A 1,153,433-nucleotide genomic window follows, 5' to 3' on the forward strand; every position below is an offset into this window, starting at 1 on the left:
GATGTCAGAGACAGGTGGAATGAACCGCATTCAAGGGATGCCTCTAACTCTCTGTTGACCGTGGAAACAATCAGCGTAAGCTCTGCGGCTTGCTTTTAGACAGCTGAAGGCAGAGGTAATGAATCAAACATATATCTAAATCTTCTTGCTGGTTCAGAGCACAAGACTGCGTTCGCTTCACGGACAGGCAGGGTGAGCCTGCGTCTGCTTGCAAGACTGTTTGAACACATCCCTAATTCGTCCTGACCTTCTCATGGACAAGCATAACGGGCTCTATTTCTCATCCGACACGTATCGCAGCAGGCGGCACATTCTTGCAAATTGTCCCCAAATACCCTCTGGGTTTGAAACGGTTTTGTTTTATTGAACGCTGGATATGGAAACGGTCTCACTAGTGCTTACGCAGGACAGTACGTCTGGCTGATAATCCTCTGCTTATATATGGGAGGATCCCCTTAGCTCTTCTAGACGCAGTTCTGCGTTAGGAGATTGTTTGGTCAGTTTTCTTTTATTAAGCCATTTTCAGAAAGATTCGGAAAGAATTGCTACTTTCTGAAACAGTTTCTCCGCCTGTAATAACATACATCTATGAGCATAATTACTTTCAAAGCTGAAATTATGCTTAAAACCCTGTAGTATTTCAAACACAGGCAAAACCACCCTTCTTCTTTAGCATTTTTTTATTCTAGGAACTTTGTTTGCTCACGAGATCCTAATTTCATTTAGAACTCTTAAATCCCTAAATTTACTAGATGAATAGTTTCTTCTCCTGCAAACGTGGCATATAGTTTTGCGCCCTCTGCAAGAGCTCCCAAAGGTTCCTAAATCAGATTGGAAGCTTGGCTGTGATAAATACATATAAAAGGTACGACGTATAGGACAAAGTGGTCTGCAGTATTATTCACCAGGGAACGGCAGGTAGATTTTTATGTGATTTCTTCCACTCGTGGGCATTCATTGACCTTTCATCTATGATTTGTCACTGCAGAAGGAAAAGAGGAAAATGCAACCTGGTGAGCTTTTCACTTTATTGAGGGCTATGAAATCCTTCAACCCCCTATAAAGTGCCAGTGGGATCAGATGTCACAAACAGAAAAACTATGGCTAGCACGGCGGATCCATCAACCTCAGCAAGTAAATGCCACCAACCCTGAATCTCTTATTATTAGATCTTACATCTGGATCTTTGGCGTAAGTGAACATGATGCGAGAGCTTGTAAAAGTCATACGGCACCCCTTCGGTTATTGTAATAAAGAGCCAGAAAAGACTTGTTGGATCTCCTACCTCAGTTTGCTGCCAGTGCAGAGAAACATGAGGGAGCCCCAAGGGCAAATGTGAGCAATAAAACTCACTAAGCTGACTGAAGGAATATCAATTCAGTGTCGTGAAACAGCAAAGGCCAGGAGACCAATCAGTTAAAATACGATTCACAAGTACCTGCAGACCTGCATGTGGAAAGTGTTGTCCTCCCTGCACTTGTTTTGGGTCCTAATTCAGCAATGCACGTGTGGAAGTGCCTCACTGCATCAGGACCAAAGACATTTAAACCACAAACGAAAAGACGGTCTACAACTAAATGCAGACGATAGGCTTAGGGACACAGATTATTCTGTGATTAAGTGGCTACATGTTTTATTGATCAGAAGGGGCATGACACTTATTTCTTCCTGCTCCCCCTTCAAATTCATTGACAGTTGTATTTTACTTATATTTTTCTTTCGTCTTATTCTTAAATGTTGGCAAAGACTAGAATGGTAATTTTAGTGTGTATAAATAATTTATTGAATAATAATATATGAAAATGAATTCGATATGCTTCTCTATATGAATGACAGTCTATTATTGAAATTTATTAATCAGCACATTCCACTCCATCAAATCTAAATTTTTTGAGGAAGAGGAGGAGAGGAGGTGGAGAGGCGGTTGGGAAAACTGCAGCACAGTCGGCTGACTAAATCTGAATACTTGGTCTCTGAAAATGCAGCTATCGGTGTAATTCAAATCATACTGATGAGATACAGAACAGTTATATGCAGTCATAATAACAATTTATATACTGTCAATATTAATAGCTGTGTCTGTTTGAGAATACAGTTTTAAAATAGGTACATACAATTTTATTAAGTATAAAAAGACACCGTGCAGAGCACAATACAATATATTTCATCTTTAATTCTGCTAGTTCTCAAACTCCACTGTCTTAATTGATATTGTCACCAATGACCACTGGATAGAATTGCTTCTCTGTATAAAATGAGGCTTCTCTGGATGAATTCATGCTGTTTGGTTTTAAAAATGCAGTAATTTCCTTTCAATGGCTACTTACACTGATCAAACCCTGTCAAGACTGTTGGCTGGCCTGCATTTAGTTTCCAACATATGCTACGATGCTGCCATTTTCCCCTCTTTTGCTTTGCTTCTCTCTGAGAATAGATCCTTCAAAATATTAATTGTTTCTGACTTTGTTCCAAGTTCACAACCAGAACACTGGTGCAGACCATTTCTACATTCCTCACGTTACTAAACTTACACTGACATCAGCTGGAGTTTTCAACATGCGAGGGTTCTCCCCCAAGCTCCTTTTCTCCCCCAGTCTTTTCTAATGAAGCATAGAAGGCATGCTGAAAATGATTTATTTTTTTAGAATTTGGGGGTTCAGTTTTCTTATTGTCTTCAAAGTAGACGACATCGCCTTCCAGCTTTGACTATTTTCTTTGGAAAAGCAGACATGTAAACTTAAGAACTTAGTTATATATTTTGTTTGCACATTCCAATTTGGTTTGATTTAAAAAAAAAAAAAAGTCAACTCTAACTTCAAATTGATTTAAATGATAATGCGCGAGTCCTAAAAGAAAAAAACTTGTACTTCCTCCTCTCTAAAATATATTAACATTAGACTGGAAAATAAAGTAACGAATACAGAAAAGCTGAGATTATGCTATCACATAATATCTGCCAAACAAAGCCTGGTCTTTTGCTAACATTAGCTTACTACATTTGCAATACATGCTAAGCAAAGACCCTATTTCTCTAACAGGTACATTCAGACAATATATATTTTATGGAATAAATATATAATATATCCAGTTATAGATTTCTGAATAGTAACTATAATAGATACAAGCAATACCTACATTTAAAAATACAGTTCTAGGATTCCCTAACTTTACTACTAATAAAATTAAAATTGACCTAAAACTTTCTCACTCTGATGCATAATAAAATATATGGAAACACCAAGAGTAAAAAGCCAATTGCTTCTACAAATGGAATACTTTATAAATATAGTAAATTGCTATTTCCAGAGGGAAAATTGAAAATTATAAACAGGAATTTAGGTTAAAACAGCTCTACAATATACAGTACAAAGTGGCTATGAAGCGTGATGTACGAGTTTGATGTCTGTGGCAAAATTTTGAACCGATGTAGTTGTTCATTTCTGGAGATAACTGTAGAGAAAGATTCTGTCCCCCAAAGCAGCCAATCTTGATCTCCTTAAAAAAAACACTTTTCAGTGACTACAGAAAGCCAATTGGCCAATTTGCCACAGTAAGGAGTGCAAGATTAGATCAAACAGAATTATTTGGAAGCCCTGGACTTCTTTGTTTCTAGGGTTTACCTATCATGCTGTTCTCATTAGGAACAGAGTCACAGAAGTACAATGTATCTGTGACTGTCGTGTGCTGAAAAGCTTTATCGTGAAGGTACCCTCCCTATGGCTGTCTTTACATTATCCTTGTATTGCACATTCTCCAGATGAATTCTGTTTTGTGTTCCCGTAGTTGTTTCCTTTTGCTGGAATACTGAAGTACACCTCTGGTTGCTTGATTACTGAGCTCTTGATCGAGGCTTTTTTTTCCTTGAGAATAACCTAGAATTAAAGAAACACATTTCTCAGAGCAAGCACAAGGAACTGAGGAATTAAGCTGCCGGCTGCCTCTGCCTGCTTTCTTCCCTTTCAGTTTGAAGAAAAATTTAAGATCAGTAAAAATACCTTATTTGCTAATGAAAAGATTTAGATAACTTAAAAAAATGACAAGATACCCATTAGACTGTGCCATTTGCATGTTCATCTCCTGCAGTGGACCTATTTTACACAGAAACCCCAAACTTACCTTCATGAAATACTACTGTTTATACCTCCTGCCCGAGTTGAAGCCCTGAGGTGGGATTTAGATCCCACCCACAGCCTTTGTTTGCATCAACAAAGCCGGAATTCTGGTGGTCACAGGACAGGGGGTCTACAAGGTGGGTGTTTTCCCCTAAATATCAACACAGGACGGCGTTGACATTAATAACGATGAAACCATCACTGGGAGCTTCAGTTTCTGACCATCTGGGGACTTTCTGAGTCACTTGTAGATTCTCACTGGTACAAACATCCTGTTTTGGGAACAGCTGGTATGAGATGTGGAGGATTGGAATGTAAGTCATTGCAACGTGCTTCCTACTTGATTTCGTTTGGGCAAATGGAGCGTATCTATAAATGTATTCATGTCACAAACTCTCACCGACTTCAGAAAACCTGCATATAGGGAGAATCTCTGTACCTCGTGTCATGTGTTTTGACTGCACCGGGAAACTGGCAAGCCTCTCGGCAGCTACTGTAATATTGAATGTCAGTCAAGAGCGAATGAAATACTTCCTACCAAACTGGAGATGAGAAGAAAGCACTTGTGTGTTCCCTGCGGAGTAACCACAGAGCGATGTTTGGGTTCCCTATAGCAGGGAAGGGACTAGGAAGACTTTTCTTCATGTACCAGCAGCAGATCCTGATGTTTTCTTGCAGAGCGGTAACAGACTAGTTGAAAAGACATTAAACTCTGTCTAAATCTGGTAGCATATTCTTGTCACAGATGCTCTGGTTTTTAATTAAAAAACGTTCCCAGGAACAACAGACTTCTTACACACTCTTGCTTGCAGGTAAGCCAGGGCTGCCTAGTGGCTATTGATCTCGGGGTTATTAGCTGGAAATTGGCTCCAGAGTTTGTTATGGCTTTTCACTTCTTTTCAAAATGCATTTTTACCGGGACAGTCCGTGTGGAGATGTGCTAAAGAACGAGCTCCGATCATCCTCCCTGCAGGATGGGCTTGCTGGGGCCCCGCCTGTCCCTGACCCCCCCGTCCCCGGACTCCCCTCGCCCTGCTCGTGGCCCAGGACCCCACGTCACCCCCCGGGGCCGTCAGCCCCCAACCCAGCGACAGGGCAGCAGGGCCGCTCTCCAGCCCCGTCCCGACGGATCCCGGGGAGCTGCTGGCCCAGGCAGGGCGCCGTCAGGGGGCTTTAGGGAAGACCACTGAATCCTCTCACCTACGACATATGGTTTTGCTGTGTGGTTTGCTGCTGTTGCTGCTGCTGAATGAGCAATTGCTGCTGTTGCCGGCGCCGGGCTGTCCTCAGTTTTTCGAAGCGAGCCTCCATCTCCTCCAGCACCTTGGGAGTGTAGCGTACCACCAGCTTGACGCTGTCCTTGGCCGCCTTCAGCAGCTCCACCGCCTTCTCGTGGTGTTCCCCTTCCACGCTCTGGGAGCAGGGAGAACAGACTTAATAACGGTAAAGCTGCTTCGATCTACAGCTCTGTCCCCTTTTTCAGACGGAAAGGCTGTCGGGGTTTTAGCAAGTCTCTGCACCTTACATTTTTCAAGGGGCCATCAAGGGAAAGCGTTAAGTAAGATTTATGCGCTGCTGGGTATGTATTCATCTTCTTATTTAAACAACCCTAATCTGTTTTAGGTTGCACTACAAACCTGATTTCTGATCTGCACGAAAAGGAGGGGAAATACTCAATAAGCTTTATGCAAACAAAAACAATGTTAAAAAACCCCCAAACCCCTCAGTAAAAACCCAAACGAACTGTCCGCAAGGTACAAAATTAAAATCCTATTTAAATGTGGGTAAGAAATGAAGAAATTGCAAGTTTGAAATGCCAATTCCTTTCTTACGCCCCGGCCCTGTTTGGATCCCGCAGGGAACGACATGTGGTGATTAAGCAGTCGCTGAGCTGCAGGCGAAGGAGCGTGCCCGCTGCTCCCGCGGACAACCTGCGTCTTAGAGAGTTAATGGCCTTGCTCACACAGTTAACATTTATGTGACGTGGGTTCTCTATTGGAAATAAACTAGTCATTATCTGGCTTGTTGTAAGCAATCAAACACTAACAACTGAAACATTGCAAGTTCTTGCTGAAGGAATATATATTTTCCCTCCTTTTCTGCAAAATGTTTTATAGTAAGATGATATCTGCTGTTAAATCAGAAGTATTCCCAAAGGGGCTCAAGCTCTGATTTCTGTGCTAGCATTGTTTGAAATGGGGGGAGGTGACTTGGGTGTGAAAAGAGTATTTAATTTCTACCGTTAAGTGGACTGACCAGAGTGCTTTTCAGGCATGTGGATCGTTCCACACTTTAAGAGAAAGGAAGAAATTTTCTAATGGTGTATGATTGCACATGTGTGCTGTAGGCTATATTCCAACAAACAAAAGTATCTCTGCACAGAAGAAAAAAGCCTGCACACCTGAGCTCTTCACAGGGATTTTAGACCATTTAAAAATAAGTAATTTTCTTCCCACATAAAATAACTCAAGTTTTACTACACGCTGTGGTTTAAAACTCTTATGTATACCATGCAATTTAAAATGGAACTATACCCGTAGGCTTCCAAAGAGAAGCAGCAGCATTCAAAATATTTGAAGTTCAATTCATGCTAAAAGAATAATTTAGCATCGTTATAGCAACTGTCAGAAGAAAATTCTTTCTATTTTAATCTCTCCTATTTGACTGAGTAGCATTGTGCAAGAACAGTGAATAAGAATTACTTCTGCTGTGGCACACTATGAGCTAGAAATAATGATTTAAAAGTTTCAAAAAGCAGACACAATACACTTCTACATAAATAATATAAACAACACAATTCAAGCTTATTGCCTTGCTATTTATCTTCCTTCTGTTAAATATCCTTCAAGATATCAACACAAATAATTTCATGTCTGGGTCAACTGACTGGACTCAAGAGTTTCTACAGAAATGTTAAGATGCTTTGAAAATATTAATGTAAGTTAGAGAAATAATGAATGTCATTTCAGGTGCTGAAATGATTACCAGAAACAGAGAAAACCTTGAAGTAAACATACATTCGATTGTTGAAATAAATGACTTTTTGTTTTTGAACTGTATGTTTATGAAATTCCTCCAGTAGACCTCCTATTCAAAGATCTTAAAGAAAACTCATGATCCGTGATGACCAGATTTGTTAGAAATTGTGATTGGGATAAACCTGCTGAACAAGCACTGCTACCCAAAAGTAATTTGGAGAAAAAAAGTGTTTCCTTACAAATATTTGAAAAAGAGGAAATTGTTGTTGCATAAGAAACAGTGAATGTGTCTAATGCTCCAGAGCTAAAATAAACAGCTACAGATGCACAGGATGTTTTATGAAATTGCTTTAATGAACAGATCACAGATACAAATTAAAACCTCTTCCCCAAGTCCCCTATCCCATAACTCTTCAATGTTAGAATAGGCAATCATACCTAACAAATACCGTAATCATCTTTTATAACTCATTGCTTTGTGACTGGCTTTGATACTGGCTTTTGTAAACAGAGTTCTCACCTTAAGAGGAACTGTATAAAATTTGGCATTGTTTTATATTTCAATTTTTGCTTGTGAATCGTGGTCAGTATGACGTGGCACGGACATCCAGAGGAAATGATAGTGTATTCAGTGTTGTCGTCATTAGTTTTGCTGTGGAACAGTATGAACTTAGAACAGGCTATGAACAAAAATTGTAATTGCCCAAGCTACATGAAATAGCTAAAATACTCATTTGCTTTCAAAGAGTTGGATGTTCTAACTGACACCAATAAGCAATTGTGATTGTATCTGTTCTCTGGGGGAGTAACAAGATGGTGTACTTTAATACTTCATACAACTTAGTAAACTGGATTTAATTCATGATTGCCTGTTTTCTTTCCCATTTGCCTCCAGCCTTGTTCTTCCAGTTTACAGCCAGTATTTTCTAATTAGAAATGAAGGGTTTGACTTTGTTGCTATCCAGGTCAACGGAAAACTCCCATCGACTCGAACAGTAGTGATACAGAATTAAGCCTAAAGCTCTGAACCATAAGCAAAGAGGGGAAAATAACAAAGGCAAAGTAAAAGATAGTGCTGCTAAAAATGAATCCTACTCTCCAAACATACCTGACTCAGGTCTTAACAACTACCGTCTTCAGCTGCTATTAATATGATTGCTATACTTGCTCTTAATGTCTTCGGTGCTGCTTGCACTCATATTTCCAAGGCATTACAAATACTTCACCTGCATAGCAGTAGCTGCACCACTGAAATAGCAGAGCCCCTTGGAGTAGGGAAAAGAGCTCCTCCAGCGAAGGAGGTTGTTTTGCTGATTGAACTCTTCCGTCTCTGCCGACCTCTGAGGCTGTGCTGGCGAGGGACTCCTGCTGGTATCGGTCATGCTTGTACAAGGGATTTTGCTGACTGCGTTATAATGGCTGGGGACATTGCGAGGATCTGACACACTCATGTTACTTTAGAACCGCCCACCAAACGCAGGATTTAACAAATTTGTTGCGGCATGTATATCGTTATTTAATACGCATTTCTTTATTACATATATTTATATATACTTACGCTCTTATTTCCATTATTGCATTGGCAGATTGCATCAAAAAGAAGGATGCAAAATACTGTAGGGACTAGAACAGGTGAAAGAACTGCAGATATGGCGTGGGGAAACACCAACCATTACTGTCTCCAGGTTCACAGACTTGTCATAAATATAAAAGAAAAAAACCCCACTCTGTTGCAGACAAAAAAGAGAATCTGACTGTTACCCCACAAGTTGAGAAACTGACGACAATATTTCTATTAGGTATATGTAAACAAATGCTTGGGTGACAAATTAGCCATTATAAATCTATTTTTCATCCCCTTCTGTATCTGACTCACACCAGGTATCTGACAAACACAGAATCTTTGCCAGATATGAACAGCCACCAGCAAGTGCTTTTGCTGAGCCATCTGCAGCGCTTACTGCTTTCAATTTCCTTTACTTTTAGGGGGTGTGGGACAAAGTATGTAACAAAATCCCCAGCATAATGAGAAACCAATTTTTTTAACATCCGGTGAAACAGCTCAAGGAACAGTCATCCCAGTCATGCTGGGATAACGAATCTGGATTCTGAACACACCGCTCTAATTTTATGTTGATAATTATAAAGTTGGATAACCACCAACTGCTGAGCACAAACAAGTTACAGATATTTCATTTTCATTTCATGTTCCACTGCTGAGCCGTCTGTTGTATTGTACATACTGTATATTATTTGCTTTTCTCCAGCTAAATTAAGAGAAGCACAGAGTGAACTAGTCCCAGTGAACAATGTTAAATTTAGACCTTTTTCCTCCTGTCTGAAGCTGTCTGCAAACAAATTACCGCTTCTATAATTTTTGCCTTTTTATGAATTATATTGTATGGGCTTAATTCAGCCCAAGATTGGTTTATGAATATTGGCTCATAGGCATTATTTCAAGAATGCAATTGCAATTCAAACTTCAAATACTGTTGTTTAGACTCCGAACACAAAAATATTTCTGTTGCATCTCTGAATCAACATTCCCGTGTGCCTACATGCAATTGGGAGTTTTATATTGTGATTTTTTGCTACATTAGCTTAATATATATTCTAGAGCACATTAATCAAATTTTTTGAAGAGAGTATCATGAAATACAGAGTCAAATTCAATATATCTTGACATCTGAACGTTCACCACTTTCTTCCCCAGTATTTGGCTAGATGCTGTTGACAGTAAAAGGATTTTTCAAGAACCATCCATCAGTCAGTGGTTATGAACTCTTTTTACCTGCCTTTTTATTCACCTGTTGAAAGAAGCGGTGAACAACAACAAAATTATTTGATCTACTTCCGATCAGTGAAGTTCAGGCAATTTACTTCATTAAATGTTCAGCTGATTTCTTTTTCACTGAGACTAAATAATCTTTTCAGTGGGTTTTCTTTTTTTTTTGTTTTGCATCTTTTCTTTCTCATTGTGTACTGGGGCAAGCAAGCTTCCAGACCAATTATTTCTCTTTTGAGAACATGATGGTTGATAGAAGAAGTGGTAAAAAGTCTGTCTGAAGTGTTGCACTGATACTTTGTTTCAAGAGAAAGGGAATAGCTATTGCTGAGAGAAACACATGACAACATGAAAGCATGTAGAAAACAGCATTTTTTTCACTCTTTATGGGCTTGCAACAAAGAAGAAATTTAAGTTGGAAAGTCTTATATTTATGACTGGATTCAGGAATTGCTCCTACGTGCCTTTGGTGCATTTAAATAGGAGGTTTAGAGAGAGGTTTTGCATAAAAAAGAATTATGTTTTCATTAAGAGAAGTGTAGGGTTATATGAATGAGTATGCTTGCCTTCTCAGTACTTTACATTCCCTTGTAAAAGGGAACAAAAAGCAAAATGAAAGGCAGAATTTGACCCATATCATGTAGTCAGAGCCTTACTTTTCCTGTCTATTCCAACAGCCCTTTTATTTTTACCTCCATATTGACATTCATAGCAAAACTACCGCAAAACACTCCACCCTGAAGTATTGACTTACATGAAAAACAACTATGTAAAAAATGTATCTTTTTACTGAGAATACAAGCTCCCTGTATGTGTACATTTGTACCGCTGATTTCTCTGACAAAAATATCATAGCTGGATGAATGTCACTGAAAGAAATCTGGAATGCACCTTCCATTGCAAATCAGCACCAAATGTGCTTACCAAATTTATTTTGATTTTATGTGTTCAAAGGCTCTGAAGTCCACAAGACTACACAAGTGCCACTAAGGCATCACCGTGCTAGGAAAGGGCGGTGTGCCTCAGGAGCTATGAAGCACAAGGACAACAAAGCCTGTCATTATGCTTTTACTGTAAAAGGAATTTGCAGAATTATCAATTACAAAGACATAGCTTCCTTGGAAATTAAGCATGTGGTATGGATTTGAAATTAAGCTCTTCAAGCACTCCACTACAACAGAAACTGTAGTGGCACAAAGCTGTCGATGCAGCTTTGCCTCACTACACCACAAATGCACAATAGAGGTCTCTCACAGAGCTAATTCTTTTTGTTTTATGTGGCTGCATTCTAAATCATCGTATTATAACAGCTGTGAAAAATGAAAATCCAGATGAAAATGAAAGGTCTATCAAATTTCCACATACCACTCCATTAACTGAAAGCAGCTGGTCCCCCCGTTTGAGCCCTCCATGCCTTTCTGCCACTCCTCCAGGAATGATGCGAGAAATATAAATAGGTGAATTTTGTTCCTTTCCTCCCATGACATTAAAGCCCAGGCCTTCATCAGTCTTTGGCAGCTCCACCACTCGTGGGTGTGAATGGCCTTCACTTGCAGCAAAAGCAGCAACTGTTGCCTGGAAGAAAAAAAATGAGTGATTTGGCTATGCGGGGAGAACACTGATATACACTCTGTTGTTCATCTGCAGGAAGAATTCACTCCTGTGAAAACATTTTAGTATCTTACTCTTTTTCTGATTATCTGAAAGCATTTCAAAAATATTAAGTTCCATGCTAATGCTTTTGAAATAAAGGAATAAGCAGAGGAATAGAGAGTTTAGGTGACTTGTCAAAAGATAACGCAGAAAGTTAGCAGCAGAGCCAGAAGTAGGCACCAGGAAGCCTGACTGCGTGGTGGTGAACACTTATGATCACTAGCGCGTTTCTTCATTGCCTTTTCACAGGGAGAAAATTTATTACTGTGGAATAAGAGAATGTGATCTCTACTGTGTTCCTAATTGAAATAAAGTGGATGAACTGAATTGTTAACTCTGCTCTGCTTTCAGAGGTACAGAATAATATTTTACTCTTTGGGCACAGAAAAAAATCCTAAAAGGATATTCTTATTTTAAAAAGTTGAGTTTATAATCTTTATGAAATCTTGCAAACTAAATAACTCCTGAAACAGGAATATGAGTTTTTATAAAATAATTGGATCAAAACTTTTATTGAAAAATTAAATCTTAAGACAATGGATTTATAAATCCATTAGAAAAATCCTATATTGTTAATTTTAGTCTAGCAAAAAAAAATGTAACAAACTGTAAAGCTTGCATCCAGAAAAATATTACATCTCATACTTCACTTTTTACTACAAGTATTTTCCTACTTACAGATCTTAGTAAATCATTAAATAAACATTAAGAAAATCTTTTATCCTTTTCAGCGTGTGTTTGTAGTCCAAACTGCTCAAACAATTCTGCATTACGCTAATGGTCTTTGAGCATCCTAATAACGCTTGTGCTTAACAGAAGCTAGTGGATGATGTGACATAATGGATCATTCTCAGTTACATGTTTTTGCACATGCAGACCTTGTCATCATGCATACATTTTATGTCAGACATGAATGCACTAGGAGAATGCAATGCAGACAGCCCAGAAATAACCAGGAAATATTGCGATATTGAAACATTGCTCTGTAACCCTGCTGTTCTATATGAATAAGAAATGAGAATGGCAAACACTAATTGGATTTCTCCCCATTTACTATACAACATAGCAGTAATTTCTATGTTTACCTGCAGTGTAGACAAATCAGGATTTCATATACACATTTCTCTATATAGAACGATAGACCTTACAAATTTACATTGTCCATTAACTTTCAATTAGAAGAAGGTTAAAATCAGAAGAACAGCCTACAGAAAAGAATGTTCTATTTAGTAAGGAAAATACACTGCAATTTAGTGTATATTAGCTTATTTGCTGGCTACTATACAGCTTGCTTCTCTAAAATACTGTAGAAATCACTTCGTAACACACTCCCAACCTTCATCTTCTGATACAGGTTTAAATTAAAATGTCTTAACTTAAATACATAATGGTAAGATCTTAGTTCCGTTAGGATTTCAGGGAGTTTTGTCACTAACTTCACAGGAGTGGGACCATAAAGAAATATCTCTAAAAGAGATTTATGGCTTTTGCAGGTTTACCTGTTTTGCATAATATCTGCTATACCACCCAGAAGATAGTGTTGAGTACAAAATGATAATGGGAAAAAGAAAGCCATGGTGGATCTTCCTGTTTGGAAGCATCTATCTTTGTGTATGTTATGAAAATACAGAGCATATTTCATAGTGGCACATAGAATGGGTTCTTTCATGGTTGTGTGAATTTCCTTAGAAAATTATCATTTTAGTAGTAGCGGTAATGTAGCTGTCATGGTCTAAGGATACGAGAGAGGCAGGTCCACATGGACGAAGAGACAATATATTTTATTATAACAGGTAATGCATCAGAAAAAAATGGGCTTGTGTTTGGCTGTGGAGTCTCTTGATCAGGCCATTTTTGTCACTGTTCATCCTTACCACTTGCTGAGTACCTACAGTTCCCATTAGTTAAAAGTAGAATGTTGACTGTTTAGTTTCTATCTCCCAAATCATTGTGTCCTCTCTGAATAAGCTGTATGGGAAAACAGTCCATTAAAATATTGGTTGTCGCAGGCAGACTTCTACAGAATGAACCAGTAGATTTGCTTTTGCAAAGCAACTTTTCAAAAAGCATCAAATTCCATAAAATCATTCTCTTTTCTTAAGCTACAGAAGCAGCATAAAGGTTGAAATTTTCCATTATGATTGTTACCTGGGAAGTAGCACTGGTTCTAGACTCTGGGCTGCCACTGATGTCTAAATTTTCTTACAGTGTACACACGAATACCTGAAACACACACGCGCACAGTCAATTACTAGGTCACTTTGGTAACATGTATTTCAACAGTTGCACGTATCCTACCTTTGCAGTGGCCCTGGCTCGGAATTCGGGGCAGCCATTAACAGTTATGGTTTCATGCATGTATTGATACACCTAAAACGTTCATGAAAATAAAACGAAATTAATTATAGAAGCAAAACAAGGACTATATATTAACCCAGACAGGACTGTCCCTTTCCCTCATAAGGCTGTGGTTCATTAATGCTGTATTCATGCTATCACATAGTCAAGTGTCTGCTAAAGTTGTGCATGCTTAGGTTTACAGAGAACATCAATCTGTGTTTCTCATGACACTTTGCAAACTTAACTGTACGTTTTCCAACATGAGTCACTTCCCATCTCTAGCACGTCACTTCCCCAAACCAGGACAGTTAGGTTCTATGTTATCAAAAATTGGTGTCTCCAGGCAACTGATTTGAATGCAAATGATGTGAACTGATCTGAGTGGTGTCTTAGCTTCCAGCAATGGCTTCTTTGTTCTCTGGACTTTCCTAAGAACTGAAATTTAGGAGACTGATGTTAAAAAAAAATGTAAGTTGTTCAGCATACAACTGCTGAAGAGTGGAAGTGAAAATTAAATTTTGCAGAAAGGCCACAGTTTCCATCAACCATAGCTAGGAATGGCGAAAAGGGCTGGCAGTCTGGTAGGTCAGACATGGACAATGGGTAAGATTATCCTTTAGAAAGGAATTGTACATTCACATAAATGGCATAAAATCAACATTGCCAATATGTACAACCTTCTGTCTATTGTTTTTTTTCTGGTATACACTCTTTGCCCACTTTCACTGGTCCTTAACTCTCCCTTTTAAACATTTTCAGTAAGGAGAAAGGAAAAGGCTCTCTCACACTGCCTTTGTTCTCTAGATTTGTCACATTCTTAGATGAAAAATATCAAAAAATGCCATGATATGAGCCAGTCATTTTGAAAGCAAACTTAAAATATAAAAATATTTATATACAGCATACGGAATTTTTTTTTTGAAAGACAAAGGTGAATGCAAACAAACAAAACATTTGATTTAATTTTCTTATAAAACCACCAAACCTAAAAAAATGTTCCTCTGTGCCACTGATTTACTCCAGGCATTTTCTTGACCTACTTCACCAGGAATTTTGTCTTTACATGTGCTTTATGTCTTCTTTACATGTGCTTTATGTCTCAGGCTGCATTCCTCAGAGAGAACCTTTGCTGGTAAAGTATGTTAGGTTTTACAGCAATCTCTTAGGGTCCTCAAGGAGTGCAGATTCAATTGTACTTTCAAAAATATATTTACCTTTCACTGATTTGGTGCTACTTTAGCAGGAGTGCCAAAACTTCCCTCTTTGGTAATGTAAATGCTACTTTGGCAGAGAAGGTGTCAGATCCTGTACTTAATTGACTTCTCCCTGAAGATATTTAAAAGACATGTAGATGTGGCACTTAGGGACACAGTTTAGTGGTGGACTTGGCAGTGTTAGGTTCGCACTTACACTTGATGATCTTAAAGGTCTTTTCCAACCTAAATGATTCTATGATTCTATAAACATCGGCTTGTCCCATTGATAGGTAAAACTTCCCCATCCCCCTGTCCTGATGATTTGTTATGCAGTATCATAATGATGTATCTCTCCCCACTGAGCCTGTTATTATAAAACTCACACACTGACGAACATAATGCTACACACATCTAATGGAATTAAGATGTGTGGCTCACTTCTGATCTCAGTGGACGGACATATTGGTAATCAAACACTCTCAAGTAGTAAAATGTTTGGGATGACTGATCCCCAAACCTTTTTTGAGGGATATTATACACAAGGGAAAGGCAAGAAAGGAAAGGAGATAACAAATGCAATCCATTTTAGAGATCTAAAATATGCTAAACACTTTCAAAGTACAGCAAAAAGATTACTTGTCTTGACTACTGTCAGCACATAAGTCATTCTAGGACTTAATTCAGAAAAACTTGGGTCAGCAGTGAAGAAAACTGAGACAAGGGGAACACACTGAAAAGTTTTCTGCTTTCTCCATTTGAAATGAAATCTTGCTTCCATTGGTAAAATTGACATTGACCTCAGTAGATGCCAGGATTTTGCCCTTAATTTTAAAAATATGAAAAAAAGAAAGCTCTTCTATAGCCTCTAAAGGATCTCTGGCTTGTTCTGTCTAGGTACTCGGTGACGCCATCATAAAAATGGGTTGAGTCTACATACTCAGTATTATCCTGCACTGATCAGTTCAATGTTTATTGTATTATGTCGTAGGACGTATTCTTGTAAGAACAACTACTACATTATGTAAGAATACTGTGTAATTGCAGTAATGAATCATTAAATACTTGTTACTTCAAAAACCATTCTGTATTGAACCACACTGATAATGCTGGATTTTCTTGATATGTGCAGGTTCACCTTCATCTTATAGCATGAGAGCAGATTGTACATATTGGTTTTGCTTGCACAGCTATAATTGCTGTGGCTAGCTATAATGTCGAGAAGCATATATTTGATTGCTGAACTATTATGACATTAAATTGTTTTGAAAACAGGTCACAGTATTTCAGAGGTAGGAACAGTTACAAAGAAGTTCTTTAAAATATTCATGACTAAGGCAGAATATCACAAAAGTGAGCTGATAATGATACATTCATGTGATTATTTGCTAGGTTTGATGTCATATAATTCCATATCGTATGCATCCTACCAGTATCTAGCTGGCAAGCTTCCTAATATCCAATATCCTGGTAACTAGTTAGTATACTGGTGAAACAACAAACTTACTAGTGTGTGCTTAAACTATACGTTCAAAAAGAATCAACTGACTCAAAAACTTGTGAAAAATATGACCAATAATGTCATATAACCCTTGGGTTCATTTGTAAACTTCCAGTGATAACAGATTTAAACTTGTGTTCTGCAAAGAGTTATCAGCCATCATAGTAGGTATAGCACAGTTCTTAGGAAAAGAAGTCTTGCATGTCAAATCTCACTCTCTATAAGCAACAGATGTGACCAGTCGAGTATCTGCTTGAGGCATTTGTAAATCTAATTCTCCTATTTGACTGTTACATAACGTTTAATATAATTTGAGTTGAAGAAGGATAAATCATACACCTACATAACTTTCTTATGTCAGTTTAACATCCAAACACAGATCAACTGTACCTGTTCCACCAAGTCCCTTAAACTCTTTGTAGGGTTCAGATCTAATCATTGCTCATTCTAGCAATGCACAAAAAGCACACTGAAGTCCATAAATAATCGTTGTTTGCCTGTAGCCACACTAACCCCTTTATCTATGCTGTTCTCCGCACCACCTTAGCCATGATTTGTGCACAACGAATCCATTCTGCTGCCTCTTCTATCTACACAGAACAGATAAACTGAAAATCTCTTTGTTCTCAAACTAAATAAGGTAGCATTTAAATCCTCCCAGAGTGGAATATAGCTTCCTAGTCAATCCATTGTACATGACAAATAATTGAAATGGTTTTATAAAATCTTTCCTTTCAGTGCCTACTATTATTTGTACATCTGATTAAATTTTTAACATATAGCAATTCTCCTGAATCTAACAATGTCAACCTTAAAATATCCTTATAAGACCTTCTGTGAATTTCCTTATTTCGACAAAATATCACTCAGTACAGAAGAAGACAAAGGTGCAGAATTTAATTATAAGTATTTGAAAAGCTCTTTTAGGATATTTACTAAAGAAGTCTTTTAAAACAGTGACCTTTGTTGACCATGACAGATGAATCATTTCAAAAGACATCATTGTGTAATACAAATGAGTTGAAGAAAGACAATTAACATATCACGGAATTGCAGACTGGTTGAGATTGGAACAGACCTCTGGAGGGCATCTTGTCCAACCCCCTTGCTCAAGCAAAGCCACCTAGAGCCAGTTGCCCAGGACAGTTTCTGGGCGGCTACTACATGTTACTAATTTGAAAAAGAGCTGCATATCTATTTTTGTATGTACAGCTATTTCTTTTTAGAGTGTCTGAAAGACTACATGGGTGTTCAGTAATATTAGTTGCTGACAGACTCCATACACAGTCTGATGGTCTAGTGCCTAGGGATAAGAGTTTCCACAATTCATTAATAATAGAGATTAAATTACAGGTGAAATGTCAATGTTTCAAGACGCAAAGCTGCAGCTGTAAGGTAAACGGTAATGTTTTAGATAAATTTTCCCCCACAGCGATTTCTACCAAGACTGTCAGTGTCTGTACACTGAACATTCATCGGGTAAAAGCGTGCGGCAGACAGGGGTTTGTTCACACAGCTCTCACTTGTGCTGTGGAGCGAGATGTACTCAGCTTTGTTTTCTCTTTCCTGTGGTGCAGAGAATACAATACTCCCATCAAGAAATACTCCTGAAAGCATGAATATAGATCTCAGACTTTTTCAGCTTCTGCGGGTAGTCTCCTCAGACACCATAATCTAAAGTTATTCTCCCACAGTACTCAAAAAATACAAAAAGAGTGAGGGAGGAAAATTACAACTAGAAAATCTGAACTTAGAAGTGAATCCTCCTTGTACTGTGGCAGCTCTTGCTGGCACACAGAAGTGTACATTTTATTACTTCTCCCAGCAGGAGCTGTAGTGAGTCAGATACAGCAGGTATAATTGTTATGACGATGCTCCTCGTCCCCACGCATACAGCTGGGAGGCAAAGCAGCTGGTTTAGCATTACTGAAGCATGGGAAGGGCCACTGCCTTACCGGTACTTTAGGAGCTAGCTTCTTAACAAAAATTACTCCGTACGGACTCGTAACAAAGCAGCACATACTGGGCTGGCCTATTTAAGTCAATGCGAAGCTTTAGGAGGATGCCCAGGAATAACAGTGCACTTAGCAGCCTGTTTTATAAAGGTGACTAGAAGCAGCATTCTGTTTACAACCTGAATGATGCAGCATCTCTTCTGCTGAATTCTTGACGTTACAATTTAATTAAACAGATTTTGTTCCATTAAATTCTGTAAGAGGTATTCAGTGCTTCCTCCCCTGATGAAATATTATGTAATTCTAAGTGCAACTGTACCTACAATAATGACGCTCAATAGATTTTAGAACAACTCAGTCTAAACATCAGAAGGGAGGAGGCGTGAGGCAGAAATCATTTTGCAACAATGAACAAGTGTTCAAAAAAACCCCACAGACAAAACCCAACACAGAATACATTGCAATTTACACCTGTGAAGCAGCAGGCCCAGACAAACTTTTCTGAGATTTGTAAGTGAAGGAGCAACCTTTTTGAAAATGTTGGGGGTTTCTTAGCACATGAGATAACATATGTAAGAAGTAGTAATCAGTTGTGTTTCCACAGTGCCTGCAGTATGATAAAATATAAAAGGACATAAAACTCTTCCTTCAAGAAGTCACAACCTAAGTAAGTGCCATAGGTAAGCAGGTTAAAGGGTGGAATGAAGAAGCAACCTGCAAAGAGATCGATTACCAATATTTAACACATATTGGCATCATCTGTGTTTAGTTTGGCTGCCATATTTTTTAATGCTTCAATGAAGAAGAGAACTGTATATCTATTTTTGGAAGAAGTCCTTCAAGGAATGGAAGACAGAAGCCTGACAGGCAGTATGGAGGGGAGACTTAGCGTGAGAAAAAACAGTGCAAGAAGACAATTGATTTCATTGCATTTATGTAGTCTTGTCAATGGAACAGTATACACGTGTGCATCCTTGCAGAACCGAGGCTAAGCTATAAAAGGGAAATTATTATTTATTTACACTTCAGCATGATGCTTCTGCCATCAACTATGCTGAATCACTGTCTTTCCAATTGCCTTCATATGTTGGAAAGGATGTAGTAAGTATTTCTCCCTTCTAAGTTGTCAAGCAGAAAGGAATGTCTCAATCGGTCTTTTCCCACGGTGAGAAGCGCTCATGCCTGTTTGTATGTTGTATGTGCTTTATGCAGCATAGCTGCTGGCCTCTCTCCTCCCCTGTTCCCCAAATCTGCAGCTGATTCTCAAACCTTCAACCTCCTCGTGACCTAAGAGGTGAGACCCATATCTCACCTCATTTGGGGTGTGTGGTCCAGTCCTCGGGGCAGGAGGACGCCTGCTTTTGTGTCAGGGAGAAGTTACAGTGCAAAGGTGCACTGGAGAGCCGCGGACCTCCGCTGTGGTGCCTGTGAACGCCTTGCTTCTGAGGGCAAACTTCCACCTGCAGCACGAACCACTTGTGTCTTTTTCCCCCCTCTATTTGTTTTCATCATTTTTACCTCTTCACACTCTATTTGGCATTTTTTCCTTCCCTACAACCTCTTGCCTGTATTTTCCATTCTTAATCCAATACATTTATGCCTGTGGAGGGGGATGCATTGGTTTGTATGCCTGGACAGACTACCCCAGAGCTGTACTTCAGCACTAAATTCAGATCATACTTCTATCACATCAGTGGGCAAGGACATGTTAAATGCTGCAAAGATCAGGAGGGACTCGGGTCACCCTTAACCTCTTGTGCACCATAAACCATGAAACCTCATCTGGTAATTTCTGCACCAATCATAATTTTTGCTTGAACTACAAAGTCTTTAGAAAGGTCTGTGAATTTCAAGCCTCCAGCTTGTTTAGGGAATTGGTCAACTGGTTAACAGCATTTCCATTAAAAATGAGTTAGTTATAAGCTAAATTTCTCCAATTTCAAGTTATAACTGTTGGATGTAATTGGGCCTTTTTCATCTCTTTTGGCAATCTTTCCTTCTTCTCCACTGGAAGTATTTGTAGGTCTTTGTCTCATTTTGGATATCTATGCCCTTTATGATAGGTTTGTCGAGATTTTAAATAGCATTTGGTTTTCTACAAAAACCCCTGCAAACCCATCTAATTGTCCATTTAAGATGACGCCTGAACAGATGAGCACATAAAAGAAGGAAAACAAGTCAAACACAACCAAAAGCGTATGTAAGCAGCGTGGAGGTAGGCGGCTTACCAGACCGCTCTTCATTTTCATAATGACTTTTTATCTTTGTAACGTAACTCAAAGCTCAAAACCAATGTAGTGGAGCACTTCCATTCAGCCATAAACCCATGATAGCTCAATGAAAATGCAAAATCTCTAATGATGGTGTGTTTATGTTTAGTTTTGCATCTCTTGAATATCAAGTAGAATTTCTGGTTTTGTGCCTGTGTTCTGCTTTTTTAAATTATCTCATGTGATAAGCATGCTCAGGAAAGCATGGGTACATCATAAAAGCATATTTTCTCCACCACAGCTACAGCCTCTAGCTAAGATTCTGTACTAAACACGGTCACACATCACAGCCCATAAGACAGTAGTTCCAAGAGGCAGTTGAAAGCAGGCTGCTTTTCTTTCATAGCCATCGAGTTGACTCAAAAATTTTTTTGTTCATATTGTTTTTTCGTTGTGTTAATAGCTACTTTTATCTTTGGTAGCTAATTAAAAAAAATGGGGAAGGGACTATTCTGGATGACTGAAGAGAACCTGACAAGACTGTCTTTCTAAATCGCAGTCCTTGCAGAGGACATGGACAACCTCAGAAAACCGCTGGCTGTGGAAGGACACCATGGATGCCACCTACACACACTGCAACTTCAAGGTTACACTAAACTTAGATTCTTCTTAAATGAGATTGAGCAAATAAATCACAAAGGCCCATTTTGTTATAGGCTTGATTAATCCTGGCAGAAGCAGAATTAGGGAACGTCACACCCGTGTTCACAGTGTATACTGTACATCATCTTCATTCTGCCTCTGAGAGCAAGCTGACAAAAGGTCGTCTTCTGTCAATGTCAAAAGGACAAGTCGATGGATGCCTGTGAGTATGGTGAGGCTGACGTGGTTGAAAAGTACCTTTGAGAGGAAGGCATGTATAGGGCTTACTGGAGTACCGAAAAGTCTGTATTTCATAAGTTATTTCCTGCAGCTACTGAATTTGGATAACTTGTAGAAAAAGCTGCTTTGTTACAGCTAGTCTATATTAATGAGCTATTTCTATCTGACAGAATGTGGTCATTCAAGGTTGATAGCATTCTGACTATTTTTACATGATAAGCCTGTGAGCAGTTACGTGTTTGCATCAGGAAAACTGTTGGTGTCTATTTTCAAAACCAAACATCTGTATAATTTTTACAATTGTCGTAACAATCCCTTTCCCTGAAGTAACACTGCATGGATGTTGCCACATGCAGTAGGGATGCTAACCTATTAAAAAGCTCAAACCTGTAAATGAAACTCAGTCTCATTCAACAACCTGAGATGAGACAGTTTTAATTTCAGAAGATGTGGAAGAAATATTATGACTGTTGGCTTTTACATTTTCATAGCACGTATTTTATTTAAAATTTTCCTTCTTTGGGGGGAGGGGGTTATGGAGGAAATTAGGTCAGTTTTACCAAAGTGAAAAAAATGATCCGAATCTTGATGCATTATTAAGCTGTCCTTAGGCAGCAGAAAAAACCAGCACAGGCCTGAAACATTGTTAAAATATAAATGAAGTATGATCATCATAAGGGTATAGTATTTTAATTTAGGGTGGAATACTTTATGGAGGGTCCAGTTAAAATCCCAAAATATACCTTGCTCTGGCATTTTTTCATTTTTTTTTTGTGTGGAAAAGAGTGGTGGTGCTTACTCGGCTCTGACAGTATCTGTGTTGCTGTCTGAAAGCTGAACTAAGTTTTGGTCCCTGAGTTCTTGCCATACGAGGCTGCGCCTGTCCAAGAAACAACCCAACAGGGGTTACAGGCTGGGGCCAGAATCTCTTTCCTCCCTTCTGTGCGAGCAGAAGAACGTAGCAGATGTACCAGGAAACGCATGCTGTCACACCCTCTGCACATATTGGATGAGAAACACTCCTGGTGTTGCTGTTAGGATACACAAGACCCCTGTGTGCCCCCTTCTTCCAATGTCGATTCTGTCTGGAAACATCACTCTGACACTGTAAAGTCAATAGGAAGTTACTTGGCACCCTCTTACGAATAATGAAAAATGGACTTTTATTTGCAAATAAAAATTACCTATATGAGGGACAATAAAAATATGATTGGGTCATTTAGTTTATCTCATGTCCCGTACACACTGTTCTATACTCTGCCCTAAGTCAATGGCAGCTATGATCTGGCATCTTTGAAGACTTTGTTATAGGTGTCTCAGAAATTGTATGCTTTGCAATCACTAAACCTTAGCAAAATTCTGTCTCTTTTGCTGCTTCTACTGCAGTATACTTACTGGGATCAAAAGAAATAGCAACATGTGTGATTAGTTAATTCCCGTAAAACTACTTGGAATTCATAGCTTATAATTTAAAACTCTCTCTTAGACCTCACTGACAGTTACTTTTGAGTTCAAATATATGCCAAGCATTAATAAACACTAATTTCCTCCACTTTATCAGTAAGTCTGTATGTGCTGTTGGGGCTGCCGTATGCAATAGCCAGATTCCAAACTTCAAGAGATTTGGCAAAACCTTGCCAAAACTAGCACCTAGACGAAACACGACATAACCCGAGCCTGTCATGCAAGTTCATCTCAAGTGTTCCCATCACGCTGAGAAGGCAGGGAGAAGGAGGGAAACTGCTGATGTTTCTTGTCTTAAATACCAACAAAAAATGTAGCTGAAATGGAGTTTTATAACAGTTTTACAATTTCTTTTCTTTTCTGAAGGCACAACTAGAAAACGGAGATTGAGCAGCATTTCTCAGGAGTCTCATCAGTTAAGCAGAAGCAGGGGGATACTGAGGCTCCATCAAGGCAGAGCAGTGGTGCAGCGGCGTCCAACAACCTGTCAGCGTAAATATTCCTTGGTAGTTCACCTTGCTGCTGATTTCTCTCAAGAGGATCAAGCAGGCTTGAGATGAACTGCAGCAGAGGCTATTCTGATTATTCCTAAGAGTTTTATGTAATCAAATATGATACTGCAACAATAAACTAAAACGATAATGTGAGGAAAACAGAAAAGATGCTGAGATGCACCACCCATGTTCCACTGGAGTCACCTGCAGCACACACAACTGCAGCCATGTGCAGGACTAAGAACATCACCTGAGCACCACTCAGCAGCGAGTTTTAGTAAATATGGTACAGCTATCCAGATAAACTGTAACACGAACAAGATATGTCATTGCTCGGATTTAATACATTGCAGGACTCTTGCAGCACTAAAATATTTGTCTTTTGTGAAAGGCATAATTACACAAGCAGAGCACAAATGCGAGTAGATATATAGCCATCAGCCAACTCTGAAAATTGATCTTTAATCAAAAGCAATGGGAGAAACACTGATTAAAGACCAGTGATAGGGTCTGGCCCCAGATTCTGGGGTACTACATCTGTGAAATCAATGTATTTAGCTCTAGGCAGCTAAAAAAAAAAGTGACAACAGCAGCTGTTTTGAATCTCCTGCAGTGAAGTCATGGAAGTCGTAGGGACTTAGTAATTGCACAGAGACTTAATAATGCCTTCTCTCAGATAATGCTTGGGCAGCTTGGTAAATTCGTATAATTGCCATTAATGAAGGCCATCTGCTGAGTGACAAGGTAATCATTCCAAAAGTTCTCATTCATGCCGTCCAGGGCTTGCAAGCAACAGAGTAATGCTTCAATCATTTATGGCAAAGTGGTAAATGAAACTTCATTGTTTTTCAAAATTTGCATAATTTCTGGTTACATTCACCCTAAAAAATAGCACATATTTTAACACAGTAGGGTAATTTTATATAAAAAAAATATTTTCTCTGTTTACTGCTAACTTAAGCTTTTCTGCTGAACTTTCTCAACGCCTAATGCAGCATGGTGGCAAGACAAAAAAGCAGGCAGCCCATCGTTTGAAATGGGTTTTTTTCTGCCCTAATTTACACACATTAAAAAATCCTTCTCTCAACTCATCATTATAGATACAGTACTTGTAACTAGGAGAGGGAAAGCAAAACTCTGTAAAACATGAAAACATTACTACTTTGCCATACCGTCATCTTTGAATGCAAGTAATGCCCTTTCCAAACAGTGATGGAGGTACTCATTTAGTGGAAATTGTTATCATTATTTTATGTGGCTTTTCATTGCTAGGACCATGGTAATGGAAAAGGGATGGAAAGGAACAACAAAAGATTCTTGCAAATGCTACATAGCCCCAGATTTCAGGTAAGCGGGACTGGTTCAGCTGACATAAGAATCCACCCCAATATCTAAAAAAAGATAAAATGCTGAAACTTTACAATTAGCATCCAGGAATGCAAATTTTAATGAAAAGGTACAAACCAATCCATGGATAAGAATGTGAAAATTTGAATGAATTTGGTCAATTTGCACAATTCCGTATTTGCTACAGCATGAGTGCTACTGCTAAATTAATAGTGCAGTAATTTTCAATAAGCTGTCTGGAATACCAGAACAAGGTATAATTAGGTATCAGATTAGCCTATGGAGAACTTTACTTCCTAGCCAGTCTAGCAGGGTATCATGCTAATACAACTATACTGCTTTTATGACCTGAGTTACAAATCTGAGCTGACAAATCTTTCTCACTTTACTCATATGAGTTGTCCTATTGCCCTTTTGTTTACCAGTTGCCTTATTAGTAAGTCCAACATAACCACTTCTGCTTAATCTTGACCAACACCTCTGTTTGCATGGGTAAATGTGACAGTAGGGGACTTCAGATGTTAGGCTTCCTCCTGAGCCTTAATCACACTTCTGTGCTCTGAATTATAGCAGTAAGTCTTATTGATATTTTTTTTTTTTCCCCAAAGTTGCATCTTGTAATTTAAAAACTTCAAAAGCTGGGTTCACTCTGTGGAGATGAGAGACTGACTGGAATTGTATTTCTCCTCCTGTAACAAATATGCAGCTCCCAGTGAAAAGAAAGAGTAACACAAGGCAGGATTTTAACTCTGGGGCTGCCCTCGGTACCAACCAACAGAGTTTGGCCTGGTGAACTTGTATTTTTACAGGAATGAGATTCATCAGGCAGAAAACAATGGAACACTGCTTTCAGAGGCTGTGTCTGGGAGGTGGAGGAACAGCATTATATTGCAAACTGAACAAATTTGAGATTCTTGAAACACAGTGAAACCAGGACTTTAAATGACTCCTACATTAAAATCCTAAATTAATAATTTTAATAAAAGAATGAATGAGAAGTTTCAGCCGAGTCTAGCTAATACCCAGATTGTTACATTTAGTACAGCCCTTAAAATGGAGTACACCACCGTACTAGGATATCTGAAGAGGACAGCTAAGGGTTCCAGCCGACCTCCTGCTGTCACACACTGCATCACAGTAAAGTAATGAGCCCAGTATCACCAGACCCAGCTTTCACCACCCACCAGCCTTCTTCTGGTTCCCTGATATTTGCAAAGACATATATCAGGGTTAATAACGAAAAGCGCAGGTAGGCAGCTTGAGGAAATGACCAGATAATAACACATTGCGTATTAGCAGCTCTGGGATTCCAGGCGCTCAGACTGCTAAGGCATGAAAATGGAAATTATTAAAGGAAATAATTCCAATATACCGACTAGGCTTGTTGAACCATCCTACCTAGCATATAGTGAAACTATATCTCTAAAGTAACTGGGGGGCATCCAGACCTCATCAGAAATGGGTCAGTGTTCTGCCACTGCCACTTTTTTTGCCTGTAAGTCACAAGAGGTCTTTAAATGTCCAGGATGCTCTGTGCCCAAGATAATTTTATAGTAAGTTTAAAAGTTTTAAACTACTGGAGCAGAAACTGAACTACTTTCAAAGACAACATGGTGTTCCACAGATTGAACAAGCGTTTCATACAAAACACACAACAGTAGAGTATTTTGTGTTGACTGCCTCTCCTTTAAGAAACGATTGTCAGTGACCCAGTCCTGCAAAAGTGCTCTTCTGTGATGACCTGATATTTTGGTGGGAGTCATAAAATAACAGAATGAAATAATGGTTATTTTTCTGTGTCTAGTTACCACACCACATTTTTATAAAGACTTTCTGATCTGATTACTTTTGGCATTGATAAATGTTTCACCGTAGGTATTTACCAGTCAGATTTTCTTTTAAATAAGATCCACAGAACAAAACATTAGATTTAATCCTGAAAGAGAAAATGGAGTAGCCAAGGAAGGCTGGGAGGAAAGCAAGATACACCTGAATTTTACATATTTCACATACAGAAATAGAAACCTGAGAATCAACCTGAAAGAAAACTTCCGCTCATCAGGAGATGCATGGGTTTATCAAGCTGTATCGTTACTCTCCTGGTGTTTCAGTACCGATTACCAGATGTTAACAGTAAATGAAACTCCCATAATCTGCTAAGGCATGCCATGTTTTCTTGTTGATGATTCACTGTGTTTTGCTCAACTGTTTATTCTATCTTCTGTGCCTATAGCTCTAAGGTTTCTTGCCAGACTGGAAGTTCATCTTATCTTACAGTTCTCATAACTTCCTTTTTACTGACTTAGAACAATCAAAGTCACCGTATCAATTCAGGTTACCCAGCTGCACGTGAACGTACCTTCTCAGTAGTTCAGTTATGCATTCATTTTTTGCAGCCTTGCCCTTCATCTATTCCAGTAACCCCCTGGGAATCAGAAGACTATAACATAACAGCAGCTTTGAATAAACAGCAAACACACATGGAAGGGTAAAGGACTTAATGGTATAATGGACAAGACTCATGCATCTTTTGCCAGGTGACAAGGCTATAGAAAGCTAATGAATCTTCATGTAGCTAGGGAGCTTTTGAAACAAGTAATTTTAAAACACAATTAATTTTTTTTTTCCAGAACTCAATTTTAATGTGACCAGACTTCGGTTAATTTGTTTTCTGGTCTAGGGGTCTTCAGGTGAAAAGGAAATACTGAGGCCATTATATACTTAAATTACTTTCATTATTTTCAGAGCTAATACGTATTCTTGCCTAGTGCCAGACAGAATATTTCAGTTGGTGGTACTTATATTTAGCTAAGTGAGAACCATTAATCACCATTTCCTGACATAGCATCCTAGAAAAACGCCAAAGTACTTCTACTTAAATTTCATTCAGTCAGTCACTTTAAAAAGGTTTTATTTCTATGGGATATTAGTGTGGGGATTTGAACTGGTGGGTTGATTTACTAAGTAAGTTCCCATAAATACAATTCATTACAGCCATTTAATAGATTCCTACACATTAGATTGGAATGTATGTCATCTAATGAAATAACTCATACTTTCAAAGGCTAATTGATCATAAAAGTGACCTCCTCCTTCTGTAATTAAAGAATTCCTACTCATAGAAGGGACAAGTCACATTTGATCAACACTGTGTGGATTATACTTATCTTTGATTCTTTCACCTGCACTCAGCCCAATACTGAGTTTCTCTGGGACATATTTTAACAATCAAACTCACTGGATAGTTAAGTGTCCATAATTTCTTACCGGAAAAGAAAATGTTTATTTCCAAAGTTCCTCCATTATGGAGTTTAAAGGACTACAGGAGTCAGCCTTAACCTCTTTTACTAGATTTTCTGATGAAAGAAAGTTAGGCTCAGATCTTGCATTACACGATGAACACACCACACTGCAGATCTGAATCTTTGCATACATATAATAAGCAGCCTCTTCCAGAATTTGCATACTAATACAAAGCCTGCCGCTGCTCCTCATCCCATTCCGATTACTCCTACCTACTGCTCACACCCAGTCTGCTTCACTGTGTTCTCCAGGAAGGCTCTTGTCTTCCAAGCAACTCCCACTTTTCTCGTTACTTCCAACTGACTGTCATGCCTTCACTTGTAAGGTCAACATCTTTTCTCCTCTAGTCTATGTGAGTGCTAACAGAGGAATTAAAAGCTAGTTGCCACACTCTCATGTCTTGCACTTGGGATAAGAGGGGATAAACAATGGGAGGAAGCATCTGAAGGGAGATTTTTGTCTAGCCTTGGCTATCTCAAGCTCAAATACACTCAGAAAAAAACTGTGCTGTTCAATAAAAGTAGCTATCAGTCTTTCACAAACTCCAGTGTACTTGAAGGGCATGCAAGAAGGGCATCCCTGATTAACGGCAAGACCCAACCCAGATATCCTCCAAGCCCTTGCTGCAGTGGTTGGAGATGTATAACAATGTAATGTGACCAAAATATCCCATGATTTTCTAATTAGTTTTTTTAAAAAATGGAAGAAATTATTTTCTGCAGTTTTCCAACAACTCCTCAACTGCTGGAAAAAAAGAGAGTTACAGTCTAAGTATTTGCCAAGCACTTAATGTAAGTAACTGAAAAGAGGAGCCACATGTTGAACAACCTTAAGTACTAGCAATGTATCTATGTCAATTCTCCCACTCTCCCTAAATGAAAAGATTTGTTACTGAGACTTTTATATTTGAAGATTTCTTCTAAGAAAAGATTTACATACATAGTGGTGAATGGCATTAATAAATTTTTGGAGTGTAGAAATTCTGTTCTCTGATAGTGATAAATTAGATAGATAGGTTATAATATAGATATAAAATATATTAAATATTTTAAAAGAAAGAAATGTTTTTGTTTATGAAGTTGATAGAACTGATCTAACTGCTCATTTATCATCACTCAATTCTTGTGTAACAACTATCTCCAGGGTTCTTAAAGTGGCTATTATTTGGTTGTAAGATTCTAACAGTAATTAGATAGTCTGTCATGTGCAGAAGTCTTTACACAACACTCTATAAAGACCTTTTGTGACACTGAGATGATTTTGTCAAAATCTACTTTCAGTTCACTGAATTGAGAGTGCATTTGTCTAAGCCATTTTCCTACTTCCTTGACTCTGTACCTGTTTCAACAAGCTTTGTGTTTGCATTTGCTAAGACTGTTTTCCAGAGATGAATATAAATTTGGTAAGATTTCACTGATGAAGCTGCAAAGACTGAAAGTTGCCTTTAACAATTGGAGTACCAGGCTCTGCTATCTGAAAAAAACCACTCAACCCCACAACTTTTCAATGGTCTGTGCTCAACTAAAGAAGCATTTAGTTGGTTAAATGAAAGCGCTAGTCAGAATATCAGCTTTTCAGGGTACATAGTGCCATTATTTATTGTCATGGAACACTATTCCCTTCAAAAAGCCTCAAAAACTGCCATTTAATGAAGTGGAAGCCTCTCTGTGTTTCTCACATTGAAGAATATATTCCATAAAACTAAGAGTGTGTTGCATTTTGCTTATTAAACTAATGTCTGGTCCTCTCTTTCCTCCTTCCAGCCACCCAGCAGTCCACTCAATCAATGCGCTGCTGTTGCCTAGTTATCAGGAGTTCAATTCTGCTACCATTGAGGGAACATTAGATTCCCCATTGATTTCAGCGAGGGAGGATTAGTTCCAGGCACTAAACAGATAAACTGAAACAGAAGTTCTTACAGATTTTCTGCTGAAAAGATGTTGCCTTCATTAGGGCATTTAGAGCTGCTTCAGTCTGGCAGGCTAACAGCACTTAGTCTAGTAGGTAAGAAGTCTGACACAATGTTGTATTAACTCATGGGTTTTGTCTAAGAAACTTCTAACAGAAGTACTTGTAATTTAACTAACTGCTTTACAGATGCTGCTTGTATGCATGTAGGAAGTGGGGTGCTTCTTCTCTAGCTTGACTAGAAGAAAACAATCATCATTTATGTACTGCTGGGCAGAGCTTAGGAAGGCCCTGACCATGGCTGGCAGGGATGTGATCACAGTTCTAGTAATCTGACAAGGATTTCTGACACGTGGAGCAAGGCCCACTGGGACCCAAACACTGACTTCAATGGCAAGAATCCTGTCGGCTTCAGTTATCTTCAGTGCTTGCACCTTTTGTCTCTCACTGCATTCTGATTTTATCAGCACATCCCTATCACACACCTGAGCTCAAAGGAGAGGCATTTGAGCTTGCACTGACCCAACTTGGCATGTCCCCATATCCCAGCACAGTGCTGTACAGGTTAGCACAGACCCTGAAACAGCATGAGCAGAATACTAAAGTACTAATTAATCACCCCTTCTCCTTAGCAAGGCTAATTGCCTCAGGCTTGATGCCTTGCTGATGCAAATGTTCTGTCTGCTTTTCAGTAACTTCAGCATTCCGCACAGTAGCAGGCAGCTACAGACGCATCTCACATCCATCACCCTTCATACAAGGTACTCCTGCTTCTCCAGCACTGCAAGGCAGATAGACTTTTCTTTTCAGGACAGGGAAGTTGCTCTGAGAAATAACTAAAAATCTCAATTTCATACCTCTCTGATAGCTGTACAAAACTCACTCTGCAGCACCTTCTTTAGGGACTGTAGTTTGTGTACTGGTACTTCTCCAGATTCTTGCAGTTTCTCCAGTAACTCAATTGCTCTTGCAACATCTGAGTGGGGAAAAAAAGGAATACAGGTCAGTATAAACAGTGACTAATAAGTGACCAAAAGGGGCACACTGATGGTCATTCTAAGTTTTAAATCAGTTTTACTGACACATACTGTATGAATCTTGTGTTATACCAGCCACAGCTAGGCAACAACACTGCCGTTCAGAGATCCAAATCCCAAAGTATGAACAAACTGTGCATGTACACATACACAAGAGGTTCCATCTTAGATGCAAACATTCTTTGGAGCAAAGCTACCAGTTCAAAGTGGCTAATCTGAATTAGCAGACCTAAAATATTTCTTACTTTCTGTATAAGAGAAAGTAGCACAGGAACAGTATGAGGTCTAATTTCAGAAAGTCTGAAAGAATGAAGCTGAGTCCTCATGTAAGCACCCTCAGGATGACAACACCTAAGACAAATATTTGACCTTTTTTTCTCATAAATCTAAATATCAACTACTGATAAAGAAAGTCTTCTAGAGACAAGTAAAGTCTGCTAGGGAAGAATGGGAAGTCTGCCAGAGAAGAGTAAATGTGTAAGGCTCTCGTCTAGGTCTCCAAAGACCTGATCTGCCACACAAAACCCGTATGACCCACACAAATACTTGGAATAATATTTTTGGTGGCCTGAATTCTCCTTAAGCAACTGTGTTTTGTCAAGGGAAAGATGGAAGGGTCTCTGAAGAGCAGTCCAGAGGGCTTAAGTGAGTAACCATATTGAGTGGTGAGCAGGAATCTGGTCCAGTTGAACAGTGCCCATACCCTCACTCTCACAATACTTTTCGTCTTTAACACTAGCTCCTAATTTACACAGTTATTACTAAGATATGTACAAAACCCAAACCCCAACCCATGAGATGCCCAACAATCCTTTATGGCTGGGGACACAGGGGCACAAGAAATAATGGCTGGTCTCATGGAGGCTAGCCTAGTCAAGCAAGGGACACACTGACTTACACGCAGGAGAGAACAGTGACACACATCCTGGTCAGTCTTCAGGATGATAGAGCTTAAATAGAGGGGTTTCTCCTGTGTCATTTAATGCTACCTTGCAGCTTTTCCTATAAATTTGCTGGTGTGGTTGAACCTGGCAATGCTGTTGTTTTGATGGCGTGGTCATTCTCACATCTTCTAGCATTTTTTGCATCGCTACCAGAGCCACTACTGGCCAGTTACACCACTCTACTAAATATAGGTCTGTATCCTAGTGATGAAATGAATGCATAGTACTAAATGATAAAACAGTATTTGAGGCATTTTAATTCTGCACTTTAACTGCACAAAAAATAAATATACACCCTCCCTCAACCACACAACTCCAAAATGACTACAATGGCTAGAAGCAACCTTATATAATTCTCTTTTCCGATGACAAAGATTGTACTGTTTGTGACTGGGAGATTATGCTAATTGAAACAGTTCTTACAATCCTTGGCTTGTAGCTGAGCTATACTGACCAGATGTCTTATACAACAAAGACATGAGAAGTCTTCTGGAAATAGAAAAGAGATGACAGTAGATGAGCTGCAATAGGAATAAAACCATAATCATATATTTGCACTTATAAGAAAATAATTATTATCCAGCTGCTTCAGTGTTAGCAAAAGAGAAGATGACATCTCAAAAAATTTACAATTTAATTAAAAGAAGCCGGCAACTGGTCAGTGTGGCAAATTGTGCCATAGTACATTAACACCCAAGTAATTCTCAAGCTTTTTTTACAGGCATCTGCCAAAAGACAGCTCTAAGTATGAGAGGAAGCATGGCAGAAAGCACGCAGTGTTTCTTTCAGAAGGACACTTCCACTTACTGGGCTGTAGTTTGCATCACAGCGCAGTCTTGGAGCTCATGAACTTTCAAATGAACTAACCCTAACCCCATGTGCAAAGACTGCGCCTGCGCTTTTGCTCTAAGCAGTGCTTCAACTGCTAGCGGGCACCCAGTCTGTTACTAGATCACGGCTAGTCTGAAATAATCTCTCTGCACAATGCACACAATGTGGGCCTGAGGTCCTCAGCACCACCTCTTTTGCTTTCCTGATCTGCCCCCTGTTTCTCCACTCCACACCATCTGCTGGTAGAGACACAGCCAGTACCATTCCAAAGGGACCATCTGAGAGACAGAGACCTTGGCGTGATGGGAAAGAGAAGGTCTGGATTAACGAAGCAGGTTTGTGAGCTGCATGTACAGAGACAGCAGTTCAAGCTGTATTTGCAAATAAAAAGGGAAGAGATGATGTGGAGGTGTACCAAGAAATATCCCTCTAAAGCACTTACTGAAGTGATGATCAGGAAGCTAAGAGGAGATCTGGGAAGTAAGGCAGCCACGGAAAACCAAGAAAAAATGAGATTCTAGAAAGAAGAATATGACTGATGGCAGCTAATACATCAAAGAGGATGGTTTTGAGATTTAAGAAGAGGTAAGTACACTCTTTAGCAAGAACCCTTTCAATGGAGTGCAAAAGAATGGCAATGCATTAAATAAAATATGATGCAACAGACAAACTCAATTTTTAATGTTCTCAGTAATAATAATGTCACAATGATTTTCTAACAAAACTATCAAATAATTTACCTTGGAATTTTTCTTTTAAAGTCTGTATCTGCCATCCAAGACTTGCAGTTAGCTACATACTAAACTCACACTCCCCAGTTATTAGTACCAGTTGGTGCAAACTGGTATGTCAGACAGCACAAAGCAATTAGATGAATTATTTTGAAGAGCTTCAACAGCCCACCACAATAGATCAGATAAGGCCTCTGAAATTCATGTGATATGCAATAGCTATTCAGGTATTCTAAATCAGACTGGGGTCTTTTCCAGTGCCAGTTCAGGTAAGTTTTGAACTGTCTTTCCCTCTCACCAGCTATACTTGTAGAAGGTCAGTGCCACAGATGACAGATTGCTTGTTATTTTGCAGTTGCTTAGAAGTTTCATCACCACACTTAGAAATTCTCTGAATCCCTCTACATTTTCTATGGTCCTGAACTAAATGATATTCAGTGAAAACCTTGTACTGATTGAGAAATCTGTTCTGATCCAGAAGGAAACGTAAATGGCTTTAGGTACATTAATCAATATAAAAGTTAAGTACAGGTCTAAATATTTCCCTAGGGCATGGACCAGACTCTAGATGATAATTATCACTTCTAAAGTGACAAATGTTACAACACAAATGATAAATTCATATTCTGGTTGAAAAGTCTGGCATGGGTGTTTAGTATGTAGTCTCATAAGCAAAACTGGGCACTCAGTTGTCGTTTGCCAATACTAGATTACTTAACTTTGTGATTAAGAAGTAGTTGGGGGTAAAGAAAAAGCAGAATATCCCCAGAGCAGTCTGATTTTCCACACTTCCAAATTCACCCAACATGCTAAAATACATGAATGCTGTTGCCCAAGTTCTTGCTTTGATTTATTATTCACCTATCATATCTGTTAATAACAAGCGGTCTTCTTTCTCCTGTCACAATTAGGGCCATAGCTTGCTCAATTTGGCAATGACTTGTGGGATATTGCTCATGGTAGAGACAATATAGAATAATAAAGAGCTTCATGGGACAAAATTACAGAATGTAAATGAGGCATGTGTTCAGGGCCAAAGCTGTTTGTCACCAGTTGATGCTTTGTCAGGAGCAAAATATCACAGTTGGTTCAAAACCGAAGATTTTGAGTAGACTAAAAATGTATAAACATGAGCGTATAAAATATGACCTCAGGAAATAGGCTGTATTTCCTTCCATTAATAACTCTGAAGGGGAGACTTGAATGAACAATTCCTTTAGGACAGGTTAAAAAGTGAAATTTATCAGCGCACGAGAACTTAAGTGATGCACAGGCTTTTTGCTGATGGTTCACTCAAGGTGAGTTCCAGCTAAAACTGAAGTAAGTGGTTGCTCAAAGAAGTGATATGACTGGCAACGAGGAAGATTTCAAAGTTACGTTGAAAAAAAGGCATATAGCAGGGAATCCATCCCTGTTGAAGTCAATTAGAGTATCATCATGTATTTGAGAAGGACTGGTATTCCTCTGCTGGGATAATTTTCTTGTCCACAATACTCCTTTGATTACAAATCTAACTAGCTTTTCTTGTAAACGTTATCACCAAGGCATTGTTCTTATATACCATTTTCTTACGTACCTGTGGAAAGTGCAGATTGATGAAAAGAGTGTGTATGAGTATTTATATAAATATATGTCCAAAAACCTCCTGGAATTATGTTAAAAACAGTTAAGTTCTATTTAAATAAAATATCATCCTTGCTTTTTATTTCTGATTTGTCCTTCCTTTAAGTAAAGATATTTTTTAAACACAACTTCTGAAAAGGATTGTTTTGCCTACTCTCAAACATTTTCCAAAATATGAACTCCATTATACTAACATTAAACTCATGCTAATGTCATTGAAATCTATCTTCATTTCCCACATTCATACCCCACAGAAATCGGTGGAAATTTTGAGTAACAATGTGGGTAGAATTATTCCTCTGTATTCTATGATGCATACACTTTAAAAGGAATATGCACTTATTTCCCCCCCTTATTATATCCAACTTTAACCACACCTTTCCTTTTTTACCATTTTTTTCTGATTTCCTCATACATATGCACAATTCCTTTCTCTCCCATTCTGTTTAACATTTACTTCCCTCTTTGTCTTCTCATCATCATGCTTGCCTACAGCCTTTCAGGAAATAATAGTGTTTCAGTGTGGTGGGTCACGTTATCAGTGAAACACAGGGAAGGCAGGGGGGCTGCGGGTGGGTGGAACACATTTTACCAAGTGTACTCATCAAAAGAAAATCATGACTCTCAGAAAAAAAAAATCTCATTTCAAGTGTTCTTTCTGTACTTTCATCTGAATGAAATTTCATTTGCATTGCTAGTAGGACACAAGCAGGAGGTTACCACACAAACCCTAAGAGAGGCATCACTAGAACATAGAACTAGCAAGATACCGTACTGTAATACAAGTGGAATATTCCCATGAATTCCCATTCAACAAAGTTGAATCATGTATACGTAACCATATAGCAGAGTGCAGTTGAGAAAAAGGTCATCTGGCTTAGTTATCACTTTGTTCTGTTATATATTGTTTTTACTTGCTGATTTTTGTTCAAATAGCTAGCAATGCACAACACAGACTGATCTGTTTAATTTGCTGGATGTTTTGAAAAATAAACGCTATTTCCAATACTTTGCAATTCAGCTTTTACAATTCGAAAGCAAATTAGGAATCCACAGAAAGAATCCTGGCTCATCTGAATTTGGTGCTCTTTTACATTACTGTTAAAATTGGGTAGACCAGGCTCCAGCATTCTGTGAAACTTGTCCAGTCTGGGGTTTCACTCTGGTAGATTTTGTGCAGGGTTTATGTTTGTTTCAGTTTAGTCAGGTTGAAAATTATTAGCAAAAATGTAGGAAATTATTTTAGCATGCTAAATGTGTCCCATTTAATACCAGAGTGACTCTTGAAACGGAATGTACATGCATGCTTTCTACTGCAAAATGTGAAAACTGTTGTGTATCTACCACTGTCTAACCTTCCTCTCTTGTGCTAGTCTATGAGCTGGTCTGCAGTCCTTAACATAAATATATTATCCTCTGACTTAAAACACTATTATGCAGTTCAATAGTAGCTACCTGCATAATACTAGCTTGGGTTCAAACAGTAATTACTCGGAAACATAGTATTTCTTTACTCTGATAACTACCCTAGAATAATGTTGTTGGGTTGTTCCCAAAGCCAAAATACAGTGATCATTTGTTTATTAACAAGATGTTAGAGAACAGGTTTCTCATCTTCCTGAGGTCTTTCTATGCCTCATTCCTGTTAATTCTGGAGACCTTCACTGCATTAGTATGCCAGTTACTAGGAACAGTAAATGTGCTGCATAAACACCACCCCTTTTGTACCTCAAAGAGGTGGAACATCACTACAAATTGACAGCAAGGCTACTCAGTAAGTCTCTAAAATATTCACTACCTTCACCGTGGCATTACAGAGTAATAATCCTGGCAGTTTTCAAGCTCTGTTCTGTCGTGCTTGAAGACCTTTAATCAGGCTGAAGGTGAAGAATTTGCATGACATAACAGGTCCTTATAATTGTCAGTAGTTTTTCATTTCTCCAGCTACTTTTGTTGAGGTTTATTTATTCCTTTAAGCTCATGGGAATACATTCCAGAATTCTTAATGTTATTCTGTCAACTTTTGATCATAATTCCCAAAGCCTACATGGGATGCTTTATTATATTTAGCAATCTTCTCCAAACATTATCAAATGACAGCAGGTAATCAATGGTTGGGCAATCAGAATTCTGTGGTGATTAGCAAAATTCATTCCTAATTCATAGCTAGTAGCCCTAGTACATTGTATCAAACTATTTATGTGACTTCATGGTTAAAGCACCAGCTTTGGAAAATTTTCAGTGCGTATCTCTTGAAAATTTTCTGTATTACTAGAGCTCTGCTGTCAGTCGCTGCTTTGCACAACATGGAATTCTTACTCTGGTGTCAAACACCAGACTGTCCAATATGCTTCCATTCACCTCTTTAGTTCCTTACTATCAGCACAGTGCTCTCCTGAAATACAAAAACTCTTCCATTGATTTTTTTATTTAATCGAATCTGAAGCATTCAGAAACACTGAGGCAAAGAGTAGCCTTTTTTTTCCCATTTAAGTTGTTAGGGGTGTCTTGCCCAAAATTTCATGCTAACCAGTAGGAGTAAAGGTGTACTTCACCATGGTAAATCATCGATGTGCAGGGAGCAATGAGCTAAGCTATTAGAAAACAGCAATATTATTCAACACTTTATAGTGTGTATCTGTAAGGTCTATTCAAATTAATTACAGCAAGAATAATACTACCAGTGCTTTCATACTCTAGTTTAGATGATATGGGTAGCAGTTACAGATTTAATGCAGTGTCACTTCACACTTCTGCGGTTAAACATTACTATGAATGCACAAATAAATATAACAAAGAACAACCACACAGAGCTCTCATGACTCATCTTGTGGTGAGGGTTTCAAGCCACCACACTTCTGATACAGACTTCGACAGCTCAGCGACTCACCCTAGATTGCCATTACAGTCAATGAGGAAAAACAGTCACTTTGAGGCTACAATTCATCTGACCTATTTTAGACAAGATGAATCATACTCCGGGAGTGCCTGTTCCCTTTGTTGACTATAAAGGGAGGATAGATGATTAGCTCAGATGTAAATGCCTGTATCCTGCGTATTAGACATCTACATCAGTATGATGAAACGCACACTTACTGTCCAGATATACAGTGAATGTCTCCTGCAAATTTATCTCCCTGTGGTCCAGGAGACACTGTACTTCAGAACAGTTGCATTTGACAAGAACAGTGTTGTTAGCAGGCAGGCCAATGTGTTTTTTAGTTGAAGCTTTTAAAAATGCATTAACCAATGATTTTATGGATTTTTTTTCTTCTTAATGTATGAGAAAAATGGACCATGAAATATGATTGAGTATATCTGTCTGTCTCATTTTGCCTGATGTGAGACAACTGCCCCCAATGACATTAACGGCATATATCCCCATGCGTTTCTACATACCTGCATGTGTGCTTTATACCGCAAAATGTGAAAACTGTTGTATATCTAACAGTGTCTAACCTTCCTCTCTTGTGCTAGTCTATGAGTGAGAGTCTATGGTCTGCAGTCCTTAAAATAAATATGTTATACTCTGACTTAAGAGACTATTACGCAGTTAAATAGTCCCCCACTGCCTGGGGCAGACTTATTTTCTTGGGCTACACGGTCTTGGACCGTGTTTTGGTCTATATGTTTCTATATCTTTGAACTGCACCCAGGTTCTGTCTGGCTCAACCTTCTCAAGCACACCATGGGCATCCAAGTTCTCTGCTTCACTCCATTTCTCAGACACAGAGCCTGTGACCCAGCTGTTGCACACCCCAAGGCAGTGTATAACGTGTAATGTACAACAGTGCATACCATGAGTTTTCCCAGCAGCTTTGGCAGGAACACCTGAATATGACAGCAAATTTCTGAGATGTTTTGCAAAATAACTTATAGAAAGGATAGAGTTTATTTTCAGGGAAAGCAGAGCCACCTGTGATCCAAATACAGACAGCAAACTGTGTGGAGACCCCTCCATCCAGCATCCTCAACACCACAAAAGCCCTTCGGGGCTCTCTTCAGCAATTTCAGTCACTTTTGCTGTTTCAGGTATTCTGCCTGAAATACAGAAATACTGCCATTTCAAGCATACTGCTCCTGAATACGCTGCTTAGCTTGTTCAAATGCAACATTCAGAAGGTTCTCTTAAATGAAAAAATATGCTCCTCTATGTTCTCTTGAACCTCACAATGTCCACAATGTCTCGAGTAATCTTCCCCCGCCTTCTCACTCTCCTAAGTTTTAACTAGTGATTTCTGTTCTTCTCCTCAGCTAGGGATTATCAGAGCCTTAACCTACCATGAAGGCCAACTGAGAGACCTGGATTTGCTTTACTTTGGTCAATCTTCTTAGCATATTCAATACCGTACATAGACAGAGCCAGTCCTCATTTTTTTTCCTTGAAGCCTTCACATAACTGATGTCACAGGGGCATCTTTGTCAGCAACTCTGCGTGCGTGTGCATGTGTGCATGTGAGAGAGAGAGAGAGAGAGTTCCTAAAACTTTCAAGAGTTCATCAGATACTTGAGAAAGTGGCTTGGTACTGTCACATTTCCATTGTTGCTTTTTAAAGGAATAACAATAAATCACAAAACAGTAAAGATTGAATTAATGGGTAATTCAGGATTGTTTCAATAAGATGAGTTTCACTGGCTTAATTTGCAGCCTGAAGAGTAACAATGCAATTCAGAATTTTCAAAGATGGGCATTTAAAATTAAGCTTAAAACCTAATCATTTTTAAACACTGATATAATTTTTATTCTTCCAAATTTATTAGTTTCACTGCAATTTCTAAAGCAATCAGGATGAGGAGGTGCATAAATATGAGTTCAAAAATTTTCACCAGAAGATTTTGCCATCTGTGAGAAATCAAGAAATTACAGATACACCAACCCTTTACATTTGACAGCACCCACTGCTTTTGTATAGAAGGCATTGAACATAGCATCGGTGTGAAAACAAGTTACCACATTATCCTTTAAGAGAAAAGATTAAGAAATAAAGCTGAAAATGCAAAGAAAGAAGAGCATTGAAAACCACAGTATTTTCTAACACAGTACTTAAAACAGAATGCCATGATTTTTCCCCTGCATTAGCTATAGAGAAAAGGGAAAGGAAGGTAAAATTCCTTTTTTTCCCTTTATATATAGTTTTGACTTTATATTGCTCAATCATACCTGCTCTTTGTGATCATAACTATGACTTACAGCTAGCCACTCACTGCTGCATAGAAAAGATGAGACATGATTCTGGTCTTGTTTTTGACTGGGACAGTCAGCTACAAATATGACACAAAAAGACAACAGTTTTTTAAAGTTTATTTTGTATTCAAATAAATATATATATTACATATAATGAATATATAAGTATTTATTCATTCCTTAAATAAAAAAATTTAATCCTTGTTTCCTGCAGGAAGCAGGATATTCTGTAGTTTGAAGCTTTGTGTTATTTATTTTAATTATCAGTCTTTCTGTAAGTATTTTTTTAAAAAAAGAAATCTCAGGTGTTCAAAGCAGTTATTTGCCTACACAGGACATGTAAAATGGTGTTCTGTCTGACTTCCTGAAATTAGGAAATGACAAAAAGAAAATCCTTTGAAGCAAAGCTGTAATTCCCTGAGAAATTCAGTATGGTGAACAGACCTGGCCTTAATGAGTAAGTTCCTACAAGTTGAAATATGTGAAAGCAAGGAAGCTGTCTACTGCCTCCTGTAGCCATAGATACCTTTTAAAGAGATGCCTTGATAGCTCTCTACCAGCCTCATCTGTCTCCCAATCACAACATCACTTGATCTTGTAGGATCAGTTCTGCCTCAGCAGACACTGCTCACCATGCTGGAGTGGAGCTGCTTTAAACACTAGACAAAAGCACACTGGACACTTTGCTGAAACTGCAAACATGAACACTTTAGAGGTTCTGATCCTAGATTAAAAGAAAAAAAGACTTGTACATTAACATACCCCAAGGACCCTACTTAACAGCACACTTGCTTTTGTGTTTTAAATCACAAGCATATACAGAAAAACACTAAAATCAGTGAAGGAATTGAAAATTTGACTAAGCTAGAGAAGCAGAAAACAGAAATAATTACAAGGATGAAAACCAACACACTTTTCTTTTTGCTGAAATCCATCCTCTCACTCCCTTGCCTAAGCAAAAGCAAGTATTTATGCGTCCTATGTGTACATCACAAACCAAAAGTATTGGCCATATGGGCAACCTCATGCCTTTCCCACAGTGATACTTTCAGTGTGTGTTTTTAGTTTGCATCAGAGAGATTTTTGTTGGCAGGGAAGAAGACAGGAAGAGGGGAAAAAAAGACCCAAACAGGTGTCTCGCAAAGGGAGGTAAGGTTAACTTCGGGATGCTAATTCTCCTTCACAACAGGCACCGTGTTTGAGCCAAAGCAGTAACTCTCACTTTCTTCTCTGCTCATATGTCATTACTAGAGTCTCCTGCTGCCTCTCCTCAGTTCTTATCTCTCCAGCTAATCTCAGTCTTAAATCTTTTTCTGTTATTACCAGAAAGATGAGAAAGATGGCTGTGGGCTACTGGCAACTGTACATAGTGACAATACAAATTGTCACTTGAAGTCTAGCATCATGATTTTATCTTCTGTTTTTCTAGGTGGTTTGAGACTCCGGTGAGAGAACAGTCAAAAGATGGCATTTATGCAATACAATGGATGCAACATACGTTGTTACATACACATACCTAACATGACTTTATCTGTAGGCTCAGGTAACAAGAAGAGAGTTAATATTTTCTCTTCCATTTTAGTGGATTTAAGGATATTGCTTTTTGCAGATTGAATCCCTCTGGTAGCTGGCTACATACTAGTCATTTCTCAGGAAAGGAAGAAATCCTGTTCTTTGAAAGCGTGTATGTGGAAAGCTATAACAGCAAGAAGAAAACAATATAAATAAAGCCCTTTGTGAATAAATCCCTGCAAAACTAGGTGGTACAGATATGCTGCTGGTAGATGTCAGCAACTGACCACTGTTAACTTTCAACTTTGCAACAAACATGATCTTAGAAGCAAGCTGTGGCTATATTGAATTGCTGCTGCAAGTTACAAACAAAACCTTGAAAGAGAAAGCTCCTGTGAGAAACGAGAGACCTCACTGTCACCTTTGCAGTGCTGTTGCTTGATGTCCTACATGTTGAATGATGCTGAGAATAGGAGCAGGAGAACTGGAACTCATCTCGGGTTGCAGCCTGATTTCACAAGGTATCTACCTAAGACATGAGGGACACACCTGGCATACTTTGACATGGTTGTACCATTAGGATGCAAAAGGTGCTGTATAATTTAGTAGAGACACCAGAGCTATTACTATTGGGTTACAAGACTATCAGGCTACAGAGGGGATCAGACATGATCACCTACAACCACCTCTTTTTCCAAAGACTGCTTCATAGATTTTAAAGCCATCATGCCCTCTTCAAGTTTCTCTGATCTGGCTCTGTATAACAAAGAACAGCTATATTATCCATTTGTTCCTGTGCTGATTCAGTAAATACCATTTGACAAAAACACTGCTGCCAAATCTATTGAAAAGGGAAGAGATGATGGTACACAAATTTCTGAGAGCTAAGACTGCTGCTGATGGCCACGGTCATCCACCTAATCTATTTAAAGTACATTCTTCCCCAATGCTTAACTGATTGTAGAGGGATTCATACATTAAGGTCTAGAAGATTTACTCTTTTCCAGGAAACATGGTTGAAAAAGAAAATTAAAGAGTTAGCAGATGTTAAGGATTAGTGATTGAACATGGGCTTTTATTGAAAAGAACCAGTAAAAAAATAATTTTGGTTCAGAAGAACTAAATTAAGACCCTATTTTGGGCAACAGTCTTCCTTATACCATTATCAACGTTTATACAGAAATAATTAAAATCAGTGCTTTGATGCTCTGTGTATTCATGGATATTTCATTGTTCCATCTTTTAAATAATAAAGAACAATCCTCCTCCGATCTCTTCTCGATAAACAGTTTTCTAATCAAGATTTTTTCTCTCTTTTTCTTACGATTATTAATAAAGTAGCACTAGGGTAACAATGAATTATGAGAATCTGTATGCGTTTCCTGGTAACTTAGCTGAGTTGCATTTGAGAAATCTGGGGCTCATTTAACCACTCCGGTTTAGACCCTGGTGAAACAAGTTCTCAAATATATGCATACATCTCGCTCTGTACCTAACATATCTGAGATCCAAGCCTGTGGTTTAAATACTCAGGAAAACAGTGTTAGTATGTAAATGTGCATTTCTGAATCAAACCTTCTCACCTGAATAGAGAATTAACAGTTGACTGTTTCTCATTCAGAGGCTGACTCTCTAGCAAATGTCTCAAAAGAAGATTAAGCTGACTGAGATTAACTTTGAAAATGCCTGGATTTATACATACATGTACAGTTTACATACATTAGTATTACTTTTAAAATGTCAAAAATGCGTCATGTGAAACAAATTAACTGTGTGTGATGGCAGGCAGACTTACAGATTTTCAGTTTTGTGCTTCTCAAAACACTATCTACCTGCCTTTGCTTGGTTTTCTCTTAAATCCTCAACTTCTCATTATTTGTGCTTCTAATGAGTAACTAAAATAAATAGTTTTATGTAATCCATATTTCAAATTCTATTGCATTACCTACAAGAACATTATTTTGTGTCTGAATAACAGAGGTCAGCCAAAAGCTTGTATTTATATCTTTTTGCATTTGCATGAGTGTCATCTATGTTAAGAGGAGATGTGCATGTATGTGTCCTGGAAGAGCGAATTCAAAGGACAAATTATCCTCTGCAGAAAGCTGATGACTTTGGTAATTTGTCACATTTTTTAAAAAAGTTTCTGTCTGATAACATCATCAGAGGGGTCCAACTCAAGCAATAGGATGGAATTAAGCAAATTGTTTACTTACAATTGCACTAAGAGGTTAATCTTTTTTTTTCTCTAGTTACACAAATGTCTCTCAGACATCAGTGTGAAACTGAAGTTTGTAGGATCCAGCATAGGGATGTTATTTATAAAACAAGTCCTTCCTTTTCAACATTATGTGTAGACAGAGAGTATACATTTACTACATACAAAAATAGCACCCCTTGTGCTTTCTAACCACTAACGCTCTTGCAACGTGTTGCAAATGGTGAATCCTGCACCTCTGCAGGGGCTTGTGAAAGCCTCCATCCACTTCTCCCAGCTGCAGGAGCAGGTCCCCTTTGAGGGATCCCAAGCAGGACACACACAGGCGAGCTCTGTTTACCGCTTTGCTCTACACAGGATGAATTCTGATAGATAGACTAAAACGATTACATTTCACTGCTACCATGTCTGAAGAAGAATATTTTCAGCCTGAGAGAGCAGGAGGAACACAAGGTCCCTGCGTGGCCATCGGTGGGCCACGAACCTGGTTACTCTTTCAAAGGTGCCTCACAAACATTTCCTGACGGCACATCCAGCCCCCGCAGAAATACGCCTGACTCTCAGTTACGTGTTTCTGAAGGAAACGTGGCTGGAAGTTTTCGACACTCCCCCTCTATGCTCCACAAAGGTGACGACATTACCAGATGCCACGAGTTTTCGTAGCAGACGTTTCCACGCGCCCGTGCGCAGGCGCAGCTCCCTCACCTCCCTCATGGCCGCCAGCCACCCCGGCTCGGCGGACAGGGCCCTCTCAGGGAAGGGAAGGCCGGCCGAAGGGCTGCACTCCCCGGGGCGCCCAGCCCGCCTCAGGTGCGAGCTCCCCTGCCGCCATGTGCCCCAGCGCCTCTTCGGGCCAGGCCCGTGCTGCCAGAGACATTTAAGCTGGACACGCGCATTTAAATTTCAAACCCTGTATTTTTACACCGCTCATGAAAACCAAAGATGACGTGGAGGTAGGCACTTGCCCCTACTCCAGCTCCTGAGCTCCAGGAGGCAGGGCTGAGCGGCACACGTAACCAACCAACACTTCAACCGCACGGGTCCTCACAAAACGTCCCGCTCATGGCCCACGAACCACCAGCTCGGTACGCTTACCTTAATCCATCCCTTCATAAAAATGCATTTTAAAAAGTCAAATAAATGTTGACACACTGATATAAAAAAACCCCAAACGTTTCAGTCTGTGACCAGAATTGTCACTTTTTTCTGTTCCTGCAAACAATGGGCCTTCTTTTTTTTTTTCTTAGAAGAATGAATTTGGTTATTTACATGTCCTCAGTTGGCACACCCAACAGAGAAATGCTAGACTTAAAGCGTGTGGCACTTGCAGAAGTATATTTCAATTTTAGCACGCTAGGCTGAAGAGCAAGAGAAGACATCCCCGTGACAGACAGGGAGCCAGGCGGGAAGCAGCACATCGCTTAGCACTGCTCCACAGGGCTTCACCCTGCGCAAAAGAGATCTGGCCTTGTGCTGCTCCGCTGTCAAGGACTGTATTTCACACTTTATGAATCTGATTTTCTCTTCCTGATGAGTGCGTTATATATTTTTTCCCAAGATAATGTACATTATACTAATATATGCGCAGTCTACCGCAAGTTATGTTCGATACAACTTCTGTTATATACATATATATGGGCACAGATGGGGACAAATCCCCATTTATATAGGCTATGAGGATGTAATGAAAAGAAGAACGACAAGAAGAGGAGAGGAGGAAGGAAGGAGCAGTACTCTAGCAAGTACCAATGTATATTAACAGTCAGGCACCATCCGGTACCACATCTGACAGAGATTGTCTACCACCTCTAAGAGCCGATGGCAATTCCAAGCCCATTCATATTCTTATTCATCGTCACTGAACATGGTGCTCTCTAAAGGATTTTTGGGAAGTTTTGGGACACCTACTCACTGGAAAAATATTTGCTTGAATTCATAAAAAAACAACGGAACTCAGTCACGCGTTAGAGCCAAACAGCAAGAAGTCTTTCCAGTTTCCAAGGATATAGTTGAAAGCAAGAAAAATTTGGTTGTCAATAGCCAATAGCTATGACCTTGTTATGAAACTTCACAGGGATTAAAATATCAGCACTGTATATTCAGTCTATTCAAATTTCTTCTTTTATCCTCAGTCACATGAAGTGAAACCATCAGTGACATGAATAGTAACTATATAAGGAAAAACATAATAGGACACGGATTATTAACAAAAGACAGTTTGAAAGCCCCCCTTCACATGAAAAGATATTCCCCTGCTCTTAATCATAAGATGGTCTTTGCACAGGCTAATTATGTAGTATATTCAAAAACAAAAAGAACTTTTGAAAAAGTGCCCTTTTAAAGCTGCCACTTTCAAGGTCCTATGCAGAGAGAAACCAGGACTGAGGTTTTGCAGCAATCTGAGCAAATACATGGTCAGTTTTCTTCCAGAGCAGATTTCCATCTTGGAAGGAAGAGCCCAAGTAAAATTCTAAGTAAGATAAGCTTTATGAAAAATTTGCCAGAGGTTTAGCACAATAAGAAAGTTCAGATAGAGCAACATCTATTATGCATAGCTAGAAAGACGTCTGCTTCCATTTGCAGGCCTCCATATGACCACTCCTAAAATGAGTGCCAAGGGAAGCACAGAAATCCATTCCGTCTCGATGTATTTCTGGGAGCATAATGGTACTTGCAGAAAATGCTTCCATCAGACTGTGCTAACACACCCACAACAAGCTTCCTTCCATTTCTAATTGCTCACAATGTGTACCTGCGGCACAGGAGGTCCCTGGAGAACCACGAGGAGGCTAAGCTGGCTGGGGGAGATGACACTGCACTTGGAGAAAAGCAGAACGCTGCTGCTGGATGCGTATGCAGCATCTGAGACAACGTCAAGCTGGTGAGGTGCCGGCGGTCATGGGACAGCAGAGGAACAGAGGATTAGAGGAGGAAATTGGGTTGCTGAACAGTGAAAATGGATGAGGGTTATAGGCAATGCACAGAGCGATGGAGTTAACTGCACTGAGGCTTTGAGAAGAGCCAGGCAACAGAAGATGGCATGCAAGGGAGACGTGGGGCTCTGGATAACAAAGGGGAAGGCAGCAACTGCTGGTCATGGGGTAGGCTGAGACAACACCTCTGCGTAAGAGAAAAGACATTGAGAGGAGAGGCAAAGGCAGCACTTCCCATCCCATGTTGAGAAGGACGAGATGCAAGATGTGACAAGACAAGTGGTATGCCAATACAAAGAAATACTGTTGGAAAATGCCAACTAACTGCAACCAGAGCTCTCTGTAACCAAAATTAGTGTCAACCAAGTTCTTACTAAAGACACACCTGTGGAAGAAGTAAGAAATAATTGTGTAGGTGTTTTTAAACATTTCCCTTTTTGTTTGGAGCGACTGGTTTGTTGTTTTTTTTTTAATGGAGGTAAATTAAGCTGGGAACATACTTCAAAATCCATAACCTTGAACATAAAATGAAAAAAAAACCCCACCAAAAACCCAAACAAAAAACCTTACTTTTTTTGCCTGTCATTTTATGAAAGACAGCACTGTAACTTTCCGTCTCAACCTGGAACAAGGCATAGTTCCTTATACCTTCAGGGCTTAAGCTTTGAATCAGCCTAAAAAATTCCCTCAGTTAGCTCTGATGGACACCAGAGATTACTGATGGGGTGGTACCGATTCAGGATGGAAGACATTTGCAATAAAGATAGGAAGGGTGCACTTTTTTTGCGGAGAAGACCTACTTGGCTGTTGGAAGATGCCCAGCAGGCAGGCTCTTCCCCCTTCCAAAGCTCCCAAACACTGGGGCCACCCTCCTTAAGCTCCCTGAGCAGCACCCATACGCAGTTCCACTGCTTTACGTTTCCTCCCTGAAACAGTTGCGGATTCCTTCCCCTCCTCCCAGCAGAGCACCACACAAAGGTCAGGCAAAAGCCTTTGAGATTAAATTGTAAGTGATTAAAATTTCCATTATTTTGTGAACTTGTTCCACATATTAAAGAGCCCTAATGGAACTTGCACACATTTGTGCAGGTAGAAAGGCACATGATGACAGGAATTAAGGAAATTAATTCCTACGCTTTGGACTGAAGTAATCTTCCAGAATGTAATTGGCTTTCAATCATTCACACACAACATGCCCTCACCTTTAAATGGTAATTCATTTTACCGTACAGGTTTTGAATTCCATTTAGGTCAGGCTTTAAGAAAGCTCCCATCCATGTACTAGAATACAGTGTATATGTTTTGTCTAGGAGGAGACCACGTCAGAGCGTATCTTATAGGAAGTTTTACCGTTTCAGTGACCCTTAGCAGGGGAAAATGAAGAACACTTCCTGACCAGAGATCCAAGCAACAATTCCCTCGGCAATGCAAGGTTATTAACACCATCTCTCCTGAAACACTTGCTATTTTCTTGCTGCGCTGAGCTCTTCGTGGGACATGGCAAAGTAGATATGAGTGTACAAGACTTTTCAGGGCTGCGCCTGGATCACAGCAGAGCTGTGCAAAGCATAGTGACAGTAAACATAGCTGCGTCTGCTTTAGTAAAACTAACAGAAATCTGGAAAATCTCACCATGTAGCACTTCTTCCATGGCTATGAAAGAAAGACTACAGGGGAAATATCTGGAAGTACTGGGTTTGGTCTAGTTGCTCCTGGGGTTGCTTCAGCCCACCCTCTTCCGTTGGCGTAGCAGCAACACGTTACAGGTGACGAAGTGTAGCCCTCTGACGAAATGGCCTTCTGCAGGCCAGGTGCCGTATTTAAATCTATTTTTTCTTGTCTGTATTTTCCTTTTGCACGTCACATCCTATCATTCTGTGATGTTTTATCTCACTCGCACTAATACCAGCCCTGGCTGACAACCAGGGAGACTGTAATGTTGGCACCCCTGCCAAATGGTTAAGCATATCCTGGACACAGACAACAGATGCTTATATTTAAATTGGGACTAATTTGCATTTTTGTGTATTGTGGATTTTTTAAAGCATAGTTTTAGTAATGAAAAGGAATGTGTAATTCCAAAATAGTAATACTTTCCTATGAAAAGCCAGGTTTGCTAATGGATTGCCATCTGTTCAACTCTTTGCCAGGAAATAGATTTGTCCTGCTTACTGAAAACAGTATTAGGGTGAAACTGTAGATTACACAGTGGATTTCTGAGCAGTTTTATTTAAAGTGCATGCTAGCACTTTGTTATTTCAGTAAAAATAACTTTAGAGTCTCCTTTTCTACTAATGTTGGAATTTAAGCCATCCAGCAAACTGTATTTAGAGTACTTTGTGGGCTGTTTTGCTCTCAATTGGATTTCAGAAAAGGTGCCTATCTCTCCTTTACCATTTTGAAACTGAGTTCATCAGGTTTCTTTTGCACAGGATTTATGGCAAGAAGCTCTCTACCTTGCTGTGAAAGCCCATCTTAATCCTCTGGAAAAAACATTCGAAAACCCAAGGCACTGGCCTCAATCATACTTTCAAGAGTACAAGATTTATACATGCTGGGAGCCTCTTGGAGCCTCCGGATGCAAGTTAGGAAGAAGGACACCCCGGCAATTCAGGATGCTGTATCGGGAGCTGTTGGACCTCTCTAACCGATGAAGCCGAAGGAGCGAAACAGATCAGAATGGTAAGTCACTCTCCTCTGTAACCCACAGAAATCTAGCAATGTTTTTGCTGAGCCTTGTTATGGGCACAAATGCACTGCGGGGGAGAGGTCCAATTCTTACAGCCTGGAAGCAAAAGTTGAATTTTAACATAACTTCAAGGTTTCAGCACCCTCTTACACTCTACTGAAAGAGTCTCAAGGCTAGCAAAACACCAACCGCCCTCCCTACCCGGACCGAGCGGTTGTCTACAGGAACACGCAGAAGCGCTGCTCCGTCGGGTAGCATCACTAACGCCAGCGAAGACAGAAGTTGCAGTCACCGATCTCTTCCCCTCACGCCCCCCCCCCCTCCAGCCCCCCGAAACGCCGCATTTTGCCAAGAAACCACCGTCTCCTCGGCAGGAGCGAGCTCCCAACGCGCTGCCGGGATCGGCCGGCCGGAGCCGCTGCCACCCACCCCCCGCCCCTCCACGGAGCTCCCCCCTCGCCGAGCCACCTGCGGGGGCGGCGGCGGAGCCCTCGGGACCGAGGGGGAGCCCCGCAGGGCGGAGGCGACGGAGCGGCATCCAGGGGCTTCCCCGGCGGAGCGGAGCGCTGGCCGCGGACCCACATCCCGCACTGCCTCCGGCGGGATGCCAGCCCTCCCCCCCGCCCCAACGCCCGCACAAAGTTTTTTTTTCCCCTCCGTTTCGGCCCTTCTCCTGCCTCCCACCCGAGCCCTCCGCCACAGACCAGCCCCACGCTTCGCGGGGCCGGGGCTGAGGGGGCTACGGGGGGCGGGGGGGGGGGGGGAGACAGACCCCGCGCTCCGCCGCGGCGGCCCCGGCCCCGGGCTGGGGCGCGGAGCCGTGAGGCGGGCGGGGAGCGGCGGCGGCAGCCGCGCTTACCTCTGTCCAGCGTGAGCGGCTGGACCGCTGTCAGTGTCGCCATGTCTGCGGCGGGGCTGGAGCCCGAGTGACGCGCGGCTCCGGCACCGGCGTGGAGTGCGGGGAAGGGCGGGGAGGAGGCTGGCAGGGAGAGGGGGCGGAGGAGGAGGGTGGCTCCGTGGGAGGAGGAGGAGGAGGAGGAGGAGGAGGAGGAGGAGGAGGAGGAGGCGAGCGGGGCGGAGAGGGTGCCCAGGGGAGGACGGCTCGCCACAGACGGGGCGCCACGATGCTGCGGGCGCAGGGCGGCCCGGCGCGGCCCGGCCCGGGCTGCCGGCATCGCTGCGCCGAGCGGAGCCGGGCCTGGCGGGAGGCCCTCGCCTCACGGGCCCCGCAGGGGCCGGGGCGGCCCGGGGGTCGGGGTGAGGGGGGGGGGGGGACCGGGTGGCGGCCGGTCCCGCCGCCCCGGGGACGCGGCAGCGGCCGGCGGAGGGAGAGAGAAAGAGGGAGAGGAGAGAGAGGGCTGAGGGCGGGGAGCGCCGCAGCGCCGCGGGGCGGGGAACGGATCCGGCGGCCCGGCCTCGCCTGGGCCGGGGGCGGCGGGGCGGGCCGGGGCGGGCCGTGCTGTGGCGCCCCGTCCCGGGGCTGGGGGCCTGGGCCGCGGCGGGGAGGGGGGACGGGGTTTGTGTGTGTGTGTGTGTGAAGGCAGTGGGCCGAGGACGGGCCGCAGGGGATGTAAATCCGCGGGAGAGGAGGCACCTCGGCCGCAGGGACGTGCCGGGTACGGGCCCTTTTGGACGGACCAAACTGTCGGCCTCGCCGTGAGGCCGGCCATCGCCTCTTTTGTAACCGCCGGGCACGGCCCGGCCATCCTCAGGAAGCCCAGCGTCCCCTCATGAAGCACACCCGAGACGTCTTGGCAGCGTGGGGTTGAGTCCCCCGCGTCCGCAGAGCGGGAGGTTGGTCCCAGGCGGGGGGCGGCCGCCGCTTGAAAGATCAGCCGCCGCTTGTGTGAGCTTGGAGGCCTTCCCAGGAGACCATTCCTGGAGGTGGAATTTCCCAGTGGAGCTCTGTTTGCTGGCGGCCCTCTGATGGCCCACTCGCGTGAAGTCAAAGGAACCTGCTCAGCTGCCGTCGGAGAAAGGCGGTGGTGGTGTAGCACCCAGTCCCACAGAGTCTCCGCTGCCTTCCCTACGGTGAGCAACGGCGTGGAGACCGAGTGAAGAATGGCGTCCTCTTTTAACCATTGCCCTGTGCAGTACCTGTGGTCTTGTGTTTGTCCAGGGAGCGCTGGGCCGGGGTGGAGCGTCCCTCCGAAGGGGAAGGCAGCGCTCTTCTCCGCACCCGCCGGGATCTGACGGACCACAGGGGACTTGGGAAGTACGGCAGTTGCACATCAATAAAAGCTTTCAACTGCAAGGGTATTTAAGCACCAGTATAGATAATTAGGGAAGCTGTGGAAATTTCGCCGTTAAAAGTTTTCAGAGCAGATTGAAAATACATTTGGCCGTTTTAAAATTAGAGAAGTTTAAATAATATATATGAACCACCCACTTCTTCTGATAAACTGAATTCAGCACAAGTTTCTCTAATTAATAAACAGTAGCCCATTTGGGTACCTTCACAAGAAAAAGTTTCAGTTGGCTAAAATATCAAAGTCAAGAAATCAGTTCCTGGCAAGCAGTCAGTTTTTAAAATCAAAATTAACATAAGGATTTTTATTATGTAGATTTTATGTACTTGCATAGCAGCTGGATTGACATAAAGTATAACGGCTCCTCTTAAGTAGTCACATTACTGTATATTGGATTCATAGTCCTGAACAGAGAAGTACACATTTGGAGCTATAACAACGTAATGTGACAACTCTCAAACTGTTATGACACTTGAAAAAAATGTATTACAGATACAAAAGTGTGTTTAAATAATACCAGAAGCTAGGTGCCAAGTTAATTAGCTGATCAAGTTGCTTTCGATATAGAACTTAATAACTCTCAGACTTGCTCTTTTAAACTGCCATCTTGCAAACAGACATTTTGAAGCAAAATACAGTTACTAGAGTAACTTGTCTATTAATAAATATGTAGTGTTAATGCCAAATATGTAACTTTTTAGAAATACGTAACTTCAGAAAAAATCAATGTTTGAGCTTGAGCAGGGTAGGGTGCCTCTGGAAAGCAATAAGCTTATGCTGGGTTTATCCTTTTTTATCTACCTCTGGTCAGATTTCGTGTGCTCTGCCACAGGGGCTAATTGGCACTTGGATGGGAGTATTAGCTGCACTCAAGAAAGATGAAAAGCAGCATTTGCTGAAATTAAACATTTCCTAATCAGCATAGCTGCATAGTTAATGCTCATGAACGTTAAAGACCTAGCTGAGGCATACTTTAAGCAGCTGAACTGGGAAAACTGCAGAAGATGTCCAGCTGAATTCAGCAGCTGGAGAAAGGGGGTGGAATGAGGCAGGGAGCTGTGCAGTAGCTCTTGCTTTGCCAGCTCCCAGGAGAAATAGTTAATTAGTTAATAGCAAAAGTCGGCAGTCAAAAAGAATGAGTACCAGGCAGCCTGCCATCTTGGCAGGTGTATTTCTTTAGAAAGAAGCAACTGGTCTGACTTGTCAGTCATCTTGTTGATATCTTGGGCTGTATTGAAGCTTTTAATTCAATATCACATGATGTTTACAGAACCAATGTAACTAGACTGAATTAACAGATTTTATATCGTATGGACTGGAAACTGGTGTACTGACACATCTTTAACATGTAGTTAGTGGTCAGGTGCCAGTGAATAAGGCTATTGCTGATAAGATGCCTGTAGACTTTTTCTGGCTAAATTTTTAACAAATTTAGTATTTTGTTCAAAGATCTAAAATGTGGATATAAAGCCTTCAGTGGCTATGCTTTTGGATAACACGGGTTAAAAAAACCCCACACCATAGAAGTGGGTAAACCTTGAAAGATGTTGTCCAGAGAGGCTGTGAAATCTCCCATCTTTCAAGATTTTCAAACCTGACTGGGAAAGGATCTGGGCAACCTGCTTTTACTGTGAACTTAGCCCGGCTTTGAGCGAGAGTATTTGGACTGGATATTTTTTAGGTCCTTTTCAACCAAAATTATTCTATGGTTCTGTAATAAACTGTCCAAATTAGTGGTAAGAATTATCTGAATAGCTGGATTAGATTGTTATATTTCAAAAATAATGTGTTTTAGTGCCACTGCAAGCAAGTGATGAAGAACACAATGGTTACTTCCAAGACTGGTGATTGTTTTGGGGAGGGGTGTTCTTACGTAGCAGGCTCAGTGTAAGTTCTTGGTGCGATGGTGCCAGAAGGGCTAATGCAATCCTTGAATATATAAATGAGGAATGGCAAATAAAACTAGAGAAATTGTCTCTCTTGTGTACGTAGCATCCATAAAACAACCGACTGGAATACTGTGTCCAGATCTGGTGTTTGCCTTTCAAGATGGAAAATCAGCTTTGACGTGAGGTGTAAGAACCTCAGTCAGAGTTTATCAAAGAGAAGGGTAAGAAGGAACTGAATCGCTGTGTGTAGGTCTATGTATATGGAAGAGGTGTAATAGTGGAGGGATTTATAGTCTTTAAATTTCTAGTCTTATGACATAAGGTGATCCTGTGACTGGAAGTTTAAGAAATTCAACCTTGAGTAAGATGTACTATTCTAGCAATAAGGATAACATAGGGACCAATTACTCACTGTTGCTTGAAATCTTAACAAAAATCAGAGGTCTTTCTAAAAGGCTTGCTTTGATCTAACTTCTAAAGAAAAACAATGGCTGAGGTATTCAGGAGGTTAGATGAGGTAATGGTTGTGATCTGTTACTCTCATGACTTTTACAACCCTTTGGCTTCCCTCAAGAATTGGTGCTACAAGGGCCAGAGAATTATTTCTACACAGCACAGTGCAATGCAATGTGGGAAAACCCCGCGCCACTCTGAACGTATTTGTTGGCTGCCAGAGTAGCACGTCTCCCCTTTTCCTAAGCTTTCCACGGGATAATTAATTAAGATGCTGCTCCACAACTGGAATACTGTTGTAAATGCAGATATTCACTTCAATACCAGCACCACCCCTACTAGAAGTGAAAGTCCTGTTTATGGCGGCTACAGGGCTCTGTGGCAAGGGACCGTACCACAGTGGCACGGCTAAATCTGTGTTTGGGTTACACAGCATTGTTTTATGCCTTTTAGCCATATTCTGGATATTAGTCATTGTGCTAAAAGTCTTGTCGGAGATAAATTTCACCTAGGGTACTTATATTTGGGTTCCTACCTACGTCTCCCGTGAAATTTCAGTTTGCTGCAGGAATTTTCACATCCAGCTTTACATTGAAAAGTTTGTTGGGCAGCTGCTTTATTTCACCCCAAGGCTACAAAATAGGTAATTTTTATTATATGACACAGTTATATCTTGTTTATTCATCTTTTTGTTAAACACAGCATGTTATTCCACTGTTCTTGTATCAACTTGACAGCTCTGGGGACTGCTACACACTCAATTTGCAGGATGATCAGCTGCATCAGTCATTCCCCCATTAAACATAGTTTGGTTATGTTTGCACAGTGCGTGAAACTCCAGGTTATTGCAGAGAAGATTCCAGGTACAGAGAACTTTCAGGACCCTAGATCACCTCCTAGGACTGATTCAGAACACGCTTTCAGCCTTTTCTCTTTTTTGTGCTTCACTTCTGCCTTGCTCTTCAGCACAACTAAAAGTAAAGATTGTGGTAGTGTTGTAACACAGGCTGTGAATTCTCAGAAGACGGAGGATTTTTGTCATCATTCGTATTTACTTTTTGAGTGGCATTTTGCATCTACAGGGGAAAGAATCCTTCCTTTTTAAAAATCCAATAAACAAACTGCTGTTAAACCATTAGATTTCTCAAACAGCAAGTTCTGCCATGGAAACTGCATGGAAATTTGGCCTTTTAAAATACTTTCTTTTTTCTGGTTTTGTTAAAGAGTCAACTGCAGTTGACAACAGGGAGAACGAGATCGAGCTTTGCTGAAATTCTCCTTGGGCTACACTGAAATTCAGGTGGGGAGGGTCTACTCAGTCCAGCGAGTTTCTACCTCACTATTTCTATTGTCTCTACAAGCCTGTAAGTCTATGTAGTCTCTTTAAAAATAACTACTGCAAAAGCTAAGGAAAGGAAACCTGTTGCTGGTAGGGTTACATTTGCTATTTGGGGAAGTGGGCTGTGTCTTGGTGGGCAGGGTCCCCCTTTTCTTTTAGGCAGGGAGGCAGTTTAAAAGCAGTTACAAATCAGACCTTCAACCCATGATCACCTCTGGATACCCTTGAAATCTGAAACTTGAATCTATTTCCCTTTGTTACCACGACTTACTTATTTTTGACTCTTCTAAGGATCGGATCTCGACTTAAATTTTATCAGTACCAAGGACCTTTGAGAAGAGTGTAAATTATCCTCTGTGAGGCCACAGGCATCTTCAGTTAGGTAGTTAAATGCCAGTTCAGGCTTCACCTGCAAGCACAGTACCTGTAGTCTTAACATACCTATAATACATGAATTCACACAGTGGTTTTAGTTATTTGAACAACCGAACAAAGGCATTTATTTGCTCTTCTCATAGACCAGCATAATGAATTATCCACCTACCTTCTTTGTCCACTCTATTAATATGCAATTTGGATAGAATTTTTGGATCAATGGGATTTCTTAACAAGAACGCTCTGAGTGGGGGAAAAAAAAAAGTAGACTTGTCCATGGGAATATGTTTATTGATTGTACTTCACTGGGTTTCTCACTGTTTCCATCAAAACATCTCTATACAGAATGATGACAGGGAAAGAATATGTGGTCGTGAAATAGATACATACCTTAAAAGGAAGTTAAAACAGCAGAACATATAATTTTCAATAGTTTAGAATTATCAGTGGTGAACTAATAGTGGTAGTTACAAGGAGGTGCACAGTCAAGCATGTAGGCGTAGAGAAAGAAGTGCAAGGACAAACCACAGTTTTGTAAAATTGCCACAGCTAATTAATTTGGGAGTGTGAACAGTGCAACAGATAATGCTGGCTATCAGCCTTGTATTTCCTGAAACTGTTAGTCCTGTGTTAATTTTCATGTGAGATCAGTCACATTATGATACGCATCCAAAAATGGGTGGAACCTTGATTGCAAGGAGTTACTGTAATTAACTCTGATTTTAGTATACTCTGTAAGTACCTTTTTGAGCCATAAAAAATAAAATATGATTAAAAAGCCCTTTTGGGATTTAGAGCGCATTTTCAGATTTTAATTGGGAAGTGAAGAAAAGCAAGCTGCTTGCAAAGCTTATGTGTTTATAGACATATGAGGTTTAAGTTAAGCTTAAGTATTATCTGAATCATTGATTACCTGATTAAGCTACACAGATAACCAGGTTTGTCAATCTGAGGATTAAAAAGTACCAACAAACCAGTGAAGAATAAAAAACTGAGAACTTGGAGAAAAAAAATGTTGTGACTAAAATGAAACTCAGCAGTATTTCAGTCCTGCTTTTTATTAAAAAAAAAAAAAAGGAAAAGATTAATTTTGTTTTAGCTTTCAGAAGATACATAACGATTGTACTGAAGCTTTCCTCCGCTTTTTTAGAGACACGCTCACAAGAGATGACAGTAGTTAAGTACTGCTGGAGACCAGGATGTCAGGGCTACTGATGATTGTTGTTGAGAATACTACTTTGTCTTCAGAAGCAAAGAGAGCCAAGGGGAAATATGATTAAGTTGTCTTGTTCTAAGAAGCAGTTTAACGGTCATCTCTGCATCTCCAGTCAACATCACTTCAGAGTTGATCTGTGTGACATTGTGAACAATTAAATCACATCTGGTCACTGCAATGCAGTCATGCTCACTTGCCAAGTTATTCTATTTCCTTGTGCATCCCAGAGGCAAAACCAGCTTCAGGGCACGTATGGATTTTAGATGCATACAGATGCTGATACGACTGTGTGTAGTCCCAGTATTTTGGTAAACTTGTTTGTCTAGAGGCAGTTTGAAGTCTTAGTTCCTGAGCCAGAGAGTCTGCAAGACTAATCCTGCAAACGTCTGGGCATACTCTATCTTTTCTCTCACGGCAAACTTACTTGCTTCAGTGCAGTTAACTAATGTGAGAACATGTGCCCGAGTCAGTTCAGAATCTCATTAAATGACATATACAATATTTTCCTCATGGAAGGCCTTCAGGGAAGCCTGAAATGTACAGGTTTAAGGTTCCTGACTGATTTTTCTGATAACTTATTTTTAATATTCAGAGGAACATTTCCTCTTGGCACTATACCAAGTGTATTCTCCAACACATGCTGTTGTCCATCTGCTGAGAGCCCTCAGATGACACCATTCTGGTAAATTTGCTCTTCATTCACATTCAAAGCCATCAAATTTGCCTTCAAGTTGACCCATGTGCCGTTCCAGGCCAGAGAACAAATTCTCAATTTTTTCCACTCTAACGCCTGCAGCACTGTCAGCAGTTTATATCTAACTTTTAAAAGAAAAACTAGTTAAAGAAATGGACAGATACCGCTGGGTTTAACACCAGGTCACAGGGGTCTTCTGCCCTGCTCTCTCCACGGCCACGGATGATGAACAAGGCCCGCTGTAGCAGCACTCCTGTCACATCAACAGCTGTCGTCAAACGATGAGCCTCCAGTTTTTCTCCAGGTTTGTCTTAGCGGCTGCAGCGATGGCCAGAACTACCTCACCTGGCCAGGGGCTGCAATGAGCCTGTGAGCGCTTCGTACTGCAGCTCTGCGCGACGGTACCATCGCCCTGCATCGGCACAAGAAGCCGTGTTTTGCTGCATCTCTGCCTAGTCAGGCAAATTCCCCTCGTGGATGTACAGTTAATTGTGCCCTAGTTTGTGTCTGCCCCACGGACCCGCGCGGTCTGGCTGTGATTCACAGGTCTCTTTAGCATCTTCCAGTAATGCCCTTCTGCTGTCACCTGCTGTGAAACTCCAGATTCCTGACACTACCTATATGGGGACGTAGGAGACGAGGCAGTCACTCCGAAGTTGGGGAGTGCTATGTGAGTTGGGGAATTGTACGGCACTCGAGCGTGGGCACGGGGACCAACTTAGCCCTGTGCAGTAGCACAGAGTAAGAGTATCCCTAACCAAGGCCGCCTGCTTTGCCGGAGAGTGAGGTGGCAGGGTGGAGGAGAGAAATTATCAGAGAGAAATCATGTCCTGGCCTGATTCCGCTCTGCTTATTTTTTTTTTTTTCTGAATTCAACTTTGTCCTTTGACTTAAGTAATACTTTTTTTTTTTTTTTTTTTTTGTACAATGCTGTCCTGTACCTTTACCCTGGCCAGCATATGCACTTCATGTACTGAATTGCCCTAGATGCACTGAGGATCTGCCCTGTAAGTGGTTGATTACCTATTACATTTTGCAAAGATAGCTGAGTCTACTTCTGCTGGTTCAGCCATGAAGCTAATAAAATTAGCTAATAAAATCAGCAAAGGAACAGCACTGATTATATGGTAAGGGAATGAATCCTCACAATCCTTGAAAGGATTCATCTGAGGAAAAGCAGAAGTGCTGCTGATCTTTATTGTCAACTCTTCTTTACCTGGAAAATTTCACACCCGGAGAGCAAGCCTTTCATATCTACCTCTTATCCAGCACCCTTCCTGCAGTTACACTCACATTTCACTCATCTGCATCAGTGGAATACGTTTAGTTTCCCTGGCCAGGATCCTCTCCACTAGACCTCACCGCTATTTGCCAGTGAATACTGGAGGTGCACTGCTGAAAACATGGCAGGATGAGGCCCCATATGCAGTGACATGCAGCTACAAGACGCCTGGACCAGCCTAATACAGTTACTATAGCCTATTACTGCCGTTCCTCCTATCGTCACGTGAGCTGCTCTTTTATCACTCGATGATATCTCGCGTGCTAGGAGAGAGGGAAAAACTTGATGAGTCTGGGTGATCAGAGTAAGTCCGGGTCCAGCAGCTCTACCTCCTGTCCCAGATCCAGTTTGGCCAGCTGTGGAATGTCCCCTGACCTTCCCTACCATCCCGAGCTACTAACCTGAATGGAGCGTGAGACCTGTACGATGTCTGTCGTTTACTAAGAGGGAACTAAATAAGCTTTGCTGAACCCAGGAGGACTTCATAGGGTTGAACATCTCTGTGTTGCACTCTCCAGTGCCGCGTGTGAAACCTGCAGGGGCAGTCGGGGTGTGACTTGGTAATGCATTACTAAGGCAATGTCAGTGGATTTCAGACGGGGAGGACTGGGTATCAGAGCACCAGACAGCCCAGAAACTAAGTGAGAAAAATAGCAAGAGAAGGGCACTGCTATCAGCAGGCCGTGGGATGGGAATTCGCTAGACTTGTAATTTTTTCTTTTGCTCTCTGCCTGCAAAAGGTCTCAGTTTTACAGTTTATTCATTTTTTTTTTCTCCTGAAGTGAGACTGAACAGACTATTTTGAGCTCAAGTTCTCTGGCAGCAAGAAGGGAAACTCTTTATCTCACAGATGGGCCAGTGAGGGATTTAAAGTCTGTTTTCTTTTTTCCCTCCAGAGATACCTGTGGATTCTTAGTATCCATGCAAAAGAAAAGCTGTGTCTGTTTTCCTAGCTTGTGAGGGATTTCAGAACAGTCTTTATGTAAAACTGCTAAACCTGGCTGTACTCCAGGGTATTTGCAAGAGAACAGGACTATTATTATGAGCAGATAACAATTTCAGAAGAGCAGGGGATTTCAGGGTCTCGATTCAGATTCATCTTCTGGTGCGGGATTAGAACCGTAAGGTGTGGAGCTCGAAGGATTTTCCCCTCTATATCCTGATCTTGCAAAACCATCCCCCATCAATTACGTGTGCTTTACATTTTCACTTTGTGTAGCTGTTGAAGAAGCTTTTCCCACAACACACTGCTCATCTTCCAGGCCAATAACGTAGAAGCAGAGCTGGCTTCAAGCATAACCGACTTGGGCAACAGAATAAAGAGAGCGGCACACAGCGTATCCCTGCACTACGGCTGCCTTCCCGAACCCCACGGTCACGCCGGCGGTGAGCGGTCCCTGCCTGCGGGGCCAGGGACAGCCCCGACAGCCCCGCTCTCTGTCATAGGACGAGATGCTGTCTGCTGGCAGGGTCAATCCTTCCTTCATTTGGTAGGAGAAGAAAGTCTGGGACCCCGTCACCTACCCACAGCCCCTGGAAGCGTGCCCGGCCACTTGGACCTGCACGGGCACCCTCCGCTTCTGTGGCTGTTGTTCTGCTAGTGCTGTAAAACTGAATACTGTTGCAACGCTGGGGGCTGGAGACACCAATTTTTTTTATTTATTTTTTTTTTTCCTTTCCTTTTCGCAGGTGTGAGCAAGCTCTGTATTGAAGGAAATGACTTGATACGGCGTAACGTGGTAGCCAGTATATGGTCATACCCTAAGGCTGTATGCACAAGGGGGTAGTGGTGAGCTGCGGTGGGACCCCTTGCTTTTGGTTCTTAGGAACATCCTAAAATTAAAGGAGAATGTCCCTAAACAACTTGGGAAGGTCTGCAGGAGTAATGAAGCAAGCTAAATTGCTGTGTCACAGATCACAGAGGCTCCTCAGCTGGTCCTGGCGGAGGAGCCCAAAAAGCAGCCATATCCTCTTTGCTCTACAAGATGACACCTTTCCACTTCCCGAGACCGTGCTGCTCAAAATTCATGTTTTGACTGGTCTTCCCCTTCGAAGGGGATTCCCACCAGGAAGGAAGAGAGCTCTTAGCTATCTCCTCTTTCTGCTGACCCATGTTTCGGGGCTGAGGAGTGGGATGGTCTAGAGCTGGTCTGGGCATTTGATACAACATTTGGTAAAACAGGTACATGTTAAAGCTTGAAACATTTTGCAGTTTGAAAAGTGGCTATGGTTTAAAAAGGTCTGGCAACAACAAGTGAGCTTAAAACCAAATGCTTTCTTATAAAGAAGTCAATTTTTAATCTGTTTTTGTGTCACAATAAATATCCTTTGGCTAGTTCTGTCAGGTCTGATGACTTGATGCAGTAAGACTGTCCCTCTGGAAACAGACTGTGAAAGTTTGATTCCCTCCCCAGCTTCTTTGACAGTCATGCTATTCTTCCTTGCTCCCCCCACTTCAGTTAAAACGCCATGTCTGATATACCTAGAGGTCCCAATGCTACCATTCTTAATGCCTCTGTTGGTATTTCTGATAAAAGCTAAAGGCTATTTACATCCACAAACCTACTATAGTGTATTAAATAGAGTATTTAAGTGGATTTTGTGCTGTGAGAATGGCCTGCTAAGGGACTTTGTTAATAGTAAGTGCAGAAAATGCTTTTTAACTGTTTCTATGGCATTCAACCCCTGAGAAATGAAGTCTAAAACCACTTTCAGTGATACATGTAGAAACTGAGTCTCTGTGTACGTGTATACTCGACAAATGAATTGCAGTGAGGCGTGAAGGATATTTGAGGATCCAGTGCTTCAAGATATTGAGCTGTGCTAACTCCCTGGAAAGTTGAGTAAGGGAATACTTCCATAGAGAACTCTTGGGCTTTTGAACTTGCATTATTCAAAGCCACTCCTCCAGTTCCCCCATGCAAATACAAATTACATGGAGTGCAGCTAAAGAAAATACAACGGGCATTATTTTACAGGCTAGCTAAACAAAACGGCATTGTGGTCATGTGAAGAAGAACAGCTAGCCTTTATGCTGAGCACAGCAAGTACTTTCTGAGACATAATTTATCAATTGCATTCATTAGTTTATAGGGTTGATGTTATTACTAATGGATTAGATTATTAGCATCCACAAGGACAGAAGAAGAACTGAAGAAATCCAAGAGACTAGGCGAAGCAAAGATGTGTTTTGCCTGTCAGTGGGTTGGTAAATATTTCAGTACAGAGATGGTCAATACTCAGAGCAAAGCAGAACTGCAGGTGTTGAGAATCTCCTGGATGAGGCTTCCGCCACTAGCTGTTAGGCATTTTAAAGGCATTACTTCATTTTTCACTAACCCCAAAACAAAATGTAACTGGCACTGGAAGGCATTTTAGCTTTGCATCACTGAGAATTAGAAAAAGAGAAAAATGATTGTTTTGTTCAGACCAAAATGAATGTTGTGGAGCCTGTTTAAGCCAAGCTTCAGTTAGCTCAAAAATGGGAATTTAAATATTTCTACCAGTGCAATGTCAGGACAGCGCAGGCATTAAACAATATTCATTAGGGACTTGGTTTCAGTCATACAGAACAGCAATAAACAAAGACGGGCACTTTCCAGCTGTTAGATGTAGCAATTTAAAAGGGAAAGGGTTCCCACCCCCATTTTTATTAAGACTACTTTCTTAATATAAGGAAGTAATTTCAGGGAGTGGGATTATGAGTCAGCTACAAAGCTGGCCTTGTTGCTTAGACATGTGCAGAATAGAAATATTGTAAAGCTTTAGAGAACAGATGGCCAGAGATTTCAGAAATTATAAACATCGGCTTTCTGCTTTGGACTGGTCAGCATTAGGCCTAGAGGTCATATTCAAGGTGCTCTGAGTTTTCCTGCAACATTTGGGCTTAGCATGACTCTTCGGTCTCATAGGGCTTCCTGTAAGGATCTATCCTTGGTCGTTCAGCAATCCAACGGCGTGCCATGACTATCTGGTTACAGGAAAGCATTGCTGCAGAGGACTCTAGCACATCACTAGCAGAGGAATAAGACAGCTGTACGGAGATGAATTTTGCTTACTTTGGATCTTTGTTTCATTCTGGGTTGCAGGGATGAGGCTTGGTTATCTTGACAGTTGGCATCGCTGTGTCAATGACGGAACACACTTGATTACGACCTTCTGATTACTCGTACTTTTTTTTTTCCCTGACTGATATTTGGGGATCAAGAAACACTGAATGAATCCAAAACGATTTTTTTGTGTGCAGACAGACTTAAAATATGACAGGGAAGATCATGAATAGTGTTTCAAAGGAAGCAAATTCTTCAGAACTATTTTCTCTTCTTTTACTCCTCCCCGAACACAGCGGAGCTTCTGCTTTAGCCAACTGCTGTAACATTTGAGACTGTCAGACTTTGGGATGTATCAAGAAACATGAATTATACTGCTGTCTTCACGTAGCTTATGGGAAGCAAGGAATGTCTACATGAACTACTATGTATTTCATCCTGTCAGCAGTCCGACAAGGTTCCAAAAATGTGGGACTGGTTGGGGAAAAGTTGAGCAAAGACAAGAAACTGCATGGCTGAGAGCTTTGGAAGTTTCAGGGTTCATTCTGAAAGAATTTGAGTAATTTCTGAAGTCTCCCAAAGAAAAGAGATAAGTATCTTGTGAGTTGTTACAGCAAAAATTGCACGGAAATGCTTGCGGGGCTTTCTCTAATTGTCTTTGGAGTGTCTATTAGCAACACATACATGTTCACGATCTCGGGCAATAGCAGACTGCTTGGGTATATGCACCTTTAAAGCGTATTTTGTGTTTGTAGCCTTATAGCACTGGATGATGTCATCTTACATGCAGGTTGTGACAGCAGCTACCTGAATTGGTGTGTTTTCTTTCACGCTCTGATCTGTTTTCCACAAGCAGAAGAGATTCATCGTAATTAGAAATTGAAGTCACTGCTCTCACTAACCACTCACAGGATTAGAAAAGACAGCAACAAAGACATCAATTATTTAACTATAATTTACCTTATTGTGTCCAGAATAGCTAACTACAAAGAAAATGCCATTTATTTTTCAGTAACGCACACAATAATTTATGAATTGCATTTGAAATATGTGAACTGCAGTGATAAGTTAACATAAATATTCAGCGTTTGAGAAGCCAGGAATCCTAGCAAAGGAACAAACTCTTTGTCCTTACCTCTCACTGCCTGTAATCAGTTCTCCTTGCTGGGTGACTGCTGCTATTCTTGGTGATTGGCAGAGCAGGCTGTGAGACTGACTGTCAGCAAAATGACATGAATTATATTATCACCTCTCCCTTTCTTACAGACCCCTTCGTCATGTATATCTTAGTTTTGAACGTTGTTATTAGGCCTGATGTTTTTTTCTACTCCATATCTTGAAGAAAAGGGACTTGTTACTTTGACACACTGCATAGCAATGTCTTCCCCCTTAATATAGGGGTATAGATATAAAAATTTCTTTAAAATGTATTTATATAAGCAATAAAAGTTATTTCTGTAAGTCTGAAAATGGCAGCTATACTTTTCTTCCTTTGAATCTGTGGTGGTGCATTGATGCAATTCATCTTTCTTCCAGCCATTCACCCCTTTGCAGTCTCAAACTGTCTCAACCTATTCCCAATCTGTTGCATCTGAGTTACAGAATAGGTGCTTGAAGCCCCACCAACTTGTTACATTCAAAATCTTGTTTTGGGAAAAAGGGAGGACCTCATAGGCAAAGCCAAAAAGAAGTTATTGCTAACCTAATTGAAGTCTTAACAGTCTAATCAGCAAGGTATTGGCATCCCAGGTCTTTTCATAGGATGAGTACGATGCTGACGTGAACGGCTTCTTCCTCCTCACTCCTGGGCTCGTTTTCACGTGTTTGCTAACACACACTGTACCTTGCTTTTTCTTCATTTATCTGCAATGTGGCACTACATCTGGGTTTGCAATATATGTTGTGGTGTACGTATGCTGGAGATGCATAAGTTTTGTTAAGCCTAACGCTGGTTTTGCACAGCTGTAAAGGTTGCATTCCTTTCAATAACCAGTAGCTGACTGCTGGTGAATTGCTTATAGCCCTGGGGCCTCCAGTATCATCCTGTGCCCACGCTTTCAAGGTCCCTGCTGTCATCTCATGCTTGTACTCCTCCACACTACATTATTTTAGTATAAAAAGATCACCCCCTACAGTAACTATTTGCTATTATCATCTATTAGTTACGGAAATATATGAGAAATATGTGAGAGGATTTCACCACACAATTGTACAACTGATGTGCCAGGGGAGGTTTAGATTGGATATTAGGAAAAATTTCTCCACTGAAAGGGCTGTCAAGCACTGGACCAGCCTGCCCAGGGAGTGGTTGAGTCACCATCGCTGGAGGTATTTCAAAGACATGTAGACGTGGCCCTTAGGGACATGGTTTAGTGGTGGACTTGGCAGTCAGTGCTAATTTAATGGTTGGACTCAAGGATCTTAAGGGTCTTTTTCAGTGTAAATGGTTCTACGATTCTATGAAATCTTAGCAAAAACTAAAAGAATTGTAGTCACCTGGTTGTCCAATAATTGCTGTTACAGCTAGACAAACTAAACCATGGCTCCAGACAGGCCAGGACGAGACCAAAGCCTCACAAGACCCGAGGTCTGTGTTGGTAGCTTGCATGATGACTGTGGTCTCCAAGCAGGGGGGAATCCCATATTTCATGGGCTACGAGGCTGCAGATCTGCTCCCAAAAGTTGAGAATAGAGCCACAACAAAATCATTTGCTACTCTGTGAAGGTAAAAGTGGTATTTGGGCACCACGAAATGCTTAAAGTCCCAGCTCCGTTGAACCTTCCAGGTGCCCAAGCCTCTGCTAGTTGTCCTGAACATGGCTATACGTGTGCTGGTGCTGCCTGGCTGCTCGGAACATGTCTGAGACCTGAGAGGGATCTCAGATCAGGTGTGGGTCGACCTCTCGCTTTCCCGGGTCCAGTTCTGCATGTGTGTGTTTGAGAAAATCTACCAGATTGGGTATCAAGCCAAAGACAGGTGAGAAAATCCAGTTTCGGATGTGGGGAGGACTGACTGGATCTCTCTCTCCGTCTGTTACAGGACTGCATATCTGTGCCTGATTTCTGCATGGGTTGAAGTCCCATTTAATCTGCCATTTGTAAACTTCTTCCCCGATTGTAGAAGTCTTTCATAACAAAGATCACAGCTATTCTAAAATAACTGGATCTCTCGCATGGTGTATTGGGGTATTATTTCATAGTGTAAGGTGGATCTTGCATGAGGTTTAAACTAGAAGTTCAATGGTACATTTGTTGTGGTTGTGCAGGTTAACGTGTTCTTTCTCAAGTGGTAAAACAAAGTGGAAAAGACTGGAGCTAGTTCTAATTTTCTTTCAAATGTCATTTTTTCATTAATATATATTTATTAAAATTAATAACATATTTCATTTTTACTGCTTGCTAACTTCCTCAGCTTTCAATATGACTTACTTTTAGGATCAAAGTTACTGGTTTTCCTTTTATTGTCAATTCCGGAAATAGCAGTTTGGTAGCTTTACCTTTTCTGTATTCATTGAGTATAGGTCCCGCCAGGTCCTGATTGGCAATTCAATTCTTGTTAGTAGGAAGCAAAATGTCTTCTCCTTATTGGTCCTATTTATATTATTTCCTCATAAAAAGTAGTTGTATTAATTATTGTGGTGTTTTTAATCTTGGGTATTTCAGATGAATGCTTCGTTGAACTATTCCATTACTAAAGTATTTAATTTTTAAAAGTAAAGGAGCTTGTAATATAAAACTTCTGTATGCTGTCTCTGCTTAACATTCAGATCCTGCCTGATCATTTCCTCACAGAATTTATTATAATATTAAAAATGAGTGGGTTTCTAAGTTATTTTATTAATACAACCAAAGCAAAGTAGCAAACATCTGAAGAAGACCTTCTGATAACAGGGAATTTTCTGATAAGAGGATGAGTCCTATGTATGTTTTCATGGCCCTGAAATCAATATGAATAAATTGCTAGTAAGCTTGTCTCTTGAATATATCAAAATTTTGTGTTCCACCAACCATTTATCTCATAAAATATGTAATAAAGAACATCAGTTCACCAGACAGGTTGATGCAGTATGTATTTAAACATAAAACATTGACAGATGTAATCTGAAATATATAAAATTCCAGTTTTACCCATTGCTATATTTACTGACACACCATTGATCAAGTTTTATCTCAGTGATCTAAATGCAATAAAAATCAGAAAAGCATTTTTGAGAGTTCTGAAGGTACCTGTCAGCTTAAGTGTTTGCAGATGGCAGGAGGATATTGAAACCCTGATTCATCATTTGAGGATGGTTACATTTAAGTGCATATCATGAGCATTTGTCTGGGCACCTATTAAATGACATAGATGCCTGACAGCAGTCCTCAAAGAAAAAGGTGCCAATGTTGGTTTTTTTTCAGATCACTTACTTCTTGAGAATTGCATACCACTCACAGGGCTTCCTTTGGTGGTTGTTTGTGGAAAGGGTTAAGTTTTCTTTTTATACAAGACATATATTATTTTACTTGTTTGTTTACATGTTAATCTTGCAAGCCTCTTTAAATTGTGTCCAAGAATTGCTAAGAGACCTCTGCTGGGCTATGCAAGTGTGAAAAAGATGTTCAAACTCAAGTAAGTACATGATTTTATGGATCAGCAGCAAAAAAATCTTACAGGTCTCTCATAGAACATTCCTTGAAGTTCAAGAAGCATGGTTAAATAGAAACAGCTGCTGGAGAATGTATATATACCTGAAGATTATTTAAGTAGTTACTGGCATGAATCTTCTCTAAAATTAAGAAATCTAAGAGGTAAATGTTAGGAAAAATGTCTTTACAGAAGGAGAGACAAGGAAAATAATATGCATGGTTTGCATGAGCACTGGGTAAGAAAATAAAATTACTTCTCCAGATAAGAAGAGAGTTACAAGGACCATAGCTGTCTGTCAGATGAGAACCTAATAGCAGCATAAATGGAAGTTCCAGCAGTGAAAAGTATAGTGCTGAATTATTCAACAAAGACTTAAACCCTATGGTAATGTACAGCAAGCTGAGACTCTGCATAAAATGATACTAAATTCAGCATAACTGGGGTCTTCTGAATAGCTCTTTCCTGTATGAAATATGTATGTGTACATATGCACGGTTACATGTAATAGGTGAATATACCAGACAGTCTGTTCTATTAAAGCAATTGCTGTCAGTGTATCTAGTACAGTAATTGAAAAAGAAATTCAGAAATACTGGCCCTGCGACCTGGAAGTACCAAAACAACTTCGGAAAGTGCTGGTAAATGTTTGAAGTGTGAAGTACCGGAGAGTGGCGCATTTCTCCTCTATTTCAGCACCGGTGAGGCCACACCTGGACTACTGTGTCCAGTTCTGGGCTTCCCAGTACAAAAGAGACGTAGACATACTGGAGAGGGCCACTAAGATGTTTAAGGGACTGGAGCATTTCTCCTATAAGGGAAAAGCTGAAGCTGCTCAGCCTGGAGAAAAGGCAGCTCAGGGGGATCTCGTCTTGGTGGGAGGGTGTAAAGAAGATGGAGCCGGGCTCTTTTGAGTGACGCCTGGTGATAAGACCTGGTGATAAGACTGAAACACAGGAGGTTCCCTCTGAACATCAGGAAATGCTTTTTTACCGTGAGGGTGGCCGAGCACTGGCACAGGTTGCCCAGAAAGGAGTCTCCAGCCCTGGAGATACTCAAAAACTATCTGGACATGGGCCGGGGCAACTGGTCCTAGATGGCCCTGCTTGAGCAGGGGGGTTGGACCAGATCCCCTCCAGAGGTCCCTTCCAACCTCAACCAGTCTGTGATTCTACCAGTTAAGCATAGCTATAGGTGCATATCTGTTTGAGAATTTGCATACATTCCCCTGCAGAATATGTTAATATTACTGCTAATGCCAATTTGACTAGTTTTGCACTGTTGAAGACACAAAGAGCATTCAAAGGAAGACTTTGCAACTGGTAGTTATGAATTACGAAGCAGACGCAATGTAATTTAGTACATACACTAGGAGTGTTTTGAAGGACGTTTATATGTGATTACAGGAGAGAACAAGTAAGAGGAGACATGTCTGATGTTTTTTAACTCTCTAAACAAGCAAACCAAGAAATTATATTAGAAGATAAAATCATTGCATTAGAAGACATCCATTTGAAAAAACAATATTCTTCACACAGTCAACTGTCTCAGTGATTTGTCATCTAACCTTTAAATAACTAGGTTATGGTATATTCTGCAGTAGGCTTCTCAAGTCCATAAGGCCCTTGGAAACCATGGTAATTTTCCTGAACTGTGAAAGAGACGCACCTACCTGTCTTTATAATTAATAGGCATTTGCATGTCTAATCTGTCTTGCATTGTGCTGAGATTTCACTCTACTGGAGTGGCAAAGGGTGAAAACTAACTGTATTTTGAAAGAAAGATTCTAAGGTTGGTCTGGCAACTCAACTAAATTCTTTCAGCTTCTGAGTAACAGGCTCAGCCTGATCCCAAAGGCTGCATTTCAATCTTTTGATTAGCAGAGCTTGAGAGCACTTCTTGCCTGGCAAATTAAGCCACCATGGAGCAAACTTTGCATTCTGACTCATAAAGGCTCTTTGCAAATATCATTAACAGGCTTTGGAATAAATCCTGCCTTCATTTTTTTTTTTTTGTTGCATTTTTTTAACCCCAAAAAGGATTTAACATAGCAAGACGTTTTGTACACGTTATCAGTTGTTTGATGTGGATAATTTCTTATGGGACACAACTACCATGCTATATCTGATCAGCTCTTTTAAATAAATTTCTAAATTTAGAAAAATTGTGTGCACTAGAAAGGTTAGTTTTCAATGTCTTTTTTTTCATTTATGGTACAGAACAACTGCAAATCTGCTGACCTGAGTAGTGCAGGGAGACCTGAATACTCCACAGGAGACCTGTGCATGGGCAACAGTGTTTACGGCACATACTAAGTTTAGAAACCTAACAGTAGCAAACACAATCAAACTATATAATGAACACAATTAAAGGTGAATGCTGTAGGACTGACAGATTGGTAGACTTAATTAAATACATGCAGATTCCTGCCTGCTTCATTATGTTCTATACAACTGTTAAGTCATATGGAAAAATACAATTCTGCTTAAAAGCACTAATTTTCATGGCAAATCCAAGGATAACTTTGCAAATTCTGGGTAATAGAGAATGACGCACTTGTATAGATAAACACCATATTTATTTAATAGAGAAAGAGTGAAGTAGTAAATAGAAAAAGCTACTCTTGAAAATAAAGCTCTAGTTTTGTGCTGGGAGTTATGAATTTCATTAATTTCCTGTCCGGATTTTATTTTTGTAGTAGTCAAGTCATTTTTACTCATGAGTGGGTGGCTCTTAAGATGAACAGCTGGAACAATTTAACTGAGAACCTTGAGCTGGAAATTTCAAGTGTAAAGTGTAAAAGAGGTTGATAGGGAGCAAGAGTTCACCAGAAGTGCTGCTTTGGCACACAACCCCTTTGAATTCCAGGTAGTCAAGTTTTTCATCTGTGGCGAGTGGCTTGTTTTGTTTCTAAAGGAAAAATTAGGAAAAAAAAAATCACATGGAGATGGCAGTTAAGTATAGGTTAGGCCTTTAGCTGCTTTTGACACTGTAATTGTTCATGCAATTTGTCTTTGCTAACCTTTGCGGTCAGGAAGATCAGGTTATGGTCTGTCATGAGTAGTACTGTGAACTGTCATTTTATGCACTCAAGTTGGGTGACTGTAGTAGGAAAATGGCAGTCCTGATCAGTAGCCAAAGGAAAACAAAAAAATAAAACACACGGGCAAAAAAGAATGACATACATTTCCACTTACAGCAGTTTAATCTTCCCTTCCTCTTTGGAAGGTTGGAATGGCCTTTTAATAGTAGTATTGTTAGGTGGGCACATGCTAATAATAAGACCCTAGACCACCCCGGTCATACTGGACATACTTGGTCTGCTGCCAAACTAAATAGAGCAGGAAAGCAGTCTTGTTTTCTAGTCTTCCAGGAGAGAGACAGAGGAGTTTCCTATAACTTGCTCAGGGGTTCTCCTATCTTCATTTCCCATCTTGCTTGTATTCAATGTCTCTTTTTATGGGTTTCTGCTTCCAAATCACAATATTTTAAAAATCTAGCTGACTATTTAAAAATCCTTGTCACGGAAAAAATCCAGATAACATTAGTTTGTTTACTTCTAATTTTTTTTCTTGAAATTCAGCACCTGTAATGTGTTTCTTGCCTCTTCTTATCAGAGTATCACTTATGCTTTTGTTTTATATTGTCTCAAACCTGCTTATTATTCACTGCAATAGTAATCAAGGTCTGACTGCATTTGTATTGATATGGAACAGGTAAGAAAGAGAGAATTTAGTATATGATCTGCTCATTGCACTAAATGCCTTTACCTTGTCTGTCCATAGAAAATGCGGTTTCCTTACAGCCTTTCTCACTGTCAATCTCCCTGTCCTTCACATCCCTGCTACATGGGAGAGCAGAGGCTTCCGTTTCTCTACCAGGAACGCATCCTGGTGATGCTCAGACATAGCAACGGCCTCTGGGTCCACTCAGTCCCCATGTTACTGTATACGTTGCGCAGATCACAATGCTGTGCTCTCCTTTACGTGTCTGTTTCATATTCCTCTCTAAGAATGTCAGTGGAAAAGCGGAGTAAGCATTTTCTTGGTCAGTACTATGCTACTTGTAACAACTTTCTAAGAGCTGCTTTCACAGATACTATATTGACGTTTCTTGGTTTGCAGAATCTGATGAGAAAGACCCACCGAGGATAGGCCAGTATGATGCCCAAAGTAGGCAAAGTTGGCCTTTTGCAGTGGGCAATGTTCCTTCCATATGCCATGCCTAGACTAGAATTCAGTCCCTTAAAAGTGTGAAAGTGAAGTGAAGATTTCATCTCAGTGCAGATTTGGTTCCGAGGTAAAGAAGGAGTATGCATCGCTCGCTATTCTACAGTAGCCATTTTGGTTTTGGTCCTCTTCGGGTATAAATGTAACAACACTGGGTCACAGTGTTTTCTCAATGAATGGAGGTATTCCTGCTGTAATGTATGTGATCACTAAAATAATACTGGCTAAATCATCTGGAACTGCTGTAGACATGTCACACCCAAGATCTTAGGTTACAAGACTCAAAAGAGAACTCAGTAATATGGAAGAGCCAGAAAATAAAAAGAATTACAGGTTTCTAAGAGATGATAAACAATGGGTGTGATTTCTGTCTTAATGCAAACGGAGGAAATCTCTGGCACACAATTTTTATAGAAGTCCAAACTAAGATCTGAAAACAGAGAGAAGAAATGCATCATTTGAAAAATCTCTGTTTCCACTCAAGGAATACAGCAAATCTGTGCTTACTGGACACTTCTGCAACAGAATGCATGAAATCGTTTGAGTGATAGGTTGACATACAGATAACTTTGCACTGATACAGAACTTTAAATGAGTTCCATATTCGCGGTCATAGGAATAAAGTAAAAGCCATTATATGTGGTTCTCAGAAGAAGTGAAAAGTAAGGTAGAGAGCATTTTCTGATAGTAATTTGGGCGTTTTTGAACTGACAGAACTAGTACTAGTAATTGAATTAAAAACAAAGTTGTAATTGCTGTCCTTGAGAATGACCCAAACCAGTCAGATATTTGAAGCACAAGAGGAAAATACATTGTCACTACCTGAGGCAAACTCTGGCATATAAAACACCTTCATGCCCTTTCATCTTTATGATTAAAGATTTTTCTAATTAGAAATGAAGTCATGAAAGTTATTGCAGTGGAAGAGGAAATTTCATGCAAAATTTTAAATTTCCTGCATTTATACATTTTTATAGCCCCATATTGAATTTATGACCTGTTCTGCTCCGTCATTGGGAACTGTCAGACCCAGAAGTAAGGAAGTACTATCTCTGAATAAAGCAACTTTTAATATTTGAGGGATCTGTGTAAGATGACTGTTCTTTTGGAGCTTTTCACTCTGAAACAATGTTCAGAAATCCTAGAAATGAAATAACTTGATGTATTCAGGTCATTAAAGGAGTTACGGGGGCGACAGAAGCACCCAGCTGTTGATCTGGAGCTGAAAAACCTGCCTGTATCATCGCAGATTTGTCTAGACGAATGGATGAGTAAGCATTTGGTGCGAGGTACTGAGTTGTCTAGCACTTGTCAGCAGCACTGCAACTTCTTCCTTTAATATGTTAACAGGGAATATTACTTTTTGTTCATCATGAATGTACTTCCTATCTAGGCTGACCTCGTAACTGTAGAAAAAATTCCCTGAACAGTTGGCGAAAGGTAAGCTTTGCTGCCCTGAATAGGCACTGCTTAAACTGTTTCTCTTCCATACGCAGGCTGAGGGACAGGCACAATTGAGCTTGATGAGAGTCTTTCCGTGAGTATAATCTGCAAGCTGGAAAAAAAGTATGTAATGGAAATTTTCGGAACTAGTATGCACTTTGCCCAGTGGCCTCCTTGAACCTTCCTTTTCATCTTTGCAGCACCTACACACTTCCATTTTCCTTTCTTGTTTCAAAGGGAGAACAGAAGGGTCTTGATTGAGTTATAAAATCTTGCAGCTTTACATCTGCGTGGCAGGGCTTGAGTGCTTTAAAAGACAACTTAATGTTAGTTCTAGGTGCTTGAAGTGGAAATACCAATCTTTAGGGAGAAATGGTTTCATTTTCTTTTAATTTCAAAACAAATGAAATTGTTAGTCGGTCCCCTTTCAGCACTCCTTATATCATTACTACTTCATATTGCCTTCTGTGAAAGGACTGAGATTCTTTTTGATGTGTATTGTAGTGTTTGAAATTCTTTCAGTGAGTGAATGAAAATGCAGTATTTCTTTGTTTGGTTGTTTAGCAGAAACTTGATTCCTGATAGTCTTCTAATACGATGCCAGAAATTACCTAAAGGTTTATCTTAGCACTGCAAAAATATTTAAGATTCAGGTCTTTGAGTATTGCTAAGATAAACTGGCTGAATATAGAAACAGCAGAATGAAGTAACTCAACTTACTGTGTTTTTGATTGAAAGATACTATCCTGTGCTTGAATTTTATTATCAAAAGTACCCAGTCTGTACGAGGCTGTCACTTTTGCATAAATCCCACAGAACAGTGACAACAGCAAATAGATCAGACTGCCATTTCAGCCTACGCCCCATGTCAGCCACCAAAATCCTTTTGTGGGTCTGTGCTACTGCTCCTGTCTGAACGTTCTCTTTCATTCACTCTGTATTTAATACCTATATGCTCAAATTGAGCTAAAGCTGTTCATGGAAAGCCTCCACAATAAAACATGAATAGGTTTTGAGGGAGAAAAATCTATGTTACAATTCCATTTTCTCTTTTTCCAGCTGAGAACATCTATAAGCAATACCATTGTTGGTGCTATTACAGATATCTAGGTTCAAAACAACCTACCTTGCTTGTCCTGCTTTTCTCCCTTATGCTTTTGATTTTAATAACTTGAATTCCTGCATGGGCAATAGTGATGCTAGGGTTACAAAATGTTTTCTGCTTTAAAACCTGATTTCAAATAATCATTCTGTGACTCACTACTTCTTGGGTTGTAATCTTCCATTTCTGGTTTCCAAGCAAAGAAGAATCCAGTCAGTCTGCACTGAACCAACTCGATTATTTTTGAGTCAAAACCATGTATAGAAAAATACTGTCCCAAAATAGAAAAATCCTTCTAGTCTTCAACAGGTGCTACCTGAGGAGACCAATGTACTATCACAAGGTGAATATGATAACTTTATGAGACTCTGTTGAAAATACAGAAATGAGCTTTCTTTGGGGTTCCTTTTTTTCAATTCTTTAACAAAACTGGAGACATCCACCTAAAGTGTTATGGGTGAGAGGTACGTGAAGCAAGGTGAACAATGAAATACCTGGTTCTCAGGCCAGCTATAATTTGATGAAGCTGCTCTACAGAGTTGGATGAAAGGATTTCTTGTGCTTTTACTATTGCTTGCTGCAGAAAGAGCTCTCGGATCAGGTGCAGTGGGCAGCCCTTTTACTGCTAAATCTTTCATTGTAGTCACGGAGCTAATGGTGATGTATCGGTGTGTGGATGGGCAGAACTGAGGCGAAGTATCAAAAAACTGGTTTTGCAAGAGCCTGTGATAAAACAGATGTATTATAGGACTTTTTCCATCGTGGAAAAATTGTTCTTAAGAAAGGGTGAGAATGAAATAGATCCATAACAAGATAGGTGTTTTCTTTCATTTTCAACACCTATTACCTACCTTTATACTCTGAGAGTGTACATAGGAGCATCTAAGTAACCTACTTACACGATCAATTCATTCTCTTCTATATTTCTAACAATTATCTTTATTTTCTTTCTCTTTGAATTATACAATTCACATCTTTTTTAGTATTACGTCATACGGCACTCTGCACTAATTTTTAATATCTTTTGATGCTGCTGATATTGCAGGTGAAGGTGTATGTTTCAGTTTATATAATGACAATTCATTCTTAGTATTTTCGTCAATATTTTCTATGTATTTTTATACATGCTAGTACAATACATGCTGACCTTGTTTCCTGATTCTACTAAATATATGTTGAGACCTAGGTTGCAGGACCCTTGCTGCTAGACTCAAGTAACAAAAAAAAGAAGAAAAAAAGCTATTCCATTCCTTATTTCACCTTGCAATTGATTAAAGAATCACACATGCTATTTTCCCATTTTCTGTTCGTGTAAGTTTTCTGACATCTTTTTCAACAGCAGAAGTTCAATGGCTAGTACACAAATCTACACCCAATAAGAGCAAACTTTGAGCCTGTTTCTGTAATGCTTATCCTCTCAGCAGTACTAACAGAATTTGCTGGACAAATCCACATTTCCTCTGCTTGACATAAAGATCATCCTTGTGTTTTGCAAAATTGCAGAAATGTCATTTCTTATGAATTTATTTACTGCAGTACCTGACAATCTCTAAATGCTAAACTAAACAGAGAACCGATATTCTGAACTTTAAAAACAAGAGTAACATTTGCAATTCTATTACCAGGACAACTGATTACTTTTACCTGGATCTCTAGCCATTCTCAGAGCTCTGAAAGGACAGAAACTTAATGGAGCTCAAGACGTTAAGAGGGCAAGTGAATTCTTTCCTAGTCCGCTGAATACTTATTTTCTTTTTTGTCACTGCAAAGCAAAAAGAAAAAAATGCACATATTCCTAAATCCTTCACCCTACCACAGTAAAAACACTGATAAATAAGAAAGTGGATTTTCTGATTTTTCCCTACGGGCAGGGAAGACCATCCCATGTACGTGTTTGTTGAGATAAAAGCGTTGTGGATAAAGGTGATGCCAAGCTCCTTCCTAGAAGATGCTTCAGGAGTTCTGTTACGCTTACTGACCTCGGTGAATGAATGAGAGCATTATGAACGGGAGGCCATGGCAGCTTCTGAAAAGTTGGCTTGGGTGCTCACATGGAGCATTGTTTTGATAGAACTAGGGAAATGGTCTGAAATCAACGGTGCAAAACTGAGTGTCCTTCGTTATATTGGCAGCCTTGCGGAAGACGTTGTATTTGAGGAGTTGGTGATCTTGAGCGGGCCGGGTCTGCTCTGCCAGGTCCTGTGCCTAAGGCTGGAGCAGCCCATACGTCAGCATGGCAGCTGCTGTAAGGAAATCTGCGGGGGTGCCCCATACCAGCCTGCGCGGCATGCTGGTGGACGTCACGAGGGAGATAACAGTCCAGCCCGTCAGGAGAAGATGCATGGTTTTGCTTGTTACACAAAATTAAAGGCACTGCAGCATGGGAGGGAGAAGGAACCCACCCACGGACAGGATCTGCGCGGCGTGCTGGGGGAAAACCCACCTGCTGTCTGTCTGATGCTGCGTGAAAGCGGGCTTCCCAGCATCTGACGGGATGCAAGACTTACTCACTATCCATACTCCTCTTTTTATTCTATGTTATTAAACCAGCTATGTTATTATGCCACATTTTGTTGGGCATTTTAAACTGAGATTCGCCCCCAAGCCCCTTCACCATCTCTCTCCCTCTGCCCTCCCCAACCCTGGTGCAGAACATTCACCTTTGTAAAGTATGACTTCCCTAAAAAGAAATCCTACTTTCAAACAGGGAATGGAAAATAATTGACCAAGTACCGTACAAAAGAATCAGACTATGAATTACTGTATGATATTGATGCAAAGAAGAAGGGAAAAAAGACATGGATGATAAGTATTTCGCTCGGCTTGATCCAAGGAAGTAGTCCTCACCTGCTCATCTGCAATGCTATAACTATTTGAGACACGTAGACAAACTGAAGAGAGTTCAAAACAGGGCAACAAGAATAAAGGGATTATAAAACATGAAAGCAGGTTGAAAGAGTTGTACTTCTTTAGTCTTGAAACCAGAAACCTGTGAGAGGACATAAGAGCTGTCTTCAAACACGTGGAAAGTTGTTCCGATGAAGATAGCGGTCATACATTCTGTACGTCTGCTAGCACGGTGAACAATAATGAGCTCAGCTCGCCATAAAGAAGTTGTAAGTGGGGTACGAGGGAAAGCTCGTTCGCTACGGAGAACAGGAGGGGAGCACAGGGGGAAGTCCTGGAGGCAGTGTTGGTGGACGTTCTGCAGAGCAGGCTAACAAGCCGTGTCTCAGGTTCAGGCACACTCGGTAGTCTTTGTGGTGAAGGGACGGGTGACTTCCCGAGGTCTCGGTTGTCATTACATTTCCATGCTCAAGGTTTCCCTCCCCTAAGGCTCTGGATTACGGTGTTGTATGTAGCAGGGAGCAAAAGGGAAAAGCATACCAGAATATGTAAGCTGCAGCAGCAGTCCTGTTATCCTGAATATTACATCCACCCTTCCCAGGAGGGAAACTGAGACACTTTGAGCAATTCTTGTCTTTACCGTCCTACCCTAATGCTCAGGAAATGTCTGTAATGGGGAGGAAAAATATATATTTTACATTAAAATATACATATTTAACAAATTCTAGTTCAGCAAATTAAATAAACAGAGTGAAGATGAACATTAAACCAGGTTAGTTTTGAATGAAGAAAAATATGTTCGAATTGTCTGAGTTCTAGTACTTGCATTCTTAATGGAGGGATTCAGTCATTATATATGCATTTCTGGGCTTTGTGTTTCTATCTTAGATTTTTCCATAGCAAGACCATCCAATGTTTTGTCAAAACCAAACCAAACCAAACCAAACCAAAATACCCCGCCCCCTGCCAAAACCCCACCTACATTTCAGTGCAATAGAATTGGTACAAAACTTGAAAATGAGAGTAATAAAAACCAAGAGGGTCAATTTTTGTTGATTAATGTTTAGGTATCACAAGTGGATCAGAAGGCATGAGCCTCTGCATCTCTATTCCAGAAAGATTTTTAGAAAATATTATTTGAATCTGACAAATATTTCCGCTCTGCTGTACTCGTAAAATAAGGCAAAGAGCATAAATAATTTGAAAATTACAAACCCAATTAGGGCATCTTGCTATTTTTCTGATGTCCTTAAATAAAACTTTTCAGGCACTCATCTCTGTAAAAAGAACATGGAGAGAGTGCAGCATGGAAGTTTATAATTAGGACAAATAAGTCACCAGCAAAACACACTACACAAGAATTAGAAAAAAACCATGAGGAAAACAAATATGAATTTGTCTAATACCACTGAATAGAAATGCAGTATTATGAAGGCAGTTTACTTTGACTTTCTTTCTTTAATGATTTTAGAAAATACTCTCAAACAATTTCTGTATTTCTTTTCTTTTAAGTCTTTCTGGATAATGGACTATATTTTAGAAATAAGCCAAGGCTATTTTTTTATTTTGATTTGTTGTCCTCCTTGATGCTGTATTAAAAAAAAATCTGCTGCATTAAATTAAAATTGCAATTTTTTTAAAAAAAAGTGATTATATTGTTAGTTTTAGAGAAAAAGAGGTAAATTTTTAAGGCTTGAGTTTTGATAATTCTGTGAATAAGTAGCAATATCAAAGCAGCAGGCCACTCCATCCTTAGAAACGCTTCAAGAATTTCAAATGAGAAAAACAGTATCTCAAAAGTTTTTATTCTTTTTAAATGCAAATAAATGAAAACCTAATTAAAGATGCATGGTTTGTTGACACTTCTTATTTCAAAGTTAGGGTTTACGCTATTTTTAAATGAAAATCTTAAATAATGCCTGGTCTTCGAGATAACTTCATTTTTTTCATAAGGAGAATGCTGATTATACTTGTATCGATTTGGTATACATAACACTGGTATAAAGTAAGTGACAGTTTTCTATTTAAAACAGGAAAGGAAAAGTGCATTTTTTATATCATTAAAATGTTGTAAACTAATTTTGATAGAAGCTTGTATATGACAATCTTTTTAAAGGATCTACAGCTGTACAACATTTACTTTTAGAAGGAGCTACTCCAAGTCCCTTCCCGTATCCTGATTACCCAAAATAGCAAGGATTGAAGAGCTTCAGCCAGCAAGGATCTAACAGTGTTTCTACTCCCCTCTGTCCACCATGCATGCATCCTATTCTTCTGCTGAACCCAATCTAAGACATTTATTTCACTGATCTGAAAATAGAATCTATGGATCATTACTGGTGTAGGTAGGATGGTCCTGTACTTCTGTAGGCAAGACTCTCATTGACACAAATGAGCAAGACCAAAACCACAAGCGACCCACCTGTGTGTATCGCATCCATCTCCAAGTAGATCAAACGCAGCTCCCGTAACGGGCACTATGGCAACTGGGAAGCTGCTGAATACCCTGGACCCCCCGGTGAGCATCCAATGGCTGATACTGGTTGCCCTAAGACCCCACTGCTCAGTTCTGTCCCAGCCCTTACTGGAGCAAGGAGCTCTGTGGTCCTCACTCACTCATGTGGGACTGAGTTTTCTCTCCTCAGACCTCCAACGTATGAAGTATGCGTTTGATGATTAATCGACCATCAGTTTTTTGGTTTGTGGTTCAGAAAGGTTCACGCATTCATTAGCAGTGCTCATATCAAAATTTTCATGGCAATCAGTCACTTTTAACTGAGACAATGCAATGTGTTGCTGTGAAATGATGTGGGATGCTCAAAGAAAAAAAACAATAGGAGACTAATTTGGTGGGAAAGGCACAATAACATCTCATTTTCACACTGGCAGAACTCTAAAAAGCATTATGCTATATACTGATAGTGCTTTGGCCATAAAAGTGAGCCAGCTGGAACGCATTAACAGTTTTGACCATCAGTAATGGGTGGTAGAAAGTGGAGCTCTCTTGCCTAGCAAAGTGTATTGCTGGGGAAGTGAGTTAGTGCCTTGGAGAATGCTCAGCTTTTACGTTGGGTCTGAGAGATGAGAGGAAAGATTATGACCTCTGATTCCCTATGTTACGGAGGAGTGTGAACTTTTTGCAGCTATGGGCTCCACAGAAGTCCTGTGTTCACTCACTACTAGGATTCACCTTCCATTAGAATGTCATGTCCAAAGTAGAAAAAGAGGTTACTTTTTGTAGATGGGCTGGCTTTGCATTTCTTATATTTGGATTAAATGAAATCTTGGAGATGTTAGCCAAAAGCAAGCTTGATTACATAAATATTCTCCTGGCCACATCACTTCATCAGGGCTTTTTTTAGGAATAATAAATGTTTCAAAGATAGCCTATAAAAATGCCATGTAGAAAAAACCAGCAGCAGATGATTTAATGTGGGTGAAATAATTGCCATGATTGGCTATAAAGCTATCTTAATATAACATTCAATTTTGCCGTTAAGCATCTCCCTCACAAATAGGAATCAAATTGCATCAGCTTAGATACTAAAATCATAGATTGTAACAAAAAAGTTGTTTCCACAAAGAATTTTTTGAAGTTTATCTTTCTATTTGGAAGTGTTTTTAAGAAAAAAGATCTATTTCTGATTGTTCTAATTTTCATTGTCATTGGATAGATTTTTGTGGTACATGCTGAAGGGTGGCTACATTTCTTCTCCTTTCTTTTCTCTTAGGAAGGGGAGTCAGATGTGCTGCCTTTGATTGCCTCTTGTTCATGTCTGCACAAGATTCACCAAGCTTCTCCCCTGTATCAGTCCAAGTCAATATATTCAATTATCTGTGCTCTTAATTACTGATTTCTTGAGCTTTAGCTGCCTGATTTATCAGAAAAAGTTCTGTTTCTCACTTCTTTGCCACTTTCTTTTGTTCTTCCATCAGAACTAGGAGGGATCAACATATCTTATTTCTTGAATCATTATCAATGCTAGGGCAGCTATCAAATGCTCTCTTACTGAAAAGAGCACTGGTTGATATAAAAACAGCTTAGTGTTAGTAAGCAAGAGGGAAGTGGATAATAAATTAAAATCACAGGAAGAAACTGCCTTTTGTTCTTAGTTTGCTTTTAAAGAACTGCGCTGAAAAAAGACTTTTACTTACTAGTGGTGTAATTCATGTTAAACAAATAACCAAAAATGTACACTCTAAAATTAACAGCTGTTTTTTCTTCTGTTTCTCAACCAGAAAAGTCTTTCTTAAGCAATCAGTACATTCAAGGCGCTGCACATTTGAGCCGTGACTGAGCACCAGTTGGCCAGTAGTGCGTTTAGCCATGGTTCGTGGCCTTGGGCAGCACTTCTGTTCTGTTAGAGACAGGAGGTAGGCTGATACCACAGAACATTTAAAGACCTTCTTTTAACATTTTATGCAAAGCCACAGTCTGAAGTTCAAAAATTCTGTAACATGTTCAGAAAGAAATTCAGCATATGGCATATTCTGTGACAATTTCTGGAATTTTACATGACAGACTAGACCTTGGGCAGGCAAGTGGAATTCCCTTCAGATGATGATACAGCAAAGGATATGCTCCAAGGTGCACTTAATGCATTTCAGCTGTTAATAGCAATTTAATGCTTGGGACCAGATTAAAGGGAATCCAAAGTAAGATTTCCTTAAAAAAGTGTATTTTAGCCATTAAGGTTCTCAGCAGCAACTTTCTCCTTCTGTATATCCATTCCCATTGTGCCGCATGACTTTCTAATTTAAATATAACTTCTATTGCCCAAGACATGTTGTCCTAGAAACTACTGTGATAATGCATTACTGTTTGGGATATTTATATGTGTAGCCCTGCACACATCTTATGGCTGGTTGCCCCTATAATTAAACCACTTGTGATTATAGGTTATGTTTATAATTTATCAGGTGACTTACAACTATCAATTTAATATCTGTTAAAACTTCCTGTTTTCCAGGTGAGAAATAGAAAAGAATTTTAGAGCGAAGCTTCATGTAGGAGTTTGCCTGGGCTGTGCAAGGAGAAGGCTGTGTTCTTGTGACACTCACCATATTCTGACTATTTTTCACTTCCTGATATTTAATACAGCTGGTTCTGAGGAAAGCGATGGATCTGCCATCTCGCTTGTGATTGAATCTTCTTGAGGCAGATTTTTGTTGATTGCATTAAATGTACGCAGGAGCAAAACCCAGTTAATGTGACAACTGAGGAGTCATTTGTCATTACCGTTATCCCCAAGTCTGGCTGCAATGTTGTGAGTAGTGTGGAAACAGGGGGAAAGTCGTCTATCAGAAAGCCCTATTGATATAAAACCAGCACGAAGATAGAAAGCAAAGCAGCCAGAGGTGTCTTAACTTTTAGCATGAACTTATTCAAATAGTCTTGATGTCAGTGGCCCACGGTAACTCGGGGAAGTGGCAAAGACCCTCAGGCTGTTGAAACCCGTAGATAGAGGGCACAGCGATCACCACGCTGCTGCACAAAAGCAGTGGTTAGTAACTCGGATATTACCAATTGATCTGAAAATGCTTTCAAGGGAGATGACTGTGAAGACTGCATTTTACAGAGGAAGAGGCTCAAGCACAGAGTTTAAATGACTTGCTAGCAGCTCAGCGGTAAATGTTGGTCTCTTGAGTCCCATCAATTGTCTGTTCGTTATGCTACTGATATTGCCATGTCTCTTCTGGAGTTCTCCGAAGGCTTACCACAGTGTAGAAATCCATGACAAAGTTATTAGATGTAAGTCTGGTAATAAAAAACCCTTTTCAGGAGTGCATCTCACACAGTTCTTTTCATAACCACTTCCAACAAAGTAAGGGGCCCTGGGGCTAAAAATCTTTGTATTCCCCCACACAATGCAGGAACTCCTTCAAAAGCCATTCATCTGGGTTTGGATGAGGGGGAAGTATCAGAAATTCAAAAGCACGGTGGATGCATGACATTCCTCTCTGGATGGCTATTAGCTTGGTAGCAGGCTCATGAGAATAATTTAGTTTGTGGATTCTATGGCCCTGGATTCATTTTGTGTGGCCATATACAGCAGTCCTGCAGTGGCAATAGATGGAAACAGCAGCCCCGCTGCCAGCTTTCTTCCACAACTAGAAAACTGGCATTCCGTTCTGAAAGCATCTTTTCGCCAAGATCTTCACTTTTTGGGGGAGACCGTGAATGGATCACTGTACAAATACTGTACAAATCCAGCCTGTAAATTACCCAGCAAATGCGGGGTGGATAGGATCCTCCATGCTGTGCTTTTCTGTTGCTAAGCTTTGGCTGTGGTGCCTCTGCTATACTTTTACCTATAGAGCAAGATGAGCTTTTCCAGATCTACTTAAAATGGGAGGTGACATATTGTATGTCACATACGTCATTACTTAAACGTATTTTCTTTATGTTCACTTACGTGAGTTATTTTTGTTGGATCAATATAAGGATGATGTGGAATAAAGGCCTTTCTCTGCTGCCTCTGGACGCATAAATATACAAACCCTTACTATTAATCAGAAAAGGTGTGGTGAAAGTAGCACGCTAGATCTCGTATCAGACTCAAGTGATAGCCAAAACTTCCATTTTTTCTTCCAGCTTTTCATGACATTGTTTCTTCAGATGTGCAACACCTGACCCTGCTGCGCAAAGGGTAAAGAAGTATTTGGTGACCCAGGACAAGGGACAGGGAAGCCCCGGTCTCAGGGTGTTTTACTGACAGATTAGAGAATGGGACAAAGACCTTGTGAAAATAAGAAGAGGTAGGCAATTAAATCAACAGGTGGTGGATAAGAATATTGTATAGGTGATTTCATTCTGTTCATTTTTGTTCATCTGTGGGTCAAAAGAAAACAGGAGAAACTGCAGTGAATTTAAGAAAAGCTGAAGATCCAGCATGCACTGTGAAGCTTTTTGCTTAGCAGACAGTGGAGATAAACTTTACATTTCAAAGACAGCAGGATGAGAGGCCAGATTAACAGCAGAGGAAGTGAAAAAAAATTTTTTTGAGCCTTCAATAATGCAGGATCAGAAGAGTTTGCCGTGATAGCATATTTAACATACTTTAGAAGCCAATTGCAGGATACTTTGTGGCACTACCGAGATCAGAGAAGACTTCAGAAACCCTGGAGGAGAGTAGAAATAGAAAAAACTTCAAGAAATCTCAAAATCCTTGTAGGTGACTGAGAGAAGGAATTAAATATGAAATGTAAACCACTGGTGTGAATATGTAGATTTTAGTTTTGTGGCAAAGTGGACATTCTGATTTTGCATTTTTTAGCCAAAAAAAGTTACTGAGCTCTGTGAAAACACAATTAGATAAAATGTTGTGAAGATTAATTATAAATTTAGCACTGGGAGAAACAATAAACATATTTTACAAAAAGAAATAAGTAGCTAAGTGAAATCTGTGTTTTCCTGAATACAAACAACTGAAGAAAACAAATTAAGGGGTTATGCATCTAATTCAAACATAAGTATGGCAATATTGGATTTCATTGTGACAGTTGTCCATTGTCCATAGGAGTCACCATGACAAAACAGCTCAATTTTCTGAAAATCGAAACGTGAAATAGAAGAGCCTGCTAATATGTGGAGCTCTTGCATGTAAAAGATTCAGGGTAGGGGCAACCATCTCAGTTTTAAGGTGTGCTTTGTTGAAATGCTTAGCTACAGTGCGGTTCATTTAGAAAGACATCAGGTAAGGAGATACTGTACAATTAGGAATAAAGGTATCCTATTAAAAATTAGGTACATCATGGGACGACTGTCTATTATCATAGGCTTGGACGATATGCTTTAGCTAGAGGGTTACATTAGTATTCAGGCACTTGTTTTATATTTTTCCTGTTTTTACAGTGCTATCCCCTTGAAACTCATTAAACCTTTTCCCGCAGTAGCCTAGCCACTCAGGCATGAATAATCTAAGGGGTAAACAGAATATTGTTATAAATACACAAGTGTCCATTACAAGAAGTAGTAAATTTAAAGATGATTAAAAAGCAACAACAAAGCACAAATACCCTCTCAAGCACACACAGCTATTACATAACCAGTATGTGTTTTTCTTGTAAAGGATTCATTAGAACATAAGCCTTAGAATTGAGTGAAATAAATAACTCAGCCTGGTAATGAGCTACCATTAATCATCTCTAGATCACAAGTTCAAAAACAAAAAAGACGATTTATTTGTTACTGTTTTGTGCTTATTTAATCATGAGACCCATGCAAAACAGGTGTAAAAATGCTGGTACTGTGTATAAATGAGGATACATTCTAACATGACTGTGTTGTACATCTTTTACAAGGCTGTTGAGAGTTCCAGTTCAACAGACCATCTAAAAATACATCCCTCTATTTAAAAGTCCTCAGGTTCAACTGACTGAAGTGCAACTACATAAGGGCTATATGGGTTTAAAAAATTTTGAAAAAGTTTGAGATGTCTAAATCAATGTTTAGGTAGATGAGGCAATTAACTCCAAACCTGCAGTCTGAACTTCTCTGTTTAACAGCTGGGGGAAAACCGCAGGTGGTGTAATTTGCAAAGTGAACCAAATACCTCCAGCACTGTCTCACATGCATGAGTGTGTTTTTTGTGGGCAAGGCAGTAGGTGAGGAATGGCTTTGTCCCTTTTCCCTTTTGTGGGTTTTATATAAAATGCATAGAATAAAACCAGAAATCTCCTTCACCAAGCTAAGGAGAGTTCTATCCCAAAGAATATGAAGGCACACAAAAATGCCAGGAGGCCTGTGTGAATGAACAAGGAACTCCTGGCCAAACTCAAAACACTAAAAGGAAGCATATAGAGGGTGGAAGGAAGGATGGGTAAGATGGGAGGAATACAGAAACGTTGTCCGAGCATCCAGGGATGACGTTTGGAAAGCTAAAGCCCAAATGTAATTGAATCTGGCCAGGGATGTCAAAAACAAGAAGGGCTTCTGTAAGTACATAAGGGACAAAAGGAAGACTAGGGAAAATGTGGGCCCACTGCTCAACGAGACAGGGGACCTGGTTACACAGGGCATGGAAAGGGCTGAGGTACTAAATGCCTTCTTTGTCTCAGTCTTTACTAGCAAGACCATCCTTCAGGAATCCCAGGTCCCAGACACCACAGGAAAAGTCTGGAACAAGGAAGAGGTACCCTTGGTGGAAGAGGATCAGGTCAGGGAATACTTAAGCAATCTGGACATACATAAGACCACAGGCCCTGATGGGATGTGCCCACAAGTGGTGAGGGAGCTGCCTGCTGCCATTGTGAGGCTACTCTTGATAATCTTTGATCAGACATGGCAACTGGGAGAAGTGCATGAAGACTGGAGGAAAGCAAATGTCACTCATATCTTCAAGAAGGGCAAAAAGGATGACCCAGGGAACTACAGGCTGGTCAGTCTCACCTCCATACCTATGATGAATGGTGATGAAACCATTTCCAGGGTCATCAAGGACAAGAAAACCCTCAGGAGTAATCAAGAATGATCACCAATGGGAGGTTATGCTTGACCAACTTGATAAACTTCTATGATGAAATGACTGGCCTGGTAGATGAGGGGCTAGCAGTGGATATTGTCTACCTGGATTTCAGTAAGGCATTTAACACTGTCTCCCATTAGATCTTCAAAGACAAACTCTTGATGGCTGAATGGGCTGAATAAGTGGACAGTGAGGTGGACTGAAAACTGGATGAATGGCAGAGCCCAGAGGGTGGTGATCAGCAACACAAAGCCTAGTTGGAGGCCAGTAACTAGCAGTGTACCCCAGGGGTCAATCCATCTTCATTAGCGGCCACGATAATGGGGCAGGATGTACCCTCAGCAAGTTTGTGGATGACACCAAACCAGGACGAATGGCTGATATGCCAGAGGGTCGCGCTGCCATCTAGATGGACCTCAACAGGCTGGAGAAATGGGCTGACAGGAACCTCATGAAATTCAACAAGGGGAAGGGTAAAGTTCTGTACCTGGAGAGGAACAACCCCATGCATGAGTATATTCCGGGGACCACTGAGCTGGAAAGCAGCCTGGCAGAAAAGAACCTGGGGGTCCTGGTGGATAACAAGTTGAACATGAGCCAGCAACGTGCTCTTGTGGCCAAGAAGGGGAATGGTGTCTTGGGCTGCTAGCAGGAGAGGAGAGAGTCCAATGAAGGACCATTAAGATGATTAAGGGGCTGGAAAATCTCTCCTCTGAGGAAAGGTTGGGAGAGCTGGGGCTGCTGAGCCTGAAGAAGAGAAGGCTCAGGGGGGATCTCATCAATGTATATAAATACCTGAAGGAAGAGTGTATAGTATAGAGGATGGAGCCACGTTCTTTTTAGCGGTGCCCAGTGACAGGACAAGAGGCAATGGGCACAAACTGAAACACAGGAGGTTCCCTCCGAACATCAGGAAACACTTTTTTAATGTGAAGGTGACTAAGTACTGGCACATCCTTGGAGATATTCAAAAGCCATCTGGACATGGTCCTGGTCTACTGGCTCCAGGTGGCCCTGCTTAAGCAGGAGGGATGGACCAGTTTCCCTCCAAAGGTCCCTTCCAACCTCAACCAGTCTGTGATTCTGTGAGGTAACCTTGAGAGCTAAGCCTGGAATGCAAACCCAGCTCCAACCTCCAAGTCACTGTCCCTTGGACAACAAAATGAGGCTTTTTCTTCCTCCTGTCCCTGCTCCCCTTTGCATTGCACAGTTTAGCTACGGCAACTAGGAGAGAGGAGGTGTGGGCTGGAGCTGCTTCAGACTGACAAAGGACTGCTTTAGTTATTTTTGATTTACAGAAAGTCAGGCTTCTTTAATTGACAAAGATTTTTGCTCATACTTACACCTTTATTTTCTTCAGACAACCACAACAACAAAACAGGTTCCTACAGAGAGCCAGAAGGAAATAATGAGTAGAAATCTATGTCCGAGTTCCCTTTCCCTCCCTACTCCTGGAATTTAGGCACCCTTGTCAAGGTTGTAGCCTGACGTTGCCATTGTTTTTTGACCCTCAAATCTTGTCTTGAAAAATCAATCTGTGCAAAAGTTCCTTCAAGTAACCAAAGAGGCCTCACCGTTTGCTGTTAATGGTGGAAGAGGAGGAGGTGGTAGTATTGTCCACAGCCTGGGTTGCATCTGATTAGCATGCTCATAAAGCAGGAGATAAAGTTAGGGAGCAATTCAGATGCCCGACTTAGGTGACCTAGTGCCTTTGAGAAGGACCTAGGTATCCCCGATGTTCGGTGTCATCAGTAACCATACTGGGCAACGCAGTAGAATAGTTTATGGTGCCTCAGGGCTTTCTTTGATTGTTCTCTTGAGTTTAGATGCAGAGATTCTGCCTAGATATTTATTTGGATACATAACTAAATGCTTTCTTAGACATAAGCCTTCCTGTTTGATTTTGGCTAAGGAGCAGTGCCTCACTTGTTTTAGTTCATGATGGTTGTAAATTGGGAAAAAAATAGTTATGGCTAGTGGAGCTATAATCATATAACACTGGAGTATTTAATGCTTTACTTTACCCTAGTGTAAATGTGGTTCTAATGCATACTAACTCACCGGGCTACTGAGAAAATAAATTCATTAAAGTTTATAGGATGGTTATGGTCCTCAGATGAAGGCTTTCAAAATGCAAAGTTATTATCTAAGAGAATCCTGATGTTTAAAATTCAGCTGGCAATATTTTGACATGTCAAATTGGCAATTAATTTTGAATATATGGAAAATGTTCAGAGGCATATTCAAGCCTTTGTATTTTTTTCCACACTGCAATGATGACCATGTGCAATACATCAAAAGTCAGAGCTCCAGAAGTGAAATTGGCTCACGGAAACCAAAAATGAAGAAAACAGCTTGGACTTGACCATGAAATGCTCTAAAGAATAGTATATATACTAGTTCAATGAAAATGAGATGGTCTTTAAACCCTCAGAGGACAAAAAAATAATGCCAGAACTGAACTCTGTCAGAAGAGAAGACACAAAAGGTTAGGGTAGCTGGGAAAAAATAGAAGATTAAGTGAGATTCTGTGTAACTGAACGGGTGAAATAGGATCATAAACAAATCTGTCATAGGGAGCTTTCTATCTGTACCTTCAAAGGTGTAAGGAATATGGAAAGTGGAAATGGCATCTCTTTGCTTTGTTGCTAAGTTTGTGACAGAGAATGAAATTTCGAGTTCGGAGAGCTTGTTAAATTGAAGTTATACTAGAGTCTGCTTTTTATTTTTGTATTGTTACATGACACTGCCTAATCCTTTTGATATAGAAGTACAGAAATAAACCAAAATTTGATGGCCAATATCCATGAAGACATGTTATAATGGAGTAATTCTTCTTTTGGCTAAGATACAAACAAGTTATTAAGAAAACTAATGCTTCTGGTTTTGCCACTTGTTTGTTTTCTATATATTGCAACACCTTTTTTCCCTCAGGTAAACCTGCTTTTGCAAAATATTCCTAGTTCTAGAGGTAAATGTATGCAAAAAATATTCAGCATATGAAGAGGAGGGATTTTTTTTCCCCAAAATATCATCATTGAAGCTACAATGGAATTATCATGACCCTTTTTACCGAGGAGTAAGGCTGAGGATAATGATTGTTTTTTAACTGTTTAGTTTAGGCAAGCCTGTTGCTTGAATTGGCACTTACAGGTATTGAGACAGAAATCTGAGGGTATTGATCCTTACCCTAACACGTCCTTGATCGGACGGCTGGAAATAAATCTATTGGTTGATATTGAGACTGGGATTTTGTTCTTATGCTTGGAGCTGCTAGAAAATAAGACTGTTACTGCCACAAACTAGCAGACAAAGTTTGTGAAGAAGTATTTGTTTCTCTGATTTATTTATTTTAAATGAATTTAGTTCTTTAAATTCATCCATGTATTTTACTATCCTTTGTGTTAAGTCAGGCTGTTTTGTTACTAAAATGTACAGAAATGTGTATGATTGGAATGTTTTCCCGTACACAGGGGTTCTTGGATCTGCAGATTTTTAAGACTGGTAAAACCCTATAACAAACTAGGTAGTGATGTACAGAAAACCACCCTGTAGTTGTCCTAAAAAAGCTAACCTATATATGTGCATGCTGTTAGCTTTGGAAGGAGACATGACTTTATATTCATTTTCCCTCTTGATTGCCAGAAATAGAAAGTAAGGGCTGATCAAATTAGACTTGGAAAATATCCACAATAGTTTCATACTCTTTATAACAAGCTCTTTCTTAGAATTTAAAAAGTAGTTCAGGTTGGTCAGAGATTGTGTAGCTCACAGGGTGCCAATTGTTTGTATACGTATTAATACTGAACCTTGTGATAGTTGGTTATGGTGCAGTCAGCAAGCAGAAATAGCAAGCTTTTCCATTTTATTCATGATGTTTTATCTACTGTCCCGTCTATGTTAGTGCCAGAATGAGAGGAGATAGATTTTTAGCTTTTGTTTTCTACATTTACCTACACTTAAATAAGGAAAGAAGACATTCAGTAGCAAACCATAACTAGTGTAAAAAGGGAGCAAATACTGTAATTGGGAAAATAGAATGCTGTGAATTCATTTTTCATTAAATATGTTAACTGTCAAGAAAACAGGCCAACTTCTTGGGAACCGAATTTTACAGAAGATGCCATCTGGCTTTTCCAATTGTTACAAAGAAGGATGCTTTTTTGTTTGTTTTGTATGAGATATCATAGTGTTCTATAGAGGGAGAGAATCCTTCAGGGTGGCTTTTTAAAAGAAAAGAGACTTTTAAAAATATCAGAGAATTAACTGCATATAAAAATGATTTTCAGCTGTTAATGAGTCCATGTAGAATTTTTATATGAGATGAAAACCAAATCTATTTAAAAAGTAAGGACTCAGCTTTTGCTCAAGGACTTTTTCTATATTCACCATGAGATATAAAGCCTGGACATTGGTTTTGCTGGCCTAATATTCCTAGCGGCCAAGAAGTCATACTTTGGACTCTGGTTTCTAGAGACCATTATACATGGACACAACAGTTTAAATGGGCTGCTTGGGGTCTGACAGCCAATAAAGCAATCTGTTCGGTTATAGCCTGTAAGACTTGGTTCTAAAATTCTAACAAATTCCCAAGCTCACATTGGATGCTTAAGCTGCCCTCTGTAATGCACATCTAAATATTTCACACAAATATTAATGAATTCAGTCTTGTCAAAGGCTGTGATAACAACTGCATGGCTTAAGAAGAGTCCACTAGAGAGCTAGACCTTCAAAATGAATAGGAAATTTAGCCTCCGCTATTAAATTATACAATAAAATATCATTTGTTATATAATTCCAAGTACAGAAACTGGATAACTGAGCAAGAACCAGCTGAATGTCCTTTAGATTTATAAGTAACCCAGCTATTCCAGTGAGCAGAAATATTGAATATAAGCCCCTTAATCTTATTACTGAAAAATAAATCTTGAAGATCCAATATTGTGCATTATCTAAAACATATACCTAGAAGTCATTCACTGCTTTTCCTTAACAGGAGTGAGCAAATATTTGAACACGCAGTGTGCATGTTGAAATTCCTTCCTTTGACCCTGAAAAAGCAGAACCGTATAGGTACTTTAAGTAAACTTCAGGGTGCCTGGAGGAGGAAAAATAACACAACAGTGATAAGGCAAATGATCAGGTTTCAATGTGGGATGTCTGCCTCATTGAATCCCACTTCTATGATACTAATTTGACAAAGGAATTGGTTTTCCTGCCTTTTTTTCAGTTCCAGAGAGCTTAAATAGGTTATCTGATGGCAGAAGATTCTTCACTGCCTTTTACCTTGAATTTCTCCTTGATGTGTGAAAAGTAGGGTAAGTGTCCATGAATCTGCTATACTCATTTTACATTAGTATAAGTATCTACAGAGACTAAAAAATAGTACCTTGTGTAGCCTCTGCTCTGTTATAATCAATGACTTTTGGCCTCTAGTGAGTCTAAAATTTTACCTTGCAATCTAAAATCCCCATAGCCATGAAATTTAATTCTGGAATCTTATTTCTGAGGGTGCAAACATAAATGACTGGCAGCCTAGTTCAGCACCATAAGAGAGTGAGGCCATGAGAAAATGTGGACCTGAATGTACAACTGAATGTATTTGGACGTATGGTTTTGCTGCTGGCTTACCAGTTAAGAGTTTTTCTGCTTCATATAATGATTCTCAGGCCTGAGATTCTTCCAGAATCCTGTGACATGCTAATTTGCAAGATGAGCTATAGAAAAAGCTATTTCCAGAGATTATTACTGATGTTATTTGGGGCAAACTGAGTGACAGCTACTATTTCTTCCCTAAGCTGCTGTGAAATTTCATCCATTCTTCACCAGTCTGAGCTGCTCAAAACTGGGATCATTCAAGAAATTCACAGATTTATTTGTTGTATGGCTCTGGATGAACTCGCATTCTTAAAAATATAGCACACATTAATAAATGACAGTTGTAATGGATTATGCTATGGACTTTGCACTTAGTCAATTTAGGTGTTAATTTCTTGTTTGCTTGCAAGATAATTCTGCAGATGAACTACACCAGCACATTGCCACAGTGTTTGTACATTAGCTTTTCTTGTCATGCAGTGAGTGAATATAAGGAATAAGGCTTCCTAAGTGGACTAAGGATCATGAAATATGTCACAAGGACAAAATCCAGCAACTATTGAGAATGGGATTGCAAGAATGAAACTTTGGGAGATAACAAGAAATGGAGCAGACTAAGCCAACATCAGTTATACAAAAAACCGCCCTTCAGTATATGTTAACATGCTGAGCCGTAATTTGCCATGGGCCAGGCTCCTAGGCAAGTTTGCTGCCCTTGCAATACGACTGATAGCTTCTTGCAGAGGGATATGACAGGTGACAAGATAAGTACTAAAGCTGTGCCAACTAACTCTGTGCTCCTAGGAGCATCCCAGGAGTCTTTAGCCCAGCCAATAACGCAAGTTCTGCACTCCTTGTGCACCCAGAGCTCTCCAGTGAAACATGGAGCTTTGAGTGCAAAAGCAGCTCAGTATTAGATTTTAGGTATTCTGAAAATCTCAAGCATATGTCTTTTTTTTCCATCTTTAGCTACATACAAACCATATCCCCCTCACCCTCCCCAACCCCTCCAAGACAGGAGACAGAATCTCTGTACTTCAGACACAGGGAAGTCTGGATATTCTGGGAAAAATCAGCCCTCCTGTTTTATCTTAGCCAAGGAAGGTTGAAAATACAACTTAAAGTCACTGCAATTTTTAAGCATAGAGTTCCTCCAGTAGTGGCTAACTTCTTCAAACTTCTTGGGCTGTATTCTCAATTTGAGAAAGTGTTGCTGATAAGAAATATTGATATAACAGGTAATTTAAAAATTATTTTTATGCCAATAGTGACATTAATACTTAGATTGAGGGCTAACGAACTATTTCATAGTTCTGTGAAAAAGACAACCTTCTGGGTAAAAAAAGGGTTGCAAAATCCATGGTTATTTTTGTTATCAAGTTCAAAAGGAACATCGATAAGAATGCAGGTGAAGTCCTTTTGTCTCCTTCAAAGAATATATATTGAATGTTGAAGGTTTTGTAATAACAGTGCTTGTGCCTGTGATGGTTCTGATGCAGTGATCTGGAAAACAGTGGTAGAGCATACCAAAGAAATGGGAACAGCTTTGGATAAAACAGCAGATTTTACTCCTGCAGAGACAAACAATCAATAATCTGCAATTTCAGGAAGCTGGGCAGCCGAGGGACATGGATTACCTAAAAACCAAAGTGCAATGACAGTCTTCATAAAATTACATCATCAAGTTTGTAAGTTAAGTCTACAACAGCAGAAATGCAAAGCAGAAGCTAAAATTCTATTTGTCCTCCACTGAATTTACCACGGTCTCTTTTCCTCAAGCATGCTTAAATACTGAAGAACATACCATAAATTTTGCTTTTGCGTGAAACTATTTTGCTTTCATGTGCTTGATTTATTATGTGGTGTGTTAGTTCTTTTAGTGTTTTTTTAAAAATTAAGAAATCCCCATTATCTATCTGGTTTTGCTTCTCACATTTTCAAAGTCTTCTTATAACTTAAAAGTATGGAAGTTCATTGCCCAGCAGAGTTTTATCAAAGTTGTCTGAACATTTGACTCGGATTTATCAGGGTCTCATGTGAGTAAGACTACTTGCATGAATAAAGCTCAGCATATGCCTGAGAAGCTTTCTGAAATAGAACTTAGATCTGGAAAAATATGGATGAAATACAGGTTGTCCTGAACTGTAAGACCTCCTTGGGGAGGAATCAAATGATAACATCAGTAATAATTGATACTAAAATCACATTTTCATCCCAAAGGATCTCTAACTCATTGTCACCTGGATTGAGTCAGACTTTCATTTCAGCACTTTCCAGAAGTCTGTAAAAAGTGGCTTCTGCCTGCAGAGACAGATATTTTAGCATTTTTATAAGTTCTCATTGTTTGTCCCCCAGCACACTATATACTCATTTCCAGAAGACAGAAATAAACGGAAGGTCATGAATTTCCAGCACTTCAGTGTGCAAGCGCGTCATCCACCATGGGCACATTGATTTCACTACTTTGCACTGCATCACTATTCTAAATGCTGCAAAAACTAAGTATACCTCTGACATGAAGGCATCTTTAGGCTGGAAGGCAGCAGTCAAAGAAGAGCAGCGAGTACAGGTATTTCTGTGGGTTTTTTTGTTTGTTTTGTTTTTTGTTTGCTTGTTTTGGTTTGTTTTGGTTTTCCCTATGACCAGATCTTACTATTGCAGAACAAACCATGCCATCTTTTACATTCACTTAAAACAGTCAAAATATCTACTTGAACAGTTCTATTTCAAAACATGTTTTTTTTCCAGTAATAATTTAATAATTTTGAATTCTGCACAAGATTTTTAGTGGATTTCAAGTAAAGCTGTGATATGTTTAATATTCTAAGACTGGATATTAAACTGCAAGAATAACTATATCTATTTATATACCATAGAAGGTGCTGGTTACTACTACTACTTCCATCACCCTTCAGGAAAATGGAAAAGTTTATTTTGACTTGAACTTAACTCTGCACACTACTGCATATTGTAGAAAACTGTGCCTGCCTCTATTTTTTAGACATCAACGATATACAGGACTGTGAAACTTCCTTGTACAAGACTGGTAGTTCTTCGGGATAGATACAGTCTAAGAGTTGGACAAAAGGTGGTACAGAACTATAGCAAAGTGATTTAAAAAATGTACTAATTCTTAAACTACAGTTTTACTTTGTGCTTACAAAAGCACAAATTTGAATTACCAAAGTTTGGAAGTCTTGTACACTAGGACAGTCAGAGCATTTCGTATACAGGAGGGGATATTTGTAATACCTTTCTGCTAATTTTTTTTCAACATATATGTATCTTCAAACATGCATGTCTTACACTAAAGGATACGATTGCAGCAAAAATATTTCTTTAAATGAAAGAAAGGCTTCAGATAAATGATTTTGCAATTGCAGAAGTACCCAGGCCATGCTTCACAGTTTGTTCTTTGCTAATCTATGCCTAGAAACATGCATGTATTTTTCAAGGAAGTCTACAGCTACAAGGGTAATTGCTACACACATCACTTGACATTACTTCAAAATTCTTTGTTCAGAGTGAATTTCAGGAGCATCAGGTTTTGCAAAAAATAAAAAAATCCTTAGAGGGAAAATTCATCAGTTCAGAAATCTGCTACAATGGCATTTGTAGGTGAACCTTAAATTGCTGGTAAGCAATTGGGAGAAGTAGCAATCCCTTCTTTACCCTTTTAGCTATCAGTACGGGCTGTGATGAGTTTAATTAACAAAGTACATTCCACAGATACTCATTAGAAACACTCCTTCAGGAAACCGATATTAGGATGTTAGCTAAAATAGGAATTTAATGCACTTCATGTTCCAATTAAGTTCATTTGTATCCCCTACACCTCTGGTGTATTCTTTCTAGTAGGACGTATATTCAAAATGAATACCAGTGCATTTACTGTTGCAATGCAAATTCCTTTGCCAAATGCTTAATATCTTCACAAAAAAACACACACTACGGACAGAGTGGAAAAATGGTTAGCGTTGCTCTTCAATGTCGCATCAGCAGACACAACCCAGTAGGTGTTTAATCTCAGGATACTTCTTTCAGTGTTAGTGCCTACAACTAACGTGTTACAGAATACACATACTTAAATATTTCAGCTAGCCTGGTGTCCACAGTTTTCTCCCCAGTAGAGAAAAGGGAGATGTTCCAGCTCAGAAACAGATTGCTATCACCACCCAGAGGCTGGCTGCATCCAACCGCTATAGGACCCTCCCTAACTAGATGGGCATCAAAGTGTTGGTGATCCAAAGAACCGTAGCTTATATGGCAATTAATCTGAATGGTTGCTCCTCAGGAGTGGACATAATGTACCTCTAACAATTTGATTTGGGGGAGTGGGCTTCACAAATTGGGCTGAGGCAATTGATACGTCTCGCTAAGTCCACCAGTTGCACGCCTGAGGTAGACAGTCATCGCACTGGATTCAGCCACATAGTGGGCTTGTGAACACCCTCAAGTCTAAGGCTGTGTGTGCTGAATTCTGAGCAGGCATCAAAAAAATTAATCAAGTTTCCATAACAATTTTCAGTCAGAATGGTTCTTTCAAGTCAAAATTAGTCTAGCCATCATAAAGGTAGGAAATAAAAGAGATAATTCTGGGAATATATTTAAAATGCCAAGATCAACTACATGTGACCTGACCGGGAACTTGTGCTCTTCAGGCATATTTGTACAATGCATGCAATACTACCAGGCATCCATCGGTGGCATCTGATTTCAGGGTGTCACAGTGTTTACAGTCTCTGCAAGCTTCCCTCTTTATTTTATTTATTTTTTTAAATCTTGGCTCATGGACTCTATTGACAGCAATTGTCCTGTCACAGTGGTGAAAGTGTGTGAGAAAGCAGTGTACTCAAATGTAATCATAAAATTATTACATGTGAGAACACATATTTTTAGTTTTCTTTTTTTTTTTTTTGAGAAACATCTTCTATTTTCTTGCTTTGTTGGCACGTTGGCATTGCAGTAAGAAGTTTTCATAAAATGTCCGTTTAGTCCTTCAGGTGTTTTAGGGTCTGGGAATATTAACTTCTTTTTAGAAATAAGCCTCTGATGCTTGACTTGGACATTTTGGAGAGCGCATTATGCCACTCAGGGCTGTACGTTATTGAGGCACTGATGGGGAGGAAAGAGGTGAACGGCAGTGCAGCGTGGGACAGGTAGTTCATACCACACTGGGCAATGGTAATAGACTCTACAAGCCATGGGAAACTCTCTGTGAGTTAATTATATTTGCCTCAGAAAACAGAAGCAGCAACCAGTCTTTATGCTGAAAGACTATTAGTGCTTTTGAAGGTGACCTAAAAGTTCTGATGAACTTGAACTCTGTAGGCCAAACCTCCACCCCTCTTGTTTTTTTGAGCCAGGATAAGAAATTTATTTCATATATTAAACCTACTGTAGTAGGTAAGCAGTCTAGTTTTTCTCATCCCCTTATTCCTTTACCTGCAACGTGATATGTTCCTATCACACCAATTCCACAACAGTCAGGTAACGGACGCCTAAGTTAACCATGAATATAAAGCCTATTATAGAGTCCCCCTTAGCCATATGACACTTTTATAATGTGACTGCAGGAGGAATTTCCTGAGAGACCTGTAATGGATAGACTTACTACAGCGCTAAAATAATTTCGTAAGGAACAAAATAACATCTCTGAAGCCGGTGTATGTCTTAGCTGACTTGTGCGTTATAGTCCTCTGAAACATTACCACCGAAACTCAGGAAGGGGTTCTAAATATACGCCAAGATGCGCAAACCGAAAGATCCGCTACCGGTGACGGCGGTCTTCTGGCAAACAGAACACACATTTTTCCCGGCACAGACAGTACCCCTCGCTTCGTCACAGGGAAGTTTTCTCAAAGCAAGAACGTCTGCCAAAACAAATACTCGAGGAGAGTTACGGCTACTACCTGTCGTGCAAGCCATCGAGTCACAAATAACCTCGGGTCGCCCCTTTTTCCGTCCCTCTCCGCCGCCGAGCGCTGACGAGGCCGCCCGCCCCGACATGGCGCCCGGCCCGGCCCGGCCCGGCCCGGCCCGACCCTCCCGCGGCTCCACCGGGGGCAGCAGCCGCCGCCGGCCTCTTCCTTCCCGCCTTCCCGCCCGCCCCCGCTCGGCCCGGCCGAGGCGACGCTGCCCGCCCGGCTCCGACTCGCTTCCGCGTCCCCTTGTCTGAGGGGAGCCGGCGTGCGGGGGCAGCCCCGCCGTGCCCCGGGCAACGGCGGCCGCCGCCGCTCCGCCTTGTGCCGTCCGAGGGCTTTGCGGAGCCTTAGCGAAGCCCGTGCGGCTCCGAGCCCTTGAAGGCCGCGGAAGATGGGCTTCCTGGGCAGGCTGGCGGCGCTGCCGAAACTCGTCGGGGGGGCGGCGGCGGCGGGCCGGGGCGGCGGCGGCGGCGGCGGCGGCGCCTGGAGGCGGCCGGGAGGGCCCTGCGCGGGGAGCCCGCTGCCGGGCCGGCCCGCCGCCGCCCGCCTCCCGCCGCCCGGCGGCCGCGCCGCCTCCTCCCGGGCGCTGGGCGAGTACGAGGAAGTTTTCAGGACCTCCGTGAGGGAGCCCGAGAAGGTGTGGGGAGCTGCCGCCGAGCAGATCCAGTGGTACAAGCCCTGGGCCCGGGTCCTGGAGAGGGGCCGCCCGGGGAGCGCCTCCTGGTGAGTCTGCCCGTGTCCTCCCCGGTGCGGGGCCGGGGGCTCCGCCGTGGCGGGGAGGGCTGCCTGCCGCGGGGGGCTGCGGGTCTGCTGGGTTGCGGGGGTCGTGTGGTTGAGACGAAACTACCCCAGCACGTATTCGGGCTGCGGCAGGAGGAGGTGGCTGCGGAGCGTGGGGGAGTTTAATGATTACCCTTGGTCCCGCTTAATGATTAAAAGCGGCAGGGATGAGCGTGTTGGGGTGAGAGGGCGGCTGGCGGGCACTGGGGCGGGTGAGCCCACGCGTGCCCGAGTGACACGGGTGAGCGCGCCCTGCGCTCTCCAGGCTGTCCCCTCTTGGGCCTCGGTGGGGAGCGGGCTGCTGCGAGCACGGGAAACCCGGCACCGGGTGCCAGGGGAGGCAGGGGTGCGAAAAGACAGACGCGGTGGCTTTCGGAGTTGCTTAAACTAAGTAGGTCAGAATTTAGAGGATGTGGTTAAGGTAGCGTTTGGCAAGAAGCATTGGCGTTGCGGTGTACATACCCGTGTGGCGAGTGGCAGAGTGACCTGAGACAGAGCGTGATATCCTTCTTATAAATTGGCAGACAGGATTTTCAGTACTTCCTCAAAGGCAATTGCCCTGTTAAAATTTTGTGTTGACCACCCCTGCCTCTTTTTCAGCAGGTTTACATCATGCTCTTTGATCTTTTCTCAAGGAGAAGCTGATATAGAATGAAAAAGGCAAACCAGGATGAGGGTCGTCTTTGGTACATTGACGTTCTTTGCCATTTTTCTATTTTTTTCTGGTTTGATTTTAATTTTAAAATACTAATCATTCTAAAAATATAATTAAAAATATTAATCATTCTCAAATCTGCCAGCATGAAGAGATACAGAACCAGTCGAGTGGAGCTCGCTTTCTTATTGGTGTCTGACATTACTGCTTGGCACCTCTAGTAGTGAAAATTGTTTGTATGTCTTAAGCTGAATGTTAAACAGCACCCAGCCAGGATAAATCTCTTTAAGTCTGCAGGGCTGTATAACAGTCAGAAGGCCTAAACCAGATGGATGGGGCCCACTGACCTTGATTTTTAGGTCGTGGCACTATGCAAAAAGGGCAGGTAGGATTGCCTGCATAATTAGGGTCTAGAGAAGGGTCTAGAGCACAAGTCTTATGAGGAGCACCTGAGGGAACTGGGACTGTTTAGTCTGGGGAAAAGGAGGCGGAGGGGAGACCTGATCGCTCTCTACAACTACCTGAAAGGAGGTTGTAGTGAGGTGGGTGCTGGTCTCTTCTCCCAAGTAATAAGCGATGGAACAAGGAGAAACAGCCTCCAGTTGTGCCAGGGGAGGTTTAAGTTGGATATTAGGAAAACTTTCTTCACTAAAAGGGTTGTCAAGCATTGGAACAGGCTGCCTGGGGAAGTGGTTGAGTCACCATCCCTGGAGGTATTTAAAAGACATGTAGATGTGGCCGTTAGGGACATGGTTCAGTGGTGGACTTGGCAGTGCTGATTTAACGGTTGGACTCAAGGATCTTAAGGGTCTTTTCCAGTGTAAATGGTTCTATGATTAAAAACCAGTAAAGCGCCCTGACTCTGGCATTCCTGAACAGAATAATGAAGAAGTTGATACAATGGTTACTTTTTAAGAACTAAGGAATGAGAATTATTACATGCTAGTGAGCATGATTTTGCTATCAGATTGCGTCAAACAAACGGTTTGATTTGCTGAGCATGATAAGCTTGCTAGCTGAAAGTAACAAGGTTAGGTCTTTTTAAAGCATTGTGACTTCTCAGATGGAAGTTATTTGGCCTTACAGCAGGGATAACTGGATAAAGTTTCATGGGCTGAAGTCAGACTTATCTTGCAAGGGTCTTTTCTTGGCCTCACTTCTCTCTTGCATTCTTCTCCCTGTGTGGATGCAGATTGCCACAGACTGAAATTATCTTGCTAATGCGGGCAAATACCTGAAGGGAGGGTGTACAAAGACGGAGCCAAGCTCTTTTCAGTGGTGCCCAGTGACAGGACCAGAGGCAACGGGCACAAACTGAAACACAGGGGGTTCTCTCCAAACATCAGGAAACACTTTTATAATGTGAGAGTGACTGAGCAGTGGCACAGAGTTGGTTGTGGGGTCTCCATCCTTGGAGATATTCAAAAGCCATCGGGACACAGTCCTGGTCTGCTGGCTCCAGATGGACCTGGTTGAGCAGGGGGTTGGACCAGTTTCCCTGCAGAGGTCCCTTCCAACCTCAACCAGTCCATGATTATGTGGGATTATGCAAAGATGGAAGTCTCTGAAGACTCAACATCAGGCCATAATTATTGTTTGGATGTCAGGTATCTGTTGCTCTGTTGTGGATAATAGAACATTAAGCAATTCAGATTTGTGTAATCCTCTTTAATGTCTTCATATACAATTTTTTTTATTGAAGTTCACCTTAAGTGATAACGGGCTGTATGTGATACTAGTGTAGTACTGTAATGCCTCTGAAGTCCCACATGGTTACCAGCATTCAGTGTGCTCAGCAGGACGACAGATAGATAAGTTCTTTGAGGAAAAGACTGAATATAAGAGAGAGAGAGGATACTAGAGGCTCTTTCAGAGGACATGTTGAAGAGAAAATGAAGAGGACGGAACATAACTGAGGAAGAGGCCAGGCTTCCAAGAAAAACATAGCTTGCTGGTCTAACAGGGTGAAGATGTAGCTCTGGTTCTGAGGTTTACCTAGGAAGCAGTTTATGGAGACCTTAAAAATAGTATTAAGAAGTTCATGTATGTGCTTCTTGACTTAGAATTTGTCTATTCATAACATATTATTAGGTCAATTAAGAAATACCCATTTCTTGCAGTATCTATGTTTTTGGTTGCCAAACCTGATACTTATGGAAACATAGTCTTCATATATTTTCCAGTCTCATTTACTTCAGTTGAAGAAGTTGAAGGAGGCGGTTAACGTATGTAAAATGTAGCTATAAGGGAAATGCCAATTCATCCTCTCTAAATACTGTAAGAGCATGAAAGAAATGTGCAGCATGCCCTAGTGCATTTGCTTCAGTCTCTGCCATTGGAAATACCAGTATTTTGTCAGTGGGATGCAAAATGATTTCCAAAAGCTATGTGATCAATGTCACCATCCCCTGGCTGTTTTGTTGAGGCAGTAATCCCAGGTACCATTGAGTGTTCTGACCTGCATCAGTGGCTGCTATGGTGCAAAACTTCATCTGGTCTTGCCCACATCAAAAATAATGAGAAGAGCAAAAAAGCATGATTGGTCAAGAAAAGGATAGAGGAATTGAAATTGGTGTAGAAGCCAAAAAGGAGACCTGAGTTTTAAAACATGTAGAATTTGGCTACAAAGTTGAAGGAAAAACTGTTCTTTGTGTTGGCTTTGAAGAGGTCAAAACTAGAAGTCTTAATTTGCAACAAGGAAGATGTAGATTTTAGGTGTTAGAAAGAAAATTCTTTTTAATGCTAAAGAAAGTGAAACACTTCAACAGATTATTTTGGGATCTTGTGGAATCCCAGTTAGAAAGGTTAAAGCGAGTATTTCTTTAGGAACGTGGAAACAGTTTTTCCTAATGTGTGCAAGCAGAGGGGAATTTTGCAAGTTATGTTTTTTCCCTGATTCTAAGATGCAAGTGCAATATAAAATCCCCTTTGAACTTTAGGAATGTTGCACAGATTGCTATTCAAATGTTGCTTACACTTTTAAAAAATGTGACTGGATCAATTAGCATAGTATTATCTCAAAATGTCTAATATTGTCGTGGTTTTGTCTAACATTTTATTCAGCTTCTGTTCTTGCTTCATCTAGAAAAATAAAAAAACCCATCCCATTGATTCCTGGGAAGCTGGCTTGGAGAAGTATATGTACCCGGCATGGCAAAAAAGGATTTTAGCAATATGCTTTTTTTACAGTTGTAGTGGCAAAATAATTTTAATGTAGTTTTTTCTTTTGCATATATGCCAGCTTTATTCAGAGCCTTTACTTTATTTCTTTTTTTATTCTTAATTATCTCTGCTTCTGAACCATTGAATGAAGGCTAAAAATTGTCTCTGAATACAACTACTTTGATTCTTCAGATAGCAGATAGTGTTGAAAATAAAAGCATAACTTTTGAATATTTGAGTGAAGTGACTTAAGGTGTAATTATGTGTTGCCTTCTTCACGACTATACTTATTTAGTTACTAGCAAGTAGGCTGTTGTCACATCCAAAAAAATACTGAATGCAGTAAAAAAAAATTTTCCAGGCCATAGATGGTAGGTGTTAAGCCGTATGTAACGGGAGTCCTGCTATGGAAGACCTAAATGACTGACTTGCCAAGAGTAAAAAATGAACAGGAGATCAGTGCTTTCATGCCCTCTTCTACTCCTACCTCTAAAAGGTTAACAGAGTAGTCATTTTAAAGTATGATTAAAGAGGTAAGTGCATGGGCTTGAGATTCCTGTTTGTGAAACAACAGAAACGGTGCGAAACCTCAGGGCTGGGGTGAGACAGAAGGTACCGAGCCCCAGTCACGAAGAAGCAGTAAGTCCCAGGTGACTGCTGTAGGCAGCTTTGAAGAAGCTTAAGAGGGTCCTAATGTGGGTAACTGCACTCCAATTATTAAAAAGATGCCTTATTAGATCTTAGTTATGCATAATGTGGATTATCAAAGGCAGCTGCTTTCATGGTTGTGTGGGGAAAAAAGACTTACCAAAAGGATAAGTAGATATTGTCAGAATATTGGTTTAAAATGTTGCTGTAAAGCAAGCTGTTTTGATGTTATAACCAGTTTTAAATTCTGTGATTTTTGACAGGAAGAACCTTGTCATGTTGTTCCACCATAGCACCAGTGAACGGTAGATGAGCTCTTCAAAGAGACTTCTAGTGAACAGAATGCAGTTTCTTTTATGTATTAGAGTTGTTATTTTTTACTCTTTTTATTTGTTTTACTCTTCCTCTGCTCCATTTGTTGAATGTTGTTAATTTCTCAGCTTTAGGAACACGGCGTAAAATAAGGTTCTTCAGACTTGGGTTCGGTCAGTAAGCCTCATTGAGATAATTGTCTGGTTAGCAACAGATTAGCATTTTACAGTCCTGCCTATTATGGCAAGATTTACTGGCAGTTCTTACAAACGTCCTGCAGATCCACCTCTGATCTTTCTGCAGTCTATTGGAATATTTTCTTTTTGATTCTAGACCTCGTTTTAAATAGGAGCATCTCATTGATGTCCTTATTCCAAGACTGGGTCCTGGTTTCATGCTGCTGTTTCTTTCCAACTAAAGTTTATTCAAGCAAATCAGAGTTCCTCGCAGGTATTTGTCTCCTTGGGAATTGCTGTATCAACCGAAGTTTGTAGCAGCACAGGGCAGCTTTTCAAAGCCAAGCAGCTTTTATTTGTCAGCCAGAATGAGGTATTTGAGCATGTCCTTGGGTGACAGTAGAGAAGTGAAAGTCTTGCAGTTATGGTCATGGTAGGTACATCTCTGTTTCTCTGATCCCGTAAGAGCCTCCCTCCTTCTGAACGGGGTAGCAAAGCTCTCATTACACTGTCCAGATAGTCTTGGGTTTTGTTTCAACTTGCAGTCACATCTCTTTCACATACTCGTTCGCAAACAATTGTTAAAAATTTATGTGACGGCGTTGATGTTGCCATTTATCTTTAGAAGAATCAAAGCTCCAGTGCTTGCTCATGTTTTGACTGTTCTTTGGTGGTTACACATAGTAGCCCAGGTGCTGCACTCCCTTGTTCCCTTGTTCATATCATCCTGCAGTCATTTGATGTAAAATCAATGGATGACCTGAATCCTACACAACTTTTTATGACAGTAATACAGAGTTTCTCTATGTTACATGAAACAACCACCAATCCTTTATTGTTCGTGCAGTTCTTCTTTTATGGAAAGGGGTTTGTTTTTGGCCCCCCACTTTCTACTTATTAATGGCATTGTAAAGCTGTCATAATAAAAGATTGCTGCATCCTAAACATCCTAACTGGTTTTGGTTTAATAATTGCCATTCGTTGACTTCCGTGCATATGGATAGACGAATAATATATAAAATATCCTGATTTAGAGCAGTCCTTTACTAGACAGGAAAGGTGAAAAGGGAAATACTTTTTCAACTAGTAGTGGGTTACTTCAGGCTGTCTGTTTTTATTTCTAGTTACATTATAACAATACATTATCACAGTAGAGCATCCCCATAGAACTTTTTGGAAACTCTCAACTGTGTTTTTTCTGTGTGTTGCTCTTCTTATTGCTGTAGAGAGATACGTGCAGATAGGAAAATAAACAGAGAATTATTTAGCATGAACTTTAATTTTTAGGTTTTGTGTCAACTTTCACTTAGTAGAGTCATCTTTGTATCTGATGCCTTTTGTATTTTCTTACTTGAGGATTATGCTGCACTTGAATTTTCTTTTTCTGTATAAAATGACAACAAAAATGGAACCTGAGTTTGTGAAGCGTTTTTCTTTAATTAGAAGATGACAATTTTCTGTAAATATCTGGCTGTTGAAGAGACTATGACTCACATCGCTTTACAGGGGATTTTGAGTCACTGATGTAAAACACGGTAATGTCAAATTCATTATGAATGTCAGACAAATTTGTAAGATTTTATAACTGTTGGGGTCAGTTTCATTTAGATACAGATGCTTGTATTCTTAACTGTTATTGCCAAGAGATGAATAAGAATATTTTGAGTCCTGAACCTGTTTTTCTTAAAAAGGGTATGTGTGCATGCCAATACAAAGTAGTGTAATAACATATTTTCATAATGTTAGATTATTTTATGTGAATGTGTGCTTTTTCTGTGAAATCTTAGCTATAAAAATCAGAATGATTGATGAAAAGTAAGTTAAATCAGCACCAAGTTTAGCAGGTTCTTAGTTAAGTCAATTACGGTACAGTACTTTACTTTCACTGTTTTCATTAATAAGCTTATTTAGCTTTTTGAGTAAATGGTGAGATTATAGAATAAAAAATGTATATGTATAAAATATCTGAATATATACAAATATATAATATGTAAATAAAATATAGAAAAGAGTATAATGTTTTATGAGCTATATTTTAATTGCATGCTCTTATTCCTTTAAAAAACCCCATAAAATGCAAAAGAATAGTCTTATTGGTTTGGAAGGCTGGCTGTTACATAGTTCCAACTTCTTTTTTAGGTTTGTAGGCGGAGAGCTGAATATCTGTTACAATGCTGTAGATCGTCATGTTGAGAATGGACAAGGAGACCAAATTGCCATAATTTATGACAGTCCTGTAACAAATACCAAAGAGAAAATAACATATAAGGAACTTCTTGAACAGGTATGTTTGAGAATAACCTTGTTACTGAAAATGGGCAGTAAATATTGCACAGCGGGTAGATACGAGAGAGGTAGAAATGGTCTACCTTGCTAGTTTGTTCCTTTTGCTGTGCTCAGTATTGATTTATAAGCTTCACTACCTGTACCAAATTATACGGCATCTAAGAGGTTTTGATCTTCCTCTAGTTCTTCTTTATCTAATGCAGTTTAATAATTTTTTTCCAAGTTGGTTAAATTTTGAACTTTTTGCTATTGGATTTCTTCCCCCCCAACAGTTCTTATTTCATATTTCAAAGGTAAAGCAAAGTATTAGTCAAGTCACTTGACGATTGCTACAATGGACAGAAATTCAGTTCTGTAGAAATGAAGATGTGTACCTTGGCTATTGCTGCGCATAACTGAGCGTAAAACCAAATGAAATTTAACAGGGAGGAGCTCTAAAGCAAGCTGCGTCACCTGCCCCACTGCAGGCTGTAGTGCGGGTGCTGGTGGCCCTGCACTAGCTTTCTGTCTGGAAAGTCTGTGGATTTCGACCTCCCATCGGCTGAGGTAGCTTCCCCCCAGCTGGGGTCCTGAATACCCAGTTCTGGATCAGCCCATTCAGATGTACTCAGTGCCAGACCGCGGGTTGTTGCCACCATGGGTGTTTGCAGTCTGCCCTGTTCAAGGTCCTCCGCTCTCACTGCTGTCAGCTGGTGGTTTGCCCTCACCCCGCTCCTCTGTTTAGCTGGCTTTTTTTCTTCCAGTCATATGTAGTGGTTGCACTTAACACCGAGTACAAAGAAACGTTGGAGTCAGACTCATGTTCTTCCTTAATGTATTTCAATGTTCAAGATGCATTACAGCAAATGGAACACACTCACTCTACCTCAGATACGCGTGTAAGCGTCTGGAGTAATGTGAACCTATGGTTTGAAATGTGAAATAAGGTTCACAATACAGTAATTCAGTTTGTGAGGATTTTATTCCACTGTTGCAGGAAAAGAGAAGTCATACAGCTACAAAAAATGATAAACCCATACTGCACTCAACTTTTAAAGGAAAATATAGAAAACACTTACTCCTCAGCAGTTTTCTCTTGGTTTACCAAGTCCAAAAAAGAAGTTGGAAGTTACCATATAGTATGCTGGAGCTAGAACAACTAGCTTCGATGTTTTAAGAAATTAGAAGACTTTAAAAGGGCCCAGCTCCTTATCTAATTTTATTTATTATTTTATATATATATATATAATATATATAAAGTTATGCTTTTATATATACAATTTTGTGTCATATGCTTTTATATATACAGTTCTGTGTCATATGCCATATATAAATATATACATAATATACTTATATATGAAATTAATTTATACATATATATACATATAAAAATACATTCTTGTTTTATTTTAATGAAGTAATATAAGATTTTAATGTAAATTATCTTAAAGGACTCTCTGTAGAAATTTCCTCTGAAAAGCACTTGAAAAGTAGCCTTTGTTTTGCTTTTTAAGCTTGATGTTGGTATTAAGTCTCCTAAGTTTGTGTCTCTATTCTCTATAAGTGTATTAGATGTTTTAGGATATGGCAGATTTGTGCAGAATGAGAAAATTTTGCTAGTTGACGTACACATCCTTTCCTCCACATTTCCTCTTACAGCAGCATTACCAAACTGAATGGAAGAACTGGTTTAAGTTTTCTGGGAGTATATAGCAAAATTCATTCAGACATTCATTATAATCTTGCTGGTAGTTGACTCCTATCTAAATACCGTTTTTGAATTCTCTACAGTTTGCTCTTCTTCTTAATCAAAAGGGAATATAAGTGAAAGGCAGGATTTGGGGTTAATATCTTGTCTGTCAAAGCTTTCTAGTCCACTCTTGTGGACTAAATTTAACCTGGCTTACCTGGTAACTACTGGACACCTGATAACAAAGGTATTCACACAGAGATCTGCTGGAAGTGGGAGAGACGTGGGCTGCTATATTTTGTGTCATAGATCCTGTAGGTGCTAGGAGAGACTTAGAAAAGGCCTACCAAAACCCCTGTGGAGCATGGGTGATGACGTTTGGCTCACAGCCCTCAGTCACTGCTTGTCACTGTGCTCTCAGTCTGCTCAGCGTAAGCTAAAAGTACTCTATCTTGTCATTTTGAAATAGAATTTCAGTGCTCCAAATGTTTCATTTTAGATCAATGTGAGTGCAGATCAGACATACGACCAAAGTTGATGAACCTCTTTGCGGGCAAAGAAGCCTTTTGCCTTCTTTCCTGAGTTCCTTCCCCAATTTAAAATAGCCTGACAGTGTGAATCTGTGTTCAGACTGTTGTTTGGACTGTCCATATCCAATGAATATGTAGTAGTCTGGACAGTAAGCTGTTAGTGTAATGATGATGTCTTTTCAGAGAGACCACCTGTTCAAAATGTCTCTACAAGAGATCAGCACTTGAAGTGGTGGAATTCGTAATAAAAGTGGAGTTTATAGGTGGATTCACCAGAAGTTATGTAGGATAACTGTGGGTCACAGCGTGGGAAGAGGCAGAGTTTTGTTGCAGGTTGGATCATTTGTTCCAGGATCAAACTCGTGGTAAGGATGAAAAAAATGACATAGGTGCTTGGCTGGAGATAATAAGGCTCCTTAGGGAGGGTGGGATAGCTTGAGCTATGTACTCAGGAAGCCTGCTGTTTTCAAACTATCCCTACCTTTTTTACTTGTTTTACTGCTGTTCAGACCTATGAGCTACAGTGATGCTGCAATTTTGAAGTTAAGCACCACTAAACTATAAATAATTGAGAGAAATGATGGAAGCTTGTGGATATTTGGTGCCCAACCTGTGGGAAACTTTTTTTTTTTGGCAGAACTGGAACAGAAGGATTGTAGGACAATTACAGCAATTCTTTATTGATATAAATAATGGCAAGATCAGTTTGTGTTGATATTCTGTACAACTGTACTGTCTTCACACTTGGAAAGTCTTGAGAATTACAGTCAGTTAAAAGTGAAGTTGTACATAGTGCATACAGTTGCATTTTAAGTGTGTTAATTATATGTTGTTACAGATGAAATCTTCCAAATGCAGAGTGGAGAAATTTAGCAAATTTAAGACATAACAGTCTTCCGGAATGTACTGATTGGACTTTTTTCTTTACTGATGCCTGTTACAGGCCTTTAAATGGGGATTACAATGTTGGACTGAAGCCAGTGAAATGGGATGTAGGTGAAAGTTTTGAGTATGCCTTGGGAGATTCTTTAATTCCAGTAGTGAGGTGGCAGGAAAAGATAAGGGAGACAAAAATTCTGTTAGAAATACTACTGAGCCTTCGTAGTATTAGGGAAATATAAAGACACCCAGAAGAAATAAGGAGCAATGGCTTCTGTTCATTTAAAAACAAATTTTCTGATTGTATTGGAAAATACTACCATTTTCAAGTTAAGGCAAAGGTTGTTAGGTAAAATCCCTTTCTGTTTACATCATTGGGTGTATTGTCTAGAATACCTCACTTGCTAAAAAGAAATCTCAAGAATTTGAGAGTCATATTATTTGCAGTTGTTGACTCTTGACAGATCATGTGCACAAAAGCAGTATGATTTCTCTCTGTGATTCAATAACAATTCACAGTTAACATGTTGAATTCAGTGTCGTAATAAACAATTTCTGAGTGCAGTAACGTGACGGGATTAGTAAAACCAGCACCCCCCCAAGCCTGTGACAGCATTGAATGTCACAAAAACATGGATGAGAAAGAAGGGCTTCAGGTTATCAACAGTGGACTAGGATGTAATTTCTTCTGTAGGAAGGTTTTTTCCATAATTACCCACCTTAAAAGCATATTCTTCCAAAATAGCTGTATTAGCCATTGCCAGTTTGGATTTATATGTGTATCTGTCTTGCTCTGCTCTCCTGTACGTGACTGAGGAATCACCCAGATTGTTCTGTTTCTAGTAGTCTTTCTCATTCTTCACGCTTTACTCCATCTTCTTTCTTTGCCTTCTGCCTTGAAAAATGACCAGTTCCTTCTTAGCTAGAAATAGTGACTTTCATTTGTAGGTATTTTTTCTCACAGCTGATTTAGAATCAAAACTAGAATAGGGACAGAAAATCCTACTTAGACTGACAACCCAACATTTTATCCTCTTTGTCTGGTAAAGCAACATTATCTTCATACAACTATGTATTAGACTTCTTTAATGCTGGTTTTCCTTATCTTATTTAAATCTCAAATGGCATTCTTTAGTGCATGTCCTAGAAAGATTTAACTGTGATGTCACTGGGGTAGCTCTTAAAAATTATCAATATTAGTATTCTTTAAAGGATGAGACTAATCAGGAATTTACAAAGAGTGGTGTCTTGGGTTTTTCACATTCCACACAAAAGACTTCCAAGTGCACTGTGAAAGTCTGAAGAAGCAGCTGGAACTTGATCTCCCCAGACTGAAGGTAGTTGTACTGCAGCAGGTCAATGTCAGCAATGCCGACAGTAATGTATAATTTGGTGCAGCTTGGGCAGATGAGTGAAGCAAAACCATGCTAAATTAGCTGCTGAGGCTCTTGACATTTCCACTATACGTGGTTTGTGAGTTCTACTTTGGACTAGGTTTAGTTTCATGCTTTGAACCGAATGTCTCATCGCTCACTTCAAAGCTGTCTGAACATAGCTACACCACAAATCTTTGCTTCCTTGACTTGTGGATTCCTTTAGGAAGTGCCATGCTCACTCCTCATCTCTCTCACTGCTGCTTGAGTTCTCTCCCCACCCCAAGTGGATATCGCCCTTTTAGGGGAACATCGATGCTGTAGGAGTTGTGCAGAACACTTTGGGCCATCCTTCACAAGTACCAGAAATCCCTTCTGAGGCAAATGGTTGTCTGGAACCCATCTCTTCTGCGGAGTGAATGCCATGGCATCACTTCTGATGAAACATTAAATCCATGCCAAGCTGATAAGTATTATAGAATCCCCATCTCATCCTAGTCCCTCCTTGGAGACACACAGTCCACAGCCGAACTCCCAAACCAGGAAGGAAAATGGCCTTTCCCCAAAATCCCCAGCTTCCTCTCAATCCAAAGAACTTCTTGGCATCTGAAAGAAAGAAGGAGAAATTACTGAAACTAGCTGCAATCCCAGCAGCTGTCTGGCTGTATGAGAAAGGAATAGAAATCATCCTGATTTATATTTTTTCTTATTACTTGTGAAAGAGGGTACCAGCACAACTACCACCACAAGGTAGGTCCTTCATACACTGCATTTGAGACCGTGTGGCTGGGGTTTTGTGCAAAAGCCTAGGAGAGCTGTTATCAAGGCATGCCACTTCCATGACTTACGCGGTTTCCAGGACTGTGCCTGGCACACAGGCAGAGCTGGGATGGGGCACGAGGTCTCTGATGGAGCTTGTTGCTCCACAGAACTTCCCTCACAGCTCACGGCCCCCGGGGAGTCATCTCTCAAGGCATTAGCAGCTCTCACAGTCAATCCAGAGACTCACACTGCCTTTCCACAGCTCTGCCACCAGTGCCCTAATTCTACCAGAAACCTCCTAAGCACAGTCCCACGCTCAACACATGTACAGGAAAGGGTTATGCATGCTTACTCGTGTGGGCATCCGGACCCCTGATTTTGCAGTTCCCATTGCCTGCCGTGGCACAGAAGGGATGTTCCTGCATGTTGTCTTGTGGGGGTCCTCTGGGGGCTGCAGGCAGGTAGACATGTGCAGCACCATTGCCATGCTTTTCCCTTGACTGTGTCCCAGGACTACTGATCCTGGTACCAAGGGCATGGATGTTCGTGGATGTCCTTGGATGCCTGTGGATGAGCAGTGGGTCTTGGTGGAATGCTTTCCCCTCCCCTGACAATCTGTTCAAGATCTCTGCGGTAGGGGCACATGCACCATGCCACCTCTGAAGGATGGTCTTCATGTACTTGAAATGAATGCAGCACCACTTGTCGGTCCGCTGCCACTCTGAAGCAGGCTTGATGTTAGCAACAGGGTGGTGCATCTGCTGGAGAAGCTTTTGCAGCAGTAGTAAAAGGAGGAAACAATAATTAAGAAGAGTAACAGAAGAGTGAAGAGGCTGATCAAGGGGTGGGAGAGTAGGAAGGAGTACTTCCTTTAGTAGTCTTGGAAGAACAACACAGTGGAGAAGCTGAAGAGCATAAGGTGACTTGCTTCCTTTGGTTTAGAGGACTGTGTATGTGACGTGGCTCTTTTTACGCCATGAGATGCACTTCAGGATATTTCAGGAGCTCTTGGTATTTGAAGAATCCTTTTGTGTTTAGCTTGCATTGAAGGACTCGACATGGGTGAGACCCAGTCATTGTTCAACCCAGGAAGGTTTGAAATCCTTCTTTTGAGCATTTTGAGTGGAATTTCTGTTTTAGTATCTTCTAAGAAGAATTCTTTCGGCATGGACCAAAACTGCTTTTTGTACTAGGGACAGCTAGGTGGTTTACTTCAGAACTGCAGTACTTCTCCAAACCTGCACTGCTAACACAGATACAGGTTTTTTTTGGTGGCTGGATAAAAATAAAGCCATGGTCACTGGGGGCTTGCATTTGATAAAATGTAATTTAAGCCCAGATCTTTAAAGCTGAAAGCCTACTTGAGTTTCTTATTATATCACTTGGTCTGAAGGATTTTATTACTGAAGTATCAAATATATTAAAGTGATAGAGAAATCTTAAACCTGAAGAAAAGCGGAGAAACAGCATGCTGGTAGGAAAATAGCAACTGTAAAATCTTGAGTGATAAAGTACATTGTCTTAATGTAAACCATAAATGACAACACACTGTAACGAAGTGGAAGGTTTCATGGCTTTTAACAGTTTAATGAAATGTTACTACTTACTCTTCCCTCTGCCCCCCCCCCCCCCTTTTTTTTTTTTTAGAACGAGTGATTGCTTGGATGTTTCAGGGTTTCCACATCAGTCTTAAGGTCAATGTAAACCTGCTTTATGATGTTCCCTAGTCTTCCAAATAGTTGCAGCTAGAGACAGCATTTTGTTATGTAGCCCAAATGTTCCCCAGCTGTCAGAAGGATGAGGGGAAGGGCACAAGGAAGATCAGATACCTACATATTGTATTGGGTTATTGTCTCCAGTGGCATTAAACTCTCTAGGGTGGGGACATTAAGTGCAGACAGGTGATTACTGGGTTTGCATGGAAGACGTGGTTCCTGTCTACATCTATGCTGCTTTAAGTACAATTTACCTATGATAGGTTTCAATAAAAATGACTTAAGTACATGCAGATCTCTTCACTGTCTCCCTCTTACAACCAAGTACCCAGTTATATAGCTTGTATACAGGTACTGGGAATCTTCTATTACAAAATTACTAATGATGATCTTTAAGTGATGCCTTTTTTCTTTAGCAGGCAAACATTACCCTTTTCATCATCATTAATAATTATAAAATAATAACAATGAATAATAATACTCATCCATTGTGTATAACTCCTTGTTGCCTACTATCCATACTTACAATGACTATAAAATTACTCATTAAATATTGTTTTCAATGACTCTGGCCTTTTTGTCAACACTCTGCTTGAGAGTCTCATAAGCAGCAAAGATAAGGATTAGTTTTCTCAGTTCTTTGAGATAGGTGATATTAGCTCTGTGTTACAGTGAGTTTGCAGATTTTAATGTGTTCACAGTAGGAAGTATAGAAAAGTAATTTGCCTTTGGAAGTAGAGTTGTTATTCTTACTTACAATTACATTCACCAGTCCTATCTAGAAATGACTGTAAATGCCAGTAGTATGGCAATAAATTCTACTTGTGTATATGTCCAGGCCTTGTTGATTTTTGTGGGGTTTTGACAGCGTGTGTCAGTTTCATAGATGGGTATTAATAGGTCTAGAATTAAAAATATTTTCTTTTGATAATCAGTAACATTTAATATAAGAGGCCTGTTACAAATAAATCATATACATACCTTAGTTTGTGTGAGTTTTCAGCTTGGTATGGTGATGACTTTGCCTTATAAACATATTCACTCTTGTGTTTGAAAATAACAGCAGGGATTTATGAAATGTTTATAAAAAATGGAAGCTGTGCTGTTATCTTCTGATGCAAGCAATGGGTGCTTCGACCTTCTATGTTTCCATTTTCTTAAATCCTCAGGCAGAAGTGTAGAAATATGCAGTTTATTGTGGATGAGCTCTGTATTTAATGCAAACACAGGTCAGATACATCTGGAGCTTCTGGATGTTACTGTCTCAGGCTGCTGAAAATCTGAACATGTGTTCCCACTGAAGAGAAAAGCAGTGAGTAATGCTATATTATTGTCTTCAGTACATGTATCAGATAGGCTTCTAGGATTGGATGTAATTGCCCCAAATTTTGAATATGACGATAAAAGAAAGAGCCTAATGCCTACAAATCTCAGAAAGTAATAGTGGTACTGGAATTTGAAATATTAAACAGGAAAAAAGTAATTCTTTAAATAGAGAAAACTCAAATTTGATGAATAATATAAATGAAAGCAAAACATTTCAAATAAAATCTACCCTCCTGACTAGCTCATCCTTGAAAAAGAGCGTCCTTCCCACCTGTCCTGCTTGCACAATGTGTATTATTGGCCTAGGCTGCTCCCATTGCTTGCATTATTTGCTGAGTCACTGAAACATCTCCTACTGCTTCAGGAGCTTGGGTATTTTCTATCCTACAGGCAACACTCCCCTGCTGCTCTCAGGAGTTTGTCTCCCCTTTCCTTTCTCTCCAGTCTGATAGTACCTGAAGAAGAATCTTTCACGAGACTAAGTTTTACTTGAAACATTATCTATGTGATAAATGAATAAATAAGGAATAATGCAGTACAGGTAAGATGTAAGGAATTCATATATGAGTAGATTCATGTTACACTGATAGTGAAAGAAATTAGAGTGTTTAAACTTCTTATGTTTATTGTAGTATTTTCTCGTGAATGGCAACCTCTTAAAGAAGTTTTACTGCTGTAGGTAAGAAGAGTTCCCCTGTAAGACAGAGCAACTCCTTTGTTCTCAACTTAGATTTATGTCTTCAGATATCCCAAGCACTTCCTAGAGAATTTAACTTTTTAGTCTTATCACTAATGTAAAACTATTGCAAGCAGAACTCCTGTTCTGGTTACATCTGACTGGCATGTAAACAACCATGCTTATGCAGTGTTCCAGCTCACGACTTCCTGGGATGTTTCTACTTTCATCCTGTTCCCTAGCTTATTAGTCTACTTTGCTTCTTCTTAGTTTACAGTTTTTCTTGTTAACCTATTAACATATGTTTTGTGCACAGTTATGTGCAGTTTTACCTCTATTGCTTATATACCTCTACACACTGATGTCTAATTGAAAAATTTAAAGGCAGTGAGCAGGTTTAGATACTGAGTGTTACACAGCTATCAGCCTCTGGAACTTGAGAAACCTCTGACAGCTGACTTCATTCAGTCACTCTTGGGGAATTAGTAATTTGCTTTTCCTTCAGAAGATGCCACGTTTCCGTGCCGTAACAAGCAGGTTGGGACAAGTGCACAGTGCTTGTCACAGGCTCCCATGCTGACTCTAACAGAACTTACTATGTGGTAAATTGTCCGTCCTGATGTACTAATGAAATATTCAATACTAGTTTTGTGACAGAATACTATACACTGTTGAGGTAATAAATATTTTCTCATGGTGATACAGGTGGCTGACATTGCTGCTCATCTATCACATTTCTTGAGTTCCAGTCCTTTGCTGCCATGCATAGTCTGTCTTCAGGGTTCTGCGTACCAAAAATGAAAATCTGAAAAGGAGAGGAAAAATGACTTCTTAAATCTAAACATGTTTCTCTGAATTTGTATTTACATTTAGTTCAGGGTGTAAGATTTCTTATCTCAGATCCTGCAAAGCTTACAACACTGTAGTAGGGAAAATATTACTACATATTGATTTGTGTTTCAAACTTAGCTAGTTAGGACAGAATTTGCATTATGAAATGCCCTGTTTACATCCATTCTTAAAAACTAAACTTAAGAAATATAAGCAGTTATCTGGATAAAAGAATGGGATGTTAGAGTGTCATTTAAAAATTTGTAAAACATCGCTATTGATTTTGTTTGCTCTAATGTGTAAAATAATTAGTTTCAATCCATTCCCATTTTACAAAATAAAAATGTATTACAGTGGTTTTTTGCAAAAAGGAAATTGTCCTAAATTTATTGAACCTGGATTGCATCGTTCATCAACTTTCCATATCATACTGGCTCATCATCTTAATGTCCCACGTCTGTTGATGGTGTGAAAGTTATTTTTTATGGGGCAACAGCAGATCTGGAGAAACTTTTAATATGTTGGGAATGTTTTGTCAGTACAGGTCTCCAAGTTAGCTGATGTCATGGTCAGACATGGTGTGAAGAAAGGAGATCGTGTGGTCATCTACATGCCCATGATTCCACAGACAGTGTACTGCATGCTGGCTTGTGCAAGAATAGGAGCCATCCATAGCCTGATTTTTGGTGGATTTGCGTCTAAAGAGCTTTCTGTTCGCATTGATCATGCAAAGGTAATACGTATTTGGAACAACAAACACCATTGCATTAGTTACTTATGTAAGTGAAAGCCAAAAAACCCGCTTTTTTTTCCAGAGGGGGTAACAACATTTGTGTTTGTGTGGCATGCAGTCTCAACTTGTTTATAATACCTAACACTGCAATGTGAACAAAGTACTACATCTGTGCTGAGGTTGATATTTTTATAACAGACATTGAGATACAAATTTTGACCTCTTTTGAAAAAGCATGAGTTTAACACGCTGCTGTCTGTTTAGAGCATACTTTCTTCTCCCATTTGTCAATCTTTTTCTACAAAGCATCCCCTTAAAATTGGCTTTTCGCCCAGCATTTTCCTCAAGTCTATGAGGAAAATGCTGCCTACCCTAAATGGCTTCATTATTTTACTTGATGTTTAGACATATTAAGTAGTACATTTTTTTAGCTATAAATCTACTTCATCTAATTTCTACATGAATCAAGGCAGCTAGGGAACCAGTTGCCTTAAGTAAGTGACTCTGCAGAGAGCATAATTGATAGAGCTGAATGCTTTAAAGGCTTCCAAGTTCAGCACAAGTTGAGCTTGTTTATGAAGCATTATGTAAGTCTTTGTAAATGAAAATGCAAATAGTACTTTAATAATCTATTTAGTAGCTTACATGTGCATATTAGTAGCTTGCATGTGCATTACTTGCAAACCAGCTAACAATGTTTGTACTGGAAGTTTCTGTTCTTGTTTTCTACCAGTGAACAAGACGAGTCTTTGTCATCTTGATGAATCATCTAGATCATTTGGACCATCCACGGTGGCCATCTATCACTGAATTCCGTTGGTTAGACATATAAGCCAAAACACTATGCAGGGTAAAGCCCACAGGATTTGTGGAACTTTTACTTAGATTTTTATGTATGGAGGTGCTTTTCACATCACCAAGGCTTGAATTTTATGAATATCTGTAAATAGAAAGTTGAATGCATCCCCTCTCCTTGCCTTGATGTTTTAACAACGAAGTTAGTAAAATGGCTGAAATGGTTTGTTGGAATTGTGAAAAAAAACTGGGGGAGAGCTAACAACAGCTCCATAGTTTTCCCTGTCTTTCTTCCCACTCCCCCACTGTTTTAACAAGCTATAAAAATTAATTTTAACTCATAGAATTAGGGAAAAATGCTGTAGAAGAAAAAATGATAAACTTTTAAAATGAAGGTTACTACATACAAATCATCTAGCGCATTTACTTTTAGAGTATCTTGCAAATATTAACTAATTAATCCCAATGGATTTTCTCTGAGGAACAAAGGGAGACAGCACAGTAATCATAATCCTTGCTTCATGCATTAAAAAGAAAACAGAGGAAGTTTAAGTGATTTACCCAAGGTCACATAGCAAGTCTTTCAAAGGGTTAGCTATAGAATTACTAGCTGCAGGCCATGGATTAAATTCTAATTTATATTGCCTTTTTGTTTCTTTAAAAGGCACATCTAAATATTGTGGATGATTTTTGGTCCATCTGATGTGTAATGAAAGTGTACGTGGAGAGGCACATCCTCAATCTAAATTTCAAAACACGCCCCAATTTTGCAACACAGTAAAGCTTTCTTGATAAGTGAATTGCACGCTACTGAGATTATCTTTAAGATATGTATATAAGTAGCTGTGATAGGTGATATTCTGCTGAACTCAGAAGTTAATTGAAGCAGTCTCAAAAAACCCTAACCTTTCTTTTAGGCTTTTATGTGAAGTGGTTTAGATGCTGCAGTACAGGACCTAATGTTGCTGAGATTAATTAGAAGGAGTTAAAGGTGTGCAATGGAAAGCTGGCTGTGAGATGCTCTTGTGGAAGAAGGGTCGAACTTCATATTTTATTGGAATATTTAAGTGAGAGAAATAACAAACACTTTCTAGTGACTATGAAAAGGTACATATACTTTACCAGCTTACCTTAATTTATCTTGAATTTTAAGTAGGTCTGGGAATGCTGCAAAGTCCTGCAGCTGATAATTTCTACTCGTCAGGTATTAGCAGTTACAGACATTCTGCCGTGAATTGTGATGAAGTGATACAGGCGTGAGAACAGGCATTTCTTGTCATCTTTCCTTTCACCTGAATCTGGGAATATATAGTTTGCAATATTGAAACAGTAGATACTTTCATAGAATCATAGATTAGTTTGTGTTGGAAGGGATCTTTAAAGCCCATCTAGTCCAACCCCCGTGCAGTGACCAGGGTCATCTTCAATTAGATCAGGTTGCTCAGAGCCCCGTCCAGCCTGACCTTGAATGTTTCCATGGATGTGGCATCAACCACCTCTCTGGGCAACCTGTTCCAGTGTTTCACCACCTTCACTGTAAAAAAAATTTCTTCCTTATATCTAGTCTGAATCTACTCTGTTTTAGTTTAAAACCATTGCCCCTTGTCCTGTCACAACAGGACAAAATGTAGGAGACACCGAAGTTAACTCAAAACTGTTACTATCTTTCATTGAGGTTGGAAATACTGTATTCCTTACTTATTTACAGTTGACACATCTGGAAATTTTAGTAAGACCTCCTTGAAAAAAATGACCTAATCTTTTGTAATAGTTTATTCTGAATAAGATGTAGTTCCTGTGCACAGGTATGGCTATGAATGGTTACCCCTACTCATCATGAGACGATCAAACTTTTTGAGTGATTACGCTGCAAGCTCAGCTGCTGATACTTAAGATACACAATTGCCTTGCAATAGTTGCAGTCTGGTCTTTTCTTGCACTGTTTATTTTTGGAATATGTATTGTAGATTAGAAGGCACTATCTTGTGTTTTATTTTTAACTACTTCTGTGGTATGATTCAGGTCTCTTTCTTTAGAGCACTGTATAATATTGGCAGGATTTAATGTGCATGGCAGTCTGACATGGATCATCTCACCACAAAGCCAATGCAGTACCAGCAGGTGCAGCAGAGCTATATAATGACTGCATAGGCACTGGATTTCATTAAAATGCCTGTCACTCTTTTTAAGGAGGAGTGAGGCACAACAAAAGTGCAGTAAGTTTGAGCATAGACTTGTGATCAGATGTGCTGCTGGGGCATGAGGAGGAACAAGTGTTGTGTGTTGCGTAATGAGGGCCCAAGTGCTGGATCTCTCAGTAAACATCTTCGTGACACTCCTGACATTTTGTGCCCAAAGCTAGTTGATTTTCAGTTTGGGCTTTTTGCAGCTTTATTAGCTGGCCCAATGAAATGTATTTATAGCTTTTTCTAAACTTTGCCTTGAATGCTGTTAAGGACTGTAGAATTTGTAGGAGGAATCTTTACAACAGAGTAAAATTGTTGGTCTGGTACTATAGGGCCTTGCTTTATCTCATTTCTACTTCTTTGTTTGTTTTTTTTTTTTTTTTTCTACAGCTCACTATTGCTGACATTCCTTCTCCAGCAAACCTTTGAACTTTCCTCGTTTTTGTTCAAGCTAGTTATATTTCTACCTAATCTTATTGTGCAGGACTACATGGAGCAACAGAAGAGGTGGGAAGTGGGTGTATGGGAGCAGAGATGCAGGGGAAGTAATGTCAGTAGGCAAAGAGGTAAAACACTAGAAAACAGCAGTTAAAGCCAGTAATGGACCTTTGATTTGCACAGTGATCTTTGATGCTTCCAAGTAGCAACCCTCACTTGGGAAATATATCGCCTTAGCCAATTTAGTATTAGTTATTTTTAGACCTCGTTACTTCATACAAAACAGTTGATGAGCAGAGGTGGCACCATTTACAAATGACTGTAAACCTAGTGTTGACAACAGTCTTTCATCTTGGCAATTGAGTAGAACTGTGTTAATATCTTACATTAATTACGGTCTAATTTCAGGGTAGCCTCCAGATGAATTTTCAGTTTAACTGCATTGTATTGTATCATCTTTTATTAAAATCAGTGCATACCAAAAGAGAAAGAAGACAAATGCTGAAATGTTAAAGCTCATCTGAAATCTTTATTTTGAATACACACTAATTAGCGAACTTCCCTGAATGGCAGATTTGGACAGGAAACTTTATTATTGCACAAGAAAACAATTTAATCTGTGCTTTCTGTTCTGAGTTTAATGCAGCCTTAACTATGGCATTGTGGTTTGTGCCTCTTAATGAGATTTATGCTAATGCCTACAATTAGTAAACTAGCTTGATCAAACTGGGGGGCACAAGATAAATATAATTCTAAAACCCCAAAAGCAAGGAGATTGAAGACTTGTTCTTCTCCAATTAAAATGTGTTCTAACACATAGTTTCTTTGGTGGTACCTTTTATTTCCTGAAATACAAGAAATAAAAATACTGATCTTAGGACCTAAGTCAAAATAGCTTATATGCAGATTTCTTGATTTAGGAAATCTTAATAAAACCTGAGGTTAATTTAATGACAAAGATGCTAAATCCACATTTGGAAATAGAAATTATTCTAAAAAAACCCTTAACTGTGGAAAGCTGATTTTTAGTGATTTTGCATCCTGAATCCCGCAACCATCACTTGAAAGACTCTAGCTTTACTTCCCTCATGTGCCTCATGACTTTAGCTTATTCTCTTCCTGTGTTTCTAGTTTCCTGTCATCTCGTTTGCCTTCTTTTTCCTCTTTCTCCTGTTTTCCCTCCCATGCTATTAAATTGCAGGCTGAAAAAGAGCCAGCAAAGTGCTACAGCTATGTTTGAAATATGCCATTGGGTGCAGGCAGATAATTAGAAAGCAGGCTAAACAGGACAGATAATTGTTGACATCACTGTACCACTTTTCCTTAATGGAGGGGCTAAGGTGCAGATGGGTTTTTGTCTCTGTTCATTAATTTTTATGCAACTTACAAGAACTTAATACTGCTGATTCCTTACTCAAATTTGGTTGAAAATGGTGAAGAGTGTCAGAAGTTATTAGTGTGCTCCTGAACAAAAAACAGATGCATGGACAGCAAGATCACGCAAGCCTTATTTCCTTAGAAAACTGATCTAACCCCCTGTTTCTAATTATGTGAAGATAGATTTTTTACATTGAACATCATTAATCAAAGAATTTCACGGAAAACATGTTATTAGGTTACATATGTGAATATATTGCAAAGGTATATATTAACAATCTAACTTCTTTATTTTAGCCCAAACTTATTGTAACAGCAAGTTTTGGAGTAGAACCAAAAAGGAAAGTGGAATACATATCCCTCCTCGATGGAGCGCTGGCAAGGGCACAGAGCAAACCTGATAAAGTTCTCATTTACAAGCGACCTAATTTGGTGGGTGTACAGTTGTTGTGCCTTTATGTTAACTTTCAGATGTGTATGTAGTGCACATGCCTTTTCTCTTGTACAAGTAAAATTTTTAGTGTATCTGTTGTAGTTTGTTTTTGAATTTTACGGGAGAAGTTTGTAGTTGTAAGATTTAAATAGTAAATCAAACTAATGCAGCAGAGAGATTATTGTTCAGAAAGTTGAATAGTATTGTACAAAAAAATTGAATAGTACATGTTTTTTGACCCAATTCCATTTATTCCATCTGTTTTTCTTTTGACAATATTCTATTTTTCGATGGGCAGGGCCATGTTCCTCTTGCCCCAGGTCGCGATCTTGACTGGGAAGAAGAGCTTGCAAAAGCACAGTGTTATAAATGTGTCTCCGTTCCCTCAGACCATCCACTTTATATTCTGTATACATCTGGAACAACAGGCTTGCCCAAGGTAAAGGACTATCTGTAGTCTAAGTGTCTGTGACCAACCTATTTGCAGTTCCACTTGAGAAAATATTTAATTAACAAGGTTGAAATTGTTTGCCAGAGCTCAGTGCTATAAATGATAAGCATTGCTAGAAATGGTTTAATCTCATTTATTCACATTTCACTACTTTACAGTCAGTGTCTAGGAATAAATCATGTTTGTTTATTTAAATAGTAATAATCTAAAGATAAACTGCATTTACTTCTAAATGTTTGTACAGTATAAACTTTTGAGGACAGCAGAATGGCTTTTATCCATTAATATCTTCTGTGTTTTAACTGTTTCAGATAAGCATAGTATAGTCACTTAATGGCAAGATTACTTAATATATCACTTGTGTGATAGCGTTTATTGCTGAATAGTCTTTGCTTATTCATTATTTACATAGTAGCTCATCTTCCCATAGATAAGATGTAGTGAATGACATTACAGATTAAATTGGATTTAAGCGTGCTCTGAAGGCTTGTGTTACTGAACAGTTCTGAGAACATAATTCCCACGAAAATGAAAGTTTAGATTAAGTGAAAACTAACAGGGCGTTCTTTGAAAATGTTTGCTTTCAAATGTCAATTAGTCTTAATGATGTATTTTTAAAAGATCTTAATTTAAAAGCAAACTCTTGAGTGTTTGCTTGGTACTTAACAATTCTCTTTTCAAGTGTAGAAGGCAAGCTGAATAGAATTTTCTGGCAGTGGTCTTACCACCACAAATTCAGAGACAGTATCACACATCCCTGGATATGGCAGTGCTTAGACTACTACTAGAAAATTATTTAATGATGTGGCCTATAAAGTTCAGAATCTGTGGGGAGGTAAGGGAAAACAAACACCAGTTTTGCTGAGAAAAATGTCTTCTGATTTTGCGTTGAACATGGGCACTTTAAAGCAACATATGTATCTTGAATTATTTCATTATAAAGTTCCAAGGTAAAATGCTTTGTTACAACAGGAATTTTCCTTGACTGTTAGTTCAAAAATACAGTATATCAGAGATAAAAGTTCTCAGAAGTGTACTTCACTGTGTTGGCTCTCCAGAGAAAAATGGACACCTTGAATGAATCACCCTTATAAGAGGGAGATTGTCAGCTAATACTAAGTAACAATAAAATAACTTTTTATTCATTTAAGGAGCTTGCTTTTAAATGGTCATGCAAGTAAAATTACTCAGTTATGACCTTCATAACAAAAGTTTTGTTAATCTAAGAGCAGGGACTAAGTTAGAAGCTGAGACTAACAAAGGCAATCTGCTTTCTGAAATTCGTGGATTGTTAGTTAACCATTCTCTGTTGTGGCAACCTCCATTTTAATGAGTTAATATATTGTCTCCACAGTCCCTTGTTTTTTGGGTGAGGTCTGGAAGTGCCTATTTCATTCTATTAACTACATAAAGAGAATGTACTGTGCCTAGCACAGACAGAGAGCTGCATTGTAATGTCTGCACTGTAGATAGCTGTTTGGTCTGATCAATCTCATCTGAATCTTAGTTCAGGACATAGTTTACTTAATTCTGTCTTCTAGAAACAGTGTACTAGAAGATGATGAAATGTATATTAAGCATAGAAATATTACAAAATATTTCTAAATTTTTCCCATTAACAGTTCCAGAGCTGATTTTCAGTTTACCAAGGTGCATGATGCTGTTGATACTCTCTCATTCTAATTTTCAAATCCCTCTTTTAGACTGAGACTGGGATGTTCTTTGTTTTGCATTTGTATGTATACTTTGGGCTAGATAATAAGCCTTTCAAAAATAGACAGCTGGTTTAAGTCAATTTTCTGACATCTTTAAAAAGAGTCAGTGGAGAAAGAGGGGTACATTTCAGGGAGTAATTCATCCTGGTTGTTTTAAGGATTGGCTACTCCACCTCTTTTCCAATGATGATACAGAGAGACTAGGCAATGGATTTAAAACATGCCTAGCATTTAGATGGCCACGGTTTAAGTGAGGTAAATAATCTCTTATTTTTTGTCAGCATATGTTGACTAAATATTTCTATATCCAATTTTAATGAGAGAATTCTAGTTTTGTTAGTTATCTTCTGAAAACTGTTGTCATCTAGGTCTTGGGTTGTTTTTTTTTGTTTGTCTTAATGTATGTTTGTTTATTTGTTTGTTTGTTTTCCAAAATTACTTCTTCAGTGGGAATGCTAGCACAAGCATGTACTTGTTGGAATGGATCCGTTTCTTAAGTGAGGAGCATTGGAATTAGGCAACTTTAAGTTGATTGCTGCTAAACCCCCAAAATTTCTTTGAAGGCAGGAATATCATTGCATCATTCAAATGATCTTAAATATTGAAATTATCTCATTTAGGGTGTTGTCAGACCAACAGGTGGCTACGCAGTTATGCTGAACTGGACAATGTCAGCTGTATATGGACTCAAACCTGGTGAGGTAATTCTGTTTAAATGTCCTGTAAATGTTTTTGAACTCCTCTTAATAAATACTCATGATATTTACATTTTTATTTCATTTTAGGTGTGGTGGGCAGCTTCTGATTTAGGCTGGGTTGTTGGTCATTCCTACATTTGCTATGGGCCTCTCCTTCATGGGAATACTACAGTTTTGTATGAGGTATGATGAATTCTAAAAAGGCAGCCTTTGAAAAGGCAATATCTCCCCTGGTTGATGATCCTGATGATCCTGTTTATGCCTGTCTATTCTTCATGCCACATATGTTTAAATTGTGTGTATATCTTCAGTGTTTTTACTCTCTTCTCTATTGTAGTAATTCTTAAGGAAAACTTACTTCACTATCCTTCAAACATGTCTGCTTCATCTGTGTGACTGGTGATGGTTGATGGGACAAGGAACTCCAAAACAACAGACCTAGAAATGGCAGATGGTGGAGTGTACTTGTGTTGTTGAGGCTTCAGCCACAGGCCATTAGACTGCCTTTATTATGTATCTAGGTGAGGATGTTGTGTTTTGCATGTCTGGAGATGACAAATTCTTACTGGATCTGAGTTGGAGGCAATTGGCAGCTCTATGGTTGGAGCCAGAACTTTTAAGGAGACTTGTGTCTTCTTTCCTCCCTCTACAACTCAAGGCACCTGAAAGCCAAGACTCAAATGACATTCAGATCTTGGTCCTTCTCCTTGGGGGATGAAACTCAGTGGGGTGGAGAGGAGACTAGTCCAATTAGAGTGGCCTGCTGCTTCCCAACTTTGGTGCTCAAAAAAGCAATCACGCTGCCTTACATTGTTATTTTTTCACAAGTTATTGTTGATTCTCTAATCGCCAGAGAAGAAAATACAGTGTTGCTTGAATCATCCTCTTCATTATTCAGGGAGTGAATCCAGTATCCATCAGTGATAGTGAAAGACATTTTATGTAGAAGCGCCAACATTGTTAGCTCTTCAGCATGCTGAGACTTGGTTGTCTGCATTCACCTGACATTAGGAATTCTAGGTATATCCCAACTTCTCCGACACTGTGCAGCGTGACACCCACCTAGTAATTGGTCTGTCTTGTTCAACAGTCCTAGAGGCAGGAGTTGTTTTAGCTCTGCCATCATGGCATGCTAATCACCTCTGTTGATTTGTAGTGGTAATTAGAAACATGTGAACCATTAAAAGGAATCCAGTGGTAACTCAGAGCATACAAGAAATGCAGAAGTATAGTAAATGTACTGGATACCGAGGGCATGAAAAAGCACATGAAACAAGCTTTGATGACATTGTGAATATAGCAATTGTTAGAGCACCACGTGTACCCAGTGCTTCTGGAGTGGGGGAGTCAGCATGACATGGTGGAAACATACTGTTTTACAGATCGTCATAGGTGCAGAAGTTCGGCATAAGAAAATGGATATTACAATTAAACTTTCTCCATCTTCCTCCTATTACACCATACAACTGAAGATGACCATACTAGAACAGAAATGGATTGTTACCATTTTCAGGAACAAGCATTATCAAAACAATCCTTTGGTGTTTGCACAACCAGTTAAGTTGGTATTGGTTGAGATGTGCTTCACAGTTACCAACATTGCTGTTAGTGGGTAGCTGTTGCTGGGATTGTGCCTGAATTTTGAGTAAATATGTTTCTGAATCCTGGGGATACTGAAGAAGCATGGACAATTGTAGTAAGATGAGGTTGCCTCCAAAATTGTTTGGATGCCGCTGCATCAGACACTACAGAACTGACTATGGCTTGCTGCATCCTGTTTTGGAAGTTAGAAGAATACTTTACTGCTCGAAGTTCTCTCTCTTTATAAACTTATAAGCGAGATTCTCAAGTAGAAGATGCCTCTTGAAGTGGGTCAAGAATCCTCAAGTCCAGAAAAGCAGTAGTCATTAGGGGTGTGTCTACATGATATTTCAAATCTCAGCAGTAGTGCAGTTCTGAAATAAGTTGTCTGATTGTCCTTGCTTATTGATTTGGTTCACTGAGTGGTTTTAGACATAAGAATGACGTCTTTACAGAGAAAGCTAAGACAGAAGCTTTGCCACTTGGGATAAAAGGGTAGGATCCAGTGAGTGGTACTGCATTGCTGTGAAGTTTTCCAGACAAATGAAAACTACATCTGCCAACAGAAAGCTTTAAAACTGTCAAGAACTCCCACCTTATTCTGCAGTACTTGTGCTATGCAAAAGGGCCAAATGGTATGTGCAGTTTCATATTTCCTAATGACCGCCAGATGTCTGCTTGTTCTGACTTTGAGCTGCTCCTTTATTTCTCCCAAGCTTTTGCTCCTGTCATCTTCACCAGCCCTATTTCTTTTGCTGTTCTTCCTTTATGAACATCTTTCGTACAACCTTATTAAAATTATTCCTCCTTTCCAATGGCTGCATTTTGCAATAGTGAAAACTGTTGCATTGACCTTCCAGAATATTGAGCAAGGGGCAACCTGGAGCTTGACAGCATGTGCTCTGAAAGGCCCAAAAGTTTCTCCAGCAGATGAACCACCCTGTTGCTAATGTCAAGCCTGCTGTAGAGTGGGAGATGACTGACAAGCAGTGCTGCATTCATTTCAAGTAGATTAAGACCATGTTCTTGATGAGGTGGGAAAACCATGCTTCAGAGGTGGCATGGTGCGTGTGCTGCTACCGCAGAGATCTTGAACAGATTGTCAAGAGATGGGAGAGCACTCCACCAAGACCCACTGCTCATGGAGCCATCCACACCCTTAGTCCCAGGACCAACAGTCCAGGAGAAAAGTCCAAGGAAAAGTGTGCCTACAGTGCTGCACACATCTACCTGCCTGCAGCCCCCAGAGGACCCCCACAAGACAACATGCAGGAACATCCCTTCTGTGCCACGGCAGGCAACGGGAACTGCAAAATCAGGGGTCCGGATGCCCGCATGAGTAAGCATGCATAACCCTTTCCTGTACATGTGTTGAGCATGGGACTGTGTTTAGGAGGTTTCTAGTAGAATTAGGGCACTGGTGGCAGAGCTGTGGAAAGGCAGTGTGAGTCTCTGGATTGACTGTGAGAGCTGCTAATGCCTTGAGAGATGACTCACCGGGGGCCGTGAGCTGTGAGGGAAGTTCTGTGGAGCAACAAGCTCCATCAGAGACCTCGTGCCCCATCCCAGCTCTGCCTGTGTGCCAGGTACAGTCCTGGAAACCACGTAAGTCATGGAAGTGGCATGCCTTGATAACAGCTCTCCTAGGCTTTTGCCACACTGTCTCTTCCTCTCCTCAAATGCAGTGTATAAAGGACCTACCTTGTGGTGGTAGTCATGCTGGTACTTCTGGCCACATGTCAGATCCTGTCCTGTCCTGCAGTCAGGTGCTTGTACAACAAATACCACTCAGGATGATACCATTTCTTTGAAATGCAGTGGTTAAGGTTGTTGTTGGCAATATATTGTCTCTTCCTCTGTCCCAAGTCACACTCAGGAAAGGTCATAAAGGGATGGGCACTGCAGGCTGGGGTAAAGCATAGTTGAATTAGCCAGGTTTACCCAAAACAAATGGATTGCATGCAGCAAGGGAGTATGTGAAGCACACAAGTGTGGAAGAGGGGAAAACTAAGGACAGAGAGAAGTATTTGTAATCAGTCCCTCTTTAATCGTTGCATAACATTTGCCGGATTGAGGGACATTGATGTCCAGTAGTGTTCCTCCCATCCCACTCCACACCTGAATGCTGAGTGGGTTGATGACTGTATTCAGTGAAGGAGCGAAGTCCTGACACAAGTGCATTGCTGGATGCCCCACCTATGGCAAAGAGAGCAGAGAACCTGTCATACAGGTACTGCAGAGTTTCAGTCTGAAAGAAGGTCTCAAAGATGTCCTCACAGATGGTTCAGACTAAAAGTGATACCCTGAATTTGGAAGGTATTGGAAACATTTGCACAGCGCCTGTCCCACATAGCCTAGTGTCTTTCAGATGACCAAATGTAGGCTGCGGTTCCATTATGCATTCAGTAAAAGCACAATTGTGTTAGGCCTGTGCTGCACCATTGTCAGAGTGTACCTTACGGTGTGGGGCACAAGGGTATGCAGCATCTCTCATGATGCTCATTGGCATTGAGGACATCATGAATGATCCTGTTCCTTCTTGGCAAGAAGGCACTGGCATATGTTTTGGTTCTGTGACCAGAGATACGGAATGCGGGTATATAGAAACTTTATGGTGGAGTCTACTGGCAATGTGTGAACTGACATGCTACTGTCATCTGTATGAAAGAGGTGAAAGGGACAGCACCACACTTCCTAGAAGAGAAGTCCATTCAGTCAAGGAAGCAAAGATCTGTCGGTTAGCTTTCCATCAGAAAACTTTGAACTGCATTTTTGGCCCAGTAAAGAAGGCTAAGTCTAGTCTAAAATAACCCTCAAATAACATCTAATGGAAGAGGTAAAGAGCATTGGCATTAAATGGCTTGATCTACTAATCTGCTTTAATTCACCTCACTACTTGCTATGTAAACAAAGTCTGTGACACCATATGTGCTCACATTCATGTTTCATGTTATTATTTCATGTGGTTCTAAGTTTATTTTTACCAGTGCATGTAGTAGGAAGAAGATTGATAATCTCTTATAAAACAGCAGATTGTGCCTATGTGACACCTGTGTACGTTGCTTTGTACAAAATCCTGTTGTTTATCATTTTTGTAACAGAAAAATGTAAAATGTTTAAAATGCAATGTTTAAAAGCAAAGCAAATCTTGAGGTCTTAAAAATGTGTTTTGGAATGTGTTCTTGTCTTTGTGGTTAACTTTTAAAAGTGTTAAGTTTTTCTTTTGTTCATGGAAAGACTGTGGGTAGTGTGTTAAGTTGTTTTATGAAATAGAAAATGAGCTTTTGTCAGGATGTTTTTTTTCTCATTATTTTGTGATCTGTAGGATCTGAGGGAAATAACTTTGTTTTTTAGCTTCTAGGCATTGGATTGATTTTTCAGTAATCTCTCTAAAAAGCAGGTTTGCAAAACAAGTATTTTTTTTATTGAAGTGCACAAAGTGATAATGACAAGCACAAGGGTTTTTTTCTCTAAATGGCTAAGACAGAGAAGCTCGCGTGCCTTAATGCTCCCAGCCAATGATTGCAGCAGCTGGAGAAAACTTAAACAAATAGTTATTCTTAATTTGAATCTCAATGTACCTTCTGTCCAGATAAAGTTTACTGACTTGCTTACTTTCAGCGTTCAGCATGAAAGCTTACAATGAATGCATTATTGAAATACATGATGCAGATAATATCTACAGTGCAACTATGGCAGTAAAAAATCAGCCATTTGTTTGAGTATTGCTTATGCTTAGCTCTTTTTTTGAAGAGTCTCTGATGTGCTAAGCTGGTGGAATCCACTTCTGTGAATTTACAAACCAGCTCACTGTGGAACTTCTGAAAGCTTTTTCAATGACAAGTGTCAGCTTGCTGATTGCAGGAGTGATGCTTGGTTCTTAGTGCACGTACAAGTTCTGAAGGACATTAGGAAGCAAGGTTATTTCTAGGACATTGCAAATTAAAAGTAATCAAGTAGGTTTTTTAAAAAAGGAGGAAGGCGTTTGTTTAAAAGCAGTAGGGCAAAATCCTAGGTAAAGAAAAAAAGGCAGAATTCAAGAGGAACAGGTAGGTGAGAGAATATGTTGAACTCATGAAATAGACTCTTTTGCAGAAAGGATCCCTTAGTAACTATATCTTTATGTGAAAAAGGGAGTACAGTAAATTTACCACAGTTCATATGTTCAAATACATACATTTGCATAGATGGATAAAAATGTCCAGAAGAACTAACATTATATACTTGTGTACTTGAACTTGTAAATAACTCTGGATGCAGAGGTGGATTCCTGATATTTTGTAGTACATTTTGTACATACTGTCCAGCTGTCCTGTACCTTTTGCTCATCCCAAAGGTCATGCTTGTCAGATTCTTCCTGTGTGGGGTTCACTTATTGTAGGGCAAGCATGGATACATCTGTTAGAACTCCTGAAGGTTCACTAAATAATTTGGGGATTGATTTTAGTATCTTGAGTTAAGTCATCTAGGCTCTCAGTTAACTACTTATGAAAGAAAGAGATCCCTGCAATGTTCTTTCTATTGCGTCTAAAAGGATCATTTTTCCTGTGAAGAAGAGAAACAGTCTGGACAGTCTTTTCTGCATTATTGTGGTGTCAGAAGAGATCACTGTGAATAAGAGAAACAAGCTTTGGCTCTGAAAAATTGACTGGAGTATGCATGGCTTTGCATACTGAGGTATTGAGTGTGCATTTTTCACTTGCCTTTTCCTGAGGTGAATGAGTGAGGAAGAACAGTCTGTGTGCTCCACTTAAATCCCACAAGACTCCATTTGTGCCTCTCCTGTTGGGTGGTAACAATGTTTGCTGTTACATCTTCATAGTATGTAAAGGCCCTGTGAAATCTTTGGAAATTCAATATCTTGAGCTAAAAACCCTGTTACTTATTTTGACCTTGTTCTGTTGTCTGGAAATGAAGGCTTAAAAGGATGTGTGGTCATCACTGTAAGCTATATTTAATTAACTACTAACATGCTGTCCTTCTATCTTGAATCTACTTTACCAGTAACTTAAATTATATATATAGGTAATCAGAGTTAATAAGTATGTTCAAGGTTTATGAAGCAGAAATACACTCTAGGAAAAGAATATCTATTCTTCGCTGATCTTACAGCTGAAGAAATTTTTTGTGTTAGATAGTATGGATCAATATGTGAGGTTAATTTTCTGGTATATGGTCTCTACACAAGGTAGAAATCTTTGCTTTCTTACTTCGTTTGGATTTACTCACACAGAATGGCTCTTCTGGGCAAAGTTAAGAGATAGACAAGCACAGCACAGGGCTGCACCTTCTCAGGTCAACTGTTATGTGGATCACTAACCGTAGTACACTAGAGTCCTCTAGTTAGGATCACTGCTGGTTTTGCAGTCCATGAAATAGTAAACTGTCAGCTGTTTTGACTAAAGAATTTGTAGACCAAATTCTTATTTGTCTGTGTAGGAGTGTGAGAAATCTCAGCATATGCTGTTAAGAGCTCGTCCTTGCAGTGTCAGTGTGTGTCATACATGTGCATTCCCATAGGCAGATGGGTGTTCATAAAGGTAAGACTACATGCTATGTAAGTGCACCTATATAGCTAGTAATCTATTTTTCCCCCTCGTGCATGGCTATTTCTTATATTTCTAAGTGTATTTAATCATGCACAGTTTTCAGTTGATTTATTCAACTGTTCTATCCACTAGTCAAAAAGTATTGCTTTGATTTTTTTTTTTTTGTATTTTTGTACTTCATGAATAATAAGGTCTTCTTTTAAGTTCCTTTGCTTTTTAATCAAGAAATTTTGGAGGCAGTGAACGCATATCTATTCAGAATGTAGTGACACTAAATGCGTGAGTTCAGCTGAAATTTGAAGAAGAAAGAAATCGAGCTCTTTTCTGGGCTCATTTTATAACTTGCACAATTTAGTTAATGTTGGATACTATTCAAATGCCATCTCCATCTTTATTTCATTTCCAGATGCTCAATATAGTTCTGGTATGGAATTTTGGGGGCTTCAGTGGCATCAGGATCTCTGCAAATAATTAAACAGAAAACTCCAGTTATAAATTACTTTCACTACAAAACCAGAAATGCAATAGTAAAAAAAAAAATAGAAAGAAATAGTTTTTATTCCTTTTCCAGTTTAATTCTGTTACAAAAGAGTTCCATTTTCTAGTTTGTCTGGAAAACCCCCAGTGATTTCCCACTAAATTCATAGAATTTTAAGGCTGGGGACCATGGTGGTTGACTTCTCTGGTATTCTGAATAACAAGGAGCAAAAACTTCACCCGGTAGCAGAAATGCACATTTATAGAATCAAATATCATATTAGCTTGAGTATTAAATTACTATAGTCTAATTAATATTTAAACACCTAATAGATGTTAATTAGATTCTTCATTCCAAAGGGATTAACTCATCACCACCACACTAGTTAAGTAGAAGAGGAAAGCAGTGTGAGAAAAATGGCAGTTTCTTGGAGACAAGCAAAAGACTTCGATAGTTGTATAGTAGCTATTTTTGACCACTGATACACTGGGCCGCATTAAAACTGTTGCATTTATTTGGCAGAAGAGAACTGCTAAAGTAAACACTGCAATGAAGAGGTTTTCATTCTAGCAGGTGTAGAGTAAGACAAGAAGGAACAGGGAGGAAAGTGATGAGTTCCTTCAGCAGTCTCTGTTACATAGTCGTCTTACAGTGAAGCTTTATCTCTGTTTGAATGCATGGGGATCAAGATGGTTATGGTCATTATAAAGGCACCTCTGAATTTAAAATGTGTTGGTTTGGAAAATAAAAAGAGTAAAAGTCCTATTTCTTTAACAGTGAGTATTAAAGAAAAATCAGAGTTAATATCTGGTTGACCTACATGTCTGCTTTGTGATTTTTGCTCTTGGTGAGAGCATTATTAAACAATAATAAGAACATTTCCCATTTTTTCTTTCACTGAGGTGCCACCAATCAGTGTTCCTGACATCAGTGTCATCTTTTTGAGGATTAAATATGGGGAAAAAAAGGAAGGCAGGCTTCTGTATACACAGGGAGAAAAATAATCTTTACAAAAGAAAAATAGTGTATAATTTTTCCTCTGCTCAGAAGACTGTCTTAACAGTGAATATTCATAAATTTGTAGTCAAAGCTTTTCCGAAATGATTGCCTAATGATGGCTTTTTGGTTAGGGCCTATCGTTATGCTGCTTAGGTACAGGGAAAGAATACCTCATCCCCTTTGCCTAGAGACAACCACTATTGAATATAAACTCTGCTGACTTCATACCCTCACTTCTTAAAGGCATTCGTTTATTTTTAAATTACTTAGTAGGTGACAATGTGTCGTTTTAACATTTGCTATGGAAACTATGTGCTTTCAATTTTCACTTGCTGTAACACCACTGTCGGGAATGTGAAGACGGTAATGAATTCCTTTGAATACGGCAAGGTTTGTTTGGTTTTTTTATAATCTGTCCTGGATTGTTTCTCTCCAAGGCATGACAAACTTCAGCTATAAATAAGCTACTTGAAGTCTCAGAGCCCACTCTGGATTGCTCTCGCTAATGGGATCACAAGCTGTAAGCAACAGGGAAGCGTGAAGAGGAAGCCTACCTGCTCCCTGGGATGTCAGGAAGAAGGCAGCATTGTAGTTCCAGTGCTTGGCACTTTGAATTGGAGCTAGGATAAGGGAGAGGGTGCCCACGCTTGCCGAGGAGCCATGCATTAAGGACTTCATTTGGGTGGTCTAGGACAGAGAAGCAGCTGTTGTCCCATGCAGAGCTGTAGCAAGACGTTGCTGTGCACGTGGAGCCTTCCTCACAACGCTCGCTGGGGTCCTTCCAGCCCCCAACAAATCTGCAGGGTACACAAATCTGCTGTCGCAGCAAAACTGCAGGGTGCACAACAGCAGCAATAGGTTTGACTACTCTCATTTGGCACGGTTCTTGGAGGCATCCAGCCTTTCTACGGTTCTTGTAAGCCATTATCGTCAGCTTACAAAGCAAGCACTGTCTCTGAAATTTGCCAGTTTTGTGATCTTTCTGCCATCATCCATAGTGATTGTATTTGTGGAGCGAATTCAGTAGGATGTATCATCTCAAGTCCTTAGTGGAGATTTGGCAGCAGGGTCAGCAGCAGAAGGGTAAATGCTGCTATGAATATATTTGTTTGAATCCTGTTATGTCAGGATTTTGTGTGTGCTTTGGCATCAACAGGTTTTAGTGGCAATGAGTTCCATGTATAATACTTGCTATGCAGAGAGAATTTCCTCCTCATGATTTTAAATTTATCTTTAATTGAACAGCCCCTTGTTAGGGGCCTGACAGAAAGGGAATTGCTGCGCTGTTACTGATGCATTGTTGGTTATTTTATTAGAGTGCCTTTTATATGTCTTTTTCCTCAAGTAATCCATTCTGACTTTCTCCACAGGAGAACTTTTCTATCCCCTTGATCATTCTTGCTGCCTGACTATGAATCTGCTTTTGTAATCACATATTAGCCATCAAGACATTTCTGCCTCAGGTTGTCTCCTCAGCTGGTAGACATCAGATAAATTACATGCTAAATCTAGGTCCTTCCAGAAAGGTGTTCCTATCTGTCTGTCTGTCTCAGAGTCTTGTGGTAGGTTATTGAAAGAAAGTCTTTTCTACTTGAATTCTCCTAGCTGATACAAGAAGTGTCTGTTTCTACTTTTCTTTTTTAAAATTAGGTGAGGCAGGTCACTCTCTGACTGCCTTGTTCTTGTTTACCATGCTCTCAATACCTGCCAACCAGAGATATTATTGCCAGTAACTTTTAAAATAAATTTTCATCTCCAGTATTGATGCAAATACTGAATAGCAACAGGTCTTAAACTGATCCCTGCAGAAATCTAGTAGAAGCATCTCATTTGCTCATAGTCCCCAGTTGACTCAGCAATCTGTCAGCATATTCTGAATTCAATTACCCTGTGCTTTATTGTTTATATTGCTAACTTTTCAAAAAGCAAAATTGCATGTGGTAATAAGCCTCTCATGGCATCTTGCAATACTTCTTAAAATTTTTGTGTAATGAATGGTAACTCTCTTTGGCAATTTTATTTGTAGTTTTTTGGGCTCTGAAATTAATTTGCACTGTCTCAGATTTGTTTTGCTTATGTCAGTTTTTGTTTATACATTTGCTAAACTGTGAACAGCTGCCAAGGCACAGGGAAGTTTTTCTGCAGAATCAGTAACAATATTTTACAGCTGGGCCAGGTTGTTTTTTTTTTTTCCTAAATGAATATTTTAAGTGTGGCCTTATTCTTTGGGTATTATTTCCTATCATTTGTCAGGTGAATTTTCTATTCCCTTCCTTCCACTCTTTGCGTTTTATTTGTTTTTCTCCTAGATCTGAGAAAGGTACTTCTCCAAACCAAAGCTGCTGTAGCTTACCTGTGACATATAAATACCAGCCTGTCAGAGCCCTGCGTGCCTGGCCACGCAATCCTGAAGGTTTATCTGCTTGCGTTGAAGATGCTCTCAGGCTCGAGCTTGCTGGAGGTGTGAGGCACAGGCACGGCCGCGATGTAGCTCAGGCAGGGACCAAGGGTGAGGGCCTGAGCGTAAATCACCTCCTGAGGAAGGAGAGGCTCCTTTCAGCTCTTCTCTCAACTCTGCTGTTTTCCCGGTGGTCTGATCCAAGGTTACGCAGCTGCACCGTGGCAAACCTGGCCTTGAGCACGGCAGCCGAGCCCCTAGGAGGGAGTGGGTGCACTCAGGGCCAGACACAGCCCTTTTATGGGCTCTGGACATTGCCATTTGGTTAAAAATACGGCCTACGTTATTACTGGCAGACTAACCAATTTCAGATTGCTCCACAGCTAGGTTTTTTGCTGTCCAAGATGATTGCTACTTGTTCAATTACGTAATTAGTTAAAGAGAAGTTTATGGAAAGTTGGAATTTTTCAGAGTCTGAGACCGTTTGTTTTAGTGTTAGTCGTGTGGGCTTGAACTCCTAATCAGATGGTCACAGATCTGCAGGTATAATGAGTATTATAGGGAGATGACATCAACTTGAATAAATAGGTCTGTGAAAAAGTATTGAACATGTGAAAGTTGTGATAAAGAAGTCTGCAAGGATGATGCTTAAAGACAGTCTGGTGAAAGATTTTTTCTTTGGGAACTGTGTGTTATCTGACAGAAAAAAAGGACGTAACTCACTTTTCAGCAAGCAAATAGCATTCTTTTGCATTTCTCTTTGGTAATTTAGGATTGACTGTTAGCAAAAAGAGGTTTTGGCATTGGTGATACTCCTCCCTGCTACTTGGGCTGCAACTGTTTCTTTTGTTTATTTTCTCCATTTGCTTCTTACCACCTGCTCCATCCTTTAAAAGAAAAGACTTTTCAATTGTGCATTCTGTTTTGTCTTGGTTTTTTTTCCTTTTATGGTGATCCTCTACTCCAGCACTCATCTTGCCAGCAGTATCGCACTGTAGGGCTGCAAAGCCAATGGTACGTATCTGACCTCAGGTGTCTTGCTTTAAATCTGCCAAATGGTTCATCAGTGCTCTTGCCAGTGTTCAGGCACAGCTGGAGGCAGAGCAAGCCTGGGGAAGACTGCAGTGGGGAGCGCAGATGGGAAAGAGGGAAAGGGATGAATTCCTGTGAGCCTGCGTTGCAGCCAGCGTGCTGCTTTTTATGCTGGGATGGGGCAACTAACTTGATTAGTGTGCCTTTTCATAAAGGCATTTACTGTGTTACTAGTGCCTCATTATCAGAATAAAAATACTGAATTTAGTAAATTCTTCAAGGTATTCATATCCCTCTGTTCCTTTGGATCGTGGTAAAATGAAAAATATTAATTAAGAGTTCATATACTGCTCCCCCCCCCCCCCCCAACCTATTAATCTATCTATTCCAAATTTGCATTTACACAAGGATGGTGAAGGTATGAATTCGTCTTGTGACTGGTGAACTGCTGTAAAGGTGGTGACATTTCAGTGGTGAAACTTTCTCCATGTTTGTGGCTTCTTGCATAAAGCTTTGACAAAGCTGTGTTTGCAGTGTGAAAAGTGTATGTCTCTCCTAACTTGTGTACTCTGTCAAAGTTCGTCTTCCAAGTGTGGCCTTTCTAGTGAAAAGGTTATGGCAACACCTGTAACGCTACAACTCGTTCCACATTAACATCATCTTTTTATAATTTCAGAACATGTAAGGAGCCGTTCATGCACTGCGGTAATTACATACACTAGGATTTGATTATATGATCCTGTGCCAACTGCTTTTCATATTTGCAGCACCACAGAAAAGTATTTTTTATTATTTTTTTATTATTATTACTTAGCATTGGACAATTTGTCACATCAGATTACTTCTGTTTACAGTTCTCTTGACTATGCCCCTTAGCTCAGGACCATGTTTAGTTTTTAAAAAAAACCCAACCACAAACCAGACCACAGTCTGGTAGCACACTAAAACAGAAAAGGGGTCTTCAGCTTCTCTCCAGGCTTCATGTGGGGTAGCAGCACAAAGGTTGCAAGAAGCCAGCTGTAAGCAGTTAAGTGGGTATTTTTCCAGAATTGGGAGGAAATTTCTAGGTGAGAAAAAGCTGTTATTATGTCCCATAGGCCTGTGCATGGAGATATAGCTGCAGTGCCACTGTGTCCAGAGACTCCTAGTTCAGTGGGACTCTGGGTGTTTTAGAGGCTGCTTTGCAATAAGGGTAGATTTAGACATGACTCTCTCTGCTGCCAGTGTAATATCAGCTCTTTGTGGCTGTCTTTTCATTTGCATGTCTGTTTGTCCTATTTTTCTAAGTAGCAGCTAGTATGTGCTGTGTTCATGCAAGAGATTGTGCCCAAAGCGTGTGAATTTATTTCTACAAGTGAATACGCTCGCGGTATTATTATTTTTAACAAAGCCTTCTTTGAAGTCTTACTTGAAATTACTTCTGTTGCTGTGCTACCACTACTGTTACGTGTTCAAGCCTTGAACTGTCAAGGAATTATGAGGTATTTTTATCCTGTGACATTTTAAATTATTCTCTCCATAGGGGAAGCCTGTGGGAACGCCAGATGCTGGTGCCTATTTCCGCGTGCTAGCAGAGCATGAAGTAGCTGCCTTCTTTACTTCACCAACTGCAATTAGAGCAATCCGTCAGCAGGACCCTGAGGGAGCCTTGGGAAAGCAGTACTCTCTGAAAAGGTGAACTAAGGATACACTGGAAGCAGTTTCTTACAGAAACAGGCTGGATGAACTAAGAATAGCAGAGTGTCTGGGGCTTTGCCCACCTCTGTATAGCAGAATTTAAATGTATTCATGACAATTTAGGTGTACATGTATTTGCTTGTAAATTTATATTGATAGTTTAGAGGAGATGAAAGCTGTTGAAAAGATTATGACTCTAAGGTTAAGAGGTCTTACTGGGTTAGGATTGCTTGCTCAACCTTAATTTTACTCCACTGTGCTTATACCCTGTAATACAGTCTTGGGTTGCATGACCCCGTACTGTTTTCTCACATGACCTCTCATTTTACTGAGTGCACAGGATCTTTAGTGTTCGTTTAATAGGCAGCTAGTCAATGTTTTGTTTATCTCCCCATAACTTACCTACTGTTTATGGTTATGTGCTCCAAAGACTGAACTATTTCCTATCTTGTACTGTTTTTAAGGTGTTTATCACTATACTATCAGCATGCTTCAAAATCATGACTGAGTTCATCCTCACAAATCCCCTGTGAGATGAGAGAGTGGTATTATCTGTATTTTGCAGATGGGAAGCTGAGGCACAGAGAGATTAAGGTCAAAGTCTTCTGTTAGTTTTGAATACCTAGTCTGAGCCACTGAACTACCACTATTTCAGAGTTCTTCGCATTATATGGTTAAAATGTGTTACTAGCATTATATTAATAAAATGCCTCTCACACTGGCTTGCATCCATGAGCGTTTGGTACTTCTACAGACCAAGTTTCTGTATCTTATGGCAGACATTATAAAAATGAAAAATATGTGGGTTTGGACCACATCTAATCTTGTAGTTTGATGCTGAGCAAATTATTCAACAAGGACTGTGTCAGACTGTATAGGCAGTATTCAGTCATAAGAACATCTTTTATTACACTTGTCCAGAGGGAAATGCAAAGCCATGTAGCTTCATGAGACCTCCACATTCTTAATTGCCCAGGAAAGTAAGCTGGATTTATTCCTGAGGTATTCATCACAAGTTCATCATTACTTTCGTCCATCTGTTTTGAGTGCTATCATCAATCCTTATCCCTCCTTGAAATAGGAAACAAGCTCATTTGAGACCCTAATGCACTATTCTTCTATGATGTCACAAGAAAGTGATTCAGATGCTAGAAAATTTAATTGCTGTTCCTCAGCATTTTTTAGGCAACGACTAAACTGACTTAGTATGCCTTTAGCATATTCATTTAATGGAAAAATCTGCTAACCTGCTCTGTAAGTTGTTGCATTTTCTGGCCAAATGAGAATTCCAGATAAGAATCTCCTTGCTGATACGAGTTGCCCCAGATGTAAAGAGGTATTTCATCATTCCTGTTCAGTGCATGAGCTTCTCCATTTGTCTGCAGATTTAGTTGTCTCATAATTCACTCAGCTTTGGGCCATGTCATTTTGTGGTCCGTGGCTTCTCTTTACTAAATCCTGTAGAGCAGCATTTAGTATCTAATAGGTGCAGTTGTTAAGAAATGGGAATCCAACAGGTGATTAAAATTTCCTTTCCAGGAAAATCCTTGCTTTTGGGTGGTATTTGGATGGACTTTCCCATCCAAGGTCAAATGAATTTTGTCAGTTTTAGTTTGAAATCAATCTTACTTTTAGTTCATTTACTTGTTCTGTGGTGCTTTCTTCTCTGTTACATGGTGCAGAATCACTGAAATGAGATGTCTTTCTGCTACGTGGGCCAAGATGTAGCCTTACTTACTCTAGAGACTCCAAAACACATGTCCAAGAATGCAGTCCTGAAAGAGATTTCCACCACAGTACATTCCATTCCTGAAAAAATTCCATTAAAAAACTGATAAAGGTCAATGTCACTTTTAATAAATCCTGTTAAAAAAGACAATTACTGATAATGTACAGAGTTAGTAGGCAATGCCAGCTTCTAGTATACAAGGGAGTACTTGATTTACAGGAGTAGACTGAATTATAAGCAGACTTGAGTTCTTTTGAAATGACATAAGTAAAATAAATTTCTGTTAAGAACTGATATTGGTGGCATCACTGGTCTCCACCCAAAATTATAAGTGAGGTTTCCAAAGGTTCTAGTGTGTATGCTTCAAATTCCTTGTTGGCTATTGCAGTCAAATCTTGAAATGCGTTTGCCTTTGACACAAAACGTCACCTATGTCTTAAACATGGCTCATGCGTAACAGTAAAAGAGATGTTTAATTTATAATACTGTAGGATAAAAGCCCTGTTCAACCACATATTGCTAGAGGATCTAAAGGCTAGGCTTTTGATAACACACAGTGCTGCTAAGCAGGCTGTCTGATCGTACTGCTGGCTGTTGTGTTTGAAAAACAAGTAGCATCCAAATTCTGTGACCCTCATGTACCTGGGGGTATTCTGTTCAGCTTTTGGAATCTGTTCTTGTCTTCATGAGGTAACTCTGTAACAGCAAGCCATTAATTCTTCCCATGTTTGGAATCACACTTCATCCTTTAATTGACTTAATTGTTATGAACTGGTTAGGTCTGATTTCCAAATGATTGACAATTGATAGTTTTACATGAAATGGGGCAACAACTCGGCAGATTAGATTAACATACAAGTAATAATTTGCAGTTTGTACTCCATAGCCTACTTAGCTTTCTTCACTTTTTGGTCAATTATGAATGTTCTGCCATTTTATATCAAGAGAACCTAGAGATTCTAGCTTGTTCATCTGATACCAGATATTAATGCACTTGCTTTAGAAAGAAATATGAGACTGCATAAAACCTGTGCAGAAATAATGAATATAAAGTGGATTAGAAACTCCCATTTTCTGTCTCATAACACAGGCACAAGAGGATTTGAAATTAAAGTGTCAAATTCAAAAATTGCTAGAACAAAATACTTTCTCATATAATTGATGCCTCACATATGCTGCTAGAGGATATGTGATTAAGACCCAGAATTTAGGATGACTGAAGTACATTATGCAGTTCTGACTGCTACCCCCTAGTCTGGGCTGCGGTAGATCATGTATGGCCATTCCTGTGAGTCCTGAGCTGTGTTCATGAAGAGCCTTTGTGGAGCACCCCTTCACCTGCACCATGAGAAGGAGCTGAGCTGCAACTGTGTTCTGTGTCTCTCTGACTCCGTCACCCAAACCTCCAGTGTTTGGACCCTCATGACCAAGATAAAATCTATTCACGGAGGAAAACAAACACATCAATGGAGAAAAATCAGAAGACCTGAAAATATTACTTCCTTATTTTACATGTTTAGGTGTCTGCAGTCTCCAGGTGCATTAAGAATTAGTAAGAGCTCTTTATTTCCAGTTTATGTTAAGAAATGCAAATGAACCTTCCTCGCTGTCTTTTCAGGAAAAAAAGCTTATTTAACATGATAGAGATAGAGTTTTTCTTTGCCAGAAAAAAACTGGCATATGCATTCCAGAATTAAAAACACTTCCATGATCTTTTAATGTGGAAAAGTGCAGCTCAGGTTATTACCCATGTGAACACTTCTGCTTTTGGGAAATAGTTTGGAGATGTGGTTTCTTTCGTGCTTGGAGTGACACCAAAATGTACATCCTGTGTTGAACAATTTAGATTGCATCAGGGCCATTAGGGACTTTGATCTGTCCCCTATATCGGGTGATACTTCAAGTCCACTCTGCTGGACTCTTGAATAGGGCCTAAAAGCTTGATTGCACTGAATTCCATGTTCAAAATGTAGTTTTTCAGAAAAACAGCTTAGGACATATTTATTTAACAGAGAGGTTTTAAGATCTTTCTTCCCGATTAACTGCATTGCAGTGATAGATGATTGCAATAACAGGTGCACTGACATACTTTGAAGTGTGAACAATTTTTTGACAGTCCGCTTAAGAGTGGGACATTTTATAACCATTGCCACCTCTCTCTTGCTCTACTGCTTGATAGGAGAAAATAATTCCATAGTTCTTATGCTTTGTTAGGCTTGTGGCACTTTGCTCTGATAGTCTTTTTGATGCTTTTGTGCTGTAAATTTGCCAAAGAGCTAATCCCTCTCCTTCTCACAACATAAGGTTGCTCTTGAGCCTGCAGATTATTAAATCTGATTATTAAAGCTGGTGATTCAGAAGAGAGGAATTCTGCTTTTGGCTCAGGGGATAACGTGATGTCTTAACTTTTTTAGTTAACTTGTCAAGTCTTTTAAGTTCTTGGTGTTTTAATAGCCCTGTTTTTAAAACAAGGACACTTCACAGAATTTTTCAGCAGTTTATAAAGTTAATGAATACATAAATTGAATTTTTACATCATAGCTGAAATGTTGTCTTTAACATGCCTAATTACAGAACATTCCATATAATGTACATTGAGCAGTGCTTAACAGGAGTGCCCTGCATGTGACCATGAGTCTCACAAAACTTTTCATGAAGTACATATTTGTGGTTTTTACTTATACAGTATTTTGTTCTCTTCTATCATAAACTTTTATCTGTGTTATAACTTCCAGTCAGCTATTAACTCGGCTTGTGCTTTACAATAAAAAGCATTCAGGTGCAAGATATTGATTGGGGTCGCGCTCATTACAATCATTATCTTCTAATGTGGGAGATGTGCTCAGAAAGCAGTTTACCAAAATGATGTTGTATATGTATGAGTACAGAAAACTATGCTTATTTGATGTGAAAGCTGCTTACACGTTTGACCCCCTGCCTTCTATTCCAAGAAAGAAGCCACTCCAAGCCATCTTGGGGTGTGAGAAAGGAGGGCTGGCCGAAATGCTGTTCTGAAATTAAGGAAATTGAATTCTTTCATCTGCATGTTCAAATTTGACATGGTAACATTTTTCAAGATCTTCTGACTTTTGTAACTTTGTAACTAGTTGAAGTGTTGAACTAGTTGAACTAGTTGAAACTGCTTTCTGGATTTCATCTACATGGAAAGATGAATCTCATAGTTCTCTTTCTAAATTTCTAAATGCCTCTGAAGTGAAATTTTTTTCATGCCCATCATATCTAAGAATTCTTTTTGTGGCCACAAGTCTACATGTTTTACAAAATCAATGCAGTTTGTGTCCATTGCTGAAGGACAAGGATCAAATCCTTTGTTCAGCAGTTGTCTTCTTTCATAACGGACTGTGTGAAGACTTGAAGTGAAACAAAATGTCACCGATATCGGTCTGGCTGTGGTAGAGCGTGCTGCAGTCCTAACAAGGGCACATTTTGGAGAAGTATTTTTAATCCCAGAGTCTGATGTTGGGCCACATGAAGGTCCATTCATATCTTTGTCATTCTGTCATCTTGGAAGCCTTGAGGATTGATGCAGTACTTGGTAGAGTCTGTCTGCAGTTTCTCTTGGCATGACAGGCTGTTTGTGAAATGTTTAGTCACTTGTAGTGTGAGTATACCTGTATACTTTCACTCAAAGAAAGAAAGAGGTTATTTGCTAGTAAACAGAGTTCTTTTGATGTGGAGTCTGAATCTGTGTTTGCCTCTTATCTTTCCCCTCTTCCCTCTACTCTTTGAGGTTTTAAATTGCATCACTGGGTAAAATGAAAGTGCTGTCTGTCTTGGTCATATGCTGAGTAGGGAGAATTTGAGAGAGGGAAGGCATGAGCCCACCCTGTGCAGATACTACAGAAGGGAAGCAAGTTCTTTGGCCTGTAGTAATAGGGCATGTGTGTGGCATCTCTGCATTCAGAATTCACATTATACCTCATGACAGGATTGCATCTACCTGGTGGTTACAAACAGGCACTGACATGGCTGAAGTGTTTCAGATTGCCGCAGCAGCCTTCCAGGGAAGGAGACGCAGTTTTCCGTTGTGATTTTTCTGTAAAATGAAACCAGAAATGTTACTGCTTAATTTTCCCTCTGGTTTAGATTTTTTTCCCCAATGGCTGATTTCTGTTCCAAAATCTTGCTTAAATAGGAACATGTTTAACTGTGCAGCAGAATAAGAATGTCCAAAATTTTCAGACATTCCTGATTTCCTTTTTCAGAGATGCAGGAACATCCCTTCCTAAGTTATAATGCAATAACTTAATAGCTCTGTGTATTGCTATTTTTTTAAACAGTAGCTTAACAAAGTCTCTTTACTGTGGCTTAGTCATGTGTTAGTATTACTCTAGGGCCTTGGATTTTGTTTCATTTTGGTTTTCATTTTATTTTTGTTGTGTAAAAAATAAACCTTACCCTTTTGAGTCTCTGAAAGGTAAATTACTCTAAAGTTGCCTCTTGTTCTTTGAGGACTATAGAAGAAGCCTAGAGAACTAGTTAAGCATAGCCTTATTTTTTGGATAATAAGAGCCAAGTAAGTTAAATACTATGCATTGCCCTCAATAGAAATCATGCTGTCACAACACAGACTATAAAACTAGGCATGTACTAATGACAAAGTATTGAATATAAATCAGCAGTTCATCCAAGTTTAGCTGGCCATTCATTTTCATCTGCACATCGTGAACCTTTAATTAAAAGTTCTGTGTTTCTACCTGAAAAGGATTGCTTATTTCTTTGTTGGATGTGTAGGGGCAAGATGATAAATGATTCTTTCCTCAGTACCTTCTTATTAGGTGACAATGTCTGGTCAGTGTCATGAGAATCCATGACTATAGAAAAGAATAATTTCAGTTGTAAGGGATCTACAAGGATCATCTAGTCCAGCTGCCTGACCAATTCAGGGCTGACCAAGAGTTAAAAGCATGTGATTAAGGGCATTGCCCAAATGTCTCTTAAACACTGACAGGCTTGGGGCACCGACCCCCTCTCTAGGAAGCCTGTTCCAGGGTTTGACCACCCTCTCAGTAAAGAAAAGCTTCCTAGTGCCCAGCCTAAACCTCGCCTGGCGCAGGTTTGAACCCTTCCCATGTGTCCCACCCCTGGACCCCAGGGAGAAGAGCTCAGCACCTCCCTCCCCACGTCCCCTCCTCGGGAAGCTGCAGAGAGCAATGAGGTCGCCCTCAGCCTCCTTTTCTCCAAACTAGACAAACCCAAAGCCCTCAGCCGCTCCTCACAGGACATGCCTTCCAGCCCTGCCACCAGCTTTCTTGCCCTCCTCTGGACGCATTCAAGGACCTGAACATCCTTCTTAAATCGTGGGGCCCAGAACTGCACACAGTACTCGGGGTGAGGCCACCCTGTATGCAATTTAACAGGGTTTTAAATTGCTTGTTAGGAAATAAGTGCAAAAAATCGGCTATGACACAAACAAAGTTACTGTGCAAGTGTTAGAAAGATCAAAACCTTAGCAGCACGCAGTAGTGTACGGTAATGTCTAGCTTCTGAGTGCTGATAGTCGTATTTAAGAAAGCTGCCATTGACATAGAGGAGCTTATCATTCTAAACAGGGTGTGAAGTGAATTTGTAATGCTTAATGAAGGATGATAAAATGTGACTAAACATCCGATAAAAGATTCCGAAGTTAAAGTCTGTGTGTGGGTTTAATACCCGATTATATAGTACTGCCTAATTTAATGGTACAAACATGCAGATCACGTCTGTCAGGACTGCCAGACGTTGCATCTCTTCTCTGCCAAAGTTGGCTGTGGAATGTCCAGTCAAATGAGCTGAAGTCTAGTACTATGATCAGGGACTCAAGGCTGCTGAATGTTGTTCTGATTGGCATCTTCTAGTAGGATTACTTTTTTGTTTGTTTGTTTGTTTATATATATATAGCCTGCCTCTCCACAGGAAAATGGCTCTATGTCCCATTGTTTCCCCCAAAACAAATCTATAAATGTCTACAGAAAGATGACTCAACAGTTCAAAAATACCAAAATCTGTTTTAATGGAACATTATTAACAACTTAAAACTAAGACTTATGCTACAGGTATTTCCTTTTAGTTTTGTTTATTTCTTTACTAATTTTTCTGATATCTGTTTCTGACCCTTTTTTGGTAGTTCATTCTTATGTTTTGCTTAACAGAGATCTCCCTACTTCCTGTGTACAGAGCATTTAATTATTTTTTACTTCCATTGACAGTTGCTTGCCTCTGGTGTCCCAAGGTCTTTGCATTCAGAAAATAAACTTTCTTTTACATGATGTATAAAGTAGCATAAATTAATATTGCTAAGATTCTGATTGTTAGTAGGAAGGAGCATACAAAGAGTAAAAGTCCTCCCTTCCTTTTTCTCTTTTTCTGGGACACTGAGCAGAGCTATTTACTGAATTTGTTATCTTGTTTTCCTTTCCCCATCCAGATCAAGATATATACTTTTTTATTTTTATTTGAAGGTTCAGAACGTTATTTGTAGCTGGTGAGCACTGTGATGTGGACACGCTAGAATGGTCAAAAAAGGTCTTCAAGGTACCTGTCTTGGACCACTGGTGGCAAACTGGTGAGTGTTGTAAAATAAGGGGAGGAGATATTTTCAGAGTCTGCAGGTAGAACTGGTTTCTCTTTCCATGAACATTTAAATAGGCAGGACCAAGTGTGAAAATAAAAATTCAAGCAGGAAGAATGTTGTTTGGAAGTGGTCTGTAAAGTGACTTCAGGATATATTTAAAACACAGCATTTTTAAAAGCTATATATATATATAAAAAAAAGGTATTTTCTGATGCCTGTATATATTTTAAAAAAAAAAAAAAGTTTGCATCAGTGTTTTTTCTAGGTATATTTTTATATTGTTTGCATGTGTGACTATTTTGTGACAGAAAATTTGGTATTTAGGGAAGCTTTCAGGTTTACGTTTTTTGCACATACATTTTGTGTAATTAAAAATAAACAGTCTGCAGCACAGAGTAGACTCTTTGGTCTTTAATATTGTTCTGTATGGATCTCATCCAACTTCTATTGATTATTTTGGAATGTTTCCCATTTATTTCACTGGAGGAGGATTAGATATTTAGACTGCAATGAAGGAATTGGAGTACCAATCTATGTGTAACTTTGCAAAAATCCCAGTTGAATTCTGGATTAAGCCTTGATCAAATGTATCTCCTTATAACTATGGATTAAGATATTTTCAAATTTCACTATTACAACATCAAATTTGGATTTTGCTTCTTACAGACATTATTGCTATTTAGGCTAAGGAAGTATATTACAAAAGCTCTCTCCTCCCTGCCGTCCTTTGCTTCCTTCCAAGAATACCTCTTCTATTTTCTGTGCATCGTTGTTTTGAGATGCAGATTTTCTCTGGTCTCATTCTCTCTGGTGAAAAATGTTTTGATCCCCCCATGATGGGTCAGATAGCAGATATATAAGATTAGAATAAAAAGTGGAAAACTCTTTAGTTCATCTATAATATACGTTACATAATGAAATCTTTGAGGAGGTTTAACCCCCCCCAATCTTAGATAAATACTGAGAAAGTTCTGGAAGGTGGTAGTATCATTTTTTTATTTACTCTTGATTTAATCTGCTAATTAATTGATAAATACAAGGGACGAGACCTATATTTTGCTCACTTCTCTATGATCCTAATGTCTGTAGGCAAGAACAGGCCTCTGCTGCAGAATGAGCAATTAACTGAAAAAGGTTGAAAGATCAGATAATGTCTTTGCTTACTGAACTGGCAGTAAGCAATATTACTGTGTGTAATTTTGCATGTTTTTGTCTGTGTCTGTGCACATATATATATATATATATAATTGCCTATAGCTTTGATGTATATTTAGTGCAAAAGTTTAATGTTACTGCGTTCATTCAGATGTATCTCAGATATCAATGAGAGATTTTAAGCATGTGGATGTAATTGTACTCATAGTGTGTGGAGGTAAGACTGTGTATGAGAGATTTTTCAAAGACGACCATAAGCCCAGCTCAGGATACAGTATGTTTCTCAATTTTTATATTCATGGCATGCTCTTAAATTAAACTGTAGCAGGACTTAATGAGCTAAGACCATTTCAAATACAGTGTTTGAGAGCATTTAGTAATTTGATTAGAGTAAAGATCAATTTTTATGTCCAAGTGATTTCTGTGGAAATGTGTGCTGTTGAATGTAAGCAAGGCATTCGGTCTGAAGGAAAAAATTTACTAAGTCGGAGTTTCTGTCAGAGAACTGAATTTCAAGGGCTAAGAAGGAAGGAAGAATCACAGAATCATTGAGGCTGATGGACCTCCTGATGTCATCTCGTTCAAGCCCCCTTCTCAAGCAGGGTCAGAGAGAGTTGCCCAGGATCCTGTCCAGTTCTGAATACCTCTATGGATGGGGATTCCCCAACCTCTCTGGGCAGCCTGTGCCAGTGTCTGACTCCCCTCACAGTAGAAACGTTTTTTTTCTTGTGCTCAGTCTTGTGTTTTAGTTTGTGCCTGTTGCCTCTTGTCTCGTCAGTGGGCACCACTGAAGTCTGGCTGCCTCTTTTATTCCCTCCCATCCAGTATTTATACACATCGATAACATCTCCCCTGAGCCTTCTCCAGACTCAACAGTCCTAGCGCTCTGAGCCTCTCCCCGTATAAAAGATATCCCTTTTCCTGGCTTTCCACTGGATTCTCTCCAGTAGCTACCTCTCTTGTACTGGGGAACCCAGAACTGGCCCCTTGACGTGTGGCCCCACCAGTGCTGGGTAGAGAGGAAGGATCATCTCCCTCAGCCTGCTGACAACATTCTTCCTTTTACAGCCCGGGATGCTATTGGCCTTCTTTGCTGCAAGGATGCATTGCTACCTCGTAGTCGTCTTGCTGTCCACCAGGATCCTAAGTTCGTTCTCTGCAGATTCTCCTCTTTCCGGCTGGCTGGTCCCCAGTGTGCAGTGGTGCCTGGGGTTATTCCTCCCCACACTTTGTGCTTCCCTTTGTTGAACCTCATGAGGTTCCTGTTGACCTATTTCTCCAGCCTGTCGAGGTGCCTCTGAATGGCAGCACACCCGTCTGATATATCAGCTGCTCCTCCTAGTTTTATGTCATCTACGAACTTGCTGAGGGCACAGTGTTTCTCATTGTCCAGGTAATTAATGAAGAAATTGAACAGTATTGGCCTCACTATCAACCTCTGGGGTACACCACTAGTGATTTGCCTCCAATGGGACTTTGTGCCACTGGTCACACCCCTCAGGGCCTGGCTGTTAAGACAGTTCTCAGTCTACCTCGCTGTCTGTTTACCTAACCCATACTTTGTCAGCTTATCTGTGAGAGTGCTACAGGAGGCAGTGTCAGAAACCTCACTAAGGTGGAGGTAAACAACATCCACTGCTCTCCCCTGCTAGTCCTGGTAAACATCCAGGTAACAACATCCACTGCTCTTATCCACAAAGCTAGTCATCTCATTGTAGAAGACAGTCACGTTGATTAAGCGTGATTTCCCGTTTATAAATCAATGCTGGCTACTCCTGATCACCTTCTTGCCCTTTGTATGTTTGGAAATGCTTTCCAGCATTAGTTGCTTCATCACCTTTCCAGGGGCTAAGGTGAGGGTGACCAGCCTGTAGTTCCCTGAATCTTCCTTCTTGCCTTTCTTGGAGAGAGGACTGACATTTGTTCTCTTCCAGTCTTCGGGAACTTCTCCCAGTCACCATGACCTGGTAAGGTAATCGAGAATGGCATTGCAATGACATCAGTCAGCTCCCTCAGCACTCCCGGGGGCCATTCATGAGGCCCCATGGACTTACCTACGTTCAGTTTATTTAAGTGCTACCTAACCCAGTCCTCTTCCACCAAGGGTAAGTCTTCCTTGCTCCAGACTTCTGGTCTCAGGGGTCTGGGAATCCTGAAATTCAGTCTTACCAGTAAAGACTGAGGTGAAGAAGGCATTCACTACCTCAGCCTTTTCTGTGACCTTTGCCACCAGATCCCCTGTCCTGTTCAGCAGCAGGCTCATGTTTTCCCTACTCCTCCTTTTGCTCTTTGTGTACTTGTAGAATCTTTTCTTGTTGCCCTTCATGGCCTTTGCCAGATTCTACTTCAGGTGAGCCTTGGCTTTCCTAATCCCATCCCTGCAGAACTGGACAGCATCTTTGTACTCCTTCGGGGCCATCTGCCCCTACTTCCATCTCTTGTACACTTCCTTTCTACGTCTGAATTCAGTGAGGAGCTCCTTGCTCATTCCATTCAGGCCTCCTGCCTTTGATTTCCTATTTGTCAGGGTGGACTTCTTTTCAGCTTGGAGGAAGTGATCCTTGAATATCAACCAGCTCTTCTGGAACCCTTTTCTCTCTGTATCCTGTGGATACTTCTAAGCAGATCTCTGAAGAGATTAGAGTTAGCCCTGAAATCCAAGGCTGTGGTCTTGCTTTTGCCTTGCTCCCTCTTTTCAGAATCCTTAACTCCACCATCTCATGGTCACTGCATCCAAGGCTGCTCTTGACCATTTCTTCCTCGTTTGTACGCATGAGGTCCAGCAGAGCACCTTTCCTTATTGGCTCCTTGATCACCTTTGCCAGGAATTTGTCATTAGTGCACTGCATAAATCTGGATTGCTTGTGCCCTGCTGTGTTGTCCTTCAAGAAGATATCAGAGTGGTTAAAGTCCCCCATCAGGATGAAGGCCTGTGAATGTGAGATTTCTTCCATTTGTTTGAAGAAGGCTTCATCTACAGGCCTTATCCTGATTGGGAGGTCCTTAGCAGATACTCCCTACAAGAGCATGAATGTTGGTCTGCCTGCTGGTCTTCTGGTCTTTGCTCAAGTTCTCAACTGGCTCCTGACCTGACCTCTGACAAGGCTGAGCCCCTCTCACATAAAGTGCAACACCCCCTCCTTGCCTCCGAGGCGTAGGAAAAAGTGCTTAATGGAATACGAGCTAATGCACTAGATTTGTATAACTTTTAAAATAGAGAATGGTCAGGTCTGTTAGGTGAGATGAAACAGAAATGCTTCTCCCCACACTGTCCTGTGTTCCTGGACTTCCCTTGAGATTAACATGCTCAACTGCTCAGGGGGAAGAAGTGGGTCCTCCTCTCTCTGAAAGGCTTTGCTTGTCCCAGAGCACAGCAACCAGGGTTGTGGATGAAGGCCGCCTTCCCTTCTGCTGTTCAGTCACCTCTCTTTTAGCAGAATATGAAACGTATCCCATTAACTGTGAAAAAACAAACAGTTATGTCACGTTTAGCTGTGTCTGTCACTTGGTAAAATAATGTTGAAAGTGGATTTCTGTGCTGGAAAAGCCTTTTCAATCCAATAGTACTGGATTTCAGTATGCTACGTTAAAGCTGTATGTGCTGAATGTGAAATATTTTACAGAGTAGATAACTGGCTGTTTCACTTCCTATTAGAAATAGGCAAGGTTAGTGACTGATGACAGAATAGAGGACCCAAAAAATTCAGAAGTAACAATTTTCTTAACCATCTCTAAAATAAAAAATAACAACTAAAAGCACAGAATGAAAGCCATAATCACTTCTAGCAGGAAGAGGTTGAGACAATTAGTTCTTTTATGTAGAGCTAATAAGGTTTTAAAATGGAATTTTTAATATAATGAAATTCAATTCAAAACCCCAAACTATTGAATTTTATGAATTACCTTTTTTGTAATTAAATTGCAGCTGAAGTTATAAATTGGTGTTTTGTTATGCCCAAGATTGAAAGCTTCTGACTTACTTCTACATATGAAAATGCTTTTGACCTTTGATAATCTGGCAAATTGTTACTTATTCCCCAATTTGATATTTGTCTGCATTCTTCCAAAACAAGAGCATTGTAAAACTGTGAGAAATGTTGGCATCTTAATTTTACCTGAAAACTGTAGGTCTTACTTATGCAGTTAAGTCTTAGTTGTTGGCTCTTTCAACTGAGACTAAAGTACAAGATGGAGGAGGAGGGCAATCCACTATCTGGGTAATTAGTGTTTCCTGTATGATGGGCTAATTTCTATTTCCATGTTTTTGTATGGTGGGGTAATTTCTATTCCCTTGTTTATGACTGAGAAAAGGAGGGAAAAGATCAGCTTTGTAGAGACGAGAAGAGACAGAGTCATTATTTGGAGACAGAAATGAGTATGAGTGAAGGGAAACAAAAGACTGACAAGCAAAAGTATTATAAATTAAAAAGGGAGTGCAAACCACTTGCTGCTTCAGGTTCAGTAAGATATCTTCGAAGTTCTTGGCCCCTTTGCCATATATTGAAACTAGAAATAAATGAGTATGGACGAAGAAATGTAGATAGAGTTTTCTTTCATTTTGTCTTTGGAAGATTTATGGAGTGTATGAAATCACTGTGAGTTGAAACAGTACATTGAAACAGAAGAAAGCTTTCATTAGGGGCCTTCAAAGCAGCTACACCTGGAAAGTATGATTGATTAAAACTTTAATTTGTGTCAATATGCCTTCACCAATAACATTTATTTCAAATGTTAAAATTTGTGTTACAAGTACAGTAAGCACATCTTACAAGCTGTGAAATGTATGCCACAGGATCTATGAGCATCAAGTAGGATTTGAGGCAGCAAGAACTGATAAGCACTTGCTGTTTTCTTTGGAGACATGGCACTGGATGAAAGAACGGTACTTTCAGATCCTTTACTCATCCATACATGGAGAGAGGATAGTCTTGTTTTGGATTTGTGCAGGTGTTTAGTTTTTGCTTATTTATACAAAATGACACTTAGCATTTTAATAGCAATTTTCATTTTCAAAGTAACTGTGCAAACACAAGCAAATTAATTCTTTTAACACACCTATGAAGTAAGTAAAGTTATTGCAGTCTTACAGACATTAAATAGAGAAAGACAAGTATCTTGCCCTAAGCTATTCAAGAAGCCATTGCAAACTGAGTTTTAGAAAACAGAGTTTTCTTGCTCAGAGACAAATTTTCTTGTCATATTTACATATATTTTGTGATATTTTCTCTGAAAGGGAACAGGAATGCACATTTTAGACCTTGATCTGTCTCTGTGTGTAGTTATCTTTTAAGGAAATGATACAGTAGCTCTGTTTCAGTATTACAGGTAGGTATGTTACAGGGCACCTTGCCAAATCTATTGGAAGTAGCCTAAACAGTGTTTGGATTGTATCTTCTGTGTCACATCTTTGGGAGAGGCCTCAATACACAAATAAATGTGAGTTTGGGTTACCTTGGTTTTGGAGCCATCTTTGAATTCTAGAAGAAAAAAAGGAGTAGCAGCCATGAGGTTGTGATGAGCTGTGGAAGCACGAAGGCTCTGAAAGCTTGTTAAAACATTCTCAACTGCTTTCATGTTAGCTATTCAGTATTTTGTGGTAAAAAGAAATAAACCGAAACTCTACCACATCATTTTTGACATTTAAAAAAAATGTTAAGAAGTCAAATTTCCATTTCTTCACAAGTATAGGTTGCAAAGAGTTTTTTTCTCTATATTTTTAAATAAAACCACTTTGAGACTCTGTCTTTGAGGATGTATAGGAAAATTCAGATGAAACAGAACTGAAATGGAAAATTCAGTGATAAAATTTGACATGCATAAAATCTCAGTCAAGAGACATGTTTCCATACAACTTTTTTGGTCGTGTGCTATGGGAATCGGTTACAGAGCATGCAAGTGTAGGAGACTCAAATTGGAGATATCTTTTATGTTCTGAGTGTCAGCTCACTAGCAGACAGAACTATGAGAAGATTGTGCGTGTTTTCTGTTTTCATGGAAATAAGCTGCCTTATTCAGTAAGGAATGGCTGTCTGCAGCAGGCATTAGGACAAAAATCACATAGTGCTTCCTACATTATCACTGCTGAAAAAGAAGGTTATAGTATGCACATGTTGTAATGAGATCTTGGATGCTCTGAGACATAATGTGATAAAATTGACTGGTAGGAATTCCCCAAGTTATGTAGCACAATTAATTAATATACTCTGTCACTTTTAAAATTGTTCTTGTTCCTTCTCTGTGTCCTACTTCCAAAACATGCAAATGCTATGTTGTTAATTTTTTTTTATTAGAACATACTATTATTATGTAATTCCACATAGGAGTAATGGTTATACAGGTTTTTTATTAGGGCTATGCAAACAAAAGTGTATCATTGAATTAAATGTAAAAAATGTGAATCATAGTTAGGTGCACTCACTATAATATATTTCTGTGAAGTACTTCCTACCACAATCATGTATGGGGAAGAGATTATTAATGTGGTCTCCAAGCAGCATGACGTGGTCCCCAGTCTTCAGTTTCCACTGTGTTGTCTTGGCAACATTGCACAGAATCTTCTCGTGAGTATCCGGAAGGATGGATTTTGCAGCTGAATTCTGTTAGCTAGTTTTTCCAGGTTTCCACTACAGAACTGTTCTTTAGGTGAATTACCTTGTCAGTATAGACCTCTATCTCCCCACATTTGGCAATTGTACTCCAGACTTTTTTCTTTAATCATCTTCTGCTTTGCCCCATTCAAAACTGTGCAGATCAGTCCAGTGCATTCCTTAAAATGATGTGTTCCAGTCCAGTGCATTCCTTTAATATGGTGACATTTTCAGAGCAAGGGGCAGCAGGAAAGGTAAACTAAACAAAGGGTGGCTGTTTAATTTGTAGCAAAAGAGTCAATTCTTGGAATTTTGGTGGGGTTTTTTTGAGCGCCAAAAATTCAGTTCTGGAGTTATAGAGCCCAAGAATACAGAGCTGAGATGAAACAAATTTCTTCCAAAGTCCAGGCTACTGGTTAGGTTATCAGGTGGTGCCTCAGTGCAGGTGCAGTTCATGCTTTTTGAAGATGTGTGTATTCTGTCAAGACTAGGATCATATTTTTTTAGTGGAAGCTCATATCCTGCAGAACAGTTCTACAAAAGTGGGAATTACTCTGCAGTAACTTCTGCAGCTCTGCAGCCCTGAGTTACAGAGTCCTCTGAGCATAATTTTGTGGATAACTGAACTTATAACAGGTATTCATGTAGAGGAAGAGGAGAAAAGTGGTCATTTATCCTGTCTCTACCTGGGGGCTTGTATTCTGTCCTTTAAGGGTATGAACATAAAGATTGTTTCAGCCATTGTTTGTTGCTTAGTCATCAGACTTGTGCAGATGTGGACTGCGTGTCATTAGTTACAGTAGCTCGTCATTCCTTCAGCGTCATGTTAGGACACCCAGTTCGGACAGGTTTTTGGTTGTCCATACTGGAGGAGAGAGAGGAGGAAATTTTTTTAGGGGCCACGGGCATTGCCAAGGCAGAGACTGACCTTTTGGTAGTGTGTGGCTGTCTCATTCTGTACAGTGGCCTTTACCATGAGCTTCAGAGAAAGGAAAAAAGAACAGAACTTTAATGTATTTTTTATTTGTCTGTTTGGTCAGCCTGTGTCAAAATCAAGGACCTCTTTCCTAACTCCTCCTGATGATTGGCTTTTCTTGAGGTTGGAGCATTGTTAGTTCTTGCAATTTTTATCTTATGATAATTTAACATAACTGAAAGGAGTGACATGGATTTAAATTAGGAATTGACACTCTTGTGCTTCTAATGAGCCAAGTAATTGGGGCTAAATAGCTTTGGGGGAGCCAACCAGCCTCTTAAATCTGTGAAGAGCAGTTGTCCCTCTCTGTCCCAGTATTCCAGTCATGTTACCACTCGGATGTGGAGGAAGGCAGGGGGGAACCTGCCCCTCCTCAGCGTGGGACATGGGAGCCCTCAGTCTGTGCCTACATCCCAGGAGAGTGCTGTAATTGCAGAGACAAAATTTCCTCAGCCTCACTCTCCTTCCACCCCACCTTATTTTTTGTTGAAGGGGTTTCGTTATGATATGAACTATATGGGCAGTCACATAGAGCATTAGAATTACAGAAGTATCTTAAATGAGCCTTTATTTGTAAAGGTGGAAAAATTGCTTACTTGTGAAAACATTACCTCGGACCATCCTGTTTCCAGGCAGATAGAGAAGAGAGTTAAGCGATGAAGACTGCCAGTGCTCAGAACCGGGCATTTTATTGGTATAATCCTTATTAATCTAATGGTAAAATATTGAATCTCTGTTCATGCTAACACCGTTTAGCATCTCCATCATATATGATTCGTGACATGCCTTAGTAAAATGGGTGATGTTGCTTCCCTGATTCTGTTGCCTTCTGTAGTGTTTCAGTCTTACAGTCATCTATACTCATCTTTCCAGTCTTGAATTTTCATGAGTTTTCTCTGTGGAATCCATGTGACGAGCATTCTTCTTCAGAAATTTAGGCTGTATTTGCTTAGCTAGGAAGTATTTTTTACAGAAATGTCTTGTTTATTACTATGTACTGCTTATGTGTGTGTTGGACATGAAAGAATGTATGTCTGGATTATATACATATTCTCCAAGGTGTTTTTACTTTGAATGAATCATTACAGCTGCATAGGTTTATTGTGGTCTTCAGTGCTGTTCACTGTCTCCCTCATTTCATGAAGTGTGTTTTCTCCTCCCAAAATGTTTCTCTTTTGAGAGTTATTTCAGATGTGCATTTCACATGGCATTCAGTTCTCCCATGCATTTTGGCAAATGCACCATGTTGCAAAGATGATACTGGCTCAGAGGTGTTGTGGCTTGACAAAAAGATGGATCCCTTTTGCTTTTATTTATGGAATTGATTACAGTTTTGGCATGGTTAAGTCAGTAAGCACACTAGGTCCTTCTGGTAAAAAAAAGGATGCACCTCTGTTCTTTTCTCCTTCATGGGAAGGTTCTCTTTGCCTGCTGGCTATACTCTTTTCTTCCCACTGGTCAGCACCTCCTGTCTTGGTACAAATTCAGTATCAGCTGTGCCATTACCACTCTGTCTCATTTGCACTGACATTTTCTAACTTAGAATTGATAGAAAGTGTGTATTAAGCTTTTCTGTTCCCATTTGACTTCAGTTTCTCAGTGCTTATTAGTCTTAATCTTTTCTGATTGTCTTTCCACATGCAGCCGGGGACATGCATTAATATGAATGAAGTATTAGAAATGTTTTCCTCCTTTTTAGAATTTCACTGATGTGGTTTAGATGACTGAAAAAAAAAAAAAAAAGAACTGTAAAGCAGCCTGAAGTTACGCAGCTTAGCCATGAACAATGTTTAGTATGCACTGAATAGGCAAATGAAGAAGAGGGGACACCTTTAGGAGTGGATATGTTAAATAAGAATAATGCAGTCTCATCTGCCTGAAGTAGACAAGCTGTGACAGCACCTCCAGTATGTATATGTGTGAAGATGTTACAGGTTGCTGATCTCATTCTTGTCCCATGGCAACTGCTTTTTCTGTTTCTCAGAGAATAAAGTCCTTGTTAGTGTAAAGTAGATGAATTTCCTGATGATTTAAGAACAGGAAAGCTAGTAGTAAGCTGCATGGATCTAGTGCATGGAAGGAATGGTCCTTTGCAGGATCTAAGGCTGCCCAGTGAAGGTAGAAAGAGAGAGAACAGGAGTTTCTAAGATGTTAGACTCTGATACAGGAAAAAATATTGCAATTGCACAGTAGTAATTTTATCTGTCTTTTCCATCTTGGCAGTATTACTATGCATACAATATATTAAGATTCCCCAAAATGATTAAACAGTAAACGGTTAGCACTGAGATGTGTAATTACTTTTTATAATTTCCATTTATCTCTTAGCATTTCTTCATGTATCGGTTATGATGTTACAGTACGAGGAAAATAAGAATGTGAAATTCGGCTTTAGTCTGAAAATATATTACAATTCAATGCATTGCCCAACTTAATGCATCTTTAAACATGCCATCTGACATCTTCAAAATATGACCAAAAAGCTTTCTATTCTCCTCTGATTATCTTGGCTGTCATTTTGCTATAGGCAACTTACAAGATGTATATTATAAATTACCGTTTGGAGGCAAAAGGGCCTGATGTACTTACAAAATGAATGTATAAACTTCTGGTGCTTTATGACTAGCTTGCCGGTTCATGATAACTGAACTTAATTCCTTCTTTGGTTTTAATACTTGTCATGGCCCACCAACCTTTAACTAAGCTCGTTAGAGCTTCTTTACATTACATTTTGTACATTTATTCTGGAGATTTTATTTGTATGTGCTTTGAAATCTTCAGAGGCCTTGTGTATATGTATGATAGCACAAACAGCACAGTTTGTAAATATGGTCTGTGTTCGGATAGGACTGTGAAGGCAAGCCTTGAGGGAATTTTAATGGTTTTGGGGGTTTATTTTGTTTTCAAATGAGTGGATTGAATATAGCAATGGAACGGTTATACAAGAAGTATTTGGCCTTCACAAGTGTAATATGTATTCATGGTAATAGAAGCATTATGACTACAAGTGCTTTGAAGCATTTAGAAAATACTAAAAGAATTGCTGGTTTCTCTTCTGAAGTTAAATTCTAAGAATAAGCATGGAAACTCAGCTACTTTCAGAAAATATAGTCCTTTATAAACAAAATGGATTTTATTTTGAGAAACAGGCTTCAGATTTTCAAATACCTTTAGCTTATTTTGTGATTTTTTTCTCCTGTGCTTCTGTACATTCACAAAAAATGAGGGAAACACTCTGCTTCTGGCTAGCTGTACACAGCTGTTGTTGTACATGTATTAATATGGCTCCACAGCCAGGTTAATAGTAACATCATAATTCCTAGATTGTGCAAACAAGCTTGAAACTGTCATTCTCAGTGCGGTATATGTGCATAATAATATGGGAATGCTTGCCCATTTATTTAAATGTGAATATACTTTAATTAGTGCAGCACTGAATCTAATGCAGTATTTCCTTTTAAAGATTGGAAATAGCATCCCAGCTGAGGTGGGAGGCATTCATCAATATCACTGCAGGATAGGATCTGATATAAAGTTAAACCAATAGAGTAACTACATAGATGAGCTTTCAGAAAGCTATTTGTCACTGAAACTTGGTTTCAGAAAAATGGCCTCGCTTATGAAAGCACTTAAATGTGTACCTGTGTTGCATTTGACATTAAAATGTAAAGTGATATCCTAAACTGTGAATTAAGACTAAATGGACAAATTGATTGTGGTGGAGGACATACTTGTGATACTATTCCTGTTTTAAATGAAACATACTGAGATAAATAGCTGGGTGGTGGCAGTGTGTAACTGGGTGTGTGATTTGTGAAGGGTCTAAGCTTATGTCAGTGCAAAGCACCAGTGAAAGAGTGAGTGGAGCATCCCTCCTTGAGCTCCGGCACTGCCTTTGTACCCGTCCTACCATGCCTCTGGCCGCATGGCAAGCAGAATCAGAGCACTGATTTAGGCAAAAAATAACCTGGCTGAAAGAAAGAATAATATGTTTGTTTGGTTTTGTTTAAACCTGAATCAGTTCCATCCAATTCCATGTAAAAATGGGGGGAAAAGGAAGATGGGAATGTACAGCTAAGGTGTAGAAGGATAATGATACCACACTTTTTTTTTTACAGTTATCTTCACTGATGTGCATTTAACTTGCTCAAGTCAACTGTGCAGTGTCCAGTTGTGCATTTTAATTACAAAATCATCCTTCTTCATATAATGGATAATGAAAATGAATATGGCTGTGACATTATTGTCCCTTTTAGCTATTGTCTGTGCTGGCTTTCAGACAATAACCACTTTCTGTGGTGTCTGTAGTGTATGGCCCTGTTGTTAATTGAGCACCCTTGGTGCTACCGTACAATAAAGAACATAGATAATAAGGAGAACTTCAAGTGGAAGTGAATACTGAACAGCAAGTAGTCATAACCAGAAAAAAAGCAAATTTTTGTGCAACACACTGGTCCTATTGTACAAATACAGCTGTACTCAAGAGTCAGTTTAATTAACAGTTCTTTCTGGTTTTCTTAGTCACCCTTTAAAAAATGAATTGCTTCATTTCCTATTTATATCTCTTTTCCGTGTTTTCTTAGTGAAGTCTCTACATTACAGTTTCAGAGTAGAGAAAGTTAAGCAGTTAAGAAGAGGTTTTTTAAGGCTCTGTATAGAATTTAACCAAGTGAGAAAGGTCAAATTTAATTTCATGAATGTGAAGAATAGGTGAAAAACACTGTTGTTTTTCCATGAGGCTTACAGTTAACTTGTAGAGGTTTTACACTGTTTTGTAGAGTACTAGTGGGGTCAATGAACATGTTTTGCAGCCATCCCACCTCAAGGTAGCAAATTGTTTTGATCTTCTGCCAAATGAATGTAATCTAAATTGTAAGCAGCCTGATGGACAAGGTCATGCTGTCATGCTTTATATGTGATAGTCTCTCTAAATAATATTTGAGCAAGAAAGTCTTAACTGAAATTCTTTCCAGTTGGTTTACTGCATATTCTTTACCCTAGCCTTACTGAAGTTTGTAAGGAGTTGAAAAACTCCTTGTAAGATAACTATGAATGCACCTGGTATTTATTGTGTTGATGCTGCATGTGCTTAATTCACAAGGGGAATAGGTTAAGAATGCAGTCAGATGGAGGAAAAATAAATAATTACCATCACTGTTCAAGAATTTTTCTGCTGCATCTGTCATACTCCTCAGAAATAAGGGGTGAAATGAAATGCCAAATGATGCGTGAAAGAGTTTTTGAAGTTTCACTATTAGGCAGCAAAGCCTTTCACAGTTTAGGATGACAGATTGTCTTTAATCTAACCTAATTGTACATAATGTGTGAATTGGATTTAATTTCAGACTCGCTTTCTGGCAGTTGGTAAAACTGAATCAGGGAATCCTTAAGAATTTAGAGTTCTCCAGATTCTTCAGTCATTTTGTCTCCTTGTGGCTCCTCTCACTTTTCTGTTATAATTTGCTGCAGTACCCTGCTAAATATATTAGAAGATGAGAATTTCAGTAAATATAAGCTCTGTCATTAAATTTTACTTCATTTGATGACAGGCTTAAGCAAAATGAAGAAGAAATGAGTAAAATAGATGGGGAAGCTCATGATATAATTATCATAGATCTGAACAGTAATTTTCACTAGCCTTTACCCTTGGAAGGTGGTAAAAATCATGGCATATCAACATATACTAACAATGTGGGTGCAGCTATACTGTGGACTTTTGTGGCACTCTGCAAGGTGACAGCCCAGCATCACCCATCACATTGCATTGGGATTATCCAACCTGTTCTCCTCTGCCCTTTAGTGCCCTGGGATAATAGTGGCCAGGTGTCATCTCCTTGTTTTAGTGTTGATGGATAATTAGCATCAGACTGTTTGTAGTTAAATACTCAGCACTAGCCAGGTGTAGCTGGTCTTTCTACACATTAATACTTCATCATGTCTCATGCACCAGCCTGGAGCTGAGCAGAGAACATAGATCTCTTCCAGGGAAGAGGTGAAGAAAACCTGACGGCAGAATTATACAGTGGACATTTTTGAGTCCTTGCTGAAGTCGTGGCTGAGCTGTACTGTACAATTATGTGAAACTATCTTCCAACACCAGTAGCATAAGACTAAAGTGGTGCTTGAGCTACCAGCCTGCAGCATGGCTATCTAGACAAAATTTGTCAGGGTTAACAGTGCTAAATTACAAGTTGTGAGTGAGGCCACCTACTGCTAGTGCAGTCAGAGACTTAGAAACTTGCTTGGGTTTTAGTGATGAAGAACTGAGAAACTGGCTTCTTTGCTCTGCACAGTCATATGCTGAAGGATGAAGGAAATGAGGTCTGTATGAATACTTGATGATCTGGCCCCTGAATCTTCAGGACCCTCCCAGTACATATTATTTCTGTGATGTGTTAGATTTGGGTTTATTATAAGGAAGCAGTATGGTATGCTGTGATGCAGATTTTGAGTGCTATAATTCATCTGGTACTGTGGTTTTTTTTGTTCCTGGATGCCCAGTAGTTGTTGCCATACTAGAAAACGTGTTGCTGTTACTTCATTGAAGTTTTCATTCCACCCTTTCTGGCATAATTAAATAACCACTGTGTGGAGGGAGCATGTGTAGGAAGTCTCTTCAGAGCTTCATTCTTGCTATGTGGATGGATTTGTAATCAGTTGCTGCCTAAGCTTTCTCCCTTCCATAGACCCTCTTCTCCATTTTATCAGTGATGTCTTGTGCTGTAGTAATGCCTTTAACTCCCCTCAACCAAAATGACAGCTTTGCCAGGAAAATGGCTCAAAACAGCACTGCCACAGTGAGAATTTAGTGTATTATATTTATTGCATTCATTAATGTGTTAACGTATGACAATTGCTCCTTTTTTTTCTCTTTTTTCTACTGCTACATAGCAACTTCCCACCTCTTTAGTATGCTTTGTGTCTATCCATTGCATCCTAAGAAATTCAAAGCAGACAGGCTTACAGTACTCACTTAGTGCAGCCCAAACTCAAATATTAATGTCAGAATGCAGTGTATTTTCCCTAAGTACTTCCTACCAGAAAATAGAGTATTTCAGCAGTGTGACAGTCTATTATGTTGAGGAATATGAGACACTGTCTAGAAATTATAATGTATCAGGAATGTAAGTGGTACAGGGCATCTTTAAAGTCGTGAGTTATTTCAAAACTGTTTATTTTGATTGAACTTGACTGTTGACTGTGAATGAGCAAGGCAATTTTGAGCACAGAACTTACTAGCTGTTGCTCTGCATCATTTGGCAGAGCACAGCTTCTGCAAGTCAGGCACATTGGGTAGGTGGAAGCTTTCTGATGAATAAAGTCAGGCGTAGCCTTACAGACTCCCCTTGCTACTCACAAGAGTGCACTTTTTCCTTCTGCATCAGCAGCACCTTCTCTGGCATAAGAATTGCTTCCAGAGGTGCAAATGCAACAAAAATGCCTGTATTGGACTATTTATTAACTGTCCAATATAGCTCAATAATGTTGAAATATGGCTAAAATAATGTCTTTCACTTGCATGTAGAGTGGGACAAAACAAAGAAGGTGCCACATCTTTGAATTTCGAGGGCTATTTCTTTACATCAGTCCTTCTCCTGAAAGTAAACGTGTAAGGAGGGACTTGGGACACTTTAACAGCTATGATTTTAAGATGATCTCTCACTAAGTCTCTCTTTCAAGTCTCAGTGAGATGTTTTTCATTATTCTCAGAGGTATATGTATTCATTCCATTATAACTCAGAGCAGATGTTGAAGTAGTTTCCAGACTAGTCGTGAAACATTGCTCTTCGGGTGTAAAACATTATTCTTCTAAATAGCTGTTTCATTGTCACGTTATAAGGTGTAATGCAAAAAGGAAATTGGTTTTATGATCCAGTTGTCCCTGAAAAGCCTTCCACAGCCGGAGGGCAAGCTAACTGGCTAGCGTAGTGCGTGGAAGGTTAGTGCCTAAACATTTGCAGAAGGGACTAACTGGAAGACAGATCTACTGTTCTGTTCCTTACATTAAAAATATGTAATTTCCTAAAGACTTCAGCATTGGGAATCTGTTGAGATGCTGTGTGTTCATTTCAGAGAATCTGCAACGATAAACAAGTGAGGGTCAGGTAAGGGATGTGTGTTTGTGAATTCAGAAACCTGATGTAAGGTGTAGGTGGAATACAATGTTGATTTGACAAGCTTTATCCTTCTTCAAACTGTTGCTGTTTTAACTTTCAGACCTGTGTCTTGTGACCTGCATAGAGGTTCTGACTTGAATTATAAAGCAACCAACCTTCATTCAAACCAAAGGTTCTTAAGCAACTTTACTTACTGGAAATATATAAAAGGGCCACACAATACTTGTATTACACGTAATTGGTAAGGAAAATTTCTCATCAGTACTTATTTTTCTGTGTTCTTCTGGACAGTGATGACTTCTTGTCAGCAGGATTTTTTAATTGAATTCCACTTCCAAGTCAGACTGTTTTTTCTGTGATAAAAAATGCTGTCCTAGAAAGGGGTTGCTGTTTTCTGATAGGTTTGGGAAATTGATATTTCAATCTAGCATCTTGTTTGGAAGATATGCATTAATTTCCCAAGAAAGGTACAGCACAAAGATTCATGCTATCCTTTGACAGTACTCCTTTGTGCTTCTACATTGTAAGGGAATCTTTAGCATTCAGGAATTGTTAATCTAACACAAAGAGCAGATGCTTTTGGGATTCCCTGTCTGAATTAATATCTGGTCCAAGTACGAAAACCCCATTTTTTTTTTCTTGTATTTAAAAAGTCTTACTGTCCCATGGGAACTGAATGTACAGCTTAGAGATTAGAGCACTGGATAAATATGAAAATGATATATCCACCGGTAACTGAGAAGACAATAGAAGAGAAAGCAGCAATTCTAAAGACCTATTTGCAAAGTTTTAGAACTTGTGATTCTTGTTTAGAATAAGTGGACTTCCATTCAGTTTTATTCGCTGTTGTCTGAAAAGCAGGGACAAATACAGACTTCTTAGTATGATGAAGTTTCCTTTCTAGTTTATATTGTTTTCATTAGCAAGGTATCAGAGAGTCAAGCAAATCCAAACTAATTTTCAGAAATTTCAGATTCTCCCTCTCCCCTCAGGGTTTTTTGATTGAGAGCTCTTGATTAGAAATATTTGTCAATTCCCAGTTCATGCAAATCTTGCTGGTGCATCAGGTTAACAGTGGTGCTGTGTTCCCTACCTCCCGGTAGCAAACCCAATTACTGTGTTTGGGCGATAGGAGAATACCCTTCTTACCTGATCTGTTACAGCATGGTTTTTAGCTCTTGCCATGCAATATGTAAAGCAAGATATAATTCCGTGATGCTGCTACTTTTCTTCCTAACACGCTCAGAAAAGAAACTGTCCCTTCCACTGTCTTTTCCAATTCACTGTTCTTTAAAAAAAATACCATTTTTCGTTCTGTTCTGAGGAAAAGAGGAAGAAAGTCTTCAGTGTAGGTACTGTGCAGAAAATGAAGCTCCTGAACTGTTAAATAAATTGTGGGTTTCTCTTCCTGCAACTTTCAGTGTGATCATGGATGGAGTATGTTAGATCATTTTGATATTATGTCAGCACTCTAATTGTAGCTTGGGTGTTCTGCTTGTTGGAAGAAAAGATCAGGATTCACGATTATGTGGGGAATGTGCATTATATAGAAGAAGGAACAGGGAAAGTTGGGGAAACGGCTAAGCAAAATTTTTAGCCTGTCTTTATTAGCATTGAGGGTTGATAATTCTCATTCTGTGTCCCACAGCTGGAGTTAGGCCCTAGCTTAACTATGCTACGTTAATGCTAATTTTCAGCGGCTTGCTAACACCTAACGTAAACCCATCACAAGTTTCTGTGATTTTGTTCTTGTTCTTGCTTCTTTTACCACTTGAGTAGTCATTTAACAACTTCTGAGGTGGCAGTTGAATGCTAAGGAAGCTGAGAAAATTCACACCAAAAACAACTGTAATTTCCTAATGGAAGAGAACTGAAAATAGTTTTGACCATACTGATCAGATATAAATATAGAGCTGAAGACAAACCTGCTTTGTTGTGCTGACACTTGAGGGTGGCGTGGACTATGAATTCCAGGCCAAGCGACCTGAGACTCGGGACATCTCCAGAATGCCATCTCCGGAATAAGGCCATGTTTTTAAAGTAGTAGTCTCATATTGCGTTTCTGCTAATATTTAGAACCACCTACACTTTGTTTTATGTGGCTCAGAGTTACAACAGCATTTAAAAGTAATTTCTATAGATTTTTTTTCTTAGAGGAAAAGAGAGAAGAGCAACTTGTCTTTTATTCAAACTTAGACTCCGAGTTATATGACTTGATAGTTTTTATTCTTCTTCTACAATAACAACTCTTGTAGTATAAAAATGTTATGTGAAATTGAGCTTGCTTAAGAGAAAGAGGAAAGTGAAATGGGAGGAATTTTTAGCTGCCTAACTGGGGGATAATTAGGAAGGCATAGGCATTCCAGGAGATATTTGTGCTGTCTCATTTGGAAGCTCCAAACAAGGTATTTTACGCTGGCGCGTCAGCGGGATTCCAGACCTGCCTTCCATGGGCTCCGGGCAGGAGCACAGGCATGCGGTTCAGTTTGTCTGTTGGCAGTTAGGTGAATGAATATCTTCTTAAGATTAAAAAACCAAGAGACGTTTGTCTTCTCGCATCTCTCCCCACGACCCCCCCCAACACACTCCAAAATGCTGTGGTTAGTAAAACTTTAATGTTTGTGGGTGGAAGAGGAGAAAACATCTGGATTACGATCACAAAACCTTGCAGCAGTTTGAATCCCATTCCTTAGGTTTTTCTTTTTGAGTTTATTTTGGCAACACTGAAAATGTAGGTCTGACTTTTCTACCCTGTTTCTTTTTGAGCCTTTTTGTTACCTGAAATAGTTCCCACCAAGAAATACTACTGAAATCTCCAGGACTATAAAAGAGCTATTCCTGCTGTCATTATTTACAGTAAATTTTGTTAGGCACTACCTCTTCTCTGATCTTTGTGACCAATATTGTCATGGAGAAGATTTGGCATTTATTCACCTTCCAAACCTCAAAGTGTAGCTCCAAAATAGAACAACAGATGCTTTGGTATTGCTTTACAGCGGCAAGACAATCAACCAAGAATGGATTGATGGTTTTTTCTGTATTTCATTCTTCCCAAGGATATTTACTCATGAAATAACCCTTGAAGTACATCTGCCCTGCACAGTATTTCTATCATGGCTTTGCTGTAGGCAGTTTCTTAATGGCATGGTATGACCTTATACCTTTAGCAGAATAAACTACAGGTGTAATACAGAAAGTGTTTATTTCTGACTGTCTTCTATGGAATGCCAAAAATTCCCTTTTGAAGAACGCAGATTTCTGTAGTGAACTGACATTCATTAGATAATACATAAGAGCTCCTGAATTCTAAATCTTCCATTGCTTGTCTGGGATTATTTTATTTTATTTTATTTTATTTTATTTTGATGTGTGGAACTAGAGGTAGAACTTGGAACCAATAAATACTAAATGACACTAAGAACAACCTTAGCTGACAATATTTGTGTTCTCTTAACAGAATCTGGTTCTGCGATTACTGCTTCCTGTATTGGTTTGGGGAACTCTACAACACCTCCACCTGGACAGGCAGGAAAACCAGTGCCAGGATACAATGGTAAGACTGTGCTAAACATGATACTAGGAAAGGATATTACTTATATTCCAGAGTAAGTGCTCTTTAATTTCCATACCTCCTAGAGAATGCAAATTACAGTCTTATTAACACATTTTCCTCTTTCCTGTAACAGGAAGCTCTGCTTTTTTGTGTTGTGGAATGTGATTGTGACTAAGAAATTCAGAGTTACATTTAAGAAAATTGATCAGCTACTCATACCTTTCTTATAAGAAAGGGCTAGCACATGTTTCTACACTGGATATAAAAAAGATAGATATGAAAAAAATACTGCACTTTTAGGCTTTTTTATAATTGCACTGTTTTAAATGACCAGTAATAAAATTTGTATTGGCAAATCAGGAAGAAAAACATTAGTAATAACTATCAGCAAAAAAGGGAATGTTAACTAGACAAATCATTGCTTTAACTTACACTTTGAGTGTTCTGTTATACCTGTGTTTTCAATTTTCAGAGGCTAAATAGTTTTGGTTTGGGAGATGTACATCGAATAATTATGTCTTAGAGATACATTGATTAGATTGATTAGATTTTTTTGGCCCCACAATTTTATATGAGAAGTATTCTGAAGTGCATAAAGCAAATTCTTACTGAGGTCTGTGTCTTCCACAAATACATCATAGTGAGCTAACAAGCAGGTTGGCAAGGATATAAATCTTCTATTTGAACTCATCTCATACTTTCTTGAAGAAAATCAGTCAGGTTTCTGCCTTTTTGTACAGGTATAGGGGCTCATATTTGAGAGAGTTGTTAAGCACATTATCTTTCAGTACTTGTGGAGCATTTTTACTTCCAGCTGGGAGAAATGATAGGCTATGGACCAACATTAAAAGGATGAGAGCTCATTGTCTGGAAGGTATTTGCATGCAAAGGGTGCAGCCACAGGATTAAGAATGCAAAAATATTTTCATACCTGGGAAACCTGATTTTAATACAGTTTTCAAGAATTACTTGAAGTCCGAAAAATAATTACATTAAACATCAAACCATCTTCAGGAAAAGTTGTTACATCACTGGGCAGAAAGAGCTAAGCTATTTTTTCTTCTAATTACATACAAGTGGAAGTGAACATTAAAGAAAATAAACGTTTTCAGCAGCTCTGGGTTTTGGCAGTTACACTTATGGGATGAAGACAAGCAGTAGCTTAAAAACAACATTAAAACAAAGCTGCGAAGTTTGTCCAGAGTTGTAATAAATAGGGAAGAGTGGAAGAATGTAATTGCATCACACGTGCTATCAGATGATAGTCAGGCCTAGAAAAAAGTATGAATAGGAAGAATATTAAAATTTCCTACAAATTTTTTGGAACGTTGGGCCTAGTGTAAGTAAAGAATTTCTTCAGATAGAATGAAGGAAATGTCTTTAGCATGCCTTAAAAGGGAAACATACAATGAGCACTAAAATTCACTAACAGTTTATGAAAGAACTTTACTTCTCTCAGTCTTTGGTTTGAGGCCAATTACGTCCTGTAATGCAGCCAGTCATAAAATAGTGGATCTTGAACTTACCCTGTACTGGCAGCTGTCTTGCTGTCACTCACTTCTGTTTTGATGTTGTTTTACTGCTATTACTATATTAATTAGAAGAGATCCTTAGGCCATTTAGAAGATAGATTCTGTATTTTTAGATGATACATGCAACTGTTAATGGTTTTGGACATTGCTAAAGTTATGTTGTATTTATGCTGTGATATAAAGAGAAAGTTTCAAAATCTACTTGTTTTTGGGGTTGGTGTTTTTTTTTCCTAAACACAGCCAAATTCTTTCCTGTCACAGTATTGCTAAAATAAACTGATTTCTTTGCTGATTTTTTAGAATATAAAGAATAAAAGCAGTATTTAGGTATGATATCAAAGTGCAGTGGCACAAATTGCATTTAAAAGTGAATCAAGATACCATATTAATTTCTAGCTCTGTTGCCTCAAATCAGACATTATATTGTGCTTTCCCTTTGATCTACTTTCAACCCTTTCCAGCTAATTTCATTGCACTATTTTCAAACTGAAATAAGTCCCACATTTTGAAGAGTTAAGTCAGTTCTTCAGTAATCCAGGAGTGAGCAGTATAGTACATTTTTGAACATTGAAATACACTGCTTGCAAGGAGGACAATAAATGCTGGAGTTGCTACCTTGATAATAGTTACAATAAACTGATTAGATTTGATTTTAGTATAATAAAAATGGGAAAAAATAGGAGAGAAAGCATTGAAAGCTACATGTGAGTGGGTCTTTTTCATTGTCTGTTCTGAGCCTAAATTCCCTAAATCTAACAATACTATGTTCTTATGCATGTTCTTATACCATCTAAAATATATAAGTAAAAAAAAATGTGTTTACAGATTATAAATGGGTTTTATTTATGCCATTCTTGCTGTTTTTCATAAGTCTTCTGTGTGTCCATTCATCCTTCTGATTTCCTATCCCAGTTACTCCTTCCAAGTCACTGATTTGTAAAACTGGCCTTGCGTACTTGCTTGTGTCTATGTGCTGAGCCATTGCTTTCAGCAGGCTCTTCAGTTACTTAAAAATTACCATCTTTTTTTTTGAAGGAGTGGCTTCAGCCAGAAAGAGTAAATTACAGTCATTGGCATTCTTTGGACAGATAGGGTATGATATTACTCACAAGAGTGTTAGCAGGGTTTTAATCAGAAGTCTGTCATCCTCTTTTCCCCATTTCCTCTGGAACTTTTTAATACAGAATGTAAGATTATTTGTAGTAATTTAGATTGAGCTGAACATTGCTTTCTTTGCTTCGGCAGGCTTCAAAACCCATGTTTTTAAATCCTTGTCAGCCCAGGCTGTCAACACCCTCCCTCCCTGTTTTTCCATGGTTTAGTCATTTGACTTTCTTTAATTCCACGTATCACAAGCCAAGCTGATACCTGCCATTCCTTCCTTATGCCCACACCTTCAGGTAGGATGGGTGGTTGTAGTAGATTTCCCAGGTGACTGCATGGAAGAAGCTATTGCAGGTGTTTTTCCTCAGAAACCTCAGTACCGGGATATGATGCTTTCACTGAAGGCGATGGGGCCAGTGTCATGCAGGGAAGAGGCTTCTGATGGGGGGTCTGGATTCTTCGCTGTCCTCTAGCATTACCTGCGCTGCGGCTTTGGGTGGGTCGCGACTTACTTTACCTCTGTGCTAGAGGAGAATAAGCCTTGTCAGTGGGGGAGCATTGTTCTGGGTCTCCTGAGAGCCTTTGAAAACCAGACACACTTACTTACTGCTAATAGTATTTCTCATGTTAACTGGGTTAGCCTCCAGTAATCTTAGTTGTTACTTCTACTCGTGTTACCTGCACGCTTTTTCTTGGATTTGTCATGTATCTGAAGGGTCCTTTGCTATTTGGAAGTTTAGATTTTCCAGTATGAAGGTATCTGTTAATTTTCAGTTCTATGTTTTTCCCTTCTGGGACCTTGTGCTATTTCTGCTCCCAAAGCACAAGTATTATTTAAGACTTTTTATACTTAAGGCTGAATGTTAATTAGGTCATGAGATTATCCAGTTTGGCACTCCCAAATTACTTAATTCCTTTTGTTGCTTGGTGTATTGCCATTCTGAAGTGTGACATAAGTTGATATGCATGAAGAAAGACGCTGTCCTCCACCTGAAAATACACAACTTACCAGGAGTCCTTTTCCTATATTACTTTTTTACAGTGATGATTCTGGATGAAAATAAGGAACCGGTGAAGGCGAAGACTTTGGGAAATATTGTGGTAAAGTAAGCAAACTAAGTATCTTACAGTTGAGAAGCTTCCTGCATGGGTTGATTGTCTTTTCACCGAAGTTTTTATATACATGTATTTTTATATATATATAAAGAACAATAATTGAAGTAACAAGGGTTGAAAAGCATGCCTGTCTCTGATAATGATACCAAACTGCCAGAACTTTTTACGTCCATTCATGTTGAAAAATTGCAGATGAACTTGTGTGAGTGAATGAGTGTGGATTGCTGGTTTTTTTTCTTAGACTACAGCAAAGGTTTCCCTTTTCTTCATTACCAGCCTGTTCGCACAGGATGAAGCCTTCCTGTTGTGACGTATGAGCAAGTTATTGAATCATTCTCTTCGCTATTTTATCTTTCAGTTTAGTGAAATAGTACAGCAGTGCAGACTGATGTGCTTTGGTTTACGGGTGTGATGCTGCCTCCTCTCTCACTATCTCCTCATCCCAGTTGATGCACGTTCTTAGAGGGAGAATGTATATTTTCTGTTCTCTGTAAAAGCAGCAAGATGTCTCTGCATGTGCTTTGCATGAAACAGTGTTCAGTTGTGGTAGTACTTGGACAAAATACATACAGGAGAAGACTCCAGCAAAAAGAGAAAGAAAGAAAAAAAAGCCCTGCTGTTCATCATGTAGGTGATTTTTAGTACCATTTGCCAGACTCCTGACCGATGAGTTCCATAAGCTTTAATATGCTTTTTGAAAGTACACCTTTGTTAGCACCTTTTATCAGATAAAGGGGCCTCTGTTTAGATAACATTGTGAACATCAGTTACATTTCTAATATCTTACCTTCTGCCTTCTCGCTGTTGCCAGAACAAATTCTTACTTCTGTAGATCTCGACAGGCTACTACTCCCCACAGCCCATGCCAGCTCTGGATTCTGGATGTTTCACAGGCTTTTAGGGAAATGGCATTTTTTCTCAGACAGATACCTACTTTGTGTTTAACACGTTGGCTGTAGTCTTCTCTGTTTTCAGTCACAGAAAATACTTCAGCTCTGAACACTTCCTAACTGCCAGCAAATACAAGTCCCAAAAGAAATGCATTCATCCATTTCTGTCATAAAATTTAGGAGAGTTTTGGTAACTCGGAGTCTTCACTGCTTGCTTAGATGAATGGAAGGAAATATGAAGATTAGCATTAACCTTCAGTGAACTGAAATTCTGTCGAAAGCCAAAGCGTTGGGAGAGGTGTACCAGTTCTGATGAGTTGTTGAAGGGAGAAGTTAGCTGAGGATTGAGACAGTGGCCACGTGAGCTGGAGATGAGGTGCACGAGAGCGACAGGCACCGGCTGAAAATGCAGGCTGGCTGGCTGCAGAGCGCTTCCTTGGGAAGGTACAGAGGTTTTTTGCTCAGCTGTACTCCTGATCGAATGTGACTAGACCCCTGTGGAGACTAAGACAGTCTCACGTTAAGTTATTGTACTGTGTGACACAAACGTTTGTTTTCAGGATGAGGTCTATACCCTGCCTAATTTTCAGCATCTTGGGCTAAGCCACCAGACACACAGGCATGTGTTTAAGTGCACACACAATCTCCCCCAAAGCAGCAAACTTGTATTTAGGCGTAGTTTTCCTGTGACACGTGTAAGATTGTGCATTCATTCCATTGCTGAGTATGAATCATTAAAATTGCTCCAGGCTTTAATAAGCTGTGGTTTGCAGTATCTGTAATCCAGGTCACAGTGGAGGGCTATCTTTTGAAGCTCTCACCTCTGTAGTGCCTGATGCCATAATAAAATGTAAGCTTGTAATCAGTGGAGAGAGAAAGGTATTTTGTAAGAAAATTGATCCTAGCTGTCTTAGGCATTCAGCTAGGATGGAATAAATTGCCTACCTGTGCTCCTGTCTCTCCACTGACTGCAGGGGTGATACAGCTAGCTTAGGGTAGGTGCTTAGCGTTATCTACCAAAAGCAAAATAAAATTAACTCCATCCTTAGCGACTCTGCCAAACAACCCGAATTACATCTACTAACAGGTAATGTTGGTAGATGTGTGCATACGTTTCTGAGTCATTATTATCTTTAAGTGCCTGTCAGGAGTGGATATTGCCATATTAGGAGATCCTGTTTGGGCTTATTGTCAAACTCTTAAAGCCAGAATTTATTTTCCCTAATGTGGCCCCACGTTTAGGCATTTATCTTACGGGATTACAAATGTGTTTATATATTGACTTTTGGTGGTGGTGGTGGTGTTTGGTTTGTTTTGTTTTATCTTGACTTCTGCTGCAGTCAAATAAATTGATAGGGAAAAAGGGGGGGTTGGAGGGTTTGGGGTTTACTTTTGGTTTTGTTTTGGTTTGGTTTTTTTAATTGGATCACTCAAGAAAGAGTAATGGCACAGGGACACTATTATTTTATCATGTCCATATATATTGTAATGTCCGTTCTGAAACAGGGGGGAGAGCAGGGGGCGAAGAAATTAAACTGTATCATTAACATAGTTGATATGAAACCAAGTGTGAGGTAGGTTAACTATCACCCCTCTTTCTCTTCCAACCTTTTTTCTGACTTACTCTTTTGAGACAATAGGCTCTCTTAAAATTCATTCTGCAGCTTAACCAAAAAAAAACCAAACCCCAAAACCAAGGCAAAGGTATTGGTCAGCTTTAGGAGGCCAATTGTGGATTTTTTAACACTTCCAAGGTTTCAATCTGTCAACTGTTAACAGGAATTGGGTTTAGGATATTACGGTTTGCAGCGTCTTAACATTTTGTTCCAGGTTTCCTGGTAAGTGACAACTTTCTGCAGTGTTCACTTGGTTTTTTTGGTCATAAAAATCTCTGGCCGTTAGGTTAAGACATCACATTTTTTTTTATCTTCTGCTTCATTCAGCTAAGCAGATATTTAGCTGTAAACTTTTTTCATTTTTTGATTAGGGCTAGTTTTCATAAAGCCCTCCTGCAAAGAAGCCTTTCCACTCTTCATCTTTTCAGCAGGCTTCTACAGGTACAGACCCCTTAAAAATAGTGGGGATCATCCTTGTTACTAGCAGTGTTTGTTGGTCACCCCACGGACATTTCCCCATGCAGCTGGAAGAAATGGGGGAGTCACGAGAGTTTCAACTACTACTCTGTCATACACTCAGCAGCAAAATATGGTGTACCATTTTAGAAAAAAACCACAAGCATTTGCTTTATCTGCAGCATACGTGAGTTGAGAAATATTCCTCAGTATTTCTTGGATAGGAGAGTGGCCACACACTGCCTACAATACCAGCTGTGCAAAAGCGGTGTGATGCTGCTGCTCTTCGTTATTTTTATCCCAGTCTAACTCCCTGTAAAGACTACTGGGGGCTGCTTGAGGCCTTTGGTGCTCATAAGTTTAGTATTTAAAATATGCTTGCAACAGAGTTTTTTAAACTTTAATTTTATCCTGCAGGAGTCAAATACTTTAGATAAGTAATTCTTACTCCTAATTACTCCATCTTTCTGCCCCAAGTATGTTCTTTTCTTTACTCATCTACCAACTGATACCTGGGTTTTTTTTATATAACCATCATCTGTGCCTTTTAGAAAGATTTTTGCTGACAAGAACTCTCATACAGGCTAATTTACCTAGACAACACAATAAACTTTTTGACTTCACAAGTCTCTCAGGATAAAGTAATCAAATGCAGTGTCACAACATTTGTGATGAAAGGACAAGGGAAAATGAAGACGACTGCAGCTTGTGAGAGTGTGCTTATATGAATTGTTTCTAAATTTACATTTTTTTTGAGATAGAATCTTTGGACATGAAAGATAATTAACCGAGGATTTATTCTGAAGAGAAAATGATAGCAGCAATGACCTCCGCTTCCATTAGTAAGACCAGTCTGATTTAGTGACACACTTCTGCTTGCATTGTTCTCACCTGCCTGTAATTAATACACACTTGAAAATGTGTGTGTGTGTATGTAATCATGATTAGCCATGAGAATTTTTAAAGTTATCTGTTCTCATAAGGAACATTAGCAAAAAGAAATCCAATTTAAATTCCAGTGCAGTGGGAAACTCAGTTTTGCTCTTGTACATTATAAAGATCACAAACCCATTTCGTTTTTTTTATGAAGCAGTTGTTGGCACTGTCTCATTGGCTAGCATTATTCTTTATGTTCACTCACAACAGCAAGGGGACTACATTTGCTATATACTTATCCTATCCAGAGAGTAATGCCTGTCAGTAAATTTCCTGGTAGACCCTAGTTACATTTCCTCTAGTGTTTGTATAGTTAATTTTGTGCCATAGTAATGGAGGTTTATGGGATAAGTACTTACAAATTTGTTTTACTGATAAATATTTGTGTTCCATATTCAGAAAGAGGTAAGACAATGTAGATAACATCATACGGCAATTCTGAAGTGCTTTGCTTGTGTTGGTTAAATTGCATTTAAGAATAGTGACTGCGCGAAAGGTGCTGCAGACCATTAATGTTGTGGGGGTTTTTTTGTGAATTTGGGATTAGTGGAGGAAGAGGAAGGAAACTTATAATGTTCTGTCAATAGTTAAAATGATTGAAATGATGACCCACCCCATTTTATATAGAGTAAAATCATGCAAAACTTTCTGTACAGTGCCCTAAGAGTGTAAAGTATTGAAAAATAATATTTATTCATGAGGTTTTATAAAGAAAGGGTCATGATAAACTTAGAGCTTTTCATAATTTTAGATTTTAAGTTAGCTGAATAGAAATGTGACAGGAGTTTGAAGCAAATACCATAAAGTTAATATCCTTTAGTGGAAGAGCTATTGTTCAGAATCAAGCAACCTATTCATAGTTTCACTATTTGTGGTACTGTGTTCAATCTTTATACAGTATTTAGAGAGGAAATAGACGTTCAATAAAAAGCTTACTTATTTCTTATAATGCATTCAAAAAAATAAAATCATTGTCTACATGGAAGTCTGAAGCAACCTGAAGCCAGGAATGTAGTCATTAAGATGCACAATAGAAATGCTAACCAAAAGAGCTTAAAGGAAAGAAAAGGGAAAGAAAAAGATGTAATCTTTCGTAGCACAGCATAGTACCTCGGTATTCCATTAAAGAAAATAAAGAAAAATCTTGTAAGACTTGATGGATCAGCATTTGGGCATTCTGACTTGGGATATGCACATGAGAGAGGTCACAGCTCTTGTTTGCACTCTTCCCTTTCGCAGGAAGAAGAGGAGGCCGGGTGGCAATGGCAGTGTTTTTAGATAAGGAAAGCGAAGGGAGACTTCATCTGAAGCCAGGAGAGGGATGTATAGCCTTAGCTCAGAAGGCAGATGGTTAGATAGAAGCTACCTGAGATGCCAAAATAGCCACTGAAGATCTTATCATTACATGGTGTCTCAGTAATGAATGTTGTCAGTTTTTCTCTTTTTGTAAGTGTGACACTATTGCTGTTCTGTGCTTTTAAAAGACTCTATACTTTTATCATTAAGTTTTATCCAATGGTAAAAACCCAAGACTCAATATTCTGAGAATTCCTTCTATGAATGTAATAATGCCCAAAATTCAAGTACTAAGATGTGCTAAGAAATGTCTCTCTTTGTCATATGTGATTGTTCTAGACTGTCTGAAGGGGATTAAGCTGTATCTCCATTGCCTGAGTTGTTTTTATTTTTTGTCATTTTAATTATGTGCTTTGCCATTTTGGAAGCAGTGTTTAATTTGTTGTTGGGTTTTTTTTAATATAAAACAAATTAAAAATTTACATAAGATAGCAGAAAATTAAAGGCAACCCAACAAAGGACATGTTGCAGACTGGTCTGAGTAGCTTGGCCCCAAGGAAGATTGCTGGAGGGAGAAAAGCGTTGCTTGCAGAATCATGTAAAGCAAGCGTGTCATCCTGCACAGACCACTTGCAATGCATTCTTGTAAGTAAAGGCCATACAGTTAGGAACAGTGAAAAGTTGCTAGATTTAGAAGATGAAGGACTGTGCCCTAGAAAGCAGTGACTTTCAGAGGAGCTTTTTACGTTACAGTGGATAAACCTCTGAATACACAAGATCTTTGAATGGAATGTAGCTGCTAGTATGACTAAGGCAATATGATTCCTTGTTATTCAGTAGGGAAACTGAAAAGGAGCTAATATTACTATCTGTGGATATGATGTTAGAAAAACCATTAATGCATTATGTTCAGTTTTTATGGCCATATTTCAAAAGACTATTGAGAAAGTGACTGGGTTTTAGAGAAGATATGAAAGAGAGTGACTTGAGTGCTGGAAAGTTTGGCTTAAAGAAATTTACAGATTAACTTGTGGTATGTAGTTCATCCAAGATCAGGTAAATGATAACTTTATCAAGGTCAGGAAATACCTACAGGACAAAGAAATCTCTGAGAGTTGGCTGTTTAATCTGGCATAAAGAGATTGGAAGCTGAAGCTAGATATATTCAGATGAGAAATAAACCACAGTTTTAACAGTGAAAGTATTAAACCGTTGGAACAACTTATTTGGAATAGGGTGGTTTTCTTTGACACCTCTAGGTCAAACCTGCATATCCATTTTAACCAAAAGTTACAAGATTGAGGCAGGATTTAGTAGATAGCATCCTTTAGCCTGTGTTACATGGGAGGTCAGATTAGATGATCATGAAGAATCTGTGCAAAAATTTTCTCTCCCTGCCAGCCTTCCACGTTTATCAGCTTTGTCTTTTCCCTTTATGAGTGAAACAATGAGTAGGACTTTCAATTTGAGAGCAATTTGGCCCAAGATAGGTTTTCTAACAGGTCTCTGGCTGAGTACGTGCGAGTAGCATTTGAACTTTCTTTACTTTTAGCTTTTTCCAAGCTCTTTCACTAGTTTTTGATGGCTTTCTCTCTTCCCACTAAACTATTTTTTTTCTGCAAAATCCACACTGAGACCAACTACTTTTGTGACCCTTTTCAGCTAACTAAAATAGTGCTTCATGCAGACTGATGAATGTTTGAGATTCTCTACTCTTCTCTTACCTCTTCTCCACCCCTTTTCCTATGCTGTTGTTCCTAGTGTCTGAAAAAGCTTCTAGATTCCAGATGGCTTTAGAAGTTGCAATCAAAAATTTTTTTGAGTGATGTTTATGCACAGCACTACATAAATTCTGAGTAATAATATAGCTGCCAGTCAAGATGATTTAGCTCCATTCACAAGCCCAAACTCATTTAACAATGGCTTATACTTGCTTTGACTGGCTGTAATGAACAGCCTGTGAGTACCATTGTCTACCATAAAATAAAAGGATGTTTTTTCGGAAACTCAGCAAGGTAGCATCTCTAATAGTTTTTGACTTTCATTTGTACTTTCAGAAATCTGCTTTTTTGTGTAAATTATCTTTTGAGTGCTGTGTCTATAATTGCTTTGTTCCATCAAAAAGAAATCCTACGCCATTTTGATGAGTGGCATCCTGAAAGGATGTGACACATGGAGTCAGACTTTCTTGGGCTAAGCTATAGGTGGGCTGTTCTGTGTAAGGTCAGCCACCGTTGTATGAAATAAATGAACTGTGAACCAATGCTTAAAAAACAGATAATGATTGTCATTTAAAATTCTCTAGCAGAAAACAGTTACTGTGAAAGTACTTCAGACTTTTTTTGTGATGCTGCCAAGCTCACCTAATCTGTCTTAGTTTCTCCAATTTATAATGAAATTACCTTTTTATCTTTGTAAAATGTAACCAGAGTGGATCCTTGCAAAATGAACCCATATAATTTACATCATTAATTTACACAGTTGTCCTGGTTTCAGCTGGGATAGAGTTAACTGTCTTCCTAAACCACGACAACAGTTTACCTAGCTTTCCTGATGCTGTTCTAAATGTATTCAACCTTGAAGTGAGAAATGGACCTGGATCTGTATTCCTGTAGTACTATAATTGTCATCTTAATTTCGCTGGAGTAAATGGAGAATAGCATCATTTATACTGCTGATGTTGTACTGGCATGAGTGAGATCAAAATTCAGACCTATACATCTTTTTTGAGGTTTGCAATCCAAAGGTAAACTTTTCTCAAGTTCACATGTTTTGATTCAGCTCGGTGTAGGTTTTTTGGCTTGAACCTCAGCTTGGGTTTGAAGCTGCCTATTTTGCTAGTTAAACAGGATGAGTTGACTGTAGTTAGACTGATCCAATATAGTTGGTAACACATTCATATTTTAGAAAAAGCTGGCAGGCTTGTCTTGAATTTGTATTTGTTGAAGCTTGTGACTGTCCCCTCCAGAAGGAGGAAGCAATGAGGAGATAGAAGACGCTACCAGAGTTATGACAATATGAAAAATCAAAGCAAGAATAGTGTAAGGGTGGGCTTATCTTGGAACTAATAGTAGATGCAAAGGCTCAGCACTGACTGGGTTCTGGCTTGGCATGCAGCATGAGAGAAGGTAACAGATAGCTAGAGAAATACAGTAAATATGGCCCAAAGGGAAACCAAGCAAAGCAACTTCTTTGTGTGTTGTGGAAATGATGATGAAGGAACCTACCTCCTCCTGTCTTGGTCTTCTGTGGTCCTGTCACTTGTGAAAGCAAAGCAGGACCATCTCTGGGGCAATCATGCTTACTTATGCATACCTGGCATTTTTTGGTCAATATATCCTCTTAATAAAAATAACCCCAAAAGGCCTTGAGCATCAACTCAGTTTTTGGACAAAGAGGCAAGAGTTTTTCAATACAGAACTTTTGTAGGTGTGTGTTGTTTCCTAGGGAAAATAGACCCAAAGCCAACATCTCAAAATGTTCCTTTATTATGGGGGGGTTGAGGAAAGGAAGAGGTGTTTGCTTTCAGGTTGCCATTATATTCTGACTGTCTCATTTTCTCTCTTTGGCTCCTTGCACATAATTATGATCCAGTTTTGCTCTCTTTGGAATTCATGGCAGCATTCCCACTGAGAGCAGTGGGATGGAGGTATTTTTGGCTCTGGGCATTTTAATTCTGATGTCCTAGCAAAAATTCCAATACATGTAATTATGTTCTGGCAAGCTGAATCCTACATTTATTAATTTTATTAATTATTTGTGTTTGCACAGCACCTAGAAATTCTAGTCAGTCATAATGCCAAGAACTTTACCATCACAGAAGAATTGTATGTGCTTATTGCTCTGGAATTATTTTGCCTGAAAGATGGACACATGGAAGATGGCATTCAGTTTTTGCTTTGTAGATGGAATGGAGTCCAAACTGCAAATAATCTTTTACAGAAAGCCCTGGAAGCACATTTTCAGATTGTGTCTGTATTGTGCTATGATTTGCACTATGGACATACCTGTAGTAGCCAGTAGTTTAGCAGTCTGGTTTCCATAGACTTACGAAATATGCACTGTGCATGTACTTATCAATGCAATTTTCCTTTAAAAAAACCCAAACACTGTGGCCTCCCCCCCCCCCCCCCCCACCGCCAAAAGAAAAAAAAAATCACCCCCAAAACAAAAAAAACCACAACAAAAACCAAACAACACCAAATGGTGGGAGCAGGAATTATATTTTTGGTGATATGTTACATATTTCTGGGTTTAGATTTCTAAACACTTGCAGTTACAGAAAGGAAAGTGCTTCTCTGATTTCAGCAATGAAATTGGTTTTTCTGTTTAATGACTAACCGCAAAGTACTGAATAGAGCTGTGGAGAAATTATTAAGGACTTTGTCAATATGAATTGTCCTTTCTCTCCCATCACAAGGATGCTTCAGACTGTTAAATAAATTTAAGTGCAAAATGTGCAGTGTCTGAGGCCGTTACGAATTGCTGTGCTATTAGCAACCAGGCAACAACCATAGTAACTACCATTCTGTAGTGGTTTTTCTTGAATCTAAGCAAGAGATTTTTCTTTTGAACTCGTACATACACAGACACCAGGATCAATATATTGTTTTTCTAATTTATTTTTTTCCAAGGCAAATACTCTATAGGTCACGTTTGTGTATCGCGAAGATGCGTACTAAGCTTGAAAGGCGTAAAATAGGCCAGTGAGTTCCCGCCAGATGGGCAGAAGCCAACCTGCCCTCCTGCAGCCTGGGTGACTCCCTGGGAAGTGTCTTGCCATTTCTGGCCTTGCTTTAACCATGCTTTGAGGGAAGGTGATTTATAGAATGTGTTGAGCCAGAACCCTCAGAGAAAGTAGTAATCTTTATAGTAGTATATTCTATTATGCTAATTGAGCTGAATTAAACTGAAAAAAACTTGGGATTGTAAAAATAATGGATTTGAATCATTACTAGATGATATGGTCTTTTCAGTGTAGCTTGTACTATTTACAGCTGTGCTGCTTTCAGCTGGGATAGAGCTAATTGTTTTCCTAGTAGCTGGTTCGGTGCTGTGTTTTGAGTTCAGCGTTATCAACATTCTTTGCATGCTGATGTTTTCGGTTGTTGCTAAGTCATGTTTAGTCTAAAGTCAAGGATTTTTCAGCTTCTCAAGCCCAGCCAGTGAGAAAGCTGGAGAGGTACAAGAAGTTGGCAAAGGACAGAGCCGGGGCAGCTGACCCAAACTGGCCAACGGGGTGTTCCATACCATGGGACATCATGCCCAGTATATAAACTGGGGGGAGTGGGGGCAGGGGATCGCCACTCAGGGACTAACTGGGTTTTGGTCAGCGGGTGGTGAGCAATTGCCCTGCGCATCATTTGTACATTCCAATCCTTTTGTTACTACTGTTGTCATTTTATTAGTGTTATCATCATCATTATTAGTTTCTTCTTTTCTATTAAACCGTTCTTATCTCAACCCATGTGTTTTACTTCTTTTCCCAATTTTCTCCCCCATCCCACTGGGTGGGGGGGGAGTGAGTGAACGGCTGCATGGTGCTTAGTTGCTGGCTGGGGTTAAACCACGACACAGCAAATTTAGGTTAAAAAAAAAGTGTGTGTGTGTATATATATGTATATATAAATACATATATAAAAACTATTATCTTGGTAAATGTGGAGTTAGAAATGTCCATGTCACTGCGCTGGTAGCACCTATTCTTGTGACCTGAATGTCATAGGAGACTTGTAATGATACTGGTATTGCTACACTGCAGAGGTGTGTTTCAGTGCTAGAGAGAGATGTTGCCTTCTGGTGTCACAGGGACATTACTGGAGTAGAAGATAAAATACCCCTGGCTAAAGATTTGCTGGTTAGGTATGCAGGCATATGCTAGTAAAACCTCTATAAGGCATGTATGATTCTATCTGTATAAATAAGCTTGCTTGCATGATCATTATCCCTCTGTTACTAGGGTTAAGCTTCATAAAATTTGTGTTGATATCCCCGAATATGTGTGTCTTAGGCAGTTCAAGTAAGCTGTGTTCAACTCTATCAGACCTTTGAAGGAAGAAGCAACCACCTTCTTTGTTAGCTGAGACTTCTGTAGCTTCTCTTCTTCTGGCAGATATGTATGTGGAGTGTCCCATATTCTGTCGTCCCGGTGTCCTTGACTGAAGAATGAGTGTATAATATGCATTGAAAACTCAGCAAATAAACCCATCCAGAATTTTAGAGCTTCACTTCTTAAAAAAAATAAAAATAAGTCCAGTTATTTTAGAAAGTTCTAAAAGTGACTTGTATCAATATACTTTCAAAGAACTCCAATAATTCCAATAATATTATGCACAGTTTAAATAAAGAAAAGCATTTTTGTTCCGATTCTCATGACTGAAGTCATTTGAGTTATATCTCTTTACAGAAACTGAAGATCTGTGTGTCTGATAATTCAATTAATATATCTATGCATGTGTGAGTGTGTATGTGTGTTAGAGAAAGAGATACTTGTAATAACAAAGTTGTCTGTATCATAGCATATATGCACATGTTTCTGACATACTTTTTCCTTGGAAATGTTGAAAGCTGGTTGCTGATAACATATTTATAGTACGGTATATAGTGTTCACTAGACCAAATGTTTTACTGAATACCAGAGATGCTTATGTTATATATAAGGTATGGCCTGGATACAGTTCAGAGCTATATGCATGTGATCACAATAAATATATGGTCTTTGTGATCTGTTACCAGCATATTATTAAGCTGTTTTCTGATTGTATAGCCAATGACTATTTATTTGAATATGAAGTATGAATGGAGAGCATGAGTAGTACCTGTTATATCTGTGTTTCTTACTACTTCCCTCTGCTCTTTTTAATTTAAGGTTGCCTTTGCCTCCTGGAGCATTCTCAGGTCTTTGGGAAAATCAGGAAATGTTCCAGAAGTTATATTTCCAAAAATTTCCAGTAAGAATTACAAAATGAGTTATATAAACTTTTGGTAATCCTGTAGAACTGAATGATAGTAGATTTAAACTGGATAATATACAAAATTATCATATCTTATTTTAATGGGAGATCTTTGATATATGTTATACACTTAAAAACACTTCAAGGTAAAACTTTCGTCATCCATACTTTAAGCTTTTGGGCACACTTCTTTTTTTTTTTAAGATCTGAAACAGAAGTAGTAAACTGCAAGCTCCTGAGCCTAAAAGTTGTTTCATGTCATTTGATCTAATAAGAGAAACAAGCCTCGCAACCTTAGACTAGCATAGCTTCAAATATGCTACTGCTGTTGACGTGCAGTCATTCTAACTTAGTATCAGTCCAAAATACACATTTGCTTACTGTGCACCTAAATACATTGAAGGCTCCTTACTGCATTAATTATGTTTCCTTGTCAGATTGACTATCCAAGGACTGGCTTCTTCCTTTCCTTACAGGAATAGATAGATTGGTCCTATGTGAATTTCCAAAATGGAAGCTTTGCCTCAATGAAGGTAAATGAGTGAATTGATCAGGCAAATTATTTTTTATGTGCACTTGCATGGTGATGATGATGATGTATATTTGGATCCAGCGAACAGGAATATCCTTAGGAGCAATTTGACAACTGTCATTGTATTGTAACCATTCCATTCTCCTTGTGTCGATTCAGGCAACATCCTTCTCCAAGCTGTCAGGGATCAAAGTAAGCAGGTTTATGTGTTGACTTCTGTTCTGTCTTAACAAAGACTACAAAACCTTTCTGGAAAGGGAGCTGCATGGTATATTATGATGTAAGAATGGTGAAAAATATTACAGAATTAAATCTTTCAGGCACGAAAGCTGTATTTCATTTGAAACAATCAGTTTTGCTTGTTGGTTTCATGAGAGATGAATGGATGTTCCTAGTACTATTTCTGAGTTTATTTTTGGTTGTGTTGTGTTTAGGGATATTATGATACCATGGATGCAGGTTATATGGATGAAGACGGCTATTTATATGTCCTGTCTCGAGCTGATGATGTGATCAATGTTGCCGGACACAGAATTTCAGCAGGCGCAATTGAAGAGGTTAGTGTTGCCTGACAGTAAAATAGAAGAGTGAAAGATGAATAAAGAAAGCTGAGACTGAAAATCTCACAAACTCTCTCATTTTCTTTCTGCTTTCTTTGATTGCATTTCCACCGGTACTTTTAAGCAAAACACTATTTGTTTCAGGTCCTTCCTGTTAAGGTGCTTTCCAGTACCATAATAAATTTAGTCAACAATAAGCAGTTTGTACCCTGGGATTGATAAGAGAGGCATGATTTGATATTTGAAGGTGGAGTTAAGGGGCAATATGGTAGCATGGGAAGCGTTCCTGTAAGCGCTGATAACATATTTGTTTGGGAATACATTAAGATAATGTAGGGTCGGTGTGCCAAGTAGTTTCACCAGCTACTGTAGTTACTTAGGAGTAGAAACTTCCTTTCCTAAAATACAGATTTTAGTTGTGGGTTTTTTTAAAGAGCTTGGTGTTGGCTGAATTCTTTTCACATAGACTGGCATCCAGTGCTTTTTCTTGATTTGAAGAGTTTCCTTCACAGTTTCTTGAGACCTGTTTTGTCTCTTATTGTATGAGCAGTGTTAAATGAACAATGAAAATTTCTGTAAAACCCCCCTGCTGTTAAATTGAAAGTATTAATGTAATACCCATTCAACTCAAAAAGTTGAAAATAGTGCAGTTCATAATAGTATCTGAATTTCATATCATTGTTCACTCGCCTCTCTGGAACCACTGTGATTGATTGCCAGTTACAAATTTCCCTGATGACATATCAATTGCTTATTCAGGGAGTATAGGAAAAGGTGTGCTGGGCACGTACAAGGGAAAAATACACTTTTAAGAATTCAGAATTTAACTGTTCACTGAATCCCAAACTAATCTGTTAGTCATTTTTTTGCTTTATAGTGTCTGTTAGCCTAGTGACTATTTTTTTAAAAGGCTAGAAAACTTAAAAGAGGATAGAAGACATTCTGATTACACAGAAGTGAACAAATTCAGGTAAACATAGGCAATCCTTTGAGGATCGGTCAGCCAGGGAGCTGAACCAGCTGCTGCCCTGACTTGGGTCTATGGAGACATAAAGGTGGTTTTCAGTCCACTTAAACCTCTTTCCCTTTGAAGTCAGTTTTCTGTGTTGCTCTACTAAAGCGCGGCAGAGAATCTCATCCCCACCCCTGACTGCTCGACTGCTCGGGGGCTGAGCTGGGCGTTCTTTCTTCACTTTAGGCTGAATCTGAAGCTCCTTTAACAAATGACGAATTGAATCCCCTTCTCAGCTGTATTACCTTTGTATCCATCATCCCAAGCTCAGTGTCTGTTTTTCTCCCTGCTAGTTAGGTCTTTTCCCTAGAAGCAAAAAAATTTTCATCGCTACAAAATTCTAGAAGCTTTCCTATTCACCTTTTGAACAAAGCTAAAAAACAAGAGTGTTGTTAATGCATGCACAGCAAATTGCTAGTTAAATGGGAAAGTATTAACAAGATGGCAGTTAGCTCTTCAGTAAGATCAGTAAATACAGAATTAGAGGTTCATTGAATCGCCATCTAATTAAATGACAGTCACCTTGTTGAGCAAGTATATTGTCTGCATTTACATTATAGCTGCATTACAAGCTTAACAAGCTTTTCCTTAGTGCTTTCACTAAGAATTTCAGCTTTACTATGTTCCAAACAATTAGTTTCTTTGTCTAAGGTATCTTATTAGTATCATTGGAGCTCCATGTTTACTGCAGTGCAGTAGGTGTTACTGTTTACCTTGCCAATCGGTGAATGTTAGCCATTAGGGTAACCTCAGCTTGTGTTGATCTATCCATCTCTTTTGTCTGTATATCTATGGTGTCCCTGCTTGCCTTGTCTCTGAAAAAACCCAAATCAATTCTTGCCTATCTGAGGCAACAGACTTGAAATTGAGGAATTTAGCATGAGAAATCCTTTTTCCTATGTTTTTGTGAAAAACTATAGTTACTCTAGTTGTAGACCTTACTAGTCTACGTTTCCATAATTCATTGCCTTTTCTTCTTTTTTTTTTTTCTGTTGTTCTTGGGGGGGGGGCTATATATGTCAATCAAGTTGCTGTGGTCAGGATCGAGAAGTCAGAGCAGGAAAGAATGGGTATTTATAGCAGGAAATGGAATGCATTACTGAGGCTCTGGACTAGAAGTGACCGAAGAGCGTAAGTCTATGCGATGCATTGAAATATGATGGAGATTTGGAGTTGCTAAGATTCATTCCTGTATGATTTGTCAGTTTGGATATAATGACTTCTGGACAAAGTAGGCTGCATCTGAGTTCAAATGTACTTACGGATATTTAACTTCAGCATTTTTGCAGCAGGCTCCTCTGCCCTTCTAGGTCTGGGATAAGCGTTGCCAGAACTAACTCCAGTCTGTTGCACTTGCTGTTCTAGATATGGCTTGTGTACATCCCATTTAATTCCTTTGAAAAATAGAGTTTCAAAGGGGTGCGTAAAGAGTCATGCTTTTGTACTTTGATAGGGTATGCCTCTACTATTAGCTAAGTGTTTCCCATTTGCTTTTTTTGTAACACGGGTCATTTCTAGGATTGTCGTTTGTGAAATAAGTATAGCTTCCGTCAAACAAGCATGCGAGTAACATCTTGTGCAGATTTTTTTGCTAAAAACTAGTTGGTGTGTGTTGTAGTGACCACGGGACAGAGATCCAGTTTCTCCTTCCTGTTTTGACTACAGATCTTAAGGATGGTGAAATCTGTTTTGAGGATGGGTTATGGGAGACCCTTTGAATTGTTTCTTCCACCATTGGTTTCACAACCAGGTCACACAAGAGCCTTCATTTTGTTAATTGGAACAACAATGATTAAGCTTTCCATTCCTTCAGGTTTTTTTCTCCTGTCTTCTCTGTACCTTTCCTGTTGTCTTCTTCATGCTCACGCCATTGTATGAGTAGCCAATGCAAATGTGGTGTTCCTACTTAATTAAAAAAACCCCAACAAGCCTTTATTCTTAAAACGTCTTTTAGTTAGTCTTCCTCTCAATCATCCCACTGCCTTTGATTTGACAACCAGCATGTGAAGATCTGCTATTAGCAAACACATCATCCTTGTATGCACAGATAAATTAATAATTACGAGGCCTCTGTATTGCCTTTGTGTAGGGTCATGTTAGGTCCTCTTTGGGGTTGAGTAGAGAGGACATGTTGAAAGCACTGTTGACAGCAAGATGCCCCAAGGAACACTCATATCTACATGAAAAGAGCCAGTACCTTTGGAAGAGTATGCACAACTGCTGGTATCTTAAGTCCAACTTTGTCCCAGGGTTGGTGACACACATCTCAGTATGTACTGAGACTTCTTGGTGACTTTTCTCCAGGAAATGAGAACTTGAGCTGGCTAATTGGAAAGAAAAGAGAATCTTCTCACTTTTTTTCCTAAAGGAGAGTTTAAGATATTAGTGCTACTGTCTGTCACTTGTATAATAGTGTAAATGTGTAGCAGGAAGGAGGGGACTCTTGTTTAATTCCCTTTTTTGTCTAAGGAGGCTGAGACCCAGCGTTTCCAAGAGTGAGCTGAACTAGGCTAGCTGCAAGCTGAGGTTGGGCTTGTGTTGCTTTTTGGTTGGAACTATGCCTTTGTGCAGCAGAGAATTGAAAAAGACAGGATTCAGAGAGCATGAACCAATATACTTTACAGCCCTGTAGTAGGAGTGCTGCTGTGGTTTTGGTCCTTACTCCACACACTTAACTTCATGTTATTCGTAATATTAGACTAATGTTATTTGTTCCAGCAAAGATCTCACTAATAAAACCAAAGATGTGATACCCTACCAAAGCTGTCAGGAAATCACCTTTGTTTTGTTCTATATTTGTATCTTGTGTTACTGTAGTTTTTATTTCTCATGCTTGTTTGAAAACTACACGTGTGTATGAAAGTATACACACATGTGCATCTGCAGTGTGTAATTGGAATCCTGAGGTGTACTGATTAAATACTTCTTGCTGTCAAAATGTAGGCAATAAGATTATTTTTTATGTCGATGCCTATGGAATTTTTCACTGAAATGTTCAGTTATTATTAGTTCAGTTTAGTGTTGTTTTCTGTCCCTCAGTGTGTTCTCCTCCATCACGCTGTGGCAGACTGTGCTGTTGTGGGCCAGGAGGATGCTTTAAAAGGACATGTTCCATTTGCGCTGTGTGTACTGAGAGAAGGTGAGAGCTCGCTCATGCTGATGTTACTTAGACTTGCAAAAGTCCCAGAAAAGGTAAAGTATGTGAACTTCTTCACTAGGTGTAAAGACAGAAGAGGAGAAGATTTTGGAAGAGGTTGTTGAGCAGGTTCGAACGAACATTGGTCCAGTAGCAGCTTTCCAGAAGGGGGTGTTTGTGAAACAGCTACCAAAAACACGCTCTGGCAAGATACCACGTTCAGCTCTTTCTGCACTTGTCAGTGGAAAGCCCTATAAGGTAAGCTGGAGATGTATGCTTTAATGAATTAGACACATATGCACATCAAAGACACAACATCACAGTTTCGATTCTCTAGACCATTCTGCAACTGGTCCGTGACTTCAGGTAGTACATTGTATTTTACTTCTACTGTAGCTTACCCAAAAGATTTTTTTGTTCCAGAGCTTTCCAGATACTTTTTTCTTGATTGCTTTTGATGGCTAGATTTAGAAGATTCTCTGAATGAAATTCTGTTTTACTGTTGAAGGACCACAATCTACTATTACATGCTTCTGTTTATTCTTCCTTTTCAGATAACACCGACCATTGAAGATGCTAGTGTGTTCAAACACATTGAAGAAGTGCTAAAGAAAAATTAAATGGGATAATAATGTTGATAACAAACGTGTCAGTTACTGAAGTACAGAAAGAGACTTTCTGTTAGGAAATACCACATTTTAAAAACTAGTAATGATTTGGGTCTAAATTTTTTTACTTCAGAAATGTTCCTCTGTTCTTTGCCATATTGTCACAGCCAATGAAGCGTACTAAAGTCTCTGCATTTTGTCATTATATGCTGATATTAAGATTGCTAAGAATTACAAATTGAATTAATACATTTCTATAGCCTTAAAGGGAAGGAGTCACTGGATTATCTGTCTCGTATGAAGTCATATAACCTTACATTTCAATCCATTATTGTATAATGTGACCGGTAACTTGAGTTTGGCTAAAACAGTTTACAAAAGGTAAGTCATGAAGTGAGGACAGTAATAAATAGGAATTCCACTGTGAAAAGTATTGCAGACATAAATTGTCCTCACTTCTAAATTATGAGCCTTTATATCTTTTAAATTTTTATAAATTTTAAAATTAGTTTTCTTGATCCACTGTTGTTTTTTCCTAAGTCTTTCTGCTATAAATTAGATTCCTGTAATTTTTTTACTCAATAACTTTGTGAAGTGTCTTTTTTGTAGAATGATAATTTCTGGCTTTCAAATCTGTGAAAATCTTGATTTCTCCATAGTAATATTCAATAAAACCAATGTATTTTAAATGAAGGCAGGCATTTACCCTTTGCATTTTCTGAGAATTTGGTGGTTGTGGCTTGTATCACTTATGGTAAGGATAACCAGAATGTGCTTTTGCTGACATAATCAGACGTTTCAGGCTCACCGAGCTATATATAACCAGGAAATTTAGCAAACAGAGATACTAGGCAGCCCATTCTTGACCTCATAGGCTATTTTATAATAGTTATGGGGTTCTCAACAAAGCAGAGGATGGAGGATACGCTCCCTACATGCACTACTTCTCAAGCTGCAGGTTTTTAATTGAACAATAAATGTAAAAATCCTATGTAAAATACACGTTCACGGAAAAGATTAAAAGCAGAGAAGTTACTCAAACTCAACAACACTTTGCCAAGGAAGAAACAGTAAGCCATATGCAAATTCAGATGATGTTGGTATAAAAGAGAGGTTCTGTGCTTAGGCTAAGCTAAGGTAGAATTTAAGGCTAGACGTATTTTGCTATGGCAGTGTGTCCTCAAAAGAGTCCAGAAATACTGTTACCTCCTGTTGCGTAGAGGTAAGTATAATAGCCCTGTTTGTTAAGGGATAAAATAAACCAGCAGATTGATGTAGGAGCTAAAAGGTGATAGGTGCTAATTAACATGAGCCGTACTCCAGTGTTGCCTTGTGCCTGTAACCTTTTTGTAAAGTCAAATGAGCTCTACCAGCTACATAGGAAATAAATAAAATGTCCATGTGTTTTTTCACTAGGGACTGCATGCAGCCGAGCCAACCGTGTTGAAGCAGGTCATACTGTCAGATAATGAAACAGCCTAGTCTGAGTCTGTGCTGTACTTGTTTTTTGCTAAATAATTGCATAAGGTAGCCACTCTGTTCAGCTATTTAAGTGAAAATCACAATCTGAACAAGGAGTAAAAGCGTTTAAAGACTGAGTAAAGGCTAATGACGTTTTATGGTAGATACGCTAACTATACAGGTTAGTGATGTGTATGTAGGAGTACTTTTGCTCCTCAGAGATGTCCTGAAAACTTTCTTTAAATACTTTTTATATAAGTTGCAGTTAGTTGAAGATATTATTTTCTTCTGGATGGATTATTTAAGTAGCAAGGCTTTAATAGGAGGCCTATGCCAAATAATGGAGTGCTGTGCAGAGACTGCTGAGTATTTTTCAGTTTCACAATGCTACAACTTAGCAACCTACGCTGCATTGCTACAGGGCAAGAGATCGATCTTGGGAGTTGTCACTGATGGTTTTTTTTTTAATATCAGTGAGAAACTACAAGGGTCTTGTCACAGAGAAACTGGCACATTCACAAGGCGCATGGCCGTTGGTTTTTTGTACAATGAAAGCTGGGAAGTATGTTGTGTATGTGTGCTGTAGTTATCCTGGCTGCAGCCATCACACTGTAATTGCAGAAGCAGGGGAGGGGAACTAATTAGTGAGACCACAAGCCCTCTAGTGAAGATTCTGCAATAGGATGTAGGAGAAGAGAATTTATTTCCTAGATCTTGTGTAGTTTTCCCAATGACATCTCATGTTCTTACAGCAGTTTCTCTACTTGTAAGGAAAGGTAACCCATTTTCTAGTTTGGGGCTCCCTTTTTAAGGAAAAGAGAATTAATATCGGACCTTTTAAAGAAAACAAAAACCCCATTAGTAATGGATACTTAGGCACTTACCTTTCTGAGGGGCTATTTGCTCATTAATATTGACAAGAAACAATCATCTGTCCTCTGAACTCTTTGTGAAGAGCTTGAATAGTTAGCATTCTTAGAGTGCCTCCATGAAAAAAATATTTGTAATAACTTCTGCTTTCTGTGGAAGTCTGAGCTTTTTTTAATTTTATTTTATTTTTAAATTTTCTTCCTTTTTTTTTTTTTTTTTTCTTTTTTTATTTTCTGTTTTGGTGGGAATCATTCAAGATCAAGGCTGGGATAAAGGAGAGGGGCAGAATGGTCAGGTGTACTCACTCTGCTCCTGCCCTGGTAATGTGGAGGATTCCAGAAATGCCAAATGTCTCATTCATCAGCATTCAGAAAACCCAGACAAAGAAAGCCACGTTATTGCAGCAGTACAGTATGGAAAAGCAGTTGTTTCACGGGCATTGCTTTTGTTTTCCAGAGGAGCCTTTTGCTGAGGAACTGTGATTGCAGAATGCTTTGTCTGCAGCTTTAGCTTTGTGCCGAGCTGGAGGAAGGGAGGAGGAGTAGTCATTCTTGTGCACGGCTCTGGTGCTGCCCAGCAACCTGGTTATACCATCAAGGAAGAACAAGCCTGCTTAATAAGTGGTAGGAGAGCACTGCTTTTCTTAATTTTATTTTTAGAGAGAAGCAGCACGTGGGTAGATTTGAGTGGTCAGGGAGTTACTGAAACTTGGCTGGAAGAGGTTGATGTAGTAATTATTCCCAGCGTAGTGAAAGGGTTGGCCGGAGCCAACTAGACAACATTTAGAACAGCCACAATTTCTAGCTGTTGAGACTAGAGCTTCAGCTCGTATGGGGGAGACAGGCATGTACTAGGAGATTTTTATATGTGAACCTTAGGTCAAAACTGAAGTCCACAATAATCCTCTTTTTTAAAATACGTTTTTAATTCTTCTGGTTGGTGTTCTTCCACTGTGAAATAATTTGGGGTTGCTGTACTCCTGGGGCAGGATACCTGCAGCTTTGGTTGCAAGGTCTTGCTCATTCTTTGCCCCAACACACCTCATCCCCTTCTGCCCCCTGAATTTGAGCATGAGCTGTGACAGCGTGGGCTGACAAAAGAAATTCTGTAAAATAGGAGCTGGTGTTTACGAGGGGAAGTGTATTCAGAGGATACTGCAACCACTGAAAATGGCGTTTGCGTTGCTTTACTTCGCGACATTCTGGACTAAAATAATCCAAAAGGAGGCTGAGGGAGAAGACGGAACATCAGCAAGGATGTCGGTTAAACCCCAGGCACCGTATGTCAAAGAGCCGTGTCTGTACAGAGCTGTGTGCTAACCCGGGCCATCACCCATCAGCGAGTTCCGTGCTCCCTCTGGTGGCAGATTCTGACCAGTAACGCCATCGTGACTCCCACCTGTTAGTGGCAAAACGTGCTTACACTTAGCTATGAGAAGTATCTGGCATCCAAACTATTTTAATGCTACTACGTACCAAGCTTAATAGACTTATAAACACAAATAGCACTGAATTCTTTTTTATTGACATTGGGGGAGAAAAATCTTTCACCATCTGATTGACTGAAATTTGCCAAATGAAAATAGACAAAACAAATGTTTATGTACGTGCAAACATTGCAGATCAAACTGCTAAAAGAAATAACTAAAAGACAGGTCTTGAGCTAAGATCAAGCAGCAGAAAAATAGCAAATAGGTAAATGACTATTAAGTAGGTCTTACTTTGAAACTTCCCATTTAAACAAAGAATAAACAACAATAACACCACCAAATAAAGCCACAGCAGGTAATAGTTGCTCTTCTAATCTTTATACACTATATATTAATCACTCTGTCTTTCAGTTATTTCCTCTGATAAAACTGACTTCTGTGAAGTCTCAGCAAGGCCATCTTGGCTAAAAGCGTAACGTTAGACAGGAGCCTGTCTAATGCCCTGTTATTATGAAGAAATGGTGGGGTTTGGCTTCTCTTTTCTTTCTTTTTCTTTGTTGACTATATCTGGAAACAAGAATTTGATTCTATGCAAATATTAGATTTAATTTTCCAATGCTGGCTGGTGTCTGAAGATCCTGGAACGAAAAGGTGGCTCTTGGTAAAGCAAGATTCGTCTTGGTCCGCAGGTAACATAGAAGAAAGTTTTTGGTTTTTTGTATAAATCATGTTTTATTAAATTGCTTTTTTTTTTTTTTTTTTTGTAAACAGTTCTTCTGGGTTTATTTGTTTGTTTTTAAGAGGTGAGCCATTATGGTGCTTCTCTATAGATATCTAACATTTCCATTTTGTCTTTAGAGGTCCATTTTGGCTCCAGTTCCAGGTTATGGCATTCTATTATACATCATCAGAGGCAGGTGTTCAGCTTTAAATATTGACAGATTTTCTCAGTAGGAACATGTTGAAGCTTCTAACTCTGCTAAACATATTCATTTGACTGTTACAATCCAAAAACTGTAAAAATGGTGGAATGGAAAGATACAAACAGTATTATTGACACTGTATTGTCAAATGTTTGCACTGAGACCCCATGTACCATAGATTTTATTTTTAAAAAATCATATTTATATCCATTTACATAAGACTTACACATTTTAAAAGAAATACATACACAGTAAATACGTAAATGTCTAGTATTTTACAATAAAACAGATGGAACAATGTAAAAATGAGTGGCTTCATTTGATAAAAGCTTTGGATGTGCACTACTGCCAAATTTCTGATGACAGAGATGCTGAGAGGAAAGGGGGAGGTTGTTTTCTTTTTCCCTTTTTTTTTTTTTTTGGTAGTAATTTAGGTATTTTTTTTATTCTTGTTTTAAACTAACCAATACATGAAAGGAACATCATATCTGTTTGTCTGATAAACCTTATGTGTTCTCTTCCCTATTACCCTGTTCTTGCAGAGAGTTTTAATGCTCTTTTTCCTAAGTAGTGGTAGTGCACTTCAGGTAAAGTAGAAGAAAGAGATGACATCTAAGGGAGAAAACAAACAAACATTAATTAGCGAGATGCTTTGATTCTAATTTGGTCTAGGATGCAACGACACCAGAAAATATTATGGTGCTAAGTAAGCTAGTGCATGTTTTACCAAAACAGAAGACATACATTTGTTGTTTAATTTTAGATCTGCAACATAAATCTATTAATAATGCATTTTAATCTTTTACTAATGTATACTGATTTTTGTCCTAGATCAAAACAGACTCCTGCTTATGTTCATTTTACAGTTGTTTTCTTGCTGTTTTGATTCAGCACTGGGGTTAGTTTCCTGCATCTGGAGACCTTTGCCTGTGTGGCACAAGGCTGAACACACTTTTGAAGTGCTATAGACGTTGTTGATGCACCCTGTGAGTCTTGTTCACTGCAGCTTGACAGCATTTGCCTTCATCACCCTGACAATTCCTTTGCTATGGACCAGCTGCTTCTAGATTATTCACATCTTTTTGGAACTCTTTTCCATCTGTCTGTCTTTACAAATCCTCTTTGGAATCCTTCACTGATAAAGTGCGTTGCTGATTTTGCCAAATCCCCTTTGACAATTCATTAGGATAAAAGTGAAACTAGCATGTTCTATTGCCCCAGGCTGTGGCAACAAAACTGTCCTGGCTGAAACTTCTGACTTGGTGGTGACAAGTACTTCATAAGAGAAAGTGTTGGGAAAGCTTAGACAGTGTGACTGCCCAGTCCTCTGGCTGTGTAATGGCACTGCAGAGGCTCAGCTGGGCAACCGACACCACAGCAGAAGGCTTGACCTGTCCCATGTGCCCTACGGTAAACTTCTTTGCAAGGTTAAATGGCCAGACACCAGCAGTGTTAAATGTTCTTAAATTTCTGATCTTAAGAGTGCTGCGCACTGGGCTGCACAGAGTATGCTCATGTAACTGTTCTGAGAATGTCAGTTCATGGTTTCTGGCAGCTTGTCAGGGTGGTTTCAACAAATGTTTAAAAAAATGCCTGAAATGCAACTTGAAAGCATATGAATTGAACCCAGCTGTTGTGAAGAAACACCGTAAGACACTGCAAGGTTGTACCCAATTGGTATTGTTGGCATAAACTATTTTGAGATGCGAGGTGCTGACATTCTCTGTAAGAAAGGTGAGTAGCAGAATGCAAGAATCTGCAGCCTGCTGTGATCACAGGCCATCTCATTTATTCCACGTGCAACCTGTTTGCAGCTCTCTTTTCAGTCTGCTCTTCATATGCATATTCCCCTTTACTATATTAAAAATTCTCTTATATTGCTATTGTGTGATAGCTCCTCCAGCTATCCATCCCCTCTGCTTCTTAGTTAGAATCAGTCCCTGATTCTATGCATGCAGATAATTTCGTTACCAGAGTAACACAGCTACTGATGTATTCTAGGCAAGGTGTTAGAAGCCTGGGTCTCAGTCTGACCTGGATCTGCAAAATTTCAGGAGGCATCATGAAGAAACTGTTACTCAGGAACTGTGATCACAAAACTCTTCTGTTGCCCTTCAACCAACTTCACATCCCCCAGAGGAGCAGTTTTTGTTTATGCATTCATCCTTTAAGATTCAGGTAATTTTTTTTAAGTTTTCAAGTTTGATATAATAATGAAGGAAATCTTTTCCCTGAATATTTCTTTATGTAATTTATTGAAATCCAAAATTATTTTAACTTGCCCTTTGGTTTCTAACCTGCATGACATTTTGAAGTTGCACTTATGAACAGTGCATATACTAAAGTTATAGTTCACACCGTCTCGTTGCTACTTTAAAAAGGAGTATATGGTAAGTGAAAAGAAATAGTAGTATTTTAGTGTCAGTCTTCCTTATTTAGTAGCCTTTGCAATTTACATGTAAATTTGATATTCTTGTGGAATTAGAATGTAATTGGCAGAATAGTGGACAAGCAGCAAGTACCAATGTGATATATATCACTGATACTTGAAACGCTAATAACTCCTGTAGAAATGGAAGTTAACTTGTACAGCTCGTACAACTTTGTATAAACGTCTTTTTGCTCAAAATGTGTAACTCCCATATACATATTGTGCCAGCAAAGTTTGCTACCTTACTTCTGTTTGTGGATTGCTACTCTTTAGACAGTTTTTTAATACAGTGGGAATAAACAGCTTGGATAATCTTAAGTTAATTTTTGTTAACATACCAATTTTCAATTTCTGCCCTTGCTGCACTCTTCAAACCTATTGGAAAATATCACCTCATGTGCCTGGCCCATTACTATTGGCCTACAAGATAGCTTGGTGTTTGAACTTAATTTTTGGTCATACTTTATTGCTTTCAGCAGTGCAATTCTGAAGCACATAGGAGAAAAGATACACATCTCTGCTATCAGTTTCTACCCCTACTGAACCCAGTGAGAGTACTGTCATTGGCTTCACTGACATAACACCAAGTTCTAATCTATAAATATGTACACATTAAAAGATTTATATAGTTCATGGGCTTCATCATCATCTTTGTAGGACCAGCTGCTAAACATACCTATTTAAAAAAAAAAAAATCTCCTGTGCTTATTTTTCAGATTTTATACTCTTGCAGTCTCCTGAAGATCTGTGAAGTAATGCTTATATCATTGGAAGGATCCTGAGCAATCTATATTTTCCACTGGTAACATTTGCTGTTCCTAAACAACTTTTGAACCTGCCCAGAATTAGTAAAATCTCGATGGCCCCAAGCCTCTCCCAGTCTTGGGAGCCTAAAAAAAGGACTTTCTTGCAGATCCTGGCATGTCTTGCCTATAATATGTAACAGCTACTGAAGCATGTTTAATACCTGGTGAGGTTTTGGTGCTATCCAAATATTCTTTCCAGCTCCCCTACAATCCCCTGAGTAACTAAATGGAAAACAAAACTGTTTTACTGAGAAAATATTAGCATGAAATGGTGCCATATTGATGAAAGCGCTCATCATGTAAGTATTTTGCAAAACTTGTGATGTAGCAGAAAACTGTATTTCCTCAGAACTCTGGAAGAGTGCATTTGTGAGATTCATAGCCATATTCAAAAGATAAGTGGTGAGAAACGCAACATAAATTTCAGTACTAAATCTGATCCAAAGTTGCATTCAGCTCAGAATATCCTTTCTTTGTCAGTAGTCAATTCTGAATGATTTGAGAAGTGCAAGAATTTCTGTAATAGATAACTTTGGAAGATTTTCTGTATAGGGGAAGTTTTGTTCTAGCTTTGTGCAGCTACCTGATGTTCTAAATTGAGCCATAGCTCTCATTAAAAAAAGTAAATCTCTTCTGCTTTACTAGCTTTCCCCCCACCCCCTCTCCTTAGCTCCTGGTAGAACTCCTTCAAGTTCTCAAAGTAAATTCAGGCCCTGTGCCTACTGCTGTCTCCCCAGTTCTACCTTTAAGTTTGAGAGCGTACAAAATACGTTGTGGTTGGTGAGCTATCATCTGAACAGAGTTCTCTGAAAACTTTTGTCTTCTCTGCTAAAGTGGTTTGAGCAGAAAGAATCTGCTGTTTGAGATGGGGAAAAGAATAGCATAGCCTCTCTTAGACTGAGCTTGAGACTGTTGTCATGATCATATGACCACCCTAGTGAGTCTGAGTTAGATCCTCTGCGCCATGCTGGCTCTTGCTTGAATAACGCCAAGGAATATTGGGTGTAGTGTACAGTTTTATAAGGAGCTTTCATGATGGCCCCTTATGAATACTCACAACAATTCAGTGCTGGCTTCTTTGCTAGGCCTTGTCAGCATGAGTATGTGCGAACTGTTGAGCTGTCTAACCTCTGCAGTCGTGATGAAGCAACTGCAAATTGCAAAAAAAAGAAACAAACCAGAACCTCTTTAGAATCAGGAAGAAAATAAATCAGTCTGTTTCCCACTGGACGGGTGGCTATTAAATTGCTCTGTGGCTTTCTGTGACATGATTGGGGCATGGTCTAGTTCAGAACTGAGAGTTTCTTCATGTCTGGTGTACTATTGAAATCTGTCTTAAGTGACTACAGTTTAAAACTCAATTTTGTCTTTATTTTGTTGGAAGTCCTAATACTGTACCTATCATGCTGTTTAAATACTATAGTGTTCTTAGCACTGGGAGACAGGAAGCCAAATCCTGAATGAAGACATTGGTCTTCAGAGCTATCTGCCTTTAAGTCTACTGAGTTCAGTACCCAGCTCAATAATAAACTCTCTGGAAGACCTCAAGTAAATCACTAAATCTCCCTAGTGCCTTAGTTCCCCATCTGTAAAATGGCAATAATATCTTCTACATCATAGCATGGCTAGAAGATGAAATCCGTGAATGTTTGTGAGGTTCTCGGCTACTACAGTAACGTGGGCCATGGAAGTGCCTAGGGAGCTAGTACCTTTATTTGTACATGGAATTTGCCTTGGAATGGATTCTTGTCTTTCAGCTTCATCATTGCTAAGAAGTACAGGATTAAAAGCAAAGCGTGCACATGAGCAGTGGAGTCAATGGAATTCAGTGATGCAACCAGTAAATTATTCCATCTGTGACTGCAACTATGAAGTCTTGTTTTTAAAGGTGAGAAACTAATGGAATTTACATGGCTGTAATGGAATTTAGATGGCAATATTGTCATACCAAGTTTATTCAAGAGTTACAAAATGTAATCACTACAAGCAGTGTATTAAATTACTTTGAGACAAGTATATTCATAGACCTAAATTCTCTCATGAGGAAATGAACAGCAGTATTTTTAAAAGGGCCAATCTGTGTACTGGTACTTCTCAGAACTTCAGGCAGATATACATGGCTTTATCATCCATAAACCTGACAGAGTAGCTGCAATGGGATTTGTCCCTTCTGCCTGCCCTCTTACAATGATTTTTAAATTTGACTTATATTTTAATTATTATCTGCTTGTTACTTTTCCAATCATTGCTGAGTTAGTGTATCTTTTGGAAATTAAAATTTTTCCAGAGAAAATGAAGACTAGTATACAGTAACTCAATCAGTACCTGAAGTTCAGTATTTGCTAACTACACTACCCATCTGATTGTTGTTAATTACTAGCAACTTGAATTATTTGATGGTCAAGGCTAAGCTAGTTAGTTTGAAAGTCAAATAGGAAAATAAAGGTGATAGCCCTTTCTAAGTTCATTCTCTAAAATACATTCCACCTGCTGGAGAGGCTAATGAGCTGAAATATTTGCTTCGATATTATATGCAATCTTAGTTGAAAGTCAGTAAATTAATTCCTCAATTTCTAATGTTTCCTTTGCAGATCTAGGATGGCTAGGTGGCTTTTATATATATACATATATATATATATATACACACACACACCGACACTCTGAAGCAAACCTGAAAAAATCAACAGTATGCCAAGTCAGTGCTTGTCCATTCCTCAATTAATTCACCTCTCCCAGACTATGCTCATCCTAGTTATGTGAACACAGCCATTCTGGTGCAAGACAGACACGCACAAAAAGTCAATTTAGCATGCTAGACTAAGCCGCTTGCTTTTCAACTGTAAGTGCAGAAATGACTGCATACCATCAGTTGCCATCTTCCGTGACTGCCCTGATGTTGTGGTTAATCTGAACCCAGCCGGCAGCGTTTCCGACGAGCCCGGCATCATGCTGATCCCATGAACCTCGCGTGGAGGAAACTGTCGTCGCCAGGAGGGGCCGCGTCTGAAGTTCTTGTCATCGCTCTGTCAACACAGAGTTGTACTTGATAAAGCAAAGTGATTTTTTTTGATTAATTATCCTGCTGTCTGCTGCCTCTCCCAGTGTCAAATGTGTTCTACGACTACCCTGCTCTGTTGCACTGCATCCAGTAGCTGCAATGCGTTTGAGACACTCTTGTAAAAGTAAATGCTTTAGAAATATTAAATGCTAGGGTGGAAAACTCTTCTTAAACCTCTGGCTCCATATAGTAGAGGGTTTTAGTATCAGCTGAAATAGAACTTTCTTAAAAGTCAGCTCTCTTCCAAACACAGTAACAGAAAGTAAAGTGGTTTGTTACTGCATTAGGAGGCTTACATAAAGTGCTAAAAAAGAATTAAACGTTCATGTGCATGCCCAGAATTCATAGGTATCTCACATTTTCAGCAAGTCCTTAAAAGTTTTATTCCTCCTCATGTGCAGAAATTCAAGACTTGAACATTTTTGCACTGGACTCTTACCTTAACATGAATATTTTCCATAGGTGGATGTGAGATTCTTTATCCTAGATGACTGCCCCAAATCCCACTCTGTTACATACAGATTAACTTTGAAGAACCAAAAAACCAAACCCACCAAAACTCCACCTTTTTTTTCTTTATTTTTAAATAAAGGGTGTAAGTGTCCTAAAGAACAGGTTGCACAGGCATCCACCCCACCGCCACTTGCTCTGGTAGTGAAAATTCTACTCCTTTCTGTATGTTTCCTCTATGGAAAATGTTTATCTTTAAGGTAAGAGTGCAGTGCCAAATTTAGCATCCAAAATGATACCAATATGTAGTCATACTGAGATTACTTTAAAAACCTTGACTGGCATGTCCTAATATTTTTTTTTAAAGCTGTAACTGACTCTTTTTAACAGTGTGCAAATTAACATGTCTTCATGCATTCAATTTAATTTTTATATTTTACTGTGGTACTCTATAAATACTGAAAATAAAATCAATTACTTCCTCAAGTCGTCTTTCAGTTCCTAGTGCTAAAAGGTTGTTGTATTCTCTCTCAAGGATCTGCCGTGCCTAGGGATACCAAAGTAAAAAATTAAAATAGTTGAAGATGAATCAAAGGCAATAATGTGTACAGATTAACCAGAAGCAGCATGAGCAAACTTGCCTGGGTGTTTTGTGTTGGAATCTGTAATAATAAAGCTAAACTGCTGTAATCAAAGTTTTCATCCAGGGCTATAAGTGAACCATGTACACCGCTTTCTAGAATATTATTTGCATATTCCCGGAGGCCAATAGCTTGTATCCAGCGTATGACTCGATCATTGCTCCATACCAGCACATCTGTAAGGACATAACACCAGTTCAGTCTCCTGATACCTGACAACTTCCAAACTCTACAGGTGCATGCATGTAGTTTTGCATGCACTGTGGATGTCATACTGCTTTATTTCTTAAATGAGGAATGCCAGCAAACTATTCATAGAGCTTTAACATCTCCAAAATCCTGTGTGATTTTTAGCTACCTTCAAGTTAAATGTTAGTCCAAATAAGAAAGGTGCCTCGAGAGGGCATCTCCAGAGTGCAATTCCTCCCACCTCCTATAGATACGCTTTTCAATTCTTTGGCGAGATTTTACAGTTTAGCAGTGCAAGAGCACAGGAGAAATATCCGTTCCTCAAGGCCTCACTTGAAAGTTTTGTATTAAACATTTTGAGACTCACGTCAGCACCCACCATTTCATAACATGCCATAAAGCAAATGATGAGTTCACAATTTTAGAGCCTAAACCTATTTTTGGTTCAGAAAGCTGGTTGAGCTGTTAAGGTCCATGCCAGTTATAAAGCTGAGGCAGCAAAACAAGCTAGGAAACCATTTCCTAGGATTTGGCTATTATAAAAAGAAGTATTCTACCCTGCCTGTAAGATTAAAAGACAGTTACTTATACTGATCTTTACGCTCGTGAGTAGGAAACATAATACTGACTTTTGTGTTACTAAGTGATGAGGCTTTTTCCTGAACCCTTAGGAGTCCCGCTAATGTAGCTGTCCTGGGAGCAGGCATTCCTCATCGCCTGACCAAGAGCATCCCAGACCTTGGGGTCAGGATCAGCTGAAACACACCATGGCAGCCAGCGACCGCTGAGACCAAATCCCACCTGGGACCGTGTCTAACTGACCGATCCACGACCGCGGGAAGGTTGGGTGAAGGAGGCTGTGGGTTATTACCCTTGTCCTGGCAGTGACTAGCCTTGAAGCAACACCCAAATTTGAGACCGATACCCAATTCCCCCACGTCAGTCTCCAGCTATACCCACTCAGGCTGACTGACACTGATGCCTCCACATCCCAGGCAAAGTCTTCACCTTAGCGCATGCCGCCATCTGCCTTGAGCAAATGCAGGCTTTCACTGTAGCCATGCCCCCTTCGTAATTCCCTTTTTTTCTCTAGCTCTTCCAATCAGCATTGTGCTTGAGAAGTGGTAACTGCTGTATTTGCTAGAGCTGGAAATGCTTAAAGGAATCAAAGGATTCGCTTCTGGTAATGGAAAAAAACCCAACACCACTAATTGTTACATATAAAAGGAACCGCGCAGCGAGCCTGCAACTGCTCTAGAGAGCTGCACACAGAAAAATACTTTAAAATCAGACGTTAAATCTTCTAATAAAGCCAGTTCTGTTAGGAACTATTCTTATATACCAACCAGCTGTCTCAGCGGCCACCTCTCAAAGCAGCATTTTCTATGGTACATAATTTGAAGCAAGAAATCAAAGGCAAAGTTTTTCAAAAGCAGGAGCACAGTGTTAGGGTCCTGCATGCTGCCATTTCCCAGCAATGCCCCAAGCACATCCCACTGAGCTGCAAGCTATTTGGCCACCTGCTTTTAAAACTGAAAGAGGCAATGATAAGCTCTGTCTCCAAAATCCAACTTGGCAAAATGTATGTATCAAACCACCATTCGGAATTGCAGCCCCAATTTAGCAAAGTACTTAACTGTGCTTAATATAAGGAGATAGTTTGTGTTCTGAAGACAGATAGACTTAGGTTAGTTTTACTTAAAGCACATGCTTAAATGCTTTGCTAAAATGGCATGAAAAGTGTCAAGCTTCAAAAGAAGAAACATTCCCAGTATTCATTCCCAGGAACTATCACCTTTTATTTCATGCTGACTCATTTCTCTTCGCTTTTCCAGTTCTTTTCTATCATAATTCAATCTCTTTAAACACATGATTCCATACTGCAAGCTTGTTCTGTTATTTAAAAAGAAACATTTACAGAGTTAATAAAGATAATTTTGAAGATGGGAACATATGTAGGATGTATTTCCTGCATGTCACATGAGGGGTTTCATGGTGCCCATGTAGCAAATCTTGAGGACAGGGCAGAGCAAAACCATTAAAAAAACTCCACAGACTTCAAAAATGAAATGGATGAAACCAAAATGAGTATGTTTGAATAAATGTTCTACCATAAGAAACCCAAAACATTAAAAATTGCATTCAGAAAAGGTCAGCCCTTGAGAGCCATGAAATGTTTTGTCAAATCAGGCCTCAAAAAAGTGACAGACAGTACATTAAAAAAACAAACCCAACCCTTTCCTGTCACATAAACATCATTCTCCCTAAAGTCTAAATGCCTTTATTTCCATATTTCCAATTTAGCTTCCTGGCTATAGCCCTAGATAACGCGAACAACTGTCAATTTGCTTGTACTGTTAACAGCTTTTATGTGCTACACACAATAGCTTTTCATTATTATGAGATCTCGCGGCTTCAAATCTTAGTCTGCCACTTTCTGATACTTTAAACCACTTAATAAATTATGACTGTTTCTGTAGCATCAAGGATTTATTTATGTATTAATGGTTCCCCACTCATTATGAAATTTATCTGTACCAATATCTTAGTTTTGAGACACATAATTGCAATGCAGTTGCTATTACTAAAGGAATCTCTCTCAATTCAGATTTCTGACACTCAGCATTCACTTTTCTGTGTGGTTTTCTACCAGAACAACAGAAAGTAAGTTTTTATTCTGTGCAGCTCTGAACACTACATCAGACTATGTGTGTCTTTATAGGTATAGTCTTTATACCAACATACCGATGAAAGCTATCCACCATTTTTAAGTGCACACGCAGATCTTTCTTTGTCAGGTGATCTAACATCCTCGCATCTACCAGGCATTCCATAAAATAACTTCGGTACTGAGGTAAACCCAGACTGGGGAGCCATTCGTTACCTATCCATTCGTGGTTCATATCGCCATAAGCCAGGGTCTGCAGGGAAAAAAAAGGGAGAGGGCGAATAAATTCTTGGGTTTGTTCCAGGTTGCACCACAGACTGAAGACAGAATATCTATCTCTCTGCTCTGCTCGTTTCTAGTGAGACTTCCTAGCTTAGAAATCCTGTCTAAAAAAACCCCCAACACTTCATTTTTACATCATTTTGGCCTTGAATGTGGAAGCCACTGTGAGATATTTGTTACTGATAGCAGTTTTGCCTGTTGTGTCTTGTTTTCTATCTTTGTAAATTTTTAGCAATTTTTTTGTAATAAGAAATAGTAATTTCAATTTTTACTTTTAAATCCAAGCAAACTTATTACACAATCAAAATGTGTTTGCTTCATAATCTTACTTGCTTTCAGTTGACCTTCTAGAATATTTATGCTAGGCAATTCCTACACTGAACTTGGTAATACAAACGTGGTCCCAGGGAATCCACTGAAGTTTGTGTCATTGTTTAGTGGGGGCTAGGATTTCCTAAATAGGATCTAATAACACTTCATGGTTACACACCTGTAGTCCTTTTGGGACTAAAAGTTCATTTCAGTTGTTTGTCAGCCAAGCTTACCTTCCCCATCAGTCTTCACCATCAGTCAGAGCAGGTGACCAAATACATTCTATTAATGAGATATTTTCAGCTGTGAACAGCTTAAACCTAAGTGCATCATATGCAGAGCTCAATAAATTGATTCTTTAAGGTACAAGCAAACCAGATTCCTCCTAGAAGCTAGCATTCAGGCATTAAGCGACTTCATCGTTCAGCTGAAATTTCCATAGGGTAAGGAAGAAAGTACATGAAAAAACATACACATGTTGAGCTATTCTTATGTGGCTTGCACAATTAAGATGCAAAATAGATTTTACATCTCGCTATTGGCAATTATTTTGTACTACTAAAACATAACAGAAAAGAGAACTCATAAATAAAAAAATTAACACCTCTTCAATAGGATCGTGCTCAGCTTTGAGCATCGCTTTCAAGCCTAATTATCTTTTTGGTTTTGTTTTTAATGTCTTCTGTCATTATAGACAAAAGGATAAGCCAATGTGAGCTGGATATATTTTCTATGGGGGAAAATATAGTCCCCTCATCTCTCATTCCTGAGATTTTGAAGAGAAAAGCCATGCCATAAAGACAGACAGTAAGAGTGTGCATATATTAGAGAAAGAAGCTGAAAAATATCAGTAACTGTTAGTCTAAAGTGAAAAATTTTGATCCTAATTATACAAGACTATTTGTAGACTGATACTTGGGTGTGATTCATACAATTGTTCTAAAAAAATATGGTGTAATTTTAGAAATGTTAGATCTCAAACTGTTGGCATATTTAATCAGCCTGTTCTCAAAAATACTTTTTCTAGATTTGGCTGGGAGTTAGAAGATGTCTCTGGAATGTAGTGTTGTTTCTTTTAAGAAAAATATTTACAGCACATGTACGTCTTTGTGCTTTTCCTAGGAAACCTGTCCAGAGAGTACTTGTTTTGTATTAGAACTCTAAAATGTGTAAATCATAAGTCAGTTGAGATACTGTCACAATACTATACTGCTCCGTGCATATTGATACACTGTTAATTACATTATTATTAGCTTTCCGTTCAAAACAATCATGTGAAAGGGTCATACCTGAGCCCAGCTGCCTTCTTCAGACTCCTTCTGTGTTATCAGCAGGAAGCAATTAGTAAAGCAGGTAAAAAGACAATAAAAAAGAGTTATAAAAAGATGTGGTGTTCATGTGTATGTTAATCTTAGAACCAATGAAAACATACATGTAAAATGTGCTGATAAAATAACTCCAGTTAGCAGCAATGCTCTGGGCTAAACTACCTTTTAAGGTAGTTTACAAGACCCAAACCATAAAATCTTAGCAGGGCAAATCTAGCTAAGTTTTTAAGATATAAAATCGTTATAGCTTGGTGAACCTTTACAGCATTATCTTTAACACTTTTTAGGGTTTCACAATCCATTTACTTAAAAAATTGGGCACTAGACATGCCATTTTTTGTTTCTAGTTAGATTTTGCAACATTCACAACAAAAAGGCGTCTTCCTGTGAATGTATTGTAAAGGAGCTTTTTATATAACATTTTTAATGGTAAAACTATATTTTTCTAGGTGGCCAGTTAAACAGGATCAACTCTACTTCTGGTTAGTTGAGTGTTATTATATTTGTAGTTATCTTTGGCAACATAATAAAATTGAAAATGAGCTCAGCTGTAAAAAAAAATTATTGATGAAAATCTGCTTCATGAATGTTCATGAGAAAACTTAAAATAGTATAGCAAGCATAAATTTCTAAGACATAAGTCTTTATTGCATCAAAATTTAGCTTCAGTACCTCCCCCACCATTTATGGACTGGGCTGACTATACCATTTTCTAATCTGAAGACAGATTTTTCAGACATCTCACTGTAGGATTGTATTATGTTTTATAAGCACTGTTATGGAGTTGTTATGATGTAATGCTAAAAACAAAACCTAAAATAACATATGTTCCAAGAAAAAGAAAAAAGCCAGAACTAGTGAATAAAATCTATTAATATTTATTTATGTCCCCCCAAAGCAGGGAGAGGTTTGACAAAAATCAAGAACTAAATGACACACTCCATGCATCCTAAATCAAAGAGCATGAATACACAAGTATGGACGTGAAAGACTCAGCATTAATGAAAACACTGAGCTGTGTAAGGCACCATTCTCAAGCCTTTTCTTAGTTCCTTCTGTTTTCAGCAAATATAAAACTATATTTAGAAGAGGTACTTCTTAGGTAGTAGAGTACAGGGGAAATGTTGCACCTGTAACCACGATAATTTCATTTCATTAAATGAGGTTTCACACTACCAGTGAAACTATTATGTACTGTAAAAGTCCAATACTGGTTTTAGGTTCACACAACTTTTGTGATCGCAACACAGTTTGTAATTTCTTTTGCTGAGAAAGGATGTAACTGTTCTTTAGATTCAATTTCATGACTCCCTGCAACCTTCTAATGGCATGCTTGGGAAGCATCCTACAGAAGATACAGCATCTGTGTTAAAGGAGACGAGAAACATCCTAGTTCTCTTTCAAGCACTGAAACCATTTTAAATGGAAGCAGAAAGACTAACCGTCTTAGCTGGAGCAGCAAGATTTTCCATTTCTTCATGGGTCACCCAAACATTGCCTGAGGGCTATGGACAAGGCCCGCAGGAAGGCAGGTGGGATCCACATTAGGTAAGCAGTGGTAAAGAAGAAAGGCAGCACCACTGTAAGTTAACAGCGTATAGCATCACCATCAGCACAACCACGTCCTTGCCTCTACCGAGCTGCAACTAGAGACAACTTTAGACAACTTGGTTTGTATCTTTCAGTTAGAGGATTCTGAACAGACTCGATGGAGTGTTTCAACTAGAACTGATGGATGAAATCCGGCAGACCACCGTCACAAAGGAAAGAATAATAATTAAAGCTGCATTTCACACACAAGTGGCAAAATACAACCTTTAGCTGATAGCTGTCTGGAGGTAAGCTTCAGTTCTCAAAGATTTTCCAGCCTAAATATTCTGCACACATCCCATGCTCATACTGTAATCTAAATAATGATTACTTCCGCTGCATGTCTGTAAATCAAAAATGTCAAGAGAATTCACTTGTAAAACTATTTTTCCTCAGCCTATTGTTTTCAGTCAGATTATTACTAGGACAATGAGATGAGGCAGGGAGGGGGTGTGGAAGTCTGCTGTGTTTTCTTGAGAGCTGAAGTAAATTCCCTCCTTTCCTGAGAAAGAGGGGAGGCAGAAAGACTTGGGACTTGGAAATGCACATTGCAAGGCAGGGCAGCTTTGTGCTGCCAATTACTCAGGGAGAAATAAAAAAAACCAAAGCAGAATTATTCCCAATGTTTCTAGCTTGAATGTACTGTTTTCTCATTTCATAACTGTCAATGCTCTTATGCTTTGAAATATGCTCTTATGCTTTTAAAATCAAAATTCATTTTGTTTAGTAATTCAAATTCCTGTTGAATCTATACTGCTTTACTTAGGTGAAATCCATTATGATTCATAGTATTACCATGGTTATGACATATATGACATGAAGATAAAAGGCCAGTCAATAGGAACATTAGAGTCCTGTTGCCCAGTTGCTTATGTCACTCAGTGGATCTGGTACCCCTTATTTCCACCAAAAGACTCTCCATGAATTCCATGAAGAGATTAAAAAAAAAAAAAAAAAAAAATTACTATTATCATCATCATCATCTTACTATTAGAAGTCTGGGCTGCACTACGTGAGTAGTAGTCTTTGTCCTTCACTTCTATGCCATGTTTCCCATCTGATCAAGACTTTTTTTTTTTTATTACAGTCTCTGTTGCCTCTTTCATAGCCATCACGATCAGCCTTTCAGCATGAAAATCCCCTTTTGTTATCTTGTTTCTTTATCTCCTCATCAGTTTGGCCTGGTTTTCTTCATTTTCCACTAAAAGGTGCTTTTTATCTGTAGCACATACATTCTTACTCTCCCCTAATCTACTTTCTTGCTCTTTTTAATATATTGCCCTTTCCTTTCAGACTTGTATCTCTGTGTTTCTTCTTTACTTGCTTCCTTCCCGTCTTCTGTGGCTCTCTCTCCCTTCCTCACCAAATGCACACACTCCACTTCTCCCTTCCAGACTCTCCTTTCACACCTCCAATCACTGCTTCTCTTAAAAGCATGAAGAACCGAAAGCCAGCCAACTCAGATGAGATAACATTTGAAAGGATGCAAAAAAGGAGAATGGGAACAAGATTCAAAGGAGCTGTGTTCCTACATAACATCTCCCCCACTCCTGCCTTGCTCCTCACCATCCCCACAAAAAAAAAGGAAAAAAAAAAAAAAAAAAGGAAAAAAAAAGAAGAGAAACAAAAAAAGAGAAACACAATCTGGTTTGGCTGGGAGAGATGACTTAAAGGAAGAGACAGGCAAAAGTACAAATAAGATGCTCAATACTGATCATTTAGATAACATCAAGGTTAATCAAAAGTACGACTTTAAAAAAAAAAAAGTATCTGCTAAAGGAAAAATATCAGTGATCAACAATCAAGCAAGTGATGAACAGGTCCCTCTGAGTCTCTATAGGAGAGTTCACACTGACTGGGAAGCGAGTGTTACCACAGAGCCACTCTCGTACTACAAAAGTCTTTCTGCAGACTCCTGCAGGGTGGGGGGGGAAGAAAGAGTTAGCTGAACAGGACTCACTGTTCTGGATGTTGGAGGTGCTGATGGACTTGTCAGTGATACCATCTCCTGGATTGCTAATCGGAGCTTTAAGCGATGAAGAGGATTGCTGATTCCAATTTCTCTTTGGATCTCGGTATCGGACAAAGCAGACATAATAGCTCCGCTCTTCACGTTGGCGCGGCAGGCAGCAACGTACCAGGCTGGCATGCCTAGCCAGAGCTGTTGAGAGAAAGGACACGTTCACCCAAAGCATTGCTTCATTTCTCAAATTAAATTAGTCATCAAGGCACCTATCAGTCTGAATCAGCATGGTAATACGCACAAATGAGTATGAATATCATAGTCTTTAATAAACCAGAATTGTTTCAGAACTTTTGAAATTGCCATGGCTTCATATGAACTCTTTTAGCTGCTTTTATTGTAACCAGAACTGTAAAGAAAGGCATGCTTTGAATTATTTTTAGAGCTGTGCCTCCAGCACGTACTCCTTTCCTAGGCCTTTAAGGAGCAAGTAGTGGCACACGTCAGCGTTACTGCCCATTTGATAGTCTTGTCTTACACACAGAAAACAATCTAAAAGGAATTAAGTCATTTTTTCACTTTTGGACCAAAATGGCTTTCTCTCTTTTTCCGTTTTAGTCCCCATGGTGTACTCATAGGGCACAGTCTTACATTTCTCAGCTTTTATTTTCTTGGTAGAGATAAACCAAGCACAGTTCACATAACCGACCTAGTGAGGACTGAGCTTACTGTAAATTTGGGAACAGTTTGGTATGGCGTCACATCCCAGCTAAAAATACTGGTTAGAAGTTGCAGCAAAACGTGAGCACAGCTACACCACCCGTGGATTTAGAAGATACGTATTTGCGGCTTCATGCTTTTCCTCTCCTTATGTTAGTCTTACCAGCTGAGGTCAGCGACAGCCCCTCGTGTCACCACTTAGTCTTTCCTTGTAAGAGGTACTCGCCACTCCTCCAGTCTTTCCTGGGACCTACTGAGTAAGAATTCTTCTTGGTTTTCTCAGCTTTCTCATTTTGTGCTGCCTCATTAATATGACTGCCAGTGTCTACAGCTCTTCGCTCCCAAAGGAGATAATTCCACAGCAGGGATACATACATGTGGGAAGTTTTTGTCACAGTATGAAATACATTATTCTCTAGCAAAAACTGGATGTAAGCAGCAAATGCCATAATCACTGAGATTTTGGAGATAACGCAATGGAAAACAAAGACAGGCCTAGCTAGGTGCATCTCAAATAGGGCATCAGAATTAGCTCATTTCATTATTTTAATTTTCTCTCTTAATAATGGCTTACTAAAAGAGGACACAAGGTCACGGAAAGGAGTCAAGATATGCCATCAGTAAATTCACCAACAAATCTGGAAAGCAGAGACCAATTGAAAGGATTTTTATTTAATTTCTTGCAGTACAGGGAACTACTGTGTGGTTATTAACAAGTCTATACCTTATCTGGGCAACATTTACTTAAAAGACAGCTGTTAGATTGCTGTTATGTCACAGGGAAAACAGACTTGAATGTCAGATCCCAAAAGAGCTCAGTCAGGCTTTTCTGTACTGACTCCTGAGGTACCACAGAGCTTGAGGAACGACTGCATCATGTTTCAAAAAGCCCTTGCCACTGATGGGATGAGCCACTGCCCTCCATCCAAGGCTAGTCTGAACCTCAAATATACGATCTAATTCTAACTAACGGTAACAAAATACAAAGTTTCATGAAAGTCCAAAAATGAAAACAAAAATTACGTAGATTACACCCAGCTGCACTTAAACAAAGGGCCATGAAGAAACTATGCATAGCTTTAAAATGTATTTAATATTCTCATTTGACATTAATTTTTTTCATACATGCACTTGAAAGCAGCAAAGCGTAAATACTGGGAGTTATTCACCCTGCAGAAATACATTCAAATGTTTGCCGCTCATTAGGTAAATTAGTTCTTTAACAAACAGCTGTCTACCAAAAAGTGCAGTTAGATGAAAACAGTCTCCAAGAAGAGGGCACAGTAATTTTTCTCTGCCGAGAACCCAGATATCAAGATTGATATACTCTTGCAGAATTAGTTAAGAAAAGCCACAGTTCTTAAAATACATCTCACCTACATCTGTGCTACATACAAATGACCAGAATAAATGCTACGGCTGAAAAGTCAAGCCCTGAAGAGTTTGGAAATGTCATGATTGCTATCACGTAGACTTCTTTATTTTGGGCCTTTGTCTCCTTTAATATTATTTTCGTTCTTTAGTCGAAGGGTCACATATTATATATTCCCCAGGAGAGTATGAAATGCACACAGTGTCCATCTGCTGACTGAATGCACTGATGCTCACTGAAGAAATACAGTACGTCTGTCCTCTTATCTTTTTATCATCAGTATTCAATCTGCATTGAATACCGCAACATAAACTTCCTCATGGGCTTTCCTGTGCTACTCTCATCATATTTCCCGAGAAGTTCATAGACATCAATTTCTCTTTACAGCCCCTCTGTGAGGCATACAGGAAGCATATCCTATTTTAGAGCTAGGAATCAAAGGAAAAAAAGACTAGGGCTTAACTTGTCAGAAATGTCTTCAAATTTTGGGTCACCCTGGAGGACATCAAGGGCAGATTTTTCTCAGTATTCAGAAATGTATAGACCTTTCTATGTTCACATTTCCAGCAAATCAGCTTTGACTGTAATATTGTATATTTCCAACTGATACAAATCTGGTTACAGAACTCTCAAAGTCATACGAAAAAGTCAGGTAGTGGCCCAGTTAATGAATGTTCCATATTAACAGAGATATTTTGGGGGAAGGAAGATACCATCCCATTTTCCAAGGTCATACACAAATGCTTGAACTGCCTTTCTACAGTTTTCGTTTCATCTTTTCCATTGGGTACCTTCAGCAATTCCAATATGAAGCAGAAATTTTATAGACATTAGCTGCTTTCATTCCTCATCCTTCATTTATTCCCTGAACATACTGCTGTCAAAGCTTTGGAGAGGAACTTTTTTTTTTTTTAATTGAAGGGAAAAACTCTACAAATTCTATCTGATGATCAATGGACAGATGATACCCTCAGCAGACCTGAGAATAGGTGGGAATACATAGAGACGCTTGGTATAGACAAGGAATAGAGACGCCTGTTCCTTGAGCCAACAAAGAGCTTGTATCGCCCCTGAAGTGATACAGCCTCGTCATGTAAAAGTGACCGTGTATTTGTATAAGAACATCCTTACTTTCTGCCTTCTCCTCCCCTCAGCATCAGGGTATTTTTTGAATGGTTCTTTCACTTAAAACATTCATTGATTTTTGTCAAGATTGATGGACAGCTCTGCTGAATGTTTCTCTAGATGGGTTCCAAAATCCATTCATTTAGGCTCTCCAAATCAAGGAGAGCTCTCTGCAGATTAGATTCCAGAGGTGAAGGCACTGCCTGTCAAATCAGACAGACTTCAACCTAGATCTCCCACACCCTGGGTGAAAGTGCCAAGAGGAACACCTTTTTTTCCAGTTCTGAGTGATATCTAGGTAAATCAGCCCTTTCCCATTATATTTTTAAAAAAACAGAAAGTCATAAAGTCTTTAAATTTATTAAAAATTCTGAGGATGTAACTTCTGTGTTAAGCTCAAATAAAATTTGATAGCTAATTTTTGTTTTGTCCTTAGCATGTTACCCTACATAAACTCTTTCTGTGGAGTTCCAAGATATTTACAGACTGAGAAATTATAAGATTTCATAAATTTGGGGGTTGAGTGCATTTAATAAGCCTTTTTTCCTGTCCTCATCCCCCTGTGTAATCCTGTCTTACTTTTTTCAGCTCTAGTCTCTGCTTTACGCCATCCAGTGTCAAAATCTTCTTAGTGCTCATGGCACAGTGCACAAGGGAGAGAGAAGGAGACTTTAATAGTCTCCTTTAGAATTTGTAAGGACGAGCACACAGAAGCAGTCAACAAATGTGACCCACGTTTCCAAGTTATGGCCAACACTCACCTCCAGCCAGGCAACCACTGTTGGGCCATCCCACTGTGCAAAAGGCAAACCCTTTCTCCGAGCTTCTTCCAGAAGTTCATGTCTAAAAATGGATCAAAAAATGTTACATATGCAGAGGTATGTGTAGGGACAATACAGATGTAACCGTGCCTCTTCGTTAAGGGTAACAACAGTGAAACATGCCGACAGGCATAGAAAAGACCAGTGAACAATACAGCTCCTTCCCCGTTTTGAATGTATTCCTTAAACTATTCCCAACTCTTTTTTTTTTTTTTCTTGGTGCATTTTTGCATCCCTTTAAACACCTAACATACAAAAGGCAAGGCTTCTGCCTGTTCTTAGCTGAAGCGATATAGAATTGGGATAACCTATATAAAAGGATCACCCATATAATAGAAGATATTGGTGAAGAGAGAAAACAGAGATTCCTCCTGAGACTAGTATAGTGTGGTCTGGTAATGACCCAGAAAGGCCCACAAAAGCCAATTTCTAGACCTGAGCCAAGCATGGGTGTAACGCAGCTAGGTCTGAGCGGTCTCTGTGTTTAAAACACAAAACGTCCTGGACCAGCTATGCACAATTCTAGGGTCTCTGGAGTACAGCTATTCAGCATTTTAAATAAGCCATCTGTGGCTAATTAAGAGTTGGTTGTATCTTTAATAGTTCCGTGTTAATTTTTTTATTTATTATCACTTATATACAACAGAAATCCATGTGGTTTACTGGTGTATACATTTTTACAATTACGGAATTGATGTGGTTTCTCAATTTTATACACATATACATAGATATATATCTATTGAGTTGATCCAATACCAATCCAACTCCTGCACTTGCAGCTTTTCTGGACTGCAATGAGTGTGTATGTAAAACATCATGCTCAAAGCTTAAAATATACTTTTAATACAGTGGTATTAAATATTTGGTAAAGTTACGTACAGGCCAGTCAGACTATCAGGAAAATGCTCTATATTAAGCACATTCAACCATTTGATCAGACATTTTTATTCCTGGAGCAGGAATAAAGAGCCCACCGTGGTGGTGGCATAGAAAAAGCAGTCCTTCAAAAGTCCTTTTTTTCTGTTATTTAACAACATATTTTCAGCTGCTTCCTACTGAGTGAAACACCAAAGAAGGCTCTTAGCAACAAGCAGTAGTGAGAAACAAATTAGACGGGGACTATGCTAGCGTGGTATTAAAAATTGCTTACATTCCCACATAACAAAGAAATCTTGGAATTACAGCTCCAGTTTTGCTCTGTCCTCCTTTATTACTACAGCCTTTGCGGTTCAGTTATCCCTCGGCAATTCTTCACTGCCTTAGCAGCCTTTCAAATATATATACTACAAAATCACAGCAGATAAAAGCGATGGAGTCATCTTACCCCTAAGGAGTATTCCTTCTGGGATTTTTGCACTGCTGAGGGGCCGGACTGAGAGAATTCAGCTTTAGTGGAAAATGGAACTCAAGTATGCAGTTTTGCATATGTGTTTAAATCCCTGGCTCTGAATATTAATAGAAAGACAGCTACTTTACTTTCTATGTTTATGCTGTAGTAATATGTAACATTACAAATACTTGACAGCGTTACTGAAGTTTATCTAGCTTCTCTTCCCACACATCCTTCGCAGCATACCTCATCCTTTGTCACTCAGATTTCCAAAGACTTTTGCTTTCTGTGAAAGCGCAGCCTTCAGCAAAATGAGGAGAAGTTGCTCTCCGGGTGCATAAACACCCTGTTACCTTTAGTAGCTGGTGGAGGTACAGGAATGCCGTATTCCCGGGGAGACCAGCAGCGAAGGCCAAGAGAGACGTGCGCGCTCGGCTGCTTAGGAGAGCGGAATCAAGGCACGGCCAGACGCGACCACCTCCCCGCTACCTGTGGACGTGGTGTTTGGGCTGCAGCCCTCCCTGGCGCTGGTTCCGCAGGCTGCCCGCGCACCTACGGCAGTGCTGCACCTCCCGCCCCTGCCACCGCGGGGCTGCGAGCTGGCACGGCGGTCCTTAGGGACAGCCAAACTTCCAGGGATGCCCCTTCCTCACCTGGCCGCTCGTGGTGTCCCACGGCAGAGCACGGACCCTGCAGAACCCTGTGTGACTCGCTGCCTTCCCAAAGCCGGCGGCTGGGAGTCCCATGGAGGCACTGTCCTTGGGGGAACCTGATCCCAGATTTTTCCTCATCTGGGGCATTCTCATCACTTATACCCGCTAAAAGAGCAAGGTTGGCTATCACAGTAAGGAAAAAAAAGGAGATTATGGCTTTGAGGGCCAGGGGCCCTCCTTGCTTGTGTTGGTCTCCTGCTCCAAGCAGGAGAGCAGCATGTGGTCTACAAGGCGATGGGGTTCAGGGAGAACTTTTGGCTTATTTCTTTGATTTGGTGTTAAATCCCTGCGTGGCCTAAGCAACCGAGGTACCTGCAGAAGAGGCATTGGCACTTTAAGTTCTCACTTCCATGAAAAACTTATTTCCTTTATGCTGGAATTGTAAAGTTCATATTTCTGGGGAGTCCTCTGTGACTTTGCAACATTTGAACTGGCCCGAGGCGTGGTGTGGAAGCTTAGCATTATTCCAGTGCTTCGCAAACAAATACACTCTTCCAGAGTAGGAAAGCACTTCTGTTACTTCAGAGGCATTCTGGCTCACAGAGCTAAAGGAAAATATAGTCGTGGTTATTGACTTTGGCTGAAGAAAATGGGGCCAGGCCAGAAAAGGGATGCCCTATATATGCTATAGCCAAAGACTACAGTATGATAAACATAATCCAGAGGGTTTTGGCACGTAGAAGGAAAGTGTTTTGGGTTGAAAATATTTTTAGTGTAAAGTTAAAATCCTTTACTCAGACACGCCCAGGGAATACAGCCATTATAAGGCCTGTGCCTCACTTATTGATGTGCAATACTAAAAGGATTTCTATAATATTTCTTTCCCTTAAAAAAAAAAATTTATGCTTCAGAATTTATACTTCCTTCTCTCAGAAGTTTCATTTAAACACCTCTCAGATATTAAAGTTTATTTAAATTATATTTTACTTCTTGAACAGTATTCTTTGACTACTTCTTAGTATACACTAGGAGATCTGCAGAACCTGAATTTTCAATTTCTAAACCAGAACTAAACCCAGAATTTCTATATTTTGACTAAGAGAGATATTCTTTAGTTGGTAGTCAAAGAAAACTCTGGGTTTTTTTATAGGAACTAGCACTATAGAAAAAACTCCACTCTTTCAAAATAAAAGTGTCATGTAGGAAAAAAATGTATCATTTTGATCAATAGTGCAAATAATCAAAAAAAAGGAATCCAGTGATCTGCCTATTTTGGAATAGAATCCTTATATTTTAGAACAGCCTGAATGTACTGTTGTCCTTGTGGGATAGTCACTGGCTTCCTGAAAACAGGTCCCCCAAGCCCAACATTGGCGTCTGCAGTTCAATTTTCCTTACAAAAACATAGAACTGAGGAAGAAGACATGAATACCCTAAAGCTCGTCACTCCCTCTTCCTTTCATTGCAAAGATAGGGTTTGGAGATCGTGAATAGCATTAGACAGTTTCTCTAATTTAGAAGATGCTTTGCAGGGGAACATGGGGATTTTCTCCTCACTAAGGCTTTTTCAGATGAATACTATATGTTATAATGTGGCCACTTTGCATTGGTAAGGAGGTAGGGAATTAAAATGTAATTATTTCCATGCTCATTTAGTTTTTTAGGCAACATATGAAAACAAGCTGATAAGGAATAATTGACATTTATTAAGCATTATCATAAATGCTATTATTTTACAGATAAGGCTTTAAAGCACTTACTACCACTGGAATGAATTCCAAATTAAAGCCATATTTTTAAAGATAACATTATTACTGTTCAAGAATAAAATCCTCTTCCTGGAGACATTATGGGAGTAACTGCAATATGCTATTTAAAATATATCACTACCCTGAGCCTGGTTTTGCAAAGTCAGGAAATTTCATGAACCTCAACTGTTTAGCAGTCATCCAAAATTTGAGAGACACTTGTATTTGTCTGTTTCAGAGACAGTGCCTCGAAGTGGGCTGTCTTCAATCTTTTTCTTTTTTTTTTTCAAAGACAGAGGGAAAAAAAAAATAAATCACGTCATGTCAAGTTGTGTTGCGGAGTTGTGTGTCAGAGAAGCGGGGCTGCCTCCCCAGCACTGACTTCTGATGTTTAATCCTCCCCAAAATGACTTTCTAAGGATATTGTTACATAGGACCATTTTCTTTAGCACCATTTTTCTGAGACCCAGGTACAACTGCCCAAATCATCATCAACCTACCAAGCTGAGAGCACAACTGTCTTATACCATGGGGACTACGAATGCTTCAATATCTCTCTAGAGAGCAGAGGTACATGGGAGCAAAAAGGAAGGGAGAAATTATAAGAGCAAACTTATGTTATTATCCTGCAGATTTTCTCCCTCATATACATCCTTCCCTTGCACCAGGAAAATTCTAGCTCTGTATCGGCAGCCCTCACCAACTCATTGCATAAAACTCAATGAACTTTTATTAAAAATAAGAATAATCTTTAAATAGACTTTGTGTCGGAAGTTAACGAGATCTTGATTTAAAGCGTGTCACTTCAGTGACATTCAATTTTCTTTATGAAGATGATGCTCCCCCCCTGAAGCAAACGAGAAATAACAGCTTAGGATTTCTGGCACACATAATGCAAAGACTCAGTGTAGCACACAAAGTCCACACACTATCTTGATGAAACTTGAACAATGTTTCAACAGAGATCTTCATATTTCTGCAAATAATAGCATTTACTCTGATAGTTCTAGTAGGGTTCACATGAAAAGTCCTCAGGGATATTATATTACGCATATTATAATGTCTCTTAGTTAAACTGTAATCATGAACGTGAGATAAATTGAAAATGAAGCACAGTGAAGTCAAGAGCCAAATCAATCCAAGCAGAATTTAGTTAAAAATTTTGGCTAATGGGCAATTTAGATCCTATGAAATGGCCTTTACTCACAGGCATTTTCTTAAAAAGGTAACAGACAAAAGCATTTACCCTCTGATTATTATTACTGACACTATCATGATTCTTGTTATCATGAATACTAAAATGTTTAGTTTACAACAGAATATTATACATGATTGGTTTCTAGAAGAGATTTAGACAGGAACGATAGGCCAAATATGCTGCATTCATCTGAGTAATCCTATGATTTCAAGTTAAGATTAAACACATCTGCCTCTCGAAAGCTAACATACTCACAATTCAAAGACTCCAAAATTCAGGAGAGACGATTTCTAATGAATTAAGCTGGATTTGGATTTTATCTTTTCTATTGTCATCTGCTAAATATTTAAGAGAGGGTAGAATCCTGTAGCTAAGGTCATTGTATGACAAAATAAGGTAGCTGAATTTGTATAAATTAATAATGATATTAAATGTCTAATAAAAATAATAAGTTACATTTTATCTATTTATTTTTCTGCAAGACTATAAATGTTTTTAAAGTAGGAAGTAGAAAAAAAAAAAAAGAAAAGAGATTCAGACTTGTTATTGCCATATAATGCTGATTTAATTTAATCTGAAAGGATCCATCTGACTTAAAGACTGCACTAATTAAAAACTGGGTCAGATCTTGTTTCAACTTTGGTACTTAAGTGACCTGGCTTTTATATATTTGAAATCCTCATTCTTTCTCCTTTTAGATACTTGATATAATAGACTGAGAACAATGGGAAAAATTCAATTTCCTTTTTTACAAAACGTTTTGTATCCAACTTTAAGGAGTTTTCAGAAAAAATGACTGAAATACAGAAATCAAGATGCAACTAGTAAATAAAAGTTTTTAAATCTAGAAAACAAGGAAGTATAACTCTGAATTTAATAGCATCCCAGATAACACAGATTAGCAAAGCAGATTTAACAATGCTGTAATTATTTGATATAAGTGTACATTTTTAGTATAGGGAAACTGAAGGACAGCATATTTTTTTTTTTTTCTGAAGACATATTAAGTGAAGCATGTTCAGGAATGCTTAATACAGACCCTAACAAATTAGAGCTGCTGAGAGCTACTACTAAAAAAAAAAATAAAACACCTGTGAAATAAACAGACTTGCATAATGCATAGCCTTGCAATCTTGTATCTACTGTGTTGCATTAGAGACCCCTGGAGTTCCCAGGTTGATTAAATGTTATCAAATCTATTTTTATAAAGCCATTTCAAAATCACATATTCTAAATTAATGGGGTAATCCCTGTTTTCTTTGAGTTTTTTGTCCTTACACCTTCAGAAAGTTATAGCTCATACATGCTTTGAACAGATGAAATTTTCTCCCCAAGTTCCAAAAATTATTCAAGAAAAAATAACATTTGTATGATAGATCAAAGAGGAGACGAAGATTTTAAAGTTGCTATCAGGTTAACAATTTTAAAAAAAGCCAAACCCAAACATAAAGAAAATGAACCAGTGGAAAAGAAAACAGTAAAATTGTAAGCATAAATGAAATATTATTGTACAACTACTACACAGCATGAGGGCTCAAACAGGAAAAAAAGAAATTGTGAACTCTGGATTACTAAAGTGTTTGCAAATTTGAGTCCTCTGTGAATTAATTAAACAGAATTTATGCCTTAATAGCATTTGTTAATCTAGGCCTTGACTCTCATGATTTTTGCAGTGATTTTTTTGTGATTCTGGACTTTAGACCTCCCCAAATGTGTTTATTTACAGAAATTGACAGAAGTTATCTCCAACTAGTTAATCCATTCTGTTAAGCCCTACAGGAGCAAGTCCTGACCTGAATTTGTGTATGTTTTCAAGGTTTACCATTATTTTGAATACTTTGAAAGTTTTCATTTGGGTCAGTTTTATGCATGATTTTGTTACATAAGATTCACAGAAAAACAAAAATAAATAAAACGAAGAAAATAAACATGGTGCTGAAAATGAATATGTTCAGCAGCCATGGCGTTTTAACTTACCCAGATATGCTTTTCATGAGATGGAGAGAGATGAATGGGAAAAAAAAGCACATAAATGTTAATGAACATATAGTCATCCATAAAAAAAATAAATAAAATCATATGATAGATAAAATAATACAACCATTATAACTATGAAAATCTTTCTAAGTGGTCTTTGAATGCTTTAAAGACGTTAATGTTCTTTTGAAGAACAGATACATCTTTCAAAATGAGATTTTCATTAAACTCATGTTGGCTATTTATTAGGTACCACTCAGCACAGCACTTCTACCATCTAAAATACATATTTGTGGCAAAGATCTGTAAACACAGTGAAGGTGGAATAGATTTTCAAATCAAAGCATTTTGCCCAGATTTGAATAATTTCATAATGATTTTTGTGTAACACCAAGAATTCTGAAAATCCCAAACCTGTGGATTTAAGCAAGTTACTATAGAGACACAGAAAAATTGAGTGGACTACAAACCAAGGTTTACTTTTCTATGCACACTTTACTAATACTTTAGCAAAATATCTTACTGTAATCATAAATGACCTAGACTCGGGGTTTTGTGGTGGTTTTTTTTTTAAGTATGCAGATTTCATGCACATAGGACGAACATTTGTAATGGTTATTCTTGCTGTGTGGTATTTTAATTTGAGCAGTAATACTAATGCTAGATTAGTAACAATACTGGTACGAGTGATTTGCCCTCTAGGTAACCTAGTCTTGCCAATATAATTGGTAACAGTATATGTAGGAGAAAGCAGGATGCCATTGCCGATAATATACTTTCTTCAGCATCCTTTAATTGCCATCATAAAAAGAAAATTATATGCCTGAATGAAACCCAGGCATGTCAGAATATTATATTTCTATTAACGAAGGATTAAAAATGCTTGGTAGACACAGCTGTAGAAAACTTGGAGGCAAAAAGCCTGTGCTCTCATTAATTAAGAAGAGGTTGCAGACATTTCAGTGAGTTCAGGAGGGTGCTTGTTTCAAGATCTTAAATTTTGTTTTCACATGTGTGAGATCAGCAGAACAGCTGAGAGAGAGGAGAGAAAGTGTGATACAGAAAAGCAGATGGAAACAAATGACATTTATACACAGAAAGTTTAAGAAAGGAAAATTAAGGAAAGGAAGGACAACGGAGGTATGCAGTATAAATAAAGGACTAAGGACCTATTCAAACAATTACCAAATCTGATGAAAGTAGCACTAGAATTGAATATGCATTCATGATTCATGCTCATTTTCTGCTGAGCTAACTGTAACGACTGACTTGAACACCTTTGCCACAAGAGATTTTAATTTTGGACCTTTCAGAGTCTATTGAACTAGAACTCCCACTTCTTACATCTTCCTCAGAATACTCCTTTGGGTATGGGTAGAGAGAAGTGAACATGGGGATTAACTGGAATGCGAGTCATTTTCTGGCAGCTTTAACGAGTTGGCAGTTTGCAGTTGCTAGGGGATAACTTGTGGGAGCTGAGGGCTGTTCCAGTCTCCCCCATCATAGAAGCAGAGGATGAAGGGATATTCCTTCACTGCCTGAACATTTTATTCGCAGAATAATAAAATACAGCAGAAGAAAATGGATCTTTAAATTGTAGCTTTCACCTTTTCATAAGGCAACCATTTTATCACCATTTTATTTGAAGGAACACAACTATTTCCCTTTGACATATATTAAACTAAAAGTTATGTAGCATTTTTTTCCTCTGCTGTGTTTTATCCATTCTTCCCTTAAACCTTAATTCTACAGTTAATCTGACAGGATATTTGCATCTGCTGGAGACCATCATTTAGAGAGTCAGCTGCATGCATGAGGGTAGTTGCTTATATTTATCCAGAAATCCCAAACTGCAATAGATAGGCCTATATGTGTAGATAAGGCAAGGACTTGGGCCTTGTTCTGTTTTTCTTTGATTAAAAACTTGCAACTTGTTGATACAAATACCCTTATCTTTTATGAGGAAAAGAATAAAAAGAACTTGGCAAAGGATAAAAACATTATTTTTAAAAAGACAAGAATATTAAAAATATGAGTTAGATCTAGAATAAAATGTTGTATCAGTTCTTTCATCCTCAAAATAATGGGTAAGGTTTAATAATCCTCTGCAAGATAAATACCCATACATCCTTACATTTGTAATGCTAAAAAGGCTCCAAGTATCCAATGTAATACCAAGATACATTTTTAACATTGCAAAAGCTTTTTGACTGACTAATGATTTGAAAGGGTCTTCCAATAAGTGTTAAAAATGTTTGCGAAAGGAATTAAGTTTAAAGAGAAAATTCATCTTTATGTATGTCTCAAGGATTAGACACCAGTCCGGCCAAGAGAAAACCATGGTGGACACAGCAGACAATCCTAAACTCTGTATCAGAACACTGAATACTTATCTTTCCTCCACTGGAATGAGGAAATAGAAAATAATAGCTACTGAAGACAGTACTGTTTGCTGGAAAGGGAGGAAGAACTAAAGATCAGCCTGAAAGCCACTAATAGCATCAAGTAGTTTCTCATAATGATGTAGGAAGGGAAGAAATTAAATGCAAAACTTGAATTTTCCTAATGATTTAGTAAATAAAAGATTGGGGGAAAAAAAGGCATCACATTCTTAAGAGCTACTGTAAAAAAAAATAAAATATGTACATTTAGGATATAATGGTGTTTAATATGCATTAAGTATACAGGAACATTAGATGGATGGCACAGAAAAAGACCTTAATTAATCCAATTGGATTCATTTTTTCAAAATGTGTGCAATTAAGAAAATCATTAGAAACAGCTATTAGTATACTGCAGAGGACAGATTATCTGTAGTCACAAATACACTATGTCAAATTCTAATTGCAACTGCACACATAAAACTTAATTAAAGGGGCATTGTGTGGATTCAAAATCAACTAAATAACTACAGTGGTTCAAACTCTTATTCCACAAAAAGGTCTACCTAGACACTTTTTCGAGTAGCCTGTTGACAGGGATGTAAAACGTAGGTTCGCCTGTAACAAATGGAAGTCCCGGTGTTCTGTTTTCTTTTACTGATTTTATTTAAATGTGGATTACCACAAGATGAGGCCTATTTTTTTGTGACTTCTCTCTATCATGTCCCAATATTTGAAGGATATATACAAATGAAAACCAACAAAAGAAAAGGACTGAAGCGTTATTAGCAATTTGTCAAATCTATCAAAGGAATTTATCAACATATATCATTCTTTCTTTTTCTAGGTAGAAAGGAAGAAGAGTCAATTAATACAACATGCTCTTCTGTTCATATGAAAGTTACTGCTCTTTAATATGTACATCTCTGTAGTCAGCTGAGACTTAACAGCACTGCAATTCTCTCTGCAAGGTTAATTATAAGGCTACGAATACGAAGAATTTCTTTTTACACTGTAATTTTACACATGAGAATTACTTAGGCCTTGATTTTACAGGTCTTTATTCGTGTATGTAAGTATATGTACGTGTCCTGGCATATCAAGGCTTTTCTGCAATCCACTTGAAGGCAGGAGGCTGTATCTGGCAAACAAAAACCTGTACCTGTGGAGCAAAACTCCCCAAAACAGGTTCATAGGAAAGAATGGTTTACTTCGATTTTCCTTGGAAAACATAAACCTCACATCTTAAACTCGTTTGGAAATGTGGAATTAATAGATTCTTGACCAGAGTCAAATCGACAAAAATTGAAGAAAAGCGTGAAGCTAAAGCTCTGCTCTTGACCCATCCTACCACCACCAGATGACTAGGAGTGACAGCATTATGACACAGTGCACTTATTTCACTGGCTAGGAGGTACGTAATGATTGTTATTCAAACGTTCATATTAATAAACTGGGGAATTCTTCAGCTTCTGGGCTGGAATCCTGTCAGTATGATCCGAGCTGGCTGACTTGCATGTGAATTTTTTTCATGGAGATAATTTGTATTTGGGATTGCTGGGGATGCGATGGCATAGGCCAATCTCAGACTGTACTAGCAGTGTGCACAAGGTCAAATCCACCTCCCTGTGACAACCTGGGACTCCACAGCACTGAAACGTCTCTCAAGCCTTGTCTTACGTTGATGCCTTGCACAGGATGAAATAAACACATCCTGTGAAATATCAGTGATTATGACCAACCATTACACACTTTTACAGAAGTATATATGTCTTGTCTGTCTTCAGCATGCTTCCTTCTTCAGGCAGATACTTGCTGCAACATTGCATATTGTTGCAGATCAAATAAACCTTGAAAAGGATATATATTGCTGGTGCTCAGAGCTATGCTGCACTTTGAAAGACAAAGCAAGGCTCTTCAGAGCTGTATTTGCCACCAGTGTGGCTTTTGGGTAAGGACAGTTTGACATCACTCCCGAGCAAAACTGTGGATGAGGAGAAATACAACGGATATTCACTAGGACATTAATAGCAAAAAGAGAAGCAAACTTGGCTCTATTTCTTGATAATATTTCAAGTTTGATATTTCAAGTCCATTGTGTCCATTGTTAAAGAAGATTTTTAGAAAGGGTTCATCATATGGTATTTTAGTTAAAAGGACAGAAAAACATTTACAGAGCTTCTGTTAAGCGCCCTAATTTGCTACCTGATATAAGGTCAGTGGGGATATGTGTTTTTAAGGGGGATACAGATAATTTGGTTTTAGGCGCAGTGTTATCTACTCTTTTTCTGAGATATGAATTGTCTTGTGGGACACATGCTGATCAACTTCTGCTGTCTCAGAGGACAATATGCTTGTATCCGAACCTTCCTCAAACCTTTATTAGTTGCGATAAAAACCGAAATGACCTGAAACTTCCTATGCTGGGTCCCAGCTTGGGCTATCACAACACCCCTGGGTGAAAGCCAAGGCCAAGTTATTGTGCACCATCATATTATTTGGTGCAAAAACACCCACAAAGGATGATCTTATGAACAGCTGGAATAGAGTATACAGAGTCACAGAGAAAAGGTACCTACAAAAGTCAGAACTGGGAATCAGGTAACCATTTTTCACAGAGAGACTGATTACTTGCTAGAAAAAAAGTACTAAGAGAAAAGATCCATTCCTCATTTCAGTGATGGCTGCCTTCTGGAAAGTATATCTTAAGCAAATAAAATTTATGATTCAAATGAGTGCAAATTATTTGAATCATTAGGGGACTCGAATGTAATGGTGACATAGAGGGTATCAGCACCATTAATGTTTTTAGTCCTAAATTGAGTTTTCTTGAAGAAGTTGCTCATTAGGCAAACAGGCTCCAAGAGTCAGACAAAAGGCAGAAGACACTACATACAAAATATTAACAGCTTTTGTATAGAACAAGTGAAGTGGAATATAAAGGCTAGTTTATATAATAAAAATGCAGTGCATTATTCTTTATCACACCCCCAACATCACTCATTTTCACCAAATAATGGAATAACAACCTAAATGCTCTAAATACCTCTAACATTCATTTTTTGTTTTCTAGGACTGCTAGGACTGATTTACAACTAGCATGACTTAAAAAGTTTTAATATTAACTAGAGCTGTCATATTTAATGTCTGAGAACAAACATCTATGGATGATTCAGGCAACTTAAGTTCATCTTTTCAGATGATTTTAGGAACATGTTGGGTCTAATTAACAAATTCTACACAGCTTCTTTAATTTCTCTTTGATGCCTTGGGACAAATACTTGTTCCTAATAAATCTACTGTAATAACCAAGTGTTGGATGAATAGGGACTCTTGTTTGAGGTTTATAAATGTCTGGCATATCACTGAGACAAACTGTTAATTACATTTTAATGATGCCTAAGTAGTCAATTGAAACTGAAAGAAATTTTACATCTAAATAGCATCGTCTAAGCAAGAAGCAGGAAAACTTTGAAAGCTGTTTTAATGACACTATAATCACCAGAGAGGGTATTGGTCTCCAGAATTACCATATTCTCTCATGAAACTTTTCAGAGTCTAATGTATTATTCAGTAATCTATTCTCTGCATGCAAATTGTGCTAAAATAGTATAACACGATGCAGTGTGTCTGTAACTCTATGAGGCCAGAGCAGGGTCAATGCACGTGCTCGCTACTCAGGTGGCCAGGACACCTGGAGGACCACTAGTACCTACTGCCGGTGGCAGCTCAGAATTTGAAACATTGTGCTGCTTCGTCCCTGCGGTAGGGGCATCCTTGCTGCATTACTGATGAAGTTGAATACATTAAAAAATGCAAAAGTAGAATTTTAGCATTTTAAGGTATTTTTCACTTAAGAGATTAATTCAACTGAAAGAAATACCATGGATAACATTTTAAGAGGAATTCTTCTTTTTATAACAACTTGTACCCAGTTTTAATTTACTAACTCAAAGCTAATTGCAAACTCTGGTGAGTTAATGAGTACCGCGAGAATGTGTTGATCACAGTGATGAATCAGACCTCTGGTTTCACGTCAAGGAGAGAATCCTTGCTTTCCTGCATCAGAACTACCATTGATCTGAAAGAGAAGTTTGCTGAGCTGTTAACAGGGCTGAAAGCCATTTCACTTGAGTTACATGTGTAAGAGAGAAACACAAGTTCAGTATGTGGTATTATTCCTGCTTTGTAGAAAAGGGAATTGGCTCTGGGATCACTGTTTTGTGGGTATTTTTTGTTTTGTTTTGGGTTTGGTTTTTTTGTTTTGTGGTGTTTTTTTTTTTTTTTTTGTTTTTCCCCTAAGGAAGTGACAAAGTCAGCATAAAGAAAGCTCTCCCAGACCTGAAATGTAATACAAAGGAGTCCTTCCCTGCTTTAGCCTATCCTCTAACTATCCTTCTGGCGGGCCTGGTTCTCTTGGGGTGTTATGTCCTAATCTAAACTAAGCCATAGAAATTCTTACAAGGTGAAGTGCTCTGCTCTCTTTGTTCCAGAGACAGGGCTCAATGTCTCCGCAGGGTTTGTAGAGCCTGTTTAGCAGTAAAAAGGAATCAAACACTTGGACTTAAATCTTACTGCTACATCATGAGATAGCAAATTATTCTCAGACTTCTCTTAATACATCTTATAAAGACCTCATACACATTATTGTTATCCTTAATGTTACACAGCATAGTATTCTCATTTGCACTACCCAGATCAGCAATCTTGCAGCTACTGCAGGTATTTGAAGGCTCTACTTCCAGAGGGAGTTATGTGTTGTTAAGTATTGGCAAAAAGGAATCTGACCTACTGAGACAAACTTTTCATTTGAACAACTTTCTGGACTGTTTCAACTTAGTACTTTTCAAGGTAAGACATGCAAATACCTGACTGCATTTTTTACAAGGAAATGTTATTTCTATTACACCCTATTAATAGCTTGCCACCCTAACAACTATCATATACATGAGATTCTACTGAATTATCTCTAACACAAAATGTTACATTTTTCCCATATTAACAGTTCCTCTACAAGTATATAAGATAAATATAAACTAGCAATGTATGTTAACTTTTCTCAGATAGTAACCTAAGAGGAATCCTAAAAGCAGTTGTAAGGATTCCAAAGTAAGAAGACAAACAAATCTAAAGGAACAGGGAAAAAATTCAAAATCTTCATGACATAGGTATATAACATACTTAGGAGAAATACTATACAGTTCAGACTAGATGAATAGTCATAGCCATGAAGGAAAGATTCCTTTCCTTCCACCAGAGAACATTTTGAGTATATCTAATCCATAAAGAACCAAGGACAGACAGACACAGGAGAAAGAAAGGAAAGGCTTGAAAAGCAGAAAGCATGGAAAAGTCTAATAGTGTGAGGTTAGACAGAAGTCTAATAACAGGTTACCTGTACACCTACTATTTCCAGACCCCAAACTTGGTAGCCACTGTCTTATATGAAGTAGTCACGTCATGCATGCAGTAATACATGTTAGATCTTATGTTATTTTACCCAGTTTAAGGAATTAACATATAAGAAAGTGAACAAAGCGAACACATTCGTCCCTTCAAAGTGATTTCAATACTGTGGTACCTTCAGTCCTCAGAGCTGAAAGATAAATAGGGACTGCAAAAAATAGGCTGCTGAAAAATCAATGATGTTCTTTATGAATGGTAACGACAGTCTCAAAGATGCTTTCTAGATTTAGTAAAAAAAGCATAGTAATATACTCTCTACATCCATACATTTCTAAATGACTAACAAGCGATAAAAATGTATAGATAAGAAATACAGGGGCATGACTCATCAACTACGATATCCCTGTGAATGTTATTGTGAGTTTCTTAATTGAATTTAAAATGTTTCTTCGCTCTCAGCTAGCACAGTGACTGCTTCTCTATCTTTAATTGCTAAATTGAGGCTGATTTAAGTGGAACACTTATATTTGTGCATCACATGGATGTGTGCATTTAAAGTTTTATTTCATCAGGAGCTTGATATGAAAGTAGTGATTAAAAATATTCTACACACAAATTTAAAGAGAAGCTGAAACATTACCCCTAGATTCTTTGGATTAGAATTGCAAATTCTCTTGAAACCTTGCAAAGGAACATTAAAAGACTGAAAGAAACCCTACAAATTTAAAAAACGAGGCTTTCAGAATACAAATAATAGCACTAAAATTAATGGTTATGGATGAAAAATAAACCTGTTTGTTTACAGAATGAATCTGCAAAGCCATTTCTAAGTACCATCTTTTTTCTCTGACACCTTCTAATTACACTGGAACTGTGATGCTGCCAAGAGATTTCTTTTGCGTTTGTAGCTTTATTTTAATAGTTCTCCTTAGCTCCTGGCAGCTGCTATGAGTCAGTTTACTGGTTTTACAAGGAGGTGCACCAAAGACAGAGTTAAATTATTACATAATTTATGCGAACAAAAAGCTAGGTTGCCGTGTGCTGACAAGCAAAAAGAAAGCGAAGCCTTTGACTTCTATAGACAGAAATAATCATGTGTTCAATTGATAATGCAAAAAGTCTTTTCTTCCCTTCTGAAAAATCTATGTAGTGAGTCATTAAATGCCTGGCTATTTTTTAAGAATTGCACAGAAGGCAGACGGCATGGAATTAATGACAATGTGAAATAGAAAATGTCTCTCTCTCATAAACCTATGTTCTTTCACAAATGAAACACTATTGTACAATTGACAGACTCTAAATATTTTTCCCTGTATTTTATATGCAGCTATAAAAACTTTTACACTGGAAAAAAACCATGCTAAGTGGTAAACTGCCACAGTAGATGGTCTCGCTTCTCCTTAGATGTCTGCGTAAAACCAACACAAAACCTGACGTTCGAATCAAGTTTGAGCCAGTGAAAGTCACGTGAAAAAGGCACTCACTTTTTCTTTAGTCTTCGGTCCTTTTCTGCTTGGGTTCCAAGTTTGCCTAATCCCAGAGATTCCTGAGCTGCTGCCTCTGTTTCCATGTAACCTCCTGGAAAAGAAAAGAAAACAAACCAAACCCCACTGTATTTTCCCACAGCCCTTTCCTAGTTCCCTTCCTCAACCCTTCAATTCCCCTCTCACCCGCCACCATCATCTATGTTTGTTTCCTTAGGCCATGACGTCTGGGGTTTGTGGACACCATCTACCACCTACAGAGATAAATTCTGGCAAGCATTTACTACATGGGAAAGAGTAGAAGTAGAGGGAAAAATTGTTTCCTCCTCCATGTGTTTAGCAGAAATGTATGAGAAAAGCACGCTGATGTACTTTGCCTGTTTTTCTTTGCCTCCTAAGGCTCAGGCTCTTGGTCCTAAGTAAGCAACGCCCTTGCCATTTTTTAATCTTAGTTGGGAAACGTACAAATGAAAGTGCCTTCTCAAGAACAGCATCATTATTATTGACATAAGACAGCATCACTTGATGTTGTAATACTAAAGTCTTAATTTTGCTCTCACAGAGTCTTAGAGTCTCTGATGTCGTTATCCCTGCAAACTCCCAAGCCAGAGATGACACAAAGAATCTGTCAGAGAAGTAAAAAGCCTCCTAGGTCTCCCTGGATGTATCTCATAGGCACCTAATTCCTGTCAAAGTCACGGGGACTTGAATAGCTTGCATAGTATGACAAGGGAAGCTTGCAGTAAGCAAGGACACCTGGACCAAAAATCACATTGTATTATAAACTAAGGACACGACTGGCATTGTATGATCCATGCTTATCATACAATATGTCCACTAATGTGACTTTCCTAGTGCAAAAGTGGAAAGATGCTCTGACTTTTTTTATTGCTGCCTAGATTCAAGGAAGAAGGGACCTGCTCATGGAGCTGTCGGTACGGTCTCCTGGCTCTGGCTCCACACTGTCCTCTCATTTGCACACGTATGTGCGCAGACAGAGAGGCTGCAGCACTTCTTTGAAGGCTGCTTTTCTCCGGTGCTGCTATTGAGAAGGTATGTAACTGACACAAGAAGGAAGACAAGAGTATGGTAAATGTTGGTGCTTGACTCCATTTAGCAATGGCAACTTCTTATTTTTCAGCTAACAGATAGTGAACAATTGTAGAGTGGACACTGGCATAATTAAGAAAGCACAGCATAAATTAAAAGATTTATATTCCAATTCATTGATTTTTTTAACCATAAAATAACAAGTAAATGTTACATAGTGAAATAGCATCACAGCCATTTACAAGTCACATTTACAGGCACCTCCAACAAGAGAGAACAAAACCTACTGCTGTATCGTGTTTATGACATTAACTTAGAAAAGCCTGGTTTTAAGCTGTCCTTTCAAAGCAGGTGTAGTTTTCACACTCCTACTTGTCTAGACAGAATTTTTCTTTATTAAAGAGGACACTACTTCTGCAAGTCTCATGATGAGAATGATGCTTCCAATGACAAATGCAGGAAAAACAAATGTATACTTTACTTCATCGGCCTTTCAAAGTTTTCCAGAATATCTCAGGAATTGTTTCTTGTGGACTCTGGAGTAAGTTTTTAATTTAGCGAATGGCTGTATCAGTATATTGCAGCTTTCTGAGAGAGCAGCCCTCAGTATGTTAGACAGAGATGGTGTGAGGGCAGTGCAACGAGGGGGTTATCACAGACTGGAACATATTCTTGGCATAATGGACTCCACCGTAAGACAAACACATCTGGTCCTTTGAGTCACCCAGGGTACGTTGTACTGGATGAGGCGATTGCGCCTGTCAGTATCTTCGGCACGCAGATGGCCACAATAAAGGTTTCCTAGCAAGCTGACCTTTGCATACACCATAGAGATCAGCTTGCCTGGGCAAGGCTAAAAATCCCTGCAAAGTATTGTGTGTTTTGGGGACTAGAATATTTAAAATGTAACATGGGGAGAATATGTAAGTGTCTAGTGTGGTATTCCCCAAGTGAGAGAAGACTGGGTAAGTTTAAAATCAAACAAACAAATAAATAAACAAACCAACCCCAAAAGGCACTCGTGCTCCCTGTGACATTCCTTCTCCCTCTCCAATATTTAAAACAAATCTTGAATCTTGATTCTAAGAAAGATCTCCTAAAGCATGAATTTGCCTTTGAACAATAATGCAAATAATTTAGCAGAGATGGTAAAAGTAGCAAATTATAAAATAACAAAACTATGGCAAGTTTAGCAGTTGAAAACTAATAATTTCTGAATTTTGCAGGGAATGCAGAGCAAGAAAATCTTTGGGGTGATAGCCCGGCTCCGTTAAAGTTAGTGATAAAACTTTGGAGGTCCCAATATTGCTTCTTAAATATGAGTATATATTACATGTGATTTTAGAGATATTATAGAATTAGTTACAGAAGTATTATGTGTGCTTAGAGTGTATAATATCACTGGGAACCCTAATATCCTCTGCATTGATGTGAACTTTTAAAGCACTCCTTTAAGTGTGTGCATGTGCAAATATGCATATAAGAAAACAAATTAATATTTCTGAGGCTCAAAATTACGTTTATTACCTCTTTGGTATTTGACATGCTATTGAAGAAAAGGTATTTTCCATATTCAAAAATATAAGAAGTATGTAACTATATCAAATTGGAATGTTTAATTCAAGCAAGGAATTAAATAAGATTCTTTTATTGATTTTGTATTATAAATTTAGGTTATGAAAACCAAATATATTGCAGTGCAGTAATGATAGGACTTACTATCTAGATTTCTGTGATATAGTATCTTACTATAAATAGACCTATTTAATTATATAGCTGCACAGATAGCATACCTGTCATTGAATTGATTCAAGTACTACCATGATTGCTATTTTTTAAATTTTGTTTTGTCTTCAGAGTAATGTCATTGAATGGAAACTGCCACTCAATATCTTTTGGTATCTTAATAATTAAGATGAGAAAAACTATAATTCAGCTTTTCAGTGTCATTTCAATTTCTAAAAATATTTTGTTCCTACTTTTTGGTCAGTTAACAGTCCTATTGTTAATTTTATAGATGCTTGTAAATCTAGGTTGCTTAATTAAAATGTGCATTATACTGAAATCTTTGCTGTTGAGCTAAAGGATGGAAACCACAAAAATTTCATTTAATTGCAAATCTTCACTAATATCTTTTTGCAATTTCACAAGCTAGTGTTGGGAATTACAAATAGGCTTTATCCAATTATACATATGTCTTATTAATCATGGTGGGTATTATTAAGAAATTAATCTTTTGCTAGATTACATTGCTCCTGAGATAAACTTTAAAGTTGTTATTTTTGTTCCACATTGCAAGGAACTGCAGGGAAGACCAACACATTTATTACTTCTTTGTCCTCTATGTTCGTGAGTTCCTGTGAAATCATAGATTATTATGGGTAATCCATCAGTATCAATAAAACAGTTTTATGGAATGTAAATGTGAATTAATAACACAGTCTAAAGTTATAAAATTCTCCATCAGTGCAGACAGTGACATGCAGGTGTATTTGAGACACTCATTTAACAGATTCTGAAATACATTAAACTACAAAAAATATTGAATAAATCAGTTTTACTCTTCCCATAGGGAGAAAAAGGGGAATTTAAATTGCACTAAGAAATTAGTTAAATTTTTTCAAGAACACAAGATTCTCACAGGCAGAGAGGAGAAAGGCTGGAGTTTAAACAGAGAATGCTCAGTTATTTGATTTTTCTCTGATAATTTGACCTTAATATTACCTTACTTTATTCTGTACCATTTTAATGATGGGTTTGTTGTGATAAGAACACGTTTTAATAGGAATTTAGTTTTTTAATTTCAGGCTTACATAGAGCTTAAGTGTTTACAGTTATTGCAAACCCTTAAAATTCATTTACAGGTGTTAAGTGATCACCATGGCAGTAAAAATTTAGTGCCTCACAAATTCGTACTATGTGACATCTTCATGACTAGGAAAGAGCTAGTATTTCTATTTTACTGACACATCTATACCAATTTGATGCTTCTGTTGGCATGTGTATATATACTAATCTTAATCTAGCTAAATCAGATAGCCTAGCAACATAGACTGCAGCTAAGGATGTATTTGCCCATCCGGGGATGCAGACTATAAGCCTTTGGTGAAGGCTGTCATTGCACCTTCCATTGCGTATGCTACCTAAGGTAGTTAAATAAAGTTATGCTAGGACTGATTTTCTTTTTTTTTTTTTTTTTTTTTTTTTTTGCATGTAGTATAGACATATCCTATGGAATATCCCAGAGAAAAAATTTTAACCAGGAATGAATTAGACTAAGATCTTGGCAAGGGAAAAGGGCAGAAGTAGGAAGAAAAAGCATCGCCGTGAGCAGCATAACTAATGGAAAGAGTACGGTAAATGCAGTCAGTGAGAGGCACTAGCAGACATCTATCGACACACTGGAATGTGAAAGGCAACTACACTTACTTGCAAGGACCTTCCATATCATGTAGTTACACCCCTTATAGTGGTTTATTACTTACTACTTTCTCACCTCCTCTTTGTTTTGGTTATTTGAGAATACACTATTAGCACTTCTACCCTACTTCAAGAGACTATTGAAGCAGTAGGTTCAGTGAAGAGGCCGAGCCTAGTAATTTGTGTCAGAAGTCTCCTTTCATTTGCATTATAGTCATAGCAAACTCCTGACAAATGTAATTGCTGAGAGCAATGAAGTTTAATGGAAAAGTTCCGCCAGACAAAAAGAGAAAAATAAGCAAATTGGAAACTGAAAAGAAGCAAAATTAAAAATGGAAAAATGACCGTGAAATGGTGACCTTGGCTTGTTACCACTAAATCCTTACTGAGCTGTCCAAGTCGAGCCTTCTCTTTTTTACCAAACAAACGTCCTATTGAAGACTTGATTCCTTTCTTCTTGGGAGCCTTGTGCAGGGAGTCCTGGCTGCTATTGACACTGCCAAGACCAATGCTTTCTGGTTCCAACGAAGCAGGCAAACTACTAGAAAATGATAATAAAGAAATGGAATAGATAACATTTGCAGATAATTTTTTACTTTCTTCTGAACAGCTCTGCAAACAAATTAATCAGTTATACTTTAGGAATGATCTCCCAACAAGTGAAACAATCACATCTTCTTCTTTAAATGATTTAGCAACATGTAGAGCAATACAAGATCACATTTGCTCCACCAGGCTGACTGGATCTTATTAAAGAAAAAAAAAGGTGGAAAATAAATATTTTTAATTTGCTAAGAACAATTGATGAAAAATACAGGAATCAGCCTGCTGTTTGTCTTTCTAGGATTTGCAGTATCACTGCTTCTAGTAGTGATCAACACTCTACCTCAAACCAGAAATATCCAGCATGTATTTTAGCACTGACAAACGTTCTCAGGGTCATGCAAGAGGCAAAGGGTAAGGCTTTCTCTCTTATGGCAGAGGAAACAATTGCCAAGAAGAAACAGGAAGAAATAAGGTCATTTTGGAACAGTTAAACAATAATACGTGGTAAAACTGTGAGGTGCCAATTCATGTTACAAACATCTTACCTTCTGGCATCATTGTGGTATGAAGAAGGAAGGGTGTGAGTCATTCTGATAGCTCTGGGTGTTGGAGGAGGAGAAGTTTCACATTTGATTGTGGCTTTGTCTTCACGACCATCTTCTTCAACTACTGCAATCTGGGGGAGAGAGACACCATTGAGAGCTGATTAGCTTTTCAAGAGAGTTTCAACATATGCTGCACCAATTTGTCAAGTGAATTGAAGCATGTATAGTTTCAAGTGCAATTTTTTGAGCCGATTGTAAGGATTCTTATTTTGAAAGAGGCTATTGGGAAAGAGCAATTGCCTAAATATGGCAACTTAAAGTACGTATTTGAAAGAGAAGAGATTACATTTGGTGAAAAAAATTCATTCCTTTTATGCCAAATAGGTTGATCCAGTAAAGGTCTAAACATGAAAATAACCTTAGACATGAGTGGGTGTCTTGCATTGAACAGGATTATTCAAGTAAACAAGGTTTCTTGGGGATACAAGGGAGAAGGTAAATGCAGACATGAACAGGACCACTCTCTCCATAGCTTGTTAACTGAATGGTCAGAATGCTTAAAAATAAACCTAAACAAAAAGGAATTATGTCACAGCATATAATGATTTATCTTAAATACTGTCTCTGCTCATGTAAAGATCCCATATGCAGTGCCAATTCTATAAGCAACTTGATATTGCTCCAGAAGATTTCAAGTAATCTGACTTTGGTTCCTCCAGCAAGAAGAATGGCCAAAATACTTGTGTGTGTCCACACTTGTTTTTTTTAACTGTTCCTTTGAGCTTGTGCTGTGGAGACTACTACTCCAAGGTCTCGCTGGCGGGCCTTGATTCTGTGGCTTAGCTGCGACCTCTGCAAGCCTTTCCAGGTAGGATTAAAATGACTATGTTTAGGACGTGAATGAAAAGGAGCAGAGGGGATGCAGTGGCTGGCAAGGAACCTGGTTATCTAAATAGCAGAGGAATATGACAAATGTGTTCTCCCAAACATAAAAATCCCCCCAGTATCATACCTTTCTTCGGTGTTTCCTTAGGTCGCTTGGCTTAGATTGGTAACAAAAACAGCAACAACAAAAAAAGAACGATTAATAAATCTTATCTGAGCATAACAAAATGCCACAAATTCGTTCTTCTCACACTGAGAAGTGGGAAGCAGAGATTTCATTAATTTAATACTATCCATACTGTATACTAATTATACACTTGGTGTCATAACATAACTCCTGACAAATATGGCATTCTAGGAAAGGAGTTATTTTTATTAAAGTTTCAATCTCCTTCATTTTTATAAGCTTAGTAAAGAATAGAACATTGCAAGCTTATAGCAGCAGTTTTTATTTTTGGAGTTTTCATGTAAATCCTTCCATTACCCCCAACACAGAATTTTTTTTTTTACCTAATATTACCAATCTATCGGTGTCTCACCAAGTATAAACACAAAATATCACCAACAAATACCATGTCTGAAAAAGTGGTCGTTCTCTCCAGTTATCCCATATTAAAATGATGCATTTTCAGTCAATGGATACTAATTCACCCGTCTTCTGTACTGCAGCATTATTTGGCAATAGAAGGCTGCTAGAACGTGTCTTGTTCCATCCTCTTTTCATTTTTAGTTTCGATAGATGTCTCATTCATTCAAGGAAAGCTGAAGATATACTGCAGAATTTATTTACTGCATGGACCTCGGCTTTGGAAACTCGTGCAGTACTGCTTCTCCAGCCAGCTCTTACAGGCTCAGTTGGCAATTTGGGCTCTGGAGACCAGACCTCTACGGAACTCTTCCCAACTCAAAGTTTCCACTCAGAGGATGTCTAATAGCCTGTTGCGAGTACTCCAGCCAGTAAGGAGGAGATATTCAACACAACTCCTGCTGAAACAGCGCAGGGCAGAAGTGTCCTGACATCATTGATGAGGGTAAGCCAAGTTGTGGGCTGTGCTGCTGAGCATGCCGTGGGGCGCTGCTTCTACAGCTTACGATATGTCAAGAGTTCAACTGAAACTCACACAGACACAGCCATCTGAGCTTTAGCACAGCTAGAGCTGGATGCCAGCGAGGCCACGGCAACCTGAAGTGCAGAGGCTATGCTGTCATTTTGTATTTGAATCGGATGAACCTACTGACCCAAAGTTACTGTGTCCACATCAAGGCAACCAGGCAGTGCCGGTGTCTGCTGGAAGGTCAGTTTAAACCATTGCCATTTATCTGTAGCCAGATTGCTTAGTTTAAATGGTTGGTGAAATGGAGCTAAACTGTGTATTTGGGAGGGTGCTGCTTTGGTGAAGCGGCTGGCCACAACGGTCTGCACCACCGACACTTTCATTCCTGCTGTTCTGCAGTGGGAACTGGGGGCAGCAGCAAAGAATCAGTGCTGCAGCCTGCCACAACTGCCAGCCCTGACCTCCTCTCTGCTGTCTTTAGTCCCCAAGAAGGCAGCAAACACCACCCTAAACTGGGAGGGGTAGAAGTGCATGCAAGTAGTTGTCAGTTCCCAGGAAAAGGGAGTACTTGGCTAGTTGATAGCGGACAAAAAAGTCCCTGCTCCCAGCCGAGCAGAATGAACAGCCAGGCTCCACTCCCAGCCCTTCTTAGCCGCCTTCTCGGCTAGGAGAGTTAACTTCTGCTTTCTGACTGAGATCAAGGCTCATTTCCCCTCTGCTGAGAGGCTCCACAGGGAACCAGTGCTGCTGCTTCCTAGGAATGGACCACAAGGGGACATTGGTGACATTACGATTATCAAAGAAACAGCAAATAAAAAAATGGGGTTACACGTATCCTATTCTTCTCCCTGTATGTAGAGATCAGCAGAGTGGGCTGCTTTGATTCTCTCCTAGTGCTTAAAGGGATGAATTCACCCAGGCTCCAGACTGGTTTGTAGCCCACAGTGAACGCTGAACCCTGCGTCTGCACTCTTACCAACATCAGAGTTGTACATCTTGAATATGTCGACACGCACTACCTTCACTTACTTGACTGTTGCACTGTTTCTTTTTGTCTAGGACCAAAATTAATTTTTTTTGCAAATCCCTTTTCAAATCAAACCAGACATTTCAGAATATGTCCTCAAAGGTACAGCAACGTTAGAAATGCTTTGCATGATAATTTGATGGCTTGGTATCTATTTATGTGTGCTGCTTGTAATGTCAAAATATATCAGTTACATGAATTATTGGAAAACAAAGCAGTTATTTCAAGTGCTAGATATGAAGAATACATACAAAATGCTGCAAAGAGTGGCCCGAATATGGAAGTATACCCAAATGATCATACATATGAAGTAACAGAAGGTTTTAATGTGTTCTAGACATTTCCTGGAGGTTTAAACTCAGCAATAGTCCCACAGACTGCTGTGTAATAACTGTATCACTTCAGAGCTTTTCATTACTAAGCATATTTTGCTTCTAAATTGATTACAGTAATTTCAGTGATCAGCTCTGTTTCTTATTAAGTCCACTGCCTGTGTACTGAAGGCCCTTGATCTTCAGACCATTATGTCCCTGCTGAATCATGCAATGCTCAAAACCACAGTAACAAAACCCAAAACATTCGTATTCTATGGAATTTGCTATCAGTATGTATGATGAAGAGGTGACTAAAGAATTAGAGACATGAGCGATTCATACAGTGAAAAGTATTTAACCCTAGAAATATCACACCTAAAATTGGCATCATGAAGTTTCTTACCAGCGTCATAACCCCCATTCTGTCCATCTCCCTGGCTGGACTGCGAGGCGTGAGTTTAGGAGTTGAGTGTCCGCTGGGAGGGGATGAGCTTGCAAGTGACGATGCTGTCACCGAGCCAGTAATGGATGTACCTTGGTGGACTCTGGCTAGATTTAAGCCTTCCAGACTCACGCTGGCCACTCTGTTCTCTATCTCTTCGGCACGAAGTTCTGTCGACTCTTTCTCTTCTTGGATTAACCTTATTAAATAAAAGAAGAATGTGGTTGTATCTGTCTCTGAATACCCCAAAAGCAAAACTAAAAAAAATGTTTCCTTTCAAATGAGAGTTGAAAATGAAAGAAAACAAAGATGAATATCATAGATCAACTCCAAAATAACATTGAAAAGGGTATTTTTAATCACCAGAATTATAAAAGTTCTTCTTAATTCCTCCATCCTCAAAAACTCTTTGAAGAATCTGCCCAACAACAAGACTTGTCATATGACATTTCAGGAAGATTGGTTCCTTTGCAAAGGAGACAGTATAGGGGAGGGGGTTTAACAATCCGATTTACCATAGGAAACTAATTCCAATCTTAACTTGGCTTCATCTGATTTTCTGTTGCTAAAGCACGAACACAAATTTAAAGTCAAATGAAATTGGGCCTTTAAGAAGGGAATTGCTAAGATAATCCGTATTAATAAAACAAGAGAAGATGCAAAACAAATTGTCCGTTTCATCTCTACATATTGATGAAAAAATGACAGTTGTTTCTAAACCAAGTTTTTAAGTGAATTTAATTAAAATAGCTCTCTTGTTAACAACAAATATGAGCTTCTTAAACACATATAGCCTCAATGGGATGGTTCCACTGGGTTCTTTAGATTCATTTTTTCATTGTGATTGCACCTAGAATGAAAAAATGTGTTTATAATAAAACCTTTGCCCATGAACCCACATTAGAAGAGTCTTTTTTTGAGAAGAGGAGGAAAAAGTATGAGGGATCAAGGTTAAATGAGAGAATACAAAGTCTGGGAAGGCTGAAACCATGAACCAGGCTTTTCTGAGTGAAACAAAGCAAGTACAATAAATGAAACCATACTACATCGAAAATGGAAACCTATGAATTCCTGGGCTGTGATAAATCTTATTCCCTAGCATCCATTTCAAAATGTCTATAAAATGTCTACACTTGTTTCTGAAATGAGGTGTGGCAGAAACTTAACAGCAAATAATATTTTGAAAGGGAATTATAACAATCTTTTTAATTTTAGTAATCTAAATTCTGAATCATCTTGTATAATAAAAGAAATCTAAGGCAAAATAAATTCTTAATCTCTTTTGACATCTCCAATCATTTGATAAACCCTTATAGTGTTTGTCAAGAAAAAGCAAAAACAAAACAAGAAAATGTGAAATGCAGTACAGTTTATAAGATTATCCTTGTAGAACTGTTTTTTTCCTGAAATATATTAAAAAAAAAAAAAGAATACAAAATTAGTTACCTGGTTCTTTAATAATGACAGTGATGGTAACGAAAGCCTATACTTCAGTATAAGCTTAGCAGTAGGGGAAATAAACCACTCTCAGTGGACCTCCAGTAAAAACAGCTATATACAATGTGCACCTTTGCTTTGTTTTTGAGACAAAACTGTACCCAACATCTAAGTCAAGATCCTCTGTTAAGTAAAACAGTGATCTGATTCAGGGTGGCATGAATGATATCCCACTATATCACCTGCAGATACAATTCCTTGTGAAAACATTTTACTGTATTACATAATTACTTGTTAAATTGTCAAAATGGTAGTATTTTTTAAAACAAATATATTTGTTGCATCTACTGCTTCCTGAATCGGTCACAGTGCTGACTTCTTTGTAATAACAAAAAACACAGATAAGGGTCTGTCTTTTACATACACTGCTTTAAGGAGATTTACACTCACAACAGCACAATTTCTCTTTTGACTTTCTATCTTGACAAGTCTAATATGAAGTTTGAGAAAATAGCAGCATAATCCTATCTGAATGAAGAAATTCTGGGAGAAGTGAAAATGCAAAGCTGTAGATCTGTAACAAAAAGTCTTCCCCTAAACAGAAAAGTTATTCAAATTCAATATATTTCAATAGAGTTCTCCTTTTAAAGTTACCTTGCTCAGAGAAAAACTGAGATCTGTCAAAAAGTAATCTGGTTTTGATTATATTTCACTAATGAGAGGACAGTTTTCATACACCAAGTTCTTTTAAAGTTACATTTCCTGAAAAAACATGTAGGAATGCTTTAAGTGTAAAATATGGTTTCATTTATAAAAATCACTTAATTAAAATATGTCATTGGATTGTCTATCACACCATTAAATTTGCACAGAAATTATTAAGTTACATTCAATGCATCACCTATTTCCAAGCACTATAACCCAACTTGGAGCATGAAAAATCAAATTCTGTGCCTCCATAGAAAATCAAAACCATGTCTTAGAAAACGTGGCTTATATGAGATGTAACACAGGAATAATTATCAGAAGAAAGCATGAAGAGCACTGAAATAAAATATTTCTGATATGAGATCATTAGAAAGTGGAGTCATGCAGAACAGTGTAAAAGACCTTGAAAAGAGGACTATGAATAGTGATCTGTCAAGTCTGCCATGTGCTAGCCTTCTCTAATGTATTTCTCTTTAATTGGCCAGCAGTTCTTCACTTGGAACATTTTTTGAAAGAAATTTCTATGATTAGGAAATGAAGATGCCATTGTTATCTTCACACAATCGATAATCACTTATGAAAAGCAGACACTTGATTAGTCCTTTAAGTGTACAAGTAGTTTCCTAATATGATCAGTACCTGAACTCATGCACTAAAGGAAGCTTGAAGCTGTGTCAGAAATGCATGACAGCTGCTTCAGGCTACATACCTGATTTCTTTATTGATTGCATCTAGCTGCTCCTGAAGCATCATGGCCAGAGTCTGGGCATCGGAATGGCCGCTTGGTGACAGGAGGTCCATGGAGCTGAAAAGCGTTTCTCTATCATCGTCATCGATGTCGGACATTTCAGTGTCGCTTTCAAAGGGATGGCTGCTCAAAACACCAATCTGCTGGGTTCTATTCCACTCGTGATCTCCAAGTGATTTTACCTGAGTAGGAATTAGGATGTGTATGGCTTATTCCATGAAAAACAACTGCAAAGTTGAACTTCTATAAAATGGGAAAGGAAAGCAACTAACATTTAAGAGTATTTATTCAATGATTAATTCTCCATTAATACTTGCAATATTACCACAGAGGGTGTAAAGTATTTTCCTGTAATTTCTAACTGCTGTGTAAAATTAAACAAGAGGAAAATTTACATAAACAAATACCCAGAAAAGACAGATAGTCTAGTATGTTTGAACTTTGTTGTCTGAACTTCAATCTTTTCTGCCTTCATTTTAGTACAACCGTACTTTTGTTTGAGCACGTACAGAAAAATCCCACTATTTGGATTGGGTTTTCTTGTTTGGTGGCTTGTTGGCTTTCTTGTTGTTGTTGTTTTCTGGAAATACATCAACTGTAAGCTTAACAGCCTGAAATACATTCTCTTATCAGGGAATATATGAGAAGAAATTGGGGATTAACCTTTGGTTCATCTCTGCGTACTCCCATCCGGCCTCTTCTAGGTCGCCTTATCACTTTAGTTGACCGATAGTCAGACTGGCTATCAACCAGGGAGCCCACAGAATACCTCAGCTCTGCTGATGTGTCAAGGTGAGGCCTATAAAAAGAACCACATAAGTAGACTGAGAGAGTAATAGTAACAACAACCCAATGACCTTCAGTCTAGGAACACAGCTTTCTTTTTTTGACCAAACGAATTGTTATGTATCACATAATAAATGACAAAACCACATCACAAAGTACCATTTAAAGGTGAAAACTTGAAATCATATTATGCGAAAATTAAGGAAGAAAACAAATAAAACCTGTGATTTTTCAAAATGAAGGACTTGCACAGTAAAACTTATCATCCAAAACTTTATCATGATAAAACAAGTAGATTTCAGGATAATTAACAGAACTGGCTGCTGAATGTACTATCCTGTATATTTTCCTTCCATTACTCGCCTGAATAAATATGCCTGAGGTTACTGTAAGCACGTTACATGTTCATGAGTGAGGATATCTAGAACACTTTCCTACTGTAAGTCTGTGCTCTACGTTGTAAATATATTAGTGAACTGGTCTCCAATATATAACATTGGTTATGAATGATTCATCTTTATTTGATGATGCTTTTGAGAGTTTTAACCCCCAATTTTTCCTGTAGTCCTGGTAAGTCTTGGGACATTGTAGTGAGGCATATACATGATGACTTCAGCATATCTTTGCTTGGCTGCAGACAACAGTCCCTGGCCTTTCTGTCCTTGGTCACACAACAGCAGTGAAGTTCCCTGCACGGTGCAATAGAAGCATTCTGCCCACCGGCCGTGTAGCCGAGCCAGAAGAGCAAAGGCTCCGCGCACCATCTGAGCACCCAGACACAGCAGTAGAGACCTAAACAATTTCTATTTCTTAACACGTAAGCAATCTACACATGAAAATACATGAATAGCACGATTACAGTAGAAAAATGAAATGTAACAAATACTATACTAATAAGACAACTAAGTATGTATTCGCTTATAGCGAATCCTAAAATGTATTTGACATTTTACTATCTATAAGAGCATAAAATGAGAGTTTAATGTCATACTTAAATTTTTTTTAATTTTTCTTTTTTGAACTTGGAAAAAATGCTTGCCATCACTTACAGACAACTTACAGGGTTCACAGCAGTGGTAGTAATCAGTTTGGGGACACAAAATAGGAATAAGTTTTGCGTTTAAGCACTTCTCTCACTTTGAAAAGAACGCTGTTCAAGAAAATGACGGTTTTAATTCTAGACATAAAAAAGCTAAGTAAGAGAATGTCTGCTTTCCAAAATAAAGGAAATAATTCAGAAAACCACAGATATCTATGCTGAAAACTGCAGGCTGTAAGCATGACTGTTTTCCTGGGCTCTAGTTCCAAGCCAGTTTCTAAACATAGAGATCCACTTTTCCTTGAGGAGAATTTCATTTGAATTAAAACATACTCATACTTGGAAGACTGACGCATTGGTCTCAAATTTCAAACATCACATTAATAAAGTAAAAGTGAAAGATAAAATATTACAACAGTGATGCCTGTGTAATGATAAATGGGAAATACAAAAACATCATGATAACATATGAAAGCCTCTGCTACGAGCTACTTTGACAGAGCGGAAGGAAGAAACGTAATTACTGTCTGGTATTGTAAGTAATGTGGCAAATCTAAAATAAGAATGGAAAGATTTCAAGCACTATTACAGTTTCTTTTATAAAAAAAATAAATACCATAAGAAAACAAATTAAAAAAACCCAGGTACCGGAATTCCTGAAATGTGGCTATGTGCCATAGCAATAAAATCAGATCCATAAAAATGTCACAGATACCGAATAATGTTTTAGAGCTTAGTTTTGGGTAGAGCATACATCAGAGCTCATACTGCTGTCATAAATGTCCTTTTCTGAACAACCATCAGTTTATCTTCTCTTATGCTTCCTGTCATGCCTGGTAGGAACTTCCATAATATTAGAAAAATATAATTTTACCTTTTAAAAAAATTCTCTAAACCTCACTTTTTTCATTATACCAATAAGAAAACTTGACAACAGCTGGGCTACAAATGTCCTAAGCTCTCCATCTACAGCACCAGAAGATAATCTTTTGGGGTTTTTGTATGTTTAGTTTGTCTGTATGTCTCCCATCTGTTATATAGTAAACCCTCTAGGGCAGTGACTTTTTTTATTTTCTGTGTACAGTATTTGCTGTAATAGAACTTTGCTCTGATAATTGATAGTACTTAGTACTTGTGCAGTAAGCTGGCAGGAGAAAAGAAAGAGCCCAAGTTCCAGTCTCTGGCAGCAAATACCTATCTGCTGACCAGCTTCATTATTCTTCTGCTGCAAGAACAAACTCCTGCAAATACAGAACTGGATATGGCTGAGAACAGCAAGTGTGTAATGCTGATACCTCCCTGTTCCTGAGAGGGCTGGTAGCTTCGTGAGGTGAGGTCATGGAAGGGGAAGTATACTGTTTTAGGGGAACCTGCTGGATGCCCAAGACATTTAGACAGCTTACCAAGTTCAAACAGCCCTTTGACAAGGGCTAGTCGGACTCCTGGTTACAGAGCACAAGCTAGTGATACTCATCTGCCCAGCAAGAAAGGCTGCTGCTCCCCAACGACACTGCTCCAAAAAGTCTCTGCTGTTTGTTGCAGCAGTTCAACAGTCTGTGTCCTTGCGAGCACTCTCAAAAAAGTGTTGTGTGTGCCTGTAGTCACACTTACACTCCCAAAGGAACAAAAATTGGAACAGTTACAAGCATCACATTCTGAATTTCATCAATTTACACTTCTCCATGTACAGAAAAATATTATTCCAAGACACGGTAAAAGGCTGAGGGAGAAAGTACGACCAGATACTGAGCAAGATGTCTGAGGAAACAATGGGCAGACAATACCTGATGCAAGCAAAAAAATTATCCAACAAGAATAACTTTAGAGGATTACAGTGCTCTGAATTTAGTCTTGGTCCATGAGCTTTGGCTGGCAGGTTTTAGACATTAACATGTTGCTTGTTATGAAAAGAGGACATGGCATGCAATTATTAATAAAGTAACAATTTTATTTTGAGGGATACTTTTAGGCAAGCAGGACTTCCTAGATTTATAAATTAATTTCAGCTGTTAATAGATATTTTTATGGTCTCTGTCTCACTGTTGTTCCCATATTGCTTTTCTGCCAAAAAGAGGCATAATATTTAATGTCCTGTTATGATAATTTCAGATCTCCCTCATTACTGCCTTCATCTTTAGCTGAAGATTCGTGGTTTTATTCTACACACTAAGAAAAGCTGAGTTATTTCTTGCTAATAAAAAAATAATTATTAAATATAATTGATAGAATAAATAAATAAATATGAGCATAAATATGCTGGTCAGTTTCAGCATTAAAGACGATGATTTGAACTTTAAGGTCTCCTGGGGGAAAAAAAAAAAGGGATATTTGCATATGCTTTTGAAAAGATTCCATAATTTAAAAGACTTTCCTTAATCTCAGTAATATTTCAGTGCATACTCACTGCTATAAGGCCCCGTTTACCTATGAAAAAAGTGAAAAGCAACAGTAATAATCATTGCACAGATTTTACATTTTTAAAGACATACATGGCTATTTTTATGGGTGGTCTGAACACACCCCTGTTGTAAAGGCTTGACACTTCCATTTATGGTCTATTTCAACTCAAAGCAAGGAAACTTTTGCCATTAAGTATTACCTTGACAAGGTGGGTTCGATTAAAGAACCAGCCCTCAATTTCATTTGATCCAGTTCAGATCTCAGTTTCTCAATTTCTTCGGCAAGTCTTTCCTGGAAATAAGAATAGTAAGACATACTTACTTGTGATATAAAATACATTTACTTTATCAGATATTGCTCTCATAAAACTAAACAAGTAAGATAAGACACACTGAATATAGCACTGACTATAACAAAAAAGGCAATGAACTCATTCATGTCTCATTATTGCTAATAAGACAATATGCATCAAGAGGAGTCTGTAGAACACTCTACTGTTTTTCCACTAGCTGGAAGTGATGGCAGGACAGGTTTGTCCTTGAAAATACCCCCCCCCCCCCCCCCCCCAGCTTTTACAGCTAGGGTGAAGAAAAGAAGAACCAGCACTGATTTGTGCATTAACTGCACTATCCGTGCCAGGCATAGTTCACTGTGCAACACCCCATTTGCCCTTTAGAGACCGAGATTGTGTCCTGACCTTTTTATTTACTGACAGAGACACAGACTTAGAGACAACCACATTTTAGGTGACTTGGTAAACTGCAGCTTTACAGCTCGCTCTTGGGAGTTGATGAAATTCCAGTATGAGGTGCTGCTAGTGAAAAATGACCATGCCACAAAAATTGGATTTTTGGAACCAGCTAAGGCTATTGGGCTATTGACAAAAAGGCTATTGACAGCAACCACTAGGGAAAACGGTGCTGTTCCCAAATCGTACAAATAATTATCGTCTACTAATAAAATGAAATCAAAGAATTTTAAAAGATATTAAGAGAGAATATGGGATGAAGATGCAACACTGCTGTTCCTAGAGTTTAAAATGTTCAGGATTCCAAAAACGCTAGGAAGGAAAAGGATCTGCACTTAAGTAATATCAGATTCAGTAATTCTTATTACAGTATTTTTACACTATTTCTTGGTTGAATAGAATTACTAAGATGACTTGGTGGTCACCCTACTTGTATCATTTGCTAGTTATATAGAGATTATTAATATCTGCTGTTATGTCCATTTATCTGAAATTGCTTCATCAGTTTCTTCATCAAAGTGGAACAAATAAACCCTTTAAAGTGGGAACTTAGAAACTCTGGAGTCAGATCTATGTGGTTGTGTGTGAAGAGAACTCATCTCCAATTGCACAGAGTGGTAACAGGAGGTCTTCTATTTCTTTCACTTCCCACCCTTAAGCAAGACTCAATAAATATAATAAATAAAAATATCTTTACAAAAATACTTTTGATACAAATGTAGATTTTTGTACTGGATTTTTCATCTTTGTCAAGAGTTGATATGTACACTCAAGCCAGAAAACAGACTGAAAGAACAATACAGTTAAGTTGGAGATAACATTAGAAAATATACCTTATTTACACAGACAAAATTGGTATCCGTAATTTAGGTCTAGATTCTCTGGTAGCAAAATCATAGAAACTTTTGTTTCAATTGACACAGTTTTAGAAATGTCCTTTTTGTTATCTAATTTGATAGTGAAGTATGATCCTGATTCTGAGACAGCTGAATCACCTTATAACTGTGGTAGTACAGTGCAGAAATTTTATTTATTTAAAATGCAGTACGAGCTTCTTTTTTGGACTTTAATCTCACTGCCTTTCTACAAGGTTATCTGAATGTAGATAAAATAACAATTCATTTGAACAGATACTTCTTTTGTTATTTTTCTCAAAGTTCTTGATTTTGGATGTCATATGATATATAATTATATTAGTATGGAATAGAGTTATGTTTTTTAAATTCTATGGAATCGCTTTCAAATGGATTTGATACATTACAAAACCACTTCTGTGAATCTGAATGCAGATACATTTGTGTATCCTACTGCACTCAAGGCAAGTAAAACTTCAAAACAAAATCCTAACATTTGGGACTGGAACAAATATTTAGAATTAATTTGACTGATTCACTAAACAGTGTTAGGGGTTAGTTTGCAACGAACTAAGAAAGGCCACTTTCAGCTGTATTTAGCATAATGCCACTGCACCTGTTAAGAAGAATTGCATCACATCAAGCAATTACATTCTTCACTATGAAAGCGTAACCAGTTATGCATACATTTCTGTTAAACAAGACTTTTTCAGAATTAAAACTGATAGAACAAAAATTCCAGAGCCAGTAAAATCAATATGAATTTCAGTATTGAATTCCTGAGGCTAGGATCTCAACCATGAACCTTGCTCAGAACAATTGTTAGAGACCCTCAAAGGCTAGTTAAGACATGTGGGTGATTAAAGGAATTATTATTGATGCCAGGAAGATTTTACAGGCTAGTTGGATAATTAATATACCATATACATATTTCAAAATAATAAATATATAACTTTTGATAAAAACAGATAAAATCAGAGTATTTTATAGTACCTTGTCATGCAAAGACTCCTCCAGGTTTTTCCTGAAACTTTCAGATTCTTGAATCAAAACATTCTAGGAATGAAAAGAAGAAAAAAAAAAAAGAGAGAAGGAAATTAGAGATATGTTAAATATCAGATATCACCATATAGACATAGCCTTCACGTACAAGTTAGCAAAGTTCATATTCATTGGGCTTTAAAATTAAAATCCTTTAACGCTTCATTTGAGTATTTATTAAATTTTAAACACTAGAAATAATCCAAACATGTAGGACCATGTTTTTTTCAACAACAACAAAACCTTTGCATCTTGCTTGATCTGAGCAACTGTCACACTCTTACACAACTATTTCTCCCAGGTTCTTCTTTTGGCAGGCCTATTTCTTGCTTCGTATGACATTTTGTTTCAATGATATAAACCAGAAGTACATCCTCTGAGAGGTTCTGAAATATCCTTCTGAAAGACACTGAATGATTCCCCTTAGATCAAACTGAAGGTAAATACGTAGAAGAGGGAGGGATTAAGGAGGGTGAATATCAAGGTTATGGGATTCAAATTTTGCAGGCCCGCTGTATCTCGCATCACAGAAAACCTGTAAATAACGTTTCCTTTCCAAGGGCAGATGGTCCTTCTCCTGTGGTGACAGCATTTGACTCTTCCCAGAGGGAGAAGGGAGGTAAAATCAGCAAGTTAAAATACAGGAATGACAGCACATCTGAAATGTGGCCATTCCTCAGTTCTTATCCACTTTCCTTCAGTGCCTTGCACCATGTCATGCACTGGTCCTTTACAAGCTCTTCATCAGACTCCCCGCCGATAAAACAGGGACTCACAATATTCAGCATATCCAGTTTGCAGTAGTTCTGGAAAGATGCTTGAGTGCACTCTTGAATTAAGAGTGGAAGGTGTAAGTTAGACCATATTTGTGGTAATACTTGGTAATACAAAATTAGCACGATGCCTCCATCCTGATAAAAGTAGAACATGATTCATACAGGAGAATCTTTATTAAACTGAACTTTATACTGCTTTTTGCACTGTACCTTTTCTTCAAGTGCTGCCATTCTCTCTTTTAAGTGTAGCTGCAGACGCTCATTGGATTCTGTCAAAAGTCTGTCTACGGTATCTGATAATCTTTTGTTGTGCTCCTCATTCATTTTTTCTCTTTGCCTTGCCTGTAATGTAGAATAGAAGAGACAGATTTGTAGGGTCCAAAATTAACCAGTACAGACTCGTATCATTAAAAAATAATAAAAAAATTGTGCTAACTGTAGCCATTTAAAGAAATGCCACAGGAAATCTAATTAGTTACCGATTAATGCACATTCATTGTTGTATCAGTAGAATACTCTGAATGCTGCAACTAGATGTAAAGTAGTATATTAAGATGGTTAAGTGGGAAGATGCTGCCATCACTGCTATAAATAAAATATTTACCAGTAGATTTGTGTGCTAGAGTGCATAATGTAGCGCTACACTGACAAACTAAAAGTGCACAGAAGTTGTCTGCAATACACATACTCTTTGAAGTTCCTGATTCTTCTCTTCAAGTTGAGCTTCTAAGTGCCTCATACGTTCCTCAATGTTTCCATGTCTTTCTTCTGCCTGTAAAAAAATAGAAAGACTCCTTCTGTAATTTAAGTGGCTTTGTAAGTTTTTATGTCAGTAAAGTTTAAACAAAACATAAAGCAAGCTACTACTAACTGCAAACTTATTTTTCCGAAAAGAAACTTTATTTAAACAGGCAGCTGAACAGCATTGCTTGAAATGTGTCAGCTACAAAGGCCTGTTACATCCAAGCATCAGCAAAACATTGGAGTTATTTATGAGCAATGAAATCAGCCAAATGTAACATGCAGACTGTGCATGGTTTGAACACAAACCTGCCATCGTAAAATTGTAAGCTCCTGAAGCACTGAACTGCACGATGGTTGATTATCAATAAAAAAAAATAAAATAAGTTAAAGAAAATGAAAACAAATCAGATGGATTCTATTTAGCAATAGAAAGTAAAGTCCAGTAGGACTACCTTCCTACGTATGGAGATCATTTCTTGTAGTTTAGCTTCCATAACATATTGATAATCATCAGATGAGGTAGAAGAGGTTGGATCAGACTAACAAGTCAAGGAAAAGGAGAGGGACAAAATTGAAAAATCAGAACTAAAGACACTGACACTGAACAGAACACAGCACAGAATGCTTAAAAGAAAAGCGTGACTGAAAATTTAATACTTTTAACTGACAGATTTTTACGTGGAATAAACTACACTGATACTTGGTGAATATGATGCAGTTGATGTGGAGAAACAGAAAAGAATGGAATGCTAAAAAAGCTATCAACCTACACATGGAGGTTCAAGGTTAGTGATGGCTGGCTGATGACATATTACTACAGAGTGGATTCAAAGCAATACTGTCTAATCTAATGTTTTTTTCTTGAATTATGGCAAACTAAACACCAGAACAGGACTCTGCGAGGCCAATGTCAGAAAGTCCTTTATAATTCTTCTATCATTTTCTAGGAATGAAAGCAATGCATAAATACTGAATTAATGGATCGGTCAGTTACAGAACTGTGCAATGTTATGGTACATTCCCTAATTTCTAGAAAATAGAAAGAACATCAAAAGAGACAAGGCTCGAGCTTTAGTATTCCATTTTAGAATACACTACATAAGCCCTGTCATCCAAATAAACAATATAGTTTTTTGTTCCTTTGAAAGGATCCACCCTGGTGGATCTCTTTGGAAGATCAAGGTCATCAGATAAAAGAAGAACCTATAAATAAAAATTCATTAATAGGAATGAAAAGTCATTACTGAGTATAGAAATGGTAATCCATCCAAAGATTCATTACTATTTCTGACAGAAGTTGACCTTAATTAGGTCATTTGTTGCAAAACATGAATATTCATGTTATTGTCATATCAAACAAGTCTATGTTATCATTCAAAATGAAAAAAAAAAGCCCTTAAAGGGAAATGCTATATTGGATTTGTTGCTATGGAAACAGGAATGTGCATAAGGCATATAGACAGTGCTACTGATGACTTTGAGTTGTGAGCTCGTGCTTGTCAAATGCTATTTCACTGTCAGATTTACCCTCTCTCAAAAAGAGATCCTGGACTCCATCTTTAGATGAGCAAACTTTAATATGTTCAAGAAATACTAATTTTACAACTGTCTTTTTTTAGTAAGACTTCTTTTCATACTGTTGTCTACTAATGATTTATCAGAATAATTAGGAATAAATACCAAAGTAATTCCAGATGTACATCGTAACTGAAAATTACCCATAACTTAAACTCATTAGTATTATCGGGGACCAAAAGATCAGACAGAAACCAAGCCTGTGATCCAGAGATTTACAAATATAAATTGCAACTTTTGATATCAAGATATCCACGTGAGAAAATCCTGCTTTGTATAAATACAAGAATAATGCTTAATTTTGAAGATTACTACTATTCTTTTCAGAGTAAGCATATTCACAGATTCTTGCAAAATTTAAGGGAAAGTCAGTATACTTTGTAACTAAGCTCATTTAATAAGTGCAGTTATTGTTTCTGGTCATGAAGCAGGCGTATTTTGATGTATTTGAACTCATTAATTATCTGAAACTATTTTTTTCTGTTTATTATGACTTGGACCAGTGCCAATCTCTATGATTTTCTTTACCTTATCTTTGAGGTTTACATATTAGTTTGTTTCAGCACACAAGTGCTAATGCACTGCTTCCTCTCCCAATTGGATAAATAGAAAGATAGGGTTGAAAAAGTTAAGCCCCTGTGATTGCAGAAAACCAGATCACGCCATCCCTTCCACAAAGCGACGAAGCTCTATCTTCCTCTGTAGAGGATAGACTTTGCCCCTTTTTTGAGTTCTGGCTGCACTATTGGTTCAAGGCCTTCCATTAATGTGTCTCCAAGGGTCAGGAGAAGATCTGAAATCATCAAAGCTCTGAGCTGATGATGGAGAAGGCTTAAGTAATTTTACCTCTTTTGAAACCATTTTTATTGAGGGAGATATAAAACCCATTGAGGCTATCACCCTACAAAATTAAACTACTTAGAAGTTTCATTAGCTGACTGCAAACTTTAAAAGCAAGTTACTTAACCATAGCTGCTTCTACACTTAATTGCAGGTTAATGCAAAATAGGAAGATAACTAAACTAATGATTCTAGGTTCAAAGGGGATCTCATTTCAGTCTTCTGAAATGTGGTGCTGTCTGTCATAACCCATCCTTGAGAAGGCGGTCTAGCTAGCTATATAATTTACATTCATTTTTCAAACTAAAAAGTAGATTTTTCAGTCCAAACCACACCATACCTTATTCCTTAGCAGGAAACAGTGTTTTCAATGCATTAAGTAATTGTGGTATTAGGGCTAACTATTATTTGGAAGAGGAGAAGGAGTAAAATTATTGTCAGAATCATGTATGTTATCTGAATTCTTATAAAGAAAATAATCTTGAAAGAACATGATGTTCTCTTAAGATTCTTATAGCTATCCAATTCTGTTATTTCATAACTTCCTACTGCTTTAATAATTCAGTAAGGTATATGTTTAAAAAAAATCTTTTTGGATTATAAATATAAAATCTTTTTGGATGATAGTTTTCAGTTATTTCACTAACATTATTAAAATGTTCATAGGTACATCCTTGTTAAAAAAGAAATCTTCCTGAATGTGGCTCAGAATACCAGTACTTTGTTTTCCAGCATAAGAGAAAACAGAGCTGATCTCCACATTCATCTCACTTTACAACTCTTTGGTAGGATAAAGATACTTTAAAATTAATTAAAATTCAGCTTGCCTTACAATCAAAATAAATATCATTATTCTAAGCACTTAAAATGTATTTGAATATTTTATGTTTCCTTTATCTATGTGCATTTCATTTGTTTCTAAAGTGTTATTCTGTATTACTTTAAAAGAACCAAATTATTTTATAACTGAGACATTAAACAATTAGTCTCCACTGCTTGTCTGGCAGAGAACAAGCATAGGTGTGCAGCCTTAGTACCTACCCCGGGCTCTTATGCTGTTTAGGGATTTTAACCACTGGGTATTATGTGCCAAATGCATGAGCAACCCCTGCAGCAGGGACATGAATCAAAAGGGTGTCCTCTGTATGGGCTAGGGAGACAGCAACACACGTACGTACATACTCCTTTTTTTCCTCTCACTTGCAGAAACCCACCTGTAGACAAATACCTGCAGTAGGAAAGAGCAGCCCTCCTGTCTCCTGGTGTGCCTAGCTGGCAACCCCCCAAATGAGGGTTTCAACACCTCTCATTGCCCTTTATGCTAAGGAAGGGCCCAACCTAGGTCTCAAAGAGACCCTTCCAGACAAAAAGACGTAGCAATTTAGCTGTTCCCTAAGGGATTTGCAAATGCCTCCTGCACAGACTTCCCCAGGCCATACTGTCAGGATTGACGCACCTGTGGTGGCTACGCTTTTGTGTTGTCCATGTACGTTAGTCAGCCCCAGACATTCTCACTGGATTAGGCTCTTTGACCCTTGGGAGCCGACCATAAAAATATTGAACGTCTCCATCTCTGCCTTGTGGTTTGAGGCACGAGGCAGAGGCCGAGACACCAGTGTTAGTCATGTTCCCGTAGCAGAATTTCAGATACACGTGAGACAGAAGGGACAGCTGTAGACTCTGAGGTTCATAAACAGAAGTTGGATTTCTTCCGATTTGCTTTGCTAAGAGTTAACTGAGTTAAAAACTTTCTAAAGTGGAACCTGCGTGACTACTTGCTTGGCAGACCTCACCCTACATTCTTCTTTTTAGTATATGACTTGCATGCCTGTTCTCTAGTACGCTGTACAGGAGGATTAGTAAGACACATGGTGTGGTATTCAGCAACTAGCATTTGAAGCATTTAGCCAGAACATTCAGTTACAAACAGATTTGTGAAACTGTGCATCTTAGTTTGGATTAAAAATATATGGACAAAACCTAACAATGTCTGACACCTATGAGATACCAGCATGAGTCTTAATGCTCACTTTGCACTCTACATGCTATGAAATAGCATAGAAATAGCCAGTGCAAGCCAGTAATAGGAAAATTTTGCTTTGAGGGAATAGCGAAGCAGCTTGTATTGTTGCTCTCTAACCCTGTTAAAACTGCTGCTGCTCCTGCTGCTAATGCACCCACCAAAAAAATGTTGCTTTCCCATCATCTGTTACTGTTGGCACTGCACATTTTCTAGGTCTTTGCATCTTAGTTGAAAAAAAGTAATCCAATTTCAGATGCAGAAAGCACCTGTACAGTACAGGTGCTACAATTTTTCTTCCCCTGAGCTGCATGAACAAATCTAAACTTTTATAATGGTACAAGCCAATTTCCACAGTTTTGAGACCTTGACTTTTGAACACCTGCCGTCTCTGGATTTTCTGCTGGCTGCCTATGGTACACATTCCTTTGGCTGTCCTTGGAATGAGTTATTCAAGAAGAAAATGCATTATTGCATTAAGCTATGCAATTAAAGGTGAAAAATAGGTGATCATGATGACTAAGTAAGAACAGCTTACAAAGTTATCAGCTATTTGTTCACACGCTCACTTCTAACCTGTTACAAATGTGACAAAATATGTTGGCTTACGTCACCCCTTTTTCTGAAACCCAGCCTTTCAGTCACTAGATATCCACACATTCTTGTCCCTCCTTCATTTCTCCACTACCTTCTACACCTCATAGGTTTAATAAGCAACTCCTTCCATTTAGCTCTGCCAAACTTGCTTCTTTCACTTCTTCCTCCTATCAGGACAAAATCTTCTGTGGAAAAGGAAGCACAGGAGGAGGGATGGTTTGAGAAGACAGTAATGTGTTATAAATGTGGACTTTTAGGCTTCACTCCCCACAGAAGATTTTTGCTTTTCTCCACACACACCCCCCCCCCGCACCCCCCCCCCCTCCCTCCCCAAGAAGGTTTATCAGCTTCTTTCTCCAGCTAACACATCATTTTCTCTCTCTCCCTTGTTCTCAGAGAGGTTTCCATCTTAACCACATCTGTTTTTTGCAAAACTTCTTTTCCCCGCTTTACATCCTTTCCACTCTAGACCACCTCCTTTCACTTTCTTGCAACTTCTTCCCTACTTAACGCAAACCAGATCCCCACATTGTCACAACACAAGCATTGTGGCCCACTTGCCTCCAACTTTCAAGTCATTTTTTAATCACCTTTAAAATAAGCTGAAGGTGTTACTATGCTAAATGTGGTTTGTGATGATTATGGTTTCCTCTTCTCCACCTCAGTGCTTCTCTAACGCAGCTACAAAGCACTGTCGGTATTTCTGGTGACCCCCGTACAGGAACGATGGAGTCAAATGCTGACTGCTGTCTTGTGATCAGAGAAGTGACACGGTACCTCGGCTGCACAAGCACCTGAGGGGGAGAGTGGCTACTGTTGGGAGCGAGTGAATGGAAGTAGGTAGATGCTGGTAGTCTCCACTAGACCTCTCCTTGAATACATGCAAGGAGAAAGCGTGCTTGACAGACTACCCATCTGGAGATTCTGGAAGATCCAATGTCTGTCCCTTCTGAGGAAAATAAACATCTTACAGGATAAAGAAAGGTTTAGTTAATATCGGAGGGAGGTTCTTTCTACTACCAACGGCCTCTTCGCCAGGGCAGGCAAACAGACCAATACTGTGAGAGTGAGTACAAGGTGGCTCAATGAGTCATGGCAGTCTAAACCTTGGGATACATGCTGAGAGCTGTGCTACTTGTCATGACCAGACAGATACCAGTGCAACGGCCAGGCAGGACAGCACAGTACATGGGATCATGCTGTTCCAGGTTAGTCTGCCACAGGCTGACTAACCCTCCAGTTGCTCACCCAATGGGCAGAACACAGTGAAAACAAAACCAAAGAAAAGTTCAAATGATTCAGGTAAATTTATGGGTACTTATCTGAGTTCACTGTATAGTCCAAACTTTGGAACTTCACTCCTTATGAACTAGTTTGGGCATGGAAAAGTAGCAAAAGACATTCACTAGCCCATATATATAAGAAAGAAAAACAACTCATTTTAAAAACTGACACCGTAAGAGGATCTCATTCTCCATCCTTCTTTTGCAGAATCCCAACCCAGATTTATTATGAGGAAGAGTATAATAAATTGAATGCAGAATTGTAACATGCATGTTTTAAACTTGAGGGGGGGAGAAAAATCACATCAAAATCCAGAACACATTTGTTCTGTTTTATCTCCACATGTAAATAATTGGTCTTATATTTTACCCACAGTGAAGCAGTCATGGTTTCCAGTTATCCCATACTACTTTCCTTTATAAAACATGTAAAACATATTAGGCTTAACTCACCTCTTTCATATGATTGTAACCCCATTAATCTCAGAGAAGCCACTTTCATTGAGGTAGTACAAAAGAAAGGAGAATCAGTTTTGACTTTTTTGCAGTGCAGAAAGACTAACTGATTCAGGGGGCTTATCTTTTACTTAATATACAGGGACATGCAGTGACCATAGCTCAGGTAGGCAGACTTAAGGTAGTCTGAAGCCAGCTAATTTGAGCCCTACCAACAACGTGTATGCTGGCACAAAGCTCAACAAAGGCAAAATTAATTAAGCATTATTCAGCCCCTTAGGTAGGTCTTGCAGCTTTCACTGAATAGCTAGTGTGGTAACAGTATACCAGCTAGCTAATTTAAAACTAAAGTAAGCTGCGGTGACTACAGCATCGTCCTTGATTCCGAGCTACGTTTATGTGATCCATGAAAAGTACTGGACTTTAAACTTCAGAGCTGTCAAACCAGCACTTTAATAAGCTCTACATTTTGCAAAGATGTTGTATACAAGATATATACAACATAGGCTTATTTGGCCTCTTGGCCAAATTCTGACCTTCTTCATGTCATGTATTTCAAGACGACACAATTTTTAATAAAATAAATTTCTTCAGTTTTTCATGTAATCACAGAGAAATGAACAGAACCGACATTACAGTCTAATATACTTCTTAGAGTTTCCTGCTTGGCAAAAACTTTGATAAAGTACATCAAAGTGAAATGGAGTGGAGCACCAGCTCTGTTCACAGCTCTCTAACCACATCCCATGAAATAATGTAAGACGACAAACGGAGATGTATACTGCAGCTTTATGGTCACAACAACAACAGTATCTCATGGAAATCTCTGAGTGCTCTGCATGGCTGAAATGGGATTCCTTCTTACAATATTTGTCATTAATATAAGTTCAAGGAAAAATGCAGTTGCAAGAAAAGACATGCTTGAGACTGCAAAATACTTACTGGTGCCTAATTGCTGGAGAAATTATTCAGGAAAAATCCTCTTAAAATAGAAAACAATATTTTTAAGCTACTGAGGGCATTAGAATACGTGATTATTTGTTGAATCAGAAACAACTGAAAAAAATGTTAAAATGCCAAGGGATTGCTCTTATGTGCACCTGAGTTTTTATTAAAATGCAATGATATTTATTTGGTATTTCATATAGCTCTCTTTTTGCTGATTCTTCTTTTTTTCCACCATTTTCAGTCTCTCTTTCAGATTCCCACCCATTCATATAAACCTAAAGTTGACAGCACACAATCTTGATTACTGAGTAATGATCTCGCCTTAATAAAATAAAAAAACCCCACTAACCAAATGCCCCCAAAGCCTTTCTTTCTTTCTTTCTACTTCTTAACTAAATTACTTAAAAATCACACTTTATTAATGAGCAGCTCAGCACTTAAGGCTTCACTATATATGGAAAAACATGAGAATTGAAAAAAATCCATCAAATTTAAAAATAGCTAGGCACATAAATAGCTGGAAACATTCCTTGGCAATAGAGAAAGGAAAGCTTAGATAAATCACAATGATATGTAATACAACCTCTTAAATGCATTTTTCTTTATTTGCCTGATTTTAAGAGATTAAGAATAAACATATTACCATTATATGTCTTTATGAAGCTGATAATACCTGAGCTATAGTATTAACTACATGCACACCTGAAAGTATTAGAGGCCAAATAGGAAAACCACACTACTGAAAAATTATTTTTATCTTATTTTTCTGCAAGAAAGATGCCATATAATAAATATATCAGAAAAAACAGTTTGAAGTCCTCTGAAGGATTCACATTTGTCTTTGCAGATATAAGATACAAAGAATCATTCAAAACAAACCTTGTAAGTATGTACTGCAAGTTTGTCTTCATTTGTGCTGTACAAATGATCCCAGCTGCCACTAAGATTTGATTTTATAGCACTTATTGGAATGAAAGTAATTGTTTCCAAATACATGGTGTATGAAAACATCCAGAAGAACTAAGTAAGTATAGGAATGAGACTTTCCTCCACCCCTCTCCCCTTAAATTAGAAACTCTTACACAGTAAAACGAATCCTCCTAGGATAAGTAATGCTCACATATAGTGGAAATAGATGACTCCTTTGTAAATATAGTCTAGGCTAACTTACAGATAACTACTTTTCCTATTACCAAAATGCTAAAAATTACAAACACAGTATTGAGACCATTCCTGGTTAAACTTGTGGCACATACTTATTAGGAAACGTTTTCTTCTTTCAAATCAGTTTGACACTACTTTTGTTTTGTCCTTGAGGTGAGGAATCGGGATGCAAATCAACATTAAACAACGGGGCTCCTGAAGTGAACCTATTTCTCAGGGCAGTACCTTAGTCAGAGCTGCAATTCTCTGAGCCAGTTCAGCCTCCACTTCAGGTAAGGTTTCAGCCTTCCTCATCGTCTGCTGCAGCTTCTGCTCAGCCAGCTCTAGCCGCTCCTGCAGCTGTCTGTTTTTGTCTTCCAGCTGAAGGCCAAAGACAGATAAACAGGTATAAAAAAAATAATCAGAATTAAGATTTTCCTTCAGTTTCTTAGGTGTTGGGGAAGCAATCACAACTCGTTACATAGGCATAGACACTCCACAACCTGGGAGAGCTTCTTGGAGAGGTATTAACTCAAGCCTGGAACAGTGTAGGCTGCCTGTCTTGCTAATGATGAGTGATTTGAGGCTCAAGTAGCATATGGAGATGAAGAAAAGGAGTCGCAAAATGGCACTAATGCAGATGAACAAAAAGCTCTTCTGATCGACCTGTTGTTTCTCTGAGCAAATAAAAGTATTGGTGCCAGTAAAATGAGAATTTTCTAAATAGAAATATGGGGTCCATCTCATGGAAAAGTTTATATATGAGCTAAACTGGGAAAGAAGTACAATTCCAGAAAGACAGAATTCCCAGCAAAGTTTCTGAACAAATTGCTAAATGCAATTTTCTGAACAAATGCCAATCGCATATTAGGAAATGTTAAAACTGACATTTCATTCATGATCATAACATGGTTGCTACTTGCTTAAGGTTCCAGCGATGTTGTTCATTGTGAACCTACAATTAAGTCTGATTTTACAGAGGTGAAATTGATTAACCTGTGATAACCATTAAAGAGAAACAGGAGGACTTTTGATAACTGCAGTATTTTCTGGCCTACTGAGATGCACCACCTGATTAAGAATTTTTTAACAGCTTGATAAGTGTTTCCTGCTTTCCTGTTCATTCCAGGTTATAGAAGACATAATGAAAAAGGAGTGTGCTTTTAGATTTCTTTTGAACTCTTCAAAAGCATGAAAAGGCAGGCTTCTTGCATCAGAATGCTGCAAATCAACTTTAAGTCTGCCTGTATACGTTCTAAGCCTCGTTCTGTTGATCACTGCTTTGAGTAGGTAGACCTCTGCAGCACAGCAGGACTTACATTGGCAGCAATAAAAACTCAGATACAGGTACCTTACTTTTCCATTGCTGGGTGTTGGTTGTTTGGGTTTTTTCCTAACAATTGAAGATGCCTCTTAAAATAGTCAAAGGTAGCTGGCAGAAGCTGGAAAGTTTGAGTTCCAATACTTTAATTCCCTGAAGAGTTAGTCACATACAAATATATATACACACATACAGAGGGATCATGCACGTATATGTAAATATAGCTGCATGCAATCATAGAAACAGAGATTATCAGATCACACAGACTTATCTCCCATATAGCATTTTATATCATTTCAAGACATGATAGGTGAAAAAAATAAAGAAGTCTAATACTGAGGCTGAGGAGGAATTTCATTTTTTACACTTTGAATTATTTTCATTTCATGTTAGCTTTCTGTTCACGTTGTATTCTTCAAATTACAAACCAGTGTTTTCTGTTCACTTTACACTTCAGCTTTTGGAATCATCATGGAAAAAACGTACCATGAGAGAAAGCTGCACAGCCACATTACACTCTTTTTTTAAAACATATTCATGGATAGTTTAGCTTTGTAAAATTTTATTTACATACTACTAATATGTGAAATCACTAGAATATACTGTATGCAAATTTTCATCTTTCCTGCAGAAGGGAATTTCTTATACTATTTTTTTTTAATTGTTATTAAATAAAATTCAGAAAATTGTTACATAAGAAACAAAGATAATCCTTTACCTAGGCGATATGACTATGCGCATTTATGCAAGACACTATTAGAAACCACAGTTATTTTCCAGTATTGAATGTACATATTGATTTGGTATTCACGGTTGTAGTAGCCGATACAAAGCTCAGAGATGCTGAACAACTTAGAGATTTGTTTTGGTGTGGGTTTTTTTAGATTAACCGATCCGTTGATTAAAAATGAAAAGATTAACCTAATGGAAGCCTCCTACTGTAGATCTGCCCCCTTTTTTGCATTAATTTTCATTGTATATGAAGAAAGCAACTAATGCAGATACTGCACCTGACGTAGGATGGCTTCCTTGTTTGCCAGTTCATTTTCCAGCTTATCGTTCATGTCATGTATGGAGGTGGATTCTCTCTGTGCACTGAGGTAGCGCTTCTCCAGCGTAGTTATTCTTTCTTCCATATCTTCCTTTTGTGCCATCGCCTAATGTGACAAAAAAACCATCAAGAACCATGCAATTAAAATGCTACAGAATTTTATGTCAGTTTAATTTTCATGCTAACGGTAGACAAGGATATAAGGTATGCTCAGCAGTAATTTTTCTGTTTTACAGAGAATTTATTTCCTTTGGGATTTCTTGCAACTACAATATTTAAAGAGGTAGCTGTTGAGTAGAGCGAACAGAAACAATCCTCACCTTTTGTGTATTTTTCTAGTTTCTATATTTTTCAGTGCAAAAACCGATAGCAAACCCAGCTCACATTTACTTGCTTGCTTCTTAAAAAGCAGCAGGCTTGATCAGAAAATAGAAAAACTGATACCGTTATATAATAGTAGATACATACTACAGTGATGTGGGGAAAAACATATAGGCACATTTTTAATCTTCCTGCTAAAAATTTCTGCTGAAGTACATGTAGCAGACAGCCCATGATATGTCCTGAAATTTCAGACAAACAAGTGACCATGATGCTGGGTACATGACATAACCAGAAGACATAGGTATGTTACCCATATTATCCATATATGTTATGAATAGTATTCCTTTAAAATCTTGAGCTGTTTTTATTCGTGTATTACAAGCTGGCCTCACTGAAGTCAATAGCTGTAATTTAGATAGATTATTCATTAGTCTGTCTATTACATTGTTTATTTCTCTTCAATTAATTTTAGTGAAAGCAGAAAATTTTATTAGTTTTAAACTTGTGTCTGGCTCTTGAGAAGACTTAAATGTTGCCACATAATCTTTCACAATGAAAATATTTACTGATGAGCATATCTTGCTGTTTGCATTACATTACATTATGAAAGCAGTGTTGAAGTAAGCAAGATTATTTTTCAAGACACAATGAACATCTAAATAGATCTAAATAGCTAGTCCTAAAATGGACCATATCGAGGTGATCCTTTTGCATATTGCTGGAAAAAAAAACAATAAAAAACCTAATTACATATGCAATTCATTAAAAAAAAACACAGGAAAAAAATATCCAGTAATTTATCCAATACTAAACTACCCTTCTTGTTACAGGTATTTCATTTTCCATGTTGGGAAAACTATCTTTTGTGGCACTACGAAATAATGAAGACAGGCACTTCCACTTTTACAAATATATTTCAGGGCAGATTTTGCACTGACATTTGGTAATTATTCTACATGCAAATGTATTAGTGGCCACTCTGCTTAGGAAGCGAAGGGCTAAAAGCAAGTAAGCCTGTAGCTGGTGTGATGTGGTATTTAAGAGAGAAACAGCAAGTGGCAATCAAGCATTTGTGAGACAGCAACATTTGTCAAAAGGTAAATGAGAGTGGAGATATCAGAGATCCCTAGTGATATGATGTAGCAGTGGTAGGAAAGGAGAAACATATCAGCGCAAACTATTCTTTGTAACCAGATAAAAATGATACAATACTTAAAAGAGGCAGAGTACAAAGATGTGAAGACACTTTGAGGCTGTCAGGCATCAGAAATTCTGAAGGAACATTTCTTCCAGAATACTAGAAATAACAGGTTAAATATATACATACAAATCCATATACACACACACACGCAAATCCATATGAAATACCTATATTGTAGGAAGCAGGGTAACAGAGAGATAACTACTCTAATATCAAAATACTGAAATAGATTCTAGAAGCCATCCATCCACACATATTGAGAACATCCACATAAGAGAAGATACTCGGGAGCACTCTGGAGTACTAAGGAGCACCACAAATTTAAGAGGAGGAAAGAAAGGAAAACTGAACTATATATCTCTTTATTGAGAGAAGGGAATAGAATATTATAACAGAGGTAATGAAGTTACCACACAGGAGTAAATATTGTAATTGATTATATAAATAACACCATTTTATAAAACAGCCCAGGAGTTTTAAAAATGTATTTCAGACTGCCTACCTGACCAGCATCTCTATTTAGCAGAGTTCATCTTAAGAACTTGAAATAGCTGAAAACTTGCCAGAATGCACTCTAGTAAAGCTAATCCACTAAGGAGTTGGCCTTCCTCCTATTAGACTTGCACATATACACACCCAGTTTTATGAACACGGTTTTATAAAGAGATTTCCAGCATTATTTCTTAATGTAAATTTTGTGTTTCCTATGTACAAGGGCTTTTATCGGTGCTCAGCTTTTGCTGCCCGTATTCATTGGCCTCTGGCAGTCTGTAGTTGGTATCACAGGAACAACAGCCAAGAAACATGAGGTGAGTGTGGTGAACTCCTTACCTCTCTAATGTCTCTCTGATATTTACTGTTCATTTCCTCTGTTTTGATGAGCTCCTTCCTGGTGGTCTCTGCTTCCTGCTCTACCTCTCCCACTCGGGAAGACAGTGCAGCCAAACGCTCCTTCATTTGTGCCATTTCATAATTTTGCTTTTCCAGTAGTTCCTGAAGTTCAACAACTTGACTGGCTTCATCATTTGAGTCGATGGAGCCATTTGATAGGCGCTGTTAACACAGAAATGACATCATTTATTAATTATCTTTTAATGTGGACTCTATCTAAAGAATTTCTAAACCAAAGATTATTTTAAAAATTACAGAAGCAACTAGGAGGAGAAAACCACAATAATTTTCATTAGATTAGATTGATAGGATAGGTAAGATAAGATATTATCTACATTATCTTACACATCTACATTAGGTACATAAGACAGGTGTAGTAACAAAAAAAAATTGCAAGAGATTAGTATTCATTCATATCAAGGGATTCCAGAAAGTAACAGCACAGGGAGAAGTAAACATTTGCATTAAGAGCAAAATACTATACAAAAATAGCTGTAGTTTGACATTATGACTATTCAAGTACAAATTGCAACAATACTACTCCTAAAAAGCACCAAATGACATGAATACATCTTAGCTCAACTTACACAGCATTTAAACTTAATCAGTCTATTTCATTTGCAAGATAGGCCACGCTGCAGACAGGAAGCAACACAAATCACAAACTGACTGTACCAGAAAGTACTTATGAACATTACTTTGCTTAATGGCTTTAACAACATTCTTTCCCCAATCAGCCATAAAATTAACCCAGATCAAGGCCACCTGCCCTTCTGCAGATCATTGAATAAAATTATTTTACTCTAAAAATTCATTACATCAAATAACTGAATTCCAAAATTGCTTTCTTTATACTGGTTAATTATATTATCTTGACATTTTATGTTAGCTGCTGAACCATCATTGATCTACTTTCAGGACACCATGGTAAAATGACAATAGCAATTTAAAAACTTATTTACACTCAGTTTGTGATTTGGAAAGTGTTCAGTTAGTCTACTTCAATCAAAATCCCATTAATATGCAGCAATCACATATGTAAACAAAATAGTACTCAAACAGGGCAAAACATTCTAACCATCATACTTTACTGCATTGTATAAATTTGAGATAGCTTTTTAATCTATGATAACTATAATCTGTTTCACAATTATAGTCTCATACAGCAATTTTAGCGGTTGTCACAGATGAACAAATTTTACCTTTCATTGAATTTGCCCTCCCAAACAAAAGAAGCTCGAACAAGAATGTGAAAATATGCTATGCCAGTAGAAGCAAAAGGCATCCTGTATATGATGCCGATTCAAACATATTTTCTGAATTAGTGAAAGGAGCAGGAACCTCCCATGCCCCCGAGGAATTCCCTACAGAATAAGCTTGGAGTCAGAACTGCAGCATCTTCTCTATTACTGGTTTTGTGAAGAATATCCATGTCCCTCATCTTTTCTTTTTTTCTTTTTTTTTTTTTTTTTTTTTGTAATCTGGTTGAATTTTTTATGCTGAAATATTTCCTGGTATTCAAAGAGTTTCCTGTTGATGATGCTGTGTATTAATCACAATCCATTTGTAAATAAACAATTAGTTGAATGCTTTTATAATGAAATCTATGTTTTGAATATATCTCCGTTAATTATTACCTGAAGCACTAAGGGAAATCTTCTCAAAAGAGCATGCACAGAAAAAGTTTCAAAGTAGATATTCTTAACTGTCATATCCCTACACTACCCAAAATCCCCAATATATGCAAGAAATAGTGTGAAATTGGTACAGAGGAGTGGAAAAAGAAAGTACTGAAAGTTAACTGAAACAATTAGGAAGTTTTTAAAAGGAGGGCAGGAACATTAAAGGAAACTTTCTAACCAGCTGAAACATTCTAGCAGAGCAAACGAAAAGCGTAAGCCTGATCTGGGAGCCTGATCTGGGGACCATCTACAAGTTAGTCAACGAGATAAAGCCTTCAACAAATTTTGTGATGCTTCCTATCAAATGTGGCCATGAAAAAGCTACACATGGACACATACCTTAATTTCAATAATTTCACATAAAAGCATCTACTAGCAATGGCTATTTTTCCTTGAAAAAGAAATGTGGCAAATAACTAATATGCTCCAATGCTTTGCCTTTTTTTTTTTTTTTTTTTTTTTTAACTAACTGGTTTATCCAAGAAAAGATAGTCCACCTGTTTCAATCACATTTACTTATTTAGACCACAATCCTGCAGAAATGGTATCCTCATATAGTTTTGACTTCATCTTTTTTTGCTTTCTGCAGACACAACAGGTACGCGGAGCAGCAACGCGTACACGCCTGCGACTCATGCCATCAGGGTCTCTGGCCCTTCCCCTGTCCCCTTCCATGGGTTTCTCAGCCAGATGAGAAATCTGGCTGGCGTCAGTCTGAAAGACCTCATACAACTCCAAATGTCTTTGCTTGGGCTAGTTCAGAGCAAACAAAGGTAAACAGAGCAACTACATCTGTACCCAGCAACGTAGCACTTGTTTTCCCCATCGCTGGAAACAGCGACAGCAAGAGGAAGGTCTGCTGCTGGTTCTTGGAGGCCTTTTTTTGGTGGTATATCACCACATACCAGATAAGTAACAGAGAAATCACAGTCCATACTAAGGGTTTCAGAAATACCCTTACTTCATAAAGAAAGCTTTTACACTCAACCAAACATAGCAAAGCAAGCTAGGAGGAGAAACAGAAAGGAGATGAAATAATCGCCAAGTAAATCTGATGACAGTGATGGTATTAACTACAGCAGAGGTGGCATACTGCAGAGGAAATCAAAGTTCAAAAAATATCTTGTAGGACCGAGTGCCATAAAGGGTAATAGGGATTAAACAAAAAATGCCCGGGGTGGGGGAAGAATATCTTTGAATTGCTTATGGTCTGTGGAAATGGAGAAGGGAAATAAATGTTCATGTTCCCTACTGCTGAACAGTATGAAAAGGAAACCAAGACCCCTGGTATCAAATTTTCTTTCTTTCAAGATCCAAAAAGCACAGCCATAAGGCAATCTGCTGCTTGTATAGGAGCGCCAGCAGGGAGAAGGACAGCAAATTGGGTAGCACATAACAATAAGTCCCCCCTAAATTGTTGCTTCTCTCCCCTATTCTCTCTGCTATGAAATAATAAAAGGAAAACCAGCAGCAGACTGGTTTAGTAGTAAAAAATAAGAACAATGGTAAAAGCAACAGCGGGAGAAAGAGTAAAACAAGACTAAACCAGAATATTGTAGCCTCTGTTAATCCATTTCATATTGCCCTTTCAATTAAGCCTTAGCAATAGAACTGAAGGCAAACTGAGTAGAGGTACACTTAAGTTCAAGAAAAAGAGTAAGGACACCAGACTACAGCAGTTAGCAAAGAAATGGTAAAATTGTCCCAGGCAAAATAGTTCTCCATTTTTTTTTGTAGAAAGAACCTTACAGTCAACTACATATGTAGCAAAATATACACAGGAACCTAGTTTTATAAAGGCAAACCCCGAGAACAGTAAAAAGCACCTCCAAGTGATATTTTTCTCTCCAGTTCTAAAACATCAGATATGTTTGGTCTAAATACTATCAACCAGCAATTAATTACGTATTTTGTGCTAGAATTTAACCCGAGAGAGTGGCAAGAAGAAAAAAAAAAGTATATCTCGCAGGGTTACTGCTGAACAACCAGCGGTGGAAATAGGATTCATTTACTTGATAGAACTCCTCATCAGTGCCCGAGAAGTTTGTGGTAGTATGAGCACAGGTGATTCACATGGTGCCCATGCACATAAACATTTCCATGCCTGAGGACTACATTAAGCTCTGTCTAACCAAAAGGTACCATTGAATAATTGAAAATAATCTTAAAACTCAGAAGTCTGGTCTTTCAGAATTCTTAGAACTAGTATTTTTATGGTATAAGCACTGTGGGTTTTTTGTTTGTTTGTTTTGGTTGTGTTGGAGTTTTTTTCTCTTTGTGGTATTTTGTTTGGTGGTTGGGTTTTTTAAACCCTAGGAGTCTGTGCCTTATGTCTACTCTTTACTAAGACACTCTCTAAAGTCTTTTTTTTAAAGGAGTACTGGCAAGTTCATTGCACCATAAATCCCTGGCGTCAAAATTGAAGTCCTCACCATGTTCTCAAGTCAGTATAATGTCATTGTGGTTTCTGAGAGTTCATGCTGAACAAATTTCACTCAGGCTCCCTCCTCCTAATGTTCAAGGCAACTGTCTATATTAGTTAGGCTAGCTACCTTTGGCAAATAGCATAACACAGACTTCTGACACTACGTTACACTAAAGTTATGTCAGTTACGAGTTATCTTTAAAAACATGAAAACCTTTGTTAAAAGCACCCTTTTGATTATACATATTTTTTCTTGACATGCAGCATAAAATCTAACATTAAAATGGCTTTTCAAAGGTCTGCATATAGTAAGTTCTATTTGCCGACTATGTGAAGGTACATTTGCCCATATAAATATTGTAAATACATGTAAGCAAAGAACACAAGTTTATGCAAGTTCTCTCTGAATCTTTTAATTCTCTCTGAATCTTTTAACATGACAAATCAGGACATTTTATTTTTTTCTTTATTTTGCCAGTATGAAGTTGGACAAGAAAGCAATGATCTAAAGCATGCATAAAAAATAAAGCAATGGATACAAGCTAAGGTTCAGCAGGTTCAGGTGTTTTTAGAAAAATCACAATATTAGAAAGGTTAAAAAAATAAGACAGAATTGTTTCTAAGTAACAGAATGTCATTGCCGCAGAAGCTCTTGGAGACTGGACTATACTGTTACCTGCCTCCAGATATGACATATCCTCATATCTGCCATGAGCCTGTGACCCTAATACTCATGGTGACTGGACTTCAAGATCCCTTTTTTACTCCCTGTTATTCATCACTGACTCACTTCATTTTGTGACACTTCTCCCCTCCTCTTCCACTAAGGCGGGTGCCAGCTGTTGCTCTATAAAATATGGATGTATTTAGCCAGTTGCTCTGACTTTATTCAGTCAGCTGCTGCTATGGCAGCTGAGATATGAGAGCTTTCCTGTACTTCACAATGCAATATGCAGAACTTTGATGGTATAAATCACTAGAAATATTTTCTAAATACCACATGATCAGTAGTAGTACCAATTTTAAAATCTAAGTTATATTTAGACTCTCTTTGAACCAACGTAAGTCCTACAAATAATACATATACAGAAAATTCAACATGAGGAAGAGTAGGAAAGAAATGGCAATATAAAGTTTAAAAACTTTAAAAACAGGTGTTTTGGGTTTTGGTTTTTTTAAGGCTTTAAAAATGGTTAGGCAGACAAATTGGAAAATTTCGTCCCAAATCCCAGAGAAATAAGATTATTTTTAGCTCTGTAGTGGTGGAGATGTTCTGTCTGACTTAGAAAAGCTGGCCACAAAGGCCAGATCATCAGGGCAGAGACAGAAACACCATATATTTCTCAGGTTAAATAAACTTGTCTGAATTCTGTAGCATGGAAATACTAAAAAGGAAGTAAAATAATCACCAGAGGAAGCTAAATTATATACCTCAGTTGACTTTATGAAAGCAAGAGTAAAACGTAATGCTACAAAGAGTAATGTTTACTGATGCTGTTTGAGATGTAAGAATAAATGAATAACAAGTTGCCAGAAGCTGCTTTTCACTATAAAGATTTTCCACCCCTATTGCACTCAAACGTCTCATGCAAAAGGTTTAAAAGAAAGTGATAAGAACACAGATATGTGATAGCCCAATCACAAGCAACAACTAAACAAGCAAAAGCAATATGATCATAATCTGTATAATCAGCACACAAAACAGAATGTGAAAAGCTATGCCAAAAATAATAGCATTACACCTAAGCCGTCACAGTAATTTCGAAGTGGCTGGTTAATTCTTTATGTTTGAAGGCTATGCTACTTCTCTAGGTTGTTCTACGTCTTTTGGTGTGTGTCAGACAGTAATCTCACAATCATTAGAGGTCTCCTCTTCAGTTAATCTGAATTTTCTCTAACCTCTAATCAGCTATCAAAACCAATGTTCTCTCAGCTGAACTATTTCTCCCCCACCCCAATACTGATGTAAAAATAGCTACCTTCTCCAGGACTTTTCTCTCCAAACATCCTCACTTTCTTGCTCTTTCTACCAAGCCATCGAAAGACTCCAGTTTTTACTACTTCTTTAAAGATCTGGAATAACTCTGCTACCTGGTCAACTTCCAGCTCTTTTTCTTCTTTCTGATGCCTGCAATCACCTGTCACACGTTATTCACTTTGCAAAATGGCATGGGGGAGGGGAAAAAAGCTTACTTGATGGGTGGGCATTTTTCTTCTTGCTGCTGGCCTCTTCCAGAATGCCTGCCTATTTCTCTTTGGCACCATTAGAAGAGTTTCTGAGATCTTACACAGGAGAAGGAAATCAGTTCCCGCTTCTTTAGTATAAGGGCTAGTTAGCTGCCCAAACCAAATTATACATGGAAACCCTGCTCCCATTTGCCTTGACTAACTCCTTTTTTCTTATTAGCCTCACCAACCTACCACTAGAAATGACTGGCCTGGTAACTCCTTGCCAAAAATCATCCAGCAAAGGTCAGTCAGCCAATGCTGTCAGCTGGCACAGTGCTTGAAGTGTAAAATTCCCCTGCAAAGGTAATGAGACTTTTAAAAGCAGTGTTTTAACAGGCTTGATATGTACAAGTATATAGGGGTTTCCATTAGGCAAAAAGGAAATGAAGTTTATATGACTGAAAGACAAATTAATTTATATGAAACAAAGAACTAAAACAGATCAAGAGCTGATTTCTCAAAAAAGTAAAGATCTGACTGAAAAAATTATTGATTTATCATGTAAATAATGCATAAATAATGCAGCTTTTCAGTATAATAAAACCTCTATGCTATAATGTTGAGCACTAAGTATTCATAGTCATGCAGACGTACTAAACTATTAAGCAGAACAGGACTTACAAAATATTTGCCTAGACCTTTTCAGAGAAAACATTACATACTTCCCCCAAACTTACTCCTTAGATTCACAAAGACTTCTACTCCCAGCTGCAGCTTTTATCCATATTTCCTTTCACTCTGAAAACTCCTCACCTCCCCAGGTGTGCCAAGCCATCAAGCTTCATTAAGTCACCCTCAGCACATGCTTCTTTAATTAACTTTATCAATATTAATCTAGAAAAAGATGATTAGAAAGCCAGAAAGATATCTGCATTGCTTGGAAACAAACCCACCATCTGGTTATCAGATGTATTTTGTGTCTGAAGTGTATTATTTCTCTAATTCAGAATGTGAATGCTTTGGGGCAAGGATCATGTCTCCCACTATTTTTTATACATCATGCATTCTGACTGCATTCAGTAACAGCAAAACAAAAGGTCTTACAGCAAACTTTCTCTAAGTTACAAACACCCTACAAACTGGTTGGTGTTCAATCCTTACTAAGTCCTCTTTTAAACTGGTCTGTCTGATGAGGGCTCCACGTGTCCTGCCTTCACTCCTTTCTCTGCCATTCCACTATGCTGCCAGTTAAAAGGAAAGATTTTTTATCTATTCATTCAAAAAAAGGAGCACACATATAAATGAATAAGTAAAAACTGAAATGGAAAGTTTTGTTCTGCAGTTTTCTACTAACCCTACAAAGTGATCAGAAAAGTGAAAAATAGTCAAGTTCAAAAGTGGAACAGATTCTGATGATTGCTCTGAAAGCGATCTGCTACTTTTACTATATTATTTAATTTTAATTGTATTTGATCTGCACTCTGAACATTTTAGCTCACTGTTTGCTCCTACAGGATACAATGTCAATGTCTTAACAGATTTTAATATTTATAAACTACCAGCATTTGATTTAATTATTGGAATAAGTTAGTGTTATGAGTAAGAAGAAAAAATGTGATCCTTAAATAAGCTGAATGTGACTGCCTGAGGCATATTATAAGGCAAAACACCCCCAGCTGTTAGAAGTAATTATATACAGCTCTGAGTTCCTCATAAAATGTACCTTTGTTTATTTAGGAGAAAAAGGTCTTTGTTGCACCAGAACTATCAGACTGTTTTACATATCCTGGTATATGTATCTGTTGCCACATGCCTAAAATATTCTGGTTAATTTTCCTGACGGGAAGGGAACAACTATGCTGGTAAAACTGCCCTTACTACGGGCAAGACCAGTGTGGTATACTTGTTAGAAAAAGTAGGTAAACCCACAAAACTAGTTAATGAGTTTTAGTGGTACAGTTATGGATCTTGGAATAAGGACGAGTTCCCTTTTTAGCAGGTTACAGGTAACATAGTGACATATGAAATATTAAAAAAAAAATAAAGGCACCAAATAGGGACAAACAAGCTTTCTATTTTACTAGAGTTTACAAGTTGCAGTTACAAATGTCAGCGATGAAGTTGAAAAATAGAAACAGTGTACTTCCAAGGAGAAACACCCTGATTTACACTGTACTTAAACACTTAGCCTTCATGTCTTCAGTGTAACAGAAATCTGCGCTGAAGTGCTTTGTCAAGCAGGAACCCTCCTAAATATACAAGGCATCTTTGAGGATAAAAATAGTCATTCCCCAGGCCAATTCATCTCTGATAAGAATCCATTAACTTCAGAAGAATTATAGCAAAGATTTGTTATATGTTTGAACTAAAAGACGTGGTGTGGAACTTACTGTGGAATATTCTCCAATACGGGCCAGAAATGGGCAATGACTTTTGAATCATCAAGGAAAGAGGTCATTAAAAGTGAAGGGGATACTTTTATGGTGGACATTTAAGGTATACAAACATCAGAAGATTCAATGTCTTTAACAAGCAACTTCAATCCTTCCCAGTTTGCATATGAGCATTTCTGAAAGCATTCCATTTTACTGAATAATTCAATTTCCATGGTTCTTATGGAAGCGGAAATAAATACCAGTATGAAATAGTGACTTTATCTGAAAACTACTTATTCCTAGTATCTTATTTTTGGGGGTCCAGCAAGCACCACTTTAAAGGGACAGAGTTTATAGCAAGAAATGAGAGCACACTGTGCTTCCTATCAGCATCCGAGACTCATTCCTATTTCTTGTTCCAGTTACATATGGTAGATGGTACATGAGATTCAGCCACAGGTTCAGGCATCCCAATATGTCTTTAAATATACTAGTTACTGTTTTAGTAAGGAAAATAATTTATTTAGAGTATCTTGACAAATGATCCTTCAAACATTGTGGAAAAAGATTTCCTTCCTCCAACCTGAACATGATCATTGATTGGATATAGATGAAAATGATTCCTAGTTCAAAATGGCAAATAAAAGTAGAGACATTGGATTCCTCACGTAACTCATTACTTCATACACTTACAAGGACTTTTATATTGCTTTTTGATAAAAACCAGAAGGAATCATACTGACAAAATTACATGGGAAACAGCACAATGTGTTATGAGTTAGATGGGCAAATAATCTTATGCTGATATCTGGTATGTACAATTTTTTTTTCTTCCAAACAAAAATATTAGCCTTTGCTTAGTCATTTGTCTGAAAAAAACCCCTAACCGGTGAAGAAGTGAAGTTCCATAAAAATACATGAGGTTTTTATACTTCTAATGTATGTATATTTTGTTTATAATGTGAATAATAAAACTACTCCAAGTGACTTCAGATAGGACAGGAAAAAATGTTTCTGATACAGTTCTATACATAACGAAATAGAACCTGGGAAAAAAAAGCTTGCATAGGAATAATCCCAAATATTTGTTTTGATGGATTTTCTCTAAAACCTGTCACAGCTTTGAACTGAGAATAAAAAGTGCTTGCTTAACTGGATCATTGGTATGCTACAATTTCTTTATTTTCTTTTTCCTTTGAAACTTTTCTTACAGATTTAAACAATTAATAAGATTTCATTATTTCACATAAAAAAAATTACACTGATACATGGCAATGAGGGCCAATTCTGGAGTTTTGCATATTCTTGGATTACTCTACATACTTATTAACTGTTTCTCATATTTATTGCTTGTCTTTGTTTCATTAATTTTATCATTGGAATACTTTTTGTCTATTTTCTCTATTTTAAAGTTCCCTTTAGCCTTCATACACGAGAACTGGCCATATAGTTGTCGATGAGAAGAATATATGCCTTGCTTTAGCATCTCATAAGACTGCTTTTGTATTCAGAATTCTGAAGCAATTACTGAATATATTATCATTTTTATTGGGAATTAGTATGTTACTGTTGGAAGCCTTGGTGCTTCAGAGGACAGTGCTTGTGATTAGAGAATTTAAAGTGATGTTTCAGCTGCCCTGTGACACAATCATAGAGCTGGCCATCTAGCCCACCACCTTCTTGGCACTGTACCTTGTCTCAAATGTAGGTTATTTCTCCTAAAATTCCTAAAAAGTTTCCAGTTGTGGAGACTCCCTCTGATCTCAGCAGTCTGTTCTAGTGTTTCTTTGCTTTCACTAGATTGATTGACTGATTCTCTTTATATCTGAAGGTACATTTTATATATTTGAAGATAATAATTCTGTGTCCATTAGTCTCTTCTTCTCCAGGCTTTCAGCCTACATCTTGAAAATTCTTCTCACAGGTTATGTTCTCTAGATTTCTGATTGTTTCTATTGCCGTCTTCTGAATTCTCAAGACAGTCCACATCTCTCTTCAAGAGTGGGACCCAAAGCTGGATACAAGACTTCAGCTGAAGCTTTATTGGTGCTAAGGAAGGTCCAGGAATATTTCACGTTCTGCAGGTTCAAGTTCTGTTTAGCTATCCCACCATGGCATTTGCCTTTATACTGTTGCTCTGTTGTATTTTTATCATCCACATTAATCTCCAGAACCACTTCTGTAGAATTATTACAATCCTGTTTCCCATATCATGTAGGTGTTATATTTCTTCATTCCAGCCTTCCCATACCTTGTATGAATTCCTAAAAAATAACTATGAGGTTTTATCAGAGGGCTCTTTCCATACCAATGGATGAAGCTTATTCCCTACCTGGGTTTGAGATCCTACCTCTGTCACTGGCAATTACACCACCCTAGGTTATCTTCAGTGTAGGTCCTACCTTCTGAATAATTCTGCTTATTGCTCATAAGACACTTAATCCATTTCATCTTCCTACGTTGTGATTTATAGTAGAACCTTATCTGAATGGATAGCAAGTTATTCCTACTTAGTCTTCTACCAGATGATAACAATCTTTTTCTACATTGCCCTGTTAACACCTTCTTCACTGTTTGTGCCACTGCAGAGCTTCATATCTGCCCAGCTTCTTTCCTTTAACATCCCTGCATGCATCCTCCACTGGTATCATCTTGATCTCTAATGCTGTCCAGTCCCACCTTTGCAGCTTCCCTACCTGCTTCCTAATAGATTTCCCAATGGGCACTTCATTCACTGGGAATTCTGCCTTCCCTGGCCTGCCCTTGTGGGGAAATCAGGCTGTTGTTCTTACAGATCAAGTGAAGGATCTGGGTGGTGGCAAGTGGTGTCCAGTGGTCACAGATCTAGGTAAGAGAATATCTGATAATAGAAATGGTTGCATCTTAATTCCCACATCAGGTGATCTTTCTCAGTTTTTTTTTAAACAACTTTTAAAAATCCTTTAAAGCTCTTCTGTTTGTGCAAGTGGCCCTCTCCACAAGTTTCTGTATTTGCTAGCTTTTAAATTTCTCTTGCTTAAATGACATAGCTTAGAAGCTTTATTGCCATAGAGTAGAAATTTTAATCTACCTGGTCCAGGTCCCCCCTAGAGAATATGTGTGACCTTACCTGTTTAATGACCTGGCATCCACCTGCCAATGAAAGCAACTCACAGTGTGATCTGCAGTCTGTTCCAGGCACAAAAAGCTAGACCCAAGAGGCTCCTTGTTGTTTTTTTTGTTGGTTTTTTTTAAATCAGGATGATTCCATATTGAAATCCCTAATACTTTCCTACAGCAGATATCTTACAAAGTTTGGAATTCTGTGAAATCAGAATTAAAAGCCATTCACTCTTTCTCGTCTTAGAATTTTTGCTTTGGTTTTTGGTTTTTTTGGTTTGTTTTGGTGGGTTTTTTTTTCTTTTCTTAAGTAATAAATATTCATAGTTAATACTTCTCATTACTTCTATTTTACCATTATTTTCTTTTGAGATGTTTTATTCATACTTGATAATGAGTCTCCATTTATGATTACAGCCTGTCACCATTAATAAGATTTCTCTTTCTTAAAGATTAACTAGCTTGATTTCCCTTACTGCTCATTTAAAAAAAGAAAAAAACAAACTATGTACTGAGCCATTGCTTTATAGAAATCAGTTTATGGTAGAGTAGAACAATTTCCTTTTGAACCAATTTTTTTGTCTCATAAAAATATATATACATAAACTACTTTCTACAAAATGCACAAACTCTCATTTTAGCATTCTTTGATTTTCAGGTTCTGGAGTGGGTTTTTTTAATTTTCAATTTTCCCCATTAGCTTTTTCAGAATTTTGCTAGTATCAGTGTAGATAAACAGACTAATGCAACTTCGGTCATACTGTTTTGATTATTGGCATGACTAACTTTTCAGTTTTCTGGCAATGTCTCATTTTTCCAAGAGTTTTTGAAAAAGAAAATGAATGGCCCAGAAAGGTTCTTGGACTGTTCTTTCTGTCCTCTTAAGAGGAAGTAGCCTAAAAGTATATAGTAACAACTTTTAGCACCAAGTCTAAACATTGAAGGAATACCCAATATTTCTGTGTTGCTTCAGAATGGATGTTAAACTTTGACACACCTAAATCTCAGAAAACAGTCCAGTCTTCACATTTTCCATGTTAGCCATGCTGGCTAACTCTTTCTGTAGGTAACTTTTACCTGAGGAATCCTCTAATTGCCTCTAGCAGTTTGGGACTACCCGTTCTGGGAACCTAGGCAAGCTGTACTTCGATGTCTGCATAGACTTTACCACATCCGTGTCTCCTGGGAAGTCCAAGAAGATATGGATGATTAATACAGTGACTTCCTGAAGGTACTGCTTAAGTTCTACCTATATAGTTGTTGGGACTATCAGCCTTTTCAACCCAAAGTTGAAACATAAAATGTAGGATCTACTCAGATTGACTGAACCTGAACCTTGATCTCGTGCATTGTAAGAGGGTACAAACCGTTACTGCATAGCTTATTGTTCTCCATCCCTACTGCTGAAGTTGAAGGAATATTTTCTCAACGGATGCTTAGAGTCTGGGCTTCAGCTGAAATATCTTACAAAGTGGTGACTTCTCTGCACAAAATAAGAAGGAATTAATGGTGGGCACTAAGGTAACAGTAGAAAGGTAGAGAGCAGCTAGTGCAGAGGATGTGAAGAAGAGTGGACTCGTTGATCTGGTGTCAGTATAGCCTCCTGTTAACTCCCTCTCCAGTATGCTTTCACTGCTATAAGGAGCAAAAATTAGTAAGCACAAGCCTTTAACTCAGCTTAACAAGACCAACTTAAATTGTTTTGATTAGGAAGCATAGAATTTTTCTGGACATAATAATCTAGAAACATTTCATATAAAATGATATTGATGTGTTACTTTGGCTTTCATTCCTCTTTCATTAATGTTTAAATATGCAGATTTCTTAAAGGACAGATATTCTTATTTCCACTTTGTTCTACTTATAAGTAACGAACCCAATGACTCAAATGAGAAGACACAGCTTGCAAAGAAAGTGGAAAATTAGAGATTTTCAGCTAAGCAGTGTGGTTGTATTTGAAAGCACAAGTGAGTGGGATGTTCACTGTTTTAGCAGAATTTCACGGATGTGTCAAAGAGTAAGATTTTGCAAGGAAGAGGAAAGTGGCTGAACAGTATTTGTTTACTGTATGTTTCTCAACCACATAGATTACTCAAAGAAGAAGACAAACATAAAATAAACCGCAAACCATGTAAAATTAATGCTTGCAGTGCAAGTGCGCCCTTGTGAATTGGATTGCCTATAAAATAAATAAGTAATGATGAATGTTATTTTTTATAAGTATGATTTATGCCACTGTTCATCACATGCCATTACACAAAAATGCACAATTAGAGATCCAAGCAGCAGCTCTACTCATTTCAGCTGTCTGCCAAATGTTATGTTATGCTTGCATTTTAATTTAATAACTGTGAAGCAAGAGAGGAAGATATGCAACTTGGTTTTTATCAAAGTGGAAAACGAAGGCTTAGAAGAAGACCTTGTTTCTAAATCTGATATTCTCTACCTTTTTTTTCTCTTTCAGCCTTAAGAGGCAAGTAGCCTAAATTCTATATACCTATTTCTTATTGAAATAGTGCTAAGTAAAATGTTCTTCACTTCTCTCTAGTTGAACATGGACATGAATTTGAATAGTATCTATAGGTAGCAGAGAGGAAAATCTTCTTTTCTAGTTTTTAGGTTTCTGTCATCCCCTTATGGACTATTTTGGCAGCAGTTTTTGCATATATACCCTTTCACATATACGTGCCACTACACCTTGCTCTTCTGTATGTGACCTACAGAGGATCACTCTACAGGATATAGTACCCTTAATTGTAGCATTATGCAAAAAATTCCAAGAAAAGTTTGTTATAAGCTGTGGGTCTAACTCAATACCCTATCAAAGAGCAAGGACCTGCCCACTTGCATTTCCTTTCCATTTAAACAAGCTCATTTTTTGATACTGGTTTCAGTAAGCAGACAATATTCTAAAGGGATATCCCACAAAATATTCACATTACAAAAATCTAACATCTGATTATTTCTCATATTGATTGTGTGATCCAATGAAAAGTAACATTTCATACCTTTTCATGAACCTTTTGCCCTGGCTCCATTCCTTCAATATGCTCTGATTCAGCAGGCCCTTCACCAGCTGCCATTTTCCTTTGAATGTGTGCATTTTGTTCACGCAAAGCTACAATCTGCAAAAGAAAGAAAATAAGTGGTCAATATACATAAGAAACCAAAAAACTACTGAGCAGACAACTTGTTAAATCTATTAACATTTTCATCCTATCTTGGTAATTTGTAGCATTTGCAAATTTACGTCTGTACATTCAGGGAAGTTTAAAAACCAAACCTATTAATAATGACTAAAGGCCATTAAGGATACAAAGGAACCAATAAATGACAGGATAGTCAACATTGTCTTGTTTTATCTTCTATCATAACTTCATGCTAGGGTACTTTTTTTAATCTCAAAAGATGAAAGAGCTGTTAGGCATTGATTTTGTAACACTGCAAGAACAAGACTCATTCTTTCATATAGCACACAATGGATGCCAAACTGGTGTTATAGCAAAAACAGTGCCAAAAGGCTATGAATCAAAACCAAGTGATGTAAAGCGAAGTGTTAGCTTTCTGTCAACTTCCCATCTGTTAGTAACTGCAACATAAGTTTTCAGTGTTTTTTGCTAAGAAAAAGTGTACGTAAATGTCCTCTTCTGTGGTATTCATTGACTATTTTAGAGCATAGACAAGTAGGTTTTATTGTATTAAAATTATTGTTTTATTTATTGGTAGTGCTATTAAAAATCCCATGCAGCTAGTGGAAAATACGCTGCTTTCTCTCAAACTTTGTAGCTTACTCTAAGACAATACACAGGATGGAAAGATTCAGGTCCTAAAACATTTTACATGTTATACTATGCTAAGTTGGAAGATCTGGCTAATATAAAACATTTATTTTGATAAATTGCACAGTTAGATCTCTCTGTACCATTCTGCTTTCATAAGCACATATAATAAATGATTTGCTGAGTGGATAATATTGTGTATTAAACACAGTAGAAGACTGGTAGGATGTATAGATGTCATTTCTGCAAAGCTGGTGTAAATTTAAAGGCTTCTGTCACTGTATTGTGTCTGCATAAATCCTGAGTCAGAAATGCCTCAAACCACTGTCCTGTCCTAGAATACAAAGGCAAGGGGTAGGAGGGAAGATTTAAGACAGTACTACCTGGTAAGCTTGTACAGCAGCCAAGATTTTGTGGGATATTTAATTTAATTTAATTTTAATTTACATTAAAAATATATTTACTTTGATCTGTATAATTTAGTTGGGGAAAAAAAGACTTTATTTCAAATATGTTTTTTAACTGATGTTTAAGTTCAGATTGTAAAGACTATTTGAATCTGCTCTGAAAAGCATTTGAGATCTCAGAGACACATCACTTCAAACAAGTCTTAATACAAATGTTGAAAACTGTTGTGGTATGAGTCAGGCTGATTCACTGCTCACTAAATTCCAGGTTACAGCCCTTGCAGAACTCGTGTGACTCCCACTGATTTCAATGCCAAAACTGAGACTTGAGGGCAACATTCCACCCTAAGCAATTATAGGAAAATATAAGAGTGGAATTAAAATTGAGACAATCTGTGTCTTTTGGGGTTGTACAAATACACTGAGCTTTAAAATGTTTTGCTTAAATAAGAGAATTAGGTCTGTCTCAAATAACAGAAAAAGGTCTTTATAATCTCATTAGCATAGACTCCCTTGGTAGACAGTAATCGGTAATTTAATAACTCTTTTTTCTGAATAGCTTCACTCATTTTTTTTTTCTTTACTGTTCAAATGGTTCTCAAATCTCAACTACAGAAATATGATTCCCAGCAAGCAAAATTAGCCATCAATTAGTGCTAAAAGTGACTTCAGATAGACTAAGGGATATACTTCAATGTATATATTATAGAATTATGATTTATGGAGAGTAATTGAACATGATGTGAAACAAACGTAAAATCACAGGATATGTTAACTGGCAGTCAACAATAGATCTGGATTTCATGTGAGTATCCTTCATTGATCCGTTACAATGCAGACTTCACTATGCCTTCATTTTGAATTATCACCTGTGTCTAATACAAATCCTTAATCACCCTTTAGCTCAATAAGAATATTGCATTAACAGTACTGCAAAATTTTATCATTTCATCACATATTCCACAATGGTTTATTTTTTCTTGGCCTCTGCTGGTGTTTAGGTACCCTAGGGTCACCACTTTCTAAGTAAGTAAGTAAATAAATAAATAAAATTCAATTATCCCTTCAAAGTGAAAGGCAAATAAAAGAATACAATATTGTGTATCATTATTTGGGGGGATTCACTTGATTATTGAGTCTTTGGGAACAATTTCTTTGCAAAAAATCTATCCATTGTTAAAGCTTATTTTTTCAGTGGTTTTATTACTGTAATGAATGCAGAGTAACTGTATACAGGAATATCATGGAATTTGAAGTCTGGCTCGTCTTAAAAGTTTCAGCTCTAGGGTAGTCATCAGATAACAGATCTAAGTTCTGAAGAACCACAAAGCTAACTTGCTTTCATACTTGTTCTCTCCTCTTGATTTAAAGAATAAATTAAGGCAGAAATAGTGCTCCTCAGGAAGCATGGAAAATCTCCTGTGTCTTACAAATAAAAGTGAATTTTTACTTTTCAGTTTGTTGAGGCAAAAGGTTTTTAATGGCTACCACACTCTTGTTTATTACTTACTTATTTCTTATTTAACTTGAACTTTCAATAATGTGCAAATTATTTGAAAATGTGCTAATTTAATCACTGAAAAATTTGTGTAACTTTCTACACAAGTAGAAAAAACATGGCTGAATAGATGATGAAGATGGTGAAACAGGTGAAGGTGAAGACATGGATGAGATTAATCTTTTTCCTAGGTAGCCTCTTTAATCTTCTTAAATTCTAATGATCATTACAACAGCAGACAGCGATAATAGCACAGATCTAGGTAAGAAACTGACTGTTCAATACAGATAAAACTCAGTAATACTACTTTTGAGAAATGCCTCTTTCTTATATTGATGCTTTTATGTTTATGATGTCCAACTTAACATGCCTACTACAAAACAAGGATGTCATGCAGGACAGTGTCAAATACCTGGACTTGTGCAAAGCATTTGACACTGACCCGCACCACATCCTTGTCTCTAAATTGGAGAGACATGGATTTGATGGCTGGACCACTCAGGGGATAAGGAATTGGCTGAATGATTGCACTCAAAGAGTTGCGGTCAATGGCTCAATGTTCAAGTGGAGACCATTGATGAGTGACGTTCCTCAGGGGTCAGTATTGGGACCAGCAAGTGTCTAACATCTTTGTCGGTGCCATGGACAGTAGGATTGAGCGCACCCTCAGCAAGTTTGCCGATGACACCAAGCTGGTGGTGCGGTCAATATGCTGGAGGGAAGGGATGCCATCCAGAGGGACCTGGACAGGCTTGAGAGGTGGGCCCGTGCAAACCTCATGAAGTTCAACAAGGCCAAGTGCAAGGTCCTGCGCATCGGTTGGGGCAATCCCAAGCACAAATACAGGCTGGGCGATGAGCGGATTGCGAGCAGCCCTGAAAAGGACTTGGGGGTATTGGTTGATGAGAACCTCAACATGACCCAGCAATGTGCGTTTGCAGCCCAGAAAGCAAATCGTATCCTGAGCTGCATCAAAAGAAGCGTGACCAGCAGTTCGAAGGAGGTGACTCTCCCCTCTGCTCCACTCTCATAAGACCCCAACACCAGTACTGCGTTCAGTTCTGGGGCCCTCAACATACAAAGGACATGGACTGTTGGAGTGAGTCCAGAGAAGGACCACAAAGATGATCAGAGGGCTGGAGCACCTCTCCTATGAAGACAGACTGAGAGAGTTCCAGTTCAGCCTGCAGAAGAGAATGCTCTGGGGAGACCTTAGAGCAGCCTTCCAGTACCTAATGGGGGCCTACAAGAAAGCTGGAGAGGGACTTTTTACAAGGGCATGTAGTGATAGGACAAGGGGTAATGGCTTTAAACTGAAAGAGGGTAGATTTAGATAAGATGCGAGGAAGAAGTTCTTCACTGTGAGGGTGGTGAGGGCTGTGGCTGCCCCATCCCTGGCAGTGTTCCAGGCCAGGCTGGACGGGGCTTTGAGCAACCTGGTCTAGTGGAAGGTGTCCCTGCCCATGGCAGGGGGGTTGGAACTAGATGATCTTTAAGGTCCCTTCCAACCCAAACCATTCTATGATTCTATGAAAACTTGTCTACAGACAGCTTTCCAAGTACCTACATACTATTTAACCCCATAAGGTTAAATTCCTAATGGTTTTCATGCTAAGTTCTCCTTTGAAAAAGTAAAAGGTAACATTCTTGAGGCTGGAGTCATATCTGCTCAAACCAAACAAACCCCAAAAAATTAAAAGACAGATTAATAGAAAATAAATGTGGATAAATACCACTGTTGTATTTACCATTGTTGTACCCCAAACTGGACAATCAACCTAAGAATTCAAGTCCAAATTATACCTGCTAAAATATGATCAAACATATCATGTATTTTTTCTTTATCAGCTTCTGATTGTGGACCTCAAATGATTAGATTCCTTTTCTAAATTGCTATCACAGACATTATTTTCCTATTTAGCACACTTGTCAAGATTTGACCTGGACCACAGCAACACATTTCAACATGACTCTAATGTAAAGGGAGTGTAAAATTTCAGAGATGCTAGTCTCTCCATGGTTAAGTCCAAAGATAGGTTTCCATTGCAAGTTTAAATTTGGCTCCCTGATGACTTTGCCAAACTCAGTCAGCTGAAGTGAAAAGTTGTTTTTTTGACTGAGAGAACTGAAACAATGGTTGTGAATTTAAGAAGATTAGAATGTAGAGTATTACTTTTCTAGTTGGACCTTTCTAACTTTTGTTGCTTAAGCCCATGACAATATCCTATAATCTAAAGAAACATTGCTTTATCTTGTTCTCTTCTCACAGGCATTTTGATCTTCAATATTCTTCTTACATTTTTTAATCATTTTTTATGACTGACAAGGGACAATTTCATAACACTGAAACTTTAAAGAACTTCCATCTATTTAGATTCTGTCTTCTGGATTTCAAAGGTAGACAGAAACAAATGGCATAGTTTCTAAAGCCCCACTCTGTCATAATCATTTTGAACATATCCTTACACAACTTTTACCTTTTTGTCTCAACTCTAAAATATTGTCAACTTTCCTAAAGCCCAGCTTTTTGAATTACAATTTTGGTAAACATGCCTACTACATTACTCATATAAATTCCTTCCAAAATCTTAGCAAAATTTGTGTCCATTATCTACCGACATCACCAAATGATTTTTTTATGAAGTTAGGATTCAACGATTCAGATTCAAATTTACAACTGGTCTTCATTTCCATAAATGACCAAATATACATTTCCATAAATGACCAAATCTACATCTCATGCCTGTACACTTGAAAAGAGTAGTCTGAATTCAGGTATTAAGGGAATATTAATTTCAAATATTAAAATACACCATAGAACAGAATATCAATACATAAGCCAGAACTGATCTGAAGAAGTACCTGATGTTATACAACCATACCCATCAGCTATGCTGGTGAAAAGGACAATGTAATAAGACAATAATTTCATAATGAATAAGACTATAAATCAGTAAGAAATAGCATAAATTCCATCTATTTAGCAAGGGAAACACTCTGATTGCTAACTGTAGTAGGAGACTAACATACAAAGGAAAGAAACAAAAGATTCACATTGTAGTTGCAAAAACTACTAAACCGTGAAGGATAACCAAAAAGAAAAGGAAAAATCAGCACACAAATATGGCAACATTTGAACTAGGCTCATTGGACACCCCCCCACCCCCCACCCCCACCCCAGACTGGAACACAAACTATACATGAAGATGCAACCGATTTATTCACGGTGCGAAGTGTCTCTCACAAGACACAAAATAAAGCAGGAAAAGCATTTCCTCTACATGTTTACATTGGGTATTTTACAAAACAGTTAATTAAAGTATTTGAGAGGTGTGAGATCAGAATCCATTTCTAAACACACAAAATCCTAAGTGACTGGGTACCTCTGCTGCTGAAACTTAATCTGTTCACTATTTCCAATTGTTTGAGTGGCCATTCGTTACCTCATTATAGATTCAGGCTTCAGGTAATTAACTGTACTACAAATACATACTACACTTACCTGTAACAGCAATGAAAAGGAACTACCAGCTTATTACACTTTTTTATTAAGGGTTGCCTACTATAGAGCCACCTTTTAATTACGCACTTGTTGGTCTGTGCAGTCTGGTGTCACTCAGGAATGTGTCTTACATTTACAGAACTTTGCTCCTGCCTCTTTACTATGTACACATATCTCAAGCATCAATGGAAAAGCTTTTATGAGACTTCCTAGGAGCAGTAACTGTCTCGCTGCCAGACTTTCCCTCAAAGCACCAGCATTCTTTAATCTCTCATGATTTTGTTCAGAGATGTATGACGTTTTGGCTGCTTTTTGCCCCGTGTTTTGGTGTTCTGGGCTTTTTTGTGAGCATGTAATAACAGAAAGATGACTGCTACTTTGCAACCAGATGTGTAAGAACAAACCTAAATTAATTTCTTATTTTCTTGATCAAATTACTTTAAATCTAGTAAGAAAGGAGCACAAAACCTACAAAACACCACGAAACTTGTCAGACATGGTTTAGGTATAAGATAAAAATATGTAAGAAAATATTTTCCTGTTCACATATTAAGTTGAAATCCCTCCAGGCTGGTGGAAAGGAACTAAATGCATTCCTTCTTCTGTTATAAATCACGGCGATATTTGGTCCATAAGTAGCACTGACAGCTGCAGGAAGGAAGAATGATAACTTTAGACAGGAAGAATGATTTTGTAGTTGAAAGCTCGGCGGGGGGAGCTCAGGATTTGGAAGTCTGAGATGATCACTGGTGGTGTTACCTGATAAGATTTGGGGTGAATCAGAGAATATTGGTCAGTTAGGGACCAGACAAAGTAATGCCCTCGCCACTAGGCTTTCCCTGTAAGTGTTCTGACATCCTCAGGGACAAGCTGTTGTTATTATCAATGTATATCATATACTGTAAATTCCAAGTATTCTGGGTACTTTTCCTACCCCTAACAATTTCTTTTGCTTGAAATCGTGGCCCCCGAGGCCTTGTTTCGAGTGCTGCTGTTCTGTAAAAAGTGAGCACTCCGTATGTGACCCCAGCACAGAGCACAGAGTACCGAGAGCAAAACTGCTAACTTTCAGCATTCGGCGTCCTGTGTCAGGCAGTGACTTCAGGCAGAATTACAATAACTGAGCTGAAAATCTTGAACTTATCTTGCTGGCACAGAGCAGCATAACTGAAAAGCCAAACTGTTGAACGTTTAGATTGAAGTGGTTATCTGATTCCTTACATAAACGTTGGAGCGAGAAACATCGCCAGTGGGTCTTCTGTGGCTGAAAGAGGTGGGATGAACAATGTGCATACATTTTCTCCTGACTGAAGGGAAAACAGACGATTATCTTAAACTAGGGGCTCCCACTATAATGGCTAAATTTAAGCAAAATAAATACCATCAAAGGACTGAAGAAATTCCAGATGTAACTCAAGTTATGAAGTAAAAAACATGCCTGTAATATAGTATTATACACTAGCCTGATGCTGCCCACTTCTCAGAGACAGTGGAGAAAACTGTTTCTGTTACCTTATGGATACATACTTCCCTTCTCATAGTGTGTATACAGTACTGACTACTGTACACAGTACGGTACAGAGAAAAAAAAAATTTAGTTGTTTTCAAAAGTATATGGCCTCTGTGTAGGCTAAGTAAAATCCTATTCTAATTTTTAAAATAAAAATTTTAATTAGTTGCATAATTAGATTTAGTTGCATAATCAACTTCTCTATTGAGTTTTTCTTTACTGTTTTTGCTATTTAAATTGTATTCAAACCCATCCACCAGCAAAGGATTTAAATGTAATTACTGTAATCATCTTGATTTAATTTTGATTTCCATTGAATAAATGATTACAATATGTAGAGATATAAAGATATGTAATTAATAAACTTATATGGCCAAAGGTTTACAGAGGTTTCTTTTTGTAGGATTCCTTCTAATATTTAAAACAGTAGGAATTTTTTTTTACTTAATTATTTAAATTTTTCTACTTTGCATTTATTTACTTTATCATTAAAGAGTTTTAGAACGATCCTCTTGTTGTTAACAGAGGCTCTAACCACACATATACAATGTTATATAGACAGTCCCCTAAAACCAGTAAGAACCTAAAAAAATGTAAGGTGTTAAAGGAAGACAACTATTTTAAGCTTTTGAAAAGCTGCTTTTTATAAACTTGCCCTACCTTAAACCACTGGACTTGTTGCTTTGATCTCCCAACATTGAAACAAATCTGTCCTAGGCAATTAAACTCACTAATAACCATGTTTCACTTTGCTAGAAGGCTTTTTGTCTAATCTCCTCTTATCAAGAAGGTGTTTCTTTTTACATGGATAGTATGTTAACCCAAACTTCTTGTGACTATATTGTGTCAGTTTTCCATCCAGTTCTTATTTATGTATGTCTTTCAGAGAACACTGAAATTGCCTACTTGGATGTCCTTCTACATTATTCTATCATAACAGTCTATATTTAAACACTGTTAAACATCAGATTTCAGTCTGTTGAGAACATAATTCAGACTCCTGGTCCACCTTCTGACTTCGCTTTAATTTTGACAGGGATAGCCTGTGTTAAGCTTTAATCAATGTCTATCACTTTATATGGTAAATATTAAGTGTAGCATGAGGAATAAAGGATACTTAGAGACTGAAGTGATTTCCTTCTGCTTCAATGGTAATGTAAATCCTGATTCATAAACATAAATATAGACTTTTCCAATTTATTTATCGATTTCTAGTTTGTGTTAACCTCAACACAGCCTTTCAGAAGCCACTGGTTAGAGAGTTCAGGATATTTAAATAGGGTGATTGAAATTGTTTCAATTGTAAAATAAATTTGTCATTAATAGTATTTTATTTTAGTTATAGGGGCAGAAATGCACATACTTTTTCTTGACATTTTATATGTAGCTTTTGAAAGGAATTATAATGGTAATCAGCATTTTGTATTATCAGGATCTTGTATAAACAATATACTATATTTCTTTCACTCTTTTGTGAAAAACACAGCATGGGATGCACACTTGCAAAACATTTTAATGAAACCCAAATTGATCCTTTTATGAATCTGAGTAAAAACCAGGTATCATAAAAGGAGATTTTTTCATGAAGGGAAGGGCATTTTAACCAAACCGAGACAATTATGTGAGATTTTATGTGCTCCTGCAGGTAGGTTTAGGAAGGATGCATCTCATTCAGTGGGGGTCACCTGGATGCCTGCTGTAAATTGTAAGAAAAGGACTTACATAAAAACCTTGGATATGTCAAAATATTAATTTTAATTGTATTTCTTCATGAGTAAAAAAGAATCTTTTAATAATCCTGGTCGAAAAGAGACTTTCAATATTTTATTAGAATCCCACTGGACAGTTTCAGCTTTTACTGCAATTTTAATGACTCTCTCAGTTGAGGTGTGACAGATTTAGCTGCAGTGCTTTAAGACATTTGTGACTCCATCCTCTCAGTCCGAGTTTATCAGCAGAGTATCAGCAGCAGCATGAGTAAGTGCCCGGGAGTTGCTGGTCACAAGTTTCCACTTCATCATAGTTTCATAGAGGATGCAAAACTAGGAACTGTGGTACCTGAGGCGCAGAATGCATTCTCTGTTACAGGGGCAGGGGATGTTATACAAATACAGAGAAAAATCTACCAGGGATTTGAAATTTCTTAGCAGATTCCTCCAGTCTACAAAGTAGTGCAATTTACAAACCAAAGGCAAAACAAACTGTCACGGTGGTGTCTGAAAGTCTTTCCACCCCCCACTTTCCGTCTTATACTCCTTCTTGTCCCACTGCATTGTAATCACTTGCAGCCTCATGACTGCCAATTTACAGCAATTTCAGCATAGCATAGTATTCACTCGCCTGTATGTGTTTTCACACATATTCACATCACTGAATAAACCACTGATAAGTTTGCACGATAGGCCACTTGATAAATCACAAACAAGAACTCTGTATAGCCATTATAACATGATGGTTTAGAAGTAGTCAAATTAGTATGAACAGACATGAATGGAAATCTGTTTTTACAGTATAGTGGCAAGTTTTTTGAATGAGCAATTAAATTTTGCCTGAAAGTAGGTACATTATTAAGATTTTTAATTTGTTCTGGCAAGAAGATTAGCCATTTCTAGGCTTTAAACATATTCCAGTTGAACAGTCCTATTTTCAAACATGCCTGGAACATACATCCTGAAGAACTGGGGAAACCTCTACATTCATACCTATGAATATTGCACATATCCCTGTGTATTTGTTTATGTTTTATTATGTGCTCTGGAATGAGATAAGAAACAAGGCAGGAAAGGCAAAATCACGACATGGCACCCCTTGGCACAATAAATCCTATTTTGCATGAAAGAAACCACTTCTAAGTTACATCATGCTGCCACTGTTTGCAGGATCCCAGAGGAAGTTTTGCCTGCGCCAAGGTACAGGGTCTTCCAGTAAATAGCACAGAAGTGGGTGGAACCACCGGCCCCGCAGGACAGCGGTTGGATCACAAGCTCTCGCGGTGAGAATCAGAGGTGCCAACTGAGTGTTAGCTGCCCTGGAGAGGCACACGTGCAGCACTACAAAGGATCTCAGGATTAGCAGCTTGATTGCACTGCAACAAGACCTATCTGAATTTCAATATGTAAAGCAGTGCACTGGCTTAGGTGGTTTTGGCAGATATCGTCCTGACACCTGCCATTTAAACTCTCACAAGACTTCCTTTTCCCAGTAAAAACTTATATACTAATCAACCTGACTGAGTGAACTCTATTTAGTCGTTCACTAATGACAACTTTTTTAGCCCAACATAAAGATCAACAATGCTTTAATTATTTCCAGCAATCAGTGGGATTGAGTCGCAAATTCTGATCAGCTTCATTTTCTATATTGTTCAAAGGAAGAGCCCAAGTAGGGAGCTTGCTTCGTCTCTGAATAACTGATGAAAGATGTACTAGTGGGATGGTCAAGTAATAAGACCATGAAAGTGTTCCCAAAAAGCCACAGGGAGAAGTGATGTGTGTGGCTCAGCCACCTTCTCCAACATTCTTTACTAGACAACAGCAGATGAAAGTCTAAGATTCACTAACTTGTCTAATAATGTAAACTCCTTCTCATCTACCAAAGTGTCTGACTTTGGTAGATGGGATAAAGAAGGGAGTAAGGCAAGAAACAGATTTGTTTTGGGTTGTTTTTTGGGTTTGTTTTTTTTTTTTCCCAACAGAGAAGCAAATACAGAATTTTGGAGTTATCCATGTATAAAATGAAATTAATAAATACACATGGAAAACTGAGGTGTTGGCTTGTGGTGAGGGGGATCTTCCTTCCCAGAGTGGTAGCTAAAATCTCAGTACCTTTCCGTATCATGATCAAATAAACTGCATAGGATTTATGACTGGCTATATACACAGCATTTGAGAGATTGAATGCAAGATGCTCTTCAGGCTATCATAAATGCACATTCTGGCTTCGTAAACCAAACTTCTCATAAATCCATACAGAGACTTTTAAAACAACAGAAAAAAATGAGTCTCCCTGAAGATGGCTTCAGTGCTGAAATGCTTTAGTTTTTCCATTCAGCAATGCAGTTTCTGAGCTTTGCAACCAGTTATATTTAAAAGTGTAAATACAGACTTAGAGTTTTATTTTCACAACAGGTAGGAGTTAAAATACTTATGGACTGTACAGCATTGTAGTCAACATTAGCCACACTTTGAGAGAACAAAAGAAAAGAAAAAAAAAGCCTTTTCAGGTTGCAAAAATAACTTTGAAGGTGGGGAATGAAACCTTCAGTACTAACAATGCACTTTGGCCTCACTTTGGGGGAAGAAAAAAACATAAAAGTTTTTGGTTTTTTTAGCAGCACTTTGCCTTCTCTCCCATTCAACTACTTAAAACAGAAACAGGAAAATTTGCAAGTAGGTCTTTTGTATCACTCTGAAAATTCATTTGTACACTAAGTGTTCGTGTCTGACGGACAACCTCAGCTAGTTTTATTTTATATTTGCCTGGGTTCCAGTGTATTTTATTGCTATTTAAGTGGTGAGCTTTCCAGAAACTTTACACAATTGAGCCCTTTAAAATGTGTCCTGACGTGTCAAGAAAAATACTACTTTATTCAAAGAAAAAACCTGTAGGAGTTATGAGTAATACGTATTTTCAACATTTCTACATCATAAATTCTTCTCTTCCTTCCTTTTTGAGATTGTTGACCTTTTATTAATATTGCTTTTTAGCTTTCATTGCTATGGAGAAATACTGATTAAGGTGAAATCATCCTTGTGAGGGAGTGTTTATAACCCTTGGAGATTAGACAGTAGTAGGCCTAATGAAAACAAATCTTGTACGTTTGTGCTACATGGAGTTTAAATAAGTGGAAATTGAAATAGAATCTCTACACTCTTACTCCTTAATGGCCAAGAAGCGTTGCCTTATCATTACCAGAAATCCAGCATCTGATAGCAAGCTCTGCAAGAGAACGTACATTCAGATTTACAGCAACCCTTTTTAAGCTGATCAGAGGAGCACTGTAAAAGATAGTCGACTTAAAAAGTCAGAGGGTCTTTACCTTGTGGCAAAAGGGGGAGGTAGTACACTGAGCTCCCACCCTCAGTTACAGTTCTTTCATGGTTTAGATAAGTCTTTACCTTCTATGCTTTAAGTTCTGTCAAAGAAAGCTAAACCATCTTGCTTTTGCAGCTTCTGGTATGTTTTGATTATTTTATTCTTATAATCTTGACGCAGGCACTGCTCTCCGTGACCCTGCTGGCATGGTGGCTAGCACTTTCAGACTCTGCTTTCATGTCGCTGAAGTGCAAATAATGAACGACAACATGCAAAGATGACTGGAGACGCTCTGCATCTGCCACAGATTCGTAATTTTAACTGGAAAGCATGAAGACGCTAACCACACGTGACCTTTTCCTGCTGGTGGTTTGTGGTCGTAACTATTGGCAGGTCCTGGCTATCAGTGTTTGATTGACCTGCCTACAAAGGTCACTTCTGTTCGTGACAAGGGTACTGCGGTCCCGGGGTGGCCCACAGCTGTGGCACTCGGCTGGCCGCAGTGGGGGACCTCTCGCAGGACCTCCTGCCCTCCCTTTAAACCGTCACTGAGCCCGACTCCTTCTGAACACTGACTGCCTGGATCAGCAGTCATTTTTATACTTTAAATGTAATAATACACTAACATGTTAGGCTGGTAATAAGGCAATAGGGTTTATTAGTCTCCTTCGCTTCATTACGAATTCTGAACCAAATTAAGTGTTACTGTGTAAATAACTGTCTAGAGCATGCACCGTCTATTTCTATGGGGTAATGGCAACACTTTGCAAACAGGAGTCATTTAAAGCAATTGTGGAGTTGCTATTACCAAAAAGAATATCTGTCAAGATTTTTCACAGAAAATTACCAGGTACATTTCAGTACATTTTCTTCAGAAACCCTTATCTAACTAAACAAAAATGTACTATTTTTAATTCGTTACAAAAATTGTATGAAATACAAAGCAGTGAAAGAACTGTCTTTTACAGAGACTAGCACAATGAAAAAATAATAACAAATATCAATTACATGGTTGCATTATAGTGTGCATTTGACACCTGCTGACTAATTTCTCTTGATTTTTTTTTTTTCTAACCAAGCTCAATAAAATAGTAGCAAATTTATTATTCTTTCATTATTACGCTCACAAAGACACTAGTAATGTACCGAAACCGGGATACAAAAGCGCTAGAGTTCGTTGGTAGTCCAGGGATGATTTCCAGCTGGTCAGAGTCAAGGATAGATTTGGCAGAAACATTATGATCTTCATTATTTAAACAATATATGAGTTATTGAAATATATATACGTAGCATGTGTGTGTGTGTGTATATATATGATATATATGATAATATATACACAGATATTTTATTTATATAATTATTTACATCCTGTGTATAAAATTATATATGGATATATACAAACATATTTTTAGTATCCAGGACATTAATCATAAATAAAATAAAATGCCTCTAGGGCTTTCTGTAGTTGCTCTTAGTACATAAGCACTTAATTGAAAACTACCCATGCTTAAGGTATATAATTTGGTTTGAAAAAGCCTGCTCAGCTTAAAATGAAGTATTTAGCTATTTGCACTGCAAATCCATTTTCCTCTTCTGATCACATTAATATATTTCCCTCCGAGTAAAAACAGTCTTCCCCAAATGAAATTTTGTATTCTTTGTCTGCATATTGTCACCTAGAGATTCTGAGATTGTTTAGATTTATTTTGACTGGACACATCTGTTGTGAAAACACCACTATTCTGCATGTGTAGTCAGTTTTATTAGATTTTCCTATACAGTGTATCTGTATTAAAATCACCATCTGTGTTACTGATTGTACAAACATGAAAATACAACAGATAGATAGGATATGAGTAAAAATCCAGAAAGGAAATGAACCTTACCCCAGAACTACAATTAAAGAATATCAAAGCCCTGATCTGCATGCACAAACTGAAGAAAACTCAACCAACTCCCAGTCTGTTAAAATCAAAGCACAGTAAAGTGAATTAAAGTCTACATTTCATACCTTAAACCAAATGTACTCAATTAATTTTAGTCAAGATCGTAATACTTTTCAATGACATTCTTACTGGGAGTAATTTTTTTCCCACAGATTTCTCCAGTGAACGTCAAGGATATGGTCCTCACTAATACAATTTTTATACATTTTTTAATGATAAAGAACATTCTTCATAGGGTGAATTTCTAAAATAATGTTTTCATTCTAGGATTACTGCAGAAAGGAATCTAACATGATAGCCATTTTCTAATGCAAAAGAACTATACACACGGTTTCTTTTTTTCCTTTTTTTGTAACCATGGATTCTATATGATTAAAGGTGTCCAAACTACACTCTCCAGATGCAATGTCAAGCAAGCTGGATCATTTCTTATGGACTGAACCAGGTAAAACAAACCCTCTACAGCTCCCCTTGGAATAATTCCACCTATACATTGATAGTCCCTGATTACTGAAGATTATTTAATATTTCCTAATGCTGTCATCTTCCAGTCAAGTTCCCAAAGAAGTATGAGTATCTAATTTTGCCTCATCAAACCCAAAATATTTTTTACATTTTTGGATCTCAAGTAAAATTATTTCTGTATTTATTTCTATTACAGATATATGATGGGAACTTGTTTGCACTAAATTAAAAACCCCCTAATTTTAAAAATCTCCTGATATGATTACTTAGGTAAGCATTTACCAAGGTACATCTGTCCTTTGCACGTCCCCAGCACAGTCTCTATTTCTATTTTTCTCATAAATGTTTTATTGCTAAGCTGTTTTATCAGCTTTAGCAGACCAGTAGCAAAATGGCAATAATTTTCTTCATAGTCTATCAGTAATAAACGTGGAATTGATTTGTCATGCTTTTGGACCTTGCTCTGCCTATTGACAATGGAGGGCCTATACAGATCTCTGAGTAGCAAATTGCTCTTGATTCACGTTATTGCTGACACTGCTCACAGACATTAGTTTTTACTGTCTTGCTAGTTAACTATGTTATGAATTTGCAGAATACTTTTAGAGCTGCATGGGCACTGTTGGGTTTTCGTCTAGTATGAAAACACAAATGATACATTTTCTAGTTCATTTGTTAATGGGAATATTGATTAATAAATATGAGCCTATTGAAGCTTAAATTTGATTCTATTTATTGACTCATGTTATTAATTTAAATCTTTTATTCAAATGCAGCATGTAAGGCCTATTCATACATTAAAAAATCGATTATGGAGAGTAACAGGCATAAAACATAATACTGTGATCTTGTTATACTATTTAAAATCTGGTTTGAGAGTTAGTGGATGTGGATGTTCTTAATAAAACATGTAATATTTAACAAATATACACAAAATTGCATAATCATTCCAAACAAGCACATTAAACAAATGTTAAAACAATATATTGTTCCAGCAGATTAAAAGCAAAGGATAATGGGTATGGGTTTTGCATTTGTATCAAGATGGATGTGCAAGAAGATTGTTAATGATACAGAAGCAACAAGACTGATTCTTGCAGTGAAATTATCTTGAGCTGCATGAACATCTAATTTGACAAATGTCAAATGACCCTGAAGCTGATACAGACAGAAAGATAATCAGCTGTGTTCTTAAACCTGAATTTATACTTCCAGTGCAGCATAATATGGCATACATTTTAAAGTTTATGAATCCCAAAATACCCAATCAAAGCGAAGTGATGTATTCTTTCTGATGTCTCATGAAAGGTACTCTGTGTATACTGTGAGCAAATTAAACATTAGACATTAAAATTTTCACTGATATCCTTTGTACAAGTAATAGTGTGCTCTACAATGCAAATCAGCTAAGCATACCTTTAAATATATGCTATATTCTTTACTTTAGCAAGTCGGCATCTTTAAAGTAAGGCATTTGCTAACATATCCTCATGAAACCACGGCCGATGAGAGTTGTATTCCATTGACTTGTTAAGCTCCCTAGAAGGGCTGCCAAATATATGACGTTAAATCCAATCTGAATTTATCCCAGTGTCTAATCTCATGCTGACTACAAACAATCCCTAAAATACCCATATACAAATGACCTTCCAGTTTCATTAATCTCCTGGAGTTTTCAGGTGTGTAGGCAAACAATTGTGAAATATGCTCACCGACACATCTGGCTCCTGCCATCCCTGTGTTCTTCTTTCACCTTGTATTTCCTTGGCTGTCATCCCATCTCCTCTTTCTCCCCTTTTTCTACTTTGGGCGAGGAATATGTGGTAAATAAGAAATCCACGAAACCTGTGCTAGAAACTCAGAGCTTTCCTATTCTGTAATTCTCTGGAATAAAGTAGAAACGATACCAGGAGATCCATTTATCACTCTCTGAGACATGTTCTTCAGCTTCACGGCTCTGTGTCACATATTGATATATTTGTTTGCTGTTGTGCAGAAATGTCAGGCATGCTCCGTGATCCCTATTTACTGATGAATACAAACCATTGTACAGACCCCCAAAATAATTCCAATTACTCAACTTCATGAGATCCAGAAAACAGAAATTTTCCCTACATGCTGATTAATTGCAGAGCAGTTGTGTTATGTAGAGAGCCCTGAACATCGTGTCCTACAGTTACTGAGTCTCAGGACCTCATGGAAAGCACTGTCATTCCCTCCCTGCCTGCAGCCCCAGCCTCTCTTCCATTAAAAAAAACAGGCACGGAGCTGGGGTGAGGGCATGTACTCAGTATTTAACTCCCAAACATGGAGTTATGATGTAGTGAGCACACTAGGATTCACACAGCGTACTAGGATTTATGCGGTGTACCAGGACAACAATTTTGTGGCAGACTGCGTACCAGAGTAGATGCCACTACAGCCATCAGCTGTCAAAACTCAAGGTATGCAATTTGGCCAAGTTCATCTACCAATACTTAGGAAGTTGATCATCACACCCATGAATTCTATTGGATTGCATCCTACTTTTTCTGCTGTAGGAACAGTCAACCAGTCACCCCAGTTAAAATAACCTCAATGTTTTTAGGAGAAAGATATCCAAAAAGGACCAGATTTGCCCGAGTCCCGTGAGTGATACTTGCAGAGCTCCCGTGATAGTAAAAGGGGTAAGTAATGAGCATCACATGTATTGCACAGGTCAGCGTGCTACCTTGGCTTTACAGTAACACTCTCTGTTCCACAGCTGTGTGAGCAATGGACACTACAAGGCAAATTTATACTATAAAAGGCATGGAGCAGGAGGCATGTTTTAAATTTTTTTTTACAACAAAATGGAGTCCTGGTCCTTTACTGGAGCTCTGTTGGGAGTGTAGTAATGCAATAACAATCACAGTAAAAAATGTGCAATAAAAGCACTCCAGTATGAATGTGAAGATGGACTGTATTACTACTAAATGTACCAATAAATATTTATATTTCTGCAGCACTCTAAATTGTAATTAAGATTAGGCCACATTTTTTAATGCAAATAGAAATACAGTTTCACCCCAAAGGTAAAAGTCTGAGGCCACAGGTATTATAAAAATGAGAATATAACATTTAAACAAAAGAATAGTATGAATATTTGTCATAGATTTCCTAGTTACTTTTGTTTAGTTATTTGGACCAAAGAGTTGGAAAAAAAAAAAGATGTGAAAGACTAAACATTTGTCATCACTTGCTTAACAATAATCAGTAGTGAAGGTGACAGGTATGATGTTTAAGGAATGAATATTAGTGAGAGAATATACTGGATTAGGTTTATGCTCATTTTGATGAAGATGCTAATTTTATGGAGTGTTTTTGCTGCAAGGTTTAGAGGAAACTGGGAATTTTTAATCTCCAGTCATCATTTATTCAGAGATAAAACCAAAGCATTAAACCACCCATGTTTCTAATCATGGGGGACCAAGGTTTCATTAAGTCAAATGTTTCTGTCAGACAAAAAAATGAAGTAGATTTGAAGAGATTTGCAAAATATATTTAAAATATCTAGCTGTCTGCTCTTTTAATGTATATTTAAACAACTGCTTCATAGCTGCACAGCAGGTTTGGGGGAACAATTAAGAAAGACAAATTATCAAATCACAGTTTTACATGGCTTTTTTACCTTTTGCCATGTTCTTTTAAGCAGTATCTTACAAAACTTAGATTTTTCTGTTCTTCAGAAACTGCAATTAACAGCTTATAGCAGTTTGAGAGTAATGTATGTATGCTTATTGATACATAAGGATGTGCCATAGAAGAAAATTGAGAGGTGCAATAGATCTCAGGCTGTTTTGTGAATAATCTGACTAAAACTAAACTCTACTCTTCAATGATAAATCTGTGATAATGGGATTCACTCTAGTCACAAATCCTTACATAACAAATCCCATTAAAAATTTCACAAGTAAATAAAACAAAGGAGAAGTATTAGCCATGACACAAGGTTCTAAGAAAAACATCAAATTGCAGTGGAGATGCTTAGAAGCCTGAATCTATCATTTCAGTGGAAGAATCTGACTCTTCCTTAACAGCAGTAACATCCTGAAGCACCCTAATCTATTCATATTTGGGGTCTTACAATATTTGGAAAGTAAAAATGGAAAGTAACGGTTCTCTTGATGACATGATATTTAAAGGAGAGTAATATATACAAGTTACCAAGCACTCAACATCAAAGATTTTATTAGAACCATTAATCACACTGGATTAATGAAGGAATAAAAAGCCTCTCCCTTCAGCTACGTTTTTCTAAAGAAGCTCTCCATGAAAACAAGCACAGACCACACATCCTTTCTGTTGATCACAGTCTTTCTTACAAACTGGTTTCTTCTAAAGAATATGTAGGAGGCATTCAAATTAGATGAAAAGTCAATGCAAAATTTGAACATGCCATCATTATTTTAGGATTTGTTACAGGTGGCCACATGCTGAATGGAGGGGTAAGAGAACAGAGCATTTCAGGATGTCTTTTAAAACTACCCTAAGACATTTGGGCATCTACACACTTCTGCTCTGCAAAATCATTTCAGTGAACATCAAAGTTGCTGAACTTATTTAACATATATTACTAGTTTGCCAACAGTACACTGTGGCCAACACATAAATAGGCATAAGTCACTAACGAAATTTATAGACAGGGAAATTAAATCTATGAGCATTTTTTATCAATGTTTTTGTATAACAATACCAAAATACGTGCAAAATCATTATTTGCTGTCACTGTAGAAAATATATGTTCTTTTTACACTCAAAATTGAAGAATTCTTCTCTGTGGTATAAATTTATGGAAATTATACTAAGAAACCACTTTTGCAAGAGGAATGGTGAAGTTTGTCTCAAGTACGTCAATAGAAATTAATGTACTAAAGTGGCTATCTGTAAAATGCCTTGAATTTTAGACCTATTCTGCCCTGAATTTAGTAAGAAATGCTTTTGATAGCAATGCAAAGATCAGCACTGCTGAGTTTAATATCCACAAAGACTTTTAGTGTTTTTTCCCTCCGAGAACTTAGATTAGAATTACTTGACTACATAAAATGAAATCGCTATAGCAACTTAACTGACTATTTCTTGTGCTTATTTCTTTTTGACTTTGTAAAAAAATAAGGCAATGAAAGATGTAGTGCTGCTGTAGTAATTTTCAACCTTTTCAGCTGCCATGCCACTCATCCTAATTCAAATGTGTAGAGACAGGAATTAATGCTCTGGAATATGGAGTATGAGAAACATCCACAAAACCCTCCTTCATTTTGCTTCATTACCGCATTTAAAACTGAAGGACAACAATAACTTTTTGCAGAGTTAACATGTAACTAGATGGCTAAGGCTAAAGGAAGAATGAAAAGCAATTACATATAGCATATAAAGATTAAATTTCAGATTAAGATATTTTTAATTATGTGCAACTTTGCAGAAAAGATACAATCTGGCATAATTATATAGACATTTAAAATTAAAGTTCAGACCACAAAGAAGGTCTCTCCAGAGTTAGACCTGTGTAAATTTATAGCTTAAAAAAAATAAAATTAATATGTAGGAGAGAGTTTAGAAAGCAATAACTTTCAGTTATACCATTATGAGAAAATACGGTAAAACAAGGTACTATAGATGAAGGCTGTTTCAGATTTTTCGCCAAAAAATATACTTAAAGTCACCAGAAATAGGTATAAGCTATCTACCTGGCCTTCTTCAAAAAAAAAAAAGTCACTGAATTTCACCCAGTTTCATCCAGAGATTTGACATCCATAATTTCTGAATTTCAGACTGATGAAATCCTGTGTATACTATACGTTCAAGAAATGCACATATTATTTTTCTCAGCAAACTATTCCTTTAACAACATTTCTACTCCAGAATGACTTTGTATTGTATTTAAATGAAAAGGCTAAGGCCACCAAGAAACTCCTGCAACAACAAGTGCCTTAAGGTAATAGGACCCGAAACAGCTGGGGATAAAAATATGTTTTCACATCCAACCATGGGTAAAAAGCACATGACATAGTCAGCCGAGGTTTTACTTTAAAATACGTATATATTAAATATTACAGAATATTTCATTAGCAGTAATGATACTACAATCATATCTGCAGCATCCCTCGTGGTCAGAGTCAAAACTGTCCTCAACTGTTAAAAGTATCTTCATTTTTTACTGTTTTCTTGACTTGCCCTGCATAGCAAAAGTTAGGCAATTAACGTGGTATTTGAAAGTTCTTTGGTCAATAAGAGTTTACGTTTTCTGGTGTTTCTGGTATAGAATATAAAGAATCATAAATTGCAAATCATCCTTTCTCTTCAGTGATGTATGAATGCTTTCATGGATGCTATAAAAAATAGCATTAGGGCACCCTAATGAATAAACTAACCCACCGGCAGGAAGAAACCCACTGCCCAAATACGTGAATGCATGCAGTTACACAAAGCAGAGGTCTCTGGTCCAAAACTCCCACAAGCTCTCTGATAGCTCCAAGAGTTAAATTTAGCCTCAAAGTTGAGTAAAATTCTGTAGAAGCAAGTGGAAATTGTAACAATGAGGTTTTAAAAGGAAGCTTGAGTGTTTTAAATATAATCTATGTGTCAATTGACAGAAGCAATATAATGTTTGGCATTTGCAAACAGCATTGGCATTTTCAACAAATGCTGAAGAAAAGCGTATGGTAGTACAGTGACATATAAACTCAAACCTGTAATTTCTCTAATTTCATATTCTACACAGTCCCAGTGTTTTCTGGGTTCCTAAAGTATATCTTTGAGATAATAAATGTAATTAAAGCTGTATTTGCCATGCCACATTTTCCACTAATGAAGAAAGATAGAAAAGCCAGCATATTAACCAGAAACAAAAAAACGGGTTTGGAATGCCACTTATCATACAATTCTTATTAATACAGGAAGATTTTACAAGGGCTGAATAAATGTTTAAAATGGGCAGGAGAATATTCATGTGCAAAGTAAGCGCAGCCATTAAAAAATTACTTTTTCACAGTGTGGTATTAACTATGTATAAAGCTTAATTTTACATACAAGCCTTGGGAAAAAGCTCTGAAGGTTATTTTTTGGGAAACGATTTGTTGAGAGTTCTGGGAAACAGTGAAATCTGTTAACGGAAATTGCAACCGTTGTCATTTAATACCGCACATTGCAGCAGAAATGGATTTAAAAACATCGCTCTGGGCCGTGGTCTATAATCTATGTATCCTTGCCCTGTGGAAGCCACTAGAGCTTGAGTTCCCGGTGACATATGGCACTAATGAAGTATCTTAGTGTGTCATTTGCAAGTGCTGTAGTTTAGCGTACTCTTAACACGGACTCACGCTCGTAACACTAACAAGAGGATCTCAAAAGCTGTGGAAAAAAGTGGTTATCTTGTCAGTAATTTCAATATTAAAGTTAATTTCCATGAAGATCATAAATGACAAAACTGGGAAGGAAAATTCACATCCCACTTCCCTTGCAAATGAGACTCATTCTTCCCACATTAGTGTGTAAAAAGGAAGCTGGTTAGCAGAACTTTGTTGGAATTTGAAAATGTTCATATACTTACTGAAAAAATCACATATACCTTCAAAATGTTCATAGACAGACACTATTGTACCACTGAGCTTTGGTATTGGATGCACCACCTGCAGCTTGTCTAATTGCTAACTGCAAATTATAACCTTCAGAGACAAAACTATTTGGAGAGGCCACGCGTTATGTGGAACCAGATGAAAACCAGCATCATTTTAAAAGCACCTGAGGGGTAAGCAAATGTAGCTATGTTTTACAGCAATTTTAACTAAAAACGGGAGGTAATTTTTTTTGAAAATTGTTAACAATATCTACTATTCATGTCAGCTACAAGAGACACACTGAATAGGACATCTCTACCAGTTGTGAACAAATAATGGCTTCCAGTGTAAGCATAAAGAAAAAGATGTGATAATTTGGGGTACATTGTGTAATAACTGCTGATAAAAAGCAAATATTATAAGGATGACTATGGAATTTAATTCCTGTAGAGAGTTATCTCGCCCCAGTCTGCATGAAAACTCACCAACAGCAATTCAGATTGCTGCTATGTTTAAAGGTCCCTTCTACTGCCACTAATCAGCTGCAGCAAAATAAAAATAGTCAAATAACTTTTTCCCCTTGTAAACCATGTATTTAAAGAATTTGCAGTCCACTCTTTAAATACAATATAGGCCCATTTTGTAATCTCCCCATATCTAGAAGCCCACTGCCTGACTGTTTGTAAGGAGTAAGACACCTAAATTTAGCTGTCTATGTATTAGGTGTCTGCATATGAGCTTGTTGTGAGAGTCAGTTACCTTCCATAGGCATTTGGTGTCATCGTAGTGACAAGGAGTATTCCTTCCCCACCTCGAGCTCCAGACAGACATGGCTCTCCTATCAATTTTGCGATGTATCTGGCAGCCCTGGCAGATTAACCGCCAGGTTAGCTGGCAGACTGGATTTACTAGAGCTCCACAGACTACAGACAAATTTTAGATACCGGCTCACATGTAGACACTCAGATTCAAGAGTCCTAATTCTGAGCTGAATCCTGTGCTCTGTAAGGTACGGTATAATGTTTAGTGTTTGTAAACATGTTTTACTAAGGAGCTGATGTACCCTATAAGTATCCTGCAGCTTGACACAATTTAAACCCAAGACTTCATAGTCAGCAGAATAGTTAATATAACTGATTTGGTGTATTCTACCCCTATAACATTGTTGTTAAACCTGTAGTAAACATTCCCTTGATAATTTGATGTATATTTTATATTGTAATTTAGAGAGAGAGTTGGCTTTTTGAAAACTTTACAAATTGCTAGCATATTAAAAATGTTACATAAAATCAAGATAATTTCTGTATATCATTTATGTGAAAAGGAGATAAACTACATGTTCACTTTTTTTATAGAAACTATTGCCTTCACAGAATCAAACCAGCAATGAACCATTTGGTGGATGTTCTTGTTTCTGAAAAGTTCAGTCGAACCAATGACAGTGACTTATGCCATATCAATAGTCACTGTTGGAACTGCAGACCAAAGCCCTTTTCTATTACCCTTGCATGACTACACATGAGCTACATGAGCTAATTTCCCCCAACAGATCCAACTGTCCATCTCAATTGCCCCTGCAGTTTAAAGTCAATGTGTGTTACTATTCCCTATCAAATACGACATTCTTTGTAAGATGGTGTTGGCAACTAGAGTTGAAAACAGCTTTGCCAGAGTTAGAGAGGTTTTCACTCCCTTTGGTATGTATGTCATATGCTACAAAGACTGTTAAATGAGAGCTTATTTACCATCTAATGATGGAAAGCTATAGTCTCTGTTACTCAATTTTCCTCTTTATATAAGGATATTTCCGATAAGTACTCATGAGCGTCTGCAGTTTCTTATTGTTGCTCTGTGTCAGAGCCACAGCCATAAGTTTTCAGAGAAAACATACACATTTCTACTATTTTTTATCCCTGAATCTGTTACTTGTTATATACCTAATCATATACTCATTTAATCAGGGGACCAATTTACCATCATCATTTTATGTTTAGATATAGTCCTGAATATATAGGACACTGAGAATCAGTATGAGAAAATGGATATGAAAGAAATTATTAATTCTCTTGGGAGAACAGACACCGAGTGACAGGAATACAGAATTTACTGAAAAACATATTCAATTCCCTTGGAAACTTGGCTCATTTATTTTCATATATAGTACAATAAATTTTTAAAGCCCTTTATTGCCTGTGTATTCACTGTGGGATCTAGTATAAAACCAGGCTTATATATTGCAGTTCTCTAATTAATTTTGTCTTGTTTAAATAACTAATTGTGTGAACATTATCTGACCTCTTGTTCAAATGCATTAACTGTTTGAAAATAATCCACTCATTCTTTTCCACATTGCTTCCCATCTAGCTCTTTTTTCAATATTATTTAATTGAATTTCCATTTTTCAGCTTTAACAGTTTCTCACAGGAAACTGGAATAACAGTATTTGTATTGAGTTAATGGTTATGTTATGCTTGGTTGATTAAATGTCATTCTAAATGTTTTTAGTATCATGTAGACACAAAGTTTGTACAACATTTCTAAGGATTTGGGGCAAGAAAGGCTATGAAAGTCCTATTTCAATTTAATTTCATTGTGTATGTTTTTACTGCTTACTGTCAATACAAGTTTCACTAATTTTTTTAAAAAAAACCCAGATAACAAGGCAACGCTCTAAAGACCTGGTCCCATGCCCCGTGAAGTGAACTTGGATTTAATTGGATCATGATTGGGAAGGATTAGATGACTGCGATGCATCTCAGTTGGCTTGACTGACCAAAGAGACTACTTTCTATTTAATAAACACTAGTGCAAATAACAGATTATGCAACATAGTATAACTAAATCATTCGAAGCCAAGTATTCTGGAGACTGTGAAAAGAATAAAAGATGGATTTTATATTTGTACAGATAAAGTGCAGTTAATTCAGAGAAGAAAGGGTTGATTCAAAATAATCTGGTCCATAGTTTATAAAAAGTAAGTACTAATATCTTAATTGCAGATCCTATTTTTAAGAAGTTACTGTAAGAAAGTAACTTTTTGGGCTTAATATTGGGAAAAATAATACTTTAGGAGTCTCTATTTTATATTATCACACATTATTCTGAACTACAGGTATTTAATTTTTCCAGAATTATTTGGTAGTACTTTAAGTTTGTCTGTGGCGGTTTTCAGTTTGTCTTAAACATGAGTAAAATGACACCGGTAAATGGACATAACCCAAAATAGCTTTAAACCAACTCTATTTCTTGTCTGACTTATTTGTAACAGTGTGAGAAGCACATGTCACGTGGAGATTCAGAACATGATAGGAATGGTAAAGTCACCAGCAGACTCTATTATTTATATTTTCTGGCTTCAGAATCATGTCTCTGGGGTGCAAAATTCCTTTCTGTATGTGTGTACAGCTGTGTGTGCAATACAGTTATGTGTTGCTGTTCACCCTTTCAAACAAAAGAGAACAGTCTGCAGAATACCATACAGGAGAAAAAATCTCTTGTCCAAGTTCACAATAGTTACATGGCACCCAGTTCACCATGATACACTGCAATTAAAAAGGAAGAGACAAACCTAAATTTCAAGGTCATCCATAATCCTTCCTCCATCAATGTTAATGTTTATATAATGTGTATATGTATGTGTGTGTTTTACTTAATTTTATAGTAAAATGGAAATTCAGATTATTAAATTATTTATAGTATCTGACACATTCGTTGGTTCACTTCTTTTTCATGTCCAACAAAAAATTTGGGAATCTGTCACTAGCTCTTGGTTTTTGGCTTGCTCACAAGGGAATAGAAGAAGGGAATAAATCAGTAACCAGAAGGTTGTATTAATCTTACAACCACCTTAAACAAGCCACACTGAGCAGCTTACTCAGAATGTAATTGTTCTTTTTTTTTTTTTTTTTTTTCTGACAGTTTGAAGAAAAGTGACAGGGAATACATGGGACAGAGTATTAGAGAAATTGAACCTCAAAAGGGGAGAAAGTGTTTTATGTTACCTCCTGGTTAGCAGCAGCTAGTTCTTCTTCCAGTGCAGAGACTCTTTCTAAAGAAACCCTCAGTCGTTCCCTTACCTAGAAGAAAAATCAAAATATGTGCAGTAACGTAATTTCTATCAGTTTTTAAAGATTATATAATCTGCCATATGCACTACTGCATGCCCTGCCAGTCCATTTGCTGGCATGTGTGTTGCATCCTTTCATGAGAAATACTGTGTAGTAAACATTTAAACCTAACTATAGGAAGTCTTAACCCATGAAAATAGGTGTCAAACTTTAAATGCCATACTGCTGTTCCACAGTTTGACTGTAATTTTATGGAATGCATAGCAAATGCAAATAATCTAAGACCACATTAGGCATAAAAATAAAACGTTGTTCACAAGCATCTTTTACAAAGGATAAGAAAAAAAACATTTGCAGATGTTTTAAGTCCACTCCATGGAAGATAACTAATCTGTTCATACTAATTGATTGCAACAAATTGACTGAAAAAATAACTTGCAGCATTGCCTTCAGGCACACATACTAAGGTTTTTATACATCATCATGCAGTTTGTCTGGGTTCTGCAAGAAGTCATAAACAAGATATACTCTCATAAGCAGAAAAGACTGCTGTGTTTGTACCAGTTTCATAGATGACCTATTCTGTTCTAAGGATGCCTACGATCTACTCAATTATTATTACTATTGTAATTATTACTAAATATTAATTATTATTAAATAATAACAATTTAATACGTCTGAAGACATATTTACTGTTGTTTGAGTGCTCTGGCTAAGCGTCAGCTCAGGTGGCATAGACAACCTAAGCTGGCAATGTAGTTGCCAGTCTCCCAGTATGATTACAGGCAAATCAGACCCAAAGCAATCTTCAGGGCTGTGGGTACGTGACTCTTTCCTGACCATGAAGAGAGCCTATGGCAACTCCTCTTCTAATCTATACAACTTCATTAGGCACCTCACGTGATTTTACAACCTGGCTAATTAGTCAACACTCAGGATATATTTCTATACATGTTCCACCTACACTGCGGCAATGCTGTTCCAGCTGGTGATCCAAGGATGTTTAAGGCTGTTAGCAATGTTTGTAGAGAAAGTTAGCATATTCTATTAGACCAAGAGATGTAGCTGGAAAACAAAGCAAAACAAAAATCAATCTTTCATGTACAATGGAACATTGTACATTTTCATGTACGTACAATTGTTTTCACACCCTTGACAAATATAGAAGATCCCTGAAAAGGTTGTGTATGTCCTAACAGTTTCATACTTTTTCCAGGGATACCTCTTAGTCTAATAAATATTACCTTTCCTTACATAATTTAGTTTCCATTACTACTTATAGAAGTGAAATTTTGCAGAGACTCACTACATCCCAAGAATGGCTTAGAATTTAATAGATGAAAATTGCTTAGCAAAACTATAACATAGCATGTTCACTAAACTTTAAAACTAACTAAATCTACAGATCGAATACAGATCGAATCTACAGATCGAATATTCAGGAAAACAACACTAAAAGGGAAAAATATTCAGCCTTTCTAACAAATGCAAATATAGTTGTTTATGCAGTACTTTGAGGTTTTTTGTTCTCTTTACATACTTCAGCTTTATTAACAGAAAAATTGAAAATTTATTTTATGTATTCACATAAATAAATTGAATGCTCTCAGGTAACTATAGTTTTACTATACACTAATATTGAGTTGTTTGAGTGCTCTCATAGTGTGACTATCTAGTCAATAGGTAAGCTGCAGTAACTGACTGAACCTGTTCCTCACCTGATGCGAAAGAAGTTTAAGCCATCTTGAAGTGGCAATGACTGAGCCATCTCTGAGTGGTAGTAATAAGAGTGAAAATTACTACAAATTTTCATGGCTGTTTTAACTGTTTTCATGCACCAGAACAACAGAATACAGTGAAAATCTGCAATGGAACCTCAAATGATTTTGCTATTTATTAAATTTTTGTACTATTTTTCATCAAATATATATGTAAAAATCTTTAACCATAAAGCTTGCTTTCCAAAATGAGCTACATAATTCCTGGAAAACATCCTCGTAAAGCTTCAGATTTATCATAGTACATAAGCTATTATCACAATCATTTTATATAATTTTTTTAGTATTCAATTCTAACACACTTGGAATATGTAAAATTAATTTGAAATATTATCTTTACTAATTCTAATTTATTCATAATTTCCATCTAATTCTATTTTTCATAAAAATACTTCTCACCAAATGTATAATCATCAATTATTCTGGCTGTAATTGAAAAACTTTAATTGTTTAAATAGCTGAAAAAGTATTTCTTACTTCATTTGCCTTTCCTTTTTCCTATTTTTTAAATCATATTCTGCTTGAAAAACAGTACTATTTCTCCAGTTCTTCTACCAGCTTCCAAGGGCTGCTCAATGACCTGTTTCCCCACCCAGACAGACGAAAAGTCCAAGGCAGTATGAGTCCACTACCTGGTACTCACATTTTTCCTCTCTCTCTCCTCCTACCATGCTCTCTGCCTTCCCAGAGGTTCCCCCGACTCCTCTGCGGATCCCCAAACTCTCTTTCTGTATCCTGCTTCTCTTTGCACCACCATTTCTGTCTTTCACTAGCTCTCCACTTTTAAAGTCCATGTCCTACCAGTGAGGGGTGTAAACCTGTCTTCAAGAGGCCTGATTTCAACCTCTCTAACCACAGTGGGGGCTGGCAGACAACAATTTCTTAATGGAAATCTCAGCTTAGATGTAAAAAATACATGGAAAAATGACAGTCATTTTTCTGGCTTCCGTCCTCTTGGCTGTAAGTGCTGCTGAGGGACAAGATGATTAAGAGTAAATTCATAAGATGGCAGTTGTTAATAGCTGAAATGAAATGCAATGAGTTGGTAATTTTACTTTAAATTTTCATAAGTTTCCTGAAACCTCCATGTATTCAAGCCTAATTGTTTTATAAATGAGAATGCATGCTTAAAAAATATGTTATGTCTACCACTGGCATTCACTTTGAACAGTGTTAGAATTTGCAAACCAACTAGGCCACATTACTGAGAACATCACAGCTCCACAAGGAGCTGGAATCAGAAAAATTATCCTTAACCTTTACACACTGTGGCACTGTAGAACTGAATCCTAGTGGGTTTTATATGAACATTTTTAAAGCCTGAAAACAACAGTCCTTGGAAATAACAGGCATTTGTTTCAAAGAACATTTAGGAGACATTTTTTACATGGCACTTCGGAAAAAATAATAGGTAGGCAATTAATATATTTACTCTGAATATCAAGCTATTATGTTCAAATCAATTTTTTGTCATTATTGTCAGTAACATCATGGAACAGTACAGTGTGACACAGAGCAACAGTTGGAAGTTGTTTCCTTTCCTTTGCCTTTCCTTGCCTTGCCTTGCCTTGTCTTCCCTCCCTTCTATGTACATAGTTAATTCACTGCCTTTTTTATAATGACCTAACCAAAATTGCTGTCTGATGGCCCTTATTTGTTCTCTGAATATAAGAGTTGCCAAAGGAACTGAAAGCAACTGTGCCTTGGCACAGATGACTTCTTTTTTCCTTTCATCTGACCAGTAAGCAACTAATTCAGATTCACATTTGCCATGGTGACATTGGAAATATTGCAACTAATTCTTCATGTTCAACCACATATAGAGTGGCTGTTAAAGTTGAGGGAAATCTTCAGTTTTATCAGTGAAAAAGAGGAAAAGTGCTACATCAGTGCTCTGATCTGAAGGAGAAATCTGTTCTGGTTTACAGCCCAGAAACTAACTTTATTTCTGATGTTAAATTTCTTTCTCAGTCTTCAACTGATTTCAAAATAAACTCGAGGAAGAACACAAAAGCTGATTAAAGATTTCAGGTTTGGCCATTCACATTCCAGGAAAGAGTACAGGCTACGAATGCCATACTAATGTATGTGGTATACATATATTTTGAAAAAAATTTTACTCTGAACAGTATTTACCAGTTGGTAATTGTATTAATGTTTTCCTTTGTAACTTTGTAAGTTCATATCGAATAACCTTTGAATCTAAACACAGGGCAACAGCCAAAGCCTCTGAAAAGCCATATACAAATGTATTACAAAGAATTTTGTAATGATGTTACAGAAAACGAAACAAACAGAACCATCCTTATTTCTGGGAGGTTCAGGAAAGGGTGTTGTTCCTGGCCACTATCTTGTTAGAGAAAAAGGAGCTGGAAAAAATGCAAACTATTTTTATCTGATAATTTGGGTTTTTTCATATGATGAATGTAAATTAATTATTAGAATATTGCATTATTTTCTCTTTTCTGGAAGTCAAAGACAGTGAGTCACTATAGTTCATAGAAGTAAGCATTATCTTAGTGAGATTGTGTTTATCACTTCAGAAATAACATACTACTTAAATTACATATTGTCCTTCAATGTATTTCTTCTTTCTTGGACACTAGGTAAAGCTTTTCTAAGTTTCATAAAGTAAAACTAACCAGATGTCACCTGATCTGCAGAACATGCTATAATATGCATTTTTAAAGGACAGATTCCCATTACAGTGCCACAGACACAGCAGAAAACAGTTGCTCTCTCCATGTTAGAGGGTGTAGCCAACATGTGCCCAGATGACTGGGTATTCCTCAGGCTTTTAAATGCAACCACATTATCTTGAAATGTAACACAGTCAATGTCATGTTAGCACTACTGTCGGTGCAAAATATCACCCATCTTTCTCTGTCTCCTAGCAACTGCTTCCCACTTTTTTCCTTGCTGTCAAATTCTTTCTTCATTCTCTCCAGATCTGCAGCCCACAAAGAGCTTTTAAAAAACACTTGCGCATGCTAGAATTGGATCACTTTTTTTTCATGAACAGTCTATTGAATAAAAGCTCTCCTAGCTACCTGCTAATGAATAAAAAGATAGTGATAACGTTGACATGAATAGGTTGTTTTTATTTTCAAGAAGATTAGGCATACTCTTCTGCCACGAATTAATCTCAAGAGAACCAGTCTTAGCTAGGACAATAACACCTGGTAGTTGCTTTCCTCTGTGAAGATCAACTGGACACTTTTCAAAAAAAAATGACAAAAAAAATGGATTTGGAGAAGAAGTTGCTTCAAACAGTTTCTTCTTTCCAAATGCACATTTTAAATGTTGAACCCAAAGTTTAAAGCAAAACAGGTAAAATGTCTGCAGGAAAATAAACATGTTCAGACAGGTATTAGAAGTCAATTATAGCTATAGAATGGTATATATAAAATAACCATTTTTCTAGCTTTTGTTCTTCCTGAATTGCGTATAAGGAATATGTACTTCCTGATCTACTCTATACTCAATGTCATTCTAACCGTGAAGTTAATCTGGTCTTCTATATTCTATTCGACTTTAATGATGTCTAGTAAATCTCATCGTCATTTGCTGTATTATAAACTATTCTGTGTATATCCATATATAATATCCCAAAATTTTTCATAGTACTCTTACATTTTTTCTACAACTTTTCATTGCATGAAATAAAACAAAGAAAGGTACCAGCTACTTAGCAGCAGTAAGAGAAGTCTTTGAGATCTGAAGCATTGAGAAGGTGAGGGGTGATTAACTGAAGAGAATTTCCACACAGACTATCTTCCCTATGAATACAGCTGCAAATTTAAAGTGACTTTATGCAATAGCAAAGGCTATTAGGAATGTGAAGTCAGAATTTCACATCGGTCCCAGTCATAATCAGTCCTAACCTCTAGTGTTTAAAAATTCCCATTTTTTAAACAATGCTCATTGTTTGTGGGACGTAACCTAACCTTACACTTAGGAAAAACAATCACTGAATTTAACTTTGTACATGAAGAAAATCTAGAATTGGTATTCGTAGCAGAAGCACCCATGTCCTGTGTTTTCAGATTTCTAAAAATACTAGCGTAATTATATATATAAAGATGTTTGCAAATACGTATAGCTTCTGTCAAATTAAATTTCTAAATAATACTAATAATGCAGTTAGTGCAGTATCAATTTCATTTGCTGTGACACAACTCACCCAAGAAGACACAATGAGTTTTCTTTGAGATACACATAAAATAGTAAATATTTATAAACTAAATTAACTCTTTCATTATCCCCATGCCCTAAAGAGAAAATTCTCACAAAGTACACTACAACTATGCAAGAACAGACTATGAATCTTGTTGTTTGGCACTGCTAGAAGCTCATATGGATAATGGGGTAAGAATAACAGCATGCTCTTACTACCTTCTTCTCACTAGGATGTACCTATTGGGTTCAGCCAGACAGGACTGGCTTTCTGGAGTGGGAAGCTCATGACAAGCTTTCATTCTACAGGGGGCGAAGGGATGCTGAAGGAGCTGTCAGACACTGAAATAATTGTCAATAACAGTCATGCTTTCTCTGAATAATGCAATCATGGCCGTGATCTCTTTATGGTGGTCTATCTTTTGGACAAAAGGTAAAGGCAAAGTCCAGATTTCATGTAATATTTCCACCTTCCAGTCTGTTTTGTATTTTTCCTTGCATTCTGTTACAGTAATGAGGATGTTTTTGTAGTTCTTGTACTGTGTACATAGCAATCCTTGCACGACCAGTGGCAGAGCTTGTTACACCACCTCGAGATGTTTTAGTGTAGGAAGTGAAAACATGAAAGCAAATTTGCATTTAGGAAGACTGTAAAGACTTTCTTGGGAGTTTTGTAAGTTTAAAAGGCAAACTTTTAAATGAAAATTTCTTGCTATGCTTTCTCAAGGGTGTAATGGCTCAATTATTGGTTTCATTGTCAACATTTTTTGTGAAGAAAAAAATTACATAAAAGTTTTCATTATTTTTTTGCAAAGGGTCATGATATTTTTTTCAATGCACTTTTGACAGTTTTCATTGGTCTTTATCCATTAACCTACTTCGGTTTTGGGTGCATTTTCTGATGGGGCAGTGTTTATTTCCTGTGACATCAGTATATCATGTATCATAGGGTTTGGCCTCAGTATTTACTGCAAAGTTCCACCCTCAGGCCTCGCTGAGCATAATGGCAGAGTCTGTGGGAGTGAAGCATCACCCACAATACAGGAGGACAAGACATACATAAGTCAAAGGGAGTAGATTGGCTGCACCCAAGGGTGCTGAGCGACTTGATTAATTTGTCACAGTGAGCCTTCTTCATCTTTGAAAGGTAACGGCAGTCAGGGGAGATTGATGATGAGTGGAAGACCTACAAATGTTGTGTCCACCCTCATGAAAGGCAAGTATTACCCTGGGAAGATCCAGGAAGTCCAAGCTGGCCAGTGTCGGGAAGGTTATGGAGCAAATCTTCCTGGAAGCCATTGCCAGGCACATAAAGAACAAGACAGTGATTGGGAAGAGCCAGTATGGCTCTGTCAAAGGCAAATGACATCTGGCCAACCTTATTGCCTTCTGTGATGAGATGACTGGCTCCATGCATGAGGGGAGAACAGTGAATGCTTTTTACTTTGTCTTTACTAAGGCTTTCTGCAAGATCTTCCATTTACCCCTAGAGACAAGGGTGATATATGAATTGAATAAGGGGATTATACAGTGCATAGAAAACTGTCTGGACTGCAAGGCTCAGAGGTTTGTGATCAGTGACACAAAGTCCAAGTCGCATCCCAATACTATGAATGGAATAACCCCAGGATAGCTTTGGGGAGGAGAAAGCAGTTTTGCAGAAAAGACCTAGGGGTGAATAAGGCCAGACACACAGTTCAGTCAGGACGTTGAGGGAAACGATTATTCCCCTCTGAACTTTTGAGACTGTATCTGGTTTGGGGCTCCCCAGTACAAGAAAGACACTGACAGACTTCAATGAAGTCCCACCAAGTTGGTCATGGGCTGGAGCACACGGCATATGAGAAGAGGCTGAGAGAGCTGGGTCTGGTCAAACTTAAGAATGGAAGGTTCATGCGAGACCTTATTGCTGTCTACAACTAGCTAACCAGAAGATGTGGAGAAAACAAAGCCAGCTTCTTCTTGGAGATGCAGTGTGATAGCACAAAGGGGAACAGGTGCAAGACTCAACAATGGAAACTGCAGCTAGGGATTATGGGAAAAAAATTGCAATGAGGGTAGCGAAACACCAGAACAGGTTTTCTCCCTGGCGATACTCAGCAGTTGATTAGACAGGACCCTAAGCAACCTGAAACAGTTGGCCCTGCTTTGAGCAGAGAGTTGGGCCAGACGTCCTCAGGAGGTCCAACCAACATTATTCTACTAGTCTCTGAATAACTTCAACAAATTTTAATAGGTGGATTAATATCTTATTTCTGAAGGGTCTGAAACAAATCTAACATATCATTTTTCTGTCGAAGAAAGTGTATAATAGATGACTTACATGCCATAAAGTTTTTTTAGCACATTTGGGTGCATGCAGTCTTTTTTACTTCCATTATTTTGGAATCAAAATCCCAATAATGCTGACAACGTGTGGTATAATGTGATAGCGTTATATTATCAGGTATCTGGATGATATATAAAACATCTTTGATTTAAACCTTCTAAAGAGAGACACTATAACATAAATACATAATTTTATACAGGATTTGTACCTGAAAATAATGTGTGCTAGATTAATATCAAAGTATTTTAAAATTATTTACTAAACTGTTTCCTTGATTGACCTAGGAATGTTTTATAATAAAAATGTGATTTATTTTATCAAAATAAAAAAGGTTAGATGCATAGGTGAATAGCACATAGGAAAAAAGTAATTTTGGCCAATCAATTTTAAAACTTGTTTTATAATGTAACAAAACTCCTGTTAATATGATTGCAGATGGCTGATTTTTCTACACTGATAATTATCATCACTCCTGGGTCAGAGACCCATTATATACGTCAGATGTGTACCTGTGTCACTCCAAAATTTTTAAATGAATGGAATACTGATTTTAACCTGTTTGTTACATTAAAAAAAATAAATATAATTTTCAAGAATATAGGTCAAAATATTATATTTAGCCTCAATCTAATTCTGTACAATAATTTTCAAAATGGGATGTAAAATCAACTGCATAGTACCTAAACACTAAAACTTTCACAAAAGAAAATACGTAAGAAGTACATAACTGCTGAATAATCGGAATCTATTTAAAGTTTAGTTCTTCTTATTTCTCATATTTATCTAGCACAGTGTCAAAAAGTTTAAAAGCAGGAGAGGTCCCTACGCTATAGTTTTATCAATATCTAAATTGTAGGATAAAACATCAAAGCTCAGACCATAAACCCTATCGATTCTCAAAAGATATTTTTAATAATACAGGATTTTGTAAGTCTTAATGACATCCAATATCTTATTACAATTAATTGCTTACAGTGGGTAGAAGTCATTATATTCCCTTTTCTAGATTTTCTTTAAATATGCTTTCATGATATGTAACTGAATAGAACATATAACTGAAGAGATATACCTAAACATAAAAGTTTTGATTTCGCATAAATTCCTTAAATTCATTTAACTTTTAACTTGATGTTTAACCCAGTATGACTCATAACCCAGTGTTTCACACCTTTATTACCAATGAAAAATAAATATTACTATATAACTACAGCTATCCTTCTCATAAAGCAAGTTTCTTTTAATAATAGCTCCTTAAATACAGCCAACTTTCTGAGTATATTTCTGAATTTTAAAAAGTTAAATTTATTACTGTGAGACGATTGAACTAGTTCTACACAACACAGCTCAACTGTGCAGTCAATGGTGTCAGATGCTGTGCTGCACAATGTCTCCCCTGCTTACCCAACCATCTCGGAGAAGCAACTCAGCTGCAGCGATGAGCCCAAGTAAATCAGCCAAGACAGACCCTACAAGGAACAGGGTTCTTTGCTTGTAGGCAATGGTTCTCACGTGCTCCCTGCATGTGTAGCTTTGAGGCACTTACTAACTCAGATACCTCATCTTCTGAGCGTATTGTTTCTAGACATGAACTGGATTTCTGCATTCATGTAAGCAATGCTCAAGGTGATACCTCATAGTTGTACAAAGTTTCATTCACACAAAGGAGTCCTTCCAGCACAGGACACATGAGGAATCCAGTGGAAAGAGCCTCTTAATTAGCATGACTAGATGCAGTTATCACCAGGGGGTTTTATCTTGATTCCATAAGCCCTTCATTACCTCTGATAACAAAGTATCTACTACTTATTTTAGGTTACCCTATTTGTAGAGGGAATGCTGTGCTTATGTAGTAAATGATAGAAAACATCTCTGAAATTTAGGAGGTTTTCTTCCTGAAAATTTTTAAGAGGCAAGTTCCTTTATGTAGTTAGAAACATCTCATTCTGCCTTTTTACTCTGTGTGGTTTTAAAATTTGAGATACCTACATTTTCTCAGCAATAACTTAAAAGCATGTTGTACAGACAATAAATTCCAAGGTGTCATCTCTATTTAGTGCTAAATAGGAGAAGCATATCTTGTAGGGGTGAGATTTGCTTATTTTGAAAAGTCAGTACTATTGTCTACAAAGGATAGCTAAAGCAACCTGAAGAGCATTACAGCTATTGGTCATACATTCTTATGGATTTCTCTGGACACATGTAAATGCTGTAAGTGCAGGACATATTCCAAGAAGTAAATAAACAACACTGCTGCACTGCTGCATCATAAGGCACAGTTAAGTAAGGTAAAGAGTGTATTTAGTAAGCTTTTTTCCCATACTGTACCTTTTCATCCAAAGCCTTGTGGTGCTCAAACAGAGATTTCAGAGCTTTGAGGACCTCAACTTCACTGGAAACTCCTGAGGGAGACTGTGCTTGCCGTTTCACCACTGTCATCCTCAGTGACCTTTCGTGTCTTGAGACAAGGCACTCCAAATGCTCCAGTAACAGCTATTGGATTTGATATAAAAGGTTATTAATTTTTGTGCACCTAAATGCCATGGAAATACTAACTACAAAGTGCATGGTAACAAATGGCAATTTTCTTGGCAACCTCATTGTAGGAGAGACTGCTGGAATTATTGACAACACTTCATGATTCTAAATCAGATGGAATAAATAGAAAAATAGGAGATCTACTCATGATTTCACTTAAAACTCTGCTATGAAAAGCAAGAACAACAAATCACTCAGCATAGAGTCACTATTTAACTAAATTAAGTACATATTTATAATATTATTTGTGATAGTAATTGACGAGCATTAACAACCAAATAACAACCAAGGCCAGTCTAAAGCATCATGCAAAAACACTAAAGAAGTTTATAATTAATTCACCCTAACAGTAATATATTTTCAATTTATTCTGGAAGTTCCTTTAAAAAATATGTAAAAGTAAACAGTCCATTTTATTACATTTTTAAGACTATTCATTCTAAATGCCACATCTAATGGCGTTTGTCACTTGCATGTACTCTAAAATGTTCATTGTCTCGGTTGTATTGCAAACACGATGGAAGACAAAAAGGTCCATGAAGAGAAATTTCAGGCTATTCTAAATATCTGTAAAATAACCTGTAAATAACCTATTGTAAAAACCCATGATAATTATTTTTCCTCATTACTCAGAGGTTAAATGAAAAATTAAAACGATATGTTGATGTTGTATAGAAAATTCCCCATTTGTCTATGCTTTCATAGGGCTACCATTGCTGTTCTTACTGTCTGAACATAAAAGACAGTTGGTTAGCTGTAAGGTTAAAGGAGGCTAGCTAAATTCATGAATCACAATGCATGTTAAATGTATTGTAATCACAACATACAATTATATCTAAGTCATTGAACTGGAAATTTTAAAGTTACCATGGATAATTGTTTATTATAATTGTTTATTATTTCTCCTTCGATGTGGTTCTTAATATAGCTACTATTAGTAAAGATATATATTTATCTGTAATCCATAGTTACTCTCAGTCACATAATGACCTTATTGTTACATTATAGACATAGAAGAGCAAAATCAGAGTGTAATCACATTATAGTTGTAATATATTGCTATTAAGTCACAAATGATTAGGGTTTCAGGTTATCTTTGTTTCAAACATGATTCTTGTGTCTGTATTTGCAGCTAGTTATTATGTTACAATAGCTCTATTATTTACAAAAAATAGTGAACACATATGCAAACATTGTTAATACGTTAAGAATTGTAATGACTCCAGTTCAAGAAAGGAGGGTATTTCTACCATTTCTGAATTCAGGTGATGGCCTGTATTTATCAAAGGCAAATGAGCAAGAACTACATGAGCTTTGTCATCCGATCCCTGCAGGGCTGACAGCAGATACAGGTGGATTTTTAATTATTTGAGGCAGTCCAAAGTAACGGGCAAATTCAAAGAGACTTCGTCACCATAGAGCCATCAGGAACTCGGTACGGGGCTGTGGTAAGGTTGTAACTCAAATGAGATCAGAATAGCTTCCAAATACTTACGGAGTATTTCTGTTCATGGCAGTACTTAAATACACAGTTAATTGCTGTCATGAATAGAACTAAATTTCTGAATTTTGTTCTAAATTCATATATCTTCATGATTTTTCTAGGCCACCTAGTTTATCTAGGAGATAGCTGGAGGAAAGTATAGTAGATTTCTAATGCTACAATCTACTCTCTGCGCCATCTCTCCAAAGAGACTGTGCGGCTGCAACATTTCCTTCTCTCTGCAGCCCAACCCTGCGCCACTCCATAGCCCTGGGGTAGCCAGACTCTGACTCTAATCTATGCTGTGGGTTTATATCTCTCCACAGTCATTCCCACTTGCTGGCTGTTCCCGTTAGAGCCTGGCTCATCCTGCTCTGCTATCTGTCTTGTCTGCCTTTCTTTATGCAGAAACTTTTCAATGCATCATAGCTACCTCTGGAACAGTCTAAAACCAGTCAAAATGCTATGAATTTCTAGAGAAATTGGGGAAAAAAAGGAAAATGTTGAATAACAGTTGAGCTTTTAGCATGGCCATTCCTTCCATAAGTCTGAAGTTGTCTGAAGCTCAAACTGACACCCATTAAAACGGTCCAGAAAAACAAAACTTTGGTAACAATTTCTTGCCCTGCTCAGCAGATTTATCACATTTGATGCCTTACGACCCTAAACAACTTATCTCCCAGACAAACGCTGTGATGATTGGAAAGGAGAGTTCTGAGAGCCTGCATGCAAGTCTTAGCTGAAAGGAAAAATGAGAAAATCTAGTTTAGGAGAGAAGAAAAATGGTGGTGACACAGAATTCTTGACATGAAAAAAGCTTTCATGACAGAAGGAATTATGCATAACCTACAGCACAGAGGTAAATAAGGAACACAGGAAAAAAACCTAATATACATCTCGAGCCTTATTTTCAACTGGTGTAAACAGACACTCTTGACAAGGAATTTGAAGTCAGCATGGCCAGAAGAAAGACAAGATCCTTACTAACAGAAGGAAGATTAGAAATCGAAGAGACTGATGAAGAGAGAAAAAAAATTAAACAAGGTTTCCAAGTATAAGAAGAGAGCAGAGTGGTGGCAACTCAGAATTTCTAATGGGGTGATCATGGAGGAGTTCACTATGTGGGATGAAGAGTGCCGCACCTTGGCCCTTTGTAGAGCAGCAGATAACATATTTAACTTTAGGTTAAGTTACTGCCATGTTAGAAATGTGCATAATATCTAAAACTAAACCAATGAAAGTCGTCCATTTAATATACACAAAAGCTAATTTTGCCTTTCGCTTAGAATTACTGTTCTGGAGGTGACAAAACCATATTTCAATGTCTGCATATATTTCATAGTTGTTAAATAAATCAAGTGCAAAATATTGTGTTGCCTATTTTACTACATAAAGACAGATGAGCTGACGTCACAGCTAATTGTCAAAATACTCATGAAGAATTACTGCGCTACTTGTGAACATTTCATGCTTTTTCTTTCTGTTCTTATTCACTCCAGCTACTCAGTTTGCAGTGGTTCATTTTTCAGGAAACTACCTCTGAACACCAGAATTTTCCTTACCATCAGCCCTAAGAATGCTCAAGAAGGCATGCTGACATAGGTTTCTGGCTTGTAAAGGTTTCTTGCTTTTGCTTTTCAACAAAAGTCAGCTCTATTTCTCCACAAATTCTGTAAACACTGCTTACAGCAAATCCAGCTGAGCTGACAGTATTATTAACCAGGTCTCCCAGTGCCACATTACTCCCAGGCACGCTGAAAGGGAAGAATAGCCCAAGGGTTAGAACATCTGACTGTGACTGACCACCTGATGGCAAATCCTTGCCCCCTGCTCTGCTGAAATGATACTGCTATTTTATCCATCGTTGCCTCAACTACAATTATATTAAAAAAAGGGTAATAGATCTTCCTTGCTTCCCTGGGAAGAGCAAATATAACTACACTGACAGAACTATGAAGTGTCCCATTGCTGCAATGATGGGGAAAGAGACATATAAACATATAAAATTGACACTGAAGATAATGGTGTGTCCAAGCGATGTTTAAGTTTAATGACTTAAGGAAATCACAATAACTTGTGGGCATGGAGGCATGATGAGGACTTTTCCCCCTATATAATTCAAGAATTACAATTCCATATATTTGTGAGAAGACCACAAGATTTCATGTCAAAATAACATTGTAACAATATTGGTAGTTCATTTAAACTACAAGACAATAGTTAGAAACAGCTTTAGGTATTTTAGTATGTTGCAATTCAGCTCTGGCATTAAGAAAGATCATGGGCTGCTGAGCACTTTCTGCTCCCTCACACTGTGCCAAGCTGCTACGGTTGTCGCACACTCGGAGGGACAGGCAGCGTGCAGAGAAAAGAAGATGATCAACAGCGGGACAGGCGGGACAGAATCACCCCCGCATCATTGCTATGCTTTTCCTACTGGAAAGCATAAGCTTGACAATCAATTATGAAATAATCTGACAAGTGAATTTTACTCTTATGCTGGGCAAATTTTAGGATGCTTAAGATGCCATGCTGATAACTCTATCTTAGCTAAATGGGATGAAGGTTTCTGGAGCTCTGGACTCTTCATGAGCGTAAAGAATGTATAAATATAAGCATTTAAGGACTGAAAAATGTTCTAGTGCATATTTTGTTAGTGAATGAAGAATCTTTACAATGTTAATTAGAACTAAATCAACAAGAATAGAGAATATTGTTAGAATATAGCCAGCTTCCTGCATATCTCAAATCACTTCCAAAGCACTTATGGAAGTGAGTGATTTCTGTGATATGAAAATACATGGCTTAATTTAATGATATAAATTGCATCGCTGTAGGTTATTACCTACATATATTATACTATACCATCATTACTCCATGGACACTGATTTACACATGGAAAACAAAAAAAGTTAAAACATTCTTTATCAGGTATGATGACTCGGTACGCTGAAATTAGTATGACTTGGCAGAGTTTGTATTACCACAGGACCTGGATTTTAATCAATACAAAATATGTTATCTTAACTTTCTTTCTTTTTAACAAACCTATTTGTAAAAAAAAAAAAAAGTTCATAGCAGGATAATAAATGGAGAAATTAAAGATTGAGGAGAGGGTGATGGAGAGAAAAGGAGAGGCATAAATAATGGAATACAGGGAAAAATATAAAAGACAAGGGATTTACTAAAATGAGACAGACTTAGCTTAAGGGATTCCTTAGAGAAATGGGGCAACCCACTGAGAAGACAATTCTCTTTAGAGGTCCAACTTAAAATTTCTCATCAGCACAGGCAAAATTGAGTTTCCTTTCAGTCTATATTTAGAATGCACAGTGTTCGGTGAATCTCCATCTCTGGTGCAAGCAAAGAAGACAAGTAAAATAAGCAGACATGGGGTTGAAGATTATCTCTAAAGCCAGTAAGAAAATCAGTAATTTTCTTCAGCATTGTTCCACAGTGGTGGAAACCAATTTACACCCGTGGTCAGCTGCGGTGACCTCAAATAGCTATACTGGTAAATTACTGGTGAAAGCCTTTTTTTGCAAAAAAAAAGTTACAGCCTAACTACAGCATATGTCCCATGTCTGTCTTTTTGTACAACCAAGACAGAACATAAAATACTGGCAGCCTAAAACCTTAACGGAAACACACATATGTGAAGCAAAAGTACAAAAGAAAATGCAATAATCGGGTTAATGATACAAAGTAATAGAAATGAAGAAGAGGGTTTTTATGGGAGTAATGATTACAAATATAATAACTATTTTACAGTGTCTGAAAATACAGGTATTGAATTACTATATATTACATTTATATCCATTGTCACCCTGTTTTCTGTGACAGAAGAAACACAGGTGTCTAGAAGATAGATCATAATATTGAGGCAAAAATAATGAAGATTACTGTCATTTACAGTAGTGAAACAATGCTTTTGCCTTTACAGAACTTTAAGAAACAGTTATACTTATTTTCATGTGTACAGTGCTCTCAAACAGTAAGAACTCATTATGTTTAAAAAAGAAAATAGAGTGCCCAATCTAGTTTCAGCACCTATCAAACTGATATAAGTAAAAGGATCTCTAAGAAAATGAGCTAAATAAATGAGTTAAAGCAATACTTTAAAAGATATTTGTAGTTTTCCAACACAATAAAGGGAAATTTAATCATAAAATATAGGGAGAATTTCCAATCTATGGGTATTATGAGACTGCAGTGCCTAACTGAAGATGTTTCATAAACCATTCACTAAGGAACTGAGACAATAAAACATGAATAAAATTAAACCTAAGCCAGCCGTGTTCACTTTAATAAATGCTTCAGCTCCTGAGGTATTAAGTAAAAGAAAGACCATGACACTGTCTTTGTTACTGCTGTTTCGTTCATTAACATAGGTTTAATTTTTCTTGTTTCTAAAGCTGCTTGAACTAAAATATTTCAGACCAATTTAAGTAACATTTTATGCTGTATACAAAAAGCATATGTATGTGTCTGGTTTTTTGTTGTAGTGAAAAAAACACAACTAGATTAATCCATATCAGTATTATAATAGATTTTTTGTTTCAGCTGCCAAACCAAACCCCGAATTTCCTCATAACCATATTCTGATTTAATAAGTTAATCCTACAAACTTTTCCTACTTTTAAAAAATATAGATCGAGAAAAAAATAAATTTCAATTTTAATTTAAATTTAGCACAGCCAAATTAGTGTTATAATTTCCATTAAATAATATGCTAGATCACATTGACCTGTGTTCCAGCTTCAGAAAAGATGCTGTTTTCCGCATGCTATAGGTGATCATTCTAGCTACAGAATATGCAGAGAAATAATGGTTTCTATTAAGATATCTTTGTATATGTTTTCAAAGTCCCATGCAATGATTTTCCAGAGAGAACCTGTTTGTCCTCCTGTCAGCAATGCCACACCAATCAATACATAAACGTATGCTCCTGCATTTTTTATTTTGCCTCGCGTACTGACAGATTAAGTTGCCAGCTAAGTTCTTGGCATGAAAATATTTCTCCTGTATTATGTCAGAAAAAGTTAATTATCATAGGCAGTAAAAATACATATTCAAAAGCAAAAGGTCAGTAGGAAGCTTTGCTTAAGAATGCTGCTAGAAGGATTGAGTAGGAACTTGATTAAATATTGGGGTAAGGTTTAAACCCTGGTATTTTGGATGAGACCTGGAGTGTACCAGTCCCAAAGAATGTAATTCCATCATGGTCTCTCTCTAATACATGTTACCGTCGGAGTCTGCCACTGCAGCTTGGCATAGAGTGGCAAATCATGATGTGTGTTGTTTTGGGGTTTTTGTTTGTTTGTTTTTGTGGAGATTGGCAAAAACTGTACAAGACTGTTGCCAAGAAATAAAGAAACACATAGGTCTGGCTCTAGAGTAAAGAAAAAACTTCCAGCTAGGCATAACTGAAAATGTACAAGGCAGCTAGAAGGCTAGTGTGTACTCAGAATCTGACAGAGTTGCCACTTTATATCTTCTTGCTGATCTTCAGTTTGAAGAAGTAGGTACTTCAAACAGCATCTTTATCCTGTTACCCCAGGGAGATAAAAGGTTGGGTTAAAAAATTCAGAAACAGCAATCTGAGAATTTGGAGCTAAGCCTTTTTATTTAAAGGTAGTAGGAAGAGCTACTTGGGACAAAAGTGTTTGTAGTGAGTAGTTCCAGTACGTGTGGTTATGCATGAGCACGTCCTGGGAGGGCAGGTAAGACTTGCTAGCATAGCCAAGCTAGAGCTGGGTTGAGTGTGAACACTAGTGGGATGCAAGAAAGAAGCATTAGTTGGACTAACTTCATATATTAGAAAAGCCAATTAATTTCCGCATTGCAAAAGTGTATCAGTGGTCCTCCAAATATTATTACTTTATTAGAATCTTTGCTTAATTAACAGAAAAATTTTGGAGCAACCTTTTCTTACAAAATATTAATGCTGTTTTGCATAAATCTCAGTCTGCAAAAGTGCCTCTTTATAGGCAATGCCTTCTCAATGAATGTTGCTAGAAATCTCATCACTACCACATCATCGAGACTGTATTCTGAAGACAACAGCTTTGTATCTAAAATGCTGGTCTTTCCCTATAAAAGAAGTATACAGGAGCCTGTGGAAGATGGTATGACTATTACAGCAAATTCTGGCAACTAATATAGCATATGGCAGCTTAGAGCCTGGCAAGAACATATATATGACACCATGGGGTGATAACTTATTAATGAAGATGCTAGAGGTCAGGGTAAGGCATGTCTCTGAATTTTTTCTCTCTCTTTCCCCATTAATACTTGGACTATATCTTTCCTTCTTGTTTACTGTAACACCTCCTGCATTTTCTGTATTTTTTCATAGCCTAAATCTTTTCATCTCCAATACCTACCTTAATCCTCATTCTGAAAATACACTGTTAGAGTTTACTAATTTTAACTGCAAGGACTTCTCGTGAAGATTATCACACTCTATAACTCTCATTTGTTGGTATTAGTTCTGCTGGAAAAGCTCTTACTGACTTTCCTTTTACATAACACAGAAACATAACAATGGATGATCTTTAAGCTTCTTGGTTTGCAAAGAAAGTGCCTATGATAGAGCTAAGACTGACTTATGCGATGACTTGCAGTTGACTCATCTTCCTTTTCTCCCGCAGTTGTTTGGCAAGCGACTATCTTTGGCTACTAGGCTGTTTTGGGATTTTTGCTAGTCTGCACTGCTTATATCAGACCCACAGTAAATATTGGTACACTGCAGTTTTAATATACCAAAGTCGGTGTTCAATGGGCTTTGTAGTGAAATGGATAAAGCATTGTGCTAGGCAGTTTTGTGCACATGCTTATGAAGAACCTAGGACAACTGAGACACTGCAAATTTAGTTTACATGGTATTTTTTCTGTAAAGGAAGGCAAATGGAAGGATGTTCTGTGCAGGAATGGGTATATGTAGATTACTGAGCAAATACAATTGAGTGTATATTTTAACTACATCTCTATTCAAAAGTTTGTGCTGGAAATTAACAAAAAGTATTCTTTAGTCTATGTAAATGATTTTCTTCATTGACTTTTGTATTTTTACCTTAAATACTAAAATAACTGATACATGTAGCAGTTACTGATAATTTAAGCAGCTTTAGAAAGTTGAGATGGTTTGCTAAATCTAAAAAATGCAGTGCAATTCCTACATGCTTCTCCACTAATTAATTCTATTTTTGTGGAAGTAATTTTGGACTGTTTAGAATGTATGAGAGTTGTGGGAGAAAAAGTAGGTCTCACCTATGTCTCCCATCACATTTCCCAAACCCATCACCTCTAAGTCTTTTGTGTTAAATGTGAATATCTCCTGCACCTCCAAGCTAGCATGGAGGTAGATGGGGCAGCTTTGCCTCTTTGTAGGCATCTGTATCATTTGTCCTTCCTTGGATTTCTTGGCACCCTGGTGCTATAGCTGGACAGAAGAAAGGAGGGAGAAAGACCCTCTCCCAGTTCTTTTGTCATGTACCTTGTTAGATTTCCTTCAGAATGCAAATTAGCTGACCAAGGAAAGATACTATCTGAGCAGTCAAAGTGCTTTTAGTTTAGTGAGAGAAGGAAAACAGGAAGAGTTATCCAGATCACAGAAGAATGAAATATGTATATGAGAAAACATCCTTGGTGTTCAACCTCTCTGAAATCTATTCCACATGTTCATTACCAGCCTGACTCCTGCCTGGTCTGGGACTACTCCATCTCTTTCCTCACACCTTTCCACACCCCATAAAGCCCCCTCCGTTCCCCTCTCACATTTGATCACTTCTGCCTTTGCCCAGACACCTGCATGTGCAAATTATTTTATTCCGAAAACCATTCTGTACACCTTTTGTACCACAAGGGAAAGCTGGCTCTGTTGTAACCTTGCCTTTTGCCATGATAAGAGATGAGGATATGTGCGGGCTACATAAGCAGGCCCTGGGGCTTAGAAGGCTACATGAGTACCTTGCTTTAGAAAACATTTAAACTGAATGTACTTACCATGTCATATACAAAATCAGCTATTTTTGTAATATATCTCGCTAACACATACACTTGCTTCCTCCAGGACTGTAGCACAGTAGATACATCCTGTTACTTAGAACCTTACAAGTCTCATGTACTTATTAAAAGGCTGGAATTTTGTCTTCTTATTTATACAAATTAAGATCTAAATTTATATGTAAGTATATTCCTCCTTCTTTACAAATACATGATATCCAGAAAAGGTCTGCTGTATACTTACTCTTGTGTTGTTTCTTTCAGCTTTCAGTTCTGAAATCTCCTCCTCTTTTTCAAGCAGCTGTTCCCTGCATGCATTTAATTCTTTTGTCAGTGCAGCAAATTCCTGTGGAATAAAATTATATATGAAGTTACTCAAGATGTAAGCACTAGAATAGTCAAATCCGTATGCATTCTAGAGTTTGAGGATGTAAATAATATTTAAAATCATCAGTACAAACTGAAATAGTATATGTAAGCATCAGCATCTACCAAAACCATTTAAAGTCTAGGCATATCTATAAAAAGTGCCTATGGGAAACACTGATTTAAGTTTAGAAACAAAAGAAGGTTCAAGGTGATGGCGACATTCCTCATACATAAGTTATCAGAACCACACCAGAAGAACAGAATTGGCCTATTTCATAGCAATAGAGACACCACATTTCACGCATAATGAGGGTCAACTCAACATATCCACTTAGCGAGTGTTCTTGCTTCTCTGTAGGGCACCATTGCAATACAGTAGGTATATATATATATATATATATATGGCAGGTGTATATATATATCAGGTATTCACTGATCAAAATCTATCTAATATCAGATTAACATAAGTAATATGCGTGTTGAGAAAAAAATACTCTCATTATTTTTACTTGATATTTGAATTTAACTATTAAAATATAGTTGGGTATTATAGTGAAAAGCTGTGATGAGTCACAACAATATTCATGTTTGTTAGTTTGGAGTGAGTGTCCTATGAAACAACAACATAAAATGAAACTGGATTTTAAGTTGCTCCTGATGGTAAGTTTTATACACGCAACTAATAGGTTTTCTGAAAAACACATTTTTCAGTTGTAAAAATTCCTATTAAAATGTCTTGATTTTACCATTACTGTTACTCTTCAAATATATACATAACTTTTTGCCTGTACAAAGGGCAGTCACAGATTTGTCATTCATTTCATTAATGAAAAGGCTTTACGCCATATGTGTTTATTTTTGACAGGCACAACATATACAGAACTGTAGTGGTTAATTTTATCCTTTACAGCAAAAAGGTGCTACATGTCTCATGTAAACAGTGAGGCAAAGTATGAAAAGCCTTTAGAATTTGCGATCATGTGTCAGAAGAAAATGATGTCTTCATGAACAGCATCGCTGCTTAACAAAAAATATACATATTTTTAAACATGATATCCAGAAAAGGTCTGCTGTATACTTACTCTTGTGTTGTTAATTTTAGTTTGACCGAAATAAAAAGATGATTAAAAGAACCCACAAGCAGCCAGAGTTAAACTGAAGTAATTCCTAATTCCCCCCTCCCCCCAAAAAAGAAAGCAGTTTAAGAAAAAAACATGTCCAGGTGGCTTATCTTATCAGCCAGTAGGATGAAGCTGAGACTAAATCTACTTATTTAAGACAAAAGCTAGCAATGATCTCAAAAAGGCTTAGTTTGCTGCTTCCCTTTGAGTTGCTGAAAGCAGCTTTTATCTGAACTAAAGTGCCATTCAACAGAAGTTTGGTAGGTATTGCTAGGCTCATTCTTCTTTAATCAAGCTTCTAAATAGTTAATGGTATATGGTATTATTAATAATATATTAAAAAATATTCAAATAGATTTCAAGTGATATTCTGACAAAATGTAACTAAGTTGTTGTTTTTTCATTTTCAGCAGCTGGAACTGGACTCGCAGTAAATCTCCATGCAAATCACATGGTAGTAAGGAAAGTGTTGTTCTCATATCCTCAGTGGATTTTCTTTTAGGGATCAGCTATTGATCACATGCACCATGTAGTGATGTTTTGTGACATACCTCCTAATCAGTATTTTCATCTTATACCCTAGTGGTCAAGAACTTGTAAGGCTATGCAGCATACTTTCACGTTAAAGCCCTTAACTTAGCTTTTTTATTTTTTAAATGTTTTAAATTTTAAAACACCTCTCTCACTTTTCAGAAATATCATTAAAACTTCTGCCTGTAGGTCTTACTCTAGGATTCAGAAACTGCTAGTCCAGCAGTGTTATTCTGTCCAGAATTTTGTTTAAAAACCTCCTGTCCTGAAGGTTATAATTAATGTTACATACCAAATGAAAACATCATATTTAATAGAAAGCTAACGATCTCAAGTCAGATTGCATAGGAATTTTGAAGCACAAAACCACACATACACTTTTTTTTTTCTTCATATTCCTCTTAAGAGAAACTTTATAGCACTACAGGGTGGAACTCTTGCGACTAATTTACAGTTTACACACATGGGTAAGTGTCTATAATACTTTCAGAATCTCATAGAATAAACTTCCTGTGTATTCTATGTAGTATGTTGTTGTTATTTATATTTTCTGATTTCTTTGTATTGTTTCAGTTGGAATTAAAATAGACATTTTGGCATATGCTTGGGCATCTGGATGGGTGACAGGTGGTGAAAAGGATAACAAGTATCATCTGGTGACTTACAGATTCAGTTCCTAACTACAGTAAGGCAAAGCAGTCTGATAACATGCTTTTGTTGCTTTCCTTGGAAATGGAAAAAGATACGAGTTTATCAAATTGTACATTCTTTGCTGTGCCAAGGGAAGTCTGCTACCAGCACTACAGTCCCTAATGCTTTAGTCAATATAATCTCAAATAATTAAGGAATGGAGTTCCTACTAGTTTGCTGAGCAGCATGGAGCTTATTCTCAGGGAAATTTTATTTGGTCATCAGCATAAGTTTTTGTTTGCTTAAAAAAATCATTACTCAAAATTCCGCTCCCAGAGTCCCATACCTAACACGTTGTCCTCTCAGCCTCAAAATATCTTCAGCTTGTATTTATAATAACTATTAGCATCCACTTTAGCTGGGCTACCTGTGTCCAGTATTTTAGACCTTTTTACTTGAGTCACTGTCACAGCCCTTTCAACCCTTTTAATTATTCAGTTGCTGCTGCTCTGAAATTCCTCTGTGTTCTTGCCATATCTGCAGTACTAGCATTTACAACAAGCAGTCACCTCTTCGTACCTCTGGAGCTGAAGTGGCCAACTTTCTCTCTTCATCTGAAGTACTAGAGATGGCTCAGTTGCCCAGAGCTTTAACTTCTCTGAATCGAATGATGACAGAAAGAGGAGCTTCTTCCTTGGTGTTTATATGAGAAGCCTTTTACAGGGAAAGTCTCAAAGTACAATTGAGTTTGCCCTAGAGCTTTACAAATGATTATTTCTATCACATCTGCTTTGATGAATTACTAACTATGATAAAACCTCACAACTTGTTTTTCAACTCATGCTTCCAAAACTACAAGTAAGACTCATTTTAAATATACCCTTTTCATCCAAGGTATCCCTGAGATATGACAATGTAGTGCTCCAGGGAACGTGTTTCTCCCACAGGTCAGAAGCAAAGCAAAGCATATTTCTGTTTCACCCAGTTATCCAATAAATAACGTATGATAATAACAACCTCTGCTCGTGCAATTCCCTCCTATACATACAGGGATCAAGGGAATACTGTCACCTGGAATTATTGTTTGCAGCAGAAATCTTGCATGGTCAGTCATACTTTGGGAGCCCTGAAGGTAGTATCTGTTGCATAACTAATAAGATTTGACAGGCACAACTGCACTCTCAAAGCTTATGTAGAAGTTGTGTAGCTATAAAGCTAATTAAGAACTGAAGTGACTTAAAACTCTATGAAAATTATTCAGCTGATTGCACTGGTTTTATATTATACTATGACATCAGGACACTAACAAATTTTTTTCATGATAAACAACCCAAGAAAGAGCATTTTTTTGCCATCTGAATAAACATACTCTCAGAACCTATCTTATCAGCTGTTTCTCTTTTTGTCTTAATACTTGGGCGATAACACTCAGCCTGACTGAAAAACAGCTGACTCAAAATGACAGCTCTTCATTTATCCCATGTTTATATTTGAGGAGAGGGCAGAAGCCTTGAAAACAAATTCAAGAGAAATTTGTAGCCACCGAAGGGATCGCTAGGCATTACAAATGAAAAAAAGGCAAGGACTTCCCCTGGTGAAGCAGCTGAGATACAGTCGGAGCAGGGGCTGGAGGGTGCCTGGGAGAGCGCGAGGCCATCGGGACAGGCAGGCTGACAGCCCTGCCAGATGTGTTGGCAGCAGGACTGCGCAGGGGAGGCATACCACAGCTCTCTTACCATTAAATCTCTGCCTCCAGGGACTGGCTTAACAAATGCTGCTTTCTTTGCTTATTGTTCCCAGGAAAGGCCTGTGAGGTTTATTTTTTGTGACCAAATATGCAGAAAATGTATATAGCTAGTCTGCAAGCTGAGGGTATGCCACAAAAATTATGAGACCTCATAGCTGCAATGGTTAACTGTTGAGCATGTATATACAGTACAGTACAGAGTCAGTTGAAATGAAAATACAGTCTCTCATTACCACACCATCCCCCCCAAAAAAACCCTACTGAAAGAAAGGAGGAATTTTGCAAAACAAAAAACCAAATCCATAAAATTCCATTTCAGAGATGCTGCGGAGATTCGGTTTAAAATCTCCTCCTCTGGATTTTCCATCTTTGAACCACAGCTCATTTCAGGAATGAATGAGTGAACTAACCTCTGCATGAAGTAAGAATGGTAAGGCTTTATCATTTTTATTTTACATTCAACACAAGCTATGCTAAGCAATTTTCTTTCCCACAAATTTAGATGTAACTCATTTAACATAGGAAATTACTATCTACTACAATTCCCTCAGGGTTTTGTTTTCATCCAGTCCAATTTTGTAAAAAAATTGTACCTTCTTTCTTTTCTTATTATTCCTTCATTGGAAATGTTGGAAATTCTCCATGCTTTTTTAAATGACCCAGGATTCTTTTTAGCAACGTTGCCATTACCGGCACATAAATTTCAACCTTGTTGACTCCCATTAAGAAGACAAAACACTACAAAATTCTGAATGTAACTCACTCGATCTTCTTACTACAGAAGTGCCACAATACTAGTCCTTGATTCTAGCTCAGGTTGAATGCCAGATTTAAATATGTGGGTTAGTGTCAGTCTTCTGAAATGTTTATTTTTACATTTCTGCTCAAAATGAGAGTTCACTTGCACACAAGTTTTAGGCTGGAAAACATGTACCCTGAAATACTGCATTGTAACAGGACCCCGGTAAGAACAGGAAATCTGTTTGGATCTCAGGACTAAAATTTTGGTCTCTTCACACATAAAAATGTTATACTTTCAAAATTGTACATTAGTCTCTGACTGAGTCTCTTAAAAATATTATCAGATCAGTTTTCATTATGATGCTGTTTGCATGGAGAGTTTTCTGTACTTCTCCGCAAATAAATGTAAACCAAATTGATTCAGTCTCCCTTTTCCCCATTTTTATGCAGTGGGCTTTTTTTTTTAACCCCTTCAAGAAAATTGGCCACTACTAGTAAACTATATAATAAAAAATATGATGTGGGTGGGCCACATCATGTTGAACTTTGACTCACACCATGCCTTCATAGTCAAGGAATAAGGTGCTTTTCTTCAGGTGTGATCTTAGTGGCTCTTACATAGCCACTATAAAGAGAAAAAGGCAAAATATGGTCTAAAATGGCAGACCATGAGTACTTTATAAAATAATTCTATGGAAAATTGGATGGATTTTATCCTAATTCATCAGAAGGGTATTTTTCCAGATATTTAAATATTAAATATGTGAAATGGTCACAGAGCAGTAGCATAAGCGAAGAATAAATTGCTGTATTAAATTACAAGACTACAACCTCCTATTGTCAGCTCAGTCTTATTTTATACTTATCATCCTGCATCTTGTTTTGCAAAATTAAAATAACACAAAGTTATAAAGGAAATCACCCTGGACAATATGCAAATTATTGAAGCACTTTACAGACTGTACAATGGCTTCAGCACATACACACACACATAGAACTCTCATTGTAAGGCAGATTGAGGTCAGTACATGGCCCTGAGAAATAACCTAAAATAAATCCTGACGGAGAGGATATATGAAGGGTGACTGTAAGAAGCAACACATAGTTACCGGTAAACAGAATAGGCCTTGTCTTAGAATGTTGGTAAGGAATGCACAGCTTATTTTGGTGCCAATTCCAGCTTACAAGTCTGGTTGACTTTTAGCATGCCTGACTCACTTTTCAAACTCTTTATTTCTCTAGCTTTGACTTCTTTGTCTGCACAGCATCTTGCCGTTTTCTTCCAGGCAAACTTGACAAAATACAGCGTGACCTTTCCTTCTCCCTCATTTTGGGTAACACATACTGCTCTGACACTTGCCTCCTTCTCTTCTTCCTCAGCATTGTTTCTGGGTAAATTTTATCCATGATCACCCATTCAGTTATTAATAATAGGTCAACAAGTCTGCTGTTCTGATTCAGAACACATCCTTTCTTCCACAGTAAAATCTTATTTTTCCCCTTTCCGAATTTGAAATAGCATACTAAGTAACTGACATTAAATCATTTAATATTTTAAATATACTTAAAAACTAAAAAAGTAATTTTTTCATCACTTTATAAAATCAAGTGAATAGTATCTGATATTTTTGCTGTTTTCCACTGTTTCCCATTTTTTATGAATTTTCTCAGTGTGTAAAATATTTTAGAAAAGGAGGACAAAGGAAATGTAAACAGCCTTAATTCTATTATTTTGAAGCCCCCAAACTTCAGAATATTATATATACTTGGTTCTAACAAAAAATCATTAAGTTAAAAAGTTGGGGTTTTTCTTCTTTTTATCAGAAAAAGATTTGTCAAGCTAAAAACAGAATCATGTCTACTAACTGACCTCATCCATCAACGGATCTCTTCACATAAATTATGTTTGATCTTTTTCCTGGCAAGAATAGGTGCTAACCGATGCTTGCATATGCAAATATTAGATTTTCTGGGTTGGATTTCTCTCACCTAATTTGAAAGGTATGTTGTCTTGAAATCTATATCCAAGCTGGTCACCCAAGAGCACCAAAGGGGAATAAAGGCACTTGTAGGATGTGATCGACCCAACATGCTATAGATATCTCTTCTGGGTTGAAAAGAACTACACCCTAGAATTCCTTATTTTTCTATATAGGACTTCTATAAAGGCAATTGGGAAAACTCTTTCTCCTACACTATAGAAGTCTGCTTCTGATCTGACCAGTATAACTAAAGCTTGTTAGAGAGAAGTAAATAAAATTCCCAACTTTAGCTATCAGGGATCACTTTACAGTTGGCATCACTGGTGGCAATCACCGCCCTCACTCTGCCCCCCAAAATAGAATTGTGGAAATAACAAGTATAAATTGGTAGTAATTATCCCACCCTTCTAGGTGCTAGTATTCAACTGGAGCAGTATGGGGTGGTTTGGTTGCTGGGGAAGACAAGACAAGTGACCAGAGTCAGGATGAATACTAGGATGTTCAAATGAGAATATAATGAAATGTAGGGGAGAGGGTGTCTGTAAAATGGTTTAAAAAGGACAGATTGTTTTCCCTAGAAAAGAGAAGATTCACTGGGGATGAAGTATTGTTGCTCCAATAAGCAAAAATTTGTTTGTTATAATGACAAGAGTGATTATTCTCTGTGTGCATTAAGAATGGGGCATAAATAACCAGGTTAAACTGCAGCTAAGGCAGTTCAGGGTGGTATTAGGAAAACCCTTTATAAGAATAGTTAAGCAAAACAACTGGCTATATAAGAACTGTGTAGTGACAAGCTTTCAGTGACACTTCAGACAAATATCTGTAAGGGTTTATGGTCTTGTATCAAAGAATGAAGATGGAATAAATGACATTTGGAAGATACTTTCATTTTCTGAGTCCATGACAATGAATCCATATATACAGTTTCACTACTGTGAATTCTACTTTACCTTCTATTGGTGGATCCTTTAATTTAGATGACTACAGCATATATTGACTTCTATGATGAAATTGCATTTACACATAGCACTTTATTGGTGTCTCTGGTGGAGTTAATTTAAGCCATGGATTTAACTAATTTGCTTCCTGTTTGATAAGAAATGTAAGATATACGTGGTTTGTTTTGTAGAAGTGTTTTATTGATGCTTTGACTGAAAACAAATGACTTTTTTCTTCTTATGTTGATTTGCTCTCTTTCCAATTAGTCTAAACTATTATCTAACATCCACAAAGTACAAAGATGTACCTCAAGCAGGAATCCCAATTTTGCTCTTTCCAGCAATCTAACAGAACATTTGGCTTTTTTATGTACAATAGAAGTAACATTAAAATTTGCTCAAACCTTGTTTTATGTACTGAGATTGTTAACAGTAATCTTTCATTTGGTCTATACTATTACAATGAAATTTAAAAACTTCAGTAGAGAAAACAATATCATTAGTTGAGCTGTTCTTCATCAAGAAATTTGATGAATTGGTAATTAAAGATGAATTGGTAATTACTGACATAGACTTTGTCCTGAGGAAAAATATATGCCAGGAACACCAAATTAAAGAATGGCACTTTCTACATCAGAAACTGCACAACCAACAAAGATCTGACTAGCCTCTGTGCCTCACATTTTAAAGATAAAGGAATAATAAAACATCTTAAAATGATGTTAACATTCAGACATTGGCAACTTCATCCATATGCTCTCACCCACTACTAAAGTCTTTTAAAGCTTTTTCTTTTTTTTTAATAAGAATACAGGATAATTGATGTAAAACACACAGCAGTTTTCCAATTCTGAAAATGTAGTGAGTAAACTTATCTTTTTCTCTCTAAAGAAAGAAGTTGATAAAGTCCAGTCGTTAATAGTGATAATAATAAAAATATTTGTTATCCTAAAGGATTTTATTTATTTTGAGTCAGCAAAAATAATAAGAGTCTTGATGACTTCAGAAAAACAGGACACTAAATCAGAAATTTTGATGAAAGGATGTTTTCACTGATGTGCAATAATGTGCTGTGTTCATGAGAGGAGAAAAAAAATTTATAAATTACATCTTCTATACATAGTGTACTCTTGGCTATAGGAAGTAGTTCAATATGTAATGAAAATACTGCTTATCAGGAGCTCGGCAGGACTCCGGTGATTGCATTCAATAAATAAAGAAGTTACATCAAAATAAGGCCTCATTAGCTATAAATTTTTGAGCTGCCTACTGGACAGGTGGTCCAGAGGGTGCTTCTACTCAGAGCCCAGGCCATTCATGCCTTTCTGTCCACATCTTGTTATTTAGTCCTTCAGGCATGGGTAGTGCCCGTACACTACCAGAGAACAGCATGACTACCAGCAGGACTGTACCCCAAAATTGGGGTCTAGTCCGTGACTTCCAAAAACTGGTGCGGTATCTGTTCTGATGAAAAATGTAGGCACATTCCTGAGTTTTGTTGCATGTCTTGCCAGAACTACTCGTGTATGCATATGATCACCTCACATAAACATTACACAATATATGAACTAGAAGCCACTTTTGTTAATTTAGTTCTATTGATGACTCCAGCTAACACTATCTGTATTTCTCCATACAATGAAAACTCAGAAATGGGCAAACACAGACATTTTTTTAAAGTTATGTTTAAAATATTTACTACAAGCATGTCTAACAGAAAGATTTGCTACCTAATCTTCACACACACACTTCAGAAGCAGTCGGGCTTGTTTGAAGTATGACTGTCACTTTGAAAACTAAATCAGATTTTCTGATCCAGATCTAGCGCTCTAAATGAAAGTTACACTTCAAACAAGCCCAGCTGCCTTTGAGGTGCTGTAGAGCTACTGTTTCTGTTTGAAGTTCATTATCCTACTACATTACTGCCAATTCAATGTTACAACTGTCCCCTTTTACTACGTTGTGTCTCCAGACAACCAAATAAAAACAGATGATAATGTTCAGGACAGAGTATACGTGACAGCTTTGAGCTCTTCTATTCAGGAAAGCTCAGTTTAGGATTACAGCTAACACCACAAGATCTGAAAGAGCTATATGAAGGGGAGAGGGAATAAAAATTACCTTTCTAAGGTAGTGTTTTAGTGATATACATGCACACTCACAGACACACACACACAGACTATTAAATACTTTCAGAAGATATATTTAGATCTCATAACCCACTAGACTCAGACTATAACTCAGCCCTTCTTTATCACTCTGCATTTGCAGTAGCTAACATCAAGGGAAATGGAAAACACGATTTTAATAACCTGATTCTCAGAAATCCTGGTGTATTTGCAACATAAACAAACCATGTTTATATTATGCCTCCCCTGTGAGATGGAATGCATACAGACTCATTCCTACCTGCCCATAGATAACATCTGTCAGATTCACTGCATAGAAATACTTCACAAACTTCTTACATTTTACTGTATGATATTCAGTTTATGATTTGTATTTCTCCAAGATGTGCTAACCCCAAGGTTCAGAAATTTAAAAAAAAAAAAAAAAAATCCAAACCAAAACAAAACCCCCAAACTAGCTAAGTGTATAAAAGTGTATGTTAGATACGTATTTTTCCCTGGGTATATTTATTTACAGTATATTTCCAGAAACAAGACCATTATAAAAATGACAAGTAAACATCCAAACAAAGACAAACACCAGAAATCCAACAGATTGTGGATCCAAACAGTGGAACACTTGTTTCAGAGCATGGTCATAATTGCCAGCTGGGTTGAAAGGCAATAGTACTGTAACCTCATCAATCTTCCTAAAGTTGCTTGTATACCTGTGTATTATCATGCAGTATTGCTAAACCAGATAATGTTCTATCTTTCCTAAACTGGCTGTTTATATTTCTCATGACAACCACAAGACAGCAACCACAATATACAACTAGACTTGTGCTGCAGCTTGGGGTCCCAGAGCAGTTCAGAGTTCTTCAAAACCTTACAGCTATATTCTCCTCCTTTTGCCCCGGTACCCCTCTTCCTGAAGCCTGTGGATGCAAAGAAATCAAACTCGGTCACAACAGTGGAAAAACTTTGAAGGATTTAGCTCCTTAAAAGTCAGTCCCTAGACCCAACCCCTCAATTCCTTAAAGCCAATTTATAATTGAAAAGCATATTAATTTAAGAGGAAAATTTTTACTGTAGCTGAGCAGAAAGCCACCGTTAGGGCTCATGAGCTTATGGGCAGCTCTCACGCAGGCACTCCTTCCTCCGTCTCTAGCCAGGATGACTTTCTCTGGTACTTCTCCTGGCCCAGCAGCAGTGGATGAAATCATGATGCCACAACATGACTCTAAGTGCCAGCATTCCACATGAGATTAAGATTGTTAGGTTTAAGTATCACCAAAGTATCCATGATGGTAGCCCTGTATTAAACTCTCTGCTTGCCCTGATAAACCGATAAGCAATTAAGAGCTAACAGCAATTAACTTGCTCCAACAGCTTATTCGGTCAGGTTTCTGAATGTGGCTAATGCTTTCTTTGATGGGCAACTGGGCAAAAGGTGGAGATAAATTTATAAACAATTATCTGGAAGTATCTCTTCAATAAAACAGAAAGCAAATAAAAGTAAATAAAGTAAACGAAGGAATCTCCCTTCACTCATCAACTATTTGGCCTATCTAAAAAAAAAAAAAAAAGTCATCATGTGAGAAGTCTGAGGAAAAAAGTGATGATTGCAATCAAGAGGATACTAAAATTCAGCAAAAAGCAAAACTTAATACATGACAGTCTTTCTGGAAGACAATTTCTTGTACTAGTTTAGGGTTGGTAGAACTGACCAGTTGCTTGTTTGCATAAGTTACCAACAAAACTCTATAGTAAGCCGTTTATGTTAAACATTTACCTTTTAGCTCCTTTGTAAAAGGGGAAAATTTATTATCATTGCAGAGAAATATTTCAATCAAGAGAAATGGGATTTGGCACTTTTGATATAGAGAAAAGTAGATCATGAATTAAGGCTACAGCACTGCATCATGTCACTCATATATATGAAAATAAATTTCCCAGTCAGAAAAGCCAGATTTTTCTAAGCAGAAAGAACATAAATCCTGCAGAAAACGATACCTCACTAGTTCCCCATTCTCTAGGGAATGTATGTGCTTTGCTACTTGTAACAAAAGCAGTGGGACTTTGTTAAGTGTAGTAAAGATAACTAATAATTACAGCAATCATACTGCACTACACTTTGTAAACATTGATTTAGAGACCTGCAATCCTCTCAGTCTTAAGCCCTGAAATATCTGGCACCACAAAAAAGTAATTGCCTGGAATATATTTAGTATATAGCCATCACCCATTAGTTTACTAAAAAACTTGAATATATCTGTTTCAGGCAGAGATCTAGTTTAGCACTTTTTAACAAAGGTTGTGACGAGGAGGTAAAAAATGAAAGAATCCCAGACATCAGAAATAAGGCAGAAGATAACTCCAGAGATTCTTGTTACATGCCAAAATCTACATCCTAGCTGCCTGTAAAACACTGTCCCATGTGTGGCCATGCAGCCTGCAACTCAGCCCACCTTCAGCTCTCTCACGGGTACCATAGCTATCTCTGTCTGTAAAATGTCTGTGGGTAACCTCATAAATTTTCCTAAATTTGTCCTAAATCCTGCCTGGGTGCTAAACCACCTAACAGTTCGGAAAGGTATTGCCTTAGTATACCTGGGCAGAGTCTTGACCTGCTTGATGAACTGAAAATCAGACTTTGTCAGCCAAAAGGTTAGCTGCCTGCACTATATTTAGTATATAATCATCACATATGAATTTACTAAAAGTCTTGAAGATATCTACGTAGGCAGATATCTATTTTAGCACTACTGGAATGCAAGAAAATCAGTTAATATTATGGAACTGAAGGTGGCACCTTGAGGCATCTCTTCTCCTTCTCATCTTTTTTGAAACAATTGGTTTTCAATATTCTGTAAAGCTGTGTGTTATCTAACATTGCCATTTCCAGTTTCTATTATTCAAAATTTTATTACCAACTTTATGAATAAGCCACTAAGCTACCGTATAAGTTAATACAATATTTTTATTTAAAGTGAAATATATATGCCTTATACACTAAGAAAGCAATGTATTCTAATGTGGGAGAGAGTAAATGGACATCTAAGAAAAGTACAGTTCCTTCTTTAGATTTTGGAGTTATTTTTCAACTGCATTCAGTGGCCAAAAATAACAAGACTACATGAATTAAAATGCAGTGACAACATTTCAGTGTTCATTACCCTCTTTTAGACCTTTTTGGAAACAAAAAACAAAACCCAAACAAACCAAAACCCGAAGCAATGCAATCATATCAAAAGTCTTTCTCAACAGGAAAAAATGAAATATGAGAAATGAACGAGGCCTCTCTCTCTAAAAATAAAGGGGATAATAAAAGCTACCATTTTTTGCACTTAATATACATAGACACACAAGCCCATATCTGCTGAAATAGAAATAGTTGAAAATATCCTTCCCCTCTGATCATGCTGAGCTTTGCATAAAGTTGTATCTTCTGTTTTGCCTCAGGAAGCCTATTCGACTTGATTTCCTCTTTTTCTACAAACTATGTCAAGATTTAAACAATTTTATTTGTTATTAGGTAGCTTATGTAAAACTGTATGAACATATGTGCATGCAGTCTTTACTAGATCTTCAAACAACGGTTTGCATACGAACTTAAACATATCTTAATTTTTAAATACGAATGAAAAGTTTTATTTCTTTTAAATTATTCTCTAATGGCCTTCTCTGTAATAACTGGATAGTATTTCATAGATATCTTCATAAAACATTTTAAAACAAATCTTTGTTTTGGTATCAGAGAATTAATTATGTAATAAAAAAAAATTATTCATATGACCAATGTCTTCTTCACCTTTCCTATGTGCATTATCATGTTTCCATTTGTCTGTTGATGAGATTTCCATATTAGGACTTCTGTATTCCAGAATACTTGACAAAGAAGGTGAATTTGACAAATTTCAGCTTTATTATCTGAATGTGGTCATTTGGACTTGCTAAGGAAAAAGGGAGATGCATGTATGAACTGCGTAACATGTTCTTTTTGTTCTTCCAAGAATATTTGCTGCATTTTGCAATACTGCTGATTCTGTGAGATCAATCAATGAACCCCTACAAAGAAATAAAGCTCACAGAAGACAGGCAAGGGTGATGTGCTCATGAAGCTCAGAAAAGAATGTTGGAAGTGGCCACAGCTATCATAAAGGGAGCTGAACATAACACCAAGGAGACTGAAGGGTGGCCTTTACTGTAGACAAATGGCTGTATCAGTTGAGTGGGTCAACTGGTTATGTAAATGGCCTTCTCTAAAATAATCAACAGGAAGCATTATCTTCCTAAGCCAGACCGACCAACATGGGGGAGCTGTATATGTGTCTCAGCCCAACAAAGAGTATAAATATTGAGCAAACAGGAAAAGTGACTTTGAAGAGAGCAACAGGTTTGAGGTGGCTTCAACCTATGTATTCCTTCCCAGCAACTAGGAACGCCCAATGCCATAAAAGCTTAGAGAGAATGGTAATGGGAATTATGTTCATTATCTGATTTCACTGTATAGCGTGATTGGTATATTGTGCTTGCATTGCGATTTCAGAATATTGCTGTATCACTTTTCTAAATCAAAATCCCAGGAAATGTCAAATACCTTCAAACAAGTAAATTTGGTATTAAACATTAAACCTTCCTCATATGTAATATCTAAAAGAACCTGGTCAGAGAATATTGGGCTCTGATATTCTGAAAACTCAGCAGCAGAAATTCATTAGCTCTCTCAGATTTCTTCACTTCTTTAGAAACTGATGATATTATGTAGGCATGTGTGCAGAATGTTAGTTTATGTTGGGGTTCTACTAAAAGGAAAGACCATGGGACCACATTGTGGATACAGTCAGAGTTTCAAAGCATCTGAATAAAACTACTGCTGCGAGGGACTGCAAAATGTTTCCAGAAGCCTCGACTGCATTGGCAAACCTCTTAGGAGTAACAATATATGAATGATTCAGACTCAAAAGCTTTTTCTGTGAATTGAATTTCTGTTGAGTTGAAATAGGTTTCTATGGTAGCAGTAATGTCATAAACGATTCCCCATGGCTTGAAAGTACCAGGCGGCAATGCCTCTAGCACCTACTGCACTATTTTCAATCAAGAAAAAAAATCATGCTGGGACCCAGATGAGAGATGTGCATCATCAGCCACACCCTCCATCGGATCTGTTAATGTGGCAAGGCTAACAACGTCAGAAAGTTAGCCCTTCACAGTAAATCCTGCTAAACTAGATCACAAGAACGCCTTAATATTTTGGGAACTTTTAATTCCAAAAAGTAATCTACACCTTGATACCTAAATCCAGTGGATGGATTCCTCCTCAAGGATGGAACTACCCATTTATATAGCTGGGATTCCTCTGCCCTGACTTTGGAGTCTGACTTCAGACAGTTCTCTCAAAAGTCAGTCAGGCTTAGAAGTTTAAACCAGTAAACTTTTTTGAAGGGACAAGAACTAAACTATCAAAACTTGACAAAGAAAGCTGGTGCTTTTATGTCATTTGAAAATATTAAGAAACCCAAATATATCATCCCATACATACATAGCTTTGGAAATTTTTGCCACCGCCAGTACAATACTTGGAAACACCTTCTCTTTAAGGTCAAATATATTGGGTGTTGTCTCTGGCTGATCCAAGTGAAAGTAATATAAATTTCCTTTAAGTCCTTATGCTATAACATTCCATACACACAAAAAATTTATTTCATATTAAATCATTTTAATAAATTTGCAGTAGAAACCCTACCCCAAGGCCTAGTATTTCATCATACTGTGTGGTATGAAAGCAGAGAAAGGTATGGTTTCTCTCCAAAGGAATTTATAATCTCAGTATAAAAAAAGAGGCAGTAAATTGCGAGGGACAAGTCAGAGACAATGTGACAACATGACAGATAATTGGCTTCAGCTACATACTGCATAATCATTTTTCCTGATAAATCAACAGAAATAAGAAAAGACAGACATCACAGCCACCTGGGCTGACAAACAAACAGTAATCCCAGGGGAGAGCTGAATAATATGCTTTCATACAGTAGAACCTAGAGCTTGATGGGTCTGTATTGTGTGTGTTCTTCAGTGCTTTGATTGCTAACTCTTCCTTTAATGAGTCATGGGCCAGCAACATGGGCCATGCAACCTTTTGATATGGCTCACTTTTCAGTGGGAACTCTCATTTCCACTCTCTTTCTTATCTTTATGTTGAACTAACATTGTGAGTGTAAACACAGGAAATACATTCCTCCTTTTCCTGATTAACACTAAAGACTTCTTTTCAGCAAAATGAAGCAGCTTTGAAAAGTGCATTAAATTGTAAGCAGGAAAGCGAATGAACAAAATAATAGCAAAAATATGAAAAATAACTGAAACTCATGGGAATAAAAGTAAAATATGTAAACAGTAGCTAACAATGTTATAAGTGAAAAAAACCCCAAATGAATCCCAGGATAAGAAATTCAACAAGACAGAAGTAACCTCCAGATTTCAGTAAACTTCTACAATGGAATGACATAACGATTAATTAAAAATATGTGTAACATATAAGGAAAAGAATAGTATATAGAAGTAGCAGTGAAGAATATAAGAACAAATATATTATTGCAAGACACACGGGCTTTCTGACAGGAATGAGAATTAACCATGCCTGTGTGTGTTTACGAAGACCTAGGCAACAGCCGTACATTCTTCTATAGACCACCAAAAGCTGCAAGTGGAAACCTGATACACTTCAAGGATAAGGGCAAAATTACATACTCCGGCCAAACATATGCTAATTACACTTCCTTAGCCTTCAAAACAGGATAACTACTGGCAAATTACTCAGTGGCTTGCTATCTCTGGGTCATGACAACTCCCAAACCAAACCTGGGAATTGCTTTGGGTGAGAGCTAGTTGTCCTGGGAATAAACTGTGCTGGGACCATTCTAACAGTTTACAGCCGTGGACGATCACCTCCAGCCACAGGCAATCTCCACAGTGAGTCACTTAGAGTCAGGGCTGTCCACTACTGCAGTGCTCCTGAAGACAGATTAAACAAAGACTATAAGATCCTTGCATCCAAGGATAGGAAAGTATAGGGCAGAACAACAAGAAAAAACTGTTCTGTGCTTCCCTTCGGGGGCCTTCTGGGATAAGCAGCAGTGTACATTTACGCCAGCTACAGAGAAGTCTGTCTCCACAGCCTGCAATTCCCAAATTGCATCATGAGCTGTCCACAAGGCTGGCAGAATAATAATAAAAAAATAATCTGCAGATGGCTGTTGTAGCATCTGGTTGAGATTTAAGAGCTAAGATGTCCTGCAGTGTCTTCCCACCCCTGACTCCCTGACTGTGCTAGGAATTCCTAAGAGTGTTTGCCATAGCATTGCCACTTCACTCTCCTTCCTGGTCCTGATCTTGGGCAAATGCTTTTGTTCAGTCCAAATAAAGTTCATCTCCTCTGCTCACAGCTGCAGAGTCCATGATACCACAAGCTATGACAGAGATACTGTCTGAAGAAGACCTCATCCTCAGGTACAGCTCTAGAGTGAAGAATAAAAGCACAGAGTTTGCTACAAGTCAGATCTTCATAAAAATGTAATTTTCTATGGGAACCTGTACAAACCCTTTTTGTTCCTTAGACACACTAATAAATGAATAACCACAAAAATGTCATAATTTTTGTCATGTCAGAATAAAATATTTTAAGGGGAGACCAAGAAGTGGAGAGAATGACATAGCTTCTGGGATACCTTTGGAGGATTTTGGACTAGCTATAACATATAGATACAGGTCACACATTTATAATTACCAAAAAGGAACTATACTACAAGATAGTCCCTGAAAACCTGTCTCCGTACCTTGTAAGGCATATTTTCTTTGCAGAAGTAACTAAATCTGTTGCGTGCTAAAACTGTCCCCAGGTATATGCCACCTGGACAGCTGGTGCTGGAGTTGGAGGTTAAATGAGATCTCCAAACTGTACCACTCTAACAGCTCAGACTTGTCCTCAAAGCGATGTAAGAACAGGAAAATTAACATGTTATGGGATGTTATGCTGTTTGTGGGCAGGAGGTCATAAGACCAGACTGTCCTATGGAAAAGAAAGGTAAAACAGTATCTAGGAAGTACATGGGGGTTTCCTACAGTAGCTCCCAGGAAGTAATGTTGTTCCTACATGTGAGCAGTATGATTGTTTCTGGTGACTGTGTAATACACAGGATTGAGACTCACTATCATTCCCAGTGTTTTCCTGCCTCCTGGAGAAAACATAGACCTAGCATGGATGAATTGTGACTGCAAAATGCAATTTGATACAGGCTATGCCATATAGATCACATTATATATATCAATTTAGAAATACTAAACAGATTATGACCTCTTAGTCCTATTTTTACCCTTCATCTGCTTTTATCATTTTCATTTGGGTTTGGGTTCTGAGTTAAAACAGGTGTAAATGTGTGAGAAAATCAAAATGAGGAAAGACTCCCAGTGTGACTGCATAGCCTTGTTTCAGACTTCCCAGCTACAGTCCATGTAATTTATGACAAACTATATTCTTTTAAATAGCCAGGCAGGTATTTCACATATTGATTAACTGGATCTAATGGTAAACAATACATCTTGAGAAACTGCATCTTTTCAAAGATGTTGTTTAAACATAGAGTCATCAATCAAAACTGATTCCTTTTCAAGGTAAATATTGATGCCTACCCAATATTTTAAAATCAATTGAGTTGAACAAGTGGTTAGTTCTGCATCTATGGACCTGTTGGAGCTGGTCCAGAGGAGGGCCACAGAAATGATCAGAGGGATGGAACACCTCTTCTATTAAGAACGGCTGAGAGAGTTGGGGTTATTCAGCCTGGAGAAGAGAAGGCTGTGGGGAGACCTTATTGCAGCCTTTCAGTGCTTGAAGGGGGCTTATAAGAAAGATGGGGACAAACTTTTTAGAAGGGCGTGTTGCAATAGGACAAGGGGTAATGGTTTTAAACTGAAAGAGGGTATATTCAGACTAGATATAAGGAAGAAATTTTTTACGATGAGGGTGGTGAAACACTGGAACAGGTTGCCCAGAAAGGTGCTTGACGCCCCATCCACGGAAACATTCCAGGTCAGGTTGGACAGGGCTCTGAGCAACCTGATCTAGTTGAAGATGTCCCTGCTCATCGCAGGGGCGTTGAAGCAGATGACCATTAAAGGTCTTTTCCAACCCAAACTATTCTATGATTCTATTTTCATCTACTTTAAGAGAAATATCAAAGACATTGTTTATGGAACAAATCAAAACATTAAATTTGAGGATGATATTTGAAAAAGAAAACTAATTCAAAGGTAACAGTTCCTAATAAAGCTTCAGTAATGATACCTGCCCCAAAACCCCTCAAAAATCCTTCAGAAACTAAATGGAAATATAAAACTCCTTCCGCATGATGGCCAAGAGAAATAGATTTTCAGTGTAAGCTTAAGCTAATAATATTTCAGTAATTTTCTAATTATTTTGCTTTAGCAAAATAGTAGATCAAAGAGACAAAGTGCCAAATTTTCATCTGATGAAAATGAGCAAAATACATTGAAGTCAATAGTAAAGTGCTGATTTAAATCACCAGAAAAATTAGACCATTCTAAGAGATACTTCCATCACTTTCGAAATCCAGTAAGGCTTTTTTCACAATATACATGTGATGGATGCACTTGACCACTGCTTAACCAAACCAGCAGCAGTTTGGTACAGGCTCCAAAGGAGGTAAAGGCCTGAGCCATAGCCAGGCCAAGAACTCCTCTAGGAAACCCACAAAGGAGCAGAGCGACTCAAAGTTGTGGGTACAAGGAGTCTCATGCATACCCCTCCCATTGTATGCAATCTGACTGCAAGCTAAGCACTTTATCCCATAAATATCACAGCCTAAGTGAGCTGCCTTTGAGCTCTCCCTGCTAGGCAGCGTGGCTGCACAGTGGTCAGCCCCAGCAACAATATCTTTTACCAGTGACAGATTGTTGGATGAGCCCGATTTGAATTCTCCCCGGACAGCAACTGGACTGCACACCAGGCAACTCTCCCCTTGAGCATGGACACCTCTCAGTATTATGAGATACTAGTCTTTTAGCTTAAATAAGTCAGTTTTAAATAGAATGAATCACAAAGAGTTATCATGTTGTGTGATTTAGTATGCTGTTTGCTTAGGTTTACTTATTTAGCATGAGTAGCTAGATTTGCTGAAGTATTAAGCTGTAGCTGTAAACTTTAGCTTAGGTTTACTGAACGGGTACCTACTTAGTCAAAACAGGGGCCTCCAGAGCCAGCACAGATCAGGAGATAAGAAGGCTTCAAGGCTACAACCATCAACAGCACCTGCGACTCAACAAGATAACAAACAGCTTGTCTGGAGACAGTGAAGGAATTCAATAAGGAGTCAGAAGGTGTCAGACCAGAATCACTATGGGACCAAAGGATGTGTGTAAGACACGTGAAGAGTGTGTGAGGGGCGGGTGAATAGTCTTACAGACTATTCTACCTTACAGGGTATAATTGCCCCAGGGATTTCTTTGTTTGGGTCCGTCCTTGCTTCCTTCCTTCCTTCCTTCTTCTCCTTCTCCTTCTCCTTCCCCCCTTCCTTCCACCGGTCCCTCCTGGGAGGCACTCAGCAGGAGCTGGTCCAACTGCTGTACCACTTTATTAAATTATTTATTTTCTAAGACTCGATGCCTGAGACTCCATTTTGGGAAACCGAGGGCTTGAACTTCAGAGCAAACTAACACTGGATGCCTAGATGGATCGCTAAGTGATTAATAGCATGCTAAACTTTGAAATCCTGAGTAAGGGATTTAAAGGATTGATTGCACACATATAATATTTCAGACATAAACTGTTGGCCATGTCGGAGACTAAGTCTGGATCCAGCCACACCTAGACTCCTCTCTGAGAAGGAGTTTAGAAAGCAAGGGGGTCCATTCTGAACTTCATGACTCAATGAGAGGTTTTCCATACCCTTTGAATCTCTTAGGTATAAACCACTGACCAGGTCTGAGATTAAGATTGGACATAGCCATCCTTAAGCTCCATCAGGAGTTTAGAAAGCAAGGGGGTCCATTCTGAACCTCATGACTCAATGGGAGGATTTCCCTTACCTTTTTGCATCTCCGACCTCTGTGCAAATCATGGAAAAATCAATTCTAACTCAATTTTCCTTTGTATGTTTCTCCCATGTAGTAAGTGAGAGTGAACCTTACCATCAAATCCTGTTAAGTTGCCCTTTTACAGATTGTTTAAGTGATCTAAAACACTCACCCATGCCAACACATGCTATTTTTATTTCTTTGATAATTTTGCAAAGTGAAAACAGTTCTGCTTCTATTCTTACAATCTTGCAACCAAATACATTCTTGCTTCCTTCCCCCTCTCCCTGGTAGGGAACATGCCCTTCAAGGGGAGGCACAGAATGAGCTCATGACGAGAATATATTAAAGAACTGTGAGAGGAAACCAGCCACCCAGCACATGCTCCACATCTAAATCTAACTGGGCATCCATGCTTCAAAGTACCCTCAAATGATTCTTTTTCAATTCTCTCAAAATTAATCAATCTATTCCTCAAATGCAGTATTAGTTGATTCCGTGAATCAGGACAAAATTAAAAAATTGTTAATAGGTTTTGATCCTCACCTGGAGGATGTAGCCATAGAGAAGACAGGAGAACTCTTTTAACTTTTTATTTTATGAAAGTAAAATAAGGTTATTTCTTCAAAATATTTTTTAAATTAATATTTTATAAAATAGAGAAACTATTCAATTTCTATAAAATTTATTGTGATTTCTCAGTATACAGTTTTCAGAATTATGTTAATCTTACTGTCAGAACAGAAATTTAGACAGAGTCAGACTAATCCTGAGAAGTTTTTAAAACTAAGATCTGAAAAGGGTTCTTTTTCCATTTGTATAAAATTTGGATTAAGTCTAATTGCAAGAATAATAAAGCTAAGAAGTAACTCAATATGCATCAATCAAGAAATCATGGTAGTAAAATCTGTTCATTATTTGTCTAGGGAAATCTATTCATATAGAAAAAGTATATGTTTAAGAGAGAGAAAGTTTAGTATGTTCAGCAGATCACAGGATGCCTTTCTAGAAGTATCTTCATAAGGTTTCTTTCTGCTCACTTGTCGCTAAATATGTTTCTTTTTGTTCTTTCTGTTTAATTTTTAAATATTTCTCTTATTTCAAATCATCCGTCTCTTTGCACTTCTCCCTCACCCTATAATTGTGCTTTACTATATAATTATGCTCTTTACTATTTAAAATACAAGACAGGGAATAATGGAATAAGAAGCCAGTTGATGCTTATAATTTCATATTGTTGGGTCTCTAAGATGTGTAATACAAAGGACGGACATATCTAGATAAAAAAAAATATTTTACATACATACAATAATTAGATATAACAAAGATCAGATAACAAATAACTGATGGATGACAAGCTCTTCTAAAGTTTTTTTGTGCTTGTTTTATTTACCTAGATTAAAATGCATCAGCAATTTAATCAGAAAACGAAGAGTTGCAAAATTAATTGTATCACTACCCAGGTAACCTTTAATAGGTTTACTAGACATGAATGAAAAAGTAATGGTGCAATTCAAAGGTCAGGTGAAATTCAAACTCTACAGAAGGATCATATTCCCACTTCTATCTTTTTGCAAACATAAACTAATTCACACTGCAGCAGCATTAGAATGTAAATGTAACACTGGAGGGAAAGTTTCTCTTAATGAATTTCTTTTAATGGTCTGTCATCATGGCTCCTCAGATGAAGACAATAAATATGCTATATTTGAGATATGCAGTTTAGAGATCTCATAGCATAGATTTCTTTTCTCCCTTGCATTTCCTTTGGGAAACTAAAATCAAGTTTAATCCTTGCCTCAGTATTATATTCAATCATTATTGTATAAAGCATTTATGCACTTCCAAGCCAGCGACTTCCTTGAGGCACTGAGCAAATTCAAAACATAAGCTTTGGTGTAAGCTTTTTCCTCTGATCCATCTCTTGCAATATTGGTATGCTTTCCAATTATTTCTAACTCTAATCTGCTGTAAGCATGAAACAAGTGCTTAAGTAATACTGACCTTTAAAATAATTCCTTTTCTTGCTTGGGCCATGTTTGTTTCTTCTTAGCAGAGAACTATTAGCAATTTAACAAACCAAAACTATTGGCTGGGGAAACAGTTACAACCAAATTTCTATCTCACCACTCAAAATGTAACATATTTGTACATATATAATTACAGTAAAAGGGCTATATTAGAAGAGTGCAAGACTGTTATTTAGGTGTCAGTACCAGGATTATGGCTGTCTACAGAAATGCCTCATGCACGCAAGGCACTATTATACCATCATTCACAGTTTTGTCTATCGGAATTTAGGATACCTTCTGAGCAGGCCCCTCTGTCACGCTTTCACCCTCCCTCGGTCTCTAGACCTGAGATATCTTTCCTATAAAACCTGATACATTCCCATGAAAAGTTTTCTTTTTGATGATCTGCTTTTTTCAGCGGGGAGAGCTGTGTCATTGAAAACTTTCTTCTCCACTCTCACTTCTCATCTGCCTCAGTTCATGTCCCTGCCCCACAGCCACCAGCCCCTGTTCCCACTGGTGTCTCTCATCCTGCTTCCAGACTCCATGCTTAGTGACTCCTTGGCTGCCCTTTTCAATCTAACTGTTATTTTGTTCTAGTCCAGGATTTTTCCCCTTTGCATGGGAAAGCTTCCTCCCCTGCCTCCCCTTGGTTCCACCAAAGGTGCCACAACAGCAAGAGAGAAAGGCTTCCAGGTTCATTAAGGAAAAGCTGTACCCGAAAATCAAGACAGAGCAGGAAACCCCAACACCAAAAGTATGTTTTAGCATCAATCAACATTAATTATTTGCAGTACTGAAGTCCTAGCTCTAATCGGCTTATATAATCCATCAAAAGTCTTTGTTTAGAGTCTACATTGATTTTAATTTTAATTCTATGAGTATCTGTAGACACTAAACATGGGAACAAAGCTTGAGTGGGGTTTTCTGAACTTCTTTGGGGGTTATGTTGTTCTCAAAACTCACGTGATCTTCAAACTCTACGCTAGTATTGTAGTTACTAGCTAGCAACCGCAATACCAGCAGCTACTGCCATTTTAAATGCCAGAAGTTTCGCATTATGGGATTTAAATTGAAGGGACATGGTTTTAACCCACTAAAGCAACTGATTTGTCTTGTTATCTGTCACACGTACAATCCCTTCTACTATCTTCTGAAGAACTCCGATGCATTTACATAGATTATAGCCACATTTTTAGAAACAATTTCTAAATGGTTTTAGAAACCGATTCCATTTTAAATCAAATTCCCCTGGCAGCATATTCACCTCAGCTATATCTATGTTGGGGAAAAGACACTCTTTCCAGTCGCGGGGTTGGATGTGCCCCAGGCACATCCCCACGTAAATCGGAGTCGTTTGTATCTGCAACCATTGCTGCTGGGGAGAGCAACACCCTGCAGGCAGGGCAGGCGGGAACAGCGATGGGCTCTGATCACAGTCATGAGCAGCAGACAAGAACCACGGGGTGGATGCAGTGACCCGTCAAACACCTGAAGTGCAATTTCGACATAACCCTTCTGTTCACAGACTTCACATCAGAAATGCACAATTTGCCACTCTGTGAAGATTTAGGGCCAGGGCAGCAGCACTGAACTGTTGAACATCAATATTAAAAGTAAATAGCATGGACGTGACTAATACCGATGCTCTGTGAACTAAGTGTTTACTGTCATTTTTGTGGCTATCCTTTTACACTTTCATTATCCAGCTTAGACATATGTTTTAATAAAAAAAATAAAGATTTCTGCATAGGTGTAAAAAAATGGTTTTTTAAACTTTGGTTAAACACATGTAAGATTATGACTGTTCATCCTTAATAGGTATATTTAAATTCAGCTTTAAAATGTGTTAGAAGATTAAATCAAAACCTTCGTTATCATCATTTGTAAAAATGTGGCATGTCCATGAGTTTATGTAAGCTTAAATTTTTGTAATTATTAGGATTTTTAGTAATCCCATTTTGAGACTTTGAAAGATCTGTTTAGTGTAATTCAAACAACTTCAACCTACTGGACACTGATTCTAAAAGTGTATTTTGTACATTTTAGCATATTATAATATTGTCATGAAAAAACATTTGATTGCTTTATAGAGTGATGTTCTTTGCCATCAACTATTTCGATATAATAGAAGGAAGAAAAAACTGTAAACTGCTGCTGTTGTCAATTAAAACCATGAAAACAAGGAATTTCAAGGTTTCATTACTTAGTTGAATTGAAGGATTCCTTGAGATCTAAACATAAAAATAAACTGAATCTGAGCTGATTTCTTTTTCACAGGTCCTGGTCCTAACTCTTTAGGACCAGTACACTCATGTTTCTATCTTAAACCCCTCCCCACTCACCTACCCAGTGTAGAACCTAGCTTAGTACAACTTTCCAAATCTGTAGTGCAGAAAAAGTGCAGAACAGAAACATGTGAACTTCTTTTCAGACATACTGGGAGTGACATGGCCTGTCATTTGGGGAGATTGCATGTTTTAGGAGACTGAAAAGTATTGTAAATGTTGAATAATGTTCTTTTTACAATCATCGACTATTTAAACTGCCAGGAGTCAGTCAACATCTTTAGTAGCTATAGAAATTTACATGTAACCAAAGCAAGAAGAGTAGTGTTACTGGCTGCAGAAAAGTAAGTCTGTGATTTGATTCACTGATCAAGTTACAAGTAATCAGAGTTAATTCTTTTTTTACTAAAATTATAGCTGAAGATCTTTAGTCAAATACTTCAATTTAATTGAAATATCAGTGTATAAACACACAGTATTTAAAACAAACAAACAAGATTATGACTAAGAAACAGCTAGATGTCCCAAGTAATCTAAATCCTAGTGTCAGATGACAGTGAGCATTTTATCACAGACTTTCACTGATGATAGTGAGTGGCAATTATCCATGTCTTGAATAAATTAAAAATGACTTTACATTGTAATGATAATAAAATCACAGTACTTGAAAGCCATGTGGCAAAGACAGATAAATAAAAATTTAAATGGATTTTCTAAATCCATTTAGGCTCTTATTTACCAAGAAGCACACTAGTCATCTTTCAAGGACAGTTTCTCCCAATGTTTTATTGATTGGGGTACAGTTTTGACCTTTGCTGGCTTTGTGTTTCGTGGTTTTTTTTGTAAGGACCAGTAAGAATGCTGGGATGTAAACTTCATTTTGATTCATGATGGTGTCAAAGTGAATACAGCTCCTTGAAACTGAATAAAACTAAGATTATGTTATTAGAAGGGGATGATGACTGAGCCTGCTAATGGCTGCAGCAGAGTCAAGCTCTCTTTCCAGCCCTCTTAACTCAGCGTAATAAGTGTTCCGGAAAGTGTCAGCAGTAACATTTGGACCAGTGTAGGAGGGTACAGCAAAGGGATGGATGGCGTTCCTTTATTCTTGCAAAGGATTTTGCCAATTGGCCTTTGCCAAATGAGTTAGTTCTCAGTCATTAACAGCTGGTGGCTATTCTGTGTCTGTTTTCCAAGACAAATGCAAGTTCTAGAAGACTAGTAAATGAAAGTATCTAGGAGCATCACTGTTACCTATTAAATTTTTTCCTATGCTTTAAATCTCTGTCATGGAATGATTTCTTCCCATCTGTTTTCTGGTAATAGGACCAAGATTTTTCTCAGTAATAATACAGAGGCAAAATGTTACCAAACCAATGAAAATCTGCTCTTCTCCCCAAAGGGCATCATTATATGCCTAGATTTCCTTTAAAAGTCAGGCAAAGCATAGTTCTTTCCAAATCTAGATCTTCATTCTGTGGCTTGAAAGCCTCCTTAATTAAGATGTGTCTCAGAAGCAGGGGAGGGGGGGAACCCAAACCAACAAATAAAAAGAAAACTAGTAGGGAAGTCTAAAAGAAAACAGAAAATACTAGGTAAGTGCTTCGGTTCTTTTCAGCTCCTTTCCTGAAAGCACATGGAAACTGTTTTGAGAAGTGGCATGAGCTGAAGAGGGAGAAAGCCTCTGGTGATAAACTTTTCTTCATTTGCTCTTGCAGATGGTGGCTCACAGTGTGAGGAAGAAGGAGCAGTGGAGAGGAGCTGTTATGGACTGACCCTAACTCCTATTCCCAATCCCTCCGTGCTACTTGGGGTGCAGGACTGGAGGAGTTGGGAGGGAAGGGGTGAATCTGAGCCTGGCAAAAAATGTGGGATTGTGTGGGAGGTTGTCCTGGCTTCAGCTAGGATAAAGTTAATTTTCTTTCTAGTAGCTGGTATAGTGTTATGTTTTGGGTTCAGGATGAGAAGAATGCTGATAACACACTGACGTTCTCAGTTGTTGCTAAGCAGTGTTTAGACTCAGTCAAGGATTTTTCAGCTTCTCCTGCCCAGCCAGCAAGAAGGCTGGAGGGGCACAAGGAGTCGGGAGGGGACACAGCCAGGGCAGCTGACCCCAACTGGCCAGAGGGGTATTCCATACCATGGGACGTCATGCCCAGTATATAAACTGGGGGGAGTTGGCCGGGAGGGGATCGCTGCTCAGGACCTAACTGGGCATTGGTTGGCGAGTGGTAAGTAATTGCATTGTGCATCACTCGTTTTGTATATTGCAATTATTTTATTATTATTATTTTATTATTATTATCATTATTAGTTTCTTCCTTTCTGTCCTATTAAACTGTTCTTATCTCAACCCACAAATTTTACTTTTTTTCCGATTCTCCTCCCCATCCCGCTGGGTGGGGGGTGAGTAGTGACTGAGCAGCTGCTTGGTGTTTAGTTGCTGGCTGGGGTTAAACCACAACAGAGGTGTTATTTTAATTTTTTAAATTTTGTCTTTGTTTCTCACCATCCAAATCTATTTTAATTGGCAGTAAATTAAACTAGTTTTCCCCAAATGAAGTCTGTTTTGCCCATGTGGTAACAGGTATGTGATCTTCCCATCTTTATCTTGACCTATGAGCTCTCTCATCCTATTTTCTTCCCCCGTCCTGTTGAAGAGGGGGAATGAGGGGAGAGCTGGTGGGTGTCTGACTCCTGACCAAGGTCAGCCCACAAGAACAGTTATGCCTCTCAGCGGGCCACAGAGACGAATACCCAGCTTAAGGGTCTTGCGTATTTCACTCCAGTGGATCTGCTCAGTAAAGCTGTCTAGTAACATCTAGTTTCTGTGAACTCAGGCAAGATTTTTTTCATATAATACGCTTCATCATGATATTGATGTACTGATTTTAAAGTTGTTTCCTGTCTCAGGATGCAACAGATAAGCACCTATAAATTGGCATGCTGTAGTTGAAAACAGAGCTAACCGTATGGTACTGTGTCCATTCACAGTGCATATATAAAAGTAAAAATTAAAAGGGTATGCAACAACTTTGATATCATGTCAGCATTGTTCCTTGCAAATCCCTTGCTAACGCTGCTACAGCTCCTAATTCCAGATTTCCATTTTGCAATTTTCAATCTCTCAAATAAGTAGAATAAATGCATTGGGCCTGTGTCAGTCCAAATGCCATGGAAAAGTGGAGTGCTTGCAAACCTATGCTGGGACACCGATGCTGTACATGTAACAGCATTACCATGAACGTGCAGCCAGGTACTTGAGGACCAGGACGCCACGCTGTTGCTAAGACATACAGTGATTCTTCTCTCCAGCTGCAGCACATTGCTGCTATCTCTTTCTACCATAGGATTTAACACACTTGGCACAGCTGGCCAGGCACCAGATCTGCCAGCTAATTGCCTGTCATGAGGTCTGGAGCAGAGGCAGAAATGTTGAGCTGCACAGTGAGATTTGCTGGCCCTGTGGCAGGGAAATGAGAGATGAGGGCCAAAAGATTAGTGTCATGCTCAAAATATAGGGCTGCAGAGTCACTGGCAGTGAGAACAAACTGAAATTGCTTTTCTGTTTGCAAGTTTATGAAGTAACTCCTGAAGACTTTGAACTATGGAGTTTGGGTAAAAGCTTGAGAAAGGAAACCTCCCTATGATTTTTTTCCTTCCATGGACAAAAAAAAGACATCTATATGCCAAGAGGGTCTGACACTTGAAAGTGTCAGGTGATCACATAAAATGGGTTTGTAGCTTCAAGAGGTCGGTCACTATTTGGTAAATCCCAGAATCCTATGAAGGCTGAAAAAGAGATGAAGGAGTTTCAGAGCTTTCATAGCAACCTGAGAAAGACTGGAGGTTTGTAATCATGTTCAAGCTTCTGACTTTCTGTTCCTATGTGTAGTAGTTCTGGATTATTTTTTCCTCTTAATCTCAGAAATGTACCCAGGATAGAAAAAATTACTTCTGCTTCAGCTTACCTGAGAATAAAGGCATTTGGCTTAAATTTAAGGAAAAAACATGCTCAGCATATTCACACAAACAAACTTATGAAAACAAGCAGGATTTAATCTTTGATAGAAAAAAAAGTATCCGGAAAGCATAGGAAATAGTTTCATTCTAATTTGGGAGAAAAATAAATACACTGATACTTTAAGGTATCTATATATTACCAAAGCTTTCTCTCTCTTCCCCTGCCTTATTGTAACCCTCCCAAAACACTTTCTGAAATAGTCTAAAGACTTAAGATTGCTGATGAATGAAAACCTGCAGTTTTAGAAGATGCTGCATAACATCTGATTAGATAAAAAATGAGCAAATTGCTGTTTTCTACAGAACTGCTGTAGAAAATGTCTATTTATATGGCCTGTATCTTGTCTAAAGCCATAAGATAATAAAAAACATTGATATTTAAAACTTACACACATTAAGCTATGTAATTAATAAAAACATCTACCCAAACAAAACAGCCTGAATTACATACGCTGGAATTTAAAAACCCCTGCATTTTCAAAGTAATTACTGTAAAACTTGTGACTAGCTCTATGAAGAATTCTTGTAGGTATGTATCCCTTTAGACAGAACAAATGTGGCTTTTCCATGAAAGAGTAGTGGAATAGCTGATGGTGCAATAACGAAATGCATTGGTTTTGCACTTGATTAAAATTAAATAATTAGTTTTCTTTGCAGTTATATGCAGTGAAGTATGTTTTCATTATTATATAGAGCAATTTTGTTTTAAAAAAATCACAGACTTAAGTTCTGCTGTTTTAAACGAAGAAAACACAGCATGTTTAATACCTGCCACCACTTTCTTTTGTATTTTGCTGTTTACATTTTTACTGTGGACCTTAAAGAGCTGTATAAAAAAGGAGTATTCATACTGCCATTTTGCAGAAGCTCAAGGTCATGCAACCACAGCAATTGGATCTGCATGCAAAGTGTCCTGTCTTTGTTCTGACCATTAGCTTGCACTGTTTCCAGCCATCGAGTAATGGCATTGAGATATCAAAGTATGATAGACCATTCTGTCTAAATTACTCTATATGCATCAGTAATGTCCATCCAGGCATATTACAATGCATGTATACTTTAAGAGTACATCTACAGAAATTACTTTTTATCAAGAAACAGTGTTTTCAAAGTATACAGCAATTGTAGTGGTTGTTTAAAGACTAATCTATAAATATAATACATATATAGAGACATGCAGTCAAGAATTGGGATATCTTGCATGAAAGACAGCAAACCTAGCAGTTAAGTGCCTCTTATTATCCCACTAAGCAATACGTAGGAGAAGGGAATAAACTGCAATAGCATATTACTGTTGCATATAATACCAATTTCTTCACTCAGCTGTCGTGTAAACTATTTATAATAATGAGAAATAGAAAACAGAAGGTTTATGTGGGAATAAAGGTAAATTGAGGCCTATAATGAAGATTGTGGATGTGTAAACTTCACAGAGCAACAGCATGCAAATTAGGTTTTTTCATTTGTGGGAAAGTGCCCACAAAATTGTACCTTGAAATCATCATAATATGTGAGTTCTCAATTTTGAATATATTGCAGTTTCTTCTTGAGTTTCAGTAGCTTTGTAGTGTATTTCTATTAAGCAAAATGATATACTACATACTGTATATTTTAAAACCTGCTTACATTTGTTATTAATAATGTTAAGAGATGTTACTCAGGTTTAATAAAGCCTTTTTTAATATTTTAGCATATGTGTCTCATGAACAATCTATTCTATGTTTTCTGTACAATTTTAGCATCTCAAACTCTGCTTCTAGATGAGTACTTCTAGAAATATATTTTAGGTCTGAGATTAAGAGCCAGAAAAGCCAAATCAAATGTATTGTGCCTTTTTTTGACTAAATAACTGAGTTTTATAATTAATGCAATGTAATTAAAATGCTGAACCAGTGCAATATATACTGACTGAAAATTTTATGCTTCTGAAAGCATCCCCCACAGCTATCCCTTTTACAAAAGGCAGAAATATAAAGTTGTGCAATTCACAGTAATTACAAGAAACTAGAAAACATTTCAGAATAATGTAGCCCAATAATTGAAAAGTGACCATGCATTCAGTTTCAGCTGTAGATTCAACAGCCTTAATGCCAGTTATTAAAAGTATTGTTCACACAGGTAATTGCGGGTTTGGAATTCAATGGAATAAAATAAATGATTGAATTAATTTTCTTTCTCATATATTACAAAGGGCACTAAGTTGTTCCTTTAGCAATTTTTTCTAATTAGCATAAGAACAATCAGTCATAATATAAAAGTGTACTTGTGAAAAAGTCTAAGGAGCTGGGTTTTATTCAATAACAAATAGCTACATAAACAGTTTCCTATCATCAGGAAACTAGAGGATTTAGGAATGAATAAAACTTTGCAATTATTCATCAAGCTTTGGATGTCTCTTTTCAGTTACAGTATTTCTCTAAACTGAAGCTGGATCTGCTTTTGCAATTGTTACAGTGCCCCAGGTAGATTTTGTGGTAAGAGAAGTACTTGTAAAGCAGAACTGCCTTCCCTTCCTATCCTCCTTGCAAGAACCTGGGTGAAAGGGTGAGTACAGATTTCCACTCTTTGCTCTTGCTGCAGGCTTTGTGCATTTGGATGACATGTAGACATTGGTAGGGATTATATGCTGTCTCTGAACAGGATTCTTTTGTATCTGACAGGACCTTCAGTCATTATTAATTATAAATTCAAAAATCTGATAAAACTGAAAAGAAATTCGAGGAATTCAAGTATAAAAAAATCATCTGCATAAGATATACTTTCATTGAGAATTACTTGGAAGTCTGAATACTGTTATGTCCTGGTTAAGAGTCTTCAGAGTTAAGAACTTGATTTTTTTGCACCTATTCATAAAGTGAGAATCCAAAATTAGGCCTCATGACCACTTGACAATGACTTTGGGTATAAGTAAATAATAATGGCAAGAGTTTGTTTCACACCCTTTGTGACTGAACTGTGTTATTTTCCCCTGGGGAGGAAATAAACGGTAATTTTAAACATGAAAGGTTTTATTTTTAGTGCATTTACACTAAAAGTGAAATCTAAAATGGGAACTAACTTTTTTATTAAAGACCAGTTAAGAATTCTTTTTAGTTCATGGAAAGATTGAGAGAGAAATACTAAAGCCTAGTCTTTCAACTGAATTCTGATATTTTTCACTGTTATCTACAGAGGAACTATTGTGGTACTATTTGCAGATGGAAATACTAAAATTGCCTTGGAGAAGTTAGTCATGTTGAAAATCCAGAAGAGATTGGAGATTAATCATACACTACATATTGAGGAAGCTTTTTTCCTCTGCATAGAAGCAAGTCTGAAACTGGAATCGAACATATGAATCACAGCCAAGAATTTATAATTTTGGTCCATTCAAGGAATGTATTCAGAAATCCATAATGATTCAGGAAGTCAGATGCAGTATCTTCTAAGAATGCAGTGTAAAGAATTTCTCCATGTTCCCTTAAGAGCACAAACTTTCCAGAAGAAAGATTGTTTTAAAATGTGGAACTTTTTTCCCAGATAGGGAGGATGAACTAACTTCTTGCCAATATTAAATCACAGTATTTTTTCTCTTAGATATTAGCTATTTTAACTATATTGTGCCTGTACTGTGATTATTTATCTTAAAAGAACTCAAGGTGATGGAAATGTTTATCCAGAATTCCTTCTGCCAGTTCCCCCATGAACATGATAATCTTTAGCTGAAAAATAAATTATTAAACACATTACATGATAAAAAATAGCTTCTATATAATGCAGAGCCACAGTCTTTTCTCATTGGTACATCCCAAATTCTCATTATTGTTTCCCAATTAATGTATAAGAGTTCAATTTTGGCCCAATGACTTTCCATTATCTGAATAGTTTTAGTAAAAAAAAATAAATGACCTATTATACTACAAGTGAATAATTTTCTTCTTTTGTTAATAAAATAGATTTCTTATTCTACCTTTCATGAGCAATAGTAACTCCTCCCTTCTATTTTAAGTCATCTTATATATTTGTTTAAGCAAGAAAAATGAAATTGCCTTCCTTCCAAATTTAGTCTTACACTTCTTTATATCAAAATCCAATTTACAACAATGTTAAGTAGAATAAATACAGGCTCTCATTGCTTTCCTCATTTTGCCTATTGCTCTTCTACTGATTTCAACTGACAGGAGCATTGAGCTGGGTGGGAAGCAAGGTAAACGCAGAAGGAACTGTGAATATATTATCATTGTCTCTATTTATCTGCACCATCAAACCATACAGAAAAAAATGACAGTAATTTGGTAATTTTGATAGGCTGAGACCTCACTTGTAGTACAATATTCATTGACCCTGAAATATATAATGTCAAGTAACCTCAAGATGCACAAGCTTCTGTGGGCAACGAAATATCAAATTCACATAAGGAGGCTCTGCATTTAAATTATGCAAAAATCCAAGATATTTTGAACATACATTAGGGCAGGATATGGTCCTTTGAATGTTATTCTCAATGCTCGTACCAGCAGCAACCGTCATCTGAAAAAGGTGGCAACAGAGATTCTGCTGAATGGAATAGAATTTTGTACAGTGCTACAGTATATTTAAATTACACCATGCTAACAAGATGAATGTTATTATCATTCAAGCAAGCTGATCTAAAAGAACAAAAATGCGGCTCAACTGAAATTCACACCAAAAAATTGTAAGTATTGTTACATATCCTGGCTCATGAGGCACTGAGACCAACCAAACAGTAAGTCACTTCAGTGTTCCGTACTGTGTTCACAGAAGTGAACTCTGAAGCACTGTCAAACAGCCAGATAACTATGGAGAAATAATCATAGCTCCATGGCTAACTTTAATCTGAGGTGTCTACATAAAGCAAGAGGTTTTACCTGTTTGTGAGGTTTAAAGAAAGTAGGAACTTCTCCCCCCAAATTAAAACATCTTATAGAAAGACATCAAAAGAAGTAAACCTATTAAAATACCAGGTAGACTTTACCTATCAAATTGATAAATTTTTCATGCTGTCTCAGACTTCTCTGTTGCACCAAACCATCATAGGAGTGGAAAAATAGTAGGAAAAAAGCTATGTGCAGTTAAAAATCTGGAAGTCCCTTCAGCTATCTGAAGAATATATTTTAGCATTGAATGTTACTTTTCTTCCTTTTTCATGACTCTTTCTTTTGTTTTTGCAGAGTCCAACATACAACATTCTTCTTTAGAAAGGCCCCAACTAGTAGGCAATCTGACCAGATGACATTTCTTCAGATCTCAACATTTACTTCAGAAGAAATTAACAGCAGATTTTCAAAAAGTTCTAGAAGTATTTTTTAAACCTCTGGTTCAATCTATCCTGATTGCCATTAAAAAAACCAAACCAACAGTTCTAGACTAATCTTCTAAACAATTTCTTTCCAGTGTTGAGAGCATATGTAACAATACATGCAATGTTCATGCTAATTATAGTTGAGCTTCATCATCTCTCAAAGTAAATATTGATCTTAGCTTTACTTCTGTGACTATTTACCAACTTAATTCAGTAAACGTGGTATTCAGAACTGACAAGACGACAGTATTTTTGGATTCAAGTATTTTTAATAGCACAATATAACATCTGGAAAATACAGCATATTGCAAGATGTGTTTTATTATTATATTTACTATATTTACTATTATAATTTATGAGGAAGTTAAGCCTGATTGTATATTATGATTTACTTTTGCAGTAAACAAAAATGTGCACATTATCAATATATTTAATAACAGCCACAGGCAAGTATCCACGTTCATCTATTGACAAAGCACTTATTGCCAATGAACTTCACACTGTGATTTGTAACAGTTTTTAAATATTTGAAGTAGCTTTAAACTTTCAATGTTTTAAAGGAGAATTATGCTATTAGTGGTAACAAAGAGAGCAAATTTTTAATTTTAAGCAAAACTCTCCACGTGTGCTGGCAAGTTCTTAACTTGCTTGTGTCAGATTTCCCTTCTTCAGATTTACACCCTTAATATTTGGAAAAAAAAATTATAATGCTTTTTTATTGTTTTTTCCAAAGGAGATTTCAATTCATACAAAGCAGTTACTTTTGAAAAGAACATGTCCATGCAAAGCAACTTCATGTTCAATCCATGTATCATGTTTAGAGGGATCTTTCACACCACTGTTGCTCCAGAATTTTGTAAGGAAAACACAGCCCACATTATGTCAGCGTGACACTGTTCTACATAAACAATATCTCAGCACAAGAAAACATAGACATTATAAACTTTATCCATTCATTATTTCAGTCTCACACATCTTTATTTAATAATGGTTTAAGGCTTATTAAATTTAATCTCAATATTTATATACAGACAAGTACTAAAAAAGGGTTGAAAAAGACGCACCTGCATTAATGTGTAAATAGTTTACACATTTTTGCACTTTTTAAAATCTATGTACATCTCATATATGATGTTTTCTGATAATTTTGCACTTTTGTGTGAAAAGGTAGATCTACTGTATACTTTTGACTGCTGCATCTGAGCTCTGTTAACTAATTCATCTTTGCTGTCCATCGCTGTTAACAGCAATAATCTCTGAGTAACTTTACCCTAATTTTTCAAATTATCTTGTAAATACTTATCCTCTTCTTTCCTCTTGTAAAACTGTAAATAAAGGTTTATTGATTAAAGGTATAAAGTGAACAGTGTTCAATTCTAGCAGCTGATGGGTTTAAGGTCCAGTATTTTGACTCTTCAGGCCTACTATGGGAAACTTCACATAATTGGAAATGAGTGATCCCTGATATTTTAACGCTGTAAGGCTATTTCCTTATAGCCATGGTAATTTCCTATCCAACTGGACTCATAGTACCTAAAATGTCAAGTGTCATAGAAGAGAAATGAAATAAAGATATTAAATAAAAAGCATAACACTTGTGCATTAATTCTCAAATCGTTTGTCTTCAAACTGTGCATGTTGAGGCAAATGTATTGTCATAAAGATTTTACTGGAAATCATTTGAGATACAAAATCCATGAATGAGTTATGTAGTGTAAGTAATGCAGCAATTTCCATCTCATGCATGTCCATAAAATATTTATTCCATTCAGGAGTGCATCTAATATTATAGCATCTACCTTGTATTTGTACCCTAGTAACTATAACCTATTACAATTAATATTCATGAAACTTTCTATTACAGTTTGGTCTTCCTCCCTGATAAAATGCACAAGCATTAAAATTTTTCAGAGGAGAAAATAGAGTAAACAGGGAGAGAAAATTCTGAAAATGAAGCCCTAGAACATGCATATATCCTTGCTTGGGATGAGCACTTCAGCTACTATTTCCTGTGAACCACATGCATGGGGACAGATTCTCAAGCTTCTCCTAAATCATAGAATAGAACCATAGAATCATAGAATCATTTAGGTTGGAAAAGACCTGCAAGATCATCGAGTCCAACCATTAACCATGCTCACTAAACCTTTGATGGACCCAGAAAAGTTTCCAGGCTCCTTCTCCTCTCTCTTTTGGGTTTCCACATAGAAAGGCCTTGTGTGAGGCTGTGGCACATCTGAAAACATTTTCAGAAAATGCATCACCTACAAAAAGCCCTCTAGGTACATACACAGCCAAGCTACACCTCCTGGAGTTTCCAAGACCACATCAGACAATAATCAGAAATAATGGCCCACATATGCACCAAACTGGCCTGTATTTCACAACTAGATAGAAAGAGAGACAAAGGATATATGAGACTACAATTTCGAGCTTCTGTGGAAACACTAAAATTAAACAAAGTTTTAGCTAATTCTGTAAATTAACCTACAAGAAATATGTAAAAATTCATGAAGTCTAACATCGATATTCCTGCGTTTACACCATGTAGCAACTGCATTTTTTTAACTGGTTAGTTACACTGAGCTTTCAAGTGATCTTGCTGTTCAGGTTACATGAAACGAGACATATTTTCCTAAATACCAACATTGTTATAATCCAAACCTTCTTAGCAAGTCCCCAGTCAAACCTCTCGTAAAGAAGGAACTCTTGCTCTCAGTTATGATGTGAGCAGTACAGCACTAATTTCAAGGCCATGTCCAAATTAGGGACATGGAATAAAGAAGAAAGTCAGGTTTTATAATCAGTGGTATCCAAAGCTGCTGACAAATTCAAAGATATGCACTGAATAAATCTAATTTGTTGATAGATTGAAGAAACCAGTGCAGAATCTTCCCCAATTCTTTGATGTCTATAATGTAGGTATCTGACAGATGGATATAAAAAACTATCCCATAGAACAATATTTGGTGTTTCTTAACAAGAATTTTGTGCTGACCAGTCTTACATCACTCACCACAGTCCAAAATGCTATTTAGGTGTTTTAGTCTTTTGAAAATTTTATTTACTAACATTAATTAGTGAAACTACGCAATGTCAGAAAAGAACTGTTTCTTCCCTTATGTGTCATCTTTTTGTGGGGGTGCTAACTGAGGTCATGCTTAGCAGGCTATCTGAACAGTCAAGGTAAAAAGCCCAAAAGGAAAAGACCTGTTATCTACTTTCTAAAGCCATTTCTGTAGAAAGTATTCTATTTGTTACTTTAGTAGTTGGAGCACAAAACAAGACCAAAAGGAACACTTCCACAATACATAAGTACAATATTTCAAGAAGTTTATATTTCACAGTGAAATTCACCGCCTATTCTCTGCACTCAGACTAGGAAAGTGGCTTCAGCTAAGCCTATTTTGAAGTGAAGCCTGTTCCACGTAATATCCCATGCATCTCACATGATTACTTCAACAACCAGTACCTTCAACTCAAGTTGAAATCAGTTTAATCTATATTGTACTGATACATACCTGTGCACAAATGTACACTAACGCAGAATCCATTAGTTTGGTTTTTTTGGTTTATTTTTAAGTGTGGGCTGGACTAGAAGTAATGCTACAAAACAAATACCCCCTGTGAAAACTGAAGACCATACAGTCATCACAGCATATCACTGTACATTACACCATAGATACAGCAGATGTATGTGATATCTTTGATAGTATGAGTCTATTCTACTAACTTTGAGAAGTCATCACGTGAATTCACAGTAACAGAATATATTCTCAGATGTCATTCCTATTTCCTGTTCTAAAGTGAAAGGAAGTGTGATATCCAGATATTGGCAAAAGGTACTTTAATAAACTCAAAGGTTTATTTAAAATTCACAGACTGCATACCGAATACCTATCTAACAATCATTTCACCAACGTGTTCTTGTTTATGGAAGACCATTTCAAAACTTGACTGGACAGGACCGTGGGACACCTGATCTAGTTATAAAGTTAGCCATGCATGGACTAGATGACCTCCAGAGATCACTTCCAGCCCAAGTTATGCTATGATTCTATTATTTTTCAATACTAAATGTTATTTTGTATTACAGCACATAAGGTTTTCATTATGCTAGATTTGGTACCTATAAATTGAGAAGAAGAGCTCCTACAATAGAAGGGAACAAAATGAGAAGGATGTGAAGATTTACCACCTTTCCTAGTCTACCCCTTGACACAGAATTTTAATCCTGACAGCAGTTCTAGTGACAGCGCTTGCCTGAAGTTTCAAGTGATGGAAAAGTTTGAAGCTCTTGAGGCTTGCTCCGGATAAATTAAGTCCGTGACAACCAAGAAGTGACTTCAGGTCTCACCTCATTGCCAACATCACTACAAACAAACAACATGTCATTCCTTTCCTGCAGCCACCCCAGAGACCCACTGGCAGGCTTTAAGTCTTAAAACTGTCTGTAAAGGCTGGCTTAGAAAGCAATACAGCAATGAAGACAAGTCTTGTAGGCCCAGTGAAGACCAAACTTGCCAGTCATATGCAGCATGCTTTTGGGTAAGGGTTGACTGCAGCCTCTGGGACATGTTAGTGCCCAATAGTTTGAGACTCACCAGGAAAGCTGAATGCCACCAGGTGACTCAGACTCACAGCCCACTTGCAAGGTAGACTTTTGGGTGGAAAAGAAGTTGGAAGGCAAACCATGCCACACTTAGATCTGTTGAGGAGGACGCTCCTACAGCATAACAGACACATAACTAGGGAGGTCAAAATGTAAAGGATACATTTGAATCTCTCCTGACTACTCAAGTGGAGGACTTAATTGACTGTAGAAGTTGGTATTTATTTTGGAAAATGAGCCCAGCAGGTTGATGCATTGAAATTCTGCTTTTCTGGAAATTACACATTAGCATTGGTATCTCAAACTGAAAAAAGTTATATAATTGATACTTAAGTCTCAGTAAAACACACTTCTGGGTATACAGCAGAACCAGAGTTTGTCCCTAACACTGGAATTCAGCCTGTATGAGACTTACATGACATGTAAGTTCTCAGTAAAATCTGTGAAACCCTATCACTGTTTCTTCCATGGAAATGCATAGTTATCGTGAAAAATGAGTTTGACCTATTAATATATCATCTAAATTAAACAACAAAAAAGTCACTGTAATTTCTCCTAACATTTGTACTAAAAAACAATGTTAGATATTTTATTCAAAACAATTCAACGAACCCACCAACAATAAGCTTTTCACTAAATCTAATGCTTCATATTGCCCCATCTTACTATCAGCTGCCCTTAGTATATCAACGTTGTCTTTGCAAGGGGCCTCTTATCTGAAGCTGTCAGCTGGTTCTGTACAGAAAGTTATCTTTTATCACTGAAACAAAATATACATAATTTATTTTTCTTCCTCCATCTAAAAAAAATAATTTATGATCCTTGTTCTTTAATTATATTTTCTCATTCAGTCAACTATCCAGTCACATGTAATGACATTGTAAATATGGGAAGTAAATGAATGGTCCTAAATTATCAACTTAGTACTTTCAACTCAATAGAATTGAAAGTGTCCATACTCTGAAGTTAAGCAAACGGAGTCTCATTTATATGACCCAAAATGGTGTGTCTCTGCATGTGTGTGTACATATAAATATGCAATAATTTTGCATATATAAGATGCAATACATACAAAGTATCTAAGGCTGTTCAACCTGGAGAAGAGAAGGCTGTGGGGAGACCTTATTGCAGCCTTTCAGTGCTTGAAGGGGGCTTATAAGAAAGATGGGGACAAACTTTTTAGAAGGGCATGTTGCAATAGGACAAGGGGTAATGGTTTTAAACTAAAGGAGGGTATATTCAGACTAGATATAAGGAAGAAATTTTTTACAATGGGGGTGGTGAAACACTGGAACAGGTTGCCCAGAGAGGTGGTTGATGCCCCATCCTTAGAAACATTCCAGGTCAGGTTGGACGGGGCTCTGAGCAACCTGATCCAGTTGAAGATGTCCCTGCTCATTGCAGGGGGTTGGACTAGATGACCATTAAAGGTCTCTTCCAACCCAAACTATTCTATAACTCTATGATTTGATATATATTGTACATATACACACACACCTGTATCCATCCACATACATATGTACATACACTGTACATAAATTAGTAATTATTATATGCTTGATGACGATAGCCTGGAAAAAAATTAACAAGAAGTAACACAAACTACTCCCTACAATCATCTATATCAATAGTTGCTCTGGCATGTACATTGACCTGTACACACTTGACTTTGTACATGGGAGTATTCCCACTGAGCTACAGGGAACTTGTTATCACTGCAGAGGTAAATCTATACGTAAAAATCTGCAAGATCTTGCCCTTAAAACATAGTATGTAGAAAGACAGACCTTGCAGTTTGTACAGTAATCTTCCCACAGTACTGTTAGAAGATGATACAAGGTAAGGTAATACATCATTGAGTGAGCACTTTAAAGAGATAATAAGATTCATATTTATTTGTTTACCTGCATCACAGTGACTGAACTGTCTAATTATTCTTTGATTAATCATTTTAAAAATCTTTTGATATATGAATGAAGAAAATCATCGTAGTTATAATAAGCTTTTATATTTACACTATAAAATATTGATTTAAATGTATTGAACTTAGGAGAAATTTCTAACAGGAAATAAAAATTCGGAACAGTGATCACAGAAGCAGAGTTTGAGATCATACAGCCATTAAAACATCTCAAGATAATAACTCTGTGTTGTACCAAGGCACAGAAATAATTCAGACATATATTCCATCATTAAATATTTAGTTAATTAATAGTCTAGAAAGGAACTGTCTGAATAGTTCTTAGTCAAAAAATGAAAAATATTTCCTTGCCTAATTGTCAGAATTTCCTTTGCATAAAGTCTTTTCAAACAAGATTCTTTTTTTATTACAAGTGCAGAAAACAAAGGACATGCTTATTTGATATAATGTAAAAATATGAAAATATATGAACATGTTGGAACGTTATGCTAATTGGTGTTCAAACTAGGTCTGTGGAAATCATGTTGACTACTCTTTTGCTCTGCCTAATGAAGTATGACGAGTCTGATAATTACATTCCAAGTCATTTTATCAATGAATAGTATAGAAAAGGGAAGGGGGAAGGGAAAAGGGAAGGGAAAATGGGAGGGAAAACAGAGGGGAAAAGGGGAGGGAAAAAGGGAGGGAAAGGAAGAGGAAGGGAGGGTAGGGGAGGGGAAGGAAGGAAGAGGGATAAAGAAAATGAAAGAGAAAAATAAAAGAAAAAAGTAAACCAGCAACAAAATACACCTACAGGGCTTTCCTGCACTCCCTGAAATCCTACTTCTCTAGTCACCCAGCTGCCAGATCTGTCCCCAGCCCACAGTAATAATCTCTCTTGTCAGCAATGCCCAGGCTGTGGGGAAGGATGGTACAGCAGTTCACATGTGTCTGCATACTGCCCTGCAATAAGACAAATGTAGTTTAAGAAGGTGTGTTAAGAACGATGCTAAACTGCACATGGTCCCAGGAGATCAGACCTCTGACAGATCCAGGTTAGAAAGAGCTTGAGTGCACCTGAGGAGCTGTCCTGCTTTCAGCTGGAACAAAGTTAATTTTCTTCCTAGTAGCTGTTAGTGCTGTGTTTTGGATTTAGGATGAGAAAAATGTCGATAACACACTGATGTTTTAGTTGTTGCTACGTAGTGCTTATCCTAAGTTAAGGATTTTTCAGTTTCCCGTGTTTTGCCAGCAAGCAGGTGTGCAAGAAGCTGCGAGGGGACACAGCCAGGACAGCTGAACCCAATGAGCCAAAGGGGTATTCCATACCATAGGACGTCATGCCCAGTATATAAACTGGGGAGACTTGGCCAAGGGACACAGTGATTCAGGGACTGGCTGGGCATCAGTCAGTGGGTAGTTAGCAATTGTATTGTGCATCACTTGTTTCGTATATTCTATTATTGTTGCTGTTATTATTATTTTATTGTTGTTGTTGTTGTTATTAAACCATGCCCTCGGGTGAGTCCATAATGCAGCACCTTCTTGCACTCCTGAGAGAGCCTCTGCTCTGCCTGGACTATGGAGGACTCTGGGACATGGTTATTCTGTATGAGTGTGAGCAAACAATAAGGAGCAACTGGTACAATCCCACCATGTACATCAGGGAGGCCCAGAATGGTATACCTCAACTGTCAATTAACATGCACAAGGAGAAGGTAAGATGGTAAGGGATAAAGCACAGAAACCTTCATTCAGGCTTGTGATCTTGTCAGTCTCCTCAGTGCTCATTTTTCATGTCCTTTTCAGGGTACTTTAGGCTGCAGACAGATAGGATTCAGGTTCACAACAGTGTTTTTACATCATTTATTATGTATATATTTTCAGGGAGTATATAGCATAAAGGCTAAATTAAGCTCTTTTTTTTGGTAATTTTCCAGTAACAGAACAGCTAAAAATAAATCTCACAGTGTGAATGTGTGTAATAATGATGAAAAGCCTGAAAGACAGTCTTGAGGAATTTTGCAACTAAGCATTCCCACTAGGCAAGAGGTGAATGTCTTTTTCCCTGAAGCAGCCAATCAGTGCTTGTAGTTTTGATTTAAGCACTATGTTATCTGGCTTCATGACTAGATAAGTGTTCTTATGATGGCAAAACCATAAAAAAAAATCCCACCACTATAAATTCTCAAACAACAACATTGAGGGCAAGCTACTTGAATCTTAAGAGATTTGTGTTTTGCTATTTCTGGCTTGTGTATTTACTCATGAAAGTAGAAGTCCGATAGGATACTCTTTAAAGGCACTAAGCACACATTTACCATTTAGCTGTACATACATATATATAAAAGAATTTGTGCTGTGCCTAATCTGTTGAAATACCCTCATCAAGCCAAATCATCAGAATATAGACAAAACTATTTTGACCAATGGCAAAGTGGTCCTTCAATAACAGTCTTCAAGATAAGTCTATCTGGAAACTGTAAACATAGATAGCTAAGCTTCAGTAATAGTTTATCCTTTATACCCTTCATATTAAAAAAAATAGCCATTACAGTAGAAGTATACCAACTTCTATTAATTTAAAGTTTCCTACATCTGTCTGGGAACTTCCTCCTGTACCCCCTCTGCAAGTCATTGCCTGCTTTGTCACATGCGAGCTTGTACTGTCTATGCTATGTTGCTTTATGAATCGCCAATATGCCAGACATTAAATGTAGACCAATGACTCCTTCCAGGAAAAATAAGAGAAGGCATATGAGGTAATGAGGAGAAGTTCTCTCTACAGACAGTAAAGTGGAAAAACTACTGGTTTACTCCTCTTACAAAGGAAAAGGGACATAATGTCTTCCCTCAACTCAGTCCCATGGTGCAGGATGAAAAAGAAATGACTTGACACAGTTCATCCCCTGTGGCCAGGAAGGCCAGTCACAAAGGACTGACCATACTCTGCCCCCCACTGCTGTGTTCAGTGCAGTTGTGTCAAGAGACCTGCACAAACCTAGAGCGAGTTAGTGGCGAAAACTGCTTCAGCCACTACGGGGACAAACTGACAGCAAGGTTGACTTTCATTCTGCATCCTCCATCCCAGACTCTGCAACACAGCTCAAGGATGGGGGACATAGGAAAGGCCATATTTAACACTTCTTGGATGGTTCATTAAATTTCAGGGGATGTGAATGCACAGTAAAATATAATAACCTTACACAAATTGAGTATATAACTAAAAGTTGTCTTGGTATAGCTTTGAAATGTACAGTTCCCAGCCTCTCAAACAACAAGCCCCAATCTCAGCTATCAACACATCACTGGTAATTTCTACTAAGATAGACATTTTTGAACATTATCTGAGAAAATAGTGTATGAAAAGGATTTTAAAGTACATATACTTTCTTCCCTCTCCCCACCTCTGATTTAAATACATTTTGGAAAAGTATCCACAATGAAAAAAGTGCTTCTTTTCATTCATGGTGATTTCCCCTTTGGCATTTGGCTACATAGTGATTAAGAGAATTTATTTCTTTTCTATCTTCCTTTAGAGAATAGAAGAATCTATGTTTTTAAAACTATAGAGTTGGAGAAAGTTAACGAGGAAAATAAAAAGTACCTAAAAACACTCTCTCTCTTGCCTGATGATGCAAGAGAAAGGAGGTTTTTTGATTAAAGCTCTGCCAGTTCTAATTCCAGCAACAACAGGTCTGCTGAGATTATCAGTGTAAACCCTAGACCCCACAAAAAGAATATCATATTCTATTTTCTATTTTTATACAAGTTAATTACCACTTTTATAACTATAATATCACTCTACAAGCCGAGTAAATACAGCTAACACTGTTGCACACTAATTTTTCGCATAGTCTGTCCCCTCAGAGAAAAACACGTTGTACAGATACATAGATATCTGCAGTCTGCAAAGTGTTTTGGTGGAACTGCGCTTAGTTTGGTGGTTTGTTTTAAATGTTTATCCTTCTAGAGAAGATACTGAAAAAATACAGTTTGCTCTTGAGGATAGAAGTGGGACAGGCATATGATAGTGCTAATTCCTGGGGGATTTAATGCTACTCTGTTGGGCCAGCTTCGAAGCAATCCGGCTCTCTCTGTCCCTGTCTCACTGATGACTGTACAACATTCTGCAGGTCCTGAATAGGTCAGGGCCATCATGTGCATTCTTACTGTCTTACAGCAATTATTATTTAAAGTCATTTATATTATAACTTGCCACCATGTTCACTAGGCACTGTGCAAGTATAGTGCTGAAAAAGGCAGAAGGGAACGTTTCATGTGTGTATAAAAGTTGTATGCTTGGGATACATGTACATTGGCTGGATGCACTTTGCTGGTTTTGCTTTATTTACTTTTCCTGGTCAGCGTAGAAGCCTGTCACAGACTTCAGCAGCACGATTTTTCTTTGCATTTAAAGACACCCCCCAATCTTTTGAGATACAAAAAGACATCCAATTACCAAACAAATATACAGTAGTGCAGTGATACATTCATGATTTACATACAGTTTCAGGAACTGAGGCTGCTTACGATGCTGCTAAGCAGCAGCAAAGACAAATTAACAAGACTTTGGTCTTTTTCTCAGCTGTTCATAAACCTTTGGGCAGCAGCCAGATGTCAGAAATCAGTTCAGCTTCACATTAATGTCATTTGAAAAAGCCATGAGCAGTGGCAGATGCAGGCAGTGAAACTACACCTTGGAAAGACTGCCCAAAGGTGGAGGATATCAGTGGAGAGGAGGTGGAGGCACTTCCACTGAAAATAACAAAGAAGCTGTGAGTGAGGAAGAGGCGAACCAGAAGCCTCTTTTTTACTATCTTCTGAAAGAATCTGAAAAGTGGTATACTATATCTATGTTATTGAAAACAAAAGATTATTTGCATTAGCCCTTAGATATAGTTTCATCTCTTGAATTGCACCAGGGCAAGGAAATAATGTGTTCATCCACAGAGTCCAAGGAGTTAAAAAACCCCAACCCCCAAAACCATACACAATCAAAATAAAAACAAAATTCATCTGACATATGTCAGGATCTATTTTAGGATGAAATGCACATAAATGTGGTTATTCCTCTCCATTAACTGTAGCTCAAACGTAGATTTCTGCATCTGATAACTTGGCTAGGTACGAGAGGGAGAGTACCCAGTCTTTCCACAAAAGCTTTCATGAAAGGCATTATTAAGAAGAGCACATTAAAAAAATGAAATTAAATTCTAATTGTAAAGGAAAGAACTGAAACAATTTTGATTTAAATTAAATATGTAACTTTGCAGGTGAGGATCAGCAGGCTGAGGATTGTGGGTCTTTATGGATTAAGAGAGCATGTTTATTCACAAAAGCTTTTTAAAACTCTTTTTCAACTGTCATTTTTGACACTGGTCTATAACTCAACACCGCATTGACTGAAAGTCCAAATCCAAAATGCTCCAAGAAAAAAATAAGCTCTGGGAACTTGTCTTTAAGTAGTTTATTTTCTCCACATGTAATATTCCCTTCAGCTGCCTGAAGCATAAATCAGGCCAAATTTCCTAACAGAGTATGATGGAAAAGCTACGTCTTTTTAATGCAAATGAACAGAAGCGGATATTGAAAATCCATTGAAAATAATGACAAAGGTGCTTAAAGCGCATGTATGCCAGGAGACTTGAGGAAAGTGAGCAAGATAGCTGGGCATGCCCACGAGCCCAGTTTCCTTTGCTATGCTGCTACTAGTCCTTGGTGCTACAGCAGTGACCAAGGAGTGGTCCAGGGAAGAAAAGGTTTCCTGAAACCTACGATATTGCTTCTCTGCATACAGTTATTCTACCTAGCTAAGCACCAGGAGTTTAAAGTATTACAATAATTATCGTGCCCACATAAAACTGAGACTATAGCACAACTTAATATGCTAAATTCAAGAGCACACACTTCACTGACTACAATGAACAGAATATAATAAAGAGTAAACATTACCCTGGCAACACTTACTCAAACAGCCAAAGAATTAGCATCAAAGCATCACTGGATAAATATTGGCTATATATTTTTCTCAGACTCACCCACACGGTAACATGAAAGACTACAGATGCAGACAAAAATAATCTTTTTGAGTAGATCATAACTGCAGATATAGACAAATGCATATGTAAAAAATACAGAATCTAGTCCGCGAAACAGAGGTATTCTGTTGATTAATGTAAAAATCCGAATTTAAATCATGAGGATCTGATATCAACACTAATGACATTTTGTAATTTTAATAAAAAATAGAATTTGTTGAACATTATTTTGGGGTTAGAAAAAAGAAATACAGCTTTCCAGTATTTATTTTTTAAAAAAATCAAAATTTTACATCATATTGTCACTGAAAACTTGGCAACCATAACAACCTAGTAAACAATCATATGATTTATCTGCATGTTATGTGTACTTCCAGTATTATTTTTATAAGCTAAAAAGTGGTCATGAAACATAGCTAGAAAGGGAAAAGAAAGATATGAACTAATACTACCAGAAGCAGAATCCCCATAAAACACACAGCCAGCCATCCTGATGTAATGAAGATCTTAGCTTTGTTAATAGGGCAAGTTTTCTAACAGTTGGGAAAGGGCAAATCAAAATACTCTGATCAGTTAAAAGACCAGTCCTACAGAGAGGAAATAGAGAGAGCACAGATCTATAAAGAGCAACTATGATCCGGAATCTGTACCAGGAAAGCTGGAATTGAATTATTTGCACATCTTATCTAAATTAAATGTAATTCAGGGTACTCGAAGTTAAAAGCTCAAGATTCCTGACCTGTGAGTGAGAAAAGCAGGTACTTTCAAAGGTGATTCTTAACATCTGAGTGAATTGCCTACAGTTAGATGGTTTGAAGATAGCACAGTCCTCTCTCTTAGCCAAAAAGCTGCCAGCCTTGCTTCCTAAGCAGTGCCAAGCATGGACAAGGCATTTTGGGTTTTAATTCCATTTTTCTTGGCAAAACACAATACTTTGCTTTGAAAAGCTGTTTCCTCACCATTGCTGCATCATCACTGCTCACAGGCAAGCACAGGAAAGGAAAACTTTAGCAGGTGCCAAATACACTGGATTTTCTAGTTGGTGCTGCAGATTACCACATCTCTGTCAGACGGAAGCTGAGCTGAGTTCCCATTTCAAGCAAAATACAAACAAGTTGCTATTTGTAAAGGATGCATTCAGAGACCAGAAGAATGTCTAGACAATCAGACTGCTGAGGAATGGTGACAGCAATATTTCTATAAAAAATAAACCACACTGTATTCCTTACAGTGTTATGGATTTTAACTGTAGCAAACTTATTCCAGCTTGGGAACACTCAACCCCCCTTCTAATTTCACTCAATATTAAATCCTTCCTCCAAGATGTTCTGTATTTCAGTTGCAAATTGAGTTAAAAGGCTAACTTTAATGCAATCTGTAATACCCCAATTCCACATAAATCATAAAAGGAAATACCTCATTGGTATTAAGATACTGCAGAAAGCATTATAATTGCAAATATGCAGATGACAGCAAATTTACCAAAAGAGGCACTGCAGATTGACTGCCTCCTCTTGGCCTGTGGAAGATGCAAAGTAATTTGACTTAGTAGAACTTGTAATGATTCAAGTAAATTTTTTTTTTCACTGCGGTCTAAACTAAGGTGCATTAGCTTGCACGTATCAGCAGTTAACAGTGTCCATAAACAGTCATCCTGGCTAGGCTAACTCACAGGAATGTCTTAAAATAAATATCTTAAAAGCAGTGAAAACAGCTCATGTATTTGGTAGGGGGAAGGAGGATGAGAAACAGACGTTATCCTCTTGCAGTTTCTGTTGGTAACTGCTGCACAGCTGCCAAGTCCACACCTTGGGGAGACCCACAGCATGATGTTCCCAAAAGTGGAAAGCCAGAAGAAGTGCTAGCCGGGCACGGGACACTCACATGCCAAAACTCGCATGTGCAAGTGTTTCCCAAGCAAGTTGCCCCTGGCTATAGGAAAATACCTCAAAGGGTGACAGTTCTGTACAGGCCTGAACGCTGCAAAGAGCTCACTCCTGAAGCTAGTCTTATTGGTATGACATGAAGGGCTCAGCACAACGAAGTATGTTATGTAACTAAGAAGTATCTTCAGTTAGTAATAACTTAACCATAACTGATTTTAAGGTGTATTTCTCTAATTATTATAATTTTTGTGCATATGGAAAAGGTGTTTTTTTAGGATGCACTATGAATTTTTTCTGACATCCTTCTATCCATCCTTCTACATGACTTCAAAGTATGATTAATTCCTGACTTTTTTTCCATTTATTTTTTTGCTTGCACTTTGGTGCATGACAGTAATTAAAACAGGACCCTAGAATTTTTGGAGTTAGAAACATTACTTGAAATTGTAGCACTTGTCACAGGAAATAAGGTCAGGAAAAAAATGGTTACCAAAAAGATGACATTTAGTTAGTAATTTATATTGCAATTGACTAAATAATGTTTCAAATACAGTACATTATCTTTCAACAATATAAAAAAGCAAACCTATGAAGAATTTCACCATATGTATATTAACTATTACTCTCTCCAGACAATGGCTTGGCATAGGTACTTGTGTGCATCAAAGGAATACAGGATTAACACTGTCAGAAGACATGCTTAATAATATGTGAGTCAGAAGTGTGGTGGTTATAATCATTAACACATTTGTTGTGGAAAAAAAGATACATACATTATATCAATAAGTGCATTCATTTGATAGTCTTAGCCATGAGTGTCATGTAACCTTACTTAATGGAAGTACTGTCTTTTCTAGCTCAGAATCCCACTCTTTTTATCAACAGCTCTGCCTCTTTTGATGCAATTTTAATAGCTTTATGGTTTTACTCATCCACCTGTCTCAAAAACAATCATGGGACTAATGATAAGCATCTATAAGGAAAAAAAATTTCAAGACATTTTGCAACCCTATGTGATACTGAATAATTAAAATAGTGTATGGTGAGAGAAACACCCCAATGTTCTTAAAATAAGACAGGAATTTAAAGGAAATCGTAGCTATGATTTCAGGTCAATCTGTTTTGAAAACATACTCTGTTTCAACCATCATCTCAGTGAAACTGAGAACAAAACATTTTACATGCATATTTGTTTAAGAGTTTATGTGGTTATGCATCTTCAGTTCCATATATCTGTGCCCATAGTTTGGGTTTGCTGTTAATATTCAAAAGTTTCGATACACTTGAAATCCCATTAGGAACTACTATAATGTTATTAAAAAAAAAAAAAAAAAAAGAAAGAAAAAAGATTATGCATCTGACATTGCAGTGGGAGATTAGTTAGCACTCAGGCACTAAAATTCCTTGTCTCCTGTCCTCCACTGTCACCTTGCAACAGTATCTGTCTTTTACTTCTCTCTGAATCTCTAAGACCATTTCCAATGTTGAGACCGAGACCCCCAAGTCAATGCACAGTATAGCTAAGAGAGTCACATGCTAGGGAAGACCCTTATATCAAATTTAGTCTCTACCATTTTCAGAACATGGATATGAACCAAAGTCTGCCACTGCTTAGGTGAATGTCCACAGGATTAAGTTCACAAAAGTTTTGTGAACTTTAATCTCTCCTATTGGAGTTATTCCCTTTTACATATGGTTAGCTCCTCCAGAAGAGAAAATGACTTTCAGACCAGTTGGGGCACTTCCCCCAGTAATGGCACACTTGGATTTTCGTCCCTGCCCTACCCTGTTGTTAACAGTTTACAGGTGATGGTTTGGTGCCAAGCAAGAGATCAGCACATCAAGGGTGTGCTGGTTTTGGCTGGGATAGAGTTAATTTCCTTCACAGTAGCTAGTATGGGGCTGTGTTTTGGATTTGTGCTGGAAACAGTGTTGATACAGGGATGTTTCCTTACTGCTGAGCAGTGCTCACACAGCGTCAAGGCCTTTTCTGCTTCTCAGCCCACCCCACCAGCGAGCAGGCTGGGGGGGCGGGGGGGGGGCACAAGGAGTCGGGAGGGGACAGAGCCGGGACAGCTGACCCCAGGGATATTCCAGCCCATGGGACGTCACGAGGGAAGACGAAGGAAGGGGGGACGTTGGGAGTGATGGCGTTTGTCTGCCCAAGTGACCGCTTTGCGTGCTGGAGCCCTGCTGTCCTGGAGATGGCCGAACACCTGCCTGCCCATGGGAGGTGGTGGATGAATTCCTTGTTTTGCTTTGCTTGCGTGTCCGGCTTTTGCTTTCCCTATTAAACTGCCTTTATCTCAACCCACGAGTTTTCTCACTTTCACCCTTTGCAATTCTCTCCCCATCCCACTGGTGGGAGTGAACAAGCGGCTGTGTGGGGCTGAGCTGCTGGCTGGGGTTAGACCACGACGAAGGGATAGCCTGGCTGCTGCACCATCTTCCAGAAGACGGCAGGAGTGGAGGCAAATCTTCCCAATCACAGAAGGAATCTAAAGGCTGCTTGGATTTAATGTCTGATCCTGGATCAATGTCACAGCTACTAAACAATAAGTAAAAAAGTGGACCACATCACACATTCTTAGTTTGCTTAAACTGCCTATGTAAACTATCAGCTTTCTAATCAAATATTTCACTTTTTTCTGACAAAGTTCTTATTAATAAAAAAATTAAAACTTGCACTTACAGCTCTGATGTGAGCAGCCTTAAAAGCGACCTGGTTGGAAGGGAAAATTACTGAATAGAAGAAAATGTCTGCTGAAATACTGACAGAGAACATGCCTGCCAGCCTGGGAGCTGTTAGCCTGGGAACTCGGCCTGTGAACCAGAAGCATTCCGGAGAAGTGCAGCTGGCATCTTTGAAGTACAGCTGAGTACATAGAAACCAGAGAAATCCTGAGATACCATCAATAAGTGCAAACCCAATGAACTGTAATGGCAACTTATCATCTGAAAGTGAGAAAAATAGTCTGGAAAAAGGGGAAAACATCCTGAGAAAGTAAGGATCAGACACTTCCATTGGCTGCTCTAACTGCAAGAACAGGAAAATGGTCTGGCAAAAAAATAATTGGGGTCTGTTCATTTTGCCCTCCCTCTTCTGGGATGGTTTGGCCCCTTCTGGTATCTGTTTAATGTGCTTGTTACCATGTATATATATGTAAGTACTGTATCATAAGTATATTTGCTGTTATATTATTGATACATGTGTTTCACTAGTTCTATGTTTGTAGTAATCTATAATATTATATATGTACTTGATTGCTGCTATTATTGGGTGCTGCTATTATTGATTGTCAGTATTGATCGCTGCTATACTATTGATTGCTACTAATTTGTAATAGCTTGAGAGATAGACATATAAATATGCTTTATTAATCATAGGTATACTTGCTAGTGGTGACTTTTGTGGTATTTGTGGTAATCTGTAATAACGTAAAGATTTAAAGGATAAAGCCTCCATGTCCTACAGACACACAGTTGAGATCTCTACACACCTGCAGGCCAGGTAACCCTTCAGGCTGTGGCAAGCTCAGAGGGCAACAGTTATCCTCTTCCATTTTTGTATCATGCTGCCAAGCAAAAAGATCAATTATTCACTGTCACTATAACACTGATTCAGAGGTGATCAGATACTGCAGTGATAGGCTGTTATGAGAGCCAGAATAAATGAAACCTTCTGCTTCTCACCATCCTGAGGAGTTAAAATTAACCCTTTTCACTTTTCCAATTTGTGTAAGCCTCATCAATTTATCTTCATATTTGAACTTCCCAACAGAATTTTCCCGAGAGGATGAGATACAGAAACAGTGTAACTGGAGCATTTAATGAAAATCTGCCTTTTATATATATGCCTGGTTGGGTCTGTTACTCCAGTGATTTTATGGTTGTAAGTTTCAAAGACTGAGTGTCAATGAATAGATGTGGGCTCCTCTGTAGCTATCTATTTTTAATTCCATCAGAGAGGCTTAGTGTTAAACATGTGATGGAAGAAATGTTAGTCAGAGGAAAGCAGATGGGATAGCTAATTTTTCTTTCACAGTGTTTACACATTGCTGAAATTTTGTTAACTCTCACAGCAGAAAAACAAGAATACCCTGCTCACATATAGCTGTATTCATCAGCAGGCTTTAGAGGGGAAAATGGTAAGTTTTGATCTGTTTTTATCACTAGGTAGCCTGGCAATAGTATGTACCAGTAAATGCTTGTATTTGTAGCCAGTGCCAGCAGCCCCCAAGCTTCAGGTGCCGCTCAGCTCTCCAGGCTGACTCCACTTCTTCAGTGTGCTCATCTGGAGCCTCCTGCTCGCTGGGTGTATGTGCAAGGTGCCCACAGAACAAAAAGTACATTTTATGACTTATTCCTTATAAGCACAGGCAAGGAGTAAGAGTCAAAAAGAAGCCCAGCCCAGACTGTACCAACCAGACACAGAAACTAAACAAAATATGCCAGCAATTTAAAAAAAAAAAAAAAAAAAAAAAGTTTTTTTAAGCAAACTGGAACCATTTCAAAACATACAGTGCAAAGAACAGAGTCTGTGAGCACGGCTACGCTGTGCAATAGAAGACCCCTGACTTTTTCCTGAATGACCTCACTCCAGAATGGGAAGAAGCATAGCTGTACCAGTGGGGCATGATGCCTATGAAGAAGGAGTGCTCAGTAACCCAGGAACAATAACAGAATAAACCCTGCTTTTGCATACAAAGCAGGTGTTTCTATGCTGCTTTGTGCCATGCACTGCTGAGGTGTTAGATCCCTTGGGACTGCAGTGAGCTGTATAAGCTCATGGGGCTCCAAAAGAGAAGATGAAATGGTTCACACCTCATTATTAGTTGTTTCTAAGATCTCTTGATGACTCAATTGACTCATTTTAATCTTTAAAACTAAAAAATACAGAAACTTGCATTTAAAAAATGTAGGCAGAGATTCCTAAGTAAAGCTTTTGAAAAAAAAGTCACCACTGCTAACACAGTACACAAAATCCTTAGATTTTAAACATTTGCTGGATCAGTTTTCCAGCATTGCTTCTTAAGGTTGTATATCACATACTATATTAGAAAATAAACTACAACTCATATTGTTGTTGAGATAATTAGTATAAATACTATTGACTAATCCAATGAGAAATCAAATGCAATGGTGGTTTTCACCTATATATGCAGGCTTATAATTGTTTTTAAGTACAGGGCTTCAGTTTTAACCATTTCCTTTCAATTATGATAGCATTACCTGTTGTAAATTGATGCTTTGTTTGCACATATTGCTCTAGATAAGAAATAATCCCTACAGCTGTCAGAAGAAGAATAAAAGAATCTATTGCTCTGAACCAGTTCTGCTGAACTTTTAAGTCACATGGAATTTGAACACTAAATCCTTGCGTGCTGTGTAGAATAAAACCATGTCACCCACATGAGAAAGCTGCTCCAGATGTGCTCAATCCAAAATGAAGGTAAGACAATCAAGCCAACTACTTCAAAGTATGTGATCTGAGTACTTGAATTTCAGTAAAGAGGAAGATGCAGACTGCAGCTTCTCAAAACCATGTTGCTTATGTATGAAGAGCTCCCTGTAACACTTTGAACATACATCAAAAAACTAGCTTAAAGGCTTCCAAAATTTTCCTTTTAACATTACTGGATGCATATCGAGAAACCAAAAAGAACAACCCAACCTAACAGATTTGTCTGTTGTACCACCAGAAATGCAAAATAAATGGAAAAAACATGAATGAAGCTCACTCATTTTTCAAATTCAAGATCAGCAGGACCAAGTTCACCAGTTCTGGAGAGTGAAACAAGCAACTATTAGTAACTTCAGGAATGTTATGAACGAACTATTATCAGAGCTTCCACCTCAGATTTTTATCTATTTCCAATCATGTAAGAGACAGACAAACTGCAATTTTTACTTCTTGATAAATATGTTTTAAGATTACACTTGTAAATGTGTTCTGAAACCTGATTTCCAGCTTTAAGTCAACATAAAACACAAGAGATATTCTCAAAATTTTGCAATGACTGGGGATCATTTCAAGGGATTTTCAGATAAAAAGTATTTAACCTCTCTCCAAAGTTTCCAAAATAGAGCTTTGTGAAATATCCAGAATACCTAGGTGATTAAAAGAATAACGCTTAACATTTTAAGCCATCACAAGCACATACTTTTGCTCAACACATTATTGTAACCAAATGGAAGTAGAATAGATATATTCAGTGCTGCTATTCCACAAAAGCAAATGAAAAGCTGCTAACAAATACCTTCCAAATGGTTGATTTTTTAGTCTTTTAGTGCCCAAGTTTTATTTAATAGACAGATATCTTGTCAGAACAATCAGCACTACTGCCAGCTCACCTCTTTTTTCTGAGATGAGACTGTCATCCCAAGAACTGTAACCAATATATATCCTTCTGCGGAGTTAACACATGATCATTTCTAGACCTCCAAAACTTTCAAAGCTGTCAGCATGAGGTGATGAAAAACATGCTTCATTTGGATCTGATACTTTTCCAAACACGTGAGGATACTGTGCTGTACTCAGTACTCAAGCATTCTGAAACCACACTTAGGAGAATGTGCTGGTTTAAAACAATAAAGCCGCTTTCTTACAAGTGAACTTGGACTGACAAACATTCAGATATCCTTTTGTGATATCCACAAATTTGCATGCACACTTTTTTCCATGTCACTTCCTGACACTAGATGAAAGATCTTGCATGGAAAAATCTACTTATACTTTGAAAGCAAGATAGAGTGATGTCTAGATTTTAACATTTGTTGGATTGGAATGAAGTGTCACATCTTCAATGCTCATGTTTCATTATGGTTTTGAATACTTCACTTAAAACTTTTGTTATTCTTTATCTTCTGAACTACATGTTTCTGTCACTGTTGACTAATAGAATTCTATCTTTCCTAAATTAGTATTGAGTATTGAGCTTTTAGAGTACAATTATAGTTCTAGAAACAGAGACACCCACTGCTGATAAATCCCAACTGTGAAACATGTAAAATGCCTTAAAAACCTGCAAGTTTGCAAACTTTATTTGCAAGTACATTAAGCATTATGTCTTAGGCAGTAATGCATTGTTTTCTGCTTTTACACATCTGTTCCAGCCTTCCCTTAATTTGGTGTGTCAAATTGTTACACTGTGCGGTCTTTGTAGCCACAACTACATTTCTACCTTGTGGAGAATAATGGGACCTCAACTTTAATCAGACTTTCTAAGTAGTGTCACCAATATTGAAGAGTGAGTACACTACATAGAGCATATAACACTCCTGATGTTAAAAACAGATACAATATTTTTGAAGAGTACAAATGTTATATGTAACAAAGATGAATGTTCTTTACAAATATAGTTAGTTAAGGCCTTTACATGAGGTATAACCTTATAATAAAACCTTAAAAATGAAAGCCGGCAGGGATGGATTAAGAAGGATCCTGTGGATTAGCAATCTGTAAAATCACGAGGCAGAAGCAGAGCAGCAGGCAGCATTTCTGAACATGGCTGATTACTGCTGGCCAACTGCCCATTTTAGAAAGCTTCGCTTCTGCATTTCTGCAGGAGTTAAAAAACTGCAAAACTGAAGAATGAGTTTGGACAGGTGCAAAAAGAGGAGGAATCCTTTTTGTAAGCATCCAGCTTGGAGATAAGAGTTTCTGCCACCGAAAATTAAAATGTATTGAACTGCAGCCTTTGCACAGCTAGGTTAAACTTGAAAATATATACTGAATGGTGTCATTTTACTTCACAGCGCAAAACACAATGATTTTTATGAAAGGAAAAAACACACGTGAGAGGCTCGGGTTCTAAGAGTGTTTCTCTATTTCTCAAGTACATTAATAAAAATATCCATCATGTTATATATATTATATCCATCATATCCAGTACCTTCTCTGGGCTCACATACAAACGCATAACCAATCTAAACTAAAAACTCATAAACAATGTAAACTGAAGCTTGTATCCTACTCTATTTTATAAATTAAACACAAAATATTATGTTCAGAATTTTACTGCACCAGGTTTATCTACATGAACAGAGAGCGATCATCAAAATTGTAATTTTATTTTGCTAAGATAGAGGCAATTAGGTAGCTATGTCTTTGTTTCACTGCACATGTTTTTGTCGAAATACTCCTAACCTTTTTTCTTATCTCTCATCTGCCAGCAGTTGCTGTTCTGTCATGTATCGGTCCAACTTTTCCCCAAATACTGTAAATCATTCTGCCCGGGAACAACTTAAACACCTGAGAAGTCTCCCACTTAGATTCACAACTCATGCATTGGTACTCTTTGCACTTCTTACTCTCTTGTAGCCTCTAAAAGTACTTACCAATGGCCTGAAAGGTAGTGTACCCTGCCCACTTCCCTTTATGCTGTTATTACTGCCTGTTGCCTTTCCTAAGGACTTTGTGTCAACTAACCCCACAATAAATTGTCTAACCTAATTTGCATGTGCTTTTGGGTTGTACACACTGTGTGTCCAACACCTAGCACAGCACAACCAAATACTTGACTGGGGCCCACAGAAACATCCAAAGTTCAAGTCAAGGGGAGTCAACATATAAATGCCACAGGTCCTGTGACCACTTCTCTGTATCCCCTTCTCATAAGCTTCAAGAGCATCATCTTGTTTGACCACTTTATGCTGTATATGTTTAGACATCTCAGCCACTTTTAAAAGCCACATCACTTGCTATTTAGATTTTTTTTTTGGAGCAGTACTGGAAAACTTACTTAAGACTAAAGGCTTTTTGACAGCTGGCAGAGTGCTCAATTAGTCAGAAAGCATTCACAGTATTTGTTCACAGCCTGTGTTTGATTTAGGGGTTTTTATGTGTATATATACACAGACACATATAAATATATATAATTTGAAAGAAAAGGGTATTTCTGACATAATCTTCATTGTGCTGATTTGAGTTTTTCTTATTTGAATACACCCCCCCCCCCCCAAAAAAAAAAAGCATTTGTAGCATGATGGTGGCCACTAATACCTCACTGAATAAACCCTCATGCAAATCCCAGCTGTAAATATAGGTTAAGTCTTTATATTGTTAAAAGGGTATCTCCTTAAGTACGTATTAGAATTCTGGGTGCATCTGCTTGACTAACATAAAACCCTGTCCATATGCTGTTACAAGAATTTTTAACAGAACAATTTTATTGTGGAATTAAGTCAAACAGACAGACTTTAATAGCAGAACTAGGGGATATAAGCCATTTTTAATTGAACAGTGCTACTGACAGCCTACTTAACCCTCTTATGTTTAGAACAGAATGACATAGATTTAGATTTTATATTTAATAACAATCTATTTTGCAGCCACCCTTCTTTTGTAACCATTTAAGTATTTCAATTCTATCAGATTTTGAAGGGATAAGCTACTAATGAATGCAGTTTTATATCTCTATTTCATTTAAACACAGAAATAAGCCAGGAAATAGGAATATAGTTACAGGAATTCCCAAGGAAAATCTTTCTGTGGTTTAACTTCTAATCCATTTTTATTTTGGTATTAATGCAGAGAGCATCAAAGCATCAAAAGAAGAAACAAACTGCATATTCAGTTCTCTTTCAGGTATTCCAGTAAATCAGCATGCAGCTGGACAAGTAAACACAAAACATTTTCAGGTTGGTCATTGCTTTTGAATTTTTGTGTTTGACTATGAAACTTCTCAAATAGCTGTCTTTCTAAAGATTTCTTTAGAATTTCTGAAGTCTAACAACATGGAACTGTATCAGCACTACAAAAATAATTTAAACCTTGTATGAAAGTCCACAAATACTGAAAACTACTTGTATCAATTAAACTATACAGAGTATGTACTTATGTGTGGCTACATAACTTTACAGCTTTATATACATATATCTCATACATTTCTTATGAGAACTGCTTAAAGAACAAGTCCTTAAGTATGATTTTGCCAATAAAAGGGGAAAGACGATGAAAGCTACTTAAAATTTTACTGTCTTCAAAATAAATGCTGGATTGGGGCTTTTTCTTTGCACCGATTTCTGAAAAACACAAAGAAAAGTAACAATCTCTCCACTAAAGGTACAACAGTTGGTATTATGATTACTATTAAAAATTACTGGAAAAGTAATTCTAGTATGAAAAACATACTGCAGTTAAAAGGCATAGAGAAATCCACTGCGTGCAGGCTGACAGCAGAATCTGAAAGTCAGAAATGGTTATTTTTATCTTGGCCACTGAGAACAATTAACATTTTGGAATCAGAATGGAGTCAGTGCTAATGGTGATGATATGCTGGGTGGAATACATCGCACCTGCCTTCCCTAGAGTACTGTTGATGCTAGAATTCTAGAGGAGAGAAAAAAAGAGAAAAAATAGTTGTCCCTGAAGTGCACATGTGTGACTCAGAATGTGTGCAAGAGACAGATCAGGGGAGTGAGAAGGTGCCCTTTATACACAGCTCCTTTACAGAGAAGAGATGCTTCAAGATTATTTTCAATTATAACTATAAAAATAAAATGACTATAATACGGTGAGAGCAAGAGGCCAAATTTAGCTAACGATTTTGCTCCTCATTGTCCCTTTCACTTCCTTAAGCTGCAAACACAGAATTTCCCTTTATCTTTCTGCTTAAATAGGTGTGTATTCATGTGAGTTTCCTGCCTCAGGAACATTCAATAATACTCCCTAATTATAAATGTGCATGCATTCAGTGGAATTTGTATGTGTTTAGCATACAAAGCCTTTTGTCTAATCTCTTGATCTCTAGGTATCAGGTGCCTGACAACATAGTTGGAATGTTATGATGGTAACAGGACATTGTAAGGCTGAGTCTATTTTTAGGACTCTGTTATTCCCTCTGTATTAGTTTCCCAATAATAATCCCCCTTGAGGGAGCTGTATTGAACTTCTCTTGCTCTCATCGCCACATGGAAGATCCTTGATCCCAATGATTTGGAGAACTGGAGGAAATAATGGTATAAAAGTAGCTAAACCTATTTTTGCATTGTTTGCAGAATTTCTTCTCAGGCTGAATGTTTTCTCTTGTTTCAACAAGAGCAAAATTATTCTTTAAATCAGTAATTGTAATGTAGATGTAATCCATTCTATTTACTAGAAGATACAGGTAACTAGAAGTACTTATAGGGGAAAAGAAAAAGAAAATAACCACTGTAGAATAGTGTTCAAAAGGAAGTTAAGTAAACAATTTTCATTTAATAGCAGATTACAATCAATTATTTTGTTTTATTTATATAAATTGCTTTTATTTCAGGGGCACTCATTAGTTGATGTCCATGGAACTCTGCTGTACCTAAATTGTGAAGCTAGAATGGCTTTATTTGCTATTACTGGTCTGAAGTTATATAATTTTCCTCATATACATTATTTGCCATTTTGGTTTTCCAAGTTTTTATCATCTGACCTGTGCCAAACGGAAGAATCTGAGCACTAAACAACACTCAATATATTCAATATCAGATCAAATTTCAGACAGTATAATTCTACCTCTGGAGCACTTATCCATCACTTGTTGACATCACCACCACACCCATCACCAGCTCTTGAAACAGAACGACTGTCATTTGTACTAATTTTTCCATTAGATGGACTCCAAAGTAGTATCCAGCTTTAAACTTTGCATGTCATCTGCAGATTCATACCACCATGGAGAGTCAACTACTGTAGTAATGGAGATGTTGCGGCACAGAAAGCCAGGGTGTTGTGCTTTGCGAGTACGGGCCATAGCTGGCACACACAGAAAGCCTGCAATATTTATGTAGAAGTTTCTGCACAGTTACGTGCACAAATGCATCAGGGAGGAGCAAAAAAAAGGACCTTGTTCCTTCGTATTCAAAGCCAGATTAAGGTAATTTTACCATCAGAGTAAGGCTGCACACTTACAGTCTCCCTGTGTTGCAATCCCAGGTCAGCCTACAACAATGAAAACTCAGGGATTGCAAAGTGTGCAGAACACTGTTCTTTGACACATCGGAGATGCTCTGAGTTCAACTGTTGCATTTCAATATGCAATAAGTGCATGCAGTATCAATTTTATTTGGTTTTCCATTCATCGTATGTAAAATCTGAAGTTGGCCAGAACTTGCCAGCTCAGGTGAGGCTGGAGGACTGGTCAGCTGTTTGGAGTCCCAGAGGAATACTAAGGTTACTAGGCTATTAGCTACCTCGTAGCCATGACAATAAATGATGGAGGTAAACACTGTCATTAGGAGCTATAGATCAGCACTCAGTTCTTTTATTCATTTTCCACCTCTGCTGCTTGCTTCTTTGTCATTGTTGCCCTTTTTATTGTTGTGAACAAATTCCTAAAACTGTTTTTACCTGCTTCTATCTACGGGATTTTCTTTGGCAAGAAGGAAACCAACTTTGTTCAAGAGCTATTCCAAAAGTGCCTCATTACAGCAAAGTCCTATTAACTCCAGCACCACACCCAGCACATATCTAAACTGGGTTTCAGGATTGCATGAAACGGCTTCCAAAAAGCATCACAAATTTCTTTTAATCTGTCCTTGACCTTCTCTGCACCACAAGACCAGTTAAAGTCCATTTCAAAGTGAAGATGATTCATGCTCCAGTTCCCTTACCAAATAAATACTGTGACTGAAACCACAATAAGCTACTGACAATGACGAGGACTGGGATACCATTGGCAGAGGTCTTCCAGTGAAATTTAGGACACATCCAGATTAATGGAATCATTCCTGCCCTCTTAGTTATTACTTCTCACTTTCTGCAAACATTGTTATATTTTAAAGCACTCTTTGTGATTATTAAAACTAAACCATTTTTTTCCTTACAAAAGAGGTTGGCATCTGTATTCATCATGGGACTTTGAGAGCCTGAGTCCTAAACGCATTCCTACATCATGTTTAGCAAAGGGAACTTTCAGCAGATGACACACAAATTCACAATAGCAAAGCTGATGGTTATACTGAGTACCAATTTCCTAAATTTAGCCTTAAATACATGCTGTGCAGGAAAGAGGATGTGTTTGTGCGGGAAATTTTGAGATGTCTCATTTAAGAAATGTGTTAAAGAAGAAATTTTAACACTATTGCAGTATTTTGTAAGTCCAATAACACACCTGGTACTCAGAAGTTTTTCTTGCAGTAAAACAAATACTGCAAGTGAAATATGGTGGACCATCGACTTAATGCATGCACTGTGAGTCCCTATATATCCCCCTTCCCTGAGCAGTGTTTACTTGCTTGCTGAGGAAGCAGTGGAAGATAACATATTACAGTGTAACATGTAACATATTACCGTGGTGGATTTAACAGAACATTTTGCAGGCTACCAGATCAACCAGATAGATGTGTAGCTTGGAGAGAGAGTACTTAAAACTTAAAACATGCTTACACTGTAATTTAGAATTGCAAAGGGACACTTTGGTAGACTCCCACTCTTCAGTGCTATTTCCACCTCCTCAGCTGAAAGCAAAGAAAATACCTTTGTACAGAAATCACTACCATAGTCCCTATGTGTTATTCAAGTAATACATCACTTGAGCAATACAATGTTCATGCTGAATATCTTTATATATATACAATATAAAGGCATTAACAATAGTATTTAAATATAGTTAGAATAATTAGCACTTCACGTGTAGTATCAGTGGTATTAACCGAAGGTTATATTATGCTCTAAAATCATCCTGCAGCACAAGCTGTAGCTTTGTACACAGGCATCACTGAATCCTGTATTGCATCTTTAACCTCATTTAATATATTATTTTTAATATCCAGTTATACCTCCTACTGTGAATGTATGTGAACAATGGTCTTCTACAACAAATGCTTAACAATAAAAGAGTAAAAATGACTTTCAGAAAAACAAATATATGCCACAGTTAGTAATTGTAAATATGTGGTTAAGAAAGGCAGCTTCTCCTAAGAGGAGGCAAGATGTGCAAATAACAGAGGAGCCAAGTTGTGGCTGCTTAATGCCTGTCTCCCTACAGCTGGTACAGAGTGCCCACTCTCCCATCTGTCTCAGAACAGATATATCCATTTGGGAGATGCAATCTATAAATATAGACAACACCCCTCTAACAGGAAAATAAGTGTCATAACAGATCTATTAATGTTCTCATGGGTACACTGTTCTAGTCCAGTCTTAATATCCAAGACTCCTATTCCCTTTTTATATGTAGCCAGAGTCATTCCTGTAATATAAATAAATTTTAATCCTGGTAAATCTGAATAAGGTGGTAATAATGAAGGAAAGAACTTGATGGCCAAACTTTCTCTACTAAACTTAATAATGACTACGTTCTACCTTAGATCTTCTATGAAGAAGTAGCACATACTTTTAGTTTGTTCACACTCTATCCATGCATAAAGTAAAAGAATGCTGAGGCAACTATTAATAAAAAAAAATTTATTTGCTTTCATATGCAATTTTAATGAACACATTTCGCACACACTTGTTCCTGCCTATTGTTTTCTTATTAGAACATACGAAAGTAATAGGAAGGCCAATAGTGTATTAATGTTGCAGGCACTGAAACAGGGGAAATGTCAGAATTATTACCCTAAACTTTAACTACATATAGCATCAAGATAAAAGAGATTATATAAATTGTCTGTCCTCCCATTATTGGGAAAGAAGGCTGTATGCAATGATTAAGAACTAAAAATATCTCAAATATAATTTCATATTAAGAGAAAATGGAATACATTTCACCAGGTCAGACTTCTCAGAGATAAATAAGGTCAAAAATACTATGACTTTGAAATACAAGGAACCTTGCTGGAGAGCAGCTTGCATTGTAACTACACAGTGTCTTTAACATACTCTCTGAGTAATAGTAGCTTAGTGCAAATGTGTCAATCTGCTATGCAGGTACAGTGAGCACACTCCCTTTCTGATAAAAACTCTCATGACATAGCCAGAAGATAAGCAACAAAATTATTATCACCTCATACATGGGCAGAGAAAGACCTGCCCCTCAGCTTTCTCCTGACATACAATTTGACCTAAAATTTAACTGTCCAAATCTCTTTGAACTATGACCCTAGCTCAGAATATATTAAAAAATAAAAAATAAAAATTGGGCAGATTATTATGTAACTGCATAAATACTCCATGTATTAATGGTTCAGGACAGAATTTATTTTGCAAAAGAAAATAAAATCTGACTTTGTGCTTACCAATTACAGGTTTCCCTTAAAGCCACTGCAGTGGACTCAATTATTCCAAAACAATGTAAGAGAAATGCACAGAATGAACATGCAAAATGAATTTTACAGTATGTATTTTTAGATTAAAAAATCAGTTGTTATTCTGACAATTTAAAAAATTGCTTGGATTAATTGAAAAATTCTCTGATTCCCTGAAGTATCAACATAACCAATACTTGCAATACCTTAGTCATAAAATTTATTCATTATTCTGAATAATTAATTAGGTTCTATACATAGGTGTAACTGACTCTTAGCAGGCTAAGAAAGTATTAGAATAATATTCTACTATTTAAATACTGAAAACGAGAATACAGGTCCTCCAGGCTTTATACTGTGAAACAATCACAAGCATGTATACACATGCAGATTTGGATTATTAGGAAAAGCTAATTATGGAGTATCTGTTTTTATTTGGGAAGAGAAGTTACTGATCTTCTACATGTAGACTGCCAACAGAAAAGGATAGTATTTAGTTATAGAAAACTTTTTCGTATTCTTTTTCTACAACTGCCAATTTCCAATGATATTTTTAATATAGGAGGCAGCATTCATGATTTGGCTTGATACTAAATTTATCTATTCAAGTTCAGTTGCAAACTAGAAAAGTCTTAGCAGCTTATCCTCTACTAGAAAACACTGATGAACATATAGGGACAAATAAATTAGCTTGTATATGGGGAAAACCAACAGAAGAGTGACATTATCATATTAATTGCAGACCTGTAGGTCTGAGTTAGGCAAGGAGATTATTTCATTATTTTACAGAGAGGTGCCTCAGACAGTCTTTTAATCTTTAGCCTCTAGGGAGAGTTGACATTAAAAAAAAGAACGTAAACACCCAAAACCTCAAAACCCACTGTTCTAAGAAATAACATGAGTATAAAAGATATTAGAAGCTGTCTGTATCAGTGTACCATAACTGAAAAAGCTTCAAGTCAAGTAAATGTATTATTCATTCACTATTACGAGCTATGTGCTCTCGCTAAATGTAAATTATGCTCTGTAATTATTTTTAAGTTTAAAGAGTACCATTCATAAAGCCAATTAAAATGATGTGATTAAAATAATCAAAATTCCTGTACAACAGCCCAGAGGGCAGCTGCAATGACATGATAAATTACACAAGTTTAGCAGTTCAGGACTCTACGTAGATTAGAAAGAGGTCATCAACTTCAGAGAGTGGCAGATTGCAAGACTGCCAAAGAGAAATCAAAACAATTTCTTCACTGATTTTTGGGGTGTGGGGGAATACTAATGCTGCCTAACTGAGGCATGTAGGTTGGAAGCCAAACTGCCCCAGCAGCATCCCCAGGAGACAGGGACAGGGTAGATTTCTGCTGGGGTGGTTCAGAGTACACTTTCAGGAGATGTAACAAGCTGACATTATAAGAGTTTACAGGTTCTGAAAGGGTAGATCCTATTGCCATATGCTGACCATATGCACCTCTGCAGCTTATTTGACTCCTCTATGAGATCACTTAACTTAATAAACCCAGAAATTTTCAGGTGGGGAAAAAAAAACCCAACAAACTGCCATGGTGGGGGGGGGGGGGTTAAATTATCCAGCAAATGTCCCGGCAATGCAAAGGGGAGGGCAGAACCCTGAGGCTACAATGTGTTAAGGGAAGGAGAGAACAGGGGTCCATGACTGCCCATGGACAGCAGGCAGCTGGTATGTCAGGTTAGGGGTCTGCATAATCACAGTCTCAGGGCATGCGAGTCCTAAATTTGGTCTTGTGGAGGACCATTACTCACAGCTCATGATTTCTGAGTTTAGGGAGTTTGCAGGTTTTGCTCCCCTAATAATTACAAGGTTTATAATCTCCCAGATGCTGCATGGAAAAAGCATGAAAACCCCACACAGGATTAAGTACTTATAGGAAAGGTTCTCTTAAGCCTACAAAATTATGGGGTTACTCATGACAGGGTCTGCATTTCTGAGCTATACTGTGTGTCATCTTACTGCTTCTGCAGTAGGCATAAGCGTAAACACAGCTCTTACCACTCCATTACTGCGTGCCCTTTGTTCCTCTGGAAGAATGAAAAAGTGAATTAACTCAATTCTAGTGCAGCTTTTCATTAGAAATACTGCCAATTCTCTGAGGGAGCATGAGACATTTTACAGCTGCTCCTGAGTTTCAGCTTCAGCTCAATTTGGCATGCCTCCTCCAGACCAAGAGACAGCTTTGGTGAGAGCAATATACTTGAAACTTTTCTTAAGTAATGCTGAAAGGTCTACAAATTAAAAAAAGCCAATGTTATTGGCCAGCATCAGTGTGATTTTTTTAGAAATCATATCTGATCAAATGAATGTGCTCTGCAAAGACGTAGTCACTTAAAAGCACAGGAATGTTGTTTGTGTACATTCTAATAGCAGAAATTACCTCTCAGAGTCAACCAATAGTTCCTAAAAAGAAGTGTGTATACAATACATTATTTAGGTACTCAAAAGCAATGGGAATGCTCTGTATAATTCCATCTCCCCTCTCCTTTTTTTTTCTTTTTGAGTAATAATGCAAAATAAGACTGCTTTGCTCATTTTGGGAGCAGAACATAGCCCTTTATTATTTCATATCACAGGGCCATTTCCCATCAAAAGGTAATTTGTTCCTCACAAGGCTCCAAAAAAGCCTCCAAAAACCAACCGAAAAAAAAAAAACCCACACCACAATTACAGTGAATTAGGCTCTCTTTTGCTTTCTGGAGCCTTTGTAAAGCTCACACCCAACACACAGGTGCATCTGTTGGCAGTAGCATGTCTGGAGTCCTGCCAGAACCTGCTCTTTCCCTAATTTGGGGATGATATCCAGCTGATAGAAGTTAACAGCTCTAACATGCACCCAGACACAAAAAAAGAACAGTCATAATCATTCTCCTAATATTCTCTAATTGTAGTGCACTGACAAAATGAAATTCATTTCAGCAAAGAGCAGAGCCTACTGCTTCATAAATGAAGTAGCTTTGTCTTTTTTCTTTTCTTTTCTTTTTTTATACAGAAGTGATTTGTGAAGAGTAAAAACCATTCTCTCCTCTGTGAACTTTGTAATATTAAAATCGCCACAGACATTTTCAACTGTTTCTTCATTTGATGAAAAGTACACTTTCTTACAGGTGTTCCGCAGAAATAAAGAAGAGCTATAATTACTGGAAATGGTTTGTGTAACCTACAGTACGGTAATTACCAGGTAGTTTTGGTTAGCTGTGCTACACTGGCTCGCTGGAGAAAGTGTCATTAGAGGGCAGCCTTGAGTTTCCCCTGCCCACCGAAGCCTACGTGAGTGTCCCAGAAGTTCTGGAGGCTGAAAAAAGGGTTTCTGATGGTATGTAGCAAAACTCATTTCAACTTTTTAAAATAAAGTAAAAATTTTCCAGTATATATTTTTGCATTCTGTGAGGGGGGAAAATGTCCCTTTCAAATTGAGAAATATAGCTGTTTCTGAAGAAATTAAAACTGGTCAGATACACACTTAGAGTTTGCAACTTCAATCTTGCAGTTTTCTCTAGAAAATACAGTTGACCTTTGGTGAAGAATAACACTTCCATTAATAACTTGAATATAATCCTGTCAAAACTTAAGAACACCTCCCCATCCAATATTAGTGTTTAGAATCCCAGTGCAATGAAGTTGCACAGTATGGTTTGAGCAACTTTGTAATGTATGGGCAGGAGTAGATTATACTTCTTAAAGGCCTTGACTACCTTTAAAAATGCCTAAGTAACCTTTTTCATTATTAAAAATTTCCTTTGGTCATTCCACCTTAAAGTCTGAATAAAATATCACTGGCAGTTAAGTCAGTCATGCGGTAGTACCTGAATACAGTAAATTCCATGTGAATCTATTTACAATGAATTCCATGTGAATATATGACAAAAAAAAGAGGTAAATTAAGATTACATAATAACAATCTTCCTAAAATCTATCTGAGATTGGTTTTGGTATATGAAGACATACCATTATCTTGATATTTATTTTAGCTACCTAGATAATTTAGCAGCTTTTTTTTTAATTACAGCTTAATCCAATTATCTAATGGATAATATCTTTATATTATTTATAATTAAACAGTGGCATTCCAGCAACATTAGGAAAAGTGGTTTTTATCATACCTAACAGCTACATTATACTTGGCACATTAAATTTCAGGTAAATTGCAGGTAAAATTCTGTGCAAAAAACCTATACAGTTTTTGCGTTAACTTTCTTCATGGTATTCTGTAGCTCTTTGACACTGTATTGCTTTCTGATTACTCTACTGAAGTACATTTGCCTAAAACATATGTCTAACCTTTTCAGCTATTCGGGGGGTGTTTCATATGGTAATCTCCATCAGTTTAGTCAACTTAAAAATCCCCACTGATCCCTTCACATAAAAGGTTTAAAGACTTGGAGCTTAGGATCCTACTCACTGTTAGCAGCAGAAGCTCATTCAAAGTACTCTTTTACTCTAGATGAAGCTAATCCCTTGTCAGAAAGTAAGCAAGGAGTTTTGCATTTCATATAACAAAACAAACATGCACAGAACAGTAACAGAACACACCAGAACAAACCCATAAATTACAATCCCAGAGGGCTTCACTCAGATTTCAGCTGAATACGTAAGGACTCCGAAAATCCTGAGCTGGCCTAGACACACAAAGCAGCATGACACAAATACAGGGCAAGGCTTAAATGACAGGCCACAGCTCTCTTGAATACACACATGAAATAATAATAACTAGACATAAGATATGCATATCCAGATCTTGGTGATAAAAGCACCATTTATTTGTATTGCATAAACATGTGAGCAAAAATCCTTTAAGTCCCTCAGGGATCACACTGGATGTAAGATATCTCATTTGCTGGACCTAAAATTCCTTGACCTTGTTTCCTAAATTCACCGACCACCAGCCAACTTTCACCTTTGTCTGTTGGCACTTATTCATATGATTGCACAAGAGCTTGGCAGCCTTTGGGTCTTCAAATAGCCTGCCCTGGAGGCCACAACATGGCTGGAGCACTATGATGCTCTCTAATTTTGTAACATCAACAAGAATGAAAAAAAAAAATTAATAGAAAATCAAGTCAAACAAAAACAGTTCCTAGATGTCTAGTCAGCTTTTATAGGATGTTTTTTTTATTGTTGTTTGGTTGTTAGGGGTTTTGTTTGGGTTTTTTTAGCTCCTGCTATCAAAGGAACTGTGTATTCCCTATCATTACTGCAGCCTCCTGACCACTGTCACACTGGAACTGTCCAAAACCTAAAATCTTACTCCTTTCCCCAATGCAATGAATAGCTGGGGCAGTATTTACTTGACACTAAACCAGTCAAATCCCACACTTGACCAACAGGTGGGAGCACTTTAGATTTTCAGAACAGTGATTTCTAAGTGTTGAGAGGCACCTAAAAACCTTGGTTCTACTTGGAATTGGCCAAACTGACACTTTTGAAGAAAGAAAGTGGCATGAGTTATTGATTTGTACTTGAACACTGGCAAGGGAAAAAAAAAAAATAAAAATCAAGCCATTGCAGAGCAGATTGAAAATCCATGCCATCTGCATCTGTTGAGAAAGGACAAATGCTTGTCCACCCCGCGAAAGACAAACATGGCACAGTGCTCCCAGAAAGAGTCAGCACAGAGGACTCAATCTTTTCTTCAAGCAGCCAAATGCCCTTCGTGGGCAAAGGGAACAGTTAATAAACCCCAAATCTCTTCCAAACCACTTGGAAACTGATTGCGTGTGAGGAGAGAAAAGGTATTCAGGCTTGTTCTTTAAAGCACCTCTTTCCGCTTTCTGAGTCCAACCACTTGTCTTCAGTGTTGGGCATCCTTGAGATCTATAGGATTGCAGCATGAACTAGGTAGGTGTTATTCAGTGAGGAAAAACATATGGAAGATACTGAGTAATTCATTTTCTTGAGAAATCTGAGAGAAAAATACTTGCAAGTACAGGCTACATAATTATGTCAATATGCAATGAGAACATTAATAATACTAAATGAATTTTAAACAGGGATTTTACTTTTATTGTTCAATTATTATTATTGTGTAATTATTATTATTATTGTTTTATTGTTTTGCTTTAATTTTTCTTAACTAGAAGATACTTCAGTTGCTTTAGGTTTGGTATTTTATTGAAGAAAAAAACCCCAAACTACAATACCTGGATTAAAAATACCTAATTTTATCTTGTTTATCTAATGTTTATTCTTTTGTGAAGGTCAATTTAATTCTCTACCAGATGCTTTTTTTAATACTTGTTCAAGATATCTCATGCTTAGCTCTGCCTTCCTTTTTATAGCCAGAATTTCTATTTTTTTAATGAATTGTTTGGTACACTGGTAACGAGTTTAACTTGGATAGGCTTTCTGTAAATTATGTGAAGTCAATGAGATAAATATCTCAGGTTCACTTAGGATATTCTGTGCTTATGAAAAGTATTATTGCTAAAAATGGAATACTTTTAACAGCTTCTTGACACACTAGACTTATTCCTCTTTCACTTTTTTTATGGGTGTCAACCTTCAAGGTCTCTGACCTTGCAAATTACTATACCATGTGGTTAATTTTAAGCATAAGGAAGCTCATCAGCTTCCAAAGGTCATCACATTCAAGTAAGTTAAGGTTGTCTAATGCTCTTTGATGAACCTAAAGCTTCAATCTTTATAATTCACTAACAAAACAGTGGCTTCATTTGTCTGAACCAAACCATGTGTTGATTAGTAAATAGTAAATGTGACTTCACTATGTTAAGTCTGAAAAGCAGTTCAACATTCTTTATGCAGCTGTTTTAGGATTAAAAACCACTAATACAAGCATCATGGAAATGTAGCTAACATATAATTGTCTTCTCCCAGTATTGTACTTTTTTCTTTTTTTGCTACTTTTCCCTTGTCTTCATATGCACTTCAGTCTTCTCATTAGTGTATTCAGATCAAATAAAACACTACATGATAAAACTACATTACTAAAGTCGTAAGGAGCATTCAAATTAAGTTAAGCAGCAGTGGGTTAGTAAATTGCTTTACAGCTGTATTTCTCTTCTTAATCACAGCTGCAGCTGCTTGTAGAGGTGGTTGGGTAGTAACAGGCACTTCTATTAGGAGATGTATCTCAGAGTAAGTGACTCTTACAGACTCTGTGGACCACCAAGAAGCTGTGTCTAGGCTAAATAATTTTTCTTTTAAATCTGCCTATATATAGAAAATCAGTTGACACTTTTCTGATGTCTTTGGTAGTGTACAGTTTTAGCTCTGACTATCAGTAGAGATTAAGTTTACCTGTAAAAACAAATACTACCTCCACGTTCTTTGATTGCACAGCTAGCTTCAGGAAAGCTTTCCAGGCATCACCAACAGAGTATTGTGGGTTGGTAGACTGTATTACACAGATTTCAGAGAGCTTTCCCAGATGTAAGCCTTCTGATAGCAGTAATCGCTATTACTTCCTTTTAAACGACACAAAAAGTCACCATGTTATATTTGAAAATAAATTGGCACGGGCATCCTGATCTGAAGTACAAACAATATCATTTTAATAAAAAAAAAAAAGGCAGAACAAGATAACAGAAAGTGGCACTAATTCAGAGAAGCAACCCTATTGACTGTGGATGGTGCTCCTTTGACCCCGTAAGCTTTTGGACACAGCTGATAACTGTTTTAACCAATAGGATAAAATAAAAAACCCCACCATCACTGAGGTTCTGGTATGGGTATGCAAAAGGCATGAACCAGATGTAAAAAGGAAAGACAGGTCCAGTGGCTTGCAAGGTGAAAGCTTCTGATTTTTTTCTTTCCTGAGAAGGCGCTGATACGGCTCCAAAGCTGACCTATACTGTCTGTGAGCAGCTGAACACAGGGATTTCAGCTAAGAAAGACGACTTGATTCACTAGCACTATGAAAACCCATCTTTGATCAGCTATGACAAGCACTTATGTACATGCTACAGTGGTTTTTCTGAAGCAGAGTCAAGCTACAGAGAGGATATAATGATGAGAAAAACAGGGATGGGCAAAAATGAAAATGCTTAGCTGAGTGATTAAGAACTACCTTGTATGATACAAAATACAGAAACATATTTTTCTAATACAAATATGTAGCTATACACTTTAACAATATTTCATATAGTATCATTTAAATATTGCAGTGAAGTAATTTTTTGTCAGAAGTTAAAGTATGTGCTTGAGATTGAACAAAATATTTAAAGATTGCAAGCAATGGGAATAATTCAACTTTTTATGACAGTAGACTTTTAAAGAGGTAGGTGCATGGCAACCTCATATAAAAATAATTTTACAACCATGTCACAGGAAAAATAATGCAAAGAACTGGATTTATTTTCATTCTAATAGTAACACCAAAAAGTCAGAGATTCAGGTCAATAAAATTATTTACAAATTTACTTTCATTAGATGACAGATTTTACTAGTATTTTTGCTAAATTTTGATGTCTTCAAAATTAATTGAATTTTTATCTCAAAATACTACTTTAGATATTGAAAAAAATCTACATATTTAACTTTTATGGGACAGTATTTCACACCAGGAAGTGAAATAAAGTACCTGTCTAATGAATTAGGCAGTTCAACTTAAAACATATTTTATTCTTCCTTTTCAACTTACTTTTTGGCAAGAAAGTAAAACCAATTATTCAGTCTTGCCCTAAGTTGAACATTTTCATCTTTATGGTTCAGTAAGCCAGTAAGGCAACCAAAGCCTCCTGGGTTTCATGCTGCATTCTGTACTGAGGAGTTTGCTAGACCTGGCAGCAATGCTCTAACACACCTCCCTCCTCTTTCAAAATTACCTGTTCCACTGACAGCCACTCCATGGGTTAGAACTTCTGTGCAGTTTAATTGGTGGTGAAATTTGATTTGGCATCTAAGCTACAAGCAGGGACCTATGTGATATATTTAATGCTCTTCTCCGTAACCCTTTTTTTTTTCTGCTCTTCTCCTGGACATTTTCTTTATCTTTGTGATACTTTTGCCCATTGCAGTAGATACCCAATTATTTCAAATGTTAAGTGTCCCAGAATATGAGGTCTAGGGATTGCGGGGAAGTGTGTATGTACAAGACGGATTAACTGGATTATGTTTGTGTATTGTGTGGCTAAATAAATAGCCAGATATTAAGGGACAAAAATTGACCTTCAAATTAACACTGACCTTCGAAGGCTGTGTTTGTATAGATCTTGCATTCCTATAGCATTCAATTTTTATGGTTTCCTCACATATGTGATAGTTTGGGAAGCCTGTCAGGGTACAAGTTAATAATTCTAACTGATTTGAGGGCTCTATCGCAGGCTACAAGCCTCATTTGAATGTGGAGCCTTATTTGTTTCCTTTTTAACTTCTGTATGAAACAATGATTCAGTAGTAATATAATGAAACTATAAATAGACAATTCTCTGAGTTTAAGGAGTCTTTCAAAACTCAGTGTCAGAGAAGTGGGTCAGGCAACAAATACCTAAGGAAGGTGACTGAGTGAAACCAATCAAGAGACTATCTGGAAAAGGTTGAAGCTATAAAGGAAAACTCTCTCCAGCTGTGTAGAATAGAAGAAAAAATCAGTTGCTGAGAAGAGAATGTGGACATCCATACTGTAAAAGAAAAAGATGCTGAAAGAAGAAAAGGAAGGAAGGATGTTGGATTTTTAAATCATGAGCCTCCAAGTCCAGAGAAAGTCTGATTGGCAGTAATTAACTTCTGTGAGAAAACACATTCAACTCTTGTATTGTTCTGCTTAAATCATTATTTTCTTGAGCTAGCAAAAGTTAGAGGTGATCAATATTGGAATACCTTCATGACTTCTGAGTCTGTGCTTGGAGAGATCGACAACTGAGCTGGAGCTGGAGAACCTCTGGAAGCAAGGTCAGGCTTCGCAGGAAGATTACAGAGCTGTGGTTTGTTTATGCAGGGAGAAGACATGAAAGGCAAAAGCTCAGTTAGAGTTGAAACTGGCCAGTGTTGTGACAGATAACAAACATTTCTGGACAAGGGGGCCGTGGGACAGCTTTGGTACCCACACCAAGGAGGCTGAGCCACTGGAAAGCAGGCATCCAGCTGGGCAAGGGCAAGGAGGAAGAGCGCTGCAGCCCAATCAGCTTGGGGGAAGCTGAATTGAATTTAGGCCAAACATTGTAAAACTCAAACCCAACAGCAGATGCTGGGTGAATGTCCAGGTCAGTCCACTTCACGGAAACACCCTGCTTTTAAAAGTTATACTCAAAGATGGTTTACTATAGGTACGTGGACTCAAAACTAGGAAGCTCAGTAATATTTTTGTTACAGAAGCAGATGGCTTTTTTACATCATGGAAGCCCCATTTGCTGTATTGGTAATATCACACCGGTTGTCAAAATGATAAAACTATTAAGAATGTAGAGGACAAGAAAAGAAGCCTGAATATGAAATAAAAGGTATTAGCCTATTTACAAATGCTTCATATGTTCTGCAACAGACAAGGAATCAAAACAAAACAAAGTACATGGTGCCTTTTAATAGAAATGTATCCTTGAGAAGCTCAAATAAGAGATTTGCTTTGTGAAACATGTAAATTCTTTGATGTTCTGATTTTGTAACCTTGATGTGCTTTTCCTTAATACAATAAATTCTGATCTATGATCCATGTACAGAGCATCACAAGACTGAGACTTAATTATTCCTGCATATGAAGAGAATTTATTTAGGGGATTTGCCTCTGGACACATTAAAAACTACTGATGGCTTTGATGTAAGTTTCCACAGAATAAGGAGATAAACATTTGGGCCACAAAAGAGTTAAATCGAATCCATTAGTACCTCTAAGTATATTACAGATATATAACTACTATTTTTCTTGCCAATACTATATTGCAGTAATTAAACAATGTTGTATAAAGCTGTAAGGATTAATTAAGCCTGTACTGTTTTTAATTGGATAAGCTCAGTATAAATAGAAACATTTCAAGATCAAATTATACAGTCTTTTGCGTAAGTGTTATAATGGATTATCTAGGTAATGTACAGTGGAAAGTTGGGCAGTCTAGAAGAAAAAGACTAGATTAATTTAAAAGTAAAATTCAGGAATAATAGACTATTTCTCACAACTACTTGAAGGAAGAAAGGAAGAGTATTACAATTAGCAATTGTATTAGGGGATCACAGCAGTTGTGGAAGACAGAGACAAGGCACGTTAAAAACCATTGCTAATAAGCATACATTGAATACAAGCAAAGAAAAACATAAGCTCTACCTGGTTTGATACCTCAGATAGATTGATTTTTATCAATAAACCCACCTTTGAATTCACCTCATTAAAGCACTCACTGGCCAGTTGCTGTTCTCTTTGGTGGGGCAGAAAGGATCCTCACGCCTGGTTTTTCTCTCCCGCCTCTTAAAAGGGAGTTCAAAATACTTTGTTTTGCTAGTACTACACTACCTACATGTTGTTCCTCATCAGCTTCTTCATGCACCCCAACAGCACACAGTAGGCCTTATCAGAACACGTATTTTTGGCAACACAATAAAGTCATCCTAGTTTTAGTTCACCCAGTCCTGGTTTTGTATCAAAAGCAGTTTCCTTTCAATAAGCTGATAATACCCCCTAAAAATCCTACACAGGAGTAAAAAGATTCCCCACAGCCGCAACTATCGGGAAGAACAAATCTGTGAATTAGACCATACTAAGTGTGGGTCTGTGTTGGTCTGAGCATGTCTGTAGCAAGATTTTGGCAATGTTATAGCTAGTTACTGCAGTGTTTTTAGCTGGGGTATTAGAAGAAGTCTAAATGTCTATGCACCAGGTAGTCCCACATTTTCCTGCTTCCTCAAAAGACAATAATAAAAGTTGATCCACTCTTATTTAAGTCCCAATACTCATATTTGCTATGCATGGCTTCACTACTGAATTAATGCACAATAAATCCAGGATCAGAATTATAATGTGTAATTTTTCATTTCTAATCCTGTTATTTCTAGTTATCCATGGTAATTATGTTTCTGTTAGCCACTTAGTATTAGACATGCTTTTCATTTAATTGGACACTGCCAACTCCCTTAGGCCTACAGTGGACTTTGAATTCAATTCCTCTGGTAGCAATGCAATTGGATTTATTCATGTAATTCTACCATTTAAAAGAATCACCCACCTTAATTATAATAAACTTACAAGGCGTGATCTGCATACATGAGATGGCAAGCAAGCCTGACATCCCTTGGTCTACTCAGCTGTTTGATTATCTACATGTACATGAATGTGATGCTCAAAGACATCTGTTTTATATGCTGAAAAGTACAAATAAAAATTAACAAAGTAGTTCATCGTATTTCAAAATATGATCGATATCCTTTTCTCATAGAATTTTAATTAAAATGAGTGATTTTTTTAATCACAAGATGTAGATCTCTGAAAACTTCATCTAAATATAATCACACAAAGGAAAAAATGTTCTATTCAAATACCTCTTTTTCAGATTTTTTTAAAAAACTAATTATGGGCTAAAACATGGCAATGAAAGTTTGGAGCCAAACAGTAAAGGTATAGGCAATCTGCTCCAATAGGTAGGTCTGGAAACAGGAACATGCTCTGTTTATATGCACAACATTCAGTCTGGCTTTGCCTATTTGAAATCAAATTTCCTCTTGGTTTGTGACTGTATTTTTAAATAACTGTTAGGTATTACATACCAGGTATTACCCCACGAGTCCAGATTATCCCACATCATTGAGCCCCACAGTTTTTCTAAATTTAGATGCCTACACTGTCTCTCTCATGTACCTTAGAATTGACTGTCCCCTAGATATTTGTCTCTTTTATTGGATTTCTAAACTGCAGGCTCTAGAGGCTAGTGTATTTTTCCCAGCATCTATTGATACTGAGACCAATATGAGACATATCTCTAAGTCCATACAAAGAACGAGAACATTTTCTTTGATAAGTCTGTGTGTACTTCATCCTAAATATCATCAACAAAAATGTATCTTCTTTCCAGAAAGTTCGAAAGTGACTTTAAAAATAGGACTGCTGCAGTCCTTTTTCTATGCTGGGTTTTGCCATTCTGTCTCATGTTCCCAGAAAAGCCTATATGGAGGACCATTTTATTTCAGACCTTTTACTCTGTGCTTTTCTACAAGGAAAATGTCTTGTCTATGACTAACCAAGAAGTCCCAAATGAAATTAAGGTTCCTTGGTACCATTTCCTAAGGAATTTGTCACAGCACAGTGTGGGCAAAGGCAGTCCCTTTAAGTGGGATTAGTTTCGCCAAAAAACTTGAAAAAAAAAAAGATTATCAGTTCTGAATGGGACATGGAATAAGGATCACATTTTATAAAATGGTTTTGTAGACTTAAAGGACTGATAGTGTCCTTCTGACAGTCTTAATTACATTTATATATCTGACTTTATAAGCAGTCCATTAATAATAAATAGCACTAGTACTGTAACTGACCATGTGATACTTCAGTTTCAGGGGTACATTGCTGTTATCCTGCTTACACAATAGTTGACCTATAATATAGAATGTTACAAAACCAAAAAAACAACGCTTCAAATAATATACGAACTCAATACAACCTTGTATTTTAAAACTATGTTGCTACTAAGACAGGAATAAAGTAAAATTGTTCCCTTAAGGATTAATTACTGCAGAGTAATCCATGTTTTGTCTGTTCATCCCATACTGGATTCTTAAACCTGTCACTCGCTATGGCTGTCACACAAATAACTTCTCTGAATTCAGAGAAACCAAACTGAAATTTAAAAAATCAGTCTCTCATGTGGGATCATAGCTTTCCCACCTTGTTACATACAGAATTTGTTGGAAAAAAAATTCAAATAAAAATCTCCCTTTAAGTTTATTGGTCAAACCTGTTAAGATACTGCATGATGTCAGATGCTCCCAATAACATATATCAGATGAGATGTGCCAAGAGATAGCTGATGAACTAAGCATGATTCTTGTGAAAGATGAAAAATGTCACATACCAAGGAGCAAAAACATAATCTGCATTCTCAGCCTTACTTGAATTTCCTTTATTGCTTTTTAAGAAACTTATCTTTTAAAATAAATAGCTGCATTTGCAATCCAAATTAGGAAGTCTCCTTAGGCAGCCTCTATTCTGTAGGATTTGATCAAACCAGGTGATTTGATATTTCTTCATCTAAGTCATGCCTCAGCCTACAGTTTATCTTGAAGTAGCTTTGATAGGAGTCTTAGGCAGGTGACAAGCTTTGCCTTCCCAGAGGAAATTTGCCAAATTACTCCACTTCATTATCCTTGAAATCATGAAGCATCCTAAGGTGTTTTAGTAGACTGATCCTACTGACATTCTCTCATCTTGAGATGTATGAGAAACACCACTTCATATATCAAATCACCTCTGGTTAAATGCTAAACTGAAACTTTATTTTTTGTTTTTGTTACCTATGTTTTAAAAGAAATACAAACAGTCTCAAGAAAAGCAAAACATAATATTATTGCTAACGCAGTAATTTTTTTCATGCATATATAATATGGCGTGTTATTAAAAAATTATGTCAAAAGAAAAAAGAGGATAATATCTTAAAATTTAAAGAGTAGCATTTTGAAAGCCAAGAATGGCTTTTAAGGCTGACTTTAATTTGAATGTAAAGCTTCTTTTCACAAAAATAGAACACAGGACAAGTGCACAGGTTCTTTTTTATGTGTACTTAGTCTTTATTCAGGCAAACCTCTACTATCATTAATTATGATGGTGCTTAAAGGCCAAATACGAGATTGAAAGCCCAGTTTTCTTAGTACCAAGTAAGAGAGGAAGCACACTTCATTTGCAAACTGCACGAAGTCTACAGGTATTTCAAAGTAAAGCCCCATTCATTACAAAGAACAATACTTGCTTAACAGCCAACCCATCTATCTTTCTCCTGACTCCAGGTGAAAAGAGTGCCCCAGAAGTCACCAAACCCAGACTATTGGACATAAGAATTTGGGGCTATCAGGTCTTTCTGAAGCAGTTTGGCCCTGACATCAGTCTCTCCCTCCCTCTTTTTCTCATCTTGATGGATATCTAGTTGCAGTGGCTCTGCTAATTGCAGCTTTGGTGCTAGTACATGGGGGGAGAATGTCTCAGGAAGGCTAATTGCAAGTTGTTTCTAAGTTAAAATTGGGACATTTAAAGCAATAGAGAAAGTCATGTGGTCAACGGCCTTACTCCCTCCCCTTCACATCTTCAATCTAAACACATCAGATGATGAAGGGTTGGGCAAAAGGGCATTTTAATCTCATTTTACACCTGCAGAATGAAGAAAAAGGAAGGTCAAGTAAATTGCCCGAGTCTGTATGAGAAGTTCATAACAGGTTTTCAGGATGACAGCTAAGTGGTTCTATTTAACTGACCCATGAAGTCATTTGTTTAAGAAAAACATGAAGTTTGATCCTTTACTTGAGACACATTTGATGCTTTCCCCAAAATATAGAACATTGTACTAAGCCGTATGTCCCTCAGTTCAGATTGTGTGCATAATTACAACTAAGACCAGCAGCAGCACCCAGAAGCTTCGTGCTCTGTATTGTGTTGGAGTTGAGACACACAACTCCAGATCTCAACAGTAAGCTGAGAGTAAGTAATCACCTGAAATAACAATATTAGTGCCTGATACTTGCCCCAGCAAAATGATGCCTCCCTTTGAGGCCATCCTCAAGAAGTGGAAAAGGCCAATTTTTTCAAACTATTGCAATAATGGTAGTTTCTGTGGCTAAATAGGGAGACTGCAGAAGGAATAAATGAGGCAACATTCAGGCTTTGGATAGACAGGAAAACCTGCTCTTGCATAACAAACTCTTTTTTTCCAGTCAGGCTGCTGAAGTGTCATCCAAAATCCAGAGTGGCTAATGGTGATTTTTCCATAAACATAACCAAATTTTAGTTTGAGTCAAAGGTGTTGTTTCAGTAAATGTTGATAAAAGCTCTGAAAAGTTGCGGAAGTGCTGGGCAGATTGTCCATGGACAGCTGGATGTTTCGAAGGTAACAGAGCTGTCTTGTCTTGAAGGGCATTCTTCAGGTCTACCAATGCAAAATAGCATGAACGGAAGTCAGTGCTGGCAGAGTTCAGTGGGACTCTGTGCATAGCTCTATACTTTGTCTAGTATACATAGGCTCTACATTTCTTACCCCATGGAGCTTTCTTCCTGCAAGTCTTTCATTTCAATCACAGCACATTTAATATAGAGGTCCACACTGCACACTGGACTGCATAACTTTCTGAAATGCTTCACCGGTTTTCTGCAAGTCCCTTATTCAAATGATTGAACAGGGCAGAAGAAGGACAGAGAAGCTGCAGAGCTTTCTCCATTCCCCCGCCTGCTGATAATGCAGACATGTCAGCCCATGCACATGAGAGAAGTGTGAAAGTATAGTAATTTGTCTGTAGCCGATTTCTGCTTCTAAAAGGGGAGGAGGCTGGAGTTGGGAGGAAAAGATGGGAAGGAGTGGAACAATTGTGCATCTGATGTATATTACTTTCTTCCAAAAAAGGTTGTATAGTTAAGATTTAGAACAAAAGAAACAAAGGCAGAATTGCATCATGTGATCTAAATTAGAAAAAAGGAAAAGCGAAGGAAAAGTATGAAATATTTTTTAAAATTGCTTCTATTTTTCTAATCTAATACAAGAAAAGGCTTCCCACCTAGAGCTAGGCTTCCAAATATGGAGCAACTTCAGCTTCTTCAAAACATTAAGCTTTGTCTCACCAGTCTCATGCCAGCTTAATTTTAACTTAGTTGTAACATCAGTGTCTGGCAATAAATCTTCCTGCTAAGTATTTGGTGCCAAAATAGTCCCATGGCTAAAAACTTCTAAAATTCCCATGCCCTTTCATGTTGGGACCCCACTGAAAATGTTTCATTAGGTAAGCCTGAAGATAACATTCTTTGCAAAATATCTGTTCTCAGGAGAGCATACAGTGAGTGTAGTGGCAAAAATTGGTAAGGTGAATAGAAAAAGCTAACTTTCCAGGACATCTGGATTGCTTTGTACTATTCCCTCGACATAGACCTTATTGAAATTACCATAGTGAAATGGTTTAGACTGAGAGGAGCTGGTGAATCTTTTTCCTTCCACAAGATTCAAAGTACTCTCACAGATCAAAGTGTTTATTTTTCTGATAGATTTTTTATTTTTTAATTAGTAGTCTAATAATATGCAATAAATTATGATTTTCAAGCCTAAATTAAAATACAAGAGAGCGACAAAAACGGAGATGAAATTTTTTACTGATTATTCTGGGCAGCTTTGTCGCATGTGCTGAATTTTATGAAAAAAAAAAAAAAAACCCAAAAACCAACCAAACAAACAAACAAAACCCCCAAAAAACCAAAAAAAACCAAAACCATGCTTGGTGGTATACTTTCAAACCTTCCATGTAAATGTTGGAGAGCTTTTTAGTGTTCAAATCAAAGCACCTGTTCACACAGTCAAGAATATAAAAACAAACTGCTGCAAAAAAAGTTTTATTGATTTTAATGTATTATTAATGTAGCTTTTTTAAGAAGTTGTCCTTTTTTTAAAGTCAGGCATATTAGGCCATGACTAAGAAATATTTTCTGTGTGCAATTATAAGTGTATATATTAATATAAAGAAAAAAAAATTCTTAACTCTACAGTTAAAGAAATACATTTTGAAAACTCACCAGAATAAGGAAAATATGGATACAAAGATAAAATATGCACAAGCCAGTTACAGACAGAGAAGGAAAAAGAAAAAATATGGTCTTTCTGGGTCGTTAATCTAAAATACTTTCTATAATATCACCAAAGTCCTGAAGGAAACTGGACATAAGTTTTGAGCAAGAAAAAATAGGAAGAGAGAGCTTCAGTAACCAGAAAAACTTCATGGACTTGTTCTGTAGTCCTATATTTTTATTAAATGCATTACAAAAAGAAACTGGGACTTTGGACTCTGCTTTTTGGGTTAGGGGAGATTTAAAAAAATCTATAATTTAATATTTTGTTTTGTACTTACGGCATACAAAACGACAAAACCTTCTCATCGCTCCTGGATCACAAAGACCGTCTAAGGAGAAGCAACCTAGTCTGTTCTTAAGACAAGCTTCAGAGAGGGGAAAAATGACAGCTGAAATCACTGGAAGATGTTTTAAATTCCTAATAAAAGATGACACAGGTTTGTAAATTCTTCATCTTGTTCTGTATAGTGTCCTTTATGCAATGCTAGCTGTGGCAGTCGTTAGCTTGTATATATGACCATGACTTTTATTGTATTTTTTTTTTTTCTATCCACAGGATGCCATCCTTGGGCAGAGTGAAAGCGAAAGTTGGAAGAGGTAGCTAAGTCAATAAACCACAGATCCATGCTGACTGCTTTTTCTGGTTTGGTTTTGTTTTTTTTTTTCCTGGTACTAGCCTGCATTTATTCTCCCTCTCCTGGAAAAGGAAAACTAGCTATTTTGCTTAACATTTCTAGTACTCTTCAATTACCAGTAAGCTCCCAACAATGCTGAAAATGAAGTATGGGTCATAGCTGCTTGTTTATTGTTAGTGGCTTTGCTCTTTGACAATAAAGAGCAAGTTTATTATCCCTCCTATTTTTATACTCCTGTTGTAGTGAAATATGTCTCTAGATTGAATTGCTGACACATTTCTATTAAATATCAGGTTGGACTGGAATAAAACCCACCAGTGTTTAAAACAGATCTAGCCTATTAGTCAAAATCTTTAGAAGAAATATTTAATATTTATGTATGATTATGACCTGGTAATAGTTGCAGTTATGCTAAATGGCTACATCTCTGCTCACCAGCTCAGCTTGGCATAGGAAAAAAAATCTTTTTTTGTGTCTAGGTAATATTTGAAAATATTTTGTTCCTTAAAATATATGAAAGAAAAAAAGAATTATGGGAGGCTCCAGGTTTTTTCTGTTCTGTTTTTTCTCTCTGGATGAAGCATTAAATTGTTAATGTCTTCACTTATATTCTAATAATGACCCAGCTGGTATCAACCTTCAAAACTAATTTTGAATTTCATTATATATATACATTTAAGTATACTGTCTTATTGAACAGTTTTTGTGGTTTGGTTTTGTTTTTTCTTCCTTCACTTAAATAAAGGGTTCAAAGAAACTCCTGGAAAATGTCTGATAGCAAAAGTATTGCTCATCTCACTAACCAGTGTCAAGCATTTTTGCGTTCTTCACAAAGGAGACACACCACCTACCACACAACAAAGTGGTGCTCCCATTTCTCTAGCAGAAATGTTTGTAAAAGCTTAGCAGAGTTAGCAAATATTATGTAGTGTATTCTGAAAAAGATTCTATTAGTCTTCTTTCTGTACATGCATAATGCAAAACATTTTGAGACATTAAAATTTTTTTAAGAAATAGTCATTTGAAATTTAGTTTTGATAAAACTATGTTTCTGGTAGAGATCTTAGGGAAAAAAAACCTGAATGCCTTTGATAAAAGGCAGTATACAAATAGTATACAAATTTTAAATATTTTAAATAATAATATAAATATAATTATATAATATTTAATATAAAGAAAATCTGTGAAAGTGACATGCTGTAGCATTTTAACGTCCTATGAAACAGTAACAGGGAAACTAAATCAAATGTGGCTTTGTTAGCTTAATGTCTTATTTATTCGGTCTTATTGTCTTAAAATAGCACTATTACATAAAAAAGAGCCTATTTTTTACCTCTTAGAGAACCACTTAAGTCAGTTGCAGTTTTCCATCTAGAAAGATTACAGATAGGTTATTTAATCTGCTACTGAAAAAAATGCATCATGGCAAGAGCAAATAATTTCTAATACCTCCAACCAAGTGTATGTTTAGTGTTGTAGGAATATTGGAAGTAGAGGTTCTGCATGATTATGGGGAAAATTAAAGAACCATTATTTGTTTTTAATATCATACCTTTTGTATTGCTAATTTTCAACAACTGTAAATAGCAGGACAATGGAAATTCTTTAAAGGGAATGTATCATAGACATGAAATAACAAAATGATATATTTCTGGACCTTTGCAGCTATGGTCTATATCAGCCAATGTATCTCATACATTTTATAATTTAAATACAATACTGCCATCAAATTCCAGCATTTCTAAGACTGACAGAGTTAACCCTTAAATCATTATAATTTTAAAATACAAAGATAATTACAGCAGAATATAATATGTATTTTCATAAAAAGCATAAATATACTATATATTTTAATGTGTATTTGATGAAAATCCAATAACAAATAATTCATAGGATACTAAATCATGGAATATATTGATTCGGTTTCATATAAAATTTTATATTAAAAATATTCAGAATCATTTGTAAGGAAGTAATTTATCTTACATATTTCCGTCAGCTTTCCTATAGAGCAGTATTTTTTGTGTAATATGTCACTTACACAGTGAGTAAGCTCCCCAAAAGTTGCAAACCTTTGGGGGCTCATAGTCTTTGAAAACACTGACAATCTGAACAAGATATGCTGGCCTTTATCATTAATCCTTCCTTTGAGAGATGGAAAAGGTCGGCTCAAGTTATTCATTCTGAATACTTGCAACAGAGCTACCCTTACATTGTAGGTGCTAAAACTCTCATTATTATTACCACAGCAGGGCTTCGAATTGAAATGTTCTTCCTAGCCCACAAAGTACAAGAACGTCAAAAATTTTTAGACTGTGAAGGAAGCTTAAATTTCTTAAAATATGTTACCCTTCTATCTCTTAAAAAAAAAAAATTACATGCAAAATTTTAGCTTTTCTTAAGGATATCAGCACATAGGATAGGCAGAAGCAGGAAAAGAGGAGAGTGAAAGTAAGAATAATTATATGCCTTCTTGTCACTGCTCTGAACAAAGAAAGAGAAAGACAAACAATAGCTGATATGAAACAAGATTTAATTTGCGTTTAATTAGCAAGTTGAGAAGCACAGAGTTCCATCTGTTCTGGTAGGGGCTGCAATAAATACTATATCTTGGATTTGTGGGTCTACAAACAAAATCATTCTACTTCAATACCTGATTTGCAAGAACAGATTATTATTTTGTTTTGGAGCCCCCATTCTCCAGCATTACTGTTTTCTACAAAACAACTTCTTTAAACGCTTCCAAAACTACTTTAAAGAAAGTCATTTACCTGCTAGTTTGGAAAAAACCCTAGATAATGACACTGAACAATTTGTCTTTTATCTAATGGCATGTTCAGGAGAAACCTTTCACCTACAGCTTTAATGCATGAAACATTTGATATCATGGCAGATCCTGTTCAGTTTTTAAACATTTTTAAGATGCTTGACCTTTATATGGAAGTAAACTGTATTTTTGAACTAAGGAATGTCACAGGTACAGATCTTGCTACATTTCTAATTAGCCTCTGAAGTGAGTCTTCAAGTGCTGCCACTCCATGCTGAGGGCAAAGATTATATTTTTACCTACAAAACCCCCTGCACTTCTTTCTGTCTTATATGGGTTTCAGACAGTTTTGGCTTTAAGCAAGGGAGATTTGGAGCCAACTGATATTTGAAATGATAAATTCCACAGAACCCCTTTGACAATGAATTGAATTTTCTATCCCTCTGGAAGTCATCCTTGGCTAACGGACTGTGGCACCTTCTGCATGAAATACTCAACCAGCAGATCCTAAAAAATTCCATTCAGAGGAGTTCACTTGAAATACATGACTTTTAAAATATCTGAGATATTGAGAAAAGGTTCAACATTAATGACCGGGAGGAAAAAAAAAAAAAATAAAGAAAAAAAGATGAAGAACATATTTTCTTATCTAAAGTATTACTAGGCCCATATAATCTCAGACTTTGAAAATATGGGGTCAATGTATTTTTTTACTCTGTGACAGTCACTGACCAGTTCTCCTTCTCTTTCTAGACAGTAACTCCCTAACTTCTTTACTAATTTGTTGTTCCTAGATTCAGTAGAAGTCATTAGACCCTGTAGTTATACATAGTTGTTTTCTTTAGACAACAGCCATTGTTTCCTAGCCCTGGTAAAATATTTTCTGCAGAGCTGCTTATCTAAAGCCATTGCATTTGTTTGCTACAAACTGCCTAACTACACTACTCTAGAACCAAATCATTAAAGATTTCAAGAACCTAGTAGACTATGCAGGTCACAGCATTCGTAAGGTGCTGTAGATGAGTGCTATGACCATGACAGACAGCTTGAAATAGTGAAAAAAAGCTGCAGTTCTCTGGTCTTTCTACTTCTACTTAAGGAAAAGCTTACTTTTCAGAGACAGAGGACAAAAGAAAGTTACCTCTCAGTCCGTTATGCCTGATGTATGCTTTTATTTATTGGATGTATGCTTTTATATGATGGATGCACTTGTAGAATTTACTATCTTCTTCCTATGATGGATTTCAGGGTAGAATCAAATAGGATGGCAGAAAAGAGCAAATTGGGATAGATTTTACCTTTCAGCCATACTGCATGCTGAAATCTATAATTATTTTTACAATTACACTTTAATAAGAGAGATGATATTAATTTTCCATAACCAAACAGCTCCTTATATATTGTTTGTTCAATAGATCATTACTTGAATTCTGCAGAAATATCTCTATCACTTTAGAAAAGTGAAAAATTCCACTGAATTTTAGTAATAATATGTCTAATTTTTGTTGTTACAAACCTGAGTGTATTCCTTTAACTAAGAAGAAGGGTTTCATTTTACCTAGAGTTGATGTCTGATGTCAGGATTAGATGAAATGTACAAAAATTGAGTAAGTTTTCCCTTAAATTCTCTGACTTCTTAAAATCAACCTCTATAGTTCATCTGTTTTTATCCAAAAAACGATAATACAGCATTTAAAAGGGCTGACAATTTTAATATATGGTTCTTATAAAGAATACTCTACCATTATTTATTAAGTCAAGATTGATCTCTTGATGTGTACACTTTGACATAATTCATTTGTTTTGCTCTGTCTCTCAATTCTTGACAGGTAGGATTATATCAAAACTATTTTGAATATTAAACAGACAGAAATTTCCTTCAGCAATGTAAGCAAAGTAAACATATCATAGAGAGAGTATTCAAATTTGAAAGCATAGCCAATTCTACTACAAATGTAAGTAAACAGTATTTTTAGATGTGTTCTTTAAAGAAAGATTGATCTAAAACCCCAAACTACATCTGTTCTTCACTGGAAACTCCAGTCTTACCATGGTTATATACCTAACATTTTATATAAAAATCAGTGAATGATGTTTATTTCAGTAGAACAAAGTCATTTTTCCATGTCTGTATCACACTCTCTAACATAATGTTAGCCAAGAAAGGATCAGACAACCACACATCAAATCTTGTATCAGCTTATCTTTATCTATTTTTTCAGAAGGTGATGGAATATATATTTTCCATATTCAGATTTGCTTTCCTCCAAGTAAGTATACAGTGAACACACAGAGTAAATTTTCATGAAGAATAACCTACTCCTTAAATTTTCAAAATGCAAAAATATAAGCTAAGTCTAAAACCAGAACAGATATTCATTCTCAAGCTTCTGGACACTGCAGGTAAGTTTGATATGACCAAAAATCAGCATGTAAAAAATCAAAGACACCCATCCTCAGCTGCCCTCAGAATCTTAGAAACAGGTACTTTTAGAGTAGTTTATATCTTTACTCGGTATGCAGAAAAGAGGTTGGTGGAATTGCAAGTAGGTTTAGAAGTCCGGGTAGAGCTTCACAGTACAGATATAGAATATCAAGTGAGATGAACCTTGCCCTGGAAGTGAAGGTGAAACGTTTATATTAGAAAGATGAGTCCTCAGAGGACCCCAAAATACAGACAAATGGAGGGAATCTATATTTCCCTTGACTTCTAATCCAAATTTGTTTCTGAAAAGAGAAAAAGTATAATCGTACTTTCACTTAGCAAAAAATGGGTCTTAGCTGTGCTCATCCATTTATAAAAATTGTACATATAACTGAAATTATTTTAACTCTCTCACATCACACACAAAGACACATATACACTGTAAATAAAATAATGATGACAACAAGCCTGCTAGCGTTCTTCTGGTCAGATAAATTCACAGTTGAATTTTCTGAAGAATCTCAAACCTTAGTTTAGGAAAAATCTCCAGAGCCGTTAATTAAACCCTGTCAGGAAGTAATATAACACTGTTATTTGGAAGAAATTAAGTGGAAGAAAATAGTGGGTTTGACTTTCCACTCTTACACTAGTTTCATGCAAATGTCAGGTGAAAAATCAGAGCTAACATGCCTGTTTTTCCCAAATATGCAGAACATATGGAATGAAAACATTTTTATTATTCCTTCAGTAGATTATACCATCCAGTCATACCATACTGTATACTCAGCTGCTATCTGAATGTATATTTCTGCCATGTTCAATGAGATGTTAAAAGAACTGTAACTATATCAGAACTGCAAGTGGAATAAAAGGAGACTAAATGGTGATAAAGCAGCTGGTACATGAAATGAGTGGGACTTAAATTTGAAAATATCCATATCCTTTTTTGTGTGTGAGAGAAATGCAATCCAATTTGTGATTTGGATCTCACATGCTGCAGCTGCCATAGAAAAGCTTCCAGCGTATTCTTCAACCACAGTGAGTCCTTCTCACTTAAGCTTCTCAAGATTGAAATGAATGCTTATTGTCCCCTTGGTAAAATCCTCTCTTTAATAAAAAACAATTCATATCTCTAAATTTTTCCTCTTAAAAGAATTGATGATCTTCAAAAGACCTAACTGTAGCCCTTTGCTCAACTGCAGAGATCTAGATTTGTTAAGTTTTTGTTTGCTGAACAGGGAATTACCAGGGCTGATTCCCTAAATGCTGACTTGCCAAAAGCAAACATATTTGGTCTTGACATATTTATGGAGGCAACTGTGTTGGCCAACATACCTCATTCCCTTGTTCTGGCTACCTTTGAGGAAAAATGATAGGCTAAATGTGATTTTCAAGTCTTGCAGGTGCTTAACTGTATACTTAATCCAATTTTTTTCTCTGTCACTTAATTGCATATTTAGACTTAGCTACAATGGCATTCCTACCTTTTTAGTGAAAGCCATGAGCCAAAATGAGGGTCATGCTAATATCTCCTTGTGCATCTGGCCCTCGACTCCTCACCTCACAGGTCTGAAATCATTCTTCATTGATGGGTGGTCAACTAATACATTTTTTTCCTGAAACTGAAATCAAGTATTCAAAAGCAGTTTTCTGAAATCTGCCATTCTATGAATGAATCACAGAGAGGAAACATGCAAACATGTGTCAACTACCAGCTCCAACTATATGCTGACTTTCCCCAGCTTCCTTAAGTCCAGAGGTAAAAGTCTCAAGGTGAAGTTTGCTTCATTCAGATAATAAATGGGAATGATGAGAAATAGTTGCCTGGACAGTCCATTCTTTTCTGGAGAAATGGAAGGCAAGCTCTCTCTATGTTCACCAGTTTTCTATACAGCCTTACCCAGTGATATTCTGAAAGCAGTCAAAAAGCTGAGGAATAAAAAAGTTCTATTTACAGAGCTTTCAACTAGTCACAGTGTGGAAAGCCAGTCCTGAACTATGCAAGCATTTCACATATATCATATTCCTACCCACGGGATTAGGAGTATGATAGAGTCCAGCATACAAGGCTAAGCTCCTATTCTGGACTCTATTCCAGTGACATATCAGAAAGCTTCAGTTACACTACCACCAGGGACATTAGAATTTTATTAGTGTATGATTTTACTCAGAGGTCACACAATAAGCCTTTAGCTGATTGCACCTAGGCAAAGCAAGACTAGATTGCCATACCCTCAAATTTGTCTGGAAAACCACAGAACTTCTTATGAATAGTGTCAGTAATTAAATAATACTCAACAGTATATTTAAGTGGTCTGTGACAGATAATGACAGCTGCATAGCTGTAACAGCTCATGCTTTCTCAGAGGTATTTTTAAACTCTGACGGCTGAAATCCCTCAAAATTACCAAAAAACCTCTACTCTTTGAGTGCTCCAAAGATTTCTGATGTCCTTCCATTTATATCAGATCCCAAAGTGCTATTTTTTATAGTGAAAAAAAAAAACCCCAAACTTTTATATGCACACATGCATGTATTTGAATTCATCTATATTTATATATTTAGTTTATATATCATTACTGGGGAAAAATATTCCTGTGAAAAAGTGACTGCATAAGTACTGCTGTAAGAAAGATTTTTCAAGTGCATTTCTCAAATTTTGCAGAGTAAAGCTTTATCCAGACATTTCAAAATAAAAATCAGAAAAAAATAAATCCTCTATGATATTAACTCGCAAACATGCTGGAAGTATGGATCTACTTCATATGGTTTACCTTAAAATACAAAATATGTGTTGTTTAAAAAAGTCAATGTTTTTGAAGGCATAAAAGGATTAATTTACCATTGACTTAGAAACTGCTCCAGAACACTTGTGCTGAAGTTTCACAACATCATTATGGTACTTCAGGAAAAAAAACCCAAACAATTAAAATAGCAGACAAGTCCTGCACTGAAAGCAGAAAATATTTGAGAGCAGCAATGTTGCACTATGCTACTAAGCATAGTGACTATGCAAACTGAGCTACAGGTAAAACTGCAAGTGCCACTTCTCTAAAAACGTATCTGAGAGTTGCTGAAATAATGATCTTCCTGATTTCACTTAACTTGACATATCATTTTTAGCGTAAGATAGATAGGTAGCAAATTTACAAGGCAGACAGGCTTTGTTCCTATGAAGATACACAGATGCTTACAGTCACGGATTAGGAATAACTCCCTTGAAATCAATGGTCTGTCATACAGAGAGGGGAGATTTATAATCTTTTACATTTTTTGCAGAGTTAGGATCTTTATTAAGTGTTGTGGTTTAACCCCAGCCAGCAACTAAGCACCATGCAGCCACTCACTCACTCCCCCCCCATCCAGTGGGATGGGGGAGAAAATCAGGAAAAGAAGCAAAACTCGTGGGTTGAGATAAGAACAGTTTAATAGAACAGAAAAGAAGAAACTAATAATGATAATGATAACACTAATAAAATGACAACAGTAGTAACAAAAGGATTGGAATGTACAAATGATGTGCAGGGCAATTGCTCACCACCTGCCGACCAACACCCAGCTAGACTCTGAGTGGCGATTCCCCACCCCCACTCCCCAGTTCCTATACTAGATGTGACGTCCCATGGTATGGAATACCCCATTGGCCAGTTTGGGTCAGGTGCCCTGGCTGTGTCCTGTGCCAACTTCTTGTGCCCCTCCAGCTTTCTCGCTGGCTGGGCATGAGAAGCTGAAAAATCCTTGACTTTAGTCTAAACACTACTTAGCAACAACCGAAAACATCAGTGTTATCAACATTCTTTGCATACTGAACTCAAAACATAGCACTGTACCAGCTACTAGGAAGACAGTTAACGCTATCCCAGCTGAAACCAGGACATTAAGTTAGTGTAACAATTGATTTTACAACAGAAATGGACAGCTAACTCCCCCTTTAAAATTGCATTTTAAAAGATTGATAAATAAGAGCATGGATTTTCTCATGAGCATTTCCTTTGAACTTCTGAATTTCCTTTACTCCATAAATGCTTACAATACAGTTGTACTGTACAGAATTGTACAGAATATTATTGTTCTACTAAGCCCACCACTGTTACTCTAAAGATAGAGTCAAAGACCATGCTGGAGTCATGGTAATTTAATTGGGTGATTCTGACCAACTAGAAAAGTGCAAACTGCTCTTTCTCCAGAAAGTAATAGTTGTTTGAAGAGATAAAATCACATTTGTTTTAGTTTAGAGGCAAGAATTAACCTAAAGGTGTAACCATTAGACCTAATACTGCCTATTTTCAGGGTCATGTCACCCCATTTCCTTAGCATAGTTTTTAAATTAAACATGCCTATGCCCACAAATCAGGAGACTATGGGTCCAGTGCTGTTTAGAAAAATTCTTGATATTCCAAAGAACATCAATGAGACTCAAAAAGGACCAGGAACTGGTGTCAGAAGACTTCAATGCACATCAGATTTCTCTGTTTATACAGGAAAACAAAGAGCTGATGCAAATTGCACCAAAATACAGACTAAAGTTGAGGGGAATAGATTTGTTCCTTTATTTTCCACTTCTAGCAATGACATTTAAAAATTCTTACAGATAAGCATTGCATTTAAGTAGAAGACACCTACATTAAGAGGGAAGGGCATTTTAAATTAGATAATCTAATCAAATCCTCCACTTGTTGAATAAAAAAGACTAGTCTCTCAGTTGTTGTTTTACAAAGATTAGAGATTAAATTTGACACTAATACATTACTGATACTTTCATGCTTCCAGAGGACTAAGCTTCCCTCCATAAAGAGCGTATGAATATTAAAAATTGAGAGTTGGTTTCAGAGACCTATTAGGAAACTCCTCACAAGCCAAAGGTGAGAGAGAGGATGAAACTTGTCCTGAACCTCAAACCTCCAACGGAGTTGTGCTGCTCAGAATAGGGAAATACGATGCAGACTGTGGGTCATATATTGCTGTTCATGGAAGAGTAAGAAAAGAAGTGAGGAACTGTGAGAAATTTCCAACAATAGTTTTGTTCTTGGTTGGTTTCGGTTTGTTTTTTTGGGTGTTTTTTTCCCCTCATAATCCCTGATGATTTATTCTGAGTTTAAGAATGTAATTCTGCATACAGGCTATTCGGCCTATCTGCTGTCTAACTCCCAAAATGTTACTTGACAACAACTGCATACTAATACCTGACCAAAAGTGTGTAGCTTTAAACTGTAACTTGAACTTATTAAAAGTCTACGACAAGAAAATGCCCTACAAGAGAGCAGGCTAACAATGATGATTATCAGGGAACTGCACCACAAAGTTTGGTGGTTTTAGAAAATCACATAATAAAAGTGTTGAAGATGAATAAGAACTACATAAAGAATCCAATTAAAGGTATCTTTAATAGGCAGCAAAAATAGATTAGGAGTTTTTTAATATTGGGCTAAATGTAAAAAGTAAATCTATTTATTTAATGTGGAAACAGCCAAAATACATTCACCTGAACCACCACCCTCAGGAGCTCTAATTCCACAAATGCAAAAGGTGCTGTGCACTATGTAGTGTCCTGCCAAGTCTGAAATCCTAGTAGTGAGAGGGTAAAAGCAAAATGCAAACAAAAATATGAACTTTGCCTTGTCAGGAGAAAACAAATGTTCATTTATTTAAAATACTGCTGGATTCATTTGCTACACAAAACCTGAATGAATTCCTTTACTTGATCAAGGCAGACTTTTGTATCAGTTTGCATCTATTTATTTTAGAGAGCTACTGAAAGGTAAGATCACTTTTCTAAAGTTTGTTTGTCTGGAAAACTGGAATCAGCGCCAATGAATATTGAATATTGACAAAGCTGAGGCTCATTATTGACTTCAGATATGACCTCTTTATAGTGGCAGAGCTCTGCAAAAGTGAGACTTCCTTCAGGGTACGTACAATCTGGGACAGGCTTTCATATTAGTTATGGTAAGTATTGTCTGCCTTCTAGTCACCAAAGATGTGCTGGGGCAGAGCACAGTATTGGAAGAAAAGATACTTGCATTCAATGGCAGCTGTATTCTGCATATTATTCACTGAGTCACCCTTAGAAAAAAGGAACACAGTAGAAAATGTCTCAACATAACTTGTACATTCTGTTTTCTTACTATTCAAAAGGATGTAACAACAAATAGTGACTTCTGGCGGGGGGGGGAGAAGAAGCCATATTGAGTACTAAATATGATTATACTATGGTAAATGCAAAATCCAATTAAGCTTTAACTAAAACCCATGACTGATGCTTCCAAAATTACTTTGATTAAAAGAGGATAGCTATTCAACTACTTGCCAGCAGTCTAACTCCAAGAAGCAATTCAAAGCACTACCCCTCTGTAATGAATCCATTACAGCTTCCCATCATACCTCTAGGAATTCTCATAAATCTCTTACAAATTATATCTGCAGAGAAGCTTTGTGTGTGCTTGGAAAGATATTATGTTTAAAAATAGAAGTAAAAAGTAATGTTTCTATGTAGAATTGACAGATTCTTTAGTTTAATGGGTAACTTCTAGTTTGGTGTTCGTGCTCCCTACTGACCTGAATTTTTCCTTGGCTCCTTGATTAATAGTTTGGTTAAATCCATTGAGTTTTATACCATTATCTGAAATATTAAAAAAAACAAACCAAAAAACCCAAAACTATCTCTGATCATCTCTCCGAGATTGTTCCAAAACTGCTCACTCTTTCTTCATTCACTTATATTTGTATGTGAGCTGTGTTAGTTTTATGTATGTGAGAAACATGATAGTGAATGTTGTATCTGCTGAGAGAGGATTGTTTCTTCTGGTACTAAACTGCAAGCTGATGGAGAATTCCAAATTTGGCTTTAGTATCACCCCTTGGTTTATCCAAACTTAAAAATCTTTTGGTCTTTTCTACTGACCAGCTGAAAATTCACAGGCCATCTCAAGCAAGGTACAATGTTCCCAGTCTGAGCAGATGAACATACACACTACTGTCATCAGATCTTTATCTGAAGCACAAAGGTTGATGTTGACGGCTTTACTTCAAGCAATAGATGTGTATATGTGTGTGCTCACTCTAAGTTACTAATTCATTCTTTTGCTGAGCATAGTTTAGCAGACACTTAGCTTTACACTCCACTGTTCATTACAGTGCTAGCCAAGCCATCCAAGGCTTCAGGCCAACAGAGGCCACATATGTTTTCAAACATTATGAGATACATCAAATCCATCCAACTGAGCCAATCTAGAATTCAGGCTCACAACTACATGAAACAGAGACTCAATTACTCACCTGAAATAATTTTCTGTCTGCCTACTACTAATACAAAAGTATGGCAAAGAAAAGAGATTTCCACAGCTTAATGTCAAAAAATCTTTTTCTTTGCTTCATCAAAACTGTACATTAATACTTTATTTGCTCAGAAATGTAACATTCTAATAATAATTTTTTCCACATAATATTTATTTTAGTAATAGAGTCCTAAGAAAATAATAAAACACACTGCAAATAGCATGCCTTGAGAAGATTCATCTGAAATGACTGTACAACATTAGAGAGTCAACATAGTCTTTATGAATATAGTTATATTGACAAAGATTAGCTCAACATAGGAAGGCTTATCTTTCTGGACTCCTTCAGGGGACTACGCTCTCGCATAGTACAATTTGGGACTCACAGAACTCAGCCCTTATTCTGAAATGCTCTTTATCAGAGCCTGCCATTACAGAAATCAAGTCTACATTAGTGTGTTAGTTTGCATCAGGAGGTCTGAAGCAAATTTCCCCACTGTCTCAACTTGCTTTGGTTTGCATCATGAAGTGATTGCAGAGTGCCTGAACTGGATGCCTCCTGGACGAAATGAAATTGAAAGATGATCTCTGAGAGTGCATCTAATGCTTTCCATCCATTCCTGGATGTTCAGCCAATGGGACCTACCTAGACCTATTCCAAAATAACCCACCTGGCCCCCAAACGTGGATGATACAGACATCAGATCCTCCTCTTCTGCTCTGGAGATTAACTTCTATTCTGCCACACTACTTACTAGGGGAGACATAAGCACAGGAATCCAGATCGAGTAGCTTCACTTACACCTCAGTTAGGCTTATAGCACAAGTGTTCTCTACATGTAATCACACCCTCAATGCATTTTCAGTTCCATTGGCATCTCCTCGCCACTCTGGCTTTGCTCAGCACCAACACTACTATGGCTGATGGTGTAGATAAAGTCATTCCTCACACTGTGCCACCACCATGCATGCAGTATTAGAATACTTAATTAAAAAAAAAATAATCAGCTGATACTTTGTTAGACCTATCACTAGAAATAACACATTTCATAGGAACAAGCACTCTTAGTCATGTGAAACTGTATAATTCCTCCTAGTGAAAAAATATAAACAGATCACTTAAATTTCCATGAATCAGTAATTCTCATTCTTTCAGTGGAAATACTGAATCCATATTTTTCTCATTTGTTTACATATTTGAGTGAATCACAATATCAACTGAATTATGTCAGGTGTCATTTCAAAGCAATCTTAGTGTCATAGTCCTCCATAAATGTTATGCTAAGCATAACTGCCAACTGAATATCGAACCAGACAGGAATAGATTAGGCAAAATAAAATTTATTTACTGAAATCACTACTAAGAAATTTAGTATTAAAAATCTTGTAATGTATATTAACACTACTCCATTCAAAGTGAAAATACAACCTATGAATAAAGGTAAAATTGGAATATTTAATTTAATGCTTTCATCACAGTAATTTCCCCCCAATAGACATACCTATAGGTTAATAAGTTTCTCAGCAAAAAAGTTTCACATCACAACTTATTTAAAACCATTAAAATCATGCATTTTATGGCTTGCCTTCAATCATAAGACAGTTCAACATGCCAAGTATTTTGCATTGTCTGTCTTCATCTGCTTTTTTCCTTGCCTTCAGACAGATGTAAGAAAGAGAAGAAATTTGCAAGTAGACCACCCACCTCTCAGCATCATCAGCTGATGCTGTTGATAATGAAGACTGTATGAATGCTATGTGCATAACAGGTGAGCAACAGAACCTCTTGCCTTACAAATGTATGAACTATGTACAAAAAGACTGTGAGGACAAAATGCTTCATATAAAATAAAGTGAACACTGTGCTAGATAGTAATTATACTAATTTACTTATTTTTTTCCAAGTCTAATAAATTGTTTCTATGCAACTATATCTTTCTCTAGACTATATCTTTCTCTGAACGAAAAACCTTCTCTTTAAGTGCTGATACACAGTATTTCCAGCTCTTGAAGGATATCTAATTAGCATAGGTTTATCAGCTGATGTAGAGGGCTACATTTACATTCTTACAGCTGACTAATTCAGGCTTTCAGACAGTAAAAGCTATACTGAGAAGAATTTTGAAGTTGAAGTTATACACAATACTAAAAGCTAGTCAAGGCAGCACTAAAAGCTTCCAGACCAAACATCCTCTTTTACTAAATATGAGGAAGTGGTACCGTCCTCTACTTGGTCCAATGTATAGCAGATCAAGAAGAAGGAGGCAGTATGATCCGAGACAACTACTAGAATATATTTGAAATGTACAATGAAATCAGAAAATTACTTACACTCTCCTCCCAGACAGGGATGAGAAAACTTCAGCAGTACTGCATAGCAAGATTGGTAACACTCATCAAAGGAAAAACCATGCCATTTCCAAAAGGTTATCATCACAATTTATACAGGATGTTCAGGACACCCATCTACAGAGATACAATCTGTGCTCTCAGAACAGGCTATGCCTATATTGTTCCATTTTTCCCTGTAAGGAAAGTTTATTATCCAAACATTCTGCTATCTCAGTTTATACAGGTTGAGTTCAGTTAGGAGAATGGACCAACCTATATCAAACCCACACACATTATTGTGTAATAACCCTTAGTATTCTTACTATTCTGGAAAATACCAGTAGATTTCTTCCTCTAGTTTTATTTTCTATGCAAATTATGGTAAAAGAAGCCCAGGTTCAGATTCCAACACTGAAGACACTTCTGAAATTGATCCAGAAACATGGTCTCTAGCGATGATTCAGAAACCATATCATGATCCTATTTCTGGTATAGGAGGAAAGCATTCCTATTGCTATTCCTCTGACTGGTCCCCTGCTTTTATTGGTCATATCCACTTAGTTGCAAAAGAAGCAGCAGCTCTGTTTTAGCCCCAGTTCTTCTGGCAGGAAAGGAAAGTAGTTTCTGACTCCTTCCTCCATTACTTCACAAAGTAGACTCGGCCACACTCTGAATGACAGGAATTCTGCATGGGAAAGATACATTGACTGCTCTGCTTGGTTACTGTTCAGTTCAACACATGAAAAAATGCTATTATGAGGACAAAATATTTTTGTATGACAGGCAAAAGAAAAATTTACATAAATATTGACTTAAGACACAAAGCCTTTAAGCTCTTTCTATTTTGTTTTACGTATGTATTTTAAGGTCCTGTATTCTTTGCTTACTCTAATTATCAGATTTTTGGAGCAAACAACATAATTTACGAAGTCTCTACAACTGAAAAATACTATAGACAGAATTGTTCCATGCTCAATTATTTTCTTGATTGTTTTTTGGAAAGCATGTGTCTGTGTGTGTGTGTGCATATGTTTAGTTTTGTCTTGCAGCTTTTGGGGAGAAGGATTAATTTTCCTGATTTCCACTACCAAATTCATGGTAATTAGACATCTTAGAACCATAATGTTTCTCATTTCTTCCTTAAGCAATGTGTGTTTCCATCCCAGAGGATGGATGCAAATGTATCTATAGATCAAAACAGTCAGTTAATATTCAGTCAAGTCACCCTTCCCAGTTCACTGCATGCAGAACAGCATATTCATAAAAACTATCAGACCATTTTATTGACTGACTGGAAAAAAACCTATGGAAAATGTGGGGCCATGCACTGCTACTGATTTTTAAACAGGAAGAGGGTATATGGAGGCAGTTGGGGCAGCTCTCAGCACAATTCCAGCTGAAACTCAGAAGCTAACCAGAAAACAAGTAGCTTTTCAAAGACCCAGAGACTCCCTGTGTCACAGGTGTGGACAGGATTGCTGGTGGTGAGGACATTGTCTTTCACGAGCTCTGATGGCCACAAATCACAATTAGACAAAAGTCCTTGTGCAAACAAAATTATTTCTCTACATACTTAAGGCACAGTACATTAAAGACTTCACAGTAACACAGTTTTAGGGCTTTTTAGCTGAACACTTAGACAATGTTCTTATTTTCCTGTCAGCCTGAATAATTCTGTTCCATTTTTGGAGTCCAAGTGCCACATTCTCACCAGCTTGGTAAAATGATTAAACCATCAGTATACCTGGACTGATTAACAAATGCTCACGGTCTTCTCCATTCTAAAAAAAAAAATAAAAAAATTTAACAGCACTACTAGATGAAACTTTCTGAAAGCTTATTTGGTGTCACATGTTTTAATGTGTAAAATTTTTAAATATTTCTCCTTCAAATTTTTATAACTGTTTGAATACAGAGAACATTAATATTTTGGGGCACATTCAGATTCACACTGCACTAACATGTCTGCATTGGAGCAGAAAAGCTTTAAGTTTGTTCTTCACAAAACAGGCAATAAAAATACATATCACAGAATAATAATAGTAAATAAGAATACGTAACACTCACTTGTAATGTAAGACCAGCCTCTGTTGCCATTTGCCATTTATTTCTCGGTAAAGAGCCTGTAAGCATATTCCTCACACTATTTCTCTGAAATTCCTAAATTCCAAAATTATATAAAACCCACTTATACAGCTATAAATATTTCCAAGCTATTTGCAATGCAAATCACTTTATTATTGTCTCCTGCCTTTGACACTGCGCAGACTTTTTAATGATTTTTTTTTTGGCTACAGGGTAAAGCACTGGTCCAGCATTACTATTTTCTGTCACTGTTAACATGTCAAAAGTCTTTAAAAACATCTCACTGTCAGCCTTTCTGCCACTATTATCATTTATATTCACTAACACAGCTTTCAAACCTTCTGAAGTCTACAACCTACATGATATGTACCACAACTTTTTGCACACAAAACCAATTACTCAGTTGACTCCTGTTATAGTTGGCCTTTTACTGATGTTTATGATCATGACTGATACGAGTTACCAGTTGGCTATGGACTTGCAGCTTTCACAAAGAACATGTCTCTAGTACTTTTACATGATGTTTCTAAAAAAACATACTGGGCCAGTCAGTTAAATGAGAAGAGAAAAATCTTTATATAGGCAAAACTAAGGGAGAAATCCCATGCCTGGCACAGGGTTGCTGGAAGGAGCTGCCCACATGCTCAGCCAGCAGAAGGGTTTGAGATAATATCAGATTCTGCAGTTCTCCTGTGAACCAGCTGACACAGCTCTGAAAGTACACACAAATTTTTGGCCCTATTCTGCATGTTATATATGGTATATTTTCTACACATGCAATTAAGTCTGCACAGAGTATGAATAGAGTCATCAAATACAGATTTTACAATAATTTTGTAGTGGTATGAGTGATCACATCAGATAGAAGGTGACTAATAACCTATCTCCATCACCAAAAATACATTTTTTTTCATAGAACTGGGAATTTCTGCAAAGAAACTCAAAAGCTGTTGTCTTTGATATTAAATTATATTGCATAGAAATGTGAGGCAACAAAATAGTCGAGAAGAAAAGTTGTGGCATACTAAGCAGAGTAGCATGGCATACCTGCCCAAAGCATAACGTAAAGATAAATGTATGCTAATAAGTGCAATTATAAAATTTAACAAGATACTTTCTCTTGTAGGAAAGGTTTTTTGTTTCATTTACTATTTCCATATAAGAAGGTACTTGAAAGAACAATAGCATTACTGAAACACTGAAACTACAGGACAGTATAAAACAGACATTCTGGGTAAGTATACAGTTAATTTAAACTATTAATATAGGAACTAATAGGAAAATTAATGAGTGCATCTAGTATTTCTTATAGGATATATTTTTCTTCACACAGCTCAAAGCATATTCTGTACCGGAAAGTAACATTTTTGTTTGCATTCTGTTGTTAATTCACTATCATTGCAGTGTAACACTTAGTTGCTAAGAAATAAAAAACAGTAGTAATCAGCATCATGGTGATAGATATGTTTTATGTATAGAAACGTTTCCCAGTTTGCCAGTAACCCAGTTTGAAACCTTCCATCAGCAATGCGCTTTTACAGTAGTTCATAGTGTATTTACATTTTTATGTCATATGAATATTTTAGGATTTCTCTGCAGGTTTTGTAAGAAAGTTGTTTTATATCTTTATAGACCTTCTGATCATCTGATAACTTTAAAAAATTGCTTTAACCTCCCAAGGTTTCAGAAAAGACCAGCCCTTACTTCACTACTTGTTAGCAAAAAGGAGTATACTCTAGTTGTCCTAAGAGGTCATTTATAAACCACAAATCTCATCTGACTATAAAATAGGCTAGTATTGCTTGCAAATATTTGAAAGTTTGTGTTTAACATTTACGGAAACCATTACTATGTACTGCTGATTTCAAAGCTAAAGATGCAGCCGGATCCATGAGACCCCGTGTACCGCTGCAATTTGAGAGTGTTTGGCTCTCTCTACTGCACATGCCTAGTTCCTAAGTTCTGCCTATTAGCAACTACTTTTAGCCCTCATTTAGGTCTGTGCTTAGACCTGCACTTTAGATGTGAGTTTAGCTTAATAACTGAATGTTACAAAAATACTGTTCATATAAATATTTCAGTTTTTTTCTTTTTCAAAGAGGCTGAAACAGAAAAAAGGCTCTTTCAATTTCAAATTCTGTTGAAATAAATATCATGTACAATGTGAAGATATTTTGAATGTTTAGAAGTTGTGCAAGTTAGTATTCACATGTATTAGTGTAGACAACCAATACAAGAAAACAAAAAATATTTACTGGATATGGTAAACACCAATGTAAACTTAAGTTGCTTTTAAATGATCAAAGCAGTATTACACAACTTTCAAAAATGAAATCTGAAATTTCACAATTAAGTTACTTTGTGCTATGCTTTCACAAAAAAGTAACCACCCTCAAGTTCTCTATAAAAACAGTCTGATTAAAAAATATTTTTTCAGTGCATTAATGTTTCCCATTTCATAAACAATACCCAAGTTAAAAATATCTCCTTTCTAATCCAAACGTTTCCACCTTTACCATTATTTTATGCAAATAACTGCTAAATACAGTGAAATATAAGACTAATCAGAGAGCAAGGCCATGTTACTACTTGGACTTCGATGTTTACAATGTTCATGAAAGATACATGCTCACTGTGGGACTGCTGGCAAACTAATTTATCCACATAGAGTAGCAGAAATATTATCTTTTTATCAAGATTGAAGACAAAAAGATAGAAAATCACTGCTTTCTGTTATAAAGCTGCAGAAGTCTGCCAAGTTTGGCACAAGCAAATTGAGATGAAACAGAGATATTGAAATACAAAGCACCAAACTTTGGTATTGCCTTTGTTATTATAAAGCTAAACCTTGTTAATAATAGCATTACAACTCCTTCCTTTCATACAGTATGAACTTCTTTATATGACCTCCTCTGATACACTTTTCTATTTTAATTGCTTTAATCAAGCACAGTCTAGGGATCAAAGCTTAAGAGTCTTTTAATTATAGCAGGTGGTTCAGCAAATAAACTGAAACAAATCATGCTTTTAACATTTGCAGAATTTCAGGACAGATTTCCTGAGCAGAGCAAAGGTACTAGGAATTTCATAGCTTCTAGATAGTTGAAAATAGCGATGTAATGTTCAAATTCAATACTTCTTCTGAACACTAGGTGTCCCAGAGGACAAAGAAGATAAAAGAAAAAGTGGAGAGAAGGGGGAAGTGAAAAAACCTGTTTATTCATTCTGTGTCACTGCAGGTGAAAATATAATTTTAAATGTTGCAATTACTTGTCAAGAAATTCCTTGTTAATTTCATCTACTAAAAATAAAGTTCATCAGGCAAGAAAATCTCTGAATTTGAATATTTATGGTAGACTTTTAATTTCAATTAATGCTCGCTTAAAAAGTGAACACATTTTATAAAGTTGATTTTAAAGCATACTGTTCAAAGCATTTGATTAAGATCTTAATAAATGCTCAAAAAATTGTAGAGATATCCACTAATTATGATTTTCCCCAGCCCAAGTGCTCTGCTTGATGCATCCCTGTATGGCCAGTCCGATTCCTTGGCCCACAGAGGCCAATTCAGTCTTATTTCCTATGAACATCAGTGAAATGCTGATAATAAAGTTACAACTTGCACACACACTTTATGCTTCTTTCAGTACCATTTTTGTTGCTGAAAGAATTAATATGTTGCAGTTTTGAATCAATGTATAATTAATTCATCTGCTTAATCATTACATCAATGTACAATTAATTCAGTAGCTTAATCATTCATTACCCTCCATCAGTCAGAGTTCAGGCCCTCATCTCACAATTTTTGTATTGTTCAGTTTTAAACATGCCAGACATTGGCTTTGCTAAGATTATTTACACACCTTTAGGTTAAATACCAGCATATATATTTCAAATTAAGACCCATTAAGCTGTCCCATAACTTTGCAAGCTACTTAAATGAAAGAGATTCTCTGTCACAAAGAGATTACAATGTAACATACAGAAACAACAGAACAGGTAACAAAGCAAACAGTGAAAGTAGTTTAAAACAGAACAATTAACAAGAGTCATATAAAGTCCTTCTCAGCAACTATTACATGTGTAAGCAAAGACTGAAGTAACTCAAGAGGGAAAGACAAGATACCACAAACATGGTGGTCAAAAGCTAGGAAGCAAGGAATGACAAAGGAAGCCAAGGCAAGAACTGGAAAGTTGCTTCACATATCTTTCTTTATACTGCACATAGGTAAACAAATAAATAGAAAAAATAATTTTAAAAGGGCATCACAGGAAAATACAGGCTTTCTTTCGTTGACTTTTTTGTTAATTTTGGGGAGATTCTTTTAGCACTGATAGCACCAAGCCATTCTAGAACACGAACACAGACTGTCCTGAATTAGCAGCTTTACATTCCAAGGTCATTTAACTCTACATTGCTCACTAAAGTATCCAGAACACAACAGGAAATTCGGTTATATTTCCCTTTTATCTATTGTCCCCTCAGCTTAAAAATCAGTGGAAGAAATAATTTTTAAGAGAGAATTTTTTTAATGTGGGATAATGTCTACAGTAATCACAGAGATTGCTAGTAGCAACAATACAGACTGTAAAAAAATTATATACTTCATTGTTAGTGCTTACTTTCATAAAGTACCACATAATAGTCAATTTGGTATCACAACCAAGCATCCTAATTTTAGTGACTTTTCCAACTCGACACACTCAGAAAGAATACCTGACGTCAGGAACTGTGTTTAAGAGCATAGCTACAGAAGGCTGTACAGAATATTTAGATGTCAGTTTGTGAAAAAAGTAGTCATGCTGTAGAGGAACAGGCCTGGGGCATTCATGTCTCTGAATCACTGCCAGGATCAGCAGATCGTCACTGTTAGGAGGATGCCACTCTTTCTGCACAGCCCTCAACTATCATTTGACATCACTGTAAGAAGGGCAAGACAGTACAATTAAAAACAATGGATTAAAAGAAGACAAGAATGAAATGCAGTTATTGGACCCAAAGAATGGGGAACCTGTATTTTGTTAAAGAATTTTGCCACACATTTTATGATCAACTTTTAATTGCCTCAGATTGTTTGCTCTGGTAGCATACACAGGATTTATTACATATTAAAGACATCACTCTACAATAGCATAAAGTAATGAAAAAGACAAAACCATTACATGACCAGGAATGGGAAGGTTATTTAAATACTAACTGTATCAGAGGCTGAGCTGAAAAAGCTATTGCCACTTTAAGTAGTGAAGTGTTTGAATTGCCCTGCAGGTCTGGAGTGCTATAAGGAGCAGCTAGGGCAGGGGGGTTGTGGGGTTTTTTTATTATTGTTAAATCTTAATGTAAGATTACATAGTTTTCCAGAGCCAAGGCACTGAAGATTTCTTTTAAATAAATGCTACTGAAAGCTGGTTGTAATTAGACTGGTTGTCACATTAGAGCATATAATAAATTCTTACCTTTAGCACACAAGCTTACCTAAGCACACAAGCTTATTTACCTGAATGAGGCAAAACTTGGCTTAAAACTGAGAACCTTAATAAACCTAACAATAGATTCTGCTGTTCTATCAATTGCACATGAATCAAATCAAGCATCAGCTAGCATGAAACTACATTCAGGATTAATATAAAAAATCCAGACAGGTACAACATACAAAGTTTTAAAAATATTTTTTTGTATAATATGAATTTGCAATTTCTGATAATGCCAACACAGTGCTTATCTGAACTAAACAGAAGGACAGTGTGTGTCTATCTAAGGAGCTACAAATCTCATGAATTGTAACATGATAATATTATTGGGTAAAGACAATCAATAGCAAAATCATTGTGAATGCAATTTTATGTTTGTTTAGGAACAATTTACCTGCTGATTTTTTTAAGGCAGAAAAGTTACTGTAATGATATTGATTCCTTACATATTTTCTCCTACCAATACAAAACTAATTAACACATAAGCTTCTTAACCTATTAGCTACTCTTACTCAAAGTTTACCTATTGTTTAAGTACCTAGAAAAATCCATTCGGTTTTATTGAAGTTCTCTTACCTGAAAAGTATAAAACCGGGTCCCATTAGGAGGATGCACTTTAGGAGAGGCAGAGACAGTGTTCATATCCAAGAATATCATTTCTGGTCACACACACAATACAATCCACAGAGAGCTACAGATGCAGAGTAGAGTGCTAAGCTCAGAGAGAAATCCTTTTATACATTTAGGGAGGCAATCGTACAAAATGCAGTCTGCCCCATCCGTTCAGACGTATAGTGACAGTGCTTTGAATTCCCCACTCCTACATCTGTGAGCTAAACTGTAAGGTCGTCACTCCCTGACCTCTAGCTCAGCTAGCCCTTCAAAATATGCACAACGAATAAAAATTAGAAATGCCAAAGACAGGAGAGCTAGAACCTACAGTACATGGAGCTTGTGCAGAATCTGGCAACGCTTTGGACCTGCCCATCTGTTCTCAGTGATAATCACCTCCCTCCACCACAGCCTTGCAAAGTGATTATGCTAAGCATCCCAGTTAACCAATAACACACAGTTTCATTTCAAGCAAGCGTGTACAGTGAAAAACAGAGGACCTCTTCTGACTAACCTGAAGCATGCCTTGTGTTCAGTTTATAGCTGTATTTGATAACAATGATAATTTTATCATTTCACTTGCTGACAGCTATGTTAACACACACCAACTTGCTTTAAATAACATGAAGGTGGTTTTTTTTGTTTTTTTCTGCCTTGTCTAGATAAAAGCAACAGTGTATTACTCTCCAAATTAATATTTTTTATATTCCTTAATTTTTTTTTGTGCTACTACAGACTGCAAATAGTGGGAAATAAATATCTGTGAGACTGTTTAGAGAGCTACAGTCAGTTTAAGTATAATACACATTATAAGCCTCTCTTTTCTCATTCTTTTCTAATTCTTTTTTCTCATCTTCAGTCTGAATGTCTCTTTAGGAAAGGTTTACCTAACATTACTAAGTATAAGGTTGAAATTTTATTCTGAACCTTACTGTGCTTCACAAAGCTATAGACCTACAGCTTAGCTCATTAGCTATACACAGTATCTTTTTTAAAAGTTTTTTTTAAGGTCAATAATACTTGTGAACACCTGCATTGAACATCCAAAAAGCATTCATGGCATTTTTTCTTCACATGCAGATCATTTGAACTACATGAAGACATTAAAGAAAGTAATATTCAAAGAACTTGACAACTTTTAGCAACAAAAAATAAGTGTTCCATCTACAAAAATTCAAAAGTAGTGTTTCAGTAAAGGGTAAGAAATGTAAAGTGGTTGGAAAACTAACTTTACATGTTCTGTCAAGCACTCTGTATTTTATTCATAAGGTTTAAAAGAGAGACAGAGAAACCACTTAAGAAATGGTACTTTCAAAATGAAACTTGTCAAAAATCTAAAAGCCTGGTGAGTTGCCAGGCTGCCTCTGTTTTTTATGCTGTTTTATCTTAATGCTTTTAGCAACTGAAGATAATACAGCTAAAGTAAAATGACTACGAAAGGAGTTGGGATAGATACAGAGATGTCTGTCTGTCTAAATGTGTATGCCAGTGTGGCGCATACCACAATAATCATATTTTGTAAGCCAAAGAGAAAAAATCCTTTTAGATCCTAGTCGTGTCTAACAATTTCTTACGATTAGCACGATATTGCTTCTATAACATTTACTGTCTGGAACATTTTCTTGAGACCTAGATTTCAGATTACAGATTATTCTCCCCTCTTTGAGTTCTCCTCCAGAAGACCTACATGGTGGTATTAGCAAAGGGGCCCCTCAACTCATCAAAGGAAAGATATCAGATTGTTGGTAATCTGAATATACAACCTTTTATACTGAGCTGATACTTCCTTCTTTATAATCTACCTACCAAACGTGCTATTTCCCCGCAGTCCAATGAATAAAGTTTCTTTTATGGACACTTAAGGTCATTTGCCCTGAAAGATGACAGAAATTTACCTTTTAATCTCCTCACCAAACGCATAGTTTGAAGAATTCATGTGCAAAATCCCACATACATTTCTCCAATAGACAATTACTTGCACTACTAAATAACTGTACCTATTATATAGAACTTCTCTTGCTTCAATTTTCACAACTTTTTAATCCTCATTTCTACCAGAGATATAGGAAAATGAGTTCATCTTCCCCTATTGGCATTTGCTAAACCTTAAGCTAGTTCATTCCTAAAAAAATACTGTCAACATCTTTAAGAAATGGTCCATACCAAAGTTAAACATAACTGCTCTAGTGACAGTCTCAATAATGCCCTCCATGATCATAACACCAGTGCTGTATTTTGACTTTCTGGTTCCCTATTTGTTCCTCAAGTACTGCACATCTTCTAGCTCCAGCCTTTGACTGGGAGTTCTTACTGGGATCACTGTCCCCCATGACTTATTACTTCCCGTTATTTTGAAAAAATTACTGCTTTTCAAAATACTGCTCCCATTTTTTTATCTGTTGTTTAATAACAAAAAACCCCAACAACACCCCCTCCTCCCACATTTAAGTTCGAATAAACACATCTCCCCAGCTAATCAGTATAGATCTGGAGAGAAGGCATGGCATTAGAACTGTTGTTCTATCTCTCTACTAACTTTTACCTCATGTGAAAATGTCCCCAGTAATGACTATACATTTTCTTTTAGCTCACTGTGAAACAGGCCAACACCATGTTCTTGCAGGACACTCACGGAATCAGAACATAATTTCAATGTAACATTTAAACAGCTTGAAAACATTTCTGTAAAGCAGTGTTTTTCCAAAAAACATGAAACCAGCCTCCTCTCAGGAATCAGTCAGAGTATAGGTAAATTCAGTAAAGTATGAACTGATGCGTGGCAGAATGCGTGTTCACAATTACAGAGAGAGACAGTCACGTTTCAGAAAAGCCAGCAGCCCAAAGCTGGCATTCAGCAATCTCCTCGGAACAAGGAGCTGAAACCAGGTCTCCCATGTCTAATTGAATGGCACAACCACTAAGCTGGGTATCAAGCAACACGGCCTGAAAGCAAGCAGAAAGTGGAACAGAATAAAAGAAATTGAACAGACCCAACAGGACAAACGGAGAAGCAGACGTACAGAGCATGACTACAGCTCAGTGGTAGAAGTGCTCTGAAAGGATGCAATACCAATTCAAATACTTGCTTCAGTGAGTCTTCCAATGAATGATTTAATTACCCCATGAAGTGAAAGAGTTGTAGTGGAGGAAAAAAAGTCTGTATGAAAAGAAAATAAATCCTACATGTTTAAAAGTATGAGATGTGGCAATGCTCCAGAGATGGCTTTATTTCCAATTACTTTTGAATGTATGAGTTACCAAGCTCTGAATCTATATTATGTGTGTTATATTGACTTTGCATTTTAAATAGATAACCCTCTCCAAAACTTTCAGTGTGGTATAATTTTTGAAAAAACTCAAGGTTTTTTTTGATGTGTGGCCTACTATTTTTTATAGTAGATACAAAAATGTATATATATATATATGTTTATATGTAGATATGTAGAGAGAGATATATTAAAAAAACAGTAAGTTACGCATCAAAAAAGAAGGAATATATATATATAAAAGACCATTATGTGAAGTACTTTGAAAATTCAGGGACACTAATACAAAAACTTGTATCTCTCACTGCAGAGACAAGATGCACTTTTTTAAATTGACAAACACACTTAGCTTTTTAATATGCTAGTGCTTGTGTGATATAGTTTCTCTTCAGAATACGTAGTGCAATAGAAAAGCAGATGTTTTGAGTTAAGATTTAAATCACCAGCTCTTATTAAATTAGGTGCGTAATTATCCAGAAACACGGACTTTCTATCACATGCTGTTCTCATTTCTGTCTCTGTCAGGGAGAACCATGTTAAAGAAACATGCCTTCCTCCAGGAGCAGTGAGTGTGTGATTCTCAGAATATTAGAGAGCTTTCACATTAAACCTAGACCACATCACTTTTACTTTACAGGCTCACAGAAATCCTACTAAGCTTCCAAAATCTACAATACTGTACTTGAACTGATGTTTCTTTAATATCTGCTCTTGTAGACATCAATATAGAGGGAGTATCATATGATATATTACTCATCTGGCTGAAATTCCCTGAATTTGCTTTAACCTGAAAACTGTTGATGTTTGAAGAGTTCAGATCTCCAAGTATTAATGGCTGAAATGATGTTAAACCCTTACCACAGTTCAGAAAAAAAGACATTCAAATTGCATATCAAATTGCAATGAATATCTTCATAAAGTCACACATCACATCCAATTTTTCTCCATATCCAAATTAATTTACAATTCCTTTAGCTCATTTAATGAAGTTCTACACCAGAAGTATTTCCATTTTTTTCCATCAAAAAAGCAACACAAAAACATATTAACTAGCAAATTAATATATTTTAAAGAATGTATAAAACTAATACATACCAAGTGTCAGAAACTAACCTTTCCCAGCTGCTATAGCTCCCAGAAAGCAAAGTGGGAAGGAGAATTAAGGAAAATGAAACAGTACAATGAAGTTTTTGCTCCCTTTCAGCCTTCTGGTACAAACAGAAAAACCTTTTAGCATGGAAGAATTGTAGAAATAGATCAGCTTATCTTATTGATAAGTAAAGCCTGTTATTCATTCTGTTTCTGTAATTAAGAGCTGATAATCAACATTTTCCATCATTGTTCTTTGTTGCTTTGTATCTTGAATATACAAATACCGATACCAATGCTTGTACAGGGAATCTTGTCTTACAAGAGTAAGTGCTGGTACCAAGTCAGTATGCACTTCTAAGTCCTATTTGAACCTCAGACATAAGCATTTGTGTAACCTATGAAGGCAAGTACATGGCAGAACAAATGTCTTCTGTTAGCTGTATAAACCATATGTCAACAATAGTAAAGGATAAAACATGTCCCAACAGGTGTATTCTGTATGATGGCTTCCCTTTCAAGCACAAGAACAATGACTGAAGCTTTCAGAGGAAATGCAGAAATGAAGGTAATTCCTTTTTGAAATACCCTTGCTTTTTTGTATATACGGGGACATTTTACCAAGTATTGCAATTATTTTGAAAAAACAAAGTCAACATCAACTAATCAACTTCAAACTTTCATAACCACTTCCCTTTTAAATGGCAAACTTCAGAATTCATTTTTCTAATGCTAACTATCTCTATGCTATAAAAGGTCAATAAAATTAAAAGCATGGATTCAACATCTAAGTGAGTTTATGCATACAGGAACCAATCCAGAATACATTTTCTACAACCTATCAAGTATGGAGTCCATAATCAACAATCATCAAATGCAACCACAACACAATAAATCCAAAAGACAATGCTTGATTTTGCAATTTGTTTGCGTGGGCAGAAGCAAAATTTCCCTTCCTTTTATACGTTCTGGACAGGCAATTGTTGACCACAGCTAGGACTCTTGTGCAGCAGTGGCCTACAAGATTCTGGTCATCACAGGTGTGAGAAATTAATTCTCACACTCTCAAGACTTACTGATTAAATAGTTCTATATCTGACTCCCTTTCTGCATGGTTCAACAAAGCTGGGATGAAATATCCAAAGTATCATTCTGGTTTTACCTGAAACACTTCACCTTCTCAGCACTGGATCTATGTTTCCTCTATGTAACGACCATCAGTAAATCAACATTGTACACAGAAGCTTATTAGGTAACTCAAATGAACCTCATATAAACACTGTTTTTATCTATTTTTAAGTTATGTATTGATGACAGTGACTCACTGAGTGAATCTAGAAAAGAAACTGCATTAAAACATAATGCTTGAATATAGAGAAGTGTTCTGGACATTGAACATAATGTGAGTTAAAGGAGGAAAGGATGGCAGAGTTGGGAGAATGTGTAATGAAACAGAACAACAAAAAATTGAGAGAAGATTTCTCTCAGTTCCTCTAACTTGTATCTTACCTGATTTGAAAAGATACATACTTTTCTCTACAACTCTTGGGCTTCAACTGCCAAAAGCACAGATACTAAACTATATTTAGTACACAACCTGTGTCCTCTGCCATTCACTTTTGATGCCAGGAATGACTGCATTTCTGGTTTGTGGCATAACTACATATTTCATGAAAAAGTCTAGAGGCTCTTTGGAATTAAAGACACTTTTAAATGTAGAATCATAGCAGTGACTGCATTTGTAAGTATTTTTAATAAAATTCCAGCCAAATCTAACATTAACTCTTGACGAGTCAAGACCAAAACCTCCAAAATAATGTGATCCCAGATGGTAGCAAAGAAATAATGAAAACAGTCAGCTTTATTTCACCCTGCATTATATCACTTAGGTATCACTTTTGTTATTTACATCCTTTGAAGTTTTTTATATTGTAACTTTATACACAGTGGTATCACTGTACTTGGCAAAATAAAAGTCATTTCTTACCAGTAAATGTAGAATCTAAATCATGTAAATTACTGCAAAGGATCACAGTACATTAAGGATGAGAGAAATTATGAAAGAACGTAAGAGATTATTATCATTGATAATACATTACCTAAGTATCATCCTCAGCAGAGAGGCTTTTTCATTTTAAGTGAACATCTTACATTATGTGCCTTATCATGAGGTTAAAAATAGGGTAAGGGCCTATGATGGAAAACAAAAGAACATACAAATTTGAGATAATGTGTTCAAGCACTACAACTTAGCACAGCTCACTATAAATAGATATCCTCTTTAACCTGCCTCTCCTTCTTCAAAAAATATTTTTTCTTCCGAACGGTACTATTTTATTCATTTTCATTCTATGCATTTATTTTATACTGATTCTGCAGTCCTTACATACACTGAGAAGTATTCTGTTCCACAAGTAGTAAACTACTAATGAAAATGAGTAGCAGAATTATATCTAGAGGATAAAGGTTCTCAGGAAAGGTTGTGCCAAGGCAATTGTCTTTGTCATTTATTTCTATTTCTGCTCCATCTGGAAAATATCTTTCATCTTAATGAGTGATGCAAGTTGCTAAACTGGTCCTTTGAGTAAGAACTTAAAGACTTGAATCAAAAGCTAAAATTCACAACTGATTAGTCCCATACTTTACATGGGAACTGGGAATACTCTCTTGAGTAAGGACTGTGAATATCAGTAGGCCTTTGCAAAAGAAGGTCTGTTTGTTTTCTTTCTCGATTAAAATTTCATAGTCAGTGAACATATTTCCAAATTAAACGAACATAAACTGGAGAAACATGAATAACCAGAATAAAACCATAAAACTACATAATCATGCCTTCTTTCACATTGTGCAAGAATTGAAATATTACTGATATTCTAATAAAATTCCCAGAACTAGAGTTACCCTAGTAGCTTTTCAGTCCTGAAGCTAACTATAGCAACGATTCTGAGTGGGATTACAACCCTTGGAATTGGAATCTGCTAAAGGACTGTTAAAGGGAACAATATTTACAGTCATACTTCCAAAAGCAGTAATTAATGTGGTTGTTTAATTGAAGACATCTTCATCTAATTTTCAAGGATGCTCATTCTTTGAATAGCCTCTCTAAGTTGCTTCAACCCTGCTGATGTTGTTATATGCCATTTTGAGCATCAGGTTTCACTGTTGTACACATAACAGGCCAGGTACTTGGAGTGACTGAGCTAATTTGAAAATGTCAGACCTGTTGCTCCAACTCTATTCACAAAATGTAGTCTTCTACAGTGATGCAAAAATCCCATTTATAGCTAAAGACAAGTAATCAAACCTTCTAACACTTTTTTTCTTTAAGTACATACCACAAATCAGTAATAACATATTAGCTTGAAAAGACTTCTAGGACTTTGCTGTAGTGCACATCTCTTCACTGTCACACATACAGCCTTATAAAGGTAAGTGGTCATGGTAGAAAACAGAAACAGTGTCTCTTCTAAAAAGGTATCCTATTTCTTCTGCACTTGTCCTTAACCTCTTGATGCCATTTTCCTTTTCAAAAGTGCAGTGGGAGTGTTTGTGTACTGATACTGTCTAAAATCATCTTTCCAACACAATATATGGGATTATAAAACAAAACAGTCAGTACTGTCCTGAGGGCAAATGGCTGTTCCAGCTCTTGACTCAGCAGACTTTCATTTCCCCTTACAAGGGGAACTATCCAGCAACGACATACCTATTAAGTAGAAGCAAATGTTGCATTTTTCTGGGAAGAAAATTATGATATACAAATGCAGTTGAAAGATACTTTTCCAGTGCTAGGAAACGTGAATTCAAATAAAACTAATTTTTTTTTTTTTATTTATTTCCTTCGTAATTCAGACTTGGGCAATCATAGGATATGCTGTGCTGGTTAATGCTGATTTAATGGTGATTTTCAATTATCCTATATATTTTCTGAAAATTCGGAAAGAAAAGTTAAAAGTCAACAATATAAAACCAACACTTTCCTAACTTTTAGGCTGACTAGCTTCAAACATGCTAAATCCCGAAAAAGGACTTTCTATGTCTTGATCTTCACAATAGCCACCTTTATTCTTTATTACACATGTTTTGAAATAAAAAGTAGGATAGGATATTAAGTAAGTAAGTATTTATAGGACATATGAAAAATAAAAGTGGTTTTTATTTCCTTTCTGCATTCAGTCTGGATGACATAAAAAGGGAAAAAGAATTTCCCTTCAATATTCATCATGCAAGTGACTAAGCAGCATTATTCACGATTTATCTTGCCATACATCTAAAAAGTGCCATAAACTTATAAGCAGTGTAATATATATGTTCTTAACATTCTTATGTCTTAATCTATATCTCTAGCTAGAAAATTGAAATGAAGGTGGATCAATAATTAACAAATGTGTGTACCAATATTACCTGAAGAAAGAACTGTTGTTATTAAAGATCACGATCTAGGAACGTACACTTGGACTGGATGGTCAGGAAAAATAGCTACTTGACAAAAGCATACAAAGGTAGTCAAACCTAAATTAAACACTGGGATACTGACACGGTACTGCTCTCATCTTTAAACAACATCTTGTCCCTTCTGCACGGTAGCAGATGACTACTGCCTGATGTTCTGCACTCGCAGCTGATTTTGAAAATGCAGAGAGCTTAGTGCTAAGTCGATAAAGATGTTAGATCAAAAGAAGAGCATTATTCATGGACAGAGAGCCTCAGGTGGAGTGATACCAGGTGGGAAGCTGAGAATTCTGTGGCTGCTATTGAGCAAGGACTACATCCCCACATTGAAAGCTCCTTGCCAATGTATATAAGGTAGCTTTTCCATTTCTTTCTTTCAAGAAAGCAATGGCAGGAATGAACACCAGCGTCTTCTGGTGGGCTTTATTTGCAGTGTAAGCACCAGCGCCTCTGTGTGTTACCACAGGCTCCCTTTAAAGTCAGTAAAGACACGCACTTTCAAGGGGCACTGCTTCTGACCTATTTTAGATGTCTATTTTAGTTTGAGATGAATCACACCACAGAGGTGGGAGGCAGTAAAGACAGAAATGCCTACATTGTAGATGTCTGAAGTTAGGTGCAGTGAATCCTACCCTGGGAGCCTGAACTGAATGTTAAACAAATCATCAAAATATGACAAGAAAATATTATAATCAAGGACAAAAACCCCCACCACTGATTTAAGTACACCTGAGGGAAATTTACTATTAGAAATAACTATTCCTACAACTATGTGAAACAAAAACAAAACCACATAAACCTGAAAATGGCTTTTCGTACTTTCCTAAAACAAATGATGTGAAAAGCAACATCCACAGCAACAAATTCACAGTCACATCCAGATTCAGTCTGCTGTTATAATCACATGCAAGATTAACATCCCAGACTAAGATACAGAACATTATGGCTCACGGTAAAATTAACTGCAAAATTATTCACATTTTATAAAAGGAGATATTGTGACACAAACAAATTAAATCACATCGACGAGGTTAAATAACATAGCAACCTCAGGCTAGACAGTTCCTAATTCTTGGTACCAGATCTGTGCTTATTTCATGTTCACTGCAGCATGAACATGTCTCTTATGTACATTAAATGGATACAACACACATTTATTATGATTCAAAGCTCAGAATTTTGTTTAGAATTTCATATAGTATCAAGCAGCTTTAATTTTTGTTAAGTCACAAGTAGTGGCAATGTTAATTAATATGTTCTTAAGGTGGCATGGGAAATCCTTAAAAATTGTGGAGCACCAGATATATAATGAACTTAAGATGTATATAAAATATATGTACCTATGGCTAATAGAACAGTAAAATCAGAGTATTTGTCATGTAGAAAATTTTGCTAATTGAAGTGCATTCGGAAGAATTTTCATGTGGAAAAAAAAAAAAATGGCATAAGCCAACCATGGATTTAACCTGCATTATCCACACCAAAAGTTTAGTCCTTTCCAGAGTCTGACGTATTCTCAGCAGTACCTTATGGGAAAGCCCATAGAAAAGTTATACACAGAATACCATTTGTTTGACTTCATCAGTTTTAAATTTTTTTATCTTTCAACTTCATCCACTGGCCTCTACTCCATTAAGAAAATAAATAGATACTTTTGGTGCAGCTCCTCTATAGCACTTAAATTTTATATAAATAGGTCCTGGTTTATTTCTCCTTCAACCAATCAGTGCTAATCCTGACACCCTCTCTTCATTTAAAAATTCTTTCTTACCCCTAATCATTTCCACTATCTGTCTCTATATCTCCAGATAGCAGCTTACCATGACAGAATACATCTTGCTTCTTCACTGCACATCCAGATGGAAATCAGAAGGAAACATTTTATCTTACTCCTACTTCCGTTCATTTACCAAGACTCCAAACCTTCCAGCTGGTGCATGGAAAATGGCACTGAAATTGCAGTTTACTGTGGTTTGCTAAGATTGAACAACATTACATCTCAGAATAAATAGGTGGCATATGAACCAATTTAGACAAGCACAAACACAAATTGTAACTCAAAGCTTTCGGACACTGACCAAGAAAGATTTCACTAAATGGCAGAACGGTTTTCTACGTTTGCACTCTCTGTTTAACTGAAAAAAATAAGATGACCATGGGCATGATTTGACAGACAAGCAAGATAGAACAGTTGGGAAAATAAAACACAGATGAGTCAACAATTTAAATAAAACTTGTGATTTTATTTTTTAAAAATTTCAAATGACTCATTTATGATTATCTCCCCATAATTTTCCATTACATACACTCCGCCTCGTAATACTGAACAGATGAACTGGGTTTCTGTTCAAGCTAAACAAGGTATTTTATTGCTTCATATGTCTTTGAAGAGTTCACATATTGAATTAACCAGTGAACTCTTAATTTGCTTTACAAGAACCTTGAAAAAATCTTCCTAATTTCTGCAATTTCATTTTTGCAGTTCATGAATCTAAAAGGTAAAATGGTAAACAGTTATTTGAGAACAAAATGTCCATCATGGAAAGCTGAATGCTCTAGTTAAATTAAAAATAGCATGTTATATCAAGCACCATGGTTAAAAATCATCCCTTTCCATGAGGGCTAAACGTAAGCTTTTACTTTTACCGATAACTTTCAACAAGCAGAAATCTGTTTCATGGATACCCTTTTACAGACTCTTTTTCAGCTCTGTTGTTTCTAGTTTCAGTTTAGACAAAGATCATCCTCCTAAGCAATCCCATCCCAAACATTCACTTTTACTGCCCATCTCTGGAGTTGCTAATATGAGTTGCTGGAGACATTAAGGCGGCAAGAAAGAGGCAGGCATAACCTGTCAAAGCTAAAACAGAAGATGCAGCAGAGTTGGCATGAAGGCTGTGGCACCATTAAAGGGGAAAGGAAAGCTCTATTTATAGGAGTAAACTAAAAGTGCTTGGGAAAGTTCCCAGTCATTGTGGCCAACTGGCACAGAAGAGTACACCACTATGCTAGTCAACATTGAAGTGTCCAAAGAGGCTGCATGCAAACTGCTTATTGGGAACGGTCCCTGCAACAGTCCTATTCCCACACCATACTAGCAATTGCCTGGAAAAAGCGTAAATTAGTTTGAACGAAAAGTGTGCCAGGGTCTGGGCCAATAGATTACTACTACAGATGATTGTGTTCGACCATCTAGGAACATTTCCCAGTACTGTTTGATTTACTAGCATATAAACATGCCAAGCCTTTCCAGAAGGTTTAAAGTTATAGCACATAATAAAAGATTTCATGCATTTCCAGTCTTGCTGTTGAAAATTATTTGGAGTTTAGGTCCATATTTAAAGATAGGATATGAATGATTAATATTAATCAACTATTTCTAAATTTTCAATGAAGATAAACCATACTGGATGCAGTGCAGTAGTTGCATTTTTGACTGAAGAATACAACATTGTAACTGGGGGAGAATGCAGATTGGTACCACACAGATGATAGATACCTTTAATTCATTTAACTCAGTTATCCCTAGCTGTTGATGTAAAACAGCATGTGCTCTGCCTGTATTGTCTATAGAAGATCATTGACTCCTGGCAGCTGTGCTGCCAAGTCTTCAAGGCTCTTTATATGCAAGTCATCTAGAACAAACTTGGCACAAGTTATATTATCTAGACATATTGCAATCGTATCTCCTGAATACAGAGTGCACATAGTCTGAAATAAAGCCTGAGAGAATGGGAAGACGTAAGCTGTCAAAATTTTACCATTTTTTATATGCTTATCCATGTAGAATATTTGGAAGACTCTCCACAGCTAATAATGAAACAGCATATGAAAGGTGACTCAAGATTCAGGCCTGAGTTTACCACAAGCAGCAAACAAGGAGAAACACACACAGAGATCTCAAATGAAAGCACAAAGCACATAATGTGTACAGCACAGTTAAAGAACACTTTGAGAAACATAACAGAAATACTAAAAATGCAGAGGGACAAAACCTAACAGACAGGCAGGAGAAAAAAACAAACCAAAACAATACAATGCAAGTTACATGGGAGCTGTCAAGAGCATAGAAAACATCTTGTATTTCAAGGAAATACTTAGAAACTAATGTATCCTACTAATCTTCAGAAATGAAGTGTGTCTTGTAATCAGATGTCAGAACTCAGGTGAATACAGTTAATTACACAGAAGTAGCATTGGACAAAGGAAGTATATATCTTAAAAGTATCTAGAAGTTAGATGTAAGTTTCAGTCCTAGAATAAGAGAACAGTAGTTCAGTGTAGAAAGTAACTTATCTTGGAGAATGTTCCACTTTTGTAATGTAAATTACACATAATTTATACAACAGTATACATGGTCTAGCCAAGAGGCATCATGTCATAAGCAGACATTCCTAGAAAAGCATAAATCTTAGCAATATTTAAAGAGTATGACATAAACTGTTGAAACATGAGAAGAACATGCTAAAAATGAAAAAGGAAAAAAAAAGTTGAAAACTATTGCACAATAATTGCATAGGGTACTAAAGAAATGGCTGAAAAAATGTGCCAGTGGAAGACAGCATTTGGATCCTGTAATAGCCAAGCCAAGGAGCAACATAGCAGATTTGTTGGCTGCTGGTGGTGGTGTTTTGTTTTATATTCAAGGTGTTGGGCTCTGTTCTAAAACATTTTACCTTATTCTTAAGGAATTAGAGTTTTCTTGAAATAGAGGAGCAGAATTACTAGATGTAATCAGAACTTTTCACATCTTTTCTCAGGCCTATTCAGGGCATCCTTTGACAACTACTAATTCTTTTTTAATATGTTTGGGTCAAGAAATGGCACTTTTTGCAACATCCTGGACAGTAGAAATAGCCCTGAAGAACCAAAAGTCTATCTCAGTCCTTGGGAGATACTTGCAGGAGGCAACAAATGTACATATGAACCACAATGTAACGTCTGAATTCCAAGTTTTGCTATCCTCTTCCATAAAAGATTAAATATAGAATCATAGAATCATTTAGGTTGAAAAAGACCCTTGAGATCGTTGAGTCCAACCATTAACCTAACACTGCCAAGTCCATCACTAAACCATGACCCTACAGGCCACGTCTACATGTCTTTGAAATACCTCCAGGGATGGTGACTCAACCACTTCCCTGGGCAACCTGTTCCAATGCTTTACAACCCTTTCGGTGAAGAAATCTTTCCTAATATCCAATCTAAACCTCCCCTGGTGCAACTTCAGGCTGTTTTCCCTTATCCTATTGCTTGTTACTTGGGAAAAGAGACTGACCCTCACCTCACTACAACCTCCTTACAGGTAGTTGTAGAGAGCAATAAGGTTTCCCCCCAGCCTCCTTTTCTCCAGGCTAAACAACCCCAGTTCCTTCAGCCACTCCTCATAAGACTTGTGCTCTAGACCCTTCACCAGCTCCGTTGCCCTTCTCTGGACACACTCCAGCACCTCAATGTCTTTGTTGTCGCGAGGGGCACAAAGCTGAACAAAGTGCTCAAGGTGCGGCCTCACCAGTGCCAAGTACAGGGGAACAATCACTGTCCTGCTCCTGCTGGCCACACTAGTTCTGATACAAGCCAGGATGCCATTGGCCTTCTTGGCCACCTGGGCACACTGCTGGCTCATATTCAGCCGGCTGTTGACCAGCACCCCCAGGTCTTTTTCCACCAGACAGCTTTCCAGCCACTCTTCCCCAAGCCTGTAGCGTTGCATGGGGTTGTTATGACCCAAGTCCAGGACCTGGCACTGAGCCTTGTTGAACCTCATACAATCAGCCTCTGCCCATCGATCCTGCCTGTCCATGTTTTTTCTTCCCATAATTTTTATCCTTTTATGTATTCTATTCTAAGCATTAAATCCATGTAGTATGGAGGTGTTTCTTATCTTGAGGAAATAAGGAAGCAGAAGTTCCATAGTACTTTTAGGTTGGCTTGTTTTCCTGATTTGGCAGGACTGATCTTCATGAAAAGTTTCTAAATTGAATATATTTCCAGACTTCTTTTAAATTTCCTAAAATTCAGCATAATGAACTACTCTGGACAATGACACTTTTTGTGATCTGATATCTTTTATTTTCTCCTGACAGAGTTTTAAGAATATTTTCAACATTTTGATGTTGCTCTCTGAATAAGAAGGTATGCAACTGCTTAAGACCTGGCCTTACAATTAGCTTAGTCTTGCTAACACCCACCCAGGAAAATCTGTATTTCTCTATATTGCCATTGCATCCCAGTGATTCAAAGTCTCATTTCTTCTGTGCAACTTGAGATGAGGTTGTTTTTTACTTTCCACTACAAATCAGTAATTCAGACTGAGTGCCATCAGCAAATTGCAGCCAAAAGCATCAGTTAATTTTACATCCAACATGAAGTACCTTAAACAACTTTTTTCAGCTAACTCAATATTATATGACCAAAGAAATTTTGTCATTCTTACTGGGACTGCTTGAGACCTGCAAACATTAGATGGTCTTAAGAGTTAAGAACAGAGACCATGTGTCAAGTCCAGCACTTGATTGTCTGTTACAATTTATGTTTATGTGACTTGACCAAAATCATACAAGTAGTCTGTAGCAGAGGCAACATGGCATGCTTCAGAGACGCATTCAACTGCTTTAGCCAGAAGACAGGCTTTTTCTTATTCTGCTTGCTTGCCACACTCCAGCACCTTAATAGCTGTAATCAGTGCCACAGCAGAGTCCAAAAGACAACATCCTCCTTCACTAAGTGTTCCTGATTTAATCACCAGAGTACAGATCATATTCAGTCTTGCAGACAGAAGTACTGCATAAAACTGTAGGCACCTCTGCTTGTAAAAGTTGAGGGTTTTCAAATTTAATTTTATTTTTCAGTCTGCTTGTTTCACAAATGATTTCACCCTTCAACAATATGCAGCTACAAGCAGCTGGCTCTGAAGAAGCAATTTTTAATTAAAACCTGTTCCCCCCCCCCAGCTTTGTTTCAGTTAATGATTGCCAGGAGGTGTTGCTAACCACAGGCTCTTTCCAATACATGCTGAGCATTCTCATATTCTATCACCTTCCACTGAAATGATGGGTGCTCAGCACCTATGATAAGTGAGAGGACATAGATATTTCTCCAGCAGCTGAGCTGTGCTAAATGAAAAGTATTCACTGATAAGTTCTTATTCTGTAATCAGTTCTTCATTAAAAGAAATTACTTCCAGTAGTGAATAATATTGCCCTACAAATCAAGAAGGACAGAACAAAAGGTTCTGCATCAGCTGAATGGTAAATAACTTTTGACAGGATGTCCATGGTTTAACAGTTTTCAGTGTTTCCTAAATCAACTCTTAAAGCTGTAATGTATAGGCATTCACAAGAATTTATTTTATGATTGGTTGGGGGTTTAGGACCGAAGTTTGAGCTAGGATCATGTGGCTAAATTAGGAGCTCATCCATTCATTTAAGAAAAGAGCGATTAACTATAACGTCTTTAAAAATGCAGCTGTCAAAACTACACTGGACCTTTTCCATCAGAAGAGTTACTTTCAACATTAATGTGTTTATTCTATGGATTTGGTAGGTTATACAATGAAAGCCTTCTGGTTTAGGCACTGATAAACCTGGGGTTTCATCCTCTTATTGGCTGCTTCATGAATTTGGTGAGCTAGATTTCATAGAAACAATTAACAAAATGTTGCTTCCATTAAAGTGTGGTTGGCTCAGACCTCATTTGATGTTTTGTTCTTAAGATGGCAGAACACAGGAGTTGTGTCTATGGCTATTGAGACATGTCACTATCCACAGAAAAGTCCAAAATGGCACAACTCTGTGTGGCCTTTTCTGCTCTGTAGACTGCGATGCATCAGCCCTGGAAGCATACACAGAGAAAAGAAAGTACTTTTACTCCCTTCTTCCAGCTGATACAGAAAATACCACTGACATAAACCCTGCAACAAACATACACGCTATGAACACTGCAACTACCAAATGCATCCCCTAGTGACATATAATAAACTACTAGGCTAGTTAAAACCAATGTTATACTATATGTAGGTTTCAAAACTGTTACAAAGCAAAGGCTGCCTCACAGAACAGTGTTTCTGCTGACACAGAATATTGCTGCACAGATATTGCAAAGATGACATAGGGAAAAAAACCCAGCTTATATTGGAAGACGAGGAGCTTTTTCCATGACACTAGGCTGCATAAACAAAAGGATGAGGGCATAACAGTGGACCAGTTACACAATTACCACCAAAAAAAAGATTTCATCTACCATCCAAGTGAGGACTTAGACCTCTTGCATTGGGTTTTCCCTGCAACTCAGTATACAAGCATCTTAATGTACATGTAGGTGTTCAAAGGAATTGTTTAGCACAATGAAAGCTAAGAAGCTACATCTTTTTCTACTTCAGCTAATAAAAAAAGAAGTGGTAGTGGAGCTAGTCTTTTTCTATACTATTCAATTGGCAGAGGGAGAGCTTTATGAGCAGCACGTGAGTCCAACAGCGCTGTGTGGGGTCAACAGCAGCTCCTCCCAAGGTTCCAGCCAAAAATCAGAACACTTTTTGGTTTCTTGTTGCTGAAAGATGACATAATTGGAAGAAGAAGCCTCAGGTTTTGGCTGCTGTGCTGATGTAAATTTTGCATCACACTCTTCTACATATTTAAATATTACTCTGTCCTCTATGTCTTGCACTGGGTTTCTATCACCCGAGGCATTTTAAAAATCAGCCTTCTCTGATGATTGTGCAGTGTTGAGAATGTTTTCAGAAAGATGAGGATGTTTCTTCAGAAAGAAAGAAAGGAAAACAAAGCCAAAAACAAGTAAAAAGAAAGATACTTCAAAGGAATTCACCTTATGTGAAAGACGCCCATTCCCACTGCATTGTGGTTGCTTCTAAAACAAAACTAATTATCCCCATATGACTTGCCATTGCAGATACAAAGAGAACAAATGTGGGTATCAAACTATTCATGCAAAAATAATATGTGAATCATTCTACCAAAGGTCACATCAAAGTTGCATACTGGCTTTTAAATAGAGGTTTCAGAAAAATGCTTAGGGAAGCAGCTGATACACTTAAAAAGAAGATAAAACCACTCTATGGTTCAAGAAATTATTTTAAAATATTTATCATCATACAGGTAATTTATTGCAGAATGCACAGGTTTAACGCCACACTAATCTCTCCTCAGTATCATGGTTTTCCATATATAGTAAACAGGCAGAGTATGCTATGTATCTGAGATTAGAAAGTGGCCCCTCAGTCACTAAATAGGCTTTTCTTTAAGTATATGCATATCCTATTTAAAACGCAAGGGCCCACTTTCTAATCTCCATCAGGCAGGATGCAGTTAACAGCCATCTACAAACACTCAGTATCACAATATGTGTGAAGCAGGTGATTTCTCAGACATACACGTCACAAATTTAACATGGACTTAGGCACTAAATCTTTAGGGTGAGAATAGCCAAGTGGACACTGATGCTCTAGAGGCCTATTTTCATTTTAATGGACATGGAAGTGAGGATTTATGTGCATGATTCATTTAATCCTAGCAAAAGCTGTTTTTTAAATGCCATGAGGAAAACACACCTCTTCCTAGTAAAATATAACGTCTTATTCACGATTTAAACCTGAAGCGACCATGGATAAACTGTAAGATATAAAGGCATTATAAGGCATTATTTCTAGTTCAAGATACTATACTGAAGCACTTTTCAGGTCTGAGAAGCCGAAAGGCTGACTTTCCAAAATCAGCCGAAACCCTCTCCTGCACGCCCGCGTTCTCGGTGTGTGTAAAACCCCGCAATGCCAGCAAAGCAAATGGCGACAGCCGAGCCCTCGCCCGGTCCTCTTCCACTGACTGCCATCTGCTGTCAAGCCTGTCACAAGCAGCGCCGACAGGCCGATCCCGCTGCCTCCAACCGCGTCCCGCCGCCGCCGGCGCCGCTGCCTTCCGCAAGCGCTGCCGCCGGGGGTGCCGCTGCCGCCGGGGGTGCCGCTGCCGCCGGGGGTAGCGCTGCTCCTCGCTTCGGGACACGTCTTCCCCCAAAGACTCTTCCACAGCGGGTGAGGATCCCTGAAGGATGCTCTTTCAGGTCACCAGCAAATGGAAAGGGGGTTGCAAGAGATTGGAGACGGGCAATAATTCCGGGGAGATGCAAAGTCTTCCCTCGGAACAAGGATAATGTTGGAAAAAATGGCATATGTTGGGGCACCTCCACCAGTCGTCATTCCCCTGAAAAGTGCTTGCTTCTTGGAAAAGCAATCTACGAACAGCTTCGATAGGGACAGGCGCTTGTTATATAATCCAGATAACTCAATCCATAATTGGGGAAAAAGTTAAGAATATGTGTTCCCGACTCACTGGCGTCAGCATGGCAGCTTTATATTAAAGTTTTCACTCAGTCACTGGCCCATTACTGTTTTATTATTACTTCAACGGAGTGGTGGTAACTATAAACTACATCAAACTTTTCTGCAAGCTGTATGTTGATCTCTTTTTGTCAAAAAGACATTACAACATTTAGTTAATTCAAATTTATAGTCCTTCCATAGGTAATGCACACAGTCATAGTAATTTCAGAAACCATTTGTGTTATGTGTTGCTTAAAATTAGTGATAAACAGTTCTAATGGAAGCAGAAGGCAATTACAGAGGAAGTAAATCAGGGGTCCTCTGAAGTGTTATTATGGCTGTTACCAAAATTAAAGAGGTTTGTTGCCTCATTCAAGAGAAAAGGCAGTAAGGTGAACTGTAAACTATTTTTAATACATACATAAAATGTTTCATCCAGAAAAAAATATGGGACATAATTTGGGTTATTGTTTTCTTAATTTCTGGATATTTTAAAGTTTGGCAAAAAGGCCAGACACTAATTCATTATAATTCTCTAGAGTTTCAGTCTTGCAAACATATTTGCACATGAGCAACTTAGCAGCAGTCAGTAGTACATATTTTAGATACAGGTTTAAGAAGAGCCTTCAAAATCACTGATAGTTAGGGGTACCAAGTACTTCTCATGAAATTTTTCTCAGTTTGTTGCTAGACTATTGAACTCATTAAAATAGCAAATATAAATTATAGTTTTACTGGAATGAGTTTTAAAGCTCACATGAGTGGGACAAGTATTTGTATCCTTTGTGAAAAATTTGTACAGAACTATATGTGCTTCTGTTTCATGCAAGATAAACAGTACAAAAGACATAATCACATCTGTTCTCTAGAGGTAGTACCATGTTACTTGTATATGACAGTTGTAACAACAGTGCTATAAAGTGCAATGAGGCTGAAATTTTCTCAGAATTGTCCCTGCACTGGGAGTATTTTTCAAAATTTTCTAACTCTTTGCAGGAAAAAGTCAGTGCTAACATTTCTTGTTGAATTTATTACTGTGAAATTATTCAATCATAGAGTATCAAAATGTGAAAACTCTGTCATTTGTTGCCAGCAATCTTGATTCGTATGTCCCTACAGTTACCTTAAGCAAAACGATGGACTGGTGATCTGGGAGAGCAAGTTTTCTCCTTCTCTGCAAGTGGCTGGCAAAATACAAGGACAGCGCATGACAAGGAAAGCAAATGCTGGTGGGAGTCTCCTCTTTTCTGAGTCATGGGATCACATGGAGCACTGCCAGCTCAGCACAGGCGGGGCATCCCCACAGCGCCTGACCAGGCCAAACAGAACTGAGCAAACCTACAGCAACCAAAAAGAAACCCCAAAATCCCCACCTGAGAATGGTAAAAAACCTGAAGCAATAGGATCTCTGAAACTGGGAAATTTGTGTCAGGTGCAGACTTTCTATAGACTTCCAGCTGTGTTGGAGCCAAAAGTAATCAACATATATGCATAAAACATGTAGAGATGTGTTGTATTCTACACATATTCTTAAAGCTCTCAAATGCCCAGCTGCAAACACAGACTGCCTGCAGAAGTGGAAAAAGGACTTGTGGGCACCACTGGAAAGCCAATGGAACTCAGAACTAAGTGTGATTTTAAAAAAAAATTGGGCAAAGATTGCTCTATAAAAAAGTGAACTCAGGCAAACTGAAGCTTATTGAGTCAGGGTCCTAACAAGGAGAAGCAGTAGGTAGCAGCACCAGGGACCATGCTTGCCAGGGCTGGGACAAATCTACAGAAATTTATCAAAGATAACACACAATATAGTAGGGAAATTGTGGTTTGTTGGCTACACAAAGACTATGACTTAAATTTAAGTAGTTGATGACTGCATTTTTTTTGTTCATCAAGTAATGGACAACACCTTAATGTTCACCTCATCAAAACATGCCAGAAAGTTTTACCCAGCTTTTGGCAAGTAAACATTTCCTTATGAGCATATGTAAAAGTGCATGCTTCACGTAGAATGTTTAAACACAGCTTTCCTGTCAGCTTGCATGCAATTGTTTTAACGATCTCTTCGGATGAGTATGAATCCTGAGAAATTACATAATACAGGGCCGGATTCTTGAAATTACTTTGATAAATATAATAAAATGGAAGTTAACAACTAATCCTGGTAGGAATACACATCCCCCAGTCTTTTACAAGTTCAAGTAACTCTACAAAGCCAGGATTGTTACAGAAACTAGAATTTGTTATATTTGGGGAAGGAGGGGAACAAGAAGAGGGTTTTTTTGATTTTGTTTTAATGTATTTGCTGTGCACATTGAAATCCCAATATTATGCACCAACTGATATATATATATATAAAAAAAGAGAGAACAAACAGAAAAAACCTTCAAGCAGACTTCTAAATAAGAAATAATGAGGCATTGGAGAAAAAGCCCTCAGACAAAACAAAGATAAAATTACACCACCTTCCTTCTGTCTCCAGTAGAGCTGTGGCTGTTAGATTCTGGGCAGATGTATTTAGATGTGTGATTTCAGAAGAAGGCACCCATCACATATACCACCAAAAGAGGAAAAGCTGTTGCTAACACTAAGAAACTTTTCACACATCTTAAACATGAACAGACGTGAGTAAAGGCAATGATTTTCTTAAACTGTAGAAAGTGGTATGTATACCCATTTTTAGTATTCTGCCTTTTTCACAAACAGAGATTCACTCACACACATTACATTTTGTAAGCTGCAACATTAGCTCAAACTACCAACAAAAATGATTTGCATTGCTGCACTGGATTGTGATTTGCAGTGGTTGAGATGAAAGTACATCTTCATTTCTGTCAGAACAGGAGGTGACCCAGACCAAGGGTAGACCTCTCTCACCAAATAGAGAGGTGACAACATCTGAAGCTGCTGCAGGCATTTGTTTCAGAACATCTTCTGATGGTTTTTTCAGCAAGGTAAAAGATATAACAGACTCCCAAAAACTGCAAAGAGACAGCAACTAAAGAGGGAAAGGAAGCAAATGTCAAATCCATTAGAATAGTCATTCAAAGCCAGAGAATTTAGAATATGTACAGCCTATTTCTGTGAGTTTTCACTTCCAGCACTTAGTAGGTTTTGAGGTAAAGAATGATCACCTACCTACACACACAGAAAATTTAAAATTGTAAGACAAAATAAATTTTAAAGAACCCTGGAAAAAATCATAGTTTACCCAAGTGCAAGATGCTAATTTCTATCTTGAATTCAAAGTTTTAAAACAAAACAATAACCCTCCAAAAAAAACCCACCAACAAACCGACAATTTCTATTGTAAATGGATAGTCAAAATGTCCTTCAAAATTTCTTGCTTTTTCTGTGGAAGTATGTATCCCTAAGGAGCAAAGGGCATACCAGACTGTTAGATCTCCAGTCTCCTCTACTTGGCAGCACCTGTGTTTTTCTACCATACTGGGTCAAAAAGTCTCACTTGCTGATCTCTCAGATGAGAGTGTAATATATAGCTTGTGCTCATTTTGATCTGTGTTCACTGGAGGTAGACACATCAAACTCTAAGGCTTTAATGTATGCTTTTAACCTAAATACACACACGGCCATTACCAGAGCACAGACAAAATACACTTACCAGGATAGAAACAAAGGTATCACTGTGATCGGTCATGTTAGCCTACCTACCCTTCAACAATAGTAAGAACAAGCTGCTTTCTAAAAAGAAAACTACAGTTTGAACGTTTTCAGGAAGCCATCAGAAATAATCTGACTCCTTCAAAAGCTTAAGTGGAAATTTTCAGGTAATTTTCTGCTTAAAGAGTGATTCACATATCAAAGCATGTGTTTCAGTCTGATTTAGCGCTTGCTTTAAACACACACCATCTGATATGAAATAACAGTAACAATCAATGTCTATATAGGATGGCTAGGACATTTAATGGGAATACAAAAATTATTTTCACGGTTATGAAGTCCACTCTGGTAATACAAAAGAGACTTCTAAGTACTTTTGCAAGTCATTAAGTTATACCCATTTTGAACTGCATTTCCACCAATAAAACAGTTATTGCAAGGTTGTTGTATGTTGGAAAGAGACATACAAGTGTAAATCCGTTCACTTATTCATTGAATCAACTTTTGGGAATTATTCTGCAGAGATGTATACATATATGTATATATCTGAAAATATACATCTTTATTAGATATATAGTTATGTATGCATATATAAAATGTTAAAATAGTATCAGTGCAACAGAATATTTGTCATAGGAAAATCTCTTCTGCTGTTAAGTGAAGGCAAAAGAAATCCTGTATTTAGTTTTGAAGAAGATACTTTTATGCTCCTATACAAAGGCTTTATTTCTGATATACCAAATGAGCAGTGTCAGTGTGATGCAGTTGCCTCGTGGATGACTGTATTCTTGCTGGGACATTTGTGCGGACTTGATCATGGGCAGGCAATACCAGGCCTGATTTCAACAGCTGCTCTATGTAAGAGCCACAGCAACTACACTGGAGGATCTGAGAGTGCCACATACACGTGAAAATAAAGTGCAGTAAAAATGTAAATTTTGTGTGCATACAATTTTATGTAAATAAGTGATGGCTTGAGTAAACTGACTAGCTTACATAAATACAGTCAATTTATCATTTCATTTCCATTTAATGAAGCAATTCTATTTGACATTTTTATACTTAATGCCTCTGAAAAACAAAGCATGAAACCAGCCAGATAGTACAGAAAGGTCCAGAGAAATATCAAATATAACAGAAGGTCTAAGAAGACTGCACTTCATCTACAGCATAATAACAACTAGACAGAAGTGACTGCTTTACGATGAATGCCCTGTAGGCTTAAATCCAGGTTCTAATAGCTGGCTCTTCTGCAAAGGTCAGTACTATGGCTTTCCTTTTAAGGCCATTGCCTTGGTCTAGTGAAGAATTATATGAAAGTGTATGGCCTAAACTTACACTCTAGAATAATTTCTGTACAGGAATCATAAACCTCAAGTTCATGTTCTCAGGAATTAGCCTCAAATCTAGCTTTGTCACCTTAGAGTATGTATAGAAGTATCTCATTTAATTTTAAATTGTATCTACTTCAATAATCTCTGAAATTATTTTTATGCTTCCAAATTACTCTTCATGAATGCTGATGATAATACAAAAGAAACGTTATCTTTTCTTCCTCTTTTATTTTTTCTTATTTACTTAACTCTCAGCGGTAAAACTGTAACTACAAAGGCTACCGATGCTGAAACTCGCAGGGCCCAAGTTTAAGGGCACGGCTCTCACCAGGATTTGGGCTGTTCCGCACACTCAGAACACGTACCTCCACAAGATGGTGCTCTTTCTTTAAAAATCCTACTTTCCTGTGCTTAGCAAGGTAAAATGCCAAGAAACGGTACGAGGTTCAACTCCATTTTACCTATGCAAGTGTTTTCAACGATGAGATGCAGAAGCCTGCGTAACAAAACGTTTTGACTAGTAAACAGTGAGGAAAAACACTTCACGGAGACTAATTTGCTTGTGAAAACGGGATTTAAAGCACGGTAGTCTCTGGCCAGTGACCTCCTGACAATCTGGCCGAGGTCCCACGCAGGGCGTCTCGTCCCTCGCTTCCTGAGACGATGTTCACCACGGCAAAGCTACGGGGAGCAAGAGGGAGCGCGGCTGCCGGGCTGCGAAGCTGCGGAGCTGCGCCTGCCTGCCAGGGTGAGGCAGGGAGCAGCCGCGGGCTGCAGGCCGGGAGACACAGCTCCACAGCTCTCCTCTGTCCTCTTTCAGCCCACAGCTTTCACGGGAGACACGGGTCAACTGTGTGATGGAAACAGGCCACTTGCTTCCAAAGTATCAGACTAGGTGTCGGGAGCCTGGAGCTCATTTCCTGCTGTTGGTTTTGAACCCATCACTAAGCTAGTTCAGATGGGTTCCAGGAAGATTAAGACATGCCCTTCAAGCCTCTAACAGCTGTGATTTGCTCCATGAAAAAGCTTCACTGGCAGCAGTAGTGTTATTCCCAGAGTCAGGAACTCTACAGGGTAAGCAGAATTGTCAAAACCGTGTTTTTGATCTCTCTTTGTTTTGTTTCCTCACTTGAGAAATGTAAGACGATTACCCATCTGAATCTTGTGGGAATGAAGTTAGCACAAATCCAATAAAGTTTGTGAGTTACTCATAAGGACAGATAAATAACAAAAACATACATAGTAAAGTAAAATATGAATAGACAGGTAAAGTTCTGCTTTTGATGAAAAAGACAGGCTTTGGTGGGAATTGTGCAAACGTCTCTGAAACCTGAACCAATGGTCCAGTGAGGCATATGTCATATTATACTTAATGATTTTAGCCCATTTTCATTAACTTAACAACATTTGCAGATGTTGACATTTGTTTTCCTTGAAAAAAACCTTCCTGTTGTGACCTGAACTGCCCTTAGCTAAATGAAAAATTCTTTTACCAACAAAAAAACTTGAACTGTAATTGGTAATGAACAGAGATACTGTAGCAATCTTTTCTTCACAGCAGAAAGTCTACCTTTTTGTTAAAGTGCTATGAAAAAGCAGGTTAAACAGCAAATAATATTCCATGACAGTGGAAGCAGGTACTGGGCAGAAGTAAAAGATACTTTAAAACTTCTCAACTACATGGGTAAAATATTGCTATAGGAGTGGGAAGTAGAAGTATGCTAGATAAGTAGTGGGGAAGCTAGGGAGACTGGGAGACAAGTGCACTTTCAGGAGCTCTCTTTCCATTTAAAAACCACTCTCCTCCCTCCTCCACCTTCCCCCATGTTATCCTCTTTCCTTACTAACACAAGCACCCAACTCCTCCCCTTGGGCTGGCAGGAAGGGTTCAGCACAGGACCATCTCCTTCTCCTAGGGTTTACGAGCAGCTGCAAGGACAGAGATTGGGAGTCAGAAGAAAGTCCAGAGACCAACGTCTTTCACTTTGGATGCTGCTGAGGATCGTCCACACTCCTTTTCACGCCATCTCCAGTGCCAAGAGCAGTAGGAATGTGTGCAGCCTGCTGGAACAAGCAGAGTTGCATCCTCTCTCCCCAGGCACAGGCTGGGCAAACAGGCTGGGCAAACTAACCAGGCTTGTACTGTTCTCTTCGGTCACCTTATAACAAATAAAGCGATAGAGATTCACTTGCATCAATGAGCTAAGTAATCAAGAGCAAAAACAAAATAGAAAAAAGTCTCTTTCTATTTCCTTTTTATTGTGATAGCTGTAACTTGCATCAGCTCACAGAAAACACTCAATCTGATCCTTGTATCAGTGGACCCAGCCTAAGAAGAAATACAGATTAAATTAATTTTGCAGGAAACTGCTCCAGGATGCTCTACCCATCATGCATACTATTTCTCTCTACCTGTGCCCTCTCCCTCCAAAGAAAAGTATCCAAAGGATGCCAGCGTGTGAAGGGATTATCACCTGTCTCCAGCCTAACAAATGCCCACTTGAACATGGAGTGCAACCAGGATCTCCATGCCCTCAGGAAAGCAGTTTTGCTCCAAGCATCTGCCAGTTCCTGAGCGCTGTCAACAGCCTCTGATGATACAGGGTGCTACTGGCAGTTTTGCTCTCCCTCCTGCTGGTGAGGGAATTGGGCTTAGGTGGCCCAGCCTTTCTTTTTGAAAGAAATCAGATGTCAGGGAAGCTTACTACAACATCATTTTCTGATCAATAATGTTCAGGACAACTAATGAGTTGCAGCGTCTCAAATTTCAGCTAACTTAAACTCCTCATTAGTTCTAAGCTGGCTGGTTCAGTGAACAGAATGACCCAATAATTATTTGAAATTACAGCATTGATGTGGGCCAGGAAGCTAAGGAAGTTTTCCGAGTAGCTGTAAATGTCTCAATAATTAATGCTGCAGGTGGCTGGTTTCCTGTAGCTCTCTCCATTCCAGTACCAAGAGAGCTCAACTGGCAGGAGACTTTCCAACGTTGTAGCTACAGTGTGCAGAAGTACCAGAGGAGAGAAAAGGGACTTTATGTCCCTGCCACACCCCATCAACCCCCCTGACGCTGCACAGACGCCGCAGGTCTCTCTAGCTGCTTCAGCCTGGGTTCCAGATTTACCAAGAAACAGAGAAATCATACAACCCTTTTGTAAACATGAGTGCTGCGAGCTCAGTGAGAGCATGTTATAGGAATTAGGAGAGGAATTCAAGTCGAGCTGAAGTCCCATGCTGAAGTCCCATACTGAAGGGCCATCCCCACCACAAGGTCTATGCTTATTTCCCCCATTCATATCAGAGCTACATCCAACTCCATCTACAGATTACAACCATCAAAATGCTTGCTGAGATTGTAATTTCAATTAATTTTGATTCATAGTAGATATAACCAATAAAATGGGAATTAATCAAGTACAAATTATTAAATCTTCTTGAAAATAAGAACTGAAATTTCTAGTCTGAGGTGGAGAGATTCAGACTTAAGGTTTAGTCCCATGTCTTCATGTTACATATATATATAGCAGCACAGTGGACTTGAGAAGTTTTGTACTACTCAGTTGCAAAGATTAATCAGACATAATAATTAGCTGTCACTTCCTGCCTTATCTATACCAGTTTACATAGTTAACTTTTCCTAGCATGCTGGTAACCATATTTTCCCCTAAGATTATTATACTGTCTGCAATGAGCTGATGTCTGAGAAATATGTTTATTGATAAGAAAAACTCGAAGCAGGAATGTTATTTTATAGACAGGTTTGGGGTATTTTTTCATTTTAAATTAAATATACTAGAAGTAAGAAAGCTTTACACAAGCACACAGGACCTTACTGCTTCTCAATAAATTTAAGCAAACATATGTTATGAAATTAAGTTAAACTCATTTCTCTTGAAATATACTATCAAGAAAAATATCAATAGTGGAAATAGCTTTGTCTAACATAAATGCTACATTTTAAATGTAATCTCTTTTAGCATGGATCACAGAATCTCCCAATATGATTATAATTTCAATTTTCTTCTATGAAAATGGTTTGGCTCAGCCAGAAAAACCCTCTGGCAATGTGTTAAGACAGTCTCTCTGCAACTTTGCTGCAGATATGCAGCAGAAGTTGTTTTTATGAAGCAAATAGGGATTTATGGCAATCTTTTAAAAGAAATCACTGACAAGGTTTTGAGAGAAACTCTTGTCTCATTTATTTAGTTTCAATACACTGCTACTGTCTATCCTGATTGTGTTATGCTTTAGGCACATATAAGCACAATATGTATCATCATTTAGACAGGATAGAGGAGGAAATAGAATAAACATCAACATGATACGCTTCCCCATCCTTGTTTTCTTACTCTTCCACATGTAGGCACAGCAAGGGGAAAAACCAAAAATCCCAGCTCCTAATGTTCTCTGAGATTTGTCAATGACAGTTTGCTGCAGCTCACACTCAAAGCGGGGCAGCAGAGGAGACAACTGCAGAGAGCAAATCAGGAGTGTGAAGCCACAAAGAGCAAAGCCACAGGGACAGAACAATCTCTAAGCAGCTGGGGAGGAGAAGAGGAAACCAAGTAAACAGGGAGCAAGGAGAGGGAGTAAGAAGCTACAAGAAGGTAGAACAAACCATTTCCCCCCCCCTTATTTTCGATGAACAATGGAAACTGAATATGTTTTATATTTTTAATTGGAGAAATATGGAATAGTCTGAGGCTGTACCAGAAAATATAAACATTTTTTAATTAGCAAAGTATTGTCCTGAAATCAAATGCAGGCCCATGTTTAAAATTAAGGCTCTAATTTTATATATTGTTTTCTGGAGGCTTGGAAAACAAAAGAAAAAAAAGAAATTATATTTCTACTGCTGAAAGTAGAAGTTCTATGAACCCTTCTCCTTCACTCATACATCTTCTCGCTTTCCTCCCTCCTCAAACTGGAAGTGCCTTTTACAAAGATAAAGTAAATGGATAGATCTAATCCTCCAGGGCTGGTGGGGGGTGCATGAATTGCTGTATGCCATGATGCACAGGAAATTTTTAATCCTTAAACATCACTTGGGATGCTGTTTGCACATGATGCAATGACAAGTTACGCTGCTCCCAACCATGATGTTTGGTTAGAAGACAGCCCAAGACAGTGTGATGCATAATTGGATCCTTTCAAGTCTCATAATACTAGTATCAATTTTATCCTGTGAGATATTGTGAACAGCTGTTCGGGATGAAAGCCAGAGAAGACAAGGGAAATCCTACAATTTCCATACAGGGAAAATGACAATACAACTCCTGTGACTTTGGGGTGGCCCTTACTCTGGAAGAGATAGTAAAAAGATATGGTTCATGTCTCCACAAAGTCCTAGCTATGTTTAGTCAATGGTTCTTAATGATTCTTTCCAAGTCTTTGCCTAATTAAGGATGTTTATTTGATAAGCAGATGGAAAAGTTAAATCAAATTCAGGGTTCAAACATTCTGAGACAGCTATTATTAGTAATAAGAATTACTGAAACAGGGTGACTAATATACAATGAACAATTATTCACTCACTATATCTCCATTGCTGTTTTTGAAGTCTGTGAAAAGTTTTTTCAGTATTTTTTTAATATTGGGTAGAGTTCTAATTATTTTTATGAACAACTCTTGGTTGTTACTTTTTCTGAAAATGGATGAGTATTCTCATCTGACATGCCTTGTTTTAAATGGACACATTTACATCTTTACATAACATAAATCAATTTCTGATGCCATCATCCACAATTATAATTACAAAACTCACTCTGCATAACTAATAAAATTCCTCATATCACTGATCATCCCTGTAATAAACTCATTTATTAAAAGTCTGTGAAAAGCAAACATGGCCTAGGAGATTTCTACATATCCAGCAAAAATTCAGGGAAAAGTCATTTCAGCACTATTTCCAGATGTTAAAAGCAGCATATTCAAAGTGGAAATATTATGCAAAGATTTGAGTATGCTTGTTATGAGCTTCTGGCAGCACGTGGCAGTTTCCTTTACAGAATTTTTGGTTATCTGCCAGTGGTAGTCATAACTGATGCCTTTAAAAAGTTATGTGTTTTCATTTTTTTCCTATTGTACTATAGAGTTGCAACAACATTATATAAAACTGTGACTTTTATATGGTAGAGCCTTCACTCAATAAAGGAAACATTATGGGAATGGTATCTAAAATGAGATACTGGGAAAGCAGTGTTTTATGTATTTCTCAAAATGAGATGACTAGAAATGAGGGTGTTCTCACAAGGTGCTTAATGTACGACCAAAAAGGAACATATTAGAGGATTCCCAAGAGCAGGTCCATTAGAGCTAGGTATAGACTTCAGAAGCATAGCTCTTTAAACTTAGCCAGAGAGGCAGGCAAAGACAGCTCAGATTCCCTTTTGTATCACAGGCAAGATCCTCACAGCTGAAGTGCCTCAGAGCTCTGCCCTCCTTCTGTCTTTTCTATCGTTTGCTCCTGTTCATCATCTCTTCTCCAGCACTGTTTCATTTGGTTTTATTTTTTCTGCATAAGCAGCTTTGTGCTAAAAGCTTGTGAAATTATATGTCTTTGTGAACTCAAGCTTGGACAACTTTGGAAATGTATATGAAATTTAACTAAACTTTTTGTTAATTTTGGTTGTGGAAAAAAAAAGGGCAAAATCTGAAGATTTTAGATATAAGATATACATTTGCCTCATTCTTGTCTCTGGCACTGTAGTGTACACATACGAGACTAGAATTAAGATGCAAGAACACTTCTCTGTTTAGAAGTTAAAAACCAAAATAACTTACCACAAAATTTGATATATTCAGTCTGAGTCTCTAAAATGAAGAGGTTTCAGCTGCTTCACTTCAGACACAACGTATGGTAGTACCTAGGAGAAATTCTATGGGCAGATGTGTGTATGTGTAGCTGATCTTAGTGGTCCCTTTCTCACCTTACTTTCTAACAAACAATTTCCTGAATTTGTTATTTTAGAGTGTGAGGCATCTCCCCTTCCTCCTTTCCTCCAAATGATTTATCTGCTAAATCTGAGAATTAATCAGCAAATGGATTATTGGTTTAGTTTTGCCTTTTCACATATGAGGAGACAAGATTTTATATATCTAAAGAGGCCCTTGGCAAGCCAGAGAACAGTACTCTTATTTTACAGTCCCTAACTGGTGCAAAATCACATCACGTATCTATTCAGGTGGCCAGCTCATTCAACAGAACACCAGCATGCAGAGAGCTTTCCAAATTTAGCTGAGAGATAAACAGCAAGGAAAAAATATCCTGAAAATGGGATGCATATAATAAAATAGCAATCAAAAATGCAGCACATCAGGATTCACCTTATAATTTTTACCACTTCTAGCAAAGAAGGGGAAAGGCAACAGAAGTAGCAGGGATGGTAGCAGGAAGACCAAATAACAGACCGACCGACCTCCGAGTCTGGATTTAACGTACATTTTTTAAGATGCTTTTGTTTGTGCTGCTGCTTTTTTGATAACCACAGCATGATTATTTATTCCCCCCATTTTATACAGCTACTGAATAAGAACAACAAGAGTTGTTTCACTTGGTAGGACAGTTTTCAGAACAACTGATACTTGACCTTTACTGTAAAGAGCACTATTTGCCACAGATGGCTACAGATTGAGTACTTTTGATTTTCAGTACCAGCAACCTGGCCTGAATTCATTTCGTAAGACTAAATCACATTTTATCAGATTTATTGCATACCCAGTGAATCCAGGAATAATTAAGCCTGACAGTCATAAACATTTCAGGAGCCTGATTGATTTTCCTGTGATATGAACAACAGTTCCTTTATTATCTACAAGAATCCTTATTATTAATAGTGATTAATTTCAGATGTTTCATGCGGTGTTAACCAAAATCTGTACCGTGTATCTTCAGGCCAGATTTCTATGCGAAGTTTCAACGCCCTGTGAAATACTTCTAATTCAAAAGGAGCTGCTCTTGAATTCAAGCTTTCGTTATCTGTTACTCCTATTAAATCTCTTTAAAAATATATTTAAATGAGGGTTGACATACACATTTGCATAGGTTTCACCTATACTACTCTGATTTTTACAATTCTGAATTTTTTAAAGTAACATAAATCCACTTACAGCTTTTTTGCTTCCTTATGTAACATTTGTCTAATCTGTTTCTGATCAGGGAGTTCTTCACCCTATTGTTTCCTAACATCCAGCTACCTCATGTCAAAACAGTGGACAAAACACTTTGAAGTTCAACAGTGATTCTCTGTTTTAATGGCTAGACAATAAAAAAAATGTCAGGAGCTTATACAAGTAACTGGGAGGCACCTGGTCACTGGGGAGGAATCCAAAACCCTGTATTAGGCACCAAGGCTTCACAGAGCGCACAGGAAATTAGGTATCTCAGAATAGCATCCATAAATACAGACCTGCTGACTGGGAAGTTGCAAGATCTGTAAAAAGACTGGCCCCTACTTAGTATTAATAACAGGAATGCGAGGCAAACCATAAGTGCCCCCTATTATAATGCTGCCACTGAAAGGATTAAATTCAGGAAGAATAGAGGATTATTAACAGTCCCTAACCTTAACATTTAGCCAGCTAGTTTTCCTAAGGCTTCCCTCTGTAGATCTTCAGCAGACTGACCTCCAGTCCATGTAATTTAAATGAATCATATGCTTAAAGGAGGGTGGTCTAAAGTTGTAGAGATAAACATATAGAAAGTTCTGATGAAACTGCGAAATTTGTTGCAGCCCATCATTTATTAGGACAATGGAGACAGAAAACAGCTCTCCCTTAGCATTTCAGAGTAGGCTGTTTAATTTCCTATGGTCTATCGTAACAATTCGCTGGGCTGCAAAAGGCCATCATTACTGACCACACACTGCTAACATACTCTGAGACAACTGTAGTACACATTCCTGAATTTTATTAAGAAAGATTTGGTCTAACGTTTTGAGCACAACTGTTTGGGCTTCCCTGGAGGCTGCCTGTTATTTCTGGGATATGGCAAGAGAAAGCAGACAAAAGGGTAAAGTCCTTCTAAACTGCTCTGAGAATATCCAATACCCTGCATGTATCTTCAAGCTTTGCAAGTGGTTTTGAAGCAGCTCTGAAGAACCATCACAGAAATTGTTTATATCACCCTGACTTGGTTTTGATTCTCTGACATTTGCCATTTCATGGAGGTATACTGTGATGCATTCCAAGGACTCAGTATTTCCTGCTCCTTTGTTTCATATTGGAAGGCCGGATTTCATCTGTAGGACCCTGAAGAATGTTTAGATGTATCTGAAGTATATGGACAAACAATACACTTTCATAATGTGACTATACTGAATTTAAGTCACGTCCTAATGGTAAAAACACTTACACAGCCCAGTAGGCTGTGAAACAGAGCTCCCAATTCAAGAAGACAGCCTTAACATCCACACAAATGCCTATTCTGTGTGAGAACTCCTGCCATGGCTCTTGCTGATGCTGGGACTGCAAAACAATACAAGGGTCCAGAAACAAGGCCAGCAAGATAAACCTTGGTACAAAGGCACTGTAAGAATTTAGGGCACTTGGTTGAAAGAAGGTTAGTTCAGTGGTTTTCTATGCGATTCCAGCAGCCCAAGCATCAGGTGCTGGAACTGTCGGGCTGCCCCTTCCCAGCTGGCTGGTCTTACCAGACCTGTGCTGTGCTCCAGCTCACCCTTGTTCCACCTGAGAGGTTCTTGCACTTGTGGCTGCAGAGTAACACAGCTTCCCTGGGCAGGATGCTGAGAGGCCCTATTGACGGCTGGTGGCATTCTGGTGGCTAAGGTCATTCATTTAGGGTGACACAGTTATGGATCCAAGCTGAGAAGAACTGAGACCCCAAGTCTTCTATTCTAACCTTTAGACTACTAAATAATAGCCTGTCATCTCAGAAGGTAACTGAGTCCTGAATAATTCTGAGAAGCTCTGAGTCACATGTGTGCACAGAAATATCTTGTATGTAACATTTCCTACCAGCTGTCTTAAGACTTCCAGGCCAGCATACAGATGCATCAAATCACTTTACAGAACAAGACCATTTGTGAAACCAATTTTGAGACTTGGGCTCTTGGTTTAAGCACTTTAGACTGCCCACCTGAAGATTTATACAAATATGTATCCATTGTACACAATGGAGAACTTGGACAATTTCACTAGAAGACTGCATTGGATTACAGCTAGAAAGGAACAGCAGACTAATTATAAGGTATATGTGAGGAAGCTTAAGTACACACCTTGGTGATGTTAGCTCTTCTCAAACTTTTTTCTGTCTGTTCGAGACAGGCAACGGCACTGGCAACTTCAGCTCAAGCTTTATGGCAAGAGGGAAGGAGAGGAAGAAACACAACAGATTGGCAGAGGCCACCAGCACTGACATTGTTCAAAGAAAGACCAGCAGTATTTCATAATGCAAACATGTTTCTTTAGGACAGCATATGCCTAATACTAATTTTGAGCTACTTATTCTTGTTTTGTTTGATTTTTTCCTGGTGGTGGGCCTGAATTTGCTTTTATAATCAATAAATCAGACTAATGTGCTAGTGAAAAAAATCAGTTGTGAATTATCAGCAAAATGAAAAAAGTTCAGCTCTATCCATGCCCTTACTAGATCAAAAATAGAGTGGATGATTTTATCTACATATTATACTCACTCTATAAACAGGCATTGCTAAGCTTTTTACACTAGAGGGCACTTTGCTTATTCCCTTATATTTCATGGATTTAGTGCACTATAACCTGTATGGAGTTTTCTGTAGTATCTGAACTCCAGAAGCTTTTAGTGTTGTTGGGGTTTTTTGCAGTAAGTACATTAATGTGAATATCAATTTCAACCAGTACCTATCTGAGATAACCCTGAAGATCTTAAATCGTAGGGGACAAAATAGGACAGGTGCCCAGTCTAAATCCTTTCAGTGACTTTCAGGGTACTGAAGCCATTGAAACTGAACCATAATTTTAACTTTTTTTGTGCTTATATTGCTATGCTAGTATATACTGGCTGGAAATAAAATAAACGTGACAGCATCTCAAATAATTTTGTGATGGAAAATTTAAATCATTATTTAATATAACCTAAAAGAGCTTAGCTTGTATTTTCCAGAGTACAGCAGCCATCAGGCTCAGAAGATTGACTCCTGTCTACTCTGTTGAGAGAAGACCAACATTGACAAACATATACCTGGTATTTTACTCATTTTACTACCTCCTGCAAAGAGAAAGGTACTTATGTTGCTGTCTATAGATAAGTGTTCATACAATGAGCAAGTCATACCACATAGCAATTTTCTACGCTGCCTTTTTACACATCAGATATAAACAAGGCAAGTATTAAGGTCAGACTAATTAAAATTATGTATATATCCTCACTCATTTCTTGGATGAAAATTATTTTAAGACAGTCTGCTCTCTATGCAATACCTCCTACAGTAAGTGGTCTTCTTGAGAAATCAGAGGTCTGTGCATTGACCAACATCCCCCTGTTTTTCAGCCTCGGGGCCTGAATATGTGGAGTAGAAGTAGACAGAGAAGCCTAACACAACAGACACCATACCAGATTCTCCGCTCGGCCTGGCAGGTTCCACACTTTAAAACATTAAAACTATACTGTTCTCCTCAGAGTTCATACAAGATAAAACCAAAGAAAGATTCTTTCTTGCCTCATTTCCATCATATCAGGCCATTCTCTCCTTTTCCTCTCCATTGTTCACATACTGCTTTGCAATATCTGAGGATAAGTATATAAACCTGAGGAGCTAACAATTCAATCCTACACCAAAAGAAGGACTTCCTGCAGAAGTGAAGACACTTTCAGGGTTATGCAGTCTTCCACTGAAAGCCATTGTTGCCTGGCATACATGCCCTACGGCAAGGTTTTGACCTACTTGAGAACAGGCATTATGCCATCCAAACAGATGGGCAAAAGCGTAGAGAGTCAGGAGACCACGTTTGTACATCAAGCATGGATGACGAGGGCATGATTCTCAGCTGAGAACATTTAAATAATTGTTCATTCAGAGCTTATGCTCCTGTCACAGAAAGTAATGTGTCACCATTAATCAAGCTTGGAGTTCAATGCCCTTTAGGAAAGGCATTGTAATGTAAGGTGGATATAATCACCTAGATAGGATTCTGGAAATGATTGGTCTACAGCACAATTACAAAAATGGCTGACGTCTAGTCGCACCTCTGCTACTAACTTCATAAAAGTGACCTTGAACAATTCAGCCACATTGCTTCATTCCCTCTCCTCTTGTTTTACCAACACAAACTTACATACTATACAAGCAATATTGTGGGTATAAATCAATGCGTGCAAATCATCTACAACAGAAATGGGTACACATCACTATAGCTGCTTTATCGTTTGAACACCTTATGTGAAATTTTGGTACAACAGGTACAAATCTCCATTTGTGGGCATGACAAATTTCATATGGCTGGACCTCATATTGTTGGCCTTCAGAATCATGGGGATTTTATTTTTTGAAGACTGAACAGTTAATCTGTGGGCAGAAGTGGATAGAATGGCAAATGCCTCCACTTTGTCGTTTACAATTTCACATGCTTCATTGATTTTCAACATGATCAGCATGCAAAATATAGATGAGTGGGTATAACAAATGATTCCAGACTAATGCCAACATTAATAATAGTCACTATTTATGTACTAATTTGTGCTAAAACTGTTTCGGACAAGAAGCAAATAGAAAAGACATATGTTGTGTACATATTTTTGCAAACCAGACACATATTAAGCAGCATATAAAAAAATAAGGTACTATGCAGAAACAATTGGATGTATTGAAATTGGTCCTAAATGCTCATGGCAAATGTCAACTTTTAGAAATACTGTCTGGATTGTTATTAGAATATAAAGCCCAAAATTCTTTATCAGTGCTTGCAGACAGGCAATTCATAAGTCCAGACATAGCTATCTACAAAGTAAGGCCTAAGCCTGAATTTCAAAAACGTATCTACTGATTTAGAACACCCATTCTGAGAACCTTTTCCTATGTGACATTCATAAGGTAGTTTGTTAGAAACGTCTGAAAGTTAAGTCTACTTCGTTCACTAGTCTCGGTAGCTTGAATGGGACTATTTACACAGTAGGCACTGTGTAATGCCGTGCAGTTATTCGGGTATTTTAGCATGCTTACAAGCAATCAACTTTTTGAAGAAGTCCTCATGAACTATTAATCATATTTCCTGCCAATTAGGTTCTGATGGAAAGGATATTATCCAAATCCACTGCAAGTTGTTCTGAAATCCATTTAAATTGTACTGGGATAAAGTTGGTTCTCAAAAGCATTTCTCAGAAAAGCTACAACACGTTAAATTGGTTATCATAGTAATTACCTGTTCAAATAAACTGTCCATTAGCAGCTAAGTTTCCAGAAAATATACAGTATTGATTTTAAAATAATTGCTGTATGATATTTTAAAACAAATGTGTTATACGTTCTAAGAACATTTCTAAGAAACCAACCTATTTGCCAACTGATAGCATTGTAGCATTTTCAACATTTAGTCAAGCTTAACTAATTTCAGGGAAAGGAGTCATCCTTCAAATATGTGGCATGTATTTATTATCCAATTCACAAAGGTTTCAGTGCAACAAAGCAGCAATGAGCCTTTATAATGATTAAAATGTCAAAAGAAAATCTAATCAGTCATACTGTGAATTTTCCTCAAATTATAACTACCACTGTTGTACTCTTACAATTCACTGTTGATGACAGAGGAGGTCCAATATGGAGGGCATGCCGCAATCTTTTCTGTGTAATTTATACAGCCAGGAGTCATTCTTAGGGCATTGTTAAAAGTAATGTACACAGGGAGAAGCATAGCTGTAATTATTTGAGCTCTCAGAAGATCACTCAGTTGTAACACAAATAGGAATGTAGCCTTGCACACAGTGCAAGCTATTAGAGGTAGCAAACTATTCCTCTCCCCCATCACCTCCAGCAGTGGATGACATCTTTCTCAGGGCATTGCTCTAAGCACATTTCCTGTTGAATCAGTTGTTCTTTTTGTCTCTCCCTCCCTGCGGCACACCATGTCCCCCTGCAATTCCCTTGAGGTAAGGCGGCTGTGCTTCTCGCAGTTTGGGTCTGTGTCTTACAGGCTTTTTCTTCGTATCTATATGAAATTAAGCAGTAGGAATGCAAATACAACTGCATTTTACTATCTCCATTCTCCTGAGATGATCAGTTATAAAAAAATGATATTTGGTTTAGGAAGTAATGCAATAATAGCACAAGTCCTTTACTAGAAGGAAAGCAAGAGTCAGGAGCATGTAAAGGAAGTAATCAAAAATTTCCTCAAGTTGGGCTTATTTCCTCTTTTGATTATTGTTTCTAACATTGCCTTATTCTGAACTTCTGTATTGTGATTACTTTAATAATGACAGGAGGCTTCAAGCTGTTCCTAAATTCTTGGTTTAGCAATATAATTGTATTTTTTAAAATACAGATTTCATAAATAATATTAATTTTTTTAAAATAAATGATGTGCCTCTGTGACTACTGTATAAAATCCCCCTATAAGTATGAATTTATAAACATATTCAGATTCAGGAAGATCATACATAAGTAGGAATATTTTTCATTTCTGTTCAGAAAGAAATACACACACAGTTCCCACTGGGAAGTGGGATAACTGGAAAAGTAAAGATTATTGAAACTGTTTTTCATGCATAACATATAAAGTATTTGCATTCCTTTCTAAATGTACATTAAAAAGAATTTATTTTATTTTTAAGAGAAGTATCAGTCAAATCACTCGCTTCAAGCAAGCATGTCACTTTTATCACGCATCATTAGCAGCTTCATAAGGATGGCTTTGACTCATCACGTTTGACATCAAATCTCTCTCTAAGAAATTTAAAACATCAAAATAAAAAAGCTATAATTATTTTTTAACAATTAAGAATTATAGCTGAAGCACATGAACCCAACCCTCCATGTTAACTGAAAAACACCTGAAGTTCCAGTATACCCCAAAAAACTTGGAGAGGATCTGCAAAAGGCTTCCTGCCCTACCATCTTCTCTGGGGCTAATATGATGGACTGCCTTAGAGATTTTCTAAAGCTGCCAACATGTGGCTGTTGCTGACAGGAGCTACCATCGCAGGCTCACTGCAGGAATTATTATAGTCTCTATCCTTAGAGGACCTTCCACACTGAATATCTCGCACTGCCCTCTTGCATTCGCTTCAGTACTGTACTGTTTCATTGGGACAAAGCACAGTGCTCCTAAATATACGGAGTATTTTATTCCAGACAGTTTAATAACTTATATATTCGCATCTACCCCAATACTGTGCATGATTTAGCTGACAGAAGCCATGGTGCATATAGCTGGCCTGGGATGATTACAGAAAAGTATTATGAATTATAGAAGGATTCCAAGTTTTGGAGGGCCTATGCAAACCTCGAAATCTCCATAACTGTTAAAGTTTCCTGTGTGAGACATTAAACTTGACTATTAATTTTATATTTTCATTCAAATACATTCACTAACTTAAACTCCTTATCTACTGTATATTGCAAGTAAACAGTCCTATCACTCTTGGGTGGTGTTGTTTATTCTTTTTAATTACTTATTTTCAAATGAAAGCTCTTAAGCAACATGTTTATAAAAACCGCTTTCCTTTTAGTGGAATGATAGCTTAGGGCATTAAACTTTTAAATAAAATCTTCAACTTTGTCCTTCTGATAAGGCATACGAAATGGTATCTTCACCAAGGATTCTGTAAAATGAACAACTGTTTGTCCTCTAATGTGTCTGAAGAATATTTCCCATGAAAGATTGAAATACATAATTGTTTAAAAAAGCTCTGTGCTAGAAAAGGAGAAGGTTCAAAGTCCAAAAGATGGGCTATGGGCTTTCTTTCCATCTGGAGTTCATGGGACTAACACTGATCCTTAAATGTCTTCTCCAACATCTACGCTGGAATCCCTCTGAAGGGTGAAAAAGTTTGTTACATACAGTAAAGATTTTACACAATTAAGTTTTAACAATAAGGAGATCAGGAGACGGAGCTTACTAACACATCTGATAGTTTCCTGGTTGGATACTATCAACACGAAAGACAAATATGCAGTTAGTTCCTATGTATAGCTAATGCCTTCAAAGGGCATCTCATTTTTCAATTAATTTCTGCTATACTCCAAGTCCTGAAAGATGGTTGCATCACCTACCCAGCAAATTTGAATGCTATACTCTACTGTATTTAGCTGTAATGATATAGTTAAATTTTTCTGGTATGTCTTGCACTCATAATAACCATAGAATTCTAGAATGGTTTGGGCTGGAAGGGACCTTTAAAGATCATCTAGTTCCAACCCCCCTGCCATGGGCAGGGACATCTTTCCATAGATCAGGTTGCTCAAAACCCCATCCAATCTGGCCTTGAACACTTCCAGGGATGAGGCACTTACAAATTCTTTGGACAACCCATTCCCGTGCCTCACCAGCCTCATCATAAAAAAAGTTCTTTCATCTATCCAATCTAAATCTACCCTCTTTCAGTTCAAAACCATTGTCCCTTGTCCTGTCACTACAGGCCTTGGTAAAAAGTCTCTCTCCATCTTTCTTATAAGCCCTCTTCATATATTGAAAGGCTGCTATAAGGTCTCCCTGGAGCCTTCTCTTCTCCAGGCTGAACAATGCCAAGTCTCTCAATGATCTATGGAGCTATTCAGTTATTCAGGCCCTCTCCAATTCTTATACGCATTGTATGTCTCTCTTTCTCTTTGAACTTTTTGGATACTACTGGAGAGAGGAAGGCACAAAAATGGAACATAAAGATCCATGCTTCAGTTGCTTCTTTGTGCCTTACTCTCCTCAGTGTTTAGTACCAGTGAATTGCTGTGGGGTTTTAAGGTGTATTATTGCCTACAGGTTGTTTGATTTTTTTAATTCACATCACTCACCTTTGATTGATGACAGGAAATGAGAAATTATACATAACCCTGAAAAACGTTCAATGTTTGTGTGTGCTCCTTTCACAGTGACAGAACACTTACAAGGATCCAGTGCTGATATTTGCAGGCAACTTAATCCTTTCATGGAGTCTCCTGGAAGTGACACAACCAGAGCAACTTTCCACATCCCCCTCCTCTTGACATTTTATCCAGAACACAATTTTCCTGTCACATCCTCTCTTCCCAATCACCTCCCTTCATTTGTCTCCCTCCTACTTCCCTTTTCCTTCTTCTGATACAAAAGCATTTGACCATAAAGGAACCTCCTAAAATTATAATCTTGCACTTACTCAACATGTATTTCTGTATTGAATCCATACTCCATTAAAAAAAAAAGCCACAAGGGGAGAATTAATCTGCAACAGAATGTCAGGTGATTGAATCAGTGGTGCAAGGATAATCAGGAAGAAGGGGAGAATTTGACAAGGCAGAAATTACCATTATCCCTTCGGACATGGATTCACATAAGGAAATAGACTGATGAACACAGAGCAGCTCATCAGCTTCTTGTGTTAGTATCACTGTGAAAAATGCATTTTTCCTTTTTGGCTGCAGACTTTTTTCTTTGCATACCCTTCTCTAGTTGGCCCATCAGAGATACGTCTCCATTACCCTCTTCTAAATTGGAGGAAAATTGTTGTTACAAACTGGGAAAGCATTGCTGCAAGTTAAAGCAGAAAAATATTAACATCTTAAGTAATTTACTATATTTGCATCCACACTAACTGTGATTTTAGAAAAAAAAAAGGTCATTAACACATTAGAAGGAATTTTGACAGAGCTTACAGAATTCATGCTCAGGTACAAAGATAATTGATTATGATAAAGTAAAACATAAGGCACAGCAAAAGAGATCTATCAACAGTATAAAGACAATTAAAATGCATCCTTTAGCTGTACTAGGTTTGCAGGATATGTCTCAAATAGGATGGCAGAATAGAACTTGGAAATACTCTTTCTGGTTCCCCTCAGAAACTAGAAACAGCCCTGAAAATTCACGTTAATATGAAACAGCTGAAATTAATACTCTTTAGATCAGCTCCAAGGCTATTTAATACATTAATATTAATACATAGTATTTAGTTGCTATCTGAATCTTAAAATAATTTGTGTTTTTATTTTTTAAATAGAAAACAGGGCCCACATAAGGAGCAATTGCAGAAGCTTATGTCCTATTTACTAAATAATGGTGTGCTGAAGAGGACACCAAATTTTCCATGTGATTATTGCAATTGTAATGCTAACAAGAAGGATTTCTGATGCAGTAATAATTTTAACACTTCTATAAAAGAAAAAAATGCATGCAAGAAGCAGATGATGCCCTTCTTTAAAAATCAGTCACCTCTGTGTCACAGTAAACATGTAAACATCACATGCTATACAAGGCACAGATTTATTTTCTTTAAAAGGATTGTCATGTGTGCATAATTCACATAATTCTTACACCCATTTTAAATATTTCAAAACACTAAATTAGCACTTGTGACTGCAAAATAGACTGCATTTACTTAGGGAGGGCGCATTTCAGACCCCAGTGCATATTTAGAGAGATTGAAAGAGACTCCCAGAGTTGGGAATGAAAATGGATATGTTCTGATGCAAATGTTCATTTATTAAATAGGTATGTCAAATATATAAATAGTTCTTTCATTTGGCTAAACAAATAAACATAAAACCCTGAACACATTACAACCTTTGGAGCGAAATACTTTGTGTTTTGCAAGACTCCATGGAGGAACATAGAGTTCCCATGCTCTTCTTTCCCCTGAAAAGTCACACCTGTTACGAGAAATAAGTTTCTCAGTTTCCCACAGATCACAGTAAAGATTATAAACCTTTCAAAATAAAAAGCCTAAATATATTAATAGTTGCTTACATGGAAAATACTTTAAACAATGGTTAAATTACCATAATGCAAATTTCTATATGAAAGCCTTATTTGGCCATTTTCTGAGTGTAAGTGCACCTTCAGACTTAATAACGCACTGTCTACTTTTTGCACACCTTTGATAAAAGTTTAGAATAAAATGACAGTAGCAATTTCACTGAAGTCATAGCACAGCAAGAAGTATGATTGCTTTTTAGTAATTTATATAATCACAGTCCCTTCTTTTAGATGCAATGTTTTTATTCTCCTTTGTCTACTCTACTTCTTTGATATTTTGGCTTCAATTTTTCAAAGGAAAGAAGAGGCAGTATAACAATGAGACAAAAGATTTTATTCTGTGTTTTGATTGCTTTTTAACACTGTTTCAACAGTGCAACATATTAACTGCAACATCCACAGAATTGAATATTCTGTCTTTTATCCAAATTGTCTCATTAATTATCTGGAATTTTATGGCTAAAAGTACTGAAGTTCTGTTATTACATTTAGAAGTGTGGAGGTAATAATCCAAAACAGGATTCATTTCAGACATAGGAGGAGATAACGGTTTGTGCTAGTTTTGGCTGGGAAGGAGTTAATTTTCTTCACAGTAGCTAGTATGGGGCTGTGTTTTGGATTTGTGCTGGAAACAGTGTTGATACAGGGATGTTTCCTTACTGCTGAGCAGTGCTCACACAGCATCAAGGCCTTTGCTGCTTCTCAGCCCACCCCACCAGCGAGCAGGCTGGGGGGGGGGGGGGGGGGCACAAGGAGTCGAGGGGGGACAGAGCTGGGACAGCTGACCCCAGCTGACCCAAGGAATATTCCAGACCACAGGACGTCATGAGGGAAGACGAAGGAAGGGGGGACGTTGGGAGTGACAGCGTTTGTCTTCCCAAGTGACCGCTTTGCATGATGGAGCCCTGCTGTCCTGGAGATGGCTGAACACCTGCCTGCCCATGGGAAGGGGTGAATGGATTCCTTGTTTTGCTTTGCTTGCGTGCCCAGCTTTTGCTTTCCCTATTAAACTGTCTTTATCTCAACCCACGAGTTTTCTCACTTTTACCCTTCTGAGTCTCTCCTCCATTCCACTGCAGGGGAGTGAACGAGCAGCTGTGTGGGGCTTAGCTGCCAACTAGGGTTAAACTACAACATGGTTAAAACTTGTGTAGTCAACTACTTAATCTGTTATAAAATTCTCTGCAATAGTTTTTATTGTACTCTTTTTTCAAGCTTAATAAATAAGAACTATTACACAATAGCCCTAAATAGACTTCATCACATTATATATGCTTTCTTAATTCAAACAGTAGCAAACAATATCCATTTTAGCTTTTTTTTTTAATATTTCTAATTTCTAGCCTCATGGTTTTTTACTGTGGGCATTATTTTTTTAAGTATTGATCTGATCTCCTCTTCTTTCTCTGATGGTAAAAAAAAAAAAAAAAAAAAAAGAAGATAGAAGGAAATAAAAGCAAACACCACCACAATTCCTGGTCCTGAAAAAAGCTGACAAAAATTCAGTGAGATTACTACAAAGTATGGAACTGCATAAGATCAGCCTGTGCCAGAAAGACCCAAAGGACCTCTCATTACATTCCTTTATGCTCTCAGAATTACTAGGAAGTGGAAGAAACGTTATTTGTCTTCAGTGAGTCCTTTACACTTACTAACCATGCTAAGAAAAGCAGTTACTTCATTTGATGTTTTGTAAAATGAGGCTTTCCACAGCTGGGGAGGGGAGGAAAAAAAAAGGAAATAAAAAAGGATTCATTCCTCCCAGAAAATGAAGAAACACCAATTCAGGGATGTCTCAAATAATGGTCACCAATTCCAGCTCTGTAAGAATTCCTCAAAGGCTACAAAGCATGAAATGAAAAGATCTAATATGTTTCCCCATAGCAACCTTGCTGCTTCATGTCCATTCTTATTTCCTTTTCCAATACACCATCAAGTTGCTCCAACACATTTACATCATGTTCTACAGTACTATGATATATGAAAAACTTTTTTTTTACATCTCTCATTTAAACTGAAGCATGCATGCATTTTCTCATATTAGCAAGATAGTGTTGGGAGACTTTACTTAGTAATTGCCCTGTTTAATCTCTTAAGTACCCCTGAGTCTTGCCAAAAGTAAACAGCACAGTTTTGAAAGGCAACAAGGTTGGTAATTTATTAGCACGGTAAAATTCTGTGTAGAAAATACACACATAGAAAATTAAGAGGAAAAATAGGTAGAACATCAATTTCAATATCCTCTCTTCTTTTTCAAAGTACAAAAATTATCTTCTGAGACTTAGTTGTTATATCTGTGACTAATTTCTGGAGTCAAATGAAAAGAAAAAAAATGTTATACCAAATTAAAAAATGAAAGTGCCTTTTTTTTTGTTTTGGTTTGAGTTTTTTCCTCTTTCTCCAAAAGCTACCAACAGGAGCCGGATATGTCAGGATATGGAGAACTTTCAGAGGAGAGTACTGCTTTGCCTAGAACAACGGGACCATATATGATCTACTCAGACAGAGGATGGCAAGGAAATGGTATCTGGACTATCACATTTTTAGCCTTGCCCGACTGTGAGTTTGTTGATATCTTCAGTAATTTAAGACGTGGCATTTAATTCACCACTTCAGCTGACAAGGTTACAAAGAATTCTTTTTTCCAATCTCTTCACTCAGTAAGCAAGCATTTATGTTTCTGTTTCTGTTGTTGGACAGATAAAGAAGAGGAGAATTCTGTTTTGGAAGCATTGCCCTGTTAAGTGGCATATTCCAGAGGCAGGCTACTATTGTATCATTTCCTAACTGCTTTTTCCTCTTGTTTATTTTGGTCAAAAAGTGGCACCTCTGTCTGCGGATGCTGTTCCATGTAAGGTATTACAGAAGGAAAAGGATGAAAAAAGTAATCCTTTACAGCTGATGATTTTCAACGGATAATAACGCAAGGGTTTTCACAATCAAGGAAATTAGCACTCCCACAGACTTTTGCAGACTAAAGAGCAGAGTGAGGAAATATTTTTTTAAATACTTCTTCATTTGTATAGGAACCATTTATTATAGCCAGGAGGTCACCTGAGGTGAGAGTTAATTGCATCAACAGAAAGATAATGGATGGGAGGAAAGGGCGATCGGCAGGAATAGACCAGTACCTTCATATATAGCTCTGCATTTTGATTGGGGATGTGACAGAAAGGGATTTTGAGTGGAGGAAGCGGTAGAACTGGGTTAGCAATGGAAACCCTAAAGCCATGTGGTAGCAATAACAAACTAACAGAAACCATACACCTAACAATGTAGAGAGAGATTCCATTGAATATGCAGTGGGAAAACTGATAAGCTGTGTCTCACTACTCTGTGCTATGATGACACCATGGATCATATACAGAATGGCAATATTTTACAGTCTTTATGTCAATATAATACTCTATCCTCTTTAAAAGAAACAGCCTAAATCTTGCTCTGAAATAAACTGAATTCTCAGTAACATATGGGGCACTTGGAAGGTTTGAGAGAATGACAGGATGGGGAAATGCCATAAAGCCATCTTGTTTTAACTGTGTGCCTGCAAACCCTGTGATGGACAATTATCCTCCTAACAAGGACACTGAGGCATTAGAATAAACTTGCTGGCTCACATTTCCATTAGTACTTTTCCCTGTTACTTGTGGCTGTATTAGTTCCTTCTTCTGCTCCTTGACTTCATCTTAAACTATGCGCCAACATCCATATGAATAAGACTATGTGAAGTCAGTCATTCTGGAGTGAGAGACGGCATTCATCACTATGAGGAGATTCGGGTCTGAATGTTGTTTATCTCACTGGCTGTGTCCTGTAACATAAACAATGTTATCTGCTTGAAGGCTGTTCTCTCTTCAGGCTCCTCCAACTATGATTCAAGAAGGGGTAAAGGACTGCTCCATCTCAAGCAATGTGGCTGTTCTGAGGTCCACCAAGCCAGACACTGCATTTCAGAATCATCCTCTGGGGGAGGTAGTGCCTCTTTCCCCCACGGCAGCGCTTTTGCTTGTGCTTACTGACTGCTGCAATCTGGTGGCAGTGTCCTGATCTGGGGGACTACACTGACTCCTATTCCAATAATCCTTTCTCCAGAGGACAATGACATCAAGGACAACAGCTTGGGACTGAGTTCAAGCTTACAGTTCAGTTCCTTTGCCTGGAATCACAGTGCATGAACTCTCTACCAGCTGGGATGTTCCAGCTCTCATAGATAGGGTGAGCAAGCTCAAATCTGCTGTCTCAGCTCCAGAAATCTTAACTCCTTTTCCTTCACCTCCACCCAGAAAAACACACTTTGATGAAAGCCCATGCTCTTAAGTTATGCTAATTACGAAAATTTAAAAAGTAAGTACCAGTATGAATGGCAGTACTAACCCTAACCAGTTAATACAACTTTTTCCACTCTTTAACCTCAGCCTATTTTTTTTTTTTTTTTGTGAGACGTTTCGGGTTTTTTTACTGTACACTAGGTAGACCACTACAGTCTGCCATCTCAAATGAAAACATATGTAAAATGAGAAGAAATACTTGTATACATCTTTGTGACCATGTTTGCTTTCACCATAAAATGTGTATTAGAGTCTTACTTTCCCAAATAAGTTTTGAATTTAAAACTGTAACTTAAGTGCTACTGTTTTTTCTTCCAGTTTAATTCAGGTAAGTCTAAATTGTTCCTTGGGTTGCATTTTCTGGTTTCAGGAATCAATATAATTGAGCTATTCCCCTATATCTGGATTAACAGGATGATAATTGAGATATCAATGAAAAGAAAAAATTATCCTTTAAATGCAACAGTCTCTTCAGGTCTCATGTCTCTGATATAAAGCAAAATACTGTATTTCTTTTCAAGCTTTTTTTTCTACAGTTTATATGCCCTTTCATTTTTCTGTGCCTACCGTATCTCACATCTGATACTTAAAATATTTACCCCATTCCTGCAGCTTTGAGAAACTATTTCTACACAAGCCTAGCATCCTCAATCCCTTCAGGAAAATTTTCAGGGATGGCAAGCACTATAGCTGGATATTAAATATGTCGTATTACAGGTAGGTCCAAAATCCCTCTAGCTGTCTTTGCATCTGTTTTTTACTGTTTCTCTGTTAGCTACTGTTCCTTCAAAAGGTCTCCAGTACCTCCTGGAAGAAACAACTACAAATATAACAAGTAGCAGGTGCAAAAAGATGAACACCACAACAGAAGAAATAAAGTCGCAGCCTAGACCTCAGACCTTGTAAAACCTCATGAGTCCTTGCCCAAAAGATTTTGGGATGGACTTTGTTATACCTTTTGTAAGCTACCTAAAATTATTTTTTCTGAAAAGCACCAGCATGCACCAAGTCTAGTTCTGCCTCTCAAATGTCTGTACAGTGCTGATGTGACCTTTGTAACAGAGAACACAATAAAAAATGCAGTGTAGCAGCAGTTACTACTACCACAAAAAATACAGTTTTCCTTTGGTGTCAAGGAAGGTTTTGCACTCTACATGTGGAGACGCCACAGACATTCAGATACAGCATGCATTCAAAGCGTTATACAGGGCTCATCTGGTGGAATTCCTGAAAAGAGCCACCACAGGGAGGACTGAAGTACTTAAGAGTAGGCTATAAACCTTCCTATTATAAAGAAATTGCTCCTAATTAAGGTTAATTAGCAGCCTAGGCCTCATCTTGTGCCTTCTTGCCTGCTAGAACAATCCTCTCTGGTCCTACATTGGAACAGCTTCATCTCACACTGGTGTGAGTGGAGCTCCAGGTATACCTGTCTGGAGTAATAAGCATCAATCAGACAGGAAAAAACCAGTCCATTTGATTTCACTAAGATCACAGGAGGAACTTTAAAATTAACTACTCCAAAATACCAACTATAGTTAGCTACCCAATTAAATATCTTAAATCCAGAAACATTAGTGTTATCTCATGTTTGCATTCTGAATGAGGTATGGTGAGTACATGTTTAATGCTTTTTCTCTGACATTCAAAATGGTCAGGAAACAAAACTTAAGCAAGTGGGAATCACAGAAACCAATTTTTTTTGTCATTGCACTCATATAAATAAAGGACAGGAATCTTCATTTTAAAAAAATCTGCCTGTCCATTCCTAATCAGCATTAGCCCCAAATTGCCCTAAATTGGGAAAAAAACAACAAACCAAAAAATATAATATATTTTCTTAAACAAATTTTTGTTTTGGATCAAATGAATTATTTTTTTAATTCATTAAAGGTGAAATATCAAAATTTGAATTTTTGGATGAAAAACCTAGCAGATTAGTTTCAGTATAGTCTGAACCAAATATCCTCTCATCCACCATTTCACTGTATACAAACACAAAGGAAACTCCACATTAATGACCTCTACTGGATAATGCTTTGTAGTTTATTTTTATCCAAATAGTCCTCTCCCTGTATCAACGCATTAGGCACATTAAGTTCAGGAACATCACATACCTCCTAGCTTTCATAGAAAAACAATTTTAACAATTAATATCCTGATAGATTCCATCTTTTCTAATAATACTAGCCAGTATTTTTTTTACTAAATACAGAATTTATGCAAATTAAGACATCCAGACTCGCAGGTGCTGAAATTTAATGCAAATACAAGACTGTTATATGAGAAATATATTCCTTAATTATTATTTTTTACAATATGATTTCTTACAAAAAAAAATGAGGACTTAGTAACAAGTATTTATCAGTACCTCCCAAAAACTTTTCTCACTTATGTGCAGTTATATCAACCACAATAAAAGCTGGCACTGGATGAAAATGGTCTTACATTACATTTTTATGTTAGTAGCATAAACTCTGTTTTTCAGTTTAGCCATTAATATGTGCATTTTTTTATAATAAACATGCATATTTGGGCAGCTAGTGTCTTATTACAATGTTCATGCTTGAAAATTGATCTCTGAAAAGTATATGATAAGGTTTCAGATGCCACAGGGATGCATAACTGAGAACAGTAAAAGTGTTGTTAAAAATTTTTGCAGGGGAAAAAGAAAAAAGTATTTTCTAAGCACAAGGCAAAAAAAGCTTATCTGAATAGCAAAACTACCAAATCTATTTTAACATGCTTTTACACCAGCCAAACGAGTTATGCTGTTAAAACAAAACACAAGAGAAACCCATTTGTAATACTGATTTGATATGACACATACATATACATAGGAAATGACAAAAAAACCTACAGATAAAAAATCTGAGTTCATAACTAATTTAGTAATCCTTGAAGTTCAACCATTATAGTATCATGCTATAGTATCTTCTTCAAAGGAGAAGACAACAGAAACATGGTTATAGATATAGCTCATCTAAATATGCATGATTTAGAAAGGTCTCAAATATTCATGAAAAAATAAACAAATGAAGTGTAGTATAGACACCAGGGTTTTCTAGCACCACCACCCCCCCCCCCAACAAAAACCCAGTAGCAAAGCCATGTCACTTTTAATGTATTTTTCAGAACACATTGTATTACTGTTACAGTGCACACACATATTAGGTCATAATTATTTAAAAAAATAACATGCATAATCAGGGCATACGTATTTTAAAATGTTCTAAATACAACTGCCTAAAATACACAGACAGTACACTGCAAAAGCTATTGGAACTTCACAGTTTATGCATGAGTATCTACTTAGACTTTTTTTGTAATATGTCTTTGGCTAAGCATTGGGTTTTGTAAAGAGCAGAAAATTTTCTTGAAGAATATTCATTTTTTCCCCATAATTCTACAATGAACAGCTATTAACTTGATGTTACAGAAAAAGCAGAAAAAAGTAGAAATTTCTTCTCTTACTCATCCAACTCTTTCACCCCAGCTTATGATGACATACAATATTGACAGTTAGGATGCATGTTTCCCAGGTCCTTCCCAAAATGAAGACACATAGTAACAACTACTTCATACTGATAGACATGTACATCACATGTATGAGGCTTTCCTGAGGCCTTCCACATAAGTACTGAGTTAAATACTACACTAATTTATCAATATTGACTTTTGAGGTATCTTGCATATATACATGTAAACCAAGCTTCTATGGCAGCTGTGAAAGGTGGTACTCTCACATGCATCCTTCTGACCTCTATAAAGCAAGTAGGTGGGAGACTGCTAAAAACCCCGATGTCATACTGAAAAGAAGGAAACAAGGAAAGACACATAAAAGCAAAAAGTAGAATTAAAAAAATATATATCACAGACTTAAAATAAACACAAATGTGTATAAAAAGTAAACTGGATTATGGCTGAAGTTGTGGTAATGGGTTGATTTTTGTTACAATGTTGTTAAAGACACACATTCAAACCAATAGTTAATTTTCTTACCTAACTTGATAGCAAAATGAAGGTAGGCAGACAGCCAAAATAAATTCATGCTTCTTTTCATTAAAATATTATGCGGTAGATCAATCCATGTAGTATAATCTAGTAGAGCAGCAAATAAAATTACAATTCTTTTGAAAGTGCATTTCTACTTTTGCATTTGAAGAAATACTAGCAATGAATGTCTCATGCTGAAACTGAACACAGGACATACCAAAGTAATAAAAACACAGTGCAAATATTACAGTGTCTTAGTAGTAATACTATTTCTAAGTTACTCACAATGACATAATTGCAGGTATATTTTTCTGAACTCAAGTAGTATAAAGGCATACAGCAATCACATCCTGAAGTAATGTGTTTAATGAAGCACCAATTTCCAAGAAAAATACAGCACTATAAAATGCCTAATCATGTGCAATTCTTAGTAATGTTTCCCAATAACTTAGCTATGTATTTATTAGTTATGACCAACTAGCAAATAATGTTTATTTGGAAGAAAACCAAGCATGGTTTTCAGAGCAGCCTAAACATTACATGTTATTAATAACCACTGGAAGCACAACTTTAAATAGAAATTCATCTCAGTCTGAAATCAAAACCAAAACATCAGCTACAATGAAATCCTACCCTTGAACATCCTGTCTTGGCATGTCTTCAATTACGAGAAAGCAATGTAGTTTTGGCACAGCCAAAAATTTCACCTAGACTGTTAAGAAGAGAAATTGGTCTTTAGAAGGAACCTCTCCACCTGCATGACAAGAATAATACCCTTCCACTCCATGGTGGCAGACCTGAAGGAAGGGTGCAGTTCACTGCCAGTAGTGCCTACCTAATCATTTGTGATGGAAACCCAACAGCAGATCCTGCTCTGGGTACTGCTAGACAGTGGGTCATTGCATCCCAGGAACAGCTGCTGACAACAAAAGGTTGGAGACATATCTAAATCACAGTAGACTGGTAACCCACAGCTGGCTTGTGCCATAACAGCAGTCCCTCATTCCAGATGTTTCACACAATCCACTGAAATCTCCCATTAGTACGTTTGCTGGACTTAATGGACTCATGGCCAGCTCTCAAAGCCTGGTTTTAGGAGCTGCCAATTCCCCACCTGACCTGAACTGTTGAAGAAGAAGAAGGTATTCTTTTTCCTTCAACAAAGGAACTGCCAAGCTACAATCAGAACTGTTTTGAGAAGGAAAAAGAAGTTCCTGGTAACTGCCAGGGAAGTAACTTGAGCACCCAGTACCTTACCCAAAGGATCCACCTGAGTGCTTATGCAGCAGGGAAGCTACACAGGCTCTCTTGCCTGGAGCTCCGGGCACAGTCTAGCTACACATGACCAAGAGGTCAGTTTGGTAAACAGCTGCCTGGGAAATGAGGAAGTCAGCCTTTCCAGTAAAGGACTGTCCAATCAACCAGGAGGAATTTCCATCATGTGCCAAAAGTTACTTTCCTCAGGTTAAAAAATAATAAATCATCCAACACATGACAAACACTCTGCACAGGAGCAGACCGGTGGGGTCATAGTCACAAGACAACTTGAAAAGACCAAAGGCACAGTATTCGGTCTACATGGCAAGGCTTAGGTAGTGGGGGGACTACGGGGCTGGCTTCTGAAAGAAGCTGCTGGAAGCTTTCCCTATGTCCAACAGTGCCAATGCCAGCCGGCTCCAAGACAGACCTGCTGCTGGCGAAGGCCGAGCCCATCAGCAACGGTGGTAGTGCCTGTGGGAGAACAGATTTAAGAAGGGGAAAAAAGTTGCTGCAGCACAGAAACTGCAGCTGGAGAGCGGAGTGAGAACATGTAAGAGAAACAACCCTGCAGACCCCCAGGTCAGTGGAGAAGGAGGGGGAGGGGGTGCTCCAGGCGCCAGAGCAGAGATTCCCCTGCAGCCCGTGGGGAAGATGATGGTGAGGCAGGCTGTCCCCCTGCAGCCCAGGGAGGTCCACAGGGGAGCAGATCTCCACCTGCAGTCCAGGGAGGAGCCCACACCGGAGCAGGGAGATGCCTGAGGGAGGCTGTGACCCTGTGGGAAGCCTGCACTGGAGCAGGCTCCTGGCAGGACCTGTGGCCCCGTGGAGAGAGGAGTCCACGCTGGAGCAGGTTTGCTGGCAGGACTTGTGATCCCACAGGGGACCCACGCTGTAGCAGTTCATGAAGAACTGCAGCCCATGGGAAGGACTCATGCTGGAGAAGTTCATGGAGGACTGTCTCCTGTGGGAGGGACCCCACGCTGGAGCTGGGGAAGTGAGGAGTCCTGCCCCTGAGGAGGAAGGAGCAGCAGAGAAAACGTGATGAACTGACCCGAACCCCCATTCCCCATTCCCCTGCACTGCTAGGGCAGGTAGGTAGAGGATTTGGAAGTGAAGCTGTGTCTGGGAAGAAGGGAGGGGTGGGGGGAAGGTGTTTTAAGATTTGGGTTTATTTCTCATTATCCTACTCTGATTTGATTGGTAATAAAATAAGTTCATTTTCCCCAAGTCAAGTCTGTTTTGCCTGAGACGGTAATTGGTTGAGTGATCTCTCCCTGTTCTTATCTCAACCCACAAGCCTTTTGTTATATTTTCTCTCCCCTGTCCAGTTGAGGAGGGGAGTGATAGAGCAGCTGCATGGTGCTTAGTTGCTGCGGAGGTTAAACCACAACAGGCACAGATGAAGAAGAAACTAGCACAGAAATCTTGGTAGTCTTCACATACAGGAACAATAACTTTAAGTGATTCAGTGATTCATATGCATCCCATCTTAGCCTATTTACTTTTCATTCATATTATATGAAAGTAGTTGTGAATAATCTAATATTTGTTTACATTGTACAACATTTGAAATCAGAGGCACTAACACAGTGCTTACCTGAGCCAGAAAGTGACAGAATTTCAAAGTAAAGGTTACATTTGAAAAAAACTCTGCCTTTCATTAAGATCTCTTTTTAAAGCAACAATTAGTGTATGGATCTAGGTCTTACTTCAGTTATGTGTCTTTGGAAAGGTCATTTAATCCATCCATTTCTTCTGCTTTAAAAATCAGAATAACTAAATGATCGCCACTGCAAAAAAAGTCCTTATTAGTCTTCACTCACAACATGGTTTGGAGATACAAAGCATTTTTAGTATTATGTATTTCAAATGAGCTCTGGTAGCTCCTGATATAAAAGGTTGTAAAGCATTATTTTGGTTTGTTTTTTTTTTTTAAATGAAACAAATTAAATAGCAGGGAAAGAATTAATAAAAAAATTAATCAGCTAAAGTAGTCAAAGTATTCAAATTACATAATTCTTGTTCACTAAACAAGTTGAGAAGTCACTCCAACGAGCTATAGAAATACTCAAATGTGAGTTTCAAATTATCCAATAACAAATAATTTGTTGAATAATGTCTTTGACAAAAAATATCCAACCATCTCTAATTTTAATGCTTTTTCACCCTCTCCCATTTTCATAAATTTAGGAGAAGTTAACAACTGTGGTTACATGTTTCTGTACTTGCACTTTTCACCAAAATATTTTGTTTTGAAAGTGTGTGCTGAAAATCCCTTCAGAAATTTTTGAGTTAATAATTCCAAACGAGAGCAGAACAGAAGGGGATACCTATCCTACTGCACATCAATAAAATAAACCAACTCACATTAAATGGTTTGTATTGGAGTATATGCAGTTAAATAGCAGCAGCCTCAGCAAAAGCCAAAAGTTCATTAGATGAATCTTTGCTAAGTATCAACCTCACTTTCAAATATTACCAATAGGAAGCAATGGCATTTACAATCCTGCAGAACAATCTACCAAGATACATCCAATTGTCTTGAAGGTTTTCAATATATTTGCTTTTACAGGAATATGGTAGAAAAATATCACTATCTCCTTTGTAAAGTGGCTATTGCCCAGGTCTCGTCAAAGATGGGTAGGACATTTAACCTCATCTGTAAGTAGTATTTTACTCCAAATTGCCTCTCAGGCAGGACTTCTTGTTTCACTTGTCTCATCAAAGTACCTTAAATATGATTGAAAGCTGGCATTTAGTACATAAAAACTGAGAAGAAATACAAACATATACCAAGGTAAATAACAAAATATTAACCCTTGCAAAACCAAAAGGTTGAAGAAGGAATTAAAACCGGGTTTGCTTCTATATGAAACCAACTTGTCCAATTTAGTGTGGTTTTATGTGATTTTGCATACCCTGGAGGTATGCATGTTCCCCTTTGCAGGTACATAAACCTGATGACAGGTGGAGCGAAGGGGAGACAGTAATCCTGACTGCGCTTCAAGTGCGATCACAGTAGACTGGTTTCACTCCTCTCACAGAGGTGGTGCTTTCCAAAGACTGATCATTTCTCAATATAATTTTTCCAATAACAGATAGGAGTAAGAATCTTAAGTGTTTAGGATCATACTGTTTCTTTGCTGAAAATAAGCTCAAATCTTACATGTCTACTCCATGTCTACCTTCTTCTTTGTAAGCACCTTCCATTTACAAAGAAAATACTAGACTTACCAGTGGAAAGGAAGGCATTTCATTTGATAGAAAGTAAACATAAACATATATTCAAAAGTAGAAGCTTTTTAAAAAAATAATACCTTTGCTTTTAAACTTTTAACATAAATTCCCTAACGTACTTCACAGTTTATTCTTCAACTCAGTAATGAGGAGACTGCATAACGTTTCTGAGCTTTATATCACATTTGATTCATGTTACTCTAGTGCTTCAGTGAAACACTGCCAAGGACTTAAAAGTCACTTGTGTTCCAAGGTCCCAAAGCTTACTGTACTCTCAGGACTTGATTTCTCTACTTCTTTGGGAATTTTAAGCTGTATTTTCGAAAGAGTAACTGGCATTACACAGGCAGAATATAACAGGTAAAACTGATGGGGTGGAGGGCAGGGAGCAAGCAAGTCCACTTGTGCATCTTCAGTCATGCAGTTTAGCCCTTGGAAGGTTTTTTGTTCTAAAATAATAATCTTTATTAAAAAGTTGTCTTCCAGCCAAGAACACATTTTATACTGAGGAGGCATAACAGCTTCAAAACAGGCATTGCAGAGCTGTTTGGGGTTTTCTTTAGAAAAAAAACCAACCAAACAAACAGAAGCTAGATTTTGCCCAGTCATGCACCAATTTCATAAGTAATTCAAAATCATGTGATATTAAATACCGAACAATAAATTAATAAGTTCTGAAGTATTTCCCTGTATCATCATCAAAATATGTACAGCAAACTGAACACATCGTGTACAGCAATAGTTTGTATTCTCTTTAGTCAAGTAGGACTCTGGGGAAATTGACCTTTTTTGACCACCAGTCCAGTAAGTTGCACCCTCCAGATCATAAATTCTTGATAGATATTTTATTCATACAAGCACGCTTTTCCATCGGGGGGGAACATAACAGAAGTTATAGAGAGTAAGCTCCACATTTCAATAGCATCTTTAATTATATTTTATGTATCTACTAAAAGATAATGAGGGGCAGGAAGAGAGAGAACTATCCTCTTAATTTTTTAATGGTAAAAAAATATTACAGCCTTCAGACACTACACAAAATATCTTTCATTAGTGATCCTTCACTCCAGTTCGATGATGAGTATGGAAACTCTATTCACAACCATTTACAAAAATAAGTTCACAGATCTTTAGAAATAAAGTAAAATCACAGTCTCAGCATATTTTGCAGTTTTGTTTCAAAGAAGGGCTATAACTAGAGTGGAATAGGTTAAGGAAAGTATGACTAGGGTTAAATCACTAAGCTGTGAGAAAATCATGTTACCTGCCTACACCCACCATCTTGCTTCAGACAGGGATAAGAGTATGTTTATTCCAGACTTTTCATTTGAAAAAAATTATCTACAAGATTCTGTATGTAATTGTCACTATGTGGCTTTTAGTAAGTGTTCATTTTTATTAATAGGTATTACTATCCTGAAGAACTGTAAAGAATTTACTATCTTCCTGCACATACATCAAATGAAGTCAAGCTACATGAACTGTTTCTATTACAAATGACAGTATCAATTTAAATTTTCCAGTAAGAAAGCTGTATATCTCATGAGAGACATAAAGAATAAACATGTGTTTCTGCCAGCTGTTCTTTTGCTAATGAGTCTTTTTTCTCTCTCTTACTCTGCTTAAGTCCCAATATACATGGAGAGTTTTGTTTGATTATTCATGGCTGTTTGCCTTTCTAATAAAATGTCCTTTCTTTTTCAGTGGGTATGAGCATCTATACTGAGATATTTCAGTGCACTATGCCTATTCAATTTTTATTACTCACATTTTTGGACAAGTAAAACTGGAGGCAATCTATTCTGATTCGACATAAAAAGACAAAGAAATCTGAAAAAATGTACAAAATGCAGATGAGTGATAATTCACATACTCTAATTAATTACAGTCTAATTAAATTTGAACTTAATATGAGATTTTTTTTCCTTGTTCTTTTGAGATTTCCTTTTTTGTTTGTAAGCAAAACAAACAAATCTGATCATTGCCTGTTTCAAGACACCATTTTGTATCTGCCCCATAGAATGTGTCTGAACTTTCCTCTGGACAGTGGAACACTGATGATGAAGTTCCCATAATATTCATTTGTGTTTGTCCTGTCTTCCTTTATTCAAATGGATATTGCTTATAGATATATCAGCAGAACTAAGAAGTTTGGTGAATAAATCCATGTTTATATTTAACAATATTTGAACAGATTAAGGTATTAAGTGATGAGGATGGAGAGTGAAAACAAGTCTAGAGCCTCTACTTCTCAGCCTCAGATCTGCATTGTGAACACTACTAGCTCTCACCAAGGTCAGCTGATGCCTGTATTGGCTCCAGAAATACAAGGCAATCTCACTATGGTATTATTACTGTTTCTGAGAGGCCTGAGGGAGGTGAGAGCCAAGGTCATTCCACGTTTCCAAGTTTGTGCTGCTCCAGTGCTCATAATGGCTTTTGGCACATCCAAGTTACAGCAGGAAATACCGGGCTGTCCTACGTAGCAGGGCAGTCCAGAGCTGAAGTACAAGAGTTTGCAACTCCATCTTTCCCACTCCTGATGCTTTTCCCTACATCAGTACCAAAGTAAGCTAAGGCAAAAGAATATTCCACTGAGCCTACTTTGTGGTTAAAAGCTTTTTACAACTCTAAAGGACAGAGCAAAGATAAGTGTGTCACTAAAAATAACAGAAGATAGTGTGGGCTTAATTCAAATCTATGGCCAAATTGCAGAAATGCTAATTACAATGTTCTCCAGTAGACTGGAATCTGTGCTCATTCAATCTGGCTTTTCTTACCAGGACATCTCAGAAATGTGACAGTTTGCTCAAAAGAGGTCTTGGATCAGGCCCTAAAGGAGATTATTACACATGCAATTCAACTTTGTATCAAATATGGCATCTAATCTCAGTAAGTTTGTCACTACCTGGCCCAGAAGTTAGAACGGTTTGGCTTTGAAAAGCTACATGCTATTTAATTCAGAATACAGAAGTGTTTACAGAAACAGAACACCCAGCAGCCTTTAATGTTTAATTCTCTTTGTTGCTCTGCTTAATCATTTCTCTCTCACAACCATACAATAGCATTAGAAACTGGTTTGTGAATACTAATTCTCCTTCCTTTTATAACAATGAACACTGACATCTGTAAGTAAAAAAAAACAACCCTTATGGATTGTCCTTACACTGTATTTGTCCTTCACTGTGAGCTGTAATTTAAGAATCTATTAGATATCCATCAGCATGCAGAACTAGGAACTTAGTTCTAGGGTTTGCTCCCGAGCTCCATGTCGGGAAAGAATTTGTTACATTCAAATTCCCCTTCCTGTTCTGATTGTCCATGAGAAAGACATCAAGAAACATAGACCAGAAGGCAGCCTCCACCATTTGGCTGGAAATGATTAAGCTATCAAAGAAAAAAAGTCAAGTGTCCCAGAATCAGAAGAAACACTTCCTGAAACTCTCTAAGCATTTCTTGTATGCACAGCAAGCATATTCAGACAGTTTTCAGTTGAGCCTTCCCACACACACTCACTTTTGAGCTCTTTATTGGTGAGAAGTGTCTTAAACACATTGTGAAATTACCCACTGGTAAATAAAGAAGTAGGCCCATAACACCAGATATTGAGTTGAAGATTGAATGCAACAGAAAACAATCCATTAAATTGGACTATAGCAACATAACAGAGACTGCCTAAACTAGGAGAAAGAAACAAAAAAACGCACATCATTTCTCTTGTGCATCTAAGTATGAAAAGTAATTGCTTGATTCAGATTCATGATGCATTTATCTTCCAAAAGGAATGATGGTTCTTGACTTCTCTCTCTCAAACTACAGTACTAGTAAGATAGCTACCTGATTTCCTAACTGCAGTTCTATGGGGGATTCAATGGGAGCTGACCATGCAGCATGCCACGATACAAAACTCTTGCTTATTTTGTGACGTTCTATAATCTATATCTTTGAGTTTCATCTAAAACCGCTTCTCTTTTTTAAAGGAGTTCCCCACAAATTTCTGTTACTTTACTACTTCCCTTCAAATTATCTAATAAAATTGTGTTTTGCTGCAGTAAGAATAAAAACTTGTGCAAGGGCTGATGTGGGCACACCCAGATTACCTTTGTGATCAGTATTGTCTTCTGCCAATCAACACTGGCAAGTTAAATTCCTCTTGCTACCTTCACCCACAGTCTTATCTTAATAGCACGTCTTTGGGGTAGAAATCATCTCCTTGTTCACTGCAAAGCATCTAGCAGACGTTGAGTAGAACCCCTCAATTCCACAGCAAACATTAATGTGCTTTTTAAAAACTTCATAGAACACAATGAACTAGCATTACTAAGAATGGGTTTTAAAATACTTTAAAGAGACTTTCTTTTTATCTTTTTGGATTGAACATCTGTAGATTTTAAAAAGATGAACTCTTCTGTATCTAACATTATGTGCTAGATTCCCTACTGCATGTCTCTTTGTGAGCAATTCCTAACAGCTGTGCAAACATCAGCCACAATGTACAGGCACAATGCCAAATAGAAGATTACCAAATAGATGAAAATATCATATCTTCACTGAAATTGTTACTTTCCAGAAAATTCTAAGGTATACACATGAACAGTACCATCTCAATTGTTCAAAGTGATTGTTTAGTCATGAGAAGGCTCAGAGAGGATCTTACCAATATGTATAAATACTGAATGGGAGTGCAAAAAGAAGATGGAACCAGACTCTTCTCAGTGATGCACAGTGAGTGGACAAGAGGCAATGGGCACAAAGTGAAATACAAAAAATTCTGTTTAAACATAAGGGAAAAAAAAGCTTTTTTACTGTAATGGTAATCAAACACTGGAACAATTTGCTGAGAGGGGTTAAGGACTCTCTGTCCCTGAAGATATTCAAAACTCAACTGGACATGGTCCTGAGTAACCTCACCTAGCTGACTGCTTTGAGCAGAGTATTGGACTAGATGGTCATTGGGGTCCCTTCTGTCCTCAACTATTTCACGATTTTTGATACCAAGTTCAAAATGAACCCTTTTTACCATAATCAGTCCTTAATGTTATGAAAAAAATAATTGCTAGGAATCAAACAACAGGTGATCAGAGAATGTAGAATCTGACTCTTTAGTCTTCAAAAATCAACTATCGAGTTCTACAGAAAAGCAAAAATTAACAATTTTATAGATGCTTTGATTTTCTATAGGGCTTTTTAATAGTGAAACAGATGCAGGATAAGGAAATAAAGACATAATTTTATACTGAAGTAAATAAAACTCACCTTCAAATGTTATGGTCTATTTTAAGAATGAAAGAATTACTGTAGAAAATCCATTTCATTTATCAGTGGGGGAATACATCAATACACACAAAGTACTCAAATCATAGTGGAGCCAACAACTGACAAAGTTGCCATTCTATTCTCCCATAAAATGGAACAAGTTACAATGCTGAAAGGCTCATCACAGTAAAAGATGAATACATAAAACACTTGCAGGTCTGTTACTGGTGAACAAAATCAGCACAGGCATAGAAAAATGCTACAGACAGATTGCAGTATAGCAGCTGTGACACAGATCAGGCTAAGATCAGCAATATCTTAAAGACTGAAATCTTCCTGAACAGTCTCTCAGTAATGGGCTGTTTTGGTTTTGTACTTTTTTTTAAATTTAGGTGGGCACACAGAGAAAATCAGAATGATGCAGCCATTCCAACTGCTTCCCCCTACATGTTTCTTACATGAACTAAGGCTACTTGACTTCAACAATCCTTTTGTGTTTAAGATGGCTTTAAAAAAACCCCTCAGAATTTTCCCTGCCTAATTTGTAGTCTATTCCACATTAAAACTTTTATATTTAATACATTAAGAAGACAGCAATTACATCAGTCTGTTCAAGTCCAAGCATATGGTCAGGCAAAACTGACAATAACATCAATATGTTCTTACAATGTAATAAATATTAGGCAGTCAATGCATTTTCCTGACTAAGTAGAAGAGGTTGATTTATCTGCAAAACTGATGTACCAGGAAATGTCAATTAAAAACCAAGAAATACAATAAACATTCAACTCACATAGACACATTTTTAAAAAGTAGCTTTATGAAATATTTTCCAAGGAAGAAACTCAGTTAGGTTTGCACGAAATATTAATGAACAAGGCCAGATATATTCTGAGCCTCCCTCTTTCTTTTCCCCTGCCCAAACTCAAATTTTCCATATTTCAGCATTCATCATTGTCACATAAACTTCTCATACCACAAAAATGAACTGACAGGACTAGCATTATCTACTGATACACTTCCATTTTGTGTGGCATTTGACATGGCTTGCCTTTGCTTTAGTGCCCTCCTGTTCCTAGTGGGATGAGAGGGGCCTAAGGCAATTTTTTTAAAATCACATAATAAGTAGAAGCAGAGAAGAAAGATTTAAGAAGCTGTTGGAGCAGAAGAATGCTCCTAAAATTCTCCATGTTTTAAATGAAGCAATTCCCAAACTCACATGTTTACTTTTTATCTGAAGCTCTTTTTATCAAAAGAAATATCTAACGTAATTATATAGCAATTATTATCTCTATAAAACAAAAAATGTTTTAATGCTGTTTTCAGAAAACCACAACTAAAGAAGCACCATGCAAATTAAGCAAGTTGATTTCAAATTAAGAGTTGAAACTCTGTTAATTAAGAAATTTAATTTCTAATGAAGAGTAGATTCTTAATGAGAATTCTTAAATGGGGAACAGAAAGATAGAAGGACATACACTCTTCCGAATTCCCAACTTACATCCTGTTTCTTAACCACCATGATTAGGGGATAAATGTTATAACAGATCAACTGGAACGAAACCATCTTGGAGAATAAAAAAGAGCTACTCAGAGCTCTTAACCCAGCATGTGTCATTCACCCACTGGAAAACATGAGAAAGAAGGGTAAGAGCTGAGACTCTGAAGCAGTTAAGGCTGATGTTAATTGATCCAGTAAATTTTAGTTGACAAGTATAATTTAGAATTACAAAAGAAAGGCATGAGGTGAGAGTGTGTAGCCATTTCTATGAAAAAAAACAAATGAAAACAAACCACCAAACCTCAAACTTTTCAAAGCTAGGAAAAATCTTAAATGTCTCCCATTGTTTAGCAAATCTCTACTGTACACACAAAAGTTCAGGCTTATTTACCATCACTTTATGAAACCCTGTTTTATGCTATAAACAGTATCTCTTTCTAACATAAGATAAAACCCAATTCAATTAGGGAGAGAGAAAAAAAAAAAAGGAGTCACATCTGATAAAATTATGGATCTGCCAAGCATTGATAGGGATAAAAGGGATCGATGCAGTTTCCAATTCTTAATTAAACACACTCCTTGAAGAATAAGATGTAGATCAAGAATTTCTGCACAACTGTAATTTGTGACTGCAGAGAGAGGACAGCTATTTCTTAAAAAATCCACACTGACAGCATCAAAACCAGCACTAGCAGTGGAGCTGCACATATTGCTGTCATATGTATACGATCATCCCTCACATCCCATTTAGAAGGCAGAACACTGGATCAAACTGAATTCCTACCTGTGAGCCAGGAAGCATATAGGCGACTTGGATCTCTGCTTCTGGGTTTGTCAGTGCAATTTATAGTCAAGGAGGGGTAGGGGGAGAAGAATGCAAAGCCAGCATATGACATAGCTGCATTAATTACTTCATCTGCAGTGCAGTTTGCACTGTTTTTATCTTACAGCAGCCATGAAGCTTCATTGCTCATTCCTCACCTTCACTGTTAATCTACATCCTTAGACTGAAAGGACCCACACATTAGTTTTCAGAGTTAGTGTGACTAGACTGGAATGAACTATTGGGTCAGAGCTTCTCCCAAACATCAAGCAAGCCTGTCACCTTCCAAATTTGTTACTCATTCACCAGGAGCTAAGTACTATAATGAAGCATGAAAAAGTTCTTGATTAAATGAAGTCAAGTCTGAACGGTGAAGAGTGGTAGGCATTGTACTAGATGGCCTTTTCTGACTACCATCATCTCACCTCCATAAGACTGAATTTCTAAGGTCTGTCTGGTAGTTTTACTAGGACCACACTAATACTGTTCCTCTGGTTCACACTATCTTCTTTCAGTTTGAAAAGACACAGTCACAATAATTTATCTTTATTATTTGTTTAGTAGCTCTGAATCTAAATACATCTACATCATATTTTCTGGTTGTAGTTAACGCTGTTTTGACTTCCACACACAGAATCCTGTCGTAACCTTCTGTACTAAGTCACCAAATTGGACATGGTGGGCATGTAAATGCTGGCGGGGGGAGAGTAATGATTTGTATGAAATACGTTGGCAGTTATTGCTTGCATCCCTTTTACGGGACTTAGTAAGGGATGACAACCAGTACCCTGAGCCTCTTAGGTATTCGTGATCTGCTTTTCTGTATGTGAGTGTACATCACCCTTTAAATTTTTTACATAGTAAATTAGATTTCAAGGGCCATTGCACCTCTAAGATAAAAAGTCTTAGGGATAGCAAGAAATGCTAAACAGAGCAACAGCATGAATGATAACTTGTGACAGGGTTGGAATGCATTAAAGGAAAAGAACCCAGTAGGAAGTGAGGGAACTCCTGTACCTGTCAGAAAGTGCTCAGCATTGCATATTATGAACTTGCATATTGCAGAGCATCTCCTATGTAACTTTTTGCTTCCAGCCAGCATAGCATAACCTGCATATGATTGAATATTTAACGTTTATGGTCTATTGAGCATTAGAATCTATGCAAATGCTACGTCAAAATGTATTAATTTCAGAAGGTAACAGAAGAACCATGTTGTAATTTGTGTCATTTCAGTGTTGCAAGGAAGCTGGAATTCTTCTCATGTAAAAACACCAGTTGCTTCAACAAAGAAACAAACAAAATTGTACTTCTGTGTCATCTGTTTAGGCAAGTTCTGGTCATGATAATCTAGGTTTCAGTGTTAGATAGACTTCCTGCTTCTAAACCACAGTGAAAACCGAGCTATAGTTTAAATGTGCAGGAAGAAGGAAAATCAGGCACTTTATGTTGCATGCCAAATAGAATGATAATCAGAACTACTTCAGTGTTAGGGAAATAAAATTAAGATGCATTCCAGTGCTTAAAAACTTCTCAGCATTCCTTAGGGAGTCAAAACTGTCAGGCATCTTAATAACACATACTGTCACCCACTCCATCTTTAATAAGGTAAACTGGTGAGAATACACCTCCAATACTGTGTTCAATTTTGGGCCCCTCACTACAAAGAAAGACATTGAGGTGCTGGAGCGTGTTCAAAGAGCAACGGAGCTGGTGAAGGGTCTAGAGCACAAGTCTTACGAGGAGCAGCTGAGGGACCTGGGGTTGTTTAGCCTGGAGAAAAGGAGGCTGAGAGGAGACCGTATTGCTCTCTACAACTACCTGAAAGGAGGTTGTAGCAAAGTGAGTGGTCTCTTCTCCCAAGTAACAAGCGATAGAACAAGGGGAAATGGCCTCAAGTTGCACCAGGGGAGGTTTAGATTGGATATTAGGAAAAATTCCTTCACCAAAAGGGTTGTCAAGCATTGGAACACGTTGCCCAGGGAAGTGGCCGAGTCACCACCCCTGGAGGTATTTCAGAGCCATGTCGACGTGGCCCTTAGGGACATGGTTTAGTGGTGGACTTGGCAGTGTTAGGTTAACGGTTGGAGTCGATGATCTTAAGGGTCTTTTCCAACCTAAGTGATTCTATATTCTACCTTTATCCAGTTGGTTTATTAATTTAAGTAATTTTGTTTTTTAGTTGAGGAGGCATTACCAATTTCTAATAGTAAAAAATTTTGAGGTCTTTTTAACTTCAGAACAAAAGTGTCAGACTAACAATGGCCCATCTGATTTGCTTTTACTAAATTGAAGTTTTGATTTAATGTTGACAGCCATGGAGTACACAGCACAGTCTGCTGGCCATTTTTCTTCTCTGCAGCCAAAGACTCTCCTATGGAAATAAGTCTGTTGTGCTAGTAGGAATGAGTAGATGACTAAAATACAACTAGATTTGAGGAAGAACACAGTGTACGTTTCCTGATCCAAGTGAAAAAGACAGACAAAACCAGGCTGTAATTAAATATGTTCATAGCTGAATAGATGTATCCACAATAATTCTGATCAGGGCCAGAATTTAAGATATTGCTGTTCATACAGGTAACGTATACAAACATATAGGGGCCTTGAAAAAAACCTCCCATAGTTAAAGAAGAAACAGAAGAGAGAACAAGAGGGATTCTAGACTAGTAAAAAGCCTCGGGTAAAATGCTACTGGATTTGATTTTGAACACTATTGAGTGTCCTCAGTTCACTGATACCTAAAAATCCTGATATGTTAGAAAAGTTACCTTGCAGGACCTGAGGAACAAATTACTATACCTTTAAGCCCTGTGGTTTGGGGGTTGGGGGGAGGGGAGTGTTATTTGTTTTTAAATTATCTTGTTAAACTAAGAAAGGCAGACAGTTGGAGACAAAATAGTTCAATTTCTTCCTATTATAAGTTTTGTGGATAGTACATTATTAGAACAAAAATAGTTTAGACAAACTACACATCTCATTGCTTTAATGTAATATACAAAAGGGAAAGAATGAAGAAGTTTGTCACTGAAATAGACAGTTTGCATTCCCCTGATCATGCAGAACTGACAACATCTACAATTGTGCAGGTGTACCTAATCTGCACATTAAGACAGAGAAGGAAAAATAAAACCTCATTTAGCTGCCAAGTCTATGACATGCTACCCTCCTGTTTTCTTTCCACTGTCCCACCCCCACCAAGTGAGAAATTTCTTGGAGATGGTCCTCCTCGCAAATAGCTATCTGCTTTAATAAGAATTGAACATGTTGTTCCTCCTACCCATTCACTGCAACCAGCAAGATACTATTTGATTCTTTAAATTGTAAGGTATTAATGTAGGTTTGGAGGTAAAAGCACAGGCTGATTTCATTTAAGAAAACACCTGACATTGCTGAGATTTCTAAGTGTAAAATAATCATTAAGGGAAATCAAAGTCTTTTCAGAATTGCCTCATGTACCAATAGGAAGTGGGGGAAAAAAAAGCAAAACCAAAAAACTTTTAAGCATATACTCACAAAGGCATTTTTATTTCATTTTCTGACCTTCTGGTAACACACCTGCAGCATGCTGCCTAGCACTAATGATCTCAGTCTTCTAAATGGAGAACTTATGGAATTATGAGCCCATTACTTTACTTATTAGAATGAGGAAGCACAAGAAAAAGGCTGCCAAATCCAAGAGTTCTCCTCAACGTTTCTTTAGGTTATTTTCACTGGACTCTTGCATATTAGGTAGCATTGTTACAAACCTACAATTCAGTTTTAGTATTTCACGTCTTTTGTATTTTTGAAGTTCAGCTTCCGTAACAAGATACCAGGTGTGCATCAAACTACTACTTTCAGTACTACTTTCAGCATACACGATATTGTCAAAATACAAATCATAGAATAACTTCAATATAAAAATCAGAATTTGCATCCCCCAACATTTCCATTATGAACTAGAGGAAATCTAACAGTGATTTACTTCTTTATTAAAAATACCATCCTAACTTCATCACTTAAAAATTTGTATAGCTATAGCCTGAACAGTAAGAAAACTCCTTTCACTAACCTATTACAAAAAGTTGTCCTGGTAGTTCATTTAAATGAATACAAATTTCTACAACAAACAGATAAAATAAAATGTAATCAAATTACCAGAATTTAAGTTTAGAGTTGTTGCTCTGCATATCAAATTAATCAAGCTTCTTACATTATTTGCTTTGTTAATACTAGATTCTTTTAAGAGTAAGTTCAGCCATTAATCTATACTGATCTTAAACATAAATGAAGCTTAAAACATAACATTTCTCTCCCTTCTATTTGCCCTCTACATTCACTATATCATCATCCAAAGCAGTTTACTTCATGTAAAGGTCTTATTGTAATAAAGCTAATTAATGGGTTGTATACTTAATGATTATACGGAATATAATAAACAACTTCAGAGGGCATGGCATATATTCAAAGATAATACGGCACAAAACTGTAGGATTTGCATCAGCTCCACAAGGACATTTGAGTGCTCATTGAATTACTTCCAGGGAAGTAGATACTGAATGCTTTTCTAGAAAAGCACTTGAAACTATGCATCAGTAAGCAAAACCCCAAATACTTTATTCTTTTCAGAAATTCAACGGTAGCATAAATGTACGACTGCAAGGCTTTAACTTCTTCATTTGATATTAAACATTAATACTAATGTGAAATATTAAAAGAGATGGTATTAGGAAAATTACATGTATTTCTACAGACCATTGGTAGCAGACAGCTGTCATTGCCTGACTAAAATAAGGCACAAAACAAATATATTATATCCAGACTATGAGAAGAAAATTTAAGGTAACTGAATATGTCCTTTTTCAATCAACCTGAAAATTAAGAGAGAGACTAACAGGTTTTGAAAATAATACAAATTTAAGAGTGTGCAGGTATCCATACTGTTATTATTAGAGGCAAGGCTAACAACAGTTCTACAACAGAACAGGAAGAGAAACAGGCCCATCCTGATATTACTTTTCTTCTTCTAATGAAATTATTTTGTGTGCAGAAGAAAGCAATATGTTTCTGAATTCACTGCTACCAGCACATAGCCTGGTGTCAGAATTAGACATGTTTTAAACCAACATAATGGAGTGAGATAGCCCTACAGAAGCTATTTTGTCTGGTGATTCTGAACAGAAACTACACTTCATCAGGATTTTGAATCACAAGCCTAACATAAAGAATGGCAAATTATCGGTATGATTAACAAATCACACAAAAGGGGAGTTGAAATTTAGTTATGCGTAATTTGCCTTCCCCAGGAAAGGAGATGGTAACTTCTCTCCACAGGTTAAAAGGTCACTTACAAGGTTAAGAGAACACAGATACAGATTCTTTTCGGCTTTACAGTAAGGAAGATCAGAATAAAAATAAGAGCTTTTAAAACAGTGTTGTGAATTTATACCTGCAAATTCATGCCTAAGAACTTTTATTGAAAAATTACAGGAACTAGAGTTAAATCAGCATGGAGCACTGTTAAATTAATCTAAGCTAATGAATACATCACAATTGCCACAAGAAAGCAAATGAGAGATGGAACAAAGAGAGCATTAACACAGGGAAGTACGGGGGGGAAAAAGTCTGCATTATTAACTGTTGAGGCAGAAGTGTGACAATGGTACAACAGGACACCATCTCACCCCTTCACTATCCAGTAGTTCACAAGGCACTCAACAGATCTCCAGCAACACGTTCCTGCTTTCATGGCAACACCACTCCTGATGTATTAATCAGACTTCAGTAACCAGTCCCATAGGACCCAGCAGGGAAGCACAAGTTGGCTCTACAACCAAGATAAGAGCAACTATAACCATTTTTCTACCCCACCCTGTTATTCCTCCTGCTACTTTTATGTAACTTCTCCATGAAAAAATAACTTCAGGTGCTGCAGAATCCCACTTTGAAGTTCTTTTATCTGCAAGTAGACTGAGGGCAAAAACATCCTGTTGACAGTGGAAACCATCTGATAACGGGCTCTCTCCAAAGTAGTAACTCAAGCTACACCAACTTCCTCCATGACACAAAGCAGTTGTCTCCAACCAGCCAGCCCCACCAAGCCTCTTCCTGCACACAGCTGCATGCCATGTTTTCTGCTTGCCAGTTGGTTACTGTGTCCCCCCTGACATCAAACCCACTCAGGTGTAGCTAGCCAGGTGTAGGCGCCCTGTGCCTCTTCACCTTTAAAGAACATGCAAACCAAGTGTTTGCTGCATGCAAGAAGTCTGTTTTGTATAAATAAGTAAAAAAAAAAAAAAAAAAAAAAAAAAAAAAGCACCTGTGATTTCATTCCAAATCAGTTTCCAACATTGGTTCTTTATTCCATCAGCAGCCACTTTTTCATTAATCTTAGTTAATTATTAATTCAAGACGTTTGCAGATATCACTTTTCTTATGCAAAGATCTTTCTCTCAAACCTAAACATACCAAAATTTATATTTGCACTGGAGCATATCTATTTATTATGTGCCAAAAGCACTTTTTTTTAAAAAAAAAGAACATTCAGATATGTATAATTTAAAGGGACCTGGAGGTAACTGTGTCACACAGCTGTTGATGTGGGTTGAAAGCAGTAAATCAACAAAGAAAAGCCCACAATGAGGTTGAGATACAAATCAGTAATGTCAGATATCCCTCTGCTCATTTCTTGATCATCAGCTACTTCTGCACTCAGTTTTAAAATGAGTAAAACATATCAAAACAGAAACTTTCCTCCCCAAAAGCCAAGATAACAATATAAAATGAAGAAAATAATCGAACTATCAAAAAATGCTTAATTGCCAAAATCCTTCCTTCTAAACTAGGCAATTTTGTGTCTCTGGAATAGGTCACATTCTCATTCCACAAACAACATGAGGCTGAACACTTCATGAAGCTGCTGTTTCTATTTATACATAGGCCCATAGGATTTGCTTTAAGCATACATGAAGTACAATGGCATGGCAGGAGCAGGGCTTGTGCGTGAGGCAGACCCTACCACTTCCCTGTCCCCACACTGTGTTAAGAATATGCTCTAAAGAGAAAAGCTTTATTTTATTACTACCGATACATAATTTATAACAAGAGAAACAAAAGGAGCAGAATAGGGAAATATTTGCATGCAGAGTACAGTTATAACACATTAATAAATTCAGGGCCCTGAAACCAAACTGGTTATAAAGCAGCAGCAGAAAGGACCACTCATCCACAAAGGAACCATTTTGCTCATTAGGTTTTTTTATTATTTTTGTTTTGTAATACTTTAAGTTGTGCCTTTAAGTATCAGTGTGACTTCCTTCCAGTTCGCTTGCTAGTTTTACTGTCCTCCCCCTGTGGGCCTTTCTCATAGCCATTCCACTTCACAGCTACCAACTGATGGACTTACTTTTGTAAAATCTCTCCTTTTACAGAAGCCTTACACAGCCTTTTAGAACAACCCACATAACTTTTTATGCAGAACTGTAGAGTTCAGATTTTTATGATTTTAAGCTGATAAAGAAATGAAACACAACCTTTTGGAAAGAAGTTCAGATTCATTTTCCTACCCACAATGTATCATCATAAACAAAGAAACAATTGCACGCCTATCATGATTTTCACTCATAAAGTCACTAAGATACTAGCTGCATTTTATTATTACACATGATTTTATATGAAATTATTTTCAACAGAATATTTTTCTTATAGCAGGTTTTTCCATCACATTCAAGATTGACTAAATTTCTTTTATTCACATGCAGGCTAACCCTCCCATTCTAATTACACACAAAACCCAAATCATTAACTTTGCATTCTACATATTATGGTTATCTGACTTCTCTAGCCTTTTATCTTTTGCAATGTTATCAAGCATTACCATACCATAGGATCCCCTCTACATTTAGAGTTTCTAATGAAAAAATCATATTTCATACCCTATTATTTTTATTTTCAGTAATTGAGAATGCATGATGTCATTTTCCAACCTTTCATTGTTAAGTAAACTGTCTTGCAATAAACCTTTCTTATCTACATGGCCAGTTTACAACTTCATTTGACATAACTTCGTATTATTACATCCTCCTCCTACTTTCCCAATATTTTGCAGCAATATGCTTTTAACTGCAATGTAAACTTTTTTTGAGAAAAACTTGAAGAAGTCTGAAGTCTTTCTTTTCAACAAGAAGCACTTTAACTTAAAAAGATTAGGAATCTACCAAATTCCTTAACAATTTTTCTCACTATCTCACCAATGATGTATTATCATCACTGACTATGCATAGAGTCGTACCTCATGTCCAAATTAGCCTTACCTCAACTTGTAGGTCTTGCTAGGACACTAGTGAGTCCATTAGAAAGCAGAACTGTTATCCATGTATCTATTTTCACAGATTAAGGTTAATCTTAATTTATCCAATAAATTATTTGTTGCTGTATAAAATATCCTTTTAGCATGTAAAATACAGATAATTTCAATAGGTTTGAAAACAGGAGGTGGCTTATTAACAGATTACCAATTTTGAAAAAAAAAAATAAAAAATTCTCAAAATCTTTTTTGATGCACTTTACATCAGCATGTTACCACATCTGGCATAGTGACTTCAGTTCCCCATCCCAGTCTAGAAAAAAAAGATTTAGTAGAGATGCCATTTTAATATTTTGTTGTCTTGTCTTCTGGTTGACTTTGGTGACCATACGCAGCCTTTAAGAAGCTAGCAATGTGTTTCATAAGTTAGATTATCAGTTCAGATTCTATAACCCTCAGCTAACAGTGATTGTAAGCCTAAGGCTATACTTCAAAAGCTGTTTAGAAAAACGTATTGCTTCACCAGAGCTCTATAATGGTAACAGTCCAGCTCGTGTTTCTGTGACAACTGTACACATACGTGAGAAATACCTATATACTCCTAATATAGAGTTCTCCCTCTAGGGAGAAGGAAGACTTACTGAAGATTTGTTCATTAGTTATGAGCTAGATTAAGTTTGTTGGTGGGTTGTTTTTTTTCTTTTTAGTTGGTTCCATTTCATGTTAATATTACTACAAGCCCACAAAATCAGAAAACTAAATTCAGATGATACTACTCCCAGAAGTTAGTTTTACTTTACATGCAACTGCATTCCCTTAGTGAGGCACAGAATATGTGACCTAGACTACAAGCCAAGTCATGATTACAGATCAGAAAAGACCAACTTTCTTTTGAAATAAATCCACTCAGAAGAAAGATGACAGAGTGCAAAGTTATATATATTTGCATAACTCTGCCTAGAGGAGATGAACAGCCAGCATAATGTACTGTGCTCTTTCTATGACCTCTCTTATACACAATTCAGCATCAGTTTTGAGCAGCCTGAGAAGCCAAAAAATACATACATTCTCAGCCAATTATACTCGGTTGGCCAGCCTGTAGGCAATAAAAAATAACATATGGTACTCCAGAGACCTACATTTTATACCAGGTTTGTATTTTTTAGCATTAAAGCAATGAAACAAAATTATAGGTTTTTAATTTCCCCCAAAACAGACAATGACTAGATGAGAATCAAGATTCCTTTTCCAAGAACTTGCAGCAGTGTAGGCTGTTGGCTGCAGAAACTGCAGCTGCTAGCCACCCTGAGCTAATTACTGACACAGTGAGGAGTATTTAACTGAAGCCAGTGGATGTGAAAGTTGAGATACAGGGCTCACAGAGGAAGACTGGAGGTTTGGATAACAAGTCTGGTTGTGTTTTACAGTACATTTGAAGCCTAACATCTTTGAAGAATCAAAGGCAGTTAGGCAAAAGATACCTTTAAGGATCTGGGCCATTTTTTAAAGTCAGTGAAACTAATAGGGATGCTGCAGATGCCCCAAAGAATGAGGGCAATCTGTCCCACCAGGACACAAAGCCGCCCTACTGATGTATGCCCATCTGACTGCTGTTATGTGGAGCAGCAATGACTGTATGAGCCTGGTAACTAGGTTAATCACCCAGCCTCTCAAGTGATTTAACCTATACCTGTTTTCCAATTTATATTTGGAAGCTGAAAATGAATGGGGTATGAACAATCTACTGTTAAAAGCATCTTCAACAGTATCACAGAATTTGTTTAACAATCTCCTCAAAATTATTCAGAATTACACAACTACTAAAATGCATGAGATTACCACTTAATAGCATCCCGTACCCTTGCAACTTAAATTAGCTAGACAATCTTCACAAATATAATCACTGAGCTCTTAATGAAATTTTTTATTAATTTCCAGAAATGACAATTTTATAATTAGGGCTGTCACATTAAGACTGTATCCCACCAACCTAAAATGCTTTGAAAGGAAGGACAGTCATGTGAAAGTGTTAAAGTACGCATTAACCATCATTTACAGGGACAATAACACTGTATTTTTCCTTATGTTGATTTTCTTCTTCCTTATTAAAAGAAGTGCCCTTCTTTCTGCATGTTAGATGACCACTAAAACCCTGATGTAACAAAGACTATAAAAATCATATATGGTTTATAAACCTAGGTACATTATATCCCTTCAGTCAAGTAATTACATGAAGTATCTCTGTTATAATAAAAGGAACACCTCCAGATCATTAAGCTCTAAATCACTAGATAAGATCATCTGTGACCAAGTTCACTAGTATATTAACAGCTAATTTATATCCCATATGAAGGAATTTCAAGACTCACTTTAGTTGATAAGTACTTTTGTTTTAAAATCTCAATGACAATTGTCATCTCTAACAAACCTCAGTTATAACCTAATTGGGTATTGATAACAAGTCATACTAATTTATATTGTTTTGTCACTCAGGCATATATAATTAGGCTCATCATCTTCCTGCTAGCAGAATTCAAAAATTATTTTTAAGTCTCTTGTGTCAGAATTTAAATTTTCTCAAATTTCTAAGAAAGTTACCTATCTGCAATCCCCTGCTTCTTCAAAAGAGCACTGCCCTACCAGCTATTTGAAGCCTGCTGAAGACAAACTGGTTGAACAAAGACTTTACCACTTGCTATAACCTGCAAAATCATAACTTTTGAATGTAACTGTCAGTGTAAAAATTGGATTGAGAAATTCCTTCTGAATTATGCATTTCAAATTTGGGGATAAATGCACAAAAAAGAAATTCATAACAAGCATGAGCCATCAATACATGCAAAATAAAGAGGTTTTCACATTTCACAATATATTTCTAATCTTTCACAGTCCAGTGCAAGTAGTGGAATCCTACTATTTCATAAAGTCACCAGATCACAATACTATCAACTCCACCCTGGAAAAATACACTGCAGTTTTCTTTCTGTGAATTATAGAATATCAGTTCTAGATTTTCTTTTCTTAGAGCTTACAGTGGTGCTGTTTGTAGATACTTCTCTCTCCCTTGAAAGCTCAATAAACCATGGACCCAAGGGCACCGTCAGCCCTGACTGTCCCTGATCCCTCCCTGGACTCCCCTCGCCCTGCCCACGGCCCAGGACCCCACGTCAGCCCCCCGGGGTCATCAGCCCCCAACCCAGTGACATAGCAGCAGGGCCGCTCTCCAGCCCTGCCCTGACGGACCCTGGGATCCCAGGGAGCCCCCAGCTCTTGTAGCCCCTTGACACTATATGCCCATATGATAAATTCATCTACAGCATTATTTCTTTATATTTTTAAATAATCATAAAGCGATAAAAATCTACAGTACACATACCACACAACCACACTAAATATGTAGACTGCTAATACAAAAAATATTCTATAAATGCCACAAGTATATAAGTTTGCAAGCTCCTCTTGTATTTTTTGTATTGCTCTTGAATACTTAGTGGAAAGATTGTGTATTAGTAAAATGAATTTGTACATTAAATACACCCATTTAGTAGCAATGCAAATAATTTTCCCACAGAGTTTTGGATTAACCAATGCTGCTAAAGCTTTGCTTTTTATTACAGTTATTCAACTATTTCAGCATATCATATCTGTGGCTCTTTTATTGCTTTAAGGCAGCTAGAAATTTTACACACCTAAACTTAAAAGTAAGTGATGATCAGAAAAGACAGCAAACAGTTCTGGTTTTTTAAGACTATAGTCCAAAAGTAAGCAGAAAATTAAAAGATACCTAAATGGAACAACTAAAAGATGCAAAAAGAAAAAGACTTTTGCAAAAAGTCTTCAACACAAGTGGCCTATTTCTGAGAAAGCTTGATGAAAGGAAGAAAACCTGAAAAGTATCCACCCATACTGAGACACTACAAATGCAAAGACTTACTTGGCCCTACCATAAACTTCAGTGGCATCAATGACTGAATCAGTATTAATATGAAGTAGAAATTATATGCTGTATAAATTTTCCTGTGGTTACAAAGATGGATTTAAGATGTGTATTGATTTATAAACTGAATTTTTTTCATTACCATATATTAATAAAGGATACATAGCTCAATTCCTTGAAAGTCACTGCTGCACAAGTATTAATATTTACTACAAAACTGAATGTTCCAAAATGTATTGTACATCTTTCAAAATACTCAGCTGTGCAATGAACCAACCAAGGAAGCAATGAAATACAAATCCCGCTTTCTTAGCTATCTCACGAGTAGTTTCCACAACCTAAACCCTACAGTGCTCATTTGCCTGTAGCATAAATCGGAAGTTTCAGCTTCATTCAGTGTCACCCAGAATTGGCGTTAAACCTTCCTGGTCTTGCACAGATTATCTTTCTCTATTTGTTAACACTAATCTACTTCCCAGCTCCCCTTTCAAAGGCAACTTAAAAGCTTTATTATAACAGGTTTCTTGGTAAAACTTTACTCCTATGTTTGAACAAGAAAAGGTATTTAAATCTGATACAAGAATGTCCACAATGGATTCCAAAAGCCAGCTCAAAGTTTTATTTAAAATAGTTTTTCAGCCTAGTTTCAAATAGTACATGTAGATAGCACTCTGCTGTTCTCTTTGGAAGACTACTGTATACCTTAACAGAGCTCAATATTTAAGAAACTAGAATAATGTTCATCTTGGTGTATGGAGAGATTGCGTTTTCTTGAGTGACAGAGGAAATGAGTGACCAGTTATATCAAAGCCTGGGCTACACCTGAGAAACATTAAAAAGGTAAAGAAAAAGAAAGGAAACCATTTCAGAGATTTGATGAACAGCAAATTTAAGTGACTGACCTATGGTTTCCTAGGGCATCAGAGGCAGACCTACGTACTGCTGAGCTTTTCTAAATCACAGTCCGGTGTCTTGTTTAATTAAGACTCATTTTCTTGCAGTGCACTCACATCCCAAGTACAGACTCCCAAGCATATAGTCATATAGTCCCACTTTTTTTTTTATATTCAAACTACTTGTGCAGACTGAATTAGTAGAAGTAAATATGAATACTGCCATTCCTCACTGCTCTATTTATATTCATAAGCAGGTAGTGAGAAGTACAAAGTTACATTATCTGTAACTTACCAGAAAGAACTGTATGTCTGCTTCTATCCTGTGAGCACAAGTTACACCTTCCAAAGAAGGCTGCTCTTTCAAAATATGGCCACTCTTACTTCTAATTAAAAAACTCTTATGTTTTCTAATTAGGTACCTGTCTTCTTACAATCACTTTAAAAATCAGTATAATTTAAAAACTAAATAGAAATGATGCAACAGTAATGAATATTTTGATTACTCATATAGTACATAAGAGTTATAGGCTTTGGGATATTTAAGACCTTTTTCCTTTAAAAAAATGCACTGCCTCACTGCAGTTGTAGGATGTCCCTTGATTTTCCTGCAACATTTCTACCAGCTGAGAGTGACCCTGAACAAAGAAAGCAAGAAATGATCTACAGTGGGTTGTCTTCTCACTCCTTGATGCAATTGCTCCTCAGTCCTACTGTAGAAATACAGATAACGTTTTCAAAATGTTTTTAAATTTTTTAATGAAAGAAAGCATGGAAGTGACATCTATCTGTTTGAGATAGGAAAAAATACAAGTTTCTCAGTTTTTCAGAGCAAACAGTTTAATATGAAGGAAAAGAGCCATCTTCTATAGGGGAAAGCTAGACAAACGAAGAATTGTTTTGTTTCAAGTTCATTCCTACCAACAAATAGGTTGTAATTTAAAAAAAAAAAAAAAAAATTATGTAAACTGCTCTGTAGAAATATCACATTTTAATTTCCATAACATTTTACCTTGGTATAGAACACTGAAAAAGTACAAAACATTGTTAAATTAAACTTCATGTTATATTTTGAGATGTAAATTGGCATCCTGCTCAATTAGTTGAAAATTAACTCTCCACAAAAATGTCATGAGGCAAGAATTTAGAGAACATCTTAAGTGTTATTCCCAATGTACTCCTGCTGCTTTGCTGAAGTTCAACTATAGTGTGTTCTCCTTCTTTCCTCTCCATGTGCTCAGTAATGCTGAGTACCTCATAGTCACTAAACGAGAAATAAGGTCGTCAGTTCCTGCTATGCCCAGAATGTGGAAGGAACTGCAAAGTATTGCTTTAGTTCACTGAAATGCAGATTTACAGAATGGGGTTAAATAAACTTTAAAAGATCTCTATCCAAAGCTTAATAAGAAATGGTCCTATGCAGTTCCAGAAGGTCCTAAAGGACAATTGTCTCTGAAGTGCCAAACAATATTAATTAGATTTCCAAGCCAAAAGGTTTGTAGATGTCATGTTAGTTGTAGAAAAGACTTCCCATTAGAATTTGACTCAAAAATAAAGCCACTAACATCAATGCACTGCATTAATTACTTTTGGAGAAAAAGGGTTGAGACTAGATTGGTTAGATGGTAGAGGGCAGAGAAGGCTCCTCAAATAATCCACTGGCAGTTTCTTAAGTAAACCAGGTGCAAAATATCTAACTATTGGAAACTTATATGGGCATATAGGCTCAGTTCAATTAAAAAAAACAGAGAGGAAACATATTAGATTTTAAACCACAGAATAACATCTAATTAAATAGATACATAATCAAATTATGTAACTTATACAGCTACATTACAAAATGAGCACCCTGTCAGAAAAACAAATATATTAGTTATCTTCGGCATGTAGAGCACGATCCTTTTCAAACCAGAAGATGTCACAAGCCATTTAAAATTCTGTTAATGTACAACATACCATATGAATATTCTAATAATATCTACTGTGACTTTGACTTGTGTCACAATTCCTCATACATAGCACACTTCATACTCATAAAATAACTCACTTTTGGAAGACAATGTACAACAATCATGAGTCACAACTGACTCATGGAAAAAGAGGAGGTAGGCAGGTTACGTTCTTACTCAAGGATATGTTCTGTGCAAAAATGACAACAGAACAATTTTGCAAGGACAATGTATAATGTGCTCTTGCTCTTCTCCGAAGCAGAGTCATTAAGATAATACAAAAAGTATTTTGCATTCAGTAGTATCTATACCTTTTAATTTTTCCTTCTTACTTGGAGAAAACACTCGCATTGATGAGTCCACTAAATTTAACTTGCTACTGGACTTGGTCACATCTGTGTTCAGATTTTTAAGTGCATCTGGATCAGTAGCTTGTAGTTAATTAATATAATGTATGTATTATTTTATTTATTTTGTTGCTTGCATGCAGACAAGCACATTCATGTACAAGACTGGCATGTTTACAAGTATCTAAATACTTTCTTTGTTGTTGAAATGTAACAGCAAAGCTGATTTTTCACATCATTTAGGTCTTTGTGTAGGTCAGGACTCCAGCTGGTGATGTCATAAATGATAAATTTAAAAAAAATACAAAGTAGGTGGAAGTCCATGCTATAATTTTTTTAAATTTTACATGGGCCTATGTATTGGTTTTGTGTGGCAAGGTTTTGGTAGGGGCGGGTGTTACAGGGGTGGCTTCTGTAAGAAGCTGCTGGAAGCTTCCCGTGTTCGAAAGAGAGCGAGCCCATACCAGCCGGCTCTAAGACGGACCCGCCGCCGGCCAAGGCCGAGCCAATCAGCAATAGTGGTAACGCCTCTGTGATAACATTTTTAAGAAGGAAAAAAAAAGTTGGGACGGGGAGAAACAGCCGCCGGGGAGAGGAGTGAGAACATGTAAGAGAAACAAGCCTGCGGACACCAAGGTCAGTGAAGAAGGAGGGGGAGGAGATGCTCCAGGTGCCGGAGCGAAGATTCCCCTGCAGCCCGTGGTGAAGACCCTGGTGAGGCAGGCTGTCCCCCAGCAGTCCAGGGAAGTCCACGGTGGAGCAGATATCCACCTGTAGCCCGTGGAGGACCCCACGCCGGAGCAGGTGGGTTCCCGAAGGAGGCTGTGACCCCGTGGGAACCCCGCGCTGGAGCAGGTTCCTGGCAGGACCTGCGGATCTGTGGAGAGAGGAGCCCACGGAGCAGGTTTTCTGGCAGGACTTGTGACCCCGTGGGGGACTCACGCTGGAGCAGTGTGCTCCTGAAGGACTGCACACCGTGGAATGGACCCATGCTGGAACAGTTCATGAAGAACTGCAGCCCGTGGGAATGGCCCACATTGGAGGAGTTCATGGAGGACTGTCTCCCGTTGGTGGGACCCCACGCTGGAGCAGGGGAAGAGTGTGATGAGCCCTTGTCCTGAGGAGGTGAAGCAGCAGAAAATAACGTGTGATGACCATAAACCCCATCCCTGTCCCCCTGTGCCACTGTGGGCTTGGTGGTGAAATCCGGGAGTGAAGTTGTGCCCGGGAAGAAGGGAGGGGTGGTGGGAAGGTGTTCTGAGATTTTGTTTTATTTCTCATTACCTTGCTCTGGTTGATTTGTAATAAATTGAGTTAGTTTTCCCAAATTGAGTCTGTTTTGCCCGTGACGGTAATTAGTGAATGACCTCTCCTGTCATTATCTCGACCAGCAAGCTTTTTGTTATATTTTTCTCTCCCCTGTCCAGCTGAGGATGGGGGAGTGATAGAACGGCTTTGGTGGGCACCTGGTGTTCAGCCAGGGTCAACACATCACAGCCTAAAAGTGACTGGACCAGTTTTGGAACACAAAAACTTTACTTCTATCTTAGGAGTAGAATATAAGCTGAAGTTGAAAATCTGCCCTTAGCTGCAAATGATAGAAGTCTGGGAAAGCATTCTGGAGATCTCATAGTACAGTGCTTGCCTTGTTGTTACTCCTCTCATTAGGCCTTTGCTTTGACATCTCTTTGTGAGCAGCTGGTGTTTGTGTACTATGGAAATGAGCACTATGGGGTTATGAACTCGGCAACACTTGCCTATATGTTATGCCTGAGGTCATTCTCCCATCACTGGAAAAATCAAACAAAGAATTGTAAAGCTAAAACAGTTCTTAATGTATAGACCTAGAAAACTTCTGCATTATATTCAGTTCAGTGCTATATGATTTCTAATAAAGTACTTCTTTGTTTGTTTAAATAACCAGTTAGAAACAAGAATTTTATTCTCATCTGGAAGGCATCTTTAAAATACATCTAAAAACATCTGTAAGTGTAAACTCTTTCTTTGTTAAACTACGTAAAAGAAACATTTTTGTGGCTTCTTTAAGGGGATTATGCCATATCATTATCATCATGCAAATTAGGTAATATAGGAAAGTTACTTTGAAAAACAAAGAGACATTATGGTGAAGGACTCAAAAAATACAGCACTGGGTTAGAATAAGTAGCATTTCAGATGTATCATATGTATCTGCTCATATTCTTCTAGGATACAAGTACTTTATGTTTTTACTCTGTCCAGAGCAAAAGTGATTCTTCTCACTTCTCTTTCTATAATTTCTGAGAATACAAATAATGACCAGCAACAAAAAAATTCTTTTTCTGCATCTTCTAACATAGTTCAAAACATTGGGTTTTTTAATACCTTAAATTGTTACTGATCTTCTTGTAATACTAGCTATCATAGCTCTGTAATATGAAGCAAAATTATCAAGGATGCATTCAAACAGAAAATAACTGTGAGTGTATGGTTCAGATTCAACCATGACCAAATTATAAAGAATTGTAACCAGCTGAAATAGTGAAATTAGAAATATATAGAGAAATATACAGTTGTATTTTTAGTGCCAACTGTACACATTTTAGCAAGTGATTCAGGTTATTTGAGATCTTGTGTAACCATTTATTTTGGAAGTCAGATTATCAACTTTCAAACTTAAATGTAGGTTCCCAAATAATCTTCGCTGATCCTAATAAAGTACACAGAACTTTCTATTTGCATGGAAACAAAACCATCTGCCTATAGACAGTATTATTTCTGAAGACTAATCTGAGAAGTTATAAATGCACAGACATGTTCAATTTTGTGAAAAACTGTGCTGCTTCTTAAAAGCATTTTTTGAAATTTACAATAAATTTTTTGAAATTACAATTTTCAATAAATAGTACCTCCTCAAATCTGCCCACACAATCCAAATATTGAGTCTCTGTAAGGAATCTATACAATACATGTGAGATACCATATTGTTGACTTTATGCTCATAACGGCAAGCCACGGTTGTGGCCAGAAGTAGTAGTAGTAGTTCACACAGAAAATGGATCAGTGGGACTACACAAAAATACACATTTTTCTTAACACAGAAGACAGTTAAATTTGTGTTATAGCTGAGAGCTTAAGTAGAGTTAGATGGAAAGGAAAATGAGCCACAGAACTTAGTTGAATATTCAATAAAACAGGATAAAGAAATCGGACAAGTCGATTTTCTCCACATATCTGGTATTAGAATTTTAAATATGTTTTGGCTGACAAAGTTTGTGCTAGTTTATAGCAGATACAAACAGCAACTCAAATAATAGTCACGTATCTGGATCTGATATGAATGTCTATAAATTACTGCACAGTAAGAAATTCTCTACCTTAAAATATCTCATTTTTTCTTGGAATACTTCTGATATCAAGATTTTACTGCTAATGACAAATTAACTGAATAGGGGCAATTATATCTACCTAGTGTTCATTATTTCAGAAGTACTGTCTTCTATACTTTTTTCACCAAAGTTGTATAACAATGTGCTTATGCACCAATTATATACGATAGTATTCATCCTTCACCTTTTAGCAAAGAAAACATTGAAAATGTATTCAGCATTTCTTAGTGTCTGGGGTATTCATTATTTCCATTGTCAATGCAGGATTTGATACTATTAAGCAAAGAAAGTATAATACACAAACTTAGTGTATAATCTCCAAATTCCATCTCCAAAACACGTTTGTCCAGATGGCACTTTTATTCATTAGAACCAAAGAAACAGTAACTTTTTTTTCAGGAGATCAGACAATCTGTGTTCTGAATGTAGTACTTACTTCAGAGTGTTCAATGTCTATACCGTATTTGTCCTTATAACAGCAAAAAAAATACAAAAATCAGAATTTTGCACCGCAGACTCAAATACTCTCATGAGCCTTGTTTTAATAGTGAGAATGTCAAGGAGCACTTTTGACATGGGCACAGTGCAAATACTCACATCTTCTTAGGTAGGCAACCTAAAAATTAACAATCACAAATGGTTTCGCCCAACTAAACATATTCAAGAAGCCCCATCATGCCTAACCAAAATGTTTTCCAGAAGCCCCTGCATATTTCTTCCCTGACTTACTTGGATATGTCTAAAACACTGTCCAAAGAACTTCAGAAGTAACTGCATGCATTTCAAGAAGCACTGCATTCTCATGCATGTGCCCGGTCTTCCAGGTAACCCATGAAACTGTAGACATGCACGGAGCTATTCACGCAGAAGATCAGGCTTCAAAGGAATCATATATAGGAAGGTTGTTCCAAGATGGGGATGAATTTCTCCTAATAAAACTGCAGGGTTGTTTTTTATTGTGTGCGCTTGTTTAAACATGTAATGCAATTATTTGTTAATGGATGTAACTTCAACGCCAAACAGCTAGTGAAAAGATTATGAGAACAGATTTGCAGCCTCTCTGCCCCTTTGCTCAGCTTGCTCCTTAACTACTTGCTCTTTAAGGACTAGTTCTATCAGTGATTGAAATAAATGGAAAAACTTCGGTACTGACCTCCATGAACTCTCACCTAGGGCTTTACTTCCTGCACAGACTGTCTTTCACTCTATCCTCCTTACTGAGTTCTACCACTTTGATGCAGAAGTATGGTTTATCTACTTGTTCATTACCTTTTCATTATTACTCCTTCCTTTTATCATTATATACCCTTCTGCTTAGAGTTTCACAGAAAACCCAAACATATGGGAAAAACCAAATCTGTAATTTTGGTTACTTCATAATTTCAAATAAACTGACCTACAACAGAGGACCTTACTGTAGGTCTCCAAGATTTATTTAATATTATATCTTTTTGACACATGATTGACTGTCATAACAAATTGACTGTCACAGTATAATTGGTGTTTTTTTAGAACTCATACATGGTGAAGAAGGAAGTAGACTAAGAATAATTAAAAAAAACAAACAAACATAATCTGATCCTAACTAGGAAAAAACACACTTAAAGATAAGGTATAGTCAGCAAATGATTTCGAGCAGATTCTTGAGTAGACTGTAGAAATGTTATATTATATAAAATAAGGTTATTGCTCTACCTGGCCCTTAACTTCTACCCATAGAAGTTCAGATTCCTGTGGATCGTGTGAAAGATACACATTCAACAATACAAGCAAACCTGTTTTCTTCAGTCAACAGGAAAATTCCACAGACTTCAGTGAGAGTTAAATTAAGTGTACTTTAGAAAAAAATCACGTTCCTAACATCATTTTATGGTTTTGACCAAATACTTGTTAGTTTAAGCAAATATTTGTTAATATAGAAGATAGCCTAAGACACTTCTAAAAGCTGATTCTTAAATATTTTGCATTTTCTTTGCTTTTAACAGAGAAAGTATTAAAAAAGGAATATGTATTTTCCAGAAGCTACATTTTTGTCTTCAATTTTTGTCCTGATGTGCTGTTCTTGGGTGATGTCTGAGCCTCGACCATCCACTTTCAAGGACATGAGCAAAGAGTATGCCGTAAGAGTTAAGCTTTATAAAATTGCTTTTATTTTTTCCAGTTTTTCCTCACTGTAGAACAGAATAGAATAGTTCAGCTGGAAAGGATCTACAACAATAATCTAGTCCAACTGCCTGACCACTTCAGGGCTGACCAAGTTAAAGGATATAATTAAGGCCATTGTCCAAATGCCTCTTGAAACACTGACAAGCATGACTATAGCTGTTACAACTATAGCTGTTATGAAAACTAGAAAAAAAACACATGACTATAGCTGTTACGGAAACTATGGTGTCTACAATTTTCACGGCAACAGCTTCATTTACAAGAACTTGGATAACCATCTCTGCTCTAATCTGTTGACCAGCACCATCACATTTTTATCTCCTATTCAGTCATGTGTCTTTACAAGCATTCAGATAATGAGCCATCAATAGTTAATGTAGCAGTTGATGTGCCTGGTTCAAGCTAAAATAATTGATAGCAATGTTTATGAAGCAGATATAGTGAAATGGGAGTACATAGTCTTGTTGCTAGCTTCAGGCATTCACCACATGCTCCTCCTCCTCTAAATATTTATGTTTCTGTCCTTTTTCTCGTATCCCAGCTTTTTCTTTGCTGGACTGTCACATCAGTCTTCTTCAATCATCAAGTATTTATTACAAAGTCCACAGCTTTTAAGAGAAAATCTCCTGCTTATAAATATTTGCAACACGCTACTGAATACACAGAACTTCACAAGAACAAGGAAATAAACTCATACTTGAAAAGAATCCAAGTAACTACTTGTATGTACAATTATACCTATGATTGTGCTCTGTTGGGAATACACTGGCAGTTTTAAAAAAAAGACAGTTTAGAGAGGAGCCAGCTAAAAGCATTGTCCTACTTACACCACTGATACAGTCTGTGTTTTGACAGATAATATTAGTTAGGAGTTGCCAACCATCATAAAAATGGTATTTAATACTATGCAAACAACTTTTATTTGCTTTTATGTAGAAAAAGAACAGCCATGTATACATGTTCTGCATACATGCTACCTGAGGAAGGTAACACTTAAAATCTTTCCTACATGATTCTAAGGTTGGACATAACTAATATTTCAGCACTGTCTTACACTTAAACCACTGTAACTTAATAATGCCAAGTTTCCTTTGAATTCCAGATGCTCTGTCTCTCCATCATACATTTAAATCCTCTAACAAAATGTACTTACCTCTATATTTACTCTACTAGAATTAATAATAGTTATGTTTAATACCTAGCCTTTTGCATATATATCAATATGGTTCCCTTAATTTTTATATTTTGAGATAAACAGTTGAGACAACTAACAAAAAAAGCATCATTCCAATTTGTTTATGAAAATATTTATGTTCATATTTAGTAGTCTAAACTGATTTTGGAAATCACAAAGACTTCCTACTTGCACTGACTTTAATGGGAACTGCATGGGTTCAGAACACCTAACAATTAAGACATTTTTATTTAGTAGCCTGAACAACTGTTCTCTAAGACAGTGGAAATCTCCTAGAGATAGCAACAAGCACTGGATTAAGCTTTAATTTTCACACATGAATACTAAGTGCCTCACTGGACTTCTGAGACAGAAAACTTGGAACCTCCACCTCAGACACATGGGATAGGATCTCCATTTCACTTCTTGGAATTCTTTTTAAACTACTCTGTGGAAATGTGAGAAAAAACTGTTTTATCTTGCAATATGAAAAAAATTGATGGAGATCTTGCAAAAGCCCATCATACAAAGGTTTTTAGTACCTCAAAAAATGTACTGATTATTCATTCAAATATACAGGATGCCACTGGTACTCAGTGTTCTTCAGCATAGCCAGAAAGAAATAAAACGGGAAGAAAGCCATCATTCCATCTTCATCACAAGAAGAGCTATTTTAAGAACAATACTGTGGGTCAAACTATTATTTCTACCCAAACAGCAAATACCTGAAATTGCTTAGCAAGTGTCCAATCTTAAAGGAACAAAAATTATTTTCAATTACTTAAAAATGTGTTTATTTTTTTTCTGGTGGGCTATTTTATTTTTGTATCTATGTAACTATATGTATCTGTATGCATGTCACTATTTTGTATCTATGCACTATATGCACACACATTTAAATAGAAAATAGAACCTCAGAATAAGGCCCTACTGACTTACTGTTGTCTTCCTATACCTTTCTTGTCCCTGGCAGCAAAACATTCGTTGTTCATCAGTATTGGAAGAAACTGCAAGGCTATCAACAAAATTGTCTAATCACAATCCTATTAAAGCTTAATATTGATCAAATTACATAAACTGGTTCAATAAAACAAGGTCATTACATTTCCCTTTTTGGATTTTCCCTTTTATCATGCCTCCAGTAAGCATTTCTAAATAAGTGGTATCTTATTAGATGAAATAAAACCTTAATGATTACCAGTATATTTCTATTACTGATTTTATTACTGAATTATTGTAGCTAACAATTAGACTTTAGCTGAAATCTATGGGGTACTAGGGGATATCAAAGGATTCTTTTTAGCATTGCAGTCCCACACCCCAAACAATTCTACTATCTATATTCAGAAAGAACAGATTTTAAAGTAGTGCTAATGATAATTTCTATTAGAGAGAAGAAAAAAAAATTTTTTGCTACGTTTTGAAGAATTTATACTTCAATTAGAACTACGTGTTTAGAACTGCAGCAGAGAGATCCACTGGAATCACAATACACTCAAAGGTGCTGGAAATAAAAAAATTAAATAAAAATAGATTAAGAAACTGGAGCCATTCCCCTTCCATGTTCCTTATCAAGACTAAGAAGAAAGTGTGACTTTAATTCTTTGGTACTGGATGTTTCCCTGTCTGTTGTAAAGATTCATAGTAAAGATACTTTCAATAAAATTCTAAAGAGGCTAGTATAGAAACAGGCAAGTCAATTTTTCTATTGTACGTGTAATATTAGAAGGTTTTTCATAAAGTTGTAAATTTTTATTAAATATTTCATCAAATGAAAAGTTACACATTTGTTTGCTAACCACCGATAACAGAGTTGTTTATTATTGCTGTACAGTTTCTCAGAGGAATATGCTGTCTCAGATGGACTAGATGACCTCTAAAGGTCTGTTCCAACCCAAACTATTCTACGATTCTGGGAAATAAATTAAAATGTATTTCAGTAACACCCTCTTCCTAGGCCTGGATAGCTAGCCCCACTTTGCAGGGGGTTTGGACCACTTGAGTTCCAACAGTCCCTCTCAGTATAAATTACTCTATGATCTCTACCAAAGAATACCATATTTAGACTGTTGTAGTTTTAAAAGGTCTATTTTAAATTTAGGGGGTTTATACCCATGCACAGAAGAATTCACTTCATGTAAGTTAGCTATCTAAAAGTAAACCACCCAAGCTAGGCATTAAAGCTCTGTAGTCATGAGGAAAACACAAAACAAAACCAGAGCATTTCCTGGTTCACCCTACCCATCTTACAGAATTAACTGCCCTTTCTGAAGAGCCTAATTTTCCTATTTTCTTATAGAAAGATTCTATATGATTAAGACTGAATGCTTAACTTTTAGACAGCTTTATTAGTCAGAATGAATTGTACTATAAAAGACATAGCATAGGTGCAGATTCCAATCATCAGAACACGAGAAGAACTATAGCTATGTAAAAAAAAAGTCTGCTCACATAAATGTTTAGTGAAATCAGAACTTAGACCTTCTTTAGAAAAATCCAGCAACTGGCCAGTAAAGGAGATAAAACACACAAAGGGAAGGTTTGGTAAATAAAGAATTAGATATTTTATGTATTCTTTGAAGCAACAAAAACTATGTACCAACATCTTTTACCCACTTAAAAACATCAGCATAAGTATAGCAATGTCATCAACAGTATGACATTTCGATCATCTATTAATTTTCTCTGAAACCAGATTTTTTATTCAATGACTGAACAAAATCAATGTATTACTGTAAATATCAAAGCACTAGTCAATGAATGCAGGTCATGATCTACCATTTTCAATTGGAACAATATTTTACCTATGAAGTTTGCTTTCAAATTGTGATTATCACAGGCTTTTCAGCCTTGCAACAGCATTTCTCTAAGTAACATTTAAAATTTAAAAATGCTGATTTTTATGAAATAAGCACAAAACTTCAAAAAAAAATTGTTGCAATATCATTGACTTCTAATATTAATGTAAAAAAAGATAAAGTGTCAATATTTTATTTTGAGTCAAAGGACTTTAAAAGAATTTAATATTTTTTATGAAAAATATATAAACATTCAAATTGAAAATCAAGCCATTGTGTTTGAAAACTTAATTTGGAGTTTATTTTCTCAGAATCATCCACAGTATAATTCTGCTATTAGTCCAGATTCAAACTGAAAGTAACTCACTCAGAGTGAAAAGATCTTACACATTTTCATCAATCCTTTAATAATGAGCCCAGCAATGTCTAGCTAAATTCCCAGTGCAGGGTAGGAGAAAGAGACTGACAATTATCAGAGAATTTTTTCTGACTTCGACAATCATCAGGATCCATTCTAGCATCTTGAAGTCTTTTAAAGTGCTTGCAAGGCTGTTCTACATCATCTCACACAGCCACAGGCCTGGGCCACATTGTTATCCCTGTTTCTGGTAATATAATATTCAGGAGGCAATGGGCACAAACTGAAACACAGGAGGTTCCTCCTGAACATCAGGAAGCACTTTTTACTCTAAGGGTGACTGAGCACTGGCAGAGGTTGCCCGAGCACTGGCAGAGGTTGCCCAGAGAGGTTATGGAGTCTACCCTCAGAGATACTGAAAAGCCATCTGGATACAGTTCTGGGCAGCCAGTTCTTAGTAACCCTGCTGGAGCAGAAGGGTTGGTTGGACAAGGAGACCTCCAGAGGTCCCTTCCAACCTCACCTATTTTATGATTCTGTGAATATCAGATTAATTTCTAAGTAAATCACTGAGCAAGTACATTATTAATGAACAAAATACACATATTTGACTAGAGACTGATGACCTATGAACATCTTCATATAAATAATACCTCAGCATCTTCCATACTTTGAAACATATTTTTTAAAGACTAAAAGAAACAATAAACCAATCACAAAACAAGTCTAGTTCAGCATTGTTTATCAGAGCACATTTACAATAACTCTTATGATTCTTACGATTCATTTTAAGTCTTACAATGACATAAATTGTATTTTTTCAATGTTTGTTTACACAACAACTAATATAGATGACTTTTTCTAGACAATTTATCTTAGAGAAGATTATGGTGAAATTTGCCTGAGAAAGATTTAACTGAACATTCTCCTCTTCCTACCACTCAAAACAGGAGTTACAGTTTCGAACTACAGTTACCAACCTTTTTAGTAACAGCACTTTTTAATGCTATTTAACAAACACATAAAAGTATATGTGTTTCTTTTCCGAGTTAAGTAAAGGTGGCCCGTCCACCTGTGTCCAGTCCAGTAAGTAGTCCAAATTGGTAAAATTTGTCAATTCCAATTCATATTTTGTCAAAATTTGGGTTGATGGGACACATCAATAAAGGACCTAATCTTACTCCAATAAAATAAAACCATACTGTTAAGTATTTAGATCCTCTGCTTCCCCATTACAGTAGAGTTGTACTGTATTTAGCAATTATTATTTTTTTGCTGGACTCAAGATTTATGACCTAAATACAATAAATTCCTGTTGTAAGGGGACATGCAGTACAGACCCAAATACTCTTTCCTTAGAGGCTTTCACTGTCAACAGGTAGCTTTGGGAAGAATAAACAAGATCACTTGTGAACTAGATTCTTATTATCAGAAGACTTATTACACACAGAACACTTCTCAACTTAACTGTACTATCATGTAATTCTAATAGTTTTAGCAAAAACATTCAGACTCGTGTTTCATTCTTTGTGTGAATGATCCCCACACAAAGTAGAATTGCTTCACAGTGAAGTCTGAAGTAAAGAACAGGGAGGGGTGTTCTGGGTCAAGTTCAAAGGTTAACCAAAGGTACTATGATATATAATGTCTTTCACACCAGCTTCATCTTGAAAACAGTTTGGGGTTTTCACCCTGTCTTTGTCTAAGGAAGATGAATTCTGAATGTCATTCCTTGATAATTCAAGACCTTCTTCTAATGAATGATACATCTTCAGTCATGGTACCCTATATTCATTTTTTCTCCATCAACATTATTTTTGGCTTAAAGAATTTCCTTCATCTTTACTTAGTCACTCCATCTTCCTGCCTCTCCAAGAAAATTTACGAAATCACTCATATTCCCTCTCAACTCCGTTTTCCCCAGAAGTATGAAAACTTCAATTAGTCTTTTCATGGAGAAGATGTTATTGCCTCTTTGCTCTAGCAGTCTTTTTCTGAATCTCTTCCAGCCTGAAGTTGGCTCTCAGTCACTACTGAGCCAAAACCCAGGCAATAAGGTTCAAACCACCCCTTGGTTTAATTGCATTAATACTTAAGTACTTCTAATAGAAATCTCTTACATAATACATTTCAGAATTATATTTGCCTTTTTTACATCCACTTCCCACTGCCTGCCTGCAGCCGTTGTATCACATATATTTTCCCTCTCTACTACTGCTACCTAAAAGGTCAGAACATAGTTTTTTGTTATAAACTGCTAGATATAAGACCCTCATGTTTGTATCATGCAATATCATCCCACCTCTGTTACTCTTGTTCTTGTGTACTATCATACTCATTCCCTCAGTTGACTGTTCAACTCAATTTTGTGTCATCAAAAATTTCCACTAGCATGCTCCTCCCTCTTGCGCTCAAATTAACAAAAACTGATCCCAAAACACCTTCTTAATCAACTACTACTACCAGTTTCCTTCCATCCTGTCAATGTCTACTGTAAGCGAAAATTTTTCCTCTCTCTATTACTTACTTTACTAATTATCTTACTTTTTCTTACTCACTTCACATCTACTAGTAATTTAAATGGGGCCATTTCAAAAGATACCTATTTTAGGGATATCGTAATTCCGTAGTCTAACAGTTCTGGTACCAAAGAGTGATGCTGAGTTACTCTATATAAAGATAATTTTGGTAAACCCTGGTCTATTTTTAGGTTAACTTTTTGACTTATTATTAGTTTTTCCTCCAAAATAAGTTTTAAACTCTTTTCTATTATTACATTTAGTCTAACAGGTCTGTAACTGCCTGCTCACTTTTTCCCTCCTTCCTTAAACATAGCTGTTCAGTTAAACAGAGATGTTCATAAAGTTATGACTGCTAATCTAATGGACATAAAAATTACTTCAATGATAGAAATTAGCAAGACAACTATATTTTTTAACTCAGATTCGAAATATGTAGTTAACTATACATTGTTTTGTCGCAGCATAGATTAGTATAAAGACCTAGAGCCATCTACAGTCATATTTTGCATTTTGGCTACAGCATTAACAGCTGTACCTCTAACAGCATTAACTAATATCTCAAGCTTCATATTTCCTATTTCCAATCAGACATTACCCCAGTTTTCATGCAGGTTCTTTTTGTTCAGATTCTATTTATGAAAAGTGCAATGATTTTTCTAGATCATATTTTCAACTGTTTAAGACAAAAAACAGTGTCCTAACAAAAATGCTTCAGAAAGTAACTGTGTCAATACACATTTTGCACATGCAAAGCACTATGTAAATGCTAAGAAATAACAGAATTTTGAAAACCAGTCAAGAAATCAAGAGCTAAAAGAAATGTATTCTGATAAAGCAAGCCTCATTAGATGTCAGGTTATAACTGAGTAATAATTATCATATAGTTATCGTATACTTATGTATTCTTCTCTTAAATCAAGTGAACACAGAATTCTTCCTCTCCATGATAAAAGTACCAGGTAGCTATGTCAGGCAGCTAGCAATGCAAGCTTGCCATTAATAAAACCATAAACAAAAAAGAAAGTGATAGAAATATTATGTAGAGTATCTCAAGTCCAGAAAGGAAGCTAAATAGTATGGCAGTCATAAGAAGTTATTTTCTTGGAAGGCTGTTATTACTAGAAAGTTGTATTACTAGGCCAGTGCTCTGTACTTATAGAAACAGATTTCTACAGAATTGAATTACTTACATGAAGATCCAGACAACCTAACTGATAGGAAAACATCTGGTTCTGCTTTAAAGTGTAAGCAGTATGTCACAGTTCCTCATATGGGAAACCCACATCTCTACTTAGATATATGGATGAATGCTACCTGAAATACACATTCTTAATGGTACATGGTAGTGCAAAGTGTTCACATGACAGATCAATTACTTTTAGGGGGTGTACGGCTATCATTCAAAAACATACAACACCAATATTTACTAGAAGAAATGAATATCAAAATCATGTCATGATCCAGTTCCTTAGAATTTCTGTTTCTTTTAGGCTCTGTATCGCATTTATGCTGAATATTATTTTCCTTAGGTAGTCTCCTGCATTTTTATGTGAGAAACAAACATTAAGGCTTAGACACCTGCTAGTGCTCAACAGAAATACCTCACCATGGGCTGAATGGAGAGTGCCTCTGTGCTACGTGGCACACTGAATGGGGGTTCACAGGTGCAGAACCTCCTCTATTCTTCAGATTTCTAGCAATAAAACTTTGAATAAAGGATCTATGCTGTCTTTCACTTATTCTTTTACATTGTTCTGTGAAGAGACACCAGTGGAAGAAAAGCTCAACTGCCCACAAATTAGAAAAAAACAAACCCCCCCTTGATTTTGCTGTATATCAAGATCATTGCTACTCCTTTTTGTTTGACCCAAGCCCAGTGCAGCCATTCTTATTGCCTGGAGCTCATGCTGAAGTTGCTAATGCTATTCTTCAAATTATTACAGTCTCCCTCTCTCTTTTTCAGCCCTACCCCAAGACATTCCAATAGTCTGCTGGGGTTAGCCCTTAAGCAACTGCTTCTGTTCCCTACTCCAGTGGGTGCCTTTTTCCTTTCTATCTTTAGAACTTTCTCGCTCATTTGATTCACCCTTACCACCTCCTTATTCCAATCACACAGCTGAATCTGTCTTCCTCTCTAACCACTGTCTAACAGGTATACAACTTTGCCCAGGTAAGTATGCCCAGGCCCTCATGGCTACAATCAAATTCTCTATTAAGTGACAGTTGGAAGACGCAAAGAAAATAACATGGGGAAAAAACTGTGTTTTTAATCATGGTATATTTCAAACCTCTGGCCAGACAGACTGACTGAACTAAGATGTTTCTTTGCTTTTAATTCTAGTATATTGAAAAATAATGTTATATTGATATATAATACTGAAATATAATATTGTACTATTATTTTAAATGAAGCCATTAATTTTGCAGTTCCTAAAAAAGACCAAGGTAATTTTAGATAAAGAAATTTATATAACTATTTTTAAAATATATGAATAAAAATATTAAGATATCAGTTGTTTTTGCGGTTTTGTGTAGTACCTTATTTAACCTACATAAGCTAGTTTTATTTGTTGTTAACACTAGTTAGAAAATCTTATCTGGAATAGAGTCTGCAAGAAATATCCTCATTGTTTTTTCTTCATTCCCACCATTAGGTCTTTAATTTAAACGATCCCTCATCTGTTGTAAATGCTAGAGCAACAGCCAAAAGAACCAGTAGCTACAGGCCTTCATCTTGCTCTCCTTGAAGTCAACAGCATTACTCCTACTCTTAAATTTGAAGAGAAGACAGGCCCCAAAGAGGTCAGGCACTATTAAATCTGTAGGAGTTCTGCAGCCAACCTCAACAGGAGCAGAATTTGGGCCTCAAGGAATAAATACTGATTACGGTTAAAGTAAGGGGCATTAAGCAGAAAATCAGTGAACCTAAAGAAATATCTTTATAAACGACATACCTGAGGCAGGGCTGAGTTAAGCTGTCGCTGGAGGGAGTCTCTGTCATAGATGACATCCTGTAGGCGTTGCTGTGCAAGTGACAAGCTTTCCTGTGTCTCCCGAAGAGTATCAAGGAGACGGTCCCTTTCATCCAGCATGTTCACCATCAGCTGCTCAAAGTGAGAATCTGAGTCCGAGCCACTGCTTTGGGACCCCCGTTGACTCATCGGGGTGTCCTCGTTTATCGTTGGCATCACTTCACACATCATTTCTTTAAAAAAAACACAAATCAAGGAAAAGCTCTTCAGTAGAAAAACATTTGAGGGTATTTCATAAGAGGAATTTACTCTGTCATATGGACACAGTAGATTATTGCATTGTTCCCTCTTTCAACTTTGTGCTTTCAATGTTAATCAGATGGTCGATAGACAGGGATTAAATACAGTGATTAATTCCACACAGCAAAGACTTTGAATGTGCTTTCTAAACTGAGAGAAGAATGGCTGAAAGGAGACAGAGGGTAACAGAATATTTTAAATTAATAGTTTTGCAAATAATGCTCTCTTAAAATGACAGAAAATACTTCCTCTGCAATTGTAGTCTCCTTTCTTGTTGATTTTCTGCCCTCTCTTACTTAATGTCATTGTTGAATTGCTGGTATTGATGCCAGTAGCTGCCATTAATTGCCAGAGTTTGTCCTGCTCTAGGCATTTCTACAGTACAGCTCAGGCTAACCATCGATCCAGTATCATGCTGCCTTAACAATGCCAGGTTAATCTATTTTTCTATCTAGTTATTCCCACCCTCAGGGGAAATTATTCTCCAGTGAGCTCGTTCAGTAAGAGGTCAAGAACTAGAAACTCTCTGCTAATTACCATCCCTGTGGTATCTTGTGCAAATTGAATTACCAGGGACAGAATCACTGTTGTTTGTTTCCTAAAAACAGTCCTGAGCAGAGTAAATAATATCACCTAGTCCCATTCTTCAATTATAAAGCTTCTTATGTATATCTCAAAACCTCAGTTTGTGTATTTGGAGAAACTTATGCTATGAGATACTGGGTTCTGTAGATGGAAAAAAAACAAAACAAAACAAAGATATGACAGCTCTCAAAGCTCAGATTATTTTTTTTAAATAAAAAGACTGTGTTAATAATAGATGATATCTACCCAATGACAGTCACCCAAAGAATCATAAACTGTTTTCTAGTATGACTGAAGAAGTACAGCAGATACAACTTTATACATAGTTAAGGGTTAATTTCTGGAAACTGTTATTGTAGTAACTATTGGAAGCCTTTTATCTCAGCAAGTGGGATCAAGGTGCTTTTGGTTCATCTACTGGAAGTTAAAATATTTTACTTAGGAATTTGCTGTGGACCTTCCGGACATGAACTTTTTCTACAATACATGCGGTTGACACACTTCCACTGTTAAGTGTGCCATCGTGTAACATTCTCACCATTTCCCTCTCAATATTATGACAGATTAACTCTACATATTCTTAAATCTGGTCTGCTTTCCAAAGTAGGAAAATGGAACTGGTGAAAGTGGAATTTATGAAAAATGGAAGATCTAGCTGTTACAGAATGTAATTTAAAGACAGGCCATACATCAGGGAACAAAGGAGCTAAGACACCTGTACTTAATTCATTAAAACAAACTCCTCCTATAAGTCACAAACAAGCCTTGTGCTAATGCTACTTGCTGCTAAGATTTACTGGGAAAATTAAATAGCTTCACTCAGATTAGCTGGTCTTGATCATATTCTGAATGTTCATGCAGAATTTAGTATTCTTAATTTTCACTTTTTCAGCAGATACGATAACTAGCAAAGTTGGCATCAAACATTGGTATTTCAGTATGAATTATCAGCTACTACTGCATAGCCTTCATAAGCAATAGCTTCACTACTGAGGTTTCAGGTAGGTCTTGGTTCTGTTTTTAAAGCGGACTGGAGGCAAGGTAAAGGTTGCTTGTGGCTATTATCCACTTAGTAATTAATGAGGTGCAAAAGAAGCAGTTAATAGCTTGAAGTGATAGACACTGAAAAGTTCCCCACATCTCCAATATATTTAGGTCAGGTATATTTACTCAGGATTATCTAACTTGATGCTGTATATCTCCATTACACATGAGGTTCAAAAGTTTCTATTCCAGAAACCTTTGCCTCTCCTAAACTACAGGCTCCACTAGCAAGTACCACAATGTCCTTTCATTCTGATATGAGGTTAATACATCAGTGCCTCCATTGCCATAAAAAGCTTCAAGATTAAAAATATTTGCACCTTTAGCAACTGACCTTCATGGTACCTACCACTTCCTCTTCTGAGTATGGACAGTGTGTACTGTGAAGCACCACAGATGGGGAGTGACTAAACTCTGCAGCTGCACCAGCAGAAGGATGGTTTGAATAAGTGAGTACTCATCCTCCTACACTTCGATTTCTCTGCAGAGGCAGAACAGCTTTTGGGGAGTTCTTGCTGTTGTAGCTGCTTTGCCCACTGTCCACAGATACCTCAAGCTGTGGGACTATCAGCTGGGGGGAGCCACTGTCTTGCCTCCATGATCCTCTCACAATGTTGTGGGAGTACATTTCACTTGGCAAGTGGCCATCACTCTGTGGAGTGTCTCCACCAGGTCCCACCTGTGGCTAACCAGTTTGGGATGGTCAAGTTCACAGTGAGCAAAGGGATAACTAAAACATCCAAGGCCATCTGCCACTTGCTCAGTTCAATCATAACTTTTCCATATGCAGCAGGTGGCCAGAGACCAAGGTCTCTGCATGCCCATTCTTCAAGACTAAAGAAAACAATTCAGATCGTCACTGAACCTTTCCTGCCTCATGATCATCAACATCTCATGGGGCAAACTTCCTGCCCTGCGGGATTCTCATTGGTGAACTTTCATCATTCAAGAAATTACCTCCTGCACATGCAGATCAAGTTTATGGTCTGAACACCACAGCATACACTACCACTGCTCACAGGCAGTGGCAGAGTGAGAGTGGTGCAGTTTTTCATGCATGCTGGTGTGTGTGTGGAAACAGGTAAGGAAACCTCTGTGCAGACAGCTGTTGCTACCTTAGCACCTTGTATTCAAACTAGATAGAAAATCTCCTCCTACAGTTGTTACGGGGATGAGGGAAGCCATATATACAAGTGGTTGTGGGGCAGCAATGGAATCCATGGGTTGAATGCTCATGGCACTATTACCATGTCTTCTCCACCCTCTAAGCTGCTGCATGCAGGGAGGGGAGTGGACCGTGCACTGTGCTTAATTTGAAAGCCTGGGCTGCACTATCCTGACATGGCACAAGTAACAAACTTGGACTTCGAGTAAGACCGCAGAGAAGGCAGGGAACAGGTGGGCAGTTCCTGATGTAGGCAGTTGCTATTTGGAAGTTTTCTCCCACAGCTCACAGCCCCAGGAGAATCTTTAAAAGCTACAGCAGGTCTTGCAGTCACACTGGTGATGTACGTTGCTTTCCGGCAGTTCAGAAATCAATACCATTATGCCATTGGAACCACATGCATCCTCTCCCTTTCCCCACCCTTAGCTCGGAGACAAATATCAAAAAGCAGTATGCTAACCTGGGCCAGATTAGGAATACTGGTAGAGTGTGCCAGAAAGGGCTGCACTGATACTTGCAACAGGGAGGAGCAGGGGAAATGGGAATCCTGGGCCACGTCCTCACATGGATCTTTTGTGGGTGCCACAAGGACCCCCAGAACAACTCTGAAGGGAACCCAGCTTCTCAGGTTGTTCCTGGGTCATCAACCCAGAAAAACAGAAACAAACCTTCAAACAACTACAGGTTTATTGTGGGGCTCCCAAAGAAAGATTTCTTATAGTTCTTCGTGAAAGACCTATATGCCATGGCGTTCTGATTTACTATGATTTCTGTCTTCTTGCCTTTAGAAAAGCATTCTTTTTCTTTTTTTTTTTTTTTAAACTTTATCTGGCATTTATCACTCTTACACCTGCCAGCAGATGGGATGCTTTCAATGTCCTGAGGCTGCCACCATTTAACACTGTTCCCAAGAAATGCTGGCCTTCTTCCAGCACATGTTCAAGAACAGAGCCACTTCCCCAGGACCTTACTGCACCCTTTATGAATTTTCTGCTTGATAGCAGGAAGAAATCAAAATACTGAGACTATCTGAGTAATTTTAAAAGGAAGAAAAAAAAAAGGGAGGTTCATCAAGAGAGGCTGCAACAAAAGCCAGGGCAGGTATAGCAGAGAAAGGACTTCAACAGAAGTAGAGGAACAGTGTCAGCAAACAGACTGATCACAATTTAGTAACAGAAGACTGGCAGCTAAGGACAAATAGGAGAGCACATATGCATTTGAATCTTTACATAGGAAGTGAATCACGTCAGGGAGTTACAAGAGTTCCTGAAGTTTCCAGAGCCTTCTGATGGTGTGTATGTATTAGACAACCCTTGGTTAACCACATGATGATGTGGTTCACACATGGGATCAGGACATTAGATTTAAGAGTAAGCTTCCAGTTTAATTATAGCTGAAAGGAATTTAGTTTGCACACACCAAAAACACATAGAGAACCAAGCCAACACAATGTAGATGGAAACAACTGGGATTCACATTAAAACATAAAATAAAAATAGTATTGCTATGAACAGTTAGGTCTGATTGCTAATGTGGTCATACCCTGAATAATTTTAATTGTATTTTTAAATCTCCAGTGGGGGAAGAGGGCAACTTCTGATTTTTCTTCTATCTAATTTTAAATTTTAAAGCTAATTTTGGTGATTAAAAAATGCCAAAACCCCAATAATTTTAACTCTGGTTTCATAATATAATCAACTGAAATATTTCATACACTGACATCAGAAGGAATCATTTTAACTACCTATTCTTGCCCCACTAATCGCAGACCATATATCTGTGTTAAGCTAAAGCATATTTTATACAGGAAGGATTTCAACCATTAGACACTGAAAGTGATCTCGCTAGTAAAATAACCAGAATTAGTCATTCTTTCTGTGAAAAATATATGCTTTTTTCAATTGTATTTATAGGGCAGACAGAGCCACATTCTATGCTGCAGTTTTTAAAGGCTCAGAATAAGGCTATTGGCAGGCCCTCTTCTATTACATTTTAGACCTACCATGCCACACATGTTTTTGTAGCTGATATGTGAGTTTACAGAACTTTTGATACATCTCAGATACATTTCACTATATATGCATGAATCAATTTTCATATAGACAGGTCAGATGCATCCCGGACTTAGTGGATATATATACAGTTCAGGAATAATGGACCATGCAAATGTGGCATCTCAAGTACACAGTTCTTATTAATTCATGTAGATATCAATTCTACTTAGAACAGAACTCAGCAGGATAAATACTGGACCATCTTTAAACTTCCTTTTTGTCCTCCTTTCTTACTGCTTCAAAAACTGGTTAGGCTCATAGGAATTGATTTTCTAAACCATAACTTTTGGATAGACCAAATATAGTCATAAACTGACATCTGGATATTCCATGTTGTCTAATTGTGTTTATCAGCCAATAGTTTGAGACCCTGCTCTCCTGTGATACAATTGACTGTATATAACTATATAACCAGAGACAGCCCCAAAAGATAAAAGGTCAGGATGAAGTTTCCAGCCCTCTGCTCTTCTGAATTAGTCTTATACAGTGTAATAGGCTGTTAGTTCCTCATTCAACTCCATGTGCACACTGCAATTCAGATGCAAAAATACATTTGTTGAATCGGTGCATATATTTTAATCTCTCCATTCACTTTGCATGTGCCAGCTCCCATGCTAAGATTTTTGTTATCCCAGGGTAGTATTCCTCTCACTAATCAATACATTCCTATCACCTACTACAAGGCAATTACAGTTACGTATCTTTGATGAGTCCTATTAGGGAAAAAGTCAGAACTGATAGTAACAGTAAAGGAAGGATGAGCGAAGACATACAACAACGTGCACGAAGCATCAGAATGCCTTCTCTTAAGTTTACAACACAAAGCTTGAACTGCGTTGCCACAATTATAAATTTAAAAGTAACTTCTCTTACAATTTTCAGGTTAACGCAATAAAAATACAAGCAAAATTGGAGTGTAAAAATACCTGCCTTAAACTTCAGAAATTTACAGCAGTAACTGAATCTTCTTTTTATTTTCCAAACCTGCACTGAGCAACCTCATCTTATTTTGCATTTGGCCCAGCATTGGGCAAGGGGTTGGCACAGATGACCTTTAAAGGTCCCTTCCACACTGCATAACTCCGTCTGTCTGAAGAGAGCTTTCTTTAAGTTCAAAGGATTCACTTATTTACCAGAGAGATTCTGAAATTTAATATACGTTTAAATAAGCTGGAAAGGAATTTGAAAAAAAAAACCCAAACCAAAACCCCACATTGTGGCTCATTTCATTGCATTAAAAAAACCCAACAAACCCAAACAAACAAACAAAAACCACCACAACAAAAAAACCACCCCACATTGATTTTATTAGGATGGCCTGCCTTGTGGAGAATTTGGTGCTCTATATACTTGGAAGACTTCTACAAAAAGTAAACAAAATTGTCGTTAAAAAATAAAAAATAAAACTCAGTGACACTTGATTACAAGTATGGCCACATTTTCAGATATTGCTATTTACACTAAACATGCTGATCTCTGAGTGACATTAAAATAAAAATAATAAAAAAATACCTGCCCAAAAACCCCACCAGAGAAATCTGAAAACATAACCACATGAGGATGAGAAACAAACATGTACTTTTTAGACAACCAAATTTAAACAAAAATCTGCTTATTTTTGGAAATGTAGGCAATTATAGTTTGTCAGAAAATATACACAAAAAAAACCCCTAAAATATGATATGGGATGATAAAATGCCACCTCTCAGAACATTTTAAATTTAAAAGTTTGAAAAGTCTTATAATTCAACTTTTATAGCCTCACTTATATTCTTTCAAAAGGTTTGAAGAAAGATTTTAATGCTTTATATTATTTTTACTTACCCAGTGAATCACAGTAAAGCAAATAATGAAAAAATATTTTTAGAATAAAGACTGAAAAGCTGCTGAAGCCTAGCTTGGCAGGGGAACACATATGTACAGTATGACAGTAGTTAAGTGGTATATGCTCCTTCTAAAGGAAACAAACAGTACATATAAATAAATATTTTTTCCCCAAAATTCCATCATTGAAGTTGTTCCTATTCAAGGTCATAATCTGTCATCAAGTCAATGTTTACAACATATGTAAAGGCATGAGGTGCTTGGTACATTTAGTAAGTTTTCTGGCTATGCCATTAATGATAAGTAAAAATAGGAACACATCATACTCGCATCAGGGGAAAAAAAGCTTTCCTAACACCATCCTCTCAAAAAAGTCAACCAGTCAAACAAACCTACCAACCCCCAAACAAACCCAAGAACCAAGAAACACAGACTTGCTTGCTTCTCACAGGAAAGATGCATGGTGTTGAGTAAACTCAGAAATCTGTAACCAGCTATCGGGAGTCAGCTTTGCAGAGACTGAGTAAATTCCCACTGAAGTAATTTACTACGGATTTCTTTACCAAGACACTGGTCACATGAAAGAAGGAAGAAAAGATGAAGGAGGAGTACTTCAGGCATCCAATTTGGTTTCCTAATTTGATACCTCAAATCCTACTTAATTATACCAGGGGTGCCCAACCATGCATCCAGCAAGTCATGCAGCTCTTTGTGCCACTAGAGAACTGCAGGCTGTTGCCCCCAGAAAACTGAGTCAGAAAAGGAGTTGAGGGATGAATGGAAGTGGAGAGGTAACAGATAATGAAGACCTTCATTAACCATCCTGGTCCTCAGGAGGAAGCGAGGAACAGGCCTGATAACTACAGTAGCAGCAACCCACTATTAAGTGGCAGCCATCTTGCTCTGTCAGGATATGACTGAAGGCACGCTGAGTTAAATAAATATGAGGGAACACAGGCATCCAAGAGAACACTGATGAACCTGGAATTTCTTTCAGTGGGTGCTAGGAACTGCAAGTGGTGGATTAAACACTTCTGTCCCATATCTTCAAGACCACAGAAGACCATGATAACATAATAAGCCCTCATGAACATTACTCTGTGCAATACTTCCCGTACAGCCAAGATTGCAAAGAAGATGAAGGAGTGTAGGGAAAGAGCTTAGCAAGGTGACATATGCCTCATTAATACCTAAACATGCATTATATATACCTCTTTATTCAAAGGAAAAAAGAAATTGTTTGTTCCTTTGCCAGAAAAAAGCTGACTTGCCCTGTAGTAATACAACTTAATTAAAGCTATGCTTGACTGATCTAAGACAACAAAAATAAGACTTTTAAAATGTGTTTCTCTTTCTTTAAAAAGAGAAACAAAAGATCCATTGATACTAAACTCAGTTATCTCTGCAGTACAAAGTTTACCACTTTACCTGGTATTCTGAATGTAAGTAAAGCAATTCCTCAATGAAATACGCATTTACTTTAAGTCACCAGCATTTTACTGTTAATACACAAACACTGTGTCTTAGATTCATCAGGAGCCACAGAGCAGACATTACAATTCCCTTGCTCGGGGAGTACACGAAGTGCCCAAAACTCTGAAGGACTGCAGCAGATACTGAACTTGTGTAGCACCTTATGACTGTCCCAAAGCCTCTGAGAGGTTCTGAAGGGGGAGTAGGATACTGACAAATTATTGCTTTCCTTAAAATCCATATAGCACATACATGCTCTCTAGGAAAAGACTTTTAGGCAATGTAAAAACTTTAGAATTATTCTTATTTGAAACAAAGCCTAAGCACTTGTTTTAATAGTAGTTCTAGACCTGTGAAGCAGCACATTAAAGTTCTCTAAATACATTCTCTTTCTTGTCCATTGTGTATCTACTATACCATCTACTGCGAAATCTATTCCAGGTTGATTGGTTCCTAGTTCAGTATTTTCTCTAATCATTTGCATGGAGCCCAATCCAACAACTGCTTAAATTCATGGAAATTCTGTCATGGACTTCAGTGGGTTTGGATCAGTGTAGATGGTTGGAAAAGTCACTAACATAGGCAAGCCATCAACCTCCTGTCATTTTACTACCTCCAAACAGGAGCATAAAAATAAAAAATATATGTTATGCACAACTAAGGAGCATGCTGGATGTTATGTGACCACTACCTACAATATTATGAGGAATCATGAACAGGTTTCCCCTCTAAACACACAACATTGAACTGGCAAAAAGCCATGACTGTTTAAAGTCATCTGTTCTATGAGAAGGGGAAAGAATGTGGTTCATTGCCATTGCATTATTAAAGATTTTTCAGGCTGAAAAAACCTCACAGCAAATCTATAGCCTTAGCTGCATTATGCTCCCATGAAGAGTGAACTCAACATTAGCTCAGTTAGGAATTCTGCAGCTCAGTTTGGACATCCAGGTGAGCGAACGGACTAAAATTGCAACGAACAACACAGGATATGCCCACCCTTCGTTAAGAATTATATAAAGATCCTTTTCAGGAGCTACTCCATTAGCAACTAAATTGATAGCAATTCTCTTATCTTCTATCCACAGATGCTGATAATCATGTATGGACCAGGTGTGAAAGTACATCCTCAATACTGACTTTTTCTAAAACTACTTGAAATTTCTGTGGTACATGTCCTATAAAGGTGGAAAATGAGAAAGTTCTAATCTTTCTTCTCATTGGACCCCACCCTATTTGACATCTTCTGTTATCTTGACTGTCCAAGAGTCTTGGAATTATTTATTTTTTTAAAGTGAATGTTGTAACAAACGCCTCTGCAATCTCACGTAGCCTGGGAATAATTCACCAGCTGGACTTCTTTCACTTGGGCAAGCTCTGGGAATGAGACGACGGAATACTACTTGGCTTCTGCCTGACAAAGGCTCTTAGACAAGCATTCATTTTGCTCACCTTGATGGCTACCACCTTAGATGTGAATCTAATTTTATTCCCTCACCCTTCTGTCCATAACTGCTTTTAAAAGCTTGTTTTCTGTATACTCAGATGTTTGATTTGTACACCAAGGTTGAGGAGTCATTTCAAGTTACTTGTAATTTTGCTGCAGGAGAAAGAAGTAGAAATCGAACTACCATACATTCTAGCCTGTCCACAGTGACATCAGCTTGAAAACTCATTTCATTGGATCATTCTGGATATTTTGCATTTACAAGCTATTTTTTTCCAAATCATTAAATAGATACAGTGGCTGATAAAACCAGTTCTCACTGCAATTATGTCTTTTCAGATTTCTCAGCAAGATCGCTCTTAGGCAGCGCGGTTTAATTCCATAAGGAAAATCCTTCCTATTGTCTGAGTTGCATTACATGCATATTCCTCCTCCTAGTTAACTCCTTACCTGCCAGTCTCCACTAAACTATGATATCACCTTTAACAGAAGCATCCTGCACTCCTTCCACACAGGAGGGGTGATCAACACAGTATCTTAAAAAAAGGACTCACTCCAACCATTGGTTCTTTATATCATCCCTCCGGCCTCATATCCCTCTCAACCACACCAAAAAAAAAAAAAAAAAAAAAAAGAAAAAAGAAAAAAGAAAAAAGAAAAAAAAAAAAAAAAGAAGTTGGCTTCACGTTCTTTAGACTGAAATTCCCCAACTCCCGACTCCCATTACAGAAATACATTTAAATACCACACAAGTACTACAGCAAGAGGCGGACAGCAAGATTTTGCATTTGCACCTCACCTCCCCGGAGGGTATGGGGACTAAGAAGGGAATGTCTAACTCAGAAATAGAAGGTTCAGTACCTAGTGGCTTTTATTTCGGCGTCTGCTATTTCACTTGATCAATAACAACCGCAGTCTCCACCAGCTTCGAGCGGGGACTCACACAGCCGAGCACTCCTGGACCATCTTCCTAGCAATGGTGACACAGCCGTTGCTCCGAGGAACCCCAAGCCCCTGCGCCCGTCCTCCGGCAAGACTGGCTGCTTGGCACCTCAGCATTTTCTTCGGTCACTTCGTCAGCAGCCAAGAGGAGAAGCATCCATGGGAAAAATGGCATATTACAAATTTTGCTTTGAGAAGCAAAGCTCGGCTCAGACCATTGTCGGGAGCAGGAGGGGGGGGAGCGGCTCTTAAAGCTCCAGCAGCCCCTTTCGAGCAACAGCATCTTCGCAGCTGGAGGCCAAGCGATTACAGGGGGAGGGGCCAGGGCGAAAGCATCTTTCTTTTATTTCTCATCTTTTGTTAAACTTAACTGAGCGATACCTGGCTTCTCTTGTTCTTCAATACCTCCCAGGCTCATTATGCCTCTGCGCGTGACTGAAGTCCACACGCACGCACAACTGCCTGCACGATCAAAAGCAAACGCGCTTTTCTGCCTTACAGAAAGAAATCCTCTGCCCACAGCTCATCGCTGCCTGGCAGGCACCCTACAGCGCCTGATCTCAGCGGTCCAGAGCAGGAGCCGCGGCAGTGGGAGCTGGGACAGAGAACCCCGGCATGTCACCCACGGCACGTGCCCTGCGGACCAGCCTGCGTGTCCCGGGCGCCTCCGCTCCGCGCCTCCGCACCTGGGGCAGAACCAAGCAGCCGCACCCGGCGGCAGAACCAGCCGCACACGGGGCACTGTCACCGGCTGCCCGCCGAGGGCCAGGGACCGCCGTCCCCCCTCCGCTGTGCTGCCCTAGTCCTGGCTGATCGCTGGGGGATGCCTGGGTTGAAAGCGGTATGCGAGCTCTAAAGCGCCGTATTCTGCAATTTAAAAGAGTTCAGGCGAAACGCCAGTACATCTCATCTAATCGGATCTATAGTGTAATAAAACGTATCATCTGCTGTAATCCGACCATGACAAAGCAGTGGTAAAATCTGCTATAATCTGAATAGTCCGGGCGTGTAATTAATATTACGCGTTTGAAAACGCTAGGCGTAAGCAGGCGCCCTCTCCCCGGGTCCGAAGGCTGGGCGGGCGGCACGGCCGGAGGTCGGGCGGCGGCGGGCGAGGCAGAGGCAGAGGCGGGGGTGGCGGCGGAGGGAGCGGCTACGGGCGCCGCTGGGCTCGGCGCGCTCCTCCTCGGCGGGGACTTCCCCTGGAAGCCGCTGCAGTGGTTTCCACCAGTCCTTAAATAAATTCTGAAGTAATCACGTCTCCTCTCCCTGCCTCACGCACACGGCTCCCTGAAGGCAGCTGCTGCTGCTGCTTCGCGGCTCGCACGGCGCTAATTCCCTCACGCCCACTCCTTAAAGGCAAAAAATAATAATAATAATTAAAAAAAAAAAAAGGACACTGGGGCCCGATCCTAACAGGGGAGCGGCGCTCCCTTTTCTCCTCTCCCCTCTCCTCTCCTCAGCGCGACCGTTAAAAAGGGCGGGCGGGCAGCGGAGCGCGTGCCCGTCCGTTGGCGCCCGCCGCTCCCCACGCGCACCGCTGCGCGTGGGACCCCCCTCAGACACCCCGTCCCCGTCCCAACGCCTGTGTGAGGAGCGGGCGGGCGGGCAGCTCAAGCGAGTCCCGCCAAGGCGGCAGCGCGAAGGGAGCGAGGGGATTGCGGATCCGTAGCCGCTAAACGCCACCTCCGCCCGGCGAGGCGGTCTGCTGCCCCCGGAGATGTCCCTTCAGCCTCCCGTCCTGCGGCCCTCCTCGCCCGCCAGTGCTGGCCCGCGCTGCCCGAGGCGGGCGGGTTAGAAAAGGGACGGGGAGACGGGGCGCTGGCGGGGGTTCTTGGAGGAATTGGGCGTCGTGAATAAAGGAGTACCCGAAAACGATTTGAAGTCGGCGTTTTCGGAGCGCTGGTTTGTAATTAAGTTCATCCCAGTTGGAGGATGATGTGTTGGTGTCAGCTACGCAAACTTTGCTCTTGCAAGAAACGTTTCAGTATTTATTTTTCTTCCACATATCAAAAAAAAAGAAAAAGTTTTGTCCAGGCAGGATTGACTGCGTTGCTTCAGAAGCCTGAAGTCACTTCGTTGGCTTTAGACAGGTGCTGGAGGGGCTGGGGAGCCGCAGCCAGCAGCAGGTTCAGGCTCAGCGATGCTTGCTGCTGTGGTGCCCTCACAGGAGGTTTGAGACTGTATTGTGGAAAACGTAAATGCACAGAGGATGCACATGTACGGTAGAAGGCAAAGAGCTGAGAAGAGTTGCCAGCATGGACATTTCAAAAACAAATGCAAAGAAAGAACTGGTGCCATGCCAGAGTTTGTTGCTAGAGCTTCAAATTTCAGCACGATGCATGGGTTAAAAGAGCCAAAATAAAGTACCTCTTCCCCTCCAACCGTGCCACTATTCCAAGTGGCTTTTTGTCACTTTCCTTGGCCATTCCAGATCCTTACACTATTAGAGCAGTTGCCTGACAATCCCACTGTAGCTGAGGGCAAGATCCATATCCCTCAGAGACTATGTGCATGGCTATCCCAACAAATTTGCGCTTTGAGTTAGGTGAGTGAGGAAAAGCTAAGCAGCTCAGAAAGCACTCGTGAGAGCAGGCATGTTCGGCAGGCAGACACATAGGCTGGCTAGTATGAAATTCTTCAAAGAAGAGCATATCTGATGGGGTTTTTTCCATTATTTGTTTGGTTTTTTTTTTTTTTCCTTTCTTTGGAGTTAAAGCACATTACTCTCTGTACAATAAGGTACGTAGGTCAGGTCAGGATTTGCAGTTTCAAACTCTCAACTCAGCACTCTTATTTTTTATAACAGCATGTGTTTGGATGGGAGTATCACTCTTTTCTAAGTATTGATAAATATTGATGACATCGTTCCTTCTTCCCCTCTTTCAAACAGCAACTTACTGATTAAAGCGCTTGCCAGGCATGAGCTCACTTCTCTGTCTGTGTTCACCCAAGGTGGTTGTTTTCAGCACTTGGAACAGATTCTAGTCCCCATTCCATGGACTGGAGGAGTCAATTATTTGCAAAGCTGTATAGCAGACAGGCCTCCTTCATAGTCATTTGATTTATAAACATTTGTGGAATACTTTGGGAAGTCTGTTGGCCCCTCAGCTCCTCATGCCCATTCTCTCTACTCCCTTTCAATCATTAAAGCAAAAACCCAGCACAAAAAGACTATTATTGCTACTCACAGCATTGTCCTAGTTGACCTGCTGCCCTTAGCTTCTCTGTTGCCAGATTCACAGACGAGTAAGTGGCTGAAATATTGTGTTCCACAGTGCTGAGGTTACTGCATAGTGCAGAAGCTGCCAATTAGTACCTGTGCTTTGTGGTACCAATTTAAACAGGAGTCTCCTTCTATTCAAGCATGTAGGCTTTTGAGGTCAATGAGATGGAAGAGGAAGGAAAAACTCTAAGGAATGGAAAATGAACTATGGAAGAACCACAAAAACTGGGATGGAGCAAGTCCTTTGGGCTTTGTCATAATAAGGGAATGCTCCCTACAGTAGAGGGCATATTTTGGTAAAATTTAACTGCATGAATAATTTTGATCAAAAGCATAAAAGCATAATGATATATTTTATGGAAACTTCGGTAGTGAGAAGTACTGAATGTACTATTTAATTATGAGCTTAATCTTCCCTTGAATGGAATTTGACCATCAGATCTCCAAAACATAGTTTTGCTTATCTAAACTCCAAGTATGCCAACGAGATCTATTAATTACCCCAAAAGTATGAAATGCTCAGTCTCTCTGTCGACTGGCTCTGTTTCATCTGGTATTTGAGCACATGGAATTTACCAGAGATAAATTAAGTGGGTAAAGACAGGTAGGAAAAGTACAGTGAGACTGTACTCTTTATTACCATAGGAAGTCCTCCTTACCATTTGCCAGGTTATTTCAAAAAAGAAAATATAATCTTATTTCAGAAAGAATATTTTAAAGACATGTCTGAAAACTGGCTTCTTCCCCTATGTAAGTCTCGCCATGGGTCTTTCTCACATGCTGTCTCCACCAAAGATGAAGTGGAGACTTACAAAATCTTTTGCTATGAACAGGGCAAAAGAGGGAAACAGACACCACCGTACTCTCAAGGAATAACTGATTGTGTAGGGAGGTGATGAACCAACTTGGGAAAGATTTGCCTTTACTTTCAAGACATACAATGCAAAATGAGGAGCAGGTAATGGTTGCAAAGATATGTGATGTAGTCAAAGCAGTAAGAAGGGAAAGTGATTCCTGTAGCCCTCTTTTGAGTAGTATTGATGATGCAGCACTTTATTTGTTAAAGCCTGTCAACAGCTACTAAAGCATGATGAAGGCCTGCATAAGATTTTTAGATGAAGATGGAGAAAGCAGAACCTGTCTTAGGAATATTACATAGGAATTAAAAAAAAGCAGCAATATTTAGAGCTAGTCTTCATTTGATAAAGAAGCCCTTAGAGACTAAGAGAGGAGTGCAAAAATAAAGTTCAGAGGATCTTGGCTGAGACTGGAAAAAAGAAATGTAATATTGTGTGAATAAATTACATCCCAATGTAATTGGAGTTATAATTCCAATTGTACTTTACAATTACATTCATGCTTATTTCCCAAAGGTTCTCTGCATATTATCATAGCTTTAAGGGTTCCTCTGTAGTTTCTCACTTTAAATTTCTTACCTATTTCAGCTGTGGGTTTTACTTTCTATAACTTGATTGCTGTGTTTCACTAGAAGACTGTCCTAAACTTGGTTTTCTCACACAAAAAACATTCCACATGCAGCCTCAAAAATTGTCATGGTAACCTCAAAAATCTCTCATTGCAGACATTTGATGGAGTGGAGAGAAAGTTTAGAATGAGGACATACCTTTAGCTTAGATGTGAATTGTTCAAAGCCAACTAAAGACCAACAAAAGACAAGCCTGAGAGTTTGACAGCATAGTTAGCACCTTTCAGTACAGCTGAAAGTCCTCAGCTGGGAAAGAACAGCTTTTATCTCTGTCTCAGTTAGGCTTATCTGTAGAGCAGGTTCTAGTTCCTGGCTGTGGAATGGTTGATTGGACCAGAATCTTCTGGTCTTATTACAGCCCTTCAGGGTGCTTTTTCTGGAGATGTGACTTAAGGGCTGATAAAGACCTGCTTGAAAATCCCAGTTACTCAGATACTGTTGTATATGAGACCTGAAAACTGAAGGGGAACTTTTTTTTGGTGATCTGAGGTTGGGAACACTGTTTAAGAGCAGTAATTCTGCTCTTTTCCCACTCTGTCTCATGTTACTCAGCTGAAGTGTTGCTTGCAACTAAAGTGGCATAAGATGTGAGTAAACATTTAAATTCAGTCTGCTATTGAAATACTTAAGGTGTAATAGAAAATTTTACCCTACCATGATTACCATAAAAAATGAAAAATGGCGTTGAGCTGTATTGAGATAGCTAGCTGTGCTAGAAGATTCTCAGACTGCAATTTAATTATTATTTTAATTATCTTTATCATATAGGTGCAAGCAAAAAACTGCAGGAAGGCATGAAAAAAATTTTTGCATTTCTGGCATAATTCTTCCTTTTTGTCTAGTTTCAGGTTTTTTACAAATTGCTCTAAATTGGTCTTTGCCAATGGCATGGAACAAATTTGAGTGGGTAACAGCAATGTCCTTAAAAGCCACTGAAATCCAGGCACGTGAGGGAGGAATTTGTGTCCTATGCATGCAGACTATTAAAATAGCAACTGTGATAAAGAAACAATGTATCATGATTTTAAAAATACTTTAAACATTGTAAAGGTTGTGATCATAATGCATTTGTTAAAGGTCATTCAATTAATAATCCACTTCCTAACCTAGCATGAGTTAAAGAAAGAGGAACTAATTCCAAAGCCAAGCTTGAGGACCACAAAGTAGATACTGACCAGGGGAATCCGCAAAGAATAATATGAGACATAAACTGATGCTGATGCAAGATCTTATCATTAATCCTAGAATGGTTTGTGTTGGAAGAGACCTCTGGGGGCATCTAGTTCCGACCCCCTTACCATGGGCAGGGACACCTTCCACTAGACCAGGTTGCTCAAAGCCCCATCCAGCCTGCCCTTGAACACTTCCAGAGATGGGGCACCATAGCCAGTAGCATGACAAACTAACTGACACCATTAGTCTACCTTTCCACCCCAAGATTCTTGCTCCATCACAAACCTGAAAAAGGTAAGAAGGTAGAGACCAATGACCTCTCCATCTGAAAATGTCAAGATATTGAGGCATCTCACAGGAGTTTCAGGTCATTCCTGGCTCCTTCACACACAAATCAAACCTGCTTACACTAAACTCATGCAAAGCAGCATTCAAATTAAAATTTCCATCACTAGATTGCCAGTAAACTATCTCAGTGTAACATCAATGAGATAGCTTCAGCTACTTAGATGTTCATAATCTCTCAGCTTTGCTACAAAAGTGCTATTCATCTGATAAAAATCCTTCTATCATCAAGAAACTGTGAGTACTGCACTGTGGTGCAATATGGCTCCTTAGCTAGACAGGTTAGTCAGAGAAAGCCAAAATGTACACTCCACTCCTCATTCTAGATTTTAAGCACGGGGATAAGGAATTTTAAAACAAGTTCTGATTCTCAATACTTTCAAATATTCCATGGCTTTTTTGGATGTCTGTAGTTTAGATTAATTAAAGTTCGGGGTTTGACAGTTACGTTCTTTTATTATAACAGAATGTTTTGTTATTGGGAAAAATCTCATCTGCTCAGCAAAAATAATAGAATGAAGGACCCTCATAGGATTTTCTTAGCTGCTGGGCTGAATGTAGCAGTGTATAAACATGCCAAAACAAAGGCACACTGGAAAACATGCTGAAGTAAGACACTTCATCGTACACCTTCTGCCTGTGACAAGATAAAGAAAAAAATACACAAGAGATGCTAGTTTAAAGAGATGTTAGTGAAAACACTGTGAATTATTTTGAAAGTATATGAATATTATGCTAGAGAATGGGTTATAATGAACCATACAGGTTAAACGCCTTACCTGGAATGTAAATAGTTTTTCATAAAAAATGATCTGTTTTTCTTTTGTTTCTCCCCCTTTCAACCATTCACTTTCATGTGTAGCCAAAGCATATCCACTTCTACTTTGGTGCAGTTAAGAGAACAGTAACTTCTAGTGCTAGGAAAGAACTTCATAAGATAATGGGTTGCCAACAGAATAAAGCCTTGCTTTGTCAATAGACAGAGTCAATAGTTTAGGAGATTCCAGCGCTGCGTTTCAATATCTGCTGTTGTTCATTCCTACTGTGTTTTAAAAGTCTCAAAGAATGCTGAGTTGTTTATGGAGTTCTGTTATGGCTAGGAAATCTTCATCACAGATGTGCAAAACAACATATTTTTTTTTTTAAATAAATAATTCAAAATTATTTATTTTAAAATATGTTTATTTAAATTTATATTAAAAATATATATTTAAAAGCACAAAAATTAGCAATACAATTTTAAATCTTTCTCCACCAAGGTATTTTTTTTTAGCTTTACCATATATGTGTACTGGCTCTCACTGTTTCAAAGTCAAAGGTCTTTTTTTTGCTGGTTAAAGGAATTACTTTAAAGCAAAAAAAAAGTAGTTTTCTTCCTTTCTGGACAATGTAAATTCATTTTGTTTAGTACATGGGGCCAATTATGAAATCAGTCCTTTAAAAAATAGAGAACAAGAAAAAGAAACCGGATTCTGTATTCACTGTGGAGTCTAGCATTCCTGTTAACAACCAGGTACTTTGGAGGGGTTTCCAGTTTTCTTTCCAGGAAAAGGAGAATGACTGTGGGAGTTCCATCTGTACAAAGTATTTTCTTAATTAATGTAAAACTGAGAAAGAGAAGCCAGTGTATGAACCATACATCTTCTTTATGGCACAAGCTTAGGTTCACAATCATCAGTAAGAGAAAAACAGTAGAAGGTGCAGGACTACAAAAAGCCAATGCTAGTGCTTGTTTTGGAAATTCATGTACTGACATGTGTTTTCATACACAAACCATATTATTATGTACCTATTGAGTTTGCTGCCCACAAAATACACCTGACAAAGAATATCAGATAGCAATCAAATAAATGACAGACAAGAACAACAAAAAAAAAACAACAAAAAACCAAAGAGAGAGAAATTAAATTGGCTTGTATGCTACTGTTCTTGCAACCAAAAAAGCATATTTCATCATGTGGCCCAAACAGTATTAACTACATTGCAACAGGGTTGGCAGTTTTCAGCCTCTCCCCTTGTCAGACTGCACAGCAACACGGGGTTCTTATATTTGCTCTTTTCTGTACTTCTCTATACACTTAAACAGTAACATGAATAATCAGCCATCCATGAACAAAGAACTATGAGTGCTTGTTGTGTCATTAAACATGAAACAGTACAAATTTAAATTTACATAAAACTCAGTAATGTTGAGCCTACTCTTTATTTTGCTGTCTATGTGTTAGACAAATGGTAAGCTATTCCAGAGCACACTTTACATAATATGTTATTGTCAAATGTTACTTGTGCTTATCATTTTTAGTGCTATTTAATGTCCATTTAATGAAAAATATAAAAATGTTAATTCTACTTTTTTCAATTACCTGAATAAAAATTCACAGTAGAATGGACTAGAAATTCAGTAGTAGGGAGAAATACATGTATTTGCAATACTTCCAAGTTTTACCCTTTAAGTGAGTCATATTTTCTGCTAATTATGTGCATTGCTGCTAGCAATTTATTTCGTTACTTTCAAACTATTTTCAGTCATGGCAAAGATTTCTTAACATCTGTATGCATGACAAGCTTCACACTTCTCCTACCATTAGTTAACAGAAGAAGGAAAGGCAAGGCAAGTAGAAAAGCAAAGATGAACAAAAAGTCATTGTTTGCAGAACTCAAGATCCCAGCTGAAGGAGACTTGTCACATTTCATGCATACACACCTACCAACAGGTCCCCAAGAGAATTTAAAAAAAAAATAAAAAAATCATGCCCACAAAATCTCAATGCAGTAAGAATTCTCCAGAAAATTACCAGAAAAATTTATGAAAACCCCAAATATAATTTCAGGGTTTTTTTCAATATTTCACATGAAAATTAGCAAATCTTACTATAGAATGTGACCAACAGAAGTTCCATTTTAGAATGAAATTTTTACACACCTAAGAAATTATCTTTTGTTCATATTCTACTTCTCCACATCTCCTTTATATCCTGGAGATTTGGTTTTGTTCCTACTTTTTTAGCATTTGGTTCATTTTGGTAAGAATAATTTCCCAGTTTATTACTGGAAAGCTGAAGATGACCATTAACAGCTATTATTGATTATTAATCATTTTTTTAAAAAGCAACTCTACCTTTTGCTTCCAGGTAGTCCCTTTCTGTCTATCTTCATTTGTTGAGATAAAAGCAAATCAAATCTAATACACATAGATAACTATTATAAAAGATAAAAATCTTCCAAATGATAGGAAAAAGACTATGTGAAATTTGCAAAGGAGAAAAATATGCAGTTTAAAGTAAAAACTAAACTCTGCACAAATAGGAATTATTTCAAACACCAGACAGGAAAGTAAGAGAGATTATGTAGTTAACTGATGAGTACATCTTACCTAGCATTCTCAGAAAGAAAAGACAACCGTTATAATTCATAGGGTGATTAATACAATTAGTCAGTTATTTTCCAATTAAATTGATGCTGTGTTAAAAAGATGACTGTCATAATACACATTCTGCTAGGGAGAGAGAGAAAAGACAATGACTACCACTAGCGTCAGAGTTCAGTGGTAAGAGCACTGACAAAGTACAGGATGCTCTTTTCCCATCCCCTGATTTAATAAATATTTATTGACAGGCCTTACCCCACAGTGCTGTTTTCCTTCAGAGCATCTCCTACTGCTTGGCATAGACAAACTGTCCTTTACCTCATTTTCTTGTGTGAATCTCATCAGAAGCAATAGGATACCTCTTTGCCTAACAGTTAACTCGGATGTAAAGAGTATGGTGGGGCCAATTAGGTATTACAAAGCTGAGAACTTCCCTGCTATGGATCTTTAATGCTACAGATGCACATGGGGAAAAACATTCAAGTGTGCTCTTGCCAGGAAAAAGATTAAAGAAAACTGGATTTGGCATAGAAAATACTGTACTGATAAAGGAAAACCTATACATGTGGAACACAAAGACCAATGGAGTCTTAATGCTAACCAATAGTAAACATGGAGAAAGTTTCTGCAGATCTTGAACTTAAAAATATGTTGTGTTTTGCCAGACAGTTTGCAGGTAGTGAAAGCTCCCCAACACCTCTCTTTCCCCCGCATTTATTATTTAAGGTCTAAGTAATAAACATCTGAACAAAAAAGCCCATTTACTTTCCTTAAAACCCAAACCTATTGAGTTTAACTAAATAAAGTAAGAATGTTTTGTTGGCTTGCTACTTTTCTTGAGATAGTTTCTAATACAGAGTGACAGCAACACAAAGAGACTACATTGTGTGCTAGATACTGGTGTACAGAACTGGGATGAAATTCTGGCTCTACATAGGCATGGGTTTTAGCCTCAACGGACTTTGGATTTCACAGTGTTTAGATGTTCAAATTAATCATTCGTTATGTCTGTTTAATTTTTTTAATTACAATTACAAAAACAATTGGAATTCTCTTTTCTTCATGTGTTTGAACAACTTGGTATGTTGACTCCCTTATTAATTTCTGAGTGTAGAAGGTGATTACTGGGTTTTGAGTCTTTATGGAACTTTAAGAAGTGGAGAATCTAAGTAGAAAGTTGCCAGCATTCGCTAATAGCTGCTGTCAGGGCCCTCAGGCCCCAGATATATTATAAGATGTTTGCAGTCTTCTGTAGCCCAGTGCAAGTAGTGGAACTCTACTATTTCATAAAGTCACCAGATCACAATACTATCAACTCCACCCTGGAAAAATACACTGAAGTTTTCTTTCTGTGAATTATAGAATATCAGTTCTAGATTTTCTTTTCTTAGAGGTTACAGTGGTGCTGTTTGTAGATACTTCTCTCTCCCTTGAAAGCTCAATAAACCATGGACCCAAGGGCACCGTCAGGACCCGTCCTCGGACTCCCCTCTCCCTGCCCATGGCCCAGGACCCCATGTCACCCCCTGGGGCCGGCCGTCAGCCCCCAACCCAGCGACACGGCAGCAGGGCCGCTCTCCAGCTCCCCACAGACCGGCCCGGCCGTGGGCCCCGCGGGCCCAGGCCCACCATGGGCCCACCTCCCAGCCCAGCCTCAGCCGGTCCCCGTCCCCGGGGAGGTGCCCAACGCCCGGGGCTGGGGCTGCCCCGATCGGGGCTGGGGCTGGGACAGGCCCTGGTGCTGGGCCCTGCCAGGCCGCCCTGGGGGAGCCCCTGCCACCCCAGCCCCGGCCCCCGCGGTGCCCTGACAGTCACTCTGTGCGCTCTTCCCTGCAAGGCATTTTCAAAGAATCTTTACTGTTTAATCTTACCATTTTTTCTTGAAGTACGATGTTGTATAAAATGTTAAACATATTATAATGTAAGAAATGAAATTTTATGGCAGCTCTCCTGAATCACTCAACAGATTGTCTATATTTTAAACCGTACTTGTCTGCCAATTTACCACACATTATTTTTACAAATAACTTCATACTGACTGTACACAAAGACTGAACGCTTTAAATAGTGAGCCACACAAATGGGGAACAAAGTGAAGAATAAGAGACTGAAGTGCATGCCGCTTTCTCGCTTTTTTGTTGTTGTTTTAAAGTGAGGGTGCATTTGAGGTGACTGAGCTTTGCCTGGGAGAAGCGTCGTTTGGTACTCCGCGGCGAGTGAGGTGTCACGGAGCGTGTGTGTCAGCCTGCGGTCCCAGCACTGATGCTTTCAGCCAGCACCCAGCACTTCGTCGCAGCTACCCTCTGCGGCCTTGACATGCAACGCAAGTCAACGGCTCTTCAAGGAACCCTCTCAGGGCAAGCCAGGCATTCGCTCGGGGACGTTTCTCTGCCTTTCCCCTCCAGAGAGGCATCTTGTCGTCTCCTGTCAGTGCTGCCACGCTGTCGCGAGGTCCCTGTGCAGCTAGCACGAGCGATATACTGAGCTGAAGAGATCCACATCCATGGCAAGAGCTCTCCGGAGTGCTGTCACAAGGGTGGTGTGGCAGAGGGGGCAGGGCTGTGGGGTCCATGCTCTCCTCTCTGGTTGTATCTGATGGTGGCAGATTTCGGAACTTTGGTTTCAGGTTTTCTGCACATATTGCTGTATTTGTTACATTTGGTTGCGCTTTCAAGACTTCTTTTGCAACATAATGGAACCTGAGAGTTTCATATTTTGTTTAAAATAAATTTCCTCTCATGCAATCTTATGGCTCTGGGATTTGAAGTGATAGGCATGTCAAACCTGTAGTTTAACTAGGACTTCTGAGTAGCGAGGAGGAAAGAGAGAAAATAAGGACAACTAGAATGATGCTTGTGAAAAAAATCAAGTATGTTAAGTGTTGTCTTCTGCGTTGTTTTGTTTTCCTTTTAAATGTGGGTCAGTGCTTCCGAACATGGATGAAACAGTTCCAAGGAGTTTGAAATTCTGACCCCAGCCTGGGAGAATTAGGGAGGAAAGTAAAAATAGCATGAGAAATTGTTAAGCCTTTATCCTGACTTCTCCATACAGTGAAGTCCACAGCAGGTAGACTGGCCTTAAGATCCCGTCATCTATGTGTTGTTAAACATCACCTCCAAAATGCAAGTGTTAAAATCAAGAGAGACACTGCTGTCTGTCTGTCTGTCTGTTAGCAGTTCTGAGGCTCATGTAAGCTGTTTGTCCCACAGCCCAGATCTCTTCTGCAGATGATAAACAGAAACTCCTATGGCAGAATATCTAAACACATTAATTTGGTAAAGTCTGTCATGACTTTCATTGGTATGTATATAAAGGGATAAAACTTTCTTACCAAGTCACTACCCTGACTCTATTTGATTTCAGAGTTGGCTCTTTTGACCCATTATATTTATAGGTAACTCATAAAGGGGATTTTAAAAATACAGAATAGTAAAATACAGCTATGCTAATACTCCCTATGGGTTTTTTGTCTTTATGTTTGGAATTTCTTACCATCTGAGTGCTTGAATTTTCAGCCTTCTTACTATACTAAGTTTAATTATCTTGTAGTCAGTATTTCTAGGAAATAGATGCCTTCGCAGCTGTTTTTTTTCTTTTGACAACTTCCCTCACTGGTTTTTACTTTTCATTCTGTATTGCATTAATCCTTGCCATTATATCTGAAGTAGATACCAACTGTAGCGATTCAAGGTGTAGTGTACCAAGTTTCAGATAAAATTTCAAGAGGAACAGAAATATCTTCCAAATGTATTAATATGACTTGCTATAAAATGTCTATTTGGGAATGAATGTAGTTTAAATTCATTAAATTAATCCAAAACTGCTTGTTAGATCAAATGACTGAACGAAAATATGTGATGAGCATATACAATACTAATGATCATACTAGAAACTATCTGCATATATTGTCTTATTTTAGCTTTTCACTGCATGATGCAGTCTCCATAATTTCTGAGTATTCTACAGAGTATTAGGAAATCCGTTAAGGCATATAGTGTTTTCAAGCATGTGATTTTTTTCAGTAATTCAGGAATGTCCTGGCTGTAATGAGAACTGTAATAGACTCCACCAAGTCTTGTGTCTTCCTTACATAAGACATTCTGTCATGTTGGATTCAAATCTATCTTGCTATCAGAAAGACCTGCTGTTTTCCTCTTTGCCTTTAAAGTGGTGTACTAACAATAGAAGTACTCACTGATGAAACCATGGTTACAGTGGAAATAAATTTTATCTGCATCACTGTGAATTCCTTTTCATTTTTGTTGTGTCCTTCATTGTAGGCATGTATCCAGCATCTCAAGTAGTAGCAGTTGCTCTGGTATTTAGAAAAAGAGAAGGAGGGAATGGGGGAGAGAGTTTGTTCAGATACCTAGCTATGGTCTTGTTTTGTGAAAAAGAGTTCAAGAAAGAGTCCTCAAACTCCAGAAGTCTAAATATGCCCTTGTGCCTCTTCAGCAGGTGGGAGAAGAGCAGAAAGAAACATGCTGACTTGACATCACTTCTTTTGAAATGACATATCAGTTGTCCTTCCTTCTGCATCACTGATGTAAAGCAAAACCAAATCAGAACACATACTAGGCACTTTTCTCCTGGACTCAGGGCCAGACCAAAAATCAATGAAGCTGTTCTGAAAGTAAAATACTAACCAGCAGGAGTTTAAATGTGTCAGAATATGATTCTAGATGGTCAGCAAATAAAACATCAGTTGTATCACTTTTCAAAACAAATTAATCATCTCTTCCCAGTATATTTATATCTTCTGCACCAAGACAACAAATAGAGCAGAAAACAAAATCTTTCATATTCAAATTTTGCAGAACACGGGATGACATTTACAGCTACAGGGCTTGAATTTCATTTGCATGTACTCTTATATCACACTTGCCTCTTTCTTGGACTGCGCTTGGACATCCTTTTTCAATAACTAGTGTGGCACCCCTCTTGAAGGTGATGAATCTAATTATGGATTGATGGCATGTTCAGAACATGTAGTGGTATCAGAATTCATTTCATTAGAAACAACTTGTTTTAGTTGTGTGAAGTTTGGGAGTAGGTTCATCTGTTTAGGGTTTTTTATGCAGAGGAAAGCAGAATATTCATTATCACTTCTAATTTTTACATGATACCATATTTTTCCCTATGAAGTAGTTTATGCAGTACACTAAGACAAAAAACAAACAAACAAACAAACCCAGAAAACAAACCCAGAAAACCCAACCAAACCATTCCCAGCACAGATAAAGATAGTGTGCTGTACAAGGAGCAGATTCCGCATCTCAAAAAAATTTGAATGATCAAGCCCCTCAAAAAAGTGAGTCCAGTCTTGTCCAAAAAGGGGTTTGGACAATTGAGGAGTGCTGCTGTACCTGTGGGAAATATGCATGTGTCTATTCTTCTTTATTTTTCTAAAGTAGCATTACAATTTTAATGATACATCTTTATTCAGGATGCCTTAATAAGTGGTGTTGTGCACTGTACTAGAGCATAGCAGTAGAGGTATTTTGATCACCGGAAAACCACCAAGTCAGTAATGCAAACTTGTACAGATTTTCTCTTTGTGATGTTTTTAACTTTTTCAAACTTTATAATGATTTAACAGTTTTCAGAATTATGTCCTCTCTTTTGGGAGAGAAGGTTACATACTGAATAGAACAATTTTAGTATGGATGGGGAAAGCTGATTCCAAGTAATCATCACAAACAATCCAAATCCATACTTATCACGTCTGCGAAAACAGCAAACAGGTTTTCTGTCTAGTGTGAATATTTCTACCTTTTCTTCTAGCTCCTGTTTTGTGCTGATAGATATAGAGTTGTGTGAGTACTGACTTGGGTTCTGGAGACCACAGCATCACCTTCCTTGTTGCTACATCTGCAGAACTCAGCTTTGGATGACACCAAAATGTTTTGGATGACACTGTGTAGCTTTCTGGTGACTAGAGGATGGACTGAAAACAGAACCGAAGGGTAAAAGCAGGATGCAAAAAAAGAATATCATTAGAATATGAAAAATATAGGAGTGAATTGCACAGCTGAAAAAGCCATGAAGTAAAAATGGACAAAAGAAAGAAAAATGGAAGAAACTCTAACAAGGGAAAGAAGAAACAAATCAGTGTGACAACATGAGGAGACCTGTTTCCTGATGAAGCCTGGCAATAAAGGTGTTGTGAGCACTGAGCAAGGATATTTTACTTCAAGAAAGTACTGTCTCATTCTTCTTAAAATCATAAATCTTTAGACAAGAAAATTCAGGCATAAAAGCTGTTCAGTGCATTTTATTTTCTGTCTGAGTTGTTTTAGGGTTACTTATTTTCTGTGGTCTAATACGAATGAAGTATTTACATCCCCAAATGGGACCTTATTTCCCTACACACCAAAGAAAAGCTTTTTAGTTATCATTGTAGCCATTGAAAAGTGCAGACTCCGTTGCTCTGTGATGTTTTATTCCCTTAGGAAGACAGATCCTTAGGTTGGAGGTGTGAAGAATGCTGTTCATCTTTAAACCCAACATCAACCAAATAACTACAGGCATTTTTATTTCTTTTTTTTACTCTGTGCATGCAGGGGGACATTTGATCACAAGCCTGAAGAAAATTTAGAGCGAGGGCTAAAGGAAAGTTGCCATCTTTGGAATATCTATGCAAAAATTACCTGGCTGTAACTTCCTTGATGAAAAGTTGAATTTACACTGGGAAAGCTGCAAATAAATGCATTCAGAATAGCAAACACAAATTGCAGTAAAACTAAAACAGCCTCATGAAAAAAAAATATTTATCAAAAATAGTATCATTCCAGCAAAAACAATAATAGGAAATGTAAAAGCAAATGAAATTGTTAGAAATAAATGTTATCTAATAACCTGGAATTCAGCCGAATTTTGTGACCTGTTAAGAAATGGCCAATGGCCTTGGAAATACCTCTGTAAAAATAACATTATGGATATTACATTACTTGCCACTACTTAATATCCCATGTCAAATGAGCAATGCTTGAAAACTAGAAAGGGCTAGATATGGCTGGAAGGAGAATGAGAAAGCATGGACGTTCTTAGTTGGAATTATAAGCAAGCAGTGGTATCATCTTGAGTCATACTATTACCAATAATAAATATTTAACAGTTGGAATATAGGCCTTGTGTAGGTATAAAATTTGCACTGGTTTAACTAAAATTATATCTCCAGCTGAAACACATCCAAAATGAGATCATATGAAGGGCTCTTAATAACAAGACTGGAGCTAAGAATAAGTTTTGAAAGCAATTTGAAACAAAGAAGGAACTATACCTGGATTAAAGGGGGAGAATGTTTCAATGTTTCAATGTTTAAACCCTATAATGCAGAGTTTTTTCATGGCTTCAAAGAAAAATATACATTAAATTAATGGGTTATGAGCTGAACTTTTAGGTTTAAGTAAGTTTCATTACTAAATATGTTGAAGTAAATTATTCTTTTAGTAATGTTGGTATACTTTAGAATTGGAACCAGGAACAGACATTTTATTCAGTAGGTAACTCCCTTACATCAGCAAGAGTTGCAATAAAAAGAAATTTGGCCTCATGTAGTTTATGCTCATGTGCAGCTGGAAGAAATATAAATCCCAGTATCTTCTGCAGTTCAAAAAATACAGCAGGCTCCTTCTAAGTGTGTGGGAGTGATCTGGAATAGAAATCAGAACTGCTTAGTAGATTTTTTTAATCACAGGGAAACTGTTATTTATTTCAAGAGCAAGTTGCTTTCTACAGTGTTTCATGAATTGTACAAATGGCTTTATTTGGATGTGTTTGGTTCTTGTTTTCTGTTGCTTTGGGGAATGTGAACAGTGGATGGTAGTAGAGCTGAAAAAAACTCCTTTTATAATTTACAGAGGCTTTAAGAAATTTCCCATTATTATTATTATTTCATTGTATTGGGAGAAGGTGATAAATTCTACTTAGACAAGTCAATTCTGTGTACAGGAATCCAAAAATCCATTTCCAATGCAACTCTCCCATACAAAAAGGCATATAACTTAAAAAAAATAATAATAATTTAAATAAATTTCTATTACAGTGTTTAAGGAGAATGTTACATGCAGGGCCATACCTGCCGAACATTTAAGTATCAAAGAAAGAAAGTGTCCATTAAGTGGAAGGGTGTAATATGTCCTCTATATATTAACTTAATAGAAATTACTATGTTTTACATATGTTCTAATATATTCTAGTGGGGCAACACCATTCACATTGATTAAAAGTCAGTATTTCATATCATTTTCATCAAACTCTAAACAGAGATGAAGAGATGGAAGAAAATTCTATGAAATGCCAGTCCTCTGCAACCCCAGGAATAATTTCAGTTTATGGACGAGATTTACAAAATACTTAAGATCTAATTTACCTTTCAAAGTCCCTAGCTCCACCTCTGACATATGCACCAGTGACTATATGTCAGTGAGCAGATGGAAAGATACCTAAACACTGATGCTGTCCCATAGCCAATTAACTGAAACTGATGGCATGGCTCATGAACTTCTGAGGACCAGAGCCGTGTCCTGCCAGGACTTTGTCAGACCTCTTTTTCATGAAATGTAACATTTGCAACAGCAAGTTGCTGTGCAAATCCTACGTCTATTATGAGCCCATTTGAGATGAGAGATTTTGGATCAGATTCCTAGTCTGCCTGACGTAAGGTAGTGACCTGAACCTGTATTTTGGGAAAAGCCCCAAGTTGAATGTCAGTGGAAAGGTGGAGAATCTCAGTCCTTCATGTAAAAATTCTTCTATTTTCTGTAACCAACAAAGTATTCTTTGGGCCAGAACTATACCTTAGAGGCTAGAGGTGGTGTACGTAACTGAGACCCAAATATTTTGGGGGGATATAAGTATTTAAAAACACTGAAAGCGTACAAGAAGAAAGACCTCTGAAAGAGGATTGTGTTATTCAGACCTCCAATGATTTTAGCACTGATTTTGATCATGAAGTCCCTGCTTCAAATTGGATGAAATAGGATTTTGACACTGACTTTCACATTACTTAGCTGAGGAACTTTAACTGCTAAGATATTGGCTATTGTTACACATAATTTTGTTTTCTTCTTAACAGAAAACTAATCTCTGGACAATTAACAGGAGAGGATTCCTACCAAGGTATCTCAGTCAGAAAGAATTGCCTATCTGGCTAGATTTAGACATTGATCTTTAATAAAGAGTAGACGCTTAAGTTCCTCTCAGTTTGCAGCATTCCAGTTCATGATTGGCTTAGGCAGATAAATCATTCCTTTCAGATTTTCCCTTTAGGCATGTTGTTGCACAGTTTGGCAGGTCTGCACAGTCAAATCAGAGATGGCAATTCTGTGAGATGGCAGGAGGTTTGAGATCACGGTACTCAGCATTGCACTATTGAGCATTGAATTTTTTTGAGTTCTTAAGTATAAGCTGTAAGTTTCTTTAATAGTGAACATTTTCCAGTCAAAGCTACCTAAACGTTTATGGCAAAGCCTGAATCTTGGCCTGGTTTTGCTGATATTTAGGAAACCGGATTTTAAATCATTTCTACAGCTAGTTACAGACTTATAGCCAGGCTGAATGGTAAGCAGGGAACAAACAGGCCTGAAGACCTATATTAGATAGAAGTTCAATGCAAGTTTGCAAGATACCTAACAATGATGCTATATTATATGGTTTAGTATTATTACTGCAATGCTGAATAATTTAGAAGACTTGTGAAGACATTGTGAAAAATGATGAACTGCTAATGGAAGAAGTGTAAATCACAGTAAAAAATACTCTCACAGTAACATCGTAGATTTCTGTAATACTTTTTAACATTTTTTATTTGTAGAATTAACATAAATAGTTAGCATAGATATAAGAACATTTAATCAAAGATAACGCATCTGAAATTTGTAATGAGAGGAGGAGTACAGATAGAAGTAACTCGGAAAAGGAAATGTCTCAACATAGTGTCATTGGAGGAGAATTCTTCAGAATGCTGTTTACCACCATCTCACCTTTCTTAGGACTCACCATAAGGATTGTCTAAGTAGTGTATACTGGGATTTTAGTAATGTGCTAAATTTTGCCTAAATTAGGAATTAGGTCCATTTCAAAATTCTCTTCCCTCTAAGTAGCAATGCAGTCCATCTACTTTCCAGGACTCTCCCTATTTTTTTAATAGTTCCCTTGGCACTTAACATTAGCGGTTGATACTTAAAGGTGGCTGCTTTGGACAGAATGATGTGGCTGTCTCACAAGTAGAGCTCTGCTGATATTAAGATTTAAGGAAAAACCATGTTGACTGCATTTGCAGTGTAGTCATTTTAAAAAAGAAAGCTGCTACTGGATCTGTCTCTGTAGATCTCTAGAGGCACTTCTTTCTTCCTGTTAACTGGGAATTCAGGCAAACTGGATCAATACCTTCCTGGAGCAGTTATCTGTAATTCTGGTGAGACAATACCTGTCTTAGTTCCCAGCTGAGATGGGAAGATTGTAGTGCATCTGCAGATATGATAATTTATATTGATTATTTTCCTCTGTCAAGTGTTATTGTGCTTTTGTGTTGTCATGATTTTGTACCAAAAGTTATTTTATTTCCCAAGATTTTGTCTCACTTGTTTGTGTCAGGTCCTCAATAACCTTCCTGTTGTAACACTGAATAAAAAAATAAAGTACCACAGTAAATCCTAAGAGGTTGCTTAATTAATATAGTCAATGCAAACTACAAGCTATTTTCCGGGATCCTGTGGTGAACAGAAATGGTTGTGCTAGTCCGAAGTCAAGAAAAATTTCTAGAGCTTGTATTTACTGTAATTCACTAAGTAAAAGTCAGATATAATCCTAGCAAACCAAACTCATCACATTTCATGCCATTCACCTTCCCACTCTGAAATAGATAATATTTTCCACTACTTGTTCCGACAAATAAGGCATCAAAGGCTTTTGCATGTCTTAAGCTTTTGTAGCACCAGAGTATTTGCCAGCTTTGTCAGATGCTAGTAGTGAAAATCAAGTGGATTTATAGGGGCATTCAAAACAAGTCGTTCATGTGCTCTACTTTCTTTCAATTATAGCTCCAGTTGACTAATTTGTAGTGTTGTGCCATTTTTTCCATCAAAAATAAATCAGTCATGCTTAGAGGTAATGAGCCAAACTGTGTGGGTGTGTCCTCACCAGCAGACAGGGCAGAAATCAAAATAAGCTTATCATAGCATCAAAAATCCCATTTTACATGTTTTCTGTCTTTCCAGCCGCAGGTTAAAACAAACAGCATATAGATCCACTACTAGAAAAAGTACTACTTGCATTTATTTCTCTTCTCATATCATTTGGATTGCAGTACAAAATCTATGCAATTTTTAACTGCTGCTAGTAATGTGGAAGGAGCAGATTAGACTGCTATCTTTACAAATTGGTGTATTCTATTGATAAAGGATTGTATATATGTATATATATTTCATCAGTTTGAAAGATGACTCATTGCCTACTGTCAGTTTTGTTTTATGTACATAAAAATTACTGTTATATTCCAGCTGAGTTTAGAGTGCTCAGTAGAAGGTCAGAAAATACTTTGGTTGGAATCTACATCGCAAGCCTATCCATGTACTTTTATAGCTTCCAGAACTGAAGCATGGTTTCTTTAGGAATCTGATTACTATATTAAAACAAAAATGAAGATGTAAAGGTTTCTCCTGCATTAGGGTAAAAAAAAGGAAACTATGCCCTTAACTAGCTATAGTGCACCAGTAAGCATTATAATAAATAACTCTGCCTGAGGTGGGTGGAATCAATGCCAAGATTGCAGGCAGTCAAATATTCCCACAGTAGCAGGATCTCCACTTACTCAAAAATATGTCATTTTTTAAAAATAACTTGCCTACAGATCTTCTGAGAGAACATCTTTGTCTTTCCTTATAAGAGCACACTCAGGATACACATAAATATTGATTGTTTATTTTTAATGTATGAGTCATAACTAAAAAAGATTAAATGGCAACCTAAAAGAAGATAAGACAGTTTGGTCATTGTATTCATCAGTAAAACAAAAATAAAGTGCAAACATGACACTTTGTGATATTTTAATCTATTCTTAGTTTAACTCCAAATTTAGAAACATTGCTTAAAAATTGTAACACTACCCTAAGTGAGAAGAGCATTGTGAATAACAGAAAATGTATATATTTCCTTGAACAGCTATGCTTGTTACGTAAGCTAAATTACTGTAGAGATGGTGAAAGGCTATTAGTAGGAAAAGTGAAAGAATGGCTTTGATAAGCAGCAGAACCCCAACGTTACATTTTCTTTTGCTCAGAATAAGAATTTGCAGACCAAAAATATCAATGGGAAAAAAGAATCAACCTACAAAAAAAGGAAGAGGACCAACAGATGTCCCAGTATAATATTTAGGCTGTAGCATAAAGGCTATCATTTTGTCCTGATGACAAGTGGAAACATCAACATGAAATTCTGTCTATGTAAGGACTTGAGGGAAAGCCAACAGTAACAGTATATACACATAGAGATCTGTTACTTTTAATTCGTTTCTCTGAGTGCTGTAAATCAGAGGCTGTTTGGAAGAAATGCTGTGGCATTGAGCCCTATTACTGTTCACAAGTCATAAAAGCAAATTTTTGCAGGGCTAAGGACTGTAGTTTGACAAGTGGCTAAACACAACACAGACATTCAATCAAAGAGAAGAAGGTGAATAAATGAGGAGGCATGGTTTGGAGGAAAGGATACGTCTGAGGAATTGGAAAAAATTATAATTCAGTGCAGTATATCTAGGAATATGAGAAATTTTATGCAATGCATTGTTAAAGCTAGGACGCTTATTACAAAAACAAAGATAATTTTGCAGTTTGTATTCTGTAATTTCTTCCTCTGCCATTAACTTCCTCTGTCACCTTTGGAAATCACTGAAGCCCAGATCATCAAATACATTTTGGGATCCGTACATTTTCACAAGTCACTGACACATTTCTTCAGGTATCTCAATAGTATTAGGACACACAATTCTCTACTTAGCACAAAGAGTTCATGACAACATTTAATGTAATTCTGTGACTTAGCTCCAGGATCATAGATGTAAATGGAAGATACATGAGGTTCTCAGTGAAAAGGCTTGGGTCAGGCAAATAGAGAAAGAAGCCTCCCAGAGGATGGTTCATTGTGAGGACAAATTGTAAGAGAAGGGTTGGCGACAGCTAAGTAGCTCTAAATATGCTAAATAAGCCTAGGGACTCTTGGACAACAGCAGTAGGGCACTATGTGCAGTAAGTTGAATGAGGGAGGCGTGAGCATAGAGGAGACCGGGATTTGAAAGTTCTGGGAAGGAAGAACTTGGGGGTAAGCTCTGGAGCAGAAGGTCTGAAGTTCTGGGAGAGCTGGAGACCCCTGAGCCAGGAAGTCCTATAGAAGTTACCCCAGACCCTGCATGGGACCTGGGGGTGAGGATATGCATATACGCCCCCTCTTCTCCTTGTAGATCCCCCCGACTTGATCCTCTCCTCTGTTACGTAGGATGAGCTCATTGCCTCAGGCCTGTTGGGTCTGTACTGTTGGGTCTCCCTGGCTTCCAGACCTTGCTGGTGCAGTCCAGCTGGCTCAGAGCATGTGTGCAGTGAGCCCACCACGTTCTACACCTACCTGCACGGACACGTACCCTTAAATTGAAACCGACACAGAATATCTGTGCTGTTCATTTCCTTTAAGTTCTTTCTTTTACTAAATTATGATAATTTTACAGAGGACCAAGTTGTGTCCTCTGTGGAAATTTGGTTTCTTCACAAAACATCCAGGTGATCCTAAGGAAGCCACAGACAAATCATACTTTGGTATCATGTTAATATATCTACAACTCTTGCTAATATCCATCTTCCTGGGTGTTGTGTTTGCTGCTGGTACTTAGATTAAGCACCAGCAATTTTAAAAGAATTGACATTTCTATTACCAGTGCAAGACAGTGATGGCAACACCTGTATGACCTTAGCTGGTGTTTGAAAGTACACAAAACTACACGAAATTGTTCATAAATAGCTTAGAATAACTGTAGGGAGCTAATTTCTTTCAAAGAGCAGAGTGCTTCTTACTAATTATTTTTTACTTTCCAGTGAGAGGAATTTTTATGAATTTAACTACTAGACAAAGTGACCTAATATGGTATTAAAAAGTCCATAGTCCTCTGTGAGTCTCATTCAGTCTCAGTAAAGCCAGATAATTTCCACTGACTTCAGAACATAGTGGATCGGACCCCTGCTAAACATGACATAACAACATCTGTCATCTTGGGCACGTGCAAGGAATATTTTTGTCTTGTTTAGGTTATTCATTATTTCTTACCACCTTATCATCCTGTATGAATTAGTGTGTGATAAAACATACCTCCTTTTTAGTGGTTCTAGATACCTAATAACACTGAACTTCTGCAGACAGGGAGAAGGCACTGTCACATAGAGAGGGTATTTTAGATTTTCAGATGGACGAATGAACGCTTTAGACTACTTTTAGCCTAAAGTGCTGTCTCACAAAAGAGGTCGCAAGCCTTTTATACCCTATACCATCCAGTTTTGAATTAAAATAAAGAAGGGGTTCTAGCTTAATCTCAACGAGGTAACATACATATCTTACTAATATACATCTGTTGTGCGGTTGTAATAAATATTAGTTAGTAATTAGGAGCAGACTGTTATCAACTTAGTTCTTGTTCTTTGAATTTCTCAAGTATATTTTTATGAGCTTCACATTTTTGTCTGTAATAAGTATGAGAAAAATGTGTGAAACAAGAAATTAGTATATCATTTTATAACCTGTCACTGAAAACAGTGAAGAAATCTATTATATTCCATTGTAAGTTCTTATATTTACGGAAGGATTTTTTTTGCATGTGTTGTACTGATCTCTGCATAATTAGAGAAATGAAATGTAAAAAATATTGTATTAGTACCAGTAATAGGTATAACTGCACAAATTAATGTGACTATAAACCTAATCATAGTGGCAGATATGTTTATGGCTTTTGTGGCATGAAAAATCATTGAGTCAAATCATTCAGATTTCTGTTGAGGACAAAAATCAAGGAAAGAAAAGGCACTTTTCCCTAGCTCTCTTTTCAAGATGAAGATTAACGTTGCAGAGATGATTTGATCTGTGGCTGTCTGAAAGTCTTGTTTTAGATTAGTTTCTTGGTTTAGCATCTCTTTTTCTAATTTAAAATAACTTCTTATCCTTGTTTTCTCTTTTGCAGAGAGAACTGGTGTAGCACAGCAGAACAGCTTATATCATGTTGAAGCAGCAGTCCTACTGTGCAAATTTTATAATTGTAAATTACCTGAAACATATCTGAGAAACCAAATGTATTTGACTTTCAGAGTTTGATTTATCTCTCCACAGGAGGTCTTACGTTATGTCTATATTGCAACTGGAGGCATGATTGCAGCAACTATAACTATACTTAAACTTGCTTTCATCTAGCTAGCTGCAGCATTCATTCCACAAAAGTCATACCCGTAGTTAAATTTCTGAAAGTATGTTCTCATAGGCCCATACTGAAACCTGGGCTGCTAATTTTTGATTGCTTTACCCTGCTAAATTTAAGCTATATTTGGTATATCTTTTTGGGCTGCACTCATGTCTCCCATGTGAAGGGTCAGCATAATCTTACGTATATATACAGATCCTGAGAACGCTGGCTTGAGGGCAGTTTTACACAGGCTTATTTTATAGCCATAGTATTTTGTGTTTGTTACCATCGGAACAGAGGGAGGATAGGTAAGAAAGAATTTTTTAAATTTTTTTTTTTAAAAAGGGGCTCACACTTTAGAAAACTATAGTCTATATCACCACTACTATAATAATCATACTACTACAGGAAGAGCTGCTTCAGCAAAGGCATTTTTTTCAAACCAGAAAAAGGATGTTGGGGGAATTGTCTTGAAAGGTTATTTGAGGAGGTGGTGACTTTTTAATTTCCAGTCAAGTTATAGGATGACTCTGCAGTATAACTTGCAAGAAGAATGACATGTAATGACTACTGCAATGGTTATTTTCTCTGTGAAGACACTTACTAAGACACTGTATGATATAAATAAATTATTTTCATATGCTACATCAATCAGGTGTTGATATATTATGATGCATATTCTTCTTAAAGCAATGACTTTTAAGACATCCAGTTTCTTCATCAGAATTATTTTAATTGTCCCTTTAAGGACCAAAACCAGATGCTTTTATTGTTTTACCATTAATAATGCAATTTTTTCCCTTTCAAAATTTAAAAGAAATGTAAATGGGGTGATTGGAATTGAAAGGTAATATTTTTAAAAGCCATGATTTTTTTTCAAACTGAACACCTGAGTTCCCGTGATATTTAGCATTCCTTTCTAAGAATAATGTATTTGTAAACCCAGGATTTTTCATCTCAATGATCAAGCTAATAGGGGAAAAATCTTCAGAATACTTCTCAACTTCCATTAATATGTCAGTAAGGCTTTTCACTTAAGCATTTTAAAATATATTTATAAATGAAATTTTTTACATTCGAATAATGTTATTTTATAATAACCAGTTAAGACTTTCTACTCCTGGTACCTCCACTTACCTTCTCTAAAAGAACCTTGAGGAGTTTTACTTCTGTTGTTTAAACTACAACTAGTTATCACAATAACACGTCAATCTACGATTCAATACTATCAATATAATTTAGGGAACAACTATCAATAACAGTACAGAGAACTATTAGTTATTCTAATCTTAGTTCTGCTGCTATTAATAACACTTTTTTGTAAAATAAAATCTCTACAGGCAGGTGAATGTCTGTATTTCTGCTTGTTCAAGTATTGTAAGAAGTGACATCATGACTTCACCACATAGTCACATTTTTAAAAAGATCAATTTATTAAAAAGGTTCTTTTTCACATAGGTTGGGTATTTAGGTTTACATACCAGAATTAATATGTCAGAACTGTTTGGGAAATAGTTATTAGACTAGGACAAGTATAATGCTTTTGAGAGAAGCAGCGGTACTGCTTAGTTAAGAAAACTTAATTTTCTATTGGAAGGAAGTTCTGGTGGAAAAATTGTCTACCACTTCCTAATGTGGGCACTTCCATAACTGTTACCATCAGTTCAGTTTATGTGGTTACCGGATGATTTGATGTAACATCCCTGTGCAGAAATTGCTGTAGTTGCATGCTCAGTGCCTGGCTGCTTAGGCCACCAGTTAAGCTGCTCTCTCTGCTTCCCGGCGGGGGGCAAAGAGCGCTCACCCACCTGCCCGCGACAGCTCCTCTTCAACAGCCCCCGGCTCCCCGGAGAACCTGACTCTCTGCCCGTCGCCTTTCCAAATGTCTTCCCTGCTGCCACATGACCTCCCTTTCCTCCCAACCTATTAGTCTCTTAAGAGAAGGAAGCAAAAGACCGAATCACCGTTAGCAGATTCGCGCCTTCTGCAAATTGCTGGTCGGCCATTTCATCCCGCCACTGTTGCCAGCGCATTTCGAGAGAGCACGCCTCAAGCCCCAGAGAATCCACGCCTCATGTAAATTAAGAAGCAGATTTTACTAGGCTGCTTGATCTGCTTGGGAGGCAAAACAGAAATGTGACAGGCAAAAAGCCGTATTTTGCTAGAGCCAAGCAGTACCCAAACGCCACTCTCAAATATTTCACATTTGTAGGTATGAAATGCAGAGATACTCACAAAATTTCTAATGGAAAGACAGAGACATATTAATTTGAAAACACAGGCATGTTTGTTTCTTCCCATGTATTTCCAGAAGTGGGACTCAGATGCTTCTATGAAAAGTAATCAGAGCAATTTTGAAAACTAGAATTTTTAAAAGACAAACGCTTCGAAAATCTGGAAAAAAGAATTAAAGATCTTCATCAACAACCTTAGTAGGACAATCCACAAACATATGAATCAATGGAGCTAATACACTCTGAAATGGGAGCAACTGTTAAAATTGATTTATAAATTGTAGAAATTACATCTGAGGAGGCTCCTTGGGGAAATTAATGCTCTGTCCTGTCCTAGAATGAAAAAGTATTTGTCTCCCTGCTTCCCTTTCTTGAGATTACTGATGGTGAAGTTGTGAAATGAAGCCCATTTCTACCCACCTCCTCTACCCCCCCCCCAAAAAGATTATTAAATGATCAAAATTCTTTTGCATCTTTTCTGTGTATACATTATTCTCACATGTATTCAAAATCAATGTACTTTATGATAAACTTGATAACCATGTTTAATAACTAGAAATTCTATAATTAAATGACCCTTCTTCAGTGATAGGAAACAAAGAAACTGAATTGCTCTTTGCTCAAATGTAGGTCTCATCTGAGGAGGCAAGAGACTGTCTTTGCTCTGATGGTCAATTTATTATTTGCTGTTGAAAACTAGCAAATAATTGTGCTAGCACTTGAGGTTACTGGCATGCTCTGTGTACTCCAGATCGTTAAACCAGTCAGCATTTTGTTACCCATGCCATTTGACAGAGAGTCACAGTGAGTATTTGATCCTGGTACCAATTAACTCAACTGAAAACTGTCAACGGTCCATTTAGTTATCGATGAAAGGTGATGCGCTGTTCGATAATGGAAGATATTAGAAGTAAAAAAGTAAACAATTATATCACACAATAAGTACAATTCCCAAGCATTTCATTTGTTTTAACTCATGTTTCTTCTGTTTAATTCAAAGACAAAATACATTCATCTTACATATGATGTGCTGGAAACAAATAACCTGATTTTCTTTTCTGTTTACCTGTAGAATAAGTGTTCCAATGACTTAATGGTTCAGGAAAAGATTCATTCTGAGATTTCATGAATTATCAGACTTTCATTAAATACACTCATCAAAAGTCATCAACAAGCAATAATAGCACATAGCACTTTTCATCTTTAAGGTACTTTAAGTATTAATTAATTAATTGTACAACTTCATTGACTCTAGTGGCAGATGCTCACGTATTCTTTAGCATGGGACACTGTCTTCAATACAAATCCAACCAAGTATGCAGCATTTTCTCTCATGCAGTGTTACAAAAGATCACAAGAAGTGCTAAAAACTGCTACAAAGGCGAGACTGGGTCATATCAAAGTCAACTGCGAGGTATTTTAAGGCAGTGTATCTCTTTTTTATGTGTGTTTAGAATATCTTATATATTGATATGCAGAGGGCATATTAAGGCATTGATGTATGGCTGGGATCTCTACGTGCTGTGTGCTCTATGTGCTACAAAAGTAACGTTTTCCAGAAGACTTGGAAGGGCAGTGTGATGGCAGCATGAATCATTTTATAAAAATGTTGTGAACCATTATCTAAAAGTTCGGAATTTTAAAATAATGGTTAAAATGACATCAGTGGTATTCCTAACACACAGACAAATTATCTGTCTTAAACCTAGGCAGTTTGTTGGGCAATAATATTTAAATGATAAGAGTTTTTATAGCCGGTGATGTATGAGTGACATTCCAGTCAGCCTTGTTCCCCACCTGATAACCTGCATCCCTTAGAGCTGGACCACTGAACGTCGGCTTTCACACGGGTGTGAAGTGAGACTCAAACTCAGCGTTTTGGACACTTAGCCAAAACCTTCAGGCCCACTATAACTGCACCTTTTTACAGAAATGATATATGTGTATTTGTGCTGCAATATGATTGGACAAGCTGAGACGAGATGATTTTACTTAAAACAGGTACAGTTTTCTGACTACTAAATTCACTTTGCAAGCTGTTTTCTTTAGCCTGATCTCAGTGAGCATCTGCTGAGAAACTAAAATTCCGATGTTTCCTGTTCTTTTCTGGGGAATACCCGATTGGATTCCGTGCCCAGCATCGACCTTTTATCATTCGCCTTCTTCCTGTCTTTTATAAACTTCAGTTATTTCCCATGTGTCCAACTGAGCGTAGAGAGGTGTGAAATTTTATAGTGTGGTTGCATTTCTGATCTTTTACTGAGGTTTTGAAGGAATGGACTTGAAAATATCAAGATGTAAAGCCAGAAACCAGAATTCATAGTTGAGTGAAGATGCTGCACCCAAGTTTTTTTGGCCCAGCTTCATGTATGCCTGAGTATGTGAGACACTTCCTCTGCCTTCATCCAATATTTTCTGGTCACATTGGCCAGTTTGAACCAAATTTGGCAATTCAGAATTTTGGAAATACATTATTTAAACATTTATGAAAATAGACAGTTTTATAGAGAAAAGATATCTTATTAGTGTTTCCATGGTGAAAACCGCTAATAAGCTTACTTCTTAGTAGACACCAGGGAATCCAGTGAAATATTTGTTTTGAATTAAGAACGTATGAATAATACAATCCCTCCCTGCAGGCATTAATAAATCTAAAGATTCAAGGAAGGTTATCTTTGCTTTGATTTTTCATGACATCAGTGGACTTCAAATGAGTTTTTTGGTCATTAGCTTCACAAAGCTACCAGCTAATTTTCTCACTAATTGCCAAGTAATTTAAGCAAATCTGGTAATTGAAGTTTTTACAAAAATGAGATTGTTCAAATCACTTACTTCCACATGCCTTGTCTAAATCCAGTTCCTTCCAATTCTGTAAAGCATGATCTTTCATTTTTTTCATCTTTGGCCTTTTCTAAATGAAAAAGTTGCACTGATATAACTTGAACTGGCTTCATTATTTATGGAGTTGAAGTATTTATGTATTAGATTGCTTATTTAAAATAGTATTTTCTTTTAAAAAGAAAAAAAAGCAGACTCAGAAGAATTGTGTAAATCCTAACTGGATTTGATTCTTCTGGATCACTTCCAACTCAAGATATTCTATGATTCTATGTTTTCTTTCCTAACTACTATAAACCATCATTGCTAGCTAATCCTGATTGTTTTAGTCAAAAACTTCAGCCATAATTCATTGTGTTAACTACTTCAACAAGATTTCACTGCTGAGATAATGAAATATATTTCATTTTAAATATAATAATAAATGTCATGGTTACACACTGTATGTTGTATGTCTGTTTGCCCTGGAGGGAAGATATATCGAATATATTAAGTTCCTACAAGTTTCGTAAATATAGCTGAATAGAAAACAGATGCTGTTTGTAAGGAACAAGCTGAGCCTGATTTACTGGATTTGACTGATTATAGTTTTTGCTCTCTCACTTATTTCACATACATGTAACCTACTCTTCCATACATGCAGCGGGTTAATGCTTTATTACCACTGTATTCGGTTGGTTTGTTCAGTTTTTTACTTTGGTGGTTTTTTCCACTTTCTTGGTTTTTTCTATACTCTGCGTACAGTGTTGTGGTTCATCATTTCCTGACTTAGTCTTTCCACTTCAGTCTCTACATGGATGACAGAGAGCAGCCATCCAACAGTTGTCCTTCCTGAGAACCTGCATGACTCGTCAGCATTGGGTCTTTTTCCTCCCTGTGGGTGCAGATGGAACAAAAGAATCATCGTGTAAAATCACTTCTTTCTAATTACCCAGTCTTACGATTTTCTTCTAGTTGTCTGTAGAAATTGAAGTTATATATGAGAATTCCTAGCATGGGATTCCAGTGCCCTGGCATAGGACAACCGGTTTGCAGTTGGCTAAGCCTTTATATCCTTGACATGTGATTCTTAAGTGTAATGAAATACACAAAATGATAATAAACATTTCTATGGGTTATCTCAATTGCATTCATATCTGGTTTACTTTGTCAATACAATGGCAATTTGCTGCATAGCATGTATTTCCCACAGCAGCATATTTTTGCTATCTCTTTTTTGCTAAGGCTATGGTGATTTCTCTTCTGCCAGTTTTTGAAAACATATTAGTAACTTCCTAAAATATTTCATGAAATTGTCTCTTACATGTTGCCCCATTGGTCAAGCTTCTTTTGACTTGCACCATGCTTCCAAAAACTGGTTAAGTGCCTTCTGCGTGGAAACTGAAGATCAGGGGACACAACTTCTTACCAGCAAGTCAGGTGCAAGGTCTGACAAACAAAGTACTAGCAAAGTGGAAGAGTGCTCTCAGTCTAAGGTGTATCTCCAGTATTCCCAGGAAGAAGTAATTACATATCCCATAGAGCTGCAAGAAACCCCAGGATAATTTTCCTCTGACTCACGGGATGGGGCAATAGCTGATGATGGTGATGATGGCAGCTCTGCCTCCCCTGCATAGTGAGTGAAACCCACAGGAGTCTTCTGTTCAGCCTCAGCTACCATTTTCCTTTCCAGTCGGTATCCCCTGAGACAACACCAAGCAGAGGTCAGAACATAGCTTATTCCGGAGACTGTTCCCAATAGGCAGCACGGACAAGACGTTACCAAGCTGAGCTCCTTCTGCTGTACGTCATCTTCCAACATTATGCTCCACCAGGCTTTGCAACCTCTGAACACTCTCATGCCCTCATGCCATACCAGGTATCAGGTGATAGGTGCATTCCATTTCATGATATGAAATAGCGCCATTCTGATGGACTGCAACACATTCCTCATGTCGTTGCATACGACATAAACTGGAAAAAGCAAACAAAAAATGCTCATCTGGAGTCAGGGGTTCCTCTTGGGGGCAAAAAAAAAAATAAATTACCCTGGGCCAAGTACTATGTACTGTGGACACAGCCACTCAGTGCTCCGTGACCTCAGTGTCAAAACCAGTCCCTAGGCCTTTTGGCACTACGGAATCCCTTTTTAGGAATATGAAGACAGCTTCTTGGTTACTGTCTTTCATCCTTCATCTCTTGTGCTCCCCAGTCTTCTGGGTTTCAGGCAGAACTCTGGTTAACAATACCTTCTGGATCACCTGTTCTTAGTCAGCAGGTATGACTCTGTTGTTCACTTTGGGAGGCTGTAATCAGTGATGAACAGACTAAATGGAGTTTTCTTCAAATGAAAGCATTATTTAATCTGAGTAACAGGTTCAAGCATTGTATTCAGGAAAAAGGTATTTAAACCACCAAACTGCATACACAAATGTCAGTCACAGCTGAACTTCACTGTTCAGTAAAGACACCTGTCTTCTCTATTTCTTTCTTTGAAAAGTCCTTCCATTCCTTTTCCATTTTAGTTTCACTTTTGACTGAATTTCTGTTTCTCAGCCTGGTTTAGGGTTTTTTTGACCCAGTCCATTGAAAAATAATTCCGTGAATTCAGGGGGTTGAACTAGCCTCTTCAGTGACTCATCTGCAAAATACCCTCAAATGTTTGCTGTGGGATGTTATTCTGAGTCATTGTTTTGCCTTCCCACTTGCTTACCAATAGCTATCCTGATTTAACTCTTAATGAAAAATGACATTCTCCCTAGAGGAGAGAAGTCTGATGGGAAATGAGTCAGGCTGGAGAACTTTAGTTATAGATACACTTTTATTCAATTAAATCAACCCATGGTCACTCAATCCAAGATTTTTTTGTTTGCTCTTTTACTTCTAGCTCTTTTTTAATGACCTCATTATTTAAGAAAACCACATTTAAAATAGGATAGTCTCTTTTCAGTTCAGTGGCTATTGTAGAAAAATCTGTAGGCTATCACACCTATCATTATACATACTGCAGAAAAGCCTGGTAATGGTTTTGTACTATCAGAAGCTACAGTTTCTCAAAACAAAATATTCTCGGCAGTATTAATACCTCTAAAAATGTTACTCATATTCGTATCCAATCCTGGGGGTCTACAAAAGCACTGTCCAGATGAGTCTCTTTTACATCTACCTCCAAAGAGGTTTTGAATGAGAAAAACGATCTGTTCTATTTTGCTATCTCTTCTTATTTCGTAAAGTGTATCAAATCCTTACTGTCTGATACCATCTTAGAGCTCTTTTATATATATGCATATGTGCAATTTAGGAACACTGTCCATCCTTCAATAGAAGTGATCTAGATGGGGAAGTTATTTCACTTAAACTTCAGGGTTGGGGTTTTTTCTGTATAATTGAGTAAAGCTTTTTAAGTGTGAGTTGCATAAAACAGAAAAGAAAATTAGTATTTCTTGCATTATTATCGGTTGCTTTTTTGAGCAGATACAGAGCTTTGACTAATTGCACTGTGTACTGATTACACTTCTGTCTGCTAAGCTTTCTCTCATTTATTAAAGTCTTGCCTTGTCAGATAAACTGGCATCAAAGCATTCTCTTAAGAGAAATTAAAAGACTAAAGCTCTGAATTAAGCCACCACATATTTTAATAGAATAGGTTCTCAATGAACAGAAGGATAAATGTAGCTGCTTGGTTATATGCTTCCATGGTGTATCTGTGCCGTTGCTTATTTGAATGTAGTCAGTAGTACAAAAAAATGTCTTTGCATATCTCAAGTTCCCTTACAGTTTGGTTCTCAAGTCTCTTTACAACTTTGTATGGGTTTACCTCTTCAGTTCTGCTGTGACCTACAAATTTATGCAGAGTGCAATTTACACCAAAGGAAGCCCTGACAAAGAATGAGAAGAAGCAGCAGACATGCACAGAAGGCGTGCTACAAAGTGTTTGCTACTTTGCAGTTGAGTTGGCAAAAAAAGTCTTAGAAATCTTGAGAGCCACAGCTTAAAGAATGACAGATGCTTGATTATTTCACATAAACTGGAAACATTCCTTTGAAAACAATTAAAAACTAATTGCCCTAATCAACCTGTGCAATGGTTGCAGTCTGAGTTGTATTTTTGAGCCCCTTTACACATGCACAAGTACATTTTTGTGGGGACAGGTTTGACTACCTTCCCCTCCCTTTCCGCGGAGCACATAATTTTGCCCGTCTCAGACTAGGGCACACTGACAGACTGAATGTATTTGATGTCTTTCCTCCAGAATTACCTAGGACGCGGGCAGATCAAATTGATGCCTTCAAAACCAAGCATTGTTTACTCAAAGGTATACAGCTTCAAAGACAGAAACTTGGGTCTTCTCACTTAAGTTGAAACCATTCCTTGATTAGAGAAATCTGTTTAGTCTAGTTTGCTGTGTCTTTGGATTGTGAGAGACAGATTCAACTTCTGATTTGTTAACAATGTCACAGAAATCACAGGGCAGATGCTGATCTAAGTGCAAGTCCGTGAGTTTCCACTGTAGACACCGAGCATCTAGTGCCATTTGTGGTATCGTGCTTGAGCTTGGCCAGTCCAGAGGCTATGGGACTCCCTGCGGTGAGCGTGGAGGACAGCCCCAGGGGAGGGCTTCAGATACACAAGGGAGCCTCAGAGGGCACTAGACACCTCAGTTTAGCTGACTGAATTGAGCACCCTATGTCTTGCCAGATTTTGTCAATGCTGGAGGTTGTCGGAGTGTTTTGTTTCTGGCCTACTTTTGAAAATACCTGTTTTCTGTGTTCGACATCTCTGTTTATAGCATGTCGGTACTGTAATTGGAACACAGCAACCGTGTTATTTGTACGTGTCAAGAACATTTGAAAAGTTAAGTAATTTAAAACTTGTGTCTTTTTTTCTGCTGGATGCCACTATCGATTGATCTCAACTTCAGGTACAGCCTCTATTTTAAACCTTAGCATCATTGGAAACTAAAGTACCATACTAGCTATTACTTACTGTGAATCATGGTCTTGAAAAAAGTAGAGACTCTCACATCTGCTCTTCAGGGATGGAGGACATGACAAAAAAGGGGGGGAAATGATCCAAAGCCTCACTTAGTGATTTTTATAGTATGCTATTTGTAAGACAGTTCTCTCAAACAGGCATAGCAGGTAGAAACATCTAAGGTTAAGAGATACTGTGGGCTTAAATCTTCAGCTGTTGCTTATGTGAATAACCTCAGGGGACCTGTATGTCCTCCACAACAATTTTAAAGGATTAATGTCTTTTTAAAACATAGATATTTTTGAACAACTTCTCAGTTCTCTCTGAGATGTTGCTGAGATCTTCTTTTATGAAGTGCCATTCTTTTCTTAATATGAATAAGGAATAACCCTCAAGGAGTTAAAGTGATGGCAATTGTTGTATGATCAGTTTTCAGATAGCTCCATCAAACTGCTTCCGTGTATCACTTCACACACTACAGTTCAGAGACAAACCAGTTTTATTTGTAATAGGTTGTTAAGGATTTTTCCCATTTTTTTCATGCAGCAAGAGAATAAAATCACAATGACCCAGCTGAGAAACATGGATAAACAAAACCTGTAAATTTTTAAAAATATAGGTACATATCCATGTGCAAAACATGCCGTGGAGCTGGTACTCCCTGAGATTATACAAGCACAAAACCTGTTTTCAAACTATTGAAATATGATTTAGAATTTTAACATATTTATCTTCAAAAGAATATAGTATTTATTTCCCATGCTATTTTTTACCTAAATACAGTAGTTGATCTTTTAATTAACTAACTTAGCCTGACAAGTGATTAAACAAGAAGATTTTAAGTGACTTATCTCCATTTTGCTTCTCACTGAGAGCAAAATCTAAAATTGATAACTTTTGGATGGGCAATTAATATGCCGTACCATCACTATCTCTATTTCAGTTCCGCCAATATTTCCTTTTCCTTTTCATTCTGTTATGTGCAGTGAGCAACAAGATGTTTTCCAACACTTTGATTATTTGAATGTCTTTCTCTTTCACTACTCATTGGTAATAGGAATGATGACATTTGCTGTGGCAAGTTCAAAGGTGGATGGGCATTTCCAGTTGTAGCAATACTGTAAATAGACCTGTAGTATATAAATCATCTGAACTTAAAGTTTGTTAGAAAATGAGAAAATTAGAAATCTTGCCATCTTATAATATCACAAAAATTGATGATTGTGTTACTTAGAGCTACATTCCCAAAGTAGCAGAAGGTACAACTTAATCTGCAGCTGAGATTTGGCTACTTCCCAGCTCCTAGTAGCTCGGTCTAGAATGAGTGGACGAAAAGCCACAGTCACTTAGGAAAAGCACAGCTGTTTCAGATAACATGATTCCATAACCACCAATTCTTTACTTTTGAGTTCACTGTCTTAAAAGTTTAGAATGCTCGAATGGGAAGGCCTCTGTTGATGCCCACACTCCTTCTTCACCAATATCAAGATCAGTGTCTTTTTTAATGATTGGTTGTTTTCAAATAGTCTTTCCTGCTGACATTCCCTTTGCAGAGCAATGGATTTCACTTCTCCCTCTTGCTGGGAAAGCAGGAAATTTCTCTCTTCACAACAGCTCTGTCCTTAATAGTTTACAACCACACAAGACAGAAAAAGGACACGGAAATGAAAGGATTACTCACAGGCAGCCAGAAAATTTATTTAAGCTCAGTGTAAAAGACCCCGGAATTACACCCAGATGTCTTAATTCCAAGTCCATTTCCTTGACCAAAAGACCACACTAATCTTCTGACTCATGTTAGCATTTCAATTCCAGGAGACCTTTAGGAGGCTACCCATCCACTACCACCTAACTGCTGCGTGATTTTAGAGACAGGTGAACCTGAAGTCACCTGGGCACTTTTGAAGCACTGAAATTGTAGGCATATTTTTTAAGCTTGCATTAAAAGTTAGAAGTTTTGTTTGCTGAAATCTAAACCATCAGGTTTTACTTATAGTTTTACTTTATGAAGCTCACTATCAATATTTGTGTTCTCTACGGAGTTTCTGAAAGTTTGGGAGAAATCATGAAATAGACCTTAACGGTATATAAACCCAGTCTCTTTATTAATTTGGATTAATGAGCAAATGCTTAAAATTAATTTTAACTCTGAGACAATTAAGCTTGCAAATGCGAATGAAGGAATACGACTTAATTTCTTAGCAGTTGGATAATTTTACATGTCTATGCCAGAATATAATTTTCAATTCTTTTTTCACCCGTTTTGATGTAAATAGCACTTTTAGGTGGCAACAGCGGTGAATGTAACTGTCCATTTGAGTTTCACACCATTCCACTGAAACTGTTTCTAATATTTATTCTTTCCAATGTGCTGTTTAGCTACACTGAGGATTTGTATTTTCATGCCAGTAACAGGAAGCCTTTTCACCTAGGTTTAAAACGAGCTCTTACTATTCAATTTCATTGCTGCCAAAGAAATCAACTGACAGGTGGTTAAAGATAAAACCTAATTTCTGGAACTTAATCCTGACAACATGAGGGCTATCTATTATTTCTTTAAATGCTTGAATTGAGAAGCTTTCCACCCTAATGGGAATTTGCTTTGAAAGTTGCATTTTAAAATCTAAGGATGGTGTTAAAATATACCCCATCTTTTGACAGACTCCCTTGATCTTGTTAAACAGCACGTTATGTCTTCTCTTTGGCAAACACTTTCTGCTTCATATAATGTAATCAACCCCTACTATCATGCAGAAGTATAGAAGTATTTTGAACATTTAGAAAGTGGATCGACGTGTGTTTCATAAAGTTACTAACTTTGCAGAAATTTCAGCATGCAACAGAGGTGCAAAAAGCAGCAATCTAAAACTCAGAGGTGTTGGGGTTTAATTCTTCATCACTTCTGTTGCACAAACTGGATGTTTACGTACACAAAGATTTATTGGTGGCCTCTGTAGCTGATGGCATAGATTGACTCTAATGGTGGAAGTTACTTTCTAGGAAAAATAAGAAAAGACATGAGGAGAGAGAGAGAGGCGGGGAGGAAAAAAAGTGAAAGGGAAAACTCCTCAATGGCTGTCAGGGAAAAGAAAAGGCAGGTTACAGAGCTGCAGATAGAAGACCCTTAGCAGAACTAAAGGCTAAGGCACGGAGGACGCTGCAACACACCGGTGTACTCCAAGGTATAAACTACAAGCTACCACATTTTATTTGGCGTATTTCTTTATGCACGGCTTTCTCAAAAACCTAAAGATGGCTCAGGGTATCAGTGACTGTGAGGAGATCCTGGCCAGGGACTGCTGCGGCTCCCTTGTCGTCTGCGTAGTGCCGTTGCCTTTCCCGGGAAAGCAAAGCGTGGAGCAGAGCGGTGGAGTGCTGAGCTGCACCCAGCACGGCGCGGGGGTACGGATAGGAAATGTGCCGCAGCTTCGGAGTCAGAAGCAGGCTTGCATCCCACCACATAGAGGTGCACAAATAACAAGGAGAAGTTATTAAGCAGTTGTGAAGGATTGTTTACTAAGAATTCTTCCCAAATCTCCAAGACTCTCTGCTTTGTACTAGCGGTGCTCCTGGGGAGTTGGCTGAAATTTGCTACTGACTTCAGTGAAAGCAAAGTTAGGATAAGCTGATCACTCATAAAATCTGCTTATTGCTATGTCCGTGGCTATCTTGACTAGATTACTCCCATTTTCAGACACTCTATGTACTCTCTGATTCCATGCTTTGCGTTGGGGTTAAGGCAGTTACTGCTTTTTCTGGTGGCATTTCTCAGGATTTTCATTAGTATTTCAACTGTAACATTCAGTTCCACAGGCAGGGGAATTTTGGTTTTGTTAGAATATGTAAGTTTGACTCTTTCCAATGCCTGAAAGATTATTTACGGTATGAAATTCTACTATCTCATAATTGCATATTTCATTTCTAATCTAATGTATTTTATTAAGGATTTTTTGGGTACTTTTCGTTTATTGTAAGGAAGACAACTAAGCAACAAGAAAACAAGAACGTTATATGAGTTCTCTGTTCTTCAGAGAAATTAATAATTTTCTTCTCCAACTGTTTGCTGCTTACGTAAGCCTATAAAGTATTTAGGACATGAGGTAGGTGACCTATCTCCTACTATGAATTGGTATAGTACCATTAAAAACTATGTCTTCTAATATTCATGCAGTGTTGTTGCCACATTACGTTGCCCAAGAAGCCTCCACATACTTGCCCCCATATAAAACTATTTCTAAATGGAAGAATAATTAGCATCACGCTAATTAGTTCAAGACTGTAATGAATCTGACCACATTAATCTTCTTCTCTTTTTGTTGTGTATATGAATTATAAATCTTATTATAATGTAAAGGTATTTAGTTTTCGAAAAGCTACCTTTGTTTCATATATGCAGTTCAGGTGGTGATTTATTGCACTTATTTGTTCTTGGGGCCTCAATCGATATTTTATCATCTGAAAAGAGGGAACAGTGCTACAAGACCATAAGCAATCTCATTCATGTCAGTATATCTCTGAATATTTCTTCAGTGAGAGAACTGTTCTCAAAGTGGAAAACAGAGATTCCTTCCGACGAGGAACTATGCAGAACATATTTGTTGACTGCAGAGTATCTGACTGAAGTGTACCAGTTCATTTAAAAATAGAAGGCAGAACTCTGATTATTCTAATGAAGAATGTGGTCCTAGAAAAGGCCAGTGGTTAGTGCTTAAAATAGGACAGCAATTTATAGCAAGGAGTATTAAAAAATTCTGTTTAAACTGTAACAGTGCATTTATTAATCTTATTTCTTAAAACCACTCAACAGGTTCCCAGATACCAAGGAGTCTTTGGAGGTCCTCAGCACAGTGCAAAGGCAGATTAAGCTAAACTTACCATCTACCAGTGCTTCATCTGTGTCTGTGTATATGTACGTATGTAGAGACAAAAGTAACTACCCAGCCTCATCATGACTGTAAGAACAGAACATGCTGGGTTGCAGCAAGGATTCCAGTTACATAACAAAGTGTCTAAAATAGTGCAGAACTGTGGATGCTAATGGGAGAGTATAAAAACCAGTTTTTCTGAAATCCTCTTCCAGATTCAGCAGATTAATGCCTTCTTATGCTAGGGGTAATTGCACACTCTTAAATTAAACAGTCACAGATGAACAAAACTTCCATTAGTTTGTCTACCCATTTTTAACATATTTCCATTTTCATGCTCTGCAATGTTCTTTGGCAACAATTTTCACTATTTAATATATGTTGTGTAAAAGTTATTCCCTTTTGTTTTGTTCTAAACCTGTTTTCCTGATAAATTCATCCGCTGACAAATTCTTAGATAACATATGCTCTATTTATAGTAACATACAGAGTCAATAACATTGTGCATTTCATTTTAAGAAACTTGTTGCCTTTTGATTTTCACTTCGGGTTTTTCAGCTAAATGAGGGAATTCCCTCTTTGAGGATGCAAGGAACAGAGTACTTAATTCTCATTCACAATGAACACATTTATTAAATGACGATTGTTTGAAAAAGGGGATAGAATTTAATTTCTCTGGCTCTTCAGGATCATAACATAAAATGGTAGAATATGAATTTAGTTCCAAATGTTTAAGATCTATCATTTGATAGAGTCATTGCAGAGGATTCCTCATTAAAAGTGGGAATACTTGGCCAAGCTATATAATTTTTTTATCATGTTCCATCAATTAACCAGCCAGGTGAATGAAGTTTAATTTCATCTTCATTTTCCCAATAACAAAAATCCAGTTTCTTCTGAGGTGTTTTATCTTCCCACTTTTGAATTTCTGCAAAACTCCTTGTATAGATTTCTATATTTAACCTACAAACAGTGTATCAACCTAACATAATTTGATGATTTGGTTTAGTTCCTTATTTTGATTTTAGGGTGGCATCATTTGTAAGCTAATAATAATGAGGTCAATGTTGAACATTGATGTTTGTACAAACTATCTTCTATTGATAATTTCATTAATGCTTACAACACTCACTTCTTCTGAAACCATTCTTTATTTTATGTTATGTCACACTACGTTGTGTGGAAACTGAGACACGTGCCACAGCTATCCACACACTATAAAATTCCTAGATAGTTGCAATCATTGGGACTTTTGAGGGTACCATGTCTCTAGAAAATCAACATAGTATAGAAAAGAAATGTATACGGTACATACTGTGTTCTCTGCAACCATATCCATGAAAGTATTCAAAACACAGAGCTGAGTTTACATCACTTCTATGAACAGGTAACAGGTGACAACAAATCAGTACTCAGACTTTCCTAACCTGTCCCATGGCTAACCTGAACAGACCCTTGAGGTAAGGTGCATGAGCGTATCTTCATTTTCTGAGCTCTCATTCGCTCACACTAACAATGAATTAGGACACGGAAAGCACATAATAAATTACCTTCTTATGTTGAAAATATAATCTGAACTGCCAGTGTGGCACTACTGTTTGAATTATTATGAAATTATGCCCTGTTTATGGAGTAGGTGGTCACTGCTGGTTCTGTGTGATGACTTTCAGACAACATACTCTGAGCCTTTCTGTAATTTAAAACTGAAAGAAGCACAGTAGTCTGTAATTCCTGTGTGCCTGACAGTGATCGTTATGTTCAGAAAGGTTTTAATGACACAGCTAATTACGTCACTATTTTGCTTCAAGAGTGTTTTCTTTTACATAAGCTGTCCTTAAAGATTAGAGTATAAACTCTTATTTGTAACAAGGGATCATGGTGAAACTGCCGAGTAGAGAAGCTGAGCTCAAGACATTTATTACATTCATTGGATCTTAAAAAAAAATAAATATATAAATGCTGTCATATCTGTATTGAAGAAAGTTGTGTGTCTAATGCTCAGAAAAATTATAAGAAAACAGGTTCAGGTTTATCTTTTTTTCCTTATGCCTTATTTCCTTATTTTCCTATTATTTGAGATGGAGTACCTAAATGCAGTGCTTTTTAAAAGAGAAAATTTGGAGAGTGTGCCAAAGATATACACAGATTATATTATTCATTTAAAAATCACCACAACAGTACAGTTCCGAAGTTTGACTTTTATGAAATAGTCATAATAATGATAAAAAACTCAGATAAATACTGTTCATTTAGGAGCATGGTAAACAGCTTCAGTCTTCCCATCTCTGAAATTAAATGAGAGCTTTGCCTCCACCTCAGTGGAGGCCCAAAAGAAAACATTTGCTTTTATTGAAAGTATCTACCAAGGAAAAACTTTCTGGAACCATACTTGCTGTATTCACACCAAAGAATTGAGTAGTGATTGAAATCTCTAGTATTATATAATAACACATTTCCTCCCGCTCCTGAAATCTGCATTGAAATTGCAAAATTAGCTCTGGCTACCTTAACGGGGCCTCCTATATCTCATGATATAGTTTTAACTGGTAGAGTTACATACTTTTTTTTTCCCAGAACCCTGTCTGCTGAAGTGTAAGAAAAAAGAGTATTCCTTGAAAGGATAGCTTGATGTTATTTTATTTGTTTATTCTTCATTATTCCAGGTGTATGGATCCATTCATTATTTACTGAACCTGTTCTGAACACAGAATTGTTCATTCTCTCATGAGCTTTTCTAAATGCTTGCCAGTGCATCCAGTGCATTTTTTAAAGATGCTAATGAATTTATCTACACAGTCCTTCTGTGAGGTAACTCCATTTCACACATGGGGAACTATCATAAATAGCTTGAGGCCAAAATTATCCAAAGTATCCATTCTTCAGGGTGCTAATTTGAAACACACAGAGGTGAGTTTTTCAGAATACTTAGTACTTCGATAGCATTTGAATGCATTTTACATCTTTATATGCTGAAAGCGGAGCTCCTGGTTCTTTTCTACAAAATGGAGCTAAGGTGTGTTCTTCGAGATATCCAAAACCACGTACTACCAATCTGGTTTAAATGAACTGTCCAGCCTCTCACAAAGGCACTCAGTGGCAGAAGCAAGGACAGCCTCCACTCTTCTAGGACACTTCTTTTTTCTTTTTTTTTTTTTTTTTCCTTGGTTGCTGAGCTTCTGAGTGGATGCAACAGAGAGACTCAGACCACTAACCCATTATTATTATTGCCCTACTACTGCCCTGGACATTAGTTCCTTGTTTCTTTTTGTTCTGCATACTTAATAAAATCAGGATCTTGTGGAAAGGGCTGACCATGCTTATGATCACATAATTATGTATTGTATAATAAATACCTCTGCAATAATTTGCTTGACACATATTCTCTGATATAAGCGTGTAGTCTCATGCTTATACGTGGAGGACAAAGATTTCTGGAGCTGTCTCTGTTCTCAGACTCTCCTTTTTGCCTCCATCTTCTCCAACCCTTTTGGAGTGGTGGAGGAGACCACGATGCTCCTGTGAGTGCTCTCTCTTTTTATTCCTCTCCATGGGTGTACCTGAACCCGTCTCCCTTTCAGGCTCTTACCTTCCCGACCCCATCCTTCCTGCATCTTTCCAACCTCCTTTTCCTCATATTCCTTCTTAGCTCTTCCTTCTGCTCTTCTTCCCTCAGTCTCCAAACCATCCCAGCACCTTTTCCGACCTCCTGTCCTCTTTCAAAATCCTTCTTCCATTGCCTAGCTGTCCAAATCTTCTCCCTTTCCCCTGGCTGACTAAGCCCTTGGCATTCAGCACAGCCCTCCCTCCTGAGGGTGCCAGCTCTCATCTTGGCACCCTGCTGATCCATGGCACTCCGAAGCACTTCTGGGACAAACAGTGTTGATAATTCCCAGGAGGGCACATTGCAGCCTGCTGAGGGCTTGAATGTTTTCCTACACCCTCTTGACTCCAGCCACCTGTGACCGCGTCCTCCTCCTCCCCCTTGATCGCCATCCCTCACGCTCTGTATTTGTAAGTGCCATTTTAATTAGTACAGCCTTCCGGGAGGAAATGTGCGTCTCCTGGAGGAAGGAGGAGGAGAAGGTGGAGGAAGAGGAGGAGGAAGGAGGAGGAGGAGGAGGTGGAAGAGGAGGTGGCATCAGGCACTTAACAAAAGGGAAGGGTACCAAGTGCTATCCCTTCAGGGAACTTGGCCATCCGTATCCCTGCACATGTTCACCAGCGACTGTCTCTTCCCTTTCCACTTAGTGAGTTGACAGGACTGTCATTTCCCACTAGCTTCAGCTCTCAACAACTCCTCCCACTTCCCTGGAGCCAACAAATACACTCAGGTCTCCAGCAGTGGTCAGCAGTGGCTTTGGTGAAGCCAAGCAGCCCTGCTATCCCGCACACTTTCTGGAATCAGATGCTTCTTGCGTTCCCCCTGTTGCTACCAATTACTGTGTCGACAGCCCAGATATATTCTATATTCCCAGTCCAAGCTTGTACACACAAATGAGCTGAAAGTGGATGGGTCACAGCAGGCAGAGTAGAACATTAATTGCCTTCCGCATATTGTAATTTGTTAATGTAATTGTTAATTTGTTATCAGTTGGCCAAGTTTGGGAGAACGTTAACAAAAATAATAAATTGTGGTTATTTTATTATACTTAATAAAATGAGAAAGCATGACATCTTTCAAAAGACAAAAAATATCTCTGCTTTAAGAGTGTTATTAATATAAAAAATCAAATTATTTTCCCTAATCTCTTCCTGGGCAAAGGCTAAAGTATTTTAACTATTTCCTCAGCAAATTCTCTCTTTAGTAGGCATAGCCATAGTAGGCATGGAAAATTCCAGTCTGAGTGGTACATTAAGTTTGACAAGATTAAAAGTAATTACAGCCTGAGTCTTTTAATGGAAGCTAGTAGGCATCCTTAAGTACAGGCTTTACTACTTACACCACCTGTAACAAACAATTTTATTGTATAAGCGTAAAAAGCAAATCTCTTTCTGATTTGTACCGCTAGAACACTTTGAACTTTTATATTTTTCTAATACATCATGCATGCCTAAGATTCTATCTAAACCCATTTAAAAACTCTTTAAAGCAACATTTCTTTACTTTAGTATTAGAATCGTTTTTTTTAATTACAAAGTACATGTTCTTCAATAATAAATGGGAAAAAGCAAGAGAAACGTGTTAGTCTCTTTGCATGCTTTTTTTAAATAACATATATTCTACTGAAATCACACAAACAACAACAGATAGCTTGTCAGTAAGCACTAATAGAGCTCTTTCCCACTAACGATATTGAAGCTGTTAGTTGCACAACAGTTCAAGACATACTATTCAATTATTACAGGATACAGAACCACCTCTCGTGATGAGAAGAATGTAGGTGAAGTCCGTTTGCTCCTTGCTTTGCACGAGTTCCCTTGCTGTGAAAGGGAGCCATAATCCTACAGGATCAGTATATCGGTATTAAAAGGTGTTGACTACTTCAAGGACAAGGTGAGGATAGCTTTGGTCTAATTAGCTGAGTTATTTAAACAAACTATGAAATGATAATGTATGAGTACAAGGTTGCAAAATTCTCCCAAACCACAAACTCAGATCCTAGCAGAAGTGACTGAATGTATCTTTCCCTGAGTTGCCTTGAAGACCTGAGAGGCTGGAAGGCATCTTTCTAAGCACTGTGGCCAGGATTCAAAACCATCTCAAACTTCCTAAAATTGCTTCCAAAAGAACATGAGATGCTTTCAAGAGAGGGGTTGGCCTGGAGTCACCTATTTGCTGGCAGGTGTTTATCAGCACATGGCTCTCACTACACAGCCACCCCTCATAAATGGTTTGGTTTACACCGCTCTTCTGCTTCTGTTTTCATTTATAGTTAATTGTGTGATTATAAAATTCTATTAGCCAGTCTCAGTAATGCTTTACAACCATTTTGCAATGATGGTATAAATGAATACAGGAGATAGAGGCATGCAGAGAATCGTATTCCTCTTCTAATCTTTTAAAAAATTCAAATTCATAGAATTCAATATAATAAGAAAACAATATTAAAAGAAAATGAGAAAGCAAAGAATACTGTCATTATTCAATCTGCACTAGTACAGCTTTGTTAAAGACAAGAATATGGAGACATTAGTTCATACACATTCAAAACAGAAACAAATTTATATTATACTTATACTGGGATGTTGGAGTTTCCCATTCAATTCTCTCCAGTGAATGAGAGTGAAGATAAAGAAAATGCTTTAGACTGAAAATTGATGACCCACACAAATGCCTTACTTCAATAAAATATTTATGTGCCTGAAGCAAATATAGTTGAACTATGCTCTCTTACATTTTTTCTGTCTGCCGTTTTTGCTCTAGAAGCACCAGCAAACTATAGGACAAGTAATTATATTAGTAAGTTTTGAACTGTTTTGCATAGATAAATGGACAGACATAAACACAACTATAGGATGGTTTGGGTTAGAAGGGACTTTTAAAGATCATCTAGTCATCTTCAACTAGATCAGGTTGCTCAAAGCCCTGTCCAACCTGACCTTGAGCACTTCCAGGGTTTGAGCATCCACAATTTCCCTGGGCAACCTGTTCCAGTGTCTCACCACCCTCGTTGTAAAAAAGGTCTTCCTTATATCCAATCTAAATCTACCCTCGTTTAGTTTAAAACCATCGCTCCTTGTCTTGTCACTACAGGCCCTGGTAAAAAGTCTCTCTCCATCTTTCTTATAAGCCCTCTTTATATATTGAAAGGCTGCAATAAGGTGTCCTGGGAGCCTTCTCTTCTCCAGGCTGAACAACCCCAACTCTCTCAGCTTGTCTTCACAGGAGAGGTTTTCCATCCCTCCGATCATATTTGTGGCCCTCCTCTGGACCCGCGCCAACAGGTCCGTGTCTTTCCCGGGCTGAGGACCCCAGAGCTGAACACAGAACTGCAGGTGGGGTCTCACCAGAGGGGAGTAGAGGGGGAGAATCCCCTCCCTCAACCTGCTGGCCATGCTTCTTTTGATGCAGCCCAGGATACGATTGCCAGGTCATATCCAATCTTTCATCCACCGCGCCCGCAAGTTCTACTCCGCAGGGCTGCTCTCAATCCGTCCATCCCCTGGTCTGTACTGATGATATTGGGGATTTCCCTGACAAGGTGCAGGACCTTGCACTTGGCCTTGTTGAGCTTCGTGAGGTTCACATTGGTCCACTTCTCAAGCCTGTCAAGGTCCCTCTGGATGGCATCCCGCCCCTCAAGCACACCAACTGCACCACACAGCTTGGTGTCACGTGCAAACCTGCTGAGGGTGCACTCAATCCCCCTGTCAGTGTCAATAATAAAGATATTGAACAGTGCCGGTCCCAGTACAGACCCCTGAGGGTCACCACTTGTTACTGATCTCCATTTGGACATTGAGCTCTTGACTGCAACTCTTTGGATGTGGCCATCCAGTCAATTCCTTATCTATTGAATAGTCTGCCCATCAAACCCATATCTCTTCAATTTAGCAACAAAGATGTTGCGTTGAGACAACATGTTGTGTGGACTAGAAAGTAATAATCTCACATTAATCAAAGTTCACAATAGGTTGTTGATATATCAAGAAGTTTCTCTGAAAGTCCTTTTTTCCCAATTCTACATAAAGAGTCAGTAGGTCCGTTGCTCATGGTTACTTGGTCTAAGTAGCAAAAAATAGTGTATCAAACTATTATTAGTTAACTTTAAAAATAATAATGTATGAATGGAAAGTGACAAAATTCTCTCAAACCAGAGATTTAATCCTAGCAGAAGTGACCGACCATATCTTTCCTTGAGTTGCCAAACCACCTGCTGTGCCTTTAAATATATGCTGCTATTGATGGAGACTTAAAAGGACTGTGAATTAGTCTTATAAATAACAAAGATCACCCAGCCTGCACTTAAGAGTTCACTGAGAATTTCTTACCCAAATTTTTCCTTCCCTTCTCTACAGCTATACAATGCTTAAGGCGGTTACTGTCCTTCTTCAGCTGGCTGTGTGCCTTCCTGGTCTATAAGGGCTACATAAAGCAAAAGACTTCTGATAGAAAGGCCCTGCATAAATGTGCTTGTTAACTACACCTACCAGCAATCCCTCAGCCTGGGATTTTGGGAAGGGTCCTGGATTCTAATTCAGGAAAAACCCCGTTCACACCAGTTTCACTGCTGAAACAACAATCAGGTCTGCAGAGCTCAGCTTGTTCATTATATTGCATTGCTAATGGAAACTGTTGACATTCCTGTGAGCAAAAGCACAGGTTTTGATTCAGTTTCTGTTCACAAGCAATGACACGAGAAAACAGACTTTGCATTTTGGAGGTCCATGTATCTGGTGGATGTGTGTGTGTGTCTGTGCATGTGTGTTTCTCAAATTTAATTCCAAATGCCTCTTTATTCAGACAGGACTAAAACCTCATTTTGTCTAGATGTTCCGTACAACACACACATTTGGCCGTCACCACTTTAGCTGTCAATATAAGCAGAAATCATCCACTGATCTCAGCTGTCTCTTCTGGAGTGTTGTGCACTCTTTCCCCAGAAGGATACCTGTATAAAAAGTAATGAATACAGACTAAGGCAAACAGGAAAAGGAAGAACAATTTGCTAAGCATATTTTAAAGGCAATATAAATTTTTAGAAGTTTGAATGACTGAAAAGATCATAAGATAATTCAGGTTGGAAAGGACCTCAGATGTCTCTAGTCCAGCCTCCTGCTCAAAGCAGATTCAGTTCTGGGATCAGAGCGGGTTGCTCTGGGCTTTATCCAGGCGGGCCTTGAAAACCTCCAAGGATGGAAACAGCACAGCCTCTCTGGGCAATCTGTTCCAGTCATTAACCTAATAAAGGGTCATGAAATGGGCATCAAAGTTAGATGTTGCTGGTTACAAAAGAAAAATAAAGTAAAAATATTTTCTTCCTAGTTGTTCTTTAGTCGTCAGGATACTACTCTGTGGCTATTTGGGAGGTAAATTGTATTCCACAGCCATGACTGCATTTCAGGTAACTAAAGGATGTAGAAGTTTGGTTTGTTTATATTTGTCATAAATGCATCAGGCATCCACTCATATGAATTCATAGTCTGAGTGCAGTTAGTTCTTCTTACTTAGTACCTCATTTGGACCAGTACCTGTCACAACATGTGGAGGCATAGATTTAATTTTTCACTTTCATATGAAATGAATATTTGCTGTTATTGTGATGAATATGGCTTTTTTATTGAAAGTTCCAGTCTCTCTGGCCTTTCATCTTTCACATTTCATAGCTAGAGCTTGTGGGTAGTTACTAAAACAAGAAGACAGTCTGAAAGGAAAATAGTCATGGCAGTTTTTCATTTCAGTGAACTGTGAGTTTCGCTTCCATGTTCTTGAGGACATGAGGGTTTTTGTTATTTTATTTTTTTGTGAAAGATCTACAAGAAGTGCAGTAATTCTAGTCTTCAGCCACAAAATAAGTTATTGCAAATATCATGCAAAGGCTCTCTTTTTAAAATTATACTTCATTAAAACTAGCCTTTTACAGCTTCAGTTTTGCTGTAATTTTTATTTTAAAGAAATCATCCATTTAAAGAAATATGAGGCAACTAAACTCTGCTTGTATCCTATGGCAAGATCCTGTGATAAGAGTAGACCATGGAGCAAAACGGCAGTACTGGCTCAGGACCCAAAATCTGACCCAGCCTCTATCTTGTCTCCAGCTCTAGTCAGTAATGGGCGCTTAGGGAAAGAAAAAAAAAAAACCCACTTACAGAGATTTCTCCTTTGAGGAGCTTCCTGGTCCAGAAAAAGATATGCTGATAGACAAGGTTTTAGAAAGGGGGCCAAGGGAGTAATTAGATTCACAATAAATATATTCACCCATGTCATGTCGTGTGGTGCATCCGGGCACTGGGCTGGCACTCATCTCTGCACGTTGACAGCTGCAAACACCACCTTTCCTTCCTCAAAATATACAAAGGTAAAAAAATCCCATCAATCAATTTGACATTGGGGACAACAATACAAAAACAGAAAGAGAAATGAAAACTGAGAGGTGATGGTGTCAAAACCAGAAGAGCACACCTGCCTGCCAGGCTAATGCCTCGGGTAGCTAGAACTACACTAACGAAATGGGCTGCGGTGTTGGCACAGGCATTTTTCCGACATCGTCTATACCGTTTAGTTGTTAATGCACTCCCTGGCACAGCTCTGGCCTGTGGCAACCAGCAGCAGCCAGACAAATGCCTGGACCAAGTCCCTGGGACAGCATAGGTCAAGGATTTTTAGGATTTTGCTCTTCTCTTTAGTTCCCTTAAGGAGTCTTTTGGTTTTGGGGTTTTATTTTGGTTTTATTTTTTGGTTGTTTTTTTTTTTTTTCCCCCCCTTGAGGAGAAGAGCTGTCTTATGCCACCTGCTTCATCTACTTTACTGCACCGGCAGATGCAGGCTGTCAGGCTGGTGTGCTCGTGAGGTTCGTGTGTGGCTTTCGCGTTGGGCCAAAACAAGCAACAAGGATTCTCCAGGGGCATGGAAGGCGGCGGAGGCAGTCGGGCAGCCCGACCGCTGGGTGCCCCCGCGGTGGGGGCTGCAGCACAGACACAGCCACCCCCCCGGCAGCCACCTCCGGCTGGAAAAAGCCTGAGAATGAGACGGGAAGGCTGGGGAAAAGGAAAACCACAGACTGATGGCGGTGGAAACTGAAGTCTCTGGTTTCAGGGTCAGATAATCCAACTATCTGTACGATACAACTCGACCTACATTTGGCACAGCGGTTCATTAAGCCATCCTCGCTAATGTCACAGACTTCACTCTCTGAAGTGATGTTGCCATGACCACTTCCCTTGATAATTTATTCCACGGTCCAGTTGCTTCTGCTGTTTTTCAAAATGGAACTGTAAATTAGAGAGTGTTAATACACAAAGACTCATGTGTGCTTATTGCGGGTGGGAAATTTCTAAGCGGGGTGGTGGGGCTCTTGTATTTGAGAGCAAAGGTTTCTACAGTGAAACACGAATTATTTTTTGATAGCTAAGAAAATTTTAGTGGATTCATTTCTGTATGATAGATTTAATTACTCATTTCCTTTCTTTGTAAATGACTGACAAGTACATTTGTGGTTATTACTCAGAGCCCTCAACTGGTTTTACCAATAATTATTTTTGATTTTGAAACAAAAAAATTAGGAGACCTATCTGCGATTTAATAACAGTGTCAGCCTCACTTTAGACATCTCTGGGGACAGCTGTTTCCATGAGCTTACTGCTCAATGGTATATATTTAAATAGCTTACAGGTAATGAAAAATTATTTAATATTGAATTGTGCAACTGTGCAGAAAAGTGGTTGTATATGTGTGCACATGTGCACATGCGTGTACGCAGTTGCAATTTCACCTTATTAACATCTGTCCTCGCACACCAGGATTTATCTCATTGTAAGTAAATATATAAACTCTATGATTAAGTTTTGTCCTAATTCACTAGAATCAAGAGTTACTAATGTGTTCAGATAGACCTTGAGAGACATAGGATGGGAAAACCAAACCAAAACAAAGAAAACCAAAACAAACCCCCAAAGCTAATGTCTTTTAGCAGTTTGGCGAGGCTGGAAAGGAGAATGACCATCCTGAGTCACTGAGTCCAGCAGGGCTCTAGGACCTTCTTTTACAAAACAATGACAATTTGGGGGCCTATGACTTCCATTTTTCGTGTGTTCCAAAAATGAGTTATTTGGGTTTTCTTTTTGTACTTTCTGGAGGTATCTGTTCTTAGTTAATTTGTTGCCATTTTCCTTTTGTGCTAGTCCTGGCTCTTAGTGCAAAGATTTTCTTCTCTTCCCATTGGTTTTTTTTCATTTTGGTTTTATGCAACGGTGATATCTCCTTTCAGCCTTTGTTTGATAAAGCAAAGAACTTAAGATTTTTTAGTCTCCATAGAAAACAGGAAAACATTGCATTCTTCCTATCAGCTTAGCAATCTTTTTCTATTCCTATGCAATTCTAAGATCTTTCTTGAACAGAATTATACATAGAATTGAGACTTCATGAGGGTATTGTTACTTTCATGGCCCCAAATCATCTTGTAATCAGCTAGTACTTCTGTGTTGTACTTCTGCTTAGATCCAGCTGAGCTCCTGGCTAGTTTTTATTTTTCAGAAATAGGAACTTGCATGTTGTCTTGCTCCATTTCAGCTGAGAAATAAAGAATAAGGCTCAAAAAGCATTGAGAACTTTGACTCTCCCTGAGGTTTACAGTTAAGCAAGACCGTATGCACCTGGAAGGAATTAGGAACCAAGACATTCATTTTAGGGAGTGTAAAAATTACATGGGTTTTAGTTGATTGACTGATTTAGCTTTCAATTTTGAATTATAATGAGTTTATGATGCTGAAAACATCTACCTTTGTCTGTTACCTGACAAGAGCTGCATGATGAGCAGTCTGTGAACAATCTCTCTCAGTCCATTTACTGTCCTTGTTCCAAACATATTCCTGTGCAAACCCCCTAGGTAATAAATCGTACTTATGTTTCATATTTGCCCCTAAACAATATGACACAAACATCTGGGAACAGATACAATATGCAGTGCTATTCCAAAGAAATGTATTATTGACACTCCACCTGTTCTCTAATACAAACAATTCTTTCTTCAGAAAGAAACATTTAACCTTGGTACATTTAAGGTTTAAAGGGTAAATCTAAGATTTAACCATGATAAGCAAGAGGAAAGAGCTGTGTTGCAGTTAATTCTATCCTTTCCCACAACAGCGATCACGGATACAGAACTCATGGGGAAAAATGGAAAGTATGAATTCCTGCTAAGTCTCAAATAGGAATTCTGTCCCAAAGGAGAAATCAGAAGGAAAGTTGCTTTAATTTTTATATACCTGGTACTCCAATACAAACCATAAAATAAAATCTTACACTGAAGTATTCCTTTATAGACTTTTCTTCATTTTGCTTCCATACTGGTTTTTTCTTGTTATAATTGCCCTATTATTTCCTGACCACAACTGGGAAAAAAATCCAATAAAGTGTATTATGCCATATAGTTTATTATCCCCATTGTTGGTCGCGGTAAAAGTTTTCTATTTCTTTGAATAGAATGGAAAAGAGATAGCCTTAGTTAGAATTTAGAGGGCAGGTGGCAAAGCAAGCAGAGTGCTTTTGTTACAGGAATGGAGTCCATGTCTTGCACGAGACTACACAACGTCAGCAGAAGACCCCCATAGCTTATTGCATTAAAGAGATCGTAAAAAATGGGTGAAGTCTGAAACAGCTCTGCAGCCTTTGGAAGCAGCTGCTGCACAAAATTTCCTGAAATGGCATGAAATTGTGTGCTGTGGAGCTAGGTCTCAGAGAAGCAGAGACCACTGCAATCTAGTAATCCTGGGGAAATCTTACCAAGCATGGTTATAAAGAAAGACTCTTCCAAGGTGTCCATTGGGAAACTGATCACACCTTCATTAAAGTCAAAGAAAAGACTCCCACCTGAACTGTAAAGAATGGCAGCCATTTTTTGGCAATTTGTGTATTGTTGAATGTTTTCCCATGTGAAAACCTAACCTTTATTCTTTAAAACTTATTGATAAAACTTGATGTACTGTAGTTTTTCTAAGAAACTAAATAAGGAGTACCTAGAGTAAAAGCTAAGTGTATCAAAATTAAAATTATTCTGAATTTCCTTCATCTTGCACAACAATAGACAATTCTTTCTATCTGAAAGGAATGTTTACAACTTTAAGGCTTTTCATCTTTCCATCCTGCCAGATTTTCTATCAGGGGACATCAGCTGAAATTCTCCTAGGAGCCACTTCTTGTCAATGTGAAAAAAACCAACAGAATGCAATCACGCCCATCTAATCAAAGAACAGAAATAATTTACATAAAGTCAAACACAAAAAAAGCTCAAATTTCAGATATTTCCAGGGAAGTAGAGATCCCAGGAATAACCCTCGCTCTTCTTCTCCCACCCTTTCCCCATATCATCATCATCTCAGAAAAACCCCAGATACCTAAGAAAATCTCATATGCATTTGAGAGAATATTTATAGCCATGCCTAAATTGTTTAAGAGGGATACACTGGAGTTTCTCATTCATCACACTGGTGAGGTCTTTTTGCAAAAGAAAACAAATTCATATTCTCCTTCTATTTAAAAGCCAGTCTCAAGACAAAGACACCAGAGGAGAATTAATGTTTTTTCACTTTGCAAATAGGATTGACTAAATAACAAAGATATCTGGTAAGACTATCTTATTCAGATAAGATAAGATAATTTTAAATGTGCTTTTGAGAGAAAGATCTATATATTTAAATAGACACCACGTGTTTAGATAAAGCTGTACTCTTCACTGAAGTGAATCTAAGATAAAAAACACATCTTTGGCATTTTTCTGGTTCTTAATCTTCTTGTAACAGTGAAACATCTGATAAAGATCCACATTTGTTACAGAAAAAAAGGTCCTATGAGCTATAGAAAATGCAGACATTAATCAACATTTCTTGACAGTCCTAGAAAAGTTGATTTGTTCCTAACATGTCCCTTGAATAAACATTTTTTGCTATTCATAAAGTAAGATTTCCTGATTTCTGAGTTACTTGTGGCCAGAATCTTTCTCATACTCCAAGAAGGTCATCTGCTTGTCTCCTTTTACCCACAGTTATGCACCAGGGACTTGCAAGGCGATGCTGCCACTCTGCTGCTGCCCAGTAGCCACTGGCTCCCTGCAGAGCCTCACAGGTGCACCCAAAAATTCTGTTTATCCTATGTGTACAGAGTCTGTTGGTCCACTGGTGAGCATTGGACTCCCAGGCCCTGAATCTCACCTGAGTCATCCCGCAAAGGGTTTGCAACAGGGTAAAAGCTACCATTCTGCAGAGAATGATAGACTCATGGGTGGGTCAAAAACTGCAACTATTTTCTGGCTTATCTATGGATAACACCTGAAGAGATGACAGATGCACCCGCAGCAGCAGTGATCCCTATCTTCACAATAGGCAACATCAGTCTTTGGAGAGGGATGAGCAGAGACGCCAAAAATACGTAGGGCTGCAGCATTTTTTTTAATGAAGATCATGACACTACATGTTGCACAGGGAATGGATGTATTAGAGAGGTGTATGGGGCATGAGCAAGCTCAAAGGGCTGTGGGGTACATAGTCAGCCAAGGCAATCTCCAAGCGTTATGGGATGGCGGTGCTACTGTCTTCTTTAGAAGAATGTTGGCTTTGAGCAGTGTGGATATAAAACTCTCCTTCTACATTGCCTTGGCATTAGAGTGTCTCATGGGTTCCCTCCTTCTCCAAAGCGGAGGTGTCCATTTTCACTTCATTTTCTACTCTTTTCCTAAAATGTGTGACTTTGCTTTGATTCTAATAGAGGTTTGGGGCTGGCAAGCCACTGGGAACCCTATACGCTTAAAAATCCCATCAGAATAGTCAAACATAACTCCATTTTCAGCATATAATACAGCAAAGTCCATCCTCTTTTTAGCCTTTCCTTGGGTTCCAACATTTTTCTGATCCTCATTTCGACTGCACATAGTTGCACACTCAGTTTCTACATGTTCAGTCTAAACTGAAGCCACCAAAACCAAAGATATTTCAGAGGAGCTCACGGAAGGAGGTCTTATCCTAATGACATACAACAGTACATTCTTTTGTTGTACAGAAGCTCTTGAAAAGACAGTGAGTTTATCCCCAATTAAGCTTTTTTTAAAGGAGTTACAGTATTATTCCTGCATAAGTTGAATAAGTTGAGATACATTAGGATTGCATGTCTTTCTCAAGGTCACAGAAAAATCTGCCGAACTGGAAATTTCACCAACATGTTCTGAGTCATATCTCAGTGCTTAACAACGAGGTCCTCTTCTCTTGCATCTGTTGGAGATATACTGATGGAACACCAGTTTGAAATCAGAATGAAGCTTGGATTTATTTTTTTTTTTTCCTGTTTTACCATTCATTTCTACAATATGCATGGCATTATTTAAGAATAACAGGAGGCACTGATTGGCACCAGTTTATTGGATTTTACTCCAGAAAGCAACAGAGTAAGGTCAACAAGCAGTGATATACTGGATAGAGGACACCAAAAGCACTTATGCTAATACAAATCATTCACCCTCTGCCACTTCCCTTCTCATGAGCGTCAGTGGAGTTTCTTCCATCCACACTGGCATCTGGCACATATAAGACAACATCGTTATTCTGCAGAGATTCTTGTAGGAGTGCACATAAGAAGCACTTGATGGAAACAGTTAAAAAGTGTGTGTCAGTGAGCAGTATGAACTCTTGGAAGGAGACCCTAAGTATTTTTATCTCTTCTAAGTTCATGGTTCTTTTCATTGTTTCTTTACAGAAGTATTTTGAAAACACTTTCAAGCAGAAATCTTGTTTACTAGTGATTTAATAACCCCTGTAGATGTTGAACTGCAAAACAAACAAGTTTTAATACTTGTCCAGATTTACAACTCTGGAGGAAGGCAACAGAATTCTGCTGATTTCCACCAGCTGAAAATCATGTCACTGGTCTCAGAGAGAAAGTAGAAATGCTCAAAAGCGAAACTATCCTAGTGGAAGAGGAAATTTTAACAATGTGTTTCATAGCCACCATTCACATTCACATTCAACAGCTTGCTATTGTTTTAAAGGAGCACAGATGCCACAGTAAAACCAAAGAGCATCCAGAGTCAATAAAATGGTAGCTGCCATATCAGAAATTTATGGTTTAAGGTTAAAAACAGCATACTTTTCTTTAGGGATCTTTCAGTCATTGCAGGAAATTACTATGAATCAGATTTTTCTAAGAAAAGAACTAGGAAACAAGCATTACAAATTCAGGGTGGCCAATTTGCTACTGAAACATTTATTTTCAGAAGGTGGCTGTTCATCTGGTTGTGGCAACCCCTGATCATTTTGTACAATCCAATCATAAGTGTACACTTATGTATTGCAATTATTTCTTCATTTTTTTATTACTTGTGCTCTGAATGTCTTCTGAGGCTATGGTTCCTGTAGCATTGCCACACTGCTTCATTCTGAAAGCATAGCTCACTGCTAGGGAGTTGGACACAGTGCTCTCACAAGAAAAAACATCTGTATTTGACAAACGTATTTTGTTGATGTGTTCTTTTGCTTTTTCCTTTTATAGTTTATAGTACCATTGCACTTTTTACAGTCGTTGAGCTACCTGTATATTTTCTCTACCCCGGCAAGAAGATTTTTCAGGTCCAGTATTTATAGGTGCCTCTGTTTGCCATGTAGTACAAAGTCTGTTAGATGTCTGACATGCTAGACATTTCACCTAAAATACTTAACGCACATTATGTGTTTCAGGTAACTTCATATGTAAAGTTGAGATTTATTAGATATTAGAAGAGAAGCTAATGATCTACAATGCCTAACAGCTTCCATTATAAAGGTTCCTCTTCATTCCAGTATCAGCATGCAGGTTTTTTTGACACTAACCAGTAGTAACTGGTTAGTGACTAACCTGTAGTTATTATAACTTACAAAATAAACTTACATGCAGATTCGTCTCAGTTACCAATTACGAGTGACAGAAAGGAGTCAGTTCCTTTTTCTCACTTGCAATCCCCAGAATTCCTGGAGTTTTTTCAAACAGACTGAACATTACAAGGTCAGAGTGACGTGGGCCACAAGCAGCATCAGCACGTACTACCCTGAGAACTGCAGACTGCAGCTACCCCTTCTAAAACTGGGAAATGGGGAAGTGAAAATGTACGAAGGGACTTAAGCCCCATTAGAGGAGGGCTTCTTCATAACACCTTTACGAGAATGGGACTTAACGATTCATTAACTGAAAGAAAACTTGTGTAATGCCTTTCCTTCCTATGTGTATATATAAAAATTTCCACAGGCATTTCCATTGTACAATAACTACTAAAGTTTATTATTTTAGAAGACTAAATAAACTTCCTCAAATGTGAGGATTTTGTCCCCATATCCTCTAATTCAATTAGCAATTTCACTAAATGGACATAGCTTTCTAGCAGGTTTAATAAGTTATGGTTTGAAACAAAATGCATTTAAAATGTGTACTAACCAATAGCAACGTAACACTGACATTAGGACTAATGTGATGAATTTGCCTGTGACATCCCCACTCGTCAAAATACACTTCTGAACTGCACACCTCCAAACCTGCCACAAAGAGAAAGTGGGAAAGAGTCCTTAGGCCCTCTCTGCCCTACACAGAGATGTTGTTTAGTTCAGTTCTCTTAAACGGCATGCGAAATCGTCGAAGGATTGACTTGTAATTGTGAAACTTATGCAGAGAAACAAAACCACAGGGTTATGGAATTGCGGTGGTTAGGCAGTCTCAGTCATAGGCAAGAAAAGGACTGGTGAAGTGGTGGCCACACCGAGGCACTAAGTAGAACTGTAATAAAGGCAGGACGGTGAGTTTGTAAGGATAGGAAATTTAGTGTGTGTCCAAAGACATTAGTCAAAAGTTAGAAGAGATGCAAACAGTAACGCGTGGTGGCATTTTCCAGCCTTGGAGCACCGGATTGGGGAAGGTGTGCGTTGCTCAGCATCTGTCTGGTTTGGAGCCCAGCCCTGCCGTTCAGGCGGATCCTGCAGCTCCTGGAGCATCACCGTGGATTAGAGGCTCACCGGTCCCATCGGGTACGGCAGTCTGCATTCAGACCTCGCCAGCAAATTCGGTCTTGAAAATGGTTCTACCGTAATGTTAATCCTGCCAAGTGAAGCTCTCAGAAGTTAGGGAATATTAACGGTAGGAGTACATTTATTGTCCTAACATTGAGTCGTTGTCTCCACGATGATACACTTTGATATTCTTTAATTAGGCAATATGCATTATGATTTCTGCTGGAGTTCTGCCTTAGGTTATTGTATTAAATAATAACCCAGCATATGTGTTTTGACTGGCTGACAGCCACCACTTGTAGTAGTCAATCTAGCAATTATAATTCACAGTTTCTAATATTTCTGTACTGCAATCAGCAATTTTATTTATTAGGAGTGAAGTGATACTGACTGATACTATTAGACCTAATAATTCTCCAAAGGTTGAGTATATAAATCAGCAGGAAAACATTCTGTCTTGGAAATACTTCATATTGGTTAATTCTCTGTAGAATTTTACGGACACTCTATTCCATTATCAAAATTAATTGTGTGATTCACTGAGTGCTCAGTTCCAAGAAAACATTACATCTTCTGTGTATCTGAACAGCTTTATACTTTAAATATCCCACACCACTTTATGCACCCTGTACGTACTCTCTACGATAAGTGCTTTCTTCCTTGGTTCGGCGAGCTATAACTTCCAGTTACTTGTCACCCACAATATTTATCAGAGGGAAAAAATGTCACATTAATTAATTAGTCAATTAAAGAATTTAAAATGTTATGTCAGGCATTAATGCCTGTATGTCCCTCATTCTCTCTCAGATTTTTCTTTTTTGAATAAATACCTCCAAAACATTTTCTGCTGGTGTTAGTGGGAGAGCTGTTACTTTGTTATGGCATTGTTTCACTATGTTTACCTCTTCAATTAATGCATATACTTTTAAACTACAAATGCTAGAATCTTAAAATTTCTAAGAGGGAATTTCAAGACAGTCAGGTGCAAGTAAAATATTTCTTAAAACTCATTCGGAAAGATTGAGAGGGACCATAAAATAAAAAGAAGGTAACTGTCTTAAATAAGAAAGTGGCAGACACAGCCATGAATATGTCTTCTCAGATATTTTGGAATAACAGTAAATGGAGATGAATGTAAAGCAAATGCCATAGTAAGAGTTATTCCTATTTTCTTCTGATACATAAATGACAAGGTTTATAAACTATGAAAACATGGAGCAGCATATTAGCGTGACAGCTTCCAGAATATTGTAGAGACACACAACTAAAAAAATTCTCATTATTAATAAATAAACATTGTTTGAATACTGACAGCTGCAAAGTAATTAGCATTTGCAAGGACTGTTGCAATATCTCGGGGACTGAGCCTACAAATGACAGAGCCCTCTGTCCTTTATCAAATATTTTAGTTTTGCACGTGCATTGGGGTTTAATTAAAAATGTCTTGAAATAGTGACAGCTCATAAGGAAAAGAAAAAACCAGAGATAACACAGACTAAATGTACAATACACAAGGACCTCAGGTTCCAGAATTGCAACGTTACTTTGCAACCTACTTTTGGTTTGCTGAACATCATTTGAATGCCATAATGATGGCACACAAATGCAATGAAAAAGAACTCTTGTTTTTTAGGTTGGGAAGATACTGTATCCTGCATTATTCTGCATCCTGTATCATGAAATTTCAGTATTCAATATATGAAGAGACAGAGATGGAAAGACTTTTTTCTGAAAAAGTTTGCATGCAGCTGACAGCCCCGTGCATTGAAAACCAATTGAAAATAGTAATATAAAAATAATATTTTAAAGAGTTTAACTGATATTGTAACACACAGTTGTGAGTGAGTGAACACTGCCGTTCTGGTGCTCCTGCTGGGCTGAATGCAGACCAGAGAAGGACCATACTGTGCTTACCGTCAGCCTGCTATTATTTCTTCAACAAAGCTTCGTTCCCTACTGCTGCTAAATACCCACTTCCAAACAAGCATCAAACAAGCAGGGGGAAAGCCCATTCTTCCCACGAAATTTAAGGCAAAATCCACTAACGATTGTTTTGCTGGCTCAGCCCTCAGATGCATGGATTGCGCATAATGTAGCCATTCTTCTGAATAAAGCAAAAGGGGAAAATTTTCTATTTTATATCCCTTCCCAGCTTTGACAGTGATGACTTGAACAAGTCATTTTTGTTCATCCATTTCTCTGTTTGTAAAATGGAGGTAATGAGGCCTCATTTGTGAAGGATTCAGAGTTACCATTGAAAAGCTCTGACTAAAACTAGGTCTTATTATTAACTACAGAAGTGGCTATCACATGTTTCAGAGGACAATAAATTCCTTTACAGTGCATCTGTTATTGTGCAATGCTCGTGAATAGGGGGAAAAAAAAAAAAAAGTTATTTCATGATTCAAAGGAGTTGTGAGCAAATTCTTGCAAGCTCAATCTTCTGTCTCAGCTGCAAATGGACTTGGCCTGCCTGTGCGAAAGCACTGACTTCACGTTTCTGTCATACTTGCCATGGCAGAGGAGAGGATGTTCAAGGCACGTCTCTCACCCAGGCAGCACTAGCTAGTTAATTCTCAGCCGCCACCCCCCAGCAATACAAGAGCTGTGGCTGTTTCATGTGGCTGCAAACCTCTGCCAGGCAGATTTGCTGCTTGGAGGGACCGATGACTTGCATTTGCTAGGAGGGACTCATCAACTTCAACTGCTAATTCCTAGTGACTTTAATGAGAGCATGAACACAGGCAATCCTTATCTAAGCAACATTGGCAGGGCTAGCAGAAGAGAGTTAGCTACCGGTCATGAAATTATCTGTTGTCTCTAATTTTGTAAGGAGGTTTTTTATCAATTTGAAATATTTTTGGTAACAGAAGACTAGCCTCTTCAAAAGGAATTTTTCCTTTCTTTCTGAGAAAGAATAAAATTAATAAGATGTAGGAAAAAAATCGATATGCAAATTCACAACAAACAGAACATGATATTGATTAAAATAATCTTCTGTCTTATTTTAAAATTTGTATCAAAATTATAATTTTTTTGGCCTGAGTCTGAATTATATCAGTATCACTAGTAACGCCAGCACTTTTCAAGGTCTGAAAATAACAGCTGCTTTACTCTCTAGGTAACCTTGTATATACATACACCAGAACTTACAGAAGATGCTATGGAGTGAACTTAACCTTGTAGGAGTTGCTTTCATATTTCTATTTCCTGATTGCTCAATTACCAGTGTGGGATCTTACTGTTGCGTCAATAGAAGGATATTGGCTTTGTTGAGGCCCCTCGCAGCTCACTACCTCTGTAAATCCAATATCTCATAATCAAGACTTCTGGATCAGCAATAGCCATTGTTTTCCAAGTATCCGCTCTCCGAATGATTACTTCGAGTGCTACTGAAGGCACTTCTCAGTGTGTTTATAAGAAACTTTGTAAGAAACTCTCTGTGCCACAGTGCATAACAACCTTGGCTTCCCCATCTTTATTTCATAAGAAGTCAGAGACACTGAAAAAACCTTGATTTCTGATTGTCAGAAATCAGAAACATTTGAAACATATATGAGCAAATAGTGTTAATAATTTAGTCCATTTTCTTTCCAGATGTTTTTGCAATACACTATTTAACTGTACCAACAAGGATGGGACTAGTTTTGGCTATGTATTGCAAGATGGGATGAGCAAAGGAACTGCTGGGTTTCCTGTTGAAGTTCTTGCTGCTGCTAAAAAGAGAAAGCCAGAGGGGTGTCCGCGCCTGGGTTTCTAAAATCATCGAAGTTTATTTAAGTGCTAAAAAATTAAACTTAATATATCTCTATGCCTAGATTAGCAGGCAATGAAGCACAATGGGAAAGGATCTGTGAAGAGAAGTGTCTGAAGCTAAGGCTACACCCACTCCCATCATATAATAGTGCAGGGTTATTTTAGTTTAAATTCAGTCTGGATTGAGTGATTCAACCCATACTTTGGGTTGAGTGTTTCAGCTACTCATGTGGTTGGACTCTTTTTGTAAGGAAAAAATGTTAAGTACCTGGTGGAAGATCTTGTGGTAGTACAACCTGCACCTTGGTTCAGAGCATAATGTCCCCGTTAGCACTGAAGCACTTAGAGAGCAGAGCTTCTGATTTAGTTTCCTCTGAAAAAAAAATCTATTTCACAAACACCAAAACTGCTCTCAGCAGTGAAGTAACACATGGTAAATGGAGGCAAGCAGGGGACTAGCTTCAAAACTGTACTTCTGCTCTGAACAAAATCAGTGCAGTAGACACAGCCATTAGCACTCTCCAGGGCAGTTGGAGCAGACAGAGTTCATCCATACGGTGCTTCTGCTGTCCCATACAAGTGCACAGGTCACTGCAGTTTCCTACCCATACAGCTCAAATTACATCTTTCCTTCAATCTCGACTGCTTCTAAAACCTGATTGAATTACACACATTTTACTGAGTGTTGTGAATGGTAAAGTTATCGGTTGCATTTAGATCTTTAGTATCTGTCATTTACATCCATTTAAGGTTTATTAGCATCCAACTACACTTGATAATATCCACAGTTGTAACTAAACAAAAAATATAAACCAATACATTATCAGGAGAAGCAAAGATGGAGATATCACAAGCCTCTTAGAGATGGGACTTCCAAGAGTGGCAGAGCACACAAATGCTAAAAGACATCCGTGTGCTTTATAGGACCGTACGACCAGTGCCACTTTCATTTACTCTAGCGTAAATCAGCCTCACGAGCTGAACACCGTAACCCAGATGGAAATGAGAAAAACACCTCATCTTCCGTAAGCTAAGGTTTTAAGGGAATTCAGAGAGATCTCTGGACCAGTTCACACGCAAAGATGTGAGTGTCTAGTTCTGTCTCAAGTGCCCAGCAGTATCTGAGGCATCTGCTCCGGTGGGTGACCTGTGCCTCGGCAAGGGAAAGCTGGAGGCTGGGCAGGAGACCCTTCGGTGTTGATAATGTCACTATACCCTGCGTTTAGTTCTCAGACTTCATAAAATACTTATCCCTTATGAAAGAAATGCTATTTTTGAGCTCCTTGTGTAACCTTTGGTATAACTTGGCTGTTGGAAGTGAGAAGCAGAAGTCCTCAAGAAGGAACAGCAAACAGGTTGCCAGCACAGGTTCAGGAGCCACAATTTGGGAACTTCTGCGTGAAAAAATATATTCTGCTGTAACTGATATTCTTGTTTGTTAGTACGTAGACAGGTTGCTCATTCCTCGTTATTGAGGTATATAATACATTAATAGGGCACATCCTTTATATTTATTGCCTACATTAACTTTCAGCATTGTGCCAGCAAGTTAGATTTCTCAGGGGAAAAATATTGGTCCTTACAGATAGTTGGTAGAAATGTAATCAATTACCTAAGAATGAGGAGTGAATTATTTGAAGAATGCTTTTTATAGGGTATGCAATAGATAAGCTTGTCCCTAGTCTGTGCACCGGGAATTTCTGGAAGTAAATACCTTTTGCCTCTGAAATAGTTTAATCAGGCTCTTCCTACACATGAACTGACCTCACCTTTTAAGGCTGAGTGGGTAGAATATAAAGGTGCTTATCAGAGAAATTTTAGCAGAAACTCAGTGAAAATATTAATCCATTCTTTGTCTCATCTTTAAAAATATTTTATTTTCCTGAAGCTAGTCTGCAAACACAAATGAATAAGCAACTCCAAACAGTAATTCCTGAAGGAGTTGTGTGGAGATAATCCTAAATAAATATTTGCAGATTCTCATGACTAATTAATAAATTGTGGATTTACGCTGTCACACATTGTTTAAATCCTGGCAGTATTTTACAGAATCTTTGAATTAACTTTGGCTTTCATATGAATGCCCGATTCTTGGTGAGGCTGTCAGATGTTGTCTCCTGACTGATTGGTAGGCAGCATGTCTTTTTACAGCCAGGCAAAATACAAATTTTCTCCATTTTCAACTTTGCAGGCACCCTCGGGAGTAGAGCACAGCTTGTAGAAATTTTGCTGCAATGAGATTTATTGCCAACCAGCACCAACTTACTCAATATAAGTGGGAATAATTGCTCTCTAAAGTATATGAATATTACATAAAAGATTACCTATTCTGAAAGAACTTTGTGGTCTTTAAGTGCTGGATCAGGCAGCCAAATTTTAAACAGCACATAATTTCTGTTCCTGTCTATATAACATTAATTTGGATCCCCTGTGATTATGGAAACCAGATTTCATCTACAAGCTCTCATTCTATTCTTTTGTCACAGCATTCCTACTTCCTTTACAGAATGTGTAGTTACTCAGTATTACTTTTCATAAACATCAGTCAGGTTTTGGCCAAATGCCCTTTTCACTAACATATTCTCTATGTCCTGAACAGAAAACATAACAACTTGTTTTTCAAGCGTTTCTGTTTCTACAGCATATGAAATAGAGAGCAGATGTTAAGGCATGTATTTTCATATCACCTCTGTGAAAAATGTGGAATTATTATACCTACTTGCACACCTGGAACTGATGTGTACAGATAATGTCCAAATTTCCAAGTAATAACTAATTGTAGATGCTAATTGCAGAAGCCCAAGGCATATGTTTTTTTCAGAGGATTTGGCAGCATGTGATACTTTCCTAGGTTCAAAATAGAGCTCCCACTAATTGTATCTGTTTCCTGAGCACATCTGCAAAACAGGTCGGGAGTATCTCCACCTGTTGTATAGAAAATGAGGAAGACGGGAGTTCCTCTTCTCCATTCTTTTATTGCTTGCAACTGCAGTGATGTTCACATTGCCCGTGGAGAGACTTACTCCTGTTCGCTCCCCACCTCAACTCCTTTTTCACCTTTCTTTTCTGCTGACCTGAGTTCAGCATCTTCCTTCCTTCCTTACATGCAAGAATACATTATTTTTCTTCTATACTGCCTTACCTGACAGGGGAGACCAGGCTCTCAGTTCTGGTGTCTTGTAGCATAATACATCCCAGAGCAGAGAAGAAAAATTTCAGGAAAGCTTAAAATCAGTGTCTACACTTTCGGGAAGTCTGGGCTTAGGAGAAGTGGACCGCTAGACAGCTCAACTGTGAGAAATGCTGAGATTAGTTTTAGGAACTCAGGAATCAACCAAATCTGAGTTCTTTTGTAGAAGGACAGTAAAAGCATCTTCTTGACACTAGGATGAATTCTTTGTCAAATTCTGGGTTGCTTCCAAGAGTGAAGGAGGACTAGCATTTTACAAACAATATGAGGCTCAGATTTTTTAAGAAAAACATAGCATTTTCCTTACCACCTTCACTGAAGAGATGAATATTTTGTGCTGAAATTTATATATGTATACATATATATACATACCTAATTCTATGTATTTGTATATATGTATGTGCATACTAGTCACTCATGGGTAGATTCTTATCAAGGGAATCCCGACCTAACAGTTACATTTCCCAAAGCTACAAGTAACTGGAAAAAATATAAGGCAAGACTTATAGGTCTTATTAGTTTTGCTGTAGTGAGCTTCAAGGTTGAAACCCAGAAACCCTTCATTTTCAGAGTCAACCCTGATGGGGTTAATTTTCTAGAACTTAGTAAAACTTAGAACAAATGCAACATTGTGAATGCTTCAGAAAAAACCCCAAACATTAGTGTTGGCAGGGAGGGACACTGCTTAGTACCATGTCACAGTTGAAATTGTTAAAACCAGCTACCGTCTGCCCTGCATCCTTTTTAAAACAAACTTGAATTTTTCTTCTTTTTGTTGTCCAACCATCTCTTTTATGCTTTGCTTTTTTCCTAGTTGTTAGCCTCCGTTCTAATCACAAATTTGCTTCGCTTCGTGAAGAAATGTATCCTGTGTTCAGAAAATATTTTGGGATGAAAATCGCATGTGAAGATGAGGTGGTTTTTTAAATATACGTATCACGTTCCTTTCTAATGAGCCAAATTTAACACAAAATACACATTACAGCACATTTGTTTCAAATGTAATTATATTAAATATTATCAGTCTAATCTAACATAGACACTTATGATTAAGATAAAAGCAAAGACTTTGAATGTATTATTTTCAAAATATTTTCTTAATTCTGCATATTACTTCAGTCTGTGTTTTAAAATCCTGCTTTTTGCATTAACTGTCCTTGCTGTGGCGAAGAATCCCATGGTGCTAATATTTCAGGAGTTTGTACCCAGTCTTAAATTCGATGCACTAAATCTCATTTTTTTTGGCAGATGTCCGAAACGGAATCATATAAAGAAACTACTCATTAAGACCTGCAAGGTACCTCTATGTAACCAAAATTATTTGACTTAGAGGAGGGTAACTTAACACTGCCGTGGTGTAAATATAAGTGAAAGTCCTCAAAAAAAGCATCCGCATGAGCACAAGTGATAGTTATAGCTCTCTTAAAGAGCTGTTGTTACCACACAGTTGGAATTTTGAAGTATGAAGGATAATACGTAACGTGTCTCATGTATCTTGAACATCACCTTTATTAAAATATATCTTAAAATAAGAGCAATTCAGGGTTTATAACACAGTGGGCGTCTGAAGCTACATTAAAGAGTTTCATCTTTCTTACACAGTTTAACCATGTGGGCCAGTTTGTGTAATTTTCAGTTGTTGTGTGAGCTGACCGAGTAGGGGCAGAGCGGGAAGCGGAGATTGCGGCGGAGCGGGCGGGAGAACTGCTGCTTCTCCACAAACCGCCGAGGCTGCAGCTGACGGGGCAGTGAGGTCGCTGCCTCCGGGGACGCAGCCGCGAGCCAGCCCCTTCCAGAAACCCTCCTGGGACAGCATCGCCTTCTTGGCAGGGTGGAAGACGGATGCTAGCCCTGCTTTCCCTGAGCGGTTTCTAACAGAAGTAGCTTTTGCGTGATGTTAGATTTGGTTACAGAACCAGAGCTGCTGGGCATAAACCAGTTGCTGGGCATATCGCTGCGTTGGTACAGCCTAAGAGCCAGTTTTCAGCTGCAATGGGAAGCAGCTTTGAGCCTTTCTTTCATCTGTCTTTTCTTTTTGTACGTGCTTGCTTCTCCGTCTCCAGAAAAATGTAGCTATCGTCCGCCATGTTTCATATTACAACAGAAAGAAAAATAGAGCAGATTCTTTTTGTTCTGTAACAATGCCTACTTAATGACATTTATAAAAGATAAAGTCGAAATGAAACACCCCAGCTATTAATTAGGGATTAAATACGTTGCCACATGCAGAACTGTATTATATAGTATCTTTTTTTATACTAAATTGCTCTTCAGAAAAGTACTCTTTATTGTTCAATATTTCACAAATACCATACCCATCGTAATGATTTCAGATATTACAGTACAGTGGACACATTGCCTTTTGTCATGTGAACAAAACATTCTCTGTTCAAAGAAAGTGTATTTTTTGTGAAATATTTGGTTGGGGCACACGCTATATAACATCTTTTTAATATCAAGTACTGGGAATGAAGCAGCAATCCAAATTAAAAAAAAACAAACCAAACCAAACCAAAAAAAACCAAAACCAAAACCAAAATCCAACAAACCCAAGCCCCCAAATCCTCAAAATAATGATTTTTCATGTTAAAGCATATCACAAACCTTTCAGCTCATTGAGAAGGAGAAAACCTTCCCTGGATCACTAATGCCACAGGAAAAAGAGGTAGTAGGTCTTAAGTTAAGTTTGTCAAGTTAATTGTAAATTGAAATAGCTTTTCAAAATGAGAATACTTCAGTTTGTGGCACTCATTTTGTATTCATACAAACTGTATTTGGAGTATAAATATTTAACACGGGGTCTTTACCATTTGGAGTCTCTGTAGGCAGTGCCAATATCTTCTGTGAGCTGATTTATAAGTAGGCATGTAGCGAGGGGGATGTACAACAGTGGATTCCCACTTCTGATATCTGGAGGTCAGAGAATGAATCATCTCTTAAAAAAAAAAAAAAAAGCCCAAAGGGATTTCGGATTTTCAAGTTCACCGGATATTTGGGTTACAAAAGAAACTTGGAAGAAAGATATCCTAAAGCTGTGAGGGGGGTAGGCCAGAGGGGGGGTCAGCAGGGCTCTGTCAATACACAGGCAGGTCTGAGCCCCCCAAGGACATGCTCCTTTGGCAAAACCTGAGTAAAAACCCAAGGTGTAGCTTAAAAGTTAGAACTGTACATGTTTCACAGTGAGGCCTCTAGGCTAGAGACACAGTACACTCTCTTAGTATCCGTAGTAAAAATACGTCCTTCTATATATTTGCTATATATTTTATATATTTTAGTTACTCTGCCCTATAGTAAAGCTTCCACATGTTCCTTCTTGTTATTGTGGGCAAATGCTGATATGGCAATTACTTTAGTTATTTAAATGGGAAATGGTAGTGTCCTTCAAAGAGGCAATGGATAAATTCAAAGAGCCTAAACATCATTCATTATGAATTGTTCTTGTTGAGTTTTAATCTCTCCGTATATGAAAAAGTGTTATATCCCTTTCAGGAGGTCTGGATTCTTTCCCCATAACATGCCATTACAGATATAGAATTCAGAAGGTGTTGCAGTTTTAATCTTTCCATGTATTAAAAATGCAATATTCCTTCCAAGACATCTGGATATTTTACTTTTAAGTGCCACTGCAGGTATAGACTTCAGAGGGGGTTGTGTTTGCACCTGGTCTGAAGTACCTCCACTTTTCTGATACTGTCAAGAAAAAGCAAAATTCCTTCTGTATTATTTAGTTATGAGATATGGGTCTTTTATAATATCCAGTATTTCGTTTGGAATGCAAAAGTAAGTGCAAGCAGATAGAGATAGTTTTTTGTCTGTGTATGTTCTTCTACCGTATTAACAGTTTGGACTCAAAAATGCTTCGTACAATTACAAAACTTCAAAGACAAGCTCAAAAGAGAAAGCTCTAAGAGCCTGTGATTTAAGACATGCTTAGGATGACAGACTGCAGCATTCAGCTTCAAGGTAAGTGAATGTGAGTGTCTTCTGTGCTAAAACTGCTTTTCCATGAATGGTTAAAATAATTCTTCATTATTTGCTTTCAACCTGCCAGAACTACCAGTTGTAGAAGTATTACCCAGCTGAGTTTCGCAACGTTTCTGTGAAGATCCATAATGTTACACATTAAAATTTAGCTAGAGAAATAATCTGGTTTCTTCACTTGTGGACTGGAAGAGTAAGTCATGGTTGCTGTCTCCTCTGTCCTTAGAAAGTTTTTGGAAAAAAAAATAATCAGAAAATAGAGGAATTGTAATGAAACCAGAGAAAGCACCTGCCTCATCATTTGAATTACTTGTTTCGAGAGAATAAAGCTTAATCTGTATCTAGAGCATTTTTAAACACAAAAGTATGCTGAGTCAAATCTAATTATGGCATGACCAATTATTCAGTATTATTAGGTTTTATTAGCCCTGATTATACACTGAATGAAACATCTGTAGCCTAAACAGCAAAATTTACTTGAACAATTACATTGTTTAAAGAACGTACAACTGTGTACAATATAATCAGCTCCTTGTAAAGCTTGCAGGAAAAATAGCCACCGACAATCTGTTGGCATTTAATCAGCTCCACAGCCTCTTCCTTTTTATATTCAGCATTATTCCTAAAAAGGTGGAAACTTGGTCAGTGACTTTTACAACATTTTTTCCAAAGCCTCAGAAGATACTATGAAAATCTGTTACCTCTGCTGGTCAGTTCAGTAGGGATTGATACGTAAACAGAGCGAAGAGCAACCCAGACGGCTGAATGAACCTGGGATAGTCCACTGGCTCTTAACTTGCTTCACAACAGCCCCTGCGGTGCTGGTTTGGATTTGTGACTAAATCAGGGTTGATAACGCACCAGGGTTTGGGTTATTGCTGAACAGCGATCGCGCAGCATCAAAACCTCTTCTTTTTCCCACTCTGTCCCCCCTCCCAGTGAGTAGGCTGAGGGGTGGACGAGAGATTGGAAAGGGACACGGCTGGGACAGCTGACCCAAATTGGCCAAAGGGGTACTCCAATAGCGTATGACATCGTAACTCAGCAACAAAATCTGGGGTAGAAGAAGGTGTGTGGGGGGGGAATGTCTTCCAAGGTGGATACTGTGCAGAGACTGCGTGGGCATCAGTCTGCCTCTGGGAGATGGTGAGTGATTTCCTTTGCTTTGCTTGGGTAGTTTTTCCTTTTCTTTTCTTCACCTATTAAACTGCCTTTATCTTGACCGACAAGTTTTCTGGCTTTTGTCTTTGTATTGTCTCCCATTCCACTGGGAGAGATGGCAGGAGTGAGCAGCTGCAGGGGGGCTTGGCCGGCAGCCAAGGTCAACCCACCACAGCCTAATATGCATTTAGTAAGCCCAAATTTTCTTTACACCTGATCAGAAAGTTCTGTAGCCACAGAGTAATTTTTTTTTTTTAATCTATAAAAAAGTTTAAAGTAAGACAAATGCAAAAAAAAAAAAAAAAGGAAAATCTGAAAATTCTCATATTTTAAGAAATTTTTTTTTTGATCTGTTGGATAAATGAAAGAAAAAGTGAGGGAAACCTACCTACTGAGCTAGAAGGAAGAAGAAATTGCAAATGTTAGGTCAGAAAATGAACAGATGAATAGCAGATTAATTAGCTAGTGTGCAAAAATGAGCAGTTAAGTAGTTAAATTAACTGGGTAAACAGGGCAGATTAGTACATCTCATAAGGCATATACAGATACACTGTAAAAGTGTTAAGATACAGAACTTCAGTAAATCTTAGTGTTTGCTGTAATATGCCAGGATCCTTTCAAAGTAAAAGAAAATGTTTGAGGAATATCTAAAAAGAATGAGTTACTTTGTGACAATCCTCTGAAGGAACTTTTGGGTCCAGGCACAGTCCCCATTGTATGAAGCGACTGCGAGAGCTCATCCCAGGTCAGCAAAGGACCATCCCACTGCAACCGCGTAAAAAGGGAACTGGTCAGGAGTAAACTTTCTCCCCAAAACATGTTGACTCCTACTTTATTCAGGAGACAGAACTGTTCCTCCAACCAAAAGAAATATTTTTCCCTTCACTGGAGTTTAATTACACCTGGTAGAATCTCTTAGATTTCTTAGACACAACTAATTTAATTGATGATTTTCTCAACAAAGGGAGTCTCTCCCCATTCCTTCTCTACCCCAGTGGGCCTCCTTCCACATCAGACATCTCACTCTGTGGAATTTTATAATCTATTTTAATATTTTCATTTTGGGGTTTTTTTTAAGTTTTGCAGTCATGAATCAAATATAGTGGAAAACTATCTTCCTTTCTTTTAGATAATAACTGATAATTATTCTATATATTTCACACAAACTGCAAAAATCATGGTTAGTAACTTAGTGGTATAGTTGTTAAAACTATTTTCGCAAAGATCTAAGTTTTATGAAAATAACTTCACTACACAAAAGCAATGGCTGGAATTCCTTCTCACCAGAGCATCTTGCAGTTAGGAATGGAGAAACAAAGACTTTCCTATTAGCTAGAAGTATTGGTAAATATTATAAAATCTTGCATTTGTTTTTACTCAAAAGCACAAATATAAAACAGGCATTCCGGGATGAGTAAATCCTGTTAATACTAGTTCTCCTCTCTCCATAATCCCCTTGCTTCCCACTCTATGTCTTCAAAGACGACTGTTTTTAAATCTGGCCGAAAAAGGAATTTCAATGACATGTTTTAGATAAGACTTGTGCAAAAAAAAGTTGCCCCCACCAGAAGAGGAGAATATATGTTGCAAAATGTCTTTAACAAAAAAAACCCATTCTGACTTTTTCCAGTAGTATCCCAGTGACTAGAAAATTTTTAGTCATTAAGGCTTGCTATGCAAGCTTTCTGTTACTTTTAGGAAATCTGCTGTTAGAGCAAAAGTTATAGCTAAGGCATTTTTTTCTTTGGTCTTTATATGCCTGCACTATCTACTAAGGCCAGATCCATAGTGTACATTACTCATTTGTGCTGAGGAGTCACACAGATTTGTATCTACTGGGGATTTCAGTTTATTTAATTAAAAAAAAAGATAAATTTAAGCTTACAATGCCAATATTAACAAAGTCCCAGCTTTAAAAGGAAACATCAGCTCAGAACTCTGTAAATTGCAACACAAAGCTATCTCACTAGATCAGGGTTTAAACAGCTCAGCCAAGGATGGGTGTTTTTAAACACTTGCTTACTTCAGGACATGTATTTCTGCAGAATATTAGTGCCTGCACAGTCACCTTTTGTATTTTTTTCAAAACAAAAGTAGTAGTAATGTTAATTTGCCGTGCTAAAAAAAAAAAAAAAAAAAAAAAAATCTGTTTTCATCTTTATGAAAGGACAATATGAGTGCCACCATTTGGTAAACAATTTTCCACAGATGCCAGTACTCCAAAATGAAGCACCCTGTCAATTGAGGGACAGGATTTCTTGCATAATGATGTCAGTGCTAATAGAACAAGATCCCCAGGGAACTGAGACTTCCATGTCTGAGACTCAACAGGCTTCTTTTTTTATTTATTTTATTGGAAAAAATGAAGGCATCACACACAGGAAAAACTAATGGATTTTTTTTCCTCATGGAGTATTATGAGAAAGCAGCATCAGTCATTTTTGTGACATGCCTTATTTTTATGAAAACAATATTAAAAAAATCCCTCCCTGCATGTCTGCTGGACCCAACAACACTTTCAAAAGCATAAATTTTAATTAAGACATATATTTTTAAAATGTTGCAATTTCTGGATAAGGACAGATGAAAAGACTGAGATAAAGTTAAAAGATTCTTCCTCCTTCAGGTCTTCCTCCAGGACTTTTGGAAAAGAATTAATGAGAAAGCTTGGGTCTCTTCTAAGAATTAGGATGTATGTGTAATTTTAGCAGGTTTTTTTTAGATTCTGAGGGTACAATAACCCAAATTTAAGTATCAGTAGTAAATTAGCTTTGAAGTACTACAGAAATGGTTTTGTCTTGTACACTTTCTTTGGAGTATCTAACACTAATAAAAAATTTTATAATCATTGATTATCTGGAAGAAGGAAGATGAAACACTGACAAACATTAAAGGCCAAGGGAAAAAAACCCCAGATATAGCGGTTTCTAAGCTCAATTCAGTTCTTACTAATGTCAGTAAGTCCTTTTCACACTGTCTTCATAATACTGTGGAACAACCTCCTTACCCACAAAAGAAATTGAGATTAAAGATTAGATAAAAGACGGTTCTTTGAAAGGGAATTGAGATCATTATAAAAGAGGACTGTGATACAGTTTAGAATACATAAATGAGGAAGACTTGAAACTCCCAGCAACAAAGACGATTATTAAAACTTTATCCAAGATATGCAATATTAGAAGCAGGGTTTTGCAGGTTAGCATATTTATCCAAGACTTTTGTGTTTTTTACAGAGTAATTGGTAGATGAATACCAAACGCAATACAAAATTGCTACATGAATCCGGTGTGTTTTTCTACTACCTGAACATGGAGCCAGTCAATTTTTCTATTACAATAGAAATCGTATCATAAATTTTGAAAATATTTAGATGCAGTTTCTCAATTCCTGACTGAACTGGTTAATAAAGAATTTTGCTTTCACTTGGGTAATTTCCTCTACAATATTTTCAATAATATTTCATCTTTTTACTCAAGTTTTCAAACCATTTCAGCAACTGCTTTACCTGCCCTCTGAAGAAGGTTTTAACAAACTTAGCAGCCAAAATGCCATTGTTCTAGGGACTGACTTCAGTAATAAATCACATTACTGTGGTTTTTTACAATATTTGATCTTCTGATGAACTTTTACCTTAGAAGTTATTTATTTCCCCCCCCCCCCCCCCAATATTTTTTCAAAGAGAGAAATATTTTTTCTAACAGAGAAATGAAACTGCGGCAGCAAAATAGTCATCCAAACATTGGATATTTGAGAGAAGTCTTCTGCCTCTACCTACTCCTTCTGTCTTCATTGTAACTAAGAATAATTTCAATAAAATGAAGCACAGCTCACATACCAATGAATGTATTCTAAAACATACATAATGGCCTCATAATAATGAGTGGGGAAAAGCAATTGACAGGACTTTAAACAAAAAATAAACAGAATTGCTTGATTACAGTATCAGTCACTCAGAAGCCTAATAAACATTATTTCCACCTTATATAAAGATGGAGAGTAAACCAAAACTGTCCAGAACACAGTTTTCCCCCAAACAGCAGAGCAGTCCCTGGACTCTCTCTACATTGGTGGGCAATACTCGAGCAGAAAGCTGTTCAAAGCAGAAATGTGATTCAGGCAGTCTGTATTGCCTTTCCTGACTGGGGAGTCTAGAGAGACAAAAATTTCATGTCACAGGTGAATTTTGATAGTGTGATTCTGTTTGGGTGTCCCCTCCCAGAGAATTTAAAACAGAAAAATCCTTTCTTGCTTTTGCGGAAGACAGCAGGAGTTTTTTCTGTGACACCGTTGGGAACAGCAGTGTTTAAAGCAGTCATTAATGCTGCTGAGCGACCAAGAGGTGAATGTATTCTACATTGACAAATATACTCTCTAACTATCAGTTCTTATTTCTGAATGCAGTTTCAGAGCATGGAGTATGCAGTCGTCCCAGATTTTCAGTCCTTATAATTAATCCAAGCTTCCACCAGGAACTGTAAAATCTGTTACTTCAGCTGTTTTTCAACAGCTTGCCCTCGACACTTTAGGTTTTCTCCATTTTCACCTTCTTGGCATGCTGCAGAAAGAATAGATAGACTACCCTGAAGAATTCCTTGTCAGTACATGCCCATGCACCCTTTCATTCCTATCAGTGTCCCGAAAAACTGCAAAGAAATGCAAACTGACGAAGGAGCTCATGCTGTACTGTAAGTACTTCCCCTGCTGAAGTTACTGGGTGAGTGATGCTGGCTTGTGTTTGAAGGACCAAATAGTTTGTGTGTTCTGGACTTTTAGTACATTTCTAGTGATCTATGGCAACAATACAAATTGAATACCTCAACTGTCTAAACTAAAATGAGAAACTAATGCCTTTATATATGATACCTTCTGGCTTATTTCTTAGCTTTAAAAAAGAATTAGCAATAAAAAATAATGTGGAGAAGAAATAATAATTTAAAAGTACATAAAAATAATTAAGAACCTGGAAAACATTTGATTGCCAGTACCATCTATCATTGCCCCCTTAGAAAATTCATATCATCTGCAATTCTGATATTTTTTATTAATACCAAATTTACCTGAGGTTCCCTGGGAAACTGGAAAGCTACTCTGCAAAGGCTAATATAAGATATTGAAATTCTTATTCTACCTCAAGCTGACAAGAAAACTCCATTTAGTCTTTATTAGCTTATTCCACTGCAATTTCAGATATTTTAAAGAATTCTGTAGCTTTTGTTCACCGCTTACGGTTACCATTAAGTGGAATACTTAGACTTGGCTTTAACAGAATGATGTAACATACTGAAGGATTCTTTCAAATGACACTTGGAAGAATACAACAGTTTTTCTATTCTAAGTCTCAAGTTTTTATTATAATACAATTTTTGTGCATCTTAGAGTGAAAATAAACATAGTCTGAACTCGTATGGAGATAGTGTATTATATAGCACTGTTTGTATCACCATACCTCACTAAGTCTCTTTGTTTGGTAGAATACAAACTTAAAACTTGAGCTGACAAATCTGCAGCGTGGAAAGACTAGACATTCTGTATCCTTACTATCCAGTTGCCAAGAAACGGGAGTGCAAATAACATCGAGTTTAGCTGATGACTAATCTCGAGAAAGCTTTTTGGTCCCTACAGCAAAATTCACAATAAGGCAGAATTCTGCCGTGTCCTGTGCCTCCACGAGCCATCCCAGCAGAACGTGGAGCATCGGCATTTGTCTGCAGAGAGGGAGGAAGGAACTGACGGTCTGAGGTGGGTTGCAGGGAAGCGAAGAGTAACCGGGTCACTCTTCTTCACTGCTGCATCCGAAGCGGTGCACCAGAGAAGGGAGGATGCTGCTGCCCTAGTGCCTGGGAATGTGAGGAGGGGAGTTTCTGCAGTCACTTGTACCTTACCTCCTGACTGGATACAGTCTTTTTGTCCACAAACTTGCTGAGTTTGTAGAGGACTATATAGTAAGGATGAGCCACTGAATAGCCGTGGCTTATTCAGTATCCCCTGAAGGCTCTGGACAAATATGCAATTTATTTTCTTTGGATGTTTAGATTTATAAATTTGTCTCAAATTATGGAACCTGTAAATTTACTTTAATATACACTTATTTTCTTACATACAAGTCATTAATTTATTTCAACAATTCAGGTAAACAAGGCTGGATCACAGGCTCAGTAGTGAGGCCAAGACAATTTTGCTTTTTAAAGTTTTGTTTAGTTTTGCTCATTAGTTACAGGAAGGAGAGGAGGAAGAACTTGCAAGTAGAATGATGTAATCATAATGAACATTGAAAAAACAAAATAAAGCTTTTCAACAGTAATTTCAATAGTAAGCAATGTTTACAAAATGCTCCCTGCTGTGGTATTCATATTCTAAGAAACTACGTTGTTTGAATAAACCTGAGGGGCAACGATGAAGCTTAGAGAACTACTCAGAGCGGATGCATTCATAGCTGATTGAAGTAGTTCGTGAGGTAACTGCCTGTGCCTCTATTTTATTTTCCCTTATTTCTTACAGTTTTGATGGGGTTGGTTTGTTTGTTTAGAAATTTGATCTGGTTTTGCAATTCTCAAAGATAATTATGATGTGATTTTCAATGCAGTTCTTCTGGATGTTTAATGCAGTCAGCGATTCTCAAAAAAAAGATGAAAAGTTACCGAGCCTGCATACTACATGACTTAAGATACATACTCTTAGCCTAGTAAAGAAATACAATTGTCTTTAATATTGTCAATATTATGTGTGTGTGTGTGCATGTGTAATAATTGCTTGTTAACTTTTCTAACACATTATCCCTTAACTGTGGCTCTGCCCTTGTGCACTGTTTGGCTGGGATAGAGATCATTTTCTTCACAGTAGCTAGTATGGGGCTCATTTCCTCATTTTGCGTTGCTTGCCTGCACAGCTTTTGCTTTCCCTGTTCAATGGTCTTTATCTCAGCCCATGAGTTTTCTCACTTTTACCCTTCTGAGTCTCTCCCCCATCCCACCGGTGGGGAGGGAGCGAACAGCTGCGTGGGGCTGAGCTGCCGGCTGGGTTAAACCGTGACAACTGTTCTACATGGCTCTGTAGCTTCATGGCATATGAGGGAGATTGTGAGAGCTCTAGGATAGACGTCTAGTTATTCCCCAGTGAATGTAAGAATGGAACCTCTCGCAAAAGCACGTCTTTCTTTTTACCATATTCTCAGTGAGAGGAGCAAAAACTCCTATTCCTTTAGAGTAAGCAACTATCATTCCTCTCCCAAACACTGGGTTCTGATTTCCGGACTGATCTCTGTTCTGCTATGTTTCACAAATATGTTGCTGAGAAGGGTTTTCAGTTACATTTAAATCAAGAACCAAAACAAAGACCTGATGGGTAACGTGATTGCAATTGCAATCACCGAGCCTTGTCCCTTCACAATCCTTTTTTACTAACTTTGCTTTCAGTCATGAAGAGAGATATGAGCAAAGTCTTTAGCTTATTTCTGAAACAGCCTCTGCTTTTCCACGTCTCATGGAATAAAGCTCTTTTAACTTTGCATCTGGATTAGAATGTAAAGCACATACATAAACCAATTTCCAACCTGTAATGCCTAGAGAGGTTACCTGGTCCGGACTGCATCATCTCAGCTCTAAGGTCGTTCATGAGAAGGCAAATTCTGACTTTCTCCCACAGGGCTGCTCCCCAGACACATTCCCAACTATTCCTGATGGTGCCGATTACTTTCTGTCTTTTTAGCACTTATGTATGTGCCACGTTTCCTAAGATTCGTTTGCTTGAAATGGAGAAATGTGTTTGATGATACTCATATGAATGCATGTATATCCTCTCATAGGGTGTCTGGTGTCTGTACTGATAAGCAGTTTTTCCTGTTGCGTACCAGAGGATAGTTAGCAAGTCCTAAGGCTGTTCCCCCTAAGAATGATTGGGTAAGGACCGATATTTTTATATAGTGTTGCTGTGTTTGCTGGCTGAAAGCAAAGCAAGAGTTATACCACTGTACACATCTGAAACTCAGTGGCTAAGGAGCCAAGACAGATTTACTTAAAAGCGTGCAGGCATTTGGCAAATCAGATATTATTTCCATTTGCCTGCCTTCTTTTTTTAGGTAATCAAGGATCACAGCATAGAAAATGGAGCATTTGAAAGGTTGGAAGTAGTCTTTCCACTTTTTTCACTCACAGACTTGTTTCGAAGGGGTTTTAGTGGTGGCTTTTAAAGGTATTGAAGACATTAATTGTAGAAAAAGCAAAAGGCTCTCTTTGAGATTCTCCCAGAAGAGATCATCAGTACTTCTCCAGGAAATTTATTTTTATATTCTGTAATTTTTTGAAGAGAGAGCCATAATGACAGATCTCAGTCATAGATTCTGAAATACTTATCTGCCTACTAACTTGTAGGCAGACTTGAGAGCTAAAACCAGCACTGTATATTGCTTCCTTTCATACCATGAAGAATTCAGTGCCTGTACCAGTTCTACATTTTTTTTGTAAAAGATTGTCTATGGAATGGGACAGATAATTGCCTTTCTACTTTATTTTTTACGAACCAAATAACAAAACTGATGTAATCTCCCTCACATAGTCAGTATTTCCATTTATTCAATTTACTTTTATTTTCTGTTGTTTCTCTTTCTAAACACATAAGGAGCAAACTGTAGAAACAATGAAGGTAGAACCTTTCTGTTTATTAATAAACAATATTTTGGAGATAAACTGGAGGCATGGAACAATAGTACCTGGAAGTAAATGATTGAGAGGTACAAGAAACATTATTCTCCCGAGGTATCTGTGGTCTTGCAGGTAAAATACCTTAGGGAAAGAGGGACACTACACAACTCCCTTTTATAGTGGTTATGAACAAGAAATGTCTTCTTCCTGGCTCTTTCTGAATTTTCTGCAACTTGGCAGGAGAGTGAAGGGGGATCTGAAAAAAAATTACCCTCGGGTCTTTGTCACTTATTTTCCCTGTTTTCAGCGAAGGAGCCAGCAAAACTGTCTTCATTAGGATCTTTTTGTACAGAAAATGGGGGCTGGCTTTCACCATATATGTTCAGTTGCCTGTGAGGATTTATCCAGTGCTGTCTGAGAGTGGGACGCGTGAAATTTCTGTCTTTGCTATCACTGAAGGAGGAGAAAAAAGCGGAGATCCCGTCCCTGAGGTGTGGTTCAGATACACAAGAGATAAAGGTTTAGTAACTTTTAGATAAAACTGATGCAGATAATTGGTGAAACTAAAGTATATTACTTATATATGTAATAATATTATCTCTGTCTATCTTCAAATCCTGTGAAACCTTTTATTTATATGGACTCAAAAGTTTGCTGCATGTGGAGGCAGGTAACAACAACGAATGGACCCCAAACTTGGAAATGTCCACAGTTGCCATCGAGATGGGAATGCCCTTTGTGAAAAAGTCTAATGTGAAAGAGAACTTCACTCTGATGGTTTTTTTGTATTCTTTTTTTTGATGGAATTTTGAGGCATATTCATTAAACTTTTTTTATTGAACAAAAAGAATGCTAACAAAACGTTACCTGTTATTTAAAAAAAATCACATCCTTATTTTGAAAATAATGCAACAATTTAGACTTGTTTATATAATAGTTTGTTAATAAATTATTTAAATTATTTATTTTTGGCCAGTGTGCCACTGTTTTCTGAAAGTTGCCCCCTTCTTTCCCTCCATCCATTTCAGACATTCTCTTTTCGTTATAGAGATGCCCTTCCTCCTAAGGAACCACACAGTGACATTGAGGAGGGATTCATTTCACCTAGCTAAAGATATCAGCTAAGTCAGCATTTATGTTTGAGTCATTTTTCTACATTTCCTAGAAGTGCCCATAGTCAGTAAGAGCTTCTAGACCGCTATTGATCACACCTGCTTTAAATACCAAGGTGGGGTGAATCTCACTTTTCAAGTGTTTTGTTTGGGTTTTTTTTCTGAATAGCTCAACTACAGTTAAATAAGAAGAATAAATAAGAGGAATCCTTCCCTTTACCACCTGAACCACAAGGATTAAATTTGTTTGGGTATTACTTGTCCTGTATTTACAAAGTTTCTGTCCATCGTGTCTCCATTTTTTCTCTTTATCTTACTATTCTCTGCGGGAACTACTCCTAATTTAAATTAATAAGTGTTTTTTAATTTCTGATTGTTTTATTCAAAACAGGTGTACTGAACCTATCTTCCCCCCCTCCTTATTCTTACAAGAAATATCTTATTTCTCTTGCAAATTAAAAATCCTCCACCAAATGTAATGAGTGATCCAAGTAAACATTTAAGCACAAGAGTAACTATAAGTACTTCAGGAAGTTATTAGCATCAAAATGTGGCTTGTGTTTAATGTTTTGCCACAGTTTGGGACCTAAAAGAAAATATTGCTAGATGCAAAATGTCACTAAAGCACTTAACTGTATGTTCATTTAAAAATATATTTAAATACATCTGCGTATGTTTAACTGTGATTTTTAGTAGAGGTGGACTTAAAAGCTTCTATGTGCTTTGCAAAAGTAACCAGATATGATCTGGGAAATATAACAAGACAAAAATGTTATGAAAGATAGGAGCTTTCCTAGTTTTAGGAAAACTACATCCTAGTTTTAGGCTGACATATGGTTCAACAGCATACATTTCAAACCCTAAATTATTTGAGAATTTGAAAATAGTTCTTTTAAAAAAATCTCTATGTGAAAAAAAAAAAAAAAAGTGGGAGATAGGTTTCTATCTGTTCAAGCAAATATCTATCTTGGAAGGAATTTTCTGCTTGTATGTGATAAATCTTTATCATGAAGTTGCCAAATTGGAAGATACACATTGCCAAAACTCACCAAAAGTTAATACTTATACTCTCCTTCCATGGAAAATTAGTGCAAATTTACTCATTATAAAATGAGTCCTAATAGAATGCCTTGGAGGTTGTAGCTATTTTTACAGTCCTGGGCCTCATTACTATGTGCATTAAAACAATTTTGCAGCACTTTAATTCTATAAATGAGTACTTACATTCACTTTATGGCTTATGCATGTGTCAGAACTGATAGGTGGGGCATAAAGAATTAAAACCCTTTCCTGTAAGAGATTTTAATCAGATGAAATCAGAAATTAAAGATTTTTTCATTTTACTTATAGAAGAGACCTCTGTGTTTTTATTGTGAGGTAGTTTTCATATCAGTAGGATCTCCCCATTACTTTCTGTGTAAGATGGAAGAGAAGACAAGTTCCTTTGAAAAACAAAAACATGCCAACTTAAAAATATGCCAACAGGTCTTTCAAAGTGGTGGAGTTTTATTATTGTGCATTGAGGACTGAATGATAACTTTAGAGTCTGTGAGTCTTATAGCTTTGTAGAAATAAAAAGAAACTTTAAGAAAAAGCAAAGTGTCACAGACTATTATTTGTGGAATACCTAAGTCATTACTTAACTTCTAATAACATTTACAGTAGCCTGCACAAGTTCTGTTTCTTTTTTTCTCTGAAGACTTGGTACCATATTTACTACTAATTCTTTGCTGAAAAGCATGGAGAGATCAGTTTTGTGTGTGCTTGCAATTTGCAGGTTGTGGGGATGGGTGAAGTTTTGATTAGCAATGTTTTACTATATAGCTAAAAATGAGCGCTGGAAGAAGTAGCAAGGCAAGGACGTAAACCCAATTTGCCAAAGACAGTAACAATGCAGCTATGCTAAACTGAATTAAGTTTAGGGTCAGAAATCATGGAGTAGAATAATGGAAACCAAGCTACTAGACCATTCTGCTTCATTTAGTCTGTGATGATAATGAGGTATCACTGAATGCTAAATAGATCATACATGGAAATTTGGGCTTGGAAGGAAAGCTCTCATCCTTTTTATAGCAATGACAGAGACACCCAGCAATTTCATGACCCCAATATTTATTTTCACAGAAGACAATCAGTAGCCTCTCAATCTCAGATTACAGGTAAAAAAAAAAAGTTCTTTTTTAAAAAATTTAATGTCACAATGAATGTTTTCCAGTGCAATCATTGCTCATTGCTGAAAATAATTTTCCTGCACTCATTCTTACCCTTCTGTATTTATTTCCTGAGTCTTAAAAGATTCTGTTTTAAATTTAGCCTCATGAAGAATCATTTCAGTGCAATCACTGTATGTTGTTGAATATAATTTTCCTGCAGTCAGTCTAATTTGTGACCCTTCATGGCTGTTTCAGTCCTTTCCAATAAATCCAGTCCCTCTACTTTTTGTTCCAGTACTAGTCATCCAAAAAGTATTAGAAACATTTCAGCCTCAAGAAATTTGCATTGGAAAAAACATATATTGTAGGGAAATACATTTCTGAGGTACACATTTTATATAGGTTTTAAAAGCTAAGTAGTAATGCAAGCATCATGAAAAAAGAAATAATTGTTACTATATTTTGCAGCTTGTGTTGAGGTCTTTGTCTTCCTTCTTACTCCTACACTGATCTATAGTTATACCTTAAAACATTGCTACTCAATCACCCCTGTATGCTGCAAATTGCAAACACACCAGAAATGATCTCTTTGTGCTTTTCAGAAACGCATAAAAATTTAGTAATTTGGTGCAGGCAAAAGTATACTAAAAATATTTATATGTAAATTCTATTCATGAGGAGTTTATTGTTTCTTAATAGATAGTTATTTTAACATTTTGATTTCTCTAAACAAACAGACACCCTCCTAGGATCGTCCTTTTAAAATAGGGTCCTTTATGTAATTTTTATGTGTGGAAAAAAATGCATAAAAACAGAGGTATGATCCTCCCTCCTAAAGGGCATCCCCATGCTACAGACGGAGTTGGTAGTCATGCATACAGTTAAAATTAGTTGTCTTTTCTAACATTGCCTATGGCTTCAAGTCTCACACTTTCTACAGCCATTGGATCTAACAACAATCATAATAATAATCATAACAATTTTAACAATCCCATCAGCATATTGTCCCCCACAGGAGACCTATGTTAGGGTTAAAATAATGTTCTCAGTAAATTTTCTGGTGAGGATTATCCATGCTGAACAGGACATGCTGTCACAATAGCATGTTCCAAGGCCTCCCAGCAGAATTTTAGTAGCATTTTATTTGGGGGAAAGGAAAGTCTAGGAATCAAAGTAACACCTTTAAGCACCTAAAAACCTCCCATAAAACTTACTAAATCAAGATCAATAATTAGAAAGAAAAAGTTTGAACTAAGGCTCCTGGAAACATTTTTTTTTGTACTTTCTGGTAGCTAGTCATGCTATAAAATATGAGAAATAGTTGGGCACCAGAGGATGAAACCCAGGATTCATTCATTCTAAGGCGTGGCCAAATCATGGAATTGCAAAATTGTACTTTCTCTTGAATTATGAGATTTTTCCATTGCTTTGTTCCCCAGAGGTCCAGTATCAGGGATATGGACATTTTCCATACAACCAGGCTTATGCTCCGTCAGGACGTTCCCCAGAAAGGTGAACAAAGCCATTTAAGAGAAAAAAAAAAAAAGGTGAAATATAAGGTGTATGCTAAATGGGCCATGGGAACGTAGGTCAAATGAGGAGGAGAAAAACAGATACTGAATAGCTACTTATTTAAGCAAATGAGGCAAGCAGCCATCCAAATCAAAGTGATGCGGCCTAGTAAAGACTGAATTGTCCCGTGTGTGTGCAATAGTAGAGTCAGTTAACGGTAGGAGTTAATAACTTAGAATTTTTTTAGTATTTGTGTGTTTACTTTTTCCATCAGAATATCCTTTCAAAATAGGGTCCTTTATGTAATATTTTTGTGGGGGAAAAAAATGCATAAAAATAGAGGTATGGTCCTCCCTCCTAAAAGGCCCCCCTCGACTGGAGAGCCTTGACCTCCCCCAGTGTGTCTATCGGGATTATCCCAGTTGCTAACTGGTGCCAGTCTGTCAGCCCTGTAGCACGAAGCCCCGGCTCCTGCGGGCGGTGGTGGGCACCCACGGCCTCCATGGCCGTCCTGTCCCCCTGCGAGGGCTCGGTGGGGGACCGGGGGACACCCTCCGCTCCAGGGGCAGCCAGACGTTGGGGGGGAGACGCGAATGCCGTCCCAGGCGTTGACCGCAGCGGTGCGGCTGTAGTACTGGGGTGATTTAGGTTCCCCTCCACCCCACAGAGCATCTCCCACCTCCCCCGAACGACCCAAACAGGAGCTGGGTCACCCGAATGCTCCTGACGGTACCTACGCACCAGAGGCCTAAATTTAGGACAAACTGAATTTCACCCCACTTGCCAGCTGCTGCAGGCGGTTTCCAAAGGCTCAAATTAAGCACAGCTCCCCGAAAAAATGATTTCTGTCCGAGCAAATGGGGATCAAGCTGTTTTCTTTTGTTTTCCAGTTGCTCCTTTGCGCTGTGGCCTGTACTTAATCCTCTGTGACGTGGCCCAGTTTATTCACTGCTAACGAGAGGGATCTATGGCTGCAGATATAACTATGATACCTGAATTTCCAGACTGGAGGCTTAAACATACAAACTGTGCCTCCGTTCACTCTCGCTCCTCGCTCCCCTGCAGCATTTCATTTCTACGTTTGCACTTATTGGGAAGTGCAGCTATGAAAGTCTTCTCTCTTTAGTGCAGCACTGCCAGATTGTAAAATGGTGGCTGCATTGTCAATATTTACATCTATGCACATATGCACACAAACACATTTTTAGTATATTCCGTATTAAGTGCCTGGACGTTAAAGGATAGGAGGTCTGTGACAGTTATTCCCATAACTATTATACAGATCAGCTGAAATAAATTCTTTCTGTGGACTGTGATTGAGATATAACTCTGATATGGCATTCCTCTAACCCTGCTTGTTACCGTGCCTTCTCAGGAATTATTACTATCACTGCTTACTTTAAAGAATCTGAACATAAATATTCATCAAAATAAAATAAAATATGGGTTTTTTTGATTATGTGTTTTTTAGCCACAAAGGCACTTGGAGTTGTTTGTTTTGACATGTTTACTTCGCTCTGAGGCTAAATGTACAATATAATACATTTATCTATTTTACATGTAAGCATTTATTTTGTAATGTTGAGAGAATGGGTTACAACTGTGAAACATAAGACAGCAGAAATATGAATTAAATTGTTTTTATATTAAATTTCATAGTAGTAAAGCCAACAAAATATAATGCTTTCTCATAAGGTTTTGGTCAACAATGCTGAGGAAGGCTGCACAATAAAATTTGTTGTTGTAATTATTACAGGGTCCAAGTCACAACGTAGCATCTCTCATGGTCCCATCTTGGGACTTATAATTCCCTCTGCACCATGTTAGCTACATTAAATCATGCATTGGCAACGGCATGCGGGCCTTTGTGTTTCTATTACAGCAATGCTTATGAGCCTTCGACCAAGATAAGAAAGGGTAGTTATACTTGGGGACTGTTAAGACAGGAAAAGAAGGAATAATTCTTGCCCCAAAGATCTTCCAATCTTCTCTCCCACTTCAGAAGGGATTTAATTTATGCGACTGCCATTACAGCAAGTATTAACCACCTGAAATAAGGCACTAAAAAGGATAATTAGTACTAATGGAAGTCAATACTAATGCAATGAAAGGAAATGAGAACCATGCAGGATTGCAAGTTTCTTTAAGACTACAAAAGTGTTTATAAGCGTTATGAGAAGGGTAGGTAGGAGTCATCCCTCAGGGTCCTGACAGTGGCTGCTCCCAGTGACTTGGATGTTTCTGAAACACATCAAATTTGCTTTGTTTTTAAATATGCAACTGTAAAATTGTAAATTTAGCCCTTTATTCTGTCCTGTGCTATATAATGCTTCTTTATTTTAGATCACTGCAACCATTTCAACCCTGACTGAATAACTGCAGATTTTTCTCAAACTGTTGTCTTCTCATTTTCCTGTTGACGGCCATTACGCTGACTTGCAGTGAGCCTTTCATGGAGTCTGACAGCAGCAATGCAATAACCTGGATTTTTGTACTGGAAAAGGTACGCCATCTAGTATGCCAGAAAAAGGCACAAGGCTATTCAAAAATTCTCCCTTTTAAATTTGGTCTCTTATCAAGGAGTCAGGGCCAACACAGAATGAAGCCACTGCACATACTCAGTCACTCATTCATTTATTCTTCATCACCAAGTAAAGAGTCGCTGATCACTGACATTCCTTCTGTTCTTAGGGTGTTTCAATAGAGTTAAAGTGGGACAATATATAACAACTTGAATAAGAGCTGAGAAGAATTTAAAAATTTAAATAATTAAGGAATGATCTAGAAAGATCAAACAAAATCAGCAATTATGTTCTTCAGCATGGCTCAGAAGCCTTTCAGATGGTGAATCAGTTTACGTGTTAATTTCTGAAATAAACTCAGCAGTAAACTGTCTGTCTTTTTCAATGAGGTTTGCTTTAACACCTAGGATTTCACCCCTTGGCTTCACTGCTTGGCTACCCAAGCCCTCGTACCGGCACAGAGAAGGTGACACCACAGTGGCAGAAACACACTCTCAGGAGGGCAGAAATACTTCTTGCAAGTTAAGGCTGCCTCCAGCGCACACAGAAACACAGCTCAGAGGAAGGGCTTTGCTCATCGGCCCTACGTGTGTATTTACTTAAATGCCGCGGAGGGCTGAGGGACGGTGGGGAGCGGTGGCATCCCCCAGACGTGTCTCTGGGTGATGAGACCATGTCGGTCCTGCCTGCGCCGCGCATGTCGGCACCTTACACCTCTGCCAAGGCGTTTACTCCCCCGAAATCTTTCATGTAAATCTGCTCTAAATCTGCTGGGTTTAGGTGTTGGGTTTGCAGATTGGTTTGGTTGGGGGTTGGGTTTTTTGCTTTGGTTTTACAAGCTAGTTCTGATTTTATGAAATGTTACCTTTTTGCATTTGATAACAGGTGTTGAACAAGATCTTTTCTGGAAAATACATATATGGACAGGAGTTTAAAAGATGTAAAATTGCATGTCTGTGTGTTACTGAAAATAAAGTTATTTAAAGGATTTACAGAGCCTATTACCTATAGTATTCTACTGCTTTTTCAGACCTTGGAAAGCTTTGGTGACAACTGAATTTAAGTTGTTTCACTGCCACAGGGAGGGCAAGAATTGCTGGGTGATCTCTGTGAAGATTGTACTTCAGGAAGAAGCAAAAATATTTTGGAGTGATAATAAAAGCATATTCCTTTTCAGGGACAGGTATCCACTGTTACAATTACTTTAAGCAAAAAAAATATTCTCAGTGGTATGGAAGCTGACTACCAATATTTCAAGCTAAAATTTGTTTTAAAAATATGATTGATGTTTTAAGCCAACAATACCTTAGGTTTTAAAATGATGCTGCATTCCTTTCTTAATTAAGGAGGTTTACTGGGGTTGGTAAAAGAAGCTGAGCTAACGTTCAGGTTAGCACTTCATGATTGATGGTGCTTCCATGACTTTCTGAAGCTTTGCAGTATACATGACACAGTAATCATATAGGTAGCTGGGACATTGTAAATTATGTGCTTAGTAATTTCTGGGACAACATAAGTAAGAATTGTCTTCGTGAATACTTTAGAAATCTTCATGTAATAAAAATTGTTTTCCTATTGGGTAGCAGTTCTACAAGAATATAAAATATATTTTGCAGTAGTACATCTAGTGTAATTCTAGCATAAAGTATTTAATAACTTAAAATTTTATTTTTGTTAAAATGGATAGTTAGAGATAAAGCTGCACCCCGTTGGCAGTGGCTCTTGGGAGAGGAGGAGGTTCAGATCCCTGCTCTGACTGATACGGAGAGTCCTGGCAATGCCAGTGGCCTGATGACTGCTCTGGGCACATCTCCAGCACAAACCAGAGCGAAATAACAACACACCAACCGAGCCGGCCCATCCACGGGGTGTAAGGAAAAGGTACTGACTCCAGGGTGCGAACCAGCCAGCCCTCCGCCTCGGTCAGCTGAGGCAACGCTGAGACACACGGGTTGAAATCCTCAGGCAGTGCTGCAGCCTGCAGGCGTACATTCTTGCCCCCACTTGGTTTTGACGAAGATTTTTTTTCCTAATAACTGGATCATCAAAATAATGTAATGAATCGATGTTTAAATTGTTTCAGAAGAGTCCCAGGTAGCTGTACTGAATAGCACTGATTACAGAGGTAAAACCAAGTAAAGCTAAGACTAATGTCAGCTTCAGCCCTGTATTTCCTTTGAATTTATCTGCACCGTCCTCTCACATAGTAATGCAAATAAAAATGATTAATGCAGGAAAGGTGCTCAAGCTGCTGAGTTCGGATTTTACCTCATTCATGTTTCCAGAGGTCCTACTAATGGGAAAGCCTTATCAGTGAGTTACTTATTTTGGTTGTTTTGTTAATCAGTCTTTAGAGAAAAGGACTGAAATTGGAAAGAACGAAGATCATGCCTATGCTTTTGAGAAGACACACATGCAGTTTATCTCCTGGAGAGAGATGTTTTAAAGGAAAGGGGATCCCAAAGGAGTTCCGTGACCTATTGACTCAGTAGAGAAAGACAGTGAGGAAATAAAACCCACCCTTCCTCTAGGGACAGGCTGCTCAGGCGATACTGGACTCATCTTTGTGCTAGAAGAAGGTATGTCATAGAGCACAAACTTTGCCTTGAAGTAACCCTACAGACAGCTTACCAGACAGCTCATTAAAATAAGGTATGTCTGAGTGTTATTGCAAATGCCTCTTGCAGAGCCATAAAGTACAGAGAGTTTTATCATGTTTCTGCACTAAGGCTACAGCTGAAGCCAAAGGGCAAAATGGCTGAATTCTTTCTGTGCTCCATACTAGGCATCCCTGGCATCTTTCTTTTAATACATTAAAAGGTTTCATGATAACTTTATTAACTGAATGCTGTCCCTGGCTGGTTTTGCCCTCCAAGTACGGTGCCTCCCCGGCAAGTCCGTGTAAGGAAAGTCTTTGCAGTCTCGAGATTTTGTGGCCTTGGTTTGGACCTTTTTTATGGCCATTTTCTACTCCACCACAGGTGCAATCTCTACTGTCAGCATAGTTAGAGAGGGGAAGATCACAGCCCCATCCCCTGCCCCTGCTTTCCTACTCCCCCCACTGTCACAGGAGGCAGTGGAACTTGTATCGTGCTGATCCATCCCTTCCCTGCATCTCCAGGAGACGATGATGAACCCTTCCAGTCCTCTTAAATTCTGCTTGGGAAGATGATGTAGCTTGTCCCAGACTGCAAATGCAAAGGGGTAATATAACATAAATTTGCCGCATACTTTTAAGATATACCGTGTATATCTTAAGCCCTTGGTCTTAGCCCTCATCTCTAAGACAAATTCCATCTTTTCTGCATTGCTCACTCAGCTTTTCTTCAGTTCAGTGATTTGCACATCGGTTCACATGAAGAAATGAACATTTTTACTGCTTGGTTTGAATTTAACCAATGAACTGAGCAGTGAAGAGAAATTGCCTATATGCCCTCTGAAAGCCAGTATGCATACGCAATAGACAACTGCCTGTCCAAACTAGACTTCTACTTAGATGATCTTTTTAAACCAAATGTTATCTAAAAGTGTTCATTCATTTTTCAGGTTATAGTTTAGTGATCCATCAGTTATATTTATTATTTGGATCACTTTTTTTTTTTAAATAGCTGGGTCCTATTTTATACCAGTCTGTAGGAATAAATAGCAAATTTTTTTGCCAGAGAAAATGCATATTGTATTTTAAAAAGGCAGTGTCTCGTCATATAAATTACAGTTGTAAATAATGTATTTTTCAAATAAATTAAAAGAATACACAGTGAACTTGTGTTCCTGTTACAGTCTGAGGCATAAGATGGACTTATGTCTATTCATCCTACTTCAAAATACATAAAGGTTTTTCCACAATTTTTCAGTTTCTGCGTGAACGTGGACTAGTAGCTTAGGTACAGTGGCACTGAACAAAGGCAACTAAACAGAAGAACAGTGAAGAACATTATTTCAGAAGCAAACCACATACAATGCCTGTTAAAATAGTTAGGCTCTGTATTGAAGTTCTGCAGGCATCTTAATGCATTTCTCTGTCAGAAAGCTGGTGTGAAAGGCGGCTGTGGCCAGCTTGCTTCTCGGCTCATTGCAGAGGAAATGTGCAAGAAAACTACCGCTATGACTTGAAAAGTGGTAACTGAAGATAATCTAGCTTGCATCTTTGCATGTAAAAACACTGATTTACCAGTAAATTATAAAAAAAGTGAGATCAGTTCTTTGGCTAGAAAAAAACAAGATCAGTGGGGAGAGCACCAAAAGCTGTGAAGGAGTTAAGACTGATTTTTTACTCAGTATGTAAACTATGAAAAGTAAAAAAATGTCATTTATGTAAGATCAATTTATATAAGCACAATGAGTTAACAATACTTGCATAAATGACCACAGATAGGATAGTTTTCTTAGATCTTATTTTCCCCTTAGAATTTATCCTGAAATTAAATCTTTAGGATAAAACTTCTTTTGAGCATGGGAATTAAAAAAAACCCACAAAACAACTAAACAAACTCCTCAATGCCCCCCAAACATTAACTTTCCTAAAACTCTACAGTGACTACTATCAGTAATTCTTTTAATAAAGATTTTACAATCCTCATTTCCTTACATCCACCAATATAATCGATCCCACGCACTAGAAAGGAGAAAGCCAGTGCAAAACCAACAAACCATAATGAAAACAAATCACAGAGACCTAGAAGTCAAATCTAAGAATATGAATTATCATTTCACTTTGCCATGGCACTCAAAGTTATTACAATTACTATGCTTAAATGGAATAATAAATACATTAATGAGAGTAGGATGATATTAAATAGACTCTTTGCACACTTTGCCGGCAACAGATTCAAAGCTAAATGTCAAGTGATTATTTCTTTCTAATCAAAACATTTTATGTATCAAGTAATAACATAAAAGCATAGCTTAAATACTAAAAGTTGCAATATTTATGTAAAAGCCAATTTAAAAAGCAAAATATCTGAATAACTTTGAAAGCAGTACTCATCTATGAACTTGGCTTTAACATTAATCACAAATTTACTTCCTGATTATTTAAACACATTGTTTATTTTCTTTTGGTAGCTACTAAATTCAATTTTCAGATTATTTTGTTTGATGCCTGGGGTTTGTAATATTGTTTCTTCCAATAATCTGAACTGATTTAGCATAGCATTATGGTGTGTCTTTCATTGTAGAATTATTATTTAAAGATTCTTGAAATAATTTGAAAATATATTTAAAATATTGATGATGTAGACATAATTCTTTTCAGACTTTCTATATAATCATGCCCTTGTTTGAGTTTGCTGCAAGCTGCCTGATACTGCATCTGCGATGTATGTTGAGAAGAAAACACTCAGGTTTGAAACTGTCTGCCTATCTAAGAGGATGAAGTAATTAAAAAAAACACAATATACCTGCTACAATATAAAAGGCAAGAAAACTTTGTTTACATTTCTGAGAGTACACCACTTACCCATTTTTTGAAATTCCAGCATTCTGTTCTGCACCAGGAGGTATTTCAAAAGAAGCAGCACTTCTAAAAGAATTTTGTTTGTATATTTTTATTATTCCGTGTAAATAATAAGAAAATGGATAACACTAGTCTTGCTCAAATATTAAGAGCGATTCATAAATATGGAGTCAAGTTCCTGCAGAGGAATTTGCATAAATAAGCAGAAAGTATATTTTACACATGTAAGATCAATTCAAGAGCAAGGTAGGCTTTTTTTTTTAATTTTATTTTTGAAGGCCTGCCTTTCATCAGAAACTCTAAGCTTCCTCAGCAGGATGAGAAATTTCCCAGCCTGTTTTGCTATTGCTGGATGAGATGTATGCCCAAGACTGCTCTATGTGTGTGATCCTCAGCCACATTGGAGGCAAAGGGAGTTCTGCCATTGATTTGTCACTAAAACCCAAAATGCAACTGCCTTTGCAGTCTGTCACATTATAAGGGTTAATGTAGCACAAGAGGTTGACAGCAATTTCAGCCACAAAGATACTCAAGATTCACAGGGTGGTGACCAGACCACTGATTGCAAGGATGCTAGAATTTCCAATCAAATATTTCTTCTGGAAAAGCCATGGTTTTCTATATCAGAGGATTAATAGTTATAAGTGGCAGGTGGAAAACTAATTTCAGTGTTCAGAAGAAAGTGAAATTACAGAAAGGGAAGGTTAAAAAAGCCTTTACCTTGCCATTAGAGCAGGAAATGCATTCCAAATAGTTTCAACATTAATTTAAATTGTGCTTCGGGGAAAGGACCCTTTAAAAAAATGCAAAACTTTTTTTACACTTTGCCAACATTAGGGAGGAAATAAGCTTAACAAAAATACAAAAATAATGAAGCAAAACAAAATAATGAAACAACAAATAATGAAAATGTTAATTGTCTTTTGTGTCTGAAAGTTATTGGTAGGAGCAGGGGAATGCTTGGTAATCAGCCTGCCAGTCACCCTCTGCTCGAGCACAGCACTTGGCAGGCAGTGTCCTTTCCCACCACGTCTAGACGATGCCTCTCTGGTCCCATCCTGGAGACCCCAGTGCAAGAAAGCAGAGGAAAAACTGTCCATTAAACACACTAAGCACAGGCGGGGTTTAGCAAGGACTAATCTAATTTGTGGTAGGAAATTCAAACTCTCCATTGCTTTTGTGTCTTCATTTAACCTTTGCTGATGCTTTGTCTATCCTAGGTCCTATGGAAAAAAGCCCAAACAAATCCCACACCTGCATCTAGCAGTCAGGAATGTTGAAATATAATCTAGGAAGAAAAAAAAAAAAAAAAAAAGAAAGAAAAATGGGGAGTTTAACTCTTCCTTTGGTTAAACTGAATTAAACTTCTCAATAATAATATATTAATGATGCCTCGTTTTAACATTGACATAAACAGCTTATAAGACATTGTCTGTTATTTCTAGTTTCTGTAGGGAATATATATTCCCCTCAGTAGTAGAAAGGATTAAAAACTGCAAGTAATGTTTTCAACAGCATCTCCACATTCCTCTTCCTTCCAACATTACAGTTAAGATTAGTATAAAATATTTAGAGAAAACAGATTCAGGAGAATCATATTAGAGTGACTCCTTTGTCCTCCCTAGAGGTCACTATTGTCAGTGGGGATATTTTAATGGGAAATTTCTGATGAAAGTTTGCTATGGGGAGAATGCGATGCAATGGTTATTTCCTTCAAAGGCTCTCAAACCCTGTAGTTTCCATGTCGTAACATCAGAAGTAGAAGTGCTTTCTCATATTTGTTTCATAATTAATTTTTTTTATGGAACAGCAAGTCTTTGACATTTTAAAATAATTATTCTAAATTATTTTCTTTGAATAATTGCAAACACACCGTTTTGTTCAACCATTTCTGACTTGAAACACTTTGCTCCTACTTGCTGAATCAAACTGAAATCTACCTTAATTCTGCTGTTTGAGCTCTACTTTTCCAAGGGGCTGCCGTACTGAGACTTGTAGCCTGGGTGCTCCTGCTCAGCAGGACTGCCCTTGCGTGCCGCAGCAATCTGCACAATACGGTGTATGACAAAATCTGGGCAGAGGACTCCATTCCTTAAAAAGAAGCACAGAAACCAGGACTTCCAAGAGTGACATTGGTAACACATGCAAAGATTAATCTCTATCCAATTAAATTTAAGTGAATATATATTAAAACAAGAACTGTTTATTCCTCTCAGAAAAGTAGAGCAAAAAAATAAAAAGGTGTGAGATATCAGACAGTAGGAAGAAAAAAAGCCCTTTGGTCAATGGACAAAATAAATCATAATGGATGTTAGCTATTATTTCTGAATCACAATAAATTGTTGATTAGGATTCTGTTTTTCCTGTCATATTTTTATTTCCTCACATTTTATATCAGTATTCTGCACGAAAGTGACCCCTGCTTAGCTCTGGGAAAGCTGTTACATAGCATTAAAGGTTTAGTATGTCCTTTGTCACAGCCCCTAGCAAAATATGCTGTGAAAGCTGTACCATCTTAGAAGTAGTTTCACATTCATAAAGTTCAATGCCACTTTGCTTTCTTATCGCATCAGGCTCATGATTTCTACTGTCATTAATTAGACACGTTCCTCAGGTCACCTCTGCCATCCAGCACTCTGGGGACGCAGAAGGTTGGCACCATCCATTCCTCACCCTCCCGTTCCTACATATTTTGCTTAAAAATCAGTAACTACACAACACGGTCACCTACCACAGCACAGTAAGATATTTAGAGGGCCATATGAGGCACCTTACTTTTCTTTTTCTGCTTGCCTAGGCTTATCATGTGAACTACAATCTAGTCCCAAAAATTCTGGAATAATTTTAAACTCCCATGTAATATTCTTGACTCTCAGCTCTTCTAAAGAAGAACCTGCAACTCTTGGGGGATTTTCACGATGGTCAGATGTGCTCTGTCAAGAATCTGTGTTTTCAAGATAAATATTCAAGCCTGGGCTTCCTTGCACTTTAGTGAAAGAACAGAGAATTAAACTGGCAAGGTTTCCAGTTTCTGGTGTGCCCAGAGGGAATGATATTTGTCCATATAGTGGCAGTACCAACTTAAAAAAGAAAAAAAAAAAAAGCGTGAGGAGTGAGGTGCTGCTCTTTTGGTCACTTGCAATGAAGCCATCCCCTGGATTTGCTGAACGGTTGCCTTCCCATGCCCAAGGAGCTAGCATTTCATAACTGTTTTAAGGCCTGATACAGTTATTTCAGGGTTGTTGATTAAAACTTATCAAAGTTGTTTCTGGAAAAAAAAAAAGAAAAGAAGATGCATTTTCAAGGTTGGAATGTATTTTGAATGTGTCGGCTTTGACATTCTATGGTTAAAACAGTGCAACAGGAGAAAATGAATTTCCAACCCTTAGAATGATGCTTGAGACACAGAGCAGAAACAAGCAAGTCTGCATACAGGCTGATAAGCTTCCTAAATCCTTCAGGGTTTCTTGTACATCACTATCTTTTTAAAAGGTTCATTTAAGCAAGTAATTTAGGGTTGTGAGCTTTTTTTCCTCCTCTCTAGATATGCGGTCTGATGAGTTTAAACAGTAGCACAGCGCTTCACGTCTTTAGCCACACCAGATTAATCCCCTCAACTAATAAACACACACAATTCATCCAATATTGTCTGTTTTTTTAAAAAAAATATTCAGAAAAAGTGACAGGAATTCTGTTCTTGTTAACCTCTCCTCCTCTTCTCATTGACCCTTATGCTAGTTTTGTCTTTCTCCTCACTCTAAGTCATGTAGGTTGGGAAACATTTTCTTTGTTAATTTGCTCTGTATAGTACTTAGCACACAGGGGCTTTGTTGCTAAATCGGGAGTTGAGTCTGTGTAAGACTGTACTTACACAGTCCTCGCTAAGGGTCACACGACACTGATGGCAGAAGCACAAGACAGGCTGGATGCTAAAAGTGCTACCCATCCAGCTGGCCCTTGGGACTGTATGCAGACCACTCTAACTACTATTTTGGGAAGGGGAATGTTGGGTACAGATAGTGCCTACAGTGTCCTCCAACGCATATTTATCTGCCGTGTGACCACACCTGGACTCTGTGCAGCCTCTAGCTGCCAGATCTAGCTTGTCACTAACGATGTCGGGCAGACGAGGGACGTCGGTGTTTTCCCTGCAGGAGCCCGGTGCCATGAGGACATCTGCGGGAAGAGCAGCCAACATCGAAGTGACATGAATGCAAGCTGAATTCAGGAGGTTTTTAAAAACTGTGGAGGTGCCCGAGTTTTGCTTTCAATAGTTGCCACGAATAGTTGCTTCTAAGGGTGCATTGTCATGTGCAGTGTCAACATTGCGACTGGTCACAAATCGGATTCCTCTCTTGGATGCTGGACAATCACCACTGCCTGGGCCAGTTCAAAAGAAGCTGTGGAAAAGGCTCAAACCTGCGCTGATACATTCCCACAGGAGTAGATGATGACACTTACGATCAGCAAGGATATAAGTGAATGAAGTTGAGTGAGTGCACCTAATATTAGGTGTCTGGGGCACAAGATACCAGAGAAATATTGGTTTTATTACATTATGTACATTGAGATAGGAGGATAGAGTCCTCATGGACTGTAAGCGTGGGTGCTTCCTACCTCTCTGTCCTCACACCGCTGAAGTGGTCTCCTCCTGGCATCTCAGTCCCCACGTCCCTCCTTCCTGAAGAGCTTTTACTACACAGTCAGAAGAGCTGTCAGAGATTTTGGTCATATGATAAATGGCATCATATGGCACGGCATGGAAGTTCTGGATGTAACCGTCCAACATCTCTAGAAAAGGTTCCCTCTTTAATCATAGCAAAAGGTGGAAGTGAGGCAGATGGGGCTATTTATGCATTTTCTTATGAGCTGCAGGAAACTCCAAACTCTCATGCTTATAACAAAGCACATTACTTACAGGCGGTGTCTAAAATAATGGTCACCTAGAAAAACCATTGTGGTAAGTAGAAGTTACCACTGCAAGTGCTTATTGGTATCTTCCGAAAGTCACATCACATAAAACTGATTTTGAATCTTACTCCAAGATCAGTACCAGTTTATTATAATATGTGGTGGTTTATCAGCAACTAATTGATCTTCCTGCTACTTTGCTCTGAATTGGATTTTACTTAGTTGAGACTAGGACTCATTAACTGCCTTATTGTATGAGCACAATGTAGTTTTGTAATACTTTTCTAGCTATCCTACCAGCTGTTTTTTCTATACCTGGTCTGCACAGAAAGGACAATAAATGCTAATGAAATACTGCCTTGGTATTTTGTATGGTGAGCTAATATTTAAACTTATATCAATCATTTTGTCGTATATGAAAAAGTAACACCAAGACACACCTTTGTACCTCAAACATTTGAAAATTTTCTTGCAGCTCATCTCATGGAAGATCCGTCACCTGTCAAACAGAAAGAGCCATTCTTCATTTAGTAGTGAGGCAGCATTAAGTTTATATGCAGAATAAGGCCATGGGGTGAGTATTACTAGCCTAGGCTGTGTACAACTACAATCCAAACCTCGGGCAAAATTACTTGTACAGGCTCAAGGAAAAGGTGCAAATATTTTCCATTCCAGCTGGCAAAACTATCAACCCATGACAATGAGTGTGAAATCTTAGAAACTGTCATCCTGAAAAGTCATTGCCTAATGCCATGTTCTCTTTTGATGCAGTAAAAATGCATCCTTTTGATCTGCTGTGTAAACATCATTATTGTAGACTGTTTATTTTGAGCAGTTTATTCTTTGTCAGAAAAGACACTTCAGGGGAAGCTCTAGAGGATGTCAAAACTCTAAGCAGATCTAGGTTGCTAAAATCATGTTACCTTTGAATGCCTACATCAGAAAAGTCCCCACGTGCTGTGTCCAGTCCGGTCCATTGTACCAGATTTTTTTAATGTAGCTTTGTGCTGGGCCAAGAAGTGGGAAAGAACAGCAGTCCTGGGGAGGACCTGAGCCACAAGAGCTGCTGTCTTCTGCTGTCACCGGGGTGCATCCAGGGCCGTAGCCCCGTAACATTCTGCTTTCCCAACACCACACTGAGCAGCCCCTAGAAGAGGCCACATTTCACCTTAATTAACTACATATACAAAGATCCACAAGCGTTCTGGAAGCAAAGTCCCTATACTCAGGAAAATTATTTTCAGTTCTGAAGTGCAAAGTATTTTGCCTTTGGGTAAAGGGTAAATGGCCGTGCATGAACATGAGACTCGCATCAAGTTTTTGATGCTATCAGTCACAAGACGCTACTGACTTGAAAAAAGCAAGCTAGCAGGAAAAGACAGGAGACATATGGAGCTTAGCCTCTGTGTCATGCATAAATCCTGGGGATTAGTGAGAGAGAGCTAGTCCTTCTTCCTAAAAACATTGGGGTATATAGCAAAACATTGAATACATACTACTATTCTGTGCCTCAAAGGGAGTGTTAAGAATTAGGTAAATAATATTCATGTGTATGAAGACAATAAATGTATGCTATATTTTATACAAAAAGTTTCTATTACCATTTTGTTAGAAATCTGAGGAGATATTTTTCAATACTGTCCCTTTTTCCTTTTCAAGATGAGCCCTTGCAAGCCACCACTGCTAAGTGGAATTACTTGCAGGAACATGTAGCTTGTTTTAAAAATACAGTACACCATTTAGATTCAGATTTTCCATGAGAAGAGCAAACTGTCCTTCATGTAAAATGAGTGACAAATCTGTAAAATTGAACTATAAATTTACTCAGACTAATACAAAGATCTGTGAATATGATCGATCAGGAATTTGACCACTCCATAGAAAAAGGTTTGTAATTGACAGAAGCTAAAAGCAACGGGGGGGCGGGGGGGGGTGGGGGGGTGGGGAGCAATGTGACTTATCTAAAATCTATAGAAATATTTAAAATATTCTAAAAACTGACATGTGCAAAAGTGCTGAGAGCAATCAGGGCAGATATTTATTGCCATATTATATGAAACACACAGACATTCAATGATTAACTATAAAATCCTATCCTGCTAAGCCTGAGAATGATTCTATAGTGCTGACAGTTTTTTAGTTCCTGACCACTGTAGCTATGACTGAATGCAACAGGATTCAGAAGCACTTAGTTATTCTGAAAAAGCTTTCAAATTTTGTTTATGGGAAAAAAAAGAGTATTTCATTCAACAGCAATAGATGAAAATTGCATTTGTATTTTTTATCATCAACAGTATTGGGTAGGAGTTTCTTGACAAGTCATAAACTCACTTATGCTGCATAATCTCATTTAGCAATTACTCTTAAAATTCATTTCACTCTATCTTTAATTTTGTTTTCATGTGAAACTTAGACAAATTATTTCTATATATAAAACCTACGTACAGGATAAGGCACAGAATAGTAATGCCTTTGGAAGCCAGAAGACAATATATCAAAAATGAACAACAAACACAAGCTTCCTGAGTCTTACATGACACTGTTATCTGAAGCAGCTATGTCTTTCCTAGATGACAGCTTCTTCAGAGCTGTCTGATTGAGCTGTTGGCCCAGAGCTTGGATAGATAAGCCTAGCTGTTATTCAGACAGCGTTTCATCCCCACCGAGACTCTACACAGCCTCCCAAACTTTCAGTTCCTTCTTTCGCGTGTTCCAAATGTGAGACCGGCAGGTGAAAGGGACTCCAGGTCCGTGGCGGTGGGAAGTCACCCAGAGTCACCGGCTCTCTGGGCGTCCTCCTCTTGAGCCGTCGTCGCAAAGGCTCCTTGAATCAGCTTCGCAGCTAACGCCCAAAGCAAAAAGATGTATTTGCAAAAGTCACCGCGTTGTTGCCTCAAGAGAGTTAGTCATAGAGAGGCTACAGTTTTAGACAGATTTCCAACTGTTGCCGTGCACAGATTGACGTTTTTTGTACCTCCTGTAAACGCTCGCTCCTGGGACTCGTATGCATTCCTGTGAAAGATCGGTACAGGTGGCTTTTCAGGAATTTAAAACATGAACTTTCTGACTCGGTAGTGTCGGAGAGCACCGATGGAAGGTGCTGAGGCAGGGATGTTTCCTCAGTGCCTGCTCTCGTGATGCATAAGCCCACCAGCTCTTGGCAGGCAGGTTCGTGCGCTGCCTGCGGCGCGCTCCCTGCCTTCGCTGTGATCTTCGCTGGAGTCCCTGCAGACGCCCAGATGGCTTGGGCTGCCGCCGCCGTCCGCTGCTGCTTTGTCTAGCTGTTGGATGACGGGGTGAAGAAATGTTCAGCTGTATTTAGTAGTGTCGCGTCTTACGTGCCTTTGGTTTTGGCCCGCTACCTGCTTAGCCTGGTGTCCTCTTGGCTTCCTCCGTGTGTCGCGTGACAGTCCAACCCCGTCTTCCCTTTTGTGGGCTGATTTCTCAAAAAAATGTGTTCCAGCACGGGGCTCTGTAGAAAACTATTTTACCTAGAATGTTGAATTTAAGTATTTTCCGTTATTTTGGGGAATACAAAAATGTTGCTGAAGGAAATGGAAAATAATATCTAACAGAAAATTTCATCACAGCAGAGAGAATGAAAAATAGTGGATATTCCTGACAAGGGCATGTATGGTTAATGATTCATCGAAGCAATGCATCTGTGGTAAGCAGGTGAGCAAACTGAGCTTACCTAGCATCATAATTTTAGAAACACCGAATACTACTTCAGAAGCACATAAGTAACACTTCACGCTACCCAGGAAGTTTAATATCTTGCCATTTTTTGATTAATATGAAACTGCTGCATTTATTAATCATGAGGTTTGAGCAAGTTCCACACCAAATTCAAGTAGCTGAAAGCCAAGGTGCATCATAAGGCAAATTAGCGTGAGGAAATTTTGGATATTATATAGTGATAGTTAGAAGGAAAAAACTCAATGGTCTTTTAAAGCAATAGGTTTCCCACATAGTCCAGAATGACCCTATGGTACATTTAAAACTTGTAAATGATATGCCATGTGGTTTTAGGTTAACTAACAAGTCCGTGGAATCAGTCTGTCATACCATCACCCTGCAACACACTTCCCCAGATGCCATCATGGACCCTGGAAAATTTTCCCCAAAGAGATTTTTCCTAAAGAGGCTGACAAAATTTTCATGAAAATTTTTCTTTCTGACTAATTCTTTCTAGCAAAAAAAGCTTCATCAGAAAATTCCTGTTTATTTCTGTTATATTGTTATTATATAACAATTCAAAACTCAAAGGCAAAAGGAATATGGAGAATAGTATCATAAGAGAAATACGACTTCTTCTGTGTATTTTTCTTGGGAAACCTATTTTCATCTGAGAGAAGACAGAATTATTCTGGCATAGTGAAGTTTTAAAGTCCTGTTCAATATAATCATGTATTAATATATATGCAAGTGTATACATAAAATTAAAAATTTTAAATTTATCTTCTTTAAGGTTTGCTGCAAACTGTCATTCTTTGTGTCTGAGAATGTCCATTGCATAAAGACTTCAAAACACTATATTGGCAGCTGCTTTTTTTAATTATTATTTTATTTATTTAGGGATTATATAGGTATGTATGTGCCCCTGAGATTGAAGGCTGGAGTTCATGAGCAATTTTAAATACAAAATATTTAGAGGAAGTGCAAGAACATGGCAACTCCTTTCTCATTTTGCATTTATATACAAACAGGCATTCTACACTATAAAATAAACTACATATTAATCAACTATTATCAGAATATCTTGGCTGTGGGATTTTATTCTGTGTCCTATCATGAAGATTAAATACCGGTAGCATAAAATGTAGACATTCTATTTTTTCTCTCAAGTCCAACTCATCAAACATTTCTAGATATAGTATTGTCTTAAGCTACTGAGAGAGAAGATAATTTGTCCCTGTGGTGAAATGATAGTATTTAGGTCTATGTCAACCTCTAGGCTGAAAAGGAATAAAACCAGCAGCTTAGAATGGCAAGGAATAAGAGAAACAACCAAGAAACAAGCGATTATACCTAAGAAATTATTTAGCAGGGATGGGAGAAAGCAGTAACAAAATACCACTTTCCAGGTAGCTTAAAATCACCGGAGGAATGTGGGCAGGAAAAAAAAAAAAAGACCAACAGCAAAAGCTGTTTTTACAGTTCTGTGCTTCAAAATAAACAACTCATTTTATGATAAGTTTCTTTAATATTTCTGTTTGCTTCACAACATGCAGCTGTTTAATGAGTGATAACTTCCATAATGTTCCTTAGTGCAATATAGTCATCAGCCTGAAACAAAATGCTATGGAGAAGAAAAATAAAGTCACAGAAAGATGAAAAACATACATGTTTTGTGAAGGGAGAATGTTAAAAAAAAAAATCAACAAGGATATCTGCATATAGAAGACAGCAGTATATGTCATGCTGTCCTTTTTCTTTCTTTTTTTTTCTTTTTTTAATTTCCTCATCTGAATTAGGATTAAACCAAAGGCTAAAAAGCAAATAGACAAACAGGCTTCCAGAAATTTCTGTGTGCTTAAAATGATCTTAGAAACTGTATGAACTGCTGTGATTGTTAATTTCTTGAAATCCATTTTCTTGAAATCTTTGCAAAAAATGCAAAGTCAGGTCCTCACATATGTAGTCTGACATATTTCCATTGACTTTTTGTCTTTGTTCTGTGAACAAACTGAGCAATGACCTGCAATGAATCCTCAGGAGATAAGTCGTTCAGTGTGCTTCCATGGTAGATTGCATGATTATTTTATTTCTTCCCACCAAACCCACACATACTTATGTGTATTGTAGTGTTATGAAAGCGCACATGGCTGTTGCAGCTACTTGGAAGGAATGCACATATCTAAGCAAAGTGCACCTTCCCTTTGTGTGAATTTTCTCTTTTTGCTTGTAGCAGACAAAAGCATATCTTCAATAAATGTGAATGTGAGTGAATAATTGAATTTTCTTCCCTTTATTCTGCTCATTCTTCCAGAAATTTTTTCTTTGAGATAAAAAGCTACATTCAAACTCATATTTTGCTAAAATAAAAGACAACTTGGGCAATAGTGGCAAATGTGCATGAGTGGGCAGATTGTAAGGCACAGATAATAAGTATCAAAAAGCAGATACGGTGGGTATTGTTGTTTCTTTTTTCTTTTCCCAAGAGAGCATATATTAAACTTACATCTTCATCTTAAACGTTCTGTTCTGCTGGGGAATGGCTTTTAAAAACAATTTCTTTATAAGACTACATACTTACTTTTTACCATAATTAACCAATCCATCTATTAGATTTCAAGCTTCTCTTATAAACTTTTTAGCAATATTTAATTATTTGAACAATGCAAATTTTCTTTCAAAAGAAAACATAGGAGCAGATGGGGGGAAGTAGTTAAGAATTATTATTGATAAGAGTCCAGGCTTTTGACTTTTCTGCATTATTTACCTGTGATGTTTCATCTCTGATAACAAAGATGCAACATTACTATGGAGACAAAATATCTTTGCAATTAATCTGCTTTTCTCAGAAATTTAGACTTCATCCATTTTATCCACTGAAGAGTGAAACTGAGAAGTGAAGATAGTGCAGTCTGGATCAAAGAAATAATGGGGAAAAAAATTATTCTCTCTTTCCTGAGGTATCCCTTGAAGTGTGCATGCTCATTGTAAAGCAAGATAAATCAGGGCAAAAAGGGAAAGTAAAAAACTAGCCTCAGGCAGCCTTATGATTTATATAGGTTTTATATATGGCGATATTTTGTTCTGCTCAAGGAAAGATAAAAAGACTACAAAGCACTTGGCATTCAGTTGGTTGTTCTTTCTGCGATTGTTCCCCACCACCATTCCCCACTCAAGGGAAAGGAGCAAAGGTTGGACTTTTGGAGGGATAACTTAGGATAAGAGACACTGAAAGGTAATCCGAAAAGAAATTTGAACAGAATTATTCTAAAGAGTGCTCAATATTACTTTTTCTATAAGCAATTCTGGCATAAAGACGAGGAAGAAATCTTTCTCATTGTACCCAGATATGTCACAGCCTCTTTGATCATTGTTATGCCAGTGCTCAAAAATCGTAAGAAAAATTTAAAACTGACAGCTACATAGTTTAACATACAGTCTTTACATGACTGGTGGGATTTGAATGTATGAAACCGGACCTTTTTCTTTGAGGATGAATGATTTGATGAGAAAAGCAGGAGTACTTCTAAAACATAAAAACCAGGTTGCTGTCATAGTCTCCCAATCCTTGTACTTAAGATGTTAAGAAAAATACCAGCTTAGTAAAGCTTATTATAAAATACAGGCAGCAGGGAGGGACAACACAAGTGATGGGGTCTCATGCTCTGTACTTCAGTGGGTTCACCGTTTTGCCTGTAGCTACCCTTGTTTCATTAGTACAGCAGATAAAAGAGCTGGAAAGAGATCGCTTTCCTTATCTAAAGACAAGGATATCGAAAGATCTTAGCTTGCTTGAGCATACCTCTAAGGTTTTTTCAAGCTAAAATTATCAAGTTGAAAATATCAAACTCAAATTTAACTTCTTTTCCTGCTCTTTATTTTACAACTATCTAATGAGGCATTTTGGCCCGGCAGCTTTCATCTAGCTCCTTCAAAAGGGGCTGTCTTGGCAAACCTCTGCAAAAGGAACAGAGTGAGATCGTACGCACCCTTTTTAGGGAGAAGCTGTAGTGGTATAATAACTGGCGTAACTGTTTCTGTTTGGGTACCAATGGAACCTGCTATTAATTCTACTTCTGACTAGATAAAAAGCCCCAGGAAGTCTTTTCCCTTATGTTCTCTTTTTGACTTCTGAATGTTCCACTCTTGAAAGCCAGCAGTCCTGGACGGTTGGATCCAGTAAGAACCTTTGCTATAAGCCTGTTTTCCAGCAGCTGAGAACTGTTTAGAGGGGAAAAAAGACATAATCCAAGCCAGAAGCACCCTAAACAGGAGCTGAGTTTATCAAATGATTTCCAAGCAAAGCAAGCTTCAAGCAGGAACACTAAGCTGCCTATATCCTGGTGGTTACTATTATTCAAAACAGAAAGATACACAGGTGCTACTGAAATTCAGAGTAACAGCATGAAGGAAAAAATGATCTCTCTGTATCACCACTTAACTTACAACACAACCGGTATGGTCACCTTAGAAACTCAGACAGATAGAAAGTGAGCAATAAACTTCTTTGGGATAGAACTGAGACACAAAATTATGGACAGAAAGAAGACAACCAGTCTGTGATGCGACATACAGTCCACTTGCCCCCACACTAATACCACTCCTTTCCTGCCTGGTAAGTTGTTAGGACCCGTACAAGGGTTCATCCACCCCCAAAGCTGATTCAGCCCCACTCGTTGTTGAGTATGTGTGTCCTAGATGGATCTGATCACCAGGGTTAAGCGGCATAGAATAAGAGGGGAAGAGAGAGAAGGAAGGATTGCTGACAGGTTGGGATTTTTTTCTGAGGAGGAATTGATATGAGGTGAAATGTTCTTGAAGAAAAGAAATAGGCTCTTTCTAAAGAAAATCAAAAGAAGAATTTATCCATGCACCTTCTTAAAAGAGAACTGGAGACCTGCCCATCATGAGGAACAGGGCAGAACAGAACAGGGTGGAATAGAACAGAAGTGGTTGGCCAGTGCTTCTCCTGCAGTAAGAACCTGAAAAAGGGCTACATCAGCAGATTAGCTTGCTGCTTCTCTGACGTTTGCAGGTTGCAATCTGCAAGAGAAATGGAAAGGCCCACACGCTGTCTTCTTTGAGCTGTAACTAGGAAGAATGAGAGTCAAGAAATATTGAAAGAAGATTTGGTTGCTGACTAGCTTAGAAAAGGAAAATGTAAAGCTTGATAGTGGTTTGGGCTGATGAAGACAAAACAAAGGTAGAATATATATCCTCAGATAACATTTATGCATCTGTCTATCTATCCATCTGACTATCCATCCATATATATACACCTGCATATATATATATATATAAATATATACGTACACACACATATGTTTACCTGCTATGTGTCCTCAGTTGAAAGAACAAGCTGTTGAGAGGCTCTGTTTGTTGAGAAGGGCCTGTTCAAACATTAATTTTATCTTAAATTCCTGTGACATCCCAACTTTGAAGTGAAAATCCCTTCCCCTAGTACTACAGAAACACGAGAGGTTTGCAGTGTTATGACAACTAATTTACACAGCTCAGTTTCCTAAAAAAAAAAAAATCATTCTTTAATGTCTGCATCTATGTGGAAGGGAAGCTGAAACAAGGACTGGAAGGTGAGCGTGTCCAGGCTTTTGTCCCTGTGAGATGATCTGTAATGGCATCTTAAGATATACCAAGAGTTTTTATTGGGTGGATGTCCCAGACCTTTACACTATCAGGTCAAAATGACTTTCACCTACCTGTAATGAGTCTGCTTGATATATTCAGGCATCTCCCAGTTTTCAGACCCATGCCTGTGAAGTTTTTTTTTGTTTTGCTTTAAATAAAATATTGCTATCTCTACACTGGAATATCAGCTAGATATATTTGTTGAACTGCTAGTTTTATGGAGGATGAAATTGAGGCAATTAACATCTTTATATGACCATATGCTAACAAACTAATAAATGCTTAAATTGACCTTGATTAAAAGATCAGAGTGGCACCAGCATCTGATTATGATGTTAATACTCAGACAAGTGTAAAAAACCCAAGGTAGGGATGCTGCTGAAATAGTGGATGAACTGGCTTTAAAAAGCCCAGAAGGCACAGAAGATCAACCAGGAGCAGACATAGATATCCTGGTCTGATCTGCTTGTGATTTCGGTGCTTGGTGCCGAGAGGCTTGACGCACTGAAAACACTAACAAAGCCCCACAGTAAGTACATTCAGAGGCTAAAGATCACTGTGTACACGATACCTGTGCACCTTGGTGGTTAGCAGCCACACGGTCTGTGCAGCAATGAGCTGCTTTTGTGTGGGTGACAACGTGACACCTTACTGTTTCTGTCATTATATAGCAGCTCTCAGTCCCCTCCTACTGCCTTTTCTGCTTCAGCAGGCTACACTTCAAATAATTTCTGCCTTTTGGATTACTACTACCCACTCCTCTGCCTCATCCATTTGTTTTGAAAAAAACTGAGGGAGCAGACCTCCGCATTAAGCTCTTTTCTTTCCACGTAGCTCCTGGCAAATCATAGGACAGTGGGGCTAAATCCTGCCACCTGAATGCTGGCCCCTCTGGAAAAATCACTGCACCTGTACTGGAACCACAGTCACTGAGCCTACTTCTGTGAAGCACCACATTAAAGGTGCTTATTTACTGTCATGCTGTCTTGCTCCTGTTTTGCTGTTGGGTCCAAGATGCCCCATTATTAATACCGACTGTAACTGGTTTGCCTCCAGTTCCGATGTGAAATGAACCGTTTTGCCAAAAAAATCTGCTGTAGAACAAAGGGCAATATCTGCCAGGGTCTGTATTCTGCAGCAGGTGTTGATGTGAACCAGCCCATGTATTGATGTTAACCCGGTTCATCTATGCTGATGGTCCTAGAAACAGGTCTCATTCCCTGGGCTGCATGAGTAAGATGGTAGGTTGGTATACATCCTCTGTCTTGAATGAGCCTCTAACATAAAAAATATCAAGGTACAGATAAGAAGTTCATTAAAGGCCAGACAGTTGTACTGGGATCCATTAACAGCAAAGCTTTTATGATCAGTACAGGTGCAGTAGGATGTGACGGTCATCCAAGCCACGCATGCCAAACTGGAGAATCATGCCTGACTACGATATGAGCAGCTGTCACGAGCGAGACAGACTGACCGATGACCAGTAGTAGAACCAGGCACTGGGGTTTATTTAAGACCCAAAAAGATTAGAGATTTTACTCTTCTTTCTTATTTTACACACTCACTTTCTTCTTCCACTGTGTCAGGTTCGCTATTTCCCAACTTCCCATCAGGGAGATCGCTGCTGGTCTAGGAAGGCTGGGCAGAAAGTAATTTTGGTTTCTGCTGTGCTGCTACTCACAGTCTTGGGTGTTACTGGGCCAAGGTCCCTGGGTATCACCCAGCATTTACCTCCACACACCTCCCTGATGTCCAGCCTTCTGCAGTCATAGACATCGCCTGACTTCCAGGATCTTCCCTCCAGACAGGATTTTCTTTCCAGACTCCCTTCTTATTTCTGTAACCCCTTCTTCTTTCCACAAACATTTCTTTTTGGCCTTCTCTTCTTTTCGGCACCCTGATTTCCCTGGTTTCCAAATCTAGATAGTCTGCACACAGAAGCACAATGGGCAAACAGTGTCCTAACTGATATTTCTGGCTTATGTCTCTTTATACATTGGAGCATTCAGGACATTCAGTTTTAGTTGCAACGTTATCAAAATTTACAGCCAACCTGCTCAAAAGTTCAATTTCGGACATTCACCACCCTCCCCCAATTATCAGCCACCTGTTAATGCTGACAGTTTAAGCTGTTTTTTCACCTATGACACCAGATGTAAATGTCATGAGGTCTTTCTTCCCAGTGAGAGCACCAACAGCAGTCTCAGCAGGTTCTTCTAGAGAACTACATCCAGTCCAGTCCTCCTGCTATTTACTGATGGGAGCCCAGATGGCCCGTTCATCTTTTCAGATGTGTTGCCTTCATGAATGGGATTCAGTCTCAGATTAAGACTAAACATAGATGTCTAGCATGAGCTAGATGTGGTGTTACAGGTGAAGGAGATCAATATGGTCATTTGATCCAGTAAATGGAGTATAAAAACACATCCAGCTGGCCAACTTTCAGACACCCATTTTACAGCAAGCTGAATTGCTCTCTACAAATCCACTCATTGCATTAATTTTTGTAACTGTCTCACGCAGAGCTGCTGGTAAGTGACTTAAAGTTTTTTTATCCATAGCACTGTTGTCATGCTTCCTTATTCATACTGTCCAGACTCCCTTTAGGAGGTAATGATCACATACATTCATCATCAGTTCCACTAATGGAAACTGAACTCTAATTCCTGCTCTACTCTCAGCATTTCTATGTAGCCCAACACCTTATTCTCTCCACTCCTGCTTTGCTTCTTAAATGTATTCCTTTCCCTTCTTCAGTTCTTTGCAGCACTTTTTCTAATTAACAATAGTAATTTCTCCTAAACTGAACTCAAACACAAAATGTTTGGTAAATTGGTGTAAGATATGGGCTCTTCACAGTCCAATCAAAGGAAAGGAGAATGCAGAAGACAAATGTACTATCTATCTTGGCACACTCGGAAGCTCTGTAACACAGAACTTCCAAATAGCTCCATCTATGGTGGCTAAATTAGGTGGGCATAGGATATAATCCATGGTGTGCATAAAAAAGCCCTGAGAATGTCATCTTGCAGCCCCAAAGGCAATGTACTTGTACTGTATTCTTGGACAATTACAATTACAAAAATTCCCCCAAATAGGTACAACTAGATGGTATAGATCATGAAAGGCCAGTTGCGGTTCCACCAGTGGTGTGGCCCTGGTGTCACAGAATCTGTACCGCTATGTGCAAAATGGCTCAGGTTTTACCCAAGAAACCCATTCTACCTGTGTTGCTTCTATGTTCTAGGTCTCACTCTGAATTAAAAAAGAGCAGCTGCACTACCCCTATCATGAGTGTTCAATACCCTACTCATCAGTCTGCAAGTACAAAACCCTACTTCCTTTCTATCTCCAAAAGATGACCATCTAAATCTCTGCTCTAAGACTTCTCCTCTCAATCAAGGTTATCTCCATTTCTTGACTACTTCTGACTTTTCCTTTACATCCCTACCAGAAATTTGACCTGTCCTTCAAAATTTTGTGTCTCTTCTCATCCATATCCAGGTCTGTTCTCATTTCTCAATCTGCTCTTTCTATGCTTGCCCTGTATTTTCTTGTAGCACAAACATCATTTATTTGCATCAGCTATACAGCATCTGTTTTTCAAGAGCCTACCTTATGGACATCACTGCAGTAGGTAAGAGAAGTCAGTGCAAGGTGCATTCTGGTAGTGTCTAATGAATCCTTTCCTTCTAGCAAAATGAACTGAAGAATGTTCCTACTAAGAGTCAGTTTTTTACCTGGATGCTTGGCAGCATTATAGTTAGGATGTTCAATGACATATCTAGATGCAGAACTTTAACATCACAAACTTAGTCATCTCCAGAATTAGGTAGCAGTGTATTTATGAAATTGCTCTGTATTCTAGAAATAATTTGCCTGGGTTTGACTGTGGTGGGAATAATCACTGGTACAGTGTGACAATTTAAGTAGGGATAATAGAATCACACTCTTGACAAATATAATTAAACACTGTATTTTTCAGTGGTACATCTTTTTTGTATTTACATAAAGATTATTTACTTACCAAATCTTATTTAAAGAGTATGTTGTTATCCTTTTCACATGCTCCTGAGAATCACTATTGGATGGATTCTGAAACCTTGATTGAGGCTGACACCCTTAAACCTCACTGAGACATCTTTTAAACTAAGGCTTTATCCATACTAAAAGGCAAAAGCAGACCTTGCTTGTACATACAACAAATGTCTATGCTGGACTGTTCTCTAGTTCTATTATTGTCAATACATACTAGTGGGCATATGCAGAATATGTTTGAATATGAAGTTGTCTTACAAGTGTCTAATTCTGTAACTATATTTAAAACCATCAGTATTTCTTCATGCCTATATTTAATATTCACTTACTTTATGCATAAATCTCAATTCCACATTCCATAAGGCTCTTTTCTGTCGAGTAAGCTCCCATCTGACATGCAAAAGCTGCATTGTGATTTGCATATGAGTGATTTCATATTACAATGGGTTAAGCAGTATTATTTGCTTCATGTACCAGATGTACATTTAATTTGGCTGGTAAACACAGAAGAGGTAAAATCAAATGCAGCTAATATCCAACAGTTCTGTGTACAATGTACAGTGAAGATCTGTCCCTCCAGAGGTTGGTCCCTTGTTGTGGTTCAACCTCAGCTGGCAACTAAGCACCACGCAGCCGCTCGCTCACCCCCACCCAGCGGGATGGGGAGGAGAATCAGAAAAAAAGTAAAACTCGTGGATTGAGATAAGAACAGTTTAATAACACAGAAAGGAAGAAGATTATAATTATAATAATAACAATAATAAAATGGCAATCATAATAATAAAAGGATTGGAATATATAAAAGGAGTGATGCACAATGCAATAGCTCACCACTCGCCAGCCAATGCCCAGTTAGTTCCCGAGCAGCGATCCCCTCCTGGCCAACTCCCCCCAGTTTATATACTGGGCATGACGTCCCATGGTCTGGAATACCCCTCTGGCCAGTTGGGGTCAGCTGCCCTGGCTGTGTCCCCTCCCAGCTCCTTGTGCCCCTCCAGCCTTCTTGCTGGCTGGGCAGGAGAAGCTGAAAAACCCTTGACTGAGTCTAAACACTGCTTAGCAACAACTGAAAACATCAGGGTGTTATCAACATTCTTCTCATCCTGAACCCAAAACATAACACTATACCAGCTACTAGAAAGAAAATTAACTCTATCCTAGCTGAAACCATCCAAGGTCCCTCCAAAGACCTACCTTGGAACGTCAGTGCACGTTGCCAAAATATTTGGTGCTGCTTGTTTGTGCTAATAAGCAACTGCACAGGCAAATTCACAGTAGTTAGGGTCTGGACAATGTTTCTCATAATGCGAAGTCCTGCATCTAGTAGCACGTGCTTTGGGAAAGACAGTACTTAAGATCTACTAATTAACGCAGAGGACCCTGTATCATTACCTCTCGTTCCTATTCCTTTCTCTGTGAATGACATGCTTTGTAACCTTAGACAATCTGTCTCTGTATCGTCTTTCTGTTTTACCTATCTGTGTATAACTACAGAAATATGTTCAATAGCTGACTTTTTAGTGGCACTGGAACATTCATATCATTCTGAATGCCCATCTCTGATTAAAGTGAGCGCAAAGAACCCTAAAACTTTCTAAATAACATGAAAATAACATAAATTATTGCAGTGAGATAGCAATTGTAATGAATGCTTTTCTAAATGATTGAGTCATCAGACCATGTACTCACCCTGTGATTAATCATCTTCTTGGTGCTCACCTGAAAAAGAAATATTAACTTCCTCACCTTGGTTTAGCAAAAATATGATTATTTTTTCTTTTGCTTTTTAAGATGCCCTCTGCTTCTATTGATTCATAGGGGATATCTTCAGATACACAGATATATATATATATATATAAATAAATATAGCATTAATGCTGAGACTCATTTGGCCAAAGCATGTGAAATGCCTTTTCCTGCCCATATTCTGGGCTTGTTTTCTGTGCAACATTCTAATAATGACTGAGGATCTGACAGTTGTACCGAAATGGAGGAAATATTCCTGCTAATAGCATATAAATTATGGATGTGTGTGTCATTCGTTGTGTATGTTTTCTTTGTGTTTCTATTGGCAATCGTTCCAGGCTTAGGCACTCTTTGGGTTTGCCATCCCATGTGTTATGCATCAGCTAAGAGTGCACTAGCAGAACTGCTGTGGGATGGTTCAGACTGTCACGAGACATCAGCACAACAGCAAGTATCTTGTATATACCAAAAAATACACCTGCTCTCCCCTTTACTCCCAAGCAAGACTGCAATAGATTTCTTAAATGTGCATAAGATTTTGAAAAGTCATCTTAAATACATGGAAGTAACATTTTATAGCAGAGGCAGGAATGGGGAATAGGTGTCCTATTCCTGGGCTATTTTCTTAATTATTGTACTCTCTTGGGCAATTAGCTGAAGGTACAAATTTGATATATCTGTTCTGAATACTCAAACAGCTCATTACAGGTACAGGTGCTTGGTTTTGAACGGGATTGAATCCTAGCTGTAGGTGGAAACTACAGCTATATTTCATTTTTTTTCCATTGCAAACTTTGCAGGTGCAAGTATTTTCTTCCAAAAGAAACTAGATTACATTCTATTTAAATGTACTTGCAAACTATGCAAATATTTAAGGCTATAGTATCAATCACTTTTTTAATAGACTTATATATTTCCCCTTTTCCTGATAGTGAAATTACCATAACAATGACCAACTCTTCATTATTCTCTTAATGACCTGGTTTCTTAATTATATTATTTTTAAAAGCCTTATTAGCCAAATTTCTCTCCCTTTCCACACTGAGATATGTAAACTAGATGGTTTTTTATATTAGAATTGTTCAAGATGTTAATCTATAATTTAAAACAGCGTTTTCAAGGCATTTACAGGGAAGTGTGAAGGGAAGAGAGCAAGTTTTTGTATTTAAATGCATGATAAACACCTTCCTGGTTTTACTGACATATTCTGAAGACTGGCATCCAGAAAGATGGAAAAGATAGAAAGAGAAGTGAAAAAATGTAGTTTAAGGTCACCTTATCAGAATTAGCCTTCAGATAGCTCAATTATATGTACACAAGTGATGTGCACATGTAATGATGTTCCAACATAAAATTAAGGGTTAAAACATTTAGGCATAATAAAGACATTCTTCTGTTTAAAACAGTATAAATAACCTTTCAGAAGCATCAAGCAAAATATTTATATAGGATGATTTCAAGAGAAAAGGAGAATGCCAATGTATTATTCAGGTTGATTAGCAGAGACACAATCAATCTGGCAAATCAGAAGGAGACCTAAGAAAAATTCTGTTCTATTTATAGCAAGGGCTCCGGAGCAAGCTCTGCTCTTTTGTATAAAGCAGCAAAATTACAAGTGCAGAACAAGCACTTTGTGGATCTATGGCACTTGGCGGGAGATGGAAAGTGGTTCAAGGCCAAAGAAATAACACCAGAGGTGCTGCTGGTGGGAGAAAAGACAAAAAACAAAACATAGGGATATAGAAAATGTGTAAAAGCATGGGTAGCCTCTGAAACCTAAGTTTAGCCAAATCATAAAGGAGGTTGTGTTGAAAATGAAGTTAAAATGGGCAAGCATGGGAAAGGTTTTTGGGCAAAGCAACAGACAACCAAAGAGGCATGCAGCGTATTTCCAGCAGCAAGCAACCAAAATTCTCCTGGGCAAGGAGTCACAATATTTTCCATCAGCAGTGAATGGCTGATATTCTGCGTACAGATGAGGGATGCTGGTCTATGAAATTCTGGTTTCCAGGTGCTGTTTTGCTTGAAATAACATGCTAATGAAATGGGTGGCTGTTGGCTGAGCAGAAAACGAGTCTGAAACTGCAGAGGTCACAGCCTGTATGCATACAGAAAAGGTTATTCCTGATTCCTCTAGATCTGAGAGGTTAAAGGCGGGACAGAAATAGCACAAAACAACTGATGAACAAGGTACCACACCAGCTTCTGATGTTCTGATACTAATTATTTTCAGTGCAGAAGACAACACATAAATCTGTCCTCCATCCTTCCCGAAGGGGGTTAACAGATTTGTTAGTAAGAGTGTAAACGTTTGGGGGAATCTAGAAATGCAGCGCCGATAGATATGAATGCACAGTTGCCACTGCCCTCTTTGGGGGTCCCAAACATAGAGTACATAAACTGAAATTGCAAGGGGAAAGATGTTCTGTTAGGATATCCAATCCAGCATTGTGGAATATTAATGCATTAGGTGGTATTAGTCTGAGTATTTAAGAGAGCAAATGTCAGACAACCGTTACTATGGCAAGGGTTTCCCTGACAGACCAAAAATGTTGCTGATGAGACTCAAAAAACTTTTAAAAAGTTTTCACTTTTGACCAGAAAAACTTTCTTTTACAACTAGGCACAGACCCTTTTTTCTTTCTCATTTCCTGAAAAAACAAGTAGAATTCTTAGGAACACGGTTTCATATTTGGGTTCCCTAAGAAGTAAAAATAGAATTCCTAAATTCCAGTGGACTAAAATCAGAAACAGTTAATTTTTGTCTGTCAGCCCAGAAAAACATATGGGCGCTCATATGATGTCTACTCTCATCAGCCAGCTGAAATATGCACAGAATTTTGCAAACCTAGCTCTCTCAAGCTGTTTCAACCTATCTGGTTTTACTTTATTCTATCCTTAGATGGGAAGTTTGCGTGGCTCTGGTACTAGAAACAATCAGTACTATGGCTCCCCTACGAAATTCTAATCCTGAGAAATCAGTTTCCATTACTCACACTTTTGTGAAAGTTTAATCAGTCAAACAAAAAAATGCAGAGACAAATTTACATTGTACTAACATCAAAAAGGTAAATGACTTTCAAGTTCTATCATCAATATTAAAAGAGAAAGTAGATCCCTCATTTGCTCCCCCAAGAGTAGCCTTGGCTCCCCAGGTCACAAGTTAAAACTCTGGATCAGATGATGAATTTTACTGGTTTTAGCTAAGTCTCAAAAGGGAGCTAATGTGTTTTACTCAGGCTTCAAGGAGGAATTGAATGTCTCAAGCATGTATATCCCCTTTAAAACTACAGAGTGCTTTGCCCTGATAGCAGAAAATTGCTCTTTTTTTCCTTCTCTTTTTTTTCCAAATTAACGAGTGTTTTTATTTCTTGTGTATTTACAGTATTGTACCAGAAGGGAAGTAAGTTTCCTGACCTGAGAAATTTACTGCTCTCCCAATGCAAGCGAGCATTAGTAGTGTACAAATGACATGGGTGCATTTTAGGCGATCTTGAGTGTCAGCGGAGCACACGCTATGCAGCTTAGACATGTATTACTCTGGTACAATCTTGAAACACAATGGAACAAAGCCTGCATGCAAGAAATGAATTTCTGACAGGATTTGTAGCTCTGGTTCAAAAATACCCCTAAGGGTATGAGCTTCATTTAAAGATCACTTTGAAGTATTGACTTAATAGAACTAAATACTTGTCTAAATATATGAATTTGCTTTAAAGGCTTGTTGAATTTATGCCTTTAATGAATAAAAGACTCGAACATCTGGGAAGACATTATAAATTGCAAGTGTGTAGTGTGCAAGGAATGATAAAAGATACTGCAAAGAAGACATGAAGTTGTTTGCGCACTAGTGCAATAAAAAAGTTTACATGATCAATGAGAGGCATAATTTTGCAAGTCATTGACGTTAAATTCTGAATTTGATATGGCACTGCATGAAGAACCGTGTCACAGATTAAAAGTGAGTGATGTAGTCAGCTAACCTGATGATCATGCGATGGTTTTATGTTGACTGTGATTCGTTTCTGTCTCATCTAATGACAGAGAACATAAAGCAGGCTCCACCGTCGTTGTCTATCCTAGGATGGTCTTTGTCAGCAAATTGTGTAGGTCGTCTTTTGTGTGTTCCTCCACCTACAGCGCATGTCTGTCTTAGAGATTGTCTTGATTTATTTTTAAGATATGCCTAGTTATTTCTAGCTTCCAGAACATTTAGAGGAAAAAATACTCAGTATTTTGATGAAAACGGATGCATTTTTAAATACCCTGCATTAACTACATAGTGCTTTCAGCTTTATCCATATTTTTGTGTATCTTTTCTGTGTAGCTTTTATTGTGTTAAAGTAATCACACTGGAGTTAAGTTCATAGGCTCTTTTTTTTAAGTTGTACTTTTCTGATGATCAACTACAACCGCTGCTTCTGCTGCTGTGGCAATTCAGACATTATTTCTCTTTGGTTATTATCAGAATTCACATTAACAGTGAAGAAAATGAATGGTCTGGTGCCGTGTATCCTTTTGCCTTCTACTATAAGGCAAAGCTGAGAACTGCTCTTTTTTTGTAATGAATTGTTAGCTCTGTTTGTGCAACTCTGGACGAAAATATTCTCTGCTGGCATGTTTTCCTGTCACTTTTTAACAGAACAACCTCATGTAACTTCCTCTTAAAGATTTCTTGTTAAATTTCATTTCTTCAAAGAACACTTTCATTTAGAAAATCTGAATCTAGAAAAAGTTTTTAAAATCAGGCATTGTCTATTTTGTATGAGTCTCTTCTTTTTATCATACTGAAATCACGGGCAATGCAGGCAGATGTAAGAGAATAAATTCTCACTGACATGATTTTCTGTTACTATAGACTTGTGCAGGTTGACCTTAATCTTAATGTGAAACCTTTTCAAAGCTAATTATTTCTGTTGGTAGACCCTAAACTTCAAGATGTTCCTGGGTGAATTGTGGTATGGAATGCCAAATACTTCATTAAAATCTAAAAGTTGCATATTAAAGAATTTTTGGTGGCTTTTTTCATCTGTTGGCCTTTTCGATATCTGTGTGTATATTGAAAATCTGGTCAATGTGTGAATTTTCAGGTCAAAATTCCAGCTTCTTATCTTTAACCAGTTACCTTCTTTTTGCTGGTTAGTGTGGTGCTATGGTAAACAGGTTATTACCGAAAGAAATAAAATACCTCACTAGCTATTGGAGTAACTTGAATCACTCTGATACTTAGTCTATAATGGCATATTTTTGAGAGCTTTTATTAGTCCTATATTTCATTAAAAAGATTAAATATTTTAGTGATGAATTCATCACCACAAATTTCCCACTGGTTTAGATTTGCCAACAGATTTCCTTGACTTCAGTGTCTTTCTGCATGTGTCATTTCTTTGTGGTGTGAGAAACTATTGTATGTAATTGTGAATGTTTAATTTCCATTACAACTTAATAGTTTCTTTGATGCTAATCTACAAATAGCTTTTGGAAACCTTTTATTATACTCTTTCTTCTTTTTATTATCACTGTAGTGAGGGTTTTTTCTTTGTTTATTTTTCATAGACACTCTTATTGCTGTGAACCCACTACTTAGAAATGGGAATTGATGCAGTATTTCACTATCATTCCATTCAGCATTTTCTTCAGAATCTTTGCCACTGTTATCCATGTATTTCATTTTGTTTCCTTCCTAAGTCCTCTTTGCAGTTTTTCCTTTTCAGTCTTTTTCTTTTCATATAATTCTATGTTTTTTCACCCACACAGTGCAGTTTGTCTGATAATCAGCTACTCTTATTGCAGCATCTGTGATACTATTGTGCTGGAAAGATCGTGTCAGTTTAATATTGATCTTTTATGTTGAAACCAAGTTTTATGTATTCTTCAATTAGACTGTAAGTTCATATATACTAGCTTTTTGCTATCAATTTTCTTGATTTTTCTGGTGGATATTTTTATAATTGATCTTCAGTTTAACCACATACAATTTATGCTAATTCAGATTTCAGGTCTTCTGTACCCTAGGGAACAAATGTGTATGTCCTTCATAGCTGGGCATAAATGATCTTTTCTTCTTTTTTTTTCCAGGGTATTTTGAGGATTTCCAAATTATTTGTGAAAACTTTCTGTAGAAATGCCGGACTAGTTGTGTCCTGATAAGAAACAAAAGCTAGTGTTTTTTTCATTACTATGCTGGGAGAGAAAAGGCAACTGAAATCATGCATTCCTAAGCATATGCCAAACAGCAAAATACTGTTATCTAGGGTTCATAAGTAATTATGAGTTTGATTGTAGTAGTCTTTTATTATGTACATGTAGATTACTGGAAATCTGGTTTGGATTTTTCAACTGTTGTTTGATTCATAGTCTACGGTTATGTCTACACTGCTGAGAGCAACATGGGGTTGAGAGACTCCTGTTGGTTTTGAATGAGGAAAATGGTGGAAAATTCTGCAATAGTAGTGCAGGGATAAGCACTGGCTCTGCCAACTCACTTAAAAACAGAGCAAAACTGCCCGTGCAGAGGTATGAGTTTTAGTAGCTGAAATATCATATTTCTCTATCAGACTGCAGTACACAATAAGCAACAGCTTTTACCCTGTTTTAGAAGTTTTCTTCTCTCTGAGTTCTAATACTGGGTTTTTTTCAATAATTATTGTATTATTTATTCATTTTAATTTTTAATAGTTTTTAGGGAGTCTTCAAATGCTGATGTTCCTTTATTCCAAGGACTTCAGAGTTGCACGCATTCAGTATTTTTCTTTCACACTTGTTACTATCACAGAAATGCATCTGCACAGACACTTCTTCTCCTCCTCCGCCCCCTTCCTTTCTACCTACCAGAAATTCGAGCTCTAGTAGGGTCCCCAAGACTTTCTTTCCTGAAGTAGTGAGGGACTGGAGAAATAGAAAGGCTAAAGAGAACAAGAATTTTTTATTGTTGTTTAATCTTTCCCTTTTCTTCTCAAAAAGCTCTTTGTAGCTTACAAACAGTGTTTGCAATATAAATGACCAAACAGTTGCCAAGGTAACAGCTAAAGTACCCAGAAAGTCCTGCACAGAAGAAAAGAACCAAGCAAAAATTCTTTAAATTAGGAAATAACTGAGAGTGGTTTCTGGTAATGCTATAGCCATTCAAGATGTTCACGTTTTCCTCTTGAAAGGGACTGAATCATACCAGTGCTCCACAGAAATGTCTGATTATGATCAGGTAATTGACTGAGTGAAGCGCAGTAAAAGCAATGTACTTTCCCAGTGAAATTTATGAGTGTAAAGAATGAAAGAGTGTACATATTTTTTAATTTCAAAAATTATGAACCTGTCATCAGTTTGTTTTGCCTAACTTAAATCATCGCTGAATAGTTAGGCAATTAAAAGTAAATAATTTCAGAGGGTATTCCTCAGGTGGAATGTCGTACATTCAGTGTCTTCAAAATGTCATTATCCTGGGAGATTTGAACCCAATCATTCTGAAAATGCTGTTAGTGCAGTAGGAAAGATTAGGATCATTTATTCAAGATACAATGACTTGTTATTTCTTATATTACTGGTTCATTTAGGAGCTGTTGTCGTAGATCAGAACTTTGCTGTATTGGAAGGAGCATCACCATGGGAGCGAGAGGATCCCAAGCTCCTACTGTCTCTCTGCTTGTTTGTTTCAGGAGTGTGTATTTATACAGCACCTAGTTAAATCATAGGTAACAATATGAAGATCTATTTTGCAGCAGAAACTGAAGCTGAAGGTGGTTTATTGTTAAAGTGTGCTTGAAGAGTAAGTGTTTCTCTTGGATGCTCTGTTCTGTACAGCCCATAAGAGGCTGCTTCCATTCATTCCTCTCAAAATCATAGGTTAACAGAACTTTTAAAAATCCAGATCATACTGTTTCAAAATTCACATTATTTAGATTACATGGGGTGTCACCACCACCACACCTTTAGTTATTTACTAGTAGGTTAGTTCTGCAAACCTGGAAAACAATTTGTTGCTACATACCATACATCCTTGTCCTGGGTGCACTTCTGAACTCAAACGGATTCAAAGCCCAAAAGTTTGAGATTTCAATTCCAATGTAGATTACCGACCAGCAGTGAAGTTCTGTGATTGTTTCAAAGCCAAATCCTAAATAATCCAATACATGGAGAAAAGTAATGATGCCTCCTTCAGCTGGTGTGTGACAAGCAGTTCAATATCAAAACTAATGTGAGAGTACATCTACATGAGTTCTTCCCAAACTATGGTGACACACAGGCTCTAGTTGCTTTTAAGTTTTTTTCTCCTGAACAATGAACTACATTTACATGATGCCTGATAATACTGTTAAACATGGAGGCGTCATTTGTGTCCTCCTCAGGAAGGAGGAAACAGGTAACTGCTGACTCCCTCTCTGAACACTCAGCAAGTTAGTGACACTGATTTTTGATGCTGATCTGTAGACAAAAGATTGTCAGCTGGACAACCAAAGCTCCACTGGTTCAAAGTTTTTTTTAAGCAGAAGTGCCTCAAAGTTAGCCAAAGGAAAATATTTTATATACAGACGGGAAAACTGTTTGAGGCTAGTTTATAGTTGTACTTTATCATTTAAATCTAGTAATTACAAATACTTGATTTTGGAGTGAAATGTTATTTTGACTGACAGGACTAATCTACCCAACCTTTCAACTGAGAATTTCTCCAAGGCAACTTTACCATACCTTGCATAAATAATATTTTAAGGGAATCTAGTTACTTTAAATTACCTCACTCAAGCAAAGCTAGTAAAATAAAAATACAAGCACCTATCTATAGCATTCAAAGCATACTACATTATCACAGATATATAGAAAAGGCAGAGGTGAAGACAGACAGACAAATGCATTCACGTCATCATCATTATTCATTGTGTTTAATTGACTTATGGTAGACATTAATAAGATCTTTATTCCCCTCATTCATCTAACTTTCTGTTTGCTTCCTAGCAAGAACAGCCAGGGTTTAATTTCTTTTCAGTGCCTCCTTACCCTCTTGGCTGACAACTGTAGCTGTTATAACCAATCTTCTCTTTCTGCCTTTAAAGTCTAAACCTCTCACCTTCACCTCTGGCGCTGACTGGGAACAGGCAGGAATGTTGCATTGGCCTCTGTCTACCAGGACGATAAATCAGACATGATGTGAGCATACAAATAGATAATTGTCTTCTGCGTATCATCTCTTGATAGGCCTGACAACAGTGAAACACTTTGGGATGGTGGACCTCTAACTTCTTCACCGTCAGTAAACTCCAGCACCAATTCAGTCACTTGAGAAGTTATACCAAAACATGAACAAAACAGTCAAATGTAAATAAATCCCAGTTATTCTTAACTTTTAGCCTGATAATACCTATATAAAGATGGCATAATAATTGTGCGTGAACTTTTGATACGATACCAGAATTGTTCCCATTTTGTGACTCCTGGGGTTCCTTAATACAGCTTGTTTTACCTGGGGGAGGAAAGAGGCTTCGGTGGCCAAAGGAATGACAAAAATCGAACATGCACGTGTATGCTTAAAACAACGCCAGAGCGGGCAGCAGTAAAAACTGCTGGATGAGAATGGCTTTTAATGGTGTGTTTTCTCCCTTTGCATAAATGTACCAACTGTTTTGCCTAATCTGACCACCCTCCATTTAATGAAGTGACTGAAACTGTTAAGTCTTACCTTATAGCAGCAAGCATAGTAATTTTTGACCATGAAGGTTTGGGGGGTTCTAACACATCTTTGGTATTGCTGGAGAATACCAAACACCTCAGACTAAATCTTTGCTAGAAACCAAAGCAAACAGTGCTGTCCCGCTCCAGTTCCAATCTTTCACGGTACTTTCTTTGCTTACCAAAGACATACATTTTCCTCCCAACTGCTGCTTCCTGCTGTAAATTATTTGAGTTCCTGTTCAATCATTTGCATTCAGTAGAGCTGTGATTTAAGTACATATTCAGTTAAAACTTGTAATTAGTATAACAGAGACCCCCCAAAAATGGGCTAAAAGAGACTAAAAGAAATCAGTGAAATGAGAACCTGCAGTGTCCAGTGTTATATGGATGACAACCCATCATCGCAATTTCTTTAAAAGGACCTGAAAAGGTGCAAGTTACATCATTTCAAACTTGCTTAGCCCCTCTGAATCTGAGAATATTTCATACATCTCACATGGCCCAGGAAGTAATTGGTGACAGCTGGCAGCTACGATTAATTTAAACTTGTAAAGGAACATCACAGTTAAGATAGTTTATTATTGTCCGTAAAAGCTATGTTCTGCCTGAAACATATTTCCATAACATAAGCCCTCCCTCTTTATGCTGGATGTCTTGGATATGGTTCCCACCTGGTGGGGATGGTTTTGCAAACACGGGACTGAAATCAAGAAGTCACGAACCTCACAGAGAAGTCCTCGAAAGCGCTGCCCTGTGTGACGGTGATGATAGGAAGCCTTTAACATATAAGTCACATTCCCACTTTTTTAAAATCTAGTAAGTGGGAAGCATAAAGGGATGTGTCAAAATCAATGATCCAACTTCAGGGCAGCCATTAAAAGCTGAATATGTGAAAACATGCTGTCAGTTGAAATAAGTGATGGAAAGATTGGCACAAGTTTGTTGTGTATTAAATCGCATAGCCCCTTTCTGCACCACAGCAAGTGATATTAGGCAACTGTGGAACAGATGTGAAAGCTTTGGGGTTCAAGCTATCATTCGACATTTTTGTTTGAAAAGGAATTGTTCTTTCTTTTTGTAGCTGTGAAAGGCATTAGAAAAGGATCTCTGTGCAGGTTCTCTTTCATCAGTTCCAGACATGAAATGAATGAAACTCTGCCATTCCTGGTCTTTCATTTGAAAAACTATCTGGGTGGCTAGCTGCTCTATAAGTTTTACCCTAAGACTCAGGTAAAAAAACCAAACATTTTCAATTCTCTTTCACTGAAAGAAAAATGAACTAATGTGCCGTGTGTCAAGTATTAATGGCTTAATTAACATTTACTTAGTTACCTTTCCTTGTAAACATTTCCCAGGCACACTAATAAATTTAAGCACAATTTGCTTTTTACAAAAGTTTTCTAAGAAGTGCAATGTTGAATAATAATTACCGAGGAAGTATTGCGAGATACATTGAGCAGAAAATGAGCAAAGTTCACCTAAATTTAGGTTATCATCATAGCTGTCAGAAGCTGAGGCTAATATGATGCCGGTATGATTTAGGAAGTGTACAGAATAGTGACCAGCAACAGAAACTACTCGGCAGTAGTAAAGGCTTGGCTCACAGCTGCCTTTAAGCATGAGCTCCAAAGCCCAGCTTAACCCTCCCCACTGACAACCTGCCCATCACCCTGAAGTCTCCTCAGGTGCAGAAAGGACTCTCCATCACATCTCCAGGAACGTCAGACTTGCTGTACATGCGGTGTAGAGTCCTCTGCATCTTTGCAAAATTTTGCATGGTGGTCCTAGGAGTTCCCAAGAAGCTACGCTGATCCTGACCTGTACTTCTATTTGTACTTCCCCTTGATTTCTCATCTTTGGGGTCACCTGTTCCACTGTGGATTATTATTTTGAAGCAAGTCATTGATCAGCATGAATTAATCAGAAAAGATTATTGGTCCAAACAAAGAAGGTGTGCCTATATCCTCATGCTGTATAAACTGAATCTCATTATTTGCTAGAACCATCAGAACTTCCAAAAAACTCTCGTGTTAAGGTTCCTGTGAAATTAAATTGCAATAGAAATGTGGACACAATCACAGCAGTATATATATTTGTTTATTTTTCATAATGGACTGCATTTGCTACCTAGAAAAAAGAGATCCTGATTTAATATTTTGAGGGCTGTGAGCTTTGTTTGTACAATTGTTGCCTCCCTACTGTGAAATTTTTATAGCAGTTTATTCTGTTTTAGAAGAAAACAAGGTCATAAACTGCAGTTTCACTGCAACGAATTTGTTAAATGAAACTAATAGAAAAGAAGTACAATTAGCTAAAAGCTTTAAATCAAATTTCAGTACTTGGCAGTCTTCCCATTACCCAAAACCGAGCGCTGAACCGAGAAGAATTCATTACAAAATTTGACAAGGACCTCAGGATGATTGCTAGCACATGGCCAATAAATGATTTGGTGTCAATCCCACAGTCACACAAAGGAAAAAAGTATACTTACTGCAAATCACTGAAATTAAAATATAAGACATCACTTTTCTGTAGCTGTGGTGCTTTACACTCTAATGCTGTAATAGCTCACTGCTTGAGCAACCTCAAGGGAATGGAGTGGCAACTGCTTCTGGTATGAATCCCTCCTTTATTTTGCAGGCTTTCCATATATAAAAGGTGGTTACACACAGCTTTTATTTTATATATATACATGTGTGTGTGTGTACATCTATGTACACAGTTATATGTGTGTATATATAAGGAGTGTTTTGAATTAAAAGTTCTTATTTAGAAGTTGATTAAAGTGTCCTAGTCTAATTAAAACAAAAGAAACTGCCATTTTCAAAGATATCAGAGCCAAGGGTGGAGAGATATTTCCAAGTCTCCAGCGAAATAAGTTAATCTGGCAGCTGGCATGGGCTGGGCTTGGTTGACGGTAGCGTTGGCATGTGAGCTTTGGTTAATCCTGTCGGGTATCGGAGCAGCCAAGTTATAAGAGCAGAGGAGCAGCGTGAGGGCAAACCACCAGCTGATGGCTGAGATCTGCGGGCGCGTGGAGAAACGGGTGCTCGGGGCAGGCTGCGAGTGCCCGCGGTGGTGACAGCCCATGGTTGGGCAGTGAGCGAAGCTCTGCGGTTTGACGCAGAACTGGGTATTTGCTACCCCGGCCTATCACGGGTGGTGGGTGGTGTCACTCATGGCAGCTTAGAAAAAATGGAGGAGCCCAGGAGAGGTGCAATGAAAAGAGCTTCCATGGAAGGGAAGGGAAGTCAGCTGCAAGAGGAGGTGAAGGGGAAAATTAAAAAAAAAAAATTGAAAGTTGATTTGGAGGCAAAGGTGATTGTGTAGTAATATAGAAATGAAGGATGAAAGCCTTGAATTTATTCCATGAGATAGATAGGGAGTCAAAGAGGGAACGTGGGATAAATGTGGTGTGTTGGGGGGGGGGCAGGTCACCCCAGAGGAGGATCCAACAGACACGTCCCTTGTTCAAAGAGTAATCAGCATGTGGTCCCTAGGCTAGTGGTGATGGCAGTGAGAAAAAATTACGTTTTGAGAGAGAGAGACAGGAGATTAGAAATGGAACAGAAAGGGAAAAGAACTGAGGAGCAGGCTGATTTTCCATAATAAGACAAATGTACTTGAGCTATTGGTAAATATGTAGCAAACAGGAGATGGATGTCCTTCCTCCCAGCCGTATCAATAAACAAAATACGCAGGTGAGGTGTTGGAGTGATAAAAGACAAATCAAGGAAAGATGTTGGAAAGGCAGCTGGAGGTGTAATGCTTCATGAATTTAAATTGAACGTGTCTGAGAATGCAAGATCACCAGAAACGCCTGTGAAGAAAGAAGGAAATGAAAATAAAACTTAAATAGTAAAGGATGTCAGGGTCCTGACTGCACTAATGGGCTCTGCAACCTCGCCTGCCCCCCACCCCTTGAAGGTTTGGCTGCCTGTGCTCATGGTCAGCTTTGCCATAGTGCCACCCAGACCAGGCTGCAGGAAAAAGAGGGTTTGGGAAGCTGTGCCGGGGGGTCCTCCCCCATGCGTTGGGGAACGGCATGCGAGTAGACCCTGGTGCTGGGTCCCTGCCTGTGGGGGGCAGCCGGAGGGGAATTCTCCGCAGGGGACGGCAAGGCAGGAGCTGAGGGTGACGGCCGGGCAGTGCCCTCAACGGGACCTGTGCCAGCTCTGCCCTGCGGTCCCCTCTGCTCCTGCACGGCTGTGCAACCTCCCAGCTGCCCAGCAGCACAGGCAGCCGTGCCACCCATCGCAGAAATGTGAGTGTCGTCTTCAGTGGCCCAGACCTTAGGGCGAAGAGTGGAAAGGATGCAAAGCTGCAGCTGAAGCGTATTTCATATGCAAAGGTACTTAAATGAGATGCTTTAAATGAAATTAAATCTTTTTTTTCAGCTTCAGTTTCACCTTGGTCAAAGAAATACCAAATTTTCAATCTTGAAAACATGGCTGTTTAGCATATTGTCACACAGGTAATCAAACACATGCAGTGCCGTTCAGACTGGAACTCACAAAAGGGAACTGGAGCAGCAGCATTTGCCTCTGCTCCAATGCCAGCAAACTAAGAAGTTGACAGCAGTAGAAAGAAATCTACCCCTAAATTAAGGCTTTGTTGTACTCGCTTTTTAAAAAGTTTGGTGGGCCATTGCAATGCTAAAAAACAAAATATGCAGGAAAGGTAGAATAAATTCCACTAGTCATAGAGAAGGCTTGCACATTGAGACCTTAAATCACGTTAACGACCCAAACAGCTCCGTGAGCGACAGGGGGCCTATATAAATATCTCTCAGCCCTAGGGCTCAGCTGTCTGTGGTCCAGGGCCTGGTCTGGTACAACACGGCTCTGGTTTGGCTTTCTCCTACTCAGGAAACTCTTGTGAAGGTAAAAGAAAGTATGTGAGCTGAACCATGCAAGACAAAAAAGTGAAAACACAGAGGATATTGGAAAACGGAGGCTCCAAAGATGGCAACAAGACAGCGTGGAGGTGCAGCCCAAGGACCAAGGAGCAACCGAGGATAACCCTTTCCTTCTGACTGACAATAGTCTGGCCAAGAAAGGCTCTACTGCTACTTCAGTGAAGGGGGGGTGAGCATAGTAATGCTCAGCCTAGCAGCTCATTAGTCTTCATTTCCCTATCGTGTGCAATAGCTAATAAACAATTGTTTACTCTTAATTTGCCTATATTCTGCTACTGTCTACGCTAGATAAAACTCCAATGAAAGTGACCCAGAGAGAAGGTTACATATGAATTGGTGTTTCAGTCTTAACAATAAGAATGTAGTATGGGATCTATATTATCAGTGACTCAAGTAGGAGAGCAGCATTTACCGGGGATTTGCTGAAAGAGATACAGAAGCAGGAAATACAAGTGTAACTAGAGACTTTAATTACTCTCAGACAGACTAGACAAATGTCATATCCGGATGCGAAGTAGAGAATTTTAGATAACATCAGTGGCACCGGCAAGAAATAGAGAAACAGCTGATTAGGGAGCCCGCAGTAGGAAATGCAACCCTGGGCTGGCTTGTGAGTAATGCACAGGTTCTCTTTCAAAGTGCTCCAGGCAAAGAGCGGCTCTCTAGCACCGGCCTTTGGGAACTGGGAATCTGAAATACTTACAGTGATAATAAAGGCCAGCAGTCCACTAAATTGGAGTGTTGAGCTTCAAAAAAAAGGAAACTGGTAAAAACGAGGGAAATTGTTAAAAAGACAGTTGCCAAAAGGAGCAGTTCAAACAGTTAAATCCTTACAAACAGTAAGAAGAAAATGCCTTACTGTAAGCACAGGAGCAGTACATATCCCTATTAAGGTCTTGAATAAGGTGAGAGGAAGCCGATGGTATATCAGAATGGGGAAAATAAACAAAAACCCCCACCTTGTAAATTCTGGCATGGAAGATATAAAAATATAATAAGAACAGGTGAGGAATGAATAGTAGAAGAATCAAAATTAATATTAAATCCTTCCTCAAACCCAGCAGGAGAATAAAACCTTCCAGAGATTCTGTAGGGCAAGCTGGTGATCAGGATGTATAAAAGGCAGGCAGAGGCGGACTAAGCCATTAGAGGGAATGGAAATGGAAAAGTACTGAGCAGTGTTCACTGCTGAAGAAAGTGGGAAGGTTCCTGTGACCCAACCCTTTCCTTTGTGAGGAAGAGCTCAATAAACATCTCTGTGCAATTTGAGTGGCTCTTGATGAGGCTGTGAAACCTATTAGCACAAGGAACAGTAAGAAATCTTCAGATCAGACAATATTCACCCAAAAGTTTTAAGAGTGCTTAAGGAGGAAAGCTAAATTACTAAATTACTAATAGTGTATTTGGTAAATCAGAGGTAGTGTGTGACTCCTAACTGAAACATTCCTTCATGTATGAGGAATGAAGGATGGCAAATCAGATGACATTTTTAAACACCTTTGGGGAGAAGTCACGCCATAGTCCTTCAGTTCTCCTCCTGCCTTCGCCAGTCTTGACAAATAAATATTTTGTTTTTCAGCTACGTCCTCTCCCAACTGTGTCGTAGAAACAGTATACAGAAGTACAAAAATAGTATCAAACAGTATTTTTGTAGGATATTAATACAAACAAAGGTTTTCAATCAACTGTGTCCGTTATAATCTTTAATGCCACTACAGTTATTGACAAAAGAATTTCCAGGCTCAAAATCAGAAGGTTAAAATGCTGCACAACGTTCACTAAAATGTAGAAAGAATAAAAGTCAAATGTCAGCCATTGAATTTAGGAACTTCATTTCTTCTTTAATTGGTTCACAATTATGTAGACATCTCAATATTCGATTAATTGTAGGAAAAATATTTTGTATCCCATATGTACTGTTCCAATGTACTGGAACAGTAACCACAATTTTCTAGAGTAAAGCACTAAATGCTCATCATCAGCTCAATCCACTTTATGAAATGGCAGCAATAAGAAGGTTCTTTTTGTTTTCCTAATTAATAACTCTGCAGGGCATTCGTCTTCCCCTGTTCCCCCTGAGCTTTAGTATCGGATCTAATAAAAAATGTCTTTGTTTTAAGTGGTTGTACAGTTTCCCACTACTCCTAAACATTTGCTTCAGGTCCCTTTCTCTCTTTTTGTAAATGAATGCTACCCTCTTCTCCTGTATTAAATATTACTTGTAAAATACCTGATCATGCTTCAAAAGTTGCAGACTACAGAAGATATAAAGCTTGTGCTGTATGCCTTAATGCTACTACAGCGGCCTTCTGCCCACTTACTGTCATGATATAAAACCACCGTGCAGCAGCCAGCAAAGCCAATGACCACTGACAGTGGGAACTGGATTTACCCCAGAGGGACCGGCTTGACTCTCACCGGCTTCTCCCCTGGGAAGTCCTCTGGTTGAAGCCGGACTTGTGAGCACACAGAGAGGCTTAGCCAGTCTCCAGGTCAGCAAGGGTCTTATCATGAACTTTGCTGAAGGAGGCTCAGGTCTGTGATTAGGGTTCCCTGCGCCTCAGGGAGCGTATGGACTCTGGGTCTCCTTGATTTTGGAAAACATTGGCTCTAATAGTGTGCAGGAGAAAGTACTTAACCCAATAAGAAATTTGGCAGATCAGAGCAAGGGGAAAACCTGCTCATCCTTTACGTTCAATGAAGGCTTGTTGTCTAAAAAACCACCGCCAAAACAGAGAGAGTAACCTCTAAAAGCAAAATTTTTAAAGGTCAGGTGTGATTGTTCTCAGGCAGGTTCTCGTCACACCCTTCCGTGTTACAAAAGAGAGCTAGGGGTTCATTTCGGCTCTAAGGCGGTATCACTAGTTTCCTCTCTTTCATCCCTTTCCAGCCCTTGCTGGGCAGCCGGTGGGCGGCCAGGCACCATCAGGCACTGCCCTGCTGAAGCCGGCTGGCTTCGGTGCCGCCGAGCTGTGTGCGGCAGTGATTCCACACCAGCTCTACCACCGCCTGCCCCAGACTGGTGCTGCTACTTCTCCACACAGACCTGGTTTCCCCTTACGGTGTTACAGAGACAGCAGAAGGCAGAGGAAAAGAAGAAAGGAGAAAATATTGAAAGGTGGCTGAAGAGGTATTAAAAAAAGACCTCAATGTCAGATTGCTGTCCGTGAAAGCGGTTCTAATATAGTGGGGGCTTAGGCATTTGTTATTTGTTTTGCTGGATGAGTCTTACTGAATACAGTTTAATTTTATGTAACATCTTTCAGATCTTTAAACGGTTTCTAGAAATAAATAACAGGGGAAAAAGCCAAAAAAATATAAGCATAGAGAAGGAACAGTTTGGGTGGGTGAGTAGGCAGGCAAAGGGGAGATCCATTTTTCAGATCAAATTTGAAAATTGAGTTGATGAGGCAGAGATACAGAGAAATGCTTTCTGCAGTATATTTGTATTATACAGAAGACATATTTATGCATAAAAAGAGTTTTTGCAACGTCACAGTTATCACGCTTCCCAGGCAGTCCGTTGCTTGACTGCATTCACATGTGAATCCCTTGGAAGCTGAAAAAAAGCTTTGTGAACTTGCAGAAAGTTTTGCAAGGTGTTCTGTTCTGCATCATCTCTGTTTGCTTTACTTGTACTACTGTGTTTTGGAACAACACATCGCATCACACAGCATGGATATTTGGTTATACTTAGATTTTAATTTTCTCTAGATTACATAATTCCATTTTTGTTGGTTGACCACAAGTTGTTACATCACAAAGTCAGGTAGAAATGCTGTAGAGAAAATCTTGTCTGAAATGATACTAAGGAGCTCTACTAATAACCATATATTCAGTGCCATACATTGGCAAAGATTATATGCTAATATTATCCATTTCCCATCACTTCATGCACAGCCACTCATTTATTCAGGAACTACTTGACAATTTTAAGCTCCTTTATACTGTGTGGTTTACATCTGGGTAGCTGCGGCTGAATCCTGTATTGAGTTGCTTGAAAACGAGGCCAAGCCTTTCCCTAGATTTATGCTCATTCCTAATTATTTGAAGGCCTATGAAGTATTGTTAAGTCCCCCCCTCCCCTCCCCGTCTTCAAACCTTCAGTTCTGAGCATACTCCATTGACCAGGTCTCTGGTTTTTTACTGTGTAAGAAACCTCAGATATGTCAGGACTTTATCAAAGTCGTAAAATGGAGGCAAGGCTCAGCACCAGGCTGGAGCTGCCGTGGGTGCTCTCCTTGAACGCAGAACTGGTAGAGACCCATCATCCCTTCGTGGTAGGGCAGCGGCACCACCGCTTTTCGGCTCCATTACGCCGTGCCAACCTGGATGATGGGCGAGGGCAAAGAGCAATATCTCGTGTGGAAGGAGGGAGCGGGACATGGGCGCTGTGCTTTGAATTTAGAAGGTCTTGATGCGGAACATGCATATGAGCATGGCAAAGGAGCCGCTGTGGGTATCTCACACGCGGGAAGTGAGAGCGGGCAGACTTGCATTTAAATTTGTTCTGAATATTTCAGGAGTTATCTGATTTTCAGGATTTCACTCTTAAGAGTCTTGTAATATTTTACAGTCAGCTCTTCATTAATACCTTTCTGTTAAGTCCTGTGTGTTTCACTTACTGATGGAAATAATCTACAGTCAGCAGTGGGGCTGCAGCTCACCCAGACGTGCAGGAACACCTTCAAACCTTCTTCTGGGTATTCACGAGCTGACCTCAAATCCTGGGCAGGTTAGCCAATAGAATATTTACTCAGGTCCTGGGTGGGTTTTGCAATTCATGCTGAGCTCTGTACTGTAGCAGCATTACTGTTTCTGTACCTGGGCTAGCTAGTTTTCATCTAGCATAGATATAATTACCTCCGTAAGTATATTTTTCTGCTGATTTACAATGGAAGGTCTCTCATGATACTTCCATTAGTGTTTCTTTCCTAGCTTTCAGGGGAGTTTGTGAAGGAAATCTAGTGTTGTCACTTCTGCTTCATCTGTAAGGAAACTGAGGCCAAGAGCAAATGCCTGTAGTTACATGGCAAGTCACTGACTGAACCAGAAATAACACCCAGAAATCCTGCTTGCCATGCAGAACCTGATCTTCTGAACCATGCTGCCACCCACACATAGATTAAGAACTGTACTTTTCCAAAGAAATTAATGGCTAAATAGTCAACAGTATGCTCTAAAGTTGCATCCCAATTGTTCACCTACCAGTAAAAGAAATGAACGGCACGCTCAGGCTGCGTAGAATATGTGCAACTCACAAATTAATTCTCTATTTCAGTATACCAAAAAGGAAGGCAACAAATAAAACTAAGCAAATCTTTACCTTTATTGCAGAGAAGCTTAATAAAATCTGAAGCATGAACATTATGTTTCATATGTAACTGATCATAAAATTCTGTAAATAGAATTTATATTACAGAAGAAAATACAGCATTTTATCACAGAAAAAAAACCCACATATTCTGAAAAATGTGTATGCCTCTGGTCCAACTTAGCCTCTAGAATGACATGCCTGAGGTACTATTGCTATCAGTGTTTGCTTGTAGTTCAAGAAAATAAAACTATGTATTTGAAGAAAGAAGCAGATGTGTCTTACAGGATCTTAGTTCAAGGTTCAGTGTTTTTCCTACAGAATGTCACACACTTCAAGGCACTGCAGGGAGTCGCTTTTTTCAATAATACTTTTGGTACTTTTGATTTAAAAAAAAAATCGTAACGCTTTGAATACTATTTCTATTTCACAGAAATTGTTTAAAACCATTTAATTTTCATCTAAACACTGCACTTGCATTGAAAGGAATCCACATTTTAAAGCAATATTATTCACTTGTTTTTTCAAAAGCATTTCTGTTGACTTTTAGTGATTTAAAAAGGAAAATAAATATACTGAAATGTCTAATGCTTTTTTTTTTTTTTTTTTTAATTCAGTTTATGAAACCAGGCGGGCTAGCTAGCACAATTTCCAGCTTTGGAGTAACAACTTTGGAGGAAGCAACTGTCAACACTCTGGATTATTTCCCCATACAGAGCTTGTTTACACCTGCTCATGTGGGGGCAAAAGATGACAAGAAAAGTATTTCTTTCCCTTGAGGGGATATATGCATCTTGCCAAACAACCTTCACTGAACAGTATCCACGTAAGTGTACAGAGAAGCAGTTCCCATGATGAGCTATTATGATGAATCAAAAGAAACCGCAGAGGCAGTACAATGGCAATTGAAGGTTTTTCAGTGGTGTCTCATATATTTGCACTTCAGAACAGAAACTGAAAACATGAAGTGACGCACAGAAGTGCAGTGAAGTGTCTAAAATATGCACTGACGTTTTAAGAATGCACCCACAGAATATTAAAGGCCCGAGTTCATATTGCTGCTGACTAGAACCAACTTCTCTTCTGCTTTAGAAGCGACGAATGTCTTGAAGGTTTTCGGGCACTGAAGCACACACACTAGTAAAAAGATGATTCCTGCAGAGAGCTATGGAAACTTTTAAAACATACCCGAAGTTCAGCTTTGGGAAATGGTGTCTAATTTTTAATAGCATGGTCTAATTTTTAATAGCAGCCTGTCTTATCACCTAATAAACTGTATGCAGCAGAGCGGACAGGAATGTTGCTGGTAGATGAGTATCTGAAACTTCAAATCCCGCTGTGCTGAAGACAAGATCTTGATATTTAATCCCACCTTTCCTTCCTGCTTTGGTTGCTCCTTCTCAGTTTCACTGTCATTCATCTCTACAGTTGTAGCGGGAGTCCTGTATTTGTGTTTGATTAGCCCTGTCCCTTCCATCTCTCCATCAAACAGTCATCCCGTCCGGCACCTTCAGAGCGTGCGCTTTCTCAGGGGCCAGATTTACTCCCGCGGTTGAAGTGCAGCTCCGCTTCTCATGCTATTTAGATATTATCCTGGACTCACTGTCTCATCTGTGCTAGTAAATTCAAGTAAACCTGGAAATATTGGCTCCCCCTGGACCAGGACTATTTATAATAGTAACTAGAGAGTTCTTTGGCATGAATTTGGCCAAACCCAGCTCATGCTCTCCAGAGCCATCCCTTGCCACAGCTCAGCAGCTGGAATGGGCCAGGGATCACTCGCAGTGGACAGTTTGCAAACCATTCACTAGCACGGACCCTGTGCTAATACGTAGCCGCCGACTCTGGTCTCTATGCTGGTAACAGAATGGTCCCTTAAGCAATTATTTCCAGTTACACCACCTGTGTTTTTAGACTAATTTAATTTCTTTTTTTGTCATATTGCACATCTTAATGTATACTTCTTTCTATAATTCCTCTGTCATCTACAATTAACTACCAGTCCAAAGAGAGAAATCAGCAACTTCAGAAGTAAATAGCTTTTCATACCTTCCTCCCCATTCCTCACCATCTTTGCCTGCATCCTTTGTCTTCTTCCATTTCTCATGTTCATCTTTGTTTCATTTCATTCTTTCTCTTTCTCTGCTTTTCATGATTTTGTTTGCTACTTCTTTTTTTATATCTCTTGCATCACTCTTTTTTGTCTCTCTAGTCTACATTGCCTCCCCTGCCGTGACCTTTCATCCCACGCTGTGGTTTATTGGCCACAAAACAATTTTCTCCTTCTGAGGTGAAAGCAACCTGTTCTAAGTAAGAGGACCCCCGGCTAGGAGTACGTCTCATGATAGAGACCCAGTCTTCACCCCGCTCTCTGATAATTAAGGTCTTGTTTGCCTTCCTCCACTTCCCATAACTGCCTTCTACCTACTCAGTTACTGAGTTTCCATTTCCTTTGGACATTTTCCCTTTGCCCTTTTATTAATTTCCTTTACTTTAGCTGAAGTCCTGCAGTAATATAGTCTCCTGCCTTACATAGGTTACTTCTCGAAACTATTCTTTCTTCCCTTCCTTCCCCTGTTATTCCAGAGTTGCCAAGAAGAGGGTCTGGAGACACCTGGACCTAGTCATTACAAGGAGGGCCCTGGCACAGCCGGAATGGTGACATCCGCTTTGGCTGATGATTCTCCTGTTGCAGCCTGTGCCAGCATTGGCCGGGTTCCTCATTTTACCACTGAAAAGCTGGCTGGTAACTGAGCTACCATGAGTGGCACTGAAAAAAATGAATGCATATCTACAGTTTCAAATCTGTAAGGATTTTCATACAGTTAAAAAATTTAGAGAGGCCAGAAGAGACTATCAGATGATTGATGCAAATCTGGTCTGTGCCTAAGACTTGTAGACCTTCCAGAAATGCCACTAAAGAGTGAAAATAACATATTCTGGTCTCCATAGTACAGACCAATACGCTACTCTCACTTACTCTGTATTGAGCTTAATGCTTATGTTTGGCTACACCATAGAGAGACATCTGACATGGGTTTTGAAGTCATGAAGAGATAAGGAGCTGTCACTCCCCCAGTAGTTTGCTTCTGTGGTTAATGATTGCTAATAGGAGCTCCAATGACTGAAGCTTGATACAGCTTTCATACCCTGGCTCTTGTGATACTTTCACCTGCTAGATGAAAGAGACTGCTATTATTTATTTATTTTATTTATTTAGATATTTTTCACTATATACATGTATACAGATGACAGAAGGTCTTTCTGATCTGAAAAAAGCCACCCCACAGTCTCATTAATTGCTTTTGCCGTGATATCGCAATGAAAGCTCATTTTCAGTTGCCTGTCCAGCATAGATAACTCATGAATTATTTCCAGTCACTGACTTCCAGAATGCATATAATCTGGGATATTCTTTTATTGGACAGGGAAAAAAGTTAATTGTAACAGTGGATGTACAAAACCTTTTCATTTTCTAAAGATCAGTAGAATTTTGTAGTAATGATAAAAAAGATAAGTTATGAAAAAAATACACTTTTGAAAACAAGTATGTAGTGTATTTGCAATGATGACAAGACAAAGGGAAAAAGAGTATGATCTAAAGCGCAGACTAAAGCTATTATTATTCTGCTGTTTTCCAAAAGGTCAGCTGATGCTCCAAACAATTTTTTCAAAGTATTCCTTATACATTTCAGTGTATACAGAAATACATATCTAAAAATGAAAAAACCCTACATTTGAAAAAGGAGTATGTCAGACCTGAGAGGGTAAAATGACTAATTTGCAACCACTTGATGCATTACATGTGATTTTAGGCTAACCCTACAGGTAGTTCAGAATGTATTATTTTTAATTCTTAGGTATGGAGAGTGTTATGAAGCTACTTTGAGAAAAAAATGGTAAAGCCAGTTTAAAGTGTATCTTTTAACTGAGACCTGTAGGTTTCTAGGCACTCCAAAAATTCACAATTAACACTGAAATCATTGAAAATATGGAGTTTTATCTGGCTAAAATTATCTGGGAATAATTCAAGAAAAAGGGCCCTGGAAGTCTCAAACTAGGTAGTCAAAATCAAGGGGTACATCCCCATCTGGAAATGGAAAATGTAACTTCCACCAGCTAGTTCACTAGCGCATTATGTAGGTTAACTGTTATTGTCATTTACTGTTGTGATTAAAATAGTGTTCGGTAAATAGAAAAGGACTACATGTTTAACAGTATTAGTAGAACAAGACATCAATTAATTCATCATTCAGATACCACCACCCAGCTAGTTCTCCAAAAGCAAAGAACTTAGTATGAGTTCATGGGCTTTATTTTTAACAAATTCCACAGGGAGCCAGTACCGTACTTACGAAAGCTTAATTTCACAACCATGATCTTGTAATATAGATTTTAAATAGTAATTAGGTTAGTTTTATTTAAAGGCAACTGCTATTTTCATAAGGCAACATGGACTGTTTTTTACATCAATTAATACATTTATTTTTTTGTGTTTATGGATATTAGTCAGAGCCTACTGTTTTCATGTGTGTAGCTGTATTTTTATCAGTTTAGTCAAATAAGTTCAATAACGTCATCAATAGATGCTAATAAAAGCTGCAGTCAGCTTGCCAAGCAGTACTCAGCTGAAACCGTATAGAGGCATAAGCAAAACCTTTCTGAAGAAAGCAACAAAATTAAAGCGAAGACATAACTATATTTTTTCAGTTCAATCCTACTGCCAAGAGCAACTGTTAAATTAATTGTAAATTTATAAATATATGCCTTTTACAAAGGGTTATTAAATGATTAATATTGAAATGATTTTTAGATTGTAATAGTGTTTACTTCTAAGTAGCTTAGAACACTATAGATTAAAATAGCCTTACTACAGGTCAATTCTAGATCTTTGAAGATCAGCCGGTAAAGATCTTTAACTCATTCTACTGATATGCTTCAAGTAATCCAAATCAAATGTTTTGTCAAAAATCAAAGATCTGCCTGAGCTTTGTTGGTCCGTTCAGAGAATGCTTTCCTGTAGCCACAGCTCATACAGCCAGTATCACACCTCTAACAGCTTCTGAGCACCTAAATGAAATGACCATGAACGAAATTTCAGTTTAAGTAATTAGGTTTGGCCCGCAACAGAAGTCCAAAGTGCGGCTCAGGAGGTGGCCTCTGAAACCAGAGGGAGATTCCTTAACAGCTCAGCCCATGTTATGCACTTAGAGCTAGTATTAATAACTTCATAGCTATTTATAAACTATGTATGTGTCGTCTTACTATAGAGCATAATCTTTATGGATATCATGAATTTCACGTGTATTTTTGAACTCCAGATTGGACGTTGAGCAAAAGGACAAAGTTTACCATAATAAACCGGCTATTGCCTGCCAGCACGCTCGGCGAGCGCAGGCTGCACGCTCCTGACAAGCTCATCAGGGAACATACCTAATTGCAAGGCCACGACGGGGTAACTGCTGAAACAGACTGACTGCATTACATGCTCCGACGGTGGCAGTGCGGGAATGTCCCCGATCCCCACACGTTCTGCAAACTGATGCTCCCAAGAAGAACCGGGAGCCAAAGGTGTTTCCCTGTGTCCCGGTGCCACCGTCCGATGCTGCACATCATGTCTGTGATGTAGGCAGCTGTGATTTCACACGCGGATTTTTCTTTGAATATTTAACCATGATTGCTTAAAAGACATAAACATTACATATATTTCTTAGACGATTTTAATTTCAAAATGGTTGTAAACTGAGCCAGCTGTGTGCCCTGGCAGCAAAGAACTTCTCCTTGGGTGGCATTGGCAGGACTGCAGCCGGGAGGTCGAGGGCAGCCATCCTTCTTTTTTATTCGGCACTTGTGACACCCATCTGGAGTGCTGCATAGTCTGGGGCTCCCCTGCACGAAAAGGCCACTGGCAGACTGGAGCATGTCCAGTGAAGGGCAACTGAGAGAGTTGGGGCTCTTCAGCCTTAACAAGAGAAGGGTAAAGGGAGACCTTACTGCTGTCTTCTGCTGCTTCAAGGTGGGGCATAGACCTGACACAGTCAAAGTCTTCTCAAAAGTAACACAGTGGTAGGATAAGAGGCAAAACACACAAGTTGCAACATGTGAAATTCTTTTAAATATAAGGAAAAACTATTTTACTATGCGCGTGGTCAGACATTGGAACAGGTTGCTCAGGGTGGTTGTGGAGATTTGATCCTTGGACGTATTCAACTTCGGCTGGACAAAGTGCTGAGCAACCTGATCTGAGTGGAGCTACTTTGAGAAGGTTGAACTAGACGACCTACGCTGATTCCTTCCAGAATAAATTATTCTAAGATTTCAAAAGAATACAAATACATTCATTGGCTTCATTAAAAGAAGCGTGGCCAGCAGGTCGAGGGAGGCGATTCTCCCCTTCTACTTGGCTCTCACGAGACCCCACCTGCAGGACTGCACCCAGCTCTGGGGCCCCCGACATAAGGAGGACAGGGGCTGTTGGAGCGAGTCCAGAGGGGGGCCACGAAGATGTTCAGGGGGCTGGAGCACCTCTCCTGTGAAGACAGGCTGAGAGAGTTGGGGTTGCTCAGCCTGGAGAAGAGAAGCCTCTGGGGAGATGTTACAGCAGCCTGCCAGTACCTAAAGGGGGCTTATAAGAAAGATAGAGAGGCTTTTACCAGGACCTGTAGTGATAGGACAAGGGCTAATGGCTTTAAACTGGAACAGGGTAGATTTAGACTAGATGTGAAGAAGAAGTTCTTCGCTGTGAGGGTGGTGAGGCCCTGGAAGAGGTTGCCCAGAGAGGCTGTGGCTGCCCCATCCCTGGCAGTGTTCAAGGCCAGGCTGGATGGGGCTTGGAGCAACCTGGTCTAGTGGAAGGTGTCCCTGCCCGTGGCAGGGGAGTGGGAACAGGATGGTCTTTACATCCCTTCCAACCCAAACCATTCTATGATTCAAAATGATTGTTTCAAATAGAGAGAAACAATCTCAAAACTACAAACAATATCTATGTATATGTGCAAAAGGAATAAAATAGAAATAAAAATTATGCCAACCACATGCCATAGGTAAAATATCTACTTCACTGCTTCATTCCCACTGAAAATAAATAATCACAGTTTGTCTAATATTTTATATAATATTAGCTTAATAAATACAAAAAAGTAGCATCAACATATAAGTTAATGATATTTAGAAAATATGCGGATTTCTGCTTTGAATCTTTGCTACAAAACTGAAAATTAGGGCAGTCTGTAAATTCCATAGCTAATTTAAAGTATTAGAATCTAAACCAAATTCAGCTTAATCGTCTTAAAATGTCGGACAAATGAGCGTATTCTGAACAGCTGTCATATCATATCTGAGCCAGATGTATTATAAACTTGCAGCCACTGAGGAATCCTGTAGAGTTTTTCCCCCACTAGTTATAAGATACAACGCTAGACAGACTGAAACTCTCAAATGTGTATCTATACATGGGTATATGTACATACAAATATTTACATGATAGAGACAAAACTCTTCTAGAAAAGTTCTGAGCTGGAAAACAAATTGCTTGCAAGCTGTCGGTAGTTCATATAGAGCTTGGAGCCATACCCAGGGGGTAAGTTTCTTGCAAGCGACATAACTTGTCCACACTTCATTGCAAGTTCTGAAATCACATATGTTCACTAAAGACATCACTCGATAGCCATCAATCAAGAAAACTCGGAGATTTGTCGGTCAGTCAAAGTCGTGTCAACTGTTTTTCAGTGACCCTCATGGGAAGGTGGAGAAGCAGCCATACAGACTGCCCACACCCCGGCAGCAAGGCCAAGGCAGAGCCCCATGTTGTCCTCTGTAGCAACATATCCCAGATCTCACTGTCGAGGCTGTCAGCGCTGAAGCAGAGTTGTTATGCCAGTTTTCAGTTATGCTCTTGGCCCCTGACTGGTTTGGATGTTGGCATGACCCCTTCCTAAATCAAGAGCCCAGGAGTTATTATAGGACAGCACTGAGCGGCTATCTGGTGATGAACAGGTCTCCCACGTGAAGTGTTGCAGCCCCTTTTGTAACATCTTCCTAAACTATGGCATGTTCCTTAGTATGGGATTTGCAGAAGGGATGTTGGGAAGGAAAATTACACTTCATCTCCAACCTAATAGGCTGTCTAGCAGAATGAGTCCCAGTTATCACATTCAGAGGATGGAAGTGGAGAGTGGGAGTAAAAAAAGTTTCTTTTCAGTCTTGGTATTTAATCTTAAAGCTATTTTTGCTGTTATATGCTTTCTGTTAAACATATAAACTGGACAAAGCTATAGCTAGGAGTTGAATGTAGAGATAAATGTATCGCTAGCTCAATCTGTCCTAAAAGGAAATTGCAGATTTTCCTAGTTTTCCACAGAATTGGAAGCCTGTCTATAAGTAGCTATGCAAATCTTTAAAGAACATATCAGTATTTGAAGCTCAAGAAATACTCAGATGCTTAAATGTCTAAAAAAATATTACAGAAACCAGGTTCTGTAAAACAGAAACCAAGTGCCGTAAACGGAGAGTGGCATTTTCTAGACCATTCACTAGATTTATCATGTCTATGATTTGCACTGAAAAAGAGAGGTCTTTTTTCTTCACCTTCAGTTTGGTGAGGGAGTAGCATAAACTGTCGTAATGATTTCCAAAACCGGCTTCTTCAGCTCTGTAATGGAGTAAACATGCCACATCCCTAGGGAAACAATGGTAGGATTAAGCTGGTCCTCTACAAAATTACTCAGCTGCCTGGCTTTATTATAGACATCTGCAAAAGACTACAGCTGGGCTTGCTGAAGGGACTGCAGACTGCTACTAGTCTCCTTTAACAGAATAAACATTGCTTAAATGAAGATGTGCACACAAATAAGTAAAAAATGAGCTCTGTCTCTTCCCTACTGTAATCCCATGGTAGGGTGAGTGCATCACTGATTATTACGACTTGATGCAGACAAAAGAGAGGCTGGTGATCCATAAAACGGTAAAATGAAGATAGACATCAGTAGCAGGCTCAGGACCAATGTTCAGCACCCCAGGCAGGAACTGCATCTCGTTAATGGGTGGGCAAGGCTTTACTGTAGCCGATATGCTATCTGGGAAATGTGCTGCATTGTCCAAGTGTTTTTCTGTTTAAAACAAAAGGCAGCGGGAACCAGTGGATGGATGTCTATATAGCTGAAAATGTAAAACTAACATATATGAAACTGGAAAATTGCATTTCTCATTAGTAAAAGACAGACTTGTAGTGGCACAGCAGAGTGCGGAAAAAACCCAAAATGGTTGTATGAGGTATAGACTGTCTCAGGAAGCTAATTTAATCTTAATATGAGCCATAGACATCTGTCAAGCCAGTAAAATTGGAAACAGACGCAAGCTCTAAAAAATCCACTGTACGATGAGCAGCTGGCTTACATGACATTGCTCCAAACACACAAAATGAAAAGCAAAAGTTAACCAGATAAACTAAATGGATGGATAAGAAACAACGAAAATTCTTACCTCCTGACAGCTGAGAAAAGCATAGGCTTGAGGCGAACAAGATAAAATGGAAAATAAAATTCTGTGGGATGTAAGGCATTTCATTAACACCAAGAGTATTTCTCCTCCAGTGGAAAGATTAAGGCAAACCTCAGATAAAAGTGTGTTTTTTAAAATGGCTACTATGGTGAGATTCAGAATGGGTCTGTAAAACCTCCACTAAACAAAACACATACAAAATCACGAAGCTTTTTTCATATAGTCAAGTGAAAAAGCAGAGAAATTATTGAATAGAATAGGGTGGCTCTGGAACCAAATCCAAGGGCTGTATTAAAAAATCACTGATTTGGCGCTCCACGTGTCTAATTTACTAAATTTCCATACCATGCTGATTATGTTTACTTCCATGCATTCATATGAGCTGAGATTTTCCTGTTTTACAGTCTTCTACAGAAAATGCAATATTTGGCTCCATGCTTTAAATGGACTGTGAAATTTCTTTCATTTCTTTTATGTTTTACATCTAAATAAGTTATGGAGCAGCCATACAAACAAGTCTAGATACCGGCACATACTATACATTAAAAAACAATGTTCAATTTCTACGAATTTGCTTCAGAAGTTAAGGCTGGAAACAAAAGCTTATAGAACGCTGCTCAGTGCTTAAAATCCTGAATTCAGGGATATGTAAGTTGAGTGGTACAGCCTCGGTTGTTTTCACCCTGACACTATGCAAACCCTTCGTTCTTGCACAGGTTCTTCATTTGTTTACCTTGAAGTTGCCTGCTACTCTTTCACTCACAGGTTTGTCTGCATAAAAACTTGCCTGTTTATTTTAGTCCCTTCAGTTAAGCTAATAATAGGTATTGCTTTGCCCCACTGCCAACAAATCTGGCATTTCTTAGCTTTTGAGTGTTTTACTCTCTCCTCTTAATAGCATTCTTTTAAGACAGGGTTCCACGTCCAATAGTTGTATTCATCAGCAGAAATTCATGTTAGCAGTTTAGGTAGCCATTATAGTACTGCTGTAAAGCAATAATTCTGTGGGTTGCAGAGGAATGTAATACAAAAGCGAGAAGTCCTCGCTTCTATCACTGACTGCTCTTTAAAGATTTTATGACAGCTTATTTCCTTGGACATCTGTGCTTGGATGTCACCCTATAGCATTGCTACCCTGAGCTCCTATATAAACAAAGAGGCTTTGGCAGACAAACTGAAGTCAGTAGTTTTCCACATTGCAGTTTATAAAATGATAGCTAAAACAAAAGCAAATCTTTTCTCAGTAGACCTAAAGTCTTTATACTGGATTCTGCATCTCCTCTTAAGAACATTTTTTTGGGTCTGTAGCTCAAGATTTTTGAAGACAAAGCAAAAAATTATACAATATACCACAGGGGAATACTCTTTCTTAAAACTAAATTAAGATTGAAAGTATATCTTTATAATTAATAGGTTAAAGAATACGACAGATACGTTGTAATTATATGAAACGTAGCATTAGAAAACCCCAAATCTCAAAAGTAAAATTAATCTTAAGTGCACAGTTGTTACTAACTCTGATATGGATTAACATCATGATGGGGAAAATGTTTCTAAACTCCTTCTTTTTTTTTAAAATTCATTTAATCTACTTCATAACTACCTACAACAGACGTAAATAATTCATTAAAGATATTATATGTTGTCATTACATGGAAGATTCATGGAACTCAGATGTTTTATCAAGCATTGATATAATAATTTTCTTCCTTGCATAAATTCTGTCTTTAGATTTACATTTTTGCCTAGAAATATGTTCATTAATAACTTGTAACAGAATACAGGCAATGAAGGGTGGTACCCAGAGGTAAAGGGCACAAACCAAAACACAGGAGGTTCCCTCTGAACATGAGGAAACACTTTTTATACTGTGAGGGTGGCCGAGCACTGGCACAGGCTGCCCAGAGCAGTTGTGGAGTCTCCAACCCTGGAGACACTCAAAAGCCGCCTGGACATGGGCCTGGGCAACCGGCTTTAGGTGGCCCTGCTTGAGCAGGGGGGTTGGACCAGATTCCTTCCAGAGGTCCTTGCCAACCTCAGCGAGGCAGCAATCTGGGATTCTGTGAAATCACACACAAAGTAGCAATTCCTTGGGTGCATTAAAAAAAAAAAATAATATTTTTTGTAATTCAGTGTTCAATTCTGGTCGTTGTAACTCAGAAATAATTATCACTGCAATTAAAAATAGAGGAAAAATAATAACAGTAACAGGGAAATTCTGGATGGAAGGGTCAAAAAGATTCTATTTAATCCAGAGATAAAAGATATAAGAAGAAAGTGATGAAGGGGCTGCTACTTATATTTTCATAGACTGCAGGACCAGAGTCCTCAGGCACCTATTTACATGCTGTGGAGGACATTGTTCCCTCAAATCTAAATTCAGGTTTAAGACATCTAGTGCAACTGTTGTAGCCTTAAGTGAACTAAACAACTTTAGACAAACAACCTGGGTAACTACAAAAAACATGACTGATATTGCCATAGTCAGGTGGATGTTAAGAAAAAGCAGTCAGATAATATACATATATATGTATAGTATGTAGGTATGTATTTTTATATATGTAATAGCTGTGTACAATACATACACACAAGCATGTATAATCCTTTACTATGGCTATGTAAATTGACTTTCCGGGCATTCTAGGAAATCTGAGAACCTTCAAGTAAAAAAGTATACAGGACAAAGAATATAATTAGGTGTCGTGGTTTCAGCCCAGCCAGTAACAAAGGACCACGCAGCCGCTTGCTCGCTCCTGGCAGCCCCTCCTCGGGTGGGATGGGAGGAGAATCGGAAAGGAGAAAAGAAAAAAAAAAAATGGAACCTCAAGGGTTGAGATAAGGACAATTCGTTGGGACAACACAAAAAGAGAAGTTACAGCAACGGTACTAATAAAAGAATATACAAAACGAGTGATGCACAGTGCAACTGCTCACCACCTGGAACCCGATGCTCTCCCACCTCCCGCACTGAAAGCCCAGAGACCCCCCCAGCCCGCTCCCCAGCTATATACTGAGCATGAGGGCACATGGTATGGAATAGCTCCTTGGATACTTCAGGTCAGCTGTCCTGGCTGTGCCCCCTCCCGGGTTCCTGTGAAAATTATCTCTATCCCAGCTGAACCCAGGACATTAGGTTATCTTGAACCAGACAAAAACATAGGTAAAATACAATGTCTTCGAAGAATATTAGTACGCATCTCCAAAAAAGTGCTCTGATGCATGGTCCACAGATGACTAGATTATCTCCGCAAACAGAATGTACAAGGTGAACAACTGTATAAGAAAATACACATTCATGGATAGTTTTCAGAATGTGTTATTAAATTAAAGAAACCAGAAAATTTCTGTGGGAAGAACTAATTAATGTTGTATCAGAATCACATAACTTAACCACCTGGGCAATTATCAAAGTTGACCACACGTCAAGAGGTGAAGCTGCTTCTAGACTGGATACGAGACAGCAACAAACCCAGAGGAGCTGTGCAGATGTTCCATTCTTTCAGATCGCTCTTTACCATATCCTTTACCATACTGCTCCTTGTGTAAATATTGTCTTATAAGCATTAAAACGAGTTGGACCTTAGTGTTAGATCTAAAGTGGTGTTGGCTACATTGGATTCTTCCGGTTAGCTACCTTGCACTCTTCAATCAGGATACAACACAGCGAGCAAGGATAGCCCTATGAACTGTAAGGTGACATCTTTCCGAAGCCTCTATGCTTTGCCCAAAACTACCTGAGTGCTGACTAATTTCAATCTTTATTACAGTTATATAAAGGTATATGCAGGGTACCCAAATACTCTGCTAGGAGTCAAATGACATCTTAACATTCAGTCACGTAATTACGTTTCTTTAACAAAATATGCAAACCCACGTTTTTCACATGGGATAATCTATGGAAGAATAAACACAATAGCATTTCATCTTCAGAGTGAAGATGGACCTGGGCTTGACTAAGACTTGGATGAAGGGGTATGTGGGAATTCTCCATGAAATCACTGTCAGAATACTTAGCAGATACTAAACTGTGAAAATCAAATGAGTAGAATAGGTGAGGTACACAATGTAACATGCAGCAGCTGAAGTGAATTGAGATGAAAACTCCAGCAGAGGAGGTACTCCATGACTATCCACTAGAAAATTTCTTGTCATTCAAATAAGTAGAAGTAGATAACGTGAGATTAATTTTCTCAAAATCATTCCACTGGCCTTTACAAATAAGGCAGGCCTATTAAGAGGACTACCTTTAAACAGACATCCTAAAAACAAACAAACAAAAAATTAAAGATGTATCAAGTAGATAAAAATCTAATTAAATCATATAGATGATGTAAATTTATTTTTAAATCAGAATAAATAAAATTTCACTTACAAATTCACTGTATGCTTCATTGTATATTCTCTGTGTACATCTTACTGATAATTTCACTTGCAAGTTAACAAAATAAAAGAAAATTTCTTGAGCATCTATAGATAGCTCTCTTGAGATACAAACATTTGAATCTGTTGGATAAATGTATTTCTTCATTTAAAGTGTACCTGTATGTTTTGACCTTTAACTGATTGATGCTAAAATCTTGAATTAAAAACATAAAGGGCACAATTCTTTCAGGTCAATACAGTGGACACTGACAAGAGCAATTTTTTTTTTTTATTTCCACGTACCAGAATACGACTCAGCATCACTGTTAAGATTCACTTTGGTTCTCAAAGAGAAAAATGGTGCCTTTAACTAAAAAACGGTACGTAGAATAACATAAATATTGGTAACTCTGCCTCGTCATTTCCCTCCAAAGTTTATTTTAATATAAGTTTTATAACTTGCTTTATGCAATCAGCTTTAAGCCAGCAAGATCGACTTTATCTACACTTCACTGTCGTCACCCTTCCCAGTGCTCTCTGGGGACTGGTGTCCACCAGCTCATGAATGTCATATGGGCCAAGCCCACATCCCTCCTCCATTTGGGTGGAAGGAGTCATGCTCTTTCTCTTCTCCTTCTGGCTTAACGAAGATTTCTGTCCTCTGATGTAAGACTTTCCACATGGAGGCTGAAATATCCTTACCCTGCCTCGTCACCTGGTGGTTATGGCGCTTCATCAGTAGCGGAGAAATATGGACTCGAATTCCTGAAGCTTAGGGGTTATAAAATCCAAACTTACTACCAGCGCACGTTGCCGCAGCCTCCAGAGCACAGTAATTATAGACGAGGAGTAAAAAGAATTACATGAGCCCATTTGCCTGTGTCTCCCACCAGAGACTCGTATGCTACTCATATTTGCTGTACTGCAGTTTTGCTCCGACTCCCAGGCCGTATTTACCAAATTAACGGAGCCAGAGAAAAGCTGCAGAAGCGCTCTGGAGATGTAAACGGGGATGTAATGTGGCAGGGAGGGGGGTGGAAAGGGGACAGAAGACCCCCACCAGAAGTGCCCCCCTCCCACTCACCAAAAAGGCAGCCTCCTGCTGTGTGCCCAGCGGGAACTGCGGAGGGAAGGAAAGGGAGGAAAGCAAGCTCAGCACCATCTTCCTTCCCACTCCATTAATATCAGGATATTTTTGTGCCCACAGCTGTGTTACTATACTTGCTCTTTCTTCTGTTGAGTCTAGGGAGAGGCACATCTCCTGGGACATGGGAAATTTGTCATGTACAGTTAGCAGGGGCGTCAAAACCTGAAATGTCCTGATTTGGAAAACCACAAAGATTAAGCTTCTCAGTTCTGGAAAACAAATGTGAATAAAATCTCGCATATGTAATTTTTGGTAAAAATCCTCAGACTAGACCTCAGTTCTGAACATTACATCTTTATAGAAATTTATCTTTGCAGTTAACAGGAAGGACATCTTCCAATGGCCACCTTTATGGTTTCCTTATTATTTTCTTCAGCACAGATTTCACTTAATCAGAAACTCCATGCTATGTTTTAAGAACTGCGTCAGTAAAGATTTGTATAACAGTATTTGCAGCATTAAGTATAAAAAACCCCTGTGAAACAGCATACCAGTATATCCTATTTTACAATACCAGGAAGCATATACCATTATAAGTTCTGGGTTCTCAGTGTGTTGTCCTAAATATGAATAACCATCATATTAGATAGAAATCACATCCCAGTGATTCAATAATAGAGTTTATTGGGGTAAATAAATTAATAATTCTTGTATGTATAATTTGATAGTTAAAACCTCATCCACATATGCAGGTATAAGCACAGGCTATATGCCTGTTAATGCAAGGAGCACCCACGGCTGTCCTTAGTACACACTGATGCTATTACTTTGCTAAATTAAGGAACTACATGATTGTTTTCTTTCAACAAGTACCTGTCTACACCTGTCAGCAGGCTTCCTTCATAAATCTTTCTTGGACTATTTATAACTTTCCAGCTCTTAAATTATGCCATACATCTAATAGTACTTTTCATATAGTTGTCAAGAATGTAGGTACACAGCAAAATAAGCGATCTTCAAGAAAAGTCCCCACAAAGCTTAACAATTCAAACCACTGATTAGAAGATTTGATATGTGCAGAAAAAAGCAGAAAATAGAGTGGATTGGGACTTATACCACACAGAAATGAACATGCATACTAGTATCCAAGTTACGCTCATGCATATCTATTCATAGGTGTATGTATACAGATTATGTACACGTATACGTTGTCGCTTTCTGTGAGTTATGAAGTTGCTGTACTACTCATAAGAAAATACAACTGTGATTCTAGAGCCTAGATTAATGCTTTTAGTGATTAATGAACTGTTATTATTGATCATTCTTACATTTAACTCTACAGAACCCTTTTAACAGAAAAAAAAAAAAAAAAAAAAAAAAAAAAAAAAAAAAAAAAAAAAATCTGTGGAATAGGGTGGAAGCCATTACTGCATTGAAACAGCCACAATGTGAAAGGAAGCTCTCATTTTCTGTATGATAACATCCTTTGTCTTCCGTTGAACCAACCTTCAGTTCATGCTTGACCCATTTTTGACAGAATTTCACATCACAGGGTATTTAAAACAGCTACAGCCCTGAAAGGCATTTCAGCTGCAAAATCTGTAGCACGAGACATTTCTACAGTACTACAAAAATCAGGGAGATTGTTATGTAAACAACATGAGGACTAATGTTTGTCATTTATCTACAAGACTTTTACCCTATAGAATTCGGCATCTTTCTTGTATTTTGACAAACATTTAGGTTCTGTCAGAGTGAGGAATAGATTTGCCGCAACAGCTAGGACCACTTTCATCTTGTACATGTAAACATCCTTGGAAAAACATAGTGAAGATCAATTCATTGCACTGAAGTGCTGATGAGAGCTTAAAAAGATCTCATTATGCTTTTGTCAGGGTCAATCTTTTGTTATCTCGTAGAGAATGCTATATTCAACATAAGTTTTGTGTCAAAGCTGTGTACTTCTGAATGTATTCCAGCATCTGCTTTACACAAATGCTTTGCCAAGTGTAAGCAACCTGTCAAACAAAGAGCATCGCACAGAATAAGCGGGCCTTTCATTTTCTGCCTAGCTGTACTGCATCTGCTTCTGCTTACCTGTCTTCAGCCAGCTTCCCTTTCAACTTCCCTTCTAAAGCAAATTGGTTCACTTCCACATTTTCTGCAAAGAACATTTTAAGGTGAGAAGTTATTACTTTAAGCTGATTTTTTTTTTTTTTTCCTTAAAACAAGAGCAGGCACTGGAGCATTTAGTTGTCTGTCTGCTACTTGCAAATCTTTCAACTTGCATTATCACTTTCTCAAAGAGAAATAGAAAACATGGACTGTTGATAGTAACAAATGTTTTGCTTCACTATTAGCTTGATGCTAACAAAGCTTTTCTCTACTCCATTTCTCTTTTTAACTAGATTAGTCCTGGCTGTGTAACTAAAGTAAAAAATGCCTTTGAAGTGTGAATGTAATATTTCCTCACATTAGCTAAATATTTTTAAATATCATAAAGTGACTCAAAAAATTAATCCTGTAATATGTTCACTTCTGTGATCTTTTAATGTGAAAAGCTGATGTGTTTAATCCTGTGAACCATATTGAGCCATTATCCAAAGCTTTGCTTGTACTTTTTGCAAATCATAAAAATAGAACTCATGTAAACATGGGCCAGCTTCTGATTTTGCTATGTAGTTGTTCATTGTTCATTACATTAATAAGAAACGCTTAAGAAGTAGCCCAGCTCCTCCACCCCCAATCTATACTTGAACACACATTAAAAAATCGCCATGTTATAAACTATTTGAACCACGCTTGTGGTTTTTGCTTTCCAAACTGAGGTGTGAATTGACAAGGTTTTAACTCAAATGAATGACAGATGAATCAATTAGCCTGCCTTCCTTACAGCTGACACTAATATGAAGTATCTTTTAACATTTAAGTAAACAAGGGTTAAGTAAACACATCGAGGTAAAGCCTGAGACCAGAATAATTATGACTGAATAAGCTATTTCTCTCTAAGTTTTCATTCGGGAGGGAAAAATAGGGAGACCCTTTTTTGCAAATATACTTTGCCATAAGTGGCACAAAGCGTATTTTGGTTTCATGAACATGTTTTGAGGATCTTATTTGAAAATGTCAGTTCTACCTCTGGTAAGAGCCACTACTTCTGTTTTTCATGAAGAGTTTAGTCTAGGACTGTAAACTATGACTGTCTTTAAGAAATTGCTCATGAACAGCTTTCCTAAGTCATGTCAGTAGGATTTTGGTACACATGGTGATGACAGCTGAGCAAAGACTTTTGGTGAGACACAATCTAGACCTGAAGAAGCGTGCCTGCTACGTAAGTCTCTTAGCCTGTCCTGAGCTGTTGCTCATTTAGCAGCCTGTCTGCAAATCTGCCGAAGTGAAATCCTGCAAGTCCTGAGAGAAAAAAGCCCTGAATGCCTGAGCTTCCTGGTGTGAAGTCTAAGATCTCTTAATTTTTGCCTGATGATTAAAGAAAATTATACTTAAAAGGGTGAAACTATTTGTATCACCTTTTTTTTAGAATTTTTAAAATACATACCATAGGGAAACCAAGCAAGAGCTATTCAGTCACTTAAAACAAATGCTGGCAGATGCAGAACAAAATGTAAAATAAATACCGACTATACCTTAATTTTATAACTTTCTGAGTAAGCATTGAACTTTGGATGAATCCCAGCTAACTTTAATTGACTCCTAACTGCCTTTATAATACGCTAAAATGAGATTAATCTTTCCTAAGAATAACCATCTGAAAGCTTAATTATAATTAAAAAGCCAAGCTATAACTAAGTTTTCTAGTCTCCTACATAGCAAATGGAGAAGAATAGGCACTTCTGAAAGACAATTCATCCTGTCGTAAGAAATGTAAGACATATTGCCCTATGGAGGTGTTTTTTCTGCTTCAGTGCAACATTTTTTTCTATCTTTCAAACTACTGGAAACCTAACTGGAATCTGTTTGGGCTTGATGAAGCGTGAACAATCTACAAGATGTTTTGAAATTCTGTTTTAATATTCATATACACATTATTTCTTTTAAATGCAATTAAATTTCAAATCATCTTGTGAGATCTGTTGGTGGTGGCTTTGGGGCTATGTCACAGAACCTTATTGTTGAAATGTTTGCATTTTGCTGTATGGCACATTGTCCTACAACATGAAAGCTTCATCACAGTAATGAGGAAGGTCCAATGGAGAATGCCTGTAGCTAATCATAATTCAGGAATTCAATTGCCTATGGGCACATGGGGTTAAAGTCAAAGAGCCAGTAATGCAAATAGTTTTCTGGTGACAGGATGACTTAGCTAATGTTAAATGACAGACAATTAACCCTCTTACACATCAAGAGCAAGTTCTAAAATATAGAAACTGTGGCATTAGTAACTTTAAAACAGTATTTCTAACATAAGTCCTGTCCCCATAGTACTTAATACAGCAGAAACTTCAGCAGTAGTGTGGATAGATATGTGTGTACCTATAGATTTGTGAATTTACCTCATATTTGTCTTTCAAGACCAGCCATCAATTTTTTGTGAGCCTCAGACTGCAATCTATGGATCCCATGAATTCTTCTTGGGCTATATTTGTCTACACACAAAATAACTCATGAGAAGATAATAAAAAAAAAATGAAATCTTCCTCCTGACAAACTTTTCTGACGTTACAAAAAACCTGACAGCAGTGATGGGCGTTTATTTTAATGCTCTATGATCAAACAGTCCCAGAAACTGACAAAAATGAAAACCGTAACTAGCAACTTCTGAGATAGGTGTTATTTCATTTCAATGCAGTTTGAGTCCTATCCATGATGAAATTGCCTTACCAGGCCTGCAGGAACAGCTGAAGGGACCATTCCAACACAGCTGAAATGAATACTGATGAAAATTATAAAAGTTCTCTCTTTAAAGATCTGAAGTAATTTACATGTAAGTTCAATAGTCATTGAAAATTTCAGGTAAAGGTTTAACTTTAATTAACACTGTTGAAGTAGTCAGGACCTTATTAATATGTCAGGGGAATATTATCTGGAAGGGTAATGCAGCTATCTAGAAGTCATGAGGAGGTAAAACCTTATCATAATTAAGCAGTTCCATCCATTCTTTCTTTGTTTTAAACCAACAACACTTCATTAAGTGATTGCTGGCACAATCTCATTAATACTTTTTTATTTAACTTCTAAAATGACATAGCTATTAGTTTTTATGAAGACAGATACATACCATTTGTATATTATACATGACGTATGCATGTATATAAGGGCTACACAATTTGACGTGTGATTTTAGTTTAATTATTTATTTCATATTAAACATGTTAAGTAAAATAAAAGAAATACTATTCTGAAAAAAGGAATCCTGCATGGAAAAGAAATCACTAAATACTTGAGGAGTAACGAAAAAATTGTGTTAGTGCCAAAATTGGCAGAGGTGTAGTAGGTTTTTTACTATTCTCAGAATTTCCAGGTAGACCCTGGGTAGATTCACAGCAGAGGTGGTAGGAAATTGAGAAAGTGTGAAGTTTCACAGTGCCACTGAGAAGTGGAAAATCTAAGGACCTGATAGATAAAATCACATTTTTAGTACCTCAGCCTTGTCCTATGTAAAAGACTTAAAGATTGAGGGGAATCCTATTGGTTTGTTGAGGATAATTGGTCCCCAGAGAGATATATGACAATCCTCTTTCAAAATGGTCCAATTTTCTGATCTTACTGTACTTACATGAAAAATACCTATTAGATTATTTTAACAAACTTACAGACTGCTGCATAAAATCCACCTGTCTATCTTCAGTCATGTATATTAAGTTCATTTCAGAAATGTTTTAAGTGCCTATTTTGATTTAGATTATTTTATTTATGGTTTAGAAGATGTTCAGGTAAAATGAAATGAGTTTAAGATCATCCATTTAAGGTCTTTTTCCATGCCTGGAATAATCTTTTTGGTCACAGAGAATTATGTTGCTTTATGTTTTATTATCTATCAACACATAAACCAGCTAATTTGCTATTATAAGGTGTTTCCAAACTATACATTTTTAAAATTCATATATTTGTTATTTCTATTTTTAGATGTTGTGTAAAGCAAACCAGTAAGTCTGTTAAGTGGATGGTTGTAAGTATATGTAGACACTGAGAAGGCCTTAATGTATTGACGAAGACACGTATGCCAAGTACACTGGAAGATGTATTGGACATATATTTCTGAAGTATATACCAATGTATATAGTATTGACATGAAAAGAAACCTTGCATTAAGAAAAGGTTTAAAATAGTGTTTTAACTTAATATGTTTGGAGGCTAAATTCACCATCATTACTACAAGGATTACAAATGTACAACTCTCTCTGTGCTCCTGACCTTGCACCCTGCCTATGATTTACATCATCACTCCTTCCTAAATTTGAAGGCACGCCAGGCTTATACGCGTGTACACCTGTGATGGGTTAACCCTGGCTGAACACCAGGTGCCCACCAAAGCCGTTCCATCACTCCCCCATCCTCAGCTGGATAGGGGAGAGAAAATATAACAAAAGGCTCGCGGGTCGAGATAAGGACAGGAGAGATCATTCACTATTACCGTCACGGGCAAAGCAGACTCAATTTGCAAAACATACTCAATTTATTACAAATCAACCAGAGCAAGGTAATGAGAAGTAAAATGAAATCTCAGAACACCTTCCCACCACCCCTCCGTTCTTCCCGGGCACAACTACCCTCCCGGATTTCACCACCAAGCCCCCCCAGCGGCACAGGGGGACAGGGATGGGGATTATGGTCATCACACGTTATTTTCTGCCGCTTCACCTCCTCAGGACGAGGGCTGATCACACTCTTCCCCTGCTCCAGCGTGGGGTCCCACCCACGGGAGACAGTCCTCCACGAACTCCTCCAACGTGGGCCATTCCCACGGGCTGCAGTTCTTCACGAACTGCTCCAGCATGGGTCCATTCCACGGTGTGCAGTCCTTCAGGAGCACACTGCTCCAGCGCGGGTCCCCCACGGGGTCACAAGTCCTGCCAGAAAACCTGCTCCGTGGGTTCCTCTCTCCACAGATCCGCAGGTCCTGCCAGGAGCCTGCTCCAGCGTGGGCTTCTCAAAGGGTCACAGCCTCCTTCGGGCATCCCCCTGCTCTGGCGTGGGGTCCTCCCCGGGCTGCAGGTGGAGATCTGCTCCCCCGTGGACCTCCAAGGGCTGCAGGGGGACAGCCTGCCTCACCAGGGTCTTCACCACGGGCTGCAGGGGAATCTTCGCTCCGGCGCCTGGAGCATCTCCTCCCCCTCCTTCTTCACTGACCTTGGTGTCCGCAGGCTTGTTTCTCTTACACGTTCTCACTCCTCACTCCGGCGGCAGTTTCTCTCCGTCCCAACTTTTTTTTCCTTCTTAAAAATGTTATCACAGAGGCGTTACCACTATCGCTGATTGGCTCAGCCTTGGCCGGTGGCGGGTCCGTCTCAGAGCCGGCTAATATGGGCTCGCTCTCTCTCGAACACAGGGGAAGCTTCCAGCAGCTTCTTACAGAAGCCACCCCTGTAACCCCTCCCCCCCCCCCGCTACCAAAACCTTGCCAAACAAAACCAATACAACACCTTATACATGCATAGGGCATCTAGGCACGCCTGTGTACATGATACACATGTAAACGAAGTTGTAGCCCATAGGGTTTTAATAGCTACACATAGCAAATATGTGTAGTATCTCTTAAAGGAAAACTCTTAAATGAATCACTGCAGTATCTAAATGTCCACCATTTTCCAAACGCAGAGATCCCACTAATAGGCTGGCAGTGGGCTGCACGGCACTGCCCGCGAAGCTGCTAGGAGAATACCCTGGGCTGTGCCTTGGGTCAGCCAAGGCACCCCCAGATGTCTGCCGTGGGAAGGGAAAGGTGTCCCTGACAACAGTTAACCCTTCCAATGAGGACCAGAACATTAAAAGCTCTGTGTCACGCTGTTCTTGCCATCAGCTGCTCTCCGTGCTGTCCCTTACAGCCTGCCGATGGATTTTATGTCCTGTGAAGAGCCTGAGTTCACAGGGTTTTTCCCAGAAAATCTATTTGTTCCTCAGATGAATAATTCCTAGAATTCTGATACATGAGATGAATGGGAAAATACATGTAATATTCCAACGGAATACTGTTTTCAGGTTAAATAAAATATGGATAGTTAAGTATTTTATGACTACAGTTTGTTTTCTGAGAAAATATCCATATAGATTCAAAGCCCCTGTTTTTTTGAAAATCTCTTCCGAAATTTTCTGCGCCTTAAGCTTCACAACCTTTATGCAGCAAGATGTATACTCAGCTAAAAATATGCCAAAGATAAGCCTTCAGGTATATCTGAATTCAGCGAAATTGCTTGTGAATTTTATTGACAGGATAGTAATACTGGTTGTGCCATAAAGCTACTAAGGAAGCAGAACATTTATTGACAGTTTATTTTGTGAGCTTCTGATGGAATGCGAAGGATGAGTATTTCCAGTCTGATGGCAAAACCACTCTGTCTGGTGCTGAAAAGTAAATAGAATAAAACCATATAGGAGTTTCCGTTACAAATATGCATTCGGGTAAACCAAGATTTACAGTCCAAGTTGTGGGGAGGAGGTAGCATCACCTATTTGACAATTGTGTTTATATCATTTTGTATTTCTTCCAACGCTTACCACTCTGCCTCCTCATCGTTTTTCAGTGTAATATACACAGTGCATCTTGCATTGCTTTAACTGTAATGATATACCCAAAGAAATAGAGTCCTCCGTTTTCATCACAGCTACGATTTCACTTACATTGAAATAACTATCTTGGCATACTTCATTGCCTTGTCTGAACCACTATGCTAATACATGAAGGCTCTATTAATGTAACTACATTATTAAATATAGAAAAGTAAATATAAAGTTGCAATAGTCAAATAGTACAACATCACTATATTCAGGTAAAGGCAAACCTCAGAAATTGTTCTGGATTAGTGCCTGATTTTGAAAGGAGGAGAAAAATTGGGAGACAGGAATCCCTCTTGCTACTGCACTAGTGAAAAAAAAAGAAGCCGTAGATCTCTGGCACGGTGGACAAATTGTGTGGCACTGTGTGTATCAATACAGCCAGATTTGGTTTTTTGCCCCAAAATGGGTTAGCTTCCTCCATACCGCCCACCAGTCTGAGCTATCAGCCAAACCCTGCCCGGGCACTGCAGCAGGGTGGGCAGCAGCCTGGGCAGAGCCAGGCTCAGCACCGCTAAGCCACGGGGGTGACACCAGGACAGCATCGGTGCCTGTGCCACAGCCTAGTTCACTAGTATAAGTGCCATTTACTACTCTAGAGAGGCCGATATTTACAAAAACTTACACACAAAATTGCTTTTTGTATAATTAATGTCACTTTAAAAATCTTGTAGTTTACCCTTGTGTGAGGTTTTTTTTAAATCGGTACAACCTAAATCAATAGGCTTTAGGGGAGATTCACATTGCTGTGCCTATCCAGCTCAGGGGCCAAAATTATGTGCTTAGAATTCTGCAGTGTAACTTGTATAAAGTATCTGAGCAGGGGATTGTGTTGATTTAAACTAACCCTGAAAACAAACCAGCTCGATGACCCTGTGCATGGGTCACCTTAGAATCTTAAATTCCTGTATAAAGGATCAACCTATTTCTTTATTCTGAGCACACACCAGTTTCCTTGCACACCAACAGAGGTAAGAATGATTGGAATCTGACATGTTGCTATTGCTATACATACTTTCAGAAATGTGGTATCAGCTGCAGCTGAAAGAAATGTTACCCTCTCTTTTTGATTGTACACACCTAACGACAAACCAAATTAATCACATGCCCTCAGATCTTTATTTTAGTTTTCTTTTCAGAGTGTAGTTCATCTGATATCTTGTCTTTGGCAGTCCTTCAGGCTGCAGCTTATTTTTCATTCTCTCAGGTCTGATGTTTTAGCTCTGTGCTGCACCACACCTAGTTATGTCCTCGCACAAACTGACCGATGTGACCTGGCGGAATTATCAGGGCAGTGACGAGTGAGCCTGGGAAGCGTAAATACAAAACCAATGCGGACATCGCCCTGATTTCCTGGGGATGTAAACAGAAGAGATTGCAAGAAGGAAGAAGAGTTTCATAAGCTGAAATTGGTTTCTTTCTTATATTGCTTTAATCATTGCTTTAATAACTTAATGTATTGCTTTAATCAAAATTTCTCCTCTTAAATAGCAAGAAAACAACTTTTGTTGAATTACCTACTTAGCAGCAGCGATAATAGGTTAAACAAGCATTGATTCTCTTTCCTTAATGATAAATTATTGCATACATGCCAAGTTTTGCAATGGTTTTTCTCAAGCCTCATTCAGTCCTAGTGTTATAAAAGTCTACATCTTTCCAAGCTTAAATGAAAAGTGCACTAAATATACTGAATTACTTATAGCATGACACAACAATTTACTGAAAAAAATGCCTTGTGTAATGTGGTTGACATGCATCCCTCCTTGTACACTGATTATCCATACTTCTATGGATATTAGAAAATGTAGACAGCCATGCTGCAATTGAGCACTGCACTGAAAAAGAAGTCACAGTATGTAGTTTACAAAAAAACCCTACCTCTGCTCCGGATGAAATACTTCTGAAAGTGTCCTTAGTGCCTCCTGAATCTTCCTCTTCCAGATACGCATAGAAACACTCTCATGTCCCAAGATGAATAGAGACCTTTTATATAACAACCAGCAGCCCTTTCAGACACATTTTTGAAAGCACCAAAGTAAATACAGCCTAAAGATAAACGTTCATATTCTGCAACACTTTTAAGGTATTGCTGGCCGTTCCCACCTGCCAAGGCTGCTCCATGATGCTGCTCCCTCGGAGATCCCCAGCACAAGCGTTTGTGGGGCTGGGCTCTCAACCACGTCAGGGTCAACTTTAAATCCAAACCAGCTGAATTATAAACATTATAGCTTAATAAAAGAACAATTCTAATTTTCCTTGGTTATATTTTGGCTGCGGAAATGAGTTCTTGGAAAACAGGATGAATGAAACCAACTGGAAACAGCACTGTCACCGAAAAATTGTGTGTGGAACTACACTAAAGTCCTGACTTAAAAGCTAAAGTGGGCAACTAAGGACCAAGTCTTACAGACATTTGGGCAGCTACAGGCAAAACTTTTCGAAGTGCCCCTAGGTTATCTACTGATATTTTCAGGTTATTAACTACCTTTACAAAATCTGTCTAGGTGTGGTAATGGCAGTGAATGACATTTAAGCTTGCCATTCAAGAATTTTTGAAAATTTTAGTCGTGGTATAACCTATGACTAGTCAGATATCTCATGTCCATTTCAGATGGGTTTAGATCAGTGCTGCATTTCTTGGCAAAGCTCCATTTTGATGGCTAGTTTGAAGTTCCGTCCTCATATTATGGAGTCGGTCTTTGTCTCATAAAAGGTGGCAGATGTTAGACTTGTACCAGAAATTTGGCATTGTTAAAACTATGGCATAAGTACTGAACACTCCCTAGTGTCCAGTTGCCCTCGTGAAAAAATTACTAATATAAGACTACATCAGCATTTCTGCAATAAAGCTCTTCTTTCAAAGTGTTCCTTTTAATAAGCTTGAGATACACTGCTTGAGCAGTAATACTTCAAGTGTGGATCTATTTACTGATGCACAAAATTAATAAAATATTGGCACTGGACATATTAAATGTAATATATCTAGAATTTAAGGAAAACACATATGGGGTAGTCTGATGGTATCCTAATCAGTTTGAAACATACTCGGGAAGTCTAGTATTTCAGCATGATCAGCAATGAGAAGGAACCCACAAGTTCTGCTGGGCTTTTGATGTTAGACCAGACTATGAAGCTGTGCTTGAACCTGGTAAGGAGAGAGTGTGGTTAGTATCCCCACCTTGCAGCATACAGCAGAGAGCAGCCAGAGCCTCCTGTATCTACAGTGCTCACTTAGGCTCCACAGGTCGTCATTACGTGTCCCCCACAGCCCCACTGGTGTTCACACGGTGTCCACCTTGTCAAGACACTGCGGGGCTGGTGATTCCAGCCAGCATCCTCCGTCGGCTGCTCTGTACTACGGAGGATGTCAGCCCCTTGGTCAGCAGTTACAGACATGCACGACACCCTCACGTCTCCGTGATGAGTATGGACGGTCTCCAGCTTCCCTGCCACCTCTCCGAGCCTGTGGTGCAGCCCAGCGTGGGTTGTTTGATGCCAGCCCCTGGGATCGGATGGAAGCAGGCATGATCCGTAGTGTCAAGAGTGACAGGACCAAGTGAAGTGTCCGTCTTCTGGTCTGCTTCTCGAGGGTAGGCATGGCTCCTAGAGCACTGGAGATCCCAGCAGACTTCCAGAAGGCCGGACACAGACAAACATGCTTGGGCCACGATGGGGCAGCTCAGCACAGGGTTGAGAAGAAGGTTGAGCCAGGTTGAGCCTGCCATCATTACAGCCATAAGATCTGTGGAGGAATATAAATCTATATGAAATAAAGCGTGCTATCAGGTGGGTGACATACGTAATTGAACTACGTCAAAAAGGAATTGTAATCTTAGTCAGAAAAATCATTTTGGCTCCTATGTTTACACAAGAGTATTTAATAAAGAAATGTATTTCTGTGTCGTCATCCATTACTGATGTCAAAAATGAATGCCTGAAGAAGTTAAACAGTTCCTCCTTTTATTTGACAACTTTGAATTGGTTTCTCTGCTTAAGAAAACAGAACAAATTCATCAGCATCTCTATATACACGCTCTGTATTAGTTATCCATTGGTACTATTTTGGAAGCTGCTTCAGTTCATAGTGATACACAGATTGAATTATGTGTTTTACTTTATGCAGTTCTATTCTAAAATCATCTTCATAATCTTCTATAAGTCTGTGCTTCAAGTGATTCCTGAATTTATGAATTTTATGAATTTGGGCTACTTTCAGAACTCTTAATCCACATATTTACCTACATATTAATTTCAAATGTTTTGAGGATCCAGATACAGTTGTTGAAACTTTGACTTCTGGGCTCTGAGGTATTAAAGAAAAAACTCTGTTGACTCCACTGACTAGAGAAATTGTGACTTAGCAGAATTTGCAGAATATACCAGAGCACAGGCAATAAAAAGATTATTTTTATAAACAATTATTTTTGAAGCTTAGAATGTACCTTGTGCTGGTGTTGAATGAATATGCTTTCCTCCAGCTTCAGTATTTGGTTTAGCATACGACCAGCAACAAACTAATTATACGTGTCAGTATTTAATATGTGTACAAACTCCTTTACATGTCTAGCTTAGGACATTCAGTCACATGCAGATATAAAAAATTTCCATGATTGCTCCCAAACGCTATTATGTCTTGTTTGGGCAAAAAGACAGAAAGGCTTTTCAATGGCATTTTTCTGTTTTTCTATTTTTCTATTAAAATTACTAGTACAATATTTGTTTATATTTACCCTTGTTTCTATCTGATATAATTTTCAAACAAATTCCTCTGTGGTTAGGAAGAGCACTGCACTCATAATTTAAGAGCCAACAATGTAGGTTTCTACGTCACAACATTCTTAATGGGTTGCAGAAGCAATACAATATAATAAATTAATTATGAGAAGCTACTTTTGGGAGTAGAACCCAAAGTTTTCTAGATAACTCCATTAGCCGGTGCCAGCAATGTGTCTTTGTAGTATTTAATCAATGCAGACTTCCTTTCATTCTCTTTCCTCTTCTCACTCAGTGTAATTGATAACTACTACACTTTGTAGTTTGATACACTCCTTCTTTAGCTGCCGTGTATTTTGCAACACGCTTGCAGTTCTTTTAAAGCCTAGAAGGAATTAAAAGCAGAAATAACTAAAAGTATGGGTAGTTCTTTGAATATCCGCATAAGTTTTGTTAACATTTCAGAGAAAGTAGTCTGAAAATCTGTTATCTTTGGTGCTTTCTTCTCCCCTGTTCTTAGTGGAGGACACAATTTGCATCTTTACAGTCTCACCTGCACCTGCTCACCCAAGAGGGTAAACTGCTTTATGGTGTTTTCCATTGTGTTTCTGTAGCTTTCATCTGTAGAAAGTGCCTTGCTCCACAGAGATGGATTTTTTTTTTTCCATGTTTCTTTTTACCTAGCAAGATCTGAAGTTTAATTTATCAGTCACCAAATATTACCTTACTCTTCTATCCTTACAAGTAAATACATTGCAGCTACTTTTTCCTTCTTCTACACAAGAGGATTCTGCCTTTGCCTGTCTAGCAGTAGTGACATGTCTCACACTGGTCAACTTTACTGTGGTTGTATAGAACATCTCTACAGGCAAGAGCATTTGTTGCATTAAAAAACCCAAAAAACAATTTAGGCAAAATATTCTTAAGTTTCACCAGATGCTAAGACATGTTCCTTAAAATTGTCAGCTGTTTACCAGGTCACAGTGCATTTCTGTCTCTCTTGGAATAGAAGGAAGACAGATGAAGATAGGTGATTTGGGCTGGAAACCTAACTTTTAGATGGCTGAAATGACATGCAGTCCTCTCTCCTGTCTCTTCGAAGATATAAATTCAAACTGTACTGAAGCTAATGTGCTTGCAGCTGTGAAAAGCACCTATGCAGCAGAGGATTAAAAGAAAAAACCCCGGCATTCACTCCACAAGATTCATCACAGGCTCAGGAGTCAATCTAAATAGGAAGTCTTACAATGGTACAGACTTAAATGACATTGGATCAAGTAATATTTTATATTTATGGATTCAGTGGACTTAATGAAGACTTTTGACCTGTCAAAATAGATGCAAGCAGAGAACAAGGGTTTGGATGTCTGTTTCTCAGAGTTCAATGCTGTTTTATTACTACTGCAAATTGCATTTCACACCATCCTAGTTTTTTAGAGGTTTTCATTGTATGTAAACTCTTTTTTTTTATTCAGAGGTTGACCCTTAGTAATTAACAGTAATTTTCTGCTAACTAGCACATCAGCTTCATTAACTCAGCTGGAATTAACTCAATCTCTCAGTTACTTAACCTGGACCTTCTCATGCTAGCACAAAAGTAAAAGAAATTTCATTAACTGGATTTATTAGATACCAAAAATGGAAGGCAAAGTTTCCTTCATTTTACAATGGTGCAAGTATAAGAGAAGTTATTTAAAATACATTAATATTGAATATCTCTAACACGAAACTGCAGTTCCATAAGTAATGGGCAACTGTGGAAAAGGTGAGTTGATTTTCAGGACACAACAAGGCCTGCAAGGGAAAATGCATGAGGAGTGAAGAAGAAGAAAATATACCCACTGCAAGTAATGTATTGCTTAAGTTTAGAAATAAGAATTGGAAATATTTCAAGTGAGAGTTACTAGTTTAATTTTCTTGGAAACCAATACGTAAAAAGTAATAGGGCACATTGTTAAGACAAGTATCAGAGCAAATTATTCAGTGACTGGGTGGAAGGAATGAGATACTCATGTCTTAGCCACTACTGTGACTGTTGAGTCTTCATGGTTCGGACCTATTCACTGCTTGTACCATTCGCTGTTTGGTAGCTGTTACATTAATGCAGAATTTACTTCTGTGTTTACATTCTATTTTGGTTCAACTACTGTTTTGCTCACTGTCTTTCTTGGTACTTTTTGAAGGATTCTAATTATATCCACACCTCTCTAGGTATTTTTTTTTTTTTCTGAAGTTGTTTTATCTCATGCCAAAGTAGTGTTTACATTGCATTCTATTTTGGTAGGTATTTTATGCATGCAGTTCTGATTCTTTCAAATTGTTCTGAAGCTGAATCTTCTGATCCTGCTGTCACCTGGTGTATATGACCATATTTCCAGTGACTTTGATGGGTTATAGCAATTTTTGGCAGCTGACAGCAGCAGCTTTTCTATACTGAAAAATACTGTTGATTTATAAGAGACTCACAAATCCCCAGTGCTTAAAAAATTGAGTTATTCTTCTGAAAATAGTACACTGCTCACTAAAATAGTGTTATCATTGCATATCTTTTTACCTCTTCATAAGGAAGTAGAAGACAAATAAAATGGCTAACTATGAGGTATAGTTTTCCTCTGTTTTTAACGGTACAAAGACTACTTTCAAAGCAAACATAAATAACTTTTTAAAGTTAATTGTTCCGTTTAGCTTTTAACAATGGAATGTGATTAGAATTATTGTCTAGCATAGTTATATCCTGATTTTTGACTAATCTCCTGCAATGTATGCTGATCAGCTGCACTGATGATACCAGCTTGGTGTATATAAGATTAGACTCTGGCCTGAAAATATCAGTCTGTTCTGACATCTTCTGTAACCCAGGATATTAAACATTACAAGTCAGTTCATGCATCAAATTGGATCGGTTTACTTAACTGTAGCTGATCCTTTTACTTTTTTAAGGAAAATTTTGGTAGCCATATCACACAAAAAAAGAAATATTTAGAAAAACGTGGCTGGAAAATAGTATCTAGTTTCAAAACAAAATGCAGAATTTCAGTAATATACTATGTCATATATTTGAGGAGATTTTGGATTTGCGTGGCAAGCTTTTGGTAGTGGGGGGAAGGGGGCTGCTAGAAGCTTCCCTTATGTCCAACAGAGCCCGTGCCAGCAGGCTCAAAGTCGGACCTGCCACTGGTCCAGGCTGCGCCCATCAGCGACGGTGGTAGCGCCTCTGGGAGAACAGAGTTAAGAAGGGGAAAAACCGCTGGGCAACAGAGCTGGAAGTGAGAATATGTGAGAGAAACAACCCTGCAGACCCCCAGGCCAGTGAAGAAGGAGGGGGAGGAGGTGCTCGAGGCACCGGAGCAGAGATTCCCCTGCAGCCCGTGGGGAAGATGATGGTGAGGCAGGCTGTCCCCCTGCAGCCCAGGGAGGTCCACGGGGGAGCAGATCTCCACCTGCAGCGTGGGGAGGACCCCATTGCAGAGCACATGGGTGCCCAAAGGAGGCTGTGACCTTGTGGGAAGCCTGCGCTGGAGCAGGCTCCTGGCAGGACTTGTGCCCCTCCATGCTGGAGCGGTCTGCGCCTGAAGGACTGCAGCCCGGGGAAGGGACCCACGCTGGGGCAGTTCATGAAGAACTGCAGCCCATGGGAAGGACTCATGCTGGAGAAGTTCATGGAGGACTGTCTCCTGTGGGAGGGACCCCACGCTGGAGCTGGGGAAAAGTGAGAAGTCCTGCCCTGGAGGAGGAAGGAGCAGCAGAGACAATGTGTGATGAACTGACCCCAACCCCCATTCCCCATTCCCCTGCACTGCTAGGGCAGGTAGGTAGAGAATTTGGGAGTGAAGCTGTGACTGGGAAGAAGGGAGGCGTGGAGGGAAGGTGTTTTAAGATTTGGTTTTATTTCTCATTATCCTACTGTGATTTGATTGGTAATAAATTAAATTAATTTCCCCAAGCCGAGACTGTTTTGCCTGGGATGGTAGCTGGTGAGTGATCGCTCCCTGTTCTTATCTCAACCCACGAGCCTTTCATCACATTTTTCTCCCCCTGTGCAGCTGAGAATGGCAGTGACAGACTGGCTTGGTGCATACCTGGTGTCTAGCCAAGGTCAACCCACCAAAGAGCATTTCTGTGTTGAAAGTTTTATTTTTTTATTTCCAAATGATCTTTTAAAATTAAAATATTTTTACTGAAAATTATTAAATCTCGAAGTCACAAATAAATGTTTATGTAATTTTTTAATTTTATTTTTTGTTTCACAGAAAATTCCATAATACTGGGGGGGGGGGGGGGGGGGGGGAGGGCTGGACATCCTGCTCCCTATCCATCTCTATATTTAAATACAGTTTATTCAAATACAGTTTATCCATCTGAACTATGCTTACTTGTATAAATTGTGCTGTGTATCTGCAAATACCTGAAAGACTTGTTCTCTGCGCTACTGCCAACGAAACAGGTTTTCATGAACAGCAAAGCTTGATAAGTTTGGCAAGAGTATCTTGACAATACCTGGTGCTCTTTCTTCAGCAGACAAGTACTGAGCACTCTTCATAATCTGTTACTGGTTTGCCCTTTCAGGTCTGTGAGCCAGCCAACAGTAACTGATTCTGAAGCAGGTAAATACCCTGGTTTTTTAATGAACATCTGCTCCCTCAAATAGTACCAGTGATGTCCCAAAGACTCCCTTAGGTGGTTGAGGTCTGTCCTCTGTAAAAGGTCATTAAATACGCTGGGCCAAAGCACTTGGTAGCAAACAAGCCAAACTGAGCAGGTAAAATACTGCACCTGAGAGATGTTTAAGGAAACTGCAAGTGTCTGCTTAATATTTTCCTGAGTATTCCCCCTTCTGTCTTACCCAGAGCCATTTCTGCTCACATGCAACTTGATGGCAAAGCTCCACGCTTGATGGCAAAGAGTCCACAGTCATATATGAAAACCAAACATGTTCTATATTTAGCAAGTCCCATAAGTAACATAGCGTAAAGTAGTATGAGCATGCATGTAAAGTACCAGGGAACCGTAAAGCCTGAACCATAGTGTGCAGGCAGAACTTCAGTGTGAACGCTTAAAACATCACAGTGAAATCCTATTAAAAAAGAATTGCTCTTATTGTGACTGCCTACCACCCATAAAGAGCTTTACTGTGCAGAATAACAGAGGTATTTTCATCTTTATATTGCAGGCAGAACACTCTTAACAATGTAGATAAGCAGAGTTATAATTCCTGAAAGGTAACTGTAACAATCTGTGCTCCTCTTCCTCTGGGAAAGCAACTACTAGGTCAGCTGGTTTCTGCAGTTATAGTTGTTAGGTATTACAGGGAAGCAAGACCTTGTAGCAGTCGAAGGGATAAGGTGGGGGGCACAGCTGGTCTGCTCGTGCCCTGCTACCTGTGCATCACACCTTCCTCCGTCCTCCCAGCCATTCCTCCCTCCCCTTCCTGCTCCCCTACTTGCTGAAACAGAAATTATTTCAACTTCAAAGGATGTGCAAATACTGGGTTTGACCTTGCAAAAGAATCCTGGTTTGAAAAACAGCCTATTAGGTGCACATTTTCCCAGTAAGAAGAGTATGTGCTAGCGTGCCATTTTTTTTACCAATTTAGGTTTTTCTGTGCATGTTCATACCCATTGGATGTAACCCAGCCAAAGCAATAATGTTTAGTCAGTTTTCATTAATTGTCCATTAGTTAAGCATCTTAGTTTTTCAACACTCTGGAATACAACTACACTAGGGCCTTCAGGCTGAGGAACACACTCATTCTTTGCTAAGTTTCCATCTCAAATATGGGATGCCATGCCTTGGTGGTACAAGCGTGATTGCCCTCAGGTTTGTGGTGCCAGAGAGTCAAACTCTTACTGAGCATGATCTAACTCTAGTCAGTTCCTGGAGGTAGCGCATCTTGGGTGGTACCTCCACAGTGTATAAGAGCTCTATGTTCAGTCTCCCAGAAAACCGTTCTGTTCCCAAGACATGGTTTTGATGCCTTCTCAGATGGCCAAGTTGACTCTCAAACACCAATAACGTGACGGTGCCTGCAAGGCAGACAGCAACCAGCTTACTCATAATTCCACTTGCTCTGCTCAGATATGGGTAGATATGTGTTTAGGGCTCTGTGTGTCCCAAATCTTCTCCACCTTTTGGTCCTCTTCTTCCCCTTAGCAGTTCCAACCTTAAGCAGTGGAACAGAAGCCAAATTTTGGCACATATAGACTGAAAAAATTTAACGGGCAGTTGAGATACTGTTTAGATTAACTAGCAATAGTTAAAATAACACCTATAATATATGTAGCTCATATTCAGTGCAAGGAGTTATTTTAAGCAAAATCCCTGGTTAAATTGAGATTTACTATGACAGGTAATATATTATGGAATTTAACAAACCCATAGTGAAAGTCCATAGTTAAAGCCTGGGCAAGTGGCATTTAATAATAAGTAGGCTATATTCTGTTTAGCTATGACAGATTTACTGAAAAAAGAATAATCTAGATCTTCTTCTTTTTATTCTAATGGCAGCATTGTATAGCAAGCTACTTAAGAATAATTGAGCTTGCGGCATATTATTAGAAAAATCTTTGTGGCTAATGAACTAAAACACAATAAATTTTAGTACAAAAATTCTCAATACATGCATTTGGTTGTGACAGCCTATTTTAACTACATAATTTGGTATTGTTACCAAAGATACAAAGGCTATGTATGACCAACAGACAAATATTTTCTCTTTCAGCTGTAAATAAATAGGTCCGTCTATCTTTCGTGTCTCTTTTAAGATAATTAAAATGTTAGGAGGCATTTATCTGGCTCTAATGTTCATGGTTATACGCATTATTGCTAATTAATAGCATTAAATGTCTGAGCAGTAGAATTGCTCCTCCAGTGCAAAGTAAACAGAACTCTAACATGACTATATCAGGGAATTGAACACATCCAAGCAGAATGAAAATAACAAGTAGAAGCTGTTGTTCTTCTGTTGTGGAGATGTTTTTCTGGAAAACAGATTTTTGAGTACTGGGGACAGAAATTTGTAGGACGATGTTCCAATGTAATGGTCTCAGTGGTTTACTTAGCATGCTACATTAGGAGGTAGAAAGCAGTATGACCTGTTTTCAGAGAAGTGGAACTGGCTAGAATGATCCTAGCTCAATTAGAGATATAAGGTTCCAAAATGAGGTTCCTAGGGCTAAATTAGATGTCAGAACACAAGGCATCAAGTGAGACTTGTGCTCAGCAATCAAAACTGGGAGGTACACCTATGAACTGTAGGAATGTTCATAGCAATAGACATTTTAGAGCAATAATAAATGGAATAACTTGAAAAGAGTATTAAGTGCTGTGGAAAACTAACCCATTAAATGGAATGTAATTCATTATTGAAGAGCCAGTTTTCATTTTAGTTTTCACTCTAGATTTAAAGAACTGTAAAAAACATGCATCTTCAACTTCAAACTTACCATTTGGAATGTTTAGATTTATACAAATGTATCTTCCCAATTTCTTCAGCTTATATATCCATACATGCACAGTTGCTTTTGTGTATTATTATAGAAAAATAAAAACCAAGGCTCTTAAGACAGCTGAGTCTCTCTTTCCTTCAAGCTACTTCCACAAGAAGTTTTGTGTTAAATATTGGTATTGTGTTAAATATTGGTATTGTCTACAAGTGAGTTCTCAGCAAAAGATCCTGGGAATTCATAGTGTTTTCACTATTAAATTTCAGAAGTATTATCTAAAAGAAATTGATTGTGACTGCTGTGGCAGATTATGGATACCAAAGAACTAGTGATACAAAATCATACTGCAACAAATATTAGAACAAGTTTAATGTACCTGCTTTGTGAAGTTTCATTGATAGCACTGCTTTTAAAATTAATTGGGAGTCCTGAGATATGTTGCAGCTCAAATCCACAGACAAAAATTGCCTATTTGAAAACCTAGCTAAAATAACTTAAATCCTTTCTTACTCTTTCACCTCTTTCTCTAAAATGTTTTATTATCTCTACCTCAAGATCCCCAGTTACGGTACTTTACCAAATATTATCAGAGCTGTGTACTTCAAGTGGCTCATCAGTGTATTGGGTCTGCCTCGGAATTAATTCTCCCCATAGCAGCCGTCATCGTGCTGCGCTCTGTACTGGTCGCTAGAAAGGCGTTGATAACACACCAGTGTTTTGGCCACTGCTGAGCAGTGCTGCCACAGCAGCGAGGCTGTCTCTCCTGGATTTCCCCCCCCACACTGGCAGGCTGGGGCAAGAGTTGGGAGGGGAAATAGCTGGGACACCTGACCCAAACTGGCCTAAGGGATATTCCATACCATATGATGTCAGGTCAGCAAGAAAAGCTAAGTAAAGGGAGGAGGAAGTGGGAGCATTTGTTATTTACATTTGTCTTCTGGAGCAACCACTATGTGTACAGAAGCCCTGCTTCCCTGGAAGTGGCTGGGCATCGCCTTCTGATGGGAAGTAGAGAATAACATGTTTTCCTTCAGTTTCACGTGTGATCTTTGCTTTACCTTTATTGCGCTGTCCTAATCTCTACCCGTGAGCCTTCCATTATATTTTCTCTCCCCTGTCCATTTGAGAAGGGGGAGTGATGTAGAGGCTTTGGTGGGAAGCTGGTATCCAGCCAGGGTCAACACACCACAGTCAGCTTCTCTCTTTGAAGTCGTGAGTATAACTTTTAAGAGCCAGCCTGTGTATTTTAAGAGCCAGCTAATTCAAAAAGTATAAAAGGCTTTAAACCAGATGCCAGATGTAATCATTAGAACAGCCAGCTCCCTCCACAGAACGTACACTTAGCAGCTATGTAACCACGGCTCTGCCTCAAGAACGTGTTGATTTTTGTTTTCTGGAGCAATATGTTCTCAAGTTAAGGCATGAATAACACCTTTTATTTCTTGTTAATTATATACTTATCTGTGAGAATCAGTTTGTCACAAACACTATACAGTTTGTATTGTATCTACCACTCAGCAGGAACATTTCAAAGCACTGTTTAAGCACACAAACAAATTTCTGTGGCTTTCCCTGTGGACCAATGTCTATTACATAGCAACATCTGCTAAAGAATATGCTGCAAAGCTATCTTCATATTTTTCCTCTGTTCTTGGAGATAAATTTGTCCACTTCTGGGAGATGCACCATCATCTTCGCAATCACTGTTACACTCACAATAAACATCCGAAAATGTCATGTTACAAAAAGGCAGCTGGCAGGTATTTAGTGCGACACCCTGACTAATATAACAGAAATGGATACAGTACTGAGAATAAATTCTGTTTTATTTGCAAGTACAGAATTTAGCAGGAACAACCTTAGAGCAGACTTCTTAAAAGTTCTAGTCCTGCTAAATGTGGTATTAGAAGCTCAAGGTATTTATTAACAATTTGGTGGAAAGTCCTTAGTACACCAAAAATTTCGTTACCTTGTAAATTGTGGCAAACGATATTAAAAAAAAATCCAAACAACAAACAAAACAAACAAAACCCACACAACAGTGGAATTAAACTAATCTGGCTCATTTTTGGGGGGTTTTTTTGCATATCAAGCAGCCATCAACACAGTTACAGTAGTGAAAGCTACTCTTCCATCTTCCTTGAAGATATCTGGTATTGCATTCCTCGAATGTTCAGTATAGAATTACTCCTCAGAACTCAGTCCCTTTCTCCTGGGTAATAGTTGTGTCATTCCAGTGTCCTCAAGGGAGTTTTTTGAGGCATACACACATTTATGGCAGCAAAGACAATTCTGATTTCAGAGTGCTTGCTATTACAAGGTGGATTTGTTTGTAATTGTTTTTGCACTTCAAACAAACACTTCTCTCCACATACTGAGAATTCACTGTAGGCAGCAAAATAACCATTAGTTTGGGCTTGGGGTTTATAATAAACATTTCAGAATTTTGAAACTTTCACTTATCTACAGAATTATTAAAGTGATTAAAAGAGCTTGCATGTGACATAAGAGTGCTAATTGTTTTACTACAATGTCCACTACCTGAATTAATACACTAACGAATGCATATATGCATTGTTGTCCAGTGCATCCATTTTCTTTGTGGACATTAAAGGAAGAAACAAGCCATGAGCTACAATATTCTCAAATAAAACCGTAGTTTGCATTGTCATTTAACATCTTAACACCTCATAAAAGGGGGAGTAATGAAAAATAACTGCTAACGCTCAAAGTGCTATAAACAAAAATGGTCATTTATTTCCTAAAGATATGTTATATATTTAACCTTATATCTTTAAAACAACATTGAGTTCAGTCTTATCTGACCATAGCCCAGTCATCTCTCAATAGATGTTTGAGGCTAAAATAATAGTACAAGAGACAGCTATCTAAAGACCAAAGCTCAGTCTGTGAACGAGGGAGCCAGTTCTGGTCTCCTATGACACTTCCAATCAAAAAGTCCATATGATGCCTGCTAATAAAATGTTCCTGATTGAGAGGACTGATTCAACCAAAGAAGATCAAAACTGAAAGAGTTCAGTGTTTACTTACATCACATGATTCTGAAAAAATAAGGTTTGTGAGGTCTACTAAGCTTAAGTGACATTTAATTCAAAAGCACAAAATATTAACAAGAGGGAAGAAAACTGACATGACAGTCACTGATAATACCCTGTAGTCTGATTTCAATTTTGTGAAAGATATTAGAACAAATTATGAAAGCAAGAAAAAATAATACCTGGAGAAAAATAAACCAACACGCAGCAGAGGATATGCAGAATTAAATTATGCCAAATTATTCTGTCAGTTATCTGTTTTTTTAAAAAATAAAAGAAATGCAGTGTATGTCTTCTGTCTGAAGTAAACCATAGACAAGATTTCACATCACTTTTTAAATGTGAAATGTATATTGTATTGTAGAAGTCATGCACTAGTTAGGGAACTACCTTAAGAGGTGACTGCAAGTAGTGCTAAAAGGAGGATTCTCTAGGTAGATTAAATGTTAAGAGGCTACAACACTTTAAATTTACCAGTCCCATTGAGTATGATGTCCTGACTTTCTAAGATTTAGGTAAAGGGACAAACTTTCACATGAAAGGTGGTAAGGTCAGGGATAAGAAAGTAAATATAAAGCACTGTGCTTTGCAAAAAAACCCTACAAAATCTTCTTTGAGAAAGCTTTTCAAACACAGCAAGACACAGTGTTTGCAACATAAACATCTTGTATATGCTACTCGCTAAATATGAAAACTAACACTAAAAAGAAAACAAATCAGTCAAACCAAACGTAATCCTAATATAACAAGACTATACTGTGAAAAAGAGACAAGCTTAAATGTAAGTATAGAGCAAATACTGATAAAGGTATAGAAACCAATTTGCAATGGAACAGATAGGCAAAATCTGGTAGCATAGAAAAGCAAAATAAATTATAAAAAAATCCATTGCTGTTTATAATTATCAGTTCTAAACAAGCAAGACTAGAAAAATTCATTTCTGAAGGAACAAACCACTCTCTTTTCTCTCCAGAATGACTGGAACAAGAAATGGATATTTCTTTGCATTGTACACCATACTTATAGGCAAACTGAAATGTAATAAATGCAAGTTACAAAAAAAAAGACATCTAAAACCTTGTCTTTTTATGTTTTCCACATCTACTAATAGCAGTAACCCATTTCAGGGCTGCATAAAAGTTAATAATTTAGGACTATCTACAGCATAGAAACATTCTGCTCATGTGCATCTTTACTCCAGCCATATTCCCTTTCCCATGCTCTGACAGATGAAGCAGTTTTGTGTGTTTTAATATTGCCTTTGAACTATCAAAACAGAATTGATTTGAAAATGAGGTCTTTCCGTCAATGATTCAGTTTTGTCCCTTGCCAGATTCAAAAGGTACTTCACCATACAAGAATAGGACCTTCTCTGCTTGCATACAAAAACACTTAACCCACTATTAAGCAGGGCTACATCAGTTCCAGGAGTCCCCTGGAAGTAATTTTGCCTTTAGCAGTTATTTCTTCAAGAATTACTATCAACTACCCTTGCCTGTATGGCATGTTCCTCCAAGTGACAGCATGTTATTGTGCTAACATATATATCTGCATGATAAAATGTGTAGTAAAAGTGTACAGAGCTGTGCTGAACAACTTTTAAATCAAAAGAAATTTAAAAAAAATGAAACATAAAAATAATTTAATTTGATCAGACGTTTCTTCCTTATTTTCCTGGCATTTCATTCTTTTTTTAAATAATATGTTTATGTTAAAACCATAGTAATCAATAATTGGTCACTAAAATTCTAAAACGTCATCACTCAAGAATATTAAACACTGAAATACTTTCCCACAGTCTTAACTTTAAAATTGTCAAGAACAAAAAAGCAGCAGCAACAGCCAACAAAGAAAAACCAAATAAATTATGCTTTGGAGACCTAAATATTTCCAAGGAACCTCTCATAATACAAATATGGAGAAACAGTGTCAGTATGCAATATCTGTTTGAAGCCAATGTAAATAGAATAAAAATCACATTAGGGGATCATCCAGAAAGTGATGGGGCTACTCACAATGAGAAGACTGTAATGCGAGCCTTCAGCTGGTGGAGGAACGCTTTGCATACAACTTTACATAGAAGCTATTACATTTCATTGCACCATATGGTGGTAAGGCAGGGTACAACATATGGAAATCCAGACAGGCAAAGAGAAACATTAAGGAAGGAAAAGTAAGTGTACGGTAGCATCGTGAATACCTGTATTTTAGGAATCATTTGGAGGCACTTGCTGTCCGTGCCAACCAGTACCCGGGCAGGTTAGCACTGCTTTTATGTTTGCTGGATTTTGTAATACATCTGTCAAGTCCCAGTTTCTCGTGGCAGTCAGCTCAGGCCATGCATTATCACTGTTCTGAAGAAGCTGATGGGAAGTTGCTTGATTGGGATATTTTGTCTTCCCTTTCTCCTCTCCCATCTCCTCTCTCTTCTCTCTCCCTCTTCTTCTCCACTGGGAGCTGCCTTTCCTGCACCAGTCTTTACCCAGTCCCTACCCGCACACTCACATATGCACTGAAAATTTGAGGCATTTCAAGCAGACATGTTTTAATGTGATAATGCCATGTTATACCTTAAAGAATTTCAGCTTTCAAAGTGAACATAGATATTCTGCAGGTCTTCCTTGCTCAGTCACTGTCCAAATAAAATTGGGTTTTATTTTAAAATTACTTTTGCAAAGTGTTCACAATCAAAGGCTGCTGTTTGAATAGCTCTGAGTATGAATTTTATTGATGAAAATGGCAGCATTTTAGTTGATAGTACTGAGAATGTTTGGTAAGATATTTGATATAATAGGTATTTGGGTCCAGTTATTACACCTATCCTTATTGAAATTGAACTTCATGCAGGTGCAAAACCCCAGTTAGCAGACCCCTGTGTAAGGTAAAAGTTTTTTTTCTGTTGAGCAGCATTCTCTGTTGAGGGCAGTGTAATGAACAAATATATTATTCATATTATTATAGCACCGAAAAGCCAAAAGTCCATCCACAGCCAACAAAGCTTCAGTTTCTGCTGAAGTATTTAAGCATGCTCAGTCACATGAAAGAGGAAATGTGTGGATGACATAATATATAAGAAAAGTGTCAGTAGTGTCAAATGGAATATATTTTCTCGATTGTCATATTTCTCTAGTTCCTTTAAATACAGTTTAAACAAGAAAACAAAATAAAATAGGAAGAACTAGGAAGTAAGAAAAAATTATGTTGAAAAAGAACAAGTTTGATAAATTGAAGATAGAAAATTTTAGCATAAAATAATCAGATTATATATCCTAATGAATCAAGAGAATGTGCTAATGGACTTACTTTGGCACTGAAAATTATGCCCCGATTCATTCAAACATGTAAACATTTGAGCAGCAGAATGATGGATGATTCCCATGATGGGTGATGAAACAGAAACCTGAGTAATAGAAAGAGGATAGGAAGGAGGGAAGGGAGTGAGGGAGTGATGGAGGAAGAAAGGATGGGAGGAACTGAGAACAGGAGGGAGGGAAACAGATAGCCAATTGTGGATCATTGGTCCTGATTCCTTTTAGATTGGACTTCTTTAAAAGCAAAACGTGGACATAGGGCAAACCTTGACCAGATTTTTTAGTCAAAAAATTATCTATAGGTGGCAAAATCCATATTTTTCCCATGTAAGATTTACAGGAACAAGATTTCAAAGTGTATTTCAACAGCCCTACCTATTCATTTTTACAGTTTGGAGACTAGCCAATTTCTAAGATTGAGCACTACATGTAGGGATTACCTCACCTATGGTGACAAGCAGCCAGATTCATTTATTTTGGTGTACAAATTAGATGAAAAGTAGTCCAGTTATGTCAACTCAGGCTACAATTACAATTCCCATCTCTATGAAAGGGTTTGAGCTGCTGACTGACATTTAAAAAAAATTAGTTCATGGAGAATTGGTAACGGGGGAATGGGAAGAAGTGAGACAGCTACAGCCCAAGAGAATGTTTATTTGCTCTCAAGTCTCTGATGGGTTGCTTTAGAGTGTGGAGTTGCCTCCAAAGACTGACTGCTCCTGGCTTTCTGGAGCTGGTGTGTCAGCTTTGCCTGGCTGGGTTCTGGCCAACCATCTGTCAACAGAGCTTGCCTTGTTTAGTCTACCAAAACAAAAGCTGAGAGGGAATACAGTCACTCTCTATAAATACTTTGGGGATAAACAAGGGAGAGGAATAAGAGCTATTTAATCTAAAGGACAATGTTGGCATAGAAAGAAATAGAAACAAACTCGCCATGAATAAATTTTGGTTAGAATTCAGGAGGCCTCCCACAGAAGTACACTTCCAGAATAGCCTTCCTATGGCTGTAACGGGAGTTAAACAACTTCAGGACTTTCAAACTTGGAGTTTACTCCTTTTATGAATAGAATTTTATGATATTGTCTCAAAAACCAAAGTAAAATGCTTCCCGCTACTCTGTTGCTTCAATAATATTGGTTACAAAATCAAGCTTATCAGAAAAGTTTAAGTTCTTAAAATAATGATACTTACTCCGTACCAAAATATTCACCAGTGATCATTACTTCCATTCATACTGTGACAAAACGGTTGGCTTTGCAGTGCCATATAAATATTAGTTTCATAAAACCATTAACTGGATGTATTTCTGAACATACAGCTTTGAACTTTACATAATCTATCCGTTTTAGCACAAATTCTGGGGAGCAGCTGAAGCAAACTGACTCTGGATGCAAGTATGAATTGTGTCAGGTAAGTGGCATTGCAGTTGTCCTTGCACAATTGGTGACGGCATCGCAGTTAACTAAATACCATCTTAAATTCAGATCCTGTAGGGCTTTAGAGGAGCTTCTATGTCATATGACCAAGAAATATATGCAACATGATCCAAAATAATGACTACGAGGGACTGAAAGGAAGATGTATATTTCATTAACTTTCTAGATAAATCCCAAGTCAGCTATATGAAACTTTGAGGTAACTCAGTAGGTAAATCTATACTTGGATAAATTTGCAATTAAGGTGGAACTCCAGCACTCTCTTCACAGAAGTTGGCTTCAGCAAGGCTGCTGGTAGACTCACATTGCAGAACTGAAGGCATCTGTTAGTTTTGTGCTGTAGCAATAGTGTTACTGTGATAAAGGCTGCTGCTGCTTCTAGATTTAACAAGGATTTGAGATTACTTCAGATAAAAAAATTTGTTTCATCAGTATTAATATTGAATCATAGCATTTGTATTATATCTGTAACCCTGTTACTTGCTGTACTTCTGCAGAGCTTCCTCTTGCTGCTTAGTGCTTAGTGTTGAAGAAAGGAACTCAGTACGCAGGTAACTGCACAAAAAAATCACTGTGCAAAAATCAGAGGATGAGACCGACACATCAGCTTAAGAAATGATGTTATTAATTCAGCAGCCGAAATCTTTCATTATAATATTAATCTGAATGATTTAGGATTAGCCTTCTGTCCACACTGTACTTTCACCGTGCATGATTTGTTACATTTCTCTAACAGAAATGTAAACGTATCAGTTGGCCTATTGCTACTGGGAGTTTCAACCTCTCAACCCCAAAGCTTCATTTCCTAATGTGTCCCATCCAGTTATGCTTTCCCGTATTTATTACAGAGTAGACTCACTGCTGTTGAACGGTATATATTAATAATTTATATTAACAGGGCATGACTAGAATAGATTAGCTATGGTGACACTACCATAATTTAAAGCTTTTGATGAAAGCTTTATTATGAAGCCGATTATTTCCAGACCATGACTGAATCATCATATGTATCACATACATACACATACATGTATATATAAATCCAAGTACATATGCAGACCATATTTGTATATAAGTTTAGCTAAGGACATAACACCCTTGACACTAAGAAATGCAATCAAAAGCCAAAATGGCCAAGGAATGAAATGTACCAAGTTCTTCTACTTGATAAGCTGTGTCATTTACTCCTTTACATCTCACCTCCATTTTGGGAGACCCTGAATGCACAATTGTTTAGGTGAACAGAAACGGCTGTTTATAAACATCTTATGATATAGCTGCACTTATTCTACAATATGCCACCTATGCTAGAGGAAAAACGGAAAACCACAATACTTTTTTTTTAGGGAAATATAATGAGAATATTTAAAGAGTCATTTTAACATAATTGTTTTCACACTCAGCACCCAAAGAATCCAGTTTCCTTAAAATTTAGGAATTCAAGCAGCACGCATTCAAACAGAACAATCACGTTCCTTAAAGTAACATGATATGGCTTTCCACACACAGGACAATCACCATCCTGGGGAAAAACATGGATATTACTGGTTAGTTTGGAATCTATGCTTCTAGTTACCAGCCTCCTCCAGAAGATACTCTGGGTGTGCTTTCTTCCCTTTGGAGAAGACGGTAACAGATGCAGACATAAATCCTGCTTGTTCTTGGCATTGGACTATAACAGGAGGGAAGGAAGTTTTACAATGTGTGATGAATGTCTGAAACAGTTCAAAGATTTGGGGTGCTATGACACATCCAAAGAAGGTATATTTGTGGCCAGAGAGGAGCTGAGGAAGTCAGATATACATAATTTGTGAGGAGTTCCTGTGATCATTCATATAGAAATCATCCTCATGCGTGAGCTGCATATGAAAAATTGTTTTGTATCTTTTTTATTTACTCAATACGGCTGTATGGAAGAACAGAAGCCTTGCAACTTTCATGAAATTAAAAAAATAAAAGCGTTCTTCATTTGTTTAAACACTGTTTTATACCTATCTTTTGCAATGTCTTGTTCTGATCCTGAAAAGGTATTTTCATAGAAAAACTTAGCACCTGACTAGATTTCTTCTCTTACTTTACTCACTGTGACAGGCATCCTGTAAAGTTACATTTCATGTACACATAACACTATTCTTGAAGGAGACAGCAGCCAGCAGTTAGATACTGATGCAGGCAGCACTGAATGTAGAGAGAAAATGATGGCCAGCATTTCTAGAGTCAACCTCTCCTCTTAATAGATAGCTGTAATAGCTCCTCAAAATTTAAGTTTAAGACAATGTTTCTCTTCACTTATCAAATCAGATATACTCTAGAAAAGTCTTCAACTGCTGTACTGCTACTAATAACTTTTTCAGCTGGGAGGCAAAAGTTAGGTTGTTGACAGCAGTAAGACTCCAGTTAGAACTGCTAGAATAGAAAAGTTGAATTAAAGTCTGACCAAACCACTTTCAGGTATGAGTAATTCAATCCAGCATGACAGTTTCTCATCACACTTAACACATTTGCTGTTGACCTTCATCGATGACTCATAAAAATGTTCTAATTAAGCACCGTGGACGTCAGAGGAGCTGAAAGAGTTGGAAGCTGGGTTCAGTGATGACTTCATACTTGAACATGAGTGAAGTTGAATTTACCTATAGCTTTCCCACTTGGAAATACGAGGGAAATCACTTTGTGTTGTGTTAATTAACATGCAGCTATTTGAACTCATTATTAAAATTTAAAATATCAGATAGAAAACAGGTGCTTAATGGAGCTAAAGGTGCTATGTGGAGTCAGTTGAAAACCTCTGACATTTCAAAGTGACTGACGAAAAGGTCAAAATAATCTTTAGTGCTGTCATGTGAATCCCACTTTGTGGGATGTGATGGATCCCACAGACTGTCTTGCTGACAGTCCAAGCTTTGGAGAACATGATTATTGATAACGAATACTAATTTTTGGCTTGCACGGTCCTTATGGAATGAAAAAAATGCAGATACCGCATAAAGTGTAGTAAAAGGTCTTTGCTTTATTTCCAGAAATTCGGCGTTATTAAGTACTCCAGACAGAGCAGTGAGAACACGTGACGCTCACTAAAGGTGTTTACCAAAACCACCGTCAGGGACCTGGGCCCCCATGGCCCAGGACCCCACGTCACCCCCTGGGGCCGTCAGCCCCCAACCCAGCGACACGGCAGCAGGGCCGCTCTCCAGCTGCCCACAGCCTGGCCTGGCCGTGGGCCCCACGGGCCCAGGCCCACACGTGGGCCCATCTCCCGGCCCGGCCTCAGCCCATTGCTACCCCCATGGCCTTGCCAAACCATCCCAGGGCCGTGTCTGCCCCTGGCCCCTTGTCCTGGCCGGACCTTGGCCCCACCCCATCGCCATGGTGCCATCTTATGATCCGGGCCCTGTGTCGGGCCTGGTCATGGTCTCTGAGCCCCGGCTTTGAGCTCCTGCCCGGCCGGCTCAGGGCCGCCTGGGCCCCCTCGCTCGTGTCCCTGCTCCGGCTGCTCCCTGACTGCTGCATCCTCCTTCTAGCCCAAGCTGTGTAGGAAAATCCAGAAAATGTACTGCTTGGCAGCTCTTACTTTTTAAACAGAGGAGGTATTTTATATGGTCATTAAATAGTTAAGATGATAGTTTTCTTTCTACAGTCAGCTTAATCCATATGTACAAGCTACATACACACAAGAAACTGGAAAGGACAAATGCTGTTGCTCAGCAACAAGAAACTGGCAAAAGCTCAAATACACCACATTTTCAGCAGACAATGTCTCTCTGAGCTCAGCAATCAATAGCATTTGATGCAAAGGAAATGCCCTGTTTATCACACTTGCCATCTAATAACACCTCAAGTGTATTTGTGGCTGACATATATAAAAACATATCTGAACTCCAGCTGTTGGAATATTGCATTGAAAATTTCACCCTTTTTTTGCTTGAAAGCCAGTTACAACAAACGAGTTTGTTACTTGTAGGTATTCAGTGAATAATTTATGGAAACAAATGTCACTCTATAGGTTATTCAAGAGATTCCGTTTAACTATTGACAAGCCAGGCTGTTCAAGGACAAGTCACGTCCGCCATAAAAATAACCTCTGAATTACATCTTCTTCTTTGTTCCAACAGCCTCTTCTTCTGTGGTCCTTTCACCTTGGTTTTATACATACACAAGCAAGTCTCACATTTTGTCTCTTCTGCTACAGCTGTCCTTTTCCCGACAGGCTTTTTCCTCCAAGTTCTCACTTGGCCCTTCCGTAATTTCTCCTCTCCCCTTAAGGACCACTAATATATGCTTAGAAGCTGAATTTGAGTTATCCCACTCCCATATGGAGCAAGTTGCTCCTTTGGGAGCTGCTGGCCGGCGGGCAGGAGAGCAGGTGGCAACCCCAGCAGAGAGAAGCCATGGAGATAGGAAAGGTGCCGCTGCCAGTGCCGGGATGCAGCACAGAAACAGGCCTTAGAATCTGAATTTCCTGGTGTTGAAGTACTGTGGTGATGAGAACTTCATTACAAAAGGAAGCTGATTGCCCTTCATTTTACTAACAAAAACTTTGGCATCGTCTATTTAACGCTTGTCATCCCGATACCACCACTGTCATTCGTGGGAGAGAGGGAAAGGTATTGCCAGAAAGCACACTGTTTGTCCTGGCTTAGACACCTGTCTTACAGCAGGATGACCCAGTGTCTGGCGCTACCTGTTTTCTTCATGGTATATAACGGGATCCTGAACAGCTAACATAGACTAGGTGCCTAAATTCAAGAAAGTGAAAGCTGGATGAGATTAATCTCCTCCAATTTTCAGAATTGCACCAACAGTCCACAGGGTTTAATTATTTTTTTCCTTAATATCACATAGGAGTACTTGAATGAGAGCATATATTTTAGAAAAAAAAAATTATCTTGAATTAAAAAATGTTTATTAGTGATGAATCAGAATTGCAGGTATTGAAAAAGGTATTAGACAGGGGGCTAAGAATTCTTCCAGAGATTGTCCTGGAAACTTCCAGTGGTAGAGAATGAGCTTTTGTTAAATGTTCCAGTGGATAAACGTACCTTCCTCATCTGATCTGACATATGCTGACATTACTGAGATATTTTAAGTGCATTGGTATATGTTTAATTTAATTTCACCCCAGAATAGCGGAAAAAGTTTTGTCAATGAAAGAAGAGAGAGGAAGGTTGGCCTTGTGGGGATTATATTTTAATGTTGTGCGTAGAATGGTCCTAACAAACATGTTAATATTTAAAAGCTCCCTTGTTCCTTTTATCTCTAAAAAATGTAAGATTTCCAAGCCATTCAACTTTTGGCTATTAAATTATTAATAATCGTGATTTTACTATCCTGTTAAAAAGAGTTATATGTGGTCATAAATCAAGTACATTTTGGTTTGCAGACAAACAGACTCCCTAATGTAAAAGAATATCTTTTAGAATTTGCTGCTTTCATAAATTGTCTGAAAAGTGCAAATTATATGAAGGATGTAACCTGTTAGCACTTCTAATGTCTTCATTCTTCCTAAGGTTAAACAAAAGTCTTGTTTTCTTGCTCTCATACTGAAAAAAACCATTCGTATGAAGACTCAGAGAGCTTTTTGTTTCCTTTCACTGGAACAAAAGAGTATCTGCCTTGAAAAACATTGTTGTTTCCTACATGTGTCTTGAGATGTTGATCCTGTGTCACTGAAGATATAACCTCAAAGAGGCTAGGTCACAAAAAACAGCTATAAAAAGAACAGTTTGAGGTTATTTTTATTTGTTTTCTGGAATGTGTGCCTTTATGGGCTTTTAAAGTCATATTTTCTAGTTTTTATCTGCTTCTATAAAGACAGGATGCTTAATAAAGAAGACATATGGAAAAAACTTGCAGCTGAAACTCTTACTTAACTACACAAATCCAGGAGATGGTTCTGGAAAAGCAATGTGATTAAACCAGGAGATTTGGCAAAGGTATGACTTAGGGAAAGCACTCAAACATGTCCTTCAACTAATCCTGGCTTTAGGTTTCAATGACAGTGTTAAAGTGGAACATGATTTGAATCAGGATGAACAACTCTGAATAAAGTTAAAGTGAAGTCAAAGGAGAACCTTGCAAAGCAAAATTCTGACTTCTCTGAAAGCAACACAAAACTCTGATTGATAATAATTGACTTTTCTTTTGCACTTGGTATTTTTGAATAAATTTCTAAATAACCTGACCTTTTTGTAAAGAATGAACAGAACAGTTTAATTTTTGTACTATTGTTCCTATAGTTTATCTGCTAATATTACCGTTTGTATTTTCATAGGAAATACTACTCTCATTGACTGCATGAGAATAGGTTTTAATGGATTTTTAGTTTATGGAAGTTATTTTTAAGATTCGTAAATTGAAATGATATATTTTATTGTATTGTTTTATCTATTCTTATCTACTTCGATTTTATGGTGCTCATTAATTTAGTACCTGAGTGACTCACCAGCTGTATGCTTTTTCTAACATCACTTCACAGTGAAAAAGTAAAGCAGAAAAAAATAAGGATCAGATTCAATAAAGATTTAGGTACATTAAACAGACATTATGTTAAGTACTATAATACTACTTCTTTGATGTCGGAAAATAAAAAAAAAAAAAAAGCTTTGCATTAAGCATTTTGCTTATAGAGTTTCTGGGACGAGTCAGATACAAGAGATGCCAATGCAAACTTGCCAGCATAGTCAGCAGACAGCTCCCCAGGCTAACTGGGAGGCAGAAGGCACTGACCCTAGCACCACAGCCAGGAAACAGAGGTGTGCCTTGTGGCTAGGGTCCTCTTCTCAGAAATGCATCTGCCATATATTCAAAATCTTTTTAATGAAAAGTGCAATCAGTCATAGGAATAGAGGGTAAAAATCTTTGATTACTCCTTCGCATGGGAACACCCAAACCATCAGAGTCCATAATGGTCCTGCTGTCCATTCACTATTAAGAGAAGACTAAGTTAATTGCTGCAGAATGCACAGCTTCAACAGAGAAGCTGAAGGGTATTTTCACCCAGCCTTTAAACAAGGCTTGCACAGAATGTATCTTAGTTTAGATATGAATTACTTTAAGTGCAAGAGGAGAATTAACCCAAGATATTAGCTATTTATCCAGAGCTCTAACCATTAATTTACTATACAGAAAGGGGTATCACATGCTGGTACACTGTAAAAGGTGAGGTTCATCATGACTGATTTTTAAGTTCTACTAACTGTACCAGTTTGTAAGGTAGCGAAAACATGTAACATTAAATTTGTTGAAAGAGGTGGTTGAAAGAACTGTCACTACCAACTTCAAAAAGCCAGTGCTTATGCCTGGACTTCTATTCCCTCTCTACCTTCCTTTCTTTCTTTTTTCTTTTTTTCTTTTTTTTTTTGAGCTCTAGATATCTATTTGAGTAGTAGTTTTTAGAATAATTGTAAAGAATGCATGGACAAATCCCAGATGCTTTAAGATTATTAAAATAGCAATCGCATGCTGTGACCAAAAAAAGAGAATACTTACCTGTCAAATCAACAAGAAAAGATAAACTAGAGGTAGGATTTGGGTTGATGCTCAACAAACATCTGTATATTTGAGGTGCAAACTACCTTTGATTTGGCTGCTTCCCTGATGATACAAGATACCATCTTAATAAAGAAGTTGATCTAGATGATTACCAAAGTAAAATGCCCGTATTAATGAACCGTTGAACTACCCTAAAGCACAGCATTTTTTTTCAGAAGCCAGTTATAGACATAATTAAGACCACAGTTATAAACTGGCTAGACCAATTGATCCAGAAGATTTTGCTGGGCTGATCCCACAAGACATGTTTTAAACAAAATACATGCTTGATTTTGTTCAGGTGATTTGTGTTATAGGAGACTGCATTGCTTTTTTTTTTTTTTTTTTTTTTTAAGAGTTTTGTACACTAACCTTGTGGAAACAACAGCTGAAGAATGTTTTAGTCCTAGAATAACTGTCAGTTAACCTTTAGAAAGAGATAAATTCCCAATGGTGGAAACTCCCAGGGATTTGTGGAACAATCACTCCTCATCACTCGGATCAAATTCTGTTCCTACTGCTTTCACTGGTAAATTTTAACTAACTTCACTGGGATTACTATTTGTAATATTCTTCTGTAGAATATTGATTAACAAGCATTAGTATGCTCCAGTTATGCATGTAAATATTGTTACTCTTCAAAAAAACTCCATATTGTTCCATCCTTTGCTCCAAAATGTTTACAAATAATTATCTGTGTTAAGGAACAATAACAACTCTAAGAGTTACAGGAATACTATGGGAGGCATCATCAGCTTCTTTCATTCAATTTTTCATAACTTTAGTTTCCATGACAACAAAGGAGGCAATTCCACAAATCCAGCAGCTCATTATTTGAGACAGTTTTCTGTTTTCCCTGGAGAAGTGAGACACTTTTTTTTTTTCTCATTTAAGAAATTCATAATTCAGTGGAAGAAATCTGAAGCAAAAATAATTAAAGTGAAGCCCCTCTTTGGAAACAGGGTATATTTTGTGAAGAATACTTACTGAGCCTTATATTGGTTCTTTCTCCACTCCCAACTCACTGACATATGTTACTAATATTTCTTCTGTTGGTTTTCTGTGACAAAATCTGACATAATTTGAACTCTCACTAAGAAGTAAATACTTGTAAGGTCAGGAAGAAATTTTTTTAGATTTCTTTTTTGCCTAAAACACGGCATGCAGAAGAACTCTGCAGTTCCCCAGTCAGTGACTGAAAGTACTGTTGATCTCAGTCCTGTGTGAACTGTCATTATGTTAGGAAATGCAACCTCTTAAAAATGCAACTCTTTATTACTAAGCATCGTTCCAAGTTCTGCTAAGAATTGTTTATTCTGATCTGTTACATTTGCAGAATCCACATAAAGGAAAGCAATTGTCTAAAGAAGGCCCAAATCAGACAGTAAAACAAGGTTTCTTTGTCAACGACCTGGTTCTATCACTGGAAAAATATCCTTTTAGGAAGGGCATTATTGCAATGAAGAATACGTCATGCCTTCCCTATTTTTCAGTAGTTCTCTAAATGTTCCACATGCAGGCAAGGCAAGACAAAATATAAACCGACACAAACATTTGAATCATAAAATGTAAGCAGAAAACCCTTTAAGAAGCATTTCTTGCTATTATCACCATTTAAAATTCCATACCATAACACCTGAATATCTAATTTCATGATTTGGTTCCAAGCAAATTCTTCCATGGGTTTCAAAAGTTCACACCAGCAGTGATCCTGACAGAATCAGATCTTGTAGGAAATTGTTATATTTTCACAGTCTTCATATATCATTACTAAGCAATCCTTTTTATGGCATGAAGATAGCCTTATTATGAGAACTTCAGAAATGCTGAAAGCCTGACACCGTTGATGAGCCGTAAATGTATCACTTGCAATATTGCCTGCATTTCCTAGTTTAGAATAAAACCAGATTAGTTGCAGAGAAGTTCAGGTTTGTTAAATCTGAATTAATCCACAGCTTGTGTTTCCTGATACTGCATGAGGTTCTTGGATCTGGGAAGTTTTAGCTGGGTGCCAGAAAAAAAAGAAATTAAAAGCTTCACCAAAAGAGATGGTCAAGTATCATACAGAGTCACAGCAAGGTCCTTCAACAACAACAACAAAAAAACCCTGCAAACATTTAGCAAAGAGAAATGGCCCATGCAAATGGCACGAGGGTCTTCAGTAAAGCACTGCAGAGGGATGTATGAGGGAACCAACTCTTCCCCTTCTTCAGCAAAAAAAATAATACATGTTTCCCTGCAAGCCATCCCAGATGATTTTCTGATGTGATGAAGGACTCCTAGACCATATCCAGCTCTTCTTCCTTAGACTCTGTTCCTTATCATCCTCATGCGAATGCCCATAAATAAATCCTCCTACCTGGAAGTGGCTCTCCCTTCTCTAGGTGACCTGAATGGTCACTCCTCAGAAAATCCCATCTACTCTATTAGGGCAAAATGTTGTTTATGAAACAATACATTAAGAAAAGGCTGATTTAAAAGAGATCCATCTGGAAAGAATTCTAGTCAAAAGATGTAGCTAGAATTCTGATATACTGCTCTGACATTATTTTCCTTCCTTCATGAATGTGATTTGTAGTTGCTGGTTTCCAACCCTGAGCTGCTTCTGACTTGACTTTAGCATCCAGAGCCCAGTTATGAGGAGGATTGCTCAGTAGTAAGGACTGCTTTTTGGCTTGTGATCCACCCATTCCTGAAGTTCTGTGAACTACTTCTCAGGAACTAACAAAACATGAGTTAAAAAAACCAAAGAGCCATACATTGTCATTCAGCAATCTGTGTGTCTGGATTTTTTTTCTAAAGGTTTCTATGCCGTCACTGGAAAAATTCAGGTACCGCACAACCGGACACAAGAACACACACCCCACCTCCCACAATGCAACAGTATGCCATAGCAGGATTGTAATAAATAAAAAGTGATGACATTAGAGGATATAAATAACCTAGACATAGTATTATTTTTGACTGAACTTAAGCTTCGTTTTAGACTAGCATGAAATCCACCACTGAATTTAAACCCATGAAGCAGTAAAATTAGTAACTGCATAAGTATTGAATTTCCTCTGTAGAAGTTTGCAGTTTGTTTTTAGAACTGAGTTTTGTAAATGTTTTATTGACCTAGTGGTAGAATGCAGAGACACGTGTTTATTCAGACTATACATTTGTTAACAATGCTTTGAAATGACATTTTGGCTTTCTTTCAAGAAAATGCTGTTTGGGATGTGCAAAGGAAATCTGGACTCCTATGACTTCTGCTAAGATTGTACTTCATAGTTTCTGTAAAGGATACCAGAAATTTTCATTCCTCTGCCTCTAAAGTGAATAGGGAGCACTAAAACTAGGAGTTGTTGGAACTTACTTTCTTTCCAAAATGCCCTGAAATGCCCTCTGTGTCCTGTGTGAAAGCAGCAGGTTCTACAAAACGCTTTCCTGGACCGTTGTCACACCACCAAACAGATTTGCCTTTCAAAGACATGGCCCTGGGTGCACACCTGAGGTGAGGCATTTGTTCCTCGACACCAGAGGGAAGGTGACTTACGCTTCTTGCAGGATGTCCTACTGCCTGTGCACTGATACATGGCATTTCCAAGCAGAGGAAGAAGTCTCTAGCTGTAGCTATTTGAAAAGGGTGGTAAGGGGATGGGGGTAGTGAGAAATGAGTGGTTTGACAGGAACTGACTGTGTTTTTCTTTGAGGTCCTGGAAATCTGGGTGTTCTCTATCACAGAGACAGCAAGGTCTTGAAGCGCTCTGCTGGTGTTACCATCCTCGTGCACTAGCAAAAAGAAATAAAATATGTTCATCTGGAGATCTAGCAAGCTTGCTTTTACAGCTTGAAAATTACTGACACATCAAATTAAGGGCTATGGTCCACAAGATCTATCAGGCCTTGTGATGAGATCTTTGAACTCTATCATTTCAAGAAATGAAAGACTGGAATGGGGGCAAAAAAGGTTAACAAAAGAAACAGAGGGGAGAAAACTTGGCATGCTGAAAACACAAGATGAAAACCTGATTGCCTTCAATAGATCAGCATTTTACTCCAAGAATTAATTAAATAAAACAAAGTTAATACAAGCTGCTTCAATTATGACTAATCATCACACTTAAGCATATGCCTATTTTTTAAATATTAAAGTAGCTGGATAATTTTACTAATACTACTACTGCTACTACTGTGGCTTTATGACAGAAATTTAATTTGCTTGTAGCAAAACAAACTTTAAAAATATCTAATGTTTTCTCATTAAACTCTAGTGAGTTTAAAAACAATGGAATTATTTTTTGTTACTTTATTTTCTGGGAGATATCATAACTGTTATACTATGTTAACATATATGTGATAAGATGCTAACTCCACAAGGCATTGCTACCTAGTGTGACTTTTATGGTGTTTGAAATCTACCCATTATGAGTAATGGCCTGATCTTACATTGAGATCTGCCACTACAGACTCCTTTCTTCGTCCTTGTAACTACCGAGAGGAGTGCTGGCAGATCCAGCAGTGAAGACTGAAGCCATGGAGGTTACTTCACAGCACTGGTTTTTCAGCCTTTTTTTTTTTTTTTTTTTTTAAGGCTCAGCCTGCCCATCAGTAAATTGCAAAGCTAAAATTGTAATAAGGATCAACTTCAAATGAGTCTGCTTCATTACTTAGAGATTTCTCTTTATTCCATGGTGAAAAAAGGCAGAAGCCAAGAAAGCAGGCTTTTGCTGACTTGAAGAGGAACCAAGAAGAAAGCTGTTCAGTCTGGAAAAGCTGTATTGTCTTAAGGCTCTCTGGGGAATATATTGTCGTGAAGCTCTATGGGAAAGGGCTATTAATAGGAAAAGTAGAAATCAAGTTGGTGTTCCTTCTCTTACCTCAGAAGCCAGTAAAACCCCAAATCAAGAAGCGTAATCAAGATACTGACTTGGAAAGAACACCTTATTCAGTCAAGAAAATTGGCTAGCTACAGAAACTTCATATAAGATTATTGGTTTCTTTTCCTGTTCCCCAGGGACTAGCCTTTGTTTGACAGTTACTTTTCCTCTGAGACAGGCTAACAAAAGGTTCAAACCAGTTCTTTATATGATGGTCAGAGTGGAAAGGCATTATCTTCAGACCTGAAATCAGTTTTCCTGATTTCCAGCAGAACAATTCCAGGCTATGACAAGCCCAGCTGAAGGAATCTTACCTCCGATTTGCAGGTAGTGAAACAATATAACCAGTATAGTGTTAGAGGAAAAGGAAAAGTATCTGAACATCATTAGTATCGAGTAGTGCAACAAAAATAACGAGAGCCTTCAAAAGAGATGGGCAAAGGAGGAGATCGAGTACTTCAGTGGTACGGCTTCAACTCTACTGAAGTTTCTTATTATCTGTTTTAAAACGTTATTTTATCCCTTTGTGTAAAGAACACGATTACTTCCCTGGAACTGCTCATTCTTAAAACAGATTAATTACTGTATGGATCCAGGGTAAAATCACACAATGGAAAGTATGTAACATCTTCACAATTTAAACATGTCCACACAGGCACACTCAGTTTCTTTTTACACTCTCTCTCTGCAGGTCAAAACTGCAGAGATGTTGAAGACTGTGGAACATGTAATGCTACAGATAATCCTAAAATACTCATATTCATTTTACAAAGGTGCACCAGGAAAAAAAAAAATCATCATTGCTACCTACTACTTATCAATCATTCTGCTATTTAAAATGTTTTGGTAGAACAGTCAGAATAAAAATCTATAATATCAGATTCAATTACACCATGAATGGAAGACGTGCATAACATGCAGGCTGAATTGTGTTTCCCTAAAGCATTTGGTAAACAGTGATGAATAACTGATATAACAGCAAACAGGAGAGTCACCTATTATTTGCCCCACTCTCTCCTGCTGCCCGCTGATGCACTGGTTCTGCTGGATGCTCTTCAAAGACACAAGGAGTACCACGAATTCAATAGTCTACCAGGGTTGTGTTTTCAAAAGCTATCTGGAACGAAACCTGACATTTAAAAAAGGCTCGCCGTTCTATAAAATATTCCCTGTTGTACATACACTGTTGTTGTTAGAATACCACTAGAGCTCCAGCAAACAAAATAATCTCTTCAATTATGCTTTTCCCCAGGAATTTTTCCACGGTATGTAAGTAATTGTACCAAGGTGTTTGTCAATCATATTATGTAAACAAGATCTTGGTGATGAGTTTGTTTGGAAAACATCCATCTACCCATCAAACTCATGAGTAAAATCAAATTTGTAAGTTGCCACAATTTATGTGTACTGTACATTTTGTCTCAGGAGAAGAACAGTCAGGAAAAAAATCTGCATAAATGCACAAGGGCACTTTTTCTTGTAAATTCCTGGATTGGCTTAGTTCATTGTAAATCTATGAGATAAAAGTATCAGAAATCATAAACAAGCTATCTAGCTATTTTACAACCTTATATTGTAATAACCTTATATTATTTTGCTAGAATTGAGAGATCCCTGAATAGGAAGTGTATGCCAGGGTAGTACTGTATCTTGTGAAGTATTATAAGCTTACTCCTTCCTCACTATGTATTTTGCACATAACAAATATAATCAAGTCATGATCACTGGAACTAAGCTACAAAAATTTGTAATTCTGTGACCTAACCCATCATCTGTCAGGATGAAGGATAAGACCCAATATTACTGAGCTGGATGAAATTATTTCTGAAATAATTATATAAGATTTTTAGAATAATCTCGGTACAGCATATAACATTGGTTTTAAAATCTTCAGTGGAAAGGCTTCTTCTTCCCCCTAGATACTGTACATTGAGAGCTGTCCAGGGTGACAGTGGATTTCAGAACACAGTAGAAAATACTCTTGAAAATATTCTTCAGCCTTGGGATTGTTGGATGTTACAAGTATAACAGCTTTTACTATTTTTATGTGGAGTATCACTGCCTCTTTTATGATGCTCATTATTTTCAGTAATACTAAATGAGCTGGATTTATGCACATAAATTAGTACTTCTACATTTTCATTTTTATTACATATATACATCACAGAGTTGTACAGATTAATAAAAAAAATCCTTTTTATGTTCAAGAGAGCAGAAAAAAAGAAGGATAGTGAAATGAATATCAATAAGAAATTGTAGAAAATCAATAGAGGAAATTAAAGGATAAAAAGGAAGCTCTACAGCTGGCAGTAAGGAAAATAAAAATAATTTAAGGTTCTGTTTAGGACAAAAGGAATCCTATCAATGCTATTTCAGGAACAAACTGATAAAAAAAATCATAAAGGGCCCCAATTTTCAATAAATATTTCTACTCACTACCTGGGGAAAAAGCAAAATAAAACTACACATTGCGTATTTCCGATTCAAGTAATGATTACTAAACAGGTTACTAGATGGGTAAAAAGCTGCTGGATGACCGCACTCAGAGGGCCGTAGGATGCTACCTGGAGCCGGTGAGAAGCGGAGTACCACAAGGGTCTGTCCTGGGACCCGTCACACCCAACAGCTATATTAGTGACCTGGACACCAAACTGGGGGTACCAACAAACACAAAGACAGGGCAGGGCTGTGATTCACACCTAGGCAGGACGGAGGAATGGGCAAATAGGAATTCTATGGGCAAGGGCAAATGGGAGTCCTGGACCTGGGCTGGCAGAACCTGATACCACACCGTATCACCCACTCCTGAACGTGAAAGCGGAGCACCCTGACCTGCATGAAAACCCGCTTCTGCGATCCAGGGTGACTTCAAGCCACAAGAAATCCCCAGCCTTTTTGTAATTTACACTGGGCTGTGAAAAGAAGCAATGGAGTAGAACCAGTAATACGATTAATTTAGTTCTCCAGAGGAATGAACTCCTGCCCACCTTTCCTTGGATCAGTGCACAGGCTGAAACTCTCCCTCCTCAACGCCATCCGAAGGCTGCCCCGACTCTCCCCAGAGCACCGGGCATCCAAGACTCCGCTCTCATGTGACGCAGCAGAATAACCTGGGCTCAGACTGCCATGAAAGTGCTGTGAGAAGATCTGCAAAGAGACAGAAAAGACAACGGTCTCACCCGGGGGTAGGATTGTTGCGACAGCATCATTAGTACCTCAAAGACACAAGAGAGAAAACACCAGCACGGAAAGGTTTAAAGTCCTAATGGGAAAAAAGCAGGGAGGCAAGTCAGGCTGCTCTGTTCAGTTGGGAACTAGCTATGAAGCATTGGGTCGAATTGTCGGTGTCGTCAGGGTTGGTGCAGCTGCTGGCAGACAGCGACTTGAAGTGCGGAGGGTGTGCGGTGGTGTCCAACCCTTCCCGTCCCGACCGATGCTGGCCTCTCAGCAAAGTTTCTTTGTACCAGAGGTGGTGGGCACACCGAGGCGTAGACCAACAGCTCAGTAACTCCTTGCTCTCTCCTGTATGTTAACCAATCATTTTTTGTTTTTTACTTTAAAGGTGTATATATCCTGTCTGCAGACTGCCTTTGTGCCTGGCTGAAGATGTACGAGCCAACCAACCCAAAGACGAGCCATAACAACAGTGCAGCGGCGCAGCACTCACTTGGGTTAACCTTGGGGCACTGATTTGTCTCGCAGATGGGTCAACATTTGCCAAGACTCCACTAACTAACTGGAATTCTTCTGGAGACCTTCTCCAAGCTTTTTCCAGGAAGAAGGAGCACAGAATAGGCATCTAGAGACAAAACTACGAAGTCTGACCTTGTGGTACTTGCGCCTCCATTAACTAGAGCTGACTATGAAGGTATTTGTCAAGCCTCAAACTAGGTCTCATTTGACTTTGTTTTTTCTTCCCACACAGTTCCACAGAGAAGACCTCATACCGAGTTGCTCGGAGATACAGCAACAGAGGACGAGTCAATGGCAGATGTCACTATCATTACAGCTGACAGATAGCGGTCCTGGGCTGAAACCGTGTCCAAGGCTCAGTAGAGCAGATTAGGCAGAGATTAGCAAATCCCAGCACCTCACACCACTTCCCTGAAAGCCCCTATATGGGTATGAAATGGATGTCAATAGACTGCTGCTGGCCCTGCACCCCCAGTTCTATCTGCGAGGTCACCAGCCCTGGTGAAGCAACTCCTCCACCCGAACCACTGCAGGGGATGCAGGCAAACCCCCTGTGTCCTTTCGGGTTGGTCCCCAGAAGCAGAGGCTTACTGGGCTACCAGCGTTGGAAGGTGCCTGTGACACTGGGGCCACCGGAATGCGCAGCCACAGCTGGCAGCGCCTGCGGGAGAAAGCTGAGCCCGGGGAAGCTGCGGCGGCGTGGTTAGCTTCTGCTGCCGCTCTCGGTTTCTGTTGCAGGAAGGGTCGTCTCTTCATACTATTAGCCGGGCAGTAAGTTCAGATGAGAAATCGAGGGGCTGTGGCCAAGTTGCTTCTTCAGCATGGGATCAGTGTTTAATGTGGTGTGCAACCTACAACGGCTTGTGGAACAGTTAGCCTTGCTCAGCTTTGGTGCCCCTATTAAGAGCAAAGTGTTGACAAACTGGCAATTGGCTCTCAGAAGAGCCCCAAAATTACCTAAGTAGACTCTATACTGCAGGACTTCAGGGTTTGCTTCTATGTAGATTAGGAAGCATAAATACATATGTAACTGTTACAGTATTGTTCGTGTAACCAGAAAAGCTACAGCAGGATATAGCCAAAATTGTAACTGGACAGCATAAAATTAAAAATAAGGGATACCTCTGAGCAGTTCACAAAATTTTTCCATGTATTTTCTAATGCCAGAAGTAATTTCAAATTATACTCAGTAGGTTATAAGGAAGGTGTGCGCAACTTCAAATAAAGATCAAGTCTTACAGACTTCATTGAACAAGTCTACCAGGTTTTGATCTTAATGTCCCTTCCTTTTTTTTACATTTTTTAATCTATGAATTGCTGTCTCCTGATGAAATTCAGCTCCATGCCTCCACCCAGTGGGCTTTTCTTCACCAAGAACAAAAAGAGCCCCGAGAAGTGCTTGCACACATGCAGTACCAGTGCAAGCATGGGTGCTGCAAATTATTTCTTTCCACCTTTTCTGTGCAGTGGCTCAGCTGAAATGTGGACAGGTATTTGATACTACCTTTTGAAGCTAGATAACCACAAATGTGAGACGTTTAAAAATGCTTTAAAATTATCTTCATAATATGTTTGCTGTTGCTATAGAAACAGTCATTGGGAAATATCCAAATCGAGTTAGCACCAGAGAAAACTTGAATTTCAGAGTGTTTGGGTTTTTTTTATCTAAAAAACTGAAATTAATTTCAAGTTTTAGACTAAATACAAAACAGATTACAACACTGGCTTTTGCTAATAAATAACCCTTTGCTTTGTAGTATATATTTTCCACACTTAAACTACATTTATTTTTTTCCCCAACTGAAATTATTTAGCTACTTGAAACGGCATCCCTGTTTTAAACTGAAAGAAATATCCTGGTTATATACCCTAAAAAGCTTAGAATAAAATAAATTCTGTAGGTGTGAACTTCTCTGTTAAATTACATGAGTTATTTCATTACTTATATGCACTGGTTTTGCAAAACAGAGGTTCATATGAACCTGTATTCTGAATATTGTTTGTATTAAGAAACACACAGCTGTTACCAGTTCTCCCAACTGTCTGTGCTTTCCATCCCTTTCTTTTCTGTTGGGCTCCCAACTTTACTGTGATGTGTCACTTTCTGTTAAAAATACAAGCTTATGAGGAAGTGCACTCAATATATCAAAGAAGAAAACATAGTTTAGGGAAACGCTCTTGCACCAAGCCAGGAAGAAGAACAAGATCTCTTCGTCCATGCTGGTTAGAGAGGTAAAAAATAGCCTTCTTTGATCCCCCATCACTTTAATGATGGCATCTTCCTTACATCTAATAGCAAACCCACTCCAGAATAAATCTCTTCTTTCACATACAATAGCCCCGCTACTACCTTGAAAGAACTGTTTATGATTTATTAATAATACCGCAGAACTGAAACTAAAAGACAATGAAATTGAGGGATAATGAAAAGCTTTTCAGCCTGTAATTTATCTGCAACTGTTAACAGATGCAAAACTCTGCAGCCTTCAGCACGATTTAGGTTTTGGTGGAGTAAGAATAATACTCCAAACATTAGGTAATAATTTGAACTGCAAACAAGTCATACACTAAACATCTACTCTGGCATTTTTTATAGCACAGGTCAAAGAATAATTTCTGTATCAAGTTCATTAGGACGCTACACCTTTTTGAGACACCTAATGTAAACTAACTGACAGATGATTCTAGCTGTTCCTGCTTTTCGGGGGGGGGGGGGGGGGGGGGGTTTATGTTGCTTTATGGCATTGGGGTGGTTTTTTTTACAGCTACCTAAGGTCTGACATAGCTTATTTCACACTTGTGAAATGATGTTCTAAGGAAATAAAATGACAGTCTTACCTGCACATGATATTTTCAGGTTAAGCTCACTTCTGCTTACTTTTTTCCTTTTTTTTTCTTTTCAGTTACAAGTTTTTCCTTAAATAGTAAATATTCAAACTTCACCATACCCATGTTTTTGTTTTGATAACACAAATCCAAGGAAGGCCATGACCTATTGTAAAAAAAGTTTACAATACAACCCAAGAATCTTCAGAAAGTTAAAAGTATTAAAAAATTAAGGGCGCTACTGTGAAAGTCATGCCTATACATTACTTTTGCAAAATACCTCTACCTTTCAGAACCAAGGAAGTTGGCAAACAATCTTCATTTTCATCATATACAGACTATTAAATGTAGGTCCACACTCTAGTCAAAAAACCTTAGGATTTCATCAGTTGTGAAGGTTGAAGGTATGAGCAATATTCAGAATTTACTTGACATTTAAAACTTTCACGAAAAATTCCTCCTGCATGCTCTTTGCTGCCTGTACTAGCTCAGGATTCCCACAGAAATATGCTTAATTCTGACATCTTCTGACAATGCACTCAAAAATCTGGTGTTTCAAAAAGCTTCCAATGTGGTACTGCTCCTAATGAGCTCCTGCTGTGCCTGCCTACTGCCACGTAACTGCTCATTTGCTTTTATGGTGCAGTCAGGGGTGATGTAATGAAAAGTACTCTGCCAGAAATAAATACAAATCATAAGACTTAGGTTCCAGCTTAAGGAAAAAAACCCAAGCAAACAACATAAGAGGTCAGAGGATGGATGAGGTAGCCTTTTATTTTCCTTTTTAGTTTCTCTTACTTTGTATGATTAATTTCGAGCATATGCTTAAGCCCCACTGATTTAAGATGAAGCCCATTCCTAAGCGTGCTTGTTCTGAGCAGAGACGGCAAGCGAGGACGTGGACTGGAAGAGCTGTCCTGCCCCCACTTACGCGCTGAAAATTTGACAACTTGCTCTACTACTAAGTACGATGCAGAAGTAGAAGGTGTTCCTGCCTGTTGTAACTGTGTTTTGTCCTCTTTGTGCACTCCCAGTGAAAATATTTGTTAAATACAAAGCGTTTGCCATTTTTGGCATGATTTATTGCTCTTAGTGCAAAGGTAATTTATCAGTGTACCTCCACACATTATCTCCCTGCATTAAAGAACAGATTGCCTTCAGAGCAGAATACTGTAAAAAAGGATCAAGAAGAAAAACCTCATATACTTGCAGGTTCAGAAAGTAAAAATACCACAAAATGAGGTATATAATTGGTTTTAAAATAACACTGACCACAGCAATCACTACCACCTGGACAACAAGAGATCATTTTGAAATAAAAAAATGACTATCTTAAGGAACTGCCTGAAAATCAGACCAGTGTTTACAGATACCTATGTGTGGGTATGGATGTGTAATTTATATCCCCCTTCCCTTGCTTTAATCTTGAGCACAGTGCATATGAAATACTGTTTTGTGTTTTCCAATCTGCAGTGCAATTCAACATGTTGACACCTATATGACAATTACAAAAATCATACTTTGAATAAATAGATATTTTATTGTCTATTGGTTTATCAACCACTAAATGTATTTTAATGCATACTAGATTATTTTAAAAGGAACTCTGTCTACCTCATTAAACCCAAATACCATTTTCCACCTAAGGTACCATTTTTATTTATACTATCTACAATAAAAAACCCCAGGACATCCCCCCCAGTGAAATAAATAGCAGAAAAAAAATCATAAATATCAGTAGAAATTGTGACACAGCATGAATTCATACTTTTTATATCTATAATTTCTACAGATGGATCATTATGAGAAATCAAAACAGCATAAAAAAGCTTTCACTGCATTGTATTTGGAGAATGAAATGTATGTGCTGTATTCAAAAGCGGAAATTATATTCTAGCATATTTCTCCGAGATGACAAAAATGCACATTATTGATTATAGTGGAGTATAAAATATCATGTATTACAGCTTTATATCTGAGAGGATGTCCTACCTCCAGCAGATATACACTCCAGGATCGTAAGTGCAGAACGTTGGGGTTTTTTAGCTATTATCAGAAAATAAGATGCAAACTGGAAAACGACACTGAAGCAAAAGCAACTGCACTTATGAAAAAGCAGCTTGGCTTTAATTTATTAACAGATAGGGTTATGAAATATTTGGTGTCAGTGGACTTTTTGTATCCAGCAATGTCATTTGATGATGTTTGATGACCTAACGTTTTCACATAACTTTTAGATACGCAGTAGCGTGGATGCAGACTTGACTACTGTGCTGCCAACTGTCAGGGCTGCTGAGCAAGCTAGTTTTGTGCCATGTATGTAAACATGCAGTAAAATTTCTAGAAGCTTCAAATGCTCAATATCTGTACAGATCAGCTGTAAAGCTTCCTGCCATAAATCTGATGAGTCTGGGCCAGATCAGCCATACTGTGTGTGCACTGAATGCAGAGTTTGTGTCTGCACAGCAAATCCTCAGTGCTGAGACCAGACGAATTTCCTGCCAATGAGACAGCCATCTGTGGAGGGCAGCTACTTCCATTCCTCCCTGGAAAACCCTCCACAAAAACACAGCAGTCCTGTCATCGGGGAGCAAACCCAAAACTGGTGTAGCTAGGAAACATAAATTAAATCAGCCTGAAGACTGTTTTAATTATAAACACTCAATTGGTGTATGCAGCTCTCGGGGAAAGAACACTTAACAGCACGAGCCTGACTACTCTGGTGGATACTTCTCCACACGAAACTACAACCTGTCCTTGAAACTAAGAACAAATTAAAAAATCCATTGTTAAGTATTCTACTTAGGATTCTATTCTGAAGAAAAAGAGTCTTTATTTATTTTGCCTTATATTTGATCTAACTTAACTGGACAATAAAAGAAATTGAACATAAATATTAACAACTGAGTGATAAAACATGAAGGCCTTACCATAATCTAGCATTATCTTGCTACTGCACGCGTTTCATTACTTGGGTCTCTTTAAAGCGATCTAAGCCATGTGTGTAACTGATTTGAGTTGCCTGTTGACCTAAAACATACTACGTATTACAGTACAGTTTTAATTTTTTAAAATGTTAAATAGGAGGAGAATTAGTTCTAATTTCATGCCAGCGTGCCTTTGACTTTTAGATTAGGATAACATCACAGCAACTGTAGGACATGTACTTTCCACCTGCTATTGGCAGTTAAGTCCTAGTACTTTATTACATTACATAAGGAACTAAAATTAAAAAAAGAAAAATAACCTACCTTGTGGCAAATCATTACTGTTTAACTTAAAAAAAAAAAATAAAAAATCCAGGGACAGAGAGAGAAACTACCATAACAAAATTAACAGCTCCCTGCTCAAAGGGAGCTGAGGAACACAGTACCCTGCTGCCCTGTCCCGGTCAGCTGCGTGTGATACCTTCAGGACAGGATTCATCTCACCTGCCTCTACAAGTCTAGATGTTGGAACTAGTCACCATGAACTCCTTATAGATAGATAAGTATCTGCAGGTGTGGTACCTGTAATTTGTGTTCAGATGAGATCATCTGCCCCTTGACGGTATCCTCACTGACTACAGAAAACCCTAAGAACATTAGAGTTAGAATGTTACGTTTATATTCTTAGAACAGGACCGATAAAACTACCTTCAGCTTGTCAAAAAATATTTCAGGAATTCCCTGATTGTTGTTTTTACTTACTACTTTTCGTGCCTCAGAACACCTTTCACTACATGGCAGGGTCATCAGATGTAAAACTGTGATCTCTAAAATACACAAAACCAATAAATGGCACTCTCGTAGCTCCCTTACGTGTTGTTGTTTTTCAGATAATAAACACAGGAACAATGAAAAAAGTGCATCAATGTCATAGGGAAACCCAAGCCCATACTGCAACATACTCTTGGTTTTGAGACCTCCCATGGAGTTAAATCTTCAATGCACTGAGATTACTACATTACAGTCACCCCTGTATGCTGCATGTCTCAACACTTGTACCATTTATGGGTATTACGGAAGAATTAGCATCCATAGTTCCTGAATGCACATACCCGCGTTTATTTCCATAATGCTTTTATTTGTTCACTGCTTCCCCAATTATTAGCGACAGCTACTTCAAAGTGAAATCCTGCTGGTAGCTACAGAACCACTACTCTTGTTCATACCCGTTTTGTAGTTTCTGTCATCTTCAGCATTGCCCAAAGTCACTTCAGATTAAACAGATTATTCCCTTTCTGTGCACTTCTGTGGACTTCCCAATTAAAACCACGAGCTGTATGATTTCATGACATATTTACCACTAAAAATTTCTAGCTACTGCATAGCTCTCAGGAAGAAAAGAGTTTAATCACTATGGTCACAATAAATATAAGCACGGGACCTAAATGAAAAGGTCGGACTCTGACTACTCATCTCCAGAACTCTCCTTAATCCCCTGAGCTATCCAAACATAATTGATAAAAGCAATCATCATCTAAAAAGTACGAAAAAGAACCGGTTAGCTGTAGCCTGCTGTTACTTTTGACTACAGGTTTCCAGTAACACAGAAGAAAACAAACTAAATGACTTGATAAAATAACTTTATCTAGATGAACTTATTTCTTCTCTTGGCACTCTCCTTGTAGCTAGATATCCTTGTGCAATGCTGTGTATATATGTAACAAATAGTACTCTTCCCCCTACCCCCCTTTTTTTTTCCAAAATAAATTGTTACTTAGATTAGAGGGACAGTCTTAAAACACAGTATCAGCTCTCATAACCTGGCAACTATCAAGGCTCAAGACCAGAGGTATATGTTTTTCGTTCAATTCCAAAGAGCAGCATTTCTCCAGCGAGGAGGACATGGGTAGGGAGTATAACCCACTCTGACGCCCCATTAGCAGATCGGTGCAGCAGAGCCGCAACCACTTCATCTGCAGATCCCGGATTCCAGCACCAGAGCACCTACCACGGCAGAAACCAGAGACTCTCCTTAGGGAGAGTGCTTTTAGCACTCGGGGTTTTGTAACAAACAAAGCATCTCATGGCAGTTAGAAGACAAAATAAAATTCAGCATTTTTGCATATAGATAGTTTAAATCTATGTGCCGCTTCTTATCACGTTATCTAGTGAGCAAGTGTGGACTGGATAGGTTAGTAAAACATGAAGCTAGCTTAGTTTATTTTTATAACGTTTATTTTCTTTTCTAATTTGCAAAGTGGGATCCTCAAATACAGTTTCTCAACAGAGTTGTTTCCTCAACTGGGTTGATACCAAGATATTAAAAAAACAGATACAAATGTGGGGATAATTTCTCTTTTGGGAAAATATATGAATAAATCCAGACTTGAAAATAATGATCCAAATTGCTATTAATTAAAAACTACATAGAAGACAGCAAAGTTCATGGCAAAGCTGTACACAAAAGGTCGAGCACCCAGCATGTTGTAGGTCCAGTTACACAGAAGCTTTATGAACGGACCAACAATTATCTTACCAAGAGTTCAGACTGAACGACTTCAGACTTTTTTTCTTTTTCACATCCCATAAAGGTTTTCTTTAGCGGAGTCAGCAAGCTCACTGCACGGCTTCCAGTTCACTATTAACTACTTACTCAGCAATTTCCAGAAGGCATGCATGAGTTAATAAAAATTCTATGGAAAATTAGTATTTTGGAACTCTGTCCTGTCCTCACTGATCTTATTAAATGAAGTGCCCTTCCATTTTTCTTACGCTCACACCACTCCTGTCGATAAACTCTCTGATTAATGATTTAAAACATTACTTTGTGAAAGCAGAAATAGACACCAAGATTACAATCAGGTTTTTAACTTCATGTTCTTTACATAATTCTTAGTGGAGGCATAATTTATCAGACTGTAAAGAAAAAAAAATCCAAAGTCTACATTGTCCCACATTTCCAAAGCCTTAGTATCTTAATGGATGAAAGCTTTTGTTTTGTTTTTCCTATAAGTGGCAAGAAAAAAATTCTTTTGAGATAGGTACAGGGTGAGAAAGTCCCTGTACTGTCAAAGCGAGCTTAATGAGATGATCCATCTAAGTTACTATTATGATTTCCCAACAAATTACCTGCAAAGGGAGCAAGGGAAGCTTCACATTCTGCTCCTTGGAACCAAAAAGAGAAAATGAACGTATTGTACCTGATGCTTTCTTTCCTCCCATATTTCTGATTCACAGCTCCACCCATCTATAATGAAAGGAAAAAAGAGGCATCTGAAGTTTCCTGCATTCACCGACTATCCAACTTAAAGAATAAAATTCCACTTCATCTTACTCAGATATACTGGAAAGACACAGCTATGTGCCATCTGCTGGCTTTCAGGAAATAGAAAACAAACTGCTAGAGAAGTTTGAGTGTGTGGCTAGGGGAAAAAAAAAAAAAAAAAAAAAAAGAATGGCAACGGGACTTACGTGCCTCTTTTTCACATTTCAACGTCTTTACTACATATTCACAGCAAAGTTTAATAAAAACCAGTAAAAGTTTAATATCCCATTGGACTAACTTCTCATGTGCTTCATATTAAAAGACACAGTTGAAAGCAGTGGCTTTTACAGGCAGCCTCCACAAACTTATATAACTGCTATTGGACTATTTTCCTAGTGACCACCAGATCAAAAAAAGTAATTAGATCTTTATTTCTTTCCTCAAAACATTCCTTCCCTCCATTCTCCACACTTTTCTCCATAAAAAGATGACGGGTCAGTTGTTACAGTGCTACTCTGTCAATGAAAGCAAAGGCTCAGTTCCCTTCTCTGCCTGTAAGACCTTCAGCCACGCAGCATCAGCACTGCTGTGCCGCTGCCTTCCAGTGGCACTGAATTAATCCAAGAGCCTTGATGGTGCAGGAGCGCGGGCGGCTCGGGAAGCGGCCGAGACACTGGACTGCACTGGCTTCTCGTGACTACTGTCCTGGGCTGCTGCTTCGTGGTAGTCAAAGGCAAAGAACAGCGTGAGGAAATACGTAATTTTAACTTCCTCCTGTTAGAACTGTTGTATCAAGAATTAACTTCTGGTGGAAAAGGTCTCTTGTATGAAAGTCTGTGAGAAGCTGGGCTTAGTCATAGCCCCCTTTTACCTCCAAATCAAATAAAGCTGTGCAGGAGAGAAAGCGATGGAGAGAAATGACAGAAATGCCCTCTCCTCCTTGAAACCAGCAATGCTGGGGCTAAGGTCAGATACCGCACAGGTTTTTGATTAAGTGCTCTGCCTGATCAGGATATCTGAAGCACTGTGGGAAGAAGGAGGCATTTTCAGGTGCCTCTTCGGGAAAATCTGATAAAACTGGTCTGTTTCATATTAACTATCACAAAGAACATGGAATAAAAAGACTAAGAGAAGGGCACAAATCGAAGTTAGAGTGAGGTAAGATTACATTTTAATGGCAAATACTGTGGAAACCTGAATTCCTCTGAAAATTCTAATTCTTAAACAAAAAGAAAGAATAATGCAAGTTAAAAAATGGAGACTTTTTCAGAGCAGAATTCTGTTTTTTTCCACTAATCAACAACTGAGACTTCTTGTTGCTAAGGAAGAATGAAAAAAAGCCCTCATATTCTCCTATTCTCCAGCCTATTCTCCAGGAAGCATCAAGCATATGCAATACTTTGAGAGTAAAGTTTTGACTCAATTTAAGACAACAGAAAAAACCCTGGATTTCAAATGCATCATTCAAACTTATCGAAATGCTTTACAGATAAACACCATATCTAAAACTGTACTGGTATTTGGACTGTATACCAGTACCCATAGCGATACCAGTAATTCAGGATGGCCATTGACCAATGGAATTACTGGTCTAAAACTTACAGTTTTCTGAAATCTTTCCAGTCAGCTGACATCATGGCAAACATCTGCCTAGCAGGTCTATAAGTGAACTGATGGCAAACTGAGAAGAGTTCTTTTTAAGATGACAATTCATAATATTTGCGTTTAACATTTCCTTAGCCAAAGAATGATAAAAGCTCATATAGGGTAACAGACACACACAAACAAAAAAGTAGAACTTCAACCATGAATTCACATGGAAGATATTTCACATCATTCACAAGTTACATGAAGCTAATGTTTTAAGTCTTTTGCACTACTGATAAAAAACCCGAATAAGTACAAATAGTTGTTTGAATTTTTTAAAATAGAAGTTGACAGCCTAGAATGACAAGAATTAAAAGGCTCTGTATGCCAAAACTTGCCTTTCCCACTTTCTGGGCACTTTGCAGATTTCTGCTCTTCAGTGTTTCAGCTCAGAGCCCATTCAAAATTGGGAATTACAGCAATTATCAGAAAAAAACAGAGGCAAAAGTATAAAACAGAATGTCAAATCTATGCTCCCTTTCTCTCCTGGAATGGACATGACCATTTCATGAAAAGCTCCCACATTATCTGTTGGTGCACTACCTTAGGACCTGTGTTCAGTTTTTCCTAAATGACATCACAGCACAAGGATTTAAAGCCTTGCAAAAAGTGTAACAAGATGAGGTGGAAAAAGCCTCGGGATACTGACACAAGTAACATTTTCACGAACACAAACTCCTAAACTATTCCTCATCTAACAGCACTTACACAATTCAAAACTACTTATTTTTCACATGTATTTTAAATAAGGAATTTTTTGTAGCCGACATCAACTTCTAAATGAGGTAATTTAATACCATAATACTGTAAACGTATTGCAAATCTTACGGAGCATGAGGTGAGAAATTTCTTCCAAGACATTCTTACTTTAATGTCTAACTAGTCTTTATTATATGCTGAAAAAACCTCAGTATTATTTCTTGGCTGCCAAAATAGACTGAGATAAAGGCAAAAGTGTAATAGTATTCTCCTGTATAAACTTAAGGAAAATAGTTAACTTGTTTTATTGCAAACTTATTAGTCTTACTAAGAATGCTTTCATTTTATTAGGCCAAAGATCCCTAATTGCACCTCTAAATCAAGGTTTAAAAGAATTCTTCTAAAGATTTTCCGAAGAAGAAAGATTAGAAACTTGATATGCTCAGCATACCAAAACCTCAACTCATCTACCTGATCCATCATAGCTAAAGTCATACTTAAGTTTCTGAACAAATAAATCATCAAAGTATAAATCACCAAGCACAAAGTGTATGTTAAGTCTACAACATCTTTACATTCAAACCAGTTTTGGACCTTTGGAAAGTTTTATTCTTTGTGGAGAATGACAAATAATAGCCATCCAAGTATAGTTTATGTATGTTCTTTGTTTTGATGTGCCAAACCCTATCCAACAGCACACAAGACAGACTCCTAGCCTTGGCAGTTCATGAGATATTAATTATATCACATGCATCATTTTACTCCTCTCATAATTTTAGTAGTCACAATTACGGGAAGTGTTAGAGCTAGGAAAAAATGCTTTATGCTATGTAGATTCATGTTCAGATGGTATTAGGCTCTAATGATTTGGAATTCAGGATATGACATAGCTAATAAAATTTAAGCATAGAAATACAGACCATTTATTTTCAAGGTACCAGATCTCTCATTCTTAGCATGGAATACATATTTCAGGATGAATATCCTCCACTGCTGGACTGATGAGATAAATCAAGCCAATGACAAAAGTGATACAGAAGCAAAAAGACATTATTTATTAAAAGTAATTTTATAAAAAGTCCACAGGTAACTCAAAGCCTGCAATTAAGATGTATGTAGAGGTTTACGTGTTTTGCTGTATTTTCTGAAGAAGAAACTCCATCTGTAAATTTAGATTTGGCTGTCCTTTTTTTGTCTTCTTACTCAGTATTTTATAAGCTTCCATTTTCTTTTGCTTGTACAACCGTTGAGCTGCTTCTTTTTGTTGTTTTCTTTTTTCTGCTTCCTGAAATTAAATGGATAGGATTATGAAATAATTGCATATCTTCTGTAACTATGAAGCTATCTATAAGCAATAAGATTTCTTTCTGTAAAGATGCTCGCAATTAGGTATTGCACTGACACTAGAAACACTGTTACTCTTAAAAGCTTAACCAGGATGCTCTTTCAGCACATACCGTAATCAAAACATACTATATTTCCTAAAGCTTCAAGTGAAGAGCCAAGTTTTCTTCAGTGGAACACCCTGCGATAAGGTTTGTTGCTAAAATATGTACTATTTCCTTTCTGCAAAATGAGCTCCTTGACTTTTCCCCTTAAATGACAAAGTGGTGAAAATTTCCCAGTTTGTCGTCTCGAGTGCAAGAAAGAAAGAGTCTGATCCAGTGGTCTCCATGTAAATCTCTTGCCAATCCAGATGTGCTAGGTTACTGGACACATCTGCATGGGACTGGCAGACAGGATATGGGACATATCTGGAGCTGGAAGTTGGGCAGGTTTGTGACACTAGGACAGCACCACAAGCAGCATTACCTAGGGCAACTTAATCAAGACCAAATTATTACTGACCTGTCCTTTTCAAAGTGACAGAGACTGCTGTCTTTACTAAGACAGAGGGGGGAAAAAAAAAGACTAACCAAATTTTCAACTGCACAAACTTTCTGTGTTGAGGGGACAGCACACATGCAACCAAAACACTAATGGAGGCTCTTACGCTATATGGATAATCATCATGATATTATGTTCAGTTTTTATCAAACAGCTTACACCCCCTTCTCTAGTGTTGTAATTTTAGTAAGTAATTTGGGCAAATATCCACAATAAGCAAGCTAACTAGCTTACTTCACTTATATCATGTCCTACCAAAATATGCAAGACATCAAAAATCAGACTGAAGGACTGCTTCAGTTCATTTGGATGATTTGTTCTCATAAAGCTTATTCTTTGAAATGCAGTGCCATGCTGACCACAAAGGCAGATGTTTCCGCAGAATGCCCAAACAGATGATAATTTATCAATTACATTTTTGTTTTCCATGGCATAGAGAGCTTCTGTGATGTAAAAAAAATTAGTAAGAATGCTCTGTGATGTAGAATATAATTAACCAGAAATAACAGAAGAAAATATTTCTAAATAGAAATCTAAGAGGCTTTAGGGCTGTGGGGGGGAACCTGCAAAGATAACATCTCTCCATTCAGAATGCTTCATTTATTTTACCGTAACAATGATTAATATCATTAATTTTTTTTTTTTTTTTTAAACCAGAGTAGCATCAACTCCAACTTACCTGTAATTCGCTACCTATCTGATCATTTTACTGTTCTTCAGCATACTGTTGTAAACAACATCCATTTAAGCTACCAACCAAATGCTTACTCAAAGCAAGAACATTCATCTTACTTAGGTAGTTGTTACTTACTTTTGTATTTTTTCCGATCTCTACTAAATCCTAGCTTTTTTATATAGTGTGGAGGCCAAAACTCTGCCTTTAAGCTTACTTCTTTTCCCAAAACAAATAACAGCAAATCCAGTGTTTGCTAACATACGTGAGGGTAAAGTATGTGATTATCATACCAGTGTTCCACATAAATGATTACTGTTATTGCAGAACTTGGCTACTGTATGTTTTGCCTAAACACATTGAATAAGACCAAAAGTGCTAACACCTCCCCTCAGGCAACTCTCATGTGCTGCTCAAAGAAAATTCCTTGCAGTCTTACTGGCTTTTTGTTTCTTCCTATTTCCTATAAATAAGCTGGTCATAAAATTCATTTCTTTTAGCATGATCTGTATATAATACTCAAAAAAGAAGCTCTCAGCTGAACAACCGCGTAACTTGCACAGAAACGTGGATCCACTGGCATAAAACTACTCTAGTTTTCAACACAGCTAAACTGAAGAAATAATATGTTTTATCCAGCTATATATTTACATAATATTTATACAGTAGTTACTGAAATTGAGTCTGTCAGCAGCAAGTTACACAACTTCTACAATGCTACCATGTGTGCCATTTTACAGTGCAACGAACAATGTACTGGGAGAGAACAGAACTAGCCAAATAAGGATGTCTCAAATGAGTAACTCAACTGAGTTACTGAACAATGGTAATATTAAGATACGGCCTGTAAGAATGAGTTCCATTAAATTAGAACAAGGGAAAAAATTACTAAAGATTTCAGCCATGGATACCATTACATATAATTGTTTCACTGTTGGTCAAAGCACGTAAAAAGGTAAAATAAAGACTGCATTATGGTAACACCATAAGAAACAGGATGGATATTTCATTTTTCATCACAAGATAATGATATTGTTATTACTTCCCCTTCTACAATATTTAAGAGGTCTAGTATAATCCACTGGGATACGCAGATCAAGCTCTAAGTTTTTCTTGGTGTACCAAGTGACAGAGTACAATCCTGCTAATGGCAGCTGCAAGACAAAACTAGTAAGGACAAAGAGAATGATAACTTTGAACACCTGCATGTCTGAATATTACTGTCCAGTTGAAAAAGACTGAAATACCAATTCCTGTGTTCCTCTCCCGTGGTCCTATTTGGGTCCAGATGGAAGACTGACAGGTAGAAATGGTATTAATCTAATCTTTGTCTACAATGAAGAAAGATCTCTGTTTAAGATTTACCTCTTTCTTTCTAGCACGCTCAGCCTTTATTTTCTCATACTCTTCTTTTGCCTTCTGATTGGACGTTTTCTTCTTAAACTTCCCTTCAGTCATAACTGACCTGTAAGAAAAAGTACATGTGCTTCAGATACAGACTATCACCAAGCAGACATAACCATATATCCCATAGCCACTCCAGAATCAGAACACAGTCTTCCACTCTTCTGCTGTTTTTTGCATATTCGGGGAAGTCAATTAGAAATACAGATTTCAGAAGGCTCATCCTTCTACCTTGAACGGATACCTATTTGCACCATTCTTACATGATACCCAACACCATTACATGCAATGTAACGAGCAGCTAGCATGAAAACTCAGCACAATAAACTCCTCTAATGCCAAGTGTACCAAACACTGGACTGCACACAACTTTTAGCAACATATATACCTTATCTGCTAGATCTTCACATGGATGATGTTCCATGGAGTTTAAAGAGTGCCTAAAAGAGGGGTTTTTTTCCCCATCATATGAGCTCTTCAGAGCTAGAAAAACTGAATGCACTAGCTTAGCAGTGTATTCTCTCTTTCTAGTTCTGACATATGGATGCAACTGCAGAGATATGAGGACAGCCAGCTGCTAGCAGACTACCTGCCAGAGAAGTCAGGCTGACATGGCAAGGTGAAAAAGTACAGTAGTAACAATGCGTTTCTAAAAGCTTTGTCTTCTTGAAGGAGATGGAATATTATTGTCCTTAATGTTCTGAAATTAGGAACCTAAATTATGTTCCTTCCAAATTTCAGTATAAAAAGCTGCCCAGCTATCTTTCACCAAAGAAAACAGTACAAGAAAAACAGTGCCATTTGTCTGGCATTTACTGTCACACTACTTTGAGTGGATTTTTTTGGTTATTTAGCTCTAAATTATTTTTTTTCTGATTCACAATACAGCCATTATATAAACAGTGTGGTAGCAAAGACATTTCACACTGGAAAAATACAAGCCTTGCTAGATATTTAAGAACTGTTTGCAAAATAAGTTTTTGATTACTCTATTACACTACAAAAAGTTGAAAACTAGCCATCATCATCTAGGGGATTTCAGACAGACGATCAAAAAGGAAAGAAAAGGTATTTGCTAATAATTTCATTTAGAAATACGACTCTCTTCTGGAGAAAAGAAAACAAAAATCTTTGCTTTATTCTCATCTCCATCTTGTGGCAATACTGTGTAATGACACCTCATCGTCTCAAGTACAAAACTACTTAAATTGCAACATATGCTAAAAATAGAATTACCTAACCAAAGTCTTATTTTATATTCTCATAGAACACTGAAGCCTATCTAGTAGACTCTATGCATCACACCACCTCGCAGATTAGCAGTCACATTTTTGCAGAATTATTAATTCTGGTTGACAATCACAATGACCATAGCTTAAGCAAAATTAAGAAACCCTCTGGTTTAAAGAAAAACATGAGTCCTATTTCAGACATCCCCACACATTAGCTGCCTATTCCAGACAAAACTCTACCTTTCTGCCACTGCTGGGCTTAGATCTGACTGCCTTTCCCTCCCATCTCACCAGCATTCTTCCCAGGGAAGTTTAGATATAGATACACCTTGGAATTCAAAGACTTGTGAGACTCCTTGTACTGTGGACAAAAGGGCATTATCTCAATCACTGTACTTGAATGCTGTTTAAAAACACTGCTGTGACAGCGTTAGACCTGAGTGACTATGCTTTTCATTTTACTAACATACCTAACCAAGATTTCAGGGGGAATTACTGTCACACAGGGAAAAAATGGTTTAAATTGTCTGACATCTGTTAGACCGCATGAGAGAAACTCCACCTGACTTCTCCCAATCATTATAAGTAAATTTAAAAGAAAACAAACCAACCAAACAAAAAAAAAAACCCCAAATACCACTGGAAAACTGCTATGACATCTCTACTATTTAAAATTATGACATTGATCAAGAACACTTTACTGCCTTAAGGTTTTACTAAATCCTCCATATTTTTTTTTTTTTAAATTCATAGTTAAAATCCCCCCCAAACTAGCCACACCACAAAAGGGTAACTGCACACAACATCAGTCACTCTAGCAGAAAAACAGTGCAATATGAAGACGACAATTTATCAAACTGGGAACAGAAAGATAATGTAAAAAATGTCTCTGAAAAGTAACATTAATTTAAAAACATTGAGAATCAATTCAAAGGAAAACTCTGCAGACTCAAAAGCACACTACCTGAAAAGCAGGCTCTTATCTTTGTAGATATGGTAAGAAATCGGCCAAGCACTTACTGCTCTTGACCTTATCCTTAAGGTACAACAGTAACTGTCACATTATTCCTGTGGAATCAAGCCCTAGCCATCATCAATTTTGTTTCCTGATTCTGATGCAAACACAACAAAGCTGTATGTTTAAATTTGCTAACAAATAGGAAAAATATTTATATGTTATAGGAAAATATTTTTTAGTAAAGCAAATCACCATACTGAAGTCCACATAACGTATCAGATCTAAAAAATTTACAATGATGGAAACAATTACTTCTTTTTAGAGACATATTTAAAAAACTTACTCTACTGCTTTATTAAGTTTTTCTTCTGACAAAACTGAATCGTCTGGAGCCCTGCACCGTTTCTTAAGCATTTCTTCCTCAGCTAGGTAAAGATGTTTCAAGTGCTCTGGATAAGTGTCAGTAAATTGATTATCCTGTTGTGAATGGACCTTTCTTCCCCTTTTCAATAATTTCCTGTATTGTCTTTCAATCTTTTGTTTTCTCCGAAATGCAAATCCTCGTCCTGAAAACACAAGAAAAAGGGAGTTAAATACAGCTGCACTGAAGCAGTACCAAACAATTCAATTGTTGCCAGGACCATTTCAATCCATTTTCCTTCCAAAATAGAAAAAGCCACTATTTCTACAAATTTTAATATGGCAAAAAAGCACTGTTATAAATCTGTCTCCTACTGTAGCCATGCAGCTTCTACAGATTTACTGAAAATTATTCACCTAAACCCTTGAAAGAACATGCCATTGCAAACATACTACTTAATGTGCACTCCACATTATACACCTTTGCCAATGCTTTTTGAATCCAGTGAAAAGATGTATTAACGTTTCACTTCTCTCCTACTTTTGACAGCTTCATATGCAACATCAAAACAGACTCCAGAACAGATTCCTAAAGACAGTCTCAAGAACACATTGATAATAGTAATACTGGCTGCTTAAGCAGTCTGCAGCTGCAATGCCAGAGGAAAAAAAGAGTCCCTAAATCACTGGTTTACACTATATTCATATTCCATTACATCTTGTCACACAAATAATATTTTTATTGCTATTGCTTTCTTTCTAGACCTGTCCAGGAAGAGCTTGTCCACGACTTCACGTGTGCTACAGCATAGAAAGATTTAGCCTTGAAGGAAACACCAAGTCATGGTTGTTTGTCTCAATCATTATATAACCAACCACTTACCAACCTTAAGTTAAACACGGCTTTTCCCTAATCTGTTCACATGTTATTTCTTATTGCATTAGTCTTAAGAGCTACTGGCTTTTGTAATATTCATTAGCAAAACAGTTTCTGAAGGCAGCAAGTCCAAATTACTCCCAGCTCTCCCTTTGAGTCTTCCTATAAAGTTGAAATTTCAGAACAGTGCTGCAAAAGCCAGCGCCCTTTTTCCTCCCGGTTCATTTTTACCTTCGCGTACCCACCCGCCAACAGCCCGAACCCGTTTCCAAAAACCGAGACCCCCTCCCCGGTGACGGACCACCCGCGCAGCGTGCCCTCAGCCCCCCTCCCACAGCGGCAGAGGACGGGGCTCCGGGCTCGGGGCTCCGGGCTCGGGGCTCCGGGCTCCCTCACCGAGGCACGCAGGTCCGACCCAGACGGGAGGCCCGGGGCCGGGCCGGGCCGGGCCGGGCCTCCCTCGGCGCCGTCTCTCCCCCCGCCGCCGCCGCCGCCTCAGGCTGCCCCCCCCCGCCCCCGCCTCACCCTCCTGGACGCTGCCCATGACATCGCGCAGCAGGCCGGGCCTCCTCCACAGCCGCTTTCGGCGCGGACCGCGGGACGCGGCGCCGCCATTTTCCCCCGCCGGAGCCGCCGGCCCGCCGCCCGCCGCCATCGCTCAGCCGGCGTCGGCGCAGCGAGTCGACGTCACCGACCTGCGCCGCCGCCGCCGCCTCTCGGCGCTCGATTACACCCGCCTGCGTAACCGACGGCGTGCCCCGACGAGCCGCCCGCCGTCGACCATGTCGCGACAGCCCGGCTGGCTGCCTCCCCAGCTATCGCCGTCGGCGGCGGCGGCGAGGCTGAGGGGGGCGGCCGGCTTCCTGGCGCGCGCGCTGCCCCTGTGCCGCGCCCACACGGTGGAGTTCTACACGGGCGGGCTGTGGGACCGCCTGGTGGCGCCTCCCCCCGCCGCCGTGCTGCGGGAGCTGCGCGCCGCCGGGCCGCTGGCACTGCGGCGCCCCCTGGCGGAAGGCGGCGGTAGCGCTGAGGCGGCGCTGTGGGGTGAGTGGGGCGGGGGGGGGGGGGGGGTGTCCGCCGGAGGGCCCCGCTGTGGGGACGGGGACGGGGCCCGGTGGCGTTCGCGGCACCGTTGCTCGGGGTTGGGGAGGGTCGGGGGGCGGGGGGGGGGGAGAGGGGTGACGGCCCACAGAGCCGGTGTGGCGGCGTGGCTGCTGGGGCCACCCGTGGGCCTCTCGGTGGCTGCCCGCCTCCGGCCACCTCAGCGGGCGACGGCTTCTCTTCTCCCTCCTGAGGCCTCCTCGTTTGTCCTCCTGCCTACGTTTCGAATTATTGTCCTTGCTTTCATAAAACAGGGGAATTTCACACCGCTCTGCTTGAGCTGCTTTTTTTCCCCTCACGCCTTCGGCCACGGCCGTTCCCGTGGCGGTTAGCCGGCCTTCAGCGGAACCCGCTCCCGCTTTTTCACGCCTGTGTTTGCACCAGCAGCGCTCGTCTCTTCCAGGGTAACGGGATGTATTTGGAGCCATCGCGGTAGCATAGCCGTGGTGGGAGGAATTGCTCTTTAGGAGGCTCTCGGTAGTGACAGTTGTGATGGCGGTCTCCTAAGTTTCATCCTGTTCGTTTGGGAACAAAATGAAACTCCGGTCAGACTCTTTGCTCTGACTAATTTCTGAAGAACTGAAGTAAAATGAACCAAAAAAAACCCCTCCACATGAGTGGAAAAGTGTAACAGTTACGAGTCCTCCAAATGTTCAAACTCTGGAAGCGTGGAGGACAGCTGGAAAAGGCTTAAACACCGCTTGCCTCTGTATCTGTAATGATGAGTGTCTGGCATAGGAAGACAGAAAACAGTTGTATTTCTGACAAGACCTATTTGGGAAGCACTTCATATTTTTAGTAATTTTCAAGTAACTCAGGAGGAGGCCAGCTATGGAACTCTTATTACTGAATTTACTGCAGTCCAACTAGAAGGGAAACATACCAGTAACACGCTTTCAGGCAGAGCACAGAAATGAAGATAAAGCATCTGAAAGGTATAGTACTTGAGGGGACTGAGCCCAAGCAAAGAGATCAGTTTCAAAACTAAGGTAAAATCTCTGACAAAGCACTTAGCTGAGAAAAACCTGCATCATGCCAATGCTTATGGAGCATAGATAGCTCTCGCATAGCGATAGTTCTGAAATGCTATGATAAATGACACGTGAGACAGGAAAGCACGTTAAGTGTAACAGAAGGGTCCGCAGAAAGTAGCATGTGGAGCTGTGTACTTTTTGGCATAGCAGGCAAGCTAAGATAATGATTTGGCTTTGGACAGAGATTGAAGAACTGTGAATTGCTACATCACTTGTAACATTTCTCTCTTGGATTTAAAGTCCTTCAAAATATTAACTGCAAGACTCATTTTTAAAGGGTTGAGGTATCTGGGAAAAAAAACCACAGAGTTTATTTGTCCATGAAAAAGACACTGGATTATGAATTAACTTTGAGAGCCAGATGGAAACAAGACAGTTGTCCAGTCTGCAAGCAAAAGTGTTGGGAAGCAGCGAGGAAAAACTTCTAATGTTTTTGACAAGTAATGTCAGAGTCAGAGCTGATTCAGAGCAACAGGACATAAAATTAAATGTAAATAGAGGCTGGAACAGCACTAATTATTCGCTGAAGTCATCGAAAAGAAAACACTAAAGGAAAATTACCCTGATCTTACCTGTTTCTATGGGAAAGCCCATGAAATGATGCAGACACTGAAGTGGTGGCCTGTACAGTAGAAGGAGAATCAGGAAGACAGAGTATTGTTTTGTAGTTTTTAAAATTAGACAATCATTTAATGATCTGTACTCAAAATGCAAGTTACGGAATCCGGTACAGAAATTACTGGAACAAAAGGCACAATTTATGGCTAAAACGAAGCATGTGCTTTAGAAGGTTATGAAGTCTTCATGCTGTGGCTAAAATATAACATTTCTTTGGTTTCTGCAGGGATTACTTCTGCTTATTTAAAAAAAAAAAAAAAAAAAAGAGAATTGCTCTTTTTTTCTAGCCTCAAAATTATAGTATGCTATTTAACATTTATCAGGTTTTGACACACTCTCAAAATTTCTCCAGTATTGTGACAAAATTGGAGGCACTAGGATCAAATGGGCATGTGTTTGCCAATTTGGTCATTTGTGCTTGTTTGACTGCATGGTATCTGTCCATCCAGTCATATGATGAAAATACATTGTAGTAGAATACAAGTTTCTTAGTGAAGATACCTGCAAACATCTACGTGTATTTGAAAATGAACACACGATTAGCCTGTATTAAAATTAGGACTGAGAAACTTGGTATCATAACTTACTTGAGTGCATTAGTACAACTTCATAACATTGGAGATCAGAAACCATTAGAGATCTTGAAACCCAACATAAACAGAAATGGCTCTTCCTTATATTCCTCTAAAATATTAACTGTTTGGGTGGTTGTTCTTCAAAATTATCAGATATTTCAATGTAGTTATTTAGATTTACCTTGAAATGGCTGCTAAAAGGTTCTCATGCTATCATTCATAGAACTACCTTTTATTGGAGTGTGGCGATGAGCATAGATTTATTTTCCATGCTCAAATGACACTGTGGTCATGTACCCCAGATACCTTACTCAAAATATGCATAAAATGACATTTTGATTTCACACAGTAAAACCTTTGCTTTGTAAGAGTTTGAGAAGTTTTACACTTACATATTCACAATCCCTAAACTATTATGAAAAGTTTTCTAGAATATGTTCTAATAGGGTTCCCAAATTAAATCATAGGGAAACGTAAGCTACATTTGACAGAATTGATCTGAAAATGTGAAGTTGTCAGTTCCTACTCACATAGCTGTGCAAACTAAAAAGTAACATTATTGCAGATTGGCACGAAACTGTTATTCTGCACAATATTTTATGTTACTATAGGGATTTTGACAACTACATATGCTGAATAGAAGCTAGCAAGCAAGAAATTCTGTTATATAGTATTATATGCAAGAAGATAATCATGTTACAGAACATGTAATGTTCTGTAAATCAGTTTCAAAGAACATTTTCAGATACTCATCAGATGATATTTCATTATAATGACCATACAAAGGGTAGAACCCTTGTTTTCAGTTGTACCATACAAAAAAATTTCAGATCCATTTTTAGATACAGAAAACTGTTTTATATTTTTATACATCAAAAAGCTGACATTTGCCATACTGCATCTCATTTATCACGTCATTGCTGTAAATTGGACACAGGCACAGAAAAATCTGTGTTTTAAGTATTTTCATATTTTACTGTAAATTACTGTTTGTACCATAATTCCAATTTTTTTGCGTGTGTTTCTTTCCTCTGAAGATTTATTTGCAAATGTATGGACTGACTGGTTAAAAGACATACTAGATGTCATCTTGTGAGCAACCAAAGTAGAAACATTTTGAGAAAACTAACATTTTTAATATTCAAAAATAATGGTAATCTGATAACTGTCATTCCATAGCTTGAAGTCATGCTTCAGATACCTTAATATAGTTGGTTTTTTTCTTTTAATTGGCAAGCTGGAACAACAATTTGAATTTGGCAGGAGTGTTATTACAGATGATATACTAGTGATTGTGCATGAAATCCTACTAGCTCTGTTCATGTTCTTCCATCAGATAACTGAATTCAGGGAAATTATAGAACACTGGGTATTACTGCATTTAATATCAATTAAGTGAGATTTGTAAGAAGAGTTAATATATTTTATGTCAGGTGCTGAAAAAGTGAAAGCAAGCAAGTGGTGGGTTTAGAAGCTTTTCATGAGTTCTGACAAAGAATCAGAAAATTCTAAATTTCAATAATCAATCTCTAACCTAGGAAAGTTACGAAGTTTCACGATAAGTTGTATTTGTGCAATATAGTGGGATCAGCAGGAAGTAATGTGAAAGGAAGACTGGGTTGCCAAATATTGTGAACTCTCATGTGCCGAATATTTGCTTATGCTGTTGATCTTGGGAGCTATTTGAAAGCTAGATGGGAAAAATAAGGATAAATTTCTTCAAGGGTATATAGGTTTAATGATTTTCCCTGTCAGTGTCAGGGTGGTGTGGTGCAAGATGTGATTGTTGGCTGAAAGTTGCCGATGAGGTATATAATATGTATTCCTTACAGAGAAGATGAGAGTTACTGGGTTTGCTGTGTTTTGGATGATGGCTGGTGTTGCAGACGTGAGGTGTCTTAGGTGAATGGCATTCTTGAGTTTAGTCATTTGGTAGATGTTAAGGGTATCACCATTACAATATCCAAGAAGTTGGTGTTCATCCAGTTTGAAGAAAGGTGACTATAGACCATACAGTAGAAATGGATGGGAGAGCCCTAGCTTTCATTCCAGATAATAGCTTCAGTACAGTATTGATTAAACAAAATACTCAACTCGTGGTAGCTTGTGCAGGCGTGTCATCCTTGTGTGCATATTTGTGCGCATTTTTTGAATTAACTGTTGTCTGCTCTGAATGACACCTCTGGATGAAGAGATATATATGCAGGCCTAGACCTTGTAGAAACTTCTGTTGGCCTGGGATGCCATTTTGGGCTGAGATGGTAGGCAAGTCTGATGCTTTGAAACAAACCTTTTCCAGTACCTATTTCTGTACCGTGCATAGGAGGGCTGGTGTTAACATCGGCATAAGTGAATTTATTTCCAATAAAGGAAACTAATGTACTTAAAGATCCCACCTATTGCAGTGAAACAAACATGTCACAAGTATCGAAGTAGATCATGTTTATAAACAACATATAAGTACCTAATTTGTCAGTAACGTTTGCATTCATTTCTGCCTTTTGAACTAAAGCAAATACATGAATGTAATATTTATGACACCTATAGGATATTTCAGGTTGGTTTATATTTTTTCTGTTTATTTCTACTAGTACCGTTGAAAGTTTACATTAAGAACAATTCTAAGCTGCTTAATATTACTGGAAGAATGGATATATTAGTACACTTGGAGTCAAGGAAAGCATCTTCTAATAGACTAGTTATGTGAAAGTGACATGTTTTTGTGAATTTTATTGCTATCCTGTTGTATGGAGGAAGAATGGCGTTATTTCTTGCACCCCCAAGTATCTGATGCTACGGTAATGATAGAAAGCACATTTTTTTCCACTAGTGATATAGTTCAGTGTATTTAAAATATAAAAGTCAATCAAAAACATCCAATATCTAGCCAGACATTTTGAAAAAATACTGCTTATAAACCAAAATGCATTTAATAGATAGGCAATATACATGTATAAAAATGAAAATTACAAAACTCCAATTTTATTCAGATGTTTCTCATGCATCTCACATATGTTAAAGAAATATTTTGTAACAACATGACATTCTAATGTATTTTCAAATCTCCTTTATTTCATATAATGTTATGCCATGAGGAAAAGAAGTGGATTTTTGGGGAAAGTTTTTTGCTTGGTCAATTTTTGTTTTGTTTTGTCATAAATATTAGCCAGTGTATTTAAAAATATGTGCCAGTTGATAAAAAGATTGTATGTTTCAGTGTTATGTGCTCCAGTTTTCTAAGATGGCAAAAAAACCCAAACCATACTGGTTACTGAGGAAATAAAATTTGGAGATAAAGAACAACATAAATGTATATTAGAATGGGCCAGACTTTTCTCCAGTGTGTTATAATAAATACTACACTAATACAAAGAAGTCGCAATAGGCATGAAACAAAGTGGAACACCCACTTCTCATCAAGAACATTAGATTTCTTCTTCACCTGGCAAAACTGCTGAACGACTGGCTGGTCAAAATATCCCTCTGCACCTTTTGACTTAATGTCTCATGTCTATTGGTTTCTCAAGAATTGTTGGCATATAATTGCTTGTTGAATCCCTTAAACCTTGTTCTCGACAGATTAGTGATTTCTTACCACTGCATCAGACCTAAAGATTTCTATGCATTTTTACTGATTCAGACTATATTAATTTTGTGAATGTCTATAAATTTTCTGGAATGCTGTTCATTCCCAGAAAATCTTAAAATAAGTTAAATGAGTGAACCCCCTGTTAAAAATGAACTGAAATTTTCTTCTTCAGCAATAACTCAAGCTGTGACAGTTTCTTATAAGAACTCTTTGCATAAAATTTACCCAACAGAACTAAAAAATACTGTCTGTGTGTAGATTTTAATCTCCTTTTATGGTTTTTGAAACTTTTTTTGGGGGGAGGGGGCGGAAGCACAATTCTGTACATTGTCCAAAACTGTTTGATTATCTTCTCCCATTATATTAGTCTCTTCCATTATTTGCTTGATTTGAAGGTATAGTCAGAAAGGAAATTTAGTCAGTCATTTCAAAATGCATGTATCTAATTTCTTATCTTCCTCTAACATATCTCCACAGAGACATTGGAAAACAAAATTACCCCTTCTCCCTAAAAACTTTGCAGTCTATTCTGGTTTAGTGTTTCTCTTTGTTTCTGTTCTCTAGTATCATGTTACATCCTTATCCTTTATGAAAGTTCTCTAGCTAAAAGTTACTGGATGTTCAGAAGTTCAAATAAGAAAGTCTTTTATAGAGAAAGGTGGCTTGCTTTCTAATTTTGCCGTAGAGAGGAGTAAGAAGCGCCATACAGAAACTGAAGTAATATTAATTCTGGTCATAGCTTAGACAATATTGATTCTTTCTTAGGTCCAAAGTTTGGTTGCTGGACTTAAGCCTTTGTAGCGTAACACTATGAAAATTAACATGTTGACACTGTTGGGACTGTTTTCAATAAATTGTAATATATGCATGACCTTTAATTGTGGTCATGCAAGAAAATTAAGAGCATTAGAGGTGAGGTCAATTAAAAACAGCTGTATCTGTTATCATGCAGGTGGGTAGGCCAGATTCAGGAAAGCTACCGTGCTAGGCATGTACTTGCTCAACATCTACCCATAAGACAAAAGGCAAACCAGGAGGTATTTTCTAAATCTTTCTAACTGTTTGTTTGCTGGACTGGTTAGCTTTTATATATTTTAAAAGAATTACAAAATTATTAGCAAAGCTATGTAGAATTCACAAATAGTTTTAGCTGAAATAAAGAGGAATTAGACAATACAAAACCATCTCAGAATTAATAAATGATTCATACCAATATGTTTCACCTAAAAATAAGTGTATATTTTTGAAACTTAAGAACTGAGTAATACCAAACTGAAGCATTTCATCCTGAGTCAAACAAAATATGCATTGGAATCTAACTTTGGCTCACACCTGATTGGTAATAAAAATTAATTTAATTCTCCCAGCAGATTCACCAGTTACAAAGCAGCTTGGAAAGTATGTGAATATGGTGATTGTAAATCAAAACAGTTCATATATTGAACAGCTGCATTTCTTAAAAAATCTAGTAGTGTGTGTTGTCAGATGGGGATGATTAGGAAATGTATAATGAGCAAGTTTGCAAATACAAGAGAAGTGATAATGTTGCCTGTATTCTCTTGTTGATTATACTAAAGTAGCTCTGCTAAAACAATAGATTTTTCCACATTTACACTAGTTCAGATAAGAGCAAAATTTGACTGCAGTTCTGAAGGGGGAATACAGCTGAAGAAAAATAATGAGTTTTCCCACTTATGGAAGCAAAGTAAATGGTTACTTCTGTCTGATACTAAGAATTTATTGCTTGTAGTTCTCTGTCAGCACTATTACAGAGATGTTAAGCACTGTTGACAGAAATCTTTTTCTTTTCTGTACAGATGATGACGACATGTTTTCCAATGTGTTTTGTGAAAACTCTAAGAAGCTTATCAATGTACATTTGTTTGCCCTGGCTGCTAAATATTATTCTTTGTCCAACCTTGGAGTGTGTACCCCATTAGAAGATGTACTTGAAGCACTGAGAGGAGACAATCAAGGAACAACAGGTATATTTACATTTGTATTTAAATTTTTACTTACTCACTATAGGACCTTTGGTTTTGGAGAGTGGTTTGTTGGGTTTTTTTCCTACATGCTTCTCACTTCAATTTTCATTTGTTCCTAGATAGTTTCTTCATTGCCTTTGTTTAGAAAATGGATTCTCTTACTCAAATTTGAGCAAAGTGGTCTCAGCGTTCAGTGCCTATAGCCCCTTCCTGAGATTCAGTTTTAAAGGGGGTGAGATAGACAAGCAGGCATATCATTTTTTGAGATATCTTGTTAATTCCCTTTGTTTTTCTTCTCCTTAAGCAGCAGGAATCATGGTTGCTATTCTTGCTTTTTTTTAAAAAGTCTCACCCTAAAATCTGGCAAGTGGGTTTTCATGTTACATCTTTTGTTTAATACTAAATATGTGCTTTGGCGTTTAGCTGAATATGGTCCAATAAGTGTTTGATGTCTCAAAAAAATTCATTTTTATTCATTCTGTATGTTTTGGACCAATACCAATTATATGTCATAAAACTAGAGTAATTTCATTTTCTGTAGTTAAAGACATTGAATTAAAACACTCTCAAGTTGGCATCAAGTTGGACACTGGAAGTCTTACCCTTCATTATATTTTTTGTATCAGATGATAAACTGGCATTTATACTTACTTGGACTGCTGTAATTTTCACTGAAAACGTGCTCTTCATGGAGTCCTCAATCTTTATAGATTTGTCATTGTCTTTCAGATTTCTCATTAGTTTTTCAGAGGCAGACTGAGCAGCTCTCTGTCTTTGCCTTCTAGTGTGTTTTATCTCTGTAATATATTAAAACTCTGATGTTTCTTATCCTAAGTGATAGCACCATTATATATATGTTGTGCATCTCTCCCGTTTTCTACAGCAATCTTCTCCTTCCAATTTTGCCATTTTCCATGATTGGCTCCCCAGTTTTTCATTTCTTCAGAAATACTAAAATGCCATAGCTAAAATGGACTTGGTCTTACTTTTTGGCTTCTTTCCTTTTGCCCTTCTTTCATCTGAAGCCTTTTTTTCTTGTTTGACAACTGCATGCTGCTTTTCTTCTGCTTGCTTTTTAGCTCTTTTCTTTTTTATTATGCTCTCATTCCCTGTGTTCCTCTTAATTTTCTGTAATCTCTAGTTCTACTTTGTTATCCTTGTACTTGAGTTCATATCTGGATTACCTGTCTTAGACAAAACTACAAGGATTCTTTCATCTTCTTGTCATGCAGAATGGGGAGCATCAGGATAAGGCAGTTGCTGAATATTTTATTCTGTGTCTTGCAGGAGTGCTGCTCAGTTGGGTAACTCGGGCCTGGGTTTGTGATGCAGTAATTCTAAATTGTTCTTTATAGAAAAAATAAAACATGTTCCAAATGTATGCAATGGTATTATAATTCAAAACCTTTGTGTTGAATTGGCAGTAAGAATCAGTTAAATTAACTTAATTGAAGTTCCTGGTAATCATTTGGCAGAAGCAAAATACCAAATTACGGATTCATAATGTGCAAGTTGCCAAATGAAAGTTGTGATCTTTTAACTTAAGCTGGTTTAGATATTTTGGACTTAATTCCGTATTTCAGAAAATATATTCATTTCCTGACATACTAAAGCTTGCAAGTCAAAAGAAGTGTGAGTCTGAGAAAACTGGCAACTTTACCATGGCCTTGCTCATATTCTGAAAAGTATGCATCATGATAATTCCATTTATGTTTCAGATGTTTTTAATACATTTTCTTGTTCTAAGACAAACATGCTTATGCGCCTATTCCCACAGTTTGCATACTTGCATAGCTTTCTAACTTCTTCACCATCTTAACGTAGACATATTGCTATCCTTCCTTGGAATAATTGGTAAGCACAAACATTTCAAGCATACTGTGGACACAGCTACTCAGAATGGAGTTCTGAGGCTAAAGGGCTTTCTTCATTGCTTCCTAATGAAGGTCATCGTGGTCCTTACAGCACCATCAGGTTGCTTGTACTGAGCCCATGGGGTCCAGAAGAGCCTGACCCAAGAGGAGGAAGCCAGCAGGAAGAATTTATCTTATTACAGCTCCACATCTGATATGAGAAGTGAGGGTTGCTACAGTACTGGATTAAGAGTACTCTCTACATTTGCAATGTGTTTATTGCAAAGGTAGTAGTCATGGAATGACTGTTAATGAATCCGTCTTTAAATGCTATATACTGGATATCACTCTGCCTCAATGTTTTTTTTTAGTATACGGTTATCCTGGTCCCTCACTCTGGCTTATGAAATTAAATAATAGTAGTGTAACTTCTGTATAGGTGGTGTTGTCTGGTGTGGACTGTGAATTATTTTTTTTATCTGGTATATCTGAATTCCCACAGGTAGTTGGGTTATAAAACCCCTGCACCCTGCCATAGGAGATCTTAGGAAGATCTGTGTTAGCCCTGTATAAGGGATAGTCAGCTGTTCAGCTGTGACAGTTCAGCTTCACAACTAAAGATGTAGCTGTAAATGGCATTAGAGAGTTGACGCAGTTTTTCAAATGTAAAGCAGCTACCTGTGCTAGGGATTCACAGTGGAAATGAGTACCATTTCAGTGCCAGCTAAAACTAGAGTAACAGAACACTTAATGTTGCTATTATATCGAGGGTACTTCTGTGAAGTATTTGAACCCCACTTTCTTTTTTCATCACAAAAGGAGATGGATCTCTAAATTTCTTATGGTTTTTGAAATTAGTATTTGTTCTGCTTGCATCAGTTGTACACATAATAAGGAAATCTACATGTATGATTATTTGTTTCAAGAAAGTAATTTTGTGATAGCAGAATGAATTTGTACAGTTTATTTAAAACTAGTATATATATTTTTTTCAAATTTGCAGTTGTCTTGGTAATATAAACCAGTCCCCAAATACAGTTTTTTCTATTAGATTGTAATATGTCTGATTGTTTCTCAAAATAATGCTAAAAAATGTATCAGAATTTTGCAGAAAAAAATCCATGTACATGGATTTCTGCACAGTATCATTTTTCCTGAGCTGAAGTACAAGCAGAGTGCTCATTCTGCAAAAGGTAGGAAAAGAAGTCTAAAAATGGTTAACAAACTTTAGTAGCTAAGGGGATAAATACTTTATATATGTAGGTATAAGCAAACTATGATTTTTCTGTGTGGAACCTCAGCTTTTGTAAATTGGGTCTTGTTTCTGGATTTCTGGATTCCTTCCATGTTTGAAATACTTCTTTGACGTTAAGTTGGGTCTTGTTTCTGGATTTCTGGATTTCTTCCATGTTTGAAATACTTAATTTGGCTTAAGTACTCCCTGAAATGGTACTTCACACAGCATTACCCAATTCAGTCTTTTGAGTTCATACTATACCAAAGAGTAAAAGGTGCAATATGTGGTGATAGTTCAAAGTGACAGTGCTGCTTTGGAGAACAGTCAAACAACTTTTATTTCTGTCAAGAAGTTAAATGTCTGTTTCTTTCTGTTCCCATTCTGCCTCTTCTTCTGATGAGCCTATCCAGGCACAAAAATGTTCAAATATAAACAAAAAAAAGACACTTCTAAAAAATTTTTTTTCCTGTCTTTTTTCTTTCTTTTGAAATGCTTACAAATTAAGAGGTTTTTAGGACACTGGGTAGATCTTCACAATTTGAAAGTTAAGGAGAATCTTTAGTGAAATGACAAACACTCGTTTCTGCTATTTGTTTTGTTTAAAAGTATTTTAGTCTATTTTTTTCTTTTGTCAGTTCATAGAGTCTATATTAGATTTTAAGTATTGTCATAACAGTTTATTATAAAAAACCAGATGTTTAAGAAATGGAGAGATCCTGTGGGTTTTGGGAAAAATAGAGAAAACATTAGGTTTCTCATGAGCTCAGTTCAATTCCCTACTCTCTTCTAAAGAAGTAACACTCTTGGCTTTGTTCCCAGCATGATCTGATCAAGGAATGAACATAGTTTTTGTCTAATGATCAGTTTCTGGACAGATGAAAATGTACTGTGCAAAAAGCAGAGAACAGGAAAGTATATTAATCTGCCTAGTCATGTAGAAAAGTCTTGTTTTCTAGGAGCATACTCATCAGTAACGGTCCAGTTTCTTCTGCCATCACTCAGACTTACAGAAATTTCCATCAATTTAACTAGAGCCAAGTGTACTGTAGTGTTGGTCGCTTATGAGAAATGTGTGGGTTTCTCCCAAGGGAGTGACTTCTGAGCTCCTCCTTTGGTTGAGGGATGTAGGGATTAGCAAGTGGGTGCTTCGTATTCTCTGCAAGCAGTAAACCTGTGGCAGAGATTGACTCCATCTCATTAACACATTCTCCAGCAACACTGAAATGAGTGATTTTGTACCATAAACATGTAGTAGTTCTATAACCCATCTATAGGTTAAAAAAATAAAGGTGTATCTTCCTTTGAGTTTCCCCAATATCACTCATAACTTTTATTTGAGATATCTTCCACTTGATATTGTGGTCAAATCTGTATAATTAACAAGCCATACTGTGTGATTATTAATTGTCTCTGCCCTTATATTTCACCTATGGAAAGGTAAATGTGATAAATGACACAAAAATAAATAGGAAGAACAGTTTTATAGTAGTAGCTATTGTCTAATATTTGGTCAGGTGTTAATGCTACATCTTAAAACTACACCAACAGTACTAAGTTTTACAGTGTGGAATTTTACTAATTCATCTGTAATTCAGAAGTTTAGTCTTGTAATAATTTAATGAGTTTTAAATTAAAAATTACTATCCTTAAAATATGAAAATACTATGGCATATTTTTAGGCTGGTATTTTTTCTGATTGATCAGAAATCTTTATTATTATGGGTTGTGTTAATGTATATGTATTTTCTTAATCTGATACAGGTATCAAAACTGATGAGTTTATGAATAATAAGAAATCACATGAAGTGCAGGTGATGTCAGAGCTGGTAGACAACATAGCGAATTACTGTGGTATAAAGCAGGTAAGAAAGCATTTCTTACTGTATGTTACCTTGTACCTCCCAAATTATTCTCTTTATTGTGTTTGAGTACATGGTTTTGATATTCTGTCATTGCTGTTCTTATTTTTCCTGTAAATAATTGTACATAAGAACAATTAGGGCCAAGAACCTTTACGGCCAAGCTGAAGGACAATTTTGTTTACAAATGTATCATTCCAAAGGAGCTGCCTTTCAATGAGTCACAATTATTTTATGACTCATGAAAAATATTAAGAAATTATAATCATCCTCTATATGTTGAGCAGCTAAAAATTGTACTGCTTTTTGTTATACGCGAGTACTGCCATGTTTATCAGTATTATATTGCTGGGAATTTACCATAAGCATCACTAGGAGAGCAAAACTTCATTCTTCTTCTGTCAGGCACACAACAGTGCCACACAGAGACCCTAGTAGAAGATCTGAGAAATTTTGAAAGCTCATCTTATTCTGGCACAAGAGATTTAAATTGTTTCCTATTGTTAATGCTGTTCACCTTTATTTAACATGGGTTGTTTAATTAGGAATTTAGTTATGACCTTTTTAGTTTGAAGAGAGACCAGATTAAGCAGAGATTTATGTAGCAGAGTGTGCATAAAATACAAGTGTGAGATGTCTACATGTGCGTAGAACATGTGTGAGATTCGGACACCCAACACCATTACCGCCCAGTGATTATGAGTTGGCTGTTTCATACATCAGATGGCAAGTTCATCCTTGGATGGTGAAGAATTGCAGGATTCCTTTCTGAAATTTGATTGTAACTTATCCTTTCTTTTTAGCATGTAATTGTGATTGCACAGTGCACTAGATCACTGTTGCATTAAAACCTCATAGATGTTCACTTGTGGATCTGTTGGCAATACTTGAGTACTGTATTCCACATTCTGTTAGAAAAAAGTACACCAATACCATTTCCTCATTTTACATACAAGTAATTTTTCTGTAAGCCTTTTAAATGTTAAACTTTCTGTTAGATTCCACGTCTCAGACATTTATTGTGGTAGTAACTAAGTATTACTAAGTATCTGGGTGAACTGAGTTGGTTTAATCATTTTAACCTCTGTAATGCTAGTAACTGCCTAATGTAGCTTCATCCTCGCTTTAAACTGTAGATGACTAGTGACGCTGGACACTGCATTTGATTCCTTTCTACATCTGAGCTGCACTTGCTTTCTGTGCAAGGGGCTGTAAGTGTAAATGGAGACCAATTTCCTCCAGCCTAATACTTGTTCCCACAAAGATTTGTGGAGAACAAACTATATTTGTTTAAAACCAAAGATTAATAAGGTATGTGCCCAGATTTTATGCTGAACATATTCCCTCTGAGCCTTTTCTTTCCCTAAGTAAATACGTGTGAGTATGGTTTCAAATTAAGATATTGGTGGTGAGTAAGGGGGAAGAGACAACTGCCTGTTGGGCAGGCCAAGTCTGTATTACCATGGTCTCTGGTGTATCTTGTCCCCCATACTGTGCCTGGCCTTTGAAATGGGAGAGTGCTAGTTGGCCTGCTTCATCCCTGCACCAGGGGGGCTGCTCAAAATTAATGGTGTGGCCAGTTGAGTGCTGGGGGTAGAGTACATGGCCGTGCTTTGTTCTGGTTAGTGGTAGAGATGTAACTGCAGCGTCCTGAATTGCTGCTGCTGCCACCACAGACCAAAGGGCAGGCCCCAAAACTTGGGTTCAGCTCTGAGTTGCTGAAGCTGAACTTTGATTAGAAAGTTATTTGGCTCAAGCTGAGTTTAATTTAGATAATGTAAATGATGCGGTACTCTTGATAGGTTTGGGTCAGGCCTGTGGCATCCTTGAAAACGGAGATCAAAACTCTGAATCCTGACCATCTGTTTTGTGAGGAACGACTGATGAAGGCAAAGTTTTAAGCAGTCTTCTCCTCACGACTGGGATTACCAAGTAAATAGAGAGCTGCAGTTCAGGCCAAATATTACTGGATGAGACGCAGTCAATTTGTGAGCATCTGCGATCGCTTACAGCGATGGAAGGCGATCTCTCCAGCAACTCGTTCAAGAGCCAGCCGCAGTGACAAGTGTGGGTGCCCTCAACAGCCGTAAAGTGGATGCACTCTGTAAAGAATAGAATACAGTAGCAGCAGATTTGTGAAAGTAATTTCTTCTATCATTAGCATGTTTTTTGCCTTGCTTAGTTAGCTTTTGCTTCAGGCAAGTATTAGTTGTTCAAGTGTTGAAGACTTTCACGTACTGAAAAAGCTGTAGGAGAGCGTAGTTTGCTTATAATGCAATACTAAGTGTTCTCTGGAAGGTGGTGTTTCATATAGCATTTTCATTTAAATTTTAAATAGTTCCTGTGAGATTCAGGAATGAAAGGAAAGGAAAACCCATGTTCAAAGAGTAAAAAAGTAGAGCCACCTTAATGACCTAACCTAAGCCCCGATGTAGCTGGTAATAAAATCTCAAACCAATCATTATTAAGTATGTGTCAATATGCTGCAATTTCATCCAGTCATTATGCACTTTTATCAGATGGCTTGGAGTATCTTTATACAAAGGATTATTTTCTGTTTATTTTTTGAAAAAATTGTAACATTTAATGAAAAATATTATTGCAGTATGTCACTGAATATGAAATGCTGACTGCTCTATATTAACTTTTTTTCCATTTTAGTCATACACTGTAACAAAATTTATTTGTGCAAAGTTACAAATCCCTAATATATGAAAAGAGCTTTCCAGTTACATTAAAAAAAAAAGAAAAGGCTCCTTCTCAGTTATTAAAAAGCAACTCCTTTTGTTTTGGTTACCTTTCAACTTAAAAAAAATATAGGAATTGTAAAGTTTTAGGAGAGTTTTTTCCTTATTGATTTTTTTTCTATCCTTCTCACAAAACAAAATATATGCAACATTTAATTAAAACATCTAGAGCTATGAAAACACAACACATGTTTTACAACAGCACGTGTCCTCAGGGTGTTTCTTTCAGATATTACAGATCACTGACAGCTTGAAAAATGCCCTCCATTTCACCTCCATACCCATGATGTATAATGGGTGGTAGAGGATATTGCTCTCCTGTGGTATTTTATAATGTAGTATAATAAATAGTAAAATGAGAATAAAAGCAAAAATTTTATTACTACTGTAATCACTTCTAGGTTAATGATTTGAATTAAAACATTAAAGCAGACTAACTAAAGGGGTTTTTTTCAGTTGTTTACTGCCCCTTTTAAGCATTGTTCCTATTGTACAAGTGGAACTTCATTTTATAAAGAAGTTCTTGATAAAACTATGAAAAGAAGTCAGTGATGATTCTTCGTTGTTTAAATGCACATTTTTTTTCTTTAATATATTTGTGAAAGTTTTCCTTGGAAATTGCAGCATGTGCAGCAAAAGTTGCGATGTGTAATGTAAGTATGATATAATTCTGCATTCAGCATCCATTAAATTTGTGATTTGGTGCTGGGAAATGTTGGAATGCTTCTGGAAACAAAGTTCTTGATTATGCTGTGCCAGAAACTGTGTTTAAACATAGTACCCAACTCACTATGGACAAGACCTTTGGAGTCCATTATATCATGGAAATTTCATTTTGAAAGTTCATGCTTGGCAGATACGCTATGGATTGCTGATTACCTTTCCTTATGTAATCAAGGGAAGGTAAAGCAGGGATTAATTTAATGCCGTCTATTTGTTTAGCACAAGATCATTGCCTTCGTATTTCTAGTCAAATTTTCCTTTCGTTTTAAAACTATTCTCCCAGTGCTAATTTAACAATGTATTACTGTTTTCTTTTTACTTGGAAACAACTGAAAAAACCTTACCCAAACAGCAGTTTGTCTTTACAGCCACTAGAGGTCACACGTAGGAGCCGGGAATAATTCACTAGCTGACTCTTGTGTCCAAATGCTGCCTTTCACAGAAATAATTAAAAGCGTTGTAGAAGTGAAGGTGTGCATGTTCTGCGTAATAGGAGTATCTGTTACATAAAATAGTAGGTAAAATTATTCCTTGAACACTTTGCTTTCCTTCACTTTTAAATAATCTAGGAGAATACTGGTGATAAATGCGATAAATAAATGTCATTTTCAAAAAGTATGCTTAGATTATATCAATTCTATCTCCCTAAATCGACTACTGTACTGATTTCATTCAAGAAATTTGAGGATTGTAGCATACCTAGATGGCAAATATGCAGCAATATCACATGATGAGTGCAGATGAGAAAGCCACGTGCAGCCTGGGTAAATGATTTTTACCTAATAGTGTGTATTCTCCACTGTTTTACGTAGTCTTCAGTGACATTGCTTCAAATTTTTCTTTCTAATTCCATGGCTGTACAAATCTTTAACTTTTTTAGAATAAGGAATAAATCTTTTTCATTTCAGTAGGAGTATTGCTGTACTGAGTATTCTTACCTGGTAAAAAACTACGCAGTTGAGTTTAAGATGGATCCATATAGTGTATGCTGCTATTTGGACTTGCAAATATCAATGTAAGCTTTCTTAAGAATGCATGACAGACCAAGAACAAGATCTAGATGTTCTTGAATCAAACACTTTCAGGAATATGTAGAAAGAAGTTATTATATCTAGTCAATATAGTTTTTGGTAGATACCTGAACAGAAGCAAATATTATCATTTTCTTTCCTTGGAGAAATGTCACTCTGCCTATTCTTGTAAAATATTTTGTTATATATTTTTTACAAATTAAAACACACATGATATAAAACAGTAGTTATGTACTTAAAGGTCTCAGGTTACCCTTGTTTCTGCTACTACTCTGTATAGTGTTTTCCTTCCTGTGTCATATCAGTCACTGAACTAGCACGTGCTATCAACTATGAGACAAACTAAACTTGTCAGCTAGTTATCCCTTCTATTTACTCCTTCTTCCAGAACAGGCAGTGGAAAGCACATGTGACATACAAGCCCCTTAGTTTTATTACAAAAGCATCCTCATGTTAATCAAAGCTGTATGGATCATTTTCACAGAATAGGAAAGTGGTATAAATAAGTGTTCTGACATAAAGGGGGATATCAATATCACCTGTCTTTAGGTCACATCTGAAGTGATTAAGTTAGGCACTGAATCTGAAGATGCTTATTTCTGTACACCTAGTGGTAGTAGGCTCCTCAGTATGGTAGTTAGGTGCCTAAAGCTAAATACCGTGAACGCTTTCTTTGCTAACTTTATATTCTGACCCAGTTCAGCAAGGGCAGGTGGTGGTGGTTTATGGTTATTTTCTTTAGCAGAAGGAAGTTCTGTGACAAAAAATATACTGGAAGTCTTTCCCAGAAGAGTCAGGACATATTCATTGCATAAGCATTGCAGTGTCTTGTTTTCTGGAGCAAATCATTTAAGACTTAGTCTGTGTTTTAAAGTCAGAAGGTGGACCAACAAAGCAAAAGAACTAAGTGTATTAGGAGGGATGATACTGATAAGGTAGGTATTAAATCCATACTTAAATTTTTAGGGAATTATTTTGCTTTTGATTGAAGTATATCTTGTTGCTCATTAATATAGCAAATTTTTTTTTTTTTCCCCATTACCTAGGTAATTGATATAGGTTCTGGAAAAGGCTACTTGAGTTCATTTTTGTCCATGCAATATAACTTAAAAGTTTATGGAATTGACTCCTCAAACTCCAACACTAATGGGGCTCATGAAAGGAACAGAAAATTGAAGAAACACTGGAGAGCGTATCAGAGTCGAGGAAGAGCAAACCTCAAAAGCCAGAGGTTCGAAAAGGCAAATGACAGGCCAGTGGAAAATGAAGTTAAATGTAATGCAGTCATTGAAAAGCCCTTAAATAATGACAGCAGTCTTCAAAGTCAGGACCAAGGGACTATCCAAGATTTAGTTCCTTCTTGTGGTTTCACAGAAGTAGCTACATCTGAAACCAGGAAACAAACTGAAGTTGATTTGGTGGCGCGGACACAGTCTGATCAAAACAAACTTTCTGAAGAGGTTCTTGCTATTTTAAATGTTCTGCCTGCTGATGCTGTAGAAGTTTTTTCTTCATCTCAGTGTAACTGTGGGGAACTGTGTGAAGAGGAAAAGGCACAAAGAAAAATGGCATCTCTCAAGGCTAAAGCAAGCAAGTCAAGTGAATCAAACCTGTATTTTCCATTGACCTCTTGCATCACTGCAGAAACAGAACTCAGTGACATCATAACAGATCTGGAGGTTATTTTACTAATATTTGAAGTAGATTGTCTATTGTCTTTATATTGCCCTTTTTGTATGTACATACTGTTTGCTGGATGTACATAGAAGGCTGTCAGTGGTGTAAATGAATATTCTGGCCCACTACTGTTTTTCAGCCAGTTAGCAGAAGTATGTTTAGCGGACTGTTTTTCTATTTTAATACATGTGTTGGGATTATTTTGAATGTGTAAAGCAGCCTTTAGAATTTATGGGGTAGATAATAATCAGTTGTCAAAGTTAACAGCATACATATTAGCACATTGAGGTATTTTACAATTGTGGTTATAGATAACATCTAATTATTATGAAAAGACTTATATTTATCAGGTAGATGGATATATTAAGCACTGGAATTTAAATTTTCTTGAAATTTCTTACTTTTTAAGTTTGATATTTTTGTAATTTCAATTGAACTTTGAAGTCATTGGAGAATTTACTTACTATGTATACTACTCAGCATAAAGAGTTTGTAAAGAGCCCTATTTGCAAATAATGTTTTTATATTTTGACTTTTCAGAGTTAGTTTAAGTTCATCTAGTAATTTACTAGCTGGCAGGGATTGTGTCTACACAAACAAGCCCAAGCTCAGCTGCCCAAAGACAGTGACACAAGTCTAGAAGCTGTATGGCTGTTTAGTTGCTATGCCTGAGCTAATGTACGTTTGGGTACATACATTCAGTCTTTTATGGAAAGATAAAAACTTGTCTGTGTTCAGTAGTAACTGAACTATTATATTCAGGGGTATAATTCCTCTGTGATTCAAGACCATAGGCTTGTGCTGATGGCCCTATAACTTGAGTTAATAAATCCTACTGAGTATCTGAGAACATGTGGAGCAAGCTCATGTCTGTCTGCAAAAGACACCCTGAGCAGCAAGGTTTGTTGATGAAGCATATGCCTTTACACTTGCACAGTTGGATTTTGTATCCTCTTAGTATGTAATTTGTACGATGTAAAAGGTAAAAGATATCCTATATCACTGCCTTCCTTTATAAATAAAAAAAATTACTGTCAGAAAAGGTAAAAGTTTCATTGTGTTAAAAAATAGTAATAACCAAACTGCACATTATGTGTGATGAATGTGTGTTATTAAAAAACTTCAAAATTTGCAATCATTTACATGTTTTAAAAGTGTTTTGAGAATTTCTAGGAATAAAATATTTTTTAGAAATAGTTTTACAAATATTTACAATTTCTTATTGTAACCATAAATTATTTTTTTTTCCTCTAACTTTCCTAAGCTGGGAACAAATGGGAGTGGGTAAAATTAGTATTTACTGATTCATATGCTAAGTTCTGAAATTAATCTGCTGATGAAATATGCTCCAGAACAAGGAGGTACCAAATTTTCCTATACTTAAGCCAACAATCCAGAAAGTACTTTCAGCTATACCCAGGCAACCGCACTGAAGTCAGTGATGGTCCAAAAGTGTACCTGATACAGGCAGACTGGCCTCTGATTGTTCAGAAGTTTTGAGCGTTGTAATGTGTTTCCTCTGTCTTGCATGTGGTAGCCATCTTCCACTACCTTTCTCCTGAAAGAATCTCTCTAACTTTTCCTGTCTTGGGGTTTAAATGTTCCCCTTGCGAGTGCACATCTTCCCTTAGCTTCCAAACTTGTTCCACTATTTCCATAATTTCATGTGGAAAAAAGCTTTGTGGAATGGTGAGCCGAAGCTGACTGATAGGAAAAAAGTTTTTAAAAACTAAGCTGGACTGAAACTGAACTCTTGTCACCTAAAAATTTTGGATCCTAAGACAAGGAGAGGGCAAGCACAGAGAAGCAGCACAAAGTGGAAGGTGAGGACAGGGAGAATTAAAAAAACAGAGGAAAGGGGAGGTTTTAGTGTTTCGCATGTACATATCTAATACAGATGGGTGAGAAAATCAGATATAGAGCAGCAAAAGTAGGTGTGCATATAAAGTCAGAATGATTATAGAAAGGTATCCCAGTTGAATGTCTCTGGGCTAATTTCTTGTTGATAACCTTGTTAATAAGGCTGGAATTCAAAGCAACACCATGTTTACAGTGTAGATTCCAACTAATAATGCTGGAAGGGAAATATCTTGTTATGAATGGTGAGAAGAGGGACAATTTGGATGGAGAAATAGAGGGAAAAGCGAAATCGAGGAAAAAGGAAAGCAGGAAATAGAGTGGACAGAAGGACGCAGCATCTGAAGCTGAAGTTCTTTCTTTGTGCTATGGAAGAAAGTACCCATTTGTCGTTCAATAATAATAGGCGCACTGCAAAACTGTGGCAGTACTACAGTTTTGGAAATAACAAAGCCTGCTCTGTACTGTTACATCTGTATTTAGAAAGTGGTTTTGATTTCAGCAACTTAAAGTAGTAGAAATGCCATAGATAGGTCCAGCCAGATTTACAGCAGTAAATCTGAAGTAAGAAAAGGAAGTAGCAGTGGTAATAATAGCAATAACAGGAAAGCTAGGAAAGACAAGAGAAAATGGCCCGTGTCCCGTCACCACGTAGATGTTCCCTTCCATGCAGGTAAACCAGCTGCTCTTTATAGTCTTGAACTTCTGCTTCCTCAGAGTCGATGGAGGTAGAGTGCAGAGGTATGTAGTTCCTTACCTGAACAAAGCAATGAGCAGTCTGTCTCCCCACAGAGGCAATGCACCATGTTTTCCTAGCACTGAAGAGCTTTTATTATGCATTGAAAAATTCTAGAACAGAACAGCAGGAGTCCTCGTGGAGTTGTGTATTTAAATCTTACAGCTCGATAACCGTTTGCAGCATGTTTGGGTTTTGGAATTTGTTGTCATTCGTGCTCTTTCAGTTGAAGAGGGAGATATTTTATTGTTGCTTTTTTTTTTTCTCTTTCCTCTTAGGACTGTATGATGGTGGGTCTACATACATGTGGCGATCTTGCTGCAAATACACTACGAATTTTTACTGCCAAGCCTGAAATCAAAGCAGTTTGCAGTGTAGGCTGCTGCTACCATCTGTTGTCAGAACAGTTTGAAAACCAAGAAGGTAATTCTGAGCTTAACTTGTGGCTGCCAGTTTGCATATTGAGAGTATTATACCTTTTAATTAATAACCTCCTTGTGTTTGTTCCTTTCCAGTGGCTTATTTAGTACTGGTTTTAATTACATTATGTGGGTCATTCACTCCCGGATGCCCTGTAGCTTTTCTGTTATGCCAATATTCCTAATATGCTTACTGAAATTAGGGACATTAATGCAGAATGTTTTTATGTGGTTATGAATACAGCTGGTTTTATTCCATTACTTCACTTGTAAAATGTGGGGGCTTTTTTAGTCCAATATGTTTTCATCCCTTTGAAATATTTTGTACCAGATTTTGCCCTTGGCTGTCTGCATGCAACATCCATTTATGTTGAGTTGTACATATACAACTATGAGCAGAATTAAGTCCTTGTAATGTAAGTTATTACTCCAAAAAACACTCATCTGGGGCATTGCCAGTTTAGAACGTTATGGAACAGTACATGTATAGCTGTTTCTCCTGGGGAGACAACCAGCAGATTATTTGGGGATTCACACTACAGGCAAATTTTCTTTCAAATGTGGGGTTTTTTTCATTTTTGTTAGAAAGTTGGTATCTTTACTTGAAAGGTAAATTCTGGATAATGAAAAACGTTAAGTAGCTGGCTTTCCTGAGGCAAGTGGTATGTAGCTGAGCTGTCTAAATGACCATCTGCTGAAGTCCTGGAACCTGATCATCATATCAATCAAATCTGAGAGAGGGGTGGATTGGCGAAGTTTATTTCAGCTCTTGCAGGGAACTTCACAGACAGAAAGGCAGGTGGAACCCAGCTGCAGCTCTTTAACAGTTGGCTGCTCAGGCAGCTAAGGCACGGCTCCAGACTGACCATGACACATGCTAGCTCTTGGTTGCTTTAATGATCTTTTCATGTTTATATCTTGCTCTGTAAGAATTTTAAGAGTTTTTGCAGTGTATTAATTTCAGTTATTTCACAATACTTCAGATCACCTCAAAAACAAAGAAAAAGAAAATACAATCGAAAGTTCTAAGTTACGGAAATGCAATTATTAGTAAAAACCATACAATTCCTTTTACATCAGAGTTTTAAAAAATGACGAACTTTTCAGGCACTTGTCATTAAATTTGTGTGTCTGAAACATTTGGTTGTTTCTTATTATTGCAAAGAGGACATGACTTCCTGTTCTAGCTGTAGGATTACTTTTTTCAGACCAGTGCATAAGGCTTTACTAAATTATTGTTACTCAGACACCACCAAAGGATCAGATGTGATAACCTATTTTAAGTTCAAACAAACAGATGTACATGCACAGTGGTAAGAGATACTGTAGTTTCACAGCAGTATGGAAATGAAGCCAAATTGCATGTTGGAATTTCTAGCTGTTTGATTTTTCTCAGCTTGAAGGATAAAAATTATTCTCAAAGAAGAACCTTTGGGCAGAATAAAAGGAAATTACAATATTCTTTTTCTGGGAAAGAACGCATAAGTAGTTCCAGTGATGCTCAAAAAAATTGATTTTTTAATTTTTTTTACTATTACTATGAGGGTATATATTCTAAAATCTATAATGCTGTTGTATTCCCCTGGAAACATCTTCTGCTATATGGCTTGCTCTTAAATGCGCAGTGGAGGTATAAGAGGGCAAGGACCGACAATATCTAAAAGTTAAAATTTCTTAAAAGGGAAGATGGGAAAGAATTAGGACTACAGCTTATGTGTATACTTCCTATGCATGGATTTCAAACTGACAAAGCATTGTAGAGGATGGTAGAGGGCTCTGTAACTAATTGGATGGTATGTATCAAACAATTCACTTGTACAAGAAGTAAACTAATTCCTCTTGTAGCTGTCTGAGGCAAGTGAATATCGGTACTGCTTCCAAAATGGTCCAAATCGTAGAATCGTGATGAAATAATTTAACTTGGAAGTGGCTTCTGGAGGTCATCTGGTCCAGATCACGGCGCAAGGCAGGGCCAGCTTAGATGAGGTTGTTCAGGGCCTTGTCCAGCCGTGTTTTGAATATCTCCAAGGGCAGTGATTCAGCAGCCCATTCCAATGTTTGCACTCAGTGTGAAGTTTTTTTCTCAGATCCGTTCAGAATTCACAGCTTTTGTGCATTATCTATTGTCTTTTCATTGTGCACTTCCAAGAATAGTCTGGCTTAATCTTTTCTGTTCCCTTTCCTTTAGGTAGTTGAAGACAGCAGTTAGATCCCTCCTTGACCTTCTCTGCAGCCCTGTAGTCCTCTTGCCACCACTGAACTCATTCCAGTAAGTCAGTGTGGTGGGCTGGAGAGCCCAAAGAAGTGCTCACGCTTACACTTACGAGTGCTAAAAAGGGGGAATAATCACATCCCTTAACCTGCAGGCTTCACTGTTAAGCTTCACAGTCCTATCAATTTTCTACCGACCTTAGAGTCCACCTGTTTGAGTCATATCTTTCCAATTTGTCTATAAAGGTACTAAGGAAACCTTGCTGAAAGCCTCGCTAAAGTCAAGGTAAACTGACTGTGCTCTCCCCTAGTTCATGGAGCATGAGTTCATGGAGTTCACTTGCAATAAAGTTTGTCAGTCACTGGTAAATTCCTGCCAGCTATTCTCAATCTCCTTCTTGTTCTTCATGGACCTGGGCATGGTTTCCAGGAAATTTACTCCATAAGCTTATTGAGAACCGAGGTTAGACTGAAGATGGGTGTGATGTTTGCCTTTTTCCTGTCATCAGGAACTTCCCTTCATGGAGGTGACCTTTCAAAGGTGATAAGAGTGCGGCCTTCGGGTGACACCAGCCAGTTGCCTCAGTTTCCTGAAATGCATCCCACCTGGCCACGTGCACTTGTGACTTGTGTATTTCCAGTTTGCTGTGCGGTCCCTGAGCCAATATAATCTCTACCGGAGGTAGTCCTTCACTTGCCCAGGCTCTGATACCAAGCTCAGGGAAGCTACTGCCTAATCTAGGCGTCAGCCAGAGATTGCAGAGACCTGTGGAAGCCTTATGAGGAGAGACTAGTTTGAGTATTAGGATGCAGACTTAGAGCTAGATCTCTGCAGTGATGGATAGAAGATCGTCCTAAGAAGCAGAGAGAATTGGGCAGAATTTTCTGCCACACAGGAAATCACTTACTTGTCTGAAATCAGTCCAGTAAGCAAGGGCTTGTCTGTGAGGACACTCTGTTATAAAGCATTCTTTACTTATTTTAAGTTGACTTAGTAGCTTTGAGGCTTTAAAGTTTTTACAAATGTGTTTTTAAAATGTCATTGCTCTATTTTTTTATTTTTTTCCCCCAGTTTAAAAGCTTTTTTATTTTCTTGAGGTGCACACCCTTCAGGACAAGGTTAAGGCAAGTGCACGTCAAAGCTTTTTCCCCCAGAGTAGCACATTCTCCATCTTCGCTGCTGCTTTAATGTAAATGCAGATGGTTGTTCTCATAAGCCTAGTTGAAGCAGATGTGCCAGCTCACAGAAAAGCTGCTGTGGACTGATGGTTGCCATCACTTGAGATGGCTGGGCTGTATGTTTTTTGGCAGTTAAGTTTTATTTAATACCAAGATCAATCTTGTTCGAGGCCAGTGAAAAATTGCTTTTGCACTTCTTATTAACTGGAATTAACTGATACTCATGGGGAGAAATTTTACCTGTTTTGATGCCTAACGTAGTGTTTATAAGTCTGAGGTGGTGAGTTGACAAAATATCAACAAAATGTTATTATGCTATTTTTGGCAGGCTATTGAATCACCTTGGTTATCGCCAGTCTGGTTTGTTTGTCTCTAAGGAGATGACTACAGGGAATAATGCCTTACATTCCTCATATATTCTAAAAAGGGTAAAGATATTGCAAGATTTCCTGATTGAGTTTGCCATTGGACCCACTGTGAATGCTTTGGGAGCATTTCTGATGAAATCAGGTGCCAGTAGTCACAGTCTTGAATATTGCAATCAGTATACAGTGTCCTTCTCTGTGTCTATAAATAAGCTAAATTCGTCTGGAAATTTTTGTCATGGGACCACATTTCCAATTATGCTGGGAATAATTTTGAACTCTTAAGATCATGAAAGCCTTTGTTTTGATTTATTAGTAACTACAACAACCAAGAGGTGCTGTGTAATGTCAATTTCAATTCAATTAAAAAAAGTTGAAGCCAGTGACTTTTAACACCTGTCTTTAAATTTCACTGCTGTTACAAGCAGTACCAAATACTAAATTTCAGTTAATAAGGAATATTATGACAGCTCTTGGAAAATTCTAAGCGGTTTTACTTTGGCTTTCTCTAAGGAGAATTGGCTGTTTATACAGAGATTCTTCTATGGATAAAATGCACTTAGCCATTAGTATAATTGATTCCTTTGGGGTTTTTCTTCACTGTTACTGCATCGGGTAGTCAATTACATCAGAGTAGTAAGGATTTTACTATTTATTAGAGACTTTTTACATAAACCTATTTACATAGCAAACCATTATGGCAGTTTTTCTGGAAAAAAATCAGTTTGCTAATGATTTTTAGGTTAAAAACAAACTCTGTGCCTCTGTTCAGGAGCTATTCTTAGGATTTGGGGGAGCTGTTTTATCTTACATTCAGCTAATACATTTCTGGAGCAATGCACCAGGTGGACTATGATTATCCCTTAACAGACAGTAACTGCAAATTTAAGATATTTTCAAAAAGACTTGACTTTCCTTAAAAGGATGTGTTTATGTATTCTAATTCTTTTCCTTTCCTCCTCTGTACCACCAAACACATCAGTACCAGTCTAGAAACCAGTGAAATTCTTCAAAATTATATCCTTTGTTTTCAGAAAAAAACACAACATTACTATTGCTAAGGAGCTACTTATTTATAAGTATTTCATGATTTGAAATAAGACATAGGTGTAGTTCTATAGGTAGTTTCAATGATAGCTGTCTGATAGAAACCCTTTTTGAGGTTAGCTTGAGTACTGCAAATCGTGAACTCCAGGTTTTGTAAGGATTTCCAGTGTCAGGTCACTGCTCTAGGACGAAGAAGATACATGCTGGGCAGAGTTGTTCTAGAGCCAGTCTGGGAGCTGTGGAGAGCAGCTTCTTGTTCAGGCACTCTGGAAGAAGTCAGCAAACCTTTTGCAGAACAGTAAGAGCCTTGGACTCTCAAGTTATGTAAATACAAACTTTGACTGCATTTGTTAAGCTCTAACTTTTAAAAGCTAGTGAACATAATTAAAGGAACTGAAAAGGATGCAAAGGGTAGTCAAAGTTCACGTACAGAATTTTATCAGATTTGTGAAAACCGAAAAGGCCTTGAATAAGGTGGATTCAGAGGACAAAAACCTCAAAACTGAATTTTCTAAAGTGTTCCTTAGACAAACAATGGCTTCATATCACTCCGTTCCATTGAAATATGGAAAGATTAGTTACTGGTTTAGAAGTATTAGAGTACAGATGAGTTATGTGCGGCCTAGGTATATTTTCAAAGATATTCCACAGCCAATGTCTTAAAATAGCTATCACTGATACCATGGCAACACAGGAAAACACATCCAAGCAAAAGATCAAAAAGCTTGCTTTCCTTTCCAAGGCATCTTTAGATATTGCTGCACAGGGCACATTTCCATGAATTTGTGACAGAGCTAACTAGTCACTAAAACCCAGATGTTTCCTATCAAAATTGATCCTGAAAAAATATGAAACTTGAAAAATATTAACTAGGTAAGTATTACAGATGTTAAATGACAACATTACCTATTTCAGTTATTAAAGTATTTTTCATGAATAAATGTAGCAAAAATATATTAAAACCTGAAACTATCTTACATTTGTTATTGTGTGTGTACACAGTAAGAGATTACAATTGAGAAAGCTAAAGTTTCTATAATGCGCAGTAACTAAAGCATACGCTAGGTTTGGGGTTTGAAAATTATTTTGATGACAACTGATTCTGTTTCCTGAAGTGGAAGAATATTTTTCTTCCCCCTCTGCTCCCCACTCCCCCCAGAAAAATCCTGTTTAGTGATGGGATTTTTAGGAAAAATACAAACTCAGGGAACTGTGAAGTCTTTGGCCAAGGAAGATTTAGTCTTTCCCATGAAGGAAAAAGGCAGTTTAAGTAGTTCCTCTCTGTTTGGAATCCTAGAAGTAGACTCAGATACTATGATGTCGTAGAAGACAGATGCTATGGAAGACCTGAAGCAGGTTGGGTTATTTGTGTTTCAATACTGCCTCGACTGACTTTGGCAGTGTATACAAACAGACAAAGTGGGCTGTGATGAAGGATTTTGATGAGGGTAATAAAAATTGCTTTCACTGAAAATTCTCAAGGGAAGGAAAAATGACATTTAATTCTATTTAAGTACAGTCTCAGAAGATGCTATCAAGAATTTTATGTCATTATTTGGAATTACTTATTCATCTTAAATAATCTTTACCCAATAATTATTCTGTCTTTGTCCTAGTACTGGAAAGTGCATGCTAGGTTTTGGTATCACTTTGTAGCGTGAATCCTCTAGGATTTCAGAATCACTTAAGATAAATAATTTTCCCTTGGTTATGATCCAAGCTTAACACTTTTGAATACAGATTTGTTGTAATTTCATTAATATTAATGGAGGAGTGAAAAAGTTGAGTGACATAATTTCCATGTTATTTTTATGATTGAAACACACTATGAAATAGGTCATCAATTAGTTTAAGCTGGCATAAATCCACCAAGATGGTCCCAACTTTAAAATAAGCACCAAACTGCCATTGTATTCATGATGTTTTATTATAAACATCTTTAGCTGAGTTTTTCAAGGTAGTTAAATACTTGAAATAGCTGAGAATTTTGCAGACTTCTGTCTCCACTGCTACAGGTAACGAATATCTGTAATTCTTTGCTTTGCTATCAAAGTACAATTTCATATGTTAATAATTAGCTTGCTTTCACACTGTCTGCTCCTGTGGTAGACCTGAGAATATAGTTTTAATGTCTATATTGCTTATGTCACATTCCCAGGCCTTTTTTTTTTGACAGATGCAGCATCAGTATATGAAAGAAGACTAATTCATTTTTATATAAAATAATATTTTGATAACAAAATAGAATGAAGATACAAAATAAACATACGGCCTGGCTTCAGTACCCATAACAGAGACATGGAAGTCATGCAATCTGTTATCATCAAAGGTTCCTCTATTCCAGTATCTTGTCTTCCATAGAGACCAATAGCAGACATATAGAGAAGAGTATAAAATCATAGGGAGTACATAGCAATACTTCCCCCAAATACTCTTATTGCTTCCAGCATGTTTTGGCTCATTAACATCTTGGATCAAAATGGTATATTTCCATTAAATAACCCTTGATGGATTTTCTTGAATCCTTAAGGTTACTTTTGAACATATGTAAACTTTTAGCATCTATAGCATGCTACAGTAAGGAATCAACTGCATGGTGTATGAAGAAGCATTTCCTTTTAATTGTTTAAGAGCTGCTAAATGCATGGAGGTTTTTTACACCACTTAGTTTTGGGTGTAAAGGCCAGTACACATCTGTCCCTATCTATTTTCTCCATCCCATTCATGATTTTGTGGATTTTTCATTCTCCTTTTACCCTTTATATCTCCTTTAGAGTTTTACAGCTTTGATTTTTTTTATTACTTGCTCCTGTTATTAAAATGTTCCTTACTTATGACAATCCTGTTTCTCTTCTCTCCACCTTTTTGAGTGGTACTACTTGTTATCTGAGGTGAGAAAAACAAATCCAAATACAGAATTGAAATTCAAGTGCAGCATGGATTTATATAGTAGCATAGTAGTGTTTTCTGGGGTTTTTTTCCTTAATAATTCTTGATGTATTTTCTTCCTTTTCTTAGTACTGGGCTGATCTTATTATCAAACTGTCAGCTCTCAGTTCATAGCCATTCATTGTATATTTCAGGTTAATATTTTTCCCAATTTGAATCACTTTCATCTACATTGAATTTTATATGCCATTTCATCTCTAATTTTTATTAGAAATGGCTCTGATTTATTACGCTTAGGATCATCAGCAAACTTTGTCCTACTCTTCATTAACTTTTTCAGATCATTTGTGAATTTGATGAACAACCTGTTCCAGCACAAGTCTCCTTAGGCCTCTGCTGGTGATCTCTGTCCTCTGTGAAAAATGGTATTTGATTCCCATCCTTTGTTTCTGTCAATTACTTACCCATAGGAATACTTTTTATCTTGTTCTGTGTTTTGGTAGTTTCTGTAATAGTCTTGTTGAATGCCATTTGGAAACCCACTCTTATCTTTCTTGTCTACGTGTTACTTGAAGCCTTCAAAAACAATTCCAATATGTTTGTGAGATATGACGTCCCTTTAAGAAAGTCACATTGACTGTTCCCAAATTTGTTATATTTCCTCATATATCCAACGACCCTATTCTTTAAAATACTTTCTCTCCATATAAATGTGAGGCTTCCTGTTTGGAAGCTCCCTGGGCCTCCCCTTGAGCTCTTCATAAGCACTAATATTACATTACCTGCTTTTCAGATCTCTAGAACCAAAGAGTTTTAATTGAGAAGTTGCACAGTGCAGTTTGGCAATTTCAACCCGTTTTTAGTTTCCGGATGAATGCCCTATGGCCTTGGCAATTTTTTGCTTTTTACAACTTCTGTTTTTCTCTGACTTCGACGGGTCCTTCAATTTTAGTTATTTGATCTGATGAGTTCCTTCTATGAAGCAGGACTGTGGCTTAAGAACGGTGTTTAGCTTTTCTTCCATGCTTTGTTTCCTTAAGCAATCCTTTATAGCTTTATCACAATGATAGTCCTATAAGTACTATCTATTTATAAGAAATTCTGTAGACACTCAGATATCTGCAAAAGGTCAAAGAGATTTGAGATTAAAGTTAAAGAACAATTGAGGTATTTTCAAATTATTATCAAAGAACATACAGAATTATTTTTTACTTTTATAACCATTGAAAGAAAAATGTTGTTTGCCTGTGCCAATTACACTACTGACCTAAGTAAGTTCTCTGTTAATAACCTTTTTTCTTCTGTCACTGTGCAGAACACAGTTAAATGGCTTGTGCTCTCTCAAGGAGATTCAGAATAATACCCTAACAATTTCATGCTCTGAAATGGAGTCAGAATATTTAGAACATAATAAAAATTACATAGCTGAGAAGAAAAAAAAATTCACTTTTTTAATAATAACTATTATTGAGATCAAGTGCAAAAAGAGCAATTATACTGAGAGCAGAAGAATTACTAAAGCTATAAATCCTTGGTAAGCAAGATTAATCTCCTGTTTGGTTGGCAGTATTTATAACACTGTTGAGGCACAATGTCGCTGTATATTTTCTGCTGGTCTGAATAGGGTATTTCCTTCCCTGACTTCTGTGCGTAGTGACAGCCTTTGTTTGTCAAGAGCAGAGAGCTTATAGTATGTGAACTAATGCCTGTTTCTCCAGCAGTTATTAAGGACTCTAACGTGAATTCTCTGGAAACAAAATATCATGAAAATGATGAACTACACATGTTCAATATACCACTTATTTCAGTAACATCTGCCAGAACATAATAATAGTTTTTGAAAAAACAAAGTATCAAATAATTGTCTATTGACCTTTTTTGAAACAGAAAAAAAATGGTTTGTTTCACCATAAAATCTCTTGCATTGTGCATTTTATACCAAACTAGTCTAATAAACATTGTCGTATTTGACAAGGGAGAACAAATAGAAAAGATCTTTCAAACTGAAATAAGACAGAAAAAGCTTTATTTTGAAAGCAAAGGCCATTTGCAAATACAGAACTTCAGAAAACTTTTTCCCATCTTGAAATATAGTTTCTGGGAAGTAATTTAATGTATCTTCCACAGTTTCAGTGACGATGATTGATTTTTATAATTCTTAGGATATTGCCTTTTTACACATCTCTGTAGCATAATGTCAACATAAATATACAATTGAACATGTTCTAATCCATCAGTCTACAGCATATAAGTAGGCTACACAATTTGTAGTATTTGAATGACTTCAGCCGGGTTCCTTTTAAGCATAATATTCTGTACTGAGTATTGCAATTTCAGGGCCTTGGTGAGAAAAATCTAATGTACAGTGTGACCTCTAAGAGTTAATTCCAACTTGGATGTTACAGGGTTTGTCGTGCAGAAGACTTCTGATGTATTATAATAATATTATATCCATTCCTGCAGTTCTTACATAGGCATATCTCACGGTTGTTACAGAAGACCTATTTCCACTGAGATATTACATAAATTTGCCAGCTAATGATGACTGGGATGAGGAGAATTAGAAGTAGGAGGTATAAAATATAGTTCCAATAATGTTACTGGTTAAATTAAAAGATATATAAGGATAGCTACATATTGTGTCTATGCATATATTATACCTCTTTCTCCTACTTTGCAAATGGGATTTGCCTGATTTAGAATATAAATTCTTTTAGTTTTTTAAATTTGTGTCACGCCTTGCTAACTGAGTGCTATGAGAGTTGTCCAGTAGTATGAAAAGGTGGTAATTGGCTTCAGTGGGAGTTTTCTCTCAGTGAAAGAAGTAGACAAGTCTAGTGTGTAAAACAGCCTTTGCCGGTGTTGAAATTCATCTCCCTTTTGTCTGGAGTTTATTAAAAGCAACTGCAGAATATTCCATTGTCCAGTCTAGGAAAATAAGTTTCTATACATAAGAAAATTGAGAAAAATATTTGATCACAGTATAAAGAGTTTATATAAAAATACTCTAGCATATATGTTTTTAGGGCAGTTTATGGATTTTGTATCCTATAACTCCATTTTATTTTTGCACTAAAGAGAATTTATACATTTACCATGTTTACCAGTAAAGATGAGGTTTTTGCCAGGTAATTTAACTTAAAAATTAGGGGTAATTTTTCTTTCCAGTTAATACAGTTGTAATTAGCACTTTGCAAAAATGTAAAATTTTTAATATTGTAGTTACAACTGACGTACCAGAATAGAATGTTCTTTTTACTAGTAAATATTTTGGTTTCTGCATTCGGAAAATGACTATTGTCTCTTGAATCATAGAAGTGGAAATGGCATAGTATTTAATGCACTATATACATGTCCGAATCAAAAGCCAATGTGCAAATCAGATCTTATTCACTGGGTGTTTGCGTTGGAGTTCCATGTTTCTGGTTTTGATTTTTTAATGTGACTGGTGCTAAGTTCCTAGAAGTAGGTAACGCGTCTAAAAAGCAAATTTTAATACAGCGTTAGCAATGAATTTATTTTAATTTCCTGTCGCAGCTACTAACCTCAACCTTTATGGCAGTTCCTGGATTTGTTGGTAGTACTAGAAGGAACTCTGTTTTCTCCGGGGAGACCAGGCTGCTTCTTCACTGGGCTACTTCTGAGCCTGAGCTTGTCGTCTCCATCCTCACTCCGCTTCTCTGATTTGCTTGACTGTAAGTTGTCCAAGGCCTTCCGAGCAGCAGCAAGTCCAGAAGGATGGGGCTCCCTCCCTCCCTTGCTGTGGCCCCTACTGAAATGCCGGTGCTGACGTAAAACTGTCAGGAACCATTCATTCGTCTGTCGCTTGGTGTTGCCCTGCAAGGTTTCCTTTTAGTTTTCGGTAATGTGTTTCTATTATTAATCACGTGTTATTGTCTTCAGAGTGATCGACAGAAAAATCCCTCTCTCTATAAAGAACATTTTAATAATATTTTTAAAGAATCTGATTAGTTAAAAAAAAAAAAGGAGAACAAAAAGAACTAGTGTGGCCAGCAGGAGCAGGGAGGTGATCGTGCCCCTGTACTCGGCGCTGGTGAGGCTCCACCTCGAGTCCTGTGTTCAGTTTTGGGCCCCTCACTCCAAGACAGACATTGAGGTGCTGGAGCGTGTCCAGAGAAGGGCAACGGAGCTGGGGAGGGGTCTAGAGTGCAAGTCCTGTGAGGAGCAGCTGAAGGAACTGGGGTGGTTTAGTCTGGAGAAAAGGAGGCCGAGGGGAGACCTCATCGCTCTCTACAAATACCTGAAAGGAGGTTGTAGTGAGGTGAGGGTCGGTCTCTTCTCCCAAGTAACAAGTGACAGAACAAGGAGAAATGGCCTCAAGTTGCAGCAGGGGAGGTTTAGATTAGATATTAGGAAAAATTTCTTCACCGAAAGGGCTGTCAAGCACTGGAACAGGTTGCCCGGGGAAGTGGCTAAGTCACCATCCCTGGAGGTATTTCAAAGACATGTAGATGTGGCCCTTAGGGACATGGTTTAGTGGTGGACTTGGCAGTGCTAGGTTTAAGGTTGGACTCGATGATTTTAAAGGTCTTTTCCAACCTAAAAATTCTGTGGTTCTATGATGAAACTGAGATCAAAAAATTGAAGGGAAGGAGGGAAGTTAATTTAAACTTATAATGCCATTTACAGTTCTCAAATGTGCCCTGCTTTTTTTTTTTTCTTTAGCTTTACACTTCTAGGAATGCTGGCTATATTCCTTGGAAGAAGGAAGGCTCTAGTTAGACAGAAAGAGATCCTGCCAAGACTTTTTAGATCACAGCTTTTTATATGGGTAAAGATGCAATTTGGCCATTTACTGTACACTCTTAAGGATACATTGATTTTCTAACAACTTCAAATACTAAAACAGGAATGGTGGGACAGAGGATAACTAGGAACAAGGGGAAAGGGAATAATTATAGCTTTTTTTTATCTGACCATCAGTATTTCAGGAACTACCCAAGCAAGGACATGATTCCTATGGTTGTTATCTCTCAGATATTGCTCTTTGAATTAAATAGTTGGAGAGCAGATCTTAGTGCCAGCCTTGCAGATTCAGCCATGTACAGGTTTTAGGTGCCATGTCATGTTACCCTTATCTGTTTGTCTTTGGCGAGAATCCCAAAGCATTGTTGGCCAACAGGTATATGATTAATATAGAGATTTTTCAATGTGCTTGGCAGTCCTTGCACAATTACCTCACACTGACAGCTGTGTCTGATCTTCAGTCAGTTGTGCTTTTTCTGTACGATTGGCACTCCTTTTATTTTTGCCTTGAGTATTCTCTAGCTGCCCAGGAGTGGTTCAACATGGAGCCTTTGCATAGTCTTGCATTTCTTTTATTTTCGTCTTTGTTTTCCTTTTTCTTTTGTGATCACAGAAGGAGATCGTAGACACTCAAGTGCACTGGATGTGAATAATGTACAGTACAAAAATGCAACTGAAGTTAATTAATAAGTGTCTGAACTCCAGGTTTCTCATGCTTTGAAATTGAGAAAATGAAAAAAATATCAATGAAACCTTCGAAAAACAGCTCACTGAATCAGTGGGGATTATCATCATAAATACCTAAATCATACACTGCAGTAGAAAGGCAAATTAGGGAATTATGCGTTATAACCGTAGTGGAATTTGGAAACTGCGGGTAGAGACTGTGAGGATGGGCAAAGGCAAGGCACTAAAACATCAGGAAGGAATCAGCTCAAAGATATTAATATCAAAATAATAGCAAATGAGCAGGACATGTGACTGGTTTAATGTAATTAAAAAAAGATAAGAAAATATAATAAGGAATTAAAGTTCTCCTAGGAATACTTCTACATTAACTGATTACATTCTTACATGCAATATTTTACATGGGCTGATATTGATCCCACTTCACAAATAAATGTAGATGTAGGTGTTTTTATCCAATGCAGTTTTTAAGTGGTAAGAGACAAAAGCTATATTTAAGTATTTAGAACTGACAAGATTCTACTGCAATGATAATGCACTGAATGGTATTGTTAGGAACTACTGATAATACTTAAACCATTTTGAAATACATTTAAAAATCTTCATATTAACAATTTAATATTATCATTTCAAATCATTAGTACATTTCTGTATTAAAATAAACCAAAAAAAAAATGATAGGTGAAGTTCAATACAGAAACTGGTTTCAGTCTTAATGGTAATTTTTAAAGGAGGTTTAAGATATCTGTCACTAAAATCTACTGTGTGAGTGGTTTCATACAGCACTAGCTGTGGGTGTACTGTCAGCATAAGTACTAAATTAGAATAAGCTGTCTTTCTCTTGAAGTTATGTTCTCATGCTGAAACATTCAAGACAGTGGTGTTTCACAACATTTCAATAAAAATTACCTAATTAAAGGTAAAGTTTACGAATGAAATATGCAATTATTTTTTTTTTAAGGAGAATATGATTTCTTAAACAAAATACAGTAAGTAGAATGGGAACTTCAGCCTGTGCACTAAAAGGATATTTCTGCCTTCTCTTTGCCACATGCTATTTACAATCTGATGAACTTCATTACTAGAAAATAAATCTCTTCTGTTGTCATTATGTATATACTAGGAAATACTAAAATCTTAAAATAGAATAGAAAGATAAAGTGCATTTCAAAAAAATCAGAAGCCTCTATTTTATAGTACTTTGCCATTTTTCATAACTTATTTGTGTCACTTCGTTTTTAAAGAGCAGATGAAGAATTTCAAAACAAGACATTATAATCCTCTATACCATACCACAAAAGTGAAACAAAGCCCTGAATATATATATATTTATATATATATTTTCCATAAATTAACCATTAACCATTGGGATAGGCATTGTTTCATGACAAAATTTGGACTGTTTCCGCCAGGATGAGTTTAACAAATAGCATTCAATACATTATCTTAATAAAACTCTCTCTTCCAGAAGGTAAAGCAGAAAACATAACAAATTAGTTGGTATATTGGAAACTGCAGTTCAGAACAGTTGGGAATTGCAAGAAAGCAAAACCATGGGAAGCGTAAATGCAAATACGTTTTCATGACATGTTAGCAAAGGACGATAAACAAGAAACTGCAAGACTACAGGGAGCCCTGGTTAAGCTTATTTGTCTAGTAACAATAAAACCTGTTGGTCCTTTGTCTCTTAAAAACTATATAGTGCCGTAAAGCTGTGCAAAGTAACTTTTAAATGTTAACACACTAGAAATTGTAGTATCTTGCTTACAGATGAAGAACTATGGAAGGCCTAATATTGAAGATAGTGGAGAAGTTTGTCCCATTCTCTTGATCTTCCTTGGAAACCTTTGTGCACATACAGAAGGATTAGCTAGTAAAATCCTTTCATCTTACTTATGCTGCCAGATATTTTTTTCTGTAACTACCAGAAACAGAAACATAAATAGAAAAATGAGTGGTTTTATATTTTGGAAATCCTGCTTCCTAGCTACACTTAATTGTTTTGTTAGTTAAACAACTCTTTTAAAAAAATTCTTTGAAACACTACTGAGCCAGTAAGAGTCTTAATGTATCTGTGAATAGGATGGTAACCACAGTCACGCTCACTTGAAGCTTTTCTCTGTATCCAGACAGAATTAAATCATTATGAGGGAAGTTGTAGCTGACCTAATTATAAACATATAATGTATTTGTTGTGATTTATACTTTTTTACTACTCAGTATAATGTTTTCACTGCACCAGCTGTCCATTTGTATTGCCTTTTTTTTTCAGTTGGAAGCTGAATAGAAAGGGAGAAAATCCTTTATGAAAAAAGTTAAAAATAATATAGCTGTACCAAATGGTATATGCCGCTACTATTGCAGTATTACAAAAATGACACAAAATGGCAGTCCAATTCCTCTACAAAACTTAAGAGCAATTTACTGAAGGTCTTACAAAATGTTCTAAATAATAAAAAATAAGCAGGAAATAACATATGACTTCCGGGACTAAGTTAAGAAATAAGAACTTTGTTCTGACAAAATATTAAAAAGCAGTAGTAGTATTGGGTTCCTAGAAGAAGTGGAAACGTGATCTGACATACTTTATAGAAAATATAGTCTTGTTCAGCTGATGTTAAAGTATGAGACTTTACATTTATTTAAATTTAAAATGTTTTACCAATATAGACCTTAGGCTTTGTTTTCTCCTTTGCTAGGCAGCATTGAGTGAAAAATTCTGGGAAAATTTTTCTGTTCTGGCTGGCATCTGGATGTATTTGCACTTGTTTCCCAAAGTGTTAATGTCTTCCACGGGATTCCAAGTATGTAATAAACCGAAGACAGCTTCTCCATATAGTATATTCTCTTCAAAACGTATAACATGTCTGCCTGCTAGAGGAGTGTGAGAAATGAGCTGCTGAAGGGTTAGTCATGAGACATCTATGTGGTCACAGAAGAGTTAGTAAATCCATTGAAGGATTGCTTGAAGTATGTGAATATTTAAAAGGATTCTCCCACCTATGTTTTAAGAACCATGGATTTCCTCTTTTTTTCAAAAGAGATGAAAAAATTGTAATGGAAAAAGTTAGTGAAAATTTGGAAAGTTCCTATTAAAATCCTTTTCTAGGAGAGGAGATATTGGCTACCAGAAAAATGTTCTTTACTATCAAAAACCAATGGTAAGGACAGGATTAGTTTGTTTAAATATATGCATTTAAACAACTCTTGCATGAAAATACGAATGTTACTAAACTCAGTCAGAGGGAAATAATAGGCATTTGTTCCTTGGCTAATGGGTGGAATTGTTCTTTTCTGCTTTATTCAGCATTAGATGTTTCTGTGTAATCTACACTTTGTCTTACCCTGCTGTGTGTGACTGGGTGATTTTGATGAGAATGTTTTCTGACTTCTGCCAGATGTATTCGATTTATGGGGACAGTGAACAATTACAGCAAGTTATCTTCCAGCTACCTTAATCAGTATTTTATCTGTGTGCATTTCCAAAGAACCATCCTGTTCTACAAAGCTGAACTAAGATACAAATTTTCGTGTTCATGATGTTGCTTTAACTCTATCATGTTTTCTATGTTTTCATCCTCTGTAAGTGATTAACATTAAAATTATAGTTTGGTTTATAGATTTTGTTCTAGAATATAACAGAATTACCCTTTTTTCCCCCAGTTATTTTTTTCGTGCAATATTTGCAGCAATTCTTTTTATTAAATGCATGATTTAGTCTCTTTAAGAGGTCAGCTTAGAGGTAAAGTCATAGCTATTTAATTAATAGGTTCTAGGATTATAGAATAGCTTCAGTTCAGCTCATCAAATGATTATCTAGAATTCCCGATTTTGTTCCTTTTCATGGAAGGAATTCTGTCTGATTGGCTCCTCTATCCTGAATTATTAGAACGTGATTGCTTCATGCGCTATTGAACACTTCAGCTGTTTGCTGTGAAATCTCCCATAGAACACCCATACTTAAAATGTTGCTTGAACGTTGGAGATTCATACAGTTTAGAACAGCTGCTGTGTGGTCAGATAGAAGCACAATATGGTAATTAGTGAGCTATATAATACCAAGTATATCTGAAAATAGTTGCAGGTATTAAAAGAATTTCCAGGTTTTTAAAATGTAGCTGATAAATATATGAACTTTATAGCAATATGTTCATCCTACATTTTTTTTTTTTTTAATCAGAGTGCTTGAGTGTGGATTGGATATGGAAAAATAAATAGAACTCAAAGCAGTATTGTAGATATGTGGCCAACTTTGGATATACACAAAATATTTTCAGTTAGAGCATTAGTTTCCCTCTCTTTTCCTCCTACTTTACAGTTCCAATAATTTAAATGAAGATGGTGCTTTGCCTGATTATCTTTTTCAAAGGTGTCATAAATTCTTCAGAATTATTCATGAGTAAAGTGCACTAATATTGAGATTGCAGCTCAGCAGGCAGCAACTTTAACTTGCATGGATGATTAGTTTGCCTAGAGGACAGGGTGTAAATTAGAAGGGATTACTTGAAAAGATCAATTATTTCATCTTTCTAACTCAGTTTGCAAATTTTTATTTTGAAATATTTAAACATATATATTAGAAAGACTTACTAGTGTGAATCGTACAATAGGAACCATGGTAGTCATTGTTTCCTTTGCAAATAATATATTAAATAAGTTCTTATTACCATCCCAGCAGTAGAAATACTCAGTTTTATTCCATGTACTCAATAATTAGACTTGAAGTTAATTAAAGTCTCATAGCTTGTCATGAGGCACTTAAAAATTCTTAGTACATTCCTAGTGCTGAAACCAGTTGCAGTCTGTTTTGTCAAATTTCATCTTTATATCTAAAGGAATTTTCTTTCTCCTTCTGCTAATTATCCAGAATTAAAATCCTGTTCTTAAATCGTGGTCCTCAAACCAGTATTCATGCCCTAAGAGCCTCTGACATTTCTCAGGGTTAAAAGGAGAGCAAGCTGTGAGGTTGCCTGCAGAAGATTACCTGCTTGCTGTTACTCTCGAGAGATCAGCAAAAGCTGGGGACTACTGCTAGAAAACCGAGGGCTTTCGCTGTGCAGAGGGTGGTATCCTTTATAGTTTCCTATTTCCCTTTTTCTTTGCTTAACTTTCATGAAATGAGTTCTGCTTACATGTGTGTATCTCAAACTGTTGGTAAATTTGAAGAGTCGTATTTCTGCTGTCCTTTTTTTAACCCCATTACATGATTTATCTTTAAATACGCCCGAGTCATCTTTCTATGCTAAAAAGCCAGGATCCTAGCCAATTTGGTTGTTTTTTTAAAAGAAAGTAGTAATTCTTATTCAGCATTCCAAAAAATCAGCTGACAAACGTGCTAATGAAAATTCAAACAATGTAGTTTGTCCACATTTAAAACTAGGTATTATGAACATCTATAAAGTAATGCCCGTACTTTAGTTTTCCCATATTTGCATTAGTGTTAAACATGAAGAATTGTGTTGTTATTCAAAATATAAATGATACCGAAACAAACTGAGCACAGATTGTGATGCAAATGCTTCTCAATGTTTTGAAGAAACAGCAAGAGCCTTTGCAGCTGCTCTTTTCTGGAAAACAAACATTCTGCCTCGCAGCAAAGTGTGGGCCTTCAGAACTGAAATAAACAAATACACATCGTTCTGTGTGATGTTTAAAAGATGTTTATGATGGAGGAAGAACCCAATGAGAAGTGATACTGAAGTCCTGCTACATTGAACGACTGCCCGGCTTAGATCTTGTGACTCATGGCATGGCACGGGCTGCCATGAGTACTTGCAAACTCTTGTGTTGGCCCTTGGAACTTTTTTTCAGTGGATTTTCATAAAAGACACTCACTTAAAAGAGTTTTGGAAAATGTGAAATGAGCAGAAATTCAGCATAAACCAAAAACATCTGTTACGGGGAAAATAGTTTTTTTATAACACTAGCAATGGTTTTTGGTACTGGGCTAGTAGAGTTAAGTGTTTCTGCTACCATTTACTACTGTTCATCCTGCTCAATACATTGTGCATTCTGTAAGTAAGAGAAAGATAGCCCATGAAAGCTGTGCCTATGGTTGTTTTTTTCTCCATTTTGCAGAATGCCCAGAGGAAGTGTGGGGATTTCCCATGTGTCAGTACTTGAAGGATGAGGGCTGGTGCTGTGGTCGCAATGCTAGAATGTCAGCATGCTTGGTATGATTCCCCTTCTCTTCTTTTTCCTACAGAGAGCTTTATCCAGATGTTATAGGATTCATTGTTTTTGGCTTCTAATCCTAGAGCCATGACTTTAATCCAAGACTCTACAGAATAACATCATTAATGTTGTAAGCATGATGAATTGTATCTTAAAAAAATAGTATTGACCTTCCAGCTTTATATATTTTATACTTGCTGAAGGCATGAAAAAATTAGTATTGACAGAAATGTATTTTAAGAGTGGACAGAAAGGCCAAACCTTTGTTGAAACCTAAACAAGGTAACCCCTCAGGGTAATAGTTACTGGCCAAGGACTTAGGCGGGAACAAGGTAATTGTAGAAGGATTGCAATCAGTAACTCCCCCAACGCCTTCATGATTCATAATATTGAATGTTCTGACTGTTTAAAACCTAAACAAACCTGTCTATTCCAAAAACTAGAAAAGCTGTAAAATCCATGTGGCTTAAGAGACTGGAAACATCTTTTTAACATTGCACCAAGAGACAAAGTGCTTTTAAAGACCTAACCTCATAAAGACAGGATGGTGAACTGTTGTCTAATTTGAAAAAAACAGATATGTACTGAAAATTTCAACCACTGTTTCAGTTGGAAGACTGCTATTCCTTTCCTGTATTAGTTTTTAATTTCTGATGTCAAGATGAACTGCATCAGGTTCTGGCTAGCTTCTGCTGCTAGCTCTGTACCTCCATTATGGAGAACAGTGTAGACTAAAGATTCAGTATAGGCTAACGTATCAAGGTTGTGTAAACTTGAACTAACATGATAATTAAATGCTATCAGGAGAAGGTATAGAAGGACAGCTGTTTAGTACTCAAAAGGTTTAAACGTGTTACCCTTGGCAAGGTGCAAGACAAAAATTGTTCCTTTTAGAGATGGTGCTGTAAAACTTACCACAAAAAGTGCTTTCTAAAAGGGATTTGCCTTTTCTCTTTTTCTTGTCAGTGTCATACAATACCAATTCTTCCTCAGCTGACACATTAGCTGTTTCCTTTCCCATTCCATTTCTTTTGGAAAGGAAGAGTTTGGGCTGTTTTTCAACAGTGGTAGGAAGATAAATTTTGTAAGCAAATGACGCCCAAGAGACAGTACTGATCATGCCATATATATCTATTTTAGATTTCACAGAAATCACAGAAATTTGGCAGTTTTTGTTCAAACATTCACGAAAGGCAGAGTTTTCCTGTGTCACTAGATACTTCTACTGTTATTATGTTTGTAATTCCCTCTATACATTTTTCATTACTAGGATTTTCCTTGCTTTCTCGGATGTACAAGGGAGACAGCGCAGTGCAGCTTCCTAGGGGGAGTGGCTGGCTAGGGGAAACTGAATTTACTGAGCAATGACACTCAGCATTATTACTGACGTTCATTAGTAGATGTCATTCAAATTGGTCAAAGTGCCAAGGACCAAAGGTTCTGGATGAGAGTTTCAGTTTCAGACCCTTACAGTACATGTTAGAACCCACATCCATCTTCTAAGCAGCAGCAGATCTATGCTGGTATGAGAGCTATAGCTTAGACAGCAAAAGTCAAACCTGAAAGTTGGGCAAAGCCATGAAACAGAGGAACTGCAACTGCTTGAACTGTGTTTGAAGAACAGTCTGAAATACAAGATCAGTTCTAAAACTTAAGAGAAGGAGAAGTCGGTGATTCAGAGACAAGCAGTCCTGTTGACTATAGTGGAGTCTGGGGACTAAAGGTGACGATGACCCATAAGTGGTGAGACATTTTTGGTTTGCTATCTAATTTGTTGTTGTGTCAGATAATTTATTGAATTTTTATCTTCATTTCTACTACTATCTTTAACACTAGGTTGAAATTTTTATAGGCACAGTATCTTTTCAACTGCGGAACAATATTCCACGCTTCTAATTAATTGTCTTTGTCACTGTGGTCATAAAAATCAAGTACTCTCACACCTACATCAGGATTTATGGTATGAAGAATCTAGTGAAAGATAGTGCACAACATTTTAAACTGCAGTTCCTCTGAAGTTTTTATTTTATTTAACTTTACATGTGGAAGTTCAGTTTATCTGAATACTAGGGACTAAAAGTATTTAAAGACATTGTACATTGAACATTTACTTTACAATAGTTGAATATGCAAAGTGAATTATTTGTATTTCGGTAGGAACAGACTCAAGAAAAATACATTTCTTTTTAGCACTTTCACAAAAAGTAATCCTCTGAAATTCTTTTACAACACTAAGAAAAACAAACAAATTTTGCATGTATCTATTTCCATACAGTTGGTTACCATTGCTTCTCCTGTAAATAAACCAAAATAACAGGAGTGAGCTGATTATGAGTCCCTAAAGGTATTAACACTTTAAAGTGTGCGAGCTCATTTTATGTCACACCATTAATCTTTTAAAATATCATCTTCTCTGACTTTTATACAATGTGTTTATAAAATGTTCTGATAAAGAATAAACATATCAGCAATTTAATTCCTTCCCTCTTAAAGGCTTTGGAGCGAGTTGCAGTTGGCCAAATGGTAAGTAATATTGTTTATTTTAGCCATTCTAAGATAAAATGTGTTTTTCCAACTTGAATGCTCTTAATCCATGACCTTTTATTGAACTTCTGCATTTCTGGGATCTAAAATACTAGCACACACTATATCAAATCCTGATAGATAGCATGTGTCATCATGAAATCACATTTTTATTACTGTGATTGTACTTAGTGAATCTGTTTTCTTTTGACAATTAAGAGTTTGGAAAAAAAAGCACAGCTTAAAATCTAAGGCATTAAGCTACCCTTCCTAACTTCTTTCACTATCTTTCAGCTAATACATAAATTCAGTATGAATGTCCTTCTGATAATCCCTGGTTTGGATCACTCTATCCCAGTGTTTTATCAACTGATGTAAAAATAGAAATTGTTATGACAAAAGCTTGAACCTGATAGAAACATCATCATTCTAATTTTTAATCCCTGTATACTTTTTTTCCCTGTGAATACTTTGAATTATTGTTGTGCAAGTTACCCTTTTGGGGATGGTGGACACCAATTGTGCAAATACTGGCTGAGAGACCTCTTCTGCCCATATGTAAGCCCACTGACCCCAGCAGTCTTGTACTGTAAATGCGTTTTGCCATGAATTTTTAATTGGCAAGCATTAACTATTTTTATGCAAACAGATCTTTCATATACAAAGATACAACGTTTTCAGTGTATTCTGGTTTTATGAGCATGGTTCAGACTACAGTATATGAAGATTCAGCTAGGGAATTACTCCTTTTGTCTTTAAAACAGCTTAGGTAAATTGCTGTATTTATTTTGTGTAGTAGGATTTGGGTTGTGATCAGTATGTTTTTCCTCTGTTCTTTTTCCCTCTGCCAACCTTTGAACTTTTATTTCAGAGTTTGGGTTTCTTTTTTTTCTTGCATTTATGGTTATGTTAGAATCTGACCCAAAAGCGTAATTTTAACTGGATGCAAGAACATTAGTAAATTGTCCTCTTAAACCTGTTATGACTGATTGTAAAGAATACAAGCCAATAAGTAGTTAAGGAAGCCGGTACTGTTTTTGTTACTCTGATCTTAATTTCAATGCCCTAAATCCTTGCTGTTGTAAAATTTTTTGCAGCTGCCTACAGAATCATTGTTTTATCGAGCTGTTCTTCAGGTTATTATAGAAGAAATTTATGGTGTCACCAAAAGGTAGGAAGCTCTGAATTCATAGGATATGAACCAAAGATCTGATTCTCTTCCACCTCTATTCTGTAGAGAAAGTGTTTCTTAGAAAGCAGAAGGGTGTAAGAATCAATCTCATCAGGCTGTGTATACATATTAAAATGCAGGATAGATCTGTTCATCCTCAATCCACATCACAAATGTATTGCCCTTCCTTTACCCGTAGCTGAATGAGGTCCTCTTTGGTACTGGATATGCGGGTAAAACATACCTTCACCAGAGAGCTGACAGCAAAGTCTAAGAAGTCAACACAATCCTGGGCTACCCCAGGTAGGTCCTAGCAGAGGTCCTAGCAGCTTTAATACTGCAGAAAACAAAAAGACATTTCCATTTATCCTGAGAAAAACTGCTGAAAGCTCAATGGCCATCAGTGCTGTAAAGAGCTACTTACTGCCTATATGCCTGCACTGGCAAGTCCTGTGCCCTTGTAGGATGAGATTTGGAGAGCTGGTGCTGAGGACCTGACATCTGCACTCTTTTTCTGGAGTTGTAGTTGGATTAGATTTTATCTAATTCTGTGGGATGTATGCCCATTAGCACTTGGAGCGCATCCAGAAGCACGCCTTCCAGTTTAATTTAGTTTGAAAATAACCCTTTTTTTGAGCTCTGATCCTATTCCACAGTGTGAACCAAGGCATGAGAGGTAGGGAAAACCAGAAAATTCACTTCAGAAGTATACTCTTGATCTAAAGTAAGTGCTAATGCAGATACCCCCAAATCTTTTGCTAAATGTAGAGCCAGACAGCTTACTGTTCAGAAGGTCAAACTCCTGAAAGAAGAAATTCTGGTTTATTTTAAAATTACGTAAAATATCACACATAAAATCATGGCTACTAAATTGTCAAGAAGAGAAAAAGTGTGAGATAGATGATAATGTGTTTCATCTGTTAAAGGAAGTATCATTTGGAGGAAGTAATTAAGATTATACTTTTGAAATAAAAGGAATGGCTACCTTGGAAAGACTCCCCCCGCCTCAAGTGTTATTGCTGAGCATGATGTTATACGGCATGGAGTATCCCCGTGGTCCATTCAGGTCAGCTGTCCTGGCCGTGTCCCCCCGCACTTCTTGTGCACCCCCAGCCTGCTCCCTGGGGGCAGAGGGGGAAACAGAGAAGGCCTTGATGCTGTGTTATCCCTGTATGGCAACAGCTGAAACGTTGGTGTGTTACCGGCACCGCTGCGGTCACAAATCCAAGGCGCAGCACTGCGTGGGTTGCTGTGACGTTAGCTCCATCCCAGCCAGACCCAGGCAATCTCTTTCCCCCAGTAGCTTGTGATTAGGAGGAGAGACACCCGTCTTCCAAAGAATGGCATAACAGCATCATCATTAACTGATTTCCAGACTGCATCAGCCCAAGTGTTTAAGAGCATCTGAGTATTAAATACGACAACAGAAATTCTTTCTTTAAAAATAAATGCCACTGTTGATTCTCGGTGAGTGGGGGTCCCTGCCAGCGAAACAGTGTTAAAACTGCCACTGAATGAAGTCTTTCTGATGACCTCAGCAGACGTTAATCCTGATCCTTAATTAAGGAGAAAGGTGGTTTACTCGGAATGAAGAGGGGAAAAAGTTTTAAACGAAGATATTTCCATTTTGTGTTTAACGGGGAAGAAAGTGTATTTCCTCTTAAGTAACTGAATACTCACAAACAGCTACTGTAGCTGAAAATGTAACTCCTACACTGCACAGCTGGAAGAGGAATTATGTTAGTCAAGAAAGCGAATTCAGACTAACAAAAACTTTGCATGTTGTTTCTCCAAGATATTTTAAGCACAGAGAAGACAACAAATGTGAGTGGCCTGTTAGGATTCAGTCTTCCTGTATGATTTTTTAAGTTTTCATGCATGATTTTAACATGTTTTCTGAAACAACCTACATTTTTGGCTGGCTTCAAAAGCAGGCCATTGAGTTGTAAACAGGAGAAAATTCTGGCATCATTTAGTGAAATAAAAATTGAGAGGATAAGAACACAAGGTAACAAGCAAAAGTGAAATTTCACTCCAACTTGGCATTTGCTCAGTTCGGTGTTTGAAGGTAAATAAATTACAGCGGAGTAACAGTAAATTATAGAAGTATAGAAGGAAATATCTGTCATCAGAAATAAGAATTTTGTCATTCACTTAGGGAAATAAAAATATTAGGGGAGAAATTAAAAGAAACCTTCAACTAACTCTCAAATTTTTAGGTAAAATAATAACCGTGCTATAACTATAGTACAGTTGTACAGTTGCTGCATCTAGAAATTTCTTCAAGTATTAACTAGCTTGTTCTGTTTTAAATAGAAGGGGGAAAAAGGAAAATTGTTACTAACTTGACAGTAGTAGCTGTCCAACTGATATATTTCTCCTGAATTAAAAATTAAATTAAAAATGTGTAATTTTCTGTTGTTGGGTGTATAAAAGCCTGCATCTCAATGCTGTATTTGCAGTGATCGACATGTTGGGAAAATTTTCTCCAAATCATCCTCCTTCATAGATTATGTCAGAAAGTCTCTGAAAAAGCTGGAACTGGATGATTCAAAGGTGAGTCACTAAATAGAGACTGCATTAAATTCTTATATCTATGTTAAGTTCTTGAAGTCAGCACCACAATGCAATGTTTAAACCACTGATTTGATTCAGTTTGTATATTGCTGTATAAATACAAAGCATTCTCTTTTTAATTAAAATTAATAGAGCCAATCCATACTTATTTTTATGTATTCATAAAAAGACAATATCAAAGTTGGGTTTTTTCTTGTTTTTTGGAAATAGACTTCCATGTATAAATTCTTTCAAAGATTTTGTTTTAAAATTACTTTGTTCTAATGACTTTATATAAAACCAATCCTTTTTTATACATGGTGCTCATGATTTTTTTAAGCCTTTCCAGTATTTCTGAAGTTAATCCTACAAATCTCCTTTGAGGCAAAAAAATGTAATACATAGTCTATTTTATACGTGCTGTCATTTAGAGGTAAATGTACTTTTCATATGCCGAGTGAAGCAGGCATGAAGAACTTCTTGCCTGTGCTAATACTATACACCCTGATAAAAGTAACTCTTGCACCCTTTTAAATCCAGCTGAAATACTGTCCTATACAAACATGTTACTTTTTCGTCTGTACTTAAGTTTATACTGAAAGTGATCCAAAAAAACATGAATAATGAATCACATAGTAAACACTTTGACCCCTTTTTATTTTCATTTTTTCTGCAGCAATATTATCTTGATCCCTTTGGACACCTTTTGAAACTGAAAAATGTAACATTATAGCATGATAGGCAATTCCAGCCATGCAGTATGTTTCTCTTGCAGTTTAGTTCCCAAAGTATTTCCAATTTATTTTAGCCTTTAGACAGTCTCCTTAAGAGGCCTTTGAAGATCTTTGAAGGCCCAATACTTTTTTTTCTTTAAATTAATAAATGTTAGGGATAAATATTAAGATTTTTAAACCACTTTCGTAGATAAAGAAGAAAATACAAAATTGAGATTTAAACTTCTAAAATCTTCCAGAGATTTTTATATGTTCTTGAATGTCTTGTCTTAGTACTACAACTGCTAAATTGGTCAACAGATGGCAACATAGCATTAGGCATGGGATATGACTGTGTGAAGATCACAGCCACTCTGTGAGAACAAGTTGTGCAATGGAGACACTGGGGAGTAGTAGACTGATTATTAAAAAATGTAGTACAAATCAAAGAAAAAAGTAGGAGTGGTAAGTATGTAAGATATTTAAGGTAAATGTTACAGTTGCAGTAGTCTTTGGTAAAGCAATGCTTAAAATCCATAGGCAAAATGTCAAATCGCTTAAAATTTGCCAGGCACATCAAACCATGAACTAGGAGAAAAATGCAGAACCAAATAAACGAGTTAATGCGAATGACATCAAAGTCATGCTTAAAGCATTAAAAAAAAAGACATATGCCTGAAGTTCACTGTTTTAAAAGGATTATTTTTCATTCTGTTTGCAAATTGAGTTACCAGTTTGCTTTTCTGTATAAACAGGCACTAACAGGATGCATTTGCCCCAGGTGAAAGTGACTACTAAAATGGTGTCTTCCGCAGTTTGTGTACAGTCACCCAAAAGCAATAGTGAATTGTTTGTGCAATAATCAGATTTCTAAACCATTAAATAAATTCTGCTGGTAGAGAGTTGTACTTTCTTTTCTTTAAAACCAGTAAGCATAGAAACTTTGTGTCAATATGTCTGATTTTAGACACACCGCCTTTTGCTAGAAAGGGTCTGGACAAATGCAAGTTGCCCTGAGAGAAAGATGTCTGTCAACACTACTTCAGGCTGCACATGTTTGTGTGGTTGCTAAAGACCTGATTCAAGTAAATGCTCATTTTTGTTTATATTTCTCCTCATTTTTATGTACAGCTGGCTGCATACTTAAGACTGAATTTTATGCTGATCTAAACAATATTATTTTTTATTTCCCAGCTATGTTGAAATCTGCAGCAGCAGAAACCCATGCTATTTTGATACTACTGAGAGGAAAGTTGTTACTGCTCCCTCAACAGTGGTTCTGACACTGCAGTTTTCGTGGTGGAGTCAGCACTCTAGCTACACAATATTGGAGAATGTGTTAAATTCCTCTCTTCAGAAGAAAAATACTTACATAGCTAAAAATGTGATGAAGCCTAAACATTTGCTCTCAAAGACAACAAAAATCAAAGAGAAATTTATGCAGAATTTGTTTTCTAGCTCTGTTTTTAAAAGTGAACAAAAGAGCAGCTGTACTGCATAGACCGAATGTCTACTCTGTCTCCGGCAGTGGCCAAAAACTGATGTCTTGGGAAGAATATAAGGCGAGAGTAAGCATATATGAAGGATACTTCCAGAATAATCCAAAATGTGCCTGTCATTTGCCAAGAAAAAGAGGCAGTCATTGTCTTCATGCATACATTTATTTAGGTACTGTTAAAAAAACAGCTAAAACTGAGTGATGCTGTGTAATATAAATAGAGAACTGTGAGAAAAATTGTTTGCATGTGAGTCTGCTTTATGTGTGCAAAAATATGTTTTAAAAAAACAAGTCGTCAGAAAACAGCGAGTCTCAGGTCTTCTGCTGTGCTTGTCAGAAAATCGAAGAGACTTTAATCTCTTCGTGATAATAGGTGTACTGAAAAGTAGAGGGGCAGTGGCACTAAGTTTTTAGGAGTCACCGCCAGGATTTGGTAGCTTGACACATATGGGAAAGTCATGGATGGCTTTGATCACTGCGGATGAATCTGGACTGTGGGACATAAACATCCTTCCAGACGCGTGGTTCGTGAGGAGCTGCTGCCTTCGCACACACCAGCGTCTGCGTTCCCGGTCAAGGGGCAGCCCTGGTGCAGCGCGGTCGGTCGTTTTCGAGCGTGGACAACTGTGAAGGCAGGGTAGAGGGAGCGAGGGCGTAAGACACCTAACCTGCCTTGATACTCGTTTATGTAAGTGTATGCCTTTTGCTAAATATAGAACTGATGAAGGCCCGATTTATCAGGGATAAATATCCAAACAGCATGCTCATTTTTGCTGTTGTTTTTCGGTAAAGATAACTTCTTTAATCCTGCCAATTCTTCGTGTGAACAAGCCCCTCTGCCTCTTTCATTTGTGAAATAGATGTGAAGATCTTCACTTTTTTGAATAAGAACCAGACCCTTTATGAAAAGATTGACAATCAGAAGCGAGTTAGTGAGACAAAATAGTAAAATAGTTTTTCTACCAAAAAAATAGCATTTATCAATCACCTAGGGCCATTCATTGTTACAAGTTACCGTTCAGGGACTGAAGTTTCCTATTACCTTAGCAAAAATAATTTCCTCCATTGTGTTTCTTTTCAAGGTGGAAGAGCCTGTCAAGTCCAGATTAAACAGTGAGATGCAAATGAACTATATTTTTCTGCCTTTTGGTGCAGGATCATTCCTTTCACACATCTCTCCATCTCAGTAGTAAAACGGAGACATACACCATGACTGCTGAATGTCTGACAAAATATTCTCATTTTGTGAGGGCAGAGAGAGGTCTTTTGTAGTGTGAGCTTGATGCTTCACAGGTATGGCTATATTGCGTCTAGCTTCAGAACGAACGGAATTGCTTTGTGGGCTATGGAGCCCTGCACAGGGCCTTAGTAATTGTTCTGGATACACACCAAGGCAATTTTTTATTCCTGGTTGTTTTCTTTGTCATAGCTACACTCCATGTTGCATAGGCAGAGCGCTCGGTGTCACATACATGTGGCAGAAGTTCTTTCTATCAGAAGATTTCTTTTCCCTTTATTCACTGTTTTACCTAATTTAACATGGATGTGGGACTCTCACGTAAGAGAATGAAGCATTCATCCCTGTTCTTTCTCCTAGAGGAGCTGGCCGCTCTTACACATGTTAGCCTTGCTTCTTTCAAACAGCAAGAGCAATCGCTCCTTCCTCTCCAGCAGAACATGTTTCAGCTCTGTTTGTAGCTGCCTTGCAGATGGATTTAAAACCGAGCCTCTTCATTAATACATTTGATTGCTGCTGAAGGCAGTAAGTGCTACAAATGGCACTGGCACAGCAAAAAGTCCTTGTATAAGTATTTATGTATTCCTAGAGTCTTTGAAGAAAAAACCCAAAATGTTCTTAAACTGCCTGCTGTCCCGTAGTTCTTGGGGTAGAGTAGCAAAAGATCTTTCACAGGGCCTGGCTTTAAGGCGATTAGAGGGAGCAAGTGGTTACAAGGCTAATGCCTGGACGCGTGTCTGGCAGGCTTTGCGATGCACGACCCAGCTAGGATCCACCGCTGCCAGGGAGCGCGAGCCTCGGCGGTGGAGCTGCACAACAAAGAGAAGCTGGCCGGGATTCAGGTGAAGTGCGGTCTGGGAGTAAGGAGAGAATGCTATTTAATGCCACATCCGATTGCAGGAAGATATGCAGGGCTGGAAACACTCCTGACACATCCGCAAAGAAAAGCTATTAGTCACTTTGATTTCATCTCCTGCTTTATTCATGCTATAGTTACTGCTATAGGCTAATAGCTTATAAGGTAGTTACTTTGTCTTAGTCAAAATACTTCACAAATCGCTTAACCCTTTCAGATGTAGACATAGGCTGCGGAGATTCAATAGCATTTTCAGAGGTACCGTCACCTTAAGCTTTCACACATAAAGAGAAGTTTATGTGCCTGTCAGCAAGTGTGTTGTTGCAAATTTACTTGGTTTTGTTTAACTGAGCTTCCAAGTCTCCGTGACCGGTGTATTTCGGTTTCGAACAGTCTAGTGCCTGCACGTAACTTGAAGTTGCTGGGGCTCTTCCCCCGGAAAAAGTCATTTATTTGGCTGGTGCCCCATCTAACAACCTGAGATGAGATCTGCAACAATAAACAGATGGTTAATGCTCAGTTCCTGCCATCCCTGTTTGCTCTAAGGCTGACCAGACTTCTTAAAAACAGCTGCTGCCCATTTGTCTTTTTCTGATCCTGTACTTCAGGTAGAGCATCCCAAACCGATTTACAGCTGTCAGGTCTCAACCGGTGGGTCAGTAAAGGGCACTAGACCCTTCTGTGAGGCGTTGTACCCATCACAGGAGCATTTACATTAATAACACGGTAAGAGAAACTCATGTCCTATAAAAAGCTCATTTATTAAGTAAACAACTTTGATATCTGATATGTCTACCAATGTCAGACTCAAAATATTTCAAAGCCTTGATGTAGCTATGCAGCTAAATTTAAATATAAGTCATATCATCCTGTATTTCCTGCAAAGGTTATGTATTTGGAAGTACATTTAGTTAAATAAGTGTGTTAGTGCTTTCTTTCTCTACAATAACCAACACTTCTGGGTTTATTTATAATTAATAATTTTATATAATTTTATTTTCATAACAATCTCTGAAAATATTACATATCATTCATTTATAAAGTAATCCTTTCCCTATATTAATTATGTCTGCATTTTTAATATAATTGAATAAATCCAGAGATATCTGGTATACTTTGGGCTTACTAGTTCAGTTTTGCTGGAATTCCTAAATTACTTCCCTTTGCTACCTTGACTTTGTGTTTTTGCAAATTCCAGACTATTTGAGTGGTAAAACTGGTAGATAATACTGAAATCTGAATTTGTGTGAAAATACAAATTTTTTTTCACCAATTGGTAATTTTTTGTCAGGCAAATTTTTTCTTCTTATGTCTTTGGAAACTTTTTATATAGTTAGTGTCACTAGCTGATGTATGTTTCATATAGTAGTAGTGATTTTTTAAAACAGTGATGCTTTTTAAGAAAACACAAGAGCATGCATGTGTGACTTTTTGCTTTCATTTTGGTGATGAAAACACCTACCGATAGCATTAGCATGCATGTAAAACCTGAAAACTAAATAGCTGAGCTGAGTGATCTCTCAGTGCTATAACTGTCAAGTAAAAAATAAAGTAAAAAGTCTGAGTTTTTTAAGACGTTAATAAAATAACAGATTCTGTTGGGTTTTTTAAAAAATAAAATAAGGATATGTTAATTTTTAAAATAACTGGGTTTACACTTGGAGAATTTCAGTAATTTATCACTTATTAGAACTGCAGTTTTAATATATGTTTCCTCTTTATAACTGCCCAGATGGCAGAGTGAGCATGGATTAAGGAGATGTCTTCTCATTTTAAGATGAGGCAGTTATTCATGTTAGCTAAATCTATATTTAATAGATTGGGCTCAGTCCTGAATAAATTTTCAGCAGGTGTAAATTATGCTGTGCTTGCTTGCATTTATTTATACGAAAATAGTGCTCTTTTTAAAACTAATGCAAAAATAGTTCCAATTTGCTTTGTTCGGATTCCTATAGTATTAGACGGGGCCACTTTACTTAACGCACCGCAAGGCCAAGAACCTAAAGATGGGACTTTCAAAGACTCCTGCTGAGAGACTCAGGTGTCCTGTAAATGCACTGTGAAAATGCAGTGGTGAATGTACGTTGCAGCTAACTTCACAGTCAGTGGCTGGGAAAATGTTTGGAAGCACCTCTCGAGCAATTACAGACTTTGTAGTCCCTCTCGAGCAGTTACAGACTTTGAAGTCCCTCTGAGGAACGTGCATCTGGAAGCCCTGTCCCCCACGCTGGCTCTCAGTCCAGCCTGTGTCATGAGCTGTCCTGGTTTTAGTCCCTGAGCATGTCCTACTCCTGCGACGGTGAGTAGGCTTTGAGGATATTCCTTCCCATTTCCACATCTGTGCCTCTCGTACAATGCCGTTTGCAATTTATCACGTATATTTCCTAGTTTGGTCCTACTCCAGCTGTGCTTCAGATGTTCTAATGGTCTTCTGATTCATTGAACACAACTATGTCAAAATATGCTGAACAGAATGTTTCGCGTGTTTTTTCACAATTTTAAACCATGTAATTAAGAGTCACTGTGCTCTGTACACATCATTGACAAGCTATGTCGTAATTCAATGAGCAGGTGAGCCTGGGACAAGATAAAAGCCTCTGTCTTTGTGGAGCTTGTCAGGATAAGTTGCATTACAGTATTTAGAAAGCTGCACTTTTTTAAAATGAGGTGTTTGGGCAGTTCCATCCTTCCTAGAAAATGCTTGATGAGGTTTCCATGGCCATGTGAGAACATTCTAAAGTAATAGACTGATCTTTACTTTTTCCACCTTTAATATGATTGTATGTTTAAAATTTTTTCAAGCAAAAGTAGTTTTTCATATGAATTGCTGATTTCTGACCTTACGGGATTTTGACCAAAGCAGTGTGACATTCTCTAAACCTATCCCAAAGGATTAGTTGAGTGAAGAATTTCTAAGCTTAATTCAGTCCTGATATGAACTCTTTAACCAAATGGTTTTCTTTTACTTCCTAAATTCAAATGGCTTAATATGTTGTTAATTTCTCATCTGTAATGTTTTTCAGTTTCTGAAAATTGAGTCTTAACTAAGGTTTGCCACTGACAAATTCATAATTTAAGTTTTAGCATGGTGTGCTATTTGAGATGCCAGTGGGTTAAACCAATTTTGTTTTCAAGTAGATTTCTTGGAAGAATGCTAAGTGCCACCAGAATGTTTTCTGAAAACTTGGTGGGGTTTGTGACGGTCTCTTTTTTTCTTCTTTTTTTCTTTTTTTCTTTTCGTTTCTGTCAGCTAAGTTGCATTGAAAGAAGCTACTTTCTTGGAAGTTAAATGTTATTATGGTAGACAACACTGCTGCTACTGTGAAAAGAGTGTGACTGGCTCTTCTGCTATGACAAAATATTTAAGAGCACCTTCCCCCCTTCTTTGGCATTTGTCAGTGTCTTTTAAAAACATCATTGGACTGTGTTCTGTTGTGAATTTAATAAAATGCCCACTTTGACTTAGTATGTTACAACCCTCACCACTTTCATCCTCCCAAGCTACATTGCTTATAGGATGTCATCCCAGGGTGAAACTGAAAAAAATACACCTTGTAACTGGGGATGCAATAAGGTTGTGCCGTGTGTCCTGTAGGATCTGCACCGGATCTTTCTGAGCTTCTGTAGATCACGTAGTGCACCCTGTTTCCATGCTTGCTTGAAAATTTGAATGCTGATACAATGCGAACCAACAATCAATGTGCTGAATGAGAAAAATGCAGCCATCGTTTTGGCCGGTGTTTCGTACAGGACAATTCTTTACAGCAATAAGGCAAGGAAGAGGACATTGGGTAAATGGAGATGCGCTTCTCTTAGTTTACCACAGAGTGTCCCTTGACCTGTAATATCTCCTCAGCAATGACTAGTGTGATATCGCAAAATGCAGTTTGCAAATGAAGGGTAGTATAAGAATCTCACTGTGGCTTAATTTTACTGTTGTTTTAAAAAGTGTTGAGAAACCACATAATTAAGACTGGGGAACTGTCAGTAGTGGAACTGTATAGTACATTAAGACATGAACTAACCTGAGTATGTACAACTACACTGGGGACTAAAAAGGAGAACTTTTGTGGAAATTGGGAGAGAGAGACTTTTAACCTGAGGTTTCTTATAATCTTAATGTCTATCCCACACCAAATTCAGTGTTGATATCTTTAAATGATAGTGAATACCTCAAAGTGGTTGGTCTTTGCTAAGATTATTTCTAATTTTGATGCTTTTTATTGTGTACAGCTGTTAAGCAAACATGGAGCCAAAGCCAAAACAATACTCTCCACTTTCCCATGAATTCTAACACGGCAGTTAACTGAGTCTAAACAGTCAAAAAAAATGAAGGCACTAAATGAATTTACACACTTAATACATTTTATAATTGTTGAAGAGTTGACTTACTCAATTGTTTTCTTGGACAGAAAGAATTTCAGCTCACAGATTTCCTGGTTCATTTGTTACTTAGGGAAATATTGAATGAAAGCTCAGGTAACACTTGTATTACAGCCTACAAAGTATATGTGCATAATGCTGTTTTCAAGTATAACTGTTTTTCAAACACACAAAATACTATGCTAATTATGGTAGCATAGCATTTTAGTCTGACAAGGAATCTTCAGAGATGTGACTTTTATTTCAATTAGATATAATTATAAGTAATACGGATTGCATTCATTTGAAATGCATTTTAAACAAAGTTCTAAATAAACTCAAGTTTCTCGGTAATTGCATTATCTGTTTTACATTATTTTACACTATATTACATTACATTATTTTTAACTACTGTAGTCATGGGAAAATTGTAAAAAATTGCCGTATGGTATGGTCTCCCAAGTGTTTTGAACTGATCTAAGACACTTCTCAAAGGGTTGCCTTACTGCTTTCTTGTACTCATGCTAGCGTTCATGATAATGCCGGTACAAAAAGAAAGAGGAAACATGGAAATGTGCAGTCAGTGCAGGGGAAATCAGTCCCTTTGAGGCAGCAAAGAGGAATTACATCTGTTTAAACAGACGGTGGAACCGTATCCTTAGGCTCTGTCTCTCCTCTGCAGGGCGTGTGCAGTGTTGGACAGTAAAAAGGAGACTTTCATTCAGCCAAAATACCCCCAGTCTAGGGAAAGACACAACTCTGAAAAAATACTCTCTGGAAAATTGTGAAGCGTGGTATCGCGAATTGTGCCTGAATTTCAGTTTTCCTTTCAGCCTGTGCTCAGTCGGCGTGTTTGTGGGATTGCAGTCGGACTCGGGCGTGCGGTATCTCACGTGCTCTCAGGGCTCTGTTGAGTCTCCCAGTGTTCCCAGCAGATGAGTCTGGCCTATGGTACAGTTTTGGTGCCACCTCCAGCATACGGTATAGTTGTATCTGGGTCCGTGGAGACCTTGCCGCCCTCTGGTTCCTCTTGGTTGTTTCAGCTATTGGAGTGACCGCACCAGTCCTCAAAGAAATCAGTTTAAAAGAAAGCGTGCACCACCATCACAGTGCAAAGAGATGAGGTGCTTTTCTTCATGACCTGATAAAGACCAGGAGATGTTGCAGATAAATCAGCAAAGAAATACCGACCAAAACCTCTCAGTATGTATTGAAGGTTAGTTGAATATCAGCAGCATAAGCTAGGTCTTTGAGTGCAGAATCATTATTAAGACAAGTGCATGATAAACGTATTTGGGGTTTTTTCATGCATTTTCACTCAGGTCATAAGTTCGTAGTATCAACATGTAAGAAAAACGTTCAGTGCACGTATTTAAAGACTTTTTTCATGATACACAAATGTGTGGCAACCCTGCATAGAGAACAGTTGCATGGACAACTGCAGTGGCTAAATGGGGCTCGCTTTGCATGTGTAAGTACAGGTCTGTTCCTGAAAATGCAAGCAATACTTTACTCCTACTTCACCTTGGAAGGAAAGCTGAAGATTGTCTCGGGTGCCTTTTAAGGACTGAAGCCAGATGGCAAGCTGTTGCAGTTTCAGACAAAGTCCGTGTTATCTGGGTTTTAGCTTCCTTGCAATAAATTGACCATGTAGCTAGCTACCAGTTACCCTTTTCATGCCCTTTTCTATCAACGCTTTTTGGTGGACGCTTTCTCTCTTTTCCAACTGGGCTGTTGCATTGAATTGGTTCACTCACCAAACTTTTAACTGAGGCACAGTTTGGAATAGTAGCTAATCTGTCCGTGACAGCGGGATGCACTCAGTTGGAATGTGTAGCAAGCAAGGAGGGAGTGGAAAAGCTCCGTACTCGAGCGTGGCAACATCCAAGAGACATTTTTGACCCAGCTTTTTATTTGCCAAACATTTCACAGCTTGTTTTCTTTTAATTTGAATGCTTCATGTTGAAAAATGGAGAACATAAAGGAAGCAAAAGCAGAAAAGTTTCATGACTGCATTTTTACAAATACGGGTCTTTGTATTTTAATTCCAAATAGCCTGTGATTTCAAAAATCCATTCTACTAAACCCCTTTTAATTCTCAGTTGAAATGAAAAGCTTATAGGGCAGAGGTTAAATAAACTATTTTGTTTATCTCATGACTGATATGTTTCAGTTAGTTTGACTCTTTAGAGGGGAAGAGAAAAAAAAAAACCAACCTCAGATATTTGCACAGCTTTCCTGGAAATAAAATAGCAACAAGACCAAAAAAGTCCTGTTAGTCCATGTCAGTACTGCCAGATCAGCCACTCGACCTTGTCTCTGTAGTTGGGAAAAAGTACTTTCTAAATTAAGAAAATGTGACGGAAAGACTACAAAATTTTTTCTAACCCATTCCCTTGTCTTAAGACAGAGTAAGAATTTTGTGTCATTCCTGAAAAAATATTTGTCAAATCTTCTTAAAGCTTCCTGTAATGGAGGCTGACAACCTCCCCAGTCCTTAATTAACCTCAAAGAGAGAAAGTTTCAAGTTCTTGGCCGAATTTTTTTTGCTGCGATGCAGGCCCATTAGTTCTTATCCTGTCCACCGTAGACACAGTGAACAAACTGTTCCCGGCTTCTTGGTGGTACCCTTGTAAAAACTGTTATTATGCCCGCTCTCAATTTTCTCTAATTTAGCCTGATCAGTTCCAGTTCTCTCAGTCTTTCTTCACAGGTCCTGTTTTCTAGATCTCTGACTTCTCTCTCAGGGCTTTTTCAGAAGGTTCATTTCTTTCTTTGAAATCTGATGCCCAAAAATGGATGCAGTATTCCGGCTCGAGCTTTGCCACTGCAAAGCAGAGTTGAAGGATTACTTCCTGCGCTTTGCCGGCTGCTCTCCCATACAGCTCACAGAATGGTGATTGCTTTTTTTTGCAGTAGCACAACTGTGACTCTCGCTCAGCTCGTGATCTGCTATATCTCCCAGACTGTCATTTGATGTTCCCCATCCTGAACAGCTGATTATTTCTGCCTGAGTGTAGTCCCTTCTGCTTTTCTGTACAGCATTTCAAACTTATTTTCTCAGCAATGCTCCAATTTCTGAAAATTATTTTAAGTTCTAGCAATGCCTTCCTGTTGCACATTTGCAGCCTTGGTTAATGTGGTTTCTGTTTTGGTGTCTGAGTTCTTAGTGAAAACATTGCGTTTTGTAACGGACCTCCAGTCAGCAGGTCTTTTCGGTTGTTCAAAGGCTCATTAATAACTACTCTCCGGTTATGGTCATTCAGTTTTCACTCTCTTTATAATACTTTAATCTAAACCTTGTTTCTTAAATTTGCTTATAAAATTGTTGTGTGAAATGGTGTCAGAAATCTTGCTGAAATCAAAATATACGACAACCATCTATATTTCACTGTCATGAATCCTTGCACCCTCCTTACAAGCAAAGTAGCCTGAGTTGTGATTTGTTCTTGACAACTTCATGTTGACTATTATTCATCTGCTTATCTTTAAGTGTTTTTAAATTCTTCATTTGTTCCATTTTTTTCAGTGCATTGAATTTGAGCTGACTGCTCTATAATAAAAGACATACATTCACTAGCCATCTGACATTCCATCTTTGCGAACTTCTCGGTGACAACGAGTAATAGTTACTTCATTCCCTTCTTGGCTGTCCTAGGATGAAGTTCATAATACATACATGATTTGAAAACTTACGATTTGTGAAAATCTTCTCTAGTTTGTTTCCCTGTTTTAGGCTGATACTTTACTTCTTTGCAGCTGGATTAGCCACATGCTCTCAGATGACTCTAATACACTAATAAATGTGTGCAGAAGTAGAGCCGCAGAATCGTTTAGGTTGGAAAAGACTTTTAGGATCATCGAGTCCAACCATAAACCCAACACTGCCAAGTCCACCACTAAACCCTAGCCTTTAAGGGCCACGTCTACACGTCTGTCTGTACTGTTACTTTTCTGCCGAGTTGTGGACCAGCTCTTTCCATAGCCACCACGGAGCAGCCACACTCCGGACTCCCAATACTGAAGAAGTAGATCAGGCTCTTTCAGCTCCGCTCTCTCCAGCAGCCCCCATCACCAGTAACGTTGCAACCCTACTTCCCACTCCTCTGACAGGTTCCTTCAGTGGCCACCTCGACCGTCTTGTTTAGCAGCCAGGACTGTGGGCAGCAGAAGAGCAGAGACATCATGACCCTTAAAAACGGGAATATGTGTGGTCTGGCTGCCCTAGAGAGAGCGCGCTTTGTGAAGAGCTCGTAGCTCTAGCTACCTGCTGCTGAAAAGGGAAGGGGTATTCGACTTAGTTGAGTTCTTGAGCTGCCTTTGTATCAAATTCAGCCTCAAATTGCAGCATTTATAGTCATAGTGGCAGTGCTGGCAATGTTGCATCAGGTGGCTGGGCAAAGAAGAGGGGAGCATGTAGTAGTTCAAAGTAAATAGAGAAAATTTTATTTTAAAGATGGATAACTTTAGGCAGCACAGTGAAACGAAGTAGTATTTCCAGAATCTGATAGTAGGTTTTGTAATGTGAAATACCATCCAGAAGTCCTGACTGAAGCATGTAACTCTCACACCAGAATCCACTCCTCAGCTATTTAAATAAATCTCTGGGGGACGGGGGTGAGGAGGGGCTAAGATATATGGGAAAGGAAATGAGAATGTTATCTCCACTTTACTGTGTAATACTCATTTAAGAATGGCTAGAGCTTTCTGAATAATGGATGTGTCTCAGTATTTCATGTCAGTGCAAAATGCCGTCTGAAGAACAGTTACTGTAAATGAGAACTGAGAAACTGCTATTGGAAAATTATTGTAAACCTTAGGAAAGTGCTAATTTCAAAAACAAAACACGGATTTCATTTTGTAGTGTGACTTTCAATTAGGAAAAAAATATTTCATTTTAAAGTTCTCTTGAAAATGTAACTAGAAAAACTCTGATATCTTTTCTTTTTTTAATCCCTTGCAGCTCCCAGACAGCTGTATAATGGATTACTACGAAAAATACAAGCACAGAATGAATGAGCTTGAAGCATTTAATATGGTAAAAGTTATTGGATTAATACTATTACCTTGTATATATGTGCTAGTCTAGAACAAAGCCCTGTTAAGTTTTATGTGGAGGTGGACTGTCTTACACTGTGGTATGCAATCTCAAAACAAAGCCCCTCCCCGTTTCAAACTTTGGAGCATATCCTTTTCCAAAACTATATTAGGTGTCAGTAAAATAATAAAGCGAACACATGGATGATTCTTTTTCAAGAGGGACTATTACCCTGGAAAATGAAATGTCAGTCTCCTTTTAAACCTAGACTGGTCTCCATGCAGTTATTTCATAAAAATTCTTTTTATTAAAATTCATTATTTCCCACTTTAAAATTGTTCCGCTTCATATAATTTCATTTTCTTGTTGGACAATGTCTCGAAACCAACTAAATAACATAGTTTCCTGGCTTTATGGCATTCCATGTATTTTTGATTTTTAATATAATCTGTTTTGAAGATGTCCATCCCACAGGGAAAATTGGCAAGGTGACATTTGTACCACAGAACCCCTAGAAAATGATTGATCTTCCTGGAATTGTTCTGTGGAAGTGCAGCCATGTGGAAGTGCATTGTCTCTCTTTCCCAAAATCATTATAGTATCTAATCTCTCTTTCAGCTGAAGGTTGTTCTGGCTCCCTGCATAGAACTTTTGATACTTCTGGATCGTCTTTGCTACCTCAAGGAGCAGGTATTTTTGCATTACACTTTATGATACCTAAAGGCTACATCAGTGAAATGAGACTATTTCAGCCAATTTATTACTGTGCAGACCAAAAGTCTCTGTTGCAGAATTATTATTCTCATCATATTTGCAAAAGTATAAGCATTCATTCCATTTAGTATAAACATATGCCCAGCAGATGTTTTTATTTTCAGCAAAGCAGCAACAGTAAAGTTTATGTTCTTTTAATTGTATGGTAATTACTAGTCAATAGACAGTAAAAAATAAATTAATTAAATATGCGAGAAATCTCATTTTATGCCACATATTGAGATATTTAATAATTAAAAAGAATATTGGAGATGCTAAACAAACATTGTGCTGTACATGCTAGAGCTTCCAATGAATATGGTTTAGAACAGATAATTCAAGAAATTTTGAATTAGGTCCAAAATGTTTATGATTTCCTTTTATTGTTTCTTAATTAAGATCAATGATGAGAGAGGGTGCACTTTTTCCAACTGTATGGGTCAACTGAGGTACATTTGACTAACATACAGCCTGGATATATTTTACAAGTATAGACCTGGGATATAATAAGCAAATGCTACTACATTTACTCCATAATGATTTCTATTACAGGGTTTCTTCTAACACTAATTTTGAGCTTGGCCTGATTAACTCAGAAGCAGCAGTCATACTTTCTCTGCACCAGTAAACATTTTTTGGGCAAATAATAATTTCCTAGGAGGAAATGGCAGCATCTTCCAGCTTCTGCTCTGGGCCATGGTCAAAATAAAATTTGAAAATAAAGTTTAAACCCATTCATGTGAATAGCTCTGGTTTTCCACCATAAACCTCTCATTTTAACAGCTCCATTTTATCATAAGTAAAAATTCACTTTATTCTCTGCCACAGTGCACTTGGAACAACTGAGTTGTAGTAAATGTATGCTTTTGTTCTAACTGGTATTTTTACAGAGGCAATTTGAAATATTTAAATAATGATGTATTTTCCCAAATGCCAACCAGTTATAAATCACATAGAGATCTGTATGATTTCCAAGACAGGAGATCAGACTTGCTGCATTTAGCACTAATTTACCTTTCTAAATGTAATATATGCATTGATCTAATCTTGTACTGGTTGATTCACAAAATGTGTTTAGGAAGAAAAAATAGAAACGGTAAAAGCCATATGCAACATGAAGACCAGATCCAGCTGGCCTGATTCATCTGAAAAGTCAGTTAATTAGCTTCAGTAGTAGAATGTGCTGCATAAAATGAGTGGGACTTGACCCTTAATTTCTTTGCTCTAGTTCAACTGAAAAAAAGGTTTATTGATGAAGGGTGTGGTAAGCTATCATTTGATAGTGCCAGAAATAATATAATGACTTTAAAACACATCCTGGTTTGGGTGTCCTTTTTTTCACAACAAACTTTCCCTGATTTTTCTTGTTAGGTAAGTGTTTTTCCTGCTTTGCATTAAGGATTTTTTTTTTTTTTTCAAGTTTGTATTTCAAAATGTGGACCTATTACCATATCTTAGCTTTTAAGTCAAACACATTTTTATGTACTTCAATCATATATCATTTTATAGGACAACATTGCCTGGTCTGGACTTGTGAAGTTATTTGATCCCGTGAAATCCCCCAGATGCTATGCAGTTATTGCTTTGAAGAAACAGTCATGTTTTTAAGTGGAAGCAAATTGCAGATAGGTTGAAAACTCTGAATTGATACTGCTGTTTCCTCACTGTTATTCTGTTATTTTTAATTGATTCCTCAAGTACACTGTTTGCTTTTCAGCTGCAGAAGTGCAATGCTTCTTTGAATCATGAGAAATAAATATCTCCTTTATAAATACCATCGCTTCCTTATGTCAGTTATTAAACAGTGTTGAACATCTGGTTTTATTATAAAAGTTACGACCCCTATTATGTGATTATTATTTTAAAATAATTTTTATGTTTCTTCCTTTTAAGGCATTATACCATGTATCGATACCCCTTCTTTTGATATTTGTAATCACAAGATCATACCTTCTCAATTTTTACCAGTGGCTGGCATCAGCAGTCTCAGACTAGCCTCGCCTTTTTCTTTTCTGGATTCAGATGGTGCGTAGTGTAAACAGAAAAACACCTGGACTATAAACAAGAGGTTCGTAGCCTAGATAGGATCTTTGTCATTCCCTGTTCTCCAGGTCATCAGGACCACCTTATTTACAGAGCAGCCTAGAAGAGCCTAGATAGTAACTACCTATAAAGAGCAGTTTTGTATTAACCCCTTCTTCCTTCAGGTGTGTTCCTGGCATGCACTTGTTTGCTCGTCTCTCCGAAAGAAAAAAATGTGTGTGCTCTAATCCAGTGGGAGATTTCCCAGTGCTTAAGAATCAGCTGCCCTGCTGGGGTTCACTCTGTAATCCTTGGGTTGTATCAGAAAGCTATTATCTGGCCCAAAGGTCTTGGGTGTAAATACTTTGGTACCCAAGTGAATTGAAACTTGCTAGGCAGCTTCTCGTTGGCTGTACTGCCTTCATGAGTGGGAAATTTATTTGTTGATGCATTTATCTCGGTGGGTTGCCTAATTAAACTTGCAGATTTTCCATCAATTAAAAAAGAGAAAAGTTTCTGTTCTAAGACCTAGTGCTTTTATTAGAATTCTCCAGCATATACAAAACATAATTAACTACCAGTGCACAGAAAAAAGGACAACAAATAAATAATAAACTACAGCATTAAAGAAGAAAAGGGGAAAATGCAGCTTTGGCGAGCAGAAGATTAGAATAAGAGAAAAGGTTTTTATATTAATTGTATTGTGACAGTAATAGCCACGGGAATCAGACTGAGATTCAGATGTGAGTAGGAACAAATCTTATTCTCTTTCAGTCTGCAAAATATAATGAGAGCTTGTGAACATGGCCATTCAAGAAAAGAGAAGTAAGGTATTTTTCTAACAAGTTGCATCTTTCTTGATGTGTTCACTTGGAAGAAATACTTTTTTTTGGTGATGTAAGTTCACTGCTGTCTATTTTAGGACTCACAGTCCTCCATGGATCCAGTATGAGCTTCTCGCATTTGTTTGGTCCCAGTACGTTCAGTCATTAGAGCTGCTGAACACCTGCAATACCCAAGGAAATTAACAGAAGTTGCAGGTGCTCACAGCATCTTTGGAGTAGAGCTAAGAAAAGAAAATGAGGCCTTCCATATATGCCACTTTTTGTTATATAGGGAGTACTGAGGAAACTAACAAGCTGGTAGATTCTTTTCCCAGGAGAGGAATGAAAAGAAATAAAATCCTTTCCTAACCTCTAAGCATCTGGAAGCAAAAAAACCCAGTAATATCGGATATAAAGAGGCAATCTAAAGTACATGATGTTAAAAAGAAAAAAGATGAACAAGAATCTTAGAAAAATAGGTTTTATTACATTGTGTTCTGCTAAGACATGATGACTAATTATTACTGAAGTGTTAGTGTGTTGTCATCCCAGTCTTATGTGCTGTTGAAAAAATTTACTCGGGGATGAAATTGCCTTTTTTGTGTTATAAATTGATTCTTCTGCTTTTTTCAGACCAAATACTAAAAACCAGGCATATGTGATGTCCAAACAAAGCAAGCACAGTTTCTCACTGAAAACAAGTGCTTAAAAGTACGCTGTTATGTCCCAAAAGTATTTGTTTCAGCAAGCCCCACCCGGTTTAATTTGAAATTGCGTAGGGCATGCAGACTATTGCTAATTTTGTGTGATATTTTAATGTGTGTAATGCTATCTAAATTCAAAGTTAAATTCTTATTACTATCTTAAGAGGACATTTGCAACAGTTTAGAATAATAAGCACATCTCTAGGATTAGCCAAAGTGCTCTTCCACTGATTCAAAAAGGTCTGAATAAATTTGCATGCCCCACCCCCCAGCAACTTCTCAGGCTCTTTCAGTACTTTTCGCGCACTTTGTAGTCTATGCGGGCGAAGACAGAGGCAATGTGCTTCTCAGAATAATAACTATCAAGAGGTTTATATGACGAGTTTGCATTCCGCAAAGTCAGTTGCTGTCTGCTCTCAAAGCTGTTTCAAAGCTTTGCATGCCTGAATACCTATGAGCTATTGTTTACATAATGGAAAAATCCCTGACAGTAATCGAGATGAATAAAATTATTTTTCTTCATGGTTATTGCCAGAAGTTCTTCCATAATGTAAACCATATCCTAAATATGATGAAGTCTTTTGATAGAAAAGAGTCTCCATTTTCTTTCAATGTGACAGAGAGCTACCTATCTTGATACGCTCCCAAAGGAATAGTGGATATACCTGCTTTTCCTCGGGTGTTTGCCTGGTTCTGTTCCTGGCACACCTGTGATTCTGTAGCAGAATTGGAGTGGTTTATTCATTTTTCTTACAGCTGAAACATGTTCTTGGATGGAGGAACAAGAGTATATGCAGGGTATGTGTGCAACCTTACTATCCAAGAATATGTTGTAGCTCTAAGATCTCCAGGCCTGCTTTTGTGACAGTAAGCTTTAATTCTGCAGTTCTGATTCATGCCTTAGAACATCACACCACAAAAAAAAAATTGTGCTCTTTTAGTTTCTGGGATTTTAGTTTCAAGTTTTCTTCTGATTAAATATTAAGTATTTTTTATTACAAACTATCTTCTTCATTGATGTTATTTGTTAATTTACTGTTAAAATAACAACTGTCTGCTTAGAGTTAAAATGCTTTTGTTATGTCATGATGGAGTTAAAATCTTGAGACTCAAAATCTGTATGTCCTATGGTGGCATCAAATCTGCACAGGGGAAGCATGCTAAGTGTATTTGGCTTGGTGGCAGCTATATGTCTTTTTGATGATTGGAGTATTCTTTCCTATCAGTACTTACTGGTTCAGATTTACTTTTTTTCCTAAAAACTATTGTAAGTGTGTCATTATATTGCCAGAGATCAACAATACTAAGGGCAAGTGGTAAAATAGGACCAGCACCAAGAAAGTCTTCCCTGCTTATGTGTGAAATAGCCAACTTAGTATGGTGTTTCAGAGTTCCTTTTCTCTGGGAAGTAGCTGAATACCCAATCTTTGTTAGCATCTTTAAATCTGTTTATCCCATGCATCTTATCATTTTTACTGATATATGACCTCCTTCTTGCTGATATATATCCTAGTGCTCTGAAAGGAGAGGAATCCATGCTAGGCTATGAGCCATGAAGAATTTTCAGTGCCCTAATCAAATCAGAACTGAAGTACAGTTGCCCAGACATTTAAATTGGCCACCTATCCCTTAGAACTGTGACTTTAGCTTCCTTAGTTTCTGAGATCCGTTCAAATTTTGCAGTTTCCAAAATTCCCCTACTTCCTGACAGATGGGAACATGGCCTAATTATCTGGGATACAGCTGCAGTTCCCTCACCATCGGAAATAACCAACTCAGCTTGGTGGCTCTATATTCTGTATCTCCAGGCAACTGCTGAAGGATTTGGTTTCTTTGAATTTCCTTATCCCTGTTTGTCATCTTTGTCAATGTTGTAGTTCAGCGTACTCTAAGAAAAGGAGTAAAATCCTTCTAAGATTTAGGATGCCTCAGAGAAGTTGCACTGCAGTTATGCTTCTTGTTGCTTTCTCTCTTAAAGCCTTGAAATTAATTCCTGATGATCAGAGAGATTAATAAGCACCAGGCAGCCTGAGAGGCATTGGTTATTGAAAAATAGTATGCACATCTTCTCTTCAGGAGTCTTTTTTGATGCAAGAGCTCTGAGGCATTTTCTTCACAGAAATTCCAGTGCATGTTATCATTAAACTCAAATGTCCAAAGAAACTCACCAACATAATGAAGATTTGCCTCAAACTGTTAGAACAGGCTGTTGTACACCAATCTTCCCAGTGTACGCCTGCATCCTCCTCAAGACTGTCTGCAATGTCTGTATCAAACTGGAGAGGAACAGACACTTGCCTCCCCATCCCAGTGATGCTGTTAATGAAATCTGCAAGAGAATGACACTCTACTCCCTGCTTTGTGTTACAAGGCAACAGAACTCTTAGAATGGGTATGTGCAACATTCAAAGATTTCTCCAGATACCATTATCGAAATCCATTTAACAGACTTCTTCAGTCAGTTCAGTCTGTTGGATACTTCAGTCAATGCTATCATTAACAGGTTACGAAATTTTGTCCTGTGGTTTATGTCCACAGGTGGACCTTTCTCATAATACAGTTTAGTTACTCATCAAAGCAGTAAATGATTTCAACTAATTGCTATGAGTGGGAGCTACTTCTAGATTTATTTATTTTTTATTTTACAGTCATTTTAAGTTGTTTTATCCAAGAAGCTTCCTACTATATACCATCATTTCCTCAGAACCGTGGATTCAAAGGAAATCAGAAAATGGTTTCTAGATTACAAACAAAATTCAGAAGAAATTGAAATTGTGCTGCATAAGTCTGTTCTTGGGTGGGAAAGCACAGTATATGTACAGGTTACATCATGAGGCACCGTTGGCCAGAATTTGTTAAACTCACTGTTATGGAGACACACACAATCAAATCCAACAGGTGTTAAAAGTCAGATTTATTCTTCAGTAGAAAAGTTAGTTAGAACGCCAGTAACAGTAGTGAACTACAGGCTCAACGATGTAAGGGAAATTAGTAATACACAGCCGACTTAAGAATCCTTAAGATTTAAAAGTGATGACTCAAAACGTGCGTATCACTCACCTAAAAGCTGAGGGCTCTCTCCCTCGAGGAGTGACCTTGGGCAGTGCCCCGACCCGAGGGGGAGTCCCCGACTGCAGACCCGCTGCTCCCAGGAGGACTGCCCGCGTGTCCTCCGGCGCGACCCCATTTATACCCTTGTGGAATCTGACCTGTGGTCATTTAATCCCTATTGGGCAAAAAGTCTACCTCGGTGTACCTGGCACATCTCGACTGGTCTGTTCAACTTTCAACCTGCGGCCTCCAGGGTTTGGGGTTTTTTTCTCTTCTGCCTGCCTGGAGAAGTTTTGTTTCCTGCTGGGGGGAGTGTACTGCCTCACTCACAAATACAAAACACACAGGCAAGATTATGTGGACAAACTCTCTCAAAGATTTGCAAAGCATATTGCTATTCTTTATAAACTGTAGGAAGAAATATAATTATCTTACTTAATGGAAATACGGGAAAGCATGAACTTTCAGCAAGAAACTTGCCTAAAATCTAGGAGCTGGCTGCAAAAGTGAAAAATCTTTTTAGGGCACCAATCTGATATACTGTTCACCCTAGGAAATCAAGCTATTTTCTACACAGCATTTAATTTGTACCTGTTGTATAATCCATACTTTGGGTCTATGCTTGATTTTTGTTGTTTTGTTTTGTTTTTAATAGTTTATCATTAAATTATCTCTTTTCAGTCTTTTGCAATTACAGTCACAGTGGCTATGTATACCAAGCAAGGACTTTCCATTTCTTCTCGTATGTAACACATGCTAACAAGTTACAATTATTTAATGTCTTTGTTTAAAATTAACAAAGACTGTCCAAAAGCAAAATATCGCTTCTAAATTTAACTACAGTTTATCTGTGGATCAAAAAAATCCTGCAGGTGAAACCTGTGCAAACTTTTAACTTTTCATTACAAAATTCTGTTTTATGTAAGTCTCTTTCTCTTTGCATCTGGACCAATATGAACTTACTCATGTAGATAAAGATGTTGTCAAGGCAGCTGGTATTGGGTTTCACATGGAATTTATCAAGAAAATCAAGATGCGGTAAATCTACTGAGCCAACAAATCAGATTGTTAGACTGAAGCTCAGATTGCCTTAACACACCAACTGTCAACTCTTTCATGAATCACTGATGAAAAAAGCAAAGCTGTCTGCTTACTGAATAACTCAGTAGCGTCTGGCACCAAAAGAAAAAAATCCAAATAAGAAGGAGCGGTGATCACCTCTCCAGATTATGTAAACCTTCAGAAACAATAATTAAAATGTACAGTTGTAAATCTATGTTGTTTATTACACCTCCTATTATTAGAGTAATGAATAAAGACTGACAGCAGAAGCAGCCATGCTGTTTCTCAACTATAAATCCTAAAGTCACTTGTTAGTCTTAGAAAGGCTGAAGTCATCAAGAGGACACACAGATGTTAAAAACTGTAGAATGAGCTGTACATTACTTGGATGAATGTGCCATTTGCTAAGCTTTTTATGCTCTAAGGCATGGGTATCAATTCAAAGAACACAACTCACAAAATACTCAATGGACAGCATATAAACCAGGTTTTATCAACTTTAAGCTATTCAGTGTTGGTTATTGGCAGACTATTATTAGCTAGCAAGGGTTATAAGGGTGATTTCAGCAAAATTGTTGCTATGCTGTTTATGATTAAAAATTTTAAAATTAAAATAAAATGTATGCAAGTAAAAGAAGTGTAAACCCTTACTTTCCCGGAAATTTTAGTTTTAATTTGAGAATATGAATAATGGTACAGAGTCATGTAGTGAAAATGAATATCATTAAGATTAGCCCTAGACAGATTTTTGATCTATGTAAAAAATCTCTGACCAACAAGACCTTTAGAGAATTGCTCATTTGCTTTTTTTAAAAGTCACACTTCTTTTTAAAGTCACGCTTCTGTAGTGATGTTGAACTTCTGGGGGTTTTAGTAAACAGAATTTAATTGAGTTTACTTAGAAAAAGAAGGTATTCAAAGAAAAACCTTTGAGAAGCACAGTTTCTTCCTGTGCTTATCCTCAAACAGTATTGCGGAAGTGAGAGAAAATGTAATGTGTATCTAAGAGGTGATTTTTTGGATAACCATTCCATTTGCACTAGATAATCACATGAATCAAGTTTAATGTCATCTATCTAAACACCAATTATTGAAATCATGAGTTGTGGAGAAAAAATAATTTCCTAAGAAAGTTAGACATTTAAATACCATTGAAATGGAAATCATCACTTTTCTGAAGACATCCACATCCTTTGAATAATTGTAATTTGTCTATATAGAAAATAAGGACAATTCCAAGCATTCAGCACTATGCAAAAAGTCCATTGATAAAACATTAACAGATACTAATACGAAACAATCCATTACATACACTTCCATAGTGAAGACCTGGGTCGTCTTCGTTTGAGTTACTGGCAAATTTCTGTTGATTTCCATGGGAGCAGGCTTGGATACAAAAGCATCTGCTGAAGACAAACAGTGTGGATGACCAAATGTCTTTTGTACAAAAGACAGTTCCAAATTTACATTTGTGAAGGCAAAGAGATTGTGTACAGTTCCTTTATCTATACATATTGGAAGTTGAATACTGTAGAAGTTATTGTGGACACTGGTTCATCATTGAAATCTTCCTGATATGTAGTAAGAGAAGGTTCAGATGGCTTTTTGTTTATTTTTCTATTTCAGATAATATGTTTTTAATGCATTAAAACTCTCAGGATTTTCTATTCTCCACTCACTGGTCCTTTAACAATGAGAGCAATGATTACAGTAATGCAGAGTTAAATGGCACCTATTGTTCCTAAGAATAACTCAAGTGTCGCAGCCTGTACTTTCACTGAAGCCAATGGTAGAATTCCCATGAACTTTATTATAACTGTTTTTATGAATAAGGAAAGTAAGATTTAGCCATAAGTCTTCAAAAGCAACATTTGTTACAGTACTTTAACAGAGTATCTTCATAGCAAGATTTCACTGTAAACCTGTATTTCCCTTCCTTCCCTTCCTCTGTGCAGAAATTTTATAGATTGTTGTAAAGCAAAGAATTGAATTTATATAAATGGTATGTTTACCCAATTAGGCACCTCTATCAGCACTTTGCAGGCAGCGCATCCCTTATTCATGAACTGTGTGTTAAAGAAAGTAATGTTAATTAATAACTCTTTCTGCACAGCCCATGAATTCCATACAAAACCTATAAATGTAGACTGTGAGACATAAATCTTGATTGATTTTTACAGTTCCATTTCAGATGTATTTTCAGAATGGATTTCTGTGGAAAACACTTTTAAAATGTGATTTTATTGAAAATATTTCCAGCAGGACTTGAAAATTTTGTAACTGGAGGTAGGAACTCACTGAAGAATGAAAATAATATTTCAGTTTGTCAGTGGGAATAAGTTTTTTAAATTTTCCTGTTTGTTATGATCTAGCATTTAGCTTTAAGACGACGTAAATTAATTAAGTGTAGAATGTATCACAATTATTCATTCACTTCTTGTGTATTATTGAAATATTGCAGTTTCGTATGTTGCTAATTTATTTTTCCTTGGCAAACTGTACCTAAGTTTCTGGAAGAGGAAATCTAGGAACATTCATGTTTTTACGCATTAGTGTTTTACAGTTTTATTGAATGAAATAGAAGTGTTGTGGTATGGTAAATAATGTAATGTTTCTCCATTAAAACAGCTGCCAAAACAAATCTGAATACATGCGAGAGAAGGTTACAGTTCACAGTGAGCACTTTTAGTTTCTTTACCACTTTGTCATCCAAAGTTAATGTCAATTTAATTCACTGCTTTTTAGTCAGTTAAGGTTTGAGACCAGCTTTACATTGTGATTCTCCAGCTCAGGAAAGGAAAGATAGATCCACCTTACACCATTTAAACTGCAGTGTTGTTACCTTGGGTCCCAAAGGCCACAGAAGCCTGTTAGTACGGTATTAGCCCAAATTAATTCTGTGCTTTGCAGCATCGCCAGTTGGCTCTGGTGGAGTACTGCCCTGATACGGCTGTACTCCTGCATAGTCCAGGGGAGGAGCGGGTGTATCCTCTGAGCATCAGGTCTGAGTTTTTAAGACAGGAGCACGGTCTAGAAGAATAAAGAAGGAAGAGCTTTATTACTTCTGTTCTCCCACCCGCTGCTTGTGTTATGCCTTCAAGCACTTTGGGCTACGAGTTTTCTCTCACGGTCTAAGGGTAGCAATGAACAGCTCGCACGATGCTTGTGGCTGATAAGCAGGTCAAGGATGGCTCCTGCAGAGCTGTTTCACGTAATTAGTGTCTGGGACACGCTGCCACCGAATGCTGGGTAATTCCAGCTGTGGAAGTCAGCCTGACTCGTACCTGACGTGTCCAGTCATTGCAGCGAGTAGCCTTATTAATTCGGTGGAGTGGTCTGTTGTTTAGGGAACTGTTCTCTTCTACAGTGAATTTCTCCAGGCTATGCCTGTCCTCAGCTCATGTCGAGGATGGTTTGGGTTTTGTGTATCTCAGCTCCAGGAAAGTTTTGGCATGCGGTTGTTAAGGTCCTGAAGATTGAGGACCTCAGATACGCACCTGCTAAAGTATTTTTTTCCTAGATTTTCTCTCTATGCACACAAGTGATTGGGTCCAGCTGGTGAGAGAATAGTTAAACACTGTAGACAGAAACGCAAATACACCATAATCAAAAAGATCTGGTGATCTAAAGGCTCCTTGTCTTACTCAAATACCTTCAATTAGAACACTTCCCAGGTCTCAGTATCAGATCTCTCTTCCGTCACTAAAACTAAAACAAAGTGTTATATCAGGAAACAATGCTGTTCTTGGAACAAGTGAGGGAGATTCAGACTGATTACACACGCTTTGGTGTATCCATTTGAAAATATAGGTCTAAGAACCTGTATTCCAGTTTTTATTTTGGAGATCATATCTCATTAATTCTCCTCTTCTTGCTTCCTTTGTACTTCTTCTACATACTTTCTTCTTCTGCCTTCATGGAAGACTGGGGAAGGATATGAGCACTACTGTATGTCAGCAGTGGCAGCCAGAGCTCAGTGTGCAAAATACAATGACGTTTTCTGGAAAGGCACATGTATCATGGATTATCAAAACTAAAGTACATGCATAGACCTCTTCTAGGAGCTAAATTAAAATACTGTCTAAAATCTGCTAAGTTTTCACTGCAAAGAATGGATGATTTTTCATTTTCTCGAATTGTCTTTTCCTTTCCCAAGAATATTGTTGCAGGACTTACTTTGAATTCTAGGAAAAGTGGCACTGTGCTTTGCAATACAGTGGAGGGTACTATTCCAGGTTTTTCTAAGCATTTTTTTATTGAACTAGAGTGCCTCCCTTGAACAGCAAACTCACAAGCTTGCTATTGATCATTGCAATACAAATTATCATTCCCAGGTTGCCTAGAGGACATTATTAAAAAGAACCAAAAAATAAATAAATAAACCCAATTTCTCTTCCGACAGGTGAGTATTATTATGTGTGATAAATCATAAACATCTCTTTTTGTTGGCAGAAGAGCACCTTGGACATAGACCGTCTTCATTATCACTACATTTGCATTCTGACAGTCCTCTTCAAAACAAAATGTTCTTTAAAATGTTTTTCAAAAATTGACCTTCACTCTTGAAACATCTCCTCAGGAAAGCTATCCTTTTGTATTAGAAATGTCATTTTGTCTTTAGTATTTTTTAACTTCCATGGACTTTTCACCTGTTCGTTTTGGTTTATTTTCTTCATTTGTGTGATAATGGAGTGTTGGAGAGAAGTACCATTTTCCAGTTAAACTAAAAGTTTGCAACATCCATTTTCAAGTAATCTAAACAAGCTTTCTTATAGAAGAGAAATCTGAAATTTTTTTTGTAGATGCAGAGAATGTCTGTGCCTATTACAAACAGTTTTAGAATTACAAAGTCCCAATGCCAATACACTCAGTCATGTCCTTCAGTTTCTTTGGCCTATGAAAACAAAACAGTGATGTACTGAGCAACATGAATTCCAGTGGTCTGCTCTCCCAAAACCCAAGGCACATTATTCTAGACAGGCAGTTTTATGTAAGACACAACTTATCAATGAAAACCTGGAATCCCTAATGTTTGTTACCAAAGTTAGCTACAGCCCTATTAATATTTTAAAGTTCCTTTTCATTCTGTTTGTGTGTGTGTGTGTGTGTGTGTGTGTCTAATCAATGTATCTTCTGTTGAAAGTGATCTTAGAAATGTTTACATTCAGTTCCTGAAAAATTTTGTATTTTTCTGTGGCCTTAAAATGCCAGGTTTTTTACCTCTGCAATTTTAGGGCATCTTCTTAGCAACAAATTGCTTCCCATAACAAAACAAGCATGCTTCAGTAAGCACTGTCAGAAGAATACTACAAAGCGTTCCCATTTTCTGGACTGAATGTCATCTTTCTTTGTAAAAAGAGTATTTTTCACTGAGTGTGTATGTGCTACATAGAAGAACAGAAAAACATTGTGACAGATTAAATGACTAATTTAACTTGTTACTTGGTTGATGTGAATTCTTCTCCTAGGTGTAAAATACATGAACTACTTATATCTAATCTAAACCTTGTTTGAAGAGCTAAAAATCAGCCTGCAAGATGCCTACCTGATTCTGTCTCACTGCTTGCTGTTGAATTCCCCCTGATGTGAGTTGTACCAGGAGATCATATTTATCTCTCATATTTGTTGTCTTGAAATTTACATCAATTTCCTTGGGGAGTAACTGTTGGCCTGCAGATGGTCCACAAATGGTATGGAATTATTATTTACATTTTCCACTGCTTTGTTTTCTGACTGGATAATTTCTGCAGCAAAGCAAGATCTGTTTCTGCAGACCTTGGTTCATCTGCTTAGCCTCACTACTCCAGTCCTGGGTAGGTCATGAAGCACTTGATTGTAGTAAAAATAAGTGGGGAATATCGTAGAGGTTCGTGAGCTACAACAGCAAGAATGGTAAAGTGAAGGGGGGGATTAATAATGGAATATGAATTATGAACGATGTTTCTGGCAACTGTCAGAGCATCTGATCAAAATCAGCAGTTGTAACTACTCATTTAATGAAGATCATTTATGAAAGTATTTATGGAACATGTACACAAAATAGGCACAAACAAAGCCAAAGAAATATGTTTTAAAAATCAAATCAATAGTTAAAGTAAACATTTCTGAAACATATTTACCCCAGACTTCTTTGCAAGATAAATCTGGTATGCGCAATATACACATTTAATATTTATATTCATATCATGATCAAATTAGGATGCCATGAACCAATAACTGAGAAGCTAGGAAGGAAATTCAGACATTTGATGCCAGAAAGAACGTTGCATGATATGCAGGCTGAACATTCAAAGCAAGCACACGAAAAATAGCCAAATATATAGCGAGTTGGACATACCACGGGATGTTTTGGAAACACAGCAACAGCAACAATGGAAACTTTTTAGACTTTGTTTAGCTAGAACAGAAAACAAAAGCAAGACTAATTTAATTAATTAATGAAAAAAAGATGTTGACCATTTGGAACATAGCAAATGTAAACCAAAACAATTGAACAGAATGGAAAGGAGAATTGTTTCCAGTTAGGGTATCTATTTTTACACATTGTATGCTCAACACACACAAAGTTTTGTAAATAATTATCTCTAATGGGAAAATTCTAAGCCAACTCAGTGGGCGTTGAAGATGTGAGGCAACATGTTTGACTTGAATCTGCTTGAATATAACTATGTGAGTTACAAAAGTGGTTGTGCTTGTACTGTCATGGTGTATAAATACATACCTTGCAGCATGGTGCTTTGAACAGCACGAAATGATGAATTTCTGACATTGATTCTACTATGTCTAGATGTGTATTTCACGGTTTTTACAAATATGTCAGGATTTGATGAAAGTTGCAATTTAGGCAAAGATATAGTAATGTTTCCATTAAGTTTTCCCATGTTTCTCTATTTTCATTTTCAATTTCATTTTTTCATTTCTGGAAAAGAAAGTCACCTTGTCTTTTTGTATTGTTTTAGTAAATATTCCCACTGCTCTCTATTGAATATGAGATGAGGTAATACTGCCATGAAAGGAATATCTTCTCAATTTCCATCCATTATATCAATCATTAACATGAATCTAAAAGTCATTACACAGTAACCCCAGGAGCCTTTTTCTTCCCATTTCCCATCCCCTTTTGCAAGGCTATTTTAATACTGGAATGATCAGAGAAGGAGCAGTGTTGAAAATCCCTGTTAGGTTTTCTTAGAATGTATTTTCTGTCTGCTCTTTTTCCTAATAACTCCTGTGACAAATCCAGAGCTAGTGTCTGAGCATGCTTTTTTTATTTATTGGGCTTGAGAGAGTCCTCTCGTATCGCCCTTCTGCGCTAATGATGTGAGACTTCTAAGGAGGAGCTGTTCCCACTCAACATCTGAGCGCAGACTGCTTCATCCTATCCTCTCTTTCTGACTGTCAGGCATTCAGAAGTCAGTATTTTTAATGGTGAGGACAAAGAAGTTATTTATTTGTTTGTTTATTTTAATGTATCTTCTGCTTTCTGAACTGCATGGTTCAGCTCAGTTACTGTTTAAGTAGGGTAACACTTGTTAAAAAAGTAGAAGAGACACTTGACTCCAAGTACTGGCATTTCAAGGAAAATGGCCAAATGTGATTTCACAGTGCTGCACCTTAATGCAGAAGATACTGGCAGAGGAAGAAAGAGATGGAGTTCACAAGGTCTATGGCTCTATCTTCTCCTGCACTAAACAACTTCCATGCACCAGGAAAGTCACCTTGACTTTCCTGAGGTATGAAGTGTTGCATGTTAGCAAGTTGTAGACGAGAATGTTTGTGGTAATGTTTTATAACCACTTCTACCAAGGATGCATGATGGATACACGTTAGTTTCAAAGTTTTGACCAGTTACGAAGACTTTTGTAATTTGGGGGAAAACAGAGACAAGTGGTTGAATTCCTCAGTTCAGGTTCTTCCTGTAGTTAGGTAGCTACTGAAAGGAGATTTTCTGAACCTTATGAAAGATGCTCGTTTCATGTGGTTCTGTGTGCATAGTCTTCTTCAAGAATTTGTTAGAGTTTTCTTGAAATATTTTTAGAATTTCCTTTGTTTCTGTGAAAATTAATCAGCAGCCAAATAATCAGCATTCCTATCAGTCCAGGATTTCCTGTGCAGCCTATGCAAAAGGAAAAAGTGAATTGATGAGAACATGGTTCTACTTTGTGTGACCTATAAACTCCTATACTCAGTGTAAAATATAAGGACTTTTCCTGGTCTTAATACCTTTTATATGGCATGTAGCGAGGACACCAGTACATTTTCTATTACAAACAAGTATCAACAATCTAGCCTAGTTCTCATACATTTTTCCCAGAAGGTTAAATTAAGGGTTTTTTTGTTTAATACAAATGCTCCTTTTATTGTAATAATAAGTAGGAAAAAAGTAGGAAACCAACCCATTGGCACAATATCTTTTTCACCATATAAAATAAATTCTGAATGTCGGAGTATCAAGCCCTCAAGGCATCAACTTTTAAAGATATTCCCCCCCCCCCCCCCCTTAACTAAGGAATGTTACAGTTATCTTAAAAGAAAAGTAAAATCCTTACATCTGCCAAGAAAAGAAGCTTAGATTCTGTCTGCTAGGTTTCCCTTCTTTCACATTTGTGCCTATGTACGTGTAACCATGTGTGGTATTATTATATATTTTCAAAGTCCTACCTGGACTTTAAAAGTCTTACTGGAGAAGAAAAGTACGAATTCAGAGTGTTGAACTAGAGGTTGCTCTTGGTCCACTGGAATTTGTTCAGCTATGGTCTCAGGTTCCATGGAGCCTTCTGTTAACCGTGTGATTTACTCCAGTTCAAAGCTCTGTCTACACTGTAGCTTCCTGAAAATGGAAGTGCTTGACAGAAGCTTATTGTACAAGATCAGTATGGATTGTTTTCCCCTCAAGAAAACTTAGGTTATGTTACACCACAGTAATTGCAGAATGATGACGACGTCACCTTGCCAGGTTTCTGGCAATTTTCCAGTCTTCTAAGCTTGCAGAGCTCAGAAATCCATTTAGGTCCCCACAGAATATAAATTTTAGTATTTGCACATGAATTTAGTTCACAACTGAAAGTTTCCTGTTCAAAATCCACTAATTCTCTCCCCCAAATCCAGGCAGAATATCTGTGAAGCTTCAGAGAAAATCTGCAGAGCTCTCCTCTGAGAGTAAGGAAGGGAGATGTTACAGGACCATCTAACAAGGGATGGAAAGAATGATTTTTATAGTGATGTGTGCAGTAGATCATTGATCATTACAGATAATCAGCTTTCTCTGTCCTACCCCCCAGGCCTCCCATGTCTCTCTATATGAACTGGCTCCAAAGGCGCAGGGTCCCACACCTCCCATCCCATATTTTGTAAGATTGTCACCAGCCCTGTCCACAGTAACTCACAGCATACAGCCTTTCAAGGACTACAGTAATGAGCACAAAGCCGGTGGGAAGATGAGCATTAATATAGGATGAGTGCTCACTTCAGCCTATTCCAGTTCAGCATTGTCCCTGTATCCTGCTTGCCGCTTTACCTCCACTCAGGAGACTGCCAGCCCTTCATCCTCATCCCTCCTGAATCCATTGCCTGCGCATCCAAGGGCACTCAGGCTTCACTGCGTTAGGATGCTTTACGCAAAACCGATGGCGCAGAAGGTGATAAGTTGGCACAGAGCCAACACCACTCTGGGGAAGCTTGATACCCAATCTAATAGGCGACCTTCCAAATGGGCTAAATGATCCCTTAAGAGCCTTTCCGGACCCATATTTTTATGTCTCTGTCCCAGTGTATCATCTGCCAAAAGTTTTACTTTCCTTGTTGAAATCGGAAGCAGCAATTTCCACAATGTCAGGTTTCAAATCTTCCCAATCCCTCAGTCAACCACTGAGGACTTTCACAAATTATGAAATACGGTTAGTACTGGAATTCATAGTGACATAAAGAATATGCTCGTAGGTGTTTCCTTCCAGATTCTGACCCTAAGCATATTCAAATACATTTCCACACCTTTTTTGTAAATGAGAGAATGGAGACAAATGCAATAAACTGTGCTCTGCGGAAGAGACAGAGAAGAAATAGATGCTCTCCTCCTATATGTCAGCTTGCTCATTTGAGGACAATTACGTTCATCTTTTCATGACAGGATTTCTGAAGTAAAGTGTTCTTTGGTTAACCTGCAACATTCTCCCTGTCGACCACAGTGACTTCATAGATTAAAGCTACAATGTAAGTTAAAGGCACACCTCTCAGGAAAGAGTAAATCGGTAATATTTAAAGAGCATTTTAATTATTTGGGTTTGAAAGTCAATTTAAACATACACTGACATTCATTAAATGTATATTTAAACTGGCATTCAGACCCAAAACTTATTGTGATGATGCAAATCTGGACTCTGAAATATGCAGGCAAGGAAAAAATTGACAGACTAATGAGAAGCATAGTAAAGAATTAAAAAAAAATTTAACAGGTTTACTTTTAGTATCAAGAGGTCCTATGTCATTGTCTATGGACAAAAATACACTGTTACACATCTTCATCTTTGACCATGGTTCCTTTGTGTAACTCATCTAAACGAGTGGGAAGTTACACACTTCAGATACCCTTGCAAATGCAACAGGGAATGCATTGTGTTCTGCTGAGGCTCACATTAGGCTGTGCTGTTAGCTTACAACTCGGGCGCTGAGGTCATGGTCTGACTACACATTAAAGTCAGGTTTAGAGACTATAGTGCAGGATCAAAAATCCCGTAGTATAAAGACAGCATTAACACCGTATCATATGCTCTTAATTTTATGAAACAGTGGTTGCATGCCCACATCTGATCTGGATCAAAAGTATATTACTGAGTGATCTGGAAATGCATCGATCAAGTGTTAATGACTGGGATATTACAGCTTAAACCAGACATTTGTCAAGTACTTTGATTCTGATGATTCCTGATCCATGCAGGATGCCAGGAGGGAAGCAAACTAAAGAAGAAAAAAAATACTTGAAAGATAAATAGAATTATTTTAAAGTATCTGAAATCCTAGAGAGATGTGAAGTGCTTTGAGTGGAACTTGACTGTCTTCACAAACACCGGGAGAGAGAAGACAGGCTCTGAAGCTCTTTCACAAAGATGGAGGAATACTCTGCTCCATGTTACATGAAATGAGAGAGGTTGTCTTAATCACAGAATTAAAAGATACAAAACTTTCTGACTTACAGAGGGCTGAAACACCTCAAATCTGGGAGGCTAAGTTTCTGTATAGCAAATCATGTTTGAAATCTGAATTAGAAGACAGTAATTAATAGGTCATCCAGTTTCAACTCTAAAAATTTACTTAGATTTTTACTTTGACAGAGCATGCAAAGCTATCATCCAGTCTGGACTGCATGAAGGGGTGAACACAATTTTGACACAGAAGATGCAAAAGAAGATGAATTACTGTAGTAAGGGAGAAGGAAAGCATGTGGAGATGAAAATCAGCATACATGAAACAGTTCCATGCATTGCAATAAACAACACAATGCCTGGCCTTCAGAAGAAAATGGAGAAACTGTAAGTAATTACATCACTTTCTAAGAGTTCACCAGTGCCAGGAGAATCTGAAGAGAGAATGAAGAAACAGGAATTTTTGGACATCATTGCAACAGAAGATGAATTAACCACCAGTCCAAAAGCAAATTAAACATTTATTCATTTTAAGTTGGACACAGGTGCACTAGCCTGTGTGCTGCCAGAAACCATGTTATTATCACTGGAAGAAAAGTCACAGTAGAAGGTAAATGATTAGATTCAGGGTTTTATAGGAGTGATCTTTCCCCTATTAAGAAAAGAAGAAAACTAAGTATGCGGGTAAAATTAACTTGGAAACTTCACAATTTCTGAAAGAAAAAAAAATTTTTCCTTTTTTTAAATGATCTTCTTGAGAAGATGCATTGCTGAGGGAAACAAAATATTGAGGAAGAGTTTAAGGATGCTTTCCAGGAGATAACAGATTTCTCGAAGGAGTGAGCGCCTGGCCTGGCAGAACTGACAGTTCACACCTCCAGCGAAGTTCTGCTCACTGTCAGGGATCTACGCAAGACATCTTAGCCTGCAGAAACAAACACATGAGCAAGACCGGAAGCTTCGTATTGTTCTGGGCAATTCCAAAGATACAATTATAATACCCCCAATTTAAACTGAGCATAAAGAACAGAAGCAAGGAATGGCAACAGTAAAGCACACAGGCAGCCCCTTGCAAGGCCTTGCGAGGCACTGTCAGTCTCCTCTAACTCCCAGAGGTGTGTGGGGATCAGACGAGGAATCTGTGCGGGCTCCGCCACTCAAACCCACAACCTGAGGGTGCAGCTATGGCGCAATACCCAGTGGCCAAATGGAAATCTGATCTCTATGGCAGCAGAGATTAGAATCATAGAATCATTTAGGTTGGCAAAGACCTTCAAGATCATCAAGTCCAACCATCATCCATGCCCACTAAACCATGTTATGGAGTACCCCATCTATGCGCTTTTTGAATACCTCCAGGGATGGTGACTCAACCACTTCCCTGGGCAGCCTGTTCCAATGCCTGACAACCCTCTCAGTAAAGAAATTTTTCCTAATATCTAACCTAAATCTCCCTTGCCTCAACTTGAGGCCATTTCCTCTCGTCCTATCTCCACAGCCACCTGACAGAAGAGACCAGCACCCACCTCACTACAACCTCCTTTCAGGTAGTTGTAGAGAGCGATGAGGTCTCCCCTCGGCCTCCTTTTCTCCAGGCTAAACAACCCCGGTTCCTTCAGCCGCTCCTCATCAGACTTGTGCTACAGGCCCTTCACCAACTTGGTTGCCCTTCTCTGGACACGCTCCAGCAGATTAAAAGTGTGGTGTTTGAGGTGGCTCTGTAAGAGGCACATCCGAAAAATGAGTTAGAAAAACTGTTAAAGACCCCAGCCTGAGGTGCTATGAGACTAAGGGCAAAAACATTTGGATTGCCCAAAGATGCTTAAGAGAAGATCTTTCGCTCGTAGGTATGAGAGGATAAACTTTCAACAGGCAACAGCTGTTGTCACAGGACATGTCCACATGATATCTCAGACTTTGTCTGTTTATTGTTCATTCTTGTGAAAAGAGAAAGCTCGGGCCTGGGGAGAAGAAGGTTTGCAAAGCCCGTAACCACAAGGCTAACTCCTCTTCTGCCCCAAAAGAAACAGCCTCATCCATCCTTTCCAATCTGGAATGGTCCGTGGCCCTGTCTCAGGCCCCGATGGCACCACAGTCCTCCTAGTCCTGACCCCCCCATCCCCGGACTCCCCTCGCCCTGCCCACGGCCCAGGACCCCACGTCACCCCCCGGGACCGTCAGCCCCCAACCCAGCGACACGGCAGCAGGGCCGCTCTCCAGCTCCCCACAGGCCGGCCCGGCCGTGGGCCCCGCGGGCCCAGGCCCACCATGGGCCCATCTCCCGGCCTCAGCCCCGTCCCCACAGAGGTGCCCGACGCTGGGGGCTGGGGCTGCCCCTGTGCCCGCCGCTGCCTCGCTCCTGGCTGGGGCGGTGGGATGGGGCCTGGTGCCAGGCCCTGCCCTGCTGCCCCCGGGAGCCCAGGCGTCCCTCTGCGCCTGAACAGCCCCTGAAATCATGATGGCTGGCACAGTCCAGCACCGCTCCAGGGTGGCTGCACTACGGTCTGGGCTGGAATCTACGTCCTCTTACTGCTGCCTGTTGATGCAGGCGTGGTCTCAAGTCTAGTTGCACTCTGCTGGTAGCTTACAGGTAGGCTGGACAATAACCGGAATTTTTCTGCTGCATTAACATGATTTTCGGTCATTGATTTCCAGTTTGTGTTCAACTTGGGAAGAAGAGAGGCGAGGAATTAGAACTTCAGTTAACTCTTTTATAAGCAGAACCATAACCTCTGGGCACGGGCACTTGGTTCATGGCTTGCTGCTCGGCTCGAAATGGGGCAGGAGGTCAAGAGCTCCGTGCCAGATTTCTCTGCCGCAAAATCAGAAAAGGACTTGCTGAATAATGGATTTATGTGAGAAACTGAGCTGCATTAGCTGGTACCAGAGCAGCTGGAGTTGGAGTTCCCTTTCCTCAGAGGCAATCCTGTTGGTGTCACGTCTGTATTTTAGGGACTCAAATTTTGGCTGGGGAGTGAATTTAGGAGGTCTGGGTGCCTAAGCAGTACCTGAGAAAGTTAAGGGATGCCTGAATCGTACACCCATATGCATAGTGAACCATCTACAGCTCGCCAGTGTGAAAACTCCACAGACGGGATTTACTTTCCTTAGTCTTTCTTATTCTTTATTCATACTTAGCCCTTATTCATTCCGGATGCACCTCACAAAATAGGTCTACAGTTTTTCTTGCAGAAAATTAGCAAGGGCTACTGCTGGTTTTTAAAAAGCAAATAGCAAATGATATAGTCACGTAACAATTTAGGCTGTAAGGGACCTCTGGAGGTCTGCCCCCAAAGCAGGGTTAACGCCAAAGTCAGGTAAAATCGAAGATGAAGAAGATGCAGCAGTCTCCATTTATAATGTGAGTGAGCGGCCAGAATGCTTGAGATCCGCAGGAGCTGGAGGGAATTCAGTCTAGTTTTCCTCACATCTGCAGAGCTGTGACAGCAGCCAAGCAACAGCAAAAGGAGAAGAGGAGGGGGAGATAATCAAACACTTCTTTCTCTTGGCCATATTCTGAAGAGGTTTCCTGCTTCACCCCGGTGCGGTGTGGAGTGCAGGCATTTCAGCTGTGCTCTGAGAGCACCTTCCAGACCAGTGCCGGAGCCTAGGGCAGGGGCTCTGAATCCCATCCCTCTAATCCTAATTTAGATCTAGTACCAGGCACAGGCAACGCTGCTCAGCCCTGCCAACATGAAATACATATGCACATGCCAAGAATAAGAGCTACAGATATCGATGGAAAGTCTGTGTTGAAAACAAGAGTGCCTACAGAACTTGAGCAAATCCAAGGTCTTTTAGCTGTGCAGAGATTTACAGGATTATATTTTTGTATACTGGCACTTATATGTGACCTAGATTTCACTTGAAATGGTGCCCTTTTTTGGTGCTTGCAGTGCTGCATTGTTACTGCATGTAAAAGCAGAGCCCTGTGTTTCTGCAGATTTGTTTCTGCAGGTCATTAGCAACACTTGCCCTTCCAAATTCTGTTTTCAAAATATAATTTACAGAATATCTTTCTGACCTCATACATGCTGAATTACTTCTGTGAATTCCTACAAGTAACGACTGCATTTTTTCTTATAAATGTCAAATTGCTTGAGGAAGATGTTCTCCATTTCTCTTAATTATTTTATCGTTGCAAAAAAATTGCGTCGGTCTTTATTGGGAAACCAGTAGTTAAAATCTTTTAAATTGCTCCTGCAAAGGAATTGAGTATTGCTTTCTACACCTCTAGCACCTGATTTGTGTGCCCAGAACACATGCTTCATTAGCCCCTTTCACAAGCTAAGTGTCTGCTGTTCCAAATGTAATGCAAATCACTTTTTAATGGTCACATTGACTAGATAGGAAATGCTTTTGTTGGAGCTATGACTTGTAGTTAATTAAGCCAATTAGCATGTGATATAAGCACTTCTGGAAAGATAAAGCCCAAGAATAGCTCTCAAGAGATGGCGGAAGACTTTCGTGCAGATAGAAATGTTACAGAAGGGAAAGGGAATGAAGCAAGAGGAAGTTTAAAATGAATTTCTAAATGTATTCGCTACTTTTTCTTGTTTACGGCAGTCTCAGCTGAACTTCTGTAAGAAACGTGTCTGCGGGGGTGGGAGAATCTACTTACTATCTCTGTGTGTGAGGAGATAAAACTGGACTTTTTTACTGAGCAGAGTAGATTGGCAACAACATTTCTACTGAGATCAAGCTTATATCATGAAATGATCTGATTTATCAATCGCGCTTTTGACTTTCTTCCCAGAGAAGATTTTGACTGCTTGACACCAGAAGAGACAGCAACTCATTCCTTGTTGGCTGGGTCTCACGGTCTTCTCTGTGAGGGTGAGGACTGTCCTTTCAGCAAAGTAAAAACCAGAGATTCTTGAGCCTTTAAAATGGAAATGTATCACATTCCTTCTAGCACTGTTTCTCAAAGAAATGGGTAATACCGAGACATTTTGTAGTTTAACCATGTGCTACCCTAGAAGTGTGCGGTGTACATAAAGTCTCCGGACAAAGTTGTTTCAGTTTTTCAGAAATTCTACTAAATCGGCTCCTTCCATGGTTTGAAGCATGTAGTAACTGAGAGGTATAAGTTATGGTACGTTTCTGTGTGCATGATACTTGGCTTTCATTTGCTGGGAATTTCTCAAAGCTTTTGAGAAACCTGTCACTGCTCAATATAAAATAACAAATCTTTATGGCCAGTCCAAATACATTTTTGAGCCTTGTTATCTTTTGCCATTTACTTCTTCTGTTATATTCTGGAATGAAATATTATTCACAAACAAACAAACAAACAATCTCATTCTTTCAGATAAAGTAGAACTTGTTGAGGATGCTAAACTGTTTAATTGCTATTGGTAGTCTATTTTTTTTCCTTCTAATTAAATTAATAAGAGAAAAAGTGTCAAATCACCTGGGAGGATTTTGAACAAAGGAAATGAGATTTTATGTCTACATTGCACTCTTATGCTTACACTGGAAATTTGCTAATTTCTGTTGCTAACTTCAGGCTAGAAAATTGCTGCCCATTCAGTATACTCCCCAAACAATTTTGTTGCATCCTTCCTCTTTTTGCGTACATGTGCCCTCTCTCCCTCCCAACCTGAATATACACATTACAGTTTAGCTTAATTAATCATAAGATTGCAATTGGCTTGATGAGACTGGAGCTGACGCTCCCTGACTGCTGTAGGATTTCATACAAATACAAATGCTTTTTTGTGTGACAGACATCTTTTGCAAGAGGAAACCTTGGATGATTCTAGTTCTTCAGCCTTCATTTCAAAAAGAAATAGACCCTGCTGTGGTTCTTTCACATATGTAAAGATGCCTTGCAAAGAGATTTTTTTGGCTCATTTATCACACAATGCTCCACATTTGCTTCTGTATTTCTTTATATAAAAATGCCAGAATGGCCATAATCTTTTGATCCATAATCTCATAGTACTCAGTAGCAATGACTAAAAGAGTTGCTGTTCCTCACCCTTGATTTGGATTTAAGAAAAGAGCGTTTCTATTTCTCTGACAATAAATAAGGGTGTTTTAAATAGGAATATGTCCTAATCAAAGGGATTATAGTGAAGATGCAAGGTGGTCTTGAGTCTTCTTGAAAAGACTTAGGACCCCTGAAACTCCTATATGTTTATTATGCAACAGTTAATTTTCTTTCCTCATAGAAGAATCCTTCAGCTTATTATTCACTTCTGCAAAGATCGAAATGCTTTTGACTTACATTGACTTGGATGAAAATGGAGGTGACTCACTACATTACAGAATTGTGACCAATATTTGGTAATTACCAACTGGTTTCTCAAACCTTGCCTATACACACAGTTAAATTGGATTTAACTTTAACACATGTTAAATTCAGTAGCTGACAAGGTTCCATCCATCAGCGTGATTTATCAATGTTCTAATGTATTTTCTATTACCGAGTCATCTACTAGATAAAGTTTTTTCATTTTTAGAAAGTCTACAAAATACTGAGCTGAACCTCTGTTCTTCGCTAAAGGATCACACAGTGCAAATGAGTTTGGAGATTCTTTTCATGGTGCAATGGTGGTTGGAAACCAGGATGCTAAGAAATATTGTTACTTATAGCTGTTCTGTTACCTATTGACAATGCTACTGTACAAGCAAAGATGTCTGAGAATACTAATGCGCTGCATGAAATGACATTAAGGCAAAAAATTACTTTCTTTTAATATCAGCTTCAATTAGAAACAGACTTATATGATTAAGGAAAAAGACAGTCTGGAAGAAAATATTTCAGCCTGCTGAGTGGGAAATTAAAATCAGCACAATGTAAACATCACCAGCAAAATAGCTCACATATTCAAAACTACTAACTTTTTATATTAACAGTATTGCATATCCACACTTGAATTTTTGCAGCAACCTATGCCAGCTATTGCCATAGTGCGGCAGCTGCACCCCCAGATGAGATATGCTGTAGGATTTGTGTTGGGCAGGAGCGGGGACTAGATGTGGGCCATCCCTATGGAATCGGTGCTGCTGATTTCCTCCCTGCCCCGCGCTGGCCCTGCATTGCTGCAAGAGGCTGAGCAAGAAGGGGCTCATGCAGGTTACAATGATCATCAGCCAGACAGAAGAGGTTCAAGGATTATGTGAGTGATGATGTGTATTTACCCGTGGGAACTGGGTGCTCTGACAGCTCAGCACACCCAGCACCTGCTGTTTTGGAGAGTTTGCAGACTAAATTGGATGGCTCTTCTGCAGAGCAGACCTTACATAAACAAATGTGTGCCATTAAATTGTTGGCTCTCTTTCCCTATTGACTGGCTGTAGAGACTAAAGGTTGAATTAAACAAATGTTTTATTCCACTGTGGCTTACACCACTATGATATCTTTACTTCCAGATGTCTGTGTTTTCTAAAGCTTCCTATTTGCCATTAATCTTTCTTTTCCAGGCTTTCCAGAAGAGAAGGTTTGAGTCAATCTGAAATGTGGACACAGTAGGATAACTGAAGACATTTGACTGTTTGTAACATGTAGTTATATCCAGCAAAGAATCTGTATTTTGTATGTGGCAGCACTTCAGGACCAGAAAAAGATGTAATGTTCCACTCAAGCCTACATATCTTATCTACAGAGAGGCTGAGATGGGCTGTTTTCATGCTGACTGAGAAGTCTGAATGTGACAATTTCTCAGATTAAGATTTAGGAATATGACAGATGAAATTTTTAATAGTGTTTTTCAGCACATTGGCAACAGCCCTCATCCCAGAAGAGGAATGCTTCAGATACCAATTAAAGATTAATGCTCAATAAAGAATTCTCCTTGCAAAGAAATGGGACAGACTATTGGATGTGCTGACTGCAGAATCACACAGTAGACCACAATAACACAAGGCACAGTTTGGTTTAAAAAAATAAAAAAAACCCCAACCATAGGAAGACTGCTTTTTATCTCACGGACATACATTTGCAGTAAAACTTCAAATCGCTCATGGAAGCCTTTTGGTGCATCACAGACTATATTTCATTCTATGCAAGCAAGTGATAAAAAGTATTTAACTGTTCTGTAATCTTGTGCCTTCTGCCATCAGTATGTAGAACTCTGTACATTTCAGTTTCCATGAATCCAGAATTTGTGAGTTCTCTGTCACTTCTGAGTCAGGAAAGATTGCCAGCTGAGTGACTGACCTTTAATTACAACTCACTTCACGTTAGCAATTGAACTGCTAAAATTCAATAGACAAATTAGAGCTTCTTTTGAACTGCTGGGTGACCTACATGTAAAGTATTCTATACAGGGTAAGAACCTGGGACGTGCAGCTCACTCAGGACCAGTTTAACTTCCATTTATGTAACTTGGGCGTTGCACAAATATGCAATTCTTTGCTTTCTATTTTAGCCCGGGGGGGGGGGGGGGGGGAAGAAAAAAAAAAAGGAAGTGGTAAATTGGAGGAAAAGATTTATCAAAATTATTTGTGCTCTTACGTGCAAACAGTGCAGAGGAACATAATTACAAAGTGACCAGAAGGTAAGAAAGTGTGTTGAAGCCACTGAACAAGATACTGTGCTGGACACGTAGCTTTAGGTAACTTATCAGCAGATGAGATGTTCAGGTACTTCTGTGCACACCTACGTTTGGGGAGGATATTTATTATCTAGCTGACAAAACTTTCTAAGAGGTTTAGCTGGGAACCAGATGCCCAGAAAGATACCGCGTGGTCAGGTCACAGGTGGTTGTTTTCTTAGTCTTTTATCAGAAGTGTTCATCGGGGAACACACCTCACACTGTGAAGTGTTACACCACCCTTCCTAGCTATTGTTAACTAATTGGTTTAGATTAGCTTTCTTCTTCGAGGAACTTCCCATTTAGATAAGCTCTTAGTTTAACTGAAAGTACAAACTCAAACCTGTGGGACCTGTCACAAAAGGGTAGGCGTTAATTTAAAATGTTGAATTAAGTTCACAATTTTGAGTTAATTTAAGACGAACCAAAACAAGGAGTGGGAAGCTGAAATAATAGACTTCACATGGGTTACAAGGGATTGTTAAAGGAAGGATGGTTGAGTAAATCAGTCTGACTTTGTCACATGACAAGCTCTGCTACCTCGTCTAACTCTGCTGTGCTAACTGGGAAAAAGAAATGCCATGTAGAAGGGGAATTTTAACTCAGAAGATGGGAGTTTAGATGTACTGATAAACTCAGACGGAGTCTACTTTTTTTTTTTTTTTTTTAAGAGCAGTGAAGGCTGCAAAAGGGATTCACAGACTAAACTTTTATTTCTGTTTTCTGGCAAGGTAGAAGGGTTTGGCTGTGGGCTGAGAGACACTCTGCTTCCATTTCTGTTCCTGCAGAATCATATGATATACATTATAATTTTTTAAGGCCAGACTTTGGACCGTGAAATCATCTCTGGAGAAGATCACAAGGGAAAGTTTCTCTTTTTGTATACACGTATATACCCCAAACAAAGGAGTGTAAATGTCTTGCTAACAATCTACTACTGGTATACAGATGTTACAAATCATGTTTATGTTCATGAATATTCATTGCCTAAACAGTAGCAGGCACGAGACAGTCTGAAAGGGAAGCTTAACAGGAACAGTCTTGCTAACTTTTTTTTAATTATTATTTTAAAAGTGATTTTATTTCAAAAGTGATTTAAAATTCTCTTTAAGAAAATGTATTTGTTGAGTTTAACTATGAACACTTGTATTTTGGGGTTTTTATTACTGGGTATTATTGGGTTTTTTCCCTGATTTCAGTGCAGACTACTAATCAAAAGTAACAACTGCAGTGTCTTAGAGCAGTGCTTTTGCATTAACCTGTACAATGTTTCATGGAAAGCCCTGAAGAACTTTGACTTGTACTCTGAAAGACAGAGGCAATAACAATCATATATAATTTTGCTTAGTATCCTGGTTAAACTGTCTATCCTCTAGTAGTGATACTGTCCGTTTGTAGTAGGTTTGACTAAAACAAGATTTTTGATCAGTTTTCATTTTGCTCAGAGGGTATCTTGATGTGAGCGGTTTCTTCCCAGTTATACCTCTGTACCAGTGCAACATGCCTTTTTTTCCCTGTGTACCTCTCCTGGTGTGATATACCCTGTGCATGCCCAATCTGCGGGCAGAAAGAAGTGCTGCAAAACCAGTCTGACCTTTCCCTAAAGCCTTCTTACAGGTTCTTTAAGGGAAATATTTCCTTATCTCTCCCCTACTGTGAACATTTTCTTTTTAAGAAAACAAACCCAAACGACCCAAACAACCTGACGAGCAAACTCTGTGTACAGTACGTACTTTGAAATTTTATCTGTATTTGCTCTCGACCCTGGGTCGCTCAGTTCTGCCGTAGCACACGCAGTTTGAGCAGGGCCAGGGATCCTGGGCCACTCTTTCTCATGAACCATGGTGCAGCCTGGAATCATCTGTGGAATGCAGCTTTGTCCCAGGCACCATTTATTAGCTTCTTTAGAGGTGCTGCCCGTTTGACATCTCCTGCGGGGTCTTACAAGAATATTGAGGTTCCCTTGTTGTAATCCTTGAGGATTATTTTATACTGGATAAAACGAGGTTGGAGTTAAAGCACAGACAACGGACTAACCTGCAACCAAGTTGTGGAAACATTCATGCACCTCAAGCTCTTAGCCAGGCTGGGAGTTTCAGGATTTAGAAATGTTCTCGTTTTTTTCCACTTCTTTCCCTGGCTCCCTTGATTTTCTGTTTTGTCACTTAAAAAGGGAAAGGAACAGGTAGAAGAAAAGAACTGGCAAATGTCAAAGCTGGGAATTTAAAGGCAATGTCAATTCTTCACAATATTTTGCTCTGAACCAAATTCTATTTAATTCTTTTTATTGTTGGGGCCCTCCAACACCAGATGACATGGTCCAGGCCTTGCATGACATAAAATGTGTCTGGAAGAGATACAGCATGTAAGAAGATGTTTTTAATCTTGAATCTATCAATGGGTCCTAGACAAATGCCACAATACCAGCTACTGAGTCTGGGAAAGGATATAAATGACTTTTCTGACTGGACAAGAAAAAAGAAAGGTAGCCTGGGAAAAGTCTTTTGTTCTGGGAAAAGAGTGAAAATGGTAGCACGGTTCGTATTGACTGGGTACTCCCATCTTCTAATATAGCTGTCATTTCAGGTTTAAAAAAAAAAAAAAGTCTGAAAGTTGCAACAGAACATAGGTGAGTGCAAGTCATTGGTCTGGCAAGCGTCACCTTACTTTGTGTCAGACTTTGTATTAGTCCTTGGTGTCCTGATTTTGTGCTGATAGAGTTTTCTTTCCATGGTAATATTGTGAAGTGAGAGTGACGGTTGTATGGAGGATCTGCAGGTTGCTGTTAAGGTGTTGGTAGCATTTTGCAGAGAGAAAATACTTTCTAGCATGCTTCTATATCTTATTGCATGCTAAATCTTGCCATTTATAATTTAGAAATTAATAATAAATGGGGGGGGGGTGTTGCACAAAATGAAATGACAGGTAGTATATTTTAATTAATATGCACAATGTTCATCCTGGTAAACAGTAGATGCATCCAAACATCTGGAGTTACCATAAATAGCATTTCAGCTGAAATTATATAGCACAATTATAAATCTGTGGGAGACATGTACCCCCTTTGATAGATGCTGTTTTTTCTAGCCTCAAGTGACTTATTATGCAGCTGGTTTTCTGAGACTGTCCCAAAGTAGTCCAAGCTAGCATTGCAGAAAAATTATTCTGTCTTTGTTTCCACAATGAAACATAGTTGGTGCGGTGCTATACGACTATAGCACTGCACAAGCAGCAGAGGTCACCATGCACCAAGCTCCACCAGCCTCCAATGCTCCAGCTAGGAACTGGGCTGGGCATCAATTCCTCTAACTGTGGCTCTAACTGATCTAAACCTCGAAGAGTTCGAGGCAGCAAATGGCTGCGTATGGTGGGGGGAACATTACAAGTAAGTGCTGCACCAATAACTGACTTCAGGAAAAAGAATACAAACATTAAAGTCATTGTAATTAATAATCATTTCAAGATGCTTGCCATAAATTTGAAACTTTTTTGAAAACTACCCTGCTTAACTGATCATCCTATAATGATGTAATTTGTCCAGTGCCTCTGAAAGAAAGTGTAAAATGACTGATCCATGCCCTTTAAAATTCATTAATAATAAAGTGAAATCCAAATGTGTTCATTTTAGCTCTGAAGTAAAGTTCAAGCTCCATGCTGAGCACTATTACAAATAATATTGCGAACTAGCTCGATGCTAAGGACAGATGTCCAGCTGGTGAAGAAGAGGGTAAACTATGTTCACTAGCACATACGCTTGCAAAGTTTAAAACTTACGACGTTTTCTATTGTATCTTGCCTTCTGATCGGTGTACCGTGATGTACTCAGCTGTGTTTGGCTATTTCCACGCATAGTCTGTAGAAGAAATGTTCTCAGGCTAAGAACAACATTAACCATAAGACTTTAATGTATCTGCAAATTATAGGGAAAATTCATGCCTTCATACCTTCCATTGTAAATTGTGCTTTGATGGTGTCACATCCATAACAATGACAAAAGCATGTAGGTTTATTTATAAAATGAATCTTGAGCTCCTCTGAAGTCAATAGAAGCTTTATTGACTTAACAGAACTGCAATTTCATACTTATTCTTTGCATGGATGATGCATTTGTATTAAACCTTTATTATTCTTCTTTCAGAGTCATTATTTCAACATTAGAACATTTTTTTTTGGTACCATGTAAATGGACTGAAACACATACTCAACAGTTTTGAGTAACTTTGAGCAAGTTTGAGCACAGAAAGAATTTTTCCCCTAAAATTAGGTCAAATGAGTTTGGCAATTTTAAGAAAGAGTGAGTAGAAAAGGAAGGTTAAATCATTGTAGCTGCACTTTATTTCCTTTAGTCTTATGTTATGTAATAATTCCTGATTTTGATTTTATGCCAGTTGTTAAGGTACAATGTCCAATATCCTGTTTTCATTATGTTTTGTTTGGGGGGGAGGGGGAATTCAATAATTTAAATGCAATAGCCATGAAACTGTTGTTAACACTACGTTATCCAAGTGGTATGTTGTCTGAAAATAGAGGCGTGAAGCATTTTGTATGTAATCTCTTCTAATTCTTTTGATTGGAAAGGCTTCTCTCTTTGTCTTTTAAACAAGCATAAGATGAAAAAAGATCTAGCTTTAAACTGAAGTCAAGGTGTGGCTTCATCTCATAAAGATGAGGAAATCGCAAGTACAGCTGAAATTCTGTCCTTAGGATACGTTGTGTTTTGACACTGGCGCAGAAGCCGAGCAGTCAGAAGAGGGAGTGACCAAGCATGGGTCGGCGAAGAGCCTTGAGGGAGCTGTTGCAGGGACACAGAGATTAACTTTGGGATTTGTAGCCACAGCTAATTTACGGATGTTCTTTTTAAAAGAGGTTTGCGTGTGATGTGTTTTAACAAAGACAGTGACTGCTTCCTATCTATTTTGTGGCCGAGAGCAGAAGGATGCAAAACCTAATGGCTGGTAATGGTTTGCTTCCAGCCTCTCCAAACGCCCGTCTCCAGTGGTTTTTGTTTGGCCATTGCAGTAACCCCAGGTTGCACACTGCTGAAACATTCCTTTAAATGAAGGTAAAGCTGGGATCAGCACAAAGTCTGTTAACAATCAGTTTAGACTTGTAGAAATTAGCTAGTGGGATCTCTCTCTGAAAAAAGAAAGGAGGGGCAACACGTCTATTTTTTTTCCACTGAAAAACTCCGATTGGATACCTACCATATGCACGTGGGATCTCCACACAGAGGTTTTCTTCTTTAAGTGATAGGTTGTCCTACACGCTCGTTTGCTGACAGGGTTGACAGAAGGAGACATGGTTCCTAGATGGGGATTAAAGAAAGATAGGACAGGCTAAAGGAGGAGTGAATTGAATGGGGCTTAGGGAAATGGCAAGCATCCATTCTAGCCACAATTGCTTTAGGGTTCTGGTATTATTATTTCTGCTCTGCCTCTTTGGGCTTTTATTAGGGTCAGGCAGAGCCAGAGGAAATCCCATACAGCGCAGGTACAATACAGCAACATTGCCAATAAGCCAGAAGGCTTGCCTGAGGCCAAAGCAAGCAGGAATAGACAAAGTCAGCTGCTTAAGAATTTGAACAAATTAATCGTGCAGTGCCCTTTTTGGACTGAGGAAAACCTGGGCCCTCCATTGGGAGAGCACGCATCTCTACAAAGAGGTCCTCATCAAGTCATCTTCTTCTAGAACTCTTTTCTGAGGATTGTAGCACAGAAAAGGATGATGTGGTCCAGCTGTAGTAAAACGTAACTAAAAAAAAAAAAAAAAGATAATGAATCTAATGGGACAAATGCAGTGGAATGCCATGGAAATTAAATTACTCTTTCTGATAAAATTAGTTTTTTAAAAGATTATAGAACTCATTTCTCAAGATATCTAAAATCAATCTAAAGAATTTAATGGAGAAATATGGCCATTCTGCTAAAAGGGTATGCTAATTCTATACTGACTGTAACGGGACTTTTCTATAAATAGAGAAAAAGGTTAATTCATATCTTAAATGATCCTTCATCCTTATGGCAGTTCTTGTAGCTGCTTTAAATTTCCTGTATTTTCACTCTTTCTCCCCAAACTAGATAATATTAATGCATTCTGCGTTCATTTACTATACACTCCCCCTAGCCCATATATATGTACATTATAATATTTGCAGGCAGAACATTCTATTTAACTAGCAATCTAAAGTTTCACAGCTCGCCAAGAAAACGAAAGGTTTTTGAGTAGCAGAGATTAAAAAGAAGAAGAAATCCCAGCACTGTAAATTGTAAAACTTTACACCTTACAGCTGCCAGCTGTAATCCACAAGGAGACAGTGTTCTCAGGCTCCTAGGAACATAGACTGGGCTATTTTTTTGCAAATACACTTCTTGTTCCTTCAGAAAGGGAAGGAAAGGGAAGACAGAAGTCCCAAACCCCCAAAGAACCCCTTGCATATAGAGTACATAACATTGATGAGGAGTTATTTTCTCCTTGAGCGTGGAAGGATTGTGGTGATTTGATAAGATCCGTTAAGATTACATTTTGCTTGTTATTACAGTTGAAATATAACAGCTGAAATGTTACACAGGCTAAGTCAGACTAAGCCGGAGAGGATTTTCACGATGTAGCATTTACATAAGATAAGGACATGGTGGTTTCTGGTTCTTTTTAACTGGAATACCTTCATCTTAATACTACCACATTATCTTTATCTTAAACCAGCTTCTTCCGTAAGATTAAATGTATTTGTTTTAAAGACATAACGAGGCTTATTTTAATAACCCAATTTCTTAATAATTTTAATAAATTAGCATCAGACAGAAACCGCAGTGCAGTTAAGATTCCTGAAGTTACAGCTAACTTGCAGAAGTGAAGCAATGCATTCAGAGCTGAGGGATGCTGGGCAGCACACTGCCATGCTGAGACCTTCAGAAAGGTCAACTGCATCCTCTTCTGAGTAAATGAGAGGCCCAACAGCTGCCTCTTTTTTTCCTCTAACAAAAGAAGTAACAATGGAAAACTCTTTTGGGCAGGTCCAGGAGGGCCTGAATTTAAGAAGGGTGGGAAGGGGAGGAAGAGAAGGGAGAGACACAGGACCAATTACAGCTCTGAGTACCTGTTTGTCATGTGTTTGTCTGCCTCTGTCTTTGTGATGAGAGAGAAAAAGGGAAGAAAGAAGCATAAGAAATACCAAAGAATCAGTCAAAGATCAGACCAGAAGACTAAATAGGCTCAAGTGCAGAACTCTGAGGAAAAACTGGAAGAGGAGAGAGAAAAAAATCCTTCTGAGCAAACCCGGGTGAGAGTGTGCTCCTTGCTACGGGCTGTTGTTTATAAATAAATATCTGGACCCATCAAAAGTTTGTTTTCCTAGTGAAAATATCCAAGAGAAACCTCTATATGATCTAGCTACTCAAGGCAAGCAGAATAACAGTGTGAACCTAGTCTTGTAATCCTTACAGTTCATTAGACCTTGGAAAAACAATCTGTATTATTGACAACACTAAATATGCGCATTAGGCAGGAAAGGGGCTTATTTTTCTATATGTTCACTTGTTAGAAAACAGTAGCTATTTATTAAACTATTTCTTGATTGTGTCTTTTAATTGCACCCTTATTGTCAACTGATTTTGGTTTTGTTGGAGATTTCTTCCATGTCAATTTCTATGGGACATACTTAGGTCATCTCTCTAGTCCTGTAGAGATGAACAGAATCACAAAGGTAATCATGTATGTTTGCTATGTTTGGGGTAAGTTTGAATGGACTACAGTGTTCCTCTCTTTCACACTTATTCTTTTCTCAGTTGGTACTATAAAACACTTCTGCAAAATGAAATAGAAAACAAATCCCTCTTATTATGGAAGAACTCCATGAAGTCCCTGGACTTAGTCTGCTTTAATTCAGATCCACATAGGTAAGTTTAGTGCTAGACAAGTCTGTGAGTAGAATTAGAAGAGAGATACTTCCTTAAACTACACTTAAAAAATTATCATCTCTTCATCTGTGGTTTTCAACATGACTGTCATTTTATGACACTTTCTTCTAGTTCAGAAAGGGAGGCAAGAGTCATATGGAAATCTAATCTTACTCTGTGGTTCTTCTGGTCTGAAGCAAACCACAGGAAAACAGCAGTAGTAAACACAAGAGAAATTGGTTTCTGGAAGTTAGGCTTGTGTTAAGCTGCAGTTACTTGGTTTGACCCAGGGATAAACACATGAAATGTAAGATCCAAAGGAGACTTGACTAGATAGTTCTGGAGTTTCCTTTTTGGCCCAAAATCCCATGAACCCAAGTCCCTTCACGGCACTTTGGATACAGGTGATTAAAAAGAACAAACCCCTTCACTGGGCATGGAAGGTGCCTTTTCCCTTTTAACAGCCCATATGGTGTGGCTGGAAAAAGGTGACTCCACTATCAGGAAGCCTGACTATCCACAAGGCCAGCATTTGGTAAGAAATGTTTTCCTTGTAGACAGTGAGCAAACCTGCCAGGAATGCTCTAGTGCCGGAATGCAATACTTTCCAGAAGACAGACTTTTATACTAATTTCCCATCAGCATCACTCTAAGAAGGCACACTGCATTTAGTGTGAGCCCTAAAAAGCATGAGCCGAAGTATCATTTGTTAAAGCCAGCTACTCAGTGAGGAAGTATCTCCTGGCAATAGTAAAAAGAAATCTAAGAAAGACCCAGATTTCAAAAGACTTCAGGATAGTTATGCTTTTCACATTTTAATCTTTTTTGACACAACAGAGCCACCCGCCCTGCCATCACATTTCATCATTGAGTTCCTATGGCAGGAAAACTGCATACAGAAGAGCTCTTATCCTCTAGCTGAAATCATGGATAAAGGGGCTTAAGTTGGAATCTCTTAGACTATAAGTATTTTTCTACTTAGATGTCAAGGAAAGCTCCAGAGAATGCATTCACTTTGAAATCATTTTGATAAGGAGCTATATGTGTTTTATAGAAAGCATTTTTAACAAGTTAACTAGATTTGTGCGGGTTTGGGAAAATATGCTTTTCTTAAAGTTTGCCAGGCTTACTAGTTCAGCAAGAGCTGTTGAACATGTTGCTTTAATAAGTGACCACTCCTACTCAGCTCAGTAAAAAAGAAAGTTGTTATTTCTCCATTTATCTTTTGTCTTTCAAATGCAAAATTCTATCCAAGTTTAAAAGTTTAATTAATTTACAATAATTATTATTACTCTTGCTTGTTGTGACTATTATTTACACTGGCTACATAGGGAACTTATACACTATTGAACTTATACACTGTTGAGGTTTATAGTGTGGAAAACTGCTGTCACTTGAGATACCTACAGTACTTTGAGTGATGAAGAGCTAGAAGAAAAGAGGTGTGACATACAAGCACGGTCAAAGGAAAGGAGACTGATATTCTCTTTCTGATGTATGCAGCCGATACAATTTAGAGGGTTAATTTGCTCATGTAACAACAGGTTTTGCATATTTGTCAAATACAGTCTTATTCAAAATATTTTCACTTTGTCAGTAACTATGCTTTTGCTTAATCCCCACAAACTGGTGCCATATAGCTACATTTTAGAAGTGACCTTGCTATCAACTTTTCATCTTTTCAATAAGAGGACAATAAAAATTGCTATATATACCTTCTGGAGTTCAGTGTGACATGCCAAAAAGACAGGTGACTGTGGAAAGGATAGCCTCACAGCTGGGTCTCTGTTTAATAATCTTTTATTAGGGTTTCGAGTATGTTAATATCTCTTATTTTATTCAAATGAAGCATGTTGTCATGCTAATTTCTTTTAACTTTTCATTGTTAAGGTTTCTTCATTAGGTTTTCTGGGGTCACGTGCTTCCTCTTTTTCCTACAATTTTTCCAAACTTGCAGGTTACCACGATATCCTGCTTGAGTCCTGGACACAAAAATAGTCCTAGTTCATTCATTTTCTCCACTTTTGCAAACTGGGCTGGGTAGTGTGACAGTAGCCAGTATGTCTTCTTTGAAAAATTTTTTCTTTCTTTGACTTCTTTTCCTCCTGTTCTCAACACTCTAGTGATCTAACTTTGTCAGCTTTATAACCCTTCTGAGCATGGACGCCTCTTCCTCCTTTCTGTTTCATCATGTATCATTTCCAAATGCTTTGGAAGCGCTCAGTAAAGCTGTACGATATCCCTTTTTTGAAGACTTATTGCACGCAGGTTCTCGAGCTGCATGTGTTTTCTTGGATGCTTGAGTGCTTTATTACATCTCCCTCTCTACCTTTTTCCTCCTTTAGTTCACCTGTGGCCCAAGCTGTCTTGTTCGATGAGCTGTTGTTGGGCCTCATTACACTGACATTTGTATTTTCATGGATGTTTTCCTTTGATGTTGACTGCGAGGCGAGTAGGTTTCCTAATGAAACATACATCAAAGGGTTTGTTCACTCTTTTACGGATGTGCTTTGGAGAGAGATAAGGGGGAGACGTCTTGAAAATTAAATTTAAATTACTCGTGAAAAGGCTTAAGCTGCAGGCTACTCATCTCAGTAAAATTCTGGCCAATGCAGAAGGCCAGCTGGAAGAGAGCGCCAGGATCAGCCCGCGCAAGTGGGAAGACGGAAGGGGTTAGTCAGGCCCTTCCACAGCCAAGAGCTTTAGCGGGAGATTTTCGCACCCGCCGTCATCACTCTTCCCTCTCCCACCTCCTCCAGCTATCCTGCCTCTTTCCTTGGGCTCTTTCCAGCCGCTGCCACTTTCTTCTCGAGCGGCAGAAGCCAGCGAGCCTTAGCCACGTTGGTCCCTCCCGGTGAGCCGAGGTGATGGTGCCCATGGGCGAGAGCCTCCCTCCGCGGCTCTCCCGCGGCTTCGGGCTGCCCCGTTCTTCACTTTCCCCTTCTTCCCATTCTCTTTGCTCCGCGCTTCATTTTCACCAAAGATTTTGTTCTCGTTGACACAAACTCTTCTTTATGTTTCCCCCGGCAAAATGAAGGATTCACTGGGTGAATAAAAATGAATACCTGAATGCATGTACATGAGAGACAGCGAGCGGAGAAAAAGGCAAGTAAAAAAACAAGGAAAGCTAGAACAAGGCATGATAGAAGCAAAAATACCCCTTAAATCCCTTTTCTGACTTCACTAAGCTAGCGTGCAGGAAGACAGGAGACACTGAAATAATTCAACCTGGGAAGCAATAGGAGAAAAACCTCAGTATGAGGAGAAAAATTCAGCGCTTCATTGTCACAGACTGGTGTATAATACTACATGGAGGACTGAACCAGGAATTTATGTTGAGGGAACATAAATTTAAAGGGACATTATTAAGGGCATATGAATATGGAAAAAGGGAACACGATAAGGGCATTATTCACCTGGAAGAATAATGCCTTTAATCTTTTGCCATTAGACTCTGACCTAGTACATAACACATTACAGAAAAATTATTTGTCTGAGCATATATCTACATAAAGTGTTTCCATAGCATTTTTGCAAGGATGTAAATACTATATCTGAAACATAACTTTCAGAGGAAGGTGAAGAAATGTGCAGGTGATTTAGACCCACTGTTTGTACTTTATAGATAATTGTGTTGATTACTTGATTGCGAGTGACATGCCTGGTAATTTTGTTATGTTAAACTGTACGTGCTTCATAAATCTGGGGAGTGAATCACGGTAATGTCACTCTCGCAAAATCAGAGACTAGGAGACTTGCTAAAAATTTGTAAAAGTTGCTTTTTTGAGGGTCTGCATCAAACATTAAAAATCAGTTGTATCATACATTGCAGCAAATAACTTCCGTGAGAAATTATGATTTAGAGGTGAATACCGTTATTTTTAAATGTTGAAATTAAAGCTCTTCCATTTTAAATCTGCTTAAATTAAAGTGGGAAGTTCACAGTACTGTTCCATACAACAAGCTGGACAGTCCAACTGTGTTTGTGGAGAACCTCTCAGTGTGTGAAAGCCGGGACCAGAGAGGGCCAACTCTTGGGCCATGTTGACAATCGTGTGCCGTTCCATTTGCAGAACGTTGCCCCAGTAGTGCTAACTACTGGTCTTGATTAAGTTATGCAACTGCTACTGTCTTGCTGCTCCTCTTTGGATCACGTCTGAGTGAGAGGCACTTCATCGGTCTCCTGACTTTCACGCAGACGTTGATAGCCGTTAGGAGACAGAGCTGATGCTGAGGAAGGGGACCAGGCTGACACGGGCTGAACTATGGTTTTGAAACAAAGCAGTTTTGTTGCTTCAGGGTACTGATATGTGATAAAAGCACCTTAGCAATCACACATTTGTAGTGACAGTAGCATCAGAATAAAGAAGGAAATAACACAGAATGGAAATCTCGGGTCATATGCTGATCGCCTAACACCTGTAAAGGAACAGTCTCCTGTGAAATGCTGGTGGCCCACAAAGAGATGCATATACAATGCTTAAATCAAAATACAAGCTTTAGATAATGGCTGAAATACGTCCCCAGAGGATCCCCCTTCCTAGAACCAACTCTGAACGTGACAGCCTGTAAAAGGGAGGAAAGAAACACGGATCAATTTTACAATGCTGGTTGTGAGCTGAGCGTCACCAACGGATGAGACCGCTGGGGACCTACTGTTGTTTTAGGAGAATCTGGCACTAAACAATGCTAGCAACGGCACAAATGAATCTTATAAAACACGTTTTACTATTGAGTGCCTTGACACAAAGGTGAAGTAATTCCAGCTGTCCTGCTGGACCACATGAAAGTGATATGTGATAGCTAACGAAGATATTCATACCAGGTGCAAGTGACAGATGCAACCAGCATGATGACAGATCAAGAGCTTTTGTAAATCTCATCAGGAGGGTCCATTTATTAAGGGCTTCAGCACCTCCAGCTGTTTCATGTCAGCAGATCTGACTGAGTTACTGTGTTAATAGACCTTATAAAGTTTCTGTTATTATCTTACTTGGTCTTTATTCTAAATTTTTGGTTGTCAGGCTGATGAACTACAGGAAAGATAGTTGAAAAGTTCCTTGACGTAGACCTGATTTCCACTTCCATATTGGTTTCTATTTGGCTGTATTCAGACATTTCTCGAGGAAAGCCTTTTCCAGCTGCGGAGCAGAACACAGCACAGGTAATTTGAACAACGGCAGGAAAGGAAAGTATATGTGGAACTGCATTTATCATGGTGTGTCCCTTTCTACATGCAATAGTGATCCTGGAGAACAAGGAGCCGAACTTAGGTACGCCGCATGAAACGTCCTTTTCTGCACGTGTAGTAGAAGGAGAGTAGTCTGAGGCAGTAATTCACATCTTCCCCACTGAAGTTATACTACCGTCTGTGGAAGCTATGGGTTGCGTTAGTTGTTAAGTGTGACTCTGCAGCCACTTTCTCATAGTCTCTAGAGAACGAGGTTCCTCTGACCTGGGCCTGACCTAGATATCCACTCCTGTGTCATTGCAGTCATCTTAAGAAATGATAAATTAATGATAATCCTAGCAAAATTTAGTAAAGCAACTGAGGTAGTATAAAGTGCACAGCTGGGCTGAAAAATTAGTTTCTCAAATGATATGCATGTTATTGTTATACCCATTATCTGATTATTACACATGACACTATTTATATATAATGAAACAAATGTGCTTTGTTCTCAGCGTTCAAGCTTGTTCTGTGTTCTCAGCTAAAAGTCTCAGTTATGGGAGTAACCATGAAGCAACAAGGGCTGACACCGCTCTGGACAATGCAGGTTGATCTGACGTAGTTGGCAGCACTTGACACTGTGACTCCGCACTGCAGTACCAGCCACGGCTGGGTTATGCCAGATGCAGATCACCAGCTTTCCCTAGGCACAGGGAAATCTCTCTAGGACTATGGAAAGCAGCTTTAAGGGCCCGGTGAGAATTCCATGGGAAACAAGCAGGAAACGGGGCTTTGGATGCAAGGGGGATAGCCCCATTGGTCCCCCTGAAAATCAGTCCTTCAGCTAGACTGAAGTAGCTCTGCTGACTGTTGAAAAATGAAGGTTAGAAAACTAGGTTGCGTCTCTAATGAATGTAAATTAGTATTCTTATTTATTTTGGTTTTGAACAAAGAAGAGTAAAAGTGAGCATGTTGTTTTATATACATAAGGTTGTAACGTGAAAAAATAGTAAAAGCAAGCAACTGAGATGCAGAAGTGGTCCATTATGCTAATTTTATTCTAACCTCCTCTGAGCCTGGTGGTTCTTGACTAAGGATTTGTTTGGAATCTGGTGAGGCTTTGCTCTCAATGCTACTCCAGTATCTGAGTTATTTAATTCAAAGTTAGCTTGCCTACCTTGACATTATGTTGCAGTCTCATCTGTGATGCCAGTGTAGATGTATACATCTCAGGTCTCCAACATTCATGGTCGGTTATGGTTTGTCAAGAAACTATTATAAGAGAATCCACAGTGAAAGAACTGTCTCAAAAATTTCTGCTTTCGTTTCTGTTTTTCCTCGCACAAAGGGCAGTCTTGTATTTTCAGTCTGCACAGCCTCAGGCAATTCGTGCAGTACAGCCTAATACTATTCTATTGAGAAAAGAATTACAGTGAGAGGTATTGGAGAGCTCTATAACCTCAGAAGAGCATCAGAAAGTCAGTGCTTCACAGAACACCGCGAAACTCCCCGTTATGAGGGTATTGCAAAGCCACAGTTACACCTCTGTGAGGGAACCTTCTTAAAAATCACTGAGTACCTGTCCAGGCTCTTCAGGACACAGGCCCAGAATCATATCTGTACTGAAACCTCAGAACTTGAGAAAGGATTCCCATTACCTGCATGTTTTCTAGCCATATTAGTAGCTGTACCCCTGCTTCTGCTCCAGCTTAAAGTCTTTTTTCTCTTGGGGGACTTCTTCCCTCCTTCCTTTTTCAGTGACTTGGACATCTTTGGCTGGGAGAAGGAGAGGGCGGGTGTCCAACCGCACTGCTGGTAAGCACTGCCTTTCTGCATCTACTGGCTTTGGCCAATTAAGGGCATGATTATCAGACAACCAAGTGGGTACTGAAAGCCTAACAGGGATTTGTGGACCATGCCTTCAGGCTTACTGCTAAGGGGTGTTGGTGCTGCCATCAAAACTGGCTCAAAACCAGCTTGGACAAAAAAACCACTACATGACCACCTGCCACCATTGGAGACCCTGCGCCAGTTACTGGGGAGCTCTTTCAGCCAGTTTCACTCTAGGAGGGTAGATAACTTTGTATAGCTCTCTTCCAGATGACTTGCAGCTTTTTGCTGTTTCTGTACCTGGCAGGTACGCCTTAGCCTTGATACAGCTCTCTCTTTTTTATTTCTCATAACTAGGCTCTACGGCACACCGTGAGATTGCAGAGGATTATCCTATTTCTTTTCCGTTTGTCTTTTCTTCCTTGTCCCCAGTTCCCAAAGCCCTCTAGTTAGCATTTTGAACGTATTCCTTAATGTACCTTAGTTTGCACATTACTGGCTTTAAGCTGTGTTTCTCACTTGTTGCCTTCTGAAGACACACCAATAACACCTTATGCATTATATCATGAAATGTAAGAAATGAATAACATTCTTATTTGATTGACAACTGTCTTTGTTAGCATCACATAAAGGCTTAATCCGGCAATAAAATACTGACTAATTCATTGTCCCTGCCCCTGCTACCCACCATTAGTTTTTACAGGGATTTCTACTGTGGGGTCTTCATTGAGGACCTCTTTGGGCGAGGGTAGAGACTGAGGTGTCTGGTAGTGATTAGGCCTTAGCCTAATTTTTGCACAGTCACAGACTCTCTTCCCCTCTTTCTGTGAGCTCCTGAGGTAGATTCACCTTCTCAGCAATCATTTGTATTTATTGGATGCAAAATAATCAGCCTGCAGATGATCCTGGAATGTCCCTGACCCATTGGATCGTTGTCCTTCTCCAGCTGCAGCAAACAGGGATTTTCTTCCTCTGTCATCACCTACAGCCATTCTCTGTCAGACCTACCAGATTCATCCCCTTTCCCAGCTCTGCGAGAATCCCACTGGGAGAACCAGCGACGCTCTTCTCTTACCAGTCAGGATTATCAGTATAGGAACACCGAGTAAGGTTTTTAATTTATTGTAGAATTTTTTTTTTAAGTATGTTTTCAGACTGACCAAACTGCCCTAGGTCTCCTTGTCTCCAAAGCTCCAGTTCGTCTTTCGCTGCCCTTGCTAGGCCCAAGTTCGGGTGGCTGCAGCGGCAAGGCAGAAGTGATGTGTGGAGGCAGCCGCTCGCACGCTTCTGTTCCATAACGCAACCCTCAGCTCCGACGGCGGTCCTGAGCTCTGCCCTCAGCTCTAACAGGACTCGGACCTGCAGATGTCCGTCCCCAGGCTCCCGGACAGACCCTCCTACCTGTCCACCTGCTCGGTTCCCTATCCGAACTGGCTTCTTCCATGTCTCTTAGCCCATGGGAAGGTTGCTTCCGTGGGAGAATGGTGCACAGAGGCTAGCATCTTCTGGGAGAAGCTGACAGCCCGGCTAAGGACGAAGTCCTGACAAGGAGCTGCCTAAAGTAGACAGGGAGAGTCCTTACTGAGCACACAAATGCCCTGAAATGTCAGCTCCCATCATTGCTCCATGCCAAAGCTGGAAGGATCCTTTTTCTCCACCCTCCGTTACAGGGCCCAAGAGCCCAACACCCTGATTGAACAGACTGTCTCTCGCTATCCAGATGTTCGCCCACTCCTGGGCAGGGACATAGGAAAATGTTTCATGTAGCAGGAACTTTAGTGGTTCCTGCACATTCCTGAAAGCTTGTAATGAGGCTGAGACTCATTAAAACACACCCAGCTCTCACACCACGGGAGCTGAAGGGGGGGCATAAAATGCCAGAGCAGCTTTACTGTGAATGAGGAGGGCACACGAAGGCTGGTCTGGAAAACCGGGTCCCATAATCATTCTGGCACTACAACAATTAAGAAGTCTGGCGAAGCCCCGCTTGGCTGAAGTACGAGGGAGGCCATCAGCAGGCAGTAGTACGCCAGTGAGACAGCCTGGCGGTCTCCTTATGCACAAAGCCCGATACTTCTTTCTTCTTCCCCTTCCATCAATCCTCCCCGCCGCCCCTGCATCAGATGAGCTACTACAGTCACTGTGATCGTTCCCCGTGACCCAAGTCCGCGTCCCCTCTTATCAGAACTGATCGCTCTCCTTTTCTTATCTAGTCAATATGTGCAGAAATCGGCACAGAAATCAAATGTTTCTTTCAGATGCTGCTTCCTGGATGAATGTATTCAGAACAGGGATATCAATTCACAGGTCTTGTCCGGAGGAAGGGCTTCAAGGGAATTGGATAAGCAGACTATATTCTATAAAGACTAGGAGATCCAAAGAGTCTACAAATGTAGACTTGTCTTATTTATTTTCTGCTCTGAACCTGCTCCACATGGGATCACCTCTTAGGCCCGCTCTGGACCTGTCTCCATCCCTCAGACAGAGGACCATGACGAAGGACAGAAAATACCAGTTTCCGCAGTGAGGAAGAGCTCTGGGAACTTTCCCTGCGGCACACAGGCCCTCTTCGTGATGGAGACGCCAGCTTGGCGTACTGTATATTACACCAGGGATGACCTGGTGTTCCTCTCACAAGAGGTTAATGATCAACTAAAGCCGTGAAAATCTTTGCATCTTTACAGCAAGATTCTTCTGTCCTTCCTACAGGGCCTGCAATACCTCCTCCAGGTGCTGATGGGGTACTCCTCAGCTGCCTTCTCGTCTCCCTAAATTCTCGCCGTCCTGCACCTACGGAGGGTAAGCGAGCAGCCATCGGTATTGCACTGCTGCAGGCATGTCCAGACCAAGGGGGGGGCACACCACAGTGATGGGGTAAGGGTGGAAGTATCTGTTGCTTGAAAATCTCGAGCCGAAGCCCTGGATTTTGAAGGTTAAATTTTAGAGGGTGTGCAGCCCTCGTTCCTGAATCTTTGTTCCTGCCCTGGGGGACACGGTGGACTGAAGTCAATTACTACGTCTTGTTTTGTTTCCAAACAAATCCTAGTGCTTTAAGCATGCTTCTTATTTGTCATATTACTTTAAAGAGTAAGACGAAAGGGGCTGTCTTTATGTCCCCTGTATACCTTTCAGCATTTTGCCTAGCCCAAGCGGGAATGCTAGTATTTATATTCTCTATATTTCACAGAGTATTCTGTGGCCAGAGGGCCTATGTATTATTGTTATTTTTGGTCCTGCTTTCAGGGCCTGCATATTGCCAACAGCTTTTTTTGTAAGGAGACAGTAAAAAACTTTGCATTTGACAACATGTCTGTGTCTCTTGACTCAGTGCACTTTTGGAAAGCCCTCTCCTCTGGTATTCACACTATATCATCCTCCACCACAAGACAATTTAAAATAAGATATTCCCAGTCCTGCCAGCTTTCCCTAAACAAAGCCCGTGAGTTGAGAATGAGCTCAGTATATGTATGACGTGTGTTGGCATAGACATGCCAATGGGAGGGGAGCAGTTAGGGTAATTTGGGATATCCTAGGACACTTCGGGGAGAACTGTGGATCCTCCCTGTCCTCCAGCTGGCCTTCCTTCAGGGATCTTTCTTCCTTCTCCATTCAGTTCAATAATGCACTTTCACCCTCAGACCATTAGCCTTCACAGACCCCAAATAAAACACTGAAACAAAATACCTGGACAGCAAGGTTTCCTATTCCTGCTGCCACCACAGAGAAATGGGGTGAGGAGGCAAAAGCAGAAATTGATTCTCCATGAGGTGGCGGTTTGAGCTGCATCTGCCTCTGGAGCAGCCAACGCAAGCCCTCGAGCAAAGGTACGATAAGGGTTCCGATGCGGTAGGGAGCTGCCTTTTTAATGTATACCCAAAGCTGGCCCTGAACTTGATAAGGACAAATGTGACATTCTCGCATCTTTAGAATGGGGAAAATCTGTCCTTATTGAAGGAATGAGTCAGTTAATGTGAATAAAACCTATGTGAGAATACACACCTTGGAAAAAATGACTAATCAGACACTGTTTTAAAAGGCGCCTAAATGAATAACAGAGGAACCTGAAATTCTTACTTGGATGGGGCTTTGAGCAACCTGGTCTAGTGGAAGGTGTCCCTGCCCATGGCGGGGGCGTTGGAACTGCATGAGCTTTAAGGTCCCTTCCAACCCAAACCATTCTATCATTCTGTGAAGTGTCCATATAATATAAGTGCCATTTAAATAACACTAACTCTTTGAATCTTGTATGATATTTTAGAAGCATTCAGGTGCCAAATTGCCTTTAATATCATAGACTATAAGGTTCGTGAATATCTTTGCAGTTTGTGCATAAGGTCTCAAATTTATATTAGCTCTGAAAATAGAGCTTCAGCTTGTGGTTTCGTTGTTGTGAACTTTTATTCACAGGCTGCCTGTCTTTACCAAAAATTTGTCCACCAGTTGTTAGCATTTTTAATAGTTTTGTTTGTCCTCAGTGTAAGTAATCTCACAGACGGATTATTAGGCTTGCAGATTTTGTTTGCATTTATAAATCTTTTCTCTCACAGCTGAACCATTTTTTTGAGGGCCAAAGAAAGTTTCTGCTGAAAAACTCCCTTCCTTTATGTAAAATGTACTTCTGTTTTGTTAGAAGGAGGCCATATGCCCTGGCTAGGCTGGCATGAGCAAGTGTATGGCTGCACATGCAATACACAAGTACACAGTACTTCTTTTGGTAATTTTCTTAATCTCTCCCAGTCTCTGCTCCTTTTGTACCCACAAACTTTAATAAGCTGAAAGAGAAATCCTGTGAAGGCTGGAACTTTCAAACCAAAAATGCAGTGCTTGAGATGAAACAGAATGATCTCATCCATCCCTAATTTTTAGTGCCTTTTCTATGCCTAGTAGACAGCTTTACTTTTATAAAACTTGAGTCCTTGTCAGCCTTGAAAATACTACTTATTGACTTTAAGTCACTTGTATTTACTTTAAGCAATTGCCTCTTGTGTATGTCCGTACACAATAACTTTCCAAACAAAATCTCAAGTATTTTTTATGCTGATCAACAGATCTAATTTCAATGTCAAGCTATTTTCCAACTGTGCACAAGGAAAAGTTTTTCAATGTGCTATGTACAGTTTTGCACTCCTATACATCTGACATGAGAATAATGCACACTGGGCTTGATCCAACAGAGAGTGGCTTTTGTGACTGTTGATCCTGGACATTTCAAGGGCCCCCCAGGCTCTAGGAAAAAAGTCTACTTTTGATTCTGATGGGAGAAAAGTGCTTCCTTCTATGGCAGCAGGCTGCCAAATTATGCATCCCATGCTGGCTCTTTCCGGACTGGCACTGCATAATAGCTGCGGTAAAGATTTTAGTCTTTACCTCTAAAGCCAATTTGGCATGAAAGATTGATAAGCAGATGACTCAAAACCAAATGTAGTATTTCATAGGAGAACATATGCAGGAATTGCTGCTGAGTGTTTTCCCCTTTTGCACAGTAAATGAACTAACTAGCCGAATGCATTGTTAGGTATCTGTTAAAGGGCTTTTGTTTTCTCATAAATAACCCCTGCAAGTTTTGAAAATGAAATCAGCCATCACAAGCAGGCTTTTGGAAATGTCACCGGAGCTGAATGCGGTCAGCGTGCTCAAGAAATCATTTGTCATGATTCAATCAATGGGCCAGAGCAAAAATCTAAAGAAAGACTGCAGTAGAAGAAACCAGCTTCAGGTTCCGTGCATACAATCAATTCAAAACATGAGTAGTCCAGCAACAATTACATACCTATAGTGCCCTGCGTATTAAAGAAAAAAATAATTACTGAAGTGGGAAGAATATTAGATTTATCAAAATTAGCAGAGCAGAGCTGCAGCCAGAGATGTAGGCAGCAACAGGAAATTACTGGACTGCCTCTGTAGATACCTTCCAGCGCTACGGATCCGAAGCTGGAATAGGTCCCCGATTCACTGAAGTACTTAAGCATGTGTTTCATTCCCAGCGAGTTCAAAGGGACTTAATCCTGTTCTTAATGTAAGCATCTGCTTAAATGTTTAGCTGAAGGAGGGCCTACTACCTTGATCCCATTTTTATTGGAAGCATCCAGTGACTTCCATGACTGCAGAATTAGACTCTTAGTCGCTCGCCTATTTTGCGCTAAGCGTCCTTCCTGAGGAGGGGTTGTCCTGTCCATCGGCAACACGTATTTACCCAGCCTTGGGATAGTTAATGGATCAAGGAATATCCTTACTAGAAATCTTCTCAGCTGATTAGGATGGTAGAGCCTGGCTCAGCTGCGTACTTGGGCATGACTCTACAAACCGGATAGTAAAATGAGGTTGGTGTTGGTCTAGGAACGCTCTGAATAAATAACATGGTTCCCAGTTACTCCCAGTCCGTTTTCCCACACGCCAGATACAGCTACAAGAACACGGTTGGGTGGAACAAGGTCGTAAGGCTCACGGGGTGGCAGAGCAAGGGAGGCTCTGGCATTTTGCGGAGATTCAGACCAGAGGCCATGCTGCGGGGCTGAGCGAGGTGGAAGCAGTTGTGAAAGTGTCACGCACAGCACGCAAGATTTGACAGGTCTATGAGTAGCCCCATTAAAGTCAATGAGAACGAAACACACGCTTTGCTCTGCAGAGATGGGATTACTCATGCGCCTAAAATTAAACATGTGGTTAAGTGCTTTGCTGAATCAGGGCCAGAGAGATGGAAAATGAGTACTGCCAGTACTGATTCTCCCCCATCCTCTTTTCCACACAGCTGCCTGCTGACGCCTGCTGACTTTTTTGTAAATAAGTGCTGTAGCTATAGTACTTATTAATTACTAAAAGAAACTGGGCCATATCCAGAGTCCTGGCCTCACTGAGGTCCTATTTAGACAAAACTTCCCTTAATGCCAACTTAAGGTTTTACTCCACGATCATATTAATGGGATTCTGTAGCATAAGAATAGAGTCGTTCCTAATACAATGGATGGAGATGAGGTTTCCTATGGCAGAACCAAACTGGTGGGAAAGTATAACCGGCAGACAAGTCCAAAGGAAAGGTAAATTTTCTATTGGGACATATACAGCAGAGAGCTGCTTCGGTGCTTTTCTTTTGTGTGCACTTAATCAATTAACTTGTCAAATCTTTTAGCAGGAATCGGCTTTCGTTTTACCATAAATAACTCTTACAATATCTGAGAAAATGACATACATTTGTGCACAGCAGATTTATTATTAACACGTTTGCTCATTTAACAGGTCTGGTAATAATTATTAGTTTGATTCATCATACAAATGATTTGTGGTCACACCAAGTTGTATCTTTGATTTTAAAACCAAAATTGCAAGCTAGAGTGTGGAATCTCTGTTTGAATCAGGGAAAATGTCATGTGTGTATGTGTGTTCGACATAAAAGACTGTTCACATGACAAGCATCTGGAATTTATGTTACATAAATTTTGTAAATCACCATATTTTTACATTTCCTCACCACTTTCAGAATGATATTACAAGACTTACATTCAACCTTTTTTAGAAGAGGCTATATTTCCTCTATCCATGTAAACATTCCATGGGAAAACAAGTGAGATAATGTATATCGTATAAGAATCTAAGCGGTACTACAGATATTGTAGCTTTTATTTTAGCTACAGTATTTAGCTTTTATTATAGTAGTGTGTTTTATTTTTGTGTAATTATAAAGCCATAGGTTTTCTGATACACACAAATGATAGGGCTTTGATGTGCATTTTATTACCTTCGGTAATGTGGGCATTTGATCTTTCTAATTGAAATAGGCAGTGCAGAAGAGACAAGATCTAAACTTTTAGAAAGTGTTGTCTTCCCCTCTCACAGTGCAACTAAGCTTAAAAGATTTTAGTACTGCATAGCATGTAGTTTGTTCTGTTAAGTTAAATCAATATTAGACTTAAGACTGAGGAATTCTGAGAATTTTTGCACAAGTAATTTAAGTTATCTGTTTCTCTACTTGTCAGTCTGTAAAATAGTGTATTACTAATAACTGCCTTTGAACCAATGCAGTAGAATGGAGTTAGAATTATAAAAATCTTCAAGATATGAGATGCAAAGTGATACGTAAGTACAAACTATTATGTCTAATATATATTAAGTATTAAGTATATAGTAGACAATACATAAAATATATTATTGTGCAATAACAATAACAATAATAGTAATAGTAATAATACAATGCACAAAAATCCTTGGAAAACATGGTGTCTTTCATTAATACCAGTAGATCTGGGTGTACAAGAGGAGATACCCCAGCTACTTGCTTTTTAATAGAGGAAGTGAGTTGCCAGGCTGGACGCTTATCAGTAAGGTTTTGTTAGATACGGACTAACCCTAGGAAATGCAGAACTGGACACATACTTCTGCCATGCTCCAGAGGTCCATAAAGCCTCTACAACCATACTTCAATGTTCAACTCCTCCTTTCTTGGTTCTTGCCTTGATAATCGACATGGAAAGAGCAACCCTAGACAGTTGATCTGGGTTGGTTTTAGTCACTCCTCACATATTAAATCCACAGATATTAGGTCTGTGGTGTTTCAGGTGTAAGGGAGATGTGCATATACCATACACATCAGAAAAGAATGAATGACCCTTCCCCAAAAAAAAGAATAGCCCAGCTCCACAATGTCCACATCTCGCAAGAGCCACTTTTAATTAGCTGCTGTGCCTATACTTACACTTACCCAGTTGAAATCTGAACATGGAGAGAAACAGCTCTGTATTAAACTTCTTGTCTCTAACTGATAGCTGAACAGGTCAGTGGCTAAAGCTCAAAAGTGCTGCTGTCCATCAGACCTCCCTGTGGAAGAGCAGACCTGGGAGCTGGTGTTTGCTTTTTTTGGCTGTCAAAAAATCACCTTAAGCTGAGCTCAAGCAAAATGCATTTTAAAAAAATAAACATGGTTTTTGCTGCATTAGTGTTTATGAGGGAATGAAGAGTGTTCAGGGAATTCAATCCAGGAGAGGTGGCAGAGGCTTTTTTGTGACTGTGTGTGACTAAATTAATATTAAAGTGACTATAACTTTTACATGACCAGCTCACTCTGGAAGATAGTGATATTTGGATGAATCAGCTAGAAGGCCTGGAAAGAGATAAAAGGGAGCAATGCTGCACTGTGCCGAGCAGCAAGGGACGCCCAGGCATATCCCAGCGGGAGTACTGACCTGTGACAGTTTACATCTGGCACTGGAGTATGTCGTTTTTCTCTGCCCACATCACCATCGTCTTCTCCCCCGCTTCCCCTAACCATTTTCCAGTGCTGGTGTGATGATCCGAGAACAGTTCTTGGAGTCCTGTGCAAGGATGTCCCAAACTGGGTAGGAGAGGATCAGCGTGCGGTGGGAGCTGAGGGGCCACAGGAGGTGAAAATCTACTGTACAGGGGCCAGGGGCGAGAAGCCTGCATGATTTACCCACCCCACCAGGGAAGACTGGAAGCTGGAGTACCTCTGTCTGCCAGTTCTTAGAGCGGTTTCAAGAAGACAAGGTCACTCCATCTGATATAACTAAAGAAACCATTTAGCCTGCAAGTCTGACAGGACATGTCAATTAAGAATGACCAAGTTGCACCGGACTGTCTGAGACTATGGGTGTTCTCTGAACTATGCTGGAAAACAACCACAAGTCATATGGCTCTGCTTGGGAAAACTGCCCGTGGAACAGTGAGATTAATTTTGGCCTGAAAAATGAAGCTCTGACAGTTTGGATCGCTGTCTCACAGAGACAGTCTAGTCTGTGCCTGTGGCACTCCCAGCCTACCCAGTAGCAGGTGCTGAGCTGAGGGGTCACAAAGCTGGCTTCAAATAATAGAAATAAAGATAGTTTCATGGCCTGTCATTTTAGCTTCCCGATAAAAGGAGAGCAATACAAGAGCAGGAAGCATGAGGTAAGAACCACAAAGCGAGCCTGGGGGGATGATTTGTTACGGTTTAGGATCATATGAGAAGACTTGAAAGAGTGTCAGCAAAATGTGGGTGTGGTAGAAGTGCATCCTAGCAGAAGGTCTTAAAACAGGCAACAAAACAATAGCAAGAGTTCACGTGGTCTAGTCCAATGGCCAAATGTGGGAAACCGCAATGTTTGCTTGCTGGAGCAGAAGCTGGCAGAGAGGAAGAAGTGCCTGAGAGTGGAAACTCTCTGTGACGGCCAAGCAAGGTCCAGGAGGGACCCAGACGCTTCCTCACGTAGCACCAGGAACTGTGTGGGCGACCCTGGCTCTGTGTGCTCGAGGATGGATCGGGAAAAATGCCAGCAGTAGAAGCGGTATCCCTGGGGGAGTGCGTGCGAGGGGGGAAAGCAGAGTGGCAGGAGGCGAAGCCAGAGCTAGACGCAAATATCCATTCTGCAGCTCCCGTCACACTAAATGGTCTGTAAGATCTATCGGGGACTGCAAACAGCTTGTCCTGCAAATGACCTTATGAAGGAGAGCAGCTGGCTAAGGGCTCTCTGGCACTTAAGGAAAACAGGGCTCCTTGGGCTTAGGACAGAAAGCAGTCGGAGTCTGTAGATGCTCACCCCTGGAGCACCTTCACCCCCTGACGAAGAGGAAAATCTGAGGGTCACGCTGGCCATGACCCAGAGCAGTCCAACGGCACACGACTTCAGGTGAGCTTGATGACCCAAGGCCTGAGGAAAGAACAACTCTTCCTGAGAGGTCTGCAGACTGGAGTGGTCTAACGGGCCGCACGGAGCGAATGGAAGGAATCACTAGGTAGACCAGCACAAGATAAACTTATAGCACATACGAGCGTTGCGTGGTTTTTTAAGTAAAAACAACATGCTGCAAAATTGAGGAAAACAGGAAATATGTAACCTTGTACAAGTCTTAGGTTTTCCTGCTGTTCCCAGGATGTGTTGTTAACCTAATGGTGTAACTTCTAGTCATCTTCTCTGAGAGGGCCGAGTGGCTGGAAGGCTGCAGTGTGGAATCTCTCAGAACATCCCTACAGAAAAACATTGCCTTTTTTGATTGTCGCTAGCAACTTGGTCTCGCTTGAAACCGTGTCCAGCAGAAGCATTTGGTATTTCGCCAAACCAAAAAGAAACGGGTGTTACACCCAAACTGCTTGGAAGAATCTACCCTCTCTTTGTGTTTCACGCATACCTCTACAATGTACCCGGAGTGCCGTGGAGGCGAAAGAGAAATCCGTATGCGAGTCAGCGAGGAGACTGGCACAGAAAAGGAGACTGTCACTGAAAAGTGGTGGAAGCTGGCTGGCTTTGGCTGAAAAACCGGGGTGGGAATGGAGACAGGCACCAGTACCGTTCTGTGCCAGCCAGCAGCGATAAGGGAGGAGTGACCACCAAGGGGCAGCATTTTCCTAATAGTTTTGTCCTGCTGTTTCTAAGAACCGCTGCCCTACATCCCTACATCCCCACATCCCCACTCAGATAGCTGAAAGTAAAGTGGCAGTTGTGAAAATGGCCCTGAGAGCCCGTAGCTCCCAGTCAGCCTGGGAGCGCCCAGTACCGGCCTCTTCTCCAGGGGCAGGACACAGCGGAGAGGTCACGGAGTCTGGAGAAACGCAAAGCCTCCCGACTAACACTGCGAAGATCGAGCTAACGGAGAGTACCATTGATCAATATTTTATACTTAAATGTGATGAAGTGTAAAAGTGTGATTAATGGGGCAATTAAATTCCCTTGCTTCCAGCAGAGACCTGAACCCGCATTTTGGGGTTTTTTTTCAGTACCATAATGTTTAGCTAGTTTAAAGGTACTCCTTAATTTCATTTTGAGCCTTTATTCCAATTTTACAGAGGTACGGTGAAAAATTATGTCACACTGTCAGCAAAAACTATTAGATTATGATCCTTTAATCACCCGTATTGAGCATTAAGGCCCTGATTCAGCAATGCATTTAAGTGTGTGCTGAATTTTAATTGCGTGCGAAGACCATTGTTATTCAGAAAAGTGTTTAGGCGTGTGCTTGTATGTTTTGCTGAACTGAAGCTTGAGAGCAATAAGAAGGCATCTGGCACTTACCTAAGAGCAATCAAGGGTGAGTCATGGTAGTGAAACCGAAGCTGTGACCACAGAGAGTTATTACACAGAGCAGTCTCCCGACCCTGTACTTTAATAATCAGGGAAGGGAAAGATCTGCTTATCCCGGTCTTCAGACTCCCGAAGCATCTTTGTTGCAGGTTGCAGCTGCATTATTTTACCAGGGGCCGTCCTTTCCTTGTCAGTTGAGGATGGTGAATATAGGAATGTGTTTTTTCATTGCGCTTTCCACCGGACAAATAAATCCCAGCACGCAACGGTGACTGTTGAACAAACTCCTGCTGTAAAACCAATTGAAAGGCTCCCATTGATTCTGAGGAAAGCTGCTTCAGGCCCTGGGTGAGTCACTGCCCGGGCAGCTCCGCTCTCAGCACTTCTTGTCTTGCCTCTGTAATGCAGCAGCGGACCGAGGTCTCCCAGCCAGCGACTAACAAATGCTTAGGTGGGAGAATCACTTCCCGACCCTGAAGCCTGCTGACAGCGGGCTGCTGCCTCTTTCTAGCCGTTTCTTTCTTTCTAGATGTTGCAGTCATCGGTGCGAGCTCCCCCAGGGACCCCCAGGACACCACTGGTTTGCTCTGGCCAGCGCTGTACCTGGATGTCAGGCACCGCGGCCTTAGCCATGCTGCCCAGGGAAGAATTTAACCCCCTGTCAACTCAGAGTAATAAATGAGATACCTGCCCAACTGATTATCAGCTCTTTTACCTGCAGTGCCCAGAACTGCTTAACTCTTGCTATGACTGATTTAAAAACATAATGGAAAATTGATTTTTTTCTGCTTTATAGGGGAAAAAATCAATGCGGATTAAGAACAGGATAAACAGTGAAAGGGAAGAAATACGACCGCAAATTCCACGGACCCAAACCCAAAACCAAGAGTAGATATTCTAAACGGCAGGAACACACACTTTCTAAAGCCTCCTAAGTCTCTGCGCTGGTAAAATAATCTCAAACAAACTTGAAAGCAGATTGAAAATAGATGGGGTGTCTCTAAGTGAAAAGAGACAGTTATCCTCTGCACCTGCTAACAAACACAGTCCCTTTTTGTTATGAAATGTCTCTAACTTAAAATACCGCCTGAAAGTAAACTCCTTCATCAATTCATCACGAATTCTTCAAAGGCATTTTGGAAGTCTCTCTAAACCATTGGCTTTATTGTGGCTTTATTTAGGATTTGAGGAGAGAGAATGCTGCAATCAGAAAGAAAGAAAGAAAGACAGACAGAGGAAATGATTACCTTTCAATCCTTGTGATTTAGAAAGAATAACATGCTTCTTTCTTGATCTGTTGTATTATATACTTACAGAATAAGATTTGACAATGTGGCATTGAACTGTAACTTTCTACTGAAGTGATATCATCCTGCATTGTAAACCAGCGGCTTCTGGACCTGGGACTTTTGTGCTCTTCCTAGAATGCCATCCTCCCACCGCTTTTGGATTAATCACCGTACGCTTCCCTCTGTACCTTTCCAGCAGAAATGATTAATGCAAAGGGTAGGCAGCCATGCCCTCACCTCTGTGTAGTCACTTCTCTTCATTTAGAGTAAAGGTTAGTTTTGACAGCAATACTAAGGGGTTTTTTTATATTATTATTTTTGCGTGCTATTTTTAAGTTCCTCAAACTCTTTCAAAAAAAACGAGGTAAGTTTTCCTCCTTTCTGAAGTTGTGCAGCCACACATACTTAGTCCAGATTAGAAGAAAAAGGTTGTTGCTGGAGTGCAGCGCTCTGGGCGTTTAAGATCTTCGACAAGCGCAGCACCAAGGAGCTGCTTCTTCTGGCGGTGGTGAGCGCATACGTGCTTGGGGATGAACAGCTGAGCTGGCTGTTCAGCTTTGTAGGCCTTCTCAAACACTTCTCCACTTCGCCTCCTAAGGAAAATAGGCTGGGGAAAATGCTAAGCATTAGCTGTGGCGAAGATCTTCCTGGCTCCATTTTGACAACGGGATTAAGAAAACATGATTTCTAATAGCTCCACAGCAAATTAGGGACATTTGACATCTGTTTCTGTAATTGTGAGCTCCCTAAATGCTCTCAAGACATCCAGAAGCACTGCGTTCTGTGATAGGAACACCAGAAGCAGCACCCCAAGAGGAACGTAACTGGGAAACTGGGTACTGGGTATAATGGGTACGGGCCCCATCCACAGCTGCCTGCAGCGGGAGGACCCTGAGCTCAGCGTCTCAGGAAACCCGCTCCAGCCCTGTGCTCCCTTTTTTTCCCATCACGTCCTCTGCTATGTGTGTGTTTTTGTCTACCCATTGCCAAATTTTGAACATCAGAAAACTTATAAACTCGAACTAAACCATTTGGCTTAAAAAGCGGCAATAAAAGTGATCGCTGGAGAATATGAATCAGATAAATGTGTCCCTGCGACAAGAGTTTATTTTTGCTGCTGAAAAATAATTTATTATTCCATGTTTTGCCACTGAAGGTTTGCTTTTAGAATACACGTTGTAGAGACCATCAGAAATTATCTCCAAAGCCGAGTGCAGATATATGCAAAAATGAGACATTTCTCTTCTTTGTGTAAATAGCGTTCCAGCAGTTTCCCTATAGAGCGTATGGCAAAGATGGGAAGAGATGCATTTACAGACATCCTATGCGAGACACTCAGCCAGCCTAATTGCTGTGTCTCTGTACCAAAGCAATGCTGACTTAAGCGAACTAAGGGTTTGACCCGGTGTTCACAAAATCAGGCTCATGACTCAGTTCCTTTTTGCTGGTAAAGCTCTTGGGTTGCTATCAACATTTTTGGAGCCTTGTTTGGTAGCTCTTTTGCCTGGCTGGTGCTGCTCTGTAGCCCGGGGGCAGTGCTTATCTGGCAGCGTTCATGACTAACTTTTGTCGGGACTCTTTCAAAGTTAAAGAGAAAATTTTATTTAAGGAGGGTGGGAATTGCAAATAAACTTCTTATCTGATTTCAGCTGCGACCAGGGAAAAAAAGTACTTTGTGGGTTATTTGTACACGTAGAGAGGATTGTGTCACAGGAACTTTCAGCCAACTACCATCTGCTGTCGCTGCTAATGGAAACTGTCCAAATCGGCCCAAATTAGGCAAGTCGCTGAGACCAAACCGGATGAAGAATCTGCAGTCAGTTAAACGTTCGAGATGGCATTCTAAAATGGGTGCTTTTCTCCAAAGCCCCCCGCTAAAGTAGGTAACAACGTACAACAGTGCAGTGTCGAGGGCGAGCCCAACAAAAGAGGGATAACCCCGAGGTAATGGAAAAGGCAGTTTCCTGGAAACAGTTGGAATATGCCCTACGCTTTGGACGGGTCTATATGTTGTGGGTGCTGGGAATGGGGTGGAGAGCCAGGAATCACTCGGGGATATGTATTTCAGCGACGGGCTGATGAGAAATACTAGTCCAGAACAGGGGTATTAGAGCCTTTAATAGCACCGAGACAACAAAGCAGACATGGGAACCCACCCCTCGCAAACAGCACTTTGCATGTGCGTGTGATTAATAGCTGTGGTGAAGGGTTAGTGAATAACAGCCTGATGCCAAATGGATATCAATGGGATCAAACCATGCGTTTGGCAGATATAGGAAGGAGTATTCATTGTTGTACACAGAATAAAGGAGAGTGCGCAGCAACTCCCTGAACCCCCGGTAGAGCTCTGGCACGCGGACAAGAATCTGGCTGTAACCCTGTACAACAAGGACCACGCATGTACACATGTGCACACAATTACATGGCATGAACGTAACAAGAGAAAATTGAATATAAAATATTACAGAAAGCCAATAATTCTGGTTTATATCTTTCTTTCTCCTTGAGGCAGAAAAGAACCTGGCTATTTTAAAATCTGGGATCTATTTACATAGCCAAATGTAATGCTCTTTCTTGTGCAAAATAGGGTAGGAAGGAATTTAAAATGTCAACATTCCCTGGACCTGTTTATCTCTTTTCATGCCTCCCTCTGTATTAAGTATTAAGGAATAGACACTACGTGATAGAAACTGTGACAGTTCTGCTGAAGCTATGACAAGTTATACCAGCTGCAAATATGATACAAAATCTCTGACAATGTACCTACGCTAGAAAATATGGTTTTAACCACATGGTAGCTAGCATATGGGCAAATCCTTTTGTTGACAGAGCAGGTTACATCTTTCACTTGTTAGCAGATTCAGGAACCCAGATGAAAGCTTTAACACAGAAAGTCAGTATTTTCCATGAGATGTATTCGGTAGGATGTCTTTGTTTTCCAAAATTCCTAACGGAAATAGAAAGCACAACATTCTTTTCACCAACTTTATCTATAAATTGTAACAAAAACCAATCTCACAATGCTAAATTCTCCCGAACGTCACTAGAGACTGATCAAAGTCCAAGTTTGCTGTTACCAGTGCACAAAGACCTTGGTATAAATGGGCCAGTTTGGTGATGGTAAAGTTTATGGGAGCTAGAGCTAGGTATATTTTCCCAAGCAAACAAAGTAAGCAAACATTACTAGAAAAAAAATTACGGAAAGATTAAATAAATCAGAATGCTGCTACTTGGCAAAACACAGGGGAATTCTCTCCTCTGTGCCAATGTCCATGGGAGAAAAAAAATGCCTGAGTAGGGTCTCCAAAGAATTTTATTTTTGGTGTGTACACTGGAGATTATAACCTTCACTTCATTGCATCCTATGGCACCCACCAACGTAATTGGAATGCAGCATCTATATGCAATAGCCTGTAGCCAACCAATTGACTCACAGATCACAGAAAGTATACAGTTCTATACCCAGCTCTTTGTGTGACACAGCGGGGGAGAAATCTGGGTCACCTGCATATCCTGAGTCACTGCAGTCCCTTAAAAGCTGCGAATGCTCCACTGAACTGATTACACTTCTGCTACAAACCTCCTGTACGACCCCCCCCCCCCCCCTCCAACCAGTTCATCTTTTGTATTTTTCCATATTTGCAAATAAAAGAAGCAATTGCCTTAGCTCTAAATCAAAGTAGCAATGCCTTTAATCCACTAAAAAAAGTAGTAATGTCTTTAATCCACTAAAAATTAATTTAATGTGACTTTATTGCTGGCATGTGGTAATTATGTTTTAAAGTATGGAGACAGAGGCCATCTGAGATTTTCATTCAGGATTTCACGTATACGGAGAAGATATTTCTCCAACGGAGCAAGCAGAGGAGAAGAAACAATTTAGTTCCTGCTAATTTAGTTGCTGTTTCTGCTTTATTGTTCATTAAGAACCTAGAACTCTTTGACTATCCTCTCTGGACTTGTCTACATTACAGTACAAAACGTCATTTGGTTCCAACATTATTATGAAAAATCAAACTGACTCTGTTTAGAGGGATTCAAAGGTTTACTCCTTATAATAATTTTCCCTTGTTTATTTAACTCTTGAGAATTGTGCTTGTGCTGGTGTCAGATATGTTTCGGTAATGTTGACACGTTCTCCCTAAAATAAGAGTAATCATGGTTTTCCTGGCTTTGCTTCATGCTTGTACAGCAGGAAGCCAAGATTGCACTGAAGTAAAGAAGTAAATTAGGTTATTCCGTAGAAAATCTGCAGGGATTGAGGTGGAAATTACACTTGCATCTTTGGCTGGTTTTGCTCTGCTGTGGGACGAGGGTCTGATGTTGCTGCCATAGAGACGTATCATTTTTTGTCCAATTTTCACAGCCTATATCCCAGGTTGTACATTTGAAGGACAAATGAAGTAGAAGTAGACAGATCTAGACTAAAATTAAACTGTCTTTCAACATCTGCATCACAGGGGAAATGTCAGTACCCTGAAAAGGACTGATGGACAGCACGATGACTCACTTCTTTCTATGGGAAGGAAGATGACAAGAAACAGATTTTCAGCTGTTGATGAAGCTTTTCCATCTACTGGGCAATACAACTGCCAAGAAATGATGAGAGGCAGGATATGATATACCACTCATACTCCCTGTCCTCCACCTGCACAAAATCCAGGCTGTGCGCTACGGACTTCTTGGTTATGTCGCAGGCATCCGTCTGTCAAGTAGGACTTTTCTCAGAATTACCGTCTTAGGCCAAATTAATCCCTGGGATAATTCCATTGTGTTTTGTCTAAGGAAATATCAATTACTGTGAATGGAAGGATGAGCTCATGATGAAAGCAAATGAATGACTGGGAATCATGCCTGGGATCTCGGATGGATTCCTCTTCTGCTCTAGAGTTCCCATCTGATCTGGATAAATCAACACAAATGCCAGTTGCCTCGATTTCCACCTGTGTAAAATGAGGTTACTTCTAATTTACTTCCAGAGCTATCTTTTAAATATGTGTATTTCTTTGAGCTGTTTTGATGAAAGGAACTGTAAAAAAAAGAAAACTGCTATATTGCTATTTTTATAAAGTATGAAAAAACAAACAGTAAAGAGGCTCATGTTCTGGGAGATGACAGGTTGACATATCTGCAATTAGTAAGTTTACACTGTCAACTTATTCTGAACAAGAAGGATTAAAACCTCTTTTTGATCTCACTGTGAGCTCTCTCAAAGGACAAGGGAGATAAATACGTAAAGCAGACTAGGATTAGTCTAGAATGGAGTAACATTAAGAAAACCATCCTTGAAACTTCAGAAGAGAGTAAAAACTACCTTTTGCTGTGCTGTTGCTCTTCGCCTTCAAGCAGTAATGAGCATACCACCAGAAATCAGTAAATGCGTCAACAGTATCCTGCAGCAAATTAACTGACAATTGGTGCAGCTTGGAAAACCGGAGCATCCTTCCGAGATGCGAGATGCATCGTTTCCTGCTGCACATGAGTGAAGAGAACACAAATAGTCAGTTTGGTAGATATTCCTAAATGGGAAGGCTCAGGCATCTGAAGATGGAATTGGCAGAAGACTAGACATACAGCAAGACTAGTATGGAGACACCTAAAGTACTTGGGGAGGAAAAAAAACCCCAGGCTTTCCATTAAATATCTGGAGTTTTTTAATCACAGAGGAGCAGAACTTAATCTGACCGCTTTCTTCTTGACTATAGCAGGACATTAAACGAAAAACTTCCCCAAAATGGTGGAAATATATATCAGAACTTATTCAAGAATTTAGCTGGAGGCAACTACCCCCTTTTCCTTACAATTTTTATCAGTGAACTTATTTTGGAGGTAGGTGACTATATAAATTAGTTTGTGTTCATAAAAATACTCAGCTAGCAGGGAGCTCCCTTAGCCCTCATTACAAATGCTTCAGAGTTTAAAGCTCTTCACCAGAGCTGTCAGGGCTCACAGGCTGTCCTTTTCTTCCCCATTTGGAGAAGTCATCTGATTCCAGATTACACGAACGCTACACGAATGTCCTAACTGCCAGCGGAGAAGCAATTACTCTTGCATACAATGAATAAATGAATATTGTATTAAAATGGCATAGTTTGGATGGGAAAGCGTCCTGTCCTAGGCTGCCCGATGTTGGTGCAGTAACTTCGGAGTCACGACATTACAGCTCAAATCCATTCTCCAGATTAGGCAGAGGTACCTTGAGTCCTCCGTGTCCTCGGTCCGGGCTCCAGTTGATAGAGAATCATCTGTGTGTTGTTTTGCACGCTCCCGTCTCAGAGGAAGAAAAGGCTTGTTTTGGCAACTGTTATATAGCTTCAGGATATGCTAAAGCTTTAAGCGACACGACAGTGTCTTTTTCTGGGTGGCTCTGAAATCACCAGGTGACAATCCAGATGCGTAGGGACTTTAATTGTGTAGAATTAGGTACTTTGAAACTTTAGGTTGTCTGATGTCAGGTGAACACAAAAACCACACTGGCACCTACGTCTAACACATAGAAGAATTTTCTGAAGAAAGAGATATCCAAGTCCCTTCGCGGATTTAGGTTTTAGTCCTAAAACTTTCCATAAAATGTGTTATCATTTTTAGTCACAGCCACTTGGAGCGATCATCTTGCTTGAGAGGGGCTCACCTGCGAGTTACACAAATGCTCTTGCACCTTTTGTGCACACAAGAAACTTCCCTATAACTATCTTTTTTCTTCCTAGAGAGAGTCTGCATAATTAGATTAGGTCAAGCTAAAAATGCATTGGTTTTCTCTCTCTCTCCCCAGCTCTGCAGCAATACTCTAGCTCCACTGACTGATCTAAAGTAGGAACTGGTGCCTCCTGGAAATGTACTTCCTTAGGAAACGTGTTCAGCTAAAATCTCTTCCAAGTACTGATGCAAGCCCTGCATGTGCTTGGATTTTCTGCACGTGTTTTGTTTTTACTGTCCTAGTTCGTGCAGAATTCCATGATATTTCACTGTTTAGCAGTTGCAACTTATTTTTTAATTTGGTTGTCATTGCTAATGTTATTATTATCATAGCACTAGCAAAAGAAAAAAAAGGGGGAATTTCTTAGAGGAAGCAGAAATACTGGTCTCTCTGAGAACGAATATGATCTTGTCAGCGCGACAGGAAAACAGCTTAGATCCTAGTCCACAAAATCAAGCAACTTTACGAATCAGTGAGTAATTCTGAAGGAGGCACCTGGCTAAAACATTCTCCTCTACCCCACTTTCGATCAAGTAAGGTCACTTGTTCATGCATGCATTCAACTAACTCGATTTCCTTCCTTAGATAACACCAGCTTATGCTTGACTGCTAACAACAGCAACTGTGTGGGTGTTTTGAAACGCACCAAAGTTTACATTTCTGAGGCTCATTAAGTCACATCTTTGGATGTAATTTATGTTGTTCAAAATTATGCACAATATGTTATGACATTTATTTGATGGTATCTGAGCATAAGAACTGGCAAAAAATTAATAAATCCCACTTGATTATTCCTAGAGTAACATTTACTATCCAGTTACCTCATTCTAATAAAAAATCCCAGCGGCTGTCGGGGGGTTAGCCTTTCTCTTCTCAGACGCTTTGAGGAAGTTGGCACAAATATTTTCTACAAGCTCCAGCAAATGAACCCAGTTTATCGAAATTGAAGTGTCTAATCAAATCTGTTGAGGGATCTGCACCACATGCATTACCCTGACATTTAAGGTCTCATAGTCAGTGACCGGTTAACCAAATCCGTCACTGTGACAGACGTGTATTTCTACATGCTGTGCCACAACTTAATCTTTCAGGCGCAGTTTGGGCGAAGTATATTGTAGCACAGTGACTCAGAGTCTACAGTGTTTGTAATGAAGAGATTTTCAGACAGGTATTAAGCCAGATTGTTCCTGATTGCCGTATTTGCAATAAAGCATGTGAATTTGCCTGCTAGGCTATACACAATAGGTCAGCTGTGAGACTGCGTAACGCTAGTTATCTTTACAATTACCGTTGTTATTATGTGTGGTTACAGCCCTCCGCCTCTTCCCTTTTCCCTGATACCAGAGTCTGTGACAATGACTTTCTGGAAGTGAAGGTTATTTTGGAAATGGCTGCTTAGCGACACTTGTGAACTTCTAAATTACCTCTTTTGATACCTTGTGATTACCGTACGTCACGCCGTAAATCTGCTATCAGTCAGAATGTTATCTGACATCTCCAGGTAATATAGTAAAGTATCATGTTGTTCATAACTCCGGTGCATTTATTACTTTTAACTAACCGAGGAACGGAAGGAATTCCCCTATCACGCTTCGATTTCTCCCCTCTTGTTTTCTTCCGCGGTGTCGTTTGCCTAACAAGGACAATAATTTTCATGTTGAACTCGTCGCCGGCTTTCTGCACTGGCTCTTTCCACCTGCTGCCCCCAGCTTGGCCGCGCATGCAGGGTCCAGAGCTGACCGGTGGGGCGGTACAGGCACACGCTGCCGTCTCTTTCTTTCCGCAAACCAGCTTTTCTCCATCGGAGAAAGCTCCTGCCGTTGGGAGGACACTTATCCTTTGTTTATACAGAGAAAGGTTTCTGCGAGATGCAGACTTGGTAGACCCTCGTGAGTGGAGCTAAATCCACTTGGAGAGGCTGGCGGAGCCCTAACGATATCTCCAGCCACCCGGGAGCCCTGGGCACGTCCAGCGGAGTCGGCGCTCTCCGCACAGCCTACACGTTTCATCCCACCCTTGCTCGACATTTGGTTTTCTTAGCCAGCATCGGGCTTTGTTAAACTTTTCCCCTGGAGGATCTGGTTTGTTTCTACAGCTTTTCCGCCAGCCCTCATCTACCCCAGCCAGTAGTCCTGCCTCTTTGAAGAAAAAATCCACGCGCTTTTGATGGAGAGCAAGAGACTTCTGCCACCGTGACTCGGCAGCAATGATACTGCTTTTTATGCAGAGATTATTAGGAGGTTCCAGAGAAGGAGCTGTGCAAACCCGGTGCGTGAGCCGAGCGATCCCGCTGCAGCAGGAAGGACTAAGTCAGGATGATTGGGATCTCGGCAGTAGGTCCAGAAACACATTGAGAGTCGGCGTTCGAAAGTAAGGGTCGCAGTTCTTCTGACAAAGCGTACCGACTCTTTAAAATCTAGGTTGCTGCGTCCTGTGCTTCAGACTGAAAAGTTTAACGCCAGATCAATGTGATCTGCTAATGGGTTCAATAAGGCCCCTCAAAGCTTTAATATTCCGAACGAAACGCGCCCTCCCCCCGGGTCTGCAATTACTGCCACTGATGGTGATAACACGGCCCCCGAACCTAAGCGAAAGCAGCTGAGGCGTTTGCGAGACTTGGGGCAGACTTTACAGGAGCACTTTGGGCATAGCTTGAAAGAGGTCTTAATGCGCTTAAATATATTTTGAGGTTGCAAAGAACAGCATTAAATAATCACATAGGGGAGGGAGAAAACTTGTGAAAAGCTCCCCAGTTTATTAGACCCAGTTTGATGTACAGACTCCCGTTCTTCTGGGACAGCGTGATGTGCCACTCGATGGAAATCACGAGGAAACAGTTCTATAAAGGGCCGGCTAACAGAAAAAGGAGGCAACATTTCACAAACCCTCTTAAAAAAGGAAACAATCCCTTTCCATAACTTCATGCCTCTATACCCCGTGTATTACTGAAGGCGGTTTCAGTGCATTATTTCCCACCGCTGGGTTTCCTGCCCGGGCCATTGATTTGTCCCACTCACACCGCGTGGCTCGGGCTAAGCCCACCTCACCTCTCGCAGGCAGCACCCCGTTGCAGGGCTGCCCCGAGAGAACCCCAGTTTGCAGAGGGAACCCCAGTTTGCAGAGAGAACCCCAGTTTGCAGAGGGAACCCCAGTTTGCAGAGGGAACCCCAGTTTGCAGGGCTCCTTGCTTTGGGGAGTGTGTGTTTCCAGCCTCCCCGCCCCCATATGCCAAGTTTCAGGGGTTTACTCTGGTTTTGCTTAACTGGGAGCTGAGCGAAGAGCTCCCCGGGGATGTCTCTGCACTGACTGCGAGGGGAATACCCGGCTCGGGGCGAGTGGGAGCGTGGACCCCCTGCTCCGGCATCCCACCCCCCCCCCCCCCGTGCTACGGGGCCGCTCCTTCCTACCGATGGGTTTCCATCAGTAAAAGGGAGAAAAGGGCGGGCAAGGGGAACAGCGAAAGACGGGAAAGCAAGATGGGAAGGGGGAGGAAAGGGGAACAGAGCAAAGGCGAGGAGCGAACGGGAGGGAAAGAAACGGGAAAGAAAGAAAAAGGCGCTAAAAAGGGAAAAAGCGGCGGGGAGCAGGCGGCGAAGAGAAAAGACAGGCGGGAGGAGAGAAGGGGACGGAAAAAGCAGCCCCGGGGACGGGGGTCGTGCCGAAGCTCGCGGCCGCAGCGGCCGAGCCGAGCCCACGCACCCTCGGCGGCCGCGGAGCGGGGCCGGCGGGGCGGGGCCGCGGGGCGGGGCCGGCGGGGCGGGGCCGCGGGGCGGGGTCGCGGGGCGGGGCCGCGGGGCGGAGGGGCGGTCGCGGGGCGGTCCCGCACGCAGGCGCGGTGGGAGCCCCGGGCGCCCCACGCGGGCGCTCCCAGAGCCTCGGCGGCGGCGCCCGGCTCGGCAGCCGGGGCTTTGAGAGGGGGGGGGGGGGGGGGGTGGGTGAAGAGAAACGCGGGCCGGGGAGCCCGGGAGCCGCGGGAGGAGGGCGGCAGCCGCCTCCTCGCCCCGCTTCGCTCGCCCGCCCCGCTGCCATGGGGTAGGGGCTAGGCGGAGGTTGGGTCGGGGTTGGGGCGGGGGGGGGACGGACGGACGGACGGACGGACACGGGGACACACGGACACACACGCACGCAACCCCGCCGTCAGGCTGCGGCCGCCGGCGGAGCGCGGAGCGGCGCCCCGCGGTGCCGGGGGGCAGCCGCGGCGGGGCTGGTGTGGGAGGCCGGCCGGGGGGGGTTGCCCCGCTACGAGCTCGGAGGCAGGAGGAGGAGGAGGAGGAGGAGGAGGAGAGATGGTGGCGGAGTTGGTGAGCAGCGCCCTGGGGCTCGCCCTGTACCTCAACACCCTGGGCGCCGACTTCTGCTACGATGACAGGTAGGAGCGGGAGGCGGCGGGGCCGGGCGGGGGTCGCACACCTGCGGGGAAACGGTCCCGGCTGGCTCCTCGGCCACCGAGGTGGCCGCTGCGTCGACCCACCGTTACCGGGGCTTTTTGACAGCTTTACCGCCCGGGTTCCGTCCCCCTCGGACCCTTCCCGCTGAGAAGGGACCCGCCGCCCGAACTTGGCCGGTCCCGGGGGGGGTGAGGGGGGGGGGGGTGATCCCACGGGCGCCGTGGCCCCCCGCTCCGCCGGGATGTTGCCGTTCGCCGTCGGGGGACCGGAGCCCCCGCCGATGGGGAGGGCGGCAGCCGGGCCGGGCTGGGCTCCCTCCCTGCTCCTCTCCCTGAACGGTAGCTGCCCTCCGAAAGGCGCTGCTAGCAGGCGGGGAGAATTCCCACTCGTGTTTTTTTTTTTTTTTTTTTTTTTTTTTTCCGGTGGCTCGAGCCGATCGCAATTAAAACGGATGCATAATTAAAACGCGTCGGGGAGAACAGCACGCCTGGCTAAACTTACTAACCGTCCTGGGGCGTTTTCACGCTCCGTTGGCATTTAAACCATCCCCCAAAAAAAAAAAAAAAAAAAAAAAAGCGAGCGCGGGTTGACTTTTGACAGCTTTGCAGCCGCCCTCCCTCCGCCGGGGAGAGCGACCGGCCGCCGGCGGCTCCGCTCGCTCCGCCGAGACGGACGAGGCTTGTTCGCGATCGCCGAGGTGGGAGCGACCGGGCATCCCGCCCCCGCCCCACTCGGGAGGGGATGGGGACGGAGGGGGGGGGGGGTGGTGTGTGTGAGGGTGCCTCCGTCTGCGTGGGTCTCCGCTGGGTGGCTCGGGTTGGCCCCACGGACTTTCCGAGTGGGGTTTGTGCCCCGGGGGTGGTCGCGCAAGAGGCGGTGGGGTGGGGGTGAGGGATGCGCCGGAGGAGAAAAACGTGGCTGGATGAACCGAACTTCCCAGCGCGGTGGTGGGATGCGAAAAGATCAGTTTTAGGTCCTTGGGAAATAACCCGCTCGCCCTGGAGTCGCTGAGTTCCTAAACTTGGGATTTTCCTCCCTTACGCCGTATTACGGTGCACCTGCCGCGTTTAAGGATCTGTCGCCGCTTCCAGAATAAACCTCCCTGTTTGCGAGGGTTGCTGCTATTAAGCCCGTTACACTTGAAGCAAACGCCAAGGGTTAGTCCTGGTCCAGGTCTCCGGCCGGGAACGGTGTCGGCTGCAGAGTGTGGCCATTCAGGCGTCGGGTCGTTTACATGCACACGAAGCCTTGTGAAGCAATTAAGTGTTTTTAGGTTTCTGCGAGCCTTCCGATTATCTACAAGGATTTTTCTTAAATCTGTTTTAACGTGTCAAAACTTCAGCCGTAATGGAAAAAAACCCCAACCCGCTGTTACTCCGAAAGGCAAGGTCTGAGCCAGATCAATAGAAAGTGATGAATATTTTGACACGCTGACACTATTTTAAACGCGCTTGTTATAGTTAAGAACGGCAGGAGTTGTGGAATATTTACATAACCCTAAGTAGCATATGTTGCAATATTTAGGCGAAGCTGGGTTGTTTAAGGACGTGCTTATAACCCTGTCCTGCAGGCCAGTTCAAATTGGCTAGGCATAGAAAAAAGCAATTTGAAGTACTACCTGGTGTTATTGATGCGGAGGTCGAGGTTACTCTTGATCTTGCATGAGTGTGCTTTAATGCGGTTAGAAAAGTGTGGTATTTGGGTGTCGTCACAGAAAGAGTGGAAAAGATAATGACGCGCTGTCTTTGCCGGTACTAATCCCAGGCTATTTAAAAGGTGTTCTAAAATACTGCTTTGTTTATGTGTTTACCTCCTAACTAAATAAAGTACTTCTCATCGTTGTAGCCGAGATTTAGGCATTGGCTGTAGAGCGTTCTGAAAGCCAGTTAATGGCATTTCTGTACACAGGTTCATCTAATTAGGGTGTTTTTCAACGACGGCGCTGGAAGGGGCAAGGCAGCAATGGTTGTTGCACGCTAGTAATTGTTGAACTAGAAAGGGTTATCTGTTCCAAGAGGCAGGCTCTCAGACCCAAAGTATGCTTCTAACTGTAATCACAGAATCTCGCTGCCCCGCAGGAGCCGGCTTGAAACGTAACACGAGAAAAGGAGGTCGATGCCGGAGCTGCAGGACACAGCCCTCCATGTGGGAGATGGATCGTGCTACTAACTTTAAGTGAATCAAGATTGTGCATTTAAGCTGGGAACCTGCGATGTTTTGTTTCAGGAGGGCAGCATATTGCCACGGCTTTCTCTGCTCCCTTTGCCATTATATTGAAATTACATCAGACTGTTCTTTTTTTAATATAGTGATCAAGCTTACTATGTAAAGGGTGTCTGTAATTGCTTTCTGTATTTTTTTTATGTAGGTTGGGTAAGATTAAGTGGCATCGTAAAAACTTCTTATAGCAAAATCAATTTCCCAATGGTAGAACTTAATATTTTAGCAGCAGCACGGCACCAAACCAAAGACTGTATGGACAGTGATATAACAAACTTGCTTGTAGTCTGGGCTTTATGACTCTATATCAAAGGATTCAAGATTTTATTTCCCACCCTTCACCCAATTAAACTGAAATTGAATGAATTTAAAGCCTGAGGAAGTTGAGTAAGCAAACGTATACGTTCTTACTTTTCATCATTAGCCTGCCTAACTTATTGTTTCTTTCAGGCTAGACAGATATGTGGCACGCACATAATCAGTGCAAACGTGTGATCTTTTTTGATCAATTGACTTATTGATTACTTTGAATGAAAGTGACAGCCTCTAGACCTGAGACCCAGTGTAAAGAAGAAACAGTGCTTTTTTTTTTTTTTTTTTTTTTTTTTTTTTTTTTTCTTGTAGACCCAGAAAACACAAGCTTTTGCCACCTTGTTCCCTGCTACTGTAGCTCTCACGGACAGCTGTGATATTTCCTAGTTGCATGTGTAGATTATTAGGGGGAAATTCTCCTCCCCAACTCAAAACCTCCTTGTTCCTCTAGAAACAAATACATTTTTTTTCCCCTTCTTTTTGCTTATTTGTTTTATTTCAGGCTGGATGCAGCACGCACCAAACCAAAAGAAGAGATGAATGTGGGAAGAGAGGGGAGATAGTTAGATGTTGGTCTAATGCCACAGTGAACTCACATTGGTTGTTAATAAGGTTTATTTATTGCTGAGCAAAATCATCTTGGAACTGATAACAAGGAGTAGGGAGAAATGCCATTTCCATTCCTGCAGATGTATTGAAGATCTTGCTTGTTGTACTGGGTTAAATCCAGTTTCTTGCCAGATGAAGGGGAGCTAATCTCTGCACATGCAGTTCGTGTTTCATGCTGATACCTACCAGCATCACAGGAGGGAAACCCATTGCTGCAATTAGGCTTTACACAGCTGCGTAATTTTTTCCCCCTGCCATTTAAGACCCCCAGAAGTAGGCAATTTGACCTGGGGGTGCCTTGCATTGAAGTTGTAGTCCTTCATGTGACCTGTGCTAAATAAGACAGGTCACTGTCAGTTTGTAGCTGGGGTGTGGAAGATTTAGTGCTCTGCATATCTGAGGTCACGCGTTGCTACAGCCAACACGTCAAAAGCAACTCATCCATTGAGGTGTTCCTTTCTTCTCCCAAATGTCGGAAGAAAGGCATATTTTATGGAGAGTGTTAGTAGGATTCTTTAACCTTTAGCGATGTATTTTCCATGTGGCACATTGACAAAATTGGTGCTCTGCAAAACACGGACCGATTTGTCCATCTCCCTGTAGGACTCTTCCATGAGACTTGGTAGGACTGACCAGCTTTCTCTAGCTTGTGCTGCATTTTATTTAGCAGGCCTGAATGGGGCAGCCTTGCCGATGGGAGAAAATATCCAACACCTTTGTTCCAAAGCCGCAGGGCGATATTGCAAACTGCATTGAAGAAATCCTGATAAATGCCTTCACCCTGTAGCGTCAGACTTGCATCATGTAAAAATAGGCTGAGCCCATACACATTCGGCAGTACCTCTGTTGGGTCTGCCACATGAGATTTAATCTAGCAAGTGACCCAAATACGTGCACTAGAAGAACAAGTATAAGTACACTGGGGAAAATTGCTTGCCATCTGTCTCCTTGTTGTGTGTGTATATTTGATTATTAATTTACATCTGTGATTTTTATGGCCCCTTTTTGTCATCTACTCTCAATTTTTCAGCTCCAAGTGCCCCTCTCCAGTAGCTTTCAGTAGCTCCAGTTTGCAGGTGGCTGCAATCTTCTGAATTCCAGCAGCGAGGCTGGCGGTGGGCAAAAGTGGGGAGATGGGGACTTGTACGCTTTCTCTGTAGTGTGTTCCCTTTGTCCCTCCTGTTGCGTCTTCCGTGGGCTAATTTCAAACCACCATGAAGATAATTTGTATATGAAACGGGGACTTTAACATGTTGATAAAGAACAATATAACCTGGAGAAGATGCCTGAGTAAGTGAAGCTATGTAGTTTTCAGGTACTGTAGTTGAGTACCAACCAAGTGAATCAGTAACTGATTATCTAATGGGATGAACCTGGCACGATAATGATCTATTAATACGATACCAGTTCCATTTTTAAATGCTGAACATCATCTAAAAATATATTTGGCTTCTGATTTAAAAAGAGTTTCTGCATAGAAAGTTGTGTTGAATGAAACACTTTGATCAAAATGTGAAATCTTAGTTTCATCGAAATAGTGGTGGTGTTTGGTGGTTTTTTTTTGCAGTGGAGATGCTGTAGCATAGAGATTTTTGGAAGCAAAAAAGAAATTATGTCCCTGCAGGCTTTATTTTAAGATTCTTGTTGCATATATAACACTAACATAAACCATGTCACTTCTGGTAGCTGGTTCAGAGAATAAATTCATGACTGTTAGCAGACGGAGAGTCTCCCTGAGTCACTGACGGGATGCGCCTCATCTGCAGGAAGTTCTTCCAGCACACAATGGAGTTACAAATTCAAGTGATCCACTTTCTCCAGCATCTCCCATATGTATTCCAGCTGCACTTCTGAATCCTTTAAGTTTGCCAGAGTGAAAGTCGCTCAAAAGGCTCAGAAGTCTCTCATCTCAATTTGTTAACCATCTGATAGCTGCAAGAGTGCTGAATTAGAGCTCCTCTGCCTCCCTCGTCTGGAAGTTTGCCCTTCCCTCGTTGTTGGCTGCTAGGATTTTTTTTTTTTTTCTTTTTTCTGTGAAGTTGACTGAAGCAGACATTGCTGTTTGTTTATGGAATTTCTTTCTTTAGCTGAAATATTTGATGCTGAAGCTGTAGATGCAAGCCTGCTGGCAACCTGTGGTGAAAGTTGCTCCAAATTTACAGTTGGAGAAACAGACTAAATCTGAAGACAAAGATGCTTATTCTTACTGTTACTTATGTAGAAGTGAGTCTGTTCTTTGGGCCAGCGTTTTAGGTTAGATTTTTTTGGTTTTATTTCTAAAGATTTTACAGGCTTTACACAGCTTTTGGGTTAACTGTCTGTCTTTGAAAAAGAAACCTTTTTAAGCTGTCCATGTCCCTCAATGTTCCGCCCCCCCCCCCCCCCCCCCCAATTTTTGTCCAAAATGGTTGTTCGAAAAATGGAAGCATTTTATCTGGAGACCCGAACCTTATGCTCAAAGTTCTTTGTTCTCCAACACTTTGGAGCTCAGGTTTTTAAATTAATTTTGGAATGTCTCTTGATTGTGGAAGCCTATTGTTTGCCTTTGAGGCTTGACAACCTTTGAACTCCCCATGCTTTCCTGCTTGGGGTGACTAATCATATAAACTCTCCTTATCTTCCTTTAAAGTGGGAGCTTGTTCTGCAGGCAGGTTATTTAAGTCAGGGCGGCAGCAGGATTTCATTTTACTTCTTCTAGATCAGGTTCCTCGGTCATATTCCCACAGTGTCTGGATAGTCCTCTAGACTTGAGATATTTGTGTTACTGCTTGCACAGGCGGTCCCTCCCCAGTAAGAGGGAGAGGGTGTAAATCCTGTAATTTCTTTCCCAGTTTCACCCTCTGTAGAACTCCGTACTAAACCATTTTCCCCCGAAGGTCAGCCTATTGCTGAATGAAACTTGAAGAGCCAGAGGAAATTGGTTTTTGGAATTGCACCCTAAATATTACTTAACGTGTTGACTGCACTGCTCAGTTTGCTACTTCAGGACCGTTGAAATATCTTGTGGATCTGCGAATGGCTCGTAACGGGCGTCTCCAAAGGCAGCAGCGAGCGCTTTGGCTCTCTCTTTGGAGGATGCTTCAGCCTGGCGCGGGGTTGCTGTTCCTATATGACGCTTCATTGTGAAACAAAGAAACGTGCTGATCACTGGGGCGGCAGCGAAGGATCAAGTAAGCTGTCAATCTCTTTCACTTCAAGGAAAAAGAAAACCAGTAAATCAGACCGTTTGGAGCTGATGGAACGTGGCCACCCAGCCTCCGTAGCCGGCGATGGCCAGTCGATGTGCTCCGATGCTCTGCCACCCCAGCCTTTCCTGGCCTTGTTAAGCTTCGAGAGGGAGAAAAAGTAAAAGTGGCTTCCTTGAATACTAATCCTTGCGTTCCCTAGGACACTGTGAATTGCTCTGTTAGCCTTCGTTGTCCTGTTGGCTTCATGAGGAGGTTTTTCAAGAACGGTGGGAGGTTTCAATTGGAGGTGAATAATGCTCGTTTACTGTCTTCATATCCCTCCTTTCCTTCTTCTCTTCCTCTTTTTAATTGCTTTTTGTTTCATTGGAAATATTGTCTTTTCAGCATAAGCTGTTTTGTCTTTTATATCTTAATTATTTTGATTTTTTTTTTTCCCCTCCCAGCGGTTTATTCAAATGGCCCATATTCGTGCTTCAAAAACTGTTAAAAATCAGAGTAACCTCTAAAGACACATGCAGGTGTATATACCATCACTCTAGTAAATAGGAGAGCGGATTTTTGTGGTGCGCCTAAAACTTGAGACCTTTTTTTGGCATCTGTCTTCCAGCAGAGAACTGGACGGGCTTCCCATTAGTCTGCCACAAAGGCTTCTTAATTTATTTGCAGGGGTCACTGTTGACTGCCTCGGAGCCCTTCCTCCTCTCCAGGAGTTAAGCACGGTGGCCTCAGCAGTGCTCCCGGTCCCAGCTGGCCCAGGAAGCCGGAGACTGACAGGTAATTGAAGGAGGATTTTCCACATGATGGTACAAACCATTAGCGCTAGACGGCTGGACTGGTCTGTGGCATCCCCTATTATTCACCAGCCTTTCAGCAGACCCAAAAAACCCACCCTGACCTCTGACACGTGGTTCAAGAGAGGACAGGTTTTTCTGAATTTAGCGTCCCGTTTCCAGGATTGGTTTTTCTGAACTTAGCATTACTCTAGGCTCTTTTGCTAATGAGAGGATTGTATGATTTTAACTCCTACGTGTTTTAGTCAGCTAGTCCAGTATTAGTTCAGAGGAACAACACGGTAATTGGTAGCAGAACTGTTGCTGTAAAGTCTCTGCCAGTGCCTGGATGCTATTTTCATCCAGCTTGGTAATTTGTGTACTTAAATCCTAAAAAAAGGACTTGAACTCTTGAAACAGGGTCACGATTCAGTGACCAAAATTGTCATGGAAACAAACCCGCTCAGCAGCAGCCTAAACCGTTCCTAGATCTCTGTTCTGCCTTCCTTTCCCACCTCCGTGGCTTTTTACGTATAACGGTTAATAACTGGTGCTGGGCCCTGGAACTGGGCTCCGGTGTGCCACTTCTCCTTCATCGCTGCGGAGCGACCTGCACCCTTCTGGTGGGAAACCAGCCTTTGAACCCTCTCAAATCCCGAATTGGAAGATAGATACGCCGCAAGTGTTTGTTTGGAGTCCCGACTTAGAGATAACATTTCATTCCTGTAGGTAGCGTTTCCAATTGCTTGGGTGTCTGCTCTGAGTAAGTGCGACTTTAGTTTTTTAATTGCTTTTCTGTGAATTGTCTCTCCCTCTGATGCAAGGGAATGTAGCTCGGAGTTGGATGGCTCTGTGAATCAGATACTCTTCTTTAGTCGGCAGTGCCTGGCTGATAAGTGCGTAGGCTCCCGATGTCGTGGTGCATCAGGAGTGCCTTTACAGCATCTAGCCTCCAACTCCTATGTGGGAATATTTCTCAGTTGATGCTGTTTAAAATAGCTCTTAGGTTTTGCTCAGTAACTATTGAAGCTGGTAATGGTTATTTACTTCGGTATTAAAAACCCCAGCACGTACGAGTTCCAGTGTATGAGTAAAGCACTAAGAAATACTCTTCCACTGAAAATAGTCTCCTTAAGTTGGTGTTTGCGGTGGTTTTAAGGTGACAGAGTTACTTAGTGGGGAAAAAAAAATCCTTGAGGCCCTGGCTGTTGTCCAGTATAAAGATCCTTAACAGTTACCACCGGTGCCAGGGAAATAAATCTGTCCGTACATAGGGGTCGGCCAAGCCCCTTATTGTGGAGTACCACAGTTACAACCAAGCCCCAAAATCCACCCAACCAGCACCAAACTCTTTGGTTTTATCAAAGAGCCCCTTGATATAGCTTCGTCCAGATTCCAGCAGGAGATGAAGGACTTCACGAGGACACAAGCATCGCTGTAAAAAGGATCGGTGTGCTGAGGTTGCCTATAGAGGGTAGGCGGAGGGGGTCTGCCCCGTCGTCATTTAAACTCTAAATATTCAGTGTGTGGCTGGTCTCTGTTTCGGACCTGCGTGTCTCACGGTGATTCCCGTGCCTGCCCTCCAGCCTGGGGTCTTTCCCCGAGGTGTGCTTTAGCACGCTCAGAGTTCAGGCTGCTGTCAGCGCTCTAAGCGAGGACTCGAGGTGTCCTACTGAAGTTCTTTATATATTCACGTCTATACATTTGACAGGTGTTTAGTAGTCACTCTGAAAGACGCGGTTTGCTGGATTATGAATAGGTCAATGTCTTGGGGGCAGCATGGGGAGAATCAGAACTCCTAATCGAGAATAATTTTGTTTTCTTCAAATGACTGATTTCTTCCAGGGCTCTAACATGAAACCGTGAAGTGGGAGCTCGTTCTGGAAATCAGCCACTTCTGGGACTTTGACTTTAGTGTGTTCGAGTCTTTTGTGTGTGCGTGGTTTGATATCATCACTTTCAGCGTGTGTTTTCGACGGTGGGCCTTTGAAGAAGGCACAGGAAGATCTCGCTGCCCAGTGTGCAAACCAGCACATTAAGTGATGCACTGAAAAATCTGCTTTTTAAAGCACACGATGCCTGTGCCTTCACAGGCTGTTTAGTACTGAGTCGTTTCTCTTCTGCAGGCTGATCCTGTTGGGGCTTTTAGCCTTTATACGATATCGTAGCAGTACGGAAACAGAGGCGTGTTCTTGATTTCATTTTACAGCCTGACAGCGTTCCTGGGTTGGCATCAATTATATTTGGCTGGCTCCTTTGTTTGAGTGGACTTGCACTGGGCTACTTTGAGAAGGGGATTAGGTCCGGTTGGAAATTCAGATGAGGTGCCCGCAGTCACCTCTGGCCATTCGAGCAGGTTTCCTAACCCCCAAAACCACCGAGGGTTTTTCTTACGGAGGTGGAAGGAGCCCACGCTGCCTCGAGTGTGACTCTGTGGGTGGAAGAAGCCACTTGTAGCTGTTGTTCTGTAGGTTACGAGCCTTCTGCTATATACTCTTTTTTTTCATGCTTCGTACGCCTTTTAAGAATAGATTTTTTTTTTTCTTTTCAAATAAAAATATATTTGAAGGAACACTGTGCCTTGTCATATCCTCTCATTTACCGCAGTTATGGGAAGATGAAGGTGCTGTCATGCCTTCTGTTGTACTTGATACTGTATTTATTGGATTTGACTGCTTAGTGTGGCAACAGTGTTGATTGTTTTAATTATTTTACTAAGAAGATAAAGAAATTAGGCTCAGAAATGAGGCATAGGCTCAGAAGCGAGGCAGGGTCTTAAGCCTTATTTTGTGTGTTACGCATCAGCCCTCTAGATACCGCTAAAATAAGAAAAATGTTTACGTCTTGGATTAAGCCTCTCTGTATTGGCCTGGCTGTCCTTGTTGGTGCCAGAATTTCATCAGTGAATCATCTTGGGCAACTCTCTGAAATAATTTGTGAAGTTTCGTCTGGAAGTTTGGTTTGTGAGTCTCTAGCAAGGTCGCTCTTATTCTCCCATCCTTTCTTTGGCCTTCCCTGCCTCCTCCCAACTCCCAGGCCGAAAAGAAACCCTGTACGTTTCCTGGGAAGATACTTCTAGGTGTGATATATACATCTATCTGTATTTCCTTGCTGCAAAATCTTGAATTATAATGAGAATTTCCTTGTAATAGATTCCACGAAGCTTCAGTGTATTTGCTTCACTTTCTTCAAACAATTTCAGTTGTATTTGAGGAAACTTGTAAAGGCTTTTTCTGTGGATTTTTGGGGGCTTTGGGAGTTTTTCTAAGGAGGAAAAGGAGGATTGGTCTTGCGAAATTAACGTTAGTTGCAGAAGAAAGGTTTCCTTTTTTTAATTAATTATTTGTAATTAAACTTCTGATCTTTTGCATTTTTATAATTAAAGCAGAAGAAAACTTAGGCTTTTTAAGAGCACTTTGATCTGAATTAAGGTTCCAGTGCCAAAAAATTAATTTAAATGCTGCATAGCTGTATAAATAAAGCTTGCTGAAAGAAAAAGTACTAAGAGAATGATGAAAAAATTTAATCAAATAAAATAGCATTTTTGTGTGTAGCAGCTTTCATTTTGTAGCACAAACAGTTCTTTATAGCTTCTTTGTAACACCAGTATACTTGAATAACTTTTCTATTTGTGTGAAAAGACATAGCTGTATGTTCTATTCCATTTCACAGTACATTACTCATCTCTTGTATGTAAATCACTTGGCTTGTTAAAAATGTTAGTATTTCTCTTTAATAAACATCATGCTTCTGGAGAGTTCTCAAGATGCACTTTTTTTTTTTTTTTTTAAGAAGATAAAAGGCTGAAGCATGGGGAAAGGCCACAAAGAAAATGGTTCCTCGTGCTGCTGGCCTTAAGCTAAAAAAGCAAAACCTGAGCTGGATCAGGGTCCGGGGCAGCGTGTCCCATGTGCCCCGAGCTGCCGTGCGGTCGTTCCGTCTGCTGCTTCGCATTCCTCCCTCCCCATCCCGCTCAACGCGATCGCCAGCTCTTGGCGGCCGAAACCGCGACTTGGGCCGGTCTGTGCGCTGGTTGGTTCGGCGCGGGTCGAGCCTCGGGTCGGGCGTCTGGCTGTGGGCGTTTGGCTGGTTTGAAGTGGTGGCTTGGGCTTGAGGAAGGGAGGCTTAATGGGAGTTGCTTTCTATACTTTCCCCTTTCCGTAGAATGGCTAGGCGTCGAGATGCTGTTTAGCCGGAGCGGGTTGGCCGTGGTTTCTCGAGTGCGATCTGCTGTAGCAGTGTACTTGTTTTTAACAAAAAAAAGTCTCACCGATTCCGTTCTGATTAACGTTGAATGAGTAGGTTTGTACGCATTCAAAGCAGAACCCCGCGTTCCCCTGTTTGTGGTGGGCTTGGGTACTTGGAGCTTCGTGCCTGGCTCATACAGGGTTAAAAGCAAAAGGAAGGATTGGGTGTCCAGGGAGCAGGAAACTAGTTGGTCCTCTGGAATTTAGAGCCTGCTTCTAGCACTTGACAAAGAAAATAATGCAAGGATATTAATAAAAAAGTTGATGTTTATAAGCGAACAAAACTGATCTGCTGAGATACAGTAAACCTGTGAGAGATTTTGCAGGAAATTCTTCTCCTCTAGGGGACAGTCAGCTCTTTCATTTTTTTCTAAATGTTCCAATTTCGATATATGTATGCAATCCTTTCTGAAAACAATTAAAGGCCACCTTGTTTAGGGGCTGGGAGAGTGTCTGGTGAGGTGAGGAAAGGATCCCGCAAAGAAAAAAGGCCTTAAGGAATATTGGCTTTCGCGTGGTTGTGTGCCGTATACCTAATCTGCTAGCTTGAAATACTAATAAGTATTAATATTCGGTATTTTACTGTTTTGAAAAATTACACCAATACCAAGTGTATAGGAATACCTGTAGCATTTTGTTCATCTGACACCAAGATACGTGCTCAACCTACTGTAATTCTGAGCTGCTGATTTGACAAGTGTGGAAATGGGCTAGTTTTGCAGGAAAAGAAAAGGCTTGCTGCTCTTTACATAGCTTTGGATCTCAGCGCTCCTGGGGGATAGTGTTGGAGAAGGAGTCTTGTCTAAGCAGGAAAATTGGATAGTACAGGTCTGCAGGTACCATGGTGATGAGTATGATATACATATCTTGAAAGGCGCTGATGCAGTAGCTTGAAGCAAGGTACCACCCTGTTATGCACAGTTTCCAGAAATCGCATGCTGTGTGTGATATTTAAATCTACCAACTTGGCTCTGTGCTCGGCTTGTTCTGAACATCTTGCAGACTGAAGTTTGTAGATTTTGTTGAGGTTCCTTTTATTGTAGCTTATTATAGGCAAGGAGTTTCAGTTTATGTTCACACTATGGTAATTGTTAATGAAGTGAAAAAGCATATGAGCTTATTTTACAGCAAAAAGGCTTAAAGCTCAGTTTCTTACTGCTGAATCCTAACGTTACGGTACTGTTTTCTGAATAAGTAAAATGACTAACGCGTGAAAATAAAGAACTAAGACACAGGTCAATGTAAGTACAGAAAAGATTACAGGATTCCAGAATAAAGAGTATTTCATTAACGCCTATGCCTCATTCTTTCTGTAAATATGTAAGGAAAAATCTAAATGACGTGGATGAGAATTTTCAGTAATGGGGGAGGATTAAAATCAGTTTTGAAATTTTATTTCTTTCTGGTCTGGTATAATTTAAACAATTCTGCTTAAAGGTATAAATTGGACTGGATCTTAGTGTGGGCAAAGGCGTAGGGACATCTGTTCATTGTGTAGCACAGTGGGAGTGGTGGCCGAATATTTTTCCTTGAACAAGGGCACTGAGAGCACTTTGTTTTGCATACCACTTCCAAGATAAGAAATCGTGGGGAAACATCTGTGTGTAGAGTGTGAAAATGCACAATATTTTATGTTGCTCTACGTGGCTGAAAAGATACTAGTGAATGGAGAGTATTTGGTTTCTATCCTCACTTTTTGTGAACTGAAATCCTATATAAAATGTGTGAGGCAGGAGAGCACGCTCCTGTTAAGGAAGAGCAGATACTGTGATAATTCTTAGCATGAACCTGAAATCGTACCAGTTAGTCCTTTGCCAAGAGTGAGCACGCTTGTAGCATAAGCTGCTCAAGGAAGACTGCTTATCGTAGAATCATTTAGGTTGGAAATGACCTTTAAGATCATCAAGTCCAACCGTCAATGATGCCCACTAAACCATGTCCTGAAGTGCCTTGTCTACGCGCTTTTTAAATACCTCCAGGGATGGTGACTCAACCACTTCCCTGGGCAGCCTGGTCCAATGCCTGACAAAACTTTTGGTGAAGAAATCTTTCCTAATATCTAACTTAAACCTCCCCTGGCACAACTTGAGGCCATTTCCCCTTGTTCTGTAGCTTGTTACTTGGGAGAAAAGACTGACTCTCACCTGGCTCCAACCTCCTTTCAGGTAGTTGTAGAGAGCGATCAGGTCTCCCCTCCGCCTCCTTTTCTCCAGACTAAACAGTCCCAGGTCCCTCAGCCGCTCCTCATAAGACTTGTGCTCCAGGTCCCTCACCAATCATGCTGTATTTTGTATTGTAAAATGCTAAAGAACCCTGTTCATAACAGGATGGTTGCATTTAATATGCATATTTAATTGCACATATAACAACAGACATAATTTTTCATCTTTCTTATACTTGCAATGCTATTTTATGTCTGCACTAGCAATGCGGGTCATGGAGGGAGTGAAGGGATGGGCCCTCCAATCAGTGAATCTTCCAACAGAGTGATTAAATCAGTATCAAGTTATGCCCTTGGGAATTTCTAGGCTCATAAATACAGTAAGCAGTATGGTAATTGGAAAAAGCAAGTTGTTTTTTGTATTCAGAGAGTCTTTAATTCTTTAGTCATTGTTCTGAATTTCAGCAGGAGCTCTTGTACAGCAGGAACTTCTACGGTTTTACTTTCTGCAGCAAAGGGTCTCTGTTGACTTTGCAGTTCTTGGGTTTCCTTTTTTTTTATTTTCTTTTTCTGCTGAAGGTTAGAAGTTAGGTACTTGGGTCACCTTACACTATCCATGCTAAATAAAACTACATGAGGAAGCAAGTGCAGAGATTATATTTCAGCTATTGCTTCAGGAACTGACTAAACCTTGATTTAATTGAATTCAATTTAGATTGGTTGAATATTGCTGCTGTTGTAATTAAAGAAAGAAAACTGCAGCTTACTAATCTGTTTTTCTGTATGTGTCTTGTACCTGCCTGAAACTTATTCTTTTTTGAAGTAAAATGAACAAGTGAACTCTCCAGCTATGCAAAGTCAGTGTTTATGCCTAGATGATTATGCATTAACTATTTCATGCTTATTGGAATGGAAAAAATCAGCAGATTGGAGAGGATGAATAGCCTGCTTAGTAATATCCAAAAAGGGGGAAAATATAACCTAATAAACTGTTTTAGCGATGATCTGTTTATTATGTCTTAACTTGGTGAAGGTCTAGATAAAAGCAAATCATTTTGTAGGTCCTCCATGCCAGTAAGAGATAAAATGGCAGCGTATGCCTTGGCTTTGCCACTAAGACTTCAGTTTTACAAAGGCTTGGACATGTGTTCAGCTTTTCAGATGTAAATAGTCCCATTAGATGAAATCTGGGTCCAACTGGAGTCAATGGTAAAACCTGTGGCAATTTAAATAAGGCTAGGATTTCATGAATGAGTTCAGTGAGACTAGTTGTATACATAAAGTTAAACACATGGCTAAGTGTTTGCAGGATAGAGGGCCTGCAAGGATACGAGAATAAGACCCTTGCGATGCAGTTTGAAGTCTGACCTGTCTTGCTGCTGCGTGATGGAGAGCCACAGTGAGGACGTCGGTGAACCTTTTGGGCATAAACAAACACAGAGTATATAAAACATCATAAATAACTACAATTCATAAAACGCTTGGTTGGTCCTAAATAATGAAGCAGTGAAAATGTTTATGGGCTGTGCTTGTTCTTGCAATATATTTTTATTTTATATTTTTTGGCACAAATGCATGTAAGGAGTTAGTATCATTATTATGTTTTGTTATTCAGAAGAACTTAGTAGCAGGAGATGCTTTCTCTTGGAAGGGGGAGGTAAAACAGAAGTTACAGACCAGCCTCGCCCCCCCGGCCCCCAATCTACTACTCAATCATAGGAGTCACGCAATATTTGATAATTATGTCAACTGTTGTAATCATCATGTATATTAACTACTTAATTTCATATCACGCTTGGTAAGGAAACGCTGTGGGTATTACCGTAACTGTGACGGTTCTCACCATCTGAGGCTCTCCCCTCCAGATGTTTCACCAGTTTGCGAATTTGATTTGGAGCTGCAGAACAACTGTCATACACACTAACAGATCTCTGTCTCTCTCTTTGTGCAGAGCATCTTTGCAGAGCCTAGTTTCACGTTTCTTGGCGAGAAATATTATTTGAACAACTGCCCCCTTAATCCTGTGAGATTGAGATAAGTGCAGTTTTCCAGGTTTTTGAGGGAGTCCTAATTTACATTTCATAACACACACACAACCAAGCAATTAGCATGAACTCTTATGGCAGCCAGACAGTCCTTTGTGCCTATGGAAACAGTTACACAATAGTGCATGTGCAAATAATGTTATCAGGTGCCCTTTGTGCGGGCTCACCCGTTTTACCTGGAGCATACTAAAAAGCTGCAGCCTAATTCTCATTTAAACTCAACCTGCTCTATTGTACGATGAATTTGGGTAAAGAGAAACATTGAGATTTTAAGAAAATAATAGCTACTATTCATTCTTTTAAATGACTTCATTTTGGCATGCTGTTGAGGCTATTTTTTTCCTCTGTGCATGGCTTTAAATGCTAGTGAGGGGAGGAACATGACACCCTCCCCCCCCACCGTGAGATGAGATTCAGCCTCAAACCTTCCTTTTGTCTTCGTCCTCTCCTCACAGGTGCCTGCAGAAACGCGTCTCTTCTCCAACTTGGAGACTAATATTGCCTCTGTGTTTGCAGAATTGGAGGAGAGCATACCAGCTCCGTTATCCTGCTGATTTTGCAGTTCAGTTGTTGTTGGGGAATGGACAGGGAAGCCTTGGTGTAGTGGGCAAGTGGGGGAAAAAAAGCCAAGCAGCGAGGCAGTAGGAGGTTCAGCGCTGGTACAAAGGTCTTTCGCTGTTGTGTGCACAGATGTCTGGGGCAAATACTTGTCACGCCTCACTCGGTATTTGTCCTTTTCAAGGTTTAAGGGGTTTTTGTTTTGGTCTGACGAGACGCTGGTGCAGGTCCGTTCAGTTAGTTATCCCACTGGGTAGGGTGCAGTACCTTAGGGTGCTTTCAGGAGCACTTGAGAAGAGATTTTCCGCCCAAGGAGCTTGGGACTGAAAGGTATGGGAAGGGCAGTGCTTGGAAAAGAGGCAGCGTACGCCTAGTGGTCCTGTGCGTTGTGTTTGCGGGTAGGAGAGCCATCGCACGTTGTGGTGACGGTGAGGGAAGGTCTGGGGAAAGGAGAAGGGTGGCATGAGGTATAGCTCTTGGCGGCTCTTAGGTGCGTGGGACGCAGAAGGTCCAAACCCAGTACACAAACTGGGAGAAAAATTGCTCTCGGCATGTGAACGCGGCTGCTGCATTTGCCAAGAGAGATGTTGGCCCTCGGCTTTGGCAGTCTCGACTGTTTCTGCTGTAGCGAGCCAGGCTGGGTCAAAATGGTCAAACCGAAACAAACCCGAGGTCGATCACAGCGTCGGCACGGCCAGCAGGACTGAAAGGGGTAACCGCTGGTCCTGTGAGCGGGGATAAGCGATGGGTGCCGATGATGTGGTCGAGGGTGCCGGGGAAGCCCGTCCAGAGAGGTCTCTGTGGGTTTCACTCCTGCCTTCCACGGGTTTTCAGTTTGCTCTTCAAACCTGTTCTCTCTCCGTCTCCCTGGGTGGTTTTCTCCTCTCGTGTTTCCTACAATGGAAAGCTAATAAGACATATACAGAAAACAGATGCTGGAACTAAAGTAGGAAAATGAGCAATGGCTTAGTTAATGGAGTTAGGCCCATGCAAGGAGAAAGACACAATGCGGGCTGAAAAAGAGAGAAATTGTTCGGGAAAGGAAAATGGATAAAACAATGTGGCTGAGGACAGAGGCTCAGCTGTTGCTGTGCACAAACTGGGTTGCTGTGGAAGCTCCAGTTCTGTGGCTGCCTTGTTTGGCTATTCCTCCCACTAAGTCCCAGTTTGGGACAGACGGCGACGATGCGAAGCGCTGCTGCTTTGGGCTGGTCCTTGCCAAGGCTGCTGTGTGGCTAATGAAGCGCTAGATTTTAACCTAGTCTTGGCAATAAGCGGTTTGGAGGGAAGGCCAAGCTGAACTATCAGCGGAGACAATACTATTTTTAGGTCTATGTATACGAAGAAATAGTTGATGATACAAAGCTATAGAAACTCTTGGAAAGTGGCACTGTGCCTTGTGCTCGGAATATTTTACTCTGAAGAAGTTTTCAAATCCCTCTCAACATGAGACTTGTCTGTGAGTTTCAAACATAGCATTGCACAGCATGTGGCGTTCATTTATTACCCCGTTATTAGATTAAATGTTATGAATTAAACAAGTATTCTTTTCCCTGTGTTGCTTGGATTATCGGTATTGCAGGCAAACATACATCTTTAATTCCAGGTAAATAGGCTTTTCTCTTTCTTTTTGGACTTCACCTTCTTTCCTACCGTGTCTTACTTTAAAGGACAAAGGAAAACTCTAATTTTACATTAAAGAAGAAATGATTTGTAAAGACACATTATACTCCCAGGCCTCCAAGACTTGTGGTCTGAAACTGGAAATGTAGCCACAATTAATGTATTCCGAGACCAGCTCGATGTGGAGTTTTACTTCAGTGTTTGGTGGATGCTTTCAGGAATGTTGAACAAAGCTTTAAAAGATTTCCTGCATTTCCCTACGTATTGCCTGACTTTTGATGCTGGCACGAGCTTGGTAGAAATGCATTATGTAATTAGACTGCTATCACTTTATCATGAAAAATAGAATAGCGGTAGCTCTACCTTTCTCCACTTGCTGGTTCATGTATCTCCCTGTCTCATCCTAAACCAGGAAGAAAATACTCTTGAGATTTTCATGTTAGCACTCTTTACATCTTTTTTTTAATATACTGTTTTGTTAGACGGGAGGAATGTTTTAGAAGTGCTAATGGCTATGGCCTGCGTTCACCTTTAGCTGATAAGGCATTTCTTGCAATACATCCGTATTCTGTGCATGGTGGGACTGGGCTTTGTGCATAGTGGCAGAACTGGTTTGCAAATGGTGTGGGAGCAGCCTGCCAGTAACGGGTGAGCCGGCTACGACTGCAGAGAAATTGCCTTGCACCTTGGCAGTACTGTTCTCACCACAGCTGTTTGTCAAGGTGATACTACGAAGCCTATTCAGGTGGTTGGTATATAATGGCAATATTCAGAAGGCAACAATAAGACCTATTATATGTGAAAGCAACAGTATGTGTTGTGAGCATTCAGGAATGCTAATGCTTTTCCTAGCATGAATTCATCGCTTGCTTTGGGTAACTATCTTAAGTCCACGTGGCAATAATACTCTATTTTCAAGGGGATTTAATTGGAATTTTGGAGACCCTACGAATACGAGGGACAACTGCGATCTCTGTCCAACCTAACAGAGGACTAGAAGCAGGGAATCATCAGGAGTAAGAACTGACGTGGGCAGCGCATACTCTTTGGGTTCCTCTGAGGTCCGAATACGCTTGCAGAGTCTGAGCCGAAACATCGTTGTATTTTTTGCCTCAGTGCTTATCTGAGTTACTTGGATTGAAATATTTCTGGTATATGTTAGAGTTGTAGGTCTGTCTTCAGGGCAGAGGTAGCCAGAAAGCTGATGGAGATCAGTACCAGACTGAGTCAGTAAATGGCGGATCTGCAATATGGGTGGTTCAAAAGTGTAACCTATATCCTTTCTAATTTATTATCATGAGTTTTGAAGCAGTCAGATCTTTCTAGAGTTGGGTCCTCGCTATCTGAAAGACTACACAAATAGAAACTGTCCCAGTCCTAAAGTGCTTGTCGTTCAGGCCCTTATTCTGGAACAAAAACCCCCACCCAAAACCAACATACTTCATATCTACCCCTGCCCATTTTTTATTTTGCTTAGTAGGATTGCTTATGTAAACCTAAACATTGGTATGGGTGTCTTATTTTTTTAAGAACATAAAAATCTTAGAGATTTTGCTCATGTTTTATTTCTGATTACTTCATGCTGCGGGTATTGATGAGGTAATGGAAATCTGTATCTGGAATGTTGGTGTGGGGAAAACAAATTACGTGCAGTGTTTTTCATCAACCATAATTAAAGGAATGCCTATTACAATCAAAATTAATTGCATTTAATAAAGGATTGCTTTCTCTTTTGTTTGTAATGTATCCAAATTGCACTTTCATAACTTTCCCTTCATGTTTCAGAAAGCTGTTGGAAAAATTGTGTTTTGCCTGTTCAGTGTACCTATCCCTAGGAGAAAAAGAGATTCAGTACTTTCTGAAGGTAGTTGTATTTCCTAAATCAGTGAACCAAAATGCAACGGTTAATGTTAATAAACATTTACTTTGGTTTTAAGCTTGGAATGATCAGCAATGCCACAGCTAATCTGTGGATTTGCCTGAGGTGGTGTTGTGAGCCTTCAGAGTGATGTATTTGAAGCTGCGCTCATCCATTGATTTACTGAATAAAATGTGCACCTTTAACAAAGACCTATAGCCTTAGCTAGGTAAATAACTTTATGCATGTTTTTGTAGTGGTATTTTGCCAAGTCTTTTCCCTTTTAATTGCTTTAACATTACTTTTTTTCTATGTGTTGTTTTTTTCCTCTTTTTTAATCTTCCAGTCCTAATCATCTAGTATTAGGAAAACTGTCATTTTCCATATCAAAGAAAACCGAAACCCTACCAGAAAAAAATATTGGGAACAAAAGCAGTTTCATAACATCATAGACCATGAACTGTGAAAGCGATGCAAGCTCAAGTAATCTTCTTGCATGTCAATATTAAATTTGTTCTGTCTCCTGTTTGTTTGTTTGTTGGTTTTTTGGTTGTTTGCTTTGTCCGTATCTGCTTGTCCTTTTCTACCTCACCCTTAGACCGCACCTTCTGTGGGCTGAGGACAAACCTGCTTGGAACTTGTATGGTGTCTTGCAGGAAGGTGTCTTCACTGATGGGTTGGATTCCTTAAATGTTGCTACTCTGTTCTCTGAACCTGATCTTTGTTTTGTCGATCCTTATAATTCATGTAACCTGCTGCCGCTTGCTTATGTGAGTATTTGGTAAGGACGAGTGCCAAGATTTTACGTTGGTGAATACCAGTAACGGTGTCTCTTCTGTATTACTTGAAGTTCTTGAACACAAAGAGAGCATAACACAGAAAAATAATAGGAAACAACGGTGCCTATGTAAAATACGTGCTCCTCGTGAATTTTGCTCGTGAGCTGCAGGGCACCTTTGCCGGCGGGGCAGATCCGTGCGCCCTCCCCTTCTCGGGGGTCAGGGCCACCTTTAGATCTGGAGCATCGTCGTCGGCCGTCCCGAGGACACGCTGGTTTCCCAAGAGCGGGCACGGCGGCCTCGCTGAAGACCCCTGGCTTTTCCTCCCCTGCCTGCTTTGCTCAGATAATCCTGCAGCAGCTGTCGGAGTTTCCCTTTGATTCCTCTGGCTTCAGCAAAGCTGCAGGGGCACTAGGAACCTGGCCCTGACCCCTGCTGAGCTGATGGAGATAAGAGCAACAACATCCCCAACGAAACTTATGTGCCATCGCCCTATTTCAGCTCGGGGAGCGGTAGGGATTTGCTTTCCAAGGATGAGCAATAGGTGCTCCTCCCTGCCGGCGCTGATCCCAGGGATACCAGCTGCCCGTCCCCCGTCCCAGTGATACCGGCTGCCCGTCCCCAGTGCCTCGGCCGTGGGGTGTGGGTTAGTGAAGTGCTGTCAGCAGTTCCCTGTGATTGCGTTGCTGCTTGGGAGAGCTGGAAGGAGAAAGCGGGTGTTTGTAGATCAGGTTGTGCTCAAATTTGATTGGGACCTGCTGTCTGTTTTGTGGTGGTCTACTGCAAAACGTGTCGTCAGTGGGTGACTGGGGGAGAGCTGGTGGCCAGTCAGCAACAAGATCAAAAATTCAGAGCTGCCAAGTTGGTCCTCTGTTATTTGGGGCTGTTGGCCAGGCTCAGTGGAACAAATATCCCCTATTTTCAATGATGTCTCACTGTCCCTGAAGTAAACATGTTTCTTAAAATTTTTGCTCTTATTTTTTTTAGCTTCAGCATGGATTTGTGAACTATCTATGCTTAGGAAGGGTGCTCTGCTGTTGATTCAGTTCTTTTCCTACAAAGCACCCCCAATGAACTGATTGGGAAATGGCTTAATGTATAATCTGCAGTGTGAGCAGCCTGGCAGTGAGAAGGGTAGGGGTCATTTCAGGTGATTAAATCATTCCCTAAATAGTGACAGATGGTTTGAACATATACTGCTTAGATTAACTGCCTCCACTTTATAAACATATCTGGTTATCTGTTAAAATCACTTGTTTTCCTACAGGTAAAAGAATAATGTTCTAATTCTAAATTAATCTGGATTAATTTTTAGCAGAGTCTACTTTCTCTGTTTTGACATCATGTTGAACTCTTCTAGGTAGATTCAATAGTTTTAGCATTTGAACCTGGTATGTGAGACCTTTAAAGTGTATAGGTATGGATTGCCTTTGCTAGAGCTTCCATGTCACTCTGTTTAACAACATTTTTTAATGGCTAGAAATGTGGAGGGATGATACAAAGGTTATCCTTTATTATTTCAACTGACAAACACTTCTTTGAGGAACTGAACTTTGCAATAACTCCCCCACCCTTCAGCCCCTCTAACCTGCTAACATGCAGTATTAATCCCAGCATAACTGCTGAAGGGTACGTCTAAAAGACTTACAAATGTATTTCTGCACAGACTTGTGACGCCACGAGATTAAAGATGTATATTCCTCCCTCAGTTTTTGCCGTTATCTACTATGCGGGCGGTGTAAGCTTGGCTTCGACCCTCGTGCGAGGTGTCGGAAATTCCTTTCCGAAAATGTTTTAAGCTCCGAAGTCGCTTAGTCTCGAAGCGTTTCTCTTTGTCCCGACGCTGGCGGCGCTGATCCGACAAGCCGTGGGTGAAGGCAGCAGCCGGAGGGTCCCTGGTCGTGGTTCGTGGTGGGGCTGAGCACCTCGGGCAGCCCCTCTCCCTTCTCTTCTGGCTGCCCCAGAGCTAAGCCAAAACCCAGGTGTGGGCGTGGGAACCGCTCGGAGGTGCCCGAGTTGCTGGTGCACCCTGTAAGAATTAGTACGTAAGTGCTTTTTGCACAAAGTGTTACGAATACCATCGTATCGGTGCTTAAAAAGCAGCCCTTCGTGATTGTTCGCTCCTTTGCATGCCTCGTGGCTTTCTAATAAAAAAAAAAACTTAATGTGTCGGTTTTCCCTTCTTTTAAAGCAGTCAGAAGTGTGGATTTATGTGTTGGAAAGAGGATTCCGTCTTTTATCCCTTTCCTTTTTCATCTCCAAAAAGTGGTAGGAAAGAAGGAAATACAAATGTAGTGTTTGAATTCATTTTTCCCTGTTTTTGAAAAGGGCCGTTCTTCTCGCCTATTGACTGTAGTTTGTGCTGTGAAAAATGATGTTGTGTGTGTGTAACTTCCAGCGTGCCGCACGGTGGCTGTGGGAGTGCTGGAGGGGGACTAAAATCAAATCTTCCTTTGACCGTTCTTTACTCAGCCTAGTCAAGCTTTACTCTGCTGTGCCAGTCGCTCTCTGCAGGTCTTCCAGATTTACAGCCCCTAATCCAGGGCAACTTTCAGGAGTTCCAGTTTGTGGTATTCCTTTAAAAAAATTATTTGCTTAAATGTTAAACATTTATATTCCTGTAGATTCCCCCTGTTTGGGGAGGTAGTGTACAGTGGGGAAGAAGGTCTTTTTAGCCTTAGTAAAAAGCAGTTTCTCAAAAGCTTTACTTTCTGGTTCCAATCTGATATTCCGTAGTTTTTAGTGGTTGTTATGGGCTTTTTTTGTTTGTTTGTTTTGTGGTTTTGTGTCTTTTTTGTTGTCGTTCCCCCCCCGCCCCCGATGTGGGTGTTGAGTTTATCCAGATCTTTTGATTGTGTTGCATTCTGGTTTTTTACCTTCTTCAGATCTTTCTCTGTTACTGTGAGAAAAACTAACTGGTAATTCCCTCTTCTCTGTGATAGTTTTGAAAATGACCTTGGAACAAATGATACAGAAGTGCTGTTGGTCAGGTAGCTTTGAGTCTTTGCATTGATGCAGCTGGGCGCTGCTGACTGTAATGGAGGCAAATCTACTGGCAAATACTTCAAGGGCAAGATGTATTTTTTTTTTCCTCCTCTTCAGGTATTTTCTAGTTTTGATATTTATTCAGACTCTACTCAGATATTTCTTCATTGTAGTGGTTTTAATTTTGGATTGCTGAGCAATATTACTGACAATGCAACACCTGAAAAGATGCGCTTAGTTTTTAAACTATTTTTGTTAATAGTTGACTGTACATTTGCAAGCTCAGCCTTTTGCAGAGTGCCTCCATTTGTTTGTTTGTTTGTTTTACCTACCAAGGCAACGGGCTAAGCACACTGTCAGCTTTAAACCAGTGCCAGTCGAATGCACAGATGGAGAAAAACCCATTGTGTGCCTGCGCTTCAGAGCGGGTGTTCCCCCAGTACAGATGTGTGTAAGCAAAAGTCATATTTGCATTTACTTAGTTTGAGCTGTGGTTCAAATTCTGCTTCTATTTAAGGACCTTCTCTCTAACTCAGCAGTGTTTCTCTCCTGAATAGATGTGTAGAAGAACCAGGAGGTGAACTACTGGTTTCAGAGTAATGCTGTACTTCTGACCGAGTGGAGTTGTAAGCTCTTAAATGGTGTATGATCCGTTTGGTCTTCCAAATCCCTTCTAGAAGAGATATTCAGCAGATGTACTGTAACTAGACTCTACTGGAAAAGGTTACAGTCTGGAGAGGAATGTCCACTCTGTACTTTAAATCTCTTTCCATTAAAAGTTTCCTTTGTTGCCAAGGAAATAAAGCAATGATTATGTTATAGGGCTGACAGTTTTGCTAACGATTCATATTCCCAGAACAAGGCTAACCTTGTTAAACTGTTGAGGATGATGTAAAATTCAAGGACTCTTATTAAAGTTTTTGATGGGACGAAAATATAAATTTACCCCCCCCCCCCCCCCAAGCCCCCTTGTCAAGGGGATAGAGGGAAAGACCCCCTGTTTTATGGATTTTGGTAATTGTAGCAAGTAATTAGACTCTCTCTCCCCCTCTGGTGATGTAAAGAGCTCCACAGACTCTCAAAGCTGGGCTGCCTTTACTGAGGATTAAGTGTGTTGGGGTTCTCCCTGCTGCATTTCCTGCTGCTACTTTTTACTGCTCCTTCGGTGGTGTAGGGCTTTGCTCGGAGGAGGAGGAGCTGTTATCCGTGCCCCATTCATAACCGTCTTGTTCCTACTTTAGCTCTTCATAGTGAGAGGTGTTACTTTCATCCCTCTCTTTTTTCCTTTGGTCCATGTACTTCGGAAATAAGATCCTGAGACTATGGTTGCTCTCTGTTGCAGTTACTGATACTCGTTTAAGGGCGTTGGACTTACGGTTTTACTCTGTGCACTGGGAAGGGGGAGGAAGCAAACGGGTATCTGTGCTTATGGTAAAATGATGTTAGCTCAAATGGTGGTCACTTTTCCTCCTTCTCATTCAGAAGATCAGTGTAAGACTCGGGAGTGAGCAATCTCCAGGGAGATCATGATGCTGCATCTTCATCCTCTTCCGCCAGCTGTTTTTCTCAGAAAGAGAGAAGTAGTAATGCTTTTCCTTACTTCTGAACTTAGCAAACTTGGTGATGGCTATTTTATTGAATAAAGAGGAAACCCAAGTGGAAACAGCCTGAATTCTAGTTTTTTCGTGCTATAGTTGTTCTTGGTGCATGTTTGGGCAGGTGGTCTTCAGCGGTATCAAATACCAGGAGATTTTGAGATTCACTCAGATGTATTAAACTGTCTCAACAGAGCATGTTAGCTGTGGCTGTGCGAGGCAAGAGGAAACCTTTCTTTTGTTAGGAATGATGCCAAGCTGCTCCACAACGCTGCTTTTGAAACTATCGGCAACTGCGCTGTCTTGCCGTGTAGCCCATTTCTGATTTTAAAACTTTGTCCTGAATGAAACACTAGTAGTATGAGCAAGATTTATTTTGCCTAACTTTGTATTCTTAAAATATTTAGGCCTAATCGAAGGTAGTTGTGGGGGCGAGAACGTTGCTCAGAGGGAACAAAGATGGGCAGCTCCTGCAGGCTCAGTGAATTTCCTTATGGGAGAGAATTCTCTCCTTCTCCTTTCATAATGGTTAAGTATTTTAATTCAAATGTCTAAAACATTTACTTCTACGTGTACAATAGGATTCTCTCCTTTAACTTAAGCACAGTTGTTATTAATAACCTTTGGAAATAATCATCTTGTGGTAAGGAGTGGATGCTGACTTCTTGGTTTAGATGACTCTGATATCAAAGATGCCCAAATAGCGTGGCTGAAACATGCAAAATGTATCAAGTTAACCTTTGTTTTTAAAAAAAAAAAAGTTTTCCTTTGCCTGTAATATTTCATTAGAAGGCTATAATGTAGAAAGATAAGGTAGAGACTAACAATATTGCTGATCTACGGTATATACAAATACCAGTCTTTTTTTAACCAGGATTACTACAAAGAATATTACAAAATCAGTGGCATATCTTTTATCCTCCTTCCCTTCCCCTGTTTTTCATGTTTAAAAAGACCCACCAAAACCCAACAAAAAACCCTAGCGCTATTAGCTCTGAGCTAGAGTTTCAGCTAATGTAAGTTAATATATAGCTAGTAAACAGAATTAGGCTGAGTCACAGCAAAGATGTTCCTTATTTCAGCTTTCAGATGCAGGAAGGAGGCAGACTGATTTTTTTAAAAACAGCCACGATTATGACAAATGAGAGAAATCAAAATGTTCTGTAGAACCATGGAGAATTCACGGGGTTGTCTTGTCCTAGGCATGCAGGAAGAGAGAGACATGATGCAAGTGATGTGGTTAAATTAGGTCATGGCATGAGCCTCAGTGGGGTTTGCTAGTAAATAATTTGCACAGTGGAGGAGAGCTTCCTTCCTTAATTGTTTCCACCTGGTAGTGGGCTATTGTCAGACCAGGGACCTCTCTGCCCCTTCGAGCAGCACTTTGAATGAGAAATATACAGTGCACTGCGAGTAAGTAGTGTTTGGATAATAGCTAATTCTGTCTGGCTTTGTTTCACAAAGCTGTTTGGAAATGTGATAGAGCGGCATTCTCCTTTAGGAATTCGTGCTTTTTCCCACTGCAGTCTCACTTGGGAGGCTGTTTTCCTGGGTTTTTGTTTTTGTGTCGCTGCTTCTGCTGCTGCAGGAACCATGGTATGATTTCAAAGATCGGTATAAAAATGTGAAATGTTACATCAACCTGTTAAAGCACTGTGACTTCTTTGTTGTAGAAAAATGCACCCAAAAGTTGTTCGGGAGTGTGCTGCCTTAATAGAAGTCAAATGAAGTATAGAGTCCTTTCTTATACTCTTAATTTAGCTACTAGGAAGGAGATGAATACATTAATTTTATGCATTTGCCTTGCCTAACACAAAAAAAGAGGAAGGAAGGAGAGGGTGTGCATGTGAAGTGATACCGCTACCCTATCTTGAAAAAAATCATAATGAATTCTAATGCTAGCACTCACTCTTTGGAAATTGGCTTGTCTCGTCTAATGCAGCTTGTGGAATTGCTCAGAAATTCAGTCCAGTTTTTAGTAGCTGAAGGCTAGAATATGAAAGTCCCTCCTTTTGTAATCTACGCCTCTTTAAAAGTGTACTTGATTTCTGCCTTCAAAGTCTGGAGGACTTAGAAGTGAAATGGGATAAGCTTTCATCAGGAATCAACTGAAATGTGGTGTTTCAAGGCAAGTATATAGTATATAAGATTACTGCAGACTGCCTGTTTACACCTATTGTAGTTCCACAGTCTCATTTAATTTCTCTGAAATGATGGTACTGTAGCCTAATTAATAGTGTGTTATATTTGTTGACGGGCTCAGGAATCAAGAATTCAAAATTAAATTACAGCGATTAAAAAACGTACCAGCAACGAGACTTTCGACTCCCTAGACATATTAATAAATGCAGTCACACTGGTTACTGACAGCCCGTTGCTCGTGTTGGACAGATAGCTTTGTCACGATTGAACATGCGCTTTCTTTCGCTTGTTTGCCTGCCGTCCCTGACACGAAGCGGGAGGCAGATGAACACATACCGCTGGGGAAGCATCATCTTCCCCGGGCTCCCCTGGCTTCCAGGAGCTGCTTGGTATTAGTTGTGGAATATTAAGCAGGGGTGAATCTGCCTCAGTGTGTTGGAATGAGATTGCATATTTCATTAAAGCCTAATTTGTTTTTCATGGGGAAATACCAGAGGCTTCGGCAATTATCATACTTGTAAGATTGCGAGAAAGATGCCTGGATGAAATCTAGCAAACAAGACTGTCAGTGCTCATTTAGTAACTCCTTTGTGAATCATTTTGAACTGAATTTGCATGATTGTAGCAGACCCAGAAAACCTTTTGCAACAATTATCCGGTGATACCACTATATAATCAGCTGGAGATAATGGGTACGCTTCTTCCAAAGCTTTTTTCAGGGCAGTTTCTGGCCTCTTCAGGCCCTTCCTCTGCCTCCCTGGGGGCATTCTGAGACAACCTGGCACTGTCCCAGAGAAGATACGCGAAGAATCAGTGGGTAGGAAGGAGGGAGGACACCGGCCTTTTGACAGAAGGAAAAAATTCTAATTTTTCAAGTTTGACCCTGCATTTCTTGAAATCAGCAAGGTTAAGGGCCAAAATCTTGCAAGGTGCATAAATCCCTCGTTTTGGAGCCTGGATTGAAAGTGCTCCGTACGTCTCAGGTTCATGATCTAATCTAGGAATTGAATTGAGCCCGTGTAACTTGCATGCTAAATTTTGAAATGCTTGCCAGATGAAAAAAAGAAAAAAAAAAAAAACCAAAGGAAATTGGAGAGTAAGTAGTGCCAAGTAAGCTCTAAAGTTGCAGCGCTTTTCTCTTTATTTCGAGTAGTGGTGTAGGAAACTGAGTCTTGAGCTATAATGAAAAAGGAATTTGTGCCTTATAGTTAACATTTTTGGAAAAGTTATGGATTTGTAAATGACAGAGTTCAAGACTGACAGAAACAAATACCTTAAATCTGAAAGAGCGGTACAGGCATTTTTGGGTGTTGGGGGGGGGGGTGGAAAGTGTGTGGGGAGCTCTGTGGGACAAGGTAATTTCTGTTTCCAGCCTATGGAAGTGGTTAGCAGCTGGTTATTGCCCTTAACAGTTTGTTTTTATTTGACAAAGTTCCCATCTTGAGAGTTCTCAGTTGTATGCTCGTATCTCATTGGGCTTGGCTTTCTCTATACGGCATAAGAAGCCTGGCATATCTCTTCCACCACAGCGGCAGAAATCAAATTGCATCAGAACAATCAGACATTGTGAAGTGAGTTGTTATTGAAGTCTCTTTGCCTGGGACACAGCTGTTTCTCAAGCATATGTTATCACAACAGCTATGAGCCTCAGTAATGCTGCATGGGAAAGAAAGAATTATCACTGAATTACTATTCGAAAGAGGAATAAAATCTAAGTGAACACCCATCTTCAAAGAAGCCGAAGTACAGCTTGACTTGTGCTCGCTGCCTTTTGGATGTATTCGTTTTTCTCATTCTGCAACCTAGATGGCCTGAGGAAAAAACTATAAAATATGCAAAGACCACTTTCAAAGATGGTGTTACTGGACTAGATAGTCTGTTCTAGGCAGATGCAATAGCAGTATGCCGTTGTACGTGTTTGTGGTCGTGCATATGTAAAACTGACTTCAGAAGTTGAATGCAGTCCTTAGTCTGCAGTTGCTGTTGTAACGACTTGATTTGATACTTGGTATCAAAGCTGGAAGTAGCTTTGTTGGTGTGCTTGTGATGTTAACTAAAACACTCCTAGTGACTTTTTTTGAACAATTTAGAGATAATAATTTTTTTAAAGATATCATCGTTGCTATTTAAAAGATGTGTTGGCTAAGCTAAAAGATAAGGGAAACATTGAAAATGCTTTGGAAACAGACATTTGAGCACTATCTAAAATGTTTCATTTTAAATGATGATAACACTTCACCTGCAGTACCTCAGTTTCCTGAATTCCAATAGCCTTTGGTTTGATCCCTCCATGAACAACTGAGCCCCGTTAGCAGCAGAGCACTCTTCAAACGCATTGCCATGCTGTGCATGTGTTTCTGTATTGTGATACTGTTGCCTCCAGTAATTTTTCTAGACCCATACTTCCATATCTAATATTCTTGGTTAGTAATTTACCCAATCTCCTCTGCAATGTGATCTTTTTGTTTCCACTTCATTGCTGTTGTGTGTAGCTGTGCAATTGCATGGCCTACTTAATTTTATGGCTTATGGACAATCTCTCTTCAAAGGATTTGGGAATCCCTCTACCAATTAGATAACATCTATTTTGCCATTACTCTCATATAATTGTGTATGATAACATAAAACTGAGACTCCTAAAGCAATTTGATTATTCGCTCAGATAAGAAGTCTTACCATAAATCCTTGTTGATAGTGGAATGGAAACGGAGTGGTTTTACCAACTGAGGTGGAGGTACAAGTGCTCCAGCATTCTCTGAGTGTGCTACAAAATGGTTTCCTATAAGGGAATTCCTACAGCGTACTGTATGGCCATATGGTCTTTGGGTTTGTTGTTTGGTTTTTGTTTTTTTTTTTCTTCTGGGGAAAAAAAAAAAGATTTCTTGGAAAGATGGTGGCTTTGTATTTCTTCGATAAAACCATCGTCCTCTCCTGGAGAGCAAGGATGTAACGAAGCAATGGGTTTTGTGACGAGGCCTCTGCCTTGACGCTGTGGGAAGGTGGGGGGAGGATGGGTGCTGCAGAAGGGATGGGGATAGGTGAAGTCTTTTAAGCGTTCGTGTTCTGTAGTGAAGGAAAAGAAAGGTTGCAGTGTATAGCATGAGGAGTGCACTTGACCTTAATGATGCTTATGTTGTTACAGAGTAAGACAAAGATGCCCTTTTTGATGTAAGCATCTTTCTCTTGAACCTTTAAGTTTCACAGTTGGTGGGAAGGGGAGGAAGCTGCATGTGGCTGCTTAATTAATTAGCAGAGAACGTAATTGTGACTTGTATCCGTGATTTATCGTTGAGTGCTAATAGTGAGTGACAGCCTGAAGAACGCTCTTACAAACAGAGCCTGTCTCAAACTTCACGGCTGGCCTTCAGCTTGTCTTTAGCATCTGTGTTACGTGTGTTGGGTAGATGCCCAGGCTGTCAGAAACGTCGGTGACTCTGCTCTCTGCATCTTCATTGCAGCATCTGAACTAGAGGTGAGGAGGCCAGCCCAGATTTCTGGCTTCTCCTCCTGCCTTGCCTTTGCTTTTGGTGACCGAAGGCATCCTTGATTACAGCCGCAGTCGGTGCTCTCTGCTCTCAGAAGAGGTGTGCCTGGGTAGCAGGGAAGGTCGCAGCCCGCTTCCTACTTGCTGTCTCCTGGAGGTGAGGTGGGATGGGAGAGAATCAATTGAGAGATGAAAAAAAAACTTTTTAAAAAAACCCCTGTAGATAAAACTCTCAAAAGAATGAAACTATTTGCAGGACATGATGAAAGTTTCAACACTGGCATAATTACATTAACGTGTAAATCAAACACATTTCCTGCCTCACAGTGTGAGAGGCTGGTTTTAAATATTCTATGAAATTTTTGTTTAATATTTGATAGTGAAAGATCTTTTTTTAGAGCGTGTAATTGAGTTGGATTCATGGATAAACAAGTTAAAAGTGATTTCCATCTGTGCTTCTTGTTCCACATAAATCCCCAATTTTCTATGCTCTCTTGAGTACTCTTAGCACTTTAGAGGTAAAACCTTTATTTTACCTGACATCAGAACCGCTTTCTCAGTGAAAGAATCATTCCTTCTTCAGTAAGAATATTGCTTAATTGAAAATCCTGTCTGTAAATACTAATTCATACTTCCAGGTGACCTCCAGGTATGCTTCTAACCTTGTTGTTGATATAGAATAGTGCTTAAAGACCAAAGACAAAGAGAACATTTCTAGAGGGAGTGTGTTCCCAGCTTAGTTACCTGAGGATAATTTCATCCGTATCACTTAAGGCTCAGTGTCCTTGCTACACGACAGTAGCATTTTCTTCCAATTCTGTTTTGTTTTGCAAGACTGTTAATTGATGTATTCATGCTTTGTGAAATGCTAGGCATAGATCTGTTGCATATTATGTTTTTATAGGCTTCTGCTATTTTGACAGTATTGTCACCACCAGTAATGTAAAATGGATTTGAAATTGCGTCTGTACTATGCCAGTGGGTAGTCCATCCAATTTGAACATGAGGAGCTAATCCATTTTTGTTCTGAACTCAGAGAAAATACAGGTCTGAAAGAAAATACATTTTCTGAACGAAGACCTGATCTCCTACAATGTTAATTACCTTTAAAATATCTTGCAGAGCTGCAGGAACACAGCTTAATAATCATGCAGATTTAATCAGAAAAAAATGTGTTAACCTCCCTGATACAGGAAGCCTTGCATAGTTCTTGAGCAAAGAGATTTATATCACACTGTCCATCAAGCTTCCGTGGATTGTTCTGAGCTGCAGGCACAGGGATCAGCTTTGGAAATGGATGGTTTCACCATTGCTTCAAAGGTAGCTTGCAAATGAAGTGATAAGTTTTAGTTAAGGAACATACATCAAAGGTTTATGTGCTTAAAGGAATCTTGGGATTGCTAAACTCTGATGTTTGGGGTAAGTCCCTGCAAATGATAAAAAAGTTAACCCTTAGTGGCATTTTGCATTGATAGGCAAGCCAAGTCCTTGCCGGTATATTGCATTGCCACTGTTCGATGTGGAAGTGTTGGAAAATGCCTTGCTAGGAATTAGTTGGTATGGCGTAGTGTCTCAGTCGTCCTTTGGAAATTGTGCTTACTAAGTACAATAATGTTCCTGATGAGGAGAAATAACATGCTATCAGGAAATAACTGAAGAAAAGTGGATAGTATGCCATATACAAATTGTAAGGGGAGGCAAATTCTTGGCAAGAAATTTAGGTATGCTTTCATTTAAGGCTGTAAAGGTCCAAATGGTTGTGGTTTGTTTTTTTTTTTTCCTTCAAGAGGGAGAAGAAACACTTGCTTCTCAAAAATTGTTAAATGTTTTGTCCCATTTTGTAAAGACTGTTGCTGTTGACTGTTAACTGGTGAATGTAAGATCTTGCCTCTCGTGGATATGGCACTTAAGATATTGTGTACTCTACATGTTAGTCACAGTTAGAAGTTCCTATCAAGGAAGCCAGCAAATGAGGAGATAAGGCTGTGCTTAAAAATGTACAAAAATGATTGTAGACTCATTTATCTGACTGCTCTAGTACATGCTGCATTAAAGTACATAATGAATAACTGCATCATGGTTCATGTAGGGTTTAACATTCTTAGGTTAGGCTTTTATCAAAGGCATTAAAAGAATGAATAGCTATCGCATGTATAAATCATATGGATAAGCAGAACGTAAAGCAGAAGTGAAGTATGCTGCACCCTTTAGTGGCTAATCTGCGAAGGATAACAGCACACTTCCCCTGGAGTATTATACAGCTACCCTTTCAGTTCGCATAGGTCCTGTGCTGAATCCTCAAGCTTCAAATCCTATTTGTTTTATAACATCTTATTTATTGTCCAAATTTGGAATTATTATATGAGAATAATGTGAAGTTTTCTCTGTTAATGGCCAGTGCAGAAAAACAGGAAGAGTAGAGTACAGTGCTGTCTCTATACTGATTCCACTCCTTCCCCCCCCCCCCCCCCCCCCCTTTATTTTTTTTGTGTTCTAATTTTGTACTGGGTAAGAAAATATCTGATTAACTTGTCTGGTGTATATTTGCAACACAACCAATTAAGACACTTCTCTGGTAGAGTTTGGAAATAAGAGAAAGCACGTTAAAGGTGTCTGGATGGACAGTTAACTGTTTTTCCAAGACATGCTGAGAACAGTGAAGAGAGGTAGCTATAGTAATGTATTTTCATCTCCTTCAGTTCGGATTAAGGAGCTATGACCTTTATTTTTGACTGGTGACCTTTCAGCTGCACTTTATGTTTTGGTCATCAAGTTTAATCAAGATCTAGATTTTGGTCTTGATTTCTATGTTACTGTATTGTGGTACTGAGCCACTCCTTAAATCTCTTGAAAGAATAAAGTTAACTACAAGTGATTTATTTGTTAATGGTATTCCTTACCATTGCTAGGTGGTCCCTACCACTACATACTAGTGCAAAAAAATAGCTTGTATTTTTCTGTGAAAGCTGCAAGAGAATCTGCAAATCGGTTCTCAGAAGCAGGTGTCTTCTGCTAGCCGTTACATTGAACGTGTCTTCAGGAGAAGCACCCCAAAATCAGTCTGCTCAGAAGGGGACCAGGCTGTTTGATTCTGAGGTTTTCTTCACTTCGGAATTTCCTTAGTTTCTTTTTCCCTTTGACTGGTGTGAAATAGTCCGAACTAGGATTAGCTCTGAAGCAGGCTGTGAAGTCCTTCTGTTTTCCCAGGCTTTAGGAAGAGACGGTTATGTTGACTTTAATCTTCTTAACCTCTGTTTTCATCCATGGTCAGTGGATTCTGTGGGTTTCTGGCAAGCAGCGCACCTTATGGAAGAGAATTTACTTATCCAGTAACCTTCTTCATGAAACACTGAGCCTTTGGCTATGTATACATGTGTATCCCTGTACTTTATCCTACCTGGGGCAATGTCTGTCTGAAAATTACCCGGGAAAAAAAATCTTACTACTCACTGAATCTGGTTTTGATGATAATAGAAAGCAAATTGAAGCAAAAGAATGTAGAACTTGAAACTGTCAAATGAAATTAAAAATTAATCAAGAGGAGTGGTATTCGTCCTGTGTTCTCTTTCTGCCTCTGATTTTAATATCTAAGCATTAGCATGATATGAGGCTGTGGGTTGTGTAAAGATTAAACTGTTTTCTCTTGTACCATCATTTTTTCCTGTTGCAGTTAAGTGAAATGAAGACTGATCAAGTCTCTAATACTTCTGTAATCAGGTTCTGTATTTGAATTATTGCAGACTTGGTTAAGAGGTGTCTGTGACTGCGCTGATATTTTGATAATATGGAGGTGCTTACGATCTAATTAACGCATGCTGCATTTTTCTTCTCTCCTGCTGGGAATATAAGTCTGGGGCTAATAAAATGTTTCCTGACCTTGAATAGGAGGCTATACTGTTTTCTTTCTTGATAAAGTTGTAAGTATGAGTGCTGATTTTTTTTCTGATTTTGTTGCAATAAAATTTGAGAGGCATAGTAAACAATACAATTTGTGGGAAAATATGCATAATAAATGTGACCCTGTCTACCCTTTCTTTTGTTAGAATTGTCAGCTATTTGTTGCAGTAATTACCCATGAAGGAGTACGTTTAAAAAAAAAAAGTAGTTTTTCCTTGCTACAATATGTAGCTAGGAAAAGGCAAAGCTTGTTTTGGTTTAAGGGAGTCTACTATTCTAAATTTGTACTTAAAACAGTGAATTAAAAAATACTTTGGATAATTGTAATTGGGGTTTTTGTGTATATAACAGCTGGGAATTCTACTTTGCAGCTTCTTAACACAGGTAGTAAATAAAAAACAAGGAAATTGAACATGCCTGGCTTTAAATGTTTGCTAAAAATGTATCTAAAAGATTTATGAAAACGGCTTTTTTTAATTATGATTTCCCAAATACTTTTAATTTAGTGGCGCTACCAGCTCTTTTGGGCTGTTTTGAGTTAAAGTGCTTTCTGTTGGAGCTTGCAGTGGCAATATAATGAGGGTCTGCCTACAACAACTGAGGTTGAATTAGGAAGTGTTCATTCACTTAGGAGAAATGCCCAGCTGAAATCATTTGAGCTAGTAGACTTTTTAGCTTTTCATAACAATTGAAGGGGAAAAAAAAGAAGTCATGGCATGTTCTTCCCTCCTGGTTATGCAGCTGGGATTCCTTAATAACAAAGATTATCCTGGTGTAGCTAAGGTCCCCTCCTAACACAGCAGCCTCCTCAGCTGCAGGTGGTAACGGATGGGATGGATGGAGATGCAGATGCAACTTGAGCTGGGGAGCTGTTTGCCAATCACTCTGGTTTTGTTTTGTTGTTGTGTGTTGGGTTTTTTTTTTTTTTTTTTGTTTTTTTTTTTTTTCCTTCCCTCCCTCACTGGGCATCCACTTCTTTGAAGAGCTGGCTCCAGATTTTGTCAGGAGTCCCATTTGGCCTCCATTCAAATCCGATCAAATAAAGATGAGAGAGAAATGTATGTCTTTGCTATACCAGCCACTTTTCTTGCATGTATTTGTTTTTAGTGGTTGGCACACTGTATTTGTCAGGAAACTGTCTTTAAAATGGTATTTGCACTGAGCGCTTGACATCGTCTCGCACAGCATAACCAGTCTTCTCCAGCAGTCCTTGAACTTCTACATGGAAGATGGGGGCATCTTCCATGTCTTGTGAAACAGTTAGGTCCTTCCCAGCCCTAAAAAAGGAATTAGTGCCATAGTCGCTGTTTAAAAAAATAAAAAATATTAACTAGCACAGCCTTATGACAATCCTAGAAGTGGGAGGGTGGTGATCACTGAAGAGCGAGGCTTGAAAGGTATCTGGTTTTGTTCTGATGTGTAGGAGACGATGGCTTGTGGCCACCTCAGTGATGTTTACTGTCTGTGGCTTAAGGAGGGCAGGACGAGAGGAGGAGCTCTGGAAGGAGCCCTTTGGTCCCAGAGTCCTCTAACATTTAAGGATATGGAGAGCACATCTACACCAGAGATGATAACTGAGCAGGAACTATGACTTTTTTGTTGCTATATTGTTTTTAGGGTTGGTGGAGGAAGAGCAGGAACTATGACTTTTTTGTTGCTATATTGTTTTTAGGGTTGGCGGAGGAAGAGAGGAGGGACACTAGTAAAAGGTGTTTTCCTCCTAGGGAGGATGTTTTTCCTGTCCAAACCTGTGACTACAGCAGGAGGGAAACAGAGGCTGTAGAGCTTGCATGAGCCACGTGTCTCCAGTGGAAAGAGCAGATTTGTAGGTTCTGACGCAGTTACGCTAATATGCAACTATCAGCTAGGGCTGATATCTCCTAAAATGCTGTGAATCCACCCTGATTGCTCCTTGTTCCCAGCCATCAGCAATTTGGCTGTCAGCTTCTGTCTATAGGTAATTTTAACTAGCTTGGTTCCTCCTTCTGGGGTGGGTGGGAGATGCAGATGTGGCTACAGCAGTGTCCTGCTCGTGTTTTAATGAACAGTTGAGTTTCTGACAAGGGAGGGCAACATTTACCAGAAAGTTCAGAAAGATTTGTTAAATGTCATCAGCCACCTGTGCCTGGAAAGTGGAGGGAGGGATTATAGAATTTGCTGTGGGTGATGTGAACCTGCGCTTCTGGCTGGTTTTGCTAGGGTGAGGGTCAAAGGCTGTTTCTGGATACATTTTGGGGGCTTTGAAGTGGTGGCATTACTTGAGTTGGCAAATATTGCCCATGTAAAGGTTATGAGGGTCAATCACGTGACACAAGACTATGTAAATGAACTGTACGTTATTTCATACAATGATGCTATGCCTGGCCCACTCCTGCTCTACTCATTGAGAAACCCTTAGTGGCGGTCTTGCAGCCTGTTCAGATAAGAAAAACCAAACCTTTCCCTGCTTTTTCATGGTCTGACACAGGTCATCTGATTTTTAGCTTGCTATTATCATAAAAATAAAAGCTAATTCATGTACTTAATGATACGTCTCTGAAAACAAATTTGTAATCCTTATTCAGGTCATCATTTATGGCTCTGAAGTTCTAAGGTGTTGTGTATTAGAAAACTTTTTAATAGTTTGGCACTCTTTCAAAATAGACATGTTTGGGTTTGTTCTGTGCTTTTCAAAGGTAGTTTTTAGCAGATAGGTTGTTCTTGAAAATTGTGCCCCTGATTTCTTGGCTGAGAGAACTCTGTGCTCACCTATCGCCTACCTTTCTACCGTGTCTTTGAAATAAAGTGTTGGGATGGAAGTTGCTTTTTTGCAAACATAGTATTTCTCACAGACTCTTCTGAAGTGGTTAAGTGGTTTAAAACATTGTGTTGAGAAGAAGATTGTTTTTCTCTCGAATACAAGAAGTAGAAGTAGCAATTTTTTTCTTTGTAATGTTCACAGAACAGTATCAAAGAATTTGGTATGTGTTTAAAAAACAAACATGCAGAAGAACAAAAATAGAAAAGAAGGCTTTGATGGGCTTTTTATTTTTCCCTGAGCTGTTATACTAGCAGGCAGAAACAGGGCTCTGAGCCTTATCTTGTAGGGATTTACACCTGATAGGAAAGCAGAGTGCATTTTGAAGGACAGAAGTACATTGTTGTCTTTGGAAGAGTTACTAAGCCTGGTAGCAGCGTGACTGTTCGCAGGGGATAATGCCTCCAGGCTTTAGGCAAAGCAGCGTGGAGGATGCGAGATGGCTGGCCCTGGGAGACACCCGGGAAAGCTGGAGCCTGTCAGATAGGCTTCAGCATCCCAAGGCATCTGATCCACAGTGAAATCCAGCAGAAATAATGGTGCTTTGTAACTCAGGTAACGAGAATTTAGGATCCGGTGTTGCTGCTTATTTCTTTCCTGAAGTGGTCTGTTGACATTTATGTTGTTTCTTATGTGTGCAGATGTGACTCTCTGGGGCTATGGGGAGGGATGCTAGTAAGATATAAATGTGTACTCTTTACTGTGTCTTACGTGTTTCTTATTTAACCCTTTTGAACTCTGTTAATGGCAATTCTTTGTGGGAAAGATGTACTTAATTTCAGAAACTCAGCTATGCGCTTGCATTAGCCTAATGAACGTTTGCAGGCTTGTAATGTGACGCGATTTTAACAATAATGCAGCTCTGGGCTGCAGATTTTAGTCCTGCAGTACTACTCGGAAATAAAGCTACCTAAAACGATGAGCGAAATTGTTTATGCCTTCGCTGGGCGTCAGGCCGGAGCCGAGATCCGCTGCTCCTCAGGCGGGCGGCTCTCCCAGGCGTCCCCCCCGGCTCTCTTCCCTCCTTTTCTGCCTCTCCTCCGACTCGCGTGTTTAGTGTGTTTTGGCAGCGCTTTCGACAGCCAAGACTGTCCCCCGCTGACTCCTGGAAAGCCTTCGAAGCTGGTAGTTAGAGCGCCTTGCTGGAAGGTAGGAGGTCGTGTTTCGAAACTGGGGGGAAAAAGGGGTTTGGGGTCCGTGGGCGGTGTGGGAAGGCAGGCCCGGCGGCCCCGCGGTGCCATGTCTCCCTCACGTCCCCCCGGGCCGCGGCCTCCACGTGCTGGGCAGCCACCGGCGGTCCTCTGGAAGGATTACTTCTTGCGTGGTCCGAAGGGGTGAGACGCAGTGTTTTGTTTAGCCCCCAATTTACATTTATCAAAAGCGTGAAGGAGGAATCCAGTTTATGCTGACCTAGAGTGAAATTGGAGGGGGAAGAAAAAGAAATGGGTTCTTCATTTTCAGTATGGCTCTGCCGTCGAACTTGAGGGCCTCCGTCCCATCCTTTCAGCAAACTTGAGCTCCTTTGAAATAATAGGCTTTTCCAGGTGTGGAATACTTGTGGTATACTTGTAATTCTCTCAGTTTTCTGATACCTTGAAGTCCCTTGCACAGAATGGAAACAAGAGACAGGTCAGGTAAATATTTTGAAACAAAATGACTAACAAGGACCTTTTACAGAGAAAACATTCTTCTCTGTTCGGGTGGATGTGCGAGGTGATTCCACTTCCACCCTGTATTTCACATAACCGTGTGTGTTTGCCTGTGTTGGTTCCTCTGCTGCTTCTTCTTCAACTCTGAACAACTCAGTGACATTTCCTTGATTTATCTGTACAGGGAATCCTGTGCAGGTAACACAGTAGTCCTGGTAGGCATGACAACTAACACTTAAAATATATTCTTTCATACAAAAATGACACTCATATGAGAGTAATATTAATAATTAAAGTCTTTCTGAAACACTGTTTTGAAATTGGTTTGAACCCACACTCAATTAAGACAACTATGCTGAGAAACTACAGTTTGATACATGGCTTTGAACTAGTAGCTATACACACGCTTCAAAAATAGCTGTGCTATTATTCCCTTAAAAGTAAACCAAAAATCTCATCCTAACCTACATAGAGAGAAAGAGGCAGATGCTTTTGTAGCAACGTAAGTCAAATAAAGGAGAGTATAAGGCTGGTTATGCTTTCACGATGGCATCAGCTCAGTTCAGAGCTGGGTAAAAATGGGAGTGTGTGGGAGTGGCCAGAAATTTGTATATTTGAGATGAAACGGGTCACCTTTCTGCATTTGAGAGTGTAGGGATGCTGAGTCCGTTTAAACATGGGGTCACTAGTTAGCTGGTGATAAAGGGTCCGATTCTGACGTTGAGTTCTACTACTGTAAATTAAGTTTATTTTGAGGGGTCGCGGGGTTGAATATGTACTTGTGTTAGTGAGGGAAACTTCTGGCTCAGCATTTGTTTTTTAATACCAAAATCTAGCCTACAGGGGGAAAAGATTTTGTCATTCTGTAAAGTCCCCAGACGGTATTTTCTGGAAGAAGGTAATATACAGATGCAAGAGAGCTGTTCTTGGAGTACCAGTTGCAAAAGGTTGTATGTCAAAAAAATATGTTATGGATATCTAGCGTATAAAGAAAAGGGGAGGCAAGTATGCTGTTGCCTGCATGTTCTGCTAGAAAATATTAAGCTGAAGCACTTTCGAATCTGAGAAGGACTATCTGAGTAAAATCAGAAAAAAAATATATTTTCATGTAAATTCACAGTGTAAGGGCAAAAAGGAATGTTAGGACTTCCTATAACCTGAAGTATATTAGACACTGTTAACTTTCACTCATTTATCCCTGTTGTAAGACATTAAATTACCGGACAAAAATATAATCTAGGTTTATACAACACTGCTGCTTGAGTATCTTGCTATTTTTTTCAGTTTTTATTTTTAATCAGGATTTGCAGTCTGTGCATCTGTGGCTCCTAGAAAGCTGAAGATAGATGTATTCCCTGCCTCACCTAATGCATAATTTCTGCAATTATGATCATTCCCACCCACCTCACTTTTCATCTTTCATCCTATAGAGTGTAAAAGAGGCGAGTTGGTTTCTTGAACATTTTTCTGCTAAAATCTAACCTTGGGGTTTTGGATGAGCTCTGCATCCACGAGAAGGGATGTTGGTGGTTAGGGAGGTGTCTTGACAAGGTGTGAAGTGAGCTTAGGAAGTGGGTTGTGCTTATGAGGGCGCTCTCTGCCAGTCTGTCCTCCAGAGCAAGGTCAAATTTTGTTCCAGATTTGTCCAGAGAGAAGGACCAGCTTGTGCCCTGGGAAAAGTTGAAGAGCCAAACTGTCTTTCCTCCACTTCTTTTGAAGTGGTCCTCAGTGTTCACTTCATCAGCTTTCTCTGGGGAGAGTGAGCAGGGGATTTTCATTGCCTTATAAGTACAACAAGTTTCTATTTTGTTGATGTTAGGGTTGCAGTATCTACAGCATAAGTAATGAATTAGCAGTAATAATTGAAGCCAAACAATACAATTAAAAGGCATGATTTCACAATCTGACTCTGCAGGGGAGAGTTAGTACATCAGGTAAACAAACCAATTGCACACTGCATCAGGTTATTAAAAGTTCTAATGATATTTGCAGTTTATTATTTATGGCCAAAACATAAATCCAACTGTAAGTCTGGTTTCCACAGAAGTGTCAGACTCTCAAAGCAGCGCTCGTGTGTAGTTTCATTGGCTCTGCACCTCTGCAGTGACTTGGTGTCCTAGGAGATTTTGACTTTAGACTATTTCCAGCCTTCTGTGGTGATGCAAAATACAGTAATCCTACTGAATCCTGAGAAGGAAAAATGCAGTATTTTATTTACATTTACTTCCTTTTTTTTTTTTCTTTTGTTAACATACAGCTGTAGAACGGGAAGCTTAGTGGCCTTTGTCAGCGCTGCTCTGAAGGCTGCTTCCAGGTTGGCTATAGAGAGTAGTGTACGTGACCTCCTGCCTGGGTCCATGTCCGCTTTTGCTGCTGCAGGGCAGAGCAATGAGTGTGTGCCTGGGGACATCCCCTTGTGCCCTGGGCACTCAGGGTACGTGGGCTCTGTGGACCTGCAGGATGTGTCCTGGCTGTGTCAGGGCACGTGGGCACCTGGTGGGGGAGGCTGGTCAGGAGACCTCTGGTCAGCTTCCTCATTAGGGTGTTTCTTGGGAATAAGGATAAGAGGAGCCTTTGATGGACTGGGAAAGTGGATGTGTGTTGAACTACACGAATTGGTGGAGGAAATCGAAGGCAGGCATTATCAGCTGAACTGATTCTAGCTCATTTTCTTTTTTTTTTTTTAACTGGGTTTTAAGATCAGTATGTCTTTTTAGAAGATGAAGGGAATCTCTTAGTGATGAGATTCAGCATTGCTGCATAAGCAGGTGCTGCAGTGGGGTTTTTTGCCTTGTTTTTATGAGTAAATTACGTTTCTCTGTGGCTGCTGATTAGCCTTCACTTTTAATCACACAGGAATAAGGGCTTATCAAATACTATGCAATTAAAAGGTAAAATAACATAGAACAACTAATGTTGAAGAGATGATATGTATGAAGGAGGGCGCTTCCTGTACTGTTTTACCATGTAATTCTGTGTAGAGCTTTTTATTACAAGATGTGTTTTTAGTTGACAGTGCAGGTTGTCAAAGACACTCGGCTGATATTGCCTCTCATCTCTCTATTCTGAAACAAGAGTCTGTTAAAATCACTTGTAATTTTAGGTGAGAACTAGAATACATATTTTAGCAGGGCTTTCAGCCAGAAGCAGCCACAGAGCAGAATCAGTGCTTGATACTTCATGTTTCATAAAAAAAACTTGATAAATATTGAATGAGAGAATACAGATCTTTCAAAATGTGGAGGATAGCATTTGCAATTGTCATCTAGTGCAGCATCTTATCCTCCCAAATGTCCAAAATCATTTACATCTAAGGGATAGAAATGCTATTTTTTGTACAATGAGCAATACCAAAAAATGGCTAGAAACATTTGTTGTCAGAAAGACGTGGTAAATCTTTTTTGTCTGAGTTATTGAATAAATGTTGCTGTAGCACAACACGCAGATTTTACAACACTTAGATTTTACTGATAATGCTTAGAATATAAGTTTTATTGTGGATAAACATGTTTATTGTGATGTGCTGAGTTTCTGGAAAATCACTGACATGTTGCATTGTCTCTATCAAACCCCGAGTTAGTCCACTGGTACATACTCATATGATTTGCAGATGAGTAAACAGACTGCTTTATTATCTTACCAGATACTCATTTTCTGTAAAGCTGGCAGAAATGCTTTCTGACACTTGCTAAAAAGCATCTTTAAAGGATTTTTCCACTTCTCCTTTTCATCTTCTTTCTCTCCTGGGACAGTACTCTAAATGATGATCTCGACTCCTCATTGATAGTGATAAATTCATACTTTTTATAGTGAATCCCATCATCCTGAGCTCAACCATTGGCAAAACACTGCTGTACAACACCTAAGTGCTATTCTTGTGATCTCATGCAATACTATCCTCTTTCATTTAATCTCATTGGGATTGATTTTTGAGTAAGCAGATGGCTTGGTCTTCTCTAAGAGTCCATAAGGAAATATCTTGCCAGAAATATTTTGTGTTTCATGACACAAATGTTGTGTTTGTTGTGATTTGAGGGTTTGTAAGAGTATATTCAGATTTTTTTGTGACGTTCATTAGCAGGGTTTCATTGCTGATCCTCAGACTCATAAATGGAGACCACAATTCTGTTGCCAGATGCCTTTTAGAGCAATGACTGTTTGGCCGACAGGATGCTGGTTCCACTGGTGCTGTTGCTCAGGCTGGTCAGACACTCTTCTTGGAAAGCTTAATTCTCTGTTTTGAAGATGTGGATATATCTAGTGCAGCTATTATGAACTGAAGAAAAATAGCACAAAAAGGCAACCTGGATTAGTAATGTGTTGTGGTTTTGGTGTTTTTTTTTCCCACACAATGGATTAATGTAAATAGGATGATTCTAAGATGTTATTTTTTATTGCCCAAATAATTACTTTAAAAAAATCAGGAAATAGTAACTGTAAAGAATGTTTCATTCTTTTTTACCTATAAACTATTACGATACATTGGATAGTGACTAAGTATATAACTATTTAGTATGGAATTTAACCTTTTATTAAATATGGTTGTTCTTCTTCCAGTGTTTACTTATGTATAGTCTTAATTTTTCCTTTGTTACAAAACAGCGAATGACACTTCTAATTGCCATTTTTTTCCTAAATTTTTTTTCAGCCTACCTTTTATCAGGCTACTTTTGGTTAATTATTGTTGTGTTGCAGTATTTTGGATATTACTGTATTGTGTTCTTGAGGCAATGAAGGTCAACCACATGCTGTTCTTTATTAGCAAAAGCGCAGCCAGAAGGTCAAAGGAAGCGATGGCTCTCCCCTCTACTTGGTAGCCACGAGCTTGCATCTGGGGAATTATGTCCAGTTTGGGGCTTCCCAGTGCAAGAGAAGGATTTATAAGGAGGAGCAAGTTCAGCAGAAGAACACTGAGATGATTTGGGGGCAAGGGCATAAGTGCAGGGGGAGGCCGAGGAAGCTGGGTTTGCTCAACTAGAAGATGAGGGGACTAAGGGGGATCTGACTGCTGACTTCAACTATCTAAAGGAAGGCATTTAGAGGAGATAGATCTTCTTGGAGGTGTGTAGTGAAAACAGAAGACAACAGTCACATGTAGCAGGGAAATTGTGATCAGGTAAAAGGTTAAAAAATATCCACAGTGTGAGTGGTTAAGCACTGGAAGAGATTTCCCAGGTTTCTAAGTTCTTGGAGCCTTTAATAACTAGACTGATCAAGGTGTGGAGCAAACTGATCTTCCTTTGAAATTAGCCCTGCCTGGTGCAGGGGCTTGGACAAGATGACCTCCAAAGGTCTCTTCCAACCTAAAGTTACTTGATGATTCAATGAATATCCATGTGAATGATGGAATTTTTGGGGGTTTTATGAGTTCCAGTTGCCTTGCATATACTGAATAACTAGGAAAAATAACATTTCCCCCTAAAGTCTGCTTACCAAAGGAGGTATTTGTAGCGAAGGGACTAGATCTAATTGATTTTGCTTACCCATGTCCCTCTAGATTTGTTCATGGAACTAGGAGAGATCACACTTTCATTTTACTGATGGACTGGAAAATAAGCCCTCCTGTTTCTGCAACTCCCTATGGCTTCATCAGTTTTGAATAAATTAGTAACTGAATGGAGCTATTTGCATGAACCAAGATAAAAAAAAAAATATATAGCCTTGCTGTATTAACAGAACATGCTATAGCTGTCAAAGCTGGTTTATCTCTTTAACGAACTACACGTGCTTAGAGAGACAAACATATTATGTGGGTTTTTTAAGAGCTCACTATAAAGTTTGCACTCTTGCATCACCACACAGAGGATGTCGTTCTTGAGAGTGTTAGTATGTTTTTGCATGCATAAAAATTAATCTGTCTTGGTCTTGTCGCTTTGCCAGGCAGACCAGGTGCATTATGTATGTAGAATAGAAGTATAAAGAATAAAAAGGGTGAAAAGGACTCTTTAGAGGAAAGGGAGCTTAAAAAGACAGGAATTTTGTTCTGAAAATTTCTAGCAGCTAGTGTAGTCAGGCCTTTAAACTATTTAACTTGGGCGGTATTGCTGGATTTTATTATTATATTTTCCTTCTGTTTGTGTAGCTCTTTGCCTTTGGATTGAATGTTTGCTGAGATGGAGGGGAAGTTTTAAACAAGTGCCATGAGCGAAGTTGCACCTCAGCAACCGCCATTTTGTTTTTCAGTTGACTGTGAACTAAATGTAGGGAAAAAAAGCTGGGAAACGTCCTTGGACAGCATTTGCTCAGCAGTACATCACCTTTGAAATAGGGCTGATCATCAGCTCAAATTAACTGTTTGTATTTGGGATTGTTTTAATCTGTCCCAAATTTTACCTTTTCACAGCGACTCCCTGGAAGGACTACAGAATATTAAGGAAAGAAATGCGGGGGGTGTTTGGAGGGGAGTGAGAGATAGGATTGAAGGAAAAAAATGCTCACGAATTATTTTAGTGTCATCTTCATTCCCCAATTCTTTTCTCTTTTGTCTCTTACCTGGCAATCCTGTTGGTCTCTCTGACTGACCCAAACGAGGGCTTATGTCCTTTCATTTCCATCTTCCACCTTCTTCCCACTTGTGGGTCTGAAACTCTCTCTTTCTACGAAATGCTGATCAGAGACTATATATATAGCTCAAACTATATACTATGGCTCAAAATCCTTTCCTCATTACATGCGATTTGGTGGAAATTAGGAGGCATGTATGGTGAGAAATAGTTCCTCCGAAACAAGTATTCATTAGTTTCTGTTTCTTTCTTATTCCATTTGCACCTTGTGTGCTTCAGGGACTGAATCTGGGGGGAGCTGGTGCAAACAGCAGTCCTCATTGTGCTAGTTCCTTACATGGACTGTGAGATGGGTCTTTAAAAGCATCGGTGTGTACCTAGAAGTGTAATAATGATGGAATCACTTCTTTCTGTCTTAACATGGATAGAGAACACTGGGTAATATCATAAAGCCCCATCTCATTTCTTTCTAGTCAGGCTATTACCATATATATATACTCTTTAGCTACTGGACTTTATTGGGGGGGAGGGGGATGACGACACCAAACTAACCCCCCCAAAACAGCAAAACAAAACCTCAAACAAACAAACCAACCCTGCCAAACCCTCTAGACCACCCCCCCCACCCCCCCCCCCCCCCGAAAGCCTGACACCAAACCTCTGCATAGTCTTGTTGTGACTGTCCCCGAGGGTTCACAGGCTGTTGAGAAGAGCGTATAGGAAGGAGGGTTTGGCTATATATTGATGTGTGTGGTCACACTCCTCCCAGCTATGCACGTACATTGTGGACTGTTTCAGCAGCATGTTTTGCCCTCTGGTCCTGGTCAATGATTCGTTCAGTGCTGTTGGTCATAAATGCTCTTTACTGTTGAAAGGTAAAGCTTAACGGTGGATGAAACATCTTAAAGAGAGGACAGGCCAGCCATTTCACCCGGCACTGCTTTAGCAAGGTCTTACATAGTGTTTTTTTGTCTCGGACAATCTGTCCTCTCTATTTCCTCTTAATATAATTAGGAACGGAGTTCTGTTTTGTTTTATCTGCTTTTGAAATATATTTGCTGTTTCTTGTGGAGAAAAGTAAACTGCATTTCCAGGGACAGATCAGACCACAAGCTTAGAAGCAATGCAATTTAGGTTATAAAGCATATAACCAATTTAATGCATTAGTAATAGCAGTATTCTTCCGGTATATAGCCTCACAACAAAATGGGAATAATCAGAACTACAATTACATATTTCAGATGCTTCAATGTATGTCTTTTACAAGTGAAATCGAGCAGGTGCTATTCTGTAGCAAGAAATGGGTTAGAAACAAGGTATGTGTTATTGGCCTTTGCAGGTGTGCGTGGGGTACAAAGTTAAATTCATTGGGCTTGATTCTGCCTTCAGGGGTCAACAGTGGTGGCAGACACAGCTTTGGTGCTGTGAGATTTGTCTCTAGGTCCACTGTTAGTCTCTTTTTGTATGCAGTGGTGATGGGGGTGGGGGGTAATGTTGTAGCTGAAGGTCAACTGAGAAAGATGCAATCTGCTGGAAATGTTGGCTTATTTGAAAAGCATTTTTATCCCATAATGGCTAAAATGATGGCAACAGATGCAGAGTGGTGGTTTTGAGATGATTTGTATTGATCATGTTTGCTGGTCTCCTATTTTACTGCCTAATAAGTACTGCTGAGCTTTTTGTCTTAAGCCGATGATAATGTATAAGGATTGTCGATAGCTTTCATTATCATTATTTTGAATTTGCATATTAACACACACACATATCATAATTACCCCATTCTTTATGGCTGCTTGTTATATGTACAAGGGGAGAAGAAATAAAAAAAAATCTGTATTTTTCATTCTGGTCTGTAAATCTGGACAATAGTCTTGATGCAGTAGCATATAATCATTAGAAAGGACTATAGATAGTGGCTTTAGAAACTTAACACTTTTCTCCTTTGTTCTAACATGTGACCTTTTCATCCCTTTGATCCCTTAAGCTGTGGACTGCGTAACCTTGGATTAGTAGAAACATGAAATGCTGTGCATCATCTAATGACATATTTCTTCTGGCTACATCAAAGAAGGTTAGATAAGATCTGTTGTAGGAAATCTTCTGCGTAGTCTACAGGAGCGAAGGTTGTAGCCAAGGATACTGTGACTTCCTTTTGCAAAGAAGGATAAAACTGAAATGGACTGCCATGCTGGTTTATCTCAAAAAGCTTAGGGAAACCTTGAACGTATCTGAAATAATGTTGACAGTGCAAGAGCAGATCTTCTTAAGTGAAACTTCCTTTCCTACATGCTGACATGGGAAATAGTAGTAAGAAGTTACTGAGTGTTGTTAGGACTCGTAGCTAATTTTAGATTATTGAGAAGCTGCTGTTTAGTTCGCTTGTTTTTGATACTGTGGTGTTCAAAATTCTCCTCAAGCAAAGGTGGTGAACAGTATTTTTGTCTTCCATCTGAAACTGAAATAGTAGTAATATTACTTTTCAATATGTGTTGCTGTTGTTTAGCCCTGAGGTTAAATAGGTTTCATTATATCCTGTAATATGAATGGATTGCAGATCTGGCTTCATTCCAGCCTCATCTGTAAAATGGGAGTAATGTTTTTATGGTTTGGAGATGGTGCAAAACTGGCAAAATAAGTTCAAAGATGCAGTCAGTGAGTCGTCTTTATCATACACGGTGCTCTTCATCTTTAAATAAAATGACTTCCTCTTTTGAAAGCTTAAAACTGATTACATTTTCTGCTGTAACCTTGCAGAACAGGAATGTGTAGGCATTGTGCAGAAACATTTGGGATGTAATGAACTACTTAAAAATAGTATGTACAGGGGGAGAAAGGCCAGTCACTTCTTATGTAGAATTTCCAAGGTGACTGTAGTTGGTTGGAGTTACTGTGTGTAGGTACAGCACAGGTCACAGCTAGCTTCAATGTCAGGTCGCATCTTCGGTCCTCTGCTAGCAGCGCTTTCCTCCGGCTCCTGGCAGAGGGAAAAGGGACACCTGCATCGAGCAGGCGTCCCAAGGCTTCGTGCAGTGTGACAAACTGACCCGCAGTGAAATGCTTCTTCTCTGGCATTTTGTGTTAGTCATACGTTGGCCAATATTATCGGTTGCAACAAATCTATGGTGATACTCACATTTAATCGATGTCTTTTAAGAAACCTGTGCAAAAGTGCATTTTTCAGCTGTACAGTGTTGTGAATGGTGTTCACGGAGATGTTCATTCAGGTGCCTCACTTGACAGGTGGGCTTGATGAAATACAGAGGGAATATCAAAGTAATAAAGTAGTTAATATGGGCCAACGGAATTGATGATTTTTTTAGTATTTTCCATGATTATAACTGAATGTAATGGGTATTTTCTTTCTCTTATAAGAGAATGTGTAGTGATTGTAATGACTAGCAATGAGATGACGTTATGAATGATAAACTTCCTGTACATAAAGTTGTTTGACAGCTGGCCTGGCCCGAATCAGCATTTTCCTTGGATCTCTCCGAGTGTACTGAAGGGATTCTGCTCCCCTCCACCCCCCTCCCATTTACAATGACTAAATGTCTTATCAAGGATCAGTCTTTGCATCTATTAGGAAGAAAAATAACCAGTGTGGGAAGGAAGTGAGTTTCCTATAGCTGGGCCCTTAGGATAGGAAAAGACCAGAATAGCTTTTACATGAGAGAGGTATCCTTCAGGATGTACAGGAGGGAAAAAAAATTGACTCAGAAAAATTCAATCATGCAGCCTAGGATTTTTGTAATAAGTATTTCCAGAGGTAAAGTAGACAGGATAACAGTTAAAGAATTCAGTTTGAAAGTGTTTTTGCAAAGCTCCTTGTGGGAGAATTGAGGACAGACTGCTGGTTTTGCTCTGACATTTTAGCAAGTACAAATCTTTAGCTTTGACATTTCTTATCTTGAAAATCTATTCTTAGTTTAAACCTAAATAACAAAACTCACATGCACGTGCTGAAGTATTGGTTGTATATTATAGCCAGTGTGTAAAAGTGCCTACTTCCTATTTAGTAAGTTTATGTAGGACCTGATCACATTATAAAGTACTTCTAATCACTTAAGACATTTGGCTTCTTGGTTGTAAATACAAATGGTATTTTTAATCTCCAAGCTAGATCACTGGGAAGAAGAAATCAAAATACAAGCAAGACTGACTACATTTAAAGCATCTGTCCACTGATACTGGTTGAAATGGTGCAAATGGTTGCAGTGGTTGCTAGTTCTTTAGAGCAAGTTCTTCATCTGTTTTGGCTGGTCAAGGAACTTACAGCTGTTTAATGAATCTGACTTTAGTATTTCAATTTAGTACAGAATGGAATGAAAAATATTTCATTAAATCCATATACCAAGAAAGGAATTCAGGACAGCTAATAGCAACGAATCTCTGAAAATATTTCTGTAAACAGAAAAGAAAAAACAAAGACTTAAGAATGGGTTTCTTGTCTACATGATCTTACAAATATCCAAGCTTTGTCTAATGTCCTGAAAAATTGTACTTCTATGACACTTCACATGATATGAACAGAACAAAACTTTTGGTATAAAATATTTTTATAAAAAAAATAATAAGCTTTTTATTCTTCCACTCCCTTTTTTCCCTTAAGTTCTCTCTGTAGCACTGGAAGCCTTTCCTCCTTCAAATTAGCACGGAATCACAATTTGATCATTTCCTTTCTAAGCTTCTACTGTTTGTTTAAACAGATGAAGAAAAGAAAAAGCAAATACAGCTCTTTGCAACAGATGACTCCAGCCGGTGTGTTTAGAGGGAGCTTAGCTGCTGGAGAACTTTCCTGTTCATTAGTGATTTGTTGTAGAACAACTCTGCCTGAAGCACTCACGGTGCTTGCTGGATTTGGTTCGTGGGACTTAACTGGTTTCAAGTTTCTTTGTCATGTACTCTTGTAATCTTAATATAAGTTCTGTGACAAGAACCGTAAAAAACAGATGTTGTGCTGCTAATCAGGAGGGTATAGAGCCGCTTCGGGTGGATGAGACTGAATCAATCAAGCAGTATTGGAGAGTCGTCAGGGTCTTTGGGTTTACAGATGCCTACCCTTATTATCCTCACAAAGTTGAAGGAGTGGGATATAGGCTGTGAATATTTGCAGTATTCTGTGAGTATGTTTAAGTACATGGTCACTGCAAGATTAGGGAGAAATTCCTGGTTACCTTCTTGCATGATGTTTCATTGGTCTTATTAGAGCTGCCCCTTCACTGGTCTTTGACTGGTGTGGTTGATGTTTCTCATTGTGGAGAATGCCTGCTCAGAGCTAGTTTAGGAGTTTTGCTTTAAAGTGTGCTGTAGAAGTATTTGCCTTGGAAGCTGTGGCCTTCTGAAGGGTAGCACTTAGAGGATGACAGGATAAAGCCCGGGAATCATGCTGTATTGCTCTTAAACATGATACTGTAGTCTGGGTACAGAAACATTCTTTAGCTACTGAGATGAAAACAAGTATAGGAAACATTTCATTTTTCTAAAAAATGCGTTGTAGCAAAATTCTTAAACTTTTCCGTAATTTACTTCATTTTGGAGGTTTGCGAAGTGATAACAACCAGGACCGAAGGACTGTTGTAAGTCATAGTGATGGCACAGGTTGTTACTGCTCACTGTTCGGTTTGCTGACAGGGCTGGGTAAGATGCCATTCAACTATTATGCATAATTTTCAATATCAGCAGTGTAACTGAAGGCTTTTTGACCATTTTGCTGTCCTAAACAGTCTACCACATAATTTATATCTCTGTCTTTGGACACCAAGAACATTGGAAAATATAATAAAAACAGTGTAAGGTTTCTGAGTAGCACTCTAAAAAATGAGATTCTAAAATGAGTTCCCATTTTCAATTATTAATTACGAAAATGTGTTTAAATTCATCCAGTGATTTAATTATTTTTTTAATTTTTTTTTCCCCATGGCACTGAGTAAGTAGATGCTGTCAGGTTTCCTTCTTGCTTCGTGACTTGGTTGGATGGCTCAATGCATGGCTACTGGCTACAGCAACTTGCTGAGTACCTTCAGAATGCTTTAGTTATGGATTTTACTTTTTCAGTTGATGGTAGCTTTTAGTCTGTAGCTGATATGCTGTGAGGTTCTAAAGTGGCATGGAAACACTCTGAGTCAATACGAACGGGACGATGAATTCTCCGGAAGAGGAAGAAGCAGAGCTGAGTAAAGCCTGCGGAGTCCAGAGCAGCTGAGCTGAGTCTTACAAGCTGAGCTCTTCAGTTTGCAGTTGCAGTGAAATGATGTCCACCATTCAGGGCTGTTTTTTCTTGCTGGAAATGCTGGGCTAGAATCATGTTTGCTACAACAGTGTGTGGTATGTGGCTGATCTAGAAGGTCTCATCTGCTTCACATACCAGTATGCAACCACAAACTATATGCTCTTAGCTGTTCAGTACATCTCTTATGGGTTTTGGGAGTTGGGAAGGAATCTTTAGCCTCAAAAAATGAGACAGAGGCAGGGGAAATGTCTCTGCAATGGTCTGTTTCATCAGGGAGTTTTGCTTAGTAAGCATACCTACCATGTTAAATAAGGATGTGGAAAAATATGCACCTATAAATCTCAGTGGCTCTCTGCCATTCTGACTTGGGGAAGAGTTTTGTCATGATTCAGCTGTGGTGATTTGATCAGAAATTAAGTGCGTGAGCAGGGCACATCAACCTGAAAACATAATGTAAGTAGGAACGTTAAGGCATCTTCTCTATAGTTGTGATAGATTGCTGATGCTTCAGAAGAAGGTGAAATCTCCCCCCTTCCCATTAATCTAAATTAATATTCCTAGCCTGTTAATAAGAGGCATAGTGGAGCATGGAAGGTTGCCACCTTCCTTTAATGCCTTGGGTAGTAGTTTTCCTTGCCTTCGAATTCTGATTTGACCCTTCTCTAATTCTCCCCTGTCTTGTGTGCTGGCTGATTGGGGCTCATATTGCTGAGTATACCTGAAAATCCTCCTCTGTTCCCATTATTAAACCTGTTAATAACTCCAGGAAAGATGAGATGCACTTTCATTTCCTGTACAGCTTAGGAGAGGCAAAAAAAGCTCCATATAGCAAGGAATACCTTTCGGAAGAAGTGCTCTGAACTTCTACTAGCATGTTCCTTAGTCTTCCTGGTGATCAGTGAAATAGCTTGGCCTGTGTGGAAGAGGTAAAAATAGATGTGACTTTACCCATTTAAATATTTTTGAATGTGATCTGTAGTTCAGAGGTGCAGTAAGGCTTAGATACATGGTTGTAGTCTTAAATTGGCACCAATTTCTTTACTATGTTAATTTTATTCAGTACATGGTACATGCTCTGTTGTGCACACGAATCTGAAAAAAAAGCACTTGGATAAGCATCAGAGTATCTCCATATTTAGAGATTTTTTTAAAAAAGGAATTTACAGACAGAATTGTACCTCAAGGTCAGCTGTCAGACAAAGCAAATGGTAAAAATGAAGCATTGACAGATGGCAGAGAAGTGAAAAGTTTGTCTTCGTAGCACCAGGTTATTGTCTGCTTCGTGGTGAATGAAACTGCTGTCACTGAATTGTATGAGTGTTGCACCTTACTGTTTCTGGCCTAAACTCTTACTGGGATATTATAATTTTGCAGATTTGCTCTCAGCACGGACAGAAGGAAGAGTGATTAGAGGCTTTTTTTTTTTTCCTCTTTAACATCAGAATGGGGAGGCCTAGTAGCATACATAATTGGGTACGGTGAAATATAGCTGGAACAGAAATAGAGTTCTTGTACTCCATCAGCCTTTTCCTGTTACTGTACAAAACCAGAATATTTAATTCCTTTTTTTGTTCCTATATCAAATGCTTACGGTATATGCTGTTGGTTACCCAGGGCCAAGATTGAATAATCTTTGTACTTGTGTGGGAATATCTCTTCTTGGTTTTTGATTTCCAGCTCCTGCTTCTGTGTAAAATGTGATGCCATTGTGATTATCAGGCTGTGTCAACACAGTCGCTGATATACGTCAAGATTTGTAAATGGCTGTCAGGTAGATCCAGGAAAAACCACCTGAGTGGAATGACTGCAGAAAACAAGTATTAGGGCTGTTTAGTGTTGCCATCTGATATCCTTAGCGAGCTAGGGCTACTGGTCCTTGGTAATCTGTAGATAAGTAATAAAAGCTCATCTACATTTGACTGAAAGCTGACCATAGAAAGCGTTTGGCCAAAACCCGACAATAGAAAGCAGTAGCCTGCGTGAATGCTGGTCAGTACCACTCCTTGGGCTAGAGGTTTTAAAACAAATTAACTTGTCAAAATAGTTCTTAAAAGGGATGGTGAGGAGAAGGAAAGGTTGGAGAGGTGAGGTTGAAGTTCATTAAAACAGTAAAATACTTGGACTCCTCAAATTACATTTAATGGATGCTAAAATCACAGCTTAATTTTAAAATTTCCAAGCACGCTCAAAAGCATCGTACCTAGTACATGTAACCAGGTGCCAACAGCTGTTGTCTCCCGAGTAATAAATCTGTAACTCTTCTGGAAGTGGTCGCTGGTTTTTAACGTGATTTCTAGAAGTTGGGAAGCAATGTGTTTATGCATCGTCTCAGCTGAAAGAGATGACAAAAGCTGGGGGATTGCCGGAGCTGGGTAGCTGGTGAAGGGCTGTGCAGGCTTTGGTTGAATCCGGGGTTCTGTGAGATAATAGCACAACAGGCCATAAAAATGACCATTTCCAGCTGTGTGTTTTATAAATTAATCTTTTATACTGCCAGATATTTAATCAGAATAAGTGGGCTAGGAAGAAACACTTTTTTGAAGGTGCTTGAAGACTAAAATGTTTCAGAATGTAAGTGTTAAGCTTCAGTGTACTGAAGCTTGGCAAGTCTTAGGCAGTTTTGAAAGTCTGCCTTATTAGAAAGCTACTGCTATGAATACAGATTTTACTAATCAGCTGCATTTTGTTCGTAAAACACCATTTGTTATTTAGTTAGGTAAGCAATGTATTGTATTTAGACACTGCTTAGTTAAAACTTCTTGTAGTTTATTGGAAGGTAAGTACACAAAGCATTGGTCTCTTATTCAAGGCTGTCATTGCTACCCAATCAGTTCCTATCTTACAGATGCTCCTGTTTTCCCCTCTACTTGACTTGCCTCCTTAGTTTAAGTTTTCTTTAATTGCAGGCACAAACATAGAACTTGCATAGTATATACTTTGTCTTCTGAAATTTGGGAATATACAGTTTTATTTATCTCAGAATACTAAAGGATATGTTTATGCCAGAGGTGACATGCAGTATTGAAAAGAATTGCCAGTCCTGTAAAATGTCATTAATTTTTTTTTCCCAGTAAGATGATGGTGATTTGGTTGCCCATTGAGATAATTTTCTTCCTGAATAACTGACTTATTTAGTAGAAACTGTGCAAGAATTACTGACTTCCTAATTCAGTAACTTTTCATTTCTATATGCTCAAGTAAGAAGATTAACAGCTAATCTCAATGCTTAAAAAAACCAAATGCCCTATCTTGAATTCTAGAGGTCACAGAATCTGTTTAATCATTTCCTAAAATGTAGCTAACCATGATATGCCTTCTGATGGACTGAAGGCTGTTCTTCCTCCAGATCAAGCTAGCTCCTGCAGTGACATACCTCTAGTATTTTGGGTTTTTAATGCCAAAAATAGGAGCAAATCATTGGTTCTTCCAGTGATTAATTTCTTAAAAGTTTCTGGTTTGCTATCATGTAATATATTTGAATAATGTTTTGGACGAAGCAGCAGTCTGAGCTTTCTGCAGTTCCTTTTTATTTTGCATGATTTGCACAAACAGCTTTGCTAAGTAATTACTTGAAAAATTGGTGTATACTTATTCTTCCTGAAAATATTGAATGGAATATTAATTGGATTGTTTCACTGTGACACGACTTGAATCACATGCGTTGAGCTTTTGTGAGTACAAGCAGGTTTTCTTTGCACACAGTTTGCGTGAATTGATGTAGCTTTTGGAGACTGCAAGAATATTTGCCTATAGGGTTTCAAATAAAATTAGTTTTCTACAGCTGTTGGCCTGCTGGTGCCAAGAGTCTGCAGATTAAACTGTTCCTTTCTGTTGTAAAGAAAGATCTTCAAGCATGCTTGTAACCCCCTACTTGCACTCCCCCTGCAAAAAACCCCGCCCTTGATAATGGCCATATCTGAGAATGAAAGCAAAATCTGTTAAATGAAAAATACAAAAATATGATCTTCTCCAAGTTAAAATTATGTTTGATGTTGATGTTGAATCAACAACATCAGCTTGTTCCCATCAGCTGTCTATATTAAATCATGTAGCAGTTTTTGCTTTGTATTTAGGATGGGAAAATTTGGTTCTGTCAAAACAATTTCATTATTTGGTACGGAAATATCCGATAGGCAGTGCTGAACTTCTGAGCTTTAATCTTAGTTTGGTCAGATTCTTGTGTGCATTGTGTAAACAGGCTCTCAACAGGATTTTAGGATCCCATAGTAAGAGGCTGGGAAATAATTTATCCTTCCTGCAGACACCACCAGAGCATGTACGCGCAGGTACGCGTGTGGCTCAAGCGCAACCTTTCCAACCCTTACAAGCCTGTATGCTTCTTTTTCAAACTACGTGTGTGCATATTAGGGCAGAATAATTAAAATGCATGTACACATGCATGGGCGCACACACATTCACTGTCCCCGATGTGTACTTTTACAAAGACTTTTTGGCAACTAAAACCTATGTAGTATTTGAAGCAATTTTAATTTTATTGCTGCGTCCAGGTATACAGACCTGCTTTGTTAGCAGCTAGATGGCTAAGAGAGGTGATGCTAAATTTATGTATTGCAAAAGGAGACTCAAATTGTCTAGTTTCTGATTCCTACTTCTTTCTCTCTTTCTATGGATTATTTTAATACTCTTCATTTAGCAAGTGGGGAAAGCAGCATTACTTAATACAGCTCACTCGCACTAATGAAGTTGGCAACCAAAGAATTTGCATGCTATAATGAGGTGCTTGTGTACAGTAGGTTTTAAAAGAAGAATATATAATGAATTGTAATGGAAAAAAGGTATGGTGGGAACAGATAATGTAGTGAGTGTGCAGTCTGTAAAGACTGCACAATGTTTTCCCTCTGAGGACAGTACAGGTTCTTCAAAATTTTTAAATTTGCTTTTTTGTAATCTCATTCAGACAGAGAAAAGACTTCTCATTTCTTTGCTGCTTGTCATATGATTAAATACTAATCTGTATTGTATATACTTTATTACTACAGATTAAACTCTCATGTAAGTCCAAGAAACAGGTTAAATGTCTATTGACTTTATGAATTACGTTAACTATCAGAAAAAAATGGGTTAAACTTTGAATTTGGTTCAGGGAAAAAAAATATCTTGTGGGGCTCGGAGTTGATGTTGAAGTATTGTAAACAGAGGAAGCAAGCAAGTTCCAGAGGAAGAAGATTGCTCCAGCGGAGGTAGCTCGTTCCAGGTTTAAGCTTGTTGCAGTAGTGACCTGGAGTGTGTCCCAACTGCTATTCATTATAAATTTGAACAATTAGGTTGTAATAGTAGGATGAAATGAAGAGCAATATCATATTGTCTGGGAGGATCCCAGCAGAGCTTGGGTACAAGTCCAAAGGATTTAAGTCTTTGTTACATGCACTTTGCAGAGAGGAGTTAGCGCTAAACGGGCTTTCTGAAAGGTGGATGTTCCTCAGGCCAGGTTGAGCTGGGCTGCCTGAAAGACTCCTGTAGACTCATGTTGTTACCTCCTCGTGGCTTGAGTTTGAGTAAAGCAGAGAGAGAATGAGTTTCAGTGTCTCGTCAATATTTCTGGATTGAGTGGTAACCTTTTTCCTTTGTTTTGTTGTTTAAAAAACTCAAAACAAACAAAAGGGCTGGTACCATTGGGAACTGTGACCTGGCTGTATTTACCAGGTCACATTTTTTTCTCTTCATTGGTCTGTAAATTCCTTAGATCAACCTCGTTAGAGCTCACAAGGTTACAAGAAGTGTCAGACCTTGAAGAGGAGGTAAGGGTTAGAAACACTGGTAATGTCTGGAATAAGAGAAGTTTATGGCAATGATTTTGATGGTAGAGGAAATAAAAATTCTGAAGCGTCATGTCGATGATGCAGAATTCCCTACAAGTTGGCACAGTTCTCTCTTGTTGAGGGAAATAAATACAGTTTATGCTGATATTTAAATTTCAAAGCATATTGCATGTTACAGGGATGTCTTTTGATCTATATACAGAGTATCTGAAACTTTGAATGCAAATGTTACACTCCTTGCTGTTACTAAATTAATAAGAAGGAATGAACATAAAAGCAATTAGCATCTTCATGTCCCCAGTCTAAATTCAGCTATCCAGAGGAACTGCTTTGCATAAACAATATGAATCAAAACATCTTCCTGTGTGCAGAAGAAGAGCTGTCAGTTAAATCAAAAGATCCAATGCTGAACATAGTGGTATAGAGGTTTTTGCTCTCTTTGAGGATAATGTAATGAAATACAAGCAGCTGCAAATACATTTAGGACTTCAGTGAAAGCAAATAAACTTACTTGCCTACTTGCAAAACAGTAAAAAAACCAAAAAACAAAAAACAACAACCCCCCCCCCCAAAACAAACCAACAAAAAAACCTAAACCAAAAAGTCCTTATTCCTTACCTTGATAACGATCTATTTTTCAAGATATCTTGGGAATTCTGGATATGCTCTGTAATCTGGTCATGCAAGCATTTCTTGTTGTACAGCTTTACTTATGGACGTGGTCTACCTGGATGCCTAAGAAACGTGGCAATTAATATTCCTTCTCAGGGTTGCAGTCTGTCTTTCAAACTTCCTTGTGATCACACTCACCTAGTCTGAATTGAATTTACAAGGACAAAGAATTGAAACTACTTACTTCCTCCCTAGAGGCCTTCCATACAGTGAGGCTGGTTTTCCCTAATCAAAATCAGGCCTCCTGAATTTAAGCAAATACTGTGATTTCAAAAGTGGATGCTACATGAGTGAAACACTAGACTGTTCAGTCTGTCTTTGGGCCATAAGATGCAAAATATGACTTCAGGAAAAGGGGCATGAGGTGTAAGCAGTCACAAGGTCAAGTTTGTTAAACAAGTTAATTGCATTCCGTTTATGGATGTTCTTTGTAAGCCACTTTCCTTAAGAAAGAAATGTGTTGAGAAAGCTTTACCAACTGCAAGCAAGTTGTTGTTTAAAGAAGTAGAGAAGAGCATTTCCTTGCAGGTAAGGTGGAGGTAGAGCAGAGTTATGTTGCCTCTCCGAGGAAAATCCCTCACCACTCAACAAGTTGTCCATCGCAACTCTTAGTCCTGGAACTCTGGAAAAAATGAACTGTACGTTCTCTCCCATTAAGTGGCCGAGTGGGACTAATATAGTATTTGTACTGTGGAAAGGACAGGCATTACTGAAACTCTGGAAATAACTCCTCCAGTATGATATTTTGTGGTCCCAGGCACTAATCTTGTCATATTGGGGCGAATGTATAATCACGCATAATAAAGCAAGACAACTTGGGGCTCAGATAGACACCGCGCTACCTAACGGTCGCTTTCTGTAGCTATTAGTATATAAATTGTTTTGTTAACGTATATATAATACTTCAAAAATAGAAAGGGATTTTACAATGCTGTGTTAATTGACCAGTTAATATAATTCCCACAGAAAGTCTAGCTGTAGTTTAACTTGTTCTTCTAGGAAGCAGTGAAACGTTTCAGCTTCTCAAACTACGTGAAGTTGTATTTCCAACAAAATATACAAAATTGCCCTTTTTAATTTAAAAGCGTTGTTGTTTATTTTCCACTTGTGATGGATTTGATGTGTATATTTATTGCGTGAACAGCTATAGAAACACATAGCAAATTCAGACATACTTTGTTCTTAGTAGCTGTTTGGGTGAAATGGGCAGAACTGCATAATATTTAACAAGCCATTGGAGAGGCTTCAATGTGTTGTAAGGCATGTTGGCAGCGTGATGTGCTCTGAACTCTTGCATGTGGAGATTGTGTGCGTGTGCCAGCAGCGGAGCTGTCTCATTTACTAGGGGTACTTGAAGTGTAAGGATAATTCATAATGTAAAGTAGAAACCATTCAAGGTAATGTTACACATCCTGATCATCAGTATCCCTCATCCCTTGCCTTATTATATGCTTTTACTTCACCTTCCCATCCCAAAATTAAGATAACCTTGGTGTCCAACAGGGTGCCGGTGGCTTAACATTTGTCATCATCCATGTGATTCGTACTGGTGCGTCTCTTACGCTGCTGGCTTTTGCAGAAATGTTTGGTGGTTTTGTGGTGTGGAACATGTTGTTTTATAGCGCCTGAGCAGTGGCCAACAGAGTTGTTTCAACTTTAACCGGAGCCGGATTCAAACTACTTACCCCAGAGAACGAATCCTGGCACCTTGTGTTGGTGCTGTTACTGTGATAGACATCAAGAACAGATCCAGGCAGCTCTGCAGCTTCCCGGTTAATATTGCTGCTGTCTTGTGCAGCACTGTTGTTGCTGTAGATGCATTCTTGTTCACACTGCCTGCTGAATGGAAGGAAGGTGAGGACTAACTACTTACCTAAGATTAGAGGAAACATTTTCAAGAGAAGCACTCAAAATGTGATTCACCTCCAGCTTGTTTGCCTCTCATAATTTTGAGTGCTCTTCATTAACTGAATGTTGTGTGCTATTTTTCCTGTGTAGACCTCTAGGGAAAATTTGACTTAACTAAGAGAAACATGTTAATACAAATTAAATACTTTTTTTTTCTCCCCCTGGATGACATGCTGTCTGCCAATTGCACAGGGGTCTTAAGTTTTTCTAAATTCTAATTGTTGATTTCTTTTTTTCTTTAGCAGTGGAAGTGCTTTTCAAGCTGCTCTCAAAAGTTGAGCCCCTGTGTTCACTCCAGAGTAGCTTAGACAGTGGTGGCTTTAACTTTTAATCAACTGATAGCTTGTTCTTGCTTTTTGCTCCACCTCTCGCACTTCAGCACTTGCAAGTTTGACAGTGTTTTGGCGGGGCTTCAGATGCATATTAGTTCTGTGCGGTCAATAGTCTCTTAGCTGTGTTAAGTTACCTACAATATTGCCAGCTTTCACAGTATCACTGCACATGTTCCTTGCTGTCTTTTCCTTGCTTGCTCTCCCTAGCTCAGGTGGTGTACAATGTAAGAATTTGCTTGGAAAACATGAACAAAACTACAAAGTTTATCAAGAAATCCATAATCCAGAAATAAAACATCTGTAGTCTTATTATGTGTCTGTCTCATGATGTACTACTGAAGACTTTTATCATTCTGTTTTGATAGTTACTACATCTTAGTTGCTCACTGATGTCATGAGCAACTCACGTTCTCATTTTTTTTTCTGTCAGGAGTGGCATTCTGGGGGTTGTGAGCTAAGGAAAATTGATGCTAACATACTAAAAAACGTTGAAGGGGCTTTTTTTAATGTTCTGAATACTTACTGATTTTTCTACTCTATTGGATTGATCCATAGAAATTATGATACTAAGTATAAAAAGCAACATATAAGCGAAACTCTGTGTAGCACTGCTGTTGGTATTGTGTGCCACTTGATTATGAGAGCAAGGAGGGAATAATGTTTGCCCAAGTTTACTGAAGCTATGCCTTCACTTAGAGAAGGGAAAGTTGAAAATGATCAGTTCTCTCACTGCACTAAGATGACAGAGTTTGAGTAAAATGGGAGAGAGTTCCTCTTGGAAGTACTTATGTAAGTGAACTTCACATGCTGGTGGTGCATGTGAGCCTCCTGCGAGAGGCTGGAAAGGAGAGAGCTTGTCAGATGTAGGAGAAGAACCTGCCAGAATGGCCCTACAAGTCTTCAGTATTTCAGCTCGGGATCCCTATTTCCAGTTTTGAGGCATGGATCTCCCAGAAAGCTAAAAACCTTCTTTTCTTTGTAATATACCCATTAAAACGTACACTGGTAGTGTCAGGATTTCCCACTGATCTGCCATTGCAGTAGCCAGCACCAGCCCTGTCCTGCCCGTTTGAGGAAATGCTGGAGTTTGAGCAAGGATGAGTGTCATTCCCAAAGTCTCTTGCTTTGGGAAGCTGTTTTTATCCAGGCCAGCGCAGATGGAGTTATAACCACCTTTAAGATTCATGGTGCTGAAGGACGTCATTTCTGTTCTTTATTGTGTTAAGCTGAGAGCTCAAACTGCAGTACCTGGGGAGACCCAAGAAGTAGAGCAGGAAGAAAGGGAAATCTTATATCTGGTCATGAGGATGCCGAACAGTGCTCTCCCTGGTATACCTTGGCATCTGAGACTCAAAATTTTTGTATTTTGATGATTCCTCCTTGAAGTGAAACAAAATTTCTTTTTCTCAAGAGCCTCAACAAGAGTTTTGCCTCATGTTTTTATTTTCTCTTTAAACCCAACTGAAGTTATTAAGCAAGTGAAGCACCTAAGACAGTGCTTAGGTTGGAACTGCTCAGTAGCTTAAAGGAGAAAGCATTGTGGGGTCAGGACTGAAAGGAGGAGGGTAATGCGTATTTCCCCCAGGTGCGGGTGAAAATAGTGGGATGCAACGTTTTCTGTGGAGCACCAATCTCTTCTTGGGGAGAGAGATATGAAATACTGACAGCTGTTGGAGTGCCTGCTTGTTCCCCTAGTGATTATCTGAGAAACAAATTTTTAATGTGCATAACCATATATGACTCTGGGACTGGACTGTAATCTTTTCTCTGAAATATAGGGCTTTATTATTATTGTTTTATGTTAATGGCTTGTGTTCTCTTTGAAGTGTAGATTTTTTTTGGACATTTGACAATGTGTGGTTTAGGTTCTTGTACACTTACTGGCTAGAAGCTGTTTGGGTAGTTTTAAAAAAAAAGTGTGAGAAGAGGGAAGTCCTTTCTGCTCCCTCCAGTTTGGCTTCTCTCTGGTTTCTGGAGCAGTGCAGAGGAGAAGGAAAAGAAATATTCTTGTTAATATAGTTTTTAACATCGAACAGCTGCCTTTTAAATTACTATTATTTATTTATTCTTACATGTGCGTTCTGGCGTGACTCGCAAGTGAGAGAGAGTTCATGGGATTCATCCCGTTCCCTCAGGGACATTTGTCCGCATCAGAGAAACATCACGCATTGTGACAGCATTGGCAACCTGTCTTCCACAGAGGCTCAGCGCTGGAACCTGATGGGTAATTGTAGATCAGGAGTGAGGCATATTGGCAAAGGTTTCTCCTGCTTACGCAGCACCTGCCTTTGCTGTGCCTTGATCTGTCCCAGGCCCTTAGTCACAATAGCAGTATAGGAACCAAATTCACACTCTGCTTGGCATGAGGGAGAAAAGAATTGAGTAATTATTGCATAGTGCTTGTAAATTCCACAGCTACAAAACTCCACTGGTGACTTCCAGAGTTAAATCTGTAAGCACCTAATGTGCAATGTGAGTGCCCTGATGAAGACGCTGTAAGGATAGCTTAAAAAGCACAGTTGAGCAAATATTCTGATTAAGTTTCTAAATGGCACCCAAGAATCCATTTTCCCTTTAACTTAATATGTCAACATGCTAATGGAAGAGTGTTGTAGAGGACAATGTAGATACTTATTGCAGTATGCGACTTCTTCTCTGAAAGACAGGCTACCCTTGCAGTAAATGGTCATTTGAATTGTTGTATTTTGCAACCACAGCTATGTTTCAGAAGAACTTATGATATTGGCAGTCAGCAAACCGGCAGGTGAGGGGTGAAGAACTGCTACAATCAGTATGCTGATATTCAACTTGCTTGTGCAAAGTAGGCTTCTATCCAGATTCATGGAGTCTTTTGAAAGAAAAGTCTCAAACTTGTGGAAGGTTTTTTATGTCATTGCAAAATACTAAGCCTGTTTTTCCTTTTTAGAGAATCTTGCTAAAGGCTGTCTTCACTCTGGTTTGCAGCTTCATTCAATCACATTCTGTTTTTGCTCTTTTAAAGGTTTGGTTTCACTGCAGTATAACTTTCAGCATCTGTAAGAACTCTCTGTGGATTGCTGAACAATAGGGGGGAACAAAACCATTGCCAGCTCCGTATGAACTGAAGCCTGTACTTTAAAAATCTTCTGGGTCTTAATGCATCCATCTAACTTTGAGGTCCTGATTGATCAGTGCTGGGAATAGCATCAAATTCCAGCTGGTTGTGATGTGCCAGGTCACGATTAAACTGTCTCGTTTGGGACGGGGGAAGGAAAAGGAGATGAATAAATCCATATTTTGCAATTCCTTAAAAAGGCAGGAATCCTGTAACTCTACAGGTGTGGAATAATTTTGGCCACTTATTCCTTAGGGCCTCAGAGCTTTTCTACACTGAAGTCAGCAAGGAATGGTCTTATGGGATCAAGCTGTTAGAGAAGTTGGGGTATGGCACTACCTATGATTTTTGTGTATAAAACCCGAAGTATTCAAAGCTGGTTTACCAGTATTTTGAACACTTGTCCAAGCTGTGCCCTTGCAAACTGTGCAGTAATATCACAAATAAGTTTTTGTATGTAACTTAGAAAGCAGAAAGATTGCATTTTGTTTCATTTAATTACCTGAGGAATCCCTTAGTTGGAGAAAAAGGCTGTCCTAAATGAATCCCTCTCAAATATATGAATTGCATTAAGGTCTTGAGTATGTTATTTCAAAAATGTTTCCTCAATAAATGTTCTTTTTCTAAAATACTGAAGTTTGGAGTTATCAGATATGTTAAATGGAGGTGCTGTGTAGTGAAATTTTAGCATAAAATAATGCATTTGTTTGAATTTCTCCAAACGCATAAAACTTTTAAAGATGGAACTGCAGATCAGAATTTGTATGTACTGTAATGTTTTAGTGCAGAGGTGTGGTGTAAGTGACTGAATTCACCAACAAAAATAGAGCAAGTTTGTAGGCTTCTAAAATACACTTAATTATAAAGGTGGTCACTTCTTGTGTCAAGTAATAGAAAATAGGAAAAGCTATTATAAAGAAAATGTAGAAAAATTGCTTTCCTCTATATTGATAGACTTATTTCTGAATTGAATTTTAAAATTTATGGTCTTCCTTTTCAATCATATCCCAAACTGCTATTTTGAAAGGTGCTGATGAATCGCTAAAACCACAGAGTAGATATTCTGCTGTTGTAATGTTTGTTCCTTAATTTCTTTGATTGGAATATTTAACACAGCTTTCTACTTGCTCATCATAGATAATGTTGCAATTAATTGCCACCTCCGTTTTCTGTCTTTTTTCCCACTTCAGCTTTGCTTAACTTTCTGTTCCAAAGATTCATGAAAATAAATCTCTCCTGAAACTTCAAAATAATTAGTCTTTTGACTTTAATGGTAGATCTTGAGAAAGGGACTTAGATGGGCTTTCCCTGAATTTTAAATTTTCCTCCATCCTTTACAGCAGAATGCTATGATGTTGCACATAAGCAACCAGAAAAACACATCTTTTTGCCCCATTACATTCCAAACTGCTCCTTAAGGAGAAACATTTAAAAACCCAACAATGTTGTTTTTCAAGACAAAACAATGTGCTCAAAAATCTAAACTGTTAGTGACATTTATATTTTTTCTTAATTCTTATCTGTGACTGAAATGAGGACTGAATGCATGTTTAACATATTATACATATGGCATGTATTAGGCATATATAGTACTGTCAGAGTAAGTTGGTTTTTTTCTCCTTCTTGGGAGAAAATTTCCTGAAAGATTCAATGCACTATAGTAATCACTCTTAGACATAGTATGAGCCATTTCTTACATTCTTAACTTGAACCAATAGGAATATAGATCTGCATTTAAATGTGACAATCTCCAGAGCATTCATTGTAGTTAAGCAAAAATAAATAATATATGAAATATGCCAGTTAATAAACAGTTAATAAACAGGTGTTATTTTAGAAGAGGCCCCATTGCATTGTTCTGTTTGGCAAGGTTATTCCCTTTCCAATTCATCTATCTGTAAACAACACTCAAATATGAAAGCACTGATTTATTTTAACACACTGAACTGCTGTTCCTGACCTATATTATTCTGGAACATCTGTTGCCCTAAATTTTTAGGTTTTGAAGTAGTCTAAAGCCTACAATATTTAGTCAGGTCTTGTATTGACTTTGTCTGAAATTCCTCTTTGCTCATTTTGCTTGAACGATGACTTCAGATTTGACTCTTTAAAAACAAGCCTTTCTTTCATTGTCCCAAGGTTTCCGTCCATTTCCCGCCTCTCTTTGTGAATTCAGAGTTTTAGAATTATCTCTGAGTTTTTTGCCTGTTCCTCTTGGTCACTCTGCTCTGGCTCTGTTCATGTGTATCCTTCCACTGTCTTTGGAACAGTTACCACCTGGTTACTCTTACTAGTGCTCTCATATTTTCAGGAGTCTCCTCATTTAGTCACTTGGATATTTTGAAAAACATACTGAGTGATAATTCCTGAAACCTCCAAAAATGTGGAAATATTTTTAAAAAGCATCCTTTTAATTCCTCTTAACCTAAAATCGTGTTTTCCCATTTGTTTATATATGTGTGGCTTGCAGGATTAGCAATGCAATGTATAACTCCTTAAATAAAATAATTACGTGATGGCTTGCTATTTAGTCATTGTATTTTAGCAAAGTTCCTTAGCCTGTTGGGAAGATTTGAGTCCTGGGAAGTGTTTTCTTTCTTCACTTAACACAGGGGTGATAATTTTTATTCTGATATGTTTTACAATAATCAGTATAAAACACCAAATATGACAGGACTCATAATCCCTTTTGGATGTCATTTAGTTTCCTATCCACTCTTTTTTTTCCTGCCCTGTGTTCCTCTGCCCTTTGTTGGTCTAGCTCTCCCCTTGGTCTCCTACTGCCTCAGCTCCCTTCTCTTCCCCTGTATGTAAACCTGGTTTTTACCCTCCAGATCTCCGCAGCATACACTCATTTCCCATTGCCATTTTCTGCCTGTGCTATGCATGGTATTGAGGTTTGGCCTGTTGGACTTAGAATAGTTTGACTTGATGCCAGGGAAGCCTTGAGAAGTGACGGTCTTGCTGGCTGCTGACAGCTTGTTCCCGAGCAAAGCAACTGCAGGTAAACTTGGTTCTCTAATGAGAGCAACCCTTTTTTCTCTCTTTTTTTCCACTGGGAAATTTGACCTTTTTGAAAAAGGACAAGCATCTCATCAAAGTTTAAGGAAGATGTGAAGTTTATACAATGCCCTGATTGTAACAGCTTAGCAAAACCAGGCAGTGGTTTGTTTACCCCAGTTTTAGATGAAATTTGAAAGGGAAAAAGAAATCCTACACCAACAGAGGTCCAATATATATGTTAACATCTAAGCCAGTGTTCTGGGCTCCTTTCAAAGCCAGTGGAGGAAAATAGGCACTCTGGGCATGACTCACTTAAAGCCAGTGTCAAAAATGATCGGATGAGTCCTTATTTCTCAAAGGTAGACATTTGGAGTGTGTTATCTCACTGAAGAATCCCTTCAGGGATGTGGAGCATTCACTCTGGAGCAACAATCAATAGTAATTTTGTTTTTGAGAAACTAACCTTCTGATCTTTAATTACCGCTTTTTTTTTTTTTAAGCATCAATCCTTGTAATAACATAAATCAAAGTGGCTGAATAGGTACAATTGATTCTCTTCCAGAAATGTTTCTGTATATTTTCTATCTTCTGTATGATGGGAATTGTGAAATTTTGTGAGGAAATGTTTGTGCTTTCTTAATGCTCAGCTAATTGGGCCCTTGTATACAACATAAACATTTTTGGCTGCAAGTGATGTGGACTTGGCCTCTGTTTATTTGTGTTTATTCAGAAAATTGTAACTGCTAATTAGTGATCATGTCACTCTGACAACAGAGCCATTTAAGTTTGTTCTCCTCCTTTGGAAGGGGGGGGAGTGAGAGGGAGGAGGAGGAGGGTTTGGAGATTTTAGCATAGCTTATTGTCTGCACAGATGAGAAGCTTTGCTGCCCTGTAGCTTGTGTATTGTCCCATAGAGTTTTGGTAGCTTGACCCGCTCTTCAGTCTGTTGACCCTTGTCTTTCTGCTCAAGCTTGTGCCTGTCTGATGCTAATTAGAGAGCTGTTTTCAGCCGTGTTGTCCTGAAAGCAGGATCTTGTCCAAAGACCGCACTGGTGGTCCCAAACAGAGTGATGCAACGCATTTTCCCAGTTGCCCTAACTGCCTGCACTCTGAGCATTTACCATACGAGACACATTATATAGTTATTAAGCGATGAGGTTAAGATACCAAGTGCTCACACACTGTAGCATTGGCGTGCTCTCCAACTAGCCAGATAACACATTCATTAAGGAGTATGCTGGTGTCCTGCCTGTCTGCGGTCAGATTCTGTTTTAATTCTTTTAAATGTAGTGCTGATGCAAAACTGAGAGCGCTAGATAAAAGGCTATTATATTGGAGATTCAAGTAGTGCAAGACTTTTTGTGTGCTGGGCTGCCTTTGCATTCCTCCTAAAAGTAGCACAGAGGAACTAATAAGCACTTGGTGTCAGAGCTTCACAGAATAACTTGAATAATTTTTGCAGCAGCTGGATGAATAGAGCAAAAAAACATGTATAAATTACCCTCGAATGATCTGTTTCTATTCTTTTCTTTGTCGTGGAGGACTTGGTGAAACTATGAATCTTGCCAATAGAATTTTTGGTTTCTGAATAATTACTATAACATTATGTTGCACCAATCCACTAGACTATCCCGTAAATGTATTGTCAAATACTTCAATAGAAAATGGACTTGCCCGTGAGATAAGGTAAGTATAGTCTTTGCAAGTACATCTCGAGATAGCTAGGTTGGCTTGGAAAGCATATGAACTAAAAATTCTGTTTATAGTTTTCTGATTTTTTCATTGTGTCATGATTTGATATAATTTGAGGAAGATCAATGATGGTGGTGTTCAGAAACTGCAGATGTTTGGGTTTTTTTTCCTGTGGGTTTTTTTTTTTTCTTGTTTTGTTTTTTTGGTTGGGTTTTTTTGTTTGTTTTGTTTTATTGTTCATGGCCGGTATTAGGAATGATGTGATAAAGTTTGCTTACTAGTCCATTATAAATTGAGAACCATTTTTAAAAACCAAGCTACTTTTCGGTTAGGAAAGGCACAATAATTAGTTTCTGTTATCTTGAAGATTGCTTTATGTATTCAACAGATGAATAATTCTAGAATACTTATACTCAAACCCAGCTGAAACTGAGTTTTATATGCATATTTACAGGTGTGTAAACTTTACTCGGTCAAGGAAACAGAGTCTGCAAAAACTCGAGAAATGTTACAAGTTTTACTTCCAGAAATTTTTGTTAGTGAGACCCTAGTGCTTTTTTTGAGTGAAATTTGTGAGCAAAAAGGGCTGTGTACAGTCCCTTTTTAATTGGGAGCTGTGGGCCTTATTATTTGGAACTGATTAGACAATGCTAAAGGATCCTGTCAGTTAAGATGGAAAACTTAATTTCTTGCTGAACATTTTTAAAAATTGCAAATAGCAGCCTAGAATGCAGCAGGGTAAGGGTGATTATTAGTGTGTTAAAAGTTTGTTGGTACATTTGAACATTTAGAGAAGTACTATAATAAGTAGATTGCCCATGGGATGGAAAAAACCCATCTCCTGCTCTTGAGTCATCTTGTTTGTTCATCAGATTGAAAAATTACTACATAGAAGAAAAATTATAGGAGTAAAAGCTTTTTAGCGTGTGTATCTGTGGCTTGTAATGTAGGAACGTGGATTTCGTGTTATGTGTGCATTTTGTTTCCAGTATCTTTGCTGTGAGTGATTAGTGCTGAGCTTTCTGTGATCCTATCACAGCCCCAAATTGCTCTTAAACAGGAAACTTTGATTGTTTTTAAAAAAGTGTGCTTTGGCTGATGTATTTGGCATGTACCTTGTCTGTGACTATAGTTATAAGATATCTTACTATTAAGTGAACAAGAGGAAAAACTGTAATATAGAAAAATGTCATGACACATAAGGTCTCTTCAAGTGTTTTTAATCACAACGCTGCTTTCCTATTCCTAAAGCAGTGTGGAGCTTTTCACTCCTTCATCACTCTCTGGTTTACAGATATCTTCCTGAATGTTACTTTGCTTCCAAACAGCTTCATTTTTACTCTGTTAAAGAAAAAAGCAGAGCTAGACTCCTCTGCTTAGAACCCATGACTCTGAACTTGGTTTTGTTTTCTACTACCTGAACGGTTTTTGAAACATAAAATACTTTTGATTTCGAAACTAGTGTGCTGATGCCATGTGATGTAAGGGCTAGCATAGTAGTTTGTTTAAAAATTTACGTTCTGCTTATGTGGGAAATGTACGCAAGTATTTTTCCTCTAAAAGTGAGCAAAACTATGTAAAGACTAGTGTGAAATTCTCTGGTTTTATGAGCTAAATAAAAAGTTAGACTACCTAGAGATTGTTTAAAAAAACTCCTGGAACTTTAATACGGATAGCCTGTGTAATTTTATTTTATTTTACTGCAACTATGGAGGTTGTAAGAACAACAATCTATGTTGCTAATGTCTTATAGTCTTACTAAACTATTTGAGTCGATATTCTCCAAGAGTTAATTCCATGTACTCCACTTTCTTGCTTCTACGATGAAAACACTTTTTTCGTCTAAGTTAGAGAGCTGTCTTCCCCCACTAGTTTTGTGTAAGAGCATTGTTTCATTATTCCTGCTGCATTCTGAATGTTTTATTTATTTATGTATTTCTCCAGTGGAGTGGGGTTGGAAAAGGTCATTAAATAATTGGGCATTTTCCATCCCCTTTTTCTCACAGTAAATCAGATCTTAATGCTCAATTACTCTGCAGCTATTCAGGCTATTGCAGAGTAGGTATAAACCGCTACATTCTAATTTGGCAGTATTTTAGAATTTCTCTGTTGGCTTTTCTACCGACACTTCTGCTATTGATATAAATGACTGCATGATGCAAGGCAAAGAAGAGTCAAACTCGAGGTGTAACAGAACATTTTCTTTAATACTAAATTTCTAGATGTGCATCTTTAGCTACAGTGCCTGTGTCTTCAAATCGTCATTTGCGATGCCTTTTGTATGGCTGTGTTTAAAATAATGAGTAAGTCTTTTAACTTGACGAGAGTAAGTTCTATGATGATAATTATCAGCAACATTTGACTTTTAAACATTTCCCATGTTGACACTGATTTTCATATTATAGCACTTAAAAAACAGAAAGGCTATTGTGTATGGCAGTTTATAGTTTTTTAATGCTAGCTCATACAAATTCTAGCCCCTAAGCTGTCATTTCTTTAATAATTTTCCCAGTGTTCTTTGATCATAACCTTTTTTCTCCTTAATAAGACTGTACGAATGGTCATACTAGATCAAATTGCTCATCCATCTAGCTTACTATTTTGTTCACAGGAGTGAATAGGAGGTGAATAGAGGTGTGTATGAGAGCAGAGGAAAACAGTGATACTACCCTGGAACCTTAATACCACAGATCTGCATTTTGGATATGCGCTGAATACCCATTAGAGCATGTGTTAGAAACAGTAAAACAAAATCCTCACTTCGTATTTCACTTCCTACATACCATTTAATGTTTACACATCTCTGTCCTGTGGTTTTTTTGTGGTCTCTTTTTCCAGTTTGAAGGATCTCAGTCTGTTTAGCCTCTCCTTGTATGGAATATGTTCATCTTCTTCCTATCTGTATGATTTCTAATTCCCTTTTTAAGAAAAGGAAAACAAAACTAAGCATGGGGTTTCAAAATAAATAAATAAATGGGTGCACCCATAAGTATATAGCATGAGATAATGATTTTTTTGAAAAAATATCCTTATATCCTACTTGAACATTAAAATAAATGAACATTAAAACTCAGGTTTAAGAATATCTTATAACTACTGAGATTTTTTTCTTCATGGACAATAGCTAGGTCAAAGTCCATTACTTTCTATGTAGCTATACTCAGGATATGTTCTGCTTGACTATATAGACATCTATAGAATATATTAGGATTTACTTATACTGAATTTTGTCACGTAATTGCTTGCCTGATTGCAAAATATCATGATGGTTTTCTGCAACTCTTCAAAATTGGCATTCTTTTTTATTATTGGATTACAAACAGCAAACTGTCATTTTGTTTTCACCGTTACTCCCTTCTTCCTCTACTCTCATTTTTTAATAATTTATTAGTATGAGGAACATCAGAGGTCCTTTCTGGATCTTTCTAAAGACCTTGCAATGGGTGTTAAGAATTTATTCTGAGCCTTTCATAAGGTTTATGTGTTTGTTCTAGCTGCCATGTTTTAAATGAAAATACCATTTTCTTTCAATTCCATCCTTGCATGCCAGCATTGAACTATTAAGCTTTTTGTCAAAACTAGTGAAAGGTAGTGGAAATTCACTGTCTTTTTAGAAGAAATCACCAAAGTTGAATCTGTTGGGATGAAAGCAAACCTTTGATCTACTTAGTAGCACTATTACACATGCATTTTTCTATTTTATTCTTTCTTGTATTGCATTTAGCTCCATTTGAACATTTGAAAGTATTAGAAGATCTGATTCTCCTTTTGTTGAATTTTTATATCAGAATTTTCACCAACATAAATAGTTACTCCCACTTTATACAAATTAAAATGAGAAGACTCACCATCTTACTTGCACTAGATATGGTAGTGAACAGATTTTTGAGAGAGAAACTGTTAAGCCTGGGAAGGTACAGGCAGTTTGTCCTTCATGAAGGTACATGTGCTTTATTTAAATATGCGGGAAGATTTACCTCCGACTTAGTTTTGCTAGGCTGCTTGGGAACTTCTCACAGTGCTGTTTCATCTTGGCTAACCTACATAATTTCCTGCCATCAGCATTTTTTCCATCTCCTCTAGGTCATTAATAAATACATGGAACAGTGTAAGTCTCAGCACAGCTCCCCAGGGCACACCACTGTTAACTTCTTTGTGTGCTGAGAGTTGGCCTTTTATTAATATTCCTTTGCTTCCTACCTGTTGGCCAGCTTTCAGGCCATGACAGGACTTTACTACTCACTCTGCGGTTACCAAGGTTGTGTTCAGCTTTTATATATATATATATTTTTTTTAAAACAGCCTCTGATGTAGGACATGTAACCTACATTCAGTGCTTCTTCCTTATCCGCTGTTTTCTTAACTCTCCCAAAGAGTTCTAACAGCGAAGAGAGGCAATATTTCACTTATAAGGGCTGTACTTCTTTTCATCCCTGTAATGCTCATCAAAATGTTTTATATCTCCATGTAGATTCAACCTCATGGTCCTCAACATCCAGTTATTTTTCACTTTTAAGTATGCTACATCTTACCCTTCAATAAAAGAGGGTAACCAGAAAATCATAATTCAAGTTGATGGTGTGTGGTAATGAATGATGCAGCTAGATGTTTTCCAGTGAATGTGTGTAGCACTGGTGTCCCTTTATTCTGATGCCTACTAGCAAAGAAAGTGAAGTTTTATCTACATAGGTTAAAGGTTTTTCAGTTACCTTTTTTGTAAAGCATATACATTTGGTTACTTGAAATAAGACTGAAATTGCACCTTGAAGGTAATTTACAGAATTTTATTCTTACTGAATAAAAGAGCCTTCTTCTTCGTATATACCATAATTAACTCAGCATATTAGAAACTGTAAAATAGTTTATTTTTTAATTTGGTATTATTACAGTATTTCTTTAATGTAGTATTTCTCTTGTATGGTATCACCCATTTGGCTTCCAATTTACTTTCTCTGCTTTTCACTTCTTTCAACAGTTAACATAGTTGCTATTTTTTATTTTGGGTTCATTGCCCCATTTCACACTTGTTCCTGATACTCTCAAATGTGAGAGCTAAGTAGGCTGTTTGCTTGTTTTAGCTCAGTTGCAATTTATAAAAAGACAAGCTTTTTGTTTAGAAGCAAGCACAGATGCAGTAAGTTCGGTAGCTTGTATGTACAAAAGCAAATCTGGGTTTATCTCTGTCTAAAACATTTCAGGGTGTTGCCACTGTCACTTTAAATTCAAAACCATCAAAATTCCGTCTTAAGTCTCTTCTAATTTAATGTAAAATTTGTTTAAAAAAAAAAAAAAATTCGCCATGTCGTCGGCCACGTTGGCACTTCAGAGTTCATGGGCAAGAGCTCTGCTATCACAGGATTTGTATGTATGCATAGACTACATGTGGCCATATGCAAACCCCTTACTGGTTTAATATTTAGAAATCTGGATTATTTTGGCGCAGGCCATGGGTATTTTAAAGCATGATGCCTGTGTTACATACGTTATTTTCTCAGCTGATGTTATTTAGATTATCAATTTTTTGAAGTAAGAAAAAATTAATGTGGATGAAAAGATCAGCTGCAACAAGATCATGTGCTAGTGTACTTGAATATATCCTTGTGTTTCAGTATTTAAGTGTGTTGTTGCACTAATTACATGGGTATATATGAGGATACAAGTGTGTGGATCACTCAAAGCTTTCTTTTATTTAGAAAAACACTTTAAAAGCAGAAGAAAAATGATTCTGTATTAAATATTATGATGAATTCCTCCCTGAAGAGTGTGGGGGGAAAAATAGCTTTGAAGAGAGGGGTGTCTAGTTCTATTAATAACCTGATAATGAATTTCAATGTCAGAAGGCTGCTGGGAAGCTGAAGACCTTGTCTTTTGGCTTTATTTGCTTAATTCTTCATAGAGTCTGTTCCTTTGGGAAGTACTTAGGTAATACCATTTATTTAGCGTGTTGAAGGTAACAAAGTAAGCAATTCATAGAAGGCTGCTTCGATTGATAATGAGTGCTGCTGCTTTTCATCTTGATCTGCTACTTGAGCAGTGAGATGGGCAGAGATACATAGCTGTTCTTTTACACAAGAACTGGTTTCTTAAAGCTTGAAGCTGTTCCTTGTCACCCTCCCTTGCCTCTTCCCAGGTGAGGAAGCTGAAAACATCTAACCTTCTCACTAACTAAGAAAATAGAGAGGTGGTGGGTCTTCTGTCACTTGTACTTGCTCTGGAGTTGTGGTGGGTTCCAGCTGAGAGCAGGCTTTGTCGCGTAGCATCTAGTGTGATCACACAGGAGAGAGACCTTGTGCTGAATAGATTTTTCCAAATAGATGAAGCGATAGATTAGTGCAAACCAAAGGCCTTCCTTTTTTTCTGGAACGTAATGCTGTTCCTTAGCAGTCAGAGATGACAGACTACCATCTTCATCCTGTGAGGGCAGTCAGGAAAGGGGCTCACCTTGTAGAAGAGCTGGTGATTGAGGGGGTCTTTCGGTTCGGTGCATGTACGCAAAAGATGTGAATGTTAGGTGTAAGCGTCGATGCTCTCAAATGCTCCTTCAGAAGACCCAGGAGGTAAGTTGGGAGGGTGGTGAGAGGTTTTCTTCCCCATTGTGGTGGGAGCCTAACAGTAGGATTGAGAATCCCTGTGGGCCTGAGCAGCAACACGTCCGTGATCAGCCTGGGTCACTCATGTCCTTCTGGACAGGCACATTCACACTGCTTAAGACCTGAAAGCGATTTTAGCTCTTGTTCTTCCTTCATCACAAACAAATAGATTGCTTTCACTTTCTTCCTTTAAGACCTGGTTCATGGTTCCTGCTCTTTTCCCTGCTTCACCTTTTGTGGCCTCATGGTAGCAAGGAAAGGTGGCCATGCAGGTCTTTCCAATTGTCTGGGCAGTCCTTGTTGAAGGAAGATAATTGGGCATGTGTGGCTCCAAGTAAGTAGTGACTTATCTTGAACTGGGGAGGTGTGTGTGTGTCTTCATTTGTTCAGCTGTTAAAAGCTTCCAGGATGTGCATGCTTTCTGCAAAGCCTTTGTCTGCTGTTGCTCCCTTGCTGTCGCTGTACAATTTGCTTCATACTTTTGTTTCTGCTGAAAGTTCTCAATAGGATGTGCTCATTCGCACCTAAATCATCCCATCTTTCTGGCCAAAAAGTAATTGTGCATTCTCATAATAAAATAAAAAAAAAGCGTATAGACGTCTGGGTCATTTGTTAGAGGATGACATCTTATAGGTCAGGGCAGGAAAAGAGCTGCTGCTATATTGATTTGGAATGCCACAGAGTATTTCTTGAAGGCTGGAAGTCATTACTTTTACAGACCTGTTATGTCTTATGTGCTCAGCATAAGCTTACTCTTTTGGCCCTCGCTGTATGCTCTCCTGCTGTGGTCCAAATGTTTCATATGCTGGCTACACAGCCTTGCTTCCGCCTCGTATCAAACACAGCTGATTCACAGATCTGTGACCTTTCACTGATCTGCTGGTGTATAGTCCAGAAATGTGGGAGGGACAGAGGAGCTCTGTTATGCTTTGGAAAATGTGTTATAAGAAACAGATTCTTAGTACCAGCTTTATAAAATAGGGATTCCCTTTCATAGGGTCTCATTTGCCTTTGGCGGAACAGCCTCACAACTCTCTGCATGGGTTGTGTTGTGAACCCATGCATAAGTGCATGTTTGTTGTGTGAATAGATGCCTTTTTCCCTGGATGCTGCTTCCGTGGAACAATGTGTTAGACTTTTATGTCAGACTTCTACGAACTCGAGACATTTGCTTTTGTATAAAATCATTTGGGTAAAAGTCCTTTAGAGCCAATCTAGGAAGGAATTGAACAGAGATGTCTTTGCTGCTTATTCAGAAAGTACTGAGCTGCCACTTGTTTCATAGTCCGAATAGAGAAGTAGGCAACAAACTTAAGAGAAAGTTTAAGAAAACAAAGCAGGAATTTTCAGAAGGGTTACAGGCATAATTCAAGCTGATTAGCTCAAAAAAAATGTGAGAAATTAAGGGAGCCAGTACTGATAGCTTCTTTTTACAAATGCAGATCATTAAGATGGGTCGTTATCTGAACACACTCTGTATTGCTTTCAGTACATTTAATTTTGATGACTGGAAAGACTTTGCATTCCTCCACCTGCTGCTTTTTACAGTCTTTAAACGTAATGAAAAATGCAGGCACCTTGTTTCATGCTTAAAAAGATTTTTGTGTGCCATCTCACTTGGGCTGCCATAAAAGTGTTAGTGGCTTGATCATTGTAGACTTCAAGTTGCTTCAAGTAAGCGATGAAACGTGAGCATTTCAGATAGTTGGCATGGAAAAAGGCAAACAAGATTTGCTTTTCCAACAATAAAGGTGACATTTTGGTATTGTAAGTAATATATGGTCCCATATTTACAAATAAGGTGTGTATGTGTGAATAAAGAATTCTTCTGTACATACAGGCAGGCACTGGACAAATTTGCTCAGGAGCAACCACTTCAAAACTTCTATCAAGTACACCAGCATTTAAAGAAATTCATGGGTAACATACCGACTGATATTTTGTTATTGTATTGGTCATAATTGTAAGCACAGAGTAGCAACTCTTGCATTATATATGGTATTTTTAAAGCCTATAACCTACTTCATGTGCTACGAGGACACAAGGAGTCTTTGAAAGGAGAATTTGGCGTGAAACGTGATTGTTTGCAAAGCTAACAAATCCATTGCTGATATTTCATTTTTCCTACTGCTAAGCTATTCTGATAAATCCAGATCTTTCTGAAGCTAATTCATTGTCTAAATCCCATTTCCATCAGTGAAGCAAGATCCAGATATGCACTTCCACTAAAATCTTAAAAGCTCTTTTACATATCTTTTCAGTTTTTCTGCCCTGAAAGGTTGTTCAATGAAAATATTCACACCTAATATTTTTCTTCCAGGACTATTATGTTTGCTTAGGTAATAAGTAGAATTTTATTCCTCTCCACCCGCAACAGAAGACAGAAAATTCCCAAATGGGATCCTCTACGGTGATGAGTGCCTTCAGAGCAGGCTCAAGTGGAGGCCCAAACACTGAGCTGCTATTTTTCTTTTCAACTGGAGAAAAACGTATAATGTCTTAGTGATATTACTTGTACAGTTCCCACTAGTGATGTAATCCCTCTCCATTCCATCAAACTAATGTCTTCCAAAGAAAATATATAAAGGAAGAAGGGAGGAGGTAGGACTATTTATAATTATTTTCATTTGTCAAGCAAGTTAGTGCTTGTTCTGCCTTTATTTTACTTCTTGTGCTTGAAACTGAGTTCTCCATTAACCGCATATGAGTACCCACATCACTATAGTATTTGAGCTCCTCATAGTCTTTGTAATATTCATCATTACAGCAAGGTAAATATTTTTTTTTTATTGCTCTTCTACAGACAAGGAATTACAGGTCAAGAAGTTTTTTTAGAGTTACATCCCTAAAGAATTTCTCTGTGTATTTAAATGATTTCAGTAGGTGTTAAAATTCTGGTAATCTGAGTTATGTGACACCACCAAGGCTAGAGCTGCATCCCCTTTGCTTGAGGTGAGTGTGGCAAACAGTACTGATGGGTAATGATCCTCTAAGCTCCTCTTTCATTAGACTACAGAGCTAACGTGTTTGGCAAAGCCAGCTCTAAAAGCTCCTCCATCTTGTGAGGCTTCTGTTGGTCTCTGGGACATAGAGGCATAATTTCCTGCTTTTCCAGATGGTTCAATGTGACCTGGAGCTGCAGCAATCAGCTGATGTTAAGAGACAACCTTATTACCCATCCCTCTAACAAAATGTACAGCGCACATTATTTAAGCAGTGAACCGGCAACAAATTAAATAGTTGTACTGTTCATCACAGAACCCTAATTAATAAAATCTGACTCAAAGTGAGCAAGTCTGCCCCTAGGCACGTCATTGTCATTAGATATTTGAAAGAATCATGGTAACTTTTTTCATATGTTGTTGTTGTTGTTATAATTGTTGTATTTGGTCCTGGGATTTCATTCTTGCTTTCAGGAGTCCTGAAAGGCTGAAAACTTACAGAGGAAGGAAGGAATACTGTACTGTTGTGTGGTAAAGTATTGCCCACATTGTTCTGCCCGTAACTCATTGGGGTTTTATTTATCCCCTCTGGTTGCTTGCTGCTTTATTCCATGCCTGTTGTTGATATTTTTAAAAGGAGACTGAAGGTGACGTAAGCATTGACTGAGGATAGATAAACTGCTTCAATAAAAGAGTCTGAAGCTTTTTGACTTGCCTCTTTGGGGCAGGCCTTGCAGAAAGCCTGGGGCAGATGCACTAAACTGTTGCTACTGTCAGAATAGTAGCATTACTCAATCAACTTTAATTAAAACAAAATATTTGGATTAAAATATAGGGACTCTGTAGAGATTTTAAAATATGATTTTTTTTTAAATGACATTGTAAAGTCAACTTATATTTAGCTTAATAACAGAAAAGAAAAGCCTTATCAGTGAACAGCTAGCTTTTTGAGTTCAAATATCTTTAATTTTTCAACTATTTTACCTTTTTTTTTTAAATTATATATGTGTGGAATGACAGTGGAAAGCAACTGAATAATGCAGTATTTTGGGGAGTATTTCAGCCATAGTATTCTAGGAGTAGTCTAATTGCCATTAGAATACTGTAATCACTCCATATTCTCAAATTGCTTAGATTAGCAATCTACTTTATTAACCCTTTTTAAAGGGAAATTTTACTCTGAAAATGAATCTGTCTATATTCAGTGCCATTATTTGCCTTTTTTGGCCCTCTATCCTGGCTATAGTTAACAGTGTTCCGGACATAAATGTGAGAAGACCCTGGAGACTTGGAAGTGCCAATAAAATGGGACGCATCAGAAACAGCGGACTTACTTGGGCTGTAGAAATCAGGTGCATAAATAGCATTGCTATTGGGAACAGGTAGTGGCGTGCATGGCTTGTCTGAGTAGCGATGGCAGGACTCCAGTGCGTATTCAGATGTCTTTTTAGGTATGGGCCCCTAAACCAGCATCTGACTGACCGCTATAGCCTGTTATGAATATAAAACTTGCTAGTGGTGAAAGTTGCTACTGAAGCCTTAAGAACAGAAATGATGTTCTGAAATGAAGTCATGACTCTTTTAAAGTTACTGTTGAAGCCAAGCATCTGGAGCTAGAGATTTAAGTGAAATGTGAATGCTAGGAATGCTTTTCTTGTGCATGTTGCATCAAACTTTGACATCGCTGTAGTAGTACCAGACATTTGAACTCTGAAAAGTATCAACTTCTGCAGAGTATAGAAGGGCCTACTTGTGTAGTCTGGAAGTGGTAGTGAAGAGAATTGTGCTGATTTCCTGCTGATATTATGAATGCATGTACAAGGTATGATTTTTCTTTTTGTAATGCTGATTTGAAAATGTGAACTGTTTAGTGTAGCTTCAGACCAGCTTGTTCAATGAAACTCATTATTACAAAGCTGTGAGAGGTTTAAATTTAGGTTTGTTTCTGTGCAGACTACCAGTGCATTTACTGATCCCTTTGCAAGAAATATGATGGCAAAGATCAGTAATACCTCTATCTTCTGTATACATATATGGAAAAAAAGAAATAGTTTCAGGCCTTCGTGGTTACACAGGTATTAGTATGAATCTTCCCCTTGTTGCTCCAGCAAAGTAGTTACATTCAGATATTTATTCTTCAGTAAATTCACCTGGTTTTAATAAACTGTGTAAATTTTAATGGAGGCTATTTAATATTGGAATGGAATAAACTATTCTGCTAGAGAGTTTAAAAAAAAAAAAAAAAAAAGAACTTGTGTAAAGAGTGCAGAGCAGGGTGTTGGTTTTTAACCTGTCTCTGTTGGGAAGCATGGCCAGGTGGAAGGCCAATGACAAGAAGATGGGACAGTGTGTGTCACAACCAAGCGTTGGTCCTTTTGGCCAGAAGCATTTCTTCTGTTAAGAATTGGCAGTGCTGTCCAAAGTTGTTGATGTTCTCTAACTGTCCTGTTTAAGCAAGGTTGATAAACTTAATTCTGTTCTTGATTTGAATATGGATAAAGGAATCTATTTTTCACATTGATAATGGTTATGTAGGTTGTGTATAGCAGGGTGAGTGCAACAGCATGTGCACTTACTCCAGGTGGCCCTTCACACTTTAGAACCTAGAAATTTGTACAGTGCAGTATGAAAACAAACCAACATCATGTACAGAGACTGGGGGTAGGGAGGAAGGAGAAGATATCGAGGAGCTGTTACAGGACCTGCTTTTTCTACTGCAATGAATTTTTCGGGTAGTGAAGATGCTAGCTTTTTTGTTGTTGTTGTTACTTAGCTAACAATTGTTGACCTTTACAACAGGATTCAAAGTTCACTGTAGTTAAAGCAATCTCATTGCCCTCTATGGCTTTTTGGGTCATGGCAGCAGAAAAGGCACTCGGTCTCCTTGCCCTTTCATTTGGGAACTGTGATTTCATGTGGGCTTCCTGTTCCTGTGAGAAGATTGCTCTGAGTTGACTTCATTCAAAATCAATTACAGAAACAAAAAGTCGAGGCTGTCCGTGCTTAGTGTGCTGTTCAGTGCCTATTGAGTGTTTGTCAGGCTTTTTATAGACAGCCTGTGAACTTTAAAAATATAAAATGCTTACATTCAGTATGGTGAATGGGGATTTAGCTAAACTACTCTTATTAACATTAACTGAATGCCTCTAGTATTTACATAGTATTTTACACTTTTGAAGTGCTGTACTAACATTGATTAATTTTCAAAACACCCCTGTACAGTACTGTAGGTGAGAAACTTGGTGACTAAATACCCATCAGCAGTACTGTGAATGTCCCCACAAGGGTATAACAAAATGACTGAACAAGGACGTTCTAAATTAAAAACCAGTTTAATTTAGTTTAACCTAATTTGCTAGCTCTAACTTTTGTTCATGCAGAACAGTAGATGACTGTGCTTGCTCTTAAGACTCCTGGCCCTCCTGGGCATAATGGGACAGTAGTATGAAAGAAACAATTCCACGTTTCTTTGCTTCCCCTCCTAAATTATGCTGACTGGTTTTTTGCACAGATATATTTAATGGGTTTGTGGTGCCTAGAGAGGGACATTGGAAGGTGTGAAGTTCATATGTACGTTAAAAAAACATAAAACAACAACATACTTAATGATAGACCTGTTGATGTAATCGGAGAAAAATAGAGGGGTGCATAGTCACCACAGCTCACAGTCAGATTTAAAAGTTTTCTGACTGCATTTAGGAGCAAGATTTCAGAACTTGGCATGAAGAAATTCTTAGCCAGACTATTAAAGCGGACATCATCTGAAAGGGCAGATTATTTGAAATTTTGATCACTTGCTTAATAGAGTGGTTAAGTTCCTAAGAGCCAACACTGCATCGTAAATCAACACTTGGTAAGAGAGGGCAGTACGTCTATCACTCACTCCCAACTATCAACAAGGAAAAAACATTCCTGTAAACTGATTAATTTCTATATTATTATAGCATCTGTTAAAAACTAACCAACCCTTACCCCACCTTCAGTTGTCCATAAACCCACCACTAGTACAAAATAGGGTAAAAAGAAAAAATGAAGAAAATTTTTAAAAATTGCTATTCCTTTTAGTTATACTAAAATGTCTTTGGGTTTTTTTTGCTATTAAGGAAAATATGGGGGGAAAAAAACATCCTTTGTTTTAGTAGTGGAAAGGGAAAAACTCTGTCCAACATTTAGTTTTAACTAGTCAGGCCCTTAATCTTCTTAAACTCTACTCTTTCTAAAATGAAGACTTTTCCCTACAATTATTAGAAAAAGTTACCATATCTGGTAACTCTCTGCAGAGAGCAAAGTGGTAATAGCAGTGAATATCAAAGGCAGTTACATACTGGTATTTTTTGTTTAGACTTATTTCCGACCTCTTGGGCTGAGGAAGTCACTGTGTAATTTATCAGGGAAAGGTTTTCTGACACATAATTTCTTTTCCTTCCGAGTCCATCTGTGACTCTCGCAGCCACTTCCTCCTCTGTTTCTCAAGGTGCACAGGAAAGCTATGAAGTGTGGCATCATTTTGTTGACAAAAAGGAAGTTTATACATAGTGATTTCTGAATGGTTTTGCAAGGGGGGAAAACGACATAAAAGCATCTTCCCCCACTTGACTTAATTTTGCCTATTTTAAGAGCAAATTTTAGCTTCATGAGAGCCATCAGAACCTAAGGGCTTATGCAGAATGGCTGAATTGGGAAATCATGCTCAGGGAAAGAAATATGTGCATCTGTGGCTGCATGCGTGTGTGTGGCTTTTGTTTTAGAGCAGCTAATTTCACTCAGTGGGGTAATCAAAGCTGAAAAAGGGGTGTGGAAACTTTTAAAAGAAAGTCATCTGAAAAAAACCCACCGAATCCAAAACTTTTATTGGATGGAGTTGATATTTCTAACAAGGACTGTCATATATTTAGACAACTTTATGGATTTGTATTGAAGTTTCATTTCTTTAGCAGGGCAAAGTAATTGTATTAATTACTGTGTGATTTCCCCCCGCCCCCCAAATATGATCTAGTAATCCTATGTTCTTAGATGGAAATAGGAGAACACAGAAGGCAGGAGAAAAAAAAGCTGGAGGAGGGGGAAATGTCTTTTAATCTGACGTAGAACTGGAGAAATGTTAAAAGGTTTGGCTACTCAGAGCAGAACAAATCTGAAATCTTAGAGCAGCAAAATACTTGAGGCTCTGAAACTGTAATTCTCGAAATTACAGTGCTGAAAGCCAGTTTGTGCCATTATAGTATTGAATGTTGTTGTGCATGAAAGCATCACTTATAATAGAAAAATGTTACTGAATGTTAGATTCCTGCTGGTACTGTAATTATCTTCCTTTAGATTATATCTTTGTTTAGCTAGATGACTCTTAAAAAAAAAAAAAAAAAAAAAAAATCAGCCAATAAAGCATCATTCATATAAAACAAATTCTTTGCAGGAATATTTGTTTTGGAATGCCTGAATTTTTATTTATACTTACCACTTTATCCCATGAGCTAAAGATCTCTCAGAAACCTAATCAGTTGGACTTTTTCTCCTGAACACTAGTTTCTAGTGGCTGTTAAGTTATTGTACCTTTCCCTAGAAATCAGAACTAGGGCATTGGTGAATTTTTTAGATGTTTGGATTAAAAAAATCCCCAAGCAACCCCAACAGATGCATTTAAGTTACTCTTTTTTTTTTTTTTTTGTGAGACAGGATCTCTTTTACTCTTAGAAGTTGACAGATTAGACAGTGTTAATGGCAAAACAAGGAGATGTGAGTTTGCATCATAATATCCCCTTGGCAGTGAATATTAAAGTTCAAGAGATGACTTCTGTCATCTGACCATAACCACACTTCCAAAAGGGCTCAGTGGCTGCTTAAAAAATAAACCATGTCACTTTATTGAGGGTGTTGAAAGGTGGTGTTCTCTGTCTTTACGATTCTAGCTGTTATGTCAGTTTTACTACTGCTAGCCCTGCAGAACAGGTAGAGTCATGGGAGGCTGAACTGGTTCATACATCACCTAGAGAATTGCTAATGAAGTTCCAGCTGCCAAATTCTGCCTGCAAATTAAAAGCATAGCATGGTTTCACCTTGTTTATGTGGCTATTTAATATTCTGCTTTGCCTTTTAATTTCTAATGAATCTGCTTGATGCTCCAAAGCTTACTCTTGTTTTTATGTTTGGCTCAAGATGGTTGTCCTGTACATTAATTTTAAGTGTTACTGTTGTGGGCACAGTAGATATACTCTTGTGTATGTCTTGTTGAGAACTGTAACGTTTAACACTTCATTGTATAAAATGTCACTGCAGTCAGAATTAGCCCACCATACTTTCGCTCCTCAGTCATGGCAATATAAGCTTCAAAGGGGAACAGCTTGATCTGCAGATCCCTGGTTGGTTTTGTGGAGCTAACAGTTGGAGAGTGGTAACTTTTTTTTTTGTAAGCTCATTTGATCTGGATTAGAAGACTATAAACCTAGAACCAAACAGTAATTTTCACATTTTCTTTTCCAAGAGGAAGCGCTCCTTCATTTCTGGTTAAATGACATGTAATTCAACAGCTGTGACAGATGAGGAAATGTATCTATGTCCAATTATGAATTCCTCTGTTTTATGAATAGGAGCTATGATTGCAGCCATTGGTGTGGATTAGAACTTCCATTTCGTAGCAGAAAACAGGCCATGCCTGAGGACCTGAAAGAGGGACATAAGGGGCGTTGTCATCAATGGGTAGCTGTAAGTTTGGTTTGCTTGAGGCAGTCATTCGTTTTTACCTAATTTCTGTCCCCATTGGGCTCCAGCATGGGAAATCCTAACAGAAGGGCAAGAACAACGGCAGGTATGTCAGATTGCTTTTAAAGAGAGATGCTGTCGTAACACAGGTGTTCTAGGACTGGAATCCAGGGCCTCTGTGAGAGAATAGGAGCAGACAGAAACTAGCTTCCCGGAATTGTAATTCTAGGTAACAACCTTACAGTCCCTTCCCATCCTGTCTTTCCTTCTCCCAAATTAATCATGAGTTTGATGAAGGGAACACATGAAGTTTGAGTGATTCAGGATTAGTTCTGGGATCAGGACTGGGATTTCACAGTTCAAGGGAGAGGGTGGGAACTAAGCAGTGGCTGCGTTCTGCCCTGCTCCAGCCTGATGGGAACATGCAAGATTCATTGCACTCATGCTGTTCTCCAAAATTAACATTCTCCATTAGAAAGACTGTAACAAAAGTCTTCTCCTGCTTTTCTCCCTGGCCTCCACTGGTAAAATGAGTACCAAAGTGGTGCTACGTAGCTGTTTGTTCAGAAGAGCTAAAAGCACTGGTTTTAGGAAAACAGTTGCAATACAATAAGGATTTCACTTTTATATGAGTAGCTTCTTAATATATGATCTAATTAATCATAATAACGTCTGACTTCATTATCTCTGCAATGTAGAGCTTTGTACCATCTTCTTCACTGTAAATCCATACCTGTAAAATTAGTTCAAATGTTATTACTGTTAAGTGCATTGTTCTTTCTGAGTTGTTGCAACTTCTCTACTGGAATATTTCTGGCTATATTCAAAGAACAGTTCATCCACTTAAGCAAGGGTTGTTTTTTTTTATATTAATGCTAAGTAGGCAAGCCACTGAAATGCCTGTGAAATATGTACAAAAAATACTTGTACAATATTATATTTAGAGAGAGATCTTTCTGTACTTGTGAGAGTTTCGGAAGTGCTAGGGGGGCGTGCCAATATTTGAGTAGTCTATTTATTTTTCCTATAAAATCACTCCTATAAAGCCAAGGAGTAATTTATGTCTATATCAACACCAATGACCAACTTTCTTTGTCTTCTTTCCAATCACAGATATCTGGGAGTATATACTTAGATCTGATTGAATGGCAGGGATGAAAAGGGCTCTGCACTTAGAAGTCCATTTGTATAGGAGTTTGTACATCACACCAATGAAGTTCTTAATCTCCCACAATTGAATAAAAATAATCCATGCTTATAATTTCCTAGTAGAAAAAAACCAGAAGCCTAAAACTAAAAAGCCTAATTATAATTAATTGAAAAGGTTTTCTGCAGAAGCTAGTGGCAGTGATTTGCATAAATTCTCATTAAGGTGAATAATATATTTTCTTCAAGATCTATTAAACAAGCTTTAATCAGCTGAGCTTGAAAAACATCACCATGAAACTTCAGTTTCAAAGTAATTACACAGCACCTAAAATAAGTTCTGAAAAATTACAAAAACGTATCCAGGAGACATCAGCATCCTTCAGACAGTAAGAAGCCATGTAATAAATACCAAGAGGAAGGGTGGACTGTTGTTCCTGGCTTTAAGTTAATTCCACAAAGACAAAACATGCCTAGTGGGGAGGAGGCCTTGTGTCGCCAGTACAGTGGGGTGTCGCACCGGAGCGAGGTATCTGCAAACTAATTTTTGTGCTGGTTTCAAGAAGAGAACACCATGAACTGGCAGGTATGCTACAAGCTGCAGTACATACCACCTCTGCCTCATGTGGTGGATACCCTACTGCAGGTTTGGGGTTTTGTTCTTCTTTAAACAGTTAAGCTGAGCTGGCTATTAAAACATCTATTTATGTATGCAACCTAAACATTTTTGTATGTTTCTATCCACATTTACTCTTCAGGGTTCATTCAGATGCAGTCTTTCAAAGCAAAGGTTCTAACTGGTCGGATGTGTGTTTAATGAACAGCTTTCCTTTTTGAGTTAGTCCATTTGGTGATGGGAGTTGTGCAAAATTCCATTTAGAGCAACCATTATCTTCTTTTAGCATCTTTTGGGTGGCAGGAAAGGTGGAGTGGCAGAACTCAGAGTTTCTGCTGTTCTTGGCAATGCTTTCCTCTCTCTATTTAGGGCCATAAAGAAATTAACACTTTAAAAAAAATATTCTACAAATAAATAATAATTCTGTTCTATTGATTTTTATTATTGCTGAGAGGTGCACTGGATTCCTTCCTTGGCATTTAGTGAGCAGTCATGCTTTTGTACCCTTTTCTGTTGCAGGAGCCAAATTTAAAGCTTTAGACATTAGCACTGAATCAACTTTCTAAAGCAGCAGTTCTTAAACGGCACTGTATGTGTATACACACTTGTGTAATTTATGACTGTTCAAAGTGGTAGTTGTCCAGGCTGGAACAGGTACCGCTGAAATTGGTACCTGCCAACCTTTACTGTGGTACCTGTCAAAGAAAAAATAATCCAGATTTGGTCCCTATTCTAGAACATTTTGCTTGCTACTTTCTTTTGTTCGCTGTTTACAGTCTAAAATTAGGGACGAGGCCATGAATTCCAGGAGGGATCAGGATGACTACTATTAACGAGTTCTAAAAACTTTGTTCTCTCTATCTGTATCAATTTAACATTTGCTGTCTTTGAGAGAGACCTTCTTATGGTAAAAAGCAGTACCACCAGCAAGAAAATAGAGCAGTAAGTCTAGCGTTTGTGTTACGTATGCTAGCTAGCAAGTTTGACTCATATTTTCCCATGCTCATCATTAGGCATAGCATTTTCCTTGTGAATTTGTCTTATTTGAGAGAGCTCAGCTGTACAGGTAGGAATAGAATACACTGATGTTTTCTTGTATGATGGAAACCTCCCTTGATTTTTAAAAAAAAAAAAAAAGTTTGAAGCTTCTGAATGAAGATGTAATTTGTGATTACTTTTGTGGCTTTGGAGCCCAGATTGAAAAACTGATTGTTTATTTAGTAGCAGGGTGTCCTTAAGACTACTGGCAAATGCCAGTTATTTTTGAATGTTCAAATCAGAATTTGTTTCTAATGTCCCCATATCATTGTGGTATTCCTGATTATATGAGTTAGCTGTTAGCAGCTTCTTTTTGTGACCCTGGAGAAGAAAGGGAAAAAGAGGTTCTTCTAGCTATTAAAAAAAAAATAAATAATTTACAGTATGGTGACCCAAAGTACTTTCTTTGTTTTCTGATAATTGTCACCATTATTTCTTATTTTATTATATTGGACAGTTTGTGTTTAGTGTGTATTTCTTTTGGCTTTGTAACAGCACTAATGTTCTTTATCTTTTTATTGTAAGCAAACTGCACCCAAAATGTTGCATGACTCATCTGTAGAGGAAAATACACATTAATATATCTCCAGATAAACTCTGGTTTGATGTTTTTTCCCCGTTGCTTCAATTTTTGGTGCTTTTACATCGTGTTTAAAGAGCTAGTATCCCAAGGCTGACTGGTATATGCTAAGATTCAGCTGAGCAGTTCCTTTAAATATTACGGGAGGTCTGTAAGTGATGGGTGGCCCAAAACCCAAAGTCACCATTCTATTCAAATAAACACACAAAGAAAGTATGTGCAAGACCTTTAACTCTTACAGGAGCTTGGCTGTGTGCCATGCTTCTGACTTAATGGAATGGCTGATTTCAGGGTTGCCTGGGGCCACAACCACAAATAAGCATATATATCTCTGAGGTCATTGAAACCAATTTTATTATTTTCACAGCTATTGGAAATAAGTCACCTGGCTTGATTTATACGTAAAATTGCAGAATATCAGCCCACAGAAGTGACCTTTAATTTAAAACTTTCATCTGTTTTGTTGGCCTGTAATATTAAAATAATGGCAGCTTGTGTCTCTAGAAATACTATTTTGTCTTTCTCAGTAGTTGATGGTTAAGCATTTGCTGGAAGTTTGGGATTCACATTGAATGTTTTCATGTGAAGTGATCCTCATACTCAGCACTGCTGCAGTTCCCAGTTCGCGTCAGTCTAGTTTCCAGGGTTGGGGCTTCCAACTCCCAGCAAGTTTAAAAATATGATGGTGAGTTTTTGTCTTTCCTGTGGGCTCCCAGTGCCTCTTGTGAGCCAGGAGCTGCCTCTGTTCCACACTGATTCTACAGGCTTTTATCCTAAAAGCCTAGAATTGAGAAGGAACTAGACTAGAGGGGATGATGAAGTTGATTTGAACAAGGTACGTATGGCTGATTACATACATCATCTGGGTAATTTTTTCCAAAATAATTGGATAGCAATATCTTACTATCTCAGTATTTCTTCAGATTTCATTAAAAGAACATGGCAGTCTACACTGAAATCTTCATACTTCTTCAGGGCTATGTTGTCTTAGTGGATGGGATGTGTGGGTTGGATAGCTGTATTATTGGCTGTATGTCCTAATTCTTTTCTCAGTGTCTTTCTGTGTACGACAACATGTTAGGAACCTGAGAAATTTATGATGCATACACAGCACTGCTTTATTCCAAACAAGTAATTTCCTGTGGTGAGAAATAAATCTTGAATTCCTGATTACTTTGTAGTGAGATCAATGTAGAGCCCTAGAAAAAGAAGCAAGTGTCATAGAGCAGAAACTGCTTATTCCTTATGTTACTCTACGTTGGTTTTATTATGCAGAAATAAATACATCCTGCTGTTTTATATGGTCTGGCAAACTATAATTTCTTCATTAAACTTTCAGTGTCCTGTAATGCCATGGGAGACAGCAAAGAGGGAGCCTGAACTCTGAAGAAGTAATCTTCCCCAGCTTTGTAGGTAATAGGTGTGTGGTGTAGTTTATGTAAAGATTCACATGGACTGTTGCTCTTTGGAAAAGAAAAAAAAAATAATGCATTACAATACTCTTTCTTAAATGATATATCATAAACCACATGTAGCTCCCTAGTAGAAAACAGACTCGGTTGAAGTTCAGGCACGTGAAGCTGAAGCTTCTTCTCTCCGAGGTGAAATTCTGTATTTCTTCCATCTTTATGTGAGAAGCTGAAATATTTGAAGAGAATACATTTGCCTTGTAGACGAATGCAACAACATAGTACCTACTGTTTTGCTCTTTCTGAAGTCTGAAAGTGCTGACTGACCTCTCCAGCAGTCTGTTCTCTGGTTTGTTTGGGTCACCTTCATTGCACCGAGTTGCATGTGTTTCTTAATCTACCCATGATTTTTTGTGCCCCATGTTTGACGTTTCCTCTTACTGTGACCTCAACCAGTCCTCCTTTGAGTGGAGAAGGCAAAATTATCACTGCCCATTAGCAGTGCTGGAAGTTTAAGACATGATTTACAATTTCTGTCTTAATAAAATATTACATATGAGTTGTTTCCCCCCAAACCATTTCTATGCTTGATGTAGACTACTGAAAGAAGCAAACTGTTCACTTTTTTAAAGCTTTCATAAAGCTTTGTGTTTGATCAGCTTTCCTCTATAGGTCTCTTTAGGCAGAACTTAGAGCTGTTGTTTTCTAAAGGCCAGAGCTATGAAATACCATAACCTTTTGTGGCACTTGGGTTTCTTAGCTACCAGGAAAAATGCAGTCCTCCCTTGTGCTGCTGTCAGGGATGGTTGGACTTAAATGTTACAGTAGAGAAGTTAAGCCTAGCAGTTAAATATTAGTTTGATCTTTCAGTAGATCTTCAGACCTTCATTTTTTTAGAAGGATACTTAGGAAAGTTAAAGCTGCTTAAAAAAAATAAATAAAACGGTACGCAAATCACTAGTGGAGAAAAGTGCAAGTGGTTGGCTAGCATAGAATTGGAGAAACTTGAAAATCTGGCACTGTTTCAGTTCAACTCTAGCTGCTTTTTGTAGTTCAGCTTGACTTGACTTAGCTGTAATGGTATCATCAGGAAGGTTGATCAGGTATGTGATTCTGGTAATGGCTTCAGTTTACCTGAATTGCTGTCTGAGATCCTTTTTACTTACTGCCTGCCTCCCAACAGCTGCTCTAAAACATTAAAAGGAATGGTTTCTGGTTGTTTTGGTTTTATGCTTGAAAGTCTAAAAAGTCTACTGAAAGGCTATAAAAGCTTATGCCAATTGCAGTTGATTATAAAACCCTACTGGTTTCAGTGACATAAATTGGAGGTTATTCCGATACTAATGTGGATTAACACTAATGTAGCAGAAATCAGAATTTGATCCTGCACGTTCTGATAACATAATTCAACTAATTTGTCATTTCCTGGCTTTTTAGCTCAATCTTTGACAGCATCCAGTAAAATCCTCAAGAGTGTGCTTGGTGTGGACTTGCTTATAATGGCAACTATAAAGCCCATATTTTCTTTTACAAAATAACTGTGATTAGTCCTTTCGATGTCACTCCCAAACTGGTTGCCTACTAACTGGGTGCTTTTAATCAAGGAATTAAGAGAAAATAAAATTTATTTTAAACACTGCTATGGTTTCAATTTCTAGTGTTTCACAATTGCTATGGCATGCCACAAAACTTGGTTTACTCTAGTGAATCCCTGCATCTGGATAAGCTGTTGAGGTGCAAAGATGAAATACATCAGTAAAACTGATTTCAACCTCTTTCAGTAGGATCAACACCTTCCAAATGGGTGGGTGCCAGTCTGCTCTATTAAAGTATGTTTGTGAAGGGTATCCCACAGTGCTCCTGTGAAGAAGTTGGAGAGCATAGTTCATTCATCCAGGACTACGCTGAACAGTCACTCTATTCACAAGAAGTCATTACACATCTTTGTGGGACCAAATATTGTTTTTAATTATCTGGGTTGTTTTACTTTTTGATAGAATTTAGTTTTCATAAAAATTGGTTTTGACATATATCTGTAGCAAGTTCCTTAAAAAAAAAAAAAAATATTACAAAAATGTTTCCAGGAATTTGTCTGACATGTCTGTGGCAAGGCCTGAGGATACAGTCTAATTCCATCCATCACAAATGCTTTCTAGCCAGATTTTAGCCCCTCTATAGATACTGTAGGCATTTTGGTTAATAGGAATCTGAGAAGGAAAAGTGCTGCACTATTTTTTAATTTGGAATCCTCTGAGAAGGTACTTTAAGTATTTTGGTTGATTCACTGGTGAGTAAACTGTCATCACAGAGAAATGGAAGCCTTGGGTTTTATCTCAAGTATATGTTAACATTTCTTGCTGCTTTTTCCATCAAGTTAAACTTGCCTTGTTTTGTGTGTTTCCTCAGGCTGTTTCACTGAAATGCTTTGATCTTTGGTTTATGATTGTGAAGCTGGACTTTGGAGCTGACTCAGAGTATATTAGAGTTTTTTAATCCTCAGAGAGGATTCACTTGCCCTCACAATATTATTTAGTATCTAGCTATAAATAGGGCTATGACCACAATCACCTGTGACTGCATATCAGAGAAGTTGGTAAACTAGACTAGGAAGATAGTAATGATTTTGAAGACCCGTGGCATCTGTTTGATTCGTCAGACCAGACTGATTTCAGGAAAGAAAAATTTTAAGCATTGTGTTTTCACTTACCCCTTTATTTGGAAGTTGCTGTCTGAAAATGGTACCTTTTGTATTGTGTCAAGTTAATATATTTGTGGGTGATCTTTCGTATACATAATTGAGCAACTTCTGAGGGCAGTTATATTAAAAATGGGCAATACTACAAGAAAAAGATACCCAAGAGTTCTGGTTTCTTGCCATACAAAATAGTCTTTTAGGGCTTCAGCATAAATATTTGTAAGATAGCAAAATATGCTTAACCTAAATGGAAAATGCTTATTCTGTACAATATTATTAAAACAAAACAAAACAAAAACCAAAAAAAACCACCCCACAAATCTGCTAGCATGATATCCTTTGGGTAGGAAAAGCAATGAGGGGTGTACAGTTGGTGTGTGTCAGAACATTAGTTTTATGCATTTATGCATGTTATGGTGGGTCTGAAGGGAGGGAGGAGGAGACTTTCTGGAGACAGGAGAATTTTGGCTGGGCACAAATTCCACAGCTGATAGTTTGTAGCATGGTGTGGTCTGTGCTTGCCAGTTCTGTGGATAATGAAAGCCGGGGTGGGTCTGCCTGCTCTCTGAATCGCTTGATTCTTACAGTGAAAAACATGAACATGACCAATGATACCTGGGTCTGGGACTGTTTTTTTTTGTTCCCCCTCCCCCAATAAGGACATTTCTTCAGTATGAGTTCTAAAGGCAGTATAAAGGTTAAATTGATCTCTGTGGATATGTGTACACAAAATTTTTTTCACTAAATAGATTTTTGAATAACACCTTTCAGTTAAACCAGTAAAATTTTAAGTTTAGACCAGACCTTGGTTAATGAAGGGGTTTTTTTGTGCTTAAATAAAGGCTTGAAGAAAGGAACTTACACAAAATAACTTGATGTCGTCCTCCGTCCCTCCCCCCTCCCTCCCCCCCCCCCCCCCCCCCCCAAAAAAAAAATATAAAGGAGAATGTCTGTATATTACATTGTGGTTCAGTAGTTTCTCCTCTACTCATTATTTCTATATTTGCATGTTTACATGTTCCTGTGTATTCTCTTCGATGCTTCACTAAAAATAAAAGTCAGTGCTGCCTAAACATTCTTTCAGGCTTTAAATTTAGAGTTCACAAGAGGCATGGGTTTGGGCATAATTATGTACAATTTCCTTGAACTTTCTCAAAATACTGTCAGAAAATAGATTGAATGGGAAAAAAAAAAGGTAATTTTTCAAAAATTAAATTACTGAGTTTTTTTTTCTTAGTATAGTCTGCCATGTACTGAAAAGAACAGAGAAGATAGTCATGGGACTGATGTATGACTGATAAACTCTATTCTGTAGTGTTACAGTATGTGTGCCTCCATTTTCAGATAATGGCTTAAAATGTGTGTGCCTTGGAAAGGCTTTATGTATATTCAGAAAGTGGCTTGTCAAAAAAAAGTAGTTTAATATCCATACTATTAGTTTGGTTAAGAAACTCAACATGTCTGCTTTAACTACTGTATTCTCAAGCCTTAAAATTTCTGTCTTTGTACTGTTGTGAGTTGCTGTATGGTGAAATGGCAAAAATTATTTATGTTTTATTTTTTCAAAGGAAAGTGGGGAAGAGAAATAGTATAGTGCCATATTCTACTGCAGAACAGTAAATCTAATAAGGCCTGCTGGGCCCGCTTTTATCATCTAAAATAGATTTGAAAAGGGGAGCAGAGGTTCCAACTATGAATTCTGACCATGCTTCAGAAGCTGTTATTTTTTATATATACATATATATATATAAAATAAACAAATCATGAGTTATTGCCCGGCAGTAGTTTGGCACTGAAGAATATTTTAAAGAATAACTTTGAATGTGAATTTGAAAGAGTATGTTATCAGGTAAATATGAAGTGTCTTGAAGTCTTAGAGGAACAGAATTAGCAATTTTATGTTTTATGGTGTAATCGTGAGAGAAACTAGCTTATGAAACAGCTGTGAGAATAGCAGAAAGCATTCTCTAGTTTAGGAATGTACGTATTGTTTCAGTAAATGTTTTTTCACAGACCTACTGTACATGCTGTGGTGAAGAAACTCAGGGAGCAGCCACAAAGACAGGAGCCCTTCTCCCTCTGTTTATCTGCTCCCTCCTGAGAGGAAAATGATGGTACCCCATTGTTCGGCGTCAGAAAATATTAATTACTTCTCTCACTTCCCTCCAGCCTGCATTTTTTACCTGTGCATGAATAATCAAAGAGTGCTATGCCAGGCAGTTGGTATTAATTAGGGTTTCAAATTTCACATAGTCCATCTTTTAGTGTTCGTTATGCCAGACTAAAGCTTAAAGCAAGAGGGAGTAAGGTGCACTTAGGGTTAATATTAAGCCCAGATTCTTTCAGCATATGAGGACACACTTAGAAATGAAAAGGCTTATACTATGGAGAAAGATACAGTTCAAAGCCTTTATACTTAGCTGTTGAAATATTTATGTCCTGGGTGGAAAAGATTTTTTTCAGGCCATCTCAGCCTTCCCGTGACCAAAAATGTTTTGAACCTTTAGTTACTTAAAGTTTTCAAAGCTCTTTTAGTCAATAAGAAAATCAATATGTGCAGCAGACTTCAGTGTAGTTAAGGCAGTGCCCAACAGCATTCAGTGTTGTATGTAACTACTACCACCGATTCCTTTTTATGAGTAACACCGTGCGTCTTCAGTTGCAAAGGTATAAAGTCTAGAAGGCTGCAGCTGTTGGGCTGCTGGATCATAGCCTACTGATGGACTAAGTAAAACCACAGCTGATAGTCATTCATGGAAATAAGCAAGGAACAAGTTACCTTGCTTAGATGTCTTTTTTCTCCCATTGCATTCTGCAAATTTATGGTGCTTATTTTAAAAAGATCAATTCCTTTAAAAGACATTGTGCAGCTTAGAAGATCTTAGAAAGTCTGTACGTCTTTATACTGTGGTACAAGACCATAACCTTTCTCTGTGATTTTGTTGTTTGTTTTCTGGAGGGTTTTTTTGTTCATTTCTCTGTGTCTTCATTTTTGGCAGTGGTTGCAATCATGTGAGGGTATAGTTATAGTTGTCTCACTCATCCATCTTTCCACTCTGCTTGTATCTAATTCAGGAATGTCTCACGCAAGAAAGTTTTATGAGCAAAACACTACTTACAGTCCTGTTACCTGTCGTTCCTGATTGTTCTGGTACTAAACTGAAGCTGACTATGAAATTACTGCTGTAGGGCAGTAATAGTCTGAAATCTATAAATAATATTATCATTTGTTAATGTATTCTTCTGAGGGCCTGTATTAACTACATGTTTGGTTAATAGCTTTCACTAGCAGTTAGGATAGGAATATTATATTAAAAATATATATTGTGTTCAGTGTTTGAGCTCTGAGTTTGATGCATTCAGGTATTTCTATATAGTTAGAAAAGGACCATACGATTGTCAGAAATTAACTAGGTAGTAGTTTACTAGAACTTTATTGGCCTTTTGTGATGATAGGTTTTCCTTTAATTAATTTAAAATATGATTTGAACCTTGGTATTTCCTTCAATCTATTTGGTATGTATAGTCCTATTCTCAGAGCCTAGCAAGCAACTCAGGATCCTATATATCACTTAACTAGTTGTTACCCAGTACTTCCTATCTGAAAACAGCTGAGTTATTATCTCTTCCTTAGAGATTCACCTAAGAAAGCATGTTCTTAAGAGAAACTGAAAGCTGCAACTTGAAAACCAGAGGATGCACAGAATTTGGTCTCCTGCAGGTGTCCCTAGTTGATATACAACATAGATAACTTTTTTTTGAGAATTGGCATGAATAAAACTTTACTGCCTGCTAGTTTTGTAGATAGATTCCACTTTCACAACAGCTGAGAAGGAATGAACTTAAATACGGAACAAATAAGACATAATTGCCACAAGAAATCTACCAGAATGGCAACTAGTTCCCTTGAGTCTATAACTAAACATTTAAATGGATGTGTTTTTATGTACTTATGGTTATTACTTCAAGACACCTCTACGTACTAGATAGTATTTTCTGATTGTTCTTTATCCTATCAATACAGACTACGTGTATATTGTAGTCTGCGGGCAAGTACAAGAATTGTCCAAACTGTGACAAGCTCTACTTGGCTGCTTTCTGACCATGCACCTGCCTAACAGATAGCTTGTAAGTAGTTTGGAAGGTTGACTCAGCTGCTGTATGTTTTGGGGATGTGAAGCTGTTTGTACTCCAAAAAGTAGACTCTGGTGGTGTTTTCAGGCTTATTGTCTACAGAAGTAACATATGATCTTGAAAACATCCTTAGGGTGACTTGTTAAGATCCACTGTAAAAATACTCCAGGGTGCTTTTCCATTGCTATTTATGAAAAAGAAGTAAATGAATAATATTCAAAAAAGATCTTGAGGAAAAACAACAAAGAACGTCCAAGTAGAGACTTGCCAGTCCATCACTGTCTATCTGTTTTGTATGTGAGAGGGCTGGTCAATGGCTTCCTGTGTGCACGTTTGGGAGTTCTCCTTTTTCTTTAAAATATGTTCTCTACTTCAAATGCTGATGTTCATTTTCAGCATATGGGGACCATTAGCAATATTGAAGCTGGACATAAGGCTTAACGTGTTAAATCACTTTAGAATGTTGCATCTGTTTTTTTACCCTGGTGTTAACACCTGGATCAGTTTAGCACTAGTGCACAAGTTTAGGACATATATAGCTGTTAATTTTAAAAACATCTGGGACTTCTCTGTGTGTGTATGAATGTATATGTGCATGCGTGAACTGCTGTATCTCTGGCATTTTTTGGTTTGATGAAAAAAATCTTACTGAATTGCACTCAAGGTGTGTACCGACCTAGGCAAATAAGTGGTTTATGGCAGGAAGCAGAAGGGTTCTTTCGAGGGGATTAGAAATTATGATTTTGCCTTCACAGCTTTTGTCTGTCTTCAGGCTTCCATTTCTGAAGAACTGATAGCTGACTCTGATTTCTTCCCCCCCCCCCCCCCCCCCCAACCCATCCATTTGTTGTACACTGAATAAGATATCCCGCTCTCCTGGGATGGGTGAAGTGGGCAGGCATTAAAAATTGAAGAAAACAAGTTCCCTGACTGAGTCTGCAACCCTTATCTGGGGCTGCTTGAAAGTAAAAATGCCAATTGTGTTGGAGCTTTGAAAAATGACTTTCCCCGGTGACCCGCTGCCTTTTAGCGAGAGCAGAGTTTACGGCTCTGTTTGAGTGATGAGTGCAGTTGGAGAGTTCCTCTTGTTATGCCCATTAGCAAGATTGGACTAATCTGCGGGACATAACCTGAAGGTAAACTGTGAGTGAAGGAGAAGACAAGGCTAATAAGGCATTTTGTAGTTTCCTTTATCCCAAAGTCTTTCCCGGAGCCAGCAATTAATATTATTTTCTATCTGCGGAGAGCCCGGGTGGCTGCCAGCACGGGAGGCTTTGCAAAGGACACGTCAGTGCTACCTGCCAGGCCGTGAAGAGGGACTGCTTTCAAAATTGCCGCTGACGTTGGCAACTAAGCATTGATACTGCAGCAGAGTTAACAGCTTGTTCATTTAGTCATTAAAGAAAAACAGGGCCTTGCCCCAGCCAGGAGCAAGGCAGCCAGGGAGCTGCCACAGGCCCAGGCATCAGGCACCTCCCTGGGGCTGAGGCCGGGCCGGGAGATGGGCCCATGGTGGGCCTGGGCCCGCGGGGCCCACGGCCAGGCCGGTCTGTGGGGAGCTGGAGAGCGGCCCTGCTGCCGTGTCGCTGGGTTGGGGGCTGACGGTCCCGGGGGGTGACATGGGGTCCTGGGCCGTGGGCAGGGCAAGGGGAGTCCGGGTCCAGGGACCGGGAGGTCAGGACTGTCAAGGCTTGTTAGTGTCCTCAGGGCCCTGACATGAGCAATTTAGCACTATTTATTTTTATTCTTTTATTAGATACAGAGCTTGTCTTTCTCTCCGCTTCACAGAGAGAAACATTTCACTTCACGTTTTTCTTGCCAGTGCTGTTAGACAGCCAGGCTGGGGATGCAGATGGGCGCAGCCCTGGCTGGTTATGCCTGGGCTGGACTCAGCCCACCGGCTGTTTCTGCCTGACCTGCAGTAAGGGTGTCCGGGGTGTTGTCCTTAGTTCCTGAGACCTTGCTTGCTTTTACTTTTGAGGGCAAAATGACACAGAGCAGCCTGGCTCCAGTATCTTAGGTGCTCGTATTCCTGCATCCTCCTATGCAGTCAAGTCTAATGTTGGCCAAGTGTCGTTTTTCTCACATTTATAACGTGAAACAGAGTAGTTGTTGGACGTTCAACAAGTAAACTATGTGAGACTCGCTTCTTTGCTGTAGGACATCTAGCTTTGCTCTTGTATTAGACTTTTCTAATATCCCAAAGCATTAGTTAGACTTTTCCACTTTTACTTTCATACATTTAGCAAAAAAATAACCATATGGAAAGAAGTTTTAACTTTATTTAAAATTCTGGCTTGTTGAGAATACATTTGACCTGACTGAACCACTGAGTAAGCTGGAACTGGCAGCTTTCGTATTTTTCATGCTGACTGGCAGGTACTATAATCTGTTGCCTTTACATGCACAAGAAACTAGGAGTATTTCTGAATTGCTTGCTGAAATCCATACCCAAGTACAGGATGATCAGTACTGTATCTTCAAGGCTTCCTTTTCATTTTTAGTTGTGGTGTTTTGTTTTTTTTTTGCTTTTACTGTGAATAGGACTGAACCGGAGAGGATCAGGGCTGCACCAAATTTGTTGCTGAGGCTGTAAATAAAATTTGACTGAATTAATGCCTCCAGAATGGTTTCTTTGTAATAGGTTTCTTTATGATTTGGAGAAAAGCAGTTTACTTTTGGTGGGGAATAATCCAATATGAGTATGTGCTGCACGATGGAGGGAGGGCTTAGAGGGAGAGGGCTGGTTGCTTTCTCTTCTTAACAAGTGTAGCATCATAGTGTGGAGTTGCTTTATACATGTCTACTGGTAGCTGCAGTTCCGTTTGTGTTTTTTTTTTTAAAGTCCTTGCATGGCTTCAAGTGTTGGAAATGGCCCCATTTGCAAAAGATGTAATGAAAGCTGCCATTTCCTGGGAATGACCTGGGCACCATCTAGGCTCTTTGTAGCAGAATGCTCTGCCTCAGGGAGGGCAGTTGTGCTGGCAATATTACTGCCACTTATTTTCTTAGTGTTTCCCCAAGAAAAAACACCTTTGCAGTTCAGGGTTTCAACTTTAAATCCTGACATCTGATAGCCTTTCTTAGCGTTTGGGAATCTGTAGTCTAACATACTATGTTTTCCTCAGAGAAGGGACTCTTTCTAGCCTAACACCTGCTTCATTCTTGCTGAATTCCTAGTTTTCTCATAGTAGTTCTGAGAGTGATACTACAAACTGAAATCACAAACAGAGGAATTAGATTTCAGGAAGGGACTATACGGAAGGACAAGATAAATAATGTGAAAACAAAGATCTTGTTTTCTTCCAATGTTCTTTTGTGACTGGACTAAAATGAGAAAAATGTGTGTGGGGTTGGGAAAACAAATACAAGCAACCTGATCCACTGCATAAGCAGAAGTCAAAATGAAAATTTTCAAGTATTGTAGAAAGCATCATCAGATCTTTAAAGGCTGACCTCTCCATAACCTCCATATGCTCAGAGACAAAAGGACATGCTGAGAGGAAGCATGTCTGAAAGCATTACAGCAATGTGCTCTGGACAATGGAAATGCTGAGCTGTGTGGTATTTAGAGTATTTGCATGGACATTCTGTGGCATAGTATATCAGTGTTTGAGCATTTTTCTTTACAGAGCAAGACAACATTCCTGAAACTAATACTATAAAAAAAAAATCGGATTTGGATACAGGTTCCAAGGGAGTGGAGAACGTGAGGGGAGTCTTGGAGTATGAATTAGAGTAGTGCATTTCAAACACAGGCCTGACTTTCTCACCATTTTTTTTTCTTCCTCATCAGAGTTGAAAAATTGTTAATTATGGGAAGATATTTATTGGAAAGGCAGAAAGAGGGAATGAGTAAAGCGGTAGATATAAATCATCTCTTGTGTTTAATATTTTTAATAAAAGAGTCTTGAGCTGGCTGGTTTCTTAATTACCCTGTTTAAAAAAAAAAGCTAAATGAGTTAAGCTCAGTAGTAACAACAATGCGTCTTTAAAGAATTGCTTAAATACAACTTTGGTTATGAAGGCAAGTAACTAATTAAATTCTAGTCATCTTTTTGCGCTAAGCAGGTCTCACACCTTCTCCCACAGCATAAATTTTAAATGCAAATGATTGGATTTGTACAAACATTATAGGGGACAGATTTTTACAGTACCGAATTAGACACGGGGACTGCTAATGGCTGGCACCAGTCCTTGCCAGGGTGGTTGGAAACATAAACGCTGAAAGCTGCAGAAATTTTTTTTTTCCAATCAAGCTGACACAGACTTGAATTCATAAGGTAATACAACGTAAGAATGTTTTTCCTCAGTTGTAAATATAAGAAATTTAAAGAGAAGGTATCTTTTAATCTCTAAAATATTCTGCTGTCTGCCTCCTGCAAGGTAAGACAGGCAGAAAATATTGTCAGTCAAAATATGTACGAGACAGTTGTGGGAGTGCCCCGTACAGCACCAGAGATTTGCATGCTTCTACTGACTTCTGTATTTATTGTTCATCCATGTCGATGAGATTCATTCCAACATCTAAATTAAAATTTCAGTATAAAAGGCCAGTTGGGGTTTTAGTTCTGAATTACTGGAGGATCTGTTGTTTCAACAATAATGTTTGTCAGTTTTTCATATTTCTTTTACGTTTTAATTATAACTCATCAAATCTTAACCGATTACTCCTGGGTTACACTCAGAAGAATGTCACTGAAGGGTGTTTTAATTTAATGGAAGCAGCGTAACATCTGTTTCTAATGTTTTAAAAGCCAATTTATATGGAAATTTTGCTTTAGCGGGAAGTCAATAGATACGTAGTTTTCTAACATCTCCTGTAAAAATTCAAAACTTGAATTAAAGCAGCACCAAAGCAACGCCATTCGTTCTTGTCATAGCAGTATGATTGCATTGTCGCAGCCTTTCATCTGTACCCTTTTCCTTCTGTTGAAATGAAGTTTTTATTTGTCTTTTGTAGTCGAGCTATCAAGACAAACCAGGACCTTCTGCCCGAGACGCCGTGGACCCATATCTTCTACAATGACTTTTGGGGGACACTACTCACTCACAGTGGGAGTCACAAGTCCTACAGACCTCTCTGCACACTCTCCTTCCGCATTAACCATGCTGTTGGAGGGATGGACCCATGGGGCTACCACCTTGTAAACGTCCTGTTACATGCTGCAGTCACAGGCCTTTTCACAAACTTCTCCAGGATCCTGTTTGGGGATGGGTACTGGACCTTGATAGCAGGCCTGCTCTTTGCATCTCATCCGATCCACACGGAAGCCGTAGCAGGGATCGTAGGGAGGGCAGACATTGGAGCCTGCCTCTTCTTTCTGCTTTCCCTGATGTGTTATGTGAAACACTGCTCTACCAGAGGTTCCTCACCAAGTACTTGGGGCTGGATCTTGGGAGCAGGGCTGTGTGCAGGATGCAGCATGCTGTGGAAGGAGCAAGGAGTGACTGTTCTGGCCATTTCAGCGGTGTACGATATCTTTGTATTTCATCGACTGAAAATGCATCAGATCATTCCTGCTTTATACAAGGTGAGTCTTCTTTCCCATAAGCTATTTGTAAGGCACCAATCACTTTTAAACAGGTGCTAAATGAGTTTTCAAGTACACAATAACTCTTAGTAGTTTAGTCAACTCCCAAAAATAAGCACAGATGTCTAATGGTGAAAGAACATTTAAAGCAGTTTACTATGGGTTTTTTACATTTTGTTTAAACAATGTGTTATTATCCATTGCTATTACTTGACGCTGGGGATGTATTTTTTTCAAGTGCTTTCCTTGCTTCCAGCAGCTCTCTTCTCATTCTGTTTACCGTCGAGCACTGGATATATGGCTGCCTTTTGCAAAGAATTCATTCATGCTCTTATCCTCTTGTATCTTGCAAACTCAGCTTAGTTTGGTCGGGCATGCAAGTGCGGCAGCTGATATGATCTACAGGATCCCCGAGGCAAACATAGAGCTCTTATTGTTCTAGTTTAACGAGATGCATAGGACCTGGGTGCACGCCTTTGGCATGTACTTTTTCTCCCCCTAGTAGGAGCTACGACTCAAATTTATTATTGCCTTAACAAAATAAATATTTCTCACCTTTTAACTTGCCCAAGAACAAACAAGTAAAATAAGCAAACAAACAAACAAGCCCACCAAAACCCCCTAACTTCCCTCTCCCAGAGCCCCATGTATTTTAGTGGTACCCAGAAACGCCAGCCGAAATCAAGACTCATTTACATCAGTTGCTGTACAAATGAGTAAGCTGAGTATATGTAATTTTATTTTCAGTGAAATGGCTTTCTTTCAGAAAAATACTGACTTAACAAAAAGGAAATGTTTCACAGGGACATGTGTTGTCACATTTTTCAGTGAGACATAACCAAGAAAAGCAATAAAACAAAATACAGCTTTGCAATCTATCTCAAACACCGTGATTTTAAAATTTTGATTTCTCACTCAAATGAATTGAAAAGAAATTGTAGGTTTTGATAAAGAAGTGATGATTTCTGCTTGTATAGAATATATATCTGTAGTATACAAGGAAAATAGTAGAGTCAAAAAACCAATTAGTCTCTGGTAGTTCCCTCTTAAACTGGTGTGACATTCTGACTGAGTGGTCATGCTCTTTTCAGACAAAACTGAAAAGGAAAAACAAATTTATTTATTTATTTATTTTTACTCTTGTATATTGGAGTATGTAAGAACTCTGTTGGATGTCAGTAGCCAAATACTGTATGTTACACTGTGCACCTAATGCTGAGTGGTAACAAACAGTAATCTAATTAAGTTTGTTTAAAAAAGGGCATCTGTAAGAGCAAGCTTTATTCTAAAAGATACAGGATGAGATTTTTGTGAAGTATTTCAAGGAGTTTGGTTCATAACTCAAATGTTAGCCTATCCTATAGAATTAAACAGTAGTAAAAACATTCCTATGGCACATACAACATTCTGAATGCCTTGTGTGTGACTTCACACCAAATCTAAACTAGCGTTCCTCACAGCCTTTCCTCATTGCAGTCTGCAAGGACCAAGGTACAGTCATGGAGCTAGGAAATTTTTTATTACAGAACACTCATTGCTCAAACCCAAAACCTTTGCAGGCATTTCTGATGAGCTTTCATGGGGAAAAAGCTTTTTCTTCTCTTCTTCCCCCCGCTTTCTGCCTCAGGGCCAGGGTAAAATTGGTCCAGAAGACCTAGTGACACAGGTGAAATCCAAGCTTCCACATCCTAACTTTTTGAACACAAGACCTCTCTTCTTAGGTGTGGAGGTCTACATTTGGACACCTGGCTTGTGTGGGTTTTGTTGTTGTTTGGGTTTTTTTTGGTTTTTTTTTGTTTGTTTTTTTTGTCTTCTCCACCCAGCATCAGACTTGTCTTGGACAGTAAACTAGTGTCAATACCTCAATTTTTTTCCATCTGTAATGATAGAAATAATAATTCTGTGCTTTGTAGATTACAAATCTTTATGGAGATTGGATTTTAGCTAGACGGGATTTTATGGGGAGAGACCACAGTGAACAAAAATATGAATATTTTGCTTAATGTGCCAGAAATGCATTTCATAATTCACTAAATTACTAGGCTTCCTTTTCCTTGTACATCTGTACAGGCTGAGCGCTGCTGACCAAGTTTTACCTCAATACTAGGGAAGCCTCTGTTCATTCATTTACAGTGTTGAGGAGCTCAGCTGGGAGCTTCAGTTATAAATTATCTTCAGTAAGGCTTTTTTTACTTAAGTTTTACAAAAATCGTTCACAAATTACATAAATTTTTGTAAGAACATATTGTCCTGCAGGGCTTGGGGTGCCAGGAGTATCTTCATTGACCTAGCTTGTTATGAGAAGTGTTTCTTTCTTTCTGTATACTCTTTTTGTATTCCAACTTTGCATGGCCTCTACCTTTAGCATGGCAGTTTCCTGTTCCCAAGCTCTCTATGGGAAGCAAAGGAGTGAAACTATCCTTTTGTAAGGATAATAGCTGTACATTCAAAATAAATAAAGACAGGTGTATCAAAGAGGAACGAAGGTAGCACCTTTAAAGCAAATTAATGTGAATGCTTCAGTCTTCTGGAGAGCTACGCACTATATGATAAAAACATTTTAGGGCAATAAAAACATTATGGTTTACCTAAAAAAAGATACTGAAAAGAATTATTCTAGTGCATTGCCACGTTTTCATCAGTATTTTCTGAAGCACTTTCTCCCTGTGTTTATATTTTCTTTGGTCTTTGAGTTTTACACTTTCATATAAAACAGTGTTTAGAGAATGTTCTGGTTGGTGAGACTGTCTCTGGCCTGCTCCATAGGAAGACTGGAAGTTGGTTTTGGTGGGTGCTGTTTAGTTGATATCAATGGATAATTTGAGAATGGCCAATGCACTTGGAGTTGAGAAACTTGCATTTTGATTGTAGCATGTCTGACCAATGTTTGACAAGTTCTAACCAAGAAGGCAAGTTAGATGCTGTCCTGGTGATTTGCAATTACCTTTAGATTTATTTTCAAATAATTTCAAGGTGATCGTGCTGTAAGATTGACATTTTAAAGTGATAACCAGGCTTTTCTGAAATCATTAGTTAGAACAGAGCTAAGTTTTCTTACTAAAAACTTTGCATTTAGTTTGGTTCTGTGTGTTTATACATACAATGATAAAGACAAATGTGGTTTTTTGTTTTTTTTTAAAAGTTTTGTATTTAAAATAATCAAAATAAACCCTCAAAGTATGCAGCTTACAGATTAATTTTTGCATTATGCAGAATTAAAGCACAGACTCAAAAAAAAATGAAGAAAGCTTTCAACTCTTCATCTCTTTGGGATCTTTTGGGTGTTGCCTTTTTTTTGCTTCTGCTTTGGCCTTAAATAAAATGTGTCCCTAGTAAGAATTGACAAATTCCTTCCTAGAACAAACTGTAAAATCCCCTTAAGCAAAAAAAAAAAAAATTTAAAAAAATCAAATTTTGGATTAAGGGTTTTATTAATTTCTTTTTCCTTTAATGGTGATGCCTACACTTTTTCTTGCTTGAGAAGACATTCCTACATTGCAAATTGCATAAGACCAAAGTAGCCATCTACAAATGAGTTGTCCTGGGTTATCCAGCTGGCTTGAGCATTTCAAACTGGAGTACCATTTAAACCCAAACAAAAAAACCTCCCACCAGACAAAACCCCATCTCATCAGAGGACTCTTTGTTAGAATGTCTGGGCAATTGAAGAGAATTGTGTCCATTTACCTGTTCTGGAATTTGGGCTTTCTGTTTTCCCAATGTAAATACTGGGGTAGGGCAACTTCAGGAGAAAGGGGAAAAAAGGCATCAAAAAGGGCAGTCTAGGAAAAAGTTATGGTCTTTTGTAGTGCGTTGGAGAGGAAAAGTGTAGAATGGAACCAAGGAAGAAAGGAAAATAATTTCAAGAGGTGGTTACTTCAAATCTGTACTAAATGAGTAAGCAGTAATGATACGAAACTGAATGCTTTGTAATAGAATGGTAGAAAGGAGCTACCCCTTTCAATTTAGCTAGCCTTAAGCTAAACTCTGTCCCAGGCCTGTTTCCCAGGCTGTGCTGCAAACTGGGACAGAGAGGAAATGCAGGTAAAAAATAATCCTTACCCACCCCCTGCCCCCCCTGCCCAAATATCTCAGACATACCTTTAGGAGTTATTTTAAAGCTGAATCAATTCAGTTATATCCAGTCCTTATCATTGCCCTACGAACAGCTGTACTGGCAAATACTGAGAGGAAAGCTGAGGTGCGGGGGCAGAAACAAGGAACGGAGAGTGAAGGATTTGGGGGAGTGGGTGGTTAAGGAACTGGGCTGGCTTGCTGCCAGACTCGTTTTTGGCTTCTGTGAGCTTTTTCAGAATACACCACTAGGGAAACTGAGACAAAATTAGTTACGTTTAAAGAATAGTAAAACCACTTACCTTCAGGATGGTCAGTGAAGGATGAGCTGGTAAAAGCAGCTTTAAAAATGCTCCAGCAGGTGGTAGGAGATGGCATTAGGGTGACAAGCCTTTTTTTTTTTTTTTCCATTTTGTTCTTATCTTTGGGCCGAGTGTGGAATAAATACAAAATGGTGGCAACTACACAAGACCAGTAGAATAAATACAAAATGGTGGCAACTACACAAGACCAGTAGCTGTTTACTGGGCTCACACCTGTTATCATATGAGTCCTGATTTGTCACGTCAAGTACATGACAGCATCCCAGTGCCATTTGAGTAGACTGGCAGGGATTCTGAACAAGGCAGCTGCAGAGCAGGACCACCAGCAGAGCAGATGAGTATTACCCCTTATTTAGAAGCTATTCTTAATGCACTTTAAAAATGTATATCATAGCTACTTATTAAACTATCCAGCTCTTTTCCCTGTCATCTGTGTATTGGTTATTCAGCAGAACTTGGCTGCTGGTTTTTTTCCTTTTGCCAAGTCTTGTATTCCCGTCTGCCTGTGATGCTCTCACTCTGGCTGGCAAAGTTGTCAGTCTGGACCCCATTTCATTTGGTTAGTTTTATTTTATTCTGTCTGACTGCTTGACAAGAACGTATTCGCTGTCTTTAAGTCAGCAGATTTTGATGGAAGTGTATTTATTGCAGTTGTAAATGAGTTGTCTGAAATGAGAGCAATTAAAAAAAAAAAAAAGTGGTGCTCTGCTGGGACAAAGCAGTCCTTATGGAAGAAAGTTAGGCTTTTGTTTGATTTTTCAGCATTTTAGACCTTGAGTCATTTCCAGTGTAAGTTGCATAGCAGGTATGCAGATTGATTGAATTGTCATGTATCATAGTTATCAGATGATTGTACCTGTCAGCAGCTAGACTTGTGCAAGTTAAACCACCAAAAGTGTAGGGGTGGGCGGGGGGAACCTGAAATCTGGAGAGAGCTGTGATCAAGTTTGTAATTATAGAAAATATGCAAATTCAGAGGCCTAATTCTTTTGTACTTGCAATCTTCCAGCTTGAGAGCAGAACCATTAATCAACATTGCAGTACACAGTCTTCTGTCCAATTAGTAGTACAAAGCTAATATAAACCCTACTGTGCTGCCCTTTTTCCTCTTTTTTTTTTTTTTTTTTAAGTGGGAAGGGAGCTGGACAACATTAGCAGTTAAAAAGATGGGGCAAATGCATTTAAAGCTCATTTTTAATATAACGGTAATGATAAAATATTTATTGCCCTGTGGTTTATGTGTACAAACTGCCTTACAGAAATAACTAAACCAGATGTATGTCCCACTAAAGTTCCACTGCTACAGTACGGTAACATTTTACCAGATCAACATATTGTTAGTACAGGGGGTTTGTTATACTAAAATAAGGAAACCTCTCTTTTCCCATCACTTATTTGATTAAAATCTCCCTCTGGGAGGTCTGTCTCACATGTGGAATTAGTTATTGGTATCTATAGCTTAACGCGAACCACAAATTGGATTGCAGGATGCATTATCTAACCTTCTGTGCTATTATAACAGAATTGGTTTTGTAAAAAGCAATTTTATTGGAGGCCTATATTTTATTTAAGGTAATGATATAAACCTGGGGCCTCCATGGATGACATGGTCAACCACCAAACCAAGTTTTATAAAATGCTACTTTCTTTTATGGTCTTGGAACAGCCTTAGTTGTGGGTGATATGTATGATTCCTGCTCAAAATAGGACCTGCTGGCTATTAGATAAAGCTACTGATTTTTGAGAACACTCTAAACTTGAAATAAGCCACTTTCTGCATTCTTCAGTCTTTGAAGTCGTTACTTTTAGAACTATCATGCTTTGGAAAGCAATTTCAAAATAAAATGCTGTTCTTGATTTAAATTTGCAGTTTTATCCTTCTCTTCGGAGGAGCTCTAAAGCCTTAGCATTGCAGTCTTGATGTTTTTTCACCTCTTCTCCATCTACAAGTTACGCCATTTTGCAGCAGTGTTTTATCACTAGTTAAAATCTAGCTTGATGGTTTATTGTCTGCTTATTTTCTACAATCTAAGGAATTTTATTATGCTTGAACTTCTCCACAGCCCTGCATATTTTGGCAAATCTGAACAGTAAGCTGTTATTTTGTAAGTTATTTGTCTCAAACACTTGCGTGGGTATGGTCCAGCCTTAGTCCCGTGTCTTTGAAATGCAGTGTTTAAACTGATAGGGTAGCAGCTGCTCCCTCCCAGGATAGACTTCATCCTTGGAGTCAGATATTTAGTCAGTATACTTTTCCTTGAGACTACTCTTGTCCCAGTTAAAAATAATAAATAACTTACAGCTTCAAAACATGACCTGACCTCTTGCAGGTTCGTTTTGTCTAACAAGAGCTGCATATTCAAGTGCGGTAAGCAGTTAAATATTGCATTTGTGAGCCGCCTAACCTTTTGCCGTTCAAGAGCTGAGGAAAAGATTGGGAGCTCTCTTGCCAGCTGGGGCCCAGTTTGTTCCCTAGCTGTGATCGCTCATTCTGCGGTGGTCAGCTGGGGGTTAATTTTTCCGGCAGCTCTAAGCCTGTACAAAATTGTGGAAATGCTGAGACGAATGTGCCTGCACATACATTGCTCATATTTGTGGATGGGCCAGCCTGGTGCTTTTCTCTTCACTCTGCTGGATGGCAGCAGCATGAGGCCTGTACGGTCTTGACCACCACTCCCCCCTCCCCCTGCAGATATTTCCTAGACAAAAGAAGCTTTTTGCAATTTACTTCTTTTTTGACAATTTTGAGTAGCTAATACTGCTGTTTCCTGTAGTTCCCACAGCTTCTTGCTGCTTTTCCTTTTGATCTTGAAATAAGAAAAGCAAGATTGGCCTCCACTATCCTCCTTCTCAGAGATACTGATCTCCTGCAGGTCCCTGTGATGTCAGTGGAGTGGTACTGTCTCGGACATCAATATGTATAAATAGCTGTTGTTTCCTGAAAATATTTTCATGGGGTGATTTAAACCACTGACACAGATCACATATGACAGAAATACAGCATCCTAAGGCAAATTTAGCAAATGTTGTTTGTTGTTTGTTTGTTTTGTTTTTTTTTTTTAAATGAGGAATCATAAGATATCTTGCCGAAGTCACTGGCTTAAAATGGATTATATTTTAATATTACATCTGTAATGTCTTTATTGGAATTGCTACTAAAATGTACATTACACTTGTCTAACCACTTGAAGTCTACAGTAATATTTTGGAGACTAAATTTGAGAATTCCTCTCTGGAAAGATGGAAAAGGCAAAGGCTTCTTTAATAAATGAGTAAGTAAATAAAAAAAGAGAAGCCTTTTCATATTTGCAGAGACTGTGAAGACATGAAGAACCTTCAGTTTAATGGAGAGGTTAGTTTGCTAGAGAAAGGTTGTCACTGTCTTCAGTCTTGCATAAGATTTACACTGCACGGTACCATGCAAAGTATGCTGTGTTCTTCCATTCTTCCCCCTGGCTTGAAAGGGATCTCTTTTGAGGCACAGGGTGAGAAAGCTTCCAGGGGCTTTGCACAGTTGGTGTTAGCACTTATTTTTCATTCTGAGGTTACATGCCTATTACTAACATCAAGAAGAGTGTGAATTTTTCCATGGTGGTGTTTGTTTACAGGGTATTGGTGGGCTTACTACTTGCCAGTTTACAAAACCTGTGCAAATAATATCAAGTTGACGATGTTACTCTCCTAGCTTTTAATGTTTTAAAAATATTTAACAAATCCAGTGAAAGCACCAAACTTACCATAGTGTGTAACAACTGAGTTTCAGAACATTAGCAATATTTGCAGGTGTTGGTTTTTCTTCTTCTTAGTGATTACTTTAGCTCCCTAATTGAAGAAGCTTTCTAAAACTGTGTTTTTCTAACAGCTGGTAATTTTCCTGTTTGTATCAAAGAACAGTTAAATTTCATGCTTTTTGGTAGGGATGGTCGATGCATTAAGTATTTTATGCTGAGATAAGGGGACTTGGGTACCTGTGAACTTTGAGGGATAAGAAGTATACGCAGCTTTGGCCCATCTTCAGTTTTCTGTTTGTTCACAAGATGAAAAGCCATGTCCCTTTTCCCTCTAGCTCTGCTTCTCCCATGAGTCAGTTGTCTGGCTACTGGCCACAAAATGGGGAAAACCAACACACAATGCTAAAGCTAAGTGGTGTCTTAATGAGTTAAACGTCTTCTAGTATAATTCCTTTTGTGTAGATTTGCTTCAGGAGTTATGCCTTTCTGCTTAAACCTGTTTTGGTGTCTTGGTTAGCATGCACGCGTTTGTGATCGTATTCATCAAGTATGTATCCCTTGTGTTTGTCAAATGCCAGACAGAAAGTTTATACCCGTGCCTTGCATGCGAATCTTCAATCATGAGTACTTTACATTAGCTTCCTACTGTCATGTTTAGGCACCTGAATGTCCTGATTTGATGAAGTACTGAATGCTTGTAGCTCCTGGTGGGCTTTGCTGAGTGAACCGATTGCACTTGGTCGATCACAGCTAAATAGCAAGCTAGTCTGTCTGCTCCCAGCAGTCAGGGCACGCGCTAATAGTGTCAGAAGAGAAAAACCTGTAAGTATGTCCCCAGCCAGAATCAAATAGATAGGGGAGCAGGTGTAGCTTCTGGATGCTCGGAGTTCTGACTCGCAGCAGTGCATTACAGCACCTTTGGGAAGGGTAACGCTGCTGAGAGTATGTGAACATCAGGCTCCTGATTTTTTGAGCATCTTAACTGTAGTCACCTAAGTTTCAGAACTGTAGTGCTTGGAAAGCGTTGCTCGAATCTATTCGATAGAATTGTATTCTCAAAGGCAGTTGTCTTCCCCGAGTCCTACCCAAGAGAAAGCCATTCCTGGTAAACAAGCATGAGCTCTGATTCCAGACCTCAGAGAACATGTTTTGAAGGGGCAGGAACAGATGCAAACCCTGAGCCGTGAGGGATACTTTTCTCTTGGTATTAGGTTTAATTTTGAATTTCCTGGCTTATGCTCATTTTTATTTAAGTCGTAATGATTTAATGATTACATGCACACTTTTTCCAAGCTGAGTGATTCTAAACATTAACCTATGTAGACAGTTACAATATTAAAAAGGGGGAAAATACAAGTGTATGGGATTTACAGTGGAAACAGCCAGTTGTGATAGAAGACAGCAAACATTTTCTGGCATATTTACTGGAGAAACTGAACGATATTTTGTACATATGCCTGTATTGCTTTTTCCAGCTGCAATGTAGATTAGGTATGGGGAGGGAAGGAACCCAGGCTTGCAGTCCTATAGCTGACTTTATGGGTCAGTTGTTAGGAGGTAAATTTCTAGCCTCACTAACCTTGAATGTCTCTTAAAAAAGAGAAGAATCCCTTGATGCTACAGATAGTCCACACTGGGAGGAGGGGCAAAACAAAATATTTTTTTTCCTAAGTTTCTAGGAAACTAATTGAAAATGCACATGAGGAAGTTATGTTAAAATTATCCAGAAGTGTTTGGGGGAAGGGAGAGAGAATTTGTATACCTGGCTCCTAAATGCCAGGTAGAACATATGTACCTTTTTATGATCAGAATGGTAAGGCTTTCAGACACATACACAGATTATTTCTAAGGCTGTAGATTTGATTGGGTTGTGCAAAAGTCAGAGCTTCTGTGACATTTAATCACCAAAATCTTGGTTTTCTCGTTGGCAATAAAATATGGAAATAAATTCCCATAGCAACGAAGTCTTTAAAGTGAGCGTAGGGGCATATTGAGTTAATAAAGGCAATGAGGGAGCAGGGGAAAAGAGAGGGTAGAATTGTATTGAGTCTCTGTAAATTCTTTCTCTCCCAGAAAACAGGACTTTGGGGGTTATAGATAAATTTTTTGCATGTTTTAGTCTGCATGTTTTAAAAGTATCCTGGGCAGCTTGTACTGCTGTAGAGCACAATGAAGCTTGCATCAAGAGCAGTGTTTATTTAGTAGGGATTGTGAGATTACCGTTTATTTTTAAAATGCATGTTTATTGTAGTTCTATCTCTTACTTGGAGACTTTTCTCCTTAAAAGACGTTATTAGAAGTGGCAAAACACTGCCACAAAATAGTTCTCATGAGTTTTAAAATAGAAGCAATGCAATTTTTTTTAACTTTAGTTCTTGCTTCTTTGGACTACTTTATATATGGCATTTTTGGCTTCTTGTAATTTGAAATCTGTGAAAAGTCAGGATTGGCAATTCTGCAGAGTGATTTTTTTGTTGCTTGTTTTTTTTTTGTTTAAACCACTATATATTTTTACCTCTTCTGACCTGAGCTGTTAACCAAGAACTTGACACTCTTGTGAATAATTCTGGTTGAGAATATGGATTAAATAATACCTGGTTGCATGGTTATGCAATCCTGTTTATTTACAAAGAAAATCCCAAGTATAATTTCTTCCAGAACAAAAAGTATGCAACTGTGTATCTTTATCTGAGTTCTAAATCCCTTTCAGCTAGCATTGCAGAGCTCCCTCTTGCATCTTTTTCAGGGGGAAGTTACCTGCATAATGTGTATTTTTACCTTGCTTCCTTTGTACCTTCTCTGATCTCTTACTGATTCATATACATACATATCTCACATGGAAAAAACCAAAACAAAACAACCAACACCCTCCTCCCTGCCTCCCCCACAACAAGCTCAACAAAAAAATGACCTCAACACAAACAAACAAAAAAACCCAAACAAAAAAATCCATCCCAAACAAAAACAAAATCCCCCCAAATCCCTCAAAACAAAAACCCCACCTTACCTTCTGTCCGTGCATCTTTGTTCTGGTAGTGACATCTTTCCTTGGAAGAAGAAATCAATTGATTATTTCAATCCACTTCTGTAAAAGATTTTAGTGGTAAGAAACTCTTCTATCAAGTGAGATCTGTACCATACTTATGCAGTTGGTGATAACGGTATAACGTGAAAGTATCCAAGGTAGCTAACTTAAGGGACCTTGGTACAGACTGCAAAAATTGATCTAAAGGCAAGGTAGGTAGACGGGTTCCTTGGCTGCCTGATACTAGATTGGTATTAGTGCATAAAGTTTGAAGCTGGCCAGGTAGATACATATACACTGCTCAATATTTGTCCTGAGTATTTATGAGCCAGCTTTTTATCAGGACACTCTGTAGTCAAAATAACAGCACTGTCATTGTCTCAGGCCTTCCAAAACCAGAAGGAAGTGTTAATAATCGAGAGGTAAAGATTAACTTCGGGAGGAAGTTTTAATTTGCTTTCTCTTTTGCAAATCTATAGAGTAAATCTTTTTAGGATTTCATCTGTAATCATGAAGTTTGAAAAGGGGGAAGAAAAATTCTTTACACGATGAAAATTGTGCTTCTTAATTGCCGTTAGGATACTGTAAAACAAAACAGAGCTGGCTGCAGTTGTGGCAGATTACTTGATCTCTAAACAGTCCCACTTTTTACCTGCAGTTACACTTTTGGTATTATATGTAACCCAAATAAAAAGAAAAAAATTGTGATTCATTTCTGTTCATATTTTAATTATTGTTTTGGTAGCTTTGTGTTGATGTATTTTGAAGATGTGTAGTTTCTAAATGCAACTACATAAACACGCCTCTTTCATATCCATCAATTTTCAGTCTAGAAAATTGTTTTCACTCCATTGTAGACCATGATATATATGGTATTATATTAGCTCTAGATCCTTGCAAATAACCGTCTCTACCGTGGCACTGCTCTGCTCATGATACGGTGTGTTGTCAGCAATCTGTGATTGCACAGTAGCAAAAAAGGTGATGTGTCCTTGTGCTCTCAGGTTCATCTCCAAGGCTCTGCAGTACCCAGATGGCTCCTCTGTGCTCTGATAATCTGATGGTAACCCCTGCCATCATCAGGTGATATAATGAAGATACAGGCGTCAGTGTAGGTTCTTCACTAATAGCTGCCTTGTTCATATTTGTGACTGCAAATCTACATCCAGTAAGGAAGTGATATATTCATGTAATAGCTACATGGCATAGATGTCTCTTTCAGTTATAGCCTGATGTCCTACTAGAAATAAATTTAGTCTGAAATAACCTCATTCTGAAGTAGCAGTGATTTAGTAGGTTTATTAATGAAGACAGTGCTCTTTGACATAGTCCTTAATGCTTAGTGTTTCTAGCTTCAGGTCTATACCAATCCTAATTAAAGCTTTCTCCCATCCCATCTTTGAATGAAAGAATTTCAGTGCCTACTTAAGTCCAACTCTTCTGGCTAGCTGCCTGAAGTGTAAGGGAGAAATGAGTAATGATGACAAAAAAAAAGAAGAATTGATTGAAAAGCTGAGGTATGATATAGGAAGCAAAATTTGGGAATCTATACAGGCTAACTATTCCTGTGTTAATCAGCAGAGCTGCTCTTATCAGCCAGAGGATGCAGCATCTGTCCTCTATCCTTATTGTAGCCAGTGTTTGTATGTTTTCTTGTAAGTTTTGGCAGACTAATGAAAAGTGAAATTTTATAAAATCTTATTTGATGTGTGACCTTGCGTTCTGTGGCACTTGGTGGTTAGCAACCAACATACTGCCTCACTGGGGTAATAAATTCATGTTTTAATACAGTTATTTGTTTTCCTTGTAGTGTAGCAGACAGATTCAAACCCTCAGGGGGAGCTTTTTAAGTCTGTCTGTCTGTCAGATGGTCTGCTTTGCTATTTCATCCTCTGGGTTTGGTTACAGTATTTTGATTAAGTGTTACATTACTTTGATACACAAACAATTTGAAATATTCAGATTTGTTTTTAAAAAAGGTATTTTAAAACCCCCAAACATACATGCCTAAAAACTCACTGCAGACTTAATGTTTTTGTGAGTCCCAAAGCCATGTTCCTCAGCATCAATAGACTTCTTCCAAACCTGTCAACATGAAGAGGCACAGCAAAATGGCTCAGAAATTTTCTCACTGAAAATCCTAGAACTGCTTTTTAAAATAATGCATATTTGCATCTTGGATCATAATATAACTTAAGTTTTTGTGAATCCTTCCAGAAAACTCAATTTTTGGTGCATTAAAGGAAATAAGTATATTGTTTTCCATTTTTTCCCCTCTGTTGATAATGTGGCTGTGGAAATTTAAGTACGTTAGGTTTTCTCTACATAGTTTTTTGGTCATCTGATGTACTCTGCCATTAGCTGGCTGGTACAGCCAATTGAGTTAGACAGGCTACTTGCAGGAACATAGACTCCTTGTGAAAGCTTAATTAAATGTAAATGTTCAGTTAACATTATGACAACTTCAGCAGTTCTGCACTTAAAAATTATGTCCTTTTTGTGTGTGCTGTCCTTAAGAGCGAAGGCCACGTGTTTTTAACATGGGACTGTTGACTTTTTCTGGGTGCAGTGTCCTGTGAAGATCTTACTGAAACCCTGAAGAAGGGCTTCGTGTTCAAAAGTTGTTGTTGTTTTTTTTCGTTGAGATATTTGATGATCTAATAGAAGCTGCCTTTATGATATGCTTAAGCCATCATGGGTACAATTCTGCTTGTGTGTGGAAAATAGTGACATTCTTCTTGGCTGTGAAAATAGTTTGAAATCTAGTTCTGATGTGACTAATGCTAAACTTTTTTTGTTTTGAAGGAACAAACTTGTTTGCAAGATCATGCAAGTTCTTATTAAAGATTTACTTCACACATTTTGCTTTGGTTGCTCTTTGACCATGTTTTTTTCTTGGTGTGTAGGCCACAACTGACTGGGCCTGAAGAGGGAGTATTTAGAGATACTCCCCCAAAAATGGGAGGCTGGTTAAACAATATCGAAACTGTCAAAGCATTGGTAAAAAGGCTTTTTGTTTCCTGACAAGATAATGCATGGTTTTCAATGTCCCTGTGCAGCAAAGTTCTCTTGATATTTTTCAAGTTATTGGAGAAATAGCAGAAAAGGGAAAGGATGACTCTGGTTTGGGTAGCTTTTCTCTTATGTAGAGAGAAAATAGTTTCCAGCAAATGAAATATGTCCTTTGGATGGTAAAAAATTTGGCGGTGGGCAATACAGGTAAATAAATCTAAATGTTTACCCACAGCTATTTCAGATAGGAAATGTTAATGCAGCTGTGGCTGCTACTGAAGTCTGGTTAATCAGTTCCCACATGACGCGTACTGTTTGGGACCCCAGTGGGCACTCAGGATTTGCCATCTGAAGTTAACAGCAGCAATGGACTTTATTCTCTAATATCCAAGTGTTGGATTATTGTACATATGCCTTAATCTGGGAGTCTAGATTTGGTTTTTTAAGGTTTGTCCCCACTCTAAAAGGCTGTGATATTTTTCAAAGCATGCACAAAAATTATTTGGATGAAGATCACATTGAAATGCTTGATGCAAAGTCAAAATTCCTGTTGCTGAATCACAGTTTATCGGCTTTAGCCTATTTGAACTGCCTGTCAGGGACATCCAGATTTGATATGTTGCAGAAAAGAATACAAAATTGTCATGGGGCTGTTCAAAGATGAGAGAAAGTTGTGGGTAAGTGATTGGAAATACCAGGATCATGAGACATGATTTTGTGCCCAAGTAGCATTTTCTCATGAAGTTAACAAACATTTTTAATAACAAACAATGCTGTTTTTGTAAACAGGAAATAAAAGAATACGTGGACAGATAAATCTTTCAGAAGAAACCCAAGGGCAGTGAAAACCAGAATGATTTAATGGTTGCCAAAGAGAGTGAAGTGAGAGAGACTCTTAGCAACAGAGGGAGGGGGAAACTTCATTAGAGACAATGGGAAGGGGCTGAAAAAAACCCAAACCACAACAAAACCCAAACCAAAAAAACACCCCAAAACAAAAACCACCCCAAAACAGGATGCAGTCTTTGTCACTACAATAATTTTCTAAGAATAACAACCCAGTTTGAGCAGCTGGGAAACAAGGAAGAACATACATGAATTTAATACTATTATTTTGTTTATAAAGATTGCAAAGTAAAACAAGATGATGAATAGAATGGAACATAATAAGAAAAATATGAATTAATAATGTCATTGGATCTTGAGTTCATAGTTTAAATTACAGCTCAGGCTTTAATGTTTTAGTTTCCCACTCAGAAGTCATAGTATACAGAGAGGAATGTGTGTGCATTTATAATCTGATATGCATTCATTTAGTAGGTAGATCATACACTATGCTAGTAGTAAACTTCTGAAGGGATGACGGCTCATCTTACATAGAAATTCTGAATTTTTAAATGTAAATGATTCAATTAAAAATGCACAAATTCTTTCCAGTAGTTTCAAAATTTGTTGTTTGAGCTTTGAATCCTGCACTTCTAGTATATTTCTTATCCATTTAAATTTTGCTTTAAAAAGAATTCATACTGGTTTTGTTAAGACTTTTCCCACATGGATGAAAACCCAGGTAGTTGACAGACAACCAGAGGGATATCCAGAGGGATAAATGACTGTCACAAATAACTGGGATGTTAGATAGAGGCTTATGTTTGGGTCTGTACTATTCTCTGTCTTTGTAAATACTTTATAAGAGTCTCTTAAAGTGCACTAAGGAAATTTGTAGAGGATTTTGAAATTAAAGGACGCAAGTATACCACAAGTGAAAGGAGATAACAAAAATGACAGCTCTTAAGCTAACAGAGGTAATCTTTTGAGGTAATTTGAAACATTTCCAGATGACTAAAAAGTATCTATTTTATGTTCGTTGTCCTTTTATTAAAACAGAGGATCTGAAAATGGTGTTTGGTTGTTTTGTTTTTTTTTGTTTTGTTTTGGCCTACTGAACACAACCCCTGTGCCTCTTTGCACCTTGCCCATCTGTTGCGATTTTTATGTTGCCAAGTGTTTCTTTAATAGGCGCTCTGTTGTGCTCAAGTATACATTTGGAACTGGGAAGGGGGACCTAAACTTAATGATGTGAAATTTCAAAGTGGCTTTAAGAGATTAGAGTGAATTTGCTTGTAAGAAATGATAATCTAAAACTAATGATCACAGATGTTCACTCAGGTAAAAGGAAGAATTACTGTACCGAAAGTTAGGATACAGCTTTGCCCTTCCTATCCCCCACTTACCATTTCAAAGTATTGCTAACTTATGCTATTAACTATTACTTCAGAGGAGTGCCATTGGGATTGAATTAGACAGGGTTTAGAGTCCTGTAATTTATGAGGATATATGTAACCATTTAGGAACTACTACCAAAAATGGATTAGAAATGTGGATATGAAAATTTGTTTGAAAAAACTCTAGCTAATGCAGTGGATTTGGAAAAAGGCCAGCTGTGTAAAGAAATTTTGGGTGGTGATGTTACAAAATACAAACCAGATGTTAGGAGAGGAATAGTCTGAAGATGCTAATTGTGAAAGTGTGTCCTACCATATCTTCCTAAAGATGATAAGGATCAGTGAATTCAACCTGAATGTCTGTGCTGTGGTGGAGAGGAACCATCATTGAAATAGATTGTGGGCTATGTCATTCTGCCATAATGCTAGAATGAAGTTATTCCTTGCTACATAACATTTTAATATATGAAAGCCAAAACTTTTTCAGAATTTTCTCCACATGAGATAATTATGGGTAAAAAAAGTTAGAAACCAGACAAGAACAGCAGAAAGTCAGGAGCTAGCTACTTTGATAATTTTTGTTCTTATAAGGGAAGCCAGAAAAGAAAGTATGCAAGTTCAGCATAATGATGACTGAGAGTAGACTGTTAATTAATAAATAATTGAATAATAAAAATATAATGCTTGAAGGGACTTGAAAAAAGTCTTCTAGCAAAGAATGAACCTCTCTTACACTAGATTGTGGGAATATTTCTTCAAGTTAAAGGTGGAAACCTATTATATGGTATGAACAGAGCCAGATTGGAAAAGTTTGTAATCGGGAGGAAAAATGTAGATGAATTACGGACGTGGAATGTGTTATTAATTTATAGTGAATTGTCTGGTATCTTAAGATCTTGTCTTTGCCTTCATGTTTGTCAGAAGAAACATATCCTATAAAAATGTAAATCTCAAGAAGAGAGAGGAGAAAATGCAAGTTGGCTGTATAAGCTCCTTGGCAAGACAGGTCAGTCCAGACTGTCATAACTACACAGTAGATTGGGCCAAGACCTGCACAAGGCTTTTCTTCAACTAATTTCTGCAAAGTAGCCCTTTGCTTTAGAAGGACCATGTCATACACACCAAATCTAGGCACAACTCATTTATACATACCAAGGCAGTAAATTTGCCTTGGAAGGCTTTCTTTTAGTAAAAACAAAGCCAATTGCCCTCATGTTACCTCTGTAGTGTCGCAAGGACACAACTGTTTATTGTTGTTTTAATACGATCAATTATAGATTAAAGGTGAAAATTTCAGTGTTTTCTAAATATATAATCTTTAATATTCCAGCAAGAAAACGAAGTAGCAAAAAATCGCTGAACCTGAAAGACCTGCTAATTGTCCATGCATCTCTACAAACATGTTGAAGGGATACTTTGCCAGTGAGACTGAATGGTATGCATGCCTCTCTCTAGGTCTAGTAGAAATTTTTATTGTGAAGAAGGATTTTAAAATGCATTTGATTCAACTATAGTTTAGATAAACGTTAAACAGCAACTGATTAGAAAGCCTGGAGGTCTGAGTGACAGCAGATTTTTTGAGTTCATGGGATAAGCTGAAGAGCTTGTAGCATATTTTAACATTTTATTGTGTGTCTCTGGAAAATACCAAACTCTCAGAAGGTTATGCTATCGTGTCTCTCCCCTGTCAAGTAAATCGTCATAAAAATATGAGTGTGAAGCACCAGGGGTCCTTACTTTCTCCACCCATCAAACCTACAAGTGACAATATCATTTCTCCAAATTAGTGAATGTTATGATACATTTTTATAGAAAGCTGAAGTCCCCTACCTTCTGTTTTATGAACTACTTTATGTATGATGCCACTTAAAACCAAACTTGTCAGTCTGAAGGTAACAATCACTAATGAAAGTTGATCAGTCAGTATATTTATAATGGAGCCTTCAGACCCCAGGGTGCTTCTCAATTATTAAGCAAGAGTAAAGCTTGTTGAGATCTGCATCACTGAGATGGCTTAGGAAAAAGCCAGTGGGAAAGATAAGTCTTAAGCTGACAGTCTTAGTGTTTAATCCGTAAGTGCACAGATGACTGCTAGTAGCACATTCCAGCCACGAACCAAGGAAGTAGAATCTCATCAGCCCGGCGCTGTAGGGGGTACCAGGGTGTCTGTCACAGCCATGGCATAAGGGGCTGCAGGACCCAGGGGAATGGTCTGGTTCTGCAGCATTGTCCCTTCTGCAGAGGGGCAAGGGGACAACACGTTTTGGAGCTTGCTTCACCCAAATCGGAAACAAAGACCTGATGCCAAGTACTGGAAGTAGATCGTTTGTTATGGATCAGAGAAATAGAAATATATTAAACCCCATGTCTGGCAGTTACAGGTGATTAGTGCAACTGTTTTTCCTTCTGTGTCTATACTTTTTCTAATTCTTCAAGTCCTGTTTTGTATTCCAGAGGGAATTTAATTTCAGAACTCTTCCTGATAATACTTGAACCTCAGTGTTTTTAGCCATCTCAGTGTTAACTTCTCCCCACCCCTTCAAAAAAATAATGTTGTTGATACTTTCCTCCCAGTATCCTCCTAAAGGGCTTCAACAAGCAGATGCTACTTCCAAAATTATTTCTAGAATTTATAACGCAGCTATAAAAATTGTCTAGGTCAAAATTTAGCACAGATCATAAAGTATGATTCTTTGGAAAGTGATAAAAACCAGGTTTGGTATTCTTAAATTATAGATATAAAATTAGCAAGTTTTAGCTCACAGAAGATTTTTAACAAGTTAACAATCTCTGGATGGTGTTGTATCAGAAACTAGTAGTGGTGTTTTAGTGTAGGCTTATTTTAAGACACACAGCTTACATTACTATGCTTGGCATTTCTGGCCACCTTTCTTCTCATTTACTTTAGTGTCCATCAGTCAAAGCGAAGAGAATCTGACAGAGGAACAATGTTCTCAAAGGTGGAGCACTTACAAGCTTCGTTAAAATTGGACTCAATAGAGGAGAGACATCAAGTTGCCCTGAGAGAAAAATAACTCAGGAGCACCTTGTTAGACACCGAAAAATCCAAGTAGCAGCAACACGTTCTGAAAAATTGCATCCTATGAGGCACAAAGAGTCTGGTTGTGGGGTGTGCGTTCAGTGGAAAGCAGGCTTCATTAGTGCTAATGCCTGCAAGCTAATTGTGTGTAGATAGCTTAAAATCTCGTTTTTTGTCCTTTCTTTCTCACTCCTCTACAAATACAGAAGCTTCTAACTTTTATGTATCACTGGTAAGTATTTCTACTCCGCAGGTGCTATCAGGCAGAAGTAGGAAGGTATTTAGTAGGAACATCTGAATTAGAAACAAAATTTTCTTTCCATCCTCATCATTTCCGTGGGAGCTGTTCTTATGTATCACATATCATCTGGTAGGAAAACCCTTCCTCATTCAAAATATTCAGAAACAAATAATAGAATAGGATTTGTCAGAAGGTGTGTTTTCAGTCTGGTGTTTTTTTTTTTTTTTTTTTTTTAATAAGGCAACACTGGAAAAGGATTGTTACCAAATTAGTCCTCTCCTTATAGCCCTGTAACCCATGTCATGTTATTTTCTCTTGTAACTTTGCTTTCACTTGCTTTTGCGCTTGGAATTCCAAAACAATACTCTGTGTACAGTTTTTAGGAGAGTCTGGATGGTTTGCTTGTACAAATAAGTTCATTTTAATACAATATGAAGAGAAATGCTCATCAATTAGCTGAAAGATTCTACAGTTTGTGGCCAAAGTTTTAAGTATTTACAGTAGCTATTCAAAACGTTCTTTAGGTTTTCTAGTATTTATTAATCGCTCTCAAGGAGCGATAGTTCATCTTTTGTTTGGCACTGAGTCTCTTAATCTTTTGGTTTTGTCAGTCTGCTTAAAAATGTTACCAAGAAGATAATTAGCAAATTTTTTTCCCCCTCTTTTTCTTCCCTCCTTCATAATATTTAAGATGTGAAATTCTCTTTGGCTACTTGATCAAAGTTCTCAATCCCTTACAGGTTTTCTAAAGGTACTTCAGAGCTTTCAAAGAATTTATTTCTTTGTTTTGCTTTAAAAATAAAATCGATGGTTGTAGTTGCAGAAAATGATTCTTGAAAATGGTCTGCAACAATTTAAATGCTTTACTATTTAAAAATAATAAAAATATTTCATTTTGTTTTCTTTCTTGAATAACTACAGAAAGTTTTGTCTCACCTAGAAAATGTGACTAGGAAAGGACAATATCATGTGATTACTATTCTTGTAACTGGTTGTCTCAGGAATGTATCAGAACAAGGATTGAAATGTTTATCTCACAGGGCAGTGCCTCAAAGTCTAGATTTTGTCCCCAGAAATCTGACATTTGCCTCTTTTTTTTTTTCTTATTAGTATTATCTGCTAAAATAGTTCCCATGTACTATGTTTACCAACATGTATTAAACTCCTGGCGTGGCAAGAAGAGTAGGAGTTTTAGGTATCTTGGGGACTGACAGGCTCGGCTCTACCATTGAGCCAGTATTAGCACAGACAAGTTCATTATTCTGTCTAGATTCTTTTCCTGTGGATTAGGAATAAGAATAGTAGACTATTGCCATGATTTCCATGTGCAGCTATCTAAAAAGCTTCATTTCTATGGGCTGGTTTGCTATAACTTTAGTGATGTATTTTTGGAAGTAGTGCGGTTACACAGGTTGGAAGATTTCAGGGTGAGAAATAGAAAGGAATAGGATTGTCTGTAAGTGGTATTTATGGTGCAAATTCTTCTTCCTTGAAAGACATACTCTATTTGTGGTTTTAGGTTTCAAGTATGAATGGATGGAGGAGTCCTTTTATAAAGTTTCTAAGAGACCAGCAATTTTGGAAGACAGTCTCTTTTGTCTGTGAGATTATTGTACTGAGAAGCTTTCCAAATAAGTCTTAATCAGAAGAAAGATACATGGAATGTCTAGTCTTAAAATTTTGAAGATTAATTTGTGTCAAGGAAAGGCCTGGTATTAGAAGAATTTCAAAATATGATCATTTTGTCTAGTGGTAAAATTATAGCTTTTCAATTTGTAATTTTACATCCTGAATTGAACTCTATCAGTAGAGGTATTTAGTAACTTTTCTCATGTACCTCTCTATCAGACTACATTAAGCTTTCATGGCTTTAAAAGGAATGCCAGTTAAATTAAGTGCTGGATCTTCCCCTTTTTATGTATGTTAACAAAGCCAAAATCCGAGGAGGTGCCCAAAATGAAAGGTCATGTTCCACGGGTTTGCACCGCCCCCCACCTCGCTCCCTGTAAGAGCGCTACACCTGATAAAGCACCACCCGGCATTTCCCAGCAGATTGCCAAGTGCTGAGAGCCCATCAGGAGATGCTTGACAACTTGATGGAACTGCCTCAGCTGGACCATGATGGCCAAACCAGGCGGAATTCCCACTAGACATATTTATCTAGGAATTAGTACAATTAATCCAGTGGACAAGTTGTCTGATCTCATAGGTTTGCACAGCAGAGAAGAAAGTGTCCATAAGAATGTCAGCGTTGGCGGCGTAATTAACACATGCCGATGATTTGCAATCATTTTTGAAAAATTGCATGGGTTCAGGAGATCACTTTATAAATAACTTCTGAAAAGGATTTGTTAATCTTTTTTTAGGCTTTCACACAAGACCTTGTTTAGTGTGTACAGAGTGCTTGTTACACGATGTAGAAACAAACATGTATACCATTGCTTTAAGTTACTCACAAAAGCAGACTGTTACGATAAATTTTTTGGAAGGTAACAACTTTTTGTACAAGCTATTTCTAGTTGCCCAATGGCTGTACAAAGTAGCATCCAAGATGGACATGAGAAGGTAAGAAAAACTGAGCTAATTCATGAAATAGGCTTTACATTCCCAGGGATGTATATGTTACACGTTTCAGGCTCATATTCCTATTTGAACTTTGTTTCCAGGGTAAAGCGCTATACGAGTTGTCTATGAACACTGCTTCATGACCAAGCACAACGTGCGCATCTCTGGGTATAAAAGTGGACCAGAGATCTCGGCCTGTAAGAACAGCTGACGGGTCACGGAGAAGAGAGATGCTGCCTTACAAAGTACAACTCCTGTAGACATCCCGTAACTTTAAATGTTTGCAAATCAAACACACGTTAACTGTACCCAGTTTGCTCTTCATGTTCTTCACTGTACATTTTCTTCTAGATGCAGTTGAAGAACGTGGGGGGGAATTTGAGATCAGTTATGTGTTTGGGTGGATGCTTGGGACTGCTCTGATTTTTCAGTTGCTCACATTCTCTAATACCTGCTTTTTTTTTTTATGGGCAAAGCTGTTGAAAAGGCGTGTGATTATGGCTGGAAAACAGCAGTTAGGCATATTCAGTAATACTTTTTATTTATCAGTCTGTTTACAGTTCAGACACACAAACTAGCAAAGGCTTAAGGGAAGTTTCTGACTTGGGATAACATAAAGACGATTAGCCAACTAAAAATATCTCCAAGTAGCTTCCTTCATTCTTCATTTGTTTATCCACCCCAAAAGCTAAGCTTGGATTTCTCAAAGCTGTTTTAACCCTCTTTAGACTCTGCTGGAAACTTTCAGGCTTATCCCTAAGCAGTTAATGTTAATGAAACAATGAAGGTAGTTAATTCACAAAAGGAGATCAGTTTGTGTAAGCTGGTGGTTATTGTCAGCTGGAAACTATCATGATCGTCTGAAGAACAGTGATTTATTTAGCCAAATAAATTTACCATTGCAATGGTAACAAAAAAAAAAAACCCAAAACCAAAACCACTGAGAACCCCCAAATCTGTGAAAAATTATGCAGTCTCTTTATGTGTTGTGGAGATTGTCTGTATGTCTAGCAGGATGGGAGAGTGCTTAGTTATTTAGCAGCACATCCATCTGAGTCCCTGCCGATTCCTTGTCTGAGTGTGCTCTCTCTGCCTTTAGTATCTGAAAATTTTCTCCAGTCTGAACAAGGATAGTCTATCAAAAATGTTACTGCTCTAAACACCTCATCTTTAGTCCACTTACCGGCCCATTTTTCTTCAGGCTCACTTCAGGCGGTGTTGTTTCACTGTCACATAGGTGCCTTGCAAAGCTCCTTCTGCCTCGTCTTTCTTCTTACTGCCCTGCCCTGCTCTTCCCTTACTCCCTACTGATCTGCGACCAGAAGCCCTGTCCCAGCTGGCTGCTGAAGAGGGAGTTCTCGGGTGGGACAGCTGGTGGGAAGGGTGAGAAGAGGGGTCTGTATCCCACTGAGTGTCAAGGTGGGCAGGGGAGGAAGAGCTGGGGCTGACATGGGAGGGCAGGGAGGGAAAGGGGGGTTTGCTGGAGCAAGCTTTAAGCTGCTGCTTCTGCTCAACTGCAGCAAACACAGCAGCAGGTTTTATAAGCAAGCTCCTGTACCATGCTTCAATCCCACCCATGTTTTATTCAGTGACATTTCTTATTCTTCAGCATACCCTTCCTGAAATGTTTTGCAATGCACTTTGAGAAACCTGGCGATTAAACTATTGGTAAAAAGTTTTACTAAGTATGGGGAGGGGAATTAGTTACATGTTAGCAAAAAAAAAGAAAGAACATAGGGACAAGGGGATTAAATAGTGAAAGATCATGTAACAGGAGAAGTAAAGAGTAACTTTATTGCAGAATTACCTAGTAGCTACACTTGGCCTTGGTACAATGTTCCACAACCTTCTACTTTGTGTTTTTGCAACTTCTTGGTTGGTGTGTTGGTTTTTTTTTCTTTTTTTTTTCTTTTCCCTTGACTAGCAGGGTTTTAAGATTACTTTTTTTTTTTATTATTTTTTTTACTAAGGGTATTCATTTTGCATGCTCTCACAATCTGCAGTCCAAAGTGCAGTTACTCTGTAGAGGAAAACAAGCATGATTTTGGTCATATATTTATTCTTTTCTGAGATTTCTAATGGCATGACTTAGCAGGTATATGCTGGCTATTCAGATAGTTCTGAAGAGGTTTGAATGGTACACTTTCAAGCCGGAAAGATTTAAAGCTGGGCCATTATGATTCAATTACATCTTTTAGAGGATATATAATCACATTGCTGAGTCAAAAGAAACCATTTTTTCCTCCCAACTATTTTGAGCTGGAGGGAGAAGTGTTAGACTGTCAAATTATTTTAATCTGGAGAATTTTGATTAAAGTTCAGAAAGAGTGTGCACATTTTCAGTTGGTGTTAACACAGTCACAATGACATGGTCAGGGCTGCAAATGTCTTATTATCTGGAAACCCATTCTGTGGAGGAGGCAAAATGAAGTTTCAGAGGATTTAAAGCATAGCATTCTGTTCTTCAAAATATGTTCTTCAATTGCTCTTACAAATTTCTTTCTTTAGAAATCAATACTCTTTCCATTTATTAAAACAAGCTGAAATGGTCTTCCTTCTTTGCTTTTCCTTTTTTTTATTTGTCTCAACCTTTCCATTAATGTATGGCACAAAAGAATTGAACAGAATGGTTGCATAATGACACCTAATATGTTTATACTTGAAAGAACAGTATTTAAAGTACTCAGTCATGTGGATCTGTCCAGATCAAGAACTCAGTCACAGCATAAAGGGTTTGGGGGTTACGTTTCTAACATTCCTCACATAAATACATCAAAGCTCAGCTAATTCAACAGCAACCCAAGTTTTTTATGCTTCAACACACTGATGGATCTGAAGCAAAAGCAATGTGTCACTTCTCCATTTGTTTTTTATTGAAGAAAGGATATTTGCGGGGAAAAAAGATCTCTGTGTAGTGAGGCAAGTTACCTTAAGTGTTAGCTAGATGGCACTGAAACACACTTGTGCTGCTGTATTAAAGTGACTTGTTTGGAGCACAGTCTTTATTAAATGAAATTTCAGGAATAAAGTGTCTCTTAGCTGCTTCTTTTCCTTTTCTAACCACACATAAGTATCTGTAAGTCTTCATCTGTAGGTATTTTTCTTGAAAGCATGCTCATGATTGTACAAGCCTTTTCATATTGATTAATTATGTTGTCACAGAAAGACAACATGAGATAAACAATGCTGGAATTTTTGCAAGCCATATTATGTTTTGGGGTTTTTATTTCTTTTCAGAGTTTGAAAGTCCATATTTTAACATACAAAGGATACCCTTTTCTTTCTCGCTGATCTGTAAAATAACCTTTTCCAGGCTACAGATATAGAAAGAGAGCATGCTTAGCATTAATGACATTTTAAAATACAAATTCTGCTTGAATTGCAATTGTGGGATAAAAGAGAAAAATTACTTTCTAAGAAGTTAGCAAATGTTCCAGCAATACTAGCTGCATCATCAGAAAAGGTTAGATACTACCCCGCTGAGGGTCCACGCTGTCTGGCTTTGTAAATGGTTAGGAAATACTCAAAAGACAGGTGAATTGGCATAAAATACTGCTTTCAGATAGCTTCAGGGTAAAAATGAACAAATTGTGGCATTTAAAAAGCAAAGCTCAAGCACTTTTTACTCATCTGTGTTCCTTTCCAGGAAAGAACTTTGCTCCTGCAAAATCCTTAGACATCCTGCATTATTCTGTACTCATCCACAGTGATTTAAAGAATTTTAATGCACATTTCTGCTGTCTCCCCGCTTACCTCCTCCCTGAGCTGCCACTGTTGTCACCCTCACATATTTAGAACTAACAACTGAATGACTTGTAAATAGGCATTTACTTAAAGATATTTCTAGTTGTACTTTTTGTGTGTGTGTGAAATTGGATTCTATGTAGCCTAATTGGTTATCAGGTTCCTGTCCTCAAAGGAACTGATTAAAAAGCAATAATTGAATCTGGTGGGGCAGTTGCAGGTCGTGACCAGGTATACTTCAGATGCTACGTACTCACCTTGCAGCCCTAGGCTGGGGGAAACCCCTCCAGGATTGGGCCCTAACTTAGATCCCAGGCAAAGACAGCCCAGCTTTCTGGGCACGCTTCTTAATCTCTCCTCTGCTCAGTATGGAGCCAAATTTACTTCTAGATTGTTTTGCTCCTGACCTTTGAGAAATGCTAGATTTTTGCTGTTAGTTGCAAAATGCTGTGTGTTGGTTGATCTTTACCGTTTGGAAAGTCAAAGTTAATGCAAAGAGAAGTTGCCCTTTTATTCAATAAGGTTTCTTTCTGTCAGGATCAGTGACATTTTTTAGAGCAAAGGCGAATCTCTGTATGCAAAGAATAATTTATTGACAGCACTTTCAGGAAGGCATCTCCTGCAGTTCCAGTTGGCGTATCAGTTTTATCAGCATTTTAAGCCTTACTTCTTAGGCTGGTGAGGCTGTCTCAGACAGAGGTCTGAGATGTCCTGTCTGGACCTTTCCCTTAAAAAGAATACACCAAGAATCTTTAAAACTTTTGTAGGTGTCCTGGTTTCAGCTGGGATAGAGTTAATTGTTTTCCTAGTAGCTGGTACGGTGCTGTGTTTTGAGTTCGGTATGCGAAGAATGTTGATAACGCTGATGTTTTCTGTTGTTGCTAAGCCTTGTTTAGACTAAAGTCAAGGATTTTTCAGCTTCTCATGCCCAGCCAGCGAGAAAGCTGGAGGGGCACAAGGAGTTGGCACAGGACAGAGCCAGGGCACCTGACCCAAACTGGCCAACAGGGTATTCCATATCATGTGATGTCATGCCCAGTATATAAACTGGGGGGAGTGGGGGCGGGGGGATCACCACTTGGGGACTAGCTGGGTGTCAATCAGGGAGTGGTGAGCAATTGCACTGCGCCTCATTTGTACGTTGCAATATTTTTATTATTGCCGTTGTCATTTTATTAGTGTTATCATTATCATTATTAGTTTCTTCTTTTCTGTTCTATTAAACCATTCTTATCTCAACCCACAAGTTTTACTTCTTTACCTGATTTTCTCCCCCATCCCACTGGGTGTGGGGGAAGTGAGTGAGCAGTTGCGTGGTGCTTAGTTGCTGGCTGGGGTTAAACCACAACAGTAGGTTTTTTTGGAATACAAATATTAAAGCAGAATCTCATAAAGGAGAGAGAGAACAGATTTGCTGGGTGATGTATATTCAAATAGTGGTGTTTGAAAGCAGGTTTTGTAATTGCCTACTTTTGTTCTTGCAGGGTCAAGGCCTCTTGTTTTTTCCCCCTTGTTAGATGGATCTTGTGGTCTCCTGTAGTCTCTAGAAAAGTCTGCCTGTTGTCTCGGAGATGTGGTTCCCTACTTTTCTCAAGCCTCCTGTTCTCATCCTCATGGCACATTGCTTCCCCTGTTGTCCCCTGCACTGCAGCAGCATTTCCCAGTTTGGTGCTCTCTGAGAGAGCGCTCCCTCTTCCTTCCCAACATCTCGCTTGAAGCAGTGTGTAGCTGTCTGGTAAGACAAGCAGTTGGCCCAATCCTCTTCTGACAAGCCACAGCCCTTTAGCAAAACATACACATACTGTAAACTGTGAGCAACGAATTATACACTTGTAACATCTGTCCCAGTGAGAATCTCAGCTTTCATGGAAAAAAAAAAACACAACAAACCCAAACCAATATACATAGTCCTCATGGTTTTGGCTAGTGCTTAAGAATGTAAACCTTTTTAATCTGGGATTTCAGAAAGCAAGTAACAAAATTCAAAATGAAGTGGGTTTCCTAGCCTTCCAGTTATTTCTGTGATAAGATTCAAAGGCTGACTATGGGTTTGACAGGAGTGAGGTCAGCCCCAGCTGTTAACATTCTTGTCCAAGGGAGGTCTGCTGCAGGCAGTAGGAGGTGTTCTTCATGATTTAACTGTTGGTTTAAACCCCTCTTCATTTATACTTTTATGTGGGAAGTATGTATGTAAACCTTCGCACAAGCACGTGGGCCAAGATGCAAAGAAGGGAGTAGGGGCACAGTTGATTCTAAACTATCACATCTACCCAAGTCCAAAAGGTGGGTCTTCAAGTCCTGTTCATCTGTTGCCTGCAGTTGTACAGGGTCCCTAGACACCATCCTTAAGTCCTTAGGTTGCTGCTTTTAGGCATACACTGACAAGTTGATGTGCAGAGCGCTTGTAAAGCCTATCCAGGTCTCTATGTTACCACCCACCTTTACTTTTGTGCTGTCAGGATTTCAGAGTGCTTCGTCCCGCTTGTGCTGTAGCACCCTAGGGCTGCCACATGCACTGTGAGCTCTGAGCAATGAGTGTGTCCTCAAACAGATACCAAATTAAATACCTATTCAATGAGATACCAGAGCTCAGGTCTTCTCCAAAACAAAGGACTCAAGTTATGCTTACCCGTGCTCATTGTTGTTGACTGGGAACTTAATCATTGCATTGCATGCAGAATTGATCAACTTTGAGAAAAGAAAATTACAGTCTTAGGAAGAGAATATCAAATAACAACAACAAATACAGATTGAAATGTGGAAATTCTAGTTTTCTCTTGAAAAGGAGGGCATTTCTATGATTCTGGAAAGTCACTAAGCAAAAGCAAGGAAAATACACTGCCTTTTACAATACATTACAATAGTAACATTTTAGGCATAAACCAAAAAAAAGGTCCAACTGCCTAATTCTTCCATTTGTGAAACTGAGACTGGAGTAAGGTTTCTAGGGAACTTAGATACCAGCCTAGGCATAACTTCACCCAGAGTGCTGCTTTCTGTGGAGTCCATGCTATAAGGCATTTCACTTTCAAATGTTTAAGATGATGATGCTTCCAAGCTGGTAGGTGATTAAAAATGGAGTTGCTGAAGCTTTCAGCATTGTGATGTTTTTATTATTGTCGTAATTTTAATATTAGAAACATTAAATCTCAGCAATCACCTCAGACAAACAACCTAGCAGTACTGAAACAGTTTGTTTCAGAGAAGAACAAATACAACTACAGGGTAGTCTTTGCAGTTTAGTTCCTATTTAGATATGTGAATTGTGGAAGATGTAATGTTTAATAACTGGAAAAATGCCAAGGTCCCTTCAGAGGGACTCCTGAAAAATTTAGCAGTTGTCATTTCTGTCCCCGCATGTATTTTGGTTAATGATTTTTATGTTCTTGTGCAGATAAGAAGGAATTTTAATGAAACTTGGAGGTATGTAATTTTAAAATGTTAGCCTTTTCAGTCAAATTTTTCATCACTGGAATGAATATTGCTAGCCAGATAAATCCATAATGCGTGAGTACTCTTGGTCTTTAAAGGTTATCCTCATTTTTTCTCTAAGCAAGGTCAAGAAATGTATTTGCTGCATTGATTGGCAAAGTTGAGAAGTACGTAAATGATTAACAACTTCTGTTGCAGCCTAGTTGCTGTCTTGAAGATCAATGGAGGGTGGTCAGTCACTGTGGTATCTCAGGATGCATAATGCTAAAAAATCCAGGGTAGCCTGCCATGCTGATTCCTCCTGAGCCAGAATTCTATGCAGAAAAGGAAGTTTGGAATTTATGACATGGAAATTAGTTAGGGCCTCATTAGGAAATTGGAGAAAAACCCACCCCAGAATATAAACCCTTGACACACCAAAGGATGTATGTGGCACAGCATCTGCCCCACCCACAGAGGGAGGTATGTATAAATATATATATGTGTGTGTGTGTACATATGTATGTGCACTGTTGGCTAGGTGTCTTGGCATTTGTAGTACAAATTGTAGTAGTTCTCTTTAAGTCTTATTTTCTGTTTTTCCCTTGGATCTCCTATAGTCTCCTCTGGAACTACATTTTTAGTGACTCCACAGGTTTACAGCTTAGTAGGTGCAGGGGAGCTGGCTGCAGAGCTGGCAGTAGGAGGATCTCATCATGCTAAGTGCTGCGGTTACTTCTGTTGTACCCAGCCAGGATAGGCAGAGTTTGGGTCTATTTTAAAAGACTGAGACCTAGCCAACAACTCTGATAGCAGATACTTGCAAGTTCAAAGACAAGGAGGAGGGAGAAGAGAGAAGGAAGAGGGGTGATGGAAGAGGTTCTCAAACCAAGGAAGTTGTCTTTCAGGTTTTGTTCCCATTACCAAATTTATTTCACTCTTTTTTCCTTTACTTTGTGATTTATTTTAAATAGCTCTACTACTTAAGATGTTTGCGCACCCTTCCGTTCCACTCCCCATTTTTTTTAAATTCGTACCTTTCTCTTTGGGAAAGGAAAGGATAAAAACTTGAATGTCGTCTTATATGAACCCATTACTGTTCTCCTTTATGTCTGTGCCATCGCTCTTTCCTTCTCTTGGTTTATGAACTTTGTTTCTCCCTTTTAAATTATTGATTTCACTTGTGAGGTTTCCTTACATTCCCATTATATTTATAGCTTTTTACCCCATATCCTCCCCCCACTAAAGCAAAAACAGTTGTCTGAAATTTCCCCATTCTACATTATTTTAAAGGAAAGAGAATTCTGGGATTATTTTGGCCGTACCTGTGTGAGGCAAGAATTTGATAGAAGTGCTGTGTATTAAGAAGAGAGCAAATTCCTCAGGTCTTTCAGTTGTATTGTGCTAAAATCCTCAGTTCTGCTTTGCACACTTTAGCTGAAAAGTATGCAACAATGAAGAGACCTTTTTTCATAGCTAAAATTGCCTTCACTTCTCTAGGCTTTTTTCTTCCTTAATAGCAAACAGCAGTAGTGTAATTGTCATTGTGATGGTAAAAAATATAACAAACTTTATTGGAAGAGTGTAATACCTTTTATCAGACTAGCTGTCCATTTTTGGCCTATTTTTTTCCAATTATAACGTGTATGTTTTTCTAGCTAAGCTGATTACTCTAATAAAAGATACTATCTCTCCCTTCACTCATATGTAAGAACAATAAGTCTTTTGTATTTTTTCTTAGTGAGATTCTGGCAAACAAGGTAACTGATAATGGTTCAAAAGTGATTAATTCTTTCAAATAAATTTCTTTGTAGTAAAGTAGTAGCTGAAATTGTCAGCTAAAGGCTACAACCCTAGTTTATCTGGACTTGCTCCATATCTGTCTGCCTGAATATTTAAATGATAAAATTCTGGAAGAGTAAGTGGTAGACAATATGGGATGGGATGCTATCCAGAGGGACCTGGACAAGCCCGAGAAGTCAGTCCATACGAACCTCATGAGGTTCAACAAGGCCAAGTGCAAGGTCCTGCACGTGGGTGAGGGCAACCCCTGGTATCAATACAGGCTGGGGGATGAAGGGATTGAGAGCAGCCCTTCGGGGTTGGACTTGGGGGTACAGGTGGATGAAAAACTGGACGTGAGCCGGCAACATGCACTCGCAGCCCAGAAAGCCAACCGTATCCTGGGCTGCATCAAAAGGAGCGTGACCAGCAGGTCGAGGGAGGGGATTCTGCCCCTCTGCTCCGCTTTGGTGAGACCCCCCTGCAGTACTGCCTCCAGATCTGGGGTCCTCAGCATGGGAAAGACATGGTCCTGTTGGAGCGGGTCCAGAGGAGGGCTGCAGAAATGATCAGAGGACGGGAGCATCTCTCCTTTGAAGACAGGCTGAGAGAGTTGGGGCTGGTCAGCCTGGAGAACAGAAGGCTCCAGGGAGACCTTCTTGCAGCCTTCCAGTACCTAAAGGGGGCCTACAGGGGGACAGACCTTTTAATAGGACCTGTAGTGACAGGACAAGGGGTAATGGTTTTGAACTAGAAGAGGGTAGATTCAGACTAGATATAAGGAAGAAATCTTTTACAATGAGGGGAGTGAAACACTGGCACAGGTTTCCCAGAGAAGTGGTAGATGCCCCATCGCTGGAAGCATTCAAGCTTAGTTTGGATGGGGCTCTGAGCAACCTGATCCAGTTGAAGATGTCCCTGCTCATTGCAGTGGGGTTGGATTAAATGAGCTTTAAAGGTCCCTTCCAACCCAAACTATTCTGTGATTCTATGAATATTGTACTTGGGCTTCCTACAATGCAGCGTTGGGTCATGTTAGATTTCATAAGATTCTAGGCGTAAAGGTAGACACCACCATTTCCAAAGGCACCATTGCATTTCACTGTAATATTTGACAGAACCAAACAGTAAAAGGAGTTAAAGGTGAAGAAAGATGAAAATAAAGTCAGTGAAAGCTGTTACTTCAGTTGGATATATGTGCAGCAGAAGCATGTTAGAAGAAATTTCCAGATGGCATAGTAAAAGAGGTCACTACTGTCTGTAGTGCTTAATTGTTTATACAATCGACTTTTACGAGGGAGCAGAACCTACTTGTGCACCATAGGAAACAGCATTAGACTCCTGAATTTAGAGGCAGTAGGGAAGGATTAGAGCAAAAGGATACAGAAGGTGGGTAAGCAATCTACATAATATAATTCAGCGTATCTGTGTCAGAACTGGTGACAGAACAAGCATCTTGATCTGGTATCAGGTGCGTTTTGTCATAGTACTTGTAGCAAAACTTCAGAAGAATCTCTTCTTTTTGGAGCAATTTGAGGATAGCTGTTCCATCCATGAGGGAGAGATGGAGAAAGTTTCAGAGGGAGTTTTAAGGTGCTTTTGACAGGAGAATGATGAGCTGATGATGGATCTGTGGGTTGGGCAGATGGTTTGAAGCGCAGAGAAGACATTATCAATGAAGTACCTTACTATCTGAAGATTATCAAGGAGCTGACGATGTGCATACTTCAAGGGACAAGGAAAGATGTCACACAACTTTGTGCAGGGCTAAGGAGTTTGGACCTTCACTAGTATGACATTTAAGTAACTTATGTACTGACTTTAAAAACAAGCAGCTTGTGTAGAATGGACGTTCTTAAGACTGCCAGGTGGGAGGGAATTTTGTGACCATGTAATCCTCCTTTGTGTGTGATAGCTCAAGGACTTCTTGTTTTAATGTAAGCTATGTATCTTTAGTGAAACTTTGGGGTTTTTTTCAAGACTTGGAAAAATGAAATGTTACTACTTAAGGTATAATAGTTGTAACTGCTCTCATATAAGTATTACCATTACAAGTCTCAGTTTGCTGAAGAAGCAGCGATGTGTGTGTGTTCTGCTACAATGCATGGCAAGAGCGCAGCTGTTCTAGTGATGTTCTTGGAAGTCACAGTTTGATAAGCGTCTTTGGTAGCAGTCATGGCTTAATGAAGTCACACCGCTTCCTTCAGCTTTCCACCCCCATACGCTGTTCCCTCTGTTGGGCTGACGCAATGTCACTTCGTGCAAGGAACTGATCACCCTGAAAACAATAGAAAATAAATAAACAAAAAATTCTGTTGTGGTTTAACCCCAGCTGGCAATTAAGCACCAGGCAGCTGCTCGCTTACTCCCTACCATCCCACTGGGTTGAGATAAAGACATTTTAATAGAACCGAAAAGGAATAATAATAATATAGAATATACAAAACAAGTGATGCAAAATACCCAGTGCTCACCACCCGCTGACCGATGCCCAGCCAATCCCTGAGCCGTGGTGTCCCCCGGCCAACTCCTCCCAGTTTATATACTGGGCATGGTGCCCTATGGTATGGAATAGGCCCGTTGGGCCAGCTGTCCTGGCTGTGTCCCCTCGTGGCTGCTTGTGCGTCCCCAGCCTCTGCTGGCAGGGCAGTATGAGAAGCTGAAAAGTCCTTGACTTAGTATAAATACTGCTTAGCAACAACTAAAATATCAGTGTGTTACCAACATTATTCTCATCCTAAATCCAAAGCAGCACTATTAACGGCTACTAGGAAGAAAATTAACCTTATTCCAGCTGAAACCATGACAAATTTCTAAAGCATCATTGCTGTCTAAATTCTCATATTGTGATGAAGACACAGTCTAAATTTACTAGTTAGAAAATAAATGTGATTTGAGTCAGTTGTACCTGCATTTTGATTTTAAGAATTCTGGCATACTGTGCTCCAGTGTCTTCTCCCCACCTTCCCACTGCTGTCCTTCATTAGCAAACTCAGTAATGTAATCTGAAAGCCAGCTGATAAATTTCTAGCACACAAAGCCCTTATGTCCCCTTCTCATGCATGAAGATTATGGCATATGGGTTATTACTGAAATTTATTTATTTTTAAATCATCATAGGGGGCTGGATGTAGCTCGATCTGCACTTGGATTAAGGGGAGGACTCAGGTTTGTGTGTAATTGAATTTGAGTCATCCGCACGCTTAGTGTTCCCCTGAAGGGGAGAGTACTGTAAGAAGGCAGGTAAGTGCCACAGGCTTCTGCTGAATTTGTTGAGGGAAGTTATCTCTCTGCTCTTTTGTTGTTGCTTTGCCAGACAGTGTCTTGCTTCAGGGTGTAATTTTTTCTTGTTTGCACTATGGAGTGCCTGACCTTAGGCAACCTAGTGTAGTTCACTAAATCTTGCTAACTTTTTTACACCGAATTATGTCTATCTGCTAATCTCTACAAGTCTGTGGTTTACATTTGAAAGCATGTATTAAAAACAAGCTAGAAGCTCAAAATAGGAACAACTTGGAGGATTTTTATTTTGATGGTTTTACTGTAGCAGAAACGTTCAGTGATGTGGGTGTCTGCATAATGTAACACATCCTCTTCCGAATCCTGCCTTTTTTGAATTCTTGAAGAAATCCCACACTCATTAAATAGTTTTCTATTATGATAACTTGGAGAGAGAACTGCTGTACTTCGGCCTTCCCACTGAGTGAAGTCTCATTATAAATCATTTCTTTATGGCTCCAAAGTGCTGCGCTTCCAAACTTCACTTGTTAATGAGACCGGAATGACTTTCATAATGGCTGGCTGTTTGCACCAGAGCCATGCTAAGGAAAGTCTGTTGCAGTTATTTCCTTGATGCCTGAACACGTTTGCAATGCACTGGACCTACAAACCAGGAACCAATAAGGAAGGCTCTGTTTGTGTGTGAATATGGATGAGTATGTGCAGGCAAAATGATTTCCATTTGCACCATTTTTATTTCTTCCTCCTTTGTTTTGTACAAAAAGATGAGAAACTTATTTAAAACAAATGTTTTGATAACGGTATTGAATGTATTTAGCACAAAATAAATTTCTTAGTTTCTTCTAAAAGAATATATATTTTTTCATTTCCTTCAGAGAAGCTGGATTGGTTTATGGCTAAACCAATTTGACCACAGATCATTACCTAGCAGGAAATATTAAAGATCTTGTTTTAAGCTAAACAAGATAACTATGCAGGCTTTCAAGTCAGTTGAAGGTAATTGATTAAGGGGCTTCAGCATACCTCTTACAGTACCAGTAATTGACCTCTTCTAAGCACTTCACCCCCTAATAGTTTGGTCAAGAAGTAGCTCGGTATTGGTTCACAGGAGACTGCGAACTGCCTCATTTCTTCACATTAGCTTAATGGAGAGTAATGACATCCCATGACATGGAGTAAGTTTTGTCATCTGTATTCTGCCTCACCATTTTTCATCTCTCTTTATTTGGATTATTAAGAATTTGGTTTTGCGTTACTGAGGTCAATAATTGCTTTACCTTTAACTCTGTCTCTGATTCAAATCCTAGTAATGTAGTTTGTGTTTTTAGAAGGACTATGCTGAAATGTCCTTTTAAATACCCCTTAAAAAGGTGTCTAGACTAAGGGTAGAAAAAATTAACACTAGTATTTTTTTTTATTAATTATTTCCTTCATATTTCATGTGTAGGGAACCAAGGTAGAGGACATCCTATCAAGGTATTCCATTATTTTTATGAAACGTATTTTGAGGAAACTTTCTATTTTATTATGTGTTTGGAGTTTTTATTATTGGCTAAATATTCTTATATTTGTGCATTTCTGTTCCTGTGATATCTTTGCAACACTCTTTGCTGTCATTGGGTAGTGATTACTTATGTAGCTAGCCAGTGCTATTTGCTGCAAAAAGTTTAATTCCTTCTCTATTCATTTTCTAATAGGTATTCATTCCCATTTCTATTTAGTGTATTCAGTAGGGAATGAATACAAAAAACTTCCCAGTAATTAACATAGGACATCTTCTTCAAATTAGTCTTTAAGCATAACGGATTCTATAAGAGACTAACTTGATCTAATGAAGAAGAGGGACAAATGAAATTGTTATTAAAACATTAATTTTCCCAGTCTTGCTTCTCTGAGATCGCAGGTCTTACAAAGGTTGTTCATTTAATTTCTCTTACAAGTTCCCCCCTGCAATGTGTTATTCTTCAAATGTCCAAGCATGTATCTCCAGAATTTAGTTGCCAGTGCTTCATAGCTACCTGGTTAGCTACATGGGAGGCAAGACTAGGTTAGGTGACAAAGGCGGCATGTAGATGTGCTTTAGACTATTTGTTTTGACTAGGAGTATGAGAGGAGTTCCTGTCAATATACTTGGACACCAAGCTTTTCACCAGTTGTGCTGACCTACTGTTTGTTAGCATTCTCTCTGAGTTACCTCTCGTCTGCTGTTGGCAGTGACTTTGAATCTGGCAGGTATGTAGTTCTCACTGTAAGTCGCTTCTCCGAAGGCATTCCGAGACTGACAGTCATTGCTGCGTTGCCTTTTGCTTATCCGGTTCTTTGTGGTTCCTTCCCATTGTTTGAATCGTGATGCTAGTGTGGCATGGAATAAGTAGAAATTATACAGAGATTGCATCCAGACCTTAGGAGATGTCCTTTAGGCTCTTATTTATAATAAGCACTGCATCTGAAATAAATGACTAGTAACTGATGCTGTGCAATTTGTTCCAGCTTCTAAAGGTACTGACTTGAAGCATAACAGTCATGCTACTTGTGGGTGTCTTTTGGCCATCCTCTTGTACCACCTCATAAATAAATGTGTTTTGTGGGTGGATGGGTGTAGAAGGGGGGGGGGATTTTTTTTTCTTTTTAATTATTTTTTTAGCCTGTTTTCATTTTGTCACACAAATAGGTTCTGAGTCACTTAACAAATGTTTTTCCCTATCTTGCCGAACCAGTAGATCTGAAAATAGAATATCTGATCTGCACCGAAACCAGCTTTAAATACTCTTTTTTTTCAAAGGAAATAAGTGACTACTTGTATGATCTTAAATGAATCTTTCTTGATAATATACAGTGCCTCTGAGTTAATAAGCAGGTTCTGTATTTCATGTGGACTTTCAATATTATCTGTGTTTCTCTTTGAAAATGTAGGTGTTTAAGCTTTACTTTACTAGAAGAATTACAATTAAGTGTTCAAATTTGTAGTATCTTTTCTTTGTTATAAGTATAGTTTCAAGATAACTTTGCTGCTTGTTCTTTGGCTGTATTTTAAAGGTACAAATAAAACACCTCAATTTTTCAGTTGGCAAAGGGAAAACCAAAAAACCACGGAAGATGCTGCTTGTTAGCCACTGTGGAAACTGACTTCTAGCTCAGTGGTCTTCCAGCCGGTGGATTTTTATTACACCTAGATAGGTTGTTCTGTGAAAACTAGAGCTAACTTGCTATTTATCCCATGCACAGAAATTGATTATTGATGATTTCCTTCTACTGGATTGATAAAGTTGCTTAGTCATTGCCAGAGACTTAATCTGGGATTAAATATCATTTTTGCTCATAAAATCCATTTCTATTTGCATTGGTCAGTTAAAAAGTATGTGTCTTTTTACAGAGACACATTCTCTGTAAATACATTCTTATTATGTATGTTTTTCTCCCACTGCATATTAAACCTGCAGCTCTTAGGCTTTAATTTTCCTTTATTGCCATCTTATTAGTGTAGCAAACACATGAAGTGTGCCATAATAATTTTTGGCGGTAGGTTTATAGGTAGGATTGTGGTATGTGCTCTTAAGAGCCATTTTATACTTTGCTTCTTTTTTTGTTAAGCATCCTCTTATGTCGTACAGAAGAGGAGAACAAACTTCCTTTAGAAGAAAAAATGCATATCCATCCATTTGAATGTGCAGGGCTTTAGTAAGTTGCCCACACTTTGTGCAGGATGAGTAGTTCAAAAGCATTGTCAGGTCAGATTTACTTAATACAGTGTAGGAGATACAAATGACATGCTGGGCATCAGCCTTGGGTACTGGTTTTCAGGTGTGTTGGTTACTCAAGAGGACAGCCCAGCCATCCAGCAGGCGCAGCCTTTGTCTTCCCAGTAGCACTGGGGCAAAGCTCCCTTCCTCCTCGGGGCTCTGCACGCCTCTTCATCCAGTTGCTCAAGCACAGTGCTGAGCTGCGCTGCCCACCTCTGCCATGCCACTCATCTGCGGGACTGTCCTGCTTCCTCGTAGTCCACGCGGCAGAGGCGAACTCGTGCTGTTTTACACAGCTGGAATTTTCCCTTGGTTCCCTTTGAACTTACATGAATTGCTGTGTCGTGTTGTGCTAGCCAGTTCCTTCATTTACGTCTGAAAGCTCTGTGCTGGAACCAGACTCTGTTAGGATTTACTGGTATTGAGAAGAGTGGAAGGGTTACTTGATATATCTCGAAGGGTGTGCTTTCATCTGTAGTCTCGGCACAGTGTTTACCTTTTTAGCAGTGGTTTAAAAGAGTTGCTTGTGATCTGTGATAATCCCCGATACTTCTCTGAAGATGAGCCAACTACCTGTTCCATGTCTCATACTTGTGTAGCTTTAAGCAGTTGGAGCTTCCCCTGCCTTTTATAGGGGTTTATTTTTCTGAACATTTCTCTGTTTTTTTCAAGATCATTTTGAATTCCAGTTCTGCCTTCCAACATACTTGCATGTTCAGTGAGCTCTCAGCATTTCGGCAGTGCAGAAAGTGCAGCACCCTTCCTTCACTGCGAAACCTCTCGAATGAGACAATGCTTAAGTGAAATGCAGGTACGACTGTTGGACCACCTATCTACCTCTGCGGGGGTAACAGTAGTGCTGGACAGCGCTTGAGCACTCTGGCAGTTCAGGAATGTCGTTTGGCCCCACTGGGCTTCTAACCTCCAGTGTTAAGTTCTTGCTGCTGCAGATAGGTGGATTAACCCTGGGGAGATATCCATAGCACCACCTTTGTCACGCTGCATTTGGCTGTGGAGACTTACCCTCCGATAGAGCCTTCTCTGTTGCACTGATCATGTGCACAGATTTACCAAGCTAATATAGTCCCTTCTGCTCTGGTACTACCTCCAGTCCTTCATACGTTTTCTGCACTTCATGCAGTTTATCTTTTTCCCTGTAGTCCTTATCACTGTTCCTTCAGTTGAGAGGTTAGAGGTTGTTTACGGTTTGGGTTTTTTTTTAATTTAAAGATTTGTATAAAATATTAACAATTTTAGAGGAAGACTTTAGGCAGTTTTAAATGCCAGCATTTATAGTTCAATTTAAATTTTAGTAAGGCAAGTCAACAGCAATAAGGACTGCTTAGTTTGTGCTACTTGCTAATTACAGTAGAAAAAATGTGCACATAATCTTCAGCTGTTTTATGAATGCACTGACTTCCTCGCTGAGGAAGAATTGTGTGGGCTCATAACGCTAGAAGCAAATGTTACTAAATATGTACAGTTGGTCACAATATTGGATACGCTATAGACAGAGTTCCAACTCAGAGGAAGAACAACCCTTCAGGCCAGCTGTTGTTGTATCACCAGCGTAAATGAGTGAACCTCATTTAGTGGGTCACGCGAGCAGGAACAAACCGGGCAGGTGGAGAGGGAGCGGTAAAGGCCACTTCCAGCTCAGTGCTGCGGCCCAGCAGGGCTTGTGACAAATAGCTTTGTCCTTGGCGGGTATACGTTTTGAATTCTAGTTCAGCTCAAACTCGGCTGATCCAGGAGCCTCTACCTACCGTGGAAACAAGACGCTGTCAGTCTAGGGATTTGGCAGCATTTCACTACTTTGGGACGTCCCAGTTCTCAAGCCGGTGTATTTTCAAGGAGCTCTAAGTTGGAAAAGAAACTCCTGTGAGTAATGCCTGGTGACTTACCACTTTCTTTTCTGCATTTCATGAGTTCTAAAAATAACATTTTGTGTGTGGTTAGGCCCAGTGATTTTGATATCTGGACTGTCTTGATCATGTGCCGTATTTAATGCTGCTTTGTGAAATGGACAAGGTGAGGTTAAAAGAATCGTGTCTTTTGAAAATGCTTTGGATACCACTTAGGTGATGACTGAGCTTTGGCAGGGACTGCCCAATCAAGAAATCTGCTGTAGTGCCTTATTTAAGAGCAGTATAATGGAGTGAGGAATTAGGATTTAATGCAAAGGAAATGTGCAATGTGGGTGGGTCATGCAGATGGATTTTGGTAGGGAGATGAAAAAGGTTTTTGCAGTCACAAACACTAAAATTGCAGTGGTGGTACTTGACTGTTAGCAGGCAGGAGAGATGTTAAATCTGATCTAAATCAGTGCTCATTTTTTCCCCAGATGAAAATGACTACTTATGAAAGGTTAGAGGATTTATGGGGGTGTCAAAACATATGGCAGATGGGCTGGATTAGGACTCATGAGTATAGTAATCCAAATCCTTTCTGCCAAGCATTACAGAGGATCTCTTCCTGCTGCTGGGCTACACTAAATGTACACAGTCAGGCTGTCAGGAGGCTCAGACGAAGAGTTGCTAGTGAAAGTGCTTGTCTGAGCAGAGTTCATTTTGAAAGCACTTTCTTCGCATGCAGACGTCTACTGGGGAACTGATTATATTATTTAATTTTAATAAATTGCTGTAACCAGGTGGTTTTTTTCATTTGGTTTGCTATACAAAGCCTGGAAGAAAGTAAAGCCAAAATGTGAGCTAAAACTTTCTAATTATCTCTGACTACATTAGTACAGAGGGATAAAAGCTGTGCAAAATTCATGAATGTTGAGAGAGGAAAAAAGGGGAATGAGTTTGTCATTCCCCTTGTGAGCCAGCACTATCTATGTATGATTTAAAAAAAGAAAAAAAAAGAAAAAAAAGGGGGGGGGGGGGGAAAGGCATTGTACTTTAAATTTTTGTGACAGAAGTTTAAGTGTTAGGGACAGTTTCAGTCTTGGGTTTTTGACTGCATCCAGAGGATCTCCTCTGAAATCTGAAAATTCACAATGGCATGTCAGTGTTATACAGGTTATTGGTAGCTGTAGTTAATATGTAGTTAATTTTAAAAAAGCTGTAAAGCTATTGGCTTTTGAGAATATCCATGTCTGAAATACTTTCTGGGGAAGGATGCAAACCATTTGTGTCTGAGGCAACAAAAGGATATTTGCACTCCACTCCTGTAGTCAGTTAATTAAGCTAAGGAATTTACCAGAGCTCTTTCTCTAGTTAACTAGTATTTTACAGCATGATAAATTGATAAGCTGGTGTGGAAAACCACCTACTCAGATATCGCTGAGCTCCATGTGAGAATGCTTAGATATTTCATTTGACACCAGTGTAAAATGTTAAAAAAAAAAATATATAATTTTTTCTGTTAAAGCATGAAACACAATACTGCCTATAGATAAGTTGTGTTCTTTGTAGAACCAAGAAGTGTGAGGATCCGGACCTTACAGATCTTAAATTTAAGCTTAAAAGGGCGGCTGCAAATAGTTAGTCCAGCAGTGAGGATGGATTAGCTCCAAGGTACAGATTGTTTGCATTTCTAGGGCTAGGAACAAGAGGCAAGCTTTTCATTGTTACTGTTTTATGATGTATGAAGAAGATCTAAAAGTTTTTAACAGGTTTTGCTGTTATTCACGAGGAATGGCATATCTGCTCTAGCGTGGCTTTGTCCAAGAACTTTGTAATGTGAATTTTCTCAGCATTTAATTGACAAGTAAAATGGTTAGATCTTCAGGAAAGGGAGATTTTCTTCCAGTTGTTAAGTAAGTATAAACAAAATAACAAAGCAGTCTAAGCAATCCGTGAAAGCTCACTTCTCATCTGCTAATCAAGTTTCCCTTGCTTAGTATTTGGGATGTCTTAATCTTTCGAGTAGTATGTAGCCTTCCAGCAAAGACCTGCTCTGAATTTCTAATTAAAACAAACAAATGAACAAAAACCCCCATCATCCACTTCCCAACCTCCCCTTAAGAGACCTCAAGAAGGGTGTATAGAAGAGAAAAAAAGGTTACATTGAACATTTGAGAGTTGTTTATATGCATGTTTAAAGGAAACAAGTTTGAAAATAATTGAGCTGGAGGGGTGGGCAGAAAAATTTTCATTTAGCAAAATATGACAGGAATGAAAGGACAAGTTGAACCAGGGACATAAGGTTTTACTATGAGGGCGTACATGCAAATCCATGAAATCTGAATAATCTTTTTATTCCAGATATAAACTTAGTTGGGAGTTTCAGTGATAACCAGTTTACACAGCTTTATAACATTAAAAGCATTTAAACAGTCCTGACAGGCAGGGATGAAACAGTATCTGAGATGAGTTGTGAAGTATTATACAGCTTACAAATAAAAGTCGGTTGTTACAGTACGCTTTCCAGGGAATATATTCATCATAAAGTGTAGATGTGGGTTTTGATTGATTTATTACCTAAAAATTGTTGATTTTCCAGGATATAGAAATATGCAAAAGCTAATAAATCAAACTGGAATTACTATGGCAAATGAAATATGTGGACTCAGGCTTTACTTTATGTTTAAAAAGTGTCAGCATTTTTTAGGTGGTTCTGATACAAGTATGTGAATATTCTCATTATAAATTTGTTCCTTACTAATGCCTCCATTGAATTCTTCCATATTGCCTCAGATTTGAATGAATTAATCTACCTGCCATTAAATATTTTAAACTTCACAAGGAGAAACTCTACAGAAATGTGAAAAGGTATAATTTTCTTCATGAGATAAGCAGATAAATTATGATGGCTGGACCATGTCTTGTTACTGAAACATCAGTAACCTGATGGTAGAAAATTATTAATAATTGACCTCAAATGGAGCAGCACAATTATCTGTATTTCATAATATCAAGGGGAGAGTCCCCCCATAAAGGAGAAAAATGAGCTGTTTGAAAGAAATAAGATAAAACATTCCGGTGTGAGGTCCTGCTTCTGAATAACTGAGGAAACATTGAATAACCATCCCAGGAATGTGTAGTGTGAGATGGAAAAACCAGACCTAATAAAATGAAAAATGATTGACAAATAATTCTTTGTAATAATGGGGGGAAGGATTATCAAAATGCTTACGCTGTATCTGGAGCTATTTGGCAAATAGTTTTTCTTTTCTTACAAAAGGCATCTGAGAAATTGAAATATAAAAATACACATATTTTAGTTTTTACAGATTCTTCTGCTAAGAGAGAGTAATCCAAAACAGCTTTCATTTAGGGTGCCCATGTAATTGAGAGCAGAACTTAAGCTCATCAGTCCTAGAAATAGGTGAGAAAATCTTGCTTCCTGGTTCTCATTTAGGCAGAAGTGGTGTTTCTGCAAGCATTTGAGTAAGTAAGTGCTTTCGGGTGCAGTGAGGGGAACCCAACAAGCAGCTCCAGCTGACAAGTGTTGAGTTATTCCATAAATAAGTGGAGGTTCTTCAAGTTGCTAGCATGATGACATGGGTAGGTGGAGGCAGCTGCATGCTTCACAATATTATTTAGATGGATATGATGATGTGAAAGGTTTTAGAGCACTTATTTAATGTGGTGTCCTTGAAGAAAGAAAACCAACATATTGTTTGGCTGTGAGATGCAAAATGAAGTGGGGCTTTCAGTAGGCAGATCCGAAGGCTCCACATAATCACTGTATGTATTAGGTAGGAGCTGGAAGACCTAAACATGGAGTGTGTGTCTGTTTTCCTCTCTTGCCTTCTTGGAAAGTTTATTTAGTTCTCAGGTGAAATACCTTAGGAAAGACTTTCATTAGGGAAAACGGAAGTGGAACATACTTTAAATCTACTTAAGGCAAACTGGTGTTTTTGTCACAGCCAGGAGCAAAGAAAGGATTTGGGAGGTTATGTAGGAACCATTGTAAGATTCCATAAATTCCTCTAAAATAAAGAGTTTTCAAAGGGTTACACAACTAAATCTTAAGCAAGGACTGACAGCCCTAAGATCTCTAAAGGCTTGACTCTGATGCAGGCTTGATACAGCTTAGATGAAAGAACCTGTTCTTTTAGTCTATGGTCAAGAGCAAACCCCAACATTCTGTGATACAATGTCAGAGACTGAGATCTATAGTGCTTCTTTCCATTACAAAAAAAAAAAAAAAAAGTTGTATCGGATATTTCTTGGTTCCTTTTGTTTATAGTTTACAGAATTAAACACCTAGCGTTGATTTATGCTGATTTTTTTTTTTATATATTTTTTTTTTTTTCCCCTCCAGAGAAAGAATTTGACCCTCTTCTTCAGCATTGGTTTATTGACCTCCTGGGGGACTGCACTGCTGGGTGTCCGCTTATACTGGATGGGCAACAAGCCCCCAAGTTTTTCCAATTCTGACAATCCAGCAGCTGACTCGGACAGTTTTCTCACACGTACGCTGACCTTCTTTTACCTGCCAACCAAGAACCTCTGGCTGTTGCTGTGCCCAGATACCCTCAGCTTTGACTGGTCTATGGATGCTGTGCCTCTTCTGAAAGCAGTCAGCGACTGGAGGAATCTACACACTGTGGCCTTCTATGCTGGACTCCTCCTCCTTGCCTACTTTAGCTTGAAGGGCTCCAGCAATGAGAGAGAATGCAATGGGAAAACTGTAATGAACGGCAAGCAGAACGCTAATGGGCATAGCTGCCACTCAGAGATGGAGTACAAGACACTGGAGGTGAAGTCAAGCTTTGCATCAAAAGAAGAGAATGGTATAAAAAAGCATGAAACGCAGAAACCACAGCTTCCTTCAACTGAGAACATTGTCATTCTGTCTCTGTCTTTGTTAATAGTGCCCTTTGTTCCTGCCACAAACCTATTTTTCTATGTTGGCTTTGTAATAGCAGAGCGTGTGCTGTATGTTCCTAGTATGGGCTTCTGCCTGCTGGTTACAGTAGGTGTCAGGGCCCTTTATGTCAAAGCCCAGAAGCGCTTTCTGAAGAACTTGGTTTTTTGCTCCACTGCTGCATTAATTGTTTTCTATGGACTCAAGACTGTTGTCAGAAATGGGGACTGGCAGAATGAGGAGATGCTGTATAGGTCAGGGATAAAAGTAAACCCTGCTAAAGGTAATTTTTACTCTCTATGGTGAATGCTTTATTTATTCCTATCTGTCTTTCCCTTTGAATTGTCTGATTTTATCAGCTATATCTAAAGAGGTTACTTTAGGAAATGTCCTTTTAAGTTGCATTAGTATGTACATTAGTAAAAAATGAGAAAAAGCAGGAATGTGTTTTGATTAGGTGTTACAGGTTTGGTATTAACATGGAGAAAATGAGACCCTAAGGTAAGAGGATAGTTTCTTCTTCATTGATCTTAGTTCTGTATTTTGGAATTAAAGATGCATTATCAGTATTACAGACCCCACCCTGGTAATTTTCCATTTGGAGTCTGGCAATCTATCATGCTCATGAAGGTTTTTCATATGTTCACCGAATGTTCTGTTCTTTATGACTAGAAAATATAAGAAATAGTAATGGACAGCATCAGGGAGATGCTGGGGTTTTTTACTTCATCTGATGCAAATAACGTCAATACTACATAATAAAAATGAGGAAATGAGGTCATATTATTCAGCTTAGGAAATGACTGTAGTTCCTCCTGCATACAAGTACTGTAAAGAGTTATTGTCAAATACTTATGCCTTCCTGTTAACGTATAAATGTCAGCTATTCGTAACATTGCCCAGCTACTTCTCTCAAAGGTTGTATCTATGCCGTAATGAAATGTGACTACAGCTAGTATAAACACATCCAAACAGGCAGTAAACCAGCTAGTTTAGGGATCAGTAACAACGTTTAGCTGTGGCTCTGTGGTTTCAGCGTATACGGCAGATCCAGCTGGGATCCTGAACTCCATGCTGCCTGGCTGTACTGCTCTTGGCACACGAGCAAGTTTATATGAGAATGTTCGAAATACCACCTGTGAGTGCAATGTAGGCATTGACTAAGCCTTCGTTATTCACAATTCATCAGAAGTGAGAGGGAATCGCTTGATTTGCTTTGCCTGTCTGTGAAAGAAAAATTTGACAGTGCTTAAACATATTGCACTTGAATTTTTCCAGTTCTCTGCTCAGAAGCCCATTATAAGATGCAAACTCATTTGCTGACAGGGGTGTGCTTCTTGGTTAGACAGTTCTATCATGCCACAGTCTAAAAGCTGTGGTAGTAAGAGGCAAATGCAGGTGTTACTGTGAGCTGATAGGGAGTGAATAATGTAGATTTGGCAGATAAGATGCCTTGCAAAGCAGCATTATAGTAGCTTGTCAATCGTCAGTCTGATTTTGTAACTCTTCTTCGTATACTTTGTTGCCCTAGGTAAAATTATTAAACTTGTTGCTGCAGTAAGTGACTTTTTTTTAAACTGTGAACAAGCACATCCCATTTATTTTACTTTTTTTTTCAAAACTAGTGGAGGAGGGCAAGAAATGAAGAGAAGTAACTGAACCGCGAGACAGCACACCAGAGTGATTAGATGATGCTGTGAGACTTACCAGTTTAGTGACGCCATAAAGCTTGCAGTAGAACTTTGACATTCCTTGGAAAGAAAAGAGTGTGTGTACACTGGATTAAACAGTTAATGTATGTTCCATTTTTGTCCTTGGTGGAGATCCCCAGATATCCCAGACTGTATTAATAGTTGTCTGCTTGCTTTGAGCCAGTTTTTGTGATTAAAAAATAATAATAATAATTCTAGTTTTGTCCAACAGTAGGATTTGCTGCAGTGTTGTCTGGAAATTAGACTACTGAGTATCATGCTCTCAGGAGACAAGGCGAGCTATTTTCATCATACACATCTCAGTATGCACAGACATGTATATATGATTGTCTGCTTTCTTGCCATATAAGTTGACATTAAGTTTCTTGTAAGATATGCGAAAGCAAAGACAGCATGTCAGCGTGGTGATATAGACATGACTGAGCTGACTGTAAATCTCTTTAAAGTATCCTGTTAAACTTCTACTGAATATTTACTAGCCCACACACATTGTAACAAGGCTGGGTATCAGAAACTCCCAGCTAAAGCGACCTGTCACCCAACTCTATTCATTATTGTGAATACTTCCTAGCTTATCCCTGGCTTTGACTATGCTAATTTTATTTTCTATTTCTCATACAATCAGGCAAGCCTGACTGGACTAGACTGGCTGCCAGTCCCGCCAAAGCATTAGGAGATCAACAATTCAAACTACTCTTCGGTAATTAAATGAGGTTGACGTAGGAAAAACAATTTATTTTTGTTTGCCTCTTTTTTTTAGTTTTATGAATGCTAGTGATAAATAGGCTATTCAGACAGCAAGATAATGGAGTGCTCAGTCAAACGGTAGAGTGGAGAAGCATTTTCCTTCCTTTTAGGCTGCTAAGAAGAGGCTGCCACTCCTCATTTCTCTGTTTTCCTCAACTTGCAGCCGTTTCTCCTCATGAGCATTTTCTTACTTCTGATCATTTTTGAGCGGCAGGTTCATTTTCCTTGATGGTTCTGCTTTTCCTCTCTTCTCCTGCAAACAGCTTCTGAAAAAGAACTTCTTCTGTCCTAGGCTAAAAAGCAAAGAAGGATCTCTTCAAAAACTCCCCGTGTGGGAACTGATGAAGAAGTAGAAATCTGTGAAGACCAGCTTTGCTAAAGCAAGGAGCCGAGTGTTTTGTTCCAGCTCCATCTGTATTCTGGCCTAGCAGGATGAAAGCCACTCTGTGGCTGGATGCTGTGCGACAACATTGAGCTGATGTGCTCTACTAATAAGGTCATCTGAGAGGCAAGCTATTAGCACAGGTGCATTTGTGTACTAATGTAGCTGAACGGCTTCAGAAATGGAATTGTCTCACATGGTGATGGTTTATAATCAGGTCCTCTGCGTTGTAGGACGTGTAAGAATATAATCTCCCCTGCTGCTGTGGGACTTTCAGGCAAACTTGTTCAGCGGCCGCTCCATCTGCAGTCCTCAGTGAAGACGTGGGCGATAAGCACCTCGCCAGCATTTTCTTCTGGCCCCTTCACGGGCTCCTTGCAGGCAGTGCAGGCAGAGAAGTAGTGTTCTGCCTCAGGTGAGAAAGCCCCTACCCCGCAGGCAGCCACAGCCTTTCTGCAATTTACATTTCTCTAGACTATTCTTGTCAATCACTGACAAAGCGGAAAAAATATTCCAAAGCACCGTGCGTGGCTTGTCTCTGAAAAAACCCCCAAAATACCTCGCGGGAAAGTCAAGTGAGTAGAAGGTGGTGATGCCGCCTCCGAGCCACCGTGCACGTGCCAGCTCTCCTGGCCGTGGCTGGTGGAATTGTAATGAGGACTTGGGATGCCTTAGCTGCATCTGTTACCGGGCTGCTTCTTCTGCTGTTTTGGTTGTGACTAGTATTTCAGATATCTTTACAGTGATCTGAGCGTTGCCTCGTTACAGTTTGTCAGTACTTGAGGGAAAAATAGGCAAGATTGATTAATGTAGTTTCTAGATCCTGAAGTGGCTGTATACATGTTTTGACACTAGGGAGGGAAAGGCGCAAGTGTTTCTCTGTGCTGCCTTCAATGTAACGAGCAGCCCAACTGACATTAAACAGCTCACGTTATTTGAGTGTTCTTTTATAGCAAAGGAAGCCTCCCAAAATGTAAAAACAAACAAAAAAGTTAAAAATAGGTGGTAGCTGTTGCGTCTTTTTCAATTAGACTGAGAGTCATTCTGTGGTGATGATTACCTCATGTTTAATATAAGATTATAATGACACACAAAATTGTTCTCATTATGCCTTGTTATCTCTAGTTTTCTCTGTAGTACCAAAAGTAAGCTTCAAAAAGCATAATCTTTTTCCTGCAGGCCATTTTGTACCTTGCAGTCCACATCTGAACATCAAAGATCATTATGCTATATTTGCTGTACTGATGCAGACACTGATTAAAGAAGTAGAAAATAACAGGCTTAGACTGTTAGACTGCTGCAGAGGTATTAGCTGCTTGGTCATAATTACTGATGAAATTTTAGTCTGGTGTTTGCTGTGACATTTGTATGTAAGCTTTGAAGATCCTTGCTGGAAATAGTTGACCTGCTACACCAAGTGGGTGCTTAACTTTAACCATGCATTCAAGTCTTGCTAAATTAATATATGTAGCTACTGTTTTTGTAATGGAATGTACAGCAAGAAACAGATACTAGGCTGCTTCCAAAAGCAGCCAAAATTACCACATTATTGTGGCACTACACCTGGTCTGATAAGCCCTGTCTCACATGTGGCACTGACTTAAGCTGGCCTTACAGCTCTTGGCTTCAGAACCCGTTCTGCACGTTGCTCAGATGTTTGTCCCTGTTCCATCATGTGTTAGTGTTAATGAAATGTCGTATGTTCACATCTTGGGCAGGTCAGTGGGACTTGAATACGTGCTTCAGTCCTTTCCTGAATCAGTGCTGCAGGGATTAAACAAAACAAAACAAAACTCCTTAATATCTATTACGTGAAGACAAAGTTGTGGTGAGAGGGTTGAGTTTTGTGGTTCAAATAAACTCTACTATTGGAGTCAAATTGCTTAGATGTTCCCGAGAGGTGATTGACACAAAGACTAAAAAAGAAAAATAATTTTCTTGCGCAATCATTCAGATCATCTGTGTTTTAAAGTTAGTATTACCCCTTATAGTCCTACTTTGAGTTAAAAATCCTGTTCTTAGCATCTTGCTTCTCACATCAATTACCCTGGTGTTCTCAGTGGGCAGCAATAAGATATGGTGTTGACAGAGAATATGGAAGTTGTTTCATACTACTATAGAAAGTCACTTTCCTTCTGTCTTTGCACTCATCCTCCTACTCTCTGTTCTTATGAGTGTGAATCATTCAGTTTTGCTTAATGTTTTCAGAAGATATTCTAATACTGAAATACTCTTCTGGACCACAATGTTCTGTTTTCCTGTCCTACTTTTCTCTTTTGTTCCCTTTGCAACAGGGTTGTGAGACCTTCCTGCCTCGTTCTGCTATATTTGTGCCTGTAGAAGATTTAAAGAACTTCCTTTGCTTTTTTGGCATCTTTGGCATTGCACTCAGCCTTGATCATTTTTTTTTCCCCAGAACTTCATGGATAATTACCTTTCTTTTTCTTTATTTCTTTTTTTCTTTTCCTCTCCCTTATATCAGTTTAGCATAGGATTGGTAAGGACTGCTTCTTTATGCACATGTGAAGTCAAGATACGAATATGAAGTTCACACTGTGAAGCATCTTAGTTGAACAACAATGTATGGAGTAGCTGTATGCTCATCTGAGCAGTCATTAAAAAGTAGCAATTGCATTTTTCTTTCTTTAATCTCATCTGTGTAGCATAATACTTGTCTTTTGGTCTGAACAGCAAAAAATATACTCTTTGTTTTTAATATTTTTTAAAACACCAAATTTCATTTTGTTATACATGTTGAATAGTTTGTAGTGTTAATTTCCTCTTTATTTTACCATTACTAATGCAGCAAGCAAATGTATTTGCTCTACAAACTGTTTTAAGTGTTAATGTAGGGGGGAAAAAAAGAACCACGTGAGTTGTTTTGTTCCATTTACATAAATTTCTTATTGTTAAAAAGGCACCCAAATTTATTCTTACCCAAGATTTGCGCCTCCGATTGAAAAACAAGAAAAAAATAATCCATGCCTGTCATTGTAAAGACTCGATGCTCTAGTTCTGTGCACTTGGGTAGAAGTAAATACTAGAAGCTGTTTCCATCTGATTTGACAGCTTGCTGCTGTTATCCTTATCTACTCTTGGAAAATGATTTCTTGCTAACAGTAGCTGTCAGTAAGAGGTCCCTTCTTCAGCAGACAATGAAAATACCAACTCACAGTGCAGCGAGGAAAAGCAGTTATAATACCTTGTAGTAAACTAGGTAAAGAAGCCATATTTCCCTCAAACAAAAAGGATGCAATAAACCAGTATTTTCCATGATTATTAATATTTTTGTATCACTAGCGATGACTGGAGACAAAAGGAGAAGAAATATTTTAAGGTATGCCATTCTTTGAATATCTTATTATTAAGAGCTTACATTATGCTGGCAAGAAGCTGGGCTCTCTTGTAATACCTTTAGAGCTTTGTTTTCAAAAGCTATTGCTCTGGCACACAACTTGTTGTTCACCACACTTTTTTTAATGCCTCCTAAATAGAGTAGCATGTATTTTAACAAACACCACATTGGGTATTTAAAAATACTTTGAGCATTTGGGATTGCATTTCAATGTTTTGGTGCATATATTCTTTTTTTATATGCAACTTGGCAGTAAAACTGCAACTCGTCTTTAGGCCAATAGCCCAAAATATCACTCTGCACAGTAATTATTTCTTCTCCTTTGGTTCATTTCACTTCAATAATAATAAAATCACTCTAAAAGTGGTAAAGATCTGACTCAAATAACAATGCAGTGAATGGAAAATGCTGTTTTTGAAAAACAACGCTTAAGAGAGAAAGTAATTTCAGTGCACCGGTTGCCATAAACAAGCAGATTTTAAAAGTATAAAACCTGCTAATAATTATGCATAAAAGTTTTGCATATTATCACTGTTAAGAAATATCAGTGACATGAGCATAGCATCTAGAATTAGGTATTCATGAGTTTGTTTGAGTTTTGCTAATGAGCTTTTCTGTAGCCTTTGAACAAGCCAATTTAATCTCAATTTTTCCCTCTGGAACGGAACTCGTGCTACCTATTTTCATTAGACATTGGATCATTTTTTTCTAATTTTGGTGATTCATTATTGTATTAAAACCTCTCCACATTTATGATAGTTTAATAACCCTACTAAGCTAATTGCTAAAAAAATCAGGATACACAGTCATTATGGTGGTTCTTGGCATGCTTTTTAGTCAACTTTTTTAGAAGTAATTGTCAGAGAAACATAGCACCAACTAATTGTCAATTTTCCCAACACCTTCACGAGAACTTTCCGGTGCTTAATCTTTCGACTAAATGTTGCATGGATGTTTTCTTTGACTTCTATTTTTATTTTCAATTTTGGTCAGAAATTTAAGTTTGGCTATTTTTTTAAGAAGAAATTACTGTAAAGGTAGTATACCTTCTGTCAGTGTTGTAAAACGTTTCCAACCAGCAGTAATAACCCTTATAACAGCTACTGTATGGGGAAATGCACTCGATAGTGAAATGATCTTATATAAGTAAAAAACCCAAAGGTTATAATTATATATTAAAAAACATAATTAGTAATATATTAAGTTATATTATATAAGTAATATAAAAGACCTAAGTCTGTTATTGCCGCATATAAATTATGTAGGCTATACCATGATAAATTTGGTGTCTTTGTTCATAACAAAAATGGCAGAATTTGAAGGATAAATGTTGTACAGGATGCTTCAGAGTTCTTGAAATAAATAGGAAATACTTTTTCTATCTGCCACTCATAACAGCTCTAAAAGAGAAAGCTCAACTAGTAAGTGAACTGCATAGAATTGTTTGAAAGTTAAATACAAAGACTACTCTCTGAAAATAGTGTAGGGCTCTCCAAATGGGTGGTACTGCTGCCCTGGATGATTAGAAGGCGTAGAAGGAATGGCCATTAGCAAATTGTTTGGGAAAGAGCAAATTGTTTGGGAAAGAGCCGTAGTTATCTAGAGCATTTGAGCATGCCACAGGCAGCCCAGCCTCAGCACTACAGTCTGATTATGTTAAATATGGTGGAGAGCTGAAAGAAAGTGGTTTACACTTCAGTTCAAAGTCTGAATGTATTCTCCACTGACAGTGTTCTCTCTTTCAGTTCTTCGGTAGTGCTGTAATTTCCTCTGAAACGCTGGTCACTGTGGGATGTCTGCTTCTCCTTCAGCAGGATACCAGAAAGCCCGATATTCTTCCTTTATACATACAGAGGACTAGAAACAAGGATACTGATTTTTTTTTTTCTTGAGTGTAGTCCAACAGCATCTCTAATCCGTGAATCCTAAATAGCAGGGGGATAGGAAGAGAATCTGTTATTAACTACTAGCTACACTTTTTTCCCCCTTTGCATATACTAACAATTTAAAGAAATAAACAATTTTGAGACATGGACTCTATTAATCTGTTTTGAGACATGGACTCATCAGACTGTTATTTCTTCCCCTGTCATCCCCGAGGTGCTCTGCAAAATCATTCAACAAACTCATCTGTGCTAAAAACTACAGTGCAAAAAACCCACCCCTGGTGAAGGAGGGATTAGCTCTGGCAAGATTTTTTTTTTTTTTTTTTTTTTTTTTTTTTTGGTAGCATATCAAGTGAAGTGGATTACGTTTGGTATTTTCTTTGCCAGAAAATGATAGATTTTATTTTCCAGTTTGATTAAAAGTCAGGCCTTCAGTCCATATTCGTGTGTTCTATGGAACTAGCCCGTTTTTTTGGAAGAAAAGAGTGACTATTAATTAGAGGAAATGAGATTATCCAGGTTGGTTCTCAAGCTAAGCATGTTTGTTTAAATGCATTAGATAGTCATCCAATTGTTTCACTATTTTACCTTTTTTTCAAAATATGTCAACCGTGAAAAATTTTTCTTTACATAATGATTTTCACAATGGGTTACATGTCTTCATTTTCCTATCTGTAATAGATTTCATACTGGTATACACAGAGATCCCATTACGCAAATCTGGTAGAGAAACTAAACTTTCATGTGGACAGGGCAGTAATTTACACACATGCCTCTTTATACCTCTTCTGGCAGTGTAAAATCCCAGTGTAGATAGATAAATACAAATATTTCCAATACCCTTCCTTTGTAACAGGGAGTTTTATTAACACTTAAGCTTGGGCTGTCATCATCGCCATTCCTCATGCGTGCAAAAATTAAATGATGGCTGATGCAATTATAGTATGTCCAAAAGGCTTGCATATAGTTTTGTTTTAAATTACCGAAAAGATCACAAAATAGAGGGACTGAGTGCTCAATGTCATTTCCTTCTCTTTGCTTGGATGCTCTAGCATGCTGAACTTTTCTTTCAGTTCTTAAAACAGAGAAGGTATTTGGAATATGGACTATTAAAGATGCTAGTTAAAAATTGTAGTGCCTTTAATTAGTTTTGCTACTGGCAAAAAATGAAGGAGGTCATTTTATGACCGACCTGCCTCCTCTATTTCCATACCGGCGTGGATATGTATTGGCTGGCAAAGCTTCACAGGCCCTGTCTTGCCTTAAGTGATTTAAAACAAAGCAAACAAAACCATACAACTTGAAGCGTCAGGAAAAGCCTAATTCCTGGATAGGCACTAATTTGCCTTTTCCAAGACTGACATGTGTCATTTGAGCACTCTGACGATTCTGTTGGTTTGACAAACCCCAGCGCTGCTTTCCTCCCCGCTGGGGCTCCTCTGGCACATCTGCAGGACACTGTCCTCTCTGTTCCCCTTTCCTGGAAAGGAGCCAACACGATCCACCTACGGTTAGCTTTGCAGACCGGGGCTGTCATTTCAGCCACTTAAGTGCACCCTTCCGTTTCTGCAGGAGGCTGGCTTACAGTTCACCACTCGGGACGTAAGTGATCATTTTGAAGCGTATCATAGAGAATTTTTTTAGAGCCATGCCTGCTGTTTAAAAAGTTACGTGATTTGACAGATTTAGTACATGGTCACCTCCTTGCCTGAGTCAGTTTAGTGTCCCGAAGAGTTCCTCAGGGTTAATCCTGAGGTTTTTAGGGTGCCCAGAGTTCTCCTTCTCTTCCACTTGTATTTTTCTGCTCCTTTGGCCTCCTCTTGCTTTCTTGCCTGATTTGAGTCCATCGCCTCTACAAACCACAATTACTTATATCACGAGAGTTTCAGGTCAGCACTGTTCACTGCTTTCCTCCTGACTCATGTGAAGTTTCATGATATGGGAATTTTATGGCAGTAATGGCTTACGGTGTTCACACTTGCAGTGCACACATAGCAAATGAAACTGTGCAAACAAAGGTGTGATTGGGCTCTGCTGGGAAGAGAACAGTGACTAGATTAGATGTTAAAGCTACTATGATCTGCCTTTAATCTCTCTCTTTTTTTTTTTTTTTTTTTTCCTAACCTGTATCTGTTTATTTATGTGATTCATACCATAGCTCTCCCAAAAATCATTTTAACATGAGGGACGGGGTGGTAGAACTGAACAGGCTGAAGGGTGGTAGGTACAGGAATTCCTTAAAATGGTAATTCCACCAGAGCCACTGTGTCATGAAACACTGCCCTGAAGTAACTCTGGCAGTTATCCTCTCAGACAGCGGGATTTCCGTTGAAATAAAACATAATCTATGGTTATCAGTCTTTTGTTATTACCTTTCTGCCAGATGAAGAGCTAGTTCCTGATGCGCTGGGGTGTGCCAGCACAGCTCGGAAGGTAGAAAACTGTTGCATTGTCAACAAGTCCGTGATCTTGCAGTAGTTTGGCTTAATCAGAATATCATCATTAGAGTTGCAACATTAAACAAAACTGAATTGTACAAAGATTGGGAGATGGGAGGACATATCCAGAACAATGTGTGTGCGTGGTGTTGTGTGTGTTTGTTTATTTATAAAGACCACCTACAAAGTTGCAGTGAGGTTATGATTGCTGGTTTGAATCTTTTTAGAGGTTCTGCAGTATGAGCACTGGCTTCATGGGCTGAATCTGGTCTGTTGACTAATACCAGGTGAGGGCTATGCTGTTAAGAGTTTTTATAATGTTAACCTGAAAATATTTTACATTGTGATAGATAACTAAAACCAGTAAGGAAGTGATATTTGATCCCGTGACACCTCAAATGAAGGTTCTGGTGAGAATTTCTTCATACACTAGTCTGTCACATGTAATGAATCAGGGTGTGTAGGAGAAGTAGGAGTATGTGAGTATATCTGTCATTTTTCTTTGATGGCTCTGCGTGCTCTCTATTATCGTGGGTGCTCAGTAAAGAATCTTAATGTGATATTTATTATTCAGCCAGATTGTGGGCCCCTCACACACTTGAGATTAGGTTCATTAAAGATAATTGGATTACCAAAACCTGCAAGTACGTCCTAGGCAGAACGAGGAGTCTGTACTGTAGACTAAAGAGTAAATGGTGAAGCCTGAGAATGCTTTACCAGCTGCTCAGTCTCATCCCTCAGGTTCACTGAGCTGACAGTGCCACTGTGTTATTCTTGAGGAGGAAAAGTTAATTTTCTGTATCATAGCAAGTGGAGCAGGTATATCAGGCAGCGATGCTGAGCATAGCAGAGAGTGTCATGAATTCATATCCATTTGCATCAGGGTTTCAAAACTAAGAAACAAAACTGAAGCACTGCCTGCCAAAAGTCAGTTGGTTCAGTACCCATGCTGACATGGTGTTGGATAGGTTTCAGAGCTCTGCATAGTTTTCAGTTATGTTTTTCTTTCACCTGCTGTCATTCCAAAAGCCCTGGAATTGATCAGCAAACGAAGTGTTGAACAAACGGTATAAATAACACTCTTAATAGAAGGAAGAATAATATATAAAAGTTAGGAGGTGGTAAATCTCTAATACAGTCTGTCTCAACATTACCAAATACCCACTGATATATAAAAAAAATCAATATATAAAGTAGATTAAACTCATAAATTATGGGTGTATAGAAACCATTTATCCCTTTAGGAAACAAGAAACCGGGCAGTTTTGCTGTTGAGTTAGCAAAATGAGGTAACTTGATCAAAATGTATCTAATAAAAAGTGAAGTTTTTCGAGGAAAATTATTGCAAATGATATGAATGAATTTATGACATATTTGGAAAAAAAGTCATTTTTTCTTTGGAATAATAGGAAAAATATAAATACCTTGTACAAACCATAATGCAGAACTTATGCAAAACCCGTTCCACTTTCAAAATAGCAACCTTTAGCATTTACGTGAACTTTTCTATTCTTGAACAACTTAACAAACATGATCTAATTAATCTTCTGAAGATCTTTGTGAGAGATAGTGGGTCTGTGTTGTAGAAAAGCTATTTAAAATGTTGAGCTCTCTTCATTGCCTTTTTTTATGCGTGCAACTGATCTTTCAGAATTTTTATTGGGGAAACCTATCATGCCTCCGTTTGTGAAACTCTTTCACCCTCTAGAACAAAGTGATTGCCTGATGAAATGTGAATGCTAAAGACTGGAGAAGCACTCTGCTTTATCAAGTAGTACCCTTGAAAGGAAAATGTTGTAAGCTGCTGATGAATCTAACCTTTCGACAAGGGGGAAAAGGTGTTGTTCTTTATAGCTATGGTTGTAACCTTTCAAATGTGAATGATATAATTAGTGCTATGCTCTTTCTTCATGTGTTACCCAACAAAGGTAATATGGAATATTTGGTTATTGGAAACGTGTTGACCTCTGTTGCAAATCTCAGCCTTTTTTTTTTTTTCCAGTAGGGTGAATTTTCCATTTACAAACATTGGTCTTAATGTTTCAACTTATTTCTCATGAAGTAGACCATACTCAGAAGTCCTCAAAAGACTCAAAGGAATGTCAGATTTTACAGCTTTTTTTTTTGTTTGTTTTTGGTTTTTTTTTGTTGTTGTTGTAATTTTTATTTTAACCAAACGCAAGCTTTGTCTGCTCCCAAATGTGTTTTAGGAAGGATGACCCTTTAACAGAAGTCAAGAACATAGATAAAAATATAAAAGCATACACAATTATCAATGTTCCCACAATGTTTAAACTGTAACTAACTTATTTTTCTTGGCCCTCGTTTTGTGAGAATACTAATTATATGGGGAAATGTTCCTTACATCTCTCTTCTGTATTGCAAAACCACTTCTTTGTCTCTTCTTCCTTTACTTCATTCCACCAGAGGTTATCATGCATTTATGTTCTGTTAGCGTCTAGCTGCGTTGTTATAGTAGGCATTGTGCAAAGCCATAGTGAGATGCACTCCTTGGCAGAAAAAACTTGCAATTAATGGATGAGTAACAAATGCCAAGAATCCAAATAGAAAGGCATCAGGAGATGAAACCTCCTAAACAACAGATCTGAAGAACAGACCAGCGACAGAGCTGGGAACAGCATATACCTCTTTTAATTCCCAGTTTAGCACCTGTACTTTCAGCAGGAGGGAGCTGAATCTGATGACAGGAATGTGTCTGTTTTAAAGATATAAACTTGAAGAACATAAGAAAAAGAAATTTTTTTTCTATGCAAGCCACATACTAGATTAAGTTTATTTTTACTGTGGCACCCTCTGCAGTAAGCGTTGTTTCACAAAATTCTCTGATTTTTGAATAGTCTGTAACCTTAGCAGTGGTCCAGTGCTCTATGTAGGGCAGTACATGGCATTCAGCTCTTAATGTGGAGCTTCAAATAGGTGGTAAAATGAACAATTTGGTTCTGATCTAGAATAAATCTAAATATTCTGCTCTAGAAATATTCAGTGTAGGTGCTAAGAATGAATAGAAAAACATACTTAGTGAAAGTTCCAAGAATATTCTATATTCTGTTTGCTCCCCTTTTCCATAGAGCTGAGAGATTCACAACATGCTGCTGCGCTTGACTCTGCCTACGTTGTGGTGATACGGCCACAGGGTGAGGTGGCACTGTGAATGCTTGTAATTCATGACTTTCATATTGACAGCTGTAAAGTAGTAATTTATAGTGCAAAATGAAAAAGTGTTAAGAACAGATGGTAAAAAGGAGAAGAAGAAAAAAAAAAAAGTCCTAAAATGGAAACCTGGATTGTCATGCTCCAGGAATTAAGTCCACATAAAAGTTAATAGCAAAAGAGAAGAGGTTATTTCTTTTTGGTTTTGGTTTTATATTATGCCCAAATTTTAGAAGTTAATTTAGCGTTCATCAAACCTTTTATGGTGACAGCCCCATAGAAATTGACACCTTTTAATACACACAGTGTGCTCAAGGCCAAAGGCATCTTCCCCATGCTATTTTTGTCACTATATCAGAAGCATCACCTGGAAAGTAGTAAAAACTCCTAGTTTTCCATAAAGTTATTTTCGTTCTTTCAGATTTGACTTCATTACACTGGTAACAACTTAAGTAACTAATTTCAGAAAAAAAAAAAACCACTTAAAATAAATTATACTGTAACGTAAATTCTTGGAAAATATCACAACATTTCAAAATGGAAATTGTAATTAGTACTGTTTCTTACTTGTAAAGTTTTAAATTTTGTCATACTGTTCTAACCTGTTTCCCTCTGATTTTCTTACTCAACAAGTTTGTAATGAAGGAAAACATAGAACTTTGCACCAACCGTAATGCAAATTTCAAATATTGATGCTCTGACCAAGAGGAGATTATTAGTGTGCTGTACTGAAGAACTGATTTATATAAAATGTGCATATATTACTTTTAATTGGCTTGTAAGCCTTGGAAGGGAAGGGAAGCAAAGGGAAAATCCTTTTGGACAGTATTAGAAACAGAAGAAAGTGTGTACAAAAGGAAAATTAGAATTCTCATTCTTCAGTTATCATCGAAATAAATGTCTTACCATTAGGCTAGGAATTTCAACAAGTTTTGAGAAGGCTGCTTCTTTGGAGCTTTACGGCATCTGTTGGGCCCACATGCTTAATCATCTTTGATGAGTTTTGAAATTTAATGTTTACAAAGTAAACAGGCGAGCAGAAATAACTTTTTCATGAAGTTCAAGTACTGATCGTTTAGGTGTAAAGTAGTAGGGGAATATGGAAGAGCTGCACTATTTATCAGCCTGATGAGGGTTTTGATACCAATCAGCATTACTTCCACAAAGTAAAAGTAAAAACACCTCTAAAGTGTTGATAATTCTGTTGATAATCACCATAGTTCTTTTTCCACTCCATTTTTGGCAGGGGTACAATGATATCTCCCTCCTCCCATTTTTTTATTTGGAGGGAGAAGAAATAAAAAATAGTCTTCAAAAGCCTGTAAGATAAAAGCCTGTTCTATTCAACAAACAAAATGACCTTTAGGAGATAGACTCAAAGATACTTTCTCCTACAATCTTTTCACGTAGTTTGGAATTGCAGAATATTTTCAAAATTGCACATCTTTGCTCTTTAAATTGTTATGTTCTTGGCCATACTTCCCTCTCTTGTCCTTTGCCCTATGTGTGAGTGTCCCGGTTTGGGCTGGGATAGAGTTAATTTTCTTCTTAGGAGCTGGTACAGTGTGTTTTGGATTTAGTGTGAGAATAATGCTGATAACACGCGCACGTTTTAGTTGTTGCTAAGTAGAGCTTATCCTAAGTTCGGGATTTTTCAGTTTCCCGTGCTCTGCCAGCGAGCAGGTGTACAAGAAGCTGGGAGGGAGCACGGCCAGGACAGCTGACCCCAACGAGCCAAAGGGATATTCCAGACCATGGAATGTCATCCTCACTATGTGAACTGGGGGGAGTTGGCTGGGAGGGGCGGATCGCTGCTCGGGCATCGGTCAGCGGGTGGTGAGCGATTGCATCGTGCGTCACTGGTCTTTTCTTGGTTTGGCTTTTTTAAAAATTATTTTATGATATTCCTTGTCATTATTATTATTACTACTACTACATTTTGTTTTACTTTAGTCATTAAATAGTTCTTATCTCAACCCGTGAGTTTTATTTTTTTTTCTGATTCTCCTCCCCATCCCATGTGGGGGGGAGTGAGCGAACAGCTGCGTGGTGCCTAGTTGCTGGCTGGGCTTAAACCACTGCAGGGAGGTAGGCTTTCTTCCCAAAAGGGAAGACAGAGATCATTACTACTTAGAATTAACAAAAAAAGGCAAATGCTGTTTCTCTACTGAAATTGAACATTAAGGGAATTTATGAACTTTTTTTTAATGTTGAAGCAGGACAGATTTTTTTTTTTTTAATTACTTATCCTGTCCCCCTCTGTGATGGGATCATGCAAATATTTACATTGCTAAAGAAATTGTTACTGCTCTGAAATGGGTTATTTGTTCAAATATCAGATTCAGATCTTGTCCTGTGCTAGTGTTTTTTTTACAATCAAGGATTCAGTTTCTGAATTCCTGCTGTATTGAGATTCTTGTGTGAGTGTCCTTTATCATAAATGTTGCCCAGGAGCATCTTTTTCACGGCTGTTACATGGGAGCATAAATGCAATTGTGATAATAGAGAACAACAGACCTCTTGCAGAACTTCCAAAACCCAGATGTCATTGCAATAAAAAAAAAAAAATCAAAGGCTTTTTTTTCTGGACCACCATCTCTTCATCCCTGAACTCTGTTTATGAAAAAATAGGTAATTGATATGCATTCACTTCTTTTTCATAGGTTAGTCAGGAGAAATGCAGTAGGATTGTAAAGAGAGGAAATGCAACCTGGAACTGCTGTTATTCTTTTCACAAGCTAAAGAATAGTAAATAATGCACAAATATCTGTAAAGTTCCATAGAAGTTTTCTTGGCTGGATGTGCATTTTTCTGTGAACTAAAGTTGTTAGTTTGGAACTGCTGACAAGTTGATTACAGATGACTTGACTGTTCCCTAAATACTTCAGTCTTCATTCAAGTAGTTTGTTTCACTCAAGTAGTAATCTAGTTTGTGTTTTTTAATGCGTTCGTCGATTTTTGTTTTAACTTTTATTTTGTGAATAAGTCTGATAGTTTGAGAACATCACAAAACTACTCTGAGTATTACAAAACTTTAGTAACTTGTTGATGTGAATTGTGAATGTCGTGTATCAATTTTTTTAACTTTGAGTCCTACATTATATTTCATCAGTTTTTAAGTATGTTTGTTCCTAGTAAGTTTACAAAAGGGAGCGTTTGCCCCCTGGCATAACATGCTGGGAAAGACAGCATTTTCCTTTTCTTTTCTATATTATTTTTAAAAGTTTACCAGGTTGTATTTCAGTAATTTAATAGGGTATTTTAGTTGGATTTTTTTCCTCTCCATGTTTCAGCAGGTGGTTTGACAGCAGATAGGTTAATAGGTTATGAGTTTCCAAATAGATGCTATTATTGTCTCATTGTTCATGGATTATATAAGGGTGATGGGTAGGAAGGAGAATCCTCCCTTAATACTTGGGGTTATCTTTGTTAATGATTTGTGATTTTTTTTTTTTTTTTTAAGCAAACTATTGTATCAAGTAATCAACATATATGCTTTTACAATACCTGAGTCCTTTTCTGTGAAACTTTACTTCGTTGCTTTGTTATTTCCATTTCATTGAATAGCACAGCATGATCTTTGATTCAGTAGAAGAGAGATTTATTTAAATGGAGATATTTGCACACATTCATTTCCATTTCTCATTTGTTTTCATAATTCAATTGCAAGCTGAAAGTTCAACTGTTCTCTTTAGTAAGATGTGCTTCTTAAATCTAGGCAGATTAGATTGGACAACATTGTTCCTGCTTCACTGTTGTTTGTCTTGCTCCCTTCCAGAGTGAAGGTGCTTAGAGAAGGTTTAATATGCCGACCTGGTATTTTTCAGGCTTGTTAAATCTTAATCCTCAGTTTCAATGAGATAGTTGAGACATTAATCATGTTAAATTTGAAGCTGAAATTTGTCATATTCATTTTCATTTTGAAAGCAATTAAATGCCTGAGAACTTGACCTACTCTCACTGCAAGGTGGCATAAATGTCATCTTTAAAGTTTAATAGAAATCTAGTTTAATATGACCAAAATGATAAAACTTAAACAATTGTTTATTTTCCTACTTAGTGCTACATAATTTTCCCCACTTGTTATTTAAAAACAACAAAAGCAACAAAACCCCTTTAAAATGTTCCATTTTCCCGCAAAGAAATGTAACTAGCATAGGAGTTCTCAAGCATTAGGATATTTTTCAGTTTATAATTGGCTTAGGATACAAGATGATGAAATGGATTTAATTATTAATATGCCCATTTATATTCTACTGTGGAAAAATGGGCAATGAAGTAAAGCTTGAATGGTTTGACTGTTCTGTAGGTGTGTGAGATATGTGAATGTTACCTTTGTTCCCATGCTACGATGGAGTATTATTTTGAAAAGACCTGGGCCTGTTTTGGTCTCGTTGTTGGTGCACAGGGAATTAAGCAGCAGGCAAAAAGTAAATATTACAAAGCTGTTTCATTCACAGCTTGCTTTTTCCCTTGTGCTGAATAGGGTCTCCAATAAGGGAAAAATTGAATTTGTAATTAAAGATTCAATTGTGGTATATATATATACTTAGGCATCTCCTGAATATTAAATGTCCCCTTTTGCGATTTCAGGTATTACAGATTTTAGATGAAAAATATATATCAAAAATAAGTGGAATAAAAATCCATTTTAAATTCCGGAATAACTGACCTACTTTCTTTTTCTTTTGAGAATATTAATTTTTAATTTTTCACCATGTACAGATGGAAAATAGTTGAGTGCTGAAATATAGTTGGAGTCATAGGGTATGTTTGTAATGGGGATGTGGCTTCATTCAGGTATAATTTTGTTTCTGTTTCTGAATGCGCACATAATGGAAACAATGTTATATTTTTTCAGGAGAAATTTGTCTTGAGATACGGATTGAGAAATTGGATGCCAGAGATGTCGTTAATAATTGAAATTCTAACATTACTTGCATTACTTAAGACAAAAAAGGAGTGAAGTTCCTTGAGTAGCTGATGTAACCTCTTTTCCATGTAAACCATCCTCTTTTTCTCTCCCTCACGTACCAACAACCAGGAGGATGTGGTTGCTGCAGATAATAAGCTGTTCGTAACTTCTAGGGCTGTGGGTATGATCTCTACAAATAAGCATTTATTCTACAAAATGGTCCATGTATCTTCATCTCCAGCCAGAGCTAGGTCATTCATCTAACTAATTCTGTATTTAAATAGATGTGAAGACTTATCCTAAGCTTTTAGAGTTTGGAGAAGTAAAAAGACCTTGGTTTTCATGGGTTTTTTAATGATAAATTGTGGGAGTATCGTGTTTTATGTTTGCTATTTTCTGCTACTATCACTTCTAGTATATCACATTAAGTTAAATTAATCATTCACAGTGTTGCAAGTTTAGACAAAAGTCTAAATGGAATACATTTCAAATAAAATAATGCAGATTAAATATTGATTGCTATTAAAAACTTGACATAGATTATTTTGCAGAATGTAAAATAAAGTATTGCCTTAAAAATTATATTAACATGGATAAATAATAGAGCGTACAGCAGGAAATGAAGTGTAGAGGAGAAACTATTACATTTAACAGTGTTAACAGAGTTTTTTCCAGCCTAACAGATGAGATGAACTGAATCATTCTTCTATAGATCCTTTCATTTGCTGAGCTTCAAAGTGGTTGGGAGCAAGTAACTGTATAGCAGGAAATTGTTATCAGTAGTTCAAATGGTCATTTGCTGTAATGCTCTGTTATGGGAGAGCAGAGTGAAAAAAAAAAGTATCTACAGATTGTATGGAACATACAACTACGGGAAATTGGATGGTCATGTACTGCAGAAGCAACATCAACGTCAGAGTGGGTTTTCACAAATGAGTCTTAAATAAAAAAGAATCTGTTTTTCTTAAAAGTGTTAATGCTTACAAGCTGGATAGTCACCTTGATTGCTGCTTCCAAAATGTTTTCTACGTGTAAAAAAGAATAGCAATGGTAATAGGGAAATAAATTCAGAATTCTGTGTATATGCTAGCAATGAGTGCAAAAATTGAGTGAACCTGAGAATATTTTTAGCAGCTTTATTTTATTAAACAAGAGAATGATGGAACCTTTTTGTGACTTTTGTCAATTTAGTGATAAATAACTTTTCAATTATTTCTCACCTTACGAAACACTAGGCTAAAATGAAGTGACTCACAGAAGTGATAGCTTCTTTTCTCATGGAAATGCTGTATTTTTTTCCTTGTCTTTACAAAATATGTTGCGCACAGTTGGATGACATTATTTTTTGTGAATCCTAAAAGGATTCCATCATTTTTTTCCCAGCAATGATTAGTTTATTCTGCTCAGAGGAAAACACTGTGTTTGCTGCTGTTTCCATCCCTGTGGCAGGATGCTTCTGCAGCAAACCACAGCAACTTGCAAGCAGTGCACTTCGTAAGGAAAAAACACGTACCCGAAATAATTATCAACCTATTTAGCAGCGTTATATTAAAACTACATTGAAAGTTTGCATTACTCAAGATTGATTCCTGTAAAAGACAAATTCCTGTAAAAAAAGGGCTTCAGTAACTGAAGAAGCAAAGTTTAACTGCTACTTGAGCTAATGTTTATTGTTAGTACATCTGGAGGGAAGAACAGTTTGCCATATATTGTGTGTTTGGTGGAAAGGACATGCATCATCTTTCCATTATTCTTGCTCATAAAAAAATACTTGTGAAAGTAGAACTGTTTTATGAAACAACTTTGATGTATTTATAAGCATAATGGTTTTTTTTCATGTATCCACATAGACTGTAATTACAATGCCAGTTAAATTAGCTTCCTAAATTGTGAATAACACAGGCTGTGTTTTCTATAAAATGTTAGTTCCAGTTTCTTTTGTAAGTACAGTTTTTGTGCCACTCAACAAAACTGCAAAGGCAACACATGTGGAGCCTTAAATATTTTTTTTACCTCAAGTCCTTTATAGATGGGATATAAAAGCACGTTGTATAACATAATAAATTGTATGGAAAGGAACCACATGTTTTCCAAGTAGAAAAAAATGCATTTCAGTGTTCTGTGTAGTATGTTTATAACCACATGGCATACTTTTCATCCTGGTTACTTACCTAACCATTCTTCCAATTCCTGCATCATTTGTCAATTTTCGTACTTCAGTGAGAGCTGTGTCTACTCTGGGAAAATTTCTTGCTGTTTAGAGTAGATAGGCTTAAAAAAAAGCTAAAACTATGAATATGCCCCGTTGCGCATTTTACACTGGGCATTTTTATTTGGAGGAGATATAAAATAAAACTGTCCTTTCCCTTTTCTATAGTACTTTCTAAAGCATAGAGACATATTTGTTCTTAAAGACCCTTTTCCCACCCAAAAGCTATATGTATGCAGAATGTATGCAAATCACCGCTATGAAATGTGAGTCTCACAGTAAGATGCAGAGATCCAGAGAACTGGGAGGAAAAAAACAACCAACCTCCCCTTCCATAAAAATAGTTTCTTTGTGGGGTTTGTCTCCCTGAGGAACTTCCTGATACTTGGATACTCTGTCGTGTAATTGGATTGCAGCTCTTTCTGAATACTGTTTTCTCCTCTTGACAGCATGGGGTAACCTTGGAAATGTTCTCAAGAGCCAGAGCAAGATTTCCGAAGCTGAAAGCGCCTATAGAAATGCCTTGTACTACCGCAGCAACATGGCTGATATGCTTTATAATTTGTAAGTATGCGTGTCTTTCCTGGGGTTGGATCATCTGTGAAGCTTGTCGTGAATGGAGCTATTGATTTACTTGCTGGAAGTGGAGATGATGTTAGCTCTTGCTTTGTAATAGTCGTTTCATTAATCGTGCTCCTTAAACTATGGGGTGGACAGGAGCTTTTCTTGGTCAACGTTATCGTATATTCACGTCTTGGGTATAGAAAAGGTAAACTTACAAATCTGTTTGCTTTAAAAGAAGAAAAAACCCCTCACGCTGAACAAAGTACAGATAGATGAGCTGGCAACAGTAGCACTCCATCTGTTTCTGACTCGCCGAAGTTACAGAGGTGTTATTTAGACTTCTTTTTTAAGTCTGTATAACACTTGGTGGGGGTAGGGGGTTTAAACACTTCCTAGCATAAGCCAATACCCCTCGGTTAGCTCCAGAGGTCTGAAATGCTAAACCAACAAATTACTTTTCTCCTGTGACTTCCTTTAGAGCAGCATAGGTTCAAGACAGTTTAATTACTAGAATCCTATTGTAGGTGGGTAAAAGAATAAATACCATGAGCATCAAAATAATTACACATCAGGGAAAAAGATTTCCCAACTCATTAACGTACCAAATCATGAACACGGAAACTAGCGTCGCGCCGAGCTTCTCGCCGAGGGGCGGTGGTGTCGCGTGCCCCAGCGGGAAGGGGGCAGGTTCGGTGGGTGTCCTGGCTGGGAGTCTCGCCCGCTCCCTGCTCAGCGCCGCTCATCGAGCTGGCGCTCGCCCTTCCTTCCCCTCCTGCCATCACCCACCCTGGCCGAGCCCCCCGGAGCGGGGCTCTGCTGCGAGACAGGCTCGTCCCCTTCAGTAGCCCCTCCGCTCTTGTTTCATGATGTGTGCGGAGAACGAAATCCAGGTGACTGCCGTTCGTTAGGTAGGAGTATGAAAATAACGTCCCGTGGGCGGTAGAAAGGTACGTGTGCGAGAGGAGCGACGTGTGCAAAAACTAAATGCAAATAGTAAGCCTCTTTAAATAAATAAATAAACAAATGAAGTTCTGTCTGTAAGCCCAGTTTAAAATGGCTGCTTATAATAGCTGAAAATGAAGTTTACCGTAGCAGACTTTTTCTTCTTTTTCCCTTGTTTAACAAGAAATAAGTTGCCCATTTCATTAATTTGCCTTACAGTTAAATATATCATAAACTCAAAATAATTTAGGGATAGACTTTCTGTTCCAAAACCCAAATTTGTATCTCAAAATATGTATGTTTTTAATAGTCATACAATTACACACATACACATATGCACATAATTTTTTTGTCTGTGTTAGGCAGTGGAGAGCACAGAAAGCATATTTCTAAGAAGAAACTCCTTCTGCTCACATTTAAAAAAAAACTTCTGAACCCAGCAGAAGCATATAGGGAAAAAAGTGACAAGACTGATACTCCTAAATTTCTCATATGCCATTCATTTTGGGGATGAAAATTATAACTGTTAAAATTTTTTGTATGTCTATACAGTACTTTTGTCTCTTACTCACTCACTGTGTCATAGAGGGAAACTGAAGTTAATACCAGGGTAGAGAAGAGGAAAGGGCGATAAAGACAGGCATATAAAAGAAATCAGGTTTCAGTAGTTTTGCTGTTCTCGGAACAAGCTGATAATCATCTGCCTTTCCACTGATATACAAAATATATGCCTACAGACCTTCATTTCCGTTGAACAGAAGATTTCTTGGAATTCTACTGAATTTGTTCAAAAGGAATTTAACTCAAATGCTGCTTGGAATATATAGGGCATGAAGTTACCTTACTTATACCTGTGAAAGTAAAGGAAGTATGTTCAGAGAGAAGTGTTTGCTATGTAGTATGTGTATATGTATGCATATGCAAAAATGATCTCTAATTCTTAACCTTTCTGCTACTATCTTGAATGCAATAGAATCCTTTCTTTTCTTTTTTTTTTTTTTTTAAAGCTTCATAAAACCATTAGTTATTCAGTAGAAATTTAAAAATCTTGCACCATTTTTTTGGTTTTGTAATCTTTCACTGTGTTGGATACTTCCATATCCAGCATGAAAACTAATTGGTGAAGGGAGTGGGCTTTGATATTAGGAGACCACAAATGAATTGATTATTTCAAGCATAAATTCTGAAGAGCTCCCTTGCAAGTTCAGCCCATCCTCGGCATGCAGTTCTATGGGAGCTTTTTACAAAAAATTCTGTAATGGAAGCATGTGTCTTACAAGAGGCCAGTTAGATTTGCTGTTTCTGTTTTTTAGTATGTGCCTTTGAAACTGAAACAGTCATTTAGTAGAACTTTAGAAAAAACCCACCCTTACAGTCATTTCTAATTACTGTGTTTTGGCCACAATATATCCTAAATATATTGTGGTTTCACATGCTCTTTATGGTTTCTTAGCACTTATGCCTCAGTATTTGATACAAATTAATTGGCAGATGCAGCCCACTGTTCATGCACAGCAATAACAAATCTCAGTGCTATCTGATCGAGGAACAAATTATTAAGGATTAACTCACAATTTTTAATGGGTCACCATCAAAGAGAGAAACTACATAAACAGAAGCATTTTATGATCTCTCTTTCCTTCTTTTTCAAGAATCTAAAATGTGAGGTTGGCTTAGCAGTTGGCTATTAATGCATTAAAATCTAGAGAATTTAACAGATGAGACGAATGGCTGATTTCAGTGGCATATTTTAATTTTCTGACTGTTACACTTTATGGCTCTGAGTTGCAGCTGCTTTTGCCATTTAGGACAATTTAAACTGCATTAATTTAGATCACATAATTACCTAATCTCCATCTGAAGGTTTGTCTGCTTCTAAGCATGTCATTTCCCATAGTGTTCAAATGTGTCAATTCTGTAACCTTAAATAATTGCTAAACTTTTAGAGACCAGCAGAATTTTTTTTTATTTTTTTTTAATTATTTTTAAAAAAGAGGGGAAAAAAAGCTCCTGCTAACAATAATATTGGGTTGGTCGTTCATCATTACTGTAGATACGGGTTAAAATGGGTTTGTTCTGTGGACATTTTCTCAGGTCCAAGTACGTATAAGTCAAATGTATGCATAGCTTATACCTCAGGATAGCTTGTGACCCAGCCTGATCTGAAACTCTCATGAAAAACTCAGAGGCTAAATTCCTGGCAACTATGAAAGCATTTGAGATTTTCATAGCAATTTCAGTGCAGAAGGGATTTCAGTTGTTTTATACTGTAAATGGAGACTGTATTACAATATGACTTTAAGTTTGTACTTCAAAAATACATATAAAGGGGCCTCCTAGAAATAACTTCTCTGACATCTTGAGACTACAGTGCAGGTAATTTTTACAAATAAATCTCAAAGCCAACTTCTCAAAGCTATATAGCACTGCTGATTTCAGTTAGATTTCATAGGGTAGTAAATCAGCATAAACTGAGATTTCTTTCTATGCTTCTTTTTTTTTTTTTAACTGAGAAATCCATGTATTTTAATACTGTGAAGTACCAAGGACAGAGCTGTAGAAAAACAGTAGTTCTTCCAAACTAGGCAACATTCAGTAGATTAAAAACAAACTACTTTCAGTTTTGGCTTTTCAGTCTTTGTTGCCTTATGATTGTTACTAAAAGCTCATGGGTTTTTTTTTATTGTTTCAAATTGCTTCTAATTAATGACTAAAGTAAAATTGCTTATCAGTCAAAGGGCAGTTTTGCATACATTATTTCACTTGTATTTAGGCCTAGCTGTGCTTAGAGTATTCTTTTGTCAGCTGTATTAGTAATCTACATTACCTTGACTTTCTCAGACAATTTTAAGGACGTTCGCAATCTGACATAAAAATTGAATATTCCTTTAAAATTATACTAATTACTTTAAATAGTGTATTTTTGGAGTAGGCAATGTCCTATAAAGGATGAATTTCTACCAAGCAGCCATCCCCTTGCTTCTCTCCCAAAATATCTCATTTTGCCTTTAGTGATCTAGGGCTGTGTGTACAAGTTTATTATTCAAATAATTAAATTTCTCAGTATAAGTTTAAAGTATGAATTTCCATAAACTTTACTTAGGTTATAACATAAACAAACTTAGGGTATTATGTCAATAAATGTGGATTTTTATAAATTTCTGTTATGTAAAGTCTTCAATAGTAGCTGAAATTTTAATTTTCTAAAGTCTGGGATTGCAGAAGTGTTTTATATGCAAAGTTTAACTCCACATCCTTGGGTAAAAATCAATATGAGCAAAGTTCTTCTTTGTTGTTGCTAGCCTATATAACATCTGAAATTGTGTTCCCTCTGCTTCTGCCTTGAAGGGTGCTGCCATAAAAATCTCCTTTGCTGAGCTATCAGAGACGAAAAGAACTAAAAGCAGGCTAACCTGCAAACCTACGTTCAGCTGTGTTTGAACTGGCCCCAGTGTTGCTGCACCACTTCACGTGGTAGGAAAGGAGTCAAGGTTAGGGTTCCTCTTCCTTGATAGCCCAGAAGTTTTTATAATGCAGGATGTTGGGTTAAAAAGCAAAGAGGATGTGTCGTCTGCTGTCTAAGTACTTGATTATTTTTTTCTCAGCTGTGAATGCAAACTTGTTGCAAACCTGTTTGGAATTAATCTCGGCTTTGCCAGCTAGCTCTTCCTCTGTCAAAGACAGCAGCTGAAATTTGTGTCTTACTGTAACCAAAGCTGTCTTGATAAAATCTTGCTGTATTGTGAGAGCGGCTCTTGAGGTAGCACCCAGAGGTCCCTTAGGTGACGGGTGGTGGCCTGCAGTGCGGAACTCTGCTCTGGGACTCTCTGTAGGACCTGTATGAAGTACGAATATCTTTGTGAGTAAGATTGAGAGCTGAAATGCATTCAGTGACTTAACTATTCAATTACACGTCTCAGTATTTGAAATTGTGGTGGTCCATAGTCCTTATATAAACTTTCTCCATTTTATAAAATTAGGAAAATAATTGTTGGACCGTGCCATTCAGTTTCATAAAAGGCCCTCTTGTGAGAAATTCTGTCCAGCTCTCAACCTGTGTTGACTGCTGGGGCACGTGAGGGGGAATGGACGTCTTGTTTGAGGACTGCTGGCACAGCATGCCACGGGCCAGTGTCCAGAGGAGGGAGAAAGACAGGAGCAATGCTACTGCTCATCCCTGTGGCAGCCCTCCCTCTGTCAAGGAAACAGGGGTTGTGAGAGTTGATGCGGTGCTGAAATGGTAGTAATCCCAACAGAACTGCTCCAGTATCAGAGAAAAGAACAGGACTATATTTTTCCACCAGTTTGCTAGCATTTGGAAAGCTCTGCCCTAGATCTGGGAGAACATGACCGAGTTTTGACTGCACTGTCTGAAAGACTAGAGGTTGTTTTGGGGGTGATTGTTTTATTTTGATTTTTTTTACTTAATGGTGTTATGGATGACTGTTCGTAGTGAGTTCTGCAAAGGGAATGGTCATTCTGTGTTAGTGCCTACTGGGTATTTTTGGGTTCTTATTGATTAAAAGAAGTAGGATTTATGTTCCGTTTACATATTTCCTAACAGGATGTTATTGGAAAACATTAAACATGTTCCCTGTTTGTACTGTTTCTTAATGATTGACTTGTTAATGAAACCTAGTTATAGATCCTTACAAAAGGTTAGTGCTCATTTGGTTGAGTAGCTAAGTGGCTTGCTTCCTTAAAAAAAACCAAAACAAAAAAGCCTTAATTAGAGACGAAACTTAATGGTTTCATGTACTTGGCAGCTGTAACATCCATACCTGTCTTTCTACCCACTGGTTTTGCAAATGACAGTGAAAGAGTTGCCTTAGGCAAAGCACATTCTCTATTGCTGTGTGGCTGGAGACACATCTGTGTGGGGAATAAAAGAGGATTTTCTTCCATTTATTTCTTTGCTAGCATAGCTTTTAGGTAAATATAGTTTTTTGTAGATAATCCCACCTGAAATCAATGGGATGAATGGAGCTTGAGGCATGGATGAACTGCAGTCATGGCAAAATACTAGCTAACAGGCCCCGTATTAGCTGCTATCAACCAGTAAACAAAATTGATTAATCTCTATCAATATTGTACCTGGCTTGAAAATTTTATAGATATTTCACTAACCTACATGTATACCTTCATGACAGTTATGGTTCCTGTGTATTGGACTTGGTCAATTTATGCCAACTTTAGTCACGAGAGTTTGTTTTGTAAGTAGACCAGCTGGCTTTAACAGGACTACAACAGGAAGAAATTAATATGTAACTTGAGGAAAACAGTAGACTGTCTACTGCCTGTTTATATTTTGTGACTGCTTTCCAGTCCCTGAAAACAGTTTTGTGCCATTAGTATTCAGTGACTTTAGGCAGAGAAGAAAGACAGGAAAATTTTTCAAGTTGTTGGTCAAGCAACATAGGTAAAAGTTGGCAGCTTAAAGAATTCAGGATGGTTGCAAAGAACTCATCTGGGGGAAATGTTTTCCTCCACATATTTAAATGAGCAATTCTATCTATAGAAGTGATGTGCATCATTTCTAGAGAGCCAGAACTTGTGTCTCATTTTTTTTCTTATTATTTTTCTTCCTATTAGACAAACCGGATTGAGACACTTCTTAAATCACTGGCTGAACTCTGCTACTCTTGCAAGCAGTCAGCACATATCCTCCGTTTCATAAATGATTCACACTCCACTGTAAAATTAGGTAGAAGCAACACACGCAAAAAGGTTGTTCCAGAATCTTGCTACTGTCATAGTTAGAATTTGTCTCCTAATTAATCCTAAATTAATTAACAGACAATTTATAACTGTTCACTTTGTGTCCTATGGTTTAAGTAGCTCTTTCTTTTCCAAGTAATTTCATCCTCATGTGTTTCTAGAGAGAAACTTTATTTTTCCGCAGTACTTGTCTTACTAGGCTAAAGGAGCCACTGGCTTCCTCCCTACCCTCCCTCCATTTGATAGGCTTCATATTTTCCCACCTATGTCAGTAAACTTTCTTTGAACGGAAGTTGCAGGTTTCAATTAGCATTTTAATTTATCTGCCTTAAAACTGGGAGGTGGACTGGAGAGAAAGAAAGTTTGGGGACTGCAAACTTGAAGAAACTGCTCCTGTGTTTCGTTTCTTGGGGGGGCATTTTGGGGTTATGCTTTTTTATTTATTTAGCTTGGTGTTCTTAGCAACTGTAGAAAATCTATTAACAAGTGCCAGAAGACTTTAAGCTCTTCATCCAAGTTTATCACGTGAGCTTACTCTTCTGTATCAAGTGTCCTTCTTTCAAGGACTTGTGTTCCTTTGTTCATCCTTGCGTAAGGAAGAAGGAAGGCTTTGTGCCTCTATAACTACAAAAGATAGGTGCGTACTCAACGTGTGCCAATTGCTCTGCTCCACCACTGGCTTATGTTCGATGCTTTGCACTGTATCGCTGCTTTTGTATTCTTTCTGCTCTGCCAGCAATCTCCAAGGAGCAGTTATCATTTTGAAGTGTGAACAAAGAAGGGGAAAGGCATGTCAAGAACAGATCCACTCTTGGCTATAGGAAGAACTTCCATATGTAGCCATCTGCCCAGGCCACTGGGAGGGGTGAGCTACTGGAGACTCGGCTGTGCCGATGAGGTGTGAACTCCAGCTGAGGGATGTTCTTCCTCTGCATCATTCAGAGCAAACTTGGTTTTTTCCTTGTATTTACTATAGATGAAGTGGCAATATGAGATTAAAATCAACTGTCTCCTTTAAAAGGAAATGGAGTACAACTAGGTATTTGTTGAGCTTTACAAATGCACCCTGAACTTTTTAAAGATGTCTTCAACGTAATAAAGTGTAGTAATAAGCATGACAAACAAACTTTACACTGTTTGATTGTGCAATTAGATAAATTTACTAGCCAAATTGGGAAGTTTTGGCTAAACATATAGTCTTCGTGTTCCCCCCCCCCCCCCCCCCCCCCCAAGAAAAGATGGATATATGCACGCACCAAACCTTTTTTAGGAGGAGTTTGCCATTTTTTTACAGACCGTTAATACATTATCACTCCTGTCCAGGTGAGTGGAAAGGAACTAATTTTTGTCTCAAGGTTTTGAGAGCCAGTAGAAAAGGAAGCACAGACTCCATCTGCCGTTGCCAGTTTTTGACTTCAACCCTAGCCATCAGCTGGAGCATAACGGGTTGTTGAAGGAAGGAAGGAAGGAATTGGGATTTTGATAATGGGGCTGAACAAACAGATGCTAAGAACTTCAAGGAGGTCATGGACTTTCATTGGGACATCCTGTGGGTCTCACTTCCTCTGCCTCTCTCTGCTCCTCTATTCCGTAGTGAGTCAGCTCATTTCTTGCAGGCTTAGCTTGCTATGGTGATTATGCACCTATTAGTTCCTAACTTATGACACCACAATGTCTTTCTGTTCAACCATGGTCCGTTTGCTTGAAAGACGTTTTGCAATTCTCTAGTTGAATTGGCATAGAAAAGTTTTATTTCAAGTTTTGTTTTTTATGTATCTTTATAAAGACACTTCAGCTTTAATTTTAGTGATTTTAAAGTAATTTCGAGTATCTTTGAAAATTCTCTAGCTGGAAGATAGTAAATGCTAAAGCATGTGAAAATAAGACATAGGAGGCATATGGAACTTTGCTCTCATGGCTTTGGCCTCCATTCTGAAGTGAAGGAGACTCCAAGTCAACTCCCATGAAAAAGGAAGTGTTTCTGTGGCAAAATAACCCATACTTCACCAATTTCTGAAGGAGAAGGAAAGAATATATAATCAAACTTCCAGCTGAAGCTTGCTGAAGAGTTGTTAATATAACTTAACAGACTGCAAAGGCAATTGTGTTCAACCTCTCAGCTTCTTTGGAAAGAACTTTCAAGTGCTGAACGGACGCTTTTGGTAGTATGACCTCTTTACAGTCGTGTCGTGAAGGACATGCTCCCTTCAGCTACTCCTCACTTGAGCCTGTCTCTGCTTCGTGTTCATCTTGACAACGGTGAACAATTTCCAGGGCCAGCCGCTTTCAGAGGCAACCCCAGGACTTGCTGCCTGAACTCGGTGTTGCCGGAGCGGCCGGCAGAGAGCCTGGAGAATGAGATCCCTCCTCCGCTCCCAGGGCCCTTCCCTTGGGTTGCTGTTCCTTCCCCGGCCCCGCTGCCTCCGCTGATCAGGTCGGCTGATTTAGCAACGTGGTATCAAGGCTGAACTGCGCTCGTCCTCAGACCCTTGGGTCTGTCTCTCAGATGTAATGCCTAGCTGAAAATCGGCGAGATTTTTGTCTTGGGAATGGCTTAGATGCTGTGAAATGCAGCAATGGAAAGGAGAATATAGGACCTGAGGACTTGCAGATTTTCTTGAGCTAATTTTGAAATAAACAGTACTTTGCCATTTGATCCTGGGGCTTACTATGTATTTTGCTCAAAAGGTAAATATTTATAAGAAGGTGGTGATGTTTTACTTGTAGAAACTGGAGACAGGAGCAAAACTGAAGTATTGCTCATTTATATTCCTTCTGTGTGGTGAATGAGACGATAGAGCTGTGGAAGTAATAGTGAGCAATACTGTAGTTAGACACCGGGAGCGTAACCGATGGTCTAAAAAGAGAAGTAGGACATTTCACAGACAGTATTAATTTTGGCAGTAACTAAATTTGAAGTGTTTGGGTGTAGTTTTAGTTGCATTTTGCGAGTAATTAGACTGAGGTTGGTGAGCATATTTATAGGCCTACATTTTGTTTAAGCTTAAAGCTAGAGAGGATCTGTTTTTTTGTCTTGGAAGTGAAATATAACTGCTCTTTAAACTCTTCTAATATTCACTGTAAATTCAGGAATGCCTTGCAAGTTTAATGCAACATTCATCATCTTTACTTTTTAACTATTTAAGTAACTATTTATCCCTTCATAGGTGAACATCCAAGCCAGTTCCCCTAAGTGTTAATTTTCTTCAACTAAAAATACTACTTTTTAATTTTCCTTTAAGCCTTTTCCTGACTTTGTTTAATCTGCCACTAGAACTAGAGACTCATAAATCTAGTCATTTTTGTACTGACAGAAGCCACAGGGAAAACCAGCTATCAATCAGGACCAATTTCACAAGAAAAAGAGGCAGTTTCATGCCTTGTCAAGGCTTTTTAGATTATATCCTTTCTTCTTTTTCTTCTACCAAACCTCATAACAAATAGAAATAAAACACTAATTATTTGCCGGAATTCAGTACTTGCATCTGAGAAGCTTGGGTTATATATATGTGTATGTATGAGAGAATGTTAATGGAACAACTTCTGGAAGCGGAGTAGGAAAAAAACCCACCGCCTTAAAGTATCAAGTAATTCATCAAGAGTGCCAGTACTAGAGCAGCACAGAAGATTAATTTGGTAATAATTACAAATAAAAGTTCTTTTAATCCAAAAAGCACAAATGTCATACACTTACCAAAGTAATTTATTTTGTTCAAGTTGACCAATTACTGTATCACATCTCTTAATATGTGAAATAATTTATTCCAGAGCTAAAATAAGAATGGAATTTTTTTGATAAATTTGTTTTTCAAAAAGTGAGAAGCAGCTTAAATGTCAGACCATGCAACTCATTTGTTTTTATGTTAAATCTACTGCTATCAATAGAAAGATAGATCAAAATACTGTAATAATTCTCCTTGGAGAAATTACAGTCTATAAAATTGTTTAGAATAAACAAAATTCAGGTTCTAGAAAATTTAGAAAATGTTATCACTATCTGATGATCATATCTCTTGCCACCTGCAAGACACTTGACAGTAGTTTAAAACCTTGGTGCCGTACCAAAAAGTATCTTGAATGTTACTTCCTCATTACTGCAAGCACCAACTAAATGTAAGTTCTGTTAATATTCAAAGTGATTTACTACCTAATCCGAAGTTACTTGAGAGACAGTTTCAAAAACAAGGCCATGTGGTGCTGATAGATAGTATAGAAAAAAAGAGGATGTATTCCTCCATTCTGTTAAATCCCAACCCAGTGATAGGAGGCAAACAACATAGACGCTGGCTACTTCTTTAGCTAACTGCCTACTTTTTTCTTGCCCCAAAGTCTGCTGATTTATTTCAAAAAGTTTTCCTGACATTTTGGAGGGGAAAAATATCTCTGATTAGAGACTGGAGATGGAAAAAGTCCAAGCTCTTTGCAGTTCGAAAAGCTAACAGCAGATAAAAGCATAGAGGAAGAAAAGAAAGTTGCTGTAGGTTAGGGAAACTGCAAATAGATATGATAACCCTCCCATGTAAAAGAAATAGCTACATTTATTTTTTTCCCAGATATTTGGAGGTATATGAAGAGGGACATCTACCCGTGGATAATAAGGTCTGAGTTTCTACCCTGAAATGACTAATTTTTAAGGATTTTTAAATCCCTGTGATTTTAATATATTTTCATATGCTTTTTTCAGTCTTCTAAAACTTTGGGAACACTGTGATGCTTTGAGCCTTCATTTAAGCATACAATTGTAAATTCATTTCAATAATGTCCAGACCACTTATTTCCCAGAAATTTGTGGGTGGCTGGTGTAAATTGTAATTCACAAGGATGCTTGTCTTAAAAGCTTTAATTAAAGTCACTGGAAGTATTTGGTACCATTTTTGATATGTCTTCAGTTATTAAATTTGTTCGGAGCTGAAAGAAGACAGGAAAAAAATGAACTGATGTGGGTGCACAGCGAATGATCTAGTGATATTGCTCGACAAGGGGACTGGTTAAGCTAATACATGTGAAGTGTTAGGTGGTTAACTTTATTGTGCATTTGAAAAAGATCTGTTTATTTCAAGTCAAGAAAAGATGATAGGGTAAACATGAATGACTTAGTTACAAATACCTCTGCTATACTCCATCTGCTTTGAAAAGTCTCACAGTCTGCCATTTTCTCAACTGAGTAAATGAATCTCCTGATTTCCAAGAAAGCCAAAACTATTTCAGTTAACATCTGCTTTGTTAAAGCTGTATGGATGCACCTGATGGCTATGAATTAATCCTGTTTTCACACAAAATAATTTTCCCACTGAATTGTTAGTAATATGCAGTGTTGTTATATCTCCAAAATACCGGTCAGCATATTTTTCTTTGTTACCCTTAGTTTTGTTTTCAATATTTATTTTGAAGTTACTCTTTGCAGTAACCTCCTTCTCTTCTTTTCTTTTTCTTTTTTTTGGTCCTTATGCAGAGGGTTACTACTTCAAGAAAACAGCAGGTTTTCGGAGGCATTGCATTACTATAAACTGGCCATTGGTAGCAGACCCACACTAGCTTGTAAGTATTTCAACTATATGAGCTTGCATAATATTGACTACAGCTTTTTAAGGAAATCTTCCTAGTCTTTAATATCACTTTCTTTTTTTCCAGAAGTTTTTCGTTTGGAAAGCATTATGATATGTGGTGTGATGAATAATACAAATATTTTTGAAGTCCTTTCATTTTTTCCTTTCTTGTCTGGGGGAAATAGGAAATAATCCATAGGAAGTTGCCAGTGACAGGTTCCAAAATTAAGTGGGTGCTCTTTACAATTGCTGACTTTTTTGTAGATTCAGTATTAAATCTTCTATATATGCATATATACACATACACGTATATATGTATAAATATATGTATATATTTTTGTAACATTTCAAACAATGACAGTATATGCTTGATACATTCCGAATAAGAGGAACGATATTCAGCACCCTGCCTAAACAGTGTTCCCTTCCCTCCTTCCTCAGTCTTTATAGCCACTTTCTCCTTTCCTTGTCTTTGAACTTTTACCTCTTATATGTTCCTCTTTACACCAGTGATTGATCTATATTATACAAAAGCCAAATTAGATAACCATGGGATCTCTTTCAGGTATTACTTTGAAGTAAAAAAAAAAAAAAAAAAAAAAAAAAAGATTAGATAAAACAAAATGGAACCCCATTAAAAGATAACATTTTTTGCCTCTTCACAGCTGCCTATTTAAATACTGGTATCATCCTGATGAACCAAGGGAAGACAGAGGAAGCCAGGAGGACTTTCCTGAAGTGTTCAGAGATCCCTGATGAAAATTTGAAAGATCCTCATGCTCATAAAAGCTCTGTTACTAGCTGTCTTTATAACTTAGGAAAACTTTTTCATGAACAAGGACACTATGAGGTAAGACTCTAGATTTGCCTACAATATAATGATAAAACCTTCATACATAAATAGTACCTATTGCTTCCATCCAGATTTTCAAACTACAGCACAGGCACAAATTGATTAAATTTCACCAAATCAAGATTAACATTCTCTACAGAGAATATTTGTTCTCTGCAGACACAGGTGTGATGATGTTAATTAGCAGTGTGATGTTCTGATGTCAGAGTCAACATTAGCAATGGTTGCATTTGATATGTGTTAATTCATTCTTTTTTTGGCTTTGTCCCCATGACTGGGATGGAAAGGTTATAGCCTGATTACAGACCAGCCGACCTAAAGTGTACTGACTTTTGAAATCAAAATAGAGTAAGTTGAAAAAATGCATTTATGTTTGCTTTTGAGTCTCCAAAAATAAGACCTAGTTGGAACAATTCGAAACTTCAGGGATTAAAAACATCCTACTATGTTCTATTTTCAGATATCTTGACCTAAGTGCTAAAGTGGGTTGGATATTTTTAATGTAACTGCACGCTGCACCCAACCCATCCCATCTCATTTACGTGTGCAAACGTGACTCTTGTGACTCCTCTCCATTCTCCCTGATGAAGTTACTAAAACTGGACATTTGCTTGAGTTTTGACCTTTAGCAGTATTTGAAAGAAAGTCATTCTCTCTTTGTATTGCCAGGCATACTTCAGAACAGGAGTCACACATGGTTTTGATCCACATAACTCTTCTTGACTGCGACAGTTACCTCAGCTGTTTAAGATTAGTCATGCACAAGCTCTATAGATTCTCTGTCATCTGTCTGCTGAATCCAGCTCTGTCAGATGGCAGTTACTAATTGGTTAAAACACAGACAGCTAATACATCCATAAAAATAAGAGAACAGCAGCATGTTGTCTGCACGGCTGATAGAGTGTAGAGCTGGAGTGCAATGCCTTGGAGGTGTGAGGGATTTTAAGAATATAAACCATCAGATTTCTGCCTGGTGGTCATTGCAGTCTGACCCAACCTTGATTTGACCATACACTTAGATTTTTTCCAAGCATATTTCAGCCTTCACAGACTGCGACTCTTCAATGGGATGATGTAGAAAATGATGCAGACTGACCAGTAAGCATCCTAAGTGCTGAATGAATCATAAATGTGCAGTCAAGTAATTCAAGGCACAGCACATTTGTGAAGGGAATCCAATTTTGGCATTCTTGACACTATAGTCCATCTCATTCTTTCTGTGGAGCAGACTTCAGTTGTGAGGATTATGTTTTGTTATTACTTGGCACTAGACAATGATTTCTTTAGTTTTAGGTCACTCACTGTAGCTTAGTCATCAGAAAGTCCTTTGTCTGCAGTTCGATATTATTTCATATTCTCTGACAGCCTAGAGGGCTTTATATATGTTTATAAACTCATGAGTCATTGAGGGGTTTAAAAAAAATGTTTCTTTTATTTCCATCTGGAAAAAGAATTGCAATATTGGAACTAATTTGATCACTTGTCAATAAGCTTCACTGAATTTGGTAAAACTTTTGTAAATGCGAAATGTGAACTTTCTGTGACATTTATGATGCCAATGTGTTTTCTTTCTCTCTCTGCACCTTTCATTTTGGGGAAGGAAGATAATTTGGTTTTACTTTATATGTCAAAGACTGCTGCTTTACTAATGATTTGTCCCACTTGCATGTTTCTTTTCAGGATGCCCTTACGGTTTACAAAGAAGCAATACAGAAAATGCCAAGGCAGTTTGCACCACAGAGCTTATACAACATGATGGGTAAGAGCATTGTTAGTGCTTCTGAAAGATACTTGAGGAGTCATGCAGGGTGAAACAAAAGAGCTTAGCCAGGCAACTGGTGCTCAAATGAATTAGCTAATGAAAACAAAATAATTGCCTTCAGTAGATATGAGCCAAACCAGGTTCAGAGTTTAAATGCCAGCAATTGCAATGCTGGATAAAGCATGATAGATGATGAGACTGTTAGATACCAGATATCTTTCAGAGTGTCCATGCAGCACTTGTACATTTAGAACGCATGGGTTTTTTCTCTGCCTCCAGAATCTCTCATCCACTATCTTGGAGACCTTGTGCGCAATTCATGTGGGGTTTTTTAATCTCCCATTTAGTGATCTTTGAAACTAAGAAGAAATCGTATTTACTTCACAGAAAATGGAGTGAGATTGATTGTAACATAAAATGTTACATTTCCTTGTAAACCGACAAAATGTCCAAACAGGCCCACAGAGGTAGTTGGATATTTTTGCAGGTTGTGCCAAAAAACTTATTTCCCAGCTGATGTACTGTTAGTTAGACATCTACAGTGAGAGAATTCTTCTTCCAGGACCAGCCTATCTGTCCTTCAAAATTTTAGCAGAGTCCCTTGAGTACATTAATTAAATTAATTTAGCTGAGGTGGTTTTTTGTTTTTCAACTCTAACTTCAGCTCCTCATTTTCTTCATCGTATCTTTATACAGGATACATTAAAGAGATAAAAGAAAGACTGAATTATTATTTATAGTATTCAGATCTGTAAACAAGAGGGCAGGTTCTTCATTGTTCCAGACATGCTTTTAAGTGGATTTCTCTCTGAAAGGGCATATGTTTCTGCTAAGCAACCTCAGTGTCTGGCCCAGTAGACTCTGTGAGTGCCCATCCTGGATAGAAAAGGATGTAAGATGCCTTTAAAGTAGTTAAAAGTAGAGCAATTAAAAATATATGAAGAAACAACTAGGATCAACAGGAAGCAAGTGGGGTTTTGTGGCCTTTCTTCCCCCTCCCAATGCCTAAAATACAAGGGAATGTATGGGTTTATACCAGTTGGTTTGACAGTTGTTGAAAGGAGACACCACTCACTCTTCTCTGCTTATTTAGGAAAGGCATCTTTTATTATCTCCTTACAAGTACCTGGGCTTAGGAAAAAAAATTTCTAGAATTGTATTTGTAACTGATGCTACACGTTTGCAAATCTCTGTAAATGCTAAATTGAGTACTTCTCAATGTCAATGTCAATTTAATGTCAATAATAGTATAAAGACTTCCTTAACAGTTCATACAGTTCAATGGAGAGTTACTTCTCCCTGAATGCTGACATTTATCAGATTAATGCAAATGGCTAACATCCCTAAACCACACAAGTTGATTATTGTGTGTACTTTTGTTTGTAGGGAGTCTTAGATGAACTATTCTTTTATCAGTTCTATTTATCAGCATTTGCTGATAAATTTGGTGAGGTTATCAACAGTCACCACGCTGAGAATTAAGCCTCTACATACTATTGGTGACCTGTAGTGATCGTTGAAGTACTGCCGTGCTCCAGCAAACCCTCTGAAGTTTGACTGCCCTCTTTAGCGCAGATATATATTTTCATAATTCTGATAAAAGTGCTCCGCAGAAGTACAGAAATTGGAAAATTTAAACCAATGCTGTTTCTAGCATGATGGTTGTTCCTTCACAAAGCAGGCCTGTGCCACCCTTTTTCTTTTCCCGTGAATAGATGCTCCCTTTAGAACCACTATGACCTGTAAGATTCTTTAGTTTTTAACTTTTTTTGCTCATTGGTTACTGTTTTAGGTTCAGGAGGCCTTTCTCAGCTTCCTTTATAAGCACGGTCCATGATGTCCAAGTTCACTCTGTTCCTGGGATTTGCATTTATTAACTCACAGAGCGATAGTGAACACAAAGACCAGCTCAGTCCTTTGCCCGGGCTTGGCTGCGGCTACGCTTCCCCCCTCCACTGCTTAGCCCTTACTCTGGCCTCTGTTTCCTTTAGGCAGCCGCTGGCACTTCTTGGATGTCCTCGCGGCATAACAAGTTAGGGTCAACTGAGATTGCCTTAGCCCCTTTCAGCCTATTGCAAACAGCAACAGGCTATTACGGAGCTCTGTAAAGTACAACTTGTCATTAACGTAGGATATATTTGTATTTTGGTTGCTGTTGTGATGGCAGCCGTTGCAGGGAAACCAGAACTTGCTGTACACTAGTTGCTGAGGTGTGGAGTGTTGGCCATGCTGCAAAGGCAATCCAAGAGGCTACATAAAAGAGTCGGGTAGTGATTTGAATTGAATGCAGTGCAGCTGTTTTGACAGCAGGACTCAGGCTGGTTTGTTTAAAGCCGTCCTGGATGTGTCTACGTGTAACGTTAGTTAGGTTAGTCTGTCCTACCTGTAGTAGGGTAAAGGGTAGATGACAAGACAGAGCTACGTAGCTCTGCTCACTTTATAGTGAAAAAGACACCTCTGGGCAGTAATTAAGCCCATCTGACTTAGACATCTATGTTAGATTATACAAATAATCCCCTGCAAGCATACTTTTCCTGTAAAAGGAGCCGAGGTGACTAGCTTAGACTTGCTAGCTCAAGTTGGGTGAGATAAATCCTGAACACCTATTCAGTCATTTCTTTGGATCGGGTGTGACAGGAGGACAAGGCAACCACATCCATTATCAGGAGTGCATCCGCTCTGCAGCTCGTACCGTGTCACTGGGCATCAGAGGGCTGCCTGGATTGTTTATTTCTGTTTTGATGTTCGAGAGAAAATTATAAACACGTTCGCCGTAACACTTTCTTTGATAAACAGCATTACATAAACTTGTCTGCCTACTTCTTGCCTTTAAAAGGCAGACTAGAGGAACTGAAATAGGCCAGTCCTGTCTCGGGCGCTTGGAACTGCATGAACCTGACCGGCGCTGTGCCCGCTCACCCTGTGCTTATTGCTGGGGAGGAAGGGGGCGAAACAGGGGAGTGCTCCCCATCTGTTCGGGAAGGAAGGATCCTTCCCTGTCTCTATCTGTGGAAAAAGTCTTCACAGCTTGCTATGAAATCCAAGAACAGTTAGAGTTTGAGGATTATCTGCTGCAGTTGTTACTGTGATTAACGTATTCTGAGTCTCCGGCAATCGCCCTGCTTGGTTCGGTGGCACACGTATTGTTACATATTGGCATGTGATGTAAGAAAACAGTGCTTTCTCTAATTTTTAATAATTACTCAGTCATGTCATTGAAGATTTTCTGGAGGCTTTTTTCCCTGTATGAGGTACATGACATGCTCGAAAGAGAATAAACAGGAGAGAAACTGTTTAAACTGAATTAGGGTTTGAACTCCAGCACTGCGAGTGCAGTAGCATTAACACTCCTACAGTGCTAAGCCTTTACACCACCTGCTTTCCCTGTTTGCGTTACACTTCTTTTCCTGTGCTTGCTTCTATTGGCCTTTTGCTCTGACAGACCCAGTGACTCATTCCTCCAGTGTGCCAGTCTGCCCAGCTGACTCTCATCCTTTAAAACTCTAGAGTAACTTGCCTCTTAAAGGAAAAAGAAGTATTGGGGCTCGCGAAGCAAGCCATCCATTTGACTTTGCATTTATTCATGGTACAAAAGGCAGGGCCAGAATACCAGCATCAGATGTTCTAAGTTTGTGCATATGAAAAGTTGCAGGGTAGATTCTGGTCTCCTGTTGCTGTGATTTATTTTGCCAGGTGTGCAACAACTCAGCTAAAGAAACCATATGTTTCTCTGGCTTTGTACCAAGAAGTAAAACCTTTTCATTTTTTTTTTTTTCTTAAAAGAACCCAAACCAGCTAAAAATTAAAGCTCTAAAACTAGAAGCAAAATAATTATTCAACGAGCTGTATAGGGTTGGCTTGGTATTTTTTCTCCATGTCATATTTCTTTGATGTAAATTAAAAAGTACATGCTAAGGTTACACCGATTAATTTGCTTGGCATGGCAACATGCACTACAAAGGCCAGAGTCCAGCTCAGCTGCATTAAATAGGTAATATATTTTGTTTAAAGTTTCAATTAAAGCCTGGGGTCAAAAGATAAAATGGTCCCTGTGGGATCTTGAACACTTTAATGCCAATATTAGTATTGCTTAAGGATCAGCCTCTGCTCTAGATGTCTTTTGCGTTCCTTGAAATCCGATATTGTACAGTTGATTGTATTACATTGCTTTTAAAACCACACTGGCCCACCTGCTACAGTAATTCATACTCCTGCCAGTGAAGTGGTGTGAGGTGGACCATGGAGGCTTTATTTTAAAACCGAACAGTAACAAGAAAGATGTTGGGGTGGCATTGTTCAGGTTTAGATTGGCAAGATGCTGCCATAAAGACAAACGTCTTGATCGCGCTTCATCTGCCCTTGCCAACTAACATCTGAAGGTCTATTTCAAATGCATTTAATGCAAAGCCTTGCAAACGTTTCTGATGAGAAAAGCCAGTTACAAAAGAAGCTAACAGTGCAGGAGTGAATACAGTTAATGATGCACAGATTAGAGTTTAGATTTCTCCTTGCTAATCTGCTACATTGCACACGGACAGAAAACAAATCATATGCAAGTGGCAGTCAGGTACAGGACAGGAAAGGGGAGCCAGATTTTACATCTGGCGCAGAGGTTTGCATCATAAGTACAAAGGCTTAGCATGCAGAGAGACTTTCTGTGTTGATGATTATAACATAACTATTGCTTTATTTGATTATGCTTCTGGGTGGATGTGGCTGTTTGTACAAACCTGTTAATATTGTTAAGGCTCCTATCCCATTTGCCCCCTGCTCCCATTAAATGCTTTTTTATTGAATTACTTTAAAATATTGTTTAGAACTCCAAGAAACACTTTTGCTGGTATACTTTTACAGTTCATGCTGTGCAAGACTTACTTTTTAAGAGCCAAAGATGATTAAGCTGTGAAATACATATCCCACATCATAACTTATGCAGAGCATGGTACCTGCACTTGTCTGAGCTCCAGTCATCAGTGTGCTTCCTATGCATCTCATGAAGCTTTACTGACAACTTCTTACTAAATGTACACTACAAACTTTTTTTCTTTTAGAACTAGCTTGGTGGAAAAAAAAGGGGGTTTTATCTTTCATATGTATATTTTATTATATGTTCTAGAGAAATAAGAATGGAGTCCACTCCAACGGTGATGGGAGTAAAAGGCTGTGCTTCCTTCTCTCCCCCTCCTCGCTCCCATCCTGCTATTTTAACTCTTCCCCCTCTGAGACTTTTATGGTAGTTTATATCTGCTGTCCTAAGCTGAGTATAAATCTCTGGGCTGACTGCAACGTCTCCTGTTTTTTCACTTGGTTTTGTTTGAGGGATTCAAGCTGGGTATGAAGGTTACAGCAGTGGATTGCTGAGGGGGTAGTGGATGCAATGTTTGAGACCAGGGTTTTTTTCCCCAGGTTCTCAGGCTTTCTTAGTTTTATCGCTTTGGACTATTGACCTATAATTTCATGTGAAATGCTTGAGTTTTCATAGGCAATATTCTGAAAGAGCTAAGAGTTTAAGCCTGAAATGCATTTGTATTTTAAACAGATGGGGGTTTGTATGAAAATAGGTATAATCATAACATTTGTAGGCCAAAAATGTGGTCCAATACTGAAATCGTAGTACAGGGATCCCAGTTAGGCGTGATACTAATGGAAAGTGCTTCTGTTAAGAGTGTTTTAAAGAAACCTACAGTGGCATAATGTCTATTTTTTACTGACAAAAGAAATAATCTTTAAAATGTGTGTAAATAAAGTAAAAGGCAAGAAAAGAGAACAATCACTTGTTCAGTTATGAATTCTTAGTTTGTACCCTTATAATTTACTGCTGGTTGCACACCTGTTGGAAAATGAAAATGGCATTATTTATCTCAGGTGAGCTCAATGCCTCTATTTGTGTCAATATACTTCTTTCTCTGGAAGTCGTTGTATGACAGGAAACAGCTGTGCAAAGTCCACGCTGTTCCACGCTGCAACTGATTTTATTTTGCCCTTCATTTATATCTGTTTCCCACTTTAGGTTTTTGCCTTCAAAAGTAGCTTAGTGGTCTAATTAAACCAGATCAAAGGCTTTGCTTTGGCTAATTGAGGCCTATAAGAATCTGCTCACCCGAAGTAAATGTGGATTGACTCACGTCTATCAAAAGCTCTCTTAAAATACAATACATTCCTTGAAATCTTCAAGGAGTTCTGTAAAAGGAGGAAACCCAAACAGAATATGCTTAGTCTGTGCAGAACTTGATACTCATTAAGTTCACATGCTTCAGCTGTTTCAGAGAAGATGTGCATGCACTGCGTGTTTATCACCAAGACTGTTAATCTTTTGCAGTATATCTTAAACATGGGTGTAGTGTAACATCAAACTATGCTTCTAGATTTATTATGTTATTTTATGCACTGGTACCTAAGGGAAGAAAGAAGGAAGTTGTATATCTAGGGGGGTGCGTTTACAGTAAGCGCATCTGCAGCCTTGATTTGCACAAGGAGGCTGCACGGTTGCATTATGAAAGACACAAACCCCATGTGGTATTGTGGTACGCAGGGATGCAGACCTCTCCATCATTTTCTAAGGCACCTGTTTATGTTCCCAATTCAAAGAAATGATGGAAAAATGAAATTTAAATCCTGACTAAATGTATATATTAGAGATTTTCCTTTCCAAAGTGCATCTCCATCTTCCTTTCTGTTTTGACTTCTGCTCTTGTCAATGCCAAATTCGGTATTTTCTGTATTACACTTTTATGATCCAGCAATTTGAGTGGCAGGTAATTAACATATACCAGGTTGATGCAAGGTAGATTTACCCTGCATTATCTCCTTTACAGAGATAATTTTTTAGTTGTCTTTTCAGCAATATCTTTTGCATTCCTAAGAGGAGGACCACAGGAGAGACATATATTCTTAATCTGAAAGTATGGGTACATGGCACCTATAGAGGCACAATGCCATTATATCCATAGTTCCATTGTACTTGCTCACAGATAAGATTAACATGGTTCTGCAAGGAAATGGCCTTTGCTTGGTATGACCATGTGCATCTGAAACAGAACAAATCCAAAATCAGCAGACGAGAGGTTAATCTAGAACCGTATAACGTACATTCATGTAAGTGATACCTAATTTTGCTTTTTAACAATGTGTAATAAGTATTAGAAATATTTTTTTTCTTTTGAGGATTTGTATTAAGCTCATATTCCACTTCATTACTGAGTATAAAGTTAGCTTTTAAGGGGAAATAGCTGCTAGCAAGCAGATCCTTTATTAGTATTACTATTTAATATAAATTTTTAATGTTTAATATGATTGTTATTCTTTAATTACACTTAATTAATTTGTCCTGAGTTTTGGGTTTGTGGGATCATTTTAGTAGGGGTGTTTTTGTTGTTATTTTAGTTTACTGGTGGAGTTTGGGGGTTTTTTTGTTTGTTTATTTTGAAAGATTATTTTTCAATCCCAAGGATTCTGGGGAAATATGAGGAAATATTGGTTTGGAGAATGGTAGTCTTGCAACTGATCTATCTCTATGGCAAAGAAAATCCACTTGAGTACCAGGATTTTAGTTAGAGTGGTGTAAGTCTAGTTAAAAGGTAGCCCATTTCTCATTCAGCTGTCATAAAGTATTAATAGAGGTGTTAATGAACTATGCATACACTCACTTAAATAGTGTTTCAGTTGCATATTAATGTGTTTTCTTGCACTACATTAGTAAATGAGTTACAATTGAATAATCTATGTTCCTCCTTTTGGAATAGGCTAAGAAATGGGTGCATAAATAACAGAAAATAATAGCTGAACTTCAAAAATTGAAAAATTTTTGAATGACTGATTTATCTCCTTTTACGCCAGTTAGCTGTTGAATTTCTTCCCACCACTCATTGTGCAGGCAATGCTGCACATGGCTGCATGTCGATATGGATTAAGGAACTGACATAACTGTCAATTTATGTCTTAAGGTTTCCACTGCCACAAATTTCTTTTTGCTGTTGTTACCTTTAATAGAAAAGTAGAATGCAACTCTCTTGAACTTTATAGCTTGGACAAGTTTCATTAGTAAATTGTGCGTGTGACCTTTCAGATTTTTAACATGAGTTTTGGAAGATTTTACAAGTTAACTAATTGTTAAAGTAAATATAGAAACCAGCTCACATGTAGCATTGGTTTGCCTATTTTCTGCCAGTGGACACTCTGTTATTTTCCTAATGATTAAATCATTCGTTTTGCAAGTTTATAAAAATAAACAATCACAAGTGACAAATATTCTTTTTCTTATTTTAATCTCAGACACACAAAAGCATCCGGAATGACAGAATTCAATCCATACAAGTTTTCTTTGTCATTTTGTTGGAAAACTATCTTAAGCTGGAATACCTTTTCTCTAAAATTGCATCAGTCTAACACATAAAATCACTTGATTGAATTATGCTTCAATTAACAGTTCCTTGATTTTATTTCGGTCTTTGAGTATGGTGGTGACAGAGCCTTTGTCAGTTTCCAACTTAGTTTGATTTCTTTTTAGATAGGAATGTCATTGTAAATCAATTAGAAGATGAAATTAATAACAGACACCCTAACAATACTTCCTTCTGTAGCAATGACATGTTCTAATTGCTTATAATATAGCAATTCTTGACGATAGGGGGCTTATGGGCAGAAAACAGACTCTTCAGAACAAAGATGTTCAGCTATAAAGAATTCCCTGTAAAGTCTTCAGGGGAATAAAATTCCTTTCTCTACAGTTTGACATTTAGATTGACATATTGTAGCTTCATTTCTAGATGCGCCACTCAGAAATACCCTCAAAGTTTTAGGAGGTTAGCTTGTAAAGTAGTTGAGCTCTTAAAACCTATTAAAAATTGAATTTCCCAGTACTCTGAAGATGTTAATCTCTTCTTATATCAGAATCCATCATGGAAAATAGATGAGAACCTTGGATCCTTTTGAAATTTGGCAGTGCATTCAGCATATACTAACAGCAGATAATAACTCCATCTCTTACGGCTGCTTACATTACTTTTCAAAGGATCTTGTTGTTAATTGCTTGAAACTTTGCCAAGCTGTAACAGGTTGGGCTGGAATTTTCCACTTAAAGGAAAGAAAAGGGCAATATGGATTCCTCATTTCCTGTACGCTAAATGAAGTACGGGCCTGTGGGAAAACTAGTATGCAATCAAATAATTAAACACTCTGCCATAATGCATACAGCTAGGGAGAGAAGTTGAGGGGAGCATATAACTTGACTTCTGACTTCTTCCATCCTTTCAACACTTGACTGCATGACTTTCTTTTGTGCATAACAAGGTATGATGTTACGTCAGTTATTTGTGAGTGCTGACATAGTGAAAAAAATACACGTGACGTTGATATCCCTGAATTTGATCATGAGTTTTGGCGGGTGTTCTTTTGGGGTCTCTTTCCTGTTTGGATTTTTTTTTTTTTTTTATTTTACTTGGATTTTTTTGAATTTTTTCGTTTAGTTTGGCCCTAACCAGCAATAGAATGACTTGAGTACTTCTGGGACTGAAACATTGGCTACTTCTGTGTATGTAATCAGATATCCAAGACCAGTGCATGAGTACAGAATGCTCTGTAGATCCTTGAATTAGAAATCCTGGTCTGCTAGATTTAGCAGGCACACACCCCTTTTTGGAAAAACTCTATTTTCTCATAAAAATCATGTTGGCTTCCCTTAGCCTCGGCTCAATGTAACTTCTGACTCTACATCACGCTCATTTTATCTGCAGGCTGTGGTTTGGTCATTTTGCATGCACTGCACCCTAACTCCTGAAACTCAAACTTATGTGACACGTTTTGCCTGGGATCCCTGTCCTCTGGTGACAAAGACAGCAAAAAAAACCCCAACAAACAAGCAAAAAACAAAACAAAAGAAAAAAAACCCCTAACTGGACCTAGTCCAATTTTCTTTCGTCAAGAAAATCCTCCATAGCCCCTGTAAATACTCAAAGTAACTTCCATGGTCAGAGTTCCTTCTATTTTACTTCTTTGAGCATGTAGGTGACACCTTTTTCTCTGAGTTTTGGGGGTGTGGTAGTTGGCTTCAAGCTTGAATAAAGAACATTGGTCCTTCTCTCTCTCCTTGATGCCTGCACAGCTCTTAATTTCCCTGTAAGGCAGAACTGAGGGCAGTGACTCACCTGGAGACAGCCTTAGCCGACTTCTGCTTGGGTCAGCTGTAGTCCTCTCTTGATCCTCCAGTGGCGGCACTCGATAAACTGTGATTTGATAATTTGGGGAAAATACTTAGCCATTTATTTGGAATGAATCAGCTGGTGAGATGATGAATTCCTGACTTCCCTGTAGGGATTTTCAGTCTGTCATTGGCTTGGGCAAGGGCACATTTATGCCTGGAGCCCTTGAGAGAGAGCTGTGTAAATGCAGGGTATTAATCTGAAAGCTGCTGTTCTTCACCGTTACATACTTGTTCAATATTGCTTATTTCCAACCTTTGAGTAATCTGGTTGTTTGCTTCTTGGAGAAAGAGCCTGTCTTTCCCTGTATGCTAAATTCTTTCTCAGAAACTTCAAGACTACAATTATCTGTACCACATTAAATGGCTTTCTGACATCTCATTCATCTGTTGTTCTTCAGCACTGCCTGCCTCAGCCTCTCGCAGTAAAGGATTTCACTTTGAAAAGTGTCCGATTTTGGTCGTTTCATATGTGACTTCTTAAGACTAGCGATTTTAAAATTATGAATGTTATATTCTAATTTAAACTAATTGTGGCAGATGACTTAATTAAACTACATTCAGAGATTAAGGTTTTTTAATATCTTGCCCTTCCCTCTGTAGTTTCAGGACTGTTTTCTTAACCTTTCTGTGTTTTTTAAAAAAATCTAGTTTCTTGATGTATTATAATTAAATGCAAACACTTTCCATATTCTCCCTACCATTGCATGCTGTGTAATGTAGACTGATGGAAAAGAAGTAACTTTTCTACAGTAGGTGTGATAAAATTTCTGTCACTTTGAGACTTCTGACTGAAACCTAGCAGCTGGAGGTCTCTCTTGCAATTCTATTCCAACAAGACTTTCATCTCAAACCATGCTCCTTCAGCCCTAATAAGGCCATAACTCAATCTCCTCACTCAAATGTCTGTAAGGCTTTTTTTTTTGTGTGTGTGTGTCATTGCAGGTGTTCAAAGCACTTCACCCTTTTCAAGATCTCTGCCCATTTAATACATAGCAAATTATGAGATAATAAATTATGGAAGCCTTGAGAAATCTGGGGCATTCTCACTAGCTTTTGTTTCACCCTGCAGGAGAAGCCTATATGAGAATGAGCCGGCTGCCAGAAGCAGAGCGCTGGTACGTGGAGTCGCTGCGATCCAAGAGTGACCACATCCCAGCCCATCTCACCTACGGAAAACTGCTGGCTCTGACGGTGAGTTAATCAGCAGCTCCTGGGAGCTGGTCCCAGGCCCTTCGAGTAGATGAGGTAAAGGGACGGGAAGACTTGAGCCTGAAAATTGCTTATTGCCCTATTCGTTACGCTATTTCAGTCATGCCTTCTAATTAAGGATTTTGACAGTGTCCTTGTTTTTGTGAAACATTGCATCTGTTCCTGAAATAGAGCTACCTCTGTGCCAGAAGAAAACAGTTATAATAGGATAGGAACTTTATAACAGATAGTAAGGTTTCTCTGGTTGAAAAAGCCTTTATTATAAGTAGTTTCGATCACAATTAATGATATTAATACAAAAAGATATTCAGTGTTTGACCCAGGGTTGTTGTAGCCGCCTGTGGCAGAGGTAGGGGCATGACCTATACTTTGTGAATTACATGTCTCGTGCTTTGAATTTACGCTTCTCTAGGAGCATCTCTTTGAGCATGTGAAAAGAAATACTCAACTACTAAGGACTAGTTCTAAAAAAATCAGAAGAGTTGGACTTTTTGATTTCTTCCAAATTTACTTAGCCTTTTGAGTACAGATGAGCTTGTAGCTCCAACTAAACTACCCCCATATGATAGCTATAGCAGAGTGCCAGTCCTTCCTTGGTTTTCACACATTTTGAAGATGAAAACAGATTTCTATTTTATTCAATGAAATAATTATGTTTTAAAACTGCCTTTCACTTATTTTCCATTTCTCATTCCTATTTTTCTGATCATATCCTCTTTCTGTTTATCTCTTCTACATTTACTTTCATTGTTCACCCCAGCAGTTTCATATTTGCTTTCTATGCTCTACTGATAAGCCGTTGTATGGCTCTTCAATCCTTATGCCCCAGTCTGAATATCTTCCTCAAATTTTCACCTAGCTATAAGCTTTTACTCTGACCTTGCTTATGCCTTGTACAGTCTTCAAGAAAATGTCCTTGGACACAGGTAGAGATCCAGTGAAGGAAAATATTCATAATTAATTTCAGCAGATCCATTGCTGCTAAAAGTATCTAAATTTGGAAAAAGGGGGAGAAATTAGAACAGAAGTTTTCTATATGAATAACAAGTGACAACATAATCAGAAAGACTTAAAAATTGTTCAGTGTTATCACGTAATGTCAGATACAGAGTTTGATTAAAAACTACTTGGATGGGATTTTTTTAGCTTGTAATGGAAGTTAAGATCGTTGTGTTATATCCCCACTGCCTGTCAGTTCCAGGCCCCGGAAAGGAAGGTCTTTGCTACCATTTCCACTTACAGTTAAAATTTCTTGGATATTGTCAAATACATGCACTCACTGATTATCTTCCTCTGGGACAGAACTGCAAGTAGGTTATACAGCAAATTTTCCTCATTTACCTTGCTTTTCTGGCAGATATCTTCATATCTTGCACCTAAGAATAATAGGAGAAAGTCAGTGTTACTGATTTCTTCTCAGCAGATCTTTGACACAAAAGTTCTAAGTTATTGGAATTGCTTTGGGGAAAGAGTTTTCTCAATTAAAATATTTTTTTCTTTTTCTTTTTTTTTCTTCTTTTCTATTCCACACATACCCTTGTACACCAGTACTCCTCTGGTTAATTTTGTACATTATGTGAACTGCTGAGTATATGAAATATGAGGTCTGCTAGGGAAAGTCTTGCAGTTGTTCTGGGAAACAAGGTCTCGCAGTTTTCTTCAAAATAACAAAATCCCCAAATCCCATAACTCTGTACAAAAATTGTGAGCCACTAAAAAGAAATCTTTCATTTTGTCCCCTCATTATGAGAGTTCAGGTGTAGGATTAAACATTAGTGGCATACCCCAACTTTGGGAAGGAAGTGATGAAAAATGTACACAAATCCTTATAGTAGAATTGAACTGTTTACCTTTCTCCAGGGATATAAACGCAAGATACGTGTGGGGTGGATTGTGCCTTGAGGATCTGAACTATATTTGTGGAAGAATGTGTCTCATGAGCAAAAAGGACAGAAACTGTATACAACTTTGAACACTGAATACTGCACCGTGATAGGCAGTAAAATACTCTGCCTATCCTTTCCCAACGCACACTTGCTTACCTAGACTTGTTCTGTGCCAAACTGTAGTCTATTATCATCATGTTTGTTTGTTACCATCTCCTGACGCTTTTTTCTTTTATTACTGTTGCTTCTTCTCATATTCATGGCAGTATGTACAAATAGGGTTCACGTCCATTCTATTAACAGCAGCATAAGCTGAAAAGACGATGCTGATGTCCTGTTGGCTTGTAGTGACATAGGACTTCGTAAACACATAACAAGACAACATGGTGATGAAAAAGTAGAGATGTCAGAAAATTGTTCAGGAGGTTATGTCATTCATGGAAAAAAAAAGTTCATTCACCTTTGATCTGTTGAAATTTGGCATTTATTTCATTTAATTCTTTCAGCTACAAAGTTTGAAAAGACATTCAGCAGGAAAATGGATGATGTAGAGATTTGGCAGTAGAATATGTTTTTTTGTCTCCATGTTGGTCACTTATCCTTAGTCAGTTTTGCAGCCTAGCATCTGCTCAGTGATTCACATTAAATGAATTTTTCTAGTTTCTAGTACACTGAATTGTACTAGGATTAGTTCCCATCGCAAATATATGATTGCCGTAACTGAGATGCTTCCTGGAAGTCTGCAGAGACTTCCTTGGGATTCAATAGCATTAGAGCTGCTCCCTTTGGCATTGCTGTTTTGGCCCATACCTAAATTGAGGTACCACGGTGATTTATTCTTCTGGTAAACTTTGCTACCTAGGCTCATGATCATTTTCTCACAGCCTGTATATTTAGGAGAAAGAAAAGCCTACTTCAGTTAGTTTTCAGATGTTAGAGAAGAGACATTTTAGAGGCTTCTTTTCCAATATCTGTTGGAACCAAACCTTCAGAATTTTTACAAGCCTGTTTCTGACTATAAGTGCTGAGACAAAATGATTGATAACACTTCTTTGTCTCTCTTTTCCAGGAGAGAAATGTGAGATGGTTGATGAAGTGAAGGGTGGAAGTGGGTGCTAATATAGATAGAAAATTTTTCTCTGTCAGTGAAATTGGGGGGGGAGGGAGGAGAGGAGGAAGGTTTCAGACAAGTTCCTAAGTACCAGTCAAAGGCAATTCTAGTATAAAACCCCCTAGCAGTAAAGTCAATCCTGTAAAGTTCACAAATTCAGCTATGTTTTACTTCCTGATTTAAATTCCAACGAAGTGGCTTAAGTTTAACCCCAGCTTTTCTGCCTCCTCAAGCCTGTTGCCAGTATTAATGCTTACTAAAAGCAGCATGACATAGAATCATAAGATCATACAATCATTTAGCTTGGAAAAGACCCTTAAGAGCATTGAGTCCGACTGTTAACCTAGCACTGCCAAGTCCACCACTAAACCATGTCCCTAAGGGCCACTTCTACGCATCCTTTAAATACCTCCAGAGATGGTGACTCAGTCACTTCCCTGGGCAGCCTGTTCCACTGCTCAACAACCCTTTTAATGAAGAAAGTTTTCCTAATATCCAACTTAAACCTCCCCTGGTGCAACTTGAGGCTGTTTCCTCTTGTCCTGTCACTTGTTACTTGGGAGAAGAGACCAGCACCCACCTCACTACAACCCCCTTTCAGGTAGTTGTAGAGAGCGATCAGGTCTCCCCTCGGCCTCCTTTTCTCCAGGCTGAACAACCCCAGGTCCCTCAGCTGCTCCTCATAAGGCTTGTGCTCTAGACCTTTCTCCAGCTTTGTTGCTCTTCTTTGAACACACTCCAGCACCTCCGTGTCTTTCTTGTCATGAGCAGCCCAAAACTGAACACAGGATTCGAAGTGCGGCCTCACCACTGCCGAGTACGGGGGGACCATCACTGCCCTGCTCCTGCTGGCCACACTAGTTCTGATGCAGACCAGGATGCCGTTGGCCTTCTTGGCCACCTGGGCACACTGCTGGCTCATACTCAGCCAGCTGTTGACCAACATCCCCAGGTCCTTTTCCTCCAGGCAGCTTTCCAGCCACTCTTCCCCAAGCCTGTAGCATTTCATGGGGTTGTTGTGACCCAGGTGCAAGGACCCAGCACTGAACCTTGTTGAACCTCATACAGCTGGCCTCAGCCCATTGATCCAGCCTGTCCAGATCCCTCTGTAGAGCCTTCCTACCCTCAAGCAGATGAACCCTCCTGCCCAAATTGGTGGCATCTGTAAACTTACTGAGGGTGCACTCGATCCCCTCGTCCATATCCTTGATAAAGATAACAGAACTGGCCCCAATACTGTGCCCTGGGGAACACCACTTGTGACCGGCCACCAACTGGATTTAACTCCATTCACCACAAACTTCATTTAACTCCTTTACCACACGCTTCATTTAATCCCTTAGTGCCGGTCTGGATACCTGGAACCCCCTTCGTGTACCTTCTGTTTTCTTTGCCTTCCCATAAGGAACAGTGAGGGTGACTATGCCCAGTGTGTAGACTAGAGATTTGCAAAATTGCTTGCTAGTTACAGCAAACTATCCTTTCCCAACTTTCAGCAAAAGCTTTTCAGAGTTTCATCAATGTGGACATAGAGACAAATGAGCATTCTAGAGTGTAAACTGTTCACGTTGTCTGGCCTTGGTTCTGTCAAATGCAAACTAGGAACTCTGCATGTTTTCTAAATCCACAATGACCTGTGCCTTTTCTTTTTCTTTTTTTATTTCAATACTTCTTTGAGTTCTACAGCACACTTAAAATAAAGGCACCATATACCAGATGAGTTTATTAGCTTAACAATGTTAAAAAAATATGTTTGGGTTGGGTTTTTTTCAATTATTATTTCCAACGTGACCAATAACCTTCATAAGAAATCTGATCTAAATAAAATGTTAACTCTACTTTGAGCAGGGGATTGGACAGGATGATATCTCAAGGTCTTTTCCAACATGAATCGTTCTATGATTCTATATGCCTGCCTTTATTTTGATTCTGAAGCTAGTTCCAGTTTACTAAAATGCAGTGTTTTGAATCAAAGTTGAGGTACAGACATGTTTTTAATATTAACACCTATTATCCTCTCTTACTGAAAAGAGATTTTAGAGAAGGATTAGCTTCTACCAGAATGACTTACCTTTTGCAAGGTCATGAGTGGCATGTAAAACTATAAAGAAGGTAAATTACAATACATCTACTGTGATAAATTTAAAATTATTACAGTCATGCTGTAAGTGACAGATACTAATTGATGTCATCATCTCAGGTTGATTTTACTAGTTTCCTATTTGCACATAGCTAATGTCACTACTCTTCCAAAGGGCAATTTAAATCTTAAACTTGCATTTTGTGAGAGGTGAAGTGAACAATAGTAAGCAAAAGCATAAGCTATGCTATTTAATTTTACTCGTGCTGATTCTTTTGGTTTTGTATATAGAATAGAATAATTTCAGTTGTAAGGGATCTACAAGGATCATCTAGTCCAGCTGCCTGACCAATTCAGGGCTGACCAAGAGTTAAAAGCATGTGATTAAGGGCATTGCCCAAATGTCTCTTAAACACTGACAGGCTTGGGGCACCGACCCCCTCTCTAGGAAGCCTGTTCCAGGGTTTGACCACCCTCTCAGTAAAGAAAAGCTTCCTAGTGCCCAGCCTAAACCTCGCCTGGCGCAGGTTTGAACCCTTCCCATGTGTCCCACCCCTGGACCCCAGGGAGAAGAGCTCAGCACCTCCCTCCCCACGTCCCCTCCTCGGGAAGCTGCAGAGAGCAATGAGGTCGCCCTCAGCCTCCTTTTCTCCAAACTAGACAAACCCAAAGCCCTCAGCCGCTCCTCACAGGACATGCCTTCCAGCCCTGTTGCCTTCCTCCAGATGCATTCAAGGACCTGAACATCCTTCTTAAATCCTGGGGCCCAGAACTGCACACAGTACTCAGGGTGAGGCTGCACCAATGCTGAATAAAATATGCTCAATAAAAGCACGTACAATTTGTAAATTGTTTCATTCATAAGTTTCCATATGTTCCAGAAAAAGTCTTCAAAAGACAACACGATGTTTTGTTATTTCTGTTCAACGTTCTCTTCGGAGATGAACATCACTGACAACTTCTGTGGGTGTTAATAAGTAGTTTGTTTGTTTACTTCTAGAAATGTTTTAATGAACAGTTAAAAATGTATTTATTCAAGAACAGGAGAATTCTTGAGAAAGGACATTATTTTTTCTGAGTTCAGAAGTATGTGAAAATTGAAAGTATAGAGTGTTACAAGCCCAGTCTTTGACAGGTGATTAGACAAACCTCAAGAAATAATATTTTCTTCTCCAAAGCCTACACCAATTTTTGTGTGTGTTTCTGGGAATATGGAAAGATGCAAAGCCAGAGTAACCCAATAAAGTAAAAAGTGAAATAAAAATCCAAATAAAACAAGCTTCTCTTCCCTACCCCTGAAAACCTGCTGGTGACAAACTCTTATCCATCAATAATAATTTTAAATGCTAAACATGACATTTCTGCACAAAATTATTCTCAGTAAAGTTTGCTTCCTAAAAATCTTTAAAGATACATTCATAAAACTCAGAAAATGCTGTTCAGCTTGTAATAACTGTAATTTACAATCACACAAACCAAAACAAAGAAACAAACAGAAACCAAACCAAAAATAGCTGTTAATTTGTTATTGATTCTTGAAATACGTAAGTGGTGTAGTTCTAATATGCATGCAATAAAACCTTTGGAGTAAAAAATTACTTATTAGTACTAAAACAATTCTCTCTTTTTATTTTAATGCAAATATTTGTCTCGAGGCTTGTTAGCTTTTTTGGGATACAAGAAACGCCAGGTGAACTTAGGCATGCTGCTGTATATGCAGAAAAAACCCAGACCGACTTAAGAGCTCCAAAGGAATAGCTGATGAATTTACAGTCTTCTTACCTAATATCATAAGTTACAAGTATTTCATAACCACTATATTGGATAATGTTATATGTTCATACCTAAAAATTACAGCTCACTAAGCTACAATTTTCCTGAAAATATATTAGAAAAGTATAATTTAGTGGTTGAAAAGCATGATTAGTAGCTCAGCTAGTAGAATAATTGGAAAATAGCCAGTTGTCTGGGGCTTAAGTTTGTGCTTTTTCTTTTTTTTTTTATTATTTTTTTCAGAAAGAACATGTAGCTGTTTAGGACTGCAGTGCTTTAGCGTTATGTGCTTTTCATATCTTCAACTCGTTAAGCTGCATGAGTTACTTGAGAAATTTATTTGTCAATGATGTGACATGTTAGCTGACCTAGCCAATCTCCTGGTAGCACAGGAGTTTGGTACCACAGCGTCTGAGCCTCATCCCTTGCTCAGGTAATTTATATATAAAGAAAAGCATAATTTTCGTAAAAGGCTTTAAAATTGCAAGGCTCCCAGTTCTAAGATAAAAATGAGTCTGTCAAAAATGACAGTGCCTGGTGAGGCCTTGAGCATGTGCTGTAATTCATCTTCCATTTTATGAGCAGACCTTCTAGAAGAGAAAGGGTTGGCTATCATGCTAAAAAAAAATAATTGGTTATATGCAAGGCTTTTAAATTTTTTTCTTCTTCTCACTTCAGTCTTCCTAAAGAGAAGACTAAGAAACCCTCTGTCCTAACGACTGGCCTCTCTGCCATCAGGCAGTAGATGGTTGTTATAGTAGCATGCTAGTCTGAGAAGCTTTATTTCAATTATAAATAAATCTGTTTTGATGTTTTGTTTTATCTGTTTTGAGTGAACTTGAGCCCACAAACCACCCCTCATAGCTTGCAGTAGTGCCTATAATTGCTAAAGTACTTAGGGACAGCCCCATATTGTAACATTTAGCGTGTTGCATCTAGGAATTACAGGCTTTGCTATATTTCTTTGGAAAAAATTGCACAGTGTTTTCTTGCATTTTACACGGCACCACACAGTGCTGTTAATCTCCTATTTTTTACTGGCTTGGAAAATCACCCAAAGTGCTGTAAGAAAAATTTACTTTGCCTCATAAAATTTCTGTGTTACAGCTCCAAACCATATTAAACTCAGTAATAATCACCCTAGAAGATTCCCTAAAATCTAAAATATTTTATTTTAAAATGGTTTTTCCGAAGGGGGATGGGGAGAAAGCAGACATAGACATGATAGAGGCTGGCAGTGTTTTGGATTAAAATAAAAGAAACAGGGTTGTGACGCTCAAGTATCAGCACTGAAGTTAAATACTTTTTTAAGTTTCAGAATACTCCCTCCTCAGTGGGTGGGCGTATTTTTGCCTGCAGTTGTTTGTTGCTTATGTTCCTGACAAACAGAAGGCCAGGGAGGTATCCTGCCATTTTTGGTTAGTTGTGAAATTACTCAGAGTGCCACTATCAAATACCCTACTGTATTCAGTAATTGGTGTAGTCCTTGAAAGGCATTTCAAAATAAATATAAATAAATGGCAACATAGAAATAAATGGAAGCTAGGAAGAATATAAAGAAATGGGAGAGCGGGGGAAAAGGGAAAACCAGTGCAATAATGAATAGACTAATTCAACATTTACTAAATCTGTAATTGCTTGCTGCTGCTGTTCCAGCACAGAAAGGAAACTTGCATTTCTGTTGGACAATTCTGTCATATCGTCATCTTTCATGTCACTGGTTGATTGCTGCTCTTTTTCTGTCTCTCTAGATTTACACAAATTGGAAGAAAGCAGGGATGAGGTAGAACAGGTCCAATGTCAAAAGAATCATGACTGGTTTTAAGACACAGCAATTGAAATGCTCTATATGTTAAATTTAGATATGATTTTCTAGAACAGGTAATCCCTTCTTTCAGTAATCAATTCCTGTAAAAGAAACAAAAAATATTTTTAATAATACTTCTTTTGGGAATGATAAATAAATGCCTACACATACAGAAATCTTTAATTTATGAAAAGACATTTTCTGAATGGGTCAATCTAATTAGATCAGCAAAGCTGTTAGATATTTCATTTTGGGAGACTAAATCCCTTGGCTGTTAGTACTGCCTCTAGGAAGAATTTTTTAGTGAAAATTGGATATTTCAGTTAAACTCCCATCACAACAGCATATAAATGACATTGAGTCCTTGAGAAGACCCTCCCTAAGAAATCGAGTTAAGCTAAGCAATAGCCACTGCTACTTTTCTGTCATGTATTCAGTTTGTCTTTGGAGTCTGACACAGACACTATGATTTTTCTTGCCACTTGAAATCCCTTGAGGGTTAAAACTGATCCAAGCACAAAGTTTGGATTTAGTTCTGAAATTTGTAAAATGTCAGAAGTTGTTTTCATTTTTGTCTCCAGTTTACAAGCAATTTGCTTGTAGGGGTGGGGTGGGAGGGGTGGGTTTCCCTCTTCAATGTGGAAAGCCATGTTTATTGACTTCAGAACCACGAGCCCTATTTTTGTAAGGTTTGGTTATCTGGTGTATCTGGAGCATTAACACCTCCGGGCTGAATGTCAGGATTTCCGAACTACAGAAATTTCAATAGCTGACATCTATTGAGCTTGTATTTCTTCTGAGGCTGGCCACATGCCATAAGTATTGCATCCATAGATATACTTTTCAGTCCCCTTAGGACATATGTTTGGCTGCATGCCAAATGTAACAGAATTAATTGTAAAAAAGAGTATTTTCGTTTAACATAACATATCCGCCTAACTAGTTGGTAAATGACTCTGGAGCAGGTATTTAGGCACATAACCCCTCACTAACCTCCTTAAGGGATCTCATCTTCTGTATCTTGTTTCTAACTTCCTGTAGACAGGAAAAGGGGAGCCCTAAACTTCTCGCTTTACTTAACATAAATTTAAAGCTTGTTATAGAAAACATCACTGACACAGGATGAACTGCTTTCATGAAAGAAAGAGATCTTTTTGGTTTGCTACATGGTTGAATATAGCCACCAGTCACCTGTAATTACTCTGTGTGCAGTAATTTTGTTCGTAATCATAGAAAAATGCATGATATAGGCCAAATTTAGCTTAGAAGAAATTCATAGGACTCAGTGAAAACAGTATGTGGAGATAGTAAATTTATATTCTTATTACTGGCCAGTGAAATATGAGTAGATATTAATACACTACTTTATCAGAAATTATAAAATGTAGCTTAAGACTGAATGGAAAAGAAAGTGCCTAACATGGAAATTTACTTAACATTTCATTACATATTCTTGATGTAAAACAATCTAAACCTTAATGACCAAGGTGAACATTTCAATATAGGTCTAGACAGTAAATAAATCACAAGGTGTGGAATGAAAGCTGTTCTTTAAGAGTTTACTGAAGACTATACACAATCTTTCTTGGCATTAACAGTGACGTAAGATGAGGTAAATTCCTTTTAGACTTCAAGTTGCCCCAAAAGAAAGATGAAAAAATAGGCGTGTCTTTAAAAAAAACCAAACAAACAAAACAACAACAACAAACTTCAACAGAAAAAAAAATTCTATGCCTGTACTTCTTTCCTATATCATTTTGAATGCTCTAATAAAACGAGAATGCTTTTTGTGATATGAAATGTATAAAACAAGAAAATGGATGACAAATAGCTCTAATATATTATTGATTAATTGGATACATACTGCTTTACTTGACGAAAATGTCACCTTAAAGGCTCTGAATCATGCCCCAAGACAGTAAAGTTATGACCTGTGCTTTAAATTCCTAAATCTATGTATAAGCAGTGGTGTCACATTCAAAAATGCTGAAGCTCCAGTGGATTCCCACCAAAGTCAATGGGCAGTGCTTAAATCTCAGGTATCTGGTTATCATGCCATTAATTATCCCTGTAGACGTAGACTCAAGAACCCAGTTTATGTTACTACTCTCTAAAATAACCTTGACTCATAGAAAAATCACACCAATTGGAGTAGAATCTCAGTCAGGCTAGTAGATGGATTTTTAGTCAACAAAAACCCACCTGTGGTTGAAGGAGGGCTAAAATAATGTATTTAGATGGAAGCCAACCACCTAAGGTGCAAACAGAGGATTAAACTAAAACGAAACATTGCATTTCATTGATCCTACCAAGGCGTATTTCTAAAAGTAATTTACTGGCTTACACAAGCAGTATGCATAGACTTATGTGCACGTGAGGACCTGGTCCAGTGAAATGACTGGGAAGGAGAGCATCAGGCATGACCTCAGGGCCAAGGCTATGTAAATGTGTCATGCTGGACAATGAGAAAATTGCCTCATTTACGATAAGGTAAAGATTAGTTTATGGTGAATTATTGTGGATTAGTAGACACAGATTTATACCCTAATTTCCTCCAGAGTGATCCAATTCTTGCTCCCTTACACTGAGATTAATATGCTACACCAAAGAGAAATATTCTCATGTTCTTGAAGTTACTAGAGAGCCAAAACTTGAGAGGATCAGTACTAGTAACAGTACTGTTTCTCACTGTGATCATCTAAGGATATGAGAGGAAAACTTTGTTTGAAAAGATAGCATCTTTTACAAGCCCAGCGATATTAGTTGGGCAAAGAAGGGCTTTGCATGACTGTAACACCACCACCCACCCCCCCAACTATTTGTTTTTCTAATGAAATATGTAGCACTTCTTATTACAAATCACTTCTTGTTACAAATCTTGCCTCGTGTGTGTTTTTCTGGGCCAGATGTTAACCTTTAGAAGTCATTGCTTCTCTGCCATGTTCAGGTGTTTTTATTTTATTATAATAAAGATAAAGAGGCAAGATTTATCTCTTTGCTGCACAGAAGGTATGGAGACTGAGATAAATTTTGGACCTTTGATGTGAATAATGCAAGTCCTATGTATTTCAGTGGGACTAGCGTTTCACATACAAATTATGGTGCAAGATATTCACGTTGTAATTCAGAGTGAAGAAGCAAGAAGTTGTAGAACTAAAAGAAAAATGAGGGGCAAAGAAGAATCCATTTAGCTACTAAATACTAAAGTTGTTTCTTAAGTATTACTATTTAGAGAAGGGATGGGGACCTCGCGTATGTCGGTGACCTCATTGTAAGATGCAACTCTCTAGTTCCTGTTTCCTTAGTCCAGCTCTGTAAAAACTTTTGAAGACTTTATCACTAATTTACTCAGTATCATGCCATTGAAATTGTCTTTTGCCTGTCCTGTCACAGCTTTTGTAAGGCAGAAGGAACTGGTTATCAAGCAGATATGCAGGTCTGCAATAACTTAAAGAAATGTGAAACGAAGTCACAGGTTCAGTTCAGACGTTTTTACCATCCTTATGTAGTCTCTCTATGACTTTAAAATGTCCTAGAGAGGAAGAAGGAAATATGTAAAATAATATTTTTTTCTGTATTCAGTGTCCGCAGTTTAATCAATCTTCCATTAAGAAATCTGTTGATAATTCAATTTGTTTTATTAAAAACATGAATGCTTGCCAAAAAAAATTGAGCAGATGTGGGGAATGACAGTCAACTACATTTGTGACACAAATTGAGTTACTTATGCAATCACATTATTACCAGTTAAAGCTGGTAAAACTACATTGAAGAGTGAAGTCTCTGCTTTACTGGTTAAACCCTTACGCACTTTGAAGAACGATGAATATTTACGAAATATAAAGTTGGTTTAAATTGCAGAGACCACCTAATTTGTTGAACCACCTTGCTGGTTGCCACTGTGTCATCATAGTTTCCACAAGAGGGTTATTCAGAGCTGCTCAGCTGTATTAATCTTTTCCAATTTTACTAGCATCTTAGGGTCCTTGGGCCTCCAGCAGCCTGAAGTACAACAGCTGCCTCAACATGAATTTGGCACAGTTTGCCAGCAGAGTGAGGAAAAAAATTGGGGTGGATGTAAAAAATGGTAGTTTTATCCTCATTTTTTTAATATTTTAAGGCTAAATACAGGATCTTCTACTAATGTATCAACTGCCCATAGTTAGCTCTCTTTCATTTGTCACGGTGATCATAACAGTCTTTTGTAGGAAAGTCCAGTCAAGCAGTATGTCTGTCCGTATTAGCAAGGTCAGCTCCATTGCCCTGGTCTCTAGGGAAGAAGCAACCAACCAAACAGAAAACCCCTTGCGGTCAACTTCTACAAAGAAGTGGTCTTAAAAATCAAGCTCCTGAATTTCTATTTGAACAATTACCTGTTTGGCTTTCAGAGCTGCAAGCAGCCGGCCGTTCTGATTTGAAGTCTGCGTGATTTGTGGAGAGTGGGGTGTTTCTGAAAGCCAGGACAACGGGTGTGCTAGGTTATAAGAGCCATGTGTCACTTACTTTTCACTGGTGTTGCTGGAAGGTGGTAATCATGGGGAATTCATCTTTATTTAGGCACGGTGCTGGGGTGGGAATGAAGTTTTCTTTATTAATGGAAAACTGCTGAAAGTTTGTCCTCACTATAGGCTTTAGAGTAAGATCCAGGTCCAGTAAGACAAATATCAGCACAGTCTTCCAAATCAATTACTAAAGTGTCTTCGTTATGGTGGGGGTTTCCCCCCCCCCCCCCCCTCCAGCAATGAGATTGCCATTCATTGTTTTATGATTCTGTCTCGTTGGTCTCTGCACTGAAAAGTCATAAATATGCCAGTGCGTCTGTGCAGAGGATCCCCATTAGGGCTTGGGCTAGGACCACCCACTCATTTCTCCTGAGCAAACCAGTAGCTGTCAGATAGCACCTTTTCATTAGCTACCGACCTGGCCTGGATGTGAACTGGTGACCAGCAAGTGAAAGGTATTTTGTATCCCATTATTAATCCTCAGAGCCGTCAAACCCTTCCATTAAAATCTTATGAATAACTTTTTTATCCTTCAAATAAGTCTGCTATCATGCAGTTGTAAACTTATATTTTTTGCTTTGTAAAATTGCCAGAGCATGTGGTTGTGCATATACAACTGCACACCCTGCTGCTAGAAATTGGGAGGTTTCCAGTGGCTCTCAATGCCTGCATTTGTATGGGTCAATACACGTAACAGTGAACACGCACACAAAATGCCTTCCTGCCCCAAATCGGTATTTTTCAGCTCTTTGAACAATTCTTTGGATTTTCTTTACAAGTTAGAATTTTATTCCCTTATGCCATGTGTTTTATTTAATGCTGAAAACATACAAGGGACAATGACAGGGATCACCGTCTTAATCTAACTACACGCTGCGTACATTCTGTTATGGTACTTAAGGTGTACGTTGGATAGTTGCAAAAAGTTGATAAATGCTAAATTTTAATAGTGAAACAGCCTGATTCTGTCAAGTGATTGGATTTTATATCATTTGACACAAAAATTATGTGTATTAAATCTATGCTGAGGTATTGACATTTTAGCAGCAGACAGATGGCACCAGAGGGGACATTTTAGATGGTGTGATGCAACGTTCATCAGAATGCCACTCTGCAAGAAAATGCATTTATTCTTTTTTTTATTTTATTTTTGACAAATGTGTACATATGAAAATGATGTCCAACATGAACAAATGGAACTGTCCTGATCTTTTGTAGTCAGATCATTTTATGTCTTGGGTGATATAAGATTTTTCTCCCCTTTATCTGTTAATGAGTATTTGAGCCTGTTAATAGCACAGTCATTCCTTTGATGCTATGTATGCTGGCACCTGTCATCATTATGTACTCCAGGTCTCCTGACTGGCCTGAACTTGAGTGCAATATGCCATTTGGAAAGTGCCAAAAAGAGTGGAGCAGTCATGTATTTTTGGTGATCCCAGTAAATGAAAATTAATCATGTTTGACAAATGTTTGTGGCCTTGTAGTCATAGTTCTGTAGGCAGAAGCTACGTACTTTGTGACTGTATTCAGTGAACTGTCCTTTTATGTTCTAGAAATAGACACAGAGACAGAGTGCAGCCAGCTAAAACTAATGATGTTAGTGTGTTAAAAAAAGCAATGATGCAAAATCTGTAGATGTTAATTGTGTATTGGTGATACATATGCTTGGTGCCTGTTATTTTGAAGCCTCAAGGCTGGACTAGGATATGTCATGGTAACTTTTGCCAGATTAAGAATGCCAACCTTGGAGTCAAAAGTGCAAAATTTAGTATTTAATTATGACATGCGTGCTGCCCCCCCCCCCCAATTATTTTAATTTGAATAACTATTTTATACTGACCCAATTTTATGTTGTGTTTTCAATTGAGGATTATTTTCTTCTTCACTTTTTCTTCTCAATTATGGTTGTATGCTATTTAAAAAAAAGAAATTGCATTTAATCAGTAGACGTGTCTTTACTGCACGAGTAGATGAGGAAAAATCAGTCTGGGCTACATAGAATGGTTTGGGTTGGAAGGGATGTAAAGACCATCTTGTTCCCACTCCCCTGCCATGGGCAGGGACACCTTCCACTAGACCAGGTTGCTCCAAGCCCCATCCAGCCTGGCCTTGAACACTGCCAGGGATGGGGCAGCCACAACCTCTCTGGGCAACCTCTTCCAGTGCCTCACCACCCTCACAGTGAAGAACTTCTTCCTCACATCTAATCTAAATCTACCCTCCTTCAGTTTAAAGCCATTCCCCCTTGTCCTATCACTAAATGCCCTTGTAGAAAGTCCCTCCCTGGCTTTCTTGTAGGCCCCCTTTAAGCACTGGAACCTTTAAGTACTGGAAGGGTGTCATAAGGTGTCCCCGGAGCCTTCTCCAGGCTGAGCAACCCCAACTCTCTCAGCCTGTCTTCACAGGAGAGGTGCTCCAGCCCTCTGATCATCTTCATGGCCCCCCTCTGGACTCGCTCCAACAGCCCCTGTCCTCCTTATGTCGGGGGCCCCAGAGCTGGGTGCAGTCCTGCAGGTGGGGTCTCGTGAGAGCCAAGTAGAAGGGGAGAATCGCCTCCCTCGACCTGCTGGTCATGCTGCTTTTGATGCAGTCATATGGGTTTTTTGTTTTGGGGGTTTTGTTCGTTTTGTTTTGTCGGGGTTTTTTTAATGCAACAGGGATGAGAGATATAAGAAAGTGTACTTTGTCATGTAGTTGCACCATTTGGTCAACAGGAGCCTTGTGCCATGAGAATATGGTTTTAGAGTGTATGGGTTTACCAAAGAAAGTTTAATAAATAATAAGGCTTTAAACTCTTACCTCCAATGAACATTCATGTTGTGAAACTGGAATATTGTAAATGATAAGCATGCTTGTATCTCTGCCAGCATGATCTCTTGGAAATATGGCCTCTGTTTTGGTTTTGATGGAACCTGGTCTTGATACAGTTCTTGGTGTGCTGCACAACTTCTTTCTCTCTCTATTTTATTGTCTCTGAGGCCCTTGAGGGAAATACTGAGATCTGGAGCAGCTGTAATCATGAACAGACCTCGTTATTATTCCTGTGTTAACTTGTGGGATAGTGCAGGATGTATGCAATGTCTGTTTCCAGACCACAAAACTTGAGAAAGCCTATATGCTTATATCTGTGAAATAACAATCAAGGCGACCTTGAGAGGTGCAGACCACAATGCCTTTCTTCCACAGTGGTTAAGCTTAACTGTTCTTTATTCTGGAGGCCTTATATTTTATAATACAAACCGCAGCAACTCATTTCATGGGGATAGGGATAAACAGGTCACAGGTATCTTACTGAATAGCTGATGGTGATTTGTGTTTGAGTACCAGACTAGGCTAATCCAATATCACCGTTTTCTTCACAAAAAGAGTAATGACCACTAATGGATCTGCTCTGGCACTTGTCTACCATAATGCAACTTCAGTGGCTTGGTGAGTTCAGTGATAAGGAAAACTGTGGTTTAAAACACAACTGTTCTTTTTATTGTCATTTCTGTTGTTTTGGATTTTTCCGTTTTGTCATACTGTTGACCATTGTCTTCAAAAATTACCTCTTCTATTTCAGTTATGTTTTATGGTTGACAGAACTGATTTCTGATGACATCTTACTTCCCATATTAAAATCAGAAATATTTTCTATCATTTTATTCCCCACGTTAAAATCCAGAGTATTTTCTATTTATATACCTTTGTTCGTGGTGACTTTGCCGTTGGCTGTGTATATAACGTTATTTAGGACACGAGGAAATGGAATGAAGCTGCATCAGGGGAAGTTCAGACTGGACATTAGGAGAAGGTTCTTCACTGAGGGGGTGGTCGGTTGCTGGAACAGTCTCCTCGGGGAAGTGGTCATGGCACCAAGCCTGTCAGAATTCAAGGAGCATCTGGATGATGCTCTTAGTCATATGGTTTAGTTTTGGGTAGTCCTGCGAGGAGCAGGGAGTTGGGCTGAATGAACCTTATGGGTCCCTTCCAACTTGAGATATTCTATGATTCTGTTATTTCATAGAACCAAAACATGTTTCTTCCTTTCCCTCCTCCCCCCTCTTTAAGAGCATGACTAAAGCTCCTTCCTACCTTCCCTTCTGATTTTAGCTTGGGTCTGTGTAATGCTCATCCTGATGCCTGTCCAGAAGAATAACATGGAGCTTGATATTCACCCAAAGTCCTTTACAATATTTTTTGCAATACATTTCTACCACTTCCTTACTTCTTGGACATTGACGATGTTGGACACTTTTCTTCCTCAGTCTGGAGATCTGCAGCTTAAAGTAGCTGACCACAAAACTTAATGCAACACTTAAATATTCATATTTACTTAGGTTAAGTCTAGTGATAATAGTAGTTGTTTTTCTCTAGTGCCTGGAATTTGGAAATTGTAACTGTACATGATCGCTCCATGGTGATACACTGTTAAAATAATTTCCCCCTTCCCTCTTTTTTTTTTTTTTTTTTTAGGGACGCAAGAGTGAGGCAGAAAAGTACTTCGTGAAGGCTATTCAGCTGGATCCTACCAAAGGAAACTGCTACATGCATTATGGTACGTTTCAGATAGATAGGGTTTCCACACATATTCCAGGCTTGCTGTTAATCTCTCTGAGTGATTAAGGATTTGAAAAGTGCTACTGGCAAAATATCTTCTTTAAAGGGAAAGAAACTAATCTACCATGTATAACTTCATCTCCATTTCAATTTGTTAATCACTGCAGAGGGAGAGGTGAAGATTTTCATGTTTTGCATAGCTTTCCTCCTGTGAGAGGAATTTTAGTATTGCTGCCTCTCTGGGAAAGAAAAAAAAAAGGTGACTATTGCCATATGTCAAAGTTTCATGGCCTGGAATATTATTATTAACAGTTTTGGCCTAACTTCGCCGGCTCCCGGTGGGTGGGCAAGTAGAAGTTATACTTCAGTGTGCCTGAGCTCTATATATCGAAGTGTCTGCTTTTTGTTGAAGACTTATGGGCCTTACATCTACCTCCTTCCCAGCATCTTCATGGCTTGAAATGGATAAGTATTACAAAAGGTTTTGACAAGTTGGCTGTATCTTTGTCATACTAAGCCATGCATGTGCATAAAGCACACAGTTAATTTGAAGGTATCTTTATAACTTTGGATTGTTTTTGCTAGATGTGCAAAAAATATTTCCAGATGTGATTAGTCCCAAGGAACCAAAAATATTTAACTTTATGGACTAATTCTTACTGCATTTTAAAGCTGATAATAGACAAATCTAAAAAAGCCCTATTGGAAAACATAGAGAGAAGTAATAAATTTCATCTTACTTAAGGAAGAAGGTAGGGAACCACAAGCATACATCTTTGTATATTGTTTTAATTTCCTCTTTTGAGTCTAACTGGTAAATGTAAAATAAATGAAAATGAGTGGCCAAAAGGGAAAATTAATCTCACATAATAACCATGTTTTTACTTTGTGTGATCTTTGCCTGAATTGCTCACACATTGTATTTCTGTTTGGTCCTATACGGTGTAAAATTCTGTATGTTAGATTCCTGGAATCGATGCATACATTATTACTTAGAACATGTCTTGGTATTTAAATAAATGTAGCCCAGTGTTGCATTAGTTTGCATTATGGATCATAAAGTTAGTGTCTTTCATTTATGCTTGTACAGGTAAATCTGATAGGGGTATTTGTGCACATAAGTTCCATTATTTCAGTTGGATATAAGTATAGTTGATATCTCAAGATAATGAAGAAAAGTTGCAGCAGATTGTTTCTTGAAATCCTATTCAAGCTCCTTCTAGCCTTTGTTATTAAGAAATCTATCCTGAGTTATTAGGAAATCTTATTTGCATACGAATTCAAAGGTAGGTCTCAACAATCCATCCCAGCAATTGAAGTTATGATTGTGTATATTTTATTACCGGTCTAAACATTTTTCTTTTTCTTTCTCATTACATCATCAACTTGCCTGTCTTTTTGTGCAATATTCATTCCCTCTGTGTCATTTTCAAGTGCCCTATAAACTAAAAGCAAGGCTATTCAAATCATCATTCATCTCTGATGTATTCACTTCTTCATTACGAGACTACAATACTAAAATGGTGCATTGGTTCTTAATTAACATTATTCCTTAAAAACTTTAGCAAATCTTTCCTTTTTTGTGTCACAGGTTCAAAACGTGGTTTCTATGTCCTTGTGCAGAGGCCATTATTGCAACAGAAGTGAGATCCTGCTCACCAGATTAGGAGTGAGAGGCAAAATTTAGTCAGTGTTTGGAATACCAGCGTAGTAAAATGTGATGCTGAAGGGCTGTAGACACAAGAAGGTTCTCTCTACCAGTCACTAGGTCTCTGTCCTGGATTATTATATGCAGAGAGCTCTGCTGAATGCAGGTGAAAGCTTTTCTTTTGATTGTATAACTTCTGGTTACCTCACCAAATTCAGTGATGTTACTCCATGTTTATATCAAAGTAGCTATGAGAAAGATATGGTTTACTTCTATTTGGCTTATATGTCTATGTTGTACAGGTGATCTCAAAAGCTTGTCACTTCAGGCACAGGACTTTGTAAAACTGGAAATAAATTATCCTTGCTTTCTTTCCCGTTTCCCTTTTCCCGTTTCCCTTTTCCCTTCTTTCTCCCTTTCTTCCCCTTTTCCCTTCCACCTATTTCTTGTATTGATCAGGATTCTATAGTGTATGTCACCAGGAACATTCCAAGTATTACACAGGAGTCCCTGGTGAACACTTTAAGCTTTATCTCTACATCTCATTAATTTGTTTTAGCACCTTGTCACAGGTACAGTCTGTATCCTATATGCCAAGTTTTATACTAGGGGGACATACATCCGTATTTTGCATGTAAATCTTAGAGATTACTTTTCTGCTCAGCATGAAGATGCTGGAACAGAGAATAAAATAGTTGGCATCAGCCCTAAAAAACCACATACCTCACGGAACAGCCAAATGAAAAGAGTGGTCAGTTGGGACACAACAGTGTGTTGATGGAGTAGCCGGAATAAATGGACTGAAGATTTTCTTCCAAGTGCACATGGATGCACACACTTATAATTGGTGCTCCCAGGTTGTGCAGATGTTCTTTTTGACTTGTAACCTTTTGGACTTTCTTTGGAGCTATCAGGAAAAACTGTCAATATACTGTGTCTTTTAAGCGGCTTACATTATAATACAAATGTGCTTTAATTCAAGATTTAAGCCAAAGCTATTAGATACGATTTGGTGCAGGACTCAGCTTATTTGATCACATGAAAATTCAGAGAGAAGTGAACAGTTTCATGGTTGTTCCTTGGATAATACCACCACAGCACATTTCTCTTATAGAGCTAGTGTTATAATTAGTTTTGTATAGGTGATTTACTGGCTTTGGATTTCAGTGGATTTAGGTTTAAAGCAGTGTTTCTCAAAGCCATTATGTTTGGAGATGTCTGAAGGGAGAACTAGTGGAAAAGCTGAAGAGGTATAAATTCTTTTCCCCTTTTCTTCTTCTTTTTCATTTCTCATATGCCAGTTATCTGAACATCTGAACTTTGTGCAAAACCGTTGTCTTATGAAGGTATGAGTCTTGATGGGTGATCTAGGTACATCTAGGTAGATGGGTATACTCAGGTACACCGTACGCTACCAGAAACATCTAACAGATGAAAGAGGGAAAATGCACATGAATCAGGAAGAAGAAAAAATGGCAGCAGAATGAGTGCAGAAGCACCAGTACAATTTTTAAATTCTTTTTAATTCTCTGGCAGTGAAAATATTGGTTTTGGCACAACCTGCAAGTTTTTAAACTAAAACACTGGAGGAGATTATCTCAGATACTGGATTTAAATGCTCCTATAAAGTTTGAGGCTTTTAATTGGATATTTTTAATACACATTTTTTAAAGAAAACTTAACATTAACAATTTTGATTAAACCAAGTTGAACCTAATAAATGCTTATTTATTTTTTAATTTCCTTCTTTGTTTTCTCTGGGAAAGTTTTCTTCAAAATAAATATCTTGCCCACGTCATATCTATCAGCCTGTACATTGGCTTTCATGTATCCCACTTTACTTTGAACATTTAATTCAAGTATGCCATTTTGGATCCTGCAACACCTTGGTGACTTCTGTCATCACAGATTGATGATATAATTGAAATTATCTCCATTGACCATAGAGGGGACTCTTTCTAACCTAGTTACTTTGATTAAATGCCTATGGTCAGGTGGGATGAATCCCAGTGTCAGTCTGAGAAACCACAGAGAGATACCTATGAACTAATCAAGTCCAAAAGGAATTTTTGTATAAATATTTTAAGAACATGTTGGAATCTAAAGAGACAGTAAGTCAAATTTGTTAACAAATGTGCCAAACATAGGAATGTTCAGCCAGGTCAGACCAGTGCCATTATGGCCCAGAGATTATTTCGGTTTGGATAGAGTATTGACCACCCACAGAGGAAGTAAAGTTCTCCTATTTCTGTCTGCACTGAGCCTATCTCAGGAGAAGTTGAAGAAAGATTTTGTATAAAATTTGTCAGTGCACAGAGATAAGATGAATTTCAAATAGTGAAATACTTAAGTGCTCTTCTGTTTGAAAAGAAGCAAAAATAAATTGTTCAGTATCTTTTCATTGAGATGGCTAGCAGGATGCAGTGTAGTTGAGGAGTTTGTTGAAAGCTTTCTGCACTAGATTTCACTTAAACAAACAAGCAAACAAACCAAGCAACCCATAAATCTACAGTGAAATTTAAGTCATGCAAACGTTTTATCTCCAAAACTGTCTTATTTCCTTTAGAATTTGCTGTTTAAAAGCAAAAACAAAAACCCACCAATAAAGCAGGTTTCATTTTACTTGTTTGCTTAAAATAGGTTTTGCTACCATGCCTCTTAAAGTGCAGATAGTGACCTCTCTCCAACATAATGAAAATGGAGCGAGAAAAAAAAAGAGAGAGAAAGGAGGAGTGAGGTCTCAAGATAAATGTGTGTACAGAGGTCCCTCCTCCCTTACATTTGTAACAGCTTAATTGGAATGGGGAAGTCTAGAACCCAACAGGATGTTCAAATTAACTCTGTTTTATTAATCACCATTGAGACCTCCTTTTAAAGGAGTTTCCTTTGAATAATACATTGTTTCTAATAACTCTAAATTGTTTAATGATTCCTTTTTCATTATAAAAATGGATTATTCTCATTAGATTAATTATGCATTCACTTAATTAGGCAATTCACATTGATCATCTGCCTTTTTCAGTGCCTTCCCAGTTACACATATAAAACAAAATGAAAAACACGCTGTCAGATTAGGTAAAACTGAAGCATATTAGCTATGCTGTCATTGAAGGAAGAACAGATTAACATGGTCGCAAACATTAACTTTTCTTTTTTTTACATTATCTTTCACTTCTGAATTTGTGATAATTTAGGAGTTGTTTTTATAGATTTTTCTCATATTATCTGGATTTTTTACAAGTTTAACTTGTTAACTGCTGGTTTTATGTTTTGTCACTTTCATCCTAAATCTTTCTAAACATTGTTTCAGCACAGGACTTTTAGCCCTCTGATGCCTAAATTTCCACCTGAGTCTGTGAGCACTTTGTATCTGTCTTGCCTCCAAGGATGACTGCTTTACCACTCCTAAGTCCCAACCTGAAAATGGAGTGGAACTGCTGTAGTTTAATGTTCAAAATAAATTTCATTGAAATATGGTAGGAGTGGATTTTCAAGCAGCATTATTTTCAGTCTTTAAGTCATGCATTTACATGTGTTAGTGAGTGTGAGAATTTACATATGTTTACAGATGTGCATTCAGTATCTTCTTAGATGTGATGTATTTCTGTGTAGTGACACTGTTCACAGTGCTGGAGCTTTGTGTCTTTGTTCTTCACTGCCTGTAGACCAGCCTAGGAAAGCTTTTTTCTTCTCCCATATGTTTAAGGAAAAGATCTTATGAAGAAAACAGTGTAATAATGAAAAATAAAATGTCAGAGTTGTATTTATAAGAAAAAGAAATATCAACCATGACCTAGTAACAAAGTCTTACTCATTTCTTCAAGAAACTTTTATGCTGATGGAAGAAATGTCACCCTAGTCCATAGGAAGGTCAGTTTTTATCTTTGTCAATGAAATGGATAAAACTTACTTCACAGTCCATAATTCCAGTGAATGATTTGTCTGTTTCTGACTGACAGGTTAGCTAAATGCAGTATATGCCCCATGATAAAGAGTGCATGGATCTGCTCCACTGGGACCATCAGATGCTACATGCTGACTATGTATTGTGGAATTAAATTCCTTGATGTGATGGGGTCAAAGTCAACCAGATGTAGTATGTCCGTCACTAAGTCACTTTGCCAGCCTTCCCAATGTGCACTCATGAACCTTTCAGCAAATGAAAGGGGTTTTGCCATTTTAAGTCTTTTGGAAATCCTGACATTAAATATATATGATTTTGTAGGGAAGCTAAAAAACAAGTTTATTATACTCAAATAACACATGTTCACAGAACATATGCAGTCTTTGGAGGAAGGGTCTCTCTGTCTTGAGCATACAGTGCCATCAAATTAAGATCCTGACTTTGCACTATGGCTTATACCTCCTCCTCCAATATCAATGATTGTAATTCCAGGAAGACAGGATTCCTAGACCCAAAACAGGAAGAGAGATATAAGTGACTCGCAGAAAGACTTCATTAAGCTTCCGACCTTTCTGCTCCCAGAACTCTCTCCAGGAACTTTGATTTTAAAAAAACCTTCAGCTACTATTAACACAGGCAGTATTTCTTACTTCCAAAATGAAACCGAACAAGAATATACCAGAAACTGAGCTATTCAGGAGAATATACCAATCTGAAGTCTTGTTTGCGGTTTTCTTGGCAGCTGTGAACGATGAGAGTACAAAGGCATACGTACATAAATTGTCAAGTCCTTTTTGTTGCTCTCTGGGCTGCTGCTATCACACAACATTAAAAGAAGATTATTACAAACCACTATAGTAACTATTTATTCCAAACTCCCTTTAGAACCGATCACTTAAGTGGAATGCAGTGGAGTATTTCCAAACAAGCTAGGTCACTGACCCTAAACGCTGTGGAACTTCTATATTTCTGGCTCTTCCCTTGAGTTTATCCTTAAATCTAATCATTCTGACATCCCTAATACGTGGTTGACTCTGCTTCCTCAGCACAATATACTAGACTGTTCGAAAGATGTGGTATAGAAATTGCAGATCAGAGACAGGGCTAGAAATGTGGCTTTATGCTCCTTTCATGTTACCATAATTTGGGGTTTCTGCAGAAACTGAAAGAGCCTGTGGCATGAAGAACCCCAGAGACTTCTTTGTTAATGATCATGTGTTTTGACCTATGAATGCCATCTCATTCTGAGGATTTTTGAAGACATAACATGGAGTTGCTACAAAAATGCAACCGGATGGTTCTTTCCCATCCAAATTTTACTTTTCCAAACCTTATACATCACCAGGTGTCTGGGGAATGACATAGGGTCCAGAATCTTCCTTAGTATTTGTAAAACATGAGGTCCTCCGTATTATATGTTTTCATTATTAATCTTTTGGTTTAGTGAGAGCTTCCAGTGATCCAGATGTGGTCACAAGTTCAGTCATTCAGTCCCATAGGCTTGCAATTTAATTTTTTGTCTCTTATCTCTGGTCGTGCTCTGGATGACATCCAATAGTATATTTAACTGCAACAGATAAGTTTTTCAGACAAAGAAAAAGGCTAATAAAAAAGATTTTTCTAAGCCAGTGCATATATTGATGTTGCAGCACCCACTGACTTGCGTAGGCTTTCTATATATTTTATCTGCATGGAATAATTTTCTCCATGGGAACCATCTGAGGGGATAAACCTCCCCAAAAGCCCTTCCAGCAAGAAAGCCAGAGAACAGCTTTAGATGAAGATGGAATGGGATACAAGGAGCAGCAAAACAAACTGAAATGCTGCTATCATCTAGGTGATCCTGGTATAAGTTCTCTTTGCTTCCCCTGTCACATCCCACACATTCAGCAAGAAATTGTCTAAACAGGCCTGCAAAGCAGGCTCTTTAAGCAAACATTCCCTCGCTCTGGGAACTGCTCATTCACAGCCAATGAATCTGTTTTGAAACTCTTAAAGGAAACAGTTACATTAGGTCATGTCTGTTGACTTGGCATCTTGCAACATTGATTCATCACCTGAAAAGCTTTGGAAATCAACTCCGAGGCAAGGTCTCTCCTCTCATTTCTTCCACAGAATGCTACCGAAATTTTCCATTCAGAAATCTCGGGTTGCATCTGCTCTTTTGCTCTGCATTGCTACAGCAGAGTTGAAGTTGATGGTGACTTCAGTGGTGGTTCTGCTCATGCCAGTGAGAATGTAGTTCAGTTCTCAAGACATGATCTTGTAGCCTTACTGTGTGCTTCAAAGACACGACACAACACATTGGGTCAGCCAGAATCTGATTCCTATTCTGGTTTCTGTTGAAACTTGAAATGCTTTGAAAGCACCAACAAATATTCAGCTTCAAATCCTCGATGTTGAATGTGCTGAAAGAACTTCTAGTGAAGTTTATTGTAAGCAGATTTGACAGTTGAGTCTATGGTCTTGGTATTAGCCACTTTTCATGTTAATATAGTTGTTTAAGTTGCTGCCATGGAAGGAGAAAACTCTTTGAAGAGGATAAGATGCAGAAGACTTGGTGACAAATGTATATGAAAAGAAGCAAATGCTAACTATTCCCTATTATGGTGGGATTAGAAATTTTTTTTGCTTCTTATTCAGAAGGTAGTTTACTCAGTTTTGCTTGGATTACTAAAGATATCGGGACACAAGCGTAAGTCATTGATGTTTGAGTAAGTGCAGAACCAACAGAACTCCAAGAACATTCAGTGTGGTTCTTTTCAAAAGCAGCAGTAGAAAGATCAGCTATTTCAGAAACCTCCTCCGTTCTGGTACAAAGTACCTTTGAATGTTTGCCAGTGAGCAAAAGCGAGAGGACATTTCAATTAAAGAAAGATTGGTGCAACTTGCACTTCTGTCTAGTAAAATAAAAGCTCACAGTGCCTGTAGGGAGTAGTTGAGCCCATTCTAGAGGAAGGCACTAATGCCTTTGTGCTCTGAACATAAAAGGTTGTTACACACAGACATATCCCAACCAATTAATACTTTTCATATTACAATAAAGCAGCAGAACTACCAATTCAGATGTATGGCTTTTAAACTGGTGTCGGCACACTGGTGTCTTACCAAAATGCTTCACAAATGTTTGTGATCATTTTAGAGAGAAAATTATACAGGATAGAGAGCTGTGTGCTTTCATCTCTAGATGAATATTTGTTTAAAATTTTGACAGAAGATGAAAATAAGTTGGTTTTTTTCAACTCCTAGGAACTGGAAATTTTTTGTTGTTGTTTAAATTAGGTATATACTTTTATCTTTCTTTTCAGTAGATTGCATATATTGCCTCCAAAATTTTTGGTCAAATATAGACTCAAAATCGCTGTTGACGATTTGCAAGAAAAAGTAAGTTTGAACAAGGCTGTAGGTACAGAATGTGTCAGCTTTTATGCTATTTCTGATGCTTAGGTATCTTAGTTTAGGGAAAAATGACTAAGAGGATAAGGAAGTATCAAATCAGTTCTCTGCTGCCAAAGGTCTTTAAAAACTCTTGGCTACACATTTACACTCAGCTCTGCGCTCTCTAGCAAAAAAGGTGTAAGATTCTATTAAAAAAAGTAACGTTGTTCCAGGCAAAGAACAGTGATGTTGAAGGTCACACCTGAACCTGGACTGTGGATTTCCCACTCCCAGTTTAGAAGAACAGTAATGAGAAATATGCTTTCCTCGAAGAAGGAAAATCTGGGATTCAGAGCTTCTAGAAGGCAGTTTTCTCAAAAGCTGGTTCTGATTCCAAAAAACAATCAGGGTACTATAATTTATGTAGTTGGCAAGAGTTGGAGTCGTGACACCTGCAATAAGAAAGCTCTGTATGTGATACTGGGCAGTGTCTCATAAATCATGTGGTTTGCCAGCTACCTGTCAGAGGAGAAAATCCTGCATGTAAATTTAGACCCACACAAGTGGTTCCTGGATCCAGGGGCTTGTGGATCAGACCTTCCGATCCACCTTCAACACCTTGCCAATATACTCTGCCCTGCTAGTGCTCTTCTCTTGGGAAAACACATCTTTACAGCTTTGACGGGAATAGTTCAGAATTCTGATTTTTAATGAAGAAAGTGCAGCAGTAAACTGCCAATCCACTTCATTCTTGTATGAATTTAGTATATCATATTAAAAGGAATGGTGGCTAATGTTTTCAAAATGGGATATCTTTACTTAGGTGCTTTTAAATTAAACTTAGATGCGTCAATAAAATTAGTCTGCCTTTTAGGAGAACTTGGCAAATCAATTCTCAACTGAAAGTTTCCGCCTAGTACTGGCTCTGGCTGGGATAGAGTTAACTTTCTTCATAGCAGCCTGGATGATGCAGCGTTTTGGATTTGTGGCTAAAACCACCCTGATAACACATCAGTGTTTTGGCTGTTGCTGAACCGTGCTTGAACAGTGTCAGGGCTTTCTCTTTTTTCCCACGCTGCCCCCTCAGCGAGTGGGCTGGGGCTGGGGAGGGGACAGAGCTTGGACAGCTGACCCGAGCTGGCCAGGGGGATATGGCAGACCGTATAGCGTCATGTTCAGCAATAAAAACTGGGGTAGAGGAAGAAGAGGGGGGTTTGGCTTCCGAGGTGGCCTTTGTTTGGAGGCTGGCTGGGCGTCAGTCTGCATGCGAGAAGTGGTGAGCCATTTCCTTCACTTCACTGGGGTTTGGGGTTGGTGTGTGGGGGGGTGTTCTTCTTTTCTTCATCTATTAAACTGCCTTGACCCACAAGTTTTCTTCCTTTTGTTCTTCCTGCTTTCTCCCCTCACCCTGCTGGGTGGGGGGCAGCGAGCAGCTGTGTAAGTGCATGGATGCTGGCAGGGGACAACCCGTCACACACCTGTACGCTCAGGTATTGACTTTTCCACTAGATTGAGAAGGTAGCTGTCAGCTATATTTATAGTCCATCCAATTGAGGAAATGCTTAATCAGCAGCCTCTGATTAAATCACCTCTACTTAGGCAATGAGTAAGGCAGTTGTGGGGTGGTCCCCTCTCCTGTTTGCAGTCAGTATTATGTAAGGGTTTGGGTGTAAAGGATGCTACGCTTGGTTTTAGGAGGGTGCTATGTATCTTATGCTACCTACCCACTCAGCCTGAGTTATTAACACTCTTACTACCACCTCCCGGACAGGGGAGAGACTTGTTTATGGTAATGCACAGTCCTAGAATTTTCTTTTCTAAAGACCTAAAAGTTTTACTCGTACTTGGTTGGTGTCATGCAGTGCTTGCAATTGGGTTTAGTTACCTTTGGTAGTCCTGTAATAAAGGTAATCCTTTAATATGTTATATAAAATAATAATCCTATCATAGAGACACTTTTTAGAGACCTGGTAGTAAATGGAGAGCAAATTCTGGTTTTAACAATTTAAAACATTAGTTTAGAGTTGTTGCTGACATTTTTGATGTGTCCATGTAGACTAATGGAATGTATGCAGCCAAAGTCCTAGAAAAACAATTAATAAAAAATGAGCTTTTAACTAGAGCATCTAGCAGTGCACTTGCTTTTCAGTAAAAGTATATAATGTTGTCCTGTTCTAAATTCGACTTCTTGTAGAAATCTAAAGCATGTACAAATTTTATAATATCTTCAGTGTATGTTGATCTCACGGACCTCTTAAAGAGCTAAGAATTAACCTAGTGTGTTGCTTAAAAGCACCAGTAAACCACTAGTACTGGTTTGAAATGGTTTCCAATAATGTTATATTTTTAGAAAGTACATGGATGAAGTGCAAGTATTTTACTGTTTAATGAAATGAATCTAAAGTCAAGAAATTTGTTGATTATGTCACGTGAAGTAGAATGTATCAGTTACTAGGGTAGTTATAAATATACATAACATCTCTGTTGAGCTACAGTGTTAAATGTTTCATACAGAAAACTAGATGTTTCTAAAGACCTGTCTCTAAAAAACCTTGAGTAATTTTTATTGAATACAATGAGAGGTTTTTTCTCTTATGTAACTAATTAGCTTAACAACCAGTTGACATTATTTTTAAGTTCTAAGCTGCAAAATATTTTTCCTAAATTACGTATATAATTTTTTTTTTGAGAATGATCTTGAATGGTCACTGTGTCTTGAAATCTAAAAGGTTATGTCTTCTTTCTTCCCCGCTGGCTGGATGTATCAATAGTACATCCAGTTACTGGTGTCTCATTCTGCTAATCCAGTGCTTTTGTTAGCAAAAGAACCTTAATAGGGCTGGTTTGCTTTAGCACGGACCTGAAGATTAGGGATGCTGGTTTAGTTCGTTTGTTGAAAGAGAATTGGTGGTCAAGCTTGTTTCGAAGATTTTTTTCTTTAAAGAAAATAGGAATTCAGCGTAAATCGAGATGTGAACTGCCTGCTGTAGTTGGTAGATTTACTTGTCTGAGAATTTTCGGATTCATATCTGAGTTTGTCCTGCTATATATAAGGCATACTCTGATATGGTACCCAAAAGAAAAAAAGACACAAAAAAAAAAAGGCAAACTTGTAGCTTTTGTCAATATTTATCTTTTTTCCCCCGTCATAAGAGACTTCCATTAATGGCTCAAGCAGTGGTTTCTAATTCTGAAGATAAATTAATTTCTTGTGATCCAAACTGTTCTCAAAGTGCGTTTTCTTTTTAGGCTTTTCTCTCTTTTTATTTATTTATTTACTTATTGTTCTGTGTGAGAAAGCTTTTTTGGAAATCATCTGCTTCTGGACACAATGAACACAGAGCATCATAATGCATGAAAGGATGGCACATATTAGAGTATGGACGTAACTAAGCAAGCAAACTTTATGCTATGAATGCAGAAAGGCACCTGAATGTTTTTACAAGATTTTTGCAGAGCTGAATAACTAAGATATAGATAACTCTGAGTAAATAATCTTCCATCTCTTGCTAAGTTGAAATGTATCCACAGCGAAAGCAAAAAGCTAGGAAAGCTGTCTTTCATCACTTTTTGTATTGAGATAATTCCTTCTGTGAACGTGTTCATTGTACCAAAGCATTGCTGGATTCACTGTGCCCCTACAGACCTTGCTAGCTCTGGTTAAGTGGATTTTCTTCATAAGTGTATAGTGAGCATGTAAGTAACGGGTAATGTATGAGGAGAGGAGGCAAGAAAAAAAGAAAATCCTTCGCCATGAGAGGAAATAATTTGCTCTTGGCATATTGTTCCTGAAGAGGCTTGTGGCCAGTGATAGCTTGGTGGACTTTTGGTTGAGTGATCTCACTTTACAAAGTAAGATAAAAAAGGAAGGATGGGATGCTGGAATGTATAATCACTGTACTTTAAGATAGCTTTTCCAAATACAAAGTTACGTAGACACAGTCTAGACAGCTGAAACCCTTTGAAAAGTCCTTGATCCAAAAATAACACATTTTACAAATTAGGTGTGAAAAAGTCATTAAAAGGAGCAGAAATAAGGTGGTTTGAGTACCTTCCAAAATGGTTTTTTTTCCCTCTTCTTCAAAGGAAACTCATTTTTATAGAGTTCTACTAGTTGTTACATGTTTGGTTTTGAAACTACTGTACTTTAGTTAAAGTTTGGTTAATGCTAAATTGTTCATTCCTTTCAGTTTTATCTTGGTTTAGTGATTATGATAATGTCATTTGTAAAAATTCAGTCACTTCATTTTAGCCATCTTCTGATTTTTTTATGTGAAAGGTTAAGTATTATGTAGGAAACTTCTAAAAAGCTACCTGTTGTGATTCTCTTAGTGTTACTGAAATATGTGATAAAATACCAGTTCAAGGCATACATATATAATCATTTTAAAGCAAAGTATCATTTATTATAATTTTAAAGCTGAAGAAATATGATTGCGTGTGTGTGAATATATATTCTTATGTGATTTGAATATGCTTTTAAAATGGGAATATCTTTCATTTACAGATGCTATTTTATTTCATTTTTTTTTTAGGAATTGAAGATCAGTGTATAAGCAGAAGGGCAAGTTCTTAAATGGTGGGCTTCTGGGGGACTGGAGTAGTGTTTCTTGATGGCTGAATTTTACTCTATCATTCTCACTACTCATAAATATGTTCTGCAAATATTGCAGTTGGTTATCAACTGTTATATTTACTGCAATTTTTTTTCTATATTTACTACATTTTAAAGATAGTGAAATACAGAGTAGATCAACAAATAACTCAACATTGAATCTGAGACATCTGGTTTGGGGTGTTTTTTCTGTAATTCCTTTTCCTAACTATATTGTCTGAAGTATTATCCATCAGTTGTTTGGTGTGGGCTCATGTTCCTGTACTCCATTGCAGGTCAGTTCCTCCTAGAAGAATCCCGTCTGATAGAAGCAGCTGAGATGGCAAAAAAAGCAGCTGAACTTGATCATACAGAATTTGATGTTGTTTTCAATGCAGCCCATATGCTCAGGTTAGTGCTTTTACACTGCCTTACTTGATTTTTGTCCCTTCTTTTGGAGGAAAAAAGTCTTTACAGCCTTTGCTTACACAGGGTTCTTTTTAAAGCCCAGCAACTCTTTTGAATAATTCAATATTGCTAATAAGATAAAAAGAATTGGAGTGAAACTGTTGCAAGATTTAGCGCTTTCTATTTCTAATTTTCTATGCATTATCTCATAATTTCTTACCTTTAAAACTTCTGTTGTTCACAAGCAGGTAATCCTTTTTGTGTGCATACAAGAACAAGTGTTTCTTTTGTGAAGAACCTTCTGCAGGATTTCCTTTCACCTGATTTTTAAAAATTTAGGATGCATAGCAACTGAAAATAATAGACCATATTTCTGATCTGGATGTAACTAGACAATATTGAAAACACCACATTTTGTGTTAATATCAGCAGGGAACACTACGATAATTAGAAATCTAAATATTCCTAGGCTAATGATGACTTTAAGACTCATAGGAGCACTTAATGATATTATCAGAATCTTTGATTTAAAATGTAGTCTTATATTTAATTCTGTTCTCCTATCTGAATAGAATAAAATTTTAGACTTCTTTCTTTCCTTTTAAAGCTGTCAGACCTGGATATTCAGTAACATAAGCTTCTGCTTGAACATTATCATTAAACTTGCATTACCGTAATAGGTATCCTCCATGCTTAATTCTAGGATAACTATCTAATTATTGTCTATTGTCCGCTTAACAGCTATGAGGATACTTGATTTCATTTAGATTATATCTATGTTTAGAAAATGCATGAAAAAGGAAATAAAAAATATACTTCATTAGCACAAAACAGTTATTGAGATTATTTCTCTGATGAAGATATCTCACTTGGCTGTTTATACTTTTAACATTTAGAATACGAAATGAAAGGAAAAGAAAATGGTATTAAAGAGAAGGTAGAATCGGCTTCAGCCAAGTTTCCGACCTGTGTTTCAGAATTGAAGGTTTCTATACCAGGACTTTGAAATAAAACCCAAAACACCCTTTGAGAAATAACTTTCACAGCTTGTAGATTAGAAAGGAAACCAAGACAAATGGTTCACTCGTAGATAATAGTTTGACCTGCCACAGGTGTATGAGCTATTTTAAAGAGCCTTCTCTTCCTCCTGTTTTTTTCTGAACGATATCTCTCAAGATAGAATTCAGTAATTTGAAACATTTAGATTAATGAAACAAATTCACCGACAGAAGCATAGCAAGTTAGGCATGAAAGCTGAATCCAGAAGGGTGTGGAGTGTGTCAGACTCCTAGTTTCAGTGAATATTTTGTGGAAGATGGTTTAACGGTGTGCTTGTGAGTATTTTAAAATGTGGTGGCGTAGATCAATACTGTTTTGGGAATAGGTTTAATAAATCTCTTACTTTCTCTGTGAGCACCGAGTGAAGCATCCCAGGTCTTGAAGGCACATGTCATTACATCGGGATATGAGTATTTTTTCACTCTCAGAGTAAGAGCAATGCTGCTGTACTGTACATCAACCATGGTTACCCTACTTGATCTGGTTGGGAGTAGACACTTTTGGGGAGGTTTTGACCAGCATTGAGGTCAGCGATTCCTAACTGAATTTTCTATTTTAGCTGTAAGCAAAAAACCAAAACCTTTAAAAGAAAAGAAAACCCACCAAACCAAAACCCTTAAAAACAAACCAAAAAAAGCCTGGTGGTTTAGTTTAGCTAGAATCCAACTGTGGTCCTTTGGGATACCCAGTTGGTCTAATTTTTCACTTAAATACTCAGCTTTCTTTGTGGAAGATTGTAATGTCTTCCTAATATGCTCTGGGAGTCTAAAGTGGTCTGGAAGATTAGCAAGAGTTGGGGTGGCAAAGTTAAATTCAGTGCTGCCAAAGTATTTGCTTAAAATCGCATGTGTTATGATCTGACTGATTTTTGCTAAAAGGTTATGATTCTGTTGTCTGCCTTTTTTCATTGCTTTACTTAGCAATTTATTCAATGTATTGCTTATATTATAGCTGTTGGGCAAGGGGAATGTATATTCCTATACTAGGACGGAGCAGCTACAAATCCATCATGAGTCTGTGGGACTTCAGAAGCAGCTGATTTTTGGGATATTTAGAATGATGGAGAGCTGAGGTGATTATAAGAGGAAAGCAGATACCAAGATACAAAGCAGGAAGGAAAGAAGGAAGTGCTCAGACTGGCGTAGAATGACACAGCTGGAAACTGTGGATGCTAAAGACAGTCATAAATGAAAGGCTGAAATTACTAAATAGTTTCATGTAGGTGACCAACTGCTCTTTAGGTACCGTAGAGAGCTATAAAAACTGACTAGCAAGTGAGTAAGAATTTTGAATGGGCTGCACAGCTGTGAGGTAGGAAATACATTATAGAAATTCACAGGGCATGGAAGTGAATTGACTGTTGTGAGAGAGAAGGGATAAATTTTAAAGATGTGTTGTGGACTAAGAGACAGAAATTGATATTAATGCGGGTCATGCAAGGTGTCCAAAATGACTGGGAGGTAATAACAGCAACTTGGAAAATTCTAATATTTTTTTTCAGACCAAACATTCCACCCAGTGATGATGAACAGTAATACTGTTGAATTAGAAAGGAATCATCTTTCCCTCCTGTCATACTCCTGTTCCCACCATTAGCCTAAGGAGTGTCATGAGATTCAGAAACATGTAGACATTTCTTCAGGATTGCAGGCAAATTCTTTCAAATTTGCGTTACAGCTGCTTTGAATGGAAAATTATCACAACATTCCCTCCAAGTCCAATTTATTTTTCTATTCTGGTGCTAAAATATTTTCCTTTTTTTTAACCCCTTTACTCTCTGAGGAAAATGTTTAAATTAAAATGCAACCTAAATTAAAACTAACCAGTTTTGAAAAGTTTGAACTGGAATGCTGCGGGTTATCTTTCTTAAATTTGCCACAGAATTGTTCACTGTGGCCAAATGCAGTAGCTTTATTTATAGATAGCCTGTTCTCAGTTTAGCAGTCACAAGAAAGACTTCTGCTCCTTCTGTCAGCTATTTTAACACTGTTTTCTTCCTCTTTTTGTGACTAAATCTGGAGCTGAAGTCAAGAAAAAAAAAGCTGAGTTAGTTCTGTTTGTGTTATTGAGAGACCTCCCTGTTGCTAATTACACACAGTTATTAATTTTTTGCCTTGATAACTTTTGTAGGATCCTGATAATGCAATGCCAGATGAATCAAGTCATCTGTAGTAGGGGCGAGATGTGGGATGAATGTAATTAATTTCTCTGCAGCAGTCTGGTAACTTTTGACTTGCATAGTGCCTGCCTGTAAAATTTGTTTTCTCAACAAATTTGTTTTCCAGACAGCTTCATTCAAGGGTCATGTAGCTGTTTGGGTGGTTTTTCTTAAAACAGTTACTGGTCATGTGTTTTACTTTTGTAGTATGTGCTATGCTCTTGCTTATAGCAGTTCTGAAGCCTTTCAGCAAACCTGGATACATTTTAATGGAATGTAGTGAAGCGTATATTTGTAATGCCGTATGGTGGCTGTAGCTTCAGTGACTGAGTCGGGTATTAACAGCGCCGAGGTTCACTTTGTAGTTGCATACTGAGGGGAGCTGCCATGAGACAGGTTTCCTGTGACCTAGGGGATGATTACTTTTAGGATGAGGAACGGCAGTGTGGTGACACCACCGTACTAATTAGAAACAGGAAAAGAGCTTCACGTTGTCTCCAAATGAAAACAAGCATAAGAAGAGCTTTACTTAAAAGCACATTTTGTAGGAATAACTGGTTTTTCCATGCTTCTGTAAGTGGGTTGTTCTGGGAAACACTCATATTACATGAAGTTATAGCATGTTTATTGGCTATTTGAAAACAGAAGTCTAAATTAGAGCAATACTAGATGACATGGTCTTTGTTTTTCAGTGCATATCTGTGAGAGTGTTTTGGCTCTCCAAAGTAAACTGACTGTTTGAACACAAAGTGTAGTTGCTGGCACGGTCTCCTAGGCACAAGTTCACCCTATGTTATTGTCTAAACAGATTTTATTCATTCTTTAATTACTGTCCATGTGCTTAAATATATATATAGGTGGGTATGGCTAAACATATAGTCTATGTACATTTTGTAACTATAAATCTGTGTAAATTTTATAAACAAAAGATGCAGATGAAGGATTACATGTATGGAATCTGATTATGATTTTTGTTGCAACACAAAAAGGTCCATTAAGAATGCCAAGTACTGACATTGAGTATTTTAAAGTAGGAATCTCCTTGAAGAAAACTTCTTTTTAGCTGGACTGACATACATGATTTCACTTAAAAAAAAACCAAACAAACAACAGTCTGAAGCCTTATACCAAGCAATAGGCAGGTTAAAAATAACCCTTTCCCATTGACATGTTTATGTATCTAAACCAGTCAGCATTGGTGGTGTTTGTCTCTTAAAGCGGTATTTTTTCCAGTGATCAACATAAAGATTCAAAATGAATGCAAGCTGAATATAATTGGGTGTCAGGAGAACCTAAGAGCGATGTGTTGTCAAGCACATTTCTGAGGTGTCACTGGCAGTCAGCTGGAACAAAATGTAGGGAACTGGTGGCTCTGGAGGCTCAGATCAAGAGATACAAGAGAATAAAAAGAGGAGACATTTTTGTGGCTTAAAATAAGATTGAATGCTAGGTGTTAATGGGGGAAATCAGACATGTTTTCAAGGTCAGTCTTCAGGAAAAGATTTAGGATAGAGGTTGAAATATATCTCGTAGCTATGAAAAGGAACTTCATCCGAACTTCTCTTTCCTTCCTTTCCTTCCTTTCTGTTTTATTATCAACACTTTATCTAATGGTTTACTCTAATGTGAATTATGTTTCCTTTAGTAGTGTCCTTCCATTGTTCGACATTGATCCAGAGCCCTTTACTGCTCAGTGGCATAGGGTTACTGCAATTTCCTACCTCTGTGCTTTTAATTTTTCTCAAGGGAAAGCCATTCCAGGGCTTAACATAATGAATTTCTAGTTTAGATTTCCAGTGAAAATGGGAACCAGAATTCTGCTGTATCTTAACTAAAGGAACTGTTGCTGAATGTCTCCGAAATGGAACTGGCATTTTCCTGACCAGATTAGTGTGGTGTGCATTCATTTCTTTAAGCCGCTTTTAATGGAGAACTATAAATTCAAACTGATTTCAACTTCGGAATTAATGATCCATGTTTCAAGATGTACATGTGGGAGGAAAGCAAGCCATGTATTTCCACTGGGCTAAAAGAGGACAGGATTTTAATCTGTTCCACGTTCACATGCCAACAACACTTTTTGGAGGTGAAGTACTGTCTGTATCTGCCTCCTGAGTAAGGCACCTTGTTTATCCTACCGAATTTCACCAAGTTCAGAAATGCTGTTTCCTGACAGTTTTGTGCAAACAAGAAAAAAAAAAAAACCCAACCTCTGTGACATGTTTCATTTTACATGCCTTGTAGTAAATCCTGAAATTCGGAAGTGTGAGATTTTTTTTCTTTTTTCAGTCATTTCAAGTGCTACTAATGACCAGCAGGAGTGATTCAGAAGCAGGTTAAATGAGTATTTTTAGACATTCACTCATTTCTAACCACTGCAACCACTGAGTTGATGATACAAGCGCCAAGTAATTTAAAACAGTTAACAGGTATAAACCAGGTTCTACTTGGCAAATCGTTAGTCAGGAAGTGGTTTCAGCTCACACGTGAATTATGTGAGAAACTTCAAAGGGATTATCCTTCCTCCCTTTCTCCTCCTAAGACCAATAAGTGTCAAAATGTGTTGATTGGGATTAATTGCCTATCAAGTATTATGTGGCTAATGTTTAAAATTCGGTTGGATGGGAACATAAAATTAGAACACAATTTGATCACTGAATAACAAAGCATGTAAAAGCTCATATAATGAACAAAGTAAAATCTCCAGATACAAGTGCTCAGTTGATTGATACTGTTTGAACTAGTAGCTGTTCTTGGAAGCAGAAGAAAAAGGAAAAAAAAACCCCAACAATCAACCCTACTCTTGTTTTCTAATTTTCCCATTTTGTATCACAGAAATGTATCTGTAATCACATAACCAATACTCATATGCTGAAGATCTCCTATCCTAACCTTTCGATGAAGGGACCTAACTCTTCAAAGAAAAAAAAGCAAATAACTTCATCAGAAGATATGTAGCCTGCCTGATAGTCCTGCTTGGTTGTTCTTACCTATTTGTCATCTTTCTTGTGACGTGTACATGGTCAACTGATATTCATTGGGCCAGTAGCCAAAATGAATAGTTGCAGGGAAATTAAGGAGGTGGAGACAAAAGGAGAAGAAAGGTATTTGAGAGAAGAGGAAAAAAAGGGCCTGCTGAGACAAAAATGTGTTTGGATTTCTTTGGCAACATATTGCATTTGCATTTGAAGGCATTAAACTAAAAACTCGGGAGAAGAAAGAGAAATTAAACTACTAGGAGAATGTAGATGCCCTCTATATTAGTAAGGAAAAGAAAAAGAGGTGAACTGATAGTGGTTCAGGTACCCAGAAACACATCTTGTTCCCCTGGGATATGAGATCTGAGTTTAAATCCCCTCTCAGACTGATGTGAGTAAATGTTGAAATCAGAACATTCTTTTTTGAATTCATTCCCTGAATCATGGAAACCTATTTTTGAGAAATCATTGTATTCTCTGATTATTATTATTTTTTTTCTATAATGATAGTGTTCTTGGGGAAGCACAGAGAAAGGAACTGCATTATTGTGTAATCTACAGCTTCATACTTTAAAGTATGGCTAATGACAAAAAAACGAGCCAGATTTTCTTCTGGTGAAGACTGGTACATCTCTGGTTTTGCCTCAGATGAGCGTTTGGCCTTCTGCATTTCTCTCCAGTATGTACTAATACCATTTCAGAACTAAAAAGAAAATAAGGTATGCAAACAAGATTTGTGATAATGGACATTCTGAACTATAAAATAATCTTTTAGATTGACATATTTTTTGCATTTGTTAGGGTAATATCCTTAAACAGTGGGGAGTAGTTGCGGTATTTTGGTTTTGGCTATGCTGCTTTAGGTATGGTTTCTTTTTTAACCCAAGGAAAATGAGGTGTAACTATTTTGGTTTTTCCTGTCCTGATAGACAAGCCAGTCTCAATGAAGAAGCCGAGAAGTATTACGAAATGGCAGCAGGATTAAGACCTAATGTAAGTACCTTCTTAATGATGTCCATTATTTAAGTTGATGAGCTTGCTACAGTGCTGAACCCTTTGTGTTGAGGAGAAACTTCTTGCTGGAGCATTTGATCTCTCAGCCTGTGTTGTATATGTTCTTTTAATGGTTAATTATTGGATAGTCAGATAAAGCTGTTCATTTGTCAAACCAATCACTATACTTTCAAGTTACCTCAGTGAAGTGTTCTAGCAACAAGTCTCACTTGGCTAACATACTTGGAAAAGATTTCTAGATTTAGATTTATATATCTGCCTTTAAATATGTTAAGTTTGGAAAGCTCTCCTAATTCCATCTATTTTCACTAGTAAAAGAGAATGAAAGGCTATTCTGTGATCCACTGTTTAATGCATTTTAAACAACACATGTATCCCTTTTCCTCTGTCATGAACTTCTGGCATACATTGTTGTTCAACAGACTTGAAGATTATATTACCTCAGAGGTAAATACCTGTGAGGTTGTTGTATATTGGGAAAGAAATGCTTATTCCTTGAAGCAGAAATATGTAGGAGTATGTGGCAGACCCTGTTTAAAAAGAAAAGCTCATTTCCAATTTTATTGCATCAGGAACTAAAGAAATAAAATATTTTCTTTTTTACCATTTTTTCTCAATGTTATATTTCTTTTCAATTACCTTCGCATTTTGGGAAAAAACATTCATGAATATAAATGGAACAGAATTTATTTTAAATACCTAATACTTTGTCTACGGAATAAATCAAATATAGAACACATTCCTGTCACAGAAGTGTCTAGTGTCAAATTTAAGGATACAAGTTAGCAATTTCAGTCAAAAAAAGAAAAAAGAAAAAACCCAAGTAAAAAAAAAAAAATACAGGCTTAAAACAAAAGAGTTTTCAGACGTAAGAATCTAAAGCACCACCAGCTAAGACTCAAAACAAGCTAACAAAATATAATCCAAGAAAACCAAAATAACTTATTCATATGAAATTACACCCTTGCACACCATCTCTTAAAAGAACCTCTCCAAAATGTAGGTATTTCTTTAATTCATACATTGTGAGGTAGCAGTTTAGACTTTGTGATTCCTTATGCTTTCAGATGCAAGACTGGTTTTTTTCTGAGTGGGTACTTTAATGTTGAAAGAATTGCCTCAGTTGCTTCAAAGTTGGTACAGTTCCTCTTCTCTTTTCTGTGGTTCATTGTACTCTCAAACTGTTTCTTAGAAACTCAGAAATATATTTATTCATATATAACCGTATATGAATATGATTATATGCGTGAGGTTTCTCAGAGAGCCTTGGAAATAACTAGGGCTTCTAGCTCATGGCAGTGGTACTATAAAAGTTAAATATTTCTAGGTATTGCTGACAAGCTTTACATGTTAAGACCAAAGGATCTTTTTTGCAGGATAAGATCATCGGAACAGTTTATTATAGCAACTTTCTTCTAACTTTGATTAGTTTAAGTTAAAATCTAATAGGTACTACTGTTCAGCTTTCTTTAAGATTTAATTTCACTTCTATGTTCAAGGTGATAAAGTTTAACTTTCTAGCTAAGCATAGTATGCATATGGTTCGTGACTTTTTAAAAATATTTTAATGATCCAGAGTGGGAAAGTTGCATCCATTTTCACTGCCAGCATCAACTGACGACTGTACAAGGGCAATCTCTCAAGAATGAAAATAAAAACAGAAGTAGTCATGGATATCTTTTTTCTTATTATTAACTCGCAAATTTACCATAGTAGTTTCGGGGTGGGAGGAAAAGAAGCCACTCGAGGAGGTTTCCTAGGTTGTAAGCAATATAAGGCAGACATGGTAAGACAGAAGCTCCGGATCTTTCCAAAGGAGTAGGGAATGCAAATGAGTGAAAACCTGTGTACGTCATAGCTACATCTGTACTGGTAAATGAAATGTGCCCAGGATGACTCTCTAGTGTTGATCCAAACAGCTTCTCAGAGTGTGCCCGGGTACCATCTGAGAGACTGCAGAGATGTAGGAACCATCCTCACAGCTAGAAAATGCCCACAGTTTCATTTCTTATTTTGGATATAGCCTGTGTATCCTCTCAGTGTCTTATGAATATGCGGGATCAGCAAAATTATGTGAGTCAAGATGCTAAAGAAACACCCTTAAGCAAAATACAGTGCTGAAGGATTTTTTTTTTTTTTGTATCGATCACTAATGATCTAGAAACTCTTCTTTGTAGAAAATGCAAAATACTAGATGTATGAATGTGATGGAATGTACAGATGCATGCATACATACGGTTCCACATATATACTCATATCTGTATGTATATTTCTGTGAACCTGTTTAATGATAATTGCCAAGAGGTCTGTTCCCAAATTCCCTCTCAGTGAGAATACTGTAGTAGCACCGAGATCTCATTCTGTGCAGTGGATCAGCCTTGTTCCTAGAACAGTTAAGTGCTAAGAGCATCTGTTTAACAAGAACCTTCTCCCTTCTGGTGCTTGAGATGGTACCTGTTGACATTAGTGAATTATGGATCAGGATCCCAAGTAAACTCTGCTGGTTTTTTTCAGCATGATTTTTTTCCTCCTGTGACTCCCCAGTCACTCCTCCAGATCCCAAGTTGAAGATCCATTTCTCTGTTACAAACTCCTTCCTTATTCACTGTACCGAGACAACTAAATTATCAGTTATTCTTTAGAATTAAACCCATCTCTGGCTCCTGAGAGATTTTCAGCTAGTGCAGCCTGAAACAAAACTCAGATTTCCACTCTCTTGCATCCATTTCATTAGAAATATTACATATTGTGTAATATCTCTAATATCACTGCTATAAATTACCATCCTTAGCAGCAATATGTTAGTAATACTACAAACTCAATCTTTTACTGTTAGCAAATTTGTCTGCTCATTGAGCTTTCATGACAATTTTGTTCTCAGCGTTCTCGCTTTGTTTTCCTTTTGCATCCCGTTCTTCGGTTTCTCGACCATTCCTGTTGCTTTTGGAATGAAGTAATACGACATATGCAATACTTCCTCACCTGCTCCCAAACGTATAAACCTTTTGGATCCAGAAGCTGCTCTGCTGAGCTTTTCTACACCCCGGTCCAGTTTAAATGGCCATCTGAGTGACAACTTTCAGAGCTACTTAGTTCGCTATTTCAGTGGTTTTTCTAGACAGCAGTCTCCACTCCTGCATTTGTCTCCTAAGCAAGCCGTCTTTTATTTCAGTGTCTCAAGACTGGGGCACAACAGTGAGCAGCCAATGTGCCTTCATGCCTGAGTCACTTTCTCATTCAACTAATCCATTTTTATAAAAGGAGAAAAGTAACTTCTCTAAAACATGCAAGCCATTGTTTTTAAGAAAGCAAAGAGATTTTATGTTTGTAGTATTGGGGGTGATTCATTCATCATTGAACTAATTCAGAGAGGACTGAAAAATACGGAAAATACCATTTATTTTCTCCATGAAAAGCTTTATTAAAATTAATAAAGTATTTGCAAAACAATTATACCCAGTAAAAGAACAACTGAATACAGCGTAGGTGTGTTAAAATGTATATCCACCTCTTGACCATCATCTTTGATTTTGGATGCACCTTCATTCTGCAGAGGGTAAAAGAATTAAAACACTTTGGTACAATAGCAGCACCAGCTGAATTGCAGCTTGGGTGCAAAGAAAACACCAGTTTGGCTAGTTTTATTATTCCAGATTTAGACCTAACTGTTCTCTTAATAACGTTCATGATTGGCCTTATTTACAGTAAGTGTGTATTTATCCTCTATGAAAGTAATTTCCAGTCAAATTTCAGAAGAGCAGTATTTTCTGTAGAATATAGTGCTGCTGTGGAGATGGGAATCATTTGTCGTAAACTTGACTGAAGAAGCAAGCATTCTCAAGATTATGTCTATTTCCAAATAGGCTTCACAGAGTTGACTTTCCCCTGGAGAGCCAAGGGGAAGAAAGGAGTCCAGGATGCAGTTCAGAGAAGAAATCTACTTTTGTTTGCTATGAATCATTTCTTACAGGACTCTCTCTTCCTCCTTCAACTCTCTAGGTAACCTACAGAGATTAGCTTCCCTAGCCCCTGGATCTTGTTGAATACTTTCCAAACAATGCATTCCTACTTTGTGTATTTACCATGATCAAAACAAATGCAGCTTAGAGCCTTCTCGGTGAGAAGCCCATAAGTGTTTGTTCTCGCAGTGTTGGCTCAGATGTATGTTAATCACATTAGTCTAGTTTTAACAAATTCGGTTGCGTGAAGAAATGAAAGTGTAATTTTCTTGGACAGCAAGACATTTATGTGGTAATTATTCTGAGTGGGAGTATTGCTGAGGAAAATCTGTATTCAGAGATGGTTTCTAGGTGCCCTACATCTTGTAATGTTCACAAACCAGGAAATTGTTTCAACAAGTTGTTAGGCACTCTAAAATGTGAGCTTTAAGCTCGCTTTGTTGTGGAAAAAGTCAGTCATCCAGAAACTCTCTTTAAATTGGCATTCTTTACAAGAATATGAGATACCGACTTCAGCTGAAGCTTTTACTCAACTTTTAAGACATCATTTGTGTAATAGAGCTGCCTTTCTAATTTTTTAAGTCTGAACTTGAAGCGGCCAATCTTTAAAAAGTTGCTCTAGAACCCCCACAGATGGCCAGTGGCTCTTGAGAAGAAAGGGCACTTTGAAGTGTGACCTCAAGAGTATTAAATGAAAGCGAGCTCGCTAGAGCCTTAAGACTTTGAGCCACCACCTTGAGCTGATTGGCTTAGAAGCATTCCTCAAGGAGGTGCCATGACCTGCAAGTCACCACCATCCCAAGCACATATTAGTGCTGCTCGCAATCTGGAGCTCATGACAGCTTTAAGCCCCGTGTCATCGGCACATTGTCAGAAACAGCTGTTTCCACTCTACCACTTCAAAAGGGCTTGATTAAATGTCTTACTGTAACAACATACATAAAGACACACACATAGAACGAGGGGGAAAGGAGAAATGTACCTATAAGCAAAATAAATACAATTTCCACTAGATGGTTTAATCATGATGTGGGGGACTAAACCATTTCTTGACTTGAAGGGTTTATGTAATCAGTTAACACAATATCATATTAAAAAGCAGTTTCTACAAGTGCTTCTTTTATTTTTCCCCCTGATGCTGGAGTACAGATTTCATGTCAAAGGCTCCAGGCTTGCAATAAGCTCTACCTCGAGCTGTCTAACAGTTGAAGGAAGAATGCTGGTGATTTCCAGATAATCGACTGCATTTTTATAGCCACCTTATAGATAACATGTTTTCAGTGCCTCCTTATGGAAAGTGTTCGTAATATATGGGGTTTATTCATGGCAAGACCTCTGAAAATGAATATACTTCCGATAGTACATACATCTTTAAAAAATAAAGTAGATGTCGGGTTTTGTCTTGAAACATATGTAACCAAGATCTGCTTTATTATGTATTTTTTCCTTAGGTGTTTCTGTGCCAAATTTCCCTATTTGACTTTCTCCTGAATGTTCAGTACTTCTCACATGTAGCTTTACTAGGCTAGGAGTAATTGTGAGGGAGACGGCTTTAACACATTTTGCCAGCTTTGTTATGGGCATGTCCTGTTATTACCAGGGAGAATTTTCATGAAACTTTTAAGAGCTCCTGCTATGTTACTTCTGCTGCTGCTGGCTGTAATGGGTGGGTTAACAGTGATTCTTAAATTGTCTGCAGCTGATCCGCAGCTGATCCTCAGCTGACGAAAAACTGTCACTGTTCCACGCTTCACTGGACCCAGTGTCGTCGTCGCGCTGCTCCTGGGGTACTGCAAATCCCTCACCAGTGGTGAATCTATAGCTCCTGCAGTTCTTTTGAGCAGGTCTACCTAGTTCCTGTTATCCAAACCCAACTGGAGTGTCTTGCCATCGTACTCCTGGTTTCCAGAGCATAGTATGGATAAAGCTGACATAGTCCCCTAGAGAAACAGTACGCGTATGATTTTTACACCATGTATTATTGCGAGTAAAGCATGACACCTTCCAGTTGCAAATCCTTGTTTTAAAATGTTCTTCTGTCTCTTTACTTGTTTATTCAAAGTAATGAACGCATGGCAGTCTTTTATCTTTTTGTATTGGTGCCACGGAATGACCACAGAGCTGTATTTTTGGGTAGTTAGCATCCGGCAGATTCACCCGTTCGGTTGTCTCCCGTTACTTGTGTCTGCCTTCATGGAAAATACAAAAGTGGGACAGGTGGAGCTTCTGCTGATTGCCTGCCTGCCCTTCAACCTGCTCCCAGCTTCTCCTGCCCTGTGCCAGGACTGCACAGCTTCCCACTACCAGCACCAGCTGCTGCTAAACCTCGCGTTGGTTAAGGCTTCTTCTCGAGTGTGCCAAACTTCCCACCTCAATGATATGAATGGCTGTGGATTCCTTCCAGTCCAGCAGCACTCCTGGCCTCCTGAAAATGCCTCCTTTCTTTTCTCCTGGGGAAGGTGTGAGGAGTAAGAAAACTTCCCAGGATCCAGTTCTTCCTGCTCTGGTGCTTCCTAAAGACTGAACCAATTGTAACAGGGACTTTTAGGGACTATAAAGGGTACTGTGGCTTCCTAATGAGAAGATAGGCATGTCTAATGTGAACTGTATTTCCAGATGGCATACTTTTAATAGCTTGAGTTCAGACAGATACGGGGGTGGGAGGCTTAGGCATGGATCAGCTCCACTGGGAGAGGAGATAGTGGAACACCCTTAGAGAAAAGAGCACATCACTCTGATCTCAAAAGGAGGAGAGGACACTTTCTTGTTTACTGTAAATTCGGTAGACTTTCCCTAGTGACAGGCAATGAAAGACTGACTCTGAGATTTGATAGCAGAATAGCTGTGATATTTCTCATCCTGCCTAGCAGAAGGCTGACCTAGCCTAAAGGTTGTACAGAATGGAGAAATTCAGGAAAATTAGTATTAACTGAACGCAAGCTGCCCTTCATTTCAGGTGGAAAGGCTCTTCAGTGTTTGCACAGAAATAGCAACACTTCTCCACGTAAAGAGTTTATCCATGCATGAACTCTCTCTGCCCCTCCTGAGCTGGAAAGCTTTTTAAATCTAATTTGGGCTCCCAGCTCAATTTTCTTTTGTTGCTGTTGTTGTTGTTGTTGCTGCTGCTGCTGCTTCAGCCCTTCCAGGTCCTTATACTAAGTTCATCCTCGTCTGGGGCTAAGTGCAAGTCATATATGTTATCTCTGTCCAGCTATTTGGGGAAAACTGTGTTTATTCTTTTGAACAAAAAGTTATCTTTCTATTTTTTGGAATTATATTTGTTCATGGTCCTCCTAAATATTTTAAAGACACATTTAGGTTTTTTGTTGTGCACAATTGTCAGCTTCGAGACAGGCTTGTGTACAGGCTGTTGTTCTGAATCTTAAAGTATTCCTACTTCAGCAGAGATTAGTGCCTTCCACCTTAAAAAAACCCAACAGACAAACAAAAAAACCTGTATAGCGTTTCTCATCCCTGTGATCTCCGTCAGGGGACAAAGAACACAGGCTATTGGAATGGGGATATTTACCTGTAATACTGAAGCACAATATCAGGATGAGTTGTATAATTTGAAAACCAATTTACTCAGCTGTGGAAAACACTGAATTTCCTTTGGGAAATACAGGAGAATATTTATAGCCTTACCCCAGAAAACTCTATGTGTGTTTTCTCATGCATTGTAGCAGCTCTGTGAAAGCAAAGATTGAATGTGCTTTTGGGTGATTATGGAATACTTGAATCTGGATCTTGATATTGTGATCCATCTTCGTGTAAGAAGCATAGGAGAAAGCTGGAAATCATGTCATTAGAGTTCTCAGCTTCAGTTTTGTGAGAGTTAGATTATGGGGAGTGCATTTGTACTCTTTCCTCCTGATTATACAAGCAGTTAAATACACAAATATCTGAGATCGATTGGCTCGCTCAGTGTAATTTGTGAGCTCTGGAATTGAATTTAAATGCCTTTAAGTTGCTGTTTATTTCCCATCTAGAATAGTTTGTTGTACATTGATATCGTAATCAATACTTAAGTATTTTGTCTGTGCAAGTTCTAAATAACTGAAATTAAAATACATTTGAGTTTCTTCTCCTTACATAGATATTGCATTGCAGTAACACCGTTTTGGTTAGAGTTCTTACTGTTTCTCCAGCATGTGAGAGGTAAATGGGGCTCTGCAGTTCCTGATTTCTTCAAGTGAAATTATGCAAGCAGCTATGAACTCTTCTTAATGTAAAGTTTTTCAAACAGTAAGCATACCCAGAAACACTCAGCAAAGTAAGCCAGAAACTTGTTGTCATGGTAATTTGGGGTGCTTTTCATTTCATTTTTAGCTATGAAAATGTTTACAAATTTCCCATAAATGTTAATCCTTCCACAGTCTAATTATTGGCGTAGTGTATTTCTGAGTCATTCATCTTCATGAACTGTAAAATGTACTGACATGCTTTTCTTTAACGGGGGGAACAAATGTTGGAAATAAGCAACTATATACTAACTCCTCTTTTCTAATTCAATTAACCTTCACATCTTCATTAAATCATCACATACTCTTACCGAGAACTGTTGAAACAGTAATTTTGTGCTTAACATGTTGTTGTGGTTTAACCCCAGGCAGCAACTAAGCACCACGCAGCTGCTCACTCACTCCCCCCCCCGCCCCCCCCCCCCCCCCCCCCCTCAGTGGGATGGGGGAGAAAATCAGGAGAAAAAATAGTAGAACTCGTGGGTTGAGATAAGAACAGTTTAATAGAACAGAAAAGAAGAAACTAATAATGATAATGGTAACACTAATAGAATGACAACAGTAGTAATAAAACGTTTGGAATATGCAAGTGATGCACAATGCAATTGCTCACCACTCACCGACCGATGCCCAGTTAGTTCCTGAGCGGCGATCCCCCTGCCCCCACTCCCCCCAGTTTGTATACTGGGCATGACGTCCCATGGTCTGGAATACCCCTTTGGCCAGTTGGGGTCAGCTGTCCTGGCTGTGTCCCCTCCCAACTCCTTGTGCCCCTCCAGCCTTCTCGCTGGCTGGGCAGGAGAAGCTGAAAAATCCTTGACTTTAGACTAAACATGACTTAGCAACAACTGAAAACTTCAGCGTTATCAACATTCTTTGCATACTGAACTCAAAACATAGCACTGTACCAGCTACTAGGAAGACAAGTAACTCTATCCCAGCTGAAATCAGGCCACGTGTAATTTGAGAAAGAAACTCTTTGATAATTCATGCCCTGTTTGCTTAGGATATAGGTCTTACAAGGTTTTCAGTATGTCTGGTGGCAATCCCTTGTGCTGCTTGGAGCTGCTAATAAAGTCTTTTCTTCACAAAAAAAAAATACCCTAAAGCATTTTGTTTTATGCACCTATTTTCCATTGTAGGCTCTGTTTTCAAAAATGTTTACATGGCTAAATCTCCAAAAAGTAAATGACTATGTTTTCAAAAAAATCATGCATGTTTACTGTTAGTTCAGTGATGTTTCCTGAGAGTTAGTCACCCAAGTATTAAGGTATAAATTCTGTTTTCTCTCCAGGCACCTACCCAGATACAGAACACTGTTCTTCCAATCCCATCGGGTGATTGTAATTCTCAATGGATAGGTTATAAATTCTCCAAAGAGCAGAACTTCTCATACCAAATGATACTTGAGCTCTGTTATTGTTAAGACCTTGATTCAGAAATTTTGTAGGACTGCGCCTCAGTTAACTTGAATGGAAAACTTAGTGTCCTCACATTTCTTTTTTTGTTTTTTTTAATATGTATTTTCATTATGCAAATCTGAAGTCTTTATCTGGGATATAGATATGTTCAGTCCACCTTCAAAATTATTTGAAGAAAAAAGGATGTGAGGTCGGCTAGGCCTGTCTCTCGGAGTGCAGATTTGTTTCATCCAGCGTTTCAGTGTTTTTCATCTACATCTCAGTAGGCAGATAACTTTTTTTTCTATGATTACTTTTCAGTATGAAAATAACAGTGCGATGGTTGTGCTTGTACTCAACCATGATGTTCCTTTACTGAATAATTCAAAAAATAGGTTTGCGAAACTAATTAATGGGAAGTCACAGGTTAGATTTGTACTACTAAGTTAAAGGAATCATTCTGCTTTGAGATGATGGGAGGCAGTAGTTTGTAAAGGTGCGGTCTCTTCGCTGAACTTGTGGAAGTGAAGATGATGTATCATGGATAGACCTATGCACTTGATTGTGATTCACATCTGATAGTAATATGGCAGGGGGTACTCCGCTGCCTGCATGAGTTCCTGGAGAGAGCAAGATTGGCTTTGCCTTGTAAATGTAGCCCTCAGTGTCAATCAAAAATAAAGTGCCATGAAATACAGAACTCACAGCAGTAGATTAGCATTTCAGAAATTAAACCATCTGTTTGAACTCAATTAAAAGAGAATCCGGCAAGGTTTTTCCTAATAGAGTATTCTAGTGCTGATTCTGGAAACAATGCAATGAATTTATTATGCAATTAGAACTGGTAAGGAAGTGTTTTTAATGCTCATTAAATAAACCCAGCAACAGTACATTCTCAGTAGGATGTTTTGCCATAAATAACTTCCTAATTTTCTTCCTAATCTATAGTTCTGATGTACTTCTCATTCCTAGAATGATTTTTAGTTGTGGGCTGGCGTATCCTACTAGATTTTTTCCCCACAAGTTCTGGAGGACGTACGTTTCTGCTTCACAAGATGGTTTTGATGCAACTGGTATTCTCCCCCATCCTCCCACACCTCTGGGTGTATGTAGGTGATTGGGTAGATGAAAAATGCCCTACAACAAGGCTGGTTTGGGCCTGAGAGCTGCCTGAGAAGAACTGTCTGTTTGCAGACTGCTAGGAAGGGGATGGGTGGCAGGTGTCTGGCTGAAGTAATTTTCTTGGAATTTGTCTTTAAGAGTAACTTCAGTACCAGTTTCAATGTATTTTTCCCGGGAAAGTTGCAGTCTATAGATGGGACGTCTGCTAATGAGAAGATGCCGGGAGCAGGGGATGGATAGCTTTTCATTTCCCCAAAAGAACAGACCCTTTTTGTTGAGGCATTCTGAAGCACTGTATATTGGTCAGCTCTGCACGCTGCATTTACTTGCTTCTCTTTACCATAGTTAGTTTTACTGGAGAGCAAATATACATTCAAGTGTACCTACCCTTCTGAAACATGTCTTCCATATAATGAACGGCTCTATTACTAAGCTGAGGCAGTTTTGCTAATTCCTCAGGTGCTCCAGTAAAGATTGTCTTCCTGTAACAGTAAGTAACTTTAATCTGGCATTATGGTTTGTAACCGTGCCAGTTGCCTCAGCATCTGGCTGCCTCAGACTCACTGAAAACAGTTACAGCGTGAAAGAAAATAGAAATCTTTTCCAATATAACAACAACAGTAAAAATGAAAATGCACAATAAAACCCTAAATTAAATCCCATATGAAGGCTTGCTGTGTGTCTCTTAGATTCCATGGGGTAAATGATTAATATATTTATGGTGGAGTTATTTGGTGGAGTTCATTGTAACTCAGTAGTCCTACTTCATTTCTTCACATTCTGACTGCATTTAAATACACTTGAAATTACCAGACTTAGTTTTTGTCATTTGTGAAAGATCAATACATGATCCTTCATTAATTCTGTTGGAAAAATTCTGTTCTGATAGCTGCATTGATGGAGTTTTTTGCTGATTAATTCACAAATTGGATGTTTTGCCCATAATAGAGGAAGAAAATGCTTTCTAAACAGAGATTGTGGAGATTGCACAGGAGGCAAGTCTTTTGATTTGGGGGCAGAAACAAGCTTTAACAAAAAGATTGCTGGTAGGTAGGACCCAAAGTTAATTTCTGTAAGACCCTGTGGTGTTCATATAGAATGGATGATACGTATAGTGAAAATGCTTAATGAGAAGGCAAATTAACCTGAGCCATTGACTATGGAACTGCACAGCGATTCTGGTGGCCCTGGATTACGGTTTGCTCGAGTCATGGAGGGCTTTTTTCTGGGGCAGTTTGGAGCAAGCATCTGGTTTCACTGAGTAATTTTTGACATTGAATTTCAGAGGCAGGAATTGGTGCTGGTCCTGCAAATATTAGTTATCCTCTTGTGACTTTAGAAGTTATTAATGAAACCTTTTTCAAAATGAAAATATTATTCACAGTGTTGCTTCATGTGTCCATTTCTTAAAAATCTAGTTTGAAGAATACAGAAAACTTCTGTTTGATAAACAGCAGTTATTGGCATATGCGGTATCAAGTGCAGCCTTTCAGAGTAGGTTGTGTAGATCTGCCATTGAACATGTTTTGCTGTTATTGATTAATTATTTACAAAGCACTGTAAACATACGTGTCGCTGATCAAATGTGGTAAATAAGGCTGCCCTAGCAGAAAGTAATTTTATTTTTTTACAAGTCACAACCTTGTAAAAGCCTAGTGAGCAATTAGTTCCCAGTGGTCTTACTATTAGCGATGAAAAGACCAAATTCTAGAAACTACAGCCTTAAAATCTTTAAGCTACCAGAATCAAAATTAAATCCTTGCGCTTACTCTGGAAGTTAATAATTTTAATATGTACTGTAGATTTAATTGCTAAATACTATATAGGGAACACCTGCAGGTTACTGGCTGCCAAAAAGTAAGACATGAATTCTTAGGAATTACATGCAGCACTGTAATTCAGCATTTTGCAAAGGACCAATAGTATGTGCCTCTTTTCTCAGCTGCTCTCATAATCCTGTGGGCAAAAACGCAGTCAAGGCAGAGTGTGGGCATAATCTTCTTGCACTACACAACAAGCATGGAAGTGATAGGAGCCAGATGAAAACAGGCAAAGGGGAAGAAAAAAAAGATTGATATGCAAATACCTTAAGGTTTTCCATGTAGAGATTTCAGAAAAGAAAATATTTATGAGCAAGATTTTTTTCAAGCATTTTCAGTTTTGTCTACTCTGTAATGAAAATGTAGTTTCTTGAACGATATATCACCTCAAGAGTTTTGTTACTTTTTTTCAAAGTGATGGAATTAGTTTTTATTTGCCTTGGTAACTTTTGCGCATGCTGAAGTTGCATTTTTTGACCAATTTGAAAATACCTTCAGACACTATTGATAAACTATGTTGTTATGGAAATTGTATCACTTCATGTGACAGACTTCAATTGTACTTTCCTGCCAGTGAAATGATTACCAATAGAGGAATAATTGATTCAGTTGTCTAGGGGAAGTTAGTCAAAAGAAAGCGTGTCAGTAGAGGGGTGGAACGAAGGCTAAAATTCAGCCTAAAACGTCCTGCAATGCCTCATAATCCCCTAGTGTTTTCTGTTTTCCTGCTTCTGTAATGCTTTAATATTACGCTTTTTTTGTGGGCTGTCTTAAGAGCGATTGTGTATGATACAAGCCTTGAACAAATTAGCAAGATTCTCATTCCTTGCGCTCAGAGCAAGTATGTCAAGTTGCATAATGGTTTACACAATGTGCCTGAAAGCTATACCTTACAACTGCAAATACCTAAATAGTTTTGGAAAACATACAGCAATATCAATATTAATCAAGTTCTCAAGCATTTCACTCAGCTGACTACACTTGTCAGCCAAAGGTGCAAAGCCTTGTTTGACACTTAACGTTCACCTGAACATCTTGAGTCAAAATACTGGAAATCTTGTGATTTTGAGATTCCCTTAATTAGAACTTCACTAAATTTTCAAGGCCAGAAATGAACGCTGCTTCCTTCTGAAATTTCAGTAGTTGGCTATTCTACTCAAAAATGGAAGCTCCAAGCAGTACTTCGTACGCCTGTGCCTAGCATCTTGAAAATCTAGACAACCTTCTCTGGGTACTGATGTACTTGATCAGCACCTGGGCAAAAATAGGTGGATGATGAGTTCATTCTCAGTGGGCATTTTTATTTTCCAATGACATTTTATTTGACTGAAAAAAATGAACTTTTTTTAATGCTAGTAATATATACTGTGAGTGCATTTGTGATCATAATCTCAGATGATCTGTAAATGAGAGTTTTTTCTGAAGATTAGCCAGTTTTGATTGTGTAAATACGGACAGCTATTCTAATCAGCCCTGCATGTTTGCTGCTGGGTGGCATATATTCATTTTTCTTTTAACACTCTACATTTCTTTTAATTAAAAGTGGAGTTTATATTTAGGCAGTAACACAAAGCCATTTATTTTTCTGGTTTCCAAGGTTTAAAAAGAAAGTGCATGCAAAAATACATTTACTCACAGATTGAATTTCATTTTAAAACACTCTTACTTTTTTCTTAAGAGGACAAAATTCTGTTACTGAAGGATTTTGAGCAATTTCTATTTGTCAGTGTGATAGTACAGTTGACATTTCTATTCAACAAGTTTCTCACTTGCTGGGAGTACACACTTCCTAATTAGCACACAGCATACTTGTGTTAGATAAGGTAAAGAAGTTGTTAAATGTTTTATACCATAATCGTATCTATGTATTAAAATTATCAAATTGCAGACATCAGAGCACAGTTGGATTTCTATAAACAAAAATTAAGTCATTTGAAGATCTTTTTTAATGAAATCCTAAAGTGCTAGGAAAATTGGATAAGATTATTATATCCTATCCTGATGACAACATTTGAGCTGGAAGGCAAAGAATTTTAATTAGAAACACTTTGAGGCCTGGAAAATGTTTATTATTTTTTTAAAATATAACCATAATATTAAATACTCATAACGTATGTTTCTGTTTAGCTTTTATTATGGTAATACAAGTATGTTATCTAAAAATGTCCATCACGGTTCCTATATAAACTGAGAGTGATTACTAGGAGTTTTTTTAAGCATAAATCAAAGCAATTGATGCATGGCCATTGGGGAAAAAAATCTAGATACACAGAAATTACAAATGTCAGTACATTTTTGTGGGACTTTTTCTGCTGTTGTATGATCTGCAGCCTTTACCAGTTGTAACACATGCTTTTGTTAACTTGCTGATATATAAAACAGTATACTCTGAATTTATATTAAGGCCAATGGTAGATAGCTTTCCAGCAGCAAGATGTAACATATATCTATATATGCTTCTTTGGTTTTGGATAACTATGTTTTTAAAACTCTGAGTCTGTGAAGGTTAAGACGAAAAAGATGTTGAGAAAAAAATCTCCACTGGCTGGAGAGCATTGATGCTAAAATGTCCCCTATTGATGTGATAATTTGAGAAACGGAGGTAGACTGCTTGATGCTTCCTTCCCATGCCAAGTCTAGAACTATTCCCTGACTCACAGCTGTGGGTTTCCTTAAGATGCCGATGTTAAATCTACAAGCAAACTGAATAATTTCACAGTATGCGTGTGGATGGAAACTCCCACATCTGCCACCCATAAATGTAAAAAAATGGTAAAAACCCCTTCCTTCACTTTTTAATTTCTGGTTTTAAATGTACATATCCTGTAGTTTGTCATTTTAGTCATGATAGCCTCCAGTGTTTGAAAGCACACAGGACTAGATGCATACAAACAATTTCCATGTATATTCTCCTTTCACCAGGCAGTTTAAAGTGTCATCTGCTTTGAATGTCCAGATGAGAGTGTCCAAATGTAAAATAATAACAAATTTTAAAAAGCAACACAAACCCAAAAATGTAGATGACCTAACACTTCTGTAGTATCATCAGTTGTTAAGGTGACCAGGTATTAACTCATGCTGGTTTTCTGCCTTATTACGTACTAACTTGATATATTATCCTAACCTGAGACTATTACATAAATGTTATCGAACAGAAACTATTTTTTTCCTATCTACTTTATTTTTTTATGTGTTTTCTTTTTTGATGTCTTTTTTTCTGGAGGGTATTTATCTTCCCTGGAAATTAATAATTTGTTAGCTTGGTGAACAAAATATGAATAGAGCACTAAAGGAAGTCTCTTTCTGTTTAGTGACATATAGATAAATAATAACTAAGTTTGTTCTCTATCAGCATTAACAACGTAGTACTCTTAAAGATGATGACTGAATCCAAGGATCCGCTCCACTCTAGAGCCTAGGCCTATCGTTAGTTAGATTTCTATAGCTATGTATGTTAGTCAGTCTTAAGGTAATTGATCGGAACGCAGGCTGCCTTTGCAGCAGAGACGTTTAGGTCTGCCTAATACAACCGTGGAAACTGTGCTCTTCGCAATGTTTATTCAAATTAGTACTTGCAGGAAGAATGTTTTTCTCTCCATTTCCCCTCTTCACTATTTAAGCTGAAAGCTGTTGTCGACACAAAAGCATACTTACTGAAATTGTTCATGAGCAGGCTTGCAATTTAAATAACGTACTTAACTGTCGTAGAGGAAAAGTTGCAGAGCATTCTTCCATTTTAAGAGTTTGTAAAGATGCTGATTTTTGTGTTTTCCAGCAGAACTGAATGCTTTGCTGTCTGGGCTGATGACACAGGAAATCCCTCTCAACTCAGAATTTTATGCTTTTTTATTCTGTCTGATCCATAATATTTTGCCATACATCCTGTCATCTTGTTCCAGAATGCTTTTTGCACCAAGTTATCTGTTCCTAGACAATTTACTCTTCTCATCTTAGCCAGCTTACTGGAGATCAGTGTCTTAGCTGTGATTCATGTGCTGTTCAGAACAAAATAACAGACATAGCATATGCAAACTGCAGTTCTTAAGAAGCCTTGTAGCAGAGCACCAGGTAGAAACATGAGTCTATGGGAGGAATAACTCGCACCTGGCTTATCTGGCGATTCTAGGTCGCTTCTGTAAAAAGGTCTACTTCCATGTGTCACTGCTGAATTTACAGTCTTGTCAATGTGTTGCACTGGAGAGTAAGATCCAGTTGGCAGCAACCATCTCACTGCGTGTCCCTCCCCACCTCTCCTGCCTTCTCTGCTCACCCCCGTGCTTTAAAGTAAGTAGTATGCTTACATCCTGGGGCAACTCCGGGGTCATGGTTTTACTCAAAACTTGTGAGGTCTGTCAAAAGCGAGTGACACCCCTCAAATGATTCTGTTGTCCACAGTTCTCTTTAGCGATAAAAAAGGAGCTGCTGACATTTTGATTGCTTCAGAAAATACTATGCTGTGCTACAGCAGTAACACCAGTAACTTAAGTTCAAGTGGAAATTCTTGCCATTGGTGTAGGAGGATAACAAAGGCATGACAGCACATTATCCCGTGGTCGCTGATAAGATGAAGCGGTCCACCGTGCTTTGCTCTCGCGCTTAGCCATTCTACAACTAATACTCTGCTGCTTCACTACTCAGTCATTGTACCTCCTATGTATCTTCAGTTATCAAAGTTATTCAAGTTACCTGAATTCTTCACCCATAATCTTCAGTTATCAAAGTTATTCAAGTTACCTGAATTCTTCACCCATATTTAACTAAAAGTGTTGGGATGAAATATTCACATGTGAATGACATTTTGTGTCCTTCTCTAGGTATGGACTTTACTCAACAGGAACCCTTAAGAGAACAAGTGTCCTTAATTGCACTGTTTTGAAACAAAACACTTAACCTCTGTGTTTCTGAAGGGTTGGCCATGGTGATTACAGTATTCATTAAACAGCCCTGGGGTTGTCTTGAAATATCTACAAGATCACGCACTGCAGTAATTCATTAAAAGCAAGACAAATATTGGCAACATCTATTCAGTGACCTTTTAAAATGGCTAAGTGAGAATTCGCTTGCACTTGTGATTCTAGTGGAGTAAAAATTGGCATATTTTCCTTATAAGTACCCCGTCAGGAACAAAATGCACTTTCTTCTCAGGATTTGCAGCCCTGGCCTCTGTGGTGTTGAGCAGAGGTAATTTGTTAGCAGAGCTTTGAGGAAAACAATTTCAGATTTCATTGCTTGTGTTTGGGCTGTTGTTTATTCGTACTTGTCTGCCATGCAAGTGGTGTTATTGAGCTAGGTTAAGGATTGTCCATTTGTTTCTCTCTCCGTAACTTCTTAGGCATATGGAATAGTAAACTTGTCGTCTTCTCTTTGGCATATGGCATTTGCTATATATGGAACCAGAGATGATGAACAAGGAACCAGTTCATCTTCTATGTCATTAAGATTCATTCCATTTGTGGGTCCAATACTGTACTTGGTTACACTACCGTAATCCTGAAATACTGCTCAGAATTATTTTGAATTAATTGGAGACTCCATAGTTCTCTGATTGTAGAGAGGACTTTAATTTACATTAAAAGTTTTGCATGCCCCAAGGCTCTCCTTTTATTTTGGTAGTATGGAGAAAGTTTGAAAGAATTGTCATCAGTGTAAACCAAAAACACCTTGGGTAACTAAATACATGCCTTTTGCTATTTTGTTATTCATTAACTACTCTGTTATTCCTCTCCACTCTTCCCCATTAGCACCTCCCCCCATCCGCCCCCAAAAAAACCACTGAGGAAACAAGCACACCATGATAAAAATGCTAATAAAGGGAATAATTCCCAATAGACCATAAAAGACAGCATTTATAACCCCGATAGAAATGCCAGTCAGCTTTTTTTGATGTAAAGCATCTGTCTCCAAAAGGAAATGAAGGCAGGCCTGTTTCTCCTTTCAAGTCTCTGAAGTAGTAGGTGGTGTCATTTGTTACACAGTGCTACAAGTCCCATGTTATTGCACTGGTAGCTGCCGACCGCCTTTGGTAACGTACTGAAAAGTTTTATCAGCTGTCTTTAATAAAAGACAATGTATGTGAAGAAAAGCTATAGCAAAACTCTGCTGCTCTCTTGTCCTCAGACCATCATTTATAGCTGCTAGAGAGCGATGGCACTGATGTATAATCTTGCAGTCACCCAAAATTCTTGCAACTCTTACAGTAAACCATACATATTGGGGTGGCTGATGATACCCTACAAAATTAAGGAGCAATCGTTCCAAAATCCCACGCATTTTCTTTATTTGAAACATGAAGGAGTTGGAATGAACTTTTTCAGCACTACCTGAAATGAGTTATCAGTTCACATTTTCCATGGATACGTTTGTTTAGAGCATTAATGGCCTAAAATTTGTTGGGTCTCCAGGAAATCAGGAATGATGTGTAGGAGGTGGAAAATTTCGAGTTCAGTTAAAAGGCTTGCAGTTTTTTCTTTTTCTAGATGTTTTTGTTGTTTGCTGTAATGCAATTATAAATTAAAGACGTGATGGCAGGGGAGTTTTCTTAGCTAGGCATATAGTCTTCTATATATGACGTTCTTCAGAGTACTTGATTAGTACCATACACATACCATATTTTCAGAGGGGGGGTGAAGGAAATAGAGAGGAATTCTGGAAGCCATATGAGACAACTGTGTTACTTCCCACACAATAAGTTAGTGGATGCTGTGGAATTAGCCCTGAGCACTTTTTAACGTGTGTCTTATTTAGTACGAGTTTTTCTAGGATTAAGGTTTTTTAATCCTTATCCATTGAAAACTTTGTCTACATGCAAACATATGCACATAGTTATATTTCAAGTGAGAAGACGGTTCTGTGTCAATAACTGTCCTCTTGAAAAAACTGATTCATAAGCTCTCATTAGACAAATAAGGAGCTCAATTAGTGGGAATGGACCGTCCTACTCATGATTTGAGAAAATGCGCTCGAACAATCTTAGGTCTAAAAATAAATGAATAAATAAAATGTGTGGATATTCAGACAGCCATCCACATACAGTGGAGCTGTTTTCTGATCATTCTTCAGTTACATCACTGTAATTAGCACCCGGAACATCTGTAATTAAGGAGTGTTTTATTTCATTGTAAAATAGTGTGCGAGACTGGCACTGCACAGGTGGAGCTATGATAACGTGACTGCCGATACGTGTTTTCCGTAGCAAAGATTACATTTCAAGGGCTTAGTTTTCCTTCTCTGTACAGAATATGACTGAAGAGGAAATTTTGGAGAGTATTTAACTGGGAAAGCTTCATAAAATCCAGCTGGGTTTTTTTTGTTTTGATTTTTAGTAGAACAAAGTAACTGACGTAGGGGTCATGGAAATAATCTGTCAGGGTAAAGCAAGAAAAATTAAATCTAAAAATAACATCTCCAGATTCCACTGCATTAGCATTATGGTGTTTACAATAGGAAGGGCTGAAATCACTTTGTTTTGCTTAATTTTGAAACTCTGGAAGCCAGTTGTTCTGAAAATTTGATGTTGATGAGTTTTTGTGATGCATGTGTTAATAGGTGAAAAGAAGCAGGAAGCAAGCTAAAAAAAGAAGAAATATTTGTAGGACATAAACCTAGAGAATGTTCTGAACAACATTTCCACCACAAAATTTAGGGTTTGGATACAAGAATTATAGGGGGTGGGGGTGAAGCTTGATTCAGAAGGATAAGAGTATTGGGTTTAACTTGCTAGTGGAGAGGTGTGGAACATGGGTAAGTCTTCCTCATCCTAATGACTTCCTATAACCACCTCAGTCTGGGACACCAACTCTAGTGCATATATTATCCTTCTATCTACCATACTTTCCTGACGTTATTGTCACTGAAGGGCTTCTAAAGCATACCAACACCCCCCCGACAGTCATCTGAAGCCGAGTTTCCATGTGGCTTCACATTTTGAGTATTGCATTTTGACCAGAACACTGGTGAGTGGTATCTTGAAACACTTATCCTCTGAGGCAAAACTACATGGCTTCGAAAGTGAGTGTTCCTGAAGCTCATTGGAACTGATAGTGACCTGAGGGGGAGAACCATAGTGAACTTTGTGTAGTATTTTGTCCCCTTTTTCTTTGAAATGCAAGGTACCGGTTTGGCAAATGCCTTTACTGTGCTCTCACTAGCATGTGAATACCTTAGGTACTTGCAGAAAAGTAAGTTAGACTGTTCTCTTCAGCTTCACAAATCTGCTTTTCTGCCCTTGTAATATTTAACTCCAGTAACCAGGCATGTTTAATTATCATGAACAACCTATTATTTCATAATGGAATAATCAAAAGATGAAAAAATAAAAACAAGAAACATTTTGTTTTAGCTAAAGATGGAAACATTGTTAGTAACGTAAGAAGCTTTTTAATGGATTTGTTATGAAGTTTTCACATCTTTGTTATTAAAATAGCATGTGTTTCCACCATTGTTAATTTTATTAAATCGTTCATTAAGAAATAATTGCCACAGCCTGAATCTAAATGGATGTCCTAGGACCCCTGAACATCCTTAGAATCTGAGAACAGATTGTATTTTCTACTAGTTATAATTAAGACAAAGAAAAAAGGGATGAATTCCAATGTGTTAACTATTCCCAATGATTATAAACTCTTTATTGGCAATGGGTTGAATTAAAATTAAATTCCTGTCTTTAATCCGCCCTTGGATTACTTTAATTTTCTCTTGGAAACTGTGCTATGCCGACGTTACCACATGTAAAGCTTTATGAGTTCTGTGTTTTCTCATTAAAGAGAGAAGTCTATGCCTGTAGACACCAGAGCTTGCCCTGTTTAAAGCACAAAGCATACAGCAGCTGCTCAGAAACTTTTTCTTGTTATCTCTATTTGCTTAAATTGCTAAATTGCTTCCATGAAAAGTCTGCAAACATAAGGGAATAATTTAAGTGGAAGAAGGTTGTCTGAAAAGAAAAATTGAAAATATTCCTAATATTTCTGCTTCCCTTTTTTTTTTTTTTTTTTTGGTACCAGTACCCAGCTGCCCTAATGAATCTTGGAGCCATTCTCCATCTGAATGGTAAACTGAAAGAGGCTGAAGAAAACTACCTCCTTGCTCTTCAACTTAAACCTGATGATGTCATCACTCAGTCCAATCTTCGCAAATTGTGGAATATCATGGAGAAACAAGGTTTGAAGACATCCAAAACATGATGATGAAAGCTCTGAACTTTTTTTTCCTTGAATGGATTAAAACCATGAACTAGAACTTCCACACAATTGTCTGATCAGAGAACTCATTGGACTTGACCGCAAGGATCAGAGGTCTTAATTGCTGCTAGGAGAAGCTATTCTGCTTTTTTGGCTTAAATTTTTTCGCTAGATACATAGAAAAAGGGAGACTTTGAGATATTCATGAAGGACTTGTTACCCCACAAAAATGTTTAAAACCATAGCACTTGAGAGAAGGTGTTCTGGCATATTTGATAGATCATTGCAAATCCCATATTGCTCACTTTTGGGTGGGTATTTGAAATGTATACTGTCATAGAAATACTAAGGGAAAATTGTACAGTATACACTAAGCCATATGGGAGTAAAAGTGGTAATAGTAGGTTAAAGTATTTTGCTGATACTGTAACTCATTAAAATGTATACTAAATCCAGTGTGTTTGCAGTTTGTCTTAATGCTGCTGTATCTCACTTTAGGACCACTTGCTTACCGATTTCACAGCTTATATGGCCAATTTTTTTCAAACCTGTCACTTGTGATTAGATGACAGTGTTCAAAATTGTTTACTGAGAATATGCATATTATTTCAGCTTGTTAAGTTTTAATGCGGTTTTCTTGAGATACACAGTCAAATGGCTGTGGGCTAGTCGGAAAGGAACTGCTCATATGCTACATCAGATGTGTATGTAGAGTGCTTAAAAAAGGAGAAAAGTCCAGAGGTGTGATTTAGCAATAGAAGCAAGACTGATGTTTGCCCTGATATCAAATGAGTGTGGTCAGACTGTCATCTTGAGAAAAAAAAAATTGGTATTATAGACAGTGTGCTTGACTCTCTTTACACTGCTGTCAGATAAGACCAACTTTAAACTGGACTCTGCATACAATATTTTTGCAATAACTCAGCCAAGTGAGATTTGAAAATACCAGTGCTTGGGTATGCTACAAATGAGACTTCATGAGCAACTCGGAGAAAAAAGGGATGTTACACATAGGTGAGGCTAGCAAATAACTGAAGGGACTGGATTAGATCATCCTTGAAACAGTGTAGATCAAGAGAAATCTGTAAAGGTGGTTGCCAGTTACTTTTCACAGTGGTGGTGTTTTAGAAAATATTACCTATTCAGATTCTAACCAAATACTAGCATTCTGTTTGTATTCTGACATGTGTGCTAGCAGCAGAGCTGTCAAATATCTAAATATGCTTTTGGTGAGGTTCAATTCATTTCTGTTTCAGAATGATTTGGCATAGTTACTGTTTTAATCTTCAGTTTTTAAATGTAAAAGTAATTTATTTTTAATTGCGATGTATTGAAGCTTTAGTCAGTCTTTTCCAGGCCATTTGTTAACTACTTTCTTTGGAATAAGTATTATTGCTTGTAAGAAAATTTACGATTTCATTTAATGACCTGTTGGTATCTGCTTCAGTGTTCTTTTCATAATGGTAGATATAATGTTAAAGTGGTAGAGCACCTTGAACTGAAGCTTCTTCAGGATCTTCTGTTAAAAACTCTTTATTACTGAGAAAGGGTTTGGGGTTTTTTTCTTTTGCTCTTTAACTGTTGAGCACCATTCCAACAAAAACTGTAGAGAAGAATACTTTGCTGTATTTATTTATTTATTACTTGACTGCAGCAACGTTACCTGCCATTAACACAGCAATCTGTAAGTGTTGCTATTTCTTTTATTTGGTTTTCCTTGCATTTTTGTGATTAGTGTGTGTACCTAACGGGAAAGGGGACGCTTGAGTTATACTCTGCCTTCTTGGTCATTCTCCCCTTAAACTTGGATTTTAAATCTGTATTGAAATAGGTTGGGGAGTAGCTGTTTCAAAGTCAGTATAGTAAAAAATTGTAGTAGTGTGTGTTTCCTTTTCTTTCCTCTTGCTGGCTAAAATACCGTTAAGTTGGTAAGTTTACAACTGGCGTACCAGTTGGCTACCAGAAGGGCCAGAGGGGCAAGATTGTTTGGTTTTGTGGAGTGTGTCAAGTTTTTTTCAAATAATGTTATGGCTGGAAAAGCAAAATTGGAGGGTCAAAAGTTGAATTTCTGCTTTAACATTGAAACCAGAGTTAGAATACAATGGTAGCTTGAACTTACTCTCCTGCTTTACTGACTTTCTGGAAAAAGTATAGAAATACATTAGATAGTAACTATAACTGAACTCAGTAAAAAACTGTGGTATCCTGCAGCTTTATTTGCTCAACAGCCATCAAACTTCGATGGCTTCTTGGTCGTAACCATTCACTATGTTATTTGTCTCCTTCAAGTTGTATTCATTCTTGTTTAGTGATTTTTATTCATTGCACAGAAGGGGGAGAGGGGGAGCACTCCTGTGATGCAGTGTCATGCTTGCATTGATAACTGGTTTTGTTTGTTTCTTAAAAAAAAAAACAACAAAAAACAAGAAAAGAAAGAAAAAAGGACTAGCGTAAATTTAACAAGAATGTCCCTGAATACATTTTTTTAATATAGGTCTGGGCTTGATAACTTTCTTCTTTTGGGAAAAATTAAAAACATTTAAAATACGTCTCTCTGCTCAGGGATTTATGGTGGATTATTGCAGACAGTGCTAAAAAAAAATAATAAAAGAGCACAAGTCAAGTTTACTAAATTAAAATTTTATTTTTTGAAAAACTGTTATTTGTATAAATTATCAGATTTGTAGGCTTTCCTTTTTGTAGAAATAATTGTTTATGTGCCAGATAAGAGAATTTCAATTTTGTTTTCAATAATAAAGCATTGATAACTAATACACTGTGCATTCCTTTATCTGTTACTGTAACAACACTTTTTTTTTAAACTTCTTCTAATTTAATGAGTTATATTGACTGGTTTACATTTGGGAGAACTATATAGCATAAGTAGAGTACAACCTACCACAGCTGGCTTTCTTCTATAGTGCAATAATACTTCAGCAGATATTTTCAAAAAGTTTCCCTGGAAGCATTTTTTAGTATTTCTACTCACTAAATCTAGCCAAAGGGGTATGGTAGTTATTGTATTTGATTGTTGTTTCTAAATTCTGGGGGAATAAATGCTGATGATAAGATGTATTTATAAATTATTTTGATATTGACATACAAAAACGATGCCTGTAAAAATGCTTCTAAAATGTATAATTGGCTACAAAAGCTGGAAAGAAATCTTCGCTGACATACATGGTCGTTTTAGTGTCTGACATCACCTTCCTCTCGTGCTGCAATGTCACACGACCAGTTTTAAATCTGCTGCCTTCCTGCGCAGAAGTGTTGTGAAGTGACATTATTCTTTGGCCTTTGGGTTTTCTCCTAATCTTCTACAGACAGAGCCTTCTTAGCTCAGCGGACCTAACGCTGATATCCTCACACCTTCCTAGGTCGGCTGCATTCAGGTCCTACCCATTGACACCTTTGCTCTACCGTTGAAGAACGTTGATGGGCACGAGCAGACCACTCGAGAGGATTTGGGGCACTCGCTTCCAAATGCAGCTGTCACGCCTTGTTTTTGTCAAAGGTCACGCCTCGCCTTCGGACGCGGTCATTCCTTGCCTAAGTAGGTTTTGATGAAATGGCAGATGGTGATGAGTATGCAAAGAATAATCTGACCTGTGTCACTCCTTTCTCATGGAGATAGAGCCTAAACATGGGCTCGAACTCCCACTCGGGCATCTTACCCCTGAACCCTTCTCTGCGAGAGCCTGCTCTGTCTGCCTTGTGTTGTGCTTCAATGTTTCTGTTCTTCCAAGCGTCACGCTTTTGGGGCAGCGGGTACCTGACCCATCTCCGTTCCCAAAGGAGGCTCACAGCAGCTCTGCGGTGCCTTTTTAGTCCTGCCGTCTCAAACAGGTCCACCTGAACTTGCTCTCTCTAGCTGCCACAGATGGCTGTATTCCTTCTGGGACTTGAACTAGTATAAAGGTAAGGCACGAAATTTTTCTGTGTAAATACACCAGCTCGCTTGGGTCTGGCTTGGGACTCTCTGTTGTCGGCATTCCCGTAGCAGCTTCGCCCCACCGGGGTGACTGCTGGTAGCGTGAGAGAGACCTTGCCTCCAGTTCGAGTGTGAGAACAGTCCCTGACAGCCGAATTACTGTGTTTATTTTGCTGCGTCCCTAAGGGTTGCAAAGGAGAGGTTTTAGTGAGAGAATCTGGAGGTTTCGAAATAAATTGTGTGAAATCTAAAGAGAAGCCCTTATAACCGCTTACCTCTTCGAAACTTCTATTTCTGGCCCTTTCAAATAAAATGGAGCCCCCGCGCAGATGTTAGATATGCTCCCTCAGTCGGACTGACCCTGCAGTTTGAAAGATCCCTGCCTCGCTTCACACAGGTACTGAACGTTTAATCTCTCTGAGATTCAGTAGTGTGACATTGGAAGAATGTGTTTTAAGGAATATAACATGTCCGATGTTATACAGGGGGTGGGGAGGGAGGTGTCAGGGAGGAGACGCAGACGTTTTTCTGGAAATGAGGAAGAATGTTAAGAGGGACAGACTTTTTTCCAACAACAAAGAAGGAAGCCCAAGTTGAAGTTACGCTAGAATCAACTATGGGAAAGGGTATGCGTTGGTAAATACAATACAATAAAATAAAATTTAAAAAGCAATACAGTCTTGGAAAAAGCTCTAAGTTCTGTTGGTATAATAATAAATCAAACCCAAATATTACCGACCAGAAATGCTGGACTCGGAAGACGGTATAATGGAGTTCAGGACATAACAATATATTCCCCATGAAAGACTGAATGAGTGCCTCAAGTTACACCACTTGATTAGAAAACCTTTATGGATGCATTTGTGTTCAGATTTCAAACTGATGTTTCTCCCTTCCCCCTATATTCTTTATTTTATCATATTTACCCTCTCGTTGTCCACTGGCTCTTTGGTGGTGCCACAGTTCTAGAGTCAGACAGCGCTGAAAGTTACATATGAGGAAGCATTTCAGAAGGGCAGAAACATCAGAGTGGACCTTCTAGAAAGGTGTAAGATAAAATGGATTAAATCATGCATGGTTGCTGTATACTTATTTATTTTGAATATAGTTTCAGTGACAAAGCTTAATTACATTTACTTACTGAAATTATTCAGCTTACAGATATTTCTGTGCAAGGTTGGAAGATTAAATTGTTGCTTATATTTACAAATTTGTGTCAGTTTGTGTGCATTTGAGCACAAATTTATATTTAAAAAAAACTTAAGATTTCCCTTTGAAGAAACAGGTATGGGAGCCATGTGCGGTGAGAATGGTTGGGGGGGTTTTTGGTATTTGATAGAACGTGTGCATAAGCCTATCTTTCCTTGCGTTACCAGTCCCTTAGCTGCTGACATTCTCTTTTTACATGGATGTTTTTGTTTTTCTGAAACACTGAACCTGATTGTATGAAGCAGTGTTCCTGCAGAGTTTGAACAGTTTAAGCCACAGGTTCTGTTTTGAGCTAAGCAGAAATGGAGCTTGGCTTTGATGGCTAAAATTGAGTTCGGTTTTGATTTCAGGAATGATTTAACCCAGGTGAACAGATTTTTCAACCCAATAATACCGTGGTTTGCTATACCAAGTAATCCCAGAAGGTAGAGATTATTTGAGAGGCTTCATTTTGTTTCTTCTCTAGATTTTTTTCCTGTCAGCAAAGCATTTTTTGTCCTTTTCTGGAGAAACATATTTTATTTTGTCTCTAATTTTCTTGAAAACAGATGTTCCTGCATACCCAGTATTTTTCTTTATTACAATGAGAATTAAATTTACATAGAATTGATTGATTTATTATCTTGTCATGTTTGTTGCAACCACAACCAGAAGTTTCTCTAAAGTACATGAGTGTATAATACAGTGTATTGTTCTTTATATTAAATCAATTCCCTCTTCTGGTTTCTATCCGATATGCAAAGCCAATCATTGCAACAGAGTCACTTTTGCACACCCACAGTTTCTGGAATCCGGCATTGTTCTTCCTATTGTGGCAGTGAATATTTTTATATGACAAGATGTAGGATGCTAGAAAATATGTCTTATTCCTGCTGTAGAATATGATCTTTTCTTTCTTCTCAACCATCATCATTTCGTAGCATTTTTTGTCCTTTGCTACTTCTTAAGGAAAGAAAGTCTTTAACAATTGATTATTTAAAAAAAAACAAACAACAACATACTGTTAATAACAAGAGAGCTCTATGAATGACACTTATGCCTTGGAATTCATGGAGCCTGGTGGCTCTGCCACAAAAAAAATCTTTATTTTAATTACTGTTCCTCCCTCTGAAATGCAGTTTCTCTATCAAGTTTCAGTGGCAATTAATCTTCTAGCTATATAACTGTAAATTTGTTTGTGTTTCTGGATATTTGGGGTGTGTGTGTGTGTGGTTTTGTTTTTATGGAATAAGTCTCCTGATTGTTCTCATTAGTTGAAAGGGTCTTTAGGGTATTCTTGCACAGAACAATTGTTTCCCCTTTCTCTTCTCCTTAGTTTTATGAATGATTTAGAGACTAGAAGGAGGAACTGCTTTCCCTGAAGCTAAAGGCAGATTACAGTTTTGGGTGAGAACTGAGCTTCTACACCAGTTTTGTGCCTTATAGCCAAAGATGTTAAAAATAAATAAAACTTGTTTTGCTTTTTTCACAAAGACTGTAAACTGTGGACCATTTAGGTCTACACCAAGTCTCTCATGAATGTAAGTTTTAAGTCTTGATGGAAAGATTCAGGAATTAAAAATATTGTCCACTTTTTCTAACTGTATCAGCTTGTCTAATAAGAGAGCACCTTTCCATCTGGATCTCTTCTGCCTTTGCTGCCCGTCATTGTTCAATCTAAGTACAAATGGGTCAAACAAAGATGTGTCAAAGCAAGTTCTTCAGATGGGTCAATCTTTTCTGCCTGCAATGTTATGACCAAAATACCACCAAAAAATTTCTTCCTGATTTTCAAAAATGAGAAGTTAAAAAACCCAAATGAAACTACTTAAGTGAAAAGATAAAAAGTGGTATAAACTATTCTAAATTCCTTGCAAGTGCGGTTTGCAAGCTTATCTCATGAGATTATGATTGACTTCCAATTGGCTTCAACATTCTAAGAATAACTTGATATCAAGTTGACAGGTTTTGCACTTTATCATGCTAAGACGTGCTTTATACACGTGTACAGATGTATGTCCCATTGGCACCATCACAGCTGTTGTGCCAGTCTTCCTTGTCAGCGCTGCGCATATTTACCCAACTGATTTTGAGTAAGTTATTTACTATAAGGTTTATTCTGATCGATATGAAAAATGTTCTCTATTTGGCATGGGAAAAAGAAAAAGAGGTCAAGCTATGCAAAATGAGATGTGTACTGTTCAGGATTTTTGTGGTCTCTCAGTAGCGATATATAAATGTCAATTAGAAGTGAGCATATAAACGTAGATTTTTGTTTAACTCAGTGAAGCTCATGATTTTGAAAAGAGAAGGAATCCTAGTCACTGCAAATAGAGTTGTTATTATTTAGATTTACAGACAGCTTTTTATATTGATCAGTGTAATATTTGTTAAAGTTCTAGTGTGTTTTGCTGTTTACATACCTTGTTTTTTCATCATACTTTGACTTATAGTGCATTTTTAAATCTACTGTTTATAAACTGAGGTATATTTGAAATAGTTTTTCAAATTTAATTGAGAAATTACTAATAAAAGGTGTCATCAAACAGATCATCTTTTTAATATTTCTTTTATTTTGAGGGAAGTTTAGGAATAAGGACGAGGAAGGAGAAATCTTGTGGTTGTATTTAGTTACTTTTTTAGCTTTTTTGTTCTCATATAAACATGTAATTAGCTGTACAAGTCCCACAGTGATCTACAGAAAACTGATGCATGCACCTGGGCCCAGGTAACTCCAAGTGAAGCTATGGAAACATATCTCACGTTTCCCTGGAAGGGGCACAAGAATATGAAGCAGGATCTTCATGCTACGCTTATGCCAGCTGCAGCTCGTCAGGATGTTCACCATAATTTTGCTAATCCTGAAATCAGGTGAGTCCATCTGAGTCTCAAGATCGAGTCTATTTCTGAAAGTAACGCATAAGCTAAATGAAGGTCATACCTGGAACACCTAGAATAGAACGTGCGAAGTCTCGGAAAGGAGTACTGGCAGGAATTACACAAAAAGTGGGGGTTTTTCTGCATCTTTTGAACTGGTCCAGCTTTCTGGTGTACAAAGATAACCTTCCCATGGCTGGTATGCACGGGGTCTCTGATTGCCTTGGCTGATAGCTTGTTGCATGTGTGTGAAGATTTAATCTTTCATAGGCACGGTATGCTTGGAAAGGGTACGCAGGGACTGGAAAAGCATGATTTCTACTGTAAATACCTTTAGAAGCTGGACAAGAGTTAATTAACCATACGGAGAAGCTGAGCTGGAGGAAGCAGGCTGGACCTTCATACTTCCCCAGTGACTGGTCAGTGAGACAAGAGGGAGAAGCAAATGCAAGTTGGCAACCATGCATGGATTTCATCCAGCTTATTTACAAAATACAATATGAAAAAGACCACCTGTCTCGATCATGTGAATTGTTTGCTTTGCAGAGGTGGAAGCCCAGTGACCCCGTTAGTCCTGAGGGACACCAAATGCAAAATGATAGCAAAACTGGCCCACAGCATCCTAAAAGCATTTATAAACAAAGTGTGCAAATTTAACAGGCCTCTTGTTTTGTATCAAGTGTTATTAACTTGCAAAGCTATGCAGTAGAGCAGACACCTACCTGAACCTACTGTCCTCATTTTCGAGAGCGTTCAAAGGCATGTTTCCTGGGGTTTTTTTTTTTCACCTTCAAAATTAAAAAGTAGCCACAACAACTTACTAACAGCTAAACAAAAAGCAGGGGGAGAAATCTCCATTTCAGTACTAGCCCTAAGGGGAAAAAAAAAAATCTCTGAAAGCAAGTCTATGGAATTTGATGTGAGAACAGAAGCCATTTTAATTCAAGTTCTGATGAGATAACTGCAGAGAAGAACACATTTGAAGGCAAAACAAGGGGAAGAGTAGCCCTTTAATAAATTATACAGGATTTTTTCTTGTTCCCCCTTTTTTTTTTTTTTTTTTAGCATGATTCCTGGGGACAAGTCTTACTACTTCAGGAGAAAAAAAGGCAGACAGGCAATGTAGGAAGCTGCACTGCAACTGATCGCTTTGTCCATTTTTATTTCTTATTGTAAAAATACCAACTGATATTTGGGCTCTCAGAAGTTTGGGTTGAATGGGACTACATGACATTTTTTGGCAAATGCTGAATTGTCACATCCATCTTGACTGTTTCCTGCTTAGAATCTCTGGAAGTGACAAGATGAAGAGATCATCTCTTGAACTTCCCTAACCCTAGTCTTCCCATCACCTCGCTCCTACCTTTGGCTCTTGTCCCTGCTTGCCCTGCTATATTCATCGGAGGCAGCGCTGTCCTGAGAGCAGTGATTTGTTTCTTCTAGTTGGCTGTAAAGTACTCTAATGGGACTGTATAAATAAAAGTAATTCGTTTTTCTGCTGCATTCAGGGGACCATAAGTAAGAATAACAGGGTACACAAATCTAACTTTTATATAAATCACTTATTTGCAGGGTTAATAGATTTTTAATATGCACCTCTCTTTTTGCCTCTTAAATGGCGAGAAAAGGCAGTAATACTTAAAAGGTAAAAGTGCCTCAAACATTTCAGATCAGAGCTGTAGAAATGATAGATCAACTTATACTGAATAAGCAGCATCACTTGGTGTTGGATTTCTACTTTTAATTCAACATTGGGGATGATATAACCACACTCCGTACCTCTTAAGAGGAATTGTGCAGGTTCCAACCACCTGTTAAATGAAACATTGATGATTACGATGAACAAGTAGAGCAGACCTGCTGCAAGGGGGACGATAACTCCGTGCATATAGCTAAGCCCTAGGAGCCTGCTTGATTCACGGAGCTGGATGCCCAATTAGAAGAACTGAAGGGGTTTTTAGTGCAGTCTCACTCACTGCAAAGTTCAATGGCGACGATTTGCTCCGATCCCTCTATATTAGATACAGTATATCCTGTATCTGAAATATGGAAATGCTGGAAAAGGTCCAGATGATAGTTATGTCTTTTAAATAAATGCTTTAATATGTTGGTACTTTTCTGGCAGTAATTTCCCCGGCCAGCCGTTTCTGTCTCGGTGGTACTTTGAAAACCAGGGGAGGGCAATACATCAGACTCTCTTGAAGAGAGAAGTTTTGATTACTAACAAAATCCAGACAGAGCAAGACATAGCACTTTATGTGACAAACCTGGAAAAAAATAAACAAACATGCTACTTCAAACAGGAAACTTTTCAAGGGTCCTTCTGCTTGAGGGCTGTTCGCAGCCGACAGATCTTGTTGCCTTACAGTTTCTGCTGGTTTTCAGACAATGTGCCCCTTTTTTTCCACCTACTTGGCTTGTAAGGAAGAAATCCTGTCCCAGCTGAAGATGATAACAGTTTTGTCATTGACTTGAGTGGCTAAAATTTCACTGTAGAAAACTGTTTGGGACAAAGACTTGCTTACATGGGTATGTTGGTTCCTCTGATGATTTTTCTGATCTCCTAACACAATAAAAATTATTCTTACACATACTCTGTTCAGGAACTTTTACATGAGAAACCCCTCAAGTACACTATATTTTTCTGTCAAAGCCTACTGCCTCACTCAGGGAACGTGAAGCTGGGTTATTAAGACCATCAAGACAGAAGCTGCTTTAAAGCACCGCTGCTGGAGCAGAGCAAGTGCTGGTCTCTAACGGGGAGTTGTTTTACTGTGCAAGGTCACATTATCTAATTTTAACAGGGATGCCTTACAACAGGAATTTTTTTTTTCTTTTATGCTTAGGAAAATATAATTTATTGGAAGAGATATTCCCTCCAAATGCCTGGAGAGCTCCTGTTATTATGCCAACTAGAGTATCCAACTAATTCATGTTTGAGTTTGTCGAGTGCACAATTATAATTATTTCAATGCTGCACTGAATGAATGTTAAAGCCTGATAAGAAGGCGATCTCTCTGTCGTTCCTATGTATAACCCCTCCTCCCAATCTGCAAAAAGCATTATTTCTGGTCGTTTTCAGTATGACCTCTCTTATGATGGACTTCAACTGCACTTCACAGTCCACTAAGCAATGTTGTTTGAAAATTGATTAAAAACTGTAATTATTGTAGCAGGAACATAATCATGATTGATAGGACAAAGCCAAGTAATCAAGCGGTAGGGGGAGGAATCTGAGCTTAAAATTTATTTTTGCTCTAGCAAAATATAATTGAAATAAAAAGCTGTAATTTCTGAAAGTCAGGTGAGTTTTTTTACTGGTATTTTAAACAGAAAAAAAAGGGAGAAAAATAAAAATACAACCAGCACCCCTAATAAATCCCAAGCCTCTTGAATTTCTATGTGTTTCTGTTACCTTGAGCTCATATTAAAAAGGGCAGATTCTAGTTGGTATAAACCAAAGAATCTATGTATGCAGTCTCATGAGCATAAGGGTAAAATGTACGCTTAGTCTTTGTTATTGTTTTTCTTTTGTAAAGTCCAGTTATAATACCTCTTGTATGTTAATAATTAGTTTTCTCTGTCACAGACTTGATGAACAACTTTTTCCTCTGACGTGCTAATACTTTTAGGACTTGCATGATGTTAACCTTTAATGAAAATATTGTGCCTCAATTTATTTACCAAAGAAAATCCAAAAATAACTTCAGTAATGCGTATCTTTTTCTGTCCTAATTTCACTTTGTTTTCAGTGATGGGATTCTGACAGTTATGTTCGTCTCTACTTTCAATGTCACAGCTGCGATTTATTGCATACTAATTTGATTTTTCTAAAACCATCATGTCCCTCCCTGATTTTTCTAACAACAGCCTCACCTCCCTCCTCTTGAATAGGTTCAGGGTTGTTTGCTAAGCACTTTTTGCCACAGTGCTAACCATTCAGCTGGCAGATTCCACTTTTACAGGCTGAAACAAAGCAAACAATTTGTTAGCTCAGTTGAAAGGTTCAGCTGAGGAATGACTGAAGCATGAAACTCGCTTTTTTTTTAGATTAGTGAGTCATGTTGCTTATTAGGTAGGGGTTTTTAAAAATATAAAATGCAATCTTTTAATTTTACCTAATCTTCATTTTTAATATTGCTTATATATTGATGAAATCTACCTTTTCAAAGAAGTGTTGGGAGGGTTAATCGTCGCTTTTCATGTAGATTACCTCTCGGCTTCTCACGGGCTTAATTTAGACCTGACTCTCGCAGTCCCACAGCTTTTCCTTCCTTCGGTGCAGGTCCGTGCAATGGCAGGAGTGGGCTTTTATGCAGCTTAAAGCATCAGGGCTTAACGTTCTTGTGGCAGTCTAAAGGATTAAGCATGTATACCTGAAATGTAAAAGCTTCCCACTCCAAATCTCAAACCCATTAGTGATGGCAGCACTTTTGATTACAAACTTGCTTGCTAGACTTAGAATGGACATTTTGGTGCCTGAAGCTCTCAGAAGGCCTTATCTGTCAGGACCACCTTACAGGGAAAACAAGATCTGGATTTTTTTGAAATTCTCCTTGAAAAAAATAGCAAACACAAAACCGACAAAACCCCACAAACTTTGCAGTTAATTGCAATATGCTTTCAAACTGTTGCGGTGATTACAGGATATTTGTCAGCTGAGGCTCAGTCACTGTCAGTAGTCACTGCAAACACGGGCTAATTTAATTTAATTAAGCAAGAATGCAAGAACCTTAATTTAAGGCTAGTCACCTCACATTTGATGTGACTAAACATTTTTTCATGGATGCTTGCTGTATGTCAGCTGGCCTACAGTAACGTGTAATATTATCCACAGTGAAAGCAAGAATCTACTTGTTGGTGAAGTACAAGTTAACATGAGTAGAAGTATTACAGCCCGACCCTAGACTGACCTAGAATTGTATTTGAGAAGGCTAACAAAACAAATTGGTAAGTTCATTTTTTCTAAGCCACATCTATAATTGTACGAGACGATGTGTTTCGTGCTTAGAGCCCACAAATGATGACAATTATTCCATCTGAGAAGCCAGAACGATTGGATCTATTGATAGGCCCTTCGTGGTCCTCAATGTAATTGATCGCAGTACTCACTCCAGAATGTGTAATCTTGTGCTGGTTCTGGCTGGGATAGGGATAATTTTCTCCACAGTAGCCGGTACGGGGCTGTGTTTGGCTTTGTGCTGGAAGCAGTGCTGATAACCCAGGGATGTTTTCGTTCCTGCTGAGCCGTGCTCACACAGCGTCGAGGGCTTTTCTGCTTCTCCCCCCACCGGCGAGCGGGGCACGAGGAGTCGGGAGGGGACAGAGCCGGGACAGCTGACCCCAGCTGACCCCAGGGATATTCCAGCCCATTCCAGGGACGTCCCGGGGGAAGACGAAGGAAGGGGGGACGTTGGGAGTGATGGCGTTTGTCTGCCCAAGTGACCGCTTTGCGTGCTGGAGCCCCGCTGTCCTGGAGATGGCCGAACGCCGGCCTGCCCGTGGGGAGGGGTGGACGGATTCCTTGCTTTGATTTGCTTCTGCACGCGGCTTTTGCCTTCCCAGTTCACCTGTCTTTATCTCAACCCAGGAGTTTTCTCACTTTTACCCTTCCAATTCTCTCCCCCATCCCACCGGGGGGAGGTAGCGAGCGGCTGCGTGGGGCTGAGTTGCTGGCTGGGGTTGAACCACAACAAATCTCTAATCTTTAAAAATATAATATTTAGGAGAGAAACGCTAAAAATATTTTTGCATAAAGCAGAGGACTAGGAAACCCAAATTTTAATATGAACTTCCCCATTTTAGCTGAACTTAATGAAATCCAGTGAGACCAAATAGGACATAGAGAAGTTCAACTGGGAAAATCGAGAGGGTAGCAGGACACTAACTGAAATACACAGATCATTTGAAGCTGGTCAAAGAAGAGCTAGTGGTGCCTAATGCAATCCATCATTAGTAGGAGGGCGAGGATACTTCAAGGACAGAGAATGTCCCATGACAATATATTAAAGAAACGTGAGAAGAATGACCCCTTTACTGTATCTGTTTTTCAGCCCAGTGCTGTAATAAGGATTAGATGTATAAGATTTTTGAAAGCTACCTATCTATTACAGGAAAGAATAACCCTCACGCCCATTGCATCCTATTAAAATACCCACATATTACACTTCCATAACTAGAAAAATTATAGGGCCCCACTAAAAGCTCGGGCACATTGCTGTAATTCCAAAGACATTCCACCGAAGCAAAATGGAGTTGAATAAGCATAAGTCAAAAAAGAATTGATTCCTAAGACCCCAGAGTTTTTCTTGTTATTTATGATGTCATTTATTCTTCACTTTGAAAAAAAATAATTATGAAGAGCAATAATGAATTTTTTATTACAGCAAACTTGAAAAGGAAAGCGTGCTGAAGAACGAGTATTAGTAAGTAGGCTATGGGTTGATTTCCTAATAAGACCTTCGGAAAAAACATACAAAGTTGATGACATCTGTTGTTCACTGCAGATGAACTGGTGATGACAAACACATGCCAAATTATTTGGATAGCTACCAGATCTGTGTTTGATGCTGTATTTGCTAATCCTTGTTTCATAATTCCTGCATAGAGATGAAAAAGGAAATTACTAGCTTTACCTTCTTACAGTAGGTTAGAGGCACTGATTTTACTAGTCTCTGCATCTTGCAACACTCCTAGGTTGCAGGAGAGGGTTCCTGCTTTCCTATGTTTGGACTCAAGATACGTTTGGCTGGAGCTGGACATTCAGACTACAGAGCTGGAGTGCTCACTATTTTTGGTGCTAGCTAAATGCAGTCTGGAGCTGGAGCTTTATCACAAAACCACATCTGTCAAAATTAACCCTAAGGGAAAGTGCCTGTTTCACAGTGAGAGCAGATCTGATTTCACCCACAGGTCTACTCCTCTTGTGTGGTTTAATGGTACCTGACTTCAACTCTCTGTAAACAGAGCAACACACAGTTCAGAGGAGTCTCATTGGCTTTAATTCTTGTTTACAGTTGTGTTTGTACTTAGGACTTTCCACAGAATCGATACAGACTAAGGGTAATGCACGACTGTTATTTCTGCACTGAGAACGGATTTCTTTTCAACTTACAGGGTTGTGTCCCAGTGATAGCTCTAGCACCGATGCTCACCAGCCTCGCTTCTGTCTCCAGTTTGGAGGACACCAAGCGGGGCATTTTCAATGGTGAGAGAGCTGAGATGAAGCCCTGCTGTCCCCATGACAAAGTGTGCAACATCTCCCTGTCTCCTAATACAGATAGGACTTGTTTTCGAAAGAGTGAAATATTCTAGATTTTTCCTGATCCCAGTTGTCCAAGATTGTCTAGGTGGGTTTTGGCACATTTGAGATACTGACGCTTCATTTTTTAATGTTTAATTTAGTCTTTAACATTACCAGAAAATTTTGTCGTGCTCTCTGTTTAGTGTATTATTACACTGTTCTTGCTCACTTGATAGATTTTTTTTCCAAATGCTCTTGACTTTGACTGAATTATTCAATTGGTTGAGAGGCAATCCATTTCTAAAATATTACATTTTGGAAATACTCTCCATTTAAAATTGCTCAATAAATATGTTTCTTTAGGAAGTTTATATTCTTTCTATTACTGTAAAGTACCAAGATTACTAATCATTATGCTGTTCCATTTCATTAAAGTTAATTGATTTCAAACATTTGAGAAAACGATTTACTCCTACTACTACTTCAGAAGCCTCTAACAGCAGAGTCTGAATCATGATTTTGATAAAGTAGATGTTGTTTTATCTTTGTGGTTAACCTGTCTTTGAGCTTCCACGTTTAACAGGTTGATTACATCTTTCATTGTTGCTACCTTGTTTTTAAAGTGATAGACAAAGTTGAAAGAATTGCATTTCCCCAGAACAAGTGAACTTACCTAAACAAAGACTGTCAAATGGTGACAGAAATGTAAAGTGAGAGAAGGAGAGAGGGGAAAAAAATATCTGATGCACAAGCACATAAAACAAACAAGAACACAAACTGCAGAAAACAAAATGGGTTACATAAAGCTGGGTAGAACAACAGCTTTATCAACTGTCACGCATGCAGTTTAGCAACTGCTTTCTTGTCTCATTAATAGTTTTGCATAAGCAAACATATTTAAATATTCAAGTGGATGTTTTCTTGGACATACCTGAATCACATACTTATTGTGATCGGTAAGATGAGGAATAGCGGTCTAAACGGAAACAGCGGTTAAGGAAGAACAGCATAAACTAGTTGGGTTTGGAAGGAATTTGCTGAAAATACAAGCATATGGATGAAGTTTGCCTTCTCTTTTAGTGAGATGAGGCTTACGTGATGCCTCTCTAGCTCTGTCCTACCAACTCGTGACCTTTTTTTGACCAAATTCTACCAAAAGCGACATACATATAGCTGTCCTGTTAGTAGCCTGAAAATCAGCAACTGGATACAGGAAAGAGACTCTGTTATTGTGCTTTCCCCCACCCTCCCACTCCCCTAGTCCTTTTGGGAGAGAAATGTTGAAAGCAAATCTGTACTGGAGAGTAAGAACCTCAATGTGGGAAAACAGGAGCTTACACCTTTTCAGACATCAGGGGATCTGACCATTAGACACAACCCATAGGAAACCAAGTCTCATTAGTTCTGCAGCCCACAGGACTGTTTTTCTCATGTAAAGAAGCTCAGCTGTGCAAGCAATTTTTTTTCCTGAGGCTTTCAATCTGGGTGCATAGGTTTGGGGTATATGACATACATAAGGTATTTTGGACGTGATTACCAGCAGTGAAGGAAAATTCCATGGAGTTAAATTGTTGTGCATTTGATATTTCTAAAACTCTCGTTCCTTGTACGACAAGCTGGGAAAATACTGGCAGTCTGCTCATGCTGTGTGTGTTCCATAGATTTCAATGTCACATTAGAAGCTCTGATGTAAAGAGAGATTTAAAACACCACTCACTATTTTATTAATACTGGTGTCTTCCTTAATAATTTTTCCTTAGCTATCAGAATATTTTAAGGTCCCATCACTCCTGCAACATACAGAAGGGTCATAGAATGATAATTTTCCCATGGCAGAAATGCCTTTGAAGCAAAACAAAGTGGAATTTAACACTTCAGAGCAACTCTCAAAGGCAGCTTACAATAGTCAGTGAGAAATAGTACTAAACCCAGTTGCATCTGCCAGAGGAATGTAGGCCAGGAAGGTGCAATTATCTGGCTAGAAATTTTAAAAGATAATGAGGTTAGCACCCTATTCTTGCACAGAGATCCACAAAGTTTTTAGAAACCACAGCTGAGAAGACCCTTTGTCTTATTTCTTCTTGCAAAGAGACAGTCCCCGAGAAGTTTTCTGATTGATAGCATTGTGTTCGAGGTGCTGTGTGGTATTTACTTGCTCAATATTATCCACTTCCTAGTTTAATACAAGATTCCTGGAGATGAAGGGAGGTCATGAGATCAGTGTAAAGCACTGGAACAAAAATCTTCCAATAAATGAAACTGTGTTTTGAAGCTGACATCAAGGAACAAAATGTCAAAAGCAGTGAACTAGGAACTGGCCACCCAGTGATACAGTATCTTGACATTGTATCTTTCATCTTGATGTATCACAAACTATTTAAAATCATAACAAATGGGGATCTCCTTGTTTTATTCAGATGCTTGGGAGGTGCAAAAGTATAGACCCAGTGGGAGCATGCACCCTTGCTATTTAATATTATGTTTATTACATCTAGTTTTAAGCATTGGCAATACTACTCTGTTATTTGTGATTATTTTTTTTTATATGACATTATTCACAATAGTATCTGAGTATGTTCCAGTAGTTCATAAACTGTAGGCTGAAAAACTGACCTTGAGTTCATTTTCATTTTCTTCCCAGGGGAGAAGAGAGTACGAATGTACGTGAACGACTTAAATTTATAGTTAAAGTCTGCCTTGTAGTTATTGTTCTAATAGTTTTTTTAATATTGTTATTAACAAAGATATCCTGTTGTGTGCTTATGCTGGATATCTTTGGCATGAAAAGATGTAAAAAAGCATCTTATACTCAGGGTGGAAGCCAGTGAGGGCTCTGGACCTTAGTTCATAAGGGATTCTGTTAAAGAGTTTCAGACCAGCCTGTGGAAAAATGGTATCTATTGGTCGGGCAAGATTTATCCTTACTGTTAAGTGGTCTGGTGTGCCAGAAAAGAAAAGCTGTATACAGTGATTTTTATCAAGGGGTTTATGTAAACATTATATATGCTAGCCATAGCATCTGAAAACTTGCGAATATCATAGAATCCTGGAATGGTTTGGATTGGAAGGGACTTTTAAAGATCATCTAGTTCCACCCACCCCTGCCACGGGCAGGGACACCTTCCACCAGACCAGGTTGCTCCAAGCCCCATCCAGCCTGGCCTTGAACACTGCCAGGGATGGGGCAGCCACAACCTCTCTGGGCAACCTCTTCCAGTGTGGAATGATTGCTGGAGGTGACTCATTGATATGTCCCCCCTCCTCTTAAGGGAAGGTAAACTGCCAGGGAGGAATGCGGTGGATATACACAAAATCTGTTCTGTAATAATTCCCTGAGCAACGTAACCTGTAACCTTAGATGTTGATGTTAGCAACACCGGCCGAGCTTGGTGTGGTGCCTCTGAGAAACAACACGGAGGGTGGAGCGGAGCGGAGGCACTGCAGCCAGGCTCGGTGATACCACCACAGGGATGGGGAACTGGAACTACTGGAACAAGGATGGAAGGTCCCTGCATTGAATCCGCTGAAGCAAGGAGGTGAAACAATGGGGTTCTGTCAACCTACTGCCCTACTTCTCATTTATATCATAAGTAAGTGCCCCATTCTGGAGTACTGATATGGAACTTTGCTCATTATAATACCAAAACACACCTCCATCTCAAAACCTACAGATCTTCAAGGTGTGGCCACCCCTCACTGAGCTTGTGCACTGAATTTTCTCTAGCATATACCTTTAAAAGTAAAGCGAGGAGATTTTACACCAATCTTAATAAAGGTATGTATGACTGGAGTCACTCAAGCTCCACCTAAAAATAAGAAAATATAAAAGGGTTTAAGAGAGGAGGAATGCTGGGAAGACACCATCAGAGACAAGTCGGGAGGACATCGCTGACTTCTGGGATCAGTCGATGGGCTGAACCTCTTTCCCCCCCCATAGGGACACCTATTGGGTAAGATTCAAACCCTTGGTTATACTGAGTGCTTCTCTAGGAAATATAGAGTTTTTCCATGATTTAGTGTGCTTGTAGTTGACTGTATTATTATTTGCTCGTGCTTTGCAGACAGTGTATTTATCACCAGCAACCCAAAAGAACTTGTATTCCTGTTGCTTTAGAAAACTGTACTATTCATTAAAATCTAGCCATGATAGTTCATTGTATGCAACCAAACTGCTTAAGTCTGGCCATTCTAGTTCATTGAACGTGACTAAATTGAAAGTATAGTGAGCTATTTGTGCATCCGTAATCGTGATAGTTCAGTATATTGAACATGACCGGACTTATAGTGCTGAATTGGGCATCACTCAGAATCTAAGCCCAGCTGCCCCCAGCCCCTCTGATATCCAAGGACCAGCTGGAATGCAAGGGGGGCTATTTTCTGCCAAACTTCGTTACGCTTTAACGCAACATCCAGTGCCTCACCACCCTTGCAGTGAAGAACTTCTTTCTCACATCTAATCTAAATCTAATCTCTTTCAGTTTAAAGCCATTACCCCTTGTCCTATCACTACAGGCTCTTTTAAAAAGACCCTCTCTGGCTTTCTTGCAGCCCCCTTTACGTACAGGAAGGCTGCACTAAGGGTATTGGCTGCGTTGACCTGAAACTTGACTCTGTCCACTGAAAAGAGTGTAGAAAGCCAAGGACAGCTTTGAAATGTTTTTGCTAGTCTATATAGTTCTTAGAAGACGGTGCATGCTTAGTATTAGTAAACATTTCCATAAGGGATGGTGATTCCACAACAGAAGAACAAAGGAACATTACGTTGCTGTTCAGATGTGGCACGACAGTGGCATGTGGCAATGACCCTTTTTGATAAAATAAAGATCATTGACTTTTCCTGCAGTTTGGGAACTGGAAAAAAAGCACTGCTTTTATTAGGTAGCTTGTCTCGATCATGGGTCTGTTTGTGATCTGCTCAGTTCTGACTACTGCTGCCAGATCAAACCTGAGCTATGATGGTCTGTGTGTATAGTGAGTTAAAAAATGTAGTTAATTCCATTTGTCAGTGAAATTCAGTAAGATGAGCCAGACTGTAGTAAACCTAATATTGAGTCTTTATCAGGCGCTGGTATTTTTTTTTGCGCGTGTGTGCTATGTACTCAAATTCAGCTTATGGTCTGATTACTTAGCAGAGCCTTTCCAACAAGAAAAGAGACAGAAGCCCTGCTGACCACCAGCACTTAGCTTTTGGGGCCTTAGGAGAGCATGCATAAATACTCTTAATGGCTTTAGTGTGTTTTCATTGGGGAGCATCAAAACCAGCCTAAGCAGGATGAGTCAGAGAAAGCAGCCGAGGCTTTGTCTGCGCAGACAGTCCTGCGTTTGATCCGCTTGCACACTGAGCTGTCTGAATGGGAGCCAGCTCTGGCCTGGAAGCCATAAAGAGATGTTAATACAATGCCGTGCTGGAGCTCATAAGCCTTACCAGTGCTAGGGCTACTTTTGTTTCAATAACCTCTCTATAACTGTTTTTTTAATGAAGTTGCTCCAATGGTTTCTTCCAACTACTATATAAAATATTGTATTTTAACAGGACCACAAATCACTGATTCTCAAAGAGAGAAAGCGTGAAATGTCTTATATGCTGCTGGACCCTCAAAGTGATCAGTAGCTATTATTATTTGGAACGTTTTATCAGCTTCTGGTTCTACAGGTGAAAAAAACATAAAACTTAACACAAGACCCTGGTCTGGTAGGAGCATATAAAAGTGAGATAAACCTAGCAACCATGACAGTTGTTCTAGTAAACAGCTAGTGATAATAGATAGGTTTCTCTTTCAAGTATCTGGAGGGATCGTAGCACTGTATGACATGGCTGCAGGCTCTAATTTAGTGCTCTGGGTTAATAGCAGGCATAACTCAGAGCAGCCACCGGGTGTCCAGAAATTCTGTACCCTGCCACAGCAATTCCTCTGCGTACCCTGCGCCAAGGGTAGGGATGGCAGCGAGGAGGAGACTGAGCATAGAAGCCTGAGGTTTCTTTAGGAGGAGGCAATGTTAAGTTAGGGGGGGAAAAAAAAAAAAAATCACATAAAAAGGCAGGGAGGATGACAGAGTGAGTGTGATAAAAACAGAGAGGAAAAAAAGATGTGAACTAAAAGAATAAAATGATATTGTCATAACACCCACAGGCCTCCCTTCTGGAAAGGACAGGGAGTAATTGTCAGGAGCTAAACTCGGTGTGCTGCACACTCAGTCTCAAACTATCATTAATAATCTTGAGAAATGAGTCTGGAGGCTAGAAATGAAACTGGCAGTATTTCAGAGGCAGAGTCGACGTCGACTGTCATCCCATTGAGAGACAGACCCTGTTAGGGCCTGTTAACGTTGCACTCCTGTCAGAGTGACATATAACGTTACATGTTAAACAAGTGGCAGACGAGACAGCGTGAAGGCAAATTGTTCAGCAGATGGCACAGCCTAGTTTACTTACCATCTGAAGTTAGAAAATAGAGCAAATGCCATTTTTTGCATTCATTCTCTCATTCTTTCCAAATACTAGTCTGGGTACTGCTCAGCAACTTTGTTGTCGTTGTTGAAACAAGAGGAACTTCACAGTATTATTGTAATATATTCCGAGTAGAACGCTAATTGTGTGTGTATACACATACGTACGTGTTGAGCTGAAATTGCAGCAGGGTTGGATATACGTTTCTGAGCCACAGTGATTGAATACTTTGAGAGTATTACCTCTCCAGATATCTGTCTTGAGCTGCGAACC

General features: G+C 38.4%; 6 protein-coding genes and 1 long non-coding RNA gene across 22 annotated transcripts; 4 read left to right on the forward strand and 3 right to left on the reverse strand.

Moving 5' to 3' along the window:
- Positions 1-759: 759 nt before the first annotated feature.
- LIN7A (lin-7 homolog A, crumbs cell polarity complex component) lies at positions 760-51,051 on the reverse strand. Of its 2 annotated transcripts, none has more exons than XM_049791977.1 (6): positions 50,688-51,051; positions 30,983-31,101; positions 13,827-13,898; positions 11,241-11,450; positions 5,317-5,525; positions 760-3,872 (listed from the first exon to the last, which is right to left on the reverse strand). In XM_049791977.1, exons 1-6 carry the CDS (start codon positions 51,001-51,003, stop codon positions 3,830-3,832), a joined length of 969 nt encoding a protein of 322 aa, XP_049647934.1. In that variant the 5' UTR covers positions 51,004-51,051; the 3' UTR covers positions 760-3,829. The 2 variants fall into 2 exon arrangements, with proteins under 2 accessions (XP_049647934.1, XP_049647935.1); XM_049791978.1 differs by having other exon boundaries at positions 764-3,872; positions 5,313-5,525.
- Positions 51,052-98,941: 47,890 nt separating this feature from the next.
- Positions 98,942-191,049, forward strand: ACSS3 (acyl-CoA synthetase short chain family member 3). 5 transcript variants are annotated; one of them, XM_049791972.1, is made up of 16 exons: positions 98,942-99,334; positions 106,484-106,628; positions 116,936-117,124; positions 122,218-122,352; positions 122,652-122,792; positions 125,140-125,220; positions 125,305-125,400; positions 138,777-138,928; positions 147,122-147,225; positions 167,527-167,622; positions 171,301-171,364; positions 183,437-183,518; positions 184,488-184,610; positions 188,665-188,764; positions 188,844-189,019; positions 189,316-191,049. In XM_049791972.1, the coding sequence occupies exons 1-16, from the start codon at positions 99,003-99,005 to the stop codon at positions 189,379-189,381; spliced, it is 2,082 nt and encodes a 693-aa protein (XP_049647929.1). In that variant the 5' UTR covers positions 98,942-99,002; the 3' UTR covers positions 189,382-191,049. The 5 variants fall into 5 exon arrangements, with proteins under 5 accessions (XP_049647929.1, XP_049647930.1, XP_049647931.1 ...); XM_049791973.1 differs by lacking the exon at positions 189,316-191,049 and having other exon boundaries at positions 188,645-188,764; positions 188,844-188,980; XM_049791975.1 differs by lacking the exons at positions 98,942-99,334; positions 106,484-106,628 and adding an exon at positions 115,383-115,425 and having other exon boundaries at positions 189,316-191,047.
- Positions 191,050-194,442: 3,393 nt separating this feature from the next.
- On the reverse strand, positions 194,443-789,170 carry PPFIA2 (PTPRF interacting protein alpha 2). Of its 10 annotated transcripts, none has more exons than XM_049791950.1 (32): positions 536,727-537,009; positions 525,956-526,206; positions 360,074-360,136; positions 326,285-326,386; positions 316,341-316,505; positions 305,667-305,741; positions 278,959-279,075; positions 264,141-264,362; positions 261,744-261,890; positions 259,659-259,793; positions 250,495-250,578; positions 250,017-250,148; positions 248,983-249,045; positions 246,587-246,678; positions 242,826-242,961; positions 242,124-242,344; positions 239,231-239,468; positions 236,559-236,588; positions 235,547-235,677; positions 234,842-234,993; positions 229,986-230,079; positions 213,749-213,830; positions 209,768-209,968; positions 207,660-207,722; positions 206,179-206,208; positions 204,373-204,548; positions 203,423-203,520; positions 201,439-201,614; positions 201,276-201,344; positions 200,153-200,312; positions 198,347-198,439; positions 194,443-194,664 (listed from the first exon to the last, which is right to left on the reverse strand). In XM_049791950.1, the coding sequence occupies exons 2-31, from the start codon at positions 526,202-526,204 to the stop codon at positions 198,381-198,383; spliced, it is 3,762 nt and encodes a 1,253-aa protein (XP_049647907.1). In that variant the 5' UTR covers positions 526,205-526,206; positions 536,727-537,009; the 3' UTR covers positions 194,443-194,664; positions 198,347-198,380. The 10 variants fall into 10 exon arrangements, with proteins under 10 accessions (XP_049647907.1, XP_049647906.1, XP_049647905.1 ...); XM_049791949.1 differs by having other exon boundaries at positions 206,179-206,205; positions 234,842-234,996; XM_049791948.1 differs by having other exon boundaries at positions 234,842-234,996.
- LOC126034362 (uncharacterized) lies at positions 194,673-199,919 on the forward strand. Its single transcript, XR_007504606.1, has 3 exons — positions 194,673-196,230; positions 197,200-199,177; positions 199,881-199,919. It is a non-coding gene; the product is annotated as an uncharacterized LOC126034362 (long non-coding RNA).
- On the reverse strand, positions 739,976-747,866 carry CCDC59 (coiled-coil domain containing 59). Its single transcript, XM_049791961.1, has 4 exons — positions 747,726-747,866; positions 746,307-746,529; positions 743,735-743,834; positions 739,976-741,094 (listed from the first exon to the last, which is right to left on the reverse strand). Exons 1-4 carry the CDS (start codon positions 747,853-747,855, stop codon positions 740,933-740,935), a joined length of 615 nt encoding a protein of 204 aa, XP_049647918.1. The 5' UTR covers positions 747,856-747,866; the 3' UTR covers positions 739,976-740,932.
- METTL25 (methyltransferase like 25) lies at positions 747,973-812,041 on the forward strand. 2 transcript variants are annotated; one of them, XM_049791958.1, is made up of 12 exons: positions 747,973-748,244; positions 755,935-756,102; positions 760,954-761,054; positions 766,599-767,231; positions 770,101-770,245; positions 789,465-789,559; positions 792,054-792,083; positions 793,181-793,254; positions 795,717-795,810; positions 809,440-809,514; positions 810,133-810,204; positions 811,777-812,041. In XM_049791958.1, exons 1-12 carry the CDS (start codon positions 747,983-747,985, stop codon positions 811,873-811,875), a joined length of 1,848 nt encoding a protein of 615 aa, XP_049647915.1. In that variant the 5' UTR covers positions 747,973-747,982; the 3' UTR covers positions 811,876-812,041. The 2 variants fall into 2 exon arrangements, with proteins under 2 accessions (XP_049647915.1, XP_049647916.1); XM_049791959.1 differs by lacking the exons at positions 809,440-809,514; positions 810,133-810,204; positions 811,777-812,041 and adding an exon at positions 797,718-797,761.
- Positions 812,042-876,629: 64,588 nt separating this feature from the next.
- TMTC2 (transmembrane O-mannosyltransferase targeting cadherins 2) lies at positions 876,630-1,134,226 on the forward strand. The gene is made up of 12 exons (XM_049792348.1): positions 876,630-876,863; positions 977,824-978,394; positions 1,022,761-1,023,589; positions 1,044,571-1,044,685; positions 1,056,798-1,056,883; positions 1,057,557-1,057,741; positions 1,059,425-1,059,503; positions 1,070,774-1,070,895; positions 1,088,531-1,088,612; positions 1,102,435-1,102,549; positions 1,109,671-1,109,734; positions 1,131,297-1,134,226. The coding sequence occupies exons 1-12, from the start codon at positions 876,781-876,783 to the stop codon at positions 1,131,474-1,131,476; spliced, it is 2,511 nt and encodes an 836-aa protein (XP_049648305.1). The 5' UTR covers positions 876,630-876,780; the 3' UTR covers positions 1,131,477-1,134,226.
- The last annotated feature ends 19,207 nt before the right edge of the window (positions 1,134,227-1,153,433 follow it).

This window comes from Accipiter gentilis, chromosome 34 (genome assembly GCF_929443795.1).
Source record: "Accipiter gentilis chromosome 34, bAccGen1.1, whole genome shotgun sequence".
In the NCBI taxonomy this organism is placed as follows: Eukaryota; Metazoa; Chordata; class Aves; order Accipitriformes; family Accipitridae; genus Astur; species Astur gentilis.

Excerpts from the sequence above, each read along its gene's own strand:
- LIN7A (XM_049791977.1), bottom strand. The coding sequence starts at position 51,003 with ATGCCGGCAGCCCGGGCCGGGCCGCGCCGGGCCGCCCTGCGCCCGCAG. Across the intron at positions 31,102-50,687 it reads GCCGCTCACGCTGGACAGAG|ATGTTGCAAGAGCAATTGAG; the intron begins GTAAGCGCGGCT and ends TTCCCCACTCAG. Across the intron at positions 5,526-11,240 it reads TGCTTTCAGTTAATGGAGTG|AGCGTGGAAGGGGAACACCA; the intron begins GTATGTGGAAAT and ends CCCTGCTCCCAG.
- ACSS3 (XM_049791972.1), top strand. The coding sequence starts at position 99,003 with ATGGGCTTCCTGGGCAGGCTGGCGGCGCTGCCGAAACTCGTCGGGGGG. Across the intron at positions 117,125-122,217 it reads TTCGCATTGATCATGCAAAG|CCCAAACTTATTGTAACAGC; the intron begins GTAATACGTATT and ends TCTTTATTTTAG. Across the intron at positions 122,793-125,139 it reads GAACAACAGGCTTGCCCAAG|GGTGTTGTCAGACCAACAGG; the intron begins GTAAAGGACTAT and ends TATCTCATTTAG.
- PPFIA2 (XM_049791948.1), bottom strand. The coding sequence starts at position 526,204 with ATGATGTGTGAAGTGATGCCAACGATAAACGAGGACACCCCGATGAGT. Across the intron at positions 213,831-229,985 it reads GACCGAAGACTAAAGAAAAA|ACATGAACTTCTGGAAGAAG; the intron begins GTGAGTGCCTTT and ends ATCCATTTTTAG. Across the intron at positions 204,549-206,178 it reads AAGAAGGCAGCTGGGCTCAG|ACCCTGGCTTATGGCGATAT; the intron begins GTATGACCCTTT and ends TTTTCCCTGCAG.
- CCDC59 (XM_049791961.1), bottom strand. The coding sequence starts at position 747,855 with ATGGCGGCGGGCGGCGGGCCGGCGGCTCCGGCGGGGGAAAATGGCGGC. Across the intron at positions 743,835-746,306 it reads AAACTTAATAAAGCAGTAGA|GTCAGTTATGACTGAAGGGA; the intron begins GTAAGTTTTTTA and ends TTTTTCTTACAG. Across the intron at positions 741,095-743,734 it reads AGCGTGCTAGAAAGAAAGAG|GAAGCAGAAAAAAGAAAACA; the intron begins GTAAATCTTAAA and ends ATTTAATTTCAG.
- METTL25 (XM_049791958.1), top strand. The coding sequence starts at position 747,983 with ATGTCGCGACAGCCCGGCTGGCTGCCTCCCCAGCTATCGCCGTCGGCG. Across the intron at positions 748,245-755,934 it reads CGCTGAGGCGGCGCTGTGGG|ATGATGACGACATGTTTTCC; the intron begins GTGAGTGGGGCG and ends TTTTCTGTACAG. Across the intron at positions 792,084-793,180 it reads GAGTTGCAGTTGGCCAAATG|CTGCCTACAGAATCATTGTT; the intron begins GTAAGTAATATT and ends AATTTTTTGCAG.
- TMTC2 (XM_049792348.1), top strand. The coding sequence starts at position 876,781 with ATGGTGGCGGAGTTGGTGAGCAGCGCCCTGGGGCTCGCCCTGTACCTC. Across the intron at positions 978,395-1,022,760 it reads TCATTCCTGCTTTATACAAG|AGAAAGAATTTGACCCTCTT; the intron begins GTGAGTCTTCTT and ends TTTCCCCTCCAG. Across the intron at positions 1,056,884-1,057,556 it reads TAGCAGACCCACACTAGCTT|CTGCCTATTTAAATACTGGT; the intron begins GTAAGTATTTCA and ends GCCTCTTCACAG.